The sequence below is a fragment of the Crocodylus siamensis genome, chromosome 6 (assembly GCF_052110815.1).
Source record: "Crocodylus siamensis isolate JL-2025a chromosome 6, ASM5211081v1, whole genome shotgun sequence".
Taxonomy (NCBI): Eukaryota; Metazoa; Chordata; order Crocodylia; family Crocodylidae; genus Crocodylus; species Crocodylus siamensis.
Window position 1 is genome coordinate 54,867,978 of NC_143400.1, and position 1,153,433 is coordinate 56,021,410.

General features: G+C 42.7%; 2 protein-coding genes, 2 long non-coding RNA genes and 1 pseudogene across 5 annotated transcripts in view; 3 read left to right on the forward strand and 2 right to left on the reverse strand.

The window, feature by feature from the left end:
• Positions 1-28,751: 28,751 nt before the first annotated feature.
• On the forward strand, positions 28,752-35,182 carry LOC149862856 (uncharacterized). Its single transcript, XR_016442945.1, has 3 exons — positions 28,752-28,864; positions 32,360-32,455; positions 35,168-35,182. It is a non-coding gene; the product is annotated as an uncharacterized LOC149862856 (long non-coding RNA).
• Positions 35,183-57,748: 22,566 nt separating this feature from the next.
• On the forward strand, positions 57,749-898,104 carry CLSTN2 (calsyntenin 2). Of its 2 annotated transcripts, XM_090056008.1 has the most exons (18): positions 57,749-58,113; positions 386,077-386,199; positions 705,295-705,490; positions 708,270-708,478; positions 722,639-722,788; positions 751,923-752,108; positions 764,813-765,061; positions 765,597-765,718; positions 837,683-837,845; positions 861,555-861,721; positions 868,871-869,019; positions 870,183-870,406; positions 873,227-873,397; positions 874,887-875,032; positions 879,938-880,061; positions 883,076-883,260; positions 884,593-884,768; positions 890,007-898,104. In XM_090056008.1, the coding sequence occupies exons 1-18, from the start codon at positions 58,044-58,046 to the stop codon at positions 890,095-890,097; spliced, it is 2,901 nt and encodes a 966-aa protein (XP_089912134.1). In that variant the 5' UTR covers positions 57,749-58,043; the 3' UTR covers positions 890,098-898,104. The 2 variants fall into 2 exon arrangements, with proteins under 2 accessions (XP_089912134.1, XP_089912135.1); XM_090056009.1 differs by lacking the exons at positions 57,749-58,113; positions 386,077-386,199 and adding an exon at positions 563,472-563,537.
• LOC149862858 (U2 spliceosomal RNA) lies at positions 94,624-94,776 on the reverse strand (annotated as a pseudogene).
• Positions 898,105-1,017,727: 119,623 nt separating the features above from the next.
• Positions 1,017,728-1,028,832, forward strand: TRIM42 (tripartite motif containing 42). The gene is given in 6 exon segments (XM_090054119.1): positions 1,017,728-1,017,776; positions 1,019,514-1,019,829; positions 1,021,774-1,022,510; positions 1,024,872-1,025,683; positions 1,026,352-1,026,579; positions 1,028,746-1,028,832. Coding segments are annotated over 6 exon segments (2,229 nt in total).
• Positions 1,028,833-1,145,547: 116,715 nt separating this feature from the next.
• LOC149862860 (uncharacterized) overlaps positions 1,145,548-1,153,433 on the reverse strand; it is a 23,743-nt gene continuing 15,857 nt past the window's right edge. The window contains exon 3 of the long non-coding RNA XR_016443326.1: positions 1,145,548-1,145,720. This is a non-coding gene — a long non-coding RNA (uncharacterized LOC149862860). The remainder of the gene's footprint in view (positions 1,145,721-1,153,433) is intronic.

Below are 1,153,433 nucleotides of genomic sequence, written 5' to 3' on the forward strand. Positions count from 1 at the left end.
CCAGGAGTGAATTTGTTGCCGGTCAGTCAGCCCAGTCACCTGGTCAGCCAGCAAATCTGCTCCCACACCCCCACTCCTGCACAGGGTGGGTTTATTCTAGAGTACTTTATAGTAAACCCACTCCATTGCACGTGTAGACATACCCAGTATGCGTCCATGCAGTGCCCCATGGAATGAGCACTTTATTCTTGGTTGGGGCCTGTGGGTTGCTACTATGAAAAATAATTGCTCTTGATTCTCTGTCCTAAAGCAAGTGTTCTTAGATTTTTATTATTATTATTGCCATTGTTGTTGTTCAAGGGTTAATAGTAGCTCCCTAGTTAAGTGTGAAACCATTCCTGCCAAGGGCTAGACCTTCAGGTACTGTGGATTAGTGTGGTTTCACTGATTTCGAAGGAGCTAGTCTGTGCTTAATTTTCAGGTGCCTGCTCTCAGGCTAGAGACTTTGGGAAAGTCTGAAGAATACAGCCACAGCTTTGCTTTTCTCTGTATGGTGGTGAAATGTTAGCATTCCTCATTCCCGCCCCCCCCACCAAATGCCTGAACTGTTTTACCTATTCATAACTCAAAGTGCCTAGGAGTTAAGAAATTCAGAGTTTCCCTTGTCTTTTTTTCTCATGTAGTGCACAGGCTTAGTTTGGAGAAAATATAGATCTGCAAGTTAATGTTATTAGAATGTTAGCTCACAACAGATTATTTAGATGTGGTGGGGAAAATATATATCACCTATTGTGATGAGTTAATGTCTACATGTGAATGGCTGTGCCTACCAAGTATTTATATATGGAAAATGGTGGTTTACATATTAGCTCCCTATGAATAAATGTTTTAGTTGTAAGTACCTGTACCAATGAAATAGATACCTGCGAAGATAAGGGGGTTGGGGGAGATCTGTAGTTGATGTATGTTGTCATAGCTCTGTTCACCTCAGTGGTGCTGGCAGTTGACACCAGCTAAGTATCTGTTGCAAGGTACTTACACAGCACTAGAGGATATCAGCAAAGTATTTAATCAGGGGCTTCAGAGAGCTTTGTTTGGCACACAGCCAGATCCTCAAAATCACACTCAGAGCCTTCAATCTCACCTTAAATATTTCTTGATTGTGGAACCTTGCCCACTTCTGTACCCTAGTAAGGTACATGGACACTACTACTAATCTGAAATGTGTGTGTGTGGGGGGCGTTGTTTGTTTTAAGCAAGTCAGAATTCAAGAAATCATGATGTGTAAGTTAAAACATTAGTAGAGTTAACTACAAAAAAATAAGGGAGTTTTCATATTTTCTCTTCTCATGGCAGAGACCATTTTTTCCACCCCCGCTTCGCCTTTCCCCACACGTGCACACCTACATACATATGTGCACACAGTGTGATACTGGGCAATCATGCCTAGAACAATTTTTTAAAATGCATTTTTGTCCTCACTGGTGCTCCAGTTGGGTTTCAGTGCCCTGTGGTTTGCTCCCACTTGCCCTGGGGTTTTGGTTATCTGTTCCTCTGACAATCTCTCAGCCGTAAATTGCAGCTCTGCCTATGGGAATTATCTGGTGGCTCTGTCTCCTGCATAGTCCATGCCTACCCGGCTGGCTGGCGTTGGTGCATTCAAGTCCAGACCCTCTCAGAACTCCATTCGAAGCACTTCTCCTTAAATATATCTGCTTGTTTCCATTCTCTCTGGGTTTCTGTTCTGAGTCAGTCATCAATGCCCCTCAGGTACCAGGCAATTGTATGCATCCACATGCTGATGAATCAGACTTTCCTCAATCTCTGATTATATTTCTCCTCAGGTATCTACAAACAAGAATAATAACGAAAAAAGCCCTGAAGCCTATTCTTCATACCCAGCTGCCCTGTAGGAATCTCCTCATCTTCAGAAAGCTGGTCAAGCACATGGTTCAAGAGCTCCAAGGGCTACCCATTTAAGGTGTGAGGTAAGCAAGCAAGCCACTTCCAGTTCGATTTTTGCCTAAGGAGGTCCTGAATTTTACTGTTAGCTTGTATAGTGCATCCAGACTAACACATCTTAAAAGCAGCTACTCCTGGAGCTGTTTTTTCTTAGGCTTGCTGTGGTGTTTTTGGGCTTCAAGCTGTTGTCCATATTCCTTTAAAGACCTCTTCCATTTTTCTTCTATTTACATAGCGTGTTGAGTTTCCCTTACTAACAGCAGGTGTCTTTGTTGTAGTATTCCTCTTCCTTTTCTTTCTCCTCTCCTTCTCTTCCTCCCTCATTTGTCCTATCTAAACAGGGTCATTGTTGTGGATCCTGGCTCTCTACTATATCTCTCCACTTCATCTGCAGTCTTCTTCTTCCCCTTCTCCCTGGTAAAGCCATACTGGGAACTTCCTTTCTCACGTATTCTTCCAGACTCCTTTGAGCATGCCAATACCATGCCAGTCTTCTCTCATCTACTTTCTTAGATGCCTCCACTCCCTTCACCAGTCCTCTGATGTAAGTGTTCTTCACTTTATCCATCCTGTCATTCCACATCTATTGAAGCTTTCTCATCGCCACCATGTACAGTCTCCTTTCTTGAGTTTTCTTCAAAGGCCATGTCTCCGCTCCATACAATAGCACTAGACACACACGTCTTAAGGAATTTCCCCTCCAGGTTCACTGATACTCTCCCATCACATAATATTTCTGTTGCCAACTTCCAGTTCATCCATGCTGCTGTTATTCAGTGGTTCAACTCTTCATTTAACTCTGCATTCCACTGAATGGCTGACCCCAGATGCTTGAACTTGTCAATTTTTAAACAAGTTTCTCATCAATTATTACATTTTCAACATCAGGTACCTCAAAGAAATTACAGTGCATATATTCCATTCTGGATCAACTAATCCTCATTCATCTAGGGTTCCCATATTTCCAATGCCAAAAAAGAGGACACCTGTGGAAGAGGGAGGGGAAAGAAAGAGGGGGGCAGTGATATGTTCCCTGCCCCCACTCCCAGCCCTGCCAGTGCCACTCAGTCCCAGACAAGAGGTAAAAAAAAAGAGGACATGTCTGGGAGAACCCAGATATAAAGCACTTCTCTCCACTAGTCCAGTCGAGCTTTCACTTCTTTTAGACTCTCAGTGAAAATGACCACATTGTTCACAAACATCATAGTCTCAGGTGGTCTCCTTATTTGTTCAGTAAACACATTGATCATGACTGCAAATAGGAACAGGCTCAAAGCTGACCCCTGATGTATGTCCACCTTCACCTCAAAACTCTTTGTCTCTCCTGAACTGCTTCTCACTTCCATTGTACATTTCCAGTACATGTCCTTGATGGTTTTTTGACATATTTCCTCCCTGGGTATATGATCATAGGCATTCTCCAAGTCAATAAAAATGAAAAGGATATCTGTACACCTTCTCTGTATTTCTCAGTCATCCGTCTTATTGCAAAAACCGGATCCAGGGTACTTTTCCCTGGCATGAATCCGCACTGGCTTTCTCCAGTGACCACCTCAGTCCTTAATCGGTTTGCCACCACTCTCTTTTCCACACTTTCAAAGTATGAGACATCAGTTTGTCTCTCTGATAGTTGCTACAATTCTGGACATCACCTTTCTGCTTGAATATTGGCACCAACACACTCCCTCTCCATTTGTTTGGCATCTTCTCTGTTGCAAAAATCATTTAAACGGCTTCCACAGTATATCAATTCCTTCTTCCCCCAAGACTTTCCAAACTTCCATTGGTATATCCTCAGGTCCTGTTGCTTTCCCATTCTTCATTTTGTTCAATTCTCTCTTCATTTCCATTCTTCTGATGTCAGTCATCATGCCTTGGTTTTCTGTGGCAATTGCTTTCAAACTTTCTGGTTTTTCTTTGTTCATCAGATCTTCAAAATAGTTCTTCCACTTGTCTTTAATCTCTTCTTGATTCATCTTTGAACATTTTTACATGCAGCACATCCCTTGTCAATCTCTCTTCTTTTAGCAATCCTGTACACTTCCTTCTGTCTCTTTTGTTTCTAGCCTTTGACACAAATCAGTCATTGCAGCATTTTTGGCCTTAGTAATGGTCTTTGTTGCCTTCTTTCTGTCTATTTTGTATGCTTCAGACCTCAAAGGTTACCCTGTATCTTTTAATTTCTTACATTTCTCTTTCTCCCTTACTTTTTCCTGAACCTCTTCATTCCACCACTGCACCACTGAATTTCCTTCCTGATGGGCATATTTCCAGATGACCCTTTCCAGATTTCTTTTCCCACTCTCCTGATCTTACCCACTGCCTTTTGCCACCAACTTCAGGGTCTTCTATTTTTCAACCTGTATTTCTTCCAACACTCTTGCTCTGAAGCCTCTCATTTCCTTGTCCTACTGCAGCCTTCCCCGTTTTCATTTTCTGAACTCCTTAATACTGAGTATGTCTCTCACTCTTATCACCCTCACGTCCATGACTACTGTTCTATGCTGTGTGGTAACTCCTCCTGGGATCACCTTGCAGTCTTTCACTTCTTTCCAATCCTGTTTCCTCACTAGCAGATAATCCACTTGTGTTTCTCTACCTCCACACTTGTACATGATCAGATGTTCTTCTCATTTTTGGAAAAATGTATTTGAAATCACAAGATCGTAAGATACTGCAAAGTCATCCTTTCCTCCTCTGGATTCAAATCTCCAAATCCATGTTCCCCATGGATCCTCTCTGTTATCTCTACTTCATTCAATGTGTCCATTGAGGTCTCCCCCTACAATGACTACTTCACTATCTGGCAACCGTTGCATCACTTCATCCAACTTTTAGGCCATACATGCTCATTAATTGGCCTCCGTTGTCCAGATTTTATCTCATGACCCTGTCACGAAGTAGAAGGAATTTCTATCAAGCTCCAAAGACTGATTTCTAATTTAACTCATTTCTATCCAACATTTCAAATCCCTTTTCTTTCCTATATCAAATTGGTCATATATGTAACATTGTTAAGTATAAAGCTCTTACATTTTCTTTCTAAATTTGCAGTACCTGTGGTTTTGCTGTATTTATATTTTTTTATTATTATTTAATTTAGGACTTCCTGTGAATTAGTCTCATTAGTTTTCTTTTTGTTAAAGGAGTAGTCTAAACCTGGATTTATCTACTTTTCTGACAAAGTAACCAACTCTAATACCCAAAATATGCCAGCAGTGATTAGCATTGTTAGGCATGGTTCCAAAATTTATACATTTTGAAAAGTTTATCATGGTTGCCCTGTATAATGGTGGTGGATCCTATGAAATGCCACACTCCTATTTTAATCGTCACAGTCTCTACATACTATAATTATGGAGTCTTTTGGCAATGCTAATTGGGGCTGATCAAAATTTGACTGGAAAGTTGAGATCCTGACAAAAATATTTTATTTTTGATAAGTGTCTATTTTTCTCAAAATATTTTGACTTTTCATTACAAAAAAGAAAATTAAAAAAAAATCTATTTAAAGACAAATCTTTGATTTGAATCTGAGTAAAAATATCAAAGATTTCCATTCTGACATGAATGAAAATGTTTGTTGCATGAATTTTAAGAAGAGGAAGAAATTAATTCCCACAAGCTCTAACTGTTTTCTATTGTGTGGGAAGTTTTATTGATGAGAATTTTGAGATTTTTTTTGGTGGTTGTAATATAAAGGGATGTTATCTGTTTACTCTAACCCTGGTTCAGCAGAGTCCTAGCCTATCCATTGCGAGTCCCACTGGTTATTATTTGCACCACCCATAAACCTGTACTACGTATCCTGTTAAGTCTGAGTCTCTCTCTCTCTCGTTTCAATAAAAATCACAAAAAGCTTTGCTTGAAGAAGGTTTTAGAAATTTTCTTTGAGAACCAATTTTCTGTTTTCTTTTTCAAAGATAATTGCTGCTATATGTCCTCATTCTCTCTCACACACCCATACTTTCCATGCTCCTCTTGTCTTCTCCATAATCATTTATGGTCACTCTGAGACTTGTGCCTCCTTCCTAGTTTTTATGGTAATAGTGCCATAGACTGTCAAATTGCTGATTATTTTTTAGCTAATAGATCCTTGTTTTTTGCTATAGAGCACAAAGCAATACAGGCTATTTAATTGAACGCATTAATAAATATACTTAAGTTGAACAAAACTAACTGGCCAAACGCTGCTTGACCTGGTACTGGCTACGGGGGACGACCTAATCGGCGACCTAGTGATTGATGGGAAGTTGGGTGACAGCGACCATGAGCTGATCACCTTCACCATCCGCCGTAAAGCTGGCAAGTCAGTCAGCAACACAGAAGTCCTTGACTTCAGAAAAGCCGACTTTGACAAGCTCAAGAGGCTAGTCAATCAGGCCCTCAGGGAGCATGACCCCAGGGAGGTGGGAGTTCAAGAAGAGTGGTTGCTTCTCAAGGAAGCGATCCTCAGTGCACAAGCTAAATCTATTCCAACACAGAGGAAAGGCAGCAAGAAGGCACAGCAGCCCCCCTGGCTCTCCAGAGACCTAGCGGACCTACTGTGGCTAAAAAGGAAAGCCTACAAAGGATGGAGGATGGGATTCACCTCCAAGGAGGATTACTCCACGCTGGTCCGGTCCTGCAGGGAGCAAACCAGGAAAGCCAAGGCTGCAACTGAACTCCAACTAGCTTCAGGCATCAAGGACAACAAAAAGTCCTTTTTCAGGTATGTGGGGAGCCGGAGGAAAAACAAGGGCAATGTTGGACCCCTGCTAAACCAGATGGGGCAACTGACAACTGACGCCCAGGAAAAAGCCAAACTATTAAATAGGTACTTTGCGTCAGTCTTTCATCAGTCACACGGGATGCCCATGCCTGCTATGGGACAGGGAAATCTGGGTGAGGGGGATCCCCTACCCTCCATCAATGCTGACCTCGTGAAGGAACACCTTGAGAAGCTGGATACCTTCAAGTCAGCCGGCCCTGACAACCTGCACCCCAGGGTACTCAAGGAGCTGGCGAGCGTCATAGCCCAGCCCCTGGCATGGATCTTTGAAAACTCCTGGCGCTCTGGTGTAGTGCCCAAAGACTGGAAGAAGGCCAATGTGGTGCCGATCTTCAAGAAAGGGAGGAGAGTGGATCCGGCTAACTACAGGCCCATTAGCCTGACTTCTATCCAGGGGAAGATCTTAGAAAAGTTTATTAAGGAGGCCATCCTTGAGGGACTGGCCCAGGCTAACATCCTAAGGGACAGCCAGCACAGGTTTGTTGCGGGTAGGTCTTGTTTGACCAATCTCATTTCCTTCTCTGACCAGGTGACCTATCACCTGGACAAGGGAGAAGAGATTGATGTCATATATCTTGACTTCAAAAAAGCTTTTGATCTGGTATCCCATGATCACCTCTTGGCCAAACTGGCCAGTTGTGGCCTTGGCTCCACCACGATCCGCTGGCTGGGAAATTGGCTTCGTGGTCGGACCCAGAGGGTTGTGATTGATGGCAGTCACTCATCGTGGTGCCCTGTGACCAGTGGGGTCCCTCAAGGCTCTGTCCTGGGACCCATCCTGTTCAACATCTTCATTAACGATGTGGACATTGGAGTCAGGAGTGGACTGGCCAAGTTTGCCGATGACACCAAACTTTGGGGCAAAGCATCCACGCCAGAAGATAGGCGGGTGATCCAGGCTGACCTGGACAAGCTCAGCAAATGGGCAGACGAGAACCTCATGGTGTTTAACACCGAAAAATGCAAGGTTCTCCACCTTGGGAGGAAAAACCTGCAGCACCCTTATAGGCTCGGCAGTGCTACGTTGGTTAGCACTACAGAAGAAAAAGACTTGGGGGTCATCATTGACCACAAGATGAACATGAGCCTACAATGCGATGCTGCGGCTAGTAAAGTGACCAAAATGCTGGCTTGCATCCATAGATGCTTCTCGAGCAAATCCCAGGATGTCATTCTCCCCTTGTACTCGGCCTTGGTGAGGCCGCAGCTGGAGTACTGCATCCAGTTTTGGGCTCCACAATTCAAAAAGGATGTGAAGAAGCTTGAGAGAGACCAGAGGAGAGCCACGCGCATGATCAGAGATCAGGAAAACAGAACTTACGATGACAGGCTGAGAGCCATGGGACTCTTTAGCCTGGAAAAGCGCAGGCTCAGGGGTGATCTGATGGCCACCTACAAGTTTATCAGGGGTGACCACCAGGATATGGGGGAACATCTGTTCACCAGAGCGCCCAATGGGATGACGAGGTCGAACGGTCACAAACTCCTGCAAGACTGTTTCAGGCTGGACATAAGGAAGAATTTCTTTACTGTCCGAGCCCCCAAGGTCTGGAACAGTCTGCCAGCGGAGGTGGTTCAAGCACCTACATTGAACACCTTCAAGAGTAAATTGGATGCTTATCTTGCTGGGATCCTATGACCCCAGCTGACTTCCTGCCCTTTGGGCAGGGGGCTGGACTCAATGATCTCCCGAGGTCTCTTCCAGCCCTAATGTCTATGAAATCTATGAAATCTATGAAAATAGATGCAGCCATGAGCCATGTGGACTTCAAGGGTTATGTGTAATATGCTGATATCATTTTTTGTAGCAATAATCTGCTTTCCATTTTCAAACCCTCCAATTCTTATTTTGCAGTCAGCATGTCAAAAGCCATTCATGAGAAACACACTTTCAGCATCATTACTATAAACATTGTTAAACTGGGTGTAAACATTTTATAAGCAACATGTTCACTTTTTTTTAACAGAAACATTATTTCACAGCTGCCTGCTTATTGGGTCACAAGTTAATAATGTATCTGCCTAGGAATGAAATCAGGCTGTTACTGGCTGTCTCATCATGAATTAGGCTACTGTAGATTTTTTTTCATTTCTAGTGGTGGCTGCTGTAAATTCTTTTTCATCATTATTAGTCTTTCTTTTTACCTTTTTATCCTGTATTTTGTATCATCATCAGCCTCTCTCTTTTATGGGAGATTTCATAGAAATCCTGTACCAGGGATGTATCATATATAAGAAACAGTTTTTTCAAAAAGGAGGAGTATTGTTCCTAAATTAACCACATTTCCCACTGGAGTCAATGGGAAATATTATTCCCTATATTCTTAATAACTTTTAAAAGAAAACTGCAGGGAAATGGTCATAGTCCATAGAACCCATAGGCCACTAAGGACTGCATAAGGTACGTGTGTGGAAGGTGCTATATTTTGAGGTTCACAGTCACTTTTTCTTATGCTATATTGAAATGAAGGAAATCACTGCCTCACCTTTTTTTGACTAAGAGACCCAGGTGAAAAGCTAGTTAGATACAGTATCCAAATCCCAGAAAGTTCGTAGTGAGCAGGGTGGTTAATATTTGTATACAGAGATGCTAGAGGAAATGGCACCAAGTAGCAGCATCCGCATAAAGTCATGATGGATTTTCAGTGAGATGACCTTCTTGGTTTTTACTGTCCTGTAGCATGCATCTCCACAGGCTCCTAACTCCATGTCAGTAGTGTCAGATGGTTGCATCTCTATACATCAGAAATGCCCTCTAGCTGTGGTCTGCAACACATCCAGTAATTGTGCTGTGAGGCTACTACAACAGTGTCTGGATAGTTGTTTTTCTTTAGCGTTAATATTTCTTGGCATTAAGATATCACAGAGCATTTTATAAACTATAATTTGAGCCTTGCAACACTATGAAGTAGATCGGTCTTATTATTTTGAGGAAAGTGAAATTCATGTGCATCTCGGGGTATGCTAGGTTTGAACTTGTTACTAAACCTGTGCTTGACAGGGCCTGTATGCCCTCTCACCAAAGATGGGTTGAAATGCCATGCCAGTGCTTGTTCCTGATGCTCTAGTCCTGAGAATTGTAAAGGTCATGGCTGACTGGAAGCTATTTAGTGATCCCGGTAAACTAAACATATCTCCCTTTTTACCTTGTCTCTGATTTGGGAATAGCATAGGCTTTTCTCTCCTCTTTCCCAACAAGAATACTTAATTTACATTTCCCCTAGAACTCCCCCCCCACATTCATTCCGGTTCCATTTTCCCCATCTTTCTGCATTCTGCAGCTCTGAATTTTCACCCATGCCCAACCTTGCATAGATGGGGGAGGGAAACCCTTAAATTTGGTCTTTATAGCCAAGTACTCCCAGTCCTAAGATGAGACAGATAAATGTGGTATTGTCTGTAAATGATCCTAGAATAATAGATATACATATAGGACTCTGAGGAATATATTGTTTGTTCGGTTTCAAGATCCAGACAAATGAAGGTGAAATGTTATAAGAGACCCTCAATCTGAGGTAAGGGGGACTCCTTTATGATATGCAAACAAGAACTGATGAAATTGTGTCTGTCCCTATGATGAGCTCATGTGAATGTTGCATAATATCTGTGTCATGTAAATTTGCTGTATTGTGTTATGTATTTGATGCTTTCACCCTAAAATAAAATACCATACTTTGTGAAAAGCTAGGTAGTCACGGATTCACCCAGTCCCGAGAGAAAACCAAGCTGCAGGTGCTGTACTAAGGTCAGCTGCTAGGAATAATCCCAGTGAAGTGCAAAGGAAATACAGATGTAAAACCTGTCCATAAGGGAGATGAGTGCAGGTACCCACCAGGGAAAAGTGAGGCTTGGAGGACAGAGACCTGAGAAGGGTGCTTGGATTAGGCAATGAGGACCCTTTCATCTAGTTTAACCCTGAATTCTGAAAAGGGAAGACAAACCAAGATATGAAACTGTTTAACATATATTGGAAAAGGGGTCTTGTACCAGATCATAGTGCTTGCAGTATACAGTCAAATAATGTCCTCAATATAATAATGGGCCAGATTCTGAGCTGGCAAAAATGCCACAGATCCTTTAACTGCAATGGACCTTTTTTTACAAAAAATAAGGATTTGGCCCAATATCTGGGTCAAGTCTTGGTAAGCAGTCAGACTACAAGCTATTAGCAGGAAAACACCACTTACAATTCGTCAGGTTTTGGACCACAGTCTCTCTTCTTCTGTAGCATTTATTATAGATTCAGTATTGCAGGAAATTTATCTTGACTTCAAACAGTGACACTAACATTATAAAAAAGTGCTTTAAGTTTTTTCTTATCTAACAGGAATGTTCCATTTCTGAGTGTTTCTACAGGACTATTTGAGATACTGCAAATATTATAGAGATGCAATTACCTTTGTACCCAATGTTTTTTTGCTTAGCTACCCCCTGACATAGTATATCAGGGCTCTTATGTCCAAACTATTTAAACATCCAGTGTTTGTGGAAAGATAAATATAGCGTGCACATAGCTATTATAGTCTACAAGATGTGTTTTGAATACCAATGGGAACAAGGTGTTTCCATAGTTTGATAGTTAGAAGAAATCAAACAGCTCCTAAATGGGGAAAATGGTCTATTCTGTTGAAGAAAGATCTAAGGGCTAATTTTTGTTTCACTACAAAAAGAGTTCATGATAATGAGGCTGACCTTTGCCAGTTGTTCATCTCTCTGTTTTACTTGGAAGGAATTCTAACTAGCTGTATGACTAAGGTAATTTCTGTGTCACCTTTTTTTGGTCTTCTGTTCCATGCTGAAATTGAAATAGAGCTGTTTTGTTTTAACAGTTGCAATCTGAAAATGAATACATTGTTAAAGACAACAAAGGGTTACCTTTTACTTTAAGAAATCAAATGCTTATTTTCTGGATGCATGGGAGTGGGAAGGTGAGGAAAACAAAAAGAATATTTGTATGGCGCTGATTGTAGCACCAGATTGTGAAACATTTCCTCACACTGAGTAGTGGCTTATTTGTCAGTTGTCACATACTACAGTGTGGATAACGGTGTCACAGTCTACCCCATGGTCTGATTCAAAATGTTTACAAGTCAGCAAGAGGCAGATTTTAAAGTTTACATGAGTGGAGGTTTTCAGTATCTCCTCAGAGGGGGGCAATAGATCCTGCCATTATTCTGACAGCAGAACTCAAGGCAGCCTGTCCATTGGCAATACTAGACATATCTATGGCATTGTATGAATGATAAAAAGTGGTGATCACTGCAGGACTGGGACCAACCTGGTGGCCTTTTACGATAAGATCACCAGATCATTAGACGCAGGGGTAGCAGTGGATATAATCTTCTTGGACTTCCGGAAGGCTTTTGACACTGTCCTTCACCCCGTTCTCATTAAGAAACTGGGGGGCTATGGTGTAGACACCCACACAGTCAAATGGGTCGCCAACTGGCTGGTGGGCCGCACCCAGGGGGTGGTAGTGGATGGGTCCTTCTCAACCTGGAAGGACATGGGCAGTGGGGTTCCGCAGGGCTCGGTCCTCAGGCCCGCACTGTTCAACATCTTCATCAGTGATTTGGATGAGGGGGTAAAAAGCACCCTGTTCAGATTTGCTGATGACACTAAGATGTGGGGGGACGTGGGTACATTGGAAGGATGCAACAGGCTACAATCAGACCTAGACAGGTTACAAGGGTGGGCGGACGAGAATAGGATGGGTTTCAACACAGACAAGTGCAAGGTGATGCACCTCGGGAGGAACAACCTGCACCATACCTACAGGTTGGGGAACTCCCCTCTTATCAGCACAGAGGCAGAAAGGGATCTTGGGGTCATCAGTGACTCCAAGATAAACATGGGCTGGCAGTGTGGGGAGACAGTTAGGAAGGCCAACCACACCTTGGCATGCATCCACAGATGCATCTCGAGCAAGTCCAAAGAGGTGATCCTCCCCCTCTATGCGGCACTGGTCAGGCCGCAGCTGAAGTATTGCGTCCAGTTCTGGGCACCACACTTCAAGAGGGATGTCGACAGTGTGGAGAGGGTCCAGAGGAGGGCCACTTGCATGATCAGGGGACAGCAGGGCAGGCCCTATGAGGAGAGGCTGCGGGACCTGAACCTGTTCAGCCTCCAAAAGAGAAGGCTGAGGGGGGATCTTGTGGCCTGTTATAAACTAGTCAGGGGGGATCAGCAGGCACTGGGGGAGTCACTGTTTCCCCGAGCACTGCCAGGAGTGACCAGGAATAACGGTCACAAGCTGGCAGAGGGTAGGTTTAGGTTAGATATCAGGAGGCGCTACTTCACAGTCAGGGCGCCTAGGGTCTGGAACCAGCTTCCAAGAGAAGTGGTGCAGGCTCCTACCCTGGGGGTGTTTAAGAGGAGGTTAGATGAACATCTAGCTGGGGTCATTTGACCCCAGTATTCTTTCCTGCCATGGCAGGGGGTCGGACTAGATGATCTGCTCAGGTCCCTTCCGACCTGACAAACTATGAAACTATATCTATTGGAGTCTATACTGATCTCTAGGCATTCTCCTTATTCTTCCCGAACCATCTAAGACCAGGCCACTGGGAGACTGGCTGAGAACATTGAATACCACATCCTCCTAAACCTCTAGGCTGGACTAGAGAGGGAAAGGGAGTTGTTTGTGTGAAGGAGGTGCACCCAGGATACATAGGTAAAATGCAGGATTTTTCTGGTGAGGCAACACAAGGGCATACAAGATAAACTAGATGTTCAGGGAAAATTGGGCACATGTGTTAAGGCAGGGGAGAGGAAGGGGATAAAGTAAATTAGTTTAGGAACATCAGTGCACTCTAAAAACAGAAATAGTGTATTTAAAAATAGCAGTGGGTGAAAGCAATTAAAATGTTGACAGTGGTTTGAAGAACAACGTTTTACATCAGGTGAAAAGTTGCAAGCTAGGTAGTGGTAAGTGCAGCACAGTTAAAAGAGATACATAAAATTTACAACTCCAGTGGGGGATCCAGGAGATTTTGATATCACCAAGACTCCTTGCTTCTTGCATATTTCCTGAACTATCATCACTACAACAGCACTCCAACCCTAACTCCAGTGGGAACAGAAATAAGCCCCTGCTTCTGTTTTATTGTTTTTATTTTTTTAACTGCTTCTTTATATCAAGACCTCTAAAAACACATGCATAGTGAAGCATCCTACAAATCCAATTATTTAAAAAAAAACTCTTCAAAGTGTTCAAATAAAACATGTTAAAATAAAGACTAAATTCTCATAGTCTCATACAGCCAGTTAGCCAATGATAAATGGAAAAGGAGATGTTAGCACTTCACTACCATTAAAAGGGCAGTAGGCTTGTGTTCTGCCAAAGCGATAGAGGAAGAGAAGTCCAGGGAGTCAGGCTGTACACAGAGAATAGTTTTCCCTTCACCTACAGAGTGGAATCTGGAGCCTTGGTCAGGTACCTTTTAGCTATCATTGCCAGTAGTATGACAGAGGGAGAAAGCTGCAGCTTTGCAGAGCCAGGACCCATGCCATATTGATCATTTCAAGGAGAGTGTCAAACACTGAACCATGCCCAAAGAGAACCTGAAAGCCAGGGCTGCTGTCACAAAATTAGTAAAATATCCTTCTTGTCTGATACAAAGCTAGGCATTTGGGTGATTTCATTCTTCATTGACTGATGCTTCTCAGCAACCTCAAAAAGTTTGTATGGTATTTGGAATTAATCAGAAATATCCCTCCAGTTTCCCCTTTTCCCAAAGTTTTTAATTTAATGTGTACCAGCAATCAACAATAGAAGGCTTTAATAAGTGGATGTGCATGAATAAAATACGATTGGATGCATTTAATTATAAATGTGATCATGTGTGTCTGTGTGAGAAGAGAAAACATCTAAAGGACATATGATAGACAGAAGGGATTTGAAATAAAAAGACGCCGCTTAGAGCTAAAAGCCATAAACTGTTGGGCATATCCAGTGATTTGTCACCTCTGCATTCTCCACTGACTCAAAGCATTAATGACAAAAGCACATAATTATAGTGCTGTCCTCTAACAAAGGACCCATTAGAGCTGGGTAAATAACAGAACCTATAACATTTTCTTAAACTTGCATTTCTACAGCAGACAGAATTCAGTGAGCTCATGCCACGTCTGCATGTGTTTGTGAAAGGGAATTTTTCTCTCTAAAGTTTAATGCAATCGCAACAATAAACAGAAGAAACTAGACTTGAAAGACTGGATTTTAAAGGCTCTAACTAATGTGGCCATATTATTTTTAAGGAAATACAGGACACTATCCCCATCCCTCCCCCTTTCCACCCTAAGTCAGTGGTGCTGCTGCAGGCAGAGGCAGGCAGGCAGGGGTGCAGTCCAGCGGGGAGGTGGAGCACCATGGTGCTCCAGGCGGGCAGGCATGACTGCTGCTGTGCCAGAGAGAGGGAGGTGGACTGGAGCAGGTGCCACCCTGCTTTCCCATGCCAGGCCCAGCCCCTCCTGAGCAACACCTGGAAGTGGTGGGCTGAGCACCACTCCAGTCCAGCTGCCTTACTCTTTCACATCAGTGCATGCCGACCTGCCTGCCTGGCACATTGCTTCTCCATCCCATTGCCAGACTGTGCCCCAAGTCCCTGCAATTCCAAGACTTGTTGAATCAGCTAGGACCTGGCTGCCAAACCAGGGCACATGGTCACTCTAGGTCTAACTCATACTGGAAAAGGCAAAGGATGATTGCTCCAGAGTTTTTCCTCTGGTAGGCCACTGGTTCAAACCCTGCCTAGTTTAGCCAGAAGTGACACTGCTGGTTTTTGACAGTTTGTGTGATATTATTACTTGTTATTTGTTTAGCACCAACAAAGAGCTGATCACTACGTGATAATAAAGAATGACACAAAAATAAACTTAAAAACCCTGCTATGAAGAGCTTCCTTGTGGATATGTATTATTTGACCACTACCACACTGAGTTGGTCCTGTCAGTATGATCAAGGGATGTGTAAGCCTGGAGACTGACTTACTTTTTACCACTGGAATTACCTCCTTAGAGAGCGATTGTTCATACTGGCAAAAAAGCTTGCACTGGTGCTGTCATGCTGTATTCTTGAATATAGGACTTTGGTCTTCAAGCTCTAGAGTACCTCATTTGTTTTCATGATTAAAACAAACCATTCAGGGCTGGATTTTAGGCACAACTCTAAGCACGGGGTTCAGTGTAAATTGTATCAGCTCAGAATTAGCTCTGTAGATGCATCAGATTGTCCCTTTAGTCACTGGGAAGTAGTACTGCACTTTATGATTGATATTTGATAACCCTATACTGACTCCTCATTACCACTCGGCAAAGTCTAACCCACCCATCTGCTCTGTGAAGGAGAGGAGGAGGTGCAGATCCCTTCTGTGTTCCCTCTCCAAGGTTTTGGATAGCCTGTACAGAAGTAAAAAGGGGCTTTTATAGATTGAACCTTATGCTTCCTTCACTTGCTTGTACTTAGGTTTTGCAGTGCAGTGGTTAAGTAGATTGTCTTTACGACATAAACTACTATACTGTTGAGGCATATGGAAATTATTGAAGTCTGAACTCTGGAGTGATGACTCTCATGTGTTTTAGTTACCATTTTGTTCTTTGCACATAGTTTTATTTGAATTTTTTAAAGGAAAATTCCACCACTAAGGCAGGCATGAAAAAATCTGCCTGCAATGAATGGGCAGTAGAGGGAAAATGTGAATCTATCAGGCATCTCTCTCTGTTTTCTAATCCTAATTAACACTTCAGACTGAAAAAAGAAATGGCAAGCTTAAAAAATAGCTCCAGGGGAAAAATTACCAGGACAACAGTAGTCATCAGTTTCAATAATAAAAAGGCACTTACCGTTTAAAAACCAGAAGCTAAAAATATGGTTATTCAATGAAGAGAAACATTTAGCATTTCCTGCTTTACTGATGCTGAGGTATGATAAATATGAAGTTTTATTAGTTGAGCAGAATTAGGAGCTACTGATAGCTTCTGTCCTCTTCAGCTGAATCTGCTTGTGACTGGCAAAATAATAGTCATGCGTTTCCTCAAATTCCATTTCAATTCAGAGAAAAGGGTAAAAATAAAATTGCTTTTTGTCTTGATTAATGTTAAAAGTACTGATCAAATTAAATTGCTTAACTGCCAAGAGTGAAGAGCTTGTGAATGTTCTTTGAAGACTGAGCATCAATTTATTAGTAAATTATCTTTGTAAAAAATACGTTAGTAAAAAGCATGCCTGTATTGTGCAGTAAATTTGGAAACTTATGCCAACTTGAGCGTAACATTTGATATCTGTCTGCATCATGCAGGTATCAAATTTATTAGTAAAACAAACTAGTAAACTAAAATTTGAATAATGGTAGTAATGATTAATCAGCCTGATTCCAGGCCCACTAAAATCAAGACGGCATTTGTATTGATGCCATTTACTTTTGGATCTAGGTTTTACTGACCTAGGGCTAAAGCAGTCCACACACAGAGTATTACAATGCAGTAAAGTGTCTACTGCACGGTAGCGCAAGTGTAACTACATGATGCAGGTATCAAATGTTACACTCATGTCGGCATAAGCTGCCATATTTACTGCACAGTACAGGTGTGCCTGTATTGTGCAGTAATTTTGGTTACTGTGTAGTAAATGCGCACGTGTAGACGCACCCAGTATGTTGGGGGTGGGTGACTGAAGGGGTGATATACCGAGGAGGACCATAAGGGATGTTTTTGAGATACTCATGACCTTTCAGTCCCACAATCATGTTCATTTGTCCAATCTCTTGAATAGTATAGAGCAGCCTTGGGATTGCTGTTACCTATGCCGAACAGTTATGTCCTTAGGAGACTGTCATACAAAGTTAAGGATCACTGGTATGCCACAGATGTTAGGTTGCCTCTTCAATGGGCCTCCAGGCAGGGACAGGAACAAGTGAAATGTGCAGGCACTGCACCAGGAATGATTCCTAAGCTCACTGGATTTACCAGCTGCAACAACACAAAAAGGAGTATGTTGGCCCTTGGAGATCATACCTTGGAGATTGTGATTCGGGTGTGCCAGTGCTCCTGCTGGGGTTTACACCCAGAGGTTCCTGGCTAGAGGGTCTTGCTCTCCACCCAGGATCAGATTCATCATATTTGGGGTCCAGAAGGAATTTGCTCTATGGTCAGCTTGGTATAGACTGTGGGAGTTTTTGCTTTCCTCTGTAGTAGGGGCCATGGCCCTTTTTCTTAGATCTCTCCGGCATATTTTAACATTTGCTGCTACAGGATGTTGGTGCCTCCTTTTACTTGTGAGGTTATATCTTGTGGCTGTCTCAGGGCTGACTGTAGTTTTGCTAATAGGTTAGACATTGGATTTCTATAGCAGTGGTCTCTGAAGGGGGGTGCACAAGATGATCCATTAGGGTGCGGGAAGAAAATACTAGAACTTCTATTTCTATTTCTATTTATATAAATATACATATATTGGGCGTGCGGGCTTAAAAATGTTTTACTGATAGGGGTACACAATCAAAAAAGTTTGGAAACCACTGTTCTGTAGGATGGTTTAGACAGGGATGATCCTGTCTCAGGAAGTGGGTTGGATTAGATGACCTCTGTAGGTCCCTCCCAGCCCTAATTTTCTATGAATCTGTAATTCTCTGATTACAAATATATATATGTGAAGGGCCTGATTCTCCACTTTATCACCTCAGTTAATTACCACCATAAGTGTCTTCATTTTATACTGGCACACAGTTGGACTAGAATTAGGGAGAATCAGCCTGCTCTTGTCCATATTGAAGAAAATATGTGAGCATTTTCAGGAGCTGATGTTCACTTCTGACTAGCAAATTAAATTTAATATTTCATAAGCCTCAGTTGTTAAACCACATTCCAGATATGGACTCAGAAATGTTACTCCTTTTCTTTTTTGTCTTTTGAATTTTAACAATGTCTATTTTATTTTCTCCTCATTATCTTACTTCTAGCTATTGTTCACCTTCACTCTTTACCTGCCCTTCTCTGCCACTATTCTTCCTGCCTAGTCCGCTCTCTCTGAGTAGTATTATAGCGCATCTGTTTTCTGCTGTGCTGATTTCATTTCTTCTCCTTGTGCTCATTGCCTTTCTTGCATTAAGCACAACACACAGTTTCTTTGTTGACATATGTGGGATGAGATATGGCAATACATTATTTCACTGAAAACTTTCCTCAAGGGATTATCCCTCATGGGTGAAATGATTATTTCCCCAGTTTCACATTAACCACCCCAGGAAGGAAATATTTCATGCTTCGTTATTACCATTAATCTTCCAAGGTGCCCCTCTGAATGAAAGTCCATTGTTTTGTTTAACAGATAGGTACGCCAATATATGTATCTAATTTAATTATTCTCCTAACAGATGTATCTGTCATGTTGCTTAGTGTTGGTAGCTAAACTTTACATTACGTTACAAAATACAATTTCAACTTGGTACATAGACATTCCCCTTCCTTTTAGCTCTTATAAAATGTAATAGTGGTACCTCAGTTGCTGTGCCCAGGAAGTATACTTTTTTAAACTGAAAAAAAATCACACTGCTATTTTTACAAAACTTAATGTGACGAAATGTAGACAAAGAATGACCAAAAAAAGGTTTGATTCAGTAGTCACTGAAGTCAATGGCAAACCTCCCTTTTGGTTCTGTTGATGTAGAATCTGATTTCAAACTTTATCTCTAATTTAGGGGTTTCTTTTGTTTGTTTTTGTTTTTTAAAAGAACCATTGATCTGAAGATGTTGAAGCATGGAGGTGCCTTTCCCCTAGAAAGCAGAGTAGGTATTTTCCACATTTTATGCACCAACTGCTGCTTTTTACTTTCTTCAATTACCAGCTCTGGAAGGCAGCACTTTTGGTTACACAAAAGGAAGGTTCATTTGCAGATGGTGCATGCTTTTTTCTTTAGATACCTAAACAGTTATGTAAGAGCATTGTGTAATTAATATGTGAGATATGTGACATATCTCCTAGTATTTCCATCTGTGATTTATAAGTTATGTCTTTTTCTTCCTCAATCCAAAATACTTGGGTGAAGAACACAGCTGAGTGGAGAAGCTTAGGAGGCAAGCAGCCAAGATGTTAGTACTTCTTTCATAAAGTATGTGAGCTTATATGTGAAGATAGCACAGTCAAATGTTCAGTGCTTTTAGTTATAGTAGTATCTTTCAACTGCTTGGCTACTTATTGCAAATTTTGGTATTCTTTGTCACTGACTAGCTGTCTGGCCTTGGAGAAGATAGTTCACCTCTGTTCCTGTTTCCCCCATTTCACATTTCTATTTACATTGTAAGTTCTTTTGGACAGCCATTCTATTTTATCATGTGTGCAATGTTTTTAGCATGAGAGAGCTCCAAATCTGACCGTTTGAGGCAAATGAAATATAAATAATATTTACATGTGCATGCACGCACAACATCTTTATTAAGGCTACAAATTGAAGCTCTCAGTTATTAGCGAATGCTTGTGCAATCTTGTATGTGCATTGTGATACATGCTTTATTTATGTAATCTCAAGCATGGTTCCTCAATCATACTGTTCCTACTCCTTACAGCTTGGGCACCAGGAAGTGGGCATGGAAGGCAAAGAAAACATAGGGAAGAGTTTTCCTGCTCTCATTTCCTGTGCCCTGCTAATGAATACCTGGATTCATAGAGAAATGTAACAAATACACTAATAATATGATGTCTTCACTGGAATCCAGAAGAGCATATTAGTCATTCCTGTGAGTCAGGAATCAAGCAAATCTCTACTGTTATAGTTCATAGTTTCATAGTTTGTAGGGCTGGAAGGGACCTGAGCAGATCATCAAGTCCGACCCTCTGCCATGGCAGGAAAAAGTACTGGGGTCAAACAACCCTGGCAAGGTGTTCATGTAGCCCCCTCTTAAAGACCCCCAGGGTAGGAGCCTGCACCACTTCGCTTGGAAGTTTGTTCCAGATCCTAGCCGCCCTGACTGTGAAGTACCGCCTCCTGATATCTAGCCTGAATCTACCCTCTGCCAGCTTGTGACTGTTACTTCTAGCCACTCCTGGTCGTGCTCAGGGGAGCAGGGACTCCTCCAATGCCTGCTGGTCCCCTCTGACTAGTTTGTAACAGGCCACTAGATCCCCCCTCAGCCTTTTGTTCTGGAGGCTGAACAGGTTCAGGTCCCTTAGCCTCTCCTTGTAGGGCCTGCCCTGCTGCCCCCTGATCATGCGAGTGGCCCTCCTCTGGACATAGACAGGTCTATTTCCTTTCCTGTAGTTTAAAGCCTGTTACGTCTTCCAGATCTTCCCAGACTGGCTAGCATTAGTTACAGTGAAAGGGGGGGAAAGTTTAATGACTTATTTTTATATTTCAGAATGTTTAATGCTTCCTACCAACAAAGTTTTCATATTGGGAAAGCAAACCTTAAGCATTTTGAACACAGATACTGATTTCTAATAATCACCACAGGAGTGATTGTCTCAGCTGGAGGTTTAATAGGGGCTGAAGCAATTAGAAGGGTGGAGGCAAATTAAGGAGGGGAATGCAGAACAATAAATCTATATGCTTACGGGATGTCATTAGGGAAAATGGTTAATTCTATAAAGTCAGCTCAACATACCAGCAATTGGCAAATCCAAATTAAGGTTCTATCTGCTTGTGGCCTGATCCCTTTCCTCTTTTCTAAGTGCAACTTGCACTGACTTCTGTAGCAGGCAAAAATCCCACTGAAGCCTAAATCTCCTATTCTTGTAGGAGCGAGAGAATTCCATTTCATTATAGCTTTCAGACTTTGAAATGGGTAACTTGTCTACAACAGTTGAAAAATCAAGTATAAAGATTTTTTAAATCAAACTTTTGGAACTTCATGGAAGCAGAGGTAACAGTCTACTATCCAAGGGCAGAAATGACAAATATTTTGCCTGGTGGAGGCAGAATGCTTCCTCAACCCCTTGGGTGCATAAAAGTAGTACACTAGTTGCTCTAATCCAGGGGTGGGCAAGATGCTGCTCATGGGCCAGATGTGGCCCATCATGACATTCTATCTGGCCTGTGGGGCCCCTAAAAATTTAGAAAATTAATATCTATCTACCCCTGGCTGCCTGTCATGTGGCCCTCAATGGCTTCCCAAAACTCAGTAAATGGCCCTCCACCAAAAATAATTATCCGCCCCTGCTCTAATTGTTGCTCTACACAGCCATCCCTCTCTGCAGATATGTGTGTAGCAGGAGTGTGGAATGGAGTAGCAGACCTGCCTCCTTCCCTCTGCCCCCTCAAGAGGTGGCTAGGGAGAAATCCTTACACTTCTCTAAGCAGAAGGACTATAACTTTGGCTGGTTCTTCTGCATACCCTGTATCATGGGCGACTGGTGCCTTTTGAGTTGGGGGGCATGTCAGTGGCTGATTGGGGGGGGGGGTCCTCCGGCAGCCGATCTCACTGGGTGGGGGGGGGGGTCCATTGCACTGCCCCCCCACGGCCAATCCCACTCACCAAAAAGCAGCTGTACCACTTCCAGAACTCCCACAGCCACTTTCCCAAGTGGCATGGCCACTTTTGCTAGCGGCCTGCTCCCCGGCCAGTGCTCGCAGGAGTGCACCAGTGCGCCTGCCTGCCTGTCACCTAAGGAGGGAGAACAGCCTGACAGGAGGTGCATCAGCACTCTCAGGGGGTGCACGTGTACTCCAGTGCACTTCCTATGCATCGCCACTGCCCTGTATGACCTCCTCCCCAGTGCACCAGTATGAACTACGGATACAATATAGCCTGGAATGATAAACTGATTTGAGCAAGGACTGTGGATTGGTCCTTGTATGTGCCTAACAAACATCAAATAATAGCAATTCATTCTTTCCTTATGATAAGGCTAGTTTATTCCTTGCTTTGGGCACCTCCTATGAATATGAATGTGGTTGTGCCTAAAAATAAGTGAATGGAATGTCATGTCCTGGCTTGAATCAGAAGCCAAAATCTGGTGTTATTGGGTGTTTTATTATTGATTCATAACACCTACAGTGTGCTGGTGTGAGAGAGCATGTAGACAGATCCATTCTGGGCCCCTAGCAAACCTCCAATCTAAAGGAAATTTGGAGATGCTCCTGAATTGACCACACCAACTAAAGTATAGTTTGCTGTTTTGAAAGAGCTGAGGAAAGGAATCAGAAAGGAAGTAAACTTTCATCTTTATTATTCCCCTCCCAAAAAAGTATTCAGGACTTCTTATGCCAATTACAGAAAACATTGCCCGAGGATGTAGATAAAAAGCAAAACAGAAAGTCCCCACACAGTTACGAAGACTAATATGATAGTCATTGTTCTCAGTGCAGGACACAGCTTTAATTGTGCACAGCAGCAATATTTCTGACATTTCTCCTTTGTTTTCATTTATTTATTTAAGATTAATGTCCTTCTAAAGGAAATATAAGAACTGGGAATACAGAAGCTTAAGTCTTTTGTTAAGCTTCTTTGTCTTGGTCTGCTTTGCATTTTTAATAAAACAGTCTCATTTATTATCCATCTTCTCCTCGCCATTTGACCGTTACCCTCCCAGTTTACCTTGGACTGAACAGTGGGTGTTGAAGCATCTCATAGCAGCTCAAGATTGAGGTCATGTAAGTGAAATTACCTTTTATGCAGCCCATGACTTGACTGCTATTTAAACACTGTTTTAAGGTTTTAAATGGTACAGTGACTTTGTTTTGGCCCCTGTGCTGGGGATTCACACTCCCTAAAGAATAAAATAGTTTACAACGTGAAAGGGTTTGGCCTTTGCCTTCACAAACCAATGCAAGTTATGATTTATACATGACACCATTATATATGAAAGCTATTTTAATCCCAGTTTATATCCCTTTACTAAAAAACTTTGGCTGCTTGATATTTCCTCATTCATTTCTAAAAAAACCCATTACCAGACAAGTCCTTTTTCCTTTACTCCTTCTACCTCCAGCTACCCCTTAGGGGAGAAGAATGCTGACAGGAGCTTGTGCAGAAGGCAAGGACCAGCCATTTCTGCCTTCTCCCCAAGAAGACTTTATTGAAATCTTCTAAGTAGGTATGGAAAGAAGCTTGCTTCATTTTTTTAGTTTTTTCAATGATGAACAATGCCTCTTCATTTTGAATGTTCTCTTGAGGAAATATAGTTTAGTATTAGGCTGGGGTGAGCCAAATCTGGCTTACCAACAGACTGGATCTGGGCCAAGGCTGCCCCCCCCAGTGGCAGTCTGCATGGTGCCAAGCCCTGTCTACTCCTCCCATGGTCCCACCTGTTCCTGCTGACCCCGGCCCCGGTCCTGGCCAGCATGCACAGCTTTCTGGCAGGGTTGCTGTCAGTGCAGCTGCAGTCACCCAGGTACTGTTCAGCTCCCCGCACCTCCTGTGGCTCCTCCTCTTGCCCCTGTTACACTGTTCCAGGTGGGGGGAAGCTGCAGCTGAGTGGCTCCTGCCCCAGCATGCAGGGATCCAGCTCCACCTCTTGGCCATCTTCCACCCATTCTGCTCACCCACAGGTGGCTGCTCATTGTGCCAGGTAGGCAGAGTGGGTGGAAGGCAGCTAGAAGTAGAACTTCATATGCTGGAGCCAGAGCCACCTGGCAGCAACTTCCCATCTGCCTGGGGCAGGGCAGGAGGAGATGGAGGAGGAGCTGCTGGAGATGGGAGGAGCTGGTTGGAGCCAGCACCAGTGGGTGTGGGTATGAGCACAGTGTGGGCTGCCCTGGGTAGAAGTGGCTGGGGTTTGGCCCCATGCAGAGTGCTCTGGGGGCAGCCACAGGCTGGATAGGGGATGGGGGTCAGATTGTACCACCCAGGCAAGCTCTGCTGCACATGCCTCATATCCCTGGCTGGTTCCCAGGACCTAGTGCGTGGGCAGCCCTCCCCACACTTGCACACATCTGCCCCCTCCCCCAGACACCTCCTCTGCAGCTTCTCTCCACCACCCTCTGCAGCTCCCTACACACTCATCTCCCACATACCCCACATTTACCACCCCACAAAATATACAAGAGTAAAACTTTATTTTGAGCTCTTATGCAATCACCTCTATAGACACTACTCAGAAAAACATAAATCTGGAAAAATATTTTTCGAAATAAAATTAAAACACATTATAGTAGATGTTTGATTTTAGTATATGATTTGTTTTTATCTATAAATTGTTAAAATTGTATCTTCTAAAAGATTTTTATGTGTGCAGCCCTCAACGGCTCACCAAAACTTGTTAAGTGGCCCACCAGCTGAAATAATTGCCTACTCCTCTATTAGGCCATGTGATTTTTTCTTCCAAATGGGAAATACGTTGTAGAAGACAGGGTGGATATGTAACTCATAGACTAACTAAACCAGATATATACAGACTGAGCACAAGCTTCTGTGAACTGAATCTCACTTTATCAGATACTGTGAAAGAATGTGCACAAAGCAGTGTATAAGAGAGAAAGAGAAATTTGAATACGAAAGATAAGGAGATAGGAAGAGGTGGTGGAAGTGGGTCAGTGCTAGAAGAGATAAACAAAGAAGCAATAAATCCAGAGAAACAAAGGAATCACAAAAGCTAATCTAGGTAATGGAATAAGAATCCACATTCCCTATTTAAGTCATTTTCCATTGGTGGAGGAATGGATTCTGGGTAAAATTTTCTAAAGCACCTAAATATCTTATTTTAAACAGAGATTTTTTAAAGGTATTTGAATCCACATCTTGATCTTTAGGCACCTCCATACGCATGTGAAACTTGTTGTAAATGTCTAACTTGCCTTATAAAATAGAATTTAGGCTCCTAGGTCACTTAGAAGCTTATGAAAATCCATCATGCTTATTCTCCAAGTTCCTGATAGAAACCTAAAAATGTATAGAACATGTGCAACCCCTGTTCTAATACCAAGAATGTATCCTCTTTTACATTTGGTAGCTTCATTGGTGTCACCATATCCTGAACAGAACTTCAGACAGTTTCTCAAGTTAAAAAAGAAAACCAAACAAAAGAAGAAGCCCCCCCAAAACTTCAAACTGTGCTCTGTGGTTCCTCAATCATACTGTTCCTACTCCTTACAGCTTGGGCACTTTACAGCTGTGCCCCTCCTTTTCTCTCTGTCCCACTCTAGTTATTTTCTGCTTTCTTTTTAATTTCCAGGTATGTACATTTTTCATAGGATCACTATATTTAGCTATGTATCCAGGAAAGTAATTAGCTTGGGCAAAGCTAAAGGTTTGGCTGTATATAAACTTTGTGGACTACTAAAAATGTAACAGTTAGTCTTGAGAGGCCATTTGCCAGAAATGAATACAAATATAGATTTGATGATAAATCTCCTTTTTGTTTTGTTTTTTTGCTTTTTTGGGGGTGGGGTTGTCTTAATACTTGATTCAACTTCCACTGATGTTAACAGCAACTTCTGTTCACTACTGAAGAAATTGGATCAGGGCCCAACCTCAGAAAACTGATTGAACTGCTGTAAAACAGCAAGCTCAAATAAGTGGGCTTATTCCAATCTACCAATGACCCTTTCCCACATTCTTTGGGCTTGATTACAGCCCCTTTGTCCACTGGTAATTAATTACTCATCTAAGTAGTTCTGTTCACTCATGTAGGAGTATTCATGTATTATTGACTTGCTAATGGGAGAAAGGGTTCATGATTTCACCTTGAATCCACAAGGAATCTGAAAGCTGAGAAGAGGGGATATGAGACATCATCAGGAAATTTCTACTTATTTCATATTTTAGGAAGACAAAAGGTCCAGATTATAACCCTATGTGCAAAGGGCCAGAAGAGGAAAAAAAATCACTTAGAAAATCCATATAGCCACTACTCATGAAAGTTTCACCATATTGTTTCTTCATTTTTTTTCTGCTTAAGTTTGGTTTTTCAGGGTATGGAATGGGTAAAATACATTTTTCAGCCCCAAATACCTGTAGAACACTGAGATCTTCCATACAACTCTCATGTGCCTTGTTGATGATTTATAGATTTTAAGGGTAATGTATGCATTGTGATCATCTTGTATGATCTCTTCCATAATGTAGAATATGGAACTTCAGCCAGTGTTAATCACCTGAACTAGAGCATATTTTATGGAAAGATGGCTAGTTTTGATTTGAAGACTTTAGTTGGTGGTGAATTTGTCATTTCCCTCGATAATATGTTCCAGTGGTTAATTAACTTCACTTAAAAATGGATTCCAATTTGAATTTTTCTAGCTTCAACTTCAAGCTTTTGTCTTTGTCTACTAGACTAAACCCCACCTAATATATCCATTACTTTCTGCCTACATATGTGCTTTCAGACTACATTTTAACCTTTTTTCTTGATACATTTAATAGACCTCGTTAAAGCTTTTGCTATAATAAATGTTTCTCAGATGTTTAATCATTCACAGAGCTTGTCTCTGAAGCCCTCTGATTTTTCAACAAGCTTTTTACTGTGTCACTAATTCTGTGTACAGAAGTGGTATCCCCTCCTTTCTCCTACATCACAATCACTTGCTTTTACATCAAAGGATCATGTAAATCCTTTCAGCCACAGGGTTGCATTTTAACTTTAGATTCAATTGGTTGCAGCACACTTCTTATAAGGTCCTTATTCTTTCCTGCTAGATCTTTCCTCCCAGATTCTGCTCGCACATTGTGCAGCCAGATTGACTATCCAGTGGTTCAGGGACAGCAGATGGCAGAAGAAACATGAGAGAGCTGCTTCCTATGCCTCCCCACTTTTCTCTTCCCAGCTATTCTCTTTGGTACCAGAGGGATCTATTGAATTTGGTCTGTAATTTTTTTGAACAAGCTACACATTATTCTGAGAGTTAGAAGACCCCCATGTAATGCGGCTAATACCTTTTGCCGATTGTTATGAGATTTACTTAATGTTTACAGAATGAAAGGTGCTATAAAAGAGTAATTTTTTATTGAACAGTGGGCACATCTACATGTGCATTAATACACTTTTCCTAATGTGCATTAAATTTAGTACCTCCAGTATGAGGGCATCTTTATATGTGCTCAACAGGTGTGGGGAGCAATGCTTTAATTAGAGCAGCTTCAAGAGCTACTCTACTTAAAGAGACTTAGGAGGCTGCTAGATCACAGTAATTACCACACTCCAGTAGACTCGATTAATAGTTTACTCCAATGTGCTATAATTACAGCGTGTTGTAGCAGTCTCTGTGTTCGTGTACAGGAACTCTGAGGTACTAATTTAATGCACATTATACTGTGCTAGTTCATAGTAGCTCGAGCACATGCTTTTTGGGTGACAATGTGCATTAGCATAATAGCACTTTTTAATGTGCTGCTTTAATACATAGTAAAATAGTCTACTGAACATTAAAGCGCACATGTAGGCACACCCAGTGTTGCTCAGATTACCTGTTCCCTAAATTAAATTGATGGAAAGAGTTTCAATGGAGGAAAAAAAATCAGTGAAGATCTTTCCATAGAATTTGTCTACTTTGTTTCATATGGGGTGGTGGATCTCAGTAGAAACCATATACTACAATACCCACATCAAAACTTGCTGATTTGGCATGTCATGGCTTTCCCTGGTTGCAGCTGACTTTCTGCCACATCCTCCTCTTCAAAGGGGTTTCACAGACTGCCTGGGGTTGTCTGATTTATGTAACTTGTGCTGAATGCAGTAGAGGTGATGTACATTGTCCTGAGGTTCTACCACCACTTAATATGATGTTTTACGAACCTACTCCCAGCTAGCCCTCCTTCCACACAGATCTCCAGCCCAGGAGAGGGGGCTCCAGAATCCAAATAGGAATACCACCATGGAGGTACTGGAGTTCTTTTTCATGTTGGGTCCTTGAGAACTTCTGTACATGGGGGTCCCCCTTGATGCATTGATCTGATAGAAACACTCTGTCCTAAATGAGAGAGGTTGTGGGGGGTCAGAGGTGGGGTTGGGCGGGGGAAGGAGAAGAACAGAGAAGTCAGTGGTGGTTACTGCTGTGCCTATATATTTTCCATTCTGTTGAATGAAATCACTACTACATGACATCTTGTCCCTTTAAAAAAATGATTAGGATAAAGAAAAAAAACAGTCAAAATGTTACCTACGCAGTCCGCTTTTCACTATGAAATTCTAAGACTATCCTTTTTCTCTTCTTTCAGATTTCTCAACATGATCACTTAGAAAAAAAGCCTTATTTCTTAATGGGAGGTACATCAAAGGAAGCATGCAGCTGGCTGCAAAAAAGGAAAAAAGAAAATACTAGCATCCAGGTCAGTTCTATATTCTTAGGCATAGAGTGTATGTGAAGATTTTGCTGCAGATTTTCCAGTCAGTTCTGCAGCCCTGTTTCTCTGACTATTACTGTTGCTGCTGTTGCTACTGCTGCTGCCTGGCAAAGGCCAACATATGAAGAAAAAATATAAGGGGAATTATAAGGCACAAAGCAATCCCTTATAACTGAAGGCACATAGGATGTACAGCATCTGCCAATATAGACTTTCCTTGGACCTTACTGGAAAAGCATGCTTGTTTGTACACACTCAGTATGTCATTAAGTGTTCTGCATCTTTTGCATTTCTGCCCAAAATTCAGGGGAAAATTTAAGACAGAAAAAGGAGAGGAAGCAATGGAGAGAACTGCAGGAAATGGTATCGGAATGGAGATTTAAAAACAAAAAAAAAAGGAAAAACTAGAAAAGTAAGGTTGAGAAAAATAATATTCAGAAAAAGTCAGGAACAGAGAAAGATGCTTCCTGAGTTCTTAGCATTAGCTGGACATGGCTTTGGCAGCGGAACAATTGTAGGATGTGTGTAGGAGGCAGATCTCTGCCCATAATTTAGAGAAACCTGAGAATGTCCCTGTTCTACACTGGGCCCCCAAGCAGAATTTGCAGGAATATAAAGCATTTAAGTGTTTTTTTCTGCTCTAGAATGCCCCTAATACATCAAAGTACTGGCGGAAGAGTTGGCTACCTCACTACCCAGCTGCATAATGTCTCATGTATGAGGAATCTCCAACTAGGGAGATCTAGCTGATTTTTGGTCCTGTTGCAACATGGGAGTAATGGTGATGAGGACAGAGTTAAGTGGATTTATGCCAGTGTAAAAATGGCACAAATAGGAAGGGTTAATTGACTCCAATGTGACTTTGTAATTTTTAGCATGTATGTTGTTGTGGCAGGGCACTGCTTGTGCCTGCCACTTTAAGGGCCTGAGACAGCAGCCGGCAGGTGCCTGATTAGGGCAGCCATTTTAGATTCAGGGCTGCCCTTATAAACAGGGCATTTTCTGCTGAGAGGCTAGGCAACAACATTGCCTGGCCGGAGGGCTTCTGGTATCATCTGGAGGTAAGGGATGAGCTGTAGGGGTTGGATAGGAGGCTTCTGGTTCTGGGTATGACCTAAAACTGCACACTGCCAGGAGTGGGTGGCCTGGTGGGGCTTTCAGTGGTGCAGGAACCCCCAGGAAATGCCAGGCCAGTTACCACCCTGGTGAATGGTGGGTCAGGGTGCTATAACCCCTAGCCCCCACAATCAAATGGGTTACCACTTTGTAGGGTCTGGAGGGTGGACCCCCAGAGAAAGAGAGTGAAGCTTCTTTCATGCCTATCTGGACTTCCCCTGACTGGTCAACGCTGGAGCCAGGACTGGAAGGGTTGAAGGGCTGCGGGCCTACCACAAGGAACACCCAAGAGCCGAGGGCCTGGGGTTCTGACTGGCCTGGGGGACCACACCCAGAAGGGGAAGCAGTTCAGGGAGCTGTGCTGCCCAGGATGAAGGCAGATTAGGCCGTCAGAATGGAGGGATCATAGAGGGGTTCAACACTAGGATTATGGGGCCCAGCGTGGGGCCGGTGATTGTGAGAACACCTGGATGCCATCTGTGAGGCTTGGACTGTGGTGTAGGGGAGGAAGCACCCCCTGGCTTTGGGGCAAGAAATGGGCAGCCTCCTGCTTAATTACATCAATAAACTAATTACCAACAAGGCATGGCAGGTGAGAAGGCAGACAGCCCAGGAACAGGGAGGCGGGCCCCAGTGAGATCTGCCCAGAGAAGGCCCCCTGTTACAGCTGTTATTATACTTTTTTTTATTTAGCAGCCTCTGTGTTGTGAAATTAACAATTTTGTCTTGAGGGCTAGGGATAGACATTACACACAAACTGGTTTAAGTGATCAGGAACTGGTTTAAACCTGTAACAGAACATAAGTTCAGTGTACATAAGCCAATTTGAAAATGGCTGAACTGGTTTGAGATCAACCTGGTTGAATGTAGTATCAGACTTAACTGATTTGGGTCGAACCAGTTTATGCAATGTCTGTCCCTGACCCCTTCCTGGTTTAACGTAAACCAGAGTTCCCCAGCATCCCAGATGCTTTGCAGCCCTGGGTGGGGCTCTCTGCTCCAGAGGGCTGGGCTGGCCCCTCCCTTCTGCTCCCTGGCTGGAGCTCTGGCAGAGACTTGCAGGCACAGCAGCATCTGCCTGGCTCCCCACAACCCCCACTCACTGCTCAAGCAGGGATTCCTCCCTGCCCTCCCTGCAGGGATCTCTCCCTGCAGGGAGGGATCCCTGCTCTCTCCCACAGCAGGGACCATAGCCAGCATGTGGTCAGCTAGCTAATGCTGAGAGGTTTCTTTGTTAGGCAGAGAGGATAGTATCCACTTAGGCCCTTTTGGAGCCAATCAACAGGTAATATCCCTCCATTTCTTCCTTGGAAAAAGCTGTTTAAGAAGAGCTTGAACTAATGAGAGAAGCTTTTGTTTTGCTGATGGGCTGATAAATGCTGTGTAACTCCATCCTGTGAAAGTAAATGCTATGTAACTCCCTGCTGGCTCCATTGCTGGTCAGAGGAACAGCAAGGGGGGGTGAGGGGAAGGGAGGAGGGGGAAGAACCCCTCCCTAATCAGAACATCCTGCCAGGGTCTGGCCAACCCCCCTACCACAGCTCACCTCCGTGGAAGGGAAGGGGGAGGGCTACTCTAGTGCCCTCCAGCTTCTAGTTCAGGAGTGGGCAAAATGTGGCCCGTGGGCTGGATGCCTCCTGCCAGGCCATTTTATCTGGCCTGTGGGACCCCTAAAAAAATTTAGAAAATTAATAGTTATCTGCCCCTAGTTGCCTGTCATGTGGTCCTCAGTGGCTTGCCAAAACTCAGTAAGCGGCCCTCTGCCCAAAATTATTGCCCACCCCTGTTCTAGTCTGAGCCACTGCAGGCATGTGCCTACATTTCTTCAGTCCAGTGCATTTAGAAACCAGTTCAGCCTAGCCAAGTTAGACTAACCTGCAAAGATTGAATCAATTCAGGCTCAGGCTTTTTGAATGTCCATCCCTAGCCTAAAGAATGGAACAGTACTTGTGAGATTTCATATATTCTTTCTCTGCCTCTTTTCTTACTCTCTCTGTGTATTACTAATTTTAGGTTACTTGAAATAACTCGTTACGTTTTCAATAATTAGCCTTCAAAACATTTATATTCCATAATTGAATACTGGTGAATAACATTATCTTTAAAAAATATATAATCTAGCACTTGTAATATAAGTATTTGTATAAGGAACAAGAGGATTCTAAACAGTGGATGAAATGAAAACAGACATTGTTCACTTTAGCTGCAGCAGGAGAAACCATGACAAATGCAGATAAGTTTTTCTGTTTGTTTTCTTTGCAAAATCAGAGGAACTTACAGCTCAGATGGAGAGTAGTGAAGGCTCCAAGTCTGATATATGCAACCAGAGCAAGAAATGGTGAATAATACTATCTCTTATTATAGGAAAGCATCCAACCAAGAAATCCAGTGAGGGAAGAAGATATAATTATATCTAAATACTTACGGAGTGGATTTATCTTTGATAGAGCACAGTATAGGGTAAGCTATATTTTAAAAACAAATGTAACGAGGACTAGTTAGGAGTATCTATTATAATAAAATATAGAAATGGAATTAAGTAGCTACATAATTAATATGATGCATAGTCACATATAAATACTTATATATATTTCACATATATAATTAAAATATTATAATAGGTGTATATGTGCATGTTTACATGTGTGTATGCATACATACAGCTATGGAGTCAAACATTTTTATTTTATTCATCAGAAATAATGATGTAAAACACAGCCGAGACACTATAGTATACAAGTAGAATCTTGAGTTATAACTTCTTACAGTATATATTTTTTTCAAGAGCAATTTTGTGAGCTCTGTCATGTAAGTATTCAGTAAACCAATTGTTTTATACCTTAAACCATTCAGAGCAAGCTTTCCTTCTGTCTGCTATTTCCTCTGGTGATATCTCTCCAATCAGTTTTAAAAAAAAGAAATTTGCTTGATTTCCTTAGATATTATTTGCATAGATATTTTAAAGGTACTGTCTACATTTGAGACCTGTACCAAACTGGACAGCAGTAGTATTAAACTAAAAGCTATGAAAGGAACATTAATTTTTAATCCTCTGCACCACCCTCCAAAAATGACACCTTCCTTAGAAAAGGCTCTACTTTGTGTAAACAGTCAAATATCAAAAAGCTTTAAAATGAACAGTTACAAGATTCAGGCTGTTCATTCTGCCACATAATTCTTCCTCCCACACTATATAATTCTACTCTTTTGCCTTGCCTTGCCTGAGACAACATTGCTCGAAAAAAAACCTGCTATAAAGTTTACTCGATGAATGCAGAGTTAACTTTTTTATTTTTTTATGTAATTATGTTTGTATTGATGGTCTCAGCTGTTAAGGTACCATTAAACCACTATCTCTTTTGGTTGACTGTCAATACTAGGGCTCTAGCAGGGGCGCTTGGTAATATCCCCTTTTAAATCAAGTATTTTGCCATACCACACAACAAATAATATACTTCACAAATATCCCAGAGTTCAAATTGTAAGTTCTACCTTCTGTGCCTTTTTATGGCTAAAACTCAGTCATCACACAACTGTTTATAGAAGTTAAAAAATTTAAGGAACCACAATCAAGCAAAGTTAAAATTATTTTTCTTTTAATTTAAAAAGTGATTAAAAAGTAATGATTTTCACCACTACCCAGTAGAACATGAAGAAGGAGGGCAGCATTTAGAGAGGGGATCCTGTAATAATTTATGTTGTATATTCAGCATTCTAAATGACTATGGATAGAAGTATTGTCACTGTAGATCCTTGATGATATTTAAGGAAGAAATTTCTGTTTCTGTCCAAATTCAGGATGGCCCTGAATTTAAGACAAGCCCCCAATAACTAGTTTCTATACATGGAAAAATTATAAATTTATAATAATCTTCCATGTATAGAATCTCATAGTTGGAGGATCATCTTAAATTAGTCTCCGACACCACTGCAGCAGGGAAAGCAGTGTGTGTGTATGTGTGTGTTGGGGGGGAACAGACAGTGGCGGTCAGGTGTTGGGAGAATCAGGAAAGGGGAGTGGGGGAGGCAGTGTGGGGGCAGGTGAGTAGGTAATTAGGAGGCAGTAAAGTGGCAGGCAGTGGGGCACAGGCAGTGGGGCAACAGTGGGAGACAGGCAGTAAGATGATGGTGGGGGATAGGTGGTTTGGAGGTGGGAGTTGGGGAGGCAGCCTGTCCCAGGCTACCTGTCCTTCTTTCCTCATGCCCCCTTTGTACCTGCCCACCCACAGCCTCAAGTCTTTCCCCCCACAACCCTCCTATCCTCCCCCTACTGCTTACCCTTGCTCTGGTACTGGCATTCCCATTCCCGAGCACAGCCCTCATGCTATGTGGCACTGTTGGTATGGGGTAGGGCTGGAGCCGTGCTCCAGGCTCCATGCTCTGGGCTCAAGTAGGGATGGAGTCTGCCAGCACTGAACAAGTGTAAGGGGGCAGGAGGAGTGAAGGTGGGAGCAGAAACTTCAGGGTCTGGGGGAGACAGAGGAAAAGAGGATGGGAGACCAAGGCTGTAGGGGGCAGAAATGGTGTAGGGGAGAGATGGGAAGAAGGAGGGTGCTAATGAATGGAGAGGCAGAGGGTGCAGAGGCAGTGGAAGGGGCAAGCAGGAACTGCAGTCCAACCTTGACCCAGATTCAGGGCCATAGGCCACTACCCCTACCCCTGACTGTGTCCTCATATTCTCCCCCTGTTACATAAAGGGGGAAAGCCTCGTCTTGGAATTGAGTAAATATCATAATCTATTTGCAGTGGTTAAAATTTCCAATATGAATTATTCAGGAATTAAACATGAGTACTACTTTTGCTTAATGAATCTGAAATAGCAATATATTTCTGTGCAAAAGGAAGCAGCTAGGATACTCTGTCAGTGTGTAACATCTTAGATATTTAATAATCTTGTTAACTAATGAAACACTGCCCTATATAGTTTGGCAATGACAATGAAAAATAAGACTAAGAGGTTTTCAGTCACTGGCCATACCAGTGGTGATGCAGATGTACACTGCTTTAGTGGGAGCTCCTATGACCAAAAGGCACCCTATGAAACAGCAAGAGCCTGACTACTGTACAGGCAGTCCTCGACTTACAACATTTCAAGTTAAAATGTTTCACATTTACAACACTTATAAATTGACACCCTATTTCAACCTTCTGATGTCAGTTTTGACTTTACAGTGCTTGATCCAACACCAGCGAACAAGTTAAATGCATTGCCTATCTCCCTGGAGAACATCTGTCCAAATTTCCTTGGACACTTCTTTAAGAAAGCAGACAAGACGCCAGAAAAATCCACAGTCAAGATTCCTAAGACTCCAGCCACGAACCCTTCAAAAAGTCCATCCAAGAGCCCTTCAAACAGTCCAGCAAAGTCACGTCAAAGAAGCCCTTCCAAATCAATATGATTGCTATTTACAATATAAATACATTAATGTAGCTATATTACTCATCTATAATTGATTGAGTAAAAAATTCTGGGTTATTTTTTGTGAACTAGGGTATCAGGCCTTGTTTTAGGAACCAATCCTCCATTTATAACATTGTTTCCTATGGGAAAATTGATTCCGAGTTACAATGTTTCAACTTAAGATGCAGTTTTCAGGAACCAATTGTGTTGTAAACCCAAAGGCTGCCTGTAGTTTGCTTTGAAAGGGCATGTGATGCTCCATGCAGCAAGGGAAACCAGCATGTATGTGCTTCTTCACAGCCTTTTCTCATTCTCTGAGGGTGAAAAGAATGTGCTTGTGCCCATTTCCTGTGAAAAGGACCTGATGAAGAACGTCCTGACTTTGAAAGCTTGTCTGTGTCTGTCCCAGTCATGCAGTTGGTCCAATAAAAGATATGACCCACAAAAATTCTTGCCTTAGAACCAATCACACTTTCTCCCCATTCTAAAACCCTTGGAAATGCATACAAAATTGGGCAAAATCCATTCAATAACAAGGGCTAGATTTTTAACCTCACAAATAAATCTTTGGACCCTTTCTCAAGCAAGTAGAAAATTCAAAGGGCAGAGCTCTGTATGAGACCAGAATCAGGAAGTCAGGCAATTACTGACTTAGAAAATACTGTTGACACAGCATTTCTAGAAATGTTCGGAAATACCTTTGTATGTTAGAACACACCTTAAGAGATCTGATGAACTAACAGTGAAGGTGAATTGGTTTACCAACTTGGGAATGGCAAAAGGAATAGAAAATCAGAAAACAAGTAAGGAAAACAAGAAGCTGAGTACAGAGATCATAGTGATTAAGAAATATTTAGTTGTTTTGCATTTCTGTGATCAAAGTTTTGCATGTAGAAATACAAAAAGGGCTGACCCTGAGGAGGTAAATTGTACAAGGATGGAAAAGATCAAGTTGTTGCTAGAGTTTTCCAGTAGCTTTTTCTTTCTTTGTGGTAAAGGTGACAGGTTTTGTTTTGTTTCCAACTATCCATATATACATCAGCTATAATACTGGTAGCTCTCTTATGATGAAAATTATGGATTTAAATCAGAAAGAAGGCCACTTGAAAATGTTTAGATCACACTGGAAAACTATCAATAATAGACGTACAGTTGTTATAACAGACAATGCATTAAATCTTATATAGATAACATAACAGAAAAAAGATATGGGCCAATCTCAGAATGATGAGGAGCTATTGCCAAGAGGTCATTTACATTTTGGCTTCCATGAAATTCTTGCACTTGTCTGTGGCATTATTGGAAAGCACAGTTTTCCAAAACATTATAGGATCTGCAATATAAGCTCACAGGTAGGTGTGAACAGGAAGAAGCAGAATTAATTAGTCAGGCCCAAAATCTATATAATAGGCACAGGCAATATGTGATACATGCTAAGTCTGTATAATTAAATACTAATTATTTAGGGCATCTGAGAAGACACTATTAGCTAGTATGTTTTTCTTAAGAACATTCTTAAGATAATTATATCAACATTTTATATTTACATCTCCTTAACACTTTATAACGCCAAGAACAACAGGATGGAAAAAATAGATAGTCTAATTCCCAAAAGATGTGCTCCAATTAGAATTCTGTTTTTGTTATCCAGCAGTTCATAAACCTGTGAACCACAATATTTCATCTTAAACTGTTAGCTAATTTACTGTCCTGATAAAATGCTATTTGTACTACAACTGGTTTATTAATGGATTAATTTTACTATAGGGCTAGGAGGGCTGCAACAAGAAAGGGCTGATTCAAAAATCCATTGAAGTCAAGAAGAGCAATCCTATTGAGTTCTGTGTGGGATTTGTTCAGGTTTAGCATCTAGAGGCCTGAGGTGAAATCCCAAAACTACATAAGTAAATTCCAAAATTTTTAGTGGATTTCAACATATCACAATCTTGACTTGGTCACATATAAAACAAAGGAAATTTCAACCCAATCAATAAATTTTATTCTGCATGCTATGAATTAAGGTTGGAATGGTCCATTAGTTGGGTGCTAGCTAAGAGTGAGTTGGGACTAGCTTTTGTGTGGTACGTCCTGTTACACAATGCTGACCACAGTTATAATTTATGATTTCTGAACATATGCTAACCTGAGACTCAGGAAATCTGAATGCAAGTCTCTACTCTGCTACACACTCTCTTGTGACCTTTGGCATGTCACATTCTTTCTCACATGCTTCAATTCTCCATCTGTAATATGTGGGTAAAGCACTTCCCTACCTATGTGGAACATTGTGAAGATAAATGTATTAAAATTATGAAACATTTAGATTCTAGAAAAATGGAACTTGTATAACGGTTTCAAGTAGTCTCTGTTTAAAAGAGGTCCATAATTTGAAGAAGGAGTATTATAAGTCAGAGCTGAAAGACATCAGTAGATACATACCTTCTCAAAGGAAATTGTCCTAATATCTGAGTGCAAACTAATTTTAAAATTTAGAAAAAAAATCTGCTTCATCTATTTAAAAACCAATTTTTTGATAGTGTCCTTCTTCCAAAAAGAGAAAAGTCATTTTAATTCTTTTGGTAAATTCAGTAGATATTGAAGTTTTGAACCAGTAGTACATATAAGTCTGTGTTAACATCAGTAGCATAGCTTGTGGGGAGTGAGGGGGGCAATTGAGGTACCAGCTCCAGGAACCAATTCAGAAAGGAATACAGAATGCAGCCCATGTTGGGGGAGCTTGAGCCAAAGTAGCAGCAGCAGTCTGTGTTGCCACCACAGCTTCTGTGCGAAGAAGTAAGCATTTATTTCCTGCCTTCCCCCACCTCCCTGTGCAATTAAGTAATCACTTGCTTCCCCACTTCCCTCACGCCCACCTAGGATGCCAAAATTTAAAGTTATGCCCTAGCTTAAATTTAACTATGTGCTTTAGTCCCGTTGAATTCAGTGGGATCACTTGCATGGTTTAACTTCAACAGGCATTTGTGCGGATTTTCAGAGCAACTGTGTTTCAATAATTCCAGTCAATGTTGATGAAATCTATGGAAGTTCAGCATCTACTTTAGTACTTATATCCCCACCCCTCACACCTTCCCAAATATTGTAATATCTCAACATTTCTCTGAAAAGTAGGTCCAACTTTTGTTCAGCCACATTTTTTACTTACTGGGCAAAACTTAAGTAAACAGAAATGCCCTTTTTGGCCCTGATGCACTTAGCGTTGCCATGATCCAAGTCCCATGAAGACTGAGATTCCTCATAGTCATGGACATATTGACCAAAGCCATTCACTTTCTATCATGGCTCCAAATCCTCATGGGTGGGGCTATAATAACATAAAGGCCCACTTTGAACAGAATTTATGGAGTTTGCCCCTGCTCCACCATGGAACAGCAATTTTTTCTTACTGAATTGGAGCCTTCGTGGCTTAGCATAACCATTGACATTACAAACCTCAGCCCAAAGTAGGGAAGAATAATAATGTACTTATTAAAAAAATTTAGAAAAATCAATCATTTCCAGTGATTAACAAGCAATTTTAACTGAGTCAAGGTACAGGATATTCTCCCATTGATTCATGAACATCTGAAATAATTTCAAACTGCTTAATCACTTTAGTATTTTAATTGCATCTTTTGCTTTATCTAGGCTTTAGTAGTTATTGAAATCTAGAAGCTTTTGGACAGCAACAATTTTTCATGGTATCAAAGCCAACTAGCTGCCTTTTAAAACTGTAAAGTGACTGAAACATACAAGCCATCTTGTCATTGACAGTGACAGATGAAATATGAATGTCATTCATGATGTTGGGATGTAGTGCTAAGCAGCACTTGCCAATTGTTTATTGTTGATAAGTAATCTCACTGAAAATCTGACACCCTCCAAATAAAGAAACTCTAACAAGAGAGGTAGAAAATACAACTCTTTAAACAAAGCTCTGCTGCTTCAACTTTTATGTTGCTAGCCCATTGACTCTAGCTCTTCAGACGCTGATGAACTAAAACACTTGCTCTGCATTCCACACACACCATGAGCTTAGTAGAAGTTTAACATCTCAGAACAGGAACTACTCAATAACTCACAAAACCAGCTAACACTCTAAAAATGTAGAAAAACATAATTTTCCAATCCAGAGCCCTGGACACTATGTGGAAAATAAAAAGGTTACCCAAATGCTACATACAGACATTTAGTTTCTCCTGGGAGAGTCACTGCTCTTCCAGTGGAAACCACAAGGGTACATATGTTCAGGATTTTTCTCCAAGAGCAAATGTGGCCTTTTGAGGAGAAAAATAACTTGGGAGCAACCAAGGTTAAATCACTCCCAAGAGAATTTCTTATGGGAGAATGAATGTCTATACACATTCCCTTCTGAAAAAAAAGCCACAGCACAGTTCTCCAGCACCCCAGGGTGCTTTGCTCCCATTCTTTTCCCCTACCCTACCTTAGGGAGACAATCTTTTACTTGGACTGGACTCTACTGCTCTACCTGAGCAGAAATAAAAACATGCCACCATCATAATCCCCACATTATGCTGCAGGGAAGAGACAAGCTGATCCTGAGCAGTCTGGGTCAGCCAAACAGGGCTGCCCTGTGCAGTGCTGCCATCTGTCTCCAGGCAGACTAGGGGAGCCTGAAGAATACAGAAAGACATATGCACAGGGATCCCCCTGGCTGTGCAGCATCAGTATTTCAAGCTCTCCTTCTTCAGGGCCTCAGTATTCAAATGCCTATACAGGCATGTCTGGATAAATTTTTCCACCATGAAAGCATATCCAGGAGAATTCTCCTAGATCATTTAAATGTGTGTACATAGAATCAGTTTGACATTGTACTGCCAAGGTTTGTTGGGAAATAAAAGGTCATAAGAAACTACTTAACCGAGTTCAAGCAACAGTTCATAATAATTTCTTACCACTAAAGAGAATGCTAGAAAATGAGACTTGATAGGATGGCTTGTTTACTGATGTGCCACATGTCAGAATTGGTATAGCCTGCCAGGAAAGACTGTTTCAAGCCTGTCAGCAGCTAGCACATATCAATACCACACAGTAGCTTGGGAAGTATTCAAAATTTTAGAAAAGCTATCAATCCCATCTTGCCTACCGTATGCCATCATGCCCTGTTCTTGTATCTCATGTGTAGAAGCGCCACTTCTCTACATCCTTTCCTTTGTACTGATAAGAGAAAACTAAAGCAAGATGAGAATTCAGAATAAGGACAGAATTTTACATTACCAGGCATTTTTTCCACACTAGGATCTATAACTTTGGGGGATAATAGTTACAGTGTTTAAGAATTTATAGTTAAAGGATTAGAATCTTTTGCAAATTTCAAACTTTTGTTTGTAGCCTAAGGATAGTACCAATAAATAAAATATGGGCACAGCGTGCAGGCTTAGATGAAGTAATAGTATCAACAACATTTGTCTGAAGTTACCCTGTCTCAAACTGAATTATGAGCAAGTTTGTCCTTGTCTTGTCTCAGTTTAGAGTTTTTTATGAGTAAAATTATTACTCTAGCTAAACCTATATAGAAGGATATAACAGCATACTTGGAATTGTCTTGGAGTGTGCACTCTATGGTGAGTTTATTTTCTTTGGTGAAGAAAATGAGATGAAAAGTTTATTTTATTCAGAATTCATCTTGCCAATTTTATGTTTTTATTTGTGATGCATCTCTCGTGAATCATTCTGGTCCTATCAAGCTCATTTCTGGAAGATGATGGCACTGGACTTGTTCAGTTTCAATTTATTTGTATTAGATGTGAAAATTCCCAAATGGACCCACATAGCTGTCCACCTGTATTTCAGCATTCCATTAATCTTTAATGTATTTTCCCATTATTTCTAATCTTTGGAAATGCTGTTATTTCAAGAAGAGTTTTCCTTGCTTATTTCCTGTTAATTCCCTTGCTTAGTTATGCAGTGTAGTTGTGGTGTTTATGGTTACAAATATCATCACCAGCTCCATTCTCTAAGCAAGTGTTCAATTACTGTCAAGAATTCCAATATAAGTGGAAAAGAAGCCACAAACTACTCTTACACAGTACCAGGAAGAACTGGATTCTTTTTTATTTCAGTTAAGGGTATAGTAGTGGTCTATCTCATGACCCGATGAATTGAAAAGAGCATAAACACTCATGCTCAGCTACCTACACTGGCTTTCTGCTATTTCCTGCCTACTACAGTTCATGGTGCTGATGTTGATCCACAAATTTGTTAAAGAACTGCAATATCTCATGGACTGATTCATGACCCTAAGCTGAAAAAGGCAGCTATGTTGATCCAGTTCCATTCAACTGACTTAAATATTAACTAATACACAGCTGCTAGGACTCACTTGCAAATGCAGGGGTGTAGGAAGAAGACCCTTTCTAATAAGCAGGCGTGACACTGGAGGATTATCCCAAGGGAGGATATAAAGAATCCCATCCATGCTTTATGCTGCTATCTTAGTAACATGGCATCTCAGCAATACTAATGGATTTCTGAGATTCTGCAATATGAAAAAATAGCTGTTAGCTATATTTGTGGTTCCAGTTTGTGGAAAGAGAAAATTTGGGCTACAACCTAAAAAATATTAGTCAGTGTCCATATATTCACCCCTATTCTTTTGTCTCTCCCTTCTCCAATTTATATCCAATGTCAAAGTGGAAACTCTTCACTTTATTAATTAAAAGGTAGTGATCAATTTGCTAATTTCCTTGTACTAGACTGACAATCTCATCAATGTCATGAAAAAATAGATAATCTCTGCTTCCAATTTCTAATTAAATTATGTAAAAATGATGACTTAATGAAAGACCCAAGACAGATGACATCTAACAGGGATAATCAGCTCTTTGTCATTTCAAGGCATCTCAATGCTGAAAATGTCAGGCAAGTATATAACATGGTAGGTAAACATTAAAACCCACACTAAGAATTCCATTTGAATTAAGAAAAGAAAAGGATATGTGCTGGAACCAGTTGCTGTGTGGAGTGATCAGTAGTCTATTTGGAGAAAGTGAATGATTTAGGATGGAATGACACTACTATCTTTTATTAGACCAACTAAATAGTTGGAAAATTTGTGATCTGCAAGCTTTTGGGCATAAACACCCTTCTGCAGGCATATGTAGAGTCTGCTGTAGCTTTGTGCTCTCCTGGGTAGAATAGAAGCCAATATGCAAAATGCAGGTCTCTGAAAATGCAAATGCGTGGCAGTGAGGATCAGAGGCCACGGGAGATGATAGGTATGAGACAAGTAGGTGGGGGAGGAAAAAGCGGGGAATGTAGACCTGGTGATAGAATGTAACTGGTAAAATGTAGAGAAGTTACCAGGGTTATCAGATGGCAGGCAGGTTATAATGTACCATATGGTCTAGATTTAGTCCATGATTTTTTTGTATCTAGTAGATTTATGAAGTGAAGTTCATAGGCTCGTCTATGAAAGGTCTTTTGTAAATTCCCTTTGACGATTTAAACAGAAAGATTGGTGAGAGAGTGGTTGTCTTGGGAGAACTGTTTGCCCACAGGTAAATGGGCATTTCTCTCTTTGATAGACCTTTGGTGTCCATTCATTCTGGTACACCCTTGTTGTTTGGTTTCTCCTACATATTTTCCATCAGGACATTTAGTGCACTCAATGAGATATATTGCATTTATGGAGGTGCAGGTTTAAGATCCAGAAATGGTGATGTTTCTATTGTGGGGTTTAGTTCTTGTCAGGGTAGTGGAGATATGGTGGCAGATTTTATCTTTCTTGTCCCAGTATGGTCTGGATCCATTTGATGTGTTTTGGGCCATAGAAAGTTTGCTTCTGGTGATGAGACTGGCGAAGTTTGGTGCTTGTTTAAAGGCTAGGATGGGTGGTTCTGGGAAGATATCTAAGAATTTGATCTTCTAGTAAGAGTTGAAGTTGTTTGAGGATTTTCCATATAGGTTCCAGTGAGGGATGGTATGTCATAACTAATTGTGTATGGTTTCATGGGGATTTTCTTTTTAATTTTTCTGATGCCTCCATATCAACAAATATTTCTACAACCAGAATGAATCCACTTTCAACAACAGTTCATCCTTTGACAACACTGAGGAAAAGATTAACTCCCCCCCAAAAAAACAAAAAATTATATTGGACACCTCACAATGAACGGAATTTAAACCTTCACCCATTTATTAAGTGCTTCAGGGAAAGAATGAACAATGATTTTAACCTGGCCCATGGCACTGCCTGTGGCCACCACCAAATAGTGGGATCCTGGGGTGCCCAGTAGCCAGAGACTTTGCCCAGCCCTTCTAGTGGCTGTGGCAGGTTCCTTAAGAAGAGGGTCTCCCTGTATAGCAGATGAGCCTTGAAAACATATGATAAGCTATATATAGGATTTAATGATATACAATATAAGTTACAAATAACCAAACAGGTATTAAAAAGAACATAAAAAACACACCCATAACTCTGGTAATGACACTTACAACATGTAACTTTTTCTTTGAATACCCCTAACCCAAAAGGAGAATAATAATCACAGATAGATAATAAGGCACCAACATTGAGCCAACTGAGTTACAGACTTATAGGTTTGCCCATACTTATTTATACATCTAATCAATAACTTTTATACACATGGATGAATATGATGGCTCTCTGTACACTTGGCAGCCAGGGTGATGCCTTGAGAGAAATAGCCACATATTTGCACCTCTCACTGGAGCTGGGGGCAGGTCCTCCTTGGCTTGGGTCCTTCTGTGCTTGCTTCATCAATCACATGCTGCAGGCCATTGCTCCCTCACCAGTGTCTCTGCAATACACCTCTCTCTACCCTGATCCATGTCCCCTGACACAGCAGGGTGTGGGGACTGGGCTGCTAGCTCTGGCGATCAGGTGGGGGTTTTGTCACCTCCTCATCCTGACTTTCTCACAGGAAGCCTCACCCCAGGTAAACAGACTCCAGCATCCCCTAAACCCTGTCTTTCCCCACCATGAGTCCAGGTGGGCTGTACTGGCTCCCTGTGGCCTGTGCCCCACCTTCTTGAACCTCACATGCAGGTGGACTGGGCCTATCTCCCACTGGTCCTACCTGCTCAGTGCACACTCACCCCACTCAGGGTTTGTGGGTTTCTTCCTGGGTAGGATGATTCCTGGGGTCAGATGCCTCCCTGATCCTACAGCGTCTCCGCCAGTGGCTCTGCAGGCTTTGGGGAAGAATCACTGCAGCCAGGGTCCCTCCAGACTTCAGCCTGTGGCACGTGCCTTTTCTCTCTCCTCAACAGGAGGGAATAAACTCTGTTATCAAGGAACTTCGTTAGCAAATCCTGCACAGGGATTTTTTCTGTAGCCTTCCCCAATGGCCACTGCATTCCCTTTCTTCTTTCCCCAGAATGGATCTCTCCAGGAGGTCTTCATCTGCCCACACTACTGTGCCTTCACTGGGACAAACATCCCCCTTTTGCAGCACACTGTCTCTAGAGGGGCAGCCTGCCCATGCTGCTGCCCAGCTTCTCTCCTTGTGAGACACTCCCCTTTTCAAGTAATTGCAATCTTACTGTTTGTTACAATGAAATAATCAGCAACAAATGCCACCATAACAACATCTCCCTCTCAGAGACAAGGGCCATAGAACCGCTAAGATCCAACCACCAAATAGTAATAAAAACAGCAAATAAAGGAGGACCTATAGGTAACCTTAACCATGAAGACTACATAAAAGAAGTCAACAGACAACTCCAACACCCCCTACTACAAAAAACTAGAGAAAGATTCAACTCAGCTTTCCACCTTAAAACGCAAAACCACCACCACATCATTTCCACCTGAACTACAAGGAAAACTACAGAACTTGATCCCCTCACTACCCAGGGGCTTTTTGCATGCTTCTTAAAATCCACAAACACGCAGATCCAGGCAGACCTATAATATCCAAGCACGGAACCCTAACTGAGGAAATATCAGGTTTCATTGAGTCCATCCTAAAATCTCCTGGCACTCAAAGAGAGAGTTTTGTCCAAGACACAACTGACTTTTTATGAAAACTTACAAAGATAGACCATCTTCCCAGCAATATCCTTCTAGCCACCATGGATGTTACTAGCTTATATACCAACATCCCACGCCAGGATGGCATTCAAACTTGCCTACAAGAGCAAAATTACAACTCATAATATAAACCTAAAGATAGCACTGAACTTATACACTTCATCCTCACACACAACAACTTCAGTTTCAATCACTGACACTTCCTCTAGACCATGGGCAGAGCTATGGGCACCAAAATGGTGTCACAATAGACCAACCTTTTTATAGACCACCCGGAAGAAGAATTCCTCTAGAACTGCACCATCAAAAACAAGCTATATTTAAGATATAAAGGTGACATCATCATTTGGACCAAAAAGCTGAAGTCTCTGATATCCATCACAAATTCAATAATCATCACTCCTCCATCAGACACTCTCTGTATACAGACAGTATACTCCAGCACCAACATATCTTTTTAGACACTATTATCAATATCCAGAATGGTAAAATACAAACCACCTTGTACAAGAAACCCATGGACCAACATACATATTTGCACAGAGCCAGCAATCACCCTAAACACATTAAGAATGCTGTAATATACAGCCAAGCCCTCTAATATCACCAAATTTGCACTGAGTAGAACACTAAATGATCATCACCTCACAGATCTCAAAAGGCTTTCATTCAACAAGGACACTCCTCTAGACAGAGAGATTTCACTTTTGAAAGAGCCACCTGGATACCACGTGAAGAATTGGTGTAGTATAAAAAGAAAATCCTCACTAATTGTACATCATTAGTTATGATATGCCATCCCTCCCTGGAACCTATATGGAAATTCCTCAAACAATTCACAACCCATACTAGAAGAAGACCCAGTTCATAAAGAGATCAGCTCAGAACCTCTGATCCTAGCCTTTAAACAAACACTGAACCTTCCCAATCTCGTAACCAGAAGCAAACTTCCTATGGCCCAAAACACACCAAACGGATCCAGACCATGCTGGGACAAGAGATGTAAAAATCTGCCAATATATCTATACCACTCCCACAGAAACTATATCCCACAATAAAACCATCATCATTCCTGTATCTTACACCTGCACCTCCAGAAATGCAATATATCTCACTGAGTGCACTAAATGTCCCAATGGAAAATATATAGGAGAAACCAAACAACAAGGGTGTACCAGAATGGATGGACACCAAAGATCTATCAAAGAGAAAATAAGCCAATTACCTGTGGGCACACAGTTCTCCCAAGACAACCACTCTCTCACCAATCTTTCTGTTTAAATCGTCAAAGGGAATTTACAAAACACCTTTCCTGGGCAACTTTACAAACTTCACTTCATAAATCTACTAGATACAAAAAAATCATGGACTAAATCTAGACCACATGGTTCATTATAACCTGCCTGCCATCTGATAACCCCAGGTAACTTCTCTATATTTTACCAGTTACATTCTATCACCAGGTCTACATTCCCCGCCTTTGTCCTCCCCCACCTACTTGTTTCATACCTATTGTCTCCCATGGCCTCTGATTCTCACTGCCATTCATGTGCATTTTCAGAGACCTGCATTTTGCAGATTGGCTTCTGTTCCACCCAGGAGAATGCAAAATAACAGCAGACTCTACATATGCCTGCAGAAGGGTGTTTGTGCCTGAAAACTTGCAGACCACAAATTTTCCAACTTTTTAGTTGGTCTAATAAAAGATATCACTTTTACCCAAAGAACTGTGTCTGCTTATGTCCTTAGACCAATATGGCCTAAGATTTTGGACAAACACACATGGTTAGTACCTCAGTTTCAACATTCATTCAGAATGTGGTACTTCTAGCAGCACAGCTATACTTTGTCATTAATTCAGTAATGACTTGTATCTCCTACTGAATCGCCATCTCTGCTTCCTGCTCTGGAGGTCTCTATTTCTTCTTTAGAGGTCTCCACCAAAGGGCTGTTGTTATGTGATTAAGTGAGACTGAAATACAGGGGGCATCTTTCGTTAATGATTTAACTTTTATTACAAAGTAAGTAACATTCATAATGAGTTAAAGACTACTAGTACTTGTAAAGTAAAAAAAAAAGCCAATTTGGGAGAACTCATATATATATATGCCACTCTTTGATGCCATTGGCACAGATGTCAGCTCTTCCTAGTGAAGAGAGAAGGTAATAGCTTTGCCCTGTAAAGGTCTGAGGTTGACTTGGGGAATTCTGGAAAGTAGTACAAGTACTTCCCCAAAAAAACACTTCCCTGGGATTAGGATGTAAGCACCCCTGCCTCTTCTCAAAAAATCCTGTAACTAGGATGTTAGGGACAAATACTTCTCCCCAGCTCAAAGCATCATTTATCTTGGAGACTGGATAGGAACAAGCACTTCTCTTCCAAGAAATTCCATAGCCAGGGGTTTGGGGCAAGCACTCATTTAGTATCTTAAGGTTGGAGTGGGTTTGAGTTACAAGGCCCCTATCCAGCTTCCTTCCCACAAATTCTTTCCCCTTTGGGAAGTATCCCTGTTTCCCTATCTCTTGCCTTCCTGCCTCTTTCCTAACAGTTTGGTGAATGAACCTAATTGCTTTCAAGAGGCATCCAGCTGGTAGCTGGCTTCAAGGGCTAGGGACAGACATTCAAAAAGCAGAAGCCTGAACTGATTCAATTTTTGCAGGTTAGTTTAACCTGCCTAGGTTGAAACAATTTACAAGTATACAGACATTCCCTCTGGACTGAGGAAATGCAGGCATATGCCTGTCCTGGTGTGAATCTCTTCCCAGTGAGGGGGCTGCAAGTGGGGGGTTAGAGCTGTTGCAGACTGCATGGTGTGAGTGGCAGCACCAGGACTTGGAGGGGGCCATAGCCCCCACAAACCTTCCTAGCATTGCTGTCACTGCTCCCCCTGCACAGTCTGTAGCAACTTTCCCCGCAGTACAGCCCCAGCTTGAAGCATGGGTTGCCAGAAAGAAGCTCACACTCCAGGACATCATGATGGGCAGCTGCCCCCATCATGGCTGCTCCCCCCTCACCACTCCAGCAGCAGGAGTGGGGAATGGCCCTATGAGTGGGGTCAGGGAGGAGAGTTATTCCCTCCTCTGTCCCTTGGAGGACTGCAGCAGGGTCTTCCCCAACTGCTGCCACCACTGCTGCTTGCTCTCTTCATGGAGTGAACCACAGGAGAAGCCTCCTCCTGCCCTTCTGCCAGATGCTGGAGGGAGGAGAGAATAATCCCCCCCCCTCCCTGCCCCCTCATCTAAGAGGCTGTGCTATTGTTGCTGGAGTTCCAATGGGGGCGTGACTGTGATGGGGGCTATAACCCCTGTCATAGTGTCCTGGAGCATGAGCTTCTGCCTGGTAGTGGAGCCATGTTGCAGGGGCTTGGGGGGCTATGGCCCCATCTGGGCCTTGGTGCTGCTGCTTACAACACACAGTCCATAGCAGCTCTGACCCTCAGTCGCAGCCCCCTGCCAGGAAGAGTCTTGCACTCCCTGGACACCATAGCAGGGGTACTGCCCCCATCAAGGGCCCTGCCCTTTCACTGCTTTAGTGGCAGGGGCAGGGACACAACCAGAGCTCAGCTGGCACAGCCCCTTAGGTGGGGGAGCAGAGAGGGGGGTTATTCCCCACTCCCACTGGCACCTGGCAGAGAGGGTAGAAGGGGGCTCAGCCTGCTGCTTGCCCCGCACTGGGAGGGAGCGGCAGTGGGAGTCAGGGTGGGCAGACCCTATCGTGGTCCCTGAAGGCAGAGGGGGTGGAGCAGGGAATAACCCCTCTCCCTACTCCCCCCTGCCTAAGGGGGCCACATTGGCTGGCCTCTGCTTGTGCCCTCGGAGCTGTGACAGTGACGGGGGAGTGCCTGGCAGACCCTGGCTTGGGTCTGTGTTGATGGGACAGGGAGGCGGGAATTAAACCCCCTCCCTAGCCAGTTCATAGTTTCATAGTTTCTTGGGTCGGAAGGGACCTGAGCAGATCATCTAGTCCGACCCCCTGCCATGGCAGGAAAGAATACTGGGGTCAAATGACCCCAGCAAGATCTTCATCTAACCTCCTCTTAAACACCCCCAGGGTAGGAGCCTGCACCACTTCTCTTGGAAGCTGGTTCCAGACCCTAGGCGCCCTGACTGTGAAGTAGCGCCTCCTGATATCTAACCTAAACCTACCCTCTGCCAGCTTGTGACCGTTATTCCTGGTCACTCCTGGTGGTGCTTGGGGGAACAGTGACTCCCCCAATGCCTGCTGATCCCCCCTGACTAGTTTATAACAGGCCACAAGATCCCCCCTCAGCCTTCTCTTTTGGAGGCTGAACAGGTTCAGGTCCCGCAGCCTTTCCTCATAGGGCCTGCCCTGCTGTCCCCTGATCATGCGAGTGGCCCTCCTCTGGACCCTCTCCATGCTGTTGACATCCCTCTTGAAGTGCGGCGCCCAGAACTGGATGCAATACTCCAGCTGCGGCCTGACCAGTGCTGCATAGAGGGGGAGGATCACCTCTTTGGACCTGCTCAAGATGCATCTGTGGATGCATGCCAAGGTGCAGTTGGCCTTCCTAACTGCCTCTCCACACTGCCGGCCCATGTTCATCTTGGAGTCAATGATGACCCCAAGATCCTTTTCCGCCTCCATGCTGACAAGAGGGGAGTTCCCTAACCTGTAGGTATGGTGCTGGTTGTTCCTCCCCAGGTGCATCACCTTGCACTTGTCTGTGTTGAAACCCATCCTATTCTCGTCCGCCCACCCTTGTAACCTGTCTAGGTCTGATTGTAGCCTGTTGCATCCTTCCAGTGTGCCCACGTCCCCCCACATCTTAGTGTCATCAGCAAATTTGAACAGGGTGCTTTTTACCCCCTCATCCAAATCACTGATGAAGATGTTGAACAGTGTGGGCCCGAGGACCGAGCCCTGCGGAACCCCACTGCCCATGTCCTTCCAGGTTGAGAAGGACCCATCCACTACCACCCTCTGGGTGCGGCCCACCAGCCAGTTGGCGACCCATTTGACTGTGTGGGTGTCTACACCACAGCCCCCCAGTTTCTTAATGAGAACGGGGTGAGAGACAGTGTCGAATGCCTTCCGAAAGTCCAGGAAGACTATATCCACTGCTACCCCTGCATCTAATGATCTGGTGATCTGATCGTAAGAGGCCACCAAGTTGGTTTGACAGAACCTGCCACTGATGAACCCATGTTGGTTGCCCCTAAGCATGCAGTCCCCTACTGGCCCCTCCTGGATGTGTGCCAGCATAATTTTCTCAAACAGCTTGCCTAGGATCGAGGTAAGACTAACCAGTCTGTAGTTTCCCAGGTTCTCCTTCCTCCCTTTTTTGAAGATGGGAACCATGTTGGCCCTCTTCCAGTCCTCCGGTACCTCACCAGAGCACCACGAGTGCTCGTAAAGTTGTGCCAGGGGACTTGCAATGACCTCGGCCAGTTCCTTGAGAACTCTAGGGTGGAGATCATCCAGGCCAGCTGACTTGAATACGTCCAACCCCTCCAGAAGCTCCCTAAGTAAATGCTCGCTAACCTGTGGCCCAGGTGTGCCTCCCCCAGGGGCCCAAGGGGGGCCCATCAGGGAGGTGGCTGTTCTGGTCCCTACTTAGGAAGACGGAGGCAAAGAAATCATTAAACATGTTCACTCCAGGCTACTGCTGGGTCTGGCCATGGCCCCACCACTGGAGTAGCCAGCAGAGAAATACAGGTTGTACTGGTGGGACAGGGGAGGAAGAGGAGGAATGAACTTCTTACCTGTTCCCTTTGGGGGACAGTGTCTGGGCAGACCCTCTGCCCCTGCCTGTCCCTGCTCTGGCTGGGGAGGCGAGGGGCAGGGCCAGCCCTGCTCTGCTGGAGCAGAGAGCACCAGGATGCTGGGGGACTCTGGTTTAACTTAAACAAGGAAGCGATTTGGGACAGATATTGCATAAACCGGTTTGAGCTCAATCAGTTAAGTCTGATACTACATTCAACTAGGTTTATCTCAAACTGATTTCTGCTATGTTGAAACTGGTTTATGTGTACTGACCTTGTGTTCTGTTACAGGTTTAAACCAGTTTTTGATCACTTAAACCAGTGTATGTGTAATGTCTATCCCTAGCCAAGGAGGAATAAGCAGCTGAACCTCCTTTCTTTTCTATTCAATATGTCTGGTGATGACCTAGGGGAGTAGAAAGTAAACATGATTAAGTCTTGATCCTCTGGATCAGAGACCTACTTTGGAGAGGTATATCTTTTTCAGCCAAGGAAATGTGAATCTGGAGGGGATTCAGAGTATGTTCCTGAGCTATGTCTGATTAAGGCCTAAATTCAAGAAAAAAATAAAAATATGTGCTTAAGTTCATATCTATTTAGGCAAGCACTTAAGCAGCTATTTATTAAGTACTTAGTTAAATTTAGGGATATGTTTAAGCTATTTTTGAATAGCAATCCTTTCCTGAATAAAGTAACAAAAGTAAAAAAAAAAGTGTTCCTTCCTCAAAATTAATCTTTAAGAAAATGGGTCATAAAATGAGGTCAGTGATGCCTATTGGAATTTAATGAAGTGACAAAGGCAAGGAAATTCAGAAGTAAGACTAAAACTGTACTGGTAAATTTGAAAGCTGGGGATCTGGCCCTACATCTTTCATTAATTTTAATAGAAGATGTATGTTTGAACCTCCTGCACACCTTCAAAATTGTAACCTAAGTCTGTAACTTTTCCTTAAAATAAAGGAGAAGGCCAGACCATATTGGCAGCCTTATTTTAGCTATTCTGCATGAAGTCAGAGCCAAATCTTTAAGCTAATAAAGATTTTTCCCCTTTACAAAAATCTGTCTTTTGTTTTATATATGTTTCCAGAAGATTATAAAACATGCATTTATTTATTAAGTTAGTTCATTTATTTAGGTTAAATTATTTAAACATAGGTTTATTCTTGAATTTAATTAACACATTAACAATTGCAGCATATAGAGAAAGAAAAGTTCATATTTATAGTCATTGCTCAAGCTGAGTTTGTTAGAGCGTATTCAGTGGCTATGTTGTTTATTTATTAAAAGCTATTGACTTGCATAAATCTCTAGAGGAACGTATGTGCGCTACCAGATATGGCAGTGGACCTAGTTAGTAGCAGTGGCAAAACACTATATAACTTAGTTCTAACATTGAGGGCATTTTTAAAAGCACTGAGAAAAAAGAACAAGTAATCTGGAAGAAACTGGTTCTAAGTCAATTTTGCTGTAAAGAATCATCAGTGAACAAAGTACTGTTGCTTCTGTTTATACCAGAGCTAAATTTTGCTCACAGATAAAAAAAGCAAGTCACTATATTTGACTAGCAGGTTCACATTCTGTTTTTCAGTTTTTAAAATAAGGTGAATACTATTTATTCTTCTATAATGCAATTACTGAAGTTATTTAGACTTAAAATACTAAGATACATTTTTTACAATGCTATATTTTAAGTCTGCTTTCTTCCTTTTAGAAAAACACACATTCCTTCCCAACATTGCTGCAATCATTGTGATATCTTCCTAGAGCATGGTAAGCTATATGATCAACATTTGACCCATATGATTTGCACTTTCTGTCATTTTCTCTTTGTTGGACACCATCCTGCAATGTGCTTTGGGGATAAATAAATAAGTATGACCTACAAATTTGTCAAAACGTGGTCATATTGAAACTGCAATGTTATTTTTTAATTTTAAATAATGATGACATTATTTACTATAAATTTGTACTGTGGCTTGAGGCACCAATGAGATCACATCCTCCCTTTAACTGGGTGTTACACAAGTGTACAGAAATAGCAAGTCCAAGCAAAAAAGAACTCCAAGGCCCTGATACTGTAATAAGTGCTGCTTGAGTGTACAATGCAGGATCAAGGACTAACCTAATATAGAGGCATGCAAATTTGGAAGTAGAAATATGTCTTAAGCATTTTTTAAAGTTAAGAAACAAGCTTCATTCACTTCTTTTTTATTAATGGAGCTCAGCCTTTTTAACTGTGCTGACAATATAATGTGCTTTATATTATTTCTAAAAAGGCTGCTAAATTGTTTCATCTAGGCATTAGTCCCTTTAATTAGAAGAAATTGTAACCATCATGATTCAAATGCATAATGGAATGGAAAAAAGTATAGTTGAGCGTGACCTTGGAGTTACCCGAATCTGTGCAGCAGAATGTATATCTCTAAAGGCAAATCCCTTTGTCCAGCAGATATCTTGCATCCACACTGGGGAAATTACGACAAAAAATAAGCCTTAGACCTCCAAACACAAATGGAGCTTTCTGATGGACTGCCTCTGATGTCAGACCCATGTCAGTAATTCCTAGAGAATGCATGACTATGACCTTTTCCCCCTCGTTTTATAATTTCCATTTCACGAGGCCAATAAAACATGTCAGGCCGAAGTGAGTTTGTGTTCTCAGTGTGGGGGTTATTGCACTTCTCAGGAGATGGAAGGAGTATGGAAGGAGTGTGACTGCATGAATCTCAGCTGGGAAATAATCCTTCAGAAATTGGGGGCCTGGGATCAGATACCACATTTACATAATATGACCACTGGCCACAAACAAACATAAAATGGAAATTAAAGTTACAGTCCTTAAATTATGCTCTTATTAGAAATGTGTGCGAGTAAAGGACTTACACAGCTTCCAAGGCAAAACTGTGGAAGGTAATGGGCATGGCTGACCCTTAATGATAACATTAATATTAAATCTGAAAATTGATGTCACACCATTCATATTATTTTAGTTATTAAAATATTTTATTTAAAGGCATGCTTATCAGTAAATATCCTTGGCTTCTTATTGGTGGAAGAACAGCATATGAGATGCCACAACAGATCATAGAACTCATTGGCTATAATGTAAAAATAAATAGAAAATGTGGTTAAGGCATCTGGTCTGGCTGGGTTCACTTCCCAGTTATGTTACAGATTTCTTTTGTCACTTAATCTGTCTGTCCCTCGGTTCCCCAACTATAGAATAGGGTTATTTGTCCTTTTCTCCCACCTTTTGCCTGCTTTGCTTATTTAGTCTGAGTTCTTTTAAAAAGAAGGTTTGTTATACTGTACAATCCTAGTACTGTGGGATCCTGGTCTTGGTTGGCAAGACTTTGTACCACCATAACAGAAAACAAAATAAAGGTAAACATTAAGGGTTAAAAAGAAAAAGAGTATTTCTTTCTACAACTTTCTCACAGACTAGCAGGTTCATTATAGAAACCAATAGTGTTGTATTTACATATATATTAATAAAGTATGCTATTTACCCAGAGTAAGCATATTCAAATCCTTTTCAAAGAGGAATTTTTGCATTACAGACATTTTTGGCTCTGTTTTCAGCATAAATTATTATTTAAGGTACTGAATCATAAAACCTATAGATTTGACAGTTCCTCACTGCTTTTGCAGTCTGTGTCAGTCTGGCTGCTGTAAATACTCTCATGGGGGTGCATTTTTAGCAAGGTGTGCAGAGATTTACCATGCAGTTCCCATTAACATCACAGACACTCAGGTAAACCTCTCTACATCACACTTAATATTTACTTCTTCAGGCTGAATGCATGGGTGGCAAGCACTGCAGTGCACCTTTTAAAAAGCAGCTGCAGTATATTTGGCTGATTTTACAAGATATGTAGCAGTATGCTCCCAATTGGCTGTTAGGAAGCATGATCAAGCCTCATAATATGTACCAAAGAGGTTTTATGAGAGGTTTGTAGGAAAGCCTTACAGTTAACACTTTGGGGACCAAAAGGCTTTCTCCACACTAGAAGAAGTGGAGTGGCTTATTACCCCTTTCCTTTTTTTTTAAAATAAAAAAAGAAACAACCAAATATTGACACAGGTAAATTGTCCCTAGAGCCAATCTCTTACCTCTCACATGATATTATTGCCAATATCATTTTTCCCCCTCTCTCCCCCAACTCCACCCCCATAATATAACTTACAGGGAAACAGCTGCCATAACCTTCCCTATAGTAGTCAAGGGTAGCACTAGAATAGACATCCATCACAATCTGTATAAATAGCTCAGGAAAGATTTGTCTGGGGAGGAGTGGAATGGCATGATGAGCTTGTGATTCCATCATTTCCTTATCAGCAGTAGGTTCTGAAGCAGAAAGTATAGACCACGGCTTGTGTTTTGCCCCTTGTCTGGCATGTGCCCAAATGGAGGGGAAGCCTTGGGTTCCCCCCACTGAAAGAATCTTGTTTACAGAGTTGCAGAAAGTGGAGGATGAACAACCCCCAGGTAACCTCTAGTTTTATTCTCCTGTGTTCTTGCCTGTAGATGGACGTGAAAGTTCTGTTTTCTGGCCTATAATGAAGGAGCCCGCTCATAACTGAGGGCTCTGGGTGTTATGAACGCTCAAATAATGACCCTACTATTATAATGATGCCCCCCCCCACATTATGAAATTGCTCCTTCCTGCCTCTTTGGCTTTTGGCTACATGGGGGCTTTCAGCTAAGTCAGTGTGTATCAACTAAGTGATGATGCAAGTGTATGCAAGGTAATGCATGTTAAACTGCACAATTCAGGAGGAAAGTGGCTTTATATACTTTTATCTTAATCTTCCTTCGAGGAGTAAGCTACAGAATCCAAGGCCACTTTAGTCTGAAATAGGAACATCCCCCTGGGGATTTAAGATGTTTAATTTATGTTTACACCTTTAGTTTCTTTTAGATAGATGGCCTCAGCATTCCCGAATGTCTCCCTGCAGCTAAGCCCCCACTCTTTGGCTAGATTCTTCCTGTATTCCCCAGGCCTTGCCAAGAGCTGTCTTTGACTGGTGCTTTTTGTCTCCAAGTCTTTTCCATTTCGCCCTGTCACATATTCCCACCCCCCGTCAGAATCCTCTCAACTGCGTCCTTCCTTACCCTTACACTCCTCTCCCTTCTTTTTCCAAACTCTCCTATTTACTTTAAACCTGTCATACTTTTCTACCTCCACTGGCTTCTTGACCCCACCCGCAAACCTATTTATCCTCCCTAGTCTCTTTCTCCTGCTGAAGGACCTTTTTCTTCTCCTATCCAGTCTTTATTCTCTTTCACTCAACTAAATCATATTCTCCCCCTCCCCCAGTTTGTCCTCTTCTCATTTTAAACACCTGCCCCAAGTCTCTTTTTGCTCCCCATCAGTATCTCTTGACTTTCTCCCTCCAAGCACAGCTGCGTTCCTCACTTTTGCTAGTCTCCCCTAGGTTGGCAGAGAACCAAGTCTTTCTTGTAAACCCTTTCCCCATCTTTCCTTAATCTCCCATTCTCTTCTTCCAGATTTCCTCTTTCCACCCTGTTTTATCCTCTGTATTCTCCTGCCTTTCCCTCAAACCCCATCTTTCATCTTTCTCTCTCTCCTAACCTCTTTCTTGTTTCTCTGAATCCTTCTGTACCTCCACAAACTCTACCAAAAAGAGGTTTGCTCACTCTTTCTTCAAACACCTTTTCCTTTTCTTCCCAGTCCCTTCTCTTCTCTCCCCTGTGGTTGCCCTCCTCACCTCCATTTTCCAAAACACACCACACCCTCTTCTCAAGCAGCCTAACTTCTGCCTCCTTTTCTCCTATCCTCCTTGACTGGGCTTTCCTGAAGGACTGTGGTTGTCCCATCTCCAAATCCCACACCCTACTCCAGTCTCCCTTGTACTCTGGCTTCCACATTAACCCCTTGACCCCAAGTGCCCTCTGAAACTTTCAACCGCTCTGGTCCCCTCCACAACAAGACCCCAGCCCTTCCCTCCACCCCTCCTGAGCTTCCACATGGCTTTGCCAGTCCCCAAAGCCCTGGTTGCTCCTCCACGCTCTTCTGCTTCATCAGCTCTGCTCCCACGAGGCCTGCAGCCCTCTCCTGCTCCGGGAAGGCCCGGGCTAGGACCCATCCTCACAGGACCCTTTACTCCCCGGTTGTGGCCAAGGCAGGAAGAGTAGGGCCCTTCCTTGGGTGTGTTTCCTTGCAGGGAGCCAGCGTTGGGGCCGAGGTTGCCCTGTCGCTCTTGCCCGAACCCTCCAGGATCACCTTGGAGTCTCCAGGAATTAGATATAACTTGCGGGAGCCTGCTGAAAGTCACCCGGGAGATCAATGTTAGGGCATTCATTAAATCAAACATGAAAAGCGGAACCGATTGATACAGAAGTCCAGGAGGTTTTTTAAACGTAATAGTAACGTGCATTTGCCTTCCCGATGTGAAGTCCTTAATGTCATTATGCCATGTAATGAAACCTCCCGGAATAGACTCACCGAGTTGGGAGGCCGCCCCCCGCGAGCGGGGAAGGGGGCAGGTGCGGCGGGGCGCTGTCCCGCGCGGCGGGCGCTCCAGCCCCTGCCCCCGGGCGGCCTCTCCCCGCCCGCCTGCCTGCCTCTCCCTCTCGCTCTCTCCCCGCATGCATATGCATGCCTCTCCTCCCTGTGACGTCGCAGCAGTCCCGGGGTGAAAGCCGGAGCCGCTCCGGCCCCGCCAGTGAGGCTGTGAATGACTGAGCAGCGGCAGCCGCCGCCCGAGCAGCATCACTGCCCCGCCGCCGCCGCCGCCGCCCCTGCGAGGCAGCCGGAGGGCGAGGCCGGCGGAGCCCGCAGGAGCCGCCGCCGCCGCCGCCGCCGCGGGGGATTCTCCGGCGGCGCCAGCGCCAGCGCGAGCGGGACCCGGAGCCGGAGCCGGTGCCACCCGCCCGCGGGAGGATGCCGGGGCTGGGCTGGCGGCTGACGCTGCTGCTGCTGCTGGCGCTCGGCAGCCTCCGCGCCGCGAAAGGTGGGAGCTGCGCGCCGGGAAGTTTCCCAGCCGCGTGCGGGGGGCGGCGGCCGCGGGGAGGGGACGGGGCGGCGGGGCCAGCGCCCTCCGGGGGCGGGGGCGCTCGGTCCTGGCCGAGCCCCGCGCGCTCCGGGGCAAAGTTTGAGGCGGCCGGAGGAGGGAGCCGCGGGGCCCGCGAGGCTGGACGGGCACTCCGGGGCCGGGCCGCCGCTGCATCAGCCGCCCCGCGGCGAAATGCTTACTCATGTGGCGGAGGTGCCTCGCAGCCGGGCGGGAAGCACCGGCCGGGGCCGCGTCTCGGCCTCCCGCCCGGCGGGACGCGGCAGCAAGAGCCGCGTGGCGCGGGGAGGCGGGTGCTGCCCGCCTTCAGCACCTGGCGGGGCCGCGGGTCGGCACCGGCCCTGCCCAACTTGTTGACTGCAACTCTTTTGCTGCGGGCGGAGGCGCGGCAGGACCGGGAATGGAGCGGCGGAGGCGGGAGGTGTTTCCCAGGACGTCCCCGTTACCAGTACATCCTGGTTAGCGCAGAGAGGGGGTCCTGCTGTGCGTGTGGGCCGGCCGCTGAGGGCTCTGGCTGCCAAGCAGACCAGGGCCCGAGGGAAGGGGGCGGCAGCGACGTGTTCTGCGAAGCCCGGGATCCCCCGGACCGTCCCGGGGGCTGTCTCTGTTCCCCCTCTTTGCCAAAATGGACTGCTGGAAGTTCGTTTACGCTTATTTCTTCAGTAACTTGCTTTTCATGTGGACCTGCCCCTTGGCGATCTCTGTGTGTAAGCCTGGTCCGTTTTGGCATTTGTGGTCTGGTTCTCTAGATGATCTGATTGCTTTGCTTGACCTGGTTTTTTCCTTGCTGTCCTGTCCTAACTCTCTCTATAAAGGAAGCCCCTCAGTGAAGGGAAGCTGAAGTTTTGAAAACTTTCGCTTCAGTTTGCTTCCATGTAACTTAAAAGTAATCTGCTTTCTCTTCCTTCCTGTAAGAAATCTTGTAATTTACCGTATTTGAGTGTGGGGAGCCTTTTGTGACTGTATTAGAGCTGCACTCGTGTCAGTCCCAGTTCAATATGAAGCTAATCGTTTTTGGAGAAAAGATTGCCTGAAAATAACCTCTCAACACACAGAAATAGTATAAGATCCCTTCAGACATATAGTAAGGGACTTGATACTTCTATTTGCAATTCAGTGCATGCTTCTTGGTCCCCGTGGTATGCAATGTTTTCAGGACAAATAACACTGATGCATAATAACCAACAAGAGTGTGTATTTTAATATGAGGATTTTATCCTCCTCCTCTTACCTACATAACATGTGCTTTAAGATAATCAGTTCTTGTTGTAGATCTTTTCTTCTGGTAAATATTCCAGATTTCATTCGTTCTTAGGTGTGTTTTTAAAATGTGGTAGGTAGTTCAGCAGTCTGGCACATCTGAATTCTTTTTGTAAAGGCTTCTACTTTCCATTTAACCACTGGAGGGCTGCAGAGAGCATTTTTGTACAGCAGTAACTTTAAAAATAAATATTTAATGATAAAAAATAGACATTTTAATGACACTTTTGTTGGTATTTAACATTGCTTGGATTTTCCTTTACGGCTTTGCATGCATTTCTGGATTTAAAGTTTGACATCAGCTGAGGATAAAATATAGGAGAATAAACTACCATATCTTAATATCTAATACATTTAGTATCTGATATACTTGTCTCTGAAGCTCTGACTTGCATTCCCATCAATAAAGTGTGGAAAAGCAGTGTTTGTGTGACTAAGAACCTTGTGTTGCTTTCTTCTTTCTCAATATATTTCTGCATGGGACTAAAAAGACTTATACATAGAATTAGTTAAAAAGCTTGCTAGTGTAACACTGGCGTTGGTTGCTATCTTGAAGCTGTATGCTTTCTGACTTGAGGCACATGTAAGATGTCATGTACGCCTCTTGCATTCTGTTCATCTTACTAGGGGGTTAGCACAGGCAATCTATAAAATGAAACTCAGAACAGTAACTGTATCTCAGCTGTTTTGGTGTCACACTACTCAGATGTTTATATTAAAATACATGAGTTTGGGAACTAGAGGAGGATCACTGAAATCAGCAGTCTCTCTTTGGGTTGTTCATTAGTAGGGCTGCCTGGAAAAGGATGGGTCTGTTATGCAAAAAAATCCCAAAACAAAACCATCTTCCCCTCCCCCAAAACAAAACCCCTGGAGGTTCCAAACTGATATTTGTTCTGATGTGGAATGAAGTCAAGACCTTTTGAAATGCTTCATGAAGGGACAAAAGGGAGGATATCCAGTATAGGTAATAGCCCAGTGCCCTGGGTTCTTAGCTAGGATGTTGGAGCCTGAGGTTCAAGTCCTTTTGCTGCTTGGTTATAGAACAGTGCTGGACCTTGGTTTTCTGCTTCTCAGTAGAGTGGTTTAACGCACTAGGCTGCTGGCTGTTCTTTGACCTTACTTGCTGTGCTCTTTGGACCTGATGTTCTGTCTTGGACCCAAAAAGCTTTCTTGATTTAAAATTTTCATCAAAATTGATGTTTTTCCATAAAACATTTCAGTTTTAGTGCAATGGCACTTTTCAACAGAAATGTTTGATTTCCTCCTCCCCCACCACCCCATTTTGAAGGACTTGGAGGTTTCCTGTAGATAGATTAAGATACCTACTTCTACATCATATCTGGAAGCCCTAGAATCTCATCCCTAATGTGGCCTTCAGTTGTATAACATACATAGCATTTTCCAGCAGATCTTATTACACTAGCACATATGGCCACAAGCAGGAACAAGTGAAAATCTATTTGCAGTTTCCTACCTTTCTCTCCATCTCCACAAATGTGCACATAAATCGGATCATTAAAATTATTTATTATCTCTTTTAATATTCGTTTATTAAACTGCTCAACCAAGCTTAACAAAGATTGCCAAATCCAAAATGCCTTGTGGAATCTAACTAGTTGCATATTGGAGCTCAGCTCTCATGATATCTTGCAGCAGCATTAAACATCACTTTCATCCTAATTTAAGTACACCAGCAGGCATTTCAGTGATGTGAATAACTAGGATCATATTTGATAAAAATTAAATTAGTTACATATGCAAAACTTGCAGCCTTAGTCGTATAGGATGTTTCCAAATCAATAGAACATCCGGTCCCACTTACCAAGTCTGTTATCTGAATACATCTAATGTGACTATCAGCGATATTCAAACAAGTAGCTCAGAGACACAGACTATTTTACTTAAACACATAAAGTCTGGACGCTCCCCACCCTCCAGCAAAATTGATGGGAAGATCCCAATTTCTAAATTAGTCAATAAGATCTACACAATATATTAACATGATGAATTTGAAGCTGTATTTTAAATTGTTTTAGTATCCTAGATATTAGTCTGACACTCTCCAAGTAAGTTCAAAGTGTTCTTACCTATGTAGAATAGAAGCAGCTCTTTGATTCCCGTATACAAAACATTACAGACAGCATGGATACCTTTATTAGAAACAAAGATTTCGAGTCAAGTAGCCTATTAATCTACTTTTGATGCTGCTGCCAGCTTGCCATGGGACCTTGGATGATCACTTAAACACTTTGTCACCGGTAAAGTTAACAAACACTGCCTCAGCTTCCTCACCGGTAAAGGTCTGAAGCACTTTGAGATAGTTTCATAGTTTCTAGGGTCGGAAGGGACCTGAGCAGATCATCTAGTCTGACCCCCCGCCATGGCAGGAAACAATACTGGGGTCAAATGACCCCAGCAAGATGTTCATCCAACCTCCTCTTAAAAACCCCCAGGGTAGGAGCCAGGACCACCTCTCTTGGAAGTTGGTTCCAGACCCTAGCCGCCCTGACCGTGAAGTAGCGCCTCCTGATATCTAGCCTAAACCTACCCTCTGCCAGCTTGTGACCGTTATTCCTGGTCACTCCTGGCAGTGCTCGGGGGAACAGTGACTCCCCCAGTGCCTGCTGATCCCCCCTGACTAGTTTATAACAGGCCACTAGATCCCCCCTCAGCCTTCTCTTTTGGAGGCTGAACAGGTTCAGGTCCCATAGCCTGTCCTCATAGGGCCTGCCCTGCTGTCCCCTGATCATGCGAGTGGCCCTCCTCTGGACCCTCTCCATGCTGTCCACATCCCTCTTGAAGTGCGGTGCCCAGAACTGGATGCAGTACTCCAGTTGCGGCCTGGCCAGTGCCACATAGAGGGGGAGGATCACCTCTTTGGGCCTGCTTGAGATGCATCTGTGGCTGCATGACAAGATACGATTGGCCTTCCTGACTGCCTCCCCACACTGCCGGCCCATGTTCGTCTTGGAGTCAATTATGAAAAAGATTCTCAAAAGTCAACTCCTACAAGCACCAGGTTTATAAAACTGCATGATTGCAGAATCAGAACTTTCAGAAAACTAAAAACGGTATTTGATGCTACTTGTATTGTTTAGGAGAATCATAGTATTTAGTTGATTTCTTTGAGCCTAGCTAGAATTGATGCTGCATGTCCTGGTTGTATTAAATAGTTGCCATATTTTGCATCCATTCCACTCCTACTCTGTTCCCTGGAATATCACCAAAACTGAGACCTGCCACTTGGTGCTTTCATCCAAGGCTGTCTGTGCACTTCAAATACATGCATGGAGAATGCAGGAGCCATTAGGTAGTCAGTATAGATGGGGCAATGAATCATCACTTGTCTCTTTCAAAGTGGCTATCCTCATGGGAACTCATGGAGATGTTTGTAGCTGGGTGGGTCTTGTCTCCAAATGTCACCCTAGTACCATGGCAGGATGGCTACAATCTGCTTGCTTACATTTTTAAAGATTAGTCCCTACTAGATAGGAAAGCCTGAAGTTGAGAGCTATTGTCACCATGTTTTAGTTGTTTACTATCAGGGAAAAATACTTAACTGGAAAAATATATTGATGGTTCAGTCCTTCTTCACAACCTTTAGATACTAAAATGAAAGCAGAGTGTGAAAATTCGTTCCCTGTAATTATAGCTTGGTCCTATGGTAAGAACATATCCAATGACTGCTTCAGTGTTCTCAGAAAGAAGATTCATGGTGTTATTGAATACCAGAAAGAACATCTGACATTAGTTCCGTTCATCCCAATGAGGGCAGTAAAGTTGTCTCATGCATTTTTTTTCTATGTTAGGTGGTGATAGAGTATTTGGTAAGATATTTGTAAAAGTCTTATCCCAGCTTTCAAGAGCCCTTCTCTTTGCCCTATTTGTTAAACTCTACATTCCGTGTCTCTTGCATTCTAATCTCCATCCTATTTTACTTGCTTTTAATTGGTTTTCTTTCTTTGCTTTAATGAGATACAAAAGGGATATGGTGAAGAAAAAGGCAAATATAGTGTGCTTAGTACACACAGGGCACATCTACACATGTGCTTTAATGTGCAGTAGCCTATTTTACTGTGCATTAAAGTGTCATGTAAAAAAACATGCAATTATGTTAATGTGCAGTAAAATAGGCTACTACACATTAAACATCACTTTAAAAACATGCTTTTGGTACTGCTCAGTAGGGCTGCCTAATGCGCATTTATTTAGTATCTCACATCAGAAGTACTACATTTAATGCACATAGGAAAAGTGCATTAATGCATGTGTAGATGTACCCACAGAGCAGCTGAGTAGAATAGCTAGTACAAGGGGGGCCACTGTGTAGCATGTAAGCAGAATACAGAGTAGATTGGGTAGGGAGCTGAAGGCAGGAAACAGAATGCTGAGTAGCAGATCAGGTAGAGAGTATAGGGAAGGACGGGGCTGATCTTATGTGTGGGCAATGTGTACGACCTCCCAGGATGCCATGGTCAGGGGAGTGCCACACATATGCACACACGTGTGAGCAGCCTGCACTCTCAGCCATGCTCTGTACCCACCCCACCCTAGCCGATCCCCGCCTCTGGCAGGAGGAGTGGTGCCCAGCCCAGCCTACCCCCTGCTTCCAGTCTCTCCTGAGAAGGAACCAGGTTGGGCATGTGCAGGGAGGATGGTGCCACTCCAGTCCGTCCACCTTGTTTCCGCACAGCAGCAGTAGTGCCTGCCCCTGGGGAAACAAGGCTCCTGATTCAGCTCAGCAGCTTCCCCGGGGCTTTAGTTCTGAAAATTTTGCTAATACTACTATATACTTAAACACAAAGAAAGGGCACCAAAATACAAATTTACCCAGGGTGCCATTTTCCCTGAGGCTGGCCTTGGGGAAGGAAGCAGAAAGCAGAGCAGCAGATCAGGCAGCAGAAGGGGTTTGAAATGGCACTCAGGAAAGGTGCTGGCTTATTTGTGTCATACCTGCCAATAAGGTTGGCCCCCTTTAGTCTGGTACATGTTAAATGTGGAAACTTCTCCATGCCTTACAGATAATAAGAAAGTGAAAAAATAAAATGTTTCTGCAATGTGTACAAGTTGCTAGGATCATGTGTTACTCCCCTGGTCACAAAGTCCTTCTGGTAGCTGTGGTAAATAAGAGATTACTAATCTACACAATATTTTTCATAAAATGTAATGTCGCGCAATTCATTTAACAATTGGTTTCCCCCAAAACAAAAACAAACAAATCCTTACAAACACCAAGCAAGAATTCTGAGCAATTCCAGCTGGAGACTTCAGGGGACAGTAATAGAGATCAGGAAGTTTATGTTTGGAAGATATGATAAAGTTTGTCAGCCTTCATGCTCAGCATGAAATTCAGATTACCATGAAAGGTCAGTATAGAAGACAGTGATGTAGGGCTAGGAGAGGAGATGCCACAATAGGCATGAGTACAGATTACCAGACAGATATTTGACACTAGCCTCACTGCTTTTTCAGCTAGTTAGAAACCCTTAGGAACTATAAAACCTGTAGTCAATGAAGGTAAAGTAACCTGCTTGGCCTAGTGCACACTGGAGTATCCTGACAAAGGTTCTCTTTTGAGTTGAAAAATGTCCAGGTCATTTGAGAACTTGAAGATGGCTTTTTTTCTACAAACCTGGAATACCCATAAAACATAGGAAAGGACAATAAATACCATAATGATGCTGGTGACAAATCCTGTAATGGATGTGATGAGGGAGAAAAAAAGATAGTCTGTCTGGTTGCTGGGGTTAAAAATAGCTGAGCTGTGAATTAGTCTTTCAGGAGAACACTAAACCAGAGCATGTGGAAAATGGGAGACAAATAAGAAAAAACATAATAAAGATGAAAGGAAAAAGATAAACGTTAGTACCTAGTGGAAAAAAGACAAGATTAATATGAAAACAGAAAAAAAAAGAAATGTGGGATCTCATTTACAGTTGGATCTCATTCAGTTTTTCTATATTACTTTGTTGTGATTATTTAAATTAAGAAATACAAATGTGTCTTCAAATTAAGAGATGGAATTGGTCTGGAAGACATTCAAAACGTATTGAAGTAGACTGATATCAGGCCTTTAAGAGAGTCAATGGTGTGTATATTGCTCTAAACAAAAGTACATTTACCTGTCTGTCACATTTTAAGATGCAAGAAATAAATCAAACGCTTATCTTTGCAACTGTATCCTCATATGTCTCTCTGGGCTTCCTGTTACTTTCTGCACCAAAACACAGCATCATATATAGATGCATAGTAGGTATTTTTATATTATTTATACACATATCTACCTGTAATTGTGTGTGTAAGAAATGGCTTAAATCTGAACAAAAAACTCAAAATACATTGTGTACCTCAAAATGCATTGTGCAAATCTCATTAATTTGTGTGTAAATTCTTGTACAAAAATACTTGGATGAGAATTGTGGATTCAGAGGATATGTTTAGCTGTAGTTCTTTTTTTTCCTTTGGAGTAGTCTTTTCAACTGAAAGCATGAAACTGCAAGTATTCTTTTAGTGCTGTTTAAATCTTGGTAAATTCTAGTCAGGTAATACTGTATCCTCTAAACTGTTGGGTAATTTCATTTGGAAGGCTTGTGTTTTTGTTTTCATTTTTTGTTAATCATTTCATTTAAACATGATAATAACTAAACCCCGGCGGAGAGAACCTAGTGCATTTCATTGTGTGGCATCAAAGGCCTGTATACTACTTGGTTATGAAGTTTTCTCCTCTTTCAAATTGTACATTTTCTAGTTAGAGGCCAGCCCCTAACTAAGAAATAAAAATGGAGATGTTGCTGCTTGAAGAAGATACATGTAAAAATAGACGTCTCATGCTTTGTTCAGGGGGAATTGGCTGTAAGTAGATGCGTTTTTTCTGTGTATATTAGTGAATTATGCATACATGGTTAAATGTTGCTTGCTGTTGTCAACATAAGGAAAAAGTTGCAGAAGATATATAAACCGTCAAAAATTGAGATATCAGAAACAAAACCATAGACAGATTCTTAATAAGTTTAGTATTTTAAAAGCTAGACAGTTTCATTTTTGGTTTTGCTATCCACAGTTCTCAATAGCAAGAATTTTTAAAAGAGCCCAAAGGAACTAAACTCCTAAATTCTAATGAGTTTTTTTTAATGGGATTCAGATTCCTAATATCCTTTGGCTGCCTTCAAATTCCTACCCACAGAAGTTCTGTCTTTCTAAAGTAATCCATGAGATCCAAAACACTCCCTTTCTATAGAGCCAAATCCCAGTCCCTGCCTCTTCTGTTTAGCAAGGTCCCTAGGTGCTATTTGAGGTGCCAGGACTGTGTAGGTAGGGGAACATGTGCAAGATGGGTTCATTTTTATTTTTGTTCCCCTTAAATCAGATCATTCTTTGGATATTCCAGCTGAGGGGCAAGTTGCATGCATGGCTAGCTGAGCAAATGTGTCCCTTACAGCTCTTAGACTCTGTAACAGGATCCAGTCTATTATCTTGCCAACATAGATTCTAAATTAAATTTATTAGCTGGGTGTAATTAATCTGTTCAGTTTCAATATATGTTCATCACCTTTGTCTGTACAATGACTGCTAAGGGTGGCCCAGTGTGGCCATGTAGATGCCTAGGAATTAGTGTTACTATTTTATATGGGTTCTTGGTGTTTGGTATTTATGGGTGAAATCCTAGCCACAGAGGGTGCTTGTGCACATGACAAAAATGTCACTTTGTCTGGCTTAATAATGTCACACTTTACATGTGTATCCTGGGTTGTACTCCAAGATGTACCCCCTCCCCAACTGAAGGGATCAGATCAGGTGCACAAGCATGGCAGGAGGTATAGGGACCCTCCTTCCCCTATAGAGCAGAGCCAGACTACTAATGGGGACTTAACCATATACCTTTTAATGAGAAAAAACTGTAGTGGGAACATAACACTACAATGCCCCAAGGGGGCAGGATTCAATAAAGGTTAGGCACTTAAAACCATACACATATTTATCCAGTTGATGAAAGACAGGCATAACAAAATATAAAACACAAACAGCAGAACAAACAATACTGGTTGGTGAAATATAAAATGTGCAAAATACAAAATGTCAAATAACAAGAAATATAGGGCCTAGGTACCTGGAGGGGGAAAAAGAGGGGAGACACAAGGATCCCTTTCCACTGCAACAAGAATTTCTCCCTGTCACTTCACTCACCCCAATTCATCTCAGCTGGGACCTGAACTCAGATCTCCCACATATCAGGCAGAAACTCTGCTCCAAGCTGCTAGGGGTTTTGACCTTCCAGGAGGCTGACTCACATTGAGCTGCCTGGCCTCTTGCTGGAGCTGGGGAGCCTCTCCTGCTGGCTGCAGCCTCTCGTAGAGGTATCTTGGAGCCTAGCGAGGGAGCCTCTCTTGCCAGCCACATGCGATGCTGCTGAGGGTCCAACTGCTGCTTGCAGGTCCCACTCCTTCAGGTTCTTCTGAGGCAACTGCTCCTGCCCTGCTGGCCCAGTTCTTGTCAGCTCTTTGAAACATCTTCCTCGTGGTCCCTTGCTGGTCTTTTTTGAGTCAGCCTCGCTGCTCATTTTAATCCCCTTCAGGTGACCCAAGGGGCCAATCAGGGGACATGGAGGGTGAGTCTCTGGGGCCTGACTGGGGAAGAAAGGAATCCCAAGCCCTCCAATCATCTTTTGCACTTTCAAAACCCCTGAGCCAAATAATTACCAGCTAGCCCATCACACATGTTCAAGAGTTTTGGGTTTTTTTAAAAATGACTTTGCATCATTGCAAACTAAACTACATCTGGATGGAGTTTAGTTTGCAAAGATGCATTGCAGCTGTGAGGTTTGGGCCCCTCGCTGCTTCTGCCTTCAGCAGGCCTAGCTCAAGGCAGAAGTAGTGAGGGGCCTGATCCTTTTTTTGGTGGAATCTGCCCACCTCTGCCATGGCCGGGAGTGAGCTGCTGGTGGGCCCCAGGGCCACCTGGGGGGGCTGCTAGTGGGCTGGGTACTGCCCCAGCTTGAAGGTAGGACCTGGCCTGATCCAACTCTTCCCTGACCCCAAGCTGGCTGGGGCAGCACCTGGCCTGCTGGCAGCTTGCCCAGGTGGCCTTGGTGGGTCACCACCACTATGGAGGGAAGGACTGGGGCCCCCTCCGCCCCTTGGGCTGCTTGGCTTGCCGGCAGCTCACCCCTTGGCTGCTGGCAGGCCTCAACAAAAAAACAAAACAAAAAAAGGATTGGGCTTCTTGCTGTAACCTGATAGAAAATGTGAAATGGTGAATTTTAATTAAATCCCCCGTTTCAATTTAGGGGGCATAGAATGCAACCTTGCGGATTAAACCCCTATCACAACCTTGCGGATTAAACCCCCTTCAATAGGTACAAGCGCCTATTAAAATCAATAGGAGTTTTGCCATTAACTTCAGTGGGACCAGGATTTACATGTAGTTATATTTCTCTATGCAAGAACAAAACAATTCTTCCATCGTTGCAAAGCTTTTTATGCTATTGTAAATTCTGACCTGCTGTGAGTCCAGCAGGTCAGAATTTACCCTTTTTGCACTGGCCCCAGTGTGACTCTGTACATGTCTACTCTGCTTACTGATTGTACTATGGAATGCCTTGGTGAGGCATAGCATACATGCACGGGCTACTACAGCTCCCCAAAATGTATGTAACTGACCTTACTTCAGCACTGTGTATGTGCCAGAAGCGTTCTGTTTGAGGTGTGTTCACCCTTGTATGTGCAGCACCTTGCAAGGACAGCCACATTCTCCCCTTTTGGTGTTGTAGTACAGGTTTACCATGCTTTGCTATCGGGTTGCCCGATATAGTCAGAAGGCAGTTGAGACCTGTGGGAACAGTTCATTTTTTCTGTTGTTTTTGCCTTTCCGAAGCTAGTTCCCATCTAATTTGAGAAAATTAAATGAAGTGTTGACCCTGGTAGCTATCTGATAGGTTAAAGTGTAGACCTTGAAAACATTTTTGACAAGTTAACCCAGCTTACCTGAAGTAGCTACTTTTGCTACTGTTTTCCCTCAGTTCCTTTCTGTTGCTAGTTAAGCATTCTCAGAATGGTAATAAAATAGCAGCACTGTAATTTCATAAAATCTCAATTATGTACATATTGTCAAACTGATTTTTTTCTCCTTTAATCAGACTACTGACCTAAAATCATGGATGTAGGATAAACATAATGTTTGTGGGCTTTTTAAAAAAAAATGGTCTATACGAGTAACACTTCATCTCTCTAAATGTTGCTATTGTATAAATATCATTAGGGTAATTAAAATGAAGTGGCACTTCTCTCTCCTATTTCAAGAAAATTGCAATATAATGTAAATATCAGGCTTATGTTTGTGGGAAGACCATAATAAGTTTAAAAGGAATTTATGGCATTGCCATTTCTAATGGCTTTCATCACAAGCCTTGTGATATTTAGTGTTTCTTTTCTAAAATTTTAGTTTTTGGAATGAGACTTTATATAGAAATTTTGACGTTAAAAAAATAATAGAAAAAGATTCTTGCTATTTTTGTTTCAAATGCAGACTGAAAAAGTAACTGGCATACTTAAAAACTGGAGGGGAAATGAATCCTAAACTTAAAAATTTTAAAAATATTATGATTTTTTGTGAATGTGAATGCTTTTTTCTTTAGTATATAAATTAATGTTGAAAATCTGGTTCCATTTGGGGAAATGATGTAAAGTATGATTTATATTTGGGCTGCAATTCTGTAACCCTTAGTTATATTGGGGTATAAAATACTGTTCAATATAAGTTCCAAGGGTTCAGACTGTTGTTCAGAATTTGCTTTTTGTCACCTAAGGAATGGCTACCAAATATGGACAGGCAGAACAAAGTTAAAATATTGTTAAGACCATAAAGAAGAGAATGAAGGGGTGATTAACACAAAATGTTGGTTCTGGCATTTTTATTCCTCCAAGTTTACTGCCATAGGACAGAATGCACTAGATCTCTACGCAGTAATATTTATAAGGCAGTTGCATGGCAAGCTTTATTTAAAGTACATTTTTTGCTAAAGGACAGACTTAAAATACATCATAACTAAAGTTGAAGAACAACATCTTTGCCATTGTTGCCATTCTCGGAAGAAGAAATGGACCTTGGTCTTGCTTAACATAATCTGGAACACTCTTATTGTAAACTGAGATCTAGAGACTAAAAGCAGCATGACTTATGCTGTGTGTTTTAGAAAGTCTGTATTATCCAAGTGGTTCATAAGTTCTGTCTGAGATCGAACAGTCTCACACTGTAGATTTGGTGTCAGGAAAAAGAAAACCACATGGTCATGTGGTTAGGCTTTATTTAATGGTTTTCTTCCTTAAAACCAATTTAAACAGAACAAATGGGTGTATAAAAAATGTAAACCTCAGAGAACAATTGTTTCATTGTTTACTGCAGTTAAAGATAGGTAGTCTTAGGCAGACAAATTGTTTTGGGTATTATAGTTTAATGGTAACAGTTCAAAGCTTATTTTGGGCAACGTCAGTGGTGAAAAATTCTCTTTTGATTTAACAAATTGCCAACTTGTAGGTTAGACTATTTTCACTGGAAGGTTTTGATGCTGATTGTTTTTCCAATCAAATATTAATTGATTTGCACATTAAAATAGGTGTTCTACTACACAGAGCTATTGTCTATTCACAAAACTAAAATCTAAACTTTAGTTCTCAGTATAAAAACTTAAGTGCATGCAAAATGACACTTTGAGTAAACGATTAATAATATTATACCAATATCATTGAATAATTTTTCCAGTTACTTTTTGGCACATTTCCAGATATTTGAAAAATAATTTTTTTTCAGTTCAGTTTTCTGAAGTATACATTAAGTATAGAAGAACTTTCATGGTCAGATTTAAAAACATGTAATTAGAACAAATAGATCCACAGTTGGCATAAATTAGCATTATTCCATTGACTTCAGTGGACCTGTGCTATTTTATATCAGCCAAGGGTCTACCCCATTATACAGGGCACTACTGACCAGAAAGATTAAGAACGCATATAAGAAGCTTCCAGTGAACAGTTCCCTGTGGGTTGTTTTTTTCCCCCTCTTAAGCCTGTTCAGCCTGCCAGAACTGCTGTTTGGACAGATCTCTGGGTTTTTGCTTGTGTGTATGCTACACCAATACAACAAAGATCTGTTTGTAATATGCTTCACTTCCTTCTTTAAAATCTTAACTTGGATTCAAAAGATGCCAAAATTCACCTTAAACTGTCTAGCTGTGAGTCAAATTAGTGGTGACATGTACCCTTAAGCAATAAGCACAGCAGATCAGGATGCTCTGCTGTGTCCATTTCCAGATTGTAAATCCTACACTTAACACACAACTAATGCACACATGCTTGGTTAAATTTGTTCCTGTTCAGAAGGTGACATGCAGTATTTGTTAGGATACAGGTGCAACAAAATATAATTTTAGATGGTCAGTCTTTATAATACTGCCTTTTGAGAGAAGGCTTTACACACATGTGCACACAACTTTTGACAGTGGTATCACATTGGTGCCACGTTCCTTTCCAGAGCGGAGCACCTCTCTTGATACTTAGAAAATACAGTGCTTGAATAAGCAAGTGGGAAGACATGGGGTTCATGTATGTTTGGAAGCTTGTTAAGAATTTATGGAGTGTCAAAATGTATCTGATATGCCCACAGCCACTTAGTAAGTTGGTGTTACTGACATTATCAGAGGGACAGTTTCAAGGACAAAAGAGTCAGAGAGAGATAAAAATTCAAGTTGTATATACCCTAAGAAGTGAAGGTATTAGAAAAGTTTATTAAAGAGGCCATCCTTAATGGACTGGCCAATGCCAACATCCTGAGAGATAGCCAGCACAGGTTGTTGCGAGTAGGGCTTGCTTGATGTGAGGGAGTGGGGCTTAGGAGCGGCCGTGAACTCCCTAGCGCCCCACTACCATCACGTTAGGGTGGACTAGGCACCCTCGAATCCTCACCCGCCACGACTTTGCTGTTTAATAGGTTAAATGGGAGGCTACCTTCGTTCCCCTAGTGAACGGTATGTGTGTTCTTGCCCCTACTCCAAATGGGGTGCCTCTGTGTGCCCCTTCCTTAAGGGGTATGCGTGCCTCCAAACCTCCCCTTTAGCACGCCCCAAGCCTTGCAGCTGTTCCGTGGGACGTTGTACGGTCCCCTGCCCCTCAGGTGCTCTCCCTCTGGCACCCTGGGCTCGTCACTCACCTAGCGCCCCCTGGGCCGGGCTCCTACCCACCGGCCTGCTACTGGTGCCCCGGGCCTGTCTCGCCGCTGTCCGGCTACTACCGGCAACCCTGGGCCTGGCTCATCTCGGCCGCCCTGTTACCGGTGCCCCTGGGCCTGGCACGTAGCCGCTGCCCTGTTACCGGCGCCCCTGGGCCTGGCACGTCTTCCTCGACCTACTATTAACTCCGATGTCCTGCCACTGATAAATATCGAATTGGGCTCAGGCAGCCGGAGCCTTACCTGGCCTCCCCGACCCTGCTGGGTCTTTGCAAGAATCCTGGGTTGGGCTCAGGCGGCCAGAGCCTTACCTGGCCTCCCCGACCCTACTGGGTCTTTGCCAAGAATACCGGGTTGGGCTCAGGTGGCCGAAGCCTTACCTGGCCTCCCCGACCCTACTGGGTCTTTATCAATCTGAGTCTGCCCCACTCTGGGGCCTGTGCCGCACCTCTCGTGCCCGCCGCCCCACTCTGGGGCCTGTGCCGCACCTCTCGTGCCCGCCACTCCACTCTGGGGCCTGTGCCGCGCCTCTCGTGCCCGCGGCCCCACTCTGGGGCCTGTGCCGTGCCTCTCGTGCCCGCCGCCCCACTCTGGGGCCTGTGCCGCGCCTCTTGTTCCCGCCGCCCCACTCTGGGGCCTGTGCCGCGCCTCTCGCAGCTGGGGCTACAACCCCTACTCAGCAAGCGCCCTCCTGGCACTCCTTATGCTGTGCCTGCTGTGGCACTGTGCCCCTAATGGGCACCAGGAACCCCCAAGCTGCTGGGGAATCCCTGTGAGGCCTCCTTACACCCCTACAGCCTCACCCGGTCCTCCAGGGTAACTGTAACACAACGCAAGCCACCTGGCTTCAACATAAAACACAGAGCCTCCTGCTCATAACATAAACACTGAGCCCCACCAAGGCTCTCAAGCCTACCCCCCTTTAGGGCGTTCTTGTCCCCAGCATCATCGCAGCCAGTCAGCGTGGTAAGGCTGCAACTCCTAACTCAGGCCGCTCAGCTCAGCCGCAGAGCTCCTGCTCCTGCGGCAGTCAGAAGAGAACTGCTAGTCAGGCTCTGGCCTGGGCTGTTTATAAAGGCCCGACCCTGCCCCCTTCTGGCCACCTGACCTGCCTGGTTGCCCCAGCAACCGGCAGCTGGGCTGCCCCGGTGATTGGCAGCTCGCCTTACCTCATTCTCAGGCACAGAGCACCCCAGTGCCTCCATGAATCTCATTTCCTTCTATGACCAAGTGACCTATCACCTGGACAAGGGAGAAGAGATTGATGTCATATATCTTGACTTCAAAAGAGCCTTCGATCTGGTATCCCATGACCACCTCTTGGTGAAACTGGCCAATTGTGGCCTTGGGTCCACCACGATCCTTTGGCTGGGGAAATTGGCTCCGTGGTCAGACCCAGAGGGTAGTAATTGACGGTAGTCAATCATCATGGTGTCCTGTGACCAGTGGGGTCCCACAAGGCTCTGTCCTTGGACCCATGTTGTTCAACATCTTCATTAATGATGTGGACACTGAAGTCAGAAGCGGACTGGCCAAGTTCGCCGATGACACTAAACTTTGGGGCAAAGCATCCACGCCAGAAGACAGGCGGGTGATCCAGGCTGACCTGCACAGGCTCAACAAATGGGCGGACGAGAACCTGATGGTGTTTAACCTGAAAAATGCAAGGTTCTCTACCTTGGGAGGAAAAGCCTGCAGCATCCTTACAGGCTTGGTAGTGCTATGCTGGCTAGCACTACGGAAGAAAGAGACTTGGGAGTCATCAATGACCATAAGAAGAACATGAGCCTGCAATGTGATGCTGCGGCTAGTAAAGCAACCAAAATGCTGGCTTGAATCCATAGATGCTTCTCAAGCAAATCCCGGGACATCATTCTCCCATTGTACTCGGTCTTGGTGAGGCTGCAGCTGGAGTACTGCGTCTGGTTTTGGGCTCCACAATTCAAAAAGGATGGGGAGAAGCTTGAGAGAGTCCAGAGAAGAGCCACGCGCATGATCAAAGGTCAGGAAAACAGACCTTACGACGACAGGCTGAGAGCCATGGGGCTCTTTAGCCTGGAAAAGCGCAGGCTCAGGGGTGATCTGATGGCCACCTACAAGTTTATCGGGGGTTACCACCAGTATTTGGGGGAGCGCTTGTTCACCAGAGCGCCCTAAGGGATGACAAGGTCGAATGGTCATAAACTACTGCAAGACCATTTCAGGCTGGACATAAGGAAGAATTTCTTTACTGCCTGAGCCCTCAAGGCTGGAACAGCCTGCCATTGGGGATGGTTCAAGCACCTACTCTTGAACACCTTCAAGAGTAAATTGGATGCTTATCTTATGAAAAATAAGATTCTCAGAAAAAAACTAGGAGACCGTGGTGTTGATGCCTACACAGTCAGATGAGTCATTAAGTAGCTGGTGGGCTGCACCCAGACAGTGGTAGTGGATGGGTCTTATTTGACCTGGAGGGATGTGGGCAGTGGGGTTCCGCAGGTCTTGGTGCTAGGGGCTGTACTGTTCAACATCTTCGTCAGCGACTTGGATGAGGGGGTAGAAAGCACCCTGTTCAAATTTGCAGAGGACACTAAGATGTGGGAAGAAGTGGGCAAGCTAGAAGGAAGGAATAGGCTGCAGTCAGATCTAGACAGGTTACAGGGGTGGGCTGATGGGAACAGGATAGGGTTCAACACTGACAAGTGCAGGGTACTGCACCTGGGGAGGAAGAACCAGCAGCATACCTACAGGCTGGAGAACTCCATTCTCATCGGTGCAGAGGCAGAAAAGGACCTAGGAGTCATCACTGATGCCACAATGAACATGGGCCAACAAGGTGGTGATGCGGTCAGGAAGGCCAACCATATCTTGTCATGCATCCAGAGATGTATCTCGAGCAGGTCCAAGGAGGTGATCCTCCCCCTCTATGCGACACTGGTCAGGCCACAACTGGAGTACTGCATCCAGTTCTGGGTGCCGCACTTCAGGAGGTATGTGGACAGCATGGAGAGGGTCCAGAGGAGGGCCACCGGAATGATCAGGAGTCAGCAGGGCAGGCCCTATGAGGAGAGGCTATGGGACCTGAACCTATTCAGTCTCCACAAGAGAAGGCTGAGGGGGGATCTAGTGGCCTGTTACAGACTAGTCAGAGGGGATCAGCAGGCATTGGGGAGTTCCTGTTCCCCAGAGCACTCCCAGGAATGACTAGAAACAACAGACACAAGCTAGTGGAGGGTAGATTCAGGCTAGACATTTGGAGGCACTACTGCACTGTCAGGGCAGCTAAGATCTGGAACCAACTTCCAAGAGAAGCGGTGCTGGCTCCTACCTGGGGAGTCTTTAAAAGAAGGCTAGATGAACACTTGGCCAGGGTCATTTGACTCAGTACCTTTTCCTGCCACAGCAGGGGGTTGGACTTGATGATCTGCTCAGGTCCCTTCTGACCCTACCAACTATGAAACTATCTTGCTGGGATCCTATGACCTCAACTGACTTCCTGCCCTTTGGGCAGGGGACTGGACACGATGATCTTCTGAGGTCCCTTCCAGCCCTAATGAAATTTATGAAATAAGGTTTTGCTTGTGATTTGAGCAATTGGCAATTTGTGTAACAGAATCAAAGTCTCTTCCTCCCCATCCTTATATCGCCTGGGCCCAGCACGGTCCAATCACTGTCAGTTTCTTCTCTCGCGTGCACTAGAGGCCATAGCTCTGGCACAGGCGCTACTTCCAGGTTCACTCCCAGTCATCTAATATGGCTGCCTGGAGTAGCCATGACTTGAGTCTTTCCCCATTGTGGGGGGGTTTCCCGTCATTCCTGGGACCCTTTCCCTGTACCACCAGACAGACCTGTCTGCCTGCTCTTCCCAGGTGAGTCTTAGGTGAGTCTTCTAGCCATAGTGCGTTGTGGCTTGGCTCCAGGGACTGGAAGGTCTTGTGTGCAGCTTCTGCTCTGCTCAGACCTGTAGCAGGGACTGAGACTTGGCTCCCTGTTACAAACATAATCTGCTTTAGAAGTAAATGAAATTAGAGCACATAAAGGCACTTCAGTGCAGAATAAGTGAGGCCATACAGGGAAATATTCCATGGTAAAAATTCTTAATTGGTTATTCTGGGTTATTTGCATGTGCACAGTTGGAAATATATGGCAAAATGGCTCTCATGAAAAAGGAAAATGATACATATAGGATGAGAAGTTTTGGGAACCAAACTGTGAACCTTTGGGCTCAGATGTTGTTTCCAGGATTTATGCTTCCAACTTCCCATCAACAGTTTCAGATTGTGAGGAAATCAAGTGTTTAGCAAATCTGGGACCACAGCTGAGCTGGGAACCTTGGCATGCATTTGAGCCTAGATTCCCAGCACTCCAGCTCTTTGCTAGAGAGATGGGAAGCCCTGTAATCCCTAAATCAGAGGTAATCTGCACAGTAGCCACAAAGACCCAGATTCCCCAACTCTGAGGCAGTTTTCATTATGGGCTTTCCTATGACCATTCTTTTCAGCAGCCCACAATGCAAGCTGTGGAATCCAGGTTGTAACTAGGTATGTCAGACTTTTGTCTGAACCCTATTTGTGTTGCGTTGGCAATTGTGTTAAACAATCTGGTATTGTCAAATTGGGATATTTTGACAGAAATTTGTCTTTGTCAGGAAACTTCTGTCTAGCTGTAATTGTATTGATTTGATTTCAGGTTCTCTTCTCTAGATTATACTATGTTTAAAGATATTGGTTTCCCACTGTCAGCATTCCTTGCAAAACAGATGGTGGAGTTCAACCTATATTTTTAATTTGGCGTGTTAAACATGGTTTGCAGGTCAGATTTGGCTTGCAGTGCCCCTTTATTAGGTCTGATGGGCTACTGTTGGGCCACTCTAAATTGGAGGGCAAGGTCAAGGTGGAATGGTCTACTGCAGAATTTGGGAGACTTGGGCCATGTTGGATATGGCCACTGGTGGCAGGACAGCGAGCAAGAGTTGATACAGCCCTGGTCACTCTCTGGCTGCTTCAACTGTAGCCACTGCTGCTTCTGCCTCAGCTGCTAGCCCTACCATCACCCCATCCTGTAGCTGTATGCCCCATGTCAGCACTGGAGCTAGTAATGGTTCTAGTTCCAGCTCTGCTGTGTGCCAGAGCTGTTGCTGTCACTGTTGTGTCCCCTAAGCTAGAACCACCCCATCCTTGCATGAATCTGTCCCGCAAGGAGCCTTGCAGTCCATATCTGGCTTGAGGCAGAAGGTGAGTTTGACACCGCTATTTTAAGTCAATTTTTCAGTTCACTTATTTCTGTTCTAAAGTATTTTTATCAGGTACTGATTAGCTATGTTGTCAAGGGTATTTGCTCTTCTTCACAAGTTTCTGAGAGCATGGACAGATGAACACATACCTTAGTATAATCTACACTGGTTTGCTATATCAATGTCAGTTACACCAAGATTAGGAAAAGACAGGTGTAGCCACTCCAGGAGCTTACACAGGAGACAGTTTGGCCCCACTGCTTAGCAGGATGAGAGAGAAGCCATGTGGCTGTGGCTGTACAGTCTCTTCCCTTCCTTCTAAGATGTGGCCTCCTTTATCCTGTTTACTGCTAACTACCTAACAGGGGGATGTAGTCACATTAAGGAGGAGAAGTCAAGAAAGTGGCTATTAAATCGGAATGATCTCTGTCAGAACATGGCCATTTAAGTACATTTTGTATAATTTTTCTCCTTACAGAATTTGAACTATTAGACAGAAAACATGCATTGATGTTTCACTGTCATTGTCTGGTCATTCACTATCTGTACCAGCCACATTGTCCTACACCCTTTTGTGCTTGTCCTAAGAAGATAATGAATGTAGTGGCCGGTTAACTTTCTACAGGTGAGAGCCCTTGGCCATGGAGTTGCCTTCAGCATGGTGTGGGATTCATACATATTGTAGTTGGGTCTTTACAATGTGTTTTCACCAGCTCCAAATGCAACAAGATCATTCTTACTCCATTCTGTGTTTTCTCCTCCAGAACTGAATAGTGTTGACTGATACACATTTATATGAGGCCATTAGGTTCATTACCTTGTATTCTCTCTGTCAGATGTGATATGGATCATAACTTAGTTAATAGAAGTGCTGTGCTCAAAAGAGGCTACACCTTTTTGGTGTCTTAAATTTATACCATGTTGTGTTTTGCTCTTCAATATATGATTTTTTCCTTAGTTTGATGCTCTTTGTTATTATAGATGTGTCTTTTTAGAACATGGCATGCCTTAGGCTATTTTGAAAGTTAAATGGAAGTGGCTTCAAATTGTTTAATTTTAGGATGTTTTCATAGAAGGTATTGATTACCTTCAGTCTTGAGACATCTTACATTTAGACTTTCCACTTGTAAAATGGGCTGTGTTGTGACCAGCTTTTCCTGACCTTCACTGCCTGTGAGATGATACACATGCTCTATTTCAAAGAATAGCATGCCACTAGCAAAGCTTAATGGTGACTTCCATCCCCTAAGTGTTGTGTAGTAGATGCCACCTCCAAGACAGCAGGATTCCAGACCACAGTTCAATTCAGGTGTGAGACAGCTAGAAGAATTGCACTCATCCTTGAAAAAATGAGTGGGTGGAATTCCACTGAAGTTCTAACATCAGACAGTTGAACTAGAATTTTCACTTAAAAGTGTGTTTGAAAGCAAGTGAATATGGTCAGTGAATTATAGAAGAGGAGCAGAAAGGTCAGAGTTGGCTAGAGTATGTATCCAAATAGTATCTCTGAAAAACATGAGACTGAATGTTAGCTAATCTGTTTACTGGCATGATTTCACATAAGACACATTTCTTTCAGAGAAGTTTCAGGGTATTTAAATGTCAGTTGAAATAAAAAAGTTTTGTGATTTATCTTTTTTCTTTTGTAGCAAGGTAGTGTTGCAGAAATAGTACATGCAAGTCTGACCATCCCTGAAGTCAGTGGAATTCTTCTATTGCGCCAGGATCAGGCTCTAAATATAAACATCTCATAACCTTAAGACTACCCAGTCAAGATCATAGTGACAGAAAGATCAAAAGCTGAATTGCCAGCAGACATAAACTTGATTATATTGCTCAGCCTTTAAGAAAAAAAATACATTTTTAGTACATGAAAACTAAAAACATTAAACTACATGTTTACTTACAATTTTTTGAGTTACAAAGTTTCACACTTACAACGTTTATAAATTGACATCCTGTTTCAACTTTTTGACGTCAGTTTCGACTTGACAATGCTTGATCCTGATGCTAGGCCATACCTGCGAACAAGTTTGCTGCATCACCCATCTCCCTGGAGAACATCTATCCAAACTTCCTTGGACACTTTCTTTAAGAAAGCAGACAAGTCTCCAGAAGAACCTGCAGCCAAGACTCCTGAGAAGACTCCAACCAAGAACTTTCATAAAGTCCAACCAAGAGCCCTTCAAAAAATCAGCAAAGTCACTTCAAAGAAGTCCTTCCAAAACCATAGGATTGCTATTTACAATATAAATACATTAATGTAGCTATTTTACTCATCTATAATTGACTGAGTACAACATTCTGGGTTATTTTTGGTGAAAATAGGGTATCGGGTCTTGATTCAGGAACCAGTCCCTGATTTATAATGTTGTTTGCTATGGGAAGATTTGTTCTGAGTTACAGCATTTTGATTTAAAAGTGGTTTTCAGGAACCAGTCGTGTCGTAAGCCTGAGGATTGCCTGTATTTGGTGTCTTACCACCTTAACCTTATTAGGTATTGACTAGAAGGCCAATGTAATAGTAAATTAGGTAAGCAATGGACCAGATTCCTCCTATGCAAGGTATTTTCTTTCAGAGTTCTTTAGTTTTGGGGACCAAGAAGTGGATAGGGAAGCTGTCCTCAGTGAAGAAGACAGAGGGGTCACCAGGATTCTGGATTCTGCTAGTAAAGATCTCTTTACTGCTATGCACCTCCCTGTTTTCCTGTCATCTTAGATGTCATTCCTACTGCAGAGATGGTCCTGACTGTAACTGCTTCTGGGGGTAACTGGCAGTCCCAGAATTTGGATTTGAGATCTCAGACTTACCTACCCTTAAAGTAACAGGGAGTGTGTGGTCCAATGGTGTAGGTCATTAAATCTGTATATGACAAAGTTAAACATTTTGTGCATCCATGAAAGTATCTGCAAATTGTCCCTTTGCTCCTACAGGTGAATGTCATTTCAATAACCTCACAGTAACAATGAGAAAAAGCTTTTAACAATATGTTGTTATTCACACAAAAAGCTAAAATTAATCTGTCACTAAGATTTGGTAGTCAGTTTTTTCCCCATGAACTGCCGGATGTGTTGTATTAATAAATCTGTATATAAAACTAAATGATGTTTTCATGAGTCAGACAGAACTACTTGCCTATATTCAAAGGTACAGTTTGGCATTTTGACATGCACATTTGTACATTTAGAGGGGGATTTAAGATAATGCAAAGTCCTTTTTAATATCCCACGTAAAGTGCTCATGAAAGGTACAAGCTGACAAGGAAACGTGAGGTCCCCTATTCATGTAGCAAGTATGAAAGGCCAGATATTTATTTGCTTTGCCAGGACAGATGAAAACTGTCTGCTTCTACTTTTTTCTTTTCAGATGAGGTTCCAGCAAATGTCTGTTATGATGGTGGTTTTTAAAATATTAACACTTTCTTGGAATGAATACCTAAATGATCAAATCTGGATTTTTTGTCTTTTCTGAATCTGAGATAAATGTACATTACTAATCTGGAGGCTACAGAGCTAGAACACATTTTTGCATGCTTCTGAAATACTATTTCCACAAATGTACATTATTAAAGAAGTACTACAGAAGTTTGCATTTTTTGAGTTGTTAGATTTTGAGGCATATTATGTCTAGCTTATTTTTCCTACTTGCTGGTGTATTTTCAGATCTATGTGAAGAATATTTAACTATTGTTTGGATGGGAAAATTGCTGAATAAACACATAATTTGTATAACAAACAGCTTCAGCACAATAGTCATTGTTATTCATGAGTGACAAGGTTCACTGCAAAGCTAGAAATGCTAATTAAAAAACATAATTTCCCCCCCCCAGTTAATGCTTCTTTTCCTCATTAGATTGCAAAATTAGACCCTGTCTTGAGTTTTTAAAACACCCTGTCTTTTGTGCTTTTAACAAAATCTTAGAAGCAGTACTGTTACGTTGTTTACCTGGAGGCTCTGCATAGGTGGACTGGGATGCCTCTGAGGGCTTTGTTTAGAGGCTCATCTATAATTCAGGTAGGCTGAGAGACAATTCTTGCGTGTTCTGAGTTCTCTCAAGATTATGGAGCTAAACTTGGTATTAAAGTATATGTTAAAAAGAGAGAGAGAGAAATTACAGTCACATTGGAAGAGCAGGATGCTATAGACAAACTAAGATTCCAGTTGTGTGGGAACTTGTAACCAGGCAATGGAGCTGCTGCCAGGCAAAGTAAGACATTAGTATCAGAGAGGTTATACCTGATATCAAGCACTACTCATAGGAAGAAGCATTTGCATAACGTGGACACTAAGTATAGATCTCATCTGTAATTTGTGTGAGGTGGAAACTGCAAAATCTGTGAAATCAACCCCTCCCACCCCTAATAAAATTGCGGCTCTCCAGAATTCTGAATCTCTGGGAGCTAGCGGCTCTTGCTGCCGGGAAGGGAAGGCACCAGCTGACAGGGTGGCACAAAGGGCAAAAGACAAGATGGCAGTTGCTTCCTTGTCTCTCTTCCCTCCACTGAGGCCTCTCCACCAGTCAGGGCTAAGGGGAGGAGTGGCACAAAGGGTATCTGGCAGTCAAGATGGCAGCCACCCCCTCTTCCACCTCACCTCTGTCCCCCTCCTCCCCCCAGGGCCTCTCTTCCAGTTAACGCTGAGGGGCAGGGCCACTGTGAAATGTCCATGAAATTGGCTTTGTACATTGCAAGTGGGCTGTGAAAAACCCTTTGTCTCGCTGTGATTTAAGTAGGTTCTTAATGATGAGTATATAGCCACATTTAATAAGACAGTGAACAAGAGGCAGAGAACTTGCACAGTGTCACCCCAAATCCTTGACTTTTTTTATTGTATTAAATGAAAACATATATTATGATGTTTTGCACAGATCAATAAACCATTACTACTGCTCCTAATGCATTATTACTCTGAGTAATAATATGATTGTGCCCCACAAAAGTGATTGATGTTAAGAAAGAATTGGCAAGGATGTCAACAGTGAAAAAGGTATTTGTATATATGGATTTTACAGGAAGAAGACTGCATTATTAACAGACAAAAGAAACTGCAGCTTGTTCAAGACTACACTGATTTATCATTGTGTAAACTTGAAATGCTCATTGTTTGTCTGATTGGCATGATACATTTTCAGTCCTATTCCCAATCGATTCACAAAAGTTTGTAGCATTAGACACATTTTATATGGATTCAACCAACTCCAGATGGATTAATGAAAAAATTTGGAAAATGGTGAAAATAAAATATTTATTAGAAAAAACATGGGAAGAATTATGAAAAAAGTGTATTTAAGATATATGCAATCTGCTTTTCTGGCAAAATATGCACATATTTATCTGTTTCAGTTTACCTTAATGAAAATACTTATGTATTATTAATTTAAATTAATATTTATATTTAAAGAAAATATAATTAATCACCTAAAGTTAGTTCCATGGTCAGTGCTTTTGATTTAATTATGAGTTGCACAATGTTTAGTGGTTTTTTTCCTCCTAAATGTTATTATCCATTAGTCATATTATTGAAGCCTTCAGCTTTCATTTGAACCATTAAAAACAAACAAATGGACAGAAATATTTACTTTCCATAATTGGAAAGAAAACTGAAAATATATGCCCAAAGTACAGAAGCCATGATACAGCAAATAAAAAAATCCCAACAATCTTTCTTTTTAAATCCCTCATTTTTAAGCCAGTTTCTTGATTATTTTTGGCCTGGTTTGTGATTTTGAAAGTTGTAGGTTGGCAAGACCCTTAGGCTGTGGATGATACCAAGCTGGGTGGAGTAATAGATGTGCTGGAGGATAGAGATGGGATTCGGAGAGACCTAGACAAATTGGAGGATTGGACCAAGAGTCCTAGACAAATTAGAGAGACATAAGCAAATTGAAGGACTGGACCAAAGAAGTCTCATGAAGTTCAATAAGGACAAGAGTAAAGTCCTGCACTTAGGACAGAGCAATCCCATGCATTGTTATGGACTGGGGACCAACTGAACAAGCAGCAGCTCTGCAGAAAAGGACCTGGGGGTTACAATGGATATGAGCCAGCATATCCACAACAGTGTGTCCTTGTTGTGAAGAAGGCTAACAGTATATTGGGGTGCATTAGTAAAAGTGTTGCCAGTAGATCAAGGGAAGTGATTTCCTCCTTCTATTTAGCATTGGTGAGGCCACATCTGGAGTACTGTGTCCAGTTTTGTGCACTCATCCCCCCACCCCTCACTACAGAAAGGATGTGGACAAATTGGAGAGTCTAGTGGAAGGCAACAAAAATGGTGATGGGGCTGGTGAACATGCCTTATGAGGAGAGGCTGAAGGAACTGGGCTTATTTAGTCTGGAGAAGAGAAGACTGAGTGGGGATTTAATATCAGCCTTCACCTACCTAAAAGCTTATCCAAAGAGGATGGAGCTAAACCGCTCTCAGTGTTGGCAGATGGCAGAACAAGGAACAATGGTCTCAAGTTGCAGCAATGGAAGTTGAGTTTAGATATTAGGAAACATTTCTCACTAGGAGGGTGGTGAAGTACTGGAACAGGCTACCCAGAGAGGTTTTGAAATCTCCATCTTCAGAGGTTTTTAAGACCCAGGTAGAGAAAGCCTTGGCTGGGATGATCTAACTGGGGCTAGTCTTGCTATGGGCTGGGGGATGGACTAGAGAACCTCGTAAGGTCCCTTACAACACTAATTTTCTATGATTCAATGAATCCTGTTGTTGATTTTTGCTGTTTAGGTTTTATCTTCTGTAAGGAACAGTTAGCATACTTTAGGAAAGCCTTTCTCAAAGGAGGAATGAAAGGTAACTTGTACCAGAAAGCAAAGTAGATCCTAAATCATTATGATTATATATGTATGCTTTATCTTTTTCTGTATATGGCTTTGGTTGCCAAGTCTCTCAGTTTTCTCACCAGTGTTGTTTGTGCTTTTGCAAGTGTCTTGGAGCCTGGGGTGGGGTTTGTGGTGGTATTGTTGCTAGGATGGTTTAGGAAGCATACAAGAAAGCCAGGGGCTTTATTTATTTATTTATTGGTTATATATTTACTGGACCAACTGAATATTTGGGAGAGGGGTTTGACAAGCTTCTGGGCACAAAGTGCCCATTGTCAGCCCGATTTTGGAGTTATGGGATCATGTAGAATGCCATTCTTTTTTTTTTTTAAATTAAAAGTTAAGTATCTCCCCTGCTCTTGGGTTTCCCTCTCTTCCCCTCCATGCTAAGCAGCACCTTCCCTCCCCTTCTCCTTGCCCTCTGCTCTGCATCATTGTCATAGAAATAAGCTGGAAAATGTGGCCCAAATAAGCTGTTTCTCAGAAAGCAAATTAAAAGAACACAACAGGTCTTAATTAACTGTCCCCTGCAAAATATGGGTGGATCCAGGATTTTGTAAAGTGGGGTGCAGTAACAATGACAGGCACTGCAGGGGTGGCTGCACCCCCTCTCCCAGTTCCTCAGTACCACCAGGACAGGCAAAGTGCATTAACAGAGCAGCAGTCCCTGAATCAGATAAGAATCTCCCCTCCCTTCCCCTCCCCTCCCCTTCTCCCTGCCCTCTGCTCTGCTGTCTAGGGCTCCTTCAGAAGTGGGGTGGGGTGAAAGGGGGAAGCAACAGAGCTGCTTCTACTCTGCTTCAGCTGGGCTCTATGAGGACTGTAGCTCAGCCAGGGCCCGTGACAGCGGCAATGGCAGTGGTGGGTTTCCCGTTTGTGTGCCTGCTCCTGAGCTGGTGGGGCACACCAAGGATAGGAGGAGATGAGACATGCAGCTGATCACTGAGGGGAAGGGGCGGGGGTGCAAGGCAGTGAATTCTTAACTGCTTCAGAGATTTTTAAAAAGAGTCCTCAGCTTCCGCTGCTCCTGGCAGTGGGGTCTGAACCGGGGTTGTGACCACACACTGCGCTCCTTCTGGATCTGTCCCTATGCCCGACTTCATGATTTTTAACCCAGTGTCCTGATTGAGTTGATGGACAGGGTATATTTGAGACTGCCCTTGCCCAGGCATGCTTGGGGGTGCAAAGTGGTCATAATCATTGAACGTTTTTGTATATTTATATACAGTTTTAGAAAAAAAATTGCTTTTATTTTACAGCCATGTCCTTCAAGTTTACTAAATATGCTGCTGCTTTTGTGAAAGTTCTTGCTGTTCTCAGCATGAGCTCAACCTTTATTGCTGATTTCCTTACTGCATATGATATAATGAAGTTAGGGTAGATTTCCTAATCCATGCTCACTATGGAAAAAACTGAACGAAAGCATTACTCATGATAAAATCATTAAAATTTTTCCAGAACTCTTGTTATTCACTTTAGTTTTTTAGGAGAGTATGTAATGCAATCTGTGTTCACTTTGAACTACAGTTTCGAGTAGAAATCACTTGAAACCTATCAAATTAGTCTGTTAAAAGAAATAGACTTCCTGCTGTAAATAGTGCATTAATGGGCAGGAGGTGACATTAGTGTTTCTTTTATCTTTTAATGTTCTTGTCAGCATTTTTAAATTTAAACTATGGTATATTTAAAAATGGAAAGTCCTGATGGAATTAGTGCAGTAGAGTGTCCAATTCCCTTTGCAGATCAGTATTATTTCATACTATTTTTTGAAAAAAATATGTTTTCAACATAAAAATATAATGGACCTGAATTTTGCTTTTGTATTTCTTAGGGACAGCTGCTAATACTTTAAATCCAGTAGTACTCCAAGTGTGGTTCTATCCTTTTTGGTGGCTCTGCTATACTTGTGAAGCAAGGGACTACTGACTATGAAGAAAGGTTGTGTCCATAGCAATTTCTACCCTAAAATTAAGCCATTTTTTGTTTTGTTTTGGAAAATGTGATCCATCCTTTCTGGTCCCTTTTGCCTTTTATTGTTTCCTAAACCAATGAAAAAAATGCCTTCTGAGTTTGAAAAAAGGCTTTATTGTGGCAAGGAATGGACCTCCCTGTTGATAAAGTGCATTTATTTCTACATTGTACAGGGATAAGTACAGGACATATACATTGTACAATGAAAGTGAATCTGGCTACTTTTTTGATGGAAATTATCAAAAAATTTCCAAGCACGTTGTATGGACACAGGCAATATGAATAATTGCTAAGGCTCAATCTTGGTTTTACTCATCTGTATATGCAAGTATACAATCAACTCAAAGTTATGCATTAAGATCATTATCAATATTCAGCTATTACAAAGGGATTTGTAAAAATTGCTCATGTGTGAAAAGGCTCTCCCTTGATGAGGCTTTTAAATACATTTGGGAAATAGCTTAATATGTGAGAACACTTGTGCTTTAAGCTGATTTTTTTAAAATGAAATAATGTTTTGAGGAAAGGAAGAAGAGTTTTTAAATGGAAATACTAGAGACTGTTTTTATATGGTATGTGTTGTTTACAGTACATATATACATATGAAGCTTAATTAACTAGACCACAGAGTTTTGCAGTTTTTCAAGCAGACAGACTCAGGGTACATGCACAGTACCACTGCTATGATTGTTTGATGCCTGTTCCAGAACCTCTTTTTTAAAAAAAAACAATGAATGGGTTTTCACAACTTGTAACAGCTTTGAATGTGTAAAACTAATAGGCAAAATGTATAGGTGTGAATATTTGTGTATTTAAATAGTGGATATTCCAAATATGTCTTAAGATTGCATATGTCCTGCATGTAATTCTTATGTCTTAATCAGAAAGCAATCTCTTCAAATCTAGGTAATATGCATCTTATAAATTTATTATTTAAAGTGTATTTTTTGTTTTTTAAATCGGATGACACTAGTCATTAATGTATGACAGATTCTAGTAATGGAATTGCTTTAGCCTTTCTGTGTTTCTCCTCACACTTCTCACTGAAGTCAGTAGAATTTATCTGAGAGTAAACTAAGTCTAAAGAGTAAAGGAATCAAAATACATCCCTGAACTTTAAACCAACAACAGTGTACAAGACATCAGTCCAAGACAGATAGTGTATTTTGAGCCAAATCCTGTGTAGGAAAGAAGGAGTATGTAAGCCCCTACTACTCTGTAATCTGACTGCATACTACTTTCACGCATCCTCAAAAGGTCAGGCCTGATGAAGAAAATTATATGAAGCAGCTTTATTTTCTCTGTGGATGTGTATTGCAGAAACATGCATGATGGATAGATTGTCCTCACCACCTACATAAGACTTTACACATTCTTCAGCTTGCCTTCTCTTGCAGAAGTTGCAACATGCTATAACTTGCAAAGCTGCCATAGGTAAAGAGGTGCATGAGGCAAGACCTAGCATTAATCACAACAGCGGTCAAACTTGTGCCACCATACTGTTGTTCCCTGAAGTTCTCTGCATAGGTGAAAGTAGGCATGTTTATTTTCTGCATCCCCAGCTGTCTGGCCAGCACTCAGTGCTTCTGGTCCTCTGTGTCTCTCGCCACTTGTGTTCTTTCTTCCTACCTTTCACCTTCCTGTGATATTCTGCAGAATCAGGACAACTATATAATGTTCATAGAAGCAGTCTGAAAGCAAGAAGCTATATCTCAAAGATGTTATTTTTTTTCTTTGCTCAGGAATTCCTTCACTTCCTTAAAAGGCAAACCATAGTTGTGGAATATTTGCTTGTAACTTGCTCTGTGCTACTCACACACTTAGGTAGAGGTTTTTACTTTGTGCATCCTACTGAAAAACAAACAAGCAAGGTGCACTCGCTCATATTGAGCCAGGGCATAATATAGTTAATCTAACTACTCTAGCTGTCTTCAATGACCAAAGTAATATTTAAATTCTCCTGCGCAGTAACTTGGCTGGCAATATTCAAGTGAATACATTTTCATTAACGGTTCTCAGTCCTGTTGCTCTGGTAAAACAAATGTGATGAAAATGCCTCCGTGTATAGACCAGTGTAAGGCATGGTTGTTTGTCTTCCTCTGTTCTGTATAGAATGTAGCTTCACCAGCCTAACTGCTCATCCCAAAGGGTTTGGTTAGGGTTTGCAGGCACTCCAGCTGGCAGACACTTCTGTGTTTTCTTTTTCTTTTTTCTCTCTTATTCCTTTTTTATTATCTGGAGGATTTTTCCTTAAAGTCATACCTTTAAGAATTTTGCTGTCACAAAATAAATCAAGTAACATTTCTAAACACTGATGCGGATATTGTACCACAACCACTGGCAGCTGTGCTGGCACTGCGGTTTTATTTTAGTTTTCCCCGAGTTTGCGTACTGCAACAGTGATAAGTAGTTGCTGTTATTATTTTCCTTCTGACTGACTGGTGTTCTGTTGCACAGTCAATATTCTCAGATTTTTTTCATATAAGTTGTTTTTATTGAAATGGGATGCTTGACTATAACTGTTGCATAGCTTGAAATGTTCATTGGCCCCTGGCCCCCCTCTCAGGAATGTAACAGCCCTAAATAGACATCACTGAGGAAATATGGGAGGAGGGACAATTATTGTACCAAGAACTGCTTTCTGATTGGCTTGTAGGTTTGTACTTTGGCGTATAGACCGACCAGATAGGCTAGGGACAGACATTACACATAAAGTGGTTTAAGTGATCAGAAACTGGTTTAAACTTGTAATTGAACAGATGTTCAGTGCACATAAATAAGTTTCAAAATGGCTGAAACCAGTTTGAGATGAACCTGGTTGAATGTAGTATCACACTTAACTGATTTGGGTTAAACCATTTTATGCAATGTCTGTCTCAAAGCCCTTGCTGGTTTAAATTAAATCAGTCTCCCAGCATGCTGACATGCTCTCTGGGCTGGCAAAGCTCTCTGTTCCAAAGAAGGGCCAGCCTCTCCTTTCTGCTCCCTGGCCAGAGCTCTGGCAGAGACTTGCAGGCACAGCAGGGTCTACTCAATTTCCTGTGCCCCCTGCCTCCTCACCACTCACTGCTTAAGCAGGGATCCCTTCCTCCTCTCTGCCACATTACAGACCATAGCCAGCATGTGGTATGATAGCTAGTGCTGTGTCAGGCTCCAGCAGAGACTACGGACACAGCAGGGTCTGCCTGGCTTCCCCCTGCCTTACCTCCCCCTCGCTACTCAAGTTGGAAATCCTCACTTCCTTCCCTCCTATCTAACACAGCACAGACCCCAGCCCCATGGACCCTAGGCATGTGGTATGCTAGCTAATGCTGAGAGGTCTCTGTGTGTGTCTCTCTCCAGTTTCACTGGGACAGGCAGACAGAACAACTAATCAACAGGTCAGCTGGTAAGCTGTTTAAGGAGTTTGGCCATTGTTTTGTTAATCGGGTGATAAAGACTGTTATCAGCCGCCTGCTGTGCTGGCTTGCTCACCTGTGGGTTTGCTGCAGACACTATTAAGAAGCAGAGAGGGAGATTAAAAAGCTCCATATCATCAACAGATGCATGCACTGCACCCCCCTTGCCTCAGTACTAGCAAGGGGCTGAGGACTGACAAAACTCTTGTCTCTAGAGCAGCCAGCAAAGAAAAGCCTGGGACCATGCAGGTAGCTCAGCTCTGTAAAAGGGAAGGGAGGACTGCTCAAGCTTTTTGCATGTCTGTCCCTAGCCTAACAGAACAGATATTCAGTTCACGTAAACCAGTTTGAAAATGGCTGAAACTGATTTGAGATAAACCTGGTTGAATGTAGTATCACACATAACTCATTTGGGTTAAACTGGTTTATGCAATGTCTGTCCCATACCCCTTGCTGATTTAAGATAAATCATACTCCCCCAGCATCCCAGCATACTCTATGGGCTGGACAGGGCACTTTGCTCCACAGCAGGACTGTCGCCTCCCCTCTGCTGTCTGGCTGCAGGTCCTGCAGAGACTATGGGCTGCTTCCTCCCTCCTCCTCCCTGCTCCCTGCTAAGCAGGAATTCCCCCCTCCCCTCTGCCTGGATGAGAGGTGTCTGTGTATTGGGTAGAAGACCACATGCTGGCTACAGTTCCTACTGAGTCAACAGGTCAAATCAACAAGTAGCTGGTAATGTACCTCTGTTGTTTTCCTAATGAGTGATAAACACTGAGTTAAGGGTGATGAGCACTATTATCAATTCTCTGCTGGGTTAATCACAGCTTCTGGCCATGCCCTCTCCTCAGCTCAGTACTGTGAAAGGGAGAGGGTTGCTCTGGCCCCCCTCAGCTTCTAGCCTGAGCCACTGCATGTCTTGGATGTTTATGCAGTTACAAAGTGATTTAGCTAAGTCAGGTTAGAAAGATTGAATCAATTCAGGCTCAGGCTTTTTGAATGTCTGTCCCTAGCCATGATTATTTCATGGGAAATGGCTAAGAATTAATAAACAGCTCTCCCCCACCACTTGTGTCTGCAGACTGGAGTCAGACATTCCTGTCCCTGCACAAGTGCCAGACAAGCTGCCAGATGTCTTTTTAGTTATTAATATGATTTGACTTCCCCTGAAAGGATTCTGATCCTGTCTTTTCTGTTTGCAGAATCTAGTAAAGTGAGATCTATTTTGAGGTGTGGAGGTGCATTTACTCCACATGTAACAGGGTTTCATAGGGTTTTCACTACAGGTGCATTGATACATCGGTCTGATATTGGATCAGCATCGATATAAAGAAAATTGTCCGTATCAGAAGTCAGCCTGATTTGGCTGATAAATGGCCCTTGTATGCACAACCACAGTGCAGCAAATAGGTGGCGAGGGGAGTGGGGTTATGGGGGAGGGGCTGCAGCCACCCCAAAATTCACCATAGCCACCATTTCCAGTGCCTCCACCACCTGGCCAGAGTGCAGCCTTGCACAGCCCTAGCCCTGCCCACTCCATGCACATCTGGGAGCACCCCCTGCCCCACTGCCCTCCTGGACAAGCAGTGGGAACCACCAGATGAATGCATAAGTGCCAGACAAGCTGCCAGATGAGCAGCTCCTGGACAAGCAGCATGCAGTAGCAGCAGCTGACTTCCCCTCCCGCTCCCCCCAGATAAGCTGCAGCTATGTCCAGTGCCCACCCTTCCCTGGCTGGGCAGCACTTGCCCCAACCCCTGTCCTAGACCCAGCCCCACTCCCTCCCTTGCCATGGAGGCCTTGATCTTCCCACCCCCCCATGCCTCTTCCCTTCCCCCCTCTCCTTCTACCACAACAGACTTACCAGCTGGACAATGCTCTTCAAGCTGCTGGCCTGGTATCAGAAATTGGATAAGTATTGGCCAATGTGCCATCTTAAAAATTAGCTAATGATATCAGTCTCCAAAATCTTTATCGGTTTACCCCTAGTTTACACCTGACATGTTCTGCCAGGGCATCTGGAACAAGTGTGCCTGACTCAGACAGATACTGCTGGGGTCCATGTTTCTGTAACTGCTCTCAGGCTGGTACAGTATTCTGAAGGACCAGCATGGCTACATGCACTCCCAGGGTGGGGTGTGGGGGCATGTGCTCCCCAGATCTGTGGTGGTGGCAGGCTGTGGGTTCAGGGCTCCCTGCCCTGCTGCCCTGTCCCTGAGGCCTCTGTGGTTCAGCGAGTGGGACCCAACAGGGCAGGGCGGGGGGGGGGCTGGGCACCACCAACATGATGAGGTGCATTGCACGGTGCAAACCCCACTGCTGCCAGGTAGGCAGGGGATACCTTGCCATGGCAGTGTGGGGCTCCCATTGGCAGTGGCGGCATTGTGCTCCTCTGCCCCACTTCACTCTGCCCTGCTGTGTCCCTGGGGGGAGAGTAGCAAGCAGGGAGCCCTGAGTCTTCAGTGGGGACCATGCCCCTGCCCTGCACACAAATCTGGGGGGCACATGTCCCCCATACTCCCCCAGGAGTGTGTGCAGTGGTGGGGAGCCAGTTCCTTCCCCCACCCTGCCTGCATGATCTGCCTGTGGCTCCATCCCGCTCCCTGCCTGGGCCCTGCAGCCAGGGCTGTTCCTAGGGGGGCATGAATAGAGGCAACCGCCCCAGGCCCCCTGCTTTGGGGGACTCCATGGCTCTCTCCAGCTTCATGTCTGGCCACTTGTTACCCTACCTCCTGCTGCTGAATCCACTGCTGGCTTCTTTGTGTCTGGGGGCAGGGATCCGCACAGGCTGATTTATCCTGGGCCCTGTATCCTGTTTGGGTTGTCTCTGCCTGCAGCTGCATGTGGCCTCAAGCCCCAGGCACCGTCCCAGGTGAGCAGCAGCCCAGCCCCAGCCCTGCCCAACTTCTTCCCATACTCAGTATGGGGGCCTCTATTCCTTCCCCTCCCCCGCACCAGACTTACTTGCAGTTTGCTGCTCTCCAGGCTGCCTGGTGGCCATGTGCATGTGTATTGTGCCCCCTGCCTGACCTCCCTTCTCCAGCTTTCCCCTGCCCCTTGCAGGCTGGAAGTCTGCCAGCCTGCAAGGGAAAACCATGGTTTCCTGCAGTTTTCTCCTTATAAAGGAGAAAATCCAGGTTTGCCTGCATTTTATTGTGGCAAAGAGAAAACCGGATCCCTGACCATCACAAACATTTAAAGAAATATGTTCATCTTTTTTTAGCTATGTTGCAATATTTGCACTTTCCTCATTAGACTAAATTGCATTATTAGTAACTGTTACAAGTATAATGTTTTTAAAAAGAAAGTCTTCTGTTATGGTACAAGTTATTAGGCATTTTTTGGGTGCAATATATATATATTTGATACATTCTCTTTCATTTCTGCATTATATCATATCTTTCCAATTCCATCCTGAATGTTACACTAGAGTAGTAGTGTCAAACTCATTTGTCCCATATGGCACAGGACTGGTGCATGGGTCAGATTAATGATGCAGGACCAGCCCCATGGGCTGGATAATGCATGTGGAACCACCTTCACATGCTGGATCCAGTACCCACAGTGCCCATTCCAGCCAGGCTGTGACACAGAGCATGTAGCGCATTCTCTGGCTGGATTGGGTCTGTGTCAAATGAGCCAGCTGCTCCAGAAGCCACCCTGAATGTGTCACTTGCCCCACACCAGCCAGAGTGGGTGCCAGGTATGATGCAGTCCTGGACCAGCAACGGTGGGTATTGTGGGCACTGGATCTGGCATGTGGGTGGGAGGAGAGTCAGATACTGGACTGGCTCTGCACAGGTGCTACATGGAGAAGGCCCTACCTGGGCTGTGGGTCTTGGGCCCCATGTATAGGGCTGGTCCAATGCAAGCTGCATGTGGGTCCACTTCAGACTCGGGGCCAACACGGGGCCAGATTCATCCCACAGGTCCTATCTTTGACACCCCTGAACCAGAGCTTCTTGCACAACAGGGTTTTAATAACCTATTGGGACTTCAAGACAGTGTTCCTTCTAAGCTCTGTGGTGTGTGTGGCTGCACAGGTGTGCCTGACAGTGTGGCATGAGTGCACCTGCACAGCTGTGCATGCCGTGCAACTTAGAGGAAGCGCTGCTTCAAGGCACCAGAGAATTACAAATGACAGTATAAAATAGTAAAATTTTGATACTGTTCACTGAAAAAAGCAAGTAGTGTGTTTGGGCAGTCTGACACACCCTGACTTGGGATTTGTTTAGATCCCAGGTCATAGCCCAAGTGAGATGCACGCTCCCAGGGTATCCTGACACCTTCAGGGGTGCCAGTCAGTACTAGACACTGCAGTCTAGTACGTCACTACTGAGCACAGAGTGATATACTCGAAGGATCACCCCTCTGCCTGAATGTGCCTCAGCTTGACCTACCTCACCCAGTTCTTGCTAGTTGTCCTGCTGAAGAGCTTGTCCAGGCAGCAAAAATACAGCATATAGCTGTAGGCAAGGCACTGAATGGTGGCGAAAGTAATTCCAACTCTCTGTACACTTTCCAACATGCAGGTACTGCAGAAAAGGCTTATTTTTTTTTTCCCTGTTTTTTTGCACTGGTCCTGGAAGCACTGCAATACCAGGTCAATGCATGGAGTGGATGGAGCACGCTCCGGTTCCACCACCCAATACCAAAAAGAATCTGCTCAATATAGACCTCCTATGGAGGACATATCAGAGACAATTACCCTGAGGAGCTCGCCTACGTGGTCACGCTGCTTCAGAAAAGGCCTGGAGGTAGCTGCTTGAATAATGACAGCAAATGGGGACAAGAAAGAAGAAAGTAAACAGAGTGTGTGTCTGCATGCATGCACCATTTACTTTTGCCTTTCTCTATTTTCTATATTTAAGTGTAGTTCTATTGACTCACCTTGTTTATTAGCATATATTTGTTAAATTCAGTGTATCTAGCACTGTAGCTAACACAGGATGTGTTATAGCTAATAAATGTGAATGTACATTTAAAGATTTGAAAACAAACAAGGAAAACATGGCATCTGCATTGATAATCTTATGCATGTGCTAGTGAAAAGTATGGTAATTAGTGTGGAATCTGGGCATCATTCCTTGCAGGACTGAAGAACTGGCATTTAAAGAGCCTTCAGGGTTTTCTTCTTCTTTTTGTTTTATTTTGTTTTTTATATTTTTGTTTTTGATCCATTCCTTTTTCTAAGGACTAAGAACGAATTAACACACACATAGTTTTATAAAAGTAAATAGATTCTCATAAGGCTGTAGAACGCTTTTAACTATCATTGATTTTTCTCACTTATGGAATGGATGCTTCGCTCTCTCTTAGCTCTTCCCCTGAGATTCCACAGGTCACATGGCCAACATAATAAAAGCACACTGGTTACATTGTTTGTTACACCATACACTATTAATAGAGAATAAGACTCAAAATAACATTTTGGCTTTTTATTTTATTTTACTGTTGACTGGTTTTGTTTTTTCAAATTTGATAAAATATTAATGTGGAAAAAGCAGTAAGAATGGCAGAAGCTGTAGTTAATGTGAAATAACCACATAAGTTTTTTAGGAGTCTATTGGCAGGGAAAAGTTTAAACATAATTTAATTAATTGTTTTGATATATGAATCTAAGTGCCAAATTATTTCCCTAGCCTTTTTATTTCTCTTTTTATGTTCTTTTGTGAAAGGAAGTATTGTAGATAATATTCTGTGGAGGAAGAAAGGAGCGTAAAGATGGTATGAGAGCTGTTCTAAAAAATAATTGTCGATTTTTTTTGTCTGTTTGCTTGTTTCCATGAAAAGGGACTCAGAGCTATGAAACAAAGAACAGGGTTCCTCAGTTATGAAGATCATTGCATGGAATAAGGAAAAGCTTTACAAAAAAAAGATTTTAATTGTAAAGGGAGAAAGCTAAGTTAATTTTTCATTTTTAATAATTTAATGCATTTCTTCAACCTGGCATTTTTGTTTGAAAATATGCCTTGCATACATTTTTATTTGAAATTTTAATAATACTACTTTGTAGCACTGAAAAGATGCATTTTTTTTCTGAAATGTTCCTTTTGAAAAAAAGGTTATTCAGTATTGTTCAACGTATGCAGGTTGGATCTCTCAATTTACAGCCACCACAGCTTCCTATTTGCCACTCTCTATAATTCACTTAGATGCTCCATAGAAGGCTGGATACAGACAGCATGGAAGTATGGGATGACAATAATAAATAAGACCCCCATATTTACAAAGGAAAAATTCATTTTATTTCTTTATTTTCTTGTGCAGTCTAAAATGTGGATTTGAACTGATACCAGCATAAACTGTTTCCAGTGCTTTGCAGGCATTTATTCCAGAATAAGGGGATTTGTTGGTTTAGGTTCTAGCACATGTGGAGGGGCAGGAGAGGAGAATCATTTGCAAAATGAAGAGGAAAAAACTAAACAAATTGAAAATATGCTATTCTTGTACCAGAAACAGAAAATCCACAAGAAGGGTTGAATATCCTGGTATAATTGTAGCTATACAACTATGTTGGATTAACTAGTAAAACTTTCCCATGCAGACAAGACCTGCTTTATGCATATGTTCACATTTATGAATTTGACTCTAACAAAACTATTCATAGTACATAAAAAATGAAGCACGTAAGTCTCTACAGAATCTATGTCTGATGTAGTTTTATGCATGTTTAACCCCATTGTGCTGTAGAAAGGAACTTTTCAAAATCATCCATTTTGGGAAGACCAGTGAGACCCTCTTGATTATGCTCAGTGGGGATGTGGTGGCAGCTGGCAGCCATGTTGGATTTATCAGTGAGGTCAAGAGGGAAAAAAATTCTATCCAACATCCAGGTTGGGGAGTGAGTGAGCGTGTGTGTGTGTGTGGTGAATCCTGAAAGGTTCTGCATTTGGTATTGCACGGCCCTTTCATATATTTTGTAAGAACTTCTGTATTTGTTGGAATACTTTGACTTTTTTACTCATAGTTTCATAGTTTCTAGGGTTGGAAGGGACCTGAGCAGATCATCGAGTCCGACCCCCTGCCATGGCAGAAAAGAGTACTGGGGTCAAACGACCCCAGCAAGGTGTACATCTAGCCTCCTCTTAAAGACCCCCAGGGTAGGAGCCAGCACCACTTCTCTTGGAAATGGGTCCCTGACTGTGAAGTAGCGCCTCCTGATATTTAGCCTAAATCTACCCTCTGCCAGCTTGTGGCCGTTATTGCTGGTCACTCCTGGTAGTGGGATTTCCCCATTGCCTGCTGGTCCCCCCTGACTAGTTTGTAACAGGCCACTAGATCCCCCCTCAGCCTTCTCTTTTGGAGGCTGAACAGGTTCAGGCCTCTCCTCATAAGGCCTGCCCTGCTGCCCCCTGATCATGCGAGTAAATGAATGAATACAGTTACAACTCGAGGGATCTTATAAAGAAGTAACAAGCCAATAAAATAACTATAATGAAACAATGAAAAATTATACACATGAAAAAGCGCATACTTTTAATTGCCCTTCAATGGTCTCTGTATCTCCTACAGCATACAGGGTAGTTAGGTTTTGTGATAAATGTGTTATTGTAATGTTCAAAAAGCTTTACTGTTGGCTAAACTACAGAGCTTGCATGAGTGTAGGACTTGTGTGTGAAAGGAGATGTATAGTTTGACATGTGATAGGAATTGATTTAATCTGACAACACAGATAATAAGGCATTAATGACATTCAATACTAATTGATTGGTTAATCAACAAGGTTTGCTTCTGAGTGTTTTTAATAGACGTATTGGAAAAAGGTTTGCTAAGCATAGGTGTAAAGGTTCAAACAGTAAGGGATAGGAAAGGGAGAAAGGTCTGACTCAAACCAGTTGTACAAATTTGTGAAATTGGCAATTTAAATATTTTTGCAAATGTCTTTATTTTTAATCTGTAAAATCCAACATGGACTATTTTTGATATTTTAACTATGTTCAACCAAATATAGAGCCCACTGGGGCGCTTGCTTAGGTCTTGAGATCCAAACACATGGGTCACTATCACTACGTATGTAGGGATTAGGCCTTAGACTCCAATGGAACACAACAACTTTAATATTCTTTGGCTTTCTACATGAGTAGTTCTGTTTTTCAGATGCTGACATGCAATGACACAAACAGTTTATTGCTGATATCAGTGTTGATGCAGAAGCCTTTAGGGCATGATTAGGATGATCTGTGAGATCACGTTGTACTTAAATGTTTCTCTAAAAGCTGATATGGTACAGTTATTGCTTGCTTTCTTACAGAAACCTTAGAAGACTGAAGGTGATCTAATCTTTAGCCCATATTAAGACTTATATTTTTTTTAATTATAAAGGATTTTGACTGCAGCAGAATTTTTTTATCATTTAGATTCCACGTCCTGTTTCATATCGGGAAATAAAGGTTATTTTTGGTAGAAAACATGCAGCCAACAAGTCCATACCTTCAACAACAAAGATCTTAGGGCCTTGTCACACATTAATTTTAGGTGACTTTTGGAGCTCTCAACCCCTGAATTGTCCACATATAAGCACCTGACACTAGTTTTAATAATACTTTAGACTGCTTAAAGTTATGCCACTCCAGGGCAGGTTTATCTCTGATACATGTTACCCACTCATGTTTCATTAATGTGTGGCTACTTCCCACAGATGAGTCACCCAAGTTTCAGTCCAGTGTCTCTTCCCTCACCTTCCTGTTCTGTGTGGAGAAACTTTCCTCCCCTTAAACTCTAGTGCCCAGGGGGTGGCTCTGGCAGCAAGCCAACTTCCCCCCCCCCCGCACCTGGGGATTTGACTTTCCCACCCCCAGGGCTGCAACCCCATGCAAACAGCCTGCAGAGCACATGTCAGCTAGCCAGGCCCAGGAGTGGGGTCTAATGGATGTGGGGGGAAGAGCAAGGTAGGGGGGCAGAATGGGACCCCATGAGGTGGGGCTTCCTTCCTGGGGCAGGGCCAATAGCTCCTCCAAAAGCACCTTCTCTCATTGCTCCCACCTTCCAGCCACCCTGGGAAGCATGACCAGCACCCACCACACCACAATCCCAAATCCCAGTTTATTAAAACATGAAATCTTTTAAAATTTACTTTCTCTTTATCTCATTCTTAAATTCTTCTATTTTTTTTTTTACCCTTCAGTGGCTGGCTGACTTCATTTCACCACCCTTGCCCCATCCCTGTTTCCTTCCACCTCACACTTCATTACCCACCCCCATTCCATAAACTCTTCCTCCCAGTTTCATGTCCTGTCCCTCCTGTTTCCAACCCATCCCTCATACACCTCTACCTAGATCAGGGATAGAAGCCTGTCTTGGCTCACCAGCTGTGAGTTGCCACTGCAGTGCTATATAGCTCCTAGTCAGCTCCCTGCTCAACAGCCCTCTAGTGGCAAGTCACAGCAGTATGGGTGTAGGACAGTCAGAGCAGGTTTTTTGCCTAAGGGCCTTGTTACATGTTACCCCAGACTGGGCAATTATTTTAGCTGGAGGGTCACTTAATGAATTTTGGTGAACTGTCAAGGGCTGTAATGGTAACCGTACCCTTTGACACATGCCTTGCCCCCTGGTTGCTGCCTTGGGACTGGAAGTCTTGCCCCCAACCCCTGAACCTTGCCACCAGAAATCCTTCCACTTGCCCTCAGAATTACTCCTTTTGGCAAAGAGGGTTTGCCATCTTGGACCTGGAAAAAACCCAAGCTTTATACTAAAAATCAAACATTTAGAATAAAGTATTTTAATTTTATTTTAAAAATATTTTTTCCTGGTATGTGTGTGTTGTCGTGTACATAGAGATTATTGCATAATAGTTAAAAATGAAGTCTTACTCTTGTATATTGTGGGGGGTACAGGTGAGTGATTATAGCATTTAAGTGGGGCTATGAGTGTGCGTGTATGTGGGGTGTGGGGGAGGGTGTGGGTATGTGCATGTGGGCGTGTGTCTGGTGTTTAGGGGGGTGGATAGGTATGGGGCATGTGGGGGTGGGTATGGGGTTTGTGGGGGGCTGTGGGTGTGTGTATTTGGGGTGTGGGAGCATGTGGGGTATGTGGATGTATGGGTGTGTGGATGGGTATAGGGTTTCTGGGAGGCTGTGGGTGTGTGGTGACTGGTTGTGGGGTGTGTGGAGGGGGAGGGTGGCTGGGAATGCCTGCATGTGTGGTGTGTGTGGTGTTCGACACTGCAGATGGCTCTGTGGCTCCACGTACCGCATGTGTGCACCCATATGGATGCACCCAATGTGCGGACAATCCAGGTGTTAAGAGCTTCAGGAGCTGCACAGAATTATCATGTAACAAGGCCCTTAAGGTGTGACTGTTCCAAGCTTCAGCTAGCATTAACACTGATCAACATTTGAGCACCTCAAAGTGCAATATGTAACGAAGTCTTAAGAAGGAGAAAATAGATGAGCTCTTTATTTTTCTAAAAGAGGAAGTTTGGGGGTAAACATTCAGTACATGGATTTAGCTGTACAACTCCCATAAGACATTTCAGTAAATGGTTTCATGTCAATTGAATATTTATTGCAAATCAGTGTTAACACTGTTAGACTTTAAACATCTTTGGGCATTTCTTTTTCGTGACATGAACACCCAGATGATGTTCTAAGAAAAAAATCAATTTGAATTCTTCCTTGCAATGATCCGGTAGCGCTATATATGTTACCTTACATTGTTTCACATAAGAAGTTTCTTACAGCCCTTATATAAGCACACCTTTTACTGATTTCACTGGGAGCTTAGCCTGTGTAAAGATTTTGGGATCAGCCACAAAAGCACCACAACAAGCTGGCAAGGGACTTTTGTTTGAAAAATATCCATGAAGTTAATACCTGGCATTCAGAAACTGATAAAAATTAAGGAGAAAGAGTCCAAGACTCCTTTTATGTAGCAAGGCACAGGCAAATAAATGATATGGGACAGAAGGTCTCCAGGAACAGCAGAAGAGCGTGGAGTGAAGCATACTAAGCTCCCCCTGTCTCCGTCATTCACCACCACCCTCCAGAAGTATATGCACTGCAGCAAAGGCACAGTAGACCTTTATGGGTGTAATGGAGAAGTTACTGTCTGCTACATTTTTTTCTGTCTATGGATATTTCTGTACTAACACTTAGTCCGAGTTATAGGCATGGGGGCCAGAGTGCTCAATTTAGACCAGTCCACATATGAACCTTCTTACAGCCCTGCCTGGGTTATGTGTTGTCATTCTCTTGATGCTTGTTCTTGCCTACCCAGGAGTATTTCCTAAGATTCTTCCTCTGTCAGTTATGACAGTGGTAAAAGAATGCGTCTATCCCTTGTGGGGTAATTATGCACAGAGCACTGGAGGACTATCCATGATAGAGGGATCTTTGCGGCATCCACACTGAAGCTTAAATGCTTCAGTGGATTGGGTCAGAGTGCTTGCACATGATGGAACGTGACTGTTCAGTCACTCCTCAGTCTTCAACCTAGAAGACTCTTTAGTGGAATATGCATGAAAATGTTGAGTCCATGCCATGCACTGCAGCTACTGGACATCGCTATTCTGGAATACTGATAATATTAATGGCACAGATGATCAAAAATATGGCAACAGCCCCAAGGATTATGCTGATCTCAGGTTAGTTACCCATTAGTTTGGGGATAATACTTGCCTAAAGGAAAATAACAAAAATGGTAAAGAAAGAAATCCCTTTATTGATTGAATTGGTAAAGACCCAGTTAGGCAGCTTCTGAAGTCAAAAATCCTATTGAAAGGATAGCAAAAAATTAAAAAATCAGTGGATCAGATTCTGATCTCAGCTATACAGGCCCATCTGCTCATCTGAAATGTAAATGTAATTGAAAGTAAAAGAGCAAAGGAAAAACTCTTGTAAGCATCCGGAAAGACCAACAGGAAGAAAAACCTGAGAGTTGCCATTAAAAAAATACTTTTTCTGAAGCCTTGTTGTAATTCTTTGCACATGTGGTTTCCTTGTCTGTTAGATGAAGTAATTTGCTTTCCATCTAGTTGTTATTGTTTTTAAAAGAACTTCATCATTTGTGGGTCAAAAAGTTTAATCTCAGAGTTGAAATAGAATGCCCAGAGATATACATTCTGTTAGTGAGAATGAGATTTTTTTTTAAATAGGTCTTAAAAGTAATGATTGAATTAGGCTTCTGAGAAAGTATTAAAACTGAAAAATGGGATGCTGCCCTACACCTGAATCTTACGATTGTGTCAGAAACATTGTTTAAAATGATGGGGCTTTGAATGCCATTTTTAAAAACTTGGATAATGACTTCAGTTTTAAATGGTGTCGATTAGAGACATAAAGAAGATAGTAAAAGTTAAGATTCCAATTAGGATTTTTCAGGATTTCTCATTCTACTTCATTTCCCGCCCCCCTTCTCTCTTCACTGAACTGGCAAAGGTGCCTCCGCCTCTCTGCTCCCTTCAATAATCTAGTTATTTCTGAGCATGGTTATTGGTATTCCTTCCTAAATCACGCTCCAACAGGATAGAGGGGAAACCATGAAACATTTCAAATGTAATCACTGCCAAATAAAATACTCATAAATAGTATTTCTAATCATGTGAAATAGTGGAAGCCTTCAGTGCTCAATTGTGGTAAGAGAAAAATGATCAGAAGGTGACACAAAGGTATAATTAATTATACTAAGGACAAATTCATCTCTTGTAGTTTTGAACTGGATAATGCAATATTGTTTCTGCTTTTCCAGAAGGACAGCATTGCTCCCCAAGGCTTAATAATAAAATTGTGATATGTCTAAATTACCCTTTGCTTTGACTTCTTTTGACCTTTTGGTTGAATGTATTGATAAAAAAATGACTTGGTCTTTGCATGATCAAAAGCAGTGGAAGTATACAGTGCAAGTGTAGTTAAAAATCCATCACTAGATTGATATTTTTAAGGATAGCAAAACTTCAATCACATTTTCAAACAACCACAGAGAGAGATTTTTCCAAAAAAGGGTTGGTAGGATTGCCAAGTTGAGGACTGATTTCAGGACTTTGAAGTTCATTTTAATACCATCATGAGCCAGAAGCGAGGAAATATGCAATGTGGAATCGTAACATATTTAGTCATATAACGATAATAAGCGGAGTTTTATAGTGGAGTTACGGTAGGTTAAATTTTCGGTGGCTGTGTGTGTACTATATTCATTCGCACATTGAAGCTGGGAACTCGTTGTAGCCCAATTCAGCTCAAACCAAACCACTGTGGAGTGGCTAGTAGTGCCAAAAGTGCTAGTTACCAGATTCCCCCATGCTCCTCCCTAGTTCTGCAGCTAATGTACAGCTGCCCCTGAATTCAGAGTGCTGAGACAGAGATGGGAGAAAGTGTTAACTAGCAATCATCACTCAGCAATTTTAAAATACGAGAAGGTTCCAGTGTATAACTAGTGTTCTGTAGAAAATAACTAGTTTGTATTTTTGCTGAGAAGCGAGAGGAAAAAAAATCCATTTGAATCTGCTTAAAAATGTAGAACCTATGTAGTTTAGGAACCTAACGCTTACCAACTTTAAATTACTTCCTAAAATATTTAAGGGTCATAGGGTCTTCATAGGGTCACTTAAGACAGTAAAGATGAAATTCGGTAAAGTTGTAACGTTAATGTGGGTAAGTTAAAACATATGACACTTCCTATAGACACTATTATTCATAATTTAATCCCCATTTGGATGCAGTCATCCAAAAGTAAAGTGATTTTGTTATTGGAGGATTAAGCTACAGTGAACTCAGATGCTTTGCTTCTGATCTGAGATCATCTGTTTAGGAGTTCAGTGATCTCTAAAATTAATGTCAGCATTTTCCTTAACTTTTTTTTTACCTCCACATATAGGTAAGTCCTAGGGTAGTTTTGGTACATTTGTCTGATATCTCTCATACCCCAATGTTCTCTTCCCACCCCAAGCCCTTCAGATCTCCCCCCACCCCGCAAATATATTTGTGCGCTTTCTACTTGGAGACATTTTCTATCTGGGGGTAGCACACTATAAAGCACTGGAACACAGTGGTGTATAACAATGCAATGAGACAACTGACGGTATAATATTATCAACGTAACTTGGCTGTCAAAACTGAGAGAATGAATATCCAGTTTCAATCAGGGTTGTGGGATCACATAATCATACACAGATATGCATAGCAGAAGTATTCCTTACATACCTTTTTAATAGGCCAAGCCTTTTTCTTGCAAGAATATATGTTATTGCTAACTGTTTTATAGTGTATGTAACATTAAGTAAATAGAAATCAGGTGGAAAGCTTTTTAGACAATTCGCGAGTAGCGGTAACTTCTTTTAAAAAGCCACAAATGAGTTTTTGCAGGGATAATAGCTATAGGAGGAGAAAAATGCAATAATATTCTTCTGCTTCTAAATTATGTATAAAATCAATTACCACTTTCTTCTACTAAATCTAATGTATTCTGCTATAATGTATGCTACATGCTCAGATGGATGTTGATGGCAATCTCATTCTTCCTCCTCCCCAAATACAGTCTAGTATAGATCTGTTCTGAGGAAAAAAGTTAAAAATTTTAATTTAAATGTAGATATTTACAGTCTTCTGTACAAAGCTAAGGGCTATGTTTTGTGGCTATGACACAGCGTCATTGGCTGATACCTGTGCCTTTTTGAAGCTCTGTAAATGTCAGTGGGATTTTGAATAGGCTTAATATCTAGTCTGTGTTGATCAGATAGTAGAATTGGGATCTATAAATGTGCATGCAAGACTTGACTCTATATTTTCAACACATGCAAAAATAGTTACTAAATGCAAATTATCTCCTTAACACTGAACTAGGAAGAGCACATTTGGAACAGTATATAGGCCACTGTTGATCCTCTGGATCTTGGTGTATGCATAAGAGGTCTAGTTAAGTGCCCGATGAATCTGCTTGTGGCTGACAAGTCCAATTTAAGAGCAACGCAGCTCGTTACAAGTTTCACAGATCCATATGTTGTCTGAGTTGGGGTCCCAGTTTACAGCATGCTGCTTCCTTCTTTCTCACTTCACTTCCATCCTCTGGACCAAAGCCACTTCATGTTGAGCTGTACCCAGTAGCAGATGTTCCCTCCAGATTGGACAGGATTCTGCACATTTCCTCCAGCTTTCTACATTGAATGTGTGTTCTTGAACTAACGAGCTTTAGTTCAAGCACCCTGCTGCCATTTTGAAGCATGGGGATGCTAATACACAAGACGCAGCGGTGCTGGTGCATGAGCTGTAGTGGTGTTTTAATTAGAGCAGCTGTCCGAGCTGCTCTAATTAAAGTGCCGCCTTCCCCCTCACGTCTGGAACATGTGTAAAAAGTGACCTCTGTGTTTGTCATTTTGTCTTCCCACTTATTTTCAGGATTTTGCAGAAGCATTTCATGTGGAAGCTGTTCAGTCTCCTAATGTGCCTAGCATATGTAGTAAGAATAATCTCTTTTCAATGCTTATGTATTTCAGATTTTAAAATATACAATTTATTGACTATGACAGATGTTGGTGGCTAGAAGTGTACTAGTTTGGAATTCAGGCAAAATCCAGGTCATTTTTAGACCTTGTTAAGTAATCTAATTGAAGATTTCATTCTTTCAACTTCAATGTCAAATATAAGTGACAGATAGGCATTGAATCTATGGACATTCCAAGCCTTTAAATTGCCTTTACTTTATCCAAAAGACTATTGTGGTTATTGTTTGCTTAAGTGATGCAAGGGTAATTCTGTGGTTTTTACCCATGGGAATACATTTACACAGTTTGCTTTGCTGAAAACTGTAGTGCTTCATTTATCATTGTCTACTGCCTTTGTTGACTGGCACAGATTCCTTGCAGATTCTGGACCTGTAGTTCATATATCATAGAATCATAGAATCAATGAGTCGGAAGGGACCTAGACAGATCATTGAGTCCGACCCCCTGCCATGGGCAGGAAGGAACACTGGGGGTGGCAGGGGTCATAAGACCCCAGCCAGGTGCCTATCCACTCTCCTCTTGAAGATTTCCAGGGAAGGTGAGAGCACCACCTCTCTGGGAAGCCTATTCCAGGCTCTGGCCACCCTTACAGGGAAGTAGTTCTTCCTAATATCTAACCTAAACCTATCCTCCCTCAGCTTGTGGCCATTGTTCCTAGTGACTCCAAGGGGGGCCCTGGTGAACAGACTTTTCCTGACTCTCTGCTGCTGGCCCCTGATAATGTTGTAGGCAGCCACAAGATCCCCCCTCAGTCTCCTCTTGCGGAGACTGAAGAGATTCAGGTCCCTCAGCCTCTTCTCGTAGGGCTGGCCATGGAGGCCCCCAAACATATGAGTGGCCTCCTCTGGACCCTCTCCAGGTTCTCCACGTCCCTCTTGAAGTGCGGTGCCCAGAACTGGACACAGTACTCCAGCTGCAGCCTGACCAGTGCCACATAGAGGGGGAGCAAGACCTCTCTGGACCTGTTAGTGATGCCCCTGTTGATGCATGACAGGGTGCGGTTGGCTCTGCCTATTGCTTCGTCACATTGGCAACTCATATTCATCCTGGAGTCAGCCATGACCCCAAGATCCCTCTCTGCCTCTGTCCTGCTGAGAGGGTCAGCCCCTAACCTATAACCATAATGCTGGTTCCCCCTCCCCAGGTGCAGCACCCTGCACTTGTCGTTGTTGAACCATATCCTGTTCAGATCCGCCCACTTCTCTAACCTATCCAGGTCTGCCTGGATGCGGTCCCTGCCTGCCGGTGTATTCACTTTACCCCACAGCTTGCTGTCATCAGTGAACTTGGACAGGGTGCTCTCCACACCCTCGTCCAGGTCGCTAATGAAGATGTTGAACAGCACCGGCCCAAGGACCAAGCCCTGGGGGGCTCTGCTGCCCATATCCTTTCAGGTCGACATTGACCCGTCCACCACCACCCTCTGGATGCGCCCCTGGAGCCAGTTTGCCACCCATGTGACTGTGCATTCGTCAATGCCGCAGTCCCTCAGCTTGCTCACCAGAATTGGGTGGGACACTGTGTCAAAGGCCTTCTGGAAGTCCAAGAAGATGACATCGACTTCCTCCTTCACATCTAAGCTTTTTGTTACCTGGTCATAGAAAAAGACCAAGTTAGTCAGGCAGGATCGGCCTGGCACAAACCTGTGTTGGTTACCCCTCAACATCACTTCCCCTGCAGGGCTCTCACAAATGCGGCCCTTGATAATTTTTTCAAAGACCTTCCCCAGGATAGAAGTGAGGCTGACTGGCCTGTAGTTGCCAGGCTCTTCCTTCCTCCCCTTCTTGAAAATAGGGACCACATTGGCCCTTTTCCGGCCTTGGGGACTTGGCCTGAGGACCAGGAGTCCTCAAACAGCCGTGCCAATGGCTCCTCAATGACACCAGCCAATTCCCTCAGCACCCACAGATGAAGGTCATCCGGGCCCGCCAACTTGGACACATCTAAGCCCTCCAGGTAATCCTTAACTAGGTCTGAACTAACCTTCAGGGGACTGGCATCCTTTCTGGGCCTCTCTGCGCTATCACCTGAGAACACCCCATTGTCAGCAGACAGGAACACGGAGGCAAAGAACTTGTTGAAGAGTTCTGCCTTCTCTCACGCATCCGTCACCAACTGCCCTGCCCTGCCCCGTAGGGGTCCAGTGTTACCGCGAGACTTCTTCTTGCTACCTATATACTTGAAGAAGGACTTCTTGTTATCCTTAATCCCAGAAGCTAATCTAAGCTCTAGTGCTGCTTTAGCCTTCCTTACCAAATCCCTACAGGCTCGGGTCAGGGAGATGTACTCCTCCTTTGTCCCTGCCCCCTGCTTCCACCGCCAGTAAGCTTTTTTCTTTGCCCTCAGGCCAGCCTGGATATCTGCGCTCAGCCATGAATTTTCTTGGACCCTTTTCCCACCTTTCTGCGCAGTGGAATTGCGTCCTGCTGTGCCCCAAGGATAGCCTCCTTGAGGAAGGACCACCATTCCTGGACCCCCATACTAGCTACACCCTGGGCTCCGAGTGCCTCCCTGACTACTGCCCTGAGCACATTGAAGTTGGCTTTCCTAAAGTCAAGCATTTGTGCTGTGCTAGTTACCTTCCTCACCTTTCTCTGAATAGCAAACTGGATCATTTCATGATCAGTGTCCCCTAGCCTCCCTTGTACTAGCACCTCCCCCACCAGGTCATCCCCAGAGGCTAACACCAGATCCAGTATGGTGTTTTCCCTAGTGGGGACAAGTACCTCCTGCATGAGGTGTAGGTCCTGTACCCATGTCAGGAACCCTTGTGAGTGGCTTGACCTGACCGACTGCTTCTCCCAGTTGATGTCAGGGTAATTCATATCACCCATGACCACAACACCCTTTGCACGCACGGCCTCCCTCAGCTGCCTGGAGAATTCCAGATCCAGCTCTTCCTCCTGATGTGGCAGACTGTAGTAAACCCCTACCACCAGATCCCTCTCCCCCTCGCCCTTCTTGAAGTTTGACCCACAGGGTCTCAGTTAAGCCTTCCTCTGGTCCCATTTGGAAGGTAGAACTGGTATACTGTTCCCTAACATAGAACGCAACCTCACCACCACCATCTTTTTTCCCCTTCCTATCTCTTCTAAACAACCTATAGCCCTTTATGTCTAATGCCCAGTCAAATGTTTCATTCCACCATGTCTCCACTAGGTCAACCAGGTTGATTTTACTGCTTGCAAGCAGGAGAGCAAGCTCCTCATGCTTGTTCCCCATGCTTCTTGCATTAGCGAAAGGACACCTTTGTCTGGCCCACCAGATAAGAGAAAGAGAGAGCTGGACACAAGGATAACATTCATGCAAAAAAGCTACAAAGAATACATCAGTGGAAAGCACCAGCTACTAACCAGGGTTGAGAGATGCTTTTAAATATATATTAAGGATATTGAAGCCTAGTTTAAAAAAAAGACAGCTTAGATATTACCAACTGCATGTTGGTGTTCATCACTTTTGCTCTGGTTTGTCATAGAATCATAGGACCATAGAATCATAGAATCTATAGTAACTGTTCTGTTCTCCTAAATTTGAGTGTAAGTTGCTTGTATCTTCTGTGTACATACTAACATGAGTTCAATTTGGAATAACTAAATTTAGATGATCCCTTTCTATAAGTGGAATTGTGGGTTTAGAAAAATCCATCCAAGTCCTTGAAGATTACAGAAACACCTGTGATTTTGATCAGTACAACTCATCATTCTTAACCCTTCAAGTCTTGAGTGTCATCTTTTATAGGAATGACTAATCACATCACTTACATTAACTGCTTTCAATATTTGCCTAGATTACATGAAAAACTTGGACATGCTTTGTTTTTATTCTGTAGGTATGCCTTTTTAATGTAATAAGCAGCAGTAAATAAATGTTAGAAAAGCAAACACATAAACAACATAGCAATTAAACAAAACTTAAGACTGAGCACATAAAATTGGTGCTTGTTGGACCTAGTGCTGGCCATGGGTGATGACCTGGTGAGGGGGCTGCGGGTGCTCGACCACCTGGGTGACAGCAATCATCGCCTGCTGGAATTCACCATCCAGCGCAAGGTGGCAAAGGCATGCAGTAAGGCAGCGGCCCTAGATTTTAGGAGGGCAAACTTCAACGAGCTAAGGAGGATAGTTGGAGAAGCGTTGAGGTCCCGGAGGGGAGGGGAGCCAGGTGTCCAAGGAGAGTGGTCGCTCCTTAAGGAGACGATCCTCCAAGCCCAAAGGAAGGTAATCCCAACGAGGATCAAAGGGAGCAGGAGAGCACACAAGCCTCCGTGGCTCACCAAAAGCATCTGGGAATGTCTCCTTGCTAAAAAGGAGGCTTACACCCAATGGAAAGAAGGGGTCATCACCAGGGAGGACTATTCTGTAGTTGCTCAGGGATGTAGGGGGGTAGTTAGGAAGGCCAAGGCAGAGATGGAACTGGGACTAGCTTCTCAGATTAAGGACAATAAGAAGTCCTTTTTTAAATACATAGGGGGTAAAAAGAAGGTCCCGGGTAATGTGGGGCCCTTGCAGGACGCGTTGGGAAACTTGGTCTTCACACCAGATGGCAAAGCTAACTTGTTTAACGATTTCTTTGCCTCCGTCTTCCTAAGTAGGGACCAGAACAGCCACCTCCCTGCTGGGCCCCCCTTCGGCCCCGGGGGAGGCACACCTGGGCCATGGGTTAGCGAGGATTTAGTTAGGGAGCTTCTGGAGGGATTGGATGTATTCAAGTCAGCCGGTCCAGATTATCTCCACTCTAGAGTTCTAAAGGAACTGGCCGAGGTCATTGCAAGTCCCCTGGCACAACTTTACGAGCACTCGTGGTGCTCTGGTGAGGTACCTGAGGACTGGAAGAGGGCCAATGTGGTTCCCATCTTCAAAAAAGGGAGGAAGGAGGACCTGGGAAACTATAGGCCGGTTAGTCTTATGTCGATCCTAGGCAAGCTGTTCGAGAAAATTATGCTGGCACACATCCAGGAGGGGCCAGTAGGGGACTGCATGCTTAGGGGCAATCAACATGGGTTCATCAGTGGCAGGTCCTGTCAGACCAACCTGGTGGCCTCTTACGATCAGATCACCAGATCATTATATGCAGGGGTAACAGTGGATATAGTCTTCCTGGACTTCCGGAAGGCATTCGACACTGTCTCTCACCCTGTTCTCATTAAGAAACTGGGGGGCTGTGGTGTAGACAACCACACAGTCAAATGGGTCGCCAACTGGCTGGTGGGCCGCACCCAGAGGGTGGTAGTGGATGGGTCCTTCTCAACCTGGAAGGACGTGGGCAGTGGGGTTCCGCAGGGCTCGGTCCTCGGGCCCGCGCTGTTCAAAATCTTCATCAGTGATTTGGACGAGGGGGTAAAAAGCACCCTGTTCAAATTTGCTGATGACACTAAGGTGTGGGAGGACGTGGGTACACTGGAAGGATGCAACAGGCTACAGTCAGACCTAGACAGGTTACAAGGGTGGGCAGACGAGAATAGGATGGGTTTCAACACAGACAAGTGCAAGGTGATGCACCTGGGGAGGAAAAACCAGCACCATACCTACAGGTTAGGGAACTGCCCTCTTGTCAGCACGGAGGCGGAAAAGGATCTTGGGGTCATCATTGACTCCAAGATGAACATGGGCCGGCAGTGTGGAGAGGCAGTTAGGAAGGCCAACTGCACCTTGGCATGCATCCACAGATGCATCTCAAGCAGGTCCAAAGAGATGATCCTCCCCCTCTATGCGGCACTGGTCAGGCCGCAGTTGGAGTACTGCATCCAGTTCTGGGCACTACACTTCAAGAGGGATGTCAACAGCATGGAGAGGGTCCAGAGGAGGGCCACTCACATGGTCAGGGGACAGCAGGGCAGGCCCTATGAGAAGAGGCTGTGGGACCTGAACCTGTTCAGCCTCCACAAGACAAGGCTGAGGGAGGATCTTGTGGCCTGTTATAAACTAGTCGGGGGGATCAGCAGGCATTGGGGGAGTCACTGTTCCCCCAAGCACCACCAGGAGTGACCAGGAATAACGGTCACAAGCTGGCAGAGGGTAGGTTTAGGTTAGATATCAGGAGGCGCTACTTCACGGTCAGGGCGGCTAGGGTCTGGAACCAGCTTGCAAGAGAAGTGGTGCAGGCTCCTACCCTGGGGGTGTTTAAGAGGAGGTTAGATGAAGATCTTGCTGGGGTCATTTGACCCCAGTATTCTTTCCTGCCATGGCAGGGGGTCGGACTAGATGATCTGCTCAGGTCCCTTCCGACCCTAGAAACTATGAAACTATAATTAAAGCTTAGCTGTGAATATTAGAGTATATTTAGTATGCATACCTCTGACCTTTTTGAAATTTCTTTCCATGCAAGACATTTACTTAGTATACAACTAGTAATTTTAGCATAGCATAAACGTTGTCACATGAGGACAATGAGAAAATTGTAATATGTTGTATTAAGTATCTCCTAGTTTCTGAATTACAGTTAAACTAGTTCTTTTTATTGAATACAGGAGAATGATTTGTTAGATTGAGGACTTTTGTATGTTATGAATGACCAGATTTCTCTTCTGAAAATTACCAACTTGTCTGTTTTCTTATATTGCCATTAAAATAATAGCCTATTGCTTTCAAGTGATCGCTTGTCAGTATTAATGAATTGGATCACAAATTGGAAAATCCAAGAAGAGTCATTGGAACACAATTTGGAACTTTACTGCTTCTTACCTAAGAGGTATTCAAAGAGTGAATTTTATTTATTATGGAATGAGTTTGTAAATTGGGCATAGTACCTGCATTAGTAAGATCTTCTAATTTATCCCTCATCTGACTTGCAGGGTCATTTGTGGGGGCTTTTATTTAGTTTTGTTGATCTTTCTAGAGAATACCCTGATACTGTACTATTGTTTTGTGATATCATTTTTTTCTATTGAAAGAGTTTTAGAATTGCAGAGTCCTTCCCCTGAATTCTAAAGTGAGGTATAAACCTGCTGTCTTTCATGCACTTTATGAAAAAAAAGTTTTAATTTGGGCCTCCTCTACAAGTTACAGGTATCATGTGATTACCTGGTCAATTGTGGAATTACCTGGAGACCAACTACACAGACGAAGTAAAGATCACACCATAAAAAGCTCCGGTCAGCTATAAAGTTAGACTTCGAAAATGTGTACTACTGTATTTTATTAGAAGATGAGGCTCCCCACCCCATCTTTTTAACATAGGGGGAAGCCTCTCTCCTTACAGTTGATTATGAGGCAGTGGAGTTAGGGGGGACAGGTATCTGTTATGGCTCTGGCCCTAATCCAGGGTTGGGGCTGGAGCCAAAGTCTCAGCTGCTGCTTGTCCCCTGCCCTCCACTGTTTTCACATGCCCTGTCACTTCCTTTCTTTTGCACGCCTTACCTTTGCTTTAGGCTAGCAGGCTCTGTCGTCACTGCAGTCTGGAGCGCAGAGCATGTGCTTCACCTTGGCACTGCAGCAGTAGTGCCAGTTCTACCACTGCTTTGGGGCTAGGCTGGAGCCAGGCTTTTTGCCTTAGGCCACAGCAGGGATAGAGTCTGCCAATGTGAAGCAAAGGGAAGGGGGGTAGGTGGAGGGGCAGGTGTGGGGGAGGACGAGAGGAACGGGACCAGGGGTCTGAAGCTGTGGGGTGCAGAAGTAGAGTGCAGAAGGGAAGGGCAGCCTGAGGCTGCAGGGGGGGAGGCACAATGGAGCCTAAGTGGGGGTGGGGGAGGGGAGACAGGCAACAGGGAACAAGCTGCCTGCTTCTTTCACTGTCTGCCCCCCCTGCCTCTACAGTGCCTGCCCCCTACCACCTGTCCCCCACTGCCTCCTCCACTGTCTGCCCCTCCCCCATCTGCCTCATTACTACCCCTGTCATCACCTCTCCTCCCACCACCTGCAGCAGTGAGGAGGGATGAATTTAAGTTGACCCTCCAATAATTTGATTCCATAAATGGAAAAATTATAATCAATGTATGCACTTTCCATGTGCAGAATCTGATTACTGGGGGGGTTATCCTATATTCAGGGTCATCTCGTATTCAGTAACTTTATAGCTGGTTGCTTATTGAACTTTAATTTGCATGTGTAGCAGGGTTCCCCTCTGGCTGGGAGCCCCGTCAGCTGATGGCTCCCAGACACAGGGGTACACTATGCCCAGTGTAAAGCCCCTGGGTCTGAGGGATTGTGGCAGCCACTATCCCTCAGGTGGAGGGGGTGTGCATGTGTGAAACCCATAGACCTGGGGGATTACAGTAATTGTGGTTCCCCAAGGCCCAGGCAGGGGATTATGGGGCACACTTGCAGCTAGGAGCCCCTCAACTGCAACTGCTTTCAGCTGTCAGAGCTTGCTTCCTGCCAGTGCAGGGGGAGCCTGAGATTGGGCTCCCCTTGCGCCAGCAATACAGTACAAAGAGATGCAGTGTGTGATCCCACAATCTCACCTCCTGCCATGCATGTGTGACATGTTATATTTTGATAATATTTTTCCATATATTTTATGAATGTGTTTCCAAAAGTAACGGCAATTTTGTAAATAAAACCACTGTGTGTGCAGTGAGTGGGAAATTATATAGCAGCAGGAAACATGGATGGTGGCATTGCTGAACACACCAATCAGAAGTGATGTGCTCCAGGAAATGATCATCCCATTCAAAATTATTTTATTTTGAAGGTGTCATTACTTTCTGAAACACCCTCATATGTAAATGTCTATTACAGAAGCATATGAAATTATTTTGCCTCTTTAATATTGAAGACCTGCATTCTGCACTCTTACTGAACATATCATTGTCTTACAAGTGTAGCTTTTAATTATGGTTGTCATTTATTCTGTTTTTGGCTGAATTTTCTGTAAAATTTTAAGATACAGTTCTTACAAAAAATATGAAAACATTTTCATGCATCAGTGATGAGGTGCTTCCTTTTTTGTGAGCAACTGTAATATCTAGCAGAGGATATACTGGTTTCATTATGTTATGATGTTGCAGGATAAATTAGTGTAGTAATTGTTGTCTTTCACATATACTAGTGGAACAAGACTGGAAGTTCTAGATAGTAAGACTGAATGACAGATATGAGTGGAAATGCATATTAAACAAAGTCTAATTAGCCCATTCTTGCTAATTATACTGTGTTTGGAATTGCTTTGGAATTCCGGGTGTGGAGTTGTCAGTTATGAGGTTAACTCTTCTCTCTTACTTCATACCACACCATGGCACTGGAACTTCTTCACTCCCTGTGTCCTGGGCTAAAGTAGTCTAGACTGCATCAGCATGCACCAGCAATGTACTGTGCAACTATCGTGAATGAGGTGTATTCTCTTCAAACTCTACAAGGCCTTGTAAATAAGTATGATTTTTAACATTCACTAATAACATTTTAAATCTGTTAATGTTCGCTACTTAGAACATTTCAGTGGAAACAGTAATGCCAAAATAACAACTGAATTCCCATCTGATTGTCTAGAAGGCCATAGGCAACTTGGATGGATACAAGACAACTTACTTGAGGGGCTTTGCAGTTTTGATAAATTATGAAGCTTTTGTTCTTGCATGTCATGTACAGCTACATAGCTTAGCTAATGAAGTCATCCTCATTCACTCAGGAACCGTATGTTTTTACAAGACTTATTTTAACTTGATCTTTCAACTGTTTAAAGTTAAACCTATTACTTTTCAACCATTAGTAGTTTAAAGTCTGCTTTCATAGATGTCAATAAAAGTGTACGTTGTACCTCTAAGTGAAGTCAATGAAAGAGCATCATCAGTTACTTGCCTGCAGCAATAATTTTAAAAGGAATAAAACCAAAAGCAATTTTTTCATGGTGAATTTAATTCTTGGAGAAGGTGGCAGATTAACAACACTCACTGCTGAACTCCTTGTTTTACCCTCACACTAAATACAGTGGCAGCAGAGCAGAACTCTCCGTTGGGAGGGGAGTGGAAGGGGTTCACTCCAGATACTGTTTAAGGCCTTAACCTTTCTGCCAAAGCTGCTAATGAGGAGGCAAAGGAATGCATTGCAACATAGTGACTTGTCACTGGCAAGATTACTAGCTCATTTCACATAACCAGTCATCAGCTGATAATGACTTTCTGCCACTACTGACCCGTGTCAGATTTGAACCAGTGACCTACAGGTGAAAGTCTTTTATTCTGTTGTCTGCCACCTGAGTCTTTCAGTCCTCTTAAAACCATTTTAATATATTTTTTTCTTATAGAACTGCCAAGTTCACCTTGACTTTTGTCTGCACCACAATCTGATGATAGACAGACATGTGTACATGTATGTACACATACACATACACGTACACACACACACAATTTAATACAAGTAGGTTAATATGTTGTGCTGCATATTGTATAGATGCCTAGGAAGTATAAGGGTGGTTGCACTTATGCAATAAAGTATGTCTGTATGTTGTGACGTGCCCTTCAGGGGGGCACTTGCCAGGGACCTCTGTGACCTTCTCTGGTGTCAGAGTACTTCTTGAAGCCAGCCCAGGCTCCAGGCATAGATTCTGGAGTGAGGGGGGAGCCCAAGTTCCTTCCCACTCTGAGACCCTGCCCTTTCAGTCCCTCACTCTCCCTGGTTCTGTGGCTGTGAATCAAGGAGCTAGTATCTAGTTCTGCTTGAGAGAAAGGGACTTCTCTTGGGGCAACCCAGCTCAGCCAACAGTTCCAAGTAACAAAGTGTTTCACTTATTAGGGCACAGGCCACATGGCCAGAGGTTATCTGTCTTCTCTAAGGGGGTTAAGTAGTCCCTCTGTCCCCAGTCCAGCCTGCACAGACCTGAGCACCCCCAAAGATACCCACCTGTTCCCTTTCCAGTCTCTCTAGCTCTCAAAGTTTCTCCACTTCCCCCAAGACTCTTATGGCCACGAGCTGTAAAGCTCCTTCCATTGTTATGTGTATCTTATCTGGATACCTCTTGGTGTAAGGCATCTCAATTTTGATATGTCAGCAAAACCATTCAAGGCTCTGCTCATGCTAAAGGTCCAGCTCTGTCCTGTGCCCCGCTCCCCCCAGCTGGGCAGTGCTTGACCCAGCCCCAATCCCCTTTGTTGTGCAGGTGTTGATCTGCGCCCCTCCCATGCCCCTTCCCTCCCCACTCCCCTTCCAGACTTACCAGCTGGATGCAGCTGTATCAAGCATTGTAAAGGAACCCATTTATAACATTGTTCCTATGGGAAAATTTGTTCCGAGTTATGATATTTTGAATTAAGCGTGGTTTTCAGAAACCAATTATGTTGTAAGTCAGAGGACTGCCTGTATCTTGTTTTCACCCATCGACGTATTTTTAAAAAAATTAAAAATTGTCATGCCTATGCAAACTGTACCAATGGCCCCTTGTAAAATGCAATATTGGTATTCCAGAAGTGCCAAAAATATATTTTTCGCAGGTACATATTTGTTGCTTCAACATGAGTTCTGTTACTGGTATTCTAAGATTTCAGATCTCATCTAAAAATGTCACTTCAGCTCATTGTGTTTTTCATTTCTGTAGTTCTTTGCATCTGAAGTTCCTAAGGTTTTTTCAAAACATTAGTAAATTATACCTAGCAGCAGTTCTGGGAATATGTATTAATCTTATCTTTTCATGGTTAGAGAACCAGAGGCACAAAAAATTCAGTCAGAGCCTTATTCTTGCAAATACTTAGCATCCAAAACTCTATGGTTTTGAAGCAGAGGTCAAAGAGCTGCTCTAATTAAAGCACCAGGAACATCTTGTGTATCAGTATCCCCAGGCTTCAAAATGGCAGAGGGGGTGCTTTGTCTAAAGCTCATTTAAGCTTTAGATAAAGGGCCCCCACCACCATTTTTAAGTGGGGGGATGCTGATAATGAAACGTGGGAGGCTACTGGAGTGCAGATATTGCCATACTCCAGCAGACTCAATTAATCAAGTTGGCTCTGATGCACTGGAAGTACAGCACATTGGAGCAGCCTCCCTGCTCCTGTGTAGGCATCCATTATTCCTGAAAAGTAGGCTTACAGAGATACTGTCAAGGTAAAAAAAAATTGTGTTGTTTATCTATATTAGAAAAAACAATGTTGGTTAACCCTGCCTTATGATCTCTTTTCCTAACTTGAGGAAGACCTTAGATGATTGACTAGGATCAAACTTAATTAGTTCAATTGAAATAAAAAATATATGCCATTCCCTGCACTAGGGACAAGTCGTGATTCAGCTGAAGTTAGCTCACTCAACCTCTTTTTCTAAGCTTTCTATATCCTCTGGGACAAGAAAGTAGGGAGTACAAGCTGTTTTCCCTTGCACCAGAAGAATATGATGACTGGATCTTCGGGGAGAAGGGTAAGTGTTTTCTAGGTAACTTATTATACTGCTGCCCTTTCCTACATCGCCATAGAAACTCTGCCAGAAAAACCTTCCCCTGGGAATTTGCTACAAGAAATTTTGTTGTTTCCACATGTAGGAATCCCACATGTGATCCGGCCTTCCAGATAAGAGTTACCTTTTTTTTCTTTCTTTTTTTAAATACCAGACAGAGAATATTTAACACAATTAAAAAAGTAAATGGTTATTGACCCACAGGTAGCCTTCAAATGGAAGGAAATATGATCTTTTAAATTTAACCGATGACTTTGATTCTTACTAATCCATTCAACCGAGCTGTCTTTCTAAAAGACTTTAAAAATGTGCTGTGCATTTTGCTGCAGTACATCAAAGTTTTTATCTTCCAGGGCTTAAAATGACTTACATAATGAAAGACTTAACAGAGGTGAAAGATTAATGTTCACTGGAAGATTTTTTTATTAGCAATCATATGATGGAAAAACTGTCTTTTCATAATGTTATCCCTGCCTAAGGACTTTAGTTAATGTTGAGTGTCCACTCATTAGAAATTCTTTTGAAATTTGTCGTAAATGTGAATATTAAATATAATTATTCAATATTCCTTTGAATGTGCTATGAAAAACTATAGCAGTTTTTCAAAACCATCATAATTCACCATTATATATGTATTAGTTAATGGACAGAGAGCCCTAATCATGAATGACTCACTACATGCCCTGTAAAAGGTCATTTTTTCCCAGATATTGCAACTGTCCTTTTGATAAACTTTCACCATCATAGGATACTGGCAATCAGCAGGAAAAAGAAAGACAAGAGGAATTCACAGTATAGAAAGTAGGATGGTGATTGAGGAGCTACAACAATTAAAATATTGGTAGCAAATCCAGGGGAAAAGACAGAATCAATCTTTGTTAAAAGTTTCATGCTCGGCTTCATCAGCCTGGAGTTTGATGGGATCAGCATTGTAAGGGATTCTGTTTCACTTGTTCAAATACAAGAAAGATTCTAATGAATTTAGGGACTTGCGTCTTCCTTACTGAGAAGCTGCAAGAACTGCTCTGTTTGGGGGAGAACTGTACATTTAAGAGGAGTTGGCATGAGCCATTTGGAACCATTTGTGTTGTGGAGAAGCTCCAGTTAAACAGTGTTGATCAGTTACAACTTGGGCACTGAATGAAGCAGAGTTCTGTTAAACTCCCTGGCTCTGAGTTAGTTAATGAGCAATATAATTGTAGAAAAGCAGAGAAGTGCAGAGAAGTGGGATATTTCTGAGGGCCCCTGACAGATGTTCAAGGTGTGATGTGATTTAATGCAGGATCCCAACAATCACACTTCCTGCCATGCCACATGGCGCATCAGATCCCATTGCCCCATGTTGCTGGTGCAGGTGCAACTTAATTTATCCTTTTATCACACTATTAATTGATTGAACGTGTGGCCAGGACACTAATTAAGATGTGATTAACCAGACAGTTAAACATATCTCAAGAGTAATTTCTGTCAGGGGCCTGATAGAGGAGCTATTTCTGAGTCTTAAAATATTATGTAATTCTGGAAACAGCAGTTGCTGTCTATTCTTGCATAAGGGGAAAGAGCCAGGCAGCCAGAGATTGGAAGGGATGGCTGATTCTGTTAGAAGAGGATTTTATTGGGCACTACCTGAGGCAAAGACAGTCCATGTCTGGTTATGCTGGTTGTTCCCTGTGTCCTGGTGGTTTTAATAGATGAAGAAGCTGTATCCTAACCTTGATCTCCACACTGACACTGATATTTTCCAGTATCACTTTTGCACCCCACTTTTCTCACCTGTATCAGTAGGAACCTATGTCACTTTTTCCATTAAAAATGAAATCTATTGTAAATCTAGTGATTATTCCCTATTGGAGTGCCAAATTCTTTGGAATAATGCTACACTGAATTAAAAGTAAATAGCCCTGCTATTTACTCTGATTAGAATGCGTTGGAACAGACTCAAATCAGAATCAGAGTCTAATCAGAATGCTCCAATGTACTGCAGTATCTCATGTATTCAGTGTCCCCATGTTTCAAAATGGTGGCGGTGATGCTTTAACTAAAGCTCATCAAACAAACTTTAGTTAAAACACCCCTATTACAATTTTGAAATGCAGGAGCTGAATACACAAGACACTGCCCAGCATGTTCTGATTAAAATGCCTTCTCCCCCTCTACCCCAGAGTATATGTAAAAATGCCCCTTAAGTCTAGATTGAGTAGTTAAGTACTTTTTTCTCTGAGCAACATTATTAGAATGGGTTCTTATGGCTATACAGCCAGGGGGGTTTTCAATGATGCAAATAACAGAGGTGAAGAAACCAGTACTCACAAAGCTGCTTTCCACAGGGCCAGCAGACCACATCATTTTGGAAGAGAGTGGGCACTGAATAACATATTCCTATGGCCTTTAAACCAATTCTGTTGTCATTGACATCAACGGAAATATTTTCATGAACTTCACAAGGGGCACATCTACACATGACGTTAATGCGATGCAATAAACTCCAGCTTTATAAATGCTGGGCTTGAGAGAGTTTATTGCTCCCAGGCCCAGCATTTACTCCTGTGGCCCACCTGGAGCTGCTGTGCCCTAGCTTAACATGCTGTGGAGGGGCTGACTGGGGCACAAGGAGCTCCTATACATGTGCAGGGAGGCTGCTCCAATGTTCTGGAATTACAGCGCGTAACAGCAGACTTGATTAATTGAGTCTGCTGGAGTGTGGTAATTACCACACTCCAGCAGACTCCAGCACCATGGGTATCAGCATCCCCACCTGAAAAATGGTGTTGGGACACTTTAAAGCTTACTCAAAGAGCTTTGGTTTAAAGCACCCTGCTGCCATTTTTCGGCATGGAGATGAAAAATGATGTTCTGGGTGCTTTTAATTAGTGCAGATCATGGAGATGAGCTAATTAAAGTGCCTCTTCTCCCTTGCCACCCAGAGCATGTCTATAAATGCCCAAGGATGCTAGAGTGTTGGACTGGTGGCAGGCTGCCCCTTCACTGTAGCACCCTTGTGCCCCAGCCAGCCCCAGTCACCATCTACATGTGTATTGTGGCAGAGTAAATAACTCCACTGTAGGATAGTATTTGTTGGGCAGTACTAACCTATGGTGGAGTTAAATAGTTTACTAGCCTACTAGCTCCACATGTGTAGATGATTTACTGCAGCTAATCAGGCAACTCCTCAGTAAGCATCTCATGTAGGTGCTCCTCAAGGAGGTGTTTTAAGACTCATTCTGTTAAAATGTTCAGACAACAGGGAAAGCTAGTGGACCTAGAATACTGAAAATCTGTATAAAGAATGGAACCCCACTAGGTAATTGGCAGGGGTTGCTGTATGTTTGGGATATGTTCATTGATTTTATAGATCAACCAATTCAGTCATCTGCCATCTGGAAAATGACACTAATTTAATAAACACAAGTTGCTAAATTCAATATTTGTTATTAGAGCAGATTGAAGGTGGTCTTCCTTCCTTTTTTATCAGCATTGCCATCCATTCAAAGTCTTTAAATTTTTAAATAGTTAATTCAAATATTCAAGGAAAATATTGCCTAACTACCTATTACTTTGGGTTTTTTCTTTTGCTAATGGATCACAAGACTTTAATGAAAGGTCAGTGACTGTTCCTGCCTGTTCACTTCTCTTGCTCTATCTAATTAGAATTAAATGGTTAGAAAGGTGAGACAAACTAAATAAAAGGAACAAAGAGAGTTAGTTTATTCTTCCAAACTGTGTTCTTGCATTTTGCCAGATCAATTTTAATTAGCTTCACAGAGATGTCCTGGATCTTCTGCAAGTACCATTTTGAGTCTTTTGCAACTGGTGAAGGAACCATGCAATTATTCTAGGTTTAATTTTAACATTATTCAGGAAAAGCCAAATTTTATCTACTTTTGTGATTAACTACCTTGAACTGACTAGTATCTACAATTAATTCAGTCAGCAAATATGCAAAGATTTATTGCTACTGTGCAGTCTTTTCAGATATTTTTGGTTGTCTAGACTGCTGTCAGATTTCAGTTTTAAGTTTCTTCCCTCTCTCCCCCAAGCAAAATAACTAGCTAGGTTTTTAAACAGTGATGTTTCCAAATGTAGATTGTTGTTTTATTTTTTTTGCTTTGCTTTTTATATAAAAAAACTGTTGGATGCTAATTTTAATTAAAATCTTGCTATTAAAAAGAGAGTTAGTGAACTGAATGTTTGAGGTGACTAACAGAGAATGTCAAGATGGCTTAAAGGGGCTGACTCCTAATGAATCTGATGGAGTTTGGCATTATACCTATAACTTTCTAGGGTACTTTTTAAGAAGCTCTGTTGGGTCAATCTGGCAAACATTAAATAATTGATCATATGGTAAATGACTGCTCAGTATATCTTTTTCCTAGTGGAATAACAGAGATGTATATGGTATCTCCTGAAGTGTTTGGCCAGTTATCAAAATTCACTCAATCTGTGGTTGTTGCCAGTCTCCATATGAGATAAAGCATTGAAGATATGTGGAAGTGAGCTCATTTTCTCTCTGAGTTCCTAGATCAGGGGCGGGCAATTATTTTGGGTGGAGGGCAGCTTACTAAGTTTTGGCAAGTCATCGTGGGCCACATGACAGACTGCAAGGAGCAGCGAAATATTAATTTTCTAAATATTAGGGGCCCCACGTGCTGGATAGAAGGGACTGGAAGGTTGCATACCACCTGTGAGCCACATTTTGCCCACCCCTGTCCTAGATAGTGTTAAAGTGATCAGTTTATACAGCTGTTGTTCCAGTATTTCCTGTGTTTGAGAGATACCTATGCATAAGATACTCCTCCTACAAAAGAAAACAACTGTGGGGAAAAGTTTTCAACATAAAACTGAATGTAGTTCAACTTTCATTACAGTAATTTTAAATTATTTTTGTCATGTTGCTTCAGTATATAAGACACGATTTGATTTTAGACCTCTTTTGGGGAAAAATGCATCTAGAAAATACAGTAATTTTCATTATTCTTCTGTATATAAATTCCATGTCTTGGTATGTGATTTAGTGTCCTTTTTATTTTAATATCTTACCCCTTCGTAAACTCTGTTAATGAAGATACTGTAAATAGACATCCACACTCCAGGAATTATTATTAATCTCCTCTTCATAAGTTTGGCTTGCTTTATAAAAAAAAGCATTAAACTCACCTCTTTTGTAAAAATAAAAAAATGTCCTTTTCTGGGTTCATAGAACAGTAGCCAAAAATTTCCCTGAAGCCTTAAAATTCTAACCAACCACTTCCTGAATTCTCTACGGTGTTTTGCAGTATGGATCCTAGAATAAATGATGGTTTTGATTATCTTTCCATAACCTGTTAGTTCCATTGTCTGCTTCCAGGTGTAGGACATAAAATTTCATGAGCTGAAAATGTGACATCTGCAATGTCATTAGAGTTTCCTTAGGAAATCTTTCATCTAGATGCAATTGTTGTGTCTTAATCAGGAAGAGATGAGGGATAACATACTTAGGTTCATTACTGTTTCAGATTTGGCAAGCTGCTATGTCACTCAAGAATAACATACTTTTTTTTACCAGTTCTGTCCTTATGCATTATAGAGTTGTCATGGCAAATGGGGAAAATCTCAGTGTGTAGCACGTTCCTGACCCAGGGATGGGCATTTATTTGAGGTGGAGGCCTGCTTACTCAGTTTTGGCAAACTGTCAAGGGCTACATGGGTAGCCCTGCTGCTTGACAGGTGCCTCATCCCCCGATCACCATATTTTTACTACAAGTCCCACCCCATAACCCCTGACCTTTGCCACCAGAAGTCCCTCCCCTTGCCCACAGAAATAATCCCTTCAGCAAGTGGTTTTGCCCTCTTTGAACCTGTCACAGGCCAGCTGGGCACTATGAGTATATCAATTTAGTTGCAGACTGACTGAGCACTGCAACTTTATTAGCCACTGGGCTTTTTGGTTTGGGATCGAGAAGGTGATGTTGGAAAGGAAAGAAATGACAAGTTTTACTTAAAAAAGGAATGAATTTTACTTATGACAACAAAAGATATAGTTTGCATATATAATAGTTAATAAAAATGTTAAGCTAATAAGCAGACAACATAACAATACAGGTTAAAATTGACAGTGATAATAAAACAGATAAAGAAATTAACCAAGAGTTCCCACTTGGTTAGTAACTTATCGGTAGTCCCTCAGTTAGAAGATGCATGGCAAGTTGAATCAGTGAAGTCAGATTTCTCTGAACTGGGCTGCTCGAAGGATACCGGTGGAAGCCCCTCAGTCAGGATCTGGTTCTCACTCTCACAGGGAGTAAGAGAGATCCATGGGGTATGGGACAGCAACGACCCTTCTGTTCCGTCTTTCTTGAGGGTTACTATGACGTGTGTGTTCTTTTATATTTTAATTATGCTAATTTTTTAGTTATATAGCCATTCATAATATTGCTTTATAGCTGTTATCCTATGGGGTTAAAAGGTGTTAGAAATTATTATAATAAGTTACTGCCCAAGCTTGGGTTTATCCAGTAAGCAAACTGCAACACAACATCTTCAGGTTTAAAATTAACATTACCCTGCCTAAATCCAGGCCCTTCAAAACTCTTTGACAATTCTTTTTTGAGATGTTCTTTTTGACATGTACTAGATAAGCTGGGCAGCTGAATCCAGTTTTTATCATCATCAAGGCTAAATTCTAAGCGAGAAAGAACTATTAGGTCAGCTAATTTCACAGCTATAGCTTTGTCTTTGAGGCCTAGTCAGTTCCACAAACAGTTGCAAGTTACATTTGCAGGTTACAAAAATACAAGCTTCATATTAGACAAAAGTTCCAAATGCCTCCAAGAAGCACATATTTATTGTTTGTTAATTTCTTTGGTTTTGGCCATCACAGAACCAGAAAAATACCAAATTATATTCCAAAAATCGAACATCTACAACATTCATTCATTTAATTTCAAAAAATATTTTTGTCCTGACTTACATGTGTTTGTGTAGTGTACATAGATGTGATTGCAGAACTGAAGTCTTATTTTTGTATATTGTGGGAGGGTGGGGGGCATAGGGAGTGGGTATGGGTTTGTGGGGGGGTGGGTCTGTGGGGTATGGGGGGAGGTTGTGGGTGTGTCTGGCAGGTTTATGGGGTGGATAGGTGTGGGTGGGGGTGAGGGAACATGTGGGTGTGTATGGATATGTGGGGTGTGGATGGGCATGGGGTTTATGGGAGTGGGTGACTGGGGTATGTGAGGGCATGGGCATGGGAGTCTGTGTGTATGGCAGTGCAAGGGGGTGTATGCATGTGGGTCTCACCCTGCAAACACACACACACATACTCTGTCCCTCCCTCATTGCTCTCTCTGTCTCTCCCTCTTTCCCTCCTTCCCTCCCTCCCTCATTGCATGGGTGCACACACACAAACCCATCCTTCCCCTGGCCTTGGGGTACTGGCATGTGCCCTGTGTTCCCATGGTCTGGCAATATAGCCAGAAGCCACATGGTGCTGGAGTGATGGGTGGGCAGGAAAGTGGGGAAATGGCAGCTACAGTTGGGGGGTGAACCAAGCGGATGTGTGGGAGTACAGTGACAGCTGGGCAAGAGCATGGGGGCCCATGGCAGTGACCCGGGGCCAGCACCAGAGAGGGCCAGAGCAGGGTGTCAGGAGCACAGGTTCTAGGTTGGCAGGGTCTCTGGAGCCAGGCTGGCTCCTCCTTCTCCTTGCTGGTGCAGCCCAACCTGGCTCCATAGGGTCCCTGCTGCCCGGCCCCATGCTCCTGCTGCTTCACACTGGGCCCCTGGGACACCGGCGCCCCAGTACTGGCCCTGGGGGCTGGTGCAGGCCCTGCACTCCCTCCCAGCTATCACTGCACTCCTGTGTGCCTGCTTGCTGCCACTCACCCCTGCCTGCCACCACTTTCACTGCTCTCTTGTCTACTGTGGTGCTCCAGCAGCATGTGGTTCCCAGCTGCATGGCTGGACCACAGGACTCAGCAGGAGCTGGCCTGGCCCTGAGGACTGGAGTGATCACATGTGGTCCTCCCTTGCCCCCGCTTTTATCTGAATTTCCCTCTTCAGTGGAGGGAGGTGGGAACAGCCCCACAGTCCCAGGTGGGGTGGGACCAGGCGGGCCTTGCTGCTGAACTGCAGCATCTTGCCACTGGCTTTGCTTGGGTTCTACTGGCCCTGGCTCCTGTCATCTTTGACAGGCAGGCAGGAGCAGATAAATTTTAATTTTTAAAAATTTTTAGTGGCCCCATGGGTCAGTCAGAATGGCCTGGTAGGCCAGATCTGGGCCTTATTTTGCCTGCCTCTGTCCTAACTCATTCTGATTGGGCTCAAATAAGGGATATGCTCAAAATTTTAAAGGGTCACTACAATACATTGCATTGCTGAGGTTTTCTGCTGTATTAAAAAAGAGCTGAGCATGAGGCTACGTGTAACATTGAAATTCTTGTAAAATGATTTAAGAATCCTACCATGAAATCCTATTCTATTTCATTTATGACCACAATATGGTGGTTGTTTTACTCCAGCTATGGCTTCTATTAGTCTCTGGTTGAATACATTATTTAGGGATACCCAAAAACCAAATATGAGGTTTTTTTTAAATGGCTGTTACCTTCTGCTTTGTGTCCTAGTAGTCTTGACTACACTGCTGCTGAATTGAATTCAGTAATGAGGCTGAAGCTGACTTGTTGTCCTATCTTGTTATAATATCTTGTTAATTCTCCAAATACCCTAAAAATATATATAACAAGCTTCTCATGATATCACACCTATAAAAGGTAAGCCTGACTGACTAATGTGTCAAGTCAAGGACTCCCAGATTCTCCTATTTTTCCTAGTGCAACAAGATGGGAAAGCCTTGAAATTTTAGTTCTGCTTTGAAAAGTCTGAAAACTTTTGCCTATAGTCAGATCTTTTTTTTTTCCTTTTGACTTCTAAAAGATATAGAATCAAAAATGTTAAAAGAGAACAGAGAACCCTTGGTTCTGTCACTTGTACACATCATAGAGTTGTCTGTGAGTTTTAATCAGTTACTGTCATGTAACCCCACTGGAAGCATAAGTATCACTAAGTGAATGCTTGAAGAAAATAGAGATAGCTTAGATGCAAGTGAAGGCCCAATTTTGGCTGCCAAGCCTCGTATTCTAGTTAATGCACAAGATCTTACAGACTCTATCCAGAATTATAGCATAGGCTATGCTGTGGATATTCACTCAGAAAGAAACGGCCCAGATTTGCATACACGTTTAACTTCTGTATATGTAAGTAGTCTAATTAACTTAAAAGTTAGCCATGTGTGAATACCTTTTTAGGGTCAGGGTCACTGTGGAAAATGAGTAGAGTGTTTAATCCATTGTTTATTTAAAAATAAACATCCTTGACACCGCATTGTATAATGAGTCAAACCCTTAATAATAATATTGTGTTAATATAACTTTTTAAATCCTATTCATAACTTGCAATTGAATTGGCCTATTTTTGTTTTTTAGAGTAAATCAGTCTTTGCTGCTTTACATTAAACATTTAGTTTTCTTTCACTGTTTAGCAAAATAAAAATATCTATTTTTATTACCTTTTCTGGATAAACCATCTATGTAATAACCATGCTTTCAAGGACCATTTAGTGCAACCTCTTGTGGCAGGGAAAGTAGGAATGCAGCTGGCTCAAATCAAGATGACTGAGACTGAGTCTGAGTCTGAAATGTAGTTATTTGGTGTGGCAAACTAACTGGGGTTTATAATGACATGCAGAAGAATAGTTAATGATGGATAATGTTTCCCACCTCCCCCACTTGTTCTTCACTTCTTATGCTTGCTGGCGCACAAGATCTTTCAGATGAGTGCTTATTTTCACAGCAGACACTTCAAGTGTAGTTTTGTGTGGTGATGTGTACAATAAAACTGAGGCTGGTGCAGTTATCAGAAGAAAGCTGTCATATCAAAAACCACTAATATACTCCTCACAATCTCTAAGTAGCATTTTTGGCAGAATCAGCAGGGTTACTGAAGACTGGACTACCATCTTGTCACAAAGGCGATCTTTTTTGTTCATGGTTGGAGCTTCATTTTATGGGATAATATGAGGAAACCTATTACATTGTACAATTCCATAATGTATTTCTTTTTATTTATAAAGGAATTGAAGCTCAATTATTGTTGATCTTGCAGATTACTTTGACACACACTCTAAGGGGACATAAAAATAGGTCAGATAATATATTGGAAGTGTTATGATTTAACTTATCTTGTTCCTTCGTGATGTGGATTATGGATTCTCCTTGGAATGTGCTATCAGGCAAGAGATACTCCAATGATAGTCATGTTCAGCCAGAAGGGGTTTTATCTTAACTTTTGGGTTTTGGTTTTTGAGAAGAAACTACCTCCTGGCACATTCTAGGCTCTCTTCCAAACAGAATTCAGTGGGTGCCCAGATACCCAAGGAAGTATCATCTGTTTTGCTTTGCGAGATTCTGTGAAAGAGAGCCGGAGTTAGTTATTCAGCTGATTCTTTGCCCTGAAGTTACAGTAACCAACTAGCTTGTGGAAAAGCTTTTGAATAATGTTGCAGAATAATGTAGCATTATGCCACAATGCCCATATGCTTAGCATCATCTGAAAAAAATTATTTCCAGCTGATATCTTTTATCTTTGTCTCATAAGTTAATGTTTTTTGGAGTAGTTCTAGGTAAAACTAATTCTTCTAGTGTTGATTAAAGTAAACCTTCCTAATTTAAATTAAATTTTCAGATACATCTTTGGTATACTTTGATTCATTTAAATGTTTAGTTTGGGTAGTAGTCAGTGAGGTTCTCTCAAAAACTTAAGTCCATGCTTCATTCAATAATCCTTTTGGAACTCCAAGCATTTGAATTGCTGAAGTAAAGGCTGCTTGCATGAGAAAGGTGGGTGAGAAAGGCTTGCAGGATCAGTTTTAGCAGCTTTCAGTCAAGTTCATGGCTAACATACAGGTAGAAGTCTTTCACAGCAGAGAGATTTCAGTGCATAAATGTATTGAAATGTTTGTTTCTTGGGGACTTCTAAATTTAACAGAAATGATTAGTCTTGCAGAATTTAAATGCTTTGCTAACTTTACCAGCAGCACTTGTAAGGTCCACACTTTTGCAGTCTGATATTTTGCTTGATACAAAATCTTTTATTGAACTCCATTTACTAATATGTCATTCTACATTGAAAACTTTTCAAATCTGTTTATTGTAGAGCGTATTTACTGTTGCACTCAGTACTGTATTTGGGGGGAAATTAATCTGAGTCTTTATAGGGGGATTTTCTCTGCCCCCAACTCCCTCCCACCTTTTGAAAAAAAACAAACCTTAAAATGTACAAAGACTAACATCTCATCAAGATAATTACATTTAACTAACTTTCTCCATTTCCAGATTTTTTGTGAGTAAAGTTTTCTTAATAAGATTAATTAGGCTACACTATGCATATAGTTAATTTTCTTGTGGGTTTTTCACATGCATTTATTAAATATATAGAAACTGATAGAGAAAGGTGCTACTGATTCTTGAGAAGGGTCTGGTCGGGATTTTGTTTCCAGATTAGGAATAATGTCAATGTAAAGCTCTTGATGCCAAATATTAGTATTAAAGGGGAACTTTCCTTTTGATTTTGTAAATCATGGAAGTAGGAAACATTCTCATTTCATGATCAGGAGGATATTAATTACTGAAAGAATAAGAAACCAGAGCTAGCCACAATGGCCTATTTGGACTCACTTATGAGACCATTATATTTATGCTGAGTTTTTTCATTAAATTGTTTTCTCTCCAAACATGATAAGGTATAATAGTGACCTGAATTATTGTGTCAATGGACAAGTTTATTAGCTTATTAAAGTTATTAAAGTTTATTAAAAGTTTATTAGCTATGAAAAGAAGAAACCACCTGCCCACAACACTAGTGTATTAAATTCTACAATGATTCACTAATTGGAGTTTTATGTAAATACACTTACCTGGGGGATGCAGCCTTCTACTCAGATCCAAGGTTAGATTTTTTTTTTTTATTCACTGCTAGGAAGTTTTGGTAGCTCAGTAAAAAGGCAATGCAAGCATAATAATGGTATCTTGGCTTAGATCTATAGAGGAATTTGGAGTGAAAGTGCTTCAAAATCACTTATGAAAATCTCATTTCATGTGTCCAAATCTGATCAAAACTGGGCTGCAACTTCCTAACATATTATCTAACCATGCCACAACTGAAATGGAATACATTTTGCCACCACAGAGGATGTCTTGGTACTATGGGAGGCATTGAAACCTACAAGGAGCTAAGTAGTATCTTTTTGCACTACAGATAAAAGAAAACAGAGCCTTTAGAAAAAGAAAAGTTGCAAGAAGAGCTGGTGGAAGAAAGCTACAGTCATTGAGAAGACAAAATTCAAAACACACATGAAGTCTAGAGCATGTTTTTAGAAGTGCTTTGCATGGTCAGGTTTTTATCTGGTCTTCTATGTACGTATATACAAACACACATATAATAGTATATTCATTTCATTCTTAGATGAAGTTTTACCCCCCATTTAACATGGGGGGAACCTTGTCTTAGAACAGTGGATGAAGGCGCAGTGTGAGGCAGCAGTCTGTTGTGGCTCAGACTCCAGCCTCTCCCCAGGGTCAGGGCCATAACTGCAGCTGCTTCCTGTTTTCTCCTGCCCCTCCATGCTGCCTCTGCACTCTGTCATCTCCCCCTGCAGTCTCTTCTCCCCATTCTCCCTCCAGCTCATGCAGCCTCTCCCTCCCCACACCTTCCATGCTTTCAGGCTTCACGAACACTGCAGCCTGGAGCACTAAGAATGGATCCAGCCTGGCCCTGTAACGCCAGTGTGCAGCCTGCACAGCTGCTGTGGGACCATGCTTATTGTCCCAGGCTAGAATGCAGACAGAGCCTGCCAGCATGGAGCAGAAGCTGGATGCAGGGGGGAGCAGGAGAGCAGAGGTTAGAGAGATGGGAGAGGGGGACTCGAAACTTGGTGGGGCAGGCACAAGCAGGGGAAAAGCTGCAGCAGTGGTAGAGATGAATTAAAGATGACCCTCCAATAATTAGAGTCTATACATGGAAAATTACAACAAATGTATAAATTTTCCATGTGTAGGCTCTAAATAAGAATCATCTTAGATTTGAGTAAATATGGTAATAATGTACATACATAAAACAATAGGTTGTTAAATCTGTGAAGATCTAAATGCCAGTTGTCCATGTGTAAAGTAGCACAAATAAATGTGTTTGGAAAGAAAGGAGAATGCTGGAAATGAGGGATCACACATTTTGAGTTAAGGTATACAGGAGTCATATTATATTAAGACAATGCCAATGAAGCCATACATATAACTTATGGGGCTGTATAAGTGAGTGATTCCTTGTAAGAGGAAAAAACCTTCATTCTACATACAAGTCTTCTACATACGATGGTCATCAGTTGTAGTATTAGAACTGGAAACCCCTCTAAGGTAGATTTGGCACAGAAGAAAGACCCAGGAGGAACTCTAACACGCTACTCATATTAAGAAATAATCAGTGACAAACAAAATGCTTTGTTATATATTGGTGTTTTTATTTTTCAACTTTTAGTAACTTAATGACATTAAACCATCTGGAGGACATCATCGTTTTGAAGCAGTACCTACCTGAGATGAATGTAGAAACTAAGTAGAGTCTAGCTTGGTCAAAAATTGAATTTAAGGTCCTAAAGAACATAGATGCCATAAGAAGAACTGTTGGTGATACAGTATATGTACTCTTCAATCTGAATTAATACTGCATTGCTGAAAAATGTATCTTTTAGATTAAACCTAGAACTAGTGTCTAAGTCACTTGGATTCATTACAAAACTCATGGTATTAAAAGTGTACAGGAGCCTGGGACTGGATTTGTTTGTCATGAAAAAATTCAAACAAGATTTATTGAATTCTGCCTGCCTGGAAATCTTGGTCTCAGCTGATCTAGGCTAAATTATTTTTTCCTTTTTCAAAAACTGTTGCTCCTACTGTTGTGAAAGCCAAATTCTTGTAATAACATCTGGGGTGGAACATATCATTACAGGGTGGATGATAGCATTTAAATTGGTAGCTAAAACATCTCCATACAAGTAAAGCTCATGACGAATTTTTTTGTCCTTTTCACACTGAAATGCCCTGCGTTTATATTTATACAATTTTAAAATGCAAAATGGCATAAGAGCTACTTGCTAGAGTGGTATCCTTTTGAAAGATATAAAAGGAGGGTTATTGGCTAAGTATTCTTTGGGGTTAGGAGTACACATTGCATATGTCTCTGGACAAATTGTGCCTGTGTTTGTCCTGGAACGGAAATTTCCTGGGATTGGTATGGATGTACATTAGCATTCTAATCAGGGGTTAATAAGCAGCTGAATGCACGACCGTTCTGCTATTGAATCAATGATGTAATCCTCAGACAACTACTCAGACACACTTTGAGATATCCCAGGATAAACCATTAGTACTTCTTATTCCAGGAACCTTTTTAGGATTAATTTCAGCACAATGGACGGAAATGTTTCAATGATTGCACTTTGTTTGGTGTTAAAAATAGCTTATCCCAAAACAAATGGAGCATCTTTTTGAAGTCTGGGAGGGAGGCCCCAGAGCTTGAATCTGAATACTGGCCAGCCACTTTACACGGATCATCTTTTCTCTCCAGTTATTTGAAAATGTGAATAAATGATAAAGATAAGGGTGGGGGAATTGTTCAAGTCTGAGAACGATGTGAATTGACTTAAAATTTATCTTGACTCAGGTGACCAGATAAAGCCCATATTCCCCTATCCAATACCTCCAGAATTAGGAAACTTGCTTAGTTACTTCATTTGGGATTTCCTTAGGTGACCAGCAGCACCAGAAATTGAATTGCAGTTATTGGAAGCAATAGTCTGTGTATTCGAATCCCACAGAGAGTTTAGTCATTGAGCCGACTTCAGTTGACACAATACAGCTAAATTGCTTTTGATTTGTTCCTTTAAATTTATTGTCCTCTTTACCCCTCAAAACTTTACCATTAGAATTTTCTGAATATACATGTAAGAAGCAGCTTTTCATACAGAATGAGAAATGTTTACCTGAATTTCTAGAGACAGCATACCAGTAAAAGCTCTTTATTTAACATGTGCTAAGTCAGTCTTTTCTTCTGCTCATTTAACTTTATTAATATTAAAGAAAGACTACAAAACTGGCACTTCCTTAATCCAAGGGATCTTAACTTGAACACTTATCTTGGGACCCAGAGTGAACATGCATTATCATATATATTCTAGTATAGTACAGCATGGGAGTAAAGTGCTATATTTACTTTATCCACAGCAACTCTTAAGGAAAACAAATGTATCTAAATTACCCTCCTACCAAACACAAAAGAATTGTCTGAACTTAAATCTGTTCCCTGTGAAGCAGAAATAGATAGTTAAGAGGAGAAAGAGCTTGATTTAGATCAATCTAGTTTTTTCTTTGGTCATTACTTTTAAGGAAAGGACTGGCCGAGCTCCCCTGATCTCGCGAGAGGCTCGGCAGCAGCTGATACCAAGTTTCTGACTTGTAGAAGATCATTCTTCGCTACAGTAACATCTGTCCCACTCAGCCAACAGCTGTCTTGCCTCTGGGATTATGACTGCCTGCATTGCAGTCATGGCTCTGACCATAGCTTGGCTGGACAGACCTGAGGTAGCTTGAGCCAGGCTATTATGGTTGTTGCCAGCAATGTGTCTTCAGTAGTGTATAACTGGGTAACCAGAATGTTTATCCTGTTCTTGGGTGGGTTTTGCAGCCCAGGCGGAGCTCTGTAGTGCCACAGCTACACTGCTAGCGATGCATGAGTAAATATTATCATTAGCTTTGGTCTGCCTATGTGAGCTGCATTCACTGCAGTGACCAGTGTAGACATACTGTGGGTTGAAGTGACTAGTTTTAGCTAAGTACTAGTTTTTATCAGTCTCTTCTTACACTAGTTTGCAGTTCCATGCTGAGCAAACTCTTGGGGTATGTACAGCTGTTACTTGTAGATCAACATATCTAGACTTAGGTTGATCTGAATGCCCATCTGTGCAGGTGTTCTTAAATCGCCCAGAAATGGTAAGCCTGATCTAACTTGCATCAATAATGGGTTAACCAGCTCTGTCCAACTCCTGTGCATATGAGGAATGCAGCCCCATGTCTGGGGAACCCCCATTGCTTCCCCATCCCAGGAGCTGTGCTCTTTCTATTCCCTGATCCTGACCAGCCTGTTTTTATCTACCCCCACCCATAATGCAAGTTATGTGTAGCATGGGACTGACAGTGGTGTGTAGTATGGGGCTGACATGGCACCAAACAGTGGGTTATGTTATTTTTCTATTACTGCTATTGTCCTTGTAAGATAGTTTACCACTTTCCCCTCCTTCCCTTAGACCCAAAAGGATCTTATTCTAGCTTTATCCACAGTAATTTAAGAATTTGGTCTAAGTGTAAGCTACTCTCCCGTTCCAGAGGTAGGAAGGGTGTGGTATTGGAAATCCATACTGTTGGCACTTGATTTATGACCCAGATACCTTGTTTCGGGTGGACCCAAACCCTCAGACCAACCACAATCTCTCCATTTGATAATAGGCAAATTTTTTTGATGCACTGTGATAGAAGATAAGAATACAAACAGTTTTATATCTACTAGTCCCAGGGTTTACAGAGTCAAGGTACATCTGGGCAGTATGTGAGCTTCACTCTGATGCTCTCTCTTCAATGTCAGATGTCACCTGTCTGCAGGTCGAAGGCCAAGGCCCCCTCCCTACCCCTGTCCCCTCAGTGGGGTGGGAGAGACGGGCTGGTAGTATGCCCTCTGTCCATGGTGGCCTTGGATTCCCCTTTTGGGCAGCCTTTGCTGTTCTGAAACCCTTCCTTTTGTATTCTCTCTCTCTCTTCTGATGGCTCATCATCTCTGGGAATAGCCGGTTGGCATTTCTGTTGTAGTCGTAATGTCCATATTCTGTTCTGTCAGCATATTTCTTTGTTTCACAAGTCCATCACATACATACATCCTAATTTGGGCTTTTTCCCATTGCCTTCTAATTTGGTTCATCTACCAAACTGGAAATTCCAAGGGCTCTGCACTTGGGCACTGTGACCCGGTGCTAATGCTGCAGAGTCCTTTATCTCATGTTATGGTACATATCTTCAATTTCCCATCCTGTGTGTCTGCTTGCCTGTCTGGCACAGTGGGCCTTCAAGAAACTGTCACAAACAGGCTTTTAGAAATCAGTTAACCTTTGCTGTTGCTCTGGACTGTTGTTCTAATGCATATCTACAAGCCAATTCCCAAAAGCAAACCTCCAAATAACATTCTCTAGCCATCACCTATTCCTGCTTCTGTACAGCTTACAAGGAACCAAGAGTATCTCCCTAGCCACTCGTGCATCTCCGTAGCAATCCAACTCCTTCTCTTTAGTCCTTATGAGGCTTGTAGTCTTGCTACAAATGTAATAAAGGGGAGGGAGTGGGGATCTCCAAAATAACAGATACTGCAACTGTTGGCTGGCCATACTGCTGTTGTCAGCAGCTGCTGCTGCCCCAGGACTGCTGCCCAGGGTGCAGAGCTGCCCTGTTAGGTCTCTGAGTCTTGCTCCCTAGGCAACTCACAGCTAAGCTGTTGGTCCACTTCCTCAGGCTGCCACCTAATCCTCCTTGGTTGTAAACTCTTCCAGCTGCTCCATTCCTTAATTCTTTAGTAGCTGATGGATTTTTCATACCTAACTCTGTGACAGTCTCAAACTAACTGTCAAGTACTATTTTCTTTTTCCAGTTTCCAGCTCATAAGAACCATGCCATTGTTAACAAATACATCAAAGATGTGTGCTTGTGAAAGGCCACATCATTAGTTGGAAGACCTAAATGGATCACTAAGGGTTCCTTAAGAAGTATGCATTCAAGTATTGGCATGATTTTGATCTCTAATCCTATTGCAACAACTTTGTGCCTGTCAGATATGAATAAAGCTTCTTATATTCATACATTCTCCTTCAATGCTAGTCACTAGTCATTTTAGCATTGTTTCTGTAAAACTTTGTTAAAAGAAGATACTCTTGATACAATAACCTAAAATGGTTCTTTTATACATGCTCTTAGTACACTGAAGAAACAGATCCACAAATATAAACTGATGATAATTTATTAGTGGGTATTTTCCCATTAATATCCCATACATGTTCTACAAGGTAGTGCATACGTGTCTAACAAAAAACTCTGTGTTTGATAGGTCTTTATATCTCAAATCTCCTCTTACTGGATATTGCAAAGATTGTGAAATTTTCAACTAATGTGTATTTGTTTTATGAGAAATGTATTGTCTGGAATATAAATGCTGAAGGAAGAGTAAGCTGCAACTTCTGATTTTTGGGGACTCAGAGTGTTTCCAAAGTACAATGGCCCTATTGTGTGCGCACCAGATTTGATTAGAAGAGAATCTTCATTTTGATTGCAGCTCCCCTGCTTTGCTCTGAAATAATAATATCATTTAGACTCTCCATATTCTTTTAATTAGTTTCTATAATGAGATAAAATGAAGATCCTATCAACAGATGTTACTTGATACCTGTACTCCATGGGAACTAATGGAATTTGACTGTATCGAACCCAAATACCTGTTCTTTTTCTGACGTTGAAGAGTTTGTATCCAATGTTCCAAATTTCGTTAGATTAATTTTCTGTTTCAGTTTGAAAATGAATTAATTATTTACTTATGGGAATTTTGGGACTTGTACACAAAACAGCTAGGATATAGTTTTGATTTGGATATATATTGCATTTTATTCTTTCAGCACTCCTGCTGCAGTGACTTTTTTCAGAGAATGGTTTCATGACCACTGTAAGAAGACAGATATACCTACTTTTATATTGTTTTCAGACTGCCATGAAATGATTCTTTTGTGCTTGATCAAAGTGTTTCTATGTTTCTAATGCTAATAACACACATGGGTCTTCTTTTGACCAGGAAGAATGAATAATCCCCTAAATTTTCTAAGACGGTGTGTTTGCTGTCTGTAATGTAAGAAATTTGTGTGATATTAAGCAAGCAGGATTTTGTTTGATCAGTTAGCAAAATTAATAGGCAAAGTGAATTGATAAGAGAAGCAGACAGTGAGCTGTTACATTTCCTTGGCAAATTTCCATCAATGTAGTACTAAAAATCTGTTTAATCTCAGTAGACAGATTCTTGAAATTTTTTTTTTTGCGGAAGAACTCTTTGAGGCAAAGTATTTGACTTGATTTTTTTCCCCCTCTCCGGTAGTTAGTTTCCTGCTTTTCACCTTTACTTCCTTTATGGCTTTCTTTCTCTATCCCCAATGCTTTCCCTTGCAGTGTGTGTCTGTACTGAAAAATTAGAAGTCTGTAGATAAAGACAATTTTGGGTAGATTTTTAAAAATTCTGTTTCCATTAAAATCAATGGCCATTGACTGCATTGGGTTTAGTATTAGACCAATTTTAAATTCTAGTGAACAATCTTACCTTTCACTTTCTCCGATTGACTGTTCAAACTGTAGTGGTACTATTGCTGTACAGTGCTTGTGTCCATGGGTACATAATAGCTTTATTCTTTATATGGACAGTTTTTCCCCAGGAAACTTTACATTTTTGGATTAGGTGTTTATCCCTTTTTATTTCTTTCACATAATATTTATATTTTATATAGATAAGTGACTTTCTAGTTTAGTCTATCAGTAAGTTAATTTCCCTCTTGCATTTTACAGCTGTTGAAATTTTTACTCTGCACTGTTTTATGTAACTAGTTTATCCTATTTGTTACCTTTTCAGGCATTGTTCTATGCATTTTTTCTCTTTTGTTCTTTTTTTTGCTTTTAATTGGGAAGTCCGACTAATCAACTGATCTATTGTTACAGTGTTACCTGTCTCCCAGAGCTGGACCTTTCAATATTTCTTTATTCAGTTCAGAGTATTTTAAGGTACTAATTTTCCCTGCCCCAACCCCCATTCTCTTTACATAAGACAAATCTTGCTGTTGCACACCCTTCTCCCTGCCTGCACCCCTAGCTGCTTTCCTAGGAATTTATGCAAAACGAGGAAGTGTGATCAACATGAATATCTCAGGAATTGTTGCAACCAATTTGATAGTGGAGGAAGAATGCACTAAGATCTTACAACTTACTGTGCCCGGTGATGCTAAGTGTGAGAGTGTGTGTGTGTTGAAAGGCATTGTTGCATAATTTGTGTAGACAAGAAAATAAGTACATTCTTTGTCGTTTAGACTCCAGCAGTCCCCAAGACCTTGTTAATCAGAAATATTACTAAAGTAGTTCCTGTTTTGTTGCTTTTACCCATTTTGCCATCAAAGCCATGACATTTAAGTTCCAGACAAGAATTAAAACCCATTTCCCATATCCAAAAAAAGCTGTTAGAGTCTTGTGTCTTTTATGAGCCGGTATGAATCCTATAGTAAATATTTCTTTCTAAGGTTACTTCCTTGCCACTGCCTTCTCCTCCTCCTTTTGCATTTTACTCTGTGCAGGGCACAAGAGTTCCAACACTCTTTATTTTTCTAATTGATTCTGTGGAAAAACATATATACTGAAATAACTTCTATCATCATTCCATCCATATAATTGACCTCTAAGATTAATCTCTTGTAGGAAGATAATATGACACTGTCTTTTCTTAAATGGTGTTAAAGCCTTTCATCATTTTACACCTAATTGAATTAGCATTTCCAGCATGTATCATCCTTAGGTGTTTTTTATATTACTACTAGCTGAAGCCCGCAAAACATTTGCGATTAAATTTTAATTGCAAAAGTATTTTTTTTAAATACAGGATTTTTAGTTATCCTTTGACTGAATACTTTAACAGAATCAAAACTTCTCACCCTCAAAAAAGGCTACATAAAGCTGTCCATGTGTAAACACAGGCTTAGGAATATAAATACGTATTTTGTCAAAAGCCTGACCTTGTGACTTGCTAATATAAGAATAAGAGGTTCCTTGTACATGTGAGGAAATAGTCTCTTTTGGTGGTTTAATTGCCTTTTTTAATGATTTAACTGTGAAACAGTGTAAACATTCAGCGGCATGTTACGATTACATTTCGTAACAGTGTACACATTTGGCAGCGTATTTTGATTTAAATGACTTTTTTACATAGCAAACTAAAACACATCCCATGTATTTTAGTTTGCTATGTAACAAATTACAGCAATATTCCTCATATGTACAAGGGCTCTGTCTGGAGAATATGGCGGGGACGATGCACGGGGCACTGGAAGCCCAGGCATGTTCAGGGGAGCTAGAGCTTGGCGAGCTTCCAGTTGCTCATGCATCATCCCTATTGCCTTTTCCAGCTGCTAGCACACCCAGCTGCCTTCCTGCCACCATCCCAGGGCAGCCAGCTGGTTCCCAGGTGGACCCAGGTGGTGGGAAGGCAGTGGGGCAGTGCATGGGGCGCTGGAAACTTGCCAAGCCCTAGCTTCCCCGAGCATGCTTGGGCTTGCAGCATCCCATGCACTGTTTGCTCCAGTGGGTGCTGCTGCAAGCTGGGGCTGCACGTGTGCAGCTAGCACCCCATCCGGGTGGCTTAGGGAACATCACCAGTGTGGATGGAAGCACTGGGCCCCTCTGCAGCTTAGGAGCTGCACAACCCACTGGCAGGTCATGCAGGTAGGCTTTGCTGAAGAGGGGGAAAAAAAAGCGGCAGGGGCCTGATTTTTTTTAAATTCAGTTTTATTTTTTTTCCTCTCCTAGTGCCTGTGCACCTCTCCTATGGTGAGGGAGTGAGCTGCTGGCAGGTTGCACAGCCCTTGAGCTGCAGGGAACCCCAATGCTTTCCTCTGCGGTGGCAGCACCCCCCCCCCAGGCAGCATCCACCCACTGGCACCCCACCTGTCACAGAGAGAAGCACTGGGGCACACCAGCAGCTTGTTCCCCAGCTGTGGGAGAGGCAGGCAGGCTCCGGGGGGGTGTGTATGTGTGCGGGGGGAACTGGGCTCCTTGCTGCTTTTTTTCTCCCCTGCCCCCTTCAGTGGAGCCTGCCGGCTCCTTGGCGGGGGGCCCCAGTGCTTCATTCTAGCTCTGACTTGCCTGAATATGTTTTTGAAATGCATCAGGATCCTAATATTATAAAAGCCTAAGTCTGTCTGTCTGTCCATCCATCCATAACACTTTATTTGTGCTCTGGCTGGCAGACAGAAACAGCCAATCAGAGTGCTCCAAGTGTGAGGGAGCACCGCCATGATTCTGAAGCCTCTCTGAGGACCGGACAGAGCAGCACTGGCCGTGGCTCCCCCACCCCACTCCCTGCAGGCGCACCGAGGACTCGATGCGGGGATGGGAGAGCCGGGGCCAGCAGTGCTGAACTCTGCTCCCCTACCCCGCTCCCTGCAAGAGGCCGAAGAGTGGCAGCATGGGCCATTAGGTGGCAGCACTCCATTCCAGCCCCCTACCGCCCCTGTCATTCTTGATGGGCAGCTGGCTAGTTTATAATAATAACAGCAAACTTATTCTGTCTGTCTGGAGCACTCTGATTGGTTGTTTCAGTATGCATTGCGATTTGCTGCCAAGACAACCAGAGCACTCTGGACAGACAGAATAAGTGTTGTTATAGATTTTATTTAAATAAACAGATTGAGGCCCCCCACAATAAGCGAGGGAGTGGGCAGGGGCCCCAGGGCTGGTGCGGGTTGTGTGACAGAGCTGTAGGCGGATTGTCCAGAGGCATGGGGGAGGGGGATGTGGCTCAGCATTGCTGTGTGTGTGGGGGAGGCATGGGGGCATGTGTCCCCTGGATTTGCATGTGAAGCAGAGGCAGGCTGTTTGCTGTGGGCTGGGGCTCTACATCCTGCTGCTTTTGCCCCAGGAGCTGTGCGCTGGTTGTGCTGCATGTCCTCTGACTTCCTGACAGCAGGAAGCACAACGTGGCCCTATGTGGCTCCTGGAGCAAGGCCTCACCCCACAGCAGGCAGCCTGCTTCTGCCCTGTGCACAAATCCAGGAGGCACATTCCCCCCCACTTGCTTCCCCCAGGGTGTGTGTAGCACTGGGGAGCCGCACCCCTCCCCCACTCCTCTGGATGAGCTGCCTGGAGCTCTATCACATGACCTGGCCCCAGGGCCCCATTCACATCCTGGACCCTGGCCACTCTCTCCCTCACTGTGGGGGGCCTCCACCTCTTCCCCCCTCCCCATCCCTTCCCTTTTTCCCTGCCCCTTTCTGCTGTCTTTTAACCCCTGCTCCACTGGCACGTTGAGCTCTAAAAACTCTGTCTGTAAAGGCGCTGCCCTTAGTACCCCTTTCTAGTAACAGGGCTAGGGTTCTTTGTTACACATCTCCTCTTTACTTCCCAGCTTACCAGCCAGGATTTCTGTTTTCAGTATGCTTGTCTATTCATTTACACATCCATTTGACCAGTGCCAGAGGTTGTATAAGCCATTAAACACCAATAGGAGCATTGAACACATCCACTAAGGGTAGCTGTATTATCTTTCTAGTGCCAGATGGATTTTACCCTCATCCTCAGTGTATTTACCTGCCTTTTCACCCACCTCCCTATTTCTCCTGTAGTTGTTGTCAAATATTTGTTTGATGTAATGTTTATTTATAATAAATAGCATAGTATCCTGAATTACTTTAACATGTATACCATATTTACTTGAATCCAAAGTGACTTCAAATTTGTAAGATCATTCTCCAATTAGATTTATAATGTTGTTACAGTTTTCCATGTGTAAAAACTAACTATTGGAGGGTCATCCTAAATTCTTCTCCCCCCGCCCCATAGTGGGGAAAGCAGTAGCAGAGAGGCAAGCAGGAGAGCAGGTGTGGGTGGGGGAGGGGCACAGGTGATGGGGAGTCAAGCAGCCTGCTGCTTGTCCTCCATCCTCCCAACACTTTCCCACCTGCCACCTGCTCCCCAGTGCCTGTGCCCACAGTACCATGTTGATTTGGGGAGCAGGGTGGGAGGGACAGGGACACTTTGTGGATTCAAGTAAATGTGCTATTTTAAGTGGTCTTCGGTTTGAACAACTGCTAAGGTGATTGCAATTCAGACTTACACCATTTATTTTTTCCTTTGCTTCTCTATGCTGTCCCATGAGTAGCTTATGGGTCTTCTCTAAAATATCCTCAAGAAATTAAGAACTTTCTTCCTTTCATTTGAAGCATTAGTAGCAAAGGTTTTATTCTGATGGGAATAGATAAGTTTGACTGGAAGCCAAAGTTGTAGCTCTTATCTCTTTTTCTTAGTTCTTTGGTTACTTCTTCTGTATTCCTAAACAGCTTCAGTGTTATAGCTTCTAAACTGTGGCCTTGATAGAAGAGATCTTTTTGTTCCTTTTTTTCCTTTTCCCATCAGGAGATTATTTTAGTGATAATAGTATAATTTTTTAATCATGTCCCTGGAGTAACTTTCTTCCCCCAGCACCAGTGTGGGTGTATCTGCTACCACATCTGTTGCACTCCCCTTTAAATGTATTTAAATCAATTCTGCACTAATGGAGTCATATTACCTTTTTTAAGTTTTCAGGGGCTCTAGTTATTTTCACTTTTTCTCTTGCTTTCACATTTGTCTGTATCATGCTTTAGAAATCACATCATGCTTATCTTTCTTCAGTTGCTTGATCCTCCTCATCTTCATGCACAATTCCTATACTCTCCTCTACTTTAGAAATATCCATTTGTTCTGGAAAGCAGCTTGGGCCGGAGAGCTGTTCTGAGTAATTATGGATCTTCCATATAAGAAAGTAGGAAATCCATTTGCATTTTCCTATATCCGCACATGAGTGTCATTTAGTATGCTTTAAAAAGCTGAGATAAATCCCTCTGAGCTGTTATACTGTCATTTTGACTTGTGAAATAATTGTTAAGGTTTGCAAGTCTTTTGAGAATAAACTCTGGGGCCTTTCTGTGTGACTCTTTTTAGCTCTGATAGCAGAGTAGGAGTTTTGATGGAATTAGATGTTGTATCTGTTCACTCACTGGCGGTGTTACAGGTTGCCTTTGAACCATCATAAAGGCATTTCAAATGGGAGGGCATTTATACATGCGATGGACCTCTGTTCTGATGTGCTAATTAGCACAAGTTGGAGCAGACTTGATGAATTGAGTCTGCTGCCAGTCTGCTGGAACATGCGAATTAGTACACTCCAGAAGTCTCTGTGTCATGTGTATTCAGTGGCTCTGAGAGCCACTCTAATTAAAACACCTCTCCCCTCTCCCCCACTGGAGCACTGGTATAGGGGCCCAGAGTTTTCACCTGTTAAAGTGTGTTAATCCATGCTAAATACCCTCTACATGTTTTAAAGTTATGCTCAGCTTCCCCCTCCCCATAAAATCTGTTTGACCTGAACTGCCCTTCATTTGAAATGGCTCTGGCAGTTTACCTCCTTACTCAATTCATGCAGTGATCCCACAGGGTCTCAGCTTTGCCCCAGTGTGGCATGAATGCAGCAAGTCTGCTGGGTCTTAGCCCTGCCCTGGTGTTGCATACAGTGAGCCTGCTGGGTTTCAGCTATTCCCTGATATGAGTATTAACCTAACTCTTGTGTTAGGACCACTGGGCTTCAAACCCAGAGTGGCCAATCCAGCACGCAGAGGCAAAGTCCACAGCACCACCTGGCAGCTGGTGAAGCACCAGCCTGGTTCCTCCTATGAGGACATTGATGGGAAATCAGGTGACCAGGAGGGACTTATGGGACCTGTGAACCCCTGACAGGGGGACTATAAAACCCCTCCTACTTCTGGTGGAACTTGTCCCATAAACAACACTCCTGTGGGTGCTTCCAGACCCTTGCCTTGCTCTTGCCTAATCCCAGCCTTGCTTGGACCTCCTGGCTCTTATCTTTCATCTGACCTGACTATGATACCACCTCAGTCCTTACTCTGATGACTTGGACTGCAGCAGATACCTGGTGTAACCCCTAGCCTGCCTATGGTAACCACCCATGGCTTGGTTGATCCTGACACTCCCCACTGACTCGATCCCAATTCAGTGAGATGTGCAAGATTTTGATCCTTTCATAGATTCATAGATTGTAATGCTGAAAGGGACCTCAGAAGATCATTGAGTCCAGCCCCCTGCACCAAGCAGGAAAGATAACTGGGGGTCAGGTGACCCCAGCAAGGTGACTGTCTAGTCTCATCTTGAAGATTTCCAGGGTAGGTGACAATTTTTTTAAAATAAATTTTTTCCACTCTTTTCTCTTTTCTTCTCTGTAATTCTCTTCCCTGCTTGTTCACTTGAAACAGTTTTTTTCAAGGCTTTTCACCTCCCAGCTGTGGCTCTCATTGGCTCCTCCTGGCTGAGAAGTGAGGGAAGTTACATGGCAGTTTCCCCACCTCTGAGCTACATGCCACCCTCCCTCCACTCCCACTCAAGAGGAGGGAAAGAATCTTAGCTCCTACCTATGTCTCTGCTTACCAGGTCACCTGGTGACAAGTCACATTGGTACAGGTCTGAGACAGCATTACACCTTCACTTGTAACTGCTCTGAAACTATTCTAATTTTATAATGGCATAACATTCCACAGATTTAAAATGTTTGGAGCTAGGGACAGACATTCAAAAAGCCCAAGCCTGAATTGATTCAATCTTTGCAGGTTAGTCCAACCTGCAGATATTGAACTGATTTGCAAGTGGATAGACATTCACTTTTGATTCAAGAAATGCTGGCATGTCTGCAGTGGCTCAGGCTAGAAGCTGAGGGGTGCTAGAACAAGTGCTCCTTTCCCTTCCACAGTGCTGCCTGGGGGGAAGCGGGGGGGCAAGTATGGCCACATCCTAGCAGGACACTATGATTAGGGAAGGGTTTCAACCCCCACCCTGGCCTGAACAGTCCCTAGCTGGGATACGCATGGAGAGAGAGGGAGAAGTAGTCCTCCCAGATCTTTCCTTCCCATTTGCTGCTCAAGGGGCGGGGAGTATTGCCAGACCCCAGCCTCCTTCTAGCACTCTGAGGCAAAGGGTGGGGAAGGGGTTGGTGGTGTGGAGAGGAGGGACTGCTTGTGTGGATTTTATGAATCTGTTGATGATACTGAGCTTTTCAATCTCCTTCTCCCTACTTCTTCATAATGTCTGCAGCAAACTGACAGGCACTGCATTCATTGCAAACCAGGTCATTTCTCACATCTCTCTTTTTCCCCTGTTGAACACTGACAGTAAGCCAACAGCAGCAGGGAGCTTATCAGAACACAAAACTTATCAACCCATCCAGAAAACAAAGCCTCTCTCTCATTAGTTCCAGGTGGATGAGGCAGGGGGAAGCCTGGCAGATGCTGGTGTGCCTGCAGTCTCCATCTTCTTCTCAGCCAGCCAGAGTTCTGGCTTGGGAGGATAAGGGTGGGGCCAGCCCTTCTCTCTGGAGCAGATGGCCTGGCCCAACCCAGCCCAGCCCAGGGCTGAAAAGCATGCTGGGATGCTGGGGACTCTGATTTAACTTGAACCAGGAAGGGGTCTGGGACAGAAGTTCCATAAATTGGTTTGACCCAAATTAGTTGAGTCTGATACTACATTTAACCAGGTTTATCTTAAACCCATTTCGGCTATTTTGAAACTGGTTTTTGTGCACTGAACTTCTGTTCTGTTACAGGTTTAAACAAGTTTCTGATCACTTAAACTAGTTTATGTATAACTTCTATCCCTAGCCTTAAAGATTACCTATAACAGCACTCTCAGATGTAAGAGTTAAAATTGCCATTCCAAACAGTTCCCTCCTAACAATTTTTTTCTTCCTTATTTTGAGCATTTTTTCTTTATTATTTTAAGTCTTGGTTGAACATGAACATCATCAAACTTTCCATCTAGAGGAGAGTGCCATAAATCCTTACTTAATATTAAAAATTCATGTATTGTGTGTGTATAATTAAAAACAACAAAAAAGAGAATGTGTTAGCTTCTTTAATGGCCTCCTAGATTCTTTTGCATTCTCTCACACTTTTTCTCCAGTCTTTCATGGCCTAAGTTTTGCTTCTGAAGAATGATTACAAATTCATGACTCCAGTGAGTCCTGTCCTACCCTTGCTGGTCTCTCCTACTTGAATCAAATGCCTTCTCTCTAAGGATAATCCCAGTTCTGGTGTCTCCTCCTGCTTGTTCTCACTGTAATTCACTTATTTGATCTGATCTGGCAGAATCATTTTTAACATTCTTTGGAATAATCTGACAGTTTAGAGTGACAGAAAGTGTTCAAACAACACATTCAGTATAAAAGCATCATTGAAGCTAAAAGGATGCTGTCATTTTAAAACTGTTTTTTGTGAGACTGCATGATTTCCAAAACAATTTTCCCCAACTTACAATAAAAAGACACTTTTTTCCCCCTGACAACCTGTAATATTCAACCCAAGATAGGTGTGCAAAGTTGTGTTCTTCCCACCTCGGTCATCAACACTACCAGTAAAGCCTCCCAACTGAGCTCTGACCTGTTCTACCCTGTTGTCTTAAAAAAATTCTGCTTTCGCTTACACTCTGCAACCCTATTTTCTTCAGTACAGATGAACAGATGTGAAGAATCCCAGAATGTGGCCTTACAATTGAAACTCTGTATAAATCTGTGAATACTATATAAAATGAACATAATCCAGGTCATTCCCCCAGATGTGAATTAACATTACTACACTGAAAGAACTGAAATGTAATAGTAAACTCTTGCTGTCACAGTACTAAGCTGATATGAAATTTCTATTGAGTAGGATGGTACAATGTTAACCGTCACTTCTGAATATAACTGCACTTTAAATATCTTTCGTTTAACAATAACACTGTGGACTTCCTTCATTTAGTTGATAAGTATCTGCTCTGTCTTTTACAGCTCCTCCTCTTCATATAGTGCAGCTTCAACCTTTTGAAATCTTACAATGGTCTGTCTTTCTCTGCTAAAATATAGTTCAGAGAACCATCTCTCAGGCAATTTACATTGGTCGCTCCACTCTTTTTAGCATTCTCTCAAAAGAGGTATTAAAATTAATTGAGGAGAAAGTAGAAATGAAAAAAAATTGGAAATTGGTCTACCCCAGGAAAGTTAGGAGACACTTTGGATGTACAACAAAAATGTCTAGCTCACTATCATTATGGTCTTTCAGAATCAAATGATCAACTGATTGTACTGGGGTCTCTCTAATATTGTAAAAGTCCATTTTGTGCCAAAGTCAACACATATTTGCTCTGGCCTCAGTAATTAAAATTATTTTCATTTACATTATTTCTTTGCCCAAAACAAAATCAGCAAAATTTATAGCCTGTTTTAAATATTTTATTTTACTAAATATTTTGTTTCTTCTAGCTCAATAACGTCACATATTTGGCCTTTCCAATTTACTGTAAATATACTTTCTATCAACAATTAAATTGTTCCTTATGTTACTAATATTTACGGAAAGCATTGTTAGGAAATAAAGTATTTTCCATAAAAGTGGTCTGTCATGCATAGTTAGTAGATTCAACAAATATAGTGCATGCCTAGAAAGATCTTCTGATTTATTGGTAGGAACAGCAGCGAGAAAAAGAATATAGTTATGGAAAGTAATGACTGAAACCCATTACAATTAATGATATTTTGCCTATTTCTGTACTTTACAATGATTTAAAAAACAAGGTCCATTTTTTTCAATACAGGCAGTTAAGCTAGACAGCTAAACGGTTTAGACTGAAAGCTGTAAGGAACATGGATCAACTCTTTTTGTTCTGTTTGTGTGCCAACATTGAGGCCAGAGTCTAATGCTTGGGCTCCTAGGGTATTATAAATATTACATTCAGATTAGCTTCACCTAGGTTAGGCTGATCTAAATTACCCTATAAATGGTGCTCCTGATCTCCATTTAGTTTACCTTAGAAATGGGATATATTGACATCTGTTTATCAGTGACTGATTGTGGATGTATTACTGATATTCTGCTGACTGGTGGTACCTTTTCTCTTGTGGCTGTAGAGGCCAATGTTAGACTTACAGTTCCTGCCACAGTGGTCACAGGTATACATGGCATTAGGGGCTACTGTGCTGACAAGGCTTTTTCCTGCGGTTACATTTCTGTTGTAATTCAAGTAACCGTTTCTCAGCGTGATATTGGACTTTGTGATTGAGAAGGTAACACCACTTTTGTCTCATCTCCTGCTAAGGTCTCCCAAAGATTTAGGTCAATTCCAGAAGCTTTCATGTTCCACTTGCAGATGTCTTTGAAGTTCATGTTTGGGCACTGTATTCTTCTCTCCCCAATCTGAAATTTGCCCATACAGGATGTCCTTCAGGATGTATCCATTTTCCATCCTATGGAAATGGCCCCACCAGCATAGGCACAGCTGTTTTGAGTAGTGCACTGGTGGTTGGCTTTGCCTCTGCTCCCTGCATCTGCTGCTTTGAAAGTGGTGTGGCAGCATGTGCGTCCTGCCACTAGGAGGGTCAGGCAGCGAGGCACATGGTGCTGCACTGTGCCGCATTCAAAGCAGCAGCGGCAACAAGGTGCAAATGCAGGGAGCAGACACTGAGCCCAGCTGCAGTCTGCCCCTACCCTGTGCATAGATTGGGAGCCCACGCATGCCCCCACCACTTCATTCCCCAGCACTGCACTAGCTCTGGAGGAGCCACCAGGCTCCAGTTGCTCCATGACCCAGCCGGGGCCCGATTCACCATGAATTGCCACGCCGGGTTGTGGGGCAATCCCCACAGTGCAGGGGTGAATATTCATCTTGCCTCTACCCCACTCTCAATCTACACCCCCTCCCGATTAAAAGAAACTTAACTGCCTGCAGCAGGGCCGGCTGCAATCCTGGATGCAAGCAAGCAGGGTATGTGAGTGTGCCTGTCCTTCCCCCCTCCTACAGCAGCCTGTGGCCGCTGACCTCCAGCTATATCTGCTACCCTGTGTTTGGAGGGGCTGAGCCCCATTAGCCCCCCTCCCCTTCCACTGCCTATGGGCACAGGGATAAGTGGCCTGAGTTTCAGAGCTTTGTACCATGTAACAGATACCTTGTATCTGTAATCCAGTCCTTTTTGCTTATCAGTTGCTTTTCTCTTTTTTTATCACATGTCAAATTTATTAAGCTTTAAATGTACAAAAAAGACTTTCAGGTTGCAAAATTGATGAAAACATACACCATTTACGTCCTCATCCATAGTCAAAGTTAAAGCCCATAAGACTTTCAGAAGTATAAGAAGATATTTTGAATGGTGCTTTACAAACATGTAAAACATTCTAACATTTTCAGATATTATTTCATACGCTATTTATCCATACCAGAGTTGTAATGAGAAAGGGATTAGTCCAAACTAAGACTTAAGAAAGAAATAATGCTCTCTGAAGATTAAGTTTTCATTTTCTGTTTTTTATGCCCTACTGGTCTTAATATTCAACCTTCAGCCAGATGCAGGTTTTACAACTCAGAACTGGAATCTGAGTTGAGGCAGACTTTGAATGCACAAGAACATGCATCTTGAGTATGAAGTATGGCTTTATTGAGAAGAAGCTTGATTCTGAGTTACTGCATTTAAAGGTCTGAGGTTTTACTGCTAATACAAATGGCTGTGTGGGGAGAATGGTAAGAATTTGTATATTTTTCTGTTTTCCTCTCAATTCAGAATATGCTGACAATGTAGTAAAACAGTAGTATCTAATCTCTACTATTGCTTGGAAAATTAAGCAATACTTTGCAAATTGCAGGAAATACTCTCAAGACATATCACATATCTTTATATATTAAAGAATAAAAGGGAAAAGAAAGAGTAATGCAACCTAGTAAGTATAATTTTATTTTGCTAGTGCATTTAGTGTTTGTAAAAGTACCTGGTTGACTGCTCTGGAGAGTACAGCATGTGCAGGATCTGTGCAGCCTTCTCCAAGCACTTCAATTGGTGGAGCTTTAGAGAAGTCAGGGTGTCTAGATCCCACTTCAGTAGGATGAGGAGGTATGGAAGGGAAAAAAATCTGTGATGTGAACAGAAAAGAGGTTGGTAATTATGGGAGAATGCCAAACACATGTCCCTAATGTCTTTATTTTTCCACATTAGAAGTGCCTGAAAAATGATGTGGAAGCTTCTATGACTGTTTTGGCAGCTGGGGTTAGGGTAGGAAATAAATTCGCTATTTAGTTTTCCCTAACAGTCACCCTCTGATCTGCTTCTTGGCTATCTATTGCACTTGCTCTCAGCTCTTTGCCAAAGTCTGTACTGACAGTTTGAGTTGGCCTTGCACTTGCCTTAAAGCTCATATACTCTAACCACCTACACTGCAAAAGCCCAAGCTCAACTTCTGGTAGCAGTCCAGCCCAAATTTTGAAGTTCTGCTGCATTTCTGGATGTGTGCAGTCTGACTTGTATTGCTACATAGCCCTTCCCTTTCTGCAGTATGCTTGATATTTACTGCTGTAGCAATCCCACAATTTCCTGCTTCTGATTTTTGGTCCTTCTTCATCTTATTTCTTTATTGCTCATGAGATAAGCAAAGAGAGAGAGCCAGGTGGTCTGCAGACCAATTCTTAGAATGGCTCTGCTTCAAAAGCAAGGATGGCTTTACTGGCTACAAAGTACAATATAAAAGTAGAAGGGCAGGTTATTGGACTGCTTGGGTGCATCCACACATGCAAGCACGTGTGCTTGCAGCAGCTCAAATAGAAGTGGTACAAATTTGAGTTGGGGCTTTTTGCCTTAGCACACATGCTTGAACATGCATTTTGTTCTGCCACTTGGGGCAAAATAACCCTGCCTGGCTCCTCCTGGATCTGCAGCCAGGGGAAACTAGAGCCCAGGGCCAGCACCTGTGCTGTCCCCAGTAGAATAAAAAACTGCCCTGTCCTGGCCCAATCAGTACAAAAAGCTGCCCTGGTAAGTAGCTCCTGGATACTCACTCTCAGGAGCTTCTGAGGCCTGGCCAATTGGTACCTGGCGACACTACCCCTTGTCCCAGCTGAACTGAAGCAGCCCTGAGAGTTCCCTGCACCCTTAACCCACTGCAGCAGTCTGGCAGTGGGGGCTGCTGCATGGCTATGACCTGCTGCACATCTGCCAGATCTGGATGGGGACTGCACAACCAGTAGAGGGATCTGCCCCTCTGGGCCAGCTGCCAGTGGGCTGTGGCTGCAGAGTTGGCCTTTGTGTGGCACTACTGCCAGGCGTGCCCCTGCCCAGCCATTTGGGCTATTGCTCGGAAAATGTTCCATGTGTGGTGTCCTGCTTTGAACTGTCAAAGTATGTCCTCCTGGCCCTGGTTGGCCAGGAGGTCCATCACCTTCAGCTGGGTCCAGGATGCCAGCTCTGAGCAGGAATTCTGGTGTTCCCTATTTGAAAACTGAAAAATCCATGATAAAAAAATCCCAAAGTCACTCTGTAAAATACCCCAAAATCCATGTTCCTCCACAATTAAAACAAAAAACCACTATACCCACATACACACACACATACCTCCCCCCCACACACAGAGCAATCAATTGGGCATGTTTCATTGATATATCTACAGTGTTAAAGCAATTTGAAAGACTGCCAGTGTCTCTATCATCATAATAAAGTGAATTCTAAATAAATGTTTCATGAATTCATGTATATATGTTCTGCTGCTCTCCACCAGGGGCCACGGCCCCCCTACGAGGGGTAACAGCCACCCACAGGGGTAACAGGCCCCCCAACAAGGACCAAATGGCCCCTACAGAGGCTAACTCCACCTCCAGGGCCCACATGCCCCACCCCAGCCCCCTGATTGCTTCCCCACTTGGCCCCATCCCCACTGATTCCTGCAGCCCCCCTGATGGCTGGCCCCCATCCCGCCCACTCTCCCAGACCCCCAATGGCTTCCCTGCCTTGCCCCATCCCCCACTTGCACCCCCATGTCCCCATGGATGCCCCCCCACCCCAGGCACTGTCACTGTAAAAATAGAAAAAGGAAAAAAAAGCCTATACTCACTGTAGAAGCAGGGGCTGGGGGGGGGAGGGGCCTCCATTGCCTCTTGGCAGAATGCCCCCTGGTCAGCACAGGGCAGTGGGGTCAGCAGGGCCCGGGCTGGGGCTGCTGGGGCTGTCACCCTGCCCTGCACTGTGTGGGTGAACTGTTGGTAAGTGCTGGGTTTTTTGTTTTAATTATTGGGATGCTGGGTTGGGGGGGCATGCAGGGCATAGGGCCAGGCAGGGCAGGGATTGCGGGGCTTGTTGGGCAGGTGGAGGATGGGGCCGGCAGGAAAGGGATCAGGGGGGCTCTGGGGGCAGGTAGAAGATGGGACTGAACAGGGGAGGCATTGGAGGGTTAGGGGAGCAGGTGGGGCCAGCGGTGGTCCCCCCATAGTTCCCTCCCTCCCTCCAGCCCCCCCAACCCTTTACTTACTAGTACTGGAGCCCTGCTGCTGGCATACTGCCTGTCCTGTATGGGCAGCCAGTGTGCTTCAGCACCAGGGCAAGGGCCAACCACAGAGATGCTCTGGCAGCCAGAGCATCCCAATGGAGGACCCAGCTTCTGGTTGCCCTGCCTTTTTTTAGCTCTTTTGTTTGTTTGGTTTTTTGACCCCTGGATATCCAGGGGTCTAATTTTGCCCAAATATTGCAAACTTGCAGCAAGGGGAACCTTTTCCTGTTCCTGCACATGCCTCTTGCAGTGTCTCAAAGGGGTTTAAGATGCTGCAAGAGGCACATGTGGACTTGTCTGGAGGGCAACCTCAAATTCAGCCCTAAATACCAGTGCAGAGTACCCTAAATGTCTTTGGTCTCTTCAGTTTTTCCCCTCCTTGCCCAGGGGCATAATCCTGGGCTTGTGTTGCAGAAGAAGTTGAGCATGTGGACAAATCCATGCATGGGCGACTTGTGCCTCCCAAGTCTGGGGGGGCCCCAGATCGCTGACTGGTGGGGAGGGTTCCCCAGCAGCCGATCATAGAGCCAGCAATGAAACCAGAAGTGAACTTCTGGTTTCGTGACTTACGCTTTCAGGGGGTGCATGTACATCCACATGCACCCCCTACATGTTGCTAATGGGTCCATGCTAAACAGGAGACCATGGTAAAGTAGAAGCTAGCTCACAATAATTAAACAGTTGTTTCATTGAGGCATGTGGCTTTGGTTTGGTTCCTACTTACCAAATGAAAGAATAGATAAAATAGCTACTGTGGATCAACTGACATGTTAGTCCTCTTTTCCTCCTTTTTAACTTGGTGTGCTTTTCATTGGACCTTACCTGCCTAACCTCCAACATGCTGCTGCCTCATTCCCTGAACTACACTTCTGATTGGCAGCAGCTGGGTCAGGGTATGTAGTGGTCACAGCACTGCATGTGGGGGATCAGGCAGCAGTGTGGGTCAGGGGATGGGGAAGCAGCACACTCTGCTTCCCCATCCCCTGATGCTTACTGTTGGCCCACCTCCTGACCCCCGCTGCTGCTTAACAAAGGTGTGGTTCAGGAAATAGGACAGCTGCACGGCTCAGGTGATGCCACAGCAGTCCATGTGGGATGGGGACAGGAGCATATGTGGGGGGCTTGGGCCTGGGATGACGGCAGCAGGAAGAGTGGTGGATCAGGGCAGTGAGAGTTAGAAATTGTGTTGGGGGGGCAGGCAAGTGGGGGCCAGTCTTAAAGGCATGTAGGTCAGAAGCAGCAGCACAGGGAGGGGGGCGTGTAGGGAAGTGAGTGCAGGGATCAGGCTGCTGCCCCCAACCGCTAGGGGCAAATTGTATACTTTTCCATATATAGAATCTAATTATTCAGGGTTTGTCTTAAATTTGAAGTTAACTTGGATTCAGATAAATATGGTAAATAGAAAGAAGAGAGGAAATGAGAAGAAAAGCAAGTTTATTTCTCCTGAGGTGTAGCACCTTGCATTTATCTGTGTTAAACTTCAGCCCTACCTTCCAATCTTTTGAGATCTTTCTGAATTCTACTTGCATCCTCCAATGTGTTCACAATCCTTCTCAGTTTTGTCACTTGCAAACTTGCTCAAGACGCTTTCTATGCCAGCATCCAAATAATTAATAAATGTGATTAACAGCACCAGGACCAGGACAGACCTCTGTGGGATTCCACTCAAAACCTCCTCCATTTTGACATGGACTCATTAACAATTACCCTTTGCTTGTGGCTATTGAGCCAGTTATCTATCCTTTTGTAGTAGTTTTTTTTCTAGCCCACATTTCTCCAATTTGTTTATGAGAAGGTCATGTGGGACCTTGTCAAAAACCTTGCTGAAGTCCAGATCCACTCTATCCACAGCATTTCCTTCATCCACCCAAGTACTTACTTTGTCAAAGGGGATCAAGTTTGTTTGACATGGCTTGTTTTTCATAAATAGATGCTGGCTGCTTGTGATCAGCTTTTCCTCCTCCAAATGCTTGCAAATGACCTTCCTTAGGATGTACCCCATAACTTCCCAGGTATAACCAGTGTGTAGTTCCCCAGGTCATTCTTTTTGCCTTTTTTAAAGAGGGAGACTACATTGCCCCTTTTCCAGTCCTCTAATACCTCACCCATCTCCCACAGCTTCATAAAGATCATTGCCAAGGGCTCCAAGATCTCTTTTGTCAGTTCCTTCAGGACCATGGGATGAAGTTTATCCAGCTCTGCTGACTTGAATTAATTCAGGGCCAACAAAACTCTGTCTCCTTTGTTATCTCCTTCCTTGGCTTGCACCCTTCCTTAACAAGATAATCCTTATTAGGTGTCTGTTTGCAGGTAATTTTTTTGTGAAGAATGGCAATGGAGCTGTTGAGTAGCTCCACTTTGTTTGTATCTTCTGTTAGGTGTTCATCCTAACTTGGTAACAGAGGACCCACAGTTTGCTTGATTCTTCTTTTCAGAACAGTATACATAGAACCTCTTTTGTTGTCCTTAATCTTCTTTGCCAGGTGCAGTTCATACTTGATCATTGCCTTCCTGATTTTGTCTCTTCAGGTTCTTGCTATTCCTGGTATGTATTTTTCATGACCTGTCTATTCTTCCATTGTCTGTATGCTTTCCTTTTGGATTTGAGGCATTTTAGAAGCTCCTTCTGGAGCCACATTGGTCTCTTGCCATCCCTCTTGTGCTTCCATCAGTTTTGGGACAGGTTCTTGTTGGGCTTACAATGTTGTGCCCTTTAGAAGTTGTGAGCCCTCCTGGTTGCCATTACCTTTCAGTCTATTGTCCCATGCCACTATGCCTATTAACTTCTTGCGTCAGATGAAATCTGCCTTTTGAAGGCTAGCATCCTAAGTTTGCTAACCTCATGCTTTCCCCATCTCAGAATCTAGAATTCTGTTGTATTGTGATAACTTCTTTCCAAGTTACCTAGTACTCACACGTCTTCCAAATTTTTCCCAGTCAAGGCATCCCTCAAAACATTTCAGAATTTAGTGACAAAGCATTTAAAGGCTAATTTATTTCTTATAGTGCTTATCTTCTCACACTCCATTGCACCCTTAAAAGAATTTCATGGGGTAGTAGTTTGGGAAGCCACTGGTGCAGAGGCCGTTGCCAGGTGCAAGTGGCTGGAGCAAGACCTGTCCATGCCCCACTCTTTCTGTAGTCGTCCCTCAGCCCATGGGTGACTGGTACAGTCTTAGTTGGGGGGGGCATATACTGCCCCTGCAACCAGTTCCCCCACGGCTGATCCTGCCAATCAGGGTGGGGACGATCAGTCGCTGCAGCTACTTCCAGGAGTGGCTGCTGCTGCTTCTGGAAGCAAGCGCCTGGAAATGGCTGCAGCGATCACAGTGACCAGCTGGTGCTTGCAGGGTGGGCACCAGTGCACCTGCCTGCCCCCCCACCCATTGCCTAAGTGACAAGCATGGCCTGTCAGGGGGTGCACGTGCACCCCCTATACATCACCACTACCTCAGCCTGTACTTGAAAAGGTGAGTGTACCTGCTGCTGTGGCTGCTTCTCCAGGGACTTCAATCCTGGACCATTTCCTACAGCCCCTCCTTTTCCCTGCAGCTCTCCCCTCCCCCCAACCAGCTCCAGGAGCATGGGAGGAGTAGGAAAAGGATGTGGGCTGAATAAATATGGTCCTCTGTTTCCACCCCTCCACAGCAGAGCATGCCACTTCAAGCATGGAGGTTGACAGTGCAGGAGCTGCCGGGACATGGGGGCTGTACTTTTCAGTTTGTTCCTCTGCTCCTCCCATACTCCTGGAGCTCAAAGAGTGCTGCTGAGATGATGGGGCAGGCACATGGTCCTAGGCATGTGGAGAAGCTAGTGCCTCTCATGGGGGCTGGGCCACACAACACCCCTTAAAGGACCTTGTGGTATCCAAGAGTGCTGTGGCACCGTGGTTAAGAACCACTGCCTTAAAGTAATTTGTTATTTAATAAATAAGATGATATTGTATGATGACAAGCCTGGTGATTTGGTGTATACATATCTCCAAGAGTGCATGATGATTTGTCCAGGGACCTGTGTCTAAATTTTTAAATTACATGACTGTGATAAGTGATGGTGTTGCGACGCACTGATGTCAGTGTTGACAGAAACATATCAGATATAGGGGGGTATAAGCAGAAATATTTTGAAGATAAAGAGGTAGTCTAAAGAAGTTTTTAAATGTTGCTGTATGTCACAGAGCTTAGTCAGTGCATTTTTGTTAGACCAATAATACATGCATTATTGAGACCTGCAGATGACGTGCTCTATTCATCTGTTTGCAAGGAGCTATTAACATTGGGTACCAGTTCCTGGTAAGTAGAAATGCTGCTATTCTAGCACTCAGCAACAGCGTGAGGTGAATCATTCAGGAGTAAAAACCAATTAAAGTGGCTCCAGTGGATCTATTACTCCACCTAGCTTGATCTGTATCAGTTTAAAAAAAATCTACCTCAGTAAAAAAGAAAAACAAAGTGTAAGATCAAAATGACTAAGGTGAGGTAGCTTGCAATCTCCAGAAATAAATGTGGAGCAATAGTTGTGAAAATGGTATCATCAGTGATGCAAAATTTTAGGTATGTAATGTCTTGTGTAAAGATCCTATTATTATGGGATTCTCATTCTTGAAGATTAAGACTCAAAAGACGTCCCTAGAGGAAAACTAGGAAAAGTTTATTAACAAAGTCAATGCTAAGTATTGCCAGAGAGGTCATAAGATGAATAAGGCATTAATGACCATGAATGGGGGTCTTCCTTGATACCAAACCATCTAGTTTCATGAACTGGTATACTTAGAAAAATTCCCTAAAGTGCTGAACTACTAGAGAAAAGAGAAATGTGGGTCAGAGTGCCCAGAATAGCTCAAAGACTATTGATGTCTTGGTGTAAAAACACCATCTTGAAACAGGGGCTAAATGTAGAAGTGACAGAGACAGAGGCCTCTGCAATTTCAAGCAACTGACCTGATCTGACTAGATGACAGGGTGTGGGAGCAAATATCCACCAAAACAAAGACGAGATCTAGGAGAAATTGCATGGATAGACCACAAATGTATGATCTATTACAAGGCAATGACATTTATCTTTGGCATAGAGTAGTATGCAGTGGTCAGTGAGGGACCTTGTTCCTCCTCTGTTCATGGTCTGAAGATTTTAAGAACTCAGGTAATGTTGAGGGCATAAAAATGCAAGTGTGGTTGCTTTGCATAAACAGTATTATAGAGGAAAGATATATATTTTAAAATTCATCAATAAACACCATACCGTACAATACAACACTAGACATGATGATGGAAAGATACAGGCAGTCCTTGACTTACGACTTTTGTGAGGTACGAAAAACGGCACTTACGACCTTTATAAATTGACACCTGTTTTGAGGTTTTGACATGGGTTTAAACTTTACAGTGCTGGATATAGCTGTGTCCAGCTGGGGAGGGAAGGGAAGTAGATCAATGCCCCCACAGCGATGGAAGGATTGGGGCTGGGGCTGGGGCTGGGCCTGGGATGGGCTGGGACAAGCGCTGCCCAGCTGGGGCGTTGGGGTGTGGGATGAAATTGCGGCTCATCCAAAGGGTGCAGAGAGGGGAGGGGGTGGCTCCTACCACTGCGTGTCACTGATCTGGGAGTTGTTCTGCTGGTGGCTCCTGCCTCTCATCTGGGAGTGCACAGCTGGGGGGCATGTGCCCCTGGTTCTGTGTGGATTAGGCAAGGCCAGGGGTGAATTGCAGTGCAGTGTGGTGGCACTGGGAGCAGGGACTATACCCTGCTGCCACTTGCCCAGCTGTGGTGGGGTGAGCGTGGGACAGAACTGCTGTGCTTGCTGTTCTGTCTCTGGATGAGCAGCGTGCAGTGGCAGGAGCTACCCCCTGCTCCCCGCACCCCCCGGATATGCTGCAGCTCTGTCCTGCACCTGTCTTGCCTGAACTGGGTGAGCAGTGGGAGGCATCGGGGAAGTGCATTTGCCCCCAGATCAGGGAGGGGTGGGCAGCAGAGCAAAAATTCACCATAACCCCCCCATAGCCTCTGCTGCCCACCTGGACTGCAGTGCGGTGCAGTCCTGGTCCTGCCCACCCTGTGCAGATCTGGTGGCACCCCCACCCCAGTGCCATTCTGGACAAGCAGTGGGAACAGTGGTGGGAGCTGCTAGATGAGCAGCTCCCGGACCATTGGTGTACAGTGGCAGGAGCTGCTCTTGCCCCTCAGACAAGCCATGCCTTTGTCCAGTGCTCTCCTGCCCCAGCTGGACAGCACTTGCCCCAGCCCCAATTCCTCCATCATTGTGGAGACATTGATTTTCCTCCTCCCCCATGCCCTTCCCTTCCCCCTTCCTTTCTCCCTCCCCTTCCAGACTTACCAGCTGGACGCAACTGTACTGAGAGTTGTAAAGGAACCAATCACCCATTTATAACATTGTTCCTATGGGAAAATTGGTTCCAAGTTACGACATTTCAACTTAAGACCTGGTTTTCAAGAACCAATTTTGCTGTAAGTCTGAGGACTGCCTGTATATTTATTAATATGCCTAGAGGCAAACTAGATAGAGTCTGTGACTGCAGACATATGACATTCAGTGACATGTGGTTTTCAAGGCTCCGTCCTTTGATTTTTATCTGCCCTTTTTATATAGCTCAATCATATATTCCTCTGCTATGCTTCAGTATTTTATGTTAGTTCCATTGACAGAGGCACTGTGGTGATATCTTATATTTTACAGCTGCATCAGGCTTATGCTGGTGGTGACTTGAATGTCTGGAGCCAGGCTAATGATCTTGGAATGACACTATGAACTTCTTTGAAACTTGCACGCATAATTCTAACCTTTATTTAGCATTCTGGCTTCCTTCCACTTGCACATACCAAACCTAGAATGCAGTGATGAAGGCATCCCAAGGTGGCTGTTAAGAGCAGGTTGGACAGACACTTGGCTGGTATGTTTTAATTAAGGATGAACCTGTCTTGAGCTGGGGTCTGGACTAAATGACTTTGTGGAGCCCTTTGCAGCCTTACTTTTCTATGGTCCCATGAACATTGGAGACAGATGTCAAGCCAGGTCACAGGGATGTGTATGCCATGTGGCTATATTACTGCATTTCTGGACTGGGTGTGTGGTAAGAAGCCAGGTGAGGGAGGTGTGCTGAAGAATGGCTGACCCTGGCAGTTCCAGGGTGGCAGTGCAGACTTGCTCTTAGGTGATAGTATGATACTCCACTAGTATTGCATATTATATTTCTCTTGTACCTATTTCCAAGAATTTCATTTACAGAAGTATTTAAACTAGTGGCAAATACAGCTCTCTCAGATTTGCACTATAGATCCGATGATGAACAACAAATAAGCAACAAATATTTTCATTTTTATTCCTATTAATTCTTTTTCATTTTCCCCTTAGAAAATACTGTGGAAAATCTTGAGCAAACAGTAAATCTGGCATTTTGTGGTATTTATATAACCTATATATAATGGGATTCCATAATACAGAATCCTAAAGAATACCTTTAGGTGAAACATATCAGCAACCTGGCATTGCTACTGGTGAAGCTTTGGGGATAGAAATCTTACCATAAAGACAACTCAGCAGTAATGGCTTTTGTAGCTGGAGGACTTCTGCCACTTGATCAGCTCCATGGCATGAAGAGGGCTTCAGTCTTTCACAGCACCTCCTTGGTCACCACAGAAAGACCTGATTGTTCAGGGAGGATACTAGCAAATCTCCCCGCTCTCTCTTCCACTATTCACTGATTTTAAACAAAACAAAAAACCCCTCAAGTCACTGTTTTCAGTTTTCAAATCAGACACACAAAATTTCTCTGGGAATTTTGGTCCAGAAGCTATATAACATTTTATTTGTGGTGCTGCTTTGCAACTGCAGTATGCAGCACTGATGCTAGTGTTAAGACAGTGGGCCAGATTTATTTGGGTGGAAATTAGTGAAGCTATACCAGGGTAAATTAGGTTCAGTTCATTTGCAGCTTAGCTTTGTGATTTGCAAGAAAGTAGGTCTTATGCAATGTTTTGCTCAAAAGGCTATTAACTGATTTACAAAACTGTAGCCAGTTTGTATGTATAATATGTAGCAGCATCCACATCCTAAAGCAGCCAAGCATTTCTCCTTGTATCTGATATGTAGTACACCTGACACCAATTAGTGTAATTGAACATGTACCTTAATTAACTCATGATTCTCCTGTTTATTCACAGAAAAAAGTAATTAATCAGCAGGAATTTGGATCTCTTAATTTAAACAGATGTCTGATAAGACCCTTGGTGTCAACATATGACAGCTCTAGTCCAAGAAATGTACTGCTGTTAAGAGTAGAGACACTGATTGGAGTGGGCTGTGCTTATTGAGAATATCATTGAATCATAACAAATTGGTCCCTCTAGCCATCTGGATCCTGGCTGAAAAACGGAAGAAATCAGATGTAACCAAGGACGGCAGACAAAGGTGGCCTGACAGAACAGTTGCTGCAATGAAGTTCTAAAAGTCCTTCATTAATGCTAATTTTGTTGCACAAGAAAAGACTAATTATTTAGTATTGATAAGAGAAATTATAGGCTTTTACTTCTTGACAGGCTGGTTTAACTGTAGTTTGTGTTCTGTTTTTTTCAGAATAATATTAGAATGATTTTGTTCTATACATGTTTCTTCAGCACCAAATTAAAATGACTTGATTCAGAAGGCTCTAATAAATAGAGCCTAGTGGAACTACTTAAAAAACAGAAGTCTCAGAAATACTAAGGGCAGCACAAAGATTTCAAGAACACAAAATATAAAAATCATCTTAAAGGTGCTATGTTGAAATTTTTGTTCAGCATTATTTATGAAGTCATAACAGCAGATTGCTTCTTCTGTTACCCATGTAGCTTTTAATTATGGGCAAATTTGGTCATACTTAAAGCTAGTCAGAATCCAGATCCTCTTCTATTAAGCTTTTTTACATTTTTAAAAACAGCTATCTTTTTGTTTCAGAAGAAAATGAGTATTTTCAACAATTTTTGGTTAAAGGGATATTCTGAAACTATTTCTGTAAAATCAAAGTGTTTGTGCTTGAATTATTCTACATTTTCCCCTGATATTTGTAGGCCTGTTGAAGTCATCCTTTCCATAACAAGGCTATTATAATGCTGTTTTTAAATCTGTCTCTTTTGAACTTAATGTGGGCAGATTCTGAAGGCAGAAGTTGTGACACTGACTTGATAGCTTCATGCTGTCAAGTGCTGCAACTCTTACTGAGGAACTAACATACATGGAATTACTTTCTAATTGTTAAAACCTTTTGACCTATTTAATAATTTTTCAGTAATGATCATCTTAAAATTTTCTGAAGTAACTTTGATTTAATTTGTGTATTTGTTCTACTGTGAACGAGTTAACAGTACAAAGCATTTTGAAGTCTGAAAGAGTTACTTGAGCCAGATTTGTTAATGGAAATAAGAATTTCAAGATCACTTAAACATTATATTGTCTACTTAAAAGTATTTTGCTTACTTATTAGAAGGGAGAAATATTTTGTGCATCCTTCACTAAGAAAAGGCAGCTCTAGTAACTGCTTGACTTGGCTAGTATTTCAGATGCATTTGGAACAGTCCAGGACTGTTGAGTATATACATAATTAGGAGAAAACATACTTTTATACCTGATGGTATTTATGTCATTTACTAGTTTCTATATATTGAAATGTGTTACTAGCTGGTTACCTCTAGATCAGTGGTGATTTTCTTATTTCAAGTCTCAGACCTGTTTTCAAATCCTTTGTAAACAGCATAATATAGTCTATTGGTAGGGTGACAGTTTTCTTTCTAAAATAAAAGCAGATTAATTTATAAATATTTTCTTTTATGTTTTAAAATAACTGACTCTTGAAATATTTTTGTTGTACTTTTGGTGCCATTTATGAAGTGGATACTTAGATGGTTTAGATAAAATATTAGAGGCACTAATTAATTAAGCATGTAAGTAGTCCCACTGATTGTAGTGGGACTGCTTGTGTGTATAAGTCAGGCATGTACCTTGCAGTAGTGAGGGCTCTGTATCTAATCGTGTACATGCTTATGTATATAAGTTATTGTACTCTTGACTTCATTGAAAACACTTGCGTGCATACATTTTTTAAGATTGGGGCCGGTCTAGTTCGCCTTATTAAGGCACAGAATTTGCATTACACATTAGAAGTTTACAACATTTAAATTAAAATAATGTAATTGCAGTCAGATTGTACCTTATGGCACCTTGCACCCCAGAATCCCCTCTTCCAAAAGTGAAGGCTGACTGTCTGATGTTTGTAGCTATACCACACAACTGGTGTTAACAGTAGCAGCTGCTCAACAATAGTTACGTATATAACAAATAATAATAATACTGGTATTTAAAATCCTTTAATTAGGGCAAAACTCTTAAGTGAGTTAGGGAAAATTTATCCCCAAACATGCATTCAGGACATGGAATTGCCTTATAGTCCTTCTATAACCCTTTCTTTTGCCTGTACCAATGATCGCCACCCTCTGTGCTAGTCTGTGCCAGACTTTCAAAATATGGGACTGTCATATTTACTGGATTCCAAAATGAGATTTTATTTCTTCTCATTTTACTGGGGTGGGAGGGCCCCCACCACCTCTCCCTTTACTGCTTCCCCTACATCCTCTGCCTCACTATCTAACCCCTTACTGCCTCCCCCGTCTTGCCTCACTCCCACCACCTGAACCCCCTACCATTGCTTTCACCTCTGTGCTGGTGGGGATGGATTTAAGACAGTCCTCCAATAATTAGATTCTATATATGAACAATTAAAATAAATGTATTAATGTTTCCATGTATAGAATCTAATTATTTGGGTGGGGGGGTGTCATCTTAAATTCAGGGTCATCCTGGATTTGGATAAATACCTGACCCTGTAGACAACCTATACACATGCTTTGTTTTATAGACATATAAACTTTAATTGAAATCTTTGGGATTACTTGCATGCAGGAAGTGAAATGTGTAGGATCAGGGTTTTAAGAAGGTTTTGCAGTAAGTTTCATTTCAATCATGGTGTTTTCCAATTCAAGTCACTCCTCAAAATCCTTGAAAAAACAAACAAAAACAAAACAGAAAAACCTGGCTGTTGTTGGTACAATCCTGCATTTTTATGCATGCCAAGCACCCCTTTAATGAGTATTTTGAATGGTCATTAAAACAGCTATATAAGAAGAGATTATCAGTCCTTTATTACTTGAAATGTCTGCAGATGACTAGTCTTTAATGATTCTTTTGTATGTTACTGCAGCGTAGGTTTAAAGCCAGGAATGCTGACATCTTAAATATTGTTTTGTTTTAAATAGGAATAAAATGCCAACGTTTTGAAATTCTCCATTATGTCAGAGAAACCCCCCACCCCTTAGATTTGGAAACATCAAAGCATTTGGACAATTGTTCTATTTTTGGGTATTTTGCATGTTTCTGGGCTTTACTGGTTGCTGCATGGGACTGGGAGGGAATTTCCTCTCTCTTCCTGCTGTTACATATCAAGGCTTTTTTTAAAGCTTTGTCAGAGGCATTGGCTTTTGGCTGGGATATGCTAGTGCTCCTGCTGGTACTTAAACTTGGATGTTCCTGGCTACAAGATCTTGCCCCTGTGCTTAGGGTCAGACCAATTTGCCATATTTGGGGCCAGGTCACGTTGGTAGGAATGTGGAGATTTTTGTTTTCCTCTGTAGTGTGGGGTGTAGATCTCTACCTGAGGTCTTTTGAATGTATGTTGACAACATTTACAGAAGAACATTGACTGTTGTGGTCCTGTTGTTTTACCTGTGGCAGGTAATGTCTGGTGTCGTGTCAGGGTTGACTGTAGTTTTCCTAAGAAGTTAGACAGTAGGACTGGTGACAGATGGTGGGGACCCCCTCCCCCAACCCCCAGCGCTTTCCTGGAAGAGGAGTCATATCAGTTTGACCCCGCTCCCCAGCATCTATATAGCTCATGCGATTCACTTGGCTATTAGATAAAACTGCCAAAAAGCCCTGCTAAAGCACCTGAGCTATACAGATGCTGAGCAAGCTGGGTCAAACTGATGTGGTTCAGCTTCTGGGCATGCGCTATGCTTGGTGAGGGGGCACACCAAGCTGAAAGTCAAGCACTGTTTTTTGTTGTTGTATTCTTCCCCCATCTTTCAGCAACCTGGATTTCTGTAGGATGGTTTGGATAGGGATGATCCTGCTTCAGGCAGAGGGTTGGAATAGATAAGCTATGGAGGCTGCTTCCAGCTCTGCTTCTCCAGGATTTTATGAATGTTAATTTTAAAAAAAAGTCAATCTGTTTCAATTATTTGTTTAGTTATTTTTAGTTAAATGGTGCATGTTGCATAATATTAAACATATTTTCATGTTATTAATATAAACAGTTGAATTAAAAGGAAAGTAGAAACAAAACAATAATGATAAAATTCTTTTTCATCAAAGATTCTGTCAAAGTTGATATGATCCTGCAACATGTTTTCAGGAATTTGCCTTACAGTTAACTAAATAAAGCTTAAAGTAGCTATAGAAAAACTTATGAACCAAAAAAAGCCACTGAAATAGGACCAAAGAATTTTTACAAATCATATCAATAAAATGTATCTATCATGGGTGCATAGCTGTAATTAAATTAATAATGTACTTATAAATAGTGCTAAATATGAAATTTACCATCATAAAATGTCAGGGAAAATAAACTATTTAAGAGGATGCTCACTCTGCTAGAGAGGGCCCTAGTACTCATTCTTCCAAAGCTCTGCAGGAGTCATTGTTTTTCTAGATTTTCCACATATTGAAGGAAAAATAGAAGTAATTAGAACCTTTGCCATTACCACGAATGCATCTTGCAAATGTAAATAGCTAGCTACTCTCTGCAAGGAGAATTTTCTGATAGGTGGAACATTCAGATAGATCTCTGATTTTCTTCATGTGACTGAGAAACAGAAAAAAAACAAAACTTGCCTGTGTTTTGAAACATATTTTTAAATATTGTGTTTCCTAACCTGAACTTAGAGTACTCTTGGTTTCATTTACTATGAGACCCAGACCCTGGCTCAATCTGACTGAATAGTTAATGCCATTTGACATACTGTGAAGATGCAATGAATCACTAACCAACTAGATACAGAGATGCTGCTATTTATGGTTGGACTGACATGGGCTAGCTACAGACATTGCACCTACTGTGTTATAAGCATGCAGCAAGTACTCTATAGCCATAACAGAACAGATGTTCATGGCTCATCGATAGGAACCTACTGAATTCACAGAAGTAGAGCGTGTGGCAGCTCCTTTAATCTTGCCTGTTTCCCCCACATGTACCTCGTCCCTTGCCCCACGCCTCGCTGCTGATCAGTGGAGGATCAGCAGGGAAGCTAAAACCATGGTTTAAACATGGCACTGATTAGCCTCCTCGCCAGTCAGCAGCAAACAGCAGGGTTATCTGGGGGCCCCTCAGCCAATCAGTGGCAAGAGGCAAAAATGGTACTATATTTAAAACTGCAGTTTTTGCCTTCCCACTGGTCAGGAACAAGCTGTAAGCAGGGCCCCTCCACCAATCAGCCTGGCCCTGAGTGATCCTGCCCTGCTCCCCTCCCCTCCCGTCCCCTCCCCTGACCCACAGCAGGAATGTCCCTAGCCCCCATTGTGGCTCTAGGGAGATGTCGATGCCTAGCCTGCCCCTGCCAAGAATCTGCATAGGGGCTCCCCTGCCTGGGTTCCAACTCTGGGCACCCCCAGCCAGGCCTGGGGGTGCCTTTCGGTCTGGTTTCTTTGTGATTCTCTGATATCTATTGCAGACAGAGCAGTGTGGGGAGGGAAGAGGAAGGGGGACTGCTGCCCTATGCCAAGCAGCCAATCAGGGATAGCTTTTGCTGTGGGTTTTTTGAACATCTGTATTTAGCCATGATGACTATCACTGCCTTGTATGGTACTGGAAATGACACAGCCAGTGGTATGTTGATGGTATTTATGTCAAAATATGAAAGTTAATATTATGGCAGAAAGGAAATGCATTTTTAGCACTGTGGAAAGAATTACAGAGTTGGTTGTTCTGGCAAGAAGAATGAGCCATGATCAGTTTGTTTCAGATGATCATTGTCTTTGTCTCCCAGGAGAAATAGAATAGTTTTACCAGTACAAGAACAAAGACCTATTTTCTCCTTCCTGAAGAAGTGCTGAAAAAGTCTGTATGACTAAACAAAAGTAAGACTTGCATGCCCTGTCTGTCTTTGGTCTATAATATAATTAGGTATAGTATTATTACTTTTATGGGACAAGCTAGATATGCTAGGTTCTAAGATAAATTTGGTTTGCGGAAGGGCTGCAAGAAGGAAGCCTTAGCTTACAGAAATCAGACAGATTTGGAAGTCAATAATTATTTTATTCTAGATTTTTCCAGAGGAATTAAATTGACTAGAGTGTAGAATAGAATATAGTGGAAAAACATTTACCTTAGTGACCTCTTTTAGAGCAGGGGCAGGCAGAGTCTGGCCCACAGGCCAGATCTGGCTGGCAGTGGACTTCATTTCCCAGTGGCATGGATGGGGCTGGTCTCCATGGAGACCGCAGCTGCAGCAGGGCTGTGCTAGCACAATGCCAGGGTTACCATGGAGACTGGCCCCAGCTGTGCAGCAGGGCAGGACAGGGTGCCGCTTCAGAGCCGCTGGCATCTTGCGGTGGAGGCATCTTGGTCCGGGGCCAGAGCAGAGCCGCAATCTGCAGCCTGTATGCTCTGGGTAGGGGTGTGCAGGCAGCAGGTTACGGCTCTGCCCTGGCTTGGAACCATGATGTCACTGCTGCAAGGAGCTGGGGCAGAGCCGGGATCTCAGCAAGCATGCTCTGGGCAGGGGTGTGCAGGCAGCAGATCGTGGCTCTGCCTTGGCCCTAGACCAAGCTGCCCCCACCACAAGATCCCAGTGGCTCTGGAGCAGCCCCCTGACCTGCCCCGCGGTGTGCCCTGCCACCATGGCTGGGGCTAGTCTCCATGGCAACTCCAGCCTTGTGCTATCACAGCACAGCTGTGGCTGGGGTCTCCATGGAGACTGCCCCCAATCGGGTGGGCAGGGGATGCTGGGAATTAGAGTCCAGCTACTGTCTGGATCCACCATTTTACCCACGCCTGTTTAAGAGCCATTTCTCTAGTGATGCAATAATGCTAGAAGAAGACTTTTAAAACTACTTTATTTAACAATCTTGTTTCTTTGGACTCTGTAACCTCCATGTTTGAATTTGGGAGAGTTTCCCTTCCCTCATTTTCTCTTCAGGTAACTGTTGGGGTTGAGGGTATGTGGAATTGCTATATCCAAAATAGCTGATTACCCATGGGCTCATTTATGTGGTGCTTATAGGGTAGTAAAAGCACTAAAGCAAGACCAGTATTTCCATTGCTAGCAAATTAGTCTTTGTAAGATAAGAAGAACTCAGCATATCATTTTTATTTTCTGCAGTTTTTTGAGGAAACTTTCTTATAGCTTTGGTAACTGATCTCTGAGGAGGAATAGAATTGGCAAAGAAGGACCAACAGATGTTGTAAGAATTTGTTGCCAATTGGTAGTTGCAGCTCTCTGTTGTATTACATTATTATTACCAGTAACCTTTTAGTGTCTAGGTACTCCAATATCATACCAGGGATAACATTATCAAAATAACCTAAATGCTTTTCAAAAGTGTCTAAGTCTGACTTTAGGAGTGTGTGTAGTTGTTTGCAGCACCCAGTCTATGTTCATGCATCTTACTTTAATGGGTCTAAATGTAAAATTGTCAGGAGGGAGGTTGGAGGGCTAAATGTAGCCAGTCAGGGTGGGGGCGGCAGGGGGGGAGGAGTAGTGGGAGGAATAGATAGTACAGCCGAGGGGTTGGGGTGAATGGCTGGGCTTTCCCCGCACAGGAGCTGTGCTTAAAATGCTTACAAGTGTTTGGGAGATGGGGTTAATCCTTTCCTAGATTGGGTTAACCCAATCTCGATCTAAGTGCACCTCCTGAGGCAACATTGACGTGCCATTTTTTGGGTGACTTTAATCCCTCTGAACACCTGCACAAGTGGGCATTTAGATTGACCTAGTCATGGTTAGGTCCATCTAAATATAATGCCTGTATGTACCCTGGAGGTATTTGCCTTTAGACATCTAAAAATGCAGATGAGGAGTTTTAGTAGGAAGTAAATACCTCAGCACTTCTGTAAATCCAATAAGGCATTTATTTGCACCTCTAGGAAGTAAAGGACCTTTAAAAATATTATACTTTATATTACTTTGGGCAAGATTTCAGAAGTATCTAGTTTTTAATTATTTGTGCCTCTGTAGTTGTTCCCAACCTCAGTTACGTTTAAGAGACTTAATTTTCATAAAGCACTTAAAACTCATTGTCTTAAAATTTGTCATTCAGGTTGGGTGTTTGGCAACTATGACATCCAAAAGCTTCTGTAAATCCTAGTCACAGGCACTTTTTTCAAAACATGCATGCTTGCTTCCTTCATGAACATGTTTAGCATATGCCCCATATTTGTGGTGTTAATTCAAATGGAAGAGCAGTTTTCAAGGCAATCCTCCCATGCATGTGAATTCTAGAGTTCTGTGAAAAATCAGTCCCTAAACAGAAAGTTCTGCTCAACCATATCCATAGAAGTTGCAAATGCTTCTTTCTAATGTGGGTTAGATGCTCACCCATGTAAAGAAGTAAAAATGCCCCCAATTATACCAGCTGAGAATCTAGCCTAAAGTTAGTAAGTGGCATAACTTCATAGTAAGGAGACATGACTTTTTAAAATGAATTCACAATTTTCACTAATAATACCACTGAGAAAATGATTACTTCTGTTTTGGATCTTTGTATCCTTAAGAGCCTTGAGGCTTATAACCCTGAATATGTTAATAAAATGAGCTGAAGAATTGGGAGCTTTCAGAAAAATACTGAAAAATGCACATCATAAAGTATACCAAGAAGGTGTTTATCACAGAAAATTTATATTTACCCTCTTAGTCAGTGCTTTTCATAAGTTTCCATTGGTTCTTCAATAACATATGTACTTGCAAGGATGATGAGACTGTACAATTTGTTCTAAAAGGTGTGTTATCATCCTTACAAATAGCAAGCTTTTAGCTTATTCAACTCTAAATGCCTCCATGCTTATACAAGATTCTTATTTTAGCTAAATAAATACACTTGAAAACTGAGTGCTCTCTGTTATGATTCTAGTAAATGCTACTGTTTCTTACTTTTTAAAAAATGTGAATACCTGTCTATGCAAGTGAGATGTGATTTACTGAGGTATAGCTTCTCAAGTTTGACACTGTATAGGAGTATAGGAGTTTGACACTGTAGTAGTGAAAAAGGATTTTGAATTGATCAGATGCATATAAATAATACACTGAAATAATGATTTCAGATTAAAAGTTGTGTCTGGAATGTTTGTTGAAAAGGGATGCAGGCAATCACCTAAAAATGGAAATGCCAATTTTTAAAAACTTTCAGCTGAAAAAAGGGATGCTGAAATTTTTTTTCTTTTGTATATTATGGGGATTGAAATCCATTTGTCAGCTTCAGAGCAGCAAAATTGCTGTATTGGTGCTTGCTAGAAAAATATAAAATGCAAAGCTCTGATCTTCATGCTGACTTTCTTGCAGCAATATAGCAGTAATCACCTTCATGTGTTACATTAACACTTCAGAAAAAATGTATAATAGAATATAGCATCATAAATACTCAGTGATCTGACAATAATGTATTTTTCTTGCAAGATGACATTTTCCCATCCCAGCTGTACAAGCTTTGAAGTCATATTAAGAAGTATTTCCACAGGAGCTTTAAAAAAAGGAAAACTGGTTTTCTGCTTGTTTCCTTGTGCCAAATCTGGCTTAGAGTTACCTCTCCAGTCAGCTGCAGTGGGGGAATATAAGAATGGGGGAGTCTGAACCACTGAAAGTAATGACAGTCTTTTTTTTACTCTGGGTTAGATTTAAAAAGGTATTTAAAGACCTAAAATGCAAACAAGTGTTTAGTAGGGTTTACAGAAATGTCTAAGTGGTGAATTTGCCTAGCTCCTATTGAAAGTCAATGGGAGAGAGGTACCTACCTCCTATGGAGTCGGACTATACTGCTGGCTTGATTATATACTCTGGTTCATGCTGAAAACCCAACTCATGTGACCTATCCATGGAGAATTCATACACCCACTTTAGCAGCAAAAACAAGAACAAAAAACCCATCTTTTATACTGCCACCATGTGCAGATCCGTCACTGAGACGTCTCTGTTGAAAGTCCAGGAATGCACAAGCTTGATGATAATCTCTTTCCTTAATGAGAATTAGATGTAACTTTATCCTGTGCACAGGAACAAAAGAATCAGAGGACCAAAAACTCCTCACAATTTCCTTTGTGTGGATGTGTAAAGCCTTTCATAGTCAACAGTTTGGACATGGTAGAGGGTAGGGTCTTCAGTGCCAGTGGTGTCCTTCTGAACAGAAGGTTAACAAGAGAACAGAGTGTTAAAATGTGGCTGAAGCCTTGGCTCAGCCAGTGCAAGCCTTGGCTTAGCAAGTGCAAGCCAGTGAGTCCATGTGACAGGTGGGTTAGGCTGCATGTATGAAAGGCTGCAATTCCTTGCCCCTTTTACCTGTGTCTTATAACAAGAAGAGAACAGGGTTGAACTGGGACATTCTTTCCAATTATCTAAATGATTGTGCCCCATGGTGCCTCTTATAGCAATTGAGACAGTTTATATTAAAATTCAATTTCTATACAAGAAACAGGTTAATGGATGCTTATAAATAATCGGCTCTTACAGATTATAATGAACTCCAGTAGATGAAAGAGTTTCTTGTAACTAACCATAAAAATACCCATATATATCTATACTCAGAGGGGAATAAACACTTTTTTTCTTAAGATGAAAATGAACATTCTGGATAAAAATGTTTCAGATGGAAAAATTGAAACATTTCATTTTTAAAATTTTGAAATGTTTTAATTTTTTCACAATTGTTTTGGGTTTTTTTGTCATTAAACAACTGGTATAGCTGAAATGAATTTGTCAGCTCTTCCAATGTAGCTGAACCTGGATTTGTCACCAAAAAACAGTTTCAGGCAAAAAGCCCCCAAACCCAAAAAGACCTTACCCAAGTTTAGATACAATAGAATGTTTGCAACATCTATAAACCTTTTAATATGGAATCTTAGTATAAAATGTGCCTGTATTTAGCAATGTGCATCCCTAATGCATAGATCAATTGTCTCTGATTTAACACATAGTCGAATACTGTGTTCTTACATAGGGAGGAAAAACTGGAACATAAAATCTGTGTCAAGGAGCAGCTGTAGGGCTACAGAGCCAGGATGCTTCCATCAGTGCTTGGGGCAGGAGACAAGTTGATATCTCCAGTCATCTGGGTAGCATGGCATTGGACAACAATAGGAACAGTGGGGCTTGTGGCCATACTCTAACCAAGAGCGATTGTCTTTCCTATAGACTTGTTAACTCTACAGTTAAAACCTAATACTCAATGCTAAGAGTTGCAGTAAACAAAATGCCACATGCTGAGTTTAAAATTGCAATACAGGCAGTCCTCAGACTTATGACACTATTGGTTCCTGAAAATCACGTCTTAAATTGAAACATTGTAACTCGGAACCAATTTTCTCATAAGAAACAAGGTTATAAATGGGGAATTAGTTCCTGAACCAAGGCCCAATACCTTATTTTCACCAAAAATACCCCAGAATTTTGTACTCACTCAATTATAGATGAATAATATAGCCACATTAATGTACTTATATTGTCAACAGTAATCATATTGATTTGGAAGGACTTCTTTGAGGTGACTTTGCTGGACTTTTTGAAAGGCTCTCGGTTAGATCTTTTGAAGGGTTCTTGGCTGGAGTCTTCTCAGGAGTCTTGGCTGCATGTTTTTCTGGAGTCTTGTCTGCTTTCTTAAAGAAAGTGTCCAAGGAAGTTTGGACAGATATTCTTCAGAGAGATGAGTGATGCAGAAAACTTGTTTGCTGGCATGGCGTTGTATCGGATCAAGCGTAGTCAAGGTGAAACTGACGTCATAAAGTTGAAACGGTGTCAATTTATAAACATTGTAAGTGCAAAATGTAACTCAAAACATTGTAAGTTGAGGACTTCCTGTATTTAAATCTTCCTTACATTTGTCAGTTTGGAGCCCAAAGACATCTGTCTTATTGAAATTCCAAAAGGGTACATGTTCCTTAGAAGATGATTGCAGATAGTGTTAGCTATATAGGTCTACATCTGAGTCATTCATAATGGTTCAGAGTACCATCAGGAACACTGAAGTACTCTGAGCCACAGATGAACAAAATAGCAGATTTTCAAATACTGGAGAACTTTCTTTGTCACCTAGGAAGAATATCTACCAAATAATCGGGAATGCTTCAGTTAGAACCAACAGATCCCAAGACTTTGCATCCCAAGCAAGCCTCCTGACTATATCACAATCTGTTTGCTTTTCTAAGCCACGATACTTATTTCTGAAAATGACTTTCACTTACTTCTGAAAATGAGTTTCAAAGTACCAAATGGAAGCAAGGCAGGTAGAGAGCAATTTTCTGCAGCCTAAATGGATCCAAACAGACAATACAGATATAAGGGTGTTTTGAAAATGAAAGCCTTTTTCTCACATTAAGTAATATCACTCTGTATTACTAACTGAAAGATGGGAGTCTGTCTGGATAGCTGGCCTTGATCTTATGTAGGTGAATAAAAATCAAAACTCAGTTCAATCATTATATCATGAGAACCATGATGCTTGATAAAAACAAAACTAAGCAGATAGTAATGACAGTGGAAAAGCTAACACATTATCAAAAAAATGTTGCCTGGCTAGAACCTGCTGAATTAAGGCTAACTGTAAAAATTGGTAAGCTCAATTAAGAATTCTTAAACTGCTGGATGAGAAGTTTATCTTTGATACCTACCAGATACCCTAAGAAATAAAATTATAAAAGTCTCTCCTTTGCCAAATATACCTTTGTTTTGATGATTAAATAACATCTATATTCTTCTCCAGACAAATGGCCTGGGAAATGTGGCGAGAGTCCTGACCCAATATTTCCACTATATTTAAATAAATACAGGATAAATTTAAGAATTAAAGATGGCAATGAAACTTTCTCAAACTTCCCATTTTTTAAGTTTAATAAAGCACTCTTTTGGCTTAGAAACCTACCTGTCTGGTGTGCAAAACTACAGACTATGAGAGTTCATTACTAAATGGAGATTCACTCTAATGAGATCTGCAGTTGTCATGGGCAGATGGTGTTGAACCCCATGTATTTAGACATAATAGGACTTTGTGAGAAGACTGAGATTATATGCCGTACCATATTTACTGGATTCCAAAACAAGGTCCACCTCCCTGCCCCCCTCTGCTCCAGTTTAACATGGAGGGGAAAAAGGACCTCATTTTGGAATAGAGTATGAAGTGGTGGGTAGCAGACAGCTGCTATGGTTCTTGTTGGGACCAGAGCTGTAGCTGTTGGCTGCCACCTTGGGCCTGCACTGAGTCCCATTTCCCCCCAACATGCTGCTTCTGCCTCTTGGAAGCCTTGGGCCTTTCCCTGTCTTTCCTCATTCCTTACGCTTGCTCTGGCACCAGCAAGTTTTGTCCACGCTGCTGCCTGGGGTACAGAGAATGGCCCCAGCCCAGTCCCAGTCCCACAGCAGCCCTGATGCTAGGAGGCTGGGCTGAGATTATGTTCCGTGCCCCAGGCAGCAGCAAAGATGTTGCCTACAGGCATGGGAACAAGGGTAAGGGGCACAGGGGGGGAAGAGTTTCTGGGAGGGAAGGGTGTTGGGGGCCTAAGGTTGCAGGAGGGGGAGTTACATGGGTGGTGGAACAGGTGGCAGGGTGCAAGCTGCCTGTCTCCCACTGCCTGTCTCACCACTTGACCCCCTACCACTGCTTTTCCTGCTGCAGTGGTAATGGGGAAAAATTTCAGGTGATTCTCCAACAGTTAGATTCTATACATGGAAAATTAGAACAAATGTATACATTTTCTATATGTAGAAACTAATTATTGGGCTAGTGCCTTAAATTTAGGGTCATTTTGTATTTGGGGAAATATAGTAAATCCCTATTTATGGTCTTGTTTCCTCTTCAAAGAAAAAAGAGGAGAATGGAACTCTACATTAATGGGAAAATTTAAATACTAGGTTAACAAAGAAAAAACAATCTGGCTTCTCTTTAACAATTCAGATCCTGTCCTGTATGCTTTAGATGCATTTGTATTACTTACACAAAGAAAAAGGGAAAGTAAATAAACTTTGTTTTATTGTCCACCTCTTCATTTTTTTGTATCCTTCATCATATACTACCTTCTGTTTTCATTTTGGGTAAACTAGTATAATGGATAATCCTATTAACTATTTTTTTGCTAAAAATATACAAATGTTTTTATTTTATTATATAAAATTACTATTGTTCACTTTACTGTATTGTTTTAATGAAATCTGTAAATAAGCTGCTACCACTACTGCTTTCTTTTGAAAGATCACAACATCAAGCGTATAAATTCAGATTTTCAACTCTGAGAATTCCAACATGAAATCAGAGCTAATGAAAGTCTAGTTGGAGCAGTAAAGATAAAAATAGAGGCCCTCTTTTATAAACTTAAACTGTAGTATGATGCACAATAAAGAACACCCAATATTATTTTTTTCAGACAAGCAAGGTGTCAGTGTGCCTGCAAGGTACCCCCCCATCCTCGTGAGTCTCGTCTGCCACGACTTGTATATTAAACAAAATATAGGGAGGAAGTGGTTGTTATGCAAGGGAGTACCTGCAGGAAGTACCACACTGGATCTGATCTATTTCAGGTGCTTTTATTCAGCCAGTTTCTATTAGTTACAGGAAATACTCCTTATTTGGAGAATGCAATCCGGCAGATTGATCTTGGGGACCCCCAGGTCTCCTGGCTGGTCCCAGTCCAATAATACAACAAATGGGTACCGCACACAGTTCCAGTCTCCACGGTTAATTATGCTCTTAGTGGTTTGTTACTGCCGCTGCCGGTAATTATCCCATTAGTGGCTTGCTGCCGCCTGAGTCTCTCTCCAGCAGAGCCGGCATGCAGGCCCCACAGCTCTTTCCCAGTCAGGCTCGCCCTCTCTCTTCCCGGGGTTCTGGACTCACCCTGCCTCCTTAGGGGGTCTGGGGCAGGGGTCATCCCTCCCGTTGTCCTTTCCAGCTTGATGTAGCCTTCCCGATTCTTAATGCCAGCTACGGCTCCAGCCCGCAGCTCGGCTCCGCTTCTTCCCACACTCACCGTCATTTCTATAGACTCACGGTAAGTCAAGGTGGATCTGCGTCCCGGGTTCTCCCTTCTCAGATCCTTCTCTCTGGTGGGGCTCTCTCTAGCTGCTCCTCTCTCTCTCTCTCTCTCTCTCTCTCTTCCTCTGCGGTGCCTGAAGGCGCCTTCCCCTTCATCTTCTCTCTCCTTCTTATCCTTTGAGTCCAGTCGTCATTGGTTCTCTAGGGGCGGGGCCCACCTCCCCATTCCTTTAGCAACAGGGTCTCAGTCATGGCCCTGTTACACAAGGAACAAAAATTTTCTTTCTGGACAGAGCCATTAGTGTGATTATTAGACTAAGAAACCGTATCTTCCATTAATTCTTTCAGTGGCTCATACAAGTCATTATAGTATTGAAAATGCAGGCTACATACTTGTAAATAGCTTCTTGTAAATTTACATGCCTTGATATTAAAACTTTATTCTTTCAGCTAAAGCCAAAGCTGCAAAAATACTTGGAAAACTTTTTGGATTTTACTTTTCTTTTGATGTGAGGGATTTATTGTTCTAATATCCATTAGAGCTAACATTATTCATGTAAATCCCTCACACAGCAAGATTAGAATGAACTTAAAAATGACATTTTAAGATGGGTTACTAATGCTACAGACTTGGAGAACTTGCACTTCCAGAACAAGAAGTTTAACCTCTAATAAAAGCTCTTTAGACCAGTGCCTCCAGTTTTTATTTTTTTCCCCCGTATGACAAAAACAGTGTGCTGGACTCATATTTCACATTGGACAGAGCTGAGCCAGGAGTGAGATGGGTTGTCGAGGGCATTGGGGTTTGCAGGGCAATGGAAGATAGAGCATTCTGTAACTATGTGGTTTGTGGTCTGTGAGGGGGCACCACATTCACAAGTGGCACTTGGTGTCAGGCCCATTTGATGCATGTAATGGTGGAAGTGGCCATAGCCAGTTTCGAAACTGAGGTGTATCCAGGAGAACCTGCCCAAATCAAAGCTGGGAGGTCTTGTAGAGAGGTTTGGGATGAAAGTTTTGAGCCTGAAGTTCTCAGAGGCCCATTGGTCTTCCACAGGTGGTGCAGGTGGACGATAAGGGGTTTCCTTGATCAGAGGCGCTGCCCAACTGGAGGGTCTGAGCAGATGTGCTGATATAGGTAGGGATTATGATCTAGTTCAGTGCAGCGAAGGAGGCAGAGGCTTTGCCGCTCACAGCGGATATCAGGGGGAACAGTACTCCTGATGAGTTGAAGCTGTGACATAGGGATAGAGTGGATGCAGCTAGATATGAGTCGCATGCTATTGTTGAGTGCCCTGTCAACTTTGTGAGTGTGGGCACTTCTGCACCACACTGGGGCACAGTACTCAGCTGTGGAGTGCTGGTGACAGGGTGGATATCTGAAGTACAGTGGGGTTAACTCCCCATCTGAGGCCAGCTGGTCAATGGAGCAGGTTGTTGCAACCTTGTACTTTGGCTTCTGGGTAATGTGTATTGTATGTGAGGATGCAGTCCAGGGTGACTCCAAGATACTTTAGGTGGATTTTAAAAGTGATGGAGTTTGTTCCACACTTAATATTCAGTGTTGTTTCGGTTAGTTCATGGGTGAGGTGGAAGGTGCTAGTGACAGTCTTGGTGATTTTTATTTGAGTCTTCAGTTCTGAAAGTAAGTGCTTGTTGTAGTGAGGTCCTTTCTCAGACCTTGCTCCAGGTTCCTGTGAACATTAGGGTGATGTTGTCTGTGTATATGTATTTTTTTGATGTTGTGGGGAGCAACTCTGAGATATAGATATTGAAGAGCAAGGTTAATAGGACAGAACCCTGAGGCACAGCATTCTTCAGAGGGCGCCTGTTGGAAGAGTCTTTTCCAATATGAAGAGTGAATTAATGGTTGAAGATGAGTTTTTGCAGAAAGTGGACCATATTTGCTGGGGATTTTCTGAAGGAGCTTCAGAGTGAGGCCTCATTGTCATACTCTGTCAGGCTGCAGATAAGTCTACAAAGACTGCTCTGTGCTGCTGCCTTTCTTCAAAAGCTGCCTTGATGTCCACAGTGAGGCAGGAGACCTGGCCAGTAGTTGAGCAGCCCTGATGGAAGCCAGCCTGTTCCTCTTGGAGCTGGGGATCGATGATGGGGTACAGGCAGTTTTAGAGAAGTCTCTCCATGAGTTTAAATCTTTCTGAGAGAAGACTGATTGGTCTGTGGCTACCTGGGTCTTCTGGTGGTTTATTTGGCTTAAGGATGGTAACAACTTTGGCATGCTGCCAGATTTGGGTGATTTTTAAGGCTGTTTAGGCAATGGGAGAAAAAGCATTGGAGTCAGGAGAGAATGGGGTCACTGAGGTGGATGAAGAATTCTACCTTCAGTGTTGAACCAAGACACTTTCACCGACAATTTTAGTTTTCTGGCTACCCTGTTTTGTGAACAGGCAAGAATTGTAATCGTATTTAATAGTTACTGGAAGACTGCACTCAGTAAGTGAACAATATGAGAGGCTTATCTTTTCTGAATTTGTTGCTAGTGGGTTGTACATGTAGGAAGCTAGAATGTTATAGTGCTTTGAGTCGTCTTCTTCAGCTCTCTATATAAAAAACCTCATACATATCACTATTGAATGGCTGTGTGAATTGCATACTAATTGTTAATGAACTTTTTAAATTGCTGCACATAGCAGGAATGGGCCCCAAAGGGTGACCAGGACACCCACTAGTAGCCCAAAACTACTACCTTGCACTCACTCTAAGTACCCTCCCATTATAATTTCATGCCATGCATTGATGTCTTGGGGTGCAGATAGAAGTGCAGCTCCCAGCCGTAACTCAGAATGATTTGTGCAAAGATTTCATAGATTTCATAGACATTAGGGCTGGAAGGGACCTCGGAAGATCATCAAGTCCAGCCCCCTGCCCAAAGGGCAGGAAGTCAGCTGGGGTCATAGGATCCCAGCAAGATAAGCATCCAGTTTGCTTTTGAAGGTGTTCAATGTAGGTGCTTGAACCACCTCCGATCGCAGGCTGTTCCAGACCGTGGGGGCTCGGACAGTAAAGAAACGGCCTGAAACGGTCTCGCAGTAGTTTATGACCATTCAACCTCATCATCCCTTGGGGCGCTCTGGTGAACAAACATTTCCCCCAGATCCTGGTGGTCACCCCTGATAAACTTATAGGTGGCCGTCAGATCAGCCCTGAGCCTGCGCTTTTCCAGGCTAAAGAGCCACATGGCTCTCAGCCTGTCATTGTAAGGTCTGTTTTCCTGACCTCTGATCATGCGCGTGGCTCTTCTCTGGACTCTCTCAAGCTTCTCCACATCCTTTTTGAATTGTGAAGACCAAAACTGGATGCAGTACTCCAGCTGCGGCCTCACCAAGGACAAGTACTATGAGAAAATGATGTCCCAGGATTTGCTTGAGAAGCATCTATGGATGCAAGTCAGCGTTTTGGTCATTTAGTAGCCACAGCATCGCATTGCAGGCTCATGTTCATCTTGTGGTCGGTGATGACCCCCAAGTCTCTTTCTTCCATAGTGCTAGCCAGCATAGCACTGCTGAGCCTATAAGGATGCTGCAGGTTTTTCTTCCCAAGGTGGAAAACCTTGCATTTTTCGGTGTTAAACACCATCAGGTTCTCAGCAGCCCATTTGCTGAGCCTGTCCAGGTCAGCCTGGATCACCCGCCTGTCTCCTGGCATGGATGCTTTTCCCCAAAATTTGGTGTCATCGGTGAACTTGGCCAGTCCGCTCCTGACTCCATTGTCCACATCATTAATGAAGATGTTGAACAATATGGGTCCAAAGACAGAGCCTTGGGGGACCCCACTGGTCACAGGACACCATGATGAGTGAGTGCCATCAATTACTACCCTCTGGGTCCAACCACAGAGCCAATTTCCCAGCCAGCAGATCATGGTGGACCCAAGGCCACAACTGGCCAGTTTTGCCAAGAGGTGATCATGGGATACCTGATCGAAGGCTTTTTTGAAGTCAAGATATATGACATCAATCTCTTTTCCCTTGTCCAAAAAGATCTGAGTTACAATGTTACCCCAGACTAAACTGAAGTTCACTATTGGTTCCAGGCGGGAGGGGAATCTAGCTGGAGGCCCTGAGCCTGCAGCCAGGTCTCCATAGCAAAGGCCTAGCTCTCTGCTAGTGCTTGCTGTTTTCAGAATGGGGGGGAAGGGCAATGGAGGGAGCTCATTCTTGGGGCTCCTCAGCCAGTGCTGAAGGGTGGGTGGGTGAACTGGAGCCCATCCACAGGGGAGGGGGAGTTCCAATACTCCTGCACCACGCTCTGGAGGGGGAGGCTGAAAACCCACCAGACTTAATTCCCTTTGCTCCCTTTCTTCTTCCCTTTCTTCCCCCTGTCCCATTTTGAAAACAGCAACAGTCAGGGAGCTCCTCAGACACAAGTTATAGAAGATGCTACATTTTGAAACGTCTTTATCTGATACCTCATGCAATGAGGTGTCAGATTTTCATCTAATCAGCAATTTTTAAGATGCTTGCAGTCATGCACCTGTTTGGTCACAGCAGTATGCTGTTTTCTGTGGCCAGATCGGGTGAAAATTGTCACTTCTGTCTGCACCCCTAGAGTGTGCCCTTATCTTATCTTTGCTAGCAACCCCTTCCTGGACCCTGCTAGCCCAATTTAAATCCTTCACTAGGTGGGCCCCCTGGGCCCATATGTGCCCTAGGGCACCCACTGCCTTATTGGTCCCATATCTCTCAGGTATTCTGCATCATCACTGAAGTGGGGCACTTGTCACCAGACTGCCTCAGGTCTTTACTCCTTTGTTGGGGTTTTGACCTTCCCAGCTTCCACCACAATACTCTAGCTCGTCCCTTAGCCAAGACCCATAGACCTGGTGTCACAGACCTGGCATCTGGACTCCAGTCTTTCTGGAACTATGGCCCTTGTCTCTTTTTCTGGTTCCCTGGTCTCTGTCTTTCTGGTCTGATCTCACCCCTCCTGGGCTATGAGTTTGCCCTGCTTGGGCTATGGGTCACTGTCCCTTGTTCTTGGCCTCTTTGGGCACTGGGCCCCCATCCCCACCTCTGCTACTGTTGCAGTTTTGGAGTTCCACCGCTGGCCAGGCTCAAGGCAGTTGAGTGACCTTCAGTATGAATGATGTATGCCCATAGAGGCTGTGAGGGAACGGCGAGTGCCCACAGGCGGTAGCGGCAGTGTCGGCAGTGGGACAGTGGCGCCAGAAAATGGGGCTGCCCACAGGTGGCTGCGATGGTGTTGGCAGTGAGTGGAGGGGGTGGCAAGCAGCAGGTGACTATCAGGGACTGCCCACAATTGCTGTCCACACTGTTGGTGGTGGTGAGCAGTTGTGGGCAGCCGTATCAGCAGCAACGTGGGGTAGGGATGGTGATCACCTACTGTGAGTATCTAATTTTGCCTCCACGCTGAAAATATGCAGCACAGAGAACCTTTTCACTTGTGTGTTTTGTGGCACCTCAAAAGTCTCTGAGGCACCGCAGAGTGCACATTCCCACTCGTGGAGACGTGGCCCTTGATACTATCCAAAATTTACATCTAAAAGATGAAACCTGGCGATACAGTGCTTTTAATGTGAGATGGTGGTGCTGGTGCTGGGTATAGAAATCTAGCTAAATGTCAGACAAGAAGAAAGATGCATGTATTTGCTTTGGTATTTTCTGAGTAAAGATGATAAGCTTCGGTTGTGTACTGTGTGGAAGTCTGTTTTAGAGGTGAACTTCAGCCGTTTTGTTTTGTATTATGCTTTGAAAAAACAGTAAATGACCCCTGACATTTTGTTTTACTAGACATTCATTTTATTACCTGATAAACTTAATTAAACATTTTTTCCCCTCAACAATTATGTGAGACTCTAGGATTTCCAGTCATTTCCTTATCTGTATCTTTCATGAGTTAGCTGAGAATAAAACATGCAAAATGGTGATCTTATGATACCAATGATAGGATAAAAATAATTTTTGTTTGTGGTCATAGTCAGGAACCAAAAGATATAAATTATTCTTGAATGAATTTAGCTGGATGAGTAGTGCAGGGCCAGTCTGCATGCTAAATTGGGCCCACAGACTTGGCCTCACATGCTGAATCCAGTGTGTGAAGCCAGTCCAGTGAAGGCATCACATGCAGCACATTTCCTGCATTGGCTCTGTGCACCAAATGCAGTGTGTGCCGTTAGTTGGGCAGCACATGCCCCAGACCAGGCCCATGTGCTGCATGCAGTATGTGAGTCCAGATCGTGGGTGAATGATGAGGCTCCATAGGCCAGATCTGGCCTACAGGCCTTATTTTTGATACCTCTGAGATTTCTGACCATCCTCTCAAAGTAGGTGCAGAAACCTAATTTTAAAATGGGACTTTGTCAGTTTATGAATGGGATTACATGGCTTGTGACAGGAGTGAGTTAGAGACTAAAATATGGAACTTCCTTTTCAGAACTGTGTTAAGGTTAATCAGTTGGAAGGGAAACAATGATTATGTGTTTATGTGCTGCTATGTCCATGATATCCAGTCTCATACAACTCTCTGCTTTCAGTATATTGACATACATACTGCATTTGCCACAACTAAGATCTTACCTGTTACATTTGTGAAGCTTAACTGGTACCTTTTCATGTTCAGTAATTGATGCTAGATCCTACCATCTGGGCACATCTACACGAGATGCTACATTGCTGTAGCGATAAGCTGTGGCGATATAGTGTTGATGAGCATGAACCATAAAGCTGACACTACTGCACAGTAGGTTGTTGCTACTGCGCAGTAGAGTCTGAACACCCCGTGCTCTCCCGGGATTGTGCAGTAGCTAAAGCATGTACTAAATGACTACACAGTAACAACTGCGTTGTTGGGCGCACATATAGACACACCGTCTATTACCTTGGATAATACCTTATTCTACAATGGTCCCATTATTATTAAAATGATAGAATTAGACCCATTGTGTTCTCTGGTTTATCCAATTTAAAAATGGCTGCTATACTGATTTTTTTTTTTATAGAGAGAAAAACAGTGAAGCCTTTCATATGCAGCTACTACAGTAAATCTCTCTGTTTTGAACTTAGTACTTCCCAAGAGGAGTGACTGCTCTGGAGAAAAGGGTAATTAGAGCACAATCTTGCAGTGAAACAGTACACACTCCCCTTTCTGAGGTAGTAATCCTGTGCTTAACCAGCATATTATGATCAAAATAATGTAGAAAAGAGTTGTTGTTAAGAGTTCCATGAGTCTTTTACAGTTTTATTATGTCTCTTAGTCTTTTCCAGTATCTTGCAAGTGGCAGAATTATAGGTAAGGATAATGGCAGGGATTTTAAAGAAGTCTGCAGTAATGGCTTGGAAATCTCCTTATTTTCTGTTTATTTTGAGGTGGTAGTTTTTCATGGTGATATCAGGTTCAATATTACATGGTCAACTGCCTTTTCCAGTCAAAAAATAGCATTAGTGGTTTTATTGAGCATTTTACATTATATTACATTTGAAGTACTCTTGTCAAGCCACATTTGAACCTGTTTAGTCCTCCATTAATTTCCTGTTTTACTCTGGAGTAGGATTTCATCAGGCTACTGCTGTAGTATGAATTTTTGCATATTAGTTATTATGCTTAAATGATAATAGTATTGGATTGGTAAACCTTTGTCTTTTATGAACAACTAAAACTCATGCCATTTTGTGCATGTTCCCTGCTTGACATGAGTAAATGAACTTCATATCCCTTGTGTACATGAGTGTCTGTGTGAGAGGCTGAATGGTGAAAGAATGGTAACTATTTGTATGAAAACAAAAGATTTACCTGATTGTGTAAGCAACAAGGCACCAATGTATGAGTTACCAGACAGTAAACAAATTAAGCTAATTAATGGATGGCTGAAGAACTTGTCTGTGATCAGGTGCAAAGAAGATTGTAAGAAGAAGGAATTTTGGATATCTGCTGTTTGAACTTCACAGTGCTTCAAGGCAAAGACACCGACTACACAATGCTTCAAGTCTAATGCTTTAAGACTGAAATACCAACTCAGAGATACCAACTTTACAATGCTTCAAAGCAGAGATACCAACTTTACTGGACTGACTTCAAGTTGAGATAACCAGAAGAAACTACCTCTAATTAAAAACTGAGCATGGAAAAATCCCAGTGTTTAACAAAGACTTGAAATCCCTACAAAAGTGATATGCAGACAAGCTAAGATGGGGCATCCAGTCTCTGCAACCTCATGGAGCACAGGCGTGTCTGTTTACCCCTGCTCATATCACCCTCAATAAGCCTGGATTGGCCATCCAGTGCTAACATTGAGTCTGGTAACTATAACATCTTATTGGAGTAGTTTTGTCTGTATGTCTGTTTGTATGTATGCTTGTGTATGTCTGTTGGTATGACTGGTGTTGTGGCGAGCCAGTAGGGGGCGCTCCTGCTTTCAGCCGCCCACCTCCCTGCGCCCGCCCACCTTCCAGGCTCCGAGTGCCTCCCTAGAGGTGCCTCATGTCTGGCTGACCCCCTTCCTGGAGCACACTCACTAGTCTGGGGGTAACTTAGCCGCCACCACCCCGAGAAGGGACTGTCTCGGCCCTGTGTCCTTGAGGAAACACAGGCCTAATAGTCCTATGGGTACTTGACCCAGTACAGGCACTTGGGGCCCCCAAGTTGGGGGCCAAAAAGGAAAGTTTCCCTTAGTCCACAGACCTAAGGGGTCTCCTCGGCATAATTTAGACCCACCCCTCAATAAGTCTCCCACACTGGTCACAAAGGAGAACTTTATTGATTACAGGGGTAGGGTGAAAATAGGATACAAGATTGAGAATATCATAGAAATCCCATACAGCAAAACAGTTTGGCTGAGGTAGCCTTTTGATCACTCATCTGAGTTACTGCCAGCTAGATATCTAATCAGATCTCAAGTAGCTTACTCACAAGCATCCTCCAGAGGCTGTTGGAGGTTCCCTCTAGAAGCAGGCCATTCCTAGCTCATGGGTTTTGGGGGAGAGAGCCAGTTTCAGATGGTAAAACTCCTCTCTAAATCTGAGTCCCCCAGATGGCTGCTGCCCCTTCCTCCTGGGCAGTCTTAACTTATATAGCCCCTGTGACCTCATTCACCTGGTCCAATGGAGGCCAGCTCTGGTTGGCTTTCAGCCAACCAATTTGAAACACATCACTAGTTGCCGGGCAGACTCTAGCCCACCAGGTAGAAGCCTCCCCCACACTCCTCTCCCAGGTAGCTGATACCAGTCATGAGGCAGAGAGAGCAGGTTTCCCCCCTCCCTCAGGAATGTAGCCAGCTCAGGTTACCTAAAGGGATAGGGTAAGGGTGTGTCTCCTCTGCTGGGCCCATCCTAATCAAATTGTCACAGCACAGAGATTTTGGGGAGAAACAAAGGTGGCTTCCTGCCACAGGTGTGTCCAAGCTTATGTATCTGCTTCATGTAGTTAATAAACACAGCATTTTGCCTTATCCCCCTTTATAAGGCCTCGCTCTTGATTTGAGCAATTGGCGATTTAAAGTAACACTGCTACCTTTTGGGATACCACTACCTCTCACATCCTCTTCTTTTGTGGCTTTTTAAAGTACATTCAAGACCAAAATTGTGGCTCCAGTGTCTTTATGCTACACATAATTTTTATACTGGGAGGCTCCTCTAATGTCACATGGTTGCTGCCAGGAGGAGAATCAGCTTTGTGCCATTCCCATGGCTGTCCCATGTGCAGCATGAATGAAAAGCTGTGTGCTCAGCAACTCTGTGCCTTTCCTTAATGATGTATGAAGGTAACTGAAACTGGCTTGCAAATCATGGTAGCCCAAGGTGTTTTAGTCCTATGTAGAACAGTCTGAAGATGTCTTCCCTCTGTTTCTACATTGGTAGCTATATCAAAATAGGAATACACCTGGAAGTTGGTTTTAATTTTGTATCCAAAACACTGGGTAAGCCAAAACATATGATTTAAGATGCATTTATATGCCTTTAGTTACCTAAAGCTGCAAGTAGGTCTCCAGTGGAATTTTCAAAAGTATTTAGGCATCAAGTTCTTGGGAATTTGGTACCTAAGGGCGCCTATACATGTGCAGTGAGCTGTTGTTCAATGAGCTTTAGTTAAAGCACCCCCACTGCCATTTTGCAGCATGACAACACTGATACATGCGATGCTCCAGGTGCTTTAATTAAAGCGCCCTCTTCCCCGCATTCCTGCAGCACAAGTATAAATGTCCTATGTGCTTTTGAAAATCCCCTAAGAATTTGGACAGTATTGATTTTTACAGTTTGCAAGTTAACTGTTAATAAGTTTGTTTGTTTTGTCCACAGCTCAGTTTCTTACAAAAAAAGCATATTTCTGGGTTGATTTAGCAAAGTTTAAGCAAACATTTTAAGTGTCTTTAATGCAACAGATCTCACCAAATATATAACTGAATTCTTCTATAGCTTTATTTTAATTTGAATTCCAAGAGAGCTGCATTATATATCTGGCTAATTTGGATTTCTTCACAAACAGTAATCCTTGCTACAGACTGAGTTTAATCACACAGTGCCACAAATTATAATGAACTCATATTCTCTCAATCTTGATAATCTTCAGTATTGATATGAAATTAGTGATAATTTATTTCTACTATGTTTAGACAATTCTAGATAGCTTTTTGTTCTGCTTTACTCCTGATTGTCTCATAAATCAGATGCTGATGTGGGCTGCATTATCAAATGTAATATTTGCATTCAATTGCAAAGTTGTTTTGAATTTCTCACATATTAATAATAGGAAAAATAATGTGGACACAATCCAACCCCATTCATATAGCACTTTATTACATTAATTTCTCTGGCTGCATGCACATTGCTTGATATTCAATTTTTTTTCTTTGCAAAATATTTTTCTTTGTTACATTGTTTTAGGTTTTTCCAAATACCGTGCCCCTTCAATATGACATGAGACACATCCCACTTTCACAGGTAGTTTATTGCTTCTTTGTTCTGCCAACATTTCATGAATACTATTAATTTTGACAGTGAAATTATTGTTTTTATGGCATTGGCTCCTTTATTTTCTTTCTTCTGTTTTTTTTAACCAGGGCTGGGCTGTAGTTTAATTATCATTAGCTGCTAAAGTTACTGAAGAAGTAGGCAAGTCTTATTCTCTTGAATACTGCATCATTAAACTGACCAAAGAATCTCTTAATTTTGTAAACTTATTTTTTACACTTTATAAATTTAGTTATTATTGATTTATTATTTGATCTTGTGTAACCCTGTTAATGTATCTTTTTGGGGGGAGGATGTACCCCTGTTAATTTATTAGTGTTCTATGTGGCAACCTCTCTGTGATGCTTATTTTCATAGTTCAATTGGTATACATGGTCAAATTAGTGGGAATTGCATCTCTTATCTGCATATCCCTGCTGGTATGCATGCTGGATGGAATGGAAAACACTTTGTGCCTGTAAGCTGAGTTTTGCACATATTAGCCCTCCCTTCTAAAAGTGCACAATTTATAAGGGTATTGATGCTGTAAGGGAAATTTGGGTAAAAGTTGCTGTAGGGTTAGTGCTGACCATGTCCAATGTGGAAGTCTGAGGAGGAAAGACCCTCAGCTCAGGAATAGCAAGACAAGCTTGGACAAGTTCTCTTCATAGGTTCTTTTCCTTAGCTGATGTTGTACATTGTTGTCCAGTCTAACAGGGAAGAGTATTTGTGACATACAGATTGCTGTAATGGGCTGAGGGAGTGATACGTTATCCCATAGTTTCTAAAAGAATTGAAATGTCTAAAGTGCATGCAGTGGGTTCAGGCTGAAACCTGAATCCACTAGATTTTAAAGGAACTGAAACCCTTAAGTTTGCTCTGAAAGAGTTGGGTTGCTTCTACAACCAGAAAAGTATGGACCTTGTTATACATTAATTTTAGGCAGCTCCTGGAGCTCTTAACCCTTGGGTGGTCCACACATTATCATCAAAACTAATTTTAAGCACACTTTAGGCAGCTTAAAATTATGCTGCTCCAGGGCAGGTTTATCTCTGATTTAGGTTACCCAGCTGATGTTCCATTAATGTGTGGCCACTTTCCATAGATGAGCCACCCAAGTTGCAGTCCTCCAGCATCTCAGGTAGCAGTTTTCCCTTCCCTGAACTCTACTGCCAAGGTGTTGTTTCTGGCACCAAGCCAACTCTTCCCTCTTGCCCCTGGGTGTGTGACCCTCCTATGCTCATGGCTGCAACCTCATGTAAACAGAGCACATGCCACATAGCCAGGTTGGACTATGGATGGAGTCTAGGAGGGATGGGTGGGGAACAATGTAGGAGGCTGGATTGGGTCCTTATGAGCTGGGGCTTCCTTCCCAGGGCAGGGGAATTAGATCCTCAAAAAGCACCTTCCCTCACTGCTCCCACCTCCCACCTCCCCCAGGAAGCATGACCAGCACCCCCTATACCCCATCCAAATCCCAGTTTATTAAACCATGAGACCTTTACTTTACTACTTCTTTGTTTTTAAATTTTATTCTTTTAAACTTCTTTTTATTTTATCCTTCAGTGGCTGACTTCCTTATTTCACCACCCTTCCCCCACCCCATTCCTTCCACCTCCCATTTCATTACCCTCCCCCTTCCCATTAACTCTCTGCCTTCCACGTCTGCAGTGCCACATACTGGACATTCAGCTGTTCTCCCTGCAAGGGAGCAGTGCAGCAGGGGGAGGAGTGGGGTTGACTCCTGGATATCCAGGGATCAAGAACGCCCCCCCCCCCCCACACACACACAAAAGCAGAGTGGTGAACATGGGGGCAGTACACACCATTGAAAACCAGAGCTTGCCTAGCTGGAGCCCTAGGCAACTGGTAGGGGGTGCATGTGCCCCCTCTAATGGGGCTGGTGCCCCCCCCGACAGCTGACATTGTTGCTGTCGGTAGGGCTGGTGTCCCCCTGACAGGGTTGGCGGTTTCTGCAGATGCCCTCCAGATTCAGGAGGCACCAGTCACTCATGGCTGGAGCCACACTCCAGTTGTCAGCCAGGCTCTGAGCGGCAGGATCACCACTGCTGTAGCCCCAGGAGGCCCCCAAGACTCCCTTATAGCCTTTTATACGGTTCTCTGTTTTTCAGTAGTCTCCAACTACTTCAAACAAGGTTATTCAGTTTCTTTGGGGAAGAGGGTCAGACTTGTTTATCTGCCTGAGGATTTATGTTAATTAGCCCCCGGTGAGTTTGGTACCTTTGGGAAACTCCAGTAACTTCTCCAGCCCTATGTAAAATCTCCTGTCTTTATCATATTCACATAAATAAAACAACATATGTAAGTATTCTCTGGGCAGCTTTTCCTTTCATTTCACATTTGCAGCTTTAACAAAGTCTGCCTTTTTATTTTAAATGTAACTCTTTCAAATTCCATTCTTTTTCTAAATGCAGGGCCAGCTTTTCAAAACTGGATAATTTAATAGCATGTGTGACTTTTGTATACACAGGTGAACACACACAATAACAATCTACATTTATGAAAATTCCTGGGGGAGCATCTTACCAGGCTTTTTCGGAGTGATGAGAACCGATGGCAAATACTTTCCTGTCTATGGTACCTATATGGCTCCATTGCGATAGTATCTAAATGCCTAGTATTTATATATGTACTTATATAAATATGAATTTACTTATCTATTATATAAAATACATTAATTGTGATGAGGTGGGAAAGTACTGCTCTTCCCATTTTATAGATGGAACACTGAACTTGTGTCTATGTCCCTGCCTTATTCTGCCCCGTGATCCAGTGTGGGAAAATGCTGCACTGCACTATCTTCTGAACTAGAAGTAGGTAGCAATACTACTTTTGATTAGTGAAATAGTATTTGGAGCAATGCAACCAACATGTTTCAGCATGGCCCCACCAGGCATGGTAACTTAACAGTTTAGATACACCCTGAAATGCAGAATGATTTGTCCAATATCATTCAGAAAGTCTGGCCATTTGTATAGGATTTGGAAGATCCTGATTAAATTCCTTGCTTTGCCAGTCACCAGACTCTCCTTCCTTTGTATGAATCACATTGTAATCCTTCATGTTATTCCTCACACTACAGAGAGAGGCAGGAGGCTGCTGGGAGCACAAAGGAGTGGCTGAAATAAGGAAAATGAGATGTGTGTAACAGCCAGGCTCCTGATTCCCTTCACTGTAGTCTCCATGTTAGAGTGCACCTGTGGGTGGACCTGAGCATACTCACCTTTAAAAATCCACCCAACAGTTGGCAGCTTGGTATAGAGTAATATTTTTTAACTACTTGCAATTAGTATGCAGTCAGGGAGAGATCCAGAGGAGGTGTAGTGGTGTGGTCTTTACCCACCTGGACCACCATGTGGGAGCAGCAGCCAGGGACCGTAAGTCCCCAAAGCAGGTAAGACTCTCACCCCCTCACTCCCCACTTCCCCTCCCCTGTGCCCCTGACTGACCTGGGGGCAAGGTGAGATCCAGAGCTGCTCCTGCACTGTTTCAACTAGACTGCCTGGGGGCAGCAGTGGCAGTGGATGGATTTCCCCTTCCTGCTTGGTCCCCCAAGGTGTTCTCTGCCAGCTAGGAGCAGGCTCGTGAAAACAAAACCATTTGCCATTACTGGTATTCTCAGCTGAGCCCAGTTACCTGCGCTGCTGCTCCCTGCAGTTCTGGCTGAAGTGGGGCAGGAGCAGCTGGGACAGCCATGGCAGTGGGCAGGTTTCTTGAGCCCCAAGGTTTAAATAGAGAGGGCGAGGGGTACAAGGAAAAGGGAGAGGGAGCCAAAAGTGAGAGGGTGGGGCCAGAATATTCTTATTTGCTTTGGGGATGTAAAACAAGTCTCTGACTGCTTGCTTGCAGTGTGATTTTCCTACCATGGTGTGGAGGGGTGAAGAGAGAAGAGCCTGGGAGTTGGCAAAGCTTTAAGTGCAGCATGCCTCCCCCCACCTCTGCCTGCAGGGTTGGTTGCTGCTCCTGTACCCCCCTTTAAAAATCCCAGATCTGCCCATGTATGCTCCCACACCAGTAATTTGTTTTCTGTTTCAGCAAAGAAGATAATATGTAGACAGCTACAGAAACAAGCCCTTCTTGCACCAGGTCAACAGTGCTCAGCACAGTAGTTACAGTATCATTGCAGTGCCCTAAGTGCTTATTCTTGTTAGCTGTCTCCATCTTTTTTGTTTTCTTTTCAAAAAGAAAATAAACTACTGATCTTGAAATAGTGCAAAATACATTACTGGAAAACATGCACATTTTCAAATACTCTTAAATGGAGAACACTGAGTACCTATCTTGTCTGTTGTCTTCAACATTCTGAAATGTATTTGTCTTACCTTTGGCTTGTATTTCTAAATCAAAGCAAACAAGGTTCTTTGGGTAAATCTGATATTAGACCAATGAAAATAGTTGGAAAAATTCTTCTTTGCAAGCTTTCAGATAGAAAGCTCTGCCTAAAGAAGGGTGTTTGTACCCACAAGCTTGCAAAGAAGAATTTTTCCAACTATTTTAGTTGGTCTAATAAAATATACCAGATTTACCCAAAGAACCTTGCCTGCCTACATCCTTAGAGCAACACAGCTACAGCCAACACCCCTAAATCAAAGCAACAGATTCACAGTTTGAACTTTAAGATAAAAATCCTTGGTATTTTACTTCAGAACTCAGGCAGCTCCACTCATCTTACAACTAAGGGATGAATAAACTAGTTTACAGCTCCAAATGACTAAATCTTTAATGCAGCCATAGGCTACCTCAGCAAAACTTCTGCTTCAAACCTTCTGCTTAAACCCCTATGGTACACTAAAACTTCACTTGGTCATGGACCATTTGTCACACAGCATTTCAAGATTTCCTAGAGACAAAGCTGTAAATTTGGAAGAGGACAGCAGAGGAGATCTTTATATATCACTGGTGTCTAGCTCCTTTGGGAATCAAATAATTATTTTTAAAAGGGTGTTCAAGATAAAACTTAGATTTTAAAGAATATACCAGTTTTATTATTTTTTTTTTAATGTGTTGGTATTTGGTAGCAATATTTGGACTGTAGCTGTACAGAAACAGCAAGTGTTAAAGTAAAATCTCACTGTGCTACTTTATGTTGTCAGGACTAGATTAGATATTTCTAAACTATCCGTGTGCACATATAACCTGAAAGAAGGTGACTTCCTGTGTTCTGTTATTAATGGCAGTTGTAAAGTTAACCTAGTCAGGTTGGCTGTGAAAGCAGCACAAATGAAGTCATCATTGGTTCTGCTCCGTGCACATATGGCTGGTAGCTTCCTTAAAAAGGCTGTCAAAAGATAAGATATTCTAAATTCATGGCTTTTGTTACCATTTTTAGGAATGATTTATTAAAAACAAAATCTTACAAGCTACTAAGTGTCCTCAAATACTGCTAAACTAAGAACTATGCTGATGTCCCAATATGGGTGAGAGTTTCAAAGGTCCCTTATTTAAGGCTCCTGACTCAGGCTGTGTACTCAAGAAATGAGTTTTGATTTTTCATCCTAATGGAATGCTGCAGAAAACTAGAAGTGAGAAACTTCCTTTGCAGCTGATCACAAATTATTTGTGTCACATGAGACCAGGACAATATTTTTTTAAACAGAAGTTTGCCAGTTACAGAAAAGTATTTGGCAAACCTTTAGAGGAAATGTATGAGGATGGCACATTAACTATTGCACAGCTTCATTAGAAAATGCAGAGTTATCATATTGTTAGTATTGCTCTGTTTAATGTAGGGCAAGGGAGCAGTCTTTTTTTTCTTCTTTGTGTTAATCTGCTTGAAATTCCAAGGGATCAAGGTGTAGAATTTATACACTTGGGCCAGGTACAAACATTAAACTTTTATCAATATAGGTAATCAGAAACCAGTCTATACTCGTACCAAAAAAGAAGTTCAGCACACAAAACCAGTCTATATCTGTTACAGAACAGAAGTTTGGTGCACACAGACTGGTTTAAAAATGGCAGAACCTGGTTTAAGATTTGCGTCCCCACCAAAGGTGAAGGTTTTCTGTTCACTACTGATCTAAACTGCACTGCTTACAGAAAACTGCGTAACTTGGATCGATTCCAAGCTTTTTGAATGTCTGTACCTAGCCTTGGGCAGACAAGGTTCTTTGACACCAACTGCAGAAACTCCCTTAGCCTGACGAAGAGTTTTTGAACCCAAAAGCTCGCTTAATAATTGCTTTCCAACTATTTAAGTTGGTCTAATAAAAAATATCAGATTCATGCAAAGAGCCTTGTCTGCCTCTGTCCTTAGACCAACACGGCTACAATCTACACCCCTGTATCTAGCTTTGGAGCAAATGGTCTGGCTACCATATAAATTGCGAATAAAAGTCTCAGTGATGACCAAGAAATTTTCTAAACTCCATCCCAATAGGCAGCAAGTAGGTTTGGGGGCAGATTATCGGGAGAAGAACAAATCAGGAAGTACAATATTTCAACTCCTGTATTGTAATAAATCAGTGAGCTAAATCATACACATTTCAGAACTGCTTACTGGGAGGAAACAATTTTCATTGGTATCAGAGCTTATGAATACCAGTAGGTATTGCTGGGCATAGATGCTGATTAGTTGACAAAGAGAAAGGGAAGTAGAGGATGTTACACAGTAAAGGAAAGAGTTGGGATTTGAAAGAAAAAAATGCAAAATCACAATTCATCCTTAATGGCTGATACATTTCTAAATTGTTTTTGTGAGTAAATCTTACTTCAGTAATATATTACATCTGACTTATTTAACATTTCTGCAAATGGTGACCAATAAGTACCCACAATAAGTTTTCCCTTTGGCACAGTATAAAGCTTTGCTTTTATTTTGTTATCCCTAAGAGGCTGTATTTTAGCTATGAAAAATTTCTACCAGCAGTTGTAGTCTTGCTTGATAGGTACATTTATACATTACTGCAGTATAAAACTATGGTAAATTAGTCACTATAGACAATTAAAACTATAAAATTGGTTCTTACTGTTATTTGCCATTTAGAAAGGAAGACAGATTACAGCAATTTCCTGTGTGACCTGGATCCATGGCAAGCATAGGATTCAGAGACAGTTTGAGATGTATGATAAGAAACATGCTTCCCAAATGAAAACTTTCTTTCTGAATCTTTGGTCTTAACTTCACATTCTTAAAATGTATTTAATATCAAAATGTTACTAATGGAAATATAAAATTGACAAACGAAGCAAATAATTAGTACCAAAATATTCAGTAAGGGGTTTACATTACACTCTTTGGTAAGGAGTTTACATTACATTCTTTGGGGGCTTCTTAATATTGTGAAACAACAGCTGCTCACAGAAGCTGATTTATTAAAAATTAGCACTGGGGAGCAAAATCCATGGCAATTATTTACACCTTAGCTTGGATGTAAATTTTATGGTCATTTTTACAAGCCCGAATCTTGCTGTAATGTATTATTGAGACTGCTGTTATTGCAAATAATCCCATTGTGTACATTTTGTGTGTATTGCCCTGGGACATACCAGAGGAAAATAACCATTTATCCTATTATTGTTCTGTCTATTTTAAAGTGCCATTTAGCATGATAAAGTAGAAATACAAAAGCAGTGTTCTAGCTGATGAAGTCCAGCCCCAAGTGAACCTGCTTGACAGACTCAGCCATGTTTACTTAGAAAGAGTGTCTCAAATGAGAGAGTGTTTTGGTATTTTCCAAGCAATGCAGTCTAAAGCATTATTTCCCTCATGATTTGTCTCTCTGCAGATAGCTTTAGTGCTTAAAAAAAATCACCTAATGTAACTGGGATTACCTTTATACCAAAGTATGCTGGCATTACCAATTTTTTTCCCTAACACCAGAACATAGCTATGAAGTATATGGTCAAACCTAGGTAACATAAACTAATGTAGCCCTAATGGTCTACTAATTGAGGATGTGTCCCATAGGCTGTAATTTTTATGCTTGAAATTATTGAAGCATGGAGTCTATAAAAATACTCTGAAGCAAAAAGATTTTGCTAAGGTGAAAGTTGAGGTTCCTAGCACATACTGATCATTTGAATGTATGCTATATTTATGGATAGTACCATGAAAGAGAGAGAAAATAGAAACCCCAGTAATTCAATTTTCGATTTACAATTACACAAGAGAACTAAACATTGAAAGTGTGGAAACAAATTGGAAAATGATTCCAAATAAGTATAGGAGGAGGAGGATAGGAGCCAGAGGAAGAAAAAAGATCACTCTCTAGCAAACCTTCTATAAACTCAGGGCTTTGATGGTCCCTTTAAGTTTCATGGGAAAAGAGGAAAATGAAATTACTGAAGAAACCCATCTCTTGTGCTTTTTTCTGCAATGGAAGGTTCATTGGACCATATTCCAGAATCTCTGCATGGGCCTCAAGGAAGAGCAGCTTGTGATACCATCTCGGGAAGCTGCCACCCATGCTCCCACTTTCCTTATTTCCCACTTCTACTCCAGACTTCTGTTCTCAGCATGTACACGAATAGACATTTTTTTTTTTGTTCACCCACAGATGGAAGCTTTCAGGGAAGGGGACTGGATAAGCATGACGGCTTCATGTCACCCTGACAAGAGGTCATTTCCTCCATTGTGCTTATATAGTTCAATGTAGGTAATGTTTTGAGTTAAGAACCTCTTGACTTTAGATGCCCCCTGATGCTCCTTAGCCTGGTTTATGAAACACTGGGGGAACCAAAACCAACATGCCAGAGATGCCATTCCATCCTGATGGTACTGTTTCAAATGGTAGCTTTGAAGCAAGTCTTCAATGAGGTAATATTTGGTTATGGACAGTAGATTTTGACATGATGAATCTACTTAACCAAGATTTCTTTCTTTCTTCTTGTATCATTTTTATTTGTTAGAGTGTGTGTACGGGCCAGAAGGTGTCCTTCCCTTTAATTTGTATGAGACCATGAACAAGAAAGTCTTTATCTAATTCAGTTCAAATTTGGTAGAAAAATTACAGGTTTATTCAGAGCCAATTTAGAATCAAGGATAGCTTTCTCAGTACATTCATGTGGAGGGAGCGGTGTCAAATGAACATACAAATCTCAGAATTACAGAAAAACACTTGGTTGGGATGGTTTAGACCTGTATGATCCTGCCTTGGGCAAATGGCTGGATTAGATGATCTTTTGAGATCCATTTCAACCCTATTTTACTAACCTGCTCTTAAAAAACTTCCAAGGATGGTGATTCCACAACCTAAAGTGGACATTTGTTCTAGTGTTCAACAACCCTCGAAGGAGAAAATTCTGCCTAATATCCAATCTAAATTTCCCATGTTGCAACTGAAGAGCATTACTACTGACCTGTCTCCTGTGACCTCCTCTTTATCCTCTCTCATATATTTGAAGACGGTTATTAAATCTTTCCTCAATTTCCTTTCTCAGCCTAAATAATCCTAGTTCTTCTAACTTTTCCTTGTGTTTCCCACACCTATGATAATTTTTGTTCTTTTAATATTCAGTTGTGTTCTTATCTATGCAGAGGCTAAAACCTTCCTTAATACCGAACATTGTCCCTTCTTTCATTTCTGTTGAAAGCAGATCATTTCTCATTTACTACATTAAATAAGAATTATAAAAGTACCTGGAACAGATTTTAACAAAGAACCCACAAACCTGGTGGATTAACTAGATTTGCTCTGATGCCTAGAACATATTTTGATTAGAAAGAGTCACTGGGAAAAGTGGAGATAACTACAGGGTATCTCCATTCCTTCTCAGTGGAGGCAAGAGATTTATTCAGCACCTCAGCAGATGAATGCATGGTTATCATTCAGAATTATTCCAATTTATTATGTACAAGAAAATAAAAGGCCAGTTAACGCATATGAATCCTTTTCTTTCATTAGCATTCAGCTGGTACCTGAAATAAATTAGATTTCCCAGCCTAGGCTGTGTATTGATGAATTGTATTTGATGAGTTCAGTTTTCACATCCTGGATATTTTTGACATGAGAATGTATTGCTGTAAAATCTTGGTATTCTGAAGTATTGTAATAAAGTATTTTCAGATGTCAGGCACTGAAACACAGATTTATAGGGAAGAGTTTTGTAGGGCAAAAGTGCTGAAGGCAAAAAAAGAAACTCATGGCCTGTATCTTTTTTTTAGATGGAAATTATATTTCACTACCTAAAAGGAAATGGTATCCAAAAGAGTGTAATAATGTATTGCATTGGACAAGCAAGCCATAAAGGTCCTGACAGTTTATCTTTTATGCCTATCTGAAAAGGTTTGAAAAAACCAATGAGAGGAGTTGACCTTAAACACAACATCTTAATAATGCAGATCCTTGGATTTTTATCATATCAGAGAAGGTGCTGGTCTGTGTTTGAGATCTGTTCTGAACTTAAAATTATCATTGGCATAGCTGTGTTGGTTAGACACATGGGAAAAAAAAGCCATAGCTCTCTGACATAGTGATGCTGGCTGAAAACCTAATGTACATGCATTTATATTGGGACAAAAAACACATCAAAACAAAAATACCTAGTATATTTTATTCAGGCATCTAGGATAAGCTGCCAGCAAAAAACATTTTGGTAATATATGCTATAGTTCCACTATAGGGATAGACAGACATTCAAAAAGCCTGAGCCTGAATTGATTCAGTCTTTGCAGGTTAGTTGAACCTGGCTAGGCTAAATCACTTTGTAATTGTGCAGACATCCCAGAAATGCAGGTACATGCCTGTAGTGGCTTAGACTAGGAGGAGGGAGGGTGGGGGGATACTAAAGCAGCCCTCTCTTCCCATGCAGAGCGCTGAGCTGAGGGGGCACAGCTATGCGTCAGCAGAATGCTCTGATTAGGGAGGGGTCCTGTCCCCACCAGCAGCCCAGCAGGCCCTTGAGCACATAGTGTTTATCATCCTAACTCAGTGTTTATCAGCCCATTAAGAAAACAGAGAAACCAAAAGCTTCTTTCCATTGTTTCAAGTTCTTCTTAAACAACTGTTTTGAAGGAAGTAATGCAGGGTAGGGGCTTGCGAAGCAGGCCCTATTTGATTCAGATTCAGAGTCAGCCTGAATCAGGGACAGTGTTTCAGTCAGATGATTCAGATCTCTGTTCCTTATTTGAGTCAGCTGAATCTAGCTCTGAAGATTCAATGCTGATTCAGAGAATCAGCAATTTGGACATAGACACAGCTTTAAAAGTTTTTTCTATATACCTTCAGGTAGCAGGCATGGGTTGTGACTGCTGTGATACTGGGGTGCATGGAGCATTCCACAGGAGCATGGGGGACCCTCCACATGCTCAGCGGCAAACCCAGAAATGGATTGAAAGTACTTCTAGTCCACTTCTGGGTCTGCCAAGGAGTATTCTTTCCTTCCCCTTCCCCCTGTATCCCCCTGGCTTGGTAATCAGCTGCAGGGGGAACCCAGGTGCCCCTCCCAGACCCAGGAGGCACCAGTCTCCAAGCCATCTTTAAGCCAGTACCACATCCAGTACTACAGTAATGGTAGTAGAAAGCAGTAACAGTCCATTGAAATCAGTGACCTGCAAATAAGATTAAACCTGGCATGTGTTTTAGAACATAGATGAACTGAGGCTGAAGTGAAAGCAGAATTGGTCATTTAATAGGTTGCAATCATACTAATATACTTAATAACTTATTTACTCTATTTTTAGTAATGTATCTTATTTTAACAATTTCAAATGTTTTTATAAAGATTAATTTATTCTTTTTTCCTCTTTAGAAACATTTATGTCCGTATCTGTCAATATAAAAGCTTGAATTCTGTTAACCATATTCAATGGTCAAAGATAAAAAAAGAACCAAGAACATGCAATAGAAGGTGTCCTCCTTCATCAAGTACTCTATTAAAGTAGAATTCTCTTAAATGCTACGTACACTTTTCTATAATGCCCCTAAAGGGGAAATACTTTTTTCTTTGTAAAATGAGAATAAAACTGAGTACATTCATTACAGAGTTAGTGAGGAAAGTGCTTTGAGATTCTCTAGTAGAATGTTCTATAGAAGTACAAAGTATTATTCATCATTTCTATTTTTAATAAAGGCTCATTTTACTGTTTTAAGCTCAATGTGCCAAAGGGTGAAATAACATTTAAAAGGGTTTTTTTTTGTATGCCTAAGTGGATCTATTCGTAAAAATAAAGAAAATCTGAAAAAAGATAGACAAAAGGCTTTCTAGCAAAAAATCCAATGTTTTCAGATGTTTACCTAAAGTTTGAACGCAATTCTTCTATGTAGCTTTTTGAACCACACTTAAAAAGCTGGTACATCTTTTGAATTGATTTTGAATGATGGATAGATCATTTGAGTGCCATGGGGTCATATATCTGATGATTGCTAGTGTTTCTCCTTTTAGAATGTTTTGATGCTTTCAATTCAAGTATTCATAGAAAAATAATAGCTGTTGCCCTTTTGATGCAAAAGATCACAAGGAACTGCTGATTTGGATGTACAGCATGTCTGGGTAGAAGGGAACAGTATTGGTCAATAAGAAACCTTTGTTGAGAGATGTCAACAATTATTAAAACAAGTAGGACCTTGCATGTCACTTCTAGAGTACTGGGGATGCTATTAGTTGTAGTGGTTTGTCAGCCAGGTTATTGGTGACAGCTCTGCCAACAGCTTACTGAGAGTGCTTGCTGAGCTGAGAGTAGTGTTAGAGGCATTCCTTGCCTCCCCCTCTCCCCAGGCTGAAAAGTGAAAATATATTAAATGGATTTAGAAGAATAAGGGTGATGTCTGGATTTGATGTGTTTTTTGTGGAATCTAGGACTTCCGTTAGATTGGAATGCAAACTAAAGGCTTTTCAGAAAATGATTAATTATTTTCAAAAACTGAATTTTATGTGCCACTAGTAAACTACTGTTCAGAAGCAACGTATATGAGACCTGTTAATTGGATAATAAATCTTTTGCATTGCATTTTGAAATGCCCTATTGATTTATGTGGTTTAAAGTACAAGAACTCTGTCCCATATCCAGCCAACATGTTAGAACTGCACCCTTGTGCATTGCGGCATAATTCAAATATGGCATGTCTTCAGGTCAGTTAGGGACCTCCTGGGAGCTGTGACAGGCAATAGTAACCAAAATCAACCTGAAGATTTAAAAAGAGTATCAAGGTTGCAAGTTACATGACAGTGACTAAGTTAATTTAGAAGGTCTGAAATTCTTTGTTAAGAAATAAACTAGATGGCTTTTAAAATGTGGAAATGTAGCAACATAAATCACTACATAGGGAATTCTCATGGTATAAATGATCATATCTTGGAAGACATGGTAACCAGAGCTTAGAGGTGGAGTGATCAAAAAAAGACAGAAATACTTTAAAATATTTTTTTTTGTTCCAAAGAATGTTGTGGCTGTGCCTTTGTCACAGGCTCTCTAGATCACCGAGGTAAGAGATAAAACAGCTTGATGGGTTGTTTTATGATGTGGGGACAAGGCTAGAAGTGTGCAGTGACTGATGGGGGTCATGGGTGCTTAATTTCATATATCTCCTAGCGCTACTTGCAATCTTGTGAGAGAACTGCTTGTGGAGCGCCCCCTTGTTGCCTGTTACAGTTTCAGGGGATGAATAACACATTCTCACGACATAACAGGAACACACCGATCTCTTTCTAATATTGCAAAAAACTATGTTCCTATATTTTATCTTCTAAAACCAAAACCAGGGCAACACAACCTAATCATTCTTAGACTAAAGATAGTTCAATATTTAAATGAGTAAGATTAAAATAAATGAGATGACACTTTAAAAGCTTCATAAAACAACAAAATCCATCATCAGAATAGGGAGCAGCTTTGTAATCACAGGAGTGTGAATACTGCAGTATTCAGTGTGTGTATTTGGTTTGAAAAGCAGAACCCACCCCTCTGTTCACAGGTGTTAAACTAAGCATATGTTTGTGGTTCATATGGAAGGAGGTTTGTCTTGCAATGTAAGCTGGTTGTGGTGTTGTGTACAGGTCATAAAAACACTGGGACACTACCCTGCCAATGGCCCCTTCAAACCAGAAATGTTGTAGGATTTTTGAGAGTAATCTGAGCGGCTGTCTTGAACTAAGATTTCACAGTTCTATTTCAGATTTCCTCTCTGAGCCCGGGCTGACTGGGGTAAAACCTGTGCTTACATCTGGCATCTGAAATAATTGGATACACCTGAGTCTTATCATTTGGAGAGCCTGAATAAACTAGCTTGGGGTCTAACTAGGTAACCTCTGAACAAGAAGTGGCTTTCTGATGAACAGGACTTTTGCAAAACTGTTTTAAGATTATTTGTGCAGTACCTGCTAAAGGTAAGGCCTTTTAGTCTGTGTTTCTGTTCTCTCATATGTTTCCGATATTCTAATTGTTGGGCCTAAGCTTTTTAACGGTTATTTTCTAGTTAGAGATGAATTGTGTTACACTGAAGAGGGACAAAAAAAATACCTACATAACCTTTAAAGTTAGATTTTAGTAATGTATGTTCTTTTAACTCATTTTTAATCTTTTATTATGCTTGGCTTCAAGCATAGAGTAAGTAAATTATCTGATTGCAATATGTAAGGAAGTTCACTTGGATAAAAATGTAAGGAAATTCCCTTGGATAAAAAAGTACACTATGCCTGTTATTTGTTAGATACCTGCTTCTTGGCTGAGTCAGAGAGGTATTTTAGTGGCTGTAGTTTCTAAGGGATTTCATTTATATTGAATTTGTGGTAAGCCAGGAATCTTTTGTTGTAGAGTAGTAATATTAAGCAGCAGTGAAACCTCTCTACCTGGGTCATAATGAGGGGTGTGCAAATTGTTTTGAATATGTTTGGCTGATGAACTAAAAAATGGAAGTAAAAAATCCAAAATGTTTTGTTAGACATAAAACTAGAGACTTTGTCCATCAAGAAGGTGAGCATAAGGGTCACAGTGAGAGGATTTTATTTTTTGAGTCAATCCAAATAGTTTTATTTGACCTTAAATGATACTTAATTTTCAAGCACTTGTAATGAAAACAAAAAGAGTTTTAATGGCAGGGGCTGCTTTTAACCAATAGCTTTCGGGTTAGGTACTCGCTCCAGAGTGGGGAGCCAATGTGCCATTTCCTTCTTTGCCAGAAGAGTCTTGCACATTTTTGTGGGTAGCCTACTCATGAATCTGTAGCATACTACAGTGGGGGCTCATCATCATCTGTGGGTTATGTTCCACTTTGTATAAAACACGTAAATACTTTAATACTTATCTGTTGAGATGGAGAGTGAGTATGACAATAATACTGTTGTACTCTGGTGGTTTGGGAACTCATATGGAGGGTAGGAGAAAAGAGCTGGAACCTCAGTTTCAGTCAATATTTATAACTGAACAGCTTCAACAGAAGTAACTGAAAGCAAACCACCATAGAAGGTCTTGTACAATGGTAGATAGAACACTCTTTGTGAGATGCGAGGAGTTCAGATGATTTGAAGATTTGAACTTGCTTTCATACCCTATTGTAGCTGCTGGGCATTTGGGGAAAGGGGTACTACAACCTTCTCTATTCATGTCAGTCTGGCCTGTTGTCTACTTTCCCTCTATTATGTTGACTATAAACTAAATATTTTGAAGATGTCAGATTGTTTTGACATTGAATCTATTTGAATTTGACTGAAACTATTTGATTGCTGAGACTTTGAAAGAAGTTGTTTACCCCGAAATTGACATTTTTTTACTGAATTTGATATAGATATCTATATCTATATAGAACTCTATATAGATATATATAGATATATAAAATAATATAATAAAGAGTAAACTATTGCTAGGCCTTAGTCATCTGATGTTCTGAAATTACAGTGCATCGGCAAACTTGATTAACCCAGTCTGCTGGAGCATGGTAATTACCATGCTCTAGCAGACTCCAGTGTCTCATGTATCAGCATCCCCACCCTGAAAAATGGTAGCTGGGGGGTGGGAGGAAGGGATTGGTGTGTAGGGGGGTGCTTTAACTAATGCTCATTTAGCAAGCTTTAATTAAAATGCCCCCCACTGCCATTTTTCAGTGCAGGAATGCTCATACACAAAATGGCGCTTTAATTAGAGTAGCTCTCACAGACTCTCTAATTATGAGCCTCCCTCCCCCACACTCTCACTCCCAGAGCACATGTATAAGTGCGCTCCCCTGGCTTCCAAGGGTAGTAAACAATAGGACACTTGGAAAAGAAACCTGTATATCAAAATGAATTATATAAGAGATTTTTAGCTCCTTTGTACATTTTATTTAGCTCAAGACAGCGAAGTATGCATTATTTATCATGCAGGATATACATGTAACATTTCTGGCTTTTTAAAATCAACAGTTTATACAGGTTACAGGGTTTCTCTTCAGAGAAGCGAACGTATTTGTCAGTTGGCTGGGTTTCTTGGTGAAAACATAATCCCTTCATTTGTTCAATTATCACCCAGCCTTCCGAAACATAGACAGGCAAGCACTGGGGCTTCTTCTCATTGTAGCGGTCTAGGCTAAGGCTGTTCAGCTAGAGGCTCATGATGAGTTAATCTGCAGCCCCCAGGCTCTCATTTAGCTGCCTACCCCGGCATGAGGCCCTGGGCTTGATATTCGAGGCCTATGGGGCAGGCAGTTCCTGCTGATGCCCGGAAGTTGGAAACTGCGGCCTAGGCTGCCTTCCTTCCCTTTACACCTCTGCCACCTACTCCTTTTACTTTCTTGTTTTCCCTTCTTTTAGTATATTGTGTTTTGAGGTATAGAAAACAAACTGAGGCAGGGATTAAATTCTCTTTGCAATAAATGTTATTGTTTTCTTGGAGTGTCTTGTACTAATATTATTACCATAGTCCTTTCCCTTTATTCTTCTATTTCCAAATTCCATCACACACATAGGGAATTTGAAATTATCCAGTTCTCTGATTTTTTTTTTATTCTTACTTGTCACTTCTGATTGTGTATCTAGCTGCCACTGATCAGTTTGCCCTTCTGACTGAGCTTTCAGGTCATACAGTCTTCTCAACAGCTGCTGCCAGTATTGCTGTTTAGCCGGCTGGTAACAAAGCTTATGAACCAAGCAGCAATCCCTATCCCATATTTATCTTTCTTTTTTTTTCTTTTTCTTTTTTTTTCCTTTTTTGACATATCCAGGCCATGTTGTCTTATCAAGTAGAACATTTGAGCTATTTACTCATCCAATGTGAGAGTTGGAAGAAGTTTCTAATAAGCTTTAAGGGATAAATTACTTATGCTGTAAGACTTGGTGGGTTCTATGGATAAAGACTGCAGCAGACATTGTGGTGCGGTTTCATCTATATCTTTTGTATCCAAAAGCAGTCTAAAATTGTGCACTTGTAATGCATGGGTCTTAACGCTTACATTTTTTTTAAATACTTCCAAAAAAAGATTGGCTGAAACTGTTTTGGGCACTGAAATGTAATGGCTTGAATTATAGCAGAGAGAAAATTAGTTTGTGATGTTAAACTACTAGAGAGCGCAGCATTTCATTGTGGAATTCTAAATGGTCACATGGAAGAAATTTATCCTATATTAATTAAACAGGTAAACCTCAAACTGTGTGTAGTTTAAAAAAAAAAATCTTTTTACAAATTATCTTTGGGTCATTTAATATAACCATGCACTCAGTTAGAGTATGCTTTTAAAAAAATACATAAGTCTGAAAAAACCTTTTATGAAATCTTTTTTTGGCTTCAGAAATATGGTTACCTTGCCACTTTTTTCATTTATAATTTATGTTGCTTACTTTAATAAATACTTCACTAAAATATATGGAGCATTGTAAAAGATTTGTAGGTGTGTGGTTTTCTGTTTTAATAACTGGTTTAAGAATTCTGTCATTATTAATTTTTACTTGGGAAGATATGGATATTAGAGTGGCAGAAAACTTCTCTTCTGTGACCTAAGGTCTTACAAACTTGTGCTATTTTATGTATGTTCCTTACTGTTCTTCAGCTAAAATATTTATCCACATCTTTGTGTCTTTCTTAGCTCAGCTGGTAAAACTTTCATCTACCTCTGATTTCCTGTATTGGAACTGTCCAGTTAATCTGGAATGCAGCAAATACTGTTTCCTTCATTAACCACTTTCAACTTCTAATGCCCTAATGTCTAATTTCACTACTGTTAGTCTGAGTTTTATATCCTGAATCAAATATTAATAAATATTATTGATTTTTTCCTTCAAAACTCCTCTGTTATGGACGGATATTACATACAAACTGGTTTAAATGATTAGAAACTGGTTTAAACCTGTAACAGAACACAAGTTCAGTGCACATAAACCATTTTCAAAATAGCTAAAACTTGTTTAAGATAAGCCTGCTTGACTGTAGTATCAGATTTAACAGATTTGGGTCAAACTGGTATATGTGGTGTCTGTCCCAGACCCTTTGCTGGTTTAAGTTAAATCAGACACCTCCAGCATCCCGGCATGCTGTCTGGGCTGGGTGGGGCTCTTTGCTCCACAGTAGAGCTGGCCCCTCTCCTCTGCTCTCTTGATGGAGCTTGGCACAGACTTCAGGCACCCCTAATCTTTACTTTCCCTCCCCATCCCCTCTGCCTTACACAGGCACCTCTCAGCATTAGCTAGCAGACCACATGCTGGCTAGGGTCTGTGCTGTGGCAGGTGGAACAAAGGCAGAATCAACAGGTAGCTGGTAATGTCCCTCTGTTGTTTTCTTAATGAGGTGGTAAACATTGAGTTAAGGGTGATAAATAGTTATCAGTTCCCTGACGGGCTAATCAGAAGTGGTAGGGGGGAACCTTCTCACAGCTACAGCCCCCCTCAGCTCAGCATTGTGCATGGGAAGGGAGGGCGGCACTAGTGCTCCCCTGGCTTCTAGCCTGAGCTACTGCAGGCATATTCCTGCATGTCTGGGATGTCTGTATAGTTACAAAGTGATTCAGCCAAGCCAGGTTAGACTAACCTGCAAAGATTGAATCAATTCAGGCTCAGGCTTTTTGAATGTCTGTCCCTAGCCCTTTTGTCTGTATGTCAGTTTCTTGTTATTTCTTGTTACATATGTCTTTACTCTTGTTTGATGATGCTACTCTTTCAGCTCCTTCCTTTTCCTTCTTCCAGGCTAGTTTCTGTTCTTTCTTTCCATATATTCATCAGCACTGCTCCCTCTCTTGCTATAAAGTACCCCTAGATCATTGTTTATTAGATTATATTCTTTACACCTAAATGTAGAAGTGATCATTGCTACTTCAAAAATACAGGAAACCCTTGCTATTCATGGGTTCAGCATTCGTTTCAAATATTTGTGAATGCCAAACCTGCTTCTTAAATACACTTAAAGGAACTCATTGGGAGTTCCATGCTGGCTGCTGCTGGGCTCCCACTGTCAGGCTTGTGCCGCCACTGCCAGGCTCTTTTCATCAGGCTTCTGCCACCACTGCTGGGTTCCCGCCACTGCCGCTGCACTCCCACCACTGTGGTCCCACAGTTGCCAGAGCAGCCATGCGCCCTCCGCCCCAGCCACTGGGAGCACTAAGTTCATGAACACAGATGGCATTCGTGAACACAGTGCCTTATTCGTGGATTTCGCCATTCGTGGGGAACACAAGAATGTATCCCTGCGAATGGTGAGTGTCATCTGTAAAACCAAACCTGACTTATTCTATGTGTGCATCTGGCTCACATAGGGGAAGGTTCATATCTGACTATTCCACATAATACTGAACACAGTTACTGGTTGGCAAAAGAGTACAGATTGGTCAAGGTGGAATATAATGTTAGTCAGTAAAGTCCGTCCGTCCCCCGCCCAGTAAAGGGTGGTGCAGCTTGTAGTGCAGGGGCAGTGCAGGGCAGCCTGCAGCTCAGCGCAGCAGGGAACCTTAGATTTTAATATAAATTAGGTTATTATGATAATTGCACAGAACTAATTGCAAGGAAAAGATATCTGAATAGTGAAAACACCTGCCTTGTAAGATTTAAATTTTGATTTACTAAAATCTCTGGAGAATGATGCTACCTTGTGAGAAAAAGCTTCCTGCATATTTTTGGTAATGTTATTATCAGTTCTCACTAGATCAGCAGATTTTTACTTGCTTGAATAAAAATGGACAAAAAATATGTTCAGCCTTTCTACCTTTGTAGCGCCAAGTACAGTAAGGCAACTTTAACTGGCGTGTGCACTACAGTGAACCCATCTCTTCAGGCATCCAAAGGCTGCACTTGCAGATTTGAGGTAATACTGGATTTCTTCTTCAATGACAGCCTTTTGTGAGAGATGGCTTCCAAGTTACAGGAAATATTCAATGTTCTCCAGAGGTGTCACCATGAATCTAGATTACCAAAGCTGAGGACTGTTCATTAGGAGCTTGTTGGTGGGGGACCTTAGTCTTCTGAATGTTAAGTGTTGGTCCCATTTTCTTGTATGCCTTGGTAAAGATGTTAATGATTGCCTGAAAGTTTGCTTCCAAGTAAGCACACATTATGGCATCATCAGCATACTTGAGCTCAGTGATTGATGTCTGGGTGGTCTTGATTTTGGCTTAGAGTCCGCTAAGGTTAAACACCTTGCCATCTATTTGGTAGTTTAGCTCCACTCTGGCTGGAAGCGTGTTGGTGGTCGGATGTAGCATCATGGCAAGGAATATTGAGCAGAGTGTTGGAGCAGTGGCACAGCCTTGCTTAACTCCCATTTTAACCTCTAAGGGATCTATGATAGATCCATTACTGAGAGCCACTGCTTGCATATGGTCATGGAACAGGCAGAGAATGGTGACAGATTTCAGTGGGCATCCATACTTCAGATGGATTCTTCACAACACTGCTTGGCTGACAGAGTTGAAAGCTTTGTGAAGTCAAAGACGGCCATGTAGAGAGGCTTATGTTGTTCCTGGCATTTCTTCTGCAGCTGGTGAGCTGTGAAAGTCATATGATTCCATGTCAGTTGTGTCTCTTGATGCCCTAAATCCACACTGAGATTCCGGGAAAAGTTCTTCAGCAAGTGGTGGATAGCATGTTGATCCCTCTGTAGCTTTTGCAGTTGGTCTTGTTTTCTTTCTTGAAGATTTTCACAATCACGGTGTCCCTGAGATCACTTGGGATTTTCTCATCACTCCAAATCCTTAAGATGAGGGGTTAAAGCTGTGATGTGAGCTCCTCTCTCCCCTGTTTGAAGATTTCCACAGGGATTCCATCTGCTCCAGATGACTTTCCTCACCTTATCAAGGGTTGCAGGGATTTTGAGACCATCTCTGACTGGGTGTTGCAAAATGGAGTTGAGAACACTTTCATCAACAACAGTGTCTCAGTTGAGAAGGTCTTCAAAATGCTCCTTCCACCAGGCATTGATGGCTCCTCTTTCCTTAATCAGTTCTCCTCCATCCTTAGGTCTCAAGGGGGTTGGAAGATTGTGGCATCAGATCTGAAACCAAGCTCATGGTTTACCAAGCAGTCATGATCCCCAGCTTGCTGTATGGAGGTAAAACACGGGCATTTAAAGTTGTGGAATATCCCTTAAATCAAGTGGGAAGATAGATGCATTAGCATTACCATCTTCCCACAAGCAAGCACCACAAGTATTGAGGCGATAATCATTTGACATCAACTTCATTGGGGTGGCCATGTCTCCTGGATGTCCAACTCCAGAAGCAAGTTTTATCCTTCCAGCTCAGTCAAGGCATATGCTGAAGATGAGGGCAGTGAAAGTGCTTCAGGGACTTCCTCAAGGCCAACTTAAAAAAATGCAACATTGATGTCAGCTTATGGGAGACTGTCACATAGGACTGCCCCAGATGGAAGAAGAGTCTGCTGCAGGGATTTCAGTACTTTGAAAACTCCCAACAACAACAGGAGATAGAAAAGTGTGAGCAGTAGAAATACCAGGTTGAGAGCCAAACCAAGAATCCAGTGCCACCCACCCTCATAGAAATACATATCTCAGCTGCAATAGTCTGTCAATTCTGGATAGGCTTCATCAGCAGGGATCCTGGTTTTCTCTGATTAAAACCCCCCCCTAAATGTTCTGGTTAAAAAAGTACCCCCAAATCCGCATTTTTCCATGATTAAAATGAAACACCTCTAATACATAGATGTGTATATATAGTGGTGTTTCATTTTGATTACAAAACGTGGATTTTGGGTTACTTTTTAACCTGAAAATTGGAGATTTTTTTTTTTTATCAGAGGGAACCAGAATCCCTGCTTATCAACCATCTTTAGATACACAGATAAGACAATCATGAAAGACAATCATCCTTGATTGTGAGGGATTGCTGAAGATTCTAGTTAAACTTTTAGGCTCCTTGGTCCAACAAAAATTCCATCATCTTGTAGTCCAGCAGTTCCCAAACTCTGACGGACTGAGTACCGCCAATATGAAATGATACAGCCCTAAGTACCACCAGCAAATTTTTCATATGCATAGGTAACAGACTGTGTATTAAAACAACATTAAAACATTTAGTAATCATAAATCATTGTTTTATCAGTTATGGAACCATATAAAACAATTGTAAATTGGGAAAAAGACAGTGTAAACTGGGGGTAGGCAACATTTTTGGCCAGAGTACTGAAAAAAATCACAATGTGTACCCTGTACGGTGCTGGAATGCAGGCATATCAGAAAAACAACACTGGGGCAGAGGGTACATGGCAGGACACACTGCATATTAATATAGTTAATAATCATAAATGTTGCCGCTTTTTTATTTTTACAGTAAATACCAGGCTTTCTAAAAATTCAAAACCTGGTGACAATACCTAAAGCTTTAGGTACTAGTCATTTTTGTTAGGCATGTTGTGATGAGGGGGGAGAAAAGAGAGAGGGGAAAGAGGCATGGGGAGAACAGATGCTGCGGAGGTGCTGCAGGCAGGCTGGCCTAGCTGGGCTCTTGGGAGGGTGGCAGCTGGAGGAGAGGTGGCGGTGCCCCAAGGCTCTGCAGACTCGGGCTGCAGCAGGGGTGCTCAGCGGCACCAAAGGTGTGGCTCGGCCTGAGCCACACAGCTCCACAGGTGTGGGGTGCAACTACCCTGTCCACATGGGAACACCACCTGGATGGGGCGGGACGTGAGGCTTGGGAGGGCTCCCTGCTTAGCCTATGTGCATCAGATGCTGCATGAATGGGGTGGAGACCCCACTCCCAGGTCACAGCAGGGACTGCCTGGGCAGGATGCCATGTGCCTGTTGCCGCTGGGCAGGCAGAGGCACTCAGTCAGCGTGTGGTACAAAGGTAGTGGCAACAGGGGGGAGGGGCTGTGTGCAATCCAGGGCAGGCATGGGCGGCATGTGTCCCCCATGCCTGCCCTAGGGTGAGTACAGTGGCAGGAGCGCCCCCATACCCCGCTGTTCCCATGTTCCACTCAGGTCTGGAGGCAGCATCATGTGTTGAAAAGTCCAGCATGCAGCGCACCTCCCCCTGCACGCAGATCCAGGGGGCACATGCACCCCATGCCTGCCCTGGGGAACTTCCTTCCCACATCCCTGGAAAGGCCCCAGCTACCTTTGTGCCAGTCCTGCCATGGGGATAGGGCAAGCAGGCCCAAGGGGAGAGAACACCCGGCAAGCAGTAGGCTGCCGCTGTGCTCTTCACCATGCTACAGCTTCCTCTGGAGCTGCATGGTACACCATATGCCTGCAACTGCTGAGTGGGCAGAGGATGCAGTGCAGCCTGCGCACGGCAGGCACATGGCATTACATGAGGCTCCCAGGCCAGTGGCAGCGTGGTGCAGAGCTCATCATGCAGCAGCAGCCCACCTTTGCCCCACGCACAGATCTAGGGGGCCTTTTTGCCCCATGCCTGCCCCATGGTCCGCGCAGTGGCAGGGAGCACCCTCCCATGCCCCTGGATGAGCCATGCAGGCTCTGACCATTGCATCACTGGCCTCGGGGGCCCATTAAGCCCAGCCCCTGCCTCCTGCTCCCCTACCTCCCTCACCTTGATGTGCGCCCCGCCCATTCCGCCCAACACACTTACCTACTGGGTGCTGTGTTCTGGCTCTGTGCAGCAGGCTGCTGCTGGGCTCTGGGTGTGTGCGCCCCTTCCCACCACCTTCCATATACTACTTCCAGGTTGTCTGCATACCACTGGTGGTACGCTTAGCACAGTGTAGGAACTGCTGTTGTGTCTGTGTAAGTCCTGGATGTGCTTCAAAGTAACTGTAATAGGGAAGAATGAGCTCAACTGATACTTATGCCTTTAGAATATGGTTTCTGGTCTCATGGCCAAAATTCTAAAATAGATCTCTGTGACCTAAAAGAGAATTATAATAGTTATAAAAATGACAGTAGTAGGGTTCATAAGCTGTGGAATGGGGTGGGCCACCTGGGCCATGGCCTGACCAACTTTTAGCACATTAATTTAGCCAGCTATGCAGTTAAAAAATAGCTATACAGTTTTAACTGGAATGACAATTGCGCATTTGTGGGTTAAAAGTTGGTCAGGCCATGGCCTGTGTGGCCCACCCATTCCATGGCGTATGGCAGGGGTGTTATCCTTTCTGGAGGATACAGTCTGCTCTCAGTGGATTACAAAGACTGTTTTTCTCTGTTAAAGAATAAAGATCAGCTAGAAGTAGAGAGCTAAAAGAAGCAATAATTTCTTCTATGAATTGTTATAGAACTTTTGGTGGGGAGGATGATCATATGCTTCCCCCATGTGTAATGGGTTCTTATGTTATGAGTAGACCTTTGGGACTTAACCTTTCTTGAAAGAATCTGAAGACTAATTCTCACCAACTGGAGCACCGTTTTGTCTTCTTCCTGAAAATAAGTTTACTCTGGCATTGGAGTGGATTCAGAGATGGGTGACAAGAATGAACAGCCTGTTTTAGAGGGAGGATATCTTGCAGAGAATGCCAGAGTTACAAACAAATCATTTTGAAGCAGCTCTGGAGCCTTTGCTCAGGATTGATTGTACTTTCTTGAATGGAACTTGAAGTATAATCAATTGTGCATTCTTTTTCCATGTGGCATCATTTAAATGCAACATGTAAGTATCAGTTTCTCTAAAATAAAGCCAAGAGTTGACACAGCAAGAGACAGAATAAAAATAATTAACTTGTACAATTAGACACTGTAAAAGTCTTTAAAAGTTTCTGCCTCATTTTGTGTGTTGCTGTGACTATTCCATTTAGCCCCATATTCACTTATCCAGGATCCAGATAGACTCCCCTCTCAAATCAAGTTGCAGACAGCAGACTTTCTTTAATTGTGAGATAGGATGAATGACTTAAGTGGCTGTCTGGTCCAGATGCAGTAGACCTATTACAGGAGCTAAGTGTTGAGTTGTATCTCATCAAGGGCACTGATTCTAGGGATGTAGCTTCTGTTTCTGTTTGGTCTGTTGAGGATGTTTTGTTCTTCAAATCTAGGCTACAGCAGATGCCCACATACTGTGGCTAACAGTCTGAGTCGGTGAAGAATGGTAGAGGTCATGCTAATAGTAGAAAAAGGATTCCAGGCATTCTTTGATATGCTAAAATTCTATTGTTGACAAATTGAAGTTTTAGTACAACCTGTTAAGTGTTAAAAATTCACTTTGCTGTGTTAACTCTGTTATTTTTTTAACACAATACCCTTTTTTCTAATGAAGAAAGGGAGCTACTTTCTTCTGTCCCTTCCTTGATACTGTGGAAAGTCCTTCAAATAGGGCTTTGAAGTGGTGGTTTACTACAGAGCGATGATTCTCAACCTTTTTGCTGTAGTGGACCACACTTGTTGTTCTCAGTGTCTTATGTGGGCTGCACCCCATAGCTGAGGGGGCCCACATCTGCCAGACCTATGGAACCAGGGCCAGCCTCCCCCCCACACCTCCCCAGTGGCACCTGAGCCCTGGCTGCTGCCCACAGGAGGTAGCAGTTGCTGGCCTGTGGTGGGGGGTGACAGATGTGGGCTGCCCACTGCAGGTTTGGGGCATCTTGCCCTGCTGCCCTCCCCACAGAGCCTATGTGGTCTAGCAGGCGGGACCTGGCACCAGGCAGGATGGCTTGGTGCTGTTGCTAAATGCCCTACACCAGCTGTACCCCCATGGTGAGGCACCCTCTGCCTGCCTTGCAGCAGCAGCTATGCAGAGTTGTGCCCCCCACTGTAGCAAAGTAGGTAGGGAGTACCTTGCCATGGCAGAGCATGTGACTCCTAGCAGCAGCACCAAGCCTCCCCACCCTACTCTGCTACAGATAGCCCTGGGGGAGGGCAGCAGGGTCAGGAGCCCCAAGCCCACAGCCAGTATCTGCATCTGCCCTACACACAAATTTGGGGGGCATATGCCCTCCTATGCCTTCCTCCCTGGGAGCGAGTGCAGTGGTGGGAAACTGCCCCCTCCCAGCAGCCCCCCAGATGAGTCATTGGGCCTCGCAGCCACACATTCCTGCTCTGGCCGTGGGCCCCACACACTGCCCCGGCTGGGCAGGACCCCCCCACCCCAGCCCTTGCCCTGCCCTGCCTTACCCTACCTTACCCTGCTCCCTCCCTCATCATGGGGGCCACAATCCGTTTCCTCTTTCCCCATGTAGACTTACCTGGAGGGACTATGGGACCTACTCCCTGCTGCCTGGCTGTCATGTGCATGCACATGCACATGGTGTGTCCTGCCTCCAGTCACCCTCCTGCCCCTCTCCACAGTCCCAAGAAGCCCCCTGCAGGCTGGAGTTCTGCCAGCCTGCAAGGGGAAACCCACTATTTTCCTCACTTTTCTCTCTGACTAACAAATTACAGGCATCAATCTTTACTGTTTTGTTTTGTTTTTAACAGGATGTCACATGGGCCACAGCAGTGTCGCTGATTGGGCTACAGGTTGAGAACCACTGCTTTAGAGCATGTTGGGGGAAATAAGATTTTTAGGCATTCAGAACAAAGGTGCTGGGTGGGAGGGGGCAAGTCTTTCCTGGCATAAGGAAAAGGGAGAATTTGAGATGCAAGGGGTAAACAAAAGCTAAGGAGAATGGAAAATTGGAAAGTAATATATCTTCTTTCTCCCCTCTCCCACCCTTCCCAATAAAAAAGCTTTTTTGGAGGGGAAAAGAGGTCAATGGGAAACTGGAGAGAATAAGGGAGAAAATCTAATAAAGATGTAAGGCAGGGGTAGGCAAAATGCAGCCCGTGGGCTGGATGCAATCTGCCCAGCCATTCTCTCTGGTCCACAGGGCCCCTAAACCATTTAGAAAATTAATATTTATCTGCCCCTTGGCTGCCTGTTGCGCAGCCCTTGATGGCTTGCCACAACTCAGTAAGAGGCCCTCCATCCAAAATAATTGCCCACGCCTGATGTAAGGAAACTGGATTAAGAAACCATATATTTTTAAGACAGTGCACTGAAGAAAAATGCAGAAAATAAATATAAATATTAAGGCTAATGAAAAACAGTTTTAAAATCACAATTAAATGTAGATGGCTGGTAGCAATATGTATCGGCAATCCCTAGCACTCGAGGTCATCCCTTGCAGTTGATTGTCTTCTATGAATGCTTAATCTGTGTTTCTGAAGACGACTGACGAGGCCTATCTGAGATTAACAGACTCTGCTGCAACTCAGGCATGTGCTTCTGTGTGGAGTGAGTGGCTCTGGATTCTTGATACAGTCCATGACACCCTGTTTCTGCTGTTTCTGATTTTCTGTCCCCTGTTGTCATTGTAAGGTTTCAAAATACTGAGATCCTTGCAGCAGACTCTTCCTCCATTTGGAACGGTCCTGGTTCATAGTCTCCCATGAGCTGATGTTGATGTTTGTAGAGAAAGAATCAGTGTTCTAGCACAGCATTAAAAAAGTCTGAAAAATATGGAATAGCTGTTTAAAGGAATCTAATTTATATTAAATAGGTAGAGGGCACTATTTTGTACTTTATATTTTATGCATGATCTTCATTGGCGAAAGACTATTAGATTATTGAACTGGAAAATATATTAAGCTCTGAACCTAAAGCCTCAGGGATCTTTTTAGTGTAGGCTTCTCCCTGCCTGTCCTAGCTGGCAAAACCAGAGGTACAGAGCTGTGAAATCTGCTGCCGACTAATGATCAGTTGCGTTGCCATTGTAGATGATACGAGGATGCTCAAATCAGTGACTTTCACAAAGATCAGTTGCATTAGTTCTATGTTGCTTTTGAGCATTGTGGTGTTTAACTTGTAGGTACCCAAGTCTTTTAATGAAGCTGTGCTATTGTGATTCCAGAGGAACATAAGGACTTTGAAACTTGATGAGGTCACTGGTCAGTCTAATCCAACATCCTGCCTCTGACAGTGGACCAGGACTAGATCTTTCAGAGGAGGATGGAAGACCCCTGTAATAGACATATATGAAATAATGTTTGCAGCACAAATTGCTTCTAATTTCCAAAAATTAATTTCCAGTGATCTGGAAAAAGAGTGCCAAAATCAATATTGGAATTTTCCAGACATTCCAAGTTCAGAGGCTTGTGAATAATGAGGGCAGTGAGAACTGAATAGCTTGATAAGATAAGTGCAGGTGAATAATTTCCATTGCAATACAGAAAAATGTAAAATCATAATTAGCGAATTGGGGTATTTAGTCCTCGGAAACAATAATTCTCAAAAAAGAAGGGATGAAGGTCCCCTTGGATAATCAGTTGATCATGAGAACCCATTATGAGTCAGTAACCAAAAGAGCTAATGCAATGCTTTAGTATGTAAAGAATAGACTGTAGACAAGGGAGATTATATTATTCATGTATTTGGCACTGGTGTAACTGGACCGTGATTGTGCCAAATACTGTTGTTATCAGCATCCTTCTTGAATTCTTAAAATGGAGAGGGGGCTGAAAGAGTAGGTGTGAGGATGAGATTTTTGGAGTGGCTTCCTTTAAAGCAGGCTTTCCAATCTGTTAATCCATTTAGTTAAAAAAAGATAATTAAAGAGATGATCAGTCTGTGAGAAAATTCATGGGACTCCTGGCATTGTTTAGTCCAGCAAAAGGTAAAACAAGAGTCAGTGGCTGGACCTTAAAGCTAGACAAATTCCAATAGAAAATAAAGGGGCATGTTCAAAGGGTGGCATAATTAATAATTAGAATAGCTTTAAGAACTGTGATGGATTCTCATCCCTTGAACCTCTAAGCAAAGCTGGATGCTTTTGAAAATGCTTGTTTTTTAAATAGAAATCAGTTCAGAGAATTCTTATGAACTGTATTAGGCAGGAGGTCATCCTTAAGGTATGTCTGTACTGCTAAGTCATGCACTAGACAGCACTCTACTGAGATCATCCTGCTCTTTGCATTATTGTCTTCCCTACTGGAAGTAACATAATCACCTTCTTGCAGCAAAGCCTATTTGTGTGTGTGTGTGTGTGTGTGTGTGGCACTATACCAAGGTGGCTTCATTTTTTCTAGTACTCTGGTACCTCTGGGAGGTACTCTGTGTGTGGAGCAGGTGCTGCATGTCTCAGTAGTATGCTGCCTGGCACCGTAAATCAAAAGACCCTTTATGAGCACAGTGGTTCCTTCCAGTGTTATGAATTAATCCCTTCCTTTTTAATGATTTTTTTCAAGGCCCTTGACCATTCTTCTCACTTTTCTCTAAACCACTTCCAAATATGCAATGTCATCTTTTGAAATAGCCTGACCTGTTTTGCATGTGAGATTTTGGATGAAGCTGCCTCATTGATTAATATAAAAGGGCATTATGTTTTCAATGTTTACCATCCAATGCCTTATGCATCTTTTTACCTTGTTTGTTTTTTCATATCATAGCTTCAAACTGAGCAGAGATTTTCACTAAGCATGCCCCCCAGGTTTTCTATTTGGGTAGATGTAACTAATTATAGAAACATGTAAAAGTAGTTCAGATGTTTTCTTCAAAGTGCACTTGTCACTACTAAAGTTTTTAATTTGACAGTGTTGCCTTTTTCACCTGATTTGTTCAGCTTTATCTGAAGTTCCTCACAGTCCTTTTTGATTATGGCCTACAAAGTAAATGTCACCTGTGAACTTGGCTCCCTTACTGACCATCCTTCATAGTAGGTAAAAATATTTGAATGATACAGAGACTTGTGCAAAAGCAAAGATCTTCTTGATCTGAATAGTCTTCCATGGTGAAAAATGACAATTCACTTGTACTCTATCTTCTGTCTCTTAGGCCATTTTAATCAATGATACCAACTCTAGCAGGAAAAGTGTATAATCTTTCAACTTCTTGCCATGATTTTTGCTTCTTTGATAGTTGGCATATATAGCAGGTGGGTCACATCCTGAATGCTAGATCCTTTTTTCCCCCCTAGTATTTCTGGCAGTTGAAAATTGGCAAAGTCACCAAAATAACATTCTGAAGAAATATTTTTGAGGGTTTTTTGTGAGAACAAACTTGAAAATGCTGCCCACACAGCAATCTATGTGGGAGGACTGGGATTATTTCAAACTGAAAGAGAGTTAATGTTAAGTTGGTATGTTTATACCACCTCTGCAGTGATCCCAAGACTGCTGCTGAGAACCCAGTCCTGACTAGTTATTTCTACTTTGCATATGTTGCTTAATGAAAAATGTCATGTAACCGCTCTTTGGTGTGTTACCAAGAATGGTTTCATGAACTTAGATGTGCTCCTAAGAATGGCAGTATGTTATTTCCCTGCCTTAACCCACCACACTCTCCCCACCTTCAAGTGACATATGTGGAGGGGGAACAAGTAGGATGGGCTTGTTTCTTGGAAGCAATCTTAGGATTACCCCTGAATGGTATGGCTATATCTAGTGATTACTTACCTCATTAAAAAACAAAGCATTTAAAAAGCAGGAAAGTGAATAGTGAAAGATCATTCTTAGGTTGAATCTTACCAGGTTGGTCCAGGCTTACTCTCAGGTGAGGGTTTGTCAACACTGACAAGTCGAGTCAGGCTATAAGAGGTATTGAAACCACTTCTCTTCCATCCGACAACAGCTATTATTTTCTGTGCATTTTGATTAATACTGCTGTCAACTGTACATTGCTATTACTGTGGTGTTGGTGGTAAAGTGCATGGCACTTACAGAAGAGGACTATAAATGTCTAGTGTATGGATATTTTGAAATTGAACAAATTTATAATTGGCAAATAGTGAAGTTGTAATTATCTAGAAATTATCCTTAGGCCTTTCACTCCAATGTAATTACCAACGTCAGTTTCTCCTCTTTGCCGATTTTGGCCCTGAAGAACTTTGAGTTAGGTTCCTTCTTTGAGAAACCTGCGTTGCTTTAGGCTCTGTATACTGTTTTGCTCTTAGCTTTTATGGCATCCCCAGAGGAACCACAGGTGCTGCCATGGCTGTTGATTTGGAACATCAAACGTGTTGTCAAAGGATCCTCAAAAGCTCTCTTCTTTATTTCATATTCATGCAATGACTGGAGGGACAAGTACATTTATACCCATTTAGATTTAACCTAATCCCCTCTGTTTTTGCCTTTAGCCCTTTACCCAATAATGTGCCTTTTGGGGAACAAGACATGATGTGTTTTGAGTCTTTTGTCTTCAGCATTTTGTGTATGAGTGAAAGAGGGGCATTTTTATAGGCTTTGAGCTGCACTGCTTGTTGCTTTGCTGAATTTTCCACAAAAGTTTATCTATCAGTAATACTTTATTCTTTTTTTCTTTTGAGGAGTCCAAATTTTTCCTTTGTTACTTAAATGTAATTCCAGGAGCAATATATCTCTGCAATAAAGAACACTTTTCACAGGAAAAGGCCAATTTTCAGGTTTCCTACTAGATTCATGTAGTGGCTAACGTTTCCCCCTTACGATCCTGGTGAATCAGAATTCCATTAGTTGGTTACAGCTTAGTTATTGTTGCTCTTCTTCTCAATCCCAGATGAAAACCAGGGATACATTCATGTTGCAGCCCATTCCTCACATTTGTAATTGGTTGTGTAAACTAAAGTGTGCTAGGGACTTCCAACATAGAAATGAAGGTTCCTGACTCAGTCTGACTTCCCCGAGGTGAGGATTACATTCTTTCTTTTGAAAGTGGGGAAAGGAACAAAAATAAAGCCTTCTTGGGAAGTGGACAGTATGTGTCTGTATATTTGCTTTCTTCATTAAATCTGAGTTTAATATTTATACATGTAAACACTATTGTTATTGAAACTTTATAAAAACTCGAGGACTTCCCTATAGTGGTCATGAATCCAATATTAAAAGATACTGACTAACATCTTCCTATGGGATGCAACATGAATTTCTCTGTCCTTGATGAAAATCTGACAACTGTAGGGCAGCAAAACCATGGAGGCTGCCAGGGATTAATGGTCGAACTGCTGCTGAACATTGTGTAGGTTTACCTTGTGTGCTTTTTAATTCACTTTACCTTCAGCTTCAAAAGATTCCTCTGTTCCATCTGTGTCATAGTGTACTTATTTGAATTTTATCAGTGCAGTAGTAATAGGTCAACTGTATTATACTGCAGGTGAACAGAGTAAGTAAGCTTTTTGACGTGACTCTGAAGCTGAAGGTAAAATGAATCTTTAAAACAAAACAAAAAAAGCTTTCAGAAGTGTCATGGCCTTTTAATGGAGTTACTTTCATCCATCACTCTTTGAGTTTTCTTGTTGCAATATATTACCACTTGCATTTATCACATAATAAACAAGTGATGGGGGATGCAAGATTCTTTTTACATTTCGAGTATTGGCCTGAAATATAATCTGTGATTTATGAACTTGACTTCCCCTATAATAGATAAAATTAAGGTGACCTCTTTACATGTTTCCCATTGGTCCTGGTATTAACAGAATAAGTAAAATAACATTTAAGAATACTGTATGCTGTGTTGTGTGTTTTTAAAAGCTGGCTTTTTAGCAGTTAAGATTTGATGGTTATAGAAATAAGTCTATAACTTTGAATGCAAAGTCTGGTAGTACTTGTGGTGTATTTAATATTAAAATGCTATTTCATATTTGGCTGACAATTCAGATGAAGTCAATAAGGGTGTCTATACATGAGCAGCAAGGCTGCTCCAACACTGTAATTACAGCATGTCAGAGCACACTTAATTAATCAAGTCTGCTGAAGTGCAGTAGTTACTGTGATCCAGCAGACTCTAGTGTCTTGTGCATCAATGTCCCCATACTTAAAAATGGTGGTGGGGTCACTTTAATGAAAATTCATTCAAACTTTAGATAAAGTGTTCCCACTGCCATTTTAAAGTGTGGGGATACATGAGATGTTCTGGGTGCTTTAATTAGAGTGGCTTTTGGAGGTTCTAGGAATCTTCTCTCATCATGATACTTGCCTCTAGAGTATCGTCAGACAAGGCTGGTGAGAAGTTGGTAAAATGCATCCTAGTTCTGATGATTGATTGTGGACATCTAGTTGAATGAAGCCATGTCTCCACAATTTTTGTCAGGGCCTGGATAAAAAACGTATAGACAGGAGTATATTTTAATTAACCACCATACGACTGAATGTTGCTAGGAACAAGGCGCATTATTCTGATGGTCCCATGATCTTCTGATTTCTGGCTAATGAACCCTGAAGGACCACAAGTTAATAGATCCTACAAAGGTGGAAGCTGCACGGGCCCATCTGCAACTGCAAGAGCAGAAACGGCATTGGGCCTGGGTTTGTGTGTCTAGCTGAGGAGCAGGGACAATTCAAGGCTCCTGGAAGTTTGGGGATCTTTGAAAATTTAGGTGTAATGGGCCTGGATTTGTGCAAGAAGATTATTCAACCGTGATCTCCCCTAATGCATCGTCTAAAGACTTGGTGGTATCCGCCCAATGAACCTGCTATCTTCAGGTATTGCTGTATTTCTTCCTCTCAAGTAGAGATTGTCATAAACCATGTTATGTTTTGGGGGTTGTCTGTTTTGTTTGAATAATTCTTTCATCCTATGTAATAAATCCTTTTGCTCTTTTTCTCCTTTCTGATCATCTATGGAAAAAGTGCTTTATGGGCAAATGATATTCCAGGCTGACTCTCTTCACGGGGGGAATGGGACCTATAATTTCTTACATAACCACTTGGGGCTGGCAGAGATCCTTCACTGCAGCTGCCAAGTCCTATGTATAGGCAGAGGAATTGAGGTTCTGGGATAGAGAGCTGTCTTGAGGAAACCTCAGTCCGTTCCTTAAGGTAAGTGGCAGCACAGTGGGGAATAACTCAAGGTCCTAGGGGTGCCCCCACAGGCAGGTTTGTGACCAGAATGATCTAATTCAATGGACCTAATAGATTCAAGGGCATCCAGGAATTTCCTGTATTTGTACTTTGTCAGGGCTCTGCATGTTCTCTAATGAGTTGCTGGAATCTGTTGACAACTCTTTCTTGTTATCTGGACCTGTCATACGGAGGCAACTACACAAGATAATAAGGAGATATTTCAGTTTGCTTTACTTCAGGTGTTTTGTTCCCTGGTCATCCTTGGGCATTCTCTGGTTCATCTTGCCTACAACAGTGAATAGGGAAGTACGTTATAACCCCCACCCTTTCACCTGGTGGATTTGTTTTGCCCTATCCCTATCGAGTTGCAGTCAGTACTCATTATTTATGTGGATAAAGTAATAGAATATCCCATGTCCCAACTACAGCATGGGGGGCCTCCCATGAGGCAGTCTGTAGGGTCAGAGAACTTGGTTGTCTTTCCTGATAACTATTGGGATTTGCTGATGTCTTCAACAAGGAGACAGCAAATACCCTGTCACCTCACTGATTTTAAACTACTCTGTAGGTAATGCATTCCTGCTTCATATCACCTATTCTCTTTGCATCAGAGTTTCTAGCAGCACAGGTCTCAAATTCCATCTCTTCTTTTCCACTTTGTTTCTACAGACAACACTGTTGGTTAAAGAGGTAGCTTCCCATTCAGTTCATGTTAGTTTGTTAAATGCAAATAGTAAATAAGGTGTAGATGTAAAAATAATTTAAATACTGCCTGACACTTCAATAGGAGCCATGCTATTTATAATTCATGTCAAATATGAACATAGTGAGCACATCTAAACTAGACACTGACTGCGCAGTAGCTAAATAATACTGCACAGTAGCATGTCATAGCACCAACAGTGCTAATATGCTACTGCACAGTATTATTAGGCTACTGCTCAGTAGCGTCACTTAAAAGGCGTTCACTGCTGCTACTGTGCAGTAACTCCAGTTACTGCACATTTATTTAGTATTTGATTATACAAGTACTAAATAAATGTGCAGTAACCACTGCACAGTAGTGCTTCGTGTAGACATGCCCAACATATGGGAAATACCTTCTAAGGTTTGTTAGCTATGGTCCTTTATTTTCAGATTTTTTTGTTTGCTTGTTTGGTTTTTTTTAAAGAATCACAGCCTGAATTAGTCTTTCTAAAATTTTGCAGTTTTGCTATTAGGCTCATCTGCTCTTTTTTTTTCTTTTAGTAAAGACCTTAATGTCATAGTCTCTCAAATCAGCTATCAACAACTCATTTAACTGGCTTGCTTTGTTGATCTCTATCTAAGAATGAGCTAACATATTGGCGATGTTTGAGTGAAAAAATAATAAGTGTTGGCTAAATAAATGAAGAAGTTGCAAAGCCTTATTTTAAGTAGAAAATACCAGAAATTTGTTATAAGGTAATCAGAGCTCCAAGAAAAGTTGCTGAACCATACCTGCTTAATCAGATGCCTGATTAAGACCGGAGTGAACTAATTTTTGACTGACTGACTGAACACCAAAGAAAAACCTGTGACTACTGATTCACCAGCCATTTCAAACAAACCTTAACATGTATTTTGAAACTCTGGCTGGACTGTGGTTCTATTCTAACTTTGAATAGCAAAGAAAGTTTAGTGACCTGGATTGTTGTAATTTGCCTGGTCTCTCTACTCATTCCATAGGGTACCCCCTTAGTCAAAAACTGCCCTCCAATTGCTCTGTATTCAAGTGGCCTAGAGATCTGCCCCTTTCTCCTGTGTTCAGAACCTATTGTCATTTATTCCAAAGTTGCAGTGTGGATGTTCAAGCACCATTGTGAAGTCAAGTTAGATAACACAGAACGGCCCAGTCAGTACAGATTAAAACTAATGACAATTTTAGTAAAACTTTTGGCATAATGAAGGACTTGCCTTGGTACCCTCTGGTTAGGACCTCCTGATTAGCATTTTATCATTTATTTTTCTCACAATTGTGTTGCAATATGACTAACTATTACTGTGGCTAAGGAGTATTAGGGAGATGAGGGAAGACTGGAAAATCAGAAGACAGAACAAAAGGAGAGGTACTGAGAGTGGTGGTAGTTGGAAGAGATTGTTGGGGTTTTTTGTACTTTTTTTTACTGCATGCTTATTAAGCAGCTGTTGTCACAGAATGAGTATCTGTCTATAGGATATTCACAGCCTTTATTTCATTAAATACCTTCAGTTTTGGGCTCTAGAACCCATGAATCAAAATGGTATGGCTACATAGCACAATATGGCTCTAAGTAGAGATAACTGAGGTATTGAAAGCTGGGTATATGAGTGTGTGATGCTTTGAATGGGCTAACCTGGCTAAACTGACTGCCTTAAGTTTCCCTCAGTGGCACTCTATTAAATTATGCAGACATACTCTGAAAGACAATTTTTATTGTCTGGTAATTCTTCAAGGACTCGGTTTTTGCAACTGTCAGTTTATTCTTGCTCATATGATTGACACTGTCATTGATCAGAATAAATGTATTTTACTGAAAAATGAAGGAAAAGCGTAGCATAACTAGGCACCTCTAGTGGATATCATAAATATGGGAAGGTTCCTCAGGGAACTGAAAACACTCAACTATGCTTTGTGTAGTCTGAAACGCCAGGAAGGTGATTATCCTACAGTACCCCACTTAATCTCTGATTCAATAATTGGGTAATTGCTGTTGGTGAGCCACTGCGTATGCTTACATGAAAAGAATTATTATGGCAGTCTTTTTTTTTACAGACGTACGAAGGCTATGACTGAATGTATTTCCTATTTAAGATGACAATTAATGCTGACACTGCTTAGCTGCTGACCAGTGGGGTATGTTTTTACCTCTTTCCCCCCACTTCCAAGCATGCATTGCAGTACAGCTTTCTCAGTATAAAGCATATATTCTCATTTCTAGTATTAACTCTAAAATATGGCAGAAAACATACAGCATCCAATACATTGCTTTTCACTGATGGCAGAAAAAAACACTACTGATTTTTCTGTTTCTGCATAAAGGTGTCTACTGTTTTTGTGTAAAAAAAAACAAAAACGGATTATCCTCTCTGGAGAGAAGGGGAAACCCAGGAGGGGAAAAAGACTCAGACTCAGGTTTTCTTCAGATTGTGTTGGTATGATATGAACACTGTTTGAGTCATGAAAAATAAGTTTTAATGTCCCATCCTTGCCTGCATCTAAAGTAATTGGCAAAAGCCTTCTGGCTCCAGGCCACCTGTCCAAACCGTCTCTGAAGGAGTGGCTCTGTTGGAGGTGTACTACAATGGACAACACAGGTATCTCAGAGCCATAACAACAAAGAGGATTTACCATGTATTAACTTCTTCAGCAGATTCTCAGATACTGGTATATAACACACTGCTTTGGCCTGCTCTTCATGTGGATTCCTGGCCTCATCTCCATGGCAACTGGGACATCTCTTGTCCTCAAGGCACTAACTCACCCCAGCACATGGGAAGGGGTAGATCTATGTAGTGAGACGAGATTATCTTTATAGGCTACTCCGTAAAAACGCTGTATGTGTATGTCTTTGTCTTGCCATGCAAAATTAGAGGCTATTGAAATGTACTCTTGCATTTGCTAGAACTGTCATCTTTTAACTGTGAAACATAGAGTTGCTAATGTAAAAGCAGTACCACTGCCCTGACAGGCAGTACTCCCTGATATGTCAATATGCAGTCCCTTTTGGGAGTCGTCATTTACTAACCATTCCCTGAAGTGCCATAATTGTGTGTGCATGCAAGTGTGTGTGTGTGTTTTACTGGAAGACTGTCCTTTGGGTTTAATTGTTTAAAATAACCGTGACTTATCTCCAGGATCACAATAAACTTGTTAGATCAGTGACTTCTCTATTAGACTTTAAGAAAGTAGATGTTTATTATTATTGATGTCAAGAGAGGAGTGGGAATCCCGTGAGGATTTTGAACCCCCCTCCATTAATTAAGGAGAGAGTTACTTACAATTCTTTCAAGGGTGCTAGCCTCACTTGAGAAGCTGCAGGCACTTGGAACAACAAGAGGCTTGAGACATCTTGACAGATTTTTCAGAAATGCTGAGAGCCTGCAGTTATCAGTAGTTGAAAATGTGACTTGGGAAGTCTTGAATTAGGCACCTAAAATTAGAGGCTTTTGTGGGGGTGGTAGTGGTGAGAAGATGGTTGGGTTGTCAATTTTCAGCCTTGGCACTTGAAAAAGACCATCCTTTTGAACTGACAGTTTTAGTTTTTTGTCCTGCACACCTAAAGGGAGGGTGGCTTCTGCTGCAGCTGCTCCATGTGAGAGGCATGGAGCTGTCCCATGGCTGGGAGCCCATCAAGTGGGGTGTGTGGGTGTGAGAGAGCCCCAGCCCCGAGCAGCCTCGGGAGCAGCGAGGCGGGTCCCGCCGCATCAGTAAATTGTCGGCGGCTGCGGGGCGTGGGGCGCCATATAGGCGGTGCAGCTGTGGTGTGGGCAAGATTGCACGCAAGCCACCGAGCGGGCCTGACTCCGGAGGCAAGCTTCCCGCGGTGCCTCAAGGCATGAGGCCTAATTACTTCTCCCAGGTGTGTGGCGGTGCTGGCGGGCACAAAAGCAGCACCGGCGCGGAGAAGCGGCGGACCAGAAGGGCTGGGAGAGGAGCAGATCCCCGGCGGAAGCTCGGAGCGGTGGAGGCTTGCTGACACGCGCCCGGCACGCATGTTCTGGAGAAAGGGTAAGGCCCCGCAGGGGCAAGGCACCAGGGGTGACAAGCCCCTAAGTCATTTGAGGCGGTTGTGAAGGCTGGGGGAGGGCACCTCGCCCCAGCTGAAGGCTGTTTGGCCAGTAGCTGGGAGAAGCAGGCTATGGGCCTCGGCCACGGTGCATTGGGGGCAGGAGGCAGAGCTGCCCAGGTGGGGCAGGGACGCTCCGGTGACAGACGGCGGACCCCAATAGAGGGACGAAGGCCTCCCGAAAGAGGCGAGCGGGACTTGAAGGGACCCGGAGTCAGACACCCATACGGGAACTGACTGTTCGTCTTATGGGTTACCAACTTTGTGTTTGATATTTGAGGTGTTGTCCCACCCCCCCACCAGAGGGGAGGCTAGGTGGGCAACCCAGACTTGTATATGGAGGCCTGGGCGAGGGTGTAGGGGAGGAAGGAGCCCTCAAGGATCTTGGACCTGGATCGATGGGAGGTCCCACTTCCGGAAGTGTACGAGCCATCATAGACACACTGAACCAAGGAAACATCGAAGTTGTGGCAGGCGGACCTGGCGTGAGCATCCCTGGAGCAGGGGCCACAACCGGAGATTAATGGACAATCATCCGTAGACGCCTGAGCGAGCATACTCGTTGATGGGCACGTGGACAGTGGGGCTCCTAGCCATGGGAGCTTGCCAGTGAAGGGAGAGTCTGTGATTGGCACTCCCCCTGCACTAGCAATAAGGTGGGATGGGATCTAATGCACACTTCTACAGTTGTGCCTTGGAGTCCTCTGTTAGGAGTTTGTGTTGGAAGACTGCCTCTCAGCTTCTTATATATTCTCTGTTTTGGTCATGACAACAGCTGCACCCTCCTCCTATCCCCGCTATCAGGCTATTGTTTGATAATATCTGGGCATGTCAACACATGTTGATTTAAGGTGCATTAAGGGCACATATTTACGTGCGTGTGCCCTTAATGCATCTTAAATGGTGATTTTAGACTCTTTGTGCCTAAATTTGATACCTGCAAAAGTAGATCTCAAATTTAGGTGCAAGTAGCTAAAGAGCACCAATGCACATAGAGACATGTTAAGGATTATTAAAGCAGTGTATGGACTGGCACTAATGCACTTTAATGCATGCATGTGTAGATACAAACCTAAATGACTTTAATGCACATTAAGCTTATGTGTATTAAATGTAGGCATGCCTAAATACACATGTAGACATGCCCTCTCAGTATTTGAAGACTGAGCATGGTTCTCCACTCTGCAGGACTAAAGTTGTGATATAAGTGTTGTTTTTTGGCAGTCTCAAAATGGGGACAGAGGCGAAAGCAGTTTATATACTCTGCTGGAGTATAGCTGCTGGAGTCCAGCACCTCCTTGTCCTATGTATGGGACCAGCCTGTGGCAGACTGATTGTTGCATGGCTCCTTATCATGGAAATGTTTCCTCAGTCTTAAGTGTCAGAAAAAAACCTTGATGTTTCCATGTAGTAGCAACTTATGTACTAGGGCAGAAAGAAAAGGAAGAGCATCCATTTGGTGCTCCTGGGAATGTAATTAGAACCTCTGCACTGTTTAACCAGCAGTATAATACCAATACATGCAGAATAGAACGGTTGTCACAATACAGCCTTACTGTGCCTCAGATCTCTTGTGTAGCATATAAAAATGACATGAACAAGACAAAATAAAGTAACTTTCATACATAATCCTTTTTCAAATTGTATAACTCTTCTTTGCATTGTGTCAGAACTTGCTCCATTCTTGTTTTAAATAAAACTAAGTAGAATAAATAACGTTTGAAGTACCCTACTGCCCTGCTTCTGATCTCTGAAGAACCCTACTGGGAAACCTCAGGCAAATTCTAGAGCTTTTATCTGTCTTTAACAAGTATAAAATTTTAATATAATTCTGTAGACAATCCTTGTATCTCTGAAGCTAGATGCTTCTGTAGGGAAAAAAGATTTGTGTACTTACCGTTAATTACTGCTTCTCACATAGGCATGACAACTTGAATTTAGGAATATTTGAAGTTTTTTTTCATTTTTGAAAACTGGAATCCAAAATTTGAGGTTTATCAGATTTAAATTGCTATAATCAAGTTGTGATTTTGACTTTGAGCTAAACTACAGCCAACCAGACTAGTGCTGACAATTAAAGGAAAAACTTCCATTCATGATTTTATAGCTCAAATTTTCCCTTGTCTATTGTCTCCTAACTGCATTATGCACTTGATTTATTTCACTTTGGCAATGATGCTGGACTTGATACTTCACTAATCCTTTTCCTTCATAACCGTCTCAGTGGGACTTTTTTTGTTACTTAATCCCAGACCCCTTTCCTAAACTTATTTGCAAAGCCTCTACCTTCCGTTCCAATTATACCACCCTCTAAAGACCCACTTCTGTCATTACTCATTCTTTCCATTTAAGATGTTTTTCTGAACTTGTTCAAGTGGGCCACTCTTCGCTATAGCTGCATACAGACATTCAGGGAGGTTATGTGGGGGTTAGATCAGGTTAAAAATAGCCATCCAATCTAACTTAGTTGACCAAGGTATGGACCTTGCATTAATTAGGAGGATCTAATTGTGAACTGTATAGAAGCTCAGGATGTTTGGATGGGTAAAGAAGGGGACAACCCTATCCAGGTTAGCCCTGTCTCCAAGGTACACTCATTTTAGATTAGATTTGGCCATTTTTAGGCAGATCTAACTGACCTGAACTTCTGTACAGTTCCCAGCATAGCCCCAGGGCTGCAAAAGCCCAGATGCTACTCCAGCCCTGGGGCTGCACTTTTCCTATCCCCCCAGCACTGGGTTATTTTTAGCCCCCTGGTCCCACCCCATCCCCATACAGACAACCCCCCTACTGGAGCCTGCCAAATCCCCATCCCACAAGTCACTCTTGGTGCTGCTTTTACTAGCGTTCACCAGTGTTGGGAGTTAAACAAGTAAGTCAGGGTAGGGAGAGGGGTGGGAGGGATTAGGAGGTTGGCTTACTGGAGGGATTGTTCATATGGGGGCTGGAGGGGCTAAAAATAGTCCCTGATCCCCAGGGATGGAGAAGAGAGCCCCCAAGTCCCCTTCCAGACCTTGAGAGTCCTCCTGATCCCATCATCCCCCCCACTTGGACCAGCCTGCTCTACAGATTCTCCAATTCCCCCCACAAACCCCTCCTGGCCTCCCAATCCCCCCACTGACCCTTCATCCCCTCCATCACAATTTACCGTAGATCAGCTGATTAACTTGATCTAACTTCCACCTAACCACCTCAAATGACTGTACACAGCTGTAGTTTCAGTGGTGTTGCCTCTGCTATTTTTCCTCCTGTCAGATTCTAAATTAGTTTGCTGTCTTCTTGGGGGAGGATTTCCATCTTATTTGCACTGTGAACTGTCTAGCATACTCCTGCATTTGTTTAAAAAGTGTTTGTCACTAAAGATCTGTGTTAATGATCAAACTGACTTCAGCATGATTTACTTTAAATGCATTTTGTAGGGTTAAATTGATCATGAGATGTCACAACTCCCTGGAAGTTAGTGGGAGTTGCTGTGATTTTTGCACCATAGTATTATGAAATCTGATGGAAAGAGCCTATTAATCTATGAAAAGAAATAGAAGTAATGTACTGATAGACCATCTAGCACAAAAATGTTTGATTAAAATAAAAGCACCTTTTCAAATTCAAATATTTGTCAGTAGTAGAGCAGTTAATATTCCTTAGAAAATGTTTTTGATTTCCTGTGCATAGTAGGACTTGTGATTACTATGCTCTGAAAATTTTTGGCAGTGCTGTTGCCAGGAGAACATGTGCATGCGTGTGTGTATGTGTGGCAACATAAAGTTGCTGTTGCCTCCATGTGTTCCACTGCCCTGGGCACCTAGCTGTTGCTCTGTGTGTGTGTGTGTGGGGGGGGGGGGGGGGGGGGGCATGTGTGCTCTTTTGAAAGTATACTGTAGTAAGAGTAAGAAATGTGGACCTGGTCTGTATCGGAGCAAAATAAATTGATTGATATGAACTGGCTTGAGAGAGAAAGCAAAAACTGAGTATGAAATGATTTAACACAGCAAAATAAGCTGGATAGTAGAAACTGATTAGAGAGAGAGCAAAAACTGAAATAATTTAACAAAGCAAATAAACTGAACAATATGCAATGTTAAACTCTTGGTTTGCAAAGCACAGAAATCAGCACCAGTGCCAACAGGCTACTGAGGTAACTGCTGTCCAGAGCCAGGTGCTTACCTCATATATGCAGAGAGGGAAGGACACAGATGGGGGGGCTGGTGCCTGCACCTCCCTGGCACTGCCCCCCCCACACTGTGTCCTCCTGACAGCATCCTCCTGCCGGCAGCATCACACCCTTCCCCTCCCCCCCCCATCTATAGGCACCTCCTGCTTTCTCCTGCCCCTGCCCCTGCCCCTGCCCCTGGTTCTGCCAGCGTGACATTGGGCACCAGGGGCAGGAGGAGAAGAGCATAGGCAGGGACATAGGCACAGGCAGCGATGTAGGACTCGATCTTTGTTGATGGCAGCAGCTGCATGTGCACCTTTGGGTGGATGGCATTGAAGGGCCTGGGGTTGCACTGCCTTAGATCTTCCTGTGCCCTGCAACCCTAGGTGTGTGCAGTTGCCTACAGCATGGAGCTGATGCTGGGGCTCTGGAGCACATTGCAGCTATTTGCAATTTGCCTTCTGCCTGCTTCAGCTGCCCAGAACCCATGCTGGTTACAAACAGCTGCACTGGGCTCCAGAGCAGGGGCAGTGCTGGGGGAGTTTGGGCGGGCTGTAGCCACCCCTCCCAGCACTGCTGCCTGCCCAGTGCTCCCTTCTTCCCAGTGTGGGGGACTGTGCTGGGCCATGAGGCTGTACCCCTCCCAGCACCACTGCTACTGCCACCACCTACCTGCCCTGAGCCTGCAAAGGTGGTGGTGGGGGAGAGGGGGGTTGAGCGGGGAATGGGTTTTGCTGGGCCAGAAGGCTTCACTCCTCCCAGCACCACTGCCCACCCCATCCAGCTGAGCCCACAAAGATGCATGGTGCCAGCCTTTTCTGGTGAGGTGGCTGGTCTTGGCTGGGAGGTTCCACCCCTCTCAGCACCACCACCTGCCCCATGCAACTGAACCTGCAAAGGTGCAGCACTCCTGGCAGGAACTGTATCAGTCTTTTCCTGGTGTGGGGCCTGGGCTGGAGCTGGGCTCGGAGTGGGCAGGAGCAAGTTGGGGTCAGCTGCGCAGGGCGGGTGGGAGCGGTGGCCGCTCTGGGAGGGGCAAAACCACCTGGCTCTGCTGAACCCACCCCTAGCCCAGTCCCCACATTGGAAGGCTCCCAGTTCCCAGTGCCATCAGCTCAGTGCCATCACGCACCTTCGAGCAGATGGTGGGGGAGTGGCAGGGGTTGCCCTGCCTCAGGCCTTTCCCCCGCTGTCTGTTCTGAAGCACATGCACAATTTTCCACCAGCACAATGCATGTGCACCTCAACATGGATGGTGGGGGAAGGGCTTGAGGCAGTGCAACACGGGTCCCTACCATGGTGTCTCTCATGATATGCTCTGGCACATGTGCTGTAGGTTGCCAGCCCTGATATAAAATTAATGAAAAAACCCTAGAATTAGAAAGAAGTGAACTGAAAGTTTTATAAAAAAGGACTGCTTACATCTGGAATGAGATGTTTTGTCAGCTTTTCTTGTTTTCTCTTAAAAAATTTAATACTATTAGTTCTCTAATGTTATTTACAAAGATTAACTTTTTAAAATGCTAAAACTATAAGTAGAGGACTAGTCAGAAAATTGGTTTGTTTCTTTGCAAAATATCACGAAGAATGAGACAATTTTCTTTATTATTGAGGTTTCCTACTAAAAACATTTCGTTGTTCAACGAAAACCCCAATATTTCTCAGGTTTTTCTTGACAGAATTTTAAATGTTCAAGGCCAAAATATGACTTCTGGAAATGCAGTTAATTTAATCAAAAGTTGAATTTTTTATTCCTGACAAAGTTCATCTAACCATTCTTATCTGTGCAGTTGACTAGAGTCTTTGGTCATGGCTTTGATCAGAATGGAATAGTTTCATAGTTTCTAGGGTCAGAAGGGACCTGAGCAGATCATCTAGTTCGACCCCCTGCCACGGTAGGAAAGAGTACTGGGGTCAAATGACCCCAGCAAGATGTTCCTGATATTTGAATCATCAGCATTACACTAGTCTCCTAGCAGCCTGTCCTCAATTTGCCATGAAGGTCAGGAAAAATTGATTCCTGCCCCTGCTTCTCACTGTTTTCAGCTGAGAGGCAGTAAACCCGTGATATGGCATTAGGAACAGAGGATTAGTGCATGTTGGCAGCCCTGTTCTACCTGAGGAAAGCTAATCTTAGCTAGATCTCTCTCTCTTCCCTCCTCACCAGTTCCTGTCCCCTTGTGCCTGTCCTTACTATCCTGCCTCTCTCAAACTCTTTTATGGATAATCCTCTCCTACCCTTCCCAGGTGTTGTTGAAGGGGTAAGTGTTCTTAGACATTTTAAAGAGTATAGCCAGAAATTGCTGCCACCACCTGGAATACAGTCTTTGTTTTCCACTTTGCTGTTTTTGGCCATGGTTACACTCAATGGGGCTAAAGCACATAAGGCCTGTTGCAGTGTTCACTGCAGCTAAAGAACAAACAGAATAGGGGAAAGTAATTTATACAATTGTAACCCATATATGGTAAGGCCAGGTGATGCACTGGATTTTGGGTCCTCGGGGTGCCAGTAGTCCTGGGAGCCCATCAGGCAGACTACTGACTGAGATGTGTTTTGGAGCAGTGTGTGCCTCACCTTCAGTGTCCAGGAATTTGCTCTGAACCTGATGAATATGTTATTCTTTATTGTATACAACCAATTTATATACAGGAAAAATGAATAAACAAAAATAATGACAACAGTTAATAACAAAACTAAGAATTTAAATAAAATTTACAACTACAACATTAGATGGATAATTCCACATTGGGTGGTCCCACTTGTGTTAAATAACCTAAATAACTAAATTCACCTCATTATACCCTTTTAAGACAGTTCTCCACTCATAACCCAATCGATTTCCTTCTGATCACAATCCATTTTCCAGAAGAATAAACAGCAACAGAACTATAACTATGAGCCACCACTAGATGGCAGAGGTGAGGCTTCTGCTGCTCTGGGAAAAATGATCTCCTTTAATCATTCCTGGTAACAGAGTGAAACAGGCTCTAAGCAGCTACTGCAGGCAATAGGCTCCCTTTTTGTTTCCTTTTTTGGCAGATTGTTCTCTTAAGCAGTTTTCTTCTGAAAATACACTTACTGCAAACACTAGTGGTTTGGTGTCCTCTCTCACACTCATGCTGGCTTGTTTTCTCTCAGCCCACTCCCTGTCAGGGCTGTCTCCTCTTCCAGCACATCGACCCCCAGACGGGGGTTTCCCTCTGCAGGTCTCTGACTCTGTGGCTGGAGCCATCCCAGCTCAGATTTCACCACAGCATCTCAGTCGGACACAAATCACAGCCTGGTCATTAACTTTTTAAGGTCTCTGCTGCTTCTCCCAGCCCTAGCAACAATACCAGCCTTGCTTACCGACTCCTCCCCACTCTTTCCCAGGCACCTTTGTCCCTGGTTGCTCAGCTTCAAACCCAGGATGACACAGGCTCTCCCCTATCCTGATGCCTACAAGTTTTAACTCAGTCCTCCCTGGCTTGGGATGAGTCTGTGCCCCCACCCTCCAGGGCTGGAGTCCACTCCTCCCAGCTTCTGTTCTTCTTTTCCTTCCCCCACCCCCCTTTTTTTTTCTTCCTCACTTTTTATGGCTCAATAGCAACCAATCAGTGTGGTTTAAATTGTGACCGGAGCCCCAGTTTACAATGTGGTCTGGTCACAATTTAAGGGCTTCAGTAAGAAGCATGCACCATGCACCGTGCACTGCATACCCTCCTGTTTGGTAAAGCTTATGCACCCTCTGCAAAGTTGCCACTCTTTTCTTGCAGAGATCTTAAGCACAGCTCACCCACTCAGCTTGCAGCCAGGTGAGCTTTGCAGCTGCTACTTAATAAACGGGAACATTTGAACAGGAATCTACAATAAAACTATTTTTATTTATGTAACTTAGTGAGGATTTCAGAATGCATTTTTAAGAGAGAGGGAGGTTTGACATATGAAGTTGCTCAAATTAATAACATCCCAGTTGGTAAATTGTGTTTTAATAATAGGAGGGGCCATCCTATGTGATTGCCATCAAGACATCCTCTAGTGTTCACAGATTATAATTTGGAAGCTCCTGCTTTGGAAAGAAACCTAATAAGATCTCTCCTCTTCCCAGTACTATGCTTCCTCTGGTGAAAGCTATCACACTACTTATGAATAACATGTTATACAGACACCTGTAGTAGCAAGTTGAAAATATGTTGACTGTGAAATAAATACATATGATTGGGTTGTTGGTGCATGCTCCACATTTATGATGGCTTCCAAGAAGTGAGGTAGCTTAGAACAACATCTTCAGAGTACTGGCCACTTAGGGCATTTGTACATGTGCTCCAGGCTGGTGGTGGGGATGGTGTTTTAATTAGAGCAGCTCTTGGGCTGCCAAGAGCCACTTTAATTAAAATGCCTGCAGTGTCTCATATTTTCAGTGTCTTACATTTCAGTGGGGACACTTTTAAAGCTTGTTCAATAAGCTTTAATTAAAGTGCCCCTGCTGCCATTTTGAAATGCAGGGATGCTGAATACATAGGACATTGCAGCACACTGGAGCAGCATTCAATTAATCAAGCATTGCAGTACTCAATTAATTGAGTCTGCTCTGAGGTGTTCTAATCAGAATGCAGGAGAGCAGGTGTAGAAGTGCCCTTAAATGCCATCGAGACCAAGGGAGTGGGTTTCACACCTCTACTTTATCATCCTTAGACTCAGGTGTTTGAAAACTATCAATTTAATTCCTCTAGATCTTTTTGTTACACTGTGTTATGGTATGAAATGTCAGTGCATTTCAAACTACCTCATTTTGGATGCTATGTGATGACTGGCAATGGTTATATAGTCAATCTTATCTCTGAGGCAATAGCCTGGGCTTTCTTCCCAGATTCTTATTTCCTCATCTTTGTTTGGTTCCTGCTGCTTTGTCAATTGGGTATGACTCAATGGGCGCATCTACATGAGATGCTACGGTGATGTAGCATCAATGGACATGAACCATGACACTGATGCTACTGTGCAATAGTAGCAGTAGTAGAGGAGGTCAACCTTATACCTAGACTTCCAAAAGGCCTTTCATCTAGTACCCCACAATATTGTCATGGAAAAATTGGAAGGTTGTGGGCTTAACTGCTTGACTGCTCAGTCAGTGGGAAACTGGCTGCAAGGTTGGACCCATAGAGTTCTTATGAACGGATCTGTGTCATCCTGGCAAGAAGTGGTCAGTGATGTCCCTCGAGGATCCATGGTTGCTCTGGTGCTTTTCAACATCTTTATCAATGATTTGGATGTGGGGGTGCAGAGCTCACCGGCCAAGCTCACGGATGACACCAAGTTATGGGGGAGCATGGTCAGGCCTGCAGACAGGCTGCAAATACAGGCAGACCTGGACAGACTGGAGAGGTGGGTGAATTGGAACCAGATGAGGTTCAACACTGAGATGTGTAAAGCACTTCATCTGGGGCCAAATAATCCCCAACATACCTACGGGCCTGGTGGCAACAATTTGACTTGCACCATGGCCAAAAGGGACCTAGGGGTAATAGTTGACCATCGCATGAACATGAGCCATCAGTGCGATGCAGTAGCCAGCAGAGCAAACAACACAGTGGCATGCATCAACCAATGCATCTCATGTAAAACCAAAGAAGTGATTCTTCCACTGTACTCAGCACTAGTGAGACCACAGCTGGAATACTGCGTCCAGTTCTGGGTGCCACTTAAACAAGGATGTGGCAAAGGGGACAACTGCTACTGCTTTTAATTGCTACAGTTTATGGAAAGGATGCATAAACTGATGTCTTTATACTTCACTAAACTCGAGAGTGGACATGTATGGTGCTCTGGGTGGAAAACATAAATGTTTGCATTAAAGAGGAAATAAGGCTTAGTTGAGAGGGTCTGAATTCCAAAACAGAGTTTTACTCCCAGTTTTGTCACTTGTTGGGTTTTGTGATATTGAAGAAGTAATTTCATTTCTCTGTGCCTTTCTTTCCTTCTACCTATCTGTTTCAATCATCATAAGTTCACTACAATAAGAACTGTTTCACCAGGTCCTATGAATGATGCCTTATACAGTGGGATCCATATCTCTGTTTGGGATATCTAGGTGATACTATAGTGAAAATAGTAAGAAAATAGAAGTAATATAAATAGAACAAGCACATTTAAAGGAGCATTATATTTCAGAAGCATAACAATGCAGCCAGGCTCCTGGGGATACTGCAACACATGGGGGGCAGCAACAACTTCATGCTGTCACCCTGATGCAGGAGCAATTTTATGGCTGTGGCAGCAGCATTTTTTTTTCTGCACTCCCCCTAAAGTTGCACTTGGGTAACTGACTCAGTCACCCCACCCTAGTTATCCTACTGTCACATTTGTGACTTTTCTAGGTTTTTTTCTCCATCCCGCCTCTTTGTTATCAAACTTCAAGGAAATGAATCAAATCTTGGAGGAGGAAGAAGAGAAGAAGAAAACCCTAACTGGCTGTACACAGAAAACAAGGAAAAAGTCTAGGAACCCAAAATGTAATTTTTTGCAACGGTTATATCTTAAACTGAGAAACAATAGCAGTCAAAGATAAGCTGCTAACCTGACATTTTAATCTTTTATTCCTTTGATACTTATAGACAACTGTTTGCCCTACAGCATTTGGTTTAAGTGTTATGTAAAACACCACAATGTGGCACTAACAAAATAATGTGAGTTTTTTCTTTTTAAGGATAACTGGATATATGCTCAGCATGACAGAGATCATTTAGGGAAAGATAAATTACAGTGAAGAGCTGGGTTTTTCTTACTGGAGAGCCTTCTTGCCTCTGTTTATGCTGACTAGATTAGCAAATGATGTCTCTTTCTTAAAATTCTTTTGTATGTGCCGTGGGCATTAGAGAGTCCTCTTCCAACATTAAAATTATACATTCCAATGATATATCTGCCACATAATATTTTCACAAATGTTAATAGCGTTATTAGTCATATATACACTTCTTTTTTTAATTGGATCTTTGGAGGAAAATTTACTTGGTATTTCTCTCATGTTACAGTTTTCACTTTAAGCAACCTATTAACAAGTACAGTCTTGATCAGAAAAAGTTGAATGTCCCCCACTTCTTAAAAATATGCTTTACTAGAATAATGAAGTGCCTAATTATCACTGCAGTTATGAGCGGTGGTTCTCAGTAATAGATTTATCACAGATCCCTTTGAGGTTAAGATGGGAGTTAAGCAAGGTTGTATCATAGTTCCAACGCTCTCCTTGATATTCCTTACCATGATTCCTGACTACCCGCAAGCTTCTCATTGGAGTGGAGCTAAACTGCCAATGGATGGTTATCTGTTTAATCTCATGCAACTGTGAGCCAAAACCAAAACTAAGACCACCCCAGTCTCAATTATTGAGCTCCAGTATGCTGAAGATGCTGTAGCATGTGCTTGCTGAGAAGCAGGCCCTCAGGCAATTGTTGATGTTTTAACCAAAGCATATAAAGAAATAGGATTGGTGCTTAACGTTCAGAAGACTAAGGTCCTGCATCAATGAGCTCTTAATGAACAGTTCTTCAATAATTCAGATTCATGGTGAGACTCTGGAGAACATAAAGTATTTGCAGTACCAGAGAAGCCATCTTTCACAGAAAGCTGACATCAGTGAAGAAATCCAACATCGTCTCAAATATGCAAGTGCAGCCTTTGGACACCTGAAGAGACAGGTTAACTAGAATGTATGTATGCAAGTATATACTAGAATGCATGTATAAACCCTCAAGGGTGCAAGTGCCGTCTTTGGATGCCTAAGGTGTACCAAAGATTATGACATCAGATCTGAAACCAAGGTCATGGTTTATCAAGCAGTTGTGATCTTCACCTTACTGTACAGAGCTGAGATCAGGGCAACATACAAGAGACACCTCAAGTCATTGAAGAAGTACAGTCAGTGCTGCCTGTGAAAGATCCTTTGAATCCAGTGGCCAGACAAACATACCAAATAAACACTATGAGTAATGTGATGATTATTGAACATCAACTTCATTGAGCTGGTCATGTTATCTGAATGTCTGACTCCAGACTCCTGAAGCAAGTTTTATATTCTCCCAGATGACTTGAAGTGTATGCTCAAGAGGAGGGAAGAGAAACTGCTTCAAGGAGGTCTTCAAGACTAACTTGAAAAAATGCTACGCTGACATCAGCTTGTTGGAGAATGTCACAAAGGACCACCCCAAATGGAGGAAGAGTCTTCTGCAAAATCCTCAGTACTTTGAAGCCTTACGATGACAAATGGAGACAGAAAAGCAGGCATGGAAGAAGCAGCATGTTGTGGACTGAATGAAGAATCCAGAGCCATCCATCCCACATGGAAACATGTGCCCATGTTGCAACAGCACCTGTTGATCCTGGCTCTGCCTTCTGGGCCATCTTTGTACCCACAGATAACACAATCATGGAAGACAGTCACCTGTGACCCTGATGATTTGCTGAAGGAGGAATTATCACTGCAGTTACAAGTTAATAATCAAGTACAAGATATCAATCACACAATTGCTACTATCAAATTATATTTTTAAATAGTGAAACCCCATAAACTGGAAACTTCTTTAAAAATAACGTCTATTTGAGCCCTGAATGAATTGTAGCCATATTTTCTTTGCTTTTAATATAATTTTAAAATTCTCTTGTAAGTCCTGGGTATTATTATTGACCTGGTTTTTAAAATTTATCTCCAGTTGGTCTGTCTCTGTTTAGTAATTGTGGTGTGTTCTCCCCTCTTTCCCATTTTTCATGTCCATAAGGACAGTTGGTCACCCCACAAGGACCTTTCCAAACATTTCTCCCTAATCTTTCTATTGGGGAAAGACTTTGCTCTTATGTCTTTCCTCACGTGAAATCATGCATATATGATCCAAAGCTATAGAATCATTGAAGTAGGGTCGGAAGGGACCTTGTAGATCTTCAAGTCCTACCTCCCGCCTGGGTGGGAGAAAAGGCTGGACTCAAATGAGTCCAGCCAGGTAGGCATCAAGCCTCTTCTTAAAGACCCCCAGGGTAGGAGCCAGCACCACTTCCTTAGGAAGTTGGTTCCAGCTCCTAGCCGCCCTGACTGTAAAGTAGTTCTTACGGATGTCTAATCTAAATCTACTCTCTAATAATTTGTGTCCATTGTTCCTTGTCATGCCAGGGGGTGCTAGGGGAAGCAGTATCTCCCCCAAACCCTTCTGGTTCCCCCCTAGTGAGTTTATAGACAGTCACCAGGTCCCCCCTCAGCCTTCTCTTGTGAAGGCTGAACAGGTTTAGGTCCCGCAGTCTTTCAGTGTAGGGTCTGCCCTGTAGTCCCCGGATCATGCGGGTGGCCCTTCTCTGGACCCTCTCAATGTTGTCCACATCCCTCCTGAAATAGGGTGCACAGAACTGGATGCAGTACTCAAGCTGTGGCCTAACCAGCATTGCATAGAGGGGGAGGATCACCTCCCTTGCTTTACTTGAGATGCACCTGTGGGTGCATGACAAAGTCCGGTTAGCCCTGCCAACCGTGACCTTGCATTATCGGCCCATGTTCATCTTGGAGTCAATAATGACTCCAAGATCCCTTTCTGCCTCCGTGCTCTCAAGAAGGGAGTTTCCCATTCTATAAGCGTGCTGCTGGTTTCTACTGCCTAAGTGCAGCACCCTGCACTTGTCAGTATTGAAACGCATCCTGTTTATGTCAGCCCACTCCTGTAACCTATCCAGGTCTTGCTGCAGTCTTTCCCTCCCTACTAGTGTGCTCACCTCACCTCAAATTTTGGTATCATCAGCGAATTTAAACAGGTTGCATTTCACCCTGTCGTCCAAATTGCTGATGAGGAAATTGAACAGCGCAGGCCCCAGGACCGAGCCCTGGGGGACTCCACTGCCTTCTTCCCCCCAGGTCAAATATGACCCCTCCACCACCACCCTCTGAGTACAACCCTTGCGCCAATCTGCAGTCCATCTGACTGTGTAGGCATCAATGCCACAGTCGCCTAGTTTTTTAATGAGGATGGGGTGGGAGACGGTGTCAAAGGTCTTGCTGAAGTCTAGAAAGACTACATCCATGGCAACACCTGCATCCATTGCCTTTGTGACCTGATCATAAAAGGCAATCAGGTTGGTCTGACATCACCTGCCCCTAATGAAACCACGCTGGTTGCCCTTGAGCATCATCCCTGAAGCCGGCCCCTCACAGATGTGGTCCTTGAGGATCTTCTCAAAGAGTTTCCCAAGGATAGAGGCAAGACTGATGGACCTATAGTTGCCCGGGTCCTTTCTCTTCCCTTTTTTGAAGATGTGGACCACATTAGCGATCTTCCAGTCATCTGGCACCTGGCCTGAGCACCACGAGTGCTCATAAAGCCGTGCCAAGGGCCCTGCAATAACCCCAGCTAGCTCCCTAAACACCCTGGGGTGGAGAGCATCTGGACCCGCTGACTTGAACACGTCCAGCCCCTCCAGAAGCTCTCTAACCCAGTCCTCCCCAGCCTGAGGTCTGGAGGCATTCCTCTTGAGTCCATCTGGCATCACAGCAGGGAAGTCCCGGTCCCTGCACAAGAAAATGGACGTGAAGAATTGGTTAAAGAGTTCCGCTTTCCCCTCTGGCGCAACCACCAGATTGCCCAGCGTACTTTGCAGGGGCCCCACATTACCCGGTGCCTTCTTCATCCTCCCTATGTATTTGAAAAAGGACTTTTTATTATCCTTGATCTTGGACGCTAGTCCTAGCTCTATGTCCACCTTAGCTTTCCTGACAGCCCCCCCTACAGGCCTGAGCAGAGGAGGTAAACTCCTCTTTGGAGATAGCACCCCCCCTTCCACTGGGTGTACGCCGCCTTTTTGGAAAGCAGGCATTCCCGGACGCCCTTGGTGAGCTAGGGGGCTTTTGGGCACTCTTGCCCCCCTTGCTTCTTGTTGGGATGGACTCCCTTTGGGCCCTGAGTATCGTTTCCTTAAGGAACAACCACTCAACCTGGACACTGAGTTTCCCTGCCCTCAAGGACCCCAGTGCCTCACCCACTAGTCTCCTCAACTTCTTGAAGTTGGCCCTCCTAAAGTCTAGGGCTACCATCTTGACACCCTGCACTGGTTGGTGAATTCCAGCAAGTGATGATCGCTATCGCCCAGGTCGTCAGGAACCTGGAGGCCCCTTACCAGGTCATTTATACTTGTCTAGAGAACCGGCCAGTGGGAATTATAGCTCTTAATGATACCTCTGTATTTTTTTTCTTCTTAATCATAGGGGTAAAATGCTGACCATTCCTTTCCCCACTTCCATGTTAACAGGGAGATAATGCTCATAGAATCTTATCCATATACATGTTATGGAGGGTATAATCTTGTTTGAAGCCTATGGTTCCTTTATTAATCCACCAGATATCTAATTTGCTAACATTTTTAATGAAATGTTTGAAGGGTGAAAGAGATTTTAAATGGCTGTGGTAACTTGTATGTAATATGCCATATGAATGTAAATATGTCACTTTGTGGTTTTATGGCCTTTCTAATTAAGTTTTGTATCCAGCCATTACAAATGTAATGCCCTTGTTGGAATGAAATGGGCCATAGGTTTAGTGACATGGAAACAGTCTGAAGTTGCAGAAGATATTGATCTAGCTTCTGAGCCTAGGGAATCTAAGCTGAAGGCTTAGACTGAGCTATGTCATGTAAGTTGAGAAGGTGATTTTTATGGAAAAATAAAAGATGCAATATCTCATTGCTAGAAGCTCTATAAACCACAGCATATTATATACTTTAATAATAATATTGGGTAGTTATTCCACTTGGATTCCTGTCTCTAGAAGACATACTGAAAGAACTCTCCCTACTCTCTCAGAATGATTTTTCCCTTTTGTCGTTTTTCTTTAGACTGAAGGCAGAGATGCTTGTAACTGCCAATTGTCTTTTTATAGTTTAAAGACAGCTGTGTGCATCTTTTGTCCACAGATATTCTTCTAGTTGCTTAGGAAAGTCTTCAGAATCAGTGCATCTTCCCAAACAAAACAGAATGCAACTGACATTGTAGATCTTAGATACTTGTGTACCAGGAGGCTTGGTGCGCCTCTTAAAAGAAAGTCACTTTAAAAGAAGTCAGGCAGTATAAGAAGCAGCCTGCAGGCATGGTAGGAGCCAATTAAAGAGTTGCCTGACCAGAAGGGGCCAGACTTGAAGCATATAAGCCCAGGGTCTGAGCTGGTCAGGCAGTCTAGCCTTGACAACCATGGAGAAAGGAGGTCTAAGGTAGCAGGGCTGCAGCAGGGTTCCTGGGTAATATCTGAGCTGGGGGTAAGAAATTCTGGTGGTTTATGGAAGGGTCAGTAAGGAGGTTCTAGCTGGCCCAGAAGGTGGGGAGGGGCAGAGAGCCTGGAGGTTTGTAGCCCAGGATGGGGTGACTGTCAGCAGGGTCAGGGAGCCAAAGGACAGTGGGGAAGGCACCAGGGTTGCACTGCCACAAACAAGGTTTGGGCTCCACACAGCTTCTCCACCATCCACCCTGAGGGGTGCATGCCAAGCAAAGTGTCTTTATGTGTCATGCTCTCGCACACATAATGGCCTGAGAGAGGGCTATGACCTCAGGGTGGCTTGTGGCAGCTTTGGCTCCTCCCAATTCCTCTTCCTTTTCCTTCCATGCCCAAGGGGTGAGGAGGGGTGCTCCATGTTTCCCCCAGGGCCTGGGTCCCTGTCATGGTTTCATGGAGCCGATGCAAACCTTAACATCACAGGTTGCATCGTGCCCTTGCATGGGGCGTGACTTGTCAGAAGTGTTGGGAGGACTGGCCATGGGTCCTGAGGGTCAAGCTACTGCATTGGCTGCTGCACTGTTCTTGTGGGGCTGGTACAGTGCAACAACATAGGATACAATTTTATTTGGAACAGCCATGTCCCTGTGTAGGGAACAGTGTTCTGGGGCCTCCCTGTGGCTCCTCCTCTTGTGGGGTTCCTGTGGACAACACCTCCACAACACCCGTAGTCCCTTGGGTATGGGAGGTATTGACTGGCCTGTTCTTGCCAAGGAGTTGGCACAGGTCCTTGTAGAATGGCATACTCTGTCTCCAGTCCACAGATCACTTTGTAGCATCAGGCACATGGTAATACTGCCTCTTCATCAACATTTTCTTGGTGAGATGCTATGACAAGTCTTTATTGCGTCTCTGGGTATGCATCTTCTGGGCAATGTGCTTGAAGACAACTCTGATTCAGTGCCCTATTACGAGCTGCTGCTGGATGTCTTCCTTGCCCCAGATGGTGATGAGATCCTTTATTTCCTCATGGTTCCAGTACAGTGCCCAGAGGTAGTACCTGTATACTCTAGATCCAGGCTGATTTGACAGGGTGCATTTATCCATGGACCGCAGTGGTTCTCATGGGGTCTTGGTGTCCGTGCGTGGCTAAGGGTCTGGAGGGCACAGGGCCTAGTTTAAAGGAATCTCACCTAGAATCTGATCTTTTCTACTGATTCATTGTGTTTTGATTCTCTAACCTATTAGCACCCATTTGGGTGTATGGATGGATGTATGGAAACAACAGTGTGTGGATGCAAAAAGATGCAATTCCAGGCACATGGTTCTTGGTCTTCAGAAACTTATGGCCTCTGCTCCTACCTTACCTGTGTTCCACTGCTCAGGTTACTTCCACAATCTCAAAATTCCCAGGGGCTTTAAGCAGATGCCCCATGATTCTAGCAACACCAAATGCCCCTTCCAAGGCTATGAAATTCAAGGTGATTTGAAATCACCCCCCAGTGAAAGAGGCAACTGCCTGGGCCCCACATAGTCCTGAAGGTTCCAGGGGTGTTTGTCTGTTCACCTTGGCTTGGAGGCTCAGTGCCCTTCCCCCTCCCCCCACATTCCCCAGGCACTCAACTAGCTAGTTGATCCTTGAGGAAGAAGAGGAGGAGTCAATCTGAATTGAATGAGAATGAAGCATATGGCAGGAGCCTTCCTTCTGAAAAAAAGAGTATGGTGGCAAATATTAGGGCCTAATTCATGGCACAGCTTATCCACTTCATTTCGTGATGTCTGTTTCTAGCCTGAGTTACCAGCTTTGGGCACCAAAATCTGGGGCACAGACACCCCAGAATGAGTTCATGTAGCCAGGTAGTACAGCCATGTAGGTAAGACAGTTTCCTTCGATGAGAGGCAAAGTCCAATTATCCCAGGTGCAGTGCTGTAGAAGTGTAGCTATACTGCTTCCCATTAGCTGCCTCCCATATAGAGGTTATCATAGCTGCATGCCCAGTCAGTATCCTTCTTCATTATGAGAGCCTGAGTTTCTAGTTTACTGTAAAATGACAAGCAGCACAACTGCATTTAGCCTAGTGTAGTTCTACTTGGTCGATAGTAGCTACTGATCTGTCAATCCCATCTCCTCCTCTACAACCATAGCATATTGGCAGTCCACTAAGAAGTTCCTGAATTTGTAGGCCTGTGTAGCAGAACACAGAAACAGCTCCTCTGCTTCACTGTTTTTTAAAAATATGTCAAAACTGATTCTGAAAAGTCTGCAGATAAAAACTGTATAAGTGTTTTATCTAGTATACTACTTTAATTTGTACTATGTCATGTTTTCTGGGCAAAGAAAGTAACTGGTAACAGAATCTTATTAGGACAGTGAAGCTCGTATATGTGTGTGTCATATTTTTTAAGTTAGCTTTTGTCCACAAACTTGAACAATTCTTGTTAAGAAAGGATGCATGAATTTTAATAAAAACATATTATTTTAGTTTAGGAAAATTAGCCTAATGATAATACACTGATAAAATCTAAAGTTATCACTCCTACGTGTGGTTTTTCTAGATGGTATTTTTATCCTCTATCAAAAGTAATTTTTATAGGGTGTTTGCATATGTGCTTTGGCAGTGGGGGTGGGGAGGAGGATGCTTTAATTACAGCAGCTCCAAGAGCTGCTCTAATTAGAGCACCTGGAGTGTTATGTGCATCAGTGTCCCTGTGCTGAAAAAATAGTGGCGGGGGCACTTTTTTTAACTAAAGTTCATTCACTATTTTTAAAGGGAACTTACACACATGTGGAGAGTCTGCTTCAACCTGCTGTGGAGCATATAAATTGACAAGCTCTGGCAGGCTTGCATGTCATGTGTATCAGTGGCGCAGTGCACCTCCAACATGGAGAAAATGGCAATGGTATGCTTTGAACTAAGACATGTTCAATGTGCTTTAGTTCAAAGCGCACCATCAGGATTTTGTCAGTACAAGGTGTGCTATGCTGCTGATACATGTGACATGCAGGCGCTTTTAATTAGAGTGACTCAATAATAAAAAGTGCCTGGTGCCGCACTGGAAGCACATGTAAAATGCCCCAAGAGCTGTAGTTGTGAGACCTGTATCTATCATAGTTTCATAGTAGCTAGGGTCAGGAGGGACCTGAACAGATCATTTATCCTAACCCCCTGCCACAGGCAGGAATGAATGCTGGGTTCACAAGACCCCAGACAAGTGATCATCTAACCTCTTTTTGAATTTACCCAAGGTAGGGGTGAGGACCACTTCCCTGGGAAGTTGGTTCCAGATTCTGGCCACCCTAACAATAAAATATTGCCTTCTGATCTCTAACCTAAACCTATTCTCCATCAGCTTAATACCATTATTCCTCATCACCCCAGGTGGTCCTGGGAAGAATAGGGCTCTTCCTATTTGCTGATCATCTCCCCGATGAGTTTGTAGGCAGCCACCAGGTCCCTTTAAACCAGGTCCCTTCAGAAACCAGAAGGCACAAACTATCTGCATACTTGCCTACCTTCTCTAGCACCTTATCATCCCATCAGCAAGAGCTACACAAACCTAATCATCAACAACAATCATTAAAGCACCCCTGCTGCCATTTTTCAATGCAGGAACATTGATACAAGAGACGCTGGAGTCTGCTGGAGCACAGTAATTACCACAGAATCACTGGAAGGGACCCGCAAGATCAAGTCCAGTCCCCTGTCATAGGCAGGAGGTTAATGAGCTCAAATTAGCTCAACAAGGTGCTTCTCCAGCCTCCTCTTGAACACCTCCAAGGATAGCGACCACACCACCTCTGCCTGGAGTGTGTTCCGAGTTCTAGTTTCCCGTATGGAGAAGTAGTTCTTCCTTATGTTCAGTTTAAATCTTCCCTCTGTTAGTTTGTGTCTATTGGTCCTCATCCTCTGAAGGGGTGCCTTCCTGAAGAGTTGCTCCCACAGATCATGATGCTCCCCCCAACATACTATCGACTTCCTTTTACTCAGACTGAACAAGCCTAGTTCCCGGAGTCTCTCCCCATAGGGCCTATCCTCTAGGCACCTAAGCATGCAGGTTGCCCTTCTCTGCACCTTCTCAAGCTTATCTGCATCCTTCTTGAATTGTGGTGTTCAAAACTGGGCACAGTACTCCAGCTGTGGCCTCACCAATGCTGAGTAGAGGGAGAAGCACCTCCCTGGATCTTTTGGCAACACACCAGCTGATGCATGCCAGAGTTCTGTTTGCCCAGCTGGTGAATTCCTTGTGCTGTTGGCTCATATTCATCTTCTGGTCAATTGTGACCCTCAGGCCCAATTCAGATGCTGTGCCAGGCAGTGGGCTACCACCTATCCTATATGGTGAAGGTTCTCCCTACCCAGATGACGGGTCCAGTACCTTTTCTTGTTGAACTTCATTTGATTCTGATCAGCTCATAGAACCAGTCTGTCAAGGTTGTCTTGAATCCTTTCCCTATCCTGCGGTGTGCCCACATTTCCCCACAGCTTGGCATTGTCCACAAGCTTAATCATAGAGCATTCCACCCCTGCATCCAAGTCTTTAATAAATATGTTTAAAAGCATGGGTCCAAGCACTGATCCCTGTGGGACACTAATGGAGACAGCGCTCCAGGATGAGGCCATCCCATCAATTACAACTTGCTGGGACTGGCCTCTAAGCCAGTTCTCCACCCACCTCACTGTAAACTGGTCCAGACCAGTACCCTCCAGTTTAACAGAGAATTTCATGGGAGACAGAATCAAAGGCCTTACTGAAGTTTAAGTAATTGACGTCTACCTCATGTCCCTTGTCAGCTGGTTAGTTACCTGGTTGTAAAAGGACACCAGATTTGTTAGGTATGATCTACCTTTCACAAAGCCGCGCTGGTTGTTTCTTAATACCCTGTTGGTTACAAGCTTGTGATGGATGGCCTCCTAGATATATATCTCACCACAGCCAAAAGACTCTGAGCAGCTTTTAAGGGTGCAATGGGATGCCTCACAATATTAGCAAACATCTATACATGATTCATAAACCCAGACATTTCTAATAGGAATCCATATGGACAAACACATTGTGACTTGTTACATTCTTTCTGAGTTATTTGCAACAGAATTGCTCTAGCTTTTTTCAGTGTCAGGAAACAAGTGAAGCTGGCATTTTCTGAGGGGTGTCCCTGAATGTAATCAGAGGGGTACCTTGAGTCTAAAAACAGTTTTAGACCTGCTGTCCTACTGGGTGCTGGAAGTATGAGGGGTTTGGGACCTATATGAACTAGACAATACTCATTCTAGAGGGCAAGGAAAGATGATATTTAGGGCTATGATGCTGATAACATGCTAAGAGGAGAAAAACTTTAGGGCTAGGGACAGACATTACACATAAACTGGTTCAAGTGATCAGAAACTGGTTTAAACCTGTAACAGAACAGATGTTCAGTGCAGATAAACCAGTTTGAAAATGACTGAAATTAGTTTGAGATAAACCTAGTTGAATGTAGTATCAGACTTAACTGATTTGGTTCAAACTGGTTTATACAATGTCTGTCCCAGACCCCTTGCTGGTTTAAGATAAATTAGACTCCTGCAGCATCTCGGCATGCTCTCTGGCAGGACTCTCTGCTCTACAGCAGGGCTGGCCCCTCCCCTCTGCTCCCTGGCTGCAGCTCTCCCCATCACCGCTTCCTGCTAAGCAGGAATTCCCCCCTCTGCTCTGCCTTGCTGAGGTGTCTGTGTATTAGCTAGTAGACCACATGCTGGCTATGGTCTGTGCTGAATCAAAAGGCAGAATCAACAGGTAGCTGATAATGTCCCTCTCTTGTTTTCTTAATGGGGTGATAAACACTGAGTTAGGGGTGACAAACACTGTTATCAGTTCCCTGCTAATTTAATCAGAGCATCCTGTCAAGGCCTGGCCACACCCACCTCAGCTCAGTGCTGTGGAAGGAAGGGAGGGCTGCCCTAGTGCCCTCCTGGCTTCTAGCCTGAGCCACCACAGGCATGTCTGTCTGATTAAAAAACTCATTTAGCCCAGGCAGGTTAAACTAACTTGCAAAGATTGAAACAATTCAGGCTGAGGCTTCTTGAATGTCTGTCCCTAACCCAAAAGAGTGGCAGGAGATAGAGAAATGTAAGCAAAAAAAGCTATGTTAGAAATTTGGACACAGACTTTGTCCTGGTGTTCTAAGACAGTGGACTTGTAGAAAGGTAATGGGAGAAATGATTTTGAAAGAGTTGTATTGGAAATGGTGATAACTTAAATACTGATATACTTACTTTTAAGAACTACAACATTTTCTCTGGCTTCTTCTGCATCTTGGCAGTATTTCTGTGGTGACTGGTCATCTTGATTTACAAGCAATAGCTTCATGACCTTACTAGGATAGCTTATCTCAAGAACCTGAGGTAAACTGCAGTCTGGGCTTTTGCTAAGAAGGCACAAGCAGATTTTTTTTGTATAATCTAATTTATTTCTGTTCAAGCCTGCTCACACAAAACAAATAGATAATGTAAAAAACAGAATTATTGATTCAAGAGCCAAGAAGAATGGCCACCAAATTATGACCACTGTAACAGTGTACATATTAGAGAATGTAGACAGGATTTGGATATCCCCTTATAGATTTGTTGAATTGTGAAGAAAATAGCAGTATAAGGATATTAAGTAAAAGACTGAGGTATTAGCCAAATGACACCTGCCCATAGTCCTCCTCATTGCAAAGTTGGTCTTTTATTCATAAACAGACAATTCTATGCATCTGCAAAAATCCTGAAAAGTAGTGCTACCAGAGATGGGATTCTCCATTCATCTTAACTGGAAAGCATTTCAGTGTTAATGGTCCTATATAGCTAGCTTAAATCACAGAAATCTAATTAAAAGAGATGCTTAGGTCTGGTTTGGGGGTTTAGAAGGTTAGCTGCAACAACAAACTAATGGATTCCTCAAATTATTTCTGGCTCAGTAGGCTTAAACACACTTGTTAAATTGGTTATTTCTGTCAATTCTTTTTGCTTTTAGAAAGTGAAATCTAACTTCTAACTGATTCTTTTAGTAAAGAATACAGTTTTTCTTTCTTTTTCTGCTGAAAAGAAAGAAATCTGTAAATCCTGTGTCTTGCTATTACAATAATGCCTGTAGAGTGGTTCTGTCTGTTGGTAGCCCCACTGTGTTAGGCCATGTCAAACATGCCAAAGCACTTTGGAGTAAAGGATCATCTCTTGCAGTCTTGAAGTGTAAGATGAGATGATAGGTGACCGCATCAAACAGAATGGGAATGGGGAGCACTAAGTGTAGTGGTTATGATAGGAAATGAAAACAGGATGCCAAGGATTGTTAGGCAGAGAGAGCTATACTATGTGGGATTCTGTAATAACTTGGATATTGTTTGTTGGTCTGATTATTAGGGTTGTGGTTACTGTATGAATATATTAACCCAGTATGTGTCTGGCTGAAATACAAGTAGGAAGGAGAAAGAGAGCACACTTAAAGGAGGATGCCAGGCCTATTGGCTTTGTTTTTATCTCTTTCAAGCCTGTTGTAGGTTTTTGGAAATGATTAGGTCTGGGTAGCTCTTGCTGGTGATAAGGTGCTAGAGAAGGTAGGCATGTATGCAGATAGTTTGTGCCTTTTGGTTTCTGAAGCTGGTCATATCTATAGAGTAAAAATAGTGGCTACAGGTCTCCCAACTACAGCTCTTGGGGCATTTTTACACGTGTTTCCAATTCAGTACTGGGTGCTTTTAATTACTGAGCTGGACTAATTTAAAGCACCCACACATTACGTGTATCGGCAGTGCAGCACGCCTCCATGCTGAGAAAATGGTGGTGGTGCACTTTGAACTAAAGCATGTTGAACATCTTTTAGTTCAAAGTGTGCCACCACCATTTTCTCAGTGTGGAGGTGCGCTGTGCCACTGATGCACATGATGTGCAAGGCTGCCAGAGCGTGTCAAAATATGTGCTCCACGGTGTATCGGAGCAGGCTCCCCACAGTGCATTAGAGCAGACTTCCCTTAGATAGTATAGATCAGGGTAGACAACTTGTGGCATGGACAGCCTCTGTATGGGGCATATAGCAGACTGAGGAGGGACAGACAGCATAGTGGCAGATGGGGCAGGAAGCAAAAAGCAAAGCTTGACTTTAGGCAGAGAGCATAGGTAAGGAGGAAGAAAGCAGAGTAGTAGATCAGGCACAGGAAGGGGATTAAAGTGTACCTGGGGAGAGTGCAGGGCTACTTTGTGGCATGTCTGCCAAGAAAGGTTGGTGTTCACTATAGTTCATAGAGTCATAGATGCTAGGGTCAGAAGGCACCCCAACAGATCATTGAGTCCGACCCCCTGCCCTGGGCAGGAAAGAGTGCTGGGGTCAGATGACCCCAGCCAGATGCCTATCCAGCCTTCTCTTAAAGACCCCCAAGCAAAGGGAGAACACCACCTCCCTTGGAAGCCTATTCCAAATTTTGGCCACCCTTACTGTGAAGAAATTTTCCCTGATATCTAGCCTAAATCTGCTTTCTGTCAGTTTGTGACCATTGTTCCTTGTTACCCCAAGAGACACCCTGGTGAACAGAGCATCTCCGATCTCTTGCTACATGCCCCTAATAAATTTGTAGGCGGCCCCAAGATCACCTCTCAGCCTTATTTTGCAGAGTTTGTAGGCAGCCACCAGGTCCCTTTAAACCAGGTCCCTTCAGAAACCAGAAGGCACAAACTATCTGCACACTTGCCTACCTTCTCTAGCACCTTATCATCCCATCAGCAAGAGCTACACAGACCTAATCATCAACAACAATCATTAAAGCACCCCTGCTGCCATTTTTCAATGCAGGAACATTGATACAAGAGACGCTGGAGTCTGCTGGAGCACAGTAATTACCATAGAATCACTGGAAGGGACCCGCAAGATCAAGTCCAGTCCCCTGTCATAGGCAGGAGGTTAATGAGCTCAAATTAGCTCAACAAGGTGCTTCTCCAGCCTCCTCTTGAACACCTCCAAGGATAGCGACCACACCACCTCTGCCTGGAGTGTGTTCCGAGTTCTAGTTTCCCATATGGAGAAGTAGTTCTTCCTTATGTTCAGTCTAAATCTTCCCTCTGTTAGTTTGTGTCTATTGGTCCTCATCCTCTGAAGGGGTGCCTTCCTGAAGAGTTGCTCCCACAGATCATGATGCGGAGGCTGCAGAGGTCCAGGTCCCTTAGTCTCTCCCCGTAGGGCTTGTCCTGTAAGCCCCTAACCATACAAGTGGCCCTCTTCTGGACCCTCTTGAGTCTATCAACATCCTTCTTGAAGTATGGCATGCAAAACTGGATGCAGTACTCCAACTGGTCTGACCAATGCCACATAGAGGGGGGAAGTATCACCTCCTTGGTTCTATTTGTCATGCATCTGCTGATGCATGATAAAGTGCGGTTAGCTTTGCTGATGATTTCATCACGTTGATGACTCATGTTCGGCTTGGAGTCCACTATGACTCTGAGTTCTCTTTCCACTTCTATTCTGCTGAGAGGGTCACTTCCTAGCCACTAGGTATGCTGGATATTTTTGCACCCTAGGTGAAACACTCTGCACTTGTCCTTGTTGTACTGCATCCTATTGTGTACTGCCTACTTTTCTAACCTGTCCAGGTCTGCCTGCAATTGTTCCTCACCTTCCACAGTGTGCACTTCACCCCACAATTTAGTAGCATACACAAACTTGGACAGAGTACACTTCACACTCACATCCAAGTCACTGATGAAGATATTGAAGAGTATGGATACAAGGACCGAACCCTGTGGGACCTCACTACCCACATCCTTCCAATTTGATACTGACCCATCTACTACCACTCTCTGGGTATAACCACTAAGCAAATTTGCCATCTACTGGACCATGTAAACATCTATGTCACAGCTTCTTAATTTATTTGAGAATAGGATGAGATACTATATAGAAGGATCTTGGAGTCATCATTGATGCCAAGATGAACATGGGCAAGCAGTGTGGGGATGCAGTCAGGAAGGCCAACCATACTTTGTCATGCATCCACAGATGCATCTCAAGCAGGTCCAAGGAGGTGATACTACCTCTCTATGTGACACTGGTCAGGCCACAGCTGGAGTACTGCATCCAGTTCTGGGTGCCGCACTTCAAGAGGGATGTGGACAACATGGAGAAGGTCCGGAGGAGGGCCACTCGCATGATCAGGGGGCAGCAGGGCAGGCCCTACGAGGAGAGGCTTCGGGACCTGAACCTGTTCAGCCTAAACAAGAGAAGGCTGAGGGGGGATCTAGTGGCTTGTTACAAACTAGTCAGAGGGGACCAGCAGGCTTTGGGGGAGTCCCTGTTCCCCCAAGCACTACCAGGAGTGACTAGAAATAACGGTCACAAGCTGGCAGAGGGTAGATTTAGGCTAGATATCAGGAAGCGCTACTTCACAGTCAGGATGACTAGGATCTGGAACCAACTTCCAGAGAAGTGGTGCTGGCTCCTACTTTTGGGAGTCTTTAAGACAAGGCTAGACAAGCACCTTGCTGGGGTCGTTTAACCCCAGTAGTCTTTCCTGCTATGGCAGGGTGTCGGACTTGATGATCTGCTCGGGTCCCTTTTAACCCTAGAAACTATGAAACTATGAAGGGCTTGCTAAAATTCAAGAAAACGATATCCACTTTTACTCCTGCATCTAAGCATTTTGTGACCCTGTCATAAAACAACCAGATTGGTCAGACATGATCTACCTGCTACAAATCCATGCTGGTTTCCCTACTGCATTATTTTTCCCATTGAACTTTCACAAATATGATCCTTCATAATCTCTTCAAAGACCTTTCCAAGGATGGAGGTGAGACTGACTGGTCTATAATTACTTGGATCCTCCTTCCTCCCCTTCTTGAAAATAGGGAACACATTGGACCTTTTCCAGTTCTCCAGGACCTGACCGGAGGACTGGAAAAGGGCTTCTCCTGGGGCTCCCCCCACTCAGAGAGAGGCAGGCACAGCTAGAGGAGCCATGGGAGCCATCCAGCAGTGCCTGCCTCTCCCTGGCCGATCCAAATCTCTGAAATAGCGTCGAAACGCTGAAACAGATTCGGCCAAATTCAAATGGAACAGTTATCTGAAACACTGAAATGAATAACTGTCCTCTGAAATGGCTGAATTTGAAACTGAAATGAAACATAGCTGTTTCGCACAGCCCTTTTGCCCCTAAACAGAACATAGCAGGACCTGCCCTGTAAAAAGATGTTAAATAAAGGATCAGCATTCCAGAAAAAAATATAGTGAATGACCTGTATATAATGGGTGAGTGGCTAATAAAGGAGAGGGCAGGATTTAAGGAAATCTGATTGTCCTACAAAACTTGTGTATTTGAACATTTTTATTTTCCTGCATTCATTGAAAGTCAACAAATGCTTTTTAGATTTAAAGCACCCCTTAGAAAATGTGACCTCTTTTTTTTTATGTGATTTTTGACTGCAGAAAAAAAGCCAGAATGGTTTTAAGAATATGGACTCCTACATAAAACTGCTGGGATTATTTTGGGAATCGCGTGTAGGTGCTTGCACATGCACCAGTGCTACTAATTATTGCAGAATCCATAAAATTATGCTGTCACACCCTGGTTGTGAATCAGTCCCACAGAACACTCCACATCTCTGCCAGACTGCAACCTACCTTCCTCTGCCTCTGCTTCTGCCTGCAACAGCACTGCTGACTTGAGGGAGGGTGTGGGACACCAAAATGCAAGTTCACTCAGAGTGCAGTTTTCCCTAGTGCTGGCCCTGTGAACAGAAGTGATGAGAGAGTGTTGTTGCTTTTGTATGTCTGAGTATAGCTCATGTAGGCATTTGGGGGTACAATTTCTGGCAGGTTGGAAGTGTTCAAAATCAAGGTGCTCACATGCTTGATAGTAAAGTAATACCTAAGCAAGGCAGAGAAAATGGTGGTGGCCTGTAGCTAAATGTTGCTATTTGAGGCCATAAATCTTGATAGTAGCTACAGGGCTGAGGCTTACATCTTTTACCTTCCATATTTGTGGCTAGTTAGATTTGTAATGGAGAATGGCTTCATTGTTTCTAGAGAAGCAACCTACATTTTGTACATTTAACATTTAATTTTATTCACCCGAGTAAGGGTTACATCATTAAGTTTTTTATCATTATGGATGAATAATATAAAGTTTCAATGCTTATCTATTCAACCTGTTAAGTTTGGAATGCTGGCTTTTAGTTTGGCCAAAGTAATCTTTGTGGCAAAAGTCGTGGTATCTCTTACTTCTACCTGTAATACAAACATGTTCTTGCGTGTGCCTTCATTTTTCTGTGTTTATGTATTTATTTAAATTAATTTCCTTCCCTATCCAGAAGGCTTAGAGCAAAATGCAGAGGTGTGCAAAAATGGGGGAAAATAATAAAATGAAAGATGCAGTTCCTTCGGGGGGAGATCAGGTTTATTTCTTAATTAAAATTGTTTTGCCCAAAATAAAGAATGCCCTGAGTTTTAGGGGGGAGCCTATGCAAATCACTCAGAAGTCACATTTGATATGGTTACAGCTAAAACTGAATGAAAAATGGTTAATACAATTTCCTAAAATGTAGTGTGAAAATCATAGTGTATTTTCAACATACTGTAATTGCACCACTACTGTTTGTGAAGCATTTTCTACAGAGAGCAATTATAGTAAAACATAATGGAGTGCTGATTGTGCGGATTACTCAGAAGCAGCTGTAAGTTCTATAGTGCCATGTGTGCACATTTGGCACACAACAAATGATAGCAAAATGCTTGCAAACCATGATTATAAAGCAGCAGTCACTGGATTGTTTGAGTAGGAAGTATTGTGTTGTGGACCACAACTTATGGTCTACAGCACAGCACTAAGAACTAGGTTCTCTTCCTGGCTCTTGCAAATATTTGTTGTCCAATTTTTGGCAATTAACTTCCAGACTTGCTATCTAGAGCTTCTCTTGACTTCAGCTGCAAGAAGATTGAGCTCACAAAATAAAGTGTTCAGCATGTTGGATCCTTGTCTCCCTCTTTGTTAGTTTTCTGCAGTTGGAGTCTCATTTCTGCAGCTCACATGACTGAGTCATTGGATGAGGTACAGAAACAATCTTTGGAGCGGGACTGAGAATGCAAGACTCCCCTTCTTCCCCACAGCTGTGAGCCACAAGGCTCTAGGCATGTTTCCTCTATGCTTTCTGAATCTAGGAATTTGTTTTTCAAAGATGTATGGTTTCATTTGAAGGTGTAGAGAATGGTTCCCAAACCAGAAGTGCCCATAATCTTGGGGTAAGGGTACCACACAGTAGGGCTGTGCAAAGCTTCAGTTCCTGATTTGATTCGGTGGAGATTTGGCCCATTTTGGTGGCCAAATCTCTAAATCCAAATTGCATAGAATCAGAGGACCCTTTAATCTCTCCAAATTGAATCGGAACCCTCTGAATCAATTTGGAGTGATTCAGAAAGATTCAGAGATTCAGACGTAGATACAACTTTAAACGTTTTTTCTACATACTTCTAGGTAGCAGGGTCTCATAAGTGCTGTGATGCTGGGGTGCATGGAGTGTCCCACAGAAGAGTGGGAGTCTCCCAGTGCACTTGGCAGCAGACCCAGAAGTGGACCAGAAGGACTTCCGGTCCACTTCTGCGTCCACCAGGGAGCACACTGAGGGGTCCCCCTGTATCCCTCTGGCTTGGTGACTGGTGCCTCTCTGAGGGGGAAACCTGGGGCCCCCCTGTGGCCAATTGCTGAGCCGCATGCACCCCCCCCCCCGCACTCCTGTGGAACGCTCCACATGCCCCAGCAATGCTGTATTCACAAGCTGTGCCTGCTACCTCAATTTATGTAGAAAAGACTTTTGAAGCTGTGTCTATGTCTGAATTGCTGATTTTCCAAATCAGCATTGAATCTTTAGGTTTGGATTCAGCTGAATCGAATTGGGGACAGTGATCGGAATCAATTCATTGAATTACTGCCCCTGATTCAGGCTGAATCTGAATTCAAATTGAATAGGGCCCTCTTTGCACGCACTTACCATGCAGTAAGGGAGCAGAAGTTAATTCCTCTGAGGGACAGATATTGAACCAGTCTTCTGTGCCCTAGGCAGATGCTCTACAATATTATGTAAAGATGGAGCTTCTCTACTCCCGCTTCACCAAGAAGTGTTTTCAAAGGAAAGAATGACCCTTACTTCGTTTCTGAAATTGTTGGTTGTTCTTACCTACTGGAAAGTATTTGGGACCCAAAACACAATTGTTAAGAAGCAGCTCCCTGCAGACCTGCAAGAAGGGGGTGGATTTGACTCACCCTCATCCTCAGCATTTCCTATTTGCTAGGCGGTTGCACACAAACTTTTAGGTGGCTTAATGTTCACATATTGGCTGTTGGATCCTGTTCCAAAGTTTCTACTTATCCTGCCTGTAGGAGGGTGGTTATGTCGTTCCTGGTTCCCTTCAGAGATCGCCTGCTACAACTTTGATTGAAAGGAAGAGATGTTCAGTGTTTATCCCTGAGGGTGAGAACACACCACAGACCACCCAGATGGTTAAATGGTTAAATTCCCAGTGCTAACTTTATTGATATCAGTGTTACATTGTTGTTTCCTCCCTGCTAATTGCCTCATTAGCAGAGGGAGCAGTATGGCCCTTGTAATTTAACACCTAAGCCGGTGAGTCTCCTGGCTGCTTTAGTCAATTTCAGCTTTCACAGCGTTTTCACCATCAATTACCTCATTGATGGGGGCATGTCTCAGCTGTCTGGTGGCAAGGCATCTGCCGTGATCTCTCTGTACCTGCTGCATGCCCTGGCTGCCTGGTGGGGTGAATGGCTTTGCAACGCTGTTCCCTTCATGCACTGCTGCAGGGTCCTCTGCCTCAGCGTTCCCCTTCCCACTCAGCTCTACAGGGTTCCTCAGATCCTCCCTTAGTTGCCCGTGTCATCTGTGGGCCTTGGGTCAATACCCTCCGCTCTTTCCTGGCACATCGTGGCTCTTCCCGTCGCTGGTCCCTGACTCCCTTTGGGGTCTTGTGCCTCCTGCTCTTCCTCTCTCTCCTCATCTGTGGTCTCCTCTTCCTTCTCTGATGCTCAATGGCAAAGTATGGTCTCTAGCAGCCAGGCTGATGTAGGCAGGTGTGCAAAGTCCCTTCACCTGTGTAGCATGCTCCCTGTGGTTTCTTGCCCCTGAGGCTATCCTAGTAATGGGGCTTCTGCATAAGCCCCTGTTACACTGCCTATGGACTACATAGGAAATATAGGTATTTAATCCAGAGTTCTAGATTCCATTCTGGAGGCCAGGTCTCTTGCTGAGGCTTTTGTGCCCCTGCACAGTATCTGTAAAATGGAAATAGAGTTGGTTTTTTTCTTCACCTTTTCTCTGCTTTGTCTATTTAGAGTAGTGATTTTCAGTGAGAGTGACATGGCACCCTGGGGTGCCTTGAGACTCTTTCAAGGGTGATGCAGGGTGCCACACACTGTTAGGGTGGGCAGATATGATAAACCCAGAGATTTCAAATAGGAATCTATAGTGTTAAAAACACTCTGCCCTGTTGGGGTCTTTCTGAGTTTTTTGCAACAGAATAATTGTTCTATTATTTTTCTGTAGTCAAAAACCAAATGAAAACTTAGAGGGGGTATTTTCTGAGGGGTACCTTGAATCCACCCAGAGGTGCCTGGAATCTAAAAGGCTGAGAGCCACTGATAAAGTACCGGCTTTTCCAAGCACTTATCATTAACATTTGTATTATTAGGCAGCAAAATGAACTTGTCATTATAAATGGGTCAAAGGCCCCGTTTTGTTATAAATAAATAATACTTTCAGTACTCTGTCTAGTCTAATTTTAAATGTCTCAGTGTAAGGGTTTCATTGGCATAGTTTTCCAGAGCTTTCTAAATTCCTCTCTCAGTCCAGAACCTAGAACTTAATGAGGAGACTTCTAAAAGAATACTCCTGGGTAAACTTTACCCTGCACTATGTTCTTTTTGTAAGGGAAAATACTCACCTTAGTTGCCAGTGGAAATGGCCATCTAACAAAGTTTATCTAGAAATGAAAGAGAATAATCACCAGTAACTTAGGCTCTGTTAGCTTTACTTCCCTTTTGCCTACCAGCTAAAATTTTTCTCATCAGCAGCAACAGATTATACCACAGTCCACAAAACTCAAATATCAACTAGAATTTATCGCCTTGTATAGTTTGAGGGGAACCATAATCATTTATATGTGGAGAGAATGTCTGTGAAGTTCAGGAAAATTCCTTAAGGCCTTTGAACTTGAAGATAGTTTGTTGCATCTACTTTTCACTCTACACTACTTAAGTATAGTCAGTAATAAACTAATATACCAAATATTTAGAAATGTTAAAACTATGACAGTAGTAAGGGCATTACCACGTACTGAATCAACAGAGTCTTTCTGCTTTACATGCATGACATTTCTGCATGTTGCACCTGCAAAGTTATCTGTCGGTGTGGATGGACTGAGATCTCTTTCCTGAAACAGTTACTTTTGCAAACCCCTTAAAGATGGGTCAGGCCCTGGACTCTGCCCCAACATGGGATGCTACTGAACTGGCATAATAAAGATTCTAATCTGGGTCACTTAATTCATTGCCATTGTTATCAGTATAATAATCATCCTAATGATAACTCCTGTTTAAATTCAATTTTTCTTCCATATGTAAAGAGTACTAATAGTTGAGTGTTGTGAGCATTTAGATCGGGGGTGAGCAAAATCCAGCCTGCCAGGCACTTTCATCTGGTCAGCAGCACCCCACAATGAATTGTGCTCTGCTTAGTCCTTCTGCCTGCAAGGGTGGGAGCAAGATGCCTACATGTACACCACCCCCAACATACCCTGTTACACCTTGATTCCAGCCTCTTGGGTGCAAGGGACCTGCCCAGCCAGCAGCAGCTTCAGGGTGGGGCTTCTGCTGCAGCCACACCATGAGAACCTGTTTGGCTTCCTGGACATCCAGCTTGCTCAGTGCAGCAGGTAGGGAAGCAGTGGGGCTGTTGTGGGGGGGAGGGGAGGGGTTGCAGCTAGGTGGAAGCATATTAACATGGAGCTTGTCTGGGCAGGGTGTGGGTGTGAGGATGGGGGGTGTACACACTCCCCCCATGGCATGCAGCACCCACTGCCAGCAGCAGGCAGGGGGGTCAGGGTGATTTTACCCAGAGCAGGCATGCAGGTGGGGAGCACAGCCTGCCCAACTGCCTCTATCACTGGGGCTCTGTGCCATGCTCCTGAAGCTCCCACACACAGTGGGGGAAGCCCCATGCTGGAGCCTGCTGCCTTCCCTGCCCCTGCTGCACATGTCTCCACACTGTGCCAGGAGTGGAGGGAGCCCCACTCCCTGCTTCCCTGCAGAGTCCAGTGCAAGGCTTCCCTGCTGTGATTGTGGGAGCTGCAGGTACATGGTGCAGAGTCCCTGTGATAGAGGTGGCAAGTGCTGCACTGGGGATGAGGAGCACAGCCCCAGTACAACCTGCCCTGTCACCTCTATCACAGGGGCTCTGCACAGCACACCTGCAGCTCCCGCACATGCAGCAGGGAAGCTCCACAAGACTCTGCAGGGAAGCAGGGAGTGGGGCTCCCTCCATTCCCAGTGGAGTGTGGGGACCTGCACAGCAGGGGGGCAGGGAAGGCAGCCCGCTCCAGTGCAGGGCTTCCCCCACTGCAATTGCTGAAGCTGCAGGTGCATGTGTGGTATGGAGCCCCAGCAATAGAAGTAGCCAGGCAGGCTGCACTCCCTCTCCCCACACCCCAACCATGCTCAGTGCTGGCCGGAGCCTGGCTGCCTGCACTGGGCATAAGCGTCCTGATCTCCCCGCCTGCTGCTGCTGCCCGACAGAGGAGGCTGCATGCCATGGGGGGAGTGTCTGGGGGGTCCCTACAACCCTCACCTTCCCTCACACCCCACATGCCCACACCCTGCCTTCACAACTGCCATCAACATATACTGACACCCCAACATACCCTATGCCCCCTACACAGCCATACTGTTGCACAAGGGGCTGTTCGAGCTCCTGGAGGCTAAGTTCCAATTTGGTCCCCAGAAGTGAGTCACACCACAAGCCACACAGACAAAGCCTTTATTGCTTGCAAGCAGGTTGGCCTGGAGACATGAGACTCAGATCAAAGCTGACCCCGAGTGCCTATTCTCCATTGCTTATATACTCGATTACAAGGTATTGGAAAATTCCATTAGCGCAGGCGTACTTCGGGTTACATAGTTGTGAAATTGGTTGCAAAGTTTGGGACTTTCTAGCTGTTAGCTTGTGGTTTGCAGTCTCTCGCAACAAAACGGAAAATCAAGTTGCAGGTGCTTCTTTGGTACATTCTTGTGAAAGCAGTTCTAGCCCCAGCTTGTCCCACAATTATCCCCCCTCAAGATGCTTTCTTTTTAATTCCTCGTCTGTCTCCCATGAAGCATTGCGAGTTGTAAATGTTTAGCAGTTTTGATCCTTGCAGAAATAAATCGGTTCAGGGCTTGTATAATATGAGAGCCACACATTAAGATAACTAGCCCGACGAGTAGGACTGGTATGAGGGGCAATAGAAGGGATAATAGCCATTGTATCGGTCCCCCTGCCCAGGTTCCCCATCCCGCTGACTTGATGTTGCTAGCATGCTGCAGTATTTCATTAATGTTTTCTTGTACTTGCCCTGACTGGTTTACATAAAAGCAACATTCCTCTTGGAGAAACAGGCATGTTCCTCCTTGTCCTGAGGTCAAAAGATCTAGAGCTCGTCTATTCTGGAGCACTACCCCTGCAAGGGAGTCAAGTTGCTGCTGGAGCAAGGTTAAAGTCTCACCTGTTTTTTTCAAGGGCTTTGGCTGTCTCTTGGGACAGTTCTTGCTGTAACCCTAGCGCAGTACCCCTGGTGGCTATCCCGGTTGCGCCGGCTGCTGCCACTACTACTGCCATTAGGGGTAGCAGTGGGACTGCTCTTTTAGCTATTTTACCTACTGCTTGTAGTCAGAAGGGGAGTGGAGTCCCTGAGGGGGCCACCTCGATTTGTGGCAGCACAAACCCTAGGGAGCAGCTTCCTTGCCAGCTGGGAGGCAGAACCCAGTAGGCTCGGTTACCGCATATCCAGTATACTCCTGATGCGGGGCACAGGACACTATTAAAGATAGCGGATGCATACAAATGCTGTGGGTTGAGGTCGACTTCCTTCCCGTTCTGAGTTTCCTTTGCAACAAAGGCCTGCAATGTCTGAAGAGCCATGGTAGCCGAGAGCAAAGAGTCTAAAGGAGGATCTTTATAGGAGGTATCGTTCGCGGGGGAGAAAAAGATTGATCCTTGGCCTGCATCGAAAAGGACTTGTCCTTGAGGCCGCGAAGAGTAATATAATACGATTGCGTTTGGCGCTCCCTGTTTCATAGCAGGGTGAGAGTTTACTGGCCTGCCCCAGGAATAATTTGAGTACTGTCTAGGCTCTGGAGGGCTGCTAAGCTGTGAGGGGGAGAACACTGAATAATTAAAGCCACTCGGGGTGAACCCAGGGGCTTGGACCATGAAGGTAAGGTTACACTGCCAGGGTTCTATGCTGCCAAGATAGACAGCACCTTAGTAGCTGGTATAGTTACTTTGCAAGCAAATTGGGTATAAATTCTCAGCGTGATTAGTAATATATCCGAATATGGACCCGGATGCTGGGCTTTTTGCTGTAAAGGGCTGATCTTTGAATTTCCATGCTGACTTAAGCGCTTGTTCCCCTCCCCTCAGAGACTGACCCCTGTCTGATTTAGGGTGCGTTCTTGCCAACTGAGAATTACTAGCCTGTAGCGAACCCCACAGGGATGGTGGGGCTGGGATAGTGGTTCCCCAGCTTTGCTGGGATACCCAAAGCCAACAGGCAGAAAGGTTTAGACTATGAGCCGTGCGGTTAGCAAGCTGGTAGGAGGAGGTTAACATTCCTTCAGGAAAGGGGAATGGGGTAGCTGGGAGGAATGAGAGAAAAAGCAAGCAAAGCTATTGTTTTGCCATACTACTAGGTCTTAGACGATCGCTTAAGTCGGAGCGTGAGGTCCCCTGCTTGCTCACTGGTCCAGGTGTCAGCTTCTTGTTCCGAGGGTGGCCCAGCTTCCGGTGCGGGCTCACCCAGGGAGCTGCTGTCTGCCTCCTGGTATGGGCCTTCCCACTTTTCCGAGAGTGGCTCGCGCCTCCACTGCTGCACCAATACCCAGTCTCCTGGTTGGAAGTTATGGACTGGCGTGTCTAGGGGAAGTCACTGGAAGGAGCCGGTGTACCTGTGGAGAGAAGTTAAGACAGACTGCAAGGCAATAACATACACTCTAAGTTCGGTAATACCCAATTCAAAGGTGACTGCTTCTCGGGCTCCTGGTGGCAAGACAGGCGGCATTTCAAACATTATCTTGAAGGGGAACAATTTAATACCTCTTCGTGGTGTATTACAGATACGAGTTCAGGTAACATCCGAGTGTAGTTGCTTCCACTCCTCTAAGTCCTTTTGGAGAGAGGTGCCAAAAATGTGTGGGGCAGATACAAATCCTTGAGGCAAAACAGTCCACATAAGTTGAGACTTACGGTGAGTGTCCGGATCTTCCCATTCAAAAGCAAAGAGCCTTTGGCTATCCCCATGGAGAGGGACGGAAAAGAAGGCGTCTTTTAGGTCAAGCACTGTGAAGATCTTTGCATTCGGTGGGACCTGGGTTAGGATGATGTGAGGATTTGGGATCACTGGGTGTTCTACTGGAACCTTCTGGTTCACAGTTCGTAAGTCCTGCACCAATTGGTATGAGGTCCCGTCGGCCTTGGGTATTCCGAGTATGGGGGTGTTAAATGGAGATGAGCCTTCCACTAACCATCCATATCCTTTAAATTTCTCTATGAGGGGTTTTAATCCCCTTCTGGCTTGCTTGTTAAGGGCATATTGCTTTACACGGCCGGGCCCCTCTCCCTCCTTAAGGTAAACCCTTACCGGTGTCACATGCTTGGCCCTCGCAGGGGTCCCATCGGCCCATACCTGCGGATTTACGTCTTCTAAGCCCTCAATTCCCACCGCAGAGCTTTTGCCCTTCAGGAGGGCCATCTGATAGTTGGATCCTTGTTTCACCGGTAACTGCACCACCATCTGGTTTTCTCGAAAGAAAATCTCAGCTTGGAGTTTAGTAAAGATATCTCATCCCAACAGGGCAACCGGACAGGCAGGGGAGTAAACAAAGGCATGTTCAAGTAGATTATTGCTGACTTTAGTGAGGAGAGGTCCGCACACGGGTAATTTATTTTGCTTCCCCTAAATTCCCTCTACCGTTACATACTTCCCATTCTCTTCTCCGGATGGGGGCTTTTCAGGGAGCATTGAAAATGTAGCTCCAGTGTCCACTAGTGCTTCATAATTTTTACCACCAATCCTTATTGTTACCATGGGATCCTCGCGGGACTCCGCCTGCAGGGTGATGGTTTTGGATCCTGGTCCCCATCAACTGGACTCCTCCCCAGGAAGTTCGATTCTCATTTGGTGTGCTTTAGGGTGCTCCCCGCTCTTTTCCCTGAACCAAGGGCACTCCCTCTTCCAATGTCCTTTCTCCTTGCAATAGGCACATGTATCCGCCTCGATACGTCCCGCTCCCTGTGACACGAAACCCCCAAATACCCAAGTAAATCCAATAGTCTTGAAACCAGTCAATAAGGTATCAAGGCACTTAGGCATATGCAGATGGATTGAAAATTCCAAAACTAAAACTTCAGGAAAAAAGTTCTCTTTTCTTCTTAGGATACCTCCAAACTAAATGCATGCATTATTCCAAAACAGATTACCAATTCTAAGCATATCTGGAACATTACAGCTTCAAATGAAATGGTTACTATACCTTCACCTTTAAAAGATCACCCCTTCCACTGCCCCACCACCCTATAAATCTGTCTGAAGTACAGAACATATCTACCTTTTCAATAAACTGGAGTAAGGGTGCAGAGGTGGAGGAGCAAGCCGCCGAATGCTGCATGCTCCCCCCATCTCCAAGTTTGTCCCAGCACATGCTATTTCGCATGCTTTTTTTCCCTGGGGTTTATTTGTGCTACCAGAAAATCCTGCACTGCAAATTAGCAGTGCCAAGCACGGTTTAACATGCAATGAGTGCAGTTTGTGACACCACAAAGCCCACATGCCTGCACATCTGAACACACCCTAAGTATGCAAGCCAGAAAAAAAGCAAAAGCAAATCCAAATTATGATAGTCTGCCTGAAAATCCGAACTGTGACAGTCTGCCTGCAAACACCACTGTACACAACAGGTGAGGAGACAGCAGCTTGACACAATGCAAAAGAATATGCTGACAGTTATACTTGTTGCACATTTCCTGATCCAAGATGGTTGGTCCTGGGCCATGCCCAACCAACACTCAATGTAAGGGAACTGGTCCCAATGTCAGTCATGAACTACTACGTTATGCACCCTTGTGACCTGGTCAACATCAAAGGATCCCATTCCTGGCCAGCCTACCCCGAAGGCAGGCCATTCTAATTGGCAGAACTTTGAAATTTCACCCTTAGTCATTTTTATTCCATAATCTCCATATTTGACAAATTTATCAAAATTGTGCAAAATACAACCCAACGGGGTGCTGGAGTTTTCAACTCAGGAGCGACCCGTACCCATTATGTCTCTTTCCAAATTCTGGGCCAAAGAACTCCCAGACCAATGTCCTGATGGACCAACAAATAACAATACGAACAAAATGAGACAGGGAATTAGTATACTCACTCCAAACACGCCCAGGTACCTTGTCCTCGGAGTCTGTGGCTGGGGTGACTCAAATGGAAATGCAGTGCCTTTAACCTCCCAGGTGCCCCGACTCATGCTTTCAGCCTCGTGGCAAGCCCAAATTATGGCTTGGTGTGCACTCCATGAGTACGTACGGTGGTCTTGTCGTCCGGCCCCGGGGTGGTCCAAGAGCACTACTGCCTGGCTCGCCAGAATTGTTGCACAAGGGGCCGTTCGAGCTCCTGGAGGCTAAGTTCCAATTTGGTCCCCAGAAGTGAGTCACACCACAAGCCACACAGACAAAGCCTTTATTGCTTGCAAGCAGGTCGGCCTGGAGTCATGAGACTCAGATCAAAGCCGACCCTGAGTGCCTATTCTCCATTGCTTATATACTCGATTACAAGGTATTGGAAAATTCCATTAGCACAGGCGTACTTCGGGTTACACAGTTGTGAAATTGGTTGCAAAGTTTGGGACTTTCTAGCCGTTAGCTTGTGGTTTGCAGTCTCTCACAACAAAACGGAAAATCAAGTTGCAGGTGCTTCTTTGGTACATTCTTGTGAAAGCAGTTCTAGCCCCAGCTTGTCCCACAATACCCTCTCACAACCCCACCATACCCCCACACCCTCCCACACCACGTCCACACACACACCCAGCTACACCCCACACCTCACCATACACGCACAATATAAAAGAGTGACACTTTATTTTTGGGTTATTACACAATCTCTATATTCAGTACTCAATCACAAGTTATGATAAATATTTTTTGTAATAAAATTAAAATATATTGCTGTAGGTGTTTTGACTTCTAGTGTATGACTTTTTTTTTTTCTGGTTCTAATATAGCAACCTCCCAAAAAGTACTGGAGGGTGGAGTAGTAAGGGGATGGACTTCTGGTGGCAAAAGTCAAGGGTTAGGGGGCAGGACTTCTGGTCCCAATGTGGGCACCAGGGGAAGGGGCAACTGTCAAGGGGCGGGGCTACCTATGCTGCTCTGGGCATCTTGCCAAAACTTGTTAAGTAGCCCTCCACCCAAATAATTGTCTGCCCATGATTTACATACCGATAGTGATAGAACTAACACAGTATGAAATACTATACTAACAGGGTAGCCTGCAGAAAGGGGTTGTGTACAGTTATAGAATGTTTCTGGTTCTGAAGTAGAGCTGTGAAAGATTCTTCAGAGGCGATAAAATAAAACTGTATTAATGATGGAGATATTAAAGAGAAAATAGCAAATGCATGTGGGTGTGTACTCTCTTAAGCACCCATGACTAAGGGTGATGATGGGGTATGTGAGAGCCCTATAATCATTTACAAGTATTTGAAAGAGGGAAGCACCATGCAAACTCTTTCTTATTGTTCTGAGTGACTCATGAGGATAGAACTACCAATAGTGGGATGAATTTAACAAAATAAATATTGACTAACCTTTAACCATGGGTGTTGGACCATAGGCTATTAGAATGTAGAATATTTTTCAAGACATCTAGTGAAAGTGAACTTCCCTGAATCACTTAACTCTAGGTTGTTCTAAGTTTTAGAATCCAGAATCCTTGCCAAAGGAAAAGCAATACCATCAGCTGACTAACATGTAAAGCAAAGGACTTGATATACAGAAACCAAATTAAAGCTAGTGGTAATATCCCTTATGCTCAGTTGTACTAATATATATTAGGTGATTAATTTAAATATATAAATTGTGTAGTAGTGTGGGAGAAGGGTAGGTGAATTTTGTCTTTTGCTTTAATGATTTTATGGAGTGTGCTATTACCATTTTGCAATGTGCACATGAATGAATGTTTTCCCAAATAGATTCTAACTAAAAAAGATCTTTCAGGTGAATAAAATATCAAAATGTTGTTCCAGCTGTGAATGAGAAATGTTAATACTTGGCCAAATCAATTTCTGATATAAGAATATATTGCAGATTTGTTTTAAGTTGAATATTATTTTTCCCTGTGTAGAAAGATACTCCAGAGACAACAGCAACAACAACTCTTCTGTGTAGAACTGCAACTGTGGGATAAACTGTTCCTTTTCAATGATTTTTTTTCCTCTAGAGAATATTTTTCTTCTCTAAACAGTAATGCTCCAGAGATTTTTTTTTTTGTGCGAGAATTAATAATATTTCATATTTGCATTCAGAGTCAGAGTCCTTCTGCACAATGATGCATTATTTGTAATGGATGAAATTAGCATTCATTCAGTGGTAGTATTAGTGTGTGCTTGTGAGTGTTGGGCAAAGAGGGAAAGGAAGAGGTAATGGTGGTCATTTATTATTTTAGGTATGTAGCTGGAATGGTAAATATACTGCTGGGAGAGCTGAGAATTAGAGGTGACTTTTTAATTGGTGATTGCATTATTGAATCATATGCATCTGTAATGTAACATGAGTATCTTCACAGATAGGAAGTCCTGATGACTGATGGATGGTAAAGCCTCACAGGGTACTGCAATTATAGGGCATAGTAACCAAAAAAAGCAGATAAGCAACAATGTTGATCTTTAAGTGTTGTCCATCAGGGTTAATGATTAGGTTTTTAGGCTGCTGCTTCTCTAGAAGCTTAAAATTTGAAAAACTGAGAAATTGCTTTTGTAAACTGTGCCTATACAATAAACAACTTCTGATTGCAATCCATGGTCATGGTTATGAGCTAATTGCAGCACTCGCTGTTAACACTGAAAAGTGGAGTTTATGTATGGCATGGAGGTCAGCTCATGAAAGCACTTCTGCAAGACATGGTACTTGCTATTGTTAAGTGCAGTGAGCAGGAAAGAGGTATGAATCTTGTTCTTGAAATATGAGTCCCAGTGGGTTTAAATGCCTGAAATTAGGCATCTAAAAAGACAGCCTGAATTTCAGGGCCCCCAAAGCTCTCATTAAAGGAATAAAGCAATTGGAGAGATGGTACAATTAAGAGTCCCAATGTCACTTCTGAGGGACTAAATCCTTTCAGGTTGCAGTTGCCTGTGATTCTTCCTTTCCTCATATAATAAAGGCTGAATGTGCACTGACAGGTAAAGCTAAATACTGGCTGTCAGTTCCCCTCCAATGCATTAATTCCATGGAATATCAACTGGATCATGTTTCCCATTTTGTTTCCCCAATGGCTTTTTATATTAACACTGACTTGAGGAGGCAAAAAATGCTTTTAATATCAGTTAACCTTTTAAACCTTTTCTCAGCTTTTGCTGCTTAATTTAACTGAAAGTATGATCTGTGCCCTGACAGTGGCAGTGGTAGTGACTGCAAGATGACTTGACTTGCTCTCAGTGGACAAGGAATTGTGTGCCGAGTACTATATGTCTAATTAGCATTTATTACACCATCTTGTCCCTAATGGTTTGGATACTTTTGTAGCCTATTATTCTTTTTCCCTGAAGAAAACCAGACACAAATACATTTGGTTTGTTAAAATAAGAATGAAAAGAGGGCTTTTTTTATCACTGAAGAAAGAAATGGCAGTATCACAAAAGTGCATGTCCCACAGGCAACATTTTCCATTAAGAGTGGAAGATTTAACAGATGTCCATTACAAAAGAATGGGATTCGTTCTGATAATAGCTAGACAATGAGTTCCACATGCAGTTTATAATAGCAAATCATTTGCAGAACACATATATCAAGGCTGACTTTTAGTGACACCTGTACCAGTTCAAATATGTCCTTTATGACATTTTTCTCAGAACCTTTTTTAAATCTAGAATCTTGTGGAACCCACACATACAAGAGTTTAGAATAACATCTCTTCAAAGGTCATTTCAAACTACATCAACATTCCCACCATAATTATAAATTCAAAATATAAATATGGAAGTTAAAAATACTGTTATATCTCTGGTGCTATTGATTATATTTTTTAAAACACGTATTTGAAAAATGGGAGTGTGGAGGGAAGAAACTTGAGCTCATGAGCAGGTTTCAGGTTCATGGATATTAACCTTTTTTTGCCCTTATCTTCAGTCGTGTTGCTTAGTATCAGCCTCCACTACAGTATTCATTTATGTCTCAGATATGTGGTGTCAGAAGCGCTACTAGATATGGAATTACCTCCTCTAAATATATGTATCTTTATTACTAACTATATGCATTAATTCGCTGAATATGAATAAAAACATAACTAATATTGGTGCATCTACATATGTGCTTTACTATGGAGTAGATTAATTAGCTTTGAGGTACAGTGTCACCATCTACACAAACTAATTAACTTTACTGTAGGATAGTACTGTTGAGCACAGCAGAGTACTTTACTGATCTGAAACACAGGTATAGATGGTGACTGGGTGTAAATTGAGCCCAGTGAGCTGGGGACCTGCTCCGCCCCGTCTCAAATTGCTGCAGTCCCAGGTACATATGTAGATGCTGTGCCTGGGAACATCTTACTCTGACTTGAATGGCTCCAGACTTTATTGCATCACATTAATGACACGTTTAAATGCACCCACTGAAACTGACAATTTGGCTCATGTTGCTTCATTTTTCCTTGCTGCTGGTGGGAAATAGGAATCCAAACCATGTTAATATTTTCATGAGCATCTTTGTTGCAACAACTAGATGTTCACATAAGAAATCTGGGGAAGATACAAAGTTGGGAAGTATAGCCAAAAAGGTTAGATAATTGTACAGAAAGAATTAGATTGTCTTGTGTAAAGAAGTATAAAATAAGTCATATGAAATGTAAAACTAGACCTTTAAGGAGTTTTTCTTATAAGGTAGAGGCTCATACTTTGGAAGCAATTGCAAAAGTGTGGCCAGCATATATTGCTGGATCATAGGATGACCATGAGCTGTCATTGTTCTACAGGTATGCAGAAAAGCCAATTAAATTCTACTGCATATTAGGCAGAGGGCATCACCTGGGCCAGATGCAGAGAAAAGCTACACATGCTCAACACCTGCTCCAACACATGCTAATTAGTACGCACTGGAGTGGACTCAGTTAATTGCATGTGGATACTTCAAAATGGCAGTGGGGGGACTTTAACTAAACCTCATCAAATGAACTTTAGTTAAAGCACCCCCACTGCCATTTTTAAGTATGGGACACTAAATACATGAGATGCTGTGGGCACTTTAAATAGAGTGGCTCCAAAAAGCTGCTCTAACTTAAAGTCCCCACCCCCTCCCACCCTGGACCACGTATGAAGACACCCTAGGTAATTAGAGGAATACAGAACCTATTTTATGAGAGCAGATTTTAAAAGCTTGGCCTGTTTATCTTTGTAAAGTAAAGGTTGAGGGGGAATATGGTTATTCTTTTTAAAAAAAAAATTATGCTATGCATAATAGCCAAAGAGTAGAGCTACTTAAATTAAAGGACAGTATTGATATAAGAAAAATGGGTATAAGAACTGTATAAATTAGATGGTTCTAAGCATTAGAGACCTTAAGTTCTGGAACTGTTCTCAAATAATGAACTGGGGACTGGGAACTTGTATTTTTTCAAAGTCAAGCTTCATAATTTTGAGGAAGGCATTGAGTGATAGTGTGTATATGATTTTGGAGTAATAATCAGAGCATGGGCTGTGTAACATACACAGAGCATATGTGTGTATGTTAGTATGCTCATGAGGGGGGTTGAAAAAAATGATGATTATGTAGCTTAGACACACAGACACACACACAGACACACACACACACAAACTTAATACATTATTTGGTTTCTGAGTGATGTCCCTTGCCGGCCCCTCTAGCGTACCCCTTTTCTCTGAAGTGTTGGGTATTGGGTGTTGACCTTGAGTAGAAGTATGAGATTGGCTTGGGTGCAGTGGTGTGCTACCAGGTGCTGGAGGGTATTTCATAAGATTTCATAGACAATAGGGCTGGAAAGGACCTCGTAAGATCATCGAGTCCAGCCCCCTGCCCAAAGGGCAGGAAGTCGGCTGGGGTCATAGGATCCCAGCAAGATAAGCAGCCAATTTGCTCTTGAAGGTGTTCAAGAGTAGGTGCTTGAACCACCTCCGATGGCAGACTGTTCCAGACCTTGGGGGCTCGGACAGTAAAGAAATTCTTCCTTATGTCCAGCCTGAAATGGTCTTGTAGTAGTTTATGACCATTCGACCTCGTCATCTCTTGGGGCGCTCTGGTGAACAAACGTTCCCCCAGATACTGGTGGTCACGCCTGATAATCTTATAGGTGGCCATCAGCTCACCCCTGAGCCTGCGCTTTTCCAGGCTAAAGAGTCCCATGGCTCTCAGCCTGTCATCGGAAGGTCTGCTTTCCTGACCTCTGATCATGCATGTGGCTCTTCTCTGGACTCTCTCAAGCGTCTCCACATCCCTTTTGAATTGTGGAGCCCAAAACTGGATGCAGTACTCTAGCTGCAGCCTCACCAAGGCCAAGTACAAGGGGAGAATGACATCCCGGGACACAACTGAACTAATTAACCCTACTCAAGTTTCTTTAGATGAAAATTGCTGTATCAGATGCTCAAACTGGAAAAATTAGTTGATTCTGGTCTCTGTTGGTTATGATGTTGCCTTTCCTATCTACTGGCATCCCAATAAATGATTTCACCTATGTAAAAAACAGTTAACTAATGTATACCTGGAGTAAGAATTGACAAAATCTTGACAGAGATTGTGACTGTAGAAGCTACTAGGTTATCTTTCCTTGCAGTAACTACAATATGAATAATTAGGCAGAACAGGCAGCATTCAAAACAATGTTAGTTTGTTCATTGATACTGATTTTATTTGTAAAATGCTTTCAGAGGGAAAACACTGTAGGAGCTTTATAGCTGCTTCTGTGGAAGAATTATGGGAGGTAGAAGAGGAAAAAAATACAGATCAGGATTTAACCCTGTACACTAGAAGTTACAGGAATTTTGAAAGTTCAAATTCTGGAAAGCCTCTATTAACCTTTTTGCTGTTTACCTTCTGCTATAATGTTTATTTTCAGAATGTTTGCCCTCCTATTATTTTCTAGCTAGTTGGTTGTCTTTCTTGCCTAAGTACAGACAGTCAAAAAGCCCAAGGCTAAATCAATTCAGTCTTTATAGGTTAGTTTAAGCTACAGAGATTAATCTGAGAAAAAGCTGGCCATGCACTTACTTTTGATTCAGGAAATGCTGCCACATGCTTGCAGTGGCTTAGGCTTGAAGCAGGGGGCTGCTAAAGCACAGCTCTCTAGCATGTAGCCAGCATAAACTATCTGTTTGCTTCCCCTTCTTGCTGCCCCCAAGGCCTCTGGGATTTATGCTCCAGAATTACAGCAACAGGACTCTCCAGTGTTGCTCATCACTTCCTCTTCCTGCTTCCAGGTGCCTTTGGGATTTTTTAGCCCACAGTTGCAACCAGCAGTAAGTTTCAGTAAGTTTAGCAGCAAGGCAGCCTTATACTCAGGAGAATGTGGGTTTAACTCCCCTCTTTGGCCCTAAACACCAGCTGGGGTTTGCCTGTTTACTGCAGCAGACAGTACAGCCCAGCCCAGCCCTGGAAAGCATGGTGGGATGCTGGGGGACTGTGATTTAACTTGAACTAGGAAGGGGTCTGGGACAGAAATTTCGTAAACTGGTTTGACCCAAATCAGTTAAGTATGATATTACATTCAACCAGGTTTATCTTAAATTAGTTTCAGGCATTTTGAAACTAGTTTATGATCACTGAGCTTTTGTTCTGTTACAGGTTTAAACCAGTTTCTGATCCCTCAAACCAGTTTATGTGTAACTTCTGTCCCTAGCCCTTGAGACCTTGGAGCACCTGTGTTTGGTTCATTTTCAGCTTCCTGTTCCTCACATAAAAAGCAATGAACTTACTATTTACCGAGACAAGATTTCAACACTGATTTCAGCAGGAATTGTTTGAGAAGGTTATTTGTTTTACAGTAACTGGGAGCAAATCCTTGGGTGTCTTGATGGTGTTTTGGTGAGTAGATGTCAGAAAATAAATGCATGTGAACATTAGGAAAAAATGTTTTTTAAGTTAGTGGTACAAATTTAGGAATGCTTACTTTGTACCAGACTGATCTCACATCAATGGGAATGAGGCAAAACTTGACTCCCTGGGTTAAATCTGGAATCTGGCTGAGTCTAATGTCCATTGAACTTAGTGGAGCCATGTGCCATAGTCGGCAAAGTTAGTCGTGAACACAACAGCGCTTCATTTTTGTAATATTTTCCATACAAAATGGGGAAGTTAGTACAAAATACATCTGGGTGTGAGCTGTATAAGCAATGTATGAATAACTTAAATATAATGCAACTGTAAGACCAGAGAGTGTTAGAAACTAAAACATATAGGGCAGAGAAAAATGCTATTTTAACAAGTTGCTAGCTAATTTTTTACCATAGCTTCAAAGCTCCCTAGCAAACATCTCTAAATCACTATGCCTTGATTTTTCCTTGTCTTGCAACTTACTAAAACAGTAGTAAAGCTTTTGACATTTTAAAACAACTACTCAGCTTCAAAAAGTAGCAAACTTGTGTTTCTCTCAAACTTTGGCAAAGTAGTTTAAAATTTGGAAAGTTAAAATAAGTCTTTTCCACATCATTAAATTTTAACATTTCACATTTTCAAGTATTTGGCTACTAACACAGCATTACTTTTAATGAGAAAACTCAAAGCTGATTTCTCGCCAGCTGTCACAGTTAAATAGCTTGACATTATAAGCTATCAGAAAGAAAGAGAGAAAAGCCATAAAGTGACATTAATGGCTAAATAAAATATGTTTGTTAGAAAATATATAGATGTTACATGTTTACAGTTTCAAAGACAATAAATAACACCTCTAGGTTTGTTTGTTTTTTTTCCTTTTTTCCCTAAGTATTTTACAATGCTTGATATACTTATAGAAAAAACAAATGTATTTCTAAAATTCAATACTTTTTGGACGTTTTAACCACTAATCTTAAATCTCCTCTCATCTTGTAACAAATCTTTTTATTTTATTTTTCTGTAGTCTATAACTATCCTGACAGTTTGAGTCAATCTGACCTATATTGTATAAGCCTAAATTTAGCCTCCCTGCAGCAGTGCATTTTGGCACTGGAAGCTATGTTGTATGCTTTCCCTGTTCACCTCCTATTCCTCCCTTTTCTGTAATGTCCCTAACCCATGTTCCTGTTTTTTAACCCTATTGCAGTCCACTTCCCCTCTCTACTACCTGTTGGCAGAGACTGGTCTAAACAGGAAGAGTCCTACAAGGGAACTAGAGATGCATCTTAATGTTAATATAAAAAATAGAGGCCGTAGCCTTTGATGGGGAGTACAAGGTATGAGACAGATGGGGAAGGGTAGCTCAGGGTTGTTGAGGCTAACCCTAAATAAATTTGTAACTTAAAAAGTTTCTTACATTTCAGAATGGTTAGAAATGTAGAATTTCAGAATGTATTTGATGTATTATACATTTTAAGCATATTCTCAATGCTTAAATCCACTTTTATTAAGAAGAGTAATATCCAGTAAGTTTCCCAGGAAGGTCCCTTTATAGGTGTGCATGGACTGCTATATTGGGGTGGATTTAAGACGTGAATAACTCTGAATGACCAAACTTGAGGAAGGTGGGGGAAGGGTGACATGTCACCAGATTTTTCAGGTTGTTGGTGTTTAAGACTTTCAAAAGAACCCTGCATTCAATATGCTGGGCAATGTCAGAAACCAGGGGACCTTGATGGGAGCTGAACTCTTGAAAACTTACTTGTATTTTCTCTAAATGCTACATTTTCCTCTTTTGCAGGTAAAATTTTGATCTGCTGAAATTGGCTAAAATCATTCACTTGCTATATGAATACCAACAGCAAAACCACAAGCTATACTGTTTCTATACATATTTATAGGGGGAAAGTGTTCTTTCTCAATTGTTTTTGGATAGTAGATTTTTGATTAGCTTTATATAGACCAAGGTACAAAATCATAATCTTTTACTGGCCTAGATGTGTCAGCTAATGGTGTCCACTCTTTCTCATGGACTTTTTTTCCCTTACACCTTATCTTTCCAGTTACTGTGTCTTGTGGGACCTTATCCTGTCTGTGTAAATAATGCACAGTGTTTTTAGGAATGTTCCTTTATTAGACAGCAACTAATGCATGCTAGAATATTTAATAGCATATATAGGAATGCTTGCACAAGTTTTGCACACTTAAAATTTCAGCTGAATATCTTGGAGCTACAGTAGTGAAAACTGGGCTCTTTAATTTGCCAGTCAGATACCCTAGGTGAGCTGTCTGCACATCCTCCCTGTATTTCCTTAGGGATGGGTGGCCAGTGTTTCTTCTTTCATCTTCCTGTGGTGTCAAAGGGCCATTTCTCTTTGCTATCAAACATTTTTAATGCTGATTGGTTCATGTCTTTGACCATGTGCTAAAATTGCACTGTTCCATTAAGCATCCTTGAGCATACTTAAATACCATTTCAGTCAATGAGACTTAAGCACGTGCTTTGCTGAATTAATGCATTATTTTCCAGAACAAACTACACGGAAGTAGATCTTCTATCAGACATTTTTATTTCATGCTACAAAGAAATAATTTCTTGTTGCATATTTTAATCTGGTGTAATCTGTCATCTATGGAATCAAAGGGAAAAATGTCACTCCAGGGAAGCAAGTAACATCCTAAAGCGCTGGATTCCTACATCTGAATGTGCTTTTAGTTGCTATTCACTGTTTAACATGAACAATGGAACAAAGTCCTAACATTTATTTTGAACAGTATTTTAGCTTGAAAAACATGTCGTTCCCTCTGTTAGGATTTCTATAGAAAGCTCTATTTATCTGGGACATCAAACTGCTCTGTATTGCACAGCTTTTGTATCCCGTGTTTTTTGTTGTAGCTGATGAACAACCTTTGTTTATCCTTATGTAAAAGCATACTTGTTCTTAAGTACACATCTGAGTAAAAGCTTTTTTTGCCTTTTGTCATGGAGCCAGGAAAAAGAGCATCCAGGCCCTATGAAATGCCTTGTATCATGTTCGCAAGGAAGAAGTTTAATTGTTTTCTCTTCATAGTAGCTCTGTTTTCCCTTTTAGTTATAAACCTACAAAACTGAAGTATACTATTATTCCCTTTTCAGACCTTCTGTGTGTCTATATCATACAAGGGGTGTATCTACATAAGATGCCTAAATGTGCAGTAGCCTAGTTTACTGTTCAGTAAGCATGTATGTCTACATGTACGCCGAATTGCAGTGAAGTAAAAACCCTTAATCGTGTGTAAATTTGCTACCTGCAGATTTGGGTGGGATTAGTTACTGCACAGTAACAAACATTTAGACATCACCCTGGAGCAGATTTGCTCCCGGGTTTGCCCTGCAACTAAGGGGCCAGCCTCCTGGGCTAGGAGCCTCTTCTGCCCCAGGGCTGGGCTTGCCTCCATGGCAGCCCCTGCCTCAAGCTTTAAAAACCTGCAGGCATTTAGAGCCCTGGGGCACACATGCAGGGAGCCTGAGGGCACTCCAGGACCCCGTGTCTGGCTGGGCAGGCCCCAGCCTAGCTGTACCAGCATGCCTGCATTCCAGCGCTGCTGCCTGGCACCGCAGCGCTGCAAGGTTGCCAGGACTATGCTGTCCAGGCCAGCAGGGTGCTGCAGGCTGCTGCAGCCTCCAGCCAGACTTGCCAGACCTCGGATCCAGCTGCAGGTAGCTTCTGGCCAGCAGGACCAGCTCTACCTGTTTGCAGAGCACCCCCTGCAGCCTGTCCTGAGCCTGCAGGTGCTGTGGGGCATTGCCTCTTCCATGTGGCTGCCAGTCCTGTGCCATGCACCTGCACTGGGAGCTGCAGTCAGCTGCCCAGGCCCAGCAGCACCTTGACAGCTGTGCAGGAGTCCAGAGAGCCAGAAAGGGATCCTGGATGGTGTCCTCCTTGCCCATGCCCATGCCATGCCTGTGCCCTAGTTTTCAATACATCCTAGTTTTCAATACTACTATCATGAAACGTTCTATTTCTAAATTGGGATGTCAACAAAAGAGGGCTTGGGGACAAGATTTTTAATACAGTTACACTAGTCTAAATCCAGGGGGGAAACAGAGTTCTGTATTTGCATCAGTATAGATTTCATAGACATTAGGGCTGGAAGAGACCCCGGAGGATCATCGAGTCCAGCCCCCCACCTCAGGGGCAGGAAGTCAGCTAAGGAGCCCAGCAAGATAAACATCCAAATGTTTCTTAAGTATAAATGAATTAGGATCTAGATCTTAGTACTCTGAAAGCTTCAGTGTTTATATTCTTACCTATTTATATAATACTTTTCTCTCCAAATAGCAGGCAGTGGGGAATTCCCAGCTACAAATGAAGGAAATGTTCAGAGTGAAAAGTGAGCCTTTTACACAATTCTTCTCCAACTGGAGATAGAGAACTACTATATGTTTTTGGGTGCTTTGATATTTTGTATGCTTTTACCCCACTGTACTTCAGCATTTCTTTGAAACCTTCCAATTATGTTTCTTATTGATCACTGTGCTCAAGATAGGTCTAGGTAGAATCAATGATCTTTGAACCCTGGGAGGTCTCCAGTGTACTAATTCAAAGCTCTTGGATAATTCAAGAACAATAGTCAAAGTCTGGTAGGCTTAGAATGTTTGCAATAGAATTAGTGCACTGGATAGTTCAAACCAGAGGCTTTGAAAGCCAAATGTCAGCTTAGTTTTCTGTTAAACAGTTGTCTTCAACCTGCCACTAGGAAGCTGTAAAATTACAACAGTAATCTGTGTCAGGTTCAAGATACCAAGTAACAACTTTTGATTCTTATCAAGTTTAGGTTTAGGCATAGCCTGAGCAGTTTTTAGAATTTTCAGCATTTAGAAATGAATTGCATACATATTGTTATTGAAGTTAACTTGAGAGTTTTTATTGCAATTTTTTTTCTTTTTTGCTTCCAAAGACAAAATAGCCTGGACTTCCTTGAGACTGAGGAAGGGGGTGGGGCTTCATTTGCTGTTATGACATGCTAAAATGAAAAAAGGACAAATTCTGTCCTGGTGTACATTAGTGTTATTTTCTGTTAGCCCATTATTCAGACAGTTTTCGTGTTGAACTCCCCCCCTATGAGGAAAGTGACTCATTAAAGTCCTCTACTTACGTATTACAAGTTCTTCCTGAGAAAGGCTAAGGGAAGATTAGGAGGGTTCCATTACCGGCTACAGGGTTTTAAAAAGCTCAGGTCCTGTCTGTTGTCTAAGGGACTGTACTAAATGGGCACTACTGCAGTAGTCAATAAAAATGAGACTTCTGTGAATCCATAGAAGCTTTCTGTTTGTCCATTGCTGCATTTTGCTAAATCCTCCTTCAGTTTTTTTCTGGTGAAGGGCTATTCATGGGATGTGCAGCGTTAGCCTTGATTGATGATTTGGGTCTATAGGTTTCCTTCCCAGTGCTTGGATGAAAGAGGTCCAGATGTCTGAGATACTGTTAAGATAAGCCCTCATCCAGAGCTGGCTAGAAGAAATGGTAAGATTGTTTTTAAATTAATTTGTAAATTTGAAAAGATTAGCCCAAATTTTAATTGTCTGAATATTCTGACCAACTCTATAGCTGGTTGGAAATGTCTGTCAATATTTTCTCACTTTATGTTGCAGAATTGGATGTTTGTCAACATTCCATCAAATTCAAAGTCCGGTACAGTTACTCTGACTCATGATTTGTCTTAGTTCAAGTCATTTAATGTGATTTATTACTGAGTGTGAATAGTTCTTGTGCTCAATTCTGAGCAGACTCTATTTACAATTATGTAAATATATAGCTTGTTGACATTTTTTAGTGTGAAGAGCATTGAAGAATCCTATTAATTTCTCAAGTGTTTCATATGCAGCCATTTTTCCAGAGGAAGCATAGAAATATCCAGAAATATGCATAAAACTCAGCCTTGTAGTCTCAGATTATTGAGCTACTCTTCTCTAGGGCTGGATTTTAACTCTTGGCTCAGCTTTGTCTTCAATGTTACAAGGTGTGTTTTGACTCAGCTTCAACGTCAATGTTATCTTTCTTAGTTACTGTAGCACAGTCTCTGATACAACACTTCTTTGTTTTAATAAAATGCACCAATACTATGGTAAGTGAGATGAAGTAGTACAGTAACAGTATGCACAGTGTTTATTGGCAATATGTACTTTTTGAACTATTGCTAAAATAACTCTGCAGGTTTACTGACAGTGATTCAGATGGGTGCATACTGCAGCCATCTTTAGGGCATGTTTATAATCTTTATCTCTTTACTTAGATTGATTTTAAGAAATGATTTAAGAAAATAATAAATAGTTTAGGAAGTTTCTACCTAAGCATGCCAAAGGATCAATTGCTTAGCTAATTTTTGTGGCTAAAGACCTGCTTACAAAAGGGTAGAAATCTTGGCCAAACATTTGACAAACTGTAATCTGAGGTAGAGGTGCCTGAGTAGTATATGATACAAGCTCTGTAATTTTGCACTGCATGAGTAGGAGGAAGAAATAACTTGTGATAACTTAATTATCACTCGATATTTTTTGTTAGCTAGGAAGTTTCACGACAAAAGAAGAAGTGGGAAGTCTTAGGTATTCATACCTCCTTTGATAGATCATTCTTCCCTTTCTTTTCTTCTGATTAATATATTTATATTTTGAGCTCCTTGGGGAAATTTTCATAGTGTTAATTTTGTAATACATGAGACATGCATGGCTTCTCTAGATATTTTATCCTTCCAGCCATGTGTTCAGGCCATGTCAAACATGGGACCCACACCACAGTTGTGAAGCAATAGTTGCTCCAACTCAAAATCATGACTCTCAAGTCAATAAGAGAGGGCAGGGGGATGGACCCAATGAACTTACAAGGTCCCTTCTAGCCCTAATGTCTATGAAATCTATGGAATATATGAATAAACAAAAATATCATGACACAGAACTGAGATATCTAGTTTGTTTTCTACCTAGGTAGTCAGCTCTCTTAACTGTATGCTAAATTATTTTGATGAAGCATCCTTTATTATTGTCATTTAACATATTCAGCTTATGTTCTTTAATTTTAATTCTTTTGTTCTCCTTTTCATGGAACTCTTTGGAATTTTCCACTTCTAATTTAAAGCAGTGTAACTGCTATGTTTCTAAGGGCCTCTCGACATTTCCAAGGGCCCGTGCAGGTAAAGGTGTGGTGGAATTAAATATGTGATCCACACAGTTGAACCTCCTTCCATGCCACACATGCAGAGCAGGGGGTGTGATTGTGGGATCGTGCATTAGATCCCATTGCATTTTATTGGTGGTGCTGGGGAAGCCCAATTCCAAGCTCCCTCTGCACTGGCAAGAAGCAAGCTCTTGTGGCTGGGAGCCCCCTCAGTTGAGGGGGATCCTAGCCTTGGGGCACCCCATGCACTACCAGGCTTGGGGAATCATGGCAGCCTACCTTAGCCTCAGGGGTGCATGAAATCCCTGGGGCTTTGGGATCATGAGAGGGAGGAGGGGGGTCACTGGGGCAGGACTCTGGGTCCCCATGCTGCCAGGACCCAGAGTGGCAGCTACTGGGGCTGAGAGTCCCCTCACTTGCAGCACTCTGAGCCTTTGCTTGGCATGGTGCACCACTCCAGCTGGGAGCCCCATCAGCTGATAGGGCCCCCAGCTGCAGGGAGACATTACTACATGTGCAAATTAAAGCTCAGTAGCATCCAGCTATAAATTTAGTACACATTTTCAAGGCCTAACCTTATAGCTGGTTGGAACTTTTATTGTGTGATGGGTACTTTATTGTGCGATGGCACATACAAAGCCATCTCCAGGCAATTGTGCAATTAACCAGTTAATTGCATTATACCTGTAATGTGGAGAGGGGGCCAATATTTCAGGTTATCAATTTATTAGTTTGTGTTTCAGAATCCAGTACTTTAATCTCTGCTAATTTTACTGTCTTTGACATCTGGTGGAATGGTTTTATTTTTATTTCACAAAATTGTTGCTTCAGATGTTCACATTATTTCCAAACATTCCTCCCTCTGACTTCCCTCTCTTTAACGCTAAGTTTTTATGTTCACGACCTTGCCTCCTCCGTGTCTCAGGAGAAGACATAAGAGCTTAATTGTTGTCTTTGAAATCTAATCTTTTTATGAACTTCATGTTCTCAGGCACTTGCATTTTAATGGATTTGAGTGCAAGAGCAGGGCCAAAAAATTTGTTTTCCATTGTTTTTTGATTTACTAACAATAATTTTAAAACGATTCATTCTCATTAGGGCACAACATTAAGTTTATTGTGTCTAGGTATATTGGTAAACAAAAGTGAGATTTTAAATGGGTTTTGTATAAATGGATTTGAAAAAGTCTTCCCAATTTCTAAAGTTACAGAAGAAAACAAGTATTCAATAGGGTATTACCAAGAAAGAGATATGATAATGAGGAGTTATGGAGAGTAAGGTCTCTAATATATTTTTCTTTTATCAAGTGTTTTTCACATCTTTTTCTATTTATATGGCCTGCTTGATGGATTATTCTGGATTGTATGTTAAATAATAGGTTGCAAAAGGACATTTTCAAGGTCACCTCTGCAGGTGGAGTCTAATTTCATGCACCACATACCTGCTAGCACAGGACAAATGGATATTTAGTAAAATAAACAAAGGTTTTAGAAATAGGAACAAAACATGCTTCTGGTAATTTGTTGGAAGCAATGGAAGTTTTATACCTACAAATATTTGATCAGGATTTTCCTAGGTTACATATTTATTTCTGTAAATTAAGCTTTTGCTAAGTAGTTCCATCAAGGAAATTCCTATAAACTCTGCAGAAGGTTTTCCTTTGTCTTAATATAGAAATCCCTTTTAAACCTTCACAGCAGAGTAAAGAGCTCCTTATCAGCGTTTTAGTTGTACATGTGATTTCCCTCCCTTAATTTCCAAGTTGTATGGCAAAGCTTGTAATGCCATGTAAAAAAGTTTTCAATTTCTGCTAGTCTGTATCTGCATACGTTTACAGATCCTTGGCGAGTATGAGAATTGGTATGGCTCAATTGCCTTTAACACTACCATGTAGGTTTAAAGCAGCTGTGGTTCTGACTTATAGGCTGCATCTAGATGAATGCAGACGTTTGGTTCCCTGGAAACAAGAAACAGTGGCACTCCTGCAGCTAGGAGCCTGATTGGCAGCTGGAGCATGGGCCTGGTGGGCCAGGCTCTGGTTTTGGATGGCATATGCACTCATCTGGAGTTATGTGCATCCCCCCACCTTTTCTTCTATGCAGGCTTTTTTGACCCCAGGATCTACCAGGGTCAACACCTGCACCCCCCCCCCCCAAATGCTGCAAGGTAGCAGCACGGGCAATGCCTGAATGTGTAGTATGTGGTGCTGCAGATGAATCTCATGCTTGCACAGCCACATTCATCTGGATGCGGCCATACAGAGTATGCATAGTTGAAATAGTAAGTAGAGAATGATGGTGCCCAGTAGATTTTGGTGAATACTGGAATTGAACATGAGGGATATTTGGCAGCAAGGACTGAATCTTATGTTTGCTCAGGATAGCATGGCCTTTATACCTTTTTTAAAAGCAAACGTAGCCCTTAGATCACTGATGTTAACAAACTCCAAGAATTCTATCTTTGGATGAAGCTTGCAATAACAAGTATTAGAGTGCTAGTTAGAAAGGAAGAAATCTAGCTGAACAAATAAAATTTGAAACTGATTTGGTCAAGGTTAATGGGTAACTTGGGTATTTGCTTACCTCAGTGTCCCTCTATCCGCTACATTTGAAGGTTACATAGTTTGGGCATAATCATGCAAGATTTTCTATAAAGACAATCCCTTTTAATTAAATCCATAACTTTCTTTCTTGTCACTTGAGATTATATTCTACTGTCCCCACAGAAAGCATCTGTCTTGCAAAAACTGAAATGTGAGTGATTTTTAGCGAAACTGAATGGGAGTTAAGGGCACTGGACAGATTTCTAGAAGCTATCTGGATCTTGCAAACAAGTAGCACCTTCTGTGTTATATTTATTTTTAACAACCCCCCCCGAAAAAGTTTTATTCATTTTTAAATTAAAAAATGATAAAAAGAAAGTGAAAAATTGGAAGGGAGGAAAACACAGTGATAGATTATTAGAGAAAGGAGTTCACTCAATTACAAGTCATCTGGATACAGAGACACATTGAGCCAATGTCCCTCATTTAGTATAGAAAGGGTGTGTCTACATGTGCAAATGCTGTGGGGTGGGATTACTTCAGAGTAAATTACTTTAGTATAAAACACTCTGGGGAGGTGTCTACCCATGAGGGGATTTGGGAGAAGATTTGTTGCTTCTGGCAGCAGTCTTCTCCCACCCCTCCAGCCCTGCACTGAGCCTGTGCAACCACCAGAGGGAGCTCTAGACCCTCCCTGGGTACTAGTTTAGGGGCTGGTAGGGAGCACAGGGTCAGAGGACAGCTATCTCCTGGCAGAGGCTGGGAGATTGCTCCTTGACTTAGGGAGCTGCCTGCTACTGGGGCTGGCTTTGGTGGCAGAGCCTGGGCAGGGACAATGTCCCTTTGTTCCGGGAGCAGGGAGCCTTGGCTTCCCAATTAGGGGCAGGGGACTTGGAAAGAGCTGCAGGGATAGGGTAGGTACCAGCCCTGTGCCCCTATCAGCCAGTGGGACAACTAGTAGTGAGCCCCCAGCTAGGTGGGGATTTTCCATCCAGCTTGGGGCTTGCTGCTAGCTGTCCCACCAGCTGATTGGGGCATGATGTTGGAGAAAATCTGTGGGGTTGGGACTTGCCCCTGACTGGGATAGTTTCTGGTCAGCGTTGAGCTGCTGTGGGAAGTCTGCACATGCATCCCAGAGCTGGCTGGAGACTGCCCAAAATGGGACAGTCCCCAGCCACCTCCAGGCTGCTTGTGCAGATTTCCTCATGAAGCCTGGGGCTGGCTGGGGATTGACCCAGTCAGGAGCAGGTCCCAGCTAGCTCCAGGCTGGGTGGGGAACCCTCCCCATGCAGGGACCTCACAGCCCCTGCTCTTTAATCATTGCCCCAGCCTCCACTCCGCAAAAACATTCTCCCTGCCTCCATTCCACAATTGCAGAATGGGACCTGGCAGCTCCCTGCTGCTGGGGCAGAGGTACATTGTTCCTGCCTGTGCTCCAGTGACAGAGCCCACCTAGCAGCAGGCAGCTCCCGAGGGCAGGGAGCAAACTCCTACACGCTACTGCCCAGCACACCAGGAGGAAATTCACTGCTAGTCAACCATGTACACATGCTGTACTGTGCAGTAACTCCTCAGCAGTTAATTTGCTATTTGCATTTGCAGGTAGCAAATTAACTGCAGAGTAAAGGAAATTACTGTGCAATAAGTGTCAGCATGTGTAGATGGTGACACTTAGTATACAGTAATTAGCTCTACTGTACAGTAAAACATCTCATGTAGACGCATCCAAGGTGTGACAAGATGCAAGAAGCTAAATTTACTTTGTTTATCTAAGAGAAGGTTAAGGGGTGATTTGATGATAATCTCTGACTACCAGAAAAAAGGGGGGAGTCTTGTAGATTGCTTTTAAATGTAGCAGAAAAAGCTGTAACAAGATCAAGTGTTAGAAGTTGAAGCTGAGCCAATTAAAATGAGAAATGTTGCAGATTTTTTTGACTGTGAGCGTAATAAATCTGGTTTTAAATTCTAGGAAACATTTTTTTTTCCATTGGAGAATGCCATTTTATCAAAATTGAAGTAGTCTTAGGGAAATACCAATTTAGATAATTTCTTTTAAACCTGTAAATTGGCTCACTTCCCTGGCAGCCTGACTAGTGGGCTGCCACAGAGTTGGGGATCCCTTTGCTTTCTTCCATGCCTTCCTATCAGATAGAATTTCTCTATGAAAACAGTAGAGAAGAACTGATTTTTAAATTCTCAAAGCACATAGAATTTTGATTTTTTTTGTTTTTGTTATAAATTAGAATGAATGGAAACAAAATATAAGAACACAACATTCACCATCAAGGTCTCTGGGCAGGGTTGGTGTTCACATACTGGGAAGTGATATATTCTCTGTTGCTTGAAGCTTTTCAGTTTTAAGCCTTAATACCTTTCTAAAAACAAAGTATTGCTCAAGCAGAGATTGTAGGTGCAGGTATGAGATTTAAATGCAAACTTTAGAGTCTGGCTGTGAATATTTATGCTTGTGAGTAACCTTACTCATTTAAGTAGTTCCATTAGAATTAATTGACTTCAATGATTCCAGTAGAGTTAGTTTACATAAATGTGGACTTACATTAATAAAATTGTTTATACAAAAGCTATACATGGATTGGACCCTGAATTTGCTGTCATTACTATATATTAAACACACTATTTTTTCATTGGTATAATGTTCTGTTTGATTTTGATGTGGTTGTTGGATGCATGTTTTACAGAACCCAAGACCTCAAGAACTTGTCAGTATGTCACTATTATGATAACTACAAGGTAATATATACTTAGACGAAGAATCTTAATTTCTCAGACACCGGTAGGCTCTGAAATCAAGTGATTTTGGCTAATTTTGACCAATTTTATTGTTGCATTAAGCTTAACAAAAATATCCAATTTTATCTTCCATTTACAGATTCATAGGTGATCCAAACAAAGGGAATAAAATATGAAAATGCTGTGATTGTTTAATTTACATACTTCCTGGACAGGACTAAGATTTTTTTTTAGCTTGGAAGGAAGAATAATGTGGTTTAGTGAAATCTGGTCAGTCCCTTTTAACTTTTTTCTATAACAATAAACAAAACTCCTCAAAAAAAAAAATGCCACCCCCAAAACCTATGGGGTATCATAGGATAAAAGGGTAGCTTGCTCAAAACAAGCAAAAGGAAATATTTATTCATCAGCTGTTTATAAAATGGTCACAGAAAGTCATTGAGTCAAATGCTGAATTCTTACAAAAGGTTGGGAAATGTTATGACCATTAATTATGTCTGTAGCTATGTAAATTAAGTGTGTGGTGAGAATAATAAGTATCTCATCTCATACTTCAGTTTTGGATCACCTCATGGGGTCAAAAAGAACTATTTTTCCTTGTGTCACAACTCATTATATAAATGGCTAGATGTATCATGGGGTTTTAGCATAAAGCTATTAACAGTGCCTGTTCAGAATTCTCTTTTCACAGTCATGGCTACTGACCAATTGGTAGAATTTCCTAATGTCATTTTATAATCCAAATGAAGAAGAAAATTTTCTTGAGGATCATTTAAAGTTTTATTAATGGCCTTATTCTTCACCCATTGAAGGCAGTATGAGTTGCCAATGATAGTGAGATTCAACTCTAGGAGACTTGGGATTTTGTTCAATTATGTTTCATAATGAAAATCTTTGGCCTCTGCAAGAACTGCAACATTTGGTGCCATAATTTCTGAACTGAGACATTACTGTAAGGTTGTGGCTGTAAACATAAAAATAGCAAAGCTACTTTTTCCAAGCCTATCCTTTTTGGCAAAACATTAATATTGAGTTCTTTCATAATCATGCAAATTAATGTAAAGTAACTTATTTTAGTACATTTGCATGCTCAGAGTTAAAATTCACAATGCTGAGTAATAATTAGCGTACGGTGTAGTTGGCATACATATGTTTGTTCTGTAAATATTCATGTTAAGTATTTATTGATATGTTTTATGCTTAGCCACTCTGGTAAATATTTGTTAAAACTCTCAAAATAGTCTTATCCTCTGAAAGCCTTTCTGCTCTCTCAAGAGTGGCTATAACACCTTTCTGTGGAACATAACCAGAAATGAACAGAAACATATTTGTACCAATATTCATTCATTTTTACATTTGGTATTTGTGAACCCTTACTGCCTATTGGAAGCATGTTTTTTTTTTCTATCCCTGACAATGATGTTGAAAGATGTGAACATTTCTTGTTGCCAGTTAAAGTAACATGATGCTGAAGAAATAGCTCTTCAAAGTGTTTAGTTTGGTGGTTATATTTCAGTACTAATATGCCTTCATTAGTATTTTAAAAATACACTGATCTAAATATAATCTAAAATTTAATGTGCTTAGTGTGGTGGGCTCTTTCATTTCATGTTTCAAGGCAGATGAAAAAAAAGATTCCAAACAATTTAATTCAACAAAAAAGGTTGTGTATGAAAACTCTAATGTGGACATTCAGTTGTGAAGATGTGTTTTGTTTTAGGAAACCACTGGAAATCTCCAGAGTAGGAGAATAGGCCCCCTTAGACATCAGTCAGTTTTACTGGATGAAACGGCTTCTTGTGCAGTGGGGAATTATCTCAGAAAGGGTTCCTGCAGCAGGTGAAAGCCCCCGCCTCCTGCTTCAGCCCCACTGCTCCAGATAAACCCATCCCAGTGTAGGGTGAAGCAGGTTGTTGTGATTCTGCAGCAAGGCTCACTGGCCTTTCCATAGCAGCAAGATGCCGGGCTCAAACCCACATCTGTCTGGCAGGGAAAAGGACAGGCTATCAATAAATGGGGCCCTCTAAGGATGGGGATGGCCCAGGGAGCATCCCTCTAGTGCTTTCTGGCTGGAGTGCTTGCCCCTGAAGCTCTCTAACCATGGGCCTGGTATATATATGTACTCTTCTACTCCCAGGTTATTTTTCAGAGAATTTCTACAGAAATTAATGTCTGTATGTGGCCTAAAAATATTCTGTTCCCAGACTACTATGCTGCCTGTTTACAGTTTACACAGCCAAAGAAATGGTAAACTCCCAGAGGCCAAAATCTGAGAGAAGTGTCTAAAGCAGGTTTTGACCTTCCATAATAATGCCAACCTTGGGGTTCTAACTTGGTTTTGCTTTTCCCTTCTTTCATCATCCCTTTGAATCCCAGGGAAGCCATAATAAAACTCAGGCTTCCTACTCTGGTGTCCTAGACTCTGGAACACGGCCAGTGAAACCTTGCTGAACTGAGTCAACTGGAATTAAGAGACCCTAACTCTAAGTCAGAGTAGTGGTAGCTTATTTACAGTTTTTGCTAAAACAGTATAATGAAATTTACAATGCAAATATATAATTTATGATTATTAGTAAAGCATACAGTAGTAGGGAGCACCCCACTGGCCCTGACTACCTCCATGTGTGTGTCTCTTTCAGTAAGTTACTGGATGGCGCATGCACAGTTGTCCCAGAGTGTTACAGACAGACAGACATGCAGCCAGAAGTGCTACAGCTTTTATTATATTAGAATTTTTTACTAATGGATAGATCCATTATTCTTTTACTTCATCAAAGAATGAACCTGATCAAAAATAGTGAGTTAGGTCATCTATCTTATTCTTTCTGCAAGAATATATCTTGTTTGTATAAGTAAGGGTAGATCTGGGGGACTGAGGGGATATCTATAGCGGGTGGCGAGAGGATGCAGTAGTGTAGTTTCATCCCCCTGTGATTCTTGGTCCACCTGAAATTTTAAAACAAACTGCCTAGTAGTGGCAGCAGCATTTCTATTCAGGCATCAGTGACAGTCAATTGACAGCATGGCTCATTATAATTTATCTGATCCTCCTAAGTTCTTCATTCCACAGGTGTTAATGACACCCTTGCCTTTTTAATGGGCTTGATGTTCTACTAATTATACTGTCCTTTCTTCTGCAATTTGGTTGTATGTTAGCTGCTCCTGGTAATGTAGCTCTTATTTCAAAGCCCTTCAGACTGTTTTAAACTCTAGCTAAGAATATTAACTCAGGTTTTGAAAACTTAACTCAGGTGAACATTAACTCAGGTGTGGAAATAAAATTCAGTGAAGTATTGGATGCACTGTCAAGATGCTCAAGAAAGCTAGTTTTTGTTCTGTGAATCTGAAAGAGATGTATATTTAATTCTGATCATTATAGGAGTGATAAAAACACATAATTTGAATTGTTTAAAAATTTTTTTTCTAGCTTTTTTATGCATAATGTATGATACAGCTAGGAGTACACCGATAGAGACATTTTGGGCCAATACTGATGCCTGATTTTTAATGAGCCATATCAGCTGATATCAATCTAATTGCCAATATGCAGCCCAGCAGCTTGGAGAGCAGTGTTTGGCTGGTAATTTTGTTGTGGAGGAAGGGGGCAGGGAAGGGGCATGGTGGGGGGAAGATTGAGGCTGTGTGGTGAGGGAAGGAGTGGGGCTGGTGCTAGGGCAGGGCCACATGCTGCACAGCCTGGGTGGGGCAGGGTATGGGATGGAGCCGTGGCTTGTCTGAGGGGAGCATGGGGAAGAGGGCTTGGGGTCCTGCCACTGCATATGCCCTGGGAGGGCTTGTAGGGCATGTGCCCCCTGCATCTGCATGCAGGGTGAGGGCAGGCTGCTGCTGTGGGTTAGGGCCAGGGGAAGTGCCGAGCTCTTCCCAGCAGATGGGTTGGGTTGAGCCTGCACTTGGAGCAGACAGTGGCAGTGGCAGTTCTGGGAGGGGGACTACAGCAAATTTTGGGGTTCTGTAGCCCCCCCATAGTCACTTGCACAGCCCCAACCCAGCCCCCCGCCGGGAAGAGCCTGGTGCTGCACCTGGCCCCAGCCTGCAATGGCAGCCTTGCCCTGAGCTCAGATCCGAGGAGGACATGCTTGTCATGCCCTCCTGGGGTACATGCAGTGGTGGGAGCCGACCCCTCTCCCCACAGTCCTTGGATGAGCCATGGCTCCATCCTGTATCCCACTCCAGCCCCAGCGCCAGCCCCACTCCCTCCCTCACTGTAGGGGCCTTGGTCTGCCCCCACATGCCCTTTTCTTCCTCCATGCCCCTTCCCTCACACCAGACTTACCAGCTGGATGCTGCTCTCCCCACTTCCAGGCTGCACTCCTTCCATGCATGCATGCACTATTTATCAGCAACGTTATCAACCACATCAGCCAAAAAAAGCCAGTTGCCAATAATGTCAATTTTCCTTTTTTTGGTGCCAATACAATATGGGACTGATGGTTTGGTGCACCTCTAGATATAGCAAATTAATGCATGTTTCAATAAAAATACACTTTTCCCCTTCAATCATAAACTGAGTAATATAGCTGTAAGCCCCTCTATTACTAAATTTTCTAGTTTCTTTTAACTAGAGAAAAACATGTTGCATTATATGTAACAATGCACTGTACTATCTGTACTCCCCTTTTTCTTAATCCTAGATGTGCTCCTGGTATAGAAGGTCTGACACCGACTACCCATTGCAGGTCCCATTAGTGTGAATTGGAGGTCTCCTCTATAGATACAAGTGAAGGCATGAAGGGCTCTAGTGTGTGATCCACACGATCACACCTCCTGGCATCCACACACGTATGGCAGGTGGTGTGTTTGAGGGATCATGCAGTAGATCCCATTGCGCCTTTTTTCCAGTGCAAGAAAAAACTCTGGTAGGTGGTAGTCCTCTCAACTGAGCGGGATCGCAGCCACGGGGAACCCTATGTACCCCCAGGGATGGAGGATTGCAGCAGCTGCAATCTCCCAGATTCAGGAGTGTGTGAAATACCTGGGCCCTTGGAATCATGGTTGGTGCTATCGCCAGGGCCAAAGGGTTTCAGGCACCCCTGAGTTCTAGGGATCACAGCAACTAAGATTCTCAGGGCCCAGGGGTTTTAGGCTGTGTATGATGCACCCTTGCAGCTGGGAGTTCTGTCAGGTGATGGGGCTCCTAGCCACAGAAAAAATCCCTGCTACATGTGCAAGTTGAAGCATGATAGCAACCAGCTATAAAGTTCATACATATTTTGAGGTCTAACTTTATAGCTGGTTGGAGGTTTTTATCATGTGATAGCTACTTTGAGATAATTGTGCACTTAATCAGGTGCAATACCTGTAAAAAGTAGAGGGGGCTGAAGTCTAGTAATGGCTTCTCATTGTTTGGATTTTTCTATTTCACAAAGGAAGGTTTCTGGGCCAAATGAATCTCTTATTCATCTCAAAAAAGAAGTTTGAGAGAATCCCACTGCCTGCATATCTGTCTGCATGCTGGCATTTTTAGTTCTTAAATTTTTATCTTGTTTTAAATATGGGGGAAAGACTGGGTCAGTAACTGTCAGCATGTTTTCCAGGCCATTTGTCTCAAGGCATATATAACGGTTATTTAACCATCCAAATAAGCATTTATTTAGAAGAGGAGAGGCTTCTAAAATACACTTAGGATATCTGGTAGGGCTGTAAGCTCTAATTTGTATCTAATAATTTAGTTTTTAATTGAGCTAAAGTGCTTTAGCAGCCCTGTTTCAGATCACATAAGTCTCCCTGTCAGAATTGATGACTTTAAGACGTAATTAGATTTTCTTTTTTCTATTTTTTGCATAAACCATGGGGTCAGTACCCATAGTTCAGCTCCATATAATAAAATGGACTCTGTCATAGATCTATGAACTTTCACTAGTGTCAATACTGCTCTTCTTCCTGGAGACGTCAGACCATAGTTACAGCTTTTTTTCTTTTGACTCAGATAGTATTCACTGACATGTGCTTGGAGCAGCTCAAATAGAAGTGGTGAAAATTTGACTTTTTGCCTCAGTGCATGTGCTCAGACACACAGTGTGTTGTGGAGCAAATTGTGCCACTTGGGGCAAAATAACCCTGGCTGGCTCTTCCCAGATCTTCAGCCAGGGGGAGCTAGAGCCCAGGGCCAGTATCTGTGCTGTCTCCAGCAGTACAGAAAGCTGCCCTGGCAAGCAGCTCAGGGCTATTTGCTCTCAGGAGCTTCTGGGGCCCAGCCAATTGGTACCTGGGGACACTGCCCCTTGTGCCAGCTGGACTGCTGAAGCAGCCCTGAAAGTTCCCTGCACCCTCTATGCACTGCAACTGTCTGGTAGTCGGGGCATTTGCCTGGCTGTGATCTGCTGTGCACCTGCCAGACCTGGGTGGGGACCGCACAGCCAGTAGAGGCATCTGCCCCTCTGGGCCAGCTGCCAGTGGGCTGTGGTTGCTGGGTTGGCCTCTGTGCAGCACTACTGCCATGTGTGTCCCCTGCCCGGCCATCTGGGCAGCTATTGCCCGGAAGATGTTCCATGCTTTGAACTGTCAAAGCATGTCCTCCTAGCCCCAATTGGCCAGGATGTCAGCCACAGCCAGCTGGGTCCAAGGTACCTGCTCTGAGCAGGCAGGGTCCTGTCACTGGCCTTCCTAGCAGGAATTCTGGTGTTCCCTATTGGAAACTGAAAAATCCCTGACTAAAAAAAACCCCCAAAGTCACTCTTTAACATATCCCAAAATCCATGTTCCTGTACAAGTAAAACAGAAGACCACTATACAAAGAGGGAGAGAGACAGAGACAGCAATCAGTTGGACAATGTTTTATTGATGCTACTGTGTTAAAGCTGTGTGAAAGCCTGCCAGTGTCTCTATCATAATAATAAAGTGAACTCTAAACACATATATTCATGAAACATGAAATATATTTTGCTGCCCTCCCACAGGGGTTATGGCCCAACATGGGGGTTATGCCTCCCCCACAGGGGATACGGCCCCCCAACTGGGGCCAAATGGCCCCTGCAGGGGCTACCACCCCCCGCAAGGCCCACATACCCCTCCCCATCCCCCTGATTGCTGCCCCACCTGACCCCATTCCCTGCCAGCTGCTGCAGTCCCACCCCCCACTTGCACCCCCAAATCCCCATGGCTGCCCCCCCAACCCCAGGCACCGTCACTTTTTAAAAGGAAAAAAAAGAAGGACAAAAAGTGATCGGGGGCAGGCAGGGGGTGGCGCTGGGCAGGGCAGGGATTGGAGGGCTGGGGGAGTGGGTGGAGTCAGCAGGGGTCCACCCTGTAGTCCCTCCCCCCTCCTCCAGATGCCTGATCTCTTACTTATTGCACTGGAGCCCTGGTGCTGAAGCAGCTGCCTGCCCTGCACAGATAGGCCACGTGTTTCAGCACCAGGGCGAGGGGCCCACAGAGATGCTCTGGCAGCCAGAGTGTCTCCATGGAGGACCCAGCCTCCAGTTGCCTCAGGGCACAGTCTGGGACCAGGGAACATTTTTTCGTTCCTGCATGTGCCTCTCGACCTGTCTCGAAGGGGTTTGAGATGGGATAAGAGGCACGTACGCTCTTGTCTGGATGCGCACACATGCTCTTAATGCTATAAAAGCTTACTGTTCAGTAAAGCAGTGCACAGTAAGCCTTGCCTGGGAGCACGTCTTCAAATCTGCTCCCAACAAGAGCAGCCCCATACAGGGAGCTGCCCCAGGAGCAGGAAAGTTCTGAACCAGTTCCCAGCTGCACAAGGAAACAGTGGCTCCCCAGTCCCAGCACTGCTCAGCTCCCAGATCCTTTGGGGAACCATAAGCTGAGTAGCTCCTGGACTAGGGTAGGGGGGGAGGCAGAGATCTAGCCCATCCTGGTGCTGCTTGGCTCCTGGCTCCTGCAGGCAGAGGAAGAGCTGGAAGCTGAGCAGCACCAGGTCTGGTGGAGTTTCATGTCCCTGGGAGCACCCTGGTATTGGAGCTGACCTGGAACAAATTTGTTTTTCTTTTTGATTTTTTTTCTTCAATGTTACCAATTTTTGGTAAAATGCCATTTTTTTTAAATGGAAGGTAGACACTATTTTTGTAAAAAAAAAAAAGATTGGGGAAATACTTATCATAAAAATATTTTGCTGGGTAATTTTCTATCAGTACTTAAAAAAAGAACAGAAAAAGAATGCTTTCAAATAGAAACAGAATGTTAGCATTATTTACAAGAACAATTTTCAAGAGTTATGCACTTAATAAACATTTCTGATTAACATGGATTTCTAGTTTGAGAATATGTATATTTATCTGCATAGTTCATTATGCTAGTATGCATACCTTTTAGTATCCTTGTGAGCAGGAAGGTTCCTTTAAACATTTTATAAATTCTGAAACTTACATATTTCAAAGTTTGCTTGCTCAGAAATGGATGAAGATAATATAGTTTAAATTGCGAAGAAACTGACCTATCATAGGTTACCCAAGAAAGAAATATGATTTTAATAGTGAGTAACATTGGTATTGAGGAGTAGGAAGACTATGCTACATAGAACTTTTGGCATTTCAGTCTGATTATAGTCCTCTAATAGTGCTGATAAAACTATTCAACACATAATTATGAAATGTTCAAATACCTTGAATGCATCTGATTGTACAGTCATTGAACATAAAATAATTTGGCGGGATTAAGGACTATGTTTTTTAATATTTAAATATCTGACTGGCTTTTGGCTGACTCCACACTTGAGTGCAGGTTTTAAATAGGGATGCAATAAGCAGCATTCCATTCGGCCATATACTTTTAAATAACCATGCACATTTTAGTGTAGAAGGTAGAAGGATTATTTCATATTCTGTTAACACAAGAACTGCCTCTATCAGCATGCAGTAGGGGATTAGGATGTGGGGGTAAAGTGGGAGATTCCATTTGGCTTTCTGAAACAAAATATACCTGGTGTACAATTATTTTTTTTTTATATGCATACCTCTCTAAAGAGTCATGGCCTTATCTTCAGTTAACCTATTTTTGTTCCTGTAAAAGGGGGGATATTCATTTCCCCTTAATGAAATGAGAGTTCAGTGAGTGAACAGCTTTAAGTAACTATGTTATTTAAATCCTTTTTCTTTTTAGAGACAATGCAATTCTTAGTTAATGTATATTGTAGGGGAGCTGGACTGATAAGAAAGAAATGAGTGTGTGTATCATATTACCAAATATCCGTGAATGTTTGGGGCAGGAAGAATACTTGGAAACAGAAAAATGATATCCCCAACAGTACAAACCAGAATCTGTGGTGGTGTAGGAATGAATATAATATATTGACAGCAGGAGAAGATTAACTGTAAATCTACATCTTTGTATTAACATATAGCTGGTACTGTATTACAGACAATAGTAAAATGTGTTCTGTATTTCTGTTAATGAGAATTTGGTCCTTTGAGAAATCTTCTCTGGATGGAGGGAGAGCAGTGGGTGTGATATACCACCCTGATTCCCATTGGGATATTGTTGTTTGTTGGACTCTACTGCTATAGCTGAGGAGGGAGCAGAACATGCACCCTTCACAATTCCTACATTGTGCTGAAAGACTTTAGCAGGCTTTTGACACAGTGTCCCATGACATTCTCATTAAAAAGTTAAGGAAATACAGACTAAATGAAAATACTGAAAAGTGAATATGTAAGGCTGAATCATTGTGTTCAAAGAGTAGACATTGATGGCTCAATGTCTAGTTGGGAAGAGATATCAAGTGGGGTCCCCCATGGGTCTGTCCTGGGTCCAGTTCTGTTTAATAATCTAATTAAGGTTTTGGAAGGTGAGTGAGAGCATACTTAGCAAATCTGCAGGCAATACCAAGTTGGGTGCTTTGGAGGCTAGGACTAGGATCCAGAATACTCCACATAGTCTGGAGAAATGGTCCACAATCAATCAGATGATATTCACCAAGAACAAGTGTAAAGTCTTGCACGTGAAATGGGGTAATTGCATGCCCAAACACAGACTGGGAAATGAGCAGCTAAACTGCAGAGCTGCAGAGAAGGACCTGGGGGTTACAGTCGACAATAAACTGAATATGAGCCAACAGTGTGCTCTTGTTCCAAAAAAACAACAAAAAAAAAGCCAGCAGCATACTGGGTTGTATTAACAGGAGTGTCACTTGCAAATCAAGGGAAGTGATCCTTCTGCTCTGATCAGCAGTGGTAAGTCCTCATCTGGAATAGTGTGTCCAGTTTTGAGTCTCACACTTCAAGAAGGGTATGGACAGTTTATAAAGCATCCATCAGAGACTGAGAAAAATTATTAGAGGGCTGGGCAGCATGACCTCCAAAAAAAAGGCTGAAAGGTTATTTTGTCCGGGGAAGGGAAGACTGAAGAGGTATATGATGATATCTTCAAATTCCTGAAGGGTGATTACAGAGAGGGTAGAGCTGGCCATTTCTCTGTGACCATAGGGGATGGGAGTACAAGCAATGCCTCAAGCTTCAGCAGGAGAAATTCAGGTTGGAGATTAGGGGGAAATTTCTGACTATGAGGGTGGTCAAGCATTGGGACAGGCTACCTGGAGAGATTCTGGAACCTCCATCCTTGGAAATTTTCAAGATCAAGTTGGACACTTGGCTGGGATGATGTAATTGGAGCAGATCCTACCTTGAACTGGAGGCTGGACTAGGAAACCTCATGAAGTCCCTATCAGCTCTACTTTCTTATGATCCTATGTATATCACATGAGGGGAAAAGGCTCCTATAACTGAGTATCTGTAGCTTCCATTGACCTAATTTTCTCATATGAGAAGCTATCTTTCTCTAACAGGAGCAAAAAAGAGACAAATGTCTGCTATACTGTTTCTGTTATTGTGTAACTAGTGATGCCCTCTAAAGTATTCCCCTAGGATTTGTGCTTTAACTACATTTCAGTGTCTGGCTATTTTCCTCTCTGACTTTCAGACAAAGTTGCAAAAAGCATTGTCTTGAAATGAAGTTAAACGGAACCCCCAGCCATTACATAAGATGAGTTGGTGAATATGGGAAAAAATGAACTTTGTGGAAGTACTCCTGTCACCATGACAGTCTCTTTTGAAGTGGTACTGCCAGAGAAAAGTAGACCCATCCTCATTAGTTGGCTTAGGCCATGCACAGACTTTCTGCTGAGACTCTTGCTGTTCCCCAAGTAGAAACCACAGTATACAGATGTTTAGGATTTTTCTTCCAGGGTAAGAAGGGTTCCTCTAGGAGGAAAATAACCCGAGAACATCCAGAGTTGATGAGACTTCATGCTGCCAAATGTCAATTCTCTATCCAATCAGAACACCTAACTCTGTCTGATCTGGTCTGAACTGATGAGTGAAGAAGCTTGTGATGGTTCAAAGATAGGAGTGGGTGTCTATAAATATTATTTTGCATTGTGTTCTAAAGAAAATTAGAGCCAGCCTAGACTCTAAGCACATACTTGCCATGTAGAAGGAAACTTCTTATTTGCTATGTATGGGTGTGTCTAAATGAGTGCGGTTGTGTGGTATGTGGCGCTGCAAACATGTTTGCAGCGCCACATACCACACAATCTGGTGTTTTCCACACTGCAAGGGCATGCATGCTGTTGAAAAGAGGAGCCGGGCTATCCAGAGCCATGCTCTGGCTGCCAGTCAGGCTCCTCCTGGCAGGATCGCCACAGCTGGACCCCAGAACCCCAGGTAAGGCTGCTGGGGCCAGCCCAGTGCTGGTCCCAGCCTTCCCTACCACCCGAGAGATAAGTTGCTACAGACAAAAGCGTGTGTGGCATGGGCATTCCCTGGGGACAAGTAGCAGTGGTGCACTTTGCACCATTGTTGCTTGTCCCCAGGGAACCAAATGTCCACACACGTCTGGATGTGCCCTGTAGGTCCAAGCAGACCTCAGTCTCCTTTAGACCTTATGGTGTTAGCTCATAGTATTGCTGAAAACTGCTTGCATCAGAAATAGTAAATCCTTACGTTCTCTCTCAGGATGTGAACACACATCAGTGTTGTACCAGGTTCATTTTGTCTTGAATGTCTTTTATATGTATTTACTTCTGAAGTAGGTATAGGGGCTCAGACTTCCTGAACTTATGGGTTTTTTCCTTATGTCCCTTTTGTCTCCATTCAGCATATAATATTTATAACTGAATGCACAGAAAAAATAGAATTGAATGCACAGAGAAACCTTTCTGTGTACTGTATAGTTAATGAAATTCATGAAAGCCTAATGCTTCCATAAAAAAGGAGTCACCTGGTGTCCACAGTGTATATTGATGTTGCTGTTTCCCTATAATATGAATATACAGTGGATCAAATTCTGCACTGCAAAATGCTCTGTGGAAAGCAACAGTGGGGTTGCTAGTGACCTAAATTCATGCTGAAGCCAGTCTTTTGTTTTGTTGTGGAAGAACAGAGTTATTTGAAAGGGACTGAATAAGATCTCCTGGATTCTACCTAACAATATTTAGTGTCTGTCTCTGGTTGGGTGGCTTAAAGACTGGAAAATGGAAAAACTGTATTTAATATAAAACAAAACTTTGACATAAGTGTCCGTTCTTCTGCTTCTTTGTATATTTACCTTCAGGGCTCAATATAGGCAGTCAAAAAGTCCTAGGATGAATTGATTCAGTCTTTGCAGGTTTCTCTAAACTGCATAAATGGAACTGGTAATAAAGTAAACTGATGTTCACTTTTGAAACCAAAAAGGCAGCCAGACCCCTGCAGTGACTCATACCCATTGCTAGGTAGTGCTAGAGCATGGCTCCCAGCCTGCCAGCCACTTCTGAGGGCATCTAAGTGCAGCCTAGCAGGACTTATCCTTGATTGGCTGCCCAGCGCATGCCCCCCACCCAACACCTTATCTCCCCCCAGAGGAAAGCAGTCTGTCCAGCCCAGGGCTGGCCAAATCCCCCAGCCTCAGATGGGGTTCCTCGCCCGTGGCAGAGTCTCCTGAGCCCTAACCCTAGTGCAGAGAAGGGATTCCCCCCTCCCACCCTTCAATACGGTCCCACCAGGCTGCCAGGCGCTTTACACCTCAGTCCTCAAGGACATCTGACAATGGGCAGGGCTAATGTGAGGGTCAGGGTGTTGGCTTGAGGGTCTGTGGAGCAGGAGGGTGATAAACCCCACAGAGGGTCCTTTCCCTCCCCTTGTGCTGTTCAGGCCCAGGCTCAGGTGGGACTGGGGTCCATTCCCTTTCCCCCCATCCTGCCAGGCTCACAGGCGCAGGCTAGGGAGCAGAGGTTTTACTGCCTCAGCCATGTGAAAGCAGGGGGGTGGGGCCAGCCCTGCTCTTCCAGAGCCTATGCCCCAAAGAATCCTGGGATGCTTGGGGACTGTAAATTAACTTAAATTCATAGATTCATAGATGTTTGGGTCAGAAGAGACATCAGCAGATCATTGAGTATGACCTCCTGCCCTGGGCAGGAAAGAGTGCTGGGGTCAGATGACCCCAGCCAGGTGCATGTCCAGTCTCCTCTTGAAGGCCCCCAAGATAGGGGAGAGCACTGCTTCCCTTGGAAGCCCATTCCAGATTCCCTAAATTAGGGACAGAAGTTACATAAACTGGTTTGACATAAAATCAGTTAAGTCAGATATTACATCCATCCAGGTTTATCTTAAACCAGTTTTGGCCATTTTGAAAGAGGTTTATGTGCAATGAAATTCTGTTCTGTTACAGGTTTAAACTGGTTTCTGAGCACAGAAACTAGTTTGTGTAATTTCTGTTCCTACCCCAGATGTCACTGCTCATGGATATGTGCCCTGCACTAGACAGAGTTCATCATCCATTCCCAGCTCTAGTTTCAAGCAGTCTATTTTAGGAGGAGCCTGATCCCCTCTGCATATGTCAGAGCTGCCAGTCTCTGCTACAGCTTTAGGCTAAAAGCTCTTCTTTCCTTCACTTGAAGAATACTAGAATTTTGTCCAACATTGATCAGAAGTTTCTATGAAGAAGAACAGCCCACAATTTTTTCCCACAAAGCTAAGGGAAAGTCTGGTAGTCTGACTCCATGCTGTACTGTGCAATACAGAAGGCAATAGGGAAAGAATGTCAGAATAGGGTTTGGCAGCACAAGGTTTTATGTGGGTGCAGAAGTGGTATAGTTGTATACCAGAGATGCAAGTTCATTAGCCCTATTGTCCCTATGAGGGGGTTTTTATTGGGTTTTTTTGGCTTGTTTTCCTCTCCCAACATGCCACCCCCCTCCCAACCTTTCCACACTCCCTCTGTCACTTCCCTGTTTTTTGTAGTCAGATCATTTTTTCTGATGTACTGCTTTGTGCATGTCCTTTCATAGCATCTGATGAAGTGAGCTCAGGCTCACAGAAGCTCATGCTATATATCTCTGACTTAGTCTATAAGATACAAGTCTACCATGCCTTATGCCTGACTTCAGACTAACATGGCTAACTACCTCTCTGTTCAAGAATAGCATTAAACCAGCAAAGGAGGGGCTGGAGCTAGTATAAAATACTGCTGTTTTCTTTGAGTTCCTGGGTGCCTTCCCCTATGAAAACTGTGGGGTTAGGGTTCTGTGGTTTTTAGTAGTTTGGGGAGGAGATAGTTGGATTTCAAAACCAAAGTATGTTTTGGGTTAATGCTCCTGGACTCAGTATTAATTCTGCATCATCATCCTTTACCCCATGAACGACACATGCCCCTGGTGGCTGGTGGGGCATGGTAGTGGGAGTGCAGTGGCAATAAGCTGGGAGCTCTCTCAGATGCTGCTGGTATCAGCAGTAGTGGCCAGCAGGGATCACGGACCACACGTTGATGCTGCCAGTAGTATTGGGGTGGCGAACGGCAACCACATGCAGGTGCCGCCAATGCACGTTTTTGTAGGCAGTGCACTGCCATGCTCGGGAGTGCACGCATACCCACTATCACCCCCTACACATTGCCCCTGCTTTATCCTTTACGAGAGGTCACTATCATGCAGACACAACTGAGGTAGTTAATCTTGGCATGTATGAATCATCCATAATGTTGGAAGACCATACCATCAAGAAGTACAAGAGGAGTGGTCTGCATTACGATTTCAAGCATTTGGGAGAATGGATCCTATCTTTAAGACCTCTATCTTTAAGGCTCTCCATCCTTTAGAACCATGCTTTGCCCTGATGTGGCTTGTGAAAATAACACACAAAGGAGTAACAAAAGTAAACAAATCTTAAAAAGGATGCAAGCCTAAACTGATGCTTGCATATCGCAAGGTTGTGCTGGACAGCAATATTTGGGACCTCTTTACTGCAATTGTTATCCATGTTAATATAAATGACTGGTTTCATTGATATAAAGATCCAACTACTGCAGTCTATCAGGAATCATTTCTCCTGATATTTGAACGAAATTTGTATAAAGAATAACAGTAAGAAATACTGGGATTCATGGTGAGACACTTTGATAATAGACTAGTTGATGGAATTACCAATTGCTATTTTTGCACAGTATATTAAGCAAATCACTTACTTTGTAAATTCAATAAATATGTGACTACTATCTTAAAATCACATTTGGATTACTGTCTTGGATAATTTTTACCTACATGCATATGGTGAGCTATTCACAAGTTCCATACTGCCACAAAGCAACACATGAAGTCTTTCTGTGACTGGTTTCCTGTTCTACACTAGAGAGCTTTAGTCTTATGGCTGCATATCTTTATAAAAGAGTGGGATACAATACAACAAATTAATAGCCTACTAATTAGTATATTGTCAAAGGGTATTTCCTTGACACTATGCAAAGATGAATTGAGTTCCTTATTTCAGTATTCAGAAAACCTCTGCTCAACAAAGACAAAATTGATATTGATCAAAATTGACTTCCTTTTGTGCCTGATATTTCTTCCAACTGATCCCAACTGTAAAATCTTTATCACAGAAAACAGCCCCATGATATCTTTTTGACAACCTCTTAATCTCCCTGAGATTCTGGGAGAAATGACAATAAACCAGTCTGTCAGTATAACATGGCTTTCATCTTAATATCCTTGAGGTACATTACATGTAATCCCCTAAGGGAAAGAAACCCTTTACAAGTATATACTTTACTTAGAACACAGTGTAAATTGGACTCTTAACAGGCTGTCTCCTCTGTCACTTATATTGTTTCAAATTGCTGACAGTCTTAAATGACAAATGCGTATAAAATATAATCTTTTGAACAAACCTTGAAAACTGATTGGTTAACTAGGAACAGTGACCCCCCCATAACAGTACTGGGATATATGCTATAAGTTCCACAAGAAAAATAGCCAATATGGTCAAAAGTCAACAATGATTTGAGAAGCCTTGATGTTTTTTGTTTCATTTTTTAAAAAAACTGAGCTCTACTATTTCCTTGGTCCATCATTCGGAGTCTATAGACAGTAAGTTAAGAACTGAAATGTGTCCTCTACTGAGATGCAGAATACTGCATTTTCCATCCTCAGTTGCCATTGATTTCAATGGGCTTAATTAAACGCTTATTAGTAGTACTAATATAAGTATCTTTAGGATTGCGAAGTTTGCTTATAGATTTTTTTTTGGGGGGGGGGAGAAGAAAATTAATATCTCCTTCTCACTTAACTTGACTTGTGAAAAGTCAGTTATTGAAGAAACAAACAACTAATTCCCTTGCCTCCTTCCTCCCACCATTCTCCCCAAACCCCAGAACATTAAACAAAAGGAGTGAGGTTGAGAAAGTCGGAACAATGTAGAGCAAGCTGTCGGTGTTCTACACGGTATTTGTTTGAGTTTTATTTTAAGTAGGTACAGAGAACAGTCTCACTTCACTAGTTATGATTGTTTTTTAACTCTTCTATGTAAAGTAAAAATGAATATTATCCATCAGGCAGCTTTACCTGTCCACCAAGGACACTTCCAGACTCTTCCTCATTAGAATGTATTTAGTAGGATGGTGTATCTTGACAAACTTTACTTTGAGATCTCTTATCCCTTGGAGGGTGTGAAATGTTTATAATTAATCTAATTGGTGGGGTAATTGAGACTAGAAGTCTTACAGAAGATGTCAGTGTATGTAGAGGTCTACCCAGCTTTGTAGTAAGCAAATGAGGAATGATGAAGAATGAAGTAATTTTTTCTCAATTAAAAATCATAAGACATCCTTTATGTGTCTTTTCAAAACTGTGAATGCCTTTCTACAGCAGACAGAAAGTTACCTTTAAAAACTGCATGTAACAGTTCTATTTAAAAACTGTGCTTATAGTGGTGCCAAAAAGAAAACCATTTGTGAATGAAATTGGAATGCATAATAAAATATGGCATATAAAAGGCAGATTTGCTGAAAAATAAGTTCTTAGGGTGGTTACAATTCCCTTCAAAGTCTGCCTGTGGAGAGGGAGGAGAAAGTGGGGCCATAAATATAAAGGAGGGAAAAGGTCAATATAAATTGGTAGATGTTATTCTCCATTTTTAGCCTGGAGAAAAGCATAATTTTTCAGCAGTTCATAACCATTCAAAGTAATTGGTGAAAGAACAAGAGTAGCAATTTTAAACTGAAAATGTACATTAAGTCCCAGCCTCCATCATTTTCAACACTTAAAGAAGAGGAAATTAATATTTGATGCAAAGAGCTCAAGAGCAAAAACTATAGGATTGTCTCTAGAGCACTGTTGGTTTCTATTTTTTTCCCTTTATAAAAGGATGATATTTCCCCCCAGCCTTCTAAAATTATATACAGATATCAATCTCTTATTTGATGCACTTTAAGGACATTGATTTGCACAGATGGGAGGCCCTTTCATGTTTCTTTAGTTAATGGTCAGTTTGTAGGTATAAATAACAGAACTTGTTGCTGCCTTTGGAGTCCCTAGAATATTTTTTAGTTTTGCTCTAAGTGTTGTGCATCTATCAGGTTCTTTCAAAGCAGGTAGAAGCTTTAGGTCTCTGAAAACAGGCTGAAAGAGTAATAGGAAGAGGTAGTCAACTGACGTGTCATGAGATGTCTACTGAGATGTTGCATGAATCAGTGTTAGATCATGTCTGTCTTAACTTCCATATTCCTTCTCTGGAACAGAAAGTTAATATTGCAATAATGAAATCTTCTGGTGAATGTAAACTGGGAGCTGCAGTCTTGTGGGCAGGGAAAAAAAACAGTGTAAGGCTGTAAATATACTAAAGAAACAAATCTTCACTAGCATGTGGACTAAATGATTTTATAGATAAAGACCTATGGAATGATTCAAACAAGACCAGTTGACAGACTACATAGAAAATAAAACAAGCTGAGGGACCCAAATCATTTAAAGATATATGGAAATATTCTTCTTCTTCTTTTTTTTTTTGTCTCGCAGACTAGTATTAGTCTCAGAGGAAGTACCATTTTCTAGATCAGGGCTGGCCAACCTGTGGTATGCATGCCACAAGTAGCATGGGCAGCCTGTGTGTGTGGCACATGGCAGGGGGGACAGGCAACATAGTGGCAGGGGGCAGAAAACAGGAACAGACTGGGCAGGAAGCATGGGACAGAAAGTAGAAAGTAAAGCAGGAGATTGGCAGGGAGCACAGGGCAGGGGACAGCCAGCTGGGGAGGGGAAGGGGATTAGAGTGGCACTCAAGGAGGGTATAGGGCTAACTTGTGGTATACCTGCTGAAAAGGTAGGACCTTACTGTCTTTAGTGATCATTGTAAGGTTTTCATTGCATTTGGTGTGACTGTTCTTTTAATCAAGGCAATGGGAGACGGGCTGTCTGACTGATTCCATGTGGACATCAGCTGGAGTTAGCTGCACTGTTTCTGCTTTCCGTCCTTCAGCCAACTCTTTTGTCTTGGCCTTTATCCTTTTGAAAGGGGAGAAAACTTGAGATAGTTGGGTGGAATGTCTGTGGAAAATTAAGGCATTCTTAAATAATGGTGAGGTAGTCTCCAGCTCTACCCTGGGACTTTCCCTGCTTTTCTCAAGGAGGGTACAAACTCTCCCCTTCACCACCTTGTCAGCATTGAGTCCAGTGCAGCTATGACTTCGTGCCTTAATGGCTAATCCAGTAGTCTCCAAGTGTAACAAACATGACACCCTCTGAAGTTGTATCTCACAACAGGAAATTGAAAAAATTTAAAACTGAAGTTGACAGGGAGATTGAAGTGTGTGCTTCAAGCAATAGGTGGGTATGCAAAATAATAAATTTTTGCCAAATTCTTGCCTTGTTTTAGGATGAAAACCCACTGAAATTTGCATACAGCATATACATTGGTGAGATTCCCTGTAATTCATCATGACTAAAAGAGAGAAACCAGTATATTTGGTGAAAGCATGTGCAGTACAACTAAATATGACATTTTGATGTCCTTCAGAGAAATTCAGAAACTTTCTAGTGATTTTAGTGGAACCAGGATTCCTCTCCAGATTTGTGTGTGGCATGTTTCAGATTGGGAAAAAAATGTATAAGATGACAAAAACAATCAAATGACCAAGCATGTGTGGCTTTCAGATGGAAATTAGGTGTATTAAAACATAGTGAATAAAGGTCTCTGCAAATAATTTAAAACTATTATAGTGATCAGGAAAGCATAAATGCCAGTTTTGTCATATATATAGAAACCTAAAGCATAGAAGTAATGGGAAGATAGAGGGACCTAGAGGGTAAATGGTGGATTTGATTTCTTTTCTGGGGCTGTGGTGAAGGAACAGTGAAAAAATAAATGACAACTGAAATTCAATTGAAGAAGTAGGATAGGGTTTAGAGGGACTTGAGGCAAAGTTGATCAATACTGATACTGTAGCAAAGTTGTTAGACCAAAAAAAGCTTAGACATTTGTCCGAAGTGATAATGTACAGTGATTATTAATGACACTATAGCCACTTTAATGACACATTAAGGAATCTGGCTGTCTCTATCCTCAGTAAGTAATCCATTAGGTATGCTAACGCAGACAGAGAAAAATATCTTCAGGCCTTTCTGAAAACCATGAATTCCATGGGTTCTCAACTGAGCCATTGGACCCTCATCATGAGCATGCTATAAGGCTAGGGAATTTCAGGGAAATTTGCAGCACAGGGAAATGTGGTGGTGGTGGTGGTGGGGGACTTGCTGGTGTTCCCACCCTCTGGCTAGACAGCAGCAAAGTTGCCTCAAAAATGAACTCTCCAGGTCTTCATAGGGAACTTCTTTGTAACCCTACTGACATGGCTGTCTCCAGTTCAGGCCATAGGGGCATCAGCTATAGGTAGCTGCACTACCTCTGTTTTCTGATCCTTGTATAAATTCTTGACTCTGTGCACAGATGAGTGCAGGAGACATTGGCAGCTCAACCTGTCCCAGTCCGGGACTGGTCCAGCTGCAAGAGAATGCTTACCTCCCTGTTCACAGCTCTGCGGTGACCTGGAGCTTTGCACAGAGTGGTAGGAAAATGCACCATGGCCATAACCATTCTGGAGTCTCAGGACAGTTCAAAGCATGGGAGAATGCCCACACCTTCCTGCTAATCAGCAGCTCAGTGGGCAAGGGGGCATTCCCCTGTGGCTTTGAGCTCTCTTGGGAATACCCAGTACAGATTAAGCCATGAGGAAAGCTGCACCTGCCCCTTGCACAGGCCTAGGATGACCTGGGTCTGTTGAGAGGCTGGGTCTAGGGACAGGCATTCAAAAAGCTTGAGCCTGAATTGATTCAATCTTTATAGGTTAGTCTAACCTGCAAAGCTTGAACCGATTAGGATGTGGATAGACATTCCCTTTTCATTCCAAAAATCCAGACACATGCCTACAGCAGCCCAGGCTACAAGCTGGGGGGGTGCTAGAGCACCCCTTCCTTTCCTTCCACAGTGCTGAGCTGATGGGGGGTGGGCATAGCCAGGCCCTGCAAGATGCTCTGAATAGGGAGGGGTGTAAATCCCCCACCCTACCTGCAATCCCAGTCTTTTCCCTGCTGGCTGCTCAAGAGGTGGGAGTGTTGCCAGGCCCTGCATTTGTTGATACTGAGCTTTTCAATCTCCATCTCCCTGGTTCTTTGACTGTTTGGAAACCAGGTAATTTCTAACATCTTTCTCTATCCCCTCTTGAACACTGCCCTATTGCACCCATCAGGTTGTTTGTCAGAACAAAGGTTATCAGCCCATCAAGCCCTACAAAAGAAAACATTTCTCTTGTTAATTTCAAGCTCTTCTTATCTAGAGGGTGCATTTGTATTTGCCAGTAGTCATCTGCCTTTATTCCAGTGAAATTGAAGACCCACAGAGGCACTTCTCATCATTAGTTAGCATGGGAGGGAGGGCCAGATGCTGGGTCCCTGTGTTTGGGTCCCTGCTGTGGAAGAGGGGTGGGAGCGGGGATCCCTGCTTGAGCAGGGAGGGTGGTCGGGGAGAGGGAGAAGCCTGCAAGCTGCTGCAGTCCATCAGCCAGCTAAAGCAGTGATAGGCTAGGAAGGAAAAGAACAGAGCCAACCTTGCTCTGCTCCAGCAGACAGCCAAACCCAGCACTGCAAAGCTTCTGGGATGCTGGGGGACTCTGGTTTAACTTAAACCAGGAAGTGGGGGTTATTGGCTTCAGGGTTGCCACAGCTCAATGCTGGACCGGCTGTCAGGGAGTCCATGATTTCCCTGGAGGAGGATGAAGGGAGAGTGGAACAATATAGGATATTATGTGTCCTTAGGAGCATACAAGTTGGTATAAAAGAAGAGAGATCTCCCTGGTGCAAACTGGTCTCACTTGTTCAGTTCTCTTCTGCAAAAAAGCCCTCGTTGAATGGCTGTAAACTCTTTGAGTGTTAGGAGAAAGGCTTTTCTTCTGACACAAAAGTAGCTCCTGTCACCTGCAGGGCCATTATTTTGATTTCAGGTTCTTGTTTTTATGTACCTATTTATGTATGTACTAGCCAACTGCCCGTCAAGAATGATAAGGGGGAGTGGGCAGGGATGGAGCCCCCCTGGGTCTGGGCCCACTCCCCCTTTCCCTCCTGCTGCTTGGGATCCAAGCCTGCTACCCTCTTCCCCTCTGCAGGGGGAGGGGAGGAGCAGGCCTGGGCCCAATGTGGGAGAGGACCAGGCCTGAGGATGGAGAGAAGCCGGGCCACGGGCAGTGGGGCAGCAGCAGGCCTGGGCCGACCTGGTGTTGGTGGGGGGATGGGAGAAGCAGGGTCAGGGCCGGTGGGGGGTAGGGGGGTGACGAAGGAGTGGGCCCAGGCCCAAGGCAGGGAGGGGCCCACTCCTCCCCTCCCCTCCCCCAGCAGCTGCTGTGTTGAGCCAGGCCCACTGCTCTCCCCCCACTGCCACAGCAGGCCCACCCATGTCGGGCCTGCTCACCCCCCCTGTGTTGGGCCTGGGCCCACTCCTCTCCTCCCACCGTCTCTATGGTGCACCCGCTCCTACCCACCCTGTGTCGAGCCTACTTCTCCCCCCACCACCGCTGTGTCATCCCTGGAGGTGGCAAAGACAGAAGGGGGAAGGGGTGGAGCAAGGCCACTGCTGGTGGCCTTGCCCCCCCCATGGCATCCTGACCCTGGTGTCCCCCCCCATGCTGCCATTGCCATCACCTCCAAGGAGCAAGAGGGGGGCGATGCCAGCTCTGGGGGCCTGCCCCTCCCCCACTCCATCATCGCCACCTGCAGAGAGCAGGGCAGGGGGATTATGGTTGGGGGGGCAAGGCCAGCTGTGATGGCCTCATCCCTCCGCTCCGTCCCCTGTGTCCCTGCCATCATGGTGGCATGCTGCCACCTGTCCGAACACTTCTCCTCACTGTGACTGGCTGTTTGGCGAATAAAGCATTATGGACGGATGGACAGACAGACAGACAGATTAAGGCTTTTATAATGTTACACTGTATGTATTTAGTTTTAGTTAAGCAGCAAACCTATGTTAGGAGCACTCAAAGTCACCAAAGGACGTTCTTCTTGAGAAAAGGCATGAAAATCAATATTATTTATTAATATTGATAAAGAAAGATTTAATTAAGAAATGAGTTTGGGCTGCCAGTCTTTTCCCAGCCTAACTCAGGATGGAATGTAAGAAGTGAAGCATTTTTCTTTTAAGTTTACTTCATAATCGAGCCCCAGGGAAAACTCTGAGCTGCATCAGACATGAAGGCTGACTCCAATAAATTATATTCTTCTGTTTACTTTGATTTTCCCTTTTTATAAACATTAATTATCTTTTTTTTTTAGTGTACAGAAATGGAAGCTAAGATAATCTTGCATTCATTGTTCTTTTACCCCTCCATTTGGCAAATGAATAATTTTAGTCTGCTGTCTGCAAACTTCTACTGAATTTCAGACTGCTTCCAAGCTGTGCGGTTTATAGAACTGAAGATATTTTAAGATCTCATTACATTGCTAATATAAATTAAGTGCAATAAAAAGCATTAATGCTGTGCTAAGGCTGTGTATTTAGCATCAGACAATTCCAGAAGAAAACATTACGGTTCCTGTCCAAAGGTAACTTGTTTGCAGTAACATAACTGGAGTGAGGTGAGCATTTTTCAGCTCCTTTCTTTCTAGTGCTCAGTGCCTTGCTACACTTTCCAGCACTCTGCCCAGAGTGCCCAGAGAAACTGCTGGTTGTGCACTTGCTTGCATGTATGAAATATACTTTATAATTTGGAACACATTTGAAAACCTAACTATTCCAGTAATATTTTTATACTGTTAAGGAAAAATTTTGCCCATTCCTTTAGGGGGAATTTTGCAAACGACAGGTTTCCTTTGCTGAGTGCAAGCTGCTGCTTTCAAATTTGTGCCCACACAATGAATTACAGATACAAAAGTAGTCGTGCACCGCTCAAACCATGATTTGTACCCACAATTAACTCCTGGCAGGCAGAAATACTCATCTGCACACTTGGATCAGTGAAAAGAAAGGACAGTCCAGTCATTCAGTTCCAGTCCTGGGGCTTGAAATCTCTGTTAGGTTTTGATTTCCTGTGTGACTGTGAGCAGTTCACTTAGTAGGTTTTCTGGAGATATTTAGCAGTCTAACACGCACATTGAAATCAATGCAAGTTAAGTGTCTGAATATCTTTAAAAAAATCAATATCATGTTCTTCCTGTTTGAAGCTGCTCTACATGATGTTGCATGAAATCCCTCTTCAGGTAGGTAGTGCCCTGCCCCTTCCTGCAGAATGGGCTGTAGCACTACTCTGGGGCTGGGAGATGTAGCTGTGAATGCCATTAGGCAGGGGAGGGACTTGAACTCACAAACTCCCCTAGCATGAGAGACTACTCCTGACCCACTGGATAAAAGGGAGTTGCCAATTCCACCTTTCTCGAGAATCATTCATTAGGCATACTCTGAGAATGCCTACTGGATTGAGCCTATCTGACAAGATGGCAAAAACATATCTTGTTTGTCGATCCTCACTGACGCGTCAGTGCAGTAGTTACGAGCTGCTCAGTTCTGTTGAGATGGAGATGCTTCTTGTTCTGCTCACAAATGGAGTTTGGGCACCTGGGAAATACTTCAACATCAAAATGAGGCTCTTTTGTGGAGTGGGACTTGGAACTTAGTGGCCAGTTTTCTGTGGCTCTAGACCTCTGTCTCCATTTATAGTGTCATAATTGTTAGGGGCTAGAAGGGACCTTACAGATCACTGGGTCCAGCCCCCCTGCATTTGGTCAGGAAAGACTGCTGAGGTCAGATGACCCCAGCAAGGTGGATTTGATAGCTGTAAAACATGAAGTGTGATTATCCCTTATTACACTGCACCCTGGCAAATGCTCAGATGCTGCTGCAAATGGGGCTGTATAAATAACTTGGACAACTGAAGTGTTGGGCACAATTTGTGTCCACAAAAAGTAGGTCTGGTATAAGTGCAGCTCTAAAATATACCCGGAAGGTGCTATGTGCTCTATTAAAGAGACTCATCAATTCTGAGCATCCCCACCCCCCACCCCTGCTATTACCAAGAATAGTTGAAAGAGATTAGAGGAAAACAAATAGGTTGGCACTGTTGTCACTGAGTCATTTTCTCCTACTGTGTGTGTAGGCCTTTCACAGACCAATAAGAAAAAAAACATAAGGAAATTGAGAAACCCCCAAAATTAGCTGAACAATTCAGGGAAAATACAGTGCATGGAACTGCCATTTTTAGCTACTTCAGACTGGATAGGAGTCAGATTAACACTGACCTTTTTACATTTAGTGGATCCTAGAATTTGTTTTGCAGTTCATATCTGGATACAGAACATGCTGGTATTAGAAAACTGATACCTTGTGTACACATATAATGAGCTGAGAAACAAGGTCTTATTCATCTAACCTTGCTTTTAATTAATAAGAGGTTGTTCTGAGGCACTGTAGTGCCCTGGGATGCTTATATAAAGTGCACTATGTAAGGTTGGCATGTGCTGGTATTGCATTTTAGAGCTGATCAGATATTTTTCCTTGAGGCAACATTGATCTGAATTGTACAAATGCTGCTTGTAATAGCTTGACTTGTTTGTGTCATAAGAGATGCATAAGATCCAGTTAAGAAAGTACAGTAGATTTTCTACGACACATTGTTTCTGTGTCGGGTCCAAATATATTCTGAAAAGTGTCTCAGAAATACCAAAGGAAAAGATAGGCCTAGTTACTAGCACTAGGGTCTGGCCCTCATGTAGGGGGTCATCTTTCCAATCCCAGGAAACATTTTGTTTGTTACGAATTGTGAGAACCCTGCTATTCTCATTGGTGTTAGTGATACCATTCATGGTGTAACGTGGAACTCAGTAAAAGTCAGGATGTCAAAATCTAACTTTTAGTGACTAGTTATTGCTGGTGTTTTCCAGTGCAGGGTTATCTGCTTATAGGAACCTTTCAGGACAAGCTTTTCCAATAGTTGGCCCTTTAAATTTAAACTGGGCTAATGTAAACTTTTTGCTACATATTTAGGGACTCATTCAGATTGCAATATTGAAGATTTGGTGGAAATCATGAACTCAGACAATGTCCACAAAATCCACTGGGGGCGGGGGAACTTACTAAAAATAGAATGCTAGCTCACGAGTGGAAACCAGTAGTCTTCATGGCCACTGCGGCCAAGGGGGGAGGGGCTGCTGACAGGAACCAGAGCAGACAAGGTGGCTGCCATGCCCTGCCCCTCACCATTGATTTGCTGAGATGGATGCCTGTCATGAGGACCCACCCCTCTACACTAATCTGTGGCAAGAAGCAGAGCCCTCTCAGCTAATCAGCAGTGAGGGGTGGTGCTGTATGATATGCAGCCCACTTAACCAATCAGTAGCAGGGGGAGGGGCCACCACGGCCTTTCAGCCAATCAGAGGTGTGTGTGTGTGGGGGGGGGGCTTGCATGATAAGCTTGTGAAAATGGCAGCTGGCCCCATGATCTGCCCATGAAATCAGCTGCCTACCTCCAGTTGGGTAGACCCCTATCATATCCCTTCTCTTATTCTCTTATAAGGTATTATCTTACGGTTAATGTGTGAAGTAGAGGTGTGTGATTCAGGCTGACTGATTTACACCCACTCAGTAATAATCTAAAACTTACATAGATAAACTCTGAAGGTTTTCATTTTTAATGAATGTTTGGAAATTCTCAGAACTGAAGTTGTGGTATAGCTTTTGCGGTATGAAGACATGAAATATTAACAACATATGTCTAATGACCATGAGTTAGATTTTTTTTAAAGTTATTGTTAGGAATAGATGGTACTTACTTCAGAGATTGCAGAATGCAATAGATTTTTGTAATAAAAAGACCATTTGGTAGACAACAGAAGCTAAATGGCAACCCTCGGAGATAAGTGTTAATGCAACTGTGCTAGCTGAATCATGGGCATTTGATTCCTAACATAACTGTTTTTTATTAGATAATAAAGAATGTTTTTGCTCCAAGCAAATATATTTCTTTTTTTCTGGAAAGTGCCAATATGGAAAACCCACTGCAATCAGGTTGGTCCTCTACTTCTGATTCACCATGTAGTAGCTTAAAAGCTAGAAGAATATGACATTCCTCAAACTGACAATTATAGAAAAGGAACAACTGAATTCCTCTAAGTGCTTATAATAGTTACATGCTAAATTATATTTCTGTGCAGTACTAACACTTAATATTTCTATGGTTGGAAAGCTTTTACTGATTAAGGAGCTATTTCCTAGTAATTGAGGCCTGAACCTGCTCTCAGTCATGTTAGATGAAACACTTCAGAGCCTTCCATGGTGGCTGGCCTTAACTAGTGTGAAAAGTATGGTCTTCACTAAGCATGTGAAGATAAAGTAGGTGTTTATTAACAATCAGTAAATTGTTTATATGATTTGTCTAATAGAAAAATTTGCCAGGGTGCCAATTTTTCCAAATATGTAAGTAGGGCTGAGTAAGTGATGGAAGGGTTTCAGCTTTTTTTTGGTGGCAGCTGAGTGTGGGAAACCCTGGACACTTGCTTATTCCTATCAAAATAAAACAAAATAGACTTTTTATGCTGGTAAGAATGAATGGACAGATGAAGATTATTTTTAAATGACTGCTAATTTCAGATTCCTTAATGTTTGGGGTCCACTTTGGGTCCTCTGGTTCCTGATTTGCAAACCATACATAGATACCCTTGACTTCTTGTGGAGTTGTCAGCAATCAGTACACCTGAAAAAGAAATCATCCTTGGCTTAACTAGCCAAATAGCAGGACGTCTAAAACTGATGTTGATTTTTTGTTGTTGTTGTAAACTGCCAGATGCGTTTAAATAATTCTTTATGAACCAAAAGTGTTTTTAGTGGGAATCATGCAGGAGGAAGTGTTACTGAATAGGACAAGGGTGTGAATGCATGCTATTAGCTATCATTTCAATCTGGGGTAAACTCCAATAGACATGTCTACATGAGATGTGTTAATGCACATTAGCCTAAGTCACTGTGCGGTACGGGTGCTCATCTACACGTGCATGCCCTTATTGTGTAATAACTTAGGCTAATCTCACCTGAATTTGATACCTTCAGATGCAGGTATCAAATTTAGTTGTGATTAGTTAATGAGCATTAACGCGCATGTAGGTGCGACTTGGTACTAACTTTAGTGCCAGGTCTACCCAACCACTGGGGTTGGCCTGAGTCCAGCCTCAGCTTCTGGCTGGCTGCCTCTCTGCTTCTCCAGGGCTGGACTGCTCTTTAGCAGCCCCTAGCTGCAGGGTATACAAGCCTGCAGCCATTTTGTGCCTTGAGGAACATACACCTGGAGCCTGCACAAGCCTGTTGTGTACTGGAGCCTACCAGGCCTCATGTGTTCCCTTGGACAGGCCACAGGCTGTCTTTACCTGGCCTGTCCCCCTTCAGAGCTGCTGCTTGGTCACAGGTGAGTGTTGCAAAGGACTGCAGCCTGCTGCACCCCTTGCCAAGCCCTAAGATCCACTCAGGGCTGCTGTCTTGCTGTCTCTGGCAGCAGGGCCAGCATCTGCCCCCCATCTACTCTTGCTTGGCACGGCAGTGCCACATAAAGGTCAAGGCCTTGTAGGCACAGTGGATGGCCATGACTAACTTCAAGGATTAGTTCAGTCATGTCCAAAAGTCTACAGCCTTTATGCTGAAGCTGACCCACATTTTGGCACCCTGGGAGCAAGGCCACACCCCTGCAAGTGGCACTAGCAGAGGCAGCTTTCCCAATCCCCTGCTGTGTCTGGATGCCTCTGGTGATGTGTCACCAGAGGAGGGAAACTTGGGCCTTCAGTGCATCATTCCCTCTAAGTGGTATGGTATGCGCGGCCATGCAGATGATCCCATACTGCATTGCCAGGCACACCTGCATGGCCGTGCATGCTGCGCAGCTTAGAAGGAATGCTACTTCAGTGCCCTCCCTCACTCTCCTTCTCAGCTACTGCATCCACTGCAAGTTGAGATGCCCTGCCCAGTGGCTGCCTCTCCCTTAGCACAGCCCTATGCTCCACCATGAGGACTGGCCAGCAATGATACCATCAGCTGCCAGCAGCACCAGTGCCTTCTTAGGGTGGGGGCAATGGCTAGGTGCCAGTCTGCTGTACACCAGGCCAACCTGGGCTTGTCCCGTCATGCTTTCATAGCTCAGGGTCCTGAACTTGGAGTGTAGATGTGCACAGGGCACTAGGAGGACCAGTAGCAGCAGGGCATAGTGGCTTGGACACCCCTCCATGTGCACATACAGCAAGGGCACTCTTGGAGTGCAATGGGGCATGGGGAGTGGAGTGTCCCTGGGTGCCTTCTCAGAGAGGCCCCCTGTGGGAAGGGTGGGGGCATGGCCAACCCTTACCCCAGTTGTCTGGGAGTTCCTCATGCCCTGCTGTTGGGTGCTGTGGGCTGGGTGGCAGCATGGCAGAGTGGCTGGCCTGCAGGGAGTGGGGTCGGGAGCCACAGCAGAAGGTGCTGCCAGCAGGGTGGCCTGTCCTGCCCTGAGAAGGGGGTGGAGGAGGCAGACTGACTGTAGCCAGCACCCAGTGGGCTGCTGGCCCCAGGGGAACACATGAGGACAGGGGACTCGGGCAGCAGCTGCCTAGGCTCAGGTCTACTCAGCCAGTTTACCATGGTTTATGGGCACCCTTGAATGGCTGACCCCTGATCTGAGGGCGGGCAGCCTTTGGCCGCGGGTGCAGAACATCTTATCTTTGAAATGTTGCAAATTCTCACAAAGGGCTTCTGCCTAGGGCCAAAACTTGGTTGTGGGGGAGAGTCCACCAGCCCCAGCAGGTATATGGTCTCTGGTTCACCATCACCCACCACTGGAATGGCCCAGATGTGTTGGCTGTACCTGCAGTGCACCAGGGACCAGATCCTCCTGCTTCAGTGGCTGGTGGTGGTGGTAGAGGAGGAGAGGAGGAATGGGAGCAAGTACGGGAGGTGCGGGAGCAGGCCTGGTGGGAGGAGGTGCAGGACCAGATGTAGCGGGGTCACTGGGACTGAATGGAGGCTCTGGAGCCCCTGGAGTAGCTCTGGCAGCAGGGACATGCCAACCACCAGGCCATGGACACCCTTCTAGCCTTGGCATCCATGTACATGTTCACCTGTGACAGGGGACAAACTCGAGACCATGTTACAAGTTGGCCCACCCATCTGCCTAGGGCAGTCTGTCCTAACTTGCCTACCATGACTTGAATGTTAATATGATATAGTAAGTGGGAGGCTGCCCTTGCATTACCCTGATGCCGGGGTGCTATCTGTGGCTCCGTACCTCCCCTACACCATAGCCTATGCCTTGCAGATGGCATCCAGACTGTGATAGTTCCCCAGTCTGAGGCAGAGGTAAATTCAGTGCACCATTGGGCTCATTCACTGACTCGCTCACTCCACCCCCTGCCCGGCTCACAGACGGCTTCTTGCACCGCCTCCCTCTCATAGGTACCTCTAACATAGTGCCCATTACTGGGCTACAGTCCACTACCCTTGCTCCCTTTGGGTGGCCCCTTTGGGCTGTCGGGCTTCACTATTTGCTCTCTGGTAGGACATACAGCCCTTCAGTTCCCTCAAGGTCACCTATTCTATGTGGCCTGGCCTATGCCAAATACCAGCTGATTCCACCTGGGACCCCTCACCAGGCCCCTTGACTCTGTTCTCACTTCTGGGGGTTGGCCCAAGCATTGTCCTTCAGGCTGCTCTTGCAGCCTTACTCAGTATGCCCCAGTGCAGCCCTTCAAGCCCTGCTCAGAAGCCCTACTCTGCACCCCACACACGCAGTCCTTCAAGTGTCCCTTTTTGCACCCTATTCTGTGTAGGCCCTCACCATAACTCTTACCAACAACACTGCCCACTCTGGGGCCTCTGGGACCCTTTGTCCCTGCTGATCCCAGCTGCCTACTAATGGGGATACCTGGCTGTGCTACTTCCACAGCTCTCACAACTACCCATGATCGTGGGGACCAGGGTTAAGGCACCCCTACCCTTTACTGGGGGGAGTAATCGGTCTGGTATTTCTTGGGGGCTGTCCCACCACAGAAAGCTCTGCCAGACCCCCCCTTACCTGGCAGATTGCAGTTTTAGGTCATGTCTGGGACCAGGAGCCTCCAAACAATCCCCATAGCTCTGTAACCAACCATATCGGCTGATGGCAATCCGAGAGCCAATATACAGCTTGGAGAACAGTTTCCAGGTAGCAAGTCTGTGAAGTCTGTGGGGGACAAAAGGCGTGGGGGGCAGACCAAGGCCCCTATGTTGAGGGAGGGAATGAGGCTGGGGCTGGGGCTGGGGCTGGGGCAAGGGCTAACACAGGAGCAGGCACTGCCCAGCCAGGGTGGGGCATAGGACAGACCCACAGGTGGCTTGTCCAGGGAGGAGGGTGGGGGGCTCCCTGCCACTGCAGGCACCCCTAAGGGAGGCATAGGGGGCATGTGCCCCCTGGATTTGTGCACAGGGCAAGGACAGGATACCCACTGTGGGCTCAGGGCCAAGGGTTGTGCTGGCCACTTTGGGGGCTGGGCCACAGCTCCACTTAGGGTAGGCAGCAGTGGTAGCACTGGGAAGGGGACTACAGGGGGGCTACAGGGAATTTTGGGGTGGCTCTAGCCTACCCTATAGCCCTCCCTCCCAGTGCTGCTGCTGTCCACCCCACACCCACTTGCCTCAAGTGCAGCCCTGGCCCAGCGCTGCTGCTGGGAAGAGGCCGGGCACAGCCCCATAGCCCTGAGCCTGCAGCAGTAAGCCCATCCTTTCCCTGCTCACAAACCTGAGGTGCACATGCGCCCCATACCCCCCCAAGGGTGAGCACAGCAGCAGGGAGCTACCCTTCCTTCTCCATCCCCCGCAGTCCACTTCCAACCACTCTGTGCCCCCCAGATGAGCCAGCTGTAGCTCCATCCCATGCCCTGCCCTGCCTTGGCTGGGCAGCCTCTGCCCCTACCCCACTCAATTCCCACTCCCTCCCTCACCATGGGGGCCTCAATCTACCCCCCCCACACCCCTTCTACCACTGGCCCCTTTCCCCCTCACAGAGTAACTGGCTGGATGCTGCTCTCCATGCTGCTGGGCTGCATTCCTGGCCCTGTACATATTACAGCTGTGCGCATGCATACGGCATTTATTGGTGACATTATTTGCTACACCGGCCAAAAAAAGTGGATTGCTGATAATGTCAATTTTCCTTTTATCAGTGCCAATCCAATATGGACCATATATTGGTGTACCTCTAGTTGCAGCCCTCCTTGTATAGCCTGATGCAAGGGCCATAAAAATGGTGAGGCAACAGCCAAGACTACTTCAATATTCCCACAGGTACTGTCCCTGCACACCTGTGTGCATCTCGGCTTCAGAATAGGGGATCTGGCTTTTTGTACACACACATACACATACATGGATGTATACATTCGGATACATCCAAATGTATATTTTTACTGTAACAACAAATACAATAAATAAATATGTACACACACACACACGCTTATTGATTGATTGATTTATTATTATTTTTCACTGAGGAAAGTTTGATGCCAGGTATTCCATACTATGTGTCTGGGGTGGGAGAGCGTGTTAATATATGTGTAGAAAACACAGAGGGGTTGAGGGGTTGTGCATTTGGCATTGCATAGTCCTTTCACTTCCACTTCAAGAAGGAAAGTTGTGGTTGGTCCAGTTTTTGAAGAAGCGGTAGATTTTGACTTTAGCTCCCTGTTGTGGTGAGGCTGAGGGTCTTTCCTGCCCCATCTGGGAGTGAGCTGCGCAGTCTTAATTCCTCTCTTTTGAAAATGAAGTCTTCTGCATTTGTGAGCTCTTTTTATCTATTGCAGCATAACCATGGCTGCTATCAAGATATCCCACTACAGTCCAAATAGCTGGGACGAATCACGGGAAAACATTTGATGAGAATCCAGTTCACAGTAGTTGTCCTGTTTTCTGAGAGAGAATAAATGCAGACGCAGCTGCCTATATGCCCAGAAACACATCACCCTGATTGCTGTGCTTTGTCCTCTTCGCTGAGGATAGTGTACTTGCTTGAATGGACAACTACTAGGGTAAGAGCTCACTGGAGGGGAGTGGTGTCTTCATTTAGTGGCATAGGTATGCAAGTATCTGTGGCTTACATCTGTCATCTTTTTATATTATATTTTTATTATTTATTATTTTTACTATTTATTTTAGTTGTTATTTTTATTGATTATTTGGTAACCAGGAGCTCAGCCAAATCTTACTGGTTTTTCTTGTAGAAGTTGACTCCATGGGTGCTTCATGGCCGAATTACCCACCAAAAAACTTAGTGGGTGCTCAGCACCCATGGAGCTGCTTGCAAATTTAAAAAATCCAAACAAACTGCACTTTACTGGAAAATGCAGTGTGTGACTTCAGCCCTGCCCTTAAGCATCTGTAAAGATCAGGTGCTTCTTTGGCACTTTTATCTAATAGGTGATTCAATCAGCCATTAGACAAGTGTCAAAAAAGACCTGGTAAAGCACCTGATCTTTAGAGATGCTGTAGAGTAATGCTGGGTAGAAGTAATGCACTGCTCCTTCTAGCCATGTGCATGCTTGGCACTGCCGAGTTAAAAGTAACAGGTTTTGTTCTTTACATCTGCAAGTGCCTACCAGCAAAAACAAAAACAAAACAGTTGGCACCTATGGTTGGTACCTTCAGTCTTATGTATGGATGGGGCATGTATTTCCTTCTATGCCATTGATTCTTTAGAAAGTCCGTTTGAGTTGGGGGAAATAGTAATTCTATTTCTGCTTCCTTAGCTATCTCCTTCTATGGTATAGTCAGTCCTTCTGCTCTTTTCATCCACATATAATATACTATTTAGGATTGCTGTTCAGGGTGTTTGATTCAGAGGAAGGCATGGAGCAGTTAGAAGCAAGCATGCTTCATCTTATCTTCTTGTCTCATGGTAGGTGGAGATGTATATTTGATAAAAATGATTTTTCCAGGGCATGAGGGACAAAGAGTCAGACAAATAGAACTACTTGTGGATACTTTTTATTATTTGCAAGTCTTTTTCTCTTTTGCCTTTCTATTTAAATTGTCTTTAACCCATTTTGACAGAAAAACAAAGCTGGGTTGTTTTTTTTTGCGCAGGGGGGTTGTTTTTTTGGGGGTTTTTTAATTTTTTTTTTTTGAGTCTGACTAGAATATTGTAATATTACCTTGTAAATGGATGATGCATTATGGAAATGTTCTGGAAAGTTACCATCTGGATGCTTGTCTGATGTGTACCTTGATGCTGATCTTTTGATTAATATGATGTTCCTATACTGATTAGTAAGGTGACAGCTCATGCATCTTATGTACTGTGTAAATGTTGCTCACCCAGCCCCTGTCTGTGAGCAGTAGGATGTGATCTGTACAATTTATTGCCAGCATAGCCGGTGCTGAGTCTGGAGAAATCTGTAATGAGGTAACTCAGCAAGTGTTATGTTATCTGTTTTCAGCGGAAGATGCCAGTTGATAACTCTGCACCAAAAAGAGCTGATTTAAAACTGATGTTTTCTCTATTTTTGTAAGGATTGTGTTTCTATGGAAACTTTTTTTTAGAAGTTTGGGCCATTTCAATTTTGTTTTTGTTGTGGGCTATTTAAGGTTTTTTGTGAGAGTCTTTGTGTGGTAAATGGCATGAGCTGAACTTTGGGTGAAAGCAGAATTTGAAAGGAATGTTTTCTGGCAACATAATAGGATTTAAATTACGTACAGATAGTTTCAAGAGCAGTGCCTTTGCATGGAACAGCTTACAGCTCTTACTAAGGTCAGACCATTTTCTCATTTTACACTGTTCTGTTTGAACGGTCTACCTCTGTTAGCCATACAGAGGGAAAAACACAAAAGGAAGGAAACAAATTAAAATTTTAATTAAACATTAAAGTTAATTTGGATCTTGTTTTCTCCAAATTAGGAAGGCTGCCTCTTAGAGAAAGAAAGGACAAATCTGATATTAATTGATGAGAATCAAAATAACAGTTTTCATGTTATCCAAAGTACAAGTTAGCCAGGTTTAAAGTAGAGATCTTTCTATCTTAAAAGTTTTCAATATGCTATCAAAACAACATTCTCGGTCTTCCTGTGGATTGTTTGGTTTGTTTCTTTTGTTTTGTGTGTGGAAAGTTCAGGTTATAGCATTTTTTTGCCCTACAAAAATAGCAATACCCAGAAGAGGGATGCTTATATTTATAATGTGTAAATCATAATTTACATATAGTGTGAAATCCTGAATCTATGCAAGATTTCATGAAATGTTTTGTTTCACATGTTGATGTTTTCTAGTCTGCAAATTGTAATTTCAGTTACAGAAATCTTTCATTCAGGCTTTTGTATTCCTCTAACTTCACCTTCTCCCAATGAAAAATAAAAAATTGTGTTTTGATTTAATATAGCAAATAACGTGCATTTCTTCCTTTTTCAGTTATTATTCATTTATATATCTTTAAAAATGACTGGATTGCCCTTGGGTTTTGGTTGTAGGGTCATTATGATTTGAGATCCTGTATAGATTCTGTTGTGGTTAGATACAGCCCAAGAGAGACCCTTGGGTATTAATAAATCATTCTCTCCACTGGTTATGCATAGTAATTTGTATCACCATGTTGCTAAAGGTTTAGGCAGACTTTCAATTAGCCAATTCTTAAGTCTAAATTTCCTTAAGTGTGCTAGATTTCAGTCTCAAATATTAAATAATGAAGATAAAGCTTGAAATCATTGTTCTAATGTACTTTGTTTTTAGAGGTAACAGTATAAAGCCAAAACTTCTCCAGCAACCTTTTCAAAGGATGTTTGCACATCTTGATGACATGGGATGAGAATCATCCCACATGTTGTATCCTTCCAAGTCTCCAAGGAAGACCAGGTCTGGGCTAATCAGTGACAGAAGAGTACACTTGGAACTTGTGAAAAATGCTTCCTTTTTTTTTGTTTTTTGGATCAGCTTTTCCAAAGTCTAATTGTAGTAAGTTCTACCAGTGATGTAAACAAACACTGTATATTTCTTTACGTAGAGTAACCAGGATGTAGCTGATTCTATAGCAATGTATAGAATCAGCTACATTGCTATAGTTCACCCTGAGCTGGTGGTTGAAACACTTTCATTTAAACTTTTTGTGCACGATAGAAAACTGAATCCTCAACTAAAAGAAATTTCTCAGAAAATGAGACGTTTCTTTTACTCAAGACATTGAACAGTCAAAAATGGAAGCATTTTTGTTACCTCGTGGGAGTTCTCAGTTGTGTCATTCCAATTGTCATGTCTGGACTAGATTCCCCAGGTGAAATACATTTCCCATGCTACATCATCTTTTGTCACCAAAAGGGGAGGCTGTAGTGTATTGTGGGATGCCTTATACTTCCATTACAGGCCAACTATAATCAGTAGAAATATGAAGGGGGAAAAAGTATAAATGATTTTTGTAGACTGGGTCCCATTTCCAAAGTGATTTAGGTCAGCGGTGTGAAACGTATCTGGCCCTGTGGGCTGTGCGAGACCTGGACAAGCTGGGGTGAGTGCCACATGCATCTGCTGCTCCATTTGGACTGTGTCTGCCCATTCTGGCCACTCCAGAATTTGTGCCAAATTTAGTGTGGTCCCAAACTAGTTGGAGCAACCCCTGGATCATGTGTGCTAGGGAAGGGGAGATGGGGCATGTGGGCTGGAGCCAGACTGCACACTTGCTGTGCCCTACATGGTTCTGATCAGACGCAGGGCAGCACCGAGGGCTGGATGGTGGTTTCTGGAGTCTGGATCTCGCCTACTGGCCATATGTTTAACACCCTTGATTTAGGCCCTTAGGCCAGGTACCCCCATTTTAAAAGCCCAAGGTAGAATCCATTCAATGTACTGGGGTTTCTCTAAGCTGCATAGATTGGAATGGGACTGAAGGGAACTCACATTCACCCTTTGATGGGGGAGGGCATGCTGGCCAAGGCCAGAAGGTGGGAATACTCCTGCATGCCTCCCAATGTGCAGGAGCTTGCCCAGGGCAGCTGAGTACAGCCAAATGGCTACACCATTCCTCATTGACTGTCAGGCACATGCCTCCCCCTGCTGTCCTGTTATCTGTCAGGCAATGGTCAACTGCAGGCAGCCAGCAGAGGAGGCTGTGCTTACCCCACCTTTGGAGCAGCATGGGGGTTCCTGGGCTTTGTCCATGATGGAAAGTGCAGGGGTGCACCTCAGGCATGACAAGCAGGGGGGAGCTCATGAGCTGCTGAGGAGAGGCAGTACCAGCGGTGCACCTCTCATTTTCGATCTGAGTCCCTTCCTGTCTCAGTTCTGTCCAAGTCCTGGTACCATGTGCTGGAGCAGCTCCAGGAAGGGCTCTCAGGATCTTCCTCCCCACCTACCCTCCCTCCCTGACCTGATACCGTACCAAGTTCAGGGCTGAAGCCAGTTCCCATGAAGCTGTGGCGCTGTGGTCCCTGGGAGGGCAGGCACCATGCCTTTGCAGCTTCATGGGTAGTGATTTCAGCCTTGACTGGTGCTGGCTTCGAGGGGGAGTGGTGTGGAAATCCTGCAAGTCTGTCCCAGAGCCATTCCAGCATACAGTCCTGGGGCTCGGACAGAACCAGGACAGAGGAAGGACACTCTGAGTTGTGAACTGGAGTGGGCCTAGGAAGGGCTTGTAAGATTTTCCCCCCAGAACCAGTGTCCTGTTTAGGGCTGAAGCTGCTTCCTGTACAGCTGCAAGTGCTTGGCTGTTCCTTCTGACCCCCCGCCCCCCAGACTAGAGCCCCACAGCTGCATGGGATGTGGCTTCAGGCCCCAACTCTGTCCTGGCTCCAGGGGCAAAATCCTATGCACCCTTCCCAGACCTGCTCCAGCACATTGTCCCAGGGCTTAGACTGAACTGGGACAGGGAAGGGACACCCTGCGCTCTGCTGACCCAGGCCAGAAATGCCAAGTGCACTTCTGGCCCCCCCTGACCCCTACCTTGTAAGCCCTGTTTTCCACCCCACACCCCTGCCTCTGTCCTGCTTGTGGCTGATGGCTAGAGAGCTCAGGGGTGGGACTGGCTAGGTACTTCACTGAAGCAGCTGAGCTGTGGCTCCCTTTGAGGGGGTGGTTATCAAGGGGCTTGCAATGGCCCCTTGGATGCCAGCAGACAGCAGCCCACCTTGATTCATGAAAAGACCTGGTACTTGCATTTGATTCACTAGTCTAACCTAGATTGAGTAAATCTGATACCACATAGATCCAGGACTATTTTAGACTGGGATCCATTTTTCAAGCTGTCTGTATGCCCCAAACTTCTGTTCTGGTTATAGACTGATTTCTGATCACCTAACCTAGAGGAGGAGTTATGGCTGAACCTGGCCTTAGGATAGAAGCAGATGCCAGCTTTATGCTGCCATAAAAATGTTATGGTGATACATAGTAAAACCAAACAGATGTCCGTATCTTTTATCTCACCAAAAATGTTCAGATTTGTAGTCGTTGCAGAAGGTAATAATGCATTGGGCCACTTTTTGCAGCCTACGTCTGTTTGTTTATGGAGGGAGAGCACAGGCAGCGCAAGGCTGCCTGTGCTTGCCAGCTGCCCTGAACAGGGGCTCTGCAGGCTTGGAGGGCCCAGTCCTTCACACCCCAGGAATTTCCAAGCAGGTTCAGCTCCCTCAAGTCTTAGAAGCACCTGCTTCATTTCCTATTTACCCAGAGGCTTCCTAGGGATCTCCAGGGATGTGTCTGGCTAAGTGGGGAAAGTCAAGGCTTTACCCTAATATAGTTTGTGTATTTGCAAGCATATTGACTTGCAGATCTATGCCCCACACAGCAGCAGTATGTGCACTAAGTCTCTGGCAGGCATTTTTGACAGCAGCATGGAACACAGCCTGCAAGCATAAAGGGAGGTCCCCCCTCTGTCTTTGCAGATGCATGTGGGGAAATCCCCTGTAGTGGGAATCTTCCATGTGCCTATCTGCAGGTGTAGAGTGGAGACCTCCTGTGGGAGTTTCGCCCTCTGTGCTTGCAGACACCACCAGGGAAATCCTCTCCATGGGATTCCCTTGCTCTCCAAACTGAGGTGTTCAACTAACAACTTCTGCTGACAGCCGTGAAGTATGATCAGCTGTGGTGAGGCATATTGTGGTACAGTTGATTGTACTCCATGGACAGCACCTTTTTCCAGACTTAAACTCCTAGGATATCTACAGGTGCTCCAGAGTAAAGTTGAGCGGGGGAGAGGCACTTTAATTAGAGCGGGTCCATGATCTGCTGTAATTAAAGAGCATGCACTATTACGTGTATTCAGCGTCCCACACTTCAAAATGGCAGCAGGGGCACTGATTAAAGTTTGTTTGATGAACCATTTCAAAGGGTGAGGATGCTGAATACATGTGATGCAGAGGCTACCGGAGCATGCTAATTAACACACTCTAGCAGACTCAATTAATCAAGTTTGCTCCGATGCAGACTAATTAGCACATGTGGGAGCAGATGTCTGGCATGTGTAAAGATACCCCTTTTGCCCAGATTTCTAAAATCATTTAAGCATCTAGGAATACCACTGTGTACTTAGTGGGATTTTCAAAAGTGCTCATTAAAAGTTGAGATCTAGCTTACGTTTATAATCAATAGAACTTTATTACACTATACTATAGCAACTTACCATGAAGTACAGTCAATGTGAACTTACACTACATCAGCTACTTTGCAGTATCTGCCTGTGGGCACGTTCTTACTTAATGTTAAGTGAGGTGGTAGTTGCATATACTTATGAAAAAATGGATATGCATCAAGTTAAAGCACTAGAATTTCAGACTCATGCTGCCTGTTGCTTAATAGCTATGCAAGGCAGTGGGGGATCAGCTTTATATTATTTTTCCACTCTATCCAAAACACTGTTGTTGATCTTATTATGGTGGAAAGTGTATTGGAAATGTGATTAGTTTTCATCTAAATGCAAAGAAGTAGGTCAGGAACAGGCAGTGGAATGTGAATAGAAGCTTTTTAATAAAATCCTTTTTTAATAAAAACACATGCCTCAAAAAAAGCAAAGACTGCATATGGAAAAGATGTTTGTTGCCTACAATACACTAACATCAATTTAATATGCACTATTAAAACAAAAAAAGGATACTTTTATTTGCCTTTTAAGACCACTGAATTATTACCAACCCTTCTCAGAAATGCTTTGTCTTGGAAATTGGAATTCTCTTCTGGACACTTTTAAAAATTGGATCTGATGGTTTTAAAACTAGAGAGATTATTGCATTATTTCAATACTGTAGATTTGTTTTAATCTCTTGATCTATATCTTATACACAGAATTGCAGAGAGAAAGCAACCATATACAAACATACCTCTATTTGGTATAACTCAAATTGATAGTGGTATCATAATGTGAAGTAGTCTTATCTTCATCATGTCAAAGGTGAACACTGTATCTATTGTGTGATCGGGTCTTTTAGAGTGTACTCAGCTACTTGTTCAGAATTCTGTGGAGGAAGCTGATATTCACTGTATATTAGGCAGTTTAGTTTAGCAGAAGAGGACATTGCTGCTGCTTGATAAATGAGGATCAAAATACATTTACATGAGGGACTGAAACTGTGGTTTTCAAAGTATGATAAAGGAAATAGCAATACATCACCGTATACAGCAGTCATGAATGATAGATTTTGTATTCTGAGATGGTCTGTAGACCTCTCTACAGTGTGCAAACCTGGAGGTTCTGCTTATCTATAACTTTTATTATGGGCATAAAAATAACTGCAAAACAAAAAAGAAAAATTAAAGTACATTTGCATCAGAAAGTCCTGCAAGTTGTGGGACAGTTGTAGTATCTTAGATCTTTCTCTGCTACTGTCTATGCACAAGGCATTTACCATTAAGATACCTGCGTTCAAGATAGGGTGTTAAAGTGGAAATTGGAGCCTGATCCTCAGCTTGTAGTGGCTCTGCTCAAGTCACTGAGGCTGTGACAATTTACACTAGTTGTCCATCTGGCTCTAGTCCTAGATGCATCTAGATTGTTTTCTTGATTCTAGTTTTAACTCATGGTTGAGAAAGCTGCTGTTTGCTTCACTTTCCCTATAAATAAAATGGAGTAATAATATCTACTTAGCTTTGAAAAGTACTATAAAAATGAGATGCAATAGCTTTTGATCATGACCATAATTCCATAGAACAGCAGCATTTTCAGCAAGATGTCTCAAGAATGTAAAACTGTGCTGCATTTCCTTTATTGAACCTGTCTTTGGTTCAGTAGTGACCTGATTTATTGGGCAAGCCTCTATTCCTACTACAGCAGGGGTGCTCTGCCTTTTTCTTCCTGAGGCCCCCCCACAGCATGCTATAACAATTCCATGGCCCACCTATGTCACAACTACAGTTTTTTAGGCCTGTGTGAATAGGGAAGTAATCGAGTCAGATTTGGCCAGTTTGGAGGACAGTGATTTGATTCAGAGATTCAGATCACTGTCCCGAATTGATCTGGCCAAATTGACTTCGGAAGATCCAGTGCTGCTTCGGAGAGATTTGGCGATTTTGAATTGGGTAGGGAGAGGCAGGCACAGCTGGGTGGCTACAGATTCTCCTGCAGCTCCTTTGGCTGTGCCTGCCTCCCCCCAGGTGGGGGGAGCTGTGGGAGAAGCCCCCATGGCTGCCCTGCCCCCATCCCCTACCTGGCCTCAGCCTAGACCTAGCACTTTAAAAATATATATAACCCCATACTCACCGGATGCAGGAGCAGTGATTGGGGCCTCTGGGCACTCATGGGAGATTCCCCCCGCATAGTGGGGAGCAGCGGGGATTGCCCCTCCTGCTTGGCACCCGTGTGGCAGCTGTCGCATTGTGCAGGTGCAGCGTGACTCAGCAGGGTGCCGCATGCTTTCTGGCAGCTGGAGCTGCTGGCACTGAGTGCTGCTGGGTTCTGGCTGACAGGAGCCGCCTCAGCTCGCAGGCAGCACGCGGTGTCCTGCCAAGCCATGCTGCACCTGCGCCATGTGAGGGGGGGTGATCCCCACTGCCCTGCACTGCAGTCTGACTGGACTGTCATGGACAGGAGCTACCTCCATGGCCTAGTGGGCAGGAGCCACTGTGGAAGAATGAAGCAGGGTGGCAAGACTCATTGCCACTGCCCCTGGAGCCCCCATGCTGCCAGCAGTGCAAGGAGTAATGGATGGGGTGGGGTGCGCTGCAGTCACTTGTTCCCTGCTACCATGGCCAGGTTGCCACTGCTGCTGTCACCACTCCCCTCAGGCTGTGGCTCTACCCTGGGGGGTGGAGTGGGGGACAGCATGGACCCCCTGAAACCTGCTTGTGGCCCCCCTAGGGGGCTACAGACCCCCAGTGAGAAGCACTGTGCTACAGCACAGCTAGATTCTATGGGCATGAACACAAGTGTGTTAACTTGTGACAAGTCCAGCTTTTCCAGTTTTAAAAAGCTGAGAACATGATGTAACTGCTAAAGGTAACACAGTCCTGGCCCAGTAGCGGCCAATTTTCCTCCTGAATGAATTATAGGAAATTTTCTTATGCTTTTAATTGCCTACCTTTCAAAAGCAGAGTCTACTTGTTTGTAAGCAGCTGCCACAGTGCAGTTTGCTCCAGGTTTGCGCCTCAAGCTTTGTCTCCTTGTTCATCTGCCCACAGAATATGATTCAACTGAAACACATTTCATGGTATGGCCTCCTTTATTTCAGTGCAAGGATCTGAGTATTTTTCAGATGTGATAGAGGAAAATCCAAGTAGTCACTCATACAAAATGCCTGTTTTATTTGTTGATGACAGATACAAATATAGCCCAGGTGTACATGGGTTTGTACTTCCCTCTCCAGTTGAGGAAATTATTGGCAGGGCAGTGTGTTGTGGAGGGACACAACAGCCCAGGGACTGCCTCTGTCCCCTATAGAGTCAGGTCCAGTCAATCAAATACTTAACTATATACAGATTTATTATTACAATAAAACCATTAAAGGGTAAGGACATAAATTATATATGTATGTACAAATTTACAAAACAACAAACCCTGCACGCACACACACGCGTACACACACCAGTTATCATTTAAAAATGCAGATGAACAATAGAACAAACTAGACCAAAGGATATTGATTGGGCAACCTTATAACTCTATTCATATACAGACTATTACTTCAAATTATAAACTGTAAGGCACAGTCACAAATATAACCAGTTGTCCTTAGACTACCTGGGTGCCCTCCAGGGCAGGGGCCCCACTCCCAAGGTACAACTACAGGAAAGGAGGTGGGGGGAAAGAAAAACTCCTAAGCTTCCCCACTATCAAGTGGTGCCCCTTCACAACCTTCAGGAGGTCCCTCCCCTGTGGGGACCCTCTCTTCAGGGTAACTTACTACTCCACAGTCCCTGAGGGTTGCCTCTTGTTCTCCAGGTCAAGCTCTGTTCCCTGCCAGGTTTTCCTGCCACCTGACTCTGCTGCCACCGTCTTGGCTTAGGGCCACATGCACCACTGTGTGTAGTGGGCACTTCGCCTTGTGCTAGGGGTTGGAGGCCTGGACAGCCTTGTGCAGCACTGGGGCTCAGTCTGTTCCCAGATCCTCTAGGCAGCATTGTCTGCACTGAGCTGCTGCCCCACGTCAGCAGCTGTAGACCCAAGCCACCTCAAGCGGCACCCAGGGTCTCTCACCCTCTGTGCAGCGCCTCCTGCACCGAGCTCCCAGCTTTGCTCTGGGGGTTGAGGACCTGAGCCACCCCAGGAGCTCCAAAGATCCTGCTCCATGTACTGGTTTGTGCACTGTGTCTCTGGTCACACGCCAGAGATTGCAGACTCGAGCCGCCTCACGCAGCTCCCAGGGTCTGCACGCCGTGCGCCGTGCTGCGCACTGAGAGCCTAACCGCTGGAGTTGTCCCCTGCTCCCTGCTGATAGAAGTCTTCAGGGGCCCTTCCTGGGCTAGTGCTTCATCCTGCTGGGCAGCTCTCCTCAGCTCTTCTAAGCCCCGCTCTTCTCTGTCCCTGATGCATCTGCCCCTTGTGCTGGACACACAGCTCCTTTTATATGCTCCAGGGCTCCACCCCAATGTCTTTCGGACCTGACAGTTTTCAGTCTTTAATCAGGTCTGGGGGAGCATTTCTCCCCCTCCCCTCAGGAAAGGGGTATGATATTACTTCTCTTGCTGCCTCTTGATTGGTGGATGGGCTCCACCAATCAAAACAGCAGGATCTCAAGCCTGGGATTCAACCCAAGCTCTGAAAGGTAAGCCTGCTGTACAAACTTTTGCTTTTGCAAGTTAGAAACAAACACATACCTGCAAAAGAGCTTCAAACACCAGAGTAATTATGTTGCATCCAAACTCTTGGTGAGTGTGTCCCTGACCATAAGAATAAAGGAGCTTGGTGAGTATTGTTTAAAACAGTAAGTAATTTAGGGGCATGCTGACTTTCCCTCCAGATTCAAGTTAACTCACAGTCCCCCAGCATCCCAGGATACTTTGCACTTCCTTCACAAACCGTCCCTTGCAGGGTGGATGGGCTAGCCATGACTCAAGCTAGCTGCTCCAGCCCAGCAGGGAGATATGCTCTAGCACCCTTTGGCTTCTGGGCTGGGCTATTGCAAGCAAGTGGCTGCATTTCCAGAATCAAAAGCAAATGTTTGTTCACTTGCTTATTTGTTCAATCTGTGCAACTTAGACTAACGGAATCGATTCAATCTCACATTTTTTGACTGTCTGTACTTAGCCTAAGTGGAACTTTGTGCTCCTAAATCCTGTTTTTAAACTTGGTTGTGTGAAATGGAGATTCTTGAAAATAGGGCTGTGTTTCAGTAGAAATAGAAGGACAGAGCCCAGAATGCAAAGTCTGTCAGAATGCTGTGAAATGACTGCTCTACTAAATGACCTTTAGCTGCTAGAAAATATGCTGTCCGTAGACAGAAAGCTCAGGGAATGCAGACACTGAGAGCATTTGTTCCCTTAGGGCAGCTCTGCCCTGCAGTGTGAGGTGATTATCTGGATTATCAAGGTATATGTTACCTATGCTAGCTGGAAAAATCTGGCCCACAGACTTTAAACTGTATTTTACCACCTTAAACACAAATGACATGGCTTTCTTCACAAAAAAGTTTAAAAGGCTTTGAATATTGCTGGGGGACAAAGTCTAAGAATTCTCTTGGGAAGGTGGTTAGGTGTTCTGCTGCTTCTGCTATTGAAAACCTTTATGGCCCAATTATGGCAATCCTGATTCTGATACCAGTTTACTTTCTCATCTGATAAAAAATTAGTTTTATCTGCTAGTTTAAGGGGCACCAAATATTATGTGTATTTTTAATTAATCCAAATGTGCCTTGAAATGCATAATTAGATGCATTTTGGGAAAGTAAGGACAGATTTTTTTTCCTTTTCTTTAAAGGTGCAGCGAGCAGTTGGACATCTAATTTCCAAAGAGAGTTTAGTGCTCAGTGTGGTATGTGTGATCGCTCCACACCCAGCTTCCGTTTGTGCAGTTACTTCCTCTTCCCTTAAAATTAACTACTCAACACCATGTTCATTACCTTCAAGCAAAGTGCTGTTATACAGTTGGTTATATACAGTTATCTGTCCCCTCCTTAAGGTGCTGCTGTGGTTATTGGAAGTATCAGTCAAATGACTCTGCTTGAAATATTCTTGCAGAAGATTCCTTTACTTTGTCCCATCATGATTTATCCCACAGAAGAGATAAGGGCATGATCCATGCATGCTCTATATACCACTATAATAAATGAAAAAATGAAAGCTGGTGTCAGTAGGCTTATGGCAGCCTCCAGGTAGGAGGAAACAATTGTATACCAAATTTACCTGGCTCACATTATGAACATTATTGGACAGAAATTGTTTTAATAAAATAATAAAGTAACTTAGCCTTACTTATTGCTTGCAAATGATAGATGAATTTGGAGGTTTATATTTAAGCCCTATGCCTTGCAACAAATACAAAAGACTAATATCTCCTAGCAGCAATGGAAAAGAGAATACTGAAGCCTGGTTTCCTAACTGTTGTGTTGACTTTAAATAATAGTACATTAAGTGTTCTGATCCAAATAAATAAACTTAATATCCTGTAGAATGGTTTGTGAAGGTTTCTACTGTTGCAGTAATGGCATTACATTCACTTTGTAGAATGACTTTACTATCTGGAAAAGCTTGACTAGCTAAATGTTTCCTTTCTTATTAACTCCTTAAGAAGGCACTCTAGACATAAATTTGTGACGCAAAGTGATAGTGAGTAATTTTATGTGATTATCTTTGCCACAGGGTCTGCAACATTTAGAACATTTACCATATATTGTACTACAGACAGAATTGATTTATTTGACATCTGAGAGGATGAAGATATGGAAACAACGTTGGAGTAGGTTTAGTTAGATGCTGCAGCATGTTTAACAAATAGCATCCTGGTAGGGCTCCCGACTTTATGAAAAATGAGTGTAATAACTAGAGATCAACATACAATGCATAAAACACTGCAGTCTCTAAATAGTTAATGTCTGTTATTGTGAATGTTATTGCTACTGTAGATTTCTAAATTCAGACACTACTTGAAAAAGCAGGCAATTACCTCCTGCTCTATATATATTCCCAGTAGAGTGCTAATAACCATATTTTGGCAAATGATTCACTTTGCTCTGCTCTGAAACAATTTCTTGTCACGGTTAGTCTCTCATTTTAATCAGCGGTAATGGTATATATATTATAGGGTGAATTTTTTAATTGGCTGGTTTAAATTTTGCTTTTGAAAATAAGTGAGGGAATTTAGTATTTATGAAAATGAGAGGTTAATACCACTAACTAGAGATATGCCTAGAAAGATGCTCTACAAGATTCTCCACATGACTGTCAATGCTGTTTGATCTTATTCTGAAATGTCATTACTTTAGTAGTCATGAGCTGGCTTGCCTATCACATTTATAAAGCAATTACTACTGTGGGTAAGGAAGGCTGCCCATCATAAACTGGTTTTGTGATACAGACAGATGAGGACAAGGATGAAACCACAAAGCTCTCCAGCTCCAGGTGTATGTAACCAATTGTGCCTTTCAGACCATGACTATTTATTCTTATTGTGGCATCATAATAATTGCTTTTATATGGAATATAATTTGATAGAAACCTACATTACAAGACGGTTGAAAAGTAAAGCCATCAAATTTCAGGAAATGACAAAAATAAGCTCATGAGCTAGTATATGTGCATTATGACCCAGCAGGACCCTGCCTTGGTGTGCAGATTTGTCAGTGTTCAACAGACAAACCAACTTTTCAATATTTATTTTCATCATCGCTTTTCAGTGTGTGGCCCAGTGCTTTTTACTGTATATGCTACATATTCTATACTGAATGCAGAACGTTTTTTACCTTTATAGGGCTTTATATGGTTTTAGTATCTAAGCACTTGATGAATACTGGACATACTCTCAATGTCCCTAGGAGGTTAGGAACTATTAGGCTAAGTACAGACAGTCAAAAAGCCCAAGGCTGAATTGATTCAGTCTTTTCAGGTTAGTATAAGCTGCAGAGATTAAATTGAAACAAAAGTGAGCAGGTATTTACCTTTGATTCAGGAAATGCAGCCTTATTCCCACAAGCTGGGGATGGGGGGGGGGGCACTAGAACATAATTTTCTGCCATGTAGTCAGCATGGGTTGTGTGTTCACTTCCTCTTCCTGCTGTGAGGTCTCTGGGATTTGCAGTCCAGTCACAGCAGCAGGGTTATTCCTTCCTCTTCCTGCTCCCAGGTACCTCTGGGATCTGTAGTCCAAAGCTGCAGCCAGCAGTAACTTTGAGCAGAAGAAGGGGTGTTTAACCCCCCTTCCTAGCCCCAGACCCTAACCTGAGTTTGCCTGGGGGGCAGTCCTCCCCTCCCCTCCTTCAGACTGGGTTGCATCCCTAGCTGGGCTTACCGCCCCCCCCCCCCACACTTGTCAGCCAGTCTTCACTGCTCCAGCTAGGGAGCAGAGGGGTGGGGGCCATGGAATGCATGCTGGGATGCTGAGGGACTCTGATTTAACTTGAATCAGGTAGGAGTCTGGGACAGAAGTTTCATAAACTGGTTTGACTCAAATGAGTTAAGTCTGATACTACATTCAACCAGGTTTTTCTTAAGCCGGTTTTAGCCTCTCTGAAACTGGTTTATGTGCACTGAGCTTCTGTTCTGTTACAGGTTTAAACCAGTTTCTGATCACTTAAACCACTGATGTATAATTTCTGTCCCTAGCTGTAATGTCCTAATTTACAGATGCATAAATGAGAAGCTGAGAAAGGAGGTGACTTATCTATGATGATAGGGGCTGTGGCAAAGATGAATGTGGAACTTATAATTTTGTGTCCTTATTGAGCACCTTATCTACTAGTTCCGTGGTCAGCACTGTAGAGCCCATGGGCTGGATCTAACTTGTGAACCATGTGATCCAGCCTGCAGACATGATTTTGGTTGAATTTGTGGGGGAGGAAGGGGACTTTGGTAGCTGTTGCTTTGCTATACTGCTGTGGGGAAAAATGCTGGCCACAGGCACTCTCCTTAGCAACACTAAAGGAAAGCACTGATGAGAGCTGGGTCCTAGTGCCCACCTACTTGCCCACATACCTCTGACATGAACTGAATCAGTCCAGCCCAAAGGCTTAAAAAGTTGCCAATCTCTCCACCAGATCATTCTTCCTTTCCCAGCAGACCTCTGCTTTATTCACTATAAACCTGTTGCTATGAATGAGGCTGTGAGAGTGCTTTGGATCCCCAAGTCCACTCTCTGGGGTCCTGCTGCTGCTTCTTTTTTTTTTTTTTTTTGGCCAGAGTATGCTCTGAATTAGACAAGGGGTTTTATTGCTTTCTTCATACTGCAAATATAATATTTTCATGGTACTTGGGTCTCAGGTTTTGGTTTTTCTTTTTTTTTCCTCCCTTAATTTTAAGTGTCATAGAAAAAGAAAAAAAGTAAAGAAACAAAGACATTTACTGTGCCCATCTGTTCCCTAGGCACTAGTGAAATACCCTGTACTGTGCTGTATGTGCAACCATTCTGTGCAGGATCGCTGCCTCAATTTATGTCTGTTTGTCTTGGACTTCTGCGGAGTTGTGCCTCCCTATACACAAATTCTATTCCACTTCAGACTGTTGCATACTTGGCAGAATGTTGAAACCTTTCCCATTTGCTGAAAGTTTCCATTCAATTTGTACATTAATGTGTTGCCAGTATGATGTAGTGAACCTCTTAATGTTATTGTTTGCATATCGTGGTGGACATACATTTTAAAAACACTTTTGGAGTTCAGTCCAATTAAATTATTTTTCACTGTATCAAGGCAGAAGGCCGGGCAGGTGACAGCTAGGGTGATTTTTACATGTACTCTGGAGGTGGGGGAGGGGGGCTTTAATTAGAGAGGCTTAGAGAGCTGCTGTAATTAAAGCACTGGGAGCATCTTGTGTATGAGTGTCCCCATGTTTCAGAATGGTGGTGGGGGTGTTTTACCTAAAGCTTGTGAAACCCTGATACATGAGACATGGAGTCTGGCTGGAGCATGGTAATTACCATACTCCAGCAGGCTCGATTAATTGAGTTTGCTTTAATGCACTGTAATTAGAGCATGTTGGAGCAGCCTCCACTCTTGTGTACAGGACACCCCTAGAGATTAGCTGGTTCACAGAAGCATGAGATCTCATAGGCAACTACCTATTTTGTCATGTTCTACAGTATTTAAAAAATACCTTAATGGATCTTGATGAACTTTTCAGTAAAATATACCTCCCTGACTTGGAGGTAACATACTAAATACCACTTCAAAATGTAGAGCACTGAGGAAATTACAAACAACAAATAACCCTTTATATAGATGTAGGTCCCTATGCTTTAACTATGACTATGCCTACCATCTGTAATATGATCTTGTTAGTACTGGAAATTCAAATTCCGACTCCAAGATGCATTTTAAAAATCATGTAATGTTATTACTGTCACACGCTTCAAAAAATGAAAGGAATCATGTCTGTGTGGCCTAGTGCCAGTTTATTTCTGTTCCTCCAGATACTACACTTTATCTTGTGGAAACTAGTAGATCTGACATCTGTCAATCTAGTAAAACTCTAAGCAGCTTTTTTCTCCCTCTACCTCCACTCTAAACCCCTTCCCCATTCCATATCATCATGCTAACCAGCAAAAGTTTTAATCATTACTTTTCTCTCAGTCTCTGCAGCAGGAAAATACTTCTATAAACCATTCTATTCTTTTAGATCAGTTTTTTGAGATAAAGGTGCTAGGGGCAGACAGATGGTCAAATGCTGGAAAAAAGACACGATGGAAGAATACATCTGCAGTTCAGTGGTAGAGGTGGGGGGTGAGGGTGGGGATGAAGGAGCCATGCCAGAGTTTCATGTGTTTTTTTGAGATGCATTCTCTGCCTCATGCAAAATTTGTGGTATTGTCCCCTTTAGCTCTTTTGTCACTTGGAAAGTTTGATGAGTGAGTCCAAGTCACAGCTAAATGTGTGAGTACTGATCCATGGAAAACAATAGGTGAACCAAACAACAGCTGTGTACCAGAATGAATGCACACCAAAAATCTGTCAAAGACAAAAATACCCAATTCCCTGTGGGTGCACACTTCTCACAAGACACCTGTTCTCTCTCCCAGTTTTTTAGTTCTAATCCTCGAAGGGAATTTACCAAAACACCTTTCATAGACAAGCCTACAAACTTCACTTCATAAATGTACTGGGTGTAAAAAACCATGGACTAAATTCAGACATTGGATTTATGGCACATTATAACCTGCCGGCCATCTGATAACCCCAGGTAACCTCTACATTTTACCAGTTACATTCTGTCACCAGGTCTACATTCCCTCCTCTCCCTTTCTGCCCCATGCTGTCTCACTTATTGTCTTCCATTACCTTCTGATCCTCACTGCCATGCATTTGCAATTTCACAGACCTGCATTTTGCATATTTATTCTACCCAGAAGAGTGCACAAACACCAGAAGACTCTTCCTATGCCTGAGGAAGGGTGTTTGTGCCTGAAAACTTTCAAAGAAGAATTTTTTCCAACTTTTTAGTTGGTCTAATAAAAAATATCACATTTACCCAAAGAACCTTTTCTGCCTAGTAATCTGTAAAGCCTTTTGAATGAGGTCTATCTGACCATGATAAGGTTTTTGAAACCTGTATTCATTAATATCTTGGATGAGATTTTTAGAAGTGCCCCAGTGATGTTGGCATTCCACTGGGATTTGTGCTTCTAAGTCTATTGGTGATTCTGAAAATCCTACTCTATATTCGCGATGGATCCTACATTCACTTTCTTGATTTTTCCCCACTGTCCTTGTTACTTATTCTTACTCGTGAAAGGAAAGTCCCCAATGAAAGTTCCTTTATTTAGAATGATGAGGGGTCTGACATCCATACTGTTTGCTGATTGCAGATGGTCAGGACATTTTTATCAATGCAGTTCTCCATTAGAACATAAAATTTGAAAAAAACAATTCTTTTTCACTGTCACCTTAATTTCAGAAAAAAGAATGGGATGATAGCTTTGAAATATGAAAGCATTACCTTTAAACATTCTCATACCTACTTGGAAGTGAAAAAAAAATCAAAACTAATTTTCTATAAAAGATTAAATCAAAGGAAGAATCAAATCAAATTTATAGAAATTTTTCAATGACCTAAAATATTTATTTTAAAACATCATGAAACAGATTAAAAAATCTCTGTGGTATGGGTTTTTTCCCCCAATTATTCCAATTTAAGATGAAATAGCTGGTGGTAAAATACCAATTCTATTATGTAATCCACACACACGTCCATCAGGTGCATGCTGCAGGGTACTCTTCTCTGATACTTTGGTCCTCAGAACTCCAAGTACCTCTTATACCTGGGAAGGGGCCTCTAGAGACTCAGGAGGAGCATATTTGGGTTGCTGCTCCTTATTTTTTCTCCCCTGATTTGATTTATATTCCCATTTCCAAGTTTAGTGGAAAAGACTCTTCAAAATGTAATCATTATGAAATAGATGTCATTTTTTGTATCAGTTCAAGAGCTGTGTTGAATGAGACTGAAGTGGTTCATGCCTTGGAGTTCAAAATATTAGCATTTTGATTCCAGGGGGTGGATATCTACCTGGAAGTTCAGTCTCTCTGACATGGATGAACTTTCTTGGTATCCCATTGGTCTGCTTAATATGAACTTTGTTAGGTTATATGTCTATGGATAAAATTGACAGAAGATGAATTGTTTAGCAGTGAGCTGACAAAATCACATGGGAGCAGAGCCATCCCTAGGGTACGGCAAATTGGGGAACTGCCCTGGGCCCCGCACTTTTGCAGGGGCCCTGTAGAGCCAGGTGGAGTGGCCTGCAACTCCAGTACTGCTGGAACTAGCAGCTCAGCCCTGTGCTGCAGAAGAAGCACAGAGACCCCCCCCCCCTTTGTGGGGGTACTATGACCCCACACAGTGTTAAGGGGGCCCCACTCGCCCTAGGTCCTGCCCTCTCCCAGGGCAGGCGCTGCACGGGAGAATAATAGGAACAAAGTTAAAAATGTATTTGGAAGCTATACATGACCTAAAGTCAGGTATGCACCCAGGTCAGTGGAATGGTGCAAAAGAAACTCAGTTTTCAGGTAAAAATTATTGTCAAGGTATTTGCTATATCATATAATACAAAAGAGTATGAGCTGAGTTAGCATCATTTTGCCTTGCAATTAGTTACTGTTCTTGATATACCTTCAGTTGCCTTTTTAAGAAATAATTTTCATTTTAATGTATTCTTTCAAGAGGATCAGGGAGTTACTTAATATGCGATGCTCATACAGTGAAATAGTCTTTACATTCTTCCTTGCTTCTCTAACACTTATTGAAATGTGCTTGGAGTAATCAGCCTCCCAGTGGACTGTAGCACAAAAACAAATCTCTTTTTAATTTAACAAACTTAGGTTTACAAGGCAATGCAAGGAAATTAAATTACCTGTTTGCAAACACAACCTTCACTTTCCAGTAACATTTTTAATATCACTTTCAATTTTCATATAATTCTTTCCATTCTCAGGGTTTTTTCTTAACTGTTGTGGTTGAGCCATTAATCAAGAGTGCAGGCAGGTGGGCAATAACTCAGACTTTGTCAGCTATTGGATTTACTGCTTTGGGATTTTGAGCAAATAGTGTTTTTGGGGAGGCTCCTATAGATTGGGAGGTGGGGTTGGGGGTGATGCTGAACTGGAGCTCACTCATCCATGAGGTAAATCTAATTGAGTGCAGTAGTTACAGTGGGAGAAATATCAAGCTTCATTTATTCTTTCAGCTATGGGCCTGGAAAACCAGGCTATCCATATATCTAGCTTTCATGCATCCCAAGATATATTTTAAAAAATATGTTTCATTCTACGACCTATGAGACATGCACTACTGAATTTGTGTTTTATGCCTGGACTCTGCCAGCCATACACATGGGTTACTGGCACCCATAGGAGTATAATTTTCTTGTAAATTACACACATGCATAGCAAACCCTGTTTGGTAATACAAATTAGTGCTAGTCTTAGGGGGAAGCTATAAAATGACTGCTATTAGAGAGGTGGTTTGTGTTTTTCAGTATAATGTGTTTCATCACAAAATGCTGATTTACCGCAACCGAAACTTTATGCAGAAATGTGCCAGATGTGATGAAACTTTTGCTAGCAATAATTTCCTGGGTCCAGGATGGAAATAATGAGAGAGAGACCTCTATATCCTCACCAATAGTCTGCTGGTCCTAGTACCAGTCTCAGAAGTGGGACAAGCAGGTTAAAGTCTGAATTTCCCAACAGGAATAGCTAATAGACTGTTGGCTATTTTGGCTATTTGCACGCTTCCCCACCTTTCCTCCAGTTGTAAATAGTACATTCCTGTTTGTTTCTTCTAGAGCAGTGGGTTGTTTTTAGGCCTTACGTAGTTGTGCAGAGGGAGGCAGGGGTTTCTGTTCTTCTTTTGATTGGCATGGTAAAGGCTGCTCAGGTTGCTGCTCTGGTGAAGACAAGAAGTAGAAAGGTGAAGATGAGAAGTACCAGAATAGCTGTCCAGGCAGATGGGTAAATCACTTTTGGAATCAGTGGGTGCATCTACATGAGCCTCCCACTGTGCATTTGTTACTGTGCAGTCATTTAGTACTTGTATAACCAAATACTAAATGACTATTCAGTAACTGGTGTTACTATGCAGTAGTGTCCCAGCACAGTTGCCTGGTGACACTAACTGAAAAGTAGCTAATTACTACTGCGCAGTAGTGTTGGTTCACAGTTCGTGCCCAGCAACACTATTGTGCAGTAGTAACGAGTTACTGGGCAGTGAGTGTCTCACGTAGACTTGCCCAACGTGAAGTACTTTGCTATCCCAGAGTGACTTATGCATGCCAAATGTATATATGTACAAAAGCATGAATGGTAGAGTTTGTACCCTAGACAGGAGTCTTCTATTCAACCTTACCCTCTTACCCTTGAGAGATGCCATTGATTGATGAGGAAGTGTTGGTATGGCCAACAGCTACAGGCTTAATGTAGCAATAGCATTGATTCCTATGCTGAGTGGAGATTTGAAAATCTGAATTTGGTGACAAAAATATGGCTGTGGGGCTGCTGCCCACACTGACACAGAGGCAGCAGCATCTCCTAAGGTGGGGTGGTGATGTTACTGATGAGGGTACTTCTGGCCCTGCTTTCCATGGCAGAGCCATGCCTGGGGTTCTCCATTCTGGAATCCCCTGCCTCCATTCTGGCCCTCTCTTTAGTCAGTGCCTGGGGGCTTGTGCCCTCTCATCTATATCTAATCATACTACTGCATATGTCGCAGCAAAGCTGTCCAGGTAGTGTGTAGCCTACTGCATAAACTCAGTATCCACATGGATACTTTTACCCATACAGTTTGGATGCATTAGAATCGCAAATATTCATGTGTATTTGTTAGCTGCCTGGCTGAAGAGGGCCTGAGTTTGTTTTTACTCTGTTCACCTATGAAAAAATCCTGAGTAGTCAGTTTATGCCCCCCTCCAGAGCATCCTGCTTTCAGCTGCTACTTTCTACTTTACCTTTCTTAATGCCCATTTCTGCCCCCTTCAATGAGTTACTATCACGGTGTGAGTGGAGTGAAGTTTTTGCATCTAAATGGAAGCTGGGTAGAGAGATGATGGTTATAAAAGATTGCACATGACATTTCTGTACATGCTATTGATACATCCAGAGCTGCCTCTGGCAACTTCATCTTCTGCAGTTGGCAGTTTGGCACTTATGTGGCAGATAATCCATGCAGATGCTGATCCAGCAAATTCATCTGTCATAATGCATGGCAGATCCACAAGAAAAAGCAGATGTGTGTTCCAGAAGTCAATTATCTGATATTAGAGCCTTAACACTGGAATGATCAATGCTGAGCCGATTCTATGCTATTTTTTTCTATCCATCTCTTATGTTTAGAAATACACCTATTCATTTTTTAAACATGATCAGTCCACATCCTGTAAATCCCAAGCAAAATCAAGTATTTTCACCTGTAACCCAAGCACTGCAATTTGTAATGTACGATATAGAGACTGGAATCACACTGCAACTTTCATTGTCATTTTTCAATTTGGTATGAAGTAAATTTGCAAAATATTAATTCTCCTGCTAAGAAATTATAAATGTCAACTTTTTCTTTATCCTTGTGTATATTTGAGGTTTAATACTTTTTTGTACTAAATAATTACCAGAAATGATTGCAATCATTAAATTAGTTTTGGTAGAAGCAAATGGCATAGTCATCTATTCCTTTTAGCTCAGTTTTGTATTAATTTGAGAAAGGATGTCAGTAGATTCTTTCATCAGCTTGCCATTTCATTCTACATCAATTACGCTTTGAAAAGTAGGACCTAATATAGAGGCTAATGGAAACATAATACAGGCAACCTGTTTCACCCACCTCTCTCAACTTCAGTAAAAAATGCAGTTGCAAGGGAAATTGATAGCTTTGATTTCTACAGCATTTATGAGTTGAAGTATTGTTATAACCTTAGAACAGATGACCTTTTTTATTTAATACCTCAGATATCTCTTCTTTCAGGGCAAACATCTTTTCTACTACCATACAGCCTATGAGGTAGGACAAACCAGTCTACTCCGAATTCTGTTATATCCACATGACTCTCACCTAGACCAGCAGCTCCGCAATATGTAAACAATGTTCTCTTTTATTGCATTAAAGCCAGGTGTGGAGTAGATAAGAGGCTTCTGTATTAATGTAGGAGGAAAGAGGGGAAAATATGGATATTCAGGACTCTTTATAGTTAACTTAAACATGCATCCTTTGATTGGAATGTTACATATAGTGGCATGCAGTTAAGCTTCTTCAGGAGCAGCAGGGGCTGAATTGTGACTCATAGTGGCATTTCTGCCATGCTGGAAAGGGGAAACCGGAAGTGATCCAAACCAGCCATTACTAGCTGATGGCTTGGAAGGGGCACAAAACTAATCCCTGCCCAGTTTTAGCCCCTTCTCTTTGGAGAGTCATAGTGTCATAGAAAAGTAAGGCTGGAAAGGACCTCCAGAGGTCATCTAGTCGAATCCCCTGCCTGAGGCAGGATCATTCCTATCCAAACCATCCCATACAACCATAATTGAAACTTTACATCAGACACCCTCAACCCTGATGCAGCATAGACCTAACACCCTAAACTGGCACAGGTAAATCAGGGGAACCATGGCAGCCAATGTCCTGATCCTACAAAATGCTGTCAATATATGCTCAAGAGGTCCCAGTAGAGACCCACATCCCCTGCTACAGAGAAAGGAAAAAGCCCTCATGGTCCATACCAAACTGACCATGGGGTAAAATTCCATCCCAAATCCAAGTATGGCTATTGGTCTGACCCTGAGTGCAGGGGCAAGATCCTTTAGCTAACAACCTTTGGATTTGCTTCCAGCAGGAGAATCAGCGTACCCCAGTTGAAGCCCCCAGCCTTAGCTGTAGCCAACACCCAATGCCTGTGGGGAGGCTTAAAAACACCCTGACACATACAGCAGAAAAAAGTGGGGCAGCAGCAACCAGCAGAGTCCAGAAATATGGGAAATGCCCATAGTAGTAAATAGGCATGATTGTGCATGACCAGTAGCTGTCCAACCTCCTCTTAAGCACCTCCAGTGGTAGAGAAACTATAGCACTCACTATTCTAACAGTCAAGAAGTTTTTTTCCAGCTATTCAATCTAAATGTACTTTCCTGCAACATTAAGCCTCTGGTTCACATCCTCCAAGCTGCAGCAAGAAAGAAGAGGTGCTTTTCTTCTTCTTTATGGCAGTCCTTTAAGTATTTGAAGACTGCTATCATGTCCCCTTTGAAGCTCCTTTTCTGCAAGCTGAACATGCCTAACTCCTTCAGCCTTTCGTCATATAACTTGCCTTCCAAGCCCTTTATCATCTTTGTTGCCCACCTCTGGACCCTCTCTAACATCCACATCATTTTTTAAATATGGAGCCCAGAACTGCACACAGTACTCCCGTTGAGGCCTAACCAGTTCCCAGTAGAGAGGCACTACCATTTCCTGTATTTTGCACCTACTGCATCTCTTGATGTATACCAAAATTGCATTTGCCTTTTGTGCATCTGCATCACACTGCAAACTCATATCTGTCAAAGATTAAAGTCTTTGATTTCAGATGCCAATGGCAAAAGGTCAGAGACTAACACAACAAACTCTGTAATTGTAGTCTCACACTATTATTTTTTAGTTTGTAACAGTATTGCATATATATATATATCCCTGTCTGTGCCTCATTTCAAATCACTTGAGCTTCTCATACAAGAGAGAGAAACTGACCTTGACAGCCCAGCATGAAAGATAAAGTACTTATAGTAACAAGATTAGCTGACTTTAGTAAAGTTGTAAAATTAAATAATATACTATGTGCACCATCCTGTTACCAAGCAGGACCAGTACCACCCAAGTAAAAATAACCCCCCTTTTTCTGAAACCTGAGCAAACAAAGAAAGCACAAGTGCCAACTCATTAATTATTCATGCCTAGCATATAGTAATTGGTCATCTTTGGCAAATATAACTTTGAAAGAACTTCCGCCCAAGGCAGAGATCTGTGTATACACTCAAGAAGAATAGATCGTGCACAAATATTATCTCTCCGCTTATGTATCTTTCTGGGGTATCCCCGTCTTGCCAGCCCGTTTATCTCTCTATCTCTGTCGTAATCTTTCTTATCAAGAGCTCTTGGTAATCTTCAGACTGCAACGGCTTGTGTGAATTGCTCAGAATCTGTAACAAGCAACTCTTTTACCCACCCTGTAAATGCTGGGTAACATGATATCTGCATGCTGTAACTGAATAAATCAACTCCTCTGCCTACGCTGCAGCACATCAGTAGCGTAAGTAAAATAAACCTTTTGTATAACCATATGCTGTGTTTAAATCCTCTGACTCCTGCTCACCGTTATCACCCACCCGTCCGGTTATAAATCCCCCTCCTTGCGCCAAGCCGGTCGTGCCGACCCAGGCTTGCAGGTCAAGGGTGCACCGGCATTAGGGGCACGACAATATCGAGTCTGTGACCTACCTAGACTCCCAAATCCTTTTCCATAGTGCTGCCATCCAGCCAGGTGTCACCCATTTTGTATTTGTTTTTTTGATTATTCCTCCTGAGGTATAGCACTTTGCATTGGTCTGCATTGAACTTCATCCTGTTAGCTCTAGCCCACCTTTCCTATCTGCTATGAACCTTCTGAACTGTGCTCACATCCACTGTGTTCACAATCCTTCTCAGTTTTGTGCTGTCCACAAACTTGCTCAAGAATATTTCTATGCCAGTATCCAAATCATTAATAAACATGTTGAACAGCACCAAGCCCATGACATACCCCTGTGGGACTCCACTTGAAACCTCTTGCCATTCTGACTGGACCCATTAATAATTACCCTTTGCTTGTAGCTATTGAGCCAGTTATCTATCCACCTTGTAGTAGTTTTATTTGGCCCATATTTCTCCCATTTGTTTATGAGAAGGACTTTGTGAAAAGTTTTGTTGAAGTCCAGCTATACTATATTCCACAGCATGCCCTTCATCAACCCAAGTAGTTATTTTGTCAAAGAAGGAGCTAATGTTTGTTTGACATGATTTCTTTTTTCATAAATCCATGCTGGCTGTTTGTGATCAGCCTTTCCCCCTCTAGATCCTTGCAAATTGCCTTACTTAGGATCCACTCCAGTAACTTCCCAGGTACTGAGTTAAGGCTTACCAGTTTGTACTTCTCATGTTGCCCCCTCCTGCTTGAACATCCTCCAGGTCATCCACTTACCATAGAGCCCAATCTCCATCCCCTGGTGAAGCTAGTTTAAAGTCCTCCTTACTAGGTTAGCAAGCCTGTCTGCAAAGATGCTTTTCCCTCTCTTCGTCAGGTAGATCCCGTTTCTTCCTAGCAGTCTGTCTTGAAACAACATTTTGTGGTCAAAAAGGCCAAAGCTTTGCTGGTGACACCATCTGCACAGCCATGCATTGATCTGCAGGATATGTCCATTCCTGCCCGGGCCTTTCCCCTTAACTGGTAGGATTGGGAACACCACCTGAGTCCCTGTCCCCTTCACCCTTGCACTTAGAGACCTGTAATGACTTTTGATCTATCCAGGGTCACCCTTCATAGTATCACTGGTGCTCACATGGATGAGCAACCTGGGGTGGTAGTCAGAGGGCCGGATGAGTGTCAGTATTTCTTCCATGACCTCTTGGATCTGGGCTCCAGGCAAGTAGCAGGCTTCCCAAGATGACAGGTCAAGCCAGCAGACTAATGCCTCTATCCCCTGCAGAAGGGAGTCTCCAACCACCACCACCTGTCATTTCTTCTTGGTAGCAGTAGTTTTAATCCTCCCAACCTTGAGGATGCCTGGCCTGGCCTCTTCCACCAATGGAATGTGCCTCTCCTCCTCTGTTACTAAGGCTCCATATATGTTCTCCAGGTAAACCACTGCAGGTGGAGATGAAGACTTCTGCTTGCTGCCTGAGGTCACAAACTTACAGTTTCCACCTTTCTGGGAGTCCATGTCCTTTTCCTTCTTTAGTGCTACATCTGGCAGTTCTTCCTCTGTAGTCCTAGAGGTCTTCTCCAGCATTGACTCCATAAAGCCCTCCTGGTGGAGGATGCTTTGGAACCGCACCACCTCCTTCTGCAGCTTTCTTGCCTACTGCCTGAAGGACACCACCAGGCAGCACCACTCAAATTTCAGGCATTCCCCTACCTGGCTGTCATTGGAAGGAACCTGCAAGCTGAAGTTTCCACAGTGCCAAACCAGGACCTAGGTGGAAGCCTTCATGGTAAGTGGTCCTGCCTGGACAGACGCCTCAAAGGTGCAAACAGAGGTAGAGCTGGCAGTGGCAGTAGCTCTGGCATTACAACATCCTCCAGCCATTTCTCTGGGTCTCTTAATCTGCTGCCTCTCTTTTCCTGCCCCTCTTTCTGAGCAGACCTTCCCTAGCTAATACCCCTCTAAACTGGTTTGTTCACTGCTCCTTGTTTTCAATAGGTTCCCTTTTCCCTGCTAACCTGCTTCCTCTTACCAAGCTTACGGTGAAGGATGGTGAGAGAGAGTTTCCAGGCAAACTTCCTAGTGAACTCCACTTCACTCTGGACTCTACTTAAACAAGGGACTTTAAATATTATTCTAACTGCTGTATTTTAGCTACTTATACTAGATATATTTAGGTTAGTTACTCTTAATTGAAGAAAGAACCTACCTTGAAAGAAAGTCTGCTCTTCAAAAAGGAGGGAAGCAAACTGACCTGTGAATTGACTTGTAAACCTAATCCCTATTAGGCGTTTGGCAGCTTAATTTCTTTATGAAGACGGAGGCAAACTAGATGTTCACTAGCTTCACCTTCTCTGTATCTTCAGTTAGGAGTTCCCCTGGTTTGTTAGCTAAGGATCCACAGATTCCTTGGTTCCTTTTTTTTCTGGCCAGCATACTTTTAGAGCTTCTTCTTGTTGCCCATGACCTCCTTTGTCAGGTACAGCTTCTTCTTTATCTTCGCCTTCCTGATTTTGTCCCTGCAGATTTTTTCTTTTTCCTGGTATGTGTCCTTGGTGACCTGCCCAGGGTGCATTGCCTCCCTAGTCCCATACATGGTAAAGACCAACATCTGACTCAGTTCTTTTTAGGATCATTTACACGCAAGATGTAAATGTACATATAAGTATAGACCTGCTATTTCTGTTCTCATTCCTGCCCCTCATCAGATTTTTCTGCCACACTAATTGCCATTCTGTTTTTCACTTCTGAAATGCCTTTGTGTTGTCTGTCACTTTGGAGCTAGCACTTACTACATGCTGTTAAGGCAAATTATATCATGACTGACAATATAATAGATGTTTTCCTCAGAAGTGACATAGATCTCCTTTTATCCATCTTGATAAAATTAATGTAAGTGGACAGCTCTGGTCTTCTGTCTTTTAATTTTACACACCGGGGGGAAAAAGAGACCACTGCTGTAGCAAATAAGAAAGGAAGTTATTTATCTACAAAATTAGCTGAATTTATATTAGACCACAAGCTAGACCATAGAATCATAGAAGTAGGGTCGGAAGGGACCTTGTAGATCTTCAAGCACGACTCCCCGCCTGGGCGGGAGAAAAAGACTGGACTCAAATGAGCCCAGCCAGGTAGTCATCAAGCCTCTTCTTAAAGACCCCCAGGGTAGGATCCAGCACCACTTCCCTAGGAAGTTGGTTCCAGCTCCTAGCCGCCCTGACTGTGAAGTAGTTCTTGTGGATGTCTAATCTAAATCTACTCTCTAATAATTTGTGTCCATTGTTCCTTGTCATGCCAGAGGGCGCTGGGGGAAACGGTGTCTCCCCTAAACCCTTCTGGTCCCCGCTAGTGAGTTTATAGACAGTCACCAGGTACCCCCTCAGCATTCTCTTGTGAAGGCTGAACAGGTTTAGGTCCCGCAGTCTTTCAATGTAGGGTCTGCCCTGTAGTCCCCGGATCATGCGTGTGGCCCTCCTCTGGACCCTCTCAATGTTGTCCACATCCCTCCTGAAGTGGGGCGCATAGAACTGCACACAGTACTCCAGCTGTGGCCTGACCAGCGTCACATAGAGGGGGAGATTCACCTCCCTGGCTCTACTTGAGATGCACCTGTGGATGCATGACAAAGTGCGGTTAGCCTTGCCAACCGTGACCTCGCATTGTCGGCCCATGTTCATCTTGGAGTCAATAATGACTCCAAGATCCCTTTCTGCCTCTGTGCTCTCAAGAAGGGAGTTTCCTATTCTATAAGTGTGCTGCTGGTTTCTACTGCCTAAGTGCAGCACCCTGCACTTGTAAGTATTGAAATGCATCTTGTTTATGTCAGCCCACTCCTGTAACCTATCCAGGTCTTGTTGCAGCCTTTCCGTCCCTACTAGCATGCTCACCTCACCCCAAATTTTGGTATCATCTGTGAATTTAAACAGGTTGCACTTCACCCCGTCGTCCAAATCGCTGATGAAGAAATTGAACAGCGCAGGCCCCAGGACCGAGCCCTGGGGGACTCTGCTGCCCACTTCCCCCCAGGTCGAATGTGACCCGTCCACCACCACCCTCTGAGTATGACCCTTGAGCCAATCTGCAATCCATCTGACTGTGTAGGCATCAATGCCACAGTCGCCTAGTTTTTTAATGAGGATGGGGTGGGAGACAGTGTCAAAGGCCTTGCTGAAGTCTAGAAAGACAACGTCCACGGCAACACCTGCATCCATTACCTTTGTGACCTGATCATAAAAGGCAATCAGGTTGGTCTGACAAGACCTGCCCCTAATGAAACCGTGCTGGTTGCCCTTGAGCATCATCCCTGAAGCTGGCCCATCACAGATGTGGTCCTTGAGGATCTTCTCAAAGAGTTTCCCAAGGATAGAGGTAAGACTGACAGGCCTATAGTTGCCCGGGTCCTCCCTCTTCCCTTTTTTTGAAGATGGGGACCACATTAGCTATCTTCCAGTCATCTGGCACCTGGCCTGAGCACCACGAGCGCTCGTAGAGCCGTGCCAAGGGCCCTGCAATAACCCCAGCTAGCTCCCTCAACACCCTGGGGTGGAGAGCATCTGAACCTGCTGATTTGAACACGTCCAGCTCCTCCAGAAGCTCTCTAACCTGGTCCTCCCCAACCTGAGGTCTAGATTATTTCATATGGCAACATTGAATGGATCTGTTTAATGAGTGGCTTATTCCTGCCGCCTTGTCTTCCCTCTCCCCCCATGAGGATGATTTCACAGAAGTGTATGAATTGAGTGATTACCCAGTTATAGCCTTGGTGAATGGGAGTTGTTCAAAACTATATTCTGTTCCTCTTGAAGAGAGGATATCCCTGTGAGGGAAGGCTATCCTATGAAGCTCTGGTATATGGTTTCTTCCCTGTAAAGGGTGGCGGAGGGTTTCCCCTTAAGTTCAGATGTAGGAAAAGATTGCTATTCAAGAATGCCCTTTAGCACTAGATCCTGTGGAAATTAAGCATACCTATAAGTGCTTTCCATAACTGAAGCCAGAACAAATGGGATATATTTTGATATGGATGGTTCCTGGAGGCAGATTACTGATTTTTGTGAAAGCTTCCTGAGGACAGGCTCATCAGCATGTGGGTATTACAGTGATTCTCAACCAGGTCTCTGTAGCACATGGGGGTGCCTCAAAATCCTTTCAAGGGCATTGCAGTGTGTGGTGCAGATAAGGAACCCATAATATTTAAACCATTCTGACCTGGCATGCTGTTTCTGAGTTCTTGACAACAGAAGAGTTGCTGTATTATTTTTTCCATAGTCAAAAAATAAGTCAAAATGAAGACTTGGCATTTTATGAGAGGTGCCTTAAGTCTAATAATACTGAGAGCGACTGGGCTATTTACTTCATACTGTTTTGCTTCTCTCTCCTCTGATTCCTTGGCATTACAACTTCAATGAAGCTTTGGTATCATCAGTCCTGTGGACCATGAGTACTCTTGAGACCCTTCTTACTGGTTTTCTTTAGATTGGAGAAGGCCCTGCAAAATTTATCTAGGATGAATTGTATTTTGGCATAGATTATATGGGTTGTGATAAACATATCCCTACTTCAACCTTCTCCCTCCTATCCCAAACATTTATACATTACTCCCTCCAGCAAATCTTGGAGATGAGGATATTCTCTGTAGGATTGTCTTCTGTGCCTTGGGAGCAGGAGATGTTCCTCTCATGGGTCCTTTCAGTGAATTCATAGCACTGCCTTACCCAGTCAGCAGTTGTACAGTCAGCGCTGTAGCAAGGCAAACATTTTCTTCAGTGCTGCATTTTGTTAGGTTCTGTGATGGATCACTGTATGGGGAATGTGTGAGTATGATGGCTGATAACCTGATTATTGTCTTCTCCCAGGATCTTAAAATTTAAAAACTGAAATCTAAGGGCATTTCATGCAAGGCTGGCTGTTATCTGATAAAACTGTCTGAGGATATTATTAGAATTATAATGTCGTAAGTAGGGACTTAAAAATCTTGTTTCCACCATAGTGTCTCTTGTCTCGTCTGTGAAAAAGATCACTGACCTGTTACCAACATCTTTCTAAGGTATTTGGATGTTTAGCTCCCCTCACGCAACAATTTCAAAACTATTTAACTATAAATTATTTCTGAAGCAGGAATTTTAATGGTTATGTTGTTGAAGCAAAATTGTAGACTTCTAGGCCATTGTCTTCCTGTTGCTGTGCTATACAGGTGGAAGAAATGTAGACAGTATACGAAGAAAAGCTAAGGAATTTTTAGAACTAAACCTGAACATTTCATCATGCGCCAAAGGGTCTCTGGTTTAAAAGTAATTGCTATATAAGTGATGCATACATTAATTTAAAATTTATTTAAAGGAATCCTTTTTAGCTGCTCTGGAGCTTATGCTCTTTGTAATTTTATATCACAAGCCTCTTGAGGGGAGAGAGGGAACTTAGAAATCCAACCAGTCTTCCAGGCACTTTTGATTATAGAACTTTTTTTCTAACCAACTTCTGACTACATATGGTCTTCAGAAATGCTTAAAATTCAGAGTGAAGTTTTATAATTGGATAAAAGTGTCAAGATCTGTAGTAAGTCTCAGATAACCATTTCAAATTTAGTGTTATTCTTAGTTTTTACCTTGAGAAGGAAAACACTTTTCAGAGAAGCCTTTTAGAAGCTGAAGCAGCAACTTCTTTGGAGGAGTTAGGAGAGAAACCATATCTTGGAGAAATTTGTAATGGTTTGGGGTCCACTAAGCATGCAAAAAGTAGCAGAAACAGTAACTTGGGCACCTAGTACAGGGATGGGCAATTATTTTGGCTGAAGAGTCTCTTAACAAGTTTGGGAGAGCTGTCGAGGGCAGCTTGGGTAGGTGCCCCCTGACATTTGCCCTCCTTCCTGGCCACCATCTTGGGACAGGAAGTCCCTCCTCTAACTGCTGACCATTGCCACCAGAAGTCCCTCCTCTTGCTCTGGAAGTACTCCTTTTGGGAGGGGGGAGGGTTGCCATCTTGAAACTGGAAAAAACAAAACAGTTACTAAAAAAAAATCAAATGCCTACTATAACTTATTTTAAATTTATTATAAAAATATTTTTGTCCTGATTTATGTGCATTTGCCTAATGTATCTAGAGGTGATTGCATAATAGCTCAAAATACACTCTTACTCTTGTATATTGTGTGTGGGGGTGTTAAGAGTGTGTATGTGGGGGGCTGTGTGGTGGTTGTGGGTGTGGGGGGTAAATGGGGGAGGGTAGTGGGTGGGTTTGGAGGGGTATGGGTGTGAGGTATGAGGTTGGGGAGAGGGTGTGTGGGAAGGTGTGGGTGTGAGTATAGTAGGGATGGGAGGGTGGGAGTGTTTGTGGGGGCTGTGGGAGGGTGTGGGTGTCTGGGGGTATGGTTGGGAATGTGGGAGTGTGTATTAGTATCTGTGAGGCTATGGTGGGGGAGTGTTGGATTGTGTGTGGGGGCTATGGGAGGGTGTGGGTTTATGATGGGGGCTGGGAGTGTGTCTGGGGGTTGTGGGAAGGTGTGGATGTGTTAGGGATATGGTGGGAGCTGGAGGGCCAGCCCCACCCATTCTATCTTGGCTGCAGTGCACAATTCTTGTCTGCAAGGCATGGGATCCTTGGCACAGTCCAAGGGCCAGCCTGGCCCAGCACAGCATGGTTCTGGCTGCAAGGCTGTGGATTGCATGGTGCAGCATGGAATCAACCCTATCTGCTCTGTCCCCTCACACATGCTGCACTCTGGAGGGCCCAGGGGAGGGCAGCAGGGCTGTGAGCACTGTGTGTGCGACCCAGAGCAGCAGCACACAGAGGGGCCGTGCAGGGAAGCTGCCTGCTGCTGCAAGCTTCGTGTTGCCCGGGTCACACTTTCCCTGCGTTCAGGGAGCAGTGTGGGCAGCACGCAGGGTTGCGCTGCTCACTGCTGCCCCTGCCTGCAGGGGAAGTGTGTCTAGGGTAGGAGGTAGCTGTGAGCAGCAGGCAGCTTTCTGCGACCCCCGCTGTGCCGGGTTCCACATGCTGCTTTGCAGAAGTGGCAGTGAGGGCAGCACTGTGGGGAGCATCACCGGCACCTACTGCCTCCCTGAAGCCTGGGGCTGGGAGGCGGCTGGAGCTGGGGCCAGGGCCAGGGCCAGGGCAAGGAGGCAGCAGCTGTTTGCAGCCTCCCGGCTGCAGCTGGCTCAGGTTCTGGGTAGGTGCTGATAGTCACAATGCCTGGGCTGGGGTGGCAGGGGTATGAGCAGAGCTGGGGGGCAGGGGGCACAAGCAGGGCTGGGGGCAGAGGCATGATCAAGAATGGAGGACAGGGGCTCTGGGTCAGGGCAAGGGGCAGGAGGCCTGGGGGTAAGGGCTTTGGGTGAGGGGCAAGGGGCAGCAGGGCTGAGGGGCAGGAGCTTTGAGTGAGGGGTAAGGTGCAGCAGGACTGGGGGGCTTGGGCTTTGGGTATGGGGCAAGGGGCAAAAGCAGGGCATCCTGCCATATACCCCCGCCCTTTTTTTTTTTTTTCTTTCTGGCATGCCAGCACTCCAGCACCTTCCAGGGTACGCATTGTGTTTGTTTTCAGCACTCCAGCCAAAAAACGTTGTCTACCCCTGTTTTAGAGTGTGGAAAATCCCCAGACAGAATGGAGGGATCAGGTGTTATAAACCATATAGCTAATGGTACTCTGGGGAAAATGAATCTTGAATAAGGAGTGGAAAAGAGGGTAGGTCTGCCCAGTGAAATGGTGTCATTGTAGTTTGTGTTATAGTGTATCTATGCTCATTTAGTTTAGCAAGGATGGGTATTGATATCAGTGAAGACATAATAGCATGGGCTTTAGCATATGCTTGCAATCAGAATACAGGGTAGAACCTTAGCTGTGCTGCTGCATCTTCACTGCCATTGTTACCTGTGCTCTGTAATTAGATTATGCTACCAAAGGATATAATTGCATTCCATTTTGCTGTGTAGTTGTATCCAGAGGGTCAGTTTTCATAGCAGGTGTGTCTGGTTTCAGCGAGGAAGAGAGGAAGCTTGCTGCAAGGAGGAGAGAAGGGTAGAGAGACAGACCTGCAATTTAGAAGAGAAGCCATGTTGGGAATGGGGCTTGTGAAATAACTCTCAATTTTTTAGTGAACTCTATGTCAAAAAAATACTTGAGTGGTAAGAGACTGAGGCAAGTTAATGAGTGTCTAGGCATGTTGTTGCTTGTCTGCATCAGTGTAGTTTTGTGCAAGGTAAAGCAAAGAATGTTTTTTGTTGTTGTTTGTTTGTTTTAACCCTTATGAAGTCTTCCACTATTCTGGTTTCTTAAAAAGGTCAACTGTAAAACCAAAATGTGGAATTTGGAGCTCAGGGAAAGTGTGTGTAAGGTTGTGTAAGCTCATGTGCTGTGTTCTTTTTCTTTCTTTTTTTTTTGTGGATGGAGGGGAGGGGTATCACTGGTTATTTTAGGAACCCAAAGCAAATGAGTCATGAATAGGGACCTACTTAATTCGTGATTTTTCAGGTTTTGTGGAAACCATGAAATTGGGTATTGTCTACAAAAGCCGCAAAATAACTTACTAAAAATAAAATACCGGCTCCCCAGTGAGAGCCAGCAGTCTTCGTGGCTGCTGTGACATGGCCTCACAGCCTACCAGCGTAGAGGGGAACCACGAGTGCAAAGGGGAGCAGCCAAGATGGCAGCCATCCCCCCTGCTACTGATTGGCGGAGAGGGCTGCCTGTTGGGCATTCCTACCTCCCTCCACCAATCAGCAGCAAGGGGTGGGGCCGCAAGATGGGCAGCCCTCTTGGTCAGTCAATGGCGAGGGGCAGAATGGACAGCTCTTAGCCAATCAGCAGTGAGGGGCAGGAACACTCTCAGCCAATTAGAGGCAGGGGAGAGGGGGCAGCTGCCACAATAAGCTTGAGGTGAGAGTCCAACAGGGAGGATTTTACTAGGACTGTGACACAGCTACGTTTTATATATTAATTTTGTGAACTAGGAAAACAACACGCTAGTTGTACCAATTTTGTTGGGCAAGGCCAGATTGCAACTGTCTTACTTCATTAAGCATTTACTCCTGCATTGACCTGTTGATTTTATACTTATTTGAGTAACTGTTCACCAGTTCTAACAGAGGTATTTAGTCTGGTTTGCAATCAATAAATGTTGGTCTATCTGAATAATAATGTTGTAGAAGGAGCAATGAGAAGCTTAGAAAACAACATTTTCAAAATTAGCAACCAAAAGTTAATGGGTTTTAGGCTTGTTTAAAAATGCTAATATGATTCTTCCTGGTAAAGGTATTTGACTGGAGACGGGGAAAAAAAAGTTGTTAAAATATTTCAAACCCACTGTTCCTACCAGTCTAGTGGAAAATGGCAGCTGTCTTGCAACTGATGACCACATTCTGGTACCCTTAGTCATCAGTAGTACCTTACTGCTATTTGAATATTATCATTTTCACATAAGATTTCCCAAAACAGATACAACCACTGATTTATACAGTTCAAAAATCCTACGTCTGACAACACTTGATTTTTGAAGATAAATCAGCTTCCTATCTTTGCCATCATTTACTGTATCGTGCTGTCTTTGGACAACGTGCTTTTCTGCCCCAGGGATATGAAGTATTTTCTTCCATTATTTTAATTCTTTTTTCCCCCAGTACCTTCTGTTGTAAATCATTGGTGGGATGGACTCTGACCAAGACATCAAACACCCCTCCAAACCAGTTCTCAGTTTTGAGGATATTTCAGTCTGGAATTATTATTTATTATGGTAGCACCAGGAACCCTCATCAGTGCATTTTATTAGTTTGCAAACACTTCTGAAGACTGGTATTTGCATTCCGATCAGATCCAGACCTGTTTGGAACTTTGGATCTGAATCTAGATGAAAAACTCATGCTTGGGCCTCCCTCTACGAGTTGAACAGAATTCAGAAAAGAAACAAGAAGGAAAGAGAAAAAATGCTTTTACAGACAAGGTTTCACTTGGTCAGTCGTTTGCCTTGTTCTAATGGCGTTGCTCCTAGAATACAAACCAACAGTGAGTGAGTTGATTTCATGAACCTGATTCTCATCTTATTCTGAAATTGTAGAAATATACCTACTTGGAAATCTGGGGAATTACACTGGTATAAAATCTAGACGGAAGCAAAATCCTACCCAGATTTTTATTACTGTACATAAAGAGTGTAAACTATACTGTATGTTGGAGGAAAGTGTCTAAAGCAGCATGAAGAAGCATTGAGTGCACATTTCAAATGCAGGGCACATTTTTGGCTGTATTATAAAATGAAAAAGGTACAAAGGGCAATAACTATGTCACAGGGATTTGGGGAGATAATCTGAAAAGGTTAAAGGATGATGGTTTGTATTCCTTGGGGAGAAAAAAAATTAAAAGCTTTCATTGATGTCTACAAGATACTGAGGGGAACAATAAGAACTGTTGCTAACAAAGCTATTTGAAGTGTTGTCAGACATAACAAGGAGACATGTACTTGAGTTCAAATAGGGATGAATTTAAGTTGAATTATTTTATATTTAAAGCAGTGATTCTCAATCAGGGTGTTGTGGCACCCTGGATGTCTTGAAAACCTTTTAAGGGTGCCACAGGGTGCTGTGTAAGTAAGCATTGGTAAGTGTACAACGCTGTTTCCCAAGCGAACCCAGAGATTTCAAATAGTTTTAAAATCATTCTGTCCTATTGTGGTCTTTTAAGTTCTTGGCAACAGAAACATTACTTTATTATTTTTCTGTAGTTAAAAATGGAGTGAAAACTGAGAGCTGCCATTTTATGAGGGGTGCTTCAAGTCTAAAAAGGTTGAGAACCCCACTGATCTCTACAGATGTGAGTAGTCCCATTCAGGTTATGCATCTGGAATGTGAGGTTTAAAAACTCAGTAGTCCAGCCTACTTTTAAGGGGAACAGGAGGAATAGGAATGTGGGATTTTATAAGCAGCAGGCGTAGTTCATCAGAACTGATGAACATGGATCTAAGGACTGGGAGTTTTTTAAAGGTTTGTGAGTACTTAATGATACAGAAGGGTGCTTAGCTGTATTTTAAAAGCACCTATCTGCATCTCTAGGTACTTAAATCTTTTAAATATCTGACCCTGGGTGACGCACACAGTCTACAGCAGAAATGTTCGCTACATGCAGCAAATGTCTTGAAGTTCTCCAAGGTTGTTTCTTTTAACTGTTATACATTCTTCACCTGTTTGAAGCAGAGATAACAAACAAAAACTGACAATTTCCTTATAAGATAGAGCATGACATCATCTTGGTGTTCTGGCTGCATATACTTGGAACGATAGCCCCAAGTATTTCTGATATGGAATATTAAATGAAGACTAAATTTACACACAGTCCTACCTCTTATAACTTTATTTTCCGTATACTTTTAAAAACACTTCTATCCAAGTCCCTCTGAAAGTGTAACATCCCTCTGTGGGGGAGAGATCCTGTATTGCGGCCGTTACATGACTACGATGTGTCATCTCCAATATAAAACAAAATTAATGACAATATTGATCTAAGAAAAGCAATAAAAAGAAAAGGTAAGTGTAGCTGGATCGATATCATATCAGCAATAGTTCAAATAAATACATATCTAAAATTAGCAGATACACATGAAAAAGTTCTACAACTCCACTATGAAAAACTTATATACAGACAAAAATACTGAATTGTGTTCAGTGTTCACCTGATGAATTACTATTGCTTATAACATTGATTGACATACCGATGATAAGCCTTTTGAGAACCATGACAATAAGTGACATTGTGGATATAATGGCACCTTGACCTGATGGCAGAAGTATTCTGTTTGGAGTGGGAGATACATTTTGGCTCAGTGTAAATCTTGTAGTCACTATTCTTTTATACAGTGCAAATGTTCTATTAAACGATGTTGTGGCTCTTTTTGAGGTCCTGAGGGCCTGAATATTGTCCTATCCATCTGCTATTAACCATCATTTATATTTTCATATTGCTTTTCTTTATTTTAACTTGGTAAAAAATCATTCCATTAGTTTTAATGTTTTGGATATTTGAGGGTGGTGGTTTCACATGACTGCATTTTATAAATGTTCATGCTGATTAGAAATTTTATTTTTCATAATGATCCAGTAATTTAATGATAATGCAAGTAATAGTCCATACCTAATGATTTATTGTCCAAGGACTAAAAGAATTAGTATAATATATTTAGTGCCAAGTTCGGAGAGAGAATTGTTAAGCTACTGCGTTTACTTATGCATTTTTATTACCCACATGGTAATAAGTGAGCAGTTTCTGTCTAGCTGTCAAAGAAAAGTCCTTTAAGAAAGCATGCAAGACACCTGGTTTCTGCTTCAGCTGTTTGGAATATTATGTTCTGAAATGAGAATGTCTGAACCAATATTACAGTTAGACACATGGGGTATATGCAAACCCTGCCCCCCCATCTCAGATAGCAAAACCTAGATACTATAGACAAAGGATCATGAAAATTTTCTTTATACATCTGCAGAAGAAACATCTCTGGATACAAACAGATAGCATCTGAAGAAGTGAGCTCAGGCTTACAAAAGCTTATGAAGCTTTGATTTAGTTATCCCAAGGATGTGAAACATATGGACCATGGAATTGCTGTATCTAGCCTGCTGGGCTACAGAAGTTGGTGAGTGTCACTTAGTGGGTGGTGGCCTGCCATAGGTTCCAGGGCCCTGCAGGAGAACTAGCAAGGGCTGAGACAGCCTCAGTCACTCTTTGGCTGCTTTACCCATCATTACTGCAGTAGTCCTAGTTCCTTGGCCATCAGCCTCACTGTCCCTTGCCCTGTGCCAGATCCAGAACTGAAACTGTCACTGCTGTGTGCTCTGCACTGGAACTGGAGCTGCTGCCCTGGTACAAAATATCAGTGATAGCAGCTTCAGCTTCAGCATGGAGTGTGTGGTAGGAGCTTGAGCTGCTGCTTTTGTTGTTGTTTCCACTGCCACGTGCACCAGGGAGAAGCAGGACCCTCTGCCGCCTCCTCCCCCACTGCCACTACCACCATTGCTGGAGCCACTCTGTGCCATAAGCTAGACCTGTCTGTTGTCCCAAGAGAAACCTAAAAAGGTTTGTTATGCACCCATGATGCTAGAGGATCACCAAAGCATAATCAGCCCAGAGTTTAACACACAATACACCTCACACAGTTCAATTTAACTAAAATCTAACTTTTTTTAATATGTTAAATGTTATCTTAAGTTCTACATAGAGAGAAAAACATGTAGTCCAATGGTTTCACCCAATCCCAGATGTTACTCCACTTCACAAAAAAGGTGGCCAATCATTTCTTGAAAGTAATGGGTAGTCATCTTTGATAATGGCTCTTTCTCAGACCAGATGTTGTTGAACAATGACATGCATCCAGCTTCCTTGTTGCCCCCTTTTTAGGCTTTTTCTTTAACTTTACTCCTCTGATAACTCTTCATTTCTGTGCACCATTGACTGGTTTCCCTGTGATTATCATACTGTTCATGTTTTTATCCTGTCAGCACATTCCTTTGTTCCAACAAACCCATCACAAGCACACCTCCTTATTTGGTCTTTTACCCATGTCTTAATTTGGGTATTGTCTCATTAGTTACTTCTTATCACCTTTCATTAACACATCCAATCATGTCATCCCTCTGATTTAGTGCTTAGTGCCAAATTCAGTTAATCTGAGCTAGTAACAAGTCTTGCATTAAACATGCTTATGTTGATAATGTTAAAACATAAGCTGCCATTCTCACATTAATAAGAAGAGAAACAAAGAATGTGAAAATGAATTCAAGGCTATGGATGACCATACAGATGCAAGCAAAAGAAAAGTTAAAATAATAATGCAGCTATAAAAAAACTTAAGCAATGGTTAAATAAGGCTAATATAAAATAAAAGTTTAAATAATACTATAATTCACCACTGAAGCAGGTGCAACTAAAGCTAAATGTGACAAGCTACCCTAACAGGTTTTCAGGCTAAGAAGTGCTAATAGTTTGTCTTGGGGCATCATGGAATACATCTGACAAGGTGTTCTGGGATTTCATCAGTGAATTAATAGCAGAAAACTGGCAGTGCATTCAGCTGCTCACTAAATTATGATTGTAAGGGCAATGTGTATGCGTGCCAATCCTGGGACTTTCCTGTTTCAGGACAAATACAGGCACAACTTATCACAAAAGAAATGCAGTGTATGTTCCTAGCCTATGAGAGACAGCCACATAGGATAAACCACAGGGAGTTCTCTGGGGTAGAGAATAATAAAGGAATCAAATTTGCAAATTAATTTGGAATGAACTTCTAGGACCACTACCAACTTGTTTTCTTATACTCTTTAAAATGTATGAATCAAGGTCAAAGCTTCTTTAATATGAAATTTCCCCAATTTCCCATGTCTACATCTAGAGCAATTGTATTGAAATAGATGATGCTAATTTGAATAAAGACTGATCTTAATTGTAAGACAGGATTCAAGGTATTATTTCAGTAGCATAAAATTTTCTGGATTAGTCAACATTCTCTAGGTACTTATTTTGTCTCTAACGAGAATTGAACCTCAGTAGAGATGCTACAAATCCTAAAACTTTTATATATCAATTTCCTTGTGGGTCTGTGCTCCCTCCCACCCTAGCTCCTTCTTTGTATGCCTAATACTCATATGTTAGGGTAATCTACATCTCCCTGATCCTCCAAGGTGCCTTGGCACTAGAGCTAGTCAAAGCTCTTTAAGCACTGTCTAAAAGCAGGTATATGTTTATTTTTTAAAATCAACTTTCTATGGAAATGACTTGAAACTGCTTGAAATAGGTGTGTTTTTTTCTTTCTTACTTATTTCATTTTGACTTATTCTTAACTTGTGACAATATTGAATGAAGCATTTTGAATAGATCATTTCTGTGTTTCTGATTCAAAATAGTTCAGTGTTTCCATTCCATAGAATATATAGACATTTTGCCTTTTTGTAGCAATTTAAATGAAGAGTTTTCTGAAAAATCAGAACTTCATTTCTCCTCTCTACCCCAGCACTACTTAGTACCTTAACTAAAATTCAAGGGTATCTCTATATATGGGGCAATAGGCCCTTTGTATACCTCGGACAATGACTAGAAAGCTGGATATCAATAAATCCTACCAAACTTAGAATTAATAGAACATTTAAAAATGCTGTGTCTGAGCCCAGCAGTGGTGTATGTGAGCATACCACACAGTTGGGTAAACTGCCTCTTTTGCATCTGGGGAATCATTTGGTATATCCGGACTATTGTCAAGGAGCAGAATGAGAATTTCACATAAAGATAGAAACATTAGTAAGAAACTATATGCCCTTAAGTAATGAGCTCAACTAAGAAAAAATAGGGATGTTTTTTGAATTGTGACTTTGTCAAAGCAATGCATAAGTAATGTTGGCCAATTGCACAGGCAAACATTTCCTCACAATGAGATGAGATGTACTTGTATTTTAATAGTAGTTAATGACACTCCTATGCCTTTCCCAAAGGAGATCATTTGTTTACAGCATCTGAAACATTAAAAATGGTTAAAATATTTAAACTTTGCCTCTTATTTAAAAAAAATGCCCAGCCCAGTGAATGGAATTATCTTCCAAAATCATTCCAGATAGTCTTCCTTATGTCTTTCAAAGTCAGGTTATAAATGCAAGGGCAGGAGGGTAGCAATACTAGTAACTAACTCCATGCTACCTATTGTAGGGCTGGATAAAAAAAAATCATAGTTTAATATTATATATCTTAATGTAAGACTAAATTTTCTTGGGGGAAAATTAATCGGGCAGAATGTTGCATAATTTTGGAAAAAAAATCCTTAAATTGAAACAGTTCTGCAAGATTTGATGTGACATTTATTTTGTTATGATTTGCCTCTGACATTCCTCCTTCACAGATGCACAGGACTAGAAGCTACACTTCTAGGCTAAGTACAGACAGTCAAAAAAACCAGGGCTGAATTGATTCAATCTTGGCAAGTTAGTCTGAGCTGTGGAGATTGAACCGATAAACAAGTGAACAAATACTCGCTTTTGATTCCAGAAATGCAGCGACATGCCTGCAATTGCCCAAGCCAGAAGCCGAGAGGCACTAGAATATGCCTCCCTGCTTGCCTGGCACAGACATCTTGGGCCAATGCTAGCTCGCCCGCCCTGCAAGGTGGGAGTTTGTAGGGGAGGTGCAAAGCATCCTGAGATGCTGGGAGACTGAATTAACTTGAATCTGGAAGGGATCTGTGACAGAAGTTCAATAAAACTGACTTAACCTAAATCAGTGAAGCCTGATATTTCATCCATGAAGATTTATCTTAAACCGGTTTTTGCTACTTTGAAAGTGGTTTATGTGCACCAAATTCTCTTGTGTTACCAATTTGAACTGGTTTCTGACCAGTTATGCTGGTTTATGTGTAATTTCTGTCCCTAGCCTTAGTGCATGAGGATGCGGGAGTTGGGAATACTTGGAATACTTTGTCTTTCCCTGCTTCTGTTAGAAAGCAGCCAGGTTTGGAAGTCTCTAGACCATTTCCACCAAAAAATATTGCATTATGCTTACTGTATCAGTGTATGTCAATGTGATATCATAATGTGGCCAAAAAAGAACTGGAGTGTTTTTCTGCCGGATGGGTTAGTGGCAAAAGAAGCCCTTCCTCATTATCAGCTCAGCCTGCTCTTTGATTACTGGGGATCCCTGTGGCTGGAAACAATAAGATTGCTGAAAGCTGTTTCTGTTTGTAAACCACCAAATTAAGTTGTCTACGGAGGCTCCATCTCCGGGAACAGCACTTCACTGACAAAAAGAAATCTTTGCCCTGAGGAACTTACAAGAACATATTGTGACATGACAGTCCTGAAGCAGGAGTGATGGAGGAGAAAGGAGGTGAGAATCAACAAAGAGCAAGAGATAGAAAAGACTGGTCCTTAGGATAGCACTCATTTAGACAGTGGTCAGGTCACCTAAGTTTTTGTATCTTGCCTAGATTTTGTTTTTGTGACCTTTTTAGTCAGCAGCTGAGAGCTTCTGTTTTTCTTTTCTTTTATTCCAGTCAAGACTTGAGTAAGCACCCCAAGCTATGAACCTTTTTATGTGAGTATGATGTTTTCAGAGAGGGGTTGGAGAAAGAAGATTGAGCAGTGGTGGCAGAAAGTGGATAGGATATTTTGTTAACAGCCATTTTTGTGTATGTGTGCTTCACTAAGTATCTCTGCATCTAGCAAATATAGTGCCTGTTTTTCACACGTGTGTTAGCAACCATATAATCCTTAGGTTGAAACGTTTTAATATTTTTGTCATGCAAACATCCTTTATAGTACTGGTGCTGCAAAAGGGACAAAAAGTAATTTCATCCCTTAGAGTAGAAAGATTTCTTTGCTTTTGTTTCACTCTAAAGTTCCAATCCTACAAATGCTTAAGTAGTTGTGTAGTTCTGTTGACTTGGTGAAGCAAGCTGCATTTATAAAATTAAGAATGGGTTTCAATGCTAGCAAGATCAGGGCTTCAGTTAGCAACTCTTGTCTTTCCTTTACTTCACCCATTGAACACTCCGTTTTTAATTTGTATTAATTTAAATAATTTTTTTAATTAACTTGCATTTCTACCAGGAAAAGTCAACAATAGTTTGCAAATGAGGTTCCATTGGACAGAAAGGTTTAACCGTGTACCTTTTAGGCTGTATGCTCTTCTAAGCAAGGATGGTTTCCCTCTGTGAGGTTGTAAAACATTTGGGATGCATCTAGATAAGCGTGGACATGCTGCACCTGCAGATGTTTGCTGCAGTACTAATTTGCATTGTGGCAGGGTTTTTTGACACTGGAAGTATGCCTGCACAAGTGGGCACTTAGATTGTATTGGCCTTGTATAGGCCTATTGATATGATTATGATATAATTTCAGTGCTTATGTAGCTGTAAACTCTTGCCTTTTTTCAGGCTTGATACAAACATTCAGCTGACTCTGCTACTTCTTGTTACACTTTTATAAATAGCAAGTTTGCTGTTTTCAGAGGTGTCGTGGTTAGATTATTGTATCCAGATCATAAATAAATGAGGTTTCCAGCCATCAAAACCCTGGAGTTAATCAGTTTTGGCTACTACAGGCTCTCCTGGTAGAAAGAACCTGGATTCAGATTTAAAGCTTTTATGTCACATCTGTGATATCATACATTTAAAGCTTTGGAAATAGTGCTTGACTGAAATGGATGAACCATATCTGTCTTCTATATTTGCACAATGACTATTTTAAAGAGGATGGGGCCTTTGGATACTAAGATAAGATATATCTTCAGTAATATAACAGGTGACATGTCACTCCTTCCTTAGTTCTGCTGCATAAAGAAACTGGCCCATACAGACCAGACCATGCACATTTTTTTCCAAAAGGGAAGAACATTTGAACCACCTCTCAGTCTTATTTACAACAGGAAATGTATGTTGTTTACACAAAAGGGATTATTAGCTTCTGTCACATAAAAAGTTACAACTATTTTGATCTACAGCTGTACCTTAATCTTATGAGTCAGGTATAGTCATTACACTTTTACCAGTATAAGTGATCAGAAACTGGTCTATACACATAACAGAACAGAAGTTTGGCACACATAGACTAGTTAAAAATGGCCAAGACAAGTCTAAGATTTGCTCCTCACCCCACCAAAGGGCAAATGTATGTTCTGTTTGCTACTGATCCAAACAATGCTTACAGTGCAACTTAGAACACTTTGCCTTGGGCTTATTGAATGTACCTAGTCATGATGTACTCTACCAAGTGAATAAGTAGAGAAGCTTCTCATCAGGAACTGGCATATCTTTTTTGGTTTTGCTGTCGTAGTCAGTTATTTTGCTATTATTGTTTGTCTCTGGTTAGCACAAAATTGTTCTTGGCAAAATGCATTTTGGATTCTAATGATTTGCCATGCATATATTTTCTGGTACTATTCCCTACCATGTGCTTGCCTTTCAACTTTACTCTCACATGCCATATATTTTGACCTTGTAAATAGCCACATTCTAGCTTTGGTCCTGATCCTGTTCTTCCTGAACATCTGGCCTATGACTTAAAAGGAAGAGATTCTGGGCCGCTTTTTACCAATAATGACCCAAATTACATTTTGGCGGAATATCCTTTACATTAAAATGAGTATTGGCTACTGTAAGACACAGATACAGGTTTCCCTCAATTTATGTGGGTTCTTTATATGTGAATTTGCTCTTATGCAATCAGCATATTTAGACCCATAATTCATGATATGTGAAGTAAATTCGTTCTTCTGCAATCAGCATAGACACCCCTCCCTACCCCACCCCCGCCCAAGCAAGTAAGTCTGGGGGGAGGGGAAAGGGCTGTGGGCCCACTCATCTCAGTCCTAGCTGCAGCAGCCCCAGGAGCGGCCGCCACCAGCTGCCTGTAGCTGCTGGGCTGCACCGTGCTCTGCCTGTCCCCCCTGTGCTTGGGCTTTGCTTGTCTGCACTCACCTCTGCTCCTGGGCTGCGCCGTGCCCTGGTGCAGGCAACTGGTGTTGGCTGCTCCCAGGGCCACTCCAGCACAGGCTGGGGTGAGCACGTACAAGCAGAGCCCTGGGCAGCGCAGGGCGCCACGTTCACCCCAGCCCTAGCTGCAGGGGTCCCAGGAGCAGCTGGTCCCAGCTGCCTCGTGCAGGAGCTGGGCTGAGTGGGGAAAGGCAGAGCCCTGGGAGGTTCGAGGCATGGTGCAGCCCAGCCCAGGCAGGGGATGGGGTGAGTGTATCTCTGTTCCCTCTGCTTCACTGCCTTGTGCAGCCCTGGGAGTGGCACCCCTCTCCCCACCCCTTTCCAAGTCCCAGCCTCCCTCCCTCCCTCCCCTGGGAACCTATTCTTATTTGTTACATTGTAAAGTGTGCTCCCTTTATGCAAATTCAATTTATGCACCCTTCTCCAGAAACACCATGTACCTCATAAATTGAGGGAAACCTGTAATCAAATGATTATCATAGCATCATCAGTTGTCAAGGCAAGAGGCCCAGGCTGCAAGATCCAAAGAGTTTTGCTTTCAAGTTGAGTCACCTGTCATTAGATTTGTTGTTTTAAGATTATCAAATATACTCCCTGTAATATTATCTGTGTTTCAGAGTAGTCATTGAGTATGAAGTATTGCAACCTTCTGAAATACCAAAAGTAATAATCTCTATGTTTTGTTTGACAACTGTAGTCTTAGAAATACTGTGAAAAATTGGCGAAAAATTTATTTCTGTAAAATGCATGAAGGTGCTTTTAACCTTTCCTGGCTTTTGTCATAGTGATTTAGGTAGTTTATCTCTTTTTATGCCTGCTTTTTTGGACAAGGATGTCAGAGATATGGGAAGTGTGATTTTAGCCCATTATTCTTTTGACAGGAGACAGTAAAGTTATATATAATAAGATAAAGTATAGTAAAGTATAATAAGATTACTTTTTTTTTTCATGTGGCAACTTAGTTGAAATCTCTTTTCAAAATTATATAACTCAGTTTAGAAATAAAAAACTGAAAAAGTACAGATAACCATGCACATAAATGAAGGATAAAACTGACAGGACATGACATACTGGTGCACTGAAAAAGAAAGGATCAGCTTGTACTAGATGAACTGTAAAATATATAATTAGCATTCGTTGTTCCAAATATTGTGGAATAAAAAGCATGAAATGAAATATGTAATGAACTGTCTCCAATTTGCAATACTTCAGGACAAAAGCTGATATGCCCCAAGTTGAAATAAATCTAATTTATTAGCTGTTTATGCAATAGTTGATGATTGAGGGATAATCCAGTTATATAGCGTAGGGGAAATATGATAGACATCAAACCTAGCAAATTATCTAAAATAATTAACAATATTTCAGTAGAAAATTTGGTTTAAATTTCTCCTCAATCATGGTTTTGTACTCTGAGTAAAAGCATTAGGAGACACTGGCTAGAGGATGGATTCTTAGTTCTTGTTCTTGTAACTAATTAATGGAGCTACCAGTCATTATAGAAGAACCACAGTCAAGAAAGTTTATCAATGGTCAAGCTCCAGATTAAGAGAGTGGACTCTTAAGAATGGAACAAACCCCCCCCCCCAAAAAACTAAAAATGGGATGAAAAATAAATGAACTATGAAATTTGGAATTTATAATTCCTATGTAATTACTGGTATCAACCAGCTCTAAGCTTGCTTTATTCAGATGATGTAGTATGACCAGTTATTCATAGGAAAATATAATTTACCATGATTGGTGAAAATTTATGAATATCAAAAGTCTTCTCCCCCTCCCCCATTGGCTTCTATATATAATCCAGACTTTCAAGTACCTGAGAATTGGAATCATGAAGATGACTAAATGCCATGCAATTATGTTGTGCTTGTTATCTCAGCCACTTGGTATTAGGCTGGTGGAACATTTCTAATATGATGGAATGAATAAAACAAAGGTTCAAACATTTAATTTTTCTAAATTGGACAAAATTATTGTGATTACTTTAGTCCCATCAGAAGAACCCTGTTGCTGCTTTTCTTTACATGAGATCTATATGTATATATTACATGAGATATTTAAAGGTGTACACCTACTTGTGTTGTACATAAACTGAATAGCCGAATTTGACACTGTGCTTGCACACATTTCAGATTTTTCAAAAGGTGGAAATTGAGATGAATGGAAGATTTGTGCATCTAAATAAAGGTGCAGAAGCAACTGTGTAAGCTTGGAGACGAGGTCATTTGGTTAATACAAGTGGACAGTTGCATTTTCATCATAATTAATGTCCAGCTATATGCCTAGATATGTACACATAATCAGGGTTTATTTTAAAACTCTGTGTCGTCCAAATGCTACCGTCAGAGCGTCTGAACAGTTCTTATTAACTGATGAGTAATATGGTAAAAAGAATCATAGAATCCTAGAAAATTAGGGCTGGAAGGGACCTCAGAAGGTCATCTAGTCCAACCACCTACTCAAAGTGGGACCATCCCCAACTAGATCATCCCAGCCAAGTCTTTGTCTAGCTGGGTCTTAAAAACCTTCAAGGATGGAGATTTCACAACTTCTCTGAGTAACATGTCCCAGTGCTTTACTACCCTCCTAAGTGAGAAGGTTTTTCCTAATATCCAACCTAAACTTCTCTTGCTGCAAGTTGAGCCCATTGCTTCTTGTTCTGTCATTGGCCACCACTGAAAACAGTTTAGCTCCACCCTCCTTCAAATTCCCCATCAGGTAGCTGAAGGCTGCTATTAAATTCTCTTTTCTGCATAACTGCTGCTTCGCCAGTTGGTCCCCAGTCTGTACTCGTTCATGGGTTTGTTCTGTCCTAAGTGCAGGACTTTGCACTTGTCCTGACTGAACCTGCATAGATTGCTTTTCATTCAATCCTCCAATTTTTCGAGGTCTCTCTGAATCCTAGTTCTACCCTCCTGAATATCTACTACTTCTGTCCGTTTGGTGTCATCCACAAATTTTCTGAGGGTGCAGCCATTCTATCTTCCAGGTCTTGATGAATACTGCAAATAATAAGGTTTTCCTTTCTTCTGTTTTAAAACTGAGAAGTTTCCAGGATCCTTGACTTTGCACAGCATTCAGATGCAAAGCAGGTATGTTACACAAACAATTTCTTTAAATTTGATGGGTTTTTTATGTTTTAACGTGGTTCTTGTTTTTAAGCCTCAATCACAGAATTCATGTGCTGCTGGGTAACTTTACTCTGACTGCTCTGAATGAAAGTAAAGACCTTTTACTTATGCTGTCAAAAGGTGTTTCTAGAATCAAGTACCCTTCATGGTAAGAAAGTAGGATTTTTACAAGTGTAAATACTACCACTGATATCAATAAGTGGAGAATTCTAATCTACTAGTATTTGTATCTGTTTTGCACAGAAGAGATGACTGTTTACAGTTCAAGGTAGTAGAGAATTGAACTCTTGCCCCTTAAGGGTTTAGAAAATAACTGAGTAGCCATCTGCATCAATTGAATTGTAGATTATAGCTGTAATAATGACGTAGTGGTGGGTTACTTCAAGTCCTATCAAAGCAGATTGCACTGTGTCACAAAACAGTTGTGTATTTGTTGGACTCTTGATCTCTTGAATTCAGAAGGCAACTTGTTGATCACTCTCTGTATTTTTTTCTAAACAGCCAAAGGTTATAATTTTAGAAGAAAAGAGATTTTTAGAGGTGTCATAAGGAAGTTTTACAGTTATTTTGATATAATGCATGATATTTCACACTTATCTGTTTAGTAATTATGATGATAACACTATTGAATATGATAGTAATTGAACAGTAACTTTTTGTTAATATTGGTATGTGAACTTCTAACTCTAAGTAACTCATCACCTCAGGGCTGACAGTGCTGTAATCTGTAACCTGCACCATTTCCATCTCTTTTTTGCTTTGGTATTTCAGTTTCCTCCCTTTGTTTTACTATCATATCCCTTAACAGAAGAAGAACTTCTAGCAATTCCCTGTTACATACTGTGTAGGTGGGAAGACTTGATTCCAGAAACACCTTTAAATCATAGAAGTGAAAGGTCTTTACTTTCATTCACAGCAGTCAGAGTGAAGTTACCCAGCAGCATGTGAATTTTGTGATTGATGTTTGAAAACAAGAACCATTTTAAATAGGAAAAAAAAATAAATTTAAAAAAAATGTTTGTCTAGTATACCTGTTTTGCATCCGAATTCTCTGTAAAACCAAGGATTCTGAAACCTTAAATAATCTTAAAATTTCAGTGGTGTAAATCTCTTGTCCCACCTTTCATGATCATTTTGACAGCTTCCTCTGTTGTACCCACAGAACATCTTCATTTCTCACTTAATCTTTGTTAGAATTATATATTATGTTAAGGTGAGATTAACACTTGGATAAGGAGTGTTTTACGTGGAGCACCTCATTTCTGTTGCATCATTTTGGAAGATATAGTTTGACACACACAATAGAGACAGATCCTTTAAAATATCAGAACAAAATGAGGGCAGGGACATGTTTAATACTGAGTTGTCATTGTCTTTGTACAGAAGATACCTGGTGCTAGATAATTCTGTTCCAGATTGAAACCAAATATTGTCTCACTCTCAGTTTGACCACCAAATTTACACAGGATAAAAAAGTAACAAGAAAGTACTTGCTAATCCATGTACTACATTAAAAAATTGGTCTGCTGGCACCCTGATTTCTATGTAAAGAGACTAGAATATTTTTAATTACCTGAAGATTTCGAGGAGCTCAATATGGAGGGTGGGGGAGCAGACATGGAGGGAGACAACAAAAGACCATTTGCATACTGTGACGCAGAAGAAATGAGTAAAGTAATCCTGCAGAAAGACAATCATTTAAGGTATATGAGTGACAGATTTAGGTTTAAATCTGTATGAGATATACTGTGAGAGAGACAATTGCCTTGAAAAAAATAAAAGTTATATTGGTGATGAAGAGGAACATAAAAAAGAAAATTTTATAAAACAGCACATTAAAAAGTCAGAGCTTATTACAGTGAGAAGCACGCTCAAACCTGAGGGAAAACATTTATCTCAGCAGTTACTACATCTGAACTAAGGTTTAAGAATTTGGTTAAAAATGCGGCATTATTGTGAAAAAAAATTGGATGTCTTTATCCCACTACAGTCATGGACCTTGCCCCATGGTGATGGTGACCACGCTCTAACTGCAAAGCACAGATGACTTGCTCTAGAGAGTTTACTTTTCAAAGGAAAAAATGAGGAAGCTAAAACTGGTGACCTTGTCTGAGATTTCTGGTTTATTTCCCCATTGTTTATGAAGGATGTGACAGAGCCACAAATGTGTTTTGGACCCCAACCAAACAATTTAACCATAATCTCTTCTTGTTTCTCCAGGCCTTATTTATTATATTTCTCCTAACTTCTCGTGTGGGTGAGACAGACAGCAGCTTCATTCACCATCTCGCCTATGCAGTCAATGCATCTGGGAGTATGTGGTGGTGTTTGGGGAAAAAAAAAAATACGTGATTTATTCATTGTCATGCCTATTTCCAGAATGGTTAATTGAAACAACATTAAAATGATACTAAGAATGAAAATACATTCACGTAATTTAGACTAAAACTGTAGATTTAAAAAAATATATTTCTGTACAAATATTATACATACAGGAAATGTAGAGCTAAGGCTAACTTTAAGAGAAATTCACACACAAAATATATGGGAAAGAACAATTAAGGCAGCTAAGAAACTTTAACTGTCTTTTCATTCTCTAGTACATCACTGACACATTCTTCACCTGAATTCAATTCTAATTTTTTTTTTCCTTCTTGGAATGTTCTTGTTTTTTGTTTTTAAAGTAAAGAAGCCCTACAGTAATGTTGCCATGTAAGAGGCTAGTTATTGAACAACATTTATCATCAATATCACAATTTTTTTATGTTGAGTATCGGATTCACTGTTTGCATTCTAGTTTATGCTACTCTGAAGCAGAAATGAACCAGAGTGGACTAACAACTATCAGGCTCCACATTATCTCATTTCCTTTCATATGTATGGACATCAACTCAGCTCCTTCTCATTTCTGGCCCTACAATACCCTATTTCCATGCCCAAGTTTTTTTCTCCTGACCTGTTTCATTTACTGATGAGGTTTTCTGGTGAAATGGGTAGTTTTGGAAGTAAATGTTCAATGTAAAAAAATAATGTTCTACAGAGAACTTCATAAAGAAGAGTTAACCTTTTTTCAAAATGGCAATTATTTCCATTTGTCCCCAGTCCCTTTAAGACCATAAGCAGTCATCAGGGAAGACAGAGGCTCTATCTATCAAAAAAAGCTATTACCGTTTCAAGGGCAACTTACATTAATTCCAGCAGGAAATGGTAGCTTGTCATTGAAGAAGGGGCCATGATATTCTCTGTGGATAGTCTGTGGCTTCAGCCCCTGTGGGGAAAATGAAGACCAAACTTCTTTAAAAGGGGCAATTCTTTATTAAATTCTCCATAGAAGATCATTGCCCTCAGCTGTTTGTGGGGAAAAAAACTCAGTTTGAAAGAATAATGGCAAAAATTAATGATATTTTTTAAAAAGGTGAAATAATCCTCCTGAAATGCAAATAGACTTAAAATCTGAGTTAACTTTAAGTTATATGGGAAGACTACAGATTAGAAAAGTGGAAAAACCATCCACTTCAGCATGCCAAATTTCTTAAATGGGCCCTTTTAAAGAATATAATAAACTAATTTAATTCACACACACAGATCTATCTGTCTATCTATCTAGCTATCTAGCTATCTATCTATTGTTCTGAGGGATTTAATTCTGGGGATATTGCACTTATCTTTATGCAAAATTTTTAAAATTGCTGTAAATGCTTGGTTTAGCTCTGCATTAACTAATGAATGGATGATAGATGGGGCATAGCATTGTAGTTATATGAGCAATATTTGAACCAATAATTTCTTAGTGTTCTATTTAAGCATTTGTTCAACAAATGTGAGGATGTTTGGTGTTCTAAAATACTGCCTGTTTTGATTTATGTAAAGGTTCATTGATACCAGCTCTCGAAGGAGAAATGCCAGCAATCAAAATTCCGTTAGATAGGTTTTAATTTCAGGCAATCAAAGCATCATTGAATATATGAATATTTTAAATTAAATAGGACACTCAGATCTAACTTTGGTGCTGTTAGGGGACTATCCATGGTTCCATGTAAAATTAGTGTTTTTTGCACTTTTGGCAACACACAATCAATTTGGAGGTATTTATTGGTATTATAATAAAGGTAATTGGGTTATTTACAGTGCGTTGATGTGTTGTCTGTAACACACTATTTTAATCTCTGCCTAGTTAACCTGCAGTAGAAATATTAGTGTGTAAGCTCCTTAGGGCAGAAATTGGTTATGAATTTATTTTTTAAATTATTAGCCATATGGGATCTGCAAGCCTTGACCACAACCAAGGCTCCATTGCATCTAGTCAGCGTAAGCAAAGAAACAGTCCAGGGGAATAGCTTACATCTCAATAGGAAGTTCAGGCAATGTGTAAGAGAATTGGAACATTTTCTCTGTTTTGTAGGTGGGAAATTGAGGCATAAAAATTGCTATAATTTGTTAAAAGTCATGCTGAAATCAATCCAGGAGCTGAATTTATATCTGTTGATTTCCATCTGGTACCTTTCCAACACCAGTGTGCCTGAGCATTATTTTATGTTCAGGTCAGGATACGGATCAAGTGACATCAACAATCTTATTTCTATAAATGTTTCAAAATATTTTTCATAACTGAATTTTGATCTTGCTTTGGGGCCTTTGGACAGTCATATAAAACAAATAATACAGTAGCCATAGTCTCATTAAACTGTGTAACATATTAAATCTCAAAATAGGCAAAGTTTCCTATCTTTGCCAGTTATTTTGGAATAATAAAAATGCAGTGTAGACACTGAGAGGCCTCTAATCTATATCTAACAAGCACATTAAATGAAGCTGAAAGGATAGGGATGGGGAGGACAGGGTTAAACAAAGATAATGTGAGTTGTATTGTAAATGAAGCTAAAGTGTTGATGTTTTTAAAATGAGAACCTGGCAGCATAGAGGTAAAGTATATTTCACTGGACAAAAGGTCAACTTTGGAAAGAAAGGTGGGTGCAGTAGGTTTTGAGTAATACCGTGACTGCATAATTATCAGGAAAATTACTTTTTCTGATTCCCGGTCTTCTCAGCTCATCTTAAACCTATGAGAAGAAAACAATTTTTAGACAGTTGTTTTCTGCAATGTCTTTAACTATACATGAAATGACTATGAACAGTTGTCTGCAAGGAATTAATTTTTGATATGTAACGTTGAAAATTCAATGGCTGGAAAATGAAACTATTTGCTTGAGCCAAAACAATTCCCACTCCCACACACTATTTTTTTTTTTTTTTTGCTGAACCAAAGTCCCCTTCAGGTTGACCCAGACCAACAATTTGACTTTTTAGCACTGCAAGTGAATCAATACATTATTTATTAACATAGTTGTAGGGTACGTCTAGAAATGCAATTGGAAATGTAATGGCAGCTTCTGTAGATAGCTATGAGCTACCTTTAAACCAACTGACTCAGCTATTGGCAGCTGTGTAGCCATTGCCGCACCGTGGTCAGTGGGAGCTAAGCAGGGGGGTATTTACCCAGGTTTTTGACCTGGTCCTGTACCTTGTTCTACATTCCATGTTGCCACAACTTCACTGTTTTCAGTACCCAGCCCAGCTAGTCTAAAGCTAACTCAGTGTCATGAATTTGATGGACAGCTGCACTCTTAGAATGCACATAAAAAGGGGTGTGGTTATTGCCAAAATGTATGCATTTTAATTATGGAAGTGACTGGAGCCCTGTCATAGGCGGGTATAAACTGTTCACAGAGAACAGGCAAGGGAGAAGAGGAGGAGGACTTTTACTTTATGTAAAAAGCTGTATGATTGCTCAGAGCTCCGTATGAAACTGGAGACAGGCCTGTTGAAAGTCTCTGGGTTAGGGTTAGAGGTGAGAGCAACCAGGGTGATGCATGGTGTCTGCTATAGACCCCCAAACCAGAAGGATGAGGTGGATGACAGCTCATTAGAAGTTTCCTGATCACAGGCCCTGGTTTGCATGGGGGACTTCAATTACCCTGACATCTGCTGGGAGGGCAATATAGCAGTGCACAGGCAATTCAGGAAGTTTTACAGTCTGCTGGGGACAACTTTGTGGTACAAGTGTTGGAGAGGCCAACTGGGGGCTGTGCTCATCTTGATCTGTTGCTCACAGAAAGAAAGAATTGGTGAGGAATATGAAAGTGCATGGCAACTTGGGCAGCAGTGACCATGAGATAACTGAGTTCATGATCCTGAGGGAAGGAAGAAAGAAGAGCAGCAGAGTAAGGACCCTGGGCTTCAGAAAAGCATACTCTGACACGCTGAGGGAACTGATGGGCAGAATCCCCTGGCAGGCCAGTCTGAGGAAGAAGGGAGTCCAAGAGAGCTGACTATGTTTTAAAGAAACCTTACTGAGGGCATAGGAATGAACCACCCCAATGGGCAGAAAGACTAGCAAGTAAGGCAGAAGCTACAAGCTTGGCATAGCAGGGAACTTTTCAGTGAGCTCAAGCACAAAAAGAAAGCGTATGAGAAGTGGAAACTTGGACAGACAACTAGGCAGGAGTATAAGAGTATTGCTCAGGTATACAGGGATGAAATCAGGAAGGCCAAAGCAGAATTGGATTTGCAGCTAGCAAAGGATGTGAAAGGTAACGGGAAGAATTTCTACAAGTGCATCAGCAACAAGAGGAAGATCAGGGAAAATGTGGATGCCTTACTGAATGGGGGAGGCAACCTAATGACAGGTGATGCAGAAGAGACTGGTGAACATTTTAGAGGTCAGGGTGTAAATTATTTTTACTTTTCTTCACTTTCAGTGGCAGATAAGAATTTTACACCTTTCTGAGTATCATTCAGCTGGAAGGAAAGAATTGAGCAATGTATGGGAGAGCTGGATAATATAATTTGCTTGACCAATCACAGTATTAAAATGTAATTTAAAAAACCCATCTTTGAGAGGTAGAAATTTTGCTTTCATCTCAGTCCCTGATTTGCTTGCTTTTTTATGTATCTGGTGAACATCTGTATGTTGTCCAAAATAATCTTTAGAGTAATATTCTATTCTTTTCTTTTACCTAGCCCTGATCCAGGAACCAGCAATATTGAAGTATGACTGATATATCATTACAGAATTCCTTTTAAAAGTGGGAGGACTTTTTTTATCCTTATTCAGGATGACCTTATCATGCATACGTAGGAATAAAATAGATCTTACATATCCAAGCATAGATTTCCTGTTACCTAATTTTGTAGTATATTAGTTTAATTTAGAACTAGCTTACAAATTAATGTTCAATATAAACAAGTTCTGCAGACAAGTTGTAACTGTTGTTTAAATATACTCCCTTCTACGAAAAAATTTGGACCGCTTTTAACAAACCGCTGTGTGATTTGTTAGAATTGTTATGTGATTTTTCTCTTTCCTAAGGACAGAATTCCCCAGTGGAAATTTTGTTGAATTAAAAACCAAAAAATCTGGGACACTACCCTTGCTGTTGTTCACAGGTGATTAATGTGCAGATACTGTTTGTGCAATTTTATCATCACAATCTGAGAACTATCAACAATACCTCTACTAATTATTGATGCTCGCTGCTGAGAAAAATTGCATAGATTTCATAGATATCATAGACATCAGGGCTGGAAGGGACCTCGAGAGATCATCGAGTCCAGCCCCCTGCCCAGAGGGCAGGAAGTCAGCTGGGGTCATAGGATCCCAGCAAGATAAGCATCCAATTTACTCTTGAAGGTGTTCAATGTAGGTGCTTGAACCACCTCCGCTGGCAGACTGTTCCAGACCTTGGGGGCTCGGACAGTAAAGAAATTCTTCCTTATGTCCAGCCTGAAACGGTCTTGCAGGAGTTTGTGACCGTTAGACCTAGTCATCCCTTGGGGCGCTCTGGTGAACAAACGTTCCCCCAGATCCTGGTGGTCACCCCTGATAACCTTATAGGTGGCCATCAGATCACCCCTGAGCATGCACTTTTCCAGGCTAAAGAGTCCCATGGCTCTCCGCCTATCATCGTAAGATCTGTTTTCCTGACCTCTGATCATGCGTGTGGCTCTCCTCTGGACTCTCTCAAGCTTCTCCACATCCTTTTTGAATTGTGGAGCCCAAAACTGGACGCAGTACTCCAGCTGCGGCCTCACCAAGGCCGAGTACAAGGGGAGAATGACGTCCCGGGATTTGCTCAAGAAGCATCTATGGATGCAAGCCAGTGTTTTGATCGCTTTATTAGCCGCAGCATCGCATTGCAGGCTCATGTTCATCTTGTGGTCAATGATGACCCCCAAGTCTCTTTCTTCTGTAGTGCTAGCCAACGTAGCACTGCCGAGGCTATAAGGATGCTGCAGGTTTTTCCTCCCAAGGTGGAGAACCTTGCATTTTTCGGTGTTAAACACCATCAGGTTCTCATCTGCCGACTTGCTGAGCTTGTCCAGGTCAGCCTGGATCACCCACCTATCTTCTGGCATGGATGCTTTGCCCCAAAGTTTGGTGTCATCGGTGAACTTGGTCAGTCCACTCCTGACTCCAATGTCCACATCATTAATGAAGATGTTGAACAGTATGGGTCCCAGGACAGAGCCTTGAGGGACCCCACTGGTCACAGGGCACCACGATGAGTGACTGCCATCAATCACAACCCTCTGGGTCCGACCACGAAGCCAATTTCCCAGCCAGCGGATCGTGGTGGAGCCAAGGCCACAACTGGCCAGTTTGGCCAAGAGGTGATCATGGGATACCAGATCAAAAGCTTTTTTGAAGTCAAGATATATGACATCAATCTCATCTCCCTCATCCAGGTGATAGGTCACCTGGTCATAGAAGGAAATGAGATTGTTCAAACAAGACCTACCTGCAACAAACCCGTGCTGGCTATCCCTTAGGATGTTAGCCTGGGCCAGTCCCTCAAGGATGGCCTCCTTAATAAACTTTTCTAAGATCTTCCCCAGGATAGAAGTCAGGCTAATGGGCCTGTAGTTAGCCGGATCCACTCTCCTCCCTTTCTTGAAGATCGGCACCACATTGGCATTCTTCCAGTCTTCGGGCACTACACCAGAGCTCCAGGAGTTTTCAAAGATCCATGCCAGGGGCTGGGCTATGACACTCGCCAGCTCCTTGAGTACCCTGGGGTGCAGATTGTCAGGGCCGGCTGACTTGAAGGTATCCAGCTTCTCAAGATGCTCCTTCACGAGGTCAGCATTTATGGAGGGTAGGGGATCCCCAACACCCGGATCTCCCTGTCCCATAGCAGGCATGGGCGTCCCGTGGGACTGATGAAAGACTGACGCAAAGTACCTGTTTAATAGGTTGGCTTTTTCCTGGGCATCAGTTGTCAGTTGCCCCATCTGGTTTAGCAGGGGTCCAACGTTGCCTTTGCTTTTCCTCTGGCTCCCCACATATCTGAAAAAGGACTTTTTGTTGTCCTTGATGCCTGAAGCTAGTTGGAGTTCAGTTGCAGCCTTGGCTTTCCTGGTTTGCTCCCTGCAGGACCGGACCAGCGCGGAGTAATCCTCCTTGGAGGTGAATCCCATCCTCCATCCTTTGTAGGCTTTCCTTTTTAGCCACAGGAGGTCCGCTAGGTCCCTGGAGAGCCAGGAAGGCTGCTGTGCCTTCTTGCTGCCTTTCCTCCGTGTTGGAATAGATTTGGCTTGTGCATTGAGGATCGCTTCCTTGAGAAGCAACCACTCTTCTTGAACTCCCATCTCCCTGGGGTCACGGTCCCTGAGGGCCTGACCGACAAGCCTCTTGAGCTTGTCAAAGTCGGCTTTTCTGAAGTCAAGGACTTCTGTGTTGCTGACTGACTTGCCAGCTTTATGGCGGATGGTGAAGGTGATCAGCTTATGGTCGCTGTCACCCAGCTTCCCATCGATCACTAGGTCGCCGATTAGGTCATCCCCAGTAGCCAGTACCAGGTTGAGCAGCGCTTTGCCTCTCATTGGCCCATAGACTTCTTGAGTCAGGTAGAGGTCATCCACGCATGAGAGAAAGCTTTGCGACCGCTCGGATTTTGCTGAGTTATCCTCCCACGAGATGTCCGGGTAATTGAAGTCACCCATGACAACCAAGGTCCTGGAGCAAGCGGCCTCAGTCAGTTCCTGGGCGAACTCCTGGTCAAGCTCAGGACTTTGAGTGGGAGGTCTGTAGTAGACTCCCACCACTGTGTCCCCTGTGCCGTATTCCCCATGAATTTTTACCCAGAGGGTCTCTAGCTGTCCATGCCGGTCGCCAACATCAGCTTGCAGGCACATGTAGCTTTCCTTCACATAGAGAGCTACACCCCCGCCCTTTTTGTCAACACAATCCCTCCTGTACAGGGTATAGCCCTCTATACCCATGGTGCAGTCATGGGTGGAGTCCCACCAGGTCTCCGTTATCCCAATGACATCATAATTCTTTGCACTGAGCAGGAGGATGAGCTCCTCCTGCTTGTTGCCCAGGCTCCTGGCATTAGTGTACAGGCAGGCAAGTGTGCCCTTGGGGGGTCTTGCCTTGCCCACAGATTGTGCCAGAGCTGGGGCAGGGGTGGGCCCTTAAGTGCCTTGGTTTGCTGGCTTTGCAAGGGTTGCTCAGCAGGCCAGAAGTGGCAGTAGTCCCCTCATCGCCCAGCGGACTTTGTTTAAAGCCCAGTGGAGCAGGTCAGCCAGCCTGGCTGAGAAGAGCCTCCTCCCCAGGGGGGAGAGGTGGAGGCCATCTCTTCCCAGCAGCTCGCTGCCTCTCTCTCCAAAGAGCGGGCTGTGGTCATGGAAGCCAAAGCCTTCCTGATGACACCAGCTCTGCAGTCTTTGGTTCACTGCGTGGATCCTCCTCTCCCTCCTCAGCCCATAGCCCGAGACTGGGAGGGTCGACGAAAACACCACCTGAGCTCCCAGACCCCTAAGCCCCGCTCCCAAATCCCTTTAGCGCCTCATGACCTGGCTGGGGGTGCTCCGAGCCGTGTCATTGGTGCCCACGTGAATAAGGAGCATAGGGTAGTGGTCTGTGGGCCAGAGGAGCTGTGGGATCCTCTCTGGAATGTCTCGGATGCAGGCCCCTGGGAAGCAGCAGATTTCCCGGGCTAAGGAGTCAGGGCGGCAGATTGCCCCCTCAGTGCCCCGCAGGATGGAGTCTCCCACAACTAACACCTTTCGTTTTGTCTTGGGGAGAGTGGGGGCGGTAGCTGCGGTTGAGCCTGGGTTGCCTGCAGGAGCTGGCAACTGAGCAGGCTGTGCTGGGGCTGCAAGAGGTGCGAACCTGTTGCTAAGCTCCTTCGAGGGAGGGGCCTTGGTGCGGTGGGCCTTAGGGCCCTTGACTACCTTGGTCCATGCCCCTGACTGGGCAGAGCTGGAGGTCCCAGAGTCCTCCTTAGTCCTGGAGGGAGATGGTGCTCTCCCCTGTGGCTCCTGGGGGAGATGGGCCTGGCAGTAGGAGTCTATCTCTTGCTTGCAGTCCCTGATGGCACGCAGTCTCTGGACTGTGGCCTAGAGCTCCTCCAGCTGGCGTGCCAGAGACCCCAGTAGAGAGCAGACCCCGCAAGGGGAGGTTCCCAGGCCCCAGAGCCTGAAAAAGGGACAGGCAGCCCGCGCAGCCAAGAGCCAGGGGCTCCGTCTGCATGGAGCCTGGAACCATGGGCTCCGTCTGGGTGGCCGTCTCTGAGGTGCCCGATGGGGGGGGCCGCAGAACCCGAGGGGACCCTCGGGGTGCGGCGCGTGCCCATCCATGTCATGCCTCTGGTAGACTGGCTATGGCTGGGGCTGACTACTCTGGGGGGGTCGCAGGCAGGGTCTCGTGCCCTCCCATGCCCTCCCCTGCGCGAACTCCGCGCTAACTCGAGCGCCTGTTTGCGCAGCCTGTTCACATGGCTCCGGTCGTGTGGCTCCCTGGAGGGCTGGGCCAAGTAGGGGCCTGGGCGGGGGCTTGACCCGGCCCGGCTCCACGCAGCTGCCTCCTCCCAGGGAGCGAGGTGTTAACCCCTTCCCACCACGAGCCTGCTTACCTCCAGCTGTGCTGGGGGTTGGCAGGGGGCTCTGCGGCTGCTAAGGGGGTGTCTGGGGGGCTTCGGGGGAGCGGGGGTGCAGCGGGCTTCACCCGCGCATCTCTCACCGCTCCGTAGCCTAACTGAGCTTTTTTCCCCTGTTTGGCGGGCCGTTTTAAACTGCGCGCATGCACAGTGGGCCTGCCATCAGGGAAAGCTGGTTTCACAGGTTTGGGGGGGCCCTGCTTGGGATTTGGGGGCCCTGCCCTACAGGAGGGGGACTGGTGAGTACCCCACTCCTTCTCTTCTCCCTCCCTGGGGGGCTGGGCCAAGTAGGGGCCTGGGCCAGGGCTTGACCCAGCCCGGCTCCATGCAGCCGGCCTTGTCCCATGGAGCGAGGAGTTAACCCCTTCCCACCACGAGCCTGCTTACCTCCGGCTGTGCTTGGGGTCGGCAGGGGGCTCTGCGGCTGCTGAGGGGGTGTCTGGGGGGCTTCAGGGGAGCGGGGGTGCAGCGGGCTTCACCCGTGCATCTCTCACCGCTCTGGAGCCTAACTGAGCTTTGATGGTAGACACTAGTTAAGATTAGGGTGACCATCTGTCCCAGTTTAGCTGGGACACTCCAGGATTCCATAGGCCGGTCCTGGCAGGTGGGTCAAAAGTCCCAGGCCGGTGTATGGTGTGGAAATGATGCAGCCAGGCAGCCAGGCACCGCTAAGGTGTTCCCTGTCTATTTTGAGTTAAATAACTTTTTTCACACTGCGAGCAGGACGGGGTTATTGAGAACACAGGAGGGTCAGGTTTCTTATGTGAGCCCTGGAACATGGTCACACTTGATCTTAGAACATTAATTACAGAAAAGGTCTGGGTTCACACCTGTAGCTGTAGCCTTGGGCTGGAGAGAATATGGTCAAACTGCTTCATTGGGATGATGCTTGTGGGAGCTGTTAGTGATGGAGCATGTTCAGCAGGGATGGACTCTTTGGACTTTCCAGCTGTGAATGCTGAGTTTCCAAAGGCTTCATGAGCTGGCCAGTTTTGGGTGGATTTTCATAGGTTTAGCAAAAGGCATTAGGGTGACAAAAGGCATTACCCTGACATTAGGGTACCTCAAAATTCAAATTTGTGATCTAAAGTGAGAAAGTGTGAGTGTTCCTAAGAAAAAGATACCAACAGTCAGCTTTGGAAAAATATTTTTTTCTAGGCTTATTCTCAGAAACAGCTGAGTTTTTTGGAATTATAAGTCCCCGCCCCGCCCCCCCAAATGGTGTGGAGCGGAGGCCCAACATAGAAAGTTTCACTTCAAATGCTTTTTCTAGCAGAGTTTATAGTCAACTGAAACACAGAGCCTTATAATGGCAAGGGATGGGCAGCCCTATTTAATGGAGGCTGCTACCAGCCCTACCTTATGTATGTGTATTGCAGATGCCAACATACCAGCTGTATTCTAGGGGCATTGCATTTCATTGCTTATTCAGTGATTTAATGAGGCATTAGAGTATTTCTTTCCTGTGCACTGTAAGAAAGCATCCTGCTAGAGTATAAAATGTATGAGGCTAAATCCAGAAAGCTTGAATTTGGTAGAAACGAATAAGACTTCAGGCACATGTCTGAAGTTTCTTGAACTAGCCTTGTAAGGTGCTGAACATCCTATACTTCTGCTCAGTCCAGTGGGAATGTGAGGTTTTAAAGGGCTGATCTGAGCTCATTGAAGTCAATGGATAAACAGCCTTAAAGGGAGCTAAGCCACTTAGGCTCTATCAACACATTACAAGTATTGCACAGTTAACTGGTTAATTGTGCAGTTACCAGGAGAACAGCTATACGTGCGAAGTAGCTATCACATAATAAAAGGCTTTAACCATCTATAAAGTTAAAAATGTGTACTAACTTTGTAGCTGGTTGCTATTGAGCTTTAATTTGCATGGTAGCGAATTACTATAATAAAGTATCATCTACACATGCAAATAAGGCGCAGTGGTATCTAGTATGCAATTCACACAGTCACGCCTCTACCATGCACTAAATCACTTCCTCCTCCACCTCTAAATCACTTCAGAAACCTACTATTTGAAGTACAAAACTACAAACAACAAGTGGCCATTACCAGACGATGATTCACTGCAGACGATGAGAACTGAATCATTGTGGGCAGGTGGTGTCTGACACTACATACAGACAGGATATATTCTGGCAGGAAGAATGAGATAGATGACTTAAATCACTATTTCTGGTTTTGTTCATTCTTTAAAGAAATGAGAGGAAAATTGATTTCTCCATTAGTGGAAAATATTAAATATTGAGCTAATGAAGATTAAACAGTGTGTTCCTATCTAACAATTTACAGCCTGTCTTATACTTCCTAGTTTTGAAACTTAGGTTTGAAAACTCTGTATCTTTTTGCTTTTTTCAAATGTATATTGTCAGTGTCTGGTTTTAGGAGACTTCGGTACATAGCACCTTTAGCTCTATTTAGCTTCAAAATTTCAGAGAAGAGATGGAATGGTATGTGACTGATCTGGAATGTATTAAATAGGTCTTCTTCTGTGGACTTGGTTACCACAGGGAAAATGGAGCCTAGGTACCTGTTGCCTGAAATAAGACATTCAAGCCAGGACACATGATGACTATATGAAAGTTTGAGAATTTTTAGAGCAGGGGTGATGCATTCTTTATGCTTTTTTCAAAGCTTTAAATTTTACAATAAAAAACTTTAAATAATAACACTGAATTTATCAGGTTTTGATGTCACCATGTTTCTCTAAGGCACTTGGCCCATATTACAGATAAAATATGATTAACCAGTTAATCGCATCTTATAAAGCTGTTAGCCAGCGACATGTTCATGCAATTAATGGTGTGATAAAGCAAGGAATAAGGCACAAGGTTATTGAACAAAAAATATACACTAACTTTGTAGCTGGTTCCTATCACACCATTTATTAAATGTGTAGTCAGGCTGTAAGACTTTTTATCTCATTATTTACTGAACATATAATTGCTAAAAAGGAATTTTGTGTGTTGCTTGTTGCCTGTCTTATGTCAGGGAAAGTAGCAGGGTATCATGGAGTATAACACTGGGAAGACAGGGAGCTCTGCTGCAGTTTGGGGCATGGGATACTGTGGCATTTGGATACTTTTCATTTTTTCAGAATTCTTTCCTCTCATGGGCTAGGGACAGACATTACACACAAATTGATTTAAGTGATCAGAAACTGTTTTACATCTGCAACAGAACAGACATTCAGTGCAGATAAACCAGTTTGAAAATGGTTGAAACCAGTTGAGATAAACCTGGTGGAATGACCCTGATTTGGGTCAAACCAGTTAAATGCAATGCCTCTCCTAGACCCCTTCCTGGTTTAACTTAAACCAGAGTCCCCCAGAATCCCAGATGCTTTGCAACTCTGGGCGGGGCTGTCTGCTCCAGAGCAGGGCTGACCCTGCCCCTCTGCTCTTTACCTGGAGCTCTGGGAGGGACTCTGGGCACAGCAGTGTCTGCCTGGCTTCCCTCTGCCCCAGCCCCCTCTTACCACACCCTGCTCAAGCAGGGATTCCCCCACTCTCCTCTCCCAGGGTACGGAAGCTAGCCAGCATGTGGCATGCTAGCTAATGCTGAGAGGTGTTTGTGTAAGGCTTAGGTCATTTTGGAGCTAATCAGCAGGTCCGCTATTAATGTCCCTCCATTCATTCCCTGGAAAAAGTTGTTTAAGAATAGCTTGAAATAAAGTGGGAAGCTTTTGTTTTCTTGATGAGCTGCCTAACACTATGTTAGCAACTCCCTGCTGGCTCCCTCACTGGTGAGGAGCAGTGGAGGAGGGGAAGGAGGAGAACCCCTCCCTAATCATAGCATCCTGCGGGGCCAAGCCACACCCCCCTCAGCTGCATTGTTGAAGTGAAGGGAGGGCTGCTCTAGCACACCCTGGCTTCTAGCCTGAGCCACTGCAGGCATGTGCCTGCAACTCTTCAGTCCAGAGGGGATGTCTGGTGCACCAAACTGGATTTTATGGTTCAGAAGCATCCTTCTAGTCCTTTATTCCTTTGTCTAAAGCAGTTTTTGCAAACTTGGAAATGTGGCTATTCCTTTTTTCATTTGCATACTTTGCATGTTGAATGCACTTTGAATTGACAACAGAGGGTGGCGGTTTTTTGGGTTTATTGGAATCAAGGCTTTGTAATCATGAACTCTTCAGGTGCAGAATATGAAAATACAGTGTAAGTGGTGCATACAATTGTTAATGAATCAATCCCTTATTATAATTAAGGAAAACAATTAATTGTTTTACCATAAGTGCTGCAAATTATTTACATTACACTTTTATTCTGGTAATAGAGTAATAGAAGGAAGGGCAAGAAAAAAACTGAACATAGCTATAATACTTCTATGGCTTATAATTGAGTACAGGTATGAATTCAGAAATTACAGTATTGATTTCAGTGCTAGCCAGTTATACCTTTAATAGGAAAATTTAATCTTCATGCCTTTGCATGTAATTTAATTAGAAATATTTTCTGAGATTTTCTTATAAAGGTGGAGATTGAAAATATAATTTGGCATTTTTTTAAGTCCTTTTAGGATTGTTATGATTGCATGCTAGAACTGACTACCATCTATAGGTGCCAGAGTTTTTTTTTCATCCCTTTGTTTTTACGTGGTCAAAGTAGCCTATTTGTAGTTTTGGCTGCAGGAGTTCTCCATGTTGATGATTTCTGACAGTACATTTTGCAAGATTGGAAGTTGGGAAGCTTTCTCCTTTCCACTTTTGGTAGATGGACGCCAAAGATATATATTTTTTACTACTACTTGGAAATAATTTGCTAATTTCAAACAGTAGTGAGGCATCTTAAAATAGACATTTGTTCCCCTTTTTCCTCTTGATTGTAATTAAAATTCCAACAAAAAAAATCTGTGTTAAAATCACAACTGCTTTGGAAAAGCAAAAGGATTTTAACAGCAGTTCATGTTGAAAAATATAGCACGTATTATTGCAAAGTGCCCTTTTCCTGGTTAAATGTATGGATCAAAAGTGCCTTTTTCCTGGTTTAATGTATGGATCAAAATATCATGGTAGAAGTGATTAGACCAACTTGATTTTTGCAAAAAAAAAGTCTTTATTTGCAAGCTTTTGGGCACAAGCACCGAGTGGTACTTTCACACAGAAGGTGGTAAAACTTGCTTCCTTCCTATAAAATTATGAAGAGTTCATTAAAAAAATAAGTTAATTTAAAAAAATCAGCTAAAGTTCAATATCTTCCATGTGTTAGGTACCGAGGTTATCTGTATCCAGGTAATCTGCCTAAAACGAACTGTTCCAAACAGGAGATTTTGCCACACCTTCAACTCTTCTATGAAATATGAACTTTCATTTCTACCTAGGAGATCTTTTATACTCTTTTCTTCTATGCCTGAAAAAGGGTGCTTGTACCTGAACGCTTGCAAATAAAGATATTTTTTTGTAGAAATGTATTTGGTCTAATAAAAGATATCACCTCTACCATGAGTTCTGATTCTTTTTGCCTCTAGACCAACTACAACCTGGATACCTGGATCAAAATATGAGTCTCATAAAAAAACACAGCTTAAAGGATATAGCAATGCAATGCAGCAGCATTAAAACTGCCTTTGATTTATATGTTCTGTCTTTCTGTGCCATCAGATATACAGCCTTAATGTTATAAGTGTTCAGAAATTGGATGCAGATCTGTATGTATGTATTAGAGTCAAGTTTCTCAGAAAAATAGGTTTTGTATTAAATTCAGGTTCAGGTAAGGTCTGTTTTCATGGTCTGGCTTTGGTGTGTTCCATCATGGCAGGCCTCTCAGGAAAATAGTTGATGAGAAGGTCAGTTGATTTCATGGGGTTTTTGTCGTATTCTGCTAAAATCCCCTGGGACCAGATCACATAAATTTAATGCCATTACACTTAATTAGCCTCAAACACGAGGCCAACTTGTTATCTAAATGAGGAAAAACCATGCTCTCAGTCTTTTTCCAGCTTGTATACTGAATTGTATTGTCTGCAGTTATTAATGAAAATGTTATTTTCATATTCTCAGCCTTATTAGTCTTTTCTCTCTCTTTCTTGTCCTCTTTTTGCCAGTATTAATACAAAATATTTGTTACAGTAGCATAACCTAATAGTGCCACCTATAAGAGTAGGTGCATTGCATCAGCACGGATAAGTAATGTGTATGATCTGTCAATTTTATAGGATGCACAGAATTCCCTGAGTATGACTGTAAACTGCATCCAACTGGAGGGCCTGGCGGCAATGTGGTGGAGCTATTTGTGATGAGGTAGCTCCTATAAAATACAACAGTGTTGCAACCTCCAAAGTAAGGCGAGTATAGGATACTTATAAAGGCTACCCTCCGCTGCGTTGTGGGTACTTCTTAGTTGGAGAAAAGCTAAGGGCTGTCACCCTGACACAAACGTTCCCTTGCTGAAGTGGTAGGTAGTCAGTAGCAGTTCTTGTCTGTTGCTGTCTGGCAGAAGCTACAGCCATTGAGGCATTGAATGTTTGGACTCAAATAGAAAGCACAATTGGAAGCCCTTTTAGTTGTTTGTAGTTAAAAGTCAGTATTTAGTGTTGTTCAGGAGGACCTGATCTAGAAAACTGGAGGCTAGAGGACACACTGTTTAAATTGCATACAGCAAATCATAATAGAGAACAGGTGAGGTGGTAACTAAGGTGGTTGAGGAGAGACAGTTGCTAGCTGAGTTCTATTGTAGGACCTTTAATAATAATGGTGTATTTAAAAGAAAATGCAGTACAAAATGATCGTAGAGGAGAAATGTACTGCTTCAAAAGCTGGGACAAGAGGAAGGAAAGATTAAATGATCATGTATTGCTCAAAGCTTCGAGTGGGAATCTGGATGGGGAAAAGTAGTCAGCAAGAGATCAAATACAACTATTTGATTTCTTTTTTAAAATCCTTTTCTGACAAGAGTGGAATAGGATTCCTCATGAATGGGCACCTTTCAAAGCCCTCCAGTAGTCAACATAAGCAATTTCAGTTGTTTGGTGATTTTGGAACCATAATTATATAATTTTTTTGGAGTAACATTTGCTATTAGAAAGATGAACATTGTGAATCAAATATGTCCAATTAAGGACGTTGACACCTGCCCACTATGTGTGGCAGCATCCAAATTCTAGGCATCTAGCCCTGGAATCCAGAAGTAAATACCCAGACTCATAATATACTCCCTGAAGGTACTTGAGCATCTCAGGGAAAAATGCTGAGTGAGGAGCTGCCTAGAACTAGCTGATAGAAAATACTAATAGAGGGCTATTCTGAATCCCTACTCCTCTGGGGTTTAGATGTTTCTTTCCACTTGGGATCCAGAGCCTCAAACCCTTCCCTGGGTGTAGGTGCCTCCAACTAGTCTGTGAAAGGACTGAGCAGAGCTCAGGATTATGGCTGTATTACAGATGAGTTGTTGGAGAACTTGCCCAGGAAGTGGCAGACCTCTATTGGATGCCCTGCATTTACCCTTGTCTGCAGACTCATGGCCTTCCTTTTCATGTGGTCAGCAGCTCCTATGGTGATATTTCTGGCCAGGTTTTCAAAAATACTTTGAAATTCTGGCCATTTATTTAGTGTGTCTAAATTGGCAATGGATTCTTATGAAAATCTATTTGAGAATGTCCCAGAGCTTCAACTTTCCCACCAGTAAATTGGGTATAAAATCTGCATCATGTATGTTGTATGGTTTTCCATAGATTTCATAGACATTTGGGCTGGAAGGGACCCTGGAGGATCATCAAGTCCAGCCCCCTGCCCTAGGGGCAGGAAGTCAACAGGGATCATAGGATCCCAGCAAGATAAGAACCCAAATGTGTCTTGAAGGTGCTGAAGGTTTAATTCTTTTGATGTTTATATAGTATTTTATTGTCATCAAATAGTACCGTTAATATTGTAATGAATTATATACTAAAAAATGACTTTCTGTTAAACATATTGAGCATAATTGCTTCATCCTAACTGAAGATTCTGTATTTTGTTTTCCAGTAAACAAGCACAAGCCATGGATTGAAACTTCATACCATGGGGTCATTACTGAAAACAATGACACTGTCATTTTGGATCCTCCCCTTGTTGCTTTGGATAAGGATGCCCCAGTTCCCTTTGCAGGTAGGAAAATACATTAACAGGGGAATTCAGTTTATTGACTATGTGATGACATTAGTAGCGATTAGCTGTAAGCACTTTGCATGTAGCACCATGTTAGTATTATTTAAGTGACCTGTTTAATACTTCTGGATGAGGACATATAGGACTTGACACTTAGACCCATTCTACTTGAAGTGAGAGGTTTTTTAAAATTAGTCTTTCTTCTTCAATTGTAGATGCAGGGCATATTACACACAATATGATGCAGCAATTTTGTGCTGCCAGTATTTTTTCTTTTTAAATGAAAACCTGGAGGACATGTAAGGTAATTTCAATGTACTTAATGTAAGGCAATTGTTCTGATTACCTAAATTTAGTCTAATATAGCTCAACTCATTTATGACATTTATGTTAAAAACTGGGTATAGGCTAAACTGGGTAAAGAATATTTAAAGAAGCTTGCATTTTAATAGTATTTAGCACTTCATAACTGTCAGAATCAAGACAGAACGTTTAATGGAAGTTTTCCAGATTTCTGGTAAGATTGCTTTATAATAGATATATGCCATATTGAGGTTTATACCTATATTAAGCTTTTTTTTTTTGACAGTCTGTCACATTATGAGCTATTTAAGCAGAAAAATAGTTCTTTTGCACATCAAGTAACTAATCTGTTCTGGTCCTTGTTTCAGTTAAAAAAGATGAAAGAATAATAAGACCTGATGGTGGTATAAAGATTACAAAAATATGTACTTATTAAAATTATGTATTTTGTATATAAAATAGAGCTGGTTTTTTTATCTGTAGGTTTCATCCCAAGTGCACACAAGCATTTTTTTTCTAAAGCGCAGGATTATCTTCGATTATTCTTAATGCCTGACTTCAAATAGCATGTATTTATGAATCATGATCAGCCATTTTCTGCCCTAATATGTGCTGATGTGCTATGTTAGGCTTCATGCCTGTAAAACAGAGATTGTCAAATGTTTCTATGCTGCAAATTCCATTTTAATAACAAGATTTTCTTATGCCCCGTCTCTCCCCTTTGCAATTCTTGTAGTTGTACTGGATGCTCCCAACCCATTTGCAATCACATAGTTCCCCTGTGGAAAAGTACTGTCAAGAATGTAATGTGTCTTCAACTGATTTTAATATGATGTAGCAGCTGGAAATGAGGAAGAAAGCCAGCATCATGAATTATCAGCCTGCAGCCTTTGGGTCACAGATTGAATGGCATATTATGCCAATCTGAGTCTTTTAGCAGAATCAAGAAATTAGTGATTTTCATGCTTTTCTTGAAAAATAATATTCTATAAAGTATAGTATTTGGGTTCCAAAGGAGGTAGGTAGAGACTTTTAACAAATTAATAAATCACTTCTGACTGGGAACTGTTTGCTTAATTAGACAAGGAATAATTCCATCAAAGTTTCTTTAGGGCCAGCAGTCACTGATTCTGGTATTGCTGTTTTTTACCACAGAAGAATATTGTTGATTCCAACAAAATATTTTTGTAGTATTTGGGTTTTCTGTATTTTTTTAGTATTTTTAAATATTTATCTATGAGCTATTATTGCCTTTGGAAAAATATGGAAGTGGATAATCCATGGTAAGTAGCTACCTGTGAGTGATGTAGGTGAGGGTTGCTTTTTAGGGTTACCAATTTTTATGTCAAATTAGATCTCTTTTTATATGTGTAGATTATTCAGTCTTCCAGCCATATGTGAAAAGTAGCAATATAATCCAGTGTGCTATAAACCTTTTGCACCTTATAACTGCAACTAATTATTTTGGAATAAAAGATGAGCTAGAATGGAAAGAATCCAAGATGTTTCTTTTAATGATGTTTCTTGATATTTCTATTAGCACTTGTACTCTCTTTTGTATTTACTCTACATACTTAACAACTACAGAGTCTTGTGTATTATTGTCACTAACATTTTATCAAACTCACTGCCGACTGAGGATATTCTAATTAAACTCTTCAGTGCTTATGGATATTTTGGTTCTACAGGTAGCAATCAATGTGTGTTTCATAGTGACTGTGATTTACCCATGCCATTTAAAATAATTCTTTGAAGGAATGAATCAGAAGCTTTCTCTATCATGTAGGCAGGCAGGTTTCTACAATATAGTTGATACTGAGGGCTGGGAGTTAGCACTGGTTTTTAATGTATTTATTCATTTAACATCTTTGCTAATCCTTTTGCATTATAAAACATATTCAGTATAAACAATGGGTAGGAAACCTTGCTTTAGGCCTTCTATCTTCATATTGTCACAAGTTTATGTCCAGGTATTATATTATAATTGGCACTAGTTTAAATAGCCTTATAATATATTTGCACTCTTGTCCATCCAAAGATCTGTATCCCTTGATGAACTGTCCTTTAATAAACTGTACTCTAAACTTCCTTTTAAAGAAATGAGAGCCTAAATTCCTTGAAACCTTTGAATAAACAGTTCTCCAGTATTCCATTCATACAAAAAATGTTCTTGCCATAAACTGTGTTCTGAATCCAGTTTTCCTGGTTCTTTTTATAGATACTGAATCATTTTCTGTGAAGCCTTTATGAGTGTGCAAAACTATGCAATGGTATTTGAAATGAAGAATAGAATTGGTTCTGGACTTATTTTCTTCCAAAGAACTTTCCCCCAAATCACTGTCTATGTAGCACTAATATCTGAACTTCATGTCATAGAATCATAGAAAGTTAGGGTTGGAAAGGACCTTAGGAGGTAATTTAGTCCAACTCTGTGCAGGTCTTGAAAACCTCCAATGATGGAGATTTCGCAACCTCTCTGGGTAACCTATTCCAGAGTTTTACTACCCTCCTAGTGAGAGAGTTTTTCCCAATATCTAACCTAAACTTCCCTTGCTGCAACTTGAGACCATTGTTTCTTGTTTTGTCACCTGCCATCTGTTATGTTGCATAATCTATTACTACATCTAGGACTGTCTTAATGGATGATGAATGAGAAGGTCTAGCTGCTTGGAGAGTTCATAAAATGATGTTGTATCATCTTGGATTTTATTTTATAGCTTGAATGTTTCAAACTTGCAGTCCTAGAATACATTTCTGGTAGGTACAAACTGAAATCATATACTGGTACACTAAATGAATATTCTTAAAGGTTGTAGTAGAGATTTTAGTATCTTATCCACTGTACACATAACCTCCCATCAATTATATCATAAGCTATTAAAAGTGTGTTCCAGTGTTCCAGTCTTAATGTATCATTACTTATTTTTTTCCACATTTATTTGCCTAAACCACTTTGCCTCTAGTTGCTACACCTTTATTCCCAACAATTCTGTTCACAACTACATCACCCTCCTTCCTTTTTGTTGATTCAGTTGTGTACCTTCAGTTAATACTTCCTCCTCTTCAACCAGCTGGATCTAGTCTAGATTTGATCCATGTAACAATCTACGGTTTATTTACTAGCAGAATTGTCATTCACAATTCAAACCCATAGCCACCTAAAAAAACTCTTTCTTACAATTGCTGTTATAGATTATTGTATGTTATATACGACTGTATCAAAAAATTCTCTAAAATCAAGCTAAATTATGGGCCTTAAATCTGAGTTTTTAGGTATGGAAATCCCATTCTATGCTAATGGAATGCTATGTACCTTTGATCACAAAAAATTTCTGCATGCCTTCTGTTAGTTCATGATCAATGTTTCCAGTATTTTTTCCTATTGTTTTAGCTAAACATAGCTAAAACATTTGTAGGGTGTTGGGATCTTTCCTTAAGAACCTCTTGCGTAAAATCAGATCAGCTTTGTAAAACATCTGCATCCAGGAAACAAGTGCTGTATTACATTTGTGCACAACTGTGTTATGCTCAGCTTTAAATTCTTCAAAGTGAGCTAAAATGAAGTGTGTATTAAATATGTTCCTGAATTAAGCTGCAGTGCTTACAATAGATTTTTTGTAGACCATTGCATTGGTCGGGGTTTGAATAATTTTTAAGACTGAAGCATTTATTCCTCAATCCTTATTTATATGCTTATAGTCATATATTTTTGCTCTGGTTAAAATTCTTTCTGTGTGTGTCTTGCTTTTCAGAAATCTGGAAGATGTTCCATATAGCTCTAGAGTTGAATTGTTACCATTGAAAAATTGAGGGGAGTCTTTGTAGAGGACTTCATCACTCAATAATGAGCCTCAAAAACAATAATAAGCCACAGTAATCCAGCCACAAAGAAGTTTTTCCCTGGAAAATGCTAGAAAGCCAAGTTCCCACTGTGCTTTTTTCCCTTCTGGATAACTTGCCCTGTGAACGTGAAGCAGGTCATATAGAGTAACAGTTTCCATCAAGCAACTTTACCTGTTGATTGATGAAAACAGTATCTCATGGGGCTTATGGGACAACTGAGAAAGCACAGCTCCTGTATGTTAAAACAGCCTTTTTTATGTCCAAAATTACATTTGGGGCTCAGGAGAGAGTAGCTGCAGCTTCAGAGACAAGAGCAGTTGCAGCCATGTAAAGGCTGAGAAGGAGCCACACACACACCTAAGTGAGAATTCCCAAGCTGCAAAATGATACTTGACCTTCATACGCGGGTGCTGAGGGAATTGGCTGGTGTCATTGCGGAGCCATTGGCACGGCTGTTTGAGGACTCCTGGTGCTCGGGCCAAGTCCCTGAGTACTGGAAAAGGGCCAATGTGGTCCCTATTTTCAAGAAGGAAAGGAAGGAAGAGCCTGGCAACTACAGTTAGCCTCACTTCTATCCTGGGGAAGGTCTTTGAAAAAATTATCAAGGGCCACATTTGTGAGAGCCCTGCAGGGAAAGTGATGTTGAGGGGTAACCAGCATGGGTTCATACAAGGCCGATCCTGCCTGACTAACCTGGTCTCTTTCTGTGACCAGGTAGCAAAAGCTTAGATGTGAAGGAGGAAATCGATGTCATCTTCTTGGACTTCCAGAAGGCCTTTGACACAGTGTTGCAATTCTGGTGCAGTCACATGGGTGGCAAACTGGCTCCAGGGGCGCATCCAGAGGGTGGTGATGGACGGGTCGATGTCGACCTGGAAGGGTATGGGCAGCGGAGTCCTCCAGGGCTCGGTCCTTGGGCCAGTGTGGTTCAACATCTTCATTAGCAACCTGGATGAGGGTGTCATGAGCACCCAGTTCAAGTTCGCTGATGACACCAAGCTGTGGGGTAAAGTGAATACACTGGCAGGCAGGGACCGTATCCAGGCAGACCTGGATAGGTTGGAGAAGCGGGTGGATCTGAACAGGATGTGGTTCAACAAGGACAAGTACAGAGTGCTGCACCTGGGGACAGGGAACCAGCATTATTTTTATAGGTTAGGGGCTGACCCTCTCAGCAGCACAGAGGCAGAGAGAGATCTTGGAGTCATGATTGACTCCAGGATGAATATGAGTCACCAGTTCGATGAAGCAATAGGCAGAGCCAACTGCACCCTGTCCTGCATCAACAGGGGCATCACTAACAGGTCCAGAGAGGTCTTGCTCCCCCTCTGTGCGGCGCTGGTCAGGCCGCAGTTGGAGTACTGTGTCCAGTTCTGGGTGCCGCACTTCAGGAGGGATGTGGAGAACCTGGAGAGGGTCCAGAGGAGGGCCACTCGTATGGTTGAGGGCCTCCATGGCCAGCCCTATGGGGAGGGGCTGAGGGACTTGAATCTCTTCAGTCTCTGCAAGAGGAGACTGAGGGGGGATCTTGTGGCTGCCTATAACCTTATCAGGGGCCAGCAGCAGGGACTCGGGGACAGTCTGTTTACCACGGCCCCCCTTGGAGTCACTAGGAACAATGGCCACAAGCTGAGGGAGGATAGGTTTAGGTTAGATATTAGGAAGAACTACTTCCCTGTAAGGGTGGCCAGAGCCTGGAATAGGCTTCCCAGAGAGGTGGTGCTCTCACCTTCCCTGGAAATCTTTAACAGGAGACTGGATAAGCACCTGGCTGGGGTCTTATGACCCCTCCCACCCCCAGTGCTCATTCCTGCCCATGGTGGGGGGTCGGACTCGATGATCTGCCTAAGTCCCTTCTGACTCATTCATTCTATGATTCTATGATATATGAATGTCTTGTAGCTGCTGATGCAAAGAGGCAGGAAGTGGGTGCTTAGTTCTCAATTCTGTATAGGATTAAGGGATTCTTCACACTGTAGCACTCCCCACAGGGCATATCTACACACACACATTTACTGCATAGTTACTGAAATTATTGTGCAGTATGGGCATGCATCTGCACATGAATGCCTGTACTGCTCAATAAGTATAGTGACTTATGCCAACGTGAGTGTAAATTTGATACCTGCATGATGCAGGTATCAAATTTACTCGTGCAGTACTGTACAGTAATTAATCAAATGTAGATGCCTTACTGTGCTGTAACACTGTGTGTGAACTGACTTAGAACAAACTTTAGTTCCAAGTCAATCCACACACAGCATTACTGTGCTTTAATGTGCCTGCACATGTAGATGCCAGCCTATTCCAGTTTACGGTGCATCAATTTACTGTGCAGTAAATTTAAGCCAGCGTAAATGCACATGTAGATATGACCACAGACAGGTAAATTAAATATCTTGAAAGTAGCTTTGATTTTTGGAGACTCCACCTTGGCTCCACTGCTCTATTGGTGGTGAAAAGGTAGCCAGAAGATATCTTTGCTCCTAATAGCTAACGTGGTCTAAAGCACATACAATCAAATCGTCCCCTCTATAACAAAACACAATTGCAGAGCTGAGTTATTAAAAACATATGGGCTATTTAGCTTCGGAGTAGCACTGTGAAGACGAGCTGTGTATCAGTTGGTTGTAAATAGTCATAAAAGTATTTTCCGATATATTTAGACCTTCTGGCTTTTTAAACATCAAGAGTGGCATAGTCTTATATCACTATTTCTGCCTATTCACTTGGGAGTGTGAACATAGTACCTGGCATCTGTTCCTTTTTTTTTTCTCTTGAGAACAATGAGGCAAAGATTTTATTAATTGCAGTGTCAACACCTTCTGTTAACACATATATTACCTGCACATCAGAATCCTTTTCATGCTGTGGTCACATGAATAAATGTTGGTAGTATTCTGCAAATATCTCCTTTCCCTCAGCACTGGCTGGTGTTAAAAGCTGGTCTTTGAAAATTAATAGATGTTAAGGGTTGTGGGAAGATCATCTTGTGATGCCTTAAGTGTTGCCAAACTTCATGATTTGATTGAGTCTACCTGTATTTTGGAGTTTTCTTAAAGCCACAGTCCCTAGAGACATCACAATTGGAGAATATTGCATTTTTGCTTTTAAATGTATCAATTTTCTGGTGCCCATGGTTGTGAAGGTGAGATTTGAAAATCTGCCTCTTAAAGCTTCAAATGCCAGAAAACAAAAATAAAAAATAGCCTCCATTTATTAGGTTTTTAAAAATTATTCTAATATAATAAAGGGCTTAGTCCAGCTGTCTGTCCGTAATGCTGTTGGAGCACTCTGATTGGTTACTGAAACAACCAGAGTGCTCCAAGAACATTATGGACAGGAGGCAGCAGAGGCATGGCAGAATGGTACTGGCCTTGCCCCCTGCCCCCCCGGCCCTGCTCTCTGGAGGTGGCAAAGCACCGCCATGATGGTGGGGACAAAGGAGATGGTGCTGACCTCATGCCCCTCTCTATCATTCTTGACAGGCAATTCACTAGTTGTTATTATATGCTTGCAGTTGGTGATCCTATAACTTCATGATAGTGCATTTAGCATGCTCCTCAGACATGCCTCTGATTGGAAGCTTCAAGAGTAGCTGGATGCAACTGAGACACAACTGCACCCTTTAAATTAAATTCAACCATAACTAGGCTCATCAAGGATATCTGGTTACAAGTTATATGAACTTTTCCCCTGATCATGCAATGTACTGATGCTGTCGCACCACCTTTGAATCCATACAAAATCAAACTCTCTTATAGAGTGGTTATCTTTTCCATTTTTCTTCTCACCTTTGTTAACATTTTATTTTTATGGTATTACACAATTTTGTGAAGTTCTTACAATTCTTATTATATAATTTAGGGATACCCATTGAGACCCTTTTAGTAGGTGTCTTGCAAAAATCATGTACTCACAAATTATAGTTACATTGGCCTGAAGGTTTAGCCATAGCATTAATCAATTGTCACTCACAAGACATGTCATTAAGAATGGCTATAGGGATTTGGTTTCCTAGCCATAAGGTTATTCACAGAGGTGATCTGAATGCAAACAGCGGAAGCTCAGCTGCATCAATCTAAAAGTAGCCTTTATATTACAGCAAAAATAATAATGACAAAAATACAAGGGAGCCTCTCTAAGTAAAGCACCTGGAGCGTCTTGTATATCAGTGTCCCCGCTCTGAAAAAAGGTGGTGGGAGTGCTTTAACTAAAGATCATCAAACAGGCTTTAATTAAAATGCCTCCACCACCATCTTTCAGTGTGGAGATGCTGATACATGTAATGCTGGAGTCTTCTGGAGCACAGTAATTACCATGCTTCAGCAAACTCAGTGCTCCAGCAGATTCGATTAATTGTGTCTGCTCCGCCCTGCTGTAATTATAGTGCATTGGACCAGCCTCACTGCACATGTGTAAGCACCCTACCAGGTCCAGTCTTTCCCCCACCAAGTTAGTTGTGAGCATTGTGGCACTCTCTGAGAGCAGGTAAGAGTTTTATACTTAGTTGGAGGGCAGTTATTTACTGTTACTCATTGCTGAAAAACTGAAGGAGGAAAAGAGAAAGAGGTAATTTGTAGAGCAACAAAATAATGGATGTGCTTCTCACTTTGAGGCATTCACAATGGAGAGCCTAACTGATTTCTTCCTTCCTTTGTTGTTATAGAGAAAAGTAAGGAAGGGGAGTGAAGTGCCCAGGATGGACCTGTGAGGCTAGGAGGGGTGAGAGGCAGCAGGTGGGGCTCTTTGCCAGGATGGGCAGAGAACCATCAGCAGGACTAAGGCTGGGAGGTAGGGAAGCAGGAGCAGCATGATGTGGAGTGGGAATATATGGATGTGGGTTGAATACAGCACCTCTGGGGTGGTGGCAGCAGGGTTTAAAACCAAGTTATGATCCATGTAGCAATCTACTGTTTATTTACCAGCAGGCTTGCCATTCACAAATCAAACCCTATATCCACCTAAAACCAACTCAAGACCTTTTTTTTTTTACTGACAATCTGCAAAGTTTTTACTGACAGTCCAACTTCTTTACTAGGGTTGGTGTTAAACTCCCAAATTTGAACCGAGTCCTGTGAGAAGGTCTTAATTCTTTTACTGATGTATGTAATATAGATATCAGTAAAAACATATTTTAGTTTTAAAAAATAAGTTTAGTTTTCAGTAAAGAGTATACAGATTGTCTAATTTTTTTTCTTGAGTCGGCACACACGCACGTATGCATGTGTGTGTGCACGTGTGTGCATGTGTGCACACATACACATGTGAATACATGTGCATTTATCTAAATATTTACAAATCAGACTTGCCTTCCAAACACAGTTCCAGTCTGTGCAAATGCAAACTTTAGCATTTTTCTTGTACTAAAATGACTAAAAATGAGAGGCATCCAGTGAAATAAAAATATAAAGGTGTCTGATTAACGACTCACTCACAGGCACTAATCCACACTGCTACACATCATTGATATTTTAACGGCTCAGAGGAGAATTCCATTCTCAAGTGAAGCTATGCAAAGTTAGTTTCTTGTCAACCTGTTATATTTAGGCTTGAATACTGAAGCCCATTTGGGCTTCAATTGGGTACTTTAAAACTGTTTAGATGCTTTCAAAAAATGAAGCATTTCTAGGTTTGGTTTTATATCTACTGGTAAGCAGGTGACATTAATAACAGGAAACAACATTTTTGACTTAAGAAATATTTCCACATTTGTAATGTTAAAATTTTTACTTTCTGAACAGTAGCTTTTGAACTTTCACTGTAGGCAAGACATAAAACATGCTGCCAGGTTTATGGTGCCCAAAATTTATTATTGTTAGATATTTTACCTTTATAGCAATGCATGACCAAACGTCTGAGCCTTAAGCCACAAAGGATTGAAGTTGTTTGTAACAAATAGCCCAAATATTTTTTTTAATTTACTTTAGAAGGATTTGATGTACCTAAATTAGTTAAGATATTTAGTGTAGCCTTTAAAAGACAGTCTCTTGATACCAATAAAAACCCAAGGTAAATTAAATGCCTCCAGAAGATTTTCCAGTAGTACAGTCAGCTATAGAAGTATTAGGAACAACCTTAGAGCTACTGTTTTCCATCTAGTAAGGTCAGACTTGGTTTTCAAATACAGAAAATACCAAGAAAATTATTCTTAGAGTGACCTCTATTGGTTAGTTCATGAGACTCTGTCAAGCCTGGGTGTTTTTGTTTGTTGGCTAAGTTTGATTGCCTTGTTAGTCATCATGGCAGCAGTCAAAAAAATGGTATTTATTATTGACTCAGGAGTGAAACCAGCAGTTTCAGGAACTCACTCAAGTTAGTTCTTGTAAGGCTTTTAGCTACTTTCTAGTTGTCTGTATCTGATGTAACACAGGAAGGAAGGTATTTTGACTTCCATCATGGACCTAGGAAGTTAGAATAAGGACAAGGTGACTCTGAGTTAAAAAAACACTACAGAATAAGCATAATTAAATACAATTTTGTTTTATTTAAATAGATCAAATTACTTTAATTAGTAAAGAACCTGGTCAGGTCACCAATATGAAGAAATTTCTTTGACATTGAATATTAGCGTCACTTAAATTAACAGCATCAAGTTAGAAGATTTATAGCTTCACAAAGTTTAACAACAGTATAAATATAACTGCACAAATTTAAAGTATTTTATTTTACCTTTCACTATTTGTCCATTTTAGACAATGACAGCAGATAAGAAGGTGTTTATTTGGGGAAAAAATTAAAATATCAGTGCCCTTTGAGTAATAGTGGTTTGGATAAGAAAACATACTTTAGGTAAACCTAAATCTTAGGCCTAATGCATGTAACACTGTGTTCTTCTGACTTCACTAAAATGACATTTTCCCATTTGGCGAATACTGCCAAAGCAATAACTGTCTTGGTGTAATGCAATGGTGGAGACAAAGGGCTAAATTCTAATTGGTTCCTGAGGCATTTGGGTATCTAAATGATAGGCACCATGAACCAGGAAGGTGATTCAAATTGAGTGATTGGATCCATCCAGCCAGTGGTCAGAAATGTAGGTTTATAAATCCAAGTGCTTCCCACAGAAAATGAAGAGCAGTAGATGCTTGCAAAGGGCAATTCCTAGAGCTATCCAATAGAAAACACTGATCACAGGGTTGTACATAAACTTGCACTCCTCAGTAGCTTAAGCACTTGACTCATGCTGCACATTAGGCTACATCAGGAGTTGTTTACCAGGGGTACGTGCACCCTTGAGGGTACTTTGAAAGGTCCCAGGTGGTATGTGGGGGCAGGCAGGGATAGAGTGCCACCACCCCACACCGCTGCCTCACAGGAGCAGGGCTGGCTTGGGGTAAGAGCAGGGCCACACAGAGGCTGCGCTGCCCCCACTCCATGCCTGGCTGCTCACCATCCCCCACCCCCACTCAGTATACAGCTGCTTGCCTCCCCCACTCCGTGTTTGACTGATCACCACCCTCTGGGGGTACACTTAATAAAAAGAGGGGTGGCCGGGGGTACACTTATTAAAAAAGGTTGAAAACCCCTGGGGTACATTATTCACTTTGTTTCAAAACATTATGTTGCTTCATAGGAGGGACTGAGGTAATTTAGGGCAAGGAGTACTGTCACACCATTAGTTGGCACTATGGGTATGGCTCCGCCCCCAAAGTTGTCTTGATGATGTATATAAGAAGAAAGGGGTTCAGTGGTGTCTTTTTTTCCCCCTTTTGTCCTTGGGCAGGTACTCACGAGTGCACCACACTGTTCCTCAGGGCTCTGCCTCCCCTACACCCTGTCCACATGCCAACTATTTGGGTACGCAGGTCTGTATCCTGATATGATGTCTACCCCTTGACTATGGGGTCCAGTATCGATGGTAATGCCCTGGCTTTTTGTCCAGATGAAGATTTCCTCTAGAAGCCCCAACCCCTATCCTCAGGGTCTGAGCCTCGGATGACAGGCGTCATCTCTGAGAGGAGTGCCTGCCTGGTTTTCTTTAATGAGAAGAACCTGGGAAAAATCTGTCTCCAGCTTGCTGCAGCCACTGCTCCTGCTCAACCTCTGTGGGGTTGTGACTATGGAGTCTCTTCTCCTGGAGCCTGAAGCTCCCCTCTGACCAGTGCTCTCCTGGCTGGCTTCTCCTGCCATGCCAACTTCCAGTGGGTTTTTCAACTTCCTGTGGTGGCGGCGTCAGCTGCTGCCATCAGCTGACCACCACCCCACCCAGGAAGCAGATGCTTCAAGAGTCAGCGGAACACCGACTTGCGTGGCTCCTGCTCCACCCCCGTTAGTCTGGATGGTAAGTTTCCTGGGCTGCAGGGGGCTCTCTTTTACCCTTTGGAAACTTCAGGGGTTGTTCTCGGCATTCCCAATGCCTGTGGGGGCTTCTCACCACCACAGATGTGCCCCCTTAAGCTGCCTTGTGGTATCTTGGTATCTTGATGTGCATCCTGAGTCATCTGGTGCTGCTTCTGGTGTACTTGGTGTGCCTCCTTGGCTGGCTCATCCTGACTCATGCATCTGAAGAGAAAATCCACCATGACGTTATTTTTACTGGGGCGATGCACCACTGTGAACATAAAAGGTTGCAGAACAAGTGCCTAGTGGGTTATATGGGTGTTTTCTATATGGGTTTTGGTTAGCCACTGAAGTGGGGCATGATCTGTTACTACCAGGAACTCTCAGCCCATCAGATAGTATTTACAATATTCTACCACCCAGTATATAGCTAGGCACTCCTTTTCTATTGCAGCATACCTTGCTTATACTAAGTTAAACTTATGGCTTGCAAATGCGACTGGTCACTCATCTTCTCCCCATCATTTCAGAAGGACTGCCCCCAAGGCACTACTGTATGCATTGGTTTGTAAGATAAAAGGGGTAGAGAAGTCTGAGGTATGTACTACTACGTCTCGATACATGGCCTCCTTCAGATTCTCAAAGCTTTTTGTCATTTCAGCCATCCACTGTAGAACCCTTGATGTCCTTCCTTGGAGTGCATTGGTGAGGGGTACAGCAAGCTCTGTGAAGTGCAGTAGAAATCATTAATAGTAATTAATGATCGCTAGGAAGGACTGGAGTTGACAACAGTTGCATGGTTCCTGAAAGTGGCATTTAGCTGCCACTTTGTCTTTGAGGGGCTGGATGGTTCCCCAGACCACACAACCCCAGATACATGGTTCCTTTTCCATCTAGTTTACATTTCTTGCAGTTGGCTTTCATTCCGGCTGCTTTGAGTTCTCCCAGGACAGCCCTCGGGGCATCCAGATGCTGTGGCCAATCTGTGGTAAAGACAATTATGCAGGCAAGGAGGTCCTAGCTCTTCTTTCACCTCCTTGTGTTGTGCCATTCAGCCTTGCGGGGTCCTTCACTCTTTGAGGAGGTTGACATGGTAGATCTGACATTCCGGGTGGTTTCCTGGTTTGAGTACTTCCTAATCTACTGGACCCACTTGCCAGGTAATTTCAAAGGGGCCTTACCACATAGAGAGCTGCTTACTTGTTGAAGCTGGAAATGATATTAGTAACATATCACCTGGTTGGAATGTTCTGGACTTCATTCTCTGATCATTCTGGGTCTTTTGTCATTCTTGAGCTGCCTCGGAGATTCTGACAGGCAATTTGCTGGGCCTTGTTTATACGCTCTTGGAATTCCTGTCTATACTTTTCCGCCATAACCCCTGGCCTCACTGGCCTCTTCCACTCTTCTCTAATAATTTGCAAGAGACCCCTTTGGTTGTGTGTGTATACCAGCTGAAAGGGTGAGAATTCTGTAGACTCCTGAGGAGCATCCAAAAGAGTGAATAATAGTGGGTTTAATACCATGTCCCACACAAGTGAGTCCTCTTGTGCGTATCTCCTGAGCATTCTCTTGATGGTCCCATTGCGTCTTTCTACTAACCTGTTGGTCTGGGGGTGATAAATGGATGTCTTCAGATAGTTGATGCCCAGAGTGCTGCGTAGCGCTTTCATTACTCCCAATGTAAAGTTAGTCCCCCGGTCGGTTAGTATTTCATGGGGGATTCCAACATGGGCAATCCACTTTAACAGCTCTTCAGCCACTCGAGTAGTCGTGATTGACCTAAGCAGAACTGCTTCTGGAAAACATGTTGCATAGTCCATCAAGACTAATACATATTGGTACCCCCCCGTGAGACTTTGGCAGAGGTCCCATGATATTCAGCACTACGCGAGAGAAGGGCATCTCAATCACCAGCATGGGTTACAAGGGGACCCTCTGAGGCCTCCATTCCTGGGTTCTCTGGCACTGGGGACATGCTACACCCCACCTATCCACATCGTCTTGCAGCTGGGGCCAGATGAAATCATGGACCAGTCTCACCCTGGTCTTGTTGTATCCTACATGGCCCCCTAACAGGGAGTCGTGTGCCAGCCTCCAAATTTGCTGGTGGAATGGGGCTGGGACCACCCGCAATCCTCTCCTGACCCCTCTGGATCCAATATAGCAGAACCCCTGTTACCACATAATAGGAGGTGCTCCTGGATGTCCCTTCTCCTGGGTCCTCTATGACCAACCATTGCAGCTCTAGATCTTCCCACTGTGCTTGACAAAATTGTGCCTCACTGATCCATATCTATACCGCCCTGTACAAGCATGTCCTGTTGGGAGGATATTTCCCTTGCCCAACCCTCACCTCTGAGTAATTGCTTCCTTTCTTTTTCTGTTACTTTTACTTGTTCTAGCACCATGTAGATAGGTCCCTATTCTCAACCTAGGGTCATTTCACAGGCCAATGCCAGGGCCAGTCCAACCCTTAGCTCTCCTTGAAACTCCATTACTCTCAACAGGAGATAGCAACTCCAGAATTGCATTTCACCCCATAAGATGCAGGTCATAACCAGGGGTCCAGCCTCCCCCACACGTCTTTCAGCACTAGATCTGTGCTGAGTAAGGACTGTGAACATCCCATGTCCAGGTTAGCTCGTACTGCCTAGGCACCAATCCAGACCATCACTACTGGTCATTCCCAGCCTCCCTCCTATAGGGTTTCACTGAAACTACAATTCATGGGCTAGATCCATTCAGCATCCCTTGGCTTATCTCTAGGGCTGGGAGGTGGAACCAAACCTTGACTTAGCTCACTCAAGCCCAGCCTACATTCCCTTGCAATATGGCTGGTCCAGCCACAACAATAGTGGACAACACCCCTTGCTTTCCCCTTCCGGGGCCCTATCCTTTTCTCCTCTTCTTGGGTCATGCCCCTGGTTGGGGCCTAGAAGCCTTGCCCATGACTACACTTGTTCTCTGAGATGGAGGCGGCCTCAGCAAGGCGGAGGGCCTCTTCACTGTTCCGCGGTTGGTGCTGTCTTACTCATATCTCAGTGTCTTCCTCTAGGCCCCAAAGGAATTGTTCCAGAAGAACCTGGTCTATGACCCCATCTCAGTCATACTGGTTCATGGGGAGCCACTTATTTAACGCATCTCATAGGTACAGGAGTAAGCTACAAGGCCTCTTGAGATCTTTTGCCTTCCGTGCTTGGAAGGTCTGTCTATGGCTTTTGTGTGAGCTCTCGAGCCTGTATAGGATTGCTGCCTTCACCGTGTCATAATTGTGGGCCTCTTCCCTTGGCAGTGCCTGATACGCTACCTGGGTCTTGCCTACCACTAGGGCACCCAACTGATGAGCCCACTGAGTACGATCCAACCCTGTCTGTAGGGCTGTCCTCTAGAATGCCTCAAGGTAGGCTTTGGGTTATCATCCCACGTCATCCACAGCTTCTTAAACAAGGCTGCATTCCATTACATCCATTCTTGCTGGTGTGCACCCTGCACCTGCTGTATTTCTAGAACTTCTCTGATTGCATGGATGGCTTGTGTCAGAAGTTCAGCATGGGCTGCTGCTGGCGGCTGCATGGTTGACTGCCCGTGTCAGGATCACTGATCCACTACAGTGGGAGCCAAATTCCTGGCCAATGCACCACTGTCATGCCGTGAGTCAGCACTATAAGTATGACTCCACCCCCATGGTCGGGGATCCCCCAACTCACCTACTCCCCTACACCCCATCTACATGTCATGAATATAATAACATTACCATAGTTGTTCTTGTTTAGAGTGGTTTTTGAAGCTGTTCTCATAACCACTAGAAGGGTGCTATGTTTTTAATTTCATAGCATTTAATTTTTATAGACATTGTGTATTGGGTTTGATATCTTCATGGTTTCCTTTAGTGGTCATTCAGAGTGAAAGTGAATTTGATTTCAACTTGTAAAGCTGGTAATTTCACAAAAGGTTGAGCTGGAAAGGAGATTGATGTCATATATCTTGACTTCAAAAAAGCCTTCGCTCTGGTATCCCATGAACACCTCTTGGCTAAACTGGCCAACTGTGGCCTTGGGTCCACCACGGTCTGTTGCCTGGGGAATTGGCTCCATGGTTGGATCCAGAGGGTGGTGGTTGATGGAAGTCAATCATCATGGTGCCCTGTGACCAGTGGGGTCCCCCAAGGCTCTGTCCTTGGACCTGTATTGTTCAACATCTTCATTAATGATGTGGACATAGAAGTCAGAAGCAGACTGGCCAAGTTCGCCGATGGTACGAAACTCTGGGGTAGAGCATCCGCACCTGAGGACAGGCGGGTGATCCAGGCTGAACTTGGCAGGCTCAGCAAATGGGCGGACGAGAACCCGATGGCATTTAGCACTGAAAAATGCAAGGTTCTCCACCTTGGGAGGAAAAACCTGCAGCATCCTTATAGGCTTGGCAGTGCTATGCTAGTTAGTACTATGGATGAAAGAGATTTGGGGGTCATCATTGACCACAAGATGAACATGAGCCTTCAATGTGATGCTGCGGCTAATAAAGCGAGCAAAACACTGGCTTGCATCCATAGATGCTTCTCAAGCAAATCCCAGGACAGCGTTCTCCTGTTGTACTCGGTCTTGGTGAGGACGCAGCTGGAGTACTGCATCCAGTTTTGGGCTCCACAATTCAAAGAGGATGGGGAGAAGCTTGAGTGAGTCCAGAGAAGAGCCACGTGCGTGATCAGAGGTCAGGAAAACAGACCTTATGATAAGAGGCTGAGAGGTAAGGGGCTCTTTGGCCTGGAAAAGCGCAGGCTATGGGGCGATCTGATGGCCACCTATAAGTTTATCAGGGGTGTTCACCAGAATCTGAGGAAACAATTGTTCACCAGAACATCCCAAGGGATGACAAGGTTGAATGGTTAGAAACTACTGCAAGACCGTTTCAGGCTGGACATAAGGAAGAACTTTGTTACTGTCCGAGCCCCCAAGGTCTGGGATAGATTGCCGCCGGAGGTGGTTCAAGCACCTACATTGAACACCTTAAAGAGAAATTTAGGTGCTTATCTTGTTGGGATCCTATGACCCCAGCTGACTTCCTGACTCTTGGGCAGGGGGCTGGACTCGATCTTCCGTGGTCCCTTCCAGCCCTAATGTCTATGAAATCTATAATACAAATTTTGTGTGTCAACAATTCCAACAATTCTTGTTAAAGTAATCTGGTTATACACATAACACTGCTAATGAAGACACAGATCTATATAGTGAAGTTAAACAATTAAGCAATTTTAAAATAGGTTAAATCTCAAATCAAATGCATTCAGTTCCATTCCCTCAGAGTTTTAGTAATTTACGTACTGTGTGCATCTTGTGTCCTTTTGCAGAGACACAAAATGGCACAACACAGTATGATTAGCCAATTATTATAACTAGTTCATGTTGAAAAAATAATATGCACATTATGGACAAACACATATGACTCTGTCCCTGAAATATGCACTAAAATGATTAATTTTAGTGAACTGTGCTTATTGGAATTTTTCTTTGCAGCAAAATATCTAAAATGACTTTCCAAGGGATCCATAAGAAACTATTTATGTATTTGAAATGTTCTTTAAAGGTAGAACAAAATTGTTCTGAAAGCTAAGAGGATATTTTAAAGAGATTGCTTAAGTAGTGAATTAGGTATTGGAAGTTTTTCTTAGTGCATATTTATAAATGGATTATGCAAACAAAAGTGTTCAACATTAGAAGTGATTATTGTTAAATATATTTGGACATACTGTCTCAGGGACCCAAATTTGAAGAGAAGGTGGTCTGGACAAATCAGGAACACTTCCCTGGGATCCAGGATTCCAGTCCAGTTTTATTTAGCACCTCTCTAACTATTGTAATTAAAAATTGTTTCTCAGAAGGAGAAACTTATGGTTAGATTTTAAAGTATGTTATTTGAAACCACCATGAGATGCATTTTATAGTAGGATTTTTAAAAGCATTGACCAAACCCTACTTCCAAAGGCCACCGAAATATGTTTCATGCACAAGTCGGCTAAGTACATACTGTCAAAAAGCCCAAGGCTGAATCAATTCCCTCTTTGCAGGCTAGTCTAAGCTGTGCAGTTTGAACCAAGAAGTAAGTGAACAGACATTCTCTTCTGATTCCCGAAATGCAACCATGTGCCTGCAGTGACTCAGGCCAGAAGCCAGTAGGGTGCTAGACCACACCTCCTTGCTTGGTTGGAGCAGACAACTTGGGTGAAGGCTAGTTCACCCACCCTCTGGGGGGAGTAGGGGTGGTTTGCAGGGGAAGTGCAAAGCATCCTGGGATGCTGGGGGACTGTGAGTTAATTTGAATCTGAAGGGGATCTGGGAAAGAAGTTCAATAAAACAATTTAAACTAAATCAGTTCAGTCTGATACTACATCATCCAGATTGATCTTAAACTGGTTTTGGCCACTTTGAAATTTAAGATCCTAGTTGCTATTAAGTATTAATGTTCTCATCTTGGTTTAGAACAAGTGTATAATACAAACACAAGCTAAATAAATAGTGACTTGTGCACATCTTGTATTTTGTGATGAAAAAGTCTGTGGACCATTTTGGCTATTGTCTTAGGGGTGTACCTATCTCTTGAAGTCAGTGTTAGTTCTGAGTCTGGCTGGGCTCTGGATTTTCTTCTTAGAAGAATACTCACCAAAAGTGTAGGAGCCTAAAATAATAAATAATAAAACTAAAAAATTAATTTAAAGGCACTCTGAAATCAGACCTTTTTGTGATTATATTTAGATTTAAAAGCACGATGGCTCTAATATTTCTGAGCATTACAGATGCAACTAAGTAGAAAGTACAGCAAATTTGGTATTTTAGCTATCTAGGTGTGTTCACTGATTTCAACTGCATGATAAAAGATGGTAATGACAAAGCAGGTGCAACGGAGTTCAGGCAATAGAGGCAAGTGAAGCAGAGACCTGGCAGGATCACTTAATGCTCTTTCTTTTGCTGTATGGTTTGGTTCTTTTTTATCACATGGCATTTGCAAGCTGGCTAATTCACCTATCGTTTTATTTTCAGCATTTCAGGGATTTCCTGCTGTGATTGGATTTAAACTCTTTGGCTTCCCCAGCTCATTATCTCTTATTTCCTGTTGAGTTTCTGTCCATGTTCTCTCTTTCACATATGTTTATGCTCTCTGTTTAGAACTAGTCCACAGCTTCATGGACTGCCCTTAAATAATACATAAAAGATGTTTCTTAACAGTGAACATCAATTTTACATCACCCAAATAGCAAATGACCAACTTGAGACTGCTATAGTAAGATCTCATTTTCAGAGGTACCAGATACTCACAGTTCCCAATTACTTCATTTGGAATGTAGCTGTTCAGCATATCTGAGAATAGGTCCCTATGGTGTCAAGTTGGGTTCCCATTATTGGTGGTCAGCAAAACCATTGGGTTTATTCACTTACAGTAATAAAAATAATCAGCCTTTTTGAAACAACAGTGGGAAGGCTGCAATGAAGATTGCAAAGGAGAGAGTCCAGAAATGGGCTATAAGACACTGAATTTCACAGTACAATAAATACCTTCAAAACTTTATTCCCAGTTGTCTCCTTGAACTCTCACTCATACTGTAGTAATATTGATAATTTAGCTGCATCCACCACTATGCACACTTATCTTTGTGCATATGGATTCCCTTTGCTGTGCTCTTAAGTAAGCGATAGAGGCTTTGAAAAATAATTTGTAACAGCCTGAAGTGTTAGTAACATGACTTAAAAAGTTGGAAAACAATTATTAAGCAAGCTTTTGGGTTCAAAAACCCTTCATCGGGCTAAAGAAGTTTCAGCAGCTGGTGTGTGCTCTTCCTGGATGAATGAAAAGTAAAGAAGCCAGAGGCTGGGCTGGTCTGCAGACAAGACAGGCAGTCAGTGAAAATGTAGACTGAGGAGTCAATGGGTGAGAGACAGGCTGGGTGTGGGGTCGGGGAGAAAAGGGGAATGAATAGTGGAGAAGTACCTGGGAAGTCAGCTGTCAGGTAGGTTATAATGTGTATAAATCCAATGTCTACATTTAGTCCATGATTTTTAGTATCCAGGAGGCTGATGAAGTGGAGTTCATAGGCTCGTCTCTGGGAAGTGTTTTGTAACTTTCCTTTGAGGATCAGGACTGAGAGATTGGAGAGAGAGTGGTTTTCTTGTGAGAAATGTGCCCCGACTGGTAATTGGGTTTTTTTTGTCTTTGATAGATTTCCGGTGTGCGTTCATTCTGGTGCGCAGTTGTTGTTTGGCCTCTCCTATGTATTTTCCATCAGGGCATTTGGTGCACTGGATGAGAGATATTACATTTCTGACTCCCTAGGTATCTCTCCACTATTCATCCCCCTCCTCTCTCTTCACCCTGCCCCCTGCCTGTCTCTCACCCATTGACTCCTCAATCTACATCTTCACTGACTGCCTGTCTTGTCTGCAGACCAGCCCAGCCTCTGGCTTCTTTACTAGTCATTCCATCCACGAAGAGCATACACCAACTGCAGAAACTTTCTTAGCCTGATGAAGGGTTTTTGAACCTGAAAGCTTGCTTAATAATTGTTTTCCTACTTTTTAAGTTGGTCTAATAAAAGATATCAGATTCCCCCCTTAAGAACCTTGTCTGCCTATGTCCTTAGACCAACAGGGCTACAACCTACACCCCAGTAACATGACTTAAATTTTCAACACTTTATAGAGTTTACTTAAAAAAAAAAAACCCTCCCCCCCCAAAAAAAACAAAACAAAAACCAATCAAACTTCAGGAGTCCTGGTTGATTTGCTTTAAAAATAGAATCAGTGAGAAAATGTGGTTGAAAAATGCCATGTTACAACGTGTTCACCTGACAATGGAAGCATTCAAGTTAATGTAAGTCAGCAGCGATAAATGTATTTGTCACAAATGGTTTCTAAGCGTTAAGGACATTTTTAAGAATAGCAGTAGTAGAGCACTATTTAGCTATCTTATCCTGATAATCTTTTGCAAGAGTCATAGATGGAAGCTTTCAATGATAAAGTGTTCCATTCAGTGGTTAGAAACTGTTTGGAAGATTCTCAAACGCCCTTTCATCCTTCCATCACCACACAATTTTGTTTCTCTGCAGAAAAGCAAAGTGATTATTTATCTGGACTAGAAACTATACCTTCCAAATAAATCTTTCCAAATAAATTCCATGCAGGTGTTGTGGTTCCCTTGTTTTGGGTTTGACTGTGCTCTCTAAAAAATCATAGGATTTTCCTGCTGTGAGAAATACACTGCTTTAATTTTTTATAGTGGGATATGGGTAAGAAGGGAGTGAAAGCATGTCCAAATGAATAGAACATTGGACAGGGTGAAAGGAATTCTACATTCTGTTCCAGTTCCCCTACTTACTTCCTTGTGAAGTTACTATACCTTTCCACCTGTCTTTTTTTTACTATCCCTTCTCCTGTCTGTTTAGATTATGGAAGCAAGGACCTTCTGTCACTGTTTGTATGGCCCCAAGCACAGCTAAACTTTATAAATAAAGAGGAAGAGGCATTAATGAAGACCTTGACAAGTATTAAAAAAAAACAATGGGAAGAAAGGTCTTGAATTGCATTCTTTCCTTTCTTTTTGAATGGCTTTATCTCTTTGTGTACACAGGGCAAATAGTGTGGGGGCTGGCTATACAGCTTACTTCCCAAAAGGTGCCTTTATAACTACACTTCATAGATTATATGGGTCAAAATGGAAGTGTAACTCAGTGGGGCTACTTGTATATGTAAGATGATTACAACTTGGTCATACTTTGGAAAATATCTTTCCTAAATATTGATCATTTCCTTATTGAAATGAAATGGACTGCTTATCTGCGGAAACATTTGTAGGACTGGGGGAGTTTGTTCAGTTTCACAATGAACTCCTGTTATGGAAGGAAAAGAGAGTTCTGATGGTGGTTTTCTTAGTGGTGGTTTTCTTCTCTTTTACAAAACATATGGCTTGAGTAGTTGTATGAAGAGGAGGTCTGTATTCTCTGTGAAGATAACATCGCTTCTTGGAAATAGCAAATAGAATTGAAAATCTTTCTATGGAAATGACTTGGCAGTACACAGCAAATAGGGAAATATTAGATTAATTTTTAAAGTTAACTACTTAACATGGAGATGATAAACCCAGTGAAAAGGATAAAATAAGATAGGATATATATTATTTCAGAACAGAATCTCTCAAGATTTAAGGCCAGGTACAGATGTTCAGTTTCTACTGGGAGAATTGCTGGGGCAGCCAGGGCATTCCCAAGTTTCAGAAAGAGGCGCAGGGGCTTTCCCATCTACATTGGCTTCCCCTTTCCACTTCACTGCCCATCTGAACCAGTGACTGCAAGCAAGGCCTGTGGCGAGTCAGGATGTAGGGGAGGCCTTCCCCAAATCCTGCTTTCAGCCACCAGCTTTTAATTTACTGCCCTGCCAATCAACTGGGTGTTGTGGTAGTAAGGGGGAGCTGAAATAGATAAACCCTCAACACACCCTTTTCCTGGCCTTTTGAGCTTTTATATCATCTGTGGGGTTGCGGGGGAGGGCAAAATGAAGGGGCCAGGAGCTGGGCATGTGGATGTTCCCAGCTCTGGGCCTCTCTATATTCTCATTGCCACCTGTGCCATCCAATTTATCTGGTGCAGCTTGCTGTGCCACAGAGGCAGGGGACCTTGCACAGAGCTGCATGGGACACAGGTGTCCCAGAGCCTTGCTGCAGGGACTGAGTGCTCCCCCTCCCTCCTGCATTCCTCAGAGTCAGCCTGGAGGAGTGTAAAGAACAGGGCTATTTTGAAGGGTGGGGGTAGGGGGAGAACAAGGAGGATTCCTACCACATGAGAATGCCCCTCCAATGCCAGCTGGTAGGTGGGATGGAGGTTCATTCTCCCAGGCCAGGATCCTTCCCTAGCTGTCTGTGACTGCTGATGATTTTTAACAACTGCCACTTGACATCCTGCTCCCTTAGCAGGCAGGAGAGAGGGCAGGCTGCCAATTGATGGGTTCTTGTATGGGCAGGGGTGGCTCAGGAAGAAGCCATCTAATGCTCCCCCAGCTGGAGAGCTTGCCTGTGAAGCTTTCCAGCCATGGGCCTGGAGGAATATCTGTACAGTTGGTTGACACCTGGATTTATGACCCAGTCCTGATATTTTGTTCCAGGTGAACCTAAACCCTCAGACCAACCACAACTTCTTCCATTTGATAATAGGCAAATTTTTTTGATACACAGTGATAGAAAATAAGAGTAATGCAAGCAAGGCAAGCAAGATGGTTACAGGATATAATACCAATTATTTTCCAGTCCCAGGGGATTTGCAAGGAGAGAAGTGCATCTGACTAGTATGTGAGCACAACCTTGTGGTTTTTTCTTGTATGTCAGACGTCAGCAGCTTGGAGGTTGAGGGCCAATGCCTAACCTCCTGCCCCTGGCGGGGTGCATAAGATGTGCTGTTGGTATACCCTCTGCCCTGCTGGCCTTGGGTTCACCCTGCTTCTTTGAAAATTCCCCCTATTATATTCATTTTCTCCTGATGATTCTTCATTTCTGGGTATCATTGATTGGTTTCCCTGTGATTGTTACACTGTTCACATTCTGTTCTGTCAGCATATCCCTTTCTTTCTCAAACATATCACATGCATACATCTTAATTTGCTTATTTACTGGTGTCTTAATTTGGGCATACCTGGTCTCCTAATTTGGTCTGTCCACCAACACCAGAAATCCCAGGGGCTTTGTGGCTGGTCACTGTGACCTAATGCCAATGCTGTAGAGTCCATTATCTTTGTTATCAAACACTGTTTGGATGTTTTTAATTTCTCAGGATGTATACGCCTGCTTGCCTGTTAGCTTTAGACACAGTGAGCCTTGAAGGCTGAGAATGCAAAATGTTGTCACAAAGCTGTATATCTTGACTTTAAAAAAGCCTTTGATCTGGTATCCCACAATCACCTCTTGGCTAAACTGCCTAACTGCGGCCTCGACTTCAGCACGATCTTCTGGCTGGGGAATTGGCTCTGCAGTAGAACCCAGAGGGCAGTGGTCAACGGGAGCTAATTGTCTTGGTGCGCTGTGACCAGTGGGGTCCCTCAAGGCTCTGTCCTAGGGCCTATACTATTTAACATCTTCATCAATGATGTGGACATTGGTGTCAGAAGTGGACTGGCCAAGTTTGCTGACAACACCAAACTCTGGGGTAAAGCATCCACACCTGAGGACAGGAGGGTGATCCAGGTGGATCTTGACAAGCTCATGGAATGGGCGGACAAGAACCTGATGATGTTCAACACTGAAAAATGCAAGGTTCTCCACCTTGCGAGGAAAAACCTGCAGCGTCCTTATAGGCTTCGTAGTGCTACGCTGGTTAGCACTACAGATGAAAGGGACTTGGGGGTCATGGTTGACCACAAGACGAACATGAGCCTTCAGTGTGATCCTTGGTGAGACCGCAGCTGGAGTACTGCATCCAGTTTTGGGCTCCACAATTGAAAAACGATGTGGAGAAGCTTGAGAGTGTGCAGAGGAGAGCCATGCACATGATCAGAGGTCAGGAAAACAGACCTTATGATGACAGGCTGAGAGCTATGGGGCTCTTCAGCCTGGAAAATCGCAGGCTCAGGGGTGATCTGGTGGCCACCTATAAGTTTATCAGGGGTGCTCATCAGGATCTGGGGGAACATCTGTTCACCAGAGCCCCCTAAGGGATGACAAGATCGAATGCTCAGAAACTCCACTGCAAGCAATTCAGGCTAGACGTAAAAAAGAACTTCTTCACTGTCTGAGCCCCCAAGGTTTGGAATAGACTGCTACCAGAGGCAGTTCAAGCACCCAATTTGAACGCCTTCAAGACACGTTTGGATGCTTATCTCTGCTGGGATCCTATGATCCCTACTGACTTCTTGCCCCTTGGGCAGGGGGCTGGATTCGATGATCCTCCGGGGTACCTTCCAGCCCAAATGTCTATGAAATCTATGAAACCGGCTTTTAGAAACCAATTAACCCTTATCATTCCCCTGGACCATTGTTCTAATTCAGTATCTACCTTACCTACAAGCCAGTTCCTAAAAGCAAATTTCTCAATATCATTTTCTATCTATCACAGTCCAGTTCTTAGGCTTTAGGCTATTCTTTTACCAGAATACATTTCTTCTCATATAAGTGAACTTCTGTACACAGCCTAAGGAGCCTAAGCCTATTTTAAAAAGAAATTTTACCATCTTAAGCTACTTTGAGTGTTACTACTGCAGCCTCATTAAATGCAAGCAAAAATGGTGCTCTTCAGCAAATATTAATTATGAATTAATTATGAATATGAGTTCCTAAGGTCAATTACCTTGTGCTTATATGACTGCAGAGGTTCAAGTGAAGACTTTAAATGCCTTGTACTCATTTAAAATTCAGAGGAAAATTTAATAAGGACAGTTGAAAGCAAACTGGCTGCTAGAGTTAATTTTTCTTGGCAAACTGTCCAGATTGTGTTGAGTGAACACCTTGGCAATGGCTCAGAGACCATTTTTATTATCTTGTATAGCTATTCTGTGCTGACTATAATCACGTAATAGTCATGAAAGGCCAGATGTCCCTTGTGAATCTTGACAATATATAAAAACTATTTACTTTTTTATATGCCATTCTTTTAGAGTTTTTGAAAGAGTGTATCAAAGAATAGTTGGACCCTTAAACCAGCCTTCTTTTATTATTATGTACTGCAACTCCAGCTGTTGTTTACCTATAATCTTTTGATATTCCCAATTTATGCAATTATAGTAATTTAATTAAAATACAGGATTTTTAAATAAACAGTTAAATGCTAATGAAATTAGAAGCTGTGGTTTTATTTATTACTTTTCATTTTATTACTTAAGCATTTTGCTGCTTAATTTTGCTAGACCAAATTTTGGAAGAAAGGCATAGGAAAAACTGTTTTTATATTCAAAGTTTGCCACATTGTTTGATATAGAATAACTTCCAGGTTCATTGCAGTTTTATCATTTATTTTTAATTATGAATGATCCCTTTAAAGGTTAGAGAGTTTTCAGAAAGATGAAACGAGTAGGTGGTAGGTGTTTTGATCTCTTTACTATAATATACTGTCTTTTTCGTTTTTCTTCATTTCATCTGCAAAGATAATAACGAATGAAGAACTAGGAAGGCAAATGTAGAAAATGCTTTGAAACCTTCTTGCTAGATCCATGAGATTTGATTTTATGCTTTTTTCATCTTTTGCAATTAAAAATGGAGGAAACAGGCAGCTCTGCCACTTGAGTCATACTTTTCCAATTCTCAGTGTTCAAATCAGCTTCAGATTTTTTTTAAGAAATTGCCTTGATAAACTCATGGTTAACTCCCACCCAATACTTCAACAACTCTTTATTTTTATTTTTATTCTTTTTATTTTTCCTTTGTTTCTGTGAGGGGAAAATACCTTAGTCTGGAATACTGAATGTAGAGAACTGAGTTATTAAATTTAGGAATGTTAAATTTAAATTTTAATTTCTAAAATAATGCTTCTATGATGTATTTTATGTTGCCGGAGTCTGTGATGGCTTACCTACATTAGGATGAAAATTAGATATAGATAGTAGTTTGTCTGCCAGGCAATAAACCAGTTTAGCTCTCCCAGTTATGGCCATGGGAATAATTGATTCTTTTGGCTATGTAATAGGCTCAGCTGGAGAAGATGATATCTCAGGACCCATGTAGAAGTAGACAGCCATCCCCAAGGGCTACAGAAACAAGGCCCCATCCAGGCTTTCATATGTGAAAAGCAGACAGTAGTGAGCTCCTGTGCTTTTGGCCTCCTTGGAACTTCTCTAAACTTGATGCCTGACTATGAACTCCTGGCTTGTGCACTTGCCCCGTTGGTGACCTACCTCTACCTTTGTGTTCCAGTTGTTTGCAGTTTGGTGCCCACACCATAGATTCAGAGGAAAAATCTGTTTGGTTTGACTCAAAATGACAACATTTAGGCTAGGGACAGACGTTCAAAAAAAACAGTGCCTGAATTGATTCAACTTTTGCAAGTTAGTCTAACATGGCTAGGCTGAACTGGTTTGTAACAGGACAAGCATTCTCTCTGGACTGAGGCAATGCAGGCACATGCCTGTAGTTGCTCAGGCCAGGAGCTGGGAGGCACTACAGCGCATCCTGGGCTGCAGGGAAGCAGTGCTGGGGGGTGGGAGGCATAGCCAATCAAGGCTAAACTGGCCAGGGAGGGGTTTAATTCCTCCCTCTCAATTCCACCAGCAGGGATCTGAGCCGGCTCTGCCGAGCACTCCCCCATCGCTGCTGCAGCAGTTGAGCACCATGTCCCCCGAGGCAGAGGCGGGCAGAGAGGAAGATTAGTCTCCCCTCTACCCCCATTGGAAGCTGGGTTTGCCCACCCTCGCTGTTGTACGCCCTGCCTGGCTGTGCCAGCCCCACTGCAGCAGGAGGGTTCAGGGCCCTTGTTGGGGGCAGCAGCCCCTTTCTGGTGGGGGTGCTGTGTTGTGGGGCTGGTAGAGCTGCGGCAAGCTTCATCCAGCAGCACTGGGGTCTGAAGCGGGTCAAAGCCCTGCAAGCTGCCTGCAGCACTGCACTCAGCAGTCACAGTTACTCATCACTCACTGCTCCAATGGACTATCAAACCAAAAATTGACATTATTTTAACATTGATGCCATGGGAAACATCTTAGAGTAATTGGATTGGTCCACTACCTGAGCATCTGTCACTTTAACATGTAGAGAGCTTTCTTAGAACAACAGGTGCCTTAAGGACTAAGTTCTCAGAGGAATTGTTGATCTGTACAACAATCACCTTAAATTCACCTGCATATAGGCACCTGAAAGCAGTTCTGTAGCATGTGTAGACAAAATATTTCTTCTGCAGATGCAGAGAAGTCATCATTAGTGATGTTTTATCTTTTTGTCTATCTGTAAAATATTTATTGTGTTCTTGCTCCTTGTTTAAAGGTAGTTAGGGGCTATCCAGCTGGTAAATTGCTGGCTGCATGTGGACCACAAGTGGTAAACTGTAGCTGCAGGGTTTGATAGTGCAGCTGCTGGAGCTGCTGTATTGTCATGGCTCCAGAACCCAAGAAGCAGCTGATTGCCCTCCCCACTCCCTTGCCCAGCACCAAATTTGGTGTGTTTGCTTTTGGCAACTAAAATCAGTAGAAGGAGAAAAGAGGAAATGAGCAGCAGCAATAGCCCTCACTAACCTGAGCTCTAGAGCCATGCCAAAGCAGTGGTTCTAGCAGCTGTGCTGACAAGCTGCTGTCCCCCCACCAGAGGTTATAAATGAGTTATAGTTTAATCAGTATTCCCTGAATGCTATATGGGGAATAAATTCTTTATTTGCTCATTCGTTTCTGTGACTGGACTCCCCTGGTGAACATGATCCTAATGATCCCTGTTTGACCTTCCAAAAGCCAGATGGATATTGTTCTCTTCTCTGTTCATTTCTCTGCCAGCAGTTGGCTGCTTGCAATGTGTTCCCTGTGTTCCTCTTTTGACGGACAGAAATTTACAGTAAGGTAGCTACTATTCAATCAATCATCTAAGATAGCAGTACTTAACCCTCAGCCTGTGGACCAGATCTGGCCCCCAGCACCAGGTCATGCAGCCCAGAGGGCTCCCCACCAGCCCAGAGGGAGCCATACAGGCCCTGCGTGCTAGACTGGGTGAACAGGCAATACAGGGCCTGATCCTAGTGTGTGGGGCTAAGAAGAGGTGTCACAGGGCCCAACAGCTCACTCCTGGTACATGGGGCCAAGCAGAGGAGATTCAGGGTCCTGGCACCCAATCCCAAAAAGTGGGGCCAGACAGAGGTCTCAAGGGGCCCTGAGACCCAATCTTGGTGTGAGGGGGTGGTACGGGGCTTCATCCTAGTATACTGCATCTGATCTGGCTTGCCATCCAGCAGCACCATGCCATTCATTTGGCACATGGGACCAAAATATTGAGCACCACTCATCTAAGACATTTCTGCACCCCATATCAGTTTTATACTGAAGAGAGAAGAGCATGTGATTGATGTAGTGCCATTACAAAGAAATGCAAGGCACTAAGTTGCACCAGATCTGTTTCTGGTATCAGAAAGATGTAAAGTTCCTTCAGACTTTTTGATTATGGGATAGATTATTCTTAATAGTAATCCTTGCTTCTTAAATTAATCTCATATATACATGCATATTTTGTAGCATACGTGGAACATTTAATTAGACTTTAATGGGATTTTATTTTAAAAAGTCAAGCAAGATTTAGAAATGCAGCAATTTTAAAAATTAAGCTACGAGAGACAAATATTAATCACAAATAGAGATCTAAGTCTAGACTGCGTAATTTAAAATTTGCTTTGAGCGATAATTCACATTCCAGACTATTCTCTTTGTTTACCTGATGGTTATTTTTCAGCAGAAAAGTCAGGACATTGTTATCTTGCATGATCAGGATAAAAGTTATGAGAATTTTCAAGAATTTTTCTTTAAGTCTTTAATCCTGAATGCAAAACTAGTTTGGGTAAAGGCAGGGGAATAACTAGACTTGAAATGTATAATTAAAATATTTTTTTAGCTTTTCCACAAATAACATAAGCAAAGACTAGTCTACTCAATGATAAAACAGTATGAACAGTATCCTCAACTGATACATGGTTTCATAGTTTCTAGGGTCGGAAGGGACCTGAGCAGATCATCGAGTCTGACCCCCTGCCATGGCAGGAAAGAGTACTGGGGTCAAATGACCCCAGCAAGGTGTACATCTAGCCTCCTCTTAAAGATCCCCAGGGTAGGAGCCAGCACCACTTCTCTTAGAAGATGGTACCAGATCCTAGCCGCCCTGACTGTGAAGTAGTGCCTCCTGATATCTAACCTAAACCTACCCTCTGCCAGCTTGTGACCGTTATTCCTGGTCACTCCTGGCAGTCCTCGGGGGAACAGGGACTCCCCCAATGCCTGCTGATCCCCCCTGACTAGTTTATAACAGGCCACAAGATCCCCCCTCAGCCTTCTCTTTTGGAGGCTGAACAGGTTCAGGTCCCATGAGGAATTGTTAAAAGGAAGCTGAATACAGATGAGGTAGTTGTGTTTAGAATATAAACATGTATTTCAGATGGGGTGTTACCAGAACAGTCAGCACTAATGGGAAGATTTTCAGAAGTTCTATGTTTGACCTAGTACTACTGCCATTGAAAACAAAAGGAATTTTAGTAGTGACATAAATGAGAACAGTTAGAGCATTAGCGAATATTTTGAGTATGTAGCTAGACTTGGGTCTAGAGCTGGCTAGATCTTACCCTAGGGGCCTCTGTCTCCACCTCTCTGGATTTGGAGCATCTCCCTTTTCTTTTCCTGCCACACCTTTGATGTTATTTTAAGAGAAGAGTTGAGAGGCTGTCCTGCATTCTAGGGGACCACATGTCTGGCCTTCTTCTCATCCTCACAGTGGCTCTGGTAACTCAGCATCTTACAGCTACCTGCAGCCTTCAGCCATCCTCTGGAGTCCTTCAGCCTTAGCCATCATAGTACAGTGCTCCTTCCCTAGCAGCCTGCAAGACAGACCCCTTGGCCTCAAGCCCTGAGTTTATAGCTCTCCTTCCCTGGTTTTATGACCTCCCACCTACCACAGGTACTTCTCTTCAGACTAACTGGCTGGTCTTCAGAGCCGCTTCCAGCTGTTGGGGTAGGAGCTAATGCTTTGCTCCCTGGCACTACTGTGGTGCAGCTAGTTTTGCAGTAGGCAGGCCACCGTACATAGTAGTCTCTGCCCTATTTAACTATTTCAGTGCTACTAGCTCTGCAGTAAGCACTGTCCCAGCCTAAAGTGCTCATGTAGCCTGTTCTCCTGCTACTCTGTGTGCTTGTACACATGATAAAATTGGCTTTTAAAGTGGCTTAATTATTCTTTTACACTGCTTTAATGGTGTCACTGTTTACACCAGCAGTGGTGCATTTTGTTTTAATTTCCTCATGCTGTATAAGTGCGGTGGCATATTTCACTTTAAATGACTTTATGTAGCAAAGTAAAGCACATCTGATGTATTTTAGTTTGCTATGTAACAAATTGCAGCAATACATCTAGATAAAGTGGCAGGGATGGTGCACAGAGTGCTGAAAGCCAAAGCGTTCAGGCTTGGCAGGCTTCCAGCACCCCATGCCCCATCCTCACTGCCTTCTCCAGCTGCCAACACACTCAGCCACCCTCTTGCTGCCTTTCTGCACTGCCCCAAGGGCAAGCCAGTCCATTCCAAAGAGGTCCCAGGCAGCGGGAGGGTAGCAGGAACTGTGCATGGGGTGTTGGAAGCTTGCCAAACCCAAGCTTCCCTGAGTACGCCTGGGCTTCCAGTATCCCACAAGCTGTTGGATTGCTCTGGGTGTTGCCTGTCATCTGAGGCAGCACCTGCCTGCTAGCACCTTATCTGAGGGGCCCCAGGGGCCACTGCCACCATGGAGGGAAGCACAGGGCCTCCTGCAGCTCATTTGGGCAGGCTCTGCTATGGAAAAAAGTAAAGAAATAGTGAGGGGGGCCTGCTTTCCCACCCCCCCATGGAGCCTACTTGCCTCTCATGCACCCAGAGTGGGGTGAACTGCTGGCAGGCCATCCAGCCTCTGAGCTGTGGTGGGGCCCGGGCCCAAGTTTCCCTTTAAGGTGCATGTGTGTGCAGCTGTGCACAAAAAAAAAAAATCTTGCTGCGCATTAGCTTTGTAACGCCATGCACTCACCCAGAGAGAAGCTGGGCTGTGGCTTCCTAGAAACCCAGAGTGCGGCAGAGGCAGTGGGGCTGATGGTAAGTTACCACTTGGCTGTGTTCCACTCCTCACCATGCCAGCATCCTCGTGGGGAGAGAGTGGCATGGTGCAGGCAGTGACTCCTTCCCGAGGCAAGGTGGGGGTGGGGACAGGGGCTGGGGCTGAGCCAGGCATCTCACGGGCTCCTCTGGCTCCAGGGAACTGCTCTACTTCCCAGCCCCTTTAGGTGAGCTTCACCCTGAGTCCCGATGCTATGTGTCTCCTTGCTGCCTGGTCTGCCCATGCTGCTTTCAAAGGTTGCGGAAGCATGGAGGCAGTGTTGATCATTTTTGAAAGAGCGATGAAAACTGCAGATAGGGCAGACCAGGCATACCTTAATTTAAAAAAAATAAAATATATAATATATATAGTTTAGTATTTCAAAATCTTTTCTCCCAAATAATGTTGTGAGAATAATTTGTTCAGCATGCCTAAAGGGGGAGGTGAGACCAATTCGGGAATGGACCGAAGTGGCGCACTCACGAACTGAAGCAGCACACTCACGGATTGCTTAGGAATATTGCTCCAGACCATCCCTCTGTGGCAGCAGTACCCCCAGGGTAGCACCCACCCGCTAGCATCTTGCCTGGGTGGTCCAGGGGGTATTGCTGCTGTAGAGGGAAGGTCTGGAACCCCTTGCAGCTCAGGGGCTGCATGACCTAGTGGCACCTCATGTGGGCAGGGTCTGTTGAGGGGAAAAAAAGGAAAAAAGTGATGAGTGGCCTGATTGCTTTATTTTTCCTCTCCCATGGCCACAGGGTGAGCTGCTAGCAGGCCCTGAGCTGTGGGGGAACTCCAGGCAGCACCCACATGCTAGCAGCCCATCTGGGTGTTTCCAGGGGGCACCACCACCATGGAGGGAAGGACGAGGGCCCCTGCAGTTCCAGGGCCTCTTGTCCTGCTGGCAGCTTGCCCCTGGCTGTGGGAGAGGCGGGCAGGATCCTTGAGGGGGGAGAAAAAAAAAGATCAGGCCCCTTGCTGCTTTTTCCTTTTTTTTTTTTCCTTAGTGGAGCCTGTCTGAGTGAGACTCCACCAGGTCGCACAGCCCTTGAGCTGCGGGGAGCCCCAGTCCTTGCCTCTGCAACAGTGGTGCTCTCTAGGACAGTGCATTTCCCAACCTTTTTGTTCTGGTGGCACACTTGCTGGGCCTCTCCATCCTGCAGCACACTGGACGAATGTGTAGCAGGGGCGGAGGGGGCAACAGGGATGCCGAACACCCTGGCATGAACCGGGGGGGGGGCCAGTGCCCGGGCACGGAGTGGGCAGGGTGGCATGGCTGAAAACAGTGCATGGATGCAAATCACTGGCTGGAGCCATGCCCCCATCTGTCTGTGTGTCCATGGGGGCAGCAGGTGGGGGGGGGGTGGCTCCAGCCCAAAGTTCTGTCCGTGGAGGGAAGGACCAGGCTCCCCTGCAGTTCAGGGCCTGCTGGCAGCTTGTCCCTGGCAGCTGGAGAAGCAGGCAGGCTTGTGGTGGGGGGAGAGGGATCAGACCCCTCATTGTTTGTTTCTTTTTTTGTTTTTTTTCTGGTGGAACTTGCCTGTGGTGGGGGTGGTGAGCTGACAGGGGCCTGTCACTTTTCCACGAAGACAGAAGTCCCTAATTTGAAATTGACACAATTAAAAAATCCCACCAATGAAAAAACCACCATTTCAATTTAGGGAGAACTAAACCCCCATCACATGTACAAGTGGCCTTGGCCGCCCCCACCCCGGGGTTCTCTTCATTACTAGCTTCTTAATAGTAACAGGCAAGCTTTGGCTTGTGTTACAGGTAATACTTTTTCTTGCTTTTTTCATGGTGGGTGGATGTTTAAATAGAAGAAAATTAGCAGTCTTTCTTTGGGGCCAGTAATGGAATATCTGTAGGCTTCTCCAGAGCAGCCTTGTGAAAGGACAGTGCTGATGGAACTACCATGGATGGCACTAATAGTATTAACAGCTGCCGGTCAGGTGCCTCCAGTTTAAGCAAGTTGGATTAGGTAGGTGGCCAAGATTAAGATAGTCCTGATTCTGACACTCTGTAGCTTACATGAAGTCATCATTTTTTGAAGTGGTCTATAATTTTGGGTGTTGCTAATCTTTAGACCGTTGAGACCCTAAATATGCAACTCTGCTTAAAGCTAGCAAAAAAATCTGTTGCTTTGTTTTAGTCTTTTGTCTCTAAAATGGGCAGTAATTATTTCACAAGCATGTTGTGTCAGTAGAGGCCCATAAGGGCTGCAGGTTCCAGTCATGGATACTGGATTTGACCACTATGTTATACATTTTATTTAAATTTTTCCACACTACAGAACTTCCAGAAATGTTGACTAGTGCACATATACCCTATCACTATCACTGAGGCTCCATTTCTCCTACTGAGGTGGAAGCATGTGTTGAATGCCCAACTCCCTCTCAGTGTCCTCTTCTTTTTAAAAGGAAATGCTCTTATACATGTCCTAATCCTCCCCAGAATTCTTAAGGCTCATCTTCCCTCTTTATATCACAACAGACACAAGTTGGTAGTCAAGTTCTGGGGAAAGGTTATGGGGAAGAGCCTTCCTTAGTGTTCCCATCCATATTTCTCCTCTTGCATTGCTCTGCGCTATACTACAAACTGTACTATAAATAAATCTCTTTTCCACACCTGCTTCTGTTGTGACATTAATAAGATATCCACCAAATAAGGATGGCTAGATTCAGCTGCTGTCAGAGTTTATATTTTGTATAAATAAGGAAAAATCTCTTAAATTAAATTGAAACCTTTAGGTTGTGCAGCATAGACAGCCACAACCATTTCATTGCTGCCCTCATCCTTTTGCTGTCTTGCCAATCATTTGTATAATCACTTATTATGTTTCAAATTAGAGTGTAAGTTCTGTAGAGCAGAGACTGTCTTCTTGCATATTGGTGTGATGCCCAAACATAAACTACTATTTATCATTGTCAGAATTTTTGGATACAGCCACAGTCTGACCCTTTCTGCAAGTTGGTTATAAATTGTTGTATGTTTGCATGCATGCTCTGCCCCCACGATATGTAAGAGATAAGTAAATGAAAGTAAAAAAAAAAACCAAGCAAACCCCAAACTTCTCAATATCCTGTACTAATAGAGAAATAAACCTGAATGTCTTTTTTAAAAAATCTTGTCCACCTAACAAAATAATGCAAGGGAGGGATGAAATTATGGGTTTAGCTTTACTTCCAAAATTAAGAATAATGTAAATATTGAGATAACCTTACCAATGGATGAAAGTTAATTAGAACAATTTGAATGTTTACCACTGTCATCTTTTTAATAAAATGTGGTGCTCGCATCAAACTATCTTGTTTATAATGTTCACTTTGGGTGCAGACGGAAGTACAGCTCCCTGCAGTAACTGAGAAGAGTTTGCAGAAAGTGTTCTGAGTTGCAGTGATCTCCTGGAGCAAACAGAAGTTCACTGTTGGTTCTAACTGCTGCTGGGAGCCTGCAGCTAGTTTCTGACAGACTAAAAAGAAACCCAAATGGGTGATGGATGCAGTACAACATATAAAACTAAAGACCATTAATATTTTAAATCTGGATGTTTTTCTTTGTGCTAAACTTGAAGTAACCACATGCAAGGAATAAACTTTAGAAGGGTCCTTTGGTACACAATTGATTTGTTAGTAAGCTTGACAGTTTTAATGGACTTTTCTGACAGGATTTCAGCTCCTTACTAAGATGCTTGCCTTGGATAGGTTCCAGATGTGCTAATGAAGAAAAGTTATGAACAAAGACAGCAAAAGCTGATGTTTTATTTGACATGTAATCTGGAGTACAGAAAGTAAATGTAGTGTAACATTGTGGTTAATTGGCAAACTGGGGTAGAAGAGATGACAGCAAATTAACACCAACTTCTGGATGCTTTGGGGATTAAGCTGTCTTTAGGAGAACAGAGGCTCAAGTTATATTCCCAAAGCATGGGTAGATTTGTATCTCTGGATGTGCTGTTCTGCTGTCTGTGACTGGTGCTCTCTTCCTTTGCTTGCGTACAGCTATCTTTTTGTCATGTTCAGGCGAAAGAACAGCATTTATTGATGCTTCACTGAGCTCCGTGTTCTACCCAACTTTGCCAGTGAATTGGCTGGGTGCACGGAAAACTGACCACACCACAGGAACTCCATTGGCCCAATTCCTTCCCCGAACCCCTCACACACACTTTTATGGGTGTAAACAGGAATAACTCAACTTAAGTCAGTGTAAACTGATATAATGAAAGAGAACCAGGCCTTGAATTTCATATAAACCTTTGATTAAGACTGTTTTTTACATCAATCTAGCCCAGTTGATATCATCTGTCAGCTGTTCGGTGGCCTTTATGAGATGGATTTGAACCAAGAGCACCGAGACTTTTGGATATGTGACCACACCATATGCCATTGCACCTGGCACTTTCACAGTGCCACTAGAGAGGCCAAGAATTGAATCAGCAGGGAAGCTAAAGTTATAAATTCATCTCTATGGATGATTCCCTTTGCTTCAGGATCGAGACAGTTTGTTCAGGCATGTCTGCACTTTTGCCACTTATGATGCACATCCCTGCAGAATAAAAAGAGAGCTTTATGAGGGTCCAAAATGACAAATGGCATTGTTTCAATCTCTAAAGGTAGGCTCTTTGAAGGGTCCTAAGAGAGTTTAAGTACCCTAATGCTATTGAAAGTCAGTGCTAATTTAGTGTATTATAGTCTTTAATTCCCTGTAAAAATCTCACCATAAATTCACTTAAAGTGAGGATCCAAAGTCTTTATTTATTCATTACTTAGGCAAACCACTAATCTTAATGTTTTTACAAGTAACAGCAAAATATATGGGTGCCTTTTGTGGCTAAATATGGCTGCATCATTGGCCTTATTCTGGACCAAAGAAACATAAAGTAGTTTAAGATGACCTGCTTTGGTAATTGAAGAAGTCCTCTATTTTTTGTTAGCACGGAGCTGTTTTGTAATGCTCAATTTCCAGTCCTTTCTGCACTAATCTTAACTGTCTCAAAAATGGTCTTTCATGTTACCTGTCATAATACAATGACAGCCTGTTCCCTAGTTAGATTATAAGATTGTGAATCATAGGGTATACATTTTACCTATTTAATTTCCTCCAAGTTTTGCAGTACTTCTGTATGTGGAGGAATATGCCATTTTGTGGATGGCTAATAAAATACTTCCCTTTTCCAAGGACTTTTAGAGGAAGACAGGCATGCTAATTGTTAGCTACCACATATATAGCATTGAATATCCTTATGAACTAATGGTAATAGAGATGTCTATGGTCCATATATATATATATTTCAATTATATGTTGTGGGAAGCAATGTAAGTCCTATATCTTGATATATCATCCCAGGATGGGATGCCATGGTGCCATGTTTGATTCCTAGAGAAGCATTACTAATTTATTCAAACTCACTGTCTTACTGTCTCAGCAATGTTTATATAAAATTAGTATCCCTTTCCTTGCCATTAGAAGCTTTTGGGTGAGTTAAGTTCAGGTACTACAGGTTTTATTGTAAAAATCAAAGTGGTGAGAGGGAAATTGGCTGATCTTTAGAATAAACTTGTGTCACATTGAAGGAGGCAATCACATACTGATAAATGGCCTGTTTTATCAAGGTACCTTTTCTTGTTTTTTAAAAAAAGACAAGAGAGCAGGTGTTTATTTCATGGCTACATTAATTCTGCAAACTTCTGTGCTAAGAGCTGACTTAAAGTTACATTACCACTTATTTTCTGTTTTTATTAAACAGATACAACTTTGCATTTGGAAATATTTTACCTTCTAAAGATTAGCTTGATCGTTTAAAGTTGCCATTTTGGAAGCTCCTGGGTGATACATGTATCTGATTGTTCCCCAAATCTGCCAGGCAGAAACGGAGCTTTTTTGTCTTGCTTAAAAAAAAAAATCACAACTACCATGGATGGCACAAAACATCCATGATTCCTTAGTTATAGAGTATTTATCCTCCATAGTAACCTGATGTCGGTTGCGACCCAGTAGTAAGTTATTGGTTAAAACTAGGATTTATTGGCCCAAAACATTTTGTAACTGGGGTATCCGTTGCCAGTTTGAACAGTAGCAATTTGGATCTTTTTCCTAGAGTGGCTTACTCTGTTACTGTCTGATTTGATGGTTGTTACTTTTCCATGAAATTCCTAATTTTATACACAAGAAAACTATGGTTTTTCAGACTTTGGTTTGAAAGAAAGAAAGATGTACACTTATGTGTGCATGAGGTTTCATTTTTCTGTTTTAAATATGCTCAGTATTATTCAATATTTCACTTCCATAAGGATAGTTCCTAAGTCATATTAATTGTCCATTGCTTTCAGCCTGTTGGCTTCTAATGAGACCATTCATGAATAAAATAATGTTCTGTACATCAAAATGATGCAGATCCTGAATTAATTAATATTTGTGGCATTCTGCATGTACTATCCTTTGTTTTTCAGATTGTTGAAGACCAAGGTCTGTTTACTGATTAAAAGGCATTAAGAACTCTTGCTTTGTTATTTTCTGTCTGTGTAGTATATGTATTCTCCCTCACCTACTCTTTTATTATTCTCAGGGCAGAGGTGAACTAGGAAGGAGTGTGTGAGGGAAGGTAGGCTGATACCAGAAAAGAGTTGGTGGCAGGAGATGGCTTCCAGCAGTGGTCCCAGCTTTGAGATTCTTGGGAGATAAAGGTGTGGAGAAGCATCTGCCTAGATACTAACTGGAAAAATCTTTCCTTGCCTCTCTTGCTCCTTTGTTTTTCACAGTTCTTATGTATGTTCAATTTCTTTATCAGCAATTTGGACAACGGGGTGAAAAAGCAACCTGTTTAAATTTGCTGATGATATCAAAATTTGGGGTGAGGTGAGCATACTAGTAGGGAGGGAAAGACTGCAGCAAGACCTGGATAGGTTACAGGGGTGGGCTAACAAAAATAGGATGTGTTTCAATACTGACATGTACAGGGTGCTGCACTTCGGCAGTAGTAACCAGCAGCACACTTAAAAAAGATGGGGAACTCCCTTCTTGAAAACATGGAGGCAGAAAGGGATCTTGGAGTAATTATTGACTCCAAGATGAACATGGGCCGACAATGCGAGGTCATGGTTGGCAGGGCTAACCACACCTTGTCGTGCATCCACAGGTGCATCTCAAGTAGAGCCAGGGAGGTGATCCTTCCCCTCTATGTGACGCTGGTCAGGCCACAGCTGGAGTACTGCGTCCAGTACTGGGCGCCCCATTTCAGGAGGGATGTGGACAACATTGAGAGGGTCCAGAGGAGGGCCACCTGCATGATCCGGGGACAACAGGGCAGACTCTACAATGAGAGAACCTGTTTAGCCTTCACAAGAGAAGGCTGAGGGGGGACCTGGTGACAGTCTATAAACTCTCTAGGGGGGACCAGAAGGGTTTGGGAGAGACCTTGTTTCCCCTAGCGCCCCCTGGCATAACAAGGAATAACGGCCACAAGTTGTTGGAGAGTAGGTTTAGATTAGACATCCGTAAGAACTACTTCACGGTCAGGACAGCTAGGATCTGGAACCAACTTCCAAGGGAAGTGGTGCTGGCTCCTACCCTGGGGGTCTTTAAGAGGAGGCTTGATGCCTACCTAGCTGGGATCATTTGAGCCCAGTTTTTTTCTCCTGCCCAGGCAGAGGGTCGGACTTGAAGATCTACCAGGTCCCTTCTGACCCAACTTCTGTGATTCTATGATAATGTCCCACAACTCTCCAACTCCCAGATACTTCTACAGAAACTGTTGTCGGGAGTTACAGAAATATGACATGAATACACAGTTTTATTCTAGAGACTAATGCTGACATCTATGACTTTTCGGAAATTAATCTTTCTGTGTATTGCCCTTTGTTTAAGGAGAAGATGGAGTAAATCAGGATGAGGGTGAAATAACCAGTAATTCTGGGGTCAGATTCTCTTATTCAGAAGGAAGACATTCAAATGAAACAAATGTTTTTACGGAAAGAGTAAGACAGAGTTCAACATGGAAGAAGCTGGTCCTGTGGGACTGAAAATCAAACATCATTAAAATTCCACCTAAAAAATAAGTAGCCAAACATGGCCTATTGATAGTAAGAAAATATGCTATGAAGTTTCATGTTTAAAACAAAAGGAGCCCCTTTCCTCCCCAACCAAACAAACTTCAGCAAACAATCGGTACAAGTCCTACTTTGAATGTCATTACTGCTGTATAAAAGTAACTTACACCAGGATAGTTTTTTCCCTTTTCAGGCAGAAATAAGCTGTAGTGAGAGAGATGCTTTTTATACTGATGAAACTTTATCCACACTAGGGGGTTGTAACATTTTATCTATACCTGCTGTATAGTTAAAGTGGATGTGTAGGCTAAAACTTTAAACAAAATTACCTAGATTTCTCAAACTATTAAGAGGACATTTAGGAACAGGAAAGCTATGCAATGATTTTGAACCTTCTTTTCCCAGAGGGTTTGGCGAAAGCTCTCAAAAGCATAAAAAACTTCATGCAGCACCTTTTAAATTCCTTTTATGTATTTTAGACAGACTCACCATGTAAAAGTTCCCTACACTGAAAAATGGTTAAGTGAGCCTGGAATGAAATACCTAACTTTGACTAACTTTCAAGCCATAGGGTAGATACATTTTAGAAGTTTAAATAATTTCTAAATAGATAGCAAGGACAGTGACTTGCATTATTAAAGTAAAAGGAAAGTATACTTTAATAGCTCAGCATACTGTATAATATAATTTCATATGCATTAGCGCTAATATTTTGTTTATGTTACCTTTATTAGACTGACTGATCCCTTGTCACTACTGCATTTATTAATATTAGTGAACCAAAATAAGAAGCCAAACAACAGCATTATTTAGTTTTAAAGAGCATGTACAATCTCCTAAAACATTCCTTGAACCTGTTTTACTGAAAATGATGTTAATTCTTATACTTGGCCTTGAGACGGACTCTTAATCACAGAAGATCTCATATTCCTCTTGGCAATAAGCAAGGCTATACCAGAGTGAAATAAATAGAGATTATAGCAAGGGTCTTATCAAACTGTTATCAAGATCACTTCTTTTTAATAGAAAAATGAGATAATGAGGTCTGCCTTTATAATGACTAAAAATGCAAAAATCCAGACATACCAAGGAAACTGGAAGTATATTTAAGGATGCAGGTTAAACTGTGAATGTGAAATGAAAGCCAGCTAAAAATACTGGGAAGAAATTTAAAGTGCAAGATTAAGCTTTATTGATTTTAACTTTCTAATTATTTTTTTAAGTTCATAGTTTCATAGTTTATAGTTTCATAGATATTAGAGTCTAGAAGGGACCTTACAGATCATCAGGTCCATCCCTCCTGCATGTGGGCAGGAAAGAGTGCTGGGGTAAGATGACCCCAGCAAGGTAGGCATCAAGACACCTTTTTTGCAAAAGGGGGATGCAGGAGCAGCAGCCAGTGCTTCAGAGGTGTTTGTGCCCTGGTTCCTAGCCTCCCCCTACTGCCTCCCACTGGGGTGGGCAAACCATGCTACAGAAGCACCAGCAAGGACTCCTTCCAAGTCCCAAAATAGGCAAGAATCCTCTCCTGCTCTCAGCATCCCCTCCCTTCCCCCGTCTCCCGCTTGCTTCTGTCCCCAGCTGTCCCGGGCGTGGGAAGCTCCAGAGCCCATCTTGCCCCACTCCAGCCAGGCTGTGCAGGGAGCCAGGCTCAAGCAGAGACAGAGGCAGCAGCACTAAGAATTCATAATTCATTGAGAAAACTTTATGAAATAGGTTACCTAGACAAAGGAAAATACCTGTTTCATATTTCAGATAAACTTAGATTAGGAAATGCACTAGCTATATTTATTCTGAGTTAGACTGCACTTGGTGTGCTATTGTCAGAATTTAGAGAGCTTTACATTTAGAAGAATGAACTGGTAAAAGCAGAATTGAATGAAAACTATAATTAGTGCTATTGCACATAACTGTTCTTGTGGGGTTTTATATACAGACAAAAGGTACTTTTGTTGTGCTGATTTTTTTTTAGTTTTTACACTTCGTTAAAATAGGCTTTTTAAGAAGTTCTTTCTGATCAGACTGATCAATTTTTTATCAAGCAACCAAAAGAAGTAACTACTCACACTTACGGATATTGCACATGCACATGAAACTAGGGCACAAGAATTAATATTTTACTATTCTGCACTAAAGCCATTACATGTTCTTTTGCCAATGACCATCAAAGCACTATCTTCAAGTGAGGTGAGGGCAGTGAAGGGAGAATGGTGGTAGGAGAGAGATGTTCCTTTTTTCTCTCATTACTTACAGCAGTGTGTTTTGTCTAAAGAAAGAGATACTCTGCTGTTTTTTTCCATCTCCTGTGTTAGCCAGTTTTTTCTTATGCTTATTTTATTTCATTCATTTGAGACCTATCTGAGAATGGGTCAGTGCTAAAATTCTTTTCGTCTTTATTCCAGACAGCATGTGTGTGTGTACATATGCAAGAGATTATTTTAAAATATCTTTGAGGTGGATGATAGACAAGCAATTAGGAGTTAAGCATGGGACTCTGGTGATGCAGGGTTCATTTCTTTACTCTTCCATAGATTTGGGGTGATGCTGGACAATCACTTTCTCTCTACCACTGTTCCTCCATATTTAAATTGGGCAACAGCCTTGTTACTATCAGAATATTAAAGATTGTAAAACTCTCAGGTAGACTGTGTACACCATATGCAGATGACCTGGGGAAATTCTTCTGAGTTTGTTCTCCTTGTAAAATAAACCTGACCCAGACACACCTGAACACACGTTCAAGTGCTGGGCCCTAGAAAGCAGGGAGCTGTCAGTGTTGATTCTGCAAAACCATGGGGCCCCTATGCATGCAGTTCAGCATACTCAGCGCTCTCCCTCAATCTGTCTGGTGACAGAGGGCTGCCCTATGCATTGCTGTCATGATTGGCTAACCCCCACTGCTCAGTCAGCCTTTGGCTCCCTGCAGCACATCATGGGATTGTGAAGGAGGCAAGTTCTTCTCCTTGTTTGGCTGGCATAGAAGAGTCCAGTTTGAGCACTATACTGTCTCCCTGGGAGAAACAAGAGCAAAGCACCCTTGGATGCTGGAGGACATCCTATACCTACTTCTCTTAGAAGGGTAAGCTGTACAGACATTTGCTGTCCCAGAAGAAAAGAGAAACTCTCCCAGGAGTGATTTAACCTGGTTGTTTCCAAGTTACTTTTCTCCTGGAGTGGCCACTTTTGCTCTGGGAGACAAATCCTGAATATCTGTAAAATCTTGGTTTCTCTGGAAGAGCAGCATCTCTCTCAAGGGAAGCTGAATGTCTGTATGTTGCCTTAGTGAACACAGTACAAAGCTCTGGGCAGATGAGCATTATTTATATTATTGATATCTTTTCATGCCCTCTTTTCATAGAATCATAGAAAATTAGGGCTGGAAGGGACCTCAGGAGGTCATCTAGTCCACCCATTGCTTAAAGCAGGACCATCTCCATCTAGATCATCCCACCCAAGGCTTTATCCAGCTGTGTCTTAAAAATCTTAAAGGACAGAGATTTCACAACCTCTCTGGGTAACCTGTTCCAGTGCTTTACTACTCTCCTAGTGAGAGAGTTTTTCCTAATATCTAACTGTAACAGGGAATCCTAAACCTGTTACTGGAGAGTGTTGACCCTTTAAGGGCAGAGTCTTTATAGCACAGACAGCCTGTAGAGCCAGGGTCAAAGGTTAGACGTGTAGTCAGGTCCTCTGACTGGGAGCATCACATGACCAGAAGAGGTGTCACTTCAGAGCTACATGCCAGTCAAGGAAGCCAGCCCTGAGAGTCGTGAAGTGCGGAGCTCCTGGCAGCAGCGTGGTGGAGCCTGTGAATCTACAGTGGTCTTGGAAAAAAGCAGGTCTGCAGGCCTGGGACAAGAAAGAGGTACCTGAGGCAGAAATGGATGCTTGTTATACAGGCAAAGTAACTTTTATGTTAAGCCTGGCGAGGGTTTGGATGCCTAACAGAAGGTTGAACTGTTTTAATGTAAGTTGTACTGGTGGTGTGGGTTGGGACTCTGTGAGGGAGTGGGGCCTAGGAGCAGCCGTGAACTCCCTAGCGCCCCCTACCGTCACTCAAGGCTGTACTCAGCACCCTCAGATTCTCGCCCGCCACGACTTTGATCTTAAATGAGTTTTAAATGGGAGGCTGCCTCTATCTCCCTGGTGAATGGTACGTAATGGTCCTGCCCCTACTCCATATGGGGTGCCTCTGTGCACCCCTCCCTTAAGGGGTATGCGTGGGACGTTGTGCGGTTCCTTGCCCTCTGCTGCTCTCTCTAGCACCCCGGGCTCATCACCTGCCTGACGCCCTTGGGCCTGGCTCTCTGCCGCCGCCCCGTCACCGGCGCCCCTTGGGCCTGGCTCTCCGCCTACTGCCCCGCTCTGGGGCCTAAATCGCCCACCTCTGGGCTTTTGCGCCTCTCTCAGGGCCTCTACCGCACCTCTGGTGCCTCTCGTCCCTCTCGGCTCTCTGCTGCCCTATCCGCGGCCGTTGCCCCCCTTCTGGGCCCACGTCTGCGCTCCTCGCACGCGCTCTCTGCCCCTCTGGAGCCTTGCCCTCTCTCTGCGGCCATTGCCCTGCCTCTGGGCCTGTGCCGCGCTCTCTGCACGCGCTCTCTGTCCCCCTCTGGGGCCTTGCCCTTTCTAGGGCCCACGCCATGCTCCCCACGGCGCTTGCCCTCCTACTGGGCCTATACTGCACTCCTCGTGCTTGGGGCTCAGGTGGCCGCAGCCATGCCTGGCCCCCTTGACCCTTCTCTGGGTCCTTTGCCCCACTGGGCAAACACCGTGCCTCTCTCTGGCACAAACACCGTGCCTCTCCGGCGTAAACTGTAATGCCCCACTGGCACTGTGCCCCTACTGGGCACTGGGAACTCCCAGGCTGCTGGGGAGGCCCCTGAGGCCTCCTCACTCCCCTACAGCCTCACCCGGTCCTCCGGTATAACTATAACCAAAACACCAGCCACCTGGCTTCAACATAAAACACAGAGCCTCCTGCTCATAACATAAACACTGAGCCCCCCCCAGGGCCTCCAACCATACCTCTCATCAAGGTGTTCTCATCCCCGGCATCATTGCAGCCAGTCAGCACCCCAATGCTGCCACTACCAATTCAGGCTGCTCAGCTCAGCCACAGAGCTCCTGCTCCTGCGGCTGCCAGAAGGGAACTGCTAGCTGGGCTTTGGCCTAGCTGTTTATAAGGGCCTGGCCCTGCCCCCTCCTGGCCACATGACCTGCCTGGTTGCCCTAGCAACCCGCAGCTGCACTGCCCTGTTGATTGGCAGCTCACCTTATCTTCTTCTCAGGCACGGAGCACCCCAGTACCTCCGTGACAGACTCAAGGGGTGGTTTGGAGGTCCCATTACTGTCCTGGGGAATGTAATTGTCTTGAACCCTGCTGGGGGCAGGTTCAAGGCAGAGCAAATCCAGAGTATGGAGCAGGGCGGAGTGTGGGGCCATGAAGCCCAGAGCCCAGAGTAGGGTGAAGAGAGGGACTGGGGGCCTGGCACCTGAAAGGGACAAGATCAGGGCTGGGATCCAGAGGCTGTGCTTAGAACAGTGGGAATTGGCTGTGGAACCAGCCAGAGTAGAGGGATGGAAGCTGGGAAGGCTAAAACCCCAACAAAAGAAGGAAGGTCTGAAGTTGTCTGGAGAAGTAGAGACAAGTGTCTCACCCAGTTGGTGACTAAAAACACCTGCAAGGCATGGGGCATAGTGTAGGGAAGGAATGGAGCCATACAATTCAACCCTTAAGGCAAGGACCCCTGGTATATGAGGATCATTAGTTTAAGATCAGGACAGCCTCCCGTGCTTTAATAACCATTTACATCAAGGTGTGGTGGGTGAAAGAAGGTTGGACTGCCCCAAGAACAGGGTATAAAGAATTTGCTCAGCCTCCAGGAGCTTCTTAGTCACCTCTGTGTGGCGAAATGCCGGGCTAGCGGCTCCGGCACCGCTTAGGGGAGCCACGGGCTTTGCGGAGTTGTGCGAGCGCGCGGCTTGTGGGGCGGGATTGAGGTAGCTCTTAGCCGCCCTCGAGGTTCGCCGAGTTGGCACAAGTAGACGACTTAGAGTAAGTAGTTAGTGTGTCTTAATCTATAGGGTGTCCGTTGGTTCACGAGGTTCCAGAGCCAGCCCTTGCTCTCCAACAGTGGAACTAGTCCAAAGCTAGGTGCGGCTGCCAACTCCTTAAGTCCCAGAACTGGTCAACGGCTCATTGATATGGAATGTTAGTCATAAAAGTTATTACTGAGCAGATATAGAGTAAAATAAAAAGATTTATCCACTCACCTGGCCTCACCCTCTTACAAGTAAGAGGGGAGGCCGGTTGGAACGAAGTTGCAGTAAATACAAGTATAGCGAGTGTAGGTATGCTGTCTAAGCTACGATGAGAGGCAGTCGAGAAGTGGAGTCTCCGATGTTTCTTCAGTTACAGTATGCTAGATACTAAAGGGGTCTGTTGGTTCACAGGGTTCCAGAGCCAGCAGCTGCCGACTCCGTAGTCCCAGAACTGGTCAACAGCTCATGAGTGGGATATTCTATAGGGTGTCCGTTGGTTCACGAGGTTCCAGAGCCAGCCCTTGCGTTCCAACAGTGGAACAAGTCCAAAGCTAGGTGCGGCTGCCGACTCCTTAAGTCCCAGAACTGGTCAACGGCTCATAATTGGGAAACACAAAGCAATACTGTAACACAGTGAATCGTTGTCAGTTGTCGGATTTCTGAGGCCTTTGCTTTCGCTGGGATACGCCCAGACGGGGAGGCTGAGAACCGGTCTGCGGGGTGATCAGGCCCACAGAGTTTTCCAGTTGTCGTCTCTGCTGCTTCCTGCTTTTTTGCCTCTTTTATAAATGTTTGTTGGACTGCCTCGATGACACTAACTATAGTATACAGATAGGATAATTTTCTTTTACATAATTATTGCTAGGCAGATTTTCTACATAAGTTTCATTTCTGTAGAAATGACACTTTTAGATAAGAAATGAAATTTACAGAATGTGCATGTGTAGCTTAATGCCAGTGGAGAAAAGTACAAAGCATTCATTTTGATTAACAGTCGACTTCAAGGTTACATAAATGTGAGAGTGCCACGCGGCAGTTATACAGAAAAGAGAAAATAATATAAAGTCTTTGCTAAAAACTATAAGACAGTTACACCCTGGAGATGGTGCCCTGTTACACTAACCTAAACTTTCCTTGCTGCAACTTAAGACCATTACTCTTTGGAACTACCCTTCAGGTAGTTGAAGTTGCTATTAAATCCCCCCTCAGTTTTCTCTTCTTCAGACTAAATAAGGCCTGTTCTCTGAGCCTCTCCTCAGCAGTCACATGCTCCAGTCCCCTAACCATTTTCACTGACCTCCACTGGACTGTTTCCAATTTTTCTGTAGTGGGGGGACAAAAACTTGGACACGGTATTCCAGATGTGACCTCACCAGTGCAAAATGAATAGGAAAAATCACTTCCCTCGATCTGCTGGCAAAGCTCCTACTAATGCAGCCCAGTATACTGTTAATTTTCTTTACAGCATGTTGGCTCGTATTCAGCTAATTGTCTACTCTAACCCCCAGATCCTTTTCTGCAGAGCTGCTGCTTAGCCAGTCAGTCCCCACCCTGTACCTGTCATGGGATTGTTCTATTTTAAGTGCACTGCTTTGCATCTGTCTTTATTGAACCTCATGAGATTTCTTTTGGTCCAATCCTCCAATTTGTCTAGGCCGTCCATTGTATCTACTACACCCCCCAGCTTGGTGTCATCTGTAAACCTGTTGAGGGTGCATTCTATTCCATCCTTATAAGGTTCTTGATGAAGCTATTGAACCAAACCAGCCGCAGGATGAACCCCTTGGACACTCTACTTGATACCAGAGTCATTGACTACTACCCTCCAAGCCCAGTGATCCAGCCAGTTTTCTCTTCTCTCTACTTTACAGTCCCTTCATCCAACCCCTACTTCCATAGCTTGTTTGTGAGAATCGTGTAGGAGACAGTATCAAAAGTTTTGCTAAAGTCAAGGCATGTCATGTTCACTGTTCTCCCTGCATTCTCAAAGCCAGTCATCTCTTCATAGAAGGCAGTCAGGTTGGTTAGGCATGACTTGCCCTTGGTGAATCCATGCTGATCATTCCTAATCACCACCATCTCCTCCAGATGCTTAGAATGGCCACCTTGAGGACCTGCTCCATGATTTTTACAGGGACTGAGGCGAGGCTGACTGGTCTGTGGTTCCCTGAATCCTCCTTCCCTTTCTTAAAGATAGGCATTATATTTGTCCTCTTCCAATCATCGTGATCATCATGAGTTTTCAAAGATGAAGACCAGAGGCTCTGCTATCATATAAGCTAACTCCCTCAGTACCCTCGGGTCACCCTATCTGGCTGTATGGGCTTGTACATGTAGTAATTGTACTTGCTGCTTACAGTAATTCACTGTAAAATTAATTCCTTCTTCCACAGTCTTATCCAGCATTTGCAGTCTTCATGACCTCTGTGTAGGTGTAATTTTTTGCAAAGTACTTTCCGTCAATTTCTGAAAAAAATCAGTCACTTCAGTCTTGGTACTCTTCAGGTTATTTTACAGGGACACTTATTATGAACTATTATCTAGAAAGCCATGCACATTTGTACAGTACCTTTCACAACTTATTTTATATGTAAAAAAGGAATTGTATATAAGTGCAAAAACAATGGTATGTTTCTTCCTTTCATAGGTCCTTAGATACAAAACATAAAAGCAATAGAAAGTTGTTCTTTTTAAATTATCATTTTAAAACTATCATGTCTTTAGTCACAGCTTACAGTTTGTGTGGGAGATGACTGCCCTATCTCTAGAGGGAGAAAAATGCAGTCAGTGGTCAGATTCAATCTTGTGCAACTCCACTGACACATGGGGAACTTTTGCCAATTCATACAGGGTAAGGATCTGACCCAGTGTTTTCCCTAGGTAATAGTTCTGTATTCTCCCTATTTTTTCACTCCTCCATGGAGGTTTAAGTGCTACAAATATGCTCTTGGGAATTTTCCTCCCGTCTTTAACCACTGGTCAGACTTTCTAATAATGCTCAGAATTCAGCAAATTGAGTTGAAAATAGCAGGGGTTCTGGCAGTTTTTAAAACTGGCCATACCTCTTTACATATTCATTATGATCTAAAACATCCATCTTGGTCATCTTGGTAAGGTTCCCTAAGGCCATCAACATTGTGTCATAAGCAGCAAAATAAAAAGTTAGATGCAATTCTATCTTTAACCACATCATAGTAATATTAATATTATATTTCAAAATCTGGAAGGAAAATTGAAAAGAGACTAGTTCATTCTGAGAAGAATGTGAAAACTAAAGTCAGCTCTTCTGACACACATTCTGTTCACTCTGTTTTGTGACCTTTCTTTCCTAGAGTGCTGCTCCCTGACTTCCTACTTAATCTTTGTCACTGTTAATATAAATCAACTTGATTTCCTTCTTGTGTTCTACTTGCATACTTTGTTCTGACCTCTGGCCAAATTTCTCCTATTAAAGAAACCTGTTGAAAAGGCAGACTGACTCTTTCCAACTATATCTTGCTACTTGGGAATTCATTCATTTTGTATCTGTCTAAATAGAGTGAAAATCTATACATGAGTCAACCCTTATCAAATAACCTCCTGCCTTGAGGGAATACCCTAAACAGTACAATTTTGTTAGAAGACCACTTTCATTAAGCCAGCAGCATGTGGTGATTTTACTAAAAGCGGGTTTCACTGTGAGCTCTACATTTAAATATTTCCTCCTGGGTGGGTTGACCATAAGTAAAATAAGATATATTCTTTGGTCTGGAAGATGCCATTTTAGAAAATCTAACAGTTCTTAATTTTCATCCCCAGGTGTTTAACAGAGGGAAACCTTGCAATAAAATCAAGGGGGTTATAAACTCCTGATTGTCCATTAAGTTACCTGTTTTATAGCATTAATTGTGGAAGCTTCACAAAGGTATAGTAAACCTTAATCACAGCACGTTTATTTTTGGAGTGCTTACTGCAAGCACCTCCCTTGCTTCAATCTGGGAGAAGCATATTTTTAAAAACTTTCTCATATTATGTTTTATTAATCTCTTTCCACCCTAGAAACAGATTTGCAATGCAAGTCTCACATTCTATTGACTTTCTCAGTCATTGTTCTCATTTAAATCAGTCTATCAGCAGGAGAATCAAAAGCAAACCTTCCATTCAGTCCATTTCTGCTTCCCAGAAAACAGATCTCTGGTCATAATTTCCCCTTTGCATTTAAATGATAATTATGTGATACATTCACAGCCTTTCCTATACCTCAGCACTTTGGCTGCAAGGGACTGAAGTATTTGGCACGACACTGTTTTATTCCTAAGTGAAGCAGCTGACAGCACAAAGTCTCCAATGAAGAGGCAACTTTAAAGCATCTTGTGGGGAAAGACTAACGTCTCCTCTGGTGGCTCTTACCCACACCTCTTAAATTCCTACCTCTCTAACCCTCATAGTAAGATGAGAGAAAGGATCGAAGAAATAAGGAATCATTCCAGTGTGGTGATCGCTCCAATTCTGTGTACATGACATCCCTAACAAGTAAACCATGCTAACGGGAATGACATTTTCAGTTGAGACACCGAACTAGTTTGGGCACCAAAGTAGGTGCCTTTAATGATGATAGACCCCCAAGTAAAAAGGACTCTATTACATCAGTTTTTGCCTTGGACTTCTTTGTCATATAAACTTTTCCTGTTACTTTTGATGACTTCAGGGGCTTATAGTCTTGGAAAGTGGCCAGAGCCTTTGACTGGGTATTTTCTTTTTTCACTTAAGTTTTCCCACTCCTGGAAACATATCGGACCATGACCTTGTGAAAAGCCTTCAGAGTCCTCCTGGCAAATGAGGGACAGATCCCTGCAAGGTGCTGAGATGCAGAGCACTTTTAGCTCCTATTGATTTGTTGTTAGCTTCATTTACTGAGAATCTTGTGGGATCAGGCCCTGAGTCTGTCATTGTGTCTTGAGTCATAAGTGACAAAATGCTTGACAAGAGTGGCAAAAAGCTCTTCTGAATTGGTAAGCATTTAAGGATACACAGGAACACTGGAACCTTTTTAATATTTCATAGAGATTTTTAGTTTCATAAAAGCTATCTTACCAGCACATTTTAGATTTAAATCATGTTTGTTCTTTTTCTTGTAACCTAAGACTGTTCTGTCATAACAAAATGTGGAGGTGAAAAGCAGTTCTATTTTAGTGCTGGATATAGCCTACTGGGGCAATTCAATTTCCAGTAGGTTCTACTTTTCCCTTTTTGTGGGGACTTGGTCAAGGAGGAGGCTTGGCAGAGGCATTTTGCTCAGTATCTTGTGATGAGGAACCTATCATTAAGAAAATCACAATTCTGTTATCATAAAAATGCCGGTAGCTTGCAAACATAAGACCGGTAGCTTGCAAGCCAACAAAATACCAAGTAAATTGCCTACCAATAGGTGAGTATTTTCTTGGAATTCAGTATTACTAATCTTATCTGGAATACTGCTTTACTTTGTAATTAGAAATGTTAATGGGGTACCTCAGACATATTTTATATACAAGGCAAAAATATTGGGGGGTTTTTGGTTTATTTTTTTGGGAAGTGGAGGGAGAGGTAAGCCACCAAAAATCCTTAAAGAATATCAAACTTTCAGCCAGAGATCTTTAATCTTTATAATCTCTTCTTTAGTTACAAGCAGATGCATTTTTCCTTCCCACTGCTAATGTATTTACTGACATCTCAACGTAAGCTGTGGCATTAAGACCCAGTTAGACAAAGCATTGGCTGGGATGATCTAGTTTGGACTTGTCCTGCTTTGAGCAGGGTTTTGGACTAGATCTCCTGAGGTCCCTTCCAGTCCTAACTTTCTATGATGCTATTTTATTATACCATCAAAACAAGTTTTGCCCCAACTGTACTCACTACATGTCATTTTGCTAATCAAACTATTCTGAGTGTATCAATCACATCTGATTTTCTAGTAACCTTTTGCCACATACAACTGGAATAAAACAGGAATCTGGAATTTTGTAATTGTAACATAGGGATAAATGTTTTCCCCTGCCTATTGGAATATTTTGGTTATATTGCTTAGAAGGGTGTTTTTCTGAAGAGTTCAAGTTTTAATTAAAACTGTAGATTCATACATGGCATAAAATTCTTTTAAGCACTACCTTGGTAGAACTAAATCTATAAGGGCTCCATGAACAATACAAATGAAAAAAGCCCATATGACCATTCTCTAAGGCCTCTCTTGGTACTTACAAAAAACCCACACAGGTAGCATTCTGGTAAACTGAGTGGAAAAATCATAAGTATACATAATCCATATATTTAAAGATGATGATTAATTTGACCGAAAGCACTACTACTTAATTTTAAGCATATAAGCATTCTGACTGAAGTCTATAGAATGGTTCACACAGTTAGTTCATTAAAATCATTTAGGAATTTAGAATTTAGTAGTGATTCAGCAAAGCATATAGGCACATACTTTAGTCCATCCCAATTCAACACACCAGTCAGTATGTGTCCATGTCCTTTTAAAGTTAAACATATGTTTAAATGTTTTGCTCACTGAGGGCCTTAGCATTGCTATCATTTCATTTTCTTCTCATAGCAAAACATTTTCATAGTTCAGGTCCATATGTATTTATGATTCCCAGTCTCCACAAAAAAATTATAATTAGTTTTTTTCTACTCTTAGGTAAAATTTTCTGCTTTGATTCTATGGGGAAAAAAAAAAATCAAACGTTTATTGCAAACCAGCGCAGGTCAGATTCCACCTGCATCTTACATTGGAGCCTGGTAGGATTGTCAGTCACGCTGTCTCTTTAGTTCTCCCATGAGTCAAATAGTGCTTCGCATTCATTGTCGTTTCCCCCACCTCTTTCCAAACTACACTGCACCCCCCCAAAAAAAAAAAAATCATGGAACGCTGGCCCAAGGACCAGCACCAAACTTCTGATGGGAGTAGGCTGCAAACCACTAGCATATGTGTTGCTAATGCACATCCCATGGACCTGTACTGATCCATGCTGACTGTAAACTTTACGTAGGAGGCATTGCATAGCCCAGTGTTTCTCTTCTCAGCTATTTTTAACAGGAAAAATATATTTATATAGATATTTTTACAAGCTGCATTTTTCTTAGCAATTTTGTCTATAATGCTAGATGTCAGTCTAAATCACTCTAAAGCAAAATTTAGGCCAAATAGTTACCTTAAAAATCAGAAGTATGTCTGCTGAGCTTGCATTTACGTATAGCTACCACATAACACTATGCAGTAATGCCAATTACCTAATTTTGTATCAAAATCAGGGTTTGTGCATACAATGTCTCTCTTCCCCCTCCTATTGTTTTTTGCATTTGAAATTTAGGAACCAACATCCTAAAATGTGACCTATAATTTATTTAACTGTTACTCAAAGTAACGACTGAAATGTAAATATTATACTTGTCAGTGCAAGAGCTACCATATTAAAAGACCATTCATGTTTCTGTAATACTTTACAATAAACCATCTGCCTTTTTTCTCTAACAGAAAGTACTTGGTTCATCTAAATTTCTCTGGTATTCATTTATAATTTGCTATACTAGTATAGATTTGATGGATGTACCTGATTTCACTTTACAGAAGGGTTAGATCAATGGTCTATGTTATACACAAGGTCAGACATTATGATCAAAATGATTTCTTTAGGCCTTGAAATCCATTAATCAATGAAGAGTTTAGGCATCAATTTATCAAAATACTTAAAACAGGCATTTAATTTTATGTACATGCTTTAATCCACCCAATTCAGCAAAGTATTGATGTTGATGGAAGTTCTCTGATGAACTGAGGCTTCATGAACTAGTCAGATCTTGTCCTGTTGTGTTTTTATCAATGGATGCAAGTCACTTTATGCTGAACCAGAGTAAAATTCCATCACAGAATCTGTCAAGGTCACCAGGCTACATGTGTGTGAAATATACATACATTTTGATACGTCAGGATCATCCATCTTGATATGGGTAGTTAATATGAGATTGTAATGTCGATGACACATCTGAACACCTTTTACTTTCCCCTAGAATTTGATAGTCTTTGATGTCTATTGACACTATACAATGGTAAGGGTGTGCGTGCGTGCGCGCTTGTATCTGTGCTTTGTGAATTTTCATTATAATTGTATCCCCTCTCCTTTGGAACATAAGACTTATTGATTTTTCATGTCCCAATTTACCATTGCACTTTTATCTTAAACTTTCAAACAATGCTCATTGACTTTCACTAATGATTGACTACATATCTCCTTTCTTACCATACAGTAACGTATAATATTCGTAGCATTTCTGGCTAAGTAATGAAGCTAACTGCTAATGTTAATGAGCATAGTGACGATGTAAGCAGGACTTACCTTCTTCTGATATGTCTGACACATCTCATTCATAGAATCATAGAAAATTAGGGCTGGAAGGGACCTCAGGAGATCATCTAGATTTCATAGATTTCATAGACATTAGGGCTGGAAGGGACCTCAGGAGATCATCGAGTCCAGCCCCCTGCCCAAAGGGCAGGAAGTCAGCTGGGGTCATAGGATCCCAGCAAGATAAGCATCCAATTTACTCTTGAAGGTGTTCAATGTAGGTGCTTGAACCACCTCCGCTGGCAGACTGTTCCAGACCTTGGGGGCTCGGACAGTAAAGAAATTCTTCCTTATGTCCAGCCTGAAACGGTCTTGCAGGAGTTTGTGACCGTTCGACCTCGTCATCCCTTGGGGCGCTCTGGTGAACAAAAGTTCCCCCAGATCCTGGTGGTCACCCCTGATAAGCTTATAGGTGGCCATCAGATCACCCCTGAGCCTGCGCTTTTCCAGGCTAAAGAGTCCCATGGCTCTCAGCCTGTCATCGTAAGATCTGTTTTCCTGACCTCTGATCATGCGCGTGGCTCTCCTCTGGACTCTCTCAAGCTTCTCCACATCCTTTTTGAATTGTGGAGCCCAAAACTGGACGCAGTACTCCAGCTGCGGCCTCACCAAAGCCGAGTACAAGGGGAGAATGACGTCCCGGGATTTGCTCGAGAAGCATCTATGGATGCACGCCAGCATTTTGGTCGCTTTACTAGCCGCAGCATCGCATTGGAGGCTCATGTTCATCTTGTGGTCAATGATGACCCCCAAGTCTTTTTTGTCTGTAGTGCTAACCAACGTAGCACTGCCGAGCCTATAAGGGTGCTGCAGGTTTTTCCTCCCAAGGTGGAGAACCTTGCATTTTTCGGTGTTAAACACCATGAGGTTCTCGTCTGCCCATTTGCTGAGCTTGTCCAGGTCAGCCTGGATCACCCGCCTATCTTCTGGCGTGGATGCTTTGCCCCAAAGTTTGGTGTCATCAGCGAACTTGGCCAGTCCACTCCTAACTCCAATGTCCACATCGTTAATGAAGATGTTGAACAGTATGGGTCCCAGGACAGAGCCTTGAGGGACCCCACTGGTTACAGGTCACCATGATGAGTGACTGCCATCAATCACAACCCTCTGGGTCCGACCACGGAGCCAATTTCCCAGCCAGCGGATCGTGGTGGAGCCAAGGCCACAACTGGGCAGTTTGGCCAAGAGGTGATCATGGGATACCACATCAAAAGCTTTTTTGAAGTCAAGATATATGACATCAATCTCTTCTCCCTTGTCCAGGTGATAGGTCACCCGGTCATAGAAGGAAATGAGATTGGTCAAACAAGACCTACCCGCAACAAACCCATGCTGGCTGTCCCTTAGGATGTTAGCCTGGGCCAGTCCCTCAAGGATGGCCTCCTTAATAAACTTTTCTAAGATCTTCCCCAGGATAGAAGTCAGGCTAATGGGCCTGTAGTTGGCCACTCTCCTCCCTTTCTTGAAGATCGGCACCACATTGGCCTTCTTCCAGTCTTCGGGCACTACACCAGAGCGCCAGGAGTTTTCAAAGATCCGTGCCAGGGGCTGGGCTATGATGCTCGCCAGCTCCTTGAGTACCCTGGGGTGCAGGTTGTTCAGGGCCAGCTGACTTGAAGGTATCCAGCTTCTCAAGGTGTTCCTTCACGAGGTCAGCATTGATGGAGGGTAGGGGATCCCCCTCACCCAGATTTCCCTGTCCCATAGCAGGCATGGGCATCCCGTGTGACTGATGAAAGACTGACGCAAAGTACCTATTTAATAGGTTGGCTTTTTCCTGGGCGTCAGTTGTCAGTTGCCCCATCTGGTTTAGCAGGGGTCCAACATTGCCCTTGCTTTTCCTCCGGCTCCCCACATATCTGAAAAAGGACTTTTTGTTGTCCTTGATGCCTGAAGCTAGTTGGAGTTCAGTTGCAGCCTTGGCTTTCCTGGTTTGGTCCCTGCAGCGCGGAGTAATCCTCCTTGGAGGTGAATCCCATCCTCCAACCCCCTGCTCAAAGCAGAACCATCCTCAACTAGGTCATCCCACCCAAAGCTTTGTTTAACCAAGACTTAAAAGTCTCCAAGGATGAAGATTCCACAACCTCTCTGGGTAGCCTGTTCCAGTGTTTTACTACCCTTCTCCTGAGAAAATTCTTCCTAGTATCAAGCCTAAACTTCTCTTGCTGCAACTTAAGACCGTTGCTCCTTGTTCTGTCATCTGCCACTACTCAGAACAATCTAGTTCCATCCTCTTTTGAACCCTGGTTCAGGTAGTTGAAGGTTCCTATTAAATACCACCTTAGTCTTCTCTTCTCCAGACTAAATAAATCCAGTTCCCTCAGCCTGTCCTGAAGAGTCATGTCCAATGCTGTACCTAGACTCCTGCCGACCCCAAGCAAACTTATGTGTATCAGCCCCCCCGCACCCCATAGATAATGATAATAATCTGACAACAGGAAAAAATTACCATTTTTATAAATTTTAATAGACAATGAATATAAGATGTAATGTAAAAAAAAGAAAATCAAATGTTCAAATCAAATCTTTTTATTATATTATGTTTATATAAAATCCACTCTCTATGCAGTGTTTGTTGTTGTAAAAGTCTTTACACATCTGTCATATTGATGTCTTTAAACAGTTCATTCTCAGTTGCTAACCTTGCCAGTCCCATATATGCATAATATTAAAACCTTTTTTTTCGCAGCTGCAATTTTTTGTTTTCATTTTCAGGCCGCCAACCTGTCTGGGCCCTGGGCAGCTGCCAGGTTTGCCTGTGTCCAGGTCTGGTCATGTTCTTCAGCCCCCTCACCATTTTTGTTACCCTCCACTGGATTCTCTCCAATTTGTCCACATCTTTTCTGTAGGGGGGGGGCTCAAACCTGAATACAGTACTCCAGATGTGGTCTCACCAGTGCTGAATAGAGGAGAATAATCACTTCCCTTGACCCACGGGCAACACACCTACCAATGCAGCCCAGTATGCCATTAGCCTTCCTGGCTACAAGGACACACTGCTGGTTCATGCAGCTTATTGTCCACTGTAACCCCAGGTCCTCTTCTGCAGAGCTACTGCCCAGCCAGTTAGCCCCCAGCTTGTATTAGTACATGGGATTGTTCTATCCTAAGTGAAAGAGTTTGCTGCACCTTGTCATTGTTGAACCTCATAAGATCCCTTTGGGCCCAATCCTCCAATTTGTCTAGGTCACTCTGAATCCTAGCCCTACCCTCCAGCTTAGTGTCATTTGCAAACTTGCCAAGGGTGCACTCTGTGCCATCTTCCAGGTCATTGATGAAGATATTGAACAAAACCAGCCTCAGGACCAACCCCTGGGGCACTTCACGATACCAGCTGCCAACTGGACATCAAACCATTGATTACTACAGTCTGGGCCTGATGCTTTAGCCAGTTTTCTGTCCACCTTACAGTCCATTCTTCCAGCTCATACTCACTAAGCTTGCCTAAGAGTATGTTGTGGGAGACTGTATCAAAAGCCTTGCTAAAATCAAGGTACACCACATCCACTGGTCTCCCTGCATCCACAGAGCCAGTCACCTCATCATAGAAGGCAATCAGGTTGGTCAGGCATGACTTGCCCTTGGTGAATCCATGCTGACTGTTCCTAATCACCTTCCCCTCCAAGTGCTTATAAATGGATGCCTTGAGGATATGCCCCATGATTTTTCCAAGGACTGAGGTGAGGCTGACTGGTTTGCAGTTCCCTAGATGCTCCTTTTTCCTTTTTCTTAAAATGGGCACTATGTTTGCCATTTTCCAATCATCCAGGACCTCTCTTGATTACCAAGAGTTTTCCAAGATGATGGCCAATGGCTCTGCAATCACAATAGCCAACTAACTCCCTCAGTACCCTCAGGTGCATCTCATCCAGCCCCATGGACTTGTGTATGTCCAGCTTTTCTAAATTACCTGTCCTTTTGACACTTTTGGCTGCTCACCTCCTCCTCTAACTGTTCTGCCCAGTGCAACAGTTTGGGAGCTGGCCTTGCCTGTGAAGGCTAAGGTGAAATAGGCATCGAGTACTTCAGCCTTTTCTGCATCCTCTGGCACAAGTTTGCCTCCCCCATTCTCTCTCTGATCCTCCTCCTGCTACCAACATACTTGGCCTTCCTGACTTCATCCCTGCATGCCCGAGCAATGCTCATATTCTTCCTAGTTATTCATCCAAGTTTCCACTTCTTGTGGCTTCCTTTTTGTGATTTAGTTTACTTAAGTGTTCCCTGCTAAGCCAACTGGTCTTCTGCAATACTTGGTAATCTTACTACGCTTTGGGATGGTTTGTTCCTGCACCCTCAGTAAGGCTTCTTTAAAGTACAGCCAGCTTTCCTGGACTCCTCTCCCCTTAGACTTGCTTCCCAGGGGATCCCGCCTATGAGTTCCCTGAGTGACTTGAATCCTTCTTTTCTGAAGTTCAGGGTCCTTACTCTGCTGCTCTCCATCCTTCCTTTCCTCAGGATCCTGAACTCCTATCTCGTGGTAACTGCTGCCCAAGTTGCCATTTTCTACTTATCGAAGTTGTGTTGTTGCTGGGTACTGACATAATATACTGTATAGTTACTGAGAAGATGCAAGCTTCAAGAGTAAGCTAAGAAAAACAATTATGTTTCAAATCCTAAATGGAAGAAAAATCCCTAGGCAGAGAAATTATTTCAGCTCTAGTAAGTGGAAAAAACCTCCATAGTCATCCTTAGGTTCTGTTTCTTCTACAGGCTTTTTAGGTTCAGTTTAGTAACAGGGGCACACATACAGTATGTATAAAATAGTGGATCAGATCTTCAAGTTATATAAAGTTGCATAGCTCAACTGTAATGGAATTCATTTGTCAGGAGCTTCCTATCTGCTCAGGAAAACAGTTTCATTTTAAAAGTCCCTTAACTTTTTTTCCAGTTACCAGAAATTGTATTACATAATGAAATTAAAAGTTGCTACATAATTGATAGAGCAGACTAATTCAGTCACCTGTGATTTCAGTGAATCCTGACCTCAAAGGGAGGGTAGAAAGTGGATGTGCACTTCTTTTAAAAAAACATTTTTTAAAATCTAGCGTATTCCACTGTCCAGATCTTTTTTCCAGGGAGAATTAATTGTCTTGGTTGTATATAAAAGAGACCCAATGTTTCATAGTAATAGTGAATGTTCATTATAAATAATAAGTGTAAGTGTTCATTATAAATAATAAATTATAAAAATAAATGTGAATGTCCCAAAAGCTTGCAGAAGAGGACAATGTTCTTGCTGTTTTCCAGTTGGTCTAATAAAATGTATCATTTTGAAACCAAGAGTTCTAGTTTTTTTGTATGTTTTTTGTCTCAAACCAACACGGCTACCAAGTACACCCCTGAATGTTCATTACAGGCACTTCTAGAGACTATGATAGAAGGTAAAATAATGAGTAGTCTCCTGAAGTCTGATAGTCTCTGGAGTTTCTGAAAGATAAAAGCATCTAAAAGTTGTAGTCTAAGGAAAATAATACAATCAGAAAATTCTTGTCTGTCTGTAGGATCATTGAATCTCTTATTGTATGATGATGGCAAGATTTTTACAGCAGGTCAATAACTACTGCTCCTGTACATACTAAACACTTAATTTCTGCTTAAAAGTAAAAAAAAAAAAAAGCCACTGCTGCCTACTTTCCAAAAAACTGAAAGTTAAAATGCTGTTTTAACTCTGCAGCACCCTCATGGATCAAGCCTTGCATTTATCTGTTACTAATACTGGTAAAATACAGAAAAAAATAGCATTGCCCCATTTACATCCCTAATCTCACCTTTAAAGCCAGCTGCTTGGAAGTCAGCTTGCTCCAAATGGACAATCCTCTTTACCTTCTCACCTGAAGCCCAGCCCATCCTCCCAGCTGTCTGTGCTGATTCCCATCTGCTGACTCTCAGCACTTGGCTAGCACAGGATAACATGGAAAAAAAATCCAGCAGATTGCTGAGCCGACTAAAGAAGTTGCTGCTGCTGCGTGCTACTATACCACTGTAATCTTTACCACCCCAGACCATAGAACTATCTGTAAGAAAGTTCTACAAGAACGGTAAAGAGAGGCAGAGCTATTCTTGGCCAACTACTATGATAGTTACATAATAACACCACAGCTGATGCTTTGTGAACAGGGTTTCTAGTGAAATAAGCAATGTGTGCTCATGTAGGAAGGACTTCTGAAAAGAGTTTCTTCCAAAGAAAAACACCTACCAGGTTTATAAAATATGAATGCTATTTTTATATGAACTTCAAACACTGTTCTGTAGACTCTACCTTTAGTTCTGTTTTTCAAGCAGAACAAAGGGTAGACATGCACCTTATAGACTAACTGACTCAGAGGCAGAAGTTTGTGAGCAATAGCTCACTTCATCAGATGCTATAAGCAGGATCAGCTTATGTTATATATAGTCTGTAAGGTCCATCCCTACCCTGCCTTCTGCCTGACGGTAGACAAACACAGCTAATTACTCTCTCTTTTCCAAAAGAAAAAAGCAGAAATATTTCCAAATTCCAAACATAGGTAAGCCTTGTCCATCATGTGTCTTCCTAGCCTAAAAGATTCACTGTGTCAGGAAGTGAGAGTTTAAGAATGAAGCAAAAAAACCCCACTTTTAATTCTCTTAATGTTGTGAAAATCGAAGTGTACTTTGGGGGGGGGGGGCGGGGCTCTGATCTCACCCCTCAAGTGGCTGTGGTCTTACCCCTCTTGGGCTCAGACTTCCTCTTTCCCAGCATCCCCCAGGCTAGCCCTGGAGCCTAACCCTATGCTGAGTTTACAGGTAATCAGATGCCCTTTATGCACAGCTGGGACCTCCTGCCTTTCCTGCTAGTCCCATTTGGTCCTCCAGTCTAAATTGTAACAAAAGAGTAAGCCCACTGGCTTAACACAGACTGTAAGCACCCTAGCTACATACCAAAGCTGAGATCTTTACCAGCCTTCAGTTCATTCTTTCTAATTCTGAGATCCCAGTCAGTTCATCCACCATAGTCTTCTCAGTATAAAGCTCCTTTCCAAAGAGCCCATATGGCCTAACTAACTCCCAGGGTTTCCCTGAGCTAATATACTCCCTAAGCCCTGTCCCTTTGGGTCATGGGTCTGACTAGGTCAGCTGTAGGTGTTTCCCATTAGGTTTACTGGATGACCTAAATGCTGTGGCTGTACCTTTCTTACCAAAACTGGGCTCTGGCATATTGTACTACCGCTGTGCCACTAGCACTGCAATACATACCCTGTTGTCCAGGCAGGCTCTGCCCTATCGTCCTATTAAAGATCCACATGCTCTGCAGTAGGCATTTGCAACCTATCAGTCCTCCATGATTTTGTCTTTTTCAGCCCTGGTGGGCAGTTCCCTTCACCTGATACCCTTGCAGCTGTTCCACTCTTAAAGTAATTGAGAGTCTTTGGCTACTTGTTATACCCAGGAATAAAGTTTTAATGAAAGTAATTTTTTTCCTTAACTCAGTTAAAATAATAGTAGGTATCAATTTAAAATTACAGCTGTGTGGTTCTGTATATATATTGACATTATTTTGCAGTGTTGCAGCCCATAGTAGTTATATGTTTTATTTAATATATTTATAGAAATTTAGCTAACATGAGGAGCCACTCCTGTTTAAGCCATGTGATCACTAGTTGGATGCAGTGAACATCTGCACACGCCCTTCCTTATTGTTGGGATAATAACAGTATTGGCTTGTTACTATGCTCTTTAGTTTGGGGTCATGTGCAAGGGATGCATATCCTTCTACTTTGGAAATGTGTGAGTACTCCACTGGCATCTATATACTTATGCAAAGCTCATCTAATATTGTAAACAATAACACAAATCACCACCAAGCTTGGCATCTTGGTGCGTAGAAAGGTGTGTATGCAGACAAGTATCTGTTTGGCATAGTTACGATTTTTTTGGTTAAGTTTATAACATCAAACTAAAAAAAAATGTTGATAGGAACAGCGTCTGGAAAGAAAACATTTCCATATCCAAGGAAATGCCCAGAGTTTCTACACTGCATATTGGATTGTCAATTTTCGTTGCTTTGATTGACTAGATTCTTTTCCGGGGCTCTGACATTGACTGTATTTTTGATAGACTGTGAGTGTATATTTTATACACGCAGTCAGTGTAATCAACAATACCGTGTGTGGATGTGTGAGTGGGTAGGTGGCACCAGAGAATCAAGAAAGTTAAATTATTATATATGCTCTTCTACTCACGCTGCAGGCAACATTTTTTATATTTAGGCTGCCTGAAAGCATTCATTTCTATGGGTAAGAATTTCAAAGAAATTCAAACCTGTAGAAAAATAGCCCAGGAGCTGGAGTATGCATGGGTTGTAGCCTCATGGCTGGAGAGCTACACAAGTGAGATCCCCAGCCTGGGGCACTCTGGGCCACCCTTTCCCTTATGGGAGCCCTTTACTGACAGCCTGTCTTTTCCCCTGCCTGAGAAGGGGGTACTCTGTAAATAGGAACCCTTTGTGTACAATCCAGATGGGCTGTATGTGGGGTGATTTAAATCTAGAGGCCCAGGGAAGCAGTGCTGGGGATAGCCGCTCTGACCCTGGGTCTTAAACTGCAGCATGTTCTGCCCAGCTGACCAGCAGATGTAGCATTTTAAGGCCACAGGGCCATGAACTGGGGTAGAAATAGCTTCCCTGGCAGCAGTTCCTGGCAATCCCAAGCCCTGATGCCCAGCTGGGTAGCAGAGGTGGAATTTAAGGCTTGGGGACAGCTTCTTTGAGACCAGTTCCTGATTTCTGGAGGTTTGCAGGGGAAACCAGGAGGGGCTGGCAAAGCCCCTGGCTCTTCCAAAAACTGGGGTCTGCATGTTTTGGAAAAGAGTTAAGGGGTATCAGCTGCTGCTCCCCTTCCCTCTGGACTTGTCTGGGAGGGGTAGGGAGCAATGGGGCAAAGCCCTCGGCCCCGTCTCCAAACCAGGCTGTCTCCAGTTTGGGGAAGAGTTGGGAAGCAGCTGTTGCTGCTGTTGTCCCCTCCTGGACAGCAGCACACAAACATTCACCCTTGTGAGAGAAACTATTGCAAGAAAAATCTTATGAGTTGATACCTATATGATCTTCTCCAAGAAGGGACATTTTTGTCTTGGTAGAAATTCCCTGTATACTTACATGCTTCTCATGTTTAACACTTATATGCTTAACAGGAGAATGGTGATTCTCATAGCAGAAATGTAGTGCTTGTGTGTGTGGCATTAGTCTTCTTTGTGGCTTTCAAACTCAAGACAGCTTTGTTACTAGGAAACAAGTGAGGAGATAAATAAATGTTTCATATGTTGCATTAAAGACAGGTGACTTGTGAAAGTAGGCAAATGGAACAGACACATTAAGGAGCCTTCAGAGCCGATCTGAAACGGCCACTAAATATTATAATTCGAAAAAAGGGTTGGAAAACGCTACTGATTTTTGTGTTGTTTCTTTTAGTTCTTCCACAGTAGAGATTTTTAAAAAGATTCTCTGCTTCCCTTTGTGATGAGATGAATTCCATAGATTCTCCTAACAAGCTTTTTCCATCTGGGTTCTTCTACTTACTGCTTAATTTGATAGTGTTTTTTTCCCTGAAATTATCCTGCAGGTTTGCCAGTGGAGCTACAATGTCAGGGATGCCTATCAGCTACTTACTATCAATTCCAAGTTTAGCTCCTACAGTAACTACTATACCGTGCCATCCATTTCTGTTTCTAATGCTCCCTGAAAACAAACTTAGCTTTCACAAACATAAAATATTGCCCCAAACATTGTAAAATGATTAAAATTCAATTTGATTCCTAAATTATGCATAGCTGTCATTTCATGAACTCTATTTGTTTTTCTAATAGAGTTTTTGGTGGGAGGGAAAAATATTTATAATATCAAATAAATTCTTAATAGATCTTCTCTTGTATTAGATAAATGTTAAAATCCAATCAGTTTTTTTAGAAGATATCTAAATATTTAATTTACATTTCCTGCTGTCCAATTCATTTTATAAATGGAATATTTCCATTTATAGCCAAGGCTTTGAGGAGAAAACATATAAACTATTACTTGAGAAGAAAGCAAAATCTATTAGATCACTGTTTCTCTTTAAACATACGTTGTAATATTTATGCAAATTACCACAATGTGAAAATAATAATCAGCAGAGCACACTCAAAAATGTTAATCAACGTTCAGAATGATTAAGAACTCTTCTTTTAAATACAGAATATGATATGAATTCTGTTAAGGTATTTGCTGCTTCTGGAAATAAGTTAATGATGTATTAAAAAAATCACAATGGAAGCCTTAAGACAAAGCAGTAGCTTTCAAAATTTAGTTTTTCTCAACATGTTTTCTGTTCTTAATCATTCAAAGTGCAGCTTTCAGTATTTTTGGGGGGGGGGCAGAGTCTATTACATATATCTGAAACATGTACGTATCTCATAGTAAATGTATTCAGTTGTGTCATGATGATCATTCATAAAATAAACATAATTATTAATTATAGGCAGTACTAATACTGTAATATAAAAGTAAATATCATACAATTGAGTCTACTGAGAAAAAGTAAAATAAGCCAAAATGTGCCACCATTTCCTGGTTTTATTCAGAGTTTGCTTCTTTTCTCTTGCCCCTGTCCTCCCTCTTCTCCCAATGCACTTCTCTACACTTTTTGACATATCCAGGACTTTGGTAATTTTGGAATAGTGATGCCACAAAAATGGTTCTTGTTTTGTCCATGTTTTTTCAATAGGAAAAAAACACAGGAAAACAGGAAAACATTGTACTTGTAAATAGTTTAGCTTTGTGTTTTTCAGATATACAAAATAACCAAATTCCAAATACTTACATGACCACAATTCAATACAGCATGCTGAGCATTGGGTCACCACACATTCATTGGCTTAGGATCCCATTTTCAGAATGCAATACTCTACATAAACCATTTTAAGTGTTCAGAAACTGGCTTAAACCTGTAACAGAATAGAAGTTCAGTGCACATAAACCAATTTCAAAATGGCTGAAACTGGTTTAAGATACACCTGGTTGAATGTCATATCAGCTTTAACTGATTTAGTTTAAACTGGTTTATGAAACTTCTGTCCCAGACCCCTTCCTGGTTCAAGTTCAATCACAGTCCCCCAGCATGCTTTGCAGCCCTGGGTTGGACTGGGCTGTGCTGTCTGCTCCAGAGAGCAGGACTGGCCCCACCCCTCTGCTCCCTAGCTGGAGCAATGAGAGCTGGCTTACTGGCTGGCTCAATGCCCACCCCCCACCCCAGGCAAACCCCAGCTGGGGTCTGGTGCCAGGGAGGGGGTTAAACTCCCCTTGCACCAAGTACAGAACTCCCATGCTAAAACTTAGTTCCCACTGTGATTGTGGACTACAAATCCCAGAGGCACCTGGAAGCAGGAAAAGGAAGTGATAAGCAACCCTGAGAGTCCTGCTCCTGTGGTTGTGGACTGCATTGAGCCAAGGCTGTGTTTCAGTTTATAGTTTTTCAGAGAGAGAACTATTTTTGTTCAAGCATTTATGATTCTATGCCACTACCCCTCCCCCCTTGCTTCCCTAAGCAGAGCAGGGGCTGGGGCCTGGCCACACCCCCTCTGCCTGAGGAGTGAAGGGGGAAAACCTTGGCGCTTCAGTCCCTTCCATTTGGCAGGGGCTGGCAGGAATGCTTTAGCTTCCCCCAGCTTCTGACTTAAGCTACTGCAGACATGTGGCTGCATGTCTTGAATCGAAAATGAATGTGTGTTTATTTGCTTATTGGTTCCATCCCTAAAGTTTAGACTAACCTGCAGAGACTGAATCAATTCAGCCTCAGGCTTTTGATGCTCTGTACTTAGCCTGTGAGTTAAGGTTGTCTAATTAAACTGCAAACTAAGAAGTGCCAACCCACCTCTAACATTGATATCAATATATTTTTCTTCTCTGAGATCTACTGAGAATATTTTAGGTTGTTAATTGTTTGCCCAAAAAATGCATGTTTGAGTTGATTAAAATTATATGTGAATTTAATTAATTGTTTAATCCAAAAAGCCCTGAAGAACCCCAATAAACCTAAAAGTATTGATATTTGTTTTGAAATGATTTTTCCCCCCAAATTTTACCAAAAGTAATTTAAAACATTACAATGTAAAAGAAAACAACAAAGACATATTTTGTGTTGGGTCAGACACAATGTTTGTTTGACCCAAAGTTAAATTTTGACCCAAATAAAACTTTAAAAGTAAAATTTATCCTAAAGAAAAATGCAGAAGCCACACATATGTTTTAGCTTGAACAATGCTTGGCTTGGCCCCTGAATGTAGAAGAATCAGTTATTCACACCTTATAAATTATCAGTATAAATGTTTTCTGCTTGTATGTTGAAACAAAACCATGGGCTGATAGGTTTTCCTGACCACATGTAAATCTTCTGAACTAAATCCTGTTTCAGTAACAGATTCATAAATTAAGACTTATTTGACTGACTGAACTCCGAAGAGAAATCAGTGGAAATCATTGAATTCTGGGTTCAGTTATCACCTCCTCTTCCTTAACCTTTTTCTTTTCTTTTTCCAGAAAAAGAATATTTTAGACTATACTATCAAGGTCCTGAGGAAGACTGATGCAGCAGATGCTAAGAGACAGATTATAGAACCTTTACCCATATTGTTTAATACTTAGACAAGTAGTCCTTTGACTTCATTAGAGCTCTACAGATACATATTCACTAAGATGAATAAAGAGTCCTACAACGCATAGTTTTTCTAACCACATGTTCTAAATAGCATAGGAATTAAAAAAAAAAAAAAAAAGGTATTGCCTACCAAACTCATAACTGGTTCAGGATACCTTTTTTTTTTTCTTTTCTTTTTTTCCTTTTTCTGTTTTTTTTAATTAGACAAATATAGCTGACCATAGAGTGTTCCATAATTCCACCATCTTCATTTAATTGCATCCTTTCATTAGGTCTGAAAATGGGGTCCTACTCACAGTGAATGAAAAAGGCACTTTAGTGTTTTATATCATAATCTGTTGAAATTCACTTTAGAATTGGATCATAAAGATATGGCTGCTGATATCAGTCATACCGATGTTACCCACCTGTGTATGACTAAGCAATAAAATCCAATTTCAAAATAATAAATTACCAAACCCTTATTTTGTGTCTCCTTAAGCCCACAATTCTTCCAGCACTAGGTGTTCTTGATTGCTTGAACTTAGTTGCATCCAGCCATGTCCACTGTTGGATCATCTTAGACAAAAATCAATTTGATACCTTTCAGAACATCTTTCATAGATTTCATAGACATTAGGGCTGGAAGGGACCTCGGGAGATCATCGAGTCCAGCCCCCTGCCCAAAGGGCAGGAAGTCAGCTGGGGTCATAGGATCCCAGCAAGATAAGCATCCAATTTACTCTTGAAGGTGTTCAATGTAGGTGCTTGAACCACCTCCACTGGCAGACTGTTCCAGACCTTGGGGGCTCGGACAGTAAAGAAATTCTTCCTTATGTCCAGCCTGAAACGGTCTTGCAGGAGTTTGTGACCGTTCCACCTAGTCATCCCTTGGGGCGCTCTGGTGAACAAACGTTCCCCCAGATCCTGATGGTCACCCCTGATAAACTTATAGGTGGCCATCAGATCACCCCTGAGCCTACGCTTTTCCAGGCTAAAGAGTCCCATGGCTCTCCGCCTGTCATCGTAAGATCTGTTTTCCTGACCTCTGATCATGCGCGTGGCTCTCCTCTGGACTCTCTCAAGCTTCTCCACATCCTTTTTGAATTGTGGAGCCCAAAACTGGATGCAGTACTCCAGCTGCGGCCTCACCAAGGCCGAGTACAAGGGGAGAATGACGTCCCGGGATTTGCTCGAGAAGCATCTATGGATGCAAGCCAGCGTTTTGGTTGCTTTACTAGCTGCAGCATCGCATTGCAGGCTCATGTTCATCTTGTGGTCAATGATGACCCCCAAGTCTCTTTCTTCTGTAGTGCTAGCCAACGTAGCACTGCCGAGCCTATAAGGATGCTGCAGGTTTTTCCTCCCAAGGTGGAGAACCTTGCATTTTTCGGTGTTATACACCATGAGGTTCTCATCTGCCCATTTGCTGAGCTTGTCCAGGTCAGCCTGGATCACCCGCCTATCTTCTGGCGTGGATGCTTTGCCCCAAAGTTTGGTGTCATCGGTGAACTTGGCCAGTCCACTCCTGACTCCGATGTCAACATCATTAATGAAGATGTTGAACAGTATGGGTCCCAGGACAGAGCCTTGAGGGACCCCACTGGTCACAGGGCACCACGATGAGTGACTGACATCAATTACAACCCTCTGGGTCCGACTACGGAGCCAATTTCCCAGCCAGCGGATCGTGGTGGAGCCAAGGCCACAACTGGGCAGTTTGGCCAAGAGGTGATCATGGGATACCACATCAAAAGCTTTTTTGAAGTCAAGATATATGACATCAATCTCATCTCCCTTGTCCAGGTGATAGGTCACCTGGTCATAGAAGGAAATGAAATTGTTCAAACAAGACCCACCCACAACAAACCCGTGCTGGCTATCTCTTAGGATGTTAGCCTGGGCCAGTCCCTCAAGGATGGCCTCCTTAATAAACTTTTCTAAGGTCTTCCCCAGGATAGAAGTCAGGCTAATGGGCCTGTAGTTAGCCGGATCCACTCTCCTCCCTTTCTTGAAGATCGGCACCACATTGGCCTTCTTCCAGTCTTCGGGCACTACACCAGAGTGCCAGGAGTTTTCAAAGATCTGTGCCAGGGGCTGGGCTATGAGGCTCGCCAGCTCCTTGAGTACCCTGGGGTGCAGATTGTCAGGGCCGGCTGACTTGAAGGTATCCAGCTTCTCAAGATGTTCCTTCACGAGGTCAGCATTTATGGAGGGTAGGGGATCCCCAACACCCGGATCTCCCTGTCCCATAGCAGGCATGGGCGTCCCGTGGGATTTTAAAATCAAGTGCTCACACTTTTGAGGTTCACCAAATAATTTGCCAAGGAAGATAAAGTATGAAAAACGTTGTGCCTGTCTTTTAACAGGTGACAGTTTGGCTTTATAACAACTATTATACCCTATATCCATTGTATAAGTACACAGGTTTCTGATAAAGCTCTATAAATTAAAAGCTATTACACTATTTCATGTAATTGTAGATAAAACATTATGATCCTTAACCCTTATTAACTCTTATTTTTAAAATCTCTGCTTATTTTTTAATGTGATAGAGTCTTCTTCCCTGAAATTATACTACATGCTTGCTAATGAATCTATAATATCAGAGATGCCTAACTCTGATGGAATTTATTTTATTTTTAAAATTCAAGTTACTAAATGATTTGTTCTTCCCTTGAGGAAAACTGTGAACCTGATAGCCACCTATAGACCCCATCAAGGCCCCCCCCCCGCCCACAGATGCATTACTTCTTGATCCTGCCAGCCTTCCTTCCCTACCCTGACTTACCTAGATAGGGCTCCAAGCACCAGTGAATACCTGTACAGCTGGCACATGGTCTTCAGTCATGCTGCTTAAACTAAGTTGCATGATTGTAGATTGTATCCAAGACGGTCTATACATGGCCTAAGTGTACTGGGCATATACAGTGAAGATAACATGGAGCAGGAAGGGATATGTTAAAAATGGTGAATTACTATCCTGTTTTGGTTATTTGTATTTCAGGAGGGAAACCTGTATCATAAAATGATACCATGTAGAGCAAGCAGAGTTCTATCTTGCGTATATAAAACCATTGAGCTAGAGCTATATATTAGTCTCTAAAATGGAAATTTGGGTGTTAATGGTCATGAGATGTATGCATACATGCAATATGTTGTATTGAGGAACTTGAGAATGATCATGTTACACACATGTAATTTTAGTAAAGTTACTCCTGTTTGTATATAGAAAGCCAGAAGCAGCAGTTCGGCATTGTCTTTTCTACTTTCATTTGTTTGTATTTGAAATTATTGTTAGTATATTATGAAAATGCACACAAATCTCTTAAATATCTCTGTCTCTGAGTTCTGTGACCTGCTTCCCATACATGCAGTACTGAGAATGTGGTATGTTCAGAAAAGGCTTTCTGATTGTTTCACCATCCAACAACAGGTCCATTTTTTGAGTAAGATACCATTTGCAAAGTTTACCTTAGGTTCATGTTTCATAAAGTTTGCGTATAAGGAAAAAAGAAGAGAAATTCATTTCATTTACATTTTGGAGATCCAATTTGCATAATAATTTGAGGTAGTTCCTGAAGCGATGGGTTTTGTCCCTGGAGTGATTTTAGATCTTCAGGTCTTGTAACTTTAGATCTTCTTGTGATTTTTAGATCTTCAGTTCTTCTTCTGTATAATCCTGTTTTCTTGTATAGCTGCTAATTTATTTTAGTCGGTTTTCTGTTGCAAGTCAGACAAGCTGTTTTCTTCCCTTCAACAGAGCTGATGATTTGATGGGCAAGCTGCCAGGAATAATTCAAACAAACTTTATCACTTGAAAGATAACATCTCTATTTTAAACAGTGTGGCCTTTGATAACATATATCTCTAATTTTAAGTCCTGGCTGATTTTTTTTTTCCAATGTCAAGTTTATTTTCTATATGCACTTAAACAATTTACTAAATTCAGAGTTCTTTTAAGTGCTCTGAGAGAAGCTGTGTCATGAAACAGTGTAATCAAATATCTTTTTCATGATGCCAGTCATCATAGTACCTTAACAGCTTCCAGGAAGTGAACGTATAAGATATTTATTGCCATTCTTTTTTCTTACGGAGGTAATGTAACTACTTTTGTTCGAAAAGGGGTATCCAGTGTTTTCCTCTGAAAGTTTATGATCACCCTGAACTTTTCCAGGATTGAGATCCATATTTGCTGGCTGAACATACATTTTGTCCTTGAGGATGACAGGTCCATTTTTTTAGTGCTATGTAGTTGGCTTAGGATGTGGTGATGATGGAAGGAGAATTGGTACCTTAAGCAAGTGCTATGAAGAAAAGAATTAAATCCCTGTAACTGGTCATCATTCAGAAGGAAACTTGCAAGGAAGCAGAGCACTGAAAAGCTTTCTATACTATATATTGCAAGCACATCAGGCATACTGCAGCTGGGTAAAATACAGGAGGAAAAATAATGGTTTTTTTGTTTGTTTGTTTTTTGTTCTTTTTTTTCTTTTACAAAAATAATATTCTGTATTTTGACTTGTGTTGACTGCTTTGTATATAATGTAGAAAACAGTAGCAATATATTTTTAAAACTTGTTTTAAAAATATTTCCATTCAGCTTTTTTCCTGATTCTTCCTGTTTTGTAAATGGTCTCGGATCTAAAATGGAAGGTGCTGTGTTAGCAGACCGAATCCACTGTCTCCAACTTGCTAAACTGCGATTAAAGCACAGGATTGGGGGTCTGATTAAGGTGACCATAATAATTTGAGGGAAATTCAGGCCAGGGGTGTGGGGCTGGGCTGGACAGGATAATGAGGCGTGCATGCATACATGCATATATACACACGTACACACATACATGGACTTTTCTTCAGTGACTGAGATGTTGAGACATCCATCAAAATCTGGGACTGTCCCAACCCAGAACATATGGTCATCCTAGGTATGATGCATCTGTTAAAGGCTCATATATTGTTCCCCTACAATAAGGAAGCTCTGGAAGGTATTCTCTGGGGCACCCTGATGCTCCTTCTGAAGTTACTCAGTTATCCATTGCATTAGGCCAGTGACTCTCAATCAGGGGATGGGAGATAAGTGAAGTGTTAGGAGTGAAGCACAGTCTTAAGGGTGTCCCTGCTGCCCATCCTCACTGCCTGGCCCCTCTGCAGTGAGGTAAGCACTGTAATATATCAGCTGCTTTTTGAAATTAGGTACCACTCAATTCACAAAGGTTGTAAACCACTGCATTAGTTAACATCTAAATATATGTTCTAGCCTTTAGTTAGCAAGACTTTGCATGTACTTATTTTAGTTGCATGTACAATTTACTGGTAATTGAAACCATGTAATTGAATTTATTGTAAACAAACTTCTTAAATACAGGTGTTGCTATTATTCCTTATTCTGTATTTATTGTTCTATTTCTGATCTTCTGTTCCTTATATATTCTTAGGCCTCCCTTACTGACATTAGCTGTAGGGTTGATTAGATCTTCCTTCAGGTTATAGTACTGTTAAATCCTGCTGGCAGCTACCAGCTGGATCGTTGCTTATGAATTATAATGCAGTAGAAGCACCTGACTGAAGCCATTGGATCTTTAAGGGAAATATGTCATAAATGCATTTCATATACCATAAATAGTGTAGGTATTTTTCCAGAGGGTTTTCACTTGTGATAGTGGTTTGCTAAATGTTCATATCTGATTTAGGACATTGTTGAATGATAGTAATCAGGTCTCTGTCTGCTTAAGTAATGATATTCTGATGACTACTAGTCTCCTGATGATAAGTGCTTCCAAGGCATTAAGTGCTGCAAGATTCATAGCATGTTAAGAAGCATAAATGGAAAGCCCCTTAGTACTTAAAATAGAAGTAATGGTGTTTTATAACTCTTCATGCCAAAGGATAAGGTTTATTGTCTGTCTTTAGCCCCTGGGAACAGGGATTGCCTTTTTATTTGTGTTCCTCTATGTGCTGAATAAAGAGTAAATAATAATAATATTGAATGACAGGAGTGTGGACCAAAATAAAATAATGTTTCGATTTGGGAGGACATTGCAAAAGAGGAAAGTACATTTGACCTTAGTTATATAACCAGCCCAAATATCACTGAAATATCAATAACTTCCTGAATTCTAGTTGCTTATGTCTTGCCACCCAATGCAACCAACAGACCCATTAGAACAACTGTTTCTTCCTAAATATTATTTTAACAGGGTATTCTGGTTTATTTAATTAGAATAACCTGTGAATTCTATTTGAAATTCACTATTTTAATAGCCTTTGTCAGTCTGCCTATTTTAGTTTATCCAGGGTCTTCAAGCTGTATTAATCACTAATAAACAGAATTTTAATTTAATTTGCTTTTTATTTCAGAGATATTAGTTCCATTCTAGTTTTATTTTCCATTATTCCATAATTTGCCTAATATGATGGTAATCTAATATGACTTTTTTAGTGTTTTCTTCGTGTCTGCCAAACCATGCATCATAATGTCATACATCTTATTTAAACATCATGTTGCACTATGATCAGTGTGATCAGTAGGTAATAGGCATGATGCAAACTAGGTGAGAGAGATCACTGGTGGAAAGAGCTGGCATTATAATTTTGCTCAACTTTTAACTTTTGTCATTAAAGTGGCTTCATGCTGCTTAATTCACTGGGAGGGAGAGTTTAATGTGTTCTTATTATGAACAGTCATTGTTTACAAGGACTCTGTGTCAGCTGATTTTATGAACTCTTGAAGCCTTGCTGATGTGGCAGCAGATGAGTTTAGCAGAGTTTTAATTAATTTGAAAAAGAATTACATTCTCTTTTATGAGATTATAAAATTAATAGAATCACAAGTTCACTCCCTTTAAATTCACAAACTTAGAAAAATCAAGACAAGAAGATTGATGAGTACTGCTTTATTCCTTGAATTCATGACTTTACATTAAATAGGTTGATGAACATTGAATGCAGATATTTCAGCAATAGGAATTATAGTTACTAAAAGGATGTTGTTAGAAATGGAATATTGTTAAAAATCACAGACTCTCCCCCAGTGCCTGATAAGGAAAAAACACTGCCAAGGACTTTTCTCCTTGCCCAGCCTTGCCACAGCTCTTCTTATACTAAATCACAGACTCTCCCCCAGCCTCCCCCTAGCCTTTCTCATGCAGATTACAGAAGCTGGAATTCAACTGACTGTGTCCTTGAGAGGAGGCGGGGGTTAAACTCTTGGTGACCTATAGTAGTCTCTGAGCATGCTCAATTAGCTAATGCATATTTACCTCCCCGCCCTGCATACATAAGTAGTTAATTATAATGTACATGCGATGGATGTAGTGATGTAACCACATATATGTTTGTATGAAACAAAAATGAGCTGTTTCTGTTCCTGTTTCTGCACACGTGCCCAGGAGGAAAAAAATAAATACAGCCTGCAAAAATTCCTTGGTGGATTCAGAGTAATCTTAGTCTTTGACTCTGCTCTGACCCTATTTGCAAATACACCTTTTGTGCCATCTAAGGAGTGTGTGTCTGTGATTTTAGTGGCCTCCAAGAAACAAACCGCAATTTTTTGCAACAATGTGATGGTATGAGCTATTGAAACATCTGCTTTACTTTGTCCAACAGAGGCATTTTAGAGTTTCAGGAACAAGCTGTTTAACTTGTTTGTAGGTATGTAATTTCCTATTGTTTCTGTTAATTATTTCTAAGGCAGCAAAAATCAGATTAAATATCAAATCAGTGTCATTATGTTTTCCCACTACCATTTATCTCAGCATTCCTATTTGCAAAAAATGAAATTTAGAGGAAAGTTTTCAAAAGTATTTCAGGACTTCAAACAAAAGTCTCTATTTCATAGTTGTGTAGATTTTAGGGTTAGAAGGGTTCATTTAATAATCACCAAATACTCCTGTGTTGAACTGGATAGTGATAAACTTAAGTATCACAGACAGAGGGCAGAAAAGACTAGGGCAGACATTCAAAAAGCTGGAGCCTGTATTGATTCAATCTTTGCAGGTTAGTTTAACGTGGCAAGGCTAAACCAATTTGCAAGTTAACAGACATTCACATGATGGCATGTGTCTGCAGTGGTTCAGGCCAGAAGCCTGGTGGCATTAGGGGAAAGCTGGGGGAGGGAGGAGGCATGGCCAGGCCCCAGCAGTAGCTTGGTGTGAACTGGCCAGGGAGGGGGTTTAATTCCCCCTTCCCTAACGCACTGGCACAGATCTGATCTGGGGCCCACTAGGGGCTCCCTCCTTACTGCTGCAGCAGCAGGGCATGGCCTCCTGAGATAGAGGGAGGGGAGTTATTCTTCCTCTGCCTCTGGGGGACTGCAGCGGGGGCAGTCAGCCCTGTTCGCCACTGCCACTCGCTCTGTGGGCTGGGCAAGTGATGGAATAAGCCCCATCCTGCTCCCTCACCTAAAGGGCCCTGCTGGCCAGCCTCTGGCTGCTCCCACCCTACCACTGGAGTGACAAGAGGGAAGGACTGTTGATGGGGGCAGACCCCCCTGCCATTGTGTCCTGGAGTGCAAGCCTCTTCCCAGCAGAGGAGCTGTGAGCAGGGGTCAGAGCTGCCATGTACTCTGTGAGATGCATGACAGCACTGGGACTCAGAAGGGACTGTAGCCCTGCAGTGCTGCTACCATATGCCCCACACAGTCTTCAGCAGCTTTTCTCCACCCCACAACGTGACTCCCCATCACCAGAAAGAGGCTTGTGCTCTGGGACATTGTGATAGGGGCTCCAGCAGCAGGGAACAGGCATGGCCAGATGCTGCCTGGCAGAACCCCTTACACAGGGGGTGGGGAGAGGCCTTATTTCCCGCTCTGCTCCTGGGAACCCTGAAGGTACGACCCCCACCTCTGCAGCTTGCTTGCAGCCAGGTAGAGTGGGGGCTAATTCCTCCCTCTGTCTCCTCTCCCTGGCCCCCTCCCCCAGGACCAGGACCACTGCAGAATTGTCCCCCTCCTTGCCTGGCTGGAAGCAACCCCAGGGGTCCCCAGGGAGAGAGAGGGGACAGAGGGAGGAATTAACTCCCTCCCTGTTTGTCTGTGGGCAAGCCACACAGGTATGGCCAGGGCTGGCAAACCCCAGCTGCGGTCTGTGGCAGGAGATTGGATGGAGGGAAGAATTGACCATGACCCCTTTGCCTTAATAGGGCCAGGTTGGGATGGCGTTTGGCCATGCTCGAGGCGGGGGAGCGGGGAAGAAGCTGAAGGTGCAGCACAGCCCCATGTACCAGATGTGGGGTGCTACCCCTATGGCTTTGCTGCCAGTGCTGTCCACTTGCCCAGAACATGTGGTGCCTACCAGTAATGCCAGGGCAGGCTTTCCTTGATGGCATGGTGACAGTGCCAGTGGTGGGGAAGCTGTAGGTGTAGCACCTTGCACCTGGCACCTGGTACATGGGGCTGTGCTGCAACCCCACTGATCGGTAGGGAAACAGTAAGCAGGGCATGTCTAGCTCAGTGCCCAGTGGCTGTAGGTACAGGGCTTGGGGCTGAGCCAGTGCTGTGCACAGCTATGGGGGCAGAGCTGGCATGGGCCATGCTGTTCAGCAGGTGAAGGGGCCATTGGGCAGAAGCTGCTCTCCCAGCTGCATCCTCAACTGGTTCTGCCCCTGGCTAGCTCAGTGGGGATGGGACAAGGTGGGAGAAGAAACTAAATCTCACTCTGTCCCTGTTTGCTGGATGTGGCTGACTAGACCCCCCCTCCCACTGCTCCAGGTAATGGCGGGGGGGGTGTTGCCTAACAGGGCCTGCTACACCCCTGGCCAGGCAGACACTAGCTAAGGTCCTCTGGGGGAAGAGGGAAGAAGGGGAGAATAACTCACCTCCCTGCCTCCTTAGATTCAGGAGCCATGGCAAGCCAGCATCTGGCCATGCCCCTGCCCCTGTTCTGACTAGAGAGCGGAGGGGTGGGGCCAGGGCTGCAAAGCATCTAGGATGCTGAGGGAGTCTGGTTTCAGTTAAACCAGGAGGGGGTCTGGGATAGACGGCACATAAACCTGTTTGACCCAAATCAGTTAATTTTGATATTACATTCAACCAGATTTATCATAAACCAGTTTCGGCCATTTTGAAACTGGTTTATGTGGGCTGAACTTATATTCTGTTACAGGTTTCAACCAGTTTCTGATCACTTAAACTGGTTCATGTGTAATGTCTGTCTCTAGCCTAGATGATCTTTGCAAGTGATCCTTTGAAAAGCAAAACCATTCTGTAACATTCCTACCAATCTGACTGTGGATAAAATTTTGTCACCATGCCAAACCTGGTGTAACTAGTTTGACTGTGAACATGTGAGCAAGGCACAAAAGATAAAGAATTTCATCTACTACCTCAGATCATCCAGTTGCTAATCTCTAGCTATTATCAGTTTTTGTTTCAGAAGAAGGAAAGAAAAAAGACAAGCTATATCCAGCCAGATGGGCTTGTATATTTTGGGGACGGAATCCTTTCTGAACCCTACTGGGGACTGGCTCAAATCCTGAAGCATGAGATTTGATTATAGTTTTAACATAAAACTGCACAAATTTGAGCATACTGAGTTTAATGCAATCAATCCTGTTCTCCCCATGGCACACGAAGGAAGGGGGATGAGAAGAAGGATTTCTGGATCAACAGATTCTAAGGCCAAAAGGGACCATTGTGACCATCTAGCCTGAAGCTGGAATAATTATCTTTAGAAAGATATCTAAGGATGCCAAGTGAACAGTAAGCTCACCACCTACCCAATAAACTGTTTCAATATTTAATTACTATAGTTTATAGGAGACTGCATCTTATTTTAGAGCTAAAATTTCCTAACACCTAGTCAGTTTAATTTATTATTTTTTGTCAGCTAGATTGAGCATTCCCCTGGCATTAGATATATTTTCATATGAAAAATATCCATATGTAGTAATTAAGTTAGCCTTTTCTTCAATATGTAATATATTCTTAGTCCCTTAAACATCACATTGTAAATTGTGACTTCCAGTACCTGTACCATTTTATCTCTTTTAAATATCAGTGCTACCATATTAACCTGAATCCAAGATGACTTTGAATTTAAGATGATCCCCCAACCATTAGATTCTGTACATGGAAAATGTACATATTTGTTTAAATTTTTCATATGTAGAACGTAAGTATTGGAGGATTGTCTTTGGCTAAGTCCCCCCCCCCCACTGCTACAGCAGGAAAAGCAACACTGGGGGATCAGGCATTAGGTGGGGGCAACAGCCTGGCCCCTACCCCTTGTCCCTGCCCATTTGTCCATCCTGCCTCCTACCACCTCTGGTGCCTGCCTTCCCTATGCCTGCCCCCCATGGTGCCAGCAACCTCTACTTCTTTCCCCCATGCTTGCACCCTCCAGCAGCTGCCCTGCCTCTGCTGCCTGGCCATTTCTCCACCTGCTCCCCACATATGCCCCACCCATATGCTCTACCCTCCAAGGTGTCCAAGGGTTGGAGCTGCTACCATGGCAAACATGGCTGTGAGGCCTGGCCAGGCTGGGGCTGGAGTTATCATGTGCTTCATACCCCAGGCAGGAGTAGGGCTGCAGCTACAGGGGGCAGGCTGTGGGGGGCCAGGCAGGAGGGGCAGGCACCAGGGGGCCAGAGGCTTCAGGGGGAAGATGGAGGCAGGGGGCAGGTAGCTGCAGTGGCTTCAACTCTGGCTTCAACCTGGGCTCAGGGACAAGAGTTGAAGCAGCAGCATCTGCCTGCCCCTCCCCCCCAACCTTGCACACACATTCAAGATGAGAGGATTTTTTCCATATGTTGAATTGGAGCAGGGATCTCATCTTGGATTTGAGTGAACATGGTATACTAGTAGTACTTCATTCCTTTGTATTTTTTATCTGTTTTCCAAGATTTATTAACATTATTAAATAAGAGACTGTCTCAGCTAGTTCCTTTAACACTCTTGGATGCAACTTTTCTGGACTTGCTGATTTGAACATACTTAAGTTTAGCTAATGCTGCTTCATGTCTTTTTTGTTACAGATGGAAACTTTCTATTCTATCTGCACTGTCCTCTGGGATGGATACATCCCCATGATTCATTCCAAATGCAAAATGCAAACATCTATTGAACATGTCTCTTCCTTTCATTAGTGATTAGTGTTACCATACCAACAGGCCTATAATGGACCTAGAATTTTCTTTTGTTCTTGATTGTGTTTTAAAAATACCTTTTAGCCTTTGACATTTTATTCATCCCTTTAGTGTTCCTTCTCAGTTGCTTGTGTGTTTAAAATTGCAGCTTAAATAGTAATAAATGTACTTCCCCTTTTTTCATCTTTACTGTGTTATTGTCTCTACAACATCTCTTCCATATGCTGTTTCTAGTGGTTTGCTCCTGCAGGTTGTTCACTTCATATATCTTACCTGGCAGTTGGTAGCAATTCAGTGCTTTCATCTGTGAAGATAAGTTTTGGGTTCTCTTACTTTTGATGGTAACAAACATTCAAACTCATTTGTTTTACTTGTCTCTACTTGTCAGTTGATTTCCATGCTTTTCTCTGCAAAGTGTCCAATTGGATTTACCAGGTATGGACATTCGGGAAATAGTCAATGTTCTTGTTGCTTTATACGGTAGTCAGCAGTTTCTCAAGACAATATGCCTTTTCCTCCATCAGGGTTACCAAGTTGCACTTCATTCAAAGGAAGTCTCTTCTCTCCTCAGGCAGAAAGCAGAACATGACCCACAATGCACGTCACAACACCAGCGGAATTTTCCCTACCTGTTACTGACACCTAAGTGTACTTATAAAGCCAAACCCCGAAATTTAGTCATGTGGAGAAAGGCTGGTTTGCTAGTAGCTGCACACATGTTCTCTGTTAGTATGGTTAGTTTTGGTTAGTGTGGTTGAATCCTCATCAGTGGTGTAGGGTGCTCATTGAGTGCCCAGGGCAGAGGAGGGGGAGCATAAATTTGCTTTCCCCTAGATACTTTGTTTAGTGCAGTGCTGCACTGCCCAGCTCCTGTGACCAAATAGAGGCCATGCAGCGTTTCTCTTGCACTCCAGAGGTTCTTGGGAGGAGAGGGGGAAGAGAAATCAGGGCAAGAAGGGGTGGAGAAGGGGAGTACCATTCTGCTTGCTCCATCACTTCCTCCTGCTCCCACTCCCAAGGTACACTGAATTAATATGGTACTACCCTGCCCTGCCTGCCTCATATGGCAAGACAGAGTTTCCCCTGCCATGGCAACGGCTTCCAGGAGTGGGAGGTCCTGATGCCCCCTCATAGTTGGTACCTGGGGCAGATGCCTCACCTCGTACCACCCTGGTTATGTTCCTAGTCCTCGTAAAGTGTTACCAGCAAACTCACTTATTGGAAGCTACACACCTGACAATAAACACAGAAGATCAAAGCTGTACTGCTATAATCAGTCACATAAGTCTCAAATATACTGACTCAGTTACTTCCAAAGGATAAAATCAGAGTACTCCTCTTGTACAAAAAGCCCATGAAAATTCAGCTGTTAGTCGCACCTTGTTTATCAGTGAAAATCAATTGTAAACACCTGGATTTTAAAAAATATTGTCAATAGCTGTTTTGACAGTGCCTGTATTTGATTGCTTCCTTCTGTGTTGAGGAGGGGAGAGGATCAATAATGAATAAAGGATCAAATTTCAAAGACTAGGAAGACTAGATATATTTTTCTGGAGAAATATGACATGTGGTCTTGTTTGGTCAGAAAGGGACCATGCATTGTGCAATGGTAATTTACTTCTGAGGCCTGAACATCTTTCTGTTGTTTAAGCGTGAGCTAAGTTCAGGCCATTGGGAAAGCCTGTGTAAAGAAGGCATTGCCCTTAAGAAATAAGATGGGGCTAGAGAGCACAGGGTCTTTCTTTCATGCTGTGAACAGGGTCAAGGTACCTTGCACTGATGGACTGCATTTGCCTTTATGGGATAAAGAGCAAAATGTGCTGCTGTACACTACCCCATCACCCCTCAATTCTCTGCTGTGATTAGAGTGTGCTGCTCTACGCCACCCCTCAATTCTCTAACGTGATTAGGGGGGCAGTGGTTTAAGGTAGTGCATGAACTTATCTGCTGGGATGTCAGCATGCTTTCTGCCCCTCCACATTGTAGTGAATGTTGCTGCAGTAATTTCTGCTGTATGAGCTGAGGGTGTTAGAATAGCTCTACTTCCTTCATTTATGAAATTCAGTATCTATTTTATAACATTTTAAAATACTTTTACTGTACTGCCAATTGCATACATTGTGATATTGATACCATTAATAACAATCATTCATGCCTTCTCTGTTGCTATGTTTGCAGCTCATGGAAATCCTAGCACAAAGACCACAAGTAACATATTTTTACTGATGTTGACTTGGACCATCAGCCTATAATCTTCATGCTAAGTTACCTGCCTGGTGGTGTCCTTATGCTGTGACCATTTTTCCTGTGATCCCTAATATTAGACTTACCAGAAGAGAACAGAGATGCAAGAGTGTTGCTACTGGAATGAAAGACTGTAAATTATAGACATTAGAGAAAGTTAAAATAGATAAAAATAAACTTAAATGTATTAAATAAGCAGAAAATAGGAAGCCACAATACAATAACAAAGTGAAAATTATGGAGGAAAATAAAACATTGATATCATTCTAGTTAGAGTTGTGAAATGCATTATGTTACATTTGTTTAATGGCCTAGGAGCTAGAGATTTATTTATTTATTTTATTCAGTAAGATGGTTCTTACTCAATATGATACCATTACATTCATTAAATTCAAAGTATCAGAATACTGAGGGGAAAATTGTTCTAAGGGAGGTAGAATACAGACAATGTCTTGGAAATTGTGGTACTGAGGGAATTTCACAGATATTCATCCAACTGCATGACATTTTTGTAGAACTACAGAATCATGTAAAGTAGGGCCATAAATTAGGATCCGTACTATAATAAATTGAAACTCTTTTTATTTACACATTGACTCAATTTCCATGAACAATATCTGGTGGAAAAGTTAGACTGCATTTGGCACTCATTCTGGAGAGCACATACTGTTTTAATTACCTACCTGCAACAGATTTGCAGTACAATTTATTCACTGTTTATTAGCAGGTGCAGCATCCCATTGAACAAATATTATGGTGTCACATTTTTGTGGTTACAACTGATTTGGGACATTATGTAAAACTGTGGGGATGCAGTACAGAAACACTTTTAAATGCTTGCTTATTAAATGGCATAGGAAGACAGCTGTGCTAGCATGAAGCTGAAGAAGAAACAACCTTATAACCTTCTTACTCACTCAACAAAGGCCGAAGAACAGCATACTACAGTGGTAGGATAAGTGTTTCATAGGGATAGATAAGTACTGTAACCCCTTTTTTACATGTGCACCGATGCTGTAACACAGCACAATATTATGAATATGCCTGTCATTAGAGCTGTACTGTTACCAAGTGCATCCACTTGTGGCAGATAGTGGAATGACCTTCAGGGAAGGTTAGCTGCAAAATAAGCAGGGGTAACTCTGACAAATAAGCAGTTGTGGAACAAGCAGCAGCAGCACTGCTGGTTGTGGTGGGACAGCACATGGCAAAGCTGTCTGTTCTGAAAAGCCAGATATATCCTTTGATGGTGCTGTGCCATAGCAAGTACAGGCTACCATTATAATAAGCCTGCCCAGCCCTCAGCCGTGGGTCTCCAAGTCTTTAATGGTGGAGCAGGCAGAAGAAGATGGTAGACTGTCAGTGGCAGCAGTGGAATGAGATTTCCAACTGTCTTGGTCCCCTTGCTTTTGGATCAAGGTCCTGTTCTGTCAAGAACCATGTGGAAGCTGATGTGCAGCAGTTTCTCCATAATAAAAGAAATCAAGCACAGGCATCCTCCATGGACATGTATTTTCCAGAACATTATTTACATCCTTTGATGACCAGTTAGTGATGACAGGAGCAGGATTGTGAGGTCTGGAAGCTCCTAGTCATGAACTGGCATAAAGGCAGCAGTTACAAGAAGGTCATCTAGCATTTGGAGCCAGAAGTGCAATTCAGCAGCTGTAAGTGTGACTGGGAGGCTCTCTTCAAGATCCGCTCTGATCACCCTACATTGGGAGAGGGCTAGAAAAGGTTCCCTAAAGATAACCTGGCTACCTTTTTCCTGACTGGATAATCATGTGCAGTAGGATCACTTTGACTGCAGTCAAAATCGATGAAGATGCACAATCAATTTTGGGACCTGAAATATCAGGACCCTCATGGACAGTCCTAATAGGGGGCCAGATCATGTTACTGTAGTCATGGCTCAAGAACTTGGGCAATGATACATTGACATTGTAGCACTGAGTGAGACCTTACTGAGCAGAAGAGGGCAGATCAAAGAACAAGGAGGCCATTTTAACTCCTTTTGGAAGGGTAAACAGTAGGGCTGTGTGAAATTTTACCAGCTGTTTTGTTTTGACTCATTTTGAGCTCAAAATAGTGAAATCAAAAGAAAACGAAGTCTTTGAAACAGCCTTGAAATGAAATGAGGGCACTCAAAATGTTTAAAAACGTTTGAAACAGTTGGAGTTTCGAAGCTGAAGCTCTCGGGGGGCCCAAGTCCTTCTGATCGAGGCACAGCCCGTGGACGGTGTGAGGCCGGTCGCGGCCCCCGGCATGCCGGGACCGGGTCTTCTTGGAGTCAGGTTGCTTGGGAATGCAGCCCAAAGCGGGTGGTAAACTCCATCTAAGGCTAAGTACTGGCACGAGACCGATAGTCAACAAGTACCGTAAGGGAAAGTTGAAAAGAACTTTGGCTTGCCTTCAGGGAAACAGAAAGGTGGGGAGGGGGAAGAGGGGGAAAGACTGCTCTGACATTGACTGTGTAGCTGGCCAGTGACTGCAAGCCCTGAAGTCTCTTCCAATCCCAGTGCTCTGGGGGAGGGATGGAAAAACAGAATAAAAGGCAGCATTGTTTGAAATGCTTTCTGCCTTGGGGTCTGATAGTTACTGAGCTATCTTCCAGCAGCTCAGGAGCATTAGACAACAAATGCTACTACTAGCATTGATTTGAATGATTTCCTACTTGCTAGCCTAGCATGCGGGATTCCACAATACCTTTTGCTTTCTTCTAGATCCTTTTATTTTATTATTATAGTCATTGATTCATTCTCTTCAGTTTTATAATTATATTGGATATTACACTATAACATTTATTTAGGAAGGATGATACTTTTGTATTTTATTTCTATACATTTATCCCTTGAAGCATATTACATACATTATAGAATGTATATAGGAATGCAGATACAGTTATATAGTTGTATAAAAACAAGACACTATGAAACACACCATGAAGCATGCTGGAAAGGCAACTGGCAAGTCTTCAGGGAGGGGCGGAAGTTGGGATAGAGGGAGAGGTGTAAGTTCCACCCCCCCCCCCCAAACTGAGATGCAGCCATTTGCTGCAACTAGCAGGGATGAGGCTTCTAGAAGCAGCAAGAAGAGGGGAGCAGTGCCACTGCATGCGATTGAGACTGCATCCCCACGAGCCATAACCCCCCACCACCATGACAACAAGTAGCAGCAACAGCACCAGCATGACAGCCTCCTCCATCCCCACTTCACTTCCCATGCCTTCCAGTGCCAGAGGAGGAGCTGGAGCTAGAGCTGAGTGTCCTAGCAAGGGAAATACATGGGAAGGAGGGAGAATCTGCTGAGGTTATGCACCACACCCCTCAAGTTTCCCCTAGAGCCAGGTCTCCTTCCTCATAAGGCACTTCAGAAGAGGTTGAGGTAGAGGTTGCAGAGGCAAGGGGCTCAGCTGAGTCCGCTCTTCCTGTTGCTGTGCCTCTGCCTGCTGAGGAGTGGGAAATTGCAGGATCCACCATACATCTGCACCCCAGAAGTGAGTGGGTAATGTGGTCTGGGATCATTTTGAGCTGGCAGATGATCCCACGTATGCTATCTGTCTGCACTGCCAAGCCAAAACCAGCCAGGGCAAGGGAACAAAAAACATGAGCACCACAGAGATGCTGATGCATCCCCCTTTCCTTTGCTTTTCCTCAGTCTGGCACCAGTGGGAGTGTGCCCAAAGGGAAGTCCCCCTCTTGCTCCATAGGCTCTTCCCCCCAAAGCAGAGGCAGGGCACCCTGGAACAGTAGGAGAAAGGCAGACAGAAAGCCGGGTGCATTGCAAGGGCAAGTGAGATCACCCAGAGTATTGGGGAGATTAGTTGAGCCAGGGTTCAGGTAGCTCATTAAACAGGATGGTAGTGCCCTCCCTGCATGAGGCATGCAGGGAGTACTTGAGGGAGAAGCTGTGTAAGGCACGTCCACAGGTGGCCTTAAACTTCACCTTAGACATCTGGAGCAGCTGCACCTACCTCTGCCTCACAGAGCACTGGTGCAACCAGCCAGGCTGTCAGTGGGCTCTCCTTCAAGCTGAGGTGACAGATGAGTCCCACACAGCAACAGAGATCATGGGGGCCATGGACCACTTGATGCAGGGGTGGCTCATTGGGCAGAGTGAGTTCATCTGTGGGTCCATGATGCCCACTTTGTTGGCATCTGTGGTGTGGCACACAAGCGTTCATTGTCAGGGACGCCTTGGAGGGGGGCAGGGCTGCCAGTGATGGCACCAGCACCATCAGCAAACTCATTTCCAAATGCAGGAACATGGCAGACTACTTCCACTGGAGCATCAAGGTGGGCAAGATTCTGTGGGACAAACAAGCTGAGTTGAACATCCTGCAGCACAAAATCATGCAGGATATGGAGACTCGGTGAAACTCCACATACCTGATGCTTAAGAGGCTGGTGGAGCAACAGAAGGCCATCCATGAAATAGCCTTGCTCAGGAAGATTGGGATCAGCAGCCCCCTTAACAGAGCTGAGTGGGCTACCATCTTCCAGATCTTGGTGTCCACAAGCCCATCCTTGAGGCCACCAAGATCCTCAGTGCTGGCAATGCCCTCCTTAGCCAGGTGATCTCTGCAGTGAGAGAACTTCAGAGCCAAATGGAGAGCTTCCAGGGGATCAGTGTTCCTGGCTGGGACAAGCGGCTGTCACCAGACATGCAGGCACCAGTGAGGTGGCTGAAGGAGGACATCAGGAAATGACTTGATCCCTTGCAGTCCAGTACAGTTCATGTGTTGGCTGCCATATGTGACCCGAGGGTGAAAGGCAATTTATGAAGCAGCCAAAGCCTGAATCAGTGGGCGGAGTTGCTAGTGAAGTCAAGGAGGCAGAACGGCAGAGGTGGGGGGACGTGGAAGAGGGGGATCCACTGTCCCATGCTAGCATGCCATCCACCAGCCAGTCTCCTTCTTCATCATGGTGCTGCCAATGTGGTCCAAGGGCATGGCTTCCATGGTGGGGTCCAGAGGCACCAGACCCCACCATCAGGCAGTTAGTACTTAGGCCCTGGTGATTGCCTATCTCACCAAGAACATGGAGCTGCTGGTGTGCATCCTGTTGGCCTACTGGGCAAGCCATAGCCAGATGTGGCTGGATCTGGCCATGGTTGCCCAGGAACACCTGTTCTGTCTACCAACCAGTGACACGACACCACACGTGCTTGGATCTGGTTTGGTGGAGCAGCTGGTGTTCCTGAAGGTGAATTTCTCACTGCTGGGTTTCCCCAAGCTCCAGGTACAGATGGAGTGAGTACCACACTCCTCGCTCTGTCCACACCTATGTACTTTTTTCATTTCTTTAAAGCCATTTAATGCCCTGCTTTCAGAGCTGGAGGGGGGCATTCACTGCATCACCAGCCAGCAGAGGAGAATATGTCCTTTCTGAGCTGCCAGGCCAGGACAAATTTGGAGGTATGGACTGGGGCTATGGGGAAGGAGGAGGACCCAGGTTCTGGGCATGACCACTAAAACTGCACCCTGCCAGGGACAGGGAGGCCTGGTGGGACTGCTGGTGGCAGGGCAGCTCCAGAAAATGCCAGGAGTGAGGATCTTCCTGGTAAAAGGTGGGTAGGAGGCACCATAACCTCCAGCTACCACACGCATGCACAGAGTCCTGGCTGGGGCAGACCGAGACCTGTCATGTTTTTGACAGACTTGAGGCTTGCTGGTAGCAGTGGAGTTGTGAGGCTCCAGGTGAGCTCAACTTAGCTGCCTGGGATGCCAGCTTTTGGGTTGAAAAACCTTTGTCAGGCTGCAGAAGCTCCTGCAGTTGGTGTGAGTGTGTGCTGTTCCTGGATGGAAGGAATAGTAAAGAAGCCAGAGGCTGGCATGCAATACAGGCAAGAAAGTCAATCAGTGAAAAGGGAAATGGAGGCATCAGGGGGTGAGGAACAGCTGGAGCAGGGTGGGGGGGAAGGAGGATGTAGAAGCGCAGGTAAAAGTGGAGTGGTACTTGGGAAGTCAGATGTCTGGCATGTTGTAGTGTGTCAGAATTCTAGAGGACTGGTGATATGAACAGATGGTGGGAAGACAAGGCCAAGGAGATTCAACATCTTGCTGACATCCATGACATGCATAGTTTTTTCACTGCCACCAAAGCTATCTATGGTCCAAGCACTTGGGAACTAACCACCTTGATACCTAAGTATACAGGAGACCTGATCAAGGAAAGGGGAGCCATCAGTGCCTGCTGGAAGGAACATTTTGAATACCTTTTAAGTTGAGACTCTGTTGCTGAAAAGTGTCCTCATCAATTTTTGTTTGCTCTAAGAACTGCAGTATATTAAACTCTGTGACATCTAAAATATATTGAAATAATGATGGTAGAAAAGGACTATTCTAAATGTTAGAAAACAAGGTTAAATTGCAAAAAAGTCAATTGAAAAATTATATGGTTAGTTTTAAGTGTGTCTGGTTACTCCTAAACTAAAGAAGAAGACAAGAGAACCAGTGTGTTCCTTACTGAATGGGGTAGGCAACCTAGTGACAGATGATGTAGAAAGGCTGAAGACTTCAGTGCTTTGTTCCCTTCAGTCTTCACAGGCAAGGTCAGCCCCCAGGCTACTGCATCTGGCAGTACAATGTGGGGAGGTAAGCAGCCAACAGTGGTGAAAGAACAGGTCAGGGACTAGTCAGTAAAACTGAAAGTGTACAAGTCCATGGGGCTGGATGTGAGGCACCCAAGGGTGCTGAGGGAGATGGCTGATGTGATTGAAGAGTCACTGGCCATTATCTTTGGAACTCTTGGTGATTGGGAGAGGTCCTGGATGATTGAAAAAGGGCAAATATAGTGCTCATCTTTAGCACACTTCAGTCCTTGGAAAAATCATGGAGCAGGTCCTCAAAGAATCCATTTTTAAGTATTTGGAGGAGAAGGTGATTAGAAACAGTCAACATGGATTCACCAAGGGCAAATCATGCCTGACCAACCTGATTGCCTTCTATGATGAGATGATGAGCTCTGTGGATGAGAGGAGAGCAGAGAACTTTAGCAAGGCTTCTGATACAGTCTCTTGCAATGTTCTCGAGGCAAGCTAAGGAAGTACAGGTTGGATGAATGGACCAGAAGATGTGCAGAAAACTGGATGGATTTTCAGTTTTAAAGGGCTTGATGTCCAGTTGGCAGTCAGGATCAAGTGAAGTCTCCCAGGGGTCAGTCCTGGGACCAGTTTTGTTCATTATCTTCATCAGCAACTTGGAAAATGGAATGGGGTGCACCCTCAGCAAGTTTGCAGATGACACCAAGCTGGGAAGAGTTGTAGATACACTGGAGGATAGGACTAGGATTCAGAGAGGATACATGGGAAGATTGGACCAAAAGAAATCTCCTGAGGCATTCAATAAGGACAGGTTCAAAGTCCTGCAGTTAGGATGGAAGAATACCATGCATGGGTACAGGCTGGGGACCGATTGGCTAAGGAGCAGCCTTGCAGAAAAGGACCTGGGGATTACAATGGAAAATAAGCTGAATATGAGCCAACAGTGGCCCCTGGTTTGCCAAGAAGGTTAATGGCATACTGGGCTGTATTTGTAGGAGAGTTGCAAGGAAATCGAGGGAAGTTATTATTCTTCTCTATTGGGCACTAGTGAGGCCACATCTGGAGTACTGTATCTGGTTTTGGGCCCCCCATTACAGAAAAAATGTATACAAATTGGTCTGGGGCATAGACTAAGGGTGAGCAATTATTTTGGGTGGAGGGCCACTTACTGAGTTTTGGCAAGCTGTCGAGGGATGCATGGGTAGCCATGCCACCTTCATAGGTGCCCCATTCATCTCGTGGAGTTGGCATTTCATGACTAGAAGTCCTGCCCCCTAGCCCCTGACCTTTTCCACAAGAACTCCCTCCCCTTGCCCTTAGAATTACTCCTCTCAGCAAGGGGTTTTGCCATCTAGGAACCAGAAAAATACCAAATTATGTTCTAAAAAGTGAACATCTAAAACATTCAGTAATTTGATTTCAAAAAATATTTTTCTCCTGGTTTACATGAGTTTGTTTGGTGTACATAGTGTTGATTGTGTATAATCACTTAAAATGAAGTCTTACTCATCTTTATTGTGAGGGGGTAGGTATAAGTTTGTGGGGGGCTGTGGGTATGTGGGGTGTAGGGGAGGGTGTGGGGAATGGATAGATGGGGTGTGGGTGTGGGGTGACGGAGTGTGTGGGTTAGTGTGTGGATATGTGGCATATGGGTAGGTGTGGGGTTTGTGGGGGGATTGTGTGAGGGGGAAGGTTGCTAGGGTGTGTGAGGGTGTGTGGGTGTAGGGGTCTGCATGTATGGGACTGCAAGGAGGGTGTGGGTACATGTGTATGGTGGGGTGTGCATGTGGGAATTGCCCTATGAACACACATACACACACTTCCTCTTTACACACACACACACACACACACACACACGGGGTACTGGTGTGACTCCATGCTCCCATGGTCTGGTGATGCAGCTGGGAGCCATGTGGTGCTAGAGCAGTACAGGAGCAGGAAGAGAAGGAAATGGCTAGTGGTGGGGTGGGGCTGGGCTGCTGCATCCTGCTGCAGGCTTCCCCTGGGTCCTACTGCTCCTGGAATTATGTCATCTTTGACAGGCAGCAGAAGCAGGTAAATATTTAGTAAATTTTTTAGAGGCCTCACAGGCCAGATAGAATGGCCTGGCAGGCTGGATCTGCCCTGTGGGCCATATCTTGCCCACCCCTGGCATAGACTTTTGAGGAGAGGCTGAGGAAACTGGGCTTGTTTTGTCTGGTGAAAAGCAAACAGAGAGGTGATTTAATAGCAACTACCTAAAAAGTGGTTCCAAAGAGGATGGAGCTAAACTGTTCTCACTGGTGGAAGATGACAGAACAAGGAACAATTGTCTCAAGTTGCAGCAAAGGAAGTTTAGGTTAGATATTATAAAAAACTTTCATTAGGAGAGTAGTCCTGCAGGGGCTTCTCCCCATCTTTCCTAATCCCCCTGGCCTCTCCTCTAACGCTCCTTTTGATGTGGGAGCAGGGAGGGGGAACCTGTTTGCCTGAAACCATAGTTACCACTCTCTGAGGTGAGCCTAGCCCCCAAACTTGTGTGGAAAGCTGCCAGGGAGCCATGGAGAGAGGAAGGTGATCCAGCCTGGATCCCCATCCTACCCGGCCCCCCGAGACTGGATCAGGGTCCTGCCAGCCCCTCTGGCCTAGATTAGGACCTGGTTTTCCCCATAACTCCCTAGCAGTTCCCTACTCATGTAAGGTAGCTCCCTACACATGTAAGTAGTTCCCTACTCATGTAAGATCTGCCTAAAGAGTGGCAGGGGTGGCCACACAGGGTGGGTGGTCTCCCTGCTGTCACTCAGAATATCTATGGGGAGTAGTGCCTTCTGGGATGCTGGATGAGTTTTCCCACTATGAGTTAATCCTGTGGAGCAGTCGAATGTGACTGCAACACAAGCCCCCTAACACCAACCAAGATCATCTGCATCCTCATCTAAAAAGGACTAGCTATCAGAGAGTACTTTGCTAATGTTTTCCTGCCTTAGCGTGTGGATATTTGACTTTTAAGAGCCCTTAACCCATATGAAGGGTAATGTGTAACAACACTGTCTGATACAAACAGCTATCTCCACCTACTCCCTGGGGTCTTCTCATAGCAAAAGATTTGCATATTGCTTTTTACTCCAGGTGCCTAGATTCCCTGTTCAATTCTGTAATGAATAATATTTTAAATATCTTTGCCACAGTCATGTCAGCAATATCTGTGTTGTCTGAATTTTGTACATTTGGAAAGATGAGCATGGAAAAGAGATTAAGTTTTTGCCGTGGCATCAGTACATGGGAGGATCTTGTGCTGAGGGATATAGCCTCAGTAAGGTGGTTTTTAAATGCATTTCAGTGCATCTCAAAGGCATGTTTGTTTCTCACTAAACAAGGGATAAATCATCCATGTCAAGTGAGTTCAACCGTCCACAGAAAGAAAAGTGAACTTCACCAGAGCTCAGGGATATGCTCCCTTATCTTTCCTAGTACTGTACGCTGCAGGGGCTATTGACCAAACACATCTCCTTTACTATACTGCTTGGGTGATTCTCTGAAGAGCATGACAGCCTCCCTATTTAAGAGGCCTGTTCTATTCTGCACTCTTTATTTTAGGTAAATCACAATTAAACTTAACCTGAATATGCAGCGATGTTTAGGCCATGAATTTCCCATGTCTTTGATTAAAGTTGATTGATGTGCCCTCAGTAAGGGGCAGACAGCAGGACCAATGGGCATATGTGAAGCTCTACTGCATGTGAAGAGCAAAAGTGATCAAGGTATGAGGCACAAAAAAAGACAGCAGGTAAAGGAAATTAAAAAAAATCTTTTAGGCTCTGATGTGGTATTTTTTCATTATTGGTTAAACTTGAAACATTCCCAAACAGAAAAAAAAAGTTCTTTCCCTTATATTGGAAATATAAGGCAATGCCCATAAGACATTGGTCGAAGGGCATTTGGTGGCTGCCTACAAACTCATTAGGGGAGATCAACAGCAAATAGGAAGGGCCGTGTTCCCGCCAGTAGCACCGGGGTTGATGAGAAACAATGGCCAGAAGTTGCTGGAGAATAGGTTCAGGTTAGAGATTAGATTTCATAGATTTCATAGACATTAGGGCTGGAAGGGACCTCGGGAGATCATCGAGTCCAGCCCCCTGCCCAAAGGGCAGGAAGTCAGCTGGGGTCATAGGATCCCAGCAAGATAAGCATCCAATTTACTCTTGAAGGTGTTCAATGTAGGCGCTTGAACCACCTTCGCTGGCAGACTGTTCCAGACCTTGGGGGCTCGGACAGTAAAGAAATTCTTCCTTATGTCCAGCCTGAAACGGTCTTGCAGGAGTTTGTGACCGTTCGACCTCGTCATCCCATGGGGCGCTCTGGTGAACAGATGTTCCCCCAGATCCTGGTGGTCACCCCTGATAAACTTGTAGGTGGCCATCAGATCACCCCTGAGCCTGCGCTTTTCCAGGCTAAAGAGTCCCATGGCTCTCAGCCTGTCATCGTAAGATCTGTTTTCCTGACCTCTGATCATGCGCGTGGCTCTCCTCTGGACTCTCTCAAGCTTCTCCACATCCTTTTTGAATTGTGGAGCCCAAAACTGGACGCAGTACTCCAGCTGCGGCCTCATTAAGGCCGAGTACAAGGGGAGACTGACGTCCCAGGATTTGCTCGAGAAGCATCTATGGATGCATGCCAGCATTTTGGTGGCTTTACTAGCCGCAGCATCGCATTGGAGGCTCATGTTCATCTTGTGGTCAATGATGACCCCCAAGTCTTTTTCTTCTGTAGTGCTAACCAACGTAGCACTGCCGAGCCTATAAGGGTGCTGCAGGTTTTTCCTCCCAAGGTGGAGAACCTTGCATTTTTCAGTGTTAAACACCATGAGGTTCTCGTCTGCCCATTTGCTGAGCTTGTCCAGGTCAGCCTGGATCACCCGCCTATCTTCTGGCGTGGATGCTTTGTCCCAAAGTTTGGTGTCATTGGCGAACTTGGCCAGTCCACTCCTGACTCCAATGTCCACATCGTTAATGAAGATGTTGAACAGTATGGGTCCCAGGACAGAGCCTTGAGGGACCCCACTGGTCACAGGGCACCACGATGAGTGACTGACATCAATCACAACCCTCTGGGTCCGACCACGAAGCCAATTTCCCAGCCAGCGGATCGTGGTGGAGCCAAAGCCACAACCGGCCAGTTTGGCCAGGAGGTGATCATGGGATACCACATCAAAAGCTTTTTTGAAGTCAAGATATATGACATCAATCTCATCTCCCTTGTCCAGGTGATAGGTCACCTGGTCAGAGAAGGAAATGAGATTGGTCAAACAAGACCTACCCGCAACAAACCCATGCTGGCTGTCCCTTAGAATGTTAGCCTGGGCCAGTCCCTCAAGGATGGCCTCCTTAATAAACTTTTCTAAGATCTTCCCCAGGATAGAAGTAAGGCTAATGGGCCTGTAGTTAGCTGGATCCACTGTCCTCCCTTTCTTGAAGATCGGCACCACATTGGCCTTCTTCCAGTCTTCGGGCACTACACCAGAGCGCCAGGAGTTTTCAAAGATCCGTGCCAGGGGCTGGGCTATGACGCTCGCCAGCTCCTTGAGTACCCTGGGGTGCAGGTTGTCAGGACCAGCTGACTTGAAGGTATCCAGCTTCTCAAGGTGTTCCTTCACGAGGTCAGCATTGATGGAGGGTAGGGGATCCCCCTCACCCAGATTTCCCTGTCCCATAGCAGGCATGGGCATCCCGTGTGACTGATGAAAGACTGACGCAAAGTACCTATTTAATAGGTTGGCTTTTTCCTGGGCGTCAGTTGTCAGTTGCCCCATCTGGTTTAGCAGGGGTCCAACATTGCCCTTGCTTTTCCTCCGGCTCCCCACATATCTGAAAAAGGACTTTTTGTTGTCCTTGATGCCTGAAGCTAGTTGGAGTTCAGTTGCAGCCTTGGCTTTCCTGGTTTGCTCCCTGCAGGACCGGACCAGCGTGGAGTAATCCTCCTTGGAGGTGAATCCCATCCTCCATCCTTTGTAGGCTTTCCTTTTTAGCCACAGTAGGTCCGCTAGGTCCCTGGAGAGCCAGGAGGGCTGCTGTGCCTTCTTACTGCCTTTCCTCCATGTTGGAATAGATTTGGCTTGTGCATTGAGGATCGCTTCCTTGAGAAGCAACCACTCTTCTTGAACTCCTATCTCCCTGGGGTCACAGTCCCTGAGGGGCTGACCGACAAGCCTCTTGAGCTTGTCAAAGTCGGCTTTTCTGAAGTCAAGGACTTCTGTGTTGCTGACTGACTTGCCAGCTTTACGGTGGATGGTGAAGGTGATCAGCTCGTGGTCACTGTCACCCAACTTCCCATCAATCACTAGGTCACCGATTAGGTCGTCTCCCGTAGCCAGTACCAGGTCAAGCAGCGCTTTGCCTCTCGTTGGCCCATAGACTTCTTGAGTCAGGTAGAGGTCATCCACGCATGAGAGAAAGCTTTGCGCCCGCTCAGATTTAGCTGAGTGATCTTCCCACGAGATGTCTGGGTAATTGAAGTTACCCATGACTACCAAGGTCCTGGAGCAAGCGGCCTCAGTCAGTCAGATTAGGAGGCACTATTTCACTGTAAAGGGAAGGTAGGATCTGGAACCAACTTCCTAGGGAAGTGCTCCTAGCTCCTACCTTGGGTAAATTCAAAAAGAGGTTGGACAAACACCTGTCTGGGGTCATGTGATCCCAGCGTGTACTCCTACCAGTAGTGGGGGTCAGACCAGATGATCTGTTCAGGCCCCTTCTGACCCCAAACTACTATGAAACTATGAAACATTGCACCAGAAATTAACAAAGAATTGTATTTACCTGCATGATCATTTTAATAGTAGTAAGCTGCCGTGGCCGGCCAACCAGCCAACACACCTTAAAAATTCCCAATTGCCTACCTGCTTTGATTCAGTGTGGCAAAATGTTGCTTAGACAGCATAACATGCAATCCAGCTGTGAACCTACTGCCTTTCTTCCCCCTCACCAATGAAATACAACTACTTAGAGAAAATAAAACAATAGATAGCAATGTATTGAGGGTTGGATTTTTCAAAAGTGCTTAAGATACTATATTTACTTGAATCCAAATCAAGGGGTTTTTTTTCTCCCAGTCAACATGGAAAAAAACCCCTCATCTTAGATTCAGGTACAACTGGAGGAATGGGAGACTGGGTGGGGGGGCATAGCTGTAGCTCTGACTCTGACCCCGAGCCTGGGGTTGGAGCCGGAGCTGCAGCTGCTGCCCTTACTGCCACCTGCTCCTGCAGCCTCTACTTCCCTGTGCTACCACCAGATCCACCTGTACTGCTGTTGCTTCTGGTTGGTGGGGCAGGTGCCAGGGGGCACAGGTACTGCAAGGAGGAGCAGACATCAGCAGGTACAGGCATGGGGAGATAGGTTGCGGGGAGTGGCAGGGGTGTTAACAGGGGGTAAGTGGCAGGGGCAGGCATGGAGTACACAGGCACTGGAGGTGGTAGGCATCCAAGTGAAGACAGTGGTGGTTGGGGCAGGCAATAAAAGGTGTCAGGCCACTCAACTCTCCCACTGCCTGCTCTCCCACAACCTGCTCATCTGCCACTGCTTGCCCTGTTGTCTGTTTGTGTAAATGTGGTAGTTAGGTTGCCACCTCTTATTTTGTGGAACTCATGTGTTTAATTCCTCAATGTTTCTTTGCAAAATCCCAGCCTAAATCTATTAATGGGGCAGTTAAAAATCTTTGTCCCCTGCAGAGTAAGGGAGTGTTACAATGATTAGCATTGTTACTTTAATAGTAAGAATTGGAGTTGCTCCATCTGGGCCTGAATCTGCCAGGTGTTGAGCATCTGGTTCAAGATGCTGTGTTTTGTGAGCTAGTAGTCTGAAATCAAAGATGTTGACTTTGTCATAAGAGGTATTGAACATCTTGTGCAGTAGTGCTATGAAGAAGTAAAATGTTACAGTTTAGATTGTATGGTGTATCTGGGAAACATGCTGTGCAGACACAGATGGAGGCAAAAGTATTTTAAGGCACCTTTGTACCTCCAAAATGTTGTCTTGTTCTAGGAACTGGAGTACCATTTCTGAACTTATGTAAGAGCAGCCTCAGAGGTGCTCTAACTTACAGCATACCTCCGAAGTGTATATATTAAATGTTTTGCAGTCCACTGTAGCCCAGTGTGCGCTAATACGATTGCTCTCATCTCCAGCATGCCTATTTGCAAGATAGGGATGGAGGGGTGGAGGATGATCACTTATAGGGACCTTGTCATGTGTTTTGCTGGGGGAATTTTCCCTTGACTACTTGTCACAATTCCATCCCACCATGTTACCAATTTGCCCCTCTTCACATGTGTGCTGTATTCAGGACTATACATTCATAGTTATCCAAATTTGGGATCTTTTGACATTGCCGAGGAGGAAGGGTTGATTATATGTGTTCTTCATTCTCCTTTTTTTTACTTTATCTGCAGTATGACATTGGCATCCCAAAGCAGGGAGGAATTAAATTCTGAAGTCTGAGCTGAACAAACTCCATTAAGTTTAAACCAGTTTCCATCAATAGAGGTACTGTTAAAAACAGATTGTTGTCCTGGGGCGGGGGGAGGAGGATGTGGAAACAGAGGCAATAAAGCAAACAATAAAGAAGTGTTTGTCACTGGCAGCTTTATTGCAACACATTACTGTACCAAATGAACCAAACAGAGCATTTATGTTAATTATATTGACCGTAAAGTAGGGCCTTCTCTAATGTTTCATTTCACCTTTCTTTTGGGACTGACTAATATTAAGTATCCTGGCACTCAGACATACCTCAGTGGAAATGAGTATGTGCCATGAGAATTAATATTTGTTGTTGAAGAAGATTTAGGACTCATTAATTAGAACACATTAAGGTAAAAAATACATATGAAAAATAGTTTTTCTCTTGTGTTGTTTCAGAGTAGCAGAGGAAGCAGTACACTATAAATAATGGCATGGCTTTTAGCTGCAGTGTTAACATTTGTTATACATTTAGACACACAGCCTTTTTGATCTATAATGTCCTGGTGTCATGTTTAGAAAAAGGGCATCCCAATATCTCAATTTGTTCTCCCATTACTTCAATGGCAGCAAGGTCCGGCTGATAGTGTGGTGACTTTTATTCAAGACAGAGTTGAACAGACGTTGAGAAAATGATAAATAGGAGCATTACTCATATGCAATGATATTACTTCATTGAAATAGCCCTGTCCTGCCTTTCCCAGTTGATGGTATTGGTTGTCTGTAGGAAATGTGGTAACTCCAGAAAAGAGTAGGCACACTAGGTACAACTCTTGATACTGCTTTTGTCTCAGCTCTTGTGGCTCAGATGGCAGAAGTTTGGCTTAAATGTCCCTGGAGGAAGACCCCAATTTAAGGTATTGCATAAAGACGGTGTAAGCTGACCTGTACTTTTCCTTTTTCTTAATTACAGTAGAGGTATGACAAGGTGGGAGCATCCAAGATGTTTTTTGTGCTGCAGGGGTTGGGGCAGGGTATTAGCTAGGATACTCCAGCTTCCAGAGTAGCCTACTGGAGTTTCTCTAACTGGTTTGGGAGACTGCAGTGCCCCCAAATAAGGTGCAGTAGGAGAGCTGATAAAGTGCCTTCCCTCTGAACTTGTGCTGATATTCTGTCCCCAGTTGATACAGCTAAGTAACTCCAGACCAGGGTGTCAAAAGAGCCAGATGTGACAATAGCCACATCACTCCCTTGTATATGATCAACTATAGGCACTGGCCTTTCTTAACTACATTAGTCAGACCAACTCATCCTTGAATACCTCCCCACCCAAAACCAGTCACCACCTTTGTACTCTCTCCTGGGTTAGTCCTTCTGCAAGGTGCCACACAGAATCACATGGGATTATGGGAGCAAGGCTGGCCACTGCTGATGTCATTTTGGGTTTTATTTCTTATTTGAAAAAAGTATTTTAGAGCATGAATAGGACAACCATTTACTCAGTAACAAGGAAAGCTTCAGAAGTAATATAGTAAAGAGAATCTAATCAAAGGGCAAAATAGCCATTTTATATATGCCCCAGTAGCTTTATCTCACTAACTTCATGTGTCAGTTTTGGGGGGGGGGTTTGTTTTTTAAAGTAATTCCATGCTTATTTGGGTTACCAGAAAAGATACCCAAATGTATGATGGTAGAATTTTTAATTTACATTTAACTATTCCCTGTGATTTTGAGAGTCATTTTTCTACCAATTTCCCAAAGCTGTTATTAAAGTGCAGAAAATACTGTGCTTGAACCTTCAAATTGATTTCAGAGAGAAATGTGTCATTGCTTTGCACTTTCTGCAAGCTTCTCTACTTCCCGCCAGCCCTACTTTATAGTTGAATGTACTTTAAGGAGAGGAGGTGGTATGTTGAAATTTAAAAGCTTTTATGTATAAAATGAAGAGGAGGTAGAATTGTTTAAAATGGCCATAAAAAAATAATTTAATTTGCAACTGATTTAGCACTTTGGTTTGAGCAACTACAAAAGTGTAGATTCAGCTATGTGGAACACTATGTGAGTGAAGTTTTCCCTGGAATTCTTAAGCAGGAATCAATTACTGGGGCTGTAGTTTTTGACTTTTACATGCATTTTGGAAGATGTATGTATGTATTTATTTATTTGCACAGGGATCTAATCCAGCTTCAGGCTCTTGGGTGCCCCTGTAATACAGACAGTAATAACAATAGCAGAGAAATAATCACCTTTTAATAGATGAAAACATGCTCTGCATCATGTCCTAGTAACTCCAAAGAACATAGTGAACATCCATCTATAGTTTCAGGTGCACTGAAATGATTTATTAGTTAAGAACTCTGAAACTAACTCACAGTATCATTTTACTTATATTCTCTATTCCTGCTACATCACCTTCAAAAGTTATAGTGATGATGCAATGTTCTCTTGCCACTCTGACTCAAGATGGACAGCTATGTTTGGAGAAAATAAACAACCTCATAATAGCACTCCCAAAACTCAGCTGAAATTCAGAACTATTCAATTCTTGTGTTTAAAAAGTTTGAACAGTTGTTTCCTTAAGTAGGTTTTTTTCTGTACTTATATAACTAATGGGCTTTGGCCAAGATCAGCCTTAAAAGGCCTACTAACCCAGATAGACTGCTTTCAGTGTTTAATTTTATACTTGTTTTTTAGGCTAAAAAGTTTTGGAGAAAACTCTAGACTTCTACATGTATGTCTCAATAATGACGCAGAACTGTGACACAGTTCCTTTGGCATTATTTTTCTTTCCTTCAGAATATTAATTTCAGTCTAGTTTTTACTGGGGAATTTTTTGCTGAAATATGTAGGCAGGTGTTTACCACAAGTTATTGTTTGTAAGAAGTTATTGTTTGTAAGAAGTGTCTCTACAATCCAGGAGCCATATTTTCAAATGATGTAAATTGACATAAGCTGAGATCTAGTTATGAAAAGTTTTAGGTTTATAGTGCAACAATAAGGCCTGTGATCTGTGGACAGAATACCCCTCATTGCAGTGGAGTGCCACTGTCAACTTGCAGTTAAACAACAGAATTATATTTTTTGCTGCCTGTGATGTTGCCAAAGTACAGGAAAGTTAAACTCAGCATTGTTTGTTGGATGTTCATTATTGCTGTTAAGAAGCCCATGAACTTGGCAAGCTTTAGCCTAGTTTCATTCTAGTGTTGCTTGGAAAAGCCATAGACAGCTGTTATTTCAGACAGGAGGGTTGTTTAGTAGGGATGTGCGAAATGGGCCATATTCGATTTGGATTTGGCTCAAATCAGAGACAGTGATTCAATTAGTTGATTCAGATCATGGTCCCAATTTGATTCAGCCGAATCCAAATCTGAAGATTCAGTGCTGATTCAGAGAACCAGCGATTTGGCCATAGATACAGCTTTAAATGTTTTTTCTACATGCCCCAAGGTACTAGGTGGCTCGTGAATGCTGCAATGCTGGGGTGGATGGAGCATCCCGCGGTGGGGGGGGCACATGTGCTTGGCAATAAACCCGGAAGTACTTCCAGTCAACTTCTGGGTCTGCTGCTAAGCATGTTGGGCCCTTCCCCACGCTTCCCCAGCTTGGTGGTTGGCCATTGGTGGATGGATGGAAAACTGCTGAATGACACAAGCTATGAGAGGAGAGAAAATAACAAGGAGAAATGGAATGAAAGGACTGTACTAGGGAATGCAGCAGCCTAGCACAGCATGCCGGCTCTGCACATAGCAAGCCTCAGAAAGCTTTAGTATAGTTAACTTTAATGTAGTGCTGAATGTATGCAAAACATCACGCTCAAGACAGAGAGCTATTGGCATGTGACCAGGGTAGCTGTGTAATATCCTTTCAGAATACATGGCATACATGTAGCAGTTGTACTATGCTGCAGTGTAATGGTCCTTAATGTGCTCCTTTGAGGGTGTAGACATGCCCAGTGTTGGTAAAAGGAAGGCGCTGTATTGTAAAAGAAGATTGGCAAGAGTGCAAGGAGAGAAGGAAGAAAGAAACATTGAAGGTGACCTCATAAACTATGTACCACAATCTATATATGGAAGATAAGAGAGGAAGTGAAGTGGTGTGACACAGAAATGGCAAGGAGGTAAAAGCAATAATGCTGGAGAAAGTTACATAGATTTAAAAAGAAAATAACAGAAACTTTGTGTATAACTTATAGAACACAATAAACCTCCATAAGTGGTTTTCTCCCTGCATGACCATGCAGGCTGGGGCAGAACTGGTTATGTTTAACTTGAGTTTTAGAGGGTAGTATTGGGTACTTCTCTCTGCCCCTCTCTACAGCTCCAAGTCTTTTTTATATGAAGGGCTATCCTGGAAAAAACTCACCTTGGAAAATCACAAGGTTGGCACAGAAGCAAGAGTTCTGGTTAGTTCCTGTGTACTTAGCAAAATTTTACGAAGTCATAATGGTTATGGAATCAAAAGTTATTGATGGTTAATTTAATTTTAATTATTTTGTTTGCGGTGTACTTTTTAATAATACACTGTTCCTAATAAAGTGGAATGATATCAGAAGACAGTGTAAGAGAGATTATTTCTCTAGAGAGGTTTCATCATTACTATTGATTTTAATGCCTTATTATTCACCTTACAGACACTGTAAATAATGCAAGTGAAAATTAAGGGATTCCATGGCATGTTAGAAAATGCTTCATTAAATGGGAAATAAATATATGTGGACAAGCTATATTTCTTAGTCAACATTACTGTTTTCTAAAGATTGAATAATCTGCATTTACAAACAGGCAGACAGTACTTAATTTTGCAGTTGTGAGAGTCATTAAAGGTAGGAAATATATAACATATCATTTAATAAAAGCCCTTGCAATTTAATGGCTTTTCTATTGTATATTTAAATTAGGCTCAATAAGCAGGTTCTTAATAGTCAAGAGAGGTCTCCCTGAAGGCTCTTTATATCTTTATTGTCTACTTATTATTCAAGGCTTATTGATCTGAACTGTGTTATACAAACACATTGTCTGTAATCCTTGAGGTATAGTACAAAATTACTAATATAATTCATAGTACAGTTACCCAGTATTTTAAAATTAGGGGAAAACCATTTACAAACCATCTTAGGAACAATTTGCATTCATAGAATTACTAATATGATTATTTATGATATATGAATTGCTAGCCTTACATGATACTGGGGAGTGTTTTTGGGGGTTGGCTGCTTTCCAGTATTGCTCAAGGGGCACACTCATTTGGGACCTGATACAAAGCTCATTGAAGTAAGTGGTATTTTTTTCATTGGGATTTGCATTCAATCTATTAGAAGGGGAAGTACAGGAACTAGGTATTTCCTGTTTTGTGTATTCTTAGGCTGGTCACATATGAAAGGGCTGTTTCCTGTAAATTGGGATTAGGGGCTGAAGTCTGGTTCCTTAGAAAAGTATTTAAATATTAAGAACATAGTCAGCCCCCCAATTTTGAAATAATGCATGCAGTACTGTAGCCTTCCTATCATTGCTATTATAAAAAACAGGCATGTCTGTATGACCAATTTAAGTTGTGGTCTGTTTGATCTATGCAATTTGTATAACCATTTGTTTACACTCTCCTATCTGTCCAGTAGTAAATGTATGGCCTCTGCATCATCTGATTTTTGTGGTTTATTTGTGATCTCCGCTTCTAGCCTCCTTGTACAAGTCATGTCTATTGCATATTGGGGTTTTTTTGCAGTCTTATAGGAGATCACATTAAGTATTTCTGAAATATTATTAAATGCATAACTATTTCATAAAAGTATTATTTCAACACTGGAGAGAGATGCGTCTTAAAATGTTGCATGAATATCAATTATGCCCAGATTAGAAGGATCAAATTTCCATCCTTTCGTACAGTAAGTGGTGGCCTATACCAGCATCTGAATCCTTACTGCCTAAAAATCTTTAGACAATGGACAGGTGGTTTAACAGTGTGGCAAAATATGCCATGTGCCATAGAAGGTGCATCATCCACGTGAAGGATAATAGCCTCCTACTGTGATCATAAAAAATTAGTCTGAGGGATAGCATGCTCTGAAAAAGTTTGGAAGTCATGCATCAAAATAAAAAGGAAAGATAAAGTACAACAAGAGAAGGAAAACTAAGAAGTTTAAAATAGTCCTTTTATGTTAGAGGAAGACTCTTAAGGAAGTTCAAAGTCCACAATGTAGTAGTGGTTGAACTTTTTAAAATAGAAATAAAATGATAAGTTTTCCATATTCTGGTAGTATCTGGGCCAAATTCTTATCTGTAATAGCAGTGTTAAACATAAAGTAACTTCATTCTCTTCAATTGAATTACTCCAGTATATGCTTCTGTAACTGAGAACAAAAGTTGGTTCCAGTTTTCTGAGAAAGCTGTCGTTATTCCTTCAATTTCTTTCTGAAATGCTGGTGGCAATAGAATAGTGTCTCTAACTGGCAGTGAGGGTGTTGCCTTTTAGTTTTTTTAAACTCTCCTCCAATTATAGTAGCAGAAAGACTGCAATAATTTTTTATCAGCACTCTCTGCAGGATGAACATGTGACCTTGAACTGCCACTCTTTTTAGTCAGATTCTCTTACTATTCCCTCAACCGTGAAAGAAGCATGTTATGTGCTCAATCAGTACTCCTCACCTGAAATAACTTGACTATAAATGTTTCCAAGCCTGCTGACAGTGATACTGGTACTGTTAACGGATAGGTACAGACCATTCAAAGGTATATATGATTGCTGGTTGGATGATATAACTCAGTGTTAAAATGGACAGTGATACAGATATAATATACTCGGTCTGTCTGTCTGTAACGTTATTTAGTTAATTTGTAAGGTGCATATCTATCCTGCCTTCTGACAGATATATCATGTTATTTATTTGTAGACCAGTCAAATATGTGGTGGAATTTTTCCAATGAGCACAAATGGAATTTAAACTTGTATGTCATTAACTGGTACACTATTTTGAAAAAGGGTAGATTTTTTACTTAAATTCAGCTTAGTGTGTGTGCCTCCACATCTTTCCTGTTGCAGTTCCATACATTCTGATGCACTTTTGGGTGGAGTGCTTATGACTCACTAAATTGCCATATCCAGTTCTCAAAGTAGCTGTATTTCAGTGGTGAGGCAAAATAATTTGATTAAAGTGTTTTGAAAGTCTCTGGTTATAACCACCCTATAAGAAAAAAGGATTATTGTAATTTCCAGCTCTTTCTCCATATCTTAATCAGAATGCTTTACATTTGAAACTGAAACAGTGTTGAGAGTCAAAACTGAAACTAAAAAAGAGAGGAATAGTGTGTTAAATCAATAGAGTGATTGCAATTTATATAATAAATTAATTGTACATAAACTTGATTTTTTTGTTCCTTCTCAGAGTGTTGTAGAGCATGTCTTGAAACATGCATTAATGAATATACTTTACAATATGGAACCATAAAACATTTAGTTATGTTTTCTGCAAAATTTTCATAGCTTCATTATGTCAACAAATCTAGTAATGTGTATTTTGTGCATATTAGTTTGCATTGAATAAAAGTGGTTTATAAATAGCGTGTCTGACATTTGTAACATAGTTGGATTGCGCTCATTCTTACAGTAAAGTAAATGTTTTGACCCATAAGATTAATTTATACCAGCAAGGAAGTTTTTATGTCTTTGCTACTTGTAGATCTTTGCTGTATAACCTTACTTGAATGCCAAGTACTCATATGCTATGCTGAATAGAATACTAGCACTGTAAAGTCTATCAGCATATATAAAGCCAAGTAAAAAATCTGAAAAAATCAATAGTATGTGACTGAATATGCTGTAAAGATTGTTATAAAAAGTTATTGAAGTACGTGCATAGTAGTTCTTTTAAAAAGGGTCAGTATATTAGCTTTTTAATAGCTGTATCAGTTCTTCATATTTGAGCTGAGGGTACAAAATGTACACCCATTTCTGTCCCATGTATTTAACTTGTTGAATGTGAAGTTCAGCAGAATGTTGGCACTTTGTGGGATCTCTTTACATTTCATTGCCTAATCCATTGCTGTTTTTTCACAATCATAAACATTTAGGACAAGGAAGATCCTTGCCCTCAGACAAGGAGTTCTGGCTCCCCCACAGGCTTAAGTAATACCATTACTCTTGGATAAAGTTCTCTGGGAACTTCAGTGAGGATAAAACCCAGTGTTAGTACAGGGTTCCCTAGTAATGTGCTATAGAAAAGTGTTATATGTTCGTGCCCAACCCCTATTTCTATGGAACTGAGATCCCCCGCCATGCCCTCCGCGCAAAAAGGAAAACATGCGTTTGAAATACCTTACAATTTAGGGGCTTCTTGTCATTGACTTCAGTGGGTGTGTCCATACACGCAAGCATGTGTGCTTGCAGCAGCTCAAACAGAAGTGGTGCAAATTTCGGCCCCTACAGGGTGAACCCCGCCCCCCAGCACATGGACTGCCCCTGCAGGGCCGCAGCTCCACCCTGGAGGGCCACAGCCTCCCCCCAACCCTGCAGGATCCCACACACCCTGCAGGGCCACAGCCCCCCCACAGGGTCCCAGGCAGGGCCACAGCCCCCCCGCTTCCATGTTCCCAGGCACCCTCAGGGCCAAAGCCCCCCCCCCCCCCCCCCCCCCCCGCACAGGGCTCTCAACTTACCCCCTGCAGCAGCAGCAGGGGCAGGGTGCTCAGAGCCTGCTGCTGCCAGCCCCCTCGCAGTGGAGCCCTGAGCAGCTCAGAGCTGGTGTTGCCTGTGCCAGTCACTGGGGACCAGTGCCACTCACTGGTGTCACCCTGAGGGCTGATGTCACTTTCAGGGACCACGTGTCATGCTGAGCCGGGCCCTGCCAGCAGTGGGGTGGCTCACACCACCAGGCCAGGCCAGTTCCAAGGTGGTAGGACCCAGCACAGTGTGCAGGGATAGTGTGCCAAGCAAAGCCAGGCCCTGCCGGCACTGGGGCTGCTCACACGTCCAGGCCAGGCTGGTTCCATGGGGGCAGGACCCGGCTCACATGGTTCCTGTGTGCTATGTCAGGTCCTGCCAGCATGAAACAGGCCCAACCTGGCAGTGTGAGCTGCACCAATGCTGGCAGGATCCAGCTTGGCTCAGCATGCTATCCCTGCGTGCTGTGTTGGTTCTGCCTCCAGTGGCAGTACTGCTTGCCCCATGGTGCCAGTGGGGAGGAGGCATGCAGTGGGATCTGGCTCAGCCCAGGTCACTAGCCTAGTTTTCCACCAGAGTGGGATGCATGGCTTTGGGAGGTGTGGCTCCTGTGCAAACACACACCAGCTATATGGCCTGGGTCTGGTCGGGTTGGCAGGGCACATTTCCCATGAGGCTCAGGTGTGCCTGAGCCTCATGAAAAATGCACCCCATTGACCCAATCTGGCCCATGCCCTGCAGCTAGCATGTATTTGCACAGGAGCCACGCCTCCCAGAGCCATGCGTCTCACTCCAGTGCAAAGCTGAGCTAGCAAGCCGCACCGGGCTGAGCCAGGTAGTATCCCACCGCCAGCTCCACCATGGCCGCTGCATGGCTCTGACTCTGCACTCTGGCCACTTGCCACCCCTGGTCCCCCACTTGTCACTTCCTTGCCCCACACACCCTGGGGACAGCTCTGGGACTGCCACATGCCTGCCCCTCCATCCGGTGGCAGCAGGCAAGTGCGGCTGTGGAGGGCTGTGACTGCTGCAAGTACAGCAGGCAGCAACATGGCGCTGTGTGACCTGGGCTTTGTACATGCTGAATGGATCTGGCCCAGACCATACAAGACCATGTACTAGTGGGCCTGGCTGGGTCCATTCAGCATGTACAGAGCCCAGGCAGGTCTCACAGCGCCATGTCACTGCCTACTATGCCTGTAGCAGAGTCATAGCCACACTGCCTGCTGATGTCAGCATCAGAGGGGCCGGGCAAGGGGGCAGGCATGTGGCAACCCCTGCAGGGACCAGAACCTCCACCTCTTTCCTTCCCACTGGTCTATGCAGTCTTCCAGCTCAAAGTCTTGCTGGTCCCATAACCATTCTTTGCCCAGTGGCCCAGCTTTAACTGGAGGAATGAAGAGTAGCATCCTAGCATATCCTAAAAACTAGTAATTGAGACACTCTCTGCAGAGATGGAAGATGGGGAAGGGCGGTAGGAAGGAGGAGTTAAGGTTCACATGTGAAGAATGGGCAATTCAGGCTGTGAATTCTAGTCTCATGTAGGTGTGTAACTCAGGGCTACATGGAGGTACCAAAGTGGGGCACTTCTACATGAGATGAAATTGGCCTTTTTAGTGGTTTAATTGCCCTTTTTATCAGTTTAATTTCATCACACTGTATATTACGATTCAGTTTCATCACACTGTACATGTGCCGTGGCATATTTCCATTCAAGTGACTTTATGTAGCAAAGTAAATCACAGCTGATGTATTTTAGTTTCTTATGTAACAAATTGCAATGATACATCTGGAGAAGGTGGTGGGGATGGTGCGTGGGGTGTTGGAAGCTTACCTCCAGCAATAGGAGGTGCAGGTAAGCTCCACAAGAGAAAGTATCAGGCCCCTCACTGCTTTTTTTTCTTTCTTTCTTTCTTTTTTTGGTGGAGCCTGCCTGCTTGAGCTGCTGTCAGGTTGTGCAGCCCCTGAACTTGCGGGGGGGGGGAGGTGGAGGCAGGACTGGTCCTTCCCCTCTGCAGCAGTGCCCCCTGGGGCTGCCCAGGAGGGCTGCTAGCAGGTGGGTGCTGCTGGGGGTGGGGGCGCTGCTGCCATGGAGGGAAGGATATAGGCCCCTTGCAGCTCAGGGCCTGTCAGCAGCTCACCCCCTGGCCACAGGAGAGGGCACGCTATGTGAAAAAATATAAAAAGGATCGGGCCCCTTGCCAATTTTTTTTTTGTTTTCCTGGTGGAGCATGCCCAATGCTGGTGGGCTGTCACTTCCATAAAAATGTTGGAAGTTCCCAAATTGAAACAGTGGGTTTTTATTCATCTCAATTAAAAAGCCACCATTTTCAATTTAGGGAAACTAAACCTCATCACATGTATAAGCACCCCTGGAGACTAAGTCTTGGAGAGAGGTGAGATTCAAAACAAAACTCTGTTTCTGTGCTGGTTTGCTGCGCATTGTGAATCCCATGTCTAACCACAAAGACTCCCCATTTAAAGTCTCCTCATCTAAGCAGCTGAATTCCCTATAGGGAACTCCTAGAGCTGGGTGTCTAACTTTTAGGTATGTTCAGCATCCTCTTAAGTCCTTTTGTGAACCTTGCCCTTAATGTTTGTTCTTTTGTATGCTTCTGGAGATTACTCTTTTCTTAATTGAAAATGAAATTAACTCCAGGTTGAATGTTTTCCAAGTTTTATCCCAGAGTGAAAATTTATCATAAAACTGTAATTCAGTTTGGTATGAGCCTGCTGTGAACACTAATTCAACCTTAATTAAAACAATACTAGTGGGAACCAAGTTACAGTACATATCACTTTAACACCATGATTTTGCCCCCTAGAAGTTTAAACAATAAATGAGGATTATCAAAGCAAAAACAGATGACAGCGTGTTTCTTCTTCTAGGAACCCAATGTCAACCTTAGAAAGAAAAGGTGCTGATATGTGCAGCGTAATAAGGGCAAAAAAACATGTAGGAAGGCTTCTATACTGTTGTGGAGTTCTTTTACTTCTGTTGTTATTGTTACATTTATATTGATGTTTGTTTTTAATTTTATTAATTTGAGTCTGAACTTGAAACTTCCATGCTACCAAGATAAGGAAGTGAGACATCAATACTACGTTCCCAGAACATGATCTTTTTGAACTGCAAATAGGTCTGTGTTACTTTGCATGCTGAGGATGAATCAAGCATTCTCCCATTTAGGCCTATTGCACGGAACTGGAAAGAGCTAAGCTAAATGCTTACTTCCTTCTCAAATGTTATCTTCCCAGGCATCCATTTTCAGGTGGGAAAGCCATTATTAGTTTGGAGAATGACTTTGAGTTGAAATACAATAGTGAACAAATGCTGCACTGAAAGAAATACTTCAATTGTCTTTGAAGTTCGTAAGCTTAAAATAGAGCAGGCTTGCCAGTAGGCAAAAAGCAAACTTTTCAAATGGCCAACACCTTAGTGACTGCCCTTGTGTGAAACAAAGGTTATTAACTCTATAGGGGAGGCAAAGTCCACTGAAGTCCCTGGAAGTCCTGATGACATCCCAGAGCTGTGATGTAAGCCATCAAATAAGTATTCCTTTCCAAGGCAGTGCATTTCTGAATCAGAGCAGAGCTGTGAGTTTCTGTGTGCCTTTTGAGGTTTTGTTCAGCATGTTCAATGTACAGATCCTCAGCACCCTGCGGGATCAGCCCAACATGTCGATATGTCTCTTCTCTAAGGTGTGTTTTAGTCCTGCAGAATGTACAGCATTTTTGAGGAAATCATGGACTTTCCTCCTATGGTACCTGAAAGTTTTCTTAACTAATGGAGTTATACCAGCAGGGGTCCCGTTTTAGATTGTGGGTGTAAGAATCCTGTAAATTAAATCAGGAGACATTCAAAATAGGCTTTGGATGACTTACAAGATAAAGTTAGTTAGAAAAGAATGTTGCAACAAAGTAATGACCTCCAACTACTAGAGAAAAGCCAAGGGGATGCCAAGACAGTTATTGGAAATAAACATTGAGGTGAAGCTTGAGGCATTTATTTTTAAAATGGAAACCATTTATCCTGCAATAGCATTGTATTCCAATAATTTTATTTCCATTATACCACACAATTTATGATGGATGATTCTGTCATTTGATTTGATGGATATCAGTGTAGTATACTGGCAATTACTCTTCAAAGAACTTAAGAACTTACAGTCAACCTGTGTATATATGATTAGAAGTATTACCTGATTGCCATAGATAACAGGTTTGTTCTGTGCTGTAGCTAATCAAAAACTGGTTTGCTCATAATACAGTTCATTTAAAACTGTATTGATCTAACATTTTATTAGCCGAAGAGTATCTAATACTTTCGACACATATGGAAGTTAACAAGCAATTAGTTTAATTTGATATTCATTATAGAGCTGTCCTGAGTTGGGTACTGTAATTAGATGGCAACACCACTTCCAATATAAATGGTGGCTCATAACTTATATAAAAAGTTTTGGGGTGCTAAAACACCATAGGAAAAAAACCCCAGATTTCGGTGAAGTCAGTGGGAATTTGGTACTGATTTTAATGCAGACAAGTTCTCACCTTCTGTGTTCCCTCTTCACCAAGAAGTGAATGGCATTATTGTTTTACTGGCAATGGGGATATATTTTTTAATCTTTAACATTTTCCAGTGGGCTAATTTTCAGTCAGGATTAATCACTGGATATGCATGAGTAAATACCTTTAATGAATAATTGTTGTTAAATGAGCTTTGGGGATGCTGTGAAATCCTACTAATTTTGATGTTGCAGAGTGGAGTTGGAGATCAGGGAGAGAGAGAAATTCAGGTACAAAAACATATCTAGTAAAACCTTATCTCAGCAAGATCCCCTTTGAATAAGTCATCAGGATGGCTGAGTGGTCTCCTTTGAATAATATTATTAGTAACTTAAAGTCATTTGTTTATCTTAATTTCTTTGTAAGCCTTCTCACTTCCCGCTTTGTTAATAGTCCAATTAACTTCCTTGGAAAGGCAGAACCCTACACAGAAATGGGTATCTTAAGTCCTTACTGCTTATTTGGGTCCTCCAGTCCTTCACAGACTGTTTTTTATATCAGAGGTCCATTATATCTGGCATACTGACTGAAATTACACTGGTACTTCAATAGCAGCAAAAAATATAATAGTCTCTATTCATACAGTCGTGATTTGTCCTTTCTGTCTTTTAATATTCAACTCTATAGAACTGAAGTATCCCAAATTCATTTCTCAAAACTTGACATTTCAGGTGTTCCTTTGATCTTGTCTGGACTTCAGTAAGAGCCTAAAGGATCAAGGTGGCTGAATTCTTTGTTCGTTGTCTGTCATTTATCCCTGAATGAAAGAGGAAGATTGAGTCATATTTGGCCTGTCTTTTAAACCAACAGTATTTGTAGCATTTTTCTGTAGAGCTGCTTCTTACAAGTACTTCTAGTTTAAACCAAGTGTGAGTTGCTGTCCATCTGTCATCAAAACACAAGGGAATATCTTTCAGTGAAAACAGAAGAATCATGGCAAATGCGTATTCCTCAATGCTTTTCTGATATTTGTCTAAACTACAAATATCAGTATATACATATAGATAATTCTATACTTTCTCACATATTTAGCACAATCACATACCTTTATATCATAATTAATTTGTGTCTGGATAGTATAATGCAAAATAAATACTATTAATACGTACAGACTGTAAGGATTTATTTTGACATTCTAAATTCTAAAGTAAAGTATAAACTTCTAAAAATATATACATTAGCACTACAATCTCCTTTCTATTTCCTGCATGTATTCTATAGCAGTCGCTTGCTATTAACACCATGGTTTTCAGTATAACTTGATTTTTGGACACTCTAATTGGTTAGTGATATCTGCTGGTTCCTCGAGCAGCCGTTAAAAAGGTGTCACTGCATTTGTTTTGTATTCTTTCTGACTCACCACATAGCAGTTGCTCAGGATCATCTTTAACTTGTGCACTGACCTCGAGCTATGTTCAGTTCAGCTCCATATAATAAAGTATTAAATTCAGCTCAAACTAATTAGACCTTAAGCAGATTAAGGTCTTGTACTGTATGAAATAGTGAGAGTTTAACTTGAAGCTGTGTGCAACTTACTTGGTTTGGGGTTTCTTCAAAAATGTAAATCTTCCTACATTTAGCTGTCAGTGCAAATGATTTGAACTCAAACCCAGTTTTAAAAGAACTTGGAGTAATAATAAATGTTATGTTCAAAATGTTGTTCCTCAAGGGAGCAATCCTGTGGGCACAGAAGGATACAATTTCATTGCACATAAAAGCAGGCAAAAGGGCCAAGAAGCCCTCTTGGCTGAACAGGCAAGTCCATGGAAGCCTAAGGGCAAAGCAAGAGGTATACAGGCTGTGAAAACACAGGGTAGCTACCAAGGAGGAGTATACTTCCCTGCCTCGCACCTGCAGGGAATCAGGAACTCCAAAGCAGGATTCAGATGTAGGCTGGTGACAAAAATTGAGGACAAGAAAAACTCATTTTTCAGGTATATAGGGAGCAAAAGGAAGGCTCAGGATAGCATAGGACCCCTACAGGACAAACTAGGGCAATTGGTGACAGAGACAGGGGACAAAGCTGAGTTGTTCAATAAGTTCTTTGAATCTGTGTTCCTAGACACAGACCAAGACAAATTGGATCATAGATATACACAGAAGGGACATCAGCCCACCAACTGTTAGCATAGACTTAGTGAAGGGACACTTAGAGGGGCTGGACATGTTCAAATTAGTGGGTCCGGGTAAACTTCATCCAAGGGTGCTGAAGGAATTGGCCAGTGTCATAGCAGAGCCACTGGCACGGCTGTTCGAGCACTCATGGTGCAGGGAAAGGGCCACTGTGGTCCCTATTTTCAAGAAGAGGAGGAGGGAGGAACTGGGAAACTATAGGCCAGTTAGTCTCACCTCTATCCTTGCGAAAACTCTGGAAAAAATCATTAAGGATCACATTTGTGAAAGCCCAGCAGGGGAAATAATGCTGAAAGGAAATCAGCACAGGTTCATTGCAGGTAGATTCTGCCTGACTAACTTTGTTTCTTTTTATGACCAGATCACAAAATGCTTAGATGCAGGAGTCAAGGTAGATGTCATCTACCTACACTTTTAGACGGCCTTGAATACAGTATTGCATTCCATTCTCATAAATAAACTGATAGGCTGTGATGTAGATGATTACATGGTGAAGTGGGTGGCACATTGGCTTAGGAGTCGCACCTAGAGAGTGGTGGTGAATGGGTTGATATCAACCTGGAAAGATGTAGGTAGGGGAGTCCTGCAAGGCTCGGTCCTTAGACTGGTGTTATTCAAGTTTTCATCAGTGACTTGGATGAGGGTGTGGAGAGCACCCTGTCTAAGTTCGCAGATGATACCAAATTATGGGCAAAATTAACACACCAGAGGGTAGGGAACGGATCCAGGTGGATCTGGACAGGTTGGAAAAACGGGCAGAATGAAATAGGATGCAGTTCAACAAAGACAAATGCAGAGTGCTGCACCTGGGCCAAAAGAACAACCAACACACTTACAGGCTGAAGGATGACCTTCTCAGCAGCACAGCAGTGGGAAGGGATCTTGGAGTCATAGTTGACTGCAAGATGAACATGAGTTGTCAATGTGCCAAAGTGATCAGTAAAGCTAATTGCTCTTTATCATGCATTATCAGATGCATGATGAACAGGTCGGGGAGGTGATGCTTCCCCTCTATGTGGCACTGGTCAGGCTGCAGTTAGAGTACTGCCTCCAGTTTTGGGCATCACACTTCAAGAGGGATGTGAAGAATCTTGAGAGGGTCCAGAGGAGGCTATTCATATGGTCAGAGGCCTGCAGGCAAGGCCCTACAAGGAGAGACTGAGGGGCTTAGATCTCTTCAGCCTTTGCAAGGGAAGGCTGAGAGGTGATCTTATAGCTGCCTATAAATTCATCAGGGGAAGGCAGCAGCGAATAGGAGATGCTCTTAGGGCACTGCTTGAAGTAACTTTCTAATGTCCAACCTAAATCTGCTCTCTGTCACAAATTGACAGAGAGTAGATTTAGGTTGGACATTAGAAAGAGTTTCTTCACAGTAAGCGTTGCTAGACTCTGGAATGGGCTTCCAAGGGAGGTGGTGCTCTCCGCTACCCTGGGGGTCTTCAAGAGGAGACTGGACAAACATGTAGCTGGGGTCATCTGAACCCAGTGCTCTTTCCTGCCCATGGCAGGGGGTCGGACTTGATGACCTACTGAGGTCCCTTCCAACCCTAAAATCTGTGAATCTATGAATCATGTTTTCTTTGCATGTCTTTAAACAGAAAATACATTGAGTTTTGGTGCCATTGACCTCCACTATGAGGTTTTAAGTACTATGAGACTTGGAACTCAAAATTGGATATAGGAACAGGGGGAAGTAATAAAATCCAATTTAGATCCAAAAATTTTACTTGAAATCTCATAATAATGTACAATTCTAGTTATTGACTCAAGATTGAAAGCTTTTTGCTACTCAAACTGCATGTGTTTTGCCACAAGCCACACATGTTTCTTGTTAAACAATGTGCAGCACTGCTAATCAGCAGCACGGGGGGCAAAATTTGCTGCCAGGGTTTCCCAGTAGCAAAAAACCTGGGGAAAAAAACAGCGCAAAGTACGCCAAACTAGCATGTGCCTGGACGAACATGGAGATGGGAGAGCGGGCAGCCCAGGGCTGCCCGCTCTCCCATATGCATGTGCTGTGGATGGCTGGCTGAGGCACATTTTGCCTTGAGATGGGGGGGGAGCAGGCAGCCCTGGCCTGTTCCCCTGTTTCCATGTTTCACTCCCTGGCTGGCTGGGGCACAGAGTGCCTCAGTGCAGGAGCTGCCCCCTGGCTAGCCCAGCACTGAAGCATCCTGTGCCCCAGCCAGCCCCTCCCCACCACAGCACATGGAGCCTGGTCAGAGCAGCGTTCTGGGAACCGGGTGGAGCTGGGCATGGGCAGTTTGCCCACAGGGGGACAGTGTGTCCCCCAACAAAGCGCACAAGCAGGGGCATGTGGTTCAGCACAAAGCAGCACAAATGTGTGCAACTACTATTTGTGCTGTTGCAGGCACATGCCCTTGTTTCTCTGGACATGGCCTATGGGTATGCCCAAGTGGGCATGTGTGCTTCCCTAGGGATAAATAGCAGTGGCACGTAGTTGTGGAACGCCTGTGCATGCATACTCTGGCACATGGCAGATTGTCCTGGGTGGGGTAGGGGAGGCTGGAGTCAGAAGCCCCAGAAGCCTTACCTGGGGTCCTGGGTGTTTCCTGGGGCTCCAGCAGTGGTGGTACAGTAGCAGGGAGCCTGTATGGCAGCTGGAGTGTGACTCTGACTGGCCAAGCTCTAGTTTTGGGTGGTGCATATTGCTGCCACATGCACCGCTCTATTTTTTGGCACTGAGCTGCCCCGGTGTCAGCTAAACTTGTGTACTGCAAATTAGCAGCACAGTGGATGCCTGCATATGTAGTGTGTTTGGTGTGTGGCACCACAAGTGAGACTGCAGCACTGCATACTATGCAAACACCTCGTCTGGACACACCCTATATGGCTACATTATGGAAAATTAGCTCAAAGTTGATGTCTGGCAGGGAGAATATTCTGGTTTCTTTGTTAATTTAGATCATTTCTTGGCCTCTTGAAGGCTCAGATCAAGTGAAGTGCATGTGACTTCATGGTTTGTAACTATGCACAGATAAGGGAAAAAAAATCTGGTTATATTCCACATATGATCTGTAAAGAGAAGGTAACCACCTCCCAGCTGTAGAAAAACTGATTAATTTGCTGATTAAATGATAATACATCTGGGACTTAGCTCAAGATATGACTCACCATGACAGGGGCAGTCAGGAACATAGATCAGCATCATCACATAACAGCTTTCAAGGATAATCACTTAGGGTGGGAAAACAATGGGCTGCTTCATTGTACCAAGGTTCTGGGTAGATAGAATAAACTGGAGAGTGGAGCTCTGAGCCTATGCACTGGGGAGCAGATGTGTTCACTGTGGTCTTTAGTTTTATTCTAGCATCCTAGTTTTTTGTGGTATCACCAATCCACCCTTTTCACATCTGCATACTAAGGGTCTATTGATAGAGAATTTTGGGGCCGATACCAATGGCCAATTTTTAATTAGCCATACTGGCTGATACCAATTCAGTTGCTGATATGCAGCTGGGTGCCTTGGAGAGCTGCGTCCAACTGGTAAGCCCATTGTGGGGGAAGGGATGTGGGCCCGGGGCAGGTGTCGCACAGCTGGGGCAGGGCACGGGATCAACCCATGAGCAGCTTGTACAGGAGGCACGAGTGGGGGCAGTGGCTCCTGCCACTGCACATACCCCAGGAGGGCATGCGGGGTGTGTTCCCCCAGATACGTGTACAGAGCGAGGGCGAGCAGCTGCTGTGGGCAGGGGCCAGGGTGGCGCCGAGCTCTTCCCGCAAGAGGTTGGGCCAGGCTGCACTTGGGGCTGGTGGTGGCAGCACTGGGAGGAGGGCTATGGGGGCTGCAGCCACCCCAAAATATGCCATATCCCCTCTTGCAGTATCCCCCCTTGTACTCCTGCCCACCTTGAGCACAGCCCAGCCCAGCCCAGCCCCCCACTAGGAAGAGTCTTGTGCCACCTCAGCACACTGTCAGCTTGCCCTCGCCCCATGTGCAGATCCAGGGGCAAATGCCAGCCTGTGTCATGCTGGGGTGTGTTCAGTGGCAGAAGCTGCCACCCCCTCCCTGCCACCCCCCAGATGAGCTGCTTGCAGCTGCATATAAACAGGAATGACTTATTTAAAACCAAGAGAAACTGCCCATTATTATCTGTCATTTGTTTAAGTTCATTTAAGTTAAATCATCAGTAAAATATACTTCTTGATCAGTGCCTTGGATTACTTATATTATTAAAGTTTAGTTCTAGAAACAACGTTCTTGGCATTTAAGTTATAACTTGTTTAGGAAATAGATATTGGCATTTTCTGCATGATCTGCTTTTTCTCAAGTGAATTAGTTTCCTGTCTGATTCTCCTATGGTAATATCAACCTTAATGGAAAATCCAACTAATTAAAGAAGAACTGGCAAATTTAACTTCGGGCAGAGAGTCTGGGTTTTCATTTAGAACGGATGCATCTATTGATCTGTTAAAATAATAACTGAAAAGTAGCAGACTATTACAGAAAACATCAAGGTGAGTGAGGTCAAATAGTCATTCATCCCTTACAGGTGAACATAATGTTTCCCATCCTTTTCAGCTAATTTCACAGTTTGCAGAAAGACAGGACATATGCAAGAGAGACAGGCTCTCATGCCCACTATTTTTATATTGCTCCACAAAATGAGAAAAGTGAAGATGGATCTCTATAGCAGTTCCACATTTGCACAGTTTTAATTTTTAGATAAGGAACATGTCTTAAATTTAAGTCTTAAATGGGGCAGGCATTTAGCAATGCAGGAAAAAAAATTAAAAGAGCTTATAAAGGAATGATTGTATGCCTCACATACAACATCCTGAGTTTTTTTCATAATTTGATGAATGAGGGCTCTACCAAATGTCTCACAAATAAGTGTTTGTTATTTGTTACCAGTTTGGTAGTTAGCTGTTTTTTTTTTAAAGCTAGCTCTCTCTCTGCAATTTAATGTACCAAAGGGAAGATATCTTTAGGAAATGATTATTCAGTGAAAGCAGCATATGGTGCTTCTTACTGTCTAATGTTCTCCCTCTAATTAATGTAACTGTAAAAGAATCCTAGATAGTAACTGTAATTGTTAAAGTCGTAATTACAACAGTGTTAACAACTGCAGTGTGGGTAATACTCTTTTCTTATTAGTTTCACGTCTGAGAATCAATTTATTCACTTTCAAGGCTTTTACACAGCAATTTCCATGCAACTTGTTTGGAAATGGATGTGTATACTGACTAATGAGCCAGCTACAAGCACTTACATGAAATCACAAGCAGATAGAGTTCCCATCTCCAAAGTGAAGCTATAAAATCAAAAGTTTGAGGAAATTAAATCAAAAGAACTAGTCACTCAATTGACTGAGTCTTTTGTTAGGAAATTACTGTGTTAATTATGATATAATACATGGGAGAGTCAAAGGGGGCTGGAGAATCAAGGTTTGCAACATGGCTGGTTCATTGTGCAATGTTAAAGAGTTAAGCATGGTTCAATGTTTTGAGTGCAGACACTTTGGTCTTAGTCTTAAGTGAACCATGTAATTACACATCTTTTCAATCAATTTGTAAAGGTGCATAAAGAAGAAGCAAAACCTACTGAAGCATGTGAAATGGAAAGGATGAAGTAAAGATTTTATTTAAATAACCGTCCTTTTCCTTTAGCTGTATAGAGGTGTTAAGGGGACGCAACACAACTGCCAGTCTTTAAATGGTATTAAAAATGAGAATAGCTGTTCTTTGGGGAAAATGTTAAGAGTTTTTTGAGATGAGCTAGGATTGCTCTTGCTGGAGACCAAAGCTCCTTACTTTTTGACAAAACAAGAAATGGTCAAAACAGGTGAGATATGAGAACATTAAAGATAGAACATTAAAGACATAAAATGCACCTTCTGTCCCTGTTAGTTACTCCTGTTTGCAGCCTCAGTGCTGCAGAAACATGGGAACAGCACTTATTAGCTACTTCAAGACCTAGCAAACTTGTAGTAGTATCTAGTACTAGTATCAGTAGCAAACAGTACCTGTTTAGGTCATTTCTTTTAACTGCCACACTAGCCACAGGCTCACAGTAACATTGTGAAAGATGGTCTTGGCTGGGTAAGAGGGATTCTTACTGAACATAAAGCAAATAGAGAGAAATAGGCAAGAGAAAGAATGGGGTCTAGATAGAAAAGGACACATGCAGGTAAGGGAGGTAATAGGTACCCAAGTCTGACATTACAGAAGTAAGTCTGGACTTGGAGCCAATGAAAGTAGAAACATTCTTCTTTCTCTTTTCCTGTGGTCCAGTCTGCTCAGACATCTTTTGGCATAAGGCCAGTGACTCCTAGTGTATTATACTAGGTCACAGGACAGAGTGGGGATGGCAGCCATGATGATGGTAGAACTTTTTGTTTCAGACCACACATTCTCTAACCTCTTTGATCCTACTCCACAAGCACTTTATTTATTTTTAAAGGAATTTATAAAGTAGTAATGGGTGTAATAGCCCATCCTGTCATGAGTTTACCCAGCAATTAGGGTAATTCTGACATATCAGTTTTGATTTGTTAGTTTTAGACTCCATTCTCTTTTTTCACCAGCAGAGGCTATATTTTTTGTTCTGTGTTTGCATAGCAACCTCAGCTCCTAAGTGCTACAGTAATACAAACACTAATTCTCAATGCTACCCTTGTATGACAAAGTAAACTTTTGGATTAATTCAGTCTACTTCCCTTTTGTATCTATCTTTTTCTAAACAGTTTATGTAACAATTTTACCATGAGCTTTGCTACGTTGGGCAACTCAGGCATCTGCATAACAAAAACTTAGGCTTTTTAGTCTTATGAGGATGGTGGTAGAGGCATGATGGTTGTAAGGATGAATTTTACTATCTTTTTCTATTCAAAGATTATCTGACCCAGTTCTGCCCGGTTATAAAACCAGGAAGTCAATGGAGCAGCATGCACCCAATTAATTAAAAAAAAAAAAAAATCTGAATTGTGGTTAACTTGAGGAAATGTTATTTGCTGTTAATATTTTGAGCCCTCTTTTCATACCCCTTTAATAACTCTGATGTTGCACCAGAGATGGATGAATCTTTTCTTTTTCTTCATGGATTGCCATGTTATAAGATCCATTATTCTAGATCCAGAGTCACGGAAAAGCAGACAGCATTTAATGACCTTCTGTATCAACAGTTTCATCTTTTGGGAGACTAAAATTGATTTTTTTCATTCTTGATAGTGAAAACCAAAGTACACCTTTTCTTTACTGCTTTGTGTAACGGGAACATCTGTCACTTGGGCTTATCAGTGTCATCATTGTTGTCCTCTTCCAGTTTTACTGATTTGTCAGTGTTGAAGTCTCACGACCTGCAGTGCCACTGAAGTCACAGCCAGGAAATCCCTAAACCAATTTTGTCTGAAAAAACCACCACAGGCTCAATTTGGTGGCAAAGATTTGGCCAGGTTTACTGTCTACAGGCTCTGTCTAACATGTTTTAGCCTAACAAGTACATCAGACCAGGAGCTAAGGCATATGTACCTGTTACAAGGTACTTGGTACAACACTATGCAGGCTCCCCCCAGCTGCTACAAAATTCCCCTGCTTTCCAATTCTCTTTTCATACAATGATCAAAACAAATTATGTATTGCGTTCCATCTGTATCTTGAACATCTCAAACCATTTTCTACTGTGGGCTTGTTTCACATTTTGACCTGGGTATCCCCAGTCCAGCCTTAACAACTTGGTACTGGAATATCCTGCCCTATTTCCCATCTCTTGGTAGGAATGCACATCTGGCTCACATGCCAAGGTTTGTTTATGTGATGAGTTCATGCATCACTCAGATTTGCTGGGCCTACTCTGGCCAATGCTTTAGCAAAGCCTGTGTGTGAGCAGCATATATTGATCAATGCCCCAGGGAAGCCTACAATGTCTACAGTGAAAGAAAGTGTCAAGGAAGCTGTTCCTAGGAGTAGAACATATGATGGCATCAAAGACTGTTAAAGTATTGAGGTTTTCTTGAGTCGTTATCTCAGGTACCACAATACAAAGTAGGTTAATATTAGCTGACATAGGTTGATGAAAACTGTTTGTAATATTAGTCAACAAATTCTGCTTCCAGGTTAATGCTGTTAAACAGAGCCTTATGGATATATATGTTTTGGGCATGTTCACACAATGGCATCAGAGAAATGACAGATACAGTAAAACTTCCGGAGTTCCTTTTGATTAATGTGTTGAAGCAGCAAGGCTGTTACATAGATGGAAGTAATGGTAACTACAGCCACTATGCAGAATTTTCATCTTTAATCACTGCAGATATGTATGGTGAGTTTAGGAGGGTTTCCAGTTTTAGATTTAAAATGGGGATAGAAGAGTTAGTTCAGAGAAAATAGATGTTCCTTTGTTTCTTTTCTTTACCCATTTCAATCCTTTGCCCATTTAAAAAAAGTAAATATTTTTCAGATCATTTTGGGGAACTCACTAAAAACAAGATGGCCAGAGTAACTAAAAGAGTCTTAAAACTCTATGGTGGACATCCAAACCTGCAGTATTCAAGTGTGGGAGTGGGAAGACATATAAAGATAACTTTTGGATTAGTTTTACATTAATATTTCACTTGGATATATTTTATGGCCCCAACAAAATGATTTCTTTTCTGTTGTCTGTGTTCTCAGAGATGTAATAAGCAGGGTTTGCACCCTGTGCAAATCCCTGCAGGGGAGCACAGGCAGGGAGTGGATCGGGTGGGTGTATGTTCCAAGACTTGAGAGGGATAGGAGGGGTTTGTGTAGAGGCAGTGTCAGCGGTGCAGAGTTTCTGAGAGTAGGGAGTAGGGAAATACAGGAGTCTTACCTATGCTGGTGACTCAGAAACAGCCCACAGCTACTTCTGCTACTGCCACCACTGCAGTGTAGTCTGCTTACCCTAGCTGTTGCCCTTGTAATAGCAGGGTGTTCATGTACCTAGCCACTGCTGCAAGAGCAATGCCATGGGGCTGCTCTTGTTGCTGGGGTGCAAAATCAAGCTATGGTGGGGGGTTGATTCTGGTACTCCTTCTAAGTTGGCACCTGAGGCTAGTGCTCTACTTGCCCACATCTTGTTACACTATTGTGTGCTGTCCCTGGGTTGCTACTCAAACTTCATTGATTTGTACACTTGGAAAGTTTGCAAATTTAAGTCATGTAGCTGTGGTAACGAGTCTCCAGAGAAAACCTGCCCTTATTGTACAAGTGTGGAATACAACTACTGGCTCTTTTGGTTGCGTTCTAGTTGCCTCTTTCCAAATACGGTGGTAAGATCAAAAAAGTGCCATTTTGGGGAGCCATAGAAACTATCTGGGGGCAGATTCTTCCCCCAAAGATAAAACATCCTCTTTTTGAAGGTGAGCTGAGGAAGGAGAGACATGAGCCCTATTTGAATGAAAAATGCTTTTTAGGTTCTCAGTAGACAACCTAGTAGAGAACACTCCTGGAAAGGGAATTAGTATTCCTTAGGTCATTCCAAGAGTAGCTAGGGAGGAAGTTCCATCTAGGATAATTTCAAAGAAATTGCAAAAGGACAGGACATTGGATCATCAGTTTCTCCAGCAACACACACACACACACACAAATTGCTCCATTTTCCTTTGAATTCAGTTGTAATGAGGGAGCAAATATGGGATCCCAATATGGGGACTGTTCCATGGAGGAAAGCGAGAGGTGCATTCATATTGTGGTTTTTTGCCTTAAGTTACTTCATCATCAGCTTCCAACACTCTGTTTTCTTCTTTCTGATCACGTCACTGTGTGTTGTGATCTTATCAGCTTTCATGAGATCTTGAACTCACTGAACCAAGCCAGTATTTGGAGGAAATCACTGATGCTACAGGAAGTGATGATGATTTAATACATGGTTCTGACCCTTTGATCTATAATATTATTAGGGTAGTCTCATGTAATACCAGAGGTATCATCTGTTAGATGAGACCTAAAACTGGCAGTCCAGTTCATTTTCATTATCAAAGAGCCCATTGTACATTTTGCAGATTCTGATAATATTACTTTGCTGTTTTGCCAAACTTCTGACTCAGGTAATTGCTATTTAATTTTTTTTCTACAGTTTTAGTCAGATTTGGTATGTTGTCCTCTTCTAGAACTAAATTATGATTAGCAGCATATATTCCATTAGCAGGTAAAAGGATCCATTACAGGGATTCTTCAAGGTGAAAGTAATTGATGTTTGCCAATTATATGCAGACTCTGAAGATATTTGCAATAGATATGAAAATCATCATTTTTGGAGGGGTTTTTTTTCCTTTTTTGGGGGAGGAGGGGGGGACAGCAGTCAGACCACTTATGCAACCCAATCAGCCATCTTTGGGATGCCATCTGTCATCAGTGTTCATGTTAAAAGCCACAGATGTCATCAAGATAACTGAGTGTTTTTATGCAGTAGTACCCTGGAATCCCAGGGATACCTTTCCTGTCCCAGATATTTAGGCTTGATGTCAAAAACAGAAGGATGTGTCTTCAGTTCTTTTTCTCTGCTTCGTATATTTTTTTCCTTTTGTTCTGTCATGTGTATTCTAATTTTAGAAAGACATTTTACAATTTGTATTCAGAAGACTTTGAGGCAGAATAATTAGTCCCTTTCAGGTTAATATTAATACCCCCTACTAACACAGCACTTCTAATGGAAAGCTTCTCTTTACTGATATATTGTATTTTACACAGTTTCATTTACCCATCCTCTAGACTTCATTTTCTTCTTACTTGTCTTTTCCAATTTGTCTGATCATTAAGAGTCAAATGATTGCTTCCCACTGCCTTTTATTTTAGAATATTTCTAATGTCATAGAATCATAGGAGCTATAGGTGGGAAAAGTTGTAACAGTTTCAGGGGTGTTCACTACTTGGAGCCTCACAACTTCTTTATATATTTACCACAAGAAACCTGTCAGGCACTAGGGACTCTGTTATGCCCCTGTTATTTATGGAGCCCTGAAACATAGTGTCTCAGGTAGTCCCCAATTACTGGACCACCCTTCCTTTCTATTGCATATAATCTACATTTTGTTCATTTTAAGTTTCAAATCATTCAGTCAACAAGGCTTTTACCACTTCTCTCAGACTCTTTGACTGCTTTCAGACATTTAAAAAAAAAATCAACCATGGTTTAATGGAAAAACTAGTGTGTTAAAGTAAAGCACCAATTTTTTTTCTTTAACATCTGCAAGCAGTCCTTGATTTTATGATGTGTATATGTCATAGCAGGAAAACTTGTGTGTTATCTTCTAGTTTTTTTTCCTATGAGCCTCAGAGAACTATACATAATTGTATGGACCTGTGTTCAGTCTAGTTTCTTGTTGTATCAAAACACTGTCGCTCAGATTTATGGAAAGTTACCTGATTTTTCCCCCCATTCTCTTTTCTTCAGTGGTGACCCCAGATGTTTCCTGCCACATCTTGATGTTAGCGGATTTATACTAGGAGGGTACAACTTAAACACAACTAGACAAAAGGGGTTATCGATCAATTCCTTTATGTTTTGGATTTTTTATAAAGATGAACTAGCTGACAAAAAGATAAGGACTCACAGGGTGTTCTTTATAATAAGGTTCTTTTATTAGGTATCTGTCTTTGTACTTCACTTTTTCTTGTTTCTTAAGTACCAGTGTATCATGGGCTGAAAGAAGTAACAGGATTCAGTTCATTTAGCAACTGTTCCACTTCTTCTCCAGAGGAGGTAAGTATTCAGTCTACAGCTATTTCATTAAACATCACACGATAGACTCAGGGATAGACAAAAAAACCCCTAGCTCTCATCCCTTGGGTTCAATGAGCCTACTTTTCTTCTTTTTCTTCTTTTCTTTTTTTTTTTTTTATCAGACTAATACAAAAAAAAATTGCCTTTCCCTTTACAACTCTACAGAAAGTTGGCCTTATCATTTCTTTTTGTGATTTTTTTCTTTATAATGTTACACTAGCTCAACTCACTTAAAAAAAAAAAAAGAAATATAAGAAAAGTTTACTTTGCATTGTTGGGCTCCGTCGGTTCTCCTGGCTCTTGAAGTTGCTTTGGCTCCCGGATCACACTCCCAATGAAATGTCCTACATCCACATCTTCAGTTCCACTGCCACTCTCTGAGTTCTCCAGCTGGCTGTCGTTCCATTCTCCTTCACCCCCACATGTCCAGTCAGTCCCTCTGCTCATTCCAGCATGTCCTGCCCCTCTCTCTCTCTCTCTTCATCCAGGGCTGTCCTGCTCGCTCTCTGGAGTCACTCTAGCTTCATGGAGCAGCTCCTCCAGAAGCATGGGTCCCTTTTCTCCCTAATTGGTTCTTGGCGGTGTTTGCTTCATACCGTTGTCAGGGACTCAAACCCCAACTTCCCAGGTCCGTTGTCTGACCGCAAGAGACAACAACATCAGCAAGGTCTTATCTCAAAGCTCTTTATTGAAGCAAGCATACAACAACAAAGAGCAGCCTGTCTCCTCCAAGAACCAACCCCCCTTGATAATAAGTAAGCAAGTTTATATAGACAGTTTTGCGTCACAAATTCTACACTTAATTGACTCAACCTCTATGGTTAGTTAAAAACTTCTAGTGTGCCTGACACGATATGCGCATAGGTGGGAATTTCCCACTGTAAAAGAAAGCAAGATATCAGGTTAGTGTGAGAACTTCTAATTAGTTCAAACTGGCTTTTGGCTACATACTTGTTTTGATATGCTAAATCAGGGAGGAGGATTGCATCTTTGATTGTTTCAGCTGTGTCTTTGAAGCACTGAGTCTGCTTTGTAGATTTATCTATGGTGTTGTTAATTTCTACAGCTACACAATAATAGGCTTTGAGCAGTTCTTACGCATAAGCATCTTCCTTATCATCAAATATGCAACTTTCTTTTCAGCACTGTTACTTATGCTAGTGGGTTCAAGGTAGGTTCAGTTTGTACCAGCCCTATTTATCAGCTCACATTCCAAATGTCATCCTGCATACAGAGAGTTCATGATTATCCTGTTTATGGCCTCTCAGCAGTATTTTTCTTTGTTGGCTTTTGGGCCTGCTCTCAAACATCATATATATCACCGTCACCAGTGTGAGAGAAAGAGCCTGCAGGCTCCTGGGCTAAGCAGAGGGTCAGCGGCCCCAGGTCTGCGGCCCCAAGGATCCTGGGAGAAATTCCCCTTACCCAGGTGTGCTGGGAAGGGAGGGGCCGATATCTTCCCCGCGGGTATAAAGAAGAGGCCAGGACTGGAAAGCGGCAGCAACGCAGAACCGGAAAGAGGAGGAGGAGCAGGCCAGCGCACACTGAAGGGAACGCTGAATGCGACGTTGAACGCTGGTGGGAGCCTCTGGCAGAGAGGAAAACCCCAGCGGGGTTTTGGAACCCAGTTTACTGGCCCCTGTGGGGCCGGGAGCTGGCTGAGCCTGGCGGAGAAGGGTGCCATAATAACCCTAATAGAGGGGCACTATTGACTTTGGGTACTGTAGTCCCTGTAATAGGGGTACCGTTCAGTAGTGAGCTTAAGTTGTTAAAAAGGAATCTCGTCAAGCCCTACAAAGGGGCTCTCCGAGAGCCAACAAAGGGGTGCTTGAGCCCTTGAAGGTCAAGCTTGAGTTGGAAGGCGGCTGCAGACAGACGGAGCAGCTACACAGATCAGAGGAAACTTCTCGGTTGTTGTGTTTGTTTTGATTGACCTTTCTTTTGTGGATTATCTGGGAGGAACTGAGGATACGTGGCTGGACCAACCAGTTGGCCACCAGCCGGTGGAACGGGCGAAGGTGTGGGGTGGCGGAGCCCTCAGGAACTTGGGACCTCGCGAGACGCCGGGGAGACTCATAATTGGACTACACGCTGAGACATCTGAACCAACTCCATTAATATCTAGTTGTGGCAGGTGAAACGTACGTGTGGGAGACCCCAATTATAGCTGATGACACCCCAGGCAAGTGGCAGGCGTCGTCTGTTAGGTCCACTGGGGACGATGATCCCTGACAACCAGATCCAGCTCTAGCTCTTTCTCTTCATTACAGGACCCATTTTACTTATTACTGTGTCTTTATTTTTCAAGTGTTCCATCATAAATCACACCCTCATTCCTCTTGATTTTGTTTACTGCACTTCTCTAAACGCTTTCTATGCATTTAGCATGACTCATTTTGTAGCATACAAATATAAAATCTACATCCAAACCTTTTTATTAATTTTGTTTGACTCTGGCCTTTTGATCTCTACCTTCTTCAGCTTACTGTGTATGGATACTTATGATGTGTATGTGTCTCTCAATGTATCTGTATGTATAAGATCTTACAAATAAAAAATGTTTCTAATCTGAGTTGCAGAAGGGTCACTCCTAAAACAGTAGTGCAATATTAAAAGACAATGTTTTTGTTTTTGTTTTTTTTCTTTTTCACAGCATAATAATATTTAGAAGAATATATAGCAAGCTTATCATATATCCTAAGTTCCTCCAGCTATGTGTAACCTGAACTCTTCTTTGTCTAACACAAAGAATGCCACCACCCTGGAAGTTACTGTATCTGTCTGCCCTGAAGGCATAAATTACTTGGCTTATGATTTAAGAACATTTTCCTTGTGAGCAGTGACTTATAATCTATAGTAATCATTCCATAGCACAATCAGAACCCTCCTCCCCTTTCATAGAAGTACCCAAAACTAAAGCCAAATAATAGTATTTCTCAACAAGATGGATATTTTTAATGCCTAATGACATTAAAAAAGAAAATGTCCTAGGAGATGCAATAGGTTTTCAGTGTGTAGATGGTTTGAGATACTGATTTTAAATGCATTTTTTATCTTGTCTACATTTGCAATATCTCTTAAGAATAAAAAATAAAAATCAGAAAATGTGATCTGTTCATTTCCCAGATAAATAGATTACAATGACATTTTTGCATAATGAGGAAAATCGGAATCTTGACGTGTTCTTTTTAATTGTAAATTCATATTTATATGTTTTCAGCATGCCAAGTGTCTCAGTTCAACACCAACCTACTGGAGCTGATACTTTTGTCAAAACTTCTTGCATTTTTAAAAATTTGATTGCATTTGTACTCCTATCGTTCTGGAATGTGACTATATCAGTCTGATGTTGCTATAACAACAGAGGGATCTGGGGCAGAAATTCAGTAAACTGATTTAGCCTAAATCAGTTAAGTCTGATAATACATTCATCGAAGTTTATCTTAAACAGGTTCCAGCCATTTTGAAAGTGGCTTATGTGCACTGAACTTCTGTTGTGTTACACATTTGAACCAGTTTCTGATCACTTGTACATGTTTATGTGTAACTTCTGTCCCTAGTCTGCAGGTTTAAAATGTATTCAGTTTACATTTTATTCTTGAGGAGGCTACATAGTTGATCCTTTTTTCAGGTGAAGATAAAGTGACTGGTAAAAGGAACAAAACAAATCATAAAGAATAACATAGAAACAAACAGGGAAAACACAATCTTTTTATTCCTAATTATACAATAATATAACTTTGCGTGCTTTCTATTTAATGCATATTTAAAGCCAGTATATTATGAAACTAAAAATTTAGTTCCAAACATAAATAATGTTACACAGTGGGGGCAACCAAGCTAATCAAAACATATTAGACATGGTTAATTAATTGATGATATTTACTATTTTCTTTTGGCAAATTATCCTTGTAGGAACCAATAACATTGGCAAAATAGAGAGAGAGAGAGAGAGAGAGAACAGAATTCAATCCCATATGGATCCAAGTTATAGGAATAAATAGGGGGGAAAATATTACATTTTGCTGAATTTGAAAGATTAGTGGGGGGGCAAAGAATTTTCATTTCGGTGTATGTTGATTCCTAAGATTTGATAGAAATTTAATTCAATGACCTACAGACAATTAGTTGTTAGTAAATCAGCAGAAAAACTTCTGCATGAAGTCTTGGAAATCAAATTTAAATGGAATCTCTGTCTCCCATTAACATGGGTGACTGGTGTTGCCTTAGTCAGGGGGGGCATGTGCCCCCTGCAACCAGTCCTGCCAATGGCAGGGGGGGAGAGTCCCCTTTTGGGTGATCCCATGACAGCGGATCACTGTGGCCGATCATCCTGATCACTGTAGCTGCTTTCGGGAGTGGTTGTGGCTGCTTCTGGGAGCAAGTGCTGGATGATTGGTGCAGCCACTCCCAGAAGCAGCTGTATCAATGAGAGCAATCAGCTGGCACTTGCAGGGGGGGCACCGGTGGGCCCGCCTGCCCCCCTGACTATCGACTAAGTGGCAAGCACGGGCGGTCAGGGGATACACCAGTGCTCTCAGGGGGTGCACATGCACTCCTTATGCATCACCACTGCCATTAAAATTCATGCTCAGATTGTAAATTACAATTTCAGGAAATATATTAATTTTCAGCCTGATTTGAATTTTTGTATACATCTGTGTGTGTGCATGTATGCATGTTTATGGGTATACATACACATTACATGTTACAGGTATTACAGAATTACCTGGTTAACTGTATAATTAATTTACTTGGCTACAAGTACAAATTAACTATGGCGCCTTAAAAAGATCCAACAAGCTATAAAGTTATTTCTGAAAAATGTATAATAACTTTATAGCTGTTTTCTCTCCAGCTTTAATTTGCATGTATAGCCTGTGCCCTCATGGTGGGGAGCACTGACAGCTGATTGGAACTCCCAGCTAGGGAGGCCCATGTGTACCCCTGAGCCTGGGAACTTCCAGCTGATGCTGACTCTCAGCTGTGAGAGCACATACTCCTGCAGTTTACAGGGGTCCCATGGGGATTCCCCTTGTACCCTATGGCTGGGAGAGCACTACTGCTGTGATGCGGTGTTTATGCACCCTGTGACTGCAAGACCCACAGCTGCTGTAATCTCTCATCTGCAGGGGTGTTTGGTATATCTCCATGCTGGGAGATCACAGCAGCTAGCTTCAAAGATGCAGGGGTGCATGGAGTGCTACCATGGATGAAAGAGCACAGCATCTGTCATCTCCCAGTCACATGGGTGTATGTGTTGCCTCCATGGTTGGGACTTCAGTCAGCTGAGGGGGTTCCCAGTAATGGGAACTTACTTCTTACTGGTGCAGAGGAAGCCTGGAATTGGGATCTCCCTGCACTGGCAATAAGGTGGGATGGGACCTGATTCACAATCCCACAATACCACCTCCTGTCATGCACATGTGACATGACAGGCGGTATGATCGTGGGGCTGGCACATTGGATCCCATTGCACCTTTACCAACACATGTACAAGGGTTCTAATATACCCATATATGAATCTTTTCCATTTACTCACATTGTACATGGTTAAAGGGAAAAAACAAATCAGAAAGCACAGATCATTCAACGAATTGATTTTAAGGGGACTTTTGAGATTTGATTTTTCAGCGATTATACCTCTCACTGAAAAACAGTCCTTTTAATGACTTGCTGGTGAAGACCAGTGGGAAGGTGGATGGGAAGGCTGCATTTTTATTCTATGACTCAGGAAGTTTTAAAGACAAATACTGTGAATAAAGCAATTATCTTTCCCTCTGACAGTACGGTGTCTCTGTTATCAACTTGCTTTTGTTTTCTTGCTTTTGTTGAATGAAGGTGCAGAGAGGCAATTCTAGGGCAGTAGCTGTTGCTTTGTTGTTTTCTTCAGGTCTTTGATGCATTAGCACTAAGCTTTCCTTGGTGCAAGTGCAGGGTGACCTGCAGTAACCTGCCTACAATGATTTCCCTCTGCTGCAGGGGGTGCACTCTATCTCCTTTCAGGAGTACCTCTACACCTGCTGCCTGATTGTCATTGGCTCTTGACCAGAAAGCATGGCCATGTCCCCAACTTTCCTTGAACAAAGTATTGTCTTTACAACTGTGCAGGGCACATTCCTGAAGACAAAGGATGTCTGCCTGCAGATGCCCAAGGGCCATTTCAATGGTGTCCCATTTCTCCTTCATAAGCAGGCTTCTCATATTCACTGAAGCTATAAAGATCTCCATGAGTATGTGCTGGTGGGATGAGTCTGTAGCCTTCCCATTTTCCCTGTTTAAACTGAAGGATTTTCAGGCTCTCTCTCCTATACTGACCCATCTTTTTGTAGGGCCCTTTCTGGGATTGTGGCCCCTCTGGCTGTCTGGTCTATGTTCAGGGGGACCTCCTTCTGCTATGGTAGTGAGGGGTTACCCAGGAGTGCTGATTTTCCTCTAGAGTTTCTGGGATCTCCCCCTTTCCTGCCTGAACTTCCATGTCAGAACCTTCACTATCTTCCTCTTCTTATGGGGCTCTTTCCAGAACCCCCGCTTGGGAGTTTTGGGTCTCCCCGTCTCTCTCCTCCTTTTCTGTCTTTCTCATTTCTTCAGTAATTTAATCTTTGCCTTCCTGTTTTCCAAGTTCCTCAACCATCCTTCTTAAGGGTAGCATATTTTCCTGAGTGCAGGTGTCTTCCTTTTTGGAGAGGTTTTCCCCTTCTGCCTCCTCCCTTTTAGGGGACTTTTCTACCTTCTTCCTTTATGTTTCTGTCCCTTTGGTTGTAGTGGGGCATTGTGTAGGGGGCAGTGGCATACCCCCTCTGGGGGTACCTGGTCCTCTGGTGGTACTTCTGGTTTTACCACCAGCACTTCCTGTTTCACCATCAGTGTTTCTGGGCTTGGCAATTGGCCGCTCAGGGACCTCCCCCACTCTCAGCGATCGGCCATGGATGGGGTGGGGGTGTGAAAATGTAGCTATTGGCTCCACTGGAGACCCATGGTATGCCACTGGTAAGAGGCTACTTTCTGCCTCCTTGGCTGCAGTTGGGAATTGTAGGGGAGGGTCACTTTCTGGAGTCTTTCTCTTGTTTTCCTTTTTACCTACATTAGCATGGGCTCTGGGGCCACACAAATTGCACTTCCATTCCTTCGTATACTCCTTGGCTTTATGCCCCTTTTCCTTGTACACAGCACAAACTTTGTGCATTGTGGAATCAGGTGGCCCTCTTCCCCACTTTTCCTGCTGAGCTTGAGTTGTCTCTGATAGAAGATGAAACCCTTATGAAACCAGAGAGATGGATGGGAGGAAGTGCTGTACTTCTGGATTCCCAGGTTTGCTTTTGAGCACTGCTTTGGTTCTGTAGGCTCCAGTCAATGGTTCTAACTCATTGAGCACCTTCTCCAGTTTTCCCACTCTCACACACTGCCTTTTGAGCCATAAACTCAAGTCCCCTTCCTCTCCTAGTTCAAAATGTATTTTAATTGTCACCAGCCTCTTTTCTTGTGGTTTCCACAGCAAGTTCAAAAAAACTTCACCAAGGGGTTGTTCAAGGCTGCCTACAGTTGCACCCAGAACTCCACCCTGCAATTTGCATTTTTAAAGCAAAGCTCCCACTCCACCCCTCCCAGCATATCAGCATAGTTTACCTTTAGCAGTTTTTGGAGGATTTTCTCCCTAAACTCTTTCCTTGCCATGGCTTCCCTGGGTTTTCCAGGTATTTCTTTTTTACCCTGAACTTCACAGGGTAGTATCCTGGAGGCCTCACCATCTTGCTGGTAAGTTCCTGTGCAGGGTCCAGCAGCAGCAAGCCTCAGGGTCCAAGCTCCTCCTACCTGACTTCATAGAAGAGGAGGGAACCTACAAGTTCTTGACTGCCATGGGAACCAGTGATCAATGTGGGGAAAACCACTTGCGAGATCATGGTAAGTCCCCTGCCAGAAGGCCTTTTTACCTCACCATGGTCACCTCAATCTGCCTTCCCATCATCACCTATGTCCCCCACTCAATGTCGCTTATGTCCCCTTCCTCCACCTCAGTAAACTTACCTGCAGGCGGTTGGGGTAACTGCTCTCCACCGGTGCCTGGGGCTAGTTTGCCGGCTATGTCACCTGGTGCCCCCTGCTGTCTGTGTCTTGCTCCTCCCAACCCCAAGTAGTCCCTTGCAGGCTGGAACTCTGCCAGCCTGCAAGGGGAAACCTGCAGTTTCCTGGGTTTTTCTTAATTAAGGGAGAAAATCCATGTTTAAAGGAGGAAATTCATGTTTTTTCATGTTTTTCCAAGGCATAAAGAAAACCCAGATCCTTGCCAAATACAATGACATAGCTGTAGGGGAAGTCATCTGTGTGTCATACTTGGTGTGACCCATCCATCAGAACATAATAGATATCCCTGTTTAAAGTTCAAGAGAAAGAAAAGAGAAGGAGGGGAAGTAGGATGTTCCTTATGATGTGTTCTGATGGAAAAGTAAAGCTTGCTGAACCGAATTTGTTTAATCATATATATGAATCATCATCTCTTTTTACTTTGCACCTCCATTATATTACATAGAAACCTATGTAAATTGATGAAATGCAGAGACAGACTTCAAAACCAAGAGCACAAATATTCAAGAAAAAAAGTCAGTTTAATCAAAATCATTAATATTTTCCCAGTGGAAGAAACCACATTTATTTTTCAGCTCTGCATGGAAACCTATACTGTTGGTCACTCAATATAAGGCTTTAAATGCATTATGGGGGGGATTCATAAGTATGCTTCCTTCAGTATCACAAGTATAGGTAAGAAAAACTAATGAAAATTTGAGCTTTTATATTTCACACTAAAGGTTTTAGTTGTATGGGCATATTTTAATGGAAGTACTTCATTGCACAGATGTAAAAGAGCAAAGTTTAGATTTATTTTTGTTGCTTTGCTAATTTGTTTCTTGAGTGCCATATGGAACACCAACATCACACTTCTTAATTGTATTTGCTTTAATAGTGTATCTTGTTTAATAGAGTGCTATTATTGATTTTACCAGGTTTTGATTCATGCTCAGTTCATTGTTTTTTAAAGCCTATATTCTCCAGTCAATTGTGCACTGCATTTCATACAGTTTACATAAGCAATGTGTGTTAGAAGTAACTTAAAATGAAATGGCATCCAGCTATTCAGTCCTTAATCTGCATTATTCCTACCGTGTAAGAGGAATGCAGTTTGTATGCATCTTATGCTCACAGATTGAGCCACCCTGGATTTTGTCTTTAAACTAAATAGAGTGAGCTTCCTGGAATGTCTTACTATAGGGCCTATTTTTCCCAGCTGTTAATTATTTTGTTGTTCTTCTTTTCTCCTCTCCAATTTGTAATGGCTTAATTTGGTTATGCACATGTGTATCAATCCTACAAATCCTGAACAGAATTAGCTTGTAACTTTTGGACCTTATACTCTCTGCATTTTGTATTTTATCTGCTTTGAATTGGAATCATGCTTTTGTAACCAAGAGATGAATCCAAACCTTTTACGTAATAAAAATAAAATCTGAACATGTCAGGGACTACAGTGTGCTTGGCAAGCTGTGAACAAGCTCTGCATTCAAGCTCAAGAGCTCAGGAGGAACACATATAATTGGACGTTTTAATCAGCTCAATCAAAACCAAGAAACTAAAGCCGTGGAAATTGGATCCATTGCTATCATCATCATAATGGAAACAAAAATGTTTCTTACTCATTTAAAGACATGAGGGGAATCAAGTTAAGATAATATAATAAGATTTTATTCATGTTCTAGGGAGAGGTGGCATAACTCCTAACATCTGCTAGTAAATTCTTAATTCTTACTGTCATATATGGGAAGTGACACAATATGCAAGGAGTTAATTCATTTACCATTTCCAGGGGAATGGGCTAAGTGATTGGAAACTCTAGCACCTGTGGATTAATGATAATTTAGCAGTCTGAAATTGGAGGCAAACTTGGAACCTGGGAAGAATAGTGAAAAAGATACTTCATCATAACCTTTGTTCTTTTGCTTCCATAGCTAAAACTTTGTAAGCAAAAAATGCTTGGGAAAAGAGAGGACTTATTGCCTTAATGTACTCTCCTGGAAAATAACCTCAGAGAAGCAATTCTCTTCCACAGCAAAATTGAAAATACATTACAGAGACAAATCATTATGGTTTTGAGCTATGTAGAGGGCTTGTAACTACATTGAAAATTAAGCCAGCAAAAGACCAATGGATCAATGAAATGCAAAGATAATATAGAAAACCAGTTTCTCTAATATTGAGTCACATGCTACTCTTTATAGAGGAGTGGGAAGTGTGTCAAAATAAATCCAAAACAGGTGACTGTAGTCTCAGGGCCTTGTTACATGTTGCATTTTGAGCTGCTCAAATGTTGAATGGCGTTAGTGTTATCTCAAAGTTTGGAACAGTCACACTTTAAGGCTAAAAACTTTCTCTGACTGTCCCCCACCTGCACAACTGTGACTTGCCACTAAAGGGCTAGCAAGTAGGGGCCTGACTAAAAACTACAGCTGTGAGTTGCCAATACAGGGCTGGTGATTCTAGGTGGATTGTGTGACAGATGGGTTGGGGGAGGTGGGAGGCAAACAGTTAATGGGATGGAGGTATGTAATGAAATGGGAGGTGGAGAGGAAATGGGGGTGGTGAAGGGTGGTGAAATGAAGGAAGTCAGCCACTGAAGAATAAAATAAAAAAGTTTAAAAAAAAAAAAAGAAAAAAGAGATCAAGAGGATCTCCTGTTTTAATAAACAGGGATTAGGATTGGGATGTCAGGGTGCTGGTTGTACTTTCTTGGGTGCTTGGGAGGTGGGAGTGGTAAGAGAAAATTCTTTTGGGAGAGCTACTAGAAGTTAGCCACAGCCCATGGGGATCTGATCCAGCCCACTACCTTGCCTTCCCCACCCCCTGTAGACTCCACTCTTGGACCCATCCATGCCCTGCAACTTCCTAGCTGGCATGTGCTCTGCAGGCTGTTTCACAGGGTCGCACCCTGGGGAGTGGGCGGGGGAGTTGGCTCAGCGCCAGACATGCCCTCTGGACAGTAGAGTTCAGGGAATGGAAAGTTTGTCCACACAGAACAGGAGGGGAGAGGAGGGGAGTCTGCATCCTGGAGGACTGCAGTTTTGGGTAGCTCGCCTGTGGGAAGTGGTCACTGGTCACACGTTACTGGAACATGAACTGGGTAACATGAATTAGAAATAAACCTGCCCTGGAGTGACATAACCTCAAGCTGCCTAAAACTCACTTCAGGTGGGAATGTGTGGACAAGAGCTCCAGGAGCTGCCTACAATGAATGTGTAACAACACCATCAGTGAAAGATTATAAAATGCCCTTTGCTTGTCATGGGCTGCAAAAATCCCCACTTACCAAAATATTGTTCTACACGGTATGCATATACACTTAGGTCTGCAAAGGTTGATTGAGAGATTTGTGTTAGTGATTGGAAAACAGAATTTTCATCTTCCTGCCAGAAATTCCAGTGTTTTGACATTTCTTTATAACCCATATAGGGACAGGATCCCAAAACAGTGAAGCTTTTTGGAAATGAGTTCTGAAAACTTTAATCTTCTTGATATTTTCATTTAAAAATGGAATGCTTTAGCACTCCAAAATCTCAAAATTTCCTCTCTCAATCATTTTCCCAAAAGAAAACATTAAATTCAATGCCTTTGTGTACAGGTAACCTCAGGAGAAGTCAACTAGTCCAACACCCTACTCCAAGCAGTATCATCCCTATTTATGTCATTCTACAGAAGTGTTTGTCTAACTTAGTCTTAAAACTGCATGAGCAATCATCCTGCACCATAATGAGGCACTGTGCCTGAAAACATCAAGAGCATCCTAATTTGCCACAGGTTAAGTACAGGGATGCCCTTCAAGGACAGGAACTAACTTGTTAAAACATACTCGAAAGGTTCAAGAAAGGGGGCCATGCCCTCTATTTGTCTAGTTGTCAATCTCTATATCCACTTGAACACAACTGTCTTGTGTCCCCTCTCTTCTCCATGGGCACCATTATAGCTCACCCACAGAGAGATACAATGAGGTAGTAAAGTGCTGTATGAGATGTGTAGATTCCTCAGGGAGGAGGACCCATAGAAAAAGAATGGGATCATGAGGAATCAAAAACTACAACTCCAATGAAATACTATAGTGGCTCGGGTGGGTACAGAAATTAGTTAGCTTATAATAAAATGGGGCAGAGGGCTGGACTTGATGATCTTCTGAGGTCCCTTTGAGCCCTAATGTCTATGAAATCCATGAAAATCTTAAATATTGTTTTTTATGATGAGAGAGAATTCCAAAATGTAGCCAAATTCCAGCTTTGACAGTCCTAGTTTTCTGTGATGAACATGTTGATTTTATTCTAGATTTTTCCACCTACTTTTAAAATACCACAGAAACAGGGTCTTCTCACAGTAGTTTGTTTATTTTCCTTCCATCTATTTGGAACATAAGGAATAAAGGTGGTAAAGGCAATCATCTCTGAATTCCTTCCAAACTGAAAAAAATATTCAACTTGAGTTTTTTATGAGGTTTATGTTCATTCACTTTATATCTACATCATTTTTTCTGGACATTAATCAAATGTTCATATTATTTAGAAGGAAAAGCCTCAGAACTATAGGGACCTGGCTTTCCACTGCCATTCATCTTGTGCCATCATTTACATTTATAGGAAGTTAAACCAAGTTACAATTCTGTATTAAACATGGTAACATTTCACATTTGCTGTGTACAGCTCGTTGACCATGCAGGGCACATGGCAGTATAAAATCAGGCTTCCTAAATAACTGTCTTATATGGCAAATATTAAGAACACAGTGGGTGCGTTGACATGTGCATTAATGTGCCTTTTCTAATACTCATTAAATTTAGTACCTCCAGTGTGAGGTAATAAATTAATGCACATTAAGCTGCACTAATGTTCAGTAGCACATTTGCTTCTTTTTTAGTTATGCTTAATGTGCAGTAGAGTATTTTACTGCGCATTAGCGACATGTCATGGTTTTTTATGTGATGTGTTAATGCACAGTAAAATAGTCTACATTTAAAATAATATAAAATAGATGCACCTTGTATGTCTTACTTGTCTACTTGGTTGTTGAAGTGATCTGCCTTAGATAGAAATTCAGTTGCACATGTCCGTGGTTTTTTGTTTTTCTTTTTCACTGAGACTCTTTACAGACTTGCTCACCTGTAAATTTCAGTCAGGAAAACTGAAAAAGTTGTGTTATAATCATTGTCAAATAAAACCATCTTAAGTGCATGATTCTTCAGAAAAGTTAAAACATTACCTTTGGGTAACTAGGAGTTAAGCAGGTTCATAGGCACTCCTTTGCCGCTCCATTCTTTTCTTCATGTTACTTTGTGTACCTTGGGTGTGTCTACATGTTCAAATGCTGCAAGGTGGGTTTACTATAGAGTAAATTACTCTAGAGTATGCCCACCCTGGGCAGGCATCTACACATGCAGGGATGCATAACAGATTTGCTACTCCTGGCAGCAGTATGCTTCCACCCCCTTTGACCCTGTACTAGCCCCCTGCAGCAGTCCAGGGGAACTCTAGGCTCCCCCTGGATGCTAGCCCAGGGGCTGGCAGGGAGCAGAGATCCAGGAGAAAACTGTCTCTTGGTAGGTGCTGGGAGATTGTTCCCTGTCTCCCCGGGGGCTGCATGCTTCTGGGGTGGGTTCTGCCACAGGAGCCTGGGTAGGGACAATGTTTAACTGCTCTGACAGTAGGGAGCTCCTGGCCCTGGCTCCCTGATTAGAGGCAGGGGACTTGGAAAGAGCTGCAGGGGAGGGGCAGGTCCCAGGCCTCTGCCCTGACCCACCTATAGGGTAGGTAGCAGTGAGCCCCCAGTCTTCTAGCCCCTGATCTCTGTGATAGTGATGGTGGAGCTGGGATGGAGAACAATCTCCCATCCCCTTCTCTGCATCCTGGAGTGGGGGCTGGGAGCTCCTTACTGCCTGGGTTCTGGTGGCAGAGCCTGCCCTGCCAGGAGGCACCTCCCAGGGGCAGGGAGCAATCTTCTACCCCTGCTGCTGTGCTGACCAGGAGCGAATTTGCTCCTGGTCAGCCATCTACATGTGCCATGCTGCACAGTAATTACTCAGCAGTTAATTTTCTATTTGTATTTGCAGCTAGTAAATTAAGTGACAAGTAAAGCGAATTTCTGCACAATATGGGTCAGCATATGTAGATGGTGATGCTTACTATGCAGTACTTCAGTGGCAATGCGTAGGGGGTGCATGTGCACCTCCTGAGATGGCTGGTGCACTCCCTGACTGGCTACACTCCCCACTTAGGGTGGGGGGGCAGGCAGCAGCACGGCCACTCACGACTTGATAATATTTGCTTCAGGGGACCCCTCCTCCTGGTTGGTGAAATTGGCCATGCTGGGACCCCCCCTTCCCAGGTCAGTGAGATTAGTCACAGGGGGAACCCTCCCCGGTCACTGACTGGTCACTGTGGGGGACATGTGCCCTCCCCGACTAAGGTGGAACCAGTCGCCTATGCAGTAATTAATTCTACTGTGCAGCAAAGTGTCTTGTGTAGACGTGCTCACTGAGTACGGCATTCTTTTCTGCATGAAACTTACTGTGCAACATTTAAAAGGGACAGAAATACCGTTATGTTGGTAAGCAATTGTGAGGTGCTAGAAAAAAGTGTCTTTAACAAATGAAATTATAATAAAATTAACATTGCTGTTGATAAAAATGTTCATAATAGGTTTAGTGCATATCAGAATAGACTGTATCTGAGAGCGTCATATAGGTAAATAATTTTAAAATATATCATGTTACATCACTCTTTTTTGTCACACAATTGATAATGAAACTTACACATGATCATGTAATCAGTCCTATAAAAGAGCATATAGATGAGCACACAGAACATTATGTTCATTGTGTTCACAATTATGAAGAAATACACAAATTCACTATGGAAAACGATATCCAAAATTACTGCACTTGGTGCGAGATATTTTGTTTTGTTCCAGCCAAGGCTTTCTTGACATAGAAAATAAACACTTTAAAGACTGCATTTCTCAGGGAGCTGCTACCAGAATTGTGCATTAATAAGCATCTAAATTACATATCTTGCCATGTAGAACAAATTATATTTCTTTTCATTAATATCAAGGAAGCAGAAAACAAGCTGAATCCCAAGGGAATTAAATGAACACAGTTATTCACTATTTCTTTTGCTCTTATAAACCAGTCTTTATTCAATTAAGCAACTCATAAGCATGTGCCCACTGTGCCAGCAGAGATGACAGCAGCTGGTATCAAAATTAAATAGTTTCCGTATATATCACATTGTAGTTTAAAACTTTCTATTATGTTAGTCATGGGTACTGTTCTTTTACTTGTTAAAAATCTAATCAAACCAGCAATGTGCTAGTGATCATGTCATATTTTTCTTCTAGGCAGGCTTTTTAAATGTTTTACAGTGTTGTAAAATATAAAAGCGTGTTTTGTCTCAGTTTATTACTTAAGTTAATTCTGATTCCATTTTAGGCTGCTAAGAAAAAGGCACTAAAACAGTGGTTCTCGACTTGTTTAGACTCAAGCAATTCCTTGCTAGACTCAAGGCACACCTTGGAAAATGCCTGTTCTTGTTTTTTGATTGTTGAAAAACAATAGAGCAGTTTTTTTGTTGTGAAGAACTCTTAAAGACCACAATAGGTGAGAATATTTTTGACACTGGTTTCCTGTTTGAAATCTCTGGCTGTGTTCAGATGAGCATGGCCCTGGGATATGTGGCACTGCGGGCATCTCTTTGCACCACATACCAAATGTTTAGTTGTTCTCCGTGCTGCGAGGGAGCAGTGCAGGGTTTGGGGTTTTTTTGAGCCCTGAATATCCAGGGGTCAAAAAATCCCACAGAAAAAAGTGGAGTGGTTCACGTGGGGACAGTGAGGCAGGGGGTGTGGGCACACACTACACATGGAGGGACAGAGAGGGCACAGGTGATGCATGGGGGCAGGGGGCATGTGGCCCCCTAGATTTCTGCACCTACAGTGAGGCATGAGGCTGCAGCTGGACCACACCAGCTCTGGGCAGGAGCCACCACCTCTGTAGCCCAATGGGTGGGACCCTGTTCATGAGGGACTGTTGTGCCGCTGTGGCCACCAAGATGAGGCACTGTCATGGATGCCAGGGTGAGGCTGCTGCTGCTACTGTGCCTTACCTTGATGGCCATGGCAGTGCAGTGCTCCCTCTTGCACCAGGTCCTATATACTTAGTTGTGGAGGTAGCTCCTGCCTGGAGCTGGTCCAGCCCAGCTGCAGTCCTGCAACCTGCACCCCACTGTGAGCAAAGACATCTGGAGGCCATGTACCCCCCATTCTTCCCATGCATTACCTGTGCCCTCCCTGCCCCCACCTCCCAACACATGGCATATGCCCTCCCCATAGACTTACCTGCTCTCCACAACTGCCTGGCTGCCATGTGCATATGTGCGTACACACACACATGCACTCGACATCCCCTGCATCCTGCTTCCCCCAGCACCAAGCAGCCTCTTGTAGGCTAAAGCTCTGCCAGCCTACAAGGGGAAACCTGTTGTTTCCTAGTTTTTTCTCCTTTAAAAGAAAAAAAATATGCATTTTTCCTTAGCAAATGGAAAACCCAGATCACTGGTTGTCACCCATTGCTGTAGTATCTGAGCACTTTCAATTATTCCCCACCACTAATCCATGCTGAAACGCCCAAGTGGGTCAAGATGTTTCATATCATAGGAAACAGTGACAGCACTGATATTTAATGGATCACCGTCAATATTTACTTGATATTTACTCCCTTTGGGTGTGTCTACACATCGCTGTATTGCGATGTTGTTCTAGAACTGTGTTTTAGTACTTCATTTTGGAAGCGACAGGTGGAACAGGCGGTTACTGCACTGTTACTGCATGGTAACAAGCAGTTACTATAACATACGTGTGGCACACAATTAGATTTCGCCTCTACATCGCCTCAGCAGCACGTTATACCAACGGAGCACACTGCTACAGTGATGTAGCTGCCAATCACGTGTAGACCCATGTGATCGCTACATTGCCATAGCACATTATACAGCAACATAGCGCATTGCTACGTGACCATAGGGTGATGTGTTTATGCGCTCTTCTAGTATCTATCCAACTGGGAGTACATTTTCACTCTATGGGAGATTAGAATAACCTCATAGTATTGCTTATGAGCTTTTTTTGAGTTTTCCATCATAGACATCCCAATTTTTGGCTTAGCTTCTTAATATTTCTGGCTGTTCAGTTGAGACTGCTTGGGATTCTTACAATCCACAAAATCAGGATTCCTGTCAGGATCACTAGAGAAACATGTTGATGGATTCAATTTTCAATGTAAAGCATTAATGCACAAAAATAAGTCCCTTAATAATATAATAGAAAGAGTTTCTAAAGATAAAAATTATTTTCTCTAAGTATTGTTGTGTACTGAGACCATATCTATTATGGCATATTTTTAATATGTATTTTATTGTCCTTGGTACAGCACTATGGATCCATTTAAAATGGGCATTGCACAAAACCTTTATGCATAGGAATGCTTTAGCAGAAAAATCTGTCTATAACTAGGAGCTACACGGGAACACTGAGATTACAATACCAGAGCAAAGCAATAGTCTGTCTAGTTCACCATATTGCTTCTGTCTTTAGGGATTATAAGATTCTTATGATTCACTTATAACAAATCCAAGAGTTGGTGAAGGTGTTAAATGCGCCTCTCTCAAGTGAGAGAAAAGAGGGAATATGTGCCTCTTATGAGCACTGATTTAAGCCTATCTTAATGGAGACATGGGGCTTGGATAGAAGTAATACATTTACTGTTTAACCAGAAACAGGAAAGGGAAGTGAGACCCTGACAGCTCTCTTGGGTGAAGAGTGATGGGAAGAAAATGCACAGACTGCAGTAGGATTTCAGATGAGAAACAGAGTAAGTTCCAAGAGAAGGCCAGGTGCAGGACACTTACTTGCTTGATTAACATTCTAAACTATAGGTTCAAACCTCACTTTCCCACATCAAAGGCAAGTGGCAGAACCTTCCTGCCTATTTGGGACTGGCGCATCTGGTTTTGACGAGGAATTCCAGCCTGCACCTGAGAAACCTTTTGTGCTTATTTTAAGTGATATCTTCCTATGAAAAATGTTGTTCTTTATAGAATGATTATCCACATGTCCACTACTTACGGACAGTGTGCATTTCCTGTTCTTTAGTTCCTCTCAACCACCTTGGTAGAGATGGAACACTCCTATCACTTTGCCCCTATGGAATAGAAACCATTTCAAACCTTCTTTTATAAACACTTTTTGTTTATTATTTCTGTATAACTCCAAAAAATAATAAAATGGACCTTATTTATTATTTCCTCCCACCTCATTTTATTTTACAATACCAGAGGGTTGCTTCCTGAAGTTATTGATGACATTTGTAAATGTCCCAGTACCAATGATATGTCCTCATCCTTTGGATCCACCAGTGCTCTTCTGCCTCGGGCAGAATCATGTCAATGGCAATTCAGTGGTGGGGGGAGTAGCACCTAGGTCAGAAGAGGCAGTCAGCCTTTGGGGCAAGCTACACTAATTTAGTACACTGCTCCTAAAAGGTTGCCAACCCCTTGACAGAGTAGCTTTATGTTTCCGGTCAAATGTCATAAAGCCCTAGTTTCAGCTTCATCCAGGTGGGGTGAAAAAGACTTCCTGTATCAACTCCATCCTGTTCTCTAACAGTGTCCTGTCTTCAACAATCTCTCAGGTGCACACAGTTTTTGAGTGATTTTGTATGACTTTTGTAACTGATACTTTCAACTTTGGTCAACTTAGCAATGTTTTTCCATGGGTGCACCCCCTATATCTGGCCCTACCATAGTTCTAGCCTTGGCATAGGCTCTAAATCGGATTACTACTATACCGCCTGTAGAGGCTAACTGGTTAGAGTTCCTACATTGTTCAGAACCATGCTCAGGATTGGTACTCCCTGTGGTTCCACCTTCAAGAATCTCAGAGTCCTTCAAAAATTGTATTCCCAAGTCTTAACATCAAATATACCTGGATGCAGTGTAACTCCCTAGTTTTCAAAATATTAAGACAAATAGTCTCAGTAGATTCACCTCCCTACACTACATGTGGGAGAAAAAGAATGACTCAGTTCACCAGTACTTTGTGGTCTGGGGTTACTTGAATATAGACTTGCTTGCATTCAGTGTCAACAGGAAGTGCTAGTTCATTTGATCCAAGGGAGACCTTTTCCCATCCTCTCTCTCTGACACTTTCCTTATCCCATGATTCTGAAATATTCTGATATACTTTCCTATCCATCCTTCTGATTTTTCAGATGTTTTGTCAGGTGAAAAAGGGATCACTGTGGATGATCCTGCGTGGGTGAGATAATTGTAATACTGCTGTCAGTGAAGGATCTTATAGCTATATTCACTTCACCTCACACCCTGAATGCTAGATGGCTCTCATGGATAGATCAAAAATAATTTGGTCAAATATAGGACAACAGGGGGAAGTTCACCTGGACCATGTTTTTCAGATGATGTAAGGGGAAAAATTCTCCAATAAATAAGTTAAAAAATGGTAAAGAGGAAAGAGGGTGGAAGGAGAGACTGCAAATAGGAAGTTGCTTCAGTAAAAAGACCAGGTAATCTAATAAGTAAGAACCCTGTTCCTGTCTGGAATTACTAGTACTAGCTAATAGCTGGAGGCAGAGAAACACCTGCTGAATAACAACTTAGTCTTTGAAATTGTTTTCATTCTTTGGAAACCAGCTGGTGGAAAGGCATGTATTGAACTAGTGCTTTGTACGGCCTTAGACTGACAACTTCCTAAACTTGTAAAGCAAACATGAAATAAAACCAAAAAAAAAATCAATGCTTTTATTACGTGTTAAAAGTATGGTCTAATTATATTTCCTTGTTGCATGAATTGGAATAAATGGTTACATTTGGAACAGAAAGTAAAGTGTGTTTATCTCTCTGCTGGTCCACACACTTTAAACACACTGTTCTTGATCTTATTGAAAGGATATACAGGCAACCCCCGTTTAACACTGTTTCACTTAGCACTGTTTCACCATAGCGCTCATTTGAGCTTGATACCTGATTTCAATTAGTGCTCAACAAGTTTTGTTATAATGCTCACAGTCACCATCTTGGGTCATTAAAAAACAATTGCAGTTGCCATCTTGGGTCATCAGATACTTTTCGTTTCACTTAATGCTCATTTCATTTACCGTTCAGTTTTTCAGGAACCAAATAAGAGCACTAAGCGAGGGTTGCCTGTATATCTGAAGGGAAATACTATAGGACAGTTTAGAAAATATAGAAACCAATGTGAATCCTTTTATAGGAATTTTAAAAGTTAACCCATTTTACATATTTATTTATTTCTGTCTTTTCTTTTGCTATCTATTTGTGTTGGCATATGGGTAAAGTATAGGAAGGCAAATGAACATCTATATTTTATATAGCTCTTAACTAGTACTAAGAACATACTTATATCATTTAGAACATGCTTATTATAAGTTGTGAGCTGCCAGCCAGAATTCGCTATCATTTACAGTTTATCCTGAGATTTAAAATCTAGGAAAAAAGTGGAGCAATATTGTCTGTTGAACATTTTTCCTTCTTTTTGGACCAACTTGTTTCTTCCTTGCTTCGTTCCTTCATACATTAGGGGGGATGTTTATGTGTTGGTTTACCTTTAGAAGCACATATATCAAATTGTTACAATTTATATGTCTTGTATAAGGAACATATTTTTTTCAGTAAAAGATGAAATACCACGAAGAGTGATTCAGGGACCATAGGGCTTACGTTAGTTGTCTGAGAAGGACAATATATTTTAATTTGAAGTAAGGCACTTTTGTATTTTAATATGACTGCCAGTACCATACTACAAACTCAGTTTAGGATGCAAATTAAACTGTGTTCATTCTGGCCATGTATCATTGCCAATAAAATAATTTGGCACCCGGTAGTTAATCAAAGATTAATTTGGTGATTCATGAATGGAATCCAGCTTGTTCACTCATAGTGAAATTAGGCCTTGCAGAGCTAGCAAAGTAAACGGTAGTTAAGAGGCATTTTTGTAACATATGCAACTGTATATAACTTTGAAAATATGGAGTGGGCCATGCACTAACAGGTTCTCAGCACCTGTCACTCTCACATCAGTGAAAATTATAGTGCTTACTGTGTGCACCAAATTGTAATGGTTAGGCCCGAAATTATTTTTAGATAATATTTACAGACACTTTCTGACCATATTTGCTTGTTAGTGTACCTCTTTAAGAGTCTGATCAGTACCTTTATGTGTCAAGGACCATCATATTGATACCAGAAACTCAACACGTAACCCCTGACCTTTGCCACCAGAAGTTTTGCCTCTTGCCCCAGAATCATTCCCATTGCAGGGGGTCACCACCTTGAGCGCCAGTTTGAAACTGGGAGTCCCACCCTGTCACTTGGTATTTGACCCCAGTATTTCTACCCACATGACCTCAAAACCTGCCCAACTTGCTCCCATGTTGGCGGCAATCTTGGTCCCAGAAGACCCTACCCTGTCATATGGTCTCTGACCCTGATAGTTCCAACCATGCGATCCCAAAACCTACTATGTTGGCTGCCGTGTTGTTCCCAGAAGCCCCTGCTGACATCACATGGTCCATGATATCAGAGGGTCCACTCCCTGACTAGAAGCACTGCCCCACAAGAGGACCTACCTTCATGTCACATGGCTCAGCCCAAGGATCCCAGAAGTCCTTCCCCCTAGGCTACAAGACACAGGTACGAGGGGGCTTGTGGACCCTCTAACAACTTACCCCACCACCCTGGACCAATCAGCATGGGTTTCAGGGGTGTTGGACCTCCCTGAGAGCAGCACTGAACCAATCAGAGGACGTACAGTGGTGGGAGCTAGACTGAAAGTGACAGGCACTGTGGTGGGGTCTCTCAGAAACGCTGTGTGAGATTTGGATGGTTGAGACATATTCCTGGACTCCCAAAATAGGACATGTGACTATGATAGAACCCCATCAGCCAGAATCAGAGATGCTGGCAGAGACCATGGAGGTGTTGGATAATTTTGCCTGTAGGGGCTGTTCTGAGGTAACTAATTTAAACTTTTTTGAGGGTGGCTTTCTGTTGTAACCATGGGGGCCAGTGCTAATTACAAGTTCTTTGCAGGTAAATGACACCATTAAAACCATTTTCAGAAAAGGCCATGTCCCTCAAAAATTACAGACTGACTGGGAGAACAAATCTTTAAATAAACCTTTAAGCAAATTGTTAAAGCTGTATAATATCCACTACTTTGTTATGACGTATGAAGTCAAAGTGGTGGTTGTAGAGTGGTTAAAATTGAAGGTGTGGAGGTATTTTACAGTGCACTACACCTTTTGCTACCCTGATGCATTATCAGAGTTTATAAAGAGCTATAACCATAAGTTTCACAGAACCATGTGTGTCCAACCTGTTAACATAAAGTTCTCAAAGTCAGTAATGATGCAAAAAACAGTGTATGGGGACTATTTTTAAAATAAAACAAGCAGCATAATATCCTTTTAGAAAAGGATATTGTGTTAGGATGTCTAGAACTAAAGGGAAATTTGAAAGAGGTTATGAAAAATGTTCACTGATGAAATTTTCATAGATGGTAAAGTTATTAGATGGGTACAGACCCCTATATACCATTTAAAAGACTACCAAGACAAGCATATCATGGGTTCTTTTTACCCTGAAGAATTACAAAAAGTGAACCCCAAACAGGATATAGGTTGCAAGATTTTAAAAGTTCTAACTGGGCTTGTCTGCATGTTCATTTACACCAGCGTAAATTTACTGAGCAGTAAGTTACAGCATAGCAAGCAGGAATCGGCTAGTGTCTACATGTAAATAAAATTAGTCCTAAGGCAGACCACATACACAGTGTTGCTGCATAGTAAGGCGTCTACATATGCATTACTACACAGTAACTAATTGGGTGTAAATTTGATATCTGCATGATGCAGGTATCAAATTTACACTCAAGTTGGAGTAAGTTCCCATATTTACTGCACAGTAGAGGCATGCACGTGTAGGTGCATGCCCATATTACACAGCAATTTCAATTACTGTGCAGTAAATGTGCATGTGTAGACACGCTGACAAAGGGGAGAGAAAAAGCAGTTACTGGTAAAATGGTTATGGTGGCCAGCTAAATTTAACAGCTGAGTGGAAGCCTCCCAAGTCTGTAATGTTTAGGTTTAAAAAAAAATCATTACCTGTGCTGACAGGAAAAGATGAATAACAGCCGCTTTTACATCACTTTGCTTAATAGTGCCTGCACCAGAATTTTTCCACATAACACCAGCTCAGACTTTACAATACACAATACAGCTGGCTAAACAACTGGATCTCCTGGGGAGCGGAGAGGTAGAATTAGCATAAATACAATGCCTACATAGATTAAACAGCATCAAGAAAGAGAAACTCCTTTCTAAATCATTTTTGGGAGTAAGGGATGGGATTACCTCCTGCCTTGGAGGTATTATTAATTCATCTCAGAGTTGCTAGATCATATGACCAGTGCTATTGTCAGCCACCTTACCACACCCAAATTAGTTATGGACTACAATCACATGAGTAGAAAAGTGAGACTTAGAGTCGCTAATTAACGCTTATGCTTTTTCTACCATTACCAGGGGATTCAATTCAATCTTTACATCACCTGCCACAGTATGTTCCTGTAAGTCAGCATCACACTGGCACAGTCACCATTGAAATAAAAACAGACCAGAACAGATGCAACTCATTTCATTTTGGCAAGGTGATCGTTCAGCTTCACTTACACCCCTGGAGGACTTTGGGATTTTAAAACTAAGTAAAAGCACAATGATAACCTTAAATTATGGAGACTCTATCTTGTATAGAAATCATTACATGTCCCAGGCAGGGCATCATCTCCCCATGCATAAGGGGGTGCCTGTGATGTATAGAGCTTGCATAAGGGGCATATTTCACAGTCTCTTTAGAAAAGCCACCCCACTTCTGAGAAGGGGCCTGGGTATTATTAAACCTCATGTAAAAATGTGGCTCAAAGCATAGCCAAAGACATGGTTGGCCAGATCTCCTAAGCTGTTATGGATAAGGTGAGCAAGTCAGAGAAGCAGGAGGATTCTGGTCTCATGTATAGCAAAAGAAGGAGCCTTAAAATAGAGATGTGTCACACCCCCAATGTATAGGTCCTCTATCACCCATTAAAAGAAAGGTAAGATGATGGTTCAGGCATACATGAAAGACTAAGAAGCGGCAGCCAGGTAGATAGATGGGGCACTCTCTTTGGGAAAAATAAATATATTTTAACTGCCATGGATTTTGTTCACTGCAGGTCTGAAGATTGTACCAAATCCAAACAGGATTTGTTTCAAATAGCCACAGACAGACCAGCATCAAGAAAAACCAGTCACACCTCCCACCCAACTTTTTCATCACTGAGAACAGTGTAGACTATATTGATTTGAACAATATGTTGCTGTACCTTTTTTCAAGATTGTAAAAGTTAACGGAACCAACCTTTATGCCAGGACCACTATAGGCCTGGTGAATTACCCACTGGCCTCTATTTTCAGCCATCTGGATGTTGCACTGGGAGATTGTCTCATAAGTAGGGATCTACTTAAATTACAGTTTCACGATTTTCTTAGAGACTGCAAAAAAATGACATTTTCCATGATCACTGTGAACAATAGCATTTCCTGTGATTTTGCATGGAATTCCTCAAAAAATAAAAAATAAAAACTTACCAGAATACAAAGAAAGTGCAGCAATCCTTGCAGCCATAGAGCACGTGGTTTGAGAAAGAGCTACTGCAAGACTGAACAAGTGATGTAGACTCTGTAAAGGTGCCAGTCAGGAAAGCAAAAGGGTTTTGGTGTCACCTTTTAAGATGCCAGATGCAATGCTGTACTCTGAAGATGATAAGCAAAAAGAAATCCAAGAAAGCTAAATATATTTCAGCTCAGGATCATGTAAGGCAGTTCCTTGCAGGAACATGGCATGCAGATGATAGTAAACTGTTTTCTTCATAGTGCAATATGAATCTGGATGTGTCAAGGAAAAACAGCATTGATCAACATTTACAGTCTGAATTGCATAGCAAAAGGCTGCAGCAGAGGCTGAAGATTAGAGTAAGAAACAAGTGACTTTGCACTCAATCTTTAGAAGAACCACTGAAAGTAGCTTGACAAGAAGAGAGGCTAGCTACATTTATGCTAGTGGAGACATTCATGGCCACCAACATTTCTCTGGAGAAAATTTATAACTTTAAATTAAGGGACTATATGAACGAACACTTCCAAATGCTGGCAGTGTCCCATGTGCAAGGAGTAATTGCTTTGCATGTTCAGGCCACAAAATCTGAATTGGCAGAGTATTAATCAATCTCAATTGTAGAAGACAAAGCAACAGATGCCCAAGATAACAGTTCTACATAGTTTATTTGTACCTGAGAACTGTGCCTGGTTTTCAGACAGAGCCAATTCACCTTGCATCTGCCAATTTTTCTACCATGGCACAAGCTGTAGTGAAGGATGTTGTAAAGTATGGCATAGGATTTAACAAGATCTCAGCATGTCTGATAATGCAATGTATATGTGCAAAGTTTTCCCTTGTGCTCCATGAAGCGATGCCAAATGCAATTCATGTCACCTGCAATGTACACAACCTTTCCTTAGTAAATGACATCTGACATGTATGCTTTCCCGATGCAGATAGCTTGGCTTCCTCTTTTTAAAAAAGTGTTCAAACATTGTGCAGGCCATAAACTTTGATACAGGGAGCCCATTGCTAATCAAAGTGGAGATCTACATGGGAATGTGTCATTTCCACCAGAGCCAGCAACATGGAATGTTTGGTTTAACGCAATTTGTTGCCATGCAAAGACTGTGAAGTACTACCGGCTATATATATGCAAAGAGAATGAAATCATACCCAGCGCACCGTTCATGCTCAGACTATGCAATCTCTTAAGACAGGGCAGCATTGAAGATCAAGTTAAGTTTGTGACTGAAAATACGATCCAGTTCATGGGGCTTCTAACATGGTTTGACGATCATCGGGCTTTGATCTACCAAGCAGACAATCAGATGATAGATTTAATAAGAAAACTATCAACGTAAAACCGGAGGAGATGAGAACTGTTCCAGGCAATAGCTGCAAAGTTGAATCAGTAATACAAGTATGATCAGCCACTATTGAGGTTTAAATAACTGATTACCTCCTATTTTAGTGCCGTTTTCATTTTTTGACTAAGGGTAGGTGCCTTTTCTGAGTTTTGACTCTCAGCTACTGAAATCAATCTCTGGGGCTGCTTGCAGATGTTAAAAAACAAAACAAAACAAAATGGTGCTCAACTTTAAACTGTGCATGCCTCTACAACAAGCCCGGCACAAGCCGAGAAGAGGCAGTGCATTAGCTGGACCTGGCTCGGCCAATATCTGTATAGATTAGGTGCTTTACTGAGGCTTTTTTGTTGCTTTTCTCAAATAGCTGATTGAATCAGCTATTAAATAAAAGCACCAAAAAGCCCCACTGAAGCACCTGATGTCTACAGATGCTTCAGAGCCTGGCCAAAGTAACATGCTGCTTCTTTCAGTAAAGCATGTTTTGAGGGGATTTGGGTTGGTTTTTTTTTTTAAATGTCTGCAACCAGCCTGGATGGCAGAAAGAGCATGACAAGAAGTGTGCTGCTTATGTGAACTTTGTCAAAGAGTGACAGATGCCTTTGATTGCGACTGTGTTTTGGGAGTCTGTTTCTGATCAGTTTCCACATCTCTACAACTTTGCAAAATGCTGCCTTACCAGTCCAACCAGTTCAGTGTATGGACAAGTGTTTGTACCACAGAGACAGAGGATGTGAGCTGGAACTGCTGATGGATGCTGCATGCTAGCATTTAACATCTAACATTAATTGGTGGTAGTTTCTACCAATATTAGCATGATTTAGTATTACTAAACTTTTTGTGGAATGCTAATAATAAATTATAAAGATAGTTAAAATTCATATTGTCGATCCATTATATTCATAATATATTTCAATTTACATTTAAACATGATACTTAGATTTATAATAATGCGGTAATTTATTTGATATTTCTGCAGACTTTGCTATTTAATTATGACACGGTTTTTGCCTCTTGGCCAATCAGCAGCAAGGGGGAGATTACTGTGAAAGACCATAAAATCAGTTCCACACACCCAGAGTGGCCCACAAAAATCCCTTTTTCTTGCCACAATTTAGGTAGGTCCTGCTCATAAGCCGGAGCAATAACCGTTACCCTTACCAGGCCTTCACTGAATTGGTGCTTGTAGCAGGGCACTAAGGTGCCTGCTACTTGAACAGCAGGAATGGCCACCAGGCGCCGGTTGCCAGGGCAACCAGAAGGAGCTAGGGGCCCACACCTGTTGAGTCAGCTGACCGGAAGGGGCAGGGCTGACTTCTATAAAGCACAGGCTGGAGGCTGAGAGAGGGCTTCTCGGCTGGCAGCTGAGGAGAAGGAGTGCTGCTTGACTAAGCAAAGGGGAAAGGCCTGAATGCGAGCGGTCGGTTATGCTAATGAAGGATGGAGCACCCGCAGAGGGCAACTCAAAGGGGGTTAGCCGAGTGGTTTTGTTTTGTGTTATAGCCCAGGGGCTTGTGTTATTGTTTTGTTGTTGTAAGATCAGAGGACTGGGTGAGGCTATAAGGGGATGGAGGAGGCCTCATAGGTGAGAAGCCCTGAGAGAGTGGGGAGGGCAGTGTGAGAAGGCATCCAATAAGACCGAAGAACGTCTGGTACATCCACGAGGCTTGGAGCGTGGTACAGGGGGGGTTGGAGCCACGCGTAGCCCATGGGTCTGGGGTGCACCTAAGCCCCATTCCAGAAGATGGACTGGTATAGCACAGGAGAACTGTAGCCAAGAAGACTAAAGGTAGCCTCCCTATTATACACATAAGACCAAAGACTTGGCGGGCGAGGTTTCGAGGTGCAGATAGGCAGTTTGGTGTGGTAGAGAGGGTAACAAAGGGGGAGCATGGCGACCCCAAGTTCCCGTCCTGTCACAGTGCTCAATGACAGTTATGACATCCTTGCCACATAGTTTTCACTGGCCTGTTTTAGAATGACACCCCCAGATAACACAAAGCCATTGCACTGCATGGTGACAGTTGTGGGTTTCAGATGCCGGTGAACTTAATGTCAGGGACTCGAACCCCAACTTCCCAGGTCCATTGTCTGACTGCAAGAGACAGGCAACACCAGCTCAAAGCTCTTTATTGAAGCATGCATACAACAACAAAGAGCAGCCCTCTCCTCCAAGAACCAGCCCCCCTTGATAATAAGTAAGCAAGTTTATATAGACAGTTTTGCGTCACAAATTCTACACTTAATTGACTCAACCTCTATGGTTAGTTAAAAACTTCTAGTGCACATGACACAATATGCGCGTAGGTGGGAATTTCCCACTGTAAAAGAAAGCAAGATATCAGGTTAGTGTGAGAAAACTTCTAATTAGTTCAAACTGGCTCTTGGCTACATACTTGTTTTGATATGCTAAATCAGGGAGGAGGATTGCATCTTTGATTGTTTCAGCTGTGTCTTTGAAGCACTGAGTCTGCTTTGTAGATTTATCTATGGTGTTGTTAATTTCTACAGCTACACAATAATAGGCTTTGAGCAGTTCTTACGCATAAGCATCTTCCTTATCATCAAATATGCAACTTTCTTTTCAGCACTGTTACTTATGCTAGTGGGTTCAAGGTAGGTTCAGTTTGTACCAGCCCTATTTATCAGCTCACATTCCAAATGTCATCCTGCATACAGAGAGTTCATGATTATCCTGTTTATGGCCTCTCAGCAGTATTTTTCTTTGTTGGCTTTTGGGCCTGCTCTCAAACATCATATATATCAATAACAATCCACAGCAGGAAGATGGAGCTGCTAGGCCATCTTCACAGTAATTTCTATGTTCTAGAAAAGCTTTGGTTGAATGACATGGACATGACAATTAAACTGACTCACAATAAAGATGCCTTCTGTTTGATGGGTGCCTCAGTGTCTGGACAGTGTAAACTACAAATCACATCCACCTTCCTTTTTTGTGAAGACAATGAAGGTACTGCCAGGCATCCAGCTCAGCCATGAGCAGGCCTTGCTTATGACCAGTGCTAAATACTCCATAGATCACATGGGTATTAAAGAGTTTAGCATTCCCACAGACAACTGAGTCAGTACTCAGCTACCTGTTGGGGTGCTATTTTTTGGGACATAGTCTGTTTTTGGAACAGCTGGCCAAACTCATCATCATCAGGTTCATGGATAATGATGCTTTTAGCAGGAACCATAAACCCCATTCAATTTTAAACATTATGATGTTAATTTTGTTGCCCTGTATGTTGCTGGAGAACAAACGCCAGCAAAACCACTGGAATTTAAGAGTGGTAATTGCATGAGAGAACACATGTACTTAGTGCAGATAGCTAATAAACATATGAAAAATCTTTTACTGTTAATCGGTTATGATGAGTTTGCCCAGAGGTATGCCTTGTTTGACTTTGACCTGTCTCCAGGCCAGGAATGCAATGACCATTATTTGCTGATTAAAACCAGGAACCTGAGAGCAGAAAGATGCTTTTCTTAGGCTTTACACACCACTGTGAGCATGACAGCATATGGCGTCTTTGACAACATTAAAAAGAGAAAACCGAGGAGAAACATTGTGCTTGACTACATGTGAGGATGGGCACTGAACAGCTCTCCTGGGTTTTATCAACAGATGCTTACACAAAAGAGACTTTTTTTAGATGTGTTCCTCTATAACTGGCTCCCTGAGGCTTGGGTGTCTTGAAGACCCTTAGGCTTAGTGGTCAGCATGCAGTTATATAATCAGCCTGGTGAACACTGGCTGGCAGTGTACCTGACTGACTGGAACCATGGGGACGTTTTTTACTTGTACAGCCACCCCCCAAACAGTGCTCCCTTTCCTCCCAGTATTATGTTATTTTTAAACAAGAATGGTATCTACACTGCTTTTCAGACTAAACAGTTACGAGATCCCGGCTCTGTTGCCTGCAGATACCATTGCGCGTTTTTGCTGCACCACTATAACAAGGGGCTAACAGATTTTAAAATTGTATTCTGGTAATTTACTACAAAATGACTGAATGGATGATAGGAGACCAAGGTCCTTAAGAAAATGCAGGAAGTTGTTTAGCAGGAAATTGTGTATGACAAGGGCCCTCACAGAAAACTTAACCAGCTTCCCTTTTGGCTTTTGAATATGCATTGGAAGTACCCCTTTTTAATGTTTTTGCTTGTGAGCTTGCCTAAATAATTACCTAGCAGAGACTTCCAGTCTCCTTCGTGTGTCACAAATGATACGGAGTTAGTGTCATGTTACAGGCATTGGTCTTAAACATGTATGAGAAGTGGTGAAATAGGCTATAGAGATGTTTGTGTTACCAGAGAGTGTGTAATGCTTTGGTGTGCTTTCAAGATACATAGATACATATCAATAAAGTCACAAGATTAGTTCTCATAAGAGGGAGAAAAGGGAAAGCCAAAGAGTTCATCAGGGTCTCTCATTTTGGGAGGTTGGTTCTCTGGCTGAATTTACCCAACAAAGATTTTAGAAACAATTTTACAATTTGGCACTTTGCAGGGTTCAATTTTGTTTGTTCTTGGCATAAAGGCATTCTTCTTTCTCATATCTATTTTGTATTTCTTTGTCAGTACACCAGGTGGGATACCCCATGGCTTCCTGTTTCTCTTGGAGGTGTAGTTTTATATACTGTGTAAAAAAACAAAACAAAACAAAACAACTATGTTAGTTGTCTCAGCAAAATGCCAGACTTCATAGATTTTAGTCACTCTCTTGTGAGGTTCTGTAATGATGCAAATTAGCTTGAACAAAGGCAGGAGCAGTATCTCAGGTTTCAGGTGGTCACAGTTGCTTCCTTCTTGGCCTAAAGTGGGTGAGCACTCAGTCCTAGATTTTTTTTTTTTTTTTAATAAAACACAAGCTTTAGAACTATGAATCCTAGTATTTTTACACGTGGTTCTCTCAGGATTTGGTGATGATTTTACCCCTGATGGACTATGTGGCCTTTTTCTTTTACTGTGTCCATCTGCACTGTCCTGCTGCAGCCATTCTGATCCTCAGACTGAGCAATCCTGTGGATTTGTGTTAGTGTTGTTAGAGGCCTTTGGTCCATTTTTTTAACCTTTTGGTTTCTAGGCATTGCTTCTCTGAAACGCTGTTTCCTTCTTTGGAGGTACTGTGTGAACTCACTCAGGAAATATAATATTTACATCTCAGTGGGCACATCTGCACATGCCTCTTTTAGGTGCAGTTAGCTTAAAATAGCCATTTTGGGGCACATTGAGGGTATGGGTCTACGCATGCATGTCTTTAATGCACCTTAAAAAGGGCAACTTAAGGTTAATTGTGCCTAAATTTGATACCTGCATAAAGCAGGTATCAAATTTAGGCATGAATAGTTAAAACACCATAAGGGATGTTTGGATGCCTTAAGGTGCCTTAACATTGTGTATGTCAACTGAGCGGGCCTGAGACCCGTCTACACATGAATATCTACACATATCTACACATGAATATGTGTAGATATGCGCCAGCCCCGTAGTGCTGCTGAGCACCACCAGGAAGAAGAGGTGGTGGGTGCTGTTTTCCAAGGCACAGATGCCGGAGCTGGAGTGATGGTTCTGGAGCAGACTGACTTGGGATGATGCTGCTGTCAGAACTGCTGCTCCAGCTCCAGTGTCTTCACCTTGGAAAACAGCACCTGCCACTTTTTCTTGGCAGTACCCAGCAGCAGCATGGGGCCCAGAGTGCTGGGCTCTGGCCTGCTCTTGACCAATGCTAGGGAGACAGGAACATGGGGAAGGGGTTAGAGGGCCAGAACCAATGCGGGGCCAATCAAACCTGGGGGGAATGAAGGCTCCCACCCTATCAGCTGGCGCTGGGTTACAGTACCCAACTACATTGCCGTGGGCTTTGGGGCACCAGTGAATGGCTTAATATCTCACGGCCACGCCCAGTACTGGGTGCAGCTGCCTTGAGTCACTAGACATGGTCTGTGCACCCTCTGCTTGCACGTAGCCAACCCGTCTCTGGCTGTGGTCCAGCAGCCCAGGCTTCACACGTGCCACTGACAGACCCCGTGACCTCTGGGCATGCCCCACGCCTTTCTCTGTGCTCCCTGGCCAGAAATGTGCTCATTGTTTGCTCAGCCCCTGGTCACTTTCCCAGCATGGCACCTGTCTGCCACCCTTGGGCCCTGGCACAGCTGTGCACATAGAGGACTGTTCAGGGTGCTGCCCAGGGCAGGCTGAAATGCATTTGCTGAGCGAGTCACGTTAAGGCACCTTAAGGTGTGCACGTGTAGATGTGCACCTAAATCACCTTAATGTGTCTTTGGCTAAAGTCCATTAAGTTTAGGCATGTTTAAATTCATGTGTAGATATGCTCAGTATCAAACTTCCTCTTTTCATAAACTCATGACAAGGCTTAACTTCATATATGAGCTACAATTCTGAAAAAAAGGCCCCAGACTTAACAAAAAAAAAGCCCTCAGAAAGATTAGAATACCACAACACAGTCCAAACTGGATGTAAACAGATAGATACTAGCCTCCACAAGCATGGAAGAGTGCATGTTTGAAAGGCGTGCGCACACACACACACACACTGTACCTTTCACCACAAGGTAAAGACACAGGGATATACATTTGTCCTGATTTTCCATTTTGAGGTTGAGGTTCTTGTTTGGGAGGACAAACATAGCTATATTCAGCATTGTGATTTAATGTACTGCCTTTATATTAACGCAACCACAGACAGGCATAAAATTAAAGGTATTCATTGTTTAAATGAATTTTTACTTTGCTGTGGTAAAATTGTATGCAGTATCTGCTGTTTTCCCGTTGGACAGGCCCTCTGTAATGAAGTCCAAAAGACACCGTAAGTAAGGATGGCATGTTCAAACAGAACCAAGAATGTATATACATATACATTTATAGTAGAAATGGTGAATATATACCTGGCTTTGTTCTAAAGTAGATTTGCCATCAGGAAGAAAGTGTTTACATGAGAAGAATTGGTGTTGTTTCCTATTTTCCCATTGGACAGACCCCTCTATAATTAAGACCAAAAGACGCAGTAAGTAAAGACAGTATACAGAAACAGAAAAAGGGTAGGGGTGTGTGTGTATGTGTAGTAGAAATAATTGTTAGGGTTCACAGAGGCATTATTCCTAGTGGTTAGAGCCAGTGGTGTCACCAGCGCCTGTAGTGAGGGGACAAGCCAAAGTCAAACCAGGGTTCACATGGCAAGCCAGAGGGGTGCTACCAGAAGCGTAAGTCAGGAAATGAGCCGAAGTCAAACTGGGGTTCCAAAGCATGGGGACTGGCAGGAATGCAGGAGCAGGCACCACGGAAACCATCCAGGTAAGTGCTACTCACAGTCTGTTGAGCAGCAGGGGTCAGGTGCTGAAGAGCTCCTTAAAAGCAGCCCTAGAAACAATCAGTAGGCTGAGGCAGTTTAATTGTCTGGCTGTAGTGCAGAGGCCTTACAATAATTAATACATATCAAGACTTGTCCTTGTGCAGATACACCAAGGAGAAAAAAGGATTTTTCTGACTCAAAATGTGTGTGTGTGTGGTGGGATTTCACACTTCGTTGGAGGGTTTTTTTCAAGTTTGATTGCATCTGGTGCCTAGGCCTTTGATTCCGTTTTGTATATTTATGAGACCTCTCTGATTTGTGCAGTAATTCTAGTTTGCACAGGTTGTAGGTTTCAGACTTTTATTCATCCCTGTAGGATCATTGTGATGTATTGGTGGAGTCTAACCTACACAATGCCATTGGTGTACCACAGCAGGTAGGCCTACTATAATGTTATTTGGTGAAAACACTTTACCCTGCTGTGATCAACAGGCCTGATTAATTGGGGTGGCCGCCCATCAACATTTTCCACAGACTTTTCATCTTTCCTCAGACATGTTCTAACATGCCCTTTTGAGGGGACCCTGTTTACTCTCATTATGAAGGATAGGTGACAATACACTGCCACATCTAGACCTTTTGTAATGTTTTAAATCAATAGAACCTGCACCTATTCATATTGCCTACCCAGGTTTGATTCACCCTGCCCTTCATCCACACACACACCCCTGCTCCCCATCCACTTCAAGAGATTGAATGAGTAGCATGTGACACCAGTGAGAATGCATTTTAAAACAGTTTTTATTTCCATCAAAATTTGTACACAATGTACTTCTTTTTCCAGTCTTATACTAGCTTATACTATGTACTAGCTAGACTTTTCACCTAAGTAGGTTGTTATAATTTCTAGTGCCAATTAAGGTTTCAATATAGGGCACCAGAGACTTATCCTCCTTATTGATGATCATGCCATATAGAGCAGCATTAGGGTCTTCAGCAAAATGAACAGTATTTAAAGCTGCTGCAAGACACAGACAATTCATGAGTAATCTATTGCAATAACAACATTTAAAACACATACACAATTCAGCACAGAGCTCCCAAATTGTATGGTTTATATTCTCATTTGATCAGTTCCCACAGTCATGACTTCCTTGCCCTGGTGCATCTAGCAGACAACCCATGCAGTCTTCAAAAAATCTCTAAGGCAGTATTTTATGATATGCCATTAAAAAAACCATGCACAAGAGCTTTCATGAGTCTTTTATATTCTTGATGCAAGACAGGCTCAGTTAGTTCTGTTCCTAACTATTTTCTAAAAGCCACAGTATCATCATCAACTTCTGAAACACTGGGCCTCTGTTTTTCACAAAAACAGCTTCTCTTCTCCAGTTCCAGGACTACGGGACTGCTGGTGTGTTGTCTATCTGGAGTCATTAGAAAGGCTTCTTCTATCTGCAGAGGTATTTCAAATGAAAAACTCCAATTAGCAACTTTTAACCAGCCCATAGCCAATTCCTACACCACCAAATTCCCTAAGGGGCCCACATTCATGGCTCAAACCTCTCACCAATGACTCTACTCCCTCCTATGCTAGGGACAGACACATAAACCGGTTTAAGTGATTAGAAGATGGCTTAAACCTGTAACAGAACAGTTGTTCAGTGCACATAAACCAGTTTTAAAATGGCCAAAACCAGTTTGAGATAAAACTGGTTGAATGTAGTATCAGACTTATATGGGTCAAACTGGTTTATGCAATGTTTGTCTGTCCCAGACCCCTTGCTGGTTTAAGATAAAACAGACACCCCCAGCATCATGGCATGCTCTCTGGGCTGAGTGGGGCTCCATGCTCCACAGCAGGGCTGGCCCCGCCCTCCTGCTCCCTGGCTGCAGCTTTGGCAGAGACTTGCAGACTGCTCCCCTCTCTCCCCCTCATCGCACCCTGCTAATCAGGAATTTTCCCCTCCCCTCTGCCTTGTGGAGAGGTATCTGTGTGTTACATAGCTGATAATGTCTCTCTGTTTCTTAATGGGGTGATAAACACTGTGTTAGGTGTGATAAACACTGTTATCAATTTCCTGCTGGGGTAATCAGAGCATCCTTCCAGGGCCTGGCCACAGCCCCCACCCTCCCCACCCCAGCTTAGTACTATAAAAGGGAAGGGAGGGCTGCTCTAGAACCACTTGGCTTCTAGCCTGTGCCACTGCAGGCATATGCCTGCATTTCTGAAATGAAGAGGGAATGTCTATCCACCTCCAAATTGTTTCAAGCATTGCAGGTTAGACTAACCTGCTCAGAGGCTTTTTGAATATCTTTCCCTAGCCCTAGACATCTTCTTTCCACTCGGGGTCCCGTACAAGGCACCCCTTTCCTCCTGAATCCTCAGGGTCTGCTCTGGGAGTCTGGGCATCAGACTCCCTGGCTTGCTGTATGTGTATGCAGGCAAGACTCAGGTGTTCAAGCAACAGTTGTGCTAATCTAATTAATCTTCTTCATCTCAGAACTGCCTAAAAAATGATAGAATTTTCTCATCCGGCATATGGCAAGTCTTGTTGGTCAAGCAGGAATGAAGGGTCTTACTGGTGTATCATGAGAATCCATATTGGTCTCTGTCTGTGTTTGTGTGGTATTGGACACTCTGCCTTTGAGGGTTCCCAACAGGGGTTGTAAAATAGTCTGGATCTTCCAGTCTGGGTTCCACCACTGTACTTGCTCCAATTGGTTCAGTGTTACTCATGAGGAGGTCTGATGCCCCTGACGCCAATGCTGATTGCCTAAGGAGAGTGGGACAGGTTGTTACAAGCGTGACAACCATCCATGACCTGATAGGTCATGCCTGTGTCTCATGGCCTAGAAGGGGACTCCTGGGGTCCTGGGATGGGCCATGTGTCAGGAGGGTAGGCCCTCCAGAGGGTGATTACTCCCAGTCAAGGGGTGGACCTTCAAATGTCATGGACCATGTGATGATGACAGGGTCTTCTAGCACTAATATGGCATTCAAGATGGCCACCATCACGGTGGTGAGAAGTCATGTGGGTGGAGCTTCCAGAGTCACAAGCCATGTGATAGGGCAGAGGCATCTGGGACCAAGATGGTGAACAAGATGGTGGCAAGGGGCGGTGGGTTTTGGGGTCATTTGGGTGGAACTACCAAGGTTAGAGATCAGGTGATCAAGACAGCTGTCACAGATGGTGATCCCTTCCAAAGGGAGTGCTTCTAGGACTACAGGCAGAACTTCTAGTAGCAAGGGTCAGGGGTTAGGGATGGCAGCCAAGATGGTGGACAAAAGGGCAGGACACCTGTCAAGGGGCAGGACTTAAGTTTTGACAGGAGTCATACCCCTTATAATACTCTCATGGGAAGAACCTAAAAGGACTGTGGTATGATGTTAGTCCTTCCTCAGCTGAGAAACAGGTTAGTAGCCATTCATAACACTCTGATATGAGAATTTGGCTTCAGGTTTACTTTAATGAGTTTTTTTTAATGATATTACTGTTGTAAAAAACATTTATGATTGTTGTATGGCTAATGCTTTAAGGACCTGATCAAATTCTCATTGAAGTTAATGGGAATCTTTCTAGTGATGTCCGTGGGTTTTGGATCAAGGTGTTTATGTAACTGTGCAGTAGATTTATTAATAATCTAAACAAGCATATTTCCAAGTTAAAATTACAAATTAGCTTTTAGTTTTAGTAGATTTGTAGCAAGGTTAAAATATGCACAATGTATATTTTAAAGTGTGTTAACAATATCTTATGACTTCTCAAAACTTCATGTTTAAAACAATCCTGTTATGCATTTGAGTACACCTAAGAAACTAGTTTCTTTTGAGCTCATGTATGCATAGTGGGAATGAATTTATACTCTGTATTGTTAGGCATGCATAATCATAATTTTCTAGTGTCTAATTTTCCTCCACTCGTAACACAGAATTTGTTTTCTTATGTGAAATTAAAATGCACCTCATAATCACATCCTCTTCTTGACTGTATTTCCATTGTGTGCTGCTATAAATCAACAACATCAACATATCACAGTATCATGTAAAATAAGCCATAGTGATCCAGAGACAGTTAATCAAACATACTAGGTAGTAACTAATTTGAAATGCTCAGATGAAAACCCTGAAGTTAATGGAGACTGTTTTGTTTGTCTATTATTGTTTCTTTTTTCTAACCAACAAAGCAATGATAAATCTGTGAATAATGCTGTGCAAGTTACTGCAGCCAATGTCTGCTGTTGTTGCTTGTGTTCTGATCCTGCAAATGCATAACATGCATAAAAACAGTCACTTGAGTAGTCACATTGAACTCAATGGGACTGTGCAAGTGTAAAGTTTCATGGAAGAATAAGTGATATATGAACACAGACTTCATGCTTCCTGGAACAAAGCACTCAGTGTACCTATTCTTACTTCCACTGGAAAGTTTGTGTTAGCTGCAAACAGGAGCAGGATTAGTCCTATCAAATTAAGAAGTTTTGCTTTAATACTGATCATGAGGACTTTGCCTAACCACATTTTCACAAAAATGCATAAATTAATTAATGGCTCTTGAAAAATATATTTTGTTTTGTTAGCACTAGATGCAAAATTCTTTGAAGTCAACAGAAATCCTTCTGATGCTTAAAGATCTCTGAAAAGTGTTAGTCTGATGAACATGAAAAATGAATTATATTTAAAACATCTTAAGATAGATAGCAGCATTTTAGATTTCCAGTATCCTCCTGCCATTATTACTTAGCCTTAATCTGAAGAGACAGAATAACATGCAAGTATGAGAGAAGTAGACTGTCAAACATATTGAGGTACAGAAAGCACTGTGTTAAGATATTCCAGCAATGTTAACCCTATTCTGTAGGATGCCATGCAATAAACCTGTGATTTAAGCATATTCATGTTTGTGTTTCCACAGTAGACAGAACTGATTTTTAAAGATAAATTGGGTTTTTTACTTCATGTTCTTCCCTCATGTAATGTGAAATTTCTTGCATTTTGAATCACTGTTCTTATAGTTCAAAGTTACATCTCAGATCCACCAGTTTAAAAGAAATGACAGGGTTACTAACAGCAGCAGGAGTCAAAGAATGATTTATAATATGTTAATTGTTCAGGTGCTCATTACCCTAAATTCTGAGGGTTTTCTCCTATATTTTCTTCCTCACAACAAGGTATTTAGCAGACTTTACTGATTCATTGAAATCTGACAGGTCATGGTGTAAGCACTTCTGCTATGGCCTCAAACTTGTGACTTCTGGGCTGTCAACTGTGTACCTTAGCACTTGCACTACCCCACTCCCCTTCCCTGTGCTAATTAATTTTCAAATCAGTAATGTAGCATCAACTCTGAGCTTATTGCACTGACGTGTATGTGTGCATACATGTGGGTCAACATGTACGTTTATTATTGATTATTATTTTCCTTCTTGATTATTATTTTCCTTCTTGCACTGGTGAATTGAAGGACAACTGATATCATATTCAGATATCAATAAACCATATGCCTTTGAATGGTCTTTAAAGTAGACAGAGGCAGACAGTTAATGGTAAAAAGAAGATGCATATAAATTAAATGAGTTGCCAGTGACTTGGAATATTTTTCAAGCAAATATACTTTTGCTTCAATATGAAGCAGGAAACACTCAATACAAGGCAGGATACTTATATGCAGCATGCTTACTTGATAGGAGTTTTAAAATATTGCTTCCTTACTCTTACTCTTAAAGCATCTTGACATTCTTATGGGTTCGTTATCATGCTGGATGCACTATGATTTACTAAGGCCCCCTCTACACGTTATACCAGAGGTGTGATAAACCAGGTAATCACTCCTTAAGTTCAAGCAAATACTGGTGTGATAAAACAAGTAATAAGCCACAAAGTTATTCCACAAAAAATGTGTAATCACTTTGTAGCTTGTTTTAATCATACCACCCATTAACTGAGTGACTTCCAGCCACAGGGCTGCACCACATGCTGCCATCCCCAACACTGACAAGGTTTGCACTAGTGGAAGTGTTGTCAGCTGTGAAACTTGCAGTGGGGAAAATGCTGCCACCCCTACAAGCCTCCCTGGCTGCAAGACTTGCAGTGGGGCAGCACCTTCAGCTCTAGGGCTTGCAGTGGGGACAGCAGGGAAAACATTACCTCCATTGCAAGCCTCACAAGGAGTGGGGCTCACTGCAGCAGCAGCATTCCCTTGCGCTGCCCCCTTCTATGAGCACCATAGCTGACATCACTGCAGCAGTGCAGCAGTGAGGAAAACGGTACCTCTACTGCATTCTTGGGTTTGTAGTGGTGGAAGCATTCTCCTGTGCTTCCCTTTCTGGGAGCCTCACAGCCCCATGGGTTATGATCACATGATGGGCAGGATCTCCTGGGAGGCCAGTCTGAGGGGGAAGGGAGTCCAGGAGAACTGGTTGTACTTTAAAGAAACCTTACTGAAGGCTCAGGAACAAACCATCCCAATGTGTAGGAAGAACAGCAAATGTGGCAGGCGACCAGCTTCATAGATTCATAGATTGTAAGTCTGAAAGGGGCCTCAGAAGTTCATTGAGTCAGCTCCATGCACCAAGCAGGAAAGATAATTGGGGGTCAGGTGACCCCAGAAAGGTGACTGTCTAGTCTCCTCTTGAAGATTTCCAGGGTAGGCAATTGCATCACTTCTGGAGGGAGCTTATTCTACAGTCTGGACACCCTAACTGTGAAGAAGTTTTTCCTAATGTTGAGCCTGAATCAATCTTTCAGGAGTTTGTGGCCATTACTCCTGGTTTTCCCCTTGGGTGCTCTGGTGAACAGTTGTTCACCAAGCCCTTGATTTACTCCCCTAGTATAGCAGTAAACTGTTACCAGGTCCCCTCTCAGTCTTCTTTTCCTCAGGCTGAAGAGTCCCAGCTTCCTCAGCCTTTCCTTGTAGCCAAGCTTGGCTTAGCAGAAAACTCTTCAGTGAGTTTAAACACAAAAACAAAGCTTACAAGAAGTGGAAGCTTGGACAGATGACTAGAGAGTAGTATAAGAATAGTGCTCAAGAAGCCCGGGGGGGGGGAAGGGACGGCAGTGTAGGGAGCCCCAAACTTGCAGCAGACAGCCCACATCAGCCTCACCCAGTGCACAAGTATGGGTGGCATATGGCCCTCCCAGAATGCACACAGCAGCAGGGAATCAGTCCCCTGCTGTGCCCCAGAAGACCAATCTGTGCCTCTGTCCTGCTTCCTACTTGGGCCCTGCAGCCATGCATTAACACCCCAGCCTCAGGCCCCACATAGCACTCTAGCTGGGTAGTGCCCCTAGCTCTATCCAACTGTCTCCCTTCCTCCCTCCCTCCTTCCATCACTGTGGAGGACTGAATCCCCACCCCCACCCCCACCAGAGACTTACTTGGGGGGAGCTGTGGGAGCTGCTTTCCAGGCTGCCTGGAGGCCACATGCATGTGTGTGTGCACAAATGCACATAGTGCCCTCTGCCTGATTGCCCTCCTCCTGCTTCTGCCAGCTCCTAGCAGGCTGGAACTCCGTTAGCCTGCAAAGAGAAACCCACTGTTTCTCGTATTTTTATCTTTTGAGGGAGAAAAATCCATGTTTTTCCCCTTTAAATACATTCATGTTTTTTTCAGCCCCTTAAAAAGATAAAAATTTGGAACACTCAGATCTCTGAAAATCCAGAAAGCCAAAGTGCAATTGGAGTTGCAGCTAGCAAGGGACATGAAGAGTAACAAAAAGGTTTTCCACAAGTATGTTAGCAACAATATGAAGGTCAGGAAAAATGTTAATGTGGGAGGCAACCTAATGATAGATAATAAGGAAAAGTCTGAAGTACTCAGTGCCTTTTTTACCTTGGCCTTAACAGGCAAGGTCAGCTCCCAGGATACTGCACTTGGCAAAGCAATTTTGGGAGAAGGTGAGCAGCCCTCAGTGGTAAAAAAACAGGTTAGGGACTATTTAGAAAAGCTGGATGTGTACAACTCCATAGGGCCAGATGCAGATTGTGATTGCAGAGCTGCTGGCCATTATCTTTGAAAACTCATGATCAGGGTAGGTCCCAGATGATTGGATAAGAAAGAAAAGAAGGAGGATCCAGAGAACTACAGAACAGTCAGCCTCACTCAGGCCCCAGAAAAATCATGGAGCAGATCCTCAAGGAATCCATTTCTAAGCACTTGGAGAAGAAGAAAGTGATCAGAAACAGTCAGCATGGATTCATCAAGGGTAAGTCATGTCTGACCAACCAGATTGCCTTCTACAATGAGATGACTGACTCTGTGGATGCAGAGAGAGCAGTGATATACATTAACCTTGGCAAGGTTTTTGATAGTCTCCCACAGCATTCTTGCAAGCAAGCTGAGGAAGTATGGGTTGGATGAATGGACTGTAAGATGGATAGAAAACTGGCTGGATTGTTGGGCTCCACGGGTAGTGATCAGTTGCTCGAGGTCTACTTGGCAGCTGGTATTAAGTAGAGTGCCTCAGGGGTTGGTCCTGGAGCTGGTTTTGTTCACTATCTTCATTAACAAGCTGGAAGATAGGATGGGTTACACCCTTAGCAAGTTTGCAAATGATACCAAGCTGGGCTGTGTAGTAGACATGCTGGAGGGTCAGGCTAGGATTCATTGTCACCTATACAAATTGGAGGATTGGGCCACAAGAAATCTCCTGAGGTTCAATAAGGACAAAGGCAAAGTGCTGCACTTATGATGGAACAGTCCCATGGACTGCTGCAGGCTTGGAACAAACTGGCTAAGCAGCAGCTTTGCAGAGAATGATGTGGGGGTTACAATGGACAATAAGCTGGATATGAGTCAACAATATGCCATTGTTGCCAAGAGAGTCAACAGTATAGCGGACTGTTAGCTGTTCTGGGAGCATTGCCAGTAGGTCCAGGGAAGTGATTATTCCCCTCTATTCAGCACTGGTGATGCCATATGTGGAGTAATGTGTCTGGTTTTGGGCCCCTCCACTACAGAAGACATGTGGACAAGTTCAAGAGAGTTCAGTGGAGGGCAACAAAAGTGGTTAAGGGACTTAGGAGGAGAGGCTGAGAGAGCTGGGCTTATTTAGTCTTGAGTAGAGAAGACTGAGGTAGAGATTTGATAGGAGCCCTTAACTACCTGAAAGGTGGTTCCAGAGAGGATGGAGCTAGACTCTTCTCAATGGTGGCAGAACAAGGAGTGATGGTGTCAAGTTGCAGCAAAGGAAGTTTAGGTTAGATATTAGGAAAAACCTTCTCACTCAGCCCAGCTCTCCCCGCACAGATCCGGAAGCACACGTCTGCTCCCATGCCGTCCTGGACCAGTGGCGAGAGCTGCCAGAGAAGCTAATGGAGCAGCAGCTCCTAGACTGGCAGTGCAGTGCAGCATGCAGTGGTGGGAGCCCTCCCCCCCACCCAGTTCCATGCCCTCCAGCTTGTCTGAGCCCCACTCCCTTTCCCTTCCCTGTCTGCCCACCACAATAGACTTACCACCTGGAGGCAGCTGTGTCCAGCGTGGTCGAGGACTACTGCCTGTAGGAGCCACCTGAAGAACAGCTCCCAGACCAGCAGCACATAGTAGTAGGAGCCCCCCCACTCTGGCTGGGCAGCTTGTCCCAGTCCCAATCCCTCACTTGTTGTAGGCATGTCAATTTGCCTCTCCATACCCTTTCCCTCCTGCCTTTGCCCACCATAACAGAGTTACTAGTTGAAGGTAGCTCTGTCCAGCATGGTCGAGGACTGATGCCTGTTTAGTTTATGGCCAAATCTCTGAATCGGCACCAAATCTCTCTGAATCGATTCAGAGGCTTCCAAATCAATTTCAACCTTTTAATGGGTCTCCCAATTCGATTTGGATTTGAATATTTTAATGCCGAATTGGGCCAAATCTCCTCCGAATCAAAGTGGCTACCAAAGCTTCGTACAGTGCTACTGCTGAATCTGCTATTTTTTCCTGGGCATTTAGTTCAGAGGTTAAAATAATTTATTGATAGAAAATGCTTCTTGATATGAACCCTACATTTCTAAGTGCTTAATTTCATTTAATTGCTTTTGACTTTTTCCAAAAAATTCCAGTGTTTTGATCCCAGTCTTATCAGTCAGAGTTACCAACACCCATAGTCTTATTTGCCAACTAGACACTAGAGGTGCGTGCAGACATTACCTTTAGATTGACCTAACTAGGGATAGGTCAATCTAATTGCCCATGCCTGCAGACATTCTGGGGGCTTAATTCATGCCAAAAATGGTGGGTCTGATCCAAGTTTTTTCACCTGAGGATTTGAATTAAATTAGGTCTGGAACAGGTTATCTTGATACAGCAAACATCTGCATGAATTTAGAGCATGGCCTGCGGGCTGGGTATGCCCAACCACTCCCCCTGGGGCTGCACTCTTCCTTTCCCCACCTTCCCCCTGTCCCTCTGTCCCTGTCTGGGCTTTTAGTCCCTTGAGCCTCTCATCCTCTGATGGATAACCCTCTCCACAGACCTGCCAGCCCCTCCCAGACCCACTAGTCCCCTCTGATCCCATCTGCCCCTTACCCATCCCCCCCCCGTTACTTACATCAGGTTCTCTGTGTAGCTTCTGGCACTGGCAAACAACTGTACACTCTGCTTCCTGTCTATAATCACACAGATTTAAGTGTGATCATAGACCTGGTGTGGTGAACATTTGTATACACTGTAGGTCATTGTATACTAATGCTGGTTTACATGTCATATAACCTACAAAGGAAGAGGGCATCAACTATTCCTATCACTTCCTTTTCTTTCTGTTGTTAAAAATGTCTGGTTCTTTAAAAAGAACCAAGACGTGGCTGTCCTAAAGCAGTTTACTTGTTAACAAATAGAGCAAAAAACAACAATCAGTCAGAAACAGACAGTAAAACTCACTGAGCTGCTTTGTGATTAAAAAACTAACTACATAAAAAAAAAAAGTGTAAGTAATCCAGAAACAGTAGCCTGATCTTAAATTTTCTTTTCATTCCTTTTGATTAGGATATTACTTGCTTCAGGCAATCTCAGGTTCTCATTCCTCTGTCTTTCAGTAGTATTGTTCAACATTCAGCTGGTTTGTCCATGCCCATTTTCTTAGGCTCCTAGTTTGTATGGAAATACTACTAATAATTATTCTGGCCCTTGTCAGTACAAAAATAATTTAATCTACAGCAGGGGTTGGCAATGTTTTTGGTTTCAGTGCCAACCCCCACCCCCCCAACCTCAATTTGGAAGATGTTGGCATGCCAGGAGCAGATGGGGAAGAAGCCGTGAGGAACCCAATCCTTGTTGTGGGAGCACAGCCATGGCCCACCATGCTCCCTGATGTGCATCCAGCTGCTGCCAGCAATGAGCCAATCCAGGGCTCCGGACCCTGGTGCTGCCACTTGCAGCCTTGTGCTGCCTGCTGCAAACAACCCAAGCTCTGGGCACGCCCCTCCCACCAGCCACTGAGCTGGGGCAGAAGCCTACCCACAGGCCAGGAGTTGCCAACCCCTGATCTAAAGCAATTACCTTAATTAAAAATATAGCTTTTTCTTATTCTGAATCTCTTTTTAGGACAGTGCTACAATAATGTATAAAAGATTCACATATCCAGCAGATATTACTGTTACTGTCTTGTGTGCTCTGCCTCGTCTTTTTGGTAAAGTGTTTGGAACTGTTCAGTTGTATGTAGTTGTATGTACTGGACAAAGATCATTTAAGTGGAAAAGCAGTAAAAAAAAAAAGATCCACTTAAAACACAGTTGAGTTCTTATTTAAATTTAGCATCTAATTTAGCAAATTTCTGGTCTGCAAATATTGGAAATGCTTTTTTATTTGTATGGGAACATTTTCACAACAATTTGAGAACAGGAGCTGGAAACTATGTTTAAAAAACCATACATTAGATGTGGTATACTGTGGGATCTGCCAGGAACCAGAAACCTTTGCAAGCCAGGGCCACAGGCTGTAAGTCTCCCCACAAAGCAGCCAGCTGCCCATGTTTCCAAAGTGCTGATGCCCATCCTTCTCTGCAGCTAAGGTATGTACAGATGCAGAGGAGCAGTAGACTGTGCTGCAAAGGGGATGGGTGTAGCTCTGTGCCGTCAGTTCGCTGTGCCAGATCAGACTTTTTATGCTGGATCCAGCCCCTGGGTCACAGGTTGCTGAACCCTGAAGTTAATTTAAAAAAAAATCTTGCCCACCATGATAATGGAATGTCCTAAAGTGCAATTTTTTTCATAGAGAAAAGTACAAGCAATGTTTCAAACAAATGTAAGATTTAATAATGCATTCAGTTTCAGTGAAGGACAATTACTTTGATTTTGACAAGCTAAAACTGACAAAATATATTTTAAGGAAATACTCTTGTTTCAGTAATACCCGGCCTTTTTTTCACATGTTAAGACTTAATAGCAACAAGATGATGAAATTAGGAAATTTAAACCTTATCTTTTTATGTTTTCTGAAATAGAGAACAAATTCTTTCTGGAGATGAATGTTTGCCCATTATTAACAAAAGGCAAAGTGAGGTATGTAGTCAATTGTCAAATCATTCAGTTTTCTGAGTTAGTTAAATCTTTTCCGTGTTCATTTGGTATGCTAATTTTAAAATACAGACACTCCTTGAATTCTCTTGCTGGCATTTGTTTCTGCAAATGGCTAAAAAGTCACATAAACAGCTAAGGAAATCTTAAATAATAACACTTTGCACTTCAGCAGTGCCTTTTAACTTTACATCTCCATGCTTTCTACAAACAAATTAATTAAACCTCTTAGCACCTTACAAGATAAATAAAAGATAAACAAATGGTAACAGTGCTGTGGAACATGATCCTATTGTGCAAAATAATTAGATTTCAATATGAATTTCCCTGTGCGTATGCCTGCTTTAATTAGTAGGACACATTACTAGATATTGGGATGCCTGGATTGATGTTGCTCTATTTAATAGAGCAACCACTGCAGGCCTGTCACTACTAGCAGGCCTGAAAATTCCTGTCCTGCTGAAATGAATGATACTATTCATGTGACTGAAGCGACTCATGTATGTTTTCAGGAACATGCTTCAAAATTATAACAGTCAGGAAAGGCTAATTTTCAGGCCTTGATACTGGTGACAGTGTACTATTAAATAGAGCAGTATCAATTCAACCATCCCAATATATAATAAAGTTTGCCCTACCAATTAAAGTAAGCATTTAAGCTGACAAAATACATGCTGACATCTAATTAGTTTGCATAATGGGATCATGTTCACTGCACTGATACATCTATGATTTTTTTAAATCTCATTAATCTGGTCAGATCTAATTTTACCCTCCTTTGGCATCTAATGTACTGAAATTATGTTTCTGTTTTATATATTTTAAAATAGAAGTACTTACTATTAATTAGCAACTTTTATTAAAACAGAGTTTTTTTTACATATAATTTTCTATGAAGACTTAAGAAATTAATACCATGTCTATTTTTTCTCTGTGACTTTCTGTCATTTAAACTTGTTGTTAGCATGAGATCAGATGCTGAAGACATTACTCTGGGCCATATCCCTCCTGAGAGAACTATAACAACATGTTATGTATTTATAATGTGATGCTACACTAGATTCTTATTAGTTTGTGTGCCCGTTTTGTTGACTGCTGATCTTGCTTGAAACTGTTAAGAGCTTAAGGGTGTTTATATTTAGATGTTCTTTTAGTTGTGGTTCTAGAGTATGATTTTAAGATGAAGCTCTCTTTTTAAGGGTATGACTGGAGGTTTATTATAGTGCTGTGGTGCCACTGGACCCCAGCAGCTTTGCTTAGTTTCTCTGAGTACCCGTTTAAACCAGCCCAAGTGTGGCTTATAGAGTAGGGGGAAGCCTGAACATACTCTGACTTTGAGACCCCAGCATTTCAGTCTTTGATCTTCCCTGGCTCTCCATAGCCCTACTCCAGTTTAACTTCAGCAAACAAAGTATACTCCAAATACCAAGCAGCAAAGTAGTTTCTCTTCAGGTAAGTTATTTAGTTGGTGGTAAAGGCCATAGAGCAAGAAGATCCTATGTCCGTCCAAAGAGTTAAGCAGTTCTTCTTGCCCCAGTGCAGGCCACAGACCTCTCAGTATTCCTGATTTAGCTCAACTTTTCTCTTTTCAATTTGCACAGCACTTGACTATGCACAGGTAAACTCAACTGTTGCTCCTATTTAGTCTCTCCTTGACTGCTACTCCCACTACCCTCCTTTTCAGCTTCTCCATTCATTGTGATATTTATTTCAGTCTGTTTCTCTTGATGTCACCTGGTTGTTACTTACAGTTACACCAGGGGTGGACAAAGTCTAGATCCAGTTGTCAATGGATGCCATCTCCCAGCCGTCCTGCTCATATATCGGAGGCTGGTTTCCATGGAGATCCCAGCAGCAGCCACACTGTGATAGCATGGGGTCAGGATTTCCATGGAAATTGGTGCCAGTAGCTCTGGCAGGAAGTAGCAGTGTCAGCCACTTCCTGGTGAGGGGCCTGAGTAGGGGTGGAGAGGGGGGCTGTGCTGTGGACAGGAGCAGGGTAGGCTCAGTTGCCACCACCTGTGAAGGGCAGGCAGCAGTGGTGGCAGCACCACTGGGAGGGGTGGCTACGGGGGGCTACATGGAATTGGGGCTGGCTATACCCCGCCCAAAATGCCCTAGTACCGCCCCTGCTTCCTGGGCATATGGCAGGATGTGGAGCTGCTCCAGAGCCCAGCTGGGATCTTATGGCAGTGACAGCATGATCCACAGCCAGGGCAGAGCCACAATCTGTTGCCTGCATGTCCCTGCCTGGAGCATGCAGGCTGCAGATTATGGCTCTGGATCATGTTTTCATCACTGCAAAATCCCAGCCAGGCTCTGGAGCAGCTCTGCATGCTGCTGTGTGCCATGCCAGTGCTGCTGGGGCCAGTTCCACAGAAACTCTGGCCTTGTGCTATCACAGCATGGCTGGTGCTGGGGTCTCCATGGAAACTGGCCCTAGCCATGCTGGCAGCGGCTGCTGGGAAATGGAGTTCGGCCACTGGCTAGATCCACCACTTTGTCCACCCCTGACCTGCACATGGTTGAAGGGTCAAGAAGGCTGTTCAGTTCTCTGTCAATGCTGGAGGTCCATCTTATGTTGTTCATCTAGTAGACAGCTCCAGGACATAGCAAGGACTCCAATCCTTCTTTCCCTGTATGCAAGATCATCAGAAAAAAATAAGGCACCCAACATGAATACATTTAAAATGGAAATATTAATAAAATCTGTAGTCCACCACATATGGCTTCCCATGTCTTTCTTTTTCCATTTTTATTTACAATTGAGAAAACTGTTTCTGATCAGTAATATTCTTGAAGATTCTTGAGAATTTCCATATTTCCAGCTCATAAAAACACAGTTCAAATCTTTTGAAAGGAGTGGGTTGAGATAAACTGTGAAGATTTGGTATATAAGTCGACCAAAGTGTTAGATTTAGGATAAGTGTGTGTGTGTGTGTGTGTGTGTGTGTGTGTGTGTGTTGGTATGTATGTGCAAGGAATGGCATATTAACAAAAGAAAGTTACTGCCCTAGGTATGTTCCTACAGAGGGGGTTTTTCTGCTTTGGAAAAAAGAAAAAAGCAGAGCTGAATTTTTTACAAATAAATGCCAAAAGTAAAATCCTGGTTCAATTTAAGTACATAAGAGTTTTGTCAATTATTTCACCGTGGTTAGGATTTCAACAGTAGCCTTGGTTGGTGCATCCAGATGAGAGTGTATGTGCGGTTTGTATGCAGCGCATATGCAATCATTTGCCATGCTGCTAATTTGCAGCACAGCACCGAAACTTGATGCTGGGAAATCCTGGTGTAAAAAACAAAACAAAACAAAAAACCACTCTGCTAAAAAAAAAAACATGCAGCCCACACAGCAGTAGTGTGAACTGCCAGAAATGGAGCCTTGCCCTAGGTAAGACTGCTGGGGCCAGCACAGATGTTGGCTCCAGCCTCCCCTTCCCTACCTGGGTCAATTTGCCATGCATCAGTGATTTGGATGAGGGGGTTAAAAGCACCCTGTTCAAATTTGCTGATGACACTAAGATGTGGGGGGATGTGGGCACACTAGAGGGAACCATCAGGCTTCAATCAGACCTAGACAGGCTACAAGGGTGGACGGATGTGAATAGGATGGGATTCAACACGGACAAGTGCAAGGTGATGCACCTGGGGAGGAACAACCGGCACCATACCTACAGGTTGGGGAACTCCCCTCTTGTCAGCACGGAGGCAGAAAAGGATCTTGGAGTCATCATTGACTCCAAGATGAACATGGGCCGGCAGTGTGGGGAGGCAGTCAGGAAGGCCAACCGTACCTTGTCATGCATCCACAGATGCATCTTGAGCAGGTACAAAGAGGTGATCCTCCCCCTCTATGCAGCACTGGTCAGACCGCAACTGGAGTATCGTGTCCAGTTCTGGGCACCGCACTTCAAGAGGGATGTGGACAGCATGGAGAGGGTCCAGAGGAGGGCCACTCGTATGATTAGGGGACAGCAGGGCAGGCCCTATGAGGAGAGGCTACGGGACCTGAACCTGTTCAGCCTCCACAAGAGAAGGCTGAGGGGGGGATCTAGTGGCCTGTTATAAATTAGTCAGGGGGGATCAGCGTGCATTGGGGGAATCACTGTTCCCCCATGCACTGCCAGGAGTGACCAGGAATAATGGTCATAAGCTGGCAGAGGGCAGGTTTAGGCTGGATATCAAGAAGTGCTACTTCACGGTCAGGGTGGGTAGGATCTGGAACCAACTTCCAAGAGAGGTGGTTCTGGCTCCCACCCTGGGGGTTTTTAAGAGGAGGTTGGATGGGGTCATTTGACCCCAGTATTATTTCCTGCTATGGCGGGGGGTCGCACTAGATGATCTACTCAGGTCCCTTCCGACCCTAGAAACTATGAAAATATTAGTAACAGCCCATCTTTCTTCCTACTCTTGCTTTTTCCCTGGAACAAATGTGATGCAACTTTAAATACAGATTAGAGAACGATATTTACAATATCTGTTGACTGTAATATATTTGAGATTCATCATTTTATTATAAACTGTTGTTCCACAAAGCTTTAAAACTGATATGAACAAAACTTCAGAATTAATGTCTTGCCAGGCCCTTACATGAGACCCCAGAATCAAGATTTTTCTAGGTTTTACAAGAGCTGTTAGCATGTGTAATCTTTACTTCCAAAATTTGAAAAGAAATAATATATTTTTCTCCATTGTGGGCGTGTCCAGAAGAGGCACATGCATGACCAGAAAAATGTTCCCCACAATGCAAAATTAGACCTTAGATATCCAGGGGTCAAAAAATACCCCAGGTGAAAAAAGCAGGGCAGGGCATGGTCCTGGACTGTCCCCTGAGGTAATCCAGGAGTCTGTCATTTAAGAGAAACGCTCTGGTTTCTGGCCACAGTATCTCTATGGTGCTTCTGCTGCCCCAGCACATGGGACATGAACCCTTACCATGCTGGGGCAAGCAGAAGTGCTGCAAGGATCTGGACCTGGGAGCTGTTACAGGTAAATAGGGATGTAGGGGCGTGGGGGGGGTTATGGATGTAGGGGGCCATGGGGAGTGGCAGGTGGGATGTGTAGTCTGTGGGTGAGTTTGCAGAGGGGTTCAAGCAGGAGCTGCCACACACCTTCTCCCGCCCGCCCACCCACTCCCTGTGGCACCGGTGGCATCAGGCAGTGTGACTGTGCCCTGGGTGCAGCCACAGCTGGCAGTGTTTCGGTGCTGCAAGACCAGGCTTTATACATGCTGAAAGGAGCCAGCCTGGGTCTTGCAGCACTGTGTTGCCACCAGCTTTGTCCATACTAAATGGAACTGCTAGTGCACCACAGCATGTTGAGCCAGGGCAGAGCAGCATAGATTCCAAGGGATCAGTCTGCCAGTGCAGGGCTGCTGTACCATGGCTTAACATGCTGTGGTTCTGGGAACATGTGTAAACTCTGAACCTGGGAGCAATAAACTCCAGCATGAATTGTGCCAGAGTTTTTAGCTATGTGCTAATTGTATGCCTAGATGCAGCTGTGAGGATTAGTTCTTAAAGATCATCAAGATACCTTCAAAAAGAGCAAATTAAAAGCACAGTTGGAACTGGTGAATCAAAAAATAAATCAAAGCTCTTGCTTACAAACAGCAATTATTGAAGATGAGCTGGAAAGAATTTGCTGGTTGGGCTGATATTTTTTACATTACAATTTTCTTCATTGATACAAAGTGATATTCTTGTCTTCCTCAAATAAATAAAATATGTAGGCTGAACCACAAATTGAAAATAAAACTAAACCTCCACCAGCTTGCTCTTTTTATTTTCCTTATTTAATGGTCTCAGCCATTCTCCTACTTTCCGTGTGATGTTATTACAGCCATAAATATTTGTAATGTTTTTCTCTGATCTGTTGTGTTTGTCAGAGGAGCCTCTGCACTGATGTATTTTGAGAGGTGGGGCAGGGATGGAAGAAACAATTTAGAAACGGGTAGGGAGGAGAGGGAAGCAAATCATAGCATACAAATTGAACCAAGTTATCTTCTATTTCTGCAGCTGGCTGAAAGGTAGTGATAATAAAAGTAACTTGTCACCTACTATGTGTGGAAATTCTGCTATAGTTATCCTTGATCACTCTAATCCTATTTTAATTTATTGTCTTCACTAATTAAATAATTACTAGAGCCTTACCTACGTATAACTGTACCACTAAACCAGAGGTATCCAACCTTTTTGAATGTGGGACCGGATCATGGACTTTTTATCACCCAGTGGGCCAGCAGGAGTAGGCACTCTCATGGCCTGTCCAGTATAGCTGAAGCCTGGGGCACAGGGGTCAAGGGCCACTACCTGACCCCACCCTATCCTCCCTGGGCAGCCTTGAGGATGCTCCCACACCTGCGCGCCTGGGCTCAGCAGCCAGGGGGACATGCAGGGACCCTACAGGGGTGGTGCAGGACGTGCAGGGACACCCCGCTGCTCCCTCGCCCCTGGGGCAGCCCGAGCCCAACTGGCAGGACTCCCTCCCTCCCCGGGGCCCGCAAATGACCACTCCCAGCACAATGTCTGCAGGCATGGGGGGCAATGTGGGGAGGTGGGAGTGGTGCCAGCTTCCCAACCCGACAGCCACAGCCACAGCAGCAGCAGCATCTCCCGTGGGCCTGGCCACAGCATCCCTCCGAACCGGCATCTACGGCCCTGTGCCTGCCTGCCCACTGCACCGTGACCTGCCCCAGCCCATGCAGCTGGCGGGGACCAGTGCAGGGTGGGGCCAGCATACAAATGAGGAAGGGGTGGGGCTAGGAAGGGATACTGTGAAATGAGGGGGGTGGGGAGGAGTCGCATCGCGTTGGCAACATCAAGCTGACACAGTGCGTGTGGGAACCTTGTCCCTTCCCCAGCCCTTCAGCAGCAATTAGGAAGTTGCTGAGGGGCTGGGGGAGGGACAAGGGGTGGAAATGAAAGTAAACAGTGTTTACTTTTGTCTCCTGTTGCAGCACCTCGGGCCTCAGAAAATGGCTTGGTGGGCCATGTGGCGGCCCACGGGCCATATGTTGTACAAGCTTGCACTACACAGAATATATTAAAAAGTTTAAAATAGTTATTTTAATTCTTCCCTAATATTTGGTGATTTTTGCACTAGATATTTTCCCACTTTTTTCCAATGGCTAGATGGTAATAAAATATAAAATAGTGCTATTATTAATTCATAGTATACCTTTTTTCTCTAAAAGTTTTAAAAATCAATTAGTCCAATTAGGATATATAGCTCAGTATTTAAGTTTAAAAAATGTTTCCTGAATTATTACATGCAGAGAAATTAAGAAGAATGCAACAAAAATGTGTTAAGCAAACAAGCTATGGTTTATACACAAAAATAATATTCAGGTAATGTAAATATTAAACTAATTCATCAGGTACTCAACTTGTATATATCAGCATAGCTCCATTTGAAATTAATCAGAACTATCCAAGTCTTAGTGCTTTCTCTGGAGAAAACTCTAGTCTTCTCTGTATCAGAGCTGAGCAAGACTCTTTTTGAAGGTGTTTTTCTTTGGAAAGTGTAGATTGACTAGAACTTTTTGTGGGAGTGTACCATTTTGCCAATGAGAGGGAGAGATACCCTGGAATAGCCAAGGGGTTAGGGTACATACATGGGGTGTGGCAAATATTTTTCTAGTGACTTGAATCCCGATTTCCTGTATTCCAGCTGAATACTCTAACCACAGCAGTACTGGTTGTTTCAGGATGGTGGATTCTCCTTGCCCATCTCTCAAGAAAAGTAAGAAAGGCCTTAAGTTTGTTCCAATGCAAAACTGATTTTAAAAAAGAACGAAATCTCAAATTTTTGTTGGATTGAAAAACAGTCTCCTGTCCACACTTGCTTGCTTATCCAATTGGAATGAATGTTGAATGGCTGCACACAAAAATATACTGCAGCTGTCTTGCAAAAGGAGAGGGCATAGCCCGTATTTATTTAGTTACTATAGGAATGGTAGGAAAAAGGTAAAGAGATATGCTGGTTACAGGTGAAATACTTGTCTGTGAAAAACTAACCATCAGTTTCAAAACCAAAATGCTGACATCAAGGAGATTACCTCAGTGTGAATTTGGTCCTTTCTAGATTACCTCTCAGTAGTATACTATGTCATTAATTGCCTACAACAAAAGTAGAAATTGAATAGGTAGAAGTTGGTCTGTAGTTGATATAACTTGGCCCTAGATAAATTTGGAAACATCAGAGGTTTATGAAATTTGGAGATTACAGTTTATTGGGTAACTTCTTACCAGTCATCTATAATTTATTTTTTTGTGAGTCCATGACTGAAAGAATGAAATAATGGAGGAACTCAAAAGACTCCTTTCTTATTTCACAGAGCAAACAGAGCAGCTTTATTTACACCTGCCAAAGGTTCAACACAGAAATCTAAGTGATGCTTTTACCATGTTCACATAGAAAGCAAGAACACCCAATTAATTTACATGACAGTCTGTTCTGAGATTCACCAATTTATCTTCAGATGTCAGTACGGAAGCAGATGCTCCTGGACATATTGTTCATTTCCAATGATACTGCTAGGAAACATTTCTCTAGAAACAGAAAAGTAGTTATTTTAAATTGAACAAATTGTCAGCTTTTAATAACTTTTTCTTGTTTTGTTTGCTCTAAAAGATGGTTTCAAGAACAGAGATGAGGAAAATGAAAAGGGAAGGGGAGGGTTAAGGAGTTGGTTCTGAGGCTGACTGTTGTATCGAAGTTTATAGGAAATAGATTACTGGGCAACCACTGTACTTCCTATATGTTGTTGCCCCGTCGCTCAGAAATAGAAGAAAGTTATATTATTTCAGTGGGGTAACTATGGTACTTAAGTCCTCGCTAGTGATATGGTACTTTTACACATGAGAATAAAGCACTTGAAATGTCAAGCTGGAAGTGAGGCATTGTTACTGGTCAAATGGCATTAGCCATATTAACCATAGATAAATGTGCTGCTCATAGGGATGTCAAAGCGAAGTTCAGACTATAGAGAGAGTAAACTTTACCAGAGGATATGTTGTATTCTGTGTCTTCATATTAAATACAGTTCCTCTTTTTTCAGTGTTCTTTTACAATAACTGTTAATTAAATTGTAACGGTTCTTGTAAAACCAGATAAAGTCTGGATTGTGACAAAACTAAGCAACCTATTGGGGAGGACAAAATAGTAATCTCTTTATGTAGTGTTTGTTTATTCTAATCCCCATCACTGTTCCACTGGGTTGGAAATTATTATATTTTGATTAATTATCACCATAGCCAACTGTTTATAGCTCTAATGGCCACACCCCCCACTGATGGAAATCAGTATAGTTCTTTGAACGGCTGTGGATCTGGCACTAAGATTCTGAAGCTTTACCAGAGCATTCAAGTTTATTTCTGACTTTCAGGTATCTTTTCACTTCATCTAATACCTTATCTAATACTCCCCCACAAAAGCTTTGAAGGATATGCCGTTTATTCTTTTTCCGTTTCAATCATCCTACTAAGGGATTTTTCCTCCCTCCTCTGACTCCTCCCAGTTTTAAACTATGATCCAGGGTCAGCCTCATATTTTTTCATGGGTAAGGAAAGGTATACATGTTATCTGCTTGGATATTCTACCCAGATAAGAAAATAAAGTAATTGTAGGCTGTGCTTTTGCATAACAGGTATATGTCATGGTTCTCTAAACCACAGTAAATTCAGGAAGTAAGTGTTTGCAAACAACATATGAAAATGGAATTCATTACTTTATGTATTCAGTGTTTTATAAATTAATGAAAATAGTCCCATGTACTTGATCAAAAACCCCTGTAATTTCCTAACAGAAAAAATTAATAATAAAAACACATAATTTTGTTTTCTGTATGCATGTCATGAGAAAAATATATGGAAATATCACATCTTTTTTAGCAAATATTTTCCCCAAGTGTGTTCAGTTCTTATCTACTTATATTACTGGCAAAAAACCCTAATAACGCTGTAGTTTCTTGAACAGTTCCAATTACTTCAGTGAGGCTTATATAACATGTTTCAGGATCAAATAGTGACCTATGAAAAGATAAAAAAGCCGTGCAACTAATACAATGGTAAGACAGTGAACTGGTTTCTTTTCTCTTTTCTTAACCAACATCACAAAAGAGAATTAATTTCCAGTTATAATATTTTTTACACTGGCAGTGATTAGTGACCTACCGAATTCATGTGGAAGTAGAGTACACGGTAGGGGAACACAGATTGAATTTCAGGTCCTAGTTTGAATTCCTGGTATTGTCAGTTTTAAAATAGGGGTGAAGTTACATGTTACACTTAGACCATAGTAAATCTATGGAACTGAATTGTGTTAAAGTTAGAAGGTGCTGTGAGCAATTAATAGTTTTTCTTGCCTTCACACCTCTGAACAGAGGGCTGGTGAGCAGGGACATGACTGGAAGCCAGGACACCTGGACTTTATCCCTGCTTTAGTGAGGGATGTTGGGAATGGTTGATTCTAGGCTGCTGGAGGACTACAAATGGATTTTTTATCTTTGTGGAGCAAACTGAAGTTACCCTAACATGAGCTAGCCTAGCCCAAAGTAAACCTTCATAAATTTCAGATGCCCTGATGGCACTTAGAATGAGTTAAGCAGCTTTAATGTGTGTTTTTAGTATGGTACTTTTTAGTTGGGCTAGTAAATGGTATCACCTGTGAACCAAGAGTTTTGTATTTCTCTTTTTCTCAGGCCAACACGGCTACAAAATAGATTCCTGAGTAAACATGTAACTTCACCCTAAGTTTTAACCTATAAATGAAGATATTTTAATGTGACTATCAGTGATGGAAAGTCAGTGGAAACAGTTAAACCCATGCAAAGAATTTCTGCCACTGAGCCCTATCGAGCAGTAGGGACAGTTTCTTGTATTCATCACTGAATTTCAGTTGTTTTAACTGATTTTGATACCAATTGAACTTTAGCTGGTTGAATTTGAAGAGCGTTTTGCCTTAGCAAAGAATGTAAGGCTGAGTGTTAAAATGCCTCATTTAAAAATATGGTTGCACAGATGGGCCATTCATAGTTAAGATTACTTCAGTTATTGATTTCACTTTGAACACTCTGTTATTGGTTGCTTGTAACTGTCCCAAACTTTCACTAGCTTCAGCTAAGTGTTATAAATCATGATAATTTTTCTAAGGAACAAAATCCTTTTAAATCTCTCTCATTTATGTGTTCCTTAGAAAGGAATATGCCCCTGAAGCCAGTGTCTGCAAGTCCTGTTAATTGTGAGTATGGCAGATTTCAGGTTCTCATTGGGCATGTCTACACAAGATGTTTACTGTGCAGTTTATTATTTAACTGTGCAGTAAACATCTCAGTGTCTACATGTGCACCCTATTAGGATGCATGAAACTAATAAACTCTGCAGCAGAGTAGTACTTATAAATACAAATCCTACCATGCTGTGGAGTTTTCTTGTGTGCATGCAGCAGTGCATATGTAGACACTGACCAGCTGGCTGGGGCACAAGGGTGCTTCAATGAGGGAGCTGCCTGCTAGGTAGTTCCCACACTGAATCACCCTTGTGCCCCAGCCCATCCTTCCTTAGCACACTAAGTGTGGTTGGAACAGCCCAGTGCTGGCAGGCTGACCCTTGGGGTCCCCTGCCACCTGGGGCTGCTTCAACTGGGCTCCACATGCTGTGCATGAATAAACTCCAGGGCTAATTGCTCCAGAATTATTTGCTCCCACATGCTGTGCATATTCAAGCAGCATGCCTGGGGGCAAGAAATTCCAGAGCAATAAGCTCCAGAGTTTATTCATATGCATTAACTGCATGTGTAGATGTGCCCATTGAGGAGTTGATTAAGCTGCGGAAAACTAATAAAAATTGTTTTCTGTTTTGTTTTCAAATCATAGTACCTCTGGTAAGCACTGAAATGGTTTTATTTGGCCAAGTTAAAAGGAGAAAAAGTAGAAATGAGAGCTCAGATTAGGGATTGACTTTTTACTAAATTTGATCACTGACATGTCAGGAAAAGAAATATTCATTTAATAAAGGAATTTGCAGCAGTATTAATGTGGTCTATATGCTTGCACTGTGAAGTTCTTGTATTAAACAATAAATAATGGCCTTCCTTTGATTCACCTACAGTTACCAATGAGGCATTCAGTCCAGTAGTTTTTACTAAAGCAAAAATTCCTATGGAATTCAAGGTGTTAAAGTTCATTGGTATCAAAATCTGTTCTTTAAAAATAAACTTAAATACCAAATACAAAAAATCTGGAGCACAAACTGTCACTATTGCATAATGGGACCAAATGGTAGAAACTCTTTGCTTACACTCTTTCCAGCAGCTCTCTTGAATACAGGGCCAATATAATGTGTGCTCATGGGTATGCTTAGGAGTATTTGATCTGAATCATGCAGCATGCATGCAGAAAAGCAGAAGAGCCTTTTGACTTCTTAACAGCAAGAAGGATCGTTCCTCAACACTTTCTGTGTCCCATGGGACAGGCTGCCCTAGAACCTCCCTTTTTTTTGCAGTGACAAGTGGTGTGTCTTCCTCTGGGGACTATACATACCCTCTTCTCTTCCTCCAGATATTGCTCCTTGCTCACCAAAAGACTGGCACTGCCCAGTTCTCTCCCCTGAGCCTTGACCTAGATTTCATAGACATTTGGGTTGGAAGGGACCCCAGAGGATCATCGAGTCTAGCCCCCTGCCCCATTGGCAGGAAGTCAGCAGGGATCATAGGATCCCAGCAATATAAGCATCCAAATGTGTTTTGAAGGCATTCAAAGTGGGTGCTTGAATCGCCTCCAGTGGCAGTCTGTTCCAAACCTTGGGGGCTTGGACAGTAAAGAAGTTCTTTCATATGTCCAGCCTGAAATGGTCCTGCTGGAGTTGATAACAGTTCAACATTGTCATCCCCTGGGTCGCTCTGGTGAACAGATGTTCCCACAGATCCTGATAAGCACCCTTGACAAATTTATAAGTGGCCACCAGATCACCTCTGAGTCTGCGCTTTTCTAGGCTGAAGAGCCCCATAGCTCTCAGCCTCTCATCATAAGGTCTGTTTTCCTGACCTCTGATCATGCGCATGGCTCTCCTCTGGACTCTCAAGCTTCTCCACATCCTTTTTGAGTTTTGTAGCCCAAAACTGGACGCAGTACTCCAGCTGCGTCCTCACCAAGGCTGAGTACAATGGGAGAATGACACCCCAGGATTTGCTTGAGAAACATCTATGGATGCAGGCCAGCATTTTGCTAGCTTTACTAGCTGCAGCATCACATTGAAGGCTGATGTTCATCTTGTAGTCAGTCATGACCCCGAAGTCCCTTTCCTACACATCCCTTTGCCTGGATAATGTGCCAGACTGTGGCCATTTCCTTCTTTTCCTTTCTTTTATGATACTGTCCCTGGGCCCTACTCAGTCCTGGGTCACAGTTCCTTCCTTCATATGAGAAGTAAAGAAGAGTAAATGAAGAAGAGCAGAGTGAAGTTTGTTGATTTTTAAAGCTGAATCAGGGATTCTGATACTCTGTGGTATTCCTAGGAACCAGAACTGTGACACCAAGCAGGGAATGTCTGTGCTCTAGCTTGGGTTAAATCAATTCACAAGAGATGGTGTCCTACAAAGAATGGGTGACTGTGGTTACGACTTGAATTTTTTTCAGTCAGAAGATGCCTTTCTAATGAAACCAAAAGGTTTTGGTTGTTGTTGCTTTTTGTTGTTTGCTTTAATAAGACCATTTGAACTTACCCCAAATTAATATTTTGAATTTTGTTTTGGAGGATTTTTTTAACTGTGTGTCTTGATTTGGAATTTAAAAGAAGATTCAACATTACGGCTTCTTGTGTAGTACTCCTTCAAATATTCTCACTATGAGGACAGTCAAGCATTGGAACGGGCTACCCAGAGAGGCTGTGATATCTCTATCCTGGAAATTTTTAAAAGCTGATTGGACAAACATTTGACTGCGATGGTATAGTCAGGGATGATCCTGCTTTGAGCAGGGAATTGATCTAAATGATTTACAGAGGTCCTTTTCAGGTCTACTTTTCTGTGATTCTCCTCTTCTGTCCTTTGTTGCTTCTCTTTCCTTATCTCTCAGAGCAGCACCCTGTGGAACTGTGGAATGAAACTGAAAGGAGTTGCCTTACTGGTACTTCCCACATGACTTTCCACATGTTGGGCACTAAGAAACTGTAAGCCTAGAGCTGGCCAGAAGGAGATGGCTGCCAGAGTTGTGTTCCAGTTCTAGCAGATGATGCTGATAGAAATGAGGTTGAGTAGCCAAAGCCAGAACTTTTCTATCTGATCTAGTTCCCAAAATACTGAGCTACCAGTGGTTTCCCATGAATTTGTGAAAAACAGTGTTAATTCACCACTGCAGAATTGCAGAATTTGAAAATATATTGACACTGCTAGCAACTTTGTGGGTCTTCTCTACTCCAGGGATTGGATGAATTTATTCACATCTTCTGTCATTGTATTCTCATTTTCTCCCCGCTCTTATGGATATCTCTCCAGACCAAACACAGAGATTTTGAACTGGCAAAGTATCTAAGAATTACATGAAGTTAAGTATGTGCTTGCATACGTTACTGAATGAGGGTCTGATTGACATCATTGTGAGCTTTGTCTGGAAAGAAAATGCAAGGATGAACACATATTTTATCTCTTATTCCTACAAGATTCCCTGGCTCTCCAAATATTTATATACTTACAATATTTAAGTCACAGGCTTAATATTATTAAGTTCCAGGGTCCCCTCCCCACAATCCTGGGGGGTGGCAGGGAGCGTGGGGCCAGTCCCCGTGCACATGGGGAAAGGAGAGCTCTGCTGGCTGCAGTGGCAGCTGTTTTCTTGCCCCATACACTTTGGGAGGGGTCCTGATGTGCAGGGGATTGGGAGACAGCTGCAGCTCCCAGTGAGCTCCAGGTTGGGTGGGGATTTCTTGTGGGGAACTGGGAGGTGAGCAGCACTGGGACAGAGGGGGCAGAGAGCTACCCTGTCTAGGCTACCCCACCCCACTGGGGGGAACCAGGACCTGAGCAGTGCCAGAACTGGGAGATTTCCCTGTCTCCTGTGGCCCCCTAGTGTTGAGGCTGATGGCTGACCAGGAGCAGATTTGTTCCTGGCCAGTCTCTCCACATGTGCTACTGCACAGTATCTACTGCAGTTAGTTTACTACCTGTGGTAGTTTACTACAGGTGGTAGCTAACTGTACAGTAAATTAGTTTACGGTGCAGTAAATGGTTCACACATGTAGATGGTGATACTTTACTGAACAATAGATTAGTCTACTGTGCAATAAACCATCTCATGTAGACATACCCACTGTCTGCCTCTTCGCCTTTAACATATTTTAGAATTAGCAATGAAGTCCTCTGATATTTAGATGAAACAAACTTTTTTGTTTTGCAGTAATGTGATTTTAACAACTGGCATTATTTAGTAGTAGCAGCTGTATTTTTCAACAATTTCCCTGGCCTCTGCCCTTTTTGCAGTAATAAAAGAACACATTCCAAAAATGTAGTTTGTAATGAAAATAAGTAATGGCTTTAAATAGAAGATCCTTCTTCTTGAAATGACAGTTTAGTTTTTTATCCTTTGAGATTACACAATAAAACTGGGTCAACTATTACTCTTATATAACTTGACTGGAAATAGAAGAAGCTTTTGGAAGAAGTGGCTGGATACATGGAGAGACTGTTCATAGGGCAATCCTGCTTCCAGATATTGTGAATGCTGATATTCCAAGTGAAGCACAACTATTTGAGTTAGATGAGATCCAGGGGGAAGCACTGAGTAATTTATGATGGATCATATTCAGTAGCATGGAAAAGAATTTGGTTCTGTACAGTTTCCTTTATCCTCAAGGTGCCTTGAAGTTATTTGCAGTAGCAGGATGTATAGTGCATAGTGCAGTGGCTGTTTCAGGAAGACTAGTAATTGAGCAATATGCCTTATACACAGCCTTTGATATTTGAAACCAGTTTCTGTTGAAAGTGTAGATTACTTCCCTGTGAGTGACTTCCTGTTACTGGCTTCCATACCAGATGTAGGAAAGAGAGTGGGTACTTATGAAGTAACATCAAGGCCTTCTGCTTTTTATCCTCACCCTTGGAACATACTTTTTGTTAGATAACTTTTCTAATGTTAAGGATAATAGCATCCTCACTTTCAGGGCTTAATCCTGCAAAATACTAAGGACACTTAACTTCTATTGCAGTGGTTCCCAAACTCTGACAGATTGCGCGCCACCAATTTAAAATGATACAACCTTAAGTACCACTACCAATTAAAATGATACAACCTTAAGTACCACCCCAATTATAATGTGTGGCTGCCGGGCTTCAAATAACCGCTCTTGAGCGATCTTTGCTCTGAGAATGGATGTCAGACACCTGCCGGGATCGTGTCTGTGCCAGAGTAGCTCTCTTCTTCCCATGTCACCAACCCTGCTCTCACCTGCCACGACTTGCTGTTCCTCAGTAGGAGGGGTTGGTTGACAGGATACTCAGTGGCCCGGGATTCACCTGGTGGTCACTCATGGGGCTCCACCACCCCTACACCTGGGCCTCACACCACCTTCGGTGCATCACTCATTTGTTGTTCTTGTCCCCTACTGTGGGGCAACGCCTCCTGGCCTGCCTTTAAGTGTCCACGGCCCCTAGCCACTGTGACCACTGTAAGGACCTGCCTAACTGCCTTCCTCACCTTCACCCCTTCCTTCAGGGGATAGTATACAAAGAAAAAAAGGTAAACTTACAGAGGCTTTTCTTCAGCCCCGGTCCCCAGGGTACACGGCTCTAGCTCTCTGCCCCTTTGTCAGGGGTGACTAAATAAACAGAACAACAAAATGCAAAATGCCAGGTCTCTCCCTACCCTCTTATTGGCCTACCCCTATTGGCCTAACAAAAGCTAACGTGGTTCCCATCTTCAAAAAAGGGAAGAGAGAGGACCCGGGCAACTATAGGCCCATCAGTCTTACCTCAATCCTAGGGAAACTCTTTGAGAAGATCCTCAAGGAGCACATCTGTGATGGGCTGGCTTCAGGGATGATGCTCAAGGGCAACCAGCATGTCAGACCAACCTGATTGCCTTTTATGATCAGGTCACAAAGGCAATGGATGCAGGTGTTGCCATGGATATAGTCTTTCTAGACTTCAGCAAGGCCTTTGACACCATCTCCCACCCCATCCTCATTAAAAAACTAGGTGACTGTGGCATTGATGCCTACACAGTCAGATGGATTGCAGATTGGCTCAAGGGTCGTACACAGAGGGTGGTGGTGGATGGGTCATATTCGAGCTGGGGGGAAGTGGGCAGGAGAGTCCCCCAGGGCTCGGTTCTTGGGCCTGCGCTGTTCAATTTCTTCATCAGCGATTTGGACAACGGGGTAAAAAGCAACCTGTTTAAATTCGCTGATGATACCAAAATTTGGGGTGAGGTGAGCACACTAGTAGGGAGGGAAGGATTGCAGCAAGATCTGGATAGGTTACAGGGGTGGGCTAACATAAACAGGATGCATTTCAATACTGACAAGTGCAGGATGCTGCACTTGGGCAGTAGAAACCAGAAGCACACTTATAGAATGGGAAACTCCCTTCTTGAGAGCACGGAGACAGAAAGGGATCTTGGAGTCATTATTGACTCCAAGATGAACATGGGCTGACAATGTGAGGTCACAGTTGGCAGGGCTAACCGGACCTTGTCATGCATCCACGGGTGCATCTTAAGTAAAGCCAAGGAGGTGATCCTCCCCCTCTATGCAACGCTGGTTAGGCCACAGCTGGAGTACTGCATCCAGTTCTGTACGCCCCATTTCAGGAGGGATGTGGACAACATTGAAAGGGTCCAGAAGAGGGCCACCCACATGATCCGGGGACAACAGGGCAGACCCTACAATGAGAGACTGCGGGACCTAAGCCTGTTCAGTCTTCACAAGAGAAGGCTGAGGGGGGACCTGGTGACCGTCTATAAACTCACTAGGGGGGACCAGAAGGGTTTGGGGGAGACACTGTTTCCCCTAGCGCCCCCTGGCATAACAAGGAATAATGGACACAAGTTATTGGAGAGTAGGTTTAGATTAGACATCTGCAAAAACTACTTCACAGTTAGGGTGGCTAGGATCTGGAACCAACTTCCAAGGGAAGTGTTGCTGGCTCCTACCCTGGGGGTCTTTAAGAAGAGGCTTGATGCCTACCTGGCTGGACTCATTTGAGTCTAGTTTTTCTCCCAGCCAAGTGGGGGGGTCGGACTTGAAGATCTACAAGGTCCCTTCCAACCCTACTTCTATGATTCTATCATACCCCGAACACTCTCTGGGTTTCCTTCTGGTCCGCCCCGGACCAATCACCTCCAGCGTTCTTCTCTTCTGCCCCTCACTCTATCGGGAACTGGCAGCGATGCCCATCCCGACTGCACACCCTCAGGGCTCTCCTGGGGTCTTCCCTCCCTGGCACGGCTTCTCCGTGCCCCATCGTCCTGGCATGCCACCTGTGGGTCCTGTCACTCCCAGATGCTACACCAGCTGCATCTTCAGGTGCCATGCCTGCAGTTCCCATGTTGTCTGGTGCGGGCTCCTGTCGGGAGGTTCGGCCTCACTCTGCCTGTGTCCCTGCTGGCTTTTCTGGCTCCGCAGGTATTATAGTGAAGGTTCCTCCCATTGCTGATGGCAGCTGCAGCTCCTCACCCGTGCTATCCGCCCGCTCCATGGCAGCAGCTGCTGTTCTTATTGCTGCTGGCCAGCGTCCAATGCTGACATCATCAGCCGGCTGTAATTGAACAAAAAGGCAGCTAACAAGCCACTCAGATTTCTCCTTCCACCCCATGCATGTCCCGTCCTGAGCTGCTAGTAAGTGCCTCTCATTACCCTGACTCCCCGGACAAAATGATACTACCTTAACTACCACCAGCAAATTTTTCATACTGCTACCTACCACTGACAGGTTGTCTTCATACCACTGGTGGTATGCGTACCACAGATTTCAAGTGCTGTTCTATTGGCTTCAGTGAAAGATAAACATTTTAAGGGTAGAGGGTGATACATAAGACACTTTGGTACTTTAATTAGAGCCCACTCTAATTAAAACATCACAATTCCCTCTCTCCCCTACCCCACCGAACCCCTGGAAGATGTGTAAAAGTGACCTTGGTTTTTAAGTGTCCTTAATGTGGTCTAATTGTAATGTGTAACCTCAAATCTCATGGGATAGAGCATTTATTTTCCGTTTTTCAGAGGCAAGTGCAATCTGAACCTAAGGACAGAAAGCTAAATTATTTGACTATTCTGGAAGAATGAGCTTTAGAGCTGATCAAGACATTTTGGAAATTTCTGATGAAAGAAACTTTAGTCAAAGGTCCATAAAAACTGTTTTCATTTTGGAAACTAGTTTATTAAATGCTAGGCGTTAAATTGTGTTAAAATGCATAGATAGACACACAGACAAATAGATAGATAAACAAGCAGGTTCATTGTGTTGAAGAGAAATGATAAATTATAGTTCAGTTCATGGCAAATTTTATTGGAATAATGGCTGGGAAAAATGTTTATTGCTAAAGACTTTCTCTCTTCATCCTTCTCAACCCACCTTCCCCTCCTTTCTGTTACTTTTATCTATAACTGGGGGAAAATTATTAAACAAAATTTTAAAATGTTATCATCTTGTTGCAGCAAGGACAATTCCATGACCAATAATGAAGCTTTGTCCATTTTTGTTAATATAATGGTATTTAAATCTATTTTACATACTAATCAGCACAGACCAAAATTACATAGTTTCCAAGTATGATGAAACTTTACAAGGAAATATTTTTAAAGGTCAGGTTCAATAAAAACAAGCAGCTATGGTGTAGAAATCCCACATCATAGCTTATTCAAGGAGACTTCTCTGTATGCCTCCCTTTGTTATAAGTAGGGATATGGATCACCACAGAAAAACATGGTAAAACCTGGATTTTTTCTTTTTAAGGAGAAAAACAGAAAAGGTGAAAAACTTGGATTTTCTCCTTTTAAGGAGAAAAAGGTGGGTTTCCCTTTGCAGGCTGGCAGAGTTCCAGCCTGCAAGAGGCTGGGGGGCGGGGGGACCAAGAGGAGGGTGGTCAGGCAGGAGGAAGGTGGTCATGTGGGAGAAGGGCAGTCAGGCAGGGGGAACTATGTGCATGTGCGTGCTCCCACATGCACATGGCAGACAGCATGAGAGTAGGTAAATCTGGGGGGATGGATTGAGGCTTCTATCTATAGTGAGGGAGGGAGTTGGGCAGTGCTGGGGCTGCTGCCCAGTCAGGGTAGTGCATAGGGTTTGGGGCCCAGGGCTATGTGTGGCTGCAGGGCCTAGGCAGGGAGTGGGGCATAGCCATGGGAAGTTCATTTGTAGGGTGGTAGGGGGTCCGGCTCTCCACCATTGCATGCACTCCTGGGGGTGCATGGGGGGCATGTGCCCCCCCAGATTTGTGTGGAGGGCAGGAGCAGGTTCAGGCTGCCTGCTACAGGCTCGGGGCTCCCTCCCCTGCCGCCTGCCCCCTTGGGCCCTCTGGCCCAACAGGTAGGTCCTGGTGTGGTGATGTGCCCCATGCCTGCCTGGCAGCAGCAGGGGCAGCAGTGCATAATTATGCACCCTGCTGCTACCAGCTGGGCAGGGGGCACATTGCTGTGGCAGTGCAGGGCTCCCAATCATGGTATTAAGCCTCCCCACCCCACACTGCTCTGTCTGCTGTGCCAGGTCATACCTGTTAGGTTGCAGATACCCCAAGGGAGGGCAGGAGGACAGAGATCCTTGAGGCCACAGCTGCCAGCCTGCATCCAGCACACCCAAGGGCTCTATTCCAGCTGTGTTGCCCATGGGGGAGGGGGAGCCAAGCTCCGCACTCTACTTCATGGCAGCAGTTGCAGCCTCCTGTGGGTGACAGCCAGGGCTTCGGTGCTGCTGCAAGGGCAGGGTGCTGCCAACTCGGTCCCCTAGACCTGTAGTCCTGGCAGTTGGGGCCCCCTCCATCAGGTCTGGGGGGAAAGGGGACTGTAGGTTGGAAGTGAGGGGCACCAGCAGGGGTGGGGGGGTTGGGAGTGAGGGGCACTGGCAGAGCCCAGGGAGCTGTGCATGAGGAGTGAGGGACAGCAGCAGGGCCTGGAAGCTGTGGGTGGGGAGTGAAGGGTACGAGCAGGGCCAGGGGGGTGTGGGTGGGGAGTGAGGGACACCAGAAGGGCTGTGGAGGGGCTTTGACTTGGGAGTGAGGGACAGTGGCATGGGCAGGGCACCAGCGTATCAGGGCTGCTCAGCGTCACCAAACAGTGGAGTAGGGACAGCCACAGCTACATCTGTGTCCTGGTGAGTGAAGGGAGTAGAGAAAGCTCTGATTTTCCACGATAACCGCCCCCCTCCCCCCCCACCCCAAATCAAACATCAAAATGTACAGATATTTAGAATTTATTTTATTATAATGATTGAGGCACTGGTAGGCTTCCAAATTTCTTTAAAAATGTAAATATATCAATAAAATATTGTGTTCAACTGATGCCACTATATATAGTGGCATTTCATTTTAATCATGGAAAACCCAGATTTGGAGGGTGGTTTATCAGAGAATTTGTCATTTTTAAGTAGAGAAAACCAGAATCCTTCATTATAACAATTACAAGGTGGATATAAACCATGTTATAAGCTTCTGTGGCACTGTAACCATAAACAGTTTTACTGGTATCTTTATGGGTCTTGCCACTAAATATAGCAATTGTGCAATGTGCTGTACACAGAAACATATGGACCTATGTACAACAAAGCAAGGATAGTACAGCTTGCACTGAACTGTCTTGCAGATGTGTTAAACCACAGTAGAAAAACTGTAGAGTCAAAATTAAAGTATTATTTGTATGCTATTTTGGCATATATGGTTATTTACAATATACAGTACACTATTAAAGAATGCATTGTAAGCAGATCTCAGAGTACTGAGATTAACCTTTAAGCGAGTTTTAGAAGTGCTTAAAATTCTGGATAATGTCATGTGATGCTCTTCTGCAACATAGGCTGGATATCCAGTGAAAAAGGGTTTTATGGGTACTTTAGGGTTTTATGGGTATTTTGGCACTTCTGTTTCCAGTTCCTTAGGGAATTAGGAGTGAAGTAATAGAAGCTTGAACTCTCGATATGTGGCCAGGGGTCTTTGCCTTCTGGTAGGAGAATTCCCTCTCATTTCAGAAAGGAAAGGGAGTGTTGCATCCCCTTCTTCTTCGAGAAGAGAAGCTATGGTCTCCCCTACCTGGCGAAGACAGAATGCTAGCAACAGGTCTCACAGTAATTACCCCAGCAGCTGACTAAGTCAACCTGTTGCACTTTACACATGTTGTCTTCTGCCACCATAGTACAGGATGCAAGGTGAAGCAGTTCCCATTACTCAGAGCTACAGTTTCAAGTTAACCTTAGATTCAGACATCACTAAATCAATCACACTTGGTTCATACTTTTCTCTGCAAGCATGATCCTATGATTTAAAAAAAAAATGAAAACTGAGGTAACTATGTGAGTTCAGGGGCCTTAGATATGGACTGTTCATGCCTTTGCCTTTTTTACCGGCTTAGCTGAAAGATTAATGCACAGTGCATTTTTATGCATATTTCCTAGCATGAGCAATTAGAAACAGACAATTATTAACAACTGAAAGAGCAGCAGAAAAAATGCTTATGGCATATAAATCTGTATGGCAAGAAAGTGAGAACTGAACATGGGACATAAACAGAAAATAAGGATAATTTCCCATCTGTAAAAGGATTCTGAAGAGGCATGAAATTGTTGTATTACCTGCTGAAGGAGCAGAAAGTTGAACAACTGAGAAGGCCAATATGTGTGAGAGCAAGTGATATAATTCTGATTGATATGTGTAGACAAAATAGGACCAAAGGTTAGCAAAGTTTAGTAACCTCATTGGTTTCACGAGAATGCTGAAGCAACTACTACCAGAAAGTGTCTTCTAAAGTATAATAGGTTGGCAAACTGCCACTTTGTCAATTTTTTTCTGTCCGAGTTTATTTATTTTTTTAAAATTGCTTCAGGATGCTGAAGTGTTATTACTATTTTCAAAAGTCTTGTTTGGAGTATAGGTTCCTGCACTGATTAAGAATTTGATAGCTTGAAGTAAATACAAAATGAATCAAATTTTCCTAAACATAAAGCTTGTAGATAGTTTAAACTGAGAATATATGATCCTTAAATAGTTAAAATAAGAAATAAATCAATTCATTTTAATATATGATCCTTAACTAGTTAAAATAAATAAATGAATGCAGTGTATGTGTGCGTGTGTCCCTGTGCAGATGCATGTGTATTTATACTACAACAATACATACCATACAGAAGAAATTCAGAATTGCTGGTTAATTTTTCCCCACTAAACTTAACTCTGGCAACATTTACACCTCCCAGTACAAAATATCATCTCTTTGCCACATGCAAATTCTTTTTTGTCTTTATTGAGTATATTGGGCCCAATAACCCTTCTGGGAAATGGCCAGAGTGGGAGAACGTTTCCATAGCTTGGAACTGTAAAGGCTCCTTTTGCTGGTCTCAGTTCATAAAAGGGACTTTGACAGGAGAAATGGAGAAGATACAGAAGGTTAATAAAGCCTAAGGCTACAATATTTATGCCTGCAGATTCCCAGCAGGAATCGTGAGGGACAATGCAAGATTGCCATTTGCTGTTTTGAAGTCAGATATCAGTAAAAGTTTCAAGGCAGTTACAAATGCAGTGGGCATGGAGCCCAGGGGATCTGTAACTCACTGGCAGGATTTAAAATATTCTGCATATTCAGGACCTAGGGCACTCAGGACAAGAGCCATCAGAAGCAACTTCTGATTGGTTTGATGGCTTTAAAAGATTTCACTTTAAATATATTTAAATACAAGTATATTCAGGTCTTAGAGTATGTTTTTGAATAAAGTTATGGCAGACCTTGCCCAGAGGCCTGAAAACTTTCAAATGTGAAACTCATACTTAAATGGTATTAGAATCTAAGTCTCAGGGCTGGTTTGTGTAAAGAAACGACATGAATTAACTAGGAGTATGGATATGAGAAAAAATTACCATGATGAAAAAAAGGGATGGGGTTTGCTGCACAACAGCTGCTGTGTGGTAACTGTAGTTGGTCTTATCCCATGGTAAGTAGAAGGTGAATCACAGGACCTTTGCCAGATAAGAAAAAATAAGTTGCCTCAATGTAGCTCCCATTTACACTGGAGTAAGAAGAGAAGTGCTCAACCCTCAATCCATGGGCCAGATGAAGCCCATGTTATCTGGCCCATGGTGCTCCCCATTGGTCTGGAAATTCATACCTACAGTAACAGAGTGGTGGCATCACTCCTCCACAAACAAACTTCTAAACCCATGGGGAGACCTGGGCCCTATGTGTTGGGTTGGGCACCCGATCCCAGCACATAGGGCCAGGCGGGACTGCACCAGGCCCCAGGGACCAATCCTGGCACATGAGGGACTTTGGGATGGGGAGTTGTCACTGGACCCCCAGAACCCAATCCCAGCACTCTGGGGCTAGAGGAGATGGTTTCAGGCCCCTGGGACTCAATCCTAGTGGGAGGGGTCAACCAGCCTACAGGACCAAAAGGTGGAGCACCACTGGTGTAGACAACAGTGACTGTAGAGTATTTGACATACAATAAAGTCCCTTCTGTCCCCTATTATTTGCCTTGTGGGAAGGTTTTTTGTATATTCATACCATAAGGTGATTTTTATATATTCTTAAAGTTAACCACATGCTTCAGTATTTTACTGTTTCTGGTTACGAGTACTCATGACTTGTCCTTAATGTCTAAGGGAGCAATTTTGAAAAGAGCATTCTACTTAAATTAATTAAAATTAAATATCTATATCCCTTCAAATTGCTTTGAAAGGCTCAGCCTGAATGTATGCTTGCTCTTTGTGTACCAAAAAAAGAGGAATATTGCTAAATATGTGAAAGTGCATATAAACAGCATTGGCTCTTAATCCAGTAATCACCACTAAGAATACATTTAAGTAGGGAATTCCATTTATGAAACTGTCACCATAAAGCAGAGGTCTCTTTCACAAAAAAGGCAGTATGACAAACCACACCACTAGTGATAACTAGCCAGATCTGACTTGCACATTTATGTTTCAAACTATTTGGTCTTATTACAAATCTTTAAAAAGAAAGCCCACAAAAATGTCAAGTTATCCAGAGGCAAAAAATGTCAGATTTTAAGTTTAAATATCCTTTGGAAATAATAAATATCCTGTGAGCTAGCATGTAATGGATGGGGACCATTAGCATTTGTTTAATGTTACGCTTGCTATCGTTAGAGTACTGTGCATCATGTTCCTGTTCTTCAGCAAACTGACTTCTTATTGGTTTATCATGCTTTCTTATTCTTCAGTACTAAACAATAAAACTACAAGCTTCATTAATTCATTTTCAGTGCCACCTTTATTATGGACTAGATTCTATTCAGGTTTTCACTGACAAACAAGGAGGAAACCAGAGGAGCACAGAGATGCTCCCCAACCTTGTGCAGCTTCCAAACCAAGTTCAGTTTTTGCTTTCTTAGCATGATGTGGACGCTAACACCTGATGCTGTTTTTGAGAACAATCACAACTTGATCCTGATTGGCTACTGTGTTTGGGTTCTTGTGGCAATAGGAGGAATGAGAGGAACAATGCATGCTGCATCCTGTAAAAGGTTACACGATCTTGTTCTTCCAATGAAACAGACTTTGGACTTTTGAATTCTATGAAAAATGATAGGTGTGTAATTCTTAGAAAACTAAGGAGGTAAGTTTACAGAATGATAGAGCTTCTTTATTCAGAGAGCACTACCCTGCCTGCAGTTCTGCTGTTCCCTCCACAATCCTCAGACAAATGTAGCAATTTATACATAACACTCTTAAAGGTATCCACGCAGTAGAGACTTTATAAACATCTATAATAGGTTCTGCCACAAACATTATGGTTCTTGGAAACTGTTGCAGAGGTACAATGGCAGCTTCGCACTCTCACTCCCAACCTGTGTATCTGGAAGCCATAGTTTAGTCCAGGGGTGGGCAATTATTTCGGACGGAATACCTCTTACTGAGTTTTGGCAAGCCATCGAGGGCCGCATGACAGGCAGCCCAGGGCAGATTAATATTAATTTTCTAAATATTTTAGGGGCCCCGTGGGCCAGATAGAATGGCTTGGTGGGCTGCATCTGGCCCATGGGCTGTATTTTGCGCGCCCCGATCTAGTCCTTTGTTGTTTGTAATGTTTTGATAGTAAGAATTAAACAAGGTGCAAAATCTAATCAGGAGCTGTAAACATTCTTGCAGATTTTTACTTATTTTAGTTTTGGCAAAAGAACAGAATTGAAGTGCTACCTAAAAAAAAGTCTTACAAAAAAACACACTTCAGATGTGCCAACAAACACCTGTGTAATTGCACTTTAGCACATCCTGTAGATGATTATGCATATCTTCATATAATAGATCCTAAACATAGAAAAGCATGTTTCTCATATACAATTTCAAGCAAATGCCTGAAAAAACATCTTTTGACGTCTAGGATTATGTTGTTGGGCTTCTGTGTTGTACACAATTTGTTGCACTGCCTGGAAATCTGCAGAATTTCATTGAAGTAGATAAGACTACAGGACAGCAGACACGTTGGTGTTGCTTTACACTTTACAATTTAGTACATTTAAAGCCTTATATTTAATTTAGAGATGGAAACAAGTAACATCCCATTTGGAAGAGAACAAATGAATCATGAAGTTATTTTGCAAAACACTGTGGAACTTTCGAAAACTTGGAATGGGACACACATCCCATTCACTTGTGTGTCATCCTTCATTCTTGTCAAACCACCTGTGGTCTGATATAGCAGCGGTACTCGGATGATTCTGTACTGTGCTAATGCAAGTTACCATTGCTACATGTAGCCCAAGTGGGAACAGTGTGGCCCTTAACTAGCAGGTTTCAGTGTTACTTAGGCATCTAATTCTCCTTTGTGAATTTACCCCACCTGTAGTAAGGTTTTATATCACCCTTATATGCGTATCTATTTGCCAGTCAACTTATTTCTCATTTAACTATTCAACACATTGTGGAAGCTTTTCAGTATTGTGCATATATATGTAAGTGTACTTTTGATAAATGTGTAGTTTAATTTTCAAGTAAATAATTCAGCAACATAGCTTCATAGAAGACATCACTTTCATTGGCTTGAGCATTAATGGGCAATTTAATTCTCTGTAGGATCAGGTTCTTGATATGCCCTTATAGATATTTACTTTTTATTACATATACAACTGAGCTTGACATCTGCTTGGGCCTTTTGCTCACAATAGCTTATGGATTTTTTTTGGAAGAAATAAAGGATTAAGATCTGCCTAACATCTATGCATTTGATTCAATGGGAAGATCCTGCTGTTGACATTGATCTGGATGTTGTGCCAATATTCATGCAAGAAATCAATGACTTCAGTGAGTAGTTTCAGGAGTAAATTCTTTTATGTGACATAGGCATCAGCCCGTGAAAGGGAAATTGATGAGCTCAATCAACCTCTATATAGGGAATCTTGCATGGAAAGGATATTTTAGAAATATTGGCAAATCATCATGTGCATTTCGAATGCGCACATCAAAATTTATATTCTTGAGCAGTCTGTACCTAATCCACTTTGTGAAAAGCTGGCACATTTCTGGAGATCAAATGTTAATCAGACGTAGTGAATTGGATTGACAAGTTATAGTTGTAGTCACTAGAGCCTTCCAAAATAACATGCATCTTCTCAGACCTAAACAATGATAATCATAACTACTACTGCTGGGGGTACAGGGCTATGTCCTCTGAATGTGTGTCATGGCATGGCTCCCATTCCTGATCTGTCTGCACCAAAATTGTTGATGAAATAAGTGTTTACATTGTGTGACTAATAAAATAGCTACTTTCATTTTTTATACCTGATTATTTAATTCTAACTTTTGTTGCAGTTTTTCAAAGAGGCAAGATATATATATATAGAAGTTTGTGGAGAATTCAGGTTTTGGATAATAAACTCTTTTGAAGTAAGGGTGTTGGGTTTACTTGGAAATTTTGTTTTGCCACCAGAAATTTAAACACAGTTAATAAATGAGTGATATCTCTATAAACAATCTGTAACATTGGCATGATCCAGCTCCCTGTCTTAATCTTTATTAATTCAGTTGCATGCCACTCATTGGAAATAAAACTTTACTTTTTAAATGCAAACAATAATATAAATTTCAAATAATTCAGCAAGTAATCATTCACAGAATATTAGTGGCATGGCTTTGCTATCAAGAGCAGTTCACTATCTATGAAGCTTAGCTTGCTTGCCCCTGTATTTCTCATCTTCTCCTTGTATTTCCATACTGTGCTTTCTTAGATGGCATTGTGTCAATCTTTGTAATGAAGGTGCAATATCCAATTTGTTTCCTTCAGTAGCAGTTGTATTGCATGGGGCTGACTTTATTTGATTGCTCAAGATGGATGGTCTCCCATGAATACCAATACTCTTCCAGGTTTATCCTTTTTTCCCCCTGAATTATGAAGTTCTTCTAAACTTCCTTTTAGCTACATGTTCCTCAGTTTTCCTTCTATGAATCTTTCAGTGAAGCTCTGGGAACCCTACAGCTCTGTAAACCTAGATGTTCCAACCGAAGTTCATGTGTTACCAGCTACTAACAATATTTGCAGGTTTTTTTCTTGTTAACCAAAAATACTTAGAAATTAAAATTATAAAGCTGTTATGTCCTTCCAATTGCTTTTGGTATTGACTTTCTACAACCATTCCCCACGTCTTTTTTCCCATGTTGCTTGCAACAAACTTTGCCCTTCTTCCTGTGGCTGGCTGAACTCAGTAAATAAAGAAATACAGAATGTGAGCTACCATGTTAAAACAGTGCTACCTCCTACAGGTCATCCTTCCAGGATAATTCTGCTCACTGGGTTAGATACCTTATGTTTTACTGTAGCTGAACTGATTTCAAGTTTTGATTTGACTTAAAGGGTCAAATACAAATGTGTCTTTTGGTAATAATACTTTGAGGCAGATAATACTTTGAGGCAGAGGCATGAATGACAGTAATTGTTGTTCTGGTGGCCAACCAAATGACACATTGCAACAACTAAATTCAGGTTGAATATGAACTTCTGAACCCCCACTAAGGTTATTTTCTTGTGACCTTATACTGAATCAACAGACTTTTCCAAGTTTGATTGTGATATTGGTTCAGGCAGCAGTCTAACATAATGTGGTTGTGAGACAGACCTTCCATAGAAATGTACATAGTTCTGTATAGCCTTTTATTTTTCCTGAGGTGGTTCTGACCATTTTAATTATGCACATTCTGACAAATGAAAACCAAGCCTTGGAATTATATAGACAGTGGGAAATTCCCTATAAAAGCAGACTGGTTTAGTGATGACATTTGAAAGAGAGAGACAGCATCTGTACATTTTTTATTAGTTAGGATGCAAGGCAGGCTAAAAATGAAAGTGGTGCATAAATGCTCAGATATTCAGATGTGCTCATGGGCATATTGCTTTTGAATGGAGCTTTTGGGATTCCTGTCCTCGAACATAAATGTAGGCTACAAGCAAATAGAGCAAACATGACAGCTTTGTAAAAGTATAAGGAATTGGTGACTCCAAAAGCACACTTCATGCAACTTGTGTGTCTACTGGGGTTATAGTGTTATATTAAGAATTACTGTTTTGTTGCTGCTTAGAATTTCTTATTCATATTTTCCCCATACTTTACAGGGAGAATATATACCAGGGCCAATGTTTACATGGCTAGTAATAGTGATACAAGCTCCACAGTTTGGCCCAAATCCTGTAATTAGGCTGAAAATGGTGGTTGCCATTAAAAAGGCAGCATGTCTCAATGGTTCTCACATTATCCAGGTATTTCTAAAAATTAAGTCCAGTATTTGTATACAATGAATGAAATGGACCATTGGCTAACAATAACTAGCACACTGTTTCTAAGAATCATCCACTGTGCCTGTGTTGTCTGCTTTCTTTAACAACATTAACAGAAAATCCCAGAAGAACTCTCTGACTAGGGCAAATGAAGAGTAAGGAGACTAGCATGACTGCATTTAAACGATTAGTTCATTCTCCCACTCATCACTTTTTGGAGTGCTGCTTAACTCTTATGCATCTGGCAGAATTTTGTATCTCTGGAAATATGTATGTCTCATCCACAGACTTCAGGAGTCTTTTTTTAACTTAATTTAATGGATTTATTCCTTTCAGTACTGTAGCAAGGAGGGGACGAATGGGGTGACCACCCCAGGTGCCGAAACAAAGGGGTGCCAGCAGGTAGTGCCCAGCTGGGGTGGGGCACAGGACAGAGCTGTGAGCAGCTCATTTGTGGGGATGTGGGGACAGGGGAAGGGCGGCTCACGCCACTGCATGCACTCCCAGGCAAGCATGGGGTGCGGCGTGTGCCCCCTGGATGTGTGTGCGGGGCAAAGGCAGGCTGTGGCTGTGAGATTTGCCCCAGGTGCCAAACTTAGTTGCTACAGCACTGATTGCTTTCAAGGAAAAGGAACTTTAATCAGGAGACAGGCCACACACAAGATTTATCCCCAGTGCATAAAATCCTTCTATCTTTGTTTTGAGGTGCTAGTAAAGAAAGAGAAACAAAAATCTTGCTTTCTCATGCTCTATTACTCAGCACCAATGACATTATAACGATCTGACTGCATTTTCAGTCAATGTGGAAGGTTCTTTAAAGTCTAGTGATAGAATCCTATATAAAAGCTTTTTTTTTTTCATAAAAGACATGGCACCAAGTTTCTCCCTGTCCAGCAGAATGCCAGATGGAGCACAGAGTCATTTTTCCATTTTTCAGCACTTCACTATATCTGTTTGATAACACATTTATAAATTAAACTTTAATTTTCTTTGTTATTTTTGATACATTGTATTCTTTCCTAGACACTATGACAAGGTCTAAGGCAAACACATTCATTTCTCCTCCACCCCTTTGCCTGTATTTCCTTTCTGTCTAAGCATTCTGTAACCATACTGGATAATTTGATAGTTTTACCTGACAGAGGCTCCACAAGCTCTCTCAGCTCCCTTAAACTGTCTCATCTCAAAACTATCAAGAGGTCTCCACACTCCAGGGTCATGACTGAGTAACATTTGTAAGTCATTCTGTACAACCAAGCCATGTAGTATTAGGGAGTCTTCTTGCTTTTTATTTTTGGTCTTGGACATTTGCGGAATAATAATGTATTCTCCGCACATTCTTTTCAAGTCAAAGAGAGTCCCAGTTGGAGTCCCTGGCACACAGAGGAACCAAATAAAATATTAAATATCAGTGGCCAAATAAGAAGCTGTCTCTGTGTTTAGCTGCCATCACTGACAATGCCTGACTCTGCCCAGTTCATTTTTCTTAATGATTAGTTCCTTTAATCCCATCTTCTTTTAAATAAGTGTCAGACATCCGCACAGTTTTATGGCATTGCCCATTTAAAATTGATACACTGGCAGTCCCTCTGCAGCACAGTTAGGCTTTTTTGGTGAGAATATGCAGCACAATGCATCCTGCACAAGGTTTAAACAGATCATCTGATTATCAGGACAGCATTGGTTAGAGTAGTATATTTTATACTCTACCCTTATCCTTCTCAACCCAGCCCTCCTCTGTGTCTCTGTCAAATTCTCCTGGCTGCCAGAGTAAGCAAAGGAGGGTCATTGATTGGCTGAGTCTCAGGGAGTGATTTTTTTTTTTCTCTCCCCTTCCTGAGCTTGTCACTATTTTCCCATGTTCACTTCTTTTGCTACCTCTACCTGACACATTTCCCAGTTTCACTTTGTAAGTCCCCAGTCACTTAGGGGATTTGGTAGACCAGATTCTATTTAAAAAGCAACATGATACATACTCCTCAAATAAAAGTATCACTTTAGTTGAAATATCTTTAGGATCTGAAACTGCAGGCTAGGTCTGAACTTAACCTAATATGTTAAATTCAGCATTTGGGGAAATTAGCTTTTAACTTTGAATTACCATTCCATCCCAACTGATGTGGATGAGAAAAAAAGATCTGATTCTGTTCTCATACTAATGTTTGGTACAAGATGTGATGGATGCCTAGCTGATAATCCATTGCCGATATGCAGAAGAGCTTTTTACACATGTATGGTGGTGGAGCCAATTGTTAATAATTAAAGGTTTTATAAACCGGTCTATGCAGTGCTCTAATGCCATCTCATGATGAAACACAGATATCTGTATGGCAAGACATTCTCAGTCTGCTTCACCTCAGAACTCTTTCTAAAGTTACATGACGAATCTTTCAATCCTGCCTTGGAAGCAGGATTGCATGGGTGGAGCATTCTGCCTTCATTGAAATAAATAACACTTCAGTGGGCGTGTTGCAAATAGAATGTATCTTGCCATAATTCTGCAACTAGATATGTGCTAGCTCTATCTAATTAGCACTGTATTACTAATCTTAATTTAAATGTTCTTTTTATGTTCTTTAATTTGTAGTTGTTTTACTAAACTCAGTTTTTATAGTGATTCTAAGGGAATATGATTCTTTGAAATGAGAGACCCATTTCCTACAGCAAAATGCTTCTATTATTAAACGGCTCTTTTAAGAGATCAGTTAATTATTAAAATAATTTCCGGGCATTTTGGCTAATTTTTTTTCACATTCTTTACATACTTTTATGCTGAGAAACATTATACAGCTACATGATTTGTGATTTCTATAAAAGGTTTTGGCTTCCTAGGTCTTTTTTAAAGGAAGTTTTACTGGAAATAGGGGAGAGTCAGGAAAGAATTAAGAATATTAAATGTGTCACATTGAACAAATGATACATTCAATTAGAAGAACTTGTAAACTAACTAGTAAAGTGCAGCACATTGTCAGTAGCTCATCGTCATCAGTTCTGGCTAGTATTATGCATTCTACCTCATAATTCAGCTAGCCTGCACAACTTCTTGACATCTTATCACTTAATGAAAAGCATTAGCACCAAACACAATTCCATTCATATCTTGTAAACTAACTTCATATCTTCATGTCTTGTAAAATAAAACTGCAGTTAGTCCGGCCTCTATGCAGCATCATGGATGTGGTAAATTTGGAGTCATATTGTAATATTTTGAGTCATGCTTTGCATGCCTACCTATGAAATTAATGTGAAGCAATAAACTCTGGTGCATGCTGCGCTGTTTATTGCTCCAAGGCATCATGTCTTGTTGTGCACCCAGGACCACAGCCTGCTTAGATGTGGGAGACACAGTTGATGTCATATACTTGGATTTTTAAAAAGCCTTTGATATGGCTTTGCATGACACTTTTATAAAAAAACTGGGGGATTATGGGCTAGCAAAGTCCATGGCCAGGTGGGTTGGTGTCACAGCACGGGGTCCTAGGAGCGGCCGTGATCTCTCCTGGCACCCCCTACCGTGCCAAGTTGGCGATCAAGCACCCTCGTTCTCGCCCGCCATGTCTTTGATGTTATCTAATTTTATAATGGAGGCTGCCTTTTGTCCCCTTGGACACGGTGCTCTTGTTTATCCTGGCCCCTGTTCTGTATGGAGTGACTTGGTGCACCCCAGCCTTATCTATGCGTGGCTCCTACCACCCCTTATACCATGCCCCAAACCTCTCAGATATACCGGACGTTGTTAGGTGTAACTATCAGTGTTATGCTCGCCCTTCCGAGCTCTCGCCCTCTTGGGGGCCTTCTCTCAGCGTGCTCGCCCTCTCGGGGCCTTCTATTCTCGAGCGCCCGCCCTGGGGCTTAACACTCTCCCACTTTGGGCTTTGCGCCGGTGCCCACACTGGGACTCGTTACAATTGGGCTCAGGCGGCATTGGCCTTACCTGGCCCTTAATCCCGACTGCTGTGCCTTTTCTGGCATCTGACTAGCGTGCCCTCTCTGGGACTTCTTATTCCCATATGCCCTCCCTGGGGCTCAACGCGATATTCTCACCCTCCCTGGGGCTCTGCTCACGCTCGCACCCTCACTGGGGCCTCGCCTCGCGATTCCCACAATTGAGGCTCAGGTGGCCGTAGCCGTGCCTGGCCTCCAGACCCCTTTCTTGGGTCCAGCGCTCCACTGGGGGCCTATTGCCTGTACCCCCACTGGGGCTTTCCCCGTAATACTACCCACACTGGGGCCGGGGTCGATATACCCCAAAACACAGCGCCCTCTCCAGTGCCAGGAACCCCACCCTACTGGGGAGCTCCTATGAGGCCTCCTCCAACCCCTACAGCCTCATCTGGTCCTCCAGTGTAATAACAAACAAAGTCATCATAAGCCAAACGGCTATAACACAAAAAACAAACCTCCTGGGTAAAACTCAAACCCTAAGCCTTCTGGCTAATCATTGTTTCCATCCCTGCCAGGGGTTCCTCTAACTGGTATCCTTGCCCATAAACTGCTCAGGCCCTCAGGCTTCTCAACTCTGCCTGCTTCCACAGAGCTCTACCTTCCTTGGCTGCCAGAGGGGAACTGCTTCCCTGGCCTCAGCCTGGATCACCTTTTTATAGGTCAGGCCCTGCCCCCTTCTGGTCAGCTGACCAACTGCGGTTGCCCCGGCAACCGACACCTGCATCTCTTCATAGGAGCAGGGCACCAGAGTGCCCCTGTGACAGTTGGGAACAGACTAAGGGGTCAAACCCAGGGAGTGTTAGTGGATAGGTGGGAGTTAGCCAGTGGTGTCCCACCATGTTCAGTACTTGGCCCTGTGCTATTCAACATCTTTATCAATGATTTAGATGAGGATGTGGAAAGTATGTTGGCCAAGTTTACGAACAATACTAAGTTACGGGGAAAAGTCATGTTAGGGGATAGGATGTGGTTCCCAGCAGACCTGGACCAGCTGGATGGGTGAGCAAAGTGGAACTGGATGCCATTCTAGAAGGATAGATGCAGAGTGCTTCATTTGGGGAGAAGTAACCAACGACATGAATATAGGTTAGGAGATTATGTCCTGGCCAACACAATGGCCAAAAGGGGTTATGGTTGATCACAGGATAAGCATGAGATACCAGGGAAATACTGTAGTCAACAGAGCTAATAGCATACTGGGATGGATTAGATGATGCATTGCAGGCAGGGCTAAGGAAGTGATACTTCCTCTCTACTCGGCATTGGTGAGACCCCTACTGGAGTACTGTGTCCAGTTCTGGGCACTGCACTTCATAAAAGATGTGGAGAATCTTGAAAGGGTCTGGAGAAAGGCCACAAGAATGATTTAAAGGCCTGGAGGCCAAACCTGAGAGAAGACTAAGTGATCTGAGACTGTTTAACCCAGGGAAGAGAAGACTGAGGGGGGACTTGGTGGCCATCTATAAGTATGAAAGGGGTGAACTTTGGGAGCTGGGAGAAAAACTGTTCACTAGGGCACTCCAGGGGAGGACAAGGAGCAATGACCACAAAATGTTAGAGGATGGTTTCAGGTTGGATGCAAGGAAGAACTTCTTTATGGTAAGGGTGAACAGAATCTGGAATAGACTTACCAAGGAGGTGGTGCAGTCCCCAACCTTGGAAGTCTTCAAAAGGAGACTGGACGGACACCTTACTGGGATCATTTGATCTCAGCGGTATTCCTGCCCAGAGAAGGGGGCTTGGACTCGATGGTCTTTCGAGGTCCCTTCCAGCCGTTACTTTCTATGATTCTATGATTGAGCCAGGTTGAAGCACCCTTGGCTGTCAGGGGGCCCCAGGGATCAGCCTGCCAGCCCAGAGCTGCCCCAATCTGGTTCAGCATGCTGTGGAGGGTTTGGCTGGGGCATGAAGATACTCTAGTGTGGAACTAGCCAGCAGGCAGCCCCACACTAAAGCACCGTCATGCCCCAGCCAGCCCTGTCAGCATTTACATGTGCATTGCTATGCACTAAGAAATGCTACCACGGGATAGTAATTGTATTTACAAGTACTAACCTGCAGCAGAGTTAATCAGTTTTCTGAAACTTAATAGGGCCGCATGTGTAGACATTGCGACTTTACCAGGAAGCTAATTAGGCAACTTGTAGTAGATATCTCATGCAGCTCTGTTCCTTTCTTTCCATGTGACCTTGCTGACTGATCATGTGGTTATGGTCTTGGTAAGGATGGTTATTGCTCTCATGCAAATGCTAGGCCCATTATCCCCTTCGGGCTTACTTCTCCCCCCTCTGACTGCTACAGTTAGGATAGATCCATACACACACAGAAAACTGCTTTTTGCTGAATTTTCCTTATTGCATACTGTCACGGGTGCTGATGAGCATGTGATTAATGGGCTTCAGCTCCAATTTTAGTCTGAAAGAAACTAGGAATACATCTTTTCACAGTTAACCTGTCTTAAAAGTTGATTCATCTGCACTAATTTCTGGCAATGGGCCAGTTCCCTAATGGAAGTAACAAATGTACATGCCCAAACACATACTAATATGTAGCATCATTACTTTCCAACTTGTCTGGGGAAACTGAATGCACATGCATATGTGCATGCACGCGCGCGCACGCACACACACACACACACACACATATGGTGGGTGTAGGGTGTGATGGATGGGCACGTGCAGGACAGCTGGCTGGTGACTCATGGCCATGAGAGCACATGCTATGACACGCCACTGCTGCCTCAGGTCCAGGTGGGAAGCTGTGATGTCCCTGCCAGCCAGTCAGGGGTGGCTTGGCCATTTGGCTCTGTTCAGGAGTCTTTGGCAGCCTGGGAAGCCCATGGGGCACACTGGGAGGTATGCTAGAGGTCCTTCCCCACCTGCTGGGCTTGGGCTGCACTTGAAGGCTCCAAGCCTCCACTCCCCTCACCCCGCAAGGGCTAATACGTATTCTGCTTGCTCCTGACCTAACAAATATCATATTCACCCAAAGAACCTTGTCTGCCTATGACCTAACCTTGGGCACCTAAAGTAAAGCTTGAAAGTTAGAGCATTTCTTCCATGGGCTTCTTGAACATCTGCCAAAAAGATGCAGTCCCTGACCTGCAGTGCTTGCAGTTCCATAGTAAACTCTACATAGGTGAACTGTCCCTTCACAAAACTCCCTGTACAATAAGGTAACAATATAATCAAGTAATAATGTCTTGCTTTTTGATGAATACTTTGCTGGTTAGCTGCATAAAGAAAACCTTCCTCTTTTGCAAGTAATTCTCAGATTACACACTTTGTTAGTTGACATCTGGTATTGTCTACCCTGTTCTTCATGACCTATATTTACCAGTTCTTTTATTGTTGTCTTTGGAGTACGATTGTAAATTGTTCTCTGTAAAACAAACAAAAAAGGTGCCCCTATTGCCTAAACAAGGAATATCTCTTTAACATTGGACAGCATTTTTTTTTCTTTTAACAATGTTAGCATGTCTCTAATTAATAGTGTAAGCCTACATCATTTCTATATAGTATAAAAAGTCACCAGAGGCAAAATCTTCCTAAAATAATAACAAATGAAGTGTCGTGCATTTTTTATTTTGCATTTTTTATTTTGTATAAAGCTTGAGATATTTGTATGATATTGAAAATGCACAAGAATATGCACAGATGAGAGTGGGACGAAAATACATCAAATTATCTCTATGGCACCACCTGGACTAGAATAATATATGCATGCATTTGGGTGGCAATGGTAGTAATGAGTAATAATTAATATCAGCCACCAGGAATAACAGCCTGACGCCCTTCAACTCACAACAGTACAAAGGTGCAGTATTTGTGATTTTAGTATTGCAATATATGCCTCTGTTATTACCCCAAGAAAAAACAAAAGCCAAACCCAAGCTCTGTTGGAGTAAGGAAGAAAATAAGTTTCTGGGTCAGGGATATTACAGGAAAAAGATCAAGTTCTTCCTTGTTCAGAGTACTAATGCTTACAAGGACTGGAGAATTATCTGTGAGGGGAAAGTTACTTCCTCACTTACAGGTATTTAGTAAGCTTCGTCTTAATCTCTATGTCCAAACCAATGCACACTGTTTTGAGAAGCAGAGAGTTGAGAAATAGGTAGCTTCCCCAGACAGAATAATTTTAAGAATGTTTTTGGCTGTAGCACCTCCCTGAGGATTTAAAAGCAGCCCAGAATCTAAAAAGAATTTCAGCACATATATGAAATATAATGGCAGGTCTGATAAATCAGGGATGCTGGTATGCTCTGGTATGCTCTAGTTCTAGCGTTTCTTGGCAAAATAGAAACTGATGTTCAAAAATCATGATGATTAGTTTATGGATCATGACAGTATTTTAATTTATATATACCTTCTTTGCAGGTTCTTTTGGGTAACATTTTTGAGCTGTTCCTCAAAAGAACTAGAAACTTACTTATTTTTTTTTAAATAAAAGCTGGAATTTTCTGGTGATTTCTTAAAAGTTTAGGGAAAAATTTACTAAACCATTAGGGGCTGTAGAATAAAACAGGAGTATCACAAGACTCAAATAGAATTCTAAGTATTGGCAACATTTTATAAGGCTGCACGTGATTATGAGTTAGTCAGAATCACTATGAACTTAGACATGATAACATGGCATCAGCATTGCTGATTTTATGGCAGAAATTGTGACTTTATGAGGCGGTAAGAGTGAGGATTGGAGAGAGAGTCACCATGGCACAAACTATTTGCACAACCCCTGCTTCTTTACTTCTGGAAGGAACAAACAACTCTACAATCTTTCAAATTCCAAAGGTCAGACATGTCATTTAAGCGGGTGCAAACACCGCAAAGGCTTTATTTCAATACACTAGAAAATAAATCCATCAATGTGTGTCCTGTGCTGCGAAGGACAGTGGACTTTGAGATATAAATGGATCCTCTCCATCTCTAACTACAGATTCCATGGTCTTCTAAAGCTGGAAGTTCAGGTAATATTAAGAATGACAGTAGGCTTCACTAATTGTCCATTCCAGTCAATAGTGCAAATTATTGCATTAGGAAATACAATAGACAAACAAACATTTTGAAAACCAGATTTGTCTCACAACACAAGGGCAAAGATATTGTATTCCAAAATGTTGATGAATTTTGATAAATGTTAATGGTCCTTTTAAAGTAATGACATCTGCGTAATGTGAGAGCACTGTTTGATCAGATCTTTGCTCATAGAGTGAGACCATTGTTTTTTCTATGAAAGTCAAGATGTGTGGTTAAAAATGCTCTGATTCAGGAAAACAGTAAAGCATGTGTTTTATCCAGTCCCCCAAACTGATATTAGATAAGTACCCCACCCCAATTCTTTCTTGAGTACCGTACTGCTAATTATTTCTTAACTCAATGGGAATAATTTCTGGTGGACTTAATGGTGCATCCATTTTTTTTTTCCATGCGATTGAACACGTCATGGATTCATGCATACAATTTAAATTTGACTTTGGCCTACAACATTTTTCTTTTTCCAAATGATGTATTTCTGTTTGGTTTTTAAAATGTATACTATCTTTTAATATAGATAGCTACTTACTATGACGTCTTTCAACCGCATAATATTTGAAATGGCTTCTCTTAGCCCAATCATTAGGTGAACAGTTCTAATCAAGATGGAAGTCCAAGGATGTTTGGAACATTTAATTGGCAGAAAAAATTGCCTTGGTCTCCATTATTATTTTTGACTACATAGCCCTTACTCAAGCAGCTGCCTCACTGAGAGGCTTAAAATGGAGATGAATATTCCATATTTTCTTTATAATGGGCATGACTTCAAACTAAACATGAAGAGTGGTGTGTCACAAACCTGAAGGGCTTCTGGAGTATCTTGCATGGTTTCTTGAAGATGTTTTACTGATACAGCATGTGTAATTTCTACGGACAGATAGAATCAAGCTGTATTCAGCCTTATCTTTCTTATGTCTACATGAATTTTATATCAAATTTATGCTTATATCAAATGCCACCTTTATATTACAGTCAGGACTGTTTTAGTGGGGCAGTGATTAACTTAAGTGTTCTCACCTATTTCCCCTTGGAAGAGGAAATTGCTGAGAATTAACATCTGACAAGAGTGTCTTTACTCACAGCGAGGCCCTTCCAGACAAAGACAACTTTACCTTTGAAAAGGAATAGCTCTAACATGTATAACACCTGAGAAAAGGAATGGCATTTCTCACTGAGGAAATTAAGTGAGAAGTGGCATTTTAGGATTAGTAATCTCAGTGTGTGTCTACACGCAATGCTTTACTGCACAGTAGAACTAATTGTCTACATGTGCAGATGCTTATTGCCGAGTAGTTGGCTCTCATCATAAGTAAATTTGTATCAGCAAATGCAAGAAGCACATTCACTCGAGATAAATAATTGTGCAGCAGTGCATGTGTAGACCTGTGACCAAGAGCAAATGTGTTCCCAGTCAGCCAGGCAGCAGGGGGCAGGAGATTGCTCCACCCTTGCAGTTCTTTACATGTCCTGCACCTCTATTGCCTGATCAGGATATGGGGTTGGGACCTGCCCCTGACCAAGACATTTCCCAGCCCCTGGTTCACAATCGAAGGGTGGGGGCTGGAGAGCCTGTTCACTGCTCAGATCTGCAATCACAGAGCTGGGCAGAGAACAGACTCCCTAGCCCCCACCAGCAAGGACCACCCAGTCCCTGGTCTGTGATCGTGGATCAGGGGCTGAGAGATCCTTATCTCCCAGTTCTGTGACCATGGGGCTGGCACTGGGAGGTCCTTATTTCCCAACCTGAGACTTGTGTTCATGGGACCCAGGCTGGAAGATAAAGATCTCCCAGGGGGATGCTTCACGGGACCAGTTCAGGGCTAGTGGGGGCAGGAGCAGATTGCTGCCATGATCAGAAAATCTGATCCCAAGACCCTGCATGTGTAGACACCTACCTGGGAGTGTTTACTCATGAGCAATTTACATGAGCATGTAGACACATCCTCTGAATCCTTATCATAAAGGACCCACATATTCTTCTCATCTTAATTAGATTGTGAAAACCTCTTAGTTTGGTAAACATACCTTTTGGGGGAAAGGAACTTAGGCATTGTGCCCTTGTATGCCACAAATCCAAAGGGTGAGGTATGTAAATAATCAGATAAGTTGTTCTTAAAGCTCTCTTGAGAGTGGGATAGGGTCTTTAATTTTCCTGGGGCATGGGGAAACACTGGAGTCCCTCAGGCTGGGTAAAACAAGCTGAGTAAAGTAGGCTGGAAGGGGAAATTGCAGGAAGCCCTGGCGGAGGGGTCAGAAACAGAAATGGTTTTCTAATCTGTTGAGCTGGGTAGGATTTAAGTTGCAGGGTAAGAATACATTATTGGGATATTTTCTTATGTTTATTTATTCTTATATCACTGTATCTCAGCATATGTTTAAAGATTTCTTACGCTCATTTTTATAATACCTCTTTTTGTCATCTTTTATAACCCACTTATTGTCAGTGATAACTGATTCTAGAGCATTGCACCATATGGGTGAGCCTCTTTTAAAGAAGGGAAGAACTATCTTTGTTGGACATGTGATTCTTGCAGCTGACAAACTCCCCCTCTGTTGAGAGCAAGGAAAATGTAAGTGAGATTTGTAAGGGCAAATTACTGCAAGCCAAGGAGTTGGCCTATGTTACATCTCAGCTGGTTCTCAGTGGTCAGCCAGTAGAGAGCAGGGAGGAGTTTGAAACAAAAGGAGCAATGCTGAAGGTATGAGAACATCCCAGGAACGTGTCTTAGAAGTGCACTTGGCCACATCTGGGGTTGGGGAGAGTCACAATGGTTAAATGTTCTCTTCGCTATTAAGATCCAGAATTAAATTCTCCAACAAAACGGTGAGGGTTAAGAAGGCTACTCTTATAAACCTAGATCAGTTACTCAGTTGAAGCAGCATTTTTTAATGGTCTGTATTCTACTTAAATTCTACTGGAGACAACAACCAGTGATCACTTCCTATTTGCTCATTAGGTTCATGTGCATCAGAACCATGGATAAGATCCTTATTATATGTCTGATGGGTAAATAGAGCCTATTGTTAATATTTTAAAACAGCTTTTTTCAGTGTTAAAGCAACAAAGGTGTCTTTGTAAACTCCATTTTATCTTAGATTAAATTCATATGGACAATCTGCACTAAAAACACATGAAGATGGAGGGCTTTGTAATACACAATGCTTTTGGCATTCAAAAGTGAACACTAGCACAAGATTTGATTGTTAACAGTCATGGAAACAAAGCAGTAGCAGTGGTGTAGTGTTGAGTATTCATGAGGTGCAACTCAGCTGTCATTGAGCTAACTCAAAAACAGCTTCATTAATGAGGATAATGCAAGAAACTCAAAAGAAGACACATAGCTAAGGAGAATACATAATAGCTCTAAATCAATAGCAATCAGGTTGTATTGTGGAGGTGATTTGAGTTGCTATTGTTCAAGGTCTGTCAGTGTTTCCTTTGTAAGCCCCTATTTTTAGGGATTTAAAACTCAGTGACATTTCCATTTTAGATGTGCAACTTATAACTTACGGTTTTAACACAGAGATTAATAGAGCTTGTTTGGGAAAAAAGTATATATCTTTAGAGAACTGTGGATTTGTTTAGAAATTTAAGGTCATTTCCAACCAACTCATAACCCCCAACCTTGAACTGGTTCAGAATGTCAATCCAATAAATACTTTTCCTTAAAGTGATGTTTTTGAAAGTAAATTTATTCACATCAGATAATGCTGGTTGAACAGCATGTTATTCCCAGCAGCTCAGCTTACTCCACTGGTATTACTTGAAGAGTGATTTCATTCAAGATAATTGAAGTTCTCTGCACCTGCAGGTAGGGAATTGCATGTGAATGAAAGTCAGATGATGCACTTTTCTAACAACTCACTCTTACCTAAGTGGGAATGATTAATTTTTATTTTAGTTACAAATTATGTGGCAAAGAGAGTGATGCAGGCACTAAAAAAAAACCATTTCCTTGTTCTGGTTGCTTAGACTATACTTCTATAATTTACAAGCATGTTTTGCGTTTTACAAGAATGTTGGACGCTGTTATTTTCATGATGAGGCAATGCTTCTTGGATATGTACAGACCTGGATGGAAAATGTAGTGATTTTTTATGGAAAATAATCAAATAATATGAAAAAGTTTAATGTCATTCAATGTTTGTCCTAGTGTTTTCATTTTTCAGTAAAATCAATAAATAAATTACCTTTCAGACACTACCTCTTGCATCTTTTCTCCTATTTTTTCCACCAGAAAGACTAAAAAATGCACCTTAACCATACCTGAATATTTCTGCTAAGATTTTGTATTGATGGAAAAAAACCTTGTTTGTTTTAAACAAATATTGACCAGTTCTAATTGCTGCTGTTATGCATGCTCTATTATATTGTGGAGAAATGAGCAGGGTTTACTGGCAGTGTTGTAAAAATCATCTCATTAGGACTTCAGAGCCATAAGGCTATATCTCATTTTGGATTTATACTGTCCTCAGTTTTAAATGGTCATTCAACCATGTTGTTCCTTTCTGTGGTTCTGGCTATAAATGCTAGATTATCTTGGCCACACTAGGCCAATGGGCTGTTTGGCTCAGGCAGATCTTTGACTTAATTTATTTTTTAAATTCAGTATCTTCAAAGCTGAGTGTTCATGAAGTACAATAAAGCCAATAAGTGCAGCATGGCCTGCCTCTTAAAGGTCATCAGAAAATTGTAAATATGCAAGCCAGGCTACAGAAAATTAATAATACAGAAAGAATGAGATCATTTACCAAACAAGAAAATCAAGAAGCAATTCACTAAGGGCCTTGTAAGTATATTCTAATATAATATCTTCTGATGGTTTAGAAGAGGTCTTCATATATATTCAGATATATATTTCATATTATTGACTGAGAAATGTGTTTATACATTCACTATTATACTGAAGATCAGAGGATGATTAGAATATCTGAAGTAAGTACATTTTGTATCATTACAAACAAACTGGATACTAGGTACTGATATGCCCCAGTGGTGAGCAGGGTATAAGAACCCTGAAGCCTAGGTACAGAAATGACACAGAAATTACAGTATATCAGAAACTAGTTCAAATCTGTAACAAAATAAGTTCAGCGCACACAAACTGCTTTCAAAATGGCTGAAACCAATTTAAGATAAACCTGGATGGATGCAATATCGGACTTAAGTAATTAAGGTTAAATCAATTAGGTTAGATCCCCTCCAAGTTAACTCACAGTCCCCCAGCATCCCAGGATGCTTTGCACCTCTTGCAAGGTAGGAGGGCTAGCTTTGGCTCAAGCTATCTGCTCCAGCAGAGCAGGGAAATGTGCTCCTGCACCCCCTGGCTTCTGACCTGGACCACTGCAGGCATGTGGCTGCATTTTTTGCATAAAAAATGCATGTCTGTTCACTTGCTTATTTGTTCAATCTATGCAGTTTAAACTAACCTGCACAGATTGAATGAATTCAGCCTTGGGCTTTTTGACTGTCTGTATGTAGCTGAACAGAATAGAATACAATATGGTATACACTCAAAAGCCACTGAGTATAATTTTGCAACAGGCTTTAGTGCAGTGGGGGAAACAGAATCTGCTCTCAAATTTCTGTAGTTTCTATAAACTATCCATACACATAGACCTAGCTCCTTCATGTGGCAAGCAGATCAACCTTTGAAACAAATGTAGATGAAAGATAAGCTTGGACCAGGGTTGGCATCCCAAATTTTTTTTCCAACTTAAAAACTGCAGATGTTTTACCAACAACAGAACTTTTTTACTGGCGCATATTTTTACTGTCAGTAAAACTAAAATTTCTTGAGTTGTCAACCCTGTGTGAAGGCAGCAATGTTTTTACACACTGGTGGGGTCTTTTACACCACAGGGGTCTCTTAATTACCCCACACTTGTATACTCCAAATTGTACACCACAGCATGCTGCATTCCTTAGCCTGACCTCTGTCATCCCCACTCAATCTCCATTCCAGCACAACCCCCCACCTGCTACCTCTTCCCTCCCTTCCAGGCCTATAGCTCTGTGCCTATCCTGTCAGGCTCAACAACAGCTTAGATGCTCCACTGCAGCACTTGCTAGGCCAGTAGGGTAGAAAGATCTACATACACTCCAGTGGGCCAGAAAGCCCTGACAGGGATCTGATCAATGCTTCCACTTAGACACCAGGTGGTGCTGCTCTGTTCTCTCTGTCCAGTGTTGACTCTCGTAGTTAGGTTCAATCTAACATAGATCTAGAAATGAATTCACTGTTTCTATTTTTTATGGATGGATTCATTTTTCTTATGGACTACATGGAGAGGCATTTTCTGGCTGCTTTTTACAGACTGTCTGGAAATCTATGGCGGTTGGCAACCTTGGCATGGATGCATGCAATATGGGTCTCTTGCTATTTCATTAATACAGAAGCATGCTCCTTGTCTTGCTTATCACTTTGACCTGAAGTTTACAGGCATAACACTGAACACCTCTACCATGAGAATCAAGCCCACAGAATGTTTCCCTTGTTTTCAGGTAGAGGTTTGGGTTGTTCTTATCATGCTGACTACCATGTTGCTCACCAGGGAACCTGGTTTTCTCTGTTAAAAAATGCAACATTGTCTGATAAAAATCCAAAATTCTTTAATTGAAACCCCCCAAATCCATGTTTTTCCAGAACTAAAATGAAATGCCGCTTTACATATAAGTATTACTGGCACATAATTTTTTATGAATATACAACATAATTATTACAATTTCAAATCAATTTGGGAGCTTACCAGTGCCTTAATCATTATAATAAAATAAATTCTAAATACCTACATAGTTTGGCTTTTGATTTTGTTTTTTTTTATCAGAGAAAATCAGAACTTCCCCTGCCCTGTTTGCTCACTAGGACACAGGTCCAGCTGCAGCTGTGCTTCCTGCTGCTTTGTGGTGCTGAACAGCCCAGTTATGTCAGTGCCCTATGCCTGCCCATGCTGTTGCCTCTCACTTCCAACCCACAGCCTCCTGCCACCAAGCCCCAGCCCCTGAGTGTGTGGAGAAGGAGGTGGGTATATGGGGCAGAGCATGGCTGTGTGGGGAAGGGAGGGTGTATTCATAGATTTCGTAGACATTAGGGCTGGAAGGGACCTTGGAAGATCATCAAGTCCAGCCCCCCGTCCAAAGGGCAGGAAGTATCTGGGGCAGAAGGCATGTGGCCATAGGCAACGCCATAGCTGACACATCAAGGGAGCATGGTGTGTCTCCCCCCACCAATTTCTGCATGTACAGTGGGGCATAGGGCTGCAGCCTGGCTGGAGCAGTTCCAGGTAGGAGCTGTCTCTGTGGCCCAGTGGGCAGGACCCAGTGTAGGAGGGAGTGCCATAGCTGCCAAGGTGAGGTACCCTCTGTCCACCCTGCACCAGTACGGGGGCACAACTCTTTTCACCACTGCCACCACTGACAGCCCTGCTTCTGCTGTGCTGCCATGGCTGTCAAGGTGAGGTGGCATAGAGCTGTGCCCCCCTGCTGCTTCTGGGTGGGCAGGAGGTGCCTCACTTTGGCAGCAAGGTGTGGTGCTCCCAATAGTGGCAGTGGCAGCACCAAGCCTACCAGTGCTGCTCTGCCATCCTACACCAGGTCCTTCCACTGGGCTTCAGAGGCAGCTCCTGTCCTTGCCTTGCTGCAGTCTGTGCCTTGCTGTGAAAACAGAAATCTCAGGGGGCACATATCCCCCCCATGCTCCTCTGACACATCACTTATGGTCCTCCACCCTGCCACATGTTGCCTATGCCCTCTCACCCCCCACCCCCCATGCCACCCCACCGTTTCCAGAGCCTTTCTCCTTGAAAGGGGAGAATCTGTGATTTTCTTCTTGAAAGGGGAGAATCCATGATTTCCTCGTTTAAATGGGGAAAATTCATAATTTTCTCCTTTGAAGGGGAAAATCCATGATATTCTCCTTTCAAAGGGAAAATCCCCATTTTTCTGTGAGAAATGGAAAACCTGGATCCCTGCTAGTCATTTCCTCATGCCTGTCTGCTGAACAACTTTGCTCATGCAGTAAGCCTTCTGTACTTGCAATTCTGCTGGGTATCCTTTTTTTTCCAGCATATTATCAAAAAGGAGTCCTAACTGGTTTAAAACATGCTGCTATTTTAATTTTCAGTTCAGTGTTATTTCTGTTGTTGTTGCTGTTGTTTTGTAAGTAGGGAATTTCATGAGTTTCTTTTTTCCATGATCTGATGTCTAGCTTTTGGCTAAGAAATATATGTTGATTTAGAAACTTGGTGTAGTTCCAGATCAGAAGGTTCCTAAGAAATTATGAAATGTGATTGTGTATTGACATGACTAGGGTTAATAGAAAAAGTATTTTTAGGGTTATTAATCGGTCCATGATTACATTTGAACATCGAGTCATTGGCGACAATTAAATCTAGTACAAAAGGTGTAATGCCCTGAAAGTTCATTTTGGTCCAATGAATAGAGCATAATTCCTGCTTGAGGTAACTATGTGAAATGATGAATCATTGGACTGATTCAGAAGCAATATGAAAAATGGTGCATATTAAACATTTATCATGCTTTTCTTCTAGTTAACTTTTCTGCTAAAAACCTCACCCATTTTCTCAGTTATCTTAATTTATTCATTTACACAGACTTGCTAATGTGTTGTTTTTAATAGTTTAGAATTCTGGAGAATGTCATCCATTGTGTCTTCTACCTTTAGAAACAGAACACTTACTACTCTTTCTTGCCTGCATCTTGAGGATACAACAGGTATATTATTTCATTCATGTGATCTTAAGCCAGCCATCCTTCATGATGGTGGAAGTTGCCTCTTTTGTGCTGGTCTCTTCCCAAGGGTGGAATGAAACAGAGCAAGTCACTTGGTCTTCCTGAGAGAAGAGGAAGGAAGAATGTAAATTTTGATGTGAATCCCAAATTCACCTTGTTTCTTCCCAGGACAATTAAGGGCTAACTAATTGGTATAGACACTACACTTAAATCATAGTACTCAAAATATCCATGTGTTATGTAAAAGCAACTTCTGCTTTTTGGCTGATTTGATATGAGACAGAGGCTGAGGACAGAAGTTACACATAAGCCTGTATAAGTGATCAGAAAGCAGTTCAAATCTGTAACACAGAAGAAGTTTAGTGCACATAAACTGCTTTCAAAATGACCAAAACCTGTTTAAGATAAACCCGCATGGATGTAGTATCAGACTTAATTGATAGGTTAAATTGGTTTATTGAACTTCTGTCCCAGATCCCCTCTAGATTCAAGTTAACTTGCAATCCTCCAGCATCCCAGGATGCTTTGCACCTCCCTTGGAAATGCCCTCTCACAAGGTGGGTAGGCTAACCTTAGCCTAACCTGTCTGCTGCAGTAGAGCAGAGCAAGAAGGTGTGCTCTAATGCTCCCCTGGCTTCTGGCCTAGGCCACTGCAGGCATATGGCTGCATCTCTGGCATCAAAAGTAAATGTCTGTTACTTGATTATCAGTTCAATCTATGCAATTTAGACTAATCTGTGAAGATTAAATCGATTCAACTTCAGATGTTTTAACTGTCTGTACTTAGCTTAAGTGAGCTTTAATTAAAAGTTCTTATGAATGCTGGTAGGTTTTGCTCAACAATTCTGCTATTTACCTTGTGGTTTTACATGTTGAATTCTGTGGTGGTTGCTATAAAGTATGCATTTAGGAAGTCTGGATTATGGGCTTTTTCTTAAGGTTTTCCTACCATAACACCTATGGCATGGTTATGCAAGGACTGAAAAATATATTTGTGGGACATTCACAAAAAATCTGGCTTTTCCCACTTATTGAAAACAGGTCTAAATCCTGGTTTGGATATAAACTTTTGTGCCTTGAAGAGAATGAAATGGCTGAATGCTATAAATGACTATAAGTAATAAGCACAGAAATGCCTATTATAACATCTCAAAAAGCATAATATTGTTACATTAATAATTAAATGCATTCTTAAATAGCGTTATACTTGTTACTGTAATTTAGCTGGGGGGGGGTCCTACGGAAGTCTTGAGTACATTAGCAGGCCATTTAAACATAAATTCTTTGGGCAAGGACTGGATTGTCTCTTCTGTGTGTGTGTGTTTGTGTGTGTGTAATATTTACTAGAATAATAAACATATTTCTGAGTGGCCCCTTTTTACATATTCATCATCAATGGGTAAAATTCTCCCTGACTTCAAGTGGAGCACTTTTAGGCAAATATTGAATACCCTTGAAAATCCTACCCTTGTTGTTATGTAAGATCTCTTCAGACAGAAGACTTCTGAAAGCAGAGAAACTAATATGCCAAAGAAACTAGAAAGAAAAAGAAAGCTTTTAAAGAAAGCACATTTTAGACTTTAACTCAGAGAAGACTTAGTTTAAACAGTTAATATATCTGATAGGTTATTTATTCCGTTAAATGCCCCATGCAGAGAAACAACAAGAAAGCAATGAAAATAGCATTTCTGGCTGTACTTCAGATGCAAACAGAGTTCCTGACAGCTAAAGAGACAGCAATCATATCATAGATGCCAGAGTCTGCTATGCCTTCTCTTGTTGAATAATACCTTCCTTGATTAATAGCCCCTTGGCAGGCAGCAGAGCTGTGCTACAAATGAATACACAAGGGCAGCATGCTAGCCTTGGGGCAGCAGGTGATGTAGACCAGAGCTGTCCAACTTCTTAGCTTTCCAGGGCTCCATGTCCCAGGAGCTGCACCGGTGGTGGCCAAACACTGCCCCAGCTCATCCTCAGGCTCTCAGCTGTGGGTTCCTCTGCCTGTACCATATCACATGGGCATTCTGGGCTAGAGGAACCCATAGCACCATGAGCTGCACTGTGCTGTACCACTCTGTACCCTGGGATAGGGATAGGAAATGGAAGCTGAGGGATGGAGGGAGAGATTGGAGAGTCTGGTTGCTACTGTATCCAGAGTGATGGGGGAAGAAGTAGCTGGGTGGGAGCCCACGGGCTGCAAATTAAACCTTGTAGGCTGCATGTGGCCAATGGGCTGCCTGTTGGACAGCCCTGACAGACAAAAGAACTGGCTGAACTTCAGTGACTTAATTTTTGGTAAATCAGAGAGACTGTTGAACCCTCAGTCTTAGACACCAGCCACAGAAGAAAATGGAAAGAAGCTGGGATGTCTCCCATCTCCTGTTTATGCTGAAGTGAACTTAAGCATGCTTCCATATGTTTTCTATATCAGCATCATTCTGGTTAACTGTTAGAGGAGCATTCTTAGCACTTTAGAAATGCATCAGAACAATGTTAGCTTTGATCAAGGAAGATGCACTGCATAAGAGGGAAAAAACATATTTTAGTAGGGATCTGCAACCAGCCTCACAGGTCAGGTCCTGAGATATATTGGGGATAATGTGGTACCCAGTACCAGGCCCACCTGAGGTTCCTTTCCCTTCCATGAGTCTCTACACAATTTAATTGACATGGAACAACATGGGAGTCACTATTGTGGCAACAAAGTACTTCCTTATTTGAGGGGAATCCACCAGGATGCAGGAAAAGTAGTTTACAGCTGTTTTCTTTTACTGGATTACAGTGGAAAATTTGAGCTTGTCTTTTGAAAAGTTCTGTTTTAATGTTGACAGTAATTGGAAGATTCTATAGGAACATTTCCTTTGTGCATTTGCAATTCTTTCTCCCTCCCTTCTGAGCTTACCATTGTCATAAGAATATGTGCTTCATCCCTGTTTGATTTTTTTTTCAGAAGCTAATAGCATAAGGATGCCACTTGCACTTCACCTTGGTGATAAGGTCAACTTCTGGGCATCAAAATCAGTTCCTTACACATGAATTAACATGATTTCAGGTTATTCATGCATTCAAAATATATTTTAGTGCCCAGCTTCTCTCTGTGTCTTGAGATAGTTGTTTTTTTTTATTTGTGTATCTAATTGTGACCTCCGTGATAGGTTCTGGGTCCCTTGCTGTGTTAAAGACTGTGTCACAGAATGGACACAGCTTCTAATTTCCTCTGACCAGGATTTTGTCCTTGAAATTGCTAGCAAGCTGGAAATGGAAAGAGAATGTTTTGGTATTCTAACAGTAGATTATTCAACTATAATTATAAGCATATTCATTTGAACATTCTTGTAAGCTTGAAAGACTGCCAGAAGTTCTGCTTTCTCTCTCGAGTTGATTGGTAACCCTGCTTGTTGATAGTTATGATTTAATTCCCACATAACTCATTTGTGATGCAGCCTGCTGGAATTGCTCCCATAGCTACTCCATTTTGAAATAAATATGAGCTGAAGTTTTTTATGATTTAAAGGTACATGCAGCATGAGTTTTTGAGCTAACTGATTTAAGGACCGGTCTTTCTACAGTGGAAATGATTTATAAAACTCTTATCAACTTCAGTGGCAGTAGTATCAGATTGTACTGGAGCACAGTCACTCAAGTTACTTGTGCTTAAAAGGACCACTATCTAACCTGAGGCAATGTATAGTGTTTGATGAGACACTACTATAATGAGTAAAAATAACGTGCCAGACAGGAGTGAAGGCCTCTATAATGTCCCTTTGGTCATACCTTTTAACTTGGCCTCAGCCCAAGCTTGTTTCTTCTCTTTTTTTAAGTACTTAAATGTACTGTTAATTAAACAAGAGGATTTGGCAAGCTTCAGATGCTCCTTAGTTTTTTTTAAATCTTTCATTTCTTGTTTCAAAATTTAAATCAGCATCTCATTGATATAATATGTAGGAAGAGGAGTGTCAGACATTCTTTGTTAATAGGCATAGGCCCATATGCTCTTCACCACTACACAGCATGGAGGTAAGCAATTTCTAGTAAATTATTACAAGATGATGCTGCCTGAGAAAAGTCCAACGACATGGCATGCTTCCAGTCTTAGATATGCATGAGTGAAGCAACAGCATGCAAATTCCAGTGGAGTGCATCTGGTGGGCAAATTGGGTGCCTTGCAGAAAGGAGAGAGAAACTAACATTTGCCACCAGTGAGTATATTATGTTATATGCCATAGAATCAATGCAAACCTGGAGAACAAATTAAAGTTAGTGTTTCTGCAAGCAGCATTAACATCTGATGCAGCTGTTGAACAACTCTTTTGCATTTTATAGAGCTAAGAAGTACCCTGAACTTGAATAGGGGATGGAATTTGGACTTTCAGGTTTCCAGCAATAAAAGACACTCTGTGCATATAAGAATTTTCTCAGCTCATGTAAGATATATATGAATTAGGCAGCATTTCATGGACCCAGGCTGTTTTTCCCATGTCATGCCTTTTTTTCACTGCATTAATCAGATGCCCTGCCAACAATTAACAAAGCACAAATTCCAGAGGGAATAATGCACCATATTTTTCTTTGTCAGTGAATATTTTGGTGGCTTTCCTCAAAGATTAATGCTAAAATGTACAATGTACTACACCTTCCAGCAACACCTGTCTTAACATTTGCTTTCCACATAAAATCTTAAATCAGTGACAAAAGTGAGGCTCCAAAATTAACCCAAGAATAAGAAAAAGGTAATATACACAATGTGTAAAATTAGTAATTTACAGTGTCTTGAATTTAATGTCATATATAGCATGAAATTCAATTTTTGTGCTGGCTTCCATTAGATCCCATAAAAACAGATATATAAAATGGTGTGTGTATGTGTGTACACATATACAGTATGTATGTAATTTATTTATATATGTTCAAAATGTAATACAGCAAAAGCTGTGTTAACTGGCACTTTATTAGCTGGAAAACTCTAGTAACCAGCATCCAAGGGACGCGGCAAAAGTGAAACCAGAAGCCACCATGAGCAGAGTTCTTGCCACTTCTTCAGCCCACAGCCCAGGGCAAAGCAGCCTGTGCAGGGCCCCTCCTCCTTGTCCCCCGGCACACTGACACCAGGGAGTGCACCAGACAGTGCACATTTGATTAACCAGAATTTTGATTAACTAGCATCCCCCATTCCCAGGGGATGCTGGATAACAAAGCTTTTACTGTAACTTTCTCTAATCTAAGTGATTATTCTGTGGTCTTCAACTGATATGATTCCATGGGAATAGACAATAAATCTAGGTGGTTCCTCAAACCAGGAAACAGAATAAGTTCTTAGCACTAGCAAATTCAGCTTTGCATATTTAAATATAGCTGCTAAATATGCTGCATTTAAAAAGAGACAGTTCTGATGTGAAGAAAGGAAAATGTATCGGTAACTGAGGTATGATGGATCAGCTGGAGCCAATCTGGCATGCAAACTGGACAATAAATTCAGAGCTACTCAATACATTGAAAAGTATAACAAACTGACCAAATGCTATTTTAGTTATTTTGTTATTGTCAATGCTTTGATAAAATATATCTCTTTCATCTCAAATACATGAAACAGGATGGGTCACTTGAACAAGCTGAAACCACCCTTGCCTTTACAGAATGATGGGCTATACTTAACTAATTGGCCTTTATGGGAGAAATCCAGAGGAGCAAGGAAATATTTTTGCTGTCCATTATTTTACTTTTTTTCTTTAGTCAATCAAAAAAAAAAATCAAAAGATACCACTGCTTACCAAAAAGTAAGTAAACATCTAAACAATGTTGAATCCCAGTTTGACTCCCCATGAAGATTATTATTTCAGATTCCCCTTTACTTTAGATAAAGGATTTGTGGCATACAGGGGAAATCCCTGAGGATTGGAAGAGGCCAACATTGTGATCATCTTCAAGAATGGGAAGACGGAGGGCCCAAGCAACTATAGGCCAATCAGCCTAACCTCCATCCCAGGGAAAATCCTAGAAAAGCTCATTAAAGAATCTATGTGTGATATGCTCGCTGAAGGTAAGATTTTGAATGACAGCCAGCATTGCTTTGTCACAGGTAGGTCTTGTCTTACCAATCTTATCTCCTTCTATGACCAGGTTTTTCGCCATCTGCACATGGGAGACATGATAGACATTATATCCCTAGACTTCCAAAAGGCTTTTGATCTAGTTTCCAATGATATCCTTGTGGGAAAACTGGAAGATTGTGGGCTCAGCTGCTCAATGGTTCAGTGGGTTGGAAACTGGCTACAGGATAGGACCCAGAGAGTTCTCATGAGCAGATCTGTGTCATCCTGGCGTGAAGTGGCCGGTGGTGTTCCTCAGGGGTCCGTGCTTCAACCAGTGCTTTTCACCATCTTTATCAATGATTTGGATGGGGAAGTGAAAAGCTCGCTGGCCAAGTTCGTGGATGACACCAAGTTATGAGGCAGTGTGGTCACACCAGAAGTTAGGTTGCAGATACAAGTGGACCTGGACAGGCTCAAGAGTTGGGCAGAACAGAACCAGATGAAGTTTAACACTTCCAAGTGTAAGGTGCTTCATCTGGGGTAAACAACCCTCAACCCACAGGCTCAGTGGTGACAGCTTGATTTGCACCACAGCTGAAAGGGACCTAAGGGTAATGATTAACCATCGCATGAACATCAGCCTTCAGTGCAATGCAGTGGTCAGCAGGGCAAACAACATGCTGGCATGTATCAACCAATGCTTCTCATATAAAACTAAGGAAATGATACTCCCACTGTACTCAGCAGTGGTGAGACTGCAGTTGGAGTACTGTGTCCAGTTCTGGGTGCCACACTTCAATAAGGACATGGCAAAACTTGAGAAGGTCCAGAAAAGAGCCACCCATATGATCAGGGACTTGCAAGGCAAGCCATAAGAGGAAAGGCTGAGGGACCTGGGCCTCTTCAGCCTAAAGAAAAGAAGGTTGAGAGGGCACTTAATAGCAGCTTACCACTATATCAGAGGAGTGTGTCAGGAGTTTGGTGAACAACTGTTCACTAGGGCACCCCCAGGGAAGACCAGGACCAATGGATACAAACTTCTGGAAGAACATTTCAGGCTTAATACTGGGAAAAATCCTTTAACAGTCAGGATGTCCAGACTATGGAATAAACTCCCTCCACAGGTGGTGCCATCACCTACCCTGGAGGTTTTCAGGAGGAAACTAGACAGTCACCTCACTAGAGTTACCTAACCGCAGTTGTCTTCCTGCCTAGAGCCAAGAGTGGGAGGGGGAGGCTGGACCTGATGATCTGCAAGGTCTCTTCCAGCCCCTAACAATCTTTGAATCTATGATTCTTGGATCCATTGTCCCCCTTTTCTTTTTTTTTTCACAAATTGATAACAGTTACCTTTTCTATAGAAAAGGAATGGCAGCTGAGAACTTAACAGGCTGGAGAAGAAATTGCAAGTTTAATCACGCAAAAATGTATATGTGTAGTGCTAAAAAAGCTATAGAGGGAACACAGCCCTCTTTTTCTCGTTCGATATTGCTTAAAATACCATTGGTCATTTCCAACTTAATACCAAAGGATCTTTTTATTTTTTGACAAATGAATGGAAGTAAGTCCTTCTTCTTTCTTTACAGTCATGGATGGCCTAGGACAGAGTGGAACTGGCATGTGGGTGTTATACAGAAATTCAGGAACCAGATATATGACAGCTATACCTCATATATTTTGGCTTTGGCTCTGTTTTTTTGTCTGTGGCCATGTACAGACATTCAGTTTCTCCTGGAAGAGTTGCTGTTCTCCTATGAGAAACCACAAGTGTGCAGATGTTCAGGATTTTATTCCAAGAGCAAAAATAGCCACTCTGGGAGAAAAATAACTTGGGAACAACCAAGGTTAAATCACCCCCAGGAGAGTTTCCCCATACAGAGTGAATGTTTGTATACATTCAGTATCTCTTTAGGTCAGGTCTAGTGCAAGGCATCCTTGGTAGATCCACTATTTTACAGATTATCTAACCTTTGGTTTTTGCAAAAGGGCAAAGTATTGGAGCTATGGCTGTTTCTGCGTTGGAGTAGAAGCTGCAGCTTACTCCACTGTTATCTAGTATAACAAAGGTTAGACTTGACATACAGGAGTGTCTGGACAAAATATTTTTGTTTTGTTTTTGTTTGCCAGGCCCTGTTACTTGATAATATGAGGTTATAAAAGGTTAATTCCCCTTTTCATGCCTGGGGTCATTATCCATTAGCTCTTGTGCCTACTGTTAAACTCTACATTTGGGTAGGGAAGACCCCTCTCTGTATCTATACTACATTCATAGTTTCATAGTAGCTAGTGTCAGGAGGGATCTGAACAGATCATCTAGCCTGACCCCCTGCCACAGGCAGGAATGATGTTGGGTTCACAAGACCCCAGACAGGTGGTCATCCAAACTTCTCTTGAATTTGCCCAAGGTAGGGGTGAGGATCACTTCCCTGGGAAGTTGGTTCCAGATTTTGGCCACCCTAACTGTAAAATATTGCCTTCTTATCTCTAACCTAAACCTATTCTCCATCAGCTTATTGCCATTGTTCCTTGTCACCCCAGGTGGTGCTGGGGAAAAAAGAACTCTACCTATTTGCTGTTGATCTCCCCTGATGAGTTTCTAGGCAGCCACCAGGTTCCCCCTCAGCCTCCTCTTGACAGGTTCAGGTCCCTCAGTCTCTCCTCGTAGGGCCTGTCTTGCTGCCCTCTCACCAAACGGGTGGCCCTCCTCTGAACCCACTCCATTCCTCTAAGCTAAGCTGGTTGTGATTGTACTTCTGGGAAGGACTTAGCTCATTGTCTTAAAGTTAGGGCAGCACCTGTCAACTTGTAAGCTGTAACATGGATTGTAATGCAAGACAAAGTCTGAAACATTTTTTGCCAGATATTTTTATAGCAGTTTTTGATATGCAGAGTAGAAATGAAAATTGACCTAAGAATAACTCAGTCTCTTAACATATTTATCCTTAAAGTATCAAATCCTTCAGAGTAAGAAGAAAGCTATCCTGAATTATATAAGGGGTAGAGATCTTTTAAGATGTACAACCTGGAAGTAGAATCTAGGAAGTCTGTTCTATTCCTTTACTATTAAACCTGTACTTTCATTTTGCCCTTCATTGAACTGGTTCTCATTTGTATGTGCTAAAATTATACTCCCTTGCCTTATAATGGAAGAGGATGAGACCTTTCTCTTTGTTTCTCTTTGGAGCTCACTGTGTTCAGAACAGGTAATATCTTGTTTTGCAAGACCCCTTGTCAACTCTGTTTCTTGTCCTTTGAAAAAATGTTGAGGTGGGTTTTTTTTTGGCCCTCTTAACAGACTTAAAGAATATTTTAGTCCTATAATAATCTTGTTATTGCTCTGAAATAAAAAGGTGCATAAAGCTGTACTTCTAATGTAAGGGTATTTCTTGAGTCATTCCTTGTTTGTTTGATAAGCAAACAAAAATAATCTAAAGAATGTACCTGCAAACTATATAGTATACTTGCTGTCCTTTATAACAGATTACAGCTGTGGCATTCAATGGTTGTTATGGTAGAGATTGAAAAAGGGCAGAAATGTTGCCATGAAATATTTCTTGGAGAATTTGCCATCAGAAAAACACAGCAGGGAAAGTGAATATGGCTAAGCCATCTACTATACATTCTTTTACTGCAGGAGTTAATTTTAGATAGGGGAATGATATATGTTTTGGTTCATTTAGCACTAACTAGGAAATATTTGACCTTGTTTTAAGAATACATCTAATTTGCTGCTTTCCATAGTCTTTCTAAACAAAATTCTTAGTACCAGACCTTGAAAAAGTAGTCTCTCTAGAAGGAAATGTTGGCATTTTCAAGTTTATGAATATAGTGCCCATTTATTTCTTATGCCAGAAGGAAAAGAAATACCAGCCTGACATTTGCAAGGATACGGCTACATTTTTTGATGTTATTCCTTTTCTATTATGGATACATTTGGCATTCTTGTCCTTTGGAAGGAGACTTTGCACACCACCTTCTTTGCCTCTAAGTAGGTCCGTTTGGCCTTAACTATGATCGGAGGCTGTTTTTAAAAATGGACTTGCTCTCCGTTTAACTCATAAAGCATGGCTGTCTGAGCTAGTTAACATCACTTTGAGAAACTCTTCTTATCTGGAGGGGTTAAAAGAAATGTATACAATAAAATCTGTTGTCATTTGTGGTAAGTTAGAGAAGACTGTTACATAAAACTTTCCATTCTCTTTCTCTGTCGCTAATAGACTACTGACACCTAAAGCTGTTGTCGTGCTTTTCTTCCCCAGTTAATAACATACTGAAATTTCTTTATACATTTTACCTTTCTCTTTTGTTTTGCATATTTCATATCTATACTTTGTTTTTTTCCCTGGTCATATGTTTTGATATGTGAAACATTAATAAAAATAAATATTTGAGAACTTGAAGAAATGCACAAAGTTTTTTTTCAGGCTTCAGGATTGCTTTATATTGCATCCAACTGCAATTATGACTAATGCAACATTCTAGCAACTCAGAAATACTCCAGCCCTCCAGCTATAGCTCTGCTTTTGTGGATCAACCTCTAATGTGTCCTTTAACATAGATTGGTTTAGCATGGTCCATGCTAAGTATATGTGTATGTAGCCAATTAAGCATGCCTTTTGGCCCTTTGCTTTAGGGTGGCATGATCCAAAGACTACTCTATCAAATACTTCATTAAACTGGCCAGTTTATCTTGATTCTTTGCCTGCTGCTGGATTATTTTTCATTAATTATTTGTATTACTGAATGCCCTTGAGCCCCTGACTGAAATTGGAATCTCATTGTGCTAGTGCATGTGGTGAGAGTTTGTCTCTGCTTCCAATAGTTTTAGCAGAGTGCTGTTCCTAATAAGAAAAGTCTCCTTTATCTTAAAAGGTCATTTGCTCTATTTCTGCTGTTGCCAAATTGTTCCAAAAAGCTAAGAGACAAATGGGATGCTTAAGAAGAGCACATACTTTATACAAATCACTTCAGAAGTGGAAGAGTGCCCAATGACATGCTTTCTTTTTTGTGAAGCTTTTTGGTTCATAAATATGATCCTTCCTTTTGACAGAAGTGTCCTCACTCGCAATTTTCTTGATTAAAATGTCCTAAATAGAACATATGACTCAATATAGTCTTAATTTCTTCAAAGTGACTTGACTGGCTCACGGAAGAGGTGAATTGTTTATATTTGGTTGGTTAGACTGGGCATGTCTACACCTGGATTAATGCATTTTATTAACATACATTAGATCAGTATCTCCAATATGAGGTACTAAAGAAATGTGCATTAGGTGGTACTAATGTGCAATAGCATAAGCACATGATTTTTCAGTGGCACTTAATGCGCAGTAGCCTATTCTACTCTGCTATAGTGTATTACCATTTTTTTATGCATTGCTTTAATGCACAGTAGAATAGGCTATTATGCATTAATGTGCACATGTAGACACACCCACTAAGGACCTTTTAGGTTAAAAGTAATGCCAAATGCCCCGAACAGATTTTTCTTGTAGTGTAATCCATAATGCACAGTGAATGAGGGGATGATGAGATGGGGCCACTTAGAGATTTGTGGTGAGCCATGTGTGCGGGGAAAGGAGGAGGGGGGTGCTGACCCTACCTGCAGCACCTCACCAGAGCCCCCTATGTGGCCCTCAGGCCCAAATAATTATCCACCCTTGAGCTATACCCATCTATGACTATACTCTATGTGAACTAACCTACCATGTCTCTGTAATCCCAATTATATCATCATTTTATGATTATACTAGGCATCCAGTTCTTCCTGTTTGTTCCCCATACTTCTCTTAGTGTATAAATGTTTCAGGTATCCAGTATTGCTTCCCCTTAGTCGCTCTTATCTGTTCAAGATTGCTTCTTCTAGCAGTATCATTAGTACCCACATGAATAAGCAGCATAGGATAGTAGTTGGGGCATCAGATGGTCATGATATCTTGGACATGGTAACTGGCAGATGGCAGATATTGCAAGTCAACAGGTCAGGCCAGCCTGGATGCCTCCATGCTCCACTGGAGGGCATCACAAACCACTAATAGCCATTGCTTCCTTGTGGTAGCATTGGTCTTGATCCTCCCTCCACCAGCAGTGCATGGCTCAGCCTCCCCTGCTACTGGAATGGGCTCCTTCTCATCCTGGTTGGGATATGGATGATTTTGCCTCTGGCAGGACATTGGTCTATATGCCTTACAGGGGTCCCTTCCAGCACTGCTTTTCTATGATTCTATCATTTCATTTTCAGTGTTGAACTTTTTCAAAGATTTGCCCTAGAACCGTTCCTCAAAGCCTTTTGTAGTCTAAGGGCACAGACAGAAGTGCAGCTCCCCGCTGTAACTCAGAATGCTTTGCATGAAGTATTCTGAGTTACAACAATCCCCCAGAACAAACAGAAGTTCACCGTTGGTTTCAGGGGGAGGGGAAGCTAGCTGCTGGCTGCGACCCTGCAGCCTGTTTCTGCTAGCAACAGCACCCCTGTCATCCAGCCTGTCCCTGTTTCAGAATGGTAGGCAAAATCATCCATATCCCAACCAGGATGAGAAGGAGCCCATTCCAGTGGCAGAGGGAAAGGGAGGAGAGGGAGCTCATTCTAGGGGTTCCCCAGCCAGCACTGGAGGGTGGAGTAGGTGAATTGGAGCCCTCCCATCTTTGGGTGGTTCCAACCCATTGGCCCCACCATCTAGCAGGGGCAGAAAGAACCCCAGACTGAACTTCCTTCACTTCCTTTTCCTTCTTCCATTCTGCAAACAGCTCAAGGCTAGGAGGCAGCACAGACAGAAGTTACAAAAGACACTATGTTTGAAACGTCTTCATCTGATGCCTCATGCAATGAGATTTCAGATTTTCACCCAAACAGCCATTTTTGAAGCAGTCTTCAGCTGTGCACTTCTTTTGTCATAGCTATAGACTGCTTTCTGTGGCCTGATCAGGTGAAAGTTGTCGTTTCTGTCTGCACCATAAAATCACTTTTTATTAAGTGTTATAAAATAATAGCAATTTATCCATCATTTTTATTATTTACCAGGTATTACCAATGCAATAATTACAATAATAACTAGAGAAAAAGTTAGTAAGTAATGTCATGTGCAATTACTGCAGCAGCATTTCATTTTAGTCTTGATCTCAGTAATGAGTTTCTACTTTGTCGTCTGTCTACTGCTCTACTGAAGAGCAGTAGAATTCATTCATAAAAACATGTATGTAATAAAATATATAATCCTCTTTGAATGTTTTTATTGTGATCCCTGATAATTTTATTCCTAAATCTAAATTTTACGTATATATTATACTGGCACTATTCAAGATTATTTAACTGAGGGTCCTTCAAAGTGATCATTGTGCCCTTATAAACTACAGATATTTTTTCTCTGGATTAACATCTATTACATAGATTTTGAAACACATTGTAAAGGTAACAGTTCTTCTGTATCTCCATCTGTGTGTAGTTTCTGTGGATTTCAGTCTCCCTTTTTCTCTTTCCTCCTGCAAGCTCCTAAAAAAGTGGACAAATTGCTTCTTGTATATGTCAATACTTAAGCTGTTCAAAACCCATCAGATGTAATTTGCATGAGATTTGGTTTTCTTACCAACTTTTTTGCTTGGCTTTGTTACAAAAACTGTGCCAAACTAGGCTTAAACTAAGCACTAAAAAAAAAGATTAAAATACAGCAGAGTCCCAGTGTAGGGTGGAGGAGGAAGGAGTATACCTAATGCCCACAGAGCCTCTGCTTTGAATTATTTTTCTGGATGTAGTTTTCAACTTCCCCACAATGCTTCAAAGGGTATAGGCTTGCTCACAGCTTCTGTTCTGTTTGGAAAACCAGATGGTAGATAGTGGTCTGCTAATTTGCATTGTGTACTTCAAGTCATGTTTCTGCTGTTTTTATTAAAGATAATATTAGAAAACATGGCAACTGCAAGTGAGCCAGCAAAATTGTATTCTTCCTCGTGACTCTCAGAACTTCAGTAAAAGCTCCAAGCAGTTATACGTATGCCTGTGAACTCATTGAAACTAACAGGTTTGCAGGGTGTTACTTCAGACTAATTTGAAGACAGTGGTATCAGTGGTGTTACTGAAATGGGTCACTTGGCGTATAAAAAACGTTATTAGCTATGCTGGTGTAATGAAATCAAGTTTAACTCAGATACTAGGTTCAATGTACATGCTTTGGTAGTTAAAGTGTTTATTGAGTGTCAGCTAAGCACATTTCATATGGGGACCTTCAAGGATAAAGAAACATACTCATACAATGATGTTTTTACAGTCATTTGAGAGAAAATAGAACTTAATTTTTATGGTGATTTTCTGTTCAGTGAGTATTTTTCTACTGAAAATTCATAAGGATTTAGACCACGCTTACTGGTTCTCTACAGTACTCATTCCAATCTGCTAATGTCACAAGCAGTTCCCACAGATTTACAGCTCAGTGGACTTTAAGATTGAAATTCCCTCAGGAGCCCTTGGCATGACTATAGAAGACATTACATGCTCTAGTACAGGAGCAAGTAATTATTTGGGTCTGCAGGCCACATAGGAAATTCTGGGGAGCTGTCTTGAACTGTGCAGCACCCCCCTTCCCCTCACAATAGCCCAGAGCCTCTATGCCCTGTGGCTCCTCCCCGCCACTGCCAACATCACACAGTCCCAGTCTGACCCCGACTCACCCTAGCCAGAATCTGCATGCGCAGACCAGTCCCCAGCCCGCCTTGCATCAGCTCCAGGCCACCCACCCATGCTGACCACCGGCGCTAGCTGGGCAGAAGCTGCTGCTTGGCATGGGGGAAAAACAGCCCTTCCCCCTCACCGCTGTTGGGCCCTTCTTGCTGCAGCTGCCTGGTGCACATGCCTCGGCTCTTCTGTAATTCCTCTCTGCTGCTGTCACTGCCTCTTCCGGGCCACCCAGCAAGGTAGCAGTGGCAATGCAGAGGAGCTACAGGGCAGCCTGGGCACAGACTCTAGGTGGCTGCAGCAGGAAGGGCCCAGCAGTATGGTGAGGGGGAGAGGAATCTTTTCCCAATGCTGAGCCACTGCTACTACTGCCACTGCCACTGCTCTGTGGGCAGGCAAGACTGGAGTAGGCTCAGAGTGGGCCAGGGTTGGGGCTATGCATGCAGAGTCCTCCTGTTTCTGTGCTGGTCCACTCTGCTGGGCTGAGTTCAGAGCTGGCGCGGGGCTAGCTGGGGTCAGGGGAGAATGACGTCCCAGGATTTGCTTGAGAAGCATCTATGGATGCAAGCCAGCGTTTTGGTCGCTTTACTAGCCACAGCATCGCATTGCAGGCTTATGTTCATCTTGTGGTCAATGATGACCCCCAAGTCTCTTTCTTTTGTAGTGTTATCCAATGTAGCACTTCCGAGCCTATAAGGATGCTGCAGGTTTTTCCTCCCAAGGTGGAGAACCTTGCATTTTTCGGTCTTAAACACCATCAGGTTCTCGTCCGCCCATTTGCTGAGCTTGTCCAGGTCAGCCTGGATCACCCGCCTATCTTCTGGTGTGGATGCTTTGCCCCAAAGTTTGGTGTCATCGGCGAGCTTGGCCAGTCCACTCCTAACTCCGATGTCCACATCATTAATGAAGATGTTGAACAGGATGGGTCCCAGGACAGAGCCTTGAGGGACCCCACCTTAATCAATCCTGCAGCTAAACTAAGACCCTCTGCTAGAAAAAAAACACATTTTTCTTCTCTCCTATCCAGTGTGTCCTGTGTATCTTTTCCAGCATTAATCTATAATGCACATTTTAAAAAAAAACCTTTTCTGCCAACCCTTTTCATTTTATTACTGCTCTTTCTCCCACTTAGACAAGCATGTATCTACTCCCAGGTTAGGCGAACTTATTATCCTAAGATGTTTTGTCTTGACTAGAGTCATAGAATTATAATGGCCCACTATGACCTGTAGTGTGGTAGTACATGACACAACCTTGCTAGCCCACAGTGGATGCATATAACCAAAGGAATTCAGTGATAAAGATATTTCATAAAAATGTCATAACAACGACCAAAATTCATAAGTTGTTTGGAGAGAACCCCCAAATTGTCACAGAAGGTAGTTAGGGTTATATTTACAGTACAAGACATAAAGAGCATATGGACTCCCATGTTTGTGCTTTCCACTATTGCAGTTTGCATTTGCAGTTACTATATTTGTGCAGTACTTCAGATGTAAATAAAGGACCATTTAATTTGAATTGCAGCTAGCAAGAGACTTGAAGGGTAACAAGAAGGGTTTCTACAAGTATGTCATCAACAAGAGGAAGATTACAGAAAGTATGCATCCCTTACTGAATGGGGGAGGCAATCTCCTGATGGATGATGTAGAAAAGGCTGAAGTATTCAATATGTTTTTTACCTCAGTCTTCACAAGCATGGTCAGTTCCCAGACTACTTCTCCTGGCAGCACAGTTTGGGAAGGAGGTAAGCAGCCAACAGTAGCAAAAGAACAGGTTAGGGACTATTTAGAAAAGCTGGACGTGTACAAGTCCATGATACTGGACATAATGCACATGAGGGTGCTGAGGAAGTTGGCAGATGTGATTGCAGAACTGCTGGCTCTCTCTTTGAAAACATGTGGTGGTCAGGTGAGGTCCCAGACAACTGGAAAAGGGCAAATATAGTGCCCATCTTTAAGAAAGGGAAAAAGGAGGATCTGGGGAACCAGAGACTGCTCAACCTCACCTTTGTCCCTGGAAAAATCATGGAGCAGATTCTTAAGGAATTAATTTCTAAGCACTTGGGGGAGAAGGAGGTGATAAGGAACAGCATGGATTTACCTAGGGTAGGTCATTACTGAACAACACGATTCCCTTCTGTGATGAGATGACTGGCTCTGTGGATGCGGGGAGAGCAATGGACATGATATGACTTGACTTTAGCAAGGCTTTTGATACAGTCCCCGTAACATTCTCACAAGCAAGCTAAGGAAGTCCAGGTTGGGTGAATGGTCTGTAAGGTAGATAGAAAAGTGACTGGATTGTCAGGCTCAAAGGGTAGTGATTTATGGGCTCGATGTCTTGTCGGCAGCCGGTATCAAGGGGAGTACCCCAGTGGTTGGTTCTGGGGCCATTTTTGTTCAATTATCTTAATGATCTAGAAGATTGGGTGGAGTGTACTCTCAGCAAGTTTGCAGATGACACTAAGCTGAGGGAAGTAGTAGGGCTAGGATTCAGAGAGACCTAGACAAATTGGAGGATTGGACCAAAAGAAATCTCCTGAGGTTCAATAAGGACATGTGCAAATTCTTGCACTTAGGATGAAACAATCCCATGCACTGGTACTGGTCGGGGACCAATGGGCTAAGCAGCAACTCTGGAGAAAAGGACCTTGGGGTTACAGCGGAGAGCAAGCTGAATATAAGCCAACAGCGTGCCCTTGCTGTGGAGAAGGCTAACGGCATATTAGGCTGCATTAGTAGGAGTGTTGCCAGCAGATTGAGGGAAGTGATTATTCCCCTCTGTTTGGCACTGGTAAGGCCTCATCTGTAGTACTGTGTCCAGTTGGAGAGAGAACAGAGGGCAATGGAAGTTGGTAGGGGACTGGACCACATGACTTATGAGAGGCTGAGAGGACTGATCTTATTTAGTTTGGAAAAGAGAAAACTGAGAGGGGCTTTAATAAAAGCCTTCAGCTACCTGAAGGGTGGTTTCAAAGAGCTAAACCGTTCTCAGTTTTGGCAGATGACTGAACAAGAAGCAGTGGTCTCAAGTTGCAGAAAGGGAAGTTGGGTTAGATATTAGGAAAAAACTTCCTCACTAGGAGGGTAGTAAAACACTAGAACATGTTACCCAGAGAGGTTGTGGAATCTCCATCTCTGGAGGTTTTAATGCCCAGGTAGACAGTGTCTTGGTTGGGATGATCTACTTGGGGATGGTCCTGCTTTGAGTAGGGGGTTGGACTAGAAGACCAATTCTAATTTTCTTTCATTTTATGATCTTTAACCTCCTTAGTGAAGCTTGTCTAGCCAGCTCCCAAGGAAAGAACAAAAGCTATGTACACCGATGTGAGGTTTGTCATGAACTGAAGCCAAAAGTGAAATGGCTACTAAGCTAAATTAAGATGAGGAGAGAACTACTGGGTGCTGTTTAATCTTCCAACCTATGCATAGTTTGACCCAGATAGTCCACACAATGCAGAACAGCGCGTATGTTTTTGTCTGCCATATCCATCATAAAGAAGTTGTGAAGATTTACCTCTAGGGTTTTTTCACATGACACGGTACGCAAGATACCATTCTTAAATGGTATCTCTGTTTTTGCTGACACGTTGCATAGTGAATCCATAATGGTTGGGCTGCTTTGTGGCCTCTTTGGAGGTCAGGATACTTCAGGGGTTAGTTGCTATTGAAGAATCAAGCTGGGATAGCCAAGAAAACTGTCAGAAAAACAAATTCAGTACTGAATCCTGACTATAGAACCTCTCTCTCATTTTCGTATTTTATATTATCTAATAAGAGACATGAGCTAGAGGGTGGGAGCTGTTACAAGGCTCCAGAAAGTTTATAATCTGCACTATATATGTACAATAAGCTTAAAAAGCATTGCTAGCAGTACAGTACATTGTGCTAAATATTTTTATGGAGTTTTTTTATAGGATTTTATAAAAACGTCTGGCCCTATATGTGATTTATTAGACCAGTAAAAGCTCAAAGAAATTGCTCAGATTAGTTTTTCAGGGCATCTAAAAAGTTTATGGATTCCAGACTGCTCAAGAACATTACCCCTTTGGTAACTTTTAGTAGCAGTTAGTAAGTGCCTGCATTACTTCTTCCAGGTGCCATCATTTTAAGTCTGCCTTCAAGCCTCCAAAGGCAAAGAGACTCATGATTTGAAAATCTGGGTGATGAAACATCTTCATCTGACTTCTCATGCAATGCCAGTTAGCGTTCAGTTAGTAAATGCCTGCATGATATGCAAGCATGATCCATAAGTTTTATCTGGTTTGTGCCAATAAAAAAACAGAAACAAAAAACCCAACAAAAAGGATATTCAGACTTCACTGTGAATCTTGCATTTAGGAAGTTCCATCAGAGACTTCATGACAGTAAAGTAGAACAGGGAGGGTTGGGGGGGGAGGAGTTGTTTTGTTTTGTTTTTTTGGTAGTTGAATTCTCTAAATTGTTACACATGTCCTGATTTTCACACTTCGTGGAGCTTAATAAAATGCCAACGTGTTTCACAGTGGGAACCCAATTTAAGGTCATACCTTTGACAGTGTAAATCATTTAACAGTTTCAGGGTGTCTGTGAATTGGTCTGTGAAAACATATTGTTTCAAAAAGATAATTATAGTGATGATGGGTAACAGTAATATAGAAAGAGTGGAGATGGAGGAAATACAAGAGTGCATTTTTGTCTTGCTCTGCAGATGTAAATATCTATGATGTAAAAAGCAGAAGACATTCAGAAAAGATTTACCAGTGATACACCAAAACATGCTATGCATTTTACTATATTCATAGAATAAGAGTATATTATGAATGTGTACAATGTATGCATACATCCCTAGTTTTACTTATGATTTTTTGTTCATCTTGAGATATGAAAATTATGCCTAGTAATCTTGGCTATCATTTATCTATCATGCATGACTGCATAGAGTTGTATCTTGAAATAACTGTAGATGTAAGTGTAATTTTTGCACATTCAACACTGAGATAATTATTTACTAATAATGGAGAAAAGGGTGGGGAGAGAGCCTGGATTCCCACGTGGTGAGGAGGAGGCAAAGTAGGCTGCCCATATGGGAGGAGAGATCCCAAAGGCATATCACCCATGTGACCAGTGAGCCTCAGTCTGCAGCCCATGTCACCTGTGGCCAACACAGCGTGCGGCCCCTGGATGCCTATATTTGGACAGTCCTGCCCTAGAGCATAGATGGGAAGTATCCTATAGTATTTCAAGCAGCTGTCAGATGGTAATAACTCTCAGATAATAACTTGGGCTGCAAAACTGTCTCATTTACAATTGAGAGAACTGATTTGATCTAACTATATATTTATGTAATGAAACCCATTTTAGCTGCCCATGGGAAATGAATTGGAAATCGAGTTAACAGCAAGTGTCTGCTGCTTGAGATCATGAACTAGGTGACATATATGGTGATAATCATATCTTCAGTAAGTCAGACAGAAAAGACATAACACATGAAAACTAGTGGGTTACATTTTTACGTATTGTGCCTTCCTTGCTTCATGCAACATATCAGTAATTATTTCTATAAGTCTTCCCCAAAGGTCTTAATAGTATGGCAGTGTTAAATTGTTACAGATCTGCCTCTGTTCCCTAATAAAATGCAAAGTTATTTAGCAACTATGCATACAAGTAGGCTTTTTATTGGGAAGGTGTAGTCCCAGACATGGGCAGAAGTTGAACTAAATTATTAATGAGCTAACTGTATTAATCCCTAAATAGATTTGTTTAATATTAATCTTACATTTCTAGCCTCTGAAAATCTTTAAAGATAATATATTAAAAAACCCTAATCTTTTTAAAGTGCTGAACTATGTAAATGTGTTACTTACTCAGCATATTTGCACTTTAAAAGCAAGAAAAGTGGAAAAATAGTTGCCACAATTCATGCTGCATGCTATGTTAGCTAATTAATGCAGAAGTATATCTTCATGTATTGACATAAATATCTTTTGTTAACAATAGAGGAGAGCAACATGTTTTTTCAGACTTAGCATTTTCATTCCTTGCTTTTGATACCATTGATCCTAACATTTTAATTGTATATGGTCATTGGGATAGAACAGTATTCCTATCATGTAGTAACTCATTTCTAGCTGCCATACCCTAAATGTTGGAAGTGGGCAAGTGCTCCTTTCAGAGATCCCTTATTTTCCATTAAATGTCAATATCTATATAAAGACATAGGAGAGACCAGGTGTGATTCAAGACCCATTGAAGTCAATGGAAAGAGAGCCGTTATCTTCAATTTGCCTTTGTTTTTGGGCTTTGGTTGAGAAAATATGGTATCCTTTATATTCGGTAGGCTGATGATTCTCAGCTTCATGTTCCCTTCACATTACCTCTACCTGATAGAATACAGTCATCTAGGGTGTGTCTACACATGCATTTGCTGTGGCACCAGTTTACTGTCAAGTAAATTACTCATGACTAAATAGTGCTAGGCCAGCATCTACAGAGGGAAGCAGGAGCAGATTTGCTTCAATCTTTTTCTGCTTCCCAAGGCCCTGCAATGGACCCCTGCTGCCACCTGGGGGAGCTTCAGGCTCTGGCTGCAGCTGCCAGCAGCCAGGTGCCCTCTCCAAAAGCCAGCCCCACTTGCTGCTGTCTGGCCAGCCACTTCCCTAGCCAGGAGCAGCATGTGGAGCACAGGGATAGCACGTGGTAGCACTTTCTTCACAACCTCTGCCTCCCTGAACCATGGCTGCTCCTGGCCCTGCCCTAGCAGTGACGACCAGCACCCCCTGTTCCTGCTGGCTGTTGCACTGGCCCTGTTGGCCTGCCATGCTGGTCGTTGGCTGACCCACAGCTGTCTTGGCCCCCTGGCGCCCCCATGTGCAATGACCTCCTGCCCACCCACCGCATGCTGTTCCAGGGCCGCTGCTGGATACCTGCCACCCTGACCCCATCCACCTGGCCAAACCCTGGCAGGCAGGGATGCTGATGATGGCACCACTGGGATGCCACTACTGGGGTCGCCATTGTCCTCCTACAACTGGTGGCAGCACATCATCCAGCACACTTGCGATGACAAGCAGTGGCTGGAGGCCCTCAGGATGACCTGGGCCACCTTCTGGGATCTCCTGGAGCAGCTCTGGCCACACCTGGAGTGGTAGGATATTATTATGTGGCCACCCCTCCCCATGGACACCTAGCTGTTCTCACCCTGCTCAAGCTGGCTGCGCACACCAGCCTGCAGTACATTGGCCACCTGTTTGGTCTGATCAAGGCTGCTGCAGGGGAGGTCATCCTCAAGGTGTGTGGTGCCTTTCAGGACATGCTGGGACACACTGTGCTCCATGTTCATGACTTGCTGGCAGTGAGGGCAGGGTTCCATGCCCTCACTACCCTCCTCAAGTTTACTGAGGACAACCTTCCCTGGGTCATCCTCACAGCCTGCATGCTGCATAACATGCACAAGGCCCCGGGGGGAGCTGTTCTGTAAGGCCTGGGTGGAGGAGTTGTCACATGCGGAGGACACCTGGGAGCAGGAGCACTACCTGTGGTGGCAGCAGCAGCAGCAGTTCCCTTGCTGAGGTCCCAGGAGAGCTGTACACTAGCCAGTGGGGGCCAGGGCACCAGGTACAGCATAGGCAATGTGTGACTTGAGGCTGGCAGGGCACAGCAACTGCCTGCAGGCAGTGACGCAGGCATTGGCAGTGAGGGTGGGCTGAGCGGGGACTGCCCGCAGGCAGCCATGGCAGTGCCAGTGGTGTGGTGGGGGGGTCCCCCCACAGCCAGATGCCAAGCCTGGAAGTACTAGTGGCATGCCTGGAAGTCCCAGCGGGGGAGAGGGGTTGGGGATCAGCGCTCTGCCTGTCTCCCTGTCCATCACTTAAGCTGAGGGTGCTCACTCTCAGGGTGGGCACCAGCACTCTCAGGGGGTGCCTGTGCACTCCCTATGCATTGCCTATGAGGTGCAGGAGACATTGGCCAACAATCCCTTCTAGCAGTCCCCACTCTAACCCATCTGCACCACTCCCATAGACTACCCACCCTCGGCACCATGCTCATTGCAGATGCATCTCAGAAGAACAAGTTTTTATTCCCCTCACATCAAACAGAGTCCCCCTCTCTCCCTAATGAACAAAGCCCCCCCTCCCCCTTCGTTCCCCAACAAAGAGAGTCCTTTCACCACCCACCCCACCCACCAACAATAAAAAACCTTCTTTCCTGTGAAAACTATGTACAATGTCCTTTGTGTTCCATCCAGGGGTGGGGGGACATGGGGTGGGGGCACTTAGGGGGCAGAGCCCAGGGACAGGCAGCCAGTAATATTGTCTCTGGTCATTCCATGGGTCCACATGCCACAGCAAATGCAGCAGGCAGGGGGCTTGCTCAGGGGTAACGGGGGCCAGTGCTCCCCTGGCATGGGCAGCTCCCCCTTTGTCCATGGCCAGCAGCACCAGTGTGCAGTCCTGGCCCACCTGCAAGCAGCTCTGGCTCTGCATCCACCTGATGCTGGGGTGAGTGGTGGAAGTGGGCACAGCTAGAGGTCTGGGTGATGCCAGACCTGGGGCAGGGTGTGGGCTAGGGGCTTCTGGGTGCTGGAGGTGGCACAGGACCTCCTCCCAGGCCCAGGTGGGGCCTGCTGCTGGGTGGAGGGTGGCTGCCAAGGGGCATGTGGGCCTAGGGTTGGGGGCTAGACAGTGGTCAGCACAAAGGTGACTACTAGGGCCAGAACGGTGTCCAGCACCTGGCAGTTGTTATCTGTGGCCTGCACTGCCTGGGCCAGCATGGCACTATGCTCCTGAAGTGCCTCCACCCACTCACACTCCAGGGCAAGGAGCTGTGCTCAGAACTCTGTCTTCCCAGCCCTGCACATCGTCACGGCGATCCCATGCCTCCTTGCGCTTGTCCTGCACCTGCTGGCAGGTGATGTCTTCTGCCTGAGCATCCACCAGCCAGTACCTTGATGCCATGACCAGGTGGTCCAGGAGGAGGGTCCTCTTCAGGGTCCCTCTGGCAAAGCCAGTGAATCCACAGGGCCCTAGCTGTGGGTGTCGGCAACCCTGAGGATGCATCCTGGCTGCCAAGTGCAGTCTTTCCCTCACCTGCAGCTGCAGGCCCTGTAGAGCCATGAGAAAGAAGCTGTTTGTGTGAGTTAACAGCAATTCAGAGATTAGATGCTCTGCACCATGGGCTGTGCAGTGCCCAGCCTCAGATTGGGCATTGGATATGCAAAGGTGCCCAGGGACCATGGTAAGTTGGGTAGGCAGGTTTGGGGCCAGGCAGCCACTGGCTGAACTCCCATCCCTGCTTGCTTCCCTGTGGCCAGTAGGCTGCTGGGTGTCGGCTGCAAGAAGCCTACCTCCCTCACCCCACAGGCTGCTCAATAAACTTTTGCATTGTCTTCCACCTCACTGTCTGTTGTGGGCAGGAACCCAGAGCTGGAGTAGTGCAGCCGGGTGAGGAGAAGGTGGGGTAGGGGTCAGGCCAGGGGCCAGGGTCTGGGGTGTGGAGTACTGTGGGCAGGCACCCAGGTGGGGACCCCCTGGGAAGGAACTGGTGCTGCTGGCAGATAGCAGTGTCATAGCCAGTGGTATCTTGTGGCAAGGGCTGAGGCTCTGGAGCTGGCATGGCAGGTGCTGGCTCCCTGAACTGCTGATGGATGGTGCAACGAGAGAGCTTGATGGGTTAGGCTGCTGGATACCCAAGGGGCCCTCCTCCAGTGATGTGTCACTGTGGGTGCCAAGCTGGGGCAGGTGCTCAGGCAGGCCACCCATGCTGCTGTACACAGCATGGCTGCAGTGTGGGTTCTGGGGCATGAGGATGTCCATCAGTTATAAAGGCCATGGACTTATGGGCACTCCTCAACCAACATTTATGGTTGGTGATGGCAAGGTGATGCACCTGGGGAGGAACAACCACCACCATACCTACAACCTGGGGAACTCCCTTCTTGTCAGTGCAGAGGCAGAAAAGGATCTTGGAGTCATCACTGATGCCAAGATGAACATGGGCAGGCAGTGTGGGAATGCAGTCACGAAGGCCAACCGCACCTTGTCATGCATCCACAGATGCATCTCAAGCAGGTCCAGGGAGGTGATACTCCCCCTCTATGCAGCACGGGTAAGGCCGCAGCTGGAGTACTGCGTCCAGTTCTGGGCACCACACTTCAAGAGGGATGTGGGTAACATGGAGAGGGTCCAGAGGAGGGCCACTCGCATGATCAAGGGGCAGCAGGGCAGGCCCTACGAGGACAGGCTACAGGACCTGAACCTGTTCAGCCGCCATATGAGAAGGATGAGGGGGGATCTAGTGGCCTGTTACAAACTAGTCAGAGGGACCAGCAGGCACTGGGGGAGACTAGAAATAACGGTCACAAGCTGGCAGAGGGTAAATTCAGATTAGACATCAGGAGGCGTTACTTTACTGTCAGGGTGGCTAGGATCTGGAACCAACTTCCAAGCGAAGTGGTGCTGGTTCCTACCCTGGGGGTCTTTAAGACAAAGCTGGACAATCACCTTGCTGGGGTTTTTTGACCCCAGTACTCTTTCCTGCCATGGCAGGGGGTCGGACTTGATGATCTGCTCAGGTCCCTTCTGACCCTACTAACTGTGAAACTATGAAACCCATTGTGTCCACAAGGCCTTGACATTTATGTGGCACTACTGCACCAACCAGATGTGCCCACGCTCCCACATCTGGCCTGACAGCCCCTCATAGATGTGGGCATTGGAGTGCACAATCTGCTCGAACTGGTGCTGCACCTCTGCCTTGCCCCACAGCACCATGAGATCACCAGTCTCCTCCTGTAACCAGTTCAGGCCCCAGGTGGTGGCCACAGTTGTGGGCATCAGTGATAATGTGCCAGCTCTCTGGGCCTCCATGTGACTATCCCTGTGCTGCCAGGCCTAGGCAGCTGTCTACATTGTCCAGCACAAGGACCAGGCAAGGGACTGATAGCCATGCTGCAGAGGCAAAACAATGCAGCATCAGGGTCAGGGCAGGCTGCTGGCTGGAGGTGGGCTGTGGGCATGTGGAGCTGGCCCTGGCAGCCAAAAGCTGCCTGCAGCTGGGCCTGGGGGCTGTATCAGCCTGTAGGCCTGGACTGTCCAGGCCTGACAGTCACGCTGCAGTGCAGTGCCAGGCAGCAGTGCTGGGATGCAGGCATTCTGAGGCAGCTGGCCTGTGGCCTGCTCAGGGGCTCAGGGACCTGGAGTCACCTCTGACTCCCTGCTGATGTGCCCCAGGGCTCAAAATGCCTGCAGGCTTTTAAAGGCCCGAGGCAGGGGCTGCCTTAGAGGTAGCCCAGCCCTGAGGCAGGAGAGGTTCCCAGCCTGGAGCCCTGGGGCTAACCTCAGGCTGGCCCCCAAGTGGTAGGGCTGACCTGGGAGCAAATTTGCTCCTGGTTTGCATTACTAGTAACTAATCATGAGTAAATTTGATACCTGTATTTGCAGGTATCAAATTTACTCACAATTAGGGGTTTTTACTGTTCAGTAAGCATGCACATTGTGTAGATGTGTGCTTACTGTGCAGCAAACTATGCTACTGTGCAGCCCTCTTGTGTAGATGTACCCCCAGTTTCTCTGTGAACTTTGAAAATAGAAGTAACTTAATCCAGACCAAAGTAGTGGTATTCAATTGCAAAAAGCAACCCAGGGGATAGGCAAGGATAGTGTCATAGAATAATAGAAAATTAGGGTTGGAAGGGACCTCAGGAGGTCATCAGTCCAGCTTCCTGCTCAAAGCAGGACCAGCCCAAAGTAGATCATCCCAGCCAAGGCTTCGTCTCCCTGGGTCTTAAAAACCTCCAGATGAAGATTCCACAGCCTCTCTGGGTAACCTGTTCCACTGCTTCACTACCCTCCTAGTGATAAAGTTTTTCCTAATATCTAACCTAAATGTCCCTTACTGCAACTTGAGACCATTGGTCCTTGTTCTGTCATCTGCCACCACTGAGAAGTGTCTAGCTCCATCCTCTTTGAAACAATCCTTCAGGTAGTTGAACGCTGCTATTAAATCCCCCCTCAGTCTTCTCTTCTTCAGATCAAATAAATCCAGTTCCCTCAGCCTCTCCTCATAAATCACATGCCCCAGCCCGCTTATTGCTTTTACTTGTTCTTTAACAGAAACTTTGCCATTATGAATTTAGAAGATAAAATTAACTTACAGCTTTGGTATGGGGAGAATTCTGCTTAGAGTTTAGGACATGGTGAGAAGGAAAAGTCACAAATTTGTATTGTGGCCATCACAATACCCAGCCAATACTAGCACAGGAAGAAAATTTATACCAGCTCAACACAGAGGTTGTTCTGTGCCTTAAATGGGGCCACTTCAAACCATGCATTTTAATCATTTAGTTTCTGTATTTGTTAATATTGAAACTTTTTTATTCTTATACCTATGATTAGCAGTCTACCCAGCTTGAGGAGGCAGGTGGTCAATTTTGCAGACAGATTTTGAGGCCATCCACCACTTTTGTGGCCTTATCATGAGGGGCCTCCCTATACTTCTGATTGGGCAAGTGGTGCTAGTGGCCCCACTGCTGATTGGTGGAAAGGTCTGTCTGTTATATGTCCCTGCTCCTTGTCACTGGTTGACTGAGAGCTATCTGTCATGTGGCCCTAAGCCCACTCTGTTGATCAGTGGAGAGGAGTGGGGCCACACAACAGGCAGCCCCCTCAGCCAAGAGGCAGCAAGTAGTAGGTGCAGCAGCAATCTTGCCTGCTTACCTTCATGCCAGAAGTCCCTCTTCCCGTGGCAGGCTGCATGGCTGGGAGGACTGCTAGCTTGCACTGGGGAGCTAGCATTTTATTTTTAGTAAATTTGGGGGATTTTTTATTATTTTCCTCAAGATTTTCCAGAGATCACCCAATTTCATGATTTTCATGAAATCATGATTTGACTAGGTCCTTACCTATGATTACTGTGAAGCATCACTGTCAGGTTTTTACATCTTTAAATTTTAAGTCAGTTGGCCTGTTTTATACGTTAGATTTTGATGAATTGACTCCGCATACTGCACTTAAAGCATACACATTAAGTGCATGAAGACACTTATGTATACTTGTTAACTGCATGAAGACATTTGGTCTGGATAGAGAAATGTGATGATTTTTCTCTCCATTTGAAGTTCAAAAGAATAAACGTTTTCAAAGAAAGAAAATTAAGCTGCTACAGAATTTATTTTTGTTTAATGGGAATGCTGCGAAGTCAAAGTTAAGTGCATGCTACATGTCTTCCTGGATCAGGGTCTAATCTTTGGTTCTTAGATGAAATGCTATGGCATAATACAATCTGAGTCCTCTAAGTTTCTCTGCACTGCATTCAACATTCATTATACCACCATTCTATAGGAATTGTATATATTTTAGACCTTTTGGCTTTAAATGTATCTTGTGCTGCCCCTCCAACATGAAAAATGTTTTTATTATATTTGTAAACTTAATTTATCACCAGTCAAGTAGCAATGGGTACAGCTCATTCATTCAGATTTAGAAAATAAATACCATGCTGAAATTGTATACGGCAAGCTTCATTTTCACTTTATGAGAGCTTCCAATGGCTTTGAAATTCTTAGAACATGGAAAGAATGATTTCTTTCTCTTTTTTTTTGGTATTGTAATAGCTTTTGATGTGCTTTTTGTCTGTATAATTTGTCTTGTTCAGACTATATTTTATGTACAATGTCTGTCTTGTGTATTTTATCCTCCTAAGTATTAATCTTAAAAAAGCTGTTCCCTCTGATAGACTGTTTTTACCTAGAAGGAGACAGATGCCTCCCCCACACAAATTCTCAGATTATTAATTGGATCTATATGTCTGTCTGTCTGACAATAATTGTGTTTATCACTGAGTATCTAAGCTCTGAAGATGATAAAAACCCATGTAACGTTGTCTCTACAGAATTTCATAGCAAACACTGTTGTTTTTCTCTCCCAGGTTCTTTTAAGCTTCTCGTTTTTTGATTCAATCTTTCTCGCATTTATAGGAAAGTAAGCTGGAAAGGACCTTACAAAGTCACCTAATCCAGCCCTGCGCTCCAGGCAGGAACATCCCTAAACCATCCCAGCTAAGTGCCTGTCTAACCTGCCCCTGAAAATGTCCACAGATGGAGATTCCACAACTTCCTTAGGAGCCTGTCCCAGTGTTTGGCTACGCTCATAGATAGCATTTTCTAATCTCCAATCTAAATTTCCAGTTTGGGGCCATTGCTTCTAGTCCTGTTCATATCAGCCATAGAGAAAAGTCTATCTCCATCCCCTTTATAATTGTCCTACAGGTGTTTGAAGATTATTATCAAGTCTCTCCTTCTGTCTGCTTTTCTCCAGATTAACCCTTGTTCTTTCAGCCTTTTTGCATAAGTCATTCTTCCCAGGCCTCTAATCGTTTTTGTCAGTGTCCACTGGACTCTTTCCAGTCTGTCCACATCCTTCTTGAAATGTGTAGCCTAAAACTGGACACAGTTCTCCACGTGAGGCCTCATCAGTGCTGAATGGATTGGAAGAATCACTTCCCTTGATTTGCAAGTGTCACTCTTTTTAATACAACTCAGTATGCTGTTGGCTTTTTTCAGCAAGTGTACACTGTGGAATTATATTCAGCTTGTGGTCCACTGTAACTCCCAGGTCCTTCTCTATGGTACTGCAGCCTAGCCAATTATTTCCCAATCTATATTTGGGCATACAATTATTCTGTCCTAAGTACAGGACTTTTGCACTTGTCCTTGTTGAGCCTTATTTGTTTGATTCTGGACCATCTCTCCAGTCTATTTAGGTCCTTCTGGAACCTAGTCCTACTCTCCAGGGTTTTTGCAATGCCACCCAACTTGGTGGGTGAAGTTACTTTACTTGGAAAAGAATTTGGCCTTAATAAGTCCATCTTTATTCTAAAATGTCACTGAACATACTCACAAAAGAAGTTGGAAATAAGGGATAAACAAAAATGTGTGCTTGTTTAAATCTGTGTGTTGAAATTAGGCTCTTGTATAACACAAATGCTTGTTGCAGTATATTTCTGTGCCATCCTAGATCCCCATTAAGGGTCAGGACCCTATATATTCAGGATCTTCTAGCACAACACTTGTGAAAAATTGCACAAAGGGGAAAAAGTAGCTAAAAACTGGGATATTTCCAGACTCAAGGTATATAATCAACTCAATTTTAAGCCAAAGACTATTTTAACTCAATTGCTACTGCTCTCATATTTAGTCTTTGTATATTAGGATGGTTATGTGTATGTATGTAGGTAATAGGGCTTGCTACTCCACTCCCTTAAGTTTTATGCCAGTGCAATTCTATTGTTACTGTTACATTAAATTTGTAAAACAGAATGGGGATCTGATCCCAGATTATAACACAAAATAATAACATCATATTGTGTACGCTAAAGTTTTGTTGGCATGAGGTGGCAAGTACTTTATTGCTCACAACAAGCAATAATCAGATGTCTAGCCAAAAAGGCCAATATTTTTTTTACTGAAGACCAGTTGGCACTTTTGTAAAATATTATACTGCATATCTGTCTGACTTATTCAAGAGGTAAAGCATGATGTCAGTCGCTTCCAGAATGAATACGTTTTTAAATCCAGTTTATTATTTATTAATTACATAGCTACACTCTTTCATAGCATCTACCACTTTGCTTGATACAGTTTATGTTGTAACTCTTGAAAAAATTGTTGTAACTCTTAATATGGTTGACCTTGCTTTACTTTAAGGTTGTTCATGCACAAAGCTTTTATAAAAGCCATTATTATCAAGATTAAGCAAACAGATGCAAGAAAAATTTTTAGAAAGATGGGCCATCATTTTAACTAGAAATTGAAGGTTGTACATTTTTAGATTGTAAGATGAATTGAATGGTATGGAAAAGACCATCTGTAAAGTTGCATCGTACATTTTCCAGAAATAAGATCTCTACTCATCTAAAAATGGTGAAGAAGTTGCCATCTAAGTTTGAAACCTACCTGTATAATACAAGCTATGGTTAGTGAAATCTAACAATATTTTCTTCATACCATTATGACTCTGAGAAAATTCGGTTGTCCATAAAGATTAATGTGGCCAAGGGATCTAACTTGAAACTGCTCTTGTAGTGCTGACTGGAATCCCAGTAGTAAGAGATTACATCCTGGCTTGTGCTCATTGCTTCATATTTGGAATTTATGGTTCCTGGTGTTTTTTGTAAATTAAATCAGGGAGTTGTTTGCTTTATATACGCACTGAACAATCTTATTGTCTCACTCCCTTCCCAATTTTTCATGTTGTCATTTACTGCGAAGGACACTCTAGCACTAAATTAAGTGAGAGTGTAATGTGTCTTCACAAGATATGGTTTGTCTTCTCCTAGATGCGTACGTTAAGCGCAGCTAGAGTTAGTAATTATTGACAGCCTTGCCTCTGTGGTTTTAGTTTTGATTTTTGACATGGTATGTTTTTCCTCTTACCTAATTTGAATAAACTTTTAGTCTCTTTTAAATGGTCCATGTACATGCAGCATATCATGCTGGGTTGACTCAAAGTGAAATGGCCTGAGTGCCAAAATGGGTTGAAAGTTATACATGCTGTAGGGTATGGCTCCAAATATCCTACTGTTGTGTAGGAGTGTATGGAAAAGACCATTATTCTTCTGTGAGACCGCTCACTTACGATTTGTCTTTACTATTGTGTTTGATCGAATGACTTATCCTCTGTAATTAATACCTTGTTAGTCTAGTATGAATACTTATAAACAAAAAAACATGGGAAGCAGCAGAGTTATTGTAGTGTTGTCCATTTAGGGCATGTTTCTAATGCTTAATATATGTGTTAAGGATCTTGTATTAGTTTACTACATATAATAGTAAATTATCTAGTAGCATTTTTTATGACATCAGGAGGGCTGCCTTGTGGTTTCTGAGGTGTGTGTGTTAATTTTTGCTTTCAGAGTTGACACCATTGTGGCTGGCTCAGGAGCATTAAGTGTATTGCAGTTTCATCAGGGAGTAGCTGAGTCCTCTGGTATTACTGTTACTTACTTTACTATGAACAGCATTTGATCCATACCCCCTGATGGGCCAGTCAGCTTGAATTCAAAGTACCACTTAATTCAAGCTCAAGACTCTCTGGGTATGTCCATATAGTACAAGGGAGCACCACACAGAGATACTTAATGCTAGCTCTGCTCCCACTAGCAGCAGAACCAGAAGCAGCCTATAGCTCAAAGGTGGGCAAATATTTCAGCTGAAGGGCCACTTAACAAGCTTGGTGAGCTGTCAAGGGCCCTACTTCCTAGTTGCCATTTTGGGACCGGAAATCCTGCCTCCTTAAACTCTCACATTTGCCACTGGAAGTCCCTCCCTTTACTCCTGGAAGTGCTCCTTTTGGAAGAGCCTTTGCCATCCTGGAACTGGAAAAAAAATTATATACTAAAAATCAAAAATCCATAACAATATATTTTAATTTTATTTTAAAAAACTGTTTTTGTCCTGATCTATGTATGTTTCTGCTGTATAAACAAGTGATTGCATAATACCTAAAAACAAGTTTTATTGTTGTCTATTGTAGGAGGTGTGTGGGTGGGTGTATATGGGGTTTGTAGGGAGCTGTGGGTGTGTGTGCGGGTGTGTATGTATGTGGGGCGTGGGAGTATATGTGGATGTGTGTGTGCGTGTATGTGTATGGAGTATGTAGAGGGAGAGGTTGGCTGGGAGGTATGGGGGGGGTGTGGTGTGTGCATGTAGCCATGAGTGGGGCTTCCCTAGTGTTACCAGATTTGCCCGCTACTTTGGGGTGTGCTCATTTATTAGGGCTAGGGTCTTGGTAATTCTATCAATGTGCTGCTTGTGTTACTTGTGTTTCTATACGGAGCTGTATCTCTCCCTTCTGCAAGCCCTCACCCCCAATGGAGCTATCTTGCAGGACTCAGTTCAGTGGGGCTGGGTTCCTCCAGTCCCCAGATCAGTCATACACACACACACACAGATTACCGTGACACGCCTGACCTGGCCGGGTTGATCAGCATGGACAGGCTGACACCCTCATATGCCAAGAATCAGTTCATCAGAGCAACAATAAACTACAGCCAGACACAAGCACACAGTTAAACAGAATACCTCTGAATCTGGCTGAGGGGGATCTTGTGGCCTGTTATAAACTAGTCAGGGGGGGATCAGCAGGCATTGGGGAAGTCACTGTTTCCCCGAGCACCGCCAGGAGTGACCAGGAATAACGGTCACAAGCTGGCAGAGGGTAGGTTCAGGTTAGATATCAGGAGGCGCTACTTCACGGTCAGGGCAGCTAGGGTCTGGAACCAGCTTCCAAGAGAAGTGGTGCTGGCTTCTACCCTGGAGGTCTTTAAGAGGCGGTTAGATGAACATCTTGCTGGGGTCATTTGACCCCAGTATTCTTTCCTGCCATGGCGGGGGTTCGGACTAGATGATCTACTCGGGTCCCTTCCGACCCTAGAAACTATGAAACTATGGCTGGGTGTCCAGATGACACCCTCACGGGCCAGCACTCAGTTCATTAGGGCACGTCTGAGCCAAACTGGGTCAATCAGCCTGTACAAGCTGATCCCCTTATGTGTTTCAAACTCAGCACGTCCCAGTCTTTTAAACTCTTGATGAGCAGACCCCACAGTATTTCTGGGCTTCACAGGGATCTTTAGCTTAGGTAAGAGGGGTGTTGCTGCAGAGCAAGTGGGGGAAAGAGAAGTAAAGAAGGCAAAATATACCCAATTACTACCAGTTTGACTATAAAAGTTATTTATTGCTAAGTAGAAGAAATATATATTGACACTGGTAGTAATAGACATGCAAAGGAAAAACAAACACAAACAGTCACAGTATACCCTGGTTTCACTAAGTATTTGGGGAAACTTAGCTCAAGCTTAACTAATACAGTTCAAGTTCAGGAATCTATGCTTAGAGAGAGAGAAGAGAAAAGAGAGAGAGAGCTGGGATCTCACCAATCCAAGGCAGCCGGGTTGCAAAGCTGACAGGTCACAGTTCTCAGCACGATCCTTGAAGGGAGATGATCTTCCTCCTGCAGCCTCTCCAGAAGAAAGCGAGTGGTGTCAGCACACACACTGCTGCTTCTTTTTCAGATTTTTATACCCTCAGTTCAGCTTCTTTCAAGCATTCTCAATAGTGTAAATCAAATTGTCTTTTCTATTGACAAGGGGTTATCTGATTGGAACATCTCACGAACTTGATTGATACTCAGGAAACACCTACTTAGGAGCCAGCTTGACATTCCTATGGATAGTACATATACTTGATGGGATATCTCCTGGTGTCTTTAGAAACAATAGATTGCAGCATCAGGGTTTTGGATTTTTACTTGCTGTGAACAAGCCTCAGCTTAGCATGATGTTTCCAGATCTTAGTATAGTCTTTTAACAGACTTAAGGCACTTATTGGAGTGTTCATAACCTGTTGTGGAGAGGACTTCCACCAGCCGTCTCGGGAAAAATATGACAACACTTGTGGACAGGACTCCAACAGGCTGGACACTGTGATTAACCCTGTACCATTGTTCAAATGTTGCCCATACCCCCTCTGACTCGATCTATTGCCTCAGCATTCCCTCACCCAGCAACGGAGTTGTAGCCAATTAAGTTTACATAGGCCTCCCATAGTGGGACTGGGGAATGTACGGCCCGAGATCCCTAGTAAACTTACTCTTGTTTAGAGGTGTGTATGTGTGGGGGGGGAGGAAAAGTCCTTTGTAAATCCAGATTAGAACTGGTCTGATAAATGCTGAGCTGGGTGTGTGGGTTGATGAGCATTTGGAGCACAGATTCCCCATCATGCAGTGCTCCCCTGCTTTGCTGATCCCAGAATTCACTGCAGTCTCTGCTTCAGGCTTTCTGTTCTCCATCTCTCATATAAATGAATGGTCATCTGTTCCCATCTCAGATACAAATGAGACCTAGGGCAGTTGTTTCACTTTTGTCACCCTTATCTGGAGGGTTTTAGGTGTGTCTCTCACTGCATCTGAATCAGCTTCTGTTTAGGGGGGGCAGTTCTTTGTGAGTCAGACAGTCTGTGTCCTGTGTCAGGGTTCCCCAAGAACATGGAGCTGACAGGTAACACTAGAGGCGTACAGGTGTGTGTGTGGAGGGCTAGGGGGGAGTGTGGGAAAAGGTGTGGTTGGGTGTGGTGTTTGTGGGGTGAATGATTATGTGTGGGGGGGAGAGTGTGGTTGTGGGGTTTGCAGGGAGGAGGTTTTGAGGGAATGTGGGCTGTGCATGGGAGTGCTCATACGTGCCCCCCTGAGCCAGTCAGCTCCCACCCCTGCCCCCACCCTGCAACAGCCCAGAGCCTGGGTGCCTTGCAGTGCCTCCCCCACCACTGACAATAGTATGCAGCACCAGCACAACCCATGCCAACTCTGAACCCCCCAGCCATAGTGCATCCTGCTGCCCCTGAGCATGCAGCGTGGCTAAGATGGCTCCTTCCAGCTGCTGCCGCTGCTGCTCCCACCCTGAAGTAGCGGTGGGGACCAGTGTACACAGCCTTGACCCATCACACTCCATGCCAGCTCTGGGCTCTCCCATCTGGGCTAAGCAGCAGCAGCAGCAGCCAGGTAGAAACTGTTGCTCAGTATGGGGGGAAAGCGATCCCTCCCCCTCACCACTGCGAGGCAGTTTTGGTGCACCTGCCCAGAGCCCATGCTGTGCCAAGCTGCCCTGTGGCTATTATACACTGTCACTGCTGCCACACAGGGCAACCCAGAGGTGGCAGTGATGGAGCTGCTGGGCAGCCCAGCTTGGGTCAGGCTCCAGGTGGCTGCACCAAAAACTGCCCTGTGGTGAGAAGGAGGAGAGGCTGTTTTCCCCTTGTGCCAAACAACAGTTTGTGCCTGGTGCTACTGCTGCTGCTGCTGCTCAGCCTGCATGGATGAGCAGCTGGTGCTGAGGTCCAGGCTCAGCAGTGGCAGTGCAGGAGAGAAACTGCTTCTCAGTGTGGGATAAAAACAGCTCTTACCCCTTCCACTGCCAGTTCAGGTGTAGCCTCCCAGAACCCATGCAGGGCTGCCCTGCATCTGGTCTGCACTGTCATTTCTACCTCAATGGGCAGCCCAGAGGTGGCAGTGACATGTTGTAGATGCAGGCCATCCCCATGCAGGCTCCAGGTGGCTGCACGTGGAATCGCCAGTGGCAGTAAGGGGGAGGGATCAGTTTTGCTCTGCATGAGCAGCAGTTTCTGTCCCATGCTGCTGATGCTTAACCTGGATGGGCAAGTCTGAAGTCAGCATGATGCGTGTGGGGTCAGAGCTGCACATCTTGGTCTCCATCGTTATTGTGTGGGGGTAACAACAGTGGCAACTGGAAGGAGCTGCTGCCACCTGGGCTGCCTAGAAAGGCGGTCCAACTGCGGAGCCACCCCAACCCCACTGGGTGCCCAGGGGGCAGCAGGACATGTCACAGCTGGGCAGCCCCTCTGGCAGGTAGGACCAAGGGACCTGCCCTTGCCTGGACAAAGCCCCTCCATGGGCAAGATCTGACTGGTAGGCTGTATTTTGCCCACCCCGGTATAGTTTTCTCAAACAAGAGTCTGTTAGCCTACAAGCATCATTACACAAATGTGGCTATATATCTATGAATGTCACAGTTAGCATATACTGAACTAGTAAGGATTATCTAGCAAGGTATTGCTTTCCACCCTACAGACATACCTTGTGTGCACCCAGGAGCTGAATTAGAGGAAGCACTCAACTTCTTCTCTTAGTTAACTTAGCAAAGACAAGCAAGCTTTGCAATGAGTAAATTATTCATCATTTGGACCATATTTCTTATCTGCAGTTCTCTAGGTGGCACTGGTGATCTACATAACTTTATAAGGCTTGTCAGGGTAATTCATGTGTGTTTCTCTATTTAAGCATCTTTTAGCCCCTGGTAGGTCTGCACGGGTGAGGTCATCTGGTGTGTGGGGGAGTAGTTGGGGGACTAAAAATAGCCTAATAAGGCTTGGGGCATTGTAACAGGGTGCCGTCTCCAGCGGCATTTTTCAAGGCCGGTGAGTAGGACACCCTTCAAGTCTGGCTATATTTTCCTCCTCCTCTGGGGACCAACTTCCCCCCTTTGCTCACCTGCCATGATTTGATGTCACTTGGCTCTTAAAGAGGGAGGCTGACCCAAAGGTTTCCAGATGGACTCTAAGACTCATCACCTGTAGGATAATGAGATGTTGCCTTAAGGGCAAAATGCATGCTCTGACCTCCCCTTGACTCCCCATGCCTCACAGTTGTTTATAACTTTCTCCTTATGTTGGGGTCTCAACCACTGTGGGCTTACCCCCTCTCTCCCTAGCTAGGCCTGTCAGTCAAAACCCACTAAGCAGAGCTTCACTTCTGTGCTCTAGATCTCTAACTCACTCGAGCTCCCAGCCTCCCGTTTCATACTTTCCACAACACCAGGCCTACTGGCCCTTCTACACTTCACCCCTTTGGCACCAGGCTGTTGGGGCCTCAGCCCCCTCTGGCTTTGCCCCTGTTTCTGTACTTAGGGCTGTTCACCTAAGTCCACCCACTAGGACCTGGCTTCAAGGCTCCTAGCTTCCCTTCAAGTGACTCTGGTTTTGTGGCCCTAGTGCTGCACCTCTAGGGCATCAAGGCTTCCTGAGCCCTCTATCACGGTGTTCCTTGGCACTAATGAGGTCTCCTCCTCCCCTATAGCCTCAGCCACATATCACCAGCTTTAACATTAAACATGAACAATAGGCCCCCGTGGCCATATAAAAAAAATAAAGGTAGGAGAGGCAAACTGACTGCTTACATGCAATTGGGCTTCTGTCTCCCAGCTTGTCACATTCTTCCTGAGGAGGCTGCCACAGATTCTTTGTAGTCATCAGGAGCCCCCTCCCTGCTGCCCCCCTGGCCTTCTCTGCCTGAGGTATGTATGGTTCTGGCCTTTCTCTTCCGGTCACCTGACCAGCCAGCAGGGCTCAATCCTTAACCCCTGCTCAACTGGACAACTGCACCAAAAAGTTCTGGATTTAAAGGGGCTGCCCTGCTTCCTGATAACAAGGCTAGGTTCCCTGTTATAGGCATATATACATGAGGGCTGTGTTCAGATTAAAAAGGAACTTTATTTTTGGTATTTCTTATTTTTTGACTGCCTAACTTTGCAACTCATTGTATTCTTTTAATAAGATGCTAAGAAGCACCTTGTGTAATATGGCACCTTGTGTAATAAGCACCTTGTGAACTATGAATGTAATGTGTGTAGCAGCAGGTAGAACTAGGGGGCAGACTGCAGAGCTATGATGTGTGTTAAATTGGATTGCAACTCCCAAAAACCTCCATGGGATGGGGGGCAAGGGAAAAAGGAAGAGGACGCTTGAGGCTGGAGTAAGGAGAAAAGAAAGCATTGTGCATATGGAACCTGGTCAGTAGGGCTGTACAAAGTTTCAGGTGGCGATTCGATTCAGAGGAGATTTGGCCTGATTCGGTGGCCGAGCTCCCCATGCAACGTGGAACAGTGGGGGGGGCAGCAGGGATTGCCCCCTCTCCCCACCTGGCAGCACCCAGTGAGCCAGGGCTTTTTTTTTCTGAAATAGCCAGGAGCTGGGGTGGGTAGGGCATCCATTGCCGGGTTGGGAGAGTGGGGGTGATTCAACCAAATCGATTCAGGACAGTGATTCGAATCACCAAATCAAATCACTGTCCCCTGACTTGGCCAAATCTGAATCCGAAGCAAACACTAGCTGCTTCACACAGGCCTACTGGTCAGTCCTATGTAGAGAAGTGTACAGTGGAGCTGGAGATCTCACTGGCTCAGTCAGCCAGGACTGTGGGCTCAGACTTTTGCTAGACTCAGACAATGGTGCAGGATGCTGTTTGAGTGCTCTAGGGACTGTAGACTTGTTTGGGGACATCTCTAGAGGTGTGTGTATGTGGTGAGGTGGGGCAGGGAATTATGTGCTGAGTATATGTTACCACAGTGTTGATGTTTCTTTACCTTTTCCCTATTCCCTCCCTTTGACCCATTGGCTTGTGACTGTAGCCCCTATAATTTTCTGTATAAAAGTGGGAACTCCCTCTTGCTGCTTGTGCCAGTTTCTGCATAGTTGGTTGGACAAGTCCACATAGCCTACAGTGGCCTATATCTCACAATGACAAAGAGTAATGCTAATGTATACATGCAGAGCCTGTCCAATCTGGCCCTAGCCCTTCTTGTCTTACAGCATTTTGTATTTAGAGGTCTAGGAAGCCCTGATTTCTATGTTGTACCCCTAATTATAATGGTTAATATTCACTAAAAGATCTATGTGCATTTGTTCAACCCTCATCTGAAGCTGGTTAAATGATCAGCTTCTAACATAGGTTTTCCATATGGAATGTAAATACATTTACCCAATAACTTCATAGATTTTAGTGGGCATAGTAAAGCTTTGCATGCAGACTATGAAATAGTTTACATTAAACTCTTACTTTCACTTCATCCTCAGTTTAGCAAAGCATTTAAAGATGCACTACTTTTATCCTTAATGAGCCAAACACTTTGGGACATATTCAAGACAATACTGAAATACTTGCATTGCTGAGTGAAGTTCAAGTCAACAAGACTTTAACTCAGCAGTTCTCAATCTTTTTAGACATAGGGCACTCTTACATAGGTATTTTTAATTTGGTAGAACCACTTTTGTGCTGCTTCAGCTTACCTCTTTGATTCTCAACTGGCATACTTCCACTACTGCCACTGCATTCATAGGGAACCATTCCAATCAGGTGTAGGGTAGGTATGTCTGCCTGCTTCAGTGGCCACTATACCATGGCACCCCCTCATGGCACCTAGGATTCTGGCATCCCAGTTGAGATCAACTGGTTTAATTGAAAATATTCTAACTTAAAATGGTTTTCTGTACAGGTGATCTCAGGATGTGGAGGTCAGTGGCAGAGCTCTAGCCTCACTAAAGCAGGGAAAGTAGCATGCCAAAAGTATATTATTAACTAATCAATCTTTGTTCAGCGAATAATCATGCAGGAAAAATGTCCTACAGAAATGGAAAAAATGGGTTTTTTTTAGTTTTTTGTCTAAATTTCCTTTGTTATATATCCCTTGCCTGCTACTGATTCTGTCTGAAATATCACACCCCCAAAGAAGCACAATTACTACGAATGGCAAAGCAAAGTGATATGTAAAATAACCAAAGAAAAGCTAGGAACAGCAAATCATATATACAATCTGGCTCCTTGGTTGATGATAAAACTTAGTCTCCCTGCTGAAGACACAAAGATAAAGACACCAGGAGCAAATGTAGACAACAGGAAGAAGACAAACTGACGTGAAAGAGTTCGTAGTTTTTAAAGGAAAAGGTGTAGTTCAAACACTGTTGACTCTACGCCCTGTGACATAGAAGGATACAAATGCTCCAGCCTTTGTTTAACTGAAGGGAATACATAGTGAGGAAAGTTGCAGAATAAGAAACCAGAGCTTTCCAAGTGTCGGTTCATTTCCCTATATCCTCTAGCAATGAACCATTACAAATATAATATATAATATAGTTATGTAACTAGTCAATAGGGTTAGTAGAATTATTAAAATATACTTGTCAGTGGAGTGTGTGGGAAGTAATGCCATTTTTATTCAGTAGTGTGTGATTTGTGTATTCATTATTTAATAGCAGAGGTTCTACAAAATTTGTCTAGAGGGGGTCCTGGCATAAACAGCTGTCAAGGATGTAAAGACTGGACACCAAAGCTAGGAAGATCACAGTCTGGAGTTTACAAAAATATATCTATTATTTTTAAATTTCATATGAAAGTAGGTTACAGATCTAAACCTAAATATGCTTTGGGTACAGTATGGGGGCAGCTGCTGATTTATTCCAAATTTAAACTGAATACCATACTTTCTTTCATACCTCCAAATAAGACATTTACCTTATTTTTGGGAAGGCAGATTGGAGGAACAAGTTTTCCAGAGTTATGGCTGCATAGAGCAGGAGCCGAGCCTTATCTTCATTCATTCACCTTCCCTTTCCTGTTCAGGCAAAAGCTACAACTTTAACCCTTTCATGGTGGAATTGTCAGCAACTTCTATGTGCTCTATGTGCCAAAAGTTGAACCTGTAACTGCTGCTGAAGACTGGGCTCCACAGGATGATCTAGGATTTTGAAAAGAGAGAAAAACAGTTGGTAGGACTGTGAAACAGGCAATGAGAACCCAGGAGTAGCTAACAGACAGCAACATTGCCAAATAAAGGATAGCTTGATTAGTGGAACATGAAGACCATTAGAAAGGATATGCAGCCATTAACCCTTATGGAGGGAAGAATGATTAGCAGGAATCAGGTAAATGAGCCACTAGATCAACTGTCTCCCTCAGAACTGCCTGAATACAAAAGCTGCTGCTGCTGAGCAGCTAGCTTTAAACTTTGGATGAAGCAGGAAATAAAAGGGGGCAGGGCATCACTTTGCCACTGCAATTTTTCTCCCCCCACTTTATCTGGTCTCTGTCCCTTCTTCCATGAGGCTATGGGCAATAGGAAAAGGAAAAGAAGCAGCAGCCATCTTGTAGCATCCCCATGCTTCTATTTTAGGAAGAAAATCAGCTTCTCCTGGTGAATGTGTAAGTGTGCAAACAAATGTGGTAATTTTTTTCTTAACAATACTCTGAATTACTGCACAGATCAAAATATTTTGAATTTATCCAATAGTTTCTCCAAAATGTTATTGTTAGAATATGTCTTACAAACTTATTAGAGAGATTTTCAGGAAGAGTAAAGGTTGTTTCAACCGTTTCTCTTTCAGAAGGTGTGTTTAAGTAAGTCTGCCTTTTAGCTGTTATGCTGAGATCCAGTCCACAGGAAAGACATAAAAAAACATTGTAGAACATGTATTCTTTCGTGTAGGCAGTTGTTCAGTGCCTCTAAAGCAGTGCTTTTAAATGCATCATTCTGATGGCCTGTATGCTGTGTGTCTTTATTTGATCTCTTGTCTCGATTATGTACTCTTACTGCATGGACTGGTGTGACTTCTGACTCCAATTGCAGGATCTTTAGGACCCATGCTTCTAGGTAGGCAATAAAAGAATCTCCTGCTTTCTTAGCAAGCAGTAACAAAAAGATGATTTATGCTTTCATTTGGGTTTTTGATAACTTGATTCTGTAGAGTATAGCTTCATTTTCTTTTATTATTGTATTCAGAAGAGCTGTGGGAAACTGCTGAAAATGTTTCTTTGAAGTTTTTCACAAAATTGTTTGCTATTTCAGGCAATTTTGTCTCTTAAGTTCTAGTTTTCCATGAGATTCTAGAAAATAGCTTTTTAATATTTTACATCAAAAACAAAATTGCATTTTGTCTCTCAACTTGGAATGAACAGTGAATGGGCTATTTTCTTTTGGAAAAAGGGTTGGAAATAATGAAATACGGTATCTTTTCTCAAATTAAAAAGGCTCCTTTACCATTTCATAATACTATGCAAGTCCTCCCTATTTAAAATACCTATTTTTTATTCTTAGTTAAAAATGTTGTGATGTTCTAATATATGGTTGCTTGCTATGATGGTTATATTCATTCTTCAGAGTTCAGTAACATTAGTAACATGTCTGTTTTCCCATATTTTATATAGTTACCTAATTGCTGACCTAGTAATACAGCCAAGTTACAGTTCATATCCAACATAGCCAGTGAATTCTTGTGTCTGTAATTCAACTCTGAATGCAGAAGGCTTCCTGACTTACGGCACTGTACTTCACAGAATGACTTTTCTGGGGTGAGTGTGACCACATAAAACTATCATATTGGGTTAGTAGAATTATTAAACCCTCAGTACCAGTTATTTTTGCCAGGACCTTCCTTAGGCAACTTTTCTAGAATTAATAAATAATAAAAATAAACATCACAACTAGGGAGGAACTCTCTAATATTTGTGCTCCCAAAATGCAAAGGCAATGTTTGGCTTTAATTTGTTATTCTTGCTCTTTCCTCTTGTGTATTTGGTAGCCATTCATGTGCCTAGGTGAGCGGTAAAATAATATCTAAGGCTGTTTCTTTTTTTACTAATTCTCATCAACTACTCCTCAGATATCTGTGTTGCTATCACCTTTCTTTCAAGAACTGAGCTGCTCTTCTATGTGATGTAACAAATCAGTCACAAAAAATGTTTAGGATGAATACCATGTCTAAAGTAATCACCTTAATTACTGTATTTATCATATACTAGAACTAAATTGGAACATAAGAGAGACAGGGGATGGGATTAGTGCCTAGGGAACAGATTGATCAAATAAACCATCTAACTTCATTACGGCATAGTACAAACACAGAGCTCAAACATTATTCTAAAATTGTAAGTAACTTATTTAGAGGACAAAAAAAACATTTTTATTCTGGGGCAGTCTTTAATCCCATATGCCCAATAATGGCATGTTGTCAGCAACTTCACATCAGGAGCCTTTCTTCTTACAGCTATAGTTCCTATTTTTGTGGCAGCAGCCTGATCTATTACATGCTGGCTTTGAGGGTTTTTCTTTCTTTATTAAGGCTTTTATTACTATACTGCTGGATAGTTTGATATATCTGCTTCAGTAATATTGCAATTATAGTAGTGGGTAATGGACTGTCTGATGTTAAGAGTTTTTCAATAAACTGTTCAAATCTGAGTGCCTAAAGCTCGGGACATTATTAATGCAAAAATTACCTGTTTTGTAAGACTGCTGTGCATCTGCCATATCAGTTGACTTCAACAGGATTTGTTAGTGCTCTGCACTTACGAAAATTAGGCCATTTTTAGGGGTCTGTGTAGCTAGATGGGAATGGAGTATTCAGTCTATGTGCCCATTTCAGATTCATATATATATCTATAGATATATATAGATATCCTTGCTAGATGAAAAAGTGGAATTAGCACCTTCTAGGACAACCTCATGAAGAGGAAGATGAGCATAAATACAAGGGTCTAAATTTTTCCCCAGTAACTGGGTAGAAATGATGCATCACCTCTGGTGCCTAGAAATAATGAGATCTGAGATTGTTCTCCAAATCACATTGTCTATATTGCACTGCTGTCCAATATTAAATGATGACTTCTGTGAATGCATTTGAATTAGGGTTGGATATATGACCTGTTAAATAAAGTTTGGTCAATTGACTGATCAAATAGTGGTCAAAATTGTTTAAAATAGTCAATGGGTCCAAAAACTGCACAGAAAAACCACAAAATTTTCCTTAACATTTGTGTCAAAAAATAATAATAAAAAATTATTTCTGTCAAGAAAACTAGAAAAAATGTACGGTTCTTTGTTTGTTTGTTTTAAAAATTGCTATAGTCTTTGACCAGTGAAAAAATATGCAATCAATTGACAAGATTTGACTGGTCAGTTGACTGCCTTTTGAGTATATATTTTAAATTTATACTTTATGAATATACTTTATATTATATATTTTGTATTATACATTAATATATATTTTAAATATATATTCACAGTTTTGCTACTGAAAACAACAGGGAGAATATGAACCTGCTAGCAGCGAAAGTTCCTGAAGAAGCAACTGTTTTGTAGTCAGCATTTTACAGAAATTATAGAAGTTGGACCACATCTGCTTCTGGCATATATAGGCATAATTCCATTGCAGTTAGAGGATCTATTCCAATTTGCACCAGCTGAGGAATCTGGTTCATTGTTTTTTTTATCATATATATGTACATTTAGAAAGTTTTATACCATTGGTGGCAGGGGTGGAACCAGGGGAGTGCAGTGGCATAGACATACCCCTTCTTTCCAGGGGTGGATCCAGAGGGGATGCAGTGGTATGGCCATGTCACTCCTTTCTGACCATGCCACCAGAGCAGCAGCCATGGACTTAAGCCTCAAAGAAGGTAAGCACTCCACCCTCCCCTCACCTCTCCCTCCTTTGCCTGGTGCTGCCAGGGTCTGTGCTGCTCCAGGGGTCTGTGCTGTCCTATTCCTGCCCACTCCAGCTAGGCTGCGTAGGAATTGCACTGAACCAGGGACTGCAGGAGTGGGCAGATGCATTCTCCCTCCCTGTCTGCTCCCCCCAGGTGTTCCCCACCAGCGAAGGAGCACATGTGGGGAGGGAAAGGAGCTTCTGTCACCTGGAATGGTGCAGACACCAAGAGCAGCCGGCAGGGGAAGGGGACTGGAGGTGAGGTTGGGGGTGGGTAGGCGGGGAGGCAAGGGAGAGGAATAGGAGGAGAAGTGATGGGGAGGTGCAGGGAAGGGGAGAGGCAGGGAAAACCCTTCAAGCATGAAGGGGAACTGTGGCTCATGGTTACCTTCCCTAGGACTTAAGTCCTTGGCTGCTGCTCCTACAGTGAGGGGAACAGCAGGAAGAGGAGGTTAGTAGCCAGGGGTAAAGTCATCCCTGCAGGAGTGGTCATTTGCAACCACACCCCTTTTTATAAAATCCTGGGTCCATTTCTTCCCTTTTCAATCAACCACACTGCAAAGGCAGTGGCTTGGGACATTTTTTTTTGTGCCTGAAACAAGTTAAAAAAATGTCCTTCCCCTTCACCTTCTGCCCACTGAGGCTGTTGTCTCCAGCTGCCCTCAGAGTGCAGATGGGGAAGAAATCCTACTTCTGCCTCTTCCAGCCAGGCTCTTAGAGTCAAGCTTAGCCAGGGACAGTGGCAGCAGTGAGTAAGTCCTTCCTCCCTGGCTGGTGCCCCTAACATTCTTTGTCAGTCTTTGAGCAGGCACAGAGGAAGGGAAGCAAACTGCAGCTGTCGCTAGGCAAGCCTAACACCATGTGCAGCCCAGCTGGAGTGAGGCAAGAGTGATTTTGGAGCCATGCTTCTCCCCATCCACAGGTCAGCTAGGGAGAGTAGCTGCAGCAGCAGCAGGCAGTGGTATCTTTAGTCCTTGTCACTTGCAGGCCTTGGACCCTTCCAGGCAAGCCCCCTCATGTGATCCAGAATTCTGGATATGTTCCTTGTGTTTTAGATCATGATGAATATGGGAGATTGAGAGTAGAGGGAGATTTGAATGGATCAATGATGTGATCCAGCAACCACATCACTGCACCTGGGCTGGTTTTCTCAGCAAGCAAAATGCAAAAAATGGCATGTCCCCACCCAGGCTCCAGTGGTGGAGTCCAACCCAACAGCAGGCAACTCCCAGGGGCAAGGAGCAATGTCCCAGCCCACACCAGGAGACAGCTATCTCCTGGCTCTCATGCTCCCTGCCAGCCTAGAGCTCCCTGGTGCAGGTCCAGCAGGGGTGGCAGCAGGCTGCTGCCATAAGCACCAAATCTGCTCCCACGTCCCTGCATGTGTAGATGCCTGCCCAGGGTGGGTTTACTCTGGGGTAAATTACTCTAGCGTAAACCTATGCTAGAGCATTTGTACACATAGACGAGCCCTACAAGTACTCCCAGAAAAAACTGCTGTTAATTTAGAAATGTATTTCATTGACTTAGGGAATCTGTTTTTGACCATTAAACCTGACCTGTTAATTCTATGTTTGCTGTAATTGGAATCTGCTCCAATATTACACAAGCATTTGATAAGATATCAGTTGTAAGTCTCACAATGCCTGCAAGACATGTCTTCATTGACCTAGAAAATATGCCATCTTAAATCTTAGTGTCTAACTCGGGGACAGGCAATTATTTCAGCTGGAGGGCTGCTTCATGAGTTTTGGTGAGCTATCAAGGGCTGCAAAGGCGTCCCTGTCCCTTGATGGGTGCTCCGCCCTCTGTTTGCCATGTTGGGATAAAGAAGTCCCATCCCCTAATCCCTTACCTTTTATCACCAGACATCCTTCCCATTGCCCTGGAAGTACTTCTTTAGGGTGGGAGAGGGCTGCTATCTTGGAACCAGAAAAAAAAAATTATATACTAAAAATAAAACATCTACTATAACTTTTTTTAATTTTATTTGGAAAAAAATTCCTGATTTATGTTTGTTTGCATAGTGTAGCTAAAGGTGATTGCATAATAGCTCAAAATACAGTCTTACTCCTGTATATTGGGTATGGGGGGGCAATGGGGTATATGTAGGAGTGTGGTTGGGGAGTTGATGTGTGTGTTTGGTGGGAAGTGTGTGGGGTGTGGGTATGGTGGGTGGGATGTGGGGGCAATCGGGATGGGTGTGGAGTGGTGTGCGTGTGGGGTATGTAGTTAAGGTGGGGGCTCTGGGAGGGTATGGGTGTGGGGGTGGGTTTGGTGGGGGGTGGGAGTGTGTGGGATGGTGTGAATGTGTTTTGGGGTATGGTGTGGGATGGGAGTATGTGGGGGCTGTGGGAGGATGTGTAGAGGTTTATGGCGAGGGGGTGGGAGTATGTGTGGGGGCTGTGGCAGGATATGAGTGTCTGTAGGATTATGGTGGGTGTTGGGAGTGTGTGGGGGGGTCTGTGGGAGGGCTTGGGGCTATGGTGGGGGGGTTGGGAGGGTGTGGGTGTGTAGAGGTCAATGGTGGGTGGTGGGAGTGTGTGTGGGGGCTGTGACAAGGTGAGAGGGGTTATGGTGTGGTGTGTGGGAGGGTGTGCATTTCTCGGGGGGGGGGAGCAGTCCTCAGAGTCCCTGGAGTGTGCCAGTCCCTGGATCCGCATGTGGTGGTGGTAAGTGGGGCCAGCCTTGCCCATAGTGCAGTTCTCTACACTCCTACCCCAGTCCCTGGCTACAGTAGTTGCAGAATGTGGGGCCTGCCCCATAACATGCAGCTCCCACCTATGGCAGCAGCATAGGGGGCCAGTGAGCCCAATAATGCTGCTGCCTGAGTTTACAGCCTTAGGTGATGGCAGGGTGTGAGGCCAGCCGGCCCTATAACACGCAGCTTTTGCACTCCCACCTGAGTTCCTGGCTGCATGTGGTAGCAGTGAGTGGGGTGAGCCCATCCGGACCCCAGAGTGCACAGCTCCCCACACTCTTGCCCCTTTCCCCGAGCGGGAGTCCCGAAGCCCAGCCCAGTATGGCCCTTACCTGAATTCCTGCTCTTGCAGGCAGGAGACTGGGAATAGCCCCTGAGGGGCAGGCACAAGCTCTGTCAAGCAGAGGCCTCATGTCTAGCGTCCCCTAGCTCAGGGCTGGGGTGGGTCAAGCCAGCCTGGGGTGAAGGGGTGGTTGCTTAGCAACCAGAGCCACGCCTTCTGCATGGAGGTGTTGGCTTGCAAAGGGACATTGAGGGCCAGGGATTACAGAGGGCTCATGGAGGGGTCCCATGGGACAGATGGAATCGCCTGGCAGGCCAGATTTGGTGTGCAGGCCATATTTTGCCTGCCCCTGGTCTAAATGGAATTATAAAATTACATTTATTTTTTTCTTCCGTGCCAAAAATATTCTTTTTGTTTTAAAGATGTATTTCATAAGCTATTCCATGTGCAAAGTTGTTTAAAATGATGTACCAGCATTATAGGAAGTTAGAAGGGATATGTTAAATTTTCATTTATATTTTCTTAACATTTGCATATTCTTATATACAAGACATAAGCAAGATTTTCCTAGTTTGTAGGTTTTTGGGATGGGGAAAGTAAAAAAAAATAGAGCTGGCAAAACTATCTTGAGTTGATAACATTTTAAAGCAGACAATTTTATTTTCTGTTAAGGGTAGAAGAACCTTGAAACACAAACGGATGTCTTCCAAACAGTACAAATTCTCTAATATAATAATTTGTTGATATGTTCTTTTTTGACTTGCTTTCTGTTTCTTTTTTTGAATCTTTAATTGCTTTTCACTCTCCAACATTTTAATACTCTCTCTCTTGCATAAAGTGAATAAAATATTTTTTGTTGAAAACTGTGCCCCTGAAATATATGAAGAGTTATTAAATTAGTTAAAATAAAGTTAATTTGTAATGTATTATCATTTTCAAGTTGAAGTGGTTTAGGATTTAGTTAAGATATAAGGGAAATATCTGGTGGTACAGGTCTTTTTGATGTCACAGTAGGTAAGGGCAGGATTGGATTGGGTGGCCAAGGCTGAAGCTACTGAAAGTAGACTCATGATGAGGTGGGCTTCCTGGGGTGGATATTGAACTTCAAAGCATTTTTTGCATTGGGATGTTAGGCTTGTATTCTCCTGGAGTGAGACTGAAGACATGCTTTAGTTTACACTGCAGATAATCCCATGATTTATTTTCATGTGCAAGTAATGAAGACCAAAACAGGTTTGAGTAATTTTGATGATCCTTTCTGGATTAGTTTTTCTTTCCTTGTTCATTCTCCCTTCTCTTGAGTTGTATTATATTATACTGTAATCTCATTCTTCAGTGCTTGTGCTCGTTTCCTGTAGGGAACATGAAGATTAGAAGTTCCCCACCTCCCTTTGAAATGCATTATTTGGCTTCTGGAATTTTTTTTACCACCTTCATTGAACCATAAGAGCAGATGGAATGGAGGGGCCCTTCTCCCTGCTGACTTCACCCTTCCCTCCCTTGCTCCTTGGGTTGACCCAGGCCTGCTGCTCCCCAACCCCTGCCATGGGAGCCCGGCTTCTCCTCACCCTTGGGCCTGGTCCTCCCCCCGCATCGGGCCTGGACCCAGTCCTCCCCTCCCCCTGCTGCTGTGGTGGGGAGGGGTGATCAGAGCCAGACTCCAAGCAGCAAGAGGGAGGGGGGAGTGGGCCCAGACTTGAGGAGGGGGCACAGGGCTCCATCCCCACTCACTTCCCCCCCTCATCATTACTGATGGGGAATTGGTCTCATCTTAACTGTAGTTGCAACATCTGTGGAAAAAAACCCTCTCTTAATAAGGAGTCACTATGTGGGCACATCTACAAGTCACTGTATGGTGACAGTGGAAGTACTAAAGCATGGTGCAGTAAAGCAGGTTACTGGTAAATTTTGCTTCTACATTGCCCTAGCAGCATGCTATACCCGGGGAATGTGCTGATATGATGATGTAGGTGGCTATCACGTGTAGACACACGATTACTATGTCACCGTAGCACACTGTACAGCAATGTAGTGCATTGCTACGTCATTGTAAGGTGATGTGTAGACACACCCTGTGTTTACAACTATGAAGTCCTTTCATATATTAACCCAGCATACAGTACAGGAGACAGTTCCAGTTTAATGTTAAAGCCATATTTTATATCATAAAAATGTTGCCACCACTTAACACAACAACAAAAATTAAAATAACTTATTTGAAAGGTATACATAGATAGATTATTTTGTGCTTCTTGAGAATAAGGTGGCCATAGGCGGAACCCGGAATAGCATGATCAGATATTCTGAAAGTGTTTCCCCCACCCACTGTGGTATTCCTAACAATGCACTTCAGTCCTAAATTTTTGTGCTGTTGTCATTTTACACTTTATATTTCTTGAAGCGAGATCAATGCATTATGACATGCATACCCTAAGCTGTGTGGGGACCAACAAGCTCCTTTTCAGTTTTGACTTAGCTCTGATATCAATTAGGTCTGCACATATAAAGGTAATTTATTCAGCCACTTAATTCCCTTAGTACCTCATGCTTTGTAACATTACCTGAGGTGTGGATGAGACTGTTATTGGATATTTTAATAACAGTTACTGTGTAACCAAGTTACATGTCTGAATTTGGTATACCACTTCAAAATGCCATTTGGATGAGAGTATTCCAAGATAAATGTGCTCTCTCCAGCTGAAATATCAAATCCAAAAGTTGTATTGTAGATCACCAAATATCTTCATATTTCTCTCTGTCTTCATTTTCATGCCTGTATAAGCATTGTTGGAGAAATAGACAGTCTATAAAAAAAGTTAGTTTCTCTCTCTTACTCTGTGAAGTCTGAGAGGCAATTAAGCAGTAAACTACAGAATCTTGTATTCCAGAGTATTTTTGAATGTCCCTCATTGTTGAGAATGATAGTTCAATCAGTTTGTTGAACTTCTGTCCCAGATCCCCTCAAAATTCAAGTTAACTCACAGTCCTTCAACATCACAGGATGCTTTGCACCTCCCCTGTAAACCCCTCCACATAGGCTGAATGGGCTGGCCTTGGCCCAAGCTGTCTGCTCCAGCCAAGAAGACAGCCATGCTCTAGTGTCCCCCAGCTTCTGGCCTGAGCCACTGCAGATGTGCAGCTGCATTTCCAGAATCAAAAGTGAATGTCTGTTCACTTGCTTATCAGTTCAATCCATTCAGCTTACACTAACATGAGAAAATAGAATCGATTCAGCATTGAGCTTTTTGACTGTCTGTATTTAGGCTAAAAGAAGCTTATTTCATCCAATAGAGAATCCTAAGGTCAGTTAGAGATGGAGAAGAAATCTCATCATGGGAAGAAAAGCTGGAGCAAGGGGTATAAAAAGAGGATGGAATGGATTTATTTGGATAGGCAGAAGGGATGAAGAAAGAAAGCAAATGTGACATTTCTGTGTTAGTGATGAGGGAGAAGAAGAATAGAAGACTTACTTGGATTCTGTTTTCTCTTTGAAGAAGTCTTTGCAATCTGACCATAAGAAAACTGAGAGAGTTAGGATGTGGTTCTAAGGAGGGAGTAAAGGTAGTGAATACATGTCTGGGACTGCAAGTTTGCAGTTTGAGATATAATCACTGTGAAGAACTAAAATACTACAGTGCATGTGTTGAAGTAAAGTAAAATGATTTATCTAATTAAAAAGCTTTATTGCTGACCCTTGTGTCTCATGTTAGCCAATAAAAATGCTAAAATTAGGAAGGAACTAATAAAAAGCAAAAACAATTTAGGAAGCTTTAAGATTAATTTCAAAGATACAATAATGCGAATGAAGTTGCATATAGATGTCATAGAGTTCCTCTTTAAGTATTTTTTACTGTTTTCCATGGATAAGATATCCCACAATTTCATAAAATATTTAATAATTTCCAATTATGTTAGAAGGATTCCTTTATGATCATGCCTCTCAATGAGCCCTTCCCACTCATTGGTTTAAAAAATTACATGTCATTTACACAAACTTGGTGTGCCCATATTGCTACAGTTGAAAGCTATTTATTTCCGAAATAAAACATTATGAAGCTGACATAAAATTAAAACACCAAAGGACTGAATCACAGTCTTCCAAGTTTCCTGCATTGTTTTGTGTGGGTATGTGTTCCACTTAATGGGCCTTTGTTACATATTGCGCCCATACACATTTCTTTGCAGGTTAAGAGGTATGAGTCTGAGGCTACTACTCTGGCTGCTAGAGGCAGCTACTATAAAAGCTGATGAAGGAACTATGTACACTATCATCACAGCCCAGTAAAGCTTTTTAATAGCATACTTTCAAGAAACTATCCTAGCTTCCTTTATAAATCAAATAAACACGTGGCTCTTAGAAAAGCCCCAAGTCACATTTTCGTTACAGAATGGCTCTTATTAAAATTGCATCTTCATGTAACACACTTTGGCTTTGCATGCACTTGCATAACTTTTCTATTGAATCAGGGATAGCTTCAGACTGGTTCTATAACTGTAACTGAAAAATACAGGAAGGGAAAGATCAGAAACAGTGTTTCAGGTTCACTTGAAGTTTACAGGGCTGAAGGAAACTGTTGTGTAGCTGACACAAGTAACACTAAATAACACAGGTCCTCTGGAGCCAAACAGCATAGGATGAACAAATACCAATCTGATTCAGCAACAACCCTTTTTAGAGCCCTACACAGGCTGCCTTGTCACAGTATTCTATTCCTATTAACACATGGCTCATTGCCATTATTCCTGCTGAAATATTTCTTGAATTAGAATTTACAGTTATTTTCTCATTTCTTGAGAAGAGTAAGAAAAAAAATCCTACTTTCATTGGCTTTTAAACCAAACATGTATTTTTTTTTAAGTATGCCACAGCCTGCATACACAATGCACACATCTAGCAAAACAATAATCCTGTAGGGGAAGGGTTGAATTGAGAAGGACAGATCCTAATCTAGTGTAAACTGGAACAGCATTAGTAGAAGCCATTGTGATTTATGCCAGCTGAGAATGTGTTCCTGAATTTTATAAGGTGCTCTTTTTTTTCCTGAAAGCAAACAAAACAGGCAAATAAAACTGTAACTGTTCATTTCATTTCTGTGTTTAGTATGCCTACATTTTTCCCCTTTACCCTCTGCTTCTCCGTTGTCTTTCAATACTCGACCTTTTGTTTAGCTTATTTAGATAGCGATCCTGTTAAATCTTTCCCAGTACCAAAAAGTTAAGAACCAATGCATCATCCATGTTTCTTTTTCTGTTTTGACAGCTTGTCTTTAGTGATTCAGAGCCTTTCCCAATCTCAAAAATTGGAAAAGGGATCTCTATAAACGGTTTTGATTGCATCAACTGCCCCCATTACATATGCAGCTGAAAGTAAATGTTATTTTTTATTCTTTACAAGCTTTTTTTCAGCTCACCATAGTGGAGAGGATTTGGTGTGGACAGATACAGTGTGAGGGGAGAGGGGCAACTCTTGGTGGCAGAGGTCATTATGATTACCCCTGCTGAACACAAATTAATAGAATCTCCTCAGTTCCTTCAACCAAAAAAGTACTAGCTGAGCTGGAATATATATTTGAGAATAAATCAAGTCTTGATTTAAAGACATTGTGACAGAATACACAGATTTACCTAATCTCAGGTAAATTTATTCAAGTGGTTAATCACCCTCAGTGTTTAAAACTTGAATTACTACTTTTCTGAATATATGTAATAGCAGCTTCCAACCACTGGATCCCATTATGCCTTTGTGCACTAAATTAAGCAGTCCTCTGCTAACAGAAATTTTCTCTTAAACTGCTATTGAATTTCCTCTTAACTCTCTCTTGGATATGCTAAATAGATTGAGATGTTTTAATATCTTTGTATCTGTGGGGGGGGGGGTTAAACTTTGGATGATTCTTATCACCCTTTTCAGAATCCTTGCAACTTTGTCAACATCTTTTTAATATATGTGTGTGGGGGGGTGTATTATGTATGTATGTATCTCATATCAAGTGGTAATGCTACTTTGACTTGACCTGACATTTCCATAGAAGTATGAATTGGATTCTATTACTTTTTGCTTGTCGTCAGCAGAATATTGTACTATATATCAATCAGTAACATCTAAGCAATTGCTTCTCCCAGTTGCTTTGGGGCTGCTGTAGCACTAGATAGAGGAGTTAAGGAAGCAGATCTCTCCTGAATTATTAATGCTTCCTCTTATAGCATCTCTACTGTCAAGAATTTCGTAACTTTTGAATGTTTATTTTGCAATCTTAAAGCTGTTTTAACTTTGTGTGTGTGTATCTATGTTGTCTAAGATAAAGGCACTGCACACAGATATTAGCTGCTGAATTTTGCAGCATGTCTTCAGTCTCCATTTTGTTACAGGAAAAGACAACATGTTCTGTTGCTGTTTGTATCAGGGTGTCCATCAAATAATCCCCAAGGCTCTGAGATTAAAGGAGCAGAACTAATCCCTAAATTCTTGATGCACTGGTGTTAGTTGCTGCTATCCCAGAAAAGGATATGCTTGTCACTTGGGGAACTGAGTTCAGGGAAGTGCAAAGAACTCTGTCTCCTTTTCACTAAGAAGAAACTCTCTGCTGGTTGAGGGGAGAATCACATTGACCAGACTACCTCATTTGGCATTAATAAGTAAAGGGAAAAGGGACCAGAAGTATAATGTAGAAACTGAAAAAAGACAGTAGCAAAAACAATCGAATCATTCCCAGTAGATGTGCTCAGTCTCCTGCATTGTATTTATGATAAATTGTATAACCACACCTGTATTCTGGTTGGTTTGTTGTTTTGTTTTTTAGCGGGGGGGTGTCATATGGTGACTGATTTGTTAGATCATTTCTTCCCATTGCTGCTGTATGGTTTTGCAGATCTACCACTCCTTTGACATCAGACAAAGGATCAAAAGACTTAACTGTATAGGAGAGAATGGAGCTGGAGTGGCTGATTATAAGCAGTGCATTTCATCCAATTATTTCATACACCTGGCTTAAATTATTTAGGTCTCTGTTGTGCTGTTTATAACCTGTGAAGCTTTTTCCCAACACAATTCTAGGGTCGGCAGTTTCAAAACAGTAAACACAAATAATAGGCTGGACAGCCTAATTGAAGATTTAGTTGGGTTTTTTTGTTTTTGGTTGGTTGTTTTTTTTTTTTTGGAGCTTGACTTTTTTTGAGTATTTCATATTCAAACCACTGTGTTCTTACTTGTGTTGAATAGAAATAATGTGCCTTTTACCCAGAGTATTGAATCAAATTACAGAGAAATTTACTTGCCTGCTCTGAAATGATTTTGTTCACTGTCAGCATTAACTTGGCAGTTGGACCTCACCATTGGTTTTCAATCAGTCCTACCTGACAGGAGTGAGAGTTGCTAATAAAGAAGCAAAAATGGGTGAAAAAACACAGGGGATATAAAGCAGTCACAGCTAAAAGACACAGATTACTCATTTTCTTTTTCAGCAAGTATACCCTGATCAGAATGAGAACTTGTATGCATTAAAGCCCAGAAAATAGGGGGAAAATGTAATTTCCTCTCTAACTAATGCTGTGACGGCCACAGGAAAACAAAATTAAAACATGCATCCCATTTGTAGCTAAAACATGTTTCCATGGATAGCAAATTGCCAACCATGACAGGTGATATGAAACTTTCTCTCAGCATGTGGTTTTTTTGTTTTGTTTTGTTTTGTTTTAACAACTGCTTTGGACTGGCTGTGACAGAATGAAAACAGTGCAGTTTTGTACCTTGTGCTTAATAGCCCACTGCTGAGTTTCACAAAATGCACCTAAACACATCACACTTTGATCTGTTTTTCAAAAAGTTATGTTTTTATAACAGAATCCAAAGGTGACCAAGAAGACCACTGTTCCCTCCCTTATTTTTCAGATGTGAGGTACAAGGGTATATTTTCACCATTCAAGTAAACTGTTTTATGGGAAGCATGGTTAGCTTAATCCACTTTCATGTATCTAAAAAAACCAAATAGTTTTTATATTGAGAGTTGATGCAATGTGAGCAAAATTTTGTTCATGTATTTTTTCTGTATATTATTCACATATTTAGCAATGAGATACAGGAGGCACCATTTTTAGATTCTCTTGAGAGAATCATGATGTGAAAAAAAAATTTCATTGTCCTAACTACTTGGGGCAGAGACTCCATAAATTGCTTTCACACATTTTTATATCAAGTTATAGGCCTCTTGCATGGCAAATGTAATGCCCTCTTAAAGATCTGTATGTCAGATCTCAGAAATCTCATAATGCCAGAATGGCTTGATAACTTGCTTTCTACATACATAACTTAGGACTAGGTTTCTCCCTCCATCAAATACAGTTACCCCTTGCAGGCTCTGAAGTAGCTCTCCATCTGACTAAAGTAGTTCTTTGTTTCTCTTTACCTTTCTAACTTAGCATGTCATAATCTTTGAGAGTCATCCTCAGAAAATCCCTGTGGCTAGGGGGAGAAGTTATACATAAACTGGTTTAAACTGTAACAGAACAGAAGCTCAATGCACATAAACCATGTTCAAAATGGTTGAAACTGGTTTAAGGAAAACCTGGTTGAATTTAGCATCAAACTTAAATGATTTGGGTCAAACCAGTTTATGAAACTTCTGTCCCAGACCGCTTCCTGGTTCAAGCTAAATCATGGTCCTCTGGCATCCCAGCATGCTTTCCAGCCCTGGACTGGGCTGTGCTGTCTGCTCCAGAGACCAGGGATGGCCCCGCCCCTCTGTTCCCTAGCTGGAGCAGTGAGCACTGGCTGACAAGGAGATGGGAAAGCCAGTCTACAGTGGGGGACTGCCCCTCTCCCAGTCAAACCCTGGCTGGGGTCTGGTAATAGGGATGGGGGTTAAACCCTCCTCCCCTTACTCAGATTTACTGCTGGCTGCAACTGTGGACTACAAATCCCAGAGGCACCTGGAAGCAGGAAGAGGAAGTGATGAGTAACCCTGCAGAATCCTGCTGCTGTGATTCAGGACTGCAAATCCCAGAGACCTCTGGAGCAGTAGGAAGAAGAAGTGAATGCAACCAGAGAGCCCTGCTCTAGCAGCCCTCTGACTTCTGGCCTGAACCACTGCAGGCATGTGGCTGAATTTTCTGAATGAAAGGTAAATGTCTGCTCACTTCTGTTTCAATTTAATCTGTGCAATTTACACTAACCTGTAAAGAATAAATTGATTCGGCCTCAGGTTTTTTGACTGTCTGTGTAGTAGTGAAGTGCTACATGCTGTATGTCACAGATGAAGAAGTGAGACACAAAGAAACTGACAGACTTGTCCAATGTCACACACAAGTTTTTGGAATGGAACAGGATATTGAACCTGGGTCTTCAAAATCTTACATAGGCATGCAAGCTGAGCACTCATCTTATACGGGGTTGGGGGAAAAGACTGCTAACCTAATTGGATGGCATGTGATACTAGTAATAAGCCTGGAGGTAGAAAAAGAAGCTGAAAGCATGGGGTACTTTGTACTTACCATGAATGGTTCAAGAAGCAAGCTAACTGTAGTTTTGGTTTAAAAGCTATTTGGAAGTTTCTACTCTACCTTGGAGTATCATCACTGTTGTTCAAAATGATTATTATTTAGGGTTACTATTTGGAGGTACAAGCTTGTTTGGGGTGTTCATAGCTGATGGTTTAAACAAATATGGCAAGGCTGCTGAATCCATATAGAAATCTCATATGTTGTCATCATATACTGTATAGGGCTTACAGGCAGAGTTAATTTTTGAACTCTTTGGAGGAGAAAGTGTTCCAGGGAAAAGTATAATGAACAGAGACTAAGATCAGTGAATGCTAAAAGAGAGCTAGAGAAATAAGTTAACATATTAAATTAATTTGCTTTTGGTATTAAGATTTCTTGTGCAACTATTTTCCTTAGTTTATACAAGTTGGGTTTTTGTTTGCACACAATAGCTTTTTGATGCTAGTCACATAATATGCAATTCATTTTCCTGCTGCAGCTCCTTGCAAGCAAGCCCTTCAGATTATTTGTACCCTCAGAGATGATTGCACAGGATTCTACATGTTCTGAGCACTGCTGTGCAGTCTCCAGGCCAGCTGCATTGCTGGGCATGGCAAGGTTCAGCATGGGCAAAGCCATATGGCTCTAAGGATTAAAAAGATGCAGTAGCTCCGACAAAGTAGATCAGTCAAGGTGTGCACCCTGGGCGGCAAGGGTTGGGCCATCTATGTCAACTGCAGCAGTTGAGCCAGCAGTGGCAGCAACTGGTACGTTTGCACCATTTCTCATAGGGCTCCTGGAGCTGGTGACGCAGTCGTCCAGTGCTAGTGATAATGCTGAGCTCTGGCAAACTCACAGGAGTGGCATGTGCTGGATAAAACTTGTGTTCTAGCCATTCCCATGTCCTGACAAGTTTATGTAACAGCAGATTTTGCCCCCTACTACAGTCGTAAAACATCCCTGATACAACGTACTGTTACTTGAACATTTTACAGATTAAAGGATTTTTACTTACAGGATACTGGAAACCATAAGATAGAGCAGTCCTGCCTGCAGTTGGGAGAACAGTATCACCTTTGACTTATTGAAAACCGAACAGTAGTTTGTTCAGTTTAGAAATATGATTTAGTGCATGTTAAGAAAGTATTTTCAGTTGAATTGGGCTTCTCTATTGTACTCTTGAGAAAAGTTATGTTCCTCTGAACATGCTCTTTTACACTGATTCCGCTTTAAAAGTTTCTGCTAGTTTGAGGAACCTGTCACTATTCCACATTTTAAGAACATTTTAATATTTGTCAAATCTGTAGAATCTTCCAAAATGAAAGACACTTTTCAAGTAAAGATACTGTGGAGAACATTTTCTCTTATTGAAATCTTAAACCATTCTGAAATTCTAGCCCCAACAGTGTAATTCACTAGCTTGAGGGAAAAATAATTGTGCAAGAATAATACCTACAGGATTAAGTTTCTAATATGAAAATGACTGATTCTCCATTATATTATAGAGGGGTGCATCTCAAAGAGCAGGAAAAACATATTTTTTTTTCCTTTAAAGAACTTAAGAAAATGCAAAATATGGAGGGAGAACTGTATTGTATTTCAAAATTAAGGGGGCCCATTTTAATTAAAAATGTAATTAGCTACCTCATAAAGAGAACTGAGATAAAATACACAGTGCATTAAAAAACACAGTTGTCAGATTCGTAAAACTGCAGTTTGGAAATATTTTTTTTTTTTTCATTTCTATATATTTCAGCACATGTACTTTGGTGTCCAGTCCTATTGATTTCAAAGGAAAGATAGATAATTAGTGAAAAGAATGAAAACATTATTGGAAATTCTGCCATGATTAAATATGAACACACACACACATACACACAATTGAGATCTCAGCTGAAATTAATGACTCGTATTGTCCAAACTTGATTTTAAAATAAGATTTAATCCGTGTAGTTATGAATGGAATAATTAATGTTGCCAGTAACAGACAAGGCCTGCTTTAGTTGTTATTAATTTGTTCATTTATGTGGCAGGCTACTTTAGTATGCAGAGAATGAGCTTTATGTGTTCTCTTCTGTTAGGCTGCCAGTTTTAAACCTTGAACGTATATAATCATTTCAGATTGCCTTGTGTTGCATGAAGTGACTCAGCATTTGTTGACTACAGATTTTGCTATGGACAGTGGTATTTTGGGATATTGCAGTCCTGATTTTGTGTAGTATATACAGGCAGGATGCAACACTGTTTAAAAGAAATAATGAGAAAAATATGAGAATAATAATAGTATGGGTGAAATCCATTCCTTATCTTATGTTGTGCTTATAAGTTAAAAGAACCATATGTTTAGGAAACAAGGTATAGTGAAACACCACCTAGATGGGTGCTGTCTCATAATAGTGTGCTTCCGTCCCATGAGAGAGGATGCAGAGTTCAATCTCCCCTACATGAGACTAGCTTCCCTTGTCAGTGGCTGCATCTACACAAATGTTGACTGTGCAGTAGCGCCACATAGCATAAAGCATGATGTGACACTACTGTGCAGCAGTAACAAGTTACTGCACAGTCAGCATCACCAAAAAGCCATTTGGGGACGCTACTGCGCACTGCAATCATTTAGTTCTTGTGTATGCAAGTACTAAATGACTGCGCAGGAACAGCTATGCAGTCATCATTTTGTGTAGATATGGCCAGTGTGGAGGTGGAGGGACAAGTGCTTTCTGGAATCAGTAATTTTAGCGATCCTATGCCCAGAGGAATGAAAGGGCCAGTGCTGTAGAAGCATAGGTGTTGACTGGCAGAAAGAACTCCTTGCGTCTAGTCCTCTCCCTTTGCACACATATTCCCAGGAAGAGGCTCAGTCTATCCCCTGTATCTTAAAGCAATGTTATCTGCTACCTGGATAACTCTTACATGAAGAAAAAATAGATGAAACAGCCTTGCATCCATGGAATTTTCACTGAATTTAAGGCTGGGATCTGCTTCCCACACTTGAGAAAACACCTAGATATTAAATTTAGTGATCTGCTCTGTAAACGATGGATCTCTGAGAGCTGTGTGGGCCACAGAGACTCTATAGGGACACAGAAACCCTGTGTTTTTGCACTGACTCCTGTCTCTCTCCTCCCCTCTATACTTTAGGGAAGTGATGTAATATGAAAGGATGACTAGGGCACCAGCACTGGGTGCTAATTCAAAGGGGGCACCAGAATGACAGCTGCAGTGACTGTTGTAGACTGTTGGATGAGTGTAAGATCAGGAAGCAGCAAACTGTGCTGCCTCCACAGCTTGTGAGAGGAGGTAAGCACTTCACCCCCAAAACTGCCTTGGCACCAAAGTTGGGACCCTTTGAGGCTGAGGTTGGGTTGGTTCTACATTGCTGTCAAGGGAATCCTATTACATTCTAATACGTGACAATTGTTTCCTCAAACAGTAAATACACAGTGATGGTCTGAATTGCAAGCTCAAACTCTAACCCTGTCTACTTCCAGTTCCTCATTCTTGCAGAATTCAGTCTCTGCAGAGTCCCAGGGCTGAGACTCCCATAAAGGAATGGGGAATGATACTAATCAAGCCATGCTCTGATCTTCTGTGTCTTCCTCAACTAACATTAGTTGTTTATCTTCATTAGCCCACATAGCTGATCTTGGTGGGGTTATAAAATGAAATGAGGAATGGTACAAAATGATAGTATAGAAAAGATAAAATTTGTCCTTTCTCTTCCCTGCTGATGGAAGTTGGTATTCCTCGTCAGCTTGAGTCAATTTCTTCTGGCACTGAGCTCACGTTTCTTGAATAAAGAAGCTCAAAATAAAAATGGGAAAAGATTTATAGTTAATTTTTCCTCTTCCCCTGTTCATAAATCTGCACACTGGAGTACACAACTTTGTTTTATTTACAAGCAGAAAATGGGGGAAAAGCCACTCTGAATCTCTATGATAAGTGAAAATGACGGTGTGTTTAATATTGGCACAGTGAAGGCTAGAAACGTTTCATCATAACTGTCCATCTGGTATCACTTTTGGAATGTTAGTAGGGCTTCAGTGAGGATTGAGCACTACATTTTAACCTTGTTGAGGGATGTAATCATGTTTTTGTTAATTTTGTTGGAAGCTAGCTGATTATCCCCATGCTACTACATAGACCATCTACCCCTTGGAGTAGAAATTCTATTTTCCTCACAGTAGGTCCTACATCGTGAATCACATTGAAGTCTAATTTATTTTTTAAAGCTTGAAGAATCAGCTATATTTACTGTATGCTGAAATGCATCATTAAGAGAGAATTTGTCATTCATAATACTGTGTGGGAAATGAGGCTTTATCCTAATACTGCTGGGCTGTCTTAATAACAATAGCCAAATTAGTGATTATTCAATGCCTTGATAATAAAAATGTATATCATTGTTGAAACAGAAATGTCAACAAACCATTCTGTCTAAAGGGAGAATATTTTGCATTTAAAATTCATTAACTCTTGATATGCAGCTCCATCAAAATAATAATTTACATCTCTTCCAAGTTATTTATAATAAGCTTCACTGATGCAAACCATATATCTTTTCATTGCCTTTCTGTTGCTAGTTGAAACTGAACATGAAAAGTAAATTGAAAAATTATTTAGAGCCAATAGGCTGACCATTTTTGCACAGCAGGGTTTATGTTGTCAGCAAATGCCTTTTTAAACAGCTGAAATGGAACACAGACCAATTCTTTGAAAGTTATCATTTTGTAGATTGCACAATAAGTTATTGAACTATTAATTGGTACAAAATATATCAAAGGATGCCTGAGTTTAAATTATTAATCTCAGTGATCTTCTGTTTTCACCTGTTAGAAAATGATACTAAAATGTTGGTTCTGTGCCAGAATTAATATTTTAATCCACATTTGCCTGTTTGCTTTATTTAAGAGAGGATGACAAAGTGGGGAATAAAAGATGCAGCTGTTGCCAGATGAATATTATGCACTGTCTCTTTTTCTTATATGTCATTAGTTGAGTCTTTAAAACACTGGCCTGTGATGTTGATGATCTTCAGCTGCCCCTCCTAACAAAGCAACAGAAGCCAAATGTGTCTCAGAACCTCCTGGTTTTGAGGAAAGTCAGCTTGCTCCTAAACTGCTCATGGATGGGTAGAGGGGAAGGTAGGGGCAGTTCCTGCCTGCCGCTTCATTTTGCTGCTACATAAGAGGGTGAGAAAACACACTGTTCCTTCCTCCACTGAAAATGAACTCTTACATGTTCTTGCAGATCGGCACAGCACAGTGCTCTTCAGGAAGAGGTTAGAAATGGCTGATGGTGAATGACTGCAGTTTGTACCACAGCAGAAAACCTGTCAGGCCCTGTCTCTTGCAAGTCTTCAGCTGAAAAATGTGAAGCAGAAAACCTGTTATTTTAAATAAGTAAAAATTAACTTTTAATTTTACTTAATTAAAGCAAAACAAGAGAGAATATCCTCAGAACCAGTAAAGTATCCCTGTAAAATGATCCCATGAAATAGCAATTGACTGTGTAAAGCCATCAGTAGAACAGTAAAAGAGTCCATATACAACTGTATTATTGATTGGATTACCTTTGCTTTCAATTTCCTTGTACAGGAAATGGATTTTACTCTCCCCTTCCTGAATTTAAATACATGCAGAAATGAATCAGCAGTTCTTTAAAGTGTCCGGATTCACAATTCAGGTGCCTGCAATTACGTCCAACACAGGGGAAGAGAGGAAACATTTTTTCATCCTTTTTCTTATTACAAATGAACTTTTAGTATCAGGCATGTCTATATTGTAGCAACCAACTGATGGTATGCGCAGGTTTTCCTTTGGTGTCACCTAATTGATTTGTTTTATGCACATAGTCATATCTAGGTATTTTAGAGTAAAAATAGGGGTTTTTTTAAATTAATGTTTATTGCTATTAGCACATCTACTGCAAACCTATGTTTGGTAAAGTGAATTCTAGTCTGGCTTTGTACTCTTTCAACAGCAAGCTTAACTTTTCCAATTTTGGGGGACAAATTTTGTTTTCAGTCATCTTTTGTGTGTGAACTTCCTGATAAAATTTGGACTGCACTGGAGTCAGAATAAAAGTATAACTTTAATTGGTCTGGTGCGTGAACGTAGCTTGTCCTCCAGTTCCCAGGTTCAGTTTGCAAAGAAACCTTTTTTTCCCAAGCTAAGTTATGTTTTTTACCAAGACTGAAGAAATTTGTTATTTTTGTTGTGACGGCAGTCACTTTTCAGAGTAGAATCTCAGATGTTTGTTATGGAAGGGAGAAAAGGCTGTTTAGCCTGGTAGAGTTGTATTGTTCTACGAGCAAGTTCTTTCCCTTCTCATTTCCTATCACTTTGGAAAAAAACAAGTTTTACATTTACTTTTTTCTTTTTCTGTTTTTAGACTCCATATCTTGATTTTTTTTTTTTCTTTTCCCCCTTAAGCATGTGACTAAATGGTGGGGGAGAGGGGAAGTGCTACACATCTGAAGGATACAATTTGTGACTCACTCTTAAAAATCTAGAGAGAGAAGAGGGTTGTGTTGGGAGAAAGTATGTATTAGTGGAGAAAAGCAAAGTTTGTTTTAGTGGCAATTTGGGATTCCATAGGGGGAATATCTGTGGTGAGCACTAAAATGATGAGCTGCAAAGAGATGACTTAATGGATATGTAATAGTTATGTAAGTAATATATAACTAGGACAGCAGAAGAAGAGGACTTCTCAGATCCCCAGTGACTTGACTAGCAGTGGCCATAAATGTCTTCATTACAGTTCAAGGGAAAAGAGGTCCACAGACAGGAATAGATAGGCAAGGTTGGCCAGATAGTACTAGGCAGGTGAAAGAGTCACATGGGAAGAAGGAAGGAGTAGGAGTAGGTTCATAGAAGTGGCTGGTTGTTCACTCAGCTTATTTAATAGAAATCAGGATAAGCATTCAAATTTGGTATGCTGAACCTATAATTCTTGAACTCTTCTCCAGAAAGTTCTTTTTTTTTTTTTCTTATGGTAGTAATAATATTGCCATGATAGTCGAGTAATTATGTGAGAGGCTAGGATTTCTTTGGGTGATATCTTTTATTGGATCAACTGCATAGTTAAGATAGCATTAGACAAGCTTTTGAATGCAAGATATTCTTCTTCAGGTCTTGCATTCAAAAGCTTGTCTAACTATCTCAACTATGCAGTGGGTCCAATAGAAGAGAATCACCCAAAAAAACCTTTTTTTTTTTTTCTCAAGTTCATTATCCTGTGCCAATGATTGTATTTTTTTAAAGTAATCATTTATATAGAAATTAACGCCATCTAGGAAAAAGTCAATGGAGGTGAATTAGAAAACTATGAATTATATTCAATGAAATCAGAGCTCAGCTTGAGTTAATAGGCATGAGATGCTTTACTATGCAGTAAAGCAAATTACTGCATAGTAAGCATCACCATCTACACATGCAGACCCTAACTGCACAGTAATTCATTCTACTGGGCAGTTAATTTGCTATCTGCAACTGCAAGTAGCAAGTTAATTGCTGAGTAATTACTGTGCAGTAAGGCACTTGTAGACAGCCAACTGGGAACAAATTTGTGCTTTTCTGCTTCATGTGGAAAAATATAGAAAAAAACACGTATTTTTCTTCTTTCAAGGAGAAAATTGCATGCATTTCACTTTCAAGGAGAAAAACCCAGATTAACCCTTTGCAGCAGGAAACTGCTGGTGGGGAGGAAGCTGCAGGCAGGAGGTGGTGGGTGGGCATGGCCAAGCCACTAGGGGGCACTACCCAGATGTGGAGCTGTGGTTTCCCCTGCATGGGCTGGGGCTATAAACCTCTCTTGTGCCTGGATTCCTATCCTGCTGCCATGGTGAGGGATGGGGGGAGAGAGGTACCAGCCCCTTCCCCCCCACAGGGATCAGGCAGGGCCTTTCCACAACAGCACTGAGACTCCCAGCTACATGGTATGTCTGCCCATGCGGATCTGTGTCTTCCTTGTGTCCCAGGACAATTTCTGGCCAGCCCCAGGCTGTTCAGGGAAATCACTGCAGAAGCCAGAACTGGCTGGGAGCTGCCCCAAAAGGGACGGTATCTGGCCAGCCCTGGGTTGCACAGGGAAGCCAGGAGGTTCTGAGTCCTGGTACTGCATGGACTCCCCACAGGACTCCCAGGTCCTCTGGGGAGCCAGGAGCTGAGCAGTCCTGGGACAGGGTGGGGCAGAGAGCTGGGCACTGGGGGGAGCTGGGAGGTGAGTAGTACTAGGACTGGGAGAGTTCCCTGTTCCCTATGACCTCCTAGTGTTGGGGTTGACCAGGAGCAAATTTATTCCTGGTCAGCATCTACACATGTACTGGTTGGTTAGTTTACTACTTGTATTTACAGATAGTAGCTAATTGCTCAGTAGACTAATTTACAGCATGGTAAATGGTGCATACATGTAGACACTGATGCTTTACTGCACAGTAATTTAGTTGGCTGTGCAGTAAAGCATCTTATGCAGACACACTCGGTATGTATTACTTCTGACTTTCTAGGGGGTAACTCTAGAGTCATGTGGCTCTCACCAATGTTGTGTCCATTTAACATTTTACACTATATAAATGTGTTGTGTGTTTACACCTGTACGCGTGTCCTAGTTTAAACTACTAATCCAAACACTTCTATTTTGTGTGGATTACATAGGTGCAGTAAAAGGGAGTTGATTTCCTTGCCACAGTTTAAAATATCAAAATTGTTTTTAATTACATTTAGAAGTTAAAGAATGGTTTTATCCTAGAAATGCGGGTTTTCCTTTTTGTCACCTCCTTCTCTCTGAGTGGTAGTTTCCAGGTCCCTGTATAGGTGGAGCCTGGCATGAATCCTGTGGTGTTTTGGAGGTTCATGACATGGATATTTTCTTGTTTTGCTGTGCTGGTGTGGCGTCTATGGTCTCACTGGGAAGCCAGTGTTTCTCTGCATCCGTTTGTGTTGCTTTTTTAATCTGTGTGGATTGTGTCGTACTGTCTTTATACATCTTTCTTGTTTGGTGTATGGTTAGGAATGGCCCATCCAGCCAAATGTATGCCAGGCACCTCAGACAGCGCAGAACCTTTTGCAGAGTTCTCATGTGTTGAGAATCCTGGGGTGGCGGGGCTGGTTGAGAGGAGATAGGTAGTTAGCTGTGGGTTAGGTAGGGTCAGGGAGACCCCAGTGATCAGGGCTGGCAGAAATCAGCAAGGGAGACTGATTTCTGCTGATGCTGACAAGTAGGCTGAGGAAGTCAAAGGTGTAGCTAGATGTAGGGGAAAGGAACTTTTTGTTTTTCGGTGCCGAAATATCTTATCAGTTGTGTTGGCTTGTATCCTTTTATTCTATGTAATAAACCTTTTTGTTGTTTGGCTTCTTACAGACTGCCAGTGGAAAGAGTAACTTGTAGCAAGTGATATTGTAGGCTAGCCCCTCCATGAAGAGGGGGACCTAAAAATATTCTTCTGTGACATAGCAGGGTGGCAAACTGGGGCTCTGGAAGACCCCCGCCCCTCCCCCTCAGGCAGGTTTGCAGCCATCTTAGGATAAAGTGCTAAACAAACTACCATGCCCCATTTTGGTGTACAGATTCTGGAGTTATCTGTTGAAGGAGAAATAAAAATAGACACTGAGAGGAGCTTCCATAGGGAAATCCTTGGGACAGCTTAGATTGGGGAAAAAATAAACTAAAGTTTCTATTTGCTTAGGGATGTTAAGCAACAAATGAAGCCACATCCTAGAATTGGGTAAGTTTAAAGTATGCACAAAGTTATGCATGTTGTACTTACAGTAAGGTAGGAACATTATCTGTTTACCATCCCAGTTATTTTCATGTATACTCAGTTTGCAAATGAGAAAAAAAAGTTTTTAACTAACAAAGTCTGTAAATCCATCCTGGTGTCTGAAACACACAGTGACTTTATTTCCAGAATCGTGCCCTCAGTGATAATTATTTGATCCCACTCTTCATATTGTGTCTGGAGAGACACTTCTGCAATTCTGTTACTGTCAAGGACTTTATAGAGATATATCTAAATGGCTTTGCCTTTAAAGGTGCTAAGTACCAACAGCTGCAAATGAAGTCCATGGGACCAGCAGATTCTGAAAATCAGGCTTTAGAAAACAAGTCTGGAATGTGATCCAGTTCACTCTCAGCTATGTTGGACTAAAAGGAGTACAAAGCAGCCACAATTTTTTTGCCTTAAGAGTAGAAGGTCTGGCTCTGAATACACAAAGCAAACTTGTACAGCATGCAAGAAGCTGTCATTGTTGGTCTGTTTTTTTTTCCAGAGAACAACTACAAATTTAAATGTCTGAAGTATATTCATAGAAAACATCATTTAAAAATAAAAATAACTTGCTATATGTTTAGACAACAATATTTCTTTGCCTATGAAGAAGTGCTTAATTGCCACATTAGACAACTTGCATAGATTTGGTACTGAAACAAATTACTGCACTTGCTCCCATCTTTGAGTGAGCAGTTAATCATTTCAAAATTCTTTAAAAAATTATATAATTCTTGCAAGTAGAGCTAGGTGGTTTCATTAGAGTGACTCTAAGAACAGGCTTGGATTTGCAAGGTGTTAGGCTTCCCTTTATCATCTGGTGTAGGAATCTGCCCTCCTGGAACTACTGAAGCAGAAAATTATGACAAACACTTCCTTTCTTTTCCCGTTTTCCCCTGTTTCATAGGTGCTACCTCTTCTCTTGCCCTCTGTCTTTTTTTCTAATTCTAATCCCTTTCCCCTTAAGCCCATGTTCAGTAAACATGATGGATATAGGGACTCAAATTGTACATGGTCCCTATTTGATCACAGGGAGAAAAATAAGAAGGTCCCCATTTTAGCAGCTGTGTAGACAGTAATCATAATTACTATCCCTGAGTGCCTATACAAGTGAAGGACAGGCATTTCCAAAGGTGCTTTAACTTTTTCACTTTACTTAAAGTGTACCTTAAAACTTACTAGACATTCCCCAGCTTGGTGTGAGTTTCTTGCCTTGCTGTAACTCTGTGGAGTAGGAGGCAGGGCGTGCCAGACACGGCACAATGCAGCCTGAGATCACGGGGAAGCCCTAGTTAAATATGAGTGCAATAAAGGTGAACTAGGTAGGCTGAGACACACTATCGGAGTTTGCCTTGCATTTAAAACGCATACAGTGTGGTTTAATTAAGGTGACTTAATTAAAGTCACCTATATATATTAAGTGATGGCTTTACAACACTTTAAATGGTGAAAACTGTAACATGTATAGGCACCCTCTCTTCTTCCCATGCTCAGTGGACTTCAATGAACAATCCTGCCTTCTGCTTCTTTTGCAAGAGGGGTTTCTAAGCTGAAGGAAGCTCCATTCTGCTACACTCTAATGGCTAATACAAAAGGCACAGTCATCTTTAGTGCCCTGTTTGGAGGAGCCTATGTCAACTCTACGTATGGCTTGCTGTGAGATGCCAGTCTGCTCCAAGCAGCCTTGTTTGTACAATGTGTACCTCTGTAAAAGTTGGATAAACAATGAAGACAACGGAATAGCTATTTTTAATAAGTGCCATTATTAGCAAGTAAATTTCCCCCCAACTTTCAAGTTTTGCAAGTCTCTCAAATATCTGCTCTCTTGAAGCAGATGAAGGATGCTGAATTGAATCAGTTGAAACATTGGCAAAATACTATTGTCACACTGTTGACCGTAGGTGCTATAGGGCTTGGGTCCTTTACTGGATGATGTCTTCTTTTCTATGTAGGGTAGGGGATCCTATAGCACCCTTAGCCCCTATACAAATCTCACCTGCCATGACTTTGATAATAAGTATATATATTTTCTTTTTATTATAAGGATAAGGTATACTTTTCCCAACAGGAGGGTGTTTGCCAAGAAACAAGGCAGAAGAAAGATGTCTACTGACTCAAAAAACAAAAATCCCAGAAAAAAAAGAGACTCCACTATCCCTTGCACCTCAGCCTCATACCACCTGACACCCAGGATTCCTTTCAGGGTGTTTTAAAAAAAAAAAAAATCTATGGAAAAACAAACAAAGAATAAAGTCTGTCTTCAGTGCTTCCTGCAACTCTTAGTATACTCAAAAACAATGCCACTATTTATTATCCAGCTCCCAATCATCTTTGCCTGACTGCCTCTGGTGTGGCTAGCTATTCTTCCTGGCTAGCCTCCAGTGTGTCTTACCCATCCTGGGAGTTCCTCTTGGCATCTGGCTACAGCCTCCGTTGGGAAACTGTCCTTGTCTTCATTCCCCTGCTCCTGGGAACTCTCCAAGAGCCCTCTTCCAGGCTGTTTTTCTCCACTCTGGGCATTCCCTCTCACACTGCTTCTTTCCACGCCCTGGGCATTCCCTTCTGCGCTGCTTCTCTCTGCATCCCGCTCACCGTCCCTGGGACTGGAACTTCCCATCCCCAAGCTCTGTTGGCTCATCCAGAGCTGGCGCTCGCTCTGGAAAAGCCTCTTGCTTCCCCCCATCTCCTGGTTTCCTGGAGTAAGCGCAGGGAAGAATGATTTTCCCTGCAGGAAAGCCATTTCCTTGCCTTTTTTTTCTCCTTTACACGCATCAGTGCAAATGTTGTTTGTCCAGCTTGGATGATCAAATGCAAATATCACATAGCACTTAATATTGTTTTTTGTTACTCAGATAAATTGTTTTGCATGAATTGCTAATATGCTTTATTTTTATTTCTAGAAATATCCAAATTACAGTTGTAATTTACTTCAGAAATTGTAAATCTAATGGGTTTTTTTACATTATTGAGAAGTGGTTAATTAAAAGCTATGGAGATATTTATTTTCATCCTAAATTGCTGAAACAATTTATTACCATGGTATTTTTATAGCGTTACATTTTTATTGCTTTATACTACACATGTTGAGCTTTAATATTTTCATCCTTCATTCATTAATTTCAAATTAAATATTGAACTTTCATTGCAATTTAGTCATAGCTTCTAAAGCGTAAAAAATAAGCTTTGGCTTAACATCCTAAAATGAAAGTGATGAGGGGACACAGTCTAAGGAAGAAAAAAAATATATTTTCTGTTCAAGATCTTTGGGCATTTGAGAACTATGTAAATTTATGTTATAGGAATTGGTTTAATAGGGTCCACTTATATATATTTCTGCATTTTACTAGCACTCAGAGGCCAGATCCAGATGTGCAGCTTGATTTGTTTGTTTGTTTGTTTGTTTGTTTTTGTTTTTGCTGTGCCACAAACTCACGTGTTGCGTGTTAAACCATACACAGTATTGCTAATGTGTAGTGCCAGGGCAAAAATTGCTACTGGCATTTCCCAATAGTAAATAAATACCCTGGGAAAAAAAAACAAAAACAAAAAAAGCGGTGCAAAGCATGCCAAAGTGGCTGGGATAAATGCAGAGACAAAGGAGCAGAGCCCTAGAGCTGCCTTCTCCCCTGTCTCTGCATGCTGTGCAGTCCCCACACTGGAGTATCCTGCACCCTAGCCAGCCACTCCCCAGCTGACTGGGGCACAGTGTGCCTCGAGATTGGGGAGCAGGCAGCCCTTCGCAGGCTGCTCCCCTGTCTCTGCATGCTTTAGCACAGGGGTGCACCGCAGAGCCTATCTCAAGGCAAACTGCACCCCAGCCAGCTGTTCCCCGGCTGACTGAGCACTGGGTGCCTCAGTGTGGGGGTTGCTTGCTTGCTGCCTTACGCTAAGTCACTCTATGCTCCAGCCTCCCCCTGCCACCTCGTGTCTTGCTGTGAAGTGCATGGGGAGGGGTGAGCACTGCTGCACAAAATAGTGGCATCAGTTTGTGCTGTTACTATTTCTGCTACTGCAAACATGCACCCATGCTCATGGGGATGAGGCCAGAAAGGAGTTGTCTTCCTACTGAAGTCAATGGGAGCTGTTATTTCAGATTCTATTCCACCAATCGGGTGTATAAAAAAGTGCCTAAATCTGATAAGCCACCCTACTTGAGTCCATGAAAGAAAGTTAATGGGGAATCCAGGTTGTAAATGTATTGGTCTAGAGGAAAAGGCCATCAGGACTCGTAACAGAGCTGATATCTTTTATTAGACCAACAAGATTTTTGCAAAAAAAATTCTTTCATTGCAACTTTTGGGTGCAAACACCCTTCATCAGGCATTGGAGAAAAGATTGTAAAAGTTCTCTTGGGTAGAAATGCAAGTTCATATTTCATAGGATTTCACAGAGGAGTCAGTAGATGAAAAACTCCTTTGCACAGCCAGTTCATAGCTGGTATGGGACCTCTCACCTCCTGTGAGGACCTGTGATGATGCAGGTTACTTTGAAACAAAGGCAGGAGCAGGGTTTCAGGTTTCAAGTGGTCACAGTTGCTTCCTGCTTGGGGAGAATATGAAGATTTCATTAATGGGAAAGGTGTTCAATTCCTTCTCCTCCTTGCTGTTTTTTTTTGGTGACCCAGTCTTAAGGGTAAGAGGATCATGTATTACAATTCAGGACTGGGACAGGTTAGAATAAAATCGCATGTAGGTGTGCAGGTGTACTTAGATGCCTAATAGGTAGAACGAAGCCTGGTCCAAAGTCGCCCCAGTTGGAGCGAATAACAGCCACCACAGGTCTAGGCATCCTAATGATCCTGACTAGCTATTTTAGTCAGCCATAGCTAGGATGGGGGACATTGACTGTTTAGTTAACTTACTTTAATGTCTCTGGCCTCAGACTTAAAAACAGCCCAAGCAGTTGCACAGTATACCTCACTCCTGAAGGAGCTTCCTGACCCTACTTATCTATGACCTTAGTTCCTGGATCTTGCCCTGTTTCTAGTTCTAGTTCTACCCTGGATCTTTCCTTAGCCTTGTCACCAGTCCTTGCTTCAGCCTTATTCCTGCTTCCTATCTGATCTTCAGTTCCTGCCCTGGATCCTGGTGCTCAGCCTTGTTCTCCACTCCTGAGCTGGCCTGATTTCTGTTCCTGCAAAGCTGCCTTAAGTATCTTGGATTTCCTAGCTCCTGGTGTCTGGCACAGTCCTGGTCATGATTCCAGGATCCCAGCCTCCAGTGTGGTTCCTGCCTTTATACCCTTTGATTTCTGATTCTAGTTTCTCCTCCAATTTAGGTTGAAAGTCTAACTAACCTATCTTGCTGCCTAACGGCTTCAAACATTATCATTAAGGTTCTGTCCAGTTTTTTGGTTACAAACTCTTGTTTTTAGGTGCTTGTTCTTCTTTTACATGATACATCATATCATTTTCTTGAGGTCTGGATACAAGAAGATCAGAATGCCGGTTTGACATTTAACTTTTAAAGGGTTGATTTTGCAAATGTTTTTGCACATTAGCAAACTTAAACCTGTAGGTACTCCCACTGAAATCTTAAATCTTGAAAGCATAAAGCACAAAGGGCAATGAAGAACAAGTGTAAAGTTTTAGAGGAAGAGCTAATAAATCTAAGAATACTTAAATGTTAACAGGACAAATTGGTGATGAGGCTCTGATTCATAATTAGATTGAAGTCAATAAGAGCTCTTTTGTTGAATTCAGTGAGGTGTGAAGGCTGTCATTATTCCCTGGGCAGGTTGCTGATGCCTTAGGGGCCTTCGAAAACAAGTGATTTATTCTCATATTGAACATTTGTGGGGGGAGAGGAAAAGGAGTCCAGCCATATCACCAGATAATTAGAAAGTTCAGCTGGAGGTCCCACATTTTCATAGTATCAGGATTTCCCCACATCTGTGCAGAAGGCAACTGAGAAATGTAAATATTTGTAATGGCAACATTTGTTCTGAAAGGCAAAATGCAAGGAACGAGAAGCGACTAATGTACCATATCACCAAAAGGGCTGACAACTCAGTGTCTCAGTAAGTTAAACAACCTACCAAAAGCAGATTGGCATGAGAAAAGCAAAGGAAGAACATACTGTAAAATAAAAAAAAATATTAAAGACTTGGAGTAGACCTGATCAGAATATTTTTTTACAATAATATACTTTATCACCATAACTGGAACATTTGAAGATGTAAAAATTTTGTTGGGATTTTGAGAGAGAGATTTCTAAGATCAAGAGAGAGGGAGTGCTCATGTAGCAGGGGCAGATGAATTAATAGCCTGATCTTTTATCTGAAAATTTATATTTCAAAAGAATTCAGTCATGGGAAAACATTAAAATAATTTTGTACCAATGTTCAATAATTTTTTTAATTGATGACAAAACAAGTTTGGTGTCATCTGGCTCGTTCTAGCTTGTAGGGAAAAAATACAAGCAACAAAAAACAAAGTGGGTACTACCACATGAAGGATATAATGGAGAGTAAATAGAATTTATAAGTATATATGGGGAGTTAAGGACCCTCTATGCCAAGGTCCTTTTGGTTTTTTTCTGCTTAATGAAAAGATATTTTTGAACAACAGTATCCTGTTAATGCATATTGTATATCCCACCATAAGGCCCTAAAAGGCACCTGTAAATTAGGTAAATTACTTGAGGATCACTTGACCTCACCAAGCTACCACTAGATAAGACCCTAAAATTATAATACTGGGTCAAACCAGAAATCTGTCTAGTCAAGCATCCTGTCTCCCATAGCAGTGGCATAATGAGGGCAGAGTGAACACGACAACCAACCTGGGTACTGAACTGGGTGCAGGAGGATGGAAAAAAGCAGCTGTTCTTGACAGCCATGTAACTGCAGCTATGACTGTGATGATGCAACAACCAAAAGTCAGTGCTGCTGCTGTATCCCCAGCATCTAGCTGTGTCCCTACACTGCTGTTTCGTAGAGTGGATATTTTTGAGTAAGAGCATAAGAAACAGGGTACAATGAAAAACATCCTTTATCAATGGGTTAAAAACATTAGTTATGCATTGTATGAGAAAACACTTCCCTTTGTTTTAAACCTGCTGTCTGATAATATTATTAGTAAAAATTGCAGGTACTACATTTCAACTAGGATTTTTCAGTGATATAACAAAATGTGTTAATTTTCTCACTGTTTAAAAAAATAAACAACGTATTTTTGCACCAAATTTATGGACTTTGCAATGAAAGTAGAATTCCATTTTCAGTTAATGCCTGTGGGTCAGAGGATATTATTTTGGACTCTATTTGTGTACATAGCACACCTCCTGCTGGTCAGAGAAGGAGGTATGTGGCCAAAGGTGGTATTTATCTCCTAGATAATCTTTTAGTTAATTATTATTTCCTCAATAATGTAAGTCTGGCTTACCCACATAGAATTATTTCAGTAGTGGGTGTGCTACTTGGTATTTTTTTAATGGAAACAGATTGTTAGTTTCTTCATTGGGCTTTCATTCAGTAGTGAACCTATACAGGTATCACCTGGTAATGTAGATACTGTTTAAATCACTGTAGCATAATTTTACAACCAAAATAACCTTCACTTCAAATAGTGTTCATACATGAAATGTGTGCACTTGTGTAGCTGTACCAGTGACTGAAATCCTGGGGTGGATACAACATGAATATAGCATCCAAATCACAAAAATCATAGAATCACAAAATCATAGAAAATTAGGGTTGAAAGGGACCTCAGGAGGTCATCTAATTCAACTCCCTGCTCAAAGCAGGACCAGCTCAAACTAGCTCATTCCAGAGACGATGGAACCTCCCTGGCTGCAACTTGAGACCATTGCTCCTTGTTCTGTCATCTGCCACCACTGAGAACAGTCTAGCTCCATCCTCTTTGAAACAACCCTTTAGATAGTTAAATGCTGCTACCAAATCCCCCCCTCAGTCTTCTCTTCTGCAAACTAAATAAACCCAGCTCTCAGTCTCTCATAGGTCACATGCCCCAGCCCTTGAACCATTTTTGTTGCTCTCTGCTTTACTTTCTCCAACTTGTCCACATCCTTTCTATAGTACTGGATACAGTACTGCAGGTGTGCCCTCACCAGTTCAGAATCGAATGGAATAATTACACCCTTCAGTCTATTAATAACCCTCCTATCAATGCAGCCCAGTATACTGTTAGCCTTCTTGGCAACAAAAGCACACTGCTGACTCATCCATTTTATTGTCCACTGTAACCCCCAGATCCGTTTCTGCAGAGTCACTGCTTAGCCAGTCACTCCCCAGGCGGTGCATGGGATTGTTCCATCCTAAGTGCAGGGCTTTGCACTTATCTTTGTTAAAGTTCATGATTTGTTTTGGCCCAGTCCTCCAATTGGTCAAAGTGACTTGGAATGCAAGCCCCACCTTTCGGTGCATCTGCTGTAGCCCCTTGCTTGGTGTCATCCACGAACTTACTGAGGGTGCATTCCACCCCATCCTATCTCCATTAAGGACAATGTTGAACAAAAGCAGACCCAGGACTGACCCCTGGTGTACTCCACTTGTACTGGCTGCCAGCTAGATGCTGAGCCACTGATTACCATCGTTGAGCCTGACAATCCAGCCAGCGTTCTGTCTACCTTACAATCTAACCCATTCTTTCTCAGCTTGCTTGCAAGAATGCTGTGGAAGACGGTATCAAAAGCCTTGGTAAAGTCACAGTAATTACACCAACTGTTTTCCCCTCAGTCACAGACCCAGTTTTCTCTTCATAGAAGGCAGTCAGGTTGGTCAAGAATGACTTGCCCTTGGTGAATCTATGCTGACTGTTCCTAATCACCAGTGATCCTAGTTTTCCCTGCTAAAAAAAAAATTAGCAAATTCTCTGATTAAAACCCCCAAATTCATTATTTAAAATTAAAGGCCCCTCCCCCCACCCTACAACCCCCCTGGTCCTGCTGATGCCCCCCACCCACACCTTCTGCTCCCCCAGCCCTGCTGGTGGGGGCTCCCAGCTACCAGGGCTATGGGGCCAGGGACATGGGTCTGCAGCCCCTTGTCCCTGGCAGGAGGTGACTGCTGCTGCAGCAGTGAAGCCCAGATCTCCCCCCTGCTTCCTGCTTCCTGCAGGCTTGGGGTGGGGGGGAATTGCTCACTGCTGCAGCGCACAGTCCTGGGGGACAGGGGAACCTATGCCCCCCACATCTGTCTGCAGTGCCCCGTCCCACTCCCCGCTGGGGCCCTGCAGCTGCGTATTGTGGCCCTGGGCCCCAAGCACTGCTCGGCTGGGCAGCAGTTCCAGCCCTACCCAACTCCCTCCCTCCCTCCTTATGGGGGCCTCAGTCCCCACCCCCGCCGTTTACCTGCAGAAGCTGCTCATATATGTGAACATGGCTCCACCTGCCTTACCGCCCTTCTTCCACTCCCTCCCAACCTATTGCGGACTGGAAATCTGCCAGCCTTTGGGGAGCTCATTGCAAAATTTGCAGGTTTCTCCAGTAAAAGGAGAAATCTGTTTGCCTCTGGTAAAATGAACAATCCGCAGTTTATTCCATTTTTTCTATGGGAAATGGAAAACCTTCATCCCTGCTAATTACCTTCTTCTCCAAGTGCTTAGAAACAGATTCTTTGAGGACCTGCTCCATGATTTTTCGTGGGACTGAGGTGAGGTTGACTGGTCTTTAGTTCCCTAAATCCTTCTTCTTGCCTTTCTTAAAAACAGGCACTATATTTTTTCCCTTTTCCAGTTGTTTTGGACCTCCCCCAATCGCCACAGGTGTTCAGAGATAATGCCGAGTGGCTCTGCAATCACATCAGCCAACTCCCTCAGCACCCTTGGTAGCATTGCTTCCAGCCCCAGGGACTTGTACATGTCCAGCTTTTTTAAATAGTTCCTAACCTGCTCTTTCACCGGAACTGCTCACCTTCTCCTCAAATTGTTCTGCCTGGTGCGTTAGTTTGGGAGCTGACCTTGCCTGTGAAGACCGAGGTAAAAAAGGCATTCAATACTTTAGGCTCTTCCTCATCGCCTGTCACTAGGATGCCTCCCCCATTCAATAAGGGACCCATACTTTCCCTAACCTTCCTCCTGCTGCTAACAAGCTTGTAAAAACCCTTCCTGTTACCCTTCACAAACCTTTCTAGCTGCAACTCCAATTGTGCTTTGTCCTTCCTGATTTCATCCCTGAATGCCTGAGCAATATTATTATACTCCTCCCTTGTTATCTGTCCAGGCTTCCACTTCTTGTAAGCTTCCTTTTTGTGTTTAAGCTCACTGAAGAGCTCTTTGCTAAGCCAAGCTGGTTGCCTGTCATATTTGTGCATGGGATGGTTTGTTCCTGCACCCTCAGTAAGGTTTCTTGAAAATACAGTCAGCTTTCTTGGACTCCTTTCCTAATCATACTGGCCTCACAGGAAATCCTGTCCATGAGTTCCCTGAGGGAGTCTAAGTTTGCTCCTCTGAAGTCCAGAGCCCATACTCCGCTGCTCTCCTTTCTTCCGTTTGTCAGGATCTTGAACTCAATCATCTTGTGGTCACTTCTGCCCAACTTGCCATTTGCTTCTACATCCCTCCCCAGTCAATTCTTCCCTTCTTGTGAGTAGTTGATCACAGCCCCTAGTCAGTCTCTCCCAACACTTGCATCAAGAAGTTGTCTCCAATGCTCTCCAGAAACTTCCCGGATTCCATGTGCAATGCTATATTTCCCGTCCCAGCAGATATCAGGGTGATTTTTGAAGTCCCCAATGAGAACCAGGGCCTGTGATCTGGAAACTTTCACTAACTGTCTGAAGAAAGTCTCATTTACCCCATTCTCCTGGTCTGGCAGTTTATAGCGTGCAGCCTCCACAACATCACACTTGTTGCTGTCCCCTCTATCCTCAACATGGAGACTTTCAACAGGACTATCTCCAGTTTCATACTGGATCTCTGAACAATCATACAGAAATCTTAAATACAGCACAACTCCTCCTCCTCTTCTTCCCTGTCTGTCCCTCTTGAACAGTTTGTACCCATCCATGACAGTGTTCCAGTCATGTGAGCTCCCACCAAGTCTGTTGTCTCAGTCATATCAATTCTTTCAATTCTTTGGGGACTTTCAATTCTTCCTGCTTGTTTCCCAGGCTCCATACATTCGTGTACAGACACCTTGGGTGTTTTCCTGATTTGCCTTACTTTCTCAGGAAGAATGAGGCCTCCCCTGCTGCCCCCCCTCCTGCTTCTGCTACCTCCAGGTGCCCCACTTCCCCACTTACCTCAGGGCTCTGTTCTCCTAGTTTACCTAGTTTAGCCCTCCTCACTAGGTTAGCAAGCCTGTCTGCAAAGATGCTCTTTCCTCTCTTCCCCAGGTGAATCCAGTCTCTTGCTAGCAATCTTTTTTCTCGGAACAACATCCTATGGTTGAAGAAGCCAAATCCCTGCTGGCACCATGTGTACTGCCAGGCATTTATCTTCAGGATGCATCCACTCCTGCCAGAGCCCTTCCCCTTGGCCGGAAGGATCAAGGAAAACACCACCTGTGTCCCTGTCCCCTTCACCCTTATACCCAGGTAGCCCTGCAGTCACTCTTGATCTGATCAGGTTCACCCCAGCAGTATCACTGGTGTCCACATTGATGAGCAGCATAGGATAGTAGTCAGAGGGTCAGACAAGTCTCTAATCTTTCTTGACACCTTCGATCTGGACTCCAGGCAAGCAGCCTCCTGGGATAACAGTTCAGGTCAGCAGAGGGATCCTCCTTCCCCCACAGAAGGGAGTCTCCAACCACCACCACCCATCACTTCCTTTTTGTGGCAGTGGTCTCAATGCTCCCCCCTTGGGGATTCCTAGCCTGGCCTCTTCTACTAATGAAATGTTCTCCTCCTCCTCTGTTGCCAGCATTCCATATCTGTTCTCCAGGCAAACCATTGCATATGGGGACAACAACTTCTTGCTGCCAGAAGATACAATCTTCTAGTTTCCACCTTCCTGGGAGTCCACACCCTCTTCCTTTTTCCAGCACCACCTCTGGCAGTTCTTCCTCCACAGTCCAGAAGTTTCCTTCAGCATGGAATCAATGAAGTCTTCATGCCAGAGGATGCTTCAGAGCCTTGCTACCTCCTCCGGTAGCTCTCTTGCCTTCTCCTTGAGGGACACCAAGGTCTCCATGAGGGATGGCACTGCTCACCATACAGGAACTCCTCCAACTGGCTGATGTGGGAAGGAGCCTGCAAGCCACGGTCTGCACAGCACCAAACCAGGACCTGGTTGGAAGCCTCAACGGTGTGTGCTCCTGCCTGAACAGACACCTCACAGGTGAAAGCGGAGGAAGATCTGGAAGCGGCAGTGGCTCTGGGATTGAGACATCCTCCAGCCATGTCTCTGGGTCTTCTAATCTGCTGCCTCTCATTTCATGCCTCTCTTTCCAAGCAGACATTCCCTAGCAAACTCCTCTGTAGCTGGCCTGTTTGCAGTTCCTTAATCTAAGGAGTTCCCTTTTCCCTGCAACCTCTTTCCTCTCAGCAAGCTTACAGTGAAGGACTGAGAGAAAGCATTTCCAAGCAAACTCCCCCTTGCTCTGGTTTCTAGTTAACCAAGGGGTTTAAGTCTTGGCCTAGCTGCTCAGTTTTATCTGCCAAAATAAAACTATGTTGGTTAGTCGGTCCTAATTACATATTAAAAAAAAATCTTACCTTTCAGGATCTCTTTCAAAGAGAGAGGAGCCAAACTGACTAGCAAACTGTCCTGTTTGCTGCTCCCCTGGTCCCTTGGACTGTCTCCTTCTATACCTCTTTTGGGTCTGAACTGGCTAGGTCCCTTTATCACACCCAGGCAGCAGTCAATCAGCAATCAGTCCTCTCAGCAGCTCATAGCACACACCCAAGCACACAAACCCACCAAACAGCCCTTAGCAAGCCAAGCACACAGGCAGTCCTGGCTTAGTTACCTTCCCAGAACAGGATCTGGTGCAGGGGTGGGAAATTATTTTGGGTGGAGGGCTGCTTACCAAGTTGTGGCAAGCTGTCAAGGGCTGCATGGGTAGCCCTGCCCCTTGACAGGTGCCCTGCCCCCTAGTCACCATCTTGGGACCAATGTCCCAGGGCCAGCACTAGTGGGGCCCAGAGCAGGATGCAGGCTGGCAGGGGTCTGTGGAGCCGAGCTGGGCTGCACCAAGAGGGAGAGGGGGGAGCTGGCCTGGCTCCATAGAGCCCCTGCGAGCTGGGACCCTGTACCCCTGCTGGTGCTGGCCCTGGGACATAGGCATGGGCCCTGCTCCTGTACCCACTCACTCCCAGTGTCCCCTAGCCTCATGGTACAGGCTGGGGGCAGCGTGCAGCCCCGACCCCCTGCTCACTAGCAGGGCAGGAGCTGCTGCTTATAAACATAAGTCTATACCTAGAGCTGGCTCTGGCCTTGCCTGTCAGGGTTGCACTGTGGCAGCAGCAGCTACAGCCCCTCCCGCTTGCTGCTCCAGGCAGCGTTTGCTGCTGCTGCCCACCCGGAGTTCACACACTGTGCAGCAGCAGCAGCAGCAGCAAACATTGCCTGGCATGGCAAGTGGGAGGGGCCTACAGCTGCTGCCACCTCAGCACAGCTCTGATGGATGACCTTGGAGCCAGCTTGGGGCCTAGGCTGACAGCAGGGGTGGGTTACAAGCTGGTGCTGAGTTGGGGGGGAAAAGTGGCCCCTCCCCTACCCCATGGCTGGCACCCTGCTTGCAGCCCCTGTAGCCACCTGTGCCTGCTTAGGACATGGGCTGCGAGCAGCTGCAGCAGGGAGTGCAAGCCATGGGGTGGAGGAAGGGCTGCTTTTCCCCCATGCTTAGCACCAGCTAGTCCCCTGCCCTTCCCCATACCCCACCCCTTACCTGAGTTTCCTATGGTAGGGCAGCCACATGGTCCCAGGCCAGAAGACCTTGCTGGGACTTCCAGCTGTGGGGGCAAGGCTGGGCAGGCCCTGCCTTGCAGGAGCTCTCTAGGGCTTCCCATGGGTCCTACTGCCCTTGGGTCCTGTCAGAGATGACAGGAACAAAGGACAGATGCATTTTAATTTTTTTCTAAATTTTTTTTAGGGGCCCCATGGCCCAGATAGATGTGGCCCATGAGGACATTCTGGCCCACGGGCTGTATTTTGCCCACCCCTGATCTGGTGTCTGGTTCCTTTCCCCCTTTTGTCCTCTTGCTCCCAGCAAACAGCTTGCAAACTATCCTGTTTGTTTCTCTCTGTTCTATGTTCCCCTGGTCACTGGGATTGCCCCCATATATACCTCTCTTAGGCCCAGGTTGGCTAGTACATCAGCTAATACTGGCTGATACATTAACTTCCCCTGGTTCTTGATACATATGCATTTGATAAGCACCTACCTAAGCCATGGTAAGCAAAAAGGATTTTTGTGGTTCACTCATGGTGTGCAGAAATGATTTTGCAGCCTTTTTGTGGCCTGCCTACTCCTTGCCATTGGTCAAGGAACCCTGGTGGTCCTACGCCTCGCCACTGATTGACTGAGAGCTGTCTGCCATGTGGCCCCATCCCTCACTACTGATTGGCAGAAAGGGGTGGGACAGTGCAACAGGCAGCCTTCTCATCCAGTCATTAAGGGGGTGGAGGTGGCTGCAATCTTGGCGGAACACCTTTTAGTTCCTAAGCTTTGGAAGGTCCATGTTTCTATTCATTTTTACTTATACATTTATAATCTTTTACTAATTGATTTCCATTCTGTAGAACTAGCTTCTATTTACAGATACCAGTAATTTTACTTTTGTTATTGGCTATCTAAAATGGAGGGGAGGAGGAAATACCATCCGAGGAAGAAAAAATAATCTTTTTTGTGTTCAGGATCTTTGGTAGTTTGATATCTATGTAAATTACTTATGGTTTAGGACTTTGTGATGATGCGTTGGATAGTGAATCTGTACTGCAAAGTAAGTAATTATGTCTAGAGATACAATTCAAAACATAAGTCTATACCTACAGCTGATTTTTTTTTTCTTTTTTTTTTCCTCTATATTCTTTAAAAAAAACATGTTCAAGTTGGAGGAAGTAGGAAAGAAATCTCACGATCAGGAGGGTCCATATGGCCCTTGACAATTATACTTGGTGTCCTGCTTTACTGTACTGTTTGTCTGCTGGATTCAGAGATTAAAGCCATGGACTCAGGCTCCATGCCAAGATCAAATTAGTGTTCCTAAGCTTTTTATTTTAAGCTGCTGCTTTTAGAAATGACGCACCGAAGTAAGTCAGTTGATTGGAAAACTCGGTGAGCTATTAGTATTTCATATCCTTTCCCACTTTTCTATAGTATTTATTTGTCTCTTACATTTTCATGGATATCAAATCAAATAACTCGGATAAACCTAAAGTATACATTATTTTAAGATCTATTATATATGCATATTTCTCCATATTGCAGATTATACAAATAAGTATGTATTTAATAAGGGAATTATGTGTGACAATTGGTGAGAAGTTCAAAACCCCATCATTTCTCTTGTATTCTAATACAGTAATGCAGGTGTGCTCAGCCCTAGGCCCTCAGGCCAAAACTATCCCACAGAGCTATGCCATGTGGCCTGTGGGGATTTTCACAAATTAGGAAATTTGGTGGTGGGAGGAGAGGTAGAAGTTCTGCATGGCTTTATTTAGTCTGCAAACTAAATAAGCCCAGTTCCCTCCAACCTCTCCTCAAAAGTCATGTGCCTCAGCCCCCTAACCATTTTTGTTGCCTTCTGCTGGACTCTCTTCAGTTTGTCGACATACTTTCTATAGGGGAGAGGGATGTGGCAAAACTGGACACAGTATTCCCTATCACCAGTGCAGAATAGAGGGGGATAATTACTTCCCTTAATCTGCTGGACATGTTCCTACTAATACAGCCAAGTATGCTGTTAGTCTTCTTGCAACAAGGGTACGCTGTTGAATCATACCCAGCTTATTGTCCACTGTAACCCCCAGGTTCTTTTCTGCAGAGCTGCTGCTTAGCCTGTTGGGTCCAAGCCTTTTCCCCTTGCTCACCTTCTCCCCAAACTGTTCTGCTGGTGCAGTAGTTTGGGAGCTGACCTTGCCTGTGAAGGCCAAGGTAAAAAACGCATTGAGTACTTCAGACTTTTCCTCCTAATCTATCACTAGGTTGCCTCCCCCATTCAGTAAGGAACCCACATTTTCCCTGACTTTGCTCTTATTACTGACATGCATGTAGAAACCCTTCTTGTTACCCTTCACAATCCTTTTTAGCTGCAACTCCAATTGCGCTTTGACATTCCTGATTTCATCCCTGCATGCCCAAGCAATGTTCTTATACTTCTCCCTGGTCACCTCTCCAAGCTTCCACTTCTTGTAAACTTCCTTTTTGCCTTTAAGCTCTCTGAAGAGTTCTCTGCTAAGCCAGGATGTTTGCCTGCCCTATTGCTATTCTCTCTGCACGCAGGGATGGTTTGTTCATGCACCCTCAGTAAGGCATAGGAATAATAAGATGGCTTTTGGTTCCAACTAGCTTCAGGCATCAAGGACAACAAAAAGTCCTTTATCAGATATGTGGGGAGCTGGAGGAAAAGCAAGGGCAATGTTGAACCCCTGCTAAACAAGATGGGGCAACTGACAACTGACGCCCAGGAAAAAGCCAACCTATTAAATAGGTACTTTGCATCAGTCTTTCATCAGTCCCACGGGATGCCCATGCCTGCTATGGGACAAGGAAATCTGGGTGAGGGGGATCCCCTACCCTCCATCAATGTTGACCTCGTGAAGGAACACCTTGAGAAGATGGATACCTTCAAGTCAGCTGGTCCTGACAATCTGCACCCCAGGGTACTCAAGGAGCTGGCGAGCGTCATAGCCCAGCCCCTGGCACGGATCTTTGAAAACTCCTGGCGCTCTGGTGTAGTGCCCGAAGACTGGAAGAAGGCCAATGTGGTGCCGATCTTCAAGAAAGGGAGGAGAGTGGATCCGGCTAACTACAGGCCCATTAGCCTGACTTCTATCCTGGGGAAGATCTTAGAAAAGTTTATTAAGGAGGCCGTCCTTGAGGGACTGGCCCAGGCTAACATTCTAAGGGACAGCCAGCACAGGTTTGTTGCAGGTAGGTCTTGTTTGACCAATCTCATTTCCTTCTTTGACCAGGTGACCTATCACCTGGACAAGGGAGAAGAGATTGATGTCATATATCTTGACTTCAAAAAAGCTTTTGATGTGGTATCCCATGATCACCTCTTGGCCAAACTGGCTGGTTGTGGCCTTGGCTTCACCATGATCCGCTGGCTGGGAAATTGGCTTCGTGGTCGGACCCAGAGGGTTGTGATTGATGGCAGTCACTCATCGTGGTGCCCTGTGACCAGTGGGGTCCCTCAAGGCTCTGTCCTGGGACCCATACTGTTCAACATCTTCATTAATTATGTGGACATCGGAATCAGGAGTGGACTGGCCAAGTTCGCCGATGACACCAAACTTTGGGGCAAAGCATCCACGCCAGAAGATAGGCGGGTGATCCAGGCTGACCTGGACAAGCTCAGCAAATGGGCAGACGAGAACCTGATGGTGTTTAACACCGAAAAATGCAAGGTTCTCCACCTTGGGAGGAAAAACCTGCAGCACCCTTATAGGCTCGGCAGTGCTACGTTGGCTAGCACTACAGACGGAAGAGACTTGGGGGTCATCATTGACCACAAGATGAACATGAGCCTGCAATGCGATGCTGTGGCTAGTAAAGTGACCAAAATGCTGGCGTGCATCCATAGATGCTTCTCGAGCAAATCCCGGGACATCATTCTCCCCTTGTACTCGGCCTTGGTGAGGCCGCAGCTGGAGTAGTGCGTCCAGTTTTGGGCTCCACAATTCAAAAAGGATGTGGAGAAGCTTGAGAGAGTCCAGAGGAGAGCCACGCGCATGATCAGAGGTCAGGAAAACAGATCTTACGATGATAGGCTGAGAGCCATGGGACTCTTTAGCCTGGAAAAGCGCAGGCTCAGGGGTGATCTGATGGCCACCTATAAGTTTATCAGGGGTGACCACCAGGATCTGGGGGAACGTCTGTTCACCAGAGCGCCCCAAGGGATGACGAGGTTGAACGGTCACAAACTCCTGCAAGACCGTTTCAGGCTGGACATAAGGAAGAATTTCTTTACTGTCCGAGCCCCCAAGGTCTGGAACAGTCTGCCAGCGGAGGTGGTTCAAGCATCTACATTGAACACCTTCAAGAGTAAATTGGATGCTTATCTTGCTGGGATCCTATGACCCCAGCTGACTTCCTGCCCTTTGGGCAGGGGGCTGGACTCGATGATCTCCCGAGGTCCCTTCCAGCCCTAATGTCTATGAAATCCTAGCAGATTTCTCAAGCACAGAACCTGGAGAGGCAGGGTAGGGATGAGGTGATACTGGTATAGGACTGACAGAAAAGATGAGCTCAGATGTGAGACTAGAACATGTGTCGGGTAACCTGGGTGCATGGGGACACTTCTGGAATCTAACTCCAGAGCTCAGTGAGCGAAGAGCTGTGGGTCTGTAATGCTATGGGTGTGTCTTATCTTGAAGCTTGATGCAATTTGGATCTAATTACCTTAGGCACTGGGTTGCATGACCTTGACATATCCAACCCGTGATGTGTCGGTTCAAGCTCCCAAAATCAATGTTTTGGATTTTTTTTAGTGGACCGAATGTATTACCACTTTAGCTTTTGTTCAGTTGATCTCTCAGATTTTACTCCAGCAGAAAAAACAGTGCTTGGGCAAAATGCAATGTCTGGAAATAAATTCTAAGAATAGTTTTTGTAAGGGCATGGTGGGAAGCATAATTGTAGAACACAGTATCAGATCCCGTTGTTCCATATTGCTGATGAGCTGGCAAGTAGTAAGCTTGGTTCCCTGCACTCCCTCACTAGGGAGCCCTGATCAACTGATCAGAGCTCCCAGCTGTGAGACTGCATGCTACTAGGAGCTCTGATCAGCTGACCAGGCTCTTAGTTGTGAGAGCATATAGTGTCCCCTCCCCCACCTTTTTTTGGGAGCCATTGAAAGGCTCCAGAGGCTGGGAGCATTGGCCACGCATTCAATTAAAGTCATGGTAAGAACCAGCCACAAAGTTTTTTTTACATATATTTTGTGTAATAATTTTGTAGCTTATTCCTCATTTTAGCATGCCATTAATTGAGTTAATGTCAGGCCAGGTCACTACCTAAGACATGATTAACTAGTTATTCACATCTTAAGTGTAACGTGCATGAGGGGCCTAAGTAAATTATAGATGTGTACACAATAAGAAAACTCAAATCCCAAACTTACCTGTGTTGTCTTGGTTTAGCTAAGATATATTACACCAGAGTCATGGCTCTTCAATTGGTTTTATTTGGTTTTCTGAATAAGCCTTTGCAGCCCACAAATATTTCTCTCCCAAACAACTCTCAGTGCCTTGTACTGTATACACCATGTAAGTTATCTTGTTAGATTTTTGTCATGAGCTTCCTTGTCAGAGCTCAGGAGTGAAGCAATAAATTACTAATAAGATCATTACTTAACACCTTCTCATCTTGAACACTAATGGAGTGAATTCTAATTAAAGAAGGTTTTATATGTGCAAACTAATCCTAAGAAAGCCAGACATTTTAAAACTTATTGAAGTGAGAGCATATATAACAAATCAGCAATATGCTTACATTGACACTGCAATACTACAAAACTAAAACTGCTTATCTATGAAAATCAGAATATATCATGTACCACAAAGGCTGTCCAAATGGTGGCCCATGAGTGACGTGGCCCACAGTGGGTTAAGTTGGGACCTCCCAAGGTTCGACCCAGCCACTGCACTCCCTATAGCTCCTTCTGCTATGGTGGAAGGGGTTTCCAGGCTCCCTTGGCTTCTGGTTGTGCGTGGCATGAGAGAGCCAAGCTGCCCATGTGGCAATAGATGGGCCAGGTTGCTCAAGCTGCACCACCAAGAACAAGGCTATAGTGCCTGTGCAGTGTGTGTGCAGCTGAGAGACTTGCACTATTCCCTTTGCATGTTCAGCAAGCAGAGTGAAGAGCTAGGCTGCCCACTCTGCCTGCATAGTAGAGAAGGTGGAAGAGGGAGGAGATCTAGGCTACTTGCATGGTGGGGGCCTCATGCAGTATACAGCCTCAGGGTCACATGCCTTCCCCGCTTGCAGTCCAGAAGTCGGACAGCTCTGATGTACATTATACATTAAAATTGAATTACCACAGAACAGTTCAGAGCAAATGATAGTGCAGTCAGCTGCTTACGCTTTGTCTAAATATGGTCCAAAGTTCCTTATATGGGATATTATACATGCTACCTTCAAACTCTGAGAAATAAAAGACTAAGAGATGGAGCACAGTTACCACCTCTGCCTCACCTAATAATCTAGTTATACCGTAAAATAATACATTTAAAAGTATTTAGAAAAATAATTTAAAGAAATACAGTGTTGCAAACTTCCTGCTCAAAGAAATTTTATATCATGCTGTAAGGCCTTGGGGAAGGCAGTTTAATTAAAAATTACCTTTTTCTGTCACTGCTGAGTCCTCCAAAGACTAACAGCCGCTAGTTTTCTAATCCAAACATGAGATGCCACCATTTTTTTTCTTTTATTCTCTGTGCCCTAGAGGAGTGATTATGTATGTCTCACAAGTAAACTGAGTGGAACAGATCATGTTGGTGTGTCCATCCAGCTGCACTGTAGTTTTTGTTGAGTTTAATTGACTATCAGGGAGTGGTGATTCTGCAAGCAGTAGATGTTTGCCAACAAATGTTCTTGATCCTAGATCTCTGTTTAATTTGAAATTCCAGTCACATTATGTATCATTAACTTCTTAATATGATAAGCTACTTTCATATATTCTATTAGCATTTGTCCTTTAACAACTCAGCAATGCTTAAAGTGATAACAAATTACTGCATCCATTATAATACCCTTTTTAATCTTACACACAAAGTCCTCTAGGTCTTTATTATAATAATAGTTTCACCTTTTTCAAAGGATATGCACACTAAAATGGGTCAGTGCCTCACAGAGCAAATTATCTCCTATTTTCATCACAGTGGACCTTACTAATCTGAATGAGAAATTGTGGCATGATCCATCTTTCAGACAGACATGGAATTAGGGCATTTGCAGCATCTGGGCTCCACTGTTTACTGAGAGCTGACTGACTGACATGAATTGATGTTCCATCTACTACTACTACAGATTTATGATATGCAAATAGAAAATATGCAATCATTGATCATAAAGGTGGAAGCTACATTATGTACTTAGACTACACAATAACCAAATAGAGCTGTGTGTTAAAGCAAAAGGCATTACTCTGTATAGTTACAACTACTGTTGATGTTCATTAAACATAGATAAGGAAATTAAACAATTGGAAACAGATTAATTATGTCCCAATTAGTCTATAGAGGATAGTGTTTCTGGTTAATATGTTTGCAGTTTTAAATTTTATAATTGTAAGATTATTTTCTAAGTATTTTATTACTTTGAAGGCTTCAGAACATGATTAAGCCAATATATTTAATAATTATGCACCTGTTATTGGGACTATGCTATGTCTTTTCTAAGCATTACTAGCAAATTGCCTGTCAAGAATGACGTGGGGAGGGGAGACAGGCCTGCATCCTGTTCCCCTCCCCCCACTCTCCCCCGCCTTGGGCCAGGGCTGGAGCTGGGACTGCTCCCCACCCCGCACCACTTTGGGCCATGGCTGGGGCTGGGGCATGGGCCATTCCACCCCTCCTTCTGCCACTTTGGGCAGGAGCCAGGGCCGCACCCTGCCTTCCCCTACAGCTTTGGACTGGGGCCAAGGCTGCTTTCCACCTCCCCTCTGCTGCTTTGGGCCAGGGCTGTTCCCTGCCCCTTCCCCTCCCCTCCTTCCCCCCCCTTCCCCCCCCCAGCTTCAGGCCAGGGCTGGGGCCTGAGCTATTCCCCACCTTCCCCCCACCACTTGGGCCAGGGCTGCTCCCTGCCTTCCCTCCTGCCACTTTGGGGTGGGGCTGAGACACCCAATTAGAAGCAAATAAAGCTTTATGGACGGACAGACAGACAAACTAAGGCTTTTATAATATTAGAATGATTGAATTCTTTGTCCTGTACATGCACTCACTCAAAAAAGTAAACTGCTAATGAAATGTCAGGATTACACAATCAAAATCAGGAAATTTACCAGTGTGACTACTAGGCCTAGAAACAGTTTCTCAAAAAAAAAAAAGACCAAAATTCTCATAACATCATGAGTGACACTAGAGATTGTATGAAAAAAAGATAAAGTCAAAATATTTGGTAACTATGGAAAAGTAAGAGCACAGGGGTGGAGTCCAAGCTTTTCACAGGTGACCTCACTGGCATAGCTCACTCTACTGGTAAATAGTATCTCTGACCCCATGTTAATACAATCAGGCGTGGACCCAGCATTTTGTGAATGGGGTGCACAGAAACTGCACCCTTGCTCTCAGGCAGACAGATCATGTTGCAGGATTAGGAGCAAGGACTTTTTAAAGTCCCCAAAGCAGTTAAGAATCCTGTTCCCCACCATCCATGATCCCTATTCTCTGTATCCCCTTCTGCCCCTCTGTCCTCAGCGGGGGGAGGAGGGAAGGTGTGTGTGCTCCAGAGCCATTTGTGCCCCATTCCAGCTAGGCTTAGCAGGGGACAGCGGCAGCAGTGTGGGATTCTCCTGTTTGCCTAGTCCTCCTGGGTGTTTCCTGCTGGGCCTGGTTGCACAGGCTCTGGAGCCCTCTGCCAACAACCCTCCAAAATCACAGCTCTTTCAGTTCATTTCATGGTAGGGAGTGGCTCTAGAGCATTGCGATGTGCTCAGCAGAGGATGGTAGTGACATGGTGCTTGTTTCTCAGCTGGCAGGAACTAGCAGAGAGGAGGAACAAACCTGCTGTTTCTGGAGCTGCTCCTGCCACTTTCAGGTAGTAGTGGTTCTGGAGCCCTCCCTCTCTCCCTTAGCCAGGGACAATGGGAACATCAGGAACACCACCAGTGGCAGCAGCAGGCACCCTTGCGGCTGAGGGTGGGAGAAAGGGAGGGGTGCTAAGAGCAGGGGGACAGAGATGAGATTTTTATCTGATTTGTGCACTCAAAAAAAATCCCTTCTGCCACTCCCAAAAGTGGGTGTATCTGTGCCACTGTACCCCCCTGGATTTGCCACTGTATACAATATATAGGGATACTGATGAATACATGTAAACAAGGAACTACCAAATGGTAGACAGTTCATATGCTGTGGCTGGGACAATCTGAATATAGTTATGAAGACATTTGTACCACTGGTGGCTGGACATGAACAGCCCTTCTACAGATTGCACACTGTAAATCCCTGTCACTGTTCCTAATATCTAAAAACTCTTCCTTTGTTCCTTTTCTTAATGCTGAAGAAGTGAGGAAACAAAAAGAATTGTTAAATATTCAGGCTTACTTAAACGCTAGTCACAATAAACAAATGAAACACTTAATATGGTAAGGATTGATTGATGAGAGAAATGAATTAACATACTATGTATTTTAATAATGCTTTAGAACTAAGGATCTCAAACCACTTTTAAATATTTTAAAATTAAAATAGTATCTCTTTGGGAGAAGGAAGTATTATTTCCTTTTTATGTAAAGCTGTAGCCACACAGAAGATTAAAAGAGAACATTTACTAGTTGCCTAAAATTTAGCTACCCAAGTCAATATTTACCATGAGCTCCAATCCAGCAATTAAATTTAGGGGAAGAGACTTTTATGAACCTGAAGTTTGTGCAGTAAAATTCATTCAGAGTGTAAGGTTGTCTTTGCAAAGATACGACTGCAGGACATGAGCTCTTAAGCCTTTGACTGTGCAATCTGATATTCAGCTGAGCTGTACACTCACATTTCTGTTTTGCTCAAGGTGTTCAGAGGTTCTTAGCAGCTCTGATAAAATACTTATTACATGGCTTGTTTATGCAGTTAGAGTAAACTTTTCAAACATTTGAAAAGCCTGGTGTGCTGTGTGACTTAAGTGACTTTCTTGTGCTGGGACCAGGAAGATAGCTTAGATCTGACTTCAGCCTTGTACCCTACCCCGGTGTTTCCTAACTGGTGTGCCATGGCACAAAAGTGTGTCATTAGAAATGAACAGGTGTGCCACAGAATTTTGCCATGGCAATGCGCTACAATAGGTATCAGGATGAGGAATGTCTTAACAAGTGTGGCGTAGAAAATTGTTATTAATGTAAGTGTGCCTTGAGCTGGAAAAGGTTGAAAAACACTGCCCTACCCTCACATGATCACCTTTCCTCCCAAAGTAAATGATTTTCCTTTTTACCAGCAGAATGAAGTTAGGTGAAACAAGAGACTTAATGACAATAATTAAACACTTAAAGTCCAAGAATAATTTTCTCAGTTTTTCAACTTTGAAGACCACAGGAATAGAGCGGAGAGTATAGCCATGGTTTTGCACTCCGGTTGATTAAGTCCATTGCTCATATAATTAGACATGATCAAAAAAATAATTACTCTTTTATTAAGATACCTACTTCTCCCTCCGTTTTATGATTCTAGTACAGCTTTCTAGATTTTAGTAGTTCACTAAGTTTAATAACATCAACTTCATTGAGCTGGAAAAGTATATGCAGTAGAAGTAAAACCGTACTCATGCTAGCAATAATGTTTTGTTTAGAACTTAATATTATCTTACATATTCCAATTTGGGAATAATAACTATTATTTTGCCTTTTTTCTTTGGGAAAAATGCTTGTCCTAATTATTTAAGTGATAGTTACAGTGCACAGTCAGGGGAAGTGACAAAAAACCCCACATGAAGGCAGCAAGCTTTCTTGTGCCACTGAAAAACTCTAAGAGGATACAATAGTGACTGTGTGAAATATTTGTATGATCTTAGCTTGCACACCTGCCAAAAATCATTATATTGGAAGGTTTAAAATAAAAAGAAAAAAATTATTTGTATAAAGTGACTACAAGTTGGACTTTTAAGATAAATGCGTACATTTGTTGCACAGTTCTATAGTATATATTAAATGATTACACGCACACCCACACACACACGTTAGATATTCTTAACAGACAAATGTTCATAAAATAGTGATTATATGTGCTGAAGGACACAAAGGCCAGATCCAGACATGCAGGTTTGTGGTGCTACAAACCACATGTGTTGCATGTTAAACTGTGTGGCATTACTAATTAGCAACTCTTGGGCACAATTTGCTCCCAGGATTTCCTGGTAGGAACCCCTCCCCCTGGGGGAAAAAGAAAAGCAGCAGAAAGCATGAGAAAATGCTATGTGCTGGGACAAATGCAGAGATGGGAGAGCAGGTAGCTGTCTCTGTGCGCTGTAGAGCCCCCACACTGAGGCACCCTGCACCTCAGCCAGGCACTTGAGGACTGGCTGGGGCACAGTGTGTCTTGGGAAGGGGACCAGGCAACTCCCTGGCTGGATGCTACCCTGTCTCTACGTGCCTTAGCATGGGCTCTCCTGCAGCGCTCCTGTGCTGGGGCATACAGAAGCCTATCTCAAGGCGCACTGTCTGGCCCACCTTGGGGCAGAGGCAGGCAGGTATGTGTTAGGACCTGCCCGTGGCCACCACATCTCCTCTCAGCAGCATGGTGAGATGTCCTACCCAAAGCCTTTTTCTGTTGAACACTGTGAAAGCCCCATCTTTGAAGGTTGGGTCCAGGGGCTCTGCAGGCCATTTCTGGCCCATGGGCCGTAGGTTGCTAACCTTGGCCTTGTTGTTAAGTGACTGATTTAAATCCATCTGTTCAGTCTAGTTTCTAAAAGCTTCACATAAGCAAGAATGTATTGGTAGGTAGAAACCAACAGCTGAATGGGCATGGTGACTGAACTTCCCATTCCTACCTAGACTCCTTTGAGAGAGGATAGAGATTGAACTTCACTAAGGTGTTAACCAGATTTGTGAATGAACAGAAAGCTTCTGCCTTTAAAAACAGGCAATTTGGGATCTTTCATGAGTATAATATTTACCTTTAACAAGCAAGCCAACAAAAATCTGTAATGATGATATTCTAAATAAATGATCCAATACACAAGTATGGAGTTTTCTCATCTAAGTATATATACCTAGAAATGCAATAAGAATTACTCTGAAATCTAGTAACTTTAATTTAAAAATGTCTGGGTTCAGCTGTAAACCCTGTATGTGGTTCCAATTTGAGTCAGTATAAGTTGCTTATTAGGAACTGTGTATTCAGGCCCAAGTGTCAGTTAATGCTAAATGTTGATGAGTTATCAAACGCTGAGAAGTGTGAGCATCTCCACAGAAGCCTTGTGTCTTTTAAATGCTCTGTATGTTGACAGATAAGGAAAGGTAGACTCAAAGGTCAGTTATAAGGAAAAACAAAACAGAATAAACTTCTATAGTATATTTTTATAGATGGCAATCTCTTTTATTGAATTGAAACTCAAAAAGGAATCCTCTAGAAAGTGAAAACTTGGTCATAGTATTAGAGAACAGTATAAGAGTATCATGTAGATATGCAGGGAATAAATTAGAAAAACCAAGACACAATTTGAAATGCAGCTGGCAAGGGACATGAAAGGCAATAAAAAGAGATTATACAAATATGTAAAAAATAAGAGGAAGACCAGAAAAACCATATATCCTTTATGCAATGCAGAAGGCAATCTAGTTACAGATAATGCAGAGAAGACTGACATATTTGATGCCTTTTTTTACTTCAGTCTTCACAAATAGGGACAGCTACCAGATGACAAATGAAGTTGGTAACAAAGATGGGAAGGAGATAAATAATCTAGGGCAGTGGTGCTCAATATTTCGACTCCACGGGCCAGGTGAATAGCATGGGGTGGGTATGCGAGCTAGATTGGAGCACGCATGTTGGGATTGGGCCCAATGCTGCACCTGCATGGTGAGATCAGACCCCCGGGCTTCACACTGCCTCTACTTTGCACCAGCCCTCTGGGGGGGACTCACGCTGCCTCTGCCCAGCCCTGCATGCTGGATCAGGCTCCAGGGCACTATGCCATCTCCACCCAGAACAGTGCACTGGGCTTGGGCCCCATGTTGTCCTGCACACATGATTTAGCATGTAGAGACATGGTTTGTGGGGATCCCCACGTACTCTGCAAGCTGCAAGTTGAGCACCTTTGGCTTAGAATAGAAGAAGAATACTTAGAGAAACTAGATGATTTCATGTCAGCAGAGTCAGATGGAATATACCCAAGGGTACTGAGCGAATTGGCTGAAGTAATTTCAGAGCCATTAACTATTTTTTTGAGTGCTTGTAAAGGTCAAGCAGGTTCCTGAATGATTGGAAAAGGGCAACTATAGTGCCCAACTTTAAGAAAAGGAAGGAGGATCTAGGGAATTTCAGATCAGTCAGCCTGACCTTGATACTTGGAAACATTTAGCAGGTCCTCAAGGAATCTGGTGTGAAGCACCTGGAGGAATACCCACCACAGATGCATCAAGAGCAAATCATGCCTGACCAACTTGATTTCCACCTATAATAAGGTAACAGGTGTCTGGATGAGGGAGAGCAATGTTATACCTTGACTTTACCAGTGTTTTTGACGTTGTCTCCCAAGACCTTCTTATTAACAAGCTAAGGTAACACAGAATAGATGAAAGTACTGTAAGGTGGATAGATAACTGATTGGATCATCATACTCAGTGTAGTTAGCAATGGTTCAAAATCCATGGGGGAAGAGGTATCAAGCAGGGTTCCCCAGTGGTCTCTACTGGGCTGACTTTGTTTAATATCTTCATTAATTATTTGGAAGATGGGATTGAATTCACACTTAGCAAATGTGCAGATGACACCCAGTTGGGTGGAGTTGCAGATACTGCACAGGGTAGGGCTAGGTTCCAGACTAACCTGGATAGACTGAAGAAATGGTCCACAATCAATAAGATGAGGTTCAATAAGGACAAGTGCAAAGTCCTGCCTTTAGGATTGAATGTCTGCTTGCACAAATATAGACCAGGGCTTATTAGTTAAGATGTAGTACTGCAGAAAGAGACCTGGGGGTCATAGGCTGTAGAATGGGGTGGGCCACCCAGGCCATGGCCCGACCAACTTTTAGCACATTCATTTAGCTAGCTATGTAATTTTAAAAAAATAGCTATACAGTTTTAACTGGAATGACAATTGCACATTTGTGGATTATATAAATGAACATGGTAAAAGTTGGTAGGGCATGACCCCAGTGGCTCACCCCATTCCGCGGCCTGTGATGGGGGTTATGATGGACAGTAAGATAAATGTGAGCCAACAGTGTGCTCTTGTTGCAACAAAAGCCGACAGCATCCTGGGTTGTATTCACAGGAGTGTCACAGACAAATTAAGGGAAGTGATTTTTCTGCTCTATTCAGCACTAATGGAGTACTGTGTCATCTGGAGTACTATGTCCAGTTTTGGGCCCCATACTTCAAAAAGGATATGAACAGTTTGGAAAGAGTCCAACACAGAGAAAAAAATTATTAGAGGCCACAGAGGCATTACTTATGAGGAAAGGCTGAAAGAACTAGTGTTTTTTAGTCTGGAGAACAGAAGACTGAGGGGGAGATATGATAGAGATTACCTGACAGGGGATTATAGAGAAGGCAGAGGTAGACTATTCTCTGCAGCCATAGAGGACAAGACTAAGATTAATGGCCTCACATTTAATCCGAGGAAATTTAGGCTGGAGATTATGAGGAACTTTCTGACTATGAGGCTAGTCGAGCACTGCAGCTGGCTACCTAGAGAAATCATGGAATCTCCATCCTTCAAAGTTTTCACAAACAGGTTAGACAAATACTTGATTGGGATAGGTTAGTTGTGGATGATCTTACCTTCAGTAGGTGACTGGACTGTATGACCTTGTGAGGTCCCTTTCAAAAATTACTTTCCTATGGTCCTATGAAGCCTCCTTAAATTCATTTAATAAACAGTATTACATATCTCTTATAAATTTCAGTGGTTTCCTCTGTATAACTATTGAAGTAGTAGCAGAAATGTTAGGAACCCAATTTGCTGCCATTGAAGTCAATGAGAGTTTTGCCATTCACTTAAATGTGAGTAATTAGCACAGTCTGGTTAACTGTTATTTCTAATTAGAAACCTAAAACCTCCACATGGAAATAATGAAATATTAAATTTTGTTTTTAAGAATGCATGTCAAAGAAGATTGTTAATTACATTTCAATAATGGAAAATTGTATAATTCCTCAAAATTACTCCATGCCAGTAGTTTACAGTTCTCTACCTGAGTGTACAGTTTTAGATAATTTGGGTCTCTAAATTAGTAAGTGCATAATATATTTGATGCCAGTAGGGACAATATGGAGAGAAACATAGATTAAAATACAGTATCTCAAACCACAATGTAATGCTTCAGTCAATAGTTAATACTATAGGAATTAGCTATTATAAGACTGGAAAATAATAGATGCACCCTGGTCTCCCTGGATCATTCCCAATGTACTGACACAAGTCATAGCAATTCAAAGGAAGAACAGAGTGACCCTATATCACCACATGATAGTAACACCTTTGTTCATTCGCAGTATCCAGGACCACTCTCTCTGAACAACATTTTTAGGATATCAGTTCCCAAACTGTAAAGTAAAATAAATCATTACAACTAACCTCCACTACTGGAGACTTGAGACTGCAAGTTAACAGCATTTGGCTCAGGCTTTCTTATTCAAAGATAACAGGATAAGGGTCTTATCCTTAATAGAACAAATGCCCTCAATGTTTCTTTCTAAAACTAGCGCAGCCCTCTCTACAGTCATTTTGGGAACCAGCGTTTCACCCCTCAGTTCCCTTCAGATCATTCCTATAGAAAATTTTAAGGGAAGGCAAAAAGGCTCGATTTAAAACCCAAACCCAAACCTAGTAGTACCTTCACTTACCTTATGCAGTGCGGAAAACTAGATCAGTGCATAAGGATTGTTTTGGGTTGTAGTTGTGAAAGTTGTTATCTTTTGCTTGTGTTAAAGCAGACCAAAGTTATTTCTCAGGCAATGTAGGAGGAAATGCAAAATGACCAGTGTGGGAGCAGGAATGACAACTGCATTCATCACTGGTCTCTGATGAGAGTGTTAGTAGTATTTATTTACCATGTGGATAACTTAAGTGAATCTGTGTACAATGAGCTGTTGTTATGCCTGCAACCCTTCCTTAACTCACTGGAAGGCCAACATTGGCACCAAAGCAAACTTCTTCATTGTAGAGAATCAACTGCTCAAAACCAATGAGAGGGCGGAAAGGCTAAGCACAAATAAACTGGTATTATATTGGGTAACAATGAGCAGTTCCCTGGAAATCCTCATTAATTAGCAATATACACTAACTGATTTTGATTTTGGAATTGCAAGTCAATTAGTTAGTGTTGTACTGTTGCAGCCAAAAGTGGCTTCTTAGGACAAATTAAATTGATGTTAGATCATAAAAATACAAAAACTTAGTTCCTGTTCCTGAATAGGATATTTCATAATAATAATGAAAGTACCAAGTGAGTAATGTAGATCCTATATGCAACTAGTTCCAGCCTGTATTGACTTCAGTTGTGCCTAAATTTGATCCCCTATTTTTAAGGAGCAACAGTTAAGCGTTTCATGTTATAATTGCATTTGTAATATTTTAGGAATATATCAGTCAGGGACAACGCTCGTTTGATATGTTTGTAAACATTGCACTAGAAACATACCTACTACTGCACTAACACTGCAAACACAGTTAAAATTGACTTCATCTTCTGAGCCACTAAGGCTAACATAAGCCATGTCATTGGTTCTATTTTTTAAATACCTAAGGTGCCATTATATCTTAATAATTTTTAGGATATTCATTTAATTTGATTTTCTCATTAACATGCACTTTATTGGCAAAGAATTGTGAAATATTCCTTTTAAAGAACATTTTTATCCATTATTCAAATATTTTCTTTTAGTATAATTGTGCTACTTTGGCCAAATCAGAAATGTACATGTTTCCTTTGCTTTATTTTTACAAATGCCTTCTGTGTCCACTGTGCCTGCAGAATGTTGTCTTTAGCATTTAGGGATATAAAAGTTGTAATTAAACTACATAAGTCTTGAGTATCTAGCACAGTAGTGGAACATGCATTGTTTCGTAGATTTGTAAAATATTAGCCAAGAGGTAATCAGAATCTATGTTGCCTCTACATACAATTTTTATGTTGTGTAGAGAAGGGAAATTGATGTAAGGCCTTAATTTGAAGAAGACCTTTAAGGTTCAGTTTAGTCTTTCTTTTCTTTTTTTCTTTTTTCTTGGCATAAGCTATTTTTATCCTAAAAATGATGTCAGATTGTGATTTTGAAAATATTGTATTGTTCATAATCAAACTTTGGATCAATAAAATAATAAAAGCAAAAACCTAAAACCTAAAGTAAGGATTTATCCTGACAGATTGTATAACTGGGGGAGAAGCTTCATTATTACAAAACATGAAAAGGCCATTGTTACAGGATGCAGTGAATAGTATTTCTCATTTCAGTTTCTAGTTGTTACATAACAGTGACCACATCTGTTTGAGATGCTATTGCACAGTAGTATTAGAGGGTACTAACCTTGATGCAATGCTACTGTGCAATAGTAACAAGCCTGTTGCTACTGTACAGTAGCATCAGGAAAAAACTATGTAGAGACACTGCTGTGCAGTAGTGCCGGTTACTGCACAGTTATTTAGTACTTGGTTATGCAAGTACTAAATTACTGCCCAGTAACAGCTGTATAGTCCACCACTTGTATAGACACGGCCAGTATTAGATGTAGAAGAAATTCTATTTAATTTAAATCAAAGTGAAATCTGCAATATTATTATGAATGAATATGTTTTTGTTTTGCAGCTGCAGATTAGAAAGAATAATATTTTGCTTGGGGATGACTATAATGATCAGTAGTCAACAGCCTAGCTGTGCACTCAGCAAGCTCTTTCTGTCTTAGCTTCTTCATCCCTTTGTTTAGACCTTTAGGGCGTGTCCAGATGATTGGGCATGTGCCTGTTGCACTGCCTCAAACCCTTTTGAGGCGGCACAACAGGTATGTGTGGGAATGAAAAAATGTTCCCTGCACTGCAAACTTCTAGTGTGGGGAGAAAATTAGACTCCTGGATATCCAGGGGTCTAAAAAAATCGCTCCACAATAGAGCGGAGCAAGGCATGGTTCAAGACTGTACCCAGAGCCAGTCCTCCAAAAGAGATGCTCTGGTTTTTGCCAGAGCATCTCTTTGGTGTTCCTGCTGCCCTTGGCACTGTCCAATGTAAGTGGTGGGGGTGAGGGGTGGCAGGGGAATGTGGGGGGGGGGGGTTGGAGAGTGGCAGGGGGGATGTCCCTGGGGCTATGGGGGTGAGGACCTGGCCCAGATCCCTGAGGCTTGCTAGTCTGGCTTTGCACTGGAGCAGGGGCCCTGCATAGCTGAGCCAGGTCCTACCGGCCCTGGGGCTCCTTGTGCCTCCTGGCAGCCAGGCGGCACGAGCAGCCCCAAGGCTAGCAGGACCCGCCTCGGCTCTGTGCAGTCCCAGCGTGCTAGGCTGGGCCGTGAAGCACGAGCTGCAAGGTCCCTGGGCAGTTCATGCTGCCTGGTCCAGCCCAGCGCTCAGGGGCCGTGGGGAGCCGAGCTGCATCCCGTCAGCCCCAGGTGGCTCATGTTCCCTGGCCTGGCCCGGAACATGGGGACCACGCAGAGCTGAGCCAGGCCCTCCTGGCCTTGGGGCTACTTGTGCCCGTGTACCAGGACCTGGTGCAGCACATGGGAACCGCATGCTGCGCCAGCTCCTGTCAGCATGGGCTGGGCCCCAAGGCCGGCTCCTGCCTCTGCCCCCTGTGCCTGATGGGGGGTGAGGACCAGATGCAGCCCCATGTGGCTCACTAGTCCAGCCTTGCACTGGAGTGGATCACAGGGCTCCGGGAGGCTCCTGTGGCTCCTGTGCATGCCTCCTGGAGCTGTGTGACCCAGTCTGGTGCAAACCCGGACTGGTGAGCCTCAGGGATCTGGGCTGCACAGGACCTGGCTGGGCCTGGCACATGGTCCCCACATGCCGCGCTGGGTCCTATCACCATGGGCCCAGGACCTGGCTGGGCCTGGCATGCGGTCCCCGCTTGCTGCACTGGGTCCTGCTGCCACAAGACCAGCCTGGCTGGGCAGCAAGAGCAGCCCCAGGGCCAGCAGAACCAGGCTGGGCTCAGCACATGGTCCCCCTGCTGCTGCTGTTAAAGGTTAGTTATGGGCCCTGGATAGGGGGCTGGGGCCTTGTTGGGGATAAGGGCTGTGGCCCACTAGGGTGGAGCTGGAACCCTGGGCAGGGGGCCTCCAGGGTGCCTGGGACCCCGGGCAGGGGGGTGGGACCCTGTGGGGGATAGGGGCTGTGGCCCTCCAGGGTGGAGCTGGGAACCTGGGTGGGCAGGGGAATTCCATGTGCTGGGGGGCCTGCACCCTGTGGGAGCCAGGGGACCCACCCCTCCTGAGAAGCCCCCACACAAGGTCCCCCACACCCACTGTGCCCCCTGCAATTGCCCCACTCCTACCCACAGACCAACCCACATCCCTCCACATCCATCCACCTGCCTTCCCCCACACCCCTTATCCCTTTCTACAAACACCACATCCCCCCCATCACATACCCATCATGTATGAAGAAAACCAAAAGCACATATCAACACATAGGTATTTAGAATTTATTTTTTCATTATGATAGATACTGGGTGGCTTCCAAATTGCTTTAACATTTGTAAATATACCAATAAAACATTACCCAACTTATCACTGTCTCTGTCTGTCTGTCTGTCTGTCTGTCTGTCTCTCTCTCAATGTGTGTGTATAGAGTGGGTTTTTTGTTTTAAATGTGGAAGAACATGGATTTTGGGGTATTTTAAAAAATGGATTTGGGATGCTGCTGCAGCAGTCCAGCTGGCACAAGGGGTAGTGTCCCCAGGTATCAATTGACTGGGCCCCAGAAGCTCCAGAGAGCGAGTAGCCCTGAGCTGCTTGCCAGGGCAGCTTTTTGTATGGATGGGGCCAGGACATGGCAGCTTTTTATGCTGCTGGGGACAGCACAGGTGCTGGCCCTCACCTCTAGCTCCCCCTGGCTGCAAATCTGGGAGGAGCCAGGCAGGGTTATTTTGCCCCAAGTGGTACAATTTGCTCCACACCAAAGTGTATGTCTGAGCATGTGCGTTGAGGCAAAAAGCCTAGCACAAATCTGGACTGCTTCTATCTGAGCTGCTGCAAGCACACCTGCTTGCATGTGTGGATGCACCCTTAAAGTTCATAAATAGCTATCCAAGCCTGATCCTGGATGCTGAGTACCCAGACCTCCCATTACAGCTAACCAAATCACAGGATCTTAGCCCTATCAGAACCTGACTGAAGGTGAAATCCACTCCATCTCGATAAAGCTCTAGCATTCAGGCATTTTCCAGACAGAGTGAGGAGAGACTGGATTTTTAAAATATCACCATGCCTTCAGTTTTTGCTATCTGGCCATTTGGAGGGGTGATGGAGCCAAATCTAAGTAGGGATGGGCCATATGTATTTTCTCATTGTTATACTTGTAAAACACCTGTACAAAATAACTTTGTACTTGTCCTTTGGCAAATTTACGAGGCCAGAGTCTGCTCTCCTACCACTGTAACTTTATCAAATATATATGTTCTCTCACAAGAAATGTTACATACTTTTTTTCCTGCACATAATGGAGAAGTCTGATGATTTGTACTCTGTAGCTGTGGCATTTTGTAAAGACAGGGTGAGTCTACATGTTTATTAATGCACCCTAATTACAGCACATTTAGTTTAGTACTTGTTTAATGAAGTACTGACTAAATGCACAGTAACTAGATTTACTGTGTAGTAGCATCAGCGCAGTTTTTTTGTGACACTTACTGCACATTATCCTAATAACACTACACAGTAGGCTGTTAGCATGGTTTTTAACTGCCATGCTACTACACAGCGTTATTAGGCTAATATGCAGTAAGCATCTTGTGTAGACGCACCCACAGAGGATGACTATATAAACTTTTTTCTGAAGAACTGTGTTCTGCTAAATCAGGATGATGATACAGGTTTCTTTAGATGAGGTTCCTCTTATTTCAGCTGGAAATATGGGTTGTTATTATGTTCAGAGAATAGTTCATGTTTGAAAAACAAGTAGTTGCCAGTATGTGTGTTGTCACTTAAATGTGCATGAATCAGTTCTTTCTAACTATATTCTCATGTTATTCTTTACAGGTGAAATCTGCGCTTTTAAAATTCATGGGCAGGAAATGCCCTTTGAAGCTGTTGTGCTAAACAAGACATCTGGAGAAGGTCGTCTTCGAGCAAAAAGTCCAATTGACTGTGAACTGCAGAAGGAGTACACATTCATCATCCAGGCTTACGACTGTGGAGCAGGACCTAGCGGAACAAACTGGAAGAAATCTCATAAGTGAGTGACAATGAGGAAAGAAAAGATTGACTGTGGCATATATTTACCTTATGGTGCAGATCAGGTTGAAGAGCTTATTTTGATGTTATCAATAAGAAGCAAATGAAAACAAAATACTATCACCAGAATTGAATGCCCATTTTTGGTACCTTTTCTTTATAAACATATGTTACTCTCTCCAGCATCAGTTTGCTGTACTTGACTGTGGATTAAGCTGAGCTTTTAAATATTTGCAATAGGATTGGTGATTAAATGGACTATAGCATTTCTTTTTTTAACTGTGAAACCAAAATATGTTGTCTCTTGCTTCTGCTCGTTTCAAATGGTGAAAAAAAATCTTTTTCAGGAGGGGAAAATAGCTATCACTGTTGGGTTTTTTTGCTTCTTTTCCTGTGTCTGCTGCAATTCTTCCTTTGCACTAGGATTTTGTTAGGTCCAAGCCTGACTAGGTCAGCACTTGGATAGGAAATCTCCACAAATTCAGATGCTGCTGGAGGTGGTGTTGAGGGTCAGCAAGTAGCTCTCTTGAATGAATTAATATGGAGCCAGTGTCTCAGCATGCAGTTAAGGACACAATGCTGGGGGGTTTTTTTGGGTTTTTTTTTTTGTCTGATACTTATCCTTAAAGATGAAGTATACCTGAGAGGAGAGAGGAAAACTGTCATATCAAGTGTTCAGCCTGATGTCTGATCCATTTAATTAAGCCAGTTATTGCAAGTTTTTGTTTATATAGGCTGCTCAGTAATTTCTTATATTACAGAATATATCCTGGCCTGCACTGTTGTTTATTTTTAAAAAGTAATGGACATTTTAAGCTAAAATCTAGAACAGGGTGGGCAAAATGTGGCCTGCAAGCTAGATCTGGCCTGCCAACTGACTGGATCCAGCCCATTGATTGCCCGGTGGTGCTCTGCCTGGGGCTGAGCCCCAGCCCTACCTTCTTTTGCTGGGGGAACCCGCACCATACTCTGGCCTGCGTCTGCCAGCCTGGGCTGGGACAAGCACATGCAGCTTCTGGTGGGACTGTTCCCAGTGCTGCTCTGCTCTCCTCACCTCCAACGGGAGCCACCCAATTGAAGTTTCCCCTCTGCTCACCCTCCCAGTGGGCATCAGTGGCAGGAAGAGGAGTCACCACTGGAGGCAGGGGGTGCAGAACAGCCCTGCTGGCCTGGGCCCAGCCAGCAGATGCAACTTCTGGGGGGCTGTTCCTGATGTGGCTATTGCCAGCCAGGTGCTGCTCTGATCCCCACACCTCTAGCAGTGGCTATTCTTCTCACTCCTGCCCCTGCTGCATCACTCTAGGCAGGCGGGGAGGGGTAGCTTCAGCAGGGTGGATCCCACCAGAGGTGAGGGGAACAAAGCAGCACCTGGCTGATTGCAGTTGCACTGGGAACAGCCCTGCCAGCAGCTACGTGCTGGCTGGGGCTGTGGCCCCAGGCTGGCAGAGCTGTTCTACTCTCCACACCTCCAGCAGCAACAACTCTTCTTGCTCCTGTCCTTGTTGCACTACTCCCAGTGTGGAGGGGACTCAGCCAGGTGGCTCATGCCTCACCATGTGGGGCTTTGCTTTTCCCTTCCCACTTGGGGTGGCATAGCAGGGGCAGGGAGGAGGAGTGGGTGCTGGTGGTGAGAGGAGCAGAACAGCCCTGCCAGCCTGGGCTCCAGCACATTCAGATTCTGGCAGGGCTTTTCCTGATGTGGCTGTAGCCAGCTTGGTGCTATTCTGTTCCCCATGTCTCCACTGTTGGCTCCTCCTACCTCTCGTGTCCCTGCTGCACCACTCCGGGTAGGTGGGGAAGCTTCAACAGGGTTTCTCCCACTGGAGGCGAGGGAAGCAGAGCAGCACCCAGCCGGGTGCAGCTGCAGCATGCTGGCTGGGGCCGGGGCTGGGGCTAGGTCAGTGGGGGTGTGCTGGAGTGCCACATGGGCTGCCCCTGGTGAGGCTCAACCCTGTGAAGAGTACCATGGGAGCAGCTGCAGACCACACCACCTAGGCCAGTTCTGCTGCACACATCCCCTGCCTCCCCCTCGGTCCTCTTACCCCTTGCTGGCTCCCCAGACCTTGTGCCCAGGCAGCCTCCCCCCACACATGCACACATACTCCCCCCACACCTCTCCCCCCCACCAGGCAGGGCATACAGAGAGCCGATCACAGATTAGCCCAGTTCCCAGCCCTGAGCTGTCACCACCCTGCAACTCAGCCCCATGATCCTGGCCTCGCCTACCCCCAACTACTGAACACTGCCCCTGACCTGCCCACAGCCCTGTAGGGAGTTCTAGTAAATGGGTTGTTGTGCACGGGGCTGGGGAGGTAGGAGGTACTGACCCAGCCCCCGACAGCTCATCCAAACTTCCTATGTGGCCTCTGGGTCCAAATAAGTGCCCAACTCTGGGTTAAACAGTCAAGGTCTGCCATGAGAGGGGAGGAAGATGCTTACTTGCAAAGGGGACTTCCATGGACTGACTTTGTATTTGTATCCATGATGTATGAAAGCAGAGTCAGGCTTTCCCTTTGATAACTTTGTGGCACAATTTTTTGCTTAGCAGATGAAATACCATATGCAAATATAAAAGTATGCATATTAAAATAGAAATGAAATACAGAAAAAAGTAGTTGAATTGTGCAGATGCTTTATTTACAGTAGATATTTATTTTCCTAGCCATCTTTCCTAGCAACCTTTCATGTGTTTTGAAAATGACTAGATATTGATGCTATCTTCTTTGAAGTCAAGATAAAAGTCTTCCTATCTCCACATTCTTCATTTGAATCTTTTTTAGGGCAGTGGTCCATATCCAGGTAAAGGATGTTAATGAGTTTGCACCAGCTTTCAAGGAGAGCTCATATAAGGCCACAGTAACAGAAGGAAAGATCTATGACAGTATATTGCAAGTGGAAGCCATAGATGAAGACTGTTCACCACAATACAGCCAGATATGCAATTATGAAATTGTCACTACAGAAGTTCCTTTTGCCATTGACAGAAACGGTGAGTATTGGAAGGATACAATTACAGCCTGTAGGCCAGATCTTTAGTTGGTGAAAATTAGTGGTGTTCAAATAATTTTTGTATAGTAGTGGCTCCTGTACCTCAGAGATTCTCAGGGTTTTTTTTAATTGTGGTTCAGAGTATACTCACCCTTGTCGCCTAAGAAGCTACCTACTCGACCCCCACAGCCATCCCAGAGCCAGTCCATCTGCTCAATGCCATACATGGCCTACCACCCTCATTTTATGAACAGGTATGCTGCAGGGATACTTGCCCTACAACTGTGTGTACCAGCCCTTGAATAGAAGCAGCGTAGCCACATTTGTGTGATGTTATTCCTAGACAATGTAGCCTTCCTTCTCTGCAGAGCTAATTAGCCTGCCTCCAGTGCTGTATTAAAGAAGTCCTGCTGCTTCCTGTTCAGTAAATAGCATATTGAGGACAAGTACAGTGCTGCCTGGTGCCACAAGAATGTTCAGGCCAACCTTCCCCTGCCTCTATCTGCTCTTGCAGTCCACCCATGGCACCTTCTGTTGAGATGCACCGCTATAGACAATGGAGCTACACTGATTTACACCAGTGGAGAATCTGATTTTTTCCATTTAAAACTTAAACTATATTTAATCTTGTCATCCCTGTCTCTGCATTAAGTATTTCCAGTGTCTCTGGATTCAATACACTTGCAGTTCATAATTCATTTTATAGCACTGCAGTATACCTGCTTTGACACCAAGCTAAATGTTCTTTAAAAAAAAAAGAAAGCCATATTTGATCTCTTTGTTTTGTTTTCCCAAGCTGGATGTTAGTGCTTGCTTATCTCTCAAGCATGGTGGAAATTCATTAGCTAGGGCTGTAAAAGGCCCTTTGAAAATGAAAAAGGGACTACTTAGAGCCTGTTCAAAGTAATATTATCATTCTGTGCTCTATATGTGGATTTTAAAATTCTCTGAAACATACATGCTGGTGGACAAATTCTGTCCATATCTTTATATCTGAAGCATCAGATATAGTAGAAATCTGAGTGGTTCTGCTGCATTTGGGTTGTAAGTGCAAGAATTGTTTACCCTGGGATCTGAAAGTTCCTGTTTTAGAGAAAATTTATTTCTTTGTTAAAAAATGCTATCTTTCTTGGTCTCCCCCATATTTAGTTTCTAATACATGTTGTTTGCTGGGGGTTACTTTAAAAAAAATGTTGGCTATCAATTTAGTCTCCTAAATTCTGTTTTCAAATATGTCTAAGTCCCACTGAGAATCATGGTTCCTAAGTGACTTCTGAGCCTTTCAAAATATTGTCTACCTGTGGCCTTATCTAAACACCTCGTTCAAGAAAGTTACTTGACTGCATATATAAATTTAAGCACAAAAGCCAAGGGCAATATTAATTAGTGTAAATTAGCCTATGATTCTGTACCTTTCTGAATGAAGTGATGGTGGCACCTCCTCACTGTGTTTTCATGAAATGGATCAGCAGGAAAAATGGCCAATACAGTTATCTGGTTGCGGTCACTACTGAGAACCTACTCCCTTCCACAGTAGTAAAGAACGCAAATACTCAGCTCATGTAGTAATTTGCTTTCTGGCCTTGGGGTTAAGTGCATTTCATGGTAAACGTTTGTTGATATATGAAAAGTTTCTGTTTGAAAAACACCTTATATTTTCCATATGTAGTAGCTCCTGGCCTTTACTGCCCTCCTTGTCAGCTTCTCACAGCTTCCAGTCATTTTGACATTAGTAAGCAGTAAGCGACTTATCAGCAATTGTGGCAGTGGCAAGATCACATTAAAAAGGTTTGGAAGATTTTATTTTATTCCTGCATATAATACAAAACTGTGGCTCTGTTTATAGTAGCATCACCTTTTGGATCGAGAGCACTGCTTCTTGTGTGATGAGAAGTTGAGCAATTACTTTACTGTAAATTCATCAGACACTGCATTCTGAGATTGCACAAGAAAAATCCAAGGTTATCTATTTATATTTTATATACACTTTATTGATCTTTCACAAAATGTTAATTTTTGTGCTCATATGACACTCTACAAGTAAGTGCTTTTTGTGTATGATTGAGAAGGCTCTGACTTATGTCTCCCAACAGAATAATTTAATCCATGCTGTATTTAGGAGAAGAGCACCTTTTCTGAAGTTGAACCTGATTTCTGTCAAAATTACAAATTTAAAGCAAGCATGGAGCTGCTGTTTTCTCCCAACAGCCATTTTTAAGCTGAAATGCTTTTTAGAAAACCTTTATCCTGCTCGAGAAGGATTTGTCTTTAATTTATGCTGCTAACTACTTTATTATTATTCTTATTATTATTATATTAAGCCAGAACAAATAAAGGTAAATGACATTGAGTCAAAAAATCCCCCTTAATTATAATGCCATCAAAAGAAGACAGGCATTTTGGATATTATATAGAGGTTTAATAATTATAATTAAAATAGCAGTAATAGGAGTCAATTGATACAGTAATATTTTAGAAGAGAGTATTCAGTGGGGAGGAGGGGAGGAATGCTATATGGTAAGCTAGGCATTTGCTTGTAATGCTCTCCAACTCAGTCATTTTAACAAATTATTTCATTATTTTAATATGAAATTTCCCAGTTCATGCTAGGAGCAAGTACTGTGCTTTCATTTGCATCCATTATCTGTCCAGATTTATAGGTAGTTTAACAATGGACATATAATAGTTATTATATACAAACTACACAAAGGGATTAGCAAGATATGCTAGAGCAACTTCTGTTGTCATACATGCCTTGGCAGCTCATATCAGATAGACTGACTGGCAAGAAAGGAACTGTAAGTTGCTTGAAGAACATGGTACAAAAGAGGAGGAATGCCAATGTTGGTCCACCATAGTTATCCTGGTACTCATGTGAACAAAGTCTTTGCTGCCTTAGAGCAAAGTCTTTGCCTTCTTTGAGTAAAATTAGTAACAAAGTTGCCTTTTATGTTAAGAGCAGGAGGATCAGGCACATCTATATTAATAAATGGGCGTGTGTGTGTGTGTGTGTGTGCATGTGTGTGTGTGAGCATGAGCACCATAGCTCCAAGACCACGATCCCTAGAGACCTGAAACCTTGCATGCGTACCCCGGGGGCATGCATCTGGGTACTATTTTTTTTTATTTGGCTTCAAAATTTTTTCCCTGTTTGTGTTTTTGTTTGCTGGGGGCAGGGCTTGATCTATACTGCATAACCCCCTGTGACAGGTCAGCCCCAGGAAGCAGAATAAATTTGCATGTGCAAAACATTCTTTAGCAAAGCTCAAAGCTCCTGGCCAAGGTAAACTGGTACAGCTGGAGAAGGCTCCCTATTTTGGAGTATTCCCTGCCTAAGGGCTGTGGTTGGGACTGGCTAACAGGACCTGGAAGCACCCACAGGTGGAGTGGGGACTTAAGGAAGGTCCAGGGAAAAAACCGTACTGGGCCTTCTCAGGGACTGATTAGGGGGTTGTGAGAGGCATTGCCTGAAAGGCAGTCTACAAGAAGCAAACTTGCCAAAAATTGACTTGCAAAAGCTGCAGTCAGAGCAGCTGAGACTCCAGAGTGGCAAGTTACAAGATGCAAACAAACAGAGCAGCAATGGCTGCATCCAGAGCAACTGAAACTCCTGCACAGAGAGTTGCAAACAAAGCAGCAATGGCTGCAGCCAGAAACCAGCCCTGGAGGGAAAAAGAAACTCTACATTCGTCTACAATCCAGCCTTGGATTATGCTTCTGCCCTTGCTGTGACATCATCATGCATTGCTGCCACACTGTTTACAGAACAGCTCAGCCTTCAAGTTTCCCTTAAATCTGGCAAGTGCAAAGGCACCAACCTGCAACATTGCCAGGGGTACTGGCAAAGCAAAGGTCCTACAGGAGTATCGGCATCTCATTGTCTGGGATGAGTGTACAATGTCTCACAAAGCTGCCTTGGAAGGTATGATCAAGAGCCTCTAAGATCTTTGACATAATGACAAAACAATGGGAAGAGTGACTCTGGTGTTGGCTGCGGATTTTCGAAGACACTGACAGTCATTCCATGTGGAACCAAAGCTGATGAACTACAGGCCTGCCTCAAAGCTTCATACGTTTGGAAAGCCATTAAGCGGCTCAGCCTCATGTCCAACATACAAGTGCATCTAATGAGTGATGCATTTGCTGGAGAGTTTGCTGCAAGCCTCCTCAAACTGGGAAATGGGGCCATAGTTCCGTCTTGATTCTCAGATACCATCTCAATGAACAACATTGGGAAAACAGTTACAACACTTCAAGAACTGAAAGAGGCAGTTTTTCCAAATGTTGCACATCACTTTCATGACTGCAAGTGCCTATGCCAAAGAGTCATCCTGGCACCAAAAAATGATTCGGTCAATACCATAAACAGATGATTCAGTCAATTGCCTGGCACTGTGCAAAAATGCAAGTCAGTGGACACCGATGAGGCAGTCAACTACCCAACAGAATTTCTGAACTCTCTCGAACCACCAGGTGTGCCTTCATACAATCTGGAGCTCAAGATTGGTGCACCCAACATTCTTCTCAGGAATCTGGACCCACCAGCACTCCGCAATGGAACATGATTGGCTGTCAAAAAGCTCATGCCACATGTGTCATTGAAGCCACCATAACTGGCCATGCAGCGGGACAGGATGTCTTCATTCCACGCATTCCAGTCATTCCCTCTCACCTGCCATTTCAATTTAAATGGCTCCAGTTCCTGATCTGCCTCAGTTTTGCTATGAGCATCAACAAGGCTCAGGGACAATCACTCAAAGTTGTTGGCCCCAACCTGTGAAGCCCATGCTTTTCTCATGGCCAACTCTATGTTGGTTGTTCCAGAGTTGGCAATGGCAAAAACCTTTTGGTCTTGGCACCAGATGGCAAAACATGCAACATTGTCTATCTTGTAGCTCTACACAAATAAAAAAGTATCAAACACCTGGTATCAAAAACTGGGATAGAAAAATGTGATGTGAAATCCTCAGTGCTCTGCTAAAGTCTTAAAAAAGTAAATAAATAATTCTGCCTCACAATTCAGTTGTTTAATATATTTAAATGTTCAACTGTTATAGATTTTTGGTATAACCGAAAGCCACAGTATTAAGCCATATCACACAAGTAAAATAGGATATAAAACTAAACACATACACACAGCTTATTACTAGGGGGAAAATAGAATTCAAATATTTTATTTATAAAACATGAACATCTGATTACTGCAACCCAGACGAAGCCGGGTACTTTGGCTAGTGTTGAACAAAGGTTAAGCCAGTAGTTCTCAACTTTCTCAGGCTCAAGGCTCCCTTCAATAGACTCAAAACATCCCTCAGAAAATGTCTACTATTAATTTTTTCTCAATTCTTGAATACAGGAAAGTCGTAGAAATTCTTCTGCTATCAAGAACTCACTCTATAGCAGGTCAAAATATTTTAACACCATGGATTCCTATTTGAAATCTTGGCTTGTGAATCATGTCTGCACACCAAACAGTGCTAACATTGTTTGCCAACCTTCAGCACCATTGAAAGGATCTCAAGGCACTTGCAGAGCTATGGGCAGGCCTAAGGACAATGACTGCAGCTAAGCTGAGCAAACTGCAGGAGATGGGAGCAGGCTGTTCACTAAGCTAAGGGGACACACCTTTGACTTGTCAGAAGAACATGTGACTGGAAGGGGTGGAGCTCAGGAGGTGTAACCTTGGTTCTCAAGCCAGGGAGCCAGCTTGACTCTGAATGCTGAGTGAAGAGGTTCTGTATACTGAGGCTGGGCTCTGCTTGGGCTAGATCAAGACTGCATGCTCAGGAGAGAGTGAGAATTGCAGGACTAGAGGATTGGGTATGGCAATAGGGGCATTTGGAGACTACAGGGGATGTCTGGGAGACCGTGCAAATGCCCGGGAGCCTGGTAGGCTAAGGGAGTGAGATGAAACTCAGTCACAAAGATAACAGTGAAGTAAGACTCCTGAAAAAAATGTTGCAAAACAAACACCAACAAAGAACAGTAAGTCAGCCATGCATATCCCTGGAAACTTTTTCAAGAGTAGGTTAGACAGACTTGATTGAGTTGGTTTAGTCAGGGATGAACGGGCTTTGAGCAGTAAGTTGGACCAGATGACCTCCAGTTCTACTTTCCTATGATGTTTTTCCTTCCATTCATTCCTCCTTTCATTTTATTTAGTAACCCATTATGGGTTATCTTAGGGCACGCACATCTCACATACTTTTACTAATTGCCATCAACCACAAGCATTCAAGCATGTGTCAGGTTGAAAAAAGAAATCATGTAGTTTTACAAAAATAATACATATTTTATTTCTCCTCTGGCTTACAAACTCTTAGGGCTCATGTTTTCAAGTTGTTCTGTACAATCAATAGGGCTAGAAATGTACTTCAATTAAAAATAGGCAACATTCTGTCCATTATTTAAGAGTTATAGGGTTGATTGAATTGAAAGAGCTGATAGTTCTTACTCTACTGGTAGAACAATGAAAGGGAGGGAGAGTTTATATGAGCCATGAGTCATTGCAATGTTTAGAATATCTGTCCTACTCGGATTACGATGTCTGACACAGGAGAGGTGCAAAGGTATCCAGTGGATACAATCTTTCTTTGTATTTAGATTTCAGTAACAGGATGTGGGGTGCAATTCACATTAAAGAAACCCTGGATGCCATTGTGTATTTGAAAAGTGAATCTTTTGTCCTAAGCAGATATGAAATAATGTTACATGCATTCGATCTGAAAGGTAGGTTGGGAAAATGTCTGTCTGATAATCAGGATTTCCTTTGAATCTGAATCTTTGCAACTTGTAGATATACCTTAGAGACATGCATCACATCTCTAAACTGTATTATATTATATCTCAGGATTGTGGAATGTATTCTGTGTTTGAGATGCTGCTTCATATCCATGTTTACTCAGAAGGCAATTGACTTTTTTTTAGTAATGATGTTACTAATCATTAGATTCTTTTTTTTTAACCATCTGTGAAATGAGCAGTGCAATCAAATTTAGGGGAGAACTAGATGCTATTTGCCATGTGAAATTCAAGTTATGAAAATGGCAGAACAATATAAGCCAGATTGGTATAAATCAGTTCTGTAGCTTCATTAGAAGTCAGTGAAGTTATATGAATTTATACCAACTAAGAATCTGTCCCTATAGCTCATTTACATAAAATGCCTTTGATTGTGGGTCTGTAATTTCCTGCTGAACAAAATTACATCCATGTGATGAAACCATAATATGAATAAAAGGGAAATTTTATTTAACAATAAAAGGGAGATACTTTTTGTATGATGAACTTAGTTTTGTAGGTAATGAACTATTGGCCATAAAATAAAATAATTTTATAGTAAGCAAATTCATGCATTGCTGCATGAAGAACTGTGGCTGAAGTTGCAAGATATGACATTTTTAACAAGCTGGCTGGCTGGCTTGTATGTTTTCCTCTTAGCAGAAAAATGTGATGACCAATTTGATAGCTCTTTTCTCTCTCTCTCCAAAAAAAAAAAAAAAAAAAAACCCCAACAAGAAAAAAAAAGGAACCAAATCAATATTAAACTGAAAATTAAAGTGTAACTCATAGATCTGTTGTAATAACATTGTACTACAAAAAATTGCTATCTTTACTACTTTTCCTACCATTTTTGCATGTATTAAGTACAAGGAAGCAGTGGGATAAAAGATGATATGCGTTTCACCCAATCTAGCAGATCCGCTGTCCTTGGACATATCACAGCATGCTGATCCATCTTGTTTGGTGACATCTATTTCTAGTCATACATTCTGTTCATGGCTGTGCCTTGCTATATGACTTAGGGAAATCATTTTACTTGTACCTTCACAGCAGACCCTCTGTCACAAGGCACTAAGGTGTGCTTGCTCCAGAAGCAGCCTAGCAAAGGGGCCCTGCAGGTTAGGCAGAGCTCTACAGCTGTAGGTTACCTGAATAACAGGCTAATGAGGTAAATAGCTGGCACCTGCAGGTGGTCAGGTGACTGGAAGGAGGCAGGGCCCTCAGAGCATATAAGCTCAGGGCTGGGACTGGCAGAGTTCACTTTCTCTGGCAACTACCAGGGGAAGGAGGTCTTGCACAAGAGCTCCCCTGTGACATTTTGCTACCTCTGAGTGCAGTAAACCTCCAAGAGCTCACAAGGTACCCAGGGCTAGGGGGCATGCTATCTCAGGGGTGGAAATTTACTTTCTTAAGGAGGCAGAGAACTGCCTTCATTGTTAATGTTATGTTATAGCCCTGGGACTTATGTTTGTGTTATTGTTTGTACTGGAGGTTTGGGATGAGGCTGTAAGAGGAGGTACAGTGGCCTCATTAGTGCCCAGAGTGCAGCATGGAATCCTTTTGAGCGCTGCCAGAAGTGGGTGCAGGGCTCAAGCAGTTAGAAAAGTCTGCAACAGGCAGAGGGTGCAAGGCACAGGGCCAGCAGGCCTGGTGCCAGAAGGGAGCAGCCAGACAGGGGCCATGGGCCCAGCACCAAAGGGGCATAGCTACACAGGGGCCAGTAATCCCAGTGCCAGAGGGGCACAGCAGACAGGGTCAGGGAGCCTGGTACCAGAGGGGTGTCCTCACATGGGGCCAGGAGCCCAAGGATCGGAAGAGAGTGAGTGGAGCTAAAGCCAGATCCAACCCAGTGGGCCTAGGCTAGCCAGATTAAAGGGGCAATGGCTGAGGACCCAACAGAGGTGACAACAGTTATAATAGCTGCAGGGCATATGGTATGGTAAAAGGGAGGTTTGGAGTCATGCAATTAGCCCATAAGGCTTGAGGTGTCCAATGCGGCATGGTATTGAAGAGAGGTCCAGTAAGGGGCTCAAGGACCAGTGAGTTCTAGTGAGGCCAACTGAAGGCCCGTGGGCAGACTCCTGATTTATTTTACCAGCAAGACATGGCAGGAAAGATGAGACGGCATCCTTGGTGTGGAACTGTTATGGTCGCAGAGCCACCAGGGGCATTACGGCTACCCTGAGGGATCCTGCTCTGTGACAACCTCCAACACTGTTCTGAAAATCAAATAGACCTCAATTTCATATTCAGCTGCTGCTCCCCAAAAGTAATGGTTGATGCTAATGGGCACTAGTGCAGCAGAAAAAATCCTTCACTGTCTTGCAGCAGTTGTGAAATCTCCTATTTTATATCTGTTTAAACAGTAGACACAAATGAAATGTAAGGAACAACTCTGATGTACTGGGTATGGGAGCATAGAAACTGCCAGAGTAGATCAGATCAGGTGGCTAGTTTGTTTGCTGTGCTGTCATCAAGTGAGATTTGTATGGACTGCTTCACAAAAAGTTATGTGGAACCCTGTTATGGGAATTTATGGGCTGTGTGGGGCTTGTCCCTAGTAGTTGACTCCTGACAGTTAGAATACGTTTTGTCCTGGGAAACAAGAGATTTATGAACTTCTTGTCCCTGGTTTGGTAGTTCTGTGTCTTTTTAAAAATGTTTACTGTTATAATTCTGGACACACTGTTATCCATATAAATAGATAGCTCTTTCTGGCGGGGGTGGGGAGAGTTTGAGTATTGTGAATTTTCAGACTTGGTCATATCATTGGACAGCCCCCAGTTCTGTGAGCTATATATGAATCATATGATTAATTGCTTGCTTCTACCAGAAGTAAATGTCCCTTCTTTCATCAGTGAAGTGTGGAGGCAGAAACATTAAGATGTCTTTGCTACTTCTCCACAGATGCAAATTCAAGCCTTGCTCTGGATTTATACCAAAGTTTGGTCCCTCTGGTCCCAGTTAACCTACTTGTTAGTTGATTGCCCCAGCTCAAATCAACTAGATATCAAAGGCAACTGGGTGTATTGTGACCCACATCACTCCTTGTGCCATTGGCTACAAAACCTGACATACCACAATCATCCTGTGTATGAGTTGCTTGACTTAGGTTGGCCTTTGACCTTTCAATTTCATTTCCTGTGCTCTTATATGAAGTGTAATAAACAGAAATTCCCAACATACCTTTTCTAGAGCACTCATCAATCTGTTTTTATAATCTTCCCTCCTTTGTTTATGTTAAAAAATCTTATTGATTTAAATTGTCAAATAACAAAGTAACAAAGCTATAGCTATCAGAGGTACCAGAAACAAAGAATAATTAGAAAATCAATAAACTACCTAGAATCATTTAGAAGACATTCAAATGACCTTCTAAGAATAAAAACTAAATATTCACGATCCTTGAAATGCAAATCTTAAAAGAGTGTAATGAAATACAAATCTTGGAAGATAGCTTTAATGAAATACAAATACATTTTAATGATTTATAAATCTTAGAAGACAGTTAATGTGCCAAGCAAATTCCAGCTGGCTGCTAATGTTAATTTACCGAACTTTGGCATCTTGAGGATTAGCACCACAGGTTGCAGAGTAAAACAATAGTAAAGAGAACAAAAGGAGCAGGGGCAAAAGAATATGCATAGAAGAAATGTTAATAAAATGTAGCCGGAAAGGGGTAAAAAGGAACAGATACTAAATGCGTGAATAAAATGACAGCATTCCACCAAAATCCCCCTCGCCAAGAACTAATCACGCAACTGAAGAAATATATTGCTTGTGCCTTATATTCATAGTTAATGCCATATTTGACATTAACATTAGAACATAACTGAGAAGTGTATGTTGTCTCATTCATGGTGGAAAGAAGAACCTACTAAGCTGAATACATTCCTATCCATGGCGATTTTAGTAAAGTGGACTCGGAGCAAGTAATATCTGAAACCTATGCGGTCAATCATTCAAACATTTTATTTCCCTCTTTGTAACATAGGGATTGTAATGGAGTGTGTATATCTTCATAGTTTGACAGGGAAGAGGTTAAGGAAGGAGGAGGACAGGAGACACACCCTTGTTCTCCAGCTTATTGCTATAGATACCAGACAAAAGTATGTCTACTTTTATCACATAAAATTGAAAATATCAATGTGTGGGTAGAGGGCAGTTCTCACTAACAGCCCAAGAAACTACCTAGTACGACTATAAGGAACCTATTAAAGATTTGTACCAAAAGATGGCAATAGCTAGATCGGAGGGCAGAAGCCCTCTTAAGACCTAATGTGAAAGTTGTCCACTGGCTTCAATGGACTTCTGGCAAACTTTTCAAAGATCAAACTCTGGATATAGAAAAGGATGACCTGAGGTAACCCCTTCCTGAGGCTTATTGATTGGTTGAGCTGGAAAAAGTCAGGTAGTTAACATTTGGAAGAATTCTAAAGAAATTGGATTAAGGTGTTGTTACACTTTACAGTTTTCATATGCTAAAGAATATTAGGTAGTAAAGTTACCACATACTATGACTGAGCAGTTGCACATTAAGGGTTAATACCCTCTTTAACATGCCCAGCTTTGATTTGCTGTTAAATGGCTGGCAAGCAGGGTCGTAGTTAAGAGCTGCCAAGTCTTCCCCATAGCTATCTGGCTCTCCAGAGACTCCCTTCTTACCTGCCTCCCCCTCCTCCTAGCCCCTTTCCTCAGCTTGCTTCTCACCCACAACTGTCTGGCATTCTCTGAGCCTGTCAGCCCAGGGCAGTACAGTTATGAAAGATAGTTCATCCACATGTGAGGGAGGGCTAAGAGAAGTGCATCCTGGGATACTGGAGGACTACAAGGTGTGGATATTGGCCCTATGGAGCAGACTGATGTTATTGCAACATGAGCTGCCTTATACCGGGTGGAGATAGTCCTTTCCCAAAGAGGCATAACTTTGAAATGCTCAGAAGGTACTTATTTCTTTTTTTCCTGGCCTTAACCTGTAAACCCTCCTATCTTAAGAGTATTTAACACATGGGAAAGGTAATGTCTAACACCGCCCTTAGTATCAGAACCATCCCTGGGGGGTGCGAATTGGGGCAACCGCCCTGGGACCCATGCTTTGAGGGGCCCCACAGAGCTGGGTAGAGAGGCTACAGCTGCAACTTTTGAAACAGAGGCCTCCTGCCTGCTTGGCGGGTTGGGCAGTCTTTGCTTGTTCTGGCTTCCACCCGTCCCACTGTGTCTGGTGTGCCAGGGCTTTCACTCCCCTGCATAAGTGTGCCATGGCATGGGGATGGGGGCCTGCACAGACTGCTTTGCCCCGGGCCCTTCACCCTGCTGGGATCACCTCTGCCTAGTATCCATAAAATATTTCTGTTACAGCCTGAGGTGGGGGAAAATTAAACGTAGAGAGATTTGGTTCAAAGTGTCCAGGAAGAGTCCATTTTGCTCCCTGACCAGGATGACAGCCTTTTCCTACAGACCCTCTAAACCAGGAGTGTACAACTCAAACTATATTGAGCCACATTCCAGTGGAGGGTATCACTAGTGGGAATTGATCTTGAAGCATATCTGCCAGCTGCGAAATGGACAGTGTGTGCAGAGATCAATGAATTGCTGCTCACTGAGGATGCAATTTGTGATGAAGAATAATTTGATTCTCAGTTTTTCTTTTCAAATCTTTTTACATTGTTGATGTTCATGGAATAAGAATGAATGAATGGCAGACCACATTGTGCTTCCCTATCCTATGGCTTTTGTGAGAGTTTTATTAATGTACATCACTAAGGAAATATGAAGTGATAGCTAAAAACCAAAGGGTCAGTGTGGTCTGGCTCAAGATCCAGATTACAGTTCAGAGGTTTCCTTGTATTTTAGGGGATAATGCAAAAGAAGCACACTTCACCAATCCTATGCCTGCTTCCTCTTACATGCTAGATCTCCAATTCTGCATACATAGTCCCACCTCCCCCCCACACACTATTGGTGTCATTTGTGCTCAAAAATGACTAAATCTTCATACCAAAATGGCAGTTACTTGCAAAATTCATACTATTGCAATGAAAAATAGAGGGGCCAGATTTTAAAACTGAGCTTTTCACCTATGGTTAATTTTTAGGGTTTGTTCCCCCCTGTAATTTTACTGAAAAGCCAGCAAAGGCCAGCATGTTCAAATATGTGACTCCTGGTCAGTGTATTTGACAATCATACTGTTTGTTTATGTCTTAAAAGTTGCATGAATTCTGGTGTCCAGGTTTTAAAATTTTGATCAGAGTACTTGATTCTGTAGTACATTATTTCATATCAATGGTTACAAACATTTATGATGTGATGATATTATGTGTATATCTATTTCCATTTACAGTAAGTTTAAATTTAGGATGCGAGTGTGATTTATTTATTTATTTTTAATTAGCATATTCTTGGTTAAGGAACATGTTAGACGAAACATGTGAAATATATATTAAACATTTCCAAGTTGCAATTTGAATGAAGACTGCTTTTTAGCATAAATGAACTGAAGTGAAATGTTGACCTCATTAATTAGCTTCATCTTTAGAATGGCAGTTCTCTAGTAGTGACTAAGAAAGATGTTGCCATTTTCATGCACAGTATATCATTTCTTGTTAACTGGAAATTTTTCACCTTTCTGTGTCAGTCAGATTTGGCAGATGGCTTTTTTGTTGACTTATTCTTTCTAGTAGCAAAGCACTTATTTAAGTAGCAGATGAGCTTTGTTATGTACATGATGATGATAATGCTAGACCTCCTAATCCCTGTAGAAATAGAAGTCCTATATTTAAAGAGGTTCCTATATGTAAAAGCAGCTGAGCAGAAAGAATTTTTTAAGATAGGCTGTAATGTCTTTTCCCTGTCATCTCTGCACAGTAGTAGACAAATAGCTTGAATTGTCTCCCCGCCCTGACTACCCAATTTCAGCTCCCTTCTCACATGTACACCCATGAGCATCCATGCATAGAATTTGAGATATGTGGTGTGAAATAGATACTAATCAGTGCTCATGAGAGGACTGAAGTTTCACCTACTAATATAAAACCACATATAAAGTTGTTAGCTCTGTTTATATCTTGAATCTTACTTTTAAAAAGTGCCTTTGCATATATGTTTTTGTTGTTGTTGTTTTGGGGGGGGGGTTGTTTTTATAGAAATGTATAAATACCCAACACAAATAACAATTATACATAACTCTGATATATTTCCTTTTATTTTGAGTATATCTTAGAAGAATATTCAGAGCCATTTCTTATAATTTTCTTGCATATAGAACGCTTGTTGATTCCAATGACATTCTTACCAAAGGCCCACTTTACTAGGCTTTAATTGTTGGGAGATTATATAAACTTCACCAATTAGTAATTTCTGGGTCCTTTCTTTTTTCCAGGTAATATCAGAACCACTGAGAAGCTGAGCTATGATAAACAGCACCTGTATGAGATAATGGTAACTGCTTTTGACTGTGGGCAGAAACGTGCAACAGAAGATGTGTTAGTACGAGTGGACGTCAAACCAGTTTGTAAACCAGGGTGGCAAGGTAGGGTTTGATAATTTCTATCACTGGATTTCTTCCCATTTGCCTTTGTACAATAGATAGTGTCTTATATCCTTTGCACTGATAAGGAAAATTATTAGATGTTTATATTTTTTACTGAATACAACACCAGGCAAATGCTTGGGTTGTCACTCCAACCTGGTTTATATGGCCACATGACTCAGAAATAAGTGATTCTCCACTAGTTGGATCAAAAGACTCAGGTTACATAAAATCCTAATTTTAAACCCTCTCCTGAAATGTAATCCAAGATCTATTTTGAGGTTCAAAAATAACTTTTCTTTTCATTTTTGTATAAGACTATCTAAAGCCCATAAGGCTAGGATAGAACAAGCAAGGCTGATTTAAGTTAGTGCAGTGTCAACAGAACTATTCATATCAGTTTCTTCCAGTTAGTATTAACCAATTGGCCCCATTGCTGTATTTCTACAGGCACATCAATAAGGGCATGTTCTACAGGAAATGAGGTGGAAGGATGGGGTGATGTTTGGGTTATGTCTTGAACCTTGGGAGATACAGGTTCAATTTCATACTTGGCAATGGATGTCCTGTGTGACTATGGGTCAAATCGGCACCCAATCCACAAAGGAAGTAAAAAACCAAACACCAATTAAGAAACATAAATTGTGAATCCTTGTATTAATCCCTATACCATGGCTCCCTGTCTATAAAATAGGGGTAATAACTATTCCCTTGGTTGTCTTGAGGATAAAGAATTGCAAAAAAAGACAGCTTAGCTCCTGTTCATGAGGATTATATAAGTAACCAATGTAAACAGAATCTGCAGGTATAAGTAGGGTCTAAATTTAGCCTTCCCAATCTTAATTATTAGTAAGGATACATGAGAAAAGAGAGAAGCCATCTTGAGTGTCATAGAGATAACAATTATGAGAAACAACTTTTTCCTTGGAAGCTGAGTACACTGGGTCAGGAAGTCATTGGATACAATACATCCATAAATGATTATTTGGTTTTTGGAGTGATTATTTAGAACAGAACCACACTTTCATGATTAGGAATTGTACACTTCTATTGTACATGTGTCCAGAGCAAATGAAGGACATCTTTTCTAAAGATAAGCAAGTATCCAAAAGAAAGCAATATGGCATATCCTCATCTTGGAATCAAGTAAAATGTTTTTTTTCCCCATCAAATGTGTGTATGGTGGTGAGTCCCTTGTCTTAGAAGCTATTATAAGGTGGGTGCCTGGAGAACAGGCAGCTGCTGCAACTCCAGCTCTCACCCCAACCCTGTATCAGGGCCAAATGCATAGCTGTTGAGTGCCCTCCATGCCACCTTTGCAATCCCTGCCTCTCCTCCTGTAGCCTTAAGGCCCTGCTCCTCATACCCTATTCTCCCTCTGTACTCCCCTTTTCCCTCATGCATCTTCTCTCCAACCCCATAGCCTCTTGCACTACTACAGACCCCCTCCCCACAATTGCTTATCCTAGCTCCACCACAGTAGGCACCATCCCTGCTTCAGCTTGGAGTATGGAAGATGGTCTCAGCCCAGCCCGGTAGCAGCAGTGCTGGCTGAGGCTGTGCCCTGTGCCCCAGGCTGGAGTGGGGAGGGTGCCAGGGTAAGGGTAAGAAGTTGGAGGGGGTGGCGAAGCTATGTGGGGCTGGAGGAGGGGGATAGGAGCAGAAACTGCAGGAGAGGGCAGGCACAAGTGAGGGACAGGTGGTAAGGGTCTGCTGCCCTACTGTCTGTCCTGCACTGCCTATCCCACTACCATTGATTTTCCCACTGCAGTGGTGAGGGGGACAAATTTAAGGCAAACCTCCAATAATTAGATTCTGTACATGGAAAATTATAACAATTTTATACATTTTTCTTCATGTATGGAATCTAATTATTTTGGGGGTCAGCTTAACTTCAGGGTCATCTTGGATTTGGGTAAATACGGTATTTTTATAGGTGGTTTTCTTGAGGAAAAATTCTGTTTCATATACAAGACAAATGAGAGCTTTTAAACTAGGATTTTATTTGCAATTACACTAAAATTTAAACTCAGAAACAAGTACTAAATAATGCAATTGGTGGTTGGTAACTTCTTCATTCCACATACAGATTTTATTGAATAAGTATTCAAAACCAAACAAACAAAACAACCAGTACTCCATACACAGCATGTTAATAGCACAATTATGTTGCTTTTAAAAATAAATTTATTTTTAAGAGCAAATTTATTTTAAAGGAAGTCTACAAAATATTACACAAAACCTTACGTAACCTCTGTTTCTGGGGTGGGGGGGAAGTTCCTCCTTAATAGTATATGAAATGTATTTAACCTCTTTATGGTCTTAGCAAAAGGTTGGACTCTAGTTCTTTTCACATATAGAATTTATATTTCTCTGTTCTAGACATCAAAGCAGTATGTGACTTGTGTTGACTGTCGAAGAAGATTGGGATACCAGCCTGTTATTTTAATGTAATAACATTGAGAGAATGGACTGGATCCTTTTACAATCTTTGGATTGTAAAAGAAAATGCATTAAACTGAGGAAATACCTATTTAAAATTAGTAGAGAAAACATTGGCTTTAAAAATATACAGTATGGGGTACCAGAAAAAAAACAGCACATCCAAGACTTCTCTAAGATGTATGCAGTAATGTGATCACAGAGTTTTAGGCCTCATTATGATTGGTTGTAATGTTGGATATTGTTACTGTAAGCTATTTTGCACAATTGTGTTCTTTGTTCCTTAGAGGAGCTATAGTTCAAGATTATATGCGGAGTCTTCAGTGTAGGTAATGGAGAAAAATTTTGTTAGTTAACTCTGAGCTAAATTCTGCTGTCAGTTACACCAGGTACTTCCATATTAGCTCATGGCATTGGAATTACTCTGCTTTTACATTAGTGAGACAAAAGGCAGAATCTCTCACTATGTATATTTTTCTTCAGGTCACTTAGCCTGACTGCATTACATGTTTCTGCCTGTATTTTAAGATCCTTACATGCCATTTTCTGTGTGCTTAGCAGCACCAAACTGGATCATGATACTTAGCAAAGATAAATAATATTTTACAAGTGAGATACTTAATGTTTACCAATTCTATATTTCCATGGACAAGAAGAAATTTAAGACAGTGGCCACTTAGTCTCAGCATATTATTTATATCTTCCCTTCTAAGTTGTATCTAGTCTGTAAACCTTTTTGTTCATTGCTAGAGAAAAGGGAAATGCAGAATATTTCTGGTACTTAAAAAATATTGGATTCCTATATTAAAGTATTTGATGTGTAAACCACATATATGTAGGATGACAATTCTTTTTTCTGTCACACAGTCACATAGCTCCTATGTTCTTTGACAACAGTGATCAATTTTAGTAATCTTGGAGCAGTAAAATATTCTTAATGGTGCCTAAAGACCATTCCTTGGATCCTGTGACCATACTAGAAAAAATAGAGAAATATCTTATAATATGACATTTGAAGTGGCCTGTAGTGTTAGCCTCACTGGGTTTTTTTTACCAGAAAAAAATCTACCCAACTTGAATTTGTTTTTGTTTTAATTTCAGTTTGTAATTTGTTTGTCTTGCTTGTTTTCAAAATGTTATTATCTAAATGCTCTGAATTTGGATATCAACATTTTGCTAGTAACATTCAGCTCTTTGTGATCTTCATTAACTGGGACAGCAGTTAGCCTAACATAAACCTAATGTTAAAAATTTCAGTGAGGTAACAGATGTCCTTCAAATAACCCAAATCGCTCAGGGGTAAGGCAGCAAAGAATTGGCATATACAAAGTGCAATTCAAGTACAAATTGATTCCTGTTTCTTGAGGCTAACTCCACATGACTAATATATATAACAGAGCAAACAAAATTCAACAGACTTTAGTCCTACTCTTTAAACAATTTTCCCTTAGGCAGAAAATAATTCTAGTATAGTTAAAGGTCTCCATCAAACTTAGCAGCAACTTTAGTCTCATGTAATACTATAGTGCTTACAGCAAACCTACAAACAAAATGTACGAGCTCTTCAGGAGAGGATAAAACTGTTTTATTGAGAAGCCTTCTTAGGCCTAGGGACAGAAGTCACGCACATATTTGTTTAAGTGATTGAAAACCGGTTTAAACTTGTAACAGAACAGAAACTTAATGCACATAAACCACTTTCAAAATGGCCAAATGCAGTTTAGGATAAACTGGGATGGAGGATGTAGCATCAGATTTAACTGGCTTAGGTTAAACTAGTTTATGGAACTTCTGTCCCAGATCCCCTACCAACTCAATTTACCTTGCAATCCCCCAGCATGATGCTTTGCAGCCCTGGGATGTGGTATCTGCTCCACTGAAGCAGGGCTGGTCCTGCTCCCAGCTGTCACAGAGCTGAGGCAGTAAAGTCTCTGTTTACTGCTCTGCCTAGCCTGCTTCCTGCCTGTGCCTATCAGCCTGGCAGGATGGGGTAGGGGCAGGGGAACAGACCCACCCCACAGACTACCCTTGCCCAGATCTGTACAACATGGGTGGGAGGGTAGGAAAGCCCCCATGGTGGGGGTTCCTACTCTCCCTTGCAGTCCAGTGAGCTGGGCTGGGATCACCCCAAACCTGTCCCCTCACTGGCCTCTGAGAGGTGGGATATTTTGGGAGGGGGAATGCACCATCTGTCCTGGTAGTGGGGGAGCTCACTGGGCTGCAGGCAGGGGAAAATCCTCCCCCCCCCATGGAGGCTCCTGTTCTGGAACACTGAACAGTTTGGTTTGTTATTGGCTCAATCTACACAGCATAGAAAAACCTGGAAAGCTTTAATCGTTGGCAATGTCCTGAGGGATAGCTAGCATGGGTTTGTTGCGGGTAGGTCTTGTTTGACCAATTTTATTTCCTTTTACAACCAAGTGACCTATCACCTGGATAAGGGAGAAGAGATTGATGTCATATATCTTGACCTTAAAGAAGCCTTTGATCTGGTATCCCATGATCACCTCTTAGCAAAACGGGCCGACCGCAGCCTCTGCTTTACCATGATCCGCTGGCTGAGGAACTGACTCTGTGGTTGGACTCAGAGGGTGGTGGTTGACAGAAGTCAAATTGTCATGGTGCACTGTGACCAGTGGGGTCCCTCAAGGCTCTGTCCTTGAGCCAACACTATTCAACATCTTCATTAATGATGTGGACATTGGTATCAGAAGTGGACTGGCCAAGTTCACCAATGACACCAAACTTTAAGGTAAAGCGTTCACACCTGAGGACAGGAAGGCAATCCAGGCTGACCTTGACAGGCCCAGGAAATGGCCGGATGAGAACCTGATGGTGTTTAACACCAAAAAAATGCAAGGTTTTCCACATTGGGAAGAAAAACTCACAGCATGCTTATAGGCTTGTCAGTGCTACACTGGCTAGCACTATGGAAGAAAGGGACTTGGGGGTCATGATTGACCACAAGATGAACATGAGACATCAATGTGATGCTGTGGCTAGTAAAGCTAGCAAAATGCTGGCTTGCATCCTTAGGTGCTTCTTAAGGAAACTGCAGGACATCATTCTCCAATTTTACTTGGCTTGGTGAGGCTGCAGCTGGAGTACTGCATCCAGTTTTGGGCTCCACAATTCAAAAAGGATGTGGAGAAGCTTGAGAGGGTGCAGAGAAGAGCCATGTGCATGATCAGAGGTCAGGAAAGCAGACTGTGAGAGGGGTATCAATACTGGAGCCTTCCTGGGAGTGGATCTGCCCTCCTGTAATGGGCCAACTGCCTGCTTACTTGCCTGCCACGCTTTGATCTTATTTGATTAGAAGATGGTTGTAATCAGCGTCCCAGTGACAGGGGGCACCACCTGCAGCTCCTTTTCCTCCCCTACACCACAGCCCAAGCCTCGCAGATGGAGTTGACGTGGTTTCCTGGGCCTTGTTGTTTTCTAGCCCTCCTCTTTACTCCCGGGGCAGCTCCCTACTGCCCCCCCCCTCGCTCTGGGGCAACTCCCTACTGCCCCCCGTCTCGCTCCGGTGTTTCTGGGCTGGGGCCAATGCGCCCCCTAAGAGTGCTGCGCCCTCTCCAGTGCCAGGAGGCCCCACGCTACCGTGGAGCTCCTATGAGGCCTCCTCTACCCCTAATAGCCTCGGCCAGTCCTCCGGTCAAAACAGTAAACATAAAGCCCCTGGGCTACAACATAATAAACTAGACTGTCCGGTCAAACAAAAATCTGCTCCCTACTAGAGAGTGAGGGAGCTGGGGAAGAAGGGCTCCGCCAACCTCAGCAGTGACCAGGAGATGCTCTCATGACCAGAGTCCTCCCCTCTGTCTGAGCTGAGTCCCTACTCCCACGGCTGCTGGAGAGGGACTGCCTTCCTGGCCTCCTACCTGGGCTTAAGAAGGGATAAGCCCTGCCCCGTCCTAGTCAGCTGGTTTCACCAGTTGTCCCAGCAACCAGCACCTGTGCAGCCCTGGTGACTGGCAGCTGAGCCTCCCCCTTTCTGCCACTAGGGGTCTCCCCAGAGCAGTCTCCGCTCTCAGGCGCAGGACACCTGAGTGCACTGCGACACAGACCCTATGATGAGATGCTGAGAGCTATGGCACTCTTCAGCCTGGAAAAGCGTAGGCCCAGGGGTGATCTGGTGGGCACGTATAAGTTTATAAGGGGTGCTCACCAGGATCTGGGGGAACATCTGTTTACCAGACTGCCCTGAGGGATGACAAGATCAAATGGTCACAAACTCCTTCATGACCGTTTCAGGCTTCTTTTCTGTCTGACCCCCCAAGGTCTGGAATGGCCTGCCACCAGAGGTAGTTCAGGCACCTACTTTGAACACCTTGAAGAGAAATTTGGATGTTTATCTTGTGGGATCCTATGACCCCAGCTGACTTCCTGCCCCTGGGGCAGGGGGCTGGACTCGAAGGTCTTCCGAGGTCCTTTCCAGCCCAAATGTCTATGAAATCTCTGAAATTCTGCCTTGGACTTTTTGAACCTCTATACTTTGCCTAGAAATGCAAACTTGAGCCAAACTGTTATTAAACGGGTCTAAGTAGGTGAAAATTCGTTTACTTTCATACACTTAGAAATAGAAATTAATGAATCAAATTAATGTCTAGTCAGTTACTGTATTGTATTCACTAGCATTAACCAGGCACAATATTGGTCCAGTAACTTTACAACAAGCTACAGCTTTGTCTCCATATGCTTGTGTTCTCAGTTCCATTAGTTTCAAACAATGTAGTGTTTATTCTCTTCTTGTTATTCAAGTTGAATGAATTTAAATCAAAAGTTTAGGCGCTTTGCTGTTATGGACATTTATTTTAGTAAAAAAAAACAAAAACAAAAGAGAGAGCAGGAAAAGATAGTTACAAACTATCACTGTCGCCATCATATCTATTTGTCTACAGTAGTATTTTTGCCTTTGCTAATTTTCCATGGACATTTTGGCCTGTTTTGTTTTTGGTTGCCATATTCCAGTCTTTGTTTGGCCAGCACATAATGTAGAAATATCGCAGCCTAATACCCATCACTAATTTGGTTCCCTAGCCGTGTAAATATTAACCTGTGTAGAATTTGTTCCTGATTCATATCACTGAGAGCAGATTCAGACTCATTCTTTTGGACCAGGTAATTGTATTTTAATTAACATGTACAATTTAAACCTAATATTTAGATACGGACACCTAATAATTGTTTTAAAATTAAGTTATTCTACATATCTGTAGAACAAGTTTTTGATAATCAACTAAAAAAAGGTAAAGCTCAATCCTCCTTTCTTCTTCCAAGTAAAATTCCCCTTAAAGGTGCAATTATTCATAGAGGTAAGTGATTCAGGATTATGTCAGTGAAAATTTATATAGACGTTGACTTTAATGAAGCTATTATGATTTATACTGGCCTAGAATTCATTCCTAATGATGCACCTACCTGTAGCCCTGTACAGTTTTGTTTGCTTTGTATGCAACAAGACAAATCACGGGCCCAATTTTTTTTGGCTGCATTGGTTCCATATCCACATAAATATTGATCTGTATAGAGTTGCTGCTGATTTATGTCAATTAGAGGAGAATCTGGTTTAATAGAAAACAGATTATGAAAAAGATTCTCTTAAGGATGAAGGTTATTACATATAATTGTAGTTTTTCCAAAACAGTTATAGAAATATAGAGGCAAAAAGTAGAAGTGATAAAAGTGGAGGAAAAAAATGTGAAACATTGTCTTCATTCTTGACCTGCCCTACAGTTCTGAAAGCATTGAACTCTTGAAAGCAGAGATGGTTTTGTATCTTGGCAAAGTATCTACTATGAAATTTATTCCTCCAAATCAGATTAGAATGACAGCTTTTTTATTGCTTGACGACTGCTCTTCTATTTTTCATGCCCTTGACTGACTAGCTATAGCTGGAATGTAAACTTTTAAACTCATTCCTGTCTTCAGCTCCACAGCATTGTTTGTATAACAGAGTATTTTTAGATTCTATGCTAATCAGCAGCTTAATAATAACAAGTTAAAGTGTCTTTGAAGACAGCACTAATTGAGTAGAACTAGGGTACTCCCCTGAGAAGTCCCAAGCTCAAGTGCCTGTTTCAGTATACTGTAGGCTTTTTTTCCTAACATTGCTTCATTGTTGACTTGTATTCAGTTTGCAGTCCACTATAATGCTTCTCCCTGCACTATAATCTCGCTGTGCAGTACTGCAGCCTGGTCAGGCATTCCCCAGTTTGTATTTGTGGCCTTGATCAGTCCATCTTATATGCAGTGCTTAGCACTTGTCTTCATTGTATTTCATTTGATTTATATCATGCCCTTTCTCCAGGTTAGCGAGGTCATTTTGAAGCCAAATCTGGTCTTCAAAAGTGTCTGCTCCCTCACACATTTTGGTACCATTTGCAAATTTACCAAGTGTGGACTCTGTTCCATCTCCCAAGTGATTAATTAGGATATTACCATATTTACTTGCATCCTTTCCCCAAAAGTCAGCCTTCCAGTAATTGGGATGGATAGTGAAGAAGCTGATTTTTCTACACTGGAATGAAGAGGAAGCATGGAGACTGTAACCTACTTCATTTGTTATACTCTAGGTACTTAGAAATAGATTCCTTGAGTATATGTACCAGTATCTTTTTGGATATCAAAGCAAGGCTGACTGGTCTGTAATTCGTTGAGTTGCCTCTGTCCCCTTGTTTACAAATGAGTGCTGTATTTACCCAGTTCCAGTCATCTGGGACTTCACCTAATCTCAATTAGTTCTTCAAGGTAATAGCTAATGGCTGTGCTATTATTTCAGCCAATTATTTGAGTACTTTAGGCTGAATCTCATCTGGCATCGTTGATTTAAAAATCTCCAGACTGATTAAGTAATCTCTATACATGTCTCTTCCTACTTCAGGCTGATTATCTATTTTCCCAGTGGTTAACTGTGCTTATCAGCTAATAGTTGGCCTTCTTTTGTGAAGACTGAAGTAATAAAAGCATTAGATACTGCAGCATTTTCTGCATCATCCAGTATTACATTCTATTCCCTGTTGAGTGAGATTTGAAAGTTCCTAGGTCATTCTCTTATTTCGAGCATACTTATGGAATTCTTTTTGGGGCCTACTATTTCCCTTGTCAGTTGTATCTCAGTTTGTGTTTTGGCCTTCCTGACTTGCTCCTATCATCTTTATGCTATATGCCTGTACTTATCCTTACTAATAGGTAGGGATCTACATAATTCGAGAAGGCAGGTGACCAATTTCATGGGCAGATTGTGGGGATGGCTGCCATTTTTGTGGGTTTATCGTGACAGGGCCCCCCACACATCTTATTGGCTGAGGGACCCCTGCCAGTCAGGGGCCCTGGATGCGTGGGCTCCCTCGGGAAATGGCACGTTTCCCCTTGCGGGCAAGCAGCACTGTAGATTGTAAGGGGTCCTGCTGAGAGTGTGATGCAGGGGGTGCTGTCTGCATGTGCACAGTCATATGCATACACATGGCCTGGAACATAGCTATGCAGTGTGGAGAGCAGCTCTCTGCAGGTAAGTATATGGGGGAAAGAGGTTTGGGAGAAGGAAGGGGTATGGGGAGGGCAGATTGAGAGAGAGATTGGGGCAGGGGCTGGGGGTGCTGCCCAGCCAGGGAAGTGCATAGGGCCAGGGCAGGAAGCAGGACACAGCCACAGGCAGATCATTCAGGAGGCAAGCTGTGCATACCCCCAAATGGAGGCATGGGGGGGATGTACCCCTCCTCAGACTTGTGCGAAGGACAGATTCAGGCTGCTGACTCTGCGCTCAGGGCTCTCTGCTCTGCTGCCTTTTCCTCAGGAGCCCTGCATCAGCTGCTTACTGCCAGGTGGGCAGAGGGCACACCTCTGATGCAGAGCTCTCGAGGCAAAGGGAACAGGGTGGAGAATCCCGAGGTCTCAGTGGGCAGCCCTCATCTGCCCTCTGCTCTGCTCAGGTCATGGCAGGGGAAAAGGAGAGTGAAGAGCAGGGAGGAGAAGCAGGCATGTGCCAAACCACGCCCCAGCCTGGCTAGGTCCATTCAGCTTCCCCCACAAGGCACTGAGTCCTGCCTTACCCTTGGCAGTGGCAGCACCAGAAGGTGAAAGGGACCCATCCTCTTGCTGGGGCCCAGGGCTCTAATAAATCTTAATCCACCCCTGGGTGGCCCCTCCCCCCCCCAACTGATTGGGTAAGAGAGCTGTCTGTCATATGGCCCTGCCTCTCGCCATTCATTGGCTAAAAGGGCTGTCAGTCATGTGGCCCTACCTCCTCACTGATGATTAGGGGAGAAGGATGGGGCCAGACAACAGACCACCCCCCAATCAGTGATGGGGGGTGCAGTAGTCATGTTGCCTGCTTCCCTTCATGCTGGTAACCACTGTCCCCACTTCCTGCCAGATTGCAGTGGTTGTGAGGACTACTGGTTCCCACTGGGGAGCCAGCATTCTATTTTTAGTAGGCTTCCCCCCCCCCCCCCGTGGATTTCATGGGTATCACCTAACCTCACGATTTCCACGGAATCTGCAAAAAGATTTAACTAGATCCCTAGTAATAGGCTAAGTGTTTTGTTTTTTTTTTTGTGGGATATTTATTTTTTAATATTTAATGGAGCTAATCTCTTGTTTCATTTTCTATCCTTCCTTTGCATCTGGACCTTGTGGCTATCTGTGCACATGCTTGTTCACATTCTAATTAGAATGCATCAGAGCAGACTTGATGAATTAAGCCTGTTTTACATTCTAATTAGAATGCTCCAGGGTCATCTCACTATCAAGTGTATTAAGTTCCCATGCATTTTAAAATGGCCATGGGGGAGATTTATCTAAACCTCATTGAATGAAGTTTAGATAGTGTCCCACAGCCCTTTCCAAATGTCCAGGGGCTTAATATACATGATGGTGAGGCATTTTAATTCAAGTGGTTGTCGAGGAACCACTCTAATTAAAATCCCCTCCACCGCATTCCCAGGCATGTGTGTAGGTATCCTATGCTTTTGTGCCCTTAATGCTGTTTCTTTAAGGTACAAAATTTCTCCATCCCCCCCAACAAAATCTCCAACAACCCCCTCCAAAAAATCTCCCAAATCAGAACAAAATTAATCAAAATTTAGGCATGAGTGTACCAAACCCCAGGGCACGTCAGTAAAAATAGTGTTTTGATTTTTTTACAGTGATTAGTTTACATTTCAAAATAAAAATAGTTTTAAAATAAAGAACCAGAATATTTTATTGGAAAAAAAAAAAAAGTCAAAAACAAAAAAAACCCCAATTTCAAAACTTATTTGAAAAGTGTTCAAATCTAGATGCTAATTGAAATTGACCGTTTCTCTCTCACAAACCCCGCCAAACCTTTGTTTGGAGGAATCAGCTGCTTTTTTTTTTTTTTTTAATGAAAAAAAATTTGAGGAATTAGCAATTTAGACAGAAAAGGGAAAGCAGAACTTGCTATTCTAAGCCCTCTGGTAGATGTCCTAAAATATTAAGACCTGAGGGAGCATATCAGGATGTAAATATATCACACATGACCTGAATTAAAACAGGAGCAGTACAGTCATTTGCACATACAGTCCTTCCCAGTTGCATTGCTGCTCCTCCACCAGCAGGTGGCTGATGAGAGTACACAATCAGGCCAGTTAGGGAGTGACAGTACAGATGTGCACTGCAATGTTGCACATTCTATCCTGCATTCTTTGGGGTGGGGTTTGAAGTGGGACCATGGTCTTGATATGTCTGCAGGATCATGAGACAAAACACTTTCTACCAGGAAAAATATGTTTTTTACAGCCTTAATGTTTGTTATATTTTGAAAAAGGGAAAGAAACTGGTACAAAGATCATCTAATACATTCAACCTGCCAAAAGTTTGACCAGTTACTGATAAATTAAACAAAAAGTAAAATGTTTATTTTAGTTCAGAAAAACAGACTGATTTTAAAGAAGTAACAGTCATTAACATGGTGAGAAGCTGTAAATCAGTCGGTCCTAATTCAGGGGAACCATGTAATTTAACCATCTCTTTCCAAAATACACAATAAAAAACTTAAGGTTATAAGTATTTTTTTCAGGCATGTCCAGCTCTCGCTATCCTTTCTATATAAAAGCCATGCACCTAACTATTGGATTGCCTGGATATGGGAAGTTAAGGGTTCCAGCATGCTACTTTTTGCCATATAATTTGTCATCCCTCACTCACTCGTGGTTCATTTTGCCCATCCAGCTTATCAGCTGTCTCCTGACATTTGTACTCATAACTTAGTCTGAAAATAACAAATGACTGAGACTTTAATATAAAATGTATCCTTTTCTTTACAATTTTTTTTATCACTAAGTCCTGCAAATCTACATATGCAAGCATGCCATTTAGTGGATCATTATCTGACAAGTACACTTGTTCAGGAGCAAAATACATGCTTTAAAATGTCTCAGTGATAGGTAATATTCATGGTATACTAGAAATATTTCTATCCAAGGGAGTATGAATACCAAAAAATTATTGTGGAATAATGATATTTTGTTTAAATTAAGTCTCTTGGAATTTGTAACTTCTCTACGGTATGTAAATGTAAAAAAGTAAGAGTTGCACAGATGTGGCAGATATATTATCCAAGTAATTCCTGTTGTCCTTAGTTACACTTGGGTTTGTCCTGGAAAAATGACTTGGAGAATTACATTAAGTTGATTTTTTGGGTGAGGGGAGGGGAGGGCTTGGGTTTTTTTTGTTTGCTTGCTTTTTGAGAAGATGTATTGTGATTATAGTGAATAAGACAACACTGCAGTCCTGATCTTCAGGAGTAAACTGAGGGATAAATCCAATTTTACCTTTACATACTTGTCTGGCATTTAAGTAGCTATGTAACTTCAATTTTCAATGCTTATGCACAGTTTTGATTCCATGAAGAGGTGGATCTGGGAAAGCGAAGTTGCACCTCTTTCAGTCATGTTGCAGATGTGCACTAAACTCTCCAAATTCACCACCTCATAATTATGACTTCTGCCAGAGTCAAAGGTAATGTATGGCTCCAGGACCCCAGGAATGAATGCTGCTGCTGCCACTTGCCCCCTCCCCTCACCCCTCATCTTTTTTTCTGCCTTAAGGAATGTCCAAGATCGGGGGAGGTGAGCAGTGTGGCATTTACCCCTTGGTCCCAGACCCATGTTGAGGTCAGCTCTAACAGAAGCCATATTGATGAACCAGTGAGTACAAAATGTTCACTGTGCGTGTGCAGCACAACCAAAAGGGAATGTGACTGTATCCCTCTGTTCCCTTATCCTGAATCACCCCATGATTCATGTAACTACATTTGCCCTATGTCTTTCTACTGTCAAGGACCAGAAAACTATACTTTGGTTGAATAGGTGACCAGGTAGAATAGAATTTCTTAGGCACAGCACTGAATGGGGATGTCCAGACAAGTGAGCACATGGGTTTCCCTGGGGACAATTAGCAGTGGCACATGTTTATGCTGCTGCTACTTGTCCCTGGGGAATGCCTGTGACATTGGACCCCTACGAGGCAGGGCAGGGCAGTTGGTGATGGATGCGCGAGAGAAGGCAGAACTCTTCAACAAGTTCTTTGCTTCCGTGTTCCTGTCCGCTGACAATGGGGTGCTCTTGGGTGATAGTGTAGAGAGGCCCAGGAAGGATGTGAGTCCCCCGACTGTTAGTTCAGACCTAGTTAAGGACTACCTGGAGGGCTTAGATGTGTCCAAGTCAGCGGGCCCGGATGACCTTCATCTGCGAGTGCTGAGGGAATTGGCTGGTGTCATTATGGAGCCATTGGCACGGCTGTTCGAGGACTCCTGGTGCTCGGGCCAAGTCCCTGAGGACTGGAAAAGGGCCAATGTGGTCCCTATTTTCAAGAAGGGGAGGAAGAAAGAGCCTGGCAACCACAGTCCAGTCAGCCTCACTTCTATCCTGGGGAAGGTCTTTGAAAAAATTATCAAGGGCCACATTGGTGAGAGCCCTGCAGGAGAAGTGATGTTGAGGGGTAACTAGCATGGGTTCGTGCAACGCTGATCGTGCCTCACTAACTTGGTCTCTTTCTATGACCAAGTAACAAAGAGCTTAGATGTGAAGGAGGATGTTGATATCATCTTCTTGGACTTCCAGAAGGCCTTTGACACAATGTCCCACCCAATTCTGGTGGGCAAGCTGAGGGACTGCAGCATTGACGAATGTACAGTCACATGGGTGGCAAACTGGCTGCAGGGTCGAACCCAGGGGGTGGTGGTGGATGAGTCAATGTCGACCTGGGAGGATGTGGGCAGCGGAGTCCCCCAGGGCTCGGTCCTTGGGCCGGTGCTGTTCAACATTTTCATTAGCGACCTGGACGAGGGTGTGGAGAGTACCCTGTTCAAGTTCGCTGATGACAGCAAGCTGTGGGGTAAAGTGAATACACCGGCAGGCAGGGACCGCATCCAGGCAGACCTGGATAGGTTAGAGAAGTGGGCAGATCTGAACAGGATGTGATTCAACAAGGACAAGTGCAGAGTGCTGCACCTGGGGAGAGGGACCCAGCATTCTGGTTATAGGTTAGGGGCTGACTTTCTCAGCAGCACAGAGGCAGAGAGGGATCTTGGAGTCAGAATTGACTCCAGGATGAATATAAGTCGCCAATGCAATGAAGCGATAGGCAGAGCCAACTGCATCCTGTCCTGCATCAACAGGGGCATCACTAACAGGTCCAGAGAGGTCTTGCTCCCCCTCTATGCGGTGCTGGTCAGGCTGCAGCTGGAGTACTGTGTCCGGTTCTGGACGCCGCACTTCAAGAAGGACATGGAGAACCTGGAGAAGATCCAGAGGAGGGCCACTCATATGGTTGAGGGCCTCCGTGGCCAGCCCTATGAGGAGAGGCTGAGGGACCTGAATCTCTTCAGTCTCCACAAGAGGAGACTGAGGAGGGGATCTTGTGGCTGCCTACAACCTTATCAGGGGCCAGCAGCAGGGACTCAGGGACAGTCTGTTCACCAGGGCCCCCCTTGGAGTCACCAGGAACAATGGCCACAAGCTGAAGGAGGATAGGTTTAGGTTAGATATTAGGAAGAACTACTTCCCTGTAAGGGTGGCCAGAGCCTGGAATAGGCTTCCCAGAGAGGTGGTGCTCTCACCTTCCCTGGAAATCTTCAAGAGGAGACTGGATGAGCACCTGGCTGGGGTCTTATGACCCCTACCACCCCCCAGTGCTCCTTCCTGCCCATGGCAGGGGGTCAGACTAGATGATCTGTCTAGGTCCCTTCTGACTTGTTGATTCTATGATATGCTCTGGTGTGCAGCAAGTTACCCTGGGTGGGGTAGGGGAGGTTGGAGCCAGTACCTGAGCTGGCTCTAGCAACCCTACCTGAGGTCCTCGGTACCTCCTGTAGCTTCAGTGGTAGTGATCCAGATGCATGGACCCTGGCTGGCAGCTGAAGCATAGATCTGGCTGGTTAAGCTCCAGTTTTGGGTGTACACACTGGTGCCCCGCTTTTTTCTGCCTCAGGTTTTTTTTTGACACAAGGATCTGTCAGTGTCAACCTCTGCTCCCCCCGCCACATTGTTAATTAGCAGGGATCCTGCTTTTCTGTTTAAAAATTGCAAATTCTCTGATAAAAATCCACACATTGTCAGATTAACTCCCCTCAAACCTGTGTTTCCCCACAATTTTGTGTGTGTGTGTGTGTGTAAATACCTATACCTATACATTTTGGTATTTGGTTTTGGGTTTTTATCGTGGAAAACCATAGCTCCCCTGTCCCCTTCACTCACCAAGATGTGGGTACAGCTGCTCCCCTCCACTGCTTTGAGGTGCTGAGCAGCCCTCATATGCTGGTGCCCTGCCCATGCCATTGCCCCTCACTCCAAACCTACAGCCCCCTGGCCTGATCATGCCCCTTGTTCCTGACCCACAGCCCTGCTGCTGTCCTTCACTCTCTCCACTGACAGCCCTGCCCCCACATCCCCCCAACTTTCCCCAGGTGTCCCTCACTCCCAACTCACAGCCATTCCATGATACTCACTCCCCAACTCACAGCCCCTCCACCCCTGGTGGTATCCCTCACTTGTGGCCCATAGTCCCATGCCCCCACAGCCCTGCAGGAGGGAGGCACTTAGCTGCTAGCTTTATGAGGCCAGGGACCTGGGGCTGCAATCCCTTGCCCCCTCAGCAGCACCCTAGCCATGGGAGGCAGAATCTGCTGTGGCCAAAGTGTAGCACAGAGCTCAGCTCTCCCCCTCCCCAACAGGTGGCATGGCAAGAGTGGACCCCATGTTTGGGGGTGGGGCTGGATGCAGGCTGCCTTCTGAGGGCTTGAGGCTCCCCACCCTGCTTCCTTCCTGCTAGGGAGCTCTGGCCCAGCAGGCGAGACCTGGCGTGGTAGAGCAGAGCAGAGCAGAGCAGGGTGAGAAGACTTGATGCTGCCATCAGGAGCCCCGCATCACTGTGGCAAAGTGCCCCCTACCCACCTAACAGCAGTGGGGGCCCAACTCCATGCCAGCACACCCACTGCTGCTGGACAGGCAGGGTATACCTTACTATGGTGGTGCAGGGTTCCTGGCAGCAGCACTGAGCCTCCCTGCCCCACTCTGCCCTGCCACATAGAGCCTCCCAGAGTGAGGGCAGCAGGGCTGGGAGCCCCATGCCCACAGCAGGCAGCCTGCCTCTGCCCCATGCACAAATCTGGGGGGCACAAGCCCCCCATACATCTGCCCTGGGTGTGCACATAGTGGCAGGCAGACAGGCCCACCCCACACTGCCCCCTGGATGAGCCGCCCATGGCTCAACCCCGCTCCCTGTCCAGGCCCTATGGCTATATATTCCTGCCCTGGCCCCCAAGACCCAGGCCCCATGCACTGCACCATCTGTGAAGAGCCCCCAGCCCTGCTCAACTATCCCCCCCCCCCCCCACAAAATCCACATTTTTCTGTGGTGAATAGAAACCCTAAATCCATGCTAATTAGCAATGCAGTGAATGCATGCATGCCTGCAGCACCATAAACCACATGTACGTACTTGTCTGGACATGGCCAATAAGGCCAAAAACCTTCAGCCTCAGAAGACCCGAGAATAGGGAAATCTCATAAGTAAGAAAGGAAAACCTTCCATGATTTAGCGCAATACAGGCAGTCCTCGGATTTACAACACAACTGGTTCCTGAAAATCGCATCTTAAATCAAAACGTTGTAACTTGGAACCGATTTTTCCCATAGGAACAATGCTATAAATGGGGGATTGGTTCCTGAACCAAGGCCCAATACCCTATTTTCACCAAAAATAACCCAGAATTTTGTACTCAGTCAATTACAGATGAGTCATATAGCTACATTAATGTATTTATATTGTAAATAGGAATCATACTGATTTGGAAGTACTTCTTTGAGGTGACTTTGGACTTTTTGAAGGGTTCTTGGCTGGAATCTTCTCGGGCACCTTGGCTGCAGGGTTTTCTAGAATCTTGTCTGCTTTCTTAAAGAAAATGTCCAAGGAAGTTTGGACAGAAAATGGGTGGTGCAGTGAATTTGATTGCTGGTATGGCATGGCATCAGATCAAGCGTTGTCAAGTCAAAACTAACTTCAGAAAGTTGAAGCAGGGTGTCAATTTATAAACGTTTTAAGTCCTGTTCATTGTAACTTTAAATGTCTTAAGGACTGCCTGTAGTCTATTGGCTTAGGTACTTGCCCAAAGAGCAACCCTGGGGATCCAGGTTCCCGGTCCCACTAATGCAGAAGGGGTTTGGAGGTATATCTCCCATTTCCCAGCAGATTACTCTAACCACTGTGGCATTGGCTAGGTATTACCTGGAGCTCTTTCTTCTTGCATCTGGCCAACTGGACAGCCATAATTGGAAGGCATCTGGGGTCAGGGGGAGGAAAACAGGCTAGATGGATGAGGATTCAATGATATGGATGCTGCCCTGGAAAGGAGGAGACTTCTCTGTCTCTCTCTCTTTCTTACACAGTTTGGAATAACTTTGTTCCTTTTTCACTTAAAATGTGTTCAGTTTTTTTATTTCTTGATATTTTTAAATAACTGGCTTGGAGCAGAAACTATTTGTGTTCAATTCAGTCTGACTTGCTGTTCATGCATAAGGTTTGAAAAATGGAATTTGTAATAAAAGTGACTTCACTGTTAGCTTGAGTAGCACCATTTTAACATAAGGCTTTAATTTATTAGGAAAGTTCAATTGGCATTAAAGCCATTTAGAGGAAGATGAAACAAAATAGGTAACAACTATTCCAAGTGCCAGCGCAATCTGAGTTGTCATTTGGTCACCATTTTATTTGTTTTTAATAGCTTTATGTGAGGAATTTGAATTGCAAATAAGTGAGGTATTGAATGACTACTGAAGGTATGCTTGAAGACTGATCTAATGGCTTTGGGTGAAGCACGTGGGAACTTAAGACTGGATGAGATCTCATTGTTTATCAAGTCCAATCCCCTGCTACTGCAGGCAACCATGTTATACAGTCCCTATGATAAATTGATCCATTTCCATCTGAAGCTGGTTCATTCTTTTGCCCCACTACTGCTGAAGGCTGTTTCAAGACTTGACTGCTCTGATAATAAGAAACCTCCTCCTAATTTCAGCCTAAATATATTCATATTTGGTTTATGCCTATTTGTTTTTTCTTGTGCCACCAGTATCTCTCAGCTGAATTATTACCTCCTGGTTTTTACCATTTGATACAATATAACCTCTTCATTTCTCTACTCATTTTAGGAGAACATTTCTATATCTGTTCCAGTTAGAATTATTCTTTCTTGAATATAAGTGATCAGAACCGTACACAGTATTCTTGATAAGTTCTCCATACTTTGTACACTGGCATTAATAATTTGCTCTCTGTACTGGAAACTGTTAAACTGGATGGACCACTAAGCTGTGTGCACCTGTATACTATAATGGGGATGTGTTGATTGATGAAGGCTATGAAGTGTGATCAATGTTCCTGAGTAGGACAACCAGTGTTTAATTAATTACGCTTCTTGAATGAGTGTATGGTACATTATTTAGGACAAGGTAGTATTCTTAGTGCAATGCCATCTAGGCAAGGGTCTGACAAACTCCTATTTGGATAATCCATTGAAGTCAGTGCAGATTTGAGATAAGACGACGTACATTAACATCTTAGGTTGCAGCATATTGGGCATGTCTACATGAAACATTTACTATGGAGCTGCCTACTTAGCTTTACAGTAAATGTATCAGTGCCTACATATGTAGCCCTATTAGGCCTCAGGAAACTAATAAAATATGCAGCAGGTTATATTTGTAAATACTGACCCAGCTGCCTGGGGCATGAGGGTACTTCAGTGTGAGGGTTGTCTGCTGGGTAGCCCTGCACAGGAGCACCCTTGTGCCCCAGTCAGTCCCTCCACAACACATTGAACCAGAGTGGAGCAGCAGTGGGCTAGCAGGCTGACCCCTTGGGCCCCCTTCCAGCTGGGTTGCTCTGACCTGGCTCAACATGCTGTGGTCCCCGGCACTCATTCAAATGGTACACCCGGGAGCAATAGACTCCTGCGCAACATGCACCAGAGTTTATTGCTTTGAGTTAGTTGCATGTCTTAAGCAGGTATTTTTGTGCTCTTTATAGGGATTTGTCAGAACTTGAAAAACAGGTGGGTTACTATGTTGTCCATAGTAGATCACTGAAAGGGGGATTTTTCATCTTTCCACAAGATTCTACCCGCTCAAAATTGTGTGAGAGTGTTGGAAGCATCTAGTGGAAAAAGATAATCTATCTGGGGGAAACATACTTTGCCAACCAGTTAATGTATAGGCAGAGATGTGTATCATGTATCCATAGATGAGATGGTGTTAATGTAACAAAGCAAGTATTAGCGGTTAGAAATACTAAGCTGATTGTTAACATTCCCTGGAGGCTAGATCCTCTAAGACCCCATGAAATTGGGTTGACATTCTGGAAGAGTATGGTCCAGATCCCATATGTTCCATTCTAAACTAAGTAATCACTATTCCTCATTCTAGCCTTCAGCAAATACCCACCTGTCAGCATAAAAAGCCAATAACAGAAGATATTTCATACATTTAAGCAGGGGTTTTCAACCTTTTTTAATGAGTATAGCCTGGTGGCCAGCCGTGAAGTGGGGCCCCCCTGGCCCTGCTCCTGGGAGCTGGTGGTGTGGGGTGGTGGGTGGCAGTGCTCCATCCCTGCCCGACTGAGCTTACCCCCTAGGGCTTTCCCAAGTACCCCTGGGGTTGAAAGCCCTGAGTTGACAACCCCTACGTTTCAAGTATTTGTACAGTAAACAATCTGAAACAAACTAAACTACCAGTGGATGGAAAGAATTAGCATTGCTAACTACTTTCTTTGCTGTCAGTACAAGAAAACACTAGTTACTCAAATTCTTTATAAAGTAGGTCCGTGCCTACAGTGAAGTCTTATACATTTCCATATTGGATTATATCAATTCTTGTTTGACTCCTTGCACTGTATAAGTTTAGGCCCTGATTCTGCAAGGGAATCTATATGTCTGAAATACTGTAGTTACATGCATGTCATGCATATATCGGTCACTGTGGAAATTGCCATTTTTTTCATTCAATTCATTATGTTGTTACAGTTTTAATTTTCTCTACCAAATGGCATTAATAGTACACAGCTGAATTGCATTATAAAACAAATGAAAAACTTTGGTAGAGGAAATGATTAAACCATATATATGCACATAGAAAGGAATTATAGGCACACACATAAACCAAGTACCCTAAAGGCATTATTGAGAGAAACATATGGTCTACTAATTGAACCTGCAATGGCTTTGAATGCTAATAAAGGCATGAGTTAGACTTTCTAGATTAGAGCCAATTTCTTGTTTTAAGAATTCAGGGTAGGTACATTGCTAACAAAAATTACTGCAGAGATAAAAATATTTTTCTCTCCATCTTTAGCATGCTGTGGTGCACAAATTTCAGTGAACAACTAATGAAGAAATGGGAATTTCTGCTAACTTAAACTGTCATGTCATGAGTTACTGATGATGACATACCTTTAAAATGGTATTGTAGTGGGTGTGATATCCAAATGTTTAAAGGCAACACAGGAATCAAAAGTGTGTCCATGCCTACTGCTCTTAACTACTTAAACATTCTCTATGAGTAAATGATGTTCAACACAAGAAGCAACAGCATGTGGTGATATTTCTGCAGTCAATGGAACTGAATCATGATGATGCAGATTTTACCTTTCCTGAGAGTATAGTACTGTTCATCCCAGATATAATGGGACAGGTATCCAGAAACAATGTTTTCTCGGCCCTTTTACTACCAAGTTACATGCTATACCTAAATCGTGATGTTTCCAGGACACTTAGCTCAATGTTGAGATGTTTGTAACTGTTATTTGTAGCTCTGTATGGGGATTTGTCTTTTCTGTTTGTTCTAATTTTTTGTTTGATTGACAATTAATACAAAGAAAATATTTATCCAAAGCTGATGATTTTAAAACAAACGAGGACAGATCTATATCCCAAGTAGCTGACACGGTTGTAGGAAAGATGCATATAAATTGTTTTTAGGCCCTTGGGTTGCAGAAGGCCTCCTGGCCTCAAAAGGCAATGCTTTTTTTTTTTTTGCAAGAAGATTGAACAAATTCCCACCAACCCTTGACAGAACTCCCAATATTCTTAGTCACTTCTGCATGCAGACAACCGTGTTGAAAGCAAAGTGCATCACTACACAGAGGCTGTGAAGTCTCTACAAACATTCTCTACAAGCCTGAGCATTGTCCCCTTGCACTGTCAGCTCTGTGCTGCTTATTTTTCAGGGCACCACTTCTTCCAGCTGGAAAGATAGAATTTCTCTTTCAGCAAAAACAGGAAATTGTTCTATATTGCTTTTCAATTTATTTCTAATGTAAAAGGGGAAGAAAGCCACATAATTTGCTATTAAGCATAAAGGATGAGGAAAGTATCTCATCATTTTAAATAATATCTCTAATATTATCTAGTACTACCTCCTGATGCTAAATAGCAGAGGTGGCAAGAGAGGGCTAGTTGAATGAGATGATTAACATGTATGGGATTGGACACAGCAGTTCTCATGCAAACTCTTTTTCATGGGATTGAACGTTAGGAGCTAAAAATAGCCTCCAGTTGGGGGAGGGGAGAGAATCCTACCAAACTCCCATAGGCCCCAGATCCTGCTAACCTTCCCTCCCCCCCCCCCCAAAAAAAAAAAGAAGCTACTAGCCTTCCAGTCTACTGGCTCTCTACCCTCCCCCCCCCCCCCACACACACACATACACATGCACCCTGACTTACTTCAGTTGGGCTTCTGGCATAAAGAGTGGTTTCTAGTATTGGGGCAGTTCAGTAGGATTAGACCCCCACCAACCCCTGCAGCCACTGTTGGCCCACAATCTCTCCCAAACCTACCTGCGGACTCCGCTAACCCTCCAATTCTGGCAACACCCCTCATGGTTGCACTAGTTCCTGATCTCATGCCCAATCCCCCTACCCTGACTTACCTTAGACTGGGCTCTCAGCACATATCTAATCACTGAGTTACATCAGGTAGCCATTTTTTTACCATAGCTAACCTCCTGAACTTCTAAGTATAATATCTGTATACACCTAAAGCATGCAGACAGAAGTGCAGCTCCCAGCTGTAACTCAGAATGATTTTTTGCAAAGTGTTTTGAGTTGTAGTGTTACCCCAGACCACAGAAGTTCACTGTTGGTTCCAAGAAGGAGGGGAATCTAGCTGTCAGCTGGAAGCCTGCAGCCAGGTTCCCATAGCAATGGCCAAAGCTCTCTGCCAGTACTTGCTGTTTTCAGACTGGAAGCGGGGAAAGGCAGTGAAAGTGGGGGTTCCTAACTGGTGCTGAAGGGTGGGGTGAGTGAATTGGAGACCCCCACTTCAGGAACTCCCTCCACTCCCTTCCCCACCCCCCATTCTGAAAACTGACAGGCTGGGATCTCCGCAGCCAGAAATTACAGAAGACGCTACATTTTGAAATGTATTTATCTGATGCATCATGCAATGAGGGGCCAGCCAATTGAGTGAAAATCTACTTTTGAAGCTGTCTGCAGCTGTGCACTTGTGTTTGGTCACAGCTTTAAGCTGCTTTCTGTGGCCAGATGGGGTAAAAATTGTCACTTGTGTCTGTACCCAAAGGGTGTGTCCAGATGAGCACGTACATGCCTGGTGTGAAGTTTCAAAGCAGTTTAAGATATTGCCAGAGGCACACTAGGAACAAAAAAAATGTTCCCTGCACTGCAGATTTGCAGCACTGACTCTAATTTTGATACCAGGAAATGCCAGTATAAAAATAATAATAATAATTTTTAAAAAGCCCTGAAAAAAGTGGTACAGGGCATGTTTCTGGAGTATGCCCTGAAGCAACCAGAGGCTGAGTCCTCCAGAGAAACTCTCTGGCACATGGCCAAAGTATCTCTATGGCTGTATCTCTATGGCTGTCTTGTGCCCATCCTGCCCCAGCACCCTGCTTCAGTATGCTGAGGCAAATAGGACTGGGGAAAGGCTGCAGTGGTAGACTGACCCTGGCTCTGTCCCAAGTAAGTGGGGATTGGGAGTGCTAGGGCTGTGTGGGGATGGGGGCAATGGCTTGGTAGGTGTGGGTCCCCTGCCATCCCCTTTACATGGCATTCAGATCATGCCGCAGCAGCTGCCATTGGGGCTACTGGGAGAGCCCTGACCCAGAGCTGCCTGAGGGACACGGTGCTGCATGGGGCCAGCGCACTCATGCATGCCCTTGGTCAAAACCAGGGGTCCTGGTACTGCATGCAGGAGCTGTGCACCCTTGTGCTGGGCTGGATCCTACCTGCATGGAGGTGGATTGGTCTGAAGGTGCACAGGGCACATGCAGGCCAGATCTGGCCTGGCGTGAGGGTATGCGGCGGCCCCTGAGTGCAGTGCCAGGATGCCAGGGACAGCACGAGTGGCCCAGTTCTGGCCATGGGCATGTGCAGGACTGGGTCGGGGCTCTGCCAGTAGCCCCAGTGGCTGCTGCTGTGGGGTGGACTTTGCGCTGTGCGAGTGGGGAGGGTCAGGCGGAGGACCCACCCCTCCAAAGCTCTTCCTCCTAGCCCCCCTCACCCTCAAACCACGCCCACAAGCTTCCCCCACAAACCTCACCTCCACAGACCCTACACACATCCACAACTCCTAACACAAATCGCAGACCCCTTCCCACCCAAACCCCACATCTCCCCACACATCTCACACCCTGCATGCCCAGCCACCAAATGGAATGGGACAGGAATCTGCTGGTGGGAGCCACAGCTGCAGAGGTAACTGTCACACGGCAGCTGTGCCCTATGCCCACACTGGTGCTGGGACATGAGGCCCTAGCGTAGAGGGGAGGGCGGGGGCTCCTGGTCCCAGGAACCACTTGGTTGTGTGATGGGCAAGGGGCAGGGGTGGAGGTGGTAGCAGAGGTGTGTGTGAGAGAGAGGTAGATGGGGGTCTGGAATGGGCAGCACTCTGGGTCGGATAGGCCACTAGAGCTAGGTTTAGAGCCCCCCTGCTCTGCAGGGGCAGCCTGTACAGGGGGAGGCCCGCCTGGAAGGGAAGAGGCTTGCCTAGCCCAGTCCCTGAGGCCCAGTTGAGGGTTTCCAGGAATGGCATGGGGAATCACTGGGGCCTGTGCACATGTGCAAGGAGCAGAACAGTAAGGGCTGGCACTGCTCAGAGGCACAAAGCAGTGGGTGATACAGCTGCAGATGGACTCTTGTTCTGGTGCTGGGACAGAGCTGTGGCCGGGAGGGAACTAGTGGGGGGCAGGCAGGAGTCTGAGGGTCAGGAGTGAAGGGCATGTAGGTGGGCTGTGAGTTGGGAGCAAGGGGGAAGAGTAGGGGCACGGCCACTGGCATATCAGTGCTGTTCAGTGCCCACATCCTGGGTGAGTGAAGGGGGCAAGGGAGAGTTCTGATTTTTCTACGATAAAAATACCAAAACCGAACACCAAAGTATATAGACGTTTAGAATTAATTTGATGATGATGATAGAGATGCACTGGTAGGCTTCCAAATTACTTTAAAATTGTAAATATATAAATAAAACATTGCCCAACTGATCTCTCATATAGTGCATTTCATTTTAATAGCAGAATAACATCAGCTTTTGGGTATTTTAATGAGAGAATTTGGGTTTCTTATCAGAAATTTGCAATTTTTAAACAGGGAACAACAGGATCTCTGCTGGTGAAGCAAGTAGTGAGACCCAGGCAGAGGAGCCTGCCCAGGGCTAGCACCAGGGACCCAGTTGGAGGGCAGACAAGGTGGCTGACTTGGTCATTTGGGGCCAAGAGGACATGCTTTTATAGTTCAAAGTGGGCCACCAGCAATGAGCACATCTTCTGGGCAATCAGTTGCCCAGATGGCAGGGCGGGGGCACTAGAAGACATGACAGCAGTGCTACCTGAAGGCAAACTGTGCAGCCATGGCCCACTGACAGCTGGCCCAGAGTGCAGGATCTGCTGCCACAGCCCATGACCACAGCCCAGGTGGCCATGTGGTCCCTGTCTGGGTCTGGCAGGTGCACAGACATGGGCTGCAAGTCCAAGCATGCAAATGCTGTCAGCAGGTGGCAGCAGGTCAGCAGCCCCACTGCCAGAACTGCTGCAGTAGTAGACGGGGCAGGGCCACTCTGAGGTTAGGGCTGCTTCAGCAGTCCAGCTGGCACAATGGGCTAGTGTCCCCAGATACCAACTGGCCAGGCCTCAGAAGCTCTCTGAGGGCAAGTAGCCCTGAGCTGCTTGCCAGGCCAACTTTTTATACTGCTGGGGCCGACACAGGTGCTGGCCCCAGCCTCTAGCTCCCCCTGGCTGAAGATCCAGGAGGAGCTGGGCAGGGTCAGTTTGCCCCAAATGGCACAACTTGCCCCACAACAAAGTGTATGCAGGCACATGTGCTGAAGCACCTCCAGCACAAATTTGCATTTTGTATGTAGAAGTAGTCTAGTAAATGTGAGACAAGGGTCAATATTTCATAATCATTCTCCAGTGCAAAGTATTGTGCTGCTGCTATGGGTAGGGAACTCAAATGTGTTGATGCACTAATTCACCATAGCAGATAACGTAATATAGTTTAAGGAAATAGTTATCTGTTAGAGCTAATAATTATAGGCAAAATAGTTCAGGCTACGAAGTGGAGCACCACTGGCCTAAAGTAATTGGAGTCTTTGGTTTCCTCTCCCTCATGAATGTTTATTAACTTTAAGCAGGTTAAGCCATTGAACATTTCAACTTAATACATTTATTTTGTTTGCTAAATCCCATTTTTATTGAGGTTAAAACACTCCAGACAAAACTGAAACTATACATGTGGCAAGAACGCTCTGTCTGAAAAATCTTCCAGATACCCAGATGTGCAGATTAGAGAAGCACAGATTAAACTGGCCTGTGACTTTAAAAAAAATGACTATTTAATCAAGTTTCAACATTAATGCAGCACTCATTATATGTTCTGTAATTAAAGTTTAGTTGGCTGAAATATGAACAGGAAGTATAGCTGCAATGCATTCATTTGTTCATCACTTTAATGCAGCATTGGTTTTTAGGGACCAGTATATCTGAATTCACTAATCTCAGAAACCACCATATTTATACAGATTTAAAAACTAAACACTTCAGCTGAAAAGGTCAGTGGCATGTACATTGTGCTACAAAACTGGTGACTGCTTAAATCTTCTGGGTCATGAGACATCTGGATAACAGGGCATGGATTAACCAGATCTGGTTGTAAATTTACAGAGAGCTTTCATTTCTAGTTTGTAGTCAGTGGCAGTGCGCAGAACTAAAAAGGACATTGTGGGAGGGGAAAGAGGTGGCACTGTGGATCTTTTATACTAGCCTTTCATGTCTCGGGACTGGAGTTAAAAAGCTTTAGATCACAAGTCAACCTAGACTTATGGTTATATCCTAGTCCTTAGAAGACATTTGATCCATATCACAGAACCAGAGGGATCCACCAGAATTTGGCATGATTGACAATCTCATGTTAGTAGAGTCTCAGAACTATGATAGGAGCAATGTCACTGCAGGTCAGGACTGAGACATATTAGCAATTTTTGTCAGGAAATGTACACTTTGTCTGAGTGTAGAAGTGATATTTTTACTTTGCTTTATTGAGCATGGCATTCTACTGAAAAAGAGGTAAAATATTTTTAGGGTCATTAACCCATTAAAGCCTGGGTTCAGTCTCGGTAGCTTCTGTCTGAGTCCTGTACTTTCAGAACAGTAGAACTTCATAAGTAAACCAGAATTCATCCTTTAAAGCCCATTAAGGCTATCTGGTCAAAATTAATAAACCTGTTTATTTCTAATTTGAATGCCAAACTGTTTGTCCATTTTCTGCCTAAGTCTCTAGTTAGCTAATTATATCTGTCACATTGTTCAGTATAACTCAATTAACGCAACAAATTAGGGATGTAAATACTGACTAAATTAATATTTGTTTAACCTGTTTCGATCATAACTGGTTAAATGATTAATCAGTATGGCAGTCTCCAGCCTGGCCTGCAGGGCACCCTTGCTCAGCCTGGCACCAGTGTGGCACTTCCAGCCCTGCAAGGTGCAGTGGGGAGTCAGCAGTTTCCCAGGGTTGCACCTTGCAGGCAGGCTGGTGGGTCCTCTCCGAGCCTGGTCCGAGTGCAGACTGGGCAGGTAGGAGTTGAACCACAAGCCCAGGGGAGTCTCCCTGCACCCAGTTACCTCCACCTTGCCCTGCCCTGCCCTGTCATGGAAGAGGGGCTGCACCCACCCGCTTGGATCAGCACAAGGAGCTGGAGGCTAAAGCAACCCTGCTAGGCAGGCAGCACAAGCCAGAAAGTCCCAGGAGGCTGCAGCTACTGGCATGCAGCTTCCCAGGGCCAGCTGCAGCAGTGCAGAAGGGAGCTGCCTGCTTCTCCCCTCCTTCCTGCACTACTGCAGACGGCCCCAGGAAGCTGCATGCTGCTGGCCGCCGCCACCTGGGCTTCTTGGGCTGTGCCACCTGCCACAACACAGGAAGCCCCAGGTGGCAGCAGCCAGCAAGGTGCTGCAGCCACCAGTGTGCAGCTTCCTGGGGCCAGCTGCCGCAGTGCAGGAGAGAGGGGAGAGGCAAGGAGCACAGCCCTGCCAGGCAGGAAGCAGCCAGTGGGTGGCTGTACAAGCCCACTCCAGTCGCTGGTGTGCTGTGAAGGAGGGAACAAGCAACCCCTGCCCTCTCCTCTTTCTCACTCCTCTCTCCCTCGCTCCATGTAGTCTAGCTATTAAGTCACCCTCCTCTTTCCCTTCCTCCTCACTCTTCTCTCCCTTCCTCCCTACTGCCTTCCACTTCTTGCTGTGGCATCTCAGGGCTTCCTTCCCCTCCCAGGATGCACCTGGCTAAACGATAACTGGTAAGCTAGAACTGATTGGTTAAATGATTAATCATTTAACTGTTCATATCCCTACAACAAATACACCTGCTTTTGCTCGCTGCTGGGCCAGCTGCCTCATCACAACCCTTGCTTTACATTCCAGATTAACTTGATGGGTTTATTTTTAACCTCAGCAAGAATTTTGTACATTGAGTTTCTATTGCACCTGAAGAGAACTTCCACATCTGCTGTTTCTAAGCACCATTTCTCCAGCGCTGCTCTACAGATGTCTTTCCTGTCTGCTGTCCTGGCCTGTATCATTTAATGCAGGACAGGAAATAGTCGTACTGTAATCACCATAGTCCTCTGTCTCTCTTCTTACTCATTCTGTGATGTACGTTTTTATTTCTCAGACTGGATCAAGCGTATTGAGTATAAGCCTGGTTCTGGCAGCATACCTTTGTTTCCCAGCATTCACCTGGAAACCTGTGATGGGCCAGTTTCCTCAATCCAGACCACCATTGAACTGCAGACTAATTATATTGGAAAGGGCTGTGACCGGGAAACATACTCAGAGAAATCGCTGCAGAAACTATGTGGTAAGCACTCAGCTTTCTGTAATTTTAATCAGTCCTTTTATGTAGATTAGTCAACTTTTCCCTATGTGCTTTATGAATACAATCATATACCTGGTTTTAAATCGACCATGAATGTGTGGATGCACATCAACAACAACACTTACACTCACACTCACACTCACTCACTCACTCACTTGCATACCACATGCACCTTTCCCTCCCAAATCAGTTTCCAACATTGGTGTGAGTGTCTTAAGCAAGGAAGCTGATTTTCTTTGCTGGAATACAAGCATGAAAGACTGTACTACAAAATGACTGCTGCTTCTTTCTGAGCCAGAAAGCAGCAGGGGTGGAGTCCAGGGTTAACCCTTCCGCAGCTACTTCTAAATTGGCAATAACTTTTGGCCAAGCAGGCAAAAGCTTGTGCCAGTTTGTGAAAAGGACTTTGCCTCTGTTGCTTGCTGGCTGAGAGAGCAGCAACAACTATTTTGCAGCAACTATTTTCCATGAAAAAGTCAGCTCTAAGCCATGACTAGAAAAATCTTTCTTTCTATATTCTGTCTTCCAAAAAATACGGTGTGGGTCTTATTTGAGAAGGATTAGCATGTGAGAAAATACCATGTGTGTTTGCAGTGCCCATTTAAACTAACTGAGTTGTATCTATTGTTTGCCCTTTATCAGAAGAAGGATGTGGATAAACGTATCTGTAGCTGCTTTTAAAAGGCAGCTGCTGCTCAGGAGCATGCAGCAGCTGTTATGCAGTACTTCTTACATCTGCATAGTCCTGCAGCAATACAAGTGAATACAAGACATTCTTCTTTCGACTTGAAAATGCCTTGCATTTGCAAGCTTGTCTAACTCTATCTGAAGCTTGTCTAACTGTTCAGCTGTTCCTACACAAACTATCATGCAAAAAAAAAAAAAAAAATCGCTGTCGTAATGGTTTTCATCCATATCCTTTTCATAGAATTACAGTTGTTACCATTGTCTATACACCAAGTCTCCAGGTAAGTGTTTATAGTTAAATACATCAAATCATATAGTTCAGTTTAACTCAGTTAACACCCAACTCTGTGTGTGGCAGTTGAACCTCCTGTTGTCCTCTATTATTTTGCACCTATGCAAGTGAACAAAATGTTGTAATTCTGACATCAAAAATAGAAACCTCTTCTTTTCTTTAGTAATTGTTCTTTAGCAATTAGGAAAAGCTTTACATTTCTTCTTCACCGTTCCTTAATCTTATTTCCTTCTCTTTTTCCTCTTCACTTTCTGTTACTTAAAAATATTGATGATTGATTATTTTGATTGTGCTCTCTTGCAGTGACCTCAAACATGAGTCAGGATTCTGTTGCAACAAGTGTTGTATTTATCAGATAACCCATTCTAAAGCTCACCCTTGGAGCTGAATTTGCATTTTCCACTCCAATGGTCCTTTCTAACTTTCTTGCACTAACTAATGCATGTAAGAAATTACATGCAGAGTCCTTTGCCACAGATAAAATAATTGGAAAATTTGGGGCACAAAATTGATATTTTACAGCCAGATGGATTCCAAAAAAATCAAAATTCACTTAAGAAAGCGTTCATATGTTTCTGGCAAATTCCAAGAGTCCAAAAATGGCTTGACAAAAATGTTTTAAATGTGTTCTGTTTTACAGGCGTCACTAACATGGAGTGCCTCTTCCTATCTTTGGAGATTAAAGGCCTAAGTGTTTAGTTAGTTATAGGTGGAAATATATACTTTAAGATTCATGCATGTTCCCATAATGCTAATTTTGTAGGTGGATAATCCCTAGTATAGTTTCTGAGCCTTGGAGCTGTCAGAATAGCAGTTAAAGTCTTGCACTGGATTTTTACCCAGCGTCTGAAGTCTAAGCCTGACTTTGTCCACCTTACATTATTATAGAATATTAGGGTTGGCAGGGACCTCAGGAGGTCATCCAATCCAACCCCCAAAGCAGGACCAACCCCAAAGAGATCATTCTAGCTAAGGCTTTGTCTACCAGGGTTTTAAAAATGTCTAAGGATGGAGATTCCACAACCCCTCTAGGTAACCTGTTCCAGTGTTTTACCACCCTCCTAGTGAGAAAATTCTTCCTAATATCTAACCTAAACTTTCTTTGCTGCAACTTGAGACTGCTGCTTCTTGTTCTGTCATCACCCACCACTGAGAACAGTTTAACTCCATCCTCTTTTAGACCCGTCTGCGTAGTTTAAGGCTGTAATTAAATCCCCTCAGTCTTCGCTTAACTAGACTAAATAAGGCCAGTTCCCTCAGCCTCTCCTCAGAAGTCATGTGCCCCAGCCTCCTAACCATTTCCATTGCCCTTTGCTGGACATTCTCTACTTTGTCTACCTCCTTTCTGTAAAGGGGAGCTCAAAACTGAACACAGTACTCCAGATGTGGCCTCACCCTTGCTGTATAGAGGGGAATAATCACTTCCCTTGGCTTGCTAGCAACACTCCTACCAATGCAGCCCAGTATGCCATTAGACTTCTTGGCAATAAGAGCACGCTGTTGGCTCATATAGAGCTTATTGTCCTTACTGTAACCCCCAGGTCCTTTTCCTGCAGAGCTGCTGCCCAGCCAGTCAGCCCCCAGCCTGCACCAGTGCATGGGATTGTTCAGTCATTAGTCCAGGATTTTGCACTTGTCCTTGTTGAACCTCATGAGATTCCTTTTGGTCCAATCTTCCACTTTGTCTAGGTCACTCTAAATCCTAGCCTTACCCTCCAGTGTATCTACTACTTCCCCCATCTTGGTGTCATCAGCAGGCTTGCTGAAGGGTATATTTGGTAGCCATGTTGGTCTGAGACAAATACAAAAATCCATAACTCTTGGTTCAGATAAACTAGGAAAAGAAAATTCTTACTTTCTGCAAGCTTTTGGGCTCAAAGGCCCTCATTTGGCTCTGGGAAAATTTAAAGATGGTAAAAATTCCCCATAGGAAGGAAATAAAACTTCATTTTTGCAGACGGAGCTAGAGATGGAAAATCTGTCCCTCTGGGTCCATGAGAATGTCTCCATGCAACTGACTCTGAGTTATTCTGAGTTGCACTTTGTTGTGTAGATCAGGTAGGATTTCTTCCCCGGATGGCAAGCAGGGAGATTTAAAAATCTTTCTTGTTGTTTTGCAATGAAGTTTAAAATCTAAAATGGGCTAAAATTTGACACCTTCAATGCTTCAGGGTGCTGAGGATGCCCTCTGCCATCTTCCAAGTCGATGATGAAGACATTAGAAAAACCTGCCCCAGGAAAGACCCCTGGGGCACTCCACTTGATATGAGCTGCCAACTAGACATTAAGTCATCGAATACTACCCTCTGAGCCTGATGCTCCATCCAGTTTTCTGTCCACTGTACAGTTCATTCATCCAGCCCATACTTCCTTAGCTTGCCAGCAAGAATGTTATGGGAGACCGTATTATAAAAGCCTTGCTAAAATCAAAGTATACCACATCCACTTGTCTCCCCGCATCCACAGAACCAGTCAACTCATTATATAAGGCAATGAGGTTGATCAGTCATGACTTTCCCCTGGTGAATCCATGCTGACTGTTCCCTATCATTTTTTTCTCCTTCAAGTGCTTAGAAATGGATTCCTTGAGGATCTGCTCCATGATTTTTCCAGGGACTAAGGTGAGGCTGACTGGTCTATAGTTCTCTGGCTCCTCCTTTTTCCCTTCTTAGATATGGGTACTGTGTTTGCCCTTTTCCAATCACCCAGGACTTCTGCTGGTAGCCATGAATTTTCAAAGATGATGGCCAGAAGCTCTGCAATCACATTAGCCAACTCCCTCAGCTCCCTGGGGTGCATCCCATCCTGCCCCATGGACTTGTACAAGCCCAGGTTTTCTAACTAGTACCTAACCTGTTTTTTTACCACTGTTGGCTGCTCACCTCCTCCCCAAACTGTGCTGTCAGGTTCTGGGAGCTAACCTTGCCTATGAAGTCTAAGGTAAAAAAGGCATTGAGCACTTCAGCCTTTTCTGCATCCTCTGTCACTAGGAGTGACAGTGCCTCCCCCATTCAGTAAGGGACCCACACATTCCCTGATCTTCCTACATACTTGTAGAAACCCTTCTTGTTACTCTTCATGTCCCTTACTAGCTGCAACTCCAGGTGCTCTTTGGGCTTCCTGACTTCATCCTTGTATGCCCAAGCAGTGGTCTTATACTTCTCCCTAGTTGTTTGTCCAAGTTTCCACTTCTTATAAGCTTCCTTTTTGTGATTTAGTTTACTAAAGAGATCTGTGCTAAGCCAAGCTGGTCTTCTGCCATACTTGCTAGTCTTTCTGCACATTAGCATGGTTAGTTCTTCAATAAAAGCATTGTCAATAAGGCTTCTTTAAAGCTAAGCCAGCTCTGCTGGTCTTCTCTCCCCCTCGCACTGGCTTCCCAGGAGAACCTGGCAATGAGTTACCTGAGTGAGGTGAAGTCTGCTTTTCTAAAGTTTAAAATCCTTACTCTGCTGCTCTCCATCCTTCCTTTCCTCAGGATCCTGAACTCAGTCATGTTGTGATCACTGCTGCCCAAGTTACCAGCTACTAATACATTCCACACAGATCTTTCCTTGTGAGCAGCAGATTTAAGAAGAACGTGCTCCAGGACTTGCACCAGGAAGTTGTCCCCAACACTCCAAAAACTTCCTGTATTGCCTGTGAACTCCTGTATTGCCCTCCCAGCAGATGTCAGGGTGATTTGAAATCCCCCATGAGAACAAGGACCTATGATCAGACAACTTCTGCCAGCTGTTTGAAGAAAGCCTCATCCACCACTTCCTCCTGATCTGGTGGTCTACAGCAAATCCCCACCACAACATCTCCCTTGCTGCTCTCTCCTCTGGTGGTAACCCAGAGATGTTCAACAGGCCTATTTCCAGTTTTATACTGGAGCTCTGAGCAATTATAAGTGCAACTCCTCCTCCTCTTTTCCTCTGCCTGTCCTTCCTGAACAGTTTATACCTATGCCTGACAGTGCTCCAGTCATGCAAGTTCCCACCAAGTGTCTGTTATTCCAGTATTGTCATAGTTCCTTGACTGTGCAAGGACTGCCAATTCTTCCTGCTTTTTTCCCAGCATTTGTGTACAGGCACCTGAAGGTAACTAGTTGATTGCCCTGATTTCTCAGGAAGAATGAGAACACCTTCCCTGTTGGCTCCTCCTGCTTTCTCTTCTTCCAGGTCATCAACTTCCTCACTTACCTCAGGTTTTTGGTCTCCATCCCCCAGCAAACCTAGTTTAAAGCCTTTCTCACTAGGTTAGTGAGCCTGTCTGTGAAGATACTCTTCCCTCTTCTTGTCAGGTGGTTCTCATTGCTTCCCAGCAATCCTTCTTCTTGGAACATGATCCTGTGGTCAAAGAAGCCAAAGGCCCCCTGGTGATACCACCTGCACGGCCAGGCATTGCTCTGCAGGATGCACCTGCTCCTGCCCAGGTCCTTTTCCTTGACTGGAAGGATTGAAGAAGACACCTGAGCCCCTGTCTCCTTCATCCTTGCACCCAGAGCCCTGTAGTCACTTTTGATCTGCTCAGGGTTTGCTCTGGTAGGATCATCGGTGCCCGTGGATGAGCAGAAAGGGGTAGTAGTCAGAGGGCTGGATGAGTCTCGGTAATACTTCCATGACACCTTGGATCTGGGCTCTGAGCAAGCAGCAGACTTCCCAAGATAACAGGTCATGTCCTCTCCCTTCTCTACTGCTGCCTCTGGTAGCTCCTCCTCCACAGTCCTGGAGGCATTCTCCAGAATCAAACCAATGAACTCTTTGTAGCAGAGGATGCTTTGGAGCCTTATCACTTCCTTCTGTAGCTCTCTTGCCTGTTCCTGAGAAATGGCACTGGGAGGCACTGCTCACACTGCAGGCAGTCCCCAACCTGGCCATCACTGGAAGGAACCTGCAAGCCGCAGTCCCTACAGCACCAAACCTGGAAAAGGTTGGAAGCCTTGATGGTGAGCAGTCTTGCCTGGACAGAAACCTCACAGGGGTAGGCATAGGCAGTGGCTGTCACTATATTCTTTAAACCCACCATGAGTATTTGAAGATTTACTGGATCCCCCTCTAAGTTCTCTCTTCCTAATTCTTTCAGCCTTTCCCCATAAGTTGTGTTTCCCAAACTCCTAACTTGGGAAAAAAATGTTTATTTTTTAATACTCTCTAGGTTTTCCAGAAGCAATTGAAAGGCAGATACATTCTTACTACTTATTATTTTAATTAAGACTATCTGCAATAGAGATGGAGATAAATCTGATATAGAGATTTTCAATAACAAACAATTCAGCAAATCTGACAATGTCAATGTATCCTATAGAAAGTAGTACTTGGGAAGACAGACAGACACTGTGACTAACTCCTGTGGAAGTTTGCCCTAAGTATATCTGTAAAGGAAGATAACCTTAAATACTAAAGAGAAAACAGCTGAAATGAAAAGAATAAATACAAAATTTATTTTGGGGAAGGGTGGGGAATCTAATAAATTCAAAGATATTGTCCCATGACTAGGATTCCGTTTTTAAAGTGAGATGTGGGCAAGATAGAAACTTATAAAGGAATTTGATGGAAAGTTTATAGGAGAAAATAAAATTTAAATCAAAATTGCATCAGAGCTGGTTTATACTCCTGTGTTTAGTATTTACTGCTCATCATTGCTATAGGGAGAGCTTCTATGATAGCAGGTTAATTTTTTTTCTGGAAAATAGTTTTGAGCCAGAAGTGCCTTTATTGTATGTAATGGCTTGCGGAATAAATTCTTTGAAAAGGAAAAAAACTATGAATTACTTTTTCCAGTGAAATGTGTGATTGCAGAGAGAGAGCAGTGTTGAGTGATTTTAGAAAAATAATTACTTGTGCCACATAAGCTACAAGCTTTTATAATTAAAGACTTGATTCATAATCATCACATGTTCACTACTTAACTTGTGTATTGGAAATCCAAGGAATTCAAATGCTAAGAAAGGAAAACACATTAAAATAGTCTTTTGAATTTCTGTTCATTTATACCTGCTATTCAGAGACCAAATGATTGAATCTCATTTTGAGAATCAAGGTGTGTAATGTAGTTTCCAAAAAAAGGCCATTTGACAGGAACTTAAAAGCAAGCCTCCAGCTAAAACAAGTAATTTATGCTTTTTGAGTCAGTGTAAATTTAAGGAATTGGAAAAAAATCTTATCTGTAAGTGTTGTATTTCCATAAAAGAGTAGGTTGTTTTCCAACTATTTAAGTTGGTCTAATAAAAGATATCAGATTCACCCAAAGAACCTTGTCCTTATGGAAGTATGGTAGACATTTTAGTCAAAATCTTTCCATCTTCAGTCACTCAAAACTAAAGTGGAGTTAAAAAACAATCTACCCCTCCCTCCAAAATGATACAGATTCACAGAAGTTTAGGGCTGGAAGCACCTTGTGAGATCATTGGATCCAGCCCCCGCTGCTCTGGGCAGGAAAGACTGTTGGGATGAAATAACCTCAGCAAATGCATCCCGTCTCCTTTTGCAGATCTCCAGGGTTGGTGCCTGCATCATCCCCTCTGGCAGTTTATCCCAGAGTCTGGTCACAAACAAACAAATTAGTTAAGAAGGCAGGGGTAGAGGGGACTGATGACCATGATGATATTTCCCTTTCCTTTATATTTGTTGTATACTGTAATGTAATAGTCCAATTTTAGAGGTGCGGAACTAAGATGCAGTGATTCAGGCCAGACCTCATGAAGCACTTAAAATGTGACTTACCGTATGTACCCAAATATAAGATTTTTTTTTTCCAGTCAGCATGGGGGGAAAAAAAAGCAACCCTTGTCTTACACTCAGGGATGTATTTGGTAGCTGTGTTAGTCTGAGACAAAAATAAATGCAAAACTCCAGAACTCTTGGTTCAGAGATGATACCTTTTATTAGACCAACTAAGGAATCACAAATATATATATTTCTGCAGACTTTCAGGCTCACATGTCCTTCTTCAGGCTCAGAGAAAAAATCTCCATAGGTAGGAAATAAACTTTGTTTTTGCACAAAGGAAGCTGAAGGTGGAAGTCTGTTCCTCTGGTTCCATAAGAGTGTCTTTGTGAGTTGGTCTTTGATGTGCAAATAAGGCGGGATTCCTTCCCTGGTGGTGTCAGATGGCAGACAGGCAGGGAGGTGTAGAAGTCTTTCTTGTTGTTCAGCAATGAAGTTTAACTCCAAAATAGGCTAAAATTCAGCATCTTCCATGTTTCAGGGATGTATTTGGTAGCTATGCTGGTCTGAGATAAAAAGAAATGCAAAACTCTAGAACTCTTGGTTTAGAAATTATACCTTTTATAAGACCAACTAAGAAATCACAAAAAAAAATCTTTTTCTGCAAGCTTTCAGGCTCAGGGAAAATGTATTTAGTCATGGAAACCAACTATGAAGTTAATTAAGTGCAGCCAACCCTGAGAGTGACTATAAAATACTTGACCCATATTGGCAAACATGATGATGGGAAACTACCAGAAAAAATGTGTAATATATACATATTTAAAGAAATACACGCAGATACACACCTATACCTTTACAGTTTTTTCTAGTATTTTATTCTAGTAGGCAGCATATAGATCCTTGTAGATCACCACACCTATAACAGACTTAAAACACTCAGCCAAGACTTTAGCGATCAGTTTATAGTTGAGGTTCAGAAGAGTTATGCGTCTCCAGTTCTTCAACTCCTCCCTTGCCCCTTCTTATAAAGAAGGGTTATGAGGCCCTGGGCCACGAAGAACTTCTTTCTAGCCTCAGTCTGGGTCTTCACCTCCCACATGGCCTCCATCACATCCCAGCCCCAAGCTGCCTGCTTATGCAGGCTCTGCAACTTGCAGTTCAGGTGTTCATGGCTCCTCCTCTGTATCCAGGCTCACCTTCTTCTGGCATGTTAGAAGAAGGCCCTTGTTCTCTATTTAACACAGGCCCACCACTCTGTGGTTCCAGTACCTGGGTTTGAGTGTCTTCCACCCTGTGTAGTACTGTCTGAACTCTCACTGGGTCTTTTCATCATCCAAGAGGCTGATATTCAGCTTTCCACACCCCTCTACCCCTCTTGAGTTGCCCCCCACCTCCCATCTGTGTCTTTCCTGCTAGGAGGTAGTGGTCTGAGAAGCAGACAGGTATGGATTTGTGGATTTGGCCTTCACTACTTTCCATCCCTTAGGGACTAAGAAAAAGTCTACACATGACTGTCTGCCCCATGGGATCCTAGGTGAAGAGTCCCCCAGGCCTTTCTTTTGGCCTTTGCTTATTCATCAATGACACAGTTGAAGTCTCCTGCTATCACCACTGGCTGGGTGCAATGCACTGCCACTGTCACTTTCCTGGAAGGCACATCTTGCTTCTTTATTATATTTAGGAGGTCAAACTTCCTTTCCTCTGTTTCAAAGGTGGCTTGAAGTAGCGTGCTGGTAATTATTTAATCTTCTTTAGGGGCTGCACTCTGTCCCTTTCAGGAGCATTGCAACCCCTGCTGCCCTATTGACACAATTCTAGTTGTGCACTGTCACCAAGTGCCCCTGCTTCCCACATTTGTGGCAGAGATTGAGCTGCCTTGATAGTGGGGGCCCAGGGAGATTGTTGGGGGGAGGTGCTGTACCTCACCTGGATTCTCAGGCCAGCGTTTCAGCATTACCCTGGCTTTCTAGGCTCCAGTCCATATCCCAAAATTGTCTAGGACTTCCTCTGCTTTCCTTACTTTTTTGCAATGTCTTCTGAGCCAAATATTCACCTCCTTTTTTCCTTATTTGAGCTGAATACATTTGCCTCTCCTGTTTCCACTGTTTTCTCAAAAGCTTCCACTATATCCCTCCCTACCCAGGCCTTAAATTTCTCATAAAATTCTATAGGCAGTCCATCTACTCCTTGTGATTTCCCTCTTTTTAAGGTTTTTAAACATTCCTCCACTTCCTTCAGACTTATCTCTTCTTCCATTTTCTTTGCCTCTTCCTCTACTTTCTCTTCAATCTCTGCCAAGAAATCCTTCATCTTCTTTCTGTCTGTTTCCTTCTTCTGGTTTAGATAGCTCTTCATAAAATCTCCTCAATGCTTCCAACACCACCTCCTGCTTTTTTCATCCAGGCACCATCTTCTCACAATGTTTTAAGTTCTCCTTATGCTGACTTTACTCTGACTGAAAAGTATCTGAACCACTCTTCATTTTCTCTCACCCAGGGTGCTTGTGCTAAGAACATTTTTTTTCTTTTTCTTTGTTGTTTGGTTTTTAAATCGGGTTTCTAACTTTTGCCTTGTTCCTTATAGCTCTTCTCACACTGGTCTTTCTCCTGTGGCTTTATTTAGCAGCTCCTGCATCTTTCTTTGCAGCTTTCTTAGCTCTTTCATTCTTTTTCCTGTGCATCTTCAGTCTTTCTTCCTGAAGAGTTCTCTTCATGCTCTTCTTCACCATCATCCACCATTCTCCTGTATTCCTGAAATATTTCTTTGGTGTTTGCCACCTCTCGTACTGTCTAATATATGCTTGACATATCTCTTCATCTTCTAACTGGTGCACACTTAACTTTCACAGTCCCTTCATAGGGATCCTACCTAGACTTCTTTCCACTTCATTATTTGGCGATAACTAAAAGCACATGTATAGTTTCTTTCTTCCTTATCCCTATTTCTTTTGATACAAGCACAAAGTCAATTCTTGATTGTTTCTTTCCATTGTGGCCTATTCTAGTGAAAACTTTTACCCCTGCCCTTAGCAATTCTTCTTTAATTTTATTTGTTACCAGCTCCATTTGCTCCTTCCCCTGTTCTGTCATTGGCCTTCATTATACAATTTATATCTCCTGCTATTATGTGCCTTCAATCATGTAAGCAGATAGCTTTCTAAATGGCGCATTTCTTCCCTTCCTCTCTGGTGGTGCATATACATTGAAAATTACATGGAAAAACTTATAAAAATGTCCATAAAACAAAGTCTGAATCTTATAAAAATATGGTGCTACTTGTGCTGTGTATAAGTAAAGGATTTCTTTAGTGACTTGTATAATATAGAAAAAAAACCCCTAGAAATAAAATGTATTATAGATTGAGCCATCTGGATAAATTGAGTTTGATGTTTTCCAATAGATAACATCTGTGTATTAGGCAATGCAGCCTGGTGTGTTACCACAATTAGCACTTATAAAACAAACACAGTTTCTCCTTATGCACAGTTTGCAAATGTATATTTTTATGCCTGATAAAGCTGTTACTTAAAATTACATTTAAATGACAATAGTAATAATAATAAAAACAACTTTTCCAACTGTTATAAAGGTCATGGAAATGTATAAAAATTTCAGAGTCCTTAAATGCTATCAGATGCTTTTATAAAGCTGAATGTTGATTACTACAATATATGGTACTTAAGAGGGAGGGAAGGCATTTTTGCCTAGGACATAATCCCATATACAGCCCTTATAGAACGCAACGCTAGACATAAGAGTGCTTTTCTTCTAGGTAATGGTATCTCATTTTTTGAGATGTTCTGTTACCTTTCGAGATTTGTCAGTAACAAGGAACATCAACCATAAACAAATTCTACTTTATACTTGTCACTGTCACAGATGTAACTTATGCTAAATCGTGTTCAGTAACCTTAATAAACTGACTGCAAGAGCACAGGCCATTAGCTATTTAAAAAAAGCCTGAAAATTGTAGGTTTTAGGAAATACACTGTGCTTCCTAGTCACTTAGTTCTAAAGCATTTTTCTGTCCTATTAGTTTTAGCGTACCATAATTTTTCCTTTTTTTGTTTTTCAAATTAATTCCATCAAAGAAATTCTGAATAGCTGACGGCAGTTTCATTAATCATTCATTTTTCGATGGCTGATCTCAGTCATAAGTTACCACTTAAATGTCTCTTAGTAATCATTATACAAGGACAAATGGAGTAACAACTATCAAGGAATATAGTTGGGCTAGTGATTTATTAGCATGATGTAATGGTGCTGCCATGTAATTACTAAAAACAGTAATGTCAGAGAGATTACTTAATTTCTACTACTATTAACATGCTAATAATTTTCCTTTATTTTGAATTTCCATGGCTTAGGATGGAAATTGTAGAAGATGTTCAAAACACATGACTATAAAACTTTTGATGACCTCACATTGCCAACTATTATCAACACTTACATCACCAGGGAAGGGAGATTTTAAATACTCCAAGTGGACAAAAAACAGTTCCTTCGCGTGTTAGTAGTTCTAAAAATTAGTATCTGATGAAGTGAGCTGTTGCTTATGAAAGCTATTGCATCTAATTTAGTTAGCCTATAAAGTGCAAATCTACCCTGCCTTCTGCCTGATTTCAGGCTAACTACCTCTCTCTGTTCCAAAACTACCAGACTTAGAAAACACTAACATTAATGCTATTTTAAATCATTATAAAACATATTCATCTTTCACCAAAGCAAGTAAAATAGGGCTTGAGGTAAACAAAGGTACTTGGGGACTTCATTTATAATGTCAAAGAAAGGAAGAGAAAAGAAATAATCTCTCTAAAACATTTTCTAAAACCCATTTATGTATAAATTGTATAATTTACAGAACCTGCTGGTTTGTTTTAGTTAATATCATATAAAAAATTTTTTGCCTCTGCCATTGAAGTCGGGGGGTACCATTTATGTAATAAAATATTGCTTATTAATACAGTGTAAGATAGAATCTGCCCTAGAGTGAGTTTAACTGAACAGCTTTCTCATTAATATGTCATTGCTCTGTTCATTGTATATCATCTTCAGGAGCATCTTCAGGTGCCATTGATTTATTACCCACACCTAGTGCAGTAACAAACTGGACAGCAGGGCTTCTGATGGACAACAATGACATGATTTTTAAATTTGATGGCAAACAAGGAGCCAAAATTCCTGATGGAATAGTACCAAAGAATTTAACTGATCAGTTCACTATCACAATGTGGATGAAGCATGGACCCAGTCCAGGATTAAGAGCAGAGAAAGAAACTATTCTCTGTAACTCAGACAAGACAGGTGAGTCTGTATGTTTAAAATCTTTCTGGCAAAGATCCTAGTGAAGTTAATGAAATGCTTTTTTCTTTACATCAGGTTTTGTTTTTCCTTTCCCCCTCATCAGTTAATAGAATTGAATACTCTCTGAGCACTCAGTGCAAATTTCCAGCAGGACTTCTGTTTTTGAATAATTTCTCAAATTACATCTGTGGAATGACTATCAAAAAGGAGAGATTTGTTATTTTTTCTTGTTTTATTTGGGAAATTAATTCCAAGTATTAAATTAAACCAATTGGATTAAATATTGATTTGAAAACTGTGCTGACATAATTATCTCACCAACTAAATTTATAGGGTCTGATTCAGGAAGGTGCTAAGCACATGCAGTCTCTACCAGGCCTGTTATGAGCTGAGTCTGAGATATGGCATGCATTTTAGTGCGTTTGAATTGGATATTGCATATTTAGGTAGAATTTCCTCTGAGACAAAATCAGTTCAACCCAAGTAATTGTCAATCATTGCTCCTCAAAGCCTCTTTATTTGTACCTGTTTTTAGAAATGAATCGACACCATTACGCCCTTTATGTGCACAACTGTCGGCTGGTGTTCCTGTTGCGCAAAGATTTTGACCAGGCAGATACATTTCGCCCTGCAGAATTCCATTGGAAGCTGGATCAGGTACTTGAGCTCTTTTCATTATGTGTCCCACTCGTACAGTTTGGCTTTCTATTCTTCTCTGGAGGCTGGACCACAGAGGATCATTAATTTGCTGCTGGCTTTGAGTTAATAAAGTGGGCCTCTTAGCGGGGTCCTCTTCCTCAGGCAGAATGATGTGTGTTGAGATCCAGAGAACCTTGGTTCAGTTTTGCTGCCAGTAATGTACGTAAGGTCATCATGTTGCGTTGATTCCTATAAACTCTTCCATTTATCATTAAAGTTCTAATTCATCAGTACAGCAGAACTGATATATGCTTTTTCAATAACTGCCACAGCAGATCGAGAGAATGGTGTTTAATAGTGTATGCTGACGTTTCCACCAAATTGCAGTTACATAGTTATATTTAATTTCTTTTGATTATGAAGAAAGCATCACAGAGAAAATACTATTAATTAGGTGAAAGTCACTTTCTGGAGAATTTTAAATTCTAGTCGGGAAAAGGGTCCTCTGGACAAACACTGACCGAATTAAATTAACTAATATTTGCTCAGTCCATATTTTTATATTTCTTCATAGTAATTATTCTAGCTTTCTAAGTTTCCTGAATATCAAATGTGATAGTGATAATGATAATAAACCTATATATAATGTTTATACATAGCACTTGTTTCTTGTTCATAGTGTCTGGGTTAGAGTCAAAGCTGTTGTTCCTGAAATGAACATTTCTTAATATTTCTTAAAAAGCTGAACTTATACTAAGAATAGTCTAAAGTCTTGACGATATGATTTACTTTCAATTACTATAGTTTTGACTACCATAAAAAGACTTATAAATCAGGGCACTTAAAATGAATCTATCATGTAAAACTACAAATTTGAATAAACATCTAAAATCCTGATTGCTTATACAGAACTTACATGACCCATGTTGATATGGAAGGCCAAATTAAATCAGATTCTCTTGTGGTAGATATTTTTTCAAACTTTAGGAAGAAAGAGGACCAAATTCTTTGAATAAGTGAAATTTGAATAAAACCCTAGTAACTTAGCTACAACAAAGGACTGGAAAATATACTGTCAGGGATAATCTTCCTTTAGAGGGGATGGATAGAATCATCTAATAGAACTTTTTCATTTGTGTTACAAGCTTTTTCATCTCTATTATAATTTATGATTATTTGATTCAGTCTTCATGCCACTTGCATATTGTTTCTAATATTAAAAAAATGAAACATACCTGAAAACATAGACATGGCAACAGCTTTTGAATTACATTTCTTCCCATTTATATTAAAAAAAAATAAAAATAAAAAAATACTGTATTTCTTCATCTGGGCTCTGAATTTCCATTTTTCTTATCAAACCACATTCTTGCTTGTGACTAGCCTTCTCCATTTGCACTCATGGTGTGGATGAGAATTAGCCATTATATATACTGTTTATATTTGATGCTATGTATAAGTGGAGCTAAATTTGAGTGCCTATGTCAACGCTTAGTAAATTACTGATGTGGCATCTAATGTCCAACAAAGAAAGGCGAATGACTTCGGCCTGTGGCTGTGGGGAAATTTTTCATTGAAATCAATGAAATTATGACAATTATACCAGCAATTTGTTTCAAGTTCTTTAACTGAAGTTTAAACATAGCTTCAAATACTTGGCTGAACATGCATGTTCTTTGTAATGACTATTTCTTGTAGAGATGACTGAATAAATTCTTAGGGATAGTTTGAGATTAAATTAGTTTTACTCTTGTGTTATGGTCTGGAGACATCTCAAGAGCAACATTAAGACCAAGGAAACTCAGTGGGGCCAGGTACCTTTAGCAGTCCAAAGTAGTTCTTTTTCAGTCTCAAACCAAAACTACTTTATACCTTAAAATATACTTTCCATTCCAACTACCATACAAACATAAAAATGGGGATAAATACTCTTAGGAACGCCACCCTTCCTTACATTTTTGCTTAAAAGCTATTGAAAGAAATCAAAGGTAGAAAGACTCAGTATGTGACTTTGATTATTTCCTCTCAGTGTTGGGTGCTTCCTACAATACCTTTTTAGCACTGTTCCCAGCTGAGATGCATGTGAGCCTAATTGCGAATAGTTTTGTTTTAATAAGTGTGGCCAGATTTCTGTCACTTTACTTATTACTGTCCGAACAGTATTCTAGGTAGCTTTAACATCTAGGAAAGGGATATGGTAAACATCACTTCTCACAGATAGTAAATCTACACCCTGCTATTTTTCCCAGCTTCTAGCACTACTTACAATTAAATGTAAAGAGTAAGAGAATGTGTTCCTCATCAGAGACCAGTACATGATTATGTCAATAATCTTATCCAGGCTAGGCTGGGAAGAATCCATGAAACATCAATGAATGTAGAGCATAGACTTGTGCAATATTTTTCACTAGTGCTGCAGAATAGTAGAATTTATGATACCAGCTGCTCAAGGCCCTACGCCGAATTCAAGATGTTGGACTTTTCAAGGCACAGACCATGGGACTCAGCTTGTTATCATGCAAATATACTTTCCTTGATTTTGTTTATGTTGCAGAAGAGAAAGATACTTGAGTCCCAGACCTCCTTCTCAAGTAAAGGCACAGCATGGGGAGCAGCCTGAACTTGTATACAGCTGCTCCAGATTAAATGCTTTTCCTCTTCTCAGTGATAGAGTTAGGCTTTTAAATCTGTTCTTTGGCTGATGAGTTTATTTTCAGTGTGCATTTAGCTCTCCTTCTCCCTTGATCTGAAAATATTATGACCCTGGGTATATGCCTCATAACTACTGGATTGTTAAAAGGTTAAGGGTGCATATTTGCAAAAAATATGGATAATAATTGTTTCTTTAGGGCTTTGAACTGAAGGTGCATTTGTTTACTGGTAAGAAACAAAAAAACTAATAGGGACTAAAACTGATTTTTTTTTTCTTTCCACTCCTCTTTTATCATCTCCGAAATTGACTGCAGCTGTCATTTCAGCTTCTGAGTGAGCCCAGTAGTAATAACCCGGAAGACAAGGTGCAGATACATTTCAACAAAATCAGTGGTCTCCCTTATGCATTCTCTGTTTCTATAACTACAGTGTTTTCCCAAACAATTCCATCATAGATACCCAGTTAGAAGTGGCTCCTCTATCCTTCTTGTAATTGTAGCTTAATATTAAGCACAGAGATGCCTCTTATTTTACCTGATAAAATCATAGCCTCCTTAATTTCTCTGGGTTTCTTGTGTAAAGGGTTAAAAGTTAAAAGGAGACATTTGTAATAATATATTTTCTTCTAATTATGTATCCCAATTTTGAGTTGATTCATCAACATACTAAGACGTAAATCAGCACCTTGCTGTCTACAATTGGCAGCTGGGTTTAAAATATGGATTTGATTGGTTACCATTAGCCCATGAAAAGAAGAAAATGAGGTTTATAAAAATCTTCTCTTGGGAACACTTTTCTTCTTCATCTTAGGCAGCTACTGCTGAGTCAGTATAGGACTGTTCTCTGGTTATCTCTGGAAGTAGGGTAAAAATATAAGTTTACCCAAAACGCCCAAGGTTGGCTCCTTCTCCAGCAGAGTGACAGGTTCTCCCTCTGCCTCCACTGTTATAATAGGAGTACAGAATGCCTCATCCTAACTAGCATAGGGAAAGTTCTCCTTTCTCTTTCTGAACCTCCTTTAACTCATCTTTCTGTCACAGCTCTCTATAGTCCTGCATGGACCAAGTCCTAGTAATAGTCTGAATAATTAGCCATAGTTTTCAAGCCTTTCAATAAGTGATCACAATATTAAATAGGTCAGTGCACAGTATATTTCACACTCTGTGTACCATGAATATTACATTTTTCCAGCTAATATTCAAGACAATCAGAGACAAGATATTTTTTCCTTAAATCAACGGAATAAGAACGCTTCTTTGGGCAATATCTGAGCCGGAAATATATTAATTGTTTTAGTCACAGTGCGGAATTGTTCCTGTTGCTTATCCACTTGCTCATTTTGAGCACAGTCCTGAAGCCCATTGGCAAAATTATCATTGATCCACTGCAAAAGTGACTGCACTGCAGGATTAGGAACATTGTGGAGTCATTCTAAACTGGCAAAAATAGATAAAGATGCTGAAAATTATCATTCCTTTTGTAAGACAAATGAACTACTCCGAATAATCCTAAATGAACCCAAAGTCCTGGGTAGTGGAACAGCCTCAAGTCTTGTTTTATCATACATAAAACAATGATTTGACATAATTAGACAGGGAAAGTAAATTATTTAGATAAATCAGTTTTCTGTCTCTTTCTACATACACATGCACACATACATACACATGCAGGAAGAAATGGATTGGTATGGGCTGGAGAGGGAAAGAAAGTACTTATTGTGGCCTTTTTCTAATTGAATGATTCATTGACTATGTATAATGAGATCTTACAGTTGTTAGTAGACAGTCATGTCTTCTGATACACTACACTCCCATTCATTTTGGAAAATAAGCAACTTGTACACAGGTGGGGTAGTGCAGTAACTGCTTTTCGAAGATATGAAACTGTGTTAGAAGAGGGTAAAACTGAAGGGGTTGGTATTTAGATGGAGCTTTCATAGACTAGTTTTTTTTAATTAGGTTTGTGTCAGTAGTATCTGAAAGCTGTTACTATGCAATGTTTGTTTATCTTGTATGAAATTAGCTAGCAGTCTTACCCTTTCCTAGAGGACAAGTGTCCAGATTACAGAAACCGTAAATAATATTCTTGCTGATCTATTCAGCAGAGAGGATGATGAGTGAGTGGTTTGAGAGACTAAAGTAATCTCTGAATGCTAGTTGAGTAAGTTATTTTGGTAGGACAGTGAGGCATAAACTTGCATTGTTCTTGTACATTGTACTTTACCTTTGTCTATGGATAATTAAAGTACTCCTGGTTTACCAATCCAATGCTGGTCATGGACAGCTAACAAAAAATGGTGACTTTAATTGCTTATTCTATTTGGAGTTGAAAAGAGTTTCTTAAACTCATAACCACTTCCCCACAAATTGGTATGCAGACCTGTAGGGCACTGTGCAGCTCTAATAAGAGTCCTGCAAACTGAAAATTACAAAATACCTTACATCCTGCACAGCTAGTAAGAGATAAATGATAGATGAATCATGCTAATCCTGTAACTGAAAAGAAATAATTCCAGGGCTTAAACAGTCTCTGCAGTATCCAAAGCATCCCAAGTCTATTACATTTCAACACTGTAATGTCTTATCTGGCACAGTTTATTTACCATTTTCTGTCTTTGCTGTTTTGATCCATTTTATGTAGTATCTTGTTTCAAAGCAACTTTTGGTAGCTCAAGGATATTTCATGAGTCGAATAAATTCTGAAAATGTTCTGTGAGAATCCCAATTTAAGTTTTGCTGCTTCTTTTTTTAAATGTTGTAATACCTTAATTAATCACACACCTTGACAAAGGAAGTGCATATTGTGTGGTGCAAGGGCCAGCAGTATTATATGGTCCTGAAACTTGCTTTGATAGCAACTCTGAAATATGGCCTGCAAGTATGCCAAGCTCTGTACATTTTTTATTTCTATAACACCACACAGCAGTAGTATAATTGAAGGTGGGAAGTGACAGGGGCAGCAGCAGCTGATTCTGTCCCATGCGCTGCTGCTGCCCTGTTATGCCTCTGCCACACGGTGGGCATGTCTACACATGCAATTAGTCACAACTAGATTTACTGTGCATCAAGCTGATTTTTGGAAGTGGCTACACGTGCAGAGATCTGGCACTACATTTAGGTCATTCCAGCCCTGCCATGTGCCCTTGTGGCCACTGAGCCACAAGCCTCAAGTTTAGCTTCTGGCACCAGCTGCCAGCACTTGGTAGCCATATTTGTACCCAGAACCAACTGCCAACATTTGACAGCCATCTTTAAAACACACCTGTTCTGTTCTGTCTGGGCAGCCAGTTCCAGTATGTAGATGAGCAGTGTGGCATGGACATAGGCAGCACTTGGAAGCTCTGCCCCTGCCACATCTTCAGTCCTCAGCTATGGCTGCCCCAGCCCCTGGCTCTGGCAGCCAGGAACAGGGTCCCCCAATCCTTCTTGCATCCTCAATTGTCCTGCTGACCATATAATCATAGAAGCAGGGTTGGAAGGGACATTGTAGATCTTCAAGTCTGACCCCCTGCCTGGACAGGAGAAAAAACTGGGCTCAAACGATCCCAGCTAGGTAGGCATCAAGCCTCCTCTTGAAGACCCCCAGGGTAGGAGCCAGCATTACTTCCCTTGGAAGTTGGTTCCAGATCCTAGCCACCCTGACTGAAGTAGTTCTTAGGGATGTCTAATCTAAACCTACTCTCCAACAACTTGTGGCCATTATTCCTTGTTATGCCAGGGAGCGCTAGGGGAAACAAGGTCTCTCCCAAACCCTTCTTATCCCCCCTAGTGACTTTATAGATGGTCACCAGGTCCCCCCTCAGCCTTCTCTTGTGAAGGCTGAACAGGTTCAGGTCCCGCAGTCTCTCATTGTAGGGTCTGCCCTGTTGTCCCCGGTTCATATGGGTGGCCCTCCTCTGGACCCTCTCAATGTTGTCCACATCCCTCCTGAAGTGGGGCGCACAGAACTGGACACAGTACTCCAGCTGTGGCCTGACCAGTGTTGCATAGAGGGGGAGGATCACCTCCTTGTCCCTGCTAGAGATGCACGACAAGGTCCGGTTATCCCTGCCAACCGTGACCTCGCATTGTCGGCCCATGTTCATCTTGGAGACTCCAAGATCTCTTTCTGCCTCTGTGCTCTCAAGAGGGGAGTTTCCCATCTTATAAATGTGCTGCTGGTTACTACTGCCCAAGTGCAGCACCCTGTACTTGTCAGTATTGAAACTCATCCTGTTTTTGTTATTCTACCCCTGTAACCTATCCAAGTCTTGCTGCAGTCTTTCCCTCCCTACTAGTGTGCTCACCTCACCCCAAATTTTGGTATCATCAGTAAATTTAAACAGGTTGCTTTTTACCTTGTCGTCCAAATCACTGATAAAGAAATTGGAACAGCGCGGGCCCAAGGACCGAGCCCTGGGGGGACTCCACTGCTCACTTCTCCCCAGGTCAAATATGACCCATCCACCACCACCCTCTGAGTGTGACCCTTCAGCCAATCTGCAATTCACCCTACTGTGTAGGCATCAGTGCCAGTCGCATAGTTTTTTAATGAGCATGGGGTGGGAGGTGGTGTCAAAGGCCTTGCTGAAGTCCAGAAAGACTACATCCATGGCAACACCTGCATCCAAGGCTTTTGTGACCTGATCATAAAAGGCAATCAGGTTGGTCTGACATGACCTGTCCCTAATGAAACCGTGCTGGTTGCCCTTGAGCATCATCTCTGAGGCCGGCCCATTGCAGATGTGCTCCATGACGATCTTCTCAAAGTCTTACCTCAATCTAGGGAAACTCTAACAGGCCTATAGTTGCCCGGGTCCTCCCTCCTCCCTTTTTTAAAGATGGGGACCATGTTGGCCATATTCCAGTCATCTGGCACCTGGCCTGAGCACCACAAGCACTCATAAAGCCGTGCCAAGGGCCCTGCAATAATCCCTGCTAACTCCCTCAACACCCTGGGGTGCAGAGCCTTTGGACCCGCTGATTTGAACATGTCCAGCCCCTCCAGAAGCTCTCTAACCTGGTCCTCCCCAGCCTGAGGTCTGGAAGCATTCCTCTCGAGTCTGTCTTGCATCACAGTGGGGAAGTCCTGGTCCCTGCCCAAGAAAACAGAGGTGAAGAATTGGTTAAAGAGGTCTGCTTTCTCCTCTGGCGCAACAACCAGACTGCCCAGAGGATCTTGCAGGGGTCCCACATTTCCCCATGCTTTCTTCACCCTCCCTATGTATTTGAAAAAGGACCAGGACCTGCCATGGTCACTGTTTTCTGGCTCATGGCCATCTCACTCCACCCAGCTCCCCCACACACAGTCACCACCTAGCCAAATGCCACATGCCCTCCCAGGGCCCCTGCTGCTGCACAGCTGCTGCCACCAGCCACAATGATGAGGGATTCCAGGAGGCCACCTTCATGGCTGCCATTGTGCTCTGGGCCCTCCAGCCCTGTCACCACTGGGCCTGCAGTGCCAACCAGAACTGGTGGCAGTGCCTGGTGTAGTGCAACGGGGATGACAAGCAGTGTGTCAACACCTTCAGGATGATCTGGGCCACCTAGGCTTCTTTGCCAGCTCTAGCCTCACCTGGAGTGCCAGGACACTGGCATGCACCTGACAATCCCTTCTGACACCCACCTGTCCCTTATGCTAGTCAAGCTGGTCACACCTGTCAGCCTGTGATATGTGGGGCACCTGTTCAGGGTGGACAAGGCCACTGGTGGGGAGGCCATCTTGGAGGTGTGCAGTGCCCTCCAGGATGTGCTGGCAGACACTGTCCTTTGCATTCGTGACCCCCCAGGTGAGGGTCATAGGGTTCCATGCACCAGGGTTCCTCCAATATATCAGAGCCCTAGGAGGGATGCACTTCCAAGCCACTTGTCCATCTCATGCAGACATGCCCTACTATAGCCACAAGGGGGTTCTGCTTGGTGGTTGTTTATCACCAGGGCACCTTCACCCACATCGCTGCTGCCTGGATGGGCAGTGTGCACAATGTGCACATATTCAGGATCTCTGGACTGGGTGCAGACTCTGGACTCATGGAGAGTGGGTGCTCTGAGTGGAGGACCTGCAGCTGGACGCTGTTGTCATCCCACCCCTGCTCATCAGGGACCCAGCGTACCTGCTCCTCTTGTATCTGACGAGGCCCTACATTGGACCTGGCAGGAGTCAAGGTGCCCATTTTAATTAGTGCCTCAGCTGGACCCATGCCCTCGTCAAGTGCATCTTCCGCTGCCTCAAAGATGGCTGTGGGTCTACATATAATTGTCAACTACATTGCCAGAGAGGTGCACTTCTTCAGTATTGTACATCATTACAGCAATGTAGTGGTGAAATCTAACCATGTGATGCATTCTCAGTGCAGCAAGCACCTATACTGCACAATGCTTTAGTACACCCATGCTGCACTGTGTTTTAGTACCTGGAAGTACTAAAGCATGGTGCTGTAGCAGCATCACTGTACAGCAACATGTAGATGCATGCACAGACTCCAAAAACGGAGATGAGTTAGGTCAGTGCTTTTTAAAATACCATGCACACAGCCTTTACTCTCATTAAACCATTTTAGAATCAGGTCCATGGAAACCACTGCTGAGTATAAATCAAGCAATAGAGGAGAAAAAAGTGGGGAAGGGAATGTGTATTGACATTAAATATTATTTAAAGTTGTTTACAACATCAGGAAGCAGTGAAGGAGGTACACAAGGGACACATCTACAGGAGATGCTTTACTACGCAGTAGAGTTAATTACTGGGTGCTTTTACACATGCATTTTCTTCAGCCCAAATTTACTCTGGTGCACGCTACTCCAGAGTAAACGGCTTTGGGCAGGCATTGACACATGCGGGAATTAAGGAGGAAATTTGCACCCAGTTCCCTTCAGTTCTGCAATGAGTCCCTGCCTCCAGATGGGGGAGCTCCAGGATCAGAAGGGCTGCAGGGGAGGGTAAGTCCCAGCTCCCTGTCCTGATCCACTGGTGGGGCAATGTGACAGGTGTGCCTCTTCGGGGTCTGCCCACTAGTGACCCCATCCACCTGTTATGGGCCAACTGCCTGCCTTCTTTCCTGCCATACCTTCTTAATTGTTTAATTATAGGATGTTAATTAAGTGGGAGGCTGCCCATTTTCTGCCCCAATGCCAGGGGGCACTATCTGTGGCTCTTTTCCTCCCCTTACACTGCAGCCCAAGCCTCACAGATGGTACTCACATCAGTTAGTCTAGGCCTTACTATATTCTGGCCCCCTTTGTCCTCCCTGGGCTCTCCGTGGCCCTGCTCTGCTGGGCACCTCACTGGGTTTTGTCAATGCTGCCTCCCCCTCTCCAGGGCTTCTCACTGCCCCCTTGGCTCTGGGCTTCTCCCATGGCCCCGGGGCTTCTCTCACGCAGGTGGCTGTAGCCGTGCCTGGCCCTAACTCTCCTCCTCAGGGTCTTGAGCCCCTGCCTGGCTCGAGCGGCGTCAACGTTACATGGCCTCCAACTCTATACCCCTTCTCTGGGGCTGGGGTCAGTACACCCAAAAATGCTGTGCCCTTGCAGGCGCCGGGGTCAATGCACCCAAAAATGCTGCACCCTCCCAGGTGCCGGGGTCCCCTATGAGGCCTCCTCCAACCCCTAATAGCCTCACCCAAACTATCCATCTAAACAGCAAATGCAAAATACAAGCCCCTGGGCTATAACATAAAATCTAAGCCATCCAGCTAAACAACATTCAATCCCTACCAGGGAATTCTCCCCCCACCCATAACAATCAGAAGCTGCTCATGCAATCAGGCTTCTCCCCTCTGTTTGCTCTAGCAGAACACCTCCTACCTTAGCTGCTGGTGGGGAAGTGCCTGCCTGGCCTCAGCCTGGGGTTATATGGGAGCCAGGCCCTGCCCCTTCCAGTCAGCTGACTCCCACCAGTTACCCTGGCAACCCACAGCTGGGTTCCTTACTTATTGCTCCACAAGTAGCAGGCACCTCAGTGCCCTGCTACAGGCAGCTAGAAGCTAGCCCCACCAGCAGATCAGGGCAGGGGCCTGGGACCTACCCCACCCCTGTAGCTCTTTCAAATCTCTATGCCTCAATCACCAGTTCCCCTCCCCAGCATTTCAGCTGTCCTTGTTTCATTTTGAGGCTATTTTGAAGCCCTTCATTTTGTTTTAATTTCATTGTTTCAAGCTCAGAATGAGTTGAAACAGTGTTGAAATGAACCAGCCGGTGAAATTTCCCATAGCCCTAATAGTCCCTGCCCAGGCTCATGTAGCAGACTGCCCTGACTGCAGGCAGCTCCTGGGGCAGTTAGCTATTTCCTGCCCCCCAGTGGATGGCTCATGGGGAGCAGATTTTGCTCCTGGTCAGGCATCTACGTGAACACTACATCACCGTTACTAAATCCTGAGTAAATTTGTTGCTTGCATTTGCAGGTAGCAAATTTATTCAGGATTAGGAAAGTTTACTGCAGAGTAAGCATGTGTACCTGTAGATGCAAATACTTGCTTTGCAGTTAACTATGCTAATGCAAAGTCAAGCTTTTCATGTAGATATGCCCACTGTGTAATAAGTGTCACTGTCTACGTCTGCTAAGCCTTACTGCACAGTAATTTCATCTACTTGGCAGTTAATTTGCTACCAGTAAATGCAAGTTGCAGATTAACTGCTGAGTAATTACTGTGCAGTATGGCATGTGTGGATGGCTGATGAGGAGAAAATTTGCTCCTGGTCAGCTGGGCAGCAGTGGGTGGGAGATTGCTCCCTGCCCCCAGGAGCTTCCTGCTGCCAGGACAGGCTCTGCCACCAGATCCTGGGTGGGGACAGTGTCCCCCTGCCCTGGCAGTAAGGAGCTTCTAGCCCTCGCTCTGGGATAGTAGAGTGGAGGTTGGGAGCTTGTTCTACACCCAAGCAGCTTGTTCCCCACCCAGCCTGACGCTGGCTGGGACCTGCCCCTGACACGGACAGTTCCCAGTCAGCTCTGGGCCATGTGGGAATGTCTACATGTGAAACCAGGAGGTGGCTGGGGATTTTCTCACTTCAGCCAGCCCCACAGACTTTTCCCAACCCCATGCCTCAATTGGGTGATCAAGGCACAGGGCTTAAAAAGAGCTCCTCCATAGGAGCAGGCCCCATCCCCCTGCCCCAATCCACTGGTGGGGCAGCTAGCAGTGAGCCCATGGCTGGGTGGGGAATCTGTGCCCAGCTGGGGGCTCATTGCTACCTGCCCCACTGATAGATCACAACAGGGGGCTGAGACCTGCCCCTCCCCTGCAACTCTGTCCAAGCCCACTTCCTTCAAAGGGGGAGGAAGGGCCAGGGGTTCCCTGCTGCCCAGGTAGGGGGATATTGTCCACTCCCAGGCTCTGCTACTGGAGCCTGTTCTGGCAGCAAGCAGGTCCTAGGGGTAGAGGGCAATCTCCCAACATTCTCCAGAAGACAGCTGTCTCCTTGTCCCATGTTCCTTGCCAGGGCTCCCTGGCCTCATGCTCCCTGCCTAGAGCTCCCCTTATCTGCTACAAGGGGCTAGTGCAGAAGCAGACTGCTGCCAGGAGTAGCAGTCTGGGTAACATCTGTCTTTCTGGGAACTAAGACCACAGCTTGACTTTGAGCATTGAGCCATTTGAATTTTTTTAATAAATGAACAATTGATAATTTTTTTTTGGCCTGCTGGTGGGTAAGGGTAGACGTGACTTTAAATGCAGTTTGGGCGTAAAAGATATGAGGGTTTGTACCATGAAATGATTAACAATGTCAACCTTTAAGTGAGCACCAGTTACTGTAAGTTATCCCAACTAGACGAAGCTTCTGTTTCTGGATGTCTGCAGATTCAAGAAGAAAACTTTTTACCAGTTGCTTGCTTTCTTACCTTTCAGGTCTAAAAGGTCTTCTTGGTAATAGTAAGGATTAAAAATGTAATTTTTGAGGCCCCTGGCATGCAGTTCTCTGGCAAGAGGGTATGTGATGATAAGCTTTGTAGCTCCAGAATTGCAAAATACATAGTGCCCTGTCTATATGTGTTAATCAGATATTAGTGATCTACAGTGCTTTCTTTTTGCAATTTAGTGGCAAGAAAAGTGAATAACAGTAATGTTATTTCTTCATATGTGAGCTATGTACCTAATTTGCTAGGACATATTAAAGTTATAGTATGACAGCACATAGACATGTTGCAGTTATAGCACATAATCAAGGCTTTCAGGTACTTTGACTGTCAAGAAGATAAAGCAGTTTAATTATTTAAAGCTGTAATTAAACCATCTATATTTGTTAAAAGGAATGGAAACAATAGGTGCTATGATACTTGCATATTACAATTCTTGAGTCTTACACAAATGACTTACAATTCACCTGGAGATAACAGTTTGCAAATTTTTGTACTTCACTGCTGTACCGTCACATTACATTATTGTAATATAATTACATATGTATACAAATGGTATATTATTAACAGCAATATACATTATTTTATAATGTTTGCAATTATTTTCTGGTAGCAGGCAACCATTTGTCTCATGTCAGTGCTTCCTCACTGTGCTCTAGGAGTGCTAGATAGCAGACATAGCCATGAGTTCCATAAGCTTTGCTCAATTATTGACATTCATTCAGCCTGAGGCTTGACAGGTTATGTTACCATTTAAAAGAGACCTCAGGGAATATATTCCTCTAAGGTCAATGAAGCCTCAGATCATCGCAGAGAGACTGATAGGTGGTAAGTATAGGTACGATCTAATTGTGAAGCTCCTACTGGCTAATTTCCAAAGTTGAATTAATGGTAGCAGGAGGCCACTTTAGAAGTGAGGGGATGTATGACAATCCTGCATCGTAAGATGAGAGAGGTGATTGCAGCAATATAATGGTGAAGCACCTCTAAATGAAGAGACCTGTGCCAAACAATATTAAGGGCCTGAGCCAATGAAGTTCCGATTAGAATAGTAAGTTCCAATGAATTAAAATAGCTCAATCTGAAACAATGAATGAACACAAACTTAGACAACTTTGAGTACTTAGAGTACGACCTCTACATCATTCTTCTACATTACTGTGAGAGAAGAGAAGAGAGAGAAAGTGGTACGGCCAGCACCCTGGACTTACCACACCACAGGCAACACCCAGAACTGGCATGCGAGAGAGTGTGAGGTTCTGGATTGGCAGAGAGAATGCTGAAGAAAGTACTTCCAGTCCCAATGAGGGACACAGAGCTGGCTGCATGCAGCAGAGTGGGCAGGCTGAGCTGTTCCCAGACAGGGAGAAGCCAGCTGTTGAAGCAGAGAAGCCAGCCCAGCCCAAAGGGTATGGTGCTTGGAAGAGTACCAATCATAGAATCCGGCAGCTTGCAGACATTGGAGCAGCAACCAGTGACTTCAGGTAGATGGGTAGAGCCACAGCAGCTTTCAGGTCAGGGGGACCTCAGGGGGAGGCAGATCAGGTGGAAGACCCAGGTGCTGGGACACTACTCACCTCCTGAGCATTGGGATCAGACCCAGAAGTCAGAGGCCAGTCTGGAACAGGTCCCTACACCCCAGCCCTATACACACTAAAAGGGGAGGGGCAGCTGGAAGCCCCAGAGTAGTTAATTAGATCCCTGACTAAGGACTGAAGGTTGCTGGGGCTTAGCTAAACTGTTGAAGAAGCCTCGAGCAGCAGGACCACGGCATGTGAAGGCCACAGCCCTAAAAGGGACCCCTGTTGGGGAAGGACATGTTTTTATGTCAATGAAATAAGCCACCCATGTATGGACTTTTGGACTCAGGTAGACATAGGTTTGTACCTTTGACTGCAAAATTAATTTGATCAAGCAGCTATGAATTGTTAGCTAGTCAGAGGGAATAATTAAGACCAAAAAGGGGTCAGCTAAGTGGATCCCCGACCATAATGGCTGCTGAAGGGAGTATGCATCACTAGCATCATCAGAAAGTCCCAACAGTATACATCCTCATGAGAAATAGGATGTGGTTAGGGTGGGGTAAAGGGGAGGTTTGGAGTCCCACAAAGAGAACAGGGTAAGGGATCTTGAAGGTCATCTGCAGGGAACTGCCTCCCAAAAACTATATCAAAGTTGTGGTGGGCGAAGAATACAGCACTCCATAGGTGGACTGATGGCCTAACCTAGCTCCCACCCTGTCAACACCAGTAGGTTGGCGATCCCTGAGGAGAGGGCCTGAATCCATATCACATCTACAGCTGACACAATTATCAATTTTTTCACATTCATTTTAAAGACCAAGACACAGAAATGCACTGGAGTGAAGTTGCAAGTAGTCACAGAAGTGTGCATTAAAGCTGGAAAATAATTTGAGTTTTATGATTCCCCATTTCTGTGCTTGAACTACTAAACTATGCTGCCTCCATATTAATGTGTAACGTCATATTTAAGATACTTCCTATTATATTATGATTTTACCCTCTTACCATTCATGTGTGTCTCCCAATTGTCACTGAAAATGTCTTTCCCATTTAAAACAATCCCCAAAGCCTACCTACTATACTTACCATAATACCTACCAGAAGAGCTATTGGAGTATTTTGTGAAAACTGTAGTAGGTCAAGGTAGAAATATATGATTTGCATGAGTTCAAAGAATGACCGGTTCAGTGAATAATTCCTGGTCACCTCTTATTATTGTTATTATTAATGGTAGTAATAATAATTAGTTCAAAGAGTATAAAATTCTTATTTTGACTAACAAAAAAAAAATGCCGAAACAGAAATTTCACTAGAGATGTATCTATGTTGCTTATATTCATAGTTTCATAGATGTTTGGGTCAGAAGGGACTTCAGTAGATCGAGTCTGACCCCCTGCCCTAGGCAGGAAAGAGCGCTGGTGTTAGGTAACCCCAGCCACGTGCAAGTCTAGCCTCCTCTTAAAGACCCCCAAGGTAGGGGAGAGCACCACCACCCTTGGAATCCCATTCTGTATTCTGGCAACCCTTACTGTAAATAAGTTCTTCCTAATGTCTAACCTAAATCTGCTTTCCGTCAGTTTGTGGCCATTGTTCCTAGTTACTCCAAGGGGTGCCCTAGTAAATAGAGCATCTCCTATTCCTTGCTGCCCTCTCCCCATTCCCCCAAAGAATTTGTAGGTGGCCACAAAATCACCTCTTAGCCTTTTTTTTGTGAAGGCTGAAGAGATCCAGGTGCCTCAATCTCTCCATGTAAAGCTTTGCCTGCAGGCCCCTAACCATACAAGTGGCCCTCCTCTGAACCCTCTCAAGGTTGTCCACATCCTTTTTGAAGTGCAACACCCAAAACTGGATGCAGCCTGCCAACTGCAGCCTGACCAATGCCGCATAGAGGGGAAGTATCACCTCCCTGGACCTGTTCATCATGCACCTGCTAAAGCATGATAAAGTGCAGTTAGCTTTACTGATCGCTTCATCACATTGACAACTCATGTTCATCTTGGAATCAACAGTGACTCCAAAATCCCTTTCCACTGCTGTGCTGTCCATTCCTCATACTCCTCCATAAACTCCTTATACACTTTTTCATCATGAAGCAGCCTAACATTCAATTTCCAGAGGCCTTTCCCTTTCCCATTCTGTCTCCTTGTTCCTGTCTCCACCCATGACACTCAATCGTCACTAAAACCCACATCTTGTATCTCTTTCTTGTGCACCACCACTCCTTCCAAAACTAAAAGGAAGTTGATTCTTGAAGTTATCCTTCCTCCTGACTCCACTCTCATCTGTACTTTCCTGCCCACACATCCTTGAAACCTTCTTCCTTGATGATTTTCTTTAACACCTTCAAGGAACTGTCTAACTCCTCATCCCTGCCCCCATCCCCTTTCTCAACTATGTAGTTCAAGTCACTAACTGTGACTCTGTGTCTCCCCCACCACCATGTACATTTTCAACTTCCAGAATAAAGCTACCTTCCCATCCCTTCCAAAAGTGAGTTATATGTTAAACAAGTCTACCAGCAACACCCTCTTCCTTCTTTCTTCTACTAACACTTACACTTGCTTGACTTTAACCCCCCAGGTTTTTAATTAACACGGCCACCCCTCCCACCTTGTTAGCATTTGTCCCCACCACCGTCCCGCACCCCATCTCTTCTTCAGTTATTTGTATTCATCTCCCCACTGTACTCAAAACTCTTGTAGACATATTACATCCACCTCAATAGACCTTAAAGTTGCTGCCATTCCTTGCTGGTCAGCAAGCTTCTTCATTGTCAGTAAACTTCTTACATTTACACTGATAACAGGCTGATAGGTTCTCATCAGCATATCACTTATCACAAGGGTCAGTTAGTGCAGCTCATCTGAATAAGATATATGACAATACTCACTGCACACATCTCCCTCAGTGCTGACTCTCTTTTTCACATCATGGTGACCAACTATATTTAATACATTTTAACTTCCTTTTCATTTCCACCATTGAGCTGCACCTTTCTTTCCCATGTCCAATCATTCCTGTTTCTTTACCATGCTTAAATGTCTGGCAAATATCCCCAAGCAGTTCACCCAGTATCCCTCTGTCACCCCCCTCTCTCAGCCTGTTGTATATAATTAGTGTGGCCAAACACTTCATGAGGTGGGGCCAGACCCAGTAGCCCTGTGCCTCATCTGCATAAAAACTTTTGGAGGGTCCCAGCAGCGACCAAAATGCTGGCTTGCATCCATTGCAAACCCCAGGATGTCCTTCTCCCCCTGTACTCAGCCTTGGTGAGGCCGCAGCTGGAGTATTGCATCCAGTTTTGGGCTCCACAATTCAAAAAGGATGTGGAGAAGCTTGAGAGAGTCCAGAGCAGAGCCACGCGCATGATCAGAAGTCAGGAAAGCAGACCTTATGATGGCAGGCTGAGAGCCATGGGGCTCTTTAGCCTGGAAAAGCGCAGGCTCAGGGGTGATCTGATGGCCACCTATAAGTTTATCAGGGGTGACCACCAGGATCTGGGGAAACGTTTGTTCGCCAGAGCACCCCAAGGGATGATGAGGTCAAACAGTCATAAACTACTACAAGACCATTTTAGGCTAGAAATAAGGAACAATTCCTTTATCGTCCGAGCCCCCAAGGTCTGGAACAGCCTGCCATCAGAGGTGGTTCAAGCACCTACACTGAACACCTTCAAAAACAAATTGGATGCTTATCTTGCTGGGATTCTATGACCCCAGCCGACTTCCTGCCCTTTGGGTGGGGGGGGCTGGACTCAATGATTTTCTGAGGTCCCTTCCAGCCCTAATGCCTATGAAATCTATGAAAGACTTATGACAAGAATAGTTGGTTCTGTTCATGTGGAGGGCTAATTATCTAATGGATCCTTTGTGGAAGTGTCAGGGGCACATACATATATTAAGCACTACTGATCTGTAGAGTCACTATGGCTTGACCCTGTTGATTCTTCTGGGGTCTAGCATAATGAATACTGTGATAAATCCTGAGCCTCTTCGCTTTGAACTAATATATTGCATAGCTTCTACTACATATAAATAGCTACAAAAGTGCTTGTATGTAACAAATTGTTATATGTAACAAGTATATACATTTTCCATATATAGAACCCAATTACTAGAGGTTATCTTATATGCCAGTAAATGTAGTATTTTATTGTGATACCTGGGCAAAATTCATAGCAGTTTATTCTACAAAGGCCACTTTTTCTGGTAATATTTTTTCCAAAAACAGATCACAATTTGCTCTCATTTCGTTTTTGCAATTTTTTTTTTTCACTGCAGCATGCTGAGGAGTATTTATTTGTTATTTGGAATTCAAAATATTTTGATTGGGCACATAGGTCCTGTGTTAATTTTCTAAACTTTGCTTGAGAGGTTCAGTCTGTCTCCTATTAAAATAAATGACTAAATTTTCACTGAATTTAGTGAGGGTTAGGTCAGGACCCTGAGAAGTTTAGCTCTTAGAAATAGACATGTTACATAGATATCTGTTATTTCACACATTTTTCTCCAGTAAGTAGGCTGTGCATCTGCTTAAATTTTGCTAATTCAGTGAATGTTCCTGGTAATAAATGTATCTCCTACCGTTCACCGAAAGGAAAACATGAAAGAGGTACAAGCATGGTTAAAACATTTATAAGTCAAACAGAAAATTTATTGTTTTATTTGCCAACTCTAATAGGCATTCAGCAAAGCATCATTTTGCATCACATGTAGACAAAACAGGAATGATCTAATTCTTTCATTTAGCAACCATATCAATGTCAGAAGTAGTCTTTCTGATATTAATTTTAAAAACGACAAAAACCCCTAAGCGTGTGAAATTGTGCAACAAGAAATCACCCAGGAACTGGATTATGTTAAGTATGGTTTTAACAGGGATTTCTGTGCCATTCCCTGGATTAGCTTACTTCTGTGACCCCTCTGTTCCTATGGGTTTATTACTTGTATGCCTCTCCCAGCACTGTCACCCCCACAATCTCCTTCCCTCCCTTCGCTGTATTTTTTTTTTCAAATTACTCTATTCTGTGCATATCCTTTTGCAGCATCTTATGAAGTGAACTTAGGCTCACAAAAATTTATGCACCTCTGATTTAGTTAATGCATCAGGTGCATCTCTACCCTGTTTTCTGACTAGTCCAGCAAACCATTTACCCATATGCCTAAATACCTGAATAATTCCATAAGGTTTCAGTTTAAATTTGAAGCATTAGAGTACTTTCCTACTTAAATATAGGAACTTGCATAAGAGATTTGTTGGTTAGGGGCCTTAGTTACAAAGTTTGTTTTTGTTTGGGACTTTTCTGTAAGTTTGAGCATGTGTCAGCAATCTGTATATAAATAACATTGAATCTAAGTTAATCGAAGTGTGACTCTAATAAGAAAATTGGATTTCTCATCCAGATGTCAGTTTCAGATTGCATATAACAACAATCTGGATTTATGGAAATATATTTTTACAGTACAGTTTCTTTGTGAAACCTGTAATTACTTGCCTCTAAGGGTTTTAGGGAAAAAATATAGCTTATATGGTAGGAACATTCACTGCAGGTTTTCTTGAAGGCACATACTCTAGATCTGTGTTGAATCCTGGGTAGGCATTCTGTCACAAAGAAGCCTGAAACCTTATCTTCCTGTAAATTGTATCCACTAGCACTAAAGACCTTCAATAGCATCAGGATGATAAAATTGAGTAATTCTCAGTTTTTCTTACATTATGGGGCTTCTTCAAACAATATAGTTACTGACTACAAAGATTTGCAAAGGCATGGATGGCAGTAGGTATGTTAGGGACTGAGAGAAGGAACAGCAGGCAAATTACTTTACACAACCCTGTCTGAAACAAAGACAGGGACTCATACCACAACACAGTTCTGGTAATGCGTAAGGCTCAAAATATATCAGGGTATATTAGAGATATTCTACTATTATTTCAGTACCACCACAATATGTTTCTCCTTTAATGGGATAGCTCTAAAAATAACTTAATAATAAGTAGTTAGGGACAAGTAATTATATGTGTAATTAGAAAACAAGAACAGACCCTGTTTAGAACAATTCCTCTGCCCCTTTTAATAATCCCAGAAGCAAATTTACTATATTACACAATTGCTCGTGGTCCCCTTTGGATTTTGTTATGTTGAGGTTGTACTGCACTTATGGCTAGAGACTAAAATCCATTTTTCATAGTATGTGTCACAGGATCAAGGAGATGTCCTGTGACTAATGTAGGGTTGAGGAGCTGCCAATCACCAGGGGCAGCTCAGGTGCCGGTTGCCGCAGCAATCAGATAGGTCAGGTGACCAGAAGGGGGCAGGGTCGGGCCTTTATAAACTGCCCAGGCCTGAGCTGGAGAGCAGTTCCCTTCTGGTGGCCGCAGGAGCAGGAGCTCAAGCTCTGCGGCAGAGCTGAGCGGCTTGAGTTGGTGGTTGCAGCCTTACCGTGCTGACTGGCTGCGATGATGCTAGGGATGAGAACACCCTAAAGGGAGGTAGGGTTGCAAGCCCTAGAGGGGCTTGGAGTTTACTTTATGAGCAGGGAGGCTCTGTATTGTTTGTGTTGTAGCCAGTTGGCTCAGGTTTCGGTTATAGTTACACCGGAGGACCGGGTGAGGCTGTAGGGGTGAGAGGAGGCCTCACGGGGACTCCCCAGTAGCTTGGGGGTTCCTGGTGCCCAGTAGGGGCGCAGGCCCCAGAGTGGGGCAGTGGGTGCGAGAGGCGCAGCACAGGCCCCAGAGTGGGGCAGCGGGTGCGAGAGGTGCGGCACAGGCCCCAGAGGGGGAGAGTTGCCCCGGGAGCAGGTGCGGGTATCAAGAGAGGCCCCCCCCAGGAATAGGTGGGGCATGGTCTGGTTATTAGGAACCCAGCAACCGTGAGACTAAAAAGGACCCTAGAGGGGTTCCTCAGTGTTGGGGACCCCGAAGGGCCTAAAGGGCCAGGTAAGGCTTCGGCCGCCTGAGCCTAAGTTGACATCAATGACTGACAGCCCCCCAAGGGGTCAGGTAGGCCAGGTAAGGCTCAGGCCACCTGAGCCGAAGCGGACTTATAACATTGACAAGAACCCAGTAGGGTCGGAGAGGCCAGGTAAGGCTCTGGCCGCCTGAGCCCAATCCGGTATCCACCAGTATTCGGACATTAGAGTGACTAGTAAAGGTTTAGGAAGACGGCCCAGGCGGCGTGATAGCCTCGGGAAGATTGGAGACGGGTGTCGGGGCGTGGTGAGCCCCAGGGGTGCTAGGGAGGGCTGGTTGGAGGGGCCAGGACAGAATAAACATCCAGGGACAACTGTGAGGCTTGGGGCATGCTAAAGGGGAGGTAGGAGGCACGCATAGCCCTTAAGGCAAGGGGTGCACAGAGGTACCCCATACGGAGTAGGGGCAGGGACATTCACACCGTTCACCAGGGGGATAAAGGCAGCCTCCCATCTAAACCTATTTATCATCAAAGACGTGGCGGGTGAGAATCTGAGGGTGCTGAGTCCACCTTACATGACAGTAGGGGGCGCTAGGGAGTACACGGCTGCTCCTAGGCCCCGCTCCCTCACAGTAAGTATCAGTGGTTCCCAACCTGTGGACTGGTATGGGAGCAGGATGAGGTCCACAGAGCCAGATGCCTCCCTTCTGGTGCTGCCCCACCACTCAGCTTTACACCTGCACGTGACTGCTGGCATTGGAAGCTGCTCACCCGGGCAGACAGACAGGGATCCAAGTGGGGGGCTTATGCCACAACACAGCAGCCAACATTTTTACAGCCTGGTACTGGGCCACGGCCTGGTGTTTGGGAACCTCTGGTTTATATAACAGGGTCTCTATTTCATGCAGGTAGACATCTGAGTTGAAAGGATATTGGTCACACACAATCCCCTTTCAGGTGTCTTGCTGGAGAAGATAAAATGAAGTCATCAGTTACAGATGCATAATATGAAGCATGTTAGTTTTGCCTTTTATAAATACATGTGAAATGAGTAGCATTCCATAGTGAATGGGTTGTAGGTGTAAGGTGCATCTTATACGTTACAGATAGATGTTTTTCTCAGCAACCTGGAGATGTATGAAGAGCTTAGATCCGGCTATTTGTAGGATACTATGATCTTAAACACATACAAGTAAGCCACATTTAAACTGCAGATTCTTGGCATAATGGCATTTGTCTCTGTATGCTTTGTATTGTACTCTTTCTATTTTAGACTGACCTATCTGTATCCATCCCTCTTACATGTCAGCTGGTGACTCTTCCATTATTTCATGATATTGAAGCCTCACATTTGGTAGGAAATCTGGCGGGGGGGGTGTTCAAGCTTTCTCTTAGCTCTTTATAAGCTCTCCTTCAAAGCTCTATTCAAGTGTTTACTTTTTCCATTGATTTTGTGTTTTGGATACTGGTTATCTTCTGTATATAATGTTCCTCTTTTTCCAAACAGTTTCAAATTCTGGGCCATGTATAGCTGTTTGGGGAGATTAGACTGAATTAAAAATGGCCACTCAATTTAAGGTAAGTTGGGATGGGGAAGGCTGGCTGAGGAGGTCTTTGAGGGATTGGGGGAGCAAGCAGACTTGGGGTGGGGGGATCAGGGGGCAGTCAGGGTCTGCAAGGGGATCAGGAAAGGCAGGCAGTATGCAGGAGGGGAGCAAAAAGTCCCCAAGAGGGATCAGGGAGAATGGGAAGCAAGTGGAGTTCATGGGGATGGATTGGCAGGAAGGGAAGCCAAGTAGCATCGATGGGGGAGGGGCAGGAAGGGTCAAGATGCCAGGCATCATCTGTGGGGGGAATCGGGCTAGCAGAGTCCAGAGGAGCTTGGTGAGGTCCAGGGGAGTTTTTGGCATTGGAGAACTCACAGGGTCCCTAGGAGGATTTGAGGGAATGGGGGCTCTCTCTCCCCCACCCCCACGAACTGGAGCAGTTTTTAGCCCCCTGACCCCCAGACAATGTTCCCTCTCTTACAAGTGAAACAACTCCCACATTCCTCCTGCCCCTCCTACACCCTGACTTCCTCAGTTCCCAGCATCAGTGAACACCGGTAAAACAGGCACTGGGAGCAGTTTGCAGGATGGGGAATTTGCTGGGCTTAGGGGGACTGGCTGGGCTGGGGTGGTTGTCCATCTGGGAGTCAGGGAGGGGCTTCTGAGACTAAAAATAGCCTGGAGGCAGGAAGGAAAAATGTAGCTCCAGGAGTGGGGCCAGTGGTTAGGCTTTCCCAACACTGGGGCTGTGCTGGGAAGAGTAGAGAAATTCAGCAAAATCAGTCTGGCCAGACCTTATCTAAGTTAGACTACCTCAGATGCACACTTAACTTGGATTAGAGTCAGCCATTTTTAGACTGATTTAAACTGTCCTGAACTTCTGTACAGTTCACACTTAGATTACCCTAATGAGGGATCTAAGTGCAAGGTCCATACTTAAAAATATTCTCCCAATCTAAATTAGTATGTCAAATGCAAGCTAACTTCTCCCTAACCCATGAGTGACTGGTGCCTCCCAGTCTGAGGGGGCAACAAATCGCAGCTGATCGCTGACTGGGGGGAAGGGGTGGAGGAGGGTCGGGTTCCCTAGTGGCCGGTGACCAAGCCAGCAGCAAAACTGGAAGTGCACTGCCACATTGGGTTTCATGGCTGGTGCTTCCAGGGGGTGCAAAGCCAATCTCAGGGGTGCACATTCACCTGCATGCACCCCCTATGCATTGCCAATGCCCTAACCTCCCCAAATGAATGTATGCACTGAAGAGATGAACTGTCAGGGTAGTAGCATGGCAGCTGTCAACTAAAGAGCACTGTTAAATAGTCATAAATGCTCTAGCTCCATGTCTGCCTTGGCCTTCCTAACAGTCTCCCTGCAGTCATGAGCAATGGAGATGTACTCCTCCTTGGTGATAGCCCCTTGCTTCCACTGTTTGTACACCTCCTTTTTTGCCCTTGGGCATCCCTGGATGCCTTTGCCAAGCCATGGGGGCATTTTAGCACTCTTGGCCCCCTTGGTGCCCATTGGGACCAACTCCCTTTTAACTTGGAGAATCGTCTCCTTGAGGAACAACCACCCGCCTTGGACTCCCGTCTCATTGAAGCTCCAAGACCCAAATGTCTCTCCTACTAATCTTTTTAGCTCATTGAAGTCAGCCATCCTGAAGTTGAAGACACTTGCCTTACTGCTTGCTTTCATCACCCTGCGCTAGATAGTAAATTCCAGCAGGTGATGATCACTGTTGCCCAGGTGGTTGAGTACCCGCAGACCCCTCACCATGTTGTCGCCTGTGGCAAGGACCAAGTCCAGCAAAGCATTTCCCCTGGTGGGACTATGTACCTCCTGGTTAGGTGGAGGTCCTGTATCTTGGCTAGGAATGTACATGAGTGGTGGGACCTGGCTGACTGCTCCTCCCAGGAGATGTCTGGGTAGTTTAGGTCACCTATGACAACCACATCCCTTGACTTTACAGCCTCCATGAGCTGACCTGAGATTTCCAGGTCCTGCTTCTCCCCCTGGTGAGGTGGTCTGTGGTAGACTCCCACTATCAGTCCCTTTCCCCATGACCCCTTTGCATTCTAACCCAGAGCCCCTCAACTAGCCTCTCTTCTGAACCCATCCTGATCATTGACGATGTGTATTGCTCTTTGACATAAAGCGCTATACTCCTTTTTTCCCCTGCTCTGTCCCACCTGTACACAGCCTGTAGCCCTCAATGTTCACTACCCAGTTATAGGTAGAATCTCACCAGGTTTCTGTGAGCCCCGCTAGGTCTGGGTTTTTGCCAGCTAGCAGGAGGGCGAGTTCCTCCTGCTTATTTCCCATACTTCAAGCATTTGTGTAGAGGTATTTGAGGCCTCTGGTAGGTGCATGTGCTGCCCCCTTGTTCCTAAGCCTGCCCTGGCTCCGTCACTTAATAGGATACTACTTGTGCACGTCACCTGGCTTGATGGTAAAATGTCCTCATGTTCCTCTGCATCCCCATCCCCTCGTGAATCTAGATCCTATATTAGAACTTATATTAGATAGCTCCCACAAAAATATATAAAATGTTACATAGTTCAGGCATTTCTATTAAACTTGCAGTCAGTCTTTTTACATAGGTTTCCTGATGTGATAGAGAACAGGTATGAACCCCTTGCAATGGATGAGAAGAAGCCCAATCCAGTGGCAGAGAGGGTCAAGCCTGGAAAGTGCTGGGGATAACTTTTTGATTCAGATGGTAGAGAGGGTAACAAAGTGGGGGTGGGAATTCTTCTCAAGTTACTGCTCATAAACAGAGAGGAATTGGTTGAGAATGTATGTGAAGGTGGATGGTAACATTGGTGACAGTGACCACAAATAGATAGAATTCAAGATCCTAAGGAGAGGAATGAAAGAGAGCAGAAGAACAACTAAGTAGAACCTAAAGGCAAACATTTGTTCCCATGGCAAAGCTTAAGTATAGTTTATATTATAAATTACATATTAGATTATTGGGGAGCCCATATTATACTTATAACTTCTTTTCCTCCAAGGGCATGTATGTGCACCAGACCAGAAGTGTTTTTAATCTAATTATGAGCAGGAGAATTTTTACATCCTTTTAGACATAAAGACTAATAATCCAGTATCCTAAAGATATTGCTTCTCAGTTAATTTCCCCATCTGTGAGAAATGTCCTTTCCTATATAGTGTCTTCAAGGTGTTATTCTGAAATGGCCTGGTTCACATGCTATTATCCATGTAAAATACTAATTCTCAGTGATTATTTCTCTCAGGGTGCGATTGAACCTTCCGTTTAGCAGGTACTTAATTCTAACAATATTAGTCTGTGTTAAGGTTAACTAGTGCTAGTGATCGGTCATACATTGAGTGTTAATACCTTTTCTAATGTACATTGCTCAGACTTACCACTAGGGCTAGGGACAGACATTACACATTAAGTGGTTTAAATGATCAGAAACTGGTTTAAACCTATAACAGATGTTCAGTGCATATAAAACAGTTTGAAAATGACTGAAACCAGTATGAGATAAACCTGGTTGAATGTAGTATCAGGCTTAACTGATTTGGCTCAAACCAATTTATGCAATGTCTGTCCTAAACCCCTTGCTGGTTTAAAATAAATCAGGCTTCCCCAACCTCCCCCCTGGCATGCTCTCTGGGCTGGGCAGGGCTCTCTGCTCCACAGCAGGGCTGGCCCCTGCCCTCTGCTCCCTGGCTGGAGCTCTGGCAGAGACTGCAGACACAGCAGGGTCTGCCTGGATTCCCTCTGCCTTATTCTCCACCTCCCCACTCTCACTGGTGAGCTTTTACTGTAATAGGCTTATTCTGTCTGTCTGGAGCACAATTGGTTGTCTTGGCAGCCAATCACAATGCTTACTGAAACAACCAATAAGAGTGCTCTGGACAGACAGAATAAGTGTGTTATTATTATAGATCCTGAGGCATTTCAAACAGATATGCAAGCAAGCCAGAGCTAGAGTGAAGCACCAGGGCTCCCTGCTGTTCAGTTGACAGACTCTGCTAAAGGGAAAAAAAAAGCGGTAAGTGGCCTGATCCTTCCCCCCCCCCCCGCCCCCAGAGCCTGCCCACCTCTCCCATGGCCAGGGCAGTGAGGGGGGAGGGGGAGGGATGAGCTGCCAGTGGACCCTGAGATGTGGGGCCCATGGTGCTTCCCTCCACAGTGGCAGCACCTCATGGGACCACTTGGGTGGGGTGCCAACAAGTAGATGCTGCCTGGGGGGGTGTTGCTGCCATGGAGGGGAAGCACCAAGGTCCCTCACAGATCAGGGGCTGTGCAGCCTGCCAGTAGCTTGCTCCCCAGTTGCGGGAGACACAGCCAGGCTCTGTGGGGGGAAAAAAGAGGGGGGGGAAAAAAAAAAGATCAGGCTCCTCACTGCTTCCCTTCCTTGACAGAGCCTGCCAGTGAGAGCTTCTGCTGGGTCATGCAGCCCCTGGGCTGTGTAGGGCCTGGTGCTTCCCTCTGCAGTGCTGGTGCCCCCTGGGGCCACCCAGGCAGGGTGCTAGCTGCATGAGTGCAGCCCCAACTCACAGGCAATACCTGCTGGATCCAATGGTGCATAGGTTGCTGGATGCCTAGGTGTGCTCAGGGAAGCTCAGGTTTGGCAGGCTTCTGGTATCCTGTGCATCACTACCTGGGAATGGGCTGGCTGCCCTGGGAAGGCGGCAGAAGGGTGACTGGGTGGGCTGGCAGCCGGAGGAGGTGGTGGGGATGGTACGCACGGCACTGGCAGCCTGCCAAGCCCGAGCTTCCCTAAACACACCCAGGTTTCCAGAATCCTTTGTACTGTCCCTGCTGCCTTGTACACATGAGGAGTATCGCTGTAATTTGTTATTTATATAGCAAATTAAACTACACAGGATGCATTTTAGTTTGCTACATAAAAACATGTCATTTAAATCAAAATATAATGATTAATGTGTATGCTGTTACAAAATATAATTGTAACATGCTGCTGAATATGTACACTGTGACGCAATTAAATTGTTAAAAAGGGCAATTAAGCCACTAAAAGGAACAATTTCCTCACATGTACAAGGGTCCTTAGTCACATGTACCAGACCCCTATTTTTCTATGACTATAAACAAGTCACAGTCAGACTTTTGACAAAATATGTATTTATATTCCTAAGCTTGTCTTTACACGTGGACAGCTTTATGTAGCCTTTTAGATAATGAGAAGTTTTGATTCCGTTGAAGTATTTGGTCAAAGAAAAACTAAAATCCTGATTTTTTTTTAAAAAAAGAAAACTTTTGCAATAAAAATTTAATTGCAAATGTTTTGCAGGTTTTAGTTAGGATCTGTATAATATCTATCTCACAATGAAAACTTTAAAAATATTTTTCACAAAAATATTCTATTATAAAATGTAGCAGATTAGCTATCATAAAAGGAATGTTTATGTTATGGTCCATCATTTACTGTTATAGTATATCTGATCAATTTAGTTATCAGTTCAGAAAAGTTAATGAAATCTTGATTGCATTCCATTCCCCAGCTGTCTACTAATGTATGAAATGCATCCATACATACTGAAAATAAAGATTATTTTTAGAGTAGCCTAACATTTTAAATCCTCTAATTTAAAAACATATTATTGCTATCTTAACCCCTGGCCAGTAATTTGTAATTCCTCATAAACTAAAGCCTTTTTAAGTTGTGGAATATGTATTCTAGTCTAAATTCAAAGTAAATTACTTCCCTAATTCTGCCATTTTCTTAATGGAACCTAAATGAAGATGAAAGTATGATATGAAAGTGAATAATTCCTATATACTAATGAATTGCAATAAGGTTGCTGTGCACTTGAGGGGATAGCAGAGTCCTGCAGTATTTGATGCTATTTTAGATTCATTTTGATAGTTGGATGCCCTAGAGAATTGCTTTTTTCTCTGATAATAAATTAGCTATGTCCTCAGCTGTGGTTTTTGGTATGACAGATGTAGTGTAAAAGTGATTTCTCACACTGAGTGCATCCTGTCTTCACACTCTTCAGACACTTTTAGTCATCATCAGGAAAAGTGTATGAGGAAACACTTGATACACCAACCCTTTCAGGAACTTCAAAATCTTTTCTATAAATCGGATGCATCTGCTTTTATACAAGAGGGTAAAAAGTGGAAAATAAAATAAAAATACTAATTTACAGTCACATTTCAGAACAGACTGTCATGTTTCAGAAGCAATTACTTTGAGAAAAATCTCAGTAGGAGATGTATAAACCAAAAGCCAGTTACATAATTGTACTATGATGACAGAAAACTGCCCAAAATGCATCCATTTAAATATAGCACTTTACTGAATCCTACCTTTTATTCTATAAACAGAAACCATATGCCCTGACAAAGGCCAAAAGGTAAGTAGAATCTGTAAAGACCAGTTATTTTTCGTGACACGGTATAAGGGTTTGAGACCATTGATCAGATGCACTTCTTGGAATGATTATCTGATCTTAGTTGTATGGATAGGATGGAGAGAAAGGTCAGATAACTAAACAACTGTATTTCATCCACACAATGTCTGATAAGGTAGAGTATATATGCTTGCAAGTCCTCGCCCAAATTAGAATTGGACTCCAAGGGCTTTAAGCTTTAGGGTTATACACATTTATCATGATTTACAAGATGCCCATTATTGATGGCTAGGGAAGTACTTGGTCTGCATGTTATTGGGGTCTTTTGATGTGTATGATGTTCATGTGCTTAATGGTGTATAGGAAGATTATTGGTTAGGGTTAATCTTACAAACAACTTGACCTGTGAGTATATGGTCATCATAACTACATTTTATCACCTAACCTGATGAATGCTTACTTGGGCAATATACATGCACACTTCATAACCTCTTCTATTCCTTATTGTTATGTTCATTGGATAGGTTTTAATCAATGTCTTTTCAGGGCTATCAACTGTATTTAATAGGATACACAATTGGTATCGACTCAGAGAATGAGATGTAGTAGAAAAAAATTAACCAGTAGCTAAGCTTTGGAAAGAGAGTTTACCTCTCATGGAAAGAGAGACATCCGAGTGGCAAATCTTCATTTCTGTTACAATCTAATTATTTTTGTGAAGAAGAGACTATTTTTGGGAAGGCATGGCTGACTTGAGGGTCAGAATGGGGTTGGGGGAGTATTAGGATCTCTGAGAAAGGTGCTAAATAAGAGATTGATAGAGAAGGGGCCTTTTACCTTCCTTGTTTGCCATAGCTGGGAAGGAAAATTAGCTGCTGGAAGCTGTAGAGGAAAGTGGGGTTGAGGACACCCAGAGAGGAAGACACTGCTGAAATGAAAGGGAAGAGGAGGGGAGCAGAAGATAAGAGGGAAGGTGAGTTGTTGGCACTTCCTGTGGGAGATATCTGAAAACAGAGGGAGGAAAACAAGATGCTGCTGCTAGTGTCTAGAGCAGAGTATGCCAGCAGCAGAATAGGAAGTGGTAAAGAATCAATCTCCTAACAAGAACTTGCAGAATCAAACAGCTGTTATTTGGGCACACAGTAGGAGAGTATGGAGGGTTACAAAGCCTTGTCATAGCAACTGGCCTATTATCTATGTGTACCTTCTTAATACTGCCCCTGGGGAAGATGGAAACATCTGATGGAACACCACTGAGACAAGCTTGTAGCTGAAAAGAGATTTGATGTGGCAGCTCCAGTTTACACACGTTGCTAATTTGGTGTTCTCCCATTTGCATGAAACACCAAATAATCTTCCAGTGAAACCTTGTCCCTCATTCTACTGTTTTATTTCCATGAACAGATCTAAAACATGCACATGTAACTGGAGGAGACTGGTGGTTGGTAATATTACCTCTGAAGGTCACAGCAACATTGTTTAAACTGAGAGTTTCAAACAGAAAATGTGGCTAAGCCATTTTGTTCATTAGAAAGGCTAGAAAAACATAACATTTGAAAAAAGGATAATCACAAAAGTTTCATAAGGCACATTGTAATTAACATGAAGTAACAGGTGTAGCTGAAAACCTTCAGAAAATTAAGTCCTTACTTATATATTATGTAAATTTAGTGACAACACACTTTATTCAGACAGAAAAAATAAGTTGAATCATTCAGTGAAAAAACAGAAATTGTCAGAGACATGCAGTTGTGTGACCAGCAGTACCATAAGAAAATATGAAACATCAGTCCTTCAAGCAAACAAACCAAAGTTCTTTGATAGGAAAAAACATTGGAATATGATGGATTGTTTTAATTTTCATACTTCACCTGTGACTTTCTATTTTGAAAAATAAAGTTTTCATGTTAACTTTCCTTTTATGTGATCAGAGGTTCTGGAAATATTGAAAGAGAACTTTTCAGTCTTGTAAGATTTCCAGATCAAAAGCAGTTGTATAAATTTGAATACTGTTTAATAGAATTGGTCAGAGAAAAGATTTTTGTGTATTTCTTTTCTTTATTTTTAATTACCTTACACTTTTTGCCTTTATTTCAATCTTTTAGTCAAATATCTCCTATTTTTTCCGTTTGGGAAACAAAAAGTAAATCTCTGTTTAAAATTATTTTTGATAAAACCTCAACATTTTAAACAAAAATAAAAAATGTATTTCATAATTCTGTTTTGTCAAATACCCAGTCTCTAATAAAACAGTATTTTCATGAAAAAAAATTATAGCTCAGCTAGCTGTGGAGACGGACCCTTGAACTTTTAGATAACTTACCTAACTAGATCCCATAACTTTTGTAGGGCTTGTATGTCACTGATGTTACTATGTGCTAGTAAAAAAAAAAGTCTTTTAAAAAGGACGTAAAACCAGAGTTATGCCAGTGAGACCAGAATCTGACCTTTATCGTTGTCTTGCTTCCCTACAAATGCATAACTAGCCTGGCTGTAGTTAATACTGAAAGTATGCCATCTACTGACTAAATACCAACATTCCCTGGCCATCTCAAGAAAAGAAGAGATACTTAATTACCTCTCAATAGTACCTAACATTTAATCAGTCTGTCTACATCGTGTCAACTATGTAATTATATAGCTAACATTTACCATTTAAGTAAAGAGGTCATGCATAGCATAAACATAGGAGGCTAAAAATGTAAGCAGTTTTCCTTTTACAGAAAATTAAAATGGGGGCAAAATATGAATCTGTGTCACCTTCCATCTGCAGTTAACACATTGGGCAAAGAAGAAAAAAATATACTTTCTTTCTCTGCCATAATTACCAGACCCAGCTGAGGAGCACATGGTATTTTTTTTTGGGGGGGGTGTATTTTTTGTGTGTGCCTTTCTGAAGATATAGCTCTTACCATTGCATATCATCTAGAGTTATAATGGGAAGTGTCTATTTGAATAACAATAATGTTTCTCAAAGGACGTTTTCTTAACATGACATGAAACTGTGTAGAAAGTAGTATCTTTTGTATCTCTGATATGTGCTGAATCCCTTGAACAGAGAAAAAAGTCTTGCAAGTAAATTGCCTTACCAGAAAACCATTAAATTTGTAAAACAGTGTATATACATCGCAAGTCTCCATATTCCTTTGGTGAGTATATTTTAAAAAACAACCCTTCTGGGCCATGACAACATTCTCCTAAAAGATAAAAGAAACAAACCTTTGATGATGGACCTGCCAAATGATTCAGTCTTCAAAGAGGTAGCTAATAGAATTTAGTGTGCATGGGGGGGGATGAAAGAGGTCATTATCTCTGTGGAATATTACTCATGAATATTTTTTCTGTGTGCAAGTTACCAAAGTGTCTATTCAATATTTTCAGATTCTCAGTTAAGAACTAAGAAATAAAAACTACATTTTCAAAGTAGAAATGAAAAAGCATATACTGTTTCCTGTGGGGTTTTGGAAAATATAGGGCAAAACTGTGTTCTCCCTCATTTAATCATGAAGTATGGATTAAGAGGAGAGGGAGAAGCTGTCTATTCCTTTCCAGCAAGGGTAGGATGCTGGGACCTCAACTTTGGGAGCTGTCAAGAGATGAAAAGCTGTACCCCAGTTCCTTGCTTTGTCTTTAGGTTCTACTTTAGTGGTGTGCAAACTACTTCAGTGATGTGCATTTGCAGATGACAAAATTATTCAAAGTGGTAATGACCAAAGTGGACTGTTAGGAAATCTAGAAGGAACTACAGAAGGATCTGGAAATATTGAGTGAATGAGCAACTACATGGCTGATGCAATTCAAGGTAAATAAGCATAAAGTGATGCACTTGGGCAAAAAGTAACCCACTCTATACCTATATTATGATGTGCTCTACATTAGCTGTTACCACACAGGAAAGAGATCTATGGACATCTCTCTAAAAATATTATGGTGGCTGCTGAGCACAGAGTAATGGCAAACAAAATGTTAGGGATTATTAACAAGGGAACTGTAAACAAAGTAGAAAGTATCATTGTGCCTCTATAAATCCATGTTGCATCCACACCTTGAATACTGTGCCCAGTTCTTATCCCCTTATCCCAAAAAGGGGATAAGAGAAGGTACAGAGAAGGGCAACAAGGATGATTAATGGAATTGAGAGGCTTCCATATGAGGAGAGGCTAAAGAGACTGGGCCTATTCAGTTTAGAAAAGAGGCGATTGAGGGAGGACGGAGTAAGGGTTCACAAAATACTATAAATGGTAAAGAGAAAGTCAGTAGGGATTTATCATTTACTCTCTCACAATATAAGAACTAGGGGTCACAAAATGGAACTAGTAGGTAGTAAGGTTAAAATGCTTCTGCCCAGGGCAGGGGCTCAGACCTGATGATCTACAAGGTGCCTTCTGACCCTACTTCTATGAATCTATGAAACAAAATGAAGTTCTTTTTCACACAGTGTGTAATTAGGGTGTGGAACTCGTTGCCACTATATGTTCTGGAAACTGACAGTTTAGCTATATTAAAAAAGGATAGGACAAATTCTTGGCAGAAAGGAGCATCAAAGGAGCCTGGGAGTTAGGAATACAGCCTCCAAATAAGAACTTCCTAGACCTTAAATGCTGGAGGCTGCAAGTGAAAGAGGAACAGTATAAAAAAAAGCCTGTGGTCATTGAGAGAAAGAGAGTCACAGGGCTCAAAAGCGCAAGGGCTAAACATAGGGTCAGTGGCCCCAGACCCACAGCCCCAAAGGACCTGGCAGAAACCCTCCTTGCCCAGGTGTTTCTGGAGGGGAGGGGCTGGGAACTCCAACTCCGGTATAAAGAAGACCTCGGAACAGGCAAGATGCGGGGAGCGTGGAATCGGAAGGAGGAGGATCGAGCTGAGCCACGCTGCAGAGAACCCTGAGAGCAAGTTGAGAGCTGGTAGGAGACTCCTCTGGAGAGTGAGCTCCCCAGAGGGAACTTAGAGAGAGGACTGTTGAACCAGCAGTACTTGGAACTGCTTGTTACCATGCTAGGAGCCAGCGGAGCCGGCTGAGACAGGTACCATAAAGTCTGTAATAGACGGGCACTCTAAAAAACTGGTACCTTAAAGACCCTAAAAGGGATGCAAGCAAAATTTGTGTCACGGATGGACCTTGTGGGATGAGGGGAATCATGACAACCCCAATAAGAGGCTCATGGAGGGCCACCATAGAGATGGTGGTGGAAAAAAAAGAGGTTATAGACATCAATTTTGTTTGTTTCCTGCCAAAAGGAGTCAGAACAATAATCCAGGTCAGGAGTGCTTGGTTTTGTATTTTTTTGTTCCTTCTTCTTTGGATGGACAAATGGCCGATCAGACACTGGTGGAATGGGCAAGGGTGGAGGAGCCCTCAGGAACGTAGGACCTCGTGGGATGACTGAACCTACACATCCAGATACTGAATCAACTCCCTTAAACACCAAGTCGTGGCAGGAAAGAACATGGGTGTGTGGATCTCTAATTAGAATTCATCCTTCAAGTCGGCCGGCAGGCATGTCTTACAGGCCTGCAAGTTAAGGAGCTACTTGACAGTCATACCCAGTTCAGTCTTCTTTTCAGTGTCCACTCTGTCACTGCATGACACAGGATACTGGGCTAGATAGACCTATGGCAGGGGCAGGCAAAATGTGGCCCACAGGCCAGATCCAGTCAGCAGCGGACTCCATTTCCCAGCAGCCCCTGCTCACATGGCTGGGGCTGGTCTTCATGGAGACGCCAGCCACTGTGCTGTGATAGCTCAAGGCTGGGGTTGCCATAGAGGCTGGCCCCAGCCATGCTGGCAGGGTGTGTGGCAGGGCAGGGGGCTGCTCTGGAGCTGCTGGAATCTTGTGGTAGGGGCAACTTGGTCCAGGGCCAGAGAAGACCTATGATCTGCAGCCTACATGCTCCAGGCAGGGGTGTTCAGGAAGTGGATTGTGGCTCTGCCCTGGCTTTTTGCAGTGGTGACAGTGTGGTCCTGACCCAGGCCAGAGCTGCAATCCACTGCCTGGAGCCTGCAGGCAGCAGATTGCAACTCTGTCCTGGCCCTGGACCAAGCTGCCCCCATCACAAGATCCCGGTGGTTCTGGAGCAGCCCCCTGCCCTGTCACATGTCCTGCCAGTGTGGCTGGGGCTGGTCTCCATGGGAGCTGCAACCTTGTAGTATCACAGCCCAGTGGCTGGGGTCTCCATGGAGACTGGCCCCACCTATGTGGGTGGGGTGCTGGGAAATGTGGTCCAGCTGCTGGCTAGATCTGCTGTTTTTCCCACCCCAGGCCTATGGTCTGACCCAGCAAATGACTGTACTTATGTAAAATTTAGAAGTTGTATAGATTTGCTTAAAATGAGTAAATGAAACTAAAGACCTCCCTTTCTCATGTGCCTACAACCAGATGATCAGCACACTGAATTCTCTTCAGAGTTGTAACAAATTACTTCCTTAGGAGTATAGTTTCAATAGCACCATTTCTGTGATCTCAAAGAGGAAAACTTTAGTTAAGTCTTTTATTGACTGGGATCAGGGTTTCTGAGAACAATGGAGATCAAGATGTCTGTGTTTATATTTGTTATGCAGCATTGACATCAAGCCTTTTTTGGCAGATGTCAGTTTATGCTAAAGGAGATCTTAGGCCACGAACACGCAGTCTCTTAAATAAAGATTTTGGCTTCAAAGCCTCCAAGTCAAGCCACATTTTTCTGTTTCAAGAAAAGTAGCTAAATCTCAGAATAAAATTCTAAACTTTTGTTTCTGAAATGTTTTCTAGAAAATTTTGAAGCCTGTATGAACCAATCAACTGAAAGGTCTTGCTAAACCTCTTTTCTCTAAGAATATGCGTAACTAACATCTGAAGAGATTATAGCAAGATCTAAATTTTACAGAATTATTTCCAAGCACATGGCTACAGAAATGAAAACACTTAACATCTTCAGTGGAATGACATCCATTTTCCAGAGGGGACAAAATTTATCATTTGAATTATTCATGAGAAGCTTATATAGGTACAACAATGTGTGATTTGCTAGCTAATTTATAATTGTAGTACTCAGATCTGGATTTGGAACACTGTTTTTTTCATAAGAGCTAAGAAAACTCTTACAATTTGTTTCTAATAGTATATTTATATACAGGTAGGTGTTTATATAATATACAGGCAAAATAAAAATACCTTAGACTACATCTATGGAGTACTTATTTTATCTCAGTAATCTCTGTTTAATAAGGAGGTGGTAAGCTCCACAGAACCTTAAATAAGGAAGCTGCAATGCATAGCACTAGCACTCTATTTAGAAGTGTTTATTCTGCACAGACAAGGTTTAGATTTTCTGTAGAACAGAGTAGGACGGGGGGACAGACATGAATTTCCATAGATAAGAGTTCTCTTCCTCTGGTTTGTGAATAAACTTGGGTGCTTAGCATTCCTTGTGCTTATTGTCTTTTCACATTCAATTGCTGGAAAGCTGTAATTAATGAAAGGAAAATGAGTCCTTTTTACAAAGAAATTTTTTTTTGCCTAATAAATTTTGGTTATTGTGGCCTGTTTGTCACCAAGAGTGGCCCAGATCTATCACTGAGGCCTCTCCCACTCCACCACCTCTCACATGGTCTCTCTCATACTTCCCCTTTGCAGGGCCACCCTCATACCATTCCCCCTTTTCCTGGGGCCACGCTCACCCTGCCCTCACCCGGCGGGTCCTGGCACTTGTTTCCCTGCACTTCCTGGCCAGCAAGCCTCTTGGGCCTTTCCTACGGCCCTCATCCAAGTGAGCACTAGGTAGTTTGCAGAACACTGAAGTGACTCTGCCTCTGGTCTCTTGCCAGGTCACTCCCCCATCTGCTTTAAGTTAGGGGCACCTGACTCACTCCAGTGTTTACTTGCAGCACTACCTCAGCCTCCCCACTCAATTGGCCTCTGGCCCATCTGTGGCCTCAGGATCCCTAAGGCTTTCTTGGACCTAAACTCAGCCCTCATGTTAGCAGGGCCTATCCTCAAGTGCCCTTCTCACCGGGACACATTTTGAACCCTTTTCTCACAGTGCCTCATCTCAGGCCCCCTGTTCACAGGGCCTTACTACTTGCCCCTCTCTCCAGGCTTCCCAGTTGCCATTCTGGTGCCAGGCCATTAGGTGCCCCACTGTACCCCACTCTACACCTCCACTGAGGAACATAGTCTTCCCCCTATGGGGGGGACTGTGGTCAAACACACACCCTGCAGGCTTGGGTGCCACTTACCAGTGTGCCTGGCCCACCATTCTTACTTTCTGGGGTCTTGCACCCCACACGGGCTCAGGTGGCCACAGACATGCCAGGCCCTCAACTGCCTCCAATGTTAAATGACCCACCTGAAGGTGCGGGCTGGGGTTTAGGTGCCCCTCCTTGCCCTTCACTGGGGTGGTAACTGGCCTGGCATTTCTGGGGGGCTGTTCTGTTGCACAAGGGGCCGTTCGAGCTCCTGGAGGCTAAGTTCCAATTTGGTCCCAGAAGTGAGTCACACCACAAGCCACACAGACAAAGCCTTTATTGCTTGCAAGCAGGTCAGCCTGGAGTCACGAGACTCAGATCAAAGCCGACCCCAAGCGCCTTTTCTCCATTGCTTATATACTTGATTACAAGGTATTAGGAAAATTCCATTAGCGCAATCACATTTCAAAGTAGCATAGTTGCGAAGCTAAGGACTTTCCAACTGCAAGTCTGCGGTTTGCATGTTTGCACAACAGAGCGGGAAACAAGCTGCATGTAGATGCTTCCTGAGTTCTCGTAAAAGCAAACGGTTTTCAGCCCCCCCGCTTTTCCCACAGTTCTGTCACAAACAGCCCTACCAGGCCACCCATCCCCAGTAGGGTGCAGTTTTAGGTCATGCTCAGGACCAAGAGCCTCCTAACCATCCCCACGTGCTCTTGTCCTTACCTTCTAGTGTTACCGGAGCAGCAGCTCCATCAGGAGATGTTGTTTCCTCAATGCCAGGCAACAGATTGCTGCCTCCATCTATGGCCTGAATCTTAAAATGGCCTCTCATCAGAGCTGGGCTGCACCTGCCAGTCGCCTCTTCAGGCTCTTAAAGTGTCAGACACCAGAGGTGCTCTGCCACACACTTTCCCCATTTAGAATAGTTCCTGGGAGAGGTTCCCCCTGCTGCTCCACCAAAGCAGGTTCCCCTCAGAGCCTGTGAAAGCACTTGAGTGGGAAGCAGCCCCCAAAGGTGCTCTGCAACACACCTCCCCCCTTTATCATGACATTCAGGGGCTTCACTTGGTTGCCTTCTTTGCTGGCTTTGTCCCAGTCTACTGTAGCCCCTGTCACATGACAAGCATCCCAGGTGTGCTCTGCCACAAAATGCCACAGGATTTCAAAGATAAATGAAATAGCCTATATGTGAAATAAAATGGACTTCTTTATTAGCTTACTGTTAAGGACAATGAATTGGTGGACAAAGACTTCTTCCAGTCATCTTCAAGAAGGGTTGGGTCAAAAGTCAAGAAGATGTTCCATTTTGTTTGTAGATCAAATTTAGGATATATATTAATAGTAAAAGAATGTATGTCTAGCCTAATTTTTCATATGATTCACATTAATAAACTATTCATAAACCATTTGGTCACTTTTGTTTATCAACATATTGTGAAAAGTACCCTATAAATGCTAAATATTTGTCTGAAGAGACTATAATAAAAATAGGGAAAATGGCATGTTTAAGTAATATTGGGTTTAATTTAAGATCCCAGTATTTCATCTGGATCAAATACCTTATAGATTTCAGTTAGTCAGGGACCATTTAACAGTTTTAATTACTGAATTGGTTTATTTACCCTGCACTATTTTTATTTGTTAAGAGCCAAACCATGTTGTTTCTGTTCAGATGTGGAGTAATTCTCAGAGATGCTACCTTATTGAATCCTAAGATCTTGTATCTCTGTCAGTTCCTGAATAAGCAGTAAAATATACATATATTCCATCAGTCTTCAAAATTTAGATATAGGAGGAATTTGACAAGAGGACTTTATTAACAAATTGCTTGCAAGTATCTGGAGTATGAAATGAAAAGCCTCAAGAGGCTAAAGAGCTTTTAAACACAGAGACAAAGTCAAAATTTAAGTATTTACTAATGGCCATTTTTCTTCTTTATTGTGTTTAGAGATGATTTGGGTCAGTTGGATAAAAAATGTTGTCAAGATTAAGTAATAAGCAGCTCAAACATTTGTTTCACACTATTGACCATTCATTTCATTTAGAAAGTAACAGTGTTCAACTCAGACAAGACTAACAAAATATTTTATTTTATTTGATGAATGGTGCAATCATATATGGACTGGCAGATGAATTTCTTCTCCTCACTCCCAACCATCCCCAAAGAAATAGCTTTTAAAGTGCAAAATCCACATTAAAATCCCCACAGTTCAAGAGAATGGTTTCTGTTATTTCAAATAGCTTTCTAAATTTGCCAATTATATAAGTAATTCACTGGCAGGGAGTTGGAATGGTTTGGAAACCAAAAATATTTGGCTTTTCATCAAAACACTTTGAAAAGACACTTAGTATAATTATCTCCATTTTGAAAATGGGAAAACTATGAAATAGGGTGTCTGTATTTGATATGACCAGGTTTATTGAGTCATTTGAAAAGGCATGAGTAAATTGGACCATTGTTTATATATTTTAACAATGCATCACAAGTAAATGATATAATGCAGGGGTGCACGACCTCCTGCAGGCCAGATCCATCCGTCAGTGCTGTCATCTGGCCTGTGGGGCTCCCTTTGGGTCTGGAAATGTGGTGGTATTACTCCTTTGTTGCCAAATCTCCAGACCCATAGGGAGTCCTGGGTCTTGTGCACTGGATCTGGCTCCCAATCCCAGAGTGCAGGGCAGGGCAAGGGTAGCATGGGCCCCAGAGCCCAATCTTGCTGTAAGGGGACTAGACAGGGGTGATTCTGGCCCCCCAGTACCTAATCCCAGTACGTGCAAGGCAGGTGGTGCTGGCCCCCTGGAACCCAATCTTGGCAAAAGGGGGGGAGGGGGATGGTGCCAGACCCCATGGCCTAATCTGGCCAGCAGATATGTTCCACACCACTTATCTAGCCTGTAGAGCCAAAAGGTTGAGCACTACTGGTAAAATGCAACATCCCACATTGGTAGAACAAAGTTATTTGTATGATTATTTAAATCATAAATAATGATGAATACATGAAAAACCCATCCTACCAATGTTATACTTTAATAACAGGGAAGAAATTACTTTTTCAGCATCAATTCAAACATTGATGATAACAATAGTTTATAGTGGTCTGCTGTCATTTGAAAAATAGTGTATCCTTCTTAAGCCAATATCAATTTGACCAAGTATATTAAAAATATTTAATGACTAAGAAAACAAGTAAATGGGAGAATCAATGGTATATTTGAAAAATGTGTGACATTGGCAATCCTTATTCCAGATTTGGCATGAAATAAGCATATTTTAATATTATATTTATAGTAAAATTTGACAGCTGCCCTAAATAAGATTTTATTTCTAAGTCAGTGTAATAATATAGACTAGTCAGGAGAAAGCAGGAGTATCTTAGAATACTGAAGAAAATAAGTATATACCAATATGTATATTTGTGGATAATACTATATGAATTCTTATCATCTCAAATAAACCAGTGCAAAATTACTTGAGTAGAATAAAAATATTGCATTTATTAAATATAAAATGGTTTTCATTTTCAGATTTAACTTATTCTACCTGTAACCTTATACTATGTAGAATCAAAAACTGTTTATAAACATTATAAATTTAGTGGGAATGGTTGATTTCTGTTACTTCCCCTCTTCTAAATTTTATATAGGATCATTGATTTTTACTTGGTTAATTGTTTCTGGAACTTGTAAGCCACAATTACGTATCTTCATTTAATTACCAGGGTGGGAGTATATCTGACTGTCTGGAGATGAAATTTCAGACAGCCTCAACTCAAAAAAATAAAAAATTAAAAAATGGATTGACCTCAAGTCAAAAACAAAGAAAGAAAATCTATAAAACATTAGAATTAAAAGGACAGCCAAGGAAAATATAGGGTCCTTACTCAATAGAGAAGAAAAGCTAATAATAGATATTGTGGACTAGGATGAAACGCAAAAAAGGTGTTCACACAAAAAGGTCTTCACAAAAAAGGTCAGATATCAGATACAAATATAACTATTGTCAAAGATGTGGAAGTAGTTATTCAGCCTGCAGTAAGGAAAAATGTTAGAGATTACTTATATAAATGAAATGTTTTCAGGTCAGGAGGTTTTGCTGAAATTCATTCTGGAGTACACAAGGGATTAGCTGATGTAATTTTATTTGGATGGATTTTAGGTGAGGTCTTCGAAGACTGAAAAAGGGCAAATATAGTAGTACCTATCTTTTTTTTTTTTAAGTTGGAGGAGAAAGCCCCAGAGAATTATGGATTGGCCAGTCTAATTTCAATGTCTCAAAAGCATATCCTCAAACAATCAATTTCTAAGCATCTAGATGATGACACAATGTTTAGTAACAGTCAACATAATTTTAACAAAAAGAGATCATGTCAACCAACTTAATTTCTTTCTACACAGTTTGAAAAAAAATGTGAAAAACCTGAAAGGGGCCCAGAGGAGAATAGCAAAAATGATTAGAGGTCTGAAAATATGACATATGTAAATACATTGCAGAAATTAAGATAAGTTAGGCTAGAGAAGACAAATGGAGTAGGAATTTGTTAAAAGTCTTCTAATGGAAAAGGAGGATAGTGATCAATTGTTCCTTGTGTATTTCAAGGGATGGGGGAAGTAATGGATTTAAATTGCAACAAAGTAAACTTAAATTTTAGGTAGACATTTCAAACTAGGAGGGTGGTCAACATTGGAATGGATTACGAGGGAAGGTGTAGGATTTTTGTCACTGGAAATTTTTAAGTGCACGTTGGACAAACTTTTGTCTAGGATGATTTAGACTGTGGTAATTCTGCCTTAAGCAGGAAGTTAGACAATGACTTTTTGAGGGCCCTTCTAGACTTATTTTGCTGTGTTTACCATAATTTTTGCAAGGGTGTTACATTAAGATTCAATATAATGATAATTTATAAGTTTAATGGGCATAATAGAACAGGTTTAACTGTAAAATTAAGACAAAGATAAGGATTGAGAAAGGCCCTGCATTTCTAAAATCATAGCATCAGAGAACTAGGGCTGGAAAGGACCTCCAGAGGTCATCTAAGGACTAGCCAAATTGCCCGTCAAGAATGATGGGGGGGAGTGTGCGGGGAGCCCTGTGCCCCCCCGCCATCTGGGCCTGCTCTCCCTTTACCTCCTGCTGCTTGTGATCCGGGCCCATTTCCCCCCACTCCCCACCATGGCAGCAGGGAGGGAGGTGAGGAGTGGGCCTGGGCCCAGAGTGGGGGAGGACCAGGCCCAAGGGTGGGAAGAAGCTGGACTGCTGTGGCAGGGGCAGCAGTGAACCAGGGCTGACCTGGTGGCAGAGGTGGAATGCGAGGAGGAGGCTCGGAGCCAACGGCAGGGGTGGGGGAGCAGTGGGCCTGGGCCCGAGAGGGAGAGAAGGCCCAAGTCGAGGCTGGGGGAGAAGCTGGTGTACTGTGATGGTGGGAGCAGGGGGCCCACCTTGATGTGGCAATGGCTGGGGGAGGGGAGGAGACAGCCTCCTCCCCGCCCTCAGGCCCAAGCCCACTCCTTCCCCACCCCCCCATCCTCCTCCCTGTTGGCTCCAAGCACACTCCTTCCATCCCCTGCCGCAGTGGCCTGGCTTCTCCCCTGGCTTGGGTCCAGTCCTGCTCTTCCCTGTGTGGGAACCAGGCCCACTCCTCCCTTCCCACCACTGCTGCTACCACCACTGCAGCATACCTGCTATTCCACCAACCCACATCAGGCCCACTTCTGCCCCCCCCCCCCGCTGCTGCATTGTCCTGTGTCGGGCCCTGCATATGGCGATGACAGAAGGGGGGAGGGGCGGGCCAAGGCCAAAGCCAGTGGCCTTACCCCCCTGCAGCATCCCGACCCTGCTGCTCCCCCCGTGCTGCTGCTGTGCTGGCCTCTCCCACCACCTCTGTCTCCTGTGTCCCCACCATCATGGCACCTGTCTGCCAGCCACCAGCCCCTGTCCACACTCTGTTGGTTGTTTGTCAGCCAACCAGAGTGCAAATAAAGCATTACAAAGACAGACAGAAAGACTTAGGCTTTTAGAATATTAGAATTCTGGGTGAAAGCCGTGCTCCCAAAACCAATGTAACAGACATACAACCATAATATAAATTCAACCAAAAATAACAGAAATGTAAATATAATAATACAACTGTGCCAACCATTATAAAACCATTATTATTACTCCTGAAATTAACATAATCAGGTACAAATATGGTGATAAATCAGATTATGGATCTATAAAAATGTGCATAGGTCCACAATTAACACAGTAATAAACTGTAATCCCCTACCCCCCATAAATGCTGACCTCGTGAAGGAACACCTTGAGAAGCTGGATACCTTCAAGTCAGCCGGCCCTGACAATCTGCATCCCGGGGTACTCAAGGAGCTGATGAGCGTCATAGCCCAGCCCCTGGCATGGATCTTTGAAAACTCCTGGTGCTCTGATGTAGTGCCCGAAGACTGGAAGAAGGCCAATGTGGTGCCGATCTTCAAGAAAGGGAGGAGAGTGGATCCGGCTAACTACAGGCCCATTAGCCTGACTTCTATCCTGGGGAAGATCTTAGAAAAGTTTATTAAGGAGGCCATCCTTGATGGACTGGCCCAGGCTAACATTCTAAGGGATAGCCAGCATGGGTTTGTTGCGGGTAGGTCTTGTTTGACCAATCTCATTTCTTTCTACGACCAGGTGACCTATCACCTGGATGAGGGAGAAGAGATTGATGTCATATATCTTGACTTCAAAAAAGCTTTTGATGTGGTATCCCATGATCACCTCTTGGCCAAACTGGCCAGTTGTGGCCTTGGCTCCACCACGATCTGCTGGCTGGGAAATTGGCTCCGTGGTCGGACCCAGAGGGTTGTAATCGATGGCAGTCACTCATCGTGGTGCCCTGTGACCAGTGGGGTCCCTCAAGGCTCTGTCCTGGGACCCATACTGTTCAACATCTCATTAATGATGTGGACATTGGAGTCAAGAGTGGACTAGCCAAGGTCGCCGATGACACCAAACTTTGGGGCAAAGCATCCACGCCAGAAGATAGGCAGGTGATCCAGGCTGACCTGGACAAGCTCAGCAAATGGGCGGACAAGAACCTGATGGTGTTTAACACCAAAAAATGCAAGGTTCTCCACCTTGGGAGGAAGAACCTGCAGCATCCTTATAGGCTGAGCAGTGCTACGCTGGCTAGCACTACAGAAAAAAGAGACTTGGGGGTCATCATTGACCACAAGATGAACATGAGCCTGCAATGCGATGCTGCGGCTAGTAAAGCGACCAAAACGCTGGCTTGCATCCATAGATGCTTCTCGAGCAAATCCCGGGACGTCATTCTCCCCTTGTACTCGGCCTTGGTGAGGCCGCAGCTGGAGTACTGCGTCCAGTTTTGGGCTCCACAATTCAAAAAGGATGTGGAGAAGCTTGAGAGAGTCCAGAGGAGAGCCACGCGCATGATCAGAGGTCAGGAAAACAGATCTTACGATGACAGGCTGAGAGCCATGGGACTCTTTAGCCTGGAAAAGCGTAGGCTCAGGGGTGATCTGATGGCCACCTATAAGTTTATCAGGGGTGACCATCAGGATCTGGGGGAACGTCTGTTCACCAGAGCGCCCCAAGGGATGACGAGGTCGAACGGTCACAAACTCCTGCAAGACCGTTTCAGGCTGGACATAAGGAAGAATTTCTTTACTGTCCGAGCCCCCCAAGGTCTGGAACAGTCTGCCAGCAGAGGTGGTTCAAGCACCTACTTTGAACACCTTCAAGAGTAAATTGGATGCTTATCTTGCTGGGATCCTATGACCCCAGCTGACTTCCTGCCCTTTGGGCAGGGGGCTGGACTCGATCTCCCGAGGTCCCTTCCAGCCCTAATGTCTATGAAATCTGTGAAGTCTATGAAAAATATAGTGATAAAGTTTATTGGTCATATCAACAGTAAAGGAAGTTTAGCTCTGATTCCTTAAGCCTTGTAAGCAAAATTGCAAGACGGTCTACTAAATATAGAACTGTTTGTTGTAGAAGTCATATTAATTTCCCTCTCTTTGAGAAGTATGTCAATTTCTGCAACAACAGTGATAAATACGTTCTCCTTACATCGTTATATAGAGATCATTCTAAGACATAATGAATAGTGTCTTCCAAACCTCCTAGACAGGCTGGGCAACATCTTTTAGCCCTTGGAATGGAAAGTCTGTGTCCAGCCAAAAGAGCTGTGGGCATCTGTTCAGTCCTGAACCTAGTCAAAGAGGCTCACCATTTATTGTTGAGATCCAGCTGTAAATATCTTTCTCCCACCCAGTTTAATTTCCAAAGAATATATGCGGGGGAGATGCACATAGCCATGGCCCCTGCAAAATAATTCTGACTGACAACATCTCAGAACCTCTGCAAAACTCTGACCTTTTCTATGGGGGAGAAGTGTCTTTAATTGTCATTGACATAATGTCCCATCCTGGAAAATGCAAAAGTGTGAGAAAGAAAAGCTAGGCATGGAGACTGAAGAGAAGGGGGATTATTGATGTCTTCTATATAGCACAATTTGAGCAAGTGAGATGGTAGAAGAGGCAGGATTTTAAACCAGAATCCCACCATTCTAATAATAATTTTAGTTAAAGTAGAATCTAATCTTGTTTGTAATCTCAAGAAGGATGCGAGAGTTGAAGGATGAAGGCCCAGAAAAGCTCCATTCTGAGGTATGTCTATGTGGCCGTCTTCGCTCGAAGTTTTTCTCCCGGGCTGCCTTGGCCTGAGCAGCTGACCTTGTTTGCCAGGGAATATAATGTAGACCCTAAAGGGTATCTCGATAACTTTTGGGGTGTCCCCCACATTCACTTGCCATGACTTTGGATGATCTCTCAGTGAATGGGGCCCCCTTTGAGGGTGCCTTCAGAGTGGACACGCATCCTGGCAGATGTCTCCAGGGCTCCAACCCTCCCTACACCCCAGCCATACGCCAACCTTGTGGACAAGCCTCCAAATCTTTAGTGGCTACTCCCCGTTGATATCTTCCTGGTCCCCATGTCCTTCCTTGCCAATGAGCACCTAGGGCTCTGACTATACCCAAAGGGCCTGGTGACTCGCTGCCCTTGGAGATGTCCCTTCTGACACCCAGCTCTACCTACGGGAGCTGTTGCTGTTCCTCTTTGCACACTCTCGTGGTCTCTTTTCCACCTTCTACTGGGGTCACTGCTACCCTGGCCTGGGACAGAGGGCTATGCTAACCTATGCTAGACAGGGAACCAAAATAGAACAGCCCGGAAAGGGAAACACAATCAAAAATATCTTCACCAACATAAAGCTCCAGGCCTCAGAAGCAACCCAACATGAAAAACAAAACTGATACCCCGACTACTAGAACAATGAGACAGGGAAGGGCAAAACAGACAAAGGGAAATCACGAGAAGCGTCTTGTACTCCCTTGGTCCCCTACTGCCCCTAAGCAAGCACGCCATCAGGGTCGGGGCCTATGCCTTCACCCCAGCCGAGGTCTCCTTCTCCTCTGGGACCTGCCTCCACCCTGTGGCCGTGACCCCGTTGCCTCTTATTCGTGCTCCCACACCAGTTCTCCCTGTTGGCTCTTTTGATTCCCACCAGGCTTCTTCAGCATGGGGATTCCCCACTTCTCCTGCTGCTGCCAGCTTCCCTGCTGATGTCTTCAATCCCCGCCAGTCTCCTCTGGCATGAGGATCCTTTGCAACTCTTTCTGCCTCCACCGCCACTGCTGCCACCACTGCTGACTGCAGCAGTGGGACGCTCTCTGTGCAGCGGTTCCCCGCCGGTCCTCCGGCCCTCAGTGTTCCCATTCCCATTCCCGTGCTTTCTGGGCTGAATTTTATCTTCAGCGGGTAATGCCTTCTTATTGTGTCACTCAGCCCCAGCTGGAGATGGGTGTGGCTGATAAACCACTCCGGCGGTTTTCCACGGCACGCCTCTTTGCTCCCCAGGGCTTTTGCAGCGGGTTTTTTTTTTTTTTCTTTTCCTTTGACCAGGGGTCTGCCTCTTCCTGAGGCTTCCCCCTGGTCTGACCCTGTGTCCCTGTGACAGTCTACATCATTAGTGGTGGCATAGCCCCATGCTTCAGCACCATATAGGATCTGAGACACAGCTTTGGCTGAATATGCTAATATGGGAGCTTGGAGAGATTGTCTTGCTGTGGTCTCATAAAATTTCTTTATAACCACTGCCCATTGGGCTGCCTTAGTTTTAGCCAACTGAATGTGGTGTTTCCATGATGGGAAAGCTGTAAACATCACACCCAAGTACCTATAGGTTTTAACGATTTCAAGTTTGATTTCCCCCCATGTTCCATGGGTATTTTGTCAAACAGCTTCCCCAAAATATTATTTTGGATTTATCATAATTTATCTTTAAGTTATTTTGCCCACAAGGATGCCCAAAAGTTGTAACTGCTTTCTGTAATCCAGTGGGGTTTTTGATCGTATGATGGTGTCATCTGCATACATTAAAATAGGGATCAGGACTGCTAGTCATTTTGGGGAATGCAATGGAGCATCATGCATGTTTCCGATATTATCATTCATATAGAGCTTAAATAGCAAGGGGACCAAAATACATCCTTTTCTAACCCCTTTTTGTGTCTGAAATTTCTGTGTAAGTTTGCCCCTCACACCCCACCTAACTTGGGCCCATGTATCTTTGTGATATTCTATAAGCAGATGCAAAAGAGAAGGACCAGTCCCATAATTTAACAATGTCTCCCAAAGTTTACATCTATTTATACTGTCAAAAGCTCTTGACAGATGAACAAATGCAACATACACAAATGCACAAATCAACATTGTATATTTGTTAGAAAAAACTGAAGGACAAGTGTGTTATCAATAGTGGACTATCCACCCCTAAATCCAGTCTGATGTTCATATAATGTTTTCTCTTTTTACCCATGCTATGAGATGATATAACATGTGGCACCCAAAGATTTTAGTGGAGATGGCTATTAAACTTCTGGGATGATAAAATTCTGGCTTATCTTTTAGACCTTTCTTGAAAATAGGTATGATGTTACTCCCTTTCCAGGAATCTGGGATTTGGCCCAGCTCAGTTATAGAGTTATACCAGTTTTTCCAAGACTGGAGTCCATTTGATATTATCAATATAAACTTCCACCAGTATTCTGTCTGGGCCTGGGGCTTTATTCTTCCATTGTATTTTGAGGAGATGTTCTATTTGATCATTTGTTACCTGATACTTAGTTATATCAATAATGGGTGTGTTACCCCCTTGATTACTATTTATTTGCTCCATGGAAGAAGTAAACTGATTGGAAAAATATTCTACCCAACTATCTGTGGTAGTGTTATTTTTGATGCTATAATTATAGTTATCTGTTCCCTTTGATGGAAGTAGCCAAAAGGTTTCACTATCTTTGGCAATAATTGCCAACCTCAAGTTGTCCTATTGCGGTTGTAATATTCTTTTTTCTTATTCTGGAGGAGCAGTTTATATGTTTTCTTTCACTTTTGAAACTTGCTCCAATAGGTTTGCTCCAGTGTACCCCGTTTTTCCTTAATTCTCTGGTTTTCCTATTTAATATTATTTTCTGTTCTACATATTCTTTATTGAACCAGGAAGCACCTCATTCTTTAAATGTCTGTATGGCATGGGAGATTACAGGTACCGAGAGGAGTTAGTACAGAAGATCTTTAATTTGCTGGCAATGCTTTAAAATCTCCTCTGGTATTTGTGCTACTATTACCAAATTTCTTAAAATACTTAGGTAAATATTGGTCACCTTTTCAGCTAGATAGATGTCCCATTTCAATTTTCTATTGACAAATATAGGTGTCCTATCTCTGATAATAACTGACGGGGTATCAAGAGCTTTCTTAAAGTGAGGACTAAAGGGAGGTGGTCACTTTTTAAGCAAAACTGTATCTCAAAATCGGCTATATCCCAAAGGGTGTGCAAAGTGGACTGTATTTGATTTGGATTTGGCCAGATTCAGGGGACAGTGATTCAATGTGCTGATGTGGATCACTGTCCCAGTTCTATGCTGCCGAATCTGAATCTGAAGATTCAGTTCTGATTCAAAGACTCAGAAATTCAGCCACAGACACAGCTTTATATGTTTTTATCTACATACCTTGAGGTACCAGGCATGGCTCGTAAATGCTGAGATGGTGGGGTGGATGGGGCATGCCACAGGAACACAGGGGCCCCCTGCATGCTCAGCAGCAGACCCTGAAGTGGGCCAGAAGTACTTCTGGTCCACTTAGGGTCCACTGCTGAGTGTGTGGGGGACCCTCTTATGTCCCTCTGGCTCAGCAATCAGCTGTGGGGGGACTCCAGGTGCCCCCCCCCAGACCCAGGAGGCACAAGTTGCTGAGCCAGGGGACAGAAGGGGAGTCCTCTGCACACTCTGTGCCAGACCCAAAAGTGGACCAGAAGTACTACTTCCAGGTCTGCTGCCGAGTGCACTGGGGACCCCCCCCCCACGCTCCCATGGGGCGCTCCATTTGCCCCACAATCTCAGCATTCACAAGCTGCCTGATACCTTAAGGTATGTAGAAAAAACATATAAAGCTGTATCTATGGCCAAATCATCGAATCTCTCTGAATTAAATCAGAGACTTTCAATTCAATTTGGAGAAATTAATGGGTCTTCTGATTCAATTTGGATTCAGAGATTTGGCCGCTGAATTGGGCCAAATCTCCTCTGAATAGAATCAGTGACCGAAGCTTCACACAGCCCTATATATCCTACCACATAGAAGGTTAAATCAACATATAATTCATGGTATTTGATCCTTTAACAGAGATGTAGTTTGAAATCTTTGAGGTAATAATAGGATATGATCCATTTATTAATCTTAACTTCAGGGTTAACAATAGCTTCTGTAATCTTAGACTTGCATTATTAATCTTTGTCATTGAATGATGGAACATCAGTTACCCATATCTCATTAAGTAGCAAATAATCTTCATCTTCCCATTCAGCCCTCCTATTCTAGCATTAAAATCTCCTACTAATATCAGTTTGTCAATAAGATATTCTAATTTTATAGATTCTAAATGCTTAATGTTGTCAGTATATTTTCAAGAGATCCCTGGTTAAGGGCCACACCCCCACTATAGAGAATGGCAAAAAACCCCCACAGTGCATACCAATCTGACCGTGTAGTAAAATTCCTTTCTGACCCCAAATCTGGGTACCAGTCTGACCCTGAGTGGAGGGGCAAGATCCATTAGCCAGGAACCTCCAAATTTGGTCCCAGCAAGAGCACTGGCATACCCCAGGGAAAGCCCCACCTTAGGTGTAGCCAATACCCAATGCCTCTGAGAGAGACATAAAAACACCCTGACACACATAGCAGAAAGCTGGGTAGGGGGCAGGGGCAAAGTCCAGAAGCATGGGAAATAACCATAGCAGAACATAGGCATACGTACACATATGTCATCCCCAATCAGTGGCTATTCAGCCTCTTCTTGAATACCTCCAGTGATGGAGAGTCCACAGCTTCCCTCAGCAATCTATTCTACTGCCTCACTGTTCTAACACTGAAATTTTTTTCTGGATATTCAATCTAAATTTTGCTGCAATTTCAGCCATTGGTCTGTCTCTCTCTCTGCAGCAAGAGAGAAAAAGTTCTTTCCCTCTTCTTTATGGCAGCCTTTCAAGTATTTGAAGACTGCTATCATGTCCCCTCAAGTACTTTTTCTGCAAGCTGAATATGCATAGGTCACTCAGCTTCTTTTCATATGACTTCCTTTCCAAGCCATTGATCATCTTTGTTGCCAATCTCTGCACCTTCTCTAACTTCTCCACATTCTTTTAAAAATATGGAGCCCAGCACACAGTTAACAACTTCTGGTAGTACACTTCTGGTAGTAAATGTTGATATACATTTAATATGTATATTAGATATATCTACAAGCCACTTAAGAAATGTGTTGGTGTTGAGAAAGTGGCAGTGGGACAGGGACAACCCATCAATAATGAGTTTCTATACATGGAAAATTATAACAAATTGATAAATTCTCCATATATAGAATATAATTACTGAAAGGTCATCTTAAATTCAAGTGTTATTTAAATTTGAGTGAATATAGTATATTTAGCATTTATTAGTTGCCTGGTCTTTGTTTTCATGTCACGGAAGGTAGTTCAGTAGTTACTTTTATTAACTAACAGTAACCAACAGAAACTATCGCAGGAGGCCTGAATGTATGAATTGTGCACCAGATCCTATCACACTTTTACTCGAATGTCTAAATGGGCCCTTAAAGATCTAGATTCGTATACAATTTAAACCCTGAGCTTGTTCAGGTCTTCTATCAGTCTTCTTAGTTTCCCTTTCTCTAAAACAGGAAAGAAGCTGGCTGCAGCAGTTTGACAATATTGTCCATTTTATTTTATTAGAAAAAAATAAGAAAGAAAATTAATCAATACTTTTCTTTCTTCTTTGATGCTGTGAGAAAAAGTACTAAAAGAAGGATTGTAATGCAAATACAAACCTGGTTTTAGATGTATTGACTGTGTTGCAATAAAAATGCATCAAAATAAATTTAAAGAAAGAGGAACAGCTGGGAATTGCAGATTTGTTCATTTAAATTTTTTCATCAGCGTTTTCTTCTAGTCACACAGATACTTACAAACAAATTAATCCTAGTCCTTAGGTACTATGTTTTTTGGTGAGGTGTGATAGTCTAGCAAGAAAAGCTGGGAATCTTTTCTAGAATGAGTTACTTGTTCCATGTCAAAGTAGAGTGGTCCTTCGTGGAAGGATTTTTGATAATGTGGTATAAGATATAATACATGAGCAAAATATATAGATATGAATTGTACTTTATTTTCTTCTATTTTTTCCTCTGTGTTTGATGCTGCTTCTATTGCTATTGCTATTCATGAATTTTGGTTTATCTTTGGTCTCCTTGGGCATGTCTACATATGGTATTAATACACAGTAAGGTTACTGTACCTTAAAGAAGAAACAGTAAATTGCCCCGGGAAAGGGTCTACACATGTGGTGGCTTTCAAGCAAATGTGCTTCCAACCAGAACAGGTGACAGCAGAGATGTTTTTGCCCCCCTGCCCTGCTCTGCCCCATTGCAGCAGCCGGGGTAGTCCTGGGTGCCAGCCCCAAGTTCCCATCCCCGCATGGCTGGGAAATGTGTCCCCCCTGCACTGATCTCCTTGACTGCTAGCAGGCTTCGTGGCCTCAGCAGGGGCTACCATCCCTCCAGCTTTCACCCTGCTACACCTTAACACACACAGTGTCAACCATGTCACAAGTTTTGCTTGTCTGCAGCTTGAGGTGCAGTTTCCCCCAAACCTGTGTACTTGTTTCCTTGAAACTTGGTAGGCTTTGTGGTCTCAGCAGGGGCAACCACCCCTGGAGTTTTCAGCCCGCTGAGCCTTAACACACACAGGGTCATCTATGTCAGAAGTTTTGTCCATCAGCAGCTTGAGGTGCCGTTCCACCCCAAACCCTACACTGATCTTCTTGAAACTTGGCAGGCTTCATGCAAGTTTCATCGAAATCAGACAAAAAACAACAAAGTTATAGATACTTAATTGATGCCTCATTATACCCTATGATCGGATCTCCGAGGCAGCTCTGAAGCTTCGGAGCTGCTTTGGCTGGGTCGAAGCGGGAACCCAGTCCGCAGCTCTGAATCAGATTGCTGGCATCCAAAGTGGCCAGATCCAAAGCTGGATAGAATAGCTGCCTACTCTCACCAGCCTACTGATCATCTGCTTGTTGCTGACATATTTGTTACCCTTCACCTCCTTCCTTCACATCCTGACCTTCTTGTTACCCTTCACATCATTTGCTAACTACAATTCCAGTTGCACTTTGGGTAACCTAATTTCAGCCCTGCATGTCCCAGCATTACTCTTATAATCCTCCCTAGTTGTTTGTCCAAGTTTTCACTTCTTGTAGGCTTTCTTCTTATGTTTTAGCTCATTGAAGAGTTCCCTGCTAAGCCAAGCTGGTCTACTGCCATACTTGCTAGTCTTCCTGTGCATCATGATGGTTGGTTCCTGTGCTCTCTGTAAGGTTCTATAAAATACATCCAGCTTTTCTGGACTCCTTCCCCTTTCAGACTGGCCTCTCAGGGGGGTTGTCCATCAATTCCCTTGGTAAGTCAAAGTCTGCTTTTCTGAAGTTCTTACTATGCTTTTCTCCTTCCTTCCTTTCCTCAGGATCATGAACTCAATCATCTCATGGTCACTGTTGCTCAAGTTGCCATCCACTACAGTATTCCCCTCGAATTCTTTCCTGTTTGTGAGCAGTAAGTCAAGAGGACCATGGCCCCTAGTCAGCCTCTCCAACACTTGCACCAGGGTGTTGTCTCTGACACTCTCCAGAAACTTCCTGGCTTGCCTGTGCACTGCTGTATTGCCCTCCCAGCAGATGTCAGGGTAATTGAAATCCTTCATGAGAACCAGGAACTGTGATCAGGGAACTTCTGCTAGCTGTTTGAAGAAAGTCTCATCCACTTCATGCTCCTGGTTTGTTGGTCTACAGCAGCCCACACCACTACATCACCCATGTTGCTCTCCCCTCTGACCCTAAACTAGAGACTTTCAACAGGCCTCTGTCCAGTTGCATACTGATGTTCTGAGCAATCATACAGCTTTTTAACATAAGGTGTAACTCCTCCTTCTTTCCTCCCCTGCCTGTCTTTCCTGACACAACTATTACATACATAGATGTTTATACACATCTATGACAGTGCTTCAGCCATGCAAGATATCTCATCAAGTTTCTGTTATTCCAGTCACATCATAGTTCTGTTACTGTGAGGACATCCAGTTCTTCATGCTTGTTTCCCAGGCTCCATGCATTTGTGTACAGACACCTGAGATAACTAGCTGATTGCTCCCTCCTTCCTGTGCTTCCTCCAGGTCATGTATTTCCCAACTTACCTGCAGGCTTTGGTCTCTATCCCCTGGTAAACCTAGTTTAGAGCCCTTTACCTGCATCCCCATAGGACTCTGGTTGCAGTGGCAGGACTTCCCGTGCTGGAAGTCCATACCCCAGTGAGAGCCAGGGTGCTTGCAGCTGTCGTGGTACTATTGCCAGAGCCCCACCACAGTCTCCTTTCCCCCCTGACACAGAACGGCCCAATCTGCCCCCCAACAGGAACAAAGCCCCCAGCCCTCCACATGGCAGCACATAACCCACCAATACCTGACCTACACTGGAACTGGGTCTGTTGACTGGTGCCAGAGAGGTAGGGATCCATTGTGTGCTCCTGGAAATTAAATTGCCAGGCTTGAAAAGACAGTAGCCCCAGAGCCTGACAGCTGAAAGGGAGGATGGGAGCTTGTGAAGAAGGAGGGCAGCATACCCTGGGCATCCAGCCAGTCATCCCTGACCTTTGTCCTCAGGTTCTGTCAGATGTCTCCAGGCAGACTGGGGAGCCAGCATGGTATGCTGCTATGCATGCTCTGAGTTACCATGTCTGGGTGCCATCTGCAGCACAGGCTGTCTGCAGAGCACCCAGCCAGCCTGTTGAAGGCTTATACAGTTTTCTCCCAGTAGGCTTTCCAACCACTTAAACCAATCTGCTAAACTTCTCCTGGTTCATTCGAATGCCTGCATGCATCTAGAGAAAGATATTTAGCAATTGTGGAGTATTCCAAGAATTAACCACATGTCTCTTATAAGAATAGAAAGAAGAAAATATTCTCAGTCTAATGGGCAAACATACTATAGATATAAAATAAATATGTATCTGAAGAGCCAACTTCCTCTTCTATCCTTGGGACTATATTTTGGTATAGCCTTTCCTTCCTTCTTTTCTTGGAAGTTTCATTGAGCACGCTTCTACATACAGAAAGTTTGTATATGGGACCTGCCATACATTTCTTAAAAATGGGCTGTTTTACTCTATTTTTGTGGTATGTTTCCATCAGTGTGTTGGCCTAGTATTTACCTGGCAGGGGAAACACCATGTATCTGGGTCCATGAAGGTGGTTTTCCTTCAGCACCCAGGGGATAACTGTTTTTCTGGCATGGTTTAGTACCTGCGGAGGTGTTGGGTCTTTAAGCCCACTTTATGGAAATGGGAAGCTTCTCCCTAGCTTGCTTTTCTGGCCATAGGGCTGAGGGCAAGTGAAACTTGTGGGCATCTGAACTCTAAGCCCCCAGGCTTGGGCCTGCACATAGCATCCCTGCCAATAGATGTTGGAAACATCTGAAGCTCCTGGTCGGGGTAGAGGACGTTTACTGGTTGTAGGGCCATTTAAGGTTCTGGACTGACTCATGGATTTGGACTTGATTTGGCTGATTTTGCTTGGAACATGAAAAATTTCTTTAAAAAAAATGTTGGTCCAATATGGGCTATGTGTTTTAGTCATATTCAGTGATAGCCGTGTTTAATTAACTTCATAATTGGTTTCCTGAGCACATGCTGCTTTTGGCAGCAATTTAAAGAAAGACAGTGTATTTAATGAGGCAATGTATTGTATGCAAATATAAGATGAGGGGCTTTTCCCCCTGTGCTGGCTGAGGCAAAAAAATCTCAACTTGTATTTGAGTAAATATGGTAAATTAAATGCCTAGATTGTATAAATATGAAAAGCAATGTAGAAAGGTCATATTTAAAACCCCACTGAGTAAGCTAACTGTAGTTGAAAACTGATTAATGCAGAACAGATTCTTTGAGGCAGAGATAAGTGGAAATAATATATATTTGTTTGTAGAACTTACCTTAACCTGTTAACAAGAAAATCCTTTACACTTTTATACTTTATGTGGAATAACTCTATTTTATGAATTATTCAAATTATAGTTCAGAAAATTTAATATAAATCTGCACTACATTTTTCAATTAAACTTCGTGTAATCAAGATGGCAACAAAGTACTTCCCCCCACTTCATTTTCCTTCACCTCCATGATGTGAGACTCTTCTAAATGCTTTTGGTTTACATACATTTCTAAATCAGCTTATTTCAGTGATGTTACAGGGAATCATAATATTGTATAAAGTGAGGAACTTTTAAGATCTTGTTATGTCAGCTGTCACCGGGTGGCGATTGGCACATCATTTTTAAAGTACTATTTTTAGCATACAAGCAACTGTACAGTCTTAGGTTAAGAAGACATGCTGTGTTTTTAGTTGTATTACAGAAAATGCTTTGAAGAGGCAGTGGTCTTTGAAATGGGAGCTATGAAAGCAGCAGAAGAAATTGTTTGCAGCCTTGGTCTCTTATTAGAGATGCTCTGTGAAAACATGCCATTGGTGATGGATTGAGATTCCTGAAAGAAGGGATTGCCTGGCATGCTGTTAAACCACCTCTGTTTCAGGAGTGGTATATATTCCTTTGCAGAAGGGCAACAGTGGTGTCATGATTGACCACAGGTATCTGCAGAAAAGGCAAGAATATCCATGTTACCTTGAAGTGTATAAAAGCCCAACTATTGAACTAAAGCAGACATTTCTGGTATTTTACAAATTGACTGCCCATTATGAAATTGATGTAGTGCCAGCATATTGTACAGGCCTCTACCAAAAGCAGATGTCAGATGCAAAACCATTATATATTTTCCTAGTAAATTAAGTCTGTTCCTAGAAGGGTACAACATAGACCACCTAATAATCTCTACTGCTGATGTTTGGAAGAGTTTTGGTATTGCAGTTGTAACCCAGATGGTACACGGCTGGTACCCCCTCTTCAATTAAAGGGATGCCAGCAGGTGTGTGTGCTGAGGGAGTGCGACTGCCTAGCCTAAGCCAGCTTACTTCCCTCCCCTACAGAGCAGAGCAGAACAGAGACGAGACCATGAACACCCAGTAGGGTTTAACTATTTCCAGATTTAATTTTGCAGTGTCAGTAAAACATATTGAACATATATGTATATCTATGTAAATAGATATATATCTATATCTATATACAGATTTACTTTACATATATGCAGGCAATAAAAAATGGGTATGGCAGACAAAGACACTTTATCAGCATATACCTTGAGCCTCAGTGGTCTTCTTGTTAGGAAACAGGCAACAGCAAAACACAGGTTAAACAATATGTCAGCAAATGGAACCAAGGCAGGGATAAAAACAATAGTCTGAGCATACATAAATGAGTCTACATCAATAAAATTCAACACATAAAGATAACAAACACATAAAATCAAAATAATAGACTACGAATGCTCTAGTAAAGGGTGCTTAAGCAACTGAACCACTAGCAGGCAACACAAGGTAGTTCATAGGCATTTCGTAATACAACAGTGAAGTATGCAAGTTTACAGCAAAGGATACAACTTACAGGCTATTCAACAGAATAAGGAATGAGGCCCATCTTAAACAGTTACATAATGAATTAAACAATTGTACAGCAATTTAAGCCAAAGGAAGGAATAATACAAGGTGAGAAACAGGTTACTATAAAGAAACTCCGTCAGCCACAACTGGTCTATGTGACTAGAATGGCTCAGTAACCACAAAGCCTCCCCCGGTGAATGGGGCCTCTCATTAGGCTCTGTAGGCACCCATCTTTAGTCCCTGGGAGTTTCTCTCTTTCTCTCTCCAAGGGACTTCAGGATCACATCAACTTGTGGCTCACAATCAAGACCGTTCCTTGCCTAAGTAAATTCTCCTGCCACAGGGGGGTCCTTACTTCCATTGTGGGGCTTCCTGCTGATCACCAAAAGGGTGGGCCCTCCTCCCCTGTGGAAACCTTCATCTTGTCTCCACCTTGGAACTTCAGTTCTCTACCTGTGCAACTCACAACTCCTCAGCAGCTCCAGTGGGCTTGGCTCATCTCTCTCTCTCTCTCTCTCTCTCTCCATGGGTTTTGCTGCCGGGGCTTCCCCCTCACTGGGACTGCAACTCAGTCCTGCCGTTGCTTTGTAATAGGAAGACCCATGCTGCCTCGTGCAGCTAACTGGCCCTATCAACCCTCCCAGGCCCTGTGGACCACTCTGTGTACTGTGATGGGGTTTCTGTTGCTTGCAGGCACGGGGATCCATGCTTCCTCATTCAGCTGCGGGGTCCCCTTCAGCTCCTTCTAGGCCCCATGTACTGCTTTATGCACTATGTGGTTTCTGCCTGTCACAGGGATGGGGACCCATGCTGCCTTGTGCAGCTGCAGGGTCCCTTCAGCTCCTTCCAGGCCACATGCACCGCTCTGTGCACCATGGGGCTTCTGCTTCTCTCAGGGTTGGGGACCTGCACTGCCTCGGGCAGCTCCCTCTGGACCTCGTGCACCACTCTATCCACTGACACCATAGCTCTCTGCACCACGGGGAGCTAGTTGCAGCCACTTGCTGCCACCTCCTCAGCAGGTGCATCTTCAGGGCACTTCTGGGGCAACTGCTCCACCAGCCCCTTCTGCAGACATCTTCATCACCCCTTGTTGAAGCCACCTTTGTGCTGGACACACGGGCTTTGATCTTTTCCAGAGGCTCCACCCCCAGATTGAATATTGACCAATGGGAGGGCCCGAAGGGTTAGTTCCGCCTCAGGTCCTCTTCTTCACCTTGCCATTGGGGCAGGGTGAGGCAAGCCAGCCTTCTGCCTTCTCGTGATTGATGGAGAAGGGAAATGCCCCATCAAGTGGCCTGAGCCATCTGGGCTCAAGCTGACAATCAAGGCTGCTAGTGAGCCCACTGGCCAGCCTGCAGTCTCATTAGCAAAGAAGCATTGGTCCAGAGCAAAGCAGTCTGGCTTTTCTCTTTCCTGCCTGCCTCCAGCTGTCAAAATTCACAAATTTGCTGAAACAGATTGGGTGATCAAATATAACCAGGGCTATAAAAGCTAAAATTGTAACTGTATAGTCGATGTAGAATATAAGCATGCAACAGTATCCTTTATTATGGAAAACCATTGAACTTGCAGAATATGATGCTACTTTTTTAGTCCAAAGTCTATTAATTTAACTAGTTTGGATATATTGATTCTTTCTTTTCCTCTATACAGTATATTTTTCTTCCTTCCTGTCTTAACATCTGTCTACACACTTTTCTCTATTACCAGCTGGGTGGTGAGCATATTGTCTTCACAGATCCATAACCAAGATGTCCTGTTAGGGAACTGCCAGAAGATAAATGTCAAAAAGGGAAAACAAAAACCAAAATTAAATATATAAACATAATATGAATATTTTACAATTTTATTATAAATTTTATGAGGAAGATATGGAGTTATTAGCTACTTGACTTCAGCAATCTGAGCAGCTCTGCATGATGGTGAATAGTATGCTAACCCTTTGCCTCAACTCTCAGTTTAAATCCTTTTCAAGGCAGTAATGCTTAAATTAAATGAAGGTAACACATGCAACAAATATTTGCATGTTAAAAGATGAAGGCAGAAGGAGATCAGACAGGTGAGTTTGGAATGCACAGAGCCCATTACTAGCATAGGACAAATATTCAACAAACCATAACTAATTCTGGGACCATTCTATTTGTTAGATGAATTTGATTGAACTGTGTGCACATTAGTCCTATCCTAATTTTCAGTTACTTCTAGAAAAAAATTTTCTAGTAGGATTGTTTATAGAACTAGCCAATTTTAAGTGTATACTGGATAATTTTCCCAATAAGTGAACTTTGAATGTATAAACCTATGTACCCATACTTGGCATTTGATTGTCATGGTTTTGCTTATCCTATTAGAAAACATAAATATACTGTGTGCTACAAGTCTTCAGCAACAGCTAAACAAGTCACCTAAGATACCGAATAGTTATACTGAATTATTCACATTCAATCCATGGATTAAGATGTATTTGTTCAGTTTTTTGGCAAATAATTTCCAAAACAACCCAGCTGAAAAATAATATGCCTTTTGTAATCATATGCCTTACAGGGAAAGAAAACAGGCCTAAAGTAACTGACTGGCTTATGCAGAGCAAGTAATTCAATTTTGCAATAAACCTCTGCTAATGACATTAGCAGAAATGAAATTTAAAAAGAGGGACAGCATAGTGAAAGTATAGCAAACAGTTTACAATTAACATAAATCCTCTAGATAAGTGTATAACTAAACCCCTTTTTGCTTAAGATATTTATCTGCTTGCTTTACTCTAATGTGCTTTTACAGGGATAGCTTTCCAAGAGGTGAGACTGGACAACAGGAAAAAAACCCAGTTAAGACAAATACATTATATTTTTAAATGAAAGTTAAAAGCTCATTTGATTTCTTCTCTATTCATGAGGAACAGCATGTTTAATTCACAGTAGAGCCTTTATATGTTCACCTTTGCATCACCTTGATGCAAGACTCATCAGTCTTGTGCACAATGAATCATTTCCAAATAGAATACCTACAGTTCTTCTCACATGTGATTTATATGGCATATGTAGAAAAATATATATTTTCAGGCTTTAAAATTCCATTTAAACCCAGAACCAAAGGAATTCCTGAATTAATGACATGTATTTCCTCCTTTTGATTTCTTTTCAAACACTGGTTGTCTTCTTTAAGCATAAACCACCCATAGAAGGTTCAAATGAAGCTGTCTTTTGGAATATTCAAGTCTATTGCCTTGGGAGCCACAGTTTATATCCAATATCGTGATGATTGTACTTTGAGCTGGATGTTTTAACAATGGCATGTTTTTCCATTAAAATATATCAGATCCATTTAACTGTCTGTTTGCTGTCATCGGCATAAAAGGATAATGCCAGAATTTGTAAATTTTTAAAAAACTCATTCAAAAAGGATTATTTCATAGATTTTAAAAAGTGAGTTTTTTAAAGTTCTGATTAACACCCCACCCCAACATTTTATATTCTATACAAGGGTAATGGGTGTCAAGCTCTGAAAAAAATTTGCAAAAGACGTGGCCTCTTTCATAGCAGAGCAGAATGTTTGATCTGGTGCCTGTGGCTGACTGGATAATGCTAATGCCCTTAAGCAAAGGATGAAAGGGAAATTCCCATAGCTGCATTTGTTATCCTCTCTAGTGAAGTTAAATAAAAATTCTGAGCCTGAATTGTCTCTCCATGTTTACCATCTTTTCCCAGTGATGACCTCTGTAAGCTCTATAGAGACATGTTTACAAATTGGAAAACTGTGCAACTGTTAAGATTTATGTATAAGCAGCAAACATACTATATAGCGCAATCTATGGGGATTCAAGATAAAAATATTGTTCAAGTTATGACCTGCTGATTAGTAAATACAGTAAATTTACTGAGTTAAGAGAACACATAGCTGTTAATAAATTTAATACTTATCCTAGTAAGTGGTTATTGTAGGGGCATAAGCGGGGGAGTGCTGACCCAGCCCTTGACAGCTCACCAAAATTGACTTAGTGGCATTTGGGCCTAAATAATTGTCCACCCCTGATTTAAGGTGAGATTGCCTGTTTAGTCACACTTTAAGTGTCATGCATTGATGTGGCCTAGGATTTAGATACTGTGAACAATACAAATGTTTACCTGTTAATGGTTGTTTCTGATTGTTTCTTCATTAGTGATCCTGCCTGTTGCAAATGAACGATATTAGTCTTTTCCTTTATAGTCTTGAAAATAAGTGTGGTCAAAATATAAACGTTTTGCCATTTGAAATAGTATTGAGTGGTATAAAATAGGCAGTTTGAAAAGATGCATAAGAAAATAACAATGATGAAAAAAAGTGCCAGTGGAGTACTGCATGATTTTGTATACAGATGTGGTACTCTAAAGGCTAATACACCTTGGAGTGACATTCTGGACCATGTTGTACATCAGCTGGGAGAGCTGACCTACATTCTGTACTGTTAGTCAGAGCCATCATGTTAGAAGCACCCAGGCTTTTCTGAGCTAAACAGACCTGCTGTTATCAATGTCCATGCATAAGTTGTTCCATTAAAAGTTTAGTGGTTAATAGTAATATTTTATAGAGAAATTTCTATCCAAACAGCTTAAAGGACATGCATTTGAAATACTAGTTATTTAAACTCCCAAGACCTTTGTAATGGCAGTAGATATTTTTATATTCATTTTTAAATGCACAAATTAAAGCATTTAGAGAGTGAGTAACTTGTCCAACATCATAGGATATGTCAGTGTAGTGAGAATAAATTTTGAATGGTTTGACCTCTCCAATTATTTGCTTCAATTAGTACTACAAATGCCCATAGTATTTGAATAATTGTAACTCAAGTTATGTACAATATGTATGAATTACTTAATAATTTCCATGTATAAAGTATAGATTAGTATAATCTGCCTTTCACCAATTATAATTCAGTACGGAGACCAGTAGACTATGGCCTTTATGAATGTTAGTGAATACAACCAGTGCATACAATGCTAGTTTATACAATCAGTACACAATTCACATTTAGCGCATCTTGGGGTCAGAGCCTGTTTCTCATTGCACTGGTTTTGTGCTACTTGTGAGAGATTCCCCAAGTATCAAGGAAGAGAAGTGGCTGTGCTTAATTACTACTAATTTTTGCTGTTACTTCTAGCAGTAGTAGGTGAAAAATTAAAACAAATGTATTTTTAAAAATAGGATAGTGCAGCCAACATTCCTGCTTTTCCAACCTGACTGTCCTGTATCTGTGTGTTCATATTTGAAGAAGATAGTTACATTTCAAGAACAGTGAATGCAGCACTTGCTAATGAAGAGGACCCGCATAGCTTTTACTGAATGAAAAAGTAAAATATGAATTTCAAGTGTATAAGTTAAATTCTGTTCTATGACTTGTTTTATAGCAATGTTACTTTCTTGATTTCTGTGGGGGTATTTGAAATGTATACAGTTGTAGCTGATGATAGAACCCTGCCTGTTTTGTGTAAATCAGTCTTGTGCTGATACTAGAGAATATATGGCATGTAGCTTAAAAAATAAGTGTAATCTATATTAAAGTGATGCAACTTTTTTCTCTATCTAAACTTCACAGTACATTCATCTACAGATGGAATAGCCATACCATTTCCTCCCAATTCTTTTGCCCACCACCTCAAAGAGATCAAAAAAATATATTTTTATACTATATTCTGTGGAGTGGGTCAGAAGAGCTTATACTACTCTGCTCAAACTAAAACATAGTAGGGTCATTAAGGTACATGTTGAGAATTGTGACATTATGATATAAAAAAGCAAAAAGAGAAAGCAGGCATGAGAACACATAATATCTGTTATCCCTGTTATGAGAGGAATTTATGTTTTAAAGAGAAGTTTTCATTTTTGAGAAATTTCACAAAAGCTTGTGAATCAGAGATGCCATGACCCCCTCCCCCTCCCACACACACTCACCATAGGCCTAATTCTGATGTGAATGGTGTTATACTAGAGCAACAGGAAAATTATGCTCATATTTTGCCTTGTTGTGCCACCAATGGCATCTGTCAATTCCAGTTCTACAAACCTTTATAAATGGCTTTACTCACAAGGGGAACTCAGATGCTCATTTGTCTAATGGATTTCACTTTTAAAATTCGTGGAGGCATTAAGGTGCCTAAGGCCATGTGTAGATGAAACAAGGGGCATGTGTGCATGACACTTTAAAGTGGGCAAAATGCTTATGCACCACTTTAATGGTTTCAGTGTTTACACACGTTGATGGCATATTGCGCATTAATTCCAGCCACTGTAGGAAATTCGGTGACGTAATGCACATTAAATGACTTGGGGCGCAGCAAACTAAAACTCCTCCAAGCAATTTTAGCTTGCTGCCCCTACAGCCACAGAGTGAAGCAGTGGGCTCTGTGCAGCTCAGCGGTTCTGCATGAAGCCCTGCAGGCAGCCTGGGAAAGCAGCTCCAACCAAGAAAAGTGGTGAGCCTGATCTTCCCCCTCCCCCCAGAGCCTGCCTGCCTGAGCTGCATTGGGGTCCATTGCTTCCCTCTGTGGCTGTGGTGCTCCCCAGGACCACTTGAGCTGGCTGCCTGTGGGCAGGTGCTGCCTAGGTGGGTGCCACCACTGCTGCAGGGGGAAGCACCAGCCCCCACCACAGCCCAAGGATCACTGCGCCCGCCAGCAGCTCAACTTCCCATCCCCTCCTTTGGTAAGGCAGGTAAGTCAGCAGGGTGTGTGCACGACACAGGGGTTTTAAAGGGCCCTAAATTGAAATGGTGTTTTTAGAAACCCACCACTTCAAATTAGGGCCCCTGTTTTGTCTACACACACCCTATGAAAACTTATTCTTTAGCAAGGAACCATCTACTCTTACTAGCCAGTAGGAAGTAATAGCTCCCCTCTCAAGGATTTAGGCACTTAATGACCTTATTATACATTAATTCTGGGTGTATCCTGGAGCCTTTAACCACTGTACTGTCCACATATTAACACCTGAAATTAGTTTTAAACACACTTTGTGTCTTAAAGTTACGCCATGCCATGGCAGGTTTATGTCTGATCTGTGTTATCCAGCTCATGTTCCATTAATGTGTGGTCTCTCCTCAGAGATGAGCAGCCCAACTTGCAGTCCTCCAGCATCTCAGGACACAGTGTTTCCTTCCCCACCTTCCTTTTCTGTGTCACCATTCCCACCTCCAAGACACCCCAGGAAGCATGATGAGCACCCCTCAAACCCCAATCACAAATCCCAATTTATTAAAATCTGAGACCTCCTTCAATTTACTTCCTCTTTTATTTAATTCTTTTTTTACTTTTTATTTTATCCTTCAGTGGCTGACATCCTTCATTCACCACCCTACCCACACTCCCATTTCCTTTCCACATCCCATTTCATTACCCAGCCCCATCCATTAACTCTCCTCCTCCCAGCTTTGTGTTCTAAGTGAGACACTTAGGCTCTCTTCCTAATGGGATTTGAATCCACATCTCCCAAAAGAATGGCTTGACTATTGGACTGCAGGGTATTTTAGGGTGGGTCACTTCCAATTTCACCTGTGGAAATTGTTCTGTTTTGTGTCAATATTCAAATATTGACCCCTATCCTGTGATAAGTGGAAGTTAGAATGATGTAGTTTAGCTTCCATTGAAAGGGGAGTAAGTTATCATGGGTTACCTTCCACTCACTATAGGGTAATGGCCTGTTCACAGGTAGTTACCGTAGAGCAGCTGACATGCAGTAAAATCCTAACCTCTTTTGCTCCACAGCAAGTTATGTTTGATCATGCAGTGGGTACCCACTAAAGTTGGGCTATCTCCATGTATTTTGTAACTAAAGATGTGACTGTAGATCAGACCTTGGGACAAGGTAAATATATCATGACTTCAGTTTCATTATAATTATATCCTTATCAAACATGAAAATCTCATGGGTTGCTTGCAGACATTTAAAAAACCCTCAAAAACTGGTGCTTTCATTTAAACTCAGCGCACTCCCGTGGTGAGCCCAGCACATGCCCAGAAGAGGCATTGCATTAGTTAGACCCAGTTTGCTCACTGTCTGTATAGATAGGCTGCTTTAGTGGGAAAGGGGTTTGGTGCTTTTATCTAATATCTGATTGAATCAGCTATTAGATAAAAGTGCCAAAAAACCCATTGAAGTACTGGATCTATACAGACATTGTAGAGCTGGGTTTAAGTAATGTGCTGCTTCTTCCGGTAAAATTTTTTTTTTTTTAAACATCTCCAAGCAACCATACATTCTGCAACTACATCAGAAGATGGTTAGTGCTTTTATTGCTTTAAGTGCTGTGTGTGAATATATGTATTAGTCTATTAAAATATATTACATTACTTTCATCTATTATATAAAATGCATCCTGATGGCTATAAATACCATTGAGATTCCAACCTGCTTATTTAGCTGTCATTTGATTAATAAATTTAAGGGGTAGGCTGACATGATAAAGTGATTAGACCAACCTAGCCACCCAGTGGTCTTTTAAAGCCAGGCTTGCTCATCTGTAATTTTATCTCATTAAGATAACTTTATAAATTAGAACCTTTTTTTTCAAAGCTCTTACAAGAGACGATTAAAACTTCTTGATTTGCCAAACCAGTATATTTTATCATTTTACGTTCACAGCCTTACTGCAGTGGTTTTATTATGTTCCAGTGCAACAACGGAATGCATGCAGGGAAAATATTGGCTCCCTATGGTCAGTAGGGTCAAAAAGGTGTCAGAAATGACAGCATAACAAATTACACACTGCAATTATTTATTTCATTATGCTGTTTTTTGAGAAGTGGCCAGGCATGAAATACTCGCTGCCTGCTGCTCTCTGAGTGATTGGGATAAAATCCAGTGCTCATGGATAATTCCATTAGCCTCTTCTAAGGTATTTGCTCTTGCAAAGAACTTAGGGCTAGGTTTCCAAAGGCATTTAGGTACAAAGGATAATCCTTAGGGTTGTCTGTACACAAGTGCAGAGGCTGTTCCCATGCGCTGTAATTACAGCACATCAGAGGGGACTTAATTAATCAAGTCTGCTGGAATATGGTAATTACTGCTCTCCAGGAGCCTCCCGCCTCTTGGGCATCAGCGTCCCCATGCTTCAAAATGGCGGTGGAGTTGTTTGAATTAAAGCTTGTTTGACAAGCTTTAGTTCAAGCATCTCCACTGTCATTTTGAAGTGCAGGGACACTGATACACAAGATGCTGCAGTGCTTTAATTAGACCATCCCCCCCCCCATCCCCAGAGCATGAGTAAACATGCCTTCGGTGCTTAACCTGCATTGAAATCATATAAGTTAGGAGCCTACCCAGTTCAGGTGCTTTGAAAAGTCTCAGTAGGTACCCACCTATATATATAGGTGTCTAAATACTCCTGAAAATGTAGCCACTTGTGAATAGAAAGAACTGGGTGTATGCAGTGGTGATGAGACTTTTTCAGCTGTTATAAGTTTATGCTATCAGAGATACTGAAATGTAAGTGGGCGGTACTTGCCAAGGTAGCAGCATTTCAGTGAAGCAAAGGAAAAAGAAATAGGTTTTGCATTCTCTGCAGGCATTTTGTCATTATGCAGGTTTTGTAAGCAGTTGTAGATCCCCACAAGTATGCAGCAGAAATGGAATTTAATAATGTATGCAAGAGTCTAGCAAGTGTTCATGCTAAAAAAATGTGTTTTTGTTTAGTTTGCCTGGAAACATAAAAAGTATCTGTTATGTTAAATGGGTATAAAATTATTTTGGTGAAATTCTAGCTGACTAGAGAGCTTTCTATATAATCTACCTCTAGCTAACACAGGTCAAGTTTTAACCTATTTCCTACTTCAGATAGAACAACCAAGTATGCTGTTGCTAGTGTGCCTGTGAGGCACACTTGAAAGGGCATTATGCTAGTGTACTACTTCCATGGAATTTAGGGCATAGATAAAAGTAACAATTTTCACCCAATCTGGCCTCAAAAAGCAGTCTATAGCCATGACCGAACACAAGTGCACAGCTACAGACAGGTTAAAAAATGACCAATTGGGTGAAAGTTTGAACCCTCATTGCATGAGGGGTCAGATGGAGATATTTTAAAACACAGCATCTTCTGTAATTTGTGCCTGCCTGCCTGCCTGCTAGCCTGTCACTGTTTTCAGAATTTGAGGGGGGTAAAGGGAATCAAGGGAGTTTAATCTGGGGGGGTTTCAGCCCCCAATGGAGGGTGGGGAGGATATATTGGAGACTCCCTACCTCACCCCCACAGTGTGGGCTGGGGAACCCCTAGAATGAGCTCCCTCTGCTCCCTTTCTCCCCTCCCATTCTGAAAATTTTGCAGCCTTGCAGGGAGGCAGGGCCATTGCTAGGGAAAGCAGAATACAGGCTGCAGCCAGCAAATAGATTCCCCTCCCGCCTGGAACCACCTATGAACCTCTGTTTGTTTCAGGGGATCCTTGTAACTCGGAACATTTGCAATGCATTCTCAGTTACAGGGGGGAGCTGCATTTCTGTCTGCACCCCTACTCACAATTTATCTTGTTTGAGAACAGAAAGCAAGCAGCAGCTTAATGAACTAAATCAAAGCAGAATATGGTTGAGAGTGTTCTATTTAATTATTACTTTTAAAAAATTAAGGGGTATTTGGGGTAGTACATATTGCTGAAGAATGAATCGTCTCTCAGAAACCCCCCTGAGTCAATTTTAAATATATATATTTTTAAAGAATCTCAAGTTAAATAAACTTTTCACTGACTCAACTATGTCCAGGTTTCAAAATGTTTTGTGTTTCAAAGCAGCCCAGTGGTGGGAGGCAGGAGAGAGCCAGGGTTGTCTCTGAGCAGCTCCACCACCCCACGTAGCTCAGCCCATCAGGGAGCGCAGCCCAGGCTCTCCTGCCTCCGGGCTGCACTCTGTGGGGCTGACGGAGCCAATTGGAGGGCAGTGCTGGCTCTGCCCACCTCCTGTCAGCGGGCTATGCTCTGATTGGCTCTGTCAGCCCCACAGAGCACAGCCCAGCAGCGAGAGGTGAGCAGAGCCGGCACTGCGTACTGATTGGCTCCGCCAGCCTCATGGAGCTCAGCCTGGCGGTGGGAGGCAGAGCGCCAGCTCTGCCCACCTCCTGCCACCAGGCTGTGCTTTGATCAGAGCACAGCACTGGCTCTGCTAGCCTCCTGCTGCTGGGAGAGCCGGCATAGTACAAGCAGATAAGCATGGGCCTGCTCCACAGCAGCATAGCTATGTCTGTACCATCTGTGCTCCTGGAAAAAGCAGGCAGGGGCCTGAAAGCTATAAGACCCCACAGTGCGTCTAGTCTCTGAGGAATCCAGGTTAACAAGTTTCTTGCACAAAGCTAGAAGCCTAGAATTCCTGGCACAGGCTTCAAGGTCTGTGCCCTGGGGTAGCCTTTCTATACAGTCTATATGGGGCTTAGGGACAGCAGAGCTTTCAGACTCCTGGGTTGCTCAACCTAGTCAGTAGCAATTGATTTACAAGAAATAGTTTTCATTTTAGAAATAGGGTTAACACATTTTAAAGTGTTCTGTTTTCTTTTTCTTTTTTCCTTTTTTTCTTTCGTTTTCTTTCTTTTTTTTTTTGTTTTTTTTTGTTTTAAGAAAAGTTCAAATACATTAAATTCTGAATGTAGGTCAGTTCTACCTGTACATCATGGAGTCCATAAACTTACCTACAGACTAGTTTATAAATGCTTTAATCACTGTGGTCATTTACAGTTTTCTCTAAAAAATATAGGTCATTGTCGGGGAAATTTTATATTAAGCTAGGTAGACTTTTTTCTTAGTGTCTGTAGGGTGATTTATATAATTTTGCACTTCTAGATAATAATAGTTGATTGTTCAGACAATTGCATTAGCCACACATTCACAGGCTGTTTATATATAGGATCTCTCCAGAATGTTTTTCTTTGTTATATTGAAGTGCACTTGTTTTTTGTGGGTTATATCAAGCATTGTTCACTTGCAGTTAGTAGTACTTAAGATCTTTGGAGCAGTATTGCAAGAGAGGCTCTATCTGAGGAACTCAGATGTATAAAACACTAACCTCTAAGGTTTAAATCAAATGAGCTCCCTCTGCCCTCTTTCACCCCTCCCATTCCGAAATGCAGCCACATCAGTCATTTTGTTTTATGTAAAACGATTGACACATGATAGGGTTCATGCTTCACAGTCTAATAGTCAGTTCAGGAAACTTGAAGAGTGAGTTTTCCTTGCAAGGAAAGACTGTTTAATCCTATTTGTTGTTGCTGTTTGTTCAATAAATTTTTCAGTTTTCCCATTTATTCATTTCATTTTGGTTTTGGTTCATTTAACCTTCAGAAAAATATTTGTGCTGTCTATTGCTGAGAGAGGGAAAGCTCCAGCAGCATATCGTTGCATTTTTCTCTTACTGTTTGGCTATGATGTCTGTAATAATAAATGTATCCATTTGAAATAGAAGTGATTAAGTTCCTTCTGAAATGTCTTCTAGAACAAAGCATTAGCTTTTCTTTAAAAGGGCAGATATTGCTACAGATAGCATTTAATCTAGCCAAGGACAAAGTGTTATACTTAAACAGCATTTACCTTTCTTCTCATGTCTGTGAAGCAGCCAGGATATCTGCATTCAAGTGTTTTGGGTTCTAAACTTTCAAAAAAATAATTATCTGTAGAAACTTTGTACAGTTCAGTGGATGACTGGAAATACTGTGAGATCTTTAAAAACACCCTATTACACTGTCAATTTACTGAGAGTTATGCTTTTGTATTTCAGAATCCCAAAAATTCAATGAAGGTACTGGTAAGGGGTATGACTGCACTAGGGCTTGCATGCTAGCCTTTCATCTCTGGAGGCATCAATCCAAATCTCTTTACATGCCACAAGTAAAAATAAATGTAATGCTCTCACATTAATCCCCATTTTGTTTGCTTCACAAATTATTATGAGGTCTGGTGTGACTGATATTCTCTCTTTAAAAGAAGCCCAAATATATAGGAATTGAGGACACTGTCATTCAAGGCTGAAGTACGTTGACAGAATAGAGTATAGCCTCATATTTGAAACAGAAGGCAAAATGTGAACAGTGGGGTGTATTGGTAGATTTCAGTGAAAGAGTTTGCCTGTTACCTACATTACAATAACTCAGCTCATTGGGACAAAGTTTTTTTTTTTCTGTTTATACAGCTCCTAGCACAATGGTGCCCTGGTACTACTGCAATACTATGGCGCCTCGTAATAGTGCAATACTCATAATAATACTACTAAGAATGATGATTGTAGTGATGATTTTTGGATCAAAGTAAATGCTAATCATTATACTAATTCAACAGGTCCCTGACAATAAGGTCTTCATGATTTAAAGTAAATAGGAAAGTTTAGTACAGTGTTTCTCAACCATTTTAGATTCAAGGCATTCCCTTGTTAGGCTTCTGGCACCCTGGTTAGACTCAAGGCACCCCATGAAAAAATGCCACCTCTGTTTTCAATCATTTCTTGACTACAGAAAAAAATAATAGAGCAGTTTTTCTGTTGCAAAGAACTCAGAAAGCCCACAGTAGGACAGAATATTTTTAACACTATGGATTCTTGTTTGAAATCTTTAGCTGCCTATACACATGCTCAGAGTTGGTAGGGGAAGCTTTAATTAGAGCAGTTCCCTGACAACTGCTCAGATTAAAAAAACTCACAGTTCTATGTATTAAATCTACCCTCTCTTTCCCCCCACATTTCAAAATGGCTGTGGGGGGTACTTTAACTAAACCTCAGCAAATGAGTTTTAGTTAAAGTGCCCCCACTACCATTTTGAAATGTGGGTGGGCTTAATACATGTGATCGTGGGGAGACGCTGGAGCATTCTAATTAGAACGTGAACAAGCACATCTACAGACAGCCTTTGGGTTTATCTTGTGAATCATTTTTTCCATGCTGAGCAGTGCTGTGGCACTCTGGTTGAAAATCACTGGTCTAGAGCAGCATTTCTCAACCCATGGGTCATGACCCAAAAATGGGTCACAAGAATATTTAAAAGGGTCACAAATAAGTGCCAGACAAACACAGGCTTCCCCTTACAGGCTGGATGAAGGTAAGTATAAGGGGAGCAGAGGTTAGAGGGTCAGGGCTTGAGGACTGTTGGAGTGGTAGGGGGGCAGTGTGTGTATGTGTGTGTGGAGGGGATGGATGCAGGGGAGGAAGGTGCTTGTTGGAACTTGGGGAAGGTGGCTGGGTGGCCAGGCGCTGAGCCTGCAGCAGGGCAGGAGGGCTGGGGGGCTTTGGGCCAGGCACCAGCAAGGCCAGGAGGTGTGGGTCAGGACAAGCCATTAATCTTTGCAAATGTGTCCCAGGATGAAAAAGCTTGAGAACCAGTGGCCTAGAGTAACCTTTTGAGTTATTTAAAATATAAATTTAGGTCCTTTATAAAGTTTATATTCTTGAAAATCTAAACAAACTAATTGATGAGCAAATTAATCTGATTTAACTAATAAGAGAATTCAATCAAAGCATTAATTCCACTCCTTCAAAAAGACTGCGTGTTTTTTAAGATAAATTTATTCATAAAATTGATTATGTATGTCAGAGGTATATGCCATATTTATTTACTTATCAATGGAAAGTAATTTCTCTGAGTTATGTGTGCAAAAATGCAACCACAAATATATAACCTATCATAACCCCTAATGATAACAGCAATGCTTCTTTAAAGTCTAAAATGCAGTAACTATTATCTTCTATTACTAGAATTCCAGGACATGGAAGTAATACAAGTGAAATAACATATAATATATAAAACAGTAGTAGGATAAATGGTGCTAAAGGGTTTTTTTTTCTTTTTTTATTCAGATTTGTGATAAAGAGTGGCATTACTACGTCGTCAATGTTGAATTTCCTGTGGTTACCTTATATATGGATGGTGCAACATATGAACCTTACCTTGTGACGAATGATTGGCCCATTCATCCATCACACATAGCTATGCAGCTAACTGTTGGTGCTTGTTGGCAAGGTAACACTACATAAAGTGCATAAAGTAGATATAAAGTTTTTAAATCTGATCCAAAGAGGGTTTTTCTTGTCTGCCTCTAATGTGAAGTACACCAAATTTACTGTTATTAATGAGTGGAATGGTTAATGAACCTAATTTTCCTTTCAGTTTCATGGGAGGATCTTCACAGAAGATAGTGCGATTTTTCAGACTAAAATTGGCCAGAGCCTGTATTTTCATTATCTAATAACACAGTTTGTGTTGTCTATAAGAATAAGATCTGATGCATATTAGATTTTGATAAGTCAGATAAAATTTATGATAATGAGATAATTATCATGGAGCCAATCTTTGCACTCCTGACCCTGGAAAGAAAGAACTATTTCATAACCAAGTGTATACACACAGGATTAAGCTTAATAATTTAAGTATTAGAAAAATATTCTATTTTATTTATTCTATAAATGAAAAAAAATCAACCTTTTAGAATTAGAAGTTTAATTTACCTTGTGGTTTGGTAGGACAGTTGGTTTAATTTAACCAAGGTTTCTTTTAATTTGATAGTCTCTGTTTCTTATTTAGACTTTGCACAATATCTATGAAGCAACAATGCAAGCATCAACACATTCATTTACTGCTACTGTGGGAAAACAAGCTCAACTGCATTCCATATTTTACCTGGATCTGTGGAATCTAATAAGAACCAATATGTTTAAGGATTTGAAGAATTAGCCATACTGAATAAGTGTATATGAATATGTGTTTCCATATTCTCCGAATTTCCTTGCTAAGGAAACTTCATTTTTATCCCACCATTCATAACTAGTCCTGAGTTCTATTAAGATTTAGGTCCTTTTAATTTGGGTCCTGTTAATTACTTCTATCTTTTTTTATTTACTTATTTTCATCACTTTCTAATACTAACATGTTTTCCCTGAAATTTCATCTTTTGAAACTGAGGAAAATCCTCTCCATTAACTTAGTGTTTACTAAAAAGGCCAAATTTTGATGCCTGTGAGGAATACAATTCTACTTTTATCCAGAGAGCAGATGCTGCATGAGCAACAGCTGTGCACATCTTCCTACACAACTATTTCCATGTGCCTTACTCTAGTTTTAATACAGTCACCTAAAGCAAAGAGAATAGGTTTCTCAGCTTCTCATCATGGCCTCTTTTCTGAAATTTCAAGAAAGGATAAGAATTAAAGCCAATTGTGATGCTGAGTTTATGATATAAACCCACAAACAGCTGTATTCAAAAGTATTACATTGGGCCATCAAAAGACAGCAACCGGTAACAGTTTTCAGTTCTTTCTGGCTTAGTCTGCTTCATGGGCTACTGGTGCCTCCTGAATCAGGGGGCACTTGCCCCTCCAGCGGCCAGTCAGCGACCAGGGCGGTGGTCCCCCCACGACCAATTGCACCAATCCAGAAGTGCCAGGCGTGTGCCCAGAAGTGCGAGCAGAGCTTCTCTTGGTGTCCCCACTCCACAGCTGATGCTCTCAGGTGGAACAGTGCTCCCATCTGCCCCTCCTGCCCATTGCCTAAGCAGGGAACACTGCCTGTCAAGGGGTGCACCAGCACTCTCAGGGAGTGTACATGGACCCCCATGTACCCCTTCCCTAATAACCCCCATCTGGTTATTATCCAGTGGCCTGTAGGATTTGATGCTTCAGTAGACAAGTTAGTTAATTCCCTACTCCCAAAACAGTCATACTTGTGTCCAGTTAAACATATGATACTAAATAATCAAAGGTCACTCTATAATAGTGCTTATGGTAATTCCACTGTAATATAAAGCCTTTAATGAGACATGGCTTAGAGCAGTTCTTAAAATGGTTAAAAAATGTCAAGGGGAGAATTATATATTACCTTGAATCAGGACAAAAATAAAGCCCTTTGAAATTTCACATGAAGCAAAATTTCAAAATGTTTTATTTGTAATCAATAGAAATATTCTGTTAAATTCAAAATGTTCATTTGCATTTTGACAGTTTTAAAATGCTTTGTTCAAAGTAAGTCAAATTTGAAATGAAATATTGAAATCTTTCTTTTAGGGGGGGAAAAAAGCAGAACATGTCATTAAAAAAAATGTCCAACTGAAAATTTGTCACCAAAAGAGGTACAATTCATGAAAGAAATGGTGTCGCCACATTTATATTCAGCATTTCATGGATATAAATTGTTTGACTTAAAACTTTAACAGGCTTACTGAGGAAAAAATAATCTCTGCCAATAAAAATACTTAATCTTTACATATTCAAAGTGATTGAGAAACATATCCTCATAGTAATATGTAGTGTATGTAAGCAGATTTGGGAAATGACGGAGTTGACTTGCTGAAACCCACAGATGGGACTCCTGTGTCAGTGCAAGGAACAGGAAACACACATTTCTGATTCTGGTCTCTTGGATGAATAAACATGCTTCTGTTTCATTTACTATGAAATTTACTTTATTCAAGGATCAAAACAGAGTCTTTTCTCCTTTTTATCAGAATCTCTAATATTGTCAGAACTCGATGTTAATCTCTTGCCTCAAAAAAACCAATCATTTTCTTTTTCGCTGTTTTTAACTGTGGTCTTCTTGTAACTGTGCATGGATGGCATCTACCAAAGTCAAACTGTTTTAAAAGCTATCCAGACCCAGAAACCAGAAGAAATAAGAGACTGTAGTCATTAGGTGACAGTATAACATGTACACACATGTGCGTGCATGTGTGTGTGTGGGGGGGGAGTAGAAGTATACAATGAAATCAAGGACTAAAGTTCTTAATGTACTTGTTAGCAAATACTAAGTAGAACACCTGTTTCTGCTATAAAAAATCTAACATTTTAGATAAAACAAAGTTCATTTCTTGCATGGAAAATGCAATCTATTTTCAGAGCTGTCCGTAGGCATGTGTGGGGCTCAGGGCATAGCCCGTGCAGGGCCAGGGGGGTGGCAAGCAGCCTGGAGCCCAGAGCTGGCAATGCATGGCAGCCATGGTGGGGCCTATGCAGCACTGTCTGTGGGGCCCCTCAAAGTGTGGGGCCCAGGGAGATCACCCTGATTCGCTTCCCCCCCCACCAACTAGGGATGGCCCTAGCTATTCTACTCTCTCATATTCCCTCTATAGGATTATGAACCTGTTTCAGGTTAAGGGGGAGGGGAGTCTCTTTCAGAATGGACTTTTGCATCATCTACTTTGGCATTCTGACCGTGCTTACGTAAAATAGTATCACACATGTGCCTCCTACCCTGATCTAGAGGCACATCATGTAGGGGACTCAGAAAGAAACAAAAATTTCTCTTTATCATAAATATTTCCTGTTAATAACATTTCAGTTCCATAGTAATTCTTTCCTCCCTTTTTATAGCCTTGTTTATCATGTCCATTCTGAAGAGTTAGGGGAGTTATCTGTCTTTTTAGTCACTCACAAAATCTTATTTCTCCCTTCAGCTGTTCCAGTGAAATACAGGAAGTGCCAGGTTCCATTCTGGTCTTCTCTTGAGTTCAGAATTAACTATAGATCTTCATAATGAATGCTCTCTCACACCTCTTGTGTGATAAATTTTAGCTTTAGTCTTTGACATACCCAGGGTCCTATCTGTGTCAGCTAACTTGCTTTAGATTAAATTTCTGGAATTTTTCTTCCCATACACCTGCATGAGGTTAGAAACCTTGGATTGCCTATATAAATCTGTCACTTTTTTTTTCTTGTCATGAATATCCCAGGCCCAGAGAGCCTAATTCTGATCCTCATTTTACAGAAGATTTGCAGAAATAAATGATTTCACCAAAACTGTTGTGGGCAATGAGAATTGCCCCCAAAACATCCATAGAACTTAAGCATATGCTACTATATCCTCTGCTTTTATCAGAAAGGCTTTTTCATTTTGCATTTCAAGATTGTAAGTAATTTTAGAGATTTAAGACCCTACATCTAATGTAGAGCTCACTGATATTTATTTTCTGTAGTTCCCTTCCATATTACTTCTTCAGGAACCAATTCTTGCAATGTACATCAGCCATGTATTTAGCTTCTGAGCACATTGGCAATGAGGTACTTTTTATGTCAGTCTATTCATGTCTAGTTTGGAATGTACACTTTTTAGCAGGATTCAATCATAGAAGATTGATATAATCAGCTTTAAAAAAGGCAAAATCTTGATGCAGCCATTTGGAGATTCGGACAAATTTAGCTCCGTTTTTAATAGGGTGTGATCTGGTTTCTACAGAGCTACATGGAACTTTTAATCCTTTTGGGGGTTTGGAGCAAGAATTTATGAAAATAAGTTAGTTTCACATTTCTGTTGGTGATTCTGAAAATGGTAGACAGAATTGACAAATATCTTATTTGCCATATTTTAATGAAAGCTTGAAAAACAAGGAAAAAATAAACAGCCAGCCAAACAAATACTCATGCCTTTTATTCTTTCTACCCCTTAGGCTTAGGACCCTACCAAATTCATGGCAGAAGCTGGGTGTGCTACAGCTCCTTGAATCTTTCAGGTACTCCTGTTTGCCACCCACCCCTTTCCTTCCCTCCGCAACTGGTGGAGGGAAGGAAAGGCGGGGGGTGGCACACAGCAGTACAGGGGGGTGGCACACAGGAGATTGGCAGGAAAGTGAAAACCACAATATTAATATGGTGCTGTCTTTGCCTCCCCACCAGTCAGCAGCAAGCAGTGGGACTGCTGGGCCCCTTAGCCAATCAGTGGCAGGAGGCAAAAAAAACCCCATACTTAACTTGTGTTTTTTGCCTCCCCACCTGTCAGGAGTGTGGCTCAAGTGGGGTCCCTCCGTCAGTCACCAGCAGTGGGGGGCAGGGGCGGGACCAACCTGGGAGATTTGAAAGATTAAAAGAGCCACAGCACACCTGACTTCCTCTGGGAATTCAGTAGGGCCCTACTTATGCTGCTCTGCAATACATAAGAACATTTTCTTTACTTTTTTTCTCCTTCTCCAAAAATATAATTAAAACGCTTTACACACAACTAACTTCTTAAAAGTTGTTATTGTTTTTTAACTTCTTGGTACCCTGAGTAGTAACATACTTCCTGAGCAGTCTCACTGAATTGAAAGTCATTGAACCTAGAAAAGGTACTACTGACAATAAGATACTACATGAACATGTTAGAGTAGAAGTACAAGTGTTTCTTAAATGATGAATTTGTATATGCTCATCAGTTATAATAGCTTTCTTTGCAGATAAGTAAGGAAATGAAATTGACCTATTGCATCTGTGCAAAAGGCCTTTCCTGATGAAAGCAATGGACTGACATAGTTTTATAGTGTAACTGGGGTGGGCAAAGAGGGCAAGAGCCCTGGGCACACAGATTCAGAGGAACTGCCAAAATGGTAGGTCCTGTGAGACACTGTACTAAAGTGTTAGCTTGTGTGTGGGGAAATAACATTCTCCGGTATTTTGTACTCTTGCCTCCATACCTTTCCCAAGTACCCAGCGCTTTTCCTGCCTGCCACTCAAGGACCACAATTTTCAGCTATATGTCTGATCTGATAAAGCTGGGCTATGGTATGACTTTGTAATAGGATTGTTATTCCGTTAAGTCCAAAGATGTGTTCTACCGTCAGTGCTGAAAGAAGTTTATTTCATCCCATTAACTGAGAGGGCAGATTGATTTCTTCTCAAAACCTTTAAGGTCGAAGGCACTGCTTGACAATGCCCTCTAGATAAAGAAGGCCTCTTCAGAGACCTAAAGGAAATGTTTCTATGAGCTTACTCCAAACTTCAACATCCAAGGCACTATAAAAGAGTGTAGTAGCCAGCATACTCATTCTGCCTGGCAGAGTGCCTTCCCCCCATCCCCCAAGTGATGCAACTTTCTAAATATCTCATTAAATGGTTGGTACCATGAAGGCACAAAAGAGCCATTTGGAAAATGCATTCTGAAAATTTCTGGGTACTGTGTTGGAGGCTCTTTACCCATTTTTAAATCACACTGAATTAAAAATATCATTACTGAAGAGCATAACTAGCACATTTTAGATCACATAAGATAATGGCACCTTAAAACTTGTTCGACAAATTAAAAATGTTGAGGATAAGAGCATGAAAACCAAGTGTAGCTTGATATGAGTAAAACTTACATCTCAGATTCAAAATGAACATTAGAAGCAATGAAGGGTGCAGAGATTAGAGAAAAAAATGTCTTTTTACAAAACATTTAGTGGCACTAATGGAGCTTTATTTCCAGTATTGGGCTGGTGAGTGTATTATCCTGTTCTTGAATACCTAAAGTACACTTTTAATAAGATAGTTATGCTTCTGGTGAAACAGTACTTCAAAGCATGGTGGGCCATTTAGAGCTCCTGAAACCAATTTGTTATGTACTACTTGCCACCATTAGGACAAACGCGTGGTCTCTGTTATGGCCATAATACTGGATACTGTTTTTATAGGTGTACTTTTTTGGTTCACAGTCCCAACAATAATTAAATTTCCAGTCACAATTTACTGCCAGTAAGTCCGTAGAAAGTGTCCAATGTACCTGTCTCCTTGCTTATTATAATAAAATAATTATAAGACTTTGCATAGCATTTTTCATCGAAGGATCTTTCAAGTCAGTTGAAACCTGGGAACACCCAAGGGTGCGCCCGCCCTCAATTGGAAGGGATAGATGAGGCAGGCAACAGTGCTGTGAAAGGGACACCGGTGATCTAAATGCAGGTCCCTCTTTCCTCTATAGAGTCAACTCCATGGCCATGCTCTTAACTCTTTACAGTTTATTGAATTATAATATACATATTATTTCTTATTCAATATATAGGTAAATATTATAATAGGTAACAAAGGAAAACTTTCTGAAAATAGTCTTTGCAATATCTTTTAACAACACCAAATGTATACAGATGAATATTTACAATATGATAAGCCAAAAACCCATTATACCAAACTAACCCAATTCCATAACATTTTGTACAACATATTCATAATTATGATAACAGTTATACAAAATATAAGGCACAGACTTATATGATATAAGCCACGTTTACCCCTGGATCCAAGCTAGCAAGGGGTGCTTCCACTTCTATGGGTCTAGCTGGGAGGGCAACTTTCACGCAGGGCTTCCTTCTGGGTGGGGGTTGCCTTATTTCAGGAATGCCTCCCTTGCAGGACCTGACTCTACCAGCAACTTACAGTTTTCTTCGAGAAGCCATCAACCAGGCCTCAGAAACCTTTACTCAATCAGAGGCCCCACCAGCGTTGTCTGTGTCTCTCCAAGATCTCCCCTCCTGGCCCTGTGGCCCACTTTGGGCATTGAGGGTTCTTCCAGCTCTCGTGGGGGAAGGAGAACCTAGCCTTGTACCTAGGCCTCCCCTTTCCTGGGCCCTGCTCTAGGCTCCAGGGCTCTTAGTTCTTTGGCCAGGCCACACTGTAAGGATCCGGTTATCTGGCTTACGCCGAGGCCAACCTGAGTAGCCTCAAGCTGCACCCAGGGCAGGTTCTCCATCTGCCAAATTGCACATCGTGTGTACCCAAGCAGCCCCGAGCTGCTCCCAGGGCCGGCTCTCCATGTGCTGGCTTGCATACCATGTGGGGCCCAAGCAGCCGGCTCTCTGTGTGCCAGTCTGCACACCGCTCCATCCAGCCCCTTGCTGAGGATGCAGGCTTGAGTTGCCTCAATGTGGCTCCCAGAGCCTGAGCCCCATGTGCCAGCCTGCGCACCACTAGGGCAAAGAAGGGATCCTGTGGAGTCTGTTCCCTCTCCGACATCCTTCATTGTGTCTGCCCAGCATGCTGAACATGCTGGGCTTTATTTACACCGGAGGCCCCGCTTCTGAAGCCTGCCAACTTGGAAAGTGCAGTCTTCAATCAGGTCCAGAGGCTCCTTGCCTCACCCACCATGAACAGGGGCAGGGCAAGCCCCTCCCAGCTGGTACCTGATTGGTAGAAATGTTCCACCAATCTAAAGTGTCCTTCTCCAAGCCAAGCTTGCCAGGCAAAAGCAGTGAGCCTGCCACACAACCATTAAAGCTTAGCTCATTACAGCACCCTTCTCTAACATAGAAATAGCATCCCCACTTTTTAAATTGGACTATTGTACCCTAATGAAAATAGGTGATTTGCCTAAGGTCATACAGGAAATTGACATCAGCCTAGGGAGGAGAATCAGGCAGTCTGACTCCCAGGCTAGGGACAAAAGTTACACATAAACCAGTTTAAGTAATCAGAAACTGGTTTAAACCTGTCATAGAACAGAAGATGAATGCACATAAACCAGTTTCAAAATGGTTGAAACTGGTTTAAGATAAACCTGGTTGAATGTAATATCAGATTTAACTGATTGAGGTCAAACCAGTGTATGAAACTTCTGTCCCAGACCCTGTCCTGGTTTAAGTTACATCTGAGTCCCCCAGCATCCTAGCATGCTTTGCAGTCTTGGGCTGGGCTGGGCTGTCTGTTCCAGAGAGCAGGCTTGGCCCTGCCCCTCTGTTCTCCAGCTAGAACAGAGGTGGGGGCATGGCTAGATGTCGGCCCAGCCTGGCCCCTGACAAAGGGGACAGGGAGGGGATTTATTCTCCCCTGCCTCCCATCTTCCCCACCCACCCCAGCTGGGGTCTGCCTGGCCTGCCAGGACATAGCAGCCTCTGTCAGGTCCCTTCACCCTGGCCGTTCCAGTGTCAGGGGAGAAGGTGTGGCTAGATACTGGCCATCATGGCCCCATGAGGCAAAGGGGACAGGGAGCTGGTTTATGCCCCACTCCCTACCCTCTTCCTCTGGGGCACCCCAGGCAGGGCCTACCTGGCTGGGGCACAGCAGCCCCTATCATAGTATCATAGTACTTAGGGTCAGAAGGGACCTAAACAGATCATCAGGTCTGATCCCCTGCCCCAGGCAGGAACGGGTGCTGGGATCATATCACCCTAGCCAAATATCTGTCCAACCTCCTGTTGAAGACCCCCAAGGCAGGAGAGAGTACCACCTCCTTGGGAGCCCATTCCAGAGCCTGGCAACCCTAACTGTAAAGTAATGTCTTCTGATGTCCAGCCTGAACCTGCTCTCTAACAATCTGTGGATGTTATTCCTAGTAACCCCTGGTGGTGCCTGGGAGAACAGAGCTTCCCCCCAATTCCCACTGGCCCCCCTGATGAGTTTGTAAATGGCCACCAGATCCCCTTTAGCCTTCTCTTCTGGAGGCTGAATAGGTTCAGGCCCTTTAGCCTCTCTTCATTGGGCCTACCCTGCTGCCCCTTGACCATGCAAGTGGCCCTCCTCTGGACCCTTTCATCCTTCCAGTGCGGCGCCCAGAACTGGATGCAGTACTCCAAATGTGGCCTGACCAATGCTGCATAGAGGGGAAGGATCACCTCCCTGGACCTGTTTGTGATGCATCTGTAGATGTACGACAAGGTGTGGTTAGCCTTACTGACCTCTTCCTCACATTGGTGGCTGATGTTCATCCAGGAGTCAACAATGACTCCAAGATCCTCATAGAGCTGTGCCAGGGGCCCTGCTATGACCTCCACCAATTTCCTCAGCACCCTCAGGTGAAGGGCATCTGAACCTACTGATTTAAACACATCCAGCCCCTCCAAAATTTCCCTAACTAGGTTGTTTCTGACCCCAGGCATGGTGGTGCCTCTCCTGGGTCTGTCCACAGTTCTAGTACGGGAGATGTTCCAGTCTGTGTTCAGGAATATGGAGGCAAATAATTTGTTAAAGAGGTCAGTTTTTTTGTTTGTTGCAATCACCAGATTGCCAAGCCTGTCCTGTAGGGGCCCCATGTTACCTGGTGCCTTCTTTTTACTTCCTATGTATTTGAAAAATAACTTTTTATTATGCTTAATTGTGGTTGCTAGCCCTAGCTCCATGTCTGCCTTGGCCTTCATAACAGCTTCCCTGCAGTCCTGAGCAATGGAAGTGTAATTCTCTTTGGTGATAGCCCCTTGCTTCCACTGTTTGTATGCCTCCTTTTTTGCCCTCAGGCATCCGTGGATGCCTTTGCTGAGCCATGGGGGCTTCTTAGCACTTTTGTTTCCCTTGGTGCACATTGGGACTGACTCCCTTTGAGCATGGAGGATCATCTCCTTGATGAACAACCACCCATCTTGGACTCCCATCTCATTGAAGCTCGGAGACCCCAATGCCTCTCCTACTAACCTTCTTCATTTACAGAAGTTGGCCTTCCTGAAGTCGAGGACCTCTGCCTTGCTACTTGCTATCACCACCTTGTGCTAGATAGTAAATTCCAGCAGGCGATGACCACTGTCACCCAGGTGGTCTAGTACCCACAGACCCCTCACCAGGTCACCGCCTGTGGCAAGGACCAAGTCCAGCAAGACATTTCCCCTGGTGGGACTTTGCATCTCTTGGTTTAGGTAGAGGTCCTGTATCTCGGCTAGGAACCTATGCGAGCAGTCAGACCTGACTGATTGCTCCTCCCAGAAGATGTTTGGGTAGTTTAGGTCACCCATGACAACCACATCCCTTGACTTCACTGCATCCATTACTTCAGTGTCAGGCATCCCCCCACTCTCGCTGCTGGAGTGGGGGGAGAAGGGGAAGTGGCCAGCCGTGGCAGCAGCCTCAAGCAAATGGGGGGAGGCCCCTATTTGCTTGCAGTTGCTGCTGGGGCTGACCACACCCCCCCGCTCCAGCGGTGAGTTGAGCAAAATGCTTGATGGGCTGCTGTGCCCCTACCTGACAGATCCCAGCTGGGGTCTATGGCAGTGGGACAGGGAAGGGAGGGTGTGAATTAAATCCACGTCCATCCCCCCATTTGCCTGAGCTGCTGCCAGGGCTAGCCATACCCCCTGCCACTCCAGCAGCAAGCAGGGTGAAATGCCTGACAGGGGATGCTGTGCCCCTGCCTGGCAAACCCTGGCTGGGATCTGTCCTGGTGGGACAGGGCAGGAGGGGGAGAATTCAACCCCCATCCATCCATCCCCCATTCACTTGAGATTGCTGCCAGGGCTGGCTGCACCTCCTGCCACTCCAGCAATGAGGTATAGGGTGGGAAATGCCTAGCAGGGTCTGCTTCCCCCTTCCCTCTCCAGGTACACCCCAAATGGGGACCATGCAACCCCTCCCCAATCAGCCTGCCAGGGCCTGGCCATGCCCACCCCACCCTCAGCTCAGCTTTCCTCAGCCTTTCAGCCACTGCAGAAGGGCGGGGGGGGGGGGGGGCGGGGAGGGGGCCCTCAGTGTAGTGCCTCCTGTTTCCTAGCCTGAGCCACTACAGGCATGTGGCTGTATTTCCAGAATCAAAAGTGAATGTCTACTCACTTGCTTGCTGGTTTAATCTACACAGGTTAGAGTAGCCTGCAAAGATTGAATTGATTCAGGCTCGGGCTTTTGAATGTCTGTACTTAGCCCCAGTGCTTCTTTTTAACAACTAAATCATCCTGTATCTTCCCACCCACACTACTGCTCTCCTTTTTAGCTTTTGCAATCGTGTTATGTCTTCTTAAGCAAATTAAAAGCAAGTGAGGTTACAGTTATATTTTGTAGCAGCCAGCCTTAGCAAAAAGTTCTTAGTGGGATCATTAAATTGAGAATCAGTTGTCTCGGGATGTAGCAAATGAACCCTCTTGCAAAGTGAAAAATTTCTTCCATTAAACCGAGGCTTATAGGTTCTCACTTTGATCCCCTGGACGCTAGTGATCATTCTGTAGCAAAGACAGAAAAATGAGGAAGTTATAAGACTTGGTAATCTAATCAGCCCTTTGCACCACAGACTATGAACTTCATCTAGGTTCCTTTGAAAAGATAAGGTCTCAATTTCATAATTTCTTCAGGGGCTGATTGTTTTTTATGTATTATACCCCAACTCTTGTCAGGAAAATGGTTACACAAGTTAATTACTGTCACAAGGTTATACTGTAGTTTCCCATAGCTGAAAGTCATTATTCTCAATATCGTATTCTGATGTCTTAGACACCATAGATGAGGTAATTAACTTATATTGGCTGCACTATATATTTAGGGAAAGGAGAGTTCTCTAGAACAGGCCTGTCACCAATCAAGCAATCATAAACAGAAAACAATCACTCCAGCAGTTCTGTGGTGGGTTTTTTTAATTCTGTATTTATTTTTTAATTTTTTAATTCTTTATTTTATTTATTTTCTCTCCCCTGCAAATCCCAAGAATTGTTAGAGAATAATTTGTCAGTAAGTTTGCCTTCAAATAAAAACATCAGTCTTAACTCTAATCCTGTATGGAGCATGAGAACCTACTTCTAATTATATAAAGCACTGTACATATTTTAAAATCTACATGAAAATAGGCAGACTAGGACCAGTAACAGTCAGATTCCCTACCCCATCAAGAAAAGAAACTGCATGCATTTCTCCAGCTAGGGTTTTCACCAGTGTTCCTCATATTCCATGAGCCTAACATAGAATAGATGGTTGACTATGGTGCGTAGCATCTATCTCCAACTAGTACTTGGTATTTTGGGATGAAATACCAGCTGAGATGTATTAAAACAGATCTTAGGTTACTCCAACATGGGATCAGTGTGGAGATAAAAGCACTCAGATGCCCTTCTTTTTCCTGATGTGCCAAGCAATTATGAACTGCAGTGGAAGACTTAACCCAGAATGTATGTACCCAAAAGCATTTAATACTCTATCAGGCGAGTCTCTGTATTTTTCTTTTTATCACGTTATGACCAAACAAGATACTTTACATAACAAAGTAGAATCAGAACATGTAGTTTAACTGAGGTGGGTATGTTCTGTGAGAGTTGAATCAGTGTTTAAATACATGGTTAATTCAGTGTAGATACATGCCTCTTATCTAATTTATTATCTGTTATAGTCAGTGTACACCAGCTCTGGGATGTTTTTCAGGGAGTAGGATTATAGTGCAGTGATTCTGCCTGCAACATTAATTAATTTAGCATGGATTGTGATTTGCTTTTAGAAACATAATACAGAAATTATACACTGACTGAATTTTGTTTTGGTTGACATCACTTTTGATGGATATATTAGCTGTGAGAAGCTACAAAATCTTAGTATACTTCATAATTTATTTCAGCAAAAACCTGCCTTTCTGAAAGAGTAGAACATGTCTTTCTTGTGCGTATACAGGTTAGAATGTGTGTTGTTCATAGGAGATTGACATCATATGTTCTCATGGTTATCCAGTTGTTTGAGTAGTACTTTCAAATCTGAAGGCATGTGGAGCCACTTGGTGACCCAAGCTTCCACATCAGAGCATGGACAGGTTAAAAAAATGTGGTGCTCACTGAACAAGATTCTTGGTTGAAGAGTAATTGCTTTGTACTGAGTCTTTGGGGTCATACCTTGATCATCTGAGGAAACAGGATAGGTCAGTATTTATCCTGAATTATACTGTAAGCTCATCTTGTTTCTGTTTAAAGGATAGACTTCTTGCCATGACTTTAAACTTTGAGTCCAAACAATGAGGCAAAGGAGCAAGTAGAAGCAGATGGTGCTAAATCTTGGGTTTTGAGCCCAAGGAGAATTGTTTTGCAGGCTTCAGATTTGTATGAATAATCTGGCAGAGCCACAAAGAATCCTTCAGTTTTTTTTACTTCCAATGGACAGAACTGAACATTTCTCTGAACTGCCACTGCTCTTCAGTTTTCCACTTTAAGTATTTTGTTATCCAGGTTCATCAGCTTATTACCATATTGTTTTATTTGTTCTTAATTTGATTTTTATGGGGGGTGGGTTTTTTTGACCTTCTGTAGACTGTTGTAAAATTTGTTCTAATTTGGCTGGGCTCAGATAGTTCAAAGCTGTAAACTGTACTAAATGTTTATGATCCAGATTGTTTTATCTGATGACTTGTAAAGAATTTCAGTTCTACTCCTTTTTCTGATTACATTTGCTATTTGGTTGTAGTTTCCTATGTGCACCTGGAAGATGTGTTACTCAGCTAGAATGGAAGGCTTATTACTTGACATCTATCCCCTGAAGACCTTTTCTCTGGACCTTCTTATTCCATTTTCAATTACAAAAAACTACTGAGGGAACCGCATGTGCTATACAAATGTCCTCGGCCAAGTAGCATGACCTAAAAATATCATGTACCATTTGTGTAAGTGGTTGTAGCTGTTACAGATGCAGAGCAAGAATCTGCCACTCATTGATGGTATAAATTCTTTTCTGCACTGGTCTAAAACTCAGCAAGACCACAGGTGACTGGCAAAGTTTATGCTAGGACAGAAAGAATGTGGTACAAATACAGGAAGGGAAAACTGTTTCTGGCTACCTCAGAATATCGGAGTTAGGATCTCTCTGGCTATATTAATAATACAAACTCCATTGGCAGTAGCTAGTGGACATTCTTATATAGAGAACACTCATGTACTTTTCCTACTCTTTCAGATGCCTCCCAAAGCCAGTTCACATGACCTCTATTTGGTATGGGTCTAATTCATGTCTGTATCTGCCAGGTGTTTGGGAACCCAAGTAAATGCTGTTTAGATTAAAATATAAATGTATAGTGCCTTTTCAGCATATGAATAATATTGTGGATCTGTTGCCCTACAGTCTACAAGTACATACACACACACACACACACACACACACACACACACACACAATCAAGAAGAATGAAGACGGAATAGGAGAAGCTGAGAACATTTGGATTGATTTTCATCACCAATGTCTAGGACCTCTCTAATAGCAATCAGCAGTTCCACCCTCAGGTTATTCCGGGTCTTGATGTATTAACAATATATCAATCAGCATCTTATTGTCACCAACTCTAAGTGAAAACAAACAGAAAGGACTTGATTCATATTTTTGCTTTTCCCCCCAGTAATGTAAAGTTTAATTGAATCACCATGTCAGACTAAGGAACTGAAGCTTAATTTTGCAGATGCTGTATTGTGATGTTTGTATGTAAAGGCATAATAATAGCTTTTATATCCTTTTGTACCTAGCTCTTTGCGATCCAGTTATCCATAAGTATGTGTTCCTGTAGTGTATAGAATACATCAGCACATTCTGACTTATTTGTATGTCTATATAGGCACTAAGGGTACCTGTAGATGTGCCATGAGGCTGCTCTGACATGATGTAATTATAGCATTTTGGAGAAGATTCGATTAACCGAGTCTGATACAAGAAACGCTGCAGTGCTTTAACTAGAGTGGCTCTCAGAGCCACTCTAATTAAAGCCCTCCCCCCTACCCTCCACCCCTGGAGCACATGTAAAAATGCCTTAAGAGCATTATATATGGCCACCAGTGTATTACTTGAGCATATTTATAAGTATTGTTGATGTTTCTGGAAGTTGTACATCCCCGGAGAATTCTAATAAATTATTTTAGGAAACTATCATATCATCTTTCATTAGAAGTAACCTTTTGGGGTTCTGGTTTTACACTTTGAGAGTCATGCAAACTTACAATATCTCCTGAAACTCTCCGGTATCAAGTACAGTCATTGCTTCATCCCATAGGAAAGAAGCATGTTCTTGCTATCTAGCCAGTTCTACAAGCCAGTTCATAATCGGGGACACATGGTCTTTCTGCTGCCCAGCCTTCTTCATTCCCTTTGGAATTGTTAATTCCACTGATAATTGAAGCTGTGTGCCATCATGTGCACTGCTATTTTAAACTGATCTTACCAAAGAAAGATAAAATGGGAAAATGTTCTTTGTATCCCCTTGGACACTTGTACATCTCTACCAATTTCCTGCACTTGACAAATGCAAATTTGCAGTACAGCAATATCTTAATAGTAGTGGAGAAACCATATAAAGCTAGGAATCTTACTGAGTCTCAGCAGGACAGTAAACTTTTAAAGCAAGAATTACATACCTGAGAAAGTGTAACAGTTCTACACAGTCATTTTGTAATTGCCTGTAAACCAGTTTTCAGTAGCATGCTGTAAATTTTTTTGGCACAATATATTATCTTATATTTATCTTGTATGAGTTATCATCAGTTGTTGTTTGATACATAAATGATAAATGGTAATAAAGTCACAATTTAGTTTTGGCTTTATCGTGGATGTTTCTATATCTTCTATCACTAGAAGTATCAGGCCTAGTTAGAGAATATCAAGGAGGACCTCCACAGTGAAACATTCAAGCTGCTCAAGTAGAGAAAGATGAGGGCAAATGTTATTTTTTTCATATTCTCTACATCCTACTCTATGGATTATTAAACAGCTTTTTTAGTCTCATTGGCCCTGCTTGCAAATGCCTGCATTTCAGCATTTGTCAAGAGGCTGAAACTGATCATTAAGAATGTGGCAAATGACTACAATGACCACTATAAAGTGAAGGACCTGAATCCTGAAGGTAAATAGTAACAGTTATGGAATACAGGGGCATAATCTAGCTGGTAGATTCACTATTTTTACAATTTGTCTATATTGCTTACTTTACAATTATCATCTTTACTGTTGTCACCTACAGACAAGACCACTGCAGATCACCCTTGTTATTGCCACGTGTCTCCTTGAAGTCTGTCCAGAAGCTCCATCTGGTACAAAATGCATCTGCCCACTTACCATGTCCCTGTGAGCAGAATTCATCTGTTCTGAAATCTCTGCACTAACTTGCAGTTTAATTTCTGATACCATTCAATGAAATGGTTGTCATCTTTAAATCTTTTAGTTTTCTGGGATTCACCTCTCATTCTGCATCACGTGAGAACAATTCAGATCACAGCCAGGCTCTTGGTATAGGATTCTAAAGTTAAACTCCAGGATCAACACTGAGGGTTTAGCCAGAGCCCTTGAAACTTGCTCTTCTAAGAAATGTGCCAAGTACTAAGAATATAAATCTTCAAATCTTGATACATTGGTTGTGTTAATTGCATTCAGTGCTGCTCTCATCATGGAGATGCAGACATTGGAGAGGAATTTAGAGATAGTCCAGTTATAAGAAGTTTTTGTAGAACTAATGTGTTCATGGCGTGTTAGCCATTTTCCATAGATAATTACCTTGGTAAATGCCAGAAGGGCATAATGTATGGTAGGAACTAGTTCTCAGCTGGGCTGTTGAAGAAATGAAGGTTTTGTAATCCCCAGGTCCTTATCTCATAAAAATACCTGTAAAAATTGATCCATTGGAATTTTTTCTAGGTGGTGGACAGATTGGTTAATTAGAAAAAAATCACTGAAACAAGTTTGACTGGAGTACATAGTGGCGTGATATGTTCTATGATGCCATTGAATATGTTAGAGGGTAATGATCTTTAAGCAAAAGAAAGCACCTATGAGCACCATGTCTGCTGTCATGAATCTGAGTATGGTAACCTCTGCTTATAAAATTTTTTCTTGTTTCTCATTATAATAATGTGTATTTCCGTGTGTAATTTTGGCCTCTTCCATAGCAGGCAAATGTTGTAGGAAGAGAGGTAGTTTTCAGAGCTTTAGGCATCAATGTTTAGAGGCCTTTCTGCACTATATTTCTAGCTCAGGATATAATTCAAGATCTGCCCTGATCTTAACCCTAGTTCACACAAACAAATTGTCAGCTTTCTCCTCTGAGGATAAGGGGATTAGGAACAGTCAGCATGGATTCATCAAGGGCAAGTCATGCCTAACCAACTTGATTGCCTTCCATAATAAGATGACTGGCTCTGTGGATGCAGGGAAAGCAGTGGATGTGATATACCTTGACTTTAGCAAGGTTTTTGACACTGTATCCCACAACATTCTTACAAGCAAGCTAAGGAAGTATGGGATGGATATATGGACTGTAAGGTCCATAGAAAATTGGCTGGATCGTCAGGCTCAGAGGTTGATAATCAATGGCTAAGTGTTTGGCTGGTAACTGGTATCAAGTGAAGTGCCACAGGGGTCAGTCCTGGGGCCAGTTCTGTTCAATATCATCATCAATGATCTGGAAGATGGGATTGAAAGCACCCTAAACAAGTTTGCAGATGACACCAAGCTTGGGGAAATAGTAGACATGTTGGAGAGTAGGGCTAGGATTTAGTGTGACCGTGACAAATTGGAGTATTAGACCAAAACAGTTTTTCTGAGGTTCAGCAAGGACAAGTGCAAATTCCTTCACTTAGAACAGAACAATCCCATGCACCAGTGGAGTGGGGACCAACTGGCTAAGCAGCACCTCTGCAGATAAGGACCTGGGGTTTACAGTGGACAATGAAGTGAATATGAGCCAACATGTACTCTTGTTGCAAAGAAGGCTAATGGCATACTGGACTCCATTATTAGGAGTGTTGCCAGCAGATCGAGGGAAGTGATTGATTATTCTCCTCTATTCAGCCCTAGTGAGGCCATATATGGAGTACTGTGTCCAGTTTTGGGCCCCTTGCTCCAGAAAGCATGTAGACAAATTGGAGAGTCCCGCGGAGAGCAACAAGTACGGTTTGTGGACTGGTGCTGAGCAAACTGGCCTTATTTAGCCTGGAGAAGAGAAAACTGAGAAGGGATTTAATAGCAGCCTTTGACTACCTGAAGTGTGTTTCCAAAGAGGATGGAGCTAGACTGTTGGCCATGGTGGCAAGTGACAAAACAAGGAACAATGTTCTCAAGTTGGAGCAAGGGAAGTTTAGGTTAGATATTAGGAAGCAACTTGCTCTCTAAGAGGGTGGTGAAGTACTAGAACAGGCTACCCAGAGAGATTCTGAAATCTTCATCCTTAGAGGTTTTTTAGAGCCAGGTAGACAAAGCATTGGCTGGGATGACCTAGTTGGGGCTGGTGTTGCTTTGAGCAGGGGGTTGGACTAGATGACTTCTTGAGGTCCCTTCCAACCCTAATTTTGTATGATTCTATGAAATTCAGCTAAGTAGTGCTTTCACTCTGAGGTAGCTCGGGGTCAGCAAGCTTTAACATCAAAGTACTGTTTAGCGACTCTCAGTTGGATTGCTCCAGCATTGTGCTATGGTCGTAGTACATTGCCTATTAAACTAGGAGGTAAGCTAGTTGAAGTGCAGTAACTTGTTTGTACTAAACTAACCACTTGTTTCTGTGACCATAAGTCCCAGAAATGTACCCAGAACAGAAAAGACAATCTTCACTAATTACAAGACCCCGTTTAATAGCTTCAGTTTTCTTCATGCATGGATGTCAACGTTTTAATTATTCACCGCTAAAATAGTACTATCCCTTTAACACACCTTAGAGGCATATTAACCTGCTAACGTACTGGATTGACTGTATTATTTCAACACATCTCACAGTTACACTAGACTTCTGGCTATAATTTATGATGTTGATTTCTGAAACTCTGTTTGATTTGAATCCTGAGAAACTATCTCTTTCCTTCACATGTTTGTGGGAGTTGGGTAAGTAGCTCAATGAGATCTAAGAACAGATATCTGTGTAGTGGGATCTGGGGTCATGATCATGTAAGATGGCAAGAAGTGAGATCAGTGAGGTCATGGGTCAGATCCCATCCACCTTTAATTGAATGTGTGCTGGGGGTCAAAGTTATTACACATATGTTGTGTAATAGCTTTGTGGCTTATTCCCTGTTTTATCAGTGTTTTAATTGCATTATTGTATGGCTGATTTAGTACTTACATGATTACTCATGTCTTAAGTCTAACATCTGTCAGAGGCCTTAGTTCCACAAAGATTAATTCCACTGACTTCCAGAACATACTGCTAACCCCATCTTTTTCTCTTGTCCTCATTTTTGTTTGCAGGTGCAAGGTAAGAAAACACTCTTGTTACTTTCTGGTTAAGATAAACTTCTAGGCAAAGTCTATTTTTAATTAACATTGTATACCTAATCTTCCATCAGTTCTTTTTTTTTTTCCTTCAAAGAAATGCATATTCCCAGTGACAATTATGATGGAAATATATTCACAATAATGGGAAAACATGTACCCTACAAATAAATATATTTTCCTTCAAGATATTCTAAAATCCATGTTCAATCTATGCCAGCATAAAATGGTTTCCAAAATCTGCCAAAATTTCATGTTAAAAATGGGCCAAAAGTTTTTATTCACGTACAGTTATATTTTAATGCAGGAATTTTCTGTATGCTGTTTCAACCCAGAGGAAATTGTTAAAGCTAATTTGTAAGGCCCTGAAAATAGGAGTTTAAAACAATGGAAATACTGGCAGAATCTTAAATACTTGGCACATCTACACATGAAATTAATTCTATATGGGTTAACTGTGTAATAAATTACTGCACAGTAAACCGCCCTGGGCAAGCATGTACATGTGCAGCCATTTGGGAGCAGATTTGCTCCTCATGACACTAGCCTGATCCAGGCCTCCCCTGGCTCTGATCTGCCCCCCTGCAGCAGGTAGGGGGAGCTAGAAGCTCCAGCCACAGCTGCCTGGGGCCAATGCCACTCTTTAAAAAGCAGCCCTGCATGGTGCTCCCTGGGCACCTGCATTTCTGGCCAGGAACAGTCTGCAGTGTGCTGGCAGATCCCTCACCAACTTTGTCACCAGAGCCTGTGTCTACTATGCAATAGGTACTCCACCTCAAGACCCTGGGAACAGCAACCCATGCCCTGGGCTCCTGCTTGTCACCATGCTTACTGTGTTTTGCCGCTGTGGCAACCACCGCCTGGCTCAGGTTTGTCTTGGCCCTGCGTGCCCCTCTGTGCTGCATAGCCATGTAGCCAGGCTCACCATTGCGTCTGATGCCTTCTGCCTCCACACTATTGCCACTCAGCCCCTGGGCTTCTGCCTGAACCCCAGCAGGGATGCCAGTGACGTGCACATAGATGCCACCACCGGTGCCATACATGAGCTTCTGGGGCTCCTGTGGGCCTGCCCAGTGATCCAGGACTGGTGGATGCATGTCATTCAGTGCACCTGGGATAATGAGCAGTGGCTAGAATCATTCTGGATGACCCAGGCAACCTTCCAGGAGCTCATCAACAAGCTTCACCTGCACCTGGAGTGACAGGCCACCACCATGAGGCTGCCTCCCCAACATGTTCACAGAGACTTGGGTGGCCATCGCTGACCATGCCTGCCAGCCTGTGCTATGTTGGCCACCTCTTCAGTGTGGGCAAGGCAACCACCAGAGAGGTCTGTGGCACCCTCCAGAACATGCTGGCCCACACCGTGCTCCAGTTCCATGACACCTTGAAGCTGGTGTTGGGGTTCCAAGCCCTGGGCTTCTCCCGATGTATCAGATCCGTGAATGAGACTCACATGTTTGTCACCTGCCTGCCCCATAGAGATCGCCCCTACTAGAGCCAGCAGGCTTTCATTCTGTCATGCTTTGGGCCATCATTGACCCCCAGAGTACCTTCACCAACATGAGCACCATCTGGGCTAGCAGCACCCACAATCCCTGTATCTTTCAGAACTCTGCCCTGCCAGCCTCAGTGAAGAATGGGCACTTCACACCAGGGGTGCCAGACCAAATGGTGGTCCCACCCCCTCCTCATCAGGGAACCTACATACCCTGGCTCATGTGGCCCTACACCAGCCAGTTGGATCCCCTCTGGGCAAATTGCAACACCTCGGCCAGACCTCCTGGCCACAGGAGGTGTTGCTGCACTTCAACCCAAGCCCACTAGAGGGCTTGTGGCTGGGCAGTGGAGGCAGGCAGGGCTAGGATTGTGGGCAGGGCAGTGGGCAGGGTGAAGGTGACCACCGAGGCTAGGATGGTGTCCAGCATGGTGGCCTCTCTCTGAATGCCTGGTCCTCTCCTGGTATCTCTGCTACTTGCGCATAATATCCTCCACATGCCAGGCCTGCAAATCCACCAGACATTCCTCTGACACAGTAACCAGCCAGGCCAGCAGCAGGGTCTGGTCCTGGGTCCACCACTGCTGAAGCCAGTACATGGTGATGAACCTGAAGATGCATCACACACACAGCTGGTGCATTTCCCCTGTATCCAGCTGCTGGACCTGCAGAACCAGGAGGAAGAGGCTGTTTGTGAGAGCTTGCAACATTTCTGAGATAACATGCAGTATACCAGGGGTTTGTGTGCTGCCCAGCTTCAGATCAGGGGTCGTGTGCACATAGGGGCCAAAAGACAATGGTAAGTAGGCCAGCCACTGGATGAGCCCCCCATCCCCACTTGTTCTACAGGGGTAGGTGGGCTGCTGGGTGCTTACTGCAGGCAGCCTACCTTTCCCAGCCCTTTCCCAGGCTAGGACAGATTTGGCTCCTGGCAGCACCTGCTGCAGGTACTCCAGACCCCACCCCCTTCTCCTCCTGCAGGCCAGGCAGTGTCCTCTCTTGCCACCAGGCCCATGGCACCCAAGCTCAAGTGAGAAGGGGCTTTCAGCCAACTGGGATGCAGAGCTGGTTGTACCCCAGCCCTTCCCCCAGAGTGCCACCAGAGCAGCTCAGCCCACCCCCCAACACATGCCCTACACCCTGAGCACGCCTCTGGTGAGAGTGTCATGGGTGCGCTGCAATGAACTGTTTGCACAGACTGAGGAATGCCTGACCCACTACACCCAGCTGCTGCTTATTGCCATGGTGCCTCAGGTGCACCTGAAACCTTGGTGCAGGACCCTGAGCTTCAGTGGTATGGTGGGTAAGCCCAGGCTTCCCCACAATGTTTACTGCCCCCCAGAGGGGTATATGTGGCTATGCTATGCATCTCTGCCCCCCACAGCTGAGGACAACATTGTCGCCAGCATCAACATGTTTCTCAACGTGTGAGTGGCCCTTGCCTGCATAGCCGAGGGGGTACTGGCTGCTCAGTAACATTTTGCACTGTGCCTTCTGCCTCCATGTGCTGTAGGGGAGAAACTCCAGCAGCCATGAGGGAGCTCAGCCAGGCCAGGTGGGGAGGAAGGCAGGGGCAGGAGCAAGGAGAGGAAGGTCCTCCTCCCAATGTGGGGCTTGCCAGGCATACTTGGCAGCCTAAGTCTATCCCTGCTGGCTGCAAAGACATGCAGCTCCCAGTGGTGTCCTGGGCTGCAAGGCCACAGTGCCTGGCTAGCCAAGCTGGACTCCCCTCTGGCGAGGGACTGGAGTTGTTGAGGACAACAACTATGGCCCTAAGTGCCCAGGCTGGCCTTCTGGGTGGGGCTGCACACCCGGAGCTGGTGGGACAGGCACTTGCCTGGACTGCCAGAGCTACTGGATGATGCTGGGGTAGGGACTGCAGTGGGACATACTCTTGGTGTCCTGAAGGGCCCTCCCCTGATGACAGCTTACTGCCACTGCCAGGCTGTGTGGAGGCTCCATCAGGCTGGCTGTGCTGGAGAACATGGTATGGCTGTGCCTAGAACACAAGGATGTGATCCAGCTGCTGTATAAAGGGCATGGTTTTTCAGGTAGCCCCTGACCAGCAGTTGTGGTTGGTGACATGGACCCACTGCTCCTGCAAGACCTTGACCTTTATGTGGCACTGGTGTGCTGAACAGTCATGCTCGTGCTCTGTGTGTGGCCAATCAGGCCCTCACAGATGTGGGCATTGGCACACTCACTCCATGTGACCTGTCTCTGGAGCTCGGCCTTGTCCCACAGTGCAATGAGGTTTGTGGTCTCATCCTGGAACCAGCTGAGCCCCCAGGACATGATGTGCGGCACCAAGGATGACACCAGTGTGGCTTCCTCTATGGCCCATCAGTGGCTGTGGGTGAGAGCAGACAGTAAACTAATTGACTGAATAGTAGGCACCTGTATGTGTAGACAGTGATGTCTTACTGTGCAATTAGTCTATCACCTGGTGAAGCATCTCATGTAGACGTGCCCACTGTGAAGTTTCTAAATTCCATCACAACAATATATAAAACCTATTCTAGTTAGGATTCTGTTCGCTCAGTCACAGTACCTGGCATAAGGTTAAAATAATAATAGGCTCATTCATTAGAAAATCGGGATTTGTATTTGTGTAATTATATTTTTTTATTTCCTCTCTTGCAGGAGGTGAAGTCACTAAACCAAGATTTGCTCAGTATTTCCATGGCAGTCTTGCCAGCCTCACTATCCGGCCAGGCAAAATTGAGAGTCAGAAAGTGATTTCCTGTTTGCAGGCCTGCAAGGAAGGTCTAGATATTAATTCTCTTGAGAGTCTTGGCCAAGGAATAAAGGTGAGAGATGAACTGACATCATCTTTGATAAAATTTAGAGCTGATTTATGAACTGGAGAGCCCAAGGTGGAGTACACAAAGTACAGATGTATTCCCAGAAGCAATGTAATTTCCCATAAAGTCATGCCAAAAAAAAGTGTAACAGGAGAAGTACTATGACACTGCCAAGCAAAGTGTTTCCATTATTTCAAAGATGTACACTTACAAAGTAAGGTGCCACAGGTATTTCATATTCCCTAGGAAGTGCCAGGTCATGCTGTCCATGCCCTGTTTTGGCACCATTTACAGCAACAGACATGTTTGCAGAGACTGCTATATTTTATGGAGTTTTGACCTGAAGTAGTTTTGAAATAACAGAAAATATAAAGTAACAGTGGAATACGTTTCATTTGGTGGCAGCTCTGAAAACAGGGGCTATATGTTCTGACTGACATTCAAAATATATTCTACCAGAAAAACTAGATTATGATTTCATTAAGGTGGAACAATTACATATGAAAAAAATCAGAAAATGCTGCAATTTAACTTCTATGGACTAACTTTACTATTTCCATTTTACATGTGCCTTGCAGTATAAGCTTTAAAACATGATCATCTTAGTACTGCAGAAATACAACAATATATAAGGAGTGACATTCTGGTCAGTGACAAAATCTCTGACTTCAGGAAGGCAAAAATGTCTCACAACTCTTTTCAGAATGACCCCCTCCTTCTATTGATAGATTTGTTAGATGATGGATATTCTCTTATCCCAGCTGTAAATTTTAATAATCTTGTCACTATTCAAGTAATGTATAGGTTTTTTTCAATCAGCTATGAAACTTTCCTAGGGTGCATTTCAAGGAAAGAGGCAACCAACTAGAATAAGCTGTTTTGTGGCACAGCTAAACACTGTACAGTCTTTCTTAGGAACAATGTGTGGAATGAAACAGCTAAGAAAGCAGGTGATTTAGTTGTAAAACTAAATGGCTTGCATGTGGCAACAAGCTATTATTACTTGCTGTTGTAATACTTAAGGTAGAATCAGTAATGCAATCACAATTCACTGGTTTTTGTCAGGTAAATTACTATTGTTTCTAGTGTGTATCAGCAGTACATAGACCTGTGAGGTGCCATGCAAATACATATAGAAATAATTTGTATTAATGATTTCCATGTTTACAGACAAGAAACAGAATTTAACATTTCAAATTTAAATTTAGGGCCAGATTTTGAAAAATGTAGTCAGAATTACTCTCAGTATTAGACCTACTGAATCCAATGGGAGTGTCCCTTGGTGTAATACTCAACTGTCTTACGTAGAAAGTGCCCACATATTAAATGCTGTATTGTCTTTAAACATCATAAATGTCAGGATTGTCTGACTGTGTGTTATGTCAGTTTGTGTCCTTTTTTGATGAGACATATTTCATGGCCCCTCCTTTTTGTGGTATTAGCCTTTAAATGGGGAAAGTGATCTATTTCTACGTCCTAATTTTATTATAGTAAGAACATTATTAATGATTTCACTGGACAGCTATTGTAGCAATGCAGAACATTTTAATGACATACTTGTTAGGAAAGTCCTTTAACAAAGACTGTGCACGTAGTTTAAGGCTCTTTTGCAGATAACCCTACTTGCTAGTATACGCATGTCTGTATAAATATACATGCACACCAGAAATAGTAAGGCACAAATGAACATATTCTAAATCAGCCTGTATTTGTCTTATAGTTACTAGAAATGCACTTAAAGTCATTGCTCTGCTAAGCTAAGTACAGACAGTCAAGAAGTCCAAGACTGAATCAATTCAATCTTTGCAGATTTCTCAAAACTGCATAGATCGAACTGATAAGCAAGTGAACTGATGTTCACTTTTCAAACAGAAACGCAGCCAGACCCCCACAGTGGCCCATACCAGTACAGGGGTGTTGGGGTGGGGAGAGAATAGAGCACATGTCCCAGCCTGCTGACCAATGCAGAGAGCCAGGAGATGACCAATTCCCCCAGCCTCACCCCCTCCTCTGGGCCAGTTGAAGAAAGGCACAGGGGGAGAACCCACCCCTTTGACCCAGTGCTGGACCTCCAGCCAGGAGCAGCCCAGCATGAGAGAATAGGGGCTTTACTCTGCCTGCCTGGAGCCCAGGATGTGGCTGGAGTCTTCCAACCATGCCATCTTCTCAGCCTACATGCTGGCTGGAAGAAGTGACTGGGTGACTGTGGCATCGATGCCTACACAGTCAGATGGATTGCAGATTGGCTGAAGGGTCGCACTCAGAGAGTGGTGGTGGATGGGTCATATTCAACCTGGGAAGAAGTGGGCAGCAGAGTCCCCCAGGGCTCGATCCTTGGGCCCATGCTATTCAATCTCTTTATCAGCGATTTGGATGATGGGGTGAAAAGCACCCTGTTTAAATTTGCTGATGATTCCAAAATTTGGGGTGAGGTAAGCACACTAGTAGGGAGGGAAAGACTGCAGCAAGACTTGGATAGGTTACAGGGGTGGGCTAGCAAAAACAGGATGCGCTTCAACACTGACAAGTGCAGGGTGCTGCACTTTGGCAGTAGTAACCAGCAGCACACTTATAAGATGCGAAACTCCTTTCTTGAGAGCATGGGGGCAGAAAGGGATCTTGGAGTCATTATTGACTCCAAGATGAACATGGGCTGACAATGTGAGGTCATGGTTGGCAGGGCTAACCGGACCTTGTCATGCATCCACAGGTGCATCTCTAGCAGGGACAAGGAGGTGATTCTCCCCCTCTATGCAACACTGGTCAGGCCACAGCTGGAGTACTGTGTCCAGTTCTGTGCACCCCACTTCAGGAGGGATGTGGACAACATTGAGAGGGTCCAGAGGAGGGCCACCTGAATGATCCGGGAACTACAAGGCAGACCCTACAATGAGACACTGCGGGACCTGAACCTGTTCAGCCTTCACAAGAGAAGGCGGAGGGGGGACCTGGTGACCATCTGTAAACTCACTAGGGGGGACCAGAAGGGTTTGAGAGAGACCTTGTTTCCCTTAGCACCCCCTAGCATAACAAGGAATAACAGCCACAAGTTGTTGGAGAGTAGGTTTAGATTAGACATCTGTAAGAACTACTTCACAGTTAGGGTGGCTAGGATCTGGAACCAACTTCCAAAGGAAGTGGTGCTGGCTCCTACCCTGGGGGTCTTTAAGAGGAGGCTTGATGCCTACCTAGCTGGGATTATTTGAGCCCAGTTTTTTTTCTCCTGCCCTGGCAGGGGGTCGGACTTGAAGATCTATAAGGTCCCTTCTGACCCTACATCTATGATTCTATGAAGTGGGGTGGAGGAAGCCTGCAGTGAGGACTGGGAGCTAGAGTGGGGCTGGAGTCTCCTAGCTATGCATCCTTCTCAGCCTCCCTTCCAGCTGAGGGGACAGTGGAGGGAAACCCAACCTGGGCTTGACTCTGCCCCCAGATCCAGAAGCCATGCTCTTCCTTAGGCTTGGGGCTCTCTGAGGAGAGTGGGAGATAGAAGTCCACAGCAAGGGGCTTGGCTCTGCCCCTGAAAGCTGGGAGCAGGCCTGGAGTCCCCTAGCAACAACCCCTTCTCAGCCTCTGGCTAGCTGAGGGTAGAGGGGAAACCCACCTTGGTTCCTCCCACAGAGCCATGCCCCCACCTAAGCCCCTAGGCTGGATGGGGTGGGACTACAGCAGGTGGCTTGGCTCCACTACCCCCTATCCCCCTCAGAGCTGGGGTGGGGCTGGAGTCCCCTAGCTAGACCTCCTTCTCAGCTGCCAGGCTGGCTGATGGGAGAGGTGAGGGGGCTTGGCTCTGCTCCCTAGAGCCAAGAGCTATACTCCATCCTCAGCCTCCAAGCTGCCTCATGGTGAGGGAAGGGGGACAGAAGCCTGCATTGGGGCTTGACTCTTCCCCCAGAGCTGGGAGCCATGCCCCCCCATCAGTTGGCCTGGAGGCTGAGAAGCAGGCATGACTAGGAGACTCCAGCTCTGCTCCTGGCTTGGGGAGGGGGGAGGGCAAAGCCACATCCTGGTGCAGGCTTTCCCACCCTCTTCCCTCAACCAGCCCAGAGGCTGAGATGGGGGAAGAGCTAAGGGACTCCGGCTATTCTCACAGCTCTGAAAAGCAGAGCCAAGGCCCTCACTGTGGGCTTTCTCCCCATCCCTCAGCCAGCCTGAAGGCTGAGGTGTGGGTGTGGCTCCCAGATCCTGGTTCTGGGGGTGGACACTAGCCTCACTGTGGGCTTCTCCCTCCTCAGCTGGCTTGGGGGCTGAGAAGGGGGTATGACTGGAGGACTCCAGGCCTGCTCCTGGTTCTGAGGGTGCCGAGCCAAGTCCCTTGCTGTAGGTTCTCCCCCTCGCCCCCCTCAGACTGAGGAGGGGGCATGGTTCCTAGTTCCAGCTCCTGGCTCTGGAGGGGTAGAATCAAAACCCTGCTGAAATCTCCTGGCCCCTTTCCCCAGACCAGCAGGAGGGGCAGGGCAGACCCTGCTTGCTAGAGCAGACAACAAAGGCCAGAGCTGCAAAGCATCCTGGGATGCTAGGGGACTATGAATTAACTTGAGACAGGAGGGGATCTGGGACAGTTCATAAACTGGTTTGACCAAAATCAGTTAAGTCTAATACTATTTCCAACTAAATTTATCTTAAACCAGTTTCAGCCATTTCGAAAGTTCTTTAAGTGCACTGAATTTCTGTTGTTATGGGTTTAAATCAGTTTCTGATAATTTAAATCAGTGTATATATAACTTCTGTCCCTAGCCCTATTGTCATTTTGAAATCTACAATATTATAACACCCTGTTGTTTCATAGGGATAGAAAAAAACTCTCTTCAGTTTTACTTCCCACTGTTGCTCCATCATGGGTGATTGGTTTTCTTAGTGGAACAGCAGTAGCTGAGAAAAATTAAGACAAGGGATTTTTTCTCTCTTTTCACACACTGAATTTCATTATTATTATTTTATTTTTTTTGCAGAATTATAGCAGTGGCTAGCTGTTTCTTTAAAGCTGATTCTTTTCATTTCTTACCTTCCAGCCAGTCCAATAGTCAGAGTAATAGCAAAAGGCCAAAAATGAAAGCAGCAGTCAAAGATTCACAGATGTTGGGTTTCCTAGTCGGCATGCCCATGGGAAGTACAAATAAAAGGGAGTGAGTTGGCATCTGACCTTGGACAGATATTAAATAAATAAATAAATAAAATAGAATAAATAAAATAAAATCTAAAATAAACAAAGTTGATATCAAAATGTTGTATGCTACCATCCACTGGTAGGTATAACATAGGTATTTGCATGGCACTTCATAGATTTCATACATGTTAGGGCTGGAAGGGACCTCACAAGATCCAGTCTCCTGCCCAAAGGGCAGGAAGTCAGCTGGTGTCAGATGACCCCAGCAAGAAGAGCATCCAAGTGTTTCTTAAACGTTTAAGTGCTTGCACCACTTCTGGGGGGAGTCTATTTCCCACTATGCCCGGGGGGAGTCTATTCCACATATCTTACATTAGGTAAATTTAACCATATAGTAATACGAACAGGAGTGTCAGCCAATTACTTTGGACCCTGAATCAAGCTGCTGTATATCTGCCTAGGAAATCATATTTTAACACAATATTAATAACACAATATTTCTTTCACTGTGGTTTTGGTCTTTCTGCTCTTTTCTGCAGACTACTTTTCATATATCCGCAGTACCTCTCAGAGATACTGTCCACATTGTTGCTATTTTTAGCCTGTTTTTTTAATGAGAAAGAGAAAAGGGGGCTAGACTAGGGCATTCTCTAGTCCCTTTGGCAGTCTTCCAGATGTTTTGGCAGCTGAAGTATTAAGTTAACTAGCTAGGTTGAGTTTAATCTCTATTATTACTACCCTATGGCTAAAAAAGTATGATATGCATGTCCATGCCTACATTCTTTTGTAAAAAACCCTCTAAAATACTGCGTGATCTGTATGCACAAGGCCTGAACCTTTTTCTCTGTTCTATTCATCTGAAGGCTTATTCTGCCTCTCATTTCCATATTCCATTTAATCTTTATCTTTTAACATTATTTTCTCATAGTGTGCAGATACTTGTGTTGTATATCAAATAAAACATGTTCACATAATCAACAGTCTTCGTTGTGGGGGAACAGCATGAAATGAAAGTGCATTTATTGTACATTTCCTTATGTTTTATGTAACATAAGCAATAAGATGTAAATTTAGGGATTGATATGGTTTTCCAGTAAGTTGTATTTCTATGTGGCACAAATGGTTTGTTGAACCGATTAATAGGCATCTTTCAAAAGGAGATTAACAACTACAAAAACCCAAACAGAAGACAAACTTATTCATCTCAGAAAATAATAGAATTTGAGTGAGTCCTGATGGTGGAAAAATGAATCACTGTTTGCAGTTTGTATATAGAAAGTGTCAGCAGGCTAGTGCCTTTTCACTTTCAGTGCTATAGACATGAGAGAGATCAGCAGGGCTACAAGGAAAACACTTGAATCTTTAAGACCTGTCAGTTCAGATGAGCATCTGTTTTTACCATGGCAGAGCCCCAATTTTAATAGTGGTATTTCCTATGGTCACAAGACAGGATGGGGAGAATCCTTTTGATTGTGATTGTGATAGACGTTGATGGGGCTGTGGAAGGAAAAGTTTATAAAAAACTTGTTTTTTATAAAGCTTGGGAAAGCTTGGTTCATTTACAATCAAAAATGTCTCAAAAGTTACCTGAAATAAAAACACACAAAGAATTTTTTAAAAAGTAGGACAAACACCCTCATGGCATAACTCTGAAGTTAACAATTGTCTGCCATAAGTAAATTTGACCTAGAATATTTTGCAGTAATAATAATAATGGTGATGATGATGGTAAGTTGCATTTATGAAATACGAAGTTGCAGTAATATGAGCAACTAGGTAAATAATCTAGATTCAAATTCTTTGCCTGGCTTCTAATTTACTATGTAGTTAATTATATCAGTAACTATTAAGATGGGTGATTGAAGAGTATTTGCCTGGTACTTATTCCTAAAAGCAATATATGTATACCTAACTAACAATAGCTACTAACTAGATTTTTTTTTAAATTGTTATAATTCTAATGAGTCTCTTTGAGGAGTTCCCTAGCAAGGTGCTATTCTTTACTCTGCACCCGTTTCCTGATGTACTAATTATGTGCATTTTCCCAGTACCACTTCAACCCTTCCCAGTCAGTCCTTGTCATGGAGGGAGATGATATTGAGAATATAAATCAAGCTCTCCGAAAGGTCTCATATATCAACTCTAGACAGTTCCCTACTGCAGGTGTACGGCGTCTTAAAGTCTCTTCTAAAGTCCAGTAAGTTGTATTAAATTAAGTTGATTATATCACTAATATTTATTAAATGAATTACTCTTTTCCTTTGGAAATATAAAAACTGAATTTTGATTCATAGATATAGATACATTATGCAATTAAATTATGGACATTTAGTTTTGTGCTGAATTAATTTGAGGTTTTCTTATGATACTTTGCTTTCATAATACTGTTCTTGTAAGGGTAGTTTAGCTGTGTACAATATGGAGCCTAAAGCATTCAGTCTACTTTGAAGACTGAATGTGTTTATTATATAGCAACTGAATGTAAATATAATCCTTATTCCTTTTTCACCAATTAAAGTATCTTCTGGCATAGCTAGAGCTATGACTTTTAACCAGGCCTATTATAATTAACAGAATATCCATCCCGAGCGACAGTATCCCTAATGCTAGAAACATTCTTTCTGCTTGCTGCTGCCATAGTAGCATTGGAACCTTGTGGACTAAATAAAAATGAATGCATCCCACTGGTATCATTCCACTGTTATAATAAAACAATAACATTTTCACTTTGGCATAGCAGAAGACAAGTCTTCCATTTGTTGTAGATCCTGAACATCCATTGACTTCAACTGAAGTTGTGGGGTGCACATATGCAGCACTGAGCTAATAATTCATTCAGTGTAAATTATATAGTTAGGCTCTTCATTCACATGTAACAAGATAGTCATATTATAAACATTAACTATCAACCCGATTACTTACTTTCAGGTTTGCTAATATTAGTTGCTGTCTAAATAATTTTAACTATTGATGGCTTTGTTATATGCTGATTAAGCATCTAAATGCTACCTACATACTTACCTTTATTAGGTATGTTGAACTATTCAAGAGTAATGAACTTTTTGTATATGTGTGAAATTGGTAACTCAGAGGTGGTACTGTCACCACTAACACATGCAGATGGCTGCATGAGTTTAGAAAAATATTCTGATGGAGAAGAGTATGTCGTGGACTGAGCACAGTGCAAAGGTAGTTAAAATAAGGATGGGGTGATGGGTATAAAAATTCATCAGCCAGGCACTGGATAGTGGAATTGTGCATAAAAAACTGGGTTAGGGAGCCAAATCAGCTTGCTGTATAGCATATGTCTGTAATATAAAAAAAACAGTTCATGTGGTTAATGAATAATATATTTTTCAGATGTTTTGGTGAAGATGTCTGCATTAGTATCCCAGATATAGATGCCTATGTCATGGTGTTTCAGGCTAATGAGCCCAAGATTACAATAAGTGGAATGGATCACTTTGCTAGACCAGCTACACAATTTGAAAGTGAGAGAGGGGTGACTCTGTTTCCAGATATCAGAATTGTCAGCACAGTCACCAAAACGGAACATCCTGTGGACTTTAAAGAAAATGATAGAGGTTTGTGGATTTGTTTTCAGCACTATTACTTCTATTGTAGTAGTACTCTAAATAGGAATTAACATCTTGTGTTAGGTATACAGTACAAGCAAGTTAAGAGTCCCTCTGCTAGATCGTTGACTGCTTCGGACAGTGTTTCCCAACCTTTTCCATCCCATGGGCGCACTTACATGAATAAATAAAACATTATGGCACACCGGACGTGGGCGGCGGGGGGGGTGGCATGTGGCCAGACATGGAGCAGCAGGGGGAGGGTGGCACAGCACTTGAATCATTGGCTGGAGCTATGCCCCCCACCTGATGCTGCTGTGGACAGACAGTCAAATGGTGGGTGTGGTACACCTGTTCATGCCTGACAGCCCACCAGTGTGCCGTGGCACACTGGTTGGGAAACGCTGGTTCTAGGAGTCAGATAATTGTAGCGTTGTATCTAAAAATCTTTTCTTTGGACAAGGTTAGAGAGACTTTATCTGGGGCATAGTAGCAGAGTTCCAACAAAATCCACTAGCAAAAGTTCGTCAGACCTCTAAATGTCTGTTCTTTTGGAACAGTTCCCGTAAACCTTTGGCAATCTTGTTTACATTTACTTTTGAACAGTTGACTTCTCCTTATTGTGGTGTAACATCAAATCTCATGACTTAGGGGGAAAAAGTGGATTCTATTCCTAGCTTTGCTACTGGCCTTGTGACTGAATCTGGACAAGTCATTTTACCTTCCTGTACCTCAGGGTTTGAATCTGTGAAATGGGATTAATAATATTGACCTCCTCTGTAAAGCATTTTTTTAAAATTACACATGAAAATAACTCTATAATAACCTATTACTATTATTAGCATTATTATGAATGTTAATAGAAATATTAGTATTCAATGGTAGGGGAACTTCAGGAAATACAAGTAAGGAGACTAAAATCCTCATTAAAAGGTCTGGCTTTGAGCTGTGGTTCTAAAGTGTAATTAAAAAATAAATAACAGCTGAAGAATCACTCTGAACAGCATCCATCAGAACAGTACAAGTAGCAACCATTCACACATCTTTAAGAAATGATGAAACCATTCATTAATGATTGGTAAGTTTAGGGGCATGGATTCCCTGAGGCCATGTTTCTATAATAAACCTAATTATCAGTTGCCTTAAACTATTCCTGTGCTCTAAAAAACAGAGAGTATTTTATGTCATAATATGCACTTCATGTGGGCTAATCCATCAAAAAGTTACCTGTGTAGCAAAGAGAAGAACAATTCCTTCTGCATGTTAAGGATGCTGCTAATAAATAACTGCATATCCATGAACACTAACAACTTTTTAGAAGTCTCCTACATAAGAATCTAGGTAGCATCCCTTTAAGTTGTTGAATTGCTGAGTCCCCAGTGTTAAATTCATTTATCCATTACTTTGATCACTGCTGAATGTTTAAGCTTTGTTTTCAAATGTGACTATGGGACAGATTTTAAGGGTATGTAAGTTCTTGGGAATTAGGCACCTACACACCTATAAAATATGGCCCCAAGGCATTTTTGCAGGTTTGTTTTTGAGGCGTCTACAATCATTATGTGTGTTTAAAAACAGATGGTTAAAGTATTTTTCAGATGAAATGGTGCAATAATTGTGGGGAAAGTTTCCATTTTTGCAAACAATATTGAATTATGCATAATTACTTCATTACATGGCTTGAATAATTCTTTCAGTCGACTTAGTTATTGCATGAGAGATTGAAGTACAGAGGCTATTATAAATATTGCTGTATGTAACTTGTGTTAATTTTTCACTGATCTTAGAAAACTTCCTTAACATAATATTTAAAACTACATCACCAGGTGCTGTAAAGATATATATAGCATAGTTGAGGGGACTAAAGCAATGATGACTCAGTCCTATATGTGTTTCCATGATCCTGGGGACTGGTCAGGTCTCTGGTATGACTTAGAATAGCCTTAAGGTTGTATGACTGAGTTAAGCTAGTTATGACTCACTATCCTAAATGCAAGAGAGGCTAAGGCAAAAAGTTCTTCTATTTCTGCCTCCTGCAAACAGTCCCTGCAGTCAAAGCCTGGCAAGGGGTGACAAAAGTCACTGTCATTCTAGAAATTCATCCTATGTAAGGAGCATCCTTGGGCAGTCAGTTAAACAACCTTTCCAACCACTTTGTGCCAAGTGGACCAGAGAATTGAAATCTTAAATCGACATGCAACTCTTTCTTCTATGACAGGATTTTTTTTATCCTACACTATTTGAAGAAGACACAGTTTGCAACTCAATTTCTTTAAGTCAGGATAATATGTGATTATTTGGTAATTCCATTTATGACCATACTAGTTCTTGGATAGATGGCACACCATTTTCTGTAATGCAGAGTTTTTTATGGGCCATAGAATCATTGAGAGAATCATGCAGTCATAGAAAGAAAAAATTATACTTTGAGTTCTCCATTCCTTGGCATGTGGAGTAATGTCCTGCATCAAGAAACACCAGGATGATATCAGTATAGTCTTCAAAAACACAATGTTAACATGAATTTACTCCAAGATGAAGTCTTAATTTTATTTTTCTAATATACTCTTAAGTGGTTGTTTTTATTATGGTGGAGTATATCATGCATCAGTCTAGGTAGTCATGTGCTCTCATCACCACTGGGTTTGGGCATTTATGACTGCTTCCTTTTGATTCGCATACTATAGTTTGTGTTTGATACCTGCCAAAGACTATTCATCCGTTCCCAATGCAAACTGACAGTTGTGATGCAAGCCACATTATACTAGCATGTGAAGGTGTTTCTCTGATTTTGCTTATTTCTGTATGGTGTGTTCTCTATGTTCACAGTCTATAAGCCAATTGTGTTAGAAGAAATGCTTCACAACTTGGATTTCTGTGACATTTTGGTTATTGGCTTGGAGCTAGATCCTAAACAGGAATGTTTAGAGCTGGATCATAAGGAAATTCAAGGAAAACATCTCGATGCCACAAATTCAACAACAGGCTATTCAATCTATGGTACGCTTATGGACGTCCCTTCTTTCTATTTCAATTACATTTTTTCAAATGAAAGGGCTAGTTTGTTTTTTCCTGGTAAGGCTGAAGAGAACTTACCATAGACAAGCTGTAGAGCAGCTTGTACCACGGAAAAGCACAGTTTTACCCTGAGCTCCATGGTGTAGCCCACCCCTCCTGCCCCCGGTTGTAACTAGGGTGCTTACAGAAGTTTAGGGGCTGCGCTCTAACTTGTGGTGCTATACACAAAGTGCAATGAGTTAAGTGCCCCCTCCCAAGCCTTTTGGGTCATGGAGGCTCAAGGCTACCTGCACTGGCCCTGGCCAGTAAGTGGGAGTGCTCCAGCAGCCTCTGAGGAGGCTGCCACACCAGCCCTGTCCCCCAGCCTCCCCCTCAGCTCTGGCCACAGCAAAGCCAAGCCTACAGCTGTAGGCTGCCCCTGTCAAGAGGCTTGGGTGGGCAGACAAAGGGGATCTCCTTTCCCTCACCCCCAGCTCAAGCCTCTTGACAGCAGCAGCATGCAGCTGCCAGCTTGGCTCTGCCTTGGCCAGAACTAGGTTTGGGGCAGGGTGGAACAGAGTACCCTTGTTTCACATGCCCAGCCTGGCTCCCCCCTATACCCTAGCTGGGGTAACTCAGAGGAGCCCACGAGGCAAAGGGACTCCGTTCCACCCCTCAACCCCAGCTCTGACCATGGCAGTGCCCAGCTGGCAGCTGTGTGCTGGCCCCTCATCCTCTGTCTTTGCCCCCCGCTTTCCATCCCCCCGGCTGACAGCCCCAGGGGTGGGGCTGGGCCAGTGCTTGCTGTTAGCCCTCAAGGGAACCTGAACACTGTGCACTATAGCGCCTCCAGCTAATAGCTGATTTATCAAGGGTTAATTTTTCATGTGACCACCCATTTTAAAAGCACTCTGCTGCTGTTGGTGTGTGTTACGTCACAGCTGTAGGCAGTTTCAGGAGCCAGATCGTGTGAAAAATGTAACTTGTGTAAGTACCCTAATTCACCTTATTGGAGTCAACATCTGCAAACCACTTGCAGGGAAACAAGAGACTCCTCCACAAGCATACAGTGGAGCAGAATCTGTGTTCCCTTTGACTGGAAAAACCTGTGTCAAGTTGCATAAAACAGTATACAAGGAGAGGGGCTACGTTTGGTTACCAGCTCAGCAGTGACCACTGCCTAACCTATTACAGTTCATATTATAATCTGGGTTACAATATTTAAATTATTTTTCCTCTCTATTATGGAAATACGAGATTTTGTTGAAGTCCCTAATGTCCTAACATTTCTCTCGCTTAATTTGATGTGAGTTGGAATCCTTGATACATTCCTATTTTCATAATGTTCTGTTCAAATTATTGTTCTTTCTCATACCATGTAATTTCCCTGTACAGTACAATGCTTCTACAGTACAGTACAAATACAAGGGTTTTTACAGTGTTTGCCTTAAAGCACCCCTGGGTACTCATTAATGCTATGTTATTGATTCAGGTGTGGACACAATGAGAAACTATGAACAGGTGCTTCGACAGGTTCGATATCGTAATTGGCATACTTCAAACATCTTTGACAGAAAGTTTAGGGTGAAGTGTTCCGAGCTGAATGGGCGTTACACCAGCAATGAATTTAATTTGGAGGTGAGTAATATAAAGATGCATTTTTTCACAAACTTCACCAACTTAACTTTGGCAAACCCTATTTCTTTCCTCAAGGATTGAATATCTCTGTGTGTGTGTGTGTGTAGATGTGTACACTGATTAGTACATTTTATGTGCTGTAATAAAATAATAATAATAATATAAAAAGTTAAAATGTATCACCTGCCATATAATATATAGAACTGTCATGTCTTTAGTAAGGAAAACTGAAAGAGTTTTCATCTTTCATTAATGAGAGGTACTCAGCAACATCCAATGAAAAGGTGAACTTAAATATGACATTAATATCCCAAATTACATTTTTCCCCATTCAGAGTGGAGGTTTAGGTTTCCCTTCCTTTTTTCTCCACTGCTTGCTTCCCACATGCAAGCTCCAATATATTTTTCAAGTTTTATATTCCTGCTGAAATGTTTCACAGGGGAAGCTCATTACTTTCCAGTTTCACTCAGTTTACTTTTTTAGTAGGCATTACTGCTGTTTTTAGTGCCACCAAAAGTTAGTCACTTGCAATAAGTTAAATGGTACATCCTTAATCTACTGATCAAGATCATCCAGGTGAATTTACTTCTCCTTAATCAGAGTGACCATAGAGGTGAGTTCAGTTTTTTAGAGAAATGAAAGTATCTTATTATGTTATTTTTAGGAATAGTAGGAATTAGTGCATATTTCAACTTCAGAATCAATACGCTGCTCATACGTGGTCACTTGCCACCAAACCACTGCATATAGAACAGCAAATTTGCATGCTTTGTCTCACGCTAATGAGACTAAATACTGTTGCTTCCTCTGCACAGTAATGTGAGATATTGCAGGTGATTGTAGAACTTAGATCAGCAGACTCTGCCTAGCATCAAGCAGGCTGTTTCAGCATGACCAAGAGCATCCTTTCAATTCTGTATGCAGTACTATTAAAAGCATCTCACCAGAACTTAATCCACTGTACTTTTTCTTTGCAATGAATTCCAGAATGGTAAAATGTATCAAATTAAGATCCCCAGGATTAAACCTTTCTGTTGATTTGCAAAACATACACAGCACAGGGAAAAGGTATGCAAGTCCCATCCTGCTGTCCTTTCCTGTATCAACAGTAGGACCCAAATCCAATGGGCAACTTTTCTTGTTTTTTAATGATGACTTTATCCATCTTAACCGGAATTCATGTGGCAGCTGTTAAGAGTATGCTCAAGTATTAGGCATTCCAAAAGGCAGGCTTTAAGACTAGATGGCTCAAAGTCCCAGTCTAATATGCCAACTTTTCAAGTATATGTTTAATTCTTCATTAGGGGCCACTAAGTAGAAGTCATTACAAGAAGTTGTAACAACTGTTTTGTTGTGGTTTCCCATTCAGCCATTGCTCCCCCTACTGTTCTGGCAGCAGCAGCAGCAGCTGGGGACCCTGAGGTGCCCCTCCTTTCTCTGGCTTGCACTTCCTGCCCTGATCCCAGGGCAATACAGCCCATGATACCCAGGCAGGAGTGGGAGTCTCTATGTGTTTTGTAGCCCAATGGTGTGACTTGCATGGGCATGTGGCCTCTGAGCTGCTTGGAAGTTGAATAGCCCTGATGTATGCAAATAGAGTTGGTAGTACTTGATAGTACTTCTTGCTATGGGGTTGGTTAATTATTGGAACAGGCTGCCTAGAATGATTGTGGAATCTCCATAACTGGAAACTTTTAAAAGTAGGTCAGACAGACAATTGTGTGGAATGGCTTAGTTACGAATGATCTTGCCTTGAGCTGGGGGCTGGCCTAGATGACTAACAGAGGTCCCATCCAGCCCCATTTCTCTATGTTTCTATGATTTTGTATTTCAGGGATGGCTACTTCTGTTGTTTTTTTCTGATTAGGATCCCAAATTATACTGGCAAAATAAGCTAAATAGTCTAAACTACAGAAAATGGTCCAGAGGTTTGAGAGATTCAATCTGTGTTCTAAAACCCAAATGGTATTTGTTCTGCCAGTGATCAACCCCCTAAAGATTCTGCATATGTTCTTCTTAGCTACTGCCAGGGGAAAACAACTCAAACTTTATTGAAGGCCACTTGAAAAGTTCACTTTCCCTTGGACATCACTAGTGGGATCGATTTTGATTGGATGTATGCTCTCAATACGTTTGTAAAAAGGATCTCTCATCCAAATTAATCAATTGCTCCACACTGAGGACACAGGACTCACTGGTTTGTTTTTTTAAATCCTTTTTCTTTTAATAAAAAATTATGGCAGAGTACTAAGTTTGCCTTGGTGGGCCTCATACACCCTGCAGTCTGCGTGTTGTGCATAGCTGTTATATGCCTGACTCTATTATCTTCAGTGAAGGATGAACATGACCATTCATTTGGAACTAAATGAAAATTTCTATTGTTTCACAACTTAAAACCAAATTCAAATCACTCTTCCATATCTGGGATAGCTCCACAATACTAGGAGATGTAAATATATATCAATCACTTACATTAGTAGATATGACAGTGTACATATAGGAAGCTGCCTTCTTGAATAATTGAATACCATTTTTACACAGTCACTTTCCAGAGTAGACTTTGTAGCAGACATCCTGAAGACAGCTGAATAAGAAAAACTTTTATGTCTGAGTAAGTGAATTTACAGAAGAATTAAGAAAAAAAAGGGCTTACCTGTGTCAGTTTTTGAGGACAGGCTCAAAGGCAGAAAAGTGGACCAGGATCAAAATCTAAAATGTGTGTGCATTTGGATAGGGTGTTATTCAGTCATTTTAGAGGTAGAAGTAATTTGCATATTTGGACCCTCCTTAACATTTCAAATTCTATAAATCTTTTGCAGTGTTCAGCTCTGGGCTATCAGTTCCATGCCCTTACTCTTATATGTTGTATGTTAAGTGCTGAAACAGCACACATAATGAAAACATGGATCCTATAGCAGTATAAAAAGGGCAAGAGTCTCTAACAGACTAGAGTAACAAATATTCCCAGAACAAATACATAAGCAGAGAGATGTTTGGCCTGGAAAATTGTCAATAAAATGAATATGAACCAGTTCCAAAGCTCAAATGCTTTTGCATACCTAAAATTTAGTTCATGCCAAATTATTAAATAAGGGCAAAACTCAACTGCTGCTAGTTATTGTGCTACTGAATTCAACCATGCAGTTTGTTTACCTAACAAGGATAATACAAATACAAACAATGTTATTGTTACATTCCTTATTTTGGATGTGCAGCTATCAATTTTTGTGCATGAACAACTTACTTATAAAGCTATATGGATCTTTCCAAGTTTCCTTGGAAAGTTTAGAAATCATTTTACTAGAATAAAGTTATCAGCTTTGGCATGAATTATGGAGTTAGCCTGAAAAAATCACATTATTCATATTGGAACTGAAATTTAAAAAGTGAGGGCAGTGCTGGATTTAGGCTTAAGCTACTTAAGCTACAGTTTAGGCAAGGGTGGATTTAAGACAATTTCAGCTTGTGCTAATAAGAACTCTACATTCCCAGTCTTCCCCCTGCTCAAGCGATAAAACTACTGATGTCAATAGGACACCTTCATATGATATGATATGTACAAAGAGATGGTATTCCTTCAGAGAAAAGAAAAAAGGGGGTTCTTTAGCCTTTGAGTCCATTCAGAACTAACAATAACAAAGCAGCTCAGTAAAATCTTAAAATAGCCAGGGATAGGTTAGCTGGTTTGGGAAACATCTGATCCTTGTCTCTCTAATCTAAACACACTGAATTGTCATCTTATAGAGGAGATCTGTCTACTATCAAGAATCTGGGTTTTCTGTTTGTAGCAGAAAGATGTGGGAAAATGTGGATTTTCTTCCTTAAAGGAAAAATCAAGGATTTTCCCCTTTTAAAGGAAAAAACCTCAGGAAACTGTGGGATTCCCCTTGCAAGCTGACAGTCTTCTAGGCTGCAAGGAGCTTCTTGGAGCTGGAAGGTGAAGGGGGAGGGTGATTGGAGGCAGGGGGCACCACGTGTGTATGCACATGCACACACACGTGGCTGACATAAAGCCATGCAGGGTGGTGGAAACAACCCTGGCAGCTGGATACAGGTAAGTCTGTGGGATAGGGTGGTTGGAGGGCCAGGGCCTAGGGACTGGGGGACTCCAGGGGGAGGTGGGGCATATGTGTGTATGTGGAACAGGGGGTGAGTGCCTGCGGGGGCTGGGGGAAGATGTCCGAGTACCTCTTGGCTGCAGTGGAACAGGAGGGCAGAGGCAGTACTTGATGCCACCAGGAAGCCCAGCTTTGTGCTGTTGCCAGCAGGGCCTGCCCAGAGGCACCTGCCCCTCCAGCAGGGGAAGGGAATGGTGGTGGTGGGACTTTGGGAGTGGCAGGGAGCTGCGTGGCTGGGCTGGCAGGGCCAGGGGGCTGTGGGTCAGGAGTGAGGGGCACTGGCAGGGCCAGCAGGGTTTGAGCTGGGAATGAGGGGCAGGGGTAGGGCATCAGCATATTAGGGCTGCTCAGGGCCACAAAGCAGTGTGGGGACAGCCACAGTTGGACCCACATCCTGTTAAGTAAAGGGGACAAAGGGAGCTTTGATTTTCCACAATAAAAAAAACAAATCAAATGCAAAAATTTATAGGTATTTAGAATTTATGCTATTATAATGACTGAGGCCCTGGTAGGCTTCCAAATTGCTTTAAATTTGTACATATATCAATAAAACATTGTGTTCAATTTTACATATATAGTGGCATTTCATTTTAATCATGGAAAACACAGATTTGGGGGGTTTTAATCAGAGAATTTGAGCTTTTTAAACAGAGAAAACCATTATCCCTACTGATGATCACATCTCCCTGTCAGATAAGGAGCTTCATATTACAATTCCAGACACAAGAAAAAAATCTGTTGAAATTTTGTATCACTTAATAACAACAGACTCTTTTTTTTTTCCAGGTGAATATTCTACACAACTCCAACTCTAATTTCATGGAGCACATAAATCATATGGTAGTACAGCCACAATTTTTGCAATCTATTCACCATCCAGAGGAAAGCATAAACAGTATTCATGGCTCAGGTATTAACTTTATAAAAATCACTCATACAGTACTTATGATTTTTCCTTGTGGGCGTGTCCAGACAAGCGCACACATGCCTCTTGCGGCATCTCAACCCCCTCTGAGATGCTGCAAGAGGCATGTGTAGGAACAAAAAAATGTTCCCCACACTGCAAATTTGCAAGCTGCAGGCACCTGGACGCAGCTTCATGCCAGGGAAGTAGGGGGTTGGCTGGACTCCCTGTTCACTCCCCCTGCTTGCTCTTCCACCTGGGGAGCTGGGGACTGGAGATGAGCAGGAAAACAAGCAGGGGGCTGGAGACCGGGGGTGGGGTGGGGGAGTTTGGGTGCGGGGGCTGTAGCCCTTGCGGGGGCTGGGACCCTGCAGGCAGGGCAGTCCATGTGTTGTGGTAGGGGCTCTGCCCTTTGGGGGACAGAGAACCCACCCTTCCTAAGCAGCCCCATACCCACAGTCTCCCCACACCTACCCACACACTGACTCGCATTCCTCCCACATCCCTCCACACTCACCCCACTTCCTACTCCCCTCCTAAAAAATCCCCCCCATTACACACCCGCCATGGGATAAGGAAATCAAAAGCAAACATTAAAACATATAGATATTTAGGATTTATTTTATTATGATGCTAAAGACACTGGTAGGCTTCCAAGTTGCTTTAACAATGTAAATGTAGCAATAAAATATTGCCCATCTGATCAATCTCTCCCCCCCCCCCCCTTGTTCTAATTGTGGAAGAACATGGATTTGGGGGTATTTTAAAAAGTGAATTTGGGATGCTACTTCAGCAGTCCATTTGGCACAAGGATAGTGTCCCCAGATACTACCGTATTTTTGTGTATAGCCCGCAGGCTATACACGTTTTTACAAACTTGATGGGTGGGTGTGGGCTATTCAAGGGTGTGGGCTATGCAATCTTTAAAACAGCATAGCCTGTCCCCTCCCATTCCCGGCTGCAGGCTCCAGCTCCAGCTCCAGCTCCAGCTTCAGCTTCAGCTCCAGCTCCAGCTCTGGTGGCCGTGCCCAGCAGAGTGCAGCTGGCAGTGGTGGAGAGTGGGGCTCTGCAGGAGCAGGGAGGGGAGGGATGAGGAGCTGTGAGCTGCAAGCCCTACTCCCCACTGCCAGCCGCACTCTGCTGGGCATGACCACCGGAGCTGGAGCTGGAGTCTGCAGCCAGGGATGTGCTTGTGGGCTCTGCAGGGGAGGCGAGGGATGAGGAGATGCAGGCTCCGGCTCCAGCTCCAGCTCTGGTGGCCATGCCCAGCAGAGTGTGGCTGGTGGCAGTAGCTCCTCATCCTTTCCTCTCCTACAGAACCTGCAAGCCCAGCAGAGCCCGCACTTGCGGCCATGTCTTGGGGTGCAGGGAATGCATGGGTGAGGGGAATACATGGAGTATTTTACGAAAACACAATTTTCCGCAGGTTATACATGGGTGCAGGTTATATATGGGTGTGGGCTATATGCGCGAAGATACGGTAATTGCCCGGGCCCCAGAAGCTACTGAGGGCAAGTAGCCCTGAGCTGCTGGTCAGGGCAGGTTTTTATACTACTGGGGCCAGCACAGGTACTGGCCCTGGACTCTAGCTCCCCCTGGCTGCAGATCCAGGAGGAGCCAGGCAGGGTTATTTTGCCCCAAGCGGCACAATTTGGTTCACCACAAAGTGCATATCCAGCCACATGCACAGAGGCAAAAAGCCCTGCCTCAATTTTGCACTGCTTCTATTTGAGCTGCTGCAAGTGCACATGCTGTGTCTTTTGTGATTCAGTATACTAAACAAATGAAACTACAGGGGCTCAACTATACCCTATAAAAAAGTCAAAGCACTTCTTAAGCCTAGTGGCTCACTTTCTGTAGCCACTGGCACAACTAAGAGTGATGTCATTGACATCACATTTGGATCCTTATGACTTCCCAGCCTGAATGTCTAGGCTCTCATGAATGACCAGCTTGGTCCACTGCGGAGAACATTTACTGCAAACCCAGAACAAGGCTCAGATTTATATTTCTGGCAATGCCTTCACTGGTCTACTACCCTATCTTTTGCCTGTGAACAATCCCACAGAAATCACTGCATTTTAATATTTGTTAATATTGTTACTTTTTGAAAAAATTGACTGCTGTTAGAAATTTCAAGACAACAATTCTTTTTTTTTTAACTGAGACCACTAGGCAGAATTTTCATAGTTTCTAGGGTCGGAAGGGACCTGAGCAGATCATCTAGTCCGACCCCCTGCCATGGCAGGAAAGAGTACTGGGGTCAAACGACCCCAGCAAGGTGCACATCCAGCCTCCTCTTAAAGATCCCCAGGGTAGGAGCCAGCACCACTTCTCTTAGAAGTTGGTACCAGATCATAGCCGCCCTGACTGTGAAGTAGCGCCTCCTGATATCTAACCTAAACCTACCCTCTGCCAGCTTGTGACCGTTATTCCTGGTCACTCCTGGCAGTCCTCGGGGGAACAGGGACTCCCCCAACGCCTACTGGTCCCCTATGACTAGTTTGTAACAGGGCACTAGATCCCCCCTCAGCCTTCTCTTGTGGAGGCTGAGCAGGTTCAGGTCCTGTAGCCTCTCCTCATAGGGCCTGCCCTGCTGCCCCCTGATCATGCGAGTGGCCCTCCTCTGGGACCCTCTCCATGTTGTTCACATCCCTCTTGAAGTGCAGCACCCAGTTTTTTGAAAACTGTCAAATTATGTAATTATAGATATCAATTTTTCGCACAAAGGAAGTCAGTTCTCTAAATGGGTTCTTAACAGAAAGGGATAATATGGAAAAACAACATTTGAACTTCCTTTTATCAAAGGCCCTCTGTTCTGAAATTGATTTGTTCTGCCTTAGTCTTATCATTTGTCACCTCTGAAATGCAACTATGGGAAATTAGCAGTAAGATGGATAGAATTTCAGCATAAAGAAATAACAGAGGAGGGGAAAAATCAAAGTTGGTGGAAAGTTAGTGTTGTATAGGAAAATCTCTTGCATAAAAATGACTTTTGTCTTTTTGAATTTTCATTTCAGTTGTTCCAGGTGTAGCTACCGTAGTTATAATAGTCTGTGTTAGTATATTAGTCTTCATCATAGCCTTGGGTGTCTACAGAATTCAGACAGCTCATCAGCACAGTTCTACAGAAAATGAAGGAAACAAAGAAAATGAAATGGATTGGGATGATTCTGCTTTGACTATTACTGTCAACCCCATGGAGGTACATAAGAAAACTGAAAAGCTGTAGCACTTCCTAAAGCTAGCATTTTGGCTTGTAGCTTGTTTAGTTTTTGTGCTTTGAAGTGCTTGAAAGATAATATCTACCGTATTTAGTTGATTTTAAGATGAGTCTAAGTGGGGAGCAAAGGCTGTGTGAGGGAGCAGAGAGCAGAGGCTGGGAGGAATGGCGGGGGGAGGGCAAGGCTGTTGTGGAGGGGAAGCAGAGGGCAGACACAAGCAGGCGACAAGATGCACCACCTGCCCCCTTAATGCCTACCCTTCTGTAGAGGTGGAAGGGATGAATTAAAAATGACTCCCCAGTAATTAGATTCTATACATGGAAAGTTATAACAAATGTATATATTTTACATTTATAGAATATAATTATTGGAATATCATCTTTAGTACAGGGTTGTCTTAGATTTGAGTATATATAATATTTAGACTGATATTTTACGTGATTGCTCTTCAGTGTGGATATTGCCTCTTTGTGCAGGTGAAGCACCTAATACACTGGAATCCCATTGCCAGTTGGGATCCCTAGGCACCACTGTAACACTAATAGCAAGTATGATTATTAGGCTCCTGTTTATCATTGTAATGATTAGTACTAGAAAGGATGACAAAGGGGATTATCTACCAGGTGGTGAAGAATTGCGTAATGAAAGATTAGGAGCACTGCCCTGTCTATTACTGCATATTGTAGACATTTAAAATGTAAAGCAACAGCACATAGCCAATCTGTCCATTTTAAAAGTATGATAATAATAACCAATTGAGAAATTAATTACAATTGTGATAAAAATGATCAGTGGACTGAAAAAAACTGACTATTAAGGAAAGATTAAAGCAGCTAAATGTAGGTAGCTCAGTTAAATTATAACAATTATTTACTAATATCTCATTTGTGTTACAGCAACTTAAACCTTTAGAATGTATTGTCCACTTAATTGTCTCATTTGCTGCCTGGTAAACATGGAATAGTGGAAATCGTGTTTTGCCATAGTAATCTGCATGGGTGTTACAGTGAGAGAGAGTAAAAAAGGCCTTTCACAGCATATGATGAAGTGAACCTCAGCTCATGAAAGCTTTTGTGTGTGTTTAAGTAACTACAACCAACAGATAGAGTTGCTCCTTATAGGCTAACCAAAGTCTGTGTGTGCATGTCTGTACACACACACACACGCGCACACACTTTAGTTAGTCTGTAAGGTGCAAATCTACCCTGTCTGTTACAGTAGGTGTCAATCTAGTAGCTCAGTAGCTTCATATTCCCTTAAGTTACTGAGCAGGCATCTTTCCTTCCTTTTTTTGTTTTGCTAATACAATATAGAAATATGAACAGCCTCACCAAGCAGAAGAGGAGACTGAGGAAGAGGAGGAAGAGGTAGAAGATGAAGAGGAAGATACAACCAGTGCTGAATCAGATGAAAGTGATGAGGAGGAAGAGGTGGAGGACGAAGAAGAAGAAGAAATTGGAAATAAGGGAAACAAACAAAATGCCACCAGGCAAGAGCAGTTGGAGTGGGATGATTCAACACTCCCTTATTAGAGGCCTCCAATCCCGTTGCTCCTTTTGTAAACACCAATACAATGTATTCCTGAGTAAAGTTAGTGTGAGTCTATGAATTAACTGACAGGATTTGAACTACTTATTGCCAAAAATTGGCATACTTGTTTTCCCTATCTGATATGGATTTATCATCAATTGATATTGATAGAATTGCTTTATTCCCTCATTTGTGGGTGACTGGTGAAACATACGGTACAAACTTAAATCTTGTCAACTATAACATAACTAAACTGAAGTTTGATCTATTAGTGTACTTTCTAAATTTTCTGTTTCAAATGGGAATACAACAGAAGTCCTGTCACTCAATGCATAGAGGTTTTGCCTTTGCTATTTTTTTCGTATAGAAGAGATTTCAGCTTGTTATGGCGAATTACATCTTAATTCTCAATTAGCACTATTGTCCCTTGGCTTCACTGTATTGTATTTCTAAGGAAAAATAATCCACCTCCAGATAAGGGCAGAGGTTTAGGTGACAGGCTGAATTCCATTTGCTATCTTTTCTTTTTTGGCCTTCTTGGATATTAATTGTCTATACCTGTATAGTGATGAATAATACCTTTCTCTGTAATGCTGCCAACACTTGAAGATAGAATCTTTATCCAGTTTTCTTATGGAAATTCAACTAATATATAAAAACCCTATAAAATGATTCTTTTCTCCCCCTTTGGCAACTTTCAAAGGCCCTCTGTCCAAAGGTTAAATCATTTTATCTTGTGTGAAATGTAAATTCTACTGGAATTTGATCTCATAGAGCTGATTAGTAGCCACGGATTCACTACTTTGCAGCAAGTCAATGTTTTGTAATCTGCACTAAAACATTATCTTTCTTTTACATTATCTGTGTATCTTGCTGCAATAACAGAACATCTCTGAGCCTCTTTATATTGCATGTGTGTTTTGTTGAGACTTGGACAAGTGCATGAAACTGAAATATAGGCCCTGGACAGACTAGCACATACCTGAAATAATTTACATCAGTTCTGTACACTGATATAAATTACGTCAGGATTAGGAATGGACAGATAACCAGCTGTCCTTGGATAGTTCAATATAGTAGTAGGCTATTATAATGTCTTACCACTACTTGGCAGGAGACCAAATAACCTATTCATGTTAGCAAGGGATGTGATCAGACATGTATACCAATGTAATTTACCAGTAGTTTTATCCTTGATTATTTCAAGGATATTTCTCCTTTGGAAGGTAACCCCAGTTTAGGGGGATGTAGGAAGACTGTGTTATCCTTCAGTTCCTTTTTACACTGGAATAATGACAATAATGTTAGTGTAAACATATCCCCTGTCAAGGCACATAGTCTTGAGATTTTTTTTTTGTCTATCTAAATAATACCAGATTAAGCTAATAGTAGTTATTAGGGGTGTGCGAAGTGGACCCTATTTGATTCAGGTTCAGTCCAAATCAGGGACAATGATTCCGTTAGTTGATTTGGATCACTGTCCCTGATTTGATGTGCCAAATCTGAATCTGAAGATTTAATTCTGATTCAGAGAATCATTGATTTGGACATAGACACAGCTTTAAATGTTTTTTCTATATACCTCGAGTTACCAGCATGGCTTGTGAATGCTGTGATGTTGGGGTACGTGGGGCATTGTATAGGAGTGTGGGGAGGGCCTCCACATGCTTGGTGGTGAACCCAGAAGTGGAGCAGAAGTGCCCCAGCATCGCAGCATTCATAAGCCCCTGCTACTCTGAGGTATGTAGGAAAAACATTTAAAGCTGTGTCTATGTCTAAATCTCTGAATCTTTCCAAATCTCTCCAGTTAGATTCGGAGAAATTAAAGGGTTCACTGATTCAGTTTGGGTTCAGAGATTTGGCCACCAAATCAGGCCAAACCTGTGCTGAATGAAATCAGGAACCGAAGCTTTGCACAGCCCTAGTAGTTATGACTAGCCAAATGGTGGCATGGGGGCAAACTGATATAATAGAAAACTTTCAGCTTTCTTTTGTCCATTTCACTCCTATTTTCTTCTTCCTGAAGCCTTTACTTTTAACAAAGGGATTTTATAAAATAGAAATGAAACAAGTAAAAATAAAACCCATATAGAACCAAAAGAAGTGAAAGAACAATAAGAGCCTAAGAAGGTGATTTAATTTATTGTTAGAGTACAGAGTATCTTGTCCTAAACACTCTTTAGAAAAAAGTACGTAAGATGTATTGGTGAGTCTTATGGTTTGCATCTTGCCAAGATCCCTAAAATCCTTTGTATTAGAATACATGAATGCCAAATGATGCAGCACTTGCTAGAGTAACTGTTCTACTGGACATCAGACAAAACAACTGACATGAGAATTGTTGCTGCCTTGTGGTGTTCCACCCTTGTTTCCAACATTTATATATATATATCTAAAACATAATATTAATATCTAAAATATGATATGTTATTATATATATATAATTTTCTTCAGATTTTGATTGTTGTGTTTTGAGTTTGGTTTTGTAACTTGCTGTTTAGAGTGATCCCTTTCCTTTGTGCTCCAGAAAAAGTTTGGTAGTGAGTAGTCTGTATTACACAGGCCACATCTACACAAGCTGCTGGCTGCATAGTAGCTCATTCAGGGATGCTACTGCATGGTAAGTCTGGTTACTGCACAGTCATTTAGTGTGCAAATACTAAATGACTGTGCAGTAATAACTGTGCAGTCAGCATCTCATGTAGATGTGGCCACAACTTAATAATGAGTGTAACAAATGACAAGAACATGTATGCAAATCTGTCTGCTGGGATGCCCCTTCCTCCATGTGTAGCTGAGCCTGCGAAAGAGTAACCCTTTTCTCTCAGGGCTTATCTGAGCAACTTTCAGTGTTCTCAACCCCCATATTTTGTCTGTTTCTCAAAGCCCAGCTCCCATGGTTTTCAATAATGAGAATCGAAGGTAGTCAACTTTCTACCATATGGTTTTAGAAGAAGATGCTAGTGTCGTTCAATTGATTGATAAACATTAATGACTTAGGAAGTAAATTAAAATTCTATCAATTTGTTTTTCAATGGTGAACCACCCCATTTAATCTCTCACCTACACACATAGGAGGAGGAGGAGGAGCTCCGCCTTAGGAGCTTTACTTGTGTGGTGACCATTTATCTTAGTAAAACTTCTCATATGAGTAGTTAAATACATGTCTGCAGAATAAAGACTGCAGTGGTAAAAGTTACTTGAGGGCTTAAATATTGCAAGCTCATGCCTGGGTTGTCTTTTCTTAGACTCGTAACTAATCAAAAGCCTACTTTGGACCACACACTGTTTGTAATTATAGACTCTGTATCACAACTAGTTATTAAGAGATATATTTTGCACATTTTCCTCCAGTGTAAGATGAAAGAAAATCTAGTGAAAAAGCATAATCCTTTTTTCCCCCATTAGTAGTATAAAGTAGGCCCTTAATTTGTGGTTATTTTCAGCACATATCTAAGCAAGTCTTTCTCTGCAGACAGAAAGTAAAAATCAGAGATTTAAAAACCCATTAAAAAAATAAAACTGGATTGAACATTTAAATCTTAATCCCTTTTCACATATATGTCTCTCTCTACCAGGAAATGTTCCCTTTTTCTTTTTTGTTCTTGTGTGTGTTCTTGTAGTGTTTGAAAACAGCAACTTACTCCCAGGCTTATTAATAGTATTTTAGTATTAAAGTATTATTTTTAACTTATTCACAGCTTGATAGGTGTATTTGAACACAGTGATTAAATATTTATATTTTTGTTACTGGAAGCAAATCTGTTCAGGTTGTGCTGGTACATTACAAAAGGAGCAAATATAAGTAATTTTTTATTCTGTACTGTAAATATGTCTAATTTAAGGAATATTTCCTCCTTCATTATTTCTGTTTTTGTCATCGTTATGATTATTTTATGGTTGCTCATCTCAGTAGGTTATGCAGTGTTTTCCATCCATTTGATCAAAAGCGTTGTTTTTTATGAAATGTCAATGAGGATTGGCTGTTTCTATACAGAAACAAAAAGGCTTATGGTATTCTTTAGTAATGGCAACAATCTAGAATTGGTTAAAAATACCAGAGGTTTTTGCAGGAATTTTCTTAAATTTCCCATGAAAATATTTAGTTTTTCAATGAAAAACCAAAAAATGAAAAAAAGTTTTCAAAATCAGTTTCAATAAAAAGATGAGTTTTCTAAAATCAAAGCCAGATTATTTTTTTATAAAAACAGAAGATGTTTACCAAAATTAGATCACTTTTACAACTCATTTTTTAGCTTTCGTTTTCCAATTTTTTGTTTCTTTAAAATGGAAAAATATATTTTTGTCCAATTTTTTGTGTTCATGAAAAAATGTTTATCTGACAATATTGTAACCAGCTCTAGAACAGACTGCAAGTCTATTGGCTGCTTACTGAAAATGCTATATAATCATTTTTAATAAGGGCCCTCTAGGTTTCTCTTCCTTAAAATTCTAAGTATGCTTCTGCAGATCAAGTTTATCCTTTGGTCATGTGGCTGGTGTTAATATTGTTTGTCATATGAGATAATAAAATGTGCAAGTGCTTTCCAACCACTCCATCTCTAATTAAGAGACATTATACGTGTAGACTTTGTTCTTGAGAAGCTGTATCATGCCAGCCACTCTACTCTGTACCTGTTAGTGGAGTTCGCTACCAGATGAGGAACAGTGCACATTGCAGCCTTGTAAAAGGGCAGTACAGTTATCTGTACTCTTCTGAGCAATTTGGCTTTCTGAGGCGTAATGCTTCCTTTTATTCCTGAGTCAGGGCTGGGCCAGCCAGGCAGAAAAACGTCCTTATTTTGGAGTAGCAAGTTTCAAAATGGACCCAGTTTTGTAATCCATCCTCACCTACCTCGTCCACTGCTACTGTTAAATAAAATGAGGAATCTGCCTTCTTAAGGACTTCAGGATTGGGCCTAGTAATGATACAAAAATAGCAAAAGAGAGACCTCCTTATGACACTTAGATTCTGCAGTTTCTAAGACATTACAATACATTAAGATAAATAAAATAGATTTTATACATTTTAAATCTTGAAAATCAGAGGTGGGCACAAGGCTGGAAAAAGCTGCAAAACCTAGAATTGCAAATTCAGTCCAGTGGTGCAATGTGTTATCTGAACTAATATCACTGTTTAATTTGTTTTTTGTGATCATGAGCTCAGATTTCTTTTTCACTTCCACCCCTATCACAGGTATTATATCTCTACAAGTGATTCTAAAGGCACGAGGCTGTTGAAATCAATATCAAGATATACTGCACCGACTGACACCAGTTCAAGTTAGAAATAGACTGCTAGGGTTTGTTAAATCTTACTATTCTCTAAAATGGGATGGTGATATTGTTTTGGAATAATCATTAATTCAAACAGATAATGGTATCTGGGTTGTATACAATATACTACAGAAATTAAGAACATGTATGAAACATTTGATTGTCTGGAGATAGAAGAAATATAGCTTGTTCAGGTCTTTGTAATCACTAGGAACACCATCCTTTCTCTGACAGTGCATAGATGCTGATTAGATTAAGTAAATCTCTGCCAGTTGTTATATGTTTATTGAAAATGACAATATAAAACTTGTAGCATAATTTAATTTTCATGTAACCTATTTCCAGTAATGTAGCTTGAGGGAAAGGAATCAAGTGCTGAAAATCTTGATGTCTAACACATGATTAATATCCTAATTTCTTTCACTATATTTGCTTCACATTTATGGAGTATATTTTTCCTGTAATGTTTTGTACACTATTTCTCCATTCCCTCTCAAGAACAAAGCCAGTCAGGTGGTAGCAATAGCTAGGGAGCTGTTCTACAGGAAAGACAGGTGTCTTAATACTTAGACTAATACTTTAAATGCAGCTGGACATTCATTCCCTATCTGATAGGTGACATTTTGGTGTTTGTTAACACATTAGTTTTGTGGGTGAAGTTATGTGGTAATTGGATTTTTGCAACTGTCAGCCCAATGAGTAAACACAGTGATTCAAGTAAGATTTAGTGATTTTTATATACAAAAAATTCTCTTTCTGTTACTCCTGGTAGTTCATGGACATGCACTTGGAAACACACATCAAGCTGGTTCATTTGTTTAGTTCTGTATCCTAAGGAGATTCAGGCTGATGACAAACATAAGATTGATGCACCCTTGGTTGTAAATTCTCAACCATCTGTGTGAAGGAGGTTGCTTACTCTCTGTTAACTGCAGGGCAAATTAGGAGAGGAGCAAGAAATAATTGATGTTGTAAGAGTGGGAGCCTTTAAAAATACTACAAAATGTATCGTATTTCTTTGTGAATTTTAAATGTCTATCCCATTACTATCCCATTACAGCTCTATGTTATTTTAATGTAACATACCTAACGCTTTTACCAATATCAACAATCTCACTTTTCCCAAAACTATGTAACAGCCTAACATTCATGCCTTTCTCAGCTAAGGCATAGGGCAGGTAAAATAACTTACACTAAGCCCTTAGTGACAGCAGATTTTGGCTTTGCTCGTCTCACTGGGTATGAATTGTAGGGGAAGCAGTCTTTCACAGAGAACCAGCTCCCTTCTAGCCCTCAGCTTGACAGCAGAATTGCCCCCACTAACCTTGGCTGTACTACCTGTGTCTAAATGACAGTGAACTTTGCTAGCCAGGATCCCCATTTTGAATCTACATTGAAAAAACAAATAGGAAGCCAATGGGGGTCTGTGGAAATTATTTCTACATGGTCTGAGAGGGTAAAAGTGTAATGCCAGCCAGGGATTCCCTTATAAGGCAGAGTAGTGTTGTGACCATTGCTCTAGATTATTCTAATATTTTTAATAAAGGAAATAGAAGCCCATTATAAAGGCATTAGTTGAGAGTACTTTGACTGATTTAGCCTTCCTTTTTAGACAATATTAGCTGGAAAAATGGCCCTCTTTTCTCTGGGTAAACAAGGCAAAAAAGACTATCCACCAGTGTCTGAGAGTTAATCACCAAATTTAAAGCAAATTAAAATAAATATTGGGTAAGCCACGTCAAACCTAAGAAATATCTTTGCTAAAAAAAGACTGCATTGTTTTAAAACATCCTTGTTCATTTCACAAAGGCTTGAGTATCATTAAGGGCAAAAAGTATCACAAGAAATACTAACAGAAAAGATACCATATTTGAAGGTCCAGTGATGTAAAGGGGATTCTACACATTTGTCAGCATTCCCTGGGGTTCTGTGAATTCATAATGCCACTCATGGTGACTAAAGGGATGGTTTGTCCTTGGATCTGATCCAGTATCTCCTGAAAAAAAAATTCTTGATTTTAGTAGGTGTTGGAATAGTCCCAGTGAGAGCTTAGTTATTACCTTTGTTTCCTCGTCTGACAAACAGGGACAAGAATAGTGACGTCCACCTTAGGGAACTCTGTTAATGAAGATAATGAATGAAGTCTTTGCCCCAAAGTGTGTACAATCAAGACACAGGACTATTGTTTTATTAACTGTTGCTTATGGGGAAATATAACTGTTTTGAAAAAAATGTTCTCTGAGGAGTAACCAAAACCCTGACAGATTCAACATAGCCAGACTTCGGTAGTCAGTGTACATGCAGAAAAGAATTAAGAAAAAAACTTCAATACCCTAACTTCCATTTGCCCTCAGTAGAGATAAGGAGTCCATTTACCACATAGTGCTGGAATGTGTGTGCTAGTCAAAAGGGAAGGGAACAGAAGAGCAATTTTGCAATTCAGTATGTTCTGTGATTAAAGAAAGACAATGGGTTTTGCTAGGCAAGATGCACACAAATTCTGCCAAAGACAAGGAAAAACATTTTAAAGAATCAAGCCCTTAGGCTCCTCTCTTGTCCATTTTAATCGGATTTTCTGCAAATGATATTTAACAAGATGAAATGCACTTCAAAAATACTAATGAATAGAAAAAGAACCTTGACAATGCTAAAAGCTCATATTGATCCTGTAAGGAAAAATGAGAGCATCATATAAAAGGATTTTTTGTTGCTGCCTTAAAAGGTTGAGATGAGGTTTTTTTTGTTTTTCTTTCTCTTTTTTTGTGGCAAGTAATGATCACTCTGTGTCCCTTCATATTTAGCCACTTATGAAACTACAGTCCTGAGTAAAGTGTGCTATTCCCAGGGGATCCAAGGCATGATTTTCTTGGCTCTGTACTCACTTCAGTCATTTCTAGCAATGCAAAATGTATGTAAACTAGTATAGTTATGCTTTGATAGAATCCAGTCTTTCTCACTTTGCATTGGTATAAATGGCCCTCCAAGAGAATGGAAGCTGCCAATTCCTCCTGGGAAAATGAAGTATACCTGGCTTGTTTTTCCCTATGCATCCATTATCTCCTTTAGACATGACAGGCTATCAACCTCTGGCTGTAGTTATTCCTTGCTCCAATCTCTAGTATATCCTATAGTATAGGATACTCAAGACCATATAACATTACAGCTTACATAGGACACCAATTCAAGACTTTGCTACTCTAATAGGATGAAGGATCCTTGTGTTGCCCTCTCTGTTTCTTAACAGAGGCCTCATAAAAAATCCTGATAGCAGGTAGGATTTTCAAAGAAACTTAACTTTTTCAGAGTTGGATACCTCCCCATTTTATGTCTCTTTGAAAATCTAGCCTTTAGTAGAAATTTTGTTGAGTTTTTCATGATTTGATTCTATTTTAATCTTGTTGACGTAATTCTGGTCTCAGTTCCCTCAAGCTATTAACAATCAGCTCAGTTGAACAAAGGTTATTAAGATCACTGTGATTATGTTTATCAATAGAGTGAAGTCTCCAATTTGCAGCAAAAATGGTTACGTTATTTGCACTAGGGTGCAAAGACTCTGCAGTACTGGGAAAGATTAATATTGATATTTTGGCTACGCAACCTTTGTTGGAAGATGGAAAGAGAATAGATTAATATGAGTTGGGCAGTGGGGAAATGGGATGAATAGTTAGGTAACGGCAAGAGGTAAGGTAAAGCAAAATAATAGTAATGAATGCTGGATAGAAATTCAGAGGGTTAATTTTTCATGCTGCTAACACGATGAGAAAAACTGAGGTTTCACTCAAAGTCACAGCGTATCACTGAGTTAGAAAAGGGAACAAACCTAGTTACTTCTGGACTAACAGGTATCTGCAATTAGCAATTTTAGAAAGGAAGCTGAATGTTAAAATTAAAGATGTTCTGAGATGACAATATGTATTTCTGCTTAATATTTAATCTTTTACAGCTTGGAGGTAGTTGTTGTGGTAATGAAATAAAATTGTGAGTGATTTAGCTTGGGTTGCTGCTGCCGGTGGCTGAGTTGGTACATTAGTTATAGCATCTGCAGCAGAGACAGGAAGGCAAAAGAACCATGACAAATGTTTATGCACTGTTCCTGTCTTATGTAGGGAATGTTTTATAGGCAGGGTAGGTCTGCACTGATTTGTATGAATACAAATTCTGTAGGTATTCACACAATGTAATAACAGAGTCACTGGGTATTTTAATTTGAGGGAAGATGCAAAGACATTTCAGCATTTAGAACTGTGTTAAGACATTTCAAAGCTATGCAAACCAAATTCATTTGATAACTAAAGAATAAGGTATGCTTGATAAAGATTGCATTTATTACTACAGATTTCTTAACTGCTATATGAAACAGGTTTTAGGTTGTTGCAAAAGTCCAGATGTTCAAGTTTCCTCTAATTTTTTGGGTGCTGCAATTTTGAAAATGCTCCAGAGGTGGTACAGTTTCAGGTATGTTGATCACACACAAATCCAGTAGAAGGTGGAAGTTGAAGATATTTTGTTTCACAAAAATATCTCAAGCTAAGCATAAAAAATGAATGGAGCTTTGAAAAAAAGTTTTAAATACACAGGCTGTATTATATGTACTGCACCACCAGAATCCGAGTAAATATCCGTTAGTGGTTAATTGGCAGTACTACAGTTCAGAAGGTAAGAACAGTGATGATAAAAGGCATGGGTCAGAAGTCATTCATTGCTTTTGAGAGTAAAAAAGACACTGAAGTCAAGTGATTTTTGATAATATGTGTTTCCCAGCTATGAGACACCAAATTGTAAGAGAATGAATTACCAAAATGTTTAAATATTGTTCTTAGAACATATATTATCTCATCAAATCCTAATAATAGAAATTAAAGAATGGTAAAAAATTAGTTCAGCTAGTCTATCACACTAACTCTTTAGGATTCCTTATAATATATTTTCTTGTGCTTCCCCTCCCCACGGCCTGCTCCCAGTCTAGTTAAGTGTTTCTAAGCCTGGGGCTTCCACTGCTTCCCTTGGGTGACTATTCCAGAGTCTAATAGAATTTGTCATTAGAAGACTTTTTCCTGAAATTCAGTTTAAATGTTCCTTTTCTTAATTTCATCTCATTTCTCCTAGTTAAAGTATTACACACTTTTTCACTAAGCTAAATAATTCCTCTTCCTAGCTATGCCCTTTGAATATTTGTAGACCGTTATTCAATTATACCCATTTGTCATTTATTAGACGAGCCATACTTAGTTCCTATATCCTCGGCCCCTACATCATCCTCTCTAAACCCTAGATCGTTTGTGTTGTTGTCTTCATGAAGTTCTCTCTTCCCCACAACCTACAAGAAGTAGTATTTCCCTTTATTAGTCATGGTCAATTCACTCTCTCAAAGTGCTATGTGCTATTGTGTAGGATCTCAAAGATGAAACAAATACGAAATCTATAATGGAGCTAATTTAAGCTATCTTGGTAGTATCCTACAGATACCACATGCCACCACATGTATGTCCAAATATAAACATGACAGTGTCCCTCTTCATATCAGTTGGTTTTTAACACTGGAGTTCAAGCGGCCAGGACATTAAGTAACTGTAGTATTTCATTACTTAAATGAAGTTGATACTCTTAATATAAAAGAGACACTTCTTGTGTGCATAAATATCTTATTAAGTTCCTAAAATTATAAAAAGAATGAAAGAATACCCCTCCTCTTTGAACAATACTGTCAAAAGTCATCATTAGTGTCACATGGTTATTATTAAGAGTTGCTAGTACATTTAGCTATTTCTGTGATCTGATTGGCTAAATGTGCTTGACCACATAGATAATTACTTGAGATCTCTGATTTTGCATACTCTAGTAAAATGGAACTGTGTCAGTCGCTCAGGGCATGTCCAGACAAGCTCACGTTTGCTTCCCTGGGGACAAGTAGCAGCAGCACACCTTGTTACAAGGGTATCCAGGAGTAAAAAAAAAAAACATGGAAAAAAAAAGCAGCACACACATGGGCAGCACACCCTTTCAGAGTGGTGATCACCAGACTGTGAGGTAAGTAGCATTGCAAATGTGTTTGCGGTGCCACATACCATGTGACCACACTTGTCTGGATGCACCCTCAGAGTTCTGGGGTTCTGTAACTGGCCCATATTTCTGTGCTGCAGTTACCTGCATGCTGATTGGCAAGATGATTTTGTACCAAAATGTGGTTATTTTTCAAACATACAGCATGCAAATTCCTGTTCTCTGACTTGGAATCATCATTTGGCAGGTTACACCAGGGAGCTCCTCTTTGTTACACAGGTGCATAGTGGAGGCAGCAAGGCAAAAGAAAACTCCCCTGCTGGCTCAATATTGTATGGCCCACTTAAGAGCAAGGCTTAGGAACTGTAGTGCCTGTGCTCAGACAGAATAGGAATTCCTGTATCCCCACTTCCAAGCATGTTTTGAAAAGCTGGAACTATTACTCCGGTAGCTGGCAGCTACCTATGAAGGCATGTACCAGTATGTACCTGGGAGCTCCAATTGCTGTTGTGAAGGGCCCAGTGAAGCAGAGGACTTCTGATGTTTATGAGGTTACTGTACATTTGCTCCCTTCCCAGGACATGTATGTGTGGAACAGGCATGATCTAAACATGCATGGTTGCCTTGCTGGAAAGCTATAACCCTCAACTGGATACTGCATGTCTCATGCTATTACTTGCTACTGCTAGGTCATGTAGCCAAAAAAATTGCCATCCCTAGAGCTAGCCAGAAAACAGCAACAAATCATAAGAAGAAATTCACAGGAATATATCAGTTTCCTATTTCAACACCTAAACTTGTCCTGAAACAACCTCCCTCTCCCCCGCAACCACAAATGCAGTTTAATAGATTTTAAAGGATTATGTTTATTAGGTATAAGGGAGCTTAAACGTTCTGTGGTAATGTAAAGAGGTAAAAAAGAGCAAGATGGTAAGAAAGCAAGAAGTATGGGCTGCAGAGGTAGATCAAATATCAGAAATTCAGGCATCAGTGTTAATTGGATCAATTTTCTCTTCTGAAACAAATCCTCCTGCAGCCAATCACAGTGTAAGGCTTTGCACAACTGAAAAATAACCATACAGTTTTGGGTATAACATCCTTTTGCTTTAATTGGCTGGAGCAGTTCAATTTTATCGAATTTCATAGTAACTTGATAGTAAAATGATGCTTTATTTTGGTGCATATTCCAACATTATGTAATCTGGCATACTTTTCACATACAAATTTTAATTGACAAAATTTTCTTCCATTTTGTTCTTGCTGATGAGCAATAATTCTAGCTGGTAGCATTATTTTTTTCTTATTTTCAGAGGGTTGCTGAGCGGTAGAGAGTTTATTTTCTGTGTAATCAGGACTGCTTTTGTTGACAATACAAAATATATAAGATGGGATACAAATGAGTCAAATGCATACAAAGGTTGTTGTGAGCTTTTTAATGTCTCAAAGAAACAGTATCTTCAGCCTTGGAGAAATACGAATTATATTAACTATGTTATTGTACATGTGAAACAATCATAGACCATATCTTAAAATGTCTTGTTGCAAGTGCTAAACGCATTTATGGAAGAGTGGATACATACAATTTATGCAGGATGATGAGTTATATGAATATGCAATTAAAAATGAGTATGAACTGAGAATGATTTTTGAGCATTGACTAAAATATGCTTACTGATTTTTTTAAAAAATCTTTTATTTAACAAAATGTACAGTTAAAAAATGACACATGGTAAACTGCATTGAAAATTAACTTTATATGTAGTGGGAATACGTTATTTTTTTCCCCATGACTTTGTGGTATAATGCATAGAAACCAACTCACTTTAAACAATCATTTCTGAATATGAGATTGTTAATATCCTGGCATTTCCCAAATGATTTGTTAAATGCATATTGAAAATAGACCTGTTATTTTAAAACTTGGCCTGTACGTGTATAAAAACAGATTCATTTTTGTGGTCACTATGGCACTTTCTGTGAATTGGCCAATAAATATGATTTTAGAATTTCACATAAAATATATGTTCTGTAGTCTTTATTTCATCAAGTAATTATTTGGAGCATCTCATTGCCCAAGCAGTAGCACTCTTTAGAGAACTACCAACAACTCTGAAGGCAAAGGTGAGAATTTAGATGGTTCTTGTGGAAAGATGGCCTCCAGTGGAAATATTGGCTAGAACACTTCTCTTACATTTAGGGAGGATCAAGATTGATAGGATAGGGATAGAAAGGGCCTCTTGACAGGTAACTGGTTACAGTAGATCTGGCCATATTGTAGTTATTTGAATACTAAAGTCAAAGTGCATGTGTGTTTGCTTTGCCTGATTTGGCAAAGAATTTCTGCACTTGCTTAAAATTAAGTATATTAAATAGTTTGCTAAATTGGCACTTCAGTGGGATTTGAATCATCCATTTAATGCATTGTATATTTTAATTTTTTTCCTATGAATTGTAGGGCTGAGACCACATAAGAAAAAAAAATGAAGTAAGAATATAGTAAAATTCTGTATATTTTTAAACAGCATTTAATAACTTAGAGTTTGTGTCAAACATCAGCAGTTTGAGATTCAGTTTACATCAGTTCCTTCAAAAGTGCCTGAGCCTCATTTCAGAAGTTTCATTGAAAGTCAATAGACCATACCTTCCTAAGTGCCTAAGCCATTTTTGCCATTTTTACTCATCACCTTTATTGATTTTGCATGGTATTTCTTGACTGTTTCTTTCATAAAGTTTCTAGGGGTAACTGCCTGTTTATGAGACATAGGCATATAGTTAATTAAGCTGTACACTATAGAACTATCAGTCAGTACAAATCCTTTGTCAGGTTCTGTTGGGCACCTGAGTATACTTGCACGGCAACATTAAATTGTGAAAGATTTCACACAACAGTCCTGATGAGTACATTGACTGAAAGATTTTGAATTTCATTTTTCATTATGAAAGACAGGAAACTACACAGTAGATACGAGACTGACAAAGGTAATAAGACACATTCTATAATGTACAAAAAAGATAAGTTTGGCCAAATATAGGTAGAGTGTATGAGGTATGTAAAATTATCTGATTACATGAGCTTATGAGCTGCTATAACACTTACAAATGAATATACCCAGTGGTTCTGTAGAATGCTGCTTTCTGCCTACTCTATTTTCCAAATTCCAGGATTAAATAGTGAAAATATTTTAAAAATCATTTTGAGCAAATTGCCTCAGCCATTCAAGGATATAATTTTGATCGTTGTATTAATCTATTATTATTTAGGCTTTTATGTGTAAAAGAAAGAAAAAATATATATCTGAGAAATGGCTTCCAATTTTCAAGGGACCATTAAGGACCATATCTGCATGTGACAGACCCTGGCCTGAATCACCTGCCCATGGCAGTACGGACCCACAGAGCCCACATGGCTGAGTTAGCAGTGTGCTGGCTGGAAGTGTACTCTCAGTTGTCCTGGAGCTGCAGGGTAATGGGCCAAGAGGGTGCCAGAGTTGGGGGCAAAGGAGAATAACAACTGAGAGACAAGAAATGGGTTCAGCCATTCTTCTGCCAAAGCATGGAAGGCTCTCCCTGCTGCTGGGGAAGCAAAGGAAGCATGGACTGAGTGCCCCACGGGGGCTAGACAGCCAGCCATGTCCCATATGGCAGTGGAGGAGCCAGCTGCTTCTTGTCCAGAGGAAACTCATGGAGCCACAGTGAGTACAGTGCCCACTGGGAGCACTGCACAAACACTACCAGCAGGCCTCTTGGCAGAGAGCACCAAGCTGGGTGCTACTCGCAGTGCAGCAGGGGCAGAACATGTGCTAAAGACACCTGCCTGAGGACCTTATCCTAGCAGAACCAGCTACAAGTACTTAGGGGCTATGCACAGGGGATAGCCAGTAAAAAGCTCCTCAAAGCATTGCCCAAACTGCACGGGTCCACCTGTGACACCCACAGCCCAGGGACTCACCAGCAAGTGGCTGGTAGGGAGCACAGGCCTCATGGGGGCACAGGAATGACTACCCTGAAGCGAAGCCAGATTTAGCCTGGTGCCAACCTGGAAAGGGCCTGCTCAGAGAGGGCACCTACCCAAGGTGCCCAATAAGAAGATGAGAGGGTTATAAGGCCCAAGTAACTCGCACCCCAAAAAGGGGGAAGAAGCTCAGGGCAACAAGGCACCAGTGCCCTTCCTGTCCACCAAGTTGAGCCATTTTGAATTTATCTCATCTGCTTAGTTGTCATTCTTTTACATTCCTACATTAATCCGAGCAGGAGCTGGACCCCATAAAGATCCAAACTACAGCTTAACATCAGGCACTAGCCCACGTGGCAAATGCTTCCAATGTCCCGACTGATGGCAATAACACTAAGTGGAAAGGGGTGGGATGTAGGGAAGGAAAAGCCCCCTGAAGATACACGTATAGTCACATCTGGCTCATAGAGAATCTCTAGGTGAGTATAGGATCATCTTGGAACATCAAGTCTTGGTGGGTTAGCGGGTCAGGTGTGATGTCACCAAGGGTGCAGGGCATGAGCCTGTCACACCACACTTTTAATAAAATTTAGACTAAACACTGTCACCAGCAGCACCAATCTCAAGATTGTATTGAGGACCATCAAAGACTCCACTCGTTCTGGGATACAAGGCATCTTTTTTCAGGTATGGTGTCAATAGTAATATAGCCATCTTGTCTGTGATAATTATTTCCTCTGTTTTTCTGCTGATCCACTTAATTTATATTTGAGCTTCTACTTCTGGTCATTGATTAGCAGTGATCCCACAATTTAGGGTTGTGACAGATAGGCAATAAATAAATTGATGACGAAAACTGAGCTGAATGAATGTGGAGGCATCTAGTGGTACCAGGGCCACTTTATAGAAGTCAATGGATCTTCATTAGCTATTGGCCTAGGTCTTTTAGTTAACAACTGAGGTGAGGGGGCAGTATTACAGTGGACAAACTATGATAGGTCATACATATTCTCATTCAGATACGCCCCTATAAAGCCTTGATCTGGCTGTAGTTACTCATTTATCTTCATTACCTCAGGAAAAGCAGAGAGGGGGTGAGTAAATTTTATTCTCTCTGCATTCCTAAAATTTTATTCCCTTCAGTATACCATATGATTAAACCTAATCATTTTCATTTTTTAATATAAAGCATATGGAGTGTCAAGGATATTGCTTAGCAGTAGCTGTGCTGACTAAATCACTGAGCCAGCTTAGGACATAGCAAGTTTGCATAGCTCCAAGGCCTGTTTTCTTAATAGGAAAAACTCTTTTTAAAAAACTAATTATCATCATCCCCTTAGAGAACAATTCCTTCCTTCCTTTTCCCTCCACTCTCCCTTGAAAGCAATCTGTTTATACACCTTTTTCATTAGTGCAAAAAAAATTAATCTATTGAACCCCATTCCTTCCCATAGTAACCATTAACTCTTGGCATTCTTGTGTGCTACAACATATATGGCGAACTAAGCAATGACTTAAATACATTCTCCATATGTCATTTTTATTATCAACACTTTACATTGATATAAGTGCTTCAGGAGGGGATTATCAAAACCTTTGGTCTACGTATATACACTCCCTTCACACAGAGTTGACTACCGAGTGATTTTGAAAATCTTCCAAAATTATTTTTCTTTACTGATTAAAAGAAATCATATTGTTTCATAATAAAAGTTATGTGATGCCATAATATGTTGCAAAAGTTTGAGATCATTGGAATAAGCAAGGATAAAGTATCTAATAAGTGTTTCAACGCATCCATGCAAAAGACAGCATACATCTCAACATAATCAATTTAAAAATTATTTCCATTCATCATTTTGATTGTTATTTAACAGTTACTGTATTTGCAGGTACTGTGTTAGCAAAATCGGTAGTTTCCTTCCTGACTCTTGGCAGTTCTTTGAAAAGTAAAATCTTGGTCCACTTCAAAGAAACACTTTTGGGTGCCTATAGATGTGCCAGGAGGCTGATTCAATGTGCTATAATTACAGTGCATTGGAGCAGACTAGATTAATTGAGTCTACTGGAGCATGCTTATTAGCGTGCTCCAGCTAGCATCCACGTCTCATGTAGCAACATCCCTATGCTTCTAAATGGCAGTAGGGGCACCTTAACTTAAGTTCATTCTACATTCCCCATTTAACTAAAGCTTGTTCTCCGTTTCTGAAGTGTGGAGATGCTGATACATGAGATGACATGTAAAATCAAACATTGTTTTTCAAATTCTAAGACAAAGCTTAATGAACTCTGATTGTTTGGCAACTGGAGAGCTCTCAGAACAGACTCATAATGTTTCAAGCAAGTGCTCTTCTCAGTTCCATCTGCAAACATGAAATAGAAAATGAAAGAAATTAAGGGAGAAAACAGAAGAAAAGAAATAGTAAGAACAGGAATAGTAGGGAAGGCAAAGAAGAGAGTTGGTTGATATTTTGAAACCCCAAATGAGTTTTGTTTTTCTGTGAACATGTCATTTATTCTTAGGGGCCAAAATGTTTGTGGGTAATATCTTTTGTTGGACCATCTGCTTGGTTGGGATAGAATTAGACAAACTTTCAATGCAGTGCATTATTCTTCATGACTTCACTTATGACTATCTAATTTTTGTATCATGGTATTGCATAAAAGGTAGGTCCCCATTACATGAGACAGTGTGAAGGTATAATTAGAGAAATGGTCCTTGCCCAAAACAGTTTACTCTTCTACAGATGGTAAAGGCAAAACAATATTAGATAAAATGGATAAATTAGGAGAGCTAAAAACTTGATCTTATTTCATATTGGTTATCCTTCTTACAGCTCCCAAAATTCCCATATTCAGGTCTCAGGACTGCCTGAAGAATCACAGGCCCAAATTTTCGACTGTTATATAGTGGAGTTTGCACCACTGTGATTGGGGATGGGCTTAAAACCAAGGGGTTTGGACAAAGTACATTACATCATAATGTTGTATCACATTGTTCTGCACAGTGCCATCACAAATCAAGAGCTCCAGTGGTCAGAAAATCTACATCCAGTGCACAGAAGTGGCAACATTTGGGAACTGTGAATTTGCTGGACAGATGCAGAATCCAAATTGTGAATCTTCTGAGTTCACTCCATTCAAAAAGGTAATTACTCTGGCCTAGTTCTTCCTTAGGAAGGGCTCAAATGTGTATGACTTCTTTCTCTACTTATGCTGTTGCAGTTGACTGTGTTAGAAGAAATAGGGTATTCATTTATTTGGTGGCAGTGTAGGCGTTTGGTTGGTCATGTAAATTAAGGACATTGCTGCAGTCAGTCATAGCACCCGTATGGAGTGCACACAACTGGAAAATGGCTTGAGGGTGACAGAAAAAATGGTTTAATTGTTTTTGTCTTTCACAGGTGCTTGTGTGGAAGCATCACAATTACTACTGCTAACTGATAAATGAAAACAATGTAGAAAGCGGCAGAAATGCACACTGGGCTAGAGTTTGGGAGAATGCCAAAAGCATAACCACTTCATTCTTAATTTGCCTTTGTGTGTGTGCATATTCATGTATCCAAACAAATTTACATCTAAGGTTAGAAAAAATGAAGAATATTTACCAAAGAGGCTTCTAATAGTGAAGCATGGATTATTTATGTGCCAGGCAGATGAATCATCTGTCAGCACCATTCCCACAGTAGGCAAGATATGGTAGCTCTCATCTGCACCTACCCATTTATCTCAGGTGCAGCAGAATCCAGTGGCACTCAGGGCCTGTGGCACCCAAGAACTGCTCTTAAGATCAGTGCACTTGGGGAAGTCACTAGTTGTTGGCAAGTTATCTCTTAGGCTGCATGCAGTTGTGGCTTTGCTTTGCATATGGATAAATGACTAGTGTGAAAATGAGGTTTTTTTCATTACCCCAACTGGGAAAAGAGGAAGGATGCTGAGGCAGCCTTTATTTCTAGTGCTACCCTGACTGCTCTATCCCTGTGTGCCCTTCTTTGTCTCTGAACTGTGCATATAATTGTTCCCTAGGCTATTTTAATTCTTTGGCTATGCGAATATCTAGGTTGCTAAGCAGAGTGGGTAGAAAGGAGTTGAAATAAAGCCATTATAACAAAGTAGCTGGAAAATCTAGGAAAATCAGAACAATCTGTGCAAGGCTTCGGACAGAGCTTTAGATTTGGAAAAGCTTCAGATGCTTCAGGGTCTGAGGCAGCACATCTGGGTCAAAGCACTGACCTTGTTAGGCTTCCCGAAGCTCTTTGGAAGCTCCAAACCGCTTCGGAGCTGTCTCAGAGATCTGGCCATAGGGTATAATGGGGAAACAATAAAATATCTATAACTTTGTTGTTTTTTGTCTGATTTGGATGAGATTTTCAGGAGTGGTAGACTCTGAAGAGGGGATGAAACTTACTTAGTTTCAAGATGATCAGTGCAGGGTTTTGGGGGGAACAGCACCCCAAATTCTTGAAAGCAAAACTCATGTCACGTCTAGGTGTTACAACATAGCAGGGTAAAAACTGCAGGGCTGGTAGCTCTTACAGAGGCCACAAAGTCTGCCAGGTTTCAAGATCAGTACAGGGGTTTAGGGGAAACTGCCCCTCAAGCTGCGGACATGCAAAACTGGTGCCATGGGTGCTGTGGGATTGACTGTCTGTGGCTCGGAGCGGGGAAGGGAGACACTGCTGCAGGCCTGGATGCTAAGTTGCTGTGTACCCAGTTACCAGTCAATCAATCATGATTCACTCAGGTACCAGGGACTCAGGGACCAGCTCAATACACAGGACCTAGCTACTACATAATGACTTAATGCATCAATTAGTACCTACAAAACCAGGCTAAGGAGAGGAAAGAATCAATACAGACAATCAACTGCCCCAAGACAGACACAGTCTTGGCACCAGTTTTGTCTGTCAGCAGCTAAGGGTGCAGGACCCCAGAACCCCCCTGCACCGATCTCCTCGACAGCTTGCAGGCATCACAGCAAGGGCTGCCATCCCTGCAGCTGTCACCCCACTGCGCCTTAACACACACAGTGTTACCCATGGCATGAGTTTTGCTTGTCCTCAGTTTGGGGTGCAGTTACCCCCAAACCCCTGCACCAGTGTTCTTGAAACTTGGCAGTTTTCATGGTCTCAACAGAGGCTACCATCCATCCAAGTTTCATCCAAATTGGACAAAAAACAACTAAGTTATAGATATTTCATTGATTCCCCATTATACCCTATGGCTGGATCTCCAAGGTGGCTCCGAAGCTTTGGAGCCGCTTCAGCCAGATCGAGGCAGAAACCCAGTCCAGAGCTCTGGATCAGATTGCAGCCACCTGAAGTGGCCAGATCCAAAGCCAGATCAGATCGCTGCCAACTCGCACAGGCCTACAATCCAGGCCTTGGTGGATAAATATGTTAAAAAGAAAAGTAAAATTACTTTGATTTAATCTTCTAATTTTACTTACTGTTCTGCAACTGAGATTCTGCAGTTCCAATATCCTAACATAAACAGTAAGTCCTAAGTCAAATAGAAACAAGAGGTATAAGTATAGGTAAAGGGGTATGTGTGTGTGTGTGTGTGTATATATATATTTAACAGGAAAAACAGAAGAGATGGGTGCATCTTAAGTCCCACCTTTCTCCTTGATTTACTTGTCTACCCACAGCCCTGAGATAAAGAACTTATGTGAGACTGGGTGCCTGAAACTGCCTCTTAGCTCTAGAGCATCTAAGACATCTCTTTGAGTATGAGTGACTGACTGGCTTACTCATTTCTTTTGAAATGGGGTTACAATGTATCAAGCCTTTTATTTAGGGCTAGTGATCAGAGTTTCACTGTGCAAGATTGACAGCAAGCAACAGGGTGCTTGACCCTGTAGTCCAGCTGAAGGAAACTTGGTTGGAATAGGTATTGACTTTTGGTACCTACTCCTCAGGCTGTTGGTTGTTTAGTCCTATGGACCTTTTGTGCAAAATACATAAGCAGTCTTAGGAGCAGGGACTTGAACCCAGGTCTTCTCCAACTTTCACTTAGCCCTCAACATTGGACTACAAAGTTATGGTCCTTTTTGCTTCCTGTCACTATCTGGCTGCATGAATCTTACATTTTCCCCTGTACAGTATAAATATGCACCAAGAGTACACAGTACCCCTGTCTAGCCATAGCCAGAAATAGGGCACTGTATTGGGAGGTAAAAGACATAGGTTTGAATTCCGTGAGGCTGAGGAAAGCTTCAAACCCAGAACAGACTTTCTGGGCAAGTACCCTGGTGGCCAAGCATCATCACTATGATGTCCTTCTTTGCCCAGGTTTTAAACAAGTAGAAAAAACTGTTGTGCTTGGCACTAAGCTTGCTTTTACTAATGTATGTTAAGTGTGTTGACAGTATGTCTGTCAGACTGTGATCTCTCATACAATGGAAGGCGTGTAGATGAAACGAGGGGTATGTGCGCATGACACTTTAAAACTAGCTAAATGCTTTTGTACTGCCTTAATGGTGTTGGTACTTGCATGCCTCGGCAGTGTATTGTACATTAATTCCAGCTGCTGTAGGAAATTCGGTGGCATAACGCACCTTAAACGACTTGGGGCACAGCATACTAAAACTCCTCCGAGGAGTTTTAGGTTGGTGCCCCTACAGCCGCGGAGCAAAGTATGAGGCTGTGTGCAGCTCAGGGGCTCTGCAGGAAGCCCTGCAGGCAGCCTGGCAGCAGCTCGGGAAGGCAGGCTCCGCCCAAGAAAAGTGGTGAGCCTGATCTTTTTTTTTCCCCCCAGGCCTTCCTGTCTGCCTGAGCAGCGTGTGGGCCCAGTGCTTCTCTCCACGGCTCCAGTGCCTCCAGGACTGCCCGAGCCAGGTGTCTGTGGGAGGGTGCCACTTCGGGGGAGGCCCACCACTGCCATGAAGGGAAATACCAGCCCCTCCCCACAGTCCAGGAACCAGTCTACCTGCTGGTAGCTCGCCTTCCCCTCCCCACCGCCAGAGAGGCAGGTAAGTCAGGTATGTGCATGACGTAGGGGTTTAATTGACTCTAAATTGAAGCGGTGTTTTTAAAAACCAACCACTTCAGTTTAGGGCACCCGTTTTGTCTACACACGCCCCAAGTTTTTTAATCCAAAATATGCTTAGGCATGAACTCTTTAGCTCAGCTTAGCCAAGATAGCTGCAGTTGTGGGCATGTGCAAATCAGCAATCCGAGACTATTGGTGAAAAGGTAGGCACCTAGGACCTCTTTGGCAATTAGGTGGAGTTGTGTGAATCACACTGTTGGACTTAGGTGCTTTAATTCCACCTAGGATATTCATTCAATGCCTCAGTACTTTTGGAGATCTGAGCCAAAATTATTTGGAGAAGGGACCATCTTTTATATTTTTAAAACATTTTACATGAAGCAGCACTTTTTCAGGAGTAAGCCTCCTAGAAGCTACCACTATACAACTCAAAAAAATAACAACAATAATTATTATAATGTTCACGAGGAAGGCAATGCTGTCTAGTGAACAGAGCACTGGATTGTAACTTGGAAGTCTGGGTTCTGTTCTGGCGTCTACCAATGGCTTCCTGAGTCACCTTGGGCAAGTGACTTCCACTTTCCAGAGCTTAGCTTTTGCCACCTGTAAAATAGAGATAATAATACAGATCTCCTTTCTAAAGTGCCTTAAGACCAGCTGATGATAAACACTACATCAGAGCAAGGTGTTTTTACACTAGAATCTAACAGTAGCTGTGATGACATTAGCTTGTGCGTATTATTCCTTGTGCTGTGCTTTGCAGCTCATATTCTCCCACTTTGCTCACATAGCTGCAGACTCTGATAGTGGCAGCCAGTTGCCTAAGGGTTAAAGCTTGTGGGAGTAATTGCAGTAGTAATGATCACCCCATGATGAAATTCATTATTTTATACTGAGAGCATTTTTCCTCCACAAATAGACAATAAATACACAAAGAGAAGTCAATCATTGTACACAAGGGAAATGCTTAATATGAATAAAATGATTGGTGCTGCCAGGCTACATAAATCTCATTGTTCATTATAAACATTATGTCCAAATCTAGAGGGGTCTCTGAGACATACAGAAATCCATTATAACAAACTCCTTCACATTTACTGAATATTGCACTCTTAAGAATTAATAAAACATTTCAGTAGATCGTATGCCTTCTTTCATGTCAATAGGCATAATAACCCTTTAGAAAAGTTCAAGAAATATATAAATAATAGACTGAATAAGCCTTACCAGCAAATTGTACAACCTCATTAATATTATGCACCTAACTCAACCATTGTCTCTGTCTTTGCACTGTGGATTTAATGATAAATGGGCTGGAATGTCAAAATGGACACTAGCTAATTAGATTTATTAGACAATAAAAACAAAAAGGAAATTTCAGAAAGTCATCTGTGGAATTAGAGAAACAAATCATTGCACTTTTGGGGGTACATATATGAGAAAGACAAACACGTATTGACCTAGAATGGTTAGTGTTATCATTATTCCATTCAAAAAGGGCAATAAGAGCATTTAGTTAGCAATAGAAATTCAGACCTAGAAATCTTTGCATAGAGGCACTGAATGTCTCCTAATTGTGCCTTTAGCGAGTTGAGTGGAGCTATGCCCAGAAGGAAGTTAGTCAGTGCATTTTATTAATGTTAAGAGACACATTAATGTATAGAATGCATTGAGTGTGGCAGAGCACTTGTGTGCCTGCCACTTTAAGGTTTGAATTTGGCAGTGGAGCAGCCGGCAGGTGGGTGCTAGCCCTGGGATTGACTGAGGAGGTGGAGTAGCCGCCATTTTAACCCAGACCCTCAGAGGGGAAAGCAGCAGTCTTTTGGGGAAGACCAGAGTGACAGTTCTGGCTGAGCAGCTGCTCAGAAACACCTTGGAGGTAAGGACAGGAGCTATGGGAATGGTTTGGAGGCTCCTGGTCCTGGGTATGACCTAAATCTGTACCCTGCTGTAGAAGGATGGCTTGGTGGGACTCCCTGTGGCAGGGGAATCCCCAAGAAATGCCAGGCCAGTTACCTTCATGGTGAAAGATGAGGACGGGAGCCAGAAAACCCCAGTGCCCACCTGTAGGTGAGTTACAACACCAGAGGAGAGCAGGGCTGCCTGAGCCCAGTGTAGGGGGGCCAGGCTCAGTGTTAGCCACCTGAGCCAAATGGGTGAGAGACCCTAGTATTGGGGGCCAGGCATAGCATTAGCCACCTGAGCCAAATAGGTGAGAGACCCCAGTGTAGGGAGCCAGGCATGGCATTAGTAACCTGAACCCCATAGGGTGCAAGACCCCAAGCAAGTGAAGCAGCCCAGCAGGGGGCTGAGCAAGTGAAGTGGTCCAGTGAGGTGGCTGGTGTCTGCAGTGGCCCAGCTGAGGGGCTGTGGGAATGAGTCACCCTGATGAGAGGGTAGAATTACTTAAAGAGAGAATACAGAATGTGAGAGTGCAGAATTACTGGATGCGACACAGAGGTACCTAAAAGAGAGAATGCAGAATACTGAATAAGAGAATACCGAATTACTGGATGTGACAATGTAAATTACAGGATGTGTGAATATAGAAATACTGGATAGAACTTAGATGCCATCTGTGAGGCATGGGACACATGTAAGGGGAGGTTGGAGCATGTACTAAGGCCCTTGTCATCAGGAGAGTGAGCAAAGGGCAGCCTCCTGCTTTGGTAACATTTTTCATATTTATTTTCATCAAGGCATGGCAAGACAGTGAGGCAGGGGTTTAGCCCTGAACAGCACTAGCTGAGAGTGGCCAGCACTAGCCCTGTGAACACAGCCTGTTACAGTGATCAACTTGGATGTATCTACCATAGTATAGTACTTTGGAATTGGATTAGGACCTTGAGGTCTCTTCCTTCCAAACAAGGCGGGTCCACAACAAGTCAAAGGAAAAGAAAGATGTCAGCCTCCTGGCATATGCTTAAGTCCATCAAGGGATCAGGAGGTGACATAAGGGCAGAACAGTGAGTATACTTATACTATATAGGCCTCCACAAAAAAAGGGAAAAAAGAATGAAAGATATTTTAACACCAAAATTTAAATATCTCAAATGTTGTTTTAAATCTGAGAGGCAATTGCAGGTGGCAGTCATTATTTTGGGAAGCCATTCTAAAAGTGAAATTTGTATATAGTATACAACTGCATTCCCAACAGTATATATGTACTCAGGAGACCATAATAACCACAAAGTAGGATTAGATGTGCTGTAGAAGTGATATTACTGTTAATAGAAGTTATCTGATTTCTGAGGCTGTATATCAAAAATTGCTTCTATTCAGTGGTGATAGTATGATCCTCCTTTCGTTTCAGCAGTAAATAAATGTCAGCCTTTCTGATTAGCTAATGTTAATCCCATTTGGAATAATAATTGTGAAAGCTAGTTAGTGGAATGGAACATTGATGCAGTGTTGGTCTTCTGCTGCTTAGCCAAATGCCAATGCAAAGCTGAGGCACTTCGCCAAAATAAATGTGAAAGATGCCAATTTCATTTATGCTGCACCAAGAGTTTTTGAGTTCATGCAAGTCATTTTGTTTGTTGGACTTTAATGAAATAAAGAGATGACTCTTTCTTGTAACATTCAGTACGTATTTCCATTGTGAGTACTATAGTTGTCCTGAAGTTCAGAAAGTGCAAAGCACCTAACCTGTAATATTAGATGTCTCAGCTTGGCACTTAAAATTTAGGTACTAATGTTCTTTATTCACCTTAGAAAACCTTTATTATAACTTTATGCAAAAATTCAAAAATCACAAAGAAAATGGGAGAAAAATGTGGAGCACCTGTGACTGGATGTTAATGGTATGAAGCACAACGCGAGACTGAGTGTGTGTGAGGGGATGGGACTGCCATGTGTGGCTAGCAAAAGCACAGGGGATTTGAAATGGCAGGTGGCAGGCTGCTGTATGGCAAAGGAAAACTGTGGTTACTCAAAACTGTATACCATGGTAGCCAAAATGGTATATAGAATATTAAGCATGGATGTTTGAAACTGTGGTTGACAAGGGAAACCTGTATGTAAAGCGAGAGAGCAAGAGAAGTGTGTGTGTAGACAAAGGGTGGGCAATTATTTTGGGTGGAGGGCTACTTACTGAGTTTTGGCAAACCATCGAGGGATGCATGACAAGTAGCCAAGGGCAGATAAATATTAATTTTCTAAATTTTTAGTGGCGCTGTGGACTGGATAGAATGGCCTGGTGGGGTGCAACTGGCCCACGGGCTGTATTTTGCTTACTCCTGGTATAGAGGGAGAGACAGAGAGATGTATAGATAGATAGATGAGCCTTTGTGCTTTCAGTAAACTCTGTGTCCTTGTGGAACTCCAGCTTACGAAGGAGACATATGGAATCAACACTGAGACAGCTCATCAGACACCTGACTCCATCACCTCTCAACAAAGCCAAGCATTAGAGATGCTGAGGACCAGACACCAGTGCCTTGCTGCATCTACATCAAATACTTCAGAAGAAATAAGACTGGATGCTTGCCTTCATACAAGGAGGTGGATGCTTGTAATCTAGACCAAATAAGCGTTTCTCCTGCAGAGACAGGCAATTCAGGGTTTTTAGAAGGAAGGACTGTGCACTGGGGTTGGAAATCTGGGGAAGAGAAATTGGGCTTGTCCTTAAAAACAAATATTTCAGTTCTAACCCAAACTTTTGATGTAATATTATAAGGAACTCAAAAGTGAAATTGCAGAATTGGTGGCAATAAGATATAACCTATCACTGCAAATCATCTCCATTTCAGAGAACTGTCAACATAACACCCATTTTCAAAAAAGGGCTCCAGAGATGATCCTGAGAACTACAGACCAGTGAGTCTCACTTCCATCTATAGCAAGTTGGTAGAAACTATAATAAAATATAAAATCAGGAGTCACATGGACAAATATGATCTGCTTTGGAAGAGTCACCACGGTTTCTTGTAAAGGAAATCCTGCCTCACCAATCTGCTGGAGTACTTTAAGGTTGTAAACAAGCATACGGACAAAGGGGATCTAGTTGACATTATATATTTAGGCTTTCAACAAGGTCCCTCACCAAATATTTTTTTTAAAACTACGTCGCCACGGGATTGGACAGCAGATTCTTTTGTGGCTTGAGAGCTAGTCAAAACCTAGGATGGAAAGGGTAGGGATAAATCAGCAGTGGTCAATTATTTTGGCTGGAGGTATTTGACGTATTTGGTGAGTTGCCAAGGACTGCAAGGGTAGCTTCGCCCTTTGACAGGTGCCCCGCCCCCTGGCCACCATCTTGGGACTCAAAATCCCACTCCTAACTCCTGATTGTTGCCCCTGGAAGTAACCCCCCTTGCCCCCAAAACTATTTCTTTTGGGAGAGGGGTTTTTTCATCTTGGAACTGGATAAAAAAAGAATTGTATACTAAAAAATCAAACATCTACTAGAACATTTTAATTTTATTTCAAAAAATATTTTTGTCCTGATTTATGTGTGATTTCATAGTGTATATAGAGTCAATTGTGTAATAGCTCAAAATAATGTCTTTCTCATGTATATTGTTTGTGGGGGAGTGTGTGAGGTATGCTTGGTGGAGTAGGTGTGGGGTTTTTCAGGGGCTGTAGATGTGGTGTGTGTGGGAGGGTGTGTGTGCGGGTGGGTGTCGGGTTTTTGGTGGGTATGTGTGGCTGCTGTGGGGGTATTTGTAGGGGGATGTAGGTTTGTGTGGTGTTGTGGGGTGTGTGGGGGGATGTGGGGGGTTTGTGGGTGGGTTTGGGTATGATGGGCTGTACATGTGGGCCTGCCACCACACTCACCACATGGCACACAGCCCCCATTGCTGTGTTGGCCCTTGGGGTGCTCATGGCCCATGGCACGCGGAGTCCCCCAGTGGTGTGCAGCTCCAGCTGAGTTTCAAAAGCTGCACATGGTGGCACACAGCTGGTTCAGCCTGATAGCATGTGGCTCTCCACTGGAGTGCCAGTAGCTGCAGGGAGTCATGTGGCTCCCAATGGTGCACAGTCCTGGTTGGAGTGTAGGGAGCCACGTGTGGTAGCATAGAGCCTGACTAGTCTGATGGCTCATAGCTCCCTGCAGCTCACAGCTGGAGCTCCTGGCTCCATGCTGCCATGTGTGGCTCCTGTCTGGGATACCAAGAGCGCCACAGAGGTAGAAGCAGAAAGCTTGCCCAGTCCAGTGGTGTGTGGCCTGTAAAAGTGTTGCACTATTATTAATAATTAGTCATTATTCTTAGAGCCATTATTCTTAATGTGTCCACTAATCCCAAGCCATTTTCACTGTTCTTCTGTGAGGTAAGGTTAATTAACCATTTTAAAGATGAGGAAATTTAGCAGAGAATTTAATGATGTTAACAAATGTTCAGAGACAAGTTGAGAGTGCCTGAGCAAGGGTTTAAGTTTGGGATGAATATTGGCCCTGGTGGAATGAAGGGCAAAATTCCCACCATATCAGTAGGGTCTGGACTGTATTTCCTTAAGTCATTTGTTTCTAGTCTTATGCAGCAGGTATACAGAACTCTGAGAGGCAGGATATTGAACATGGAGGACTTAAAAACCTTTGCAACTTGGACAAAACAGCTGTCAGGTGCTGGTACCTGCATTCTTTGAACATTAATTCCCCTGGAATGTTCTGGATGTTCATATGCACACAATCCATTCCTGTCACCACAATATAGTGCTAAGCTTTAAATTGCTATGATTTGTGCAGAAATGATATTGTGTTAACAGTAGATTAATTGCATATTGATTGTAAAATGTAGTTTGAATATTGATTTATTAACTCTTAAACATTAGAGTTAAAACATTTTTGATATTTGGGAATAGAAAGCACATTGTGAATATAAACTATTCCTGTTAGTCTTTGACATGGCAATTATATTACTCTTGGATCATTAAATACATATCTTTAGCTTTTCTTAGCTGACAAGATGTTGTTATATTTGTCTGATGTTTCCTTTCCTTTTTTCCATTCTACTTCCTTAATGCTTTGTGGTTTGTAATTCACTGATAACCCTGTTAAGATAATCTTTTCTTCTTTGGAAAGGGGATTCCTAGTACAGAAGGAGATAACTTGGGCTATGATTCATGGGCAATGGCATTAGGAATTGAAAGGAAATCTCTAGAGTGCATCATGAACTGGACATTGCCAGTGAGCCATTGTCAGACTCAGTGTGTTGAGTCCAAATTCCTATTAAACTATCTAGATTTAATATCTTCTATTAATACAACATATGCTTCATTAAGCATGAATTTGAAGTGAACTATATTCTGAAGGCCTGGTTCAATAAAGAATTGAAGGACAAACAGAACGACTATTTTTTACTCCGAGAGGTGTCAGCAAAAAGGGAAAGGACTTTGTTTCTACAGTGTACTAACCCCAGCACTAGAAGGCTTTTTAGAATTGCAATGTCTCCAAAGACTGATTTTTTTTCCAAATAAACTTACCTTTTTCAGTCTCTGTCAAGAAGATGATGACAAGAGCTACATGTGACACACTATGCCTGCACTATACCTGCCACTGGGATGATTTTTCTTTTACTGATTTTTTAAAGTTTCCATCCTAAACATTGTTAGTTAAAGATATAGTTCTTTCTTCCAACTTGTTTTGAACTTCACCTATCACTCAGTAGGCACATCTTTGTGTTCATTTAGGTGCAACTAGATTTACTGTGTAGTAAGCTACAGTGTAGTAAGCCATTTTGGCTAGGCATCTATATGTCTATAAGCAGAAAATTGCTGGCTCTGGCCACACTGGTAGCACCTGGCAGATATGTTTGACGCCAGCCCCAGCTGTCAGTACTTGGAAGCCATCTTTAAAACCCAGCCTGACTCTGTGCTCTCTGGGCAGCCAGTTCCTGTGCACAGAGGAGCAGTGTAGCATGCACAGAGGCAGCACTGTGTTTGTGCCCAGTGTGTCTCCCTGCACTATGCCTGCCCCAGCCCCTGGTCCTGGCAGCAAGGAACAGTGTCCCTCAATCCTACTGGCTGCCTTGATTGCCCTGCTCGCCTGCCATGCTGACTGACAGCTGGCCTATGGCTGGCTTACTCTGCCTGGCTCCCCACATCCAGCAATCAACTGCCCACCTCCCTGCTTCTCTCCCTCCCAGGGCCCTCGCCACCATGCAGCTGCTGCTGCCAGCAACACCAACAAGGGGCTTCAGAAGGCCACTTTCAGGGCCACCATTTCCCTCCTGGGCCTCCAGCCCCACAGCCTCTGGGCCCGCCACACAAGTCAGCACTCCTGACACCACCTAGTGCAGCAGAACTGGGATGATGAGCAGTGGATCAATGCCTTCCGTATGACCTGGGCCACCTTCACAGACCTGTTCCACCAGCTCTGGCCCCACCTGGAGCACCAGAACACTGACATGCACTCAGCCCTCCCCACTGACACCAGCCTGGCCCTGACACTCCTCAAGCTGGCCATATCCACCAGCCTGTGGTATGTGGGGCTGGTTCAGTGTGGGCAAGACCACCACTGAAGAGGCCATCCTGGAGGTGTGTGGCACCTTCCAGAACATGTTGGTGGACACCGTCCTGTGTCAGCAACCCCCAGGTTGTGGTGGCAGGGTTCTGTGGACTGGGATTCCCTTAGTGTATCTGGGCCTTAGATGGCACCCACATCCTGGTGACTTGCTCTGGGCAAGGTTGCCCCAGCAAGGCCTTAGACAAGCCGCATACTGTCCAGCAGGGGCCAGGGCACCAGGTGCAAGAGGCTCTGGCAGACTGCCTCCTGGAGCACTCCCCACTCTAGGCCACCTTCCCCACCACCCACAGATCCTCTATGCCCTGCCCACCCCTAGCACCACTCTTATGCCAGGCAAGGATCCAAACAAGATATTTTTAATCCCCTCACAGTTCACACCCCCTACCCCTTTCCTCCCCCCCTCAACATATGGAATGCCCTCACCCTTCCCTCCCCAACACATAGAACCCGCTTCCCCCTCCCCTTCAACCAACCGTACTCCCTCCCCTCTCCCTCCCCAACCAACAGAGCCCCTCCACCACCTTCCCAACCTACCAACAACAAAAAAAACCCTCTTCCCAATTTCAAAACTATTTACAAGAGTCAGTGTTTTTGTGCCCCAGACTGGCGGGCTGTGGGGTGGGGGAATTTAAGGCACAGAGTCTGGAGCAGGTGGCCAGCACCCCAGCCTCGGGCTGTTCCTCCACAGGTCTGGGGGCTACAGTGACCATGGCAGGTGGGGGGCTTGCCTGGGGCAATGACGGCAGGTTCTTCTCCAGAATAGGTGGCTCCCCCTCTGGCTGGCAAAGGGCAGGGCCAGGTCCAGCATTCAGTTCTGGTGCCACTCCAGGCACGTCTGGCACCATACCCATGTGGAGCAATCGGGGCGAGAGGTGGGGCCAGACCCAGGCGGGTGGAAGTTGACCCAGGGCAGGGGACAGGACAGAGGCTCCAGGTGGTAGGAGACATTGGAGGATCTCCTCCCAGGCCAAGTAGGAGGCCTGCTCTGAGGTAGTGGGTGGCCGCCAGGCAGCCTTCAGGGCTAGGACAAGGGACTGGGCATAAGACCACCAGGCCCAGGACGGTGTCCAAGGTCCCGCAGTCATTGTCTGTGACCTCTGCTTCCCAGCCCATAGTGGCTTTTTGCTCATGCAATACCTGCCTTCTGGTGCCAGGCCCATACATGTGCCACCCTCTCTGCAGCCACCTCCATCAGCTGCTGGAGGAGGAGGGTCTGATCCGATCTGACCCAGCATCCCCACTACAGTGTCTCTCCCGTGTCCAAATGCAGGCCTTGCAGAGCCAGAAGACAGAAACCTTTTGTGAGAGTTTGAAACATTTCAGAGATAAGATGCTCTGCACTAGGGCTGTGTGCTGTATGGCCTCAGAGTAGGGGACAGCTGTGCATGGGTGACCAGGGACTATGGTAAGTTCGGCCAGGGAGGCCTGTGCCAAGCAACCGCTGGTCAAGGCCCCCATCCCCATGCACTCACTTGGGACCAGTGGCCTGCTGCCTCTGCTGCTCCCTTTTGAGGGCAGAACAGGCCAGGCTCCTGGAGCACCTGCTGCCACAGATTCAGCCCCCACTCTCCACCTCTTCCCCTGCAGGCCATCTCTAGTGCACTGCTGCCCAGCCCACTGCACCCAGGCTCAGGGTGCAAGGGGCTCCCAGACAACTGGGATGAGGAGCTGGCCATGCCCCTGCCCTCCCTGAAGGGGTCTTCTCCGAGGAGGTGCCCCAGGGCTGCCCCCCTGGCACTGCTGCTGTACCCCAAGCATGCTCCTGCTGTGCATGGCCTGGCCAGTGCATGATGAGCTGTTTTTGCAGGCTGAGGGGTGCCTAATCCACTACGCCCTGTTGCCACTGATTCTTCTTGTACCCCGGACAAGCCTGTGCACCTGGTATGGGACCATGAGCTACGATGGCACGGGGACAAACCCAGGCTGCCCAGCAATCTCTGACACTGCCTGGAGGGCTACCTGTGGCAGTGCTACATGTCCTTACCTCCCACTGCCAAGGACATTGCCACTATCCTCAGGTTGTAAGAGCCCTGTGCCCACCCAGATGCAGGGCATGGACTGCTCAATAAAGTTTTACAGTGTGCAGTACTCTCTCTAGTGTAGATGCACCCCATCACAGTGAAAGGTTATTGCCTTCTTTATCTGATATCATACAGTAAATATTTTGAACTAGTATGTTAAGGCTGTGTGAGCAGGCTCATATGTGCATTCAGATTCTTAAGACATTAGAACAAGGACCAGCTGTAGCTCACAGACTGATCAAATGCATATGCATAGGCACTTTAAAATTTCCATCAAGTCCCTTATCACTGAGGCTTCATTTTCATCTCCTTGATGCTAAGATAAATGACAAACACTGGGGTTTCCCAAAGCACCTATGGCTCCATCAAAAGTCAATGAAAATTAGACTCCTAAATCTCCTGAGGACCTTGAGCACAGTCTTATCCAAATAGGCAGTTCATCTGAGTCATCTACAAATATCCAACCTCCAGATCAACCTGTAGGCAATAATTGCTGATTCAGTATTCTGGAAACCTGTTTTTTTCTGTGTATAATGTGGACACCCACAGTCAGAGGTAGACTGCATCATACACTGCCAGCCTCTCCTGGATTTGGAATGTACAGACTAAAGACAATATCTGCCTCAACATTTTCTTTTTGTGATCTAATAATACATCACAAAGAGCAAGTGAACTTGCAGATACCCTTGCAACAAGTTTCCTTAGAATGTTTATAACACAATTAAATTAATACACAAATCAGAGCAAAATCAATCTAAAGTAGAATTTTAAAATAAAACTAGAAGGGAAGATGACAGATATAGACACACAAAATATTTTTTTTCTAAAAAGTCTGGAAGTTCAAATCACCAACTGGCTGGGGAAAAAGGTTTCTAGAAATTACAGGATGAAAATATGGTTTAAAAAAGGAAAAATAGCTCTATTCAAACTACGTGGTCATTGCTTTGAGGTAGAAAAGGTCAGAATAATACATTGTGCTTCTCACTGATGAACCTTCATGACTAGAATGCAGTTTATGAATCTTGGACTGATCAACTAAGTTACTAAGAATTCTCTTTAAGAATGGATATAATCCTGCTTTGAGTTTGTTTCCATCAATGCAATGTTTGGGTACAAAGTATGGGTCATTTTTCCAAGCAGTTGCATGAAGGGTGAGAGTCTTGTCCAAAGCATCTAGAAAGTCTGTAACGTGCTGGAAATATTTTTGACTCTTGGTACTGAGCCTTGAATATGAGGAAACTTTTTCTTCCAGCAGTACTCAAATTATTGTGTTTCTATTTTCCTCTTTTGTCAAGGGTTTGCTAAGACAGACTACCAGTTTATCACATGAATGCTAGAAATAAGGGGAGTGCTCATAAACTGTTCATTATTTATATGAAAGGCACCTTCTGCAGAAAGCTTTAACTAGTTTTGAAAAGTATCAAAATATCTTCTCATGTGCCCCTGTTCTGCCTAGTGATTAAAATGCCAAGGCTGTACCTAATTCATTGGATTCTATTTAAGTGAGGGAGACACTGACACTTCCTTTTGTCATGTCTAGCTTCCCCATTGTGAGGAGAGGAAGATTTAATGATCTACTTTAATGGAATACTTAAATTACACATATTTTATTCTCCTTGTAAAGAATTGTTGACACTTAATGCCCCAAATACCAATGCATGCTTGATGCGTGTTTCTGCATCTGTTCTTCACATTGCATTCATACCTTCTTTTCTTGCCATAAAGTTCTGTCTCATTTCCTAGAGTTTAATACCATCTTGCATTATAATGTAGTCTTACATATTGAACACTAAATCCAAGTACTTCAGTTGTGCCTTTTTTATCTCATGTATTAGTTGCAATAAGGCTGCCTGTTCTCTCATTCTAATACCTTGCTAATAATGTTATACAAATGTCACCTTGCATCTTCTGCAAGATCCTTGTCTACAGAAAAAAACGAAGAAGGTTCCATTGGCTGCATTATCCATGATGCAATAGGTAAGCCAGTACAAGTCAAATGCTCTTTTTTTGTATTGGAAATATTGATATATCTATTAATTCATTACTCAGCAGTCCATCACTAGGTTATGTTCCTCATTCACTACATCCATCTTTGGAGGTTTTTAAGACCCGGCTCGACAAAGGTTTGGCTGGATGATCTAGTTAGGATGGTCCTGCTTTGAGCAGGCGGTCGGACTAAATGACCTCCCGAGGTCTCTTCCAACCCTAATTTTCTATGATACTATGATTCTGTGACACAGAACTGAGATCCAAGAGGTAAGACAAGAAGTGACAGAGCAAAATGAGTGGAAGTAATAAAAATTACATTATGTTTCAGCACAGACTTGCCTGTGTAAAGGAATGGCCACATCTTAATGAAACAGGAGCTGGGTAGTACAGATCAAGGATAATCCTGCCTTGGAGTGGCATAACTTTTTGTGGCATAATAAATGCTTAAAACCACATTAATGTGTAATGTGCCAACAATCCAGGGGTTATAATCCAGGAGTTCCAGGAGGCACTAGAAATTACTGCGTAACAAGGTCCTAAATAATTGTTAGCCAATGAGTAGTAATCAGGGCTTGCTTCCTGCCTAATTATTATAATGAGAGTTTTCTATACACAATATGACAGAAGTGATTTTTGAAAGGGAGGACATGAAGGAATCAGTATTGTATGTATGTCACATCTAAAGATTGAGGAGTAGCTATGAAATATGAAAATCTAATTTACAAAATGCCATAGGAAGGCAAAAATTTGATCTATCCAATATGCTTATATGGGAAAACTCTTTCAGAAATTAATATATGATGGCAGTCTTTCCATAGATTTTTCAAGTTTTCCTACATAATCTTATAAAATGTATTTATTACACTGTATAAAGGTTCAGAGTAAATTCAATACAACCCTGTTGGTTTCATCCTTAAAAAAATTTAGTTATCTTTTTCCGCAACAAAAGCATCCTTGAGCAAAAATTCACTGAGATGTTTTCATCATGTTTACATACCTCTGATCATCCATCATTATTGAAAATCCTGTTATATTTCTAGTTCCATGTCTAATGTATAGCAGTTTTTCTTTTGACATTTCCTTTGCTACACCTCGGAAGCTAAAAGACCACAACAAGCTTGCAAGAACATTATGTACAGTGTTTGATAAGCTACTTGAGTTGGGAAGTAAGGGGAGATTTAACAAGCATTCTGAGATTTATATGTAAAAAGAAGAAATCTTGAAAGAAACAAGTTTATAGGCAAAGTCTCCTTATTAATTCACCAGGGTTATCATCACTTTCACAGATCAAGTGCTTATATTTATTATGTTTCTTGCAAACTACTTCTTTTTAAAAGGAAAAATAGCACTCTGCAGACAACTTCAATTTATTACTAAGAACCAGGATAACTATTTTTCCCTGTGTCTTACCTCTGTGTGTTTTGAAAATGAAATACTAATCCTACCTCTTTTCCACCTTTTCATGATGGTCATACTGCACTTTTGGTCAGCATTTACCTGAAGATTTTGTGGCTAAGCTGCATTGTTCAGTTCTCCTGGCCATCTGTCTCACATACATTTGGTTTCTGAAAATATGCACAAAAACCTTACCTCTATGCCATTTTTACAAAAAGGATCCAAAAGAATCACAGACTTGTCAGACTGACTGCTGTACCCAGAAAGATACTGGAGCATGTAATCAAGGAATCTATTGCTAAGCATCTAGGGCACTTATACACGTGATAGTGGTTAATCCTCACTAAATTAAATAGGTTTATTAAAATTGGCATGGGTATGTTTTAATTTGTTATGTCACTGTGTACAAGTGACAGCTTTTAACTTCAATAAAGCACATTAAATTACAGGAGGGGTGCCACATAACAATCCACCTTGCTGATCTCTTTCATATTCAATTACAGCAGGGGGTGCTGGCAAACCAGTAATCCCCTCACTCCTGAAATGAATCCCCCCCGAAACCATAGGTGCCTATAGGGAGCCCCACACAAAGCCACAGTCACATGCACAGTCATTCCCCACCACCCGCATGGCCCTGGCATGGGTGCCCCCCTGTGCTTTGCTGCCCATGGCTCCCCAAGGGGTGCACTTACTAATAGTGACACCATCACCCCATAATCCGTGCCTGATTCCATCAGGGAATTAAGAACTGCTTCAGTGCCTAAAGTGTGTGTGTGTTGGGGGGGGTGGAGGTGGGGGCTGGAGTACATTCATTTGTCCTTCAGAGCAAATGCCTTCCGCCTGCTCACAGGACTCCCCAGGTCCGAACAGGTTAGGTCTCAAAGACTCCCTAGGTCCAAAGTAAGAGGCATCATATTAAATTATTTTATTTTCAGTCAATATGCAGGCATTTCCCCCGCACTCCTCACCCCTCCCCTGAAGCTGACCTGCAGTTTTTTAGCAGATTTGCCAGTTCTATCAGTTTTTCCCACCCCCTTCTGCCAACTACTATGTTGATTTCCTGCTAATTGCCTATAGTCTGCCTTCAGCAGGCTGCTTCAGCCAGCTGCCTTATGGCCTGGGCAGCACTGGAGCGAGGGGAAGTCAGGGGTCTCAAGCAGGACTGGCTATTGTTTACAGTGGTAGCTCTGCAGTTTTATAATGGAATTCTCAGAACCCCACTAGTCACTTTTGCCAAAGATTTAATGGGTTTCTGGGGAGCGGCATTCAAGCCTGAGCTGGCTGAAAGATTTTTGGGATGACCTGGCCAAGGGAAGTTCCCCTCACCCCTAAGCAACCCTGTAGTTGGGATGTGGTTTATTTTGAATCACAAACAGGTCATTTAAGTCTCAAAACCCCCCAAAACAACCCATACGTGTAAACTGTGATGTAGTTAAACCAGAAAAAAGAACAATTTTTGTCATGTGTACAAGCACCCCTAAAGAATAGTGAGGTGTTCAGGAATAACTAGTATGGGTTTATCCAGAGCAAATCATGCCTTACCAACCTGATTTCATTCTATAACAAGGTGATGGGCTTTGTGGATTTGCAAGAGTAGTGGACAAGGTATACCGTGTTTTTAGCAAGGCTTTTGACACTGTCTTCCATGTATGTCATTTTCATAAGCAAGCTAAGGAACCAGAGACTAGATTAAACTGCTTAAAGTTGGGTTCATAACTGGTTGGATAGTGATTAGGGGTGTGCGATGCTTTGGGTGCTGATTCAATTTGGAGGAGATTCGGGCCAATTCAGTGGCAAAATATCTGAATCCAAATAGAATGAGGAGAACAATATAAAGGTCTGAATTGATTTGAAGATCTCTGAATCAATTTGGAAAAGATTTGGAGAGCTTCGGAGATTCAGGCAATCCCTGCTTGCTGCTTCAGGGAGCTGTACCCGTACTTCTTGCTGGTAAGTAGCGGGAGGGCAGGAAGAAGCTGGAGGAGTGGGGAGAGGACCATGGGAGGACCCCCACAAGGCCCCAGCCCCTTCCTGCTCCCCCAGCCTTCCTGAGAATCCCCTCACCCCTGCCCACTTTCCCAGCCCCCACATGGCTGCCCTGCCCAGCCCCAACTCCTGGCTCTTAAAAATAAAAAAAAAGGCCCCACTCACAGGCTGCTGAAGCAGCCATTGGGGCTTCTGGGAACTCATGACATAGCCCCCCACACAGTGCGAGACAGTGGGGGGTAGTGGGGATTGCCCTCCACCCCCAGACTGGGAGGAGCTGGTGAGTCTGGGCATTATATTTTTTAAGATATGGGAGCTGGGGCCAGGCAGGACAGCCATGGGGGCCACTTCACATAGGTCTAATAGTCATGCTCAAAAATTAGCCATTGGTGGCTCAGTTTCAAACTGGGAAGAGGTAGGGCTTCTAAAGGCATGGTCAAAGTTCTTGTACTGTTCATTTCAACATGGTTGTTTCTGCCTAGCACAGGGAGTTGGATTACATGACCTCTGGAGATCCTTTCCATCTCTGTATTTGTGTAATCATATATGAGGCCTGCAGTATGCGGACTGTGAAAGGAAGAATCAGAAGAAACTTGGTGCCAATGCCAGTCATCCAACAGAAGACGATTACCAGAATTCTAGTTACAGAAAGCAGGTGATAACATTTTCATAAAGGGAGAGAGGGGACAGTTTTGGCTCACATCTGAGCTTCCCTACTTTGACTTCTGCTACATTCTTGGCAGCAGCTGTCTTTAGGAGGAGAGAAGAAAAATGTTTCCCTATTGTTTGCTGCATCCCAGCAGGCTAGAAAACCCTGCTTGGGTTTCTCTCTCTTTCCTGTTGCAAGTACTGAATAACTTGGATTATTAAATGCATTAATAGGACCTTGGGTTCATGGGGATTAATATTACATTATTTTTTGTCACATGGTGAATGTGCTAATACAGGGGTGTCAAACTTATGGTCCACAGGCCAGATCTGGATCCCTACGTCTGGTCTGCTGGGCTATTGGTGGGCCATGGAGCTTGGGGGTGGGGCCAGTTGTGGGCGGGGGCCTTCTATAGAACCCAGGGCCCTGTAGTCCCAGTGGACATGGCCCTCAGTGGCAGGCAGGGCAAGTGAGGCCTGTGCAACACATCCCTCAGTTATCCTGTGGCTATCTGGCCCACTGTTGCTTGCGTGTCCCTGCCTTGGTAAGCAGCTTTTTGGCACCATCGTCACTTGTTCCACCACTGTGGTAGTTGCCATTGCTGCTGTTGTGGTGGCCACCACTGCTGCCCTATGCCCTGACCTAGATACAGCTCACAAAGAGTCCCCATGTTTTGGATCTAATCCAGGGCCCAAGGTAAGTTTCACATTTAATGTATGCTGGGTTTTTGGTTGTAGCTGTGTTGGTCTAAAGACATAGGCCAACAAGGTTCTTTGAGTAGATGTGATATCTTTTATTAGACTAAATAAGTAGTTGGAAAAAAGTGCTTAGCAAGCTTTCAGGTGCAGTAAGCCTTCTCCAGACATAGGGAGTCTCTGCTCATCTGAGAAGTCCAAGGAGTTTCAGAACAGCTGAGACTCCCTATGCCTGAAGAAGCACTCCCTATGTACCCAAAAGCTTGCTACAAACTTTTTTCCAACTACTCAGTTGATCTAATAAAAGATATCACATCTACTCAAAGCATATCTAATGTATGTTAGCCAAGCTTCTTGATGCATCTTCCCACCAAAAAACCTTCCATTTGTCATCTACTCTTTTGACTTTTTCTCATAAGTCTTTATTTTGAATCCAGTTTTGCACTCATTTGTCTTTTCTCACTAGAGTAAATACTGCTGAAGTTAAGGGAACAGAATGAGTTTAAGTGTTATCAAAGTCAAGTATTTTATGAGAGGAGCTGTATGAATTTGTTGAATTATTGTAAAAAAGCCAAGGACAACTCTGATTTGTGGCACGATAACAAGGGAGTGAAGGTTCTTTTGTGCACTGCACTGTAATAAGCAGCATTGCACTTTACAAAAACTTGTTAGAGACCCACCTTTCAGAAACAATGCATCAGTTTACTCTGCCTTATGACTCCCTACCTGTTAGATATTTTGGGATTTCTGCTTTTGCTTTTCAAACTAAGCATAACTGGTAGTGTCTCAGGGTTAAACTTTTAATGGTATTTACATGTCCAAAGATGCAGATTGGTGCCCAATGGAATCCCACTGAAATCAGTCGGGACATAGCCTTGTGAAATGCCAACTGGATGCCTATTTTAATTTTTGGACTTAATCTAAAAGTCTGGCCCTTAACTCCAAAAGTACCCTCTATTGCTGAGATAGGCTTGTCTTTCAATAAATATACCGATGAACAATAGGGGCTATTGCTTAAGTCCTGTATATACCTGGCATTCATTCTACCCACAAAGTGGTTTGTAATGGAAATGCACTGTCTAGGGATATAACACGGGGCGAATCCATGTGTTCAATTAGTGCATGTGAATAAACTCCAGAGCTTATTGCTCCAGAGTTTTTGCTCCCGGGTACACTGTTTGAATGTGTGCCACCTGGGAGCAGTTATCTCTGGAGCAATCAGCTCTGGAGTTTATTTATGCACAGCACGTGAAACCAGGTTGGAGCAGCTCTGGCTGGCAGGGGGCCCAGGGGGTCAGCCTGCCAGTCTCAGGCTGCTCCCCATGGCTCCACATGCTGCACAGGGGCTGGCTGGGGCATGAGGGGGCTTCAGTGTGGGGCTAGTCAGCATGCAGTCCTTACACTGAAGCATCCTCATGCCCCAGCCAACCTCAGGCAGCATGAATGACTGGTGCCTCCTGAATCTGAGGGTACCTGCAGAAGCTGCTGATGGCAGCAGCCCTGTCAGGGGGGACAACAGCCTTACTGACAGCAAGTGTTGGCCATTAGGGGGGACACCGGCCCTGTCAAGGGAGGTGTGTGCACCCCCTACCAGTCGCCTATGCCAGGCAGTGTCTACACGTGTGCTGGTACAGTTTTTTACTCTACAGCAGGATGGTACTTCTGTTTACTTGTAAATATCGCATGTAAATGCACCCACTGAGAGGCAAGCTAGAATGGCAAGAAATAATTGTACAATTCAAGTGGCCTTGCTTCCTTGCAAATCCAAAAATCATTGCTAGTTTTAAAGGAATGCTCTTATTCACTTGACACCTAGCTGTCATCAACGGGACCTAAAAAGCCTTTTAACTTATGTAAAACAAAGTGAAATTCAGCCTCAATAAAGTGAGGTGAATCTAACCTGTTTAATTTGATGGGAAACAGCTGAGATATAATCAGGGAGCTTCATTCTCTGCTCAGGAACAACATTAGGGAAGTTTTACTGGCACAAAAGGAATATGGCAAGGTGGAGAATCAGGCCCAATTCAACCAAAGTCTGTCTGAATTTAATAGGCTCTAACTCTGAATGAAAGCATGTCTTCCCTTATGTGGAGAGATCTTGGCTATGTAGCAGTGATAGTCATTTGTTAGACAAAACGGACTATATAGTCTGTATTACTATGCTTACTGCAGCCATATGTCAGCAGTTATTTGTGTCGTCCTTAATCAGATGTAATATCTTTGTAAACAATAAAGATTCATAAACCTCAAATAAAGAAAAAGAAGAGGGATTAAAAGCACCTGTACCTCTTCAGCACTTCAGTGGGACTTTCAATGCATTTTAACATCTTTCTTCACAGGTGATTTACAGGCTTTACTTCCCCAAAGCATATTAGTTTTACAATTTATATATTTTGGAATTATGTAGGTTTTCTCATCTATAAAATCCTACTTCATTTTGAGAAACTTTACACTTCCTTTTACAAAACTAGGCTCAAAGTGGAACCCCTCCCCCCATATATTTCCCTTCGTATACTTTACTATTATTATTATTTATTTGATCTTGCTGCTCAGGTAAATCTGCAAAGCTTTCTCACTTCAACAATATTCATCAGTATGGTTTCTCCAGACCTGCCAGCACCATTCTCTGTATGTTCAATAAGCTTTCTATAACAATCAGGACACAGCAGAACTTTTTGATTTATTTGCAGTAGGCCAGTTAGAGAGCTTTCCTTGAGGACAGCAAGTCCTGAAGACTATGTGCAAAGTGCACTTCTTTAGCCTTGCCTTCACTAATAACGACCCCTCCTCCCCTCAACAACCACCACCAAAACACAGCACATTTGACAAGCAAAATTAAAAAAAAGAAAATGCCATTCACAGGAAAAAAATCTAAATGGAATTGTGTCTCAGGGACAGAGGAGAAAAAGAAGAAAAGAAATATATATATAATAGATTCTAGTTATTGCACTTTATATGTGACTAGAAGGTACTTAGATGTCACAGGGATGGCTATGGTGGAAGAATAAAATAGAGGAGCGGAAATACTTTTATATACTGTAACTAAACTTGATTTTCTAAGCTTTCAGTATCCATCTAATAAGCAAAGTTTTGTTCTCTAGGGCAAGAATCTTCAGTTGGTGCGATCTTTTCCCACTAGTACTAGGATAATTACTTCCCTGAAACATTGTTAGTGCCTGCTTAGAGTTTTCTACTTCCTTGGCCAAGGAGTATAATTTAGTAGAAAGTGTTTAATCTCCTTCTAGGGAATTTCTATGAAGTTTAATTTAATGTGTGCAAGAAGTGATCAGCTCTGGCATTTCTTTAACACAGTCAGTCTACTTTGAACTGCTGGCTGCATGAGCTGGTCTCTGCATAGTGGAGAACTGCCTCTAGGCTGAATTGAAGCATGTCCACACAGCCTCTTTGTGAGGGAGGTTCAGAAGTGTAATCATAATAACGGGGACGCAGGTTGTATCCATATTGGTCTCCAGGCGAAAGGAATCTGAACTCATGGCAGAGGTGACATCTTGTATTAGACCAACTAGATATTTGCAAAAAAAAGGCTCGCCCTTCCTCAGCATAGAAGAATGCAGAGATTGGAAAATTTCTCCTGGTTGGAACGGTTCATTTTGTGCAAATTAGACTCAGCTAGACATTAGAACAGTCTGTTTACAGTGTTGTTAGTGTCAAGCAGGGTGTTGAATTAAGTTTCCTTCTGGTTATAATAGTTCATATTTCACAGGAGGATGATGTGATGGATACTCTCCTGGGCAAGAAATTCTCCTGTACTGAGGCACTTTGAGCTCTGTAAATGTGCAGTTTGAGCTGAAACAAAAGGCAGGATCTAGGTGTTCATAATAAAGGAGCTCTGGACAGCATTGGATCTGCATCACAACAGTGCTTCTCTGCCAGAGTGTGCCTTCCTTCAGACAGACCCCAAATCTCTGCAGACTCTTTGAAATGCAAGGTGGAGTTTCTCTGTCGGGAGGGACATTTAAGCAAACACATTTCAATATTCTCAGTGGTAATCAGATGCCTGAATTCTTAGATTATAAGACTCTCAGCCCAGGGCTTCAAAGACTTTCAGTGATCTCAGCAGATAAATTGCAGGCAATGAAGTGGACCTAGCCTTTGTATTGAATCCACAAACAAACAAGGCACAGTCTTGTATAGGGCCTGCATGAGCTGTGTTGTAAGTAAAAGTTTATTCTTCCAACTTCATCAGTGTCCCCAGACATTATGCAGTTTGGATTCCTTGAAATTGGGTTAATTTTACACTAACTATATTAATTTCTATTCATTCTATTCATAAATAAGTTAAATTATTTTAGTAGTAAAATGATTTGATGTGCCAAATTGCCTCAATAACTAGCTGCCATTTTAATTGTCTGGTTTTGCATTCTGCCACTGGGGAACACTGTGACAAAAATAATTCCATTTCAACTTGATAAGGGACACGCTTTTTAAAAAAAATGAAGGTATTTTAGGATCCAGGTAGGTCCTTAGTAGGACTTTCAAAATCACGTAGAGGAGCCTAACACCCCTGATTTCCCCCCGGCCACTTTAGATTCCTATGGGGTTTTAAAAAGTGGCCCTTAAAACCTGATTCAGCATTGCTTTACTAGGCAAAAGGTCACAACCTTGAAGATGGAGTTCATTTATGTTCCTGTTCTGAAGTGTGGTGAAATATGTTTGTGGTGCAGATCCAATACGGTCCCGAGCTCCAATGCTGGATCCAATGCTGTCCAGAGTTATTATGATTACATTTCTGAACCTCCATCACAAAAAAGCTGTGTAGACATGCTACAAATTTTGCAGCCTAAACTACCTGAAAACATGCGTCTTTTTGTGCTTGTTCACATCTCTTGGATTTCTTTTTGGTTTATTATCTCTGATTATTTCCAAAATGTTTATGTACATGTTGGAATATGCCAGGAAGAGCCTTATAGCCTTTCTTCTAGTTCACTGAAATTTGGCAGTTTTCATTTTTGGCTTTAAGAACTTCACACCTTAGGCAGTTAGGCTGTCTCTGCAGAGGACCCATTTAGCAGCAGTTCCCATCATCTCTTGATGACGTAATTTTAATTAGATCAGCTAAGGATGGGTGAGGCAGCAGTGGCAAAATCCATTAAGACTAACCACTACCTAATTAATTTCATCTGAGTGAAATAAACAATTTCATCATCACATCTTGTCCATGAAGAGTCTGCTTTATTTTGAGTCTAATGTCCTGAATTAGATCAAAGTGGAAGAAGTATTATGAAATAACCTGAGTCACTAATTAATCTCTGGTTACATGAAGCTTTCAAGTATTTTGCTTAATTTCATTTTGGGTTGAGGAAAAGTCCCATGCAATTTGTACCTCTCTAACTTTGATCTAATAAACTGTCTCTGCATCAGAAAATTGGGGGCTAGTTATGTAAGAGCATAATTGTAGGGGGGTTGTTAATGGCATAATTGCTATACTACTATATCAGGCAACTTATCTTTTCTTTTAAAATTTGTTTGCAAGGGGCCAGAATTAAAATATTTCATAATGTAATTGAAATTATCCATAACACCCCTTAGACCTGGTCTGCACACAGCCAGTCTAGACAGTAGGTATATTTTTAACCAAAAAGATTATACTTTATGGTTCCAAAGTACATATTGTTCCATCAGAATTATGATGATTTACACATCTCATGACAGCAGTTGATCAAGTGAGTTCATGTTCATGAAAGTTTATGTATCTCCCAAATCAGTTAGTCTGTAAGCTGTATCTCTACCCTGCCTTCTGCCTGACTTCAGACTACCATGGCTAACTGTCTCTGTCTTATAACTTCCTCTCTGGGTATAGTTCCTGTACTAGTGTAATCTTTATACAAGTACATTCATGTGGTTGCCAGTGGTTCAGGGGGTGAGGGTTGTACTGCTTTCAGTATAGTGGAACAGCTAACGCAGTGCAACTTTTATATTCAGCTAAGGCCTTTGGCACAGATCCACGGTACCTAAAGTGGAATTCAGCATCTTTGAATCCAGAGCACATCAGAGAGCTTATCTGGGAGAAGGGAAGCTGGGTTTCAGTTCCTGCTCTGAGAACTTCTACATTTTATCTAGTGCCTGTTTCATGATAAATGTACCAGGCATCTTGGGAGCAATTGGCTCTCTCTCAGGTGAATGCTCTAATCTCTCTGGACCAAAACATACTGATTTTTTTCTGTCACCTGACTTCCACAGACGTAGTGCAGAGTACTCCAGAACAGCCTGTAGCCTGATAGGACAGCCACGTTCATATTCCCTTCAGGTGTTACATCAAATGAAGCTGGTGCTTGACTAAAGATCTTGCTCATGTTTTTCTGTGGCCTATCTCCGTTCCAGTTTTTTTCAGCTTACCAGGAAAGGTTTTAAAGAGTTGGTCTATGGAAAATTAATAAGTATCAGCTGGAGCCTAATATTGAAAATCTGTTTATTGGAAAAGAAATTCGCTGCTATCTCTCTAACAATGCAAAGATATAAAAACCTATTACCTTTTGCTAGTGCCATACAATTGCAAGTGGTTGAATATTGTAAGATTTTTCACCTTGAATATTGATTCTGGCTTTTAATGGAATTCCTTCAAGTCTGTATTCATCTTTTCTTTGAATTCACAATGGCTTCCCATGAATATTTGGCAGAAAGAGGTATTATTGGTATGACTGTTCATTCTAATAAAAATTTAAATGTGCTCATGGATGTCTTTGTGCAAGATATGCCTATGCTCTCATGCAATCAAATGAGAAAGAGTATCATGTGACTTCTTGGAGCAATGACAACTAGTCAAGGTAGCTCAAATTTGCAAAGAAAACTGCTTGTAATAAGCCCCGAGACACAATTGATATCAAACCAATTTTTTTTCTGAAAATTCAGGAAATTACTACTTCAAAAAAACCCTGATGACACACACAACTTCCAAAAGAAGGAAAGAGAGGCTAAGTGCATGTTACAAATTAGTCCTAAGAATGATTTCCTTTGCTTGATTCACAGAATACTTGTTTAATTTCCGGGTTTTGCAAGCTTTGGCTGACCAGTGACCTCTGAGAAGCACTGACTTAACCAATAATGAATTACTCCTGATGTTTTGTACTATGTTGTAGGCAGTTTTGCTTCAGGGAGAGAAAACTACCTTGCTCCTACTGAGTGAAAATCACCCCATGCAATTAGCTGCATGTTAGTTAAAAGAAGCTGGCAGGAAAAGTTATTTCAGTAATGATCCTTTCCCCAGACTCCTTCTTACTTTCCCAGGCACTCAAGAAGTCTACAAACTGGAAACACATAGGCTGCACCTAGATGAGCACAGCTGTACGGTATGATAGGGTTACCATAGTTCCAGGTCCAAAAAAAAGAGAACACCTGTTGGGGAGGGGGGTCGGGGCAGGGGGAATATGATGGGGGGGAGGCAGTGACATGTTGATGACCTGCCCCTGCCTATTCTGTTGCCCATCACTGATAAGCCACAGCTCCTGTCCCAGCCCTAGCCCTGCTGCTGCCCTTCACTCCTGACCCCTGCCAGTGCACCTCACTCCGAAAAAGCAGTACCCTGCCCTCTCCCTCCCTGCTGGTGCCCCCCACTCCTGACCCACAGACCCCTGGCACTGCCAAAGCCCTGTACACCCAACCCACAATCATCTGTTCTGCCCCATGTCCCTCCTGGTCTACAACTCCCTGCTCCACCAGCCCTGCAGGTGCCCCGCACTCCCTATCTTGTGTGCTCCCTGCTGCCTCGGATCACCCTCCGCCTGCTCCCACAAGCAGAGCAAAGCAAAATCACAAACTCAGCCCCCAATGTCTGTCTGTCTGTCTGTCTGTCTCTCTCTCTCTCTCTCGCGCGTGCGTGCACGCGCACACACATACACACGCACATACGGTATTCTGGGAACTGTAGTTCTACCTAGCAGTGGACATGTTGAAAATGGACCAGAGGAGGAAATCCAGGACTTTTTGCTTGCATTTTAACCATGTTGGTGTCACTGGGCATAACCCTGGGTAACTCAGAGGGATGGAAGACCACGAGTGTCGAGGAAGTCCTTCTGCTTCAGGATCAGATGAGCCAAAGCCCCCCCTTGCCCAACCTTTGCAACCCTTTCTCTGGCGCCTGCAATCTCCTGTCCTTCTGGAAAGCAGGTGAGCTAAAACTGTTATCTGCTCGGAGAGAGAAAGGAGGAGGGAAAGGGAAGAAAGAGCGGGGGCCAGCTGGTGGAAAATCACTGACAGTGAAACTGACCGGGGTATAAAGATCTCGCTGTTGCAGGGTTAGGTGTGCAGGATTTGAGACAATACAGTCTCCCTGTGCCTTTTACTTGAGCTCAAATAAACTCTGTCTGCTTCTCCCCCAGTGTGTTTATTTGGCGTGACGCACACCGGGCAACGAACCCAATTGTTGCCTCCCTCGGGCACCTTGTGCTGGCAACAGTTTTGGCGCCCAACGTGGGGCTCGAGGCTAACATTTCGCCTTGCCCGGATTCCTCCTGGGGTCGACAACTTGCGGCAACAACCGACGCCCAGGGCGCACCGTTGGTTTCATCGGGGGCCTCGGCAGAGACGTGGTTTGATCGACCCCGGAGGGCACAACGGTGCAATGCGCTCTAATAGTGGAGAAGCGATCGTGGGCGACGGTGTGAAACCGGTCCCTCGGATAAGGTAGGATAGCTCAGCAGTCTGAGCATTGCCTGTTAAGACCTGGGGATGCTCAGTGTCTCCCTGTAGGACCTGGGGATGCCCAGTGTCTCCCTGGAGTATGGGCAGGGACAGAGTATGGTTGGCAGGGTACGGTGTACACCCATAGAATGCATTCTGACTAATTGGAAACTGTTTAAGTCAGATCTAATGACTAAAAATGATCTTAAAAGGTTCTGTACAGTGAAATGGCCTCAATATCAACTGGAGGATCAGGAAAGGCGGCCTCCGGAAGGGTCAATTAACTACAATACAATTCTCCAATTACTCCTGTTTTGTCAGCAGACGGGTAAGTGGAATGAACATTTGTATGCACAATTGTTTATGGCTTTATGGAACAAGACAGATATTTTGCAGAAGTGTAATTTTACTCCAATAGGATCAGTAGTTGTTAGTGTTGAGTCTCAGCATTCCCCCCATTACTGTAATGCCAGAGTCGGCATCCCCTTCGGCTTTAACACCTCCACCATATAAAGATAAGATGCCCCCAGTTTCAGAGATTCTTCCCTCAGTAGGATTTTATCCTTTACTTACTGAAACTGTAATAGCCCGGCCTGGGGCAGATGGGCGTGCAGCCCAGACCATGCAAGTATAGACCCATGTACCTTTTAACCCAGTGGACCTGGCGGCTTTTAAAGCACAGGCTGGAGAATTTTCAACTAGCCCGAGTAAGTTTATCTCTGTCTTTGAGGGATGTTTAGCTAGTCACAAGCCTGACTGGGATGACTGTAATATCCTTATGCGAACCTTATTATCTGAAGTAGAGCAGAACCAAGTTATTTCCAAAGCCAGGGAGGAAGCACAGCGGAGGCATGAAAGGGATCCTGTCAATGTTCCTGTTCCGGCAGATGTGGTTCCCCTAGCAGACCCTAGATGGGACCCTAAGAATCCTGTGGATCATACCTGTCTTACCTCTTACAAAGAACTACTTATGCATGGGCTCAGGCACTCGGCTGTCCGACATAATAATTGGGCAAAGCCGTATGAAATAGTATAGGAGCTGAAGGAAAGTCCCGTTGCATTCCTACAGCGCATCCGAGACGCCATTCGGCAAAATACCAGTGCAGACCCTGATGATCAGGCGATGGAGGCAATTATAAAGGGTATTTTTACCAGCCGTGCAGCCCCTGATATAAAGAGGAAGTTACAAAAGAAGGAAGACTTAATGGGTATGTCTGTAGCACAAATCCTGGAAACTGCAAACAGGGCGTATACTCTCAGAGAAGGAGAAAAGGACAAGAGACAAGTTAGAATGCTAGTAGCAGCAGTACAGGCTGGAGTCAGAGAAAGGCCACAAGAAGGTGGGAGAGGCAGAGGTATAAGGGGTCGTGGGCGTGGGCGCCTTGGCCCACAAGAAAGATGCCTGGGATGGAACCAGTGTGCCTTATGCCGGTGAGAGGGACACTGAAAGAATGAATGCCCAGAGAAAGGGAGAGACTGCACTCCTGTAATGGCAGTGGAAGGACAGGAGTATGGGTGTCAGGGGAAACGGACCACCCCACCCCCGGAACCCCGAGTAAAAATGCGGGTGGGGAATTCAGAAATTGATTTTTTGATAGACTCCGGGGCAGCACAGACTGCTGTAAATCAACCTCTTCAACTTCTCGTAGCGGACTCTCTCACTGTGGTGAGTGCCACGGGAAAAAAGACTCAGTGCCCAGTGTATGCTCCTGCAGAATGTGCTCTGGGAGACCGGGCTCTTTCTCACAAATTGGTCTACCTTCCAGATTGCCCAACATCCCTGCTAGGACGAGACCTGCTTTGTCGATTAGGTGCATCACTGCATTTTACCCAGGATGAAATAACCCTCACATTGCCCCCTGAAAATGCATGGATAATGACCCTCACGGTTGAACCCTCGGCCATGAACGCTCCCCAGGAGTGGAACCAGTGGGAAGACCAGGTATACCCTTTGGTGTGGGCAGAGGGGGTCCCTGGAAAGGCTACACATCAAACCCCCATTAATATCCAACTACTGCCAGGAAAAGGTCCAGTTCGAATCAAGCAGTACCCAATCAAAAGGGAAGCCAGAGAGGGACTGCAGGAGACTATAGACCATTTCCTAAAGTACGGCATACTGCGAGAGTGTCAGTCAGCCTGGAACACTCCTATCTTGCCAGTACTGAAGCCTGATGGCACATATCGACTGGTGCAGGACCTAAGGGCGGTTAACGAACAGGTTAAAACTATTCATCCTCTCGTCCCAAACCCGTATACCTTGCTGGTCTCCGTAGGGAGGCAGTATACTCATTTCTCAGTTCTTGATTTGAAAGACGCTTTCTTTACGATTCCAGTTGACCCCCTCTCTCAGGAGATATTCTCTTTTCAATGGGAGGACAGAAAAAGGGTTAAGAAACAACTTTGTTGGACAGTATTAGCCCAGGGATTTAAGAACTCTCCTACCCTTTTCAGCCAGTCCTTAGCTAAAGACTTGGAGGAGTGGAATAATGAGCATGAAGTTCTCTTGTTACAATATGTGGATGATTTATTAATTGCTGCCATAGATTTAAACTCCTGCCTTAACGCCACAGTAAGCCTCCTAAACTTTATTGGACTTCGAGGATATCGAGTGGCTTGAAATAAAGCTCAAATTGCTCTCCCCGAAGTACGATACCTGGGATTTCACATAAGACAGGGGGAGCGCCAGCTTTCAAGCGAGCGAAAGGAGGCTATATGCCAGGTTCCCATCCCAAGCAACCGTAAGCAGCTCAGGGCGTTTCTTGGCATGGCAGGTTTTTGCAGAATATGGATCCCTGAATTTGGACTGTGGGCAAAACCACTATATGACTGTGTGAAAGGGGCAGACCATGACCCCTTTTATTGGACTCCAGAAGCCGACAAGGCATTTAAGATACTAAAAAGGAAACTAATGGAAGCCCCCGCCCTGGGGTTACCGGACCTTTCTAAACCTTTCCAATTGTATGTGCATGAACGAAAAGGGATGGCTCTGGGAATGCTTACTCAATTGTTGGGGGCATGGAAACGTCCCGTTGCTTATTTCTCCAAACAGCTTGATCCAGTTGCCAAGGGATGGCCAGCAAGTTTACGAGCAGTTGCGGCAACTGCCCTAATACTTGAGGAAGCTGAAAAGTTAACGGTGGGAGGAGTCGTGCAGGTGTATACCCCACATATGGTCCAGGCTCTGCTAGACTTGAAGGGGGGGTCTCTGGCTCACCCAGGCTCGAGTGGCTCGGTACCAAGCTAAGCTGTTGGAGAACCCTGAAGTGACTCTGCAGCCCTGCCCCTCCCTCAACCCGGCTACTCTCTTACCTGAAATGGAAGAACAAGAGCATGATTGTTTAGACATCATAGATGCACAGTACTCCAGCCGTGCAGACCTACAGGATCAGCCACTTCTGAATGCTGATTGTGAGTGGTACACTGATGGCAGTAGCATTGTTGTAGAAGGGCAAAGGAGGGCAGGTTACGCTGTTGTGACCCTCTATGATGTTGTTGAGGCCAAGGGTTTGCCCGCCGGAACATCTGCTCAACTTGCTGAACTGGTGGCCCTGACCTGGGCGCTAGAACTGTCAAAAGGGAAACGAGTCAACATCTATACCGACTCTAGGTATGCTTTTGGAGTACTGCATGCCCATGCTGGCCTATGGAAACAAAGAGGACTGCTGACAGCCCAAGGCTCCCCAGTGAAGTATGGACCCCAAATTCTCTGACTCCTGGAAGCTGTTCAACTTCCCTCGGCAGTGGCAGTAATGCACTGTAAGGCACATCAGAAAGAGGATCAAGACGTAGCCAGGGGTAATGCCCGGGCAGACAGAGAAGCTAAAATTGCTGCCACCCTGAGGACGCCGAGACCTGCTGACATCCCTATGCATGCTCTCATTCCATCAGTGGGGGAGCTCCCGGATCCCCAGTACTCATATGAAGAAAAGGAACTAGCCGACAAGCTTGGTCTCCAAGAAAAGAAGGGATGGCTCTGCTCCACGGACGGGAGGATCCTCCTACCAAAGAGCCTGACCCGCCAGTGTTGCAACGGCTACATCAAACTACACACGCTGGAAAAGAAGCTCTCACTCAGTTGGTGAACAAATATTTTCTAACCTCTGGACTTCGACCTCTGGCCTCCCAAATACAGGCCAGCTGTTTGATTTGTCAAAAGAATAACCCTCGACCCAGTCTCTCAGCACCTCCAGCCACTTTGGAACCTACTCCAGGCCCCGGACTGGTTTGGCAAATAGACTTTACTGAGTTCCCCTGAACTCAAGGATTTAAGTATCTCCTTATAATAGATCGATTCAGCGGATGGACTGAAGCCTTTCCATGTCGCAATTGCACAGCCAAGACTGTAGCTCTAAAATTCGTGTGGGAAGTTATTCCCCGCTTCGGACTTCCCCAGTGGATGGAATCTGACAACGGAACACATTTCACTTCAAAGATCATCCAAAACATCTCAGATGCCTTACAGATCCCCTGGAAACTCCATACTGCATGGCGACCACAAGCTAATGGTGTAGTAGAACGTACAAATCAGACCCTCAAGCGTCATCTATCAAAGATCTGCCAGGAGGCCTCTCTGCGATGGCCCAATGCTTTGCCCCTTGCTTTGCTTCGTATCCGTGCCCTCCCCAAGGGAAGATTAGGGCTTAGCCCCTTTGAGATTGTTTGGAAGGGCATGGCCTATGAACGGGACGCCGATTCTAGCAGGGGAGTGGGAAATAGGATGTAATATTTTGTCACGGTATATGTGCTCTCTGTCTGCTGTTCTTTCTTCTCTCCATAGCTACACTAAAGACTTGCAGCCTCTTCCGCTGGATGCTCCAGTCCACTCGTTACAGCCGGAGATTCCATGCTCATTCAGACCTGGAAGGATGAGCCCCTCCAAGAGAAGTGGAAAGGACCTCACCCTGTCCTACTAGTTTCCCACACAGCGGCAAAGGTCGATGGACACAAGAACTGGATTCATCACGAGACAGACTTGGCATGATCTTTCTCCTGGCGTACGGAGCGGGCCGGTTAGCCAAGCTATATCGTCAACTTTCTACGTTCCTTGCAAAATTTGCTAATGACACTTTAGCTATTGAAAAGAGCCTTAACTCTGAGATTTATCAACTTGATTTATTATCTCTTCAAAACCGTCAGGCCCTAGATTATGTTTTAGCTTCTCAGGGCGGGGTATGTGCTCTAATTGGGAACGAATGTTGTACTTATGTCCCAGAAAATTCCCAAGGTATAAACAAACACATTTTGTCAGCTGAACAGGCTTTTGAGCTGTGGAAAAGTCAGGAACGTGAACCCACTGTCTTTGATTCTCTCTGGAGCTGGTTGCCCAACCTCGGAGGCCTAGGAGCAGGCATCCTTCACCTTCTGATCACCAGTGTTGTGTTTTGTTTAATTACTCTCCTCTTATTTGCATGCTCTAATGCCCTCCTGCACAAAGTCTGTGTATCCCCCTCCCCAAGCGCCTCATTACACCCTTGCATTGAAGATTCCAAACCTCAAACACTCAATTACTTTTTGTCTTCAGAATATGAGAAAACTCAGCCAAAACTTTGTTGAGTATTCTCAAAGCGGGGAGCTGTTGGTGTCACTGGGCATAACCCTGGGTAACTCAGAGGGATGGAAGACCACGAGCGTCGAGGAAGTCCTTCTGCTCCAGGATCAGATGAGCCAAAGCCCCCCCTTGCCCAACCTTTGCAACCCTTTCTCTGGCGCCTGCAAATCTCCTGTCCTTCTGGAAAGCAGGTGAGCTAAAACTGTTATCTGTGGAATGCAAGGGCACTGCTCGGAGAGAGAAAGGAGGAGGGAAAGGGAAGAAAGAGCGGGGGCCAGCTGGTGGAAAATCACTGACAGTGAAACTGACCGGGGTATAAAGATCTCGCTGTTGCAGGGTTAGGTGTGCAGGATTTGAGACAATACAGTCTCCCTGCGCCTTTTACTTGAGCTCAAATAAACTCTGTCTGCTTCTCCCCCAGTGTGTTTATTTGGCGCGACGCACACCGGGCAACGAACCCAATTGTTGCCTCCCTCGGGCACCTTGTGCCAGCAACAACCATTTCCCTGTATTTCTTTTTTTTTTTAAGTTAAAGAGAAAGGACTGTAACTGGAAGTCCAAAATCTGCATAGCTATTAGGTGGGTACTTTGCTGTCACAGCAGTCTTTATTCATAGGAAGTCTTCCAGGAAAACAGGGAAATGGCAGAGCTGTCATAGTTAAGGGACAATGGAAAACCCAGCTTACAATATGTGGATCCCTGCCCAGACAGGGCACCCTATGTTAAAAGTAACCTAGTTGGCTTGATTGCCATGCGATAGGAATCACACAGCCCAAACTGCATTAGAGGGAAATCAGGCCAGTGAAGCAGTTGTTTGTTTGGGAGGAAAAGGGTGAAGAGATTATTCAACTATTTAATGTGTAGATCAGTAGACCTGTTTTGCTTAGTTTGTCTGTGGACCAGAAGTAATAGGGATCAATGGATGGTGGTTTCAGTTTCCTTTATGAGTATGGATATTGATACTCATTAGTTGGTCATCCCGTTGCAAGTGAAGAGCAACCTCCTTTTCCCCCTTTCATTCTCGTTTCAAGCTTCCAAAGGTGAGAGCACTAATTTACTGCGTGGCATAGCTCCATTGAAAAAGCAGAGCTGAAATTTCCAGGACAATCCTTATAAAGGTGGTAGGTCTGAATGCTGCACTTCTTCAGAAAAAATAATTTGTTTTGTAAGATCTTGTCATTTCTCTGATTTACAGAGTGGCTTTAATTTTAATGTTGCAGGTATTTTTTCCTGTATATTACCAGAGTGCAACCCATACCATGGGAAATCCAATAATAATAATTATGATTAGTAAAACCATGTCTGATAAAATTAATTGCAGCTTGTTATGAAAACAAGTACTTGTTTATTGAGTTTATTATAGAGCTAGATATTTGTCATCATTTATATAAAAAAGGAAAAGTAAATTAACTTTGAAAATCAAGCATATTTTTTAGAGAGAGAACAGATATCCTCTCAATTTTTTAATTTTTTAAAAAATTCCGTTTGCAAAAAAACCCTTCTTTAAAGCTTTTTATGTGAAATGCTTTTCACTTGTACATATTTTTTACCTTTACCTGCCAAAACAACATAGCATTGCTTTGAACTATAGCAACAACTGATATATTTTTCTAATCAATTTCCTCTGTGCTACTAAATGCTTCTAAATGTAGATAATGTAGATTTTACTTTTTCTCTGAGGGAGGAAAATTATCAAACAATGATTGAATTATCCAAACATTTAGCCTGGGAAAGTGAAGAAAGAAACAGAAAATGTTTGGCAAGAATTCTACATCTTATATTTTCAGGAGTAATAACCTGTTTATTTAACAAATAGCTTTTCTTTTTACAACAAGCTACAATAATAGTAGCAAAATAGAAGATAATGGAACAGAGAAGAGAATGCATTTCCTCTGCTCACTCACCCCTTCTCCTGCTTAATTAGTCCCACTGTAACAAATAAATTAGTTCTTGTGGTGCTGCTAAATTCAGAAGCTGTTTAGAGGGGTACGTTGGGTGCATCCAGATGAGTGCAGCCATGTGGCACCGCAAACACATCTGCAGCATTACATACCATACAGTATGGGTGCACTGCCCATGCATGTGCTGCTCTGATTTTTTTTCTCCATGTTTTTTTTTTTTACCCCTGGATATCCCATGGAATAAAAAGCAGAGCAGCGCATGCATGGGCAGCACATGCTGCTGAAAAGCAGAGTCAGGCTGCCTGGAGCTGCACTGCGGGTACCAGCCAGGCTCTACCTGGCAGGATTGCTGCTGCTGCAGCCCGGGGAGGGCCCCAGCACCCCAGGTAAGGCTACTGGGTCCAACATAGTTCTGGCTCCAGCCTCCCCTTTTGCCCCCAGGATAAGTTGCCACACACCAAACGCATGTAGTATGGGCATTCCCAGGGGCCAAGTAGCTGCAGTTCAAGGTGTGCTGCTGCTACTTGTCCCCAGGGAACCAAACGTCTGTGTTCATCTGGACATGGCACTTGAGTCTAAAATGTTTGAGAACTGCTAGGTTAGAAAACACTTGGATAGGATGGTTTAGATACAAATAATACTGCCTTGAGCAGGGTGTTGGATTAGATGACCAGGATTAAATCAGGCAGGGAGCATAGCGCAGTGTTACTCAAATTGCCAATTGCTCAAATCATGAGTGAGACTTTATAAAGGGGGATAAGGCAAGGTGCCACGTTTATTGATTACATGAGTTAGACATAGAGGTTCGAACACAGCATTCATACAAACAGACGCAAATCATCATACACGTCATTACACACAGGCATACACATACACAAAACAACCATTTCATTCACACGTACACCAGATATCGTTACCAGCAATAGTTGTTCAATATCAGCCCAGGGTGACTAACCCTGGCTTATTGAGTAGATCATGATGAATTGAAGATAGCAGATTTGAAGATAACAGCTGAAGCAGGGTGAACAGATGCATCTGTGCTCCAATGAAACAGCAGTAGAGAAAGAGACTCACACAACTTGGCATTTTCAAAATGTTCTTTTATAGAGATTGGCATCCTTTGTTTCAGTGCTTTGGGGTTTTTCCATACCCAGCTTCTGCTTTTGCGTTTGTTCTTCTTTTGTCTTCAGCTTATCTCAGCCTTGGAGTGTTCTTGCTGCCTGTCTGGCAAATGGGTGCTTTCTTTCTCCTCATTATCTTCTTTGTGCCCTAGGCCTAAAAGGAATTCTTCAACCATTCATTAATTCATTTATTGACTGGTAACTTACAATTGGCACCTTGTTGCTTAGATAAACAGTTAAATCTTCTTCTCCCCTCTCTATGCCATTCTCTCACCATTCACCCTTTTAGACATACTCATACATAAAGGCTATGCAGAGTTCATTCACTTACATCAAGCAGAAGGATACAAAATGGAGTTTTCAAGTTGCTTACAGGACAAGACTAACATGGTTACATTTCACTACTATTACACTCTATGTTAACATCAGCTAGATTAGTTCAGTTTCTGCTACATGTCCCCCTTTTGACCCTTTAAATGTCAAATAATGCCTATCTTCAGGCATTTCTTTATTTTTCTAATGTGGTCAGTCTATCCCAAGACCACTATACTTAACACTCTATGTCAACATCAGCTACATTAGTTCAGTTCATGCTACAGCGGGAAGCAGAAAGCAGAGCAGGAAATTGGGTAGAGAGCATAGAATAGGGAACAGAAAACAGAGTAGCAGATCAGGCAAGGGACTGGGATTGGAGTGGCACTTGGGAACAGTGTGGGGCTAATTTGTGGCACGCCTACCAAAAAGTTTGCCCCTACATTGTATTAAAGAATCTCACCTTTGCTTTGCTTTTCACTCATGCTTTCTCCGTCAACCCTCCCTCTAGTAAAGACAGACTTAAAAATATAAATCACTATAAATTGATTTTTAAAGCAGAAAGAAACTTGAAATAATCAAAGGAAAAATACATGCACATAATATTTAAAATGGATCAATTATGGGTGGTGACTTTATTTAGGAATCATTTTGTTGAGTTTCTTTGACATCTTAAGTTGAATACTACACAAGATGATAACAGTGATAACAGTGAACAAGTCATTGGTGTAAAAAGGGGGTACTAATTTTTTCAGACCTACTAATCCTGGCTTTAACTCAGTCATTCAAAGAGAATGCATACAGCTGCACTTGTTGTGAAAAAAACATAACACTTTTGCAGACCCAAGAAGACTGATTCATTTGGAAGTTCATTGAAACTTCCCAGTCTTTTCTCTTTGAATGGTTTGTATTGGCCCTTGACTAACTGAACCAACAGGAGAACTTTATTGTTTAAACATTAAATAGTATAGCTAAACAACGCATGTAAACTCATTATTTATGATTAAGTCAGAATCAAAACATGAATATTAACCAGTCAAGGACTTGTTTTGAGAGTTTTGTACAGTCAAAACAGGAATATATTTAGAGGACACCCACAGGTGTTGTTCGTAATAGGAATTTAGCTGGATAGGGAGACTTTGTACTTTTTAGTAATTTTCTCATTCAAAGTACTGGTATCTGCAAGGTATTCACCCATGGAAATACTGGTATGTGCAGTTTTTTCCACTGTGAATCCTGAAGTACTAGAATACCACAGGGACTGATATACAACTCAGCATGATAGCAGATGGTGATTCTCTCTATAAGGTCCTTTCAGGACTCTTACAGGTTATGAGAGCTCTAAATCAAAATTGGAGCTTCATGAAAACTTTCTCAGCTTTCAGCCAGCTTTGGTCCTCATACCATTAGAAGAAACAAGAACTGTAGAATGAAATGGGATTTGATTTCACAAATACTCCTGCTCTAGTTTTACAGATGGAGAAACTGAATGATGGAAGTCAACTTACTTTATTATCATAGAGAAAATGGAAAGGACCTCAAAAAAGCATCTAGCCCCTCATTAATTTAGTTAATCTATAATAGTTTAATATATAGCATGTTACTATAGGCTAAAATATCCACTGGTTTCTTTCTTTGTTTCTTAATGGCATATATGAGCCCAGATCCCAATGGGAATTGCTTATAAAAATGTGGGAATGACTAACATTTTGTGGTGTGACATGCCACCCAATGAAGTGAAAAGTATGTAATAATAAGAATTCTTTTTTTGATATTCTAAAGCCAAAAAGGAAACTTACTGTATCATTTTCACTTTATTAACCAATGTGCCACATACAGCAAAATCCAACAAACTTAATTACAGTATAAGTTATCCCTGGAAAAAACAATTTGAATTATCAAACCATTATTGAAAAAATATGAATAGAATATGGCAAGTAAGCATGCATGATAAGGCAAAATTCGAATTGATTTCAGTTAGAAGAATCATTTCCTCTTTATATAGATATAGATATATCCCAAGTTGGTTAGATTTTAGACCACTGTTTACTATTGCAAGCAAAGAGAGTTTATTTATCTCCAAGACAGGGCCCAGTACTGAAAACCTGCTGTGCACAGAATGTAAATTCTCTGTATAGGAGGGATGGAGGCTGGGATTGCTAATGCTTCACTAGGTTCACTGCACATAATCACTATGGTGGTGTTATAAAGATATAATTTACAAGTCTTCATAGTAAAAAAAAAAAAAAGCCACTTTGTGGAAAATAATGCCTAGACAGAGACCTAAACCTGAACATGGCATCAGTGTAGATTTCATAGTAAAATGTTCTTAAAACTTGGATATGTGTTATCCATGGCCATATACACAGATAGCTTAGCAACACAAATGGTATATAACTGGAAATATTTAAATCAGGCACAAGCAGTGAAGATACCTAGCAGTGCACCATGGAGAAAGACATGATGAAAACACATTAAAAATATTATCAAAGCATTTTCCCAGGGCCTGAGCTCAGTGATTCTCAAGGTGAGTGTATTAAGATGCAGCAGAACAATGATGCACTATTACCACATTGCATCCTCAGGCAAGGGCCAAAGATAATCAGGCTACAGGATTTATAATAGAAACAAGAGATATGATTGCAATTAAATAAGAAATGAAGGGCATTTGGTTTAACAAGTAGGACATAAAACTGGGAGATGTGGATTCTAGCAGTGCTTTCCTGAATGACTTTGTGTACGTCACTTCATCTCTCTGGACCTCTATTTCTCCTTAGTCTGCTATTTTATTCACATTGTAAAATTTCTGGGACTGTCTTTCACTAGGTGAATTCACAGTAGCTAGTGTAACAAAACCCTGATTCTGTTTGGGATATCTAGACCCTGGTGTACTACAAATAATAATAAATTAACTAAATTTTCTCCCAAAAAGAAAGAATCAAATCTGTTTATTTTGAAAAAGATTTGCCTAGTTACCAAGTAATGAAGGATTTGAATATCATGTAAAAACCAGACATAAGCATGATTTAATTTCCTATTGCATTTGGAAATGAGTGCTTAGTGTGCACAATTATCTATTAAACTCCTGATTTATTTCCCCATGTTCAGTTCATATTTTAGTACTCCCTTTGCAGACTGTGCTGAGAAGCAGATGGAGATTAAGATCCTTTCCTGATTGGTTTATGCAACCTTAAGTTTGGACATATAGCAGGGTTTCAGTCTGGCTGGGGATATTTTTAGATTTTTAAGAGGATTGAAGCTGTTCTTTTTTATATAGAAGGCTGTTATGGCAATTTTTTAAGACTAAAGACAGTTATTGATATTACCCTCTATATTATAACAATACTGGTGACAATGTTACTTCCCAACAAATTGCACCTTTCTTTTCCCTCCTCCAGTGCCCCACAGCTGCCATACTTCCCATCCCTGCTCCCATTCCCGTGTGGGGGAGAATACACGCTGCACCTCAAGTCCTTAACATATTTCCAAACAGGTGAACATTTAAATCTTATTTCTGATCAAATTTTACCATACAAATACTTTGCAGAGTAGCAGCGACTTCCCAGATACATCTCTCTCTCAACCATGGAAGGAAATGGTGGTGTTTATCTCAGGATTTTGTTTTTTTTTTTAAGTTGGTTGGTTGGCTTTGGTCCATCTGTGAATACTCATCAGCATCATTCTTGGGTCAGTGAGATAGAGACTTGTGGTCTGACGTAATAAAAACCTTAGGCATCTTAGGCTGATAATGCAATAGCTAACCTGTAGGCATATGGCTTCCAGGGTGGAATCCAGAATTTTGACTAGTCACCCAGGCAGCCTAATCAGTGCATGAGAAGAGTTAAGTGAGGAGAAGGATGGCACCTTGCACCAGGATGCTAAGCAGAGAGCTTCCTAGTGCTAACCAAGGAAGAAAAGGGCACCCAACTTGGCAATCTGGAAGCACAGAGACAGAGGGAAATCTCCAATTTACTAGAAAATGGGTGAAATGGTCTCATCAACGGTTTCCTTCAGGAAAGCACACAACAAGAACACCTGTCTCCTTCTGGAGACTCACACAGCTATCCCATGCACATCACGACCCCAAACACATACAAGCCACAACACATGAATGATATCGGGATGTTATTAACAAATTCTTGGGAGAAAAGTGGAATGGTGGAGCAGGAAGAAAGAGGAGAACAGAGAACACATACCTGTTCCATAAACCTTTCCTACAGCTCTGTAGTGCTACCACAATTTGTGTTTGCTTTTGCTTATCTTCTAAGATAGACAGGAATAATTTTTGCTGCCCTTTCCCCTTACCTTCCAATCTGTCTCCTTGATAAAATACTGAGAACACTAGGTTCAACACAAGAGTCGTCAGCCTGGCATCTGAGAAAAAGTCAAGAACTTTATACCAAATATACAAGTGGTCCTTTAAAGCTTCTTTTCACAAATCTTAGAGCTAGAAGCTAGCATCTTCAGTGAATTTCACTTTTCATGCTTTAATTTATGTGAACTCCTGGATCGGTCATTTACATCTACACACTCTGCACTTTGAATTTCAATTCAAATGAAATTAAAGCAATATCCACTGAAAAAGACTAAGGCACTGTAGTGTGCAAATATATCCTTGTAAGCCCAAATTAAAAAAAAAAATGTGTTATCTGCTTGTGACAGATAGAGACAAGGTTAATAAAATCCTGAGTGTGATGGATAAATTTGGAAACAAGGACAAAAGCTTATTTTGTCCAATGTAGTTCTGGGCATTTTCCAAATTTTAGTTGCCTGCCAAGAGCTTAAGTTCACTGCAAAGATCCGTGGCATTTATGTCAAAGGATGTCTCCTCACCAGGCTGTCCAGCTGCTAATGCTTTCTTTAAAAAAGTGCATTGTTGTTGGAATTCTTTGTGAAGAATCAACAGTGTTTGGAGTTATGATACAGAAAAATGAACACCTCATAATTCTGCTTCAGTTTTAAGCGTACTTCTCCTACTAACTCTGTGGCAGTATCCAAAATAGAATAGAAAAGAAAAACCTGACTTTTTTTATAATTCTTTCCTAGATTCCTTAAAGGGTCATCCTTACCTTCCTAATTAAGGATTTTTTTTTTGGTTCATATTTCATATTCTTTTTATGGTTTGATTTTCAGCACTACAGCCAGTTCCTTGGTGTCAGTCAGGACACGTATGAATATATTATAAAAATAGTAGGTTACAAGAAAATCCTTTGAGAATTTTAGATGATGGATAGCTTGTTCAAAATCCATTTCTGACACACTTTACTTGTAATTCTGATTTCATAGAGTGTATAATGCCAAATCACAACACTACAAATGTATAGTCACAGATTTTCTGAGTTGGCAATTTAGCATCATTTTAGTTTTTCATTCCTGCAGGTTTCTTTAGATTTGAATCACTGGCATTTCAAACTCAGACATCATAGATGTGGGAAATGGGGTACCGACATTCCCATATTGCATCTATTTGAATTTCTTGTCTCATTTCACTTAAGGTTTTAGGGAGCACATTGATCATATGCTAGAGCATTACATTGCAAGAAACTCATGGCATTATAGCATATGAGGGCCAAGGAAAGTGTGCTTCTTGAGATAAAAAATTGATCTCTTGTGAATATCTCCAATTCCCTCCTGAACATGACTGTATTTTCTTTTCACATTTGCCTTATTATTGTAAGCTTGTCTTTTCATAATACCTAGTGTCATTTCTGTTTCTCTTAATTGTTCAAGGAAAGCTTCTGACATTCCAGTGCCAGTAATATCTGTCATGTTCAAATACCCAATACAATGTTCTTTAATTGTAAGACTGTCTTCTCACATTTCAGCTGATTCTTTTGCAAAAAAACCCCAAAACCCAAAAATAAATATATGAAGTTTGATTAAGAAGCGAGAGCAGATGTGTCTCTTAATGAGGAGTGTAAGAACTTCCTCCATGTATTTGATCAGAAGCCCAGCACCATTTGCATTGAAAGCAGAAGAAATATGAGCATTTGTAGAATCTGTGTCTGTACAGCGCATGAATTCCAGCTGGTGACTCTTTATATGTATCCGTCTCACACTCCATTTTGGATGTAGACTTTCCTTGTCTTTTCTGCTGTCTTTTTCCTCTGTAGAAAGTAACCAAAGAAATTCTCATACAAGAAAGAGGGATAATAACAGAGTACTTAAAGTTTGATGATCATCTATGGAAAAGGAGCACACCTGGACAAATAAATGACTGTCACCCAGGACAACATTATATCAAATAGTCACTGGATAAAGTATATAAAAAGTTTGTGGAGACTGGAACCAAGGCCATCCTCATCCCTTGTAAAGGACTGTGTGTACTCTGTGTCTCTCATGCAAAGTTCAACAGCTTTATCATCAGGGATGAAATATGTCTGTCTCCTCTAGAATGGCCTAGTGGTTAAGACACTTTCCTAAGAGCAAGACAGTGAAACTGGTTTCATCTTCTCCCTTGCATACCAGAGCAACTACAATCACCATCACCAGAGGTATCACCAGGCCATAGAAGGTCCAGGATTACCCCCAGATGGGAAAAGACCATCTTCAGATAAGCCACCACCACCACTGCTATTGCTAGTTATCAATAACTAGCACTTACTAGCAGCCTTGCAAGTTTGCCCTTGACCAGTTCCTTTGGGCTAGCAATTCTGTGCTCCTGTCATCCTATGGACTGGAAGAACCAACTGAAACAGTGTGGTCTAGCAAAGCTTCCTCTCAACCAGCAAGAACAGTATACTGATCCAAAAGAGATCCAAATGAGGACTAGGATGCCTGGTTCCAGCAATTAGAATCCCTTTCTATTTAATCATATTATTTTTTTATAGCTCATTGTCAAGACAAGGGCTATGGTACTGGAAAAAGTAGGAATATAAAAAAGGTTAGATGTGACAATGATAGAAGTATTATCTCTGTACTGGGGTGCATGGAACTACCAATCCAAGAGGTCTAAAGTGGCATCAATAGTGAGAAAGAACAAATCATCTGAGCCATGAATGATAAGCTGGACAGCTATACCAAGGCTTTGACCAGAAGAACAGACAGATAAACTAATGGCTACCCTGTTCCTGGAATTATGTACTCTTCCTGAGCACACAGCCCCACCTGCATTGACTCAGTAGTTAATTCTATCAGGGACTAGAACACAGCCTTGACTCTCGCCTCCCTTCATGGTCACCTAGGCATCTTTCTCTCTCTTCCCAGGTCATCCACCTCCTCTTTAAAAATTAACCTCATTTTGGTTTGCTGCTCTGTGAATATTTTGGAGTATACACGGCTTCCTCTCTATCAAATTAAAGGGTATAGTTGAGTTATAAAACATTTTGTTGTTTTTTATCAGCACCATAAAGATAAGTGGATGGGTGGGACATGAGCCTTGAGTCCTGCCTAAGGGGTGGGGGTGCTAAAATGGAGCTGGGAGGTACCTCACTCTCCCATCTCCAACTCCCTCACCCTGCACATTCATTGCAGTGGCTCTGTCTCCACTTTCACTTCCACCTTCATCTCTGGTTGCACAGAGGGCAGAGGAGCAGTGGCAACACCAAGTATAGAAGCTGGGGGGAGATGTCAACTCTTATTTTTACCCCCCAAATATGCATATTTAAATAGCTACTTCACTTACATGCTGACAGATCCTCCCCTCCCCTGCCCCACTGCAGCAACAACATCCAGCTGCTGCTCCTGTACCATGCATCACCTCTGTCCAAAAGGCAAAAATGACCAGTTGCACCTCTGAATTTTATCCTGAAAAGTCAATGTACTCTTGACTAGTAAGCTAAAATGGTTTTCTTGGAACAGCCTTTTTTCCCCAACACCTGGATGAAAAAAAGATGAAAGAACCAAGTAAAAGGGGTCTAGAGAGGAAATGAAACAAAACAGCCCTTTCTTAAGCAGCCAGGAAAATTCAGCTGCTCAACATTTTGGCATCTTAATTTTATGACTATATTATTTCATAGATTTCATAGATTTTATAGACATTAGAGCTGGAGGGGACCTCATGGACCATTGAGTCCAGCCCCCTATCCAAGGGGCAGGAAGTCAGCTGGGGTCAGATCATCCCAGCAAGATAACCATCCAAGTATTTCTGAAAGGTATCCAGAGTAGGTGCTTGCACCACTTCTGGGGGGAGTCTATTGCAGACTCTGGGGACTTGGCTGGTAAAGAAGTTTTTCCTTATGTCCAATCTAAAATGGTCTTCCAGCAGTTTGTGATGGTTAGACCTTGTCTTCCCTTGGGGTGCCCTGGTGAACAGACATTTCCCAGTTCCTGATACACACCCCTAACATACTTATAGGCCGCTACCAAGTCACCCCTGAGCCTTTGCTTCTCTAGGCTGATCTTGCTTAAGATGCATCAGTAGATTCAAGCCAGGGTTTTATTTGCTTTTCTGGCTGTGGCATTGCATTGGTGGCTCATGTTCATCTTGTGGTCAATCATGACCCCCAAGTCTCTTTCAGTCATAGTGTCAGTGAGTGTAGCACTGCCGAGCCTGTAAGTATGATGTGGGTTTTTTCTCCTGAAATGGAGTACCTGGCATTTCTCCATGTTGAATGTCATCAAGTTTTGATCCATCTAACTTGTGAGCCTGTCCAGGTCGGCCTGAATTGCCAGCCTATCCTCTAGTGTGACTGCACTTCCCCATAATTTGGTGTCAACTGTGAACTTCGACAGTCCACTTCTGATACCTAAATCCAGTTCATTTATAAATATATTAAAGAGTACTGGTCCAAGTACTGAGCCCGGGGGATGCCACTGGTTGCCATGTACCATGTTGACTCAGTTCCCTTAACTGTCATTCTCTGGGTCTGGCCATGGAATCAGTTCCCCAGGCACTGGACTGCAAAGTTGTCAAGGACACAGTTCCCAAATTTTACCATGAGGACCTCATGGGAAACCAAGTCAAAGGCTTTTTGGAAATCTAAATATATGACATCAACCTCTTCTCCTTTGTCCAGGTGATGCATCACTTAGCCATAGAAGGAAATGAGACTGGTCAGGCAAAGCCTACCAACAATAAAACTATGTTGGCTATCTCACAGGACATTGCCTTCTGTTAGCCTGTTATTGATGGTTTCTTTGATGATTTTTTCCAAGATTTTTCCAGGGATTGAGGTCAAAGTAATAGGCCTGTAGTGCCTTGAATCTTCCTTTCTTGAAAATAGGCATCACATTGGCCCTCTTCCAATCTTCAGGAACCTCTCCTGAGCATCACAAGTTCTCAAATATCCTCACCATTGATCATGCTATGATGTCAGCCAACACTTTTAGCATTCTTGGCTGAATTCCCTCTGGGCCAGCTCACTTGTGGATGTCCAGCCACTCAATCTGTTCCCTCACAAGATCTTTACTAATTATAGGAATATGATTGCCCTTACCCTGGTAGTCCTGCATCCTGTCAGGTAAAGTGATCCTCTTGGGCTGGTGGAAAACCAATGCAAAGTAATTGTTGAGAAGATTAACATATGTATTTGTAGCATGTATAAATTATAACCAAATATTAGAGTACATTAATGTAAAAGTGGCAGACAAGGTTCTTTGTGTGAATCTGATATCTTTTATGAGACCAACTTAAATAGTTGGAAAAAACACTTTTAGCAAGCTTTTGGGTTTAAAAACCCTTCTTCAAGCTGAGGAAGTCTCTACAGTTGGTATGTGCTCTTCCTGGATGAAATGAATAGTAAAGAACCTTCTTTTAATACAAGAACTGATGTGATGCCTGGCTATTTTTTACCTGTTCTCTTAAAGGTTGGATTTTGCTAAAAGAAGTTAAGGGCATACAGATCTGATGAACATGCACAGGCAAAATATGGCCCATGGGCCGGATCCATCCCAGCAGGCAATTTCATTCAGCCCATGGGCACCCACCACCTAATTGTACAGGGGCAGGGAAAGCAGCCAGCTCCATTGATGGGGCTTCCCCCCAACGGCATGCAAGTGTTAGGAACTGCACATACACTGTGTGATAAAGGCAGGCCAGCCTGGCTGCACTCCTTGCCACCATGTATAGCTCTGGCTGAAGCTACAAGCTGCACATTGCTGGGTATCTGTGCCAGCGTGGGCGACAAGCACCCTGAGCACCCACTGCCTCCTGCTGCTGCTGCCACTGCCAGCATGGATTTTCTGTCATGGTGAGGAATGGGGAGGGAATCCCTCCCCCAGTCTCCATCCCACACCACAAACCCCACACATTCACACCATGTTCCCACAGCCCCCCCCCCAACATACCCTACGGCCCACACACAGCCATCCCATCACAACACCCCTGAACACCCCAACCACATCCCCACACACAACATACAAGAGTAAGACTTTATTTTAGTTATTATGTAATCAACTCTATATATACTATGCAAACACAAATCATGGCTTCTTTTTAAATAAAATTAAAATATGCTATAGTATGTGTTTTGACTTTTAGTATATGATTTAGTTTTTTTCTGGTTCTAAGATGGCAACACTGTCCTCCCAAAAGGAGTACTTCTGAGGGCAAGGGGAGGGACTTCTGATAGTAAAGGTCAGAGGTTAGGGGAAGGGAATTCTGGACCCAAGATGATAGGTGACCCACCCGCTGGTTGCCAAGGGGTGGGGCTATGCTTGCAGCCCTTGACAGCTCACCAGAACTTACGAAGTGGCCCCCGGTTTATCCTTGGTATAATCAGTACTCAGAGTGATCGCCCCAAAAGACTCACAGAGTAGATCTTATGTAGTCTGTGTTTAACAGAAGTATTAATAAAAGTTTCCAGTCTAAAATAACACCTTGGTCTGAGGACCTAGCACACGCAAGACTTTGCATCTTCCTGATTAATTTGCACACAAAAGTTTTGTGAGTAGGTTCATAGACTAGGCAATTTTGCATTCAGATGTTGGGAATATATGCGTATGGCTCTTTGAGCATAAAATTACCTCATGTGTACTTATGTTAACTGTAGCTAGGAAATAGGCACGCAGTTGCAGATGATTATTTGAATTTTTAATCTTTGTGCACAGTTTTGAAAATCAGGACCTGTAATCATTCATCACTTTTAAGAATAATGAACGCAAGCATTTTGTAAAAGAGCCTTGTACAATTACCCTGTAATCATTTGTGAAGGAAGAGTCTAGTTGGGATAATGATAATATTAACAACTGAAGGAGCAAGCAGGACTTTCTCATTTTGAAAAATTCTAAGTACTTCAAGTGAATTAGTCCTGCTTAGTTTCAGTCTCAGATTACCATTGTGAATATGAAAGTCCAAAGTGATTATAGTTATGCTGGGCGAAGGAGTAGAGAGGACAAAATCTCAGTCTGGGGTAATTATTTCATTCTTAATATTAGCTTGAAAAAACAGGCATTCATCAATCACATTTAATGGACCTGATTTTCTCAGTGTTACTTAGTTGAAAAATCTAGCCATTATAAAATGCTCACATAGGAAACCAAATATTGCTGGTCAACAGTGAAAATGTATACCTGAGGTTTTATAAACATCTCACTTCTTTTTTCCTAGGTAACAGGAAATGGGATATATTTCAAGATTAATGGTGAGATTTTTCTTCTCTCTGTAAGTACTCTTTCTTTCTTTGACTACCATCTGAGATACTAAAGAATCTAATTCAAATTCCTTTAAAACTAATGAGAGGCTATGTGATTTCACCTGTTATGGATCCAACCCCAAATGCTGAACAAATAAAATGCAGAAAATCACCTACAGATGATTAATACTGCATAAATTCTATTTTCAAGCACTCAAATTCCTGAATGTTGACTATTCATAAATATTCAGATAAACTGGCTTTTCTGTTTGAGGATTACCTCCTCTTCATAAAAATACTGACACACATAAGATCAAGAGTATTCCTGTATTTGCTATTCACTGTTTTCTTTTTGAAACTACCTAGTCAGATTGTCTTCTACTGTTTTAAAATATTTTATCAGCTAATCTGGGATCAAAAACCATATTGTACATCTTGGGTGACCTAGGAACATAATGAATAAAGATTACAAATAACTGAAATAAGTAGTTTGTCATGCCCAATAGATTAAGTTCAGATACTTAAAAAGCCTAAGGCAGAACTGATCTACGTTATGCAGTGGCATAGTTTAGATCGGTAGTGAACAGAACACACATTTGCCCTTTGGTGGCAGGCGGGGCGGGGCCAAATCTTAGACTGGGTTCTACCATTTTTAAACCAGTCTATGTGCGCTGAACTGCTGTTCTGTTATGGGTATACACCACTTCCCAGTCACTTATACCTATAAAAGTGAAATGTCTGTACCTGCCCTTGGGTTGGTTAGCTTAAACTTTTGGACCAGCATATTCATTTGAAGCAATCAATGTAGGTTTGCTAATGTTGTCCTGAAAGGAAAAAAAAAAAAGGAAATAAAATTAACCCACCTCTAGTAAGTGCTAAGGAGAAGGAGCTAAAGACTCATTTAAAAGTAAAAGATCTTTTGAAGTTTTAGCTGATGTTCAGTAACTTGATTACTGGCAAGAGTGAATTAGAGAATGTATATGAGAAAAGAGTATAAATCTCCAGTCACTGGTTTTTGGGAATTTCATGGGTCATCAACAAAGAGTCATCATTCATGTCCATATCCTCAAAAACACTGACAGGAGACTGATGAGTCTGAGCTTTTGTTACTATTCCATAATACCTGTTGAGGAAATAGAATCATGTATAATTTTTCAGGCTTATATCAAAAGCCTTATATCAAAAGGGAAAAAATCCAATAGTTTGAATCTTATACAGCATAAATTACAAACCATCTCAATGAAATTTTATATATGAAAAAATACATCTGAAAAATGTGGAAATAGATCAGTACACATGACAGGAGCCCTGAGTCACCACACAAGTCAAGCTGCATTTGACACTCATGACACCTGTTGTAGGGGGTCAGATGAAAGCATTAAATCTTGATCCTGGGGCTGATATTACAGCAGCCAGGTCCACTGTATGCAACAGAATATTGAAAAAACTTCTGTATCTTACTTCAATTGTCTGTGGGTTTTTAGAGCATATCTGCTATAGTCACACAAAAGCACTGGATTTCCAGCCATTCTGTCATACCAAAGAAATGAGGATTTCTTATGATAGAACACTCCTAAGGAGGTCATAAATTCCCATTTAAAGCTTGTCATGCTCTATGGCAAACAAGCAAAGCAGATTTAATGAATTGGATAGCCACTCCTTTTCAAAATCTTGTAACAACATTTTGATTTTCCTTCAGTGAAAGAAGTTCTGGTTCCTAGGCAGCGATGGCAATTACTGGCCCCAATAGAACAGTTGTTGAGTCAATAAGCACCTGTTTTGCTGAGGCAATAGTTATCTGAAACATCAGAGATGGTAATCCATGTTGGTCTGAAATCAGCAGGCAGAAAATAGGTCAGGGCCTCCTATACGGCCAGTTACAGACATTACACTTTTACAGGTGTAAGTGATCAGAAACCAATCTATGCTTGGAACAGAACAGAAGTTCAACACACAAAACCGGTCTATACCCGTAACAGAACAGAAGTTCAGCACACATAGATTGGTTGAAAAATGGTGGAACCTGCTCCAAGATTTGTTCCTCTCCAGCCCCCAATCAGTTTGTGAGTACTAGACACTTTTCTTTTTTACACGATCCAGCTGAAGCTTGCTGACATTACCCTGCCATGGAACAGCAACAGAAATTAAATTAAGCCAAGGCATCTGGATATTTTTAATAGTTTCTGCTCTATCCATATATAAGATCGGATAGGTCTGAATTAGGAATATTTATATCACAACCCAATGCACTATTGTGAATTTATTAGAAAATATATCTTGGAGCAATTGGTAGAAGTAGGTATAGGCTTTCTGTATAGTATTAAACAGATTTACTTCCAGAGAGAAGACATTGCTAAAAATATTCAAAGAAGCTTTCCTACTGTCATGAAAATAATGATAATAAAACCCCCCACTTCAGACAGAAATATAATTTCTGACTTCTTTTCAAAGGTGTCAGTGTTATTTTCTCTAGAGACAAAGGTTGTTTCTCTTCATACAACATCAGTATTGTCATTTCACTGACATCTGGAGACCTCCGTCAAGTCACACTCTTGACCTTGTTACAGGTGTCCCTGCTGAGCATCTGAATGAGCCAAAATCACTTCTTTGTGTATAAGGAAAAAATGAAGGTTTTTGTTCTCCTAGGAACACATATTTAGATTCCTCAGAGGAATCCACAGAATATAAAAAAGAAAATAAAAATAGGCAAGAAGCATTAAAGATTAAAGAGAAGAATCAAGGATGGCAGCATCTTTATAATACCACAGTAAGTGCTAGCAAGTTACTGTAGACAAATAAACAGTTCTCACTATTCCACGCAGAGTTTCAGTAAAAGATATTCTCCAAAAACGATTTAATAAAGTGATATTAGGGTGCAAATAATAGTTTCTCATGCATCCTATTGTATAAGGAATAATTAAATTTGGAAAACTGTAATATGAAAACAATGAGCTGTGTCCTTAGTGGGCACATGGACATGTGCAAAGGCTTGCATTTCAAAGGGTAAAAAAGCAGTGGCACATATTTGTGCTACTGCTTTGTGCCCCACAGCACAACCTGCATGTACGGTCCAAATTGTCCTGGGTGGGGTAGGGGAAGATAGGGCTGCTTTATAGGATGTTTATGGTACTAGAACTGAAGAAATGGAGGAAGCCACAGCTGTCTAGGGCACAGAGGCAACAAATAGATAGGAATAGCTGGAAACAAGAGTTCTGCATATATCACAGCAGTACCAACCAAACCAGGAATGGGTAAAAAATGAAGATGTTCCCCTGATTTTTTTTTCTGTTGGGTCCACCTGGTAGCCTGACTGTAGCAAGGACAGTCTGATTCCAGAGAGACAAAAAGCAGAGAGCCAAGCATCAAGATGGAACAGAAGTTAAAAACAAATGATTTTGTGTTGAAAATCCAAGCACACCGTGTTTTGATACATAACTGCTGCTATACCATGTTATCAGGCCTTTCCTAGAGATGTAGAAAGACCACATCTGTGAAGTACTAAATATCCATCCTGAATGAACAGTGACACATGTAGGAAGCAGGAAGAAAGAGTGGTATTTGCATGCTGAGTGCACCAATTCAAACTTGGAGTACAGCTTCCAGGTGAAGCCAGCCAAAAAGTAGGACTAAATGGACTTGTCAGGAGCCAGGGCAGCAGGCAGGCCAAACTGCATCCAGTTGGCCCTGGCTACTAGTGTCCTAACTACCCTCAGCTGGCCTCAGTTGCCTCCATGGGTGTAGCTGCCTGCTTATAAACAGAAGCTCTTTCAGTGCCAGATAGGCTACTGAGCAGGATAGATGTTTCTCTGGTTAGTTTTAGGCTTCTGATTTTTGATCCCTAGTTTTGTAGGTTCTGCGTGCTGATTCTCCTGCTTCCTCAGTCCTCCTTGTTGGCTTCCTGGTTTTATCCTTGTTCCTGGTTTCTGCTTGTTGACTCCTTACTCCAGAATTCAACTCTAGACTAACTTATCTGTTCCTGATCCCTTTGCTGCAGACTTGTTGACTCTTGACCTCTCTTTGTTGACTCTTGACCTCTCCTCTCACCTGCCCTGTTTGTTCCTTACTTCGGCCCAGATCCCTGTCTTCTGACAGTTGACTCTTGGCTTGTGGCATAGCGTGCCAGTCCTGGGTACATCTTAGTTCCATTTTCTTAAATTCAAAGAAATTCCTGAGTGAAAACCATTGTCAGTCTTGTGCTAAACCTGAAGGAAACAATTCTGAATTGTTTTTATAAATGCCTGCAAATTATTTTGTTATTTAAAAACCTAAATGTTGCAAACTGATAAAATGTCATGTTACAGTTTAAGAGGGTTTTCCTTGATAGGCGTGGCAATACTCAGTTACTAGACAGACACATAAATAAAGAAAATGAAACCGGTAAAATATGATACAGTAGGGCAAAGAAATAGACTGTCATCTTGGATAATGCAAAGTACCAATACCAAGAACAAGAGTATACTACATAAAGAGAATAAATCCGAAGCTCTGTAAGCAAAGCAGAAATAGGAACAGGGGGAAAAAAGAGAAGCCAGACCTACTGTGAAGCCAAGTATGAAGTTACGTATACAAAACTGATATGAAGGAAGCAGAGTATTTTAATCTGACTGCGTTAAGAATTAAATGAAATTTTTTGAAGCTTTGGGCAAAGAAGTGGAAGTCCAGTCAGTATAAGATGTTTACTTTCCTTAGGTACAAAGGATTGTGTGCATCTGGTGAGTGGTGCGTGTATCTTCATTTCGTGCACCAGTAGACAGGGATGCTTGAGACCTGTGCATCTTTTACTTTTTTTTAAACTGAATTACTCACCAGAAAAAAATGATGGTGGAGAAATGGGGTTGGGGAGAAGGCAAGTAGATACATGGTGAAGATGCAAATCTTATAGTATCAGCGTGTTATAGATGATAACTCACTCTGTTTTTGGTGGGGGTAGGTGATACCTTCCTAGGAACACAATAAGGGACACAGTGAGAGAGGACTACACTTTGTAATTCCAAAAAAATAAATATGGCAAGTGTAATCAGTCAGCATTCAAGCACAATGACAAAGGGCTTAAGATAGACATTTCCACAGCAACCCACACGCCCTGAATCCACTGCATGGAAGGCATACAAAACATTGCAACTAGACATTAGAAGTGTATCCTTCCTTATGCCACCAAGTGGCAGAAAGTAGCTGCATAAAACACTGACAGGGAAATGTGTAGTACCCCACATCTGTGCTCTTTAGTACTGATAGACCAAGCACAGACATTCAAAAAGCTGGACGCTGAACTGATTCAATCTTTGCAGGTTAGTATAACCTTCTGGGAGTCGCCAGAAGGCTAGGCCAAAGCTGAGTTGAAAGGTGGAGGTGGTGTGACCGGGCCCCAGCAGGGGCCTGAGTATGATTGAGGAGGGGCTTAAACCCCCACCCTGGCCTGCTGGGACCCCTGCCAGGGTGTGCCTGGAGACAGAGGGGGAAGCAGCATTTGCCAGGTTTGTCCTTGAGCAGCAGGGGATATGGCCAGCTGGTAGCCTGGGAAACACCTCAGGTGACCTGGGGAGGAAACCCCCTGTCTCCCCTCCCCCATTAGCATAGGACCTTAGCCAGGGTCTGGCCAGTTTTCCCCCTCCCCACTGCTGAATTGGCAAGGGGGTGTGGTCAGCTGGTGGCCCAGGCAGCATGCTAGGCAAAGCGGGGGGGAAGAGGGATTAACTCCACCCCTGCCTCCCCTCTCTTACCAGTATTGGACCCCAACCAGGGTCTGGCTGGCTTCCCCCATCCCCACTCATGGCTCAAATAGTGGCAGATGTGGCCAGCTGGTGACCTGGGTAATGCCTCAGGCAAAGAAGAGAGAGGGGGGATTAAACCCCCTTTCCTTCCCTCTGGCTGGGTTTACATGCTGTGTTAGCAACCACCAGGGGCTGGCAACCACCCACGGATGCTGGCAGGTGATCACTGACCCCCCACATATGCCACCGACAGTGTTGGCAGCGAGTGGAGGGGAGGTGGCGAGCGGCAACTGGGGGTGCACCACCATGCTCGGGGGGGGGGGGGCACGTGCATCCACATGCACCCCCTACATGTTGCCAGTGGTGGATTTAATACAATTTTGTGTAGGACGTTCACTCAGATTCTTCCTGAAAATATCTTGTAAATTTAAATTTATAGTTTAAATTAATGGGGGATGTGCAATTACAAGGATGTCCTGTGAAATCAGATGTCCAGTTTTAAAATTAAGCTTTCACCCTTACATTAATCAATGTTTTATTAATTGAAAACAATAAGGAAAAGTTATTGATATTCTAATCTTTTTCTTCTTTTAAAGAAGGTAAAATATGCTAAGTAAATATACAATTCTGAGTATAATTGGAATGATAGCACAATGTGTCTGCCACAGGATAGGTTATAGTGTATTTCACTTACGTGCAAGGACAAAACGTGGGGGGCATCTTTCAAGTTAATTATCAGCCTGGCCTATTGTGCCTTTCTCTGTTACTAAAATTTAATATTCTTTCTCTTTTCACCTGCATATTCTAATTCTTTTCAGGGTTGAACAACCAGATCGCTGTGCAACATCTTAGAAAATTTGGGATGAAAGGTGTTATAGAAATGCAAGTCATTATCAGTCTTGTATTCCTCTGAATTTTGTTGTGCCATTCCTATTATATATTTTATTCCTCTTATGGTTGTTTTTTTCACCAACTGCCTGCCGCATGTGTAACCCTTTTTTAAATTGAGTTACCTTGTTCTATCTGTCTCTCTTTGGCACCTTATTCAATCAATCAACCTCTCCACAGTGCTCCATCACATCTTGTTATTCAACCTGTATATCATGTCTTTTTACTTCTAGGTGAAATCTCTTACACTCAGAGATAGTAACAAATCCATGGCCAGTCAGGACTCCATGCTTAAAAATGTACTGTTCCACAGTGATTCAGACTGGCAGTAATGAGGCATAGTACTAAAACCTTCAACCCCTAATGTCTGAGCTGCGGAAGAAACTCCTTTAGATTTTACCAATATGGGGCCTTAGACACAGAGCTGAGAAACTCTGATACAAAAGGCAGCAATTCTCCACAGGTAAAATACAGACTGCCCTATTTAATAATATATATTAAAAACACATTATCATAATGCTGATCCAGGTTGTCACCCATCCCTTGTACTGAACTGAGACTAATGGCTAGATCCAAACCATAATTTAGGAACATACCATGGGATTTAATCATTGTTCAGGCTCTTAAATACAAAGATTTGGAATCCTGAAAACTTCCACTCGGCTTCTGTCTAAACTTGGAGGCATCTAAACTCCATAAGAACCAGGTTTTTTTCTGCTTTAAAGTTCCCTAGGTGCTTGACAATTTTACTTCTCTGAACATGCTGAAGTACGATATATTTTGTCTGCTCTACATTAGAAAATGTAGCTACTGCACTACTTCTGGAGACATGACCTAGCATGGGTGAGAAGTGGGACATGAGGTACTCAAAGGCAAGGAGATGACAACCATATAAATTGGGGAACAGGGAAATTATGTTTTTCTGTTTTATTAAAGAACAGAATCAATAAAGCATTGGAAACACTGGATTCCAGCCTGTGTGAACCAATAATTAATGATTTTTCTTATAAAGATTGGAATATGCCAGTGCCATAATATGTGTACAAATGTAAAATGATCTTTGGTGTCACCTGCAACAAATCTGGCTCATATTTTGTTAATTTTTAAAAATCATTTGAATATGCAGATACATGTGAATTCCAATGCCTAAAAAAGAAAAGCAAAGATAAATAAATGCATCACTGAAAATGCTAGGGTGAATGTAAAGAAATGAATATAAAATGTACATATAATCTTTTCAGGGCATAAGTCAGTCAACTCCAGAGGTGTATCTGTTGCCTCTGTGCTGAGCTTGGAATGCCACTTAGAAGCACTGCCTACTTCCTCGCTGCCAATTTGTGCACGACAGCCACAAAATGAAGTAGCTGAAATTGAGATGTTAGGATCTTTCTCAAGTAGGTTTATTGGTGCATTCTCAGGGATTCTCTAAAGTCAGCTATGTTGCCTTGTTTGAGGGATTTGGTGATTTCAGAGGGCATATGTACTTTTCAACGGTGCTCCAGGGCTCAGCCTATAGGCGATATAGAAAAACTCTACCTGTCAGATTTAAGATGAAACTTTGGTAACAGCTTTCCCCACAAGTGCCTTTTGCAGGGTTGGTTTTTTTTTTTTTTTGCACCTTCTTTTAAAGAATATTGCATTGGCCAGTACTGGAGGCAGGATTCTGCACTAGATCGATGACTAGTCTGATCTAGTATGGCAGTTCCTACATTCCTAAGTGACAGAGTCAAGACAAGACTGTGCTTACAGCATATGAGTTTAATCATACTTTCTGCTTCTTGCCATTAAAAGAACATCCAAAGGTTCCAAATTGCAGTGGGCAGTAATAATCTGAATCTGAGCTTGTGGTAAGACAGACCAATGACTCTAAACAATGTTTCTATCTAAAAAAGGAGAGGAAAATGTTAATGGACAGAAATTTTACAAAATAAATAAGAACAGCAGCACATCTCACTTGTAACTGTCAACGATGCACTACAGCTGAAATGTAAATGATACTGAATTTGCTTGTATTAAAAATACAGCCTATTATTTCCCCTTCCAGTCCTACTCCAGGCTCAGTACATAGTAGAAACACTTTGGGCGCATCTACACATTGCCCTACAATGATGTCGTTACTGCTCTGTGCTTTAGCACTTCCTTTTGGAAGTAAGAAAGCATGGCGCAGTAACAGCCTGTCCTGCACTGTACATGCAATGCATGGTTATTTTTAGCAGCTACTTTTCTGTAATGGTGTGCTATATTGGGGGAACGCGCCGCTACGGTGAGGTAGCTGCTGGTCACCTGTAGACACCCACGGACACTACGTCACCATAGTACATTGCTACAGTGATGTAGTATCATGTGTAGACACGCCTTCTGTGTCTTCACTGCTGCATGCAGGTGAATACTCTCAGCCCTGCTGCTGCAGTGTTTTCAGCTGCTGTTACTGAGATGTTTGTTCATGCCTCCTGCAGCAGCAGCAACACACAAATCACTATCTTGTGCTCGCTTCATGCAATCACTCGCCTGCAGCTTGCCTTAGGCTCAGCTCCCCTTGTGCATGACAATGCTGATTTTGCCAGTAAAAGAATGCCCTTGCTTTATACTTGAAGGAAAGACTAGGAGGAAGACATAGACATAGGAGGAAGAGTGAGTAGGCAGAGAGGTCAGGGAGCAACAGAGAAACAAGTGAGCTGCTTCAAAAGAGACGGATGCAAGCTGGTCAATTAGCCTGGAAAGGAGACAGGATACTTGTAATTCCACTGACATTGATAAATCCTGTAACAACCGTGTATTTCCAGGCTCAGAGATCATTTTAAGAGAGCAATTTCATAAAAATATTAATTGCAATTAATACAAATCTGTCTTAATTTTACTGAGTATCTTGTCCTGGGCTTTTCTTTTTGGTGGCTTTTTTTCTAAAAAGGAAAACGAAACCCACCAAAAAAGGGGGCCTGAGATGCACATTTTCCATTCATTTTGTCTTAATCCCCTATTTTTATTTGGAAATTCCATCTTCAGTTTCTCATCTATAAAATGGGGATGCTACTACTTCCTTTCCTTCACTCTGTTGTCTGTTTAAATTATGAAATCAGGAGAGCTGGAAGTAAAGTTTGTATAGTGCTCATGATGGGGAAGAGACTCTTTGCAGAGGTCTAGGTATTAATAAATACTAATACTATTTATTACGCCACTCCGGGTCTGGCCCTGCTGTACGCCCCCCCCATCACCACTCCATGCTTCACCTCCCAGCCCCACTGCTCTGGGTCCAGCCCTGCTCCACGTTCCACCCCTCCCCCGCCGCTGTCCTCCTGGTGTGTGTCCACCTCCCTCCCTCCCTGCCTGCTACCTCCCTCTCTCTCCTGGCTGTTCTCAGAGGGCATCATGGCTGGGCAGTGGGGGGGCAGGGGTGTTACCACTGTGATCCCCGCCTTCACCCTCAGGCAGGGAGGCGGGGGGAGATGGAAGTCCCCTGCTTGGGTGGCCGGGGCATGTTCACTGCTGCCACAAACTTCCCCAACAACTTGGGCACACGCAGCCCAGACCATACAGGCAATCGCTGCCCGCCCTCTTGGCAGCACATGCACACCTGCCCAAAAACATTACGGACGGACAGACATGCAGACAGACACATAGATATACAGACTAAGCCTTTTATTATATTAGATTGTAATGGTGAATTTTAATCTTTGTTAAGATGCTTCTGTCTAATCAGAATTCTGCTCCTCTCTGGCATCATAAGGCATATATGTCTTAACAGGACTTCTGACCTGAGTAGGTAGACATCTACATAGGCCACAGCAGTTGCTGCTTCTCTGTTTAACCATTAGAGTACATACCGCCAAATGGAGGACCTTGGTCTAAGGCCCCTTCAGCTTCAGGGGGTTTGAATTCACACCTCTTATGTCCTAGCAGTGTTTGAACCCACAAGCTGTGGAGCGAGCCAGGTTTTGGCAGAGCCCTGTGATGAGGGGGTTGGGGATTCTAGCTCCTGATCTAATGATTGTTTACGCTTTGTACCCACTGGATTTACAGTGGATTTTACTGATTTACAGTGATGCATACCTATCTGAAATCATGCTATTGTAAGTCATGGCATTGTTCTAAATTATATTTTAGTAGCAAGGGACAGGATCTTGACTACTGTGTGCAGTTCTGATCCCCACATCTCAAAAAGAATATAGTAGAATTAGATAAACATACAGAGAAGGGAAAAATAGAATGTGTGGCAATGTTTTCTCTGACATCTCTAAACCAATAAATGTTAGAAGCCAGGTAGGGTACTGATCACCCAAGAGATAGGGTGATCAATAGGGAATAGATCACCCAAGAGATATCCAGTTTGGTGCTCTCCCTGTATAGCATCCTCTTCTGTCCGTATCAGAGACATGGTACTGGGCTAGGTGGACCATTAGTCTGACCCAGTATGGTACTTCTTATATTCTTATCTGTCCCAGTGGAGTTGCAGCAATGGAAGTAAGAACAAAAATTTGCATGCAGTGCAGAGGGTAATCTCAAAACAAATGGATTACGCCACACTCTGTCTAAGCTGAGAGGTCCCACAGGCAGCATGTGATTTCAGTAGACCCTTGACAGTGGAGAAGGTGACCCAGTGTTCGATAAGGGAGTATAATAATACCAGCAGGTTGAAGCATGCTGAGTATTGTGCTCTTAGGGCACTCTTTTTCTTTAAAAGACCTTAATTTTTTTTTTTTACTTTCAATTCACTAGACCTCTTTTTCCTCTCCCGTTACAGATTCTGAATAATGTCTAGTCAGAGGTGTTTTCTGTATGGAGAAGGATTGTAATGAGGACTTTCAGTAGATGGTTTTCCAAATAGTCCATTCGGGGTATTTATCTAGCCCCCTGCTGGAGTGGCAGCTTTTAGCATCACATGACGAAGACTGCTCTCTGCTGCCAATGCTGTTTATGCAGTTTTTCACCCCCAGTGGCTCTGTAATACAAAGTGTACAAACAGCATTGGAAACAAGGGATCGAGGACCCCATGATAGGGTAGCATCTATGTCACAGTCAGGCTTTGTCTTTCCTATTCTTCCATCACTGGGATTATTTTCTGGGCACTAAGACACTCACAGTCTTGCCTGGTGATTAGTCATTCTGCTTGCCTGTACGTGAGTGGGGAGGCTGCTCCGATATACTGTCATTACAGCATGTTGAAACAAACTCAGTTAATCAAGTCTGCTGGGGCATGGCAATTACCACACTCCAGCAGCCTCCCATGTCTCATGCATCAGCATCCCTGTGCTTCAAAATGGCAGCAGGGCCATTTAACTAAAGCTCATTGAATGACTTTTATCTCAAGGATCCCCACCACTATACTGAAGCATGGGGTTGCTGATACATGAGACACTGTGGCACTTCAATTAGAGCAGCTCAGAGCTGCTCTAATTAAAGCACTACCTCCCCCCACTCCCCTCCCCCCAAAGAACCCTCTTAGCCTACTGGATAGGGTGGGATACAAATCTAAATAAAAATAAATAAATTAGGATGTCCTGTGGTCTGCGAGTAAAAGGTCAATTCTTCACAGAGGAAGATGACCCTAGAACAAGGGTGGGCAATGAGTTTGGATGAGCCCACAAGGGTAGCCCCACCACTTGACAGGTGCTCCGTCCCCTGGTCACCATCTTGGGACTGGAAGTCCCACTACACCCTGACCCTTGCCACCAGAAATGCTCCTTTTGGGAGGGGAGGATTGCCATCTGAAACCAGAAAAAAAACCATATCATATACTAGAAGTCAAACACCTACTATAACATATTGAAATTATATTTAAAAAATGTTTTTGTCATGATTTGTATTTTTGTAGTCTTACGTATAGAAATGATTGCACCATACATTAAAAAAGTCTTACTCTTGTACATTTTACATGGGGTGTGGTTTGGGGCTGTGTGTCTATGGTGGAGTGTGTATAGGGGTTGTGAGGAGGTGTGGCTGTGTGGGGGGGCATAGGTTAAGTTGTGGGTGTATGTATGGGGGGCTGTGAGGGCAGGGTGTGGATTTGTGGGTTGTGAGGGAGGGTGGGGGGATCCCCCACTCAGCCTCTGCTGCTGGCAGCAGCATCTGGCATCAAGTGGTCAGGGTGCTCATGCTCTCTCTGCACAAGCGCTGCCAGCCAGCAGCACATGGCTCCAGCCAAAGCTGCACCTGGTGGCAAGCAGAACAGCCAGGCCACCTCACCTGTATTGCACTGGGTTCCCCACAGCACACATGCAGCTCCTGGCACTCGGTGCCACTGTGAGAAAGCCCCACATGATGGAGTTGGCTACTGTGCAGAGTGGGGCTCACCTCCACCTCCAGTGGAGCCCCAGGTGGCAGCACCTGTGCAGACCACAAGTGTCCTGAGTGCCTGTCACCTGCTGCTGCTGCCACCAGTGGGGGCTGTTCTCCATGAAGGGGAATGTGTGGTGCGTCCCCACCCTCACTCATACCCATACCCTGCCCACATGAGCTCTGTGTTCCCACCCCCCCCGGGCATGGGTTCTGCACTCCCGCCAGCCTTAGCCCCATGGTCTCACCCAGCTGCAGCTCACCCTTCTCTCTCCCTGGCTACCTGCTCCCTGGAGTGACCAATGCACCAGGGACATGAGGAGGAGCTGTTGGACACTGGGCTAGGCCCTTTTGCGCACAAGGGTGGGAATGAGGCACGTGAGTTGGGCAGGGTACAATTAGTTGGTGGGTGCCGGTGGGCCAAATGAAATTGCCTGATGGGCCGGATGCCTCCCACAGGCTATATTTTGCCTGCCCCTGCCCCAGAACCTGGATTTCCCATGCTCTGAGCAGATGTCTTAACTTCTAGGGTTCTGGGCAAAAGGTGAGCGGCATTAGCACCACACCATGCTAGTCTCAGAGGGATGCTAGTCATAGTTTTTTTGGCCGGCTGCAAGTTCAGGGGAATTGCATAGCACTTCTGTGCATGCAAAAGCGTTGAAGTGCAGTTGAATAACAGTGGTGTATAAATAGTTATAGATGCTTGTGGCACAATAGTGAATTGACATCCTTAGTCACATGAGGTGGTAGTGTGACCACACAAGGAATTTATTCATGTAAGCTTAATTCAAGCCTTTACACAAATTGAAGTAGAAAGTTGTAGGGTGGCTTAAATACCTAAAACCACAGAGGTGACATATGGCTTAGCAATATGGTAAATATAATGCTGCTCCTAATTTGTATTGCATTTTTAAGGTATTTGAATATCTAACTCCCTTTGGATCCTTTGGCAATGTCTGCAGTAAGAATTATGAGTGTAAAGCATAAAGTATGGAGTTGTGTGTACTCAGTGTACAATCTGCACAATGAATAGAAATAATTAAGCTCTAAAGCCAGGTACAGACATTACACTTTTACAAGTATAAATGATCAGAAACTGGACTATGTTCCTAACAGAACAGAAATTCAGAACACAAAACTGGTCTATACCCATAACAGAACAGAAGTTCAGTACATACAGACTGGTTTAAAAATGGCAGCACGCAGTTTAAGACTTTTGGCCCCTTCCCCCCACACTCCCCCCGGACAAATGTGTATTCTGTTCACTACCAATGTAAAGTATGCCTCTTACAGAAACTGCATAACTTAGATCGATTCCGCCTCAGGCTTTTTAAATGTCTGTACCTAGCCTAAGATAGTGGCCACTTAGAAACAGGCATTTAAGGCGAGTCTGTAAGTGGAAGGTTGTCCAATTGACTCAATTATATCAAGAGATATACAAACTAGACAAAAACAACTATATTTTTAGAATAAACTTTTAAAAAAATAATGGGAAATTAAAGTACATAATACAAGGGAGAAGGCTCATAATTATACTTCAGCTTTCATTATATTCCTATTCACATAACGGTTCTTAAAAATTAATCTATATAAAAGGTCATCTATTTTGTGCTCTACTGACTCAAAGTTTTGCAATATATGATGTATTGAGGGCTTGTGGCCAGTCTGAGGGCCACATTTAATTTGCATATAGATATGCATTGAATTCTTAGCAAAGATAATTGCAAATTGTTTTCTTTTTCTTTTTTAGTAGTTGCAAAGATCGGTAAAATGCAAAGAATGATAAAATACTCTCAGAGCTATGGAGGAAAGAATATAGTAAGTAGAAAGATGGTGTCTTCCTTTGAAGCCAGCTTTTTGAAGTATGGCTGTATATCTGATGTGGTCAGGGCCATCCCTAGGGTGGGTTGAACTAGGGTGACTGCCTTGGGTCCCATATTTTGACGGGCCCCGTGGAGCTGGGCAGAGCTGCCACGGCAACTCCACACCGCCACCACCCACTTCGCATCCAGTCACTCACTACCCCCGCCCCTCCCAGTGCCACTGCTGCTGATGGTGATGGCAGCGTCTTCAGGTCTAGGACACATCAGATCAGATTGGGGGCAGGGCCCTGCATGGGCTGATTTGCCCCAGGCGCCACACCCTGCTCGGGTCAGCTCTGGATGTGGTTATACTTATGTTGCACTCTAGGTTTGTGTCTGTTAGGGAGCTGTGATGATTTGACATCTTCAGATTCATGAGAGAGAAGATACATTCACAATTGCAACCATTTCTACAGTTGCTTGCACAAATAACCTTCATATGTAACTCCAGTTATCTGTACTCAACAGGCATTTATAAGAATTAAGTAAGAATCCAATCCCTTCCCAATGAACTGCAAAATTCCTCCTAGAATTAGCATTATGTCCTGATTTTCCCTCAAACTGAGCACTGAATATAACTGAATTCTGCTTTGCTTTCAGCAACATCATACTTGGCTTAAAATGAATGATCATCATCTCTTTGTCTTTGAAACACTGTTAAAATGAGTCGTGTTGACATCCACAAGCAATAGAGAGTGTGTTTGTACATATATTCCTTGAATATTTTTGTATAAAAAGGAAAGAAGCCATTGAATAAAGGTGTGCTTTGTTTGGAAAGCAAATCAGAACCTGAATTCCAACTTCAGGTTTTTGCCTTGAAGTAGGAGATTTACATTTTTTAAATGCGTTATTTACTATCTATAAGTAATGCAAGATCAAAAAGCAACCTTGTAATCTTCAGGAACATCCAGTTTTCCCATTCCCAGTTAAAAATATTTTTATTTCTTCTATAAATACAAGAAATCTGATGAAAACCTGCCTTCCTTTGAACTAGTTTTGGAATAGTAAAACAAATCATCATATTCAGATCTGAGTTTAGTAAAGAAAATGTTACAGCATAGGTTCAGTGTCTAGAATCCTGGAGTGGCAATGAGGAAACCTAGCTTCTGATTATCACTCTGCCAGAAAGTATTTCCCCAAATGAGTTACACTTTAAGCTTCTCTTCATCTTATCTACAATATTTAAACTCCAGAGCCCAAACCCATTTTTGCAGGTAAGAGTCAGAAAGTGAACAAGCCACAGGCAGTGGGTGGGAGAACTGGGCTTCTGTTCTGGCCACTGTTCCTGCTGCCAATGACATTTTTTCATTTTTCAGTGACTGGATAAAATGGATAGACAGGGGTGGGATAGTATGTACATTACTTAATATGTACATTAGGAAAAGTCCAGAATCCAAGGGCCATAAAATCCCAATATGGTTTATTAAGCCATATTTTCTCTACCTTGCTCTCCTCCGGGCCCTATTTATTTTCCCTTCTTACAGCCCAGTAGGAGTATGCTCTTCATACTTAAACTTTGCCCTAGAAGTTAGGTCTCTTTGCTAGGAAATCAGAGATGTAATTTCATTTCCCCTGCCCCACCTGGATGAGGGGCGGCTAGAATGTGGCTCTCATTCTCTACCCATGTGAGAACTGAGACCATCCCACAACAGATTTCTGCATAGCTCATCATGCATGGTGCACCTAGATCAAGGTACCTTTCTCCTGCAACATGTGTGCACCTATAAATTCCATTATGCATCCTGCACCTAAATTAAGGTACCTTTCTTCTGCAACACGTGTGCACCTATAAATTCTACAGTTTGGGATGTAAGGGCCTGTGGATGCCAATTTGATCCAACTGGCCATTTACATTTGCACAGTTCATCCACAAATTGTAAAACCAGGCCCAGGTAGCCCCCTTGCTCTGTTCCCTCCATCATGGCAGCGCTCTGGTCCTCATTGTCCTGCTGTGCTGCCAAGGAGCGGGGGTGGGGGAGGGGTGTTAGGTCCAAATCCAGTGCCGACAGCGTGTGGTGGATCACAGCCTGCTGGCCTTCAAGCCAGATCAGGAGCTCTATAAGCCAGGTGGCGCTGTCAACCACAAACATGGCCTCCTCAACCTAAGGCAAAATGTCAGGGCAAATGTTTCCCTGAGAGATCAGGAAGCTTGAGCATGTGCTGGGTATGATTTCCAGCTTCTCTCACAAACTGCTGGCAGTGCTGCATGTGCTTGGCATGGTACTGGACTACGCTGAACCAGGAATTCTACCATGTGAGCACAGGCTCTAGTGCCTGCGGTACAATGGCATGTGAGTCTCCACTTTGGCGATGGTCTCCCTGTACTGAACTTTATAACCTAGTCAGTGCTTGAAGGCTTTCTTGAAAGAAGACACCAGACTACCTACCTAGGGGAACAGCATGCACCGGATGTCACTTACTAGGGACAGAATCTGTCCATTGCAGGTAGCATGAACAGTCTTGGGCAGTATTCCTTGGAGCACATCAGAGAAAGTCATGTACATGTATAGGTACATGTACATGGCATGATCAGACAGGAATACTGAGATCTTGTTAAAGTCTACACTATAGCTGACAACTACCTTTATGATGGCTTGAGACATGGTGGAAAAACTGACAGAGGTGAGGTTGACTGGTTCAGTTTGAAAAACAGGCAGGTCTCAGTTAGTCCAGCTCCCCAGTACAAATAAAATGTGCAGCACATAGTTGTCCTGAAGGTTGGGGGCTTCATCAGCCAAAATGGAACAGGAACACTACTCTGCCAGGGTGGCCTTTGTTGACTCTACACGTGAAGTGATCACTGCAGGGAGATAGTCCCGGTGAAGCTTGTTGGCCTACAGAAAACTGGCAGCATTTGGCACATGTTGTTTCAGCACTTGCAGGGGAGGGGGAGGAGTACCAGCACTCCTGCCTGCCTCCCCGCCCATCACATAAGCAGCGAGTGTGGCCAGTCAGGGAGTGCATTGGCGCTCTCAGGGGGTGCACATTCACCCCCTACGCATTGTCACTGACCAAAACCCTCCTGGCTTCCCTGGCTGGCACTTGATTGGCTCCTGAAATGAACCTAGGTCAGGGGCTCTGCCTCTGATGAGCTCCTGTTTCCCTCCTCTCCCCTCTCTCTCCCCACCTCTCCCTTTCTCTGTGCTTCAGGATGCCAGGCCTTCCCTCAATTTTCTGTTTTGCAGTCCTATGACTTTTTTTTCCCCCCGCTCACTCACCAATTTTGCACATTTTTGCAGTCCCTGTGCTTTTTTGCAGAACCGGACTTTTTCACAGGGACTGACCAAATTCAGTTTCCATGAAAATAACAAAGTCACAAATTCAATCAGTCCTTAGATATAACCATAACAGAAAAGGATTACAGGGTCACATAATCAGGGTTAAATATGGAGTTACGTGCCTTCCAGGCATGAGTAGGATCCTTGCATAGCCATTTATATAGCTAAGTTAGCTTTTCAAGGGCTACTTACCCTTTTAAAGGGTGGAAGTTTGCCCTAAGCTCCTCAGAACAGTGACTGTAAGTTTGGAATGTGCTTAGCACAGTGTGGCCTTGATTTCCCTCAGATGCATTATACGTGACTGAAATATAAGTAGTTGACAGTGCTGTAGGCCATATGATTTGATGAAGTACAATGCAACAATAATGACAATCGTTACACTATTGATGACTAAATCTTCTCATTACAAGGTTTTCAGAGTCAGTGGCACTGGATTATTTCCCTCTCCCTACCTCTCCTCAGGGGTTTATGTAAAATTGGGCAATAAAAATATATTTAATTCTCTACATCATCCAGTAAAGAAATGCAGTTCTGTGCTGAAGCTAGTAAGAGCTGACAAATCAAAATTCAGAAATTTCACATGTTCCAGTAGACTATTGAGAAGGTCAGAGCCTTTTATTGTCCTTGAACTGATGTGAAATTGAAAGAAGACTCTTAAACTCTTGACATATTTCATAGCCTGTCATTATCCCATGGAGAAAAATAAAGACTTGGAGCTATAGATGTTTAGTCAATAGACCCACCTGTTGCCAGGGAAAAGTTGTGAAATCTTTTTGTTGCATTTGGAGACTGTAACAAGTCTTTAGTGGCCATTTGACTTGGACTCAAATTCACAAGGTTCTGAGTTGATTTCTTCAGCCTCATCACCTCTGTATTGTTTTCTGAAATTCCCTTTGATGAAAGACCTTGATCATCTTTGCTGACAGTGTAGGCATTTCATATTCTTTCTGCTGCTTTCAGCCTGGACATTAAATGGTTTGAAGAGGTTCTGTTGACTGGAAGTATGTGATCAACTGAGGCTATTTTCTTTCTATTCACCTGTTCACCTGTCTGCTCACTAAGCTGGCTATTTTTCATATTGGACTGTCCCTTTTTACTGTCTGAGTACAGCCACTGTTCCTTTGCACACCACGTGCATGATAGAACCCCTTTTTGGCAATACAGGGTGTTTATAAAGTCCTCGTGCAACTTTAAACTTTAATAACTTTGGATGTACATATGATAGATGCAAAATGTAAATGCTAATTGAAAGCATAGTTCATTAAGTTTTAATGCAATACAATTCAAATTTCTAGACTTCAACATAACCACCATCTTTTGTGATACATTGTTCAATCTGATTTTCTAATTCATAGAAAACATTTTCCAGTTGCTGCTGAATGATTTCATGAATTACACTTGTGATCCTTACCCTAGGCACAACTTACACTATGCTAAATAAACGTAATGAATTATGCTTTCAATTGCCATTTACAGTTTGCTTTTATCATGTCAATGTCCAAAGTTATTAAAGTTTAAAGTTGCACAGGGACTTTACAAACACCCTGTATGGTACTTAGGTCTATATGTAATTTTTTGCCTGAGTTATGATTCTCCACTTCTACTTTTCATATGTTTAGTTCCAAAATATCTGCCATTTGACAGATGCACTCATTATATGCTATAGTGCATCTGACAATGACTATGGCTATGACTATGGCTATATGTCATAGCCATATTGACTATGGGCCATATTGACTATGGCCAATGACTATGGCTATAATGACCTGGGAAGAACTGTGGGAATTTTGTAATTAACAAAGTTTGTTAATCAGTAAATTGCAAGATGAATGGCACCAAGCATGATTGATCATACGTAGGAAATAATACAGGCTTGATGTAAGTGCTTTTAATGTATAAAAAGAGTAAAATAGAAAAACATTTCAGATTTGTGTTTAACCCTAAACTAACCCTCCACTAACCCAGTCTGATCATCTGGATGATAGCAGATACAAAGGTTGCAGTAAGTTTATACTCACTGGACATGTCTAACTTTAGTCTCAAGTTGCTTCAGCCCTGCCACGTGCCCCTGTGGCCACCCCGGGGAGCTCCAGCCTCTGGACACATGGCTGCCAGCACTTGGCAGCCATGCTCAAGGCAGAGCCGGCTGCCAGGACTTGGCAGCAGTCTTGGAAGCACACTGTCTGTAGTATGACTTCTGGGCTGATGCTTCTTGTGTCAAAGCAGCAGTGTGGCAGAGACACAGGCACTATGTGCCTGCCCTGCTTCTGCTGCAACTATGCTTCCTAGCCCTGGCTGCCCCAGCTCCTGGCCCTGGTGCCCAGGGACAGGGTCCCTTTCTCCTCAGGGCTGCCACAGCTGTCCTGCTTGCCCACTGCCATTCAGCACCTGGTGGTTGTCCACCTTGTGCTACCCAAGTCCTCTACCTCCTCTGGCTACCTACTTGACAACTGGTACATGGCCCCTGCCACTGCTCAGCTGCTGCCAGCCATGATGACCATAGGCTCCAGGATGCCCCTTTTGGGACCACCGTTGTCCTCCTGTTCCACCAGCCCTACTATCTCGGGGCCCACCACACCAGCCAGGACTGGTGGCAGTCCATTGTGCTGCAGGAAGGGGACAATGACCAGTGAATCAACACATTCTGGATGACTCAGACCACCTTTGAAGACCTGCTGCACCAGTTCCAGCCCTGCCTGAAGTGCCTCTAGGGGTTTGGAAGAGGTCCCTGATGATTGAAAAAGGGAAAGCATAGTGCCCATATTTAAGAAAGGGAAAAAGGAGGATCCGGGGAACTACAGAGCAGTCAGCCTCACCTCAGTCCCTGGAAAAATCATGGAGCAGATCCTCAAGGAATCCATTTCTAAGTACTTGGAGGAGAAAGTGGTGACCAGTCAGCATAGATTTACCAAGGGGAAGTCATGCCTGAGCAACGTGATCACCTTCTGTTATGAGGTGGTTGTAGGGAGACCAATATATATTGGTCTCCCATAAAATCAATATACATTGATTTTAACAAGGCTTTTGATATGGTCTCCCACACCATTCTTGCGGGAAAGATAAGGAAGTATGGACTGTAAGGTGGATAGAAAACTGGCTGAAGCATCAGGCTCAGAGGGTAGTAGTCAATGGCTTGATGTCTAGTTGGCAACCAGTATCAAGTGGAGTGCCCCAGAGGTTGGTCTTGAGATCAGTTTTGTTCAACGTGTTTATCAACAACCTGAAAGATGGCATAGAGCGTACCCTTAGCAAATTTGCAGATGACACCAAGTTGCGGGGATTATTAGATATGCTGGAGGGTAGGGCTAGGGTTCGGAGTGACCAAGACGAATTGGGGGATTGGGCCAAAAGGGATCTCATGAGGTTCAACAAGGACAAGTGCAAAGTTCTGCACTTAGGATGGAACAACCCTATGCATCAGTACAGGCTGGGAGCAGATTGGCTGGGCACCAGCTCTGCAGAAAAGGACCTGGGGAGTTACAGTGATAACCTGAATATGAGTCAACTGTGTGCCCTTGTTGCAAAGAAGGCTAAAAGCATACTGGGCTGTATCAGTAGGAGTGTTGCCAGCAGGTCAAGAGAAGTGATTCTTTCCCTCCATTCAGTACTGGTGAGGCCACATCTGGAGTACTGTATTCAGTTTTGGGTCCCCCACTACAGAAAGGATGTGGACAAATTGGAGAGGGTCCAGTGGAGAGTCACAAGAATGGTGAAGGGGCTGGGGGACATGACTTATGAGGAAAGAGTGTGGGAATTGGGCTTATTTAGTCTAGAGAATAGGAGACTGAGAGGGGATTTAATAGCAGGCTTCAACTACCTGAAGTGGGGTTCAAAAGAGGATGTAGCTAGACTGTTTTCAGTGGTGGCTGATGACAGAACAAAGAGCAACCATCTCAAGTGTAGCAAGGGAAATTAAAGTTAGATATTAGGAAGAATTTTCTCATTAGGATGGTAGTAAAACACTTGAACAGGCTACCCAGAGAGGCGGTGGAAACTCCATCCTTGGAGGTTTTTAAGACCCAGATAGACAAAACTTTGGCTGGGACGATCTAGTTAGGGATGGACCTGCCTTGAGCAGGGGGTTGGACCAGATGACCTCCTGATGTCCCTTCCAAGCATAATATTATGTGATTCTATGATTGGTGAACCACAAGGAGGAACACTGATATTTCCATTTCACATGAGCTGCACTCAGAATGATTTAACTACAGCTGGTAACTTGGTAACTTGGCTCATTATAGCCCAGATTAGGTCTATGAAATTCTCTTTGTGTCCTGGACTGGATCCAGGTCATGCACTAACTTGCAGTTTGGATCTAGCCTGGTATGCAGCAATGGCAGTGGTAGGTCCAGCTTTGACACAGGAGCATGTGGTGTCAGTAGCAGCTCCAGTTCAAGCAACAGGACACTGGCAGGGCCATTGGCTGAGAAGGTAGGGCCACAGCAGTACTGACAGGTGAAGTGGCTGGAGGATGACTGAGGCTGTGTCAACTTTCACTCACCCTCTTAACAACAATCACCATGGCCACCAGAGCACAATGGCCCTGGATTTTTGGCACACCACTCCCCTTCTGGTCCTATCCCCATACTTCAGTAGTCTGTTGGTAGCCCAGCAGGCCAGATGGAGTGGTTCTGTGGGCCACGTTTGACATTGCTGGTCCAGAGCAGAAGAAAATAAGAACAATAAATGAAAATTTATAGATATTTTCATTTCCTGATGATAATATGTTCAACTTGTAGCCTTTCTTTATCATTAATATGTGCTTCATTGTATTTCCATTTGCTTAGCATAACTATGTCAAATACAGTACCTAATTCTTATAAAGCGATTAGCAACAAATGCTTTTGAACAGCAATTAACAATATTTGTTTTTCTTAAGACAAAAGAAAAAATAATCAGAACTATAACCTCTTGTTATTACACCTGGAAACCTCTATCAAACAGGAAAGGAGCATATAAAAGTGCATAATACTTTTTCCATTTTTTCCTCCACTTTTGATTTATGTAGTGATGACTTCAACTGTTCTTATCCTGACTTTCCTATCACTTGTAAAATGACTTTACTACATTATTTTTATCATAGTAATTATCTTAAGAAATGAATAGAATTCATTTCATAAGATGAAACTAAAAGCTTTCATCTTTGTTTTATTGAGCTAGTATATAATGAAATTTCAGCTGAATGTAGAAAATTATAAGCCATTTGAAATCTCTAACATAAAATGTCTTTTCTTGCAATAAGCAAATAGAAGTGGAAGAAGCCAAACCTTTATATGACACTTTTTCAGGTACTACATTTTTGCAAGATTTTTTAATTGTGCTAAAGTCTTGATGGCATTCTGAGACCTGTAAATATAGTTTACCTAAGGAAGCAGACAGTAATAAGTTTTACAGCTGGTTCTGCTTGTTGTTTCTTTATAGGCTCTTCAGTTAAGGATGCCTCAATTAAATTCTTATCTAGTGGTGTTATAATTAAATCAGCCTCCGTCCTTATCTGTATATAAACCTTGTTCCACTTTTCAGGTGGTATTACAGGTTATCTTTGAACTATCATGAAGCCACTTAAAATGCGAACATTCACTCATTAAAATGTTTTAACCCATGCTCAGTACCTTCTAAAGTTTTTAAAGTTAAGCTACTTAGGATGAGGATTATCTTTCAGTTGTTCTACCCAGGTTGAGATTGTTAGCCAGATCCCAAAAGATAAAGCAATCAATGTCCAGTCCTCCAGAATCCCAGGAGGCAGAGCTCCCAGCTACTCTACCCCTTTCTACCCTCTAAACTAGGATGTAAAGGTTAGTGACATGGTGGGGGGGCGGGGCTTGAGGGAAAGCTCCCCCCACTACAAACTATCCACCTGGCTAGGGGAGAACAGGAAAAAGATTGTCTTGGGGGAGAGGGGGAAGAGGGCAGATTTTCAATTGAGCTTAGGTGAAGTGAACTTAATAGAAGTTTTCGCACTCCTGAGGTCAATTGGCAACACTCTTTTCAGGCACCTGGTATGAAGCCAGCTGCCTGACCTCTGCTCACAAGCTCTCTCCCTTGTAGTCTACAATAAGACTGCAGAGGACTCAGGGGGAGGGAGCTTGGCACCCCTCTAAATCCTCCCGTCTGCGATGGAACCGTGGGGGGGCTCAGTAGCCTTTGTTGCAGGCAGCTGGTGCTTGCCAGTCCCCACCCTCCCAACCAGCCAGGATGGGAACACACAACTTTCTGCATGTCAGCAGCTCCACTCCCAGCCTGTCTGACCTCCCTGTCCCTGACATGATCCCGGCACCCCCCCCAGCCTTCCTCAGAGAGGTCAGCGATTGTGGGGCTTGTTGGACTAGACTGTCGTGGGAACAGACAGCTGGGCTTGGCTAAGGGACTTCTTACAACCTAGTCCTCTGCCACCACCCTCAGCCCCAATCCTAACCAAATACCAATTCATTGAGACAAGTACAACATTTGGTCCTTTAATTTTTTTTTTTTTCACTCCTTTCTCTTTACTTCTTCCTTTCCCTCCCCCTTTCACTCCAAACAGATTTCAAGAGTTCTCCCGTCTCACTCTTGGCTCTGGCTCAAATCCTACTGCTGTGGAGATAGGAAAGCCACAGACCCCGTACTGGTTTCTTTGCCTCAAAGCTACATGCCACCCTGACCTTCCTCTCCCACTCCAGAGGTGGGGTACAGTCCTGGCTTCTGCCCACACCCCTGATCACCAGGCCCTCTACTGGCAAGTCACATGAGTGCAGGTCTGGGATGGTATTAAACCTTAACCTGTGACTGCTCTGAAACTGTTCCAACTTTATGACAACATAACATTCCACAGACGAAGAATGTTTGAAAGGTAACCTGTAGCAGCACCCTAACATCTTTTGTCACTGATTTAGTTAAGATGATGCAAACTCCTATGTACATGGACACACTTTCACTCTGTCTTATATCAATCTAGTTTAAAAGATACAAGGAATCAACTTGATCTAAATGATATAAAGCACATCAAATGAAAAGTCCCCATGAATATTTTTTCACTGTATTTAAATATTTGCTTTTAAAAATATCTTTAGCTGATTTGGTGAAAATGTTCATAGAAACCAGGCCTCATTTTCAAATGAATTAAGCATGGGCTGCTGATTTAACAAACTGATTTCTTTTTCTAAATTTTTCACCTTACTCTTCCAAGAACTAGGGGATCTAGAAAGTAGGTGTTAATGCAGCCTTAGTTGTCAGAGGCCCCTGAAGTTAGTTTTGCTACTATAGTGTTAATGTTGCACATAGACCAGGTATCATCTTCTATTCCTGTGTTCTTTTTCCATTGGAAAAGCTTTCTGTATTGGCTACAGCTGTGTTTTTCCCCACCTCCATGATGTGTCTATGTTCCAGATCTTATACCTAACATTTAATATGCGCTGGGAAGTAAGATTTGGATTTTTAACCAAAATTTTAATAATAATATTGTCTCTTTGGCGTGAGAAATTAGCTAAAATTCAAATCCTTGCAGAGCTGTTTCTCTTGGGATGAGAAGGTGATAATACAAGTCAAGTATTTTACTAGTGACATCTTATTTATTCACAAAATAGGTTAACAAAGTTTTGTTTCCTTGAATGAAAGATCACATACAGCCCAAAACCAGTATCTTAGCATCTTCATTTTCAACAATGCAAACCCCAATACTCTACCTGCTTTTCCTCTGTCCTGGCCTTATGACTTTGTGCCTGGGATGATTGATTGCCTCCATTGTTTACAGCTATTTTTACTTGATTGATAGAAAGCCTTGATTGCTCTTGTTGAGCTTAACAGTGAGTAGCTGGCAATCTCATGAACTGTTGTGAAACGTGGGGGTGTTTTTGGATCCAAGCATCCTGTCTCCTGTGGCAGCTGAGTATTTTTTAGCATAGAATTCATTTTGTTACAGAACAGAATATTTATTGTGAATTATTATACATCAGTGATAATACCTTAGGAATTCCACTGAGATCTTGGGCTCGTAGAAAGTCCTATGTATTCTTTCACAGTGTGGAAAGCCTAAAACTGACATTCCCTACCCTGAAGAACCTATGATAAAATGGGACAAACCAAAGATTGTAGGGAAATAGTATATCAGACACTGAATTTTAATCTTCCAGAATATGAACAGACCTCCTTTGGACTGGAAGAAGGCTACAGTCATGAAGACTTAGTAGTCTTCATAACAAAAAAAATGTCCTAAAATCCTGATCATATAATACAGATTAAGAATCAAAACAATGCATGATCTATTCTTCTCTAATCTGGGAAAGAAAGTTAATCTTGCAGTGTTTTCCGTGTGGGTGGAAACAAGTACACATTTGAAATCACATTATCTTCCCATGAGAAGCTGTTTGACCAGATTATTTATTTATTTATTTATTTATTTATAATTAATTTAGTAATTCAGTCTCACCAGTCATTCAATGTGTCACTCTTGGTTTTGGTACTTCCAATCACTACAAAATTTGTAATGGACTGTGTCTGAGGGTATAGTGGAATTAACTGGAATTTTAGAAGATAGTTTTCGATAATTGAGGGTTGTTTTCTTTTCTTTTTGCATGTAATTTCTTGGAGAGTACAGGAGCCTAGAATTTATAGATATATTTAAAGTGAGCACATTTACATAGTGACTGAATATTGAAAAATCAGTAAAGTATAGATAAAGACAAAAGAGTTATGGCTCAGCACCACGTTCACTGAAATCATGTAGATGAGGCTATACTGGAATCACAAAATGAGAATGAAGAGGAGGAGATGGATAGCAGCTGTTCTAGCCAGTCATATCTGTTCTCCACATGCCCACAAATAACTTTCAAATGACTTTTCCTCAGGACTGAGCTGGACTGGTTTTGGGTTGTTGACCAAGTAGTTAAGATGTTGTTTTCTTGTTCCCAGTTTCTTGAACCATCTAGCCCCAAAACTGCAGCCTTACACAAGAGTTATTGAGCTGTTTACTATATTGTTTTGCGTGTGAGCATTCAGACTATGGACCGATTATCTACTGGAAATCATAGACTGCTCCCCAAGAAGGATGCAATTCATGGGCGACAAAATAACCTGTCTGGAAATTATAGTAAATGTTAGTTTTGCTTACTAGCCAATAGAGGTACATGGTAACTGTATTTCAGATTGATGTGTAATGTCTGAAACATAGATTTTTCTCTTTCATCCAGAAACACTGGCTTTATTGCAAAGTATCGAGTTAGGATGCTGATGATATGATCCTACACAGCCTTTGGGCTAAGTATTAGAGATGATTTCAGATAGTACGAGATGGATGAGGAAAAGCATAAGTACGTGATCAGCTTCAAAAAGAGGTTGCTTTACCCTCTGGTGGATGGGTAGCAGCTGTTCCAACCTGGAAGGTAAAACTAATTAAAATATTTTGACAAGATGAGAAGTTTAACATATAATTATCAATGCTTATAGAAATAAAGGGATATTAACAAAACATACAAACAGGAATTAATGAAAAAGTGTCCAAAAGGGGGGATTTAACAAAGGAAAATGTGACAATGTGAATATTATATTTACAGGTGAGCACAATGGAGACTCACTGATTGCAGAAGAGCTAAATAATAATACCACTGCATCCAGGCAGCCCCACCTGGGGCCAGAGTCTGCCACCTGGCTCAGGGCTGTGAGTACCAAGTGGCCCTGATGGGGAAGACCATGCCCCTCCTGCTGGCCCCTGCTGCTGCCCTCTGCCCCACTTCTGCCAGTCCAGACCTGACTGGCAGGGAGAGGACAACAATGCAGATCCTGTTTACTGGGCCAGGGCTACCAGTAAACACTGGTGGGAGTACATAGTCCTCTCCATCTGGGATGACAGATGCTGGATACGGACCTTTGGGATGTTGAGGAGCACATTCATGCACCTGGTGGCCCAGTTGCACACAAACATCGAGCATCAAGACAGCATGAGGTGCCTGGTTTTCATCCTGGAGAAGCGTGTGGCCAGAGCCATCCTGAAGCTGGCCACGCCTGCTAGCCTCAGGTATGTGGCTCGCCCCTTTGAAGTGAAGAAGTCCACTTCTGGCCAGGCCAGTCTGCATGTTTGTGGGGCCATCCACAACATCCTGGCCAACCATCCTGGCAGTTTGTGGTGGGGCTTGGGGCCCTTAGATTCCCCAACTGTGTTGAGGTGCTTAATGGGACCCATATCCCCATCCTCTGCCCCCCTGGGGGAAGGCAGAAGAACACCAACCACCATGGTGCTCACTCAGTGGTGCCTGAAGTGGTCATAGACCATCACAACTGCTTCACCCACATTTACACTGGGTGGGCTGAGCACCCATGACACCTGTCTGTTGTGCCACTTACCACTCCCAGGACTGATGGAGGCACCAACTTTTACCCCAGGACCTGATCATCTGGGTTATTGCCCTCCCACCAGTGATTGTGGTGGATGATGCATACTTACTCATTCCCTGGCTAATCCACCCCTTCTGAGTGCCCTCACCTGCTGTTGATGCACTGTCAAGCAGGCATTTGCCCAGCTGAAGGAGTGCTGGTGGAGCCTTGCAGCACCACAAGACATACCCCACATCATCACTGAAGTGTATTCTGCATAATATGTGTGAGTCCCGGGGATAGGTCTTTGACCCTCAGTTGATGGAGGATTCTTGCCAGGTATCACAGCACATCCAACAGAAGCTTCAGTAAAGCTACTGAGCCAGGAACAGTGTCACAGGTGAGGATCACCCCCTCTGGCAGAAGCACTCAGGAAACAGAGTGAGTGACATCATCACCACCCGCGTGTTGGGCCACCTCCCTGAGTACGGCAGCAGGTTGCTCACTACGAGCACCAGGCCACCTGCCCAGGGGCCTCCATCCCCACCTACCGCCAGCATCACAACTGCACAGCTAGTGTGGCCTTGTTGAAAACAAGGGAAACTTTATTTCATAGAATCACAGAATCATAGGACCTGCAAGATCATCAAGTCTGGTCCCCTGCCATGAGCAGGAAATTATTGGGCTAAGACGAGCTCAACAAGGTGCTTGTCCAGTGTCATTTTGAATACCTCCAAGCAGTAGTGATGCATAAGGGGTGCATGGGGGTGCATGTGCACCCCCTGAGAGCACTGGTGCACCCCGTGATAGGCCACCCTCCTTGCTTAGGTGATGGGCGGGGGGGCAGGTGGGAGTGTTCACCCCTGTGAACACCAGCCAGGGAGTGCTGCAGCCGCTTCCAGGAGCACCACAGCTGCAATCAGCTGTGGGCGGGAAAACTCCCCTCCGGTCAGTGAGATTGGCCGCGGGGGGAACCCTCCCGTCCTTCCGTGACTTAAGGTGGTGCCAGTCGCCCATGCCTCAAAGGATGGTGACTGCACCACATCAGCTGGGAGTGTGTTCCAGATTCTGGTGACCCTTTCAGATAAAAAGTTTTTTCTTATGAATTTACCTTCTATTAGCCTGAACTTGCATTCTATTAGCTTACACTTACTGGTCCTCATCCTCCCTTGAGGTGCCTTCCTAAAGAGTTGCTCTCTTAGATCTTGATGCTCATCCCTGATGTACTTGTAGGTGGCTATCCAGTCACATCTCAGCCTTCTCTTACTCAGACTGAACAGGCCCATTTCCTGGAGCCTTTCCTCATAGAGCCTAACCTCCATGCCTCTAACTATGTGGGTGGCCCTTCTTTGTACCTTCTGAAGCTTATCCACATCCTTCTTGAAGTGTGGTGCCCAGAACTAGACACAGTACTCCAGCTGTGGCTTCACCAACACCAAATAGAGAGGGAGAAGCACTCCCTGGATCTGTTGGCCACACATTGGCTGATGTACACCAGAGTTCTATTTGCCTTTCTGGAAACCTCATCGCACTGTTGGATCATGTTCATCTTCTGGTCTATTGTGACCCCCAGATTCCATTCAGATGCTGTGCCAGCCAGTGGACCACCACCTCTTGTACAGTTATGGTGAAGGTTCTTCCAACCCAGATGAAAAACCCTGCATTTCTCCCCGTTTCTCTTTCCTTTCCCCAAAACTTCTTGAAAACCAGCAGTGCATCATGCTCACAGTATCCCATGTGATACCCTCCACCACCCAAACACCATTAGCCCAAGCCCTGCCATCAACAAACCCACCGCAATCCAGAAAGCAATGAGAACTGTGTAGATGTGTCCCAGAGGAATGAGAGAGGGTTCTAAGGGGTAGGAGGGAATCAGGGGAAGGAGGAACAGTAAGAAGGGACTCATGGGTTGGTGGCCCTGAAGTCCTGACCCAGGCCTCAGGCCTGGGTCCTACCTCCCAGTATGCAGGGGCCATGGCAATGTGGTGCAGGGCCCAGCTGCTCTGAAGAGGGGGGTGGGCATTCCTCCTCAGGGACATCTGCCACAGGTTGGTCAACCTGTAGAGAGCAGGTTCCATGACCCATAATGGCCACAGTGGGCCTCTGGGGCCTGCAGGGCCTGCTGGAGTGCCAGCTGTGATATCATCCAGCCAATATGCTCGCAGCTGGGCCCTGCCCCTGGTGCCAGGGGTGCAGGATGTCTGGGGGGGCAGATAGCTATGGTGGGGCTGGCGCAGCCTGGGGCACAATAGCAGGAATGGTTGGGGTGAGGATAGCAGCCATGAGCTGCTCAGAGACCCTGAATCAATGCACTATGGCCACATCAACGCAGACCCAGAGATGGTTTATCTCCTCCAAGCTCTCCAAAACCAGTTGCTTCTTCCCCTCAGTCCAGGTGACCAAGTGCTCCAGGGCCACCTTTCTGGCCTACACCTCCTTCATGGCCATGGCCTGGTCATGGTGAAAGTGATGGAGCTCCTGTAGGACGTGGTTGCAGAAGTCCCACCCACTCCATATGGAGCATCTCCTGCTGCCAGCTCTCTCACCAGACATGTGGCTTCCACCACAGGTGGTGGATCCAGATTACCCCGGTGTCTGTGAGGCTCAGCGGATGGCTCCTTGGTGCAGGCAGTGACCTCTTGTAGATGGGTTATCTGGAGAGAGAGCAAATGGAGGGCCATCTTCAACTATAGCAACATGGTGTTGGCTTAGAAGTGGTATTTAAAGTTTTGCTTTTTGGGAATTGGCTTATAGGTATAGATATATGCATTAGAAAGGTTTAAGATGGGCAGCAGGGGTTAATTAATTTCTAAGAGGCCTGAGTCATACAGTTTCTCAGCCTTCAAAGCAGACAGGCTATGTAACATGATGAGGCTGATGGATATACAAATTGTCTAAAAAAGTCTGGCCATCAAGGGAGTATGTACCATACTGCCCATAACACAAGTGGCACCAGCTAACAAGGCCCAGTGGGGGGGTGGGGGGCTGAGTCCTAGTTTTGTGGGAACAGACTAAATTAGGGGGAGACCCAGAAGGCAGAAGGCTATATGGACATGTGACCACAGAGAAACAACCAGAGATAACCACAAATCAAGAGTTATCAGGAGGGAAGGAGAATACAAAAGCAAAGACTTAAGAGTTACAAAGGGTCCCCCTTCCCTCCCCTTCCATTGATCCAAGAGGGGACCCCATCCCCATCCCCATCCCTGTCCCCCAGAGAGGGTCCCCAAGGCCACCATGGACATGACCAGCCCATCTTATCCACATCACTGGAGGCAGGTGTGGGCCTTAGCATCCCACCTCCAGACTGCTGACATGCTGACATCTGACATCTAAGAGACAACCTCAGAGTGAAGTCTCCATCCTGGCCAGATGTACTCTGACTTGAGGTCCCTTCCAACCCTTAATTTCTATGATTTCTGATAACAGCCCTAGGATTTGGCAGATGTATAGAATTATTTGATTGTTTGTATCATTTCTTTTCTGTTATCGCTGTGTATCAATAATCTTGCCTGTTATTGAATGGAAAGGTCACGGTCAGTTTGAGGGTGGGTTCTGGCCCCAGAAGAAGGCCTCTGGATCCTAAATTCAGAGCCAATACATGCCATTGGGCAAGAACAGGCCTCAGAGAGGGTTCCCAGGGAGTAGCTTCACTCTTAGGTGCATGGCCAGGCAGATGGCCCCCAAACCATTGTCATCCTGAGGTCTGGCCATCTCCTCCCACTCTGTGTCTGGGTTGCCTGCTGCCCATGGCCTCCACAGGGCCCTGCCTGGAGGGGTCCTCTCAGGAACAAACATCACAACTAGCCCAGCCTGCAGCAACCAGATTCTCCTTCTACCAGAAAAGATTGGCATTCAAAGAGGCCCTGGCCCTCAGGCAGTCGCTGCAGTGGGTGTGGACCAGGGGTCCTATGGGCTTGTGATCCTGGTGAAGACTACACCTCCCCCCTGACCTTATAGTCAGGGTCAATTCTATCCAGCAGGGACTTCTGGCAAGGTGGGAAGGTTGTCCTGACCCTGCTGGGAAGTAGGCCCCAGCACAACTTACTAGTGGGGGTTGGGACAGGAGGGAGGTGACGAGAATGTGCTTGGGGTGTAGGCAGGGCCTGAGGAGGAGCAGATCAGGGGAGAAGGAAGGGGGAAGGGGGGTGGCAGGGAGAGGCTCTCAGTTCCCAACACCCTATGTAGGACTCACTAGTCTTGGTGACAGAAGGCTGGCTTGGCTGGGAGAGCTCAGACCCTAGGCCCTGGACTGCACAGTGTGGGGGAGGTGGAGTTGGACCAGGCCTCTGGTGGGAGTGAGGCCTGGTGTCAAGGCCATTGAGTATGTCCTCCATCAGCCTGGGCAACACCCTGGTGCAATCCTCAGATTTTTCCCCATTCCCATTGCTGTTCTGCAAGAGGCAGGGGACTTCTTGCTTGGGGCTCCCCTTGTGCGAGGCAGTGGCACTGGCTGTGGCCTGCAATCTCTGCCACTTAACTGCTTTCACTAACAACATGGCTGGATAGCAGTGGGGCAGCAGGCCTGGAGGAGGGCCCTGTCTCCAAGGACTCCAGCTGGGTATCTGGGCTGGCTGTCTGTGCCTCTGCTTCTCCTCTAGTGTCAAAGGAGTAGTGGAGTGTGTGGGGGGAGAGGGGGTGCTCAGTGGCTGACATCTCTATTCCAAATACCCCTCATTTTACTGCACTGTGGTGGGAGTTACGTTATAATGTATTTTATAAACATCATGGAAAAACATTAAATGACTGCATCTTCCAGTATGAGGTTTGTAAAAAACACCTTTTTCATAGATTCTTTTAGTTTCACTTGGAGTACACATTGATCAAACTGGGGAAAACATTTTATTTTCAGATGTATACTTAAACAACTACTAAGTGTTTTTAGCTATGTCCAAGTATTTCCACCTGTGGAAACCCCCCCCTCCCCACTCACACAGACTTGATCTTAGCTTCAAGGCTGAGAAGCCTGCTCCCATTTACCATTTCTCAACCCCATAAATGAATTGGTGATGAACCATGCTCAGGATCTTGTTTTCTTATGTGTTTATGTTGTTTCCAGTGTGCCATAAACACCTCATTTCTGGGGTTGGGGCACATGGGGTTAGAGCAGGTGGGCAAAGCTTATTTTCTCAGCAGCTTAAATGAGCAATCTTCAGCTTCAATGTAAACCTATCCTAAGGTGCTATCCTGAGTCTTCAAAGATAATCATTTAGTTCCAAGATCAGATTTGTCTAAGTGACTTAACCTCTCTGTGTGTGTGTGTTATTCACACACATATATCTGACAAAGGAAGAAGGGAGAGCAGCAGAGTATGAACCCTGAATTTCAGAAAAGCAGACTTTGACTCCCTTAGGGAACTGGCAGGGCAGGATCCCCTGGGAGGTCAGTCTGAGGGGGAAAGGAGTCCAGGAACATGTTGTATTTTAAAGAAACCTTACTTAAGGCTCAGGAACAAACCCTCCCAATGTGCAGGAAGAATAGCATATATGGCAAGCAACCAACCTGGCTTAGCAGAGAACTCTTCAGTGAACTTAAACACAAAAAGGAAGCATACAACAACTTGTGAATAGTATAAGAATCTTGCGTGAGAGGATTAAGTCAGGAAGGCCAAAGCAAAATTGGAGTTGCAGCTAGCAAGGGACATGACGGGTAACAAAAACGGTTTTTAAGGGCACATCTATACATGCAGGGTAATATACTTGCAGCAGCTCAAATAACAGTGGCATAAATTTGTGCCTCAGCACACATGCCTGAACATGCACTTTGATGTGGGGCAAATTGTGCCATTTAAGGCACACTGACTCTGCCCAGCTCTTCCTGGAGCTTCAGCCAGAGGGAGCTAGAGCCTGCGGCCAGCATCTGGATTACCCCAGCAGTATAAAAAGCTGCCCTGGTGAGCAGCTCAGAGCTACCTGCCCTCAGGAGCTTCTGAAGCCTGGCCAGTCGGTATCTGGGGACACTAGCCCCTTGTGCCAGCTGGACTGCTGAAGCAGCCCTAACCTAGAGTGGCCCCTGCACACTCTACCCACTGCAGCAGTTTGGCAGTGGGGGCTGCTGTCTGGCTATGCCCTGCTGCCACCTGAGACAGCATCTGTTCCCTTTGACCTGCAGCCCCATGGCTGCATACCTGCCAGACCCAGATGCAGACCACACAGCTGCCTGGGCTTTGGTACTGGCACAGCAGCAGAGTTGCCTGCACCTCTGGGCCATCTGCCAGTGGGCCGTGGATGCACAGCTGGACTTCAGGTAACTCTGCTGTCATGTCTTCTGGTGTCCCCGCTTTACCATCTGGGCAGCTACTGCCCACAAGATGTGCTCCTTGAGGTGGCCTGCTTTGAACTGTTGATGTGTGTCCTCCTGGCTCCAAAGGGCCAGGAGGTCAGCCTCATTTGCCCTCCAGCTGGGTCCCCAGTGCTGGCCCTGGGCAGGCTTCTCTGCCGAGGTCCTGCCACTTGCCTCACCAGTAGGGATCCTGGTGTTCCCTGTTTAAAATTCGCAAATTCTCTGTTAAAAAAACCAAATTGTCTCAGCAAAATCCCCCAAATCCCTGTTCTTCCATGATTAAAATGAAACGCCACTATATATAGAGAAATAAGTTCAGCAATGTTTTATATTTACAAATGTAAAGCAATTTGGAAGCCTCCCAGTGCCACTATCATCATAGTGAATCAAATTCTAAATAGCAATACACTTTGGTGTTTGCTTTTGGGTTTTTTTATCATATAAAAATCAGAGCTGCCCCTGCCCTTTTGCTCACTAGGATGTGGGGAGCTGAACAGCACTGATATGCCAGTGCCCTGCCCTTGCCCCTCACTCCCAACCCACAGCCCCACCAGTGCCCCTCACTACTGACTCACAGCCCCTGATTGCCCCCCACTAGCTCCCTCCTGGCAGCAGCTCTGTCCCATCACCAGGACATAAGTCCAGCTGCAGTTGTATCACCCACTGCTTTGTGTCTCTGAGCAGTGCCAGCCCTTGCTGTTCTGGTCCCTGAGGTTGTGTCAAGGCCCCAGCAATCCCCCTGCTGTTCCTGAGAAGCTCTCAACTAGGGCTCAGGGACTGGGCTGAGCACCCTCTTCCCTTCCAGGCTGGTGTCCCTCTGCACAAGCTGTTTTAGGGGATCGGGGGGGTCTAAGCCTAATTTTGGCAGCCTCTCCTACCCAAAATGTTCCCCCAGAATTCCCCTTCCCTTAGCCCACCACCCCCCCCCCCCAGCTGCCACTTCTACCCCTCCCCCAGTGCATCACACCCCACAAGTGGTTCATGGGACCCGGAGCCCCTACAGGCCAGGGCCCCATGTCCCAGCACCAGTATAAGCATGGGGCAAGGCTGCAGTGTAGCAGTTGCCCCTGCAGCTGTGGCTCCCACCAGCAGGTTCTGTTGCTCCCACCAGCAGCAGCAGCAGTGGCCGTCTGGGCACTAATGCCCACTTCTGGCAGAGACCCCTGGCAGTGCGGGGCCGCCTCAGACCAGCGGCTGCACGTGGCACTGGCCCAGCCCGGCCTGTGAGCCCTCAGATAGAACCGGGCCAGCTCCTGCTGTTACCTGGGGACTTCTAGCACCGCAAACAGAAGCCACACACCCTCCACCCCCAAACAGTTCCCCCTACCTGCTTTTTTCTTGTGTGTGTGTGTGTTTTCTTTTTTTAAATACCAGGATTTCCAGGTATCAAATTTAGAGCCCACACCGCAAATATGCAGTGCGGGGAACCTTTTTTTTGGTCCTAGTGTGCCTCTTACAGAGTCTCAAATTTGAGGTGCCACAACAGGCATTGTGCACTTGTCTGATATGCCCCACAATTATGGTAGCAGCAAGACAAAGGTTGTGGAAAGTGTGAATGGGACAGGCAACCTAGTGACTGATGATGATGAGGAAAAGGCTGATGTACTCAATGCCTTATTTACCTGGCAGCACAGTTTGGGGAGTAGGTTAGCCTCCCTCAGTGGTAAAAGAACAGGTTAGGGACTATTGAGAAAAGCTGGACATATGCAAGTCCATGGGGCCAGATGCGGTGGATCTGAGAGTACCAAGGGAGTTGCCTGATATGATTGCAGAGCCGCTAGCCATTATCTTTGAAAACACATAGCAACTGGGGGAGGTCCCAGATGATTGTAAAAGGGTAAATATAGTTCCCATCTTTAAGAAAGGGAAGAAGGAAGACCCATGGAACTACAAACCAGGCAGCCTCACCTCAGTCCCCAGAAAAATCATGGAGCAGGTCCTAAAATAATCCATTTCTAAGCACCTGGAGAAGAAGAAGGTGATTAGGAACAGTCAGCATGGATTCACCAAGGGTAAGTCATGCCTCACCAACCTGATTGCCTTCTGTCATGAGATAACTGGCTCTGTGGATGCAGGGAAAGCAGTGGATGTGATATGCCTTGACTTTAGCAAGGGTGCATGTTGTATGCGGGGCCCTTCCACGCAGCCCTACACACTGCCTCCAGTGCATCATTCCCAATCCAGCCCACAGGCCAGTGCAGAGACCCTCATCATGACTGTGAGGGCTATATGAGCTTGAGACCCCTGTTACAGACTAAGCAAATTAGAGATGTATATAGATAGAATCACAGAATCATAGAAAATTAGGGTTGGAAGGGACCTCGGGAGGTCATCTAGTCCTCCTGCCCCAACTAGGTCATTCCAGCCAGGGCTTTGTCAATTCAGACCTTAAAAATCTATGTGGATAGAGATTCCACAAGCTCTCTAGGTAACCTGTTCCAGTGCTTCACCATCCTCCTAGTGAGAATGTTTTTTGTAATATCCAATCTTGCTGCAACTTGATACCATTTCTCTGTGCTCTGCATCTATCAGCACTGAGAACAGTCTAGCTCCAGCGTCTTTGGAGCCTCTTCAGGTAGGTGAAGGCTTCTATTAAATCCTTCCTCGATCTTCTTTTCTCCAGACTACATAAGCCCAATTCTCTCAGCCTCGCTTCGTAAATCATGTACCCCAACCTCCTAACCATTTTCATTAACCTCCACTGTACTTGGGGGTGTCTCTTATTATGACTTTCTACAGCACTTAGCATAATTGAGCTTTGTGTTCAGTCTTTTATCAGGACAACACTGTCAAGCAAATAACAATACAGATTAGCTGGAGACTGACTTAGCTATCCTTTGACCCTCAGTGGGTGTCACCTGAAAAGACTTTTCAAAAGCTAATAACGGGCTACAGTGTAAGTTTAAGGAATTTTTATATTTGGGGATGTTATGGTTTCTGTTGATGACAAATTAATGAGACTAAGTCTGAAAATGAAGCAAGATCTTGTTTATGTTTAATCAGATGCAAGGAAGTTTAATTGCACTGAAGGCAGGAGGAAAATATATACTAAAAACTAATGAGCAAAACTGGTAACCTGTCCTAGGGCCAAGCTTAAAGGCCAAAAGTTATCTCTAATATTCCTGCTGATTTATTCCTGTATGAGATGGCATTTTACAATGCTCCACCAAAGTCAGAAGAGAGTGCTTTGGTAATTTTGAGTGTGAATTACTGAGCTTGGTTGAAGCAGTCATAAATATATCAGACCAGCATATGCATTAACACAAACATGGGCTTGCAATTTACTCATCTAGAAGTCTGGATGTTGTTTTGTTGTGAGGCCTGGTTCAGATGCTGCCCTTGTCTATGGCAAGAATTTAAGATCAGGTCTAGTGGATGATAAACTGCCATCAATATCCGTGACGGGTTAATGGTTCTTCAGAGAGCAGGGAGGATGGTATCCATGCTTTAATGAAAAAGAAAGAAATATGATAGGTGTAAATAAACCCGATAGATGTTTCTTTGGGTAACGATTGCCTGTGAATATAGGAGAATGCACTTGATTGCCCCAGGAAGCCCTTTCCAATCTCATTTTACAATGCTCTTACCTTCCTTCTATAGCCAGAGTCAGTACTGCCTTATCTTGCATTCTTTGACATTTCAAACTGGCTGACCAATAATGGCTAGGAAGAAAGGAACTGGAACTTTTTTCTTAGCTGTTTTGTATGAAATCCATAGTCTCTTATTTCCTCTTGATATCTTGGTTGACAACAGTTTAAGAAAGAAATATGGTTTGTTTGTAGGGATGGGATGAATATTCACTTTATATTTGATTTGCTTCCCTTTCTTCATATTGTGCCATTTATTTATATTTGAGGTAGGTATTTATATTTGTGCTCACCCTGAAGAAGAATGAACAGAATACTGGACTAAATGGTAATCATCTAAAGTAGTTCTGTAACTAAACCAATGTAACAGTAATGTATTAGTGCCTCCTGTTAGTGGCCAACAGTTTTTAACTTGGGTGTATCCGAAGATAGATAAATCCATGCCAAAGTAACTCAGTGGTGAACTGATTTTCACACATCTCAGTGAAGAAAATGAGTCATATTTTCAAAAAAATTAATTACCTGAACTGGGGACCAGAATGTCAAAAGGCTCAGTTCTCATTTAAATACCTTCATTAATGGGAGTAATGCATGCTTAGTATCCCTCAAAAAAGGCAGGGACCTTGATTCTGCAAAGCTTTTAAAATTACACTCATTTTGGTAGTCCATTTCTGTAAAAATTGAAGTAAGAGATGAAGAATCAAGTCCCCTCTTGGTGAATGCCTTAACAAGTAAACTATTGAGCTAAATCCAGGGTGTCAAACTTAGACCAGATCCAGACTAAATTGCTTCTCATCAGCTGGATGAATCACAAGTAGTGACATTACCTCCTTTAGCTGCCCGGACTGCTCTTTTCCACAGCTCCAGGACACAGGGAGTTAGCGTTTCTGCCCCCCGTCCCTACCTATCTTAGTCACCAGGGGTGACTGAAACTCCCAATTTCAGTATCAGGTAGTGTGGGAGGGTGAGCAGTATCAATATACCTGGTTTCAGAGTTGTGCCAAAACATCAGGGATTAACACCACCACCATAGAGTTTCTGGCAGCCACTGCAACAAGCCCCCTGGACTGAATCCAGGCTGCAGAGGTGGATGGTTTAGCCAACAAGAAGCCCTGAATACAGCCCCTGGGCAGTACATTTATACCCCTGGGATAAATCAGATGGTCCATTCCCATAGGAATCAATGGGAAATAGCCATATTTTTAAGTTACTTGCTGAAACAGAGTCCAGGACATTATATTTAGGCACAACATAACAGTTACTAGTAACAGAATTATCATTTTACCAAGAAATTCAATTTAAAACAACAGCAAAATGTTAGATAATGATATGACAAAAAGTGACTGTCTTAAAACTATTTTCATGTGCTTATGAGCTATTATTATTTTCAATATTTGGCAGTCATTTGCATAATAAAATAAAATTTATCACAACACTGTTTTGCAGATAGAATGTATATAGAATCAACCTTGAGCCATGGACTATGTCGAATTATTTGAGATTATGTAGGTCTGTGCTACTTGCCATTAGTGTCCCTTGCTTGCAATTATATGAGAAAGAAGGAAAACAATCCCCAATGTAGTTTTTCTTTGTCTCCACTTAAAGCAATGAGAGCAAGCGCTATTAGTATTAGAGTATATAAGGAATTGAAGTGAATTTTGTGCTATAGATTTTAGAGATGTAAGGTCTTCTGAGGTCAAGATAATTCTTTATTGTATAGTGTGCTTGCTGTTGCTGCTAAGTTGAAAATAACCACTTCAGTAGAACCTTTTGTACCCAGTAAATTAATTGAGCATCTGAAGAAAGCTGTTTGCTGTCTGAAATGTTTTTCTACGTCTCAGTCTCCTTCACAGAAAGGAAATGATATGGTTGTCATAAGAGCTGGCTGATGTGTATTCCCAGGCTTCCAGAAAGACTGATGTAGAAAACTTGAAAGATTTTAAAGTCATCATGAGGTTGCAGAAGCCCCCAGGAAAGGCAAATATGACAGCAGCACTGCTTGCCCACCATTTGGGTGAATTCTAACACAGGGGCCATGTTCATAGCTGTCCGCAATTTTCCCTTCAGCAGATTAGGTACAAAATGTATTTGGACCATTGTTTTCATGTGTTACAGTTGTTTGCATCTCTTACAATGCACATTTGTAAGCATGGCATTTTTAGTACTTTGATCTGACCCCATTTCTGCCCCATACAATCTTTTACGCTGGTGACATTTCATCTTTAATGAACCTGAAGGGTAGCAGTCTAGCTTACCAGAACAGATCAAGAGCTGCAATTTAGGATTAAAGATCTGTACTAATAAAAATGTTCACAGTTCTATTGGAATTAGCATATCATTTATGCTTTATTCCATAACATGAGTTTTTAAAAGACACCTTAGGCATGTCATTTTTTTTTGTTTTATTGTAATACAAGCTTTAACTGAGGGCACAGATCAAGAAAAGATATTCCTCTTAGAGATGACAGACAGACATTGATTTTAAATGCTGCTTTACCAATAGCCTAAGGGTGCCTACCTTCTAAGGAATTCAGATAAAGTTTTTCAGTAGTAAAATACCAGCATATTAAAAAACTAAATGGTTTTCCACCTGCAATAAGTGACCCTGCACCCTAATTTAACTCCTGTACTTTCTATAACAGAAAGCTGAAAAGTGCTGCAATCTATCACTAATATGCAATAGATTTGTGCATTACAATTTGCATATGCTTTTCAAAGTGAACCGCAAAGATTAAACTATGTACTCTCAAATTTCAAGCCCTGTGCTAAAAGATAGGAAATATAGATTGAACATTTTAAGAGACAAGCACACTTTTATAAAAGATTGACAGTTCAGTCTGAGTGCTCTGTATACTTCTTTCCTCAAATGAACTCTTATGTGCACTTTATGTATGTGCTGTATATTGCTTTTTAATATGAAACACATACTGTGAAGCTGGAGCTGAACTTGCCAAGAGCTTTCTGGTTGCCTATGTATTTCTTTCCTGAGTTGTTCATTCCTGAACTCAGTAACTTCAGAAACCAAAAGGGTTATCTGTGTGTATTGGGAGATATTGGTCCTCTTCCTCCCAGAAGTGACACCTACCTTAAATACTGATGCAAAATCAATTATTTTTGCACTACAAAATTCTGCAGTAGTACAAAAATAAGGCAGCAGTCTGACATAGGTAGAACACATGCAGAAAGTCTTTTGATTATATTAACTAGTGAACTGAATAGCAATGAACATAATGCAGTGTTTAAAACTCACAATTTCAGACTGCTTTTCTAGATAACATCAGAGTCATTACGTAAGGACAAATTCAGGCCTTATTTTCCACCAAAAAAAAAATCACTGGGCTGCAAAATTTTGATCTATCCCCCTTTGCAATTTGAACATCTGAGCAAATTGTTGCCTTTTTATCATGCTGATACCTTGCCCTGCATACAGAATAATTAAATTTCAGAGGGGACAATATGCTGAGACAGCTGTGCTTGGATCAGACAATATGGCACCTCCTTAACTCATCATGGAGTTTATAAATAGCTTGCTAAATACAAATATTTTTAAGTTCAGTGAGGAAAACCTAGTTCTGATGGGTTACTTCTTTCATTGAGTGGTGCATAGTTCATTTACAGTAACAGCAGAAGGTCTCCATAAACATTAACATCTTAGCACTAAACCCTCTCTCACCTTTATTCATCCAGGTGGCACTTCAGAAGATACAGACTGGGTTTTTTGACATTTGTACACAGTTTAGAGTTTCTGCATCTATGCTCACCCTGCCCTGTCTTACTAGGCTTCACACATTCCTGGGTGGAACAGAGTCACATAAGTACATACACTTAATGTGTATCACTGAGTCCCATAACTTTAGTTGCAGAAAAACCATAGCAAGTAGCTGTTTGATACTGGATGATGGAGTCCAGCCTATATCTCCTGCTTTTTATCAATAATCTCTAACCACCAGACTATAGGATAGATGCTGCACAAGGCACTTACTAGTTGTCTACTGAAAGCTGTTCCACTGTGCAGTTAAGAAGAAAAATATGTGGGGTCAGCAGAGGCAAATAAAAGCCAAAGAAAGGGTGCATCAAGGACATAGGCTGTATTCTGCAAAAGGACGGGGCCTGGGTTGTAGCCACAGCTAGCCGCTGCTCCCAGTGGGACAGAAGCTGTTTCTCCAGTGACTGTTAAATGTGTTCAGGGGGTAGACATATGTATCTGGAACTGTTTTAAAAGGGCAGCAGCTTTTAGATTGCTATGTGTGAACAAGCTGAGAACTACTCAAATGTAGCAAAACCTCTCCAGTTTTACCAACTGCTGCCCTTTTGAAACTTTCTCTCCTTTGATGTATGCAGGGTCACACCCTTAGCCTCAAAAATAGGGTTTGGGAACAACACTTATCCCATGGCCTGATAATTGGTACAAACATTCTTGGGGACAGTGCCCCAACCAGTAGGCTATTGGGCTAACTCATGGAAGGGGCCTCCACCATCTCACTTCTCACAGGTACACCTGGATGGTGTTCTTAGTCTACCACAGATTGAAACAGACTTCAAACTGAGTGTAAATGCCAAACACTGCTGTTACATGGCTTTATAAGTTCCACATACATAGGTGTGTATAGGAGAAATAGGACTGGACCCTTAATGTCTTAAAGACTGTATAAGCACCTAATAAAAGACAGTATCTGTCCCAAACACTTGCCCACATAATAGACAAATCACACAAAAGATGTATTATCATTAACCTTTCTTCAGAGACTGAGAATTCAGGCACGCTGGGCTGCAATGAATTGCCTACAGCTACAGGGCAGAGCTATAAAAAAAAAAAGATCAAATATCACAAGTCAAGGCAAGTGTGTGAAGCATGAGACTATCTCTTGTGTTTTCATAGAGCACTCTTTGGGGTTTCTTGTTTAATTCACTGGCCACCTAGTCCAAGTGGAACTCAGAGACCCAGCACTACAGTTGCACTGCCAGTTACTTCCCACAATATGAATGTGACTGGGGACATATAGTTGTTTATTTAGAGTGACATCCAAACTTCCCTCCTTGTATTATGCAATTATCTATAGATTGCAGTATGGTTTCTGAAACAGCAGACAAGGTATTTAGATATAAACCATAATAATTTGTAATACTGAACCATTCTTTAAAGAAAATCACCACGTCATGAGCAAGCAACATATGCAGAAATTATTCATGCCAGTCCACTTTTGTTTAAAGTAATCCAAAAGGCAAGTGTGCATTTTGGAGGGAGATATGGCATTTCCTTGCCATCTTACTTGTATGTTTTGAGTAGTATGACGCATATTGCAGGTGCAGTCTGTGCCCTCAACTAGGTGGTCCACAAGAAAATAATTAAAGACTGGAAGTATTATGTTGTGACATTTCAGTCAGTTTCTTGCATTGGGTCTGCATGATTTACTGAATGTAGTGAACATTTTCAATGGTCTCTAAACTACAGAAGTAAAGGAAGAGACGGAGTAACATCTGTTTAAAGTTTAAGAACCCTGGCCAGCACATACTATTTTCAATGCCCTGGAGTTTGTTTGCTATTAAATTGGTAGAAGAATTTTTTCCCTAATGTTCTTCTACAAGAAGTGTGTAATGATGATTCTTGGAAGGTATTTGCAATCCTAGTGTAATGAAAAACACTTTTTTTCTCCGCAAGTTTTAGCTATTTAACCCAGATAACTTTTAACCCACATAATTGCAGTTTAAATAATGGAAGCTAACTGACCTTTGCTGAGAGATGAATGTTTAAGGATTGAAGCTAGAATCATAAGAAACTAGGGCTAGAAGGTTTACTTCTTGCAAAAGGCAGGATCTTCCCTATCTAAACCATGGTAGCCAAGAATTTAGCTAACCTACTTTGAAACTCTGGGAACAATCCTCATGCACAAATATACAGACATAAAAAGTGTAAATCAAGAAGTGGACTACACTTATATCCAACACATGGAGGTCACACGGAAAGACAATATTTATGGTCTTTCCATGTGACCTTACTGGCTCACATTTCATCGACATTAGGGCTGGGGGGGACCCCAATGATCTTATGAGGTCTCTTCCAGCCTTAATGTCAATGAAATGTGAGCCAGTAAGGTCACATGGAAAGACCATAAATATTAATAGTTGGACCAATCCCATTTCCTGTTTTCTCTACTGCTTGAGGCCCAAGCACTAATAGAGTGAATCTATACATCACCCTATGGTGAAGTAGCAACATGCTCCAGTGATGCGCGGCATGCTAAAATGTTTGTGATTGCCAGCTATGTCGCCATAGAGGCGCATGCTTCAGCATAGTGCACCACTACCATGATGTAGCAGTGAAATCTACCCATGCACTGTGCACACAGCACAGTAACCACCCATACTACACTGTGCTTTAGTACTTTTGGAAGTACTAAAGCACGGTGCCATGGCAATGTCACCATACAGTGATGTGTAGACACACCTATTGAGAAAGAGAATTGTATCAAATTTTGCAGTATTAAATAACCGAGGGAAATCTTTTCCTGGCTACAGCTAGGCTTGCAATTTTATCATGGCTAGTGTAAGCATCCATGTTGTGCACACAGGGTATACAGTGTGAATTAAAAACAAGCCAGAATCATATCAGGGGATAAGGCACAATGCCATATTTATTGGAACATATAAAACATGCAACATGAAAAGAATAAAGAACAGTAAGGTTATTTGCTTCACTCATTCCCATACATACTCATTTACTCATTCGTTCATCCATTCATTCAAAAGAAACAAACACATACACACAGAAGTTAGTCCTGCAAAGGTTAAGGTGTTACCAAGTTGCTCAAAGTTAGTCTGGTGGCTGGCCAGGCTAGCCAAGAGAATTGGAGTCAGGTCTTGTTGGATGCGCCCAAAACTCCTTCTTGAAGGTGAAAGAGACCCAAAGCCTTGTCTTTGTGTTTATTTTTTATAGTAATAGCTGTCCATAGAGCCTATGGATTCTGCTGAGTTAGATGCGAAGGCCATCCTTCTTGGCCTGTTGGCAAGCTGGGATCGGTAGTTCTTCTGGCTTTGTGGTCTCCAATCTTCAGAGGCCATTGCTTGAAGTCTTCAGCCATCAGGATGGAGGATGATTTAATGTTTGGTAATCCTTTACTGCTGACTCAAGGTCGATGCAGTTCTTAACTATCAAACCACAGAGGCTATTTTCACCTACTGCAAGAGCCTTGTCTTCTTGTGTCACTGGCACATATGTCCATCATTCATGCTTTCATTACCTCTTTCCTCTTTCCATACAAGCCAGACATATTTACACACACCAGACATACCACAAACCTTTACACAAGCATTCTCCCTATACTAAATTTAAATTCTAAAATTATGAGACAAATACATTTAAAATCATAAGACCAATGTCAAATACATTTTATGCTAAGCAATAAAAGATTTAAAATAGGTGATCAGTTTCAAATAATAACAATTGATTAAATAACTTTATCTTGATGGTTAGTAAATCATAATAGGATTAACCATTGCCTTAATGGTCCTTATATAAAGAAGAAAAATAACAAAATAAACAGTGAAAATAATTATAGTTAATAACAAGATAAGCAATCAAAGCAAAATCTTCATTGCAATACTACATCTACTGCTGCTTTTCCTCTTTAGTTTAACATGAGAGTAAAAATTTAGAATCCATATGGCAAGTGCTCTTTTCCCTCAATATCTTGCAAAAGTATAGTCATGATGATAATGCCAATATTTTTTATTTGGGCAGTACTTCTCATCCTAAAGGATTTAAATCAATAGGTCATGAGCACAGCTCAGGCATGGGTTGTTAGGGTTCAGGGTTTAAAGGCATAAGCTTTGGATGTCTTCAGCAGAGGGGTCAGGATCTGGGGAGTTCAAGAGCCAAGGGGCTAAGCAGGGATGCAGACAAGAGATAGAGACCTAGGATCTAAGGAGTAGGAATCAGATTAGAGAACAGGGACCCAAGCATCAAGAACTAGGCATCAAGAGCACTGAGGCTAGACAGAAAGGGGTCCTATCCTGCTACAAGCCCCCAGAATATGGCAAGACTCTGGAATAAGTGAGGGCACTCAGGCACTGGACAGTCTCCACCCAGGCTGTCATGGCCAGCTGGGGCTTGCCCAACATAGTGAAAGTGGACTAATCAACACAGTGAAATGAAGCAAATGTAGTCAGTTTTTGGTAACATAGAGCACTTTGGTAGAATAGTATAGAGTAGAAAGTGAAGAATCCAGCTGATAATGAAGAATGAGAGATACATAGGAACAATGAATTTTATTCAGCTTGGAATTGTGGCTAGGACTGAATATGCTACAAAACTATGGATAACTATTTGCAATTTGGCTATATTATCCCATCTCCCCCTTCTATAGTCCAGTGACAGAGTTTTGTTTTGGATTCAGTACTTAGTGGGATGAAAGTCTTCAAGAACTCAACTACTAATGATAATACTGGCAGACCTGACCATCGATCTTCTGTAGGGGCCTTCCATTTAAATGCTGATACAGAGAGTCCAGTAAGGCTGGCTCTGGTCAAATGCCTGGGGTTTAAATGTCTAAAAGTTTAGCCAACAATGTGTAATAGGATTAACCTTCCTTTAGCAGTCCTGCTGCTGCTGAGAAACAGTTTGTAGTCTTGGTACCATAAATCCTCTTTTGCTTGGTCTCTGTCATGCTCAGTTCCTGAAAGTCCCTAACAGAGAATGTTAACCAACCAGAAGAGCCAGAGGCTGAGCAAAGGAGAGTTAACTGCTTGCAGAGAAAGCATTTTCATGATATCAGTAGTGTTGTACTAAAAGATGTGGGAGGGGAATTCTCCTTAGCAGAACCATTAATCCTCTAATTCATGATGAAGAAAAGACAAGTCTCTCATTTGACTAGCATGTGGCAGATGCACAAGCTGAAACCTCTTTATTACAAACAATATTGAATTGCTAATTCCAGTCTCCCTGCTCAATGCTTCTGCCTGGGGGAGTTCTGGTCATGAGCCAGATGCTACAGAGAAATCTTTAGAATTTTATGATCTAGAGGAAAAAACTGGAAAAGGAGATAGTAGGAAGATAGCTGGGTGATGGTTGACAGTTTGGAAGTGAAAGGAGAGTCAGTGTTGACACAAAGGCTGGAAAGGAAGAATCTGTGAAGGGCTTTGTACTGTGAGGCAATTGCTGGAGTACTAGGATGTATATGTACATGATTGATTAGATATGCACATTTAAATTGAAATCCCTGGCTCACAAAAATATAAAGTAAGTTATTTCCTATGTCCAGACCTAAGTTTTTTAGCTTGTTCTAATGAGGACAAGACATACCTCAGAATGTCTCCAGGCTAGGAATATGTGAAACCACTTAATTTTATACTGTGTGTTACAAATATAAATTGAAGTCACAAAGTATAATACCCTAGTATTTTAGCCAAATTTATAAAACATTAAATATTAATAAATATTTAATAAATATTAAAACAAAATTGAATGCATCTTTCAGTGAGTCTGTGTATTAATTAGAAAAAAGGGTCTAAAAATGCCAAAAGAAAAGTAATTCCTGAATATCAGAAAAATACCCTGAAAGTAAGCATACAACAAAAAATTGTGACTTGAAATTTCTTTTCTGCTACTTTTCATGGCATCCTGAATTACATTTTTTGTAGCTACTGAAGGATGTGCTCATAGGCCACGTCCAAGCGAGCAAGGCTGTGCAGTATGTGGTGCCACAAACATTTCTGTAGTATCACATACCGCACACTTAGATGTTCTCCATGCTGCAGAAGTGTGCTGTCTGTGTGTGCACTTCTCCACTATTTTTTTCTCTGGGGTTTTTTTGCCCCTGGATATCCAGGGGTCAAAGAAACCCATGGGAAAAAAATGTGGTGCAGCACGTGCATAGGCAGTGTGCGCCACTCAGAAATGGAGCTGGGTGATCCTCCATGCAGTAGAATCACCAGGGCTGCAGGCCTGGGAGGCCCCTAGGATCACAGGTAAAGCCAGCCTCACCTATCCTACCCGGGGTGAAATGCGGCACGCCAAAGCTCATGTGACATGGGCATTCCTTGAGGACAAGTTGTGGCAGTGCAAGGTGCACCACTGCTACTTGCCCCCAGGGGACCAAACATCCATGCTCATCTGGAAGCAGCCATACTATTGGAAAATTCCTGCCTCCATTGGGGATCCCCACAAAAACAAGATGTGCATCTCAAGAGGTGATCCAACTTCCCAACATCTTAATTAAATGAAATGTGTTGTTGATTTCAGTCTTTATCATTTAGCGTAAAAGGTGGGGGGAATTGGTTGGGAGCATAAGGAAACAGGAAATCTCACAGTCAAATTTACTATACTAGAACTATAGGGCACTAACAGTCTCTTAAATCTGTTTAACAATATTAATAATTAATTTATCTTTGTAACCAACATCCATGAAAAAATGTTATGCAAAAGGTTAAAGAAGGACCATGAATCAGACAAGAGTCCCGCTTTCTTTTTGCTTTCCTTGAAGTACTAAATCACAAAATGTAATATCCACTGCTTCCTCCACCTCATTTTCTCTAAGTCTTTGTTCTTTCTTTATCCAGCTGATATATGTCAGTTATGTTTTGTTTATATGTGTGTCATATATGAAGTTCTGTTCTTCTGCAACTAAAGAAGACCTGGTAACTTAGATACTGTTTGATAAAATTATTTTAATTTACATCTACAAATAATTTTCACCTGCTAGAGCTTTTCATATCTCTGGGGCAATGAGACTGATTAATTTATAGAACTATGAATCTTACCATAAAATGCTTTTCAGAGTTGGGTTGTCATTATTTAATATTATTTTATAATGATTAAATTCACCTCATGTCTCACCATCCTATTTTAATCTTTTCACAGTTTAGTCACTGAATAACATTTAAATGCCTGTGCTAGTAGATACTAGCATTCTGTTAAGGATACGGTATCAATAGTGCTAGTAAAATACTATAAAGTAGCTTTTGTGAGTATTCATTTTAATTTTCAAAGTGTATTTCTATGACCATGCTAAAACCCCCTTTTCAAAGCATTTTGAAGGTGTTTGAAGGCATGCACCAGTGGGTCAGGTTGACTCCATTCATCATGTGCAGCCCCCAGGTCTCAGGCAGCATCGCACTGCCACAGGGCTGTGGCTGCAGTGGGCCATGAGCACCCCAATGGCCCAGCTGGCTGTTGCAGCCAGTGCCAGGGGCTGTGTACCACAGAGGGGTGGGTGGATGGGCATGTGATGCCCCCCCCAAAACCTCCCCACAAACCTCCCACCAATCCCTCATACCCACCCAAAAATCCCACATCCCCACACACAGCCACACCTATAACTCCACACACTTACCCACATACCCCTCACACACCCCACATACACAGCCACCCAAGAACCCCACCCGCACCCCTCATGCCCCTTCCCATCCCCGTCCCACAAACCCTACATCCCCCCACTCCACACAGCTCACACCCTGCATGCACAGCCACCAGACAGGATGGGACCTGCTGGTGGGAGCTGTGCCTGCAGGGGCAGCTGTCCCCACATCTTGGTTAGTGAAGGGGGCAGGGGGAGCTCTGATTTTTCTGTAATAAAAAAAATGAAAAGCAAAGCTCAAAGCATATAGATATTCAGAATTAATCTTATTAAAATGCTAGAGGCACTGTTAGGCTTCCAAATTGCTTTAAAATTGTAAATATACCAATAAAACATTGCCTGACTGATCCCCCTCTCTCTCTTTTATCTGTCTCTCTATATATACAGTAGCATTTTATTTTAATCGTGAAAGAACATGGATTTTGGGGTATTTTAATGAGTGAATTTAGAATTTTTTATCAGAGATTTGCAATTTTTAAACAGGGAACACCAGGATTCCTGCTAGTGAGGCAAGTGGCAGGAACCAGGCAGAAGAGCCAGCCCAGGGCTGGCACTGGGGACCCAGCTGGAGGGCAGGTGAGGTGGCTGACCTCCTAGCCATTTGGAGCCAGGAAGACATGCTTCAACAGTTCAAAGTGGGCCACCACAATGAGGACATCTTCCAGGCAATAGATGTTCAAATGTCAGGGCAGGTGTACATGTGGCAGCAGTGCTGCACAAAGGCCAAATGTTTAGCCATGGCCCAATGGCAGCTGGCCCAGAGGTACAGGTAGCATTGCTGCAGTGCCTGTACCAGAGCAGCCCGGGCAGTTGTGCAGTACCTGTCCAGCCCTGGCAGGTGTACAGACATGGAGCTGCAAGTTCAAAGGGGCCAGATGCTGTTGCAGGTGGCAGCAGGTTACAGCCAGCCAGTAGCCCCCACTGCTAGATTGGGGAGAGGGTTCAGGGGACACTCCAGGTCCAGGCTGGCACAGGGGGCTAGTGTCTTCATATATCAACTGGCCAGACCTCAGAAGCTCCTGAAGCCAAGTAGCCCTGAGCTGCCCATCAGGGAAACTTTTTATACTACTTTTTATATTGCCTCCAGCTTCTCCTAGCTGCAGATCCAGGAAGAGTTGGGTTAGGGTCAGTTTGCCCCAAGTGGCACAATTTGCCCCACAACAAAGTGTAGGCACGTGTGCTGAGGCACAAATCTCTGGCACAGATTTGTGCTGCTACTATTTGAGCTGCTGCAAGCACTTATGCCTACATGTGCAGACACAGCTGAATAGTGGAAATTGCAACTGCACAATTTGTAAATAGCCTGAAATTTATTTGTAAAGCTATTTGGCAAATTCTTACAATTGGTTATTTTATTTCCAAGAATGAGAATCAGTTTTGAAAAGATTTGTAAACAGAAAAACAAAGGCTTAATTAGGCAGTAGTTTATTTAGACCAAATCATTTGTATTTCTGGCTAAGATTCAAACTATTGCATGTCTAGAGTTAGGCTCTTCCATTCCTAAGTGTGATTGATTTTTCAAAAGTCAAATTTTAGGATTCTATTTTTTAAACCCTTGGCTTAAGTGACTTAAGTTTAGGCATGTGGAAAGCAGTGTGCTTTGCAATATCATTTATTATTATAAAATATTCTTTAAGGATTAATGGGGGCAAGAAATCTTATTTTCTCTCTATCTGGAATATTCATTAAGGCTGTGAGAAGCTTCTGTCCCTGATTTGATTTGGTGGAGATTTGGCCTGATTCAGTGGTCAAATCTCTGAATCTGTGTCGAATCAGGAGACCCTTTAATCTCTCCGAATTGAATCAGAACCCTCCAAATTGATTCAGAGAGATTCAGAAAGATTTGGAGATTCAGACATAGATACAGCTTTAAATGTTTTTTCTACATATCTCAGGGTACCAGGTGGCTCATGGATGCTGCGCTGGTGGGGTGGATGGAGCATCCCACAGGAGCACGAGCGGTTCACAGGAGCACACTTGGTAGCAGACCTGGAAGTGGATTGAAAGCACTCCACCAGGGAGTGTGTTGCTGGGCCCTGCTCCCACATCCCCTGAGCTCAGTAACTAGTGCCTCCTAGGTCTGGGGGGGTACCCAGGTCCTCCTGTGGCTGAACACCAAGCCGGGAGTGCAGGGGGGTGGCCCAGCGCACTCCCCAGCAGACCTAGAAGTGGACCAGAACTAACGCCAATCCACTTCCAGGTTTACTGCCAAGTATGAGGGCCCCCCTACCCCTTCTCCTGTGGGATGCTCCATCCGCCCCAGCATCGCAGCATTCACAAGCCATGCCTGATACCTTGAGGTATGTAGAAAAAACATTTAAAGCTGTGTCTATGGCCAAATCGCTGATTCTCTAAATCAGCATTGAATCTTCAGATTTGGATTAGGCCAAATCGAATCAGGGACAGTGATCTGAATCAATTAATCAAATCACTGCCCCCCCATTTGGGCCAAATCCATATCCAAATAGAATACAGCCCATTTTGCACACCCCTACTATTCATCTTTATGTTGTTATAGTGTGATTTCAATCATCCTGGCCATCAGCAGGGATTAAGCCAGGCTTCTCCAGAGTATCTACAGAAGCTCTATCCAGACTGCAAGATGGAATAGACCTATACTCTCTATGGAACAGGCAGAATGGGACACAGAAGGCACATTAGCCAGTGGGCTACAGCAACATGCTATTTTCACTAGCTAATAGTCATATGGTCATGTTAGTGAATTCCATTTTAAAAAATTCACCAAAATATATGAACACAAAAATGCAAATGCATCCTGTTGCTTAACTTAGCTACAGTCTTTGTGCAGCTATGTCCCATAAAAACATGACTATGAACAACACATCAGAATAATTTAGTTGGTTTACCAATATAAGCATGTAGGGAGAAATGTTCAAACTTTATCTCATTCTCTTATGTAATTGAAAAAAAATGTTAACTATAGAAAGTTCCTTCCCCTTTCCTGTTGTGTTCCAGCTGATAGGCAGGGATTCTTTACGGGCATGCCCTGTGTTTCCAGAGGGTGAGCCAGACACACTGAAAATATAAAATGGAAACTATAGTAGCTCTTTATTAACATGTAGAAATGAAATAAAAAGCTAAGTGATTACCACAGATGTTAACTTCTGTGTGGAGGCCAGCAATGGCAAGCTGCTCATTTTATTAATAATATTTCTTTACCTGGATCTTTCACCATGAAGGAAAGCTGCAGCAAAGGATGACCTATTCTGTTAAGTACTGCCCTCAAAGTCTTGCCATTGGCTTAAAAATCATGATTTTTTTCTTTCACAGTAATAAATATTTGTTATTCTGTATTCTGACATTGGATTCATTTTCCTTTTTTTTTTAAAGCTGTTTTTGCAACTAGGAAGCTAGTAACCCACTCTTTCCTGAAAACTGAGGTTCTTCTATAATTCCATTGTTTTGCTAGCATAAAGAAAAAGGCTACATACTGAAATATTGGCAATAAAATAATAAGAGTTCACAGTACCAGGATCACAAAGTTCTTTGTATCCATGGTATGCAGTAGTATAACCAGGGTGAGGCAAACAGGCACGGATTTAGTGGGGGGTGCCAACAGCATCCCACCTTACTCTGTACCCTCACTCTCTGGCACTCAGAACTGCAATGGGACTGTTTCTATGTACTTTCATGTGTCACCTTGCCCTACCTCCTGCATGTTAAGAGAGATTCAGATTATAGGGGGTTTAGTTTGGAGGGGAAACTAGTAAATAAAGTCTTATGTTAAACTGCCTGGTGTAGAGTAAGTCAAATGTGTCTGTGTGTCACAATACAAGGAAAAGGGAATATCAATTATAAAAAACAAAAAGCAATAAAATGCATGTGCTCAAGATCCAAAATAAGTAAGCAAGTCTCCTTGCCAGAAAATATTATTGAAGCCAAGATTGTAACAGTTAGACTTTTATGTGACTAATTCACAGTTACATAAGACAGGATAAAATAAATGGCCCATAAACCTTCATGCTTTGGATCATATCTCCAATTAAGGGCTTAGTCCTGGAGAAGGTTGAGCACCCTGGCCTAGATCCATCAAAACATTTTAGTAAGTGCTTAGTGGGAACATAATAGTGTCACCAGCAGGGCTTTGGCTTCTCTAAGGATGGGACAATATTCCAAGGAGAAAAGTTGCTAGGAAGAGATGGGATCCACTTGATGAAGAGAGGGAAGAGCATTTCCATAGACAGGCTCGCTAACCTAGTGAGGAGAGCTTTAAACTAGGTACACTGTGGGTTGCAGACCAAAGCCCTGAGGTAAGTGTGGAAGCAGGTGACCTGGAGAAAGCACAAACAGGAGAGTGTAACAGGTGAGGCCTTTTCATTCTTCCTGAGAAGGTATGGCAATCACCTCGTTATCTCAGGTGTCTGTACATGAATGCACAGAGCCTGGAAAACAAGCAGGAAGAACTTAGAAGTCTTTGCACAGTCACAGACCTATGATGTGATTGGAATAGCAGAGACTTGTTGTGATAACTCTCATTACTGAAGTCCTGTCATGGATGGATATAACCTGTTCAGGAAGACAGGCATGGAAGAAGAAAAGGAGAAACTGTGCTTTATGTAAAACTATTGTATGATTGCTCAGAGCTGCAGTATGAAACTAGATAGAAAGTCTCTGGGTTAGGGTCAGAGGGGAGAGCAACAAGTGTGATGTTGTTGTGGTGGTCTGCTATAAATTACCAGACACGGAGGATGAGGTAGATGAGGCTTTTTTTAAACAGCTAGTGGAGCTTTCCCAGCCATAGGCCCTGGTTCTCAAGGGAGACTTCAGTCACCCTGACATCTGCTGGGAAGGCAATACAGCAGGGCACAGGCAATCCAGGAAGTTTTTGGAGAGTGTTGGGGACAACTTTTGGGTGCACGTGTTACAGATGCCAACTAGGGGCTGTGCTCATCTTGGTCTGCTGCTCACAAACAGGGAAGAACTGGTAGGGAACGTAGAAGTGGAAGGCAACTTGGGCAGCAGCACCCACAAGATGATTGAGTTCAGGATCTTGAGGAAAATGGCTCAGAGTGAGTGCACTCTCAGCAAGTTTGCAGCTGACACCAAGCTGGGGGGAGTAGTAGATACACTGGAGGGTAGTGCTAAGATTTAGAGTGACCTTGAGAAACTGAAATATTGGAACTGGAATTTTTTTGGTCTCCAGAGAAGTGCGCATTTGCTTTTCACAATATGTGCTGCTGCTACTTGTCTTCAGAGAACACCTGTGCATGCGTGCTCTGGCATGCAGCAAGTTGCCCTGGGTGTGGTAGGAGATGCTGGGGCCTGCACCTCGGCTGGCCCCAGAAGCCTCACCTGGGGTTCTGGGGGGATTCCTGGGGCTCCAGCAATGGCAGTGCAGCATGCAGAGCTTGGCCATCAGCCAGAGTGTGGCTCCTGCTGGCCAGGCTCTGGTTTTGGCCAGCACATGCTGCCACCATGTGCACTGCCCCACTTTTTTCAGGTGTGGGGGTTTTTGTCATTGGGAACTCCCAGCACAGAAAACATCTGCATGTGTGGCACGTGTAGTGCCACCAGTGGATCTTCATTAGTAGGAGTGCTGCCAGCAGACTGAGGGACATGATTATTCCCCTCTATTTGGCACTGGTGAAGACACATCTGGAGTAGTGTGCCCAGTTTTGGGCCTCCCACTATAGAAAGGGTATGGACAAATTGGCAGAAGTCTAGTGGAAGGCAGAAAAAATGGTAGGGGGCTGGGGCACATGACTTCTGAGGAGAGGCTGAGGGAAATGAATTTATTTAGTCTGCAGAAGATAAGACTATGGGGTGACTTAATAGCAGTCTTCAGCTACCTGAAGTGTGGTTCCAAAGAGGATGGAGCTAGACTGTTCTCAGTGGTGGCAGATGACAGAACAAGGAGCAATGGTCTCAAGTTGCAGCAAGAGAAGTTTAGATTAGATATTAGGAAAAACGTTCTCAGTAGGAGAGTAGTAAAGCACTGGAACAGGCTATCCAGAGATGTGGTGGAATTTCCATGTTTAGAGGTTTTTAAGGTAGACAAAGCCTTGGCTGGAATGATATTGTTGGGGCTGGTCCTACTTTGAGCCAGGGCCTGGATTAGATGACCTCATGAGGTCCCTTTTAACCCTAATCTTCTATGATTTTATGACTATTTACATGCTTAAAGTTAAGTCCATGCATACATGCTTTCCTGGATCAAGGATTGGCTTGGCTAGGACAAAGCTCTCACAAGCAAGGTATTAGGTTGCATAGACCTCTGATAAAAACCTAATATGGCAGTTTTATGTTCCTATGCATTATTATAATTGTAAATTTCAGGTTTCATATGATGTCTAAATATTACAATTTGGAAGCCTGATTTTGCAGCACCATGACTGTGTACTTAGGTCATTAATACTCTTTGATGATGAATGTTCCTAAGATATAAAGATTTTGTTTTCATCCTGAAACCATCTTTAAAACTGGCCAAACAGTGCTTGTTTTATGATCTATTCTACTATGCCTGTCAATATTTATAAAAAAAAAATCTTTCATAAATACTTATTCTTTCAATTCAACAAATTCTAGGTTTTTCTGAATGTCATTCAGGAATTGACTATGATAGAGAATACCTGAAAAGCTTCCAGATGTGTGTTTAAATTACTTAGTCCATTGAGTGGTCCTAAATAAATTAAACAAATTGCACTGCTTTGTAACTATAAGGAAAAGCAGTAGAGGCAGACTTGTGTTTTTTTCCTCCTGTTTATTTATTCATTAGCATATGGTGCTCAGTGTGGTCCATTCCTTCTGCAGCTTTGGGGCAATGAAGCAAGCATAACTTTACAATATGTCTCTTGCTGTTTTACTTTACTACTGATCTTGATCTGAAGTCTTCCTCACCTCATCATCCCAACTTTGGCGTGGCTGCTGTTTCCAATATGCCTCACTGACAGCTAAGCCTTTTTGAACTTAAATTTTCTGATAGTAGAGTGAAAGAGATTGAAGGTTTTAATTCTTCAAATCTATCTTATTTAACAGATGCCGGACCATCAAAACGTTCCTGTCACCTGAAATTTAAGTTGTAAGGAACAGATATGGCCAGCAGAGGAAATCAGGGACTGAAGCCAAATAAACTAAAACCAGTTATCTCCTATAGCAGGGAGTTGCCATGTAACAGGAATAGCAATGTTCATTGTAAAGTATTAGGAAAAATAATGGTCTAGAAACAGAGATGCTTCTTACAGGAAGAAGATGTGGGTTTTATTCTTATCTCTTTTGCAGGTTGCTGCAGCGATAAAGTCATAGGCAGCCAAAAAAGTGGATACTAATTTGGGGAGCCTCAAAGTTTGTGCATGCAAAAAGTGACACTCATATATTTTGAGTTGGGTACCCAAAGTCAGGCAGTTCAGCTTCTAACAACTGTAGGAGAATAAGTAAGCTGCACTACTGTCAGGACAGTGGACCCTGCTTTTTTTAACATGCCTGGTCTGCCCTGTGGGGTGGTACTAAAGGAAATCAATCCTATCTCCAGATCTGTCTACTTGAATTTTTCCATGTGTCTTGAACATCAGCAGCCTATGAAGGAAGTAGATATTGAAGGTAAGGACTGTAATTCTCCCATACTCTTGTATGAGGCCTGGGGCAGAGAAGAAAGGGTACGTTTGCATTTTCTCCTCTTCTGTGCCCTGGAGAAATGGCCGAGGACTATTTGGATTTTTGACAGTAAGCTCCTCAGTGCAGGAGCCTAAAGATAGGATGTTCCTGGAGCATTGTCATTAAGTATATGATCAGCACTCAACAAATAATTAATAAGTTAGGTGAATAATTTAGTAGGGGAGTAATATTCAATTCAGCAGAAGAGAGGCTTATGGACAGGTTAATCTAGCTCTTGTTTCCTTCCCTGTATTGGAACAACACAACCAACTGCTGTTTTCACTTCAATAAAGCAGCTAAAGACACTGCCATTGCTCCTATTACTGCTGCCCAAGAAAAGTCCAGATAGTGACTGGTGACATAGTTTGTCCAAGCAGCCCCTTAAAGCATTCTCTTTAGGGCCAACTGTAAAAATATTTGTGCTTGCTTTCATTCCTGCTGATTGGAACTGCAACACGATTCTAAGCATGCCCATGACCTTCTCCTAGCATCTAAGTAAAGATGACTCTGGTAGGATGGGGTGGACACATTGCTACTCACAGGACACATCCACACACGCAAACAGAAGTGGTGTAAAATTGAGCTGGGGCTTTTTGCCCCAGCACAAGTGCCGGACATGTACTTTGTTGTGGAGCAAATTGTGCCACTTCGGGCAAAATAACCTTGCCCGGATCCTCCTGGATCTGTAGCCAGGGGGAGCCAAGGGGAGGTAGAGCCTGGGGCCCCAGCAGGATAAAAACCTGCCCTGGCCAGCAACTCAGGGCTACTTGCCCTCAGGATCTTCTGAGGCCCAGCCACTTGGTATCTGGAGACACTAGCACCTTGTGTCTGCTAGACTGCTGAAGCAGCACCCCAGATTCACTTTTTAAAACACCCCCAAATCCACATTCTTCCACAATTAGAAGAAAAGAGAGAAAGGGGGTGGGGGTTGATGAGATGGGCAATGTTTTCTTGCTTTATTTACAATGTTAAAGAGATATGGAATCCTACCAGTGTCTCTAGCATCATAATAAAATAAATCCTAAATATCTATATGTTTTAATGTTTGCTTTTGGTTTCCTTATCACATGGTGGGTTTGTGATGGGGGGATGTGGGGTTTGGAGAGGGGGTGGGAAGTGGGGTGGGGGTGGAGGGATGTGGGGGGATGTGAGTCAGTGTGTCGGTAAGTGTGGGGGGACTGTGGGTGTGCGGGCTCCTTAGGAGGGTTGGGTCCCATGTATGAATGCCATGTGCCCCTGGTGGCTGGTGAGGCATGGCAGCACTGGTGGTGGTGGGAGCGTGGCAGCAGTGGCAGTAAATGGAGAGTTTCTACAGATGCCGCCAGTGCTGGTGGGGCAGGGGGAGGGGTGGTGAGCACCGACTAGGTGTCAGTGACCACCCATAGACACCGCTGGCAGTGACAGCAATGGCCAGGGATGATCGCTGACTGCCTGCAGACACTGCTGGTGGCAGCGGGGGAGGAGTGGCAAGCAGTGTTTTCTGAGGGGGTGCACTGCCATGCTCAGGGGGTGCACGTGCACCCGTGTGCACCCGCTATGTGTTGCCAATTCCCCCCCCCCCCCCACATAGCACATGGACTACCTGTCTGCAGGTTCCCAGCTCCCCTGGAGGCTACAGCTCCCCCAGCTCCCCAGCTGGTCTCCAGCCACCTGCTCATTTCCCTGCTCCTCTCCAGCTTCCAGAGGCTGAATGTGAGCAGGAGAACAAGCAGGAGGGTGAAAAGAATAGGAGAATGAGCTCATTCCCCTTTCCCCTACCCCTGTTGGTTCCCCCAGCTCCCCATTTGTTCCTCTGCCCCCTGTTCATTCCTCCCATCCCGTTTTCATTCCCCCTGTTCCCCATTCATTTCCCCATCCTCTGTTCATTCCCTCCATCCCCTATTCATTCCCCCTGCCCCCCGATTGCTCTCCCACCCCGCACCCCACACTAACCAGCAGTAGCAGAGAATGAGCAGGAGAGAGCAGGAGAAGTCTCCAGCTTTTCTCCAGGGGCTTGTCTTGGGAGGCTGGAGACAACAGGTGAATGAGCAGGAGGCAGGAGACATTCTCCTGCTGTCTCCAGCTTCCTGCTCATTCCTTTGCTCATCTCCAGGTTTGGGAGGCTGGAGAAGAACAGCCATTCCTGCTAGAACAGGGTTAATTTCAAAAGCTAAGAGCTGAGAGAATGAAAAAAAAAGATGTTTATATTAACTACAGAGATAAGTGTCTGGGAATGTGGCCATAAAAAAACTAAATGGGAGTGGAAAGGGGTGGAGTGAAAAAAGGTGGTGGTGGGGCAGTTATGAAGGTTAGGAAAAAAACAGAAACAGAAAAAAAAGAAAACGGGGGGGAATTAAGAGCACCCCTCGAAAGCGAAGATATAGAAAAAGATAACTTCCCCACAACAAGCAAGCTGAAAAGAAAGAAAGAACGAAAAAGTAACAGTAAGAAAAAAGCTGTAACATTGCAACTTACAGACAAAGAAACTGGGAGCAAAGGGGGAGGGGACAGAGAGCAGAGAAAAAGAGAAAAAACACTGCGAAAATGCAAGAAAAGAATCAGAAAGGGAGATAAACAGAAGCAAGAGACCTTTTGACAGGTGGGAGTCAGAAAAGAAAAGATATAGGAAGCTGGGGAGTCTTACGCTCAGGATCACCCCACATAGCTCCAAGCAAACCTGGGCTGAAGCGTCCAAAGTGGAAGGAAGGAAGAGAGACAGACAGCACTCTTAAACTGGAAATAAGGAAATGAATAGGATAAGTTGTCAGGTAAAAAGTTGTGTTGAAGTCAATGAATTAATACTAATAAAGGTTCAGTAAAAATGGTCTTTCCTAAGTCATCTAAGTTAAACTGAAATTGTATTCATAGATTCATAGATTCATAGATGCTAGGGTCGGAAGGGACCTCAATAGATCATCGAGTCCGACCCCCTGCATAAGCAGGAAAGAGTGCTGGGCCTACATTACCCCAGCTAGATACACATCCAACCTTCTCTTGAATACCCCCAGGGTAGGGGAGAGCACCACCTCCCTTGGGAGCCCGTTCCAGACCTTGGCCACTCGAACTGTGAAGAAGTTCCTCCTAATATCCAATCTAAATCTGCTGTCCTCTAGCTTGTGGCCATTATTTCTTGTAACCCCCGGGGGCGCCTTGGTGAATAAATACTCACCAATTCCCTTCTGTGCCCCCCTGACGAACTTATAGGCAGCCACCAGGTCGCCTCTCAACCTTCTCTTGCGGAGGCTGAAAAGGTCCAGTTTCTCTAATCTCTCCTCGTAGGGCTTGGCCTGCAGGCCCTTAACCATACGAGTGGCCCTTCTCTGGACCCTCTCCAGGTTATCCGCATCCTTCTTGAAGTGCGGCGCCCAGAATTGCACGCAGTACTCCAGCTGCGGTCTGACCAGCGCCCGATAGAGGGGAAGTATCACCTCCTTGGACCTATTTGTCATGCATCTGCTGATGCACGATAAAGTGCCATTGGCTTTTCTGATGGTTTCGTCACACTGCCGACTCATGTTCATCTTGGAGTCCACTAGGACTCCAAGATCCCTTTCCACTTCTGTGCCACCCAGCAGGTCATTTCCTAGGCTGTAGGTGTGCTGGACATTTTTCCTCCCTAGATGCAGCACTTTGCATTTCTCCTTGTTGAACTGCATTCTGTTGTTTTCTGCCCACTTGTCTAACCTGTCCAGGTCTGCTTGCAGCTGTTCCCTGCCCTCCGGCGTGTCCACTTCGCCCCATAGCTTAGTGTCATCTGCAAACTTGGACAGAGTACATTTCACCCCCTCGTCCAAGTCGCTGATGAAGACATTAAAGAGTATCGGTCCAAGCACCGAGCCCTGCGGGACCCCACTGCCCACACTCTTCCAGGTCGAAACCGACCCATCCACCACAACTCTCTGGGTGCGACCCTCCAGCCAATTCTCCACCCACCGGACTGTGCAGTAATCCAAGTCACAGCCCCTTAACTTGTTCACCAGTATGGGGTGGGATACCGTGTCAAAGGCCTTCCTGAAGTCCAAGTATACGACATCCACCCCTCCTCCTGCGTCGAGGCGTTTTGTGACCTGGTCATAAAAAGAGACTAGATTGGTCAGGCACGATCTACCTGCCACGAACCCGTGCTGGTTTCCCCTCAGCATAATTTGTCCTGCCGGGCTCTCACAAATGTGAGCCTTGATGATTTTCTCAAAGATTTTGCCAAGGATGGAGGTGAGACTGACTGGCCTATAGTTACCCGGGTCCTCCTTCCTCCCCTTCTTGAAAATGGGAACCACATTGGCCCTTTTCCAGTCCTCCGGGACTTGACCCGTGCGCCACGAGCATTCAAATATTCCCGCCAGTGGCTCTGCAATGATGTCGGCCAGTGCCTTCAGTACCCTCGGATGGAGCTCATCCGGGCCTGCCGACTTAAAGGCATCCAGTTCCTCCAAGTGACCCTGCACCACCTCAGGGTCCACGCATGGAAGTCTGGTGCCTTGCTGCTGCCTCCCTACACTCCCAGTGAGAGACTTGTCTTGCCTCTCGCTTAGGAACACTGAGGTGAAGAACTCGTTGAGGAGTTCAGCCTTGTCCCCTCTGTCCGTCACCAATTGTTTCTGCCCATTTAGCAGGGGTCCTATTCCTCCCTGGGCCTTCCTTTTACTCCCTATATATCTAAAAAACAATTTCTTATTGTCTTTCACTTGGGTTGCCATCCTCAGCTCCATGGTAGCTTTGGCCTGTCTAACTGCCTCCCTACAAGCACGAGCAGAAGAGGTATATTCCTCTTTGGTGATCTCTCCCTGTTTCCACTTTTTATGTGCTCCCCTTTTGGCCCTTAGTCTGCCCTGGATTTCTCTGGTCAGCCAGGGAAGCCTCCTGGCCCCTTTCCCTCTTTTACCTCGCACGGGGATCGTCTCGCTTTGTGCGAGAAGGATAGCTTCCTTAAGGCACAGCCACCCTTCTTGGGCTCCCATCATTTCAAAACTACTACTCTGCAGTGCATCCTTCACTAATCGCCTGAGTTTGCTGAAATCAGCTTTCCTAAAGTCCAGCACGTTCACCCTACTGGTTACCTTACCCACTCGACGCCTTATGTTGAATTGTACTTTTAGGTGATCACTGTCCCCCAGATGGCTACCGATCTGTAGGTCCCCTACTATGTCATCCCCCGTTGCCAATACCAGATCCAGTAAGGCATTCCCCCTAGTGGGACCATGTACCTCCTGCGTCAGGTGGAGGTCCTGTACACAGGTTAGAAACCTGCGTGAGTGGTGGGACTTTGCTGTCTGTGTCTCCCAGCAGATGTCCGGGTAGTTTAGGTATTCTTGCAGAACTTAATGCCTCAACTCTTTTATTGTTCTTCCATGCTACATTTTGCTTGAGAACTGGGACTCCATCATAGTATAATAGTAGCTAGGGTCAGAAGGGATCATCCAACAGATCATCAAGTCTGACCCTCTGCCTTGGGCAGGAACAGATGTTGGAGTCATATGACCCTAGTCAGGTGTGTATCCAGCCTCCTCTTAAAGACTCCCAGGGTAGGAGTGAGCACCACTTCCCTTGGGAGTTGGTTCCAGGTCCTAGCCGCCCTATCTATAAAATAATGCATCCTGATGTCTAGCCTGAATCTGCTCTCTATCAACTTGTGGGCATTATTCCTAGTTACCCAGTGTGGTGCCTAGAGGAACAGGGCATCTCCTATTTTCTGCTGATCCCCCCTGGTGAATTTGTAGAAAGCCACCAGATCCCACCTCAGCCTTCTATTGCAAAGGCTGAATAGGTTCAGGCCCTCTAGTCTCTCCTTGTAGGGCCTGCCCTGCTGCCCCCTGATTATGCGAGTAGCCTTCCTCTGGACCCTCTCAATGTTAGCCACATCTCTCTTGAAGTGTGGCACCCAGAACTGGACACAGTGCTCCAACTGCAGCCTGACCAGTGCTGCATAGAGAAGGAGGATTACCTCCCTGGACCTACTTGTGATGCATCTGTGGATGCATGACAAGGTGCGGCTAGCCTTACTGACAGCTTCCTCACATTGGCGGCTCATGTTCAACCTGGAGCCAACAATGTCTCCAAGAGCCCTTTTCACCTCTGTGCTGATGAGAAGGGTGTTTCCCAGCCTATAAGTATGCTGCTGGTTCCTTCTCTCTAGATTCAGTACCCTGCACTTGTCCACATTGAATTCCATCCTATTCTCATCTGCCCATCTCTGGAGTACAAAGGAGTACATCAAAGGAGTACAAAAAGCATGTGAGGACTCTAGCATGAATGTGCCTCAGTGAAACCAATGGGAGCTAAGGGAACTTTGCAGGGTAAAGCCCATGAATTGGGGAAACCAAGAAAATTATAGTTTGGCTGCTGTACATTTTCATCATAAAGTAGCCTCTTGGCCAAACCATGTTGCTGAAAAACTGTAATTTTTGCTCTGGCAAAGGGAGTGGTCAGATGTTTTAGTATCTGCTAATGGTGAACAAACATGTTGATAAAAAGAATGGGTCAGTCTCTAAACCTGCTGCATATCAAAGCAAAGGTCTTAAGGCAGTGTGGTCTACACACAGAGTATAAGAAACAAGAAAATGAAAGAAGATTGGAGAAGCAGCATATAAACAGGGTAACAGAGAAGATGTCATCACTGGCATATCAATGTAGAACAGTAAAAGATGATAAACAGTGAAAAATATATCTGAAGACAAAGACAAGAAAGGAGAGAAGTAATGCAGCAGAGAAGAATATATTACAGAGAATCAAAGAATGGGGAATCTTGGTCAGAATGACAGGCATGAAAGATGACTAGAAAGAGGGGAAATAAGTATCCAGGAGTTGGTTGCAGCAATCAAATCTTGTCATATCAACATTTTGCTTTGATCTGAAACTTAACACGTAAGATGAGTAGCTGCTTATTTTCCCTTCTTTTTTAGAATATCTGTTTAGGAATATCTAAATTATAAGACTGAAAAAAGCAAGTATTACAAGATATGCTTTCATGCTCATGGAATTCAAAAGTGTTTTAATTTCCTGTATTAAATATGCACAAAGATGAGAAAAGAAAGCTTAGCCATCAAAGGAAACTGGGGAAATAAAATGTAAAAACCCACAGCTACTAAAGGTCTGAGTATTTGCAATAAATTATTTTGCTCAAATATTCTAGAAAGATTTTTCATACACAGACATAGTACTCCTGCTTCATTGACACAATAGCCCATAACCATTCCAAAGGCTCTATTATGGTCCATCATGTAAATGGCCACCTATAATGACCAAGCCATTATGGTCTATTGGGCTATGGATCAGTGAATTAAAAATTCTGTAACTAGAGTAGGTTTTGAGCATATAGGCTCTAATGACTACAAAAGAGCTGTTACAATAAAGTATGCCAAGATGCGTGCCGTAGTAACTCCCAAATTAGGCATTAACCAATTAACCCAAGGTAATGAATATTTTGCATTTTAAAGAAACTCTTAATTACCTACAGTACAGTGATCACCATTAAAAGCCAACACTCACCAACAGCTACCATACAGTGGTCACTCTCATTTTCAGTTCTGAGTTAAGGAATAAAGTACTCAACCTTAAATGCAACTGTGTGGTAACTGGTGTCGATGTTTTTGTAGTAATCAGCATATCAGTCTGTTAGTATGTGATGCTTAGAGGCTTGCAAGTGAGGCAACTTTAATGTTTTAAGTTAACTTTTTCCTTTATGTTTTCCTTTCCACTCCCAAAGGTAAGTAAACAGTATAGTTTAAATTTGGGAAGATAAAGATTTATAAATGTCTGAAGTGGGCTAATACAAACCAATGAGCAAAGAATCTGTGATTAACTGGTTAATCATGTCTTAAGTAGTGACCTAGCCACACGTTCAATAACTTAATAGCATGATAAAATCAGGAACAAGCCACAAAATTATTACATAAAATATGTGTAATAATTTTGTGGGTGATTCTTCTCATGCCTTTAACTGAATGTGTGGCCATCTGCGCACATTCACAGTGCACATGGGAGCCTGTCAAGACTCTTGTATGCTCCAGAGACTGGGAGGCCCCTCAGCTGATTGGGGCTCCAAGCCTGGAAGTGCCCCATGTACATGATGTGTTGAAGCCAAGCTTGCTACTTGCTGAGGCAAGGGGAGCCCTGGATCAGGCTCCCCCTGCACTGGCAACATAGCACAATGGAATCTGATGCACCTCCTGCCACGTACATGTGACATGGCAGGAAGTAAGCTGTGATATTATTCTTGGATCTAGGCCAATAGAAAACAAATTTCAAAATAAGGCATTGAATGAGCTCTTGAAATAAATGGGGATCATGCAAATGGATAAATGCTGAAAGTGTCTCCTCTGCAAAAGCAGGTAGCAGTTCTTCTATCACGTATTCCTTCTGAAGCCATTCGGTCCATCACTTACTGAAAAGGATAGGGAGAATCTGGAAGTAGCTGAGGTAGAAAAGTAGACCTCAACATTGCCTTGTTTCTTGGGGTGTACCAACAGGTCGCCTGTCCCAAGTAAGGGAAGACTCCATAAAATGTCTTTCTCCCACCATGAAAGAAGCAGGTAAAAAGTCTCTATGTTCTCTCTGTGGTAAGTTGAAATTAAAATTTTCGTCAAAACCCCAGGAATTCTGTGGCACACAAGAAATTCTGGGACATGTGATTTGAATATGTAATATTTTGCACACATTAACTATGGACATGAACAACCAGTAAAATATTACTTGTGCTACTTATTTTTATATCTAATTCATTTTATTTCATGCTGCTTCCAAATTTTCAACATGTTCCAGAATTCTACATAACTCCCATTGGCTGTTGGGGCAATACATGAATTTGCCAGCTTAGATATACTAGTGTTTAATGCCAGTGGAAGAAACCTGAAAGGTAATGTTTAGCAATTGTGATATAAAAAGATAATCAAGTGAGTAAAGTACATGTGCAAATATGGTCATGTTCATGTCCTTATTTGGAATCTCTTTGTGATGTCACTATTACACTTTAACCAGAGAAAAAAAATCCGCCTCTCCTCCAAAGCACAAAGCTTTGGAGAGGGGAGTGCTGCTGTGTAACATAAAGTGAGGACACACTGAAAGGCTTGGCAAGTGATCTTCTAAGTGTTTTACAGGGTGATGGGCAGGACTTTATGTTTATGTTGCTTATTTTGGCCATGTTGCCCAGGCTGCCATTGCTGTCCGCCGATCTTAACAAAGGAAGAAGAATGCTGCTTATGTTGGCGTTTCTTATTTACTGAGGAGCGGAATTGCAACTGTTTTCCCTGCACTTACCATGAAGATCGATCTTGCCAGTGTTGCCATTGTACATGTTCAGAGAACCCAAATTGTATTTGGTGCTGCTGCTCTTTCTCAACTGATGAAGACTGTAAGTGTTGCTGCTGTGCCACCGATGAGAATACCGTTTGTCAGTGTTATGAAAGCACATGCTGCAGAAATGTTACCCGTTCACCCTACCATCTAAGAATCCCAAGGAGAAATCAGTAAGTGGAACCAAAGCCTGTTTTTGAAATTCCTTCTTTTTAAATGTATATTATGGTCTATGAGCTCTGTGGCATTTGGGGGCAAAATTTTGGGCACCTTTTTCTCAAGCTGTTAGACATGACTGGAAATGGTGATAATGCCAGACTGAGCCAAACCAAGAAAGAGGAAAGGAAAAAGTGTGGAGTATTCCAGGAAAACAACAAAGCAGACTACTAAAGAGAGTTAAGTGCTAATCAGTTGTAAATGAGGGCAAGGATTGTAGTTAGGGGGAAGAGAAAGAGGAAGAAAACCAAACGTATTTTTTAAAAAGTGCTCTGAAGAGAATTGGAAGAAGAAATGGTATTGCAAAAACAGTATTACTAATTTTAGAGATTCATCTGAAGAGCATATATCAAAATGGAGACATAACTACTGACTAAAGCAGGATGAGGATGGAGGAGGATTCCTTAAACACGGAGAGACACATGACTGTGTCAGTGCTTCTTCTGGGACTAAAAATCCTGGAGGTTCATATTGAGAATGTCTTACTCCTCAACCCAGGGTCAGACTAATCGCCACATTTGAGATCAGAAAGGAATTTTACCATACAGATCAGCATGGGCACCGCATGTATGTGGAGTGGAGGGGGGTTACTTCCCTCCATACCTCCTTCTATAGCAGGGACCATAGGCCCTCTTCCTTGGATCTGGCATGTGTTTAACAACTACTTCCTGTGCTTGTTGTGGCAGGATACTGACAGTGCCCTTGTCCCCAAGCTTTACCTGTGGCAAATGAGGGCGTCTGGGGATTGCGACTGTTAGTTGTGCAAGATGTGTTTTATGCAGTTTTAAGAATAGCTTATGGAGACAGTTGGCTACAGTTTTGAAAATGAATAGTGATTTTTGTGTGCCTGACTGGAGACATATTAAAATAGCCTTGACTTTCAAACTATAAAAGATCAGCATTTCTGAAAACTGGGTAACTTTGCAGCATGCCGAGCTGTGTATCTCAAATGCAAGAAAACTCACAAGCAACTTTTGATAGTCTTGACCCTAAAAACCTAGAACCGGTACCCAGGGTCACATTGGAAGGCCAATTCTCACCACCCTTGTAAATAAAAAGAAAGCTATGCACAAAAATCAAGAGATTTTTGTAAGGTAGTGATTTCTTTGCTTCTCCACTGTATAGTAAGTTTACTGACAAATGCAATTCCAGACAGACCAAATCTATCATTAATAAAAAAAGTTGAAAATGTTAAAAAAAGTTTTGATATTTTTTAAATAAAGCATTTATTTTAAGAAATAACTCTCAATTTAATATTTTTAGAATGAAACATTCTGACTTTTACTTTCAGCAAAACATTCTTCATTTAAAAACTGACAACAATAGTAATAATAAAATGGGGTATTTAAAAAAAACTCCTAGGATATCCTGAAAATGATACAAACCAATTCTTTTCAGGTTGAAAGAAAAAAATCACTCAAAAAATTTCAATTTAAATCAAACCATTTCAGGTTGGCCCATTTTTAAAGCAAAAATAATCCCAGAATGTTAGGGGAAGAAAATTATCTTTTAGGTTTTTTCCTCCTGCTTGCCATCCAAACCTCCCAGAAATCCATTATTCTGTTCATTCCCAATGAAGTATCTGCTTATTGCATATTCTGTTTACTGTCCATCTATGTATAAAAATGTAAGGAAATACACAAGTTATAAATAAGGAATAAGAACACAAAATACAGCTGTTTGTTTGTGTTAGTTTGTATAATGCTTGCAATATAACTGAAATGGAACTGAAATGGATAGTTTCATACATATTGGCTAAGTAGAGACAGTCAAAAAGCTCATTCATAAGTATTTACTGGGGGAAATAGAGGATCATAACCATATTCAAAGAGTAAAATTTCTTCAGTAAATAATGCAAAAGTATATATATTACAGCCTGTTTCTTAAAGAACATCTGGAAGCTGAAAAGATCTTGTTTCTTTCTTTTTCAGTTCAAGGCTGTCTTTACCAGGCCCTAGAATTAGAAGTGATACATCTGTCATTACATTGGACAAGGATGTCTCAGGGCACAGTTTTCGTGATCAACTCACCTGTCCAGCGTGTAACCAACTGTACCTTCACCCATTTATGCTTCCCTGTAAACACTGTGTTTGTGGGGACTGTATAGGTAAAAGGAAAGCCAAGGCTGAAGTGTCTGAGAACTTTTTCATTCTCATATGCCCAGTGTGTAACAAAGCACATTGCCTTCCCTATTCTAATAAAATTCAGCTGAAGAAGAATTTACTGAGAGCCAAACTGGCTAAGAGATATATGCAGAAACATGGCCTTATCAGGTGGAGATTTGACAGAACTCAGGCATCAATTTATTGTCAAGCTTGCAAAGAGAAGAAAAGAAAGGCATCCAAAAGATGTCTGACATGTCAGATGAATTTTTGTAAAGAATGTCTAAGTTTATATCATAGAGATGATTCTGCTCAAGAGCACGTTTTTACCAAAGCCTATCAAGCAGATCAAGAACAGTCAAACTGTTTAGTACATTCCAGTTCACCTATCTCTGAATACTGTGTTGATGACCATGAGCTAATCTGTGACTACTGCAAGAACTCACTGCACAGTGAACATGAGACATTGCCTCTGATAGTGGCATGCTCAAGGGAGGCTGGTGCCCTCTTCAATGCTATTGCAAAATTTAAAAAAGGTTCCTATTTTTCTTTTTCACTTATTTACACTTATTGAATATTTTGCTGCATATCATCTAAACAGTAGAGAGACACTCAAACATGATTTCCAGCGCCCAACTGTCCTCCATTCTGCTGAAGTCAGAAGGAATAAAAAGCTGGTGGAAGCTCATGGGGACAGGGAAAAAGGGTCCACTTTCAGCTGTGTGGCATCGCAACACAGGACTCAACAAAAATCCCTCTGAAGGAAAAGAGGCCTGCATGAGAATCTGTAGGATCCAGAGACCAAAAGTCAATTCATTCTTCAGGAGTAAAGACTGCTTCCTCCTGCAGAATGATATGATAAACAGTCTTCAATGGGAAATTCAGAGATGCTCATTTTCTCTACTGGGGAGTTCTGCTTTTCATTTTCTTTTAGCCCATTTTTTATCTAAATAAAATGGGACGTGGTGACTGTCTATAAACTCACTAGGAGGGACCAGAAGGGTTTGGGAGAGACACTGTTTCCCCTAGCACCCCCCGGCATGACAAGGAATAATGGACACAAGTTGTTGGAGAGCAGGTTTAGATTAGACATCCACAAGAACTACTCCACAGTCAGGGCGGCTAGGAGCTAGAACCAACTTCCAAGAGAAGTGGTGCTGGCTTCTACCCTGGGGGTCTTTAAGAAGAGGCTTGATGCCTACCTGGTTGGACTCATTTGAGTCGTTTTTTTCCCGCCCAGGCGGGGGGTCGGGCTTGAAGATCTACAAGGTCCCTTCCGACCCGACTTCTATGATTCTATGAACTATGCTGAGTGAGGTCTCTGAGGTCTCCAAGTGAGCTATCTTTGCTTAGTTCTGAACCAAGGCCATTCCCTAGTTTCTTGACCTTTTCTGTGATCATATTTTGACATAATCTTACAAATATTATATTCAGCTTCCTGTACTGTTAGTTTCCATAGTAATTGAGCAATTGAATAGGAAATGGAATTTTATAATCTTCTTTTAGATGTTTAGCTCTTTGCATATATTTTTGACAAATGCTCATAATGGGACACAATAAGTTGGGGTTGGAAATGTGAGTCAAGAAGGCAAGGGTGAATAACGGGTAGCACAGGGCAACTGAGGACCATTGAACTAACAATATCTAGCAGCAAGAAAGTAGACTGATATTTCTATTTGGGACAGCTGCAGGCAAGCATTTATGTTTCAAGCATGAGAAAAAAAAATCATTTACCTAAATTTGTTAATGAATTTGACTACTTAAAAAGGAAGAGGGTACTTACTATCCATGCTGTAAAGAAAACAGAAGCAGTAATGGCCCAAACTAAGTAGAAACTGAAACTTTAGCTTAACCTTGACACCCTAATGAACTAGGTCACTAGAAAAGTAAGTCACAATTTCTAGACAGTCCAATGGTTGCACTGTAAAAGGGGTGCAATTTTGGCCAGAAAGAGTGCATCTACATGTGTGTTTTACTGCAGAGTTGACTAATTAGCATACTTCTCTATGTGCCTTCCCACAGTTCCCTCGATCATCTTTCTAGATTTCCAGCAAACACCACTCTTCATTTTTCCTGTCTGTAATTCTATACACCCTTTCCCTTTGCCAACTTCAGACCCAATATGCTAAGCCTGCTCCATATAATTTTTACCCATCACCATGTCTTAACTCAGAAGAATCCTCCAGACTTATCTGTATCATTTTACAATTTATATTTATGGCCTTCTTAACCAGGTAACTTCTTCAAAATTCAATATGAGGTACATAGCTACTACATTCTTACAAAAAAATTTGGAAACAGCTCAAGAATACAATTCAATAAAATATGCACAATAAAAGAAATTTAAATACTCATTGTTATTTCCTATTATTATTTTAGTAATACCTTATATTAACTTAATAACTCCCCCATTAATACTGAGCTTCAAGACCATTAATAAGCTAAGCTTCAAAATTTCCATTGTGAGGTAGATAAACAACATCACACTTCTTTTACAAGAAGGCAAGCTAAATCACTGATAGGATAAGTTTAAAAATTTAGCCTCAGATGTATAAATATATTAATCTAACACCACATTTAGACATCTGAAAAACCTCATCATTTTCAATATGAAAATTGGACTATTATGGGTTTTTTTTACTACTATGGCTAATATGAGGCCCATGTGGTTAACTTTCTGTGCTTCATTTTGAAAGTATTGGGCCAAACAATTTCCCAAGGAATCCTAGAAAGGACTAACTGAGAGTAGAACATTAGCATTTCCCTTCTGTGTTAAATTTAGTTTTTATCTACTGTGAAGTCCCTGTATGCTAGACCAACTCTTGCTGATCACTATATTTCATTGCCAAAGTTAATGACCTAATTTAGTTTAATTTTTATTTTATTTTATTTTACAGTCCGGTATGGGGTTGATAATGACTTATTGGAAACCTTTGTGTTAAAAAACAACTTTAAATCCTACAAGGACACTAAAAGGAAAGAGATCAGAAATGGATTCTTAAGATTACGAAGCATACTCCATGAAAGAGAGAAAGAGATTATGGAATTGCTTGAGAACCTTGAATTTAAAAAACAGAGAGGAATTACAGAATATATGGAGCATGCTTCCAAAAAACTTGCTTACATGGACAGCCTTCTTCAGTATTCTAAGGAAGCTTTGAAGGAAGAGAATCAAATTGCATTTCTTCAATCTTCAAATTCTTTGGTAAATGAAATAGAAGATGCAATCACTAATATTTACCAGCCTAACCCATGCCTTAGAGAAGATCCCATTCAGAATCTTAAACTGAACTTTGAAGAGCTTTCAACCAACTTGAATGGAATTTTCCCAACCTCTGTTAGGATAAAGCAATCAGATGATAAAGTAAACAAATATCCCTACCCCTCTAATTCTGGCATAATTGTTCCAACGCGTGTTTCCAGTACTCATTTATCAAAGCCAAAAATAGCACTTCAAAGTCCCTCTTTAACATCACTGTGTGACCCAAATGTACTAAAAAAAGAAACGTATGGAAGACCAAAATCCACACCTCCTCTTTATCCTAAACAGAGTAATAAAATGTTTGCATGTTGGGATACATCTGAAATTTCACGTGAAGAAACATCTCCCAGTATTATTCATAGTCCAGAAATGATTGAAGATGCGTCATTGACAGCTCCAGGTCTAGTCATTATCTACCAAACGCTTGCCTACCCAAAGTCTGCCAAAGTAAGACTTTATACTTTTTAAAATTGTGTATAGACTAGATCATGTCTTAGACAGAAATATACTATCTCCCCATTTCAGTTCAAATATAAATCATTAAAAAATGTTGAGAATAACTCATGCTTATAAAGTTTGAGGCAACATACTAAAAATTACAGTGGACTTAATATTGTTCCTATTGTAGTCAATAGGATACAGAGGTTATAGTGCCAGTCCGATGTAACCATTTTGAGATTAAATTTTGGCAATATAGGGGGATGGGACTATATTTTAGCCTGATAGCATTGCTCACAATTTCTCAGTGTTGACTTTGTTATATAAGTATATAGAAGCAGTTGGCCACTTTGGAATATTTTAATTTGGGGTTTTATTTAAAAAAATGCTTGGACAATTCTGTGTGCTCTCATCTCCCACAGTGAAAGTTATACAGCATTTAGTACATCACCTAATACAAGTTTCCTACTAATATTATTTTGATCTCAGTACATGCTATATTCGGAAAAATAATGTACATAATTTAATAACATGTTGTGTGTGTTTTCACATTTATATAGTCATAATATAATTAAAATATGCCAAACAGAAAGCATCAAAATGTATCCAAAAGCACAGAAATGAAAATGGGAGAAAATAAAATATAGTTGGACAGTATAGATATTTTTTCTTCATAGATTTACTGGACATGCCCTACAGAAGATGTAGACTTCTTTGATGTAGAGTTCTATGAAGTCATTGATATTACTACTGATAATGTTATCCAGACACAACTAGCTGGACAGCTAAGTGGGATAAAGCATCAAAACCTTGAGATACATAATCTAGATCCAAGTACAGAATATCTCTTTAAAGTTCGTGCTGTAAATACAAATGGTGCAGGTCAATGGAGTGAAATCTGCAAGGTACCATAGAATCTCCTTGCCTCTTTCTAGAACTTTTTTGTCTTTACAATCTCTTATATGTCAATTATTTTTGTCTCCATCCCTGAACAAGAGCACAATGTTATTTGGTACTGACTGTCTTAGGCAAATGATTAAATTGTTAACCGACAGTCCCTAGAGATATTAGATATCGTCACAGACTATTTTTACTATCAAAATCCACCACTGCTGGTACTCCTGAGTCTGTCTTTCTCAGCATGAGAGTTAAACTGTATTTATATTGCTTAAACTATCATTATAATTTTGCATGGGATTGTTGGCCTAGGCTCCATACACACATCGAGGAAGAGATAGCCTTTGCCAGAATGCTTAGCTTAGAAGGGCAAAACAGACACAGAGAAATTGAAGATAGAAGTTTCAGTAAAGTCCTTTGAACACTAATCTTTCTACTGTCATTTTAGAGGATAGAAAAGATTTTCTAAAACAAGTGCCTAAAGTTTCCTACCTATATGTGTCAACTCATCACAACTGTTAAGAACCCAATAGTTTCCACTAGTTACCTCTATTTTTTTACATCCCAGCCAAAAACAGATATTCATTTTTTCCCAGCTGAGGACATGATGAGAGTAAATTACCCCAGAAAGAAGGTCTGTGCACCATTTACACCCCTGTAAGCATTTACACTGTACTGTAGTACATAGGCCCTTACTGGGATTCTAGGCAAACGGCTGGATTTCATTCTACAGTTGCAGACTGAACTGTTCTTTCTCCCTTCCCTGATTCAGTTGGCAATGAGGTTTTCCCTTCCCAGGCTTCTGGTCCCTTGTCACCTCTGCTCAGTGAAAGTCTAGTTTGAAATGGTACACAAAACACCCTTGGGGAGTGCTAATAATAACACTACCCATGGGTCTCTAGGACAGCTCCGCTTCCCAGATTGAATGTATTCTGCAAGGTATTTTCTTTTTTACCTGACATACTGGAATACTATATTGATTTTTCTTTTGAAGCCTCTTCTGTCTACAGGCAGCAGAGTTGTATTAATATTCCAGAGAAACATAAACTTGCTTAACATCTGCTGAAATTTACATAAGTAAAGAGCTCTATAGCAAATGAAAATGAGACAGCATGTTTGATAGACATTTATAAATATCTTTAAAAATAACTACCTTGATTCTTTTTGCATAAAATCAGAATAGTTTACTGTGCCAGCCATGCTGTATGGAAACTTTGAAAGCATGGGAATTTAAGTAGGAAGTGTGAGGCCTGGATTTGACAGCTTCTTCAGCTTGATGGCATTCAAAATCACATTTCCCTAACTACCACAATGGAGGCTATGCTGTGTTGAGAGTGCACACTACTTTTCTGGTTGAAGCTGGGCCACTGTGTAGCCAAGAATTCAAGTCACAGGGCAAAAAACATAAAAGGAAGAAGGATTAAGAGTTTATGTGGCACTTTAAAGATAGAAGAGAAGAGCATAATCGCCCTGCAAATCATGCATTTTAGGAAGGGATAACCATGCCTTAAGCTAACAAACAATCTAGTACCTAATTAGAATATTGGTGTTTGTGAATTTTCTTGGATGAATAATGAAGCACCAACAGCAAATACCTCTCACTATATTCTGGAAAGGCTGCTTCTAGGGAGTGAAGTTCAGTTTCTCCACACATTCCTTGGCATGTTTGTTGAGCTTGCCAGGATGGAAAGCAGCTGAGCCAGTTCTTATACCGTTTTCTTCTATGGCAGAACACTTGTCCAAGTTATGGAGGCAATTTTAAAAGCATCTCAATGATTTAGGTGTATCCGCTAATTGACTTTCAATGGGACTTGTGCTTCCAAATCTCATTAGTTCTTTTGAGAAGCTCTCTGTATATGACTATAGACTGATAGACTGTACATTTTACTAATCAAATTGTACAGACTGTCAATCAGGAGCCATTTGAAGATGACTTATATTAAGTATCAGGTTTTCAAAAGAGGATGTGTACTGGGAAAAATAAACTCCAACTGTGGATGAACTGACCCTGAATTCTTTTGAAATTCTAAGCCCATTTTCTCACAATAAACCTAAAGGGGAAGAATTTAATTTTCCCATCACCCACCACCTGAAATATCCAGTTGCTACAGACCTTATGTATTTGATTATATCCCTAATTATGTGATTCTGTGTCCTTCATTCCCCAATTTCAGGTCATTACACCAGATGAACGTGAAAAAGTCCAAGGTAGATGGGGCTTACTGCGGAGTATCCAGTCTTCTCTGCATAAAGAACTCTAAAGCTGAAAAGAAATAAAGCAATGATTCTTCAAAAAAAAAAGAAAGAAGGAAGGAAAAAAAGAAAGAGAAAAAAATGGAAGGGGACTGCCCCATTTTCTCATGTGATAGTCCCTTTTTTATTGAAACTAGCATGCAGCCTAAGATCTAAATATGAATTCTTTAGGATAAGATCTCCTTCCAGGAAATAAAACATCAATATTTTCCTTTGTCTTTTTTATTCTACACTCAGCACCAAAATCTAAAATCCAAGGGAAACATTATGAGGCACATGCAAATATAAAGAGCAAATTCTCCAAACCAACTCTGAGGTGCACATAGAATCCTTAAGGAAAAAGTAACGCTGACTAACTTCTAAATTCTCATCACAGAAATTTCGTAATGTCCCTTCCTTTTAATATCCAATTTAAATATGTTTATGCAGAGCTAGGTGGGCTATCAACACACTTCATATAGTTTTAGTGCAACATAACTTGCACCTTCTTGGGGTTTGTACCAGGGAGATCTTTCCATTCTGCTGACTATGTCTGGACCTTGAGTTTGCACAGTGTTGGGCCACAATTTTGTGGGCATGGCTACAACACAAATAGTGATCTGTAAGAAAGGTCCATTCATAGCACCTAACAAAGTAAGTTGTTACCTAGGAAAGCTCATGCCTCTCTGAAGCAATGACCTGAAGTGTCACCCTACCCTACTTTCTGTTTTACATGCTATGTGAAGGTAACATTAATATGGAGGGTACCATATAGTTAAAATAGTCACCCAAGGTAAAGTCTGGGACCAGTAAGAGAAGATATAAACCAGAGAATCATATAATTATAGAGAAGCACGGCTGGAAGGGACCTCCATAATTCATCTAGTTCAACCACCTGCCTGAGGCAGGATCATCCCTATCCAAACCATCCTATATAAATCAATAATCTAACCTCTTAGTAAAACTACCATCTACCTTGACACAATTTAAGATATCACATCCAAATCTGCCACTAGTAAAGCAGGGGAGCCTTGACAGCCAACATCCAGCTTCTGTAAAAGGTTGTTAATATATGCTCAAGAGATCCCAGGTAAAGGCCACACCCCCCACAAAAAAGGAAGACACAATCCCTCACAGTCCATACTCATCTGACCATCAGGTAAAATGCCTTTCTGACCACTAATATGGTGATCAGTCTGACCCTGAGTAGAGAAGCAAGACCCTCTAGCCACAAACCTTTGGAGTTAAGTCCGAGCAGGAGCCCTGGCTCACACGCCAGTCAAAATACCCAGCCTGGGCTGCAGTCAATGCACAATTCCTCTGAGAAAGGCTAAAAAACACCCTGAGCCAAGTAGCAGAAAGGGAGAGTGGGAGCACAGAAGTCCACCCCAGCCACACGTGGCAATCAGCAAAGCCCAGAACCACCAGAGTAAAACATAGGCAGAGCTAAGCCTCTGTCATCCCTGATGAGTGGTTGTTCAGCTTCTTCTTGAACACCTCCAGTGATGAAGAGTCCACACTTTACCTAGGCAGGCTATTCCACTGTCTCACTGTTCCAACTGTGAAGAAGTTTTTCCTGATATTCAGTCTAAACTTACTTTGATGTAAGTTCAAGTCATTGGTCCACTTCCTACTCTCTGCAGCAAGACAGAAAAGGTATTCTCCCACTTCCTTAGGACAGCCCTTCAAGCATTTGAAAACTGCTATCATGTTGCCTCCTAAGTGCCTTTTTGGCAAATTAAACATGATTAGCTCCTTTAGTTTGTCCTCTTATAACTTGCTTATGTGCTATTTATTATCTTTGTTGCCCATCTGTGGACCTTCTCTAACCCTCTTGGACATATCACTTTTAAAATGTGGAGCCCAAAACTGCACACAGTACTTTAGATGTGATCTAGCCAGTGCTGAGTAGAGAGACAGAATCACCTCCTATGTCTTGCACCTAATGCTTTTATAGATGCAACGCAAAACTACATTTGTCTTTTGTGCAGCTTTATCACACTGCAGACTCATATTAAGTCTGCGATCTCCCAAGACTCCCAGATCCTTCCCCATAATGCTGCCATCCAGCCAGCTGTCACACATTTTGTATTTTTAATTATTCTTTCCAATCTGTAGCACCTTGACTTTTCAGGACTGAACGACTGTTAGGTTCAGCCCAACTTTTCTATCTGTCAAGATCCTTCTAAATTGCACTTCCATTCTCCAACATGTTCACAAAACTTCCCAGTTTCATGACATTTGCAAACTTCCTGAAGAAGCTTTCTATGCTGGCATCTAAAAAAATAAACATGTTGAACAGCACTGGGCCTAGGACAGATCCATGTGGGACTCCACTTGAAACCTCCTGCCTTTCTTGATAATTTCCCTTTGTTTGCAGCTATTGAGCCAGTTGTTTATCCACTTTAAGCAGTTTTGTCCAGCCCATGTTTCTCCCATTTTTTTATAAGATAGGCATGTGGGACCTTGTCAAAAGTGCTGCTGAAGTTCAGAACCACAGAATAACTAGTTGATTACTCTGTCAACCAGTTATTCTGCCAAAGAAGGAGATCAAGTTTGTTTGACATGATTTGTTCTTAGTAAGTCCATGCTGGCTGCTTGTGATCAGCCTTTACTCCTCCAGATGCTTGCAAATGAACTTCCTTTGGATATGCCCCAGTAACTTCCCAGGTATTAAGGTAAGGCTGATTGGTCTGTATTCCTCAAGTTCTTCCTTTTGCCTTTTATAAAAAGGGGCTCTATGTTTCCCCTTTTCCAGTGCTATGCCTGTCTTCTATGACTTTATGATTATCAATCAAAAACTCTGTCTCTTTTGCTGTCTCATCACTCAACTTTCCCCCGTCCTTATCCTTATTAGCATTCTGGCTGGACCTTAATTTTTTTTGTGAATACTGAGGCAAAGGAACTGCTGAAGAGCTCTGCCACCTTTGCACCTTCTGTTAAATTCCCCCTGGCTATTTTACAGTGGATCCACGGCTTCACTGGTCTTTCTTTCTGGCCAACAAATTTATAGAACCTCTTTTTGTTGTCTTTAACTTTCCTTGACAGGTGCAACTCTTTTTTTAAACTTTTGCCTTCATGATTTTGTCTCTGCAGCTTCCTACTGTTTCCTGATGAACTTCTTGGATGATCTGTCCATGTTTCCATTGCCTGTCTACATTCCTTTTGCATTTGAGGCATCCTAGAAGCTACTCATGCCACCACATTGGTCTCCTGTCATTCTTCCTGTGCTTCCACTGTGTTGAAATAGTTTCTTGTTGGGCTTCCAATATTATGCCCTTTAAAATCCCCCAGTTGTCCTGGGTACCTTTATTTTTCAGTCCGTCTTCCCATGGCACCATGTCTATTAACTCCTTGAGACAACTAAAATAATTAGACACTGCAGAAAATGTAAGTCAAATGCCTATTCTGTTTTTTATTTGGGGTATAATATAATCGTTGTTGCTCTTTGGGTAGCATAATCAGATCTGCCACATATCTTTTAGACAAATTACCAAAACATATTCTCCTTACTTGCACTGGCTCTATAGGAGCAGGATTCTATAGCAAAGAGCACTGAGGTGTAAATATAGTCTCTCATTAGTTACTACTGGGAACTAATATCCAATGTCTCTCAGATACTACTACTCAATAAGGCCCCGTCTGTGAATGCATTTCTTTATATGGACAGAGGTGGAAAAACAAAGACAATACATTCTAATACACTGAAGTCTGAAGTTGACCCAGAACCATACATTCTTTACACCAGGTGTTCAGTGGCTGTAATTTACTACAACTCCTTTTAAATCAGTGAAGTAGTCCCCTAATTTTTAACCCACATATAACACCTTAGGGAGTCAATTTTTCCATAACGCCTGCGAGCATTATATTAACTGAAGAGCAACAATTAAATGCGTTGGACAAGAACACTGATTCATTTTTGCTAGTTAGACTATTTAGAAGTATTTTTCCTTTTCTTTATTCACGATGATCGCCATATCAGGGCTGCTGATCAGGCAAGCCTGGCTGGGCCAAGCACATGAGTAGTCAAACCTGTCCCTGACCCCTGGCTAATACGACTGGCCTCATTCTCTGCAACTAGATTGGCTGCTGAAAGTGCCACTCCCCTTAAAAGTACACTTGCAGCATCAGGCTGCAGGCATGCATTCACACAGCCTCAGTCTGTTCTAGCAAGTCTTGTGTTGATTGCTTCTCCTGGTTTCTGGCTTTCTGTGACCCTCATCTTAGATCTCCCTTGAACCTCAGCACTGACCCTGTTCTCTCTAGTTTTCCCAGTATCCTGATGCCATTTGGCTTCCTTGACCTTGATCTCAGATCATCCTTGGGACTTAGCACTGACTCCTGGCCCTTGACCTTGGCTTTTGTCTCAGTCTATGTCTCTTGAATCTCCCTTCTTGGCTCTGGTAACCTGTGCTCCTACTCTGCTGACCTCCAGGTCACTCCTAGTGGCCTACCATAGGCCCAGTCAAATCCTCACACATCAGAGAGTGTGTGTAGGCACTGAGCATGTCCTGATGAAAGCAGATTTCTCTATATAGGAAGTATGTATTTGACAGATCAAATATATACAGAACACCAAACGGTTGAAGGGCGTGACCCAAAGTATTTCCTTGGAGCCATAGGCCGAAGAAGAAAAAATTATTTGGGGGGGGGGGGCGGGGCTGAGCGCACACGCGCATGCACATCCTCCCCAGCGGGTAAGTCTGTGGGGGAAGGGGTTGGGGGGAGAGGAAAGGATGGCGGGGGGGGTGCAAATTGAGGTCCCAGTGGTGAGGGAGGGTATGGGGCACAGGCAGGGATAGAGCCTGGGGTGAAAGTGGCCCTGGCTGGGGTGAATGGTAGGACAATTGGAGCCCAGGTGGCTCATCCAGAGGAGTGGGGGGTGGGGTAGCTCTCACCACTGTGCACACCCTGGCAGAGGGCTGGTGGGCATGTGTTCCCCAATCTCTGAGCAGGACAGAGGTGACGGCAGCTGCATGGTGGGCTTTGCTCCCTGCTGCCACTACTGCTGCCTGGAAAGCTGCATGATGCCACATATGTCCTGCCGCCGGATGGGCAAGAGTGTGGAGCAGCCCAGTGGTGGTAGGCACATGGTGCTGTGCTACTCCCAGGGCAGCTGCAACATGGAGCAAAGCCCACCATGCAGAGGCAACCACCTCCTCCCCATGGACAGATCGGGAAGGCATGTGTCCCCCAGGCCTCTGCTAGGGTGCATGCAGTGATGGGAGTCCCCTGTGCCTGTGGGTGAGCTTCCCCAGCTCTGATTGTCCCATTAGTTGGCCTGGCCAGGGCCCCACTCACCCCAGCCCCTGTCCGTGTCCTACTCCCTCTCTCACCATTGGATCCTCAATCTACCCCCTCTTACCAGCCTTTTCCCCTTCCCCTGGACAGAATAGATTGATACTTGCCTGTCATGCTGGGCAGCCAGTCATCCACACACCAGACTGTGATCCTGGCTGTGTGTGCCCCACTCCCAATGCCTGATGCATCCACCTGGAGTCTGCAGCAGGGCTGCCTTGTGGCCCTATCCACTGCCCTGTGTTTTGGGGGTTGAGCCCCCTTAGTCCCAGACTTCTGCTGCCCATGCTTGGAGCCCAGTTGCTTATGCCCAACACATCAAGAGAGAGGCATCAGGCCTCATGTAATAGATGTAGCACACCCAAACACAGGACTGAGTCTGATCTTACCTAAATTAGTTTTATATCTGTATAACTCAATTGCCTTTAACGTAACCATTTCTGTTTTATACTGATGCAAGATCAGAATTGGTTTCCCTGCAAGTTTTAATCTTGCTAGTGTGTGGCTACTGAGCATTTGTTTCTTTTAAAATGAACCGAATGCTCTATTGTGGCTTAATTTGCTGCTTTTCCAGAGTTGCTTCTTTTTTAAATAGAAAAATGTGTTAAGTTCTTTACAGACATTTCAATGGCTGCTTTCTGTGAGACTAGCCATATCCTATAGTGATTGGATGTCTGCAGCCCAATTTACTGCACTCCTTCTCCTCAATAAACAGGCAAAATGAAGAATGGAACAATTTCGCTTATCTACTGCTTGCTCCTCAAATACAGCTAGTAGCAGAGACGCAGGACTCTCACTTCATCCTGAGCAGAAGTTTTTCAGTTGCCTGCCCTGAAATTGAATTTTTGAGATGTTTATAAATAAATAACACCCGCCTGAATTTAATGCAGTATGATATTTACATAATTACTTTTCAAGGTAATGAGCATGACTGAAGCCAAAACACAGAAGTTGAATATCTTTAGCGCAATCCATGCCAGTAAATAAACACAGCTCTTGTAAGCAGCAAATTGCAGAGCTGTTTAGGACCAGCATAATTTATGTAGGGAATAATGGGCATCTATTTGTTTTAGGCATGTGGCCAGGTTGAATGAATGAAAGATGTATATGTAATTGAATATTAGATGAGCCATCATTTCATTTCATAAACATTTTTCTCTTTGAATATCCATAACCAACCAGCCAACTGAGCAACCAACCAACCAACACATGATTTAACAAAGGTGACTGTAAAACCACCTCTTCCAAAGCCCAGAGCTTACTGGAGGAAACAGCCAGCCTAAACAAAACAAGAAGTCTGAAAGAAAATATTCAGAGCAACTCAATACTCTGCTTAGAGAATATCCTCTCTTAAAAAAACTTCTTGTAGATGAGGACAGCAAGGTAAGCAGAGGTCTATACACAGAGCTTTTTTTCCAGTTGCTCCAGTGTACAAGGTCCCTAGAAAACAACATGGAATGGAGTTGGAGCTAGGTAATTTGCCTGGGTACCAAGACTACAGAAAGTAATGAAAGAGAGATGCTGTTGCCCTCTGGCTGCAACCAACAGTAGAAAAGACTTCTATCATCCCTCTGTCTGTAGGACTCGCCTAAGAGCAGCTATATATTAGTCAATCTGAGGCTAAGGCTCAGATCCTTTAAAATACTTAGGTGCCTAATTCCCTTGTGCCTTTTATGCTATCCATAAGAACGTGGGGGGTTGTCAGAGGAGTGGCACAGTTAATATACACCAGTATTACTACTATACCCCCATCACTACTCAGTGGGAGTTAGATATCAAGGTATTATTATGGATTTGGGCCTAAATACTCAACTGCCATTTGTGATTTTGAAAATCTCCACAATAATTTTGTGACATAGACAATGCACATCATATAGCATGATTCAGTATTGAATACCATTTAAAAATAGAGCTTAATTCATCATCAAATTAAGTCTCTGAAGTTATCTAAATACAAATTATCACTATTTTAATTTCAGCACAACAGTGCTATGTATACACACATACAGGAAAGCGTCTTGTCATTAAAAAATGAATAGAAAACTTTTAGGAGGACAACGAATGAAAAATGGAAACTAATTTAAAAGCTTAGATTCTTCTGTCAGAAAGAAATTAACTTCGGTTAGGAGGGAAATGTGAAAATATCTGTAAAATTATAATCATTATGCAAGTCTTTTATAAATATCACTATTTATATTTTATATACTTGGAGGTATTTTAATAAACAGCCCACGTAACATGCTGATGACAAAAATACACTTTTGCTGTAGTAACAAAGAAGGATGTAATGCTAAAATTTAGAGGATAGTTTTAGTCTCTCTTTTTTATTTTAAATTACTAGGTTGATATAACTTGAACCCAAGAGTCTTAAAAAAGTTAGCACAAGAGCCCACTAAGTCACTGATGTGACTTGTTAATAAGATTTAGAATATAGTATAGTTTCCAAAACACTGAAAGAGGTGTTGCCATGCCAGTATTTAAAAGATCAGATAGAATCGTTGAGGCCACAAAGGCCCAATTAGCTTGATATCAACACCACACTAAGTAGCTGAACAACTGACAGAGACCCCTTTCAACGAACAATGTAAATATTGTTTCTTTTTAATTTCCAATGTTTTCTTATTAAAGTGACATGCAGAGGATAACTCCACTGAAGCCAGGAAAGCCCTAATGTAGCATGCTTTCCCCACAACACAAATAATTTAGTGATCAGGCATGCAAAATATTGACTGTCCACCTTCCACTTGTAATCCAGCGAAGTATTTAACCCAGGTACTTGCCTTGTTTTTTCATTTTTTTTCTTCAGGAAGGGACAGAGCTACTCTGAGCCTTTTTGGATAGGGCAGGCTATAAATCTAAATAATAATAATAATAAGATGAATAATAAAAAAAAATCAGACATCTTTTTTTTTTAACTACAGCGCGTCACCTAAATAAACTTCACACTTCTGTTATAAGTTATCTTTGTGAAAACATTATATACCTAATTATTTTATTGAAGAACTACTTTTTTATTTTGAAGAATCCATTTTTAAGGAGAATGCAAATTTTATGAGAAACCCTGGAGGGATTTGCATCCAGTTGACCAGAGATTTAAACAAGGCATCATGAGTGGGAAGTAGGCAGGAAACAATCAGATTCCAGACCTGTTAACAGAGAGAGAGATCACTCAATATGCTCTAAGGTAGGAGCTATTTCAATGCAGCATGTGGACTACAAGTCTATGCAACACTTTAAGTTAAGTAAACAATGGCTTGGAGCAAATGATAAATGGTCTAACATGCAAAAAAATCCTGTTTGATTAGCTGACTTCTAAACTATAGAAAGGCCTACCCTAGAGCTTCAGGAGAATGTGTTTTTGCCTATGCAGGTTTGTCCACGTTAAATGGACAAATGGACAGAATTTCAAAGCAAACAATTTCTGGTAGGAAAACTGTCTAAAACCTAAGCTGACTATAACTGCCTGTGACATATATCAACATAAATAATTATCTGGCTCTGGATTTGCCTGGAGTTGTGCTTCCTGCCATGAGCTGGAGACACTGGAACTTCCCAAATAAATAACACTTTTATAAATGCAAGTGCACATCCAGGAGATTTTTTATTTGCATCTTTAAATCCCCAAGAATCTACAGAGTCTGTGTTAGTTACTATTGTTGGGGGGGGGGGGGAACCATCGGTAAATTCATTTAAAAAGATTGATGAACTTCTGGGAGAATTACTGACAAATCAAGACTCTTCTCTGAGGGGTTGCTTAACATATATATACCAAAAGAGGTGTTGGGGAAAGATGCAGATTTTTCTATGTATTTTTGACGTACCTTGAATCCCGCAAAGTAACCAAATGATTGAAACACAAATTTTGTGTAACTGAGAAAGCATAGGATACAACTTTAAAACACCAGAATTTATTTCAGGAAATAAAAGCAGGAAGGTTTATAGGCAGGCACGTTTCTTTGGGTAGATATGATATCTTTTATTAGACCGACTACACATCTACCCAAAGAACCTTGCCTGTCTATATCCTTAGAGCAACGCGGCAACAGCCAACAGCCCTGCAACATGAAAGGGTTACAGGGCAATCGTGCTATTGGTAAGCTATATGTATATGCATGTAAAGCCAAATTGAGCTTTCCCATTCCCCTTGTGAGGGGGATGATTAGCAGAGACAGAACAGTTCTGTTGTGAGAATCCTGAGCTGTAGAACTACATTTCCTATGAAATGTATACTTAACTCCATCAGGGGTTGGTCCTGAGGACGGTTTTGTTCAATATTTTCATCAATGACTTGGAAGATAGGATAGAGTGCACCTGCAGCAAGTTTGCAGATGACACCAAACTCAGGGAAGTAGTAGATACGCTGGAGAGTAGCCCTAGGATTCAGAGACACCTCAACAAATTGGAGGACTGAGCCAAAAGAAATCTTCTGAGATTCAATAAAGACAAGGACAATTTCCTGCACTTTGGACCAAACAACCCTGTGCACCTGTGCACCTGTACAGGCTGAGGACCGGCTGGCTAAGGACTTGAGGGTACAGTGGTCAATAAGCTGAATATGAGCCAACAGTGTGTCCTGGCTGCCAAGACGGCTAATGGCATACTAAGTTGCATTAGTAGGAGTGTTGCCAGTAGATTGAGGGAATTGATTATTCCCTTCTATTTGGCACTGGTGAGGCCACATTTGGAGTACTGGGTCCAGTTTTGGGCTGCCCATTACAGAAAGGATGTGGACAAATTGGGGAGAGTCCAGCAGAGGGCAACAAAAATGGCTAGGGGTTTGAGGAAAATGACTTCTGAGTAGAGATTGAGGGAACTGGGCTTATTTAGTCTGGAGAAGAGAAGACTGAGAAGGGATTTAATAGCAGCCTTCAACTACCTGAAAGGTGGTTCCAAAGAAGATGGTGTTAGACTGTTCTCAGTGGTGGCAGAACAAGAAGCAATGGTCTCAATTTACAACAAGGGAGGTTTAAGTCAGACATTAGGAAAAACTTTCTAACTAGAAAGGTAGTGAAGAACTGCAACAGGTTACTCAGAGAGGTTGTGGAGTTTCTATCCTTGGCAGTTTTTAAGAACCAGCTAGACAAAGCATTGGCTGTGATGATCTAGTTCAGGATGGTCCTGCTTTGAGTAGGGAATTGGTCTGGCTGACCTCCTGAGGTCTCCTCCAACCCTAATTTTCTATAATTCTATGATTCTAAGTCTATGCTAGAAGAATAAGGGAAGGGGTGGACTCATGAACCAGCAGCTGCATAAATACACTTGTTCCACATCCTCTCCCCATAGCATGGAGAAAAAGAGTAACAAGGAAGAAGTCTGTCTAGACCACTCCATTCCCCAAGGCTGACTGTTTAGGCTCATCACAAGTGCTGGAATTTGGCACATGTTGTTCTATTCTGAAGAATAATGACAGGACTGGAGCACTACCCAAACCAAAACAGGAAATACATTTTTTCCAACTGTTATTAATTATATTATTAAAGGCCACTGGCCTGATCCAGTATGGCAGCCCCTGCATTTATATGAACCACTGGAACTAGAGATAGAAAGATCCACTGGGGGAAGCAGTTTCATCTCCTAGCAATGTGGGATTGTTCCTTACCTTACATTTCCTCCTGTGTCTACTCTAGGTTGAAAACTACCAAGCACTTGTTCTTGTACCACTTCCTTTGGAAGAGTACTATGGCCCCATCATAATACCTTATCAGAAATATCCTCCTTATATTCTGTCTACATTTTCCCATCCTCCTTTGCTCATTGCTTCTATATGCCCTGCTTACATCTGCTAAATTTTAAACTCTGTTGTAAAGGCTATTATTTCTTATATGGGGATAACTTCATTCTGGTCTTTAGGCACAACTACAACCTAATGTTATGGGATGATTAATTATTCCTCTCCTTCTGACTGTTTATGGTCTTTTAGAATTTGTAGGGTATTATTATGCTCTTTCTTTATTGCCACTTAGTCAAACTTTCAGAATCTTATCCTGATACATACTTTGCAACTCCAGGTAAGATCAATGGGAAATAGCATCACATAGAAAGAAGCTTATAATGATTTTTTATTTTTCCGTTCAAATCAATCCTGCCAGTCCCCTAATAAATGTCTTTAATTCTCTGAACTTATTGCAGTTTACCATATTTCAGGTAACATGATGCCCAGACTTGAACTTACTACTCTAAGTAGAGTTAATGCCACTTTCCATTCTATTTTCCTATGACAGGAGCAATAAAACTGCATCCTTGCATTTATGTGCATGTAATTTATTTTTAATGCATTTTGTTTTCACAAAATATATTTTTGGGATGGATTTTTATTGTAGAGCTTATAACATACTTTTCTATTAGTATTAGTTTAAATGATGCTTTTTAAAGCATAATATCAGGTCAAATGCAAGCCTTTCCCATGGGATGCTAGAAGAAAACTATAAACTACTTTATGAATTTATATGGCAAATAATAGCTTATACTGGTTACTACAACTTGGCAGGAAATTGTTCAAACCATCCAGTTTAATACATGTATTATAAATATAAGTTCTGGTATAGACTTTAGAAAGATAGCTGGTAGAGCCATCAATTACTAAGACTGCCTGATGCTTCCCATTAAAAGATCCTCTTTGTGGTTTCTCAATAACTTAATCAAACTTTAACCATTTAGGCTTAAAGTACTATATGTCTGCCTTAGGCTGAATGCTCTGGGCAATTTTCATCCAGAATAGTTCAGCCACTTCTGATAATGAAACTAGGGGAAAATATATTTTGCCGATGCTAAAAATTTCTAATGAGGATGAAAAGAAAAAAAAAGCTGAGTAGTGAGTTACTGATAAAGGGAGCTAGAGCTTATAAAAGTATCCCTTGCCAACCATTCTTGAGGGAAGCTGAAATAAACCAGGAAAAAGTAACTCCATGATTCAGAGAAAAAGCGGTATCTTTTCTAACTCCAATAAAACTCCAGACAAGTGAGAAAACAGGCAGGGAAATGAAGAGAGGCATGTTTATTACCTGTCTAAATCTGTATATTTCTTTTGCGGCTGAAGTATGGCAAATTGTCTTTGGAGCCCTTAAAAAGCCTGTGTATCTGCTGTCACACAGCCCTAAAGGGTAAACATGAGCTGAGCTACTGAGGAATCTGGTAGGCCAGCACCAGTCATAGAGACTTGGAGCAGCTGGGCTACAAGTGAAGGCGGAGCAAATTGAGAGGCTATATATAGGGAGGGTGCCACAGGGACCAAGGGAAAACAGACCCTACATAGGCTAAAATTCAGAACACATGAGGCCTGTGTGTTTGAGACCCAACATAACAACATGTGACTGTCCAGCAGAGAAAATCTTGACAGGGCAATATGTGGCAACAGGCTACCTAATTCCTGTTCTCATAAAGGCAAGAGACCCAGATATCAGATTTGCCCCCTTATCAACACAAAGCACATCATCATTGGTGATGATACAGATTATCACATCTGAGGTTCATTCACCTGCTCCTCTACCAACATCATGTACCTGCTTTTAATGCCTTCTGCTGTCTACATTGGCCAGATGGGGCAATCCCTATGTGTAAGAATGAAAGAACATTAATCTGACATCAATTCCGGAAAGACACACAAGCCTGTAGAAGAACACTTTACACTCCCTGGATATCCCATTACTGACTTCAGAGTAGCCGTTCTTAAACAACAAAACTTAAAAAGAAAACCCACTTGAATAGAAAATTGCAGAGAAAGAAAGCAGGCACAGATTGGATTGTGCTAAGTATGGTCTGAACCAAGGTGGACAAAATACAGCTCATGGGTCAGATCTGGCCCACCAGGGAATTTACTGTAACCCATGTTGTGTCCCTCATCCCCACCCTGCCCAGGTGCAGGGGATAACCTGGTCCTTGGTGCATAAGGCCAGTTCTGCCACCCCTGAGTGTGCAGCAGGGCTTCAGTGGCATTGCAGCCAGACTTCACTTTCCTGCAACCCCAGCAGCAACATCTCCTTCCAGTTGCCACTGCCAGTATTGCTGCCGCTGACCAGGCACCTCAGCCCACCTGCCCTGCACCCACCACTGGGGGTGCCGGACAGAGCGGGTAGGTAGGGTCTCCATGGAGACTGCCCTGGGACCCCTGCAGGCAGGGCACATTGAGCCAGGGGGTGGGATGGAACCTGGGGTAGGTAAAGAGTGACTTCCAGGAGCAGGATGGGTGGTTGGGGCCAAGGCCAAGATTGTGGGGTGGTGATAGTGCATGGCCAGGGCTGGGGCAGAACTGTGATCTGCTCCCTACATGATGGACTGTAACTGGGCCAATCCAGGAGAGGGGTAGAGCACATGCCTATGATCCAGCCCCCACTACTCCTGCCCCACCACCAGCACACGTGGGCAGACCCAGCACAGCATGGATGTGGAACAGTGCAGCCTGGCAGTGCAGGGTGGCCTTGATGGATTGTGACCATATTATTAAGCTACCCCACACTGCTGGGCTGCACTGCTCCAGCCACGCTATGCTGGGGCTTCCCACGTCCACCTGTGCTGGGATGGAAAGCAGCATGGCCCGGGTTATGGGCACTCTGCCTAGAGCTGGCCAGACACAATCCATTGTATAGAGAGAAGATCATGGCTCTGCCCTTGCCTTGGCCCTAGCCCCATGATGTCACTGCCCCGCGATCCTGGCCCTGACCCCACCTGCCTGTCCAACTCCTGGACTCTGCTCCTCATCTCCCCATGGCCCCATCCCATTCCCTGGCTTTGTACACCCTGCTTGCTGAGGGGTCTTGGACCACTCTAGTAATTTACCACTTGGGGAGTTTTGTTAAGCTGTTGTGGGCTGGAGCCAGCACTTCTTGCAGTCCCTTTGCAGCATCTGATGAAGTAAACTACTGCTTCTGAAAGCATATACATCTCTGATTTAGGCAAATCTACTCTTCATTTTATATTTTTGAGCTATTGGGTTCTATGGGCTGTTGAAAAGTATGAAGCAGCCTGTCTTATGGGAGACACAGAGCAGCAGCTCTTCAGGGGTGGCTCTGGCAGAATTTTAGTACAATATTTTTAAAGCTATTTAAGTGCCAGCTCCCACTGATTTTCTAGCTCTCAGTGGGGTGTGTTAACCTTTACAATGCTTTCCTTATTTTGCTAGCTTGCAATAAGGAGGGCAGGAGAGGTGCCAAGCTCTCTCTCTCTCAAAATGTTGGACAGTCCTGAAATTCAGATGTTAGGGACTCTTGCCAAAGAAATAGTCATTGTTTGTATATGAATGCAGAGATGGCAGTCAGGCTTCATCCTTGCAGGATGAGTACATAACATGGAGGAAAAGATTCTTGAAACCCTCCTACTTTGCCTGCTTGCTTCCTTCTTCATTTGCAAATGTCATATTTACATGGTAGTTCCATGTACAGATTAAATGTGGAGTCACAGGATTTCAACTTTTTCTGCTTACCATGAATAATAGTTACAAACTACATCTGTGAATTTTTTATGCATGAGAAACCAGATTCTGATTATATAAGGTCCACTCCTGGATAGACCTAAATGCACTTTGAAAGGTGGGAACCTTCTCTTTCTAGTCATCTCAACCTTCTGTTTTCACCACTGAATGCCATAAGCAAAGCGAGTCAGAAAATGGACTACTTCCATGGAAACAGGTGATGTTTTAGGAGAAAGAAAAAAATTGACTAAAAGCTTTAATCAAAACATGAAAATGGATACTTTTCATGAAAAAAATGCTGTTTCATTGGAGTTCCAAATTTCCAATGAAAGACCGACAGTTTAGTAATAGGTGTTTGATCCAACCTAGTCACAACACTTCTGACCTTAAACCTGCCACTCAGTGCAGCAAAATGGTACACAGCGTAGGGCATAATCTATATTGTTTTGCCGCTCTATGAAACTACCACTTTCTACCCCCAATTGCATGAGTCTCAGCTGTATCATTACTCTGATTTTGAATATAAGCCTTCATGCTCAATAAATAATAATAATATTTTGGTTGACAGGTTACTTCCCTGCATTCTGATGGTGTGGGGTGACTCAGAACACCACTAATTGGAGAAGCTAAAAGTGCCAGGGATTTGGAAAGGGAACAGGTGACAATTTATTTTGTGATAATTGAAAGCTAATTATATTCAGCTAGTAAATGGTCACCAGGTGTTCTGTGCTACATGACAAGACTAGAGAAAAGTGATGCATATTTTTTTCCTTTGGCAGCAAGAGCTGATAAGAACAAGTATACAAAGGGCTTGATCTATAAGGGGATTCAGCTGCTTAATTCCAACATTTAGGTGTCACTGGAATTCACCCAGCCCCTACTCAGCATCAAAATTCCTTGTGGTATATCTACATGTGAGCTAGCTCAGGAACCTAAAGCATCATGGCTGCACTAACATGGTGCTCTGCTTATGAGAAATGAAGTATATGGGTATGCTGGTTCTGAAATCTGAGATGTCTTGGGTATCGCTGCATGGCGCCATGTAGATACATCTCTATTTTACTTTTTTATGGATAAATTATCCTTGGCATCTCAGTGTCTGCCAGTGGGCATGTACAGAATTGCCAGAGTCATGATAATGTTAAAAAACTTGGTGCCTACATCAGACCTGTGTTCAGTGAGATTAACAAACTCAGCAATTCTCTGCCTTTGTCAGTTTAAATACACCAGGTTGCAGACTCTGGGCCAATGAGCTCCTAGGTCAGTGTTCTCTCTATTACGAATTGACGAAAAGAGTCCATTATATTCTTTGATGACAGAAAAGCAAAACAACAACAAAAAAACCCTCCCAACACAGTAGTGTTATAACATTGTAACATCAAGGGCACCAAAGGAATGACATGACGGTTAGGAAGTCACAAAGCTAAGGCAGTCAATGCCCTACCTTTTAAAGCACCCCTGCATCCACTTGAGCTGGCAACTAGGCAATACTCAAAACAGTGCAATTCATATTTATGCACTCCATGGGTGCATCCACATATTCAGGCAGATACGCTTGCAGCAGCTCAAATAGAAGCAGTACAAATTTGAGCCTGGGCTTTTTGCCCAGCACACGTGCCCGGACATGCACTTTGGTGTGGTGCAAGTTGTGCCACCTGAGACAAAATAACTCTGGCTGGCTCCTCCTGGATCTGCAGCCTGGATCTGCAGCACAGGTGCTGGCCCTAGCAGTGTAAAAACCTGCCTTGTCCTTGACCACCACTACAAAAAGCTGCCCTGGCAAGTAGCTCAGGGCTACTCGCTCTCAGAAGCTTCTGGGGCCCAGCCAATTGGTACCTGGGGACACTACCCCTTGTGCTAGCTGGACTGCTGAAGCAGCCCTGAAAGTTTCCTGCACCCTCTACCCACTGCAGCAGTCTGGCAGTAGGGGCTGCTGCCCAGCTGTGACCTGATGTGCACCTGCCAGACCTGGATGGGGACTGCACAGCCAGTAGAGGCATCTGCCCCTCTGGGCCAGCTGCCAGTGGGCTGTTGCTGCAGTGCTGGCCTTTGTGTGGCATTACTGCCCTGCCCGGCCATTTTTGCAGCTATCTCCCGGAAGATGTTTCTAGTGTGGTGGCCTGCTTTGAACTGTCAAGGCATGTCCTCCTGGCCCCAGTTGGCCAGGAGGTCAGCCACCTCCAGCTGTGTCCCAGGTGCCAGCTCTGAGCAGGCTCCTCTACCTGGGCCCTGCCACTTGCCTCCCTAGCAGGAATTCTGGTGTTCCCTATTTGAAAACTGAAAAATCACTGATAAACAAATCCCAAAGTCACTCTGTAATATACCCTGAAACCCATGTTCCTCCACAGTTAAAAAAAAAAAAAAGACAAAAGACCCAGTTCAGCACCTTAACAAAAAGGCATCTTTAGAAGGAAATACCATCTCTAGCCAAAGATCTTTCAGTAAAGGAACACTGATAGTCCAACATCTTGTGATAGAATAAAAAAAAGAGTACAGTAAATTCAGTAAAAAATTAATGTTTAGGCGGATCAAAACTATCCCTGACACAAGATAACATTCAGTTTTAGCTAAGAACAAAAATACCCAGAAACAAACTTAATAAAAATTCAGCACCTGAAAGAGTTGCTTATTATCTGGCAGGACTGAGGCCTCAGTTAACAGGCTTTTAAATGTGCATTCATAGAAGACTTTGGTCTGCACAGTAGTAGGTATGGGCATTTGCTTGTGCATTTCCTAGCATGCTCATTGCTGAATGATCATTACAGAAGAAATACTTCATGGACCAGAAATGGTGCATGTATACATACTCTCCTGAGTATATACAGGGCAGTAAGGAACATGGATGTACATTAATTATGAATCTATTACAAGTGTAGTAAATACCTTCATAAATGATGATACAAAGATGGGAAAAGGAGGAAGAAGGGCTTTACTAGTTGTGATATAGAACAACCCACCCCAGAATTGTCTTTTTTGGAGGACTTGCTGTGCTAGTCAAAATTCCTTCAATTAATAATATTTTAATACATTATTGACTTTTGACAAAAATAATCTTTTTCTGGGAGACTCAGTGTGGATGAAATTTTCTTGGTTTTTTGGAATAAAAAAAGATTGACAAAAATATTGAAAAATGGTGCTTGGAGTTCAATTATTTTTATTTTTGTTTTAGTTGAATCATTTAATTTAGTTAGAAATTAAGAAAATATATTTTCCCTCTAAATAGTTTGTGAAAAACAATTAGCATTTTTTACTTTCCTGTTAAAGGTATGTCCTGTTTCAGTTAAAGGGAGGTATACAAAGTCACATATGTTGAGGGCTTTGTCTATTCAATATATAGGAAAAATCCCTTAAAATTCATGATTTGGCTCTTACTGAGTCGGTATGTGAATTCATTTTTCATTCTTTTAAAGGTTTTCAGCTACATTTTCAAATAATTTTCCTGTCAAATGTTTTGTCAACATGTGGTGCGGCTCATATGCTCCTTTTGATATTCCATTACAACTGCTAGGCAACTATCACTTTTTATGAAACATAATTATGTTGTATCAGTTGTAGGATCTAAAGGATTAAACCAATGTAAGATTGCTATTTGGAAAGAATGATCAAATTATAAATCATGTCAACTCATTGTATTCCATAAAATGGAAAGAGGCTTTAATTAAAACGTCATACTTTGGATGTTTGAACAGGATGCCTATCATCCATCATCAACAATAAATATCATCCGCAATAAATAATTTTGGAGTTTTTTGAAGGCAGACAAGCTTAAAATATTGGTTTTGTACAATTTAGAATAGACATTCACTGTGATACACTGCTAATCTACTACACTTCTCTGTGCATACATAATTTGTCATACTTATGTCAAATGTCTTTCACAAAAGGACCCAGGCACAACAGATTTACACCAGAGTAAACATGGAGTAAACACATGACATATAGCCCTATACTAGTGTAACCTCATAGAAACTAGTATAAAGTTATCCTGAGAAAAATTAGAGTACAACTTCACTATTGCCAGATCTTCCAAACTCTAGGGTTAAGGCAATATAACAAAACTTTCTGCAGCAGCTATTCCATGTGAGTAGGCCCCCTAAAGCATTTGGACAATGGTATAACTTATATCAGTATATAAATAATGTAAGTTATGCTGGTATTAGCATGTTGTGCGTTCAAAGTTAACCCATTCACTAGAATTATCACACAATGGAAAATGCAATTCGTTTAAAAATATCAACCTTTGTTGTTGGTCCAATAAAATAAATCATCCTAAGAAATCCTTGCCTTCCATAAAAATCTTGGACCATCACAGCTACAACATTGCTGTAACCCTACCATAATATGGAAGAAACTGAAATCTGCCACTTAAAATGGACCTGATGAAGACTGTCTTGCATTTGAAAGCTTGTCTAACTCTATCCCAATGATGCAGTTAGTCCAATAAAAGATACCAACCTAAGGAAACTTTGCTTCTCTTAAATAAAGGATGTATTCATGCACTTGTGGTATAGGTTTCAACAAAAACTGACCAGCAGTTAAGCAAATGAGCTTCTTAAACCTCCTTTAACAGATTTATTTTCATCCACAGTTTGGGCATCGTTAAACATTCCTCATTTACCTACAGCTGTAATGTCATCGTATTTCAGGTGCTGCATCATTTCCCTGCATATTGAACAGGAAATAATTCTGGCAATGATGGGGTAGTTGTCAGTAAGTGATTATGATTTTAAGAATTACTGCATCTGCATATTACAAGAGCTCAGAACAGTTCCCCCCCCAAAATTCAACCAATACAGCCGGCAAAGCACATAAGTATCTATTTAACCTAAACAGGTATAGTACCACCTAAGTCAACAGACTCGCTTAATAGACCTGCATACTTAAATGTAAGCATATGCTTGAGTACTCTTCCTAGATTGGTAGCAACAGGCTTGCCCCTTGATCCACAAAATCCTTCTTAAATCAAGTGCTACCTCTGAAGATGCCTAAATGCTCTCACAGTGCCTGTTTCCATCTATCAGAAAAATTCCTGAAGCATTCATGTTTCTACCATATGCAAAAATACACAAGAGTTGAATTAATTGGTGCAATGAACAAATTGGTGCTCAGAAAGATCTGGATTCAAATATCCCTCACTGCTTGATTGCATCTGGAGCAGAAATGTAAAGCTAGTTCTTCATCTCTAAAACAGTGTCTTAACCACTGGTCTGTAAGGTATTCTACATTTTTCTCTATCTGGGCCAATTAATATGTAGTTATGTATACTTCAATAGGACATTCACCACAGAACAGCATATAATCCAGTGGAGAGGACCATAAGGCAGCCTGGGTAAAGGGGAGGGGTGCACACAGATACAGACATACAGCCACAGCCTGCTGCAGGTAGCCAGGAACACAGCCCAGTGGTGTGTGGAACAGCACCCAGCAGGTAAGTGTGTGTGTGGGGAAGGGACAGGGTGGGCAGATTAAGGCCCCACAGTGAGGGAGAGAGTGGAGCAGAGGCAGGGCAAGGGGTGAATGGGGCCCCAGGGCAGGTCGTGGGACGGTTGGAGTCCCAGGCAGCTCATTCGGGGTACAGGGGAACTCCTGCTGCTGCATGTACCCTATGGGGGCCATATGTCCCATGGATATGTGCATGAGATGGTGGTGGGCTGCTGCTATGGGCTGGGGCTCTGCACCCCACTACCATTGCCCTAGGAGCCACACGATGCAGATAGGGGACATAGCACAGCCAGTGTGTGGCTCTCAGGGCAACAGCAGTGGGATGCAGAGCCCCAGTCCACAGCCTGCCTCTGCTCCATGCCACATACAAGTCCACAGGGCGCATGCCCCCTATGCCTCCTCTTGGGTGTGCGCAGTGGTAGGAGTCCCCCCATGCCCCTGGATGAGCTGCCCAGGGCTCCAACCATCCCACAATCCACCCCAGGTCCCCATTCACTTCAGCCCATTCCCATGCCTCTGCCCCACTCCCTCCCTCACTGTGGGGGCCTCAATCTGGCCCCTTATGCCCCTTCCCTTCCCCACCACACTTACCTGCTGGGCAGTGTCTGTGTAGCAGCAGAGTAGACGTATATTTTAAGTCTAAGTTTTACTCATCCCCCCACAAAATAACATTTTCTCCCTCTGCCTATGGTTGTAATACTGACCCTAAATCCCCTTTGTGGATCAAGGCTTGAGTAAGTGGTAGGCAGATATACTTGGGAAAGTGTCTATATAAGCCTTTCTATTCAACAGTTCTGCCTTCTGTGAATATTTAGGTCCATGGGCCTCATCCTATGTCCTTCCCCAATCCTATGGCATGCTGGCTTGGATTCTGCAACATCCTGCCCAATCTCGCTGGCCTGATCTGGTCCACAGGATCATGTTATCCAGCCCACAGAGCTCTCTATGGGTCTCAACATTTGAAAGTAGTGAAGAGACAATTAAAGCTGCCACCCTTTCTCCACCAGAACATTTCTGGACCCTTGAGGCACCCCACAGGCCAGATGAGACAGCTCTGAAGTCCTGACCTGGCCCATGGGTTGGGAGTGGAGCACCTCTGCATTAAAACTTTAGTTCTCAAATAGTAAGAGTGCTGTTTGCCCGAGAATAATTTTTTACATTGTTCTTTTTCAAAGTATACAATTATACTTTTCATGTACACTAAATGTACATTAAGGTCCTCACTTACATCATGTCATCACACCTGTTAATCTAAATCTATGGGAACACACCCAGTGAGACCAAATTTAGTCCCCATATTAGAAGTTTCACATAAAACAGTGTAGCACCAACTACCATGAGTTAGAGTGGAAGTTGTGCATGCTTGGTTTTCTTTCCACTGATGCTTTCATTATGCAGTACAACTGTATTCATAATAAATCATCTGGCAACTCCTAATTAGGTTTCCTAATTGATAATTACATTATAAGCATTAAAATAAGATTTTAAACACTATTTCACAACTGTCTTAGTCTTTCAAAATACGTCTTCCTCCCAACCTAGAGAAAATTACCTGTAAGCTATAGAAAAATATAGAATTTAAAGGTTCTATTTCCTTTTTCATAGACTCTAACTAATTTTGCACTGGTTGGTAAGCATGGAAAACTTGAGAAAATATTTTCATTCATGGTCATGCCTCAATAGATGTATATTATTCATATTAGTCATCAAATGAATAAATAAATTGAGCATCATGAAAAAACATTTCTCTACTAAGAGTACAAAGTATTTTGGTTGCAGAATGAAGTTGTACTTAAGAAGGAAGTAAGAAAATAATGAATCATGACAAATGGTACTTCAATTGAAAGATGGTGGGAAATCTCACACACTGGAATATGCTAATCACACAATCCATGGGAACATGGATTCTTGCAACATGATAACAGAATAAAGTTTTTAAGAAAGAGAAGTGCTTAACTTTGAAACATTACATATGCTCCTCAAGAATACTTACAGATGAGAATTGGTGATATATTAGCCAATCTTGAATTCCTTACAATCGCTGGACTAAGATGGCAGAGAATACAGGATCAAGCCATTACCCTCATTTTGCTATAACTGGCATTTCAATAGGCTTCTGCTCTTTCTCATCTGCTTTTTTTCATAATTCTCTATATCTCATCCATTTTTAATTTTCATAATTCACCTTTAAGATTGGAAGCCTGCATATATTTATCATGTACTTGTGTTCCATTAGCAGTAAGAAGCCATAGACAAGAGAGAAAGTTGGGGATCTGAGTAGAAGTGGTAATATAACACTGAACCATTAGATCTCATGGGAGTAGGAACTTGTTCTGTCCAATTTCTTTTCACACAGGCAATATTAAAACAGTATTGTCATCTTTAACCAGGAGATATTTTGCTGCTGAAGTCAGTGTAGTCCAAGATTTTTAAAACAAGACAACACCAAACCTGTGCTATACCTGAAATACACAGGTAATTTTTTCATCATCTGAACTGAACATCTGGACTAACTTACTGCTATCTACCAGAGGTTCAACAACTACTACACTTTGAAAAAAAAATCTCTTGAACTAACACCAATTTTCTAGATACCCTGACCTACATTCATAATGGCATCCTAACAAACAGCTATATACAAAATACCACCACACTTACCTCCAAAAAATCAATTAAACATTCTAAACGCAATAAGAGAGCTAATCTATAGATACATCCTCAGATACCACCACATCTGCTCTGGAGAAAATTCTTCAGATTTATACCTCACCAACATAAAAATTCCTTTCCCCAGCAAGGACACTCCATCAGAGAAGTAGACTACATCTTTGAATAAACCACCTAAATACCCTTCACTTACCTACTACAATACAGAAAGAAAATCCCACCGACCTCATACCCCTTGTTGTCACATACCACCCCACACCTGAACCTATAAGAAAAATCAGCAAACAATACAGCTTATACTAGAAGAAGATCACATCTTGAGAAAAATATTTCTTACTATTCATATTAGTATGCCTCCTGCTCCTGGCTTTTAAACATTTTGACAACCTAGCTCATCTGATCATCAGAAAGAAATACCTTGCTTATCAGTAAACATGAAGTGGAACGAGACCAGGGCTGGTGCTAGGGGGAGGTTTGGGGGGAGGGGAGTTATAGTGTCCCCAAAATTTGCCTTAGTCCCCCTGTAGTCACTACTCCCAAAACCATAAACGTCACCTACCCACTCACCCCATGCAGGTGAGACCACAAAGGTGCGATGCTCCTGGCAATCCTGGTGCCAGTCTCTTTCAGGTGGCAGGCTGGGCCAGAGCTGGGCTCAGAGTGGGCAGAAGCAGGGTGGCCAGGCAATGATGGTGGCACTGGGAGGCGTGGAGCCTCCCCGGCCAGCTCAGCCCAGCCCAGCCTCCACACATGGAAGAGGCTGCCACTAACCCTGAACAAGACCCTGCCAGAACAACAAATGCAAAACCTATAACTACATCTTCACCATTGCCACAATCAACACATCCCACAAAAGAAACCATCAGAATCCACAGAACCTTCACACAGGTCTATTTCAGAAAGCAGGATATCTCATCCAAGGCACCAAATGCCCTTATGGAAACTATATGGGTAAAACTACCACTGTACTCCAGAATGAACTCTCACAGAAATAAAGAGAAAGGATAGGAACATCCGCTGGCCAATGAGGGAACACTTTTTCACAGAACTCCATCTCTGACATTATATTCTTTGTACACAAGAGACCCTTACATGATACTTTCAGGCAGAAAGTAGGGCACCTTAGAGACTAACTGTTTCAGCGGCATAAGCTTTCATAGGTGACGGCCTACTATACTGGCCTAGGAACACCAGTTTTATGGCTGCTTTCTCTGCTAACCTTGGTACCCAATAGGTAATAATGATTCTTTCTTCTTTTGAATGGTTTTATTCTTTTACAGATGTAACAGACTGACAAGTGGGCTCACCAGATTGCCTTGAGATACTTACCCTGGGCTAGAAACAGTGCCGGTGAACTCTGAGCGACCCCAAGGGTGGAGCCGAGGAGCCCTGCCCTGTGGAAAAGGAGAAGCCAATTGAAAGAAGGGGTTTTCAATCCCCTCATTTGCATGGAAGGGGGATGGCCGGGGTTGTGGGCCAGCCACCCTGAGCCCTGGTTAGCCGGTCTGCAAGCCAGGGAGGGACTGCCTGAGGGGATAAAAGCAGCAGCTGGAGTGGCGCATGGGGGGCTGCTGACAGGGACTCCGGGGAACAAGGCAGGAGACCAAGGAAGAGCTGGGGCAAGCTGATGCAGCAGAGGGAGCAGAGAAACCCCTCTAAAGAGCCTCAAAGTCCCTGGGAGAAGAAGGCAGCAGCAGTCGGCCATGCCTCCAGCAGAAAGGGAGCCATGGCCAGGGCTTGGGGCAGAGAGCTGGTGCCCCAAGGCCTCACCACAGTGTGCTAGACATGCTGGGCATCCCAGAGGCTAGGGGTGGCAGTCGTCCCCCCACTCCACTGTGGAGAAGAAGCAGCGGCCAGGAGTGTAAGTGGCATCCTTATCCAGAGCAGGGACCTGGGCCTGTGAGTTGAGGAAACCCTTTACTTTCCCTGGGGAAGTGGGACAGCAGCAGGGAAGGTATTGGGATCCTAAGGAGTGGCAGAATGTGAGGACAAGAGTCCCTGGGAGCTTTGGGTGCAGGCCAGCCCTTGAAGTGGGATTCGCTAGCCGCAAGGCATGTGGGGCACCCAGCCAGTCATCTGGAGCAGGGGTTTAGAGTAGCAACCCCTAGGATCTGCCTGTGCTGCTGACCCTCTGCCACTGACTGCCCCAGACAGGACTCAGTCCTGTCCCTTATATCTTCAGCTGATTGTCATCAGATGGAGTCCCTGAGCTTTGTGCCTGGGTCATGCCGACTGGTGCAGGAGCCTACTCTGTTTCTTGCCTTTTTGGTTGCCACGGAAAGTTACTCTTCAGCCTCCTTGGGGTGTTGGGGTTTGAATCAATTTGATCGCTGCAGACCAGAAGAGCTTACACTGTTGCAGTATGTTTCTTATTGGGAAGCCTGTGAGAGCTGCTGGAAATGAGCACCCTGCTTCCTTGCTGTAGCATCTCAGCAGTGGCTGAAAGCTGCCAGTTAACCTACCTGTGGTTCTTGAGTCAAGGGTTGACTAATGCATTCTGGTTTGTTTTTCCATTTAAATTCACTTGTAAATAACCCTTCCTATTATTCTTGTTTTGTAAATAGTGTAGTCAGTTAAGTGTAAATAGTTAAGTCAGTTAAGTATTAGACCATGGACTGCTTTATGGGTAGCAGGGGGCGGCTGAAAAATAAATTGGTGCTGGCAGGAAGCCCTGCCCCGCTCTCATCACACCATCCCTAATATTTGGGCAGAGGTGGCAACTGTTGGGCCGCCACCCAGGTTACACAGAATTAGGTTAGTTATTTCAATTCCCTTTACTATGGACCTTTTTTCAAGTCACACTGGGCACCTCTACATGTGCATTAATGCACCTTTTCTAATGCACATTAAATTTAGTACCTCCTAGTGCCCATACATGAGCATGGAAGTTGCTCTGACACACTGGAATTCCAGTGTGTCGGAGCAGATTTGATTGAGTCTGCTGGAGTGTGGCAACTGCTGCACTCCAGCAGCTTCCTCTGTCTCATGTATCAGTGTCCCCATGGACATAAAAATGGTAAAGGGCACACTTGAACTAAAGCTCGCCAACATGGCAGCGCTTTAATTAAGTGGCTCTTGGAACTTCTCTAATTAAAGCTCTGCCTTCCCACCCCGGAGTACATGTAAAAGTGCTCTTCAATGTGAGGTACTAAATTAATGTGCATTAGGCTGTGCTAATGTGCAGTAGCACATTTTCATAGGTTTCATAGACATTAGGGCTGGAAGGGACTTTGTAAGATCATCGGGTCCAGCCCCCTGCCCAACAGGTAGGAAGTTAGCTAGGGTCAAAGGATCCCAGCAAGATAAGTTTTCAAATGTTTCTTAAAAGTGTCCAGGTAGGTGCTTGCACCACCCCTGGGGGAAGTCTTTTCCAGACCTTGAGGGCTCAAACAGTAAAGAAGTTTTTCCTTATGTCCAGCCTAAAATGGTCTTGCAGGAGTTTGTGACCATTGGACCATGTCATCCCTTGGAGTGCTCTGGTGAACACACTCCTTATGTACTTATAGGCTGCCACCAAGTCACTCCTGAACCTGTGCTTCTCTAGGCTGAAGAGTCCCATAGCTTGCAGCCTCTCTTCATAAGGCCTGTTCTCTTGTCCTCTGATCATGCATGTGGCTTTTCTCTGGACTCTTTCAAGCTTCTTCACATCCTTCCTGAATTGTGGAGCCCAGAACTGGGTGCAGTACTCCAGATGCGGCCTCACAAAGGCTGAGTACAGTGGAAGGATAACATCCTGAGTCTTGCTCAAGATGCATTGGTAGATGCAAGCCAGAGTTTTGTTCACTTTGGCAGCTGCAGTATTGCATTGGTGGCTCATGTTCATCTTGTGGTTAATCATGACCCCCAAGTCTCTTTTGGTTATGGTACTAGACAGTGTAGCATGCCCGAGCCTATAAGTGTGGTGTGATGTGGGTACCGCCCGCCCCAGAGGTGGAGCACCTTATATTTCTCTATATTGAATCAGGTTTTCATCAGCCCACCTTGCAAGCCTATTGAGGTTGGCCTGGATCACCAGCCTATCCTTAAATGTTTGGTGTCGTCAGTGAACTTAGCCAGTCCAATTCTGATACCACTGTCCAGATGATTTATGAAGACTTTAAAGACTACAGGTCTAAGAATGGATCTTTGGGGAACACCACTAGTCACTGAGTGCCATGTTGATTCAGTTCCATCTACTACCACTTGCTGGGTCTGACCTGGGAGCCAGTTCCCCAGCCATTGGACTGCGAAGAAGTCAAGGCTGCAGTTGCCCAATTTTTCCATGAGGACATCATGGGACACCAGGTCAAAGGCTTTTTTAAAGTCCAAATATATGATGTCAACCTCTTCCCTTTTATCCAGGTGATACATCACCTCGTCATAGAAGGAAATGAGATGGGTCAGACAAGACCTACCCATAACAAATCCATGCTGGCTATCCATCAGAATGTTGCCTTCTGTAAACCTGTCAAAAATGGATTGTTTGATAATTTTTTCCAAGATCTTCCCGGGGATTATGATCCAACTGATTGGTCTGTTTCCCATGTCTTCTTCCTCGCTTTCTTGAAGATAGGCATCACATTGGCCCTCCTCCAATCTTCAGTTGTTTCACCCAAGCGCCATGAGTTCTTATATATCCTTGCTAGGATGTCTGGCAGTTCCTTTAGCACTCTTTGGTTCAATCTATCCAGACCAACTGATTTGTGAGGGTCCAGACTCTCAAGATGCTCCCTCACAAGATCCATGCCAATGGTTGACATATATTCATCCTTCACCTGGACATCCCACATCATGTTAGGCAGGATGGTTCCATTGGACTGGTAAAAAAAACAAAGCAAAGTAATCATTAAGCAGATTGGCTTTTTCGTAGGTGTTGGTAGTCAGCTGCCAAGACTGGTTTAGCAGGAGTCCAACATTGCCCTTGCTTTTCTTTTGACTCCCCATATATGTGAAGAAGGACCTTGATTTGTGTAGCCAGTTGGAGTTCAGTTGCAGCCTTGGCTTTCCTAGTTCGCTCCCTGCAGGTGAAGACCAGAGCAGAATACTCTTCCATAGTGGTGTTTCTTGTCTTCCATCCTTTATAAACCTATCTTTTTAGATATAGGAGGTCCATGATTTTCCTGTTGTGCCAAGGGGGTTGTTGAGCCCTTTTACCAAGCTTTCCTATGGGTAGGGATGGACTCCCCTTGTGTTTCTAAGATTACTTCCTTAAGGAGCAACCACTCATCATAAACTCCCCTCTCAGGGCCTCACGAGCAAGCCTCCTGAGCTTATGTAAGTCAGCTTTCCTAAAGTTGAGGAATACTGTATTGCTGGCTGACTTGCCAGCTTTGCGATGGATAGTGAAAGTGATCTACTTATGGTCACTATTACCCAGGTTCCCTTTGATTCTTAGGTCACTGATTAGATCATTCACTTTGGCCAGTACCAGGTCCAGCAGTGCCTTTCCTCTTGTCAGCCCATAAACTTCTTGAGACAGGTAGAGCTCATCTAGGCATGTAAGGAAGCTTTGAGACCAATCAGATTTGGCTGAGTGCTCTTCCCATGAGATGTTCAGGTAGTTGGAGTCTCCCATGACAACCATGCACCAAGAGTGTGCAGCCTCAGCCAGTTCTCTGGTGAATTCTTGGTCAAGTTCTTGTTCCTGATTTGGAGGTCTGTAGTAGACTCCTATCATTGTATTCCCTTCACCATGTTACCCTCATATTCAAACCCAAAGGGTCTCCAGTCATCCTCCTTGGGTGCCAATCTCAGTTTGTAGGGAGGTGTAGCTCTCCTTCACATAGAGAACTACACCCCCGCCCCTTTTTTTAGCATGATCTCTCCTATACAGGGCATAGTCATTTATACTTGTAGTCCAGTCATAAGAGGAGTCCCACCAGGTCTCTGTTTACCCTATGAGATTGTAGTAATTTTTGTTTAGCAGAAGGACCAGTCCCTCCTGTTTATTCCCCAAACTCCTAGCATTAGTGTACAGGCAAGTAAGTATGCCATTGGAGGTTCTAGGCTTCCTTGTACTCATGGAGAAGCTCTGTTCCTGGGCTGGGGTAGGAGTGGGTTCCCATGAGCATCCTAACCTGCTAATTTTGTGTTTGGTGCTTGGTAAGCTGGCTCTGGTGGTTATCCTCCCATCCCCCGGCAAGCTTAGTTTGAAGTCCGGTAAAGCAGGTCAGCCATTCAGGCTGAGGAGAGCTTCTTTCTCCGTGGAATGAGGTGGAGGCCATCTCTTCCCAACAGACCACTGACTCTTGCTCCAAAGTGTGGACTGTGGTTGCAGAAGCCAACTTCTTCATGGTGGCACCAGCACCGTAGTTTTCTGTTTACTGCCTTGATTCATCTCTCCCTCCTCAGTCTGTGACTGGTAACCAGAAGGATCGAGGAAAAAACCACTGCTCCCCCATTTGCATGCTTTTTTAGTAATGTTTAATGCATAGTAGACTATCATACTACACATTACCATAATATCATGGGTTTTTATGTGATGCTTTAAGGCGCAGTAAAATAGTCTACTACACATTAAAGAACACATATAGAAATGCCCACAGTGAGCCACACAGATGTTGAACAGCTTAGTGCTAACTTGCAATCATACCTTCAACATCTGTAGGGAATGGCCAAATCTTAAGAGAAAAGAGCTGGGTTATGCAGATCAAGAGATAATTCTGCCCTGGAATAGTGTAATGAGTACTTTAAACCACTTAAAGTTGTTAACATATAGACAATCCAGGAGTTCAGAGTTCCAAGAGCTATACAAAATTAACATATAATCAAGCCCTAGGTTTGTAGCTACTTGTGATGGCTGTTCTTTGCTCCACAGGTTTGTGGCCCTTCTTCCCTTCTTTAAGTTACTATTTTCCGTTACAATAATAAAAGACATTGTTTTATTCTGTATTTATCTTAGGTTGCATTTGCTTCTTTCCCGGTCCTGAGGAACGGCATTTTGTGTCCAAAGCTTGTTTAACATCTCTCCTAACTATATAGTTGATGCAATAAAATACAGGCAGTCCTCAACTTACAACATTTCAAGTTATAACATTTTGCATTTACAGCATTTATAAATTGACACCCTGTTTCAACTTTCTGATGTCAGTTTTGACTTTACAATGCTTGATCTGATGCGACGCCATACCAGCAAACAAGTTCGCTGCATCGTCACTCTCCCTGGAGAACATCTGTCCAACCTTCCTTGGACATTTTCTTTAAGAAAGCAGACAAGACTCCAGAAAAACCTGCAGCCAAGACTCCTGAGAAGACTCCAGCCAAGAGCCCTTCAAAAAGTCCCGCAAAGTCACCTCAGAGAAGTCATTCCGAATCAATAAGATTGCTATTTACAATATAAATACATTAATGTAGCTATATTACTCATCTATAATTGATTGAGTACAATATTCTGGGGTATTTTTGGTGAACACAAGGTATTGGGCCTTGGTTCAAGAACCTATCCCCCATTTACAACATTGTTTCTTATGAGAAAATTGGTTCCACGTTACAACATTTTAACTTAAGACTCGGTTTTCAGGAACCAATTGTGTCATAAGTCCGAGGACTGCCTGTATGTTATTCTCCCCTGGCTTTGCAAAGAGAGCCCAAGTTTACTCAAGATTGTGAATTCCACTAGTCAGCAAGAGCTAGGGAATACAGCACTGTGTGTTGCAACCCACACTTTTTGGGGTAAGTCCTAAATTCTTCAGATATCCCATGGATATTACAGTGTTCTGAATTATGGATTAATGTTAGTCTTCAAGTTGAATTCAAATTGTGGCTATTTTTGCCTCATTAGAAGAACACAAATCCCACTTAAACTTTTTAAATGGTCTGTTCTGTTAACTAATGAGGTCATGCATTGTCTTACAGAGAAGATGAAAGTGTTATTGCCAAACAAATCTTTCAAAAGGCTAGAGAGCACACACATGCTATGGCCCTGCTCAGACAGCAGAGCTAGATTTAGTGAAGTGCTTCTGAGGTTCATGCTGTTTAATAGCTGCTGGACCAGGTGTAGTTCCACTTACTACTCAATACAATACATGCCTCACTCAGCAGCAATTAACTCTGAAGCAGCAGTCACTGAACCTGATGAATGAGTTATTATGTAATCAATTATCAGATGACAGTGATGCAGTGGACAAAAACATAGTACAACATCATAAATAAAAGTGTGCAGGAAAGCTACTGAGTAGAAGCCAGGAGTGTAGCCAGTAATTAATTTTTAGGTTTATTGTACATGTTACACTCAGGAAGCAGGACTATCAAATATCAGACCAACCAACCAGTTGCTTGCTGCAAACCTCTACTATCAATTAATTTAAGATGAGGGTTGAGTTCCTCTTTTCCCTAAATATTAATTCCCTCAATCCACAATTTGCTGCATGGATACCAGAAAATAATGGGGAAAAAAGAGGCAACTTATGGATCATTACTAAATTACACCTGGGAAACAAGGCTTGAATGAAAAGTGTGTGATAGATTGACAGTAAACTGGCCAGAGGAGAGTTTGGTTGTGGTGATGCAGATGTGAACTGCAGCCTCTAACAATATTTAAAATTCATACATTTATTGACACTACCTGTTTGCATTACTTATATGCTAATCTCAATGTCAACAGAATACAGCAGAACTATTTGACCCAAACTCTTTTTTTTCTGTGCTTGGACCTCAGCAGCAATTCTTTGGCAAGTCAAATCAGTCTTTCAGATCTAGTAGTAACCAATTATGAAAAAGATTAGTTTTGTTAATAGGCTCGTGCAGCATATGAAAAGGGTTTGTTTTCTTTATAAAAAATGCAAAACAATACATTTTTTACTTCTTTCTTAAAAGGAGGAACTCATATTGCTATAGAATACTTAATCATTTTCCAGTCAATTCTACTAGCTTGCATGGTCATTGAGTAGACTATATACATGATTCAGTTACAGATTAATTTAATATGGTATATACTTCTTCATTAATAGTTATTTACAGTCAAATAACTTCCCCATGCATTATTGCCCTTATTGATTTTGATAAGATGTCATGTAACCTCACACCTCTCTCTCTATTGTTTTCAACTAGAATTCTAAAATATGAAATTATTTTAACCTTGGATTTGGAAAGAAATAACAAAGTTTAATTCTGAATGTGATCAGTCACTTTAGAAGTTTTTCCAGTGGGTTGCTAAGGTTCCGAGACCATATTTTATGTTGGGCATTTTAGAAAGGGATGCACAATGTGGAGTGATTTTAAAACCCATTTCTCAAGCAAGCACTTCCTTTGAAATGAACTAGATCTGGCCCTTAAATCAGACTTTTGGCATTGGGCTTCCAGTTAGAAGGTGACAACAGAAAAGTAGCAGCTATTGTTTTATTAAACTCTTTGTCCTATGATATAAATATTTTAAATGTTTTCCCCCTAAACCTAGATACATGTGTTTCAATAACCTATTTATTTTTACTTTCATACAATTTGTTGTTCAAAATACACCCCGAATAATAAACCTAAGAAAAACTCAAAGCTTCTAAAGACCTTCCCACCATAGTTTAGGATCTTTTTGGTCCATATCACATATGACACTTAGGACATGTTACCTGCACTTAAAATGTGAATCTTCATGTGTTCAATCAATAAAACACATGCTAAGTTTGATCATTTCATAGCAAAGCTAGGATTTTTCATGGAAAGAGTATCACCAGAACATATTAAGCAGTATGTATACTGCTATTAGGGATGTGTGAAGCTCTGGGTGCTGATTTGATTCAAAGCCGATTTGGCCAGTTTTGGTGGCTGAAACTCCAAATCCAAAGCAAATCAGGGAACCAGTAAAAAGCTCCAAAAAGATTCAGAGAGCTTTGATGATTTGGGCAGTCTCTTCCCGCTGCAGGAGGGAACTGGAGCTGGACTCAGAGCTGGTAAGTAGGAGGTGGGGGAGGAGATGCTGCAGGAGGGAGGGAGGGGACCATGGGGGGACCCCTGCCAGGCCCCATCCCTTGCCTGCTCCCTCAGCTCCCTCGACCCCTGCCCACTCCCAAACCCCATCTCCCCATGCCTTCCCCGCCCATGCCTGGTGCTTTAAAAGAAAGCCCCTACTCGGGTGCTGCTGGGTAGGGGGGCAATTCCCACTGCCCCCCCACTACCTGATGCTGCATAGGGGGGTTCTCCATGAGTCCCCCAACTCCCCCTGCTCCCCCAGCTCCCCCATGGCTACCCCACACACTCCAGCTCCAGCACTTTAAGAAAAAAAACCCTGAAAGAACCCCCCCAGACTCACCAGCTCTTGCAGTGGCCTTGGGGGGCTCACAGAAGAGCTCTCCACATGGCACAGGGGAGCGGGGGGTAGTGGGGGTTGCCCCCTGCCAGACAGGATCTGATGAGTCTAGGGTTTGGGGGGGACTTTTTTTCCTAGAAGGACTGGAGGTGGGGTGGCGCTAGGGGGGTGCTGGGACAGCAAGGAGGGCCAGGGGTCTCATGCAGAGCCCCCATGTGGCATGGAGCATTGGGGTGCAGCTGGGATCGCTTCCTCACCTGGCAGAAGCCAGTGAGTCAGGACTTTTTTTTTTCAAGGTGCCAGGAGCTGGGGCAGGTGGGGCAGCCATTTCCCAGCTGGCAGAGTGGGCAGAGGATGGGGCCTGCGTGATTCAGCGGAATCGATTTGGTACAGTGATTTGAATCACCGAACTGAATCACAGTCTGCCGAATCAGCAGAATCCAAATCCAAAGCGAATACTAGCTGCTTTGCACAGGTCTAACTGCTATCATCCCACCACATGGATAATGTGAGCAATTTACAGTCCAAGGGATAGGACCCACTTAGATTGTGGGTCCAAGCCAGCTCTGGTACAGTGCCTTTTGATACCACCCCTTGCACTCCACCCGACACTTGAACCAGCTCTGGTGTGACCCAAATGTGCTTTTTAGGAACTACAAACATGGGAATTTGGGGTCTTAAACTGACTCATGTGCAGTCCCCAGGCTGGAATCAACAATCACTTGATTGTTAGTTCTAGCCCCCACTACACAATGAAGTCTTGAACCAGCTCCAGTGCAGTGTCCAAGCTGGGACCAACAAACAGTGAGTTGGAGATTGTGTTAGAGATCATAATAAACCTTACTGTGTGACTGCTCAAAACGCATTCTAACTTTTCATACTATGAGGTAATGCTTTCCACAATCTAAATAAAATACATTTTAAGTGTCCCATGAGACAAGGCCCCTCATGTATCCCTATTGTCTAGCCTAGTCACCATTACAGATTTCTTTACAGGCTCCAAATTATTCTTTCCATTTTCTTGGTGACCTTCCCATATTTCTTTCAGGACAGGAGATGAATTTTGCAACATGTCCAAGATGTTACTAATCTAGATTCTGAGCAACCAAGTTCATAAGTGACTTTCATGACTATCAATTCTTCACTGAAAATGCCCTTGCTAAGGAAGGTTAGGTAGCTCAATCACATCTCAAGATCACAACTGCTGAAGTATCACATTGTTTTGTGGATTAAAACCAAAATCTCAACATTTATTCAGAAATTGATAGATATCCAGAACCAATTCTGGACACAGCTATAGCATAGTATGACCAAGAAATGCCACCTAACAGCTAAAATTCATGATGTGTCTTCATGTAGTAACATTTTACAGAACAAAATTATAGAGCTGACAACAGGGAAGTGGAAAAGATGACAGTATTTGATTCTATTAACTATACAATAAGCATAGAAAATTAGTGATTTCACTGGCTGAAGTTTAGAACATCAGTCTGGGGTAAACATGGTCACTAATTGACTACTATCAGATATCCCCAGTATATATCATTGAGTATTTTGACAGCATGGTTTGAGCAAATTATCATACTTACAAGATGCTTATATTGTAGAAAGAAACAACAGAGATTTTAGAAAAATGTAGCAACGTTGTAAATGATACAGTATAGGATGATGTACACTGCTAATTAATGTATTATCACGGTTCAAATAACATTTAAACTTGTACTTTCATTGCTTAGATTAATCCATCAGGATTAGAAAGCTACAATTATAAGCAAGGTACTCTTCAATGAAAGACTTGCTTACTAATAAAACATAATTAATTTGTGGCAGCTGGATAAGCTCTTAATATTTTCTTCAATATTGCATTTGCAGAGGGGCATCAGAAGGTTACAGAAGACAATAATGAATTCTTACATTCCACATACCATTTTTTTCTTTCAGCCTTTTTGTTTATTTGAAATCTACACTTCCAAATTGATGTTATATTTCATTTACCATATGAATTTTGGAGGCATTTTAAAGAGCATCTGAATCAAATGAAAGGCTTGGTACTATTGACGTTCAGAAAAACTTTAAATCTATAAATCCTAATGACACCAAATCAAGGTTCTCTCATGCAGTTTTACTGAAATTGGTGAAATCATAGTAATGCTTGGTTTGGAACTGGTCAAAAATGTCAAAACTTCTGAATTTTGACATTTTTTTCATTGAAAATCCAATGAAAAAGAGGATGAAATTTTTTGGGAAAGTTACATCCTAACTTTTGGGGCAGCTGTAATTTTGATTCATTTAAACAATTCAATGCTAAACAAGGCTCAAAAATGTTAAACAAAATGGTTATCCAGCACTACCTAACGTAACTGGAGAGTACCCTCTTAAAATGTTGATATTTCTGACAGACCTGGCTAGAGAAATCAAAGCGCTTGTAGCTTTTAGTTTTGTTTATGGTAACACACTGTACCTGGAAATACATCCATGAAATCTAAAGAGTCTCAAAGAAACTAAGGGTTGCATGAAACACTATGATCATCTAATCTGACTTCCTTCAGTTCTATCCCATCGATTTGTCAGAATCTGGATAAAAATATGTCTTCTTTTACAATAGTCTAATTTTGTTTTAAAGATTCCTACTGCTTGTGAGCCTGCTACCCCTGTTTTATTATCATCACTGCTTTTGTAAGTTGCATTTTATTTCAAAGCTGAATTTGTCTAACTCAAGCTTCCAGAAAAAACATATCATCGTCTTTCTCTGCAAGACTGAGAAGCCCTATGCAGCGGTTACAGACTATATTACATCACTTGTTGGCAAACACAGGTCAACACACCACTGGCTCACCACAAGTGATCAGATCAAACAAAGTCTGATTCATGGATCTGTAAATCTCATAAACTGAAGATGATATTTCTTTAAACAATAAAATAAAAGAAGTCACCCACCCTTAGTGATGAATACCTTCTCAGACATCTGTATTTCTCAGGAACATGGAAACTCCTACAGTGGATAGAGTAAGAGGTTTCTTCTTGGAATAGAAGAAACTCCTGGGTCATGCAGTCTAGCTTCTCCTATCACTGACAACTGTGGCATAAGCCCCTGTTCATAAAGGTTACAAGCAACCAAGAACCAGTCACGGTTTCTGGAGACAGTGACTTGTATTGTTTAGCTGTTTCAGAACTTCACTCCTCTGAATATGTAAACATCCTTTTAATTTCTACCATCATTCCTAGTTTATTTCAAGAGATAAAGGATAACCCATCTCAGCTTTTTGGCCAATTCTCAAAATTATCATGGGAATGGGAAAACATTTCTTCTAACAGTCGCTTTCTTCATCTGTTTCATTAGTGTGAGTGAACCTGACCACCTTCAGGCTAACAAGACAGACCCATCTGCTTGGCATATCAGTATAGGCACACACTGTGCAATTGTTCAGCATTATTAAGACTCAGACCATTTTGGATTATGACTTCAGGCATCTTGCCTTAAAGTGTTATGGCATATACCATTTATAGTTGGCTATCTAAACAAGCAAAGATCTAGGCTAGGTTTTGACAAGGTGCTATACAAGCATGGAGGAGAGTAATTAGGAGAGATATTGCCACTGGTTATTCAGATTACTTAATCAGACTTTCCTGCTTTGAGCTAAAAATGATTTTTCATAATTTCCTTCACAAACTCAATGTAATATACAGTGTTTCTCATTTTATGAAGCAGGCTTTCCCCTTCTAGTATTTATCTTTGGTCAAAATGTTCCTGTTTATACTACTAAGTTCAGAGACGAATCAGCTTATATCGGCAGGGGTAATATACGATTCAAAACTGAAGTTACTGTCATTTTGAATCTTTAGACTAATACTTTCAGGATCTCACTCCTGCAAGTAATTTTGCAAATTGATTTGCAGAACATAGTTTTAGGACATTGCAAGCTAAAAACAAAAGGGTTTTCAATTTTTGTAACTGTGGGGAGGGATGGTTTTAACTGTTTCTAAAAGCTTGTGTTAACATGCATAATTAATTTAACCTTGAATCTAACTGGCTCTTTTCTATAACATATGGTACCAAGCCTTCTGAGGTATTATGTTGCTGAGCAACTATAACATTTTATTATAAATATATAAGAACATTTTAAATTGATTCTGATTGTTATTTAAAATGAATATCTATAATTTAGACATAATACTTTCATTCATCAATATAAGGTTGTTATTATTCATTTTAGGACTCATTGTTACCCGGTGTTTTTTTACATAAAAATATACCAAATGCTGAAAGCATAAACTTAGTATGTAGTTATGCAATATTCTTAGTGCTATATAAAATTGTTTTGACTTACCTCTACTCTTTGTTTATCTTGTCATTATTTTTGCTTGTTAATATTTTGCTTGATACTTGAGAACCCAATAACAGGTCTGTTAAGGTTCTTCATTTACAAAAATATTTTTCTCTTAACTAAATATGATTCATACAGAAAATGTGAATGTTTCCTTTTTATATACAACAGTTATTACAAGTTTGTGAATAGATTAGCTTTTGTTGAATGGGCCATCATTCTCTCAGTGTAATGGAAATGCTGGAATAGATCAAAAGTCTGGGAAGCCAAAGGAATTATGTTCACAATGCATGAGCACCCTAAAATTAACATTGCTTTGGTCAATATTTTGCACGGTGCAGATCTGTGCTTGATATATGCAAAAGTTGGAAACAGATTTTCTAATTTAATACACAAAGTTCACTGGGTTTTTAGAACCAGAATTCTGATTTGTTACATTATCTGTTTAGAATTAAAAAAAAAAAATCCCTGTAATAAGCAACCATACCATGCTATAACTACCTTTTTATGTTGGTCTTATATTAGCACCCAGAACAGCATTAATTTGGTGTAGGTGTGCATGTTTTAATGGAGTAAAATGACTATGCAGGAAAACATTTTCTCAAGCACCATATTTACAACATGTTTGTTTGGGAAGAAGCTATAATATTCTGATGAGAAATTCACATGTTCTTTAGACACTTCATGGGCACATAAAGGACTTGTATTAAAACAAAGATTTTTCATGAACTTGAGTGTACTGGTGACTGTATAGTAAGCAAACATAATATTGTTGAAAACAGTGACTATAGAGCTAGGAATTGTAATACGATTTTAAAATGTAGATGTCACATTGATGTGTCGCATTCTCAAATTAAGACGGGGAGACTTTATACAATGGCATTGACAAAGTGCAAAGTTCTACTTGCCTTAATTCCCTGTGGAACACGTCTGTTTTTGAAGGGCAAGATAATCAGACCAGACTTTTGGAGAACTCTGTTGAATGAGTTACTTGCTTAGAATGAAACAAGGAAGCTTGATTAAAAAACAAACAAATAAAAAACCGCTTTTCAGAAGCCAGTTAGGGAAAGAAATTCAGAAGCTTGCCCAGGTCTTCCAACTAACTGAATGAGTAACAAAGCTGTTGAGATCTCAAAGCTGACCCTAAATTAAATAAAAACAAATTTCCTAAGCATGATCCGATCTCCATTGGCTTTAGTGGGGAGATTCCCACTGATGTAATTGGCTTCTGAATGGTGCTCATCAGGACGTAATTTTTGTGTGATGCTTTTGAGGCTACACAATCCTGTTCATACGTGCGATATAGTACCACAGAAATAATTTGTCATCACCATCATTGGCAATGAAAGTAAACTGAAGTGTGAGTTCCTCTCCCCAGAGCTATAATCAGGTTGGGGAAGAGAACCGAGGAAATGAAGAAAGGAGATGGGCTGAGTTCCCTTCCGCAACCTGATTGCAGCACCGGTTCTCCCCTTTCTCCCACCACCTGGATGGCTGCTTCAAAACTTGAAATGTTTTGAAACATTTTGACTGCCCTCATTTCATTTTGAAGCTATTTCAAAGCCCTTTGTTTCATTTCAATTTCAATGTTTTGAGCTCAAAACAAGTCGAAACAGTGTCAAAACAAAACAGCCAGCAAAATTTCACAGCTCTAATACCTAGTTTATTCAAGAATGGATACTTTAGTGGCCAATAAGCCCAACTGTCATCTGGAACAACAGTTACAGAATAGACAAGGGATGGTGGGCTTGGAAGCCTGATTCTGATGTCAAAACTTCCGTTGTAGACGCTTGTTCTCTGCATCCATGATTCATTGACTTGCAAAGCTAATTCTATCATCATAGATTACTTTGCATTCATTTAATTCATAGGCTTGCTGTTCCAAACTTAAAGCAACAATATCACATTAATTCAGGATTGTTTTTAAACAGTACTTGTATCTCTACAATTGCCTACAATGTCAACATCATTACAGCACAATTCTCCATACAGCATTTTCTTAGGGATCTGATTATCAGATGCCTTAATTAGATGACCAGACAATCTTTCTTGTGTCTTCATAATTATAGCATCAATAGTTGGCATGTTCACATGCCTGAGGACTTCAGTATTTCTGATTCTATTTTGCAGTATATTTTTATTAGCTTCCTTATACAGCTGTGATAGAAATGCTTCAGCTTCTTGACACAATTATTGCCAACTGCTTTGATTCATAAACAGAGTAGGGAAGTCAGGACTACTGCCTTAGAGACTTTCAGTTTTGTTTACAAAAGTACATCACTTCTATCCCAAAGACATTTATGCCATCTTCAGAAAGCTGCACTTCTTTTGTGATTCTGTTTGGAAACTTTAATATCAACATGAACTTTGTATGAGAATATGCTACTCTTGATATGTAAATTCATCCACAGCTGGAAGCAAATACTTTCCAGAGCTGTTGTGTGGTGGTTTACAGGGTCTATCAGGAACAAGATGGTATATTATGTCTGCCTTAAGAAAAATAGTCCAAAATGGCAACGTGTAGCTGCAAGACAATCTATGATGACTTGTACATTTTTCTAGGAATGATCAACCAAGGCACATTTATCAGTAAACAGAAGTACATGGGCAGGTTCCTAAAGTATCCTTGTTTTTATTTCAGCAGCCTGTGGATAAACAAGTTCAGTCCAGCATCTATTCCAAATATTTATAGCCAAGCCATAGACCTTTAGATGTTAAAAATATTTGATTGCCAAAAGGAACTTTCCTATCAAGTCATGTAATGATATCAAGTGACCATGAGGAAAGGACTCAAACATTTTTTTTTTAAAGCCTACAGGTAATGGCAATTCAAATAAAATTCCTAACAGAGTCAAAATTGAAAGTTTGACTCTACTAGTACAAAATCAAGAGAAAATAAAATAAAGAGTTGCTATGCTACCCATATTTATTGTAGCACTGTTTTTAGAACAATCAAATTTGCCACACATTTTACAAAACAGGTAATATTCACATTACAGTAGAAATAACAATTAGCACAAGACACTTAAGGACAAACATATCACTATCTCAGCTTTGACACAGCAAAAGTGGGGCCTGATTCCAAGTCCAGTGAAGTCCATAGAACAACTGCCATTGATTTAAATGGGCTTTCAATTAGTCCCATTGTGTATCCCACTGTTCTAAAACTTCTTTACAGAGCACTTCATCTGCTGCTATTGGTAGATACAGCAGCTCTTACTGACTTAACTGATTTATTTTTCCATTTATTATGGGCTTATGGCCAAGCCATAACTTTTCCCCTTCATTTTTTTTGGGCATGTGTTTAGTTATATATGTTTTCTGTTTAATTTCAAATGTCTAATATTTTTAAAAATGTCACTGCAATTACTTTGAAGTAGAGAATCATCAAAATGTTATCAGTGGATTGTAAAATAAGATTAATTACTACCATTAGCAAAACATATAAAGACATACCATATCATATCAATACTAATTCCAGAAACCATTTGGAGACTTGTTTGAAAAGATTTCAAAGGCCACTAAAAATGTTAATTTAAAATCTCTCCTTTTCCAGAGTGGTCTATTTTGTCCTGCTCAGAATTATGATGTTTGCTTTCCATTTTCCATAATATGTTCTGCAATTGTAGGTATCTTATTCCAATTAATTCAGGGGTAATTGATGTTCCAGTTAATGGAATGTTTGGCACACTTTGATATATTTAATTTCACAATGAAGGGGTAAACTTCCAGATAAAAAAGTGAACTTGTATACCAGCCGAGGTGCATTTGTGTGCTAGAACAAAAAATGCTTGGTATAAAGACCACATAAAAATAAAGAATGATGCTATACACCTGAATTTGTTTGCATTGTGTTTTGTTTGATTTGGCTGACTCAGTAACAACCTGATTTCGGTTTTAGGACTGCTGTTTTGATAATAAAATAACTGCATAAATAATTTAGTCCTGACCTCAGTTTTGCATCATATGTATAAAAAGACAATAGAAAAGAAATCAAATCAGTTAAAAATAATGTTTTAATGTAATAATGATAAAGTGATCTACATTTCTAATTGATCCTGTTTTCCATTACACGTTTTATATTCCTCAAGATTGATTAAATGGTAATTGCATGTGATGTAGATATTATACAAGGAAACAAATGGCTCATCACAGAAGAAAATGATGAGCCTGCAAGTTGAATTATTGATTGATTTATGCAACATTTATCTCAAAGTTCTCCAAATTAAAAACTACTATTGCTACTATATTCCAATAGAAAAATGCTCCATTTGGGGTGTTTTTAAAACCACCATTTACTTCTGGTAGAAGATGTTAACATGGCTGGTTATATATTAATAAAATGTCTTTCATTCCTTCAAAATTCATTAACATGGCAATGAGTAGACTTCTGGATTTTCATAAGAGGCTCAATCCAAAACCAGTCATTAAAATCAATAAGATACCTTTCTATTGACTTGAAATGGGCCTTAGGCTGGATCATTTACGATAGCTATCAAAATAAAAAGGTCCCCCAAAAAAGTATTTATTCCAGCTTCTTGATTTCTAGGTTGTCATTCTTTGCCCACTCAGGGATTCCTGGTCCTGCTGCCTACTGCTCACAGTGCTTGTATGTAACATGCCATTAAGCCAAGCTAGACGTTTCAGAGCTTGGAAATACTGACTCCATTTTCTTTAGAAACAGAATGATTTCATATTATTTTGAACTTCAGAATTTGCCACAGAAAGAAAATTCTGGCTTTTGAATAGCAAACTGGGACAATGTCATGCTCTGTCTCTGGGTAAAATACATCACCAGCCTATCTGAAAAAAATGGAGATGACCTTGAAAAGTACTTAGAACTCTTCATATAAAAAACTCTTTGTAAAAGGCTTTGAAGTACTATTCTAGGTGAATCAGAATACTTCTGGTAACAGACATTTCCAACCCCTGTAAACTCAAATTTGTGCTTTTTTGGTAACATTTAGAAATTCTATGGGCTGCAAGAGCCAAGTCTGTTTCATGAGTGTCTGGTGCCTCTTGAGTCAGCGGGACATGTGCCCCCCCGACACCAGTTAGTGACTGGAGGGTCCCCTGGCAGCTGATCCTGTGGACCAGGGTGGGAGTAGGGAGGTCCCCTGCAGCCAATCTCAGTCACCATGAAAGCGGCCACACCGCTTCTGGGACTCCCGTGACCCCTTCTGGAAGTGGTGTGGTTGCTTTTGCTGGCAGCCCCAATCTCTGGCTGCCACTTGCAGGGAGCACCCTGGTGCTCCCGCCTGCCCCCCTGCCCACCAGCTAAACAAGGAGCACAGCCTGGCAGGGGTGCACATGGAACCCCATGCACCCCTTCCCCCCCACATTGCCCCAGGTCTGTTTCCTTCTTGATCTTGCACAGTTTGGTGAATGAGTCTTAGAAGCTCTCTTAGATAAGCTGTTTTCTATCAGACATTTTAAATTCCACCATGACTAAAAAATAACTGAGGAATCATTGAAAAATCCTTGATTGACAGATCCTAAAAATGGCATCTGACACTCTGGAAGAGTCCTATGCATTATTTTTTTATAAAAGAGTCATAAAACAAATTAAACATTTCTAGATCAAGGTGGAATGACTTTTAAAGGTATTACTATATTTACCCAAATCCAAGATGACTTTGAATTTAAGATGACCTCCCCAATAATTAGATTCTATAGAAGGAAAAGTATAAATTGCTTATAATTTTCCATGTATAGAATCTAACTAGTGGAAGGTCATCTTAAATTCATACTGCCCCCCTCAGAACCTGTCCCTGCTCCTGATACCTATGCCTGTCCCCTCTTGTGCCTGTTCCCCCTGCTGCCTGGCCTCACCATGAACACTGTGACTATCCCTATTCTGTCCCCATGCCTGTGTCTGCCCCCTACTCTCTGCCCTCCTGAAGCCTGACTCCCCCACCCCCTGATCCTCCCTGAAGCCTGTACTCTACTCCCTGCTTCTGGGAGGATCGGGGGTCCTTCCTGAAGACTGTCTCCCATGCCTCCTCCCCCTGTCATTCCCACCCCTGCTTAACTTCTGGGGCAGTCAGTCAGCCCCAGCCCAGACTGGCTAGGAAGAAGCCATGGCAGCTCCCATCCAGGCTGAGTCAGGGCTGGAGGGACCAGAGCAGAAGGTAAGGGGGGAGAGGGAAGCTTGGGAAAGGGGAGCAGAGGGTGGGAGAAGGTCGCGGGAGGAAGATACAGGCATAGGGGCAGAGAACAAGGGGGAAAGGCTACAAATACATCCCTAGCCCCTCCATATTCCCCCTGGCCATGTGTCTCCTCCCCTGACAAATAAGCCAGGGCAGGTGGCAGCTCAGCTCCAGCTTTAGCCCCAAGCACAGGGCAAAAGCCAGAGCTGAGCCACAACCTGCCTGAGCCAGTACTCAGATCCAAGACAAGGCTTTTTGTTCTCCATGCTGAATAAGTACAAAAAACCCTCATCTTGGATTCAAGTAAATAAAGTACTTCACAAAAATACATGGAAAGCCTTTTAAAACATGAACCACTTAATAATACCTTATCACAAGACCTCCTTACCTATTACACCTCAAGGTTCACTAAAGTAACAGATATATTCTCCCATTTGGTACAACCTCTTTGTGTTATGCTGAACTGTAATTTGGCCCCAAAAGGTGTACCTAGACTAGTGCAGCCATGTTGTATGTGGCACTGCAAACCTGTTTGCAGTGCCACACAACACACATTCAGGCATTTCCTGCACTGCTACCTTGCAGCATGGGAAGGGGGAGGGGTGGGAGAGGGGAAAGGAGGACAGGGTTGACTCCTGGAGATCTAGGGGTCACAAAAACCTTCACAGAAAAAAAGTGGGGCGGTGCACATGGAGGTAGTGTGCTGCCCAAAACTGGAGCCTGGCTGGCCGGGGCCACACTCCAGCTGCCAGCCAGGCTCCAAGGTGCAGGAACATCATAGCTGCAGCTTTTTCAGGCCCCAGGGACCGAGGTAAGGCTGCTGGAACCAGCATAGTTGCTGGCCCCAGCCTCCCCTACCTAATCTGAGTTAACCTGCTGCATGCCAGAGAATGTATGGCATGGGCATTCCCCAGGGACAACTGGCAGTGGCACAAGTTGTCCCACTGGTAGTTGTCCCTGGGGAACCAAATGTCTGTGCTCATCTAGGCATGGCCAAAGTCAGTATGTTTTCCTAGTAGGACCTCCAGTGGTACATGACTAAAGAAATCTCGTTTATATCTCATTCCTTGATGTTGGCATAAAAAGGAGAAGGGAGTAGAATGGGGAAGAAGGCAAATGGGGCTATAACATCCCTAAGCACTGCTGATCCCTCAATGTTGCCTTGATTTACAGTAAAACAACCAGGCTTACACAAAGAAGTGGTAAGATCAGAGTTGCAAAAAAGATGAGTGGTTGATTCTTTGCTATATTCAATTTCCTCACCTACCAGCAGTTTGCCATAGTCAATATTCTGGCCCATTATCCTCTGGCAACAAGTTCACATGGAATATTTCAACCTGAAAGGACTTTTTTTGGAACATGCTGGTAAAAGAATGGTGAGGCAAAACAGATCAGGTTCATACTGAAAAACTAATTGGCCCTGGGCTTGGGGTTGAAGCCACAGCTGAGCGACCGCCTGCCCAGGCCTGGAAAGGCTCACTAGGTGGGGGAGGGGCCACATAGCCGGGGGAGCAGAAGGGAGACTGCAGGGGGAGAGGGAACCTACAGCTGTCCCCCTGCACCATTTGCCCCCAGCAAATCTGTGCCTTGCTCCTCACCCCTACATCTTGGTCCTGGCCCCTTTACCTGGTTCAGGCTCCAGTCCCTCCAGCCTTGACCCAGCCAGCCCAGTCAGCAGCTGCTGCTGCTTATCTCTGGCTAACCTGGGCTGAGATGGGTTGGGATTGGGCAAGGTTTCTTTGCTGCTGAGTGCCCAAATCTGGAACAGAGCTGCAGCAGAAGGTAATTGGAGGGAGCAAAGAGGGGAGGAGGGTGTTGGGAGGCAGGCTGCAGGCACTTGACAAGAGGACACATAGCAGCAGGGTGCATGGTGGGGGACAGGCAGCAGAGGGGACAGGAATGGAGGGAACAAGGGGTAGGAGAGCAAGGGGCAGGTGCCTGCCCTCACCCCCCATGTCTGCTTTCCCTGCCACATCAGTGGTGGGGATGAATTTAAGACTACTTTCCACTAATTAGATTTTATACATGGAAAATTATAACAAATTTATAATTTTCCATGTATAGGTATAATTTTCCATGTATAGGATTTAATTATTGGGGGGGGATCATCTTAAATTTGAAGTTGTCTTAGCTTTGAGTAAATACAGCAGCATGCAACGCTTATAGTGTTAGTTTGTCAGAGCTACTGTTCACATTCCGCCACTGGCTTCAACGGAAGTGAGCCAGTTCACACTAGCTGAAGATCTGGTCTAATATCACTTCAAAAATCTCTAAAAATGTAATTCTAAGGAGGAAAAATGAAATTAACAGTGCCTGTATCAAGTGATTACTTTACCCTGAAATCACATGATTCATTGATTCTCAAAGTGCTGCTGTCCTGCTCTGCTATAGATAAGGCACTATTACTATGTCAGTTAAGGAATGTATTACAAGTCCGATGTTTTTAAAATCAGTCAATAATCAGAGCTGCCTTGAATGTGTTCTCAGACCTCCACAAGCTAGTTTGTTCTTCAAGTAAAAATACACTGGTGATGGATACTGGGAGCTGTTGCGACACTTCATGGGATATTGGAAAACTTTGGTTGAGGCCATTATAGAATGGACAAAATAATAATAGAAGCAATATAACTGAGCAAGAGGAACTAAACTGAGCTTTTCAGCAGGTTGAATTTATCCATTTACTGCAGAGTCTCAGTGATGGCTGCTATAAAATATGTTCTTCCTCTTCAATGTTTATAATATTTTGCTGCACCCACAGAAAAGTAAAAATAAAAGAGAATTGTTGTTCATCTCATTCCTATTTATTCCTAAGTCCAAATTTTCAAATGACTAATGCAACAATTACTAGGTGAAATTCTATGATTTGGGTTATGCCAGAGACCAGATTACTTTATGATAATGGTCTCTTCTAATCCTAGAAACAATTAGCAATAATATCTGAACATGGAAATTTTCAAGATCTGGCCAGGTTGCCACTAACATGGAATCAGCAGGTTAGACTTCACTGCTGAGAATACCTGAGATACCTAGGTAGCTGAGACCACGAATAGGGAGAGGGTCAAACCAGGCTTCCCCTAACCACAGTCCTCAGATTTACCGCATCCTCAGTATTCTGTTTCTCTCCCTCTCTCTGGACAGCACGTAAAACAGGCACTTCCCTAGGTCTAAAACAAAGTGGGGAGAAAAAGCTGGCTTAGGCCAGCGCAGCCTGGGCAAAGCTCCTCACAAAAACTCGACAGACTAAGAATTTCCCTTGCTAGAATTACAACATTCTTCTGTGGCTACCTAATAGAGTCTGTTGTGTTGCTCTAGAATAATCTCTTCTTCAATGTTGAAAGTTCAAGGCTAAATTCCTGCTGCTGATGTATAACATGGGGTAGTTCCAGGTTTAATTACATATTTCCTTTCTTTTAAAAATAATTATAGGAAATAAACAGCTACATTAAAAGGAAGATAAGTTACAAAATCAAACCTTTAAAAATGAGAAAATTCCAGATTTGTTACTCATGCTAACATAATTTGGCCCTTTTGGACATATATGTACATGATTCAATCTTTCATTATGCAATCACATCTCCTCCCCCCACCCCCCCAGACTCCTACCTGTGTAGGTGGACACTCAAAGGAATAGAATTAAGTTTAGTTGGGCAAATATAAAACCAGCATTCTATAAGTTTTGAATATTTGCTTTTCTCATCTGATCAACTTGATTTCCATGTTATTTTAATATAATTAATATCTGTAAATGAGGATAATGATTGCAGAACACTAGCATTCACAGCTTGAAAAAAATGCTATGTAGGAGCCAACTATTCTTATTAATATTATGTAAAGACTTTAGCTCCAAGAGCTGGATTAAAGAGAGTACAGAACTTTGCAGGGTACGGCATTTTTCATTATTATTATCTTTACTTCAATATATAAAATAAATGTGCATGATAACCCAAGTGTGAAATTGCTAAGGGCAAAAGACATTAACAAATCAGCAAATCAGGTGCCTTGAGGAAGTAAGCAGGATAAAGTTGCCTATCTTAAATTGCTGTTTTGTCACTGTCTGAATGTACAGTTCCTTCAAGTGCTTGGGGGAAAAAAACTGAATGTTACACTAACTAGCTTTGGGGATATTGACTGAATACTTTCAAGTACCTCGTATGGTAGGAAGACTTCATTTGTGATGGCAAAGAAGCGCACCAGTGCACTTATATGATATGTTCACTTGAGTCTTTCTGGGGCTTTGGGAAGGATATTATTCAAGTATGCTGTGCTACGTGTTTGCATGAAGTTCCCCATCATATTTATTAGTAGCCATGGTGGAAGGGAAAATATTTGGGTTAATTGTCCAATATACTGAGTTACAAACCTGGTCTGGTCCTTTGTAGTTCAGCTAAATACATTTTATGCTGTTTTGATTATTCCTGGCTAATTGGATTATCTAATTACTAGCTTCCCTTAAAGTAGCAGGGGCCAACCTTTGTGGAAGGTATGCCACAAATTAAGCCCCATGCCCTTCCTAAGTGCCAGTTCTCTTCCCCTGCTTGATCTGTTGCTCTGCTTTCTGTCCCTTGCCCTGTGCTCTCTGCCCAAGCTGTTGCTCTGCTTTCTACCCTATCTGCTGCTGTGCTACCTGTCCCCTCCCTTGTCTGCTGCATGCTACACACAGAAGCTGCCTGTGCCATTTGCAACACAGGATGACCTTAGCAAATTTCTTTTCAGGCAAGTTTGTCTGTAGAATCCTAGAGCCAGACCATACTCTGTGCTACAATGCACAGACAGCACATGGGCATATTTCTTCCCATTCTTAATGAAAAGATGGAAATTATGTTCTTTTTCATCCTCTGGCATTCTTTTCTATTTATTGATAACCCCTCCACACAATGAAATCTTTGAGTGTGAGGATAGGAGAAGAGGGAGCAAGGCTAAGAGTACATACAGATATTTCTTGCACCCAGTTTATGATTATGTGGCTTATTTTTAAACCATGTGATCATAGATTAGGATCAGCACATGCAGATGTTTGCCAGTGTTGAAAACCATGCCAGGAACCTGGTGTCAGTAACTCAGGGTGGGTGGCATTGGGAGGTAGGAGGGAGGGTGCTAACAGATCTGTAAAGTGGGGTTGTCTGTCCAAGGATGGGAGGTTGGGTGGTGAACTTAGATTGAGCTCATTTTTTTGCCAGGTCTAACCTCCCTGAACATCTGCACAGATCAGCATTTGACTGACCTACCTCTATTTAGTCAATATAAATGTAACATCTGCACATACCCTAAATGAATTTATCCCTTTCAGTGTTCCCAGATATCTAGCAGAATTACTATTGGCATTTAATGTTGCTTGAAGCAATACAGCTTTATATGAAACAATATTAACTCGGCAGAATCTCTTAAGTCACTACTACTGAGCAACTACAGAGGGACTCAATACTATAGCTGCTGCCAAAGACAGCCTGTTTAGGAGCTAGTGTTTCCCTGCAAATTTATTGGTAGGTGTCTCTAGGAAGCTGTAGAGTTGGTCACCCTTGAATGCTGCCAGCCTCTTAAATTTTGAAAGCATTTACACAGGCAGTATTAGCTGACTAAATGGGAGAAACATTCACAACTGGCAGAGGTGGAAACAAAGGTGTGTGAGGGCTGTGTATGAATTAACAATTAAAAACCTGTCGTATTTCTCAAGAAAGGTAGAATATAAGATTTCAGCAGAAGTTTGGCATGGCTGAGCAAATTGGGAATAGTAAAGATTGTTCAAACGTAAGGTGTGCACTTAATGTGCATTAAATATGACAAAATTAGGCTAATCACACCTAAATTTGATACCTGCAAACCTTCAGACCAGGCACTAAAGTTAATGGGCAAACCTGGGCAGGCCCAGCACTAAAGTTACTGCATTTGCAGGTACCAAATTTAGGTGTGATTAGTTAAAGTACACTAATGCACATGTAGACCTGACCCAGAACTACCTTCAGTGTTGGGTTTGCCCAGGTCTGCTCACTAATTTTAATGCCAGGTTGGCATTTGCAGGTATCAGATTTAGGCACAATTAGCATAATGTTGTTTTTAATGTGCATTAAGGACATATGCGTGTAGACGGGCGCCCATATTGAGCATTAAATTAAGGTAATGTGTATTAGCGTGTGTCATGTAGACATGCCCTCTGAATACTAATCCTACCATCCAGGGTGCGTGCTATGCCATCTTCCAGGTCATTAATGAAGATATTGAAGAAATCCTCAAAAATCCTCAAAATTAAGCTTCAAAACTCCAGATGTGACTTATTTGAAAACCATATCACTGAGAGATTACTACAGGAAGTTTCATCACATTTTATGACGTCCCCATTTATTGGGCCCTTTTATCTTACTCAAATTTAAGGGCACTGACAGACATGGAAAAAAACAAAACGTGCTGTACTGGAAGCAGCAGCACATTACTTGGACCCAGCTCTACAGCCTCTGTATAGGTTGGGTGCTTCAGCTGGGGGGTTTGGCAATTTTAGCTAAAGCTGATTCAATCAGATGTTAGATAAAAGCACCAAAAAGGCCCTACTAAAGTGTCCAATCCCTATAGACTTTGGGAAAGTTGGATGCAGCTAACTTACTGCCTCTTCTGAGCACGTGCTGGCTCAGCATGGGAGCACACTGAGTTTAAAGCACTGGTTGTCCCCTGCCCCCATGTCTGCAAGCAGCTTAAGTAGTGCTTAAACCCCATTGAGTGATCAATGCACAGTAGGAACAGGAACACAACAGAAAAAAATCTTTATGCTAATTTATACCTGGGTCCCAGATTAGGCCTTTTCAGTGGAAGTGCTCCTGTAGTAACCACCTTTTAGTATGACAGAATTTGCTACAGAATCTGTGGCAAGGCTCTTTAATAGTACTTTGTTAAAATAATGTTAAGGCAATTACTCTACACTTTTTTTCTCTTATTTAAAGGTTTTCAGTTAGGTGTTGATGTCTTTGTTTATTCTAACTTCCTTTCAGCATATTTCCAAAGCACAGCCAGACTTTCTTTAAGTGGCCTAGACATAGCTAGTTAATTCTGATAATGAACTGGTGCATGTCATTTCTTCACTGCGAAAATTGCATATTCTCATTTAAATCAAGACTCTTATCAAACTTACTTCAGTATTTTCAGTAGGGAGTATTGCTTACCTTGCGACACTTTAAAGGAGACTGACTTTCAGAAAGTGCTAATTATTACTCCCTGGAAAAAAATAAGGTCACATTTCAAGGTGACTCAAGAGGCCAGTAAATTAACAGCAATCTAAATTCTTATTATCTTTGGGGAAATTTTTTCTACCCGTGGACAGTTTTTAAAAAATCCCCAGGAGGAAATGATATGGACTTCTGGCTTCTGGGCTGTATGTGTAAAATTAGTTGGTGCTTCAGTCCAGACTTCTGTGTGCAATTAGTAGCATAAAAAAATTAAAATCACATTTAACATGTCAGCTGCTATCTTCCTAGAGAAGACAAGTTGGTTAAATAGTCAGACTTCTGTTCTCTGTCAAAAAGTTCTACACTGATCCCTATTTATATTCAGTTTAGTGCTGAAGAATAAGAATACTAATCTCTTTTCAATGGCTTAAAGCTGTGCAAACTCACATTTCCCCTTATGGTACTGCAGTTGCAGAAGTAAATCTGAGAAAAATGGTTACATTTTTCTCTAACTTTAGGATTGCCCTTTCCTGTCCCTAAGGGATCAGTACTTTGGTTTGTAAGGATCATCTGTTAGAATTCTGGATTTGCTACCTTATTGTTAGCAAGCCAGACACTTGTTTCACAGTTTCATAGTTTCTAGGGTTGGAAGGGACCTGAGTAGATCATTGAGTCCAACCCCCTGCCATGGCAAGAAAGAGTACTGGGGTCAAACGACCCCAGCAAGGTGTACATCTAACCTCCTCTTAAAGAGCCCCAGGGTAGGAGCCAGGACCACTTCTCTTGGAAGTTGGTTCCAGATCCTAGCCGCCCTGACAGTGAAGTAGCACCTCCTGATATCTAATCTAAACCTACCCTCTGCCAGCTTGTGACTGTTATTCCTGGTCACTCCTGGTAGTGCATGGAGGAACAGTGACTTCCCCAGTGCCTGCTGGTCCCCTCTGACTAGTTTGTAAAAGGCCACTAGATCCCCCCTCAGCCTTCTCTTGTGGAGGCTGAACAGGTTCAGGTCCCGTAGCCTTTCCTCGTAGGGCCTGCCCTGTTGCCCCCGATCATGCGAGTGGCCTTCCTCTGGACCCTCTCCATGTTGTCCACATCCCTCTTGAAGTGCGGCGCCCAGAACTGGATGCAGTACTCCAGCTGTGGCCTGACCAGTGCCGCATAGAGGGGGAGTATCACCTCCTTGGACCTGCTTGAGATGCATCTGTGGATGTATGACAAGGTACGGTTGGCCTTCCTGACTGCATCTTCACACTGCCGGCTCATGTTCATCTTGGCATCAATGACGACTGCAAGATCCTTTTCTGCCTCTGTACTGATGAGAACAGAGTTCCCTAACCTGTAGGTATGGTGCCGGTTGTTCCTTCCCAGGTGCATCACCTTGCACTTGTCGGTGTTGAATCCCATCCTGTTCTCATCCACCCACCCCTGTCCTGTCTAGGTCTGATTGCAGCCTATTCCTCCCTTCTAGCCTGCCCACATCCCCCCACATCTTAGTGTCATCAGCAAATTTGAACAGGGTGCTATTTATCCCCTCGTCCAAGTCACTGATGAAGATGTTGAACAGTGCGGGCCCAAGGACTGAGCCCTGCAGAACCCCACTGCCCACGTCCCTCCAGGTCGAAAATGACCCATCCACCACCACTCTCTGGATGCGACCCTCCAGCCAGTTGGTGACCCAATTGATTGTGTGGGTGTCAACACTACATCCCCAGTTTCTTAATGAGAACTGGGTGAGAGACAGTTGTAAAGTCTTCCTCGACTTTCGGAAGACCTATGTCCACTACTACCCCTGCATCTAAGGATTTGGTGATCTGGTCATAGAAGGCCACCAGGTTGGTCTGACAGGACTTGCTGCTAATGAACCTGTGTTGGTTTCCCCTAAGCATAATCTCCCGTGCTGGCCCCTCGTGGATATGTGCCAGAATAATTTTCTCAAAAAGCTTGCCCAGGATTGAGGTAAGACTAACTGGCCTATAGTTTCCCAGGTCCTCCTTCCTCCCCTTTTTGAAGATGGGAACCATGTTGGCCCTCTTCCAGTCCTCTGGCACCACAACAGAGCACCATGAGTGCTTGTAAAGCCATGCCTGGGGTCCCACAACGACCTCAGCCAATTCCCTCCATACTTGAGGGTGGAGATCGTCCGGACCAGCTGATTTGAATATATCCAGTCCCTCCAGAAGTCCCCTAACTAGTTCCTCACTAACCCTTGGCCTAGGTGAACCTCCCCTGGGGTCTAAGGGAGGCCCCGAGGTGGGGAACTGTTCTGGTCCCTGTTCAGGAAAATGGAGGCAAAGAAATTGTTAAATATGTTGGCTTTGTTGTCTGGTGTGACGACCAAATTTCCTAGCATGTCCTGCAGGGGGCCCACATTACCTGCAATCTTCTTTTTGCCCCCTATGTATTTAAAGAAGGACTTCTTGTTGTCCTTGATCCGGGAAGCTAGTCCCAGTTCCATCTCCGCCTTGGCCTTCCTGACTGCCCCGCTGCATCCCTGAGCAACCGCAGTATAATCCTCCCTGGTGATGGCCCCTCCCTTCCATTGGGTGTGCACCTCCCTTTTAGCTAGGAGACATTCCCAGATTCTTTTGGTGAGTCATGGGGGCTTTTGCGCCCTCCTGCCCCCTTTGATCTGTGTTGGGATTACCTCCCTTTGGGCTTGGAGGTTTGTCTCCTTAAGGAGCCACCACTCTTCGTGGACACCTGGCTCCCCTCCCCTCTGGGACCTCAGTGCTTCCCCGACTATTCTCCTTAGCTCACTGAAGTCCACCCTCCTGAAATCTATGGCTGCTGCCTTGCTGTAGGCCTTTGCCACCTTGCGCTGGATGGTGAATTGCAGTAGGCGATGATCACTATCACCCAAGTGGTCAAGCACCCTCAGCTCCCTCACCAGGTCATCACCCGTGGCCAGCACCAGTTCCAACAAGGCATATCCCCTGGTGGAGGTGTGTAGCTTTTCATTTATGATAGAGTATCTGGAAATGAAAAAGCTGCTGTTATATCAGACAAGCATGCCGATATATAGTTAGGTTGATGTCTATGTCTCTTTCTTTAGCAAGTTCTCTATAGAATTGCTATTAAGAAATGGTGGCAGAAAGATTCATTCCCTTTATTGATTCTATTTAAATTCAAATCCTCACATGTTGCACACTTCCATATTTTTTAAGAGAAGAGGATCAGAAATCTTGTTTTTAAGAGACTACACAAAGAATGCTTCAGTTTATCACAAGGGTGGGAAATTATTTCAGCTGGAGGGCCGCTTAATGAGTTTTGGTGAGGTGCTGAGGGCCACAAGGGTAGTCCTACTCCTTGACAGGTTCCCTAGCCCCTAGTCGCAATGTTGGAACTTGAAGTCCTAGCCCTAACCCCTGGCCTTTACCACTGGAAGTCCCTCCTCTTGCTGCTGGAAGTACTCTTTTTGGAAGGGGGTGCTGCCATCTGAACCAGAAAAAGCCCACGTCAAAATAAAACACCTGCTGTAACATATTTTAATTTTATTACAAAAAATATTTTTGTCAGTCTTTTGCATAGTGTGTGTAGAGGTGATTGCATAATAGGTCAAAAATAAAGTCTTACTCTTGTATATTGTGGGGGGAATACATAGGGTGGTTGGAGGTGTGTGTGTGTGTGTGTGTGGATGGGTGCATGTGAGGTTTATGAGGGGGTGTGGCTGAGTGTCTGAGGGTGTAGGTTAGTTGCAGGGTGTGTGTGTATATATGTGGGAGGAGGGTGTAGATCTGTAGGATGTGGGGAAGGGTGGGCAGGTTTGGGATCACTTTCATATCCCCCCCACCCTCCTGTGCACAGCCCCTGCTGTGGGTTCTCATGGCCCACGCAGGCACTGCTGTCCGGTGGTGGACAGCTTCAGCCAGCACTGCACATGGCAGGAAGAGGTGCAGCTAGGCCAACCCACTTCTATTAAAAGGGGGTTCCCATGGCATGGGTGCAGCTCCCAGCACTCACTCACCACCAGGAGAAGCCCTGCATGATGCAGCCAGCTGCCTTCCCTGCTTCCTCCCACCATGGACACAGGGGTTGGGGGTCCCCACCACTTTCGGTGGGGTCCTGGCAGCTGCACATGGTGGAGAAGGCAGCTGTCTCCATTGTGTGGGGCTTATCTTGGTGGCCTGTGAGTGCCAAGAGCTGCATGTACACCACAGAGATCTCCCTGCAATACAAATGGGCCAGCTTTGCTGCCATGTGCAGCTCTGGCTGGAGCTCTGCACTGCCAGATGGCAGCACCTGCATTGGCCATGAGCGCCCCAGGGGCCCACTGCCTCCTGCTGCTATTGCCATTGGCAGTGGAGGCTGTGCACCATGGGGGGGAGTGTGTGGGGGAGTCCTCACACCCTCCCAACCCTCTCTCACACCCACACTCCTACCTACCCCTGGGCACAGTCTCCACACTCTCTCCAGCCCAAGCCCGATGTTCTGTGCTCCTGCTCCCACCCAGCTGTATCTTTCACCCCACCACTTCCCTACCTGCTGCCCAGAGCGAGCACTGCAGCAGGGAGATGAGGAGGAGCCACTGGACCCTGGGGAAGCCAAGCAGGTTTCCCAGCAGCTGCAGCAGTGGTAGCAGCAGCCCTGCCTGGAAGCTGCTTGCTGGCTGGGCCAGCCCTTTCATGCATGAAGGTGGGAGTAAGGCACACACCCTGGGTAAAGTACGATTAGTTGGTGGGTACCCACAGGTCAGATGAAATTACCTGGCAGGCCAAATCTGAGCCATGGGCTATATTTTGCCTGCCGCTGGTTTATCATTTTACCTGCACCAACAACTGCATATGCTTAAGGCTAATATATATATAAAATATTATAAAAAATGGCTAATATAGTATAAAAAATTGATCAGCACCTCAAACAATAGTGCTTTCATTTTCCAGCTAGGTTTTCAGCCTTACTGTAGAAGAACATTATTTTGATCCTAGGTTAAGAATTATCAGCATGTTGATTTAGATGAATACTGAACAATTAATACAGTCCTATAACTGACAGCAGTAAAGTGGAACAATTATAAGCCCCTTCAGGAATACAATTAAAAATTAATATTGAGCCAAAACCTAAATGATAAATGTGTAAAATGTGCTCAATAAACCATATATAATAGACCAAATTAAATCAATGAATATTAAATGCTGACAAATGCCTAATTAAGAGATATAGTGATTGGCACTGTAAATCTGACACAGCTCTACAGATAGCTCTGATTATACAGGACATTGATCAAACACTCAGTGATAAACTTGAGATCACTGCCTCAGCAACCTAGACTCAGTTTGCATGGTCAGAAGACAGTCAAAAGTTACTGCTGAGTGAGATTCATATTCATAACATATAGTTCATAGTTTGTAACATTAAGTAACTGGTTCTGCAAGTACTGCAACTGATTCAATAAACAAACTGTGTATAAACCAGTGAAACACTATAGTACTATTGGCTGGGTGATCAGGTGAAACGACAGGAGGGCAAAATGCAGCTCCAAAAAACTTACAACTCACTTCTGAAACAGTTTCTCAGAATAGTCTTTGATATAATACTTATGTTACATAATGCATTCAAACACAAACCTAAGTATGTTTAATTTCTCCAGTCAATATTAGGGCTCACAGGAAAGTAGGGTTGGTAGGGACCACATAAGGTCACCCAATCCAACTCCCTGCTCAAGGCAGCATCATCCCTGACTAAAATCATCCCAGCCAAGTCTCCATCCAATCTGCTCTTGAAAACTTCCAACAGCAGATTCCAACAGAGATTCCACATTTTCTCTAGGTAGCTTGTTCCAAGCTACCTAGAGAAAGCCTGCCTAGTCAGAAAGTTCCGCCTAATCTTCACCCTAAATTTATCCTGCTGAAATTTAAGTCCATCACTCCTAGTCCTGTCCTCTACAGCCATGAAGAAAAGCCCAGCTACATCTTCTGTATAATCACCCTTCAGGTAGCTAAAGACTGCTTTCAAATCTTACTTTAGTCTTCTTCAGACTAAATAACCCTATTTCTTTCATCCTTTCCTCCATAGGCAAATTAATGCAAGGGACCACGGGGCCTGGGCCCAGGGACCTGTGCTAATCAGATATCACCTGGGTTCCCTCATAAAATGGTGGGTTTCCTCTTGCAGGCAGGCAGTATTCTAGCTTGCAAGGGATCCTCTTTGAGGTTGCCAGGAACAAGATGCAAGGGGGGCTGCATACATGAGCATGGCCGCATGCTTGCACGTGGCCAGAAGCACAGCCAGGCAGCATGGAGAATAGCTACCTGCAGGTAAGTGAGGAAGTGGCATGGGGGATGGAAGGGGCATGGGTGGGGTGTAGATTGAGGCCCCCACTGGAAGGGAGATAATGGGGCAGTAGCAGGGGCTGGAGGCGCTGCCCAGTCAGAGTGGTGTATGGGAACAGGGGTTGGGGAGGGAGCGGGACAAAGCCATAGATAACTTGTCCAGAGGGTATAGGGGGATGGTTCCTAACTGCACCCCCAGGTGAAGCATGTGCCCCTCCCCCAGATTTGCACAGGATGATGTGGGATGCTGTGGGCTCTGGGCTTTCCACCCTGCTACCTTTGCCCTGGAGGCCCTGTACTAGCTGCATGCCCCCTCCACCTGGCAGCAGTGAGGGTGGCTAGTTATGGCCCCCACTGTCAGGTGGGGGGGGCATGGCTGGCATGACAGCACCAGAGCAAAGGCAGCAGAATGGAGAACCCCAAGCCCACAGTGGGCAACCCACATCCACCTTTGTCCAGCTCAGCTCTGCCCCACTCACATGACAGGGATGGAGTGGGGTGGAAAGCAGGGAGGAGAGGTGGCATGTACCACCTCACCCTCAGCCCAGCTGGGCCCATTGAGCCTCCCCAAAGGGCATGGAGGCTGGCCCCACCTTTAGCAGTGGCAGCACCAGGAGGGGAAGGGGCCCCTCTCCCCACTGGAATCCATACATTCATGTTTTAAATAATTTGGAGTGGGGGTTCTTCAATTTTCTCTTTGCCCAGGACCCCAGTACATTTTAATCTACCACGGCCTTCCTCATAAGTCTTGCTTCCTAGGCCCCTAATTTTTTGTTGCTCTGCACTGGACTCTTTCCAAACTGTCTACATTTGGCATATGTCTGATAGATCCAATCATGACTCGGCCTGCACAGTCACCATCCACTCCCAACAAGAAAACAAGGAGCTGAAGAAACTGGCACCACTGCTACTGGTGAAACTCAGGCCTGCAAATGCCAAAGGAGACAAGTAAGATCCATCCTGAGGCTCTATATAGATGCAGGTGAGGAGGTTCCATTGCTATTGGAGTGTTAGTGTTACCATAACAGCTTTATCCCTCCATCCTTCCATTTAGTTTTGCTATGGTATCACCTGTTCCAGCTATTTTCCCTGATCTTCTCTGTTTTTTCTCAACTAAAACAAGGATACTTTGTGGGCTTAACAGGTACCATTAGAAATAATGCTGTTTCCCATCAGTTTCAGTTTCTGGAATGGTTACACTACTTAAACCACATATCCTCTTTCCTTAGAGCTTCCCTACAAAACAACAAAGATATCCTGGTTGTCTTTGTGGAATTCCTAATTTACAAGCTATAGATAGACTCTCTTATTTTAAAGGTTTATAGTGTTGCCAGCCAAACTTTCCTCCTCAATCCTAGTACATTAAGTTTTATCTTAAAACAACTTTTACCTGGATACATGTATTTTTCTCTTGTTGAGAAAAATAATTCAAGGCTTTCTTGCTCTTATTATAAAATGTGGCTTGATTTGAGCTAACATTTTGAAAGAAATCAAGTCAGCTTTTTTTTCTTAGGTTACTTTCAAATGCAATATGAAGTTAATGGAGAAAACAAAATATTGGTATCTATAAAGAATGGGGAGAAAATAACATGGGGGAATGTAGTGCTATGCTTTAAAACCAATGGTATACTTTTGTTTAGGACATTGAATTCATTTATGTATAACACAAAAATGTATCATAGGGAGTTCAGAAAGACAGAAAACCTATTATAGCAAGATACTGAAAATAGCAGGACTGTTGACCTTATATGTGAAACAAAGATGAAATAACATATGGTGAGGGTTGCCAAAATATGGAACGAGCATCCAAGGGAGGTGGTACTTTCCCCTACCTTGGAGGTATTCACTTGACCCCAGCAGTCTTTCCTGCCCAAATCAGGGGTCAGACCCAATGAACTAATAGGTCCCTTCTGACCCTAGAAATCTATGAAACATAAAAAGAACAGTACTATACAAAATAATGAATGAGACAGAACAGGTAGTTGGGGATTTCTGTTTGCTCTCTTAATATAAGACGAAAATAAAACTTAATGGTAACAAAAGAGCTAATTTAAAACAGAGAAGAATATTTGTTTCCACTTCATGCACAATTAGCTTGCAAATTAATTACCACAACACATCATTTAAACAAAAGGGCGGGTTCTCAGTAAGTATACTTTGTGGCCAAGTACCGATGTTCAAAAAGCCTCTGGCAAGAAAGTGCTCTATCACACTTTACTTAAATACGTTAAAGCACATTCCAGCCAAATAGATGTGTGCTGTTCAGTTGGGAGGGGTGGGGGCAGTGGTTGCCTGCACTGGCCAAAGACAGAAGGTGGAGGCATTCCTGAACACTTCCCAGGAGGCTGCCAGAGTCCAGCTGGGGACTGTCAGCTGCAGCTGGGGGAGAGAGAAGGGAACCACCCCGCCACATGGACGTGGCCTGGACCTCCCCCCAGACTCCAGCCAGCAAGTTATGAGGGGGCCATTTGGTGGTTAGATGAACATCTTGCTGGGGTCATTTGACCCCAGTATTCTTTCCTGCCATGGCAGGGGGTTGGACTTGATGATCTGCTCAGGTCCCTTCTGACCCTAGAAACTATGAAACTATGGTGGGACGGGGTCGGGGGAGCTCCCTTCCATCAGCTGCAGCCAGCAATGGCAGTGCAAGTTCCCTGTGCTGCTTTTCACTGCACTAGGAACTTGGGGTCAGGGGTGGAAAATGAACTCCCCTACCCCAGCTTGTGTCTTAGTAGGGACAGGGCTGGGCCTGCACAGTGGGGGTGAGGGAGGGAAGGTCTTCTTTTCCACCCCACTCCCACCAGAGCTCCCAGTGCAGGGAAAAGCGGCACAGGGAACTCATGCTACCACTGCTGGGAGAAAAGGAGCCTCCTACACCAGGGACTGTGGCCCAGCCTCCATGAGACCCTTGTCAACAAGCTGGGGGAGGGGCTGCCTGCAAGGGGACTCCTTTCCACCAGCTGCAGCCAGCAGCAACTAGCAGCAGCAGTGTAAGTTCCCTGCATAATTTTTTCCAGACCTGGGACCTCTAGCTTGGGAAGGGGTTGAAAAGGAGCCCCCCACCAGGCTGGCCCAACTCCAGATTCCTAGTTGGGATCTTGCTGGGGGCTGGGTCAAGCTTCCCTGTGACAGGGGGTGCTCCTTTTCCACCTCTCCTACCCCAGAGTTCCTGGCATGGTGACAAGTGGCACAGGGAACTCCTTTGGGACAGGTGATCTGACGTTACAGGCTTGTTTCAATCTTCTCATAAAACCACTCATATTGGCTATTCTAAATGGCCAAAGGGAATTATACTAGGTAGAACACTGCTCTGACCTAATATGGCAGTTCTTACATACATTCATTCTTTTATTTTCCATTACTGTCATTAAAAATAGGTCTAACATTTTTAATATTGGGCTCCTACATATGGAGTTGGATGGTTAAATTTAGTCACTCAAGCTTAAAAATTTTAGTGCTTGGTTACATTAATCAGGCATCTTCCCTTCCCCTCCCCACCCCCACTGCTTAATCTAAATGGATACATAGAAGCCAATTATTTTGTGTAGAAGTTAATAGAAACAACAGCATCCTGAGAAAAAAGTCCTCAAGTCTGACATAAAAACCGGAATTCATAAAAAAATTAGATATACCCAGCTGTCTGCTGGATTTTTAAAAACAACATATGTAACAGTACTTTCTTAGTCTTCTGTGTAGCTACATACCAGATACTCTCTTTTCCTTCTGTTGATTTGGACTAGCTCTTGCGGTATGTAGTGGTCATCGTCATTACAACAACAACATAAATCACCCTTTGCCAAAAGGCAGCATACAATTATCAGAGACATTCCCTGTTTTTTGTAAGGGAAACTATATAGAAGTTCATGTCCCATTGTTTAAGGGCTGCCAAATGAGAACTTTATAACCCATTCCCTATGAAAATGACCTGTTGTGTAGGTCTCAATTTTTACTGCATGTCCATAAATTGAATTCTTTCCTGCTATAACTCTGTCTTTCCAGCCTCTAAATTATACTCATGCTGACTGACACTGATTTACTAGCATATAATTTACACCACCATTTATGTCACTAAATTTGGCTCAAAGCCTCTCCAAGCAGCAACATGCTGTGCTACAGATAGATTTGCTGGGCCTGACCAGATGGTAAAATTCTGTTTTGCAATCATACTGACAAAAATTGGGAATATTAGAAGTTCATTTCTCTCTTGCTTTCATCATCATAAAAGTCACATTTAAAAGATAGATTTACCATTTTATTGAATCCCATGGTGGTTTGCTGCCTTAAATCTCTCTAGTTATGGTTGAAGAGTAATTTTTATGCTTGGTTTTATCTTGATAATATGAATCTTGATTTATGAAAGTGTCCCTGGGTTGCTGTTGCAAAAAATAATACAAGATAAAAAAAATATGCACAAAAGACTCAAAACCTAATTTCTCTTATAAAACTTTACACATATGTAATTTCACTGATGTCCGTGAAATTGTTTCTAATGAAATTCTTTGCTATTTATTTAAATTTCAAGAAAATTTAAAAATTAAAAATAATTAGAAAACAAACCAAATACTTTTTTTACTTAAGTTGCTCAACTCCTGATTAGAACTAAATAAAAGGGAAAAGAAGGTCTCCTTTTAGCTATTCTTTGACATATGGGGTCTACAGAAGTAAAAATGTTTGAATAATTAAGAGTAGGATGTCCAAGATTATTTCAAAAACAAAAAACAATAAACTAGCTACTACATGACTTTCACTATAGGTTTAGGTGAAAAGGCACTGACAAAAAAATCACTGGACTCATTAAGATATGGATAAAATGTCAATATTAACAATTTTAACAACAGGACAAAATATGCCCCAATAGACATAACTCTCTCGCTGTATGTATATGTGAACTTTGCTCCTGATCTTATTGAGGGTATGAAGAAGTCTATTGATGGTGTTATTAAAATAGTCTTGGACCCTTTTTAGCATCACTGCAGCAAGCTCTAAGTGATATGTGAAACAAAAAAATCCCCACTTGTCCAGTGCACACAGTTCATATACAAAGTCAGACATTGCTTTGAAATCCCTGCTGTGCTGGACTAATTGCTGTAATATTCCTCTTCAACATAGCTGAAAAATACCCACCAGGCACGAGGTCACAAAGTAGGGGGGAATAAAAAAAGCAGAATACTAATCAAGTTTCACATTTAGGATATTTTTCCTTGAAATATCCCCTACACACTCACACACTTTTCTCTTCTCTACAGCATCCCTTATAATCAGCAAGTTTCTACAGCTGCATACATTACTACAGATATTTCTTTTCCATGCACGCTCAAAGCCTTCCTCACTCCCTTCAAACTAATAAGCATAGATCTTCTAAACAAAACTGTTTTAAAAACCATTTTATAAAGCCCAGTTCTTTTTACCTGTTTCTCCAGTCAGTCACAGAGGCCCTGGATTGGTTCACATATTGGTGGAAGCAACTTAAAAATGGCTGAAGATCACTGCCAGGATCCTAGCCATATCAGAATATGGAGCAGAACTGACAAACCAACAGCATCAACAGCATACTCTCCTTCATCATCACCTGTGCCATTTCTGTAAGGTTAGTTACATAACTGATCAGTAGTCAGGCAAATAGCAAAATATACATCCTACAATAGCACTAGTGGAAAAATGGGAAAAAAAAGTGATTTATAAAAATGTTCAGATTCCAAGATCTCTGCTTGTAAGATGACCATGTTTTCCTAACAACAACAATTAATGATTTTGTGAATACATTTTGGGATCACTAAATACCCATACAAAAGACAAAAGCACGTATTCTTGCAATGTGTGCTGGACAGTAACATGGGCATTGCTCAGCAAATTAGTATTCTGAATTTACCAGGAAAGACTGAACTAGTTCCATTATTATGCACTTTGAGCAAAAATACATCATGGGCAAAGCACTGTTACCAACTCTTGTGGATGTATTGTACACAATAGTTGCTGTTTTTCTCAGGGTGCATCTACAGGATACGCTTTACATTAGACTAATCTAAAGCACAGTAAAGCATCAACATCTACACATGCGCAGGACTTACTGCTGTGGAAGAAATCAAACTTCGCATTGTGGTTGAATCAGAACTGACAGAGCCAGCTTTTCTTTATTTAAGGCTGTACTGTGATCACAGGGAGAATTGCACACAGCAAGGGGAATCACCCACTTGTCTGTTTCAAAGGATTTCTCAGACTCCCTAAGGTTACAAGCATATTTATACTTAAGACAGAGAAAGAGATAAAAAAATAGACCTTGGAGAAACAAAACAATAATAAATTACACAGAGATTTAGGAAGTTTACTTAAACAAACTATCTATGCACAGGGCAAGATATCAAGATAACCTAAGGATAACCCAAGGTGTGCAGGATTCCTTATCTCGGAACATTTAACTGAATTAAGCAGTATCAGCACTTCTGGTCTTTGTCTGTTTTTCTAGTCAAGTAAGCTAATTACTTCTACACTGCACAGTACATTAGACTAATGCTCTGTTTGCCAGTACCAAAAAATAAAGGTAGTAGATTAATGGTGCATTAGCTACTGTGCAGAAGCACGTGTGTAGATACCAATTGGGACAATTTGCTCCCTGTTAGTCTGGGCAGCAGGGGGCCACAGGAAGCAGGGCTCTGGCATCACTCAGCTCCCAGGTCCCCATGGGAGTCAGGAGCTGAGCAGCACCAAGACAGGGGAACTCTCTGTCCCTGGTCCTGGTGCTGCTCAGCTCCTATCTCCCCCTAGCACAGGCAGGGAGTGGAAACCAACTGGGGCATGCACTGTATCGGCAGTAACAGGGCTGAGGGACAAAAAACTCCCCCATCCCCTCAGTCCTACCACTACCCATGCAGCGCACACCCCAGTTGGCTCTCATTCCCTACCCATGCCTGGCAGGAGCTGGAAGCTGAGTAGTGCTGGGACTGAGGGAAGACATGGGACACAAAACAGCAGTGGGACCAGGAGGGGAAGCAGAGAAGTAATATTTGATATTGTATGTGAACTCTGCACTGGGCAACAGGGGATTTTTTGTTTGTTTCACATATAATTTAGAGCTTGCTGCAGTAATGCTAAAAAGGTTTCACATCTACTCTAATCACATTAGAAATAAAATTCCTCATGACCTCAATAAGATTGGGTGGGGGTAGGAAGGTGGGGGGGGAGGGGAAATGCCCTATTTCCAACACTGTATTCTCACTGAAAATGGGACAAAAGTGGTCATTTGAATGGACCAACTGACAACTGTTTAAAACAGGACTGTCCCAGTGAAAATGGGATGTATAGTCATGTTACCTAACCTACTCCTGATGATATTAGCTAGCTCAGTAACCCTGAGATATCAGCACATCTATCTGTTTTGGACCCTGGAAGCAAAGATTTCTTAAGATTTCTTAAGACTTCTTAGGATAGCTTTTATTGGGATAAAGTTAGACAAGCTTTCAAATGCAAGACATTCTTCATCGGGTCTCTGACCACAGGAAGCCAGGAACAGCCAAGAATAGTCCTAAAGTAATTTACATCAGTATAAAAGTACTGTAAGTTGCACCTGTAGAAATGTGTTCCAGGTCCAGGCCTTTAAGGCACAATGGGCAAAATCTTCACTTGGCATAACTCCACTGACTGCAGCAGATCTGAGTCAGCTGGGCTGAGGTTTCTCTGTTATAAAGAAACAGTAACTGTTTTCCATAATGTTTTTAAAGATTAAAAAAAGCTATGAGCCAAAGACACAATGCTAATGTATGTGTACCTGGTTAGGGAAGTTGTAAGGCCTCTATAAGGTGATTTATATAATTAACTGATTAACTGCACAATCACTTTTCAAAGCACCCGGCACTGGGGTGCTTACACGTGTAAAAATGCCCCTAGTATCTAAGCACCTGCAGTCATTAAGCACTAAGCCATTTTTAAGAAGCAGGCTATGGTGATAGGTTGTGCAGGAATATTTGTAAGGAGTACCATAGTTTATGTTTCTAAAGTAGTATACTGTACTAATTCTTGTATGATAGCTGAATACTATGATAGTGATGATGCATTAGATATTGAGAGATAAAAGGAAAGATATTCCTGGATGTAAGCTCTAGTTGACTAAATTATTAATACTCATCTCAGTCCCTAGAAAATTTGCAATCTCTTTTAACTTCTTGTCAGAATTTCTGCAACACAATTAAGTGATCAGAATTTATTGTCATACAGACCAAAATGCTCTACAGACTGAACTTTCAACTATGTTACTTAATGTAGGTGCCAAGCTCTGGGAAGTAAAATGTTGCTATGGTGGGTGGTGTCTGTGCCCTAGAAATAACTCTTCCTAGTAACAAAAGGTGTCTTTAGACAATTGAAAAGCCATATATATCCAGAACACTTGGATCATCATCTTAAGAACTGAATTTCAAACTTACTGAGATCTCTTTCTCTCTCTCTTTCTCATTTGAAGCAGAAGCCAGGGCAGGGTGGTACATTAGAGACTAAGGCCCCATCTACATGTTACAGGCATTGCACAATTAACTGGTTACTTGGTACTGTGCAATTAACTAATTAATTTCACAATTACCTCAAGACCAGCTACATGTGCAAAGTAGCTATCACACAATAAAAAAACTCCAACCAGCTATAAAGTTAGACCTTAAAACTTTGTACTAACATTACAGCTGGCTGCTGCTGAGCTTCTCCCCTGCTGCAAGGAGGCCCATCCACTGATGGGGCTTCCATCCGCAGGGGTATGCCATGCAGAGTGAAAAACCCCTGAGCCCTAGGAATCATGGCTGCTGTAATCCCTCTGCCCTGGGGGAGGGGAAACACCCGGGGCCAGAGGACTGTCACAGTCATCTGGCCCCAGGGGTTTCCCACACCTTGAAAGGGGGCAGGGGAAGGGGGATGTCACCCTATTATGATCCTCTGACCTCAGGAGTTTCTCTCACTCCTGGGATGGGAAGACCACTGCAGAGAAGATCCTCCAGCCCCAGGGGTGGCCACAGCTGGGAGCCCCTCAGCTAGGGTGCATGGTGCCTCCCAGCCACAGGAGCCTGCTTCTTGGCAGCGCAAGGGGAGCCCAGGATCAGATTCCCCTTGCACCAGCAACAAGATGTGATGGGAAATAATGCACAATCCCCCAATCATGCCTTCAGCCATGCACATGGGCATGGCAGGAGGTGAGATTGTATGAATCACACATTAGATCCCATTGCACCTTTACCAGCATGTGTAGAGGAGCCCTAATTGGTTCAGAGAGGCATGAACTTTCTTAGGCAACAGCCTACTTTAGCCAATGCTAAAAAAGTATCTTTTGCATCTTTTAGATTCAATATCATTCATTATCTTCATAGAAAAGACTACATCTAATATTGTTAAGCTTGTGAATGAAAAAAGGAGAACCCAAATGAACTTACTGCAGGGGGAGATGAGCTGGCTGGAAAAGATATTGTGGCACTAAGGGAGAGGAGGAGGCCAAGAAAGCTGTGCTTCCAGAGCAGCTGTTCGGTGCAGCTAGAGCGGCCTCAGAGTTGTAGTCGAGGCTTATCTCTGGGTCCAAAGGAGCCAAAAGAAAAGTGCTGGAGCTGAGAAGGGGAGAGCTGAGCCCTGAGCCCCTGGACGCAGAGTGAGAGGCTTTGGGCCCATGAGAGATGGCTGTGGGCTGGCAGGAGAGCTTGGGAGAGCTCTGGTGAGCCAGGAGATGCTGGTTTCAGTGGTGCTGAAAAAAAATGGCACACGCGGTGGAAAAGCCCCATTTAGTTTTGTTGATTCGTCCTTTTGGCATGCTCACGAACCTGTAAAAAGGTAAGGAAAGAACAAAGACAAGACGCCTGTTAAGATCTAAGGGTGTAATCAGTGGCATAACATCAGTGGCAGTAGGACAGGGTGTAGGAGAGTTTGGAGTCCTAGAAGAAGTCTCTATCCAGACAGTCCCACCATCTGCTGCAGAATCAGACATCTCCTGATCTGAAACACTGAACATCAATACATTGGCAGGTAAGAGTCGGGTAATCCCACAGCAAGTTGGAGTCGAGTAAAAGCATCAATGATAGTCCAGTCCAGGCAGGTGCCTGTCCACTGAGTCCCTCGGCCCCAGCCAGTGCCACACTGACAAAGATCTATGAGCAAAAATTGCTTTCCTGGGAGTATTTTTTAAGTTAGTTATGAATTCATTTGCCACTTTTCCCATTTCTAGTGTATCTATCATTTTAAAATGCTCATGAAAATTAGGAATTGAAAAATATCAATACATTTACTTTTTTAAATAACTGTGGACTACAACAATAAGTCTTGTCCACTATAGAAAAATCCAAACAACACATATTATAAATTTACAATGATTTTTTGATTTTCCCCTAGCTGATAACTTTAAAAAAAACTGGTCGCAATGTTTGGGTCAGCTGAGTTTGAAAACGTCATTTTCCATGAATTCCAATAGCATCATATTTTTATTAGCTGTTCTTCTAATCCCTTATAAGTTTTTTGTTCTTTTTGTTATAGTACTTTCTGTACAAGAAACAAACTTTTGCTTTTAGGAAAAAAAGCTTCAAAGATGTAAACAACACTACATAATCTCTAGAGAAAAGTCCTTTGTAACAGGACTTAGGAATGAAATTCCTTAGTAGTGACTTGAATGTTAATAGCCTTAAAAGAAGAGTAAGTAAGTAAATAAAATAAAGAACACTTCAAGTACTTGAAAACCATGGAACCCATAGTATCAAATACAAGAGGCCTTATACTTCATGGATTCTTCCACAAATTAAAAAAAAGAAATGATATATGAATGTAAATATAACAGCGCACACAAATATTTGAATAAAAGAAAATCCAGTGTCAAAACTTACCCCTAAGGTGTTAACCTTTTCCTAAAAACAAATTCAAGTTTGGCTTAATGTATAATAAGCATTAATCTAGTAACTGATGCCAAAACTAGTTGTCATCATTCAGTGATTCTCAACAAGGATGCCGTGGCAGCCTGTGGTGCCTTGAGATTGTTTCTGCAGTGCTGCAGGGTGTCGCAGAAATTTAGCACTGGTAGGCGTGCAATCCTCGTACACAAGACAAACCCAATGATTTCAGGTAAAAGAATATATGTTGTTAGAAAAAAATTCTGATCTGTTGTGATCTTATTTAATACCTTACAATAGAGAAATTGCTGTATTATTTTTCCATAATCAAAAATTACTAAAAACTAAGAGCTAGTATTTTTTGAGGGATGTCTCGAGTCTAGCAAGAGCTGCCATGGGCCTAAAAAGGCTGAGAACAACTGTCCTAATTGTATCCTGAGTGAATCTAGTCAGCTATTGGTTGTGCTCTTGGTTAGCTCACTGGAAAACACATCTATAAACAGTTACTGTCTTGACATAAAAGAGCATGTTGAAAGCAACGCAACTACCAGAGTCCATCAATGAGAGGAATATTCTAAGACACATTGGTCATATCTCTCCATATTTGAAGGCAAGCATCAAACATGAAATTATAGCACTTACATGAAAAAAACAAATATTTATGTGGTGAATATATTACGTACTTGTTATATTCATATGCAAGTAATGAATTTTAAAAACAATACTGTTTGGTCATGATTTACTTCTGAATTGTGCATTGTCTCTCAATTTTAGACTTCTTTAAGCTCTAAGAAAAACTATGGATCCAGAAATAAGCTCTTATACAAAAGAAACAAAGAAAAGAATATGAGAGACTGGCATAGCTATGGATGCAGAACGAGAACAATTCATTTTCTCTAAAAGTATAGACTAAGGCGAAGGAAGGAAAAGCTGACTCAGGAAAGAGAGGGAGCAAGATGTAGAGATCAGTGTGGTGGTAGGGAAATTACTAGCTCTTTCAGGGGATATGCAGGTCATTGACTATACTTCGGTCAATCTAAATGCAGTCTGTGCACATCTTCAGGAAGGTTAAATCGGGCCGGAAATGGCCGACCTTATGAAGTGAACTAAGTTAGACTGGAAACAAGTTAGCCCAGTCTACCAAACATCTGCACACGTTCAGGGCACAGCCCCAGGACTGAGAAAGCCGAGCTGCTCACCTCAGTGCTACAGCCGCACTCTCCTACCCCACAACCTTCACGGGGCTATTGTTAGCTGCTCATTCTCCCCTACTCCAGCTGGACAACCCCTCTCCTACATAATCACCACTTCCTGACCCATCAGAACCAGCAAACCTGCCACCCCTCTGCCTAGACCTACCAATGCAACCTAATCCTGCTTGCCCCTTCCCCCATCTTAAGTTACTTAGCTGAGTTTCCTGACAGCTCCCAGCACTGCTGAACATCTGTACAAGCCACAGCGCACAAGCCACTGTCCCAATCTACAATCACATGGCTTAAAGTAAGTCACATGATCATAGATTGGGTGTGGCAAATGTTTGCATGTACCCTCAGTTTGAATGCAAGGGATGGGTTTCCCCACATGTCGGGTAACCAGGTGGGCAGTCAAAGAACCCCTGCATTTAGAAAGGAGAGCCATATGTAGGGGAGTTACGGGTGCTCCTGAGAAGTTAGTGCAAAAGTTGATTTAATTCTTAAAGGAACAAAGTTCTTTTCTGTCTTTTTACCAGTGTATACCATGTAAGCTACACAGTATGTCTGTGGTAATATTTGTCCAACACTTTCACTTCTCTCTGTAACAATTAGGTTCTCATTTCCCAGGTCCAATTTTTTTATAGTTACTAGGAGAACTGAACACATATTGAGCAATTTTGGCAGTTTTTCTATGTGAATTTAGATTACAGTAGTAATAAATATAAGGTTTATTGCTGAAAAGTTTCTTTTCTTTATAAAGAAACTAACAAGTCTCTACTGTTCTCACTGGAAAACCTGTCCTCTAGAATTTACAGGCAGCAAAACAGCGCCGTAAGTAAAACAGAGCACGTAAGTAAACACATGAAACTAGCTGTATTTTTCCCCAGGGGAGTGTCTTACAATTTTTTTGGTGAGAATAGAGTGGCTCTTGCTTTGTATTAAGCAGGTTCCTGAAATCTTATTTCCTTCCATCTCAGCCAATTCCTGTCCAACCTTGTCTTTATTCCATGGTCATCAGCATAATCTCAGCAGATTTTAGGCAGCAGGTTCTTTCTCATCCCTCTCTAAGGTCTAGGGAAGAGAAGATTGGTCTGTGTCCACAGCTGGTTGTTTCACAGAATGACATGGAGTATTTAGATGAACCACTAAAAGGAGACAAGAAAGAGCAAATATCTATTCTTTAGTTATCAAGAGACCAGCTTTAGTGACTGGAAAAACAGCTGCAAAATAAATACATCTTTTCAGCCTCCTTCTGCCGTATAGCTTTTTCTGAGCTAGGGTAAGGAAGGTCTGTGATGGCTAGTTTTACTGTTCCTCATCCCATAAGACAACCATGTTAAGAGCTTATTTCTGCATGCCTGTACACATGATGAAAATGTCACCTGTGTGGTTTAATGGCATCATACATTACATATGTGCCAGTTTTGGGGGGGGTTTCGATGAGTTTTTATCATTGCAAAATAAGCTACATTCAGATATAGTTTGGCTTGCAATGATGTGTTGCAACTGTCAGCTCAACCCGTGGCTGTGGGAGAGGCTGGCAGGCTCTGCAGAAAGAAGTATTGGGCTCTGCATTGCTTCTGCTTTCAGGAAGTGCCTGCTGAAGGCAGAAGTGGTGAGGGGCCTAATGCTTTTATTTTTTTAATTTTTTTTTAAGGGGAGTCTACCTGCCTCTGCCGCAGCTTGGTGGCGGGAGTGGTGGTGGGGGGAGGGACTTCCTGGTGGGCCAAGCAGCTCCTGAGCTGTAGGGGGCCCTGGTCCTTCCCTCTGCAGCAGTGGCACCTCTTGGCACCCAGGCAGGTTGCTAGTGGGCTGGGTGCTGCCCCAGCTCAGAGGCAGCACCCTACCTGATCCAATCATTCTCCAACCCTGCCCACTGGAAGCTCGAGTGCTGCTCCCTAGGAGGGCTTGGGAACAGCTGGATCAAGCCAGGTGGTGCCTCTGAGCTGTGGCAGCACCCAGTCCACTAGCAGCCCACCTGGGCACCACCACCATGGAGAGAAGGAGACCTGATATGGTACATGTGGTCTCTTCAAAGCTACTGGATTCAGTCCCATTGGGCAAGATACGCAGGGGAAAATTTCTGGATCCCAAAAGGCTTATTAGATGCCTAGCTGCTCTGCATCGTCAATACTGAGGCATTGGTTAGCATGCTCAGAAGCAAATGTTGGGTACCTAAAATATTTATTGGTGCCTACAAACTATAGGATTCTCCAGCATTAGGCAGCTATGCAGTAAGCTAATTTTAGATTTACACACCTCAGTCTTTTTGCATCACTTAAAACACACATCCTATTTTTTTATACTGACTAGAATTACAGAGAGGATTTGATTTGCAATGTAGGGGAAAGATGCATAAAACTACCAGTAGCCATCTAGACTACTTATAGATGTGGGAAAAAAAATTGCATTTTAATGGAAGAAGTAGGGCGTTAGTTTGACCTAGCTCTGCAGCATCTGTATAGATCAGGTGTTTCAGCAAGGCTTTTTGGCACTTTTATCTAGTAGCTGATTCAATCAGCTGCTAGATAAAAGTACCAGAAAAGCCCCATGAAAGTGCCTCATCTATACAGATGCTGTAGAGTCAGGTCAAACTAATGTGCTGTCTCTTCTGGGCATGCACTAGGTTTGGCATGGGAGTGTGCTGAGTTTGAAGTAAAGTGTGGGTTGTTATTTTTTCACATCTGCAAGCAGCCCTAGTGAATGGCCCAAACCTGTTGGTAGGGCCCAGAAGACCTATATTTATCCTCTATAATTAGCTTTACAGTAAAAGAAAAAAAGATCAGTAGATTAGAAAGGATATAGAATTTTCACTGAATTTGTGCACTAGAAGAAAAATTCCAGGCTGAGCTAGAAAGTGACAAAGATAAAAGCATAAAGAGGGAATAGAAAATGTTCAAAGATTAATTTTATGTCAAGGATTATGTGTGACATGAAGTAGTATGGGGCAATGGAGGAAGAAGGAAGATATTCAGAAAGCAATTCAGGTAACAAAGATATCTAGGAGATATAATGGATCTGCTTCCAAGTAGAACCATATATTTGTACAGTTATTTTAAGTGGACTTTAATTGAAAAAAAAACTTCTAAATAAAATCAAAGATAAAAAATGATGAAGGTATGATAAAGAGAAAAATATGAAGTATTTAAAAGAAAGAGGTCACTAAAGGAAAGCTTTAGAGATATGGAAGACATTTTCTCTCCGCTCTATTGATGGAAGAGATATTGTGAAAAAATAAAATATTCCAGTCTTTACAATGGAGGAGAATAGCTGTCAAAAAACAGCAAATGCAAGGACCTCTAAAGTATTTTATTGGTTTGTTTTCTTCTCCTGGAGTTAAGATTCCTATCTCTAGGGTTTTTCTGTTGCTGTGGAAATGTGAAGTATGATAATAGCCTTCCTTTTTTTCCTAGAGTGTCTTTTTATGACATGATAATTGAATTTATTATAGTCCTGGTCCTAGAATCTGAAAGCAATTATGATTTTATGGACTGCTTATATTACTTAACAGTCACACAAATATATATTTATCTCATTAGCTTTATTAAATGCACAATATTGAACATGCTTTTGCGTATATCAACTCAAAGTAATAAAGATAACATTTTTGTCCCTCTCAAAGTGAAAACAGTTCTTCAAAAAGCAGCCACTTCTATACCTTCAAGAAAAAGAGGATGGCCCCTCAACTAGCTGTATTGTTTTGGGCTCTGTTTAATTAACAGAGAGCATGTCTGCACGTCTACACGTTCATTTAAGTGCGACTAAATTTAATGTGCATTAAGCTAATGTGCATTAAGTGATTTTGGCAGATGTCTACATGTGCAGGGACTTGGCACTAAAGTCGGTGCCAAGTTCCTGCAGCCCTGTCATGTCCCCCTAGTGACTGGGCAGACCTGGCACTAAAGTTACTGCCGGGTCACGTCTACATATATGTTAATGCACTTTAACTAATCACACCTAAATTTGATACTTGCATTTGAAGGTGTTAAATTTAGCTGTGATTAGTCTAATTTCACCATTTTTAATACGCATTTCAGTGAATACAGAAAGGAGGAGCTTAAGATGAAAATCCAGATCAGAACTTGGCCTCTCATTTCAGTTGTGCTCAGGAACATGACTGGGTCCTAAATTACTATTCATAAAATTGTTCAGCAAGAAGATGTAGGTTGACATGGGTCGTGGCCACATCTAATTCTTGGTAAGTAGTAGCCATGACAGAGCGCTGCTTCAGTGTTTCTCAGGGTGTAGGTTTTGGCCTGGCATTGATAATTGGTAAAATGGAAGCATATTCATCTTCAGTGTGCTATATTTTTCCTGAATGTGGTTCTTGAACTATAGAAGATAGCTACAGTGGTCTGTTTTGGAGTGGTGAATTACCCTTTGTAATGTGAGGATATTTCATCAGTATTTTTCCCTATCAGTCAGCTTGAACTGTGATATGCTACCCTATGGACTTCCTTTTATAGCTTAGTAAAGTTTATGATAGGTCCAAATTAAACAATCTGTGTAGGCATTTCTTCAATCATCTCCATGGTATTTAAGTACTTGAGGATTACAAAGTCCTTGCTTGCACGACATACGTTGCGTTCCCTTTATGTGACAGTAGTAGTTAGCCTGATTAGTGATTTTATTTTCACTGTTGGGTTCAATACCTCTGATATCCAGGATTTCTCTCTAGTTTACTAGTGAGCTGTCTGAGGAGCAGATAAATGACTTAAATCATAGGAGTAAGTTTGTTTTCTTCATGCACATTGATCTTGCCATTCCAAACAAGATTTGGAACACACTTAAGGAGTAAGAGAGAAAAGTGAGATGTGAGCTATTCTTATTTCACAGACAAATAATCATAATGGTAATATATCTTATACTCAGATTGTTATATTAATATTGATCACTCCCTATAAATAACCATTCATAATGTTCCTCTGAGTTATTGTTTTATATTACTGTTGTGGATAGAGGAACGTTTTTCACTGATGGACAGCAGAATAAATGATTGATACCTATAATGACTAACTTCAGCCAGGGTTTTTGTTTATAATGTGATAAAGTCTGCATACATGCATTCAAATAATCTGGGGGAATTCTACCAGGTTTGTTTTTCTGGTATGTGACAAAAGGAGCCAACTCCCAGGCTGTAAGACCAGCCCATTCCTTTGTCATTGGGCAAACTGCTTACCTTGTTCTCCTGCCATGCCTTGTAATTTGTACCAGATGTTAAATAAGTGGGAGGCTGCCCTTCGAACCGCCTTGATGACAAGGGCAAAAATGTACATGCTCTGACCACCCCTTCATGTGTCCCATGCCTCTCAGGTATTTCTAGGCCTAGCACCCACCTGCCCTTCTAGTGCACACACTAGGCCTTTTATATCTGACCTAGCACCCGGCCTCCAACCTGGAGCACACACCGGGCCTTCACATATGCGGCCTAGCACCCAGTCTCCTGTTGGGTGGTGCACCCTGAGCCTTGCCAATTGTCTCCTCTTCCCCTGGGCCTCACAACTGCACCCCACAACACTCTGCCCTCCTACTTGGGCTGCTTTACTGCCTCTTCATCTCCAGGACCAAAACTCACTGCTTAGGACATGGGGTCGAACACCCCCAGAGGCTCAGGTGCTACCCCAATTAGTTTGCCTGGCCCACCGCTATGTCCTCCCTTCAGGGCATGGGGTCAAACACCCTTGCAGACTCAGGTGCTCTTTTCAAAGTACCTGGTCCACTGCACAAGTTATCACACTCACTCTAAGGTGGGGGCAGGAGTTTAGGTGCCCCAACCCACCTTACACCAGGAAGGCCCTTGGTCCTGATATTTGAGTGGTCCTGCCTCACCACAGGCAGGACTACTAGGCCTCCCTATCCTGGCAGGGTACAGTTTCAGGTCATGTCAGGACCAAAGAGGTCTCCTCCTTCCCCATAGCCTCACCCTTACCTCCGTGATGTTTCTGGAGCAGGAGCTCCACCATGTTACTCCCAGGGCTGCTGATCATAAACTGCTCCCCATAGCCAGGAGCGCTGGGCTCTAAAATGACTGCCCTCATCAGCTACCTGGCAGCTGCCCACTCCACCCCTTAAAGTAACAGAGTACTAAAGCTGCTCAGTCACATGGTAGAAACAGTTACTCAGAGGCACATGTACAGATATTCAAATGCTGAGGCCCTGAAGAATGGAGATCTTGCAGTGTTGACTCTGTGCAGGTGGGGGGTGGGTTGGAGGACACGGCCTGTGCATACATCTTGGCATGCTCTGTAGGCTCTCTTAGTTCACAGATTCATAGATGCTAGGGTCGGAAGGGACCTCAATGGATCATCAAGTTCAATCGCCTGCCAGTGGCAGGAAAAAGTGCTGGGGTAATGTGACCCCAGCCAGGTGCTTGTCCAGTCTCTTCTTGAAGACTGCCATGGTAGGGGAGAGCACCACCTCCCTTGGAAGCCCATTCCAGATTATGGCAACCCTAACCATGAAGAAGTTCTTTCTGATGTCCAACCAAAATCTACTCTCTATCAGCTTGTAGCCATTGTTTCTGGTTGTCCCAGGGGTGCTCTGTCAAACAGAGCATCTTCTATTCCCTGCTACCCTGGCCCCCCCAGTGAATTTGTATACTGCTACAAGATCCCCTCTCAACCTTCTCTTAGAGAGCCTGAAAAGGTCTAGGTCCCTCAGCCTTTTCTCATAAGGCCTTCCCTGCAGGCCCCTAACCATATGAGTGGCCTTCCTCTGGACCTCTCAAAGTTATCCACATCCTTCTTGATTTGTAGCACCCAGAATTGGACATAATACTTTAGCTGTGGCCTGACCAATGCCGCATAGAAGGGGAGTATCACCTCCCTGGACCTGTTCATGATGCACCTACTAATGCATGACAAAGTGCAGTTAGCTCTGCTAATTACTTCATCACACTGATAACTCATATTAATCTTGGAGTCAACAACAACTCCAAGATCTCTTTCTGATGCTGTGCTGCTGAGAAGGTCAGACCCCAGCCTATAGGTGTGCTGTTGATTCCCTTTCCCTAGATGCAACACCTTGCACTTGTCCCTGTTGTTCTCTGACCACTTTTCAAAACTGTCCAGATCTGCCTGGATTCGGTTTCTTCCCATCAGCATGTTTGCTTCGTCCCATAGTTTGGTGTCATCTGCAAATTTGGACAGAGTGCTTTCCACACCCTCATCCATGTTTCTGATGAAGATATTGAACAGCACCTGCCCAAGGACCGAGCATTGGGGGAACCCCACTGCACACATCTTTCATGGTGGATATAGACCTGTTCACCACCACTCTCTGGGTATGACCCTTAAGCCAATTTAGCACCCACATGACTGTGTAATCATCTATGGCACAACCATTCAATTGGTTTATAAGAATAGGATGGGATACCATGTTGAAGGGCTTCTTAAAGTCAAAGTAGATGACATCTACCTCGACTCCTTCATCTAAGCATTTAGTGACCTGGTCACAGAAAGAAACAAGGTTAGTCAGACAGGATCTACCTGCTATGAACCTGAGCGGGACTCCTACAAATGTGATCCTTGATAATTTTTTCAAGAGTTTTCCCAAGGATAGAGGTGAGACTAACTGGTCTATAGTTACCCAGCTCCTCCTTCCTCCCCTTCTTGAAAATAGGGACCACATGGGCCCTTTTCCAGCCCTATGGAACCTCACCTGAGCACCATGAGTACACAAATAGTCATGCCAGCGGCTCTGCTATGACACTGACTAATTCTTTCAGCAACCTTGGATGGAGCTCATCTGGTCCCACTGATTTAAACACATCCATTCCCCTCCAAATGTCTCTTTACTAAGTCAGCACTGAGTTGGTGGGCTGGTGTTTCTTCTGCTTCTGTCAGTAATGCATTTGGGAGATTTGTCTAGATCCAAGTTCAAGAATACAGAGGCAAAAAACTCACTGAAGAACTCTGCTTTGTCCCTCCTATCTGTCACCAATTGCTCTTGTCTATCCTCCAGGGGTCCTATGCTGCCCTGCGCCTTCTTTTTGCTCCCTATGTACCTGAAGGATCTTTTGTTCCCTTTAATTTTTGTCACCAGCCTGAGTTCTAATGCTGCTTTGACTTTCTTCACTGATTCCCTGCAAGTGCGAACCAAGGAGGTATAGTCCTCTTTGGTAGCAACCCCCTGTTTGCACAGCCTGTATGCCGCATTTTTTGCTCTTAGGCTTTCTTGGATTTCCCTGTTTAGCTAGGATGGTTTCTTGGCCCCTTTGCCCCCTTTTCTACACAGTTGGATTGCCTCCTTCTGCACCCAAAGGTTCACTTCCTTGAGGAATGACCACCCTTCCTGTATCCCCATTTTGTCAATGCTCTTGAGCTTTAATGCCCCACTAACTAATCTCCTAAGCACACTAAAGTCAGCCTTTTTGAAGTCAAGCACTTCTGCCCTGCTGGTTACTTTTTCCACCCTTCGTTGATAGTGAATTCAGTCAATTGATGATCACCATTCCCTAGGTTGCCTTGTACCTGGAGATCCCCTCCCAGGTCATCCCCTGTAGCCAGCACCAAGTCCAGCAAGGAATTACCCCAAGTGGGATTGTATATCTCCTGTGTTAGGTGGAGGTCCTGTATACAGGTTAAGAATTTACATGAGTGATTAGTTCTGGCTGACTGATCCTCCCAGCAGATGTCAGGGTAGTTTAGGTCACCCATGATAACTATATCTCTTGACCTTATGGCTTCTGAGAGGTGCCCAGAGAATTCCAGGTCTAGCTCATCCTTCTGGTGTGGCAGTTTATTGTAGAACCCCACTACCGAGTCTCTTTCCCCTCGACCCCCTTGTATCCTAATCCACAGTCCCTCAGTTTGGTCCTCCTCTGATCCCATCTTGATTATAGAAGATGTATATTGCTCTCTATGATAAGGAGAACCCCCCCGCCTCTTTTCCCCCCACTCTATCCCGTCTGTGCAACCTATAAACTTCAATGCTTACTGTCCACTTGTGAGTAGGGTCCCATCAGGTTTCAGTTAGCTCAACCAGGTCGAAATTGTTGCTTGCAAGCAGGAGTGCAAGTTCATCCTGTTTGTTCCCTATGCTTCTAGCATTAATGTAGAGACATTTGAGCCCCCCAGTGGGTACCCTTGGTACCCCCACCCCATCCTGATGTCTATCAGGCCCCTTAATGCTTACCTGGGCTGATCCAGTGCATGGCTCATGGTTCTCTGAACCTAGGTCCTCATTGTCCACTTCATCCCCATCCCACAATAAACCTAATTTAAAGCCCTTCAGCCAACCTGTAAGAGAACAGATTCTTACCTTTATAAGAAAGATGAAGACCATCTCATCCCTGGCACAACCAAATTTGATAAGAGTGCTGGCTAACACAGGGTTAAGTATAGACAAGTGCTGACAAGCTGTGGAAAATCCCCAGAGGGCTAGTGAGCATGCCCAGCACGTGTCCCATGCATGACCCCAGGCTTGTCAATCATGGCTCTGCCATGAGGTAACAATGTGCATGCTCAGACAGGCACCAGAACGCACTGGAACTTTCCACAGGGGAAGCCTTATGATTGGCCACATGTTTCATATTTAAGGCTTGTAAGTTTCCGCCCACGACAGAGACCAGACCAGTCTGAGGGCAGAGACTGCTACTGCAGAGACTGCCTCTCAGGAGAGCCTCCTTGGCCTACAGCCCTGGTTCGCTTCCCAGAGCTCTGCTGGTCTCCCCGTCGCTCTTGTTTCTGGGCACATTACTTGTCTTCTTTTCACTCTGACTCTGATTACTCGTTTACGATTCTGATACGATCCAACCACGATTACCTGTTCACATTCCAGTTTTATTCGACTCGTTCTCGGCTATCCGTTCTCGACCATCCGTTCACTTCTCATTCTTCGTCACTACGTTTCGCCTTTGATTTCTTGTTCCACGTTTACTCGACTTGTTCCTGATCATTCAACATCGTTCCTGTTATCGACCCGGCACCATTTCTCATCCACCGTTATCACGTTATCATACTCGTTTGTAACCAAGTTTGACCTGCCTATGCTACACCACCATCAGTGGCATAAGTAAACAATAAAAAAGCATTCTGTTTTTGAAACCACATGTGTCCCGAACCGCTCTGACTCCTCGCCGCTGAACCCACCTGTTCGAGCCGCACTCAGCCCACCGTGACCTTGGGGCCTGTTCCTGACAATCCCAAGATAACTCTCTCATGGAAGTGTAGATCATGGTTGTGGAAGCCAAAACTCACTCAGTGGCACCAACTCCAGAGCCGCAGGTTGACTTCTCTGATGCAGGCATCTTGGTGTTGACAGTGACCACTGACTGTGAGGATTGATGAGAAGACCACCTGTGTCCCCAACTTCCTAAGCCTGGCCCCCAGAGCCTTGTAGTCGCTCATGATGTGGTCCAGATTACTCCTGGCCACGTCATTCATACCCACATGGATGAGGACCATGGGATAGTAATTGGAGGGCTGGATGAGTTCAGGAATCCTTGCAGTGATGTCTCAGATCCTGGCACCAGGCAGGCAGCAAACCTCCCATGCCGTGGGATCTGGTCAACAAATAGGCCCCTCCGTGCCTCTCAGGAGGGAGCCACCCACCACCGTGACCCAGCGTCTCTTCTTCTGGCTGCCCAGTTGTCACTCAGCCTGCATGTTTGTTGCAGATGTGTCTTCCCCTGCAACTTCCTTTTCTGCATCATCCTTCAGTTCTGCCAAGACTTCATATCTGTTTCCTAGTTGCACTGAGGAAGCAGTCACAGCCACCCACTGTCTGGCTCTGGAGGTAACTGTCTTCCATTCAGCTGCTTTGGGATCCTCCTGCGTTCTCTCTGTACTAGGTGTCTGGTGCTGCAGAGAATGAAAGTACACATCAATTTCATTCTCTGCAGCCCTGGTCCCCCACAGCCTGCTCACCCCAGTCTGGAGTTCCCTCACCTGCCGCTGCAGAGCCTCAACCCAGGCACATGTGGGACAGGCGAGGGGATCTCAGCCCCCACACTGCCCCCAAGTCCCAGAGGTCCGGCCAGGCAACCCCCGCAGACCAGGGGACAGGGCACTGCCAACCCAGCCAAGGACCCTGTCTGGGTGGAGGTCTTACAAGAACTCCAGGGCAGAGGCAGCAGCAGGGCAGGATCCCTGGCTGAGCTCTGTGTCACCACTCCCATAGTAACCTCACTTCTCCTTCACTCACCTGAAGTCTGTGTGTGAGGCTGCTAACTCTTGGAATTCAGGCCCCTCCTGTGCATCCTCCTGCATGAACCCAGCAAGTTAGCTTGTTGATAGATGGCACCATTGCATAGGGCAGCCCTGATTGGCTGACCTGGACTCTCAATCATCAGCTGGTGTTTCCCTGAAGCACAATATGGGGATTATGAAGGGGTTGTGTTTTGCTCCTTGCTGGAGCAACAGAATTTAGTGAGTGACACAGTGTCTCCCTGGGAGGGGCTGAAGAGGAGTTCTGGAAGATTCTTTTCTTCTGGGAGAAGCCACAGCATGCACAGACATTTATTCTCCCAGGAGAAACTCTCTCAGGAGTGATTTAATCCTGGTAATTCCCAGGTTATTTTTCTCCTGGAGCAGCCATTTTTTACTCTGGGAGAAAAATCCTGTACACTTCTGGAAGAGCAGCAACATCCCTAGGAGAACTGAATGTCTGTATGGGGCCAAAATCCGGTTATTGTGATAGGAATGCTTTCCTTCGTTCAAGCTGTTTTTTATACCATAGTGTATGTATAAGTGATGTGTGAAAATTAGTATGGTTGGCTGAATTAAATACCAATACAGTAGTATCTAAAAGAAAATTAGTAGTCGGGTGAGTTGTGATCTCAGAAGGCTGTTTGGTCCCCAGCTCTGCAATTGTGTGTGTGTAACCTTGGGTTCATGGAGGTTCAGATACTAGTGGTGACCACACTGTAAACCTCTACATATAAAGTAAGGGACTGAATCCACCAGTAAAATGACAATAATAATACCACTGCTGTAAAATTCTGTAAAGTAAAAACACTGTTCAAAGTGAAAAAAAAAATCTTTTAGTGCAATTATATATCTCCTAATGTTATTAGTAGGGTTCTACTGAACTCGAGGAGGTGGCCAGCTGATTTTGCAAGTAGATTGCAGAGCCAGCAGCCATTTCCATAGGTTGATTGTGGTGCCCCATTCTCCCATTCCTCTGATTGGCCGAGGGCCTCTGCTGGCCCTGCCATTGGTGGAGAGGGCTGTCTGTCATACAGCCACACACCTCACCACTGATTGGCTGAGGGCTATGTTATGTGGCCCCGCCCCTCACCACTGATTGATGGACAGGGACAGAGTTGCACAACAGGCAGCCCTCTCAGCCAATCAGTAGTGAAGGACAGGGGTAGCAGTCCCATCCCCCCTCCTCCCCTAGATTTTGTGGAAATTGTCTGATTTTACAATTTCCATAAAATCCATGAAACTGCAATTTGAGTAGGTCCCTAGTTATTATGCTGTTTATTTACTGTTCATCAATCTCTTGAAATAGGAGGTAGCAGCACAGGACGTGATTATTGCATTTTGAATGACCTGGAAGATAATTTTTGAGTGGACTGAATGGCAGTTGTTTAATACACTCCATTGTTTAGATTTTATTTGAATATCTTGTAATTTTTAAAATTTTACTTTAAGAGCTAGAAATTGATTTAAATGTTATTTTTGTAGTAGGCTCTTCTTTTCTAATGATAGAGAAAACAGTTCTTACTGAAAATGATCAATACTTTGCAATAAGTGCACCTACATAATATCACAAAATATATCCTACATAATATGTACTGTCAAATAAATTTAACAGTTTTCTTGGATAAGCAGATACTATGTCCTTTCGTAGGACAAAGCATAATGAACAAAAAATTCTCTTGGCTAGAACTGGAAATGTTGAAGATGTTCTATAGAAGGAAGTCTTTGGGATTCTGGAGAAGAAATACTCCAGAGGTTTGGGAAACCAGGAAGGAAAGAATGTGAAATTCCTACTCTGATGGCAAATCTTCATTCAAATTAAAGTCAGTAGAAGAAATCCCATTGATTTAATGGACTTTACTTCAAGCCTAATTGAGTTTGGCTGATCATGTTGTCTGGCACAGATAAAAAACACTTAACTGTGGAATTAGACTAGTCATGACATCCAAGCTACTAGCACAAATAATGAAAGAAGTATTTGTTTGCAGTTAGTCTCCACATACAGCAAGCACACCAGCTAGCTGCAATATGAGGTCCAGCACCTCAGATTTTATTCGTAAAACGCTTTCACAGAGTTTGGTATTACTGAAGTTCAGAAATCTATTTGTGTGAACTTATAAATTTCAGGTTGATTTTATGAATACTCTCTGTTGGTTTACACCCTTATGACCTTCTTTCTCTGCATCCTTGCAACATACCCCTTCTGTTAACATATGTGCATTTGAATGAGGCAGTTGTAAGTAACAATGGACAGCAAAATGATTTTGCTGTAGCAAGATAAGCTGCATAATAGCTGCATGAATGGGTGGCCATGTACGCAAGTTACACTGTAGCAGTTGACTCAATTGGGCAGGGTTTTTAAGTTACTGAGGAGCTCATCTGGCAAAGGGGACCATAGCTTCATAAAAAGACTTACTCCAGCAAGAGGGAAGCCAGGCCAGGACTAGCAGCAGAAAAAGCTGAAAAGTGAAAAAGGTGAAAGGGCATGAGATCTGAAAGGAGTCTTGGAGAAGTAACAAAACCGAGGCTGAATTGTTTAAGCAGGTTTGTTGCTTTTCCATTAATCTGTGTATTTCTTAGGTAAGTATTAAGTATGTGCATGTTTAGATAATTCTTTGTACGACTTTGCTTGATTTCATTGTCCTATATACCCCAAACAGAGGAATACAAAATAAAAGTTTCTACAGTTTCAGTGGATCTCAGAGAGTGCAACAACTGGTAAGGTATCTTGGTACTAGTTTCAAGACCTAGACAATTAGACTGCAGAGTTCCCAAATCCAGGGAAGGTCAGATGCACGGCCTGGCTTCAAGCCACAGTCAGGGAGAAAATATTTTAAGTCTATGTGACCCTGACAAATTAAAAAACATGGAAGACCCAGGACCAAACTCTACAAGAGCCCAACTTGGAGGAAAGGAGACTGTCTGGTAAGGACAATAGTACCCTGGAATCCAGACCTTTAATTTCATCATCTGTTTTCTTCATAAAAACATTCGGCATTGTCAAGAAGCAAAAAGAAAAAAAAGTGCAACCTATATAAAGTCTGCACACATGAAAGAAACAGTGATAACATCTCATCCAGGTTAAATAAATTAGTTTAGAAAAAAAACCAAACATTTTTTAGAAATAAATCTGACTTAAACCAAAACCTGATATGAGTTACAGAGAAGTTCAGTGGGCATATTTTGCCTGCACCACACCTTGGGTTTAACTGCAAGTACAATTATAAAATTATGCTTAAATGACACTTGTTTTGGTAATTCAACCCTCATCAAATCTTATGAGGAAACATTAAAAGAAAACTTCCCTAGCCAGTTTTCAGTCTAATCACGGGGACAGAAACAAACACATGAAGTTTGAACAGGCTTCAGATATACTTTTTAAAACTTCTGAAACCTTTTTCTGGCTTTGAATATTTTGAGACTTAGCTGCAGCTAAATTCAGACTAATAAAATATGACCTCTACGGCTCACCTCTCTTCACTAAAATGGATAAAACATTGATATTAGATGCTCTAAGGAAATGCTTTCAAATGATCTTTTAGCTTTAAAAAAAAATCAGTGCAGGAAAGAGGAGTGGTTCTGTGTACACCCTGACCTTCAGCTTTCATAGTTGGAAGAGACACATAATTGAACCAAACTCACAGAAACAGGAAAAGCTCTGGAATCCCAAAACACACAGCATCTATGCCAAAATAATTCAGCTGGATATGAGGTGGTGAGAGGGCAAGAAATAGACCATTAGAATTTTTCTGTTGCTTTTGTAATATATGGGGCATGGACAGATGAACACATTTCTGGTGTAAATTACATCGGTTTTGTAGAATGGTGCAAATAACACCAGGTTCAGGAAGGCAGAGATGTGCAGCCATTACTGTGTCTTGCTGTTAGGCAGCAGAGGATCTGGTTATGAGCTGTTTCCCTTTAGCAAATGGCAAAGTTGGCATAGACCTAGACAGACAAAAATCTAAACCACTATAATGAATATCAAAAGACTAACTCCTGCATGGTTTGTCCTTAGCTGGGAGGTTTGTATCATCTTTTCACTACATTTTGACATGGGTGTGACTCCAATTACACCAGGAAACTTTTCTTCAGCTTGTATGCATGTAACTTTAATGCTCATAAAAGGTGCCAGACTGAAGCTCTACAAACAAGAAATTATCTATTTATCCAAAGAGGTAAGCTGTCACAAACAGCACTACCAGTGCACCTTGATTATACTCAGGCAAAACCTTAGATTTTTTTTTCCCTTTTAGAGGCCAGATTTTCAAAACTACTCAATTCACTCAATTCACAGTTAGGCACCAAATAAGAGGCAGATTTTTGAAAGAAGTATGAATGCTGGGTGTCAAACTACTGAAATTCTGACACCAAGTGATGCAACAAATGTCTGATTTGTCTGCCAGCTGCCACTATTATCACCCCTGGTACTAGATGACCAGAGGCTCCCACCATGTATCTGTGAACTAAAATCTTTTACAATTCCTAGCATTTTTTGCCCTTCCAATAGGATTAATATAGCATTATTATAAAAATAGCATTTGCAGTGCCTGCTTTTCTTGCCAGTTATAATAAATATGTAAGAGAAAGTAATCTAGAACAGTGCATAATCAATTGGAACTAATATGTCTAAATATATGCACATTTAACAAAGGTATGGGTTTCTTTTTTTAAATGTTTACTGCAGGTGATTCATTTAATTATAAACTAGCCAATGCTCTTGAATCTGAAGGTTAAACAAGCAACTCAGACTGGTCATTATAAATGAATAATCCTCTACTATTTTGAAAAGCCTCTATATGATAAACTGAACCTTTGATTTTGGGCATCATAGGAATGTTATTATGTGGGGACTTACTTTTCTGTGTTCTTTAATGGAGATACTGGAACATGTGTGTGCTCTCTTAACAGCACTTACAACACTAACCTCTCCACCCTTTTCTTCTAGCTGTGGTGCACATCAAAAACATTGCAATCCATGGTTCCAATTTCCAGTTCCTGGAATAAGCCGCAGCTCTTAGCAAACCTAAGACAGATAATACAACAGGTTCCTAAAATCTGGAACCGCTGCATTTATTCATGTTTTTAAAGTATGCCAAACAATTAGCTAATTGTCGACTGTTCATACACTAGTGCATGTGCACACGCACACACACACACACAGAGTGACCCTCTCTACATCTGGGTCCTTCCTGTCCTGCTTTTCCCCCCACCCTAGGGCTGTCCCACTACAGTATGGCTGGGTGCTGCGCACGCTGCAGGAGTGGCCCCCACAGAATTCTCTACCCCTCCTCTACCACGTGCACTGCACCACCAGCATATGGACCCCATCTCCATCATGCAAGTGTGTAGCCAGAGTGCAGACCCTTGGAACTTCTTCCACCACACAGCAGCATGAGATACAGCTATGGGGGGAATGAGAGCTAAACTGCTTGCAGGATAAATGCCAGCCTGTGGCCTGCATTTATTTAAAATATATCTATTTTGTGATTTTTTTTCCCCCTCTGTAATTTTATTTAAGAGATCTATTTTTAATTATAAGAAACAACTCCAAGGAATGTGATGATACTGGGAGATCTGAATGTGCCCTGTGGAGTCCTATAAATTAATCAGATTCTAATCAATGCAATGATGGGGAAATTAAAATGCTACCCGTACCTGTATGGCTTTCTACTTCAAATACTTCTTGCTGCTCAGGCTTAACTGAAAGAATTGGAGAAATCTCACTGCTACAAACAGGTGTTATAGTAGCTACTGTCCATGTAGTATAACTAGGTATTAATAAATATAACATGTATGTAGCAGAGTCCATATCTGAAATGCTCTAGAAACGTTGGCCTAAATTTTACTCTGATTTGCCAGGGTTCAGCTACAATCGTTATCTGTGTAAATCCTCACACTACCTTTGTACTCAATATAGATAACATTTTCTAAATTTGGTGGAAGCTGAGACAGAGAACGTAACTGATTTGTCCAAAAACTACAGGGAAAGCCATGGAGAAACTATTAAATTAGGATTTAAGTATTCCTTTCTATCAGTCATGTATTCAGATTATATACTCCTTCAGAGAAAAATAAATATATTATTGTGTCAACCAATCTCCAGGGGTACAATGTTTAGATAAGCATCCATAGATGATCCACAGTTTGACATCTTCAAAGATGTTGAAATGCTGCTGAAAATATATACGGAAATAAATTAAGAGAAATTTCTCTTTTGTAGACCTTCTTTGCTCCTTTTCCTTATTTAAAATGACTAGATGACCATTTTTCTTCCTTTTGAGCATTTTGCTTCTATTACCATAATTCTCATAAACTATTACTGAGATAAGAGTTTTCCTGTAGGTAAATGTAGTCATCAGCCTTTTTCATCGTTCCATTATTTTCATGCTTTTTTCCGTTTCTCAGACCAGCAGGACTGACTTTAACAATAAAGCCTGGATCAGAAACACCTGATTTAACTTTTATAGCCATGGGGAATGAAAACCTGCCAGTGGGTAGCCAAAAAGAAAACAGATACAACTCCAGCACACCAAAAGATGTTGTTCAGGATTTTAGTACCTACATTATTAACTTAGATTACCCTGTCCAGGTTGGTTCCACACTTTTTATCATTACTTTTCAACACTACTGCTGAAATACGGAAACATAAAGAGAGGAGATAAAATGCTAGTGAGGAGGAGATAAAAAAGAGAACTACAAGGAGATAAAAAAAGCTTTTTAACTGTGGTGTAGATTTTAATTCTCTCCTCTATTACACTCCAGCCTAAATTAAGTTGGTGAGCTGTGGTATTTTTGGTAGAACTGGTAGAATGACTGTACACACACTGCACTCTACTAAACATACGCTCCATGCATCTGAGCTGGTGTTTATTCTTTGCTAGTTAGCCATCACAGGATTGGATAAGACAGATGATCTCTAAACAATTTTCAGAAAAATATTATTGTATTTTCTACAGTGAAAACATATAAGGACTCTTCTCCATTGCAGGTAGAAATTAAAGTAGATAAGCCATGAAGATGATATTTGGTCACAAATTAAGTTTAAACTAGGAATCTCGACTTCAACATTGAATAAAATACTCTTGTGACCATTATTTCAAATATAAATTGGTTTTTATTCTATTCATGCTTTCTATGTGCTCATTTCCATGCACTTTGAAGTAGTTAAATTTCAGAGATATAATTATTTATGTGACGTGCAGGTGTGTAAAACAAGGGAAAATTGTTACATTTTGTGAAGTATGTTGATGTTTGAAATGTATTGTTGTTTTTCACTGATACACCATGAAAACCAAAAATCTCTGTGAAAAGGCTGCCATAAGTCTGGGTACCCTGAAAGCCCTGAGTCTGAGTCAGTCTGCCTGACAAGACGCACTGGAATCCTAAACCCTGAAAGCCTGTGCCTAGGAACAAAACTTACACATCAACTGGTACAAATGATCTGACACTGGTTCAAATCTGTAACACAACAGGGCTAAACCTGAGGTTGAATCAATTCAGACTTTGCAGATTAGTCAAAAAGCAGAGATTAAACTGACTAACAAGTGAACATACATTTACTTTTTGTAGCCACATGCCTGCAGTGGCTCAGGGCAGAAGTCGGTGGGGAGGTGCTAGAGCATGGCTCTCTGGCATGTAGCCAGTATGGGCTGTGTGTTCACTTCCTTTTCTTGCTGCCCCCAAGGTCTCTGGGATTTGCAGTCCACAATCATAGTGGCAGGACTCTTCAGGGTTGCTCATCATTTCCTCTCCTGCTACCAGGTGCCTCTTGGATTTGTAGTCCATAGTCACAGCCAGTAGTAAGGGCAGCTCTGTAGTCAGGGGAAGAGGGATTTAACCCTCACCTCCCTGGCCCCAGACCCCAACTGGGGTTTGCTTGTGGGGGGGGGGGAAGTCCCTGTCTCCCTTCCCCTGATTCAGCCCCCCAAACCCCTCTCTCTAGGAGCACACAGCACAGCTCAGCCCAGGGCTGGAAAGCATGCAGGGATGCTGGAGGTCTGTGATTTAACTTAAACCAGGAAGGGGTGTGGGACAGAAGTTTTATAAACTGATTTAACCCAAATAAGTTAAGTCTCATACTACATTCAACCAGGTTTATCTTAAACCTGTTTCAGCCATTTTGAAACTGGTTTACATGCACTGAATGTCTGTTCTGTTACAGCTTTAAACCAGCTTCTGCCCATTTAAACCCATTTATGTGTAACTTCTAGCCCTAGCCCAGAAGTTCAGTGCACATAAAATGCTTTCAGAGTGGCCAAAACTAGTTTAAGATAAACCTGGATGGATGTTGTGGTATCAGAACTGATTTAGGTTAAATTGATAGACTTAACTTCTGTGCCAGATAACTTGAATCTGGAAGGTAACTCACAGCTCCCTCAGCATCCCAGGCTGGTTTGCACCTCCTCTGCAAACCCTGTCCTCACAGCATGGGTAGCCTAGCCATGGGCCAAGCTGCCTGCTTCAGAAGAGTGGGGAGGTGTACTCTAGTTCCCGCCCTCCCCAATCCTCCCCCGCAGCATCTAGCCTCGGCCACTGCAAGCATGTGGCTGCATTTCTGGAGTCAAAAGTGAGCATCTGTTCACTTGCTTATCAGTTCAATCTATGCAGTTTAAACTAACCTACAAAGATTGAATCAATTCAGCCTCAGGCTTTTTGACTGTTTGTTCTTAGCCCTTGAGTCCAACTTTCAGGCAGTCTTGTGAGTAAACTACAAAGGACCCAGATGGGTAGGCTGGCAGAAAGTTAAGCAGCTTGCAATGGCAGGCCAGGTTATTGAAATTTAACTACATCCTTGGAACATTACAGTTATAATAATCAATGAACTATAATTGAAAAATTCAGATAAAACATGTATTTTCTTAATCCCATGTAGTTAGAAGCAAGTGGATTTGTGGAAGCTATAATTTAAATTCACAGTCACTAATAGAAGCAATGAAAGAGAAGAAATTGAGTTAGCTGACTAATTACAACAAAGTAACTAAGCTCAAAATATTCTGAATCACTAAATACATTTAAATAATGAATACATTTGTGGAAATTGCAATCTGCTCACATCCAAGGGAAAGAATGGGTTTTTTTAAACTATAATTGTTTATCAGAAAAGATTTGTTGATCTCTGCATGGGATGAGTTTGGATTCTCTGACTCAACTATGACCTCATTTCCCCTGAATTTGAAGGAGCCTATGATTGGATGCATGTTTGGTTGCTTTCCAATTGGCAACCAGTGGCACTTCCCTGTATGAAATATTTTTAATGGACACTGAACAAATACTAGACAGAAAAGTTGTATTATAAATAAGAGTATTGATAATAACATGCCCTGAGATAGGAAACCTTCAATACATGGAGCTCATTACTGGATCAGGTCTTGACAGAAGCAGAAAAATCTGTAGAACCAATGACAGAAGGTCACTGTTATAAAAGTTCACAGCTAAGTTTCTTCCTTCTATTCATTTCTTGTCATTATTTTTGCAGTTGAACTCTGCACTAGACTATTAGCTTAATGATAGAAAGAGTATGGGTATGAAAAGACTTTACTATGGTACTGAATACAAAAAAATGTGTATGACAAGGGTCAATTATAAGAGGTTAACTCTTAAACTTTTTTCAGAGACATGGGATGGTGATGCTGTATTTGAGATACCACTATGACAGAGTAAAAAGAAATTAGACTTACAAGATACCCAGCCACAATGGGATTTTCCAAACTTAAAAATAAAAATTGGTTTTACTTTTCATTTAAAAAATGTAAGTTCTTCTGTGTTTGTGTGGTGCAGTGACAATCAACAGCAGACTCTACTTGTTTTGTCAGACCGCTGGATGTGACCAGCGCCTGGGTTCTAAAGCAAACAAACGAACAAAAAAACCCCCTCCCAAAACAACAAAAACCCAACCACCAAACAAAAATCTCCCTTTCAAACACTAATAAAAAGTGTCTGTTTTATATCGTTGACCAGCTTACAGGAAAATTACCTCTCTTCCTGCTCAATGCAATGAAAATTAAAACAGAGATAGTTCCTAAAACAGACACAAATCAAATTCCTCCAATTTTGAAAGAAGTCAGATGACTTAGTAAAATGACTTCTTTAATGCAAAACACTCCTGGCTTCCTGGACACAATGGTTTGTTTTATTCTCCAGTAACACTGGTAGTCAGTGACAATGGTGAACAATACGAAGAAGGTACAGAAGAAGGTACAGAGGGAACTTCTTTTCTCCTTGTCGCTAAACCCAACAAGGGACATTTAATAAAAGTGAAAGCTAGAAATTCAAGCCTGACAAATTATTTTTAACATAATGCATGATTAGATCAGGGAACTACTGCTATGACATGTTCTTGAACCTAAGAACTCAGTAACCTTAAAAAGGGGGTCAAACATATACAAGAATTACCTCGCAGTTATCTCATAGTTATCATAATTAATGTCAAATATTAGATTTTAAAAGGCATATGGAAATTCATTTGACTAGTCTTATGTCAAACCTATGTGGTGGCCAATTACCTGATATTTATGAATTTCTACACATCTGCCTCAAAAGCATAATTACTATCAGTGACAGGATACTAGACTGAGCATAAATCTGATCCTGTCTTGCAATTCATATATGTCCTCCTGGGACATATTCTTTTGAGTTTTAATTTGGATAAGCATTGTTATGATGTCTGAAGCTTTCTAGGTAGGAATAGGGACTGGACATTTTGTGAAAAACAGGCACTTGTGAAATGTGTCATGCTTCGCTGTTTGAGCTGAATCAGATATACCATGAGTTCAGTCTCTGTCATATTACCTCTCAGAAACTTGACAGAGATTTTTCTGTATTTTGTAATTTTGCAAATGACTGGTCCAATATGCATTCATTTTAGAGTTCCAAATCTCAATGTCTTTTTTTAATAAAAAAGATTTTTTTGGTAATATGAGATTTTTGGACTTTTCAAATTTTAATTCTATTTGGTTTGCAAATTCAGGATAAGAGCCTAAGCCACTTAAAACTAGAAACATATTTTATAGGCTCTTCTCCATTTTATAGTCCAGCTACTGGTGGATCAAAATGATGGTAATAATTAAAGGAAAAAAATAAAATGGAGGTAGCATAGTGAATTTCTTTATTTATAAACATATATCCTTACACTCCATTCTTTATTTCAGACCCCAGCCTCAGTTGTTTCTAACTGGATTCTTTCTCTTACTTTTGAAAGTCCCAAATATTCTATACAATATGGTTCTTGTTCCTTATTGCCAGGTCTCTTGGTTAGTTCATTCAAGGCCTGATATAAAGTCTATGGAAGTCAATGAAAATTCAGAACTTTATGAAAGTTGGGAAGGTTGCAAATGTCTTTACCTAAAAGTTGGACTAAAACACTACTTTGGACTAAGCGTAAAGTAATAAGCTAGGAACAGAAAATGAATTAGTCTCTGGACCAGTTCTACCTGTGCTTGTCCCAGAACAGAAATATCCCAGGATTGGCATGGGCATACCCATTCTCACATACCCACTTCTAATTAGGGTTTAATGAATGGCTGAATGTATTGCTGCTTTTCTGCCATTGATTCAATCATGCAAGCCTGAGATAACTATTCAGACATACTTTGTGATGTCCCAGGATAAGCTGTTAACACTTCTTATCCTGTGAACCTTTTTAGAATTCATCCTGGGACAACATATATGGAAGTCTGCATGATTGTACATTGGTCAAGAATAAAATGGTTTGTCCTGAGATAAATGTGACATCTGTTTGTAGTAATTAATTGTGTTACTTTTTAATGCTTCATACTGCTGCAAAAAGGTAAATAATTGTTAGCTACTTTAAGCATAAAACCAAACTACTGTTTAGTTCTTTTATTAGTTTATTTGCTTCCCTTAACTATAACCTGTAGGTAGCAGCTACACTCTTACAAAAAAATGAAGAAAACAGGCTTTAAATACAAACAGTCAGCGATTAAAAATACGTTATTGCTAACCATCAGTATTTTCTCCCAGTGTGTACACAGAAAACAAACAAACCAGAACTTATACTGTTATTTATATCATCATCTCTGAATCTGAACAGCATAGCTTGGTTCCTTTTTTCTTTTTCACAAGGGATAAAATCCCCAAAACAAATCAAATTGGCTGTCAACACATTTGAAATAAGCCAGGGTCCCCCCGCCCCCCACCCTTTTCAAATACTTTTAAACTCACTTAACTAGACTGTCTTGTAAACCAATTTCAGTCTCCATCAGTGGTTTCCTGGGCAGCAGTTCTGCTCCCATGACTATGCAACATTCTTGTATCAGTTACACAGTTGTTTACTAGGAAAATATTTCAATTGTTTCTGTTCTACTTAATAAAAATTTAGCAGCTGTAAACAAAGAGGAAAGCCAGCGATATTTGACCAGCCAGCTTAGTGTATTAATTAAATTTTCTTAGTTTTCTCTCACTTCTCCCATCTAAACATGGGTTGCTGTTGTGGATCCTGGCTCTCCACCAGCTTCAGTCATACACATCTTCCAGCTCCTTCTCTCTTGTGCCCCTCTACTATATGTCTCCATCACATCTTCAGTCTTCCTCTTCCCACCTACCTGGCATTGCCATTCTGGTAACTTGGTTCCCATGTATTCTTTCAGACTTCTTTGAACGTGCCAATGCCAGTGTATTAATCAAATATTAATTTTATATCAAATCTTAATGAGATGGCTCTCCCCACTAGGTTTCAGAAAACAGCCAGAGTGGTCAAAGATTTTGTTTGCTTTTTAGAGCATACCAAGAAAACAGTAGGGACCTAGGTCTTGAACAGTCCCAAGAAACTAGAAAAAACTCATTTGGAATTGCTCTGCATGTTGTCTGAGGAATAGAGCTTAATATGGCCACATTTCTAATAACCATTTGGTTTTTTAGGTTACAAAAAGTTGTTATTTCTATTGAAAATGAGGTTTCTGAGCACTTCTATAGAGGAAATCTATCAAAAAGTGAGATTATTCTTTCATTTATCTGATATACTTACACTCCCTCCAGATAATACTTACACTCTTTTATATTAGTATCCTGGGTTTTTTCTCATTAAATCTGACTAATCCATTCCTAATCTAAGCTACTACACTTCCTCAGGTGAACTAATTTAGATCAGGCCCACCAATTTTTGCTCAGCTTAACCTCCCTGAATGTCTTCAGGTGCCCTTCATATCACAAACAGAGAAACACATAAGTAGGATATTAAACTCATTTCAATCGCTTGTAAAGAGGAAAGTCAATCAATGCACAGGGAATGAGTAATAGAAAAAGCATCCTGTATTTTAAAGGTAACATATTATGCTCATGCCTCTATTTTAGGGAAACATACATCTGGGTTAAAACCAGCAATTTTTGCTTCTGTGGACCCCTCTACATATTACAGGTACTGTGCAATTAAGGTAATTGTGCAATTAGCTAGTTAAGACTAACTGTATGTGCAAAGTAGCACTACAAAAAGTTCCAACCACCTAAAAAGTTAGACTTCAAAAATGTGTGCTAACTTCATAGCTGGTTGTTATCAAGCTGTAATTTGCATGTGTAGCAGGTGCTCCCCTGCATCTGGGACCCCCATCAGCTGCTTGTAGCTCCCAGCAGCAGTGCTGTACCATGCCCAGCCAGGCTGGGAGTTCTGCAAGTAAGGTGACTCTCAGCCCCAGCAGCTGCTGACTCTGGGTCCTGGCAGCATGAGGGGACCCAGAGTTGTGTAGCTGTGGATGCTGGGTGTGTGAAACCTGTGGGGATGGGGGATCATAGCTGATACGATCTCCTGGGCTTAGGTGTGCATGAAACCCCTGGGGCTGAGTGATCATTGCTGCCACAAGCCTCCAGCCTCAAAGCTACTTGGGGCACCCCTACAGATAGGAGCCCCTCAACTGAAGGGGCCACAAGCCATGGGAGTTTGCTTCTTTCCAATACAGGGGGAAGCCTGGGATGAAGGTCCCCCTGCATCAGCAATAAGGTCTCCCTGCATGTCCCTATGCCTACAATGGGATCTAAAGCATGCTCCCACAATCATGCCCCAGCCATATGTGGGTGTTGAGGGGACCTGTAATATTAGTGTATCTCCTATTTGGAGAACAGCTCTTTTAATTTACCAGGGAAAAGTACTGTTGTAAAATGATCACTAAGAGGAAAATTAATAAAGATGCAAGATGAGTGTTGATGTCTCATTAAGCGTTAGAAATCAGCTGGTACTGATACCTCCTACTGGTCTGTGCTAGGAGCCAGTGTGATTTGAGTTGCACATATACGTGCATTACCATTTTTATTTCTTCTGCAGCAACTTGCTAGTCAATGAAAAGTGGAATTACTGTCAGCTCCTGTATACAAAAGACAGCTTCTTTGTCTGCTGCCTTATACAAATGTCACTATTAGGCTTTTTCACGTCTGTCTTCCTATTTCATTAAATATGACATACATTCTTTGCTAAAGCCAGAGGTTAAAAGGCTTTCAAAATTTAAGCAATTTCCTTCCCTCTCACTCACCCCTGAGTATCACATACACTGCCTCTGAATACTGAAGCTCTTGAGGTGCTGTCCTTCATTTTGGCCCTTATGAAGAAATGAACCTGAACTGTGCTTCTGATCATGCTGCTGTCATGAGGCTGAAATACCAATCACAATTCTAGAAGTGCAAATAAAGTGCTTGACAGTTGTGTTTTACACTCTATCCTAGATCTCTGTATACAATTTATCTTAGATTATATCTTTTCATGTAGGAGAGCCCCATTGCACATTACAAAAAAGCAAAAATAAGATTATGAAGAGCTTTAGATTGCTGCTTTCAAAAATACAATAAAAAGAAAGATCAGAAGTTTAGTATAGTTTTAAACGTATACATTACAATGTAACAATCAGTACTGTAGTAAGGGCTGTGCCAGGGGTGCACTGGCACTGGGAACCCTGACATGGGTGGTGTCAAATGAAATAGAAGCAAGTTTGCACAGTAGCACATAGCTGGGTGCTCTCTGCACATGACCTTCACCAAGCACCAAAATGCCTGGCTCTGGTTACAAGAGCCTTACTTTTGGTGAAAGAATGAACAAATCTTACTCATGTAAAAGAATGCATACACCAATTTATTGTCTATTCCAACTCTCAGTAATAGCCACAGATTTAACTTAAAAAATGTGAGTGCACAACTAAAAATTCTTGGGCTTGATTTGCATTTGTATCAATGTCCTTTTTACACCATTACAGTGACACAAAGGAACCTTAAGTGGGCCTGCAACACATTTGTAGCCACTTTAAGGGCTGTTTACACTCCCAGGGCGCATCTACAAGAGACACTACTGCACAGTGGTTACTGTGCATTTCATTAGTATTTGTATAATCAAATACTAAATAAATGCACAGCAACCTGAGTTACTGCAGAGTAGCACCAGCAAAAGCCTTTTTTTTAAGCTAATACTACTACACAGTATTGTCCCATTATGGTTTTTGCCATGTGACATTACTGTACAGTAGTATCAGACCACTGTGCAGTTAGCATCTTTTATGATCTCTAGTGTGTGTATACAATATACAAGAGGCCTAGTATAAATATGCCTACATCCATAGGCCTGTCGCTATCCACATGTGAATGGTAAGGTGCATTTTATCTAATTGTTATTCAGTAATGAATTGGATTAAAGCAACAACCCCTAAATATGTATCTATGGTATTTATCTACAGTAAAATGTATACCTTTTAGAACTTAATAAGCAACTTCACTGTTCTGTATAGTTATATTCAAAGCAGGATACCTCTTGCAACAGACACAGCAGCCAGCCTAAAAAAAATATAAGCAGTGTTCCAATCAGCTTTGGCATGAAAAGCAGATTCCCCTTACAGGTTTTTCATACAGATTTCCATCTAACTCGTTTTCCTTTCCAAATTTAAATCTAGAATCCCTGCTTATACTTTTGCATTGGAAGGAGATAAGAAACAGTGATGTTTAGGTCTAAAAATCTTTTCAGTCTAGGAAGTGTATCATTTGGAGGAATATTTAATTTACTTACCTATATTTTCTCTGGCCAGAGGTTCTGGCTACCTGAACTCATCTCACTGTTAATCCTGTAGTGCAGGGGGGTGGAAAACAGTCACTTCCTATTGGATTTCTCTCCATGATGGAGAGGTGGTTGTTAAATATGTGTTCAAAGGCTGTCTGCCAAATCTCCTGTGGTACTCTGGAACTGTGCATTCAATTTTTTCATTTATGGGCTGAATTTTATTTGGTTTTCAGTGCTATTCAAGCTAGGGCAAGAACAGCAGCATTTTTTCACCATTTGATCTAACTTGCTTTCCTGAATCCTTAGAATTCATTTTCACACTTGAACAAGGATTATCATGTCAGCCTAGTCTGTTTTTATGGAGAATGGGATATCATTATATAAAACAAACCCTTGGAAGTCATATTCTGGAGCAAATCAGTTCATGTCTGAAATCTACAAAAAAGCGAGTCATCTAAAAACCATATCTTTCTGAGTTCCCATGAAATTGTGATTTCATGGAAGAGTACAAAGGTAGAATCTTGTGCACTCAGCATGCCTATTTGATGGTGGGGAGGTAGGTTTTCAAAACATGGACATTTTTTAGTTGATATTAGCCACAGAGCTAATCAGGGATTTCACTCTTCAGGCTTCTAGTAGGATTCACTGATTTGTTCTGTTCTTAATATTTTGTGATCCAACACATCCTTGCCACAGGGGCAAGTACCCTCTAGTCACACAAAAAGACAGCTACTTCAGAAATCTTTCCTTGCTTAGAATATAGCAGACAGTCCCAAAACAAACTGTACAATCAAAGAAACTTTTCAATCCCCAGTCCATTTGAGAGCATGGGAACGACTATATACCAGTAGAGTTCTGGCAGGAGACTGGAAAGCCATACGCAGAACAGAGACAAATAGCCTTCCCTCTTCAGGATTTAGGCAAAGTCCTTTAAAATGAAAAGTATTTCCAGTTCAGGAAATAAACAATAGCCCCCAATTCCAAAATCCACACTTTCTCCTGTTAGTCTTTCTTCCTTTATATCTTGCAGGTGAGACTGAAAGGTTATTTAGGTCATCTACTTAAGTTCTACGGCCTTTTAACCATTTCCCTTCTGCTCTTATATCCCTGAAGAGCTGATAGGAGAATAGATTTCTAGCAAACTTCAGGTTAGATGAGCCAGACAGTGAGGTGGGTAAAGGGGACTTTAAACCCCTTAGCACCTCCTAGACAATAGACCTTGTCTTCTACACAACCCATAGCAGACCCAAGGATTTATAGTACCTTTCCACAGCATACTACCACATCCCACCTATAAGCGACATGACTATAACCTTGTAAAAACAATCAGCTCTCTAGGTTCAAAAAATTATTTTCTGGAAGTGTTACAGTAATTTCCAGTTTAGTTCTCTCCACTTTTAGGACATAGTGAAGTTGAAAATTAAGGTGAGAAATTTGAGCGGAGTTTCTTCTGGTGGACTGGGGCTCCTGTGGACAATACATTTTGAATTAGTCCTCTTCTGTCTATGTATATAAACGGTTTTTAAAAATAGGTGAATAAATAAATTAAAAATCCATTTCCCTTCCAAAGCATGTTTGCCAGCTGCAAGATATTAAGGATTGTGCCCTTTTGCCTGAGACCAGGCTTGTGCAAGAAAGAATACTTGTGTCTGATCAAAAGAAATAGCAATGAAGAAAGAGAATAATTAATTGTTAGGATACTGTTGAAACCTCATGTATGAAACATTCTGTAACAGCCATTTTCCCTCTTTCACAGGCAAGATGGGCTAAGAAATACACTCTTCCTCTTGAAGGAACAATTCACTAAACATCATTAAAGTTTCAAATTGTAGCTTCCCATGCTGACACCTCAATGTACAAATCTTAGCAGTAGCAGCATTTGTATTGCTATAGCACCTAGGTGCCCTAGTCATGGACCAAGAACAGTTTGATTGTGCTAGGCATTGTACAAACACAGCACAAAACACAGTCCCTATCCCACATGTCAACCGCTGCCTTAACCTATCTGAACAAACATAGATCTTCTAGGATACCAATCTCCCACAGAGATAAGGTCAGAACCGTGCCTCCCTCAAATGCACAGATTGCTCTCAGTTCATAACTTGTTGAGCCTTAGAGCCTGTACAAAAACTCCTCATCACTTTGATGAGAACATAATCAGAATATGAGGAGTTTTACTTGGGCATCTCCCATCTGATAGTCATCCTCTAAAGGGATATTGTTCACTTATGTAAGCAGTCTCGTTCAAATTCTAATTTCATTTGTTTTTCCTATTAACTTCAGTGGAGTTCTACCAGTAAATTGAGATGCTCTAGCATCTTACAGAGCCTTGCCTTGGTATTGAGTTACTTTATTAAAAAAATGTAAGCCTAAGATCAACACATGTATATGAAAAAGGCATTTTAGATGTGTGATATAATGTAAATCTACCTGGTATTGTGCAAAATAATGTTTTCAGCTCATCTGTCTGCAAACAGATCCTAAATAAGACAATTCATTATGGATGACTGATTATAGGAATCCTGTTTATAATTCCCAAACATGCCATTTTTAAAATCACATCTTTTCATTTTTAAGGAATGAAATGATTTTTATATCCTGACATGATGTGGTACAAGTTATACCTCCTAGGAAATATTACATATTATAAAATTAAAATTTATTAAAATTGTACACAGTGATCCTTGGCAGTTGTCAGGGAAAAAACACATACTGCAGCAAATATTTATTTTAGAGGGATTTTAGCCTAGTAACTCTCATCTATTCTGTTACTCAAGGGATGTACAATCTGATGATGGAAGACTGAATGGCTAAGAAGATTTCAAAAGGGAGACTTTCATCTCTAAGCTTCAAATTCATATCAAACTGAGAAAGGTAGTAATTAAGCTGTTGTTGCCATCTGATACTACATGGTAGATTGCTTAAAGTCATTGGATAGCTTCTTTCCCTTCCTAGAGGATGTGCCCGTGCTGCTACTATGACTGCCTTCATCATAGGCAATGTCTAGGAGGAAGCAAAAATTAGTATGAGTCTGGAGATTCTATCTTTTTCCACAGATAACAAATACCATATTATGCAAGAAATGTAATACAAAAGGTAATCCAGATTTAATTGACAACAGTTAGAATATATTAGACAACGCCACAGTTAAACTCTGCTATAAGTTCAGAGCTGGATCTAAAGTTCAGAGATCTCAAATTAATTTGTTTTCATCATTTAGCCTTGAGTATCTTCTACATTTTGTTCAAAAACTTTAATCAAAGTCTGATCAAAGTCATTGTGAGCTCAGTTATATAAACTAATACATCTCAGAATGTCACAGCAGAAAATGTTGCTTCAAGAATATTTTGAGAAACTTGTCATATATGGTTCATTATATTACTAAGCAGAGAAGCAGAGTACAGAAGCACCGGTACCAACCCTGAATGCTGAATTGGCATTTTATTATGAAGTTTATTTTTTAACAGCTTATAATTTGTCCATAGAAGTTTCCTTCAGGCAAAATTTTCATGATGGTAACCTCTCTCAAATGCAAATTCTTTCTGTAACATGAAAATGTGGTCAGCTATTTTTGGGTATGACCAGACAAAGAAGAAAGTGCGTGTGTGTGTGTGTGTGTGTGTATTAAAAAAACTTATCTATCTACTGAAACACTAAAGCGATGCCTATTTAAAAAAGTAAATACAAATTAAAATGACAAGTGATTAATCTCCAAGATATCATTTTCAAAAGTTTCTATTCAGGCTATATGTGCAAAGCATACCAGATTCATGCACAAAAAAGTAGGTGGGTAAGAAAAACATGGATAGCAGTTTCCTGTTCTGAATGCTTATTATTATTTCACCTATTTTGGAATTAGGCTTTATGTATATGTCAGAGGCTTTTTGAATTAGGCTTTATTTAAATTCAGTATTTGAATAAAGCCTAATTCCAAAAGGGCTTTGCCATTTAGATTCATGTAAAAAATGACCAATATTATAAAAACCACAGATTAAAAACTAGGCAAAAATAAAGAGAGAACATTCAGAAGGATATAAATTGTCATGTCCCCAGATATATATCAACCTAAAACTCATGGAGGTAGAAAGAAACTTTCCCCTGAAACAGGTTATGCCATAACTGCCTATTGCAGTATCTGGGCAACTTCCTGTGATATTCTTCTGCTATTTGCCAATGGCTGAGGCAGGGCACTGGATACAATGGATATCTGGTCTCACTCAGTATGACAACTTCCATAGTTCCCATTTATTAATCCTCACAATAAGTATGTGAGATAGAAATGAAACCCAGGCCTAGGATTTCAGACATTCCTAGTTCCTAGTCTAGTTAAGCTCAAACCATGCCTTCTCTGATGTTAACTTCCCAGAAGCTCAGGCTCTTTTCTTGTAGGTGCTATCTGTGCCACTAAAACGAGCAGCTCAAAATTTGTGCCTGCAATTGTACACAAAATGTGCTGCACTCTGAGAGCAATTTACTTGTGGGGACAAAATGTGGATGATAATTTTGCACTCAGAATTCATGAGCACAGAATTTACTGACACAAATTCTACTATTAAAAAGACAACTCTCCTTAGCATGGCAGGAGATTTACTTCAGAAGCTCTGCCTGAGAATAATAAGAACCAAGGAAGTGTCAGTAACAATATTATCCTTCGTGTGTGAAATAAATATAAACAGACTTTAGCAGTCTAGCTTCCTTGTTGGAGTTCCCCACCTTATAAGGGAAACCCAGTTTAGCTCCTGTAAAAAAAAATTCTTTCAGAAGAAAATTTAAACATTGCAAAGCCCCCTGTCTCTGTAGCAACAGTGCTCTGACCAGGTGCAAAAGACCAGAGTGCTTGCCAATGGGCCATTTGGGCTTCCTAGTCCTACTTTACCTTAATTCAAGTGTTAGAGTCACTGAGTAATTCTGTAACTTAAGCTACTGAACTAAGGCCCAGTGAGGGATATTATTCCAGTGGAAAACTGGCTTGGCAGAGCTCTTTCACTTTGAGATCCAACTTCTCCCCTCTCTGACTAGCACAGAAGCTCTCCCTGCAATCTCAGCTAGCCTTAGCCCTCTAGAAATCAGCTTCTTCACTGGCCATTTCTTGCCACCTCAGCAGTGCAGCGTGAGTAAGTGTCCAGGTCCATGGATAATGCCTGTAGCAACAATGCAGTCGTGCCATCCTTTCTTGTTGAAAATCCAACTTGCCTCCTCCTTTATCTTGTGCTCAGATGTGTGACCTGGGCAAATAAGTGTTTCTGTTTGTGTGCAACTCCAATTTTGCTATTCATGGGATAAATGCCTTGACAGTTTTATTGGCAAATTGTTTCTTTAATGATCAAACTCCTGTCTTCAGGCAAGGTGATCTGGGGAAAATGCCACTTTAATCAACTGGCCTGTGTGTATTAGACCCTTGGGGCCTATTGGGCAGAATTCATACTTGCTCCTCATTGTCCTTCATATTAGTCTTCATAGCATTGCAATATGCCTTTTAACAGTAACCTTTAAGGGAATAAAAATGAATGCAAGAGAGGCAAAAACTACTACCCTGGGTTGGAAGGAGAAAGAAAAAACATACTGTAAAATTCTTGTTTCTGAAATACCCAGCAGCTAGTTTACTTATTCTTGATCACCTGCCACTGCTACCTAACCACCCCAATAATTTTGATAGTATCCCTTTTATTGCTCTCTTGTCTATTTTCTTGCCTTTTTTCATGAATCTTTGTATAATCAGACCTTTGGGTCCCAATGGGCCAATGAGGCTTTTCAACAATAGTAGTATATAGATTATTAATAATGCCATAAAGCTATCAAAATGTTTTCTATTTACAGGGAGGTAGTTTATGAGGTTATTACTATAGTAGCAATTTGCTATCAACCCTTTTGGTTAGAGATCTTGTCAGAGTGGTAGATTTTAATCTGTAGCCTTTACTTTTTCTAAGTAGCTGTCCATTGGCATTCTTATTGGAAGAAATTCTTCCATTCTTTTGAAGGTAGAAGATCTTGGGTTCTAAAGTAATCAGACTAATCCACATACCACTCTACCTCTTGTTAATCTGTTCCATCATCTCAGGAAATAAATCAGCAGCAATATAGGAACCAGCAAGTCATGCAGGCATAAAGATGCTGATCTGACATTTTGCAGCTGAATTTTGTGTCTTTTTGCATTACTTAGGATTGCAGCTAGAAACTGAACAAGTTATACCCCTTCTTTTACCTGGATTGACTCCCAGCTCTACAATGCCAAAGGGGAGGGGAGGGAGGCCCACAAAAAGTACCCAAACACCCAGTCCTCAGGAACATATCCACTCTCCTCACTCTTTCAGATCAGTTGATAGCAGGACTGTTTTCCTTAATTCCTCATACTTTGCTGGTATTATGCCATGAAAACCAAATTCTGCCCTCAGTTATGCAGGTGAAGTCCTTGCATGACTTTACTATATCACTCAGGATTTTTATAATTGTGTAACCCTTCTGCCAGGCACTAGTTGGCAGCACAAAGGGCTGGGTTCACATTTTAGGGTAACCCATAAATTATACTAGTGGCTTGAGCTCCCACCCAAAAATCTAAGAACACTAAATTTGCTAGGGTGTACCTTATAAGTAAAAACCCCTCCTCACAATCAGTGTAAACACAGCCCTCCCCCAATTTATTACAGAGAATTAAAAACAAAAGAAAACACTAAATATAATTTTAAAAACACTATTAATTACAAAGCAGAGTCTATAGCATGGGTGGGCAGTTATTTCAACTAGATGGCCGCTTAATGAGCTTTTTTGAGCTGTTGGGTAGCCCCATTCCTTGACAGTTGCCCTGCCCCCTTGTTACCATATTGGGACTGGAAGTCCTGCCCCTAACTCCTGACCTTTGCCACTGGAAATACCTCTCCTTGGCCCCCAGAAATACTCCTTGGAGGGTTGCTAGAAAAAACAAACCATACACTAAAAGTCAAACACCTACTATAACATAATGGGGTTTTTTTTAGAAAAAATATGTCATGATTTGTTTGTGTACTGTATATAGAGGTGATTGCATAATAACACAAAAATAAAGTCTTACTCTTGTATTGTGTGCATGCATGCAGTGCATTGCATGGGTGTGTGTATGTATGTGGGGGATCTGGAGTGTGAGGAAAGGTAGTGGATGTGGGGAACATCCCCATACTCCCTCACATGGTGCATAGCCCCTGCTGCCAGCAGCAGCAGCAGCAGGCGGGGGGCGTTCAGGGTTCTTGTGACTGGTAGCACATGGCTCTGGCCTGTACTACATGTGAGGGCAAGGAGTGCAGCCTGCCCAGCCCACCTCTATCATGGGGGCTCCACGCAGCATGCCTGCAGCTTCCACATTTGTGCAGCACTGGAGGAAGTGCCTCGCTCCCTCACATGCAGGTCCTGGGACTCTGCCAGGAAGCATGGGGTTGGGGCTTCCCTCTACTTCTGGCAAAGTCCTGGGACCTGTGCAACAAGGAGCTGGGAAAGCAGCAGGCACAAGTACGGGGCTCCCTCCAGTGCCACACAAGTATGGGAGCTGTAGGCACACCTCATGGAGTCCCCATGATAGAGGTGGTCCAGGCAGACTGCACTCTTCTCCACCATGCACAGCGCTGGCTGGAGCCACATGCCACTGGGTGCCAGCGTCAAGCATGAGTGCCCCAAGTTCCCTCCCCCAACGCTACTGCTGCCAGAAACCCTTCCTACCCAAGCTCCATACTCCCTTGCCCCCCTGGGCATGGACTCTGCGCTGCTGCCAGCTCTAGCCCTATGCTCCCTGCTCCTGCCTAGCTGAAGCTTGCCCCTACCACTTCACTACCTGCTGCTCAGAGTGAGTGGGACACCAGAGAAGCTGAGCAGGGCCCCTGGTGGCTGCAGTGGCTGCAGCAGTGGCAGCAGCAGCCCTGTCCAGAAGCTGCTGCTGGCTGGGCCAGGTCTGTCCATCTATGAGGTTGGAAGCAAAGTGTAATAGGGTATGTTGGGGGGGTTGTATACATGGGTTCCTTGCTCCCACCCTTATGGGCAGAAGATCTGGGCAGGGTACAGTTCATTGGTGGGTGGTGGCAGGCCTGATGAACGTGACTGGCAGGCCGGATCTGGCTCACAGGCCATATTTTGCTCACCTTGGTCTATAGGTTTCACCCGTGCTTAGGCATTCTGGGACCTGGGGCTCCCCAAAGGGTAGTTCTGGGGTACTTCACCACTACACCTGCCTTTCAGCAATGGGCTGGAGTGGGGGGCCAGAAAAAGTCCCCTGGTTTCACTGTACTACTGGAAGCTTCTTGAGGGCATGGGTCCTTCTGCACTGCAAGGGTCTCTGTTGTTCCTAGTGATGTGATAGGGCACTGATGTCCACTTCTGCATGGTGGCTTTGAGGGGATAACTGCAGCTTAATCAGTATACTGCACCCCAAAATTCCTAGTCCCAATCCTAGCTCTACGGGCCAAAAAACTGCAAAAAATCTCAAAGAAAAGGTTGGGCCTGAACTACAACTAGCACTTAACCACACCACTTTGTTGGGACATACTAGAATAAGAGACAAAAGGAGGCCCAGGCCTTTCTCACTGGGCCTGGACAGGGCAGCAAAAAGATGGCCAGGCCTCTACTGCACAGAAGCCTGGATAAACAACAAGTAGTGCCAGGCTTCACTCTGGCTCAAATCTGCCAGCCAAACATATGGCTGCTGTTCAGACACATAGCAAGGCTGAAGTGCAGTAGCTATGAAATGGCAAAAAGGCCCAGGCCTATGGCTGCAGCCTGGCCATCCGGTCTCAGCTATACCACAATGCTGAGTCACTACACATACAGAACAGAGGAGGCCAGGCCCACGTGGCCAGTAACTGCCAGGACCTGTTCCTGGTCAGTCTGTTCCAGGGATTAACACCCCCACAGTATTATCCCATTCAAGGCCTATGTGGCCAAAACTGCCAGAACTCCATTCTTGATCAGTTTGCTCCACGGGTCAACACCCCACTCCACAAAAAGTGTGTGTGTTGGGGGGAAGACAGAGGAAATAGGAGTCAAACTCCAAGACAGACTTTCTCTCCCTATGCTTGAGGCTTTCCAGCCACATAGCTTTTGCTTGCCTCTCCAGTGAAAGCGGGGAGGGGTGGACTAGTGGGGGTGGGAAGCAGGCTTTCCGGCTCCCAATTCAGCTGTGTAGCTCTCAGCAGCCGCAGGAGAAAGTGAGAAACTGTAGTTGAGCTATTCTTCTATACCTGATGTGGCATCACCCAAGCCTTGTCCAATCGGGGAGTGCCACACTCCAGCCTCTCTCTTACTCAATCTGCCTGAAATATCTTCTGCTTCCTCTGGCCAATAAGGCCAGAGGGTTTTATATATTTTGCCCAGACACAGGCCTGAGCTTACCATGTGCTAAGCATATGGCCAGAACAACAGGGGCCATCTTGCCCACAAACACACGCATGCACACACAATACACAATCAAAAGCACACACTTTACCATACACAACCAAAGCGTGTGATTGTGTGGGTGTGTTACAATTGTAGCAGCTATCAGAATTGAGTCCTCAGTGTATAATCAGTGATTTATCTAAAAAGTAGCTATCCCTAATCATCAGCCCATAAGCAGCAGATACAAACTTTGGCTAGACTGCCTGGCAAATGATAAAAAAACCGAGGATTTATATCGAAGAGAAGAGAAAATTGTTACCTCATTAAGGACTGCTTTGAAATAGACAAGGTTTTTGGTCTAGCTAGACTGCATACCTTTTGGAGCTTCAGAAAGGCAGCAAATTATGTGATCATGATATACTAGCGTTTAAACATTTGAGCTTTAAAATGAGCCTAGAGTAGTTCATATTCAGATTAATCTCTCTGTGACATTTTCTGCTGTGCTAGCTATAGTGATCTGCTAGAGCAATGGTGTCACCCTGTGGCCAGAAAGATTGGCCTAAAAGATCTTTTCTTCTTTGTACCATATCCACTTTACCTGATACAGAGTCCAAGCAGAAATAATTTGATTCTTTTCCATTCTACAATATTAAAAAAATGACCCTCCATTTATCAAAATGAACAGAAGGATAAATAATATACTGCATTCCATTACAAATTGATGCGTCAAGTACTTGACTAAAGACTCTTTAATTAAACTCACATCATCCAAAAAGAATTAAAAACAAAAAAGATCATTTAGATAATATGTTCATAACTGTTCACCTCTGCTCACCCTCTAAGCCCGAAGAAACAGAAACAAGCCCAGAAAATTATCAAACTTATTGTCAATCATTGTAAGATCTTCAAAACTTGACCCATCTTTTTGTTCTGTCTGACACCTGACAGAATTCTGGTCCAGAATTAAGGTAGGTAGATGCTATGCAAGACAAATAATAAATACTCACTTCATAATTGACCTATCCACTACTTCTAGGCAATAACACAACTGTTTAGTAGATGTTTCCCATTGTAAGGATAGTTTCCAACCGGAATTTTCGGAGATAGAAGCACATCAACCTTGCTATCCTTAAGTCATTTTATAGATGAAAAGTAAATTTTCTGTGAAACATCTCTCTCCTTCAACGGGTTAATCATACTGGAGAAAGTTTATGAGCAGAAAGGCAAAACATCTTGGTATCGAGACACAATACATATCTGCACTGCCACTGACCATGGTACAGTATACTGAAGCAGAATAGCTTATCTGCTCTGAACGTACTAAACCCTGAAAAAAAATGCAGCTCCCCTTAGTCAGGTGTTGGGTGCCAATAAGCCCACCCAACACAGAGAAGTTATTGGCCCATGGTGAACAACATTTTAAGGCAGCTACCCAGCATCCATTCCCAAGCTTAGTGCTCACAGAGTGACACATGAGTATGTATGTTTCACTTATAGTGCTCCCTTGCACAGTCCAGGGACTGTGCAGACATGCTTAAGGTAATTAACCTCAAAAGTGGTTCAGAAAGAGCTAAATGCCAGGAAACTATAACAGAAGAAATGTTATGATAAGTACGCTAAGCAATTAACCCCTTTCCATCTATATAGTTAGCTATAGTTTTAATGGAAAGTGGCTGGCAGCCTTGAATTTTAGAGCTAAAATATTCAAGGGCTTAGTCACCCATCACTTCCTTTGAGTTACAAGGAGTATCACTTGCAAATCAAGGGAAGTGATTTTGCCACTCTATTTGGCACTGGTGAGGCCTCACTTGAAGTACTGTGGAACCCAAAACTGCACGCATTTCACTTCACAGCTTGGTAAGAATCCAGTGAATAGTTTAAAAAATGATTACGGGCCTGGAAGTGAGAATTACAAGAAAGGGATAGAAGGACTAGTCTGGAGAAGATAAGATTGAGGAAGGATTTGATAACAATCTTCAAATACCTGATGAGCAATTACAGAAAGGATAGAGATGGGCTTTTCTCTGTGACTGAACGGGACCAAACTAGGAGCAGTGGCCTCAAGCGTTAGCAGAGGAAGTTTAGGTTGGAAATTAGGAGGAACTTTTGGACTATGAAGGTGCAAAGGAATTGGAACAAGCTACCGAGAGAAACTGTGGAATCTCCATCCTTGGAAGTTTTCAAGAGCAGGTTAGGCAGACACTTGGCTGGGATGATTCAGTCAAAGATGTTCCTGCCTTGAGCAAGGGGCTGGATTAGATGACTGCCAGAGTTATCTTCCAGCCCTACTTTCCTGTGATCCTATATCACAGGAAAGAGAGAAATGAAAGCCAAAGAGGATACTGGGCCCAAAGGCCTCTGGGTCCCAACACTGGCCCTCCATTTCTTGATTGCATTCAGGGTACCCCCACACTATGATAAACAATAGCTGACCAACACCCAATCACTGATTATTCAAAATATTGACAGCCTTGACTCTAGGTAGCAAATCATTCTTAGTAGCCATGCAAACCACAGAAGAAGGAAGTATCTGTAGGATAAGAAGTGGTCTAGCAACAGGGTTGGCAGTATGGCTGAGACAGTATTTTTTGATGGATACAAGTAAAAATCAAAATGCACTAACCTGCTAAAGTCGTTCAGGCAGTTACTCTAACATCTGATGCAGATTTCCTTAACTTGCATATTTTGTTAAATCAACCTTACTATTTTGTGGTTATTTCTCTTTGGTTTGTTAAAGGCAAATTGAAATCAGTAGCTTCACTATTTTGAAATGATAAACGCTTTCCCTCCCCGTTCCCCTTCCATGCATCTTTGTATTTCTAATTCTTTCTGTCAAGCCCTATGGATGTACCCATTTATGAGTGAAAAATAACCATGCACCTAAGTAACGCTGTTGTGCCTTGCTTGTCAGTAGAGTGTAATATAGACAGCTTTGTTTTCCCTGTAAAACAGGACTATAATCTTGTGTGTGTGCGATATAACACTTTGCCTTGTGACAGGGTCACAACCTCGGGTAGTCCTGGCACATATCATGGGATATAACCTTTTTTCTATGTGACAGGGGTATAACCTTGTTGCACATCATGACTGGAGAGAGAAATTAAGGAACACTCTTTTACTAGTATTTCTAGATATCAAACTTTATTGCATGGGGAGAAGCAGGAGTCTTACAAATGAAGACAAAAACATAAGAGAGTAACAAAATAGGATATACCTTCATGGCTACAAGGTCTGGCACAATACAACTGTATTTCTCTTCTCCATTACTCACAAATTTGTTAAGCCTGAAAACTGGTCTTCATAAATTAAATAAATATATTCAAGCTGTTTGTAAAACTACAAAGATGGCAAAATGACTACCTTTTGACTACCTTTTTCAAAGAGCTAGTGTACAGATGACTGCCTTTTTCAAAGAGGACCTTCTCACTTTTGTATAGTTAATGTTTACACTTGCAGTTGTGTAGTGCTACAGGGGTCTTTACGACCCTTAGCATCCCATGGTCCTTTGCTTTCCCCTGCCTACTCCAAGAGAGAGGGAGGGAGGGAGGCAGGAAGAAAGAACAGCTGGCTTCCTGATACTCCACAAAGTGGCAAATTGGTAAGGACCAAGATAAACTTCATCTTTAGGTCCTTCATTCACTTTTAGTACTAACAGATTTATTCTAGTTTCAACATGAAAAATGAATGTTTTGGGTGTAACTGACCCAAGGTTGATTCACATGGATCCTACAACAATCCCAAGTAGTCAATAACCTACAGTTTTGATACTGAAAGTGTTTCACTGACTAGCCACACAACCCGAGGAGATCACACAGAGGCAAAAAGTAAAATGTTTGACCCTGTTCAAATCAATGGCAAAGCTCCCATTGACTGTAGTGGGATCAGGATCTTACATACATGGCACTCTTGGCCAGATGAAATCAACTGCATTTTCAAACAGTAAAGTATTACTTTGAAAAATGCTGAGTTCAACGTAAGCCTTCAGATAAGTTAGAAGTACTGGCCCATAACTGAAAATAAAATGCAAACATAGTAATTCATTTGTCTTTCTATAAAATATCAAGCATAGGTTAGTCATTGGCTAACCTAATAAATGCTTATAGCTTTTCAAAAAAATTGCTTATGACTGTAAATCTATATGTGTCTGATTGAGCCATGACTATAAACCTCATGGCATTCAATCTTAATGCAATAATTTGCCTTAAAAGCCAGCCACTATTACAGCTGTTTGGTGCTTTCTTCTATACAAATTACATGAAAAGCATATGTTTTTTTTCCAAAATATTTTATTCTTCATTTATAAACAGCTTCTATACATGTATCAGCCACTTGCATATTTCTCAAGAGAGACTTAATGGCTAATCCAATTAAAAATAAGGCATATAAGATAGTGCAAGACATGTTTTATGAGTTTGTGACTCAATTACTTGTTTTCAGGCAGCCAACAATTGAGTGAAATGTTTAGCCTTTCAAATATATTCTCACATAAATCATATATACACACAACTTGTCAGGAATCATACTAAAAACTGACATATATGAACTGTCTTTTCTTTCATCTCCAACAATTAATGTAGAGGAAAATTTATGAAAAGCTGATCTTGATGCAAGGCTTTAGAAAAAGAATTTGCAAGTGTCAACCCTAAAAATATAATGTATTTCACATTCTTCCCTACCCAATGTGTTAGTTGCCGTCAGTGCAGAGCTGTCTTGAAACACTCTGGAAGCTTTCAGGGTATGGATCCCTAACCTCTCCAATAAAAGAGTGTCTAATAGATATATGTGTGTTTGCAATCTAGTCTACTTGGTGAAACCTTAACTCTTTAGTCACTGTTTGCAGTTGAGCATGATCAACAACAACAACAAAAAACCCCTTCCATCACACTCCATTAAAGTCCCTCAAAATAACATAGAATGAATTCTAATGACATCGTTCAGATAAATTGTTGGAAGATAATATTAAAATTGATTGTATTAAAAAGGTTAATACCAAGAAGCAATTGATTTTCTTAAATCTTTTCAAATTTAAAATTATGGCTCAGAAAGCTACTAAAGCAAACTGAAAGAAAATGCCAATATATATATATATATTTGTTTTAAAGAATAGACTGCAGTACAGCACTTATGGGAAGGATTTATTATGGTTAGGATTCCTCATATGGTACCTACAGTTACACATGTTATATCGTGCATGTAAACTCATCTGTAAGAAGAGTGGGCAAAGTTTGACTGTTGATAGGCTGTACAAGTAACAGCCCCAGTCTGATATTCTAGTTTCTGCATAAAGTTTAATTCTCCTAAACTGCTAAATACAAGAATCTGATTGGTAATTATACAAGATAAATGTTGTCATGACTATATCATTGCTAGTCTCGTTACAAATGAGTTTACTAGTCTCTAATCAAAATCGTATCTAGTCTATCGTAGAAAATAACTGAGATTTTCCTTTGCTTACAGTAGTACCTTGTAAAGCTCCCATATGCTTTCAAATTTTTACGATTGAACTTAGAATGGAATCTGGTTCTGAACCTTTTCAGAATATTGATTTCTGTCCCCCCAGCCCCACCCCCCTCCTCCATTTGGTGTATTTTAGGAGGGGTTTTAAGATTATAATTTATTAGTTAGCATGGAGATATGCTTGACTATAGAGGATTTCTCTCTCTCAAACAGTTCTCCCAATCTCTCTCTAAAGCTTAGCTTATTTTATTTTCAGAGCCATACGTACACATATTCTCTATGGCCTATTTCTGTTAGTTGGTTGGCACATTCAAGCTATGTGTACTGAATCACTAAATATAGACGATTTTGAGGTCTTATTTGAGCCTGACTACCTGCTTCATTTAAGTCTTTTCTGTTCCACATTGGCTACATCTTAAAAAACAAACAAACAAACAAAACCTGTGTGCCAGTAAAGGATATTCACACAGGCATCAACTATCATTGCATGCATCCCACAAACAGTATCTTCATTTTGGCTGAAATAAAGCTAAACAACACTTTTAAAAACATTGAAAAAAAGCTCTCTCTCAACATTCTAAAACTTCACAAGAATTTCAGTTAAAAAATCATTTTCTCAGTGAAACCCAGAAATCTCTCTATATAAATCAGTTTTCTGCCTTTAGGCTCAACTGACTTCTTTCCCATAGTAAATTGGAAAAAGAAAAAATATGTGGGGAAGTAAAATACGTGCAGAAGTTTTTAAAAAAGAATAAAAAGTGGAAAGATTAAGCAGCAACACATTTCAGAAAAAATCCAATAAAACCTTGAGAATTTCTGAGTAAATGATAATTCTTTTGTGTCACCCATAGAATGATATTTGTTGGAAATTTGTTTGAAAAATGCAAAGAAACATTATTCAATTTGATCTCTTCTGAGTTTCTCCTAGCAGCTCTGATATCCTGAAAGGATAAAACTGATGATAATTTCTGGAGATATTGCATGTGTCAATAAAGCTTACCTCACATTGTTTCTACATCTGCTCATTGTTTATAGCATACTGACTGGCTCCGAGCTGTATATATTTAATAGTGGAGAAAACATAAGAGCTCTGTGGTTATCAGAATATATGGTATTTTCTGTTTCATAAATATTCTCAACTAAAATACAACAGTTAATTCTTTAAAGAGTACATTTTCTTTTCCAGCCCCTATACCTTTGTTCCAGGTGAGCACAACCCTCAGACTGATCACAACACCTGCCAGTTGATGATAGGCAAATGTATTGTTACAGTGTGATAACAGAAAAGCAACAGTACAAACAATCAAGCAATTCTATATCTACCAATCCTAGGGCTGTCGTTAAGAGTCAAAGTACATCTGGTCAGGATGCAGGCTCCACTCTGAGGCTCCCTCTCTTAGGTGTCAGCAGTCTGGAGGTAGGATGCTGAGGCCCACAGCCCCCCTCCAGTGGGGTGCATGAGACAGGCTGCTGTGCTACTCTGTTGCTTACTGCAAGGAAAGATCATTGTTTCCTTTTTTCTGTTTCATAAACAGGGTGTATCTTTTACTCTTGGGCACACTGTATGTGAAAAAAATATAGTATTAACAGCAGTAGTAATATACTAGTGAAGAGAGACCTCATTGTGCTAGGCTCTGTGCAAGAAGATAGTAAATAAACGTCTAATCCTCCTGCTCCTGCCACACTGCTCTAGGCAGGGGGGAAAAGCTGCAGCAGGGCAGCTCCTGCCCCTGCATGTAGGGCTCCAGCTCCAGCTCACAGCTGCCTTCCACCCATCCAGTGTAATGAGCATTAAAAACCTGTGGTCGGCCAAGTGGGTAGAAGGCTGGTGACTGGAGCCCTGCATGGGAAGTAGACATAAGTTTCCCCGAATCAACATGAGAAATTGTTCCAGATTGTAAGTGAACAGAGATTTATTATTTTGACAGAAAGGATAAGACTACATTAGCAGTTAGCCCTTAGAGAAATTATTCCAAATAAACTTATGTTGTTTTTCTGATCTAATGATATGAAAAGTTTATCAGGTAGCCAGATGCTACTTCTTCTGAAAAGCAATCTTGTGCTGCATGGTACTTTGAGTCCGTGACTACCATCTGAACAGGAGATGCCCAATCCTGATCCAATTTGTACATATTTTACATTGGCATGACACTTTTTATATCACTGAGGAATCATGAATATGCCCAGAATATACAGGAAAATATATACTGTCAACCAAACCACATTTCCTGTTTCTTCCAGTACTTAAGATGACTAGCTGAGGGAAAAGCTTCTACAGTATAAAAGCACAGGTAAGGCAATATATAAACTAAACTCGCTAGTGAAACAATAAAGGATGATAGAATGTATGTAGGTTTCCTGGCTTGTTTCCTTGGCAAGGAAGAGAACCCTCCTGAGAATAGTGTCAGGCTTATCCATTGCATGCGACATTAAAGGTGGTGAAGGAAGTGTCGGGGGTGGGGGGAGGCAAAAAAACCCAACACATCCATCTATTCCCGTGAGTTATGCTGTGTGCTCACATTTTGAATGCTTTTTTTTAGGTTGAAGTAAACTTCTTGTAAGGGCCAGGAACACTGCTTGAAAAGCAAACTGCATCAACATTTGTCCCCTAAGAAACCTGGGGGTATTTGTATCAAGAACTGGAAGTGGGGGGGGGGGCGACTACACACACACAGTTGACCTCAATTTGCACTTTAAAAAAGGGCATCACTTATTCAGTTAATTTTAAAAAATGGTATCTATGAAGGAATCCATAAGTCAAGTTAAACTAATATTAAACTGCATTTAAAAGGAGATCTGAAAAAGGACTTATGTTGACTTCTTAATGTCCATCGGCTTGTAACAAATAATAGAACACTATGTTAATTCAGAAAACGTATGTGATAAAATTCTCTGTCTTTGATTTATAACATTAAAATATGTATATACAAGAAGCTGTGTACTCAGAGGCAAGCAGGATCTAATTTTCTCACAAAGGTCTCTGAATTCTGCACCACAGACATGGTAGAATAATAGAAAAAAGAACCCAAAGAAGTTTGATTAGAAATATATAAAATCTCAAGTTACATATAAAAATAAATACTATAACCAATACAGTAGCCTCAGTCATAGAAATAATAGGAAAAATAAAGCAGGCAGTGTGTTCTAGCAAACAAAATTGTTTGCATTACTTCCCAAAATTCTGATTTCTTAAGTAATTGCTCATTTCCAGTACAACAATCACCCATTTTATTGGCTATTAAGCCTCTGGGAATAAAATCTGCCCCTGCATGAGAGCTCCATCTCCAACTTCAGTAATGAATGGGTTCTGCCCTTGTTGATCAAGTTTAAGTTAGTTGGTGCTGTCATGCTAAGGAGACCACACAAAGCCAAAAAGCAGTAGCAGTGGTTATTGATGACATTACTAATATATTTAGTAGGCAGAATTTAGAGTGAGAATTAAGATCCAAATTTGTCTGATTTCATTCAGATCACCCATTAGCTCTGTTTTGCTAGGGGCATCAGGCCAGCTGCTAGACTCACTCTGATACTAATTTTATTTTGTTTTGTTCAACAGTTTGAATATAGTTAATTATTTTAAGTAGGAGTGTTTTAAAGGAGTTGTATTTAGTTTTTGCTTTTTAAAGTCTCTTATTCTATTATTCTTTGCATATAAAATGAAGAGAAAATAAAAGATGCAAATATGCTGTACCCCTTTTTATTTATATATATTTATATGTTTACACACACATTGTGCAGTCTCTATTCTGTTCTCCAACTCTGTTTTCACAAGCGGTCAGGACAGGGATGTTCAACTTCTGAGCAGTGAGGGGTCACATAGCACTGCTCCCAGCCACAGGCCTCCAGGCCCCTTGGCTACATGGATCTATCATAGCTAGTTCTGTTTAGAGCTAGAATTTGAAAAACTGAGATAATATTCTTCTTTGAATAGTTCAGATCAAGCTTTAGCTGGATATTTATCTGTTCACATTACCATAGGACTCATGTGCCTCACAAACATTAACAAATATTATTAGCCATATTAAACATGGAGGAAAATTAAGTCAGGGACCAAATACAAGTAATTTGCCCAATAGTACATGGCAAAAATTGGGAACTGAGCACAGATTTGCTGAGAACCTTTCTAGCTCTTTCATTCCATTCCCAGCTCAGATACAAGGAAGCCTGAAAAGGTATCTGGGAGGATTTCATGTTCAGTTTACACAAACTAAGATCTGTTCTGGATGAGTACTCAGATTTTTGAACACTTACCAAACAACTGAAATTTTGGATGTTCACTCATTATTACCAAGTACCATATGTTCACTTCTTATTTTTGGAGTCCATAGTATTCATAGCTTCTGGCAATAATGAATACTATCATAAGCACAGAAAAATATAGGAACATAAGCACAGATTTGAATTCTACAGTTCAGAGCAACTTATCTTAGAGAAAAGTGTGTCCCTAACTAGAAACTCCTAACTAGATCCTTTGAACTAACTACATATAACAATTTCTATCTTTACCCTAGCTCTGTATTGAGGATGCCATTGGCAGCCTTCAGAAAAGAGTAGAATAGGTAGAACTGGAGGAAAAAAAATGAAAATCATGTTATGCTTCATATACATAATGGAAATTAGGGTAGTGTAGATAAACTTAGTATTGTCATGTCTGGACATGTAAGAACTTCTTTTTAATGTTCTATTGGTGTACTGCTAATCTCCTATATCACCTTAAATAAATCTGATTATACAATATTCACCCTTAACAGGCAAAGGTTCTCACTCTTTATACATAATTTGCCTAATAATACTTCTATCCATTATTATCACCAATTGAGTTAGTGAATCATATTCTCAGTTGCTTTTAGGTGGTTGACTCTACTTAGATAATATCCACATATGCTGAGAATCTGTCCCAACAGATTTATTTGTTGAACTGGATTATAATAAACTGAATTTAATCGAAAGATGGCTTGAGAAAATGTCAAACTAACAAGAATTACCAATACTAGTATTTCTGGCAGTGAACCTCAAGCCAATCCAGAGGAACTCCTGCACTTGGTCACAGCCAGTGCCATATAGACACAGTTCTTCATATGAGTAGTTCTAATAGTAGCATAACATGATTTTCATTTGTTTTCCTCCAGTTCTACCTATTCTACTCTTTTCTGAAGGCTGCCAATGGCATCCTTAATACAGAGCTAGGGGAAAGATAGAAATTGTTATATGTAGGGAATCCAACAGCAACTACTGGATTCCCTACTGTGGCTTCTTCTAGTTTGGACAATTCCATATATAATATGTATAACATCTTTTTCTTCATGGTGCTTATAAATATCATCAGACCTTGAACTCAACTAAGAAACAATCTTTCTTAGTCCTGACTTCTAAGAAGCCTGTGAATAACTTACATCTGGGCCTTCTTCAGTTTTTAGACACTTTCCTATCAGTCATTTCTTAAATTGCTGCCTCTGATATAGTGTCATATTGAGACTAGGAACTAACACATTTCTGCTAACCTTGATTTTGCTCCCCTATTTTTATATATGCAATTAATCTGGTCTTTAGGCATGTTTTCTCCATCACTAGCAGGTTATGAAGTTACCCTAGTAAACCATTTATGAATGATCCTCACTCCAACAGGATTCAATTAAACAGGGCATACTTATACAGTATTACTAAATGGAGATTAATGTACCATGTTAGTATGCAGCAGACCCAAACCTACTAACAAAAAACCTGATGTCATCCATCCAACCAGATGTCACTAACTCATGCAACTGGTCCAATATAAGAAAGCACCACAAAAATCTTGGCCTCTCACACATTTCTAGACCATTATAACTACAACATCACCCAAACACTACCATTTATAAGTAGACTCTTGTGGCTCACCAGTGGGGATAAACCCTTCTGTTTATTTCCAGTTCAGTACATCTGGTTCTGCTTCACTACATCCATCTCAATACAATGCTTGAATTCTTGAAGGAGACATCTGCATTGATCATTACCTGGTACTGGACTCATTTTACTTTTCCCACGAATGTGCTCCACCCATAACTTAAATGGAAAACCTGTCAGAAAAGGATGCTAAGTTAGTTTCCATGTATTGTAGTGTGATGTTTTCCATCAATATTGCCACGAATGATGCTAATTGTTGAGGTGGATTTCCTGATATGGACATCTGTCAAAAGGAGATGAGCTAACAGCAACTATTCATTTTACACAGGCTGCCAAACGGGCATTGGAAGGTAGTGGCTTTCGAAAGCAGTTATATAGAGCAGTTTTGAAATTTTCCTTCTGTCATTAATGAGCCCCTTGAGAGGCCTTGTCTTTCAACCTTTATTCCATCTCTTGAAAAAAATAACAGTTTTGCTTTTGAGTTGCTATGCGATACATTATGAAATGGCAAGCTATGGAAAATTTCATAATGCTAACATTTTTATGACATTTGTTAATGTTTGAAAACAGTCACAGATCTGCAACTGCTATATAAAAACATGATGGCAATATTTATGATGGAGACAAAAAAAACCCCCCAATGTGTACTTTGCCAAAAAGCAGAATACTTCAATGGATTCTTCCAAGAGAAAGAATGATCATCTGGTTAAGTCACCAGATTGGGATTCAGGGTCTCTATCTTCCATTCATGACTTCACCACAGACTTTCTGCACAGGAAAGTAGCAAAGTAATTTAATTTGTTTGGGACAGAATTTCAAAGACACATGCACAAGCTAGGAATGCCAAATAGATATCTCGGCAATAATGACCGACAGTACAGAACTCCTGTTGGACTTCCCAGTTACTTAGACCTGATCAAAAATTTCACTAAAACCTTATCTGAAATTCTAGATACCTGAACACCTTTGGAAGTCTGGCTGTCTGTGCTTTGGGTCTTAATTATTTAATACAGAAAGATTCATCTTTGTTGTCTCTTCCAACAGCACTTTTCAGAGCAAGAGTCATCATCCAATAGTTTAAAGTATTGGTGCCCAGCCTTTTGGTCCCATGGGCTGGATGGGCAGTGCCAGGGTCTTCCATGGGCTGAATATGGTTTGTGGGTTCTATATGGCACATGGAACAGGCCTTGTCGGGTGCCAGTCTGGGGGGAGTTGATGCAGTGCATAAAGCTGTGCCCTAATCTGGTCCCACGGCAACGGCCTGGCGCTAGCTGATCCAGCCACATAGTAGTCACACAGTGCCAGTCTATCTCGATGGCAATGGCCCGTGTTTGACCTGACCCTGCCTGGCTTAGAAATTCATTGGCACAGGGTGTTGGCAGCATTAATTGGCACGACTCCCTCACTGCCAAATTTCCCAACCTGTAAGGAACCCCACAAGTTGGATGCCATGGCTTTGTGGGCTGGATTTGGTTTGCAGACCAAGGGTTGAGCACCTCTGGTTTTAACAAGTATATTTACGCACAGCATCCAAATGTAGTTGGAAGCCTCTGTACAATAATTTAGTAGAAAATGATTTGTTAAACATTATCATAAATCACTCTTCTTAAAAGGGAATCCTTCTCAGAAGTTAATATGCAGCACAGCCCAAATACATGTGACAACGCTTTAGTTAAGTGCATTTCACATTTACTTATTTCTGGGAGAATGAGAGACTTGTTACACTGTGAGCCATTCAAAATATTGATCGGTGTCAGTGCTAGCTCAAGTCTGGAACAACCACACATTCAGATCAACAGGGGACCCAAGACTAAAAAGTAAGAATGCCCTCCTCTCCCCCCAGTCCAGATTTGGCCCCTGCCCCCCTCCCAGGGCTCCACTGGTTCCCCCCCATCCCCAGGGCTCCTCCCACCCTCAACTTACTAGTGGCTGCCCCCATGGTCTGTATCAAGAAGCAGGCAGGGAAAGATTAACCTGCCTGCCTGACTCCACCACCACCATGCTGCTGCTCTTCTCAGGTTTATGTCCAGCCCAGACAGCAGCATCAGCAACCAGGGAGGTACATTAACCCTTCCTGCCAGTTCAACAATGGCTGTATGTGCCTAGGGAAGTGGGTGTTACTAAAACATGAAAACTTCTTTCATTTATTTCTTCGATTTCTTTTTTAAATCTTTATTTTTTAAGTTGTATCCTTCAGGGGTCAACTTCATTTCAGCACCCTTCCCTTATCCATCTTTCCTTTCCACCTCCCATTTCATTACCACCCCTATCCCTTTAACTCTCTACTTCCCAGCTTCATTCCACATCCTGTTACCAGATTTGCCTGCTACTTTGGGGTGTGCTCATTTATTAGGGCTAGGGTCTTGGTAATTCTATCAATGTGCTGCTTGTGTTACTTGTGTTTCTATACGGAGCTGTATCTCTCCCCCTGAAGCCCTCACCCCCAATGGAGCTATCTTGCAGGACTCAATTCAGTGGGGCTGGGTTCCTCCAGTCCCCAAATCAGTCATACACACAAACACACAGATTAACGTGACATGCCTGACCTGGCCGGGTTGATCAGCATGGACGGGCTGACACCGTCATATGCCAAGGATCAGTTCACCAGAGCAACAATAACTACAGTCAGACACAAGCACACAGTTAAACAGAATACCTCTGAATCCGGCTGGGTGTCCAGATGACACCCTCATGGGCCAGCATTCAGTTCATTAGGGCACGTCTGAGTCAAACTGGGTCAATCAGCCTGTACAAGCTGATCCTCTTATGTGTTTCGAACTCAGCATGTCCCAATCTTTTAGTCTCTTGATGAGCAGACTCCACAGTATTTCTGGGCTTTACAGGGATTTTTAGCTTAGGGAAGAGGGGCGTTGCTACAGAGCAAGTGGGGAAAGAGAAGTAAAGAAGGCAAAATATACCCAGTTACCACCAGTTTGACTATAAAAGTTATTTATTGCTAAGCAGCTGAAATATATATTGACACTAGTAGTGATAGACATGCAAAGGAAAAACAAACACAAACAGTCACAGTATACCCTGGTTTCACTAAGTATTTGGGGAAACTTAGCTCAAGCTTAACTAATACAGTTCAAGTTCAGAAATCTATGCCTAGAGGGAGAGAAGAGAAAAGAGAGAGCGAGCTGGGATCTCACCAGTCTAAGGCACTTGGGTTGCAAAGCTGATAGATTAAAGTTTTCAGCACGATCCTTGAAGGGAGATGATCTTCCTTCTGCAGCCTCTCCAGAAGAAAGTGAGTGGTGTCAGCACCCCCACTGTGGCTTCTTTTTACAGATTTTTATACCTTCAGTTTAGTTTCTTTTAAGTATTGTCAATATTGTAAATCAAATTGTTTTGACATTTTTATGGATAGCAGATATCTCTCTTGGCGTTTTCAGAAACAACCTCTCCATTGACAAGGGGTTATCTGAGTGGAACATCCCAGGAACTTGATTGATACTCAGTAAAACACCTACTTGGAGCCAGTTTGACATTTTTATGGATAGCAGATATCTCTCCTGGCATTTTTAGAAACACCTTTTTTATTGACAAGGGGTTTTTGGATTTTTGCTTGCTGTGAACAAGCCTCAGCTTAGCATGACTTTTTAGATCTTACTATAGTCTTTTAACAGACTTAAGGCAATTATTGGAATGTTCATAACCTGTTGTGGAGAGGACTTCCACCAGTCGTCTCGGGAAAAGTATGACAACACTTGTGGTCAGGGCTCCAACGGGCTGGATGCTGTGATGAACCCTGTACCATTGTTCAAATGTTGCCCATACCCCCTCTCACTCGGTCTATTGCCTCAGCATTCCCTAACCTGGCAACCGAGTTTTAGCCAATTAAGTTTACATAGGCTTCTCATAGTGGGACCGGGGAATGTATCGCCTGAGATGCCTATTAAACTTACTTTTGCTTAGAGTTGTGTGTGTGTGTGGCGGGGGAGGGAGGGGGAAGTCCTTTGTAAATCCAGATTAGAACTGGTCTGATAAATGCTGAGCTGGGTGTAAGGGTCGATTAGTATTTGGAACACAGCTTCCTCATCATGCAGTGCTCCCCTGCTTCGTTGATCCCAGAATTTACTGCAGTCTCTGCTTCAGGTTTTCTGTTTAGGTTGGGGAGGTGAGTCTTTGTGAGTCAGACAGTCTGTGTCCTGTGTCAGGGTTCCCCAAGAACATGGAGCTCACAGGTTACAAGCCCCAGAATCCATCTCTCACATACTCCCACCTAGAGCAGGGCTAGAAGCCTGTCCTGGCTCACCGGCTCTGTAGTGGCAACTCACAGCTGGAGCTCCTCATTAGGACCCTGCTTGCCAGCCTTCTGGTGATGAGTTACAGCTGTGCAGGGACAGTGGGTGGGGGGGCAGATAAGATGGGCAGAGAAAGTTTTTAGTCCTAGGGTGTGACTGCTCCAAAGAACATGAGCTAACACTAACATTGACCAATATCTAAGCAGCTCAAAGTGCAATATGCAACAAGTCCTTAAGTCTAATTTAGTAAAATCTCACTCATTTTGAATATTTTCTAAACAGTTCCTAAGAAAATTATTTTTCTGCATGTTGTCAAAAATACAAAGTATCAAGTTATCTCAATCACACACAATATTTAAAGGCTAGAGCTTCTCTTACATTCCCCATCCATTAGATTTGATTTGAAGTGTGACATCAGAACAGTCTTTATTATAACAGAGTCAGCTTCGCATCAATTGCAAAACATTCAGCAACTTTGAAATGCTTAGCACCTCAGTTTAAGTGAGTATTTATGTGTCCTTATTCATGAAACATCCTTCACATCCCATTTATAACTATAACTTGATCTTAGGTCTTCCTTGTTATTGAAATAAGGATAATGCTGATATCTAATCTTTCCATTCTCTCTCAAGGTGCTCAAAATGTCTTTTCATAGTTTCATAGTTTCTAGGGTCGGAAGGGACCCGAGCAGATCATCGAGTTTGACCCCCTGCCATGGCAGGAAAGAGTACTAGGGGCAAACAACCCCAGCAAGGTGTACATCTAGCCTCCTCTTAAAGACCCCCAGGGCAGGAGCAAGCACCACTTCTCTTGGAAGTTGGTTCCAGATCCTGGCCGCCCTGACCGTGAAGTAGCGCCTCCTGATATCTAACCTAAACCTACCCTCTGCCAGCTTGTGACCATTATTCCTGGTCACTCCTGGTAGTGCTTGGGGGAACAGTGACTCCCCCAGTGCCTGCTGGTCCCCTCTGACTAGTTTGTAACAGGCCACTAGATTCCCCCTCAGCCTTCTCTTATGGAGGCTGAACAGGTTCAGGTCCCATAGCCTCTCCTCGTAGGGCCTGCCCCCTCATCATGTGAGTGGCCCTCCTCTGGACCCTCTCCATGCTGTCCGCATCCCTCTTGAAGTGCAATGCCCAGAACTGGACTCAGTACTCCAGCTGCAGCCTGACCAGTGCTGCATAGAGGGGGAAGATCACCTCCTTGGACTTGCTTGAGATGCATCTGTGGACAAGGTACGGTTGGCCTTTCTGACCGCATCCCCACACTGCCGGCCCATGTTCAATGATGACTCCAAGATTCTTTTCTGCCTCTGTACTGACAAGAAGCAAGTTCCCCAGCCTGTAGGTATGGTGCCGGTTGTTCCTCCCCAGGCGCATCATTTTGCACTTGTCGGTGATGAATCCCATCCTAGTCTCACCCACCCACCCCTGTAACCTGTCTAGGTCTGATTGCAGCCTATTCTTCCCTTCTAGCATGCCCACATCCCCCCACATCTTAGTGTCATCAGCAAATTTGAACAGGGTACTATTTACCCCCTCGTCCAAGTTGCTGATGAAGATGTTGAACAGTGGGGGCCCAAGGACCGAGCCCTGCAGAACCCCACTGATTTTGATGGAATCACTTGTGCCAAGAACTTTCTTTAATGAGCATTTCAATAATGAATGTTCTTACTAAAACAAAAGTGTAATGCAAGCACAAACACATGGACTAGAAATAACTGAGCTAGAGGAGAGTACAAAAATATTCTTAGATTCAGTGGAGTTTATATCACTTACAACAGCAGCTGCAGAAACATTTTAAGCAAGTACCTCATTGTACATAGGGGGAAGATGGATGCCACCCAGGGATAGGCCTACCCAAGCATATACTTCTCAGTACCTCCCAGATTCACAGAAACTTAGGGGCTGGAAGGGACCTTGTGAGATCATCAGGTCCAGCCCCACTGCTCTGGGCAGGAAAGACTGCTGAGGTCAAATAATCCCAGCAAGGTGCATGTCCAGTCTCCTTCTGAAGACCTCCAGGGTATGTGCCTGCACCACCCCTGCTGGAAGTCTATTCCAGAGTCTGGTCACACAAGCCATGAGGAATTTTTTTCCTCTATCCAGTCTGAAACCTTCTTGTAGGAGTTTATGATCGTTGCTCCTGGTTTTCCCCTGGGGTAGTTTGGTGAATAGTCGTTCACCTGACCCCCGATATATTTGTAAGCTGCCACCAAATCCCCCTGAGGTCTTCTCTTTTCTAGGCTGAGCAGTCCAATATCTGTTGGCCTTTCCTTGTATGGCTTGCTCTTCCGGCCTCTAATCATATGAGTGGCTCTTCTCTGGACTCTCTCAAGATTCTCCACATCTTTCTTGAAGTGTGGCGATTCAGTATTGTCCAGGTACAAAATGGCCTGCATAGTCTCTCCATGCCTTTGTGGCATAGGGAAAGAAAGGAAGTAAAAGAGGAATGAGCCAAACAGAGACAGAAGTGGCAGGAGCAGCTTCAGGATCACTTAAAAAGCAGGAGCAATCAGATATTGATCAAGTCCACACAACTTCTTACATCTTTATCCTTTTCTGCTGATTGGCCATTTACTGCTACCCTTTTCCACCTGCATCCTCAGAATGCCTTCACTTCATTATCACTCTCAAAGCTCAGCACCTCCTTACAGTGCCACAGACTTTGACTGTACAGTGACAATGGTGAATTACTAATGAGAGTTACATATTAGCGTCAGAACAGGGGTTCTAACTGTCATAAACAATCACAGAATCCAGAACTCTTTGGTGATAGACACCTGCAACAACTTCCTTCCTTGGGCTAGATTAATATTTTATTACCTGTCTAGAGACAGAGGGGACCATGCTATTAGGCTTACCCTATAGATGGACTTATCTTGTTTTATTTTTCCCCATCAGCTTCAACATGTCCCCTTCTTTTGTGTCCCTTTCCTTTTATCTCCTTGTGCTGTCTCATTTTAGAATGACCATCAACTCATGACTAGACTGTAGTAGAAGATAACCTTCTAGAAGTGCTTAAGCTTCTATACTGATTATTTCTTTAACTGATTAAAGGATGAATCAACAATAGCTTCTATTAACAAACATTGATTTTTCTTAACATCAGGACAAATTCGACCTTGTGGAAATATTAGACCAGGTGATAATGTGTGCATTACACAAAGCTTCCCAGAAGGGATTAAACAGATCATTAAAATGAAACTTTTAAAAGAGGCTATTGGATTATATTCTCTTAAATTTGATAAAGTTTCGCATTCTAAATGCTTGTCGCTGCTGTTCTTTTTTCAGTAGAACCCATTGTGTGGTAATGAAGCTACAAGAATGATGTTCTAATCAGTTTAAGAGCTTAATGCGACCTCATAGCTAGGAAATGAGGATTCTCTATTGGGACAATCAACTTTTCACTGAATATCAGGGAGGACATTTCTATAAGGCAAGTATGAGATGCAGAAAAGGGGAAATTTTCTTCCTGTTCAATGTAATCTTTTTTTTATAGCATTATCTGGATAACAGGTACTACTTAAGTTAGGGATGCTACATGGAGTTGTTGCCCTTACTCATGGAAGACTGGAGGAGTAAACTTTGGAAAAAAACAGAACAAAAACCAAAAACCTGTGATAACAATGTCATTTGA

Coding starts and splice junctions, on each gene's coding strand:
- CLSTN2 (XM_090056008.1), top strand. CDS start 58,044: ATGCCGGGGCTGGGCTGGCGGCTGACGCTGCTGCTGCTGCTGGCGCTC. Junction 722,789..751,922: donor TTGTAAACCAGGGTGGCAAG/GTAGGGTTTGAT, acceptor TTTATTTCTCAG/ACTGGATCAAGCGTATTGAG. Junction 869,020..870,182: donor AAAGTCTCTTCTAAAGTCCA/GTAAGTTGTATT, acceptor TATATTTTTCAG/ATGTTTTGGTGAAGATGTCT.